The following is a 1,120,749-nucleotide window of genomic DNA, read 5'->3' as shown; positions in this document are numbered from 1 at the left end:
TAATTTTCTTTGGCAAATCCAGAGGGAACATAGAACAATTGAGATGATAAAGATTTGTTTCCTGTATGCCATCAATGCCAAGAATTTTCCCAAAGCGCCTTTCCCCCTATACCTCCTTGGCACCAACCCCTGAAAGATCTCCGTCCAGAAATCCACAGGAACACTTGGTGGTTTACACAAGACATTTGATCTTAACATGTACATATAATTCTATCCAGCTTTACTGGATTCTACTCAGACTTCTTAAACATCCGAATTTCATGTCTATGTTTTGATAAAGGAGTCAAGGAAATACTCAAACATTAAAAAATAATAATAATAATAATACACGCACACAGCACATTTCAAAAGATGCAAACGAACAAAACCCAGAAACATTCCTCATGCCTGTCCTCCGGCCTCCCAGACCCTTGTCCCCTGAGGTGACCAGTTAGCAGTTGCTGGTCCCTTCTTAGAGATTCTTCTGTGCATCTGTAAACGTGTGTGTTTTCCTTTTCTCCTTTTTCAAAGTAACTATTACTCAGCTTTATAATTCAGCTTTCTATGGAAGACAAAGAAAGGATATTTCTGAGGCGCCCATCACCTGGGTGTTTCTAGATAAAAAGAACCCCAGGGCCGGGCTGCTTGCAAACAAGATTAAAATCCCCCCCCCCCGAGAGAGCTTCTCGATGCTTCGCGGGCAGCTGCGGCAGGAGGGTGGGTGGCGTCTGAGCTTCCCAGAGAAAGCAATGCGTTCAAGTCTGTGCAATCACCCTTCTTTCTAAGCCAGAGCACCGCCCATCGGGTAACTGGCCAGTATCCCACGGCTGGTACCAGCCCGCCTCCCACCCCAGCCCCACGAGCCCTCAACGCCAAGGCAGCGGGCGGGAGCAAAGCCGAGGGAGGAGAAGCTACGGCTGCGCAGGCGCTGATGCAAGGGCGGGCGGGCGGAGGGGGGCGGCGGTGCAGCCCGGGGCGCATGCGCGGTCCCGGGCGCCGAAGGGCCGCTCAGGGCGCAGGCGCAGAACGCGAGCAGCCGCCGAGCCTCGCTCTAGGTGGCAGGTGCTGGGTTTTCCTCAGTTGGGGAGGTTTCCCTTCGGTTGCCTCCTCCAGCTTCATTCTCGGACCCGCACCCTGTGGAGAGGTTCTCTTCCTCGTTTGCCCGCTGTCTGGGCCACATGTGGCAGGAGGCTTCCCGGAAGCTGACACATCCCTAGGTATTGTAAACACCTGTTAAATAAGTGAACTGTACGTTTTTCTTTTCCTCACCCTGGGCCGCCCCAGCGAGTCCGATGAGAGGCAGAAACAGGGATTCCCGGTAGCTGTTAGTAGCTGACAGCAAATGTGTGGTCCCTGGAACTTTTTTCCCCCCAAAGAATTGTGTCCTTTATAATCCTGAGTACCTGGCTTGTAGGTTTGGATCTCTACTTGGGCAGGAAAATGAATCCACCGCTAGGCTCCACACACTATCCGTATTACTACCAGAAGGGGCTGTATGTTAAGTACCCTAAAGGTCGACCTGAATTCCCGGTGCCTCTTATTCACGCTCATTTATTTTAAACAATTTGGGTATGTTTACAAGCAAGTTTCATAGGGTTTCCTAGAACCTACAAATCTGCCTGATTTCTGTGGGTCAGATTGTTACACAGCACCTTCCAAAGAAGAATTGAGGTATATGGGATCCCCGGGTGGCTCAGCGGTTTAGCGCCGGCCTTTGGCCCAGGGAGTGATTCTGGAGTCCTGGGATCGAGTCCCACGTCGGGCTCCCTGCGTGGAGCCTGCTTCTCCCTCTGCCTGTGTCTCTGCCTCTCTCCCTCTCTGTCACTCATGAATAAATTAAAAAAAAAAAAGTATATCATGTGGGAGATGATGCTATTTCTGCTAAGGAAACAGTGGGATGAACTAGCAAGTATGTCTTAATTTTTGTCAGTGTTTCAAGCATGGGAAAGAATTCTTGCTCTTTGAGACGTTTACTCATTTGGTAACTGAAATGCAAAGTACTTTTTGGAATTCAAGGGAGGTAGGTTATTCCTTATTTAAAAAATAAATTCACAGGAGTTCTTACTTTGGCCGCACACATACTAAAATTGAAACAATACAGAGATGAGCATGGTATTAGCAGTGCAAATTCGACAGCACCTTAAAAGGATTATACACCGGGGCGCCTGGGTGGCTCAGCAGTTAAGTGTCTGCCTTCAGCCCAGGGCGTGATCCTGGAGTCCCGGGATCGAGTCCCGCATTCGGCTCCCTTCATGGAGCCTGCTTCTCCCTCTGCCTATGTCTCTACCTCTCTCTGTCTCGTGAATAAATAAATCTAAAAAATAGATAAATAAAAGGATTATACACCATTTGGTCATGGGATTAATTCCAGAAATCCAAGAATCTTACAACATAAGAAAATCAATCAACGTAATACACAACCACGACGAAATGAAGGGTAAAACAACACATCATAGATGCAGACAAAGCATTTGACAATATTCTACATTCTATTATGCTAAAAACAGTCAAGCTAGAAATAGAAAAAAATGACATCAACATATTATAGGCCATCCATGAAAATCCATTGCTAACATCATAATAGTGAAAGGCTAAAAGCCTTTCCAAGGATGCCCACTCTCACCAGTTCTACAGTTGTATTCAACACCATATTGGAAGTCCTAGCCAGAGCATATAGGAAAGAAAAAGAAATAAAAGGCATCCAAATTAGAAAAGAAGCAGTAAAATTATCTCTATTGTTAGATGACATGATCTTATAGATAGAAAACCCTAAATAGTCCATGAGAAAACTAGAGCATATCAACTATACATCAATAAAAAAATAAAAATTAAAAGCAAAATTCATTAAAAAAACCCAACCTAGTACAACTAACAATTGAATTCAGCAAAGCTGCAAGATTCAAAATCAACACAAATCAGTTGTGTTTCTGTATATTAACAACAATCTGAAAAGGACATCAAGAGACTCATTTAGCATCAAAAAGAATAAAATACTTGGAAATAAACCTAACCAAGAAGATGAAAAGTGAAAAGATGCTCAATATTACTATTCATCAGAGAAATGCAAAACAAAACCACAATGAGCTATCATCCCATGCCCATTAGGATGATTATAAAGAAAGGAAGGGAGGGAGGGAGGGAGGAAGGAGAAAGGAAGAGAGAAAGAAAGGAAAAGAAAAGTGCTGGAAAGGATATGAAGAAATTGGAACCGTTGTCCACTGTTGGTAAGAATGTAAAATGGTACAGCCACCATGGAAAACATTATGGCAGTTTCTCAAAAAATTAGAAATGGAACTACCATATGATCCAGCAATACTACTTCAGGGTATATATCCAAAATTGAAAGCAGGATGTCAAAGAGATATTTGTAAATCTATGTTCATAACAGCATTATTCACAAGAGTCAAGAGGTGGAAGCAATCCAGATGTTCACTGATGATTGAATGAATAAACAAAAGGTGGTGTATACATGCAACAGAAAACTATCCAGCCTTAAAAAAGGAAGGAAATGCTATAACATGGATAAACCTTGAGAATATTATGTGAAGTGAAATAAGCCAGTCACGAAATGACAAAGAATTTATGATTCCACTTCTACGAGGTTATCTAAAGTAGTCAATTTCACAGAATCAAAGTAAAATGGTGATTACCAGGCATCTTGTTTTGTAGGTATAGAGTTCATATTTGCAAGATGAAAAAGTTGTGGAGATTTCTTTTACAACAATGTGAATATACTAAACATTACTGAACTGTACACTTATGCTTAGTTAAGGTGGTAAATTTTATGCTGTTTCTTTTCTATCTAATAAAAAAAAAGTAGATCCTAAGAGTTCTCATCACACGGAAGGAAACAATTTTTTTTCTTGTTTGCTGTATCTATATGAGATGATGGATGTTAATTTACTGTAGAAATCATTTCACAATATGTATCTTATGCTGTACCCCTTAAACTTACATAGTGCTATACGTCAATTATATCTCAATTAAACTGGGATAAAAATTGAAAGCCACAAAAATGTAAAGTTTTTTTGTCTGTTTTATTTTCTTATATATGTTCAGTGCCCTGAACAGCCTCTGACACATAATAGGTACTCAAACCACATTGGATGAATGAATGAATGAAAAATACAAAGACTAATATATTGCCATTACTTTTTATCTTCTTGTTAAGTAAACTTGTTAAGTGGTTACTTAACACTTGTTAAGTGGTTCAACCACTTGTTAAGTGGTTCAACCACTGAGCCACCCAGGTGATCACTGATCTGACATTTTATAATAGAAGTAGACAAAGTGGGAATCCCTAGGTGGCTCAGCAGTTTGGCACCTGCCTTTGGCCCAGGGCATGATCCTGGTGTCCGGGGATCCAGTTCCACGTCGGGCTCCCTGCATGGAGCCTGCTTCTCCCTCTGCCTGTGTCTCTGCCTCTCTCTCCTCTGTCTTTCATGAATAAATAAATAAAATCTTAAAAAAAAAAAGTCGACTGTCAGTTTGGCTTCCACAAGTGGAAGATAAGAAATTTCCAGTGTAATTTATATGCTACACTAGTCCTCTTTAAGAACTTTGGTTCAGGGATGCCTGGGTGGCTCAGTGGTTGAGTGTCTCTGCCTTTGGCTCAGGTTGTGATCCCAGAGTCCTGGGATCAAGTCCCACATCAGGCTCCCCATAGGGAGCCTGCTTCTCTCTCTTCCTATATCTCTACCTCTCTCATGAATAAATAAAACCTGTAAAAAAAAAAATAAGAATTTTGGTTCATGTGTTCTCTAAATAATTTTGAGTTCTGACTTTGAAATTTTTAAACACATACAAAGTACAATTAACACCCATATACTCGTCATCCATTATCAAGACTGCCGTATTTCTTCTTTCCTGCTTGCTGCCTTTGTTGAAGGATTATAAAGTAAATCCTGGGCATGTGTTGTTTTCCCTCAAACTCCTGGTATGCATCTCCAAAACTGTAATTGCTTAGTCACAGTGACGCATTACACCAATAATTAGATCTCTTCAGTTGTCTTCAAAATGTCTTTTATAGTTGGTTAATTAAAATTAGGATCCAAACAAGGTTCAAACTTACTTTTAGTTCTCTTAAATCTCTTTTAATCTTTTCATGCCATTGACTTGTTGCAGAAATCGTTGTCCTGTGGAATGAATGTCCTACACTCATTTTAAGTGTGTTTGTTTGCTTCCTGCTGCTGTCATTTAACTCATTCTTCTAAACCCCAGATGTCCATTAAATGGAATTTTAACTCTAGAACATGCATTTTCAAAAGGAATGATATTAGAAAATTTACATCATTCCTTTTCTCTCTTGATCTTGTATTTCGAGTCCATGTTTGCCCCCAATTTTGTGTTAATGTAGTCCTTTATTATCGCCGAAAGTGTTGTATTGATCATATTTCTCTTCAACAAAAATATAGACTGAAATGGCAGACTGCTAGGTATCCTAACACCCATTTCTCCTCTTTTTCGGTAGTAAAATACCTGGACAGGAAACCCGTTTCATGTGAATTTCTCAACTTGGGGTCCCAGACTATTCAGATAATTTGAACATCAAGCCCATGTGAAGGAACACTCATGATTAGATTCTTAGGGGGAGAGGTTTTTTTTTTTTTTCCTTCCCAGAAAAAGGAAATTTCTTTTGAATCCATCTTTTCATTCATGTTTAGTATTTGGAGGGTCCTGACTTTGTGCAGAGTCTAAATTTTAACTCCCTGCCTTACATGGGCCTAAGGTCTCCCCTCCTAGTATTAAAATCCAAACCCTTGGGTTGCTGAGCTAGTACCAGCGTAAGTGTACTCTTATTGTTCTGCTTTTCAGTTCCTCTTTACCTTTGTGCCTTGGGAGAGTACCTTATTGTCTTGCAAGTTTAGCTCTAATCTGAAAATATTTGTTAGAGTTGATCCAGCATATCTAGGTGTTTTGAAGGCAAAACATTTTCATATGTTATCTAGTTTCTGATATGGCTCTAGAAACTGCCATACTTGTAGCTCCCTCTAATCTGATGCTTCCTCCTTCCATTCTTTCCCCCTGGAATCCTTATTCCAATGCAGATAAAATTCCCGGTCATTCCCAGATTCTTTAGAATGTTCCTTTACCTCTTTGCCTTAACTGTAACTTGGCTGTTCCCCCAGAGACACTGCCATGCCTAGAGCCAGTTCAAACTATCTCTCTGAGGGAGTCCTGTGATAACCATCCTTCTTTAAAATATAGGCTATATTATTTTATACCCTTTCTGTGCACTTTCCTTTGTTTACTTAGGACCTTGAGACGTGGGACATTTCAACATTCCTGTGACTAATACCCTAACTTCCAGGCCTCCTGCTGGTCTTAAACTGGAGAAGCTATAAATCCTACCCCAGGGATGCCTGGGTGGCTCAGTGGTTGAGCATCTGCCTTTGGCTCAGGTAGTGATCCTGGGGTCCTGGGATTGGGTCCCGCATTAGGATCCCTACAGAGAGCCTGCTTCTCCTTCTGCCTATGTCTCTGCCTCTTTTTCTGTGTCTATCATGAATAAACAAATATAATCTTTTAAAAATCCCTTTGTTTTAAAATATATCATTAATGATACAATTAAAAATCATACACCCCTGGGGGCACCTGGCTGGCTCAGTCAGTAGAGCCTGTGACTCTTGATCTCAAGGTTGTGAGTTTGAACCTCACATTGGGTGCAGAGACTACTTGCAAATAAAATCTTTTTTTTTTTAATTTTTTTTTAAATTTATTTATGATAGTCACACACACACACACACACACACACACACACACACAGAGGCAGAGAGGCAGAGACATAGGCAGAGGGAGAAGCAGGCTCCATGCCGCGGGAGCCCGATGTGGGATTCGATCCCGGGTCTCCAGGATCACGCCCTGGGCCAAAGGCAGGCGCTAAACCGCTGCGCCACCCAGGGATCCCTGCAAATAAAATCTTAAAGAAAAAATCATCAGGACACCTGGGTGGCTCAGTGGTTGAGTGTCTGCCTTTGGGCTCAGGGCATGATCCTGGAGTCCCAGGATGGAGTCCCACATCGGGCCCCCTGTATGGAGCCTGCTTCTCCCTTTGCTGGTGTCTCTGCCTCTCTCTCTCTCAGTGTCTCTCATGAATAAATAAATCTTTAAAAAAAAAAAACCATATACCCTTGAATAGACATTTCTCGAAAAAAATATGCAGTGCCCAACAATTTTATAAAAAGATGACTGACATCATCATTGGTCATTAAGGAAATGCAAGTCAAAACACAGTATAATATCACTTCTCATCCACTGAGATGACTTGTAACAAAAACAAACAATAAAGTAACAAGTGTTGGCAAGGCCATGGAGAAATAGGAACTCTTGTTTGTTGGTGGTGGGAATGCAAAATGGTATAGTTTTTTTTTTTTTTCAAAGAGAATGAACGTATTTATTGTTCCTAAAATAATTTTGCCAGTTTTACATATTACATAGTCACAGTATTAGAATGTAAAACCAAGTAGCAGATGAAATTAAGATACCATGTCCATTTAGCCCATACTCAGCACATTGAGAAACGCCATCTACAACACAGATTTTTCATCTGGCTAATGCTCTCATAAAATGATGCATATTTCAAAGCAACAAATGTTCATTTCTTTGTATTGCCAACAAGCCAGAAAATCCACCCATTTCCAACAGCAGACTGAAATAAGATCTCCACAGAGGAAAAAGAAAAAACAAAACACACACAAAAAAACAAAAAAACCTGTTACTGAAAATACATCACGTGCCACACCTTACGCTACAGACTTTTCTCATATGTCATCTAATTTAAGGCTGACAATTATATAGTAACTGCTTCTATTTTTACAAAATTCGGGGTAAAGAATAGCTCATGTTTCTAGTATAACAGCCTAAATAAGCAAGAAAAAAATTAATAAACTAATTACAAAGATGCTTCAGGACCGCTTTCAAGCAGAAGTGTTGAAACATGTAAAACCAGTTAGCTAATTTCTTATGACATAGAGGCATTTAAGTGATCATATGAAGACATCGTTTTCTTTCCTGGCTTTTAGCTAATTATAGGGGAAAAATACACTTTGTAAAAAATTTATTTTAGGTGAAATAATCCTAAAGCCTCTTAGAGTGAATACTATATAGAACTATGTTTCAAAGAACATTTTAACCTCAACATATCAATATTTTCATAATATGACCAATTCTATAATTTTATACAGGTGTTTGCAACTTTTTTTTTTTTTTTTTTTTTGCAACTTTTTTCCTAGTTTAACCTACTGTTGATAATAGCATACATACAAAAAGTGTATGAATCATGATTCTAACAAGGTAGAAGTTTTCATATGATGCATATAAATCGAAAAAACAGAAATTACTAGCATCCACTAACATCCCTTGTGCTCTAACACCAGAGATGAGTTTTGCCTTCACAGATGTTTTTTAATCTAGCAAAGCTGTGATAAATTTGTTGTGACCTTTACTGAAGTATTCATTTCATTTCTGCTAGCTCTTCCATTTCTTCACTGAAGAGACAAGATTATCCCATGCGATCAAGGAAAGTGAACCACCAGAGCTTTAGATCTGTTGCTTAGAAGTTTCTCGATATCCCTGGCTGCAATTTCCACCAGCTGCCGTGCATTATTTGGTTCCACAGTATACAAATCTTGATACTTTTCATAAATATCAACAAGCTGATTGACTCCACTTGCTGTCTTTGCCAGTGTGACAAGATCTTCTTGCATCTTATCCACCCATGACTTGATAGTGACGGCAGAAGGGCTCCGCGGCGGCGGGCCGGACCAGCGCCGCCTGCTCGAGCGCCAGCGCCAGCGCCAGGGCCAGCAGGCGGCCCGCAGCCCTGCTCGCGGTCGAGGGGCCGGCGGGGCGCGGGGGGCGCGGCGGGGCGCGGCGGGGCGGGCGGATCCGACTCCGGCTCCTGCTCCTGCTCCGCGCCTCCGCCGCCATCAGCGGCCACTCGGGAACAGAGGCGGCGAGTCCCCAAAATGGTATAGTTGCTATGGAAAACAATCTATTGATTCTTGGAAAGATAAACATACAACTATAGCAGTTCTACTTGCAGGTTTATATATATCCATAATCATACAGAAGGATCCAATATACTTTTCACCTAATTTTCCCCTACAATAAAAACATCGTGCAAAGCTGCAATACAACATCACAAACAGGATATTAACATTAATACAGTCAAAATACAGGCAATTTTCATCACATTTCATCACTACTATGTGCCATTTAAAAAATATTGAAGATGCATGAAAAGTATATTGGATCCTTCTGTGTTACTTCTCTTAACTGTTTGTGAATCTACAATCTAATTATCTTTAAAAATTAATTACAAAAATATCATACCAGCCAAAATCAGTTTCATTAGAAAATATAGAACATGAACTCATGAAAATTGGAAATGACATTTTTCCAGGCTTTTTGATTAAATTTTTTGAATAGGTGGTATAGTCATAAAGGTCAGAAAATTTCAAGGATAAAGAGTCATACAGTAAAAGTTGTCCTTTCATCCTTATTCCTCATCTCCAATCCAACCTGCTTTATTCCTTATGGGGTCACTGCTTTTAGTGTCTCATGTATTCTCCATGGTGTATAGGCGTATACAAACACATTCGAATATAGATTTATATATTCTCCCCTTAATATAAAAGATAGCATGAAAAAAATATAAAAGCATGTGTCAGGATCTTGTGCTTTGATTTTTTTCTTTAAATATACATATATGTGGGACACCTGGGTGACTCAGCAGTTAAGCATCTGCCTTCAGCTCAGGGCATGATCCCAGAGTCCTTGGATGAGTCCCACATCGGGTTCCCTGCAGGGAGCCTGCTTCTCCCCCTGCCTATATCTCTTCCTCTATCTCTGTGCCTCTCATGAACAAATAAATAAAATCTTCTAAAAAATTTTTAAAAATACATATTTGTGTATAAGTATATAATGTATAATGTAATGTACAATATATAAAATATATATTATATGAATTGGGGAGCTCTCCATATATGTGCACAGAGAAATTTCTCTCTCTCTTCTGCTACATAGTATTCCATAGTATGATTATACCATAATTATTGCCCATAAATTTTGCACATCACTAAGGGATTAGCTAATAAATAAGTTAATTGCTTATTTGGAGGATACCAGGAGAGAAGCCCAGCGATAGAGCGACTTTCCCCATGAAGCAATGGCAGCAGATGTGGAGGCTACCAGAGGTTTACCTGGAGGGTAAATGGTAGAGCCCACCAGGTGGAGAAGAACATCAACCATCCTCCAACACTAGTGAAAAACATGCCATTGGTGGCAGAAGGCAGCACTTCTAGAAGTAGTGAGAATGACACTAAAGCTTTTCTCCAGCCCACCACTTCTCCCTCAGGCTCCTCACTCAACCTTCTCCCTTCCACAGCTCCCTTCCAGTATTTCTGTCTCAGTTGCCTTCTCTTTAAGAACCATCCAATTCCAGGGAATTGGAATTAACTCCTAACTCCTCCCTTTCTGAGGCCATCTTACCCCTATTTCAGTAACTATAAGTTGATGACTCCCAAATGAACATGTCAGTCTAGACTTCTGAACTTCAGACTTGCACATCCAACTCCCTCTTCCCATCCACTTGGAGACCTAAGAAATACATCAATTCCTCAATTCCACTCATATCTTCCCAAATCTGGCCTTCTTCCACTGTTCCCTCTTTCAGAAAATGGCATCTCCATCCAACTGCACAATCTAGAAACCTAAGAATCTCTTCAACACCTCCTTCACTTGCATTTTCCTATATACTTCCAATTATCCCTTAGATCTGGCTGGCCACTTCCATCTTTGTAGACTGCTCACTCTAATCCAAATTACCACTGGCTACTATAATCTCTTAACTGGTCTAACAACATCTATTTTGCTCCACTATCCTCTCAACATTGCAGCTGAAGTCTGTTGTTGTTGTCTTTTAACCTGAAATCTGATTTTGTCATCTGCTTAAATAATAACTTTCCATCGCTTTTATTACTTTTGATTTTGTTGTCTTTTTAAAAATTTAAATTCAATTAATTCACATATAATGTATTATTGGTTTCAGAGGTAGAGATCAGTGATTCATCAGTCTTATATAACACCTAGTTCTCATTACATCACGTGCCCTCCTTAATGTCCATCACCCAATTGCTGCATCTCCCCACCCCTCTCCCTTGCAGTGACCCTCAGTTTGTTTCCTTTAATTATGAATCTCTTATAGTTTGTCTCCTTCTCTGATTTCATCTTTATTTTTTCCTCTTTTCCCCAATGATCCTCTGTTTTGTTTCTTAAGTTTCACATATGAGTGAGATCATATGGTAATTGTCCTTCTTTGACTGACTTATTTCACTAAGCATAATATCCTCTAGTTCCATCCCTGTTGTTGCTAAGGGCAAGATTTCATTTTTTTTTGATGGTTGTGTAGTAGTCCATTGTGTGTGTGTGTGTTATATAATATATATATATACCACATCTTCTTTATCCATTCATCTGTCAATAGACATCTGGGCTCTCTCCATAGTTTGGCTATTGTGGACATTGCTGCTATAAACATTGGGGTGTGGATGCCCCTTTGGATCACTACATTTGTATCTTTGGGGTAAATACCCATTAGTGTAATTGCTGGGTGGTAGGGTAGCTCTATTTTCTTTTTTTCTTTTTAAGATTATTTATTTATTTATTCATGAGAGACACACAGAGAGAGAGAGAGAGAGGCAGAGACACAGGCAGAGGGAGAAGCAGGCTCCATGCAGGGAGCCTGACGTGTGACTCCATCCCAGGTCTCCAGGATCAGGCCCTGGGCTGAAGGTGGTGCTAAACCGCTGAGCCACTGGGGCTGCCCAGGTAGCTCTATTTTCAACTTTTTTGAAGAACTACATACTGTTTTCCAGAGTGGCTGCACCAATTTGCATTCCCTCCAACAGTGTATGAGGGTTCTGCTTTCTCCACATCCTCACCAACATCTGTCATTTCCTGATTTGTTCATTTTCTCCATTCTGACTGGTGTGAGATGGGATCTCATTGTGGTTTTGATTTGTATTTCCCTGATGCTGAGTGATATTGAGCATTTATTTCATGTGTCTGTTGGCCATTTTTAAAAAGATTTTATTTATTTATTCATGAGAGACACAGAGAAAGAGGCAGAGACACAGGCAGAGGGAGAAGCAGGTTCCATGCAGGGATCCTGATGCGGGACTTGCTCCGGGGACTCCAGGATCATGCCCTGGGCCGAAGGCAGGCACTAAACCGCTGAGCCACCCAGGGATCTCCTCTGTTGGCCTTTTGTATGTCTTCTTTGGAGAAGTGTCTGTCATGTCTTCTGCCCATTTCTTGATTGGATTATTTTTTCTTTGGGTGTTGAGTTTGATAGTTCTTTATAGATTTTGGATAGTAGTCCTTTAGCTGATATGTCATTTGCACACATCTTCCATTCTGTTGGTTGTCTTTTGGTTTTATCAATTTGCATTGCTTTAAAAATCAAACAGAATCCCTGGCAAGGGGATGCCTGGGTGGCTCAGTGGTTGAGCCTCTGCCTTTGGCTCAGAGCATGTTCCTGGGTCCAGGGATTGAGTTCCACATCAGGCTCCCTGTGAGGAGCCTGCTTCTGTCTCTGTCTATGTCTCTGCCTCTATCTGTATCTATCATGAATAAATAAATACAAAAAATCTTAAAAAAAAAAAAAAAGAGGGATGCCTGGGTTGCGCAGCGGTTTAGCGCCTGCCTTTGGCAGAGGGCGCGATCCTGGAGACCCAGGATCGAATCCCACGTCGGGCTCCCAGTGCATGGAGCCTGCTTCTCCCTCTGCCTATGTCTCTGCCTCTCTCTCTCTCACTTTGTGACTATAATAAATAAATAAATAAAAATTAAAAAAAAAAGAATACCTGGCATGGCTTTTGGGGTCCTATGTTGTCTGTTCTGTCTGCTTTCCTCCATTTTCACCTTGCACCAGGCAAGCTTTTGGGGCTTTCCTACTGTAAAGTCCCGTTCCCTCTTGCCATCGGCCTTTTACTCATACTCTTCCCTCTGTCTGTATCATTAATTTCTATTCATTTTTCAAAGTACAACTCATAGAAGTCTTCCATAGACCCCCAGCTTTGATCAGCTTTCTTTTCTTCATTGTTTTTACCTTTTGTTATTATATATTCCTTTGGGTGGTTCCAATATTTGATTAACATTTGTCTCCTTCGTTAGGCTGGAAGTATCTTGAGTGTAGGGACTGGCTTGTGTTTTTTCTTATCATTGTCACACACCAATTAAATTCTGAATAAATTAATTACTGCTGGTGACAAGAGTGAGGGGTGCCTCTTTACCACCTTTCGCTACTACCATACCCTGGGAGATAATGTAGGTCACAGTCTTATCTCTTACTTACTGGGGATGCTTCAGAGGAAGAAGCATCCACTAGCCAAGAGCTTATGGTTTGGAGGCAGGGATATCTGGTTTGTTTGGGTGCTGACATTTGCCAGCTCTGGATTCTTGGGCAAGGTTTCTCTGAACCTTAGTCTGGAAAAGAGGGTTACCACTTACTTCATAAGGTTATTTTTTTTTTCATCACAGTCACTACATTTAATATTTTTCAAAAATATTATATATTGTCCATTTTTAAAATTTCTGATTGTCCCCATAAGTGTCTTTTTTCTGCCTTTTTGTATCTAGGATCCAATTGAAGTTCACCCATTGCATTTTGATGTCCTATGTCTTTAGTCTTCTTTAAGCAATATACTTGTCTTTAAGAAATGTTTGTATTTGGTGATATTGACAGTTTTGAAGAGTCCAGGCCTATTGTCTGGTTGAATATCCATGTTTAGCACTTGACTGCTGCCTCATGATTAGATTGAAGTTAAACATTTTTTGGCAAGAGGACCACTTCAATGATGATTTGTACTTCCCCATATACTCCACCAGGAGGCATGTAATACCAGTTTGTCACAGGATGAGCCAAGCTAAATTCCATCACACAGTTAAGGGGGTGTTAACTGTAACAGAGTTGTGTTGGGGGGGATTCAATGGAGGAATGTACCCAAAGGGTCTGGCCCATAAACCTTACTTCTTGTTCCTTCCCCTTCATCTTTCACTTTGGGACAAATACACAACATTTCTAACTATACTTTCCCACCATAAGTGCCAAGTGCCTTTTGGCGGGGGGGGGGGGGGGGGGGGGGGGGGGGGGGTCTGGTAGTTATCACGGACTTGAGACTATTTTTAAAAGAATATTTTATTATAAAAATTTCACACATACAGAAAAGTAGAGAGGGTAGTATAATGAATCTCAGTGTATACATCATCAAATGATCACCATTTTGTCAGTTTGTCCCCTCCCCCCTTTTTTTTCTGGTGCATTTTAAAGCAAATCCAAAATATATAAACTCATCCATAAGTACTTCAGTGTGGTACATCAATAACAAAGACTATGTATATATGTAAAAATATATATATGTATAAATGTATATATACATACAACACAACCATGATGTCATAATGTCTAACAAAATTAAATACAATCTCTTTGGGGATCCCTGGGTGGCTCAGCGGTATGGCGCCTGCCTTTGGCCCAGGGTGCGATCCTGGGGTCCCGGGATCGAGTCCTGCGTCGGGCTCCCGGCGTGGAGCCTGCTTCTCCCTCCTCCTGTGTCTCTGCCTCTCTCTCTCTCTCAGTCTATCATAAATAAATAAATAAATAAATAAATAAATAAATAAATAAATAAATAAACAAACAAACAAACAAATAAATAAATCTTTAAAAAAATAAATACGATCTCTTCATATTATCTGAAAGTAAAACCATACTCAAAGCTTTGGAATTACTTTTGAGTTTTATTTTTTGAGTCTTCCTTGTTTTTCTTAACACACAGGTCCCCAAGTGGAAGCACTGCACAGACTATTACACAGACTTTGATCTTAACTTTTTAATATATATTTGTTTTTCCGGGCAAGGCAGAAGTGTAGTTAAAAGCACAGATGAGGGATCCCTGGGTGGCGCAGCGGTTTGGCGCCTGCCTTTGGCCCAGGGCGCGATCCTGGAGACCCCGGATCGAATCCCACGTCAGGCTCCCGGTGCATGGAGCCTGCTTCTCCCTCTGCCTATGTCTCTGCCTCTCTCTCTCTCTCTATGTGACTATCATAAATAAATAAAATTTTAAAAAAATAATAAAAAAAAATAAAAGCACAGATGAACCTATTTGTGGAGGTGCAGCCCAAGAATTTATAGCTTTAACAAGCACCCAGATGATAGAGACTCAGCCCATAGCTTCCTTAGAAGTTAGTTATATTCAGGAGAAATGAGAGGTGTGGTTAGAAAAAGTCAAATAGTTTGCTTATGTTTCATCCTGGATTTATCATGTCGATGTGGAATTTGTCCCTTCAACCATCAAATATTTAATAAGCACCTGCTATGTGGACAAACAAGGTGGAAACATCCTGTCAGAGGATGAAAGATGGAAGATAAACATGCAAATAACTAAGACAACTTTTATGTACTGAGAAGCATTTTAAAGAATTATGAAAGAATTAAAACAGACCCTGGTTTTCCTTGTTTTAATCTTCATCTCCTTTCCTTTTTCTTTCTTTTTCTCTCTCTTCTCCTTCCCTCTGTTTCCCCCTTTCTACCTCCCCTTCCCTTGAACCTTAACTAGCATTAGATGACTCAAAGGACTTACAAAGATAGCTCTCAAAAGAACTGTTTCAACAGCTACCAAAGTAAGATTGCAACAACAATCATGAAAAACCCCAACATAACCCATCATTCCAGCTGCAAAGCTTTGCAGCAGTTACAGATAAAGAAAATTGCAACTGGGACAATATCCTAACCATAGGCCCCTCTCTCTGTGCCCTCTATGTAAAAACTCCAATCCTGCTTCAGCTCAGGGAGTTTTGTCATCCTGAGGGACTGCCTGATACAATCAGCTAAATACCTGAGTCACTTTAACCTGAGTCACTTCAACTAATTTTTGTTCCTTGACAGAATATAGAAGACATCGTTTGAAGAGAGAGAGACTTGTGGGAAAATGTCTCTGAGGAGGATTCATTTGAATTGAAGCTAAATGAGAAAGAGATCAGTTTGTGATAATTTGGGGTAGAATGTTCTAAGTAGAAACCACAGGTGCAAAGGTTGGAAAATTGGTACAAAGAAGAGAGCATGGATAGAAGTGAATGAATGAAGGGAGAAGTACTGTGTGGACTGGGAAACCCCTGGAGGTTTCTCTTCTGTTTGTTCTAATGGCTTTCTTGAGATATAATTCCTATACAATGCATCCATTTAAAGTCTACAGTTTGGGGGCGCCAAGGTGGCTCAGTTTGTTAATCGGTTAATCCTCTGCCTTGGCTCAGGTCATGATCTCAGGATCCTGCTGAGCAGAGAGTCTGTTTCTCCCTCCCCCTCTGCCTGTCCACCCTCACCTCCCCCACAACTTGAGCACATTCTCTTTCTCAAAAATTTTTTTTAAAAGCTTTTATTTATTTATTCATGAGAGACACAGAGAGAGGCAGAGACACAGGCAGAGAGAGAAGCAGGCTCCATGCAGGGAGCCCAATGTGGGACTCGATCCCAGGACTCCAGGATCACGCCCTGGGTTGAAGGTGAACATTTAACCTGTGAGCCACCTAGGTGTTCCAATAAATAAAATCTTAAAACAGAATAGTGTAGGCGTACTTGGGTGACTCAGTCGGTTAAGTGTCTGACTTAGGCTAAGGTTATGATTTAAAAGTCCTGCGATTGGCACTTGGGGCTCCCTGCTCAGCCAGGAATCTGCTTCTCCTTCTCCCTCTGCCTGCCACTCTGCCTGCTTGTGCTCACACACTCTCTCGGTCAAATATTGAATGAATGAATGAATATTTTAAAAAACTGATGAATTATACAATTCTGTGGCTTTTAGTATATTCACAGGATTGTGTAACTGTTACCACTATCAATTTTAGAATACTTTTTTTTTCGATCTCATGACCCTGAAATCATGACCTGAGCCGAAATTGAGAGTTGGATGCTTAGCTGACTGTGCCACCCATGCACCCCTAAGATTTTATTTTTAAGTAATCTCTACACCCAACATGGGGCTCAAAGTGACAAACCTGAGATCAAGAGTCACATACTCTACTGGCTGAGCCATCCATATTGGATGGATTGGAGTCCCATGTGGGACTCGATCCCAGGTCTCCAGGATCAAGCCCTGGGCTGAAGGCGGCGCTAAACCGCTGAGCCACCCGGGCTGCCTGACTATTATTTGTTGAAGCTTTTGCATCTATATTTATAAGAGATATTGGTAAGTAGGGGTTTTTGTAACAAGTTTTTCTGGTTTTTGTCTCAGAGTAACACTGGCCTTATACAACAAGTTGGGAGGTATTCCCTCTTCTTCTTTACTTTGGAAGAGTTCAAGAGAATTTATATTAATTCTTTAAATGTTTGGTGGAATCTATCAGTAAAGCCACGTGGGCTTGGGATTTTCTTTGTGGGAAGTTGTAAATCACCAATTCAGTCTCTTTACTTATCAGTCTTTCCAGACTTTCTATTTCTTTTTGAGTTATTTTTGACAATTTGTGTCTTTCTAGGACTTTGTTCATTTTGTCTGTTATCTAATTTGTTGGCATATGGTTGTTGATAGCATTCCCGTATCATCTTTTTTATTTTTATAAAGTCAGTAGTAATATCCCCACTTTCATTCTCAATTTTAGTAATTATAGTCTTTTTTTATTTTTCCATCTGGCTTAAGATTGGTAACTTTTTCTGCTTGGAGATTTGGCTAAAAATCAGTCAGAAGGCAACCACTAAGCAAGTATTTGCCAAATGCTTCCAGGTGGCACTTGATTCGTTCATATACTACACCCTGTGAACACATGCAACTCTTTAGAAACCAGCATAATTTGCAGCTCTTCTTGCCATAGTAATAGCACTATTAGAAATACATGTCAGCTTAATTTCTGAATCTCTGCTTTATCCTCTACCTCCCATCTGCCACCCCACTTGACCCAGCACTTCTGAGCTGTTGGCTTTGAGATTCAACTTCCTTTATTTTTCTTAAACAGGAAACTTTTAAATGTTGGTTCTTTCTTATCTGAATCTTTAAACATATAACTCTGTTTCTCAGAATAGAAGGTTCTGTGATTAGCCTTTTTTTCCTAAGTCTTACATAAAGAATGAGCTCTTTACATATAATGCAGATAAGATTAACATTTCATTTATTAAACATTTAATGAATGCCAGAGACTGTACCAGGGACTGTGCTAGGCATCAGTTATAATAAGTGAAAAAGATAGTTTCTGCCTTCAAAGAGCTCAAAGACACATACATTGGGTGGTTTTATTATATTGCAATATGTGCTGTGATGATAGGAAAGCCTGTACAAGTGGCACTGAAGGTTAAGCTGGGAAAAACTCCCAGAGGAGATATTTTAGTTGAGAAGGAATTTAAAAAATGAGTCAGAGAAGTTGGGGATGGGGCAGAATAGCATATTCTAGGTGGGAGAAATAGCATGATCTAGGATCTAGACATATATGTGGCACATTGGTAAAACTACAAATTTGAGGTGTTAGGAAAGTACAGTCTAAGAGGGAGTGACAAGAGAAAGATGCAAGAGCCAGATCATGAAAGGCTATCTCAACTATAATAAGAAATTTGAACTTTCTGAATTTTCAATACAGTGTAGATTGTACTGAAGTGGGAAGCTTGGAGGCAGGAAGACCAGTTAGTGCTTCAGGAAAGAGATGGTGATGGCATGAATAAAACAGGGGTGAGGATTTGGAGGGACCAGGAAAAGAGAAGTAAATGAACTTAAAAAAAATGTCGATGGGATAGATCAACAGTTGTTGATTGATTAGTGGAAGAAGTCAAGGGCAAAGTCCAGTTTTTTGATTTGGCAACAGGTTGAAAAGGTGGGAAGAGACCCAGAAGGGATGAAGATGTTTGGCATGGTCTAGGGTGGAGGAGGGGAAAATTGTGAATGTGATATTTGGACATACCGAGTCTAAAACATCTTTTGAGATGTTCTAGGGATGTCAGTTGGTGATTGGATTTACAGATCTGGAGATCAGAGAAGATAAACATCAAAGATATAAAATTGTGGATCATCTACATGTGGGTGTTTTTTTAAAACTACATGGGTATGAATGAGATAGTCTAGAGAGAAAGTATAAAGTGGGAAAAGAAGAGGATCTATGTTGTGTTTTAAGTAACTCCAACATTTAATAGCTAGAAAGAAGAGAATAGGAGGAAAACTAGGATACAGTGTCTCAAGAAGGGAGAAATTCTCAAGTTTATTGCTGAGTCAGGTGAAATGAGAATTGGAAAATGTCCATTGAGTGAATGAATAACTTGGAATTTTGTTACCAGCTAGAACAGTTAGAAAAGGGGACAAAATCCAGATTGAAGTATATGAAGTAGAAGGTGAAAAAATAAAAAGCCAATGACTATAGACATCTCGTAAGAGCAATTTGGCTGTGAGATGAGGAGAAGCTAGTACAGATTGTCTCCAGCTTCCAATGGCTCAACCTAATTATCTTTTGACTTTATAATGTGTGAAAACAACATACATTCAGTAGAAACCATACATGAAATTTTGAATTTTTATCTTTTCCCAGGCTAGGGATATGTGCTTCAGTTCTGTTGTGAGCTTGGACAGGGCAACAAGCCACAGCTCCCAATCAGTCACACCATCACAAGGGTAAAGAGCTGATATACTGACAACCATTCTGTATCCATACAACCATTCTATTTTTCACTCTCAATACAGTATTCAGTGAATTTCAGGAGATATTTAACACTTTATTATAAAATAGATTTTGTGGGAGATGATTTTATTCAATGGTAGGCTAATGTAAGTGTTCTGAGAATGTTTAACGTAGGCCAGGCTAAGTTATGATGTTCATTTAGTTAAGGGTATTAAATTCATTTTTGGCTTATGATACTTTTGACCTAGGATGGGTTTAACTCCATCATAAGTGGAAGAAGATCTGTAGTTGGAGAGGAAGAGTTTTTTCAAAATGGGAGTATACTAAGTTAAAAGGCCAAAGAGAAGGATTCAGTTAAAGAGAAGTTGAGTTGAAAGAGAATGAATACTAAAAATATACAATTCTTGAAAAGGTGAGTGGATAGAATCCAAAGCTCCAATAGAGGGGAGGCTAGCCTTCAATAGAAGACAGAACAATCTCTATCTTGTACTACAGTATAAGGAGGAAGAATGGATACTGGCATGGAGTGGTTCAGATGTTTGCATTGAGGAGTAGAGAAGTCTAATATTAGATGACTTTTCTTTTCTTTGGGAAAGTATGCAGCCAGAAGATGAGTAGGGAAAGTTCTTATGCTAAGAGGGAAAGAGTTGTGAGTGTTGAAGTGATCATAAATTGATATGGACTATCATAAAGCCCCTGTGAATTACATGCCTGCCTGCAATGCCCTCAATTCAGCATTCACCTGCCTGTGCTCAGGAGGAGGCAAAAAGAAACCAAAGTGTTGGGGTCATCCAGAGTTAGGATTGCTGAAGACAACTCCGCATTTCCCAGATTGGCCTTTCTCCAAATATTATCCTGACAGATGTTAATAGGTATATTGAAGAAAAAAAACCTCTTGGTCAAAGAAATATGGGAGAATCACTTTTTGCTCTTTCCCATTCTTAATATGCACAAACATATTTGAAAGTTCTGAGGGTCTTGCATTTAAAAACCTGGTTAGGGATCCCTGGGGGGCGCAGCGGTTTGGCGCCTGCCTTTGGCCTGGGGCGTGATCCTGGAGACCCGGGATCGAATCCCACGTCGGGCTCCCGGTGCATGGAGCCTGCTTCTCCCTCTGCCTATGTCTCTGCTTCTCTCTCTCTCTCTCTGTGTGACTATCATAAATAAATAAAAAATATTTAAAAATAAAAAAATAAAAAATAAAAAAATAAAAACCTGGTTAAATTTAGTATTGTCAACTTTTTCAAGCTTATTTGTTTCCAGAATGCTGTGTGTGTACGTGCATGTATGTGTGTACTACATCTATTAAAGTCTCATCGTTTAGTTTATTCATTGTTTGATCAGGTAATCAGGCTTTTACCTCACCCCTACCTAAAAGGACAGGAGTCTTTATCCCTTTCATCCAACATGTTTACATTATCTGTCGTTAGCCATTTAAATCCATATTGATTTAGGGTGGAACAATAGGTTACTTTTCCTGAAACACACCTCATTCTTTATGGACAGTAGCCCTATGTGCCTGTTCTACTTGTTCACTTCTTATCATACACTTAAGACACAAACAAAATGTTCTTCCAGGATCATAAGAAGTCATCTCAAAACATGGCAAGGCAAACAAGGCCAGTGGCCATCCCAAATAGTTAAGATTAGTGCTAGTGGGAGTGGGGGCTAAGAGGGTGGCAATGAGAGTTACTTGTATTATTATTATTATTCTAATAATAATAAGCAACATTTTCATAGGTCTTTATAATTTACAAGTTGCTCTCATATGTGTTATTTTGCATGATCACATTTAATTACAGTTGAGCAAGGTACAAGTCTTATTGGTGAGAGCAAGGAACATAGTTTGGGGGCATGACAAAAGGCATGATGAGGAAAATAGGAGCAGGAAGGGAGCTAAGATCATACATTCTCAGTGGAGCTGCTGTTACCACCGACAGTAAAAAGTGGTTTGTTGGGGCGGGGGGCGGGGAATGAAAGCATTACTGTGATTTGTAGCTTTTGGGGGAGCTACATATATTTTTATGCAGTTTTTATTGTGGTATTAACATTTCATGATAGAGGACGATTAGAACAAAAATGTCTACCATAGGCTTGCTAAGGGAAGGAGGTGATAACAGAAAAAAATATTGGGGAGTCATGGTTTAAATCTTGTAGTGTCTGTGGAATATTTTGACATTCATGAGTGATTCTTTCGTTTCCAGAAATGTTAGCTCATTTGTCTAGTGTAGTGTCTGCTTCTGGCTTCATTTGTCCTGTCCATCTTCCCCAAGACCCTCAATGACTATGTTTTGCCCACATTATTTGTTTTTTTTAAAGATTTATTTATTTATTTATGATAGACAGAGGAGCGGGGGAGAGGGAGGCAGAGACACAGAGGAGGGAGAAGCAGGCTCTATGCTGGGAGCCCGACGTGGGACTCGATCCCAGGACTCCAGGATCACGCCCTGGACCAAAGGCAGGCGCCAAACCACTGAGCCACCCAGGGATCCCATGTTTTGCCCACTTTAAACTCCTCTTCTGGCCACAGTGGACTGAATTAGGGTGGACATAAGCCGAGACCAGTTAAGGCACAGATTGGCCAGTGCATGACTGGTCCCAGGAAGCCTGGCTTTGCTTGCTTCCTCTGCTCTGAATTTTGATAATGCCTGCTTCACTACTTACTCCCTTTGACAGGACTTGAGTGGGTGCCAGATCACTGGTTGGTTGCAACATCTCCCCCATCAGGACGCTTGGCCTGGGGGTATACTGTCTGAGTAAGACTGCATAAGACTGAGAAAAAGGAGAAGAGAAATAAAAAAGGAGAAGAGAAATTTGTTTTAATCATTGACTCTTCATCTTGCATATATGCATCATCTGATGAATGTAGAGTAGGATTCTTTCTTCCTCTTTCTTTCTTTTTAAGATTTTATTTGACAAAGAGAGAGAGCACAAGCAAGGGGAGCAGCAGAAAGAGAAGCAGACTCCCTGCGGAGCAGGGAACCCAGTGTGAGGCTTGATCCCAGGACCCTGAGATCATGAAATGAGCCAAAGGCAGATAGATGCTTAACCGACTGAGCCACCCAGGCACCCCTAGAATAGGGTTTTGTTTTTGTTTTTTAAGATTTTGTTTATTTACTCATGAGAGACATAGGGAGAGGCAGAGATACAGGCAGAGGGAGAAGCAGGCTCCCTGTAAAGAGCCTGATGTAGAACTCAATCCTGAACCCTGGAATTACACCTTGAGCCAAAGGCAGACCCTCAACTGCTGAGCCATCCAGGCGTCCCTAGAGTAGGTCTTCTTAACAGATGTGCTGTTGACATACTGGATCAGAGAATTTTTGTTGGGGATAGGGGTTTTCCTGTACACTATAGGAGGTTTAACACTCTACTGGTTGTAATAACCAAAATGTCTCTAGACATTGCCCAATGTTCCCTAGGAAACAAAATCACCTTGGGTGGAGAACAACGGATGTGGATAAACTGGAATATTAGACAGCTGTAAATCTAATTGTTTCAGTATGATCAGACATGCCACAAACGGCTTGTAATCTGCTGTTGAGTATCACCTTAATGAGGATATTACCAGAATGATAGAAGATGGTCCTTGAGAGAGCTAAAACTAGTGTTGTTACCAATATATTCACTGCTACCACTTAGTGAGTGCTTGCTTATGAGCCAGATGCTTGCTAAGCATGTTCCATTTATTAATTCATCAGCTCTCCCAGCAACTCCAAGAGGTCAGTGCCACCATTATTCAACCGACCCTACAGATGAGGGAACAGAGACATGGAGATGTTTAGGGACTTGCTGGAGATTGCCCAGCTGGTAATAGTAGAGTCACCCAGGCAGCAGGATTCCAGAGCCCATGTGCTCATGAGCACATAACGATTCCTTTGGAGAATGAAAAGCAAACAGCTTTGTACTCCAGCATCTCATAGAAATGGTTCCTAAGGAAGTTGCTAGCATTAAGACAATTCAGGTGGAGGCTGGAATTTCAGAGGGGAAATCAGAGGTGGTTGAGTCTCTCACTGTCTTTCCCCCCTCACTTGCCTTCTTCACTGTTTGCACCATACCTGCTGCCCTGGCCTTATTTTCAGTGTTGGGGAAACTTTTCACAGTTTTGGAAGGTTTGTAGAAGCAAGAAACATTTGCTTGGGAGATCCTGGCTAGGTTCTTGAGGTGTGTCTAGAGTGGCTTAGGTTTATGTGTTAGAATAAATCCACTCCTTTAGATTCACATATAAATTAACTTTGCTAGACCCAGCTGGGAAAGGTAGCTGCTCACATATCTTAAGTGATGCCACAGCCCAAGAGCTCCTTGGCAGAATCAAGTATGAGAATTCCCATCTGACACTGAGAGCACTTTATGAGGTAAGGACCATGTCCAGAGTGGGAACAAAAGGAAAGATGAAATGATGGTATCTTTTAGATTTGGACAGGAAATATTAAGCAAGTCGGGACTCAGAGGTCCCTGGAGTTCCAGACCGATAGAGACCCTCTTCCTATTCCTTGTTTTTTTTTTTTTTTTACCAAAGATTTTATTTATTTATTCATGATAGAGAGAGGGGGGGGGGGCAGAGAGAGAAGCAGGCTCCATGCCGGGAGCCTGATGTGGGGCTCGATCCCAGGACTCCAGGATCGTGCCCTGGACCAAAGGCAGGCGCCAAACTGCTGAGCCACCCTTCTTCCTATTCCTTCTAACCTGAGGACAGGACCAATGTCAGGAGCAAGCAGCATGGATACTTGGCATGTGCTGAAAAGGCATCTGTTCTGGAGTGGGAAGGCACACAGTGCTGCTGCCCAATGGAGGGTGTGGCGTTATTAGGCTGGTCTTGAAAGAATTACCAGGGTTGCTTGATCAACGTATAGAATCCCAGCCCCTACCCTGGTGGATTCCAATTCCAGTAGATCTGAGGTTGGGCATGGCAAAATGAATTTCTGACAGTGGATTCTGATGTATAAGTAGACCTGGGGAGTACTGCAAAGACTGGGAGAAACAGCGTCTATCAGGTGGAGAGGTGACCCAGGAAGAGCTGAACATCACTAGCCATACTAACCCTGAGGTCCTCTGGCTGAGGATCACATTAGAAGAACCCTTTGCCCAGACCCTAGAGTGTTACTGCAACTCACACCTCACACAAGAAAGAAAGGGCTTGTTGCTAGTTGCCTACTTTCTACAGATTCTTAAGAGCACAATGTGGTCAGTATTGATCAGTTTAGACTCAGCTCATCATCTGACACCAAATATTGTCTCAGAAATTTTTGTGTGTGGGTAATAGATAATAGTAAAAGTACACACAAAAAAAAAAGTCTCTAAAGATGCTTATGTTATCAGGTTAGGATCCCATAAGAATTAGCATTTACTACTAAGTAATTAGAAAGCATAAAAGGGAAAACTCCAAACAGAATCCTATTTGGAATTTTAGTGTTAATGGATAGCAGCTTCACAAATCAAAATCTTCTATGCGATAGGAAAACACTGAGGGGAAACAATGTCCATATCAGGCCTAGCCACTCCATGAATTTAAGAGCTTGCTCTATTATGCGGAGATCTCATTTTGTATTTGTGATAACTGATAACTGTAATGGCCAAGCCCACCATAAGCATCCAACTCTTTTCTCTGTTCCCTTTGTGAATCCACCAGGAGCTCCATGGGCTCAAAGTTCATATCCCTGTGGAATGTGCTGGTGGGCTCTTTGGCAGAAGACCCATTTCCTGTCTCTCTCCTTTCCTACTGGGCAAGATGTGGATAGAGAAGTTTATGGATTTATCCCACTGATACTGTGTGGTGCCAATTAGGACCCCAGGCCACAAAGTCTTTGAGGTACATGCAGATGGGAAGACCAAGAAGAGAAGAAAGGCAATACTCCTTTTTAGGTGGTGGAACATGCTGCTCGTATACGTTTCTGAATCTCTTCTAGGCCTGAGTGGAGACATGAAGATTTCTCAGCTTGAGCACGTATAGGCACAACTCATGCTCACATGTACACCAAAAGAGATGTAATTAAGACTAAGAAGCCTTTGTTAATGTGGCCAAGGCTGGTGCCAAGTGGGGACACACAGCCTCTTCAACCCTCTTGGTAGACTTACTTGGAGGTAGTCTATGTAGACAGAAGATCCAGTGACAGGTTTCTCTGCTCTTGCTCTGATCTAACAAGCTGGTAGCCCAGCAAAGTCATGGTATCACTGCAGACTTTCTGAAGTCGAGAAACCTTTTCGTAAGGCAAAGTCCAGCGCCAGGCCTGGGAGACGTTGAGAGCATTCCTGGCATTAGTGTGGAAGGCATGATTACCCATGCCCTCACCTCGAGTGATGTTGTACACCCAGGTCTGGAGATGAGGCAAGAATTTCAATCTCACATATTCATATATTTGTGCAGTCCGGGCAATGGGGTTCCGGACCAGGTCCTCATAGCGTATGAGCATGTAGCGTTCCCTCAGCGCTTTGGGCAAGGACTGCACAGCCTTATAGATCTCCAGCTGGCTTTGGCAGATGACCTGCATCATATAGTAGGGCTGATCCTCCTTCTTGAGTTTCTCCCAATGCTGCCCCAACACAATGCGGCTGTCGATCATGAGTTCCTCTGTGGTGTGTTCTCGAGAACGGAACACTGCCCGAGGGTCACGTACCAAGTGCACGATACGCAGATTGAGGGAAGGGTCTCTCAGCAGCGGGTAGAGCATCTGCAGGTTGAAAAAGCGTACCTCCTTGAGCACCACATGGCTGTAGGAACGACAGGCCTTCTCTACCACCTCAAAGGGCTGTTGACTGCACAGAAGCTTACAGTGAGCCCGGGGTATGATCATATCCCGGGAGAAGATGTTGCAGGCAGGTGGGGAACACAGGGCCCGGCTGTTCTCCCACTGGAAGAGGCTGGACTGTCTTCGAGGACCAGGTTTCATGTAGGCGTCAAAGACACTCATGTCACACAGGAAAATGGCACGTATCAGATCCCTCACTGCCATCTGCAGCCTCCAGGCAGTGCTGTGTGTGAAGGTCATCCAGATGTGCCAGGCAGGCTCCATCAGGTAGAAGACATCTGGATGCTGCCCAAAAAGCTGTCCCACAAAAGAAGAGCCAGAGCGCCAGGAAGACAGGACCAGCACATGCATGGGCTTGGGCTCCTCTGTGGTGGATGGGGAGTTGGAGTTGTGGCCATACAGGTGGAGGAATAGAGCAAAGATGGCCATCTGGGAAATCAGAAACAGCAGTGGCTTCATCTTTTTTGGCAGTATCATCACGCTGAAGTGGAAGATCCTTAAGGAACAAGCAGAAGGGCTGTGTTATGTTTCTATTTTGGTGTCTGCCTTCCATCCCCTTTCCTGCCAATGCCATTTTTTTCCTCTGACCCCCAGTGAAGAGCAACATAGAGTGCTGGAAACTTCTGGCAACCAGCTATACAAATCCTTCTCTGAATCAATTCCTGTCCCTTGCAGTTAGTGTGTCAATAAGTTCTGTTTATTTTAGGCTCCTTACTTCCTCCCTTGTGGTCTTTCTTGTCCAGTAAACTACCAAAAATCCCTGAACCCAGCCATATTTCATTGACATAGAAGAATAGCTCTGCCTTGGTGACATGCATGTCTCCACACAGGCCACTTAGGCAAAGATTAACCATAGTCTGACACAAGTTTTGGTTGACTGCTCTGTGATTCCTTCTGAAACTAAGAGAGATTAGCTGACTTGGGAGGAACTACCTCAAGGCCATTGCTCACCCACCTCCCCTATCTTGAGGAAGATTGCCATAGATCATTTCTCATTACCTTCCTTCATCTCGAGCAAGCACAAGCCTTTCAATCTCCTGAAGGATATGGTCACAGGCTATAAAATTGTTTGGCTTGAGTTTGGGGTTGTCTCCTCAGTGACAGAGCCAAGTGCCCATGGCATTTGTCAGTTAGTCTCCTCTGATCGGGTCTCATCCTGTGGGACTAGGGACATGAGGAACTGACCCAATGCTGACCTTACATCAGTGTAGCTAAGAAACTATCTAAATCTATTTGACTTGAATTGTTGTCTCCTTAACAGCTGACGCTATGGAAGTGTGGCAAGCCAACCTAAGAGCTGCAATAGTGCTACTTATGGCCTGTTAACTGCTTGACACAACCCAATCAGGGCTGCTCAATACAGATGGCCAGGCTGTATACTATAATCCTAGGGAATGCCATCTCATGAAAACTTTAAGATATTTATTATTAAAAAATGTTCTCACAGGTGACAGTAAAGTATTTTAGTCCAAGAGAATAATAACATTAAAATGATTTTCCAATTTTTAGATGTTAAATACCTAGAGAGGGGTGCCTGGGTGGCTCAATTGGCTAAGCAGATGATTCTTGATTTTGGCTCAGGTTATCTCAGGGTTCTGAGATTGAGCCTTGGGTTGGGCTTCATGCTCAGTGGGGAGGCTGCTTGGGTTTCTCTCTCTCTGCCCCTACCTCACTTGTGTGTGTACATGTGCATGTGTTCTCTAAAATAAATAAATAAAATCTTTAAAAATATATTTAGAGAAATGAATTCTTCCTAGTAATTCACACGAAGGCTCATACAGCCTGATGGCAACCCTCAATTTACTCCCTTAGTAATCAAGGCTTACTTGGTATGAAAAGACCATGGTTCCTGGTGCCATGCTAGAATATTATTCTGAGGAGTTTTTTGTTTTTTGTTTTTAAAGTTTAAGGTTAAGGGTTCTTTAAGGGTTAAGATAATTCTGGATTGTTTTGGGTGACTTCCTAGCATAAACAACTATTGAGAGAAAGCTATTTCACAGTGTAAAATATTAATAGAAGCAACGTGCTAATTTTTTTTTCAAATATTTTATTTTTAAGTAATCTGTACATGCAATGTGGGGTATAAACTCACAATCCTGAGATTAAGAATCGTATACATCACTGGCTGAGCCAGCCAGGCACCCACAATGTGCTAATTTGCACATCACTATATACTAGTAATTTTCTTCTTTCCAGCTTTGACAAAGAATACATTTCTAGAAAGTAATTGGAGCTGGATTTAGGGTTATTTTCCTGGTGACAGATCTTATCAGTAATTTTTAAAAAGTTTTTAATGAGTAATAGTTACACAGCTCAAATTGTTTTAAAAAGTATCATTATCATAAACATTGAATCCAGATTTAGAATTTAAAAGAAGGCTTCCTGTAATTCTGCATGCAGGAAGAGCATAACGGGAGTGCTTGCTTACCAGCCAGAGCCTAGTGTGTCACACTGCAAATCTTTAATAGATGGGGGAAATACTATGACAAGCAGTTATGTCTGTGGGTAAAGCCTCTACTCATAAACCAGAAAACTTGTAGAGCTCTTTGTAAACAGGGGTAATGATTTACCTTAATGATGGGTCACAGTATTTTCCTGAGGGAAAGAACACCCAAGAATTTTACCGGCAGCTGACTCAGTAACCTCATCTCTACTCACAGCTAGGATTAATCTACTAGCTAGTGTTTTGTCATTACTGTACAGCAAAAGTCTATTTCCAGTATGTGTCCCTTATCTGCCCATTCCCACCTTGCTCCCAGGTAGCAACTGGGTTCATTTTTCATGTGTCTTTTCAGTTGCTTTTTGCATACCCAAGAACATTCAAATGTACATGTAGTCTTAATTTTCCCCCTCTTTATAACAGAAGTAGCAAGTTATTCGCACCATACTTTTTTAACTTTACTGTATGTCTTGGTGAGCTTTCCATGGTAGCACATAAAGCATTTCCTCATTCCATTTTACCACTACATAGAGTTTATTATATGGATGTACCACAATTTATTTAAATAGTTTCTTCATTGATGGGCTTTTGACTTATTTCCAGCTCTTTTGCCATTTCACAAACTTCAGCACTGACCATGATCATTACATATGCATGTAAGCTAAATCCCCAGAAGTGAAAGCATAAAGTCCAAAAATACACATGTGAGTAACTTTGCTATTTATCACTCAGATAGCATTCATACTGGTCATGAACCGTTCACTATATCAAGAGCTGCAGAGATTCTAGGGAGTAGGTTTTTTTTTTTTAAGATTTTATTTATTTATTCATGAGAATACACAGAGAGGAGAGAGAGAGAGAGAGAGAGAGAGAGAGAGAGAGAGAGAGAGAGAGAGAGGCAGAGACACAGGCAGAGGGAGAAGCAGGCTCCATGCAGGGAGCCTGACGTGGGACTGGATCCCGGGTCTCCAGGATCACACCCCGGGCTGTGGGCGGCGCTAAACCGCTGAGCCACCGGGGCCACCAGGGAGTAGGTTTTTGAGGAGGAATTGGGCAGCCATAGATGTGACTCTTGGATTTTATAGCGTGCTTCCTGAAGAGGTACAGCATGCTTTGCCAGCTCATGGGCTTCCCTTGGAAGTCCCCTGAACCTTCTGGGAACTGTGTACCGACCCAAGCCAGACCTTATGTGGCAGTGGCACAGAAACTCCTCACTTCCATTCATTACAACAATGCATTTCCTCCTTCTGTGTCAAACGGATCCAATGAGGATCATCTCTCTTTCACTGCCAAGGTTATTTTGCTATAGCCAGGGAAATGCCAATGAGTGGTAATTCTTTTCTTGGCCCTGAAGTTTAGAATAAGACCAGCTAAGATATGCTCTTAGGTCTTTCAAACGCAAGCCTAAGAGGAAATTATTAGAAACTAGGCCATGGGATCCCTGGGTGGCGCAGCGGTTTAGCACCTGCCTTTGGCCCAGAGCGCGATCCTGGAGACCTGGGATCGAATCCCACGTTGGGCTCCTGGTGCATGGAGCCTGCTTCTCCCTCTGCCTGTGTCTCTGCCTCTCTCTCTCTCTGTGACTATCATAAATAAATAAAAATTAAAAAAAAAAGAAACTAGGCCATTATTAATAATAGCCAAAGATTGTCCTCCTCTACCTCCACCTCCCAAAGACTGAGGAAATGACTTTAGCAAGAGATCCTCTCCCAAAGGTAATGTAAGTATGAAGAAAAATTTGGAACAAAGATAGGAAACAATAGAGCAAAAGAGAGAAAAGTAAAGAAGAGAAGAACTTGACCTGTATACAATTAATTATAAGGAAACCATGATAGAACTTTATGCAGGGACTGTAATCAGCTCAAAAAGAAGCTAACATTTCTTAAGGATTAGGAATATAGACCTTTCAAAGTTACACCCTTTCTTCCCAACACGGCTTTGGGCCATTTCAGTGTCCTCAGCAGGATCAATGGCTTTAAGTCCTCCTTGCCTACCAGTATAGCTCCTGGCCTCATGCCCATTCTCAGAGCTGGAGCCAGGCCTTCGAACTCCATCCCCAGTTGTCCTCAGGCTTTAGTTGTCCGTGGTTTCAGGAATTCCCATGGAAATCCTTCGATTCCTTCCTTTGCTTTTTCTTACCATGAGCACTCACCCTGGCCAGAAAGAAAGTGTGCTTTTGTAAAGTGAGTCCCATCTCTTGTCACTGGGCTCTAGGTACTTCCTGGAAGTACCATGATGGGGTGAGCCAGAACAGCCAGGGAAGACTATAGATAAAGTTCATTTCTGCAGAGATTGTAATCAGTGATAGAGATGGATACTCTTGAAGGCCTGGGAGAAGTGAGCAGGTGTGGCTCCATGAAGAATGGGCAAGTCGGGTTTTTTTACAGCTATTTCCTCAATCCTCTCCTGTCTCCCACCTCTCTCCCACTAACATCCTCTGTAGTCTTTGGATTTGGTCAGCATTTGTGAGAAGTATGTGACATGACTCCATTTCAGAGTCCGTGGTCCACCTTGCCAAGTGTACTTTCCTGGCTGCTCATTGGCAAGCTTGAATCCTGCCTCCCTGTTGTCAGAATCTCTGGTCTGTTGTCTGCTGTCTCTAGCCTGGCATTTGATAATAAGTAGCCTCTCTCTTCTGTCTCATCATCCACTGCTGCCAAAAACTGTCTTTTCTAAAGTACAAGTCTATCAGTTCCCTCCTTGAAATCCTTCAGTAACTTTCCAACACATACAGGATTAAATCAAAATCCCCAAATCTTGTAGCCAAGGACCTTCAGGTTTGATCTTGATACCCTGCCAGTCCCTTGCTTTTCAGCATCGTAGGCTCCAGATTTTTGGTTCTTTCCTGTTACTTAGAAGTCATTCCTCCTGAGATTTAATTGTTCTTTGAACTTTCAGTTAGCATCCATCTCTCCCCTCTATTGTAAATAGCTGTAGAAGAATGTTTCTGCGACAGGGCTGCTATAACTTAAGGGTAAGTGGATAAGTGCTGTCTTATCTTATTTACAGGCACATGAAACTTATAAGTGATTAAGGCTCTTTAAACACTGGTTGAATAAATTAATAATTGAATATGGGAAAAGAAATAATCATGCTGGAAAGCAGACAACTGAATGAGACCTGTCAAGAAATGAAAACTTGGCCTTTCCTAAATGCACATGGGTGTCTCTTTAGTATCAATTACTAAAATTTAGGTGATTCCGTTGAGCATTGAGCACAGAACCAAAACTATCTCAATTGCATGGAGCAAAATATTAATAAAGTCAGACGCATAGGTTTGATGGCATGGCACAATCAACCTTACTCCAAAAAAAAGTTTCTACACTGAATATATATTCATGAAAACTAGGGGAAAAAAAGCCATGAACATTATTATTTTTTTTTAATTAATAAGAAATAAAAGCAGGGCATCTGAGTGGCTCAGTCAGTTGAGCATCTGACTCTTGAATTTTGGCTCAGGTTGTGATCTCAGGGTTGAGATGGAGCCCCACTCAGCAAAGAGTCTGCTTCTCTCCCTCTCCCTAAATAAATAAATCTTTAAAAAATTACTAAATCTTAAAAAATAAAATAAAATAAAAACTGTATTGCAGGACACAAGACCACTCAGACTGCTTCTCTTGTCTAACTAGTTCAGTTAGAAAAAGAAAAAACAGAGAAAACCCTCAGCACATCTGTCACCACCACCCCCCAATAATTAAAAAACATATTGCATCAAGGAGGGATGAGTGGTATTGTTCTTAAAAAAAATCACCATCATAAACATGACCTTACCTGATGACAGAGGGCTGAATTATGGATGACTCCCAAATGGATGCTGTGTAGCCTTTTAGAAACAAAATGAAGACTTCTGAGGGAAAAAATAACAGACAGCAATTTAAGAGCCCTGGATTCCAGCCACTGGCACATTCCTAACTTGGATTCCTCAGGAAGATTATGCTCCCATAACCCGAAATCAGAGATTGTAGGAGATATTTTCACAAACCAAGAGATCAGAGCTGGGTTGGGGAAGCCGATATCTACACATATACCTATAGAGCCCGGAAAACCATGGGGATAAGGACCCAGGCAAAGGCAACAAACAGTAACTAGACTGAAAGTTAGGGTTGGACCTGGGTCCTCATCACTGCTGTGTCTCTGGTGTGTCAACAACAGTGCCTGGCACATAGTAGGTGCTCGAGAAAGTTACTGAATGATGACTGAATGACGTCATTTGTAAGGCAGTTTTTATTGTTTGAGGTGCCCTCATTGATGTGGATAAGGAAGGTAGGACAAGATATTCTTATTTTGCGTGTATAAAGTTATTTCAATTCCAACTAGAAGTTCTAGATTTATCTGAGGCCATACAAGACAGAAGTCTCTTCTACTTTGGTTGATGCGCTGGCCTCATAACTTAATCTTCTTTTACATCTGAATAGCACTCCACAACTTTGAAACCCCATTTAGTCACAATCATGACAGCTATCCGGTTAGATATACAGGACAGTGATAATTCACACACCCGTTTTTCAGGATAAGTAAACTGAATTTTAACTGATTGATCCAATGGCGGAAATAGCCCACCTTAATCAGACCCCAGGTCTGTTGAGTCTCAGGGCTGAGAGCATTCAATTATCACATCCCAAACCTACAGCTACCTCCACCTCCCACCTGCCACCTCCAGCACCTGAGCAGAAAAGCTACACGAAGTATAGAAACTTGCACTCAGAAGCCAGGATCTGAGCAAGTTAGATGCATCAGGGGACCATCTACAAAATATCTATCAAGACAGCCCTACTGGCATTCTAGGCTTTTTCGGATCCTTTCAGAGATGGAGCCAGTGGGGATGAGGGAGCTGCTGGTAGGCAGCTTGCGCTTTTTCAGGGAGATTCTCCAGGTGATTCTGATTTAGCCGCCCTCCACAACCCCTCCCTCTGACACCACAGTTAAAATCCTTAGCTTAGCTTCGGGTAACTTTCTGATACTCCACTCCAGGAGCCTTGGATCAGTGGCCCTGCTATGGAGGCGTATACAGAGAAAATTCTCCTCTTACCTTGATAATAACTTAGGCTTCTCCACTGCTTTAGAAAGGCTCACTGCAAGCCAAGTTGTGCTTTTCTCCTCTGACTCACCCACCAACTCCCCTATCGGCTTCCACTTCCTCCTTACATTCTGCATAATAAACTGTGCTCAGAAATAATTCCACTGACCTCTCCCTTCTGCCGGAATAGTGACCCACCTTCCAGAACAGTGTTGAGAAAGCGCTCACTCCCGAGTAGCCTTGATATTAGCAGCTTTAACACTGAGACACTCAAGCACTGGGAGAGGCTGCTCGCAGTAGACGCAAAGGAGGAAGTTCTGTATCCCACAGCTGGAAGCTGGTGCTGGAAAGTAGGCTTCTTGAACGCAGCTGAAAAGGTTAAATCCCTTAGGACAGAGTAGAAAAAGAAAAAGAAGACCTGGGAGATGAGGTCGATAAGGAAATCAGTGACAATTACAACCAAATACTCACAAGATTTTAAGCCTTGCCCTTAATCTTATCTCTGATGCCAAAAAGAAGAGAAAAACTGCATGCTGTTTCTGGAATGTACCTGCCCGCTTACTCCACTGGATTTAGGGAGATAACATTTTTCTGGCCTCTGTGTCATGTTCAACATCTTCAACCTTTCTTACAGGAGATTATAACTAGATAATTACCTACATGCAATAACTAAATGTATGGGAGGACGTGGATGTATTGGCATTTGGTTGGAGTACAGGAAAAATATTACCTCCTCAAGAAAAAAAGAAACAAGTTATTAAAAAATTAGCTTCTTACTAGCTGTGTGTCTTTGGGCAAATCACACAACTACTCTGGGCCACTTTACATGATTTTTGTGAATATAAACTGTAGATGAGAAAACTCAAGTAAACATAAATTGTGGCCAAGTATAGAAGTCACTGACTTTGCAGTCAGACATCTCAGTAAGTCCTTTTCCACTTCTCTGAGCCCCAGAATATTAGTGTAAAATATATATCTACTTTATAGAATTCTTGTGAATGTTAGAGCAAGATTAATGCATATAGCACCCTTAATACAACATTATGACAATAATGAGTTAAAAAGTGGTAGTTAAGGGGCGCCTGGTTGGTGCAGTCGGTTAGACATCTCATTCTTGGTTTTGGTTCAGGTCTGATCTCAGGGTACTGAGATCAAGTCCCTTGTCCTGCTCCCTGCTCAGCAGGGAGTCTGCCTGAGTTTTTATCCCCCTTTCCCTCTGCCCCTCCCCCTGCACTCTCTCTCTCCCACTGAAATAAAAGAGTAAAAAAAAAAAAAATTTAAGTGATAGTCATAATACCTCCTTGCTCAGTGGCTGGAGAGTTATGTATGAGTTCTAAGCTAATCTAGGAAGTGTCTTTGCTGGTTTCTCAGCTGAGCCTCCTAAGGTCTTATCATTGGCTCGAATGACCAGACCTATGGTAATGGGATTTCAATTGTGTGGCCCTCCCTCTCTCCCAATTTCTCCCTGGCAGGGAGAAGAAAAATTTCTCTTCCTCAAAGTCATTCCATGCCAGGGTATAAATTGAAGGGCCAGAACTGAGCAGCTGGTAGTTCTGCTTTTATTCTTATTATAAAAGTTAGTACCTGTTCATTATAAAAAATGTGAAAATTACAAAATGTATAAGAAAGACAATATACTATAAATCCCTTTACATTTGCCATGCAGAGGGAACTGCTTTTTTCCCATGCTTGCAGAACTCTGTATAATTGAGATCACACTGGAAAATACACATTTCTACTTGTTTTCCCCTTGTCTTTATTTTAAAATATTTTAAATTACAAAAGTAGAATAAGGGCATGTAGGTACAATTTAACAAGTAATATGAAGGAGCTACCACTTAAAAAAGAAACCAGGACACTATCAAGATTGTTTCAGCATCCCTTCCCTCCCACAACCTCCTCCTGCCATTGTTATGCAGAGGTGATCACTATCATGATGTGAGGTTCCTTGCTTTTCCTTACACTTTGTCTTTTTTTTTTTTAAGATTTGATTTTTAAGTAATCTGTACACCCACCGTGGAGCTCAAACTCACAACCCTGAGATCAAGAGTTGCACACTCCACCAACTGAGCCAGCCAGGTGGCCCCTACAGTTTATTATCTTAAGACAATTAAATTTTCCCCAATTTGATCTTTCTGTAAATAGAATCATACCACATGTATTCTTTTGAGCTTTGCTTTTTTCCTTTCATATTATCCTTGTAAAATTCAACATATTGTTGCATATAATTATAGGGGTTTTAAAATTTGTTTTTGGTTATCCTTTTAACATTCCATGTGTGAATATACCACAATTTGTCCATGATCTTGTTAATCAACATCTGAAGTGTTTGTAGTTTGGAGTAATGACTTAAATATTCTTGACATGTCTCCAGGCACACATTTACCCAAGTGTCTCTAGGGGATGCTAGGACATGTGGTGTGTTTGGCTCTGATTTTTTCACCTCATACCATATACTTAGCATTTACCCATGTAAACAAGTATTTATGGAAGACATCACTTCAAAAGGATTTGTCACATGCCAACATTCCAGTGCTCTATTGTCAGATATTTAGATTGTTCCCAGTTTCCCTGTTACATATAACACTGTGATAAATATGGTGATCTTAATGATTAATGAAACACCTAGCATAATTCTCAGTGTGAGTAGCTGCCCCACCCCTTTTCTTACATGTAATACCACAGATCTTAGCCTCTTTAGTTTGTGACTCTACATCAGTTAGGAAGAATTTTCGGAAAGGTTAGGCTGGAAACAGCCATTTAAAATAGGTATTCACAGTAATCAGAAACCCAGGGTATCCCAAACAGAGGGCATTCCCAGGAAGGAATTAGGAGGCATGAAGACTGTGAAAGAAGAGAGTGATATGATAGCTCCTGCTTGTTCGGAGCTGGCTACAAGCCAAGCACTGCACTGCATGCTTATTTGGGTCATTGCATTGTTGCCTTTGCCGTTGCCTGATGAAGTAAATTCCATATTTTCCAGATGATAGAATAGAGGCTTGGAGAAGTTAAACAATATTTCCACAGTTACATGACTCATAGTGGGAAAATATGGACCCAATATTCCATCTGAGATCAAAGTCCAGTCTTACTCATCGACATTGCTACCTCTGTCTCATCATGGATAGGACTATTAAGTCTATTACCTTTTACTGTCCTCCTAAGAGTAGTTGATAGTTCATTCAGGGCAGAACTCTTTCTACAGTTGTAGGAATAGAAATTTAACATTCATAAAGAGGAAGGAGTTGTTCCAGTTCCCTGCATCACCTGTAATCCCTGGTCTTTTTGGGGGATTCTACTAGCCTTATGTAAAAAGAAGAGAGAAATTAGGTCTTTGTCAGTCATTGATGAATACCGATAATTTTATTTATTAATTTTTAATACCGATAATTTTAATCCAGCCCTTTCTACTATTTTTTTATGCTTTTCTGAAGCTTTCCCAAATATAACGAGGTCACTCATATACACCAAAACCCTAAATAATTCATATCACTTACCATCTTTTTCTTGATAGGAATTTGTGCTGATAGAATGCCAGGCAGCTAAAGAAAAGCCTCCTTTGATCATTAGTCTCTGGTAGTAGTCAGCATGTTCAGATATGTGGCTTTTACGAGTCTATAGTATTGGGCAGCCCTGGTGGCCCAGTGGTTTACTACCGCCTTCAGCCTGGGGTGTGATCCTGGAGACTCAGGATCAAGTCCCACGTCAGGCTCCCTGCATGGAGCCTGCTTCTCCCTCTGCCTGTGTCTCTGCCTCTCTCTCTATGTCTGTCATGAATAAATGAATAAAATCTTTAATAAAAAAAAAAAAGAGTCTACAGTATTCCACAGCACCAGGAAGAAATTTGAATGCCAGTGTTTGATATCCAAGCCTTCTTGTAGAACATTTAAGCCTTGAGTAGAACATTCACAGGGAAAACCATTTCTTTAAGTCAGCACCATCCATAGAACTTTTCTGTGATGGCGAAATGTTATGTATCTGCATTGCCTAATACAGCAGCCACTACTATGTGAGGCCACTGGACAGTTGAAATGTGGCTAATGTACCAGGTCTCAGAAAATCTTATGAAAAATAAAGACTGTCTCTCTAGAAAAATGTACATTTTATCATTATACAAACACAATATCATATCCAATTGCAAAGAGTCCCTACTTAAGAATCCTGACAAAAGACTGTATGTACCTTACGTGCTTCTCAAAGCATGATTTCAAGAGTTATCTTCCAGGGACCACTGTTCATCAGTTATGTGCCCCAACTCTCCCTCTTGGACTTTTACCATCTTTATAGTCTGGGGACCCCCTCACATGGTAAAGAGTCAGCCACTGATCCAGAGTCTGATTTTCTTAGGGGTCAAGAAGAATCTTTCTATTAGTTATACTCCTACCTTTACCCAGACCATTGCTCCCTATGTACTAGGATTGGAGTTTCTTGAATGCTATACTTGCTACATGTCTTTCCTATTCACTGACCTTAAAAGAACAGATAGGGGGATCCCTGGATGGCTTAGTGGTTTAGTGCCTACCTTCAGCCCAGGGTGTGATCCTGGAGACCTGGGATCGAGTCCCACATTGGGCTCCCTGCATGGAGCCTGCTTCTCTCCCTCCCTGTCTGCTTCTCTCTCTCTGTCTCTCATGTATAAATAAAAAATCTTTAAAAACAAACAAACAAACAAACAAACAGGAGTGCCTGGGTGGCTCAGTCAGTTAAGCACCCCACTCTTGATTTCAGCTCAGGTCATGATCTCAGGCTGCAATGAGGGTAGCATAGTCTGGTTAAGATTCTCTTTATCCCTTTCCCTCTGCCCCTCCCTGCCTCTTAAAACAGTTAGGCTTTCCTTAAGTTCCTTTTCCCATGGGGGCTCCAGAATTCTATACATTACTCAATATGGATCAGCCTGCAGCATGAATGTCAATACCTGAAACCTGAGTGACATTGTACTCCCTATATCGATCACCAGCCCTATGTTACTTACCAAAGCCTGGTGCCAGGCCTGATGAGGGTACAGGCTGGGTTTAAAGAATGGATTCTGGAGGACTAGAGCTTTCTACTTTGGTTAGGAGGACTAGAGCTTTTTACTTTGGTTAGGCATCTGCAGGCTGCAGAGATTGGACCTCAGCATCCTAGAGAGCCAGCACCTTCTGAAGAAGTGTGCCAGAAGGGGAATTTTCGTTGCTATAAATCCTATTATCAAATGGACAATTGCCTTGAGTAGAACCTTCTTTCCTGAGCTGGGCCCTGGGGGTAGACACCTGGTTGGGAATCCCTTGGCCCTTATCTCTGTGTTAAAAGTATTTGTTTCAATAGTGGGAGAACAGGTTGGATTAGAGTAGGTTAGGATGAAGGAAAAGGTAAACATGGTATTATGTTTCTTGTTGGTTCTTACTTTCTTGAGGTTCCTGAATAGGACAGAGGGGGTGAGAAAATGGGGAATAGAGTCAGGAGTTCCTCCTAAAGCTAAGTCTTGTATGTTGTTGGTGGTTCAGGAGCTTGACATTATTGGACAATGAGTGCCTTATCTGGAATTGGGCCAGGGTATTATCTGAGATGAGAATTCTACCTCCAGGCTTTTAGAAGATCTCCAGAGATTGATATAGGCGATCCATGATGGTTTAGTCAAGGAGTTTCTGGGGATGAAATCTGGGGAGCGTAAAGAGGTGTCTTCTGCTGGGCTCTAACCCCATGTATCACATTGGTCACCTCTATATAACTCAAATTTGCTACCTTTTTCTTTTTGTTCACAGACGCTGTCTTTGCTCAGGCTCTCAATTTTTCCTGTCTGAGTTTCTGCCAAAAACCCCTCAACTCTTCTCTCAACCTCCAATCCTACCCCCTCCAGTCTTTGCTTCACCCCGCAGTTAGAGTGATCTTTCATTGTATAGATCCAGTCCCAATCACTTCTCCGATAAAATGCTGTGATGGACCTCATTATAGACAAGGTGAAAGATTTTTTGGCCTGCTATTAAGCACCTTTTAAGAGCAGGTGTTTCTCTACCCTCTGTTATAATCTTCTTCATGCAATAAATTCCAAAAATATTTGTTGGTTGCCTATTACATACCAGGCTTTGCTCAAGGCCCTGAAAACCACATTGGACAAAAGACAAAATTCACTGCCTTTGTGGAACTTGCATTCTACTGAATAAAGGACAAACATATACATCAAATGTGTGATAAATATCAGATTGTGGTTAAGTGCTGTAAAGAAAAATAAGGAAAGAAGAAGGAACAGAAGAAGAATTATGATTGGGGTGGACATCAGGAGTTTGATTTGAGCTGTGTTAATTTCAAAATGCCTATGGATATACAAGTGGGAATGTTGGAGTAGTCAGGTAAATAGTCTGGAGATCAAAGGAGACACACTTTTGAGAACCATTAAGATGGAGATAGTATATTGAGCCATGAGGCTGGATGAGAACATTCTGGAAGAGTGAGAAGATAGAGAAGATGACAAAGGAAACCAGTAGAAGGAGTCACTAGCAAGTTAGGAGGAAAACAAGGGGTTGTGGTGTCCTGAAAGCCAAGAGAAAAAAGTATATCAAGAGAAAGGAGGGATCCCTGGGTGGCGCAGTGGTTTGGCACCTGCCTTTGGCCCAGGGCGCGATCCTGGAGTCGGGATCGAATCCCACGTCGGGTTCCTGGTGCATGGAGCCTGCTTCTCCCTCTGCCTGTGTCTCTGCCTCTCTCTCTCTCTCTGTGACTATCATAAGTAAATAAAAATTAAAAAGAAAAAAGAAAAAAAGAGAAAGGAGTAATTAGTTGTGTTAAAAGCTTCAGAAAGATTAAGAAAGATAGAGACTGGATATTGATTGGATACAGAAAGATAGATGTTATTAATGACCTTGACAGTAGGGCATTCTATAGAGTTATAAGCATGAAAATCTGTTGGGAGGAAAGGAATTGGAAGTAGGGAAGATAGCTAACTGTCAACGTCTAAATAGGATGAGAAATGGGACAGTAAGTAGTTGGAAGTAAGGTCAAGAGACAGGTTTTTTTGTTTATTTGTTTTGTTTTAAGATGGGAGAAATAACAACTTGTTTATTTATTGGTGGAAATGGTACAGGACAGAGAGAAGAATGATTAGAGTGATGGAATAAAGTGTACACAAATGGAGAGTTGGCCTAAGTTAGGAACACATATAGTTTGTCCTTATTAATAGAAGGGAAGGTGGACTATGTAACCCAGCTGCAGGTAGGTGGGGGGATGATGATGAGTTTGTGAACATTATCTTCTTACTGTTTTTTATTTTCTCAGTGAACTAGTTGACAGGGTTTTTAGCTGAGTCTGAGGATAGGAAAGAAGTTGTGGAAAGTTTGAAGATAGAGGAGAAAGGATGGAATAGCCATTAATGAGGATGGGTTAGTAACTATGCTAGGGTAATGTAAGTAGTAGTATTGATGAGTGACATTGAAGGCCTTTGCAAAGTATGTGGTCATAAACTTAAAGTGAGAACAGTTGGCATAAGTGTGTGAATTTTCCAGCCATGTTTAGCTGTTGCAATTGTGTAGACAGGTGGAGAGTTAGATTTAATTAAGCCTGTTAATTAAGGTGTTCTGTCCAAGAGTCTAATGAAATGACAGAGGAGAAAGGAAACCAATGGTGTATTCAAAAGAGTGATAATAAAGAGCCACAGAATCTAAGAGCATAAGAGATGAAACAAGGACATGAGAGGAATAACTGAGCTAAGGAGGAAGACAGGCTTTTTGAGGGAAGGAAGTCAAGGATTTTAGAAATAAGCCTTTTGGAAGGATCATTCCTAAGGATGTTGAGATTGTGTAGGAGCTGGGTTACAAAGGGAGTATGGCCATAAGGCTGCAAGGAGGGTAGCATAGTCTGGTTATCATCAGAATCAAAGCTGAGCTATGTTAAGAAGGAGGGAAGTAGAATGGTCTGGAAGCAGCAATGGGGAACGTTAGAGAATAACAGAGGACAATGATGATTCCACTGTGGGATGTGGGAGAAAAAGAGCCACAACTTGAGAGGGCTACAGAGGAAGCAGTGTCCCCAAAAGAAACCCCAGTTTCCTTAGAGCAAAAACGTGAAAAAAAAAATTCAGAAACTTCGAAAAAAGAGGGATTTTGTCAATTCTGATGATTAACTGCTAAGGATTTCAGGAGGTGGGGGAGCTGGGAAATGGGGTTAGAGAACAGCATGTACAGAGCCATTTGGGATGAAATCCAAGGGATGAGGAACAACCAAGGATCCTGGGCTCCTTGTGTGACTGACATAAACCTGGATAAAGGGAATCATGATTAGGAAAGGTTGCACAGACAAGGCATTTCTGAACAGGGTTTAGAAAGCTGAATGGCGGGACAGCTGGGTGGCTCAGCGGTTGAGCATCTGCCTTCGACTCAGGCTGTGATCCTGGGATCTGGGATCGAGTCCCACATTGGGCTCCCTGTGAGGAGCTTGCTTCTCCCTCTGCCTGTGTCTCTGCCTCTCTCTTTCTCTGTGTCTCTCATAAATAAATAAATAAAATCTTTAAAAAATAATAAATAAATATTTTTAAAAAGAAAGCTGAATGGGGGCGCCTGGGTGGCTCAGTTGGCTGGGCATTTACCTTTGGCTCAGATCATGATCCCGGGATCCTTGGATTGAGTCCCACATGGGGCTCCCTGCTCCACAGGAAGCCTGCTTCTCCTTCTCCCTCTGCCTGCAGCTCACCCTGCTTGTGTGCTCTCTCTCTGTCAAACAAATAAATAAAATCTTTAAAAAAAAAAAAAAAGAAAGAAAGAAAGCTGAATGGGAGTTTGTAAAGTGAAATTAGGAGTAAGGTAGAGAGGAGAGCATTCGTTGTTTTTTTTTTTTTTTAAGGCATAAAGGAATGGAGTATAAAAAGACATGCTTCTATCACTAACATGACAAGATTTGGGGTTAGATATTTACCTTCCTGACTCTAAGTTCTACTTGAATAAAAAGAAATAGTGACACTCATGTAGCAAATACAATTAGTGAATTATGAAACCTTTCCCAAGAACATAGTGACACCTTCACACCCAGTAGTATTTACCAAAACTCAGGTGAGATGTGTCCTTGGAAAAGGCACTTAGAAAAGTACATTTAGAGGATGAATGTATGTACCCTTTACCTCTTTTCCCCATTTTTGGTCTGGAATTCAGATGTGAGTCCTAGATATGCAGTGGCCTACTTATGACCATGACACAATAATCATCAGATTGAAGGTCTACATAAAGATAGCACCTAACTGCACCACTGAGCCACAGCAATGGCCTTGTCCTATGGCTCAGCACCCAGGAACTGCTGTGCCAGTCAGTGCTGCAAGCACAACCATTACCTTCCTTTCTTCCTTCAAATGGAACTCCAGTTCTTCCAGTTGAGCTAACTCCAGATGCTGGGCATCATTTGCAGAAGAGGTGACACTAATTCTCTCCAGGATGAAGTTTCTAAATTTCTGGAGTTTCAGGTGCTCTGGATAAGACAATGCCCCTGCCCTGGCTCCACATCATCACTGCCAAGCATGAACAAGTGCACCTTGGACACCCAACAGTATTCACTTTGGCTACTTTAAGGCATAGGCCAAGTCAATAGACCAATGACGGTCCTCCTTGAGAGCATCATTATCTGTTATCACGATTCCCTTTATCCAGGTTTATGCCAGTCACACAAGGAGCCCAGGATCCTTGGTTGTTCCTCCCTTTGGAGGAAAGGTTGCACAGGCTGGGGTACACAGTAGGAGCTCCGTTAATGTTGCAAATCCAAAGGGAGAAAACAGAAAAGTGAAAAGGAAAATTCTAAACTCTTCTAACAATCTAAGCAGAGAATTAAGGGACAACGCCCCAAACCATCTCCACTTAGATTCATGTTTTTCATTATATGGTTTCACTCATACGGGGAATATAAAAAATAGTGAAAGAGATTATAGGGGAAAGGAGAGAAAATGAGTGAGAAATATCAGAGAGGGTGACCCAACATGAGAGACTCCCAACTCTGGGAAACGAACAAGGGGTAGTGGAAGGGGAGGTGGGCGGGGGGATGGGGTGACTGGGTGATGGGCACTGAGGGGGGCACTTGACGGGATGAGCACTGGGTGTCATACTATATGTTGGCAAATTGAACTCCAATAAAAAAATACCAAAAAATCATGTTTTTCTTCTTCTTGTTGTTCTTCTTGTTCTTGTTCTTCTTGTTCTTGTTCTTCTTGTTCTTCTTGTTCTTCTTCCTTCTTCTTCTTCCTTCTTCTTCTTTCTTCTTATGTTTTTCTTCTTTAAAATGTTTGGGAATGGAGATTTCCCAGGCTTCCTGCAGCCATGGAGGAAATGAAAGCGCTGCTCCTTTGTGGTGTGTGTGGGGTTGGCGGGATCAAGGGGGATCCGCAGGCGCCAACAAAATGGCGGCCGACCCTCCATCTTGTTACTCTCCCCTCGGGACTTTCCCACTAGCAGACGTCATCATGGGAAAAACAGGGCCTATGCAGGAAACAGGAACCGCTCCTTACCTGGACCCCCATAAAAGGGCATAAGCAGTCATCACTCATACCGATTCCACCAGTAATATGCCCTAAAACCTATGACCCCATACAGACACAACCCCTTACCCTCCCCTTAAGCTGGCGTGTACTCCCTTTGGGCGCTCTTCCCCGGCCCGCGCCTTCCCATCTCACTCCCTTGCGGGCCACGGAACCTCGCCTGAGAGCGCGTCCGTTCAAAGCTTGTCTCCACTGACCTCTGCCTGGCCTATTTCATTTCACTACCAACCGGATCAAACCTGACACTGTTCACTTCCGGGGTTCCACCTGTGGACTCCGGCACTCGTGTGCTGAGCTCTTCCCTATTACCTTGACCCCTCCCAGGGGCCCCACCAGGTGTGGCTACTTTTTCTGCCTCAATGAGTCTTCCACGTGGATGCTTACTCTACTCACTTTGCCCTGGTTTTCTCACATTTCCTCCATCCAGGAACTTCCTCTTGAGGAGATCTGTCTTCCCCACCACATCCTTCTCCACCCAATGACTCGTAGGAGAGCAGGCAGAGGAAGAGTCATCGCCTGGGCCCTCTGGTATATTTTCCTTAATGTACATTCTTTCCAGTTTTTCAAATCTGTAATCAGATAGGCATGAGATTTAATCAGTAGGTAATTAGGGCTAAATGAACATGAGCAGGATTTATTTAAGAGGAGAGAAATAAGTCTACACTGGCAGGCGGGCTCTTCCGGCTTCTTCTAACTTCCTATGGTTATAACCACTGGTACCACCCCGGCTTAGGGTTGAATCTGGTACATGGTTCTTGGGAAGCCAAGTCACGAAGCTTCACACACAGCCCAGTTCTCAGGGTGCCAAAAGAAACAGGGAAGGAGCGGGCAAGTTTCAAGGGCTGAGTGGAGCACCAGTTAGGAAAGGTGGAGAATGGACTTGCGGCAAAGGCATGCTGTTAACCCCCTTGAGCTCCTTAAATGTGTAACAAAGCACAGCCCCAATGACTCCAGTGCTCTTAGCTTTAGGCTCTTTTCCCAAGTACTTTCCCTGGTGATACAGTCAGATGGTTGTTCAGCCATTCCCCCCACCCTGCATTTCATTAAGGGAACAATTCAAGGTAGAGTCTCCAGGCCCCAGGCTAGAAATTGTTGGAAATAGTTTGGCCTAGGAGAAGAGAATGAAGCAGAGTTGACCAGTCAGTCCCCTGTGGGGAAAAGGTAGCACGAATGGTGGATTTTTGCTTGTATTTTTCTGTAGCAAATCTCCACAAGTAGGATATTTTAAGCCAGCATGGTGACAGTTTTCCTTAACACATAATATAACCACATAAAGCAATTATAATATCATCGTTTTGGAGTCTTGAAATTAACAAACTTTTCTTTCTTTTAAAAATGCAAATACCTTAATTGTTGACCTGAAATGTTGACAGTAGTTGTAACAAGCAAGGTTCCCATAAGAAGCAGAAGGCACCCTAAATTGCAATTTAGTAGGGAATTTCTTCTAAAGGGTCAACTTACAGAAATGTAAGCAGCATTAAAGGAATCAACAGGGATCCCTGGGTGGCGCAGCGGTTTAGGGCCTGCCTTTGGCCCAGGGCGCGATCCTGGAGACCTGGGATCGAATCCCACGTCGGGCTCCCGGTGCATGGAGCCTGCTTCTCCCTCTGCCTATGTCTCTGCGCCTCTCTCTCTCTCTCTCTCTCTCTGTGTGTGACTATCATAAGTAAATTTAAAAATTAAAAAAAATAAAGGAATCAACAAAAGAACATGAAGTACCCAAAATCTGGCAAAAGCAGAAAGCACCCATAGGCCTGAAGAAGGGGAGGGAGCTCTGCAAAAGCTGAAAGTGTAGGAGAGGGGCTTCTGGACAGGAGCTGTTTCTGTGGAAGAAGCAGCCACTGCCTGAACTTTGGTGATGGGAAGGGAGGGAGTGGGGAAGAAACACCTAGCTTCTGGTTTCCTACAGGTGCTTCCCATTGGCTGAACACAACTGGGGCGGAAGGGACAGGCAGGGACAGCAGCACCAGGATGAGGGGAAGGAGAGGGAGGCTGAGCAAGGCAAGTGCAGGGTGGGATCCTGCCTTTATTAAAATTTAGGTATTGTGTCATCCTGGATTTTTTGCAATAATTTTGCTTCTTAAAAACTATTACATTAAAATATTATTTATCTTGATTACTGAATTTTTTTAGCATTGGCTCTGCCCCACTCCCTTAAATGTTGTATTACTCACCTCCCTCTAATCCTGGCCCTACAGGGATTCTCTCTGGATTGGGGGATTTGTGGGTGGTTTTTATTTTCTCATTTTTGCTCATCTGTATGTTCTAATTTTTCAAGTGACCAGGTAGGTATTCCTTATATAATAAAAACAAATACAAAATTTACTTTTTTGAAAGTAGGAACCCTGGGGCACCTGGGTGGCTCAGTTGGTTAAGCATCTGCCTTCAGCCCAGGTCATGATCCCAGGGTCCTGGAATTGAGCCTCTTCCTCTGCCCACCCCCACTTGTGCGCGCGCACACACACACACACACACACACACACACACTCTCTCTCTCTCTCTCTTTCAAATAAATAAAATCTTAAAAAAGAAAAAAATTTTTTTAAAAAAGTAGGAATCTTTTGTTCATGCAACATGGAGCAGACTCAGCAAGAAAATCAAATGTTTGTTGAATGAGTGATCTAAAGCATGTGTATGTCAACTCTATTTCCAAATCTTACCTCTTTTCAAGTTCTAACTCAAATGCCACTTTCACATGAAACATTTCCTTATATCCCCAATCACACTGGCCTACAAAGGCCTATACAACGCGTGCATGGGCCACCCCTATCTCTTTGTGGCCCTCCCTTACCTCCTGCCACTCTCCTGTTCCTTGCTTGGCTCCACTACATTGGCCCCTTCCTGGCTATTGCTCCCCAATATTTGTTGAATGAATGAATGAATTGCCTCTCCCTTTTTTGTATCATTCTTGACATAATATGTTTTGTTCTCTATAGGTGTGTATTTTTCTTACTTCCCGTACTCTTAAGCAACTCAGGTCATCATCCTACTCATTTTGATGTGACCCTTGGTGCCTGGCATATTGCTTGGAATGTAGTTAATAACAACTTACTAACAACAATAGTAGGAAAAGCCAGTTTTTGAATAAATACTATGAGTTAAGCCCTGTATTAAACATTTACAGGTATCCATCATCTCACTTATGTATCTAAATGCCTGTGAGGTTACAACATCCATAAAAATGTACATGGTCATAATAGGGACCTTCTGGGGGCACCTGGGTGGCTCAGTGGTTGAGCCTCTCTGCCTTTGGCTCAGGTTGTGATCCCAGGGTCTTGGGATCAAGTCCTGCATCAGGCTCCCCACAATAGCCTGGTTGTCCCTCTGCCTATGTTTCTGCCTCTCTCTCTCTGTGTCTCTCATGAATAAATGAATAAAATCCTGGAAAAAAAAGACTTGTTTTTAGTTTCACTTTACAGCTAAGGAAGGTAAGGAGTAGAGAGGTTAAGTCACATGCCAAAGTGCTAATAAGTGACATGACAAGAGAGTGCATTCCCAAATTACACCAGATCAGTAGTTCTCAAAGGGTAATCCGGAAGCCTTCAAGGGGTCTGTATTCTGAAAACCACTCTTGTGTGCCTACAGTGATTTTCTCAAAGCTACACGCCATGTGCTATCAAACACCCTAAATGCAGAGGTAGGGATAAGAACTCTGCTGTTGTCTGTTGAGCCAGACACTAAAGAGATTTTCAGAAATGTAAAAGAATGCCAATTTTTTTACTTCGTTTTTTTTACGTTTTGTAATACAGTTGTTTTTCATAATACATGTTATTTGTTAACATATGTTTATTGTTATTATATTAAAATGAATAAAAAAAATAAAATGAATAAACACTTGAACATTTTTATCATTGTCAGTTTCTAATATAGTAAATATCAATAGCTATAGCCCACACATAAACAAAAACTCCTTGGGGTCCTTAATGTCTTTAAGAGTATTATGGGGCCCAGGGATCAAATTGCTTGAGAATTAGATGTATTAGGTAATATTTTTCTTCTCTGCTCTGAAATGTAAAGGATCTCTGCTTGTGAAGCAGTTTAGGTATACGTAAGTTTTGGAAGTCAGAGGCAAGGGTTTCAGATCATGAGGCAGTCTCTGGGACAGCTCAGAGAAGAGGGGCCATCTTTGGACTGGATTCTGTGCCTAGGTTTCACTTTGACTTGTCTTGGACACCTGGATTTATTCTGCTCTTAACTGCTCTATGGACTTCTGGAAACCCATGTTCCCTTGGACTCACCCATAACTCCCAGTTGCAATTCATTTCTCCTGAACTCAGTAGTTCACTCTTTATCCCTCATCATCCTTATGCTTATATGATGTGTGTCAACTTTTACCTTGACCCTTAACTAGACCCTGTTTCCAACTTTCTTTTTTTAATCCTCTAACAAGATTTATTGAATATGCCAAAATTCTGTGTACAAAATACCCTGGACCTGTTCCTTCAAAACATGATCCTTTCTTCCTAATATTTTGATAAGACAGTCTATGAGTGTCAAAAAGCAGCTTACTCTAAAATTAATGGAAAAGTGCCTAATGCTCACTAAATAAATGGCCTACCAGAATATTAATAGTTCTACAAGATAATTAACACTGAGTCCCTATGACAGGCTGCTGGAGAACTGATATGAGATGTCAAGAGGCCATTTTGTGCACTGCCCCTGTGATGCTGTCATGTTTCTGGATCATCATGTTCCCATTATCTGATTCGAGACACTCCACAGGAATATCAGTGAGGTCTGAGGTTAGCTTAGCTACTTGCTGGGCTAGAATACACATCGCCCCAGGATGCTCATCTGACAGCCTCCCACAGCAGCCCAGATTAAGTCCTTGTGAATCTGCGCAGAGGACTCCCAACAATGGATGGATTCTTTATTATGTCTTCCAAGTGCTGCTCAAAGGTCATCTCCTTCCCGCCTATGGTCCACCCAGCCCCGGCCCTGCCACCAACTTTCTATATTTAGTCTTCCATAAATGAAGATCTTATAATATCCCAACACTTCCCAAACTACAGATTAGCTCCAAATGTCTTATTTCATGTTGCCTTGGCATGTACAGGGTTATAACAGATTTCATGATTTAAATTCTTTCTCATTGATTACCTCTGAGGAAAGGAAGAAGGTGGCAGGAGGAGTTGGAAGGGAAACCTACTCTTTTGTAAAATCTTTTGAATTACTAGTCAAAAATAAAGAAACATATTGTTTCAAATGAAGCCAAAAAAAAAAAAAAAAAAGTCTAGCCTGAAATAACTTCCTTGTTTGGCTGACATCATTCCCCCCCAGGAAGGATCATCTTGCAGGGTGGTTACAGAAGTTCAAAGTAGGGACGCCTGGGTGGCTCAGTGGTTGAGTGTCTGCCTTTGGCCCAGGGCATGATCCTGGAGTCCTGGGATCAAGTCCCACATGGACTCCATGCAGCCCACTCCCTGCATGGAGTCTGCTTCTCCCTCTGCCTCTTTCTGTGTCTCTCATGAATAAATAAATAAATAAATAAATAAATAAATAAATAAATAAATAAGATCTTTATTAAAAAAAAAGAAGAAGTACAAAGTACATCACAGATACTGGACAGTGAAGAACGAATGTGCATTTGGGGAGCTTTATGTTTTTTGCTTTTTCTGCTCTTCAGTTAACTGAGTCACAGTGTGAGGGAGCAAACTAAGAATACTCATTGACTTGGGATCCCTGGTTGGCTCAGCGGTTTAGCACCTGCATTCAGCCCAGGGCGTGATCCTGGAGACCCAGGATCGAGCCTGCTTCTCCCTCTGCCTGTGTCTCTGCCTCTCTGTGTGTGTGTGTCTCTCATGAATAAATAGATAAAATCTTAAAAAAAAAAATATTCATTGACCTCTGTTAGATCATGAAAATGATATTTTAAAAAAATCCAGATGGACCATAAACTTAGATATGCCATATATTGTATGTAGCATACATACTGGATATGCTTCATGCTTTATGTTAATCTGCTGGTATTTGATGTAATTGGTGATTTCTTCATTCTCTGCTGTTGGAGAAAGAAGGTGCTGTTCCCAACCAGGTCACTTATTTTCTGTGAGATCTTTGGCAAGTTTTGCCTGGATCTCCATAACTCACATCTATCACACAAGAGGAAGACTTGCCTTTGAAGGACAGTTGGGAGGAAAACACAAGATCCAGACAACAAAGTCTTGGAAATTTAAAAGTACTGTTTGAAACCTAAGTAGTCCTGGTAACTCTTTCTCATGCTTAATTCTCAAAATACTGTGGAAGGGGATCCCTGGGTGGCGCAGTGGTTTAGCGCCTGCCTTTGGCCCAGGGCGCGATCCTGGAGACTCGGGATCGAATCCCACGTCGGGCTCCTGGTGCATGGAGCCTGCTTCTCCCTCTGCCTGTGTCTCTGCCTCTCTCTCTCTCTCTCTCTCTCTGTGACTATCATAAATAAATAAACATTAAAAAAAAAGATTTAAAAAAAATACTGTGGAAGGAAACCAGAAACTAGACATTGGTTCCACTTGCGAGATTGAAACAAGAAAGCTGAAGAACGTTCCCTGAATTCCAAAGCAAGTCAGTGGGGGGAGCCTGTTATTATCTACCTTTTCCCAGTCCAAGGAAATACCCTCAAAGCTGGAGGTCAGTGGTCAGTGTGGTCTTCAAATTGAGACTAGCAGCATCTATATCCAGATCCTCAGTTTCGTGTGGAAGCAGGGCTGCTTGCCCTTGCAGGTTCTCCTTCCAAAGCCGCTTTCATAATCTGCCCTTCTGCTTTATAAAAAGAACACATACTCTTAAGCTGCCCTGACCTGCCCTACAGAGTCAAAACCTCTGGGGCACCGAAGAGATAGGTTAAAATATAGATTTCTGAAAAGACTCCCTAAATAATTAATTGAAGGGAAAAACAAACCCCACCTACTTTTTGTCTTCCATTGTCTTATACATTTTTTATTAGGAAGAATTGGCCTGCATTTTGACAGTCTGAATGCAGATATTGTGTAGTGGCATGGGCATGGGGGTGGAAATCATTTCACCTCTTCCATCTCTAGTTTATTGTTGAAAAAACCTTTGCTCCTAGCAACAACCCCGTGAAATCAAAGCAAATATCAAATCCCCAAAATGACTTCCCCCACCTCATATTTAAGATAAACCAGTCCATTCAGTACATTTCATTCAGTACTCACCACAGGACATCTTTTGTGGAAAGAAAAGGTACCTCTAAAGGGGTTCAAGTTAAAGCTTTTTTTTTTTTTTTTTAAGATTTTATTTATTTATTCATGAGAGATACAGAGAGAGAAAGACAGAGACACTGGCAGAGGGAGAAGCAGGCTTCCCAGTGGGAGCTGATGTGGGACTCATCTCGATCTCGGATCCCCGGGATCACACCCCAAAGCCAAAGGCAGTGAGTCACCCGGGTGCCCCTTGGGGTACAAGTTAATAGTGCTGATTCCTTTAAGGAAACTTCACCTGGGACTATCAAATTATTCAAGATATACTGGATAAATTTGCCGACAAAATCCCATGTGATTTCTTTCAGATTTTGTGTGCATTAATCAATGTGGTAGTTTATCAAAACATATCATGAAATATTTATTACAATAGCAGTTAATTCTCATCTTATTTCTCTTCTAAAATGTTTAATGAATCAAGTGCTGGGCTAATTAATTTAATAGGCCTTTCTCTTTCTTTGAAAAGTTCAATCTGGATATCAAACTAAAGTAGTAAAGTTAATTCTGATTTTTATACATAATTTTATTTTCAAAAGTTGAACACCTGATATTTATATATGCATATGTACACATCAAAGAAATAACATATCTTCTTCATATTTCTTGCTTTGTAAATAATTTACAATGTTAGTTGAACATTGAAAGACTATAACTAAGTGATGGCAAATAGCATAAATATCTTGTTTTTATAAATTATTCTAAATGTGAATAAATTAATTATGTGAGCTGCATTATTTTTTTTTTAAAGATTTTATTTATTTATTCATGAGACAGAGAGAGAGAGAGAGAGAGAGAGAGAGACAGAGGCAGAGACACAGGCAGAGGGAGAAGCAGGCTCCATGCAGGGAGCCCGATGTGGGACTCGATCCTGGGTTTCCAGGATCACGCCCTGGACTGAAGGCAGCACTAAACCGCTGAGCCACTGGGGCTGCCCCATTATTTGAATCTTACCTGCTTTTACTAATGTATCTTACTGATGTGTTCCATAACTTATTTCTCAGTAATTGTTATAATATTCCTTAAGAATGTCTATTAACATATTTACCTGAATTTTTAAATTCAGGCAGAAATTAATGCTGATTTAGTTTATTGGTTTGAAAATGAGGATCAGAGTTGACAATTGGGTAATATGGTGAGTGTTTTTCATAAGTGAAATGAGACATACTTCCAAGACTTTTAACAAAAGTATATTTATTTATTTTTTAAGATTTTATTTATTTATTCATGGGCGACACAGAAAGAGAGGCAGAGACATAAACAGAGGGAAAAGTGGGCTCCTTGAAGGGAACCTGATGTAGGGCTTGATCCAAGTACTCCAGGATCATGCCCAGAGCCAAAGGCAGATGCTCAACCACTGAGCCACCCAGGTGCCCAACAAAAGTATATTTAAAATGTGGGATGAGAAAATTAATTTTATTGAAAAATATTGAATTAGCTATGATGCATTAGAATTAATATTTGGTTTTTCCAATATTTCTGAGTATATCATATTAAACAAGATGTCTCTTACAGGAAAGAGTAATAGGCAGGGGTGCCTGTTTGGCTTAGTGATTGAGCATCTCACTCTTGTTTTTGGCTCAAGTCGTGATCTCATGGGTTATGGGGTCAAGCCCACCTCAGGCTCCACACTCAGCGAGGAGTCGGCTTGAAGATTCTCTCCCTCTACCCCTCCCCCAACCCACATGAGTACCCTCTCTCTCTGATAAATAAATAAATCTTTAAAAAAAGAGGTAACAGGCATAACTATAGTTATATAATTCTCAATATTAATAAGCGTATAATCTGATAATTAATAATTCTTGAAGTTATTTGAGTATACTACTTTTCAAAAATTAAGAAAGTGTGGGACGCCTGGGTGGCTCAGTGGTTAAGCATCTATCTGCTTTTGGCTCAGGGCATGATTCTGGGGTCCTCGGATTGAGTCCCACATCAGACTCCCCATGGGGAGCCTGCTTCCCCCTCTGTCTGTATCTCTGCCTCTCTGTGTCTCTCATGAATAAATAAATAAAATCTTTAAAAAAATAAATTAATAAAGTGAATGACTAATGATTAGGGAACAGATTATTGTCTGGGGTCTCAATTATTTATTTTCATTGAATTGAAGGAAAAATATGTAATGAAATGATGGATCTAAGTAGTGATCATTAATGGCTGCTAAACTATCAGATGAAAAGCTGATGGGGACCCTGGTAATGAGTGGATACAGCCTATAACACTGAACCCACTGATACAGTCTATCACAAAAAAAAAAGACACCTAGACTTCAGGTACCTCCAATGAAATAAAGACTACATACACACCAGCTATAAAGGAGTCTTGCTAAAGAATCATATCTGAATCTATTCAAGACTCAAGATCTAAATATCAATTTTCAGGAAATACAGAGGTCAAGGAGATATAATCAGCAAAATCCAGAACATGGAAAATATATCTACAGGACAAATGACCCAGTTTTTCAATAAATCAGTTGTAAGAGGAAAGAAAAACAAGGAAAAAAATCTCTTGATTTTAAAAAAAGATTTAAGAGGTGCCTCTATAGCTCAATCAGTTAAGTGTCTGCCTTCAGCTAGGGTCCTGATCTTGGGATCCTGGGATCAAGCCTGTGTTGGGCTCCCTGCTTGGCAGAGTCTGCTTCTCCCTCCCCTTCTCCCTCTGCCTTTCCCCCCTGCTCATGCTCTCTCTGTCTCTCTCAAATAAATAAATACAATCTTTTTAAAAATTTACAATAAAAGACTTAAGAAGAATGCCTGGGTGGTTCAGTCAGCTAAATATCTGACTTTTTTTTTTTAAGATTTTATTTATTCATTCATGAGAGACGGAGAAAGAGAGAGAGAAAGGCAGAGACACAGGAGGCAGAGGGAGAAGCAGGCTCCATGGAGGGAGCCTGATATGGGACTCCATCCTGGAACTCTGGCCGGGATCACACCCTGAGCCAAAGGCAGACACTCAACTGCTGAGCCACCAGGTGTCCCATATTATTATTTCTTTTTAGAGAGAGGAGAGGGAGAGGGAGAGACAGAACCTCAAGCAGGCTTCATGCTCAATGCAGAACCTGACCTGGGGCTCAATCTCACAACCCAGAGATCACAAACTGAGCCAAAATCAGGAGTTGAATGCTTAACCAACTGAGCCACCCAGGTGTGCCAATTGTTCATCAAAGTTTGTTATATTTATGTTGTTTTGATCAATTGTATATTAATACCAACTATAACAACTCAATCCAGAATAAATTTTTAATATTTGGAGACTTTGGAATCAGGGAAATAAAAACTTTAAAAATTACACAAAGAGGCGTGCCTGCGTGGCTCAGTTGGTTAAGCACCAACTCTTGGTCTCAGTTTGGGTCATGACCTCAGGGTTGTGAGATTGAGCCACATGTTGGAATCCACACTCAGTTGGGAGCCTGCTTGGGATTCCCTCTTTCTCCCTCTGCCCCTCCCCTACAAAATAAATAAATAGATCTTAAAAAAATAAAAATTACACAAAGATAAAAATCTGAGAGGAAATGTAATGGAAATATAATTTCAAGGAGAAAAAGGAATAAGATAACTGATAATTATAGAAGATGTTGTTCATGTACTTTTAAAAATAGGTGATGGGGTTGGGGAGCCTGGCTGGCTCAGTCAGGAGACCCTTGATCTTGGGTCATTAATTCAAGGCCCATGCAGGTGGTAGAGGTTACTTAAAAAAAAAAAAAAAAAAAAAAAAAAAAAAAGGCAACGGGGTATCAAATTAGAGCATTTAGATGGATATATTTAAAAGAACAATGTAACAGTTTTATTTTGAGGGATGCCTGGGTGGCTCAGTGGTTGAGCCTTCCAGGTCAGGGTGTGACCCCGGGGTCCTGGTATTGAGCCCCACTTTGGGCTCCCTGCTCAGTGGAGAGCCTGCTTCTTCCTCTCCTCCCCACTCGTGCTCTCACTATCTCTGTCTCTCTTTCAGATAAATAAATAAAATCTTTTTTAAAAAAGTTAAATATTAACTGAAAACTTATAGGGAGACTACTTAGGTTTTTTTCTTTTATGGATTTTTTTGAGTAAAATTCACATAACATAAAATTAACCATTAACCACATTGAAGCATACAATTCGGTGGCATTTAGTATGTTTACAATATTGTGCAAACACTTCCTCTATTTCAAGACATATGCATCATCTCAAAAGGAAACCCTGTACTCATTAAACAATAACTGCCATCACGCCCTGCCTGTTTCCTGGCACCCACTAATCTGTTTTCTGTCTCTACGGATTTACCTATTCTGGATGTTTCCTATAAATGAAATCATGCAATATTTGACCTTTTGTGTCTGATTTCTTTTATTTAGCATGCTGTTTTTGAGGTGTATTCAAGTGGTAGTGTGTACCAGTACTTCATTCCCTTTTATGGTTGAAAAGCATTCCATCATCTGTGTATACCACATTGTACTTAATTGTTCATCAGCTAATGGACATTTGTCTTGTTTCTACCTTTTGGCTATTATGCATAGTGTTGCTGTGAGGATGAGTGTACAAGTATTTGTTTGAATACTCCTTTCCAATTCTTTTGGAATTCTTTCCAATTCTCTACCTAGGAGCAAAATTGCTGATAATTCTGTTTAACTTCTTGAGGAACTGCCAAACTTTTCCACAGCCACTGTACCATTGTACATTTGCAGCTACCATGGGTTCCAATTTCTCTGCTTCTTTGATAACTCTTGTTATTCCATTAAAAAGATAATTAACCTAGTAGGTATAGAGTGGTATCTCCTTTTTTTTTTTTACAAGATTTATTTATTTATTTATTTATTTAAGAAAGAGTAGGAGAAAGAAAGATATCATGAGCAGGGGGAGGGAGTAGAGAGAGAAGCAGTCCCTGCACTGAGCAGGGAACCTGAAGCAGGACTCAATCCCAGGACCCTGGGATCATGACCTGAGCCAAAGGCAGATGCTTAACCGACTGAGCCACTCAGGCACCTCTCACTGTGGTTTTAATTTACATTTCCTTAATGATGTGAACATCTCTCTATTCATGTGCTTGTTGGCCATGACTATCTCACTTTTGCAAAATTATTTTAGAACGTGTGCAAGCAAAAATGTTATGGTCTACACCTGTAGATGTAAGCCACTGTGTTTCTGTAGATCTTGTCTAGTACCCTTCTGTTCTTCAGCAGCATCATGCTATTGCCTCAAAGCTTTCTGACAATTTGTCTGAGTGACCCTTCTCCCATCTAGAGGTGTAGTACTAAAAATAAAAAAAAAAATCCCTTCTCAGTGGGGTGGCTTGAAGGTCTGTGCAGATTGAAACTACAATTTATAGTACCAAATTTTCTTTCTCTGCTACCTGCTAAATTAGCTCTCCTGTGTTTTGTTTTGTTTTTTGTTTTTGTTTTTGTTTTTGTTTTTGTGTGTGTGTGTGTGTTTTTCTCCTGTGTTTTGAAGACTTTAACTTTGAATGCCAAGGTTAGCTAGCCCCTTGCACGTAATGAGCTTTTTACATCCTTATTTGTTGATTTGACATGAAGTCAGAAGGGACCTTTGGCTGTGCAAACTGAGAAGGAGTGCTCTGGGGAAGACATTTCTGTGTCAGGCTGGAGGAGAGTGAGGAAGTGAGGGCATGTCTGCACAAAGTTGTGCTTAGGCAGGGGCCTATGAAAGTAACAGAAGATTCTTGGGACCCACATGTCTGCCCCAGGACAGCAGGGACCTCCCTCAGGATGGGAGGGAACTTGAAGACTGGCAGTCTCCCCTGGATAGGTTGCTAGTTCATTGAAGACAAGAACAGCATCTTAGTCCTGTATCCATCTATGTTCCCTAACCCAGAACCTGGAGTATAGTAGGTACTCAGGATGTTTCCTGGATTGGATGCTACATTGGTGGTACTCTGTCCCCTGATAACTATGGAGCCCTCTTGCCTCCTCGATGGGAATTAGAAAGAAGACATCCTGGTTGCTGCTCCTGATTCTCACTCATTCTGGTCCATCTCAGACTGACATCCTCCAACAGCTCCCCGTTACCCCCAACACTGTGTTCTAGGATTCCCAGTTGTAACATAAAAAATCCCCCATATCCTCGAACATTATTTCTAAAGGATTCCCTCCACTTCCTTTATATTTCAATTATATTCAAGGTACCCTTAGGCATGCTCTAGGGGCCATGTTTGGGACCTTGGAATCACATCCAATCCTCTATGGTAAAAGAAAAATTCTAGAGACTTTCAAATTTTTTGAATATGAAACTCATTTCATTAAAATTTTTTATATTAAATATGTAATATAAATATACATATTATTATATACCTCTTTGGTTAAGTTTATTCCTAGGTATCTTATGCTTTTGGCTGCAATTATAAATGGGATTGGTTCCTTAATTTCTCTTTCCTCAGTTTCACTGTTAGTGTATAGAAATGCCACTGATTTCTGGGCATTAATTTTGTATCCTGCCACATTGCTGAATTGCTGTATGAGTTCTAGAGATTTTGGGGTGGAGTCTTTTGGCTTCTTTATATACAGTATCACGTCATCTGCAAAGAGGGAGAGTTTGGTTTCTTCTTTGCCAATTTGAATGCCTTTTATTTCTTTTTGTTGTCTGATTGCTAAGGCTAGAACTCCTAGTACTAAACTGAACAACAGCAGTGAGAGTGGGCATCCCTGTCGTGTTCCTGATCTTAGGGGAAAACTCTCAGTTTTTCCCCATTGAGAATGATATTTGCCGTGGGCTTTTCATAGATGGCTTTTATGATATTGAGATGTGTTTCCTCGATCCCTACACTTTGAAGAGTTCTAATCAGGAATGGATGCTGTATTTTGTCAAATGATTTCTCTGCATCTATTGAGAGGATCATATGATTCTTGTCTTTTCTTTTCTTGATGTAATCTATCACATTGATTGTTTTATAAATGTTGAACCACCCTTGCATTCCCAGGGATAAATCCCACTTGACCATGGTGAGTAAACCTCTTAATGTACTGTTTGATCCTATTGCCTAGTATCTTGGTGAAAATTTTTGTGTCCATGTTCATCAGGAATGTAATTGGTCTGTAATTCTCCTTTTTGGTGAAGTCTTTGTTTGGTTTTGGGATCAAGGTAATGCTAGCCTCATAGAATGAGTTTGGAAGTATTCCTTCCATTTCTATCCTTTGAAACACCTTTAGTAGAACATTTAATTTCTTCTTTAAATGTTTGGTAGAGAGCAGCCTGGGTGGCTCAGCGGTTTAGCACTGCCTTCAGCTCAGGGCATGGTCCTGGGGACCCGGGATCAAGTCCCACATTGGGCTCCCTGCATGGAGCCTGCTTCTCCCTCTGCCTGTGTCTCTACCTCTCTGTCTCTCTGTTTCTCATGAGTAAATAAATAAAATATTTTTAAAAATATATTTGGTAGAATTCTCCTGGACTTTCATTTCTGGGAAGGTTTTTAATTGCTGCTTCAATTTCCTTGCTGGTTATGGGTCTGTTCAGGTATTCTATTTCTTCCTGTTTCAGTTTTGGTAATTTGTAGGTTTTGAGGAATGCATCCATTTCTTCCAGGCTGCCTAATTTGTTGGCATATAGTTGCTCATAATACATTTTTAAAAATTGTTTGTATTTCTTTGGTATCGGTTGTGATCACTCCTCTTTCATTCATTATTTTATTAATTTGAATATTTTCTCTTTTCTTTTTAATAAGTCTGGCTAGGGTTTTATCCATCTTATTAATCCTTTCAAAGAACCAGCTCCTGGTTTCGTTGATCTGTTCTTCTGGTCTCTATTTCACTGAGTTCTGCTCTAATCTTTATTATTTCTTTTCTTCTGCTTGGTTTAGGCTTTATTTGCTGTTCTCTCTCCAGTTCCTTACATATAAGGTTAGCTTATATATTTGAGATTTTTCCAATTTTTTGAAGGAGTCTTGTATTGAGATATATTTCCTTCTTAGGACTGTCTTTGCTGTAAAGATTTTGAACAGTTGTGCTTTCATTTTTGTTAGTTTCCATGAATCTTTTGAATTCTTCTCTAATTTCCTGGTTGACATCTTTTAGTAGGATGCTCTTTAACCTCTGATTGTTTGAGTACCTTCCAAATTTCTTCTTGTGATTGAGTTCTAGTTTCAAAGCATTGTGGTCTGAAAATATGCAGGAGATAATCACATTTTTTGGTATTGGTTGAGACCTGATTTGTGACAGTATGTGGTCTATTCTAGAGAAAGTTCCATGTGTGTTTGAGAAGAATGTGCATTCTGTTACATTAGGATGAAATGTTCTGTATATACCTGTGAAATCCATTTGGTCCAGTGTGTCATTCAAAGCCCTTGTTTCTTTGATGATCTTCTGCTTAGAATATCTATCCTTTGCTGAGAGCACTGTGTTGAAGTCTACTATTAATGTATTATTACCTATGAGTCTCTTTACTTTGGTTATTAATTGGTTGATATAATTGGTTGCTCCCAATTAGGGGCATAAATATTCATAATTCTTAGGTCTTATAGTTGGATAGACCCTTTAAATATGATATAGTGTCCCTCTTCATCTCTTATTACAGTCTTTGGTTTAAAATCTAATTTATCTGATATAAGGATTGCTACCCCAGCCTTCTTTTGAGGACCATTTGTATGGTAAATTCTTCCCCACTCCCTCATTTTCAGTCTGAAGGTGTCCTTAGGTCTAAAATGAGTCTCTTGTAGACAGCATATAGATGGGTCTTGCTTTTACCTTGTGTCTTTTGACTGCATCATTTAGCCCATTCATGTTCAGAGTAACTATTAAAAGATATGAATTTAGTGTCATAGTATTACCTATACAGTCCCTGAATGCCTGTTTCCTTCCCCAGAGTAGGGGAGTTCTCAGCTGTGATTTGTTCAAACATAGTTTCTGGTCCTCTCTCTCTCTCTCTCCATACCCTCTGGAATCCCAATAAGATGAATATTATTCTTTCTCAAACTATCAAGTAATTCCTTTCCATCAACTTGTCTTCTTTGTCACTCTCTCTTCTGCCTCATTAACCCTAGCTGTTAGAGGATCCAGTTTAGATTTCATCTCAGTTAAAGTATTTTTAATTTAAGCCTGATTAGATCTCAATTATGCAGTAAGAGAATCTCTAAAGTATTTTATGCTTTTTTTTTAAGAGCCACCAGTAATTTTATAATTGTTCCTGAATTGTATCTCTGACATCTTACTTAAATCCATATCTATTAGATCTGTGGCAGAGAGTATTACTTCTGGTTCTTTCTTTTGTGGCGAATTCTTCTAGTCATTTTGTCCAGTGCAGAATGGCTCTATGAGTGAGCAGAGTCAAAAATATCAACCACGACCTAAGTAAAATACACCCCAGACAATTCTGAAGAGGTCAAGGACCTGAAAATAAAAGAAAAAGAAAAAAAAGACCATGGAACTGAAAAATGAATTAAAAAATAGTAAAAATTTTAAAAAGTTAGGGGAGAAGAAGTGGTAAGGGACAGAGAATATAGTCTCACAGAGTAGAACAAGATGGTGATCCTCTTGGTTCTGAGTATATTTGGCCTGTATATCAGAAGGTGATAAATTCCAAATTTATATAAACAAGCAAAACTTATATGGAGAAACAACAGCAACAACAAAAACAAAAACAAGACGACAAAAGTGGGGTGCAGAATGGGAAAGAAGAGAGAATATAATCTCAATGTGGACCAACATGGTGCTCCACTTGGTTCTGAGTGTATTTTAGTCTTTATGTTAGAAGGTACTAAATTCCAAAATTATAAAGCAAAACAAAACTTACATATCTACAAAAATTAAGTTGAATATGGTGAAAGGAAGCCAAAAATGAAAAATATATCTATGACATGTAATCGTAAAAATATGAAAGTCAAAAAGGAAAAAACTTAAAAATGAAGAGTTGATAAAATATGGTAGTTAAGATAAGAAAAGAGAAAGAATATTGGAAATTTTTAACCTGAAAGATAAATGACTCATAAGGAAAAAACCCTCAAGTTCTATATATTGTTTCCCCTTAGTCCTGGAGTTTTCCATTGCTGCTTGTTCAGTAAACTTGCTGTTCCCTTGTTCTTCCAGCTGTTCTTCTGGGGGAGGGGCCTGCTGTGATGATTCTCAGGTGTCTGTGCCTGGGTGAGGATGTTCCACCCCTTGCCAGGTGGCTGGGCTCCATGGAAGCTGTTTGCCCTGTGAGGCCTTTGTTCCCTGGAGGCAACACCTCTCCCAGGTGAAAGGAGAAAAAAAAAATGGTAGTGGCCAGATCTCCAGCTTTGGAGCCAGGAGCTCCCAGCATGTACCAAACTACAGTCTCTCAGTGCACACTGGCTCACATCCTCCTGGGGCAGGTGCGGGGGGCACTGACTGGTACAGTTTGAAAGGTGCTTGGCAGTGGGAGAGCTTTCACCCTCTTGTGGCTCACTGGCTCCACCTCTCCCAGAGAGAATGGAGGATAGCCTGCCTCTGTCCGCTGCCTGGCCCTGAGGTACAGAGCATTCACCCGCTCCAGTGTGCACCTGTTCCACCTCTCCCAGATGCCTGCAGAGGGTTGCTGCATTCTAGTCCTTTGCCAGGACCTAGGATGGCATTGGTCCCCTGACCTAACCTCGGTTTGCAGTTTACGGCACAAGTTGAACTTTCTCCCAGGTACCTCTGTTCTTTCTGTGTCTCCGGAAATATTGAGACTTCACTGCCCCTCCTCTAATTCTTCCCCAATAAGCACTTTTCAGTCAGGGAAGACTCTCTCAGGAGCAAATTTCTAAAGGTCTCTATTATAAGCTGAGTTGCTATCCTGCAGCCAGTTTACAAAGGCTCGCTGGGTTTGAGTTTATCTTCCCATTTATCCCTTCCATTTCTCTTCTCCACACTCCTCCCTTGTAAGAAGTGATCACTTTTCTCTCTGTTGTGTTCCAGCTGTTCTTTCTTTACATCTCAGGTTGAATTCATAGGTATTCAGGACGTTTGAAAGTTATCTAGCTAAATTTGGGGGACCAGATGAAATGAGGACCTCTACTCTTCTGCCATCTTGCCTCCTCCTCCCCAACAGCGATTTCTTTTAAGATTTTATTTATTTATTCATGAGAGACACACAGAGAGAGAGAGAGGCAGAGACATAGGCAGAGGGAGAAGCAGGCTCCACGCAGGGAGCCCGATGTGGGACTGGATCCTGGGACTCCAGGATCATGCCCTGCGCCAAAGGCAGACGCTAAACCACTGAGCCACCCAGGGATCCCCCCAAGAGCAATTATTAAGAAAATTAAAAGGCAAGTTACAAACTAGAAAAAAAACAACAACAAAAACAAATTTCTTGTCCCTGTAGGAAACCTAAGAGAAAGGGAAGCACCAAGAAATCTGTTTCTTTAAATTTTAAGTAAATTGCAGAGCTAGCTAGTGTTCCAACCAACACTAGATGTCACCATCGTGCTGTGACATGTAGCTGGGACTCAGGAGTGCTATTTAATATTTAGGACAGGGTGAGGCTTTTCAAGTGTTTGAAGATTGTTCATTTTTTTTTTTTTGATTGTTCATTTTTTTGACTCCCATTTGATGCCAGAATATGATTGCTATGGCTTTACCAAAACTCCTCGAACCTTGATTTTCTCTTGTTTATTTATGATTCATTCTACATGTCTTATACTTGGTACTTCTTGGGGCCAAGCTCTAAGGAACACCAAAGGAGGGTACCTGCCTCAGTGCTTTCTGTGAAGGGTGGCCATGTGCAGGGTTCCTGTGTGTCTCTGCCTTGGACCCAGGCTGGCTGCTCCCTGAGGCCTCACAAGTGCAAGCCCCATTACTGGAGTTGGAAAGAGAGCAACCCCGGGTTCAGGAGCACAAAGGAAGTGTGTGCAGGTGGCACTGCTCAGGCATGAGAAAGGGTGAGACAGGAGACCATGTCCTAAAGAGCTAGATGCACATGTTAACTGAGGAGACTTTCTGGCCCTGGGAAACTCAACAGCCTTCTGGGTTCTATCAACCAAAGGCTGAAGCTTTAACCAAGGCTGTTGTAGTGTCCAGTTATTTTGTAGCATCCAAATCTACCAATTTGGTACAAAAATTACATGTAACACACAGAAGTTATTGTTCCCAGTCTTAATGATTCTTGGACTTTGGCAAGAAATGTCAAGAAAGAATGTATTGTATGTGAACTATAACAGGATAACTAGTAAGAAGAGAGCTCACTTATATTTAATTTGTTGCATTAGGAATTAGGAATTTAGGAATTTCTGTTTAAGAGAGTATACTTCATGTGTACATGGGGTCTTGTCCTGAGTGAAAAGAACAAAGGTTCTCCAATTAGAAACACAAGATTTGGGCAGCCTGGGTGACTCAGTGGTTTAGTGCCGCCTTTGGCCCAGGGTGTGATCCTGGAGTCCCAGGATCGAGTCCCGTGTTGGGCTTCCTGCATGGAGCCTGCTTCTCCCTCTGCCTGTGTCTCTGCCTCTCTCTCTCTCTCTCTCTCTCTGTCTCTCATAAATAAATAAAATCTTAAAAAATATATAGAGAAAGTGTGCAAAAATCTTTGGATTTAACTCCCAACTTAGCACCAGAAAAGTCCACAGAAGAGTTTTGAATTGAATCTATATCAATGTAAGGAATGTGGGAGAACATTAAATATGAGGGCAAAACTAAATTGGCATTAAGCCACACCGTGGAGAAACCCTTCAAATATATAGCATGTGGAAAAGATTTCAAGTATAGTTCTTTCTATATTAGACATCAAAGAATCGAACTGGAGAGAAGCCTTATGCATGTAATGAATGTGGAGAAAGCTTTCAATGTCAATGCAAATCCAATCAAAGAAACCATAATAATGATAAACCTTATTTGTATATGGAATATTGGGATGGTCTCAGCTGTAATTCTATCTTCAACATCAATAGAATCCACACTGGGAAGAGTCTATGAATATAATGAGGGTGGGAGAGCCTTCGGATGTGGCTCCCAGTGTGGAAAGCATCAGCTTATTTATACTGAGAGAAGCCCTTTCAAGGTAAGGTGTGTGGAGAAGGCTTCAGCATCAGTGGAAAACTAATTCGGCATCAAAAAATCTATAGCCGAGGGCAGCCCCAGTGGCTTAGCGGTTTAGCTCCGCCTTCCGCCCAGGGCGTGATCCTGGAGACCCGGGATCGAGTCTCGCGTCGGGCTCCCTGCATGGAGCCTGCTTCTCCCTCTGCCTGTGTCTCTGCCTCTCTCTCTCTCTCTCTCTCATTAATAAATAAATAAATAAAATCTTAAAAAAAAATCTACAGCCAAGAGAAGCCATGACTTTATTAGGTCTGAGAAAGCTCTTAAACCTGTAACTTCAGACTTTGTTGGCATCAGAAAATCCACACTGGGGAGACATCTTATGAGTGAAGTGATTGCAAGAAAGCCTTTAGGTATGCCTCCCAAGTGAGTTAATAGGAGAGTACCTACATTAGAGAAGAGATTCCCCCCACATTGTTAATGCAAAATTAATCAGGGATTCAGGTTTGCCATGGGAATAAACAACAAATGCATGTTATGTGAGAGGGGATTTAATTGTAGTTCTGAAAGTACCTCCCAATTTGATAAGCATCAGAGTATCTGGAGAAAAACTCTACCAGTGTGAGTGCTACGGGAAAGTCTTCGATATTGTTAAAGCAAAATTAAATGGGCATCATGATAGGAAGAAACTCTGTATGTATAAAGTGTGAGAGAGGTTTCAGCTATGGTTCTATTGATACTATGCATTAGAGGTGAGAAATTCAGTGACTGTACAGGAAGAGTTATTCCCAATTTAGAGGCCCCTGGGTGGCTTGGTGTTTGAGCATCTGCCTTCAGCTCAGGTCATGATCCTCAGGTCATGATCCCGGAGTCTGGGGATTGAGTCCCACATCGGGCTCCCCTCAAGTAGCCTACTTCTTCCTCTGCCTGTGTCTCTGCCTCTCTCTGTGTCTCTTATGAAGAAATCAATGAAATCTTAAAAAAAAAAAAAAAAAAAAAAAGAGTTACTCCGAATTTAGACAGCCTAGGATTTACCCTGTGGAAACAAGTTCTAATAATACATCTGGAAGGCTTCAGTGTTAAAACAGAACTAATATATCACCTGACAGTCCATTCCAAGGTAAAAGTCTAATAATAACGAATGTGATAAAAGCATTATTTCTACTTTTAAATCTTTGTTTTTCATGTGAAATAACTGACATAGAAAAGTAGTAAAAGTAATCAATTCTCTTGCACCGCCCCCCCCCCCCCCCCCAGGTTAAGCAAATACTGGGATTTTTTTCCAACATTTCAAAAATATTTTCATAGCTAAAGCCCCGCTTCCCCTGTGTCTCCTCCTTCTTTCTCCTTCCCTTCTGCCTTCTCTTAGTGTAAGCACCTATTCTGGGGTTATTGTGTATCATGAACTATGCATGTTTTTCTTTTGAGCTTTTACTATATATGTAAGTTCTAAAAATTATCCATAAATATTATATATATTTATAATTTAAGTATTTTTTAAATGTAAAAACATTTTGCACTGTGTCCTTTTGTCACATGATTTAAACTCAGCATGATTTTTATGAGATTTTATTTTGAAGCTTGTAGCTCCAGTTCATTTTAACTAATGAATAGGATTCTCTACAGCCTGCTTATCTACTCGCACTATTTCCTGGAGTGCCATAGTGAATATCCTTGTAAAGACGCAAACTCAAAGAGGTCTGTAGGGAGAAAGCCAAAGCAAAGAGGTCTCCATATTTAATAGCTGTTAAGTTCATGCTACTTATATAATAGGGGAGTTATAGAATGAAGGTAATGAATCACAGTAGAGGTAATATGCTCATTACACATTAAGTGAATAAACTCAATTTCCTACAACAAGCATACACTTAGCAAGTGTCTTTGTTAATGGATGCAATTAAACAGAAATTCAAATTCATTATAATAAGACACAGTATGTATTTGTCAGAGTTTAGTTTAAGTAAACCGGATTTATTACAAGATTTTTAAAAAAGATTTTTAAAAAATTTATTTATGAGAGACAGAAAGGCAGAGACATAGGCAGAAGGAGAAGCAGGCTCCCTACAGGGAGCCCAATGGGGGACTTGATCCCAGAACCCTGGGATCACGCCCTGAGCCAAAGACAGATGCTCAACTGCTGAGCCACCCAAGTGTCCGTATTACAAGATTTTAGAAACTTATAAAATCACTGGGAAGTTTGAAGAAATAGATTCTGGCTAAATCTCTGGGAATGACTCCCACAGCAACACTACATGACTGTACAATCAAAGGGACTCTAATTCCTGCAATAGATTTGAAACTTTCTTCTATATTACAGTTGGTGGCTTCTGAACAATGCTGCCTCTGTGGTGAATCACACAAGTTAGCCCTGCATGGATACATCAGTGGAGCCTACTCAGAAGCCCACTCGCAGGGAATATGGGACATTTGGTGTTTAGCTTTCCATCTTGTGTACAGAAAGGCGCACCAGAGGCTCCTGGATGGCTCGGTGGTTGAATGTCTGACTTCAGCTCAGGGTGTGATCCTGGGGTCCTGGATCGAGTCCTCCATCCGGCTCCCCTCAGTGAGCCTGTTTCTCCCTCTGCCTATGTCTCTGTCTCTCTCTCTGTGTCTCTCATGAATAAACAAAATCTTAAAAAAAAAAAAAAAAGGTACACCAGAAGAAGGCTGGAAAACATGTTGAGTGAACCACTCCACAGCATCTACCACATAAAGTATGCATTGGTTGGACTCAAACTACACTGGTGTCCCATCTGGCTTATGCTCTTTTTAATGAATTTAGGCAACTGGTATGTATTTCAAAATACTTCTTTAGAGAAACATAGGCATTGATTTTTCAAAAGCATGTAGAAGAATATTATCACTTTCAAGGTTTCTTCTTTTTTTGTATATTTTTTATTGGAGTTCGATTTGCCAACATATAGTATAACACCTAGTGCTCATCCCATCAAGTGTCCCCCTCAGTGCCCGTCACCCAGTCACCCCATCCCCCCGCCCACCTCCCCTTCCACTACCCCTTGTTCGTTTCCCAGAGTTAGGAGTCTCTCACGCTCTGTCACCCTCTCTCATATTTCCCACTCATTTTCTCTCCTTTCCCCTTTAATCCCTTTCACCATTTTTATATTCCGAAATGATTGAAACCATATAATGTTTGTCCTTCTCCAATTGACTTACTTCACTGAGCATAATACCCTTCAGTTCTATCCATGTTGAAGCAAAGGGTGAGTATTCATCATTTCTAATGGCTGAGTGATATTCCATTGTATATAGTGTCTGCCTATCTTGGAAGCTCTTTATCTCTCCTTCTATTCTGAATGAGAGCCTTGCCGGATATGGTATTTTTGGCTGGATGTTCTTCTCATTTAGGACCCTGAATATATCCTGCCAGTCCTTTCTGGCCTGCCAGGTCTTTGGAGAGGTCTGCTGTTAATCTGCTGTTAATCTAATATTTCTCCCCATATAAATTAGGGATTTCTTGTTTCTTGCTGCTTTAAGGATTTTCTCTTTATCTTTGGAATTTGCAAGTTTCACTATTAAATGTCAAACTGTTGAACAGTTTTTATTGATTTTTTTTTGCGGTGGGGGGGGACCTCTCTATCTCCTGGATCTGAATACCTGTTTCCCTCTCCAAGTTAGGGAAGTTCTCAGCTATGATTTGTTCAAATATGCTTTCCGGCCCTCTGTCCCTCTTGGCGCTCTCTGGAACCCCAATTATACGTAGATTTTTCCTTCTGAGGCTATCATTTATTTCCCTTAACCTTTCCTCATGGTCTTTTGTTCTTCTCTTTTTTCCTCAGCTTCCTTCCTTACCATCAACTTGTCTTCTGTCACTCACTCTTTCTTCTACCTCATTAACCCTCATCGTTAGGACCTCCAGTTTGGATTGCATCTCATTTAATTAATTTTGAATTTTGGCTTGATTAGATGTAAATTCTGCAGTCATGAAGTCTCTTGATTCCTTTATGCTTTTTTCCAGAGCCACCAGTAGGTTTATAATTGTGCTTCTGAATTGGCTTTCTGACATCGAATTGTAATCTAATTCTGTAACTCTGTGGCAGAGAGTACTGTTTCTGATTCTTTCTTTTGTGGTGAGTTCTTCTTTCTAGTCATTTTGCTCAGTGCAGAGTGGCTGTATGAGTGGGCTGAGTCAAGAATATCAACCACGACCTAAGTAAATTTCACCCTAGATGATTCTGCTAAGGTCAGAGACCAGAAATTGAAAACAAAGATCAGAATGAAATAAGCAAAAGGACCACTAAAGTGAAAAACAAATTTTAAAACAAAGTAGTGGGGATCCTTGAGTGGCTCAGCGGCTCAGTGCCTGCCTTTGGCCCAGGGCATGATCCTGGAGACCCAGGAACGAGACCCACTCCCTGCATGGAGCCTGCTTCTCTGTCTTCCTGTGTCTCTGCCTCTCTCTCTCCCTGTGTCTCTCATGAATAAATAAATAAAATTTTTTAAAAATTAATTTTACCATTTTCTTTTTACTTTTTTAATGTGGCTCCCAGGAAAACAAAATTAAATATATAGATTGTATTTATGACTCACATTATATTTCTTTTGAACAGCCCTGCTTTACTACAGAGCATGCCCTTGAGCCCTTTTACTTAGCCAACCATGCATAAACATCATTGGTGTGTACAGAAAACCTAGAGCACAGAGGTTATGTCAGACCAGAAGACTTGTCCCCTATGTCCTAAGGAACATAACTGCATAGGAATAGGAAATGAGAGAGCTGGCAAAACAATGTGGAGCAGGAGAGGTGACTCCTGCCACAGTGACCTTGCCACTAGTGGCATATGACATAAGTTCATGATTGCTATGTTTTAAAAATATTAATTGGAGGCGCCTGGGTGGCTCAGTTAGTTGGTCGTCTGGCTTCAGCTCGAGTTATGATCTCAGGATCCTGGGATCGAGCCCCATATTGGTGGGGCCCAGCAGACTCAGCAGAGAGTCTGCTTCTCCCTCTGCCCCTCACCTCGCTCATGTTCTCTCTCTCTCAAATAAATAAAATCTTCAAAAAAATAAAAATAAATAAAAATATTAACTTAATGTAGTATGTAATTTGGACTGTGGGGGAAATTAAGGCATAAAACCTTGTTACATTGTTATTATATTGCAGTTAATAACTTTGGAGACCTGCAAGGGTAGGGACAGGGTGATGCAGGGATAGAAAGGACTGTAGAGGTGTCAGGGTAGCACTGATAAAAATTAGCAGTAAACATAAATAAGTCATGATATAATAATAGCTTTTATGGTGATGATGACAGTGTATTTATCTCATGAAGTTTGAGTTTCTCTGCAACACACAGTTCTCTGGATATAGCAAACTCTTGAGAATGCAACTCTGTCATGTTGGGACAAGGTCAAGGCTGAATTACACAGGGTGTCAAAGTCTAGAAACCTAGGAAGACATACACAATGATGATGTGAAAGACATCTTCAATCTATTAAAAAATACATCTGCTTCCAGACTTTATGATCATCCTGTTTTGGGAATCCTCCAGATCAATGGTTCTCACTAGGAACCAGTCACTTTGTCCCCTAGGGGACATTTGGCAATGTCTGGAGACAGTTTTGTTTGTTCAGACTGGGGAAGGGGGTGCTACTTTATCAGGAAGGGTGCTAAACATCCTCCACTGCACAGGACAACCCCACACAACAGAATTATCTGGCTGCAAATGTCAGTAGTGCTGAGATTGAGACACCTTGTTCTGTATAAAGGACTCCATGTAGCTGAAATGTCCCCTCAATAGAGAAGGGGGTGGGGAGGAGAATCTTAAAGATTTTCTAGGGTTGAAGAGAGAGGGAGGAGGAAGTAGAGATAAAGACTAGAAACATCACAAAGAGAGAAGGGTGAGATTGAAACTAAAGGAGGGAAGATTTCCAAGGAAGATGGTGGGCAATGGAGCAGAAGCCCATGGAGAAGTAACTGGGATGTGAACATGTTGAGGAAACACTTTTTGTGTGGTTTAGGAATGAAAGAAAGACTGTAAATAGTGGCTTTAAGGCAATGTTTTGCAAACATTTTTTACTGTCACCTACAGTAAGAAATACAACTTAAGTCATAACCCAGTATATAAATGCTTCTATAAGTAACTGAAACCAAAGTTTCAGATTCAGAGCTTACCTTTCTGTTTGCTCTGATGCCTGGTATCCTCTATTGTCTATTCAAATCTAGTCTGATGTCTTTCACTTTTAAAATTTTCTGTTTACAATCTGCTACATTTATTTCATGACCCACTGGTGGGTCATCAAACAGTTAAAAAGGAAAAAAACAAAAACTAGTCTAGGAAAGGTAATTACCCTCAAGTGGACCTGAATAGCTGAAGTCAGAAAAGGTGCGCAGCCTGGGTGGCTCAGCAGGTTAGTACGTCTTCAGCCCAGGGTGTGATCCTGCATCGGGCTCCCTGCATGGAGCCTGCTTCTCCTTCTGCCTATGTCTGTGTCTCTCATGAATAAATAAATAAAATCTTTAAAAAATAATAAAAGTCAGAAAAGGTGAAAGGGGAGAAGGGAGAGGATGTATCCAATGAGCTTCGTTAGAGGAGTGGACAGAGTTGGCATCATGGTCAGGAGACAGCCAGCCCTAAAGGGAAGATGGGAGATGGGCGCCACCCTGTGGGGGTGGACAGTGTGGAGCTTGAGGTGCACCTTTGAGGCCGTCTTGGTTTTCCAAGCGAGGAAGAGATGATACTGTTGGGAGAGTTGAGTGAGAGGGCAGTTGGAGGTCCAGGGAAAGTGGTGATTGCTTGGAAGGACCGCTGTGGGGAAACTGATCAGTCCAAATGACAGGGTTCTAGGGTGTCAGGGAAAGAGGGGATTTCCATGTCATCTATTACTCTAATTTGGATCGTGTGACACAACACACCTTTCTGCCAAACAGTGAGGGAAAAGATATATAAGAATTGACCTCCAGGGTCCACATTATTCTGGTCACTGTATTTCAGATTGTTATTTCCCTGTGTGTTCACAGTTTCGGCTGTCTCCTTGCTCCTGTTTCCCAGCACTTCCCTTTGGAAGAAGCCCCCTCTCCAAATTCACACACATGTAGGTGTGTGCAGAGAACTGGGTAGATAACCCCCAGTTATCTACCCAACATAAAACTTATGTTATAATATGGATCCAGTGATTTTTGAGCCATAATAGTTTTATATTATAGTACATAAATTGTATGCCTATATTTTTGTTGTTGTTGTTGAGAGAGGGCGAGCCAAGTTGGGGTTGTGGTGTAGAGAGAGGCGCAGGGAGAGAGGGAGAGAGAGAATCTTAAGCAGGCTCCATGCCCAGTGTGCAGTCTGACCCTGAAATCATGACCTGAGCCAGAATGATAAATTGGACGCTTAATTGACTGAGCCACCCCGGTGTGTCTCTATGCCTATTCATAGATAACAAATAATTATTCAATCATTTTATCACATTTATTAGTATCTGTGTACCAAGAATTGCTCAAGACACCTAGGATACAGCAGGAAGGAAAACAAAGCCCTTGCTCTTATGGAGCTTATGTTCTAGTGGTTTAAGGGCATAGGGCAGCTAGTTTGTAAAAAAAAAAAAAAAAAGGAAAAAAGGAAAGATAAACACATTCTGCACATCATTTTATTTGCAAAAGGCATAAAAATACTGTTATCCACTTTTAGTTACAAATGTTTAACAAGTGTACAAATTCATAAAGATCAACACTTGAATATGAAATTTAACTCAAAATTTTAGAAAAAATGGGTGCTCGCTTCGGCAGCACATATACTAGAATTGGAAGGATACAGAGAAGATTAGCATGGCCCCTGCGCAAGGATGACACACAAATTCATGAAGCGTTCCATATTTTAAAAAAAAAATGGGTTGGATTTCAACAAACTTAATGAAAATGTCCTTCAATCTTTGGAAATACAAATGCCACTAGAGAGCCTGTTCCTGTTGTGTTTCTCATCTACGGCTTTCCTGTTCTTTAGTATGCAAATGGAGCCTGGGCCTCACAGCTAACTGCTCTCTCCTTTCTAAGCAGTTGAGCAGACCTGTTTTGAGTCCACAACAGCTGACTCAGCCATTTCTAATAGTTTGATAGCATAGGCACAAACTTGTAGCCCATCAGGTGTTGCCTCTTGCTCTTAGATTCGATGCTTCTTCCTCCATGAGCATTTTCAAGCATTTAAGTACTACGAAAACACAAGTTACTGGGGACATACAGGTCTGGAGAAGCTTAATAAGCAGCCTTCTGTGTTGGAAAGTGCAGTGAACTGGGTTCACAATCTCATTTCCTATTCCCCAGCTACTACTTTCTGCCTCTTTCATATTTGGCTCTTCCAGTTTAATAGGTTTATATTTCTGGTAGGCTACATGGGGGTTGCCATAGTAATCTCCAGAGGCTCTATAATTTCAATGCTCTATTCTTTCCAGTATAAGTCTCAGGTGTCATGTGTCTTCCATTTCTCATGTCAGATGCTGAGACCAACATTGACAGTGAGTCCACATCTACTCAAGGAATTTCTGAAGAAAGGGATATGATGCTATCATACGGGCTGCTGCAGAGTGTCTCTCAGGAAAGTGACTTTCCAGAAACATGTGAACTGGAGAAATACCAGGAAATCCCCACAGTGAAAAATACTAAAAGAAAGGATGAGAGAATCCTCTGTGCAAGGAAACCCTTCAGATGTGAGGAGTGTGGGAGATGCTTCAGCTTTGTTAGATACCAGAAAATCCACACTGGGGAAAAACCTTGAGTGTAATGAGTGTGGAAAAGTTTTTGCTGTCAATCAACTTTAAGTCAGCTTCAGAGAATACACAGTGGAGAGAAACCATATGAAACCATATGACTTCCTCCCAGCCACATCATCATGCATATGCTCACCCTGGAGAGAGGCCTGTCCTGGACCTTGGTTCCTTTTGCCTCCCAGCCTTTTTTACCCCCTTTTCATGGTAATTACTGCCTTGCTTTTTTTGGAAAGCCACCCTGCCCTCACTCAACAATTGTTGTGGTATATAGGTGGGGCTCTCTTCCCCACAGCAGGTGTGGAACTTGTGGCCTAGTCTAGCCCATCTATACTGTTCCTTCCCCCTGCCACAACGATGGATTCAAGTGACCAGGTTCATCCAATCAGGTGCAAAACCTGCCTAGAAGCAACATTTTATTCTGCTGGACTCAGATGTTAGCCTTGATCCATCATGAAGGATGAAAAGAAGGCCAGCCCTGCAGATAAGAGAGAAATGGAGAGAACCAAATCTATCTCTGGGTTTTTCAGTGACATAAATCAATAAACTTCAGTTTTTTGCTTAAATTGTTTTGAGTTGAGTTTTCTTTCCTTGTTGATACTAAGCCATTTCAATGTCTCCTATGTTTCAAAGAACTTCAGATAATATAAACTTGATTTGGCATCACTGAGTCCATAGTATGAGGAAACCTTTCATATTTGTGATGTTTTAGAAACACAGTAGCTTTGATTCTGGTGGTTTGCACAGAGGTAAACATTCAATATGAATGTGGGAAGGCCATTAACCCTCACTTAAGCCAGGTTAACATTCAGGGATCCCATTTGGAAGGAAGTTCTAGCAATTTAAGCACTATAATGAAAATTTCAAGTTTGTATAGGTGCTTTTCTTGTTTTGTTTTGTTTTTAATTAGGCTCTGTGCCCATCATAGGGCTCAAACTCATGACTCGAGATCAGGAGTCACATGTTCTACTGACTGAGCCAGCGAGGCATCCCTTCAAGTTACTATAAAACTAAATCTCTGTCAATGAATATTCTGTAAGGAAGATGCATGTATTAAATGGAAAGCCTTGTTTATTTCCTACTCAGTTTCTGACAGAAGTAGATGCTGAATTTTCAGTCTTATTTTAGATCTTACTGGATGTTTCTTTTTTGACCCACCTATATTTAATTATATTAATGTTTTCCTATTACTTAGTAATATTTATGCTCTTATAATAGTAGTTGGATACACTAGTACACATTTCTTTATATCTTGCTGGGTAGTATTTGTTAATATTTAGGATATTGTCATCTATATTCATATGTGTGATTGTCCTATAATTTTTTTCCATCTTTGTTGGGATTTGGGAGCTGAATTATATGAGATTGCTAGAAATAATTAGGAGGCTGTTCTTTTCCTGTACTTTGGAACAGTTTCAAAAGCCTAGCAGTTATCTGTTCCTTGGAAATTTGAAAAAAAAAAGTCCATCTAATAAAGCTGATTGGGCCAGTTACTTTTGTTGGGGACAGTATAGAGGAGAAGAGGTCTTTGATTACTTTTTCAGTTCCCTTCTCTGGCATTGATCCAATGACACTGTCTACTTCTTGAACCAATGTTGGTAATTTATAATTTCTTACTGACGTTTATAAATCATTAGCCCTGCCTTTTATGCAGATTGTGTACCCTTTAAAAAATATTTTATTTATTTATTCATAAGAGACTCAGGCAGAAGGAGAAGCAGGTTCCCTGTAGGGGGTCTGATTTTGGACTCTATCCTAGGACCCTGGGATCATGACCTGAGCCAAAGGCAGAAGCTCAACCGCCAAGCCACCCAGGTGCCCTTATGTATTGTATTTAAAAAAAATTTTTTTTTGATATATGCTCCTTGGCATTCCTAAATTTTTTGGTTGACAAAATCTGTATGAAGAGTTTTTATTACTCAGATATTTGCATGCAAAATTTGACATTCGTCCTTATAATGCCTAGAATAGCATGGCTGCCATGACCTTAGATTTGGTAAGGGGATATGATAACCAAGGCCATTTCCTTGGCCTAAATCTAAAGCAGAGTTTCTCAAACCTGACGCTGCTAACATTTGGGACCTGATAATTGTTTGTTGGTGCTGTCCTGTAGGGTGTTTAGCTTACCCACTGACTTTTACCCACTAGATACTCTTTGTAACACTCTGCCTGACCCCACTCATGAAAATCAAAATTGTCTCCACTGATCTAGAGAATATAGAGATTCTCTTCTTTGCAGGCTTGTCAGTCTGTGCCTTGTTATGTCGTATGCCTCCTTGTACTATCATCTACTTCATGACAGTTCTCAATCCCAGACTTAACCTGATGTTTGAAATATTGCCCTGAGAGACAGCTTTACCATCTTCTTATTTGTTCAAATAGGAGAAGACACTGGGAGGTCATCTCTTAGTAATGGACTTAAAATTGTGCAGACACACCAAAAGTGATTCAGGCAAAGAAATGATAGAAATCACCTAAGTCAAGGTTTGTTTATTCCAGTTGTTGTCTCCCTTTTATTTGTTATAGCTGTTCTTTAATAAACACTAATAACCAGTAACATTGTGTGTGCTTTCCTATGCTAGGTAATCCCCATTAACTGGATCTTCATAGCAGCCTTTGAAGTAGATACCGTTATCTTGTTTCAGTTAGGATATTGAAGAACAGAGAGATTAAGCAGGTTGCCCAAAGATACAGCTAATAAGTGGAAGGGCAGAGACTCAAACCTGGGCAATCTGACTTCAGAGCCCATGTGCTAACCATTACACAGCATTGCCCTCCTGTCTCCACTGCTTTTTTTTTTTTTTTTTTAGCTTTATCGTATGATTGACATACAATTGAGTCATTTGCTTGATTTTTACAAAGGGTCTTGCTGAGATTTAGACTGGATTAATTTGAATATATAGATCAATTGGGGATAATTGACATCTTAATATTGTTTTTCAGCCAATGAACACCATATTTCTCTGTTTATTAGGTATTCTTTCATTTTTCATTATTTTGTAATTTTCAGCATGCATATATTGGACAAATTTTCTTAGATTTATACCTAAATATTTTGTGATTTTTTTGTTCTATTGTAAATGGTACTATTTTTGAAATTTTATTAAAATTGTATTGTATTGGGGTGCCTGGATGGCTAAGCAGCTAAGCATCTGCCTTCGGCTCAGGTCATAACCCCAGAGTCTTGGGATCGAGCCTGCTTCTCCCTCTGCCTCTGCTACTGCCTCTCTCTTTCTCTTTCTCTCTCTGTCTCTCATGTATAAGTAAATAAAATCTTTTTTTAAAAATTGTATTGTCTCACAGGAAATTTTATTATCAGAAATTTCAGTTTCTAACAATTGATTTTTTTCTTTTTTGTAACCACTAATTCTGTGACCTTGTGAAATTCACTTGTTAATTCTAGGAGATTTTATAGACTCCTTGGGATTTTCTATGTAGACAGTTATGTCCTCTTGCAAATAGTAGCAGTTTTATGTCTTCCTTTCCAGTATGTATGCCCTTGATTTCTTTTTCTGGCTTTCTTGCACTTGTTAGGACTCCCAGGACAGTGTTGAATAGTAGTGGCAAGAGCAGACATACCTGTCTTGTGCCCAATCTTGGATGGAAGGCTCTCTGTCACCATTCAGTATATTTTCAGCTGCAAGGAAATAATTCACATAAAATCCTATGTCATTGTAGCCACTGCAACAAAACATTGAGTTTGTACATTTTTGGACAGTCAAGTTTTGTGCATGAAATTTAAGTTCCACTATAACTTCAGTCTATTTTGTGGCTATGGTTTTCAGAGAGCTGGGAGAGAAATTGATATTTTCCCCACCACTTTAAAGTCAAGAATAACAAACAGCAAATGTGCCATGATCATACGCTATATTCTGGCTTTCCTGACTTACAGTGCTCTTAGTCTAAATTAAAGATAGATAACATAGGGGACGCCTGGGTGGCTCAGTGGTTAAGCGTCTGCCTTTGGCTCGGGGTGTGATCCTGGAGTTCTGGAATGGAGTCCCACATCAGGCTCCCTGCATGGAACCTGCTTTTCCCTCTGCCTGTCTCTGCCTCTCTCCGTATCTCTCATGAGTAAATAAATAAGATCTTAAAAAAAAAAAAAAAAAAAAGATAACATAGGAGTTAGAGAGAGAGCCAGGTATTCAGGCCATAAGGTGACCACAGGAGAAGGTGGCTCCCAGTGGAATCTGAGGAGCGGCTGAGGCGTTAAGATAATTATGTTTGATGGTAGATACCACAATAGATCTGGATATGAGTGTACATTTTCTTGTAGGTGGTCCAGTAGGACAGCACCAATTAGCTGTTTATTAATTCTAAAGATGCACTGGGATACCATGTAGATAATTGGGAGTGGAAGTTACTCACCATTTAAGCAAAAAGGATTTCAGATGGGCTAGCATTTCCCCATTCTAAAGGTCCAAAGAACATTGGATTAGAGTCTTGGTCAGGGAAACCCAAATTGCAAAATCCTACTGAATTTCTCTCTAAATATCAAGAATAGTATACACTCTGATTCATAAAATATGACTATGCAAGAAATAAGCAACACTGTTTAACTTCTAACCCTTCCCCATGAGTCGCTTGTGACAGTATTGTTGACCTGCCATTCACCTGCAACAATAATCTTGCTCTATTTACTAAATGATTTGAAGGAAAAAAAAAACCCTTACATAAAAATAAATAAAATATCATGGAGAAACAGGGCACTTAAGTTCAAGCCTTGCTAGGAGGCATCTGCTAATGCTCATTATGGCCAGGGCTGAAAGGTGCCGCAGTATGTAGTTTGTCCAAAGGACTTCAAAACACATCTCAAGGGTGCCTAGAGGGAAGGCGAGAGGGAGACAGATGGTGAGAGAACGAGAAGGAAGGAGAGAAGATGGCATCCACAGATTATAGTACCTACAGCCAAGCTGCAGCCTACCAGGGCTATAGTGCATACACTGCCCAACCAACTCAAGGATATGCACAGGCCACCCAGGCATATGGGCAGCAAAGTTATGGAACCTGTAGACAGCCCACTGATATCAGCTATACCCAGGCTCAGACCACTGTGACCTATGGGCAGACCACCTAGGCAACTTCTTATGGACAGCCTCCTGCTGGTTATACGACTCCAATTGCCCCCCAAGCATACAGTCAGCCTGTCCAGGGGTACGGCACTGGTTCTTATGATACCATCACTGCGACGCTCATTAATATTCAGGCCTCCTATGCCGCTCAGTCTGCATATGGCACTCAGCCTGCTTACCCAGCCTTTGGGCAGCAGCCAGCAGCCACCACACCTGCAAGACCACAGCGGTAACAAACCCGCTGAGACTAGTCAACTTCAATCTAGAACAGGGGGTTACAACCAGCCCAGCCTAGGATATGGACAGAGTAACTACAGTTATCCAGTTATCCTCGGGTACCTGGGAGCTACCCCATGCAGCCAGTCACAGCACCACCATCTTATCCTCCTACCAGCTACTCCTCTACACAGCCGACTAGTTATGATCAGAGCAGTTACTCTCAGCAGTTACTCTCGGCTACCTATGGGCAGCCGGGCAGCTATGGACAGCAGAGTAGCTATGGTCAACAAAGCAGCTATGGGCAGCAGCCGCCCACTAGTTGTCCCCTCCAAACTGGATCCTACAGCTACGCTCCAAGTCAATATAGTCAACAGAGCAGCAGCTACGGGCAGTAGAGTTCATTCCAACAGGACCACCCCAGTAGCATGGGTGTTTATGGGTGGCAGTCTGGAGGATTTTCTGGACCAGAAGAGAACCAGAGCATAAGTGGCCCTGATAACCGGGGCAGGGGAAGAGGGGGATTTGATCGGCGAGGCATGAGCAGAGGTGGGAGGGGAGGAGGACTCAGTGGAATGGGCGCTGGAGAGTGAGGTGGCTTCAATAAGCCTGGTGGACCCATGGATGAAGGACCAGATCTTGATCTAGGCCCACCTGTAGATCCAGATGAAGATTCTGACAACAGTGCAATTTATGTGCAAGGCTTAAATGACACTGTGACTCTAGACAATCCGGCAGTCTTCTTTAAGCAGTGTGGAGTTGTTAAGATGAGCAAGAGAACCGGACAACCCATGATCCATATCTACTTGGACAAGGAAACAGGAAAACCCAAAAGTGGTGCTACAGTGTCCTATGAAGATCCACCAACTGCCAAGGCTGCTGTGGAGTTGTTTGATGGGAAAGATTTTCAAGGAAGCAAACTTAAGGTTTCTCTTGCTCGGAAGAGGTCTCCAACGAACAGCATGCGGGGTGGTATGCCTTCCCGTGAGGGCAGAGGGATGCCACCGCCACTCCATGGAGGTCCAGGGGGCCCAGGAGGTCCTGGGGGCCCCATGGGTCACATGGGAGGCCATGGAGGAGACAGAGGTGGCTCTCCCCTAGGAGGACCCTAGGGTTCCCAAGGGAACCCATCCGGAGGAGAAAACGTCCAGCACCAAGCTAAGGACTGGCAGTGCCCCAATCCGGGGTGTGGAAACCAGAACTTTGCCTGGAGAACAGAATGCAACCAGTGTAAGGCTCTGAAGCCTGAAGGCTTCCTTCCACCACCCTTCCCGCCCCTGGGTGGTGACCAGGACAGAGGCGGCCGTGGTGGCATGCGGGGAGGAAGAGGTGGCCTCATGGACCGAAGGGGTCCGGGTGGGGGTTTCAGAGGTGACCTGAGACAGAGGAGGCTTCCGTGGTGGCCGGGGCATGGACCCAGGTGGCTGTGGCGGAGGAAGACAAGGTGGTCCTGGTGGGCTCCCTGGACCTGAGATGGAACAGATGGGAGGAAGAAGAGGCAGGCATGGAGGACCTGGAAAATGGATAAAGGTGAGCACCGTCAGGAGCGCAGAGACCGGCCCTACTAGATGCGGAGACCCCACAGAGCTGCCTTGACTACCAGATTTATTTTTTAAACCAGAAAATGTTTTAAATTTATAATTCCATATTTATAATGTTGGCCACAACATTATGATTATTCCTTGTCTGTACTTTAGTATTTTTCACCATTTGTGAAGACACATTAAAACAAGTTAAATGGTAGTGTGCTGAGTTTCTTTTCCTTCTTTTAAAGATGGTTGTTTAAAGACTAAACAATGGGAACTCCGTGTGAGCGTGCTCAGTATCATTGTGGAGAACCAAGAGGGCCTCTAACTGTAACAATGTTCATGGTTGTGATTTTTGTTTAAATAAAATTCCAAATGTTTATATATATACAAACAAAAAAGAACACCACATCTCAAATTTCACTGCTTCTCTGCTCGGAGTGATCACTTACCGGAGATAACTGAGACATTTCTCCTCACTGGGATAGTCTTTTGTTGTTGTTGTTGTTGTTGTTGTTGTTGTTGTTGTTGTTGTTGAGGGTTTGTGCATATTAAAAGTATAGCAACCCCTCCCAAGCAAAAAAAATCAAGCTCTTCCCAAGTCTTGCCAGGGATCACATAGGTTTCCATTATTCCAAAGACTAATAAAATGGCCAACAATAAAGATCTTTGTTTTATGTCCAGATTTAATGGATATTATATGATGTAAGTGCCCAGAATATGCAAGTCTGTAGAGTCAGAAAGTAGATCAGTAGTTGTCTAGGAATGGAGGAAGGGATTGTATTAATCCCTCACACAGGGATTGTATTAATTTTCTGTTGCTGCTGTAACAAATTACCACGAACAGTGACTTACAAGACAACACACATTTATTCAATTTACTTATTAATTTATGTTATAGTTCTAGAAGTCAGAAGTCCAAAATGGGTTTCACCAGGCTAAATTCAAAGTGTTGGCTAAGGAGAGACTTTATTTTCTTGCCTTTTCCAGTTTCTAGAAGCCACTTGTGATTTGTGGAGCTTTTCCTCCACCTTCAAAGCCAGCAATGATGGGACAAGTTTCTCTCAATTTGTCACCTCTGTGGCTCTTCTCATGACCTCCATTACTTATAAGGACTCTTATGATTACATTGGGCCCATCTAGATAATCCAGGATAATCTTATTTTCAAATCAGCTGATAAGCAACTTAATTCCGTCTGCAACCTTCATGTTCCTTTGTCATGAAATCCAACATATGAATTCCAGACATCTTTGAGGGGAACAGTATCTAGCCTATCACTGGGAAGATGGAAAGTGAGCGCTGGTGCTGATAGTTACAGGGTTTCTTTTTGGGAATGATGAAAATATTCTAAATTGACTGTGGTGATGGTTGTGCGATTCTGTGAATATACCAAAAACTAAACTAAGTTGTTTACTTTAAATGGATGAATCGTATGGGATGTGAATTACATTTTAATAAAGCTAGTGTGTGTGTGTGTGTGTGTGTGTGTGTGTGTAATTTCTAAAACCAAATTCTGTGATCTTCCTGCCTGAAACCAGCGACTTTTCCTAAATTCCTGAATTAACTGAATCTCCGTTAGTGACACCTTCATCTATCAGGTCACTCAAACTTCATGGCTATAGTAGATTGCTCCCTGTCTCTCATATCTGTTATTCAGTCTTTTAAAAAAATCTCCGCTGTTTTCATTTCCTAAATAGTTCTGGAATAGTATCCCTTCACAGTCCTGGTCTTTCTTAATGTGATTGGATCTTTATCCCTCAGGAAAACAGGTTTTTTTCTTTTTTTTTAACTCATTCATTCATTCATTCATTCATTCATTTATAAAGAGACAGGGTTTTTTGTTTGTTTTTTGCCTGACTGCCTCTTTGGCATTGTGAGGACATCTGTGGACCATTCTGAAACTAATTCTATTAAAAAACAATTAAGAGGTTTAAAAAATAAAATTGTGAGTGGCACGTGGGTGGCTCCGTGGTTGAGGGTCAGCCTTTGGCTCAGGCCGTGATCCCGGGGTCCTGGGATAGAGCTCCCCACAGGGAGCCTGCTCCTCCCTCTGCCTATGTCTCTGCCTCTCTCCCTGTGTCTCTCATGAATAAAGAAAACCTTAAAAAACAATTTAAAAACTGTGATATGTTAATATACGTGTGTTTTTGCCACTTTGGTGAAATGAAATGACAAGATCCAAAGGTGAGCCCTAATAACAACGATGATAATACTTTCAAATGAGGGATGTGAATAGCGTGTATTTTGAGAAACCTGCGTCATCTGTGGAGCGATAAATGAAAATATCTGGGGACACCCGGGTGGCGCAGCGGTTTAGCACCACCTTCGGCCCAGGGTGTGATCCCGGGATCCGGGATCGAGTCCCGCGTCGGGCTCCCGGTGCATGGAGCCTGCTCCTCCCTCTGCCTGTGTCTCTGCCTCTCTCTCGCTCTCTCTCTGTGTCTATCATCAATCAATCCATCAATCTTTTAAAATAATGATAAAAAAAAAAAAAAAAGAAAATATCTGTGCTTTCCACTGGGGACAATCCACAGGTGCTCCTGATAGTACCGTGGCTTGTTGCCAACACTCAGTTGAAGAGAAGGCTACCGGTTAGAGAGCAGCGACAACCCCCGCCAACTTCCCCGCCGTTGCAGGTCTCCCGGGCGGGGGTGCAGGAGCCCCGCCGGCCTCCCCGGGGCGCGCAGCCAGGAGAGCAGCGAGGCGCGCTCGGCGTCCTAGAGAGGACGTACGTGAGGCTCGGGCGGCGCTCCCGCGCGGTGACGCACTTCCGATCCCGCCGCGCGCGGCGCCTTTCCTGAGGTGAGCCGGGGGCTCCGGCGGCGGGTGTTGTGTGCGGGGGGCGCGCGCTGCGCCCTTCCAGGAGCTGCCCCGCGTCCCTGAAGCAGCGGTGGGGGGAGGCCGCTTTGGGGCAGGGAGGCTGCGGATGGAAAGGAGATGGCGCCGCGGGCCCGGGCCCTGCCGGTCGCTGCTTAGCCAACAGCTGAGGGGCGGCCGCTGCCCTGGGCCCCCGGATGCGGCCCTAAAGGAGACGAGCGTCGGCCCCCCTCGGGGGGCTTTCAGTCCAACGGGAACGTCACCTCGTAATCAAATCTGATCGCTTCACTCCACCTGTTTGTAACCCGGTAGCTGCGGCTGTGGTTTTTCGGCGGGAGACCAACCTGTACGTGCGCGCAGATCCCCGCATGGCTTCATCCTCTGCGGCGACCCCGCCGTGGCTTGGCGGCACGCGGTCTCGGCTGTGCTGCAGCCTTGGCTTTTCACCTCCACGGCATGCGTGGTTAACCTAGTCAGTTCCTACCCCTAAGTCGTCCGGTCTACGATAATCACAGTTGTGATCTTGAAGTTACTTACGAGAATCTCCGATTAATGTGCGCCTTTCCTTTAGTCTAGACAAAGCTCCAGGCCAGAAGGTCACACCCGTGTTTCCTCTCTCCACCGTATCTCACGCTTGGCCTGGAATGAATGAAGTATCTGATAAATGTTTGTTGGGTGAAGAAAGCACAGACTAATGCAAATACATCCTCTCAAACTTGGAGACGTGGTCTACAGGACAGCGAACACCGTGTGAGTGGAGGGTTTAACGGGAAACCTCTACCTGGTTTGTAGAGGATGATCTGAAGGATGATCTAGCATCACCGAGGGGAGGAAGGGGCAGGCTGCGGGAGAGTGTTGTAGGCAGACCGTATCAGTTACAGAGGTCCTGAGGTTGGAGAAGAGTAGTTCGTACAGAGGCAACAGTAAGCACAAAGGCCCTGAGTTTCGTAGTACAGGGAACTGAAGGGAGGCCAGAGTGGCTAAACAGGAGGGTGGCAGATGAGGCTAGCAGGAGGTTACAGAGTGCAGTGAGGTTAGGGAAGATGCTGGCCTTGGGGCAGAATGTGACTGTTGAGCAAGAAAACAGAGTGTCGTAGGGGACGATGTAATTAAAGTAACAACCCAGCGTTTGGGCGTGCTGAGGTGGCCTTTCCGGGCCCTTTGCTAATCAGTTTCGGTCATCGCTGGGTCCTAGAACAGAGTGGTGAACAAGATGCCTGCCTTGAGATCCAAGAAAAGGAAGACTTACTCTGTGATTCTTTATCTGAACTTTCTTGGTGACAGCTCTCCCCATGTGAACCTCAGAATTACTTTATCGGGTTCTAAGAGATCCTTTTGGGATTATGATTGGAAGTGATCTAGTGTAGTTAACTAAAAACGTGGCCTTTGGAATCTGGCACATCTGGTTGGAATCCAGGTTCATCCACCACCTTATGAAGAAAATTATTCTCATAGCCTTGTTTTCTCATTTGGGAGAAAGAAAATTCAGAGGATGAAAGTGGACACTGAATGAAGGGATATGTATTTTACATCCAATAACCTATATCTCTATATATATTTATGTATTTTTTTTTTACTTTTTATGTTTCTCAGTAAAAGTTTTGTTTAATTTCATTTGTTTATTTGACAGAGCACAAGAGTACGAGCAGGGGGAGGAGCAGGGGGAAAGGGACAAGTGGACTCCACCAAGCAGGGAACCCAATGTGAAACTGGATACCACGACACCTAGATCATGACCTGAGCTGAAATCAAGAGTCAGATGCTTAGCCAGCTGAGCCCCCCAGGTGTTCCAAACGTTTATTTTTAAGAAAAAAGATCTAGATATCCTCTTGTTAGGTTTTGCTTTAGTTTTGTTTAGTTTTGGTTTTAGTATTGTTTTACTCTTTGTGTACTTCCATTCCCCCTGTTCTTACGTCTTACCCAGGACAGGCAGCGTTGCTTGATGGTGGTAGGCTCTGGTGCCCGAGGGCAAGTTACTTACCCTTTGAAAATCTGTTTCTTCCAAATTCAAACTTGTATGGTGTGGGTTGAAAGAAGAAACACATGCCACTTATCCAGTGGGCATTGAGTAAATGATGGCTGCTATTGTTATTGCCACAGGTTTCTGGGTTTAAAGGAGAGCCTTTGGCTGGGCCAGGCTCACTCATGGTTCTCTTTGCTTCTTCCCTCAGCCCCTGCCCTTCACTGAGAGGGAGACCAGGTGATGTCAGCCATGCCCCTGAACGCCTGGCACCAGGTGAGCTGTGACTCAGGTTAGCCTTCAGAGATCTTATTTGAAGGAAATGGGGCACGAGAGGGATAATTCTGGCAAGGCTCTTAGAACTAAAGCAGCAGGAAGGCACCTCTTGATTGTCTCCAGTATGACTAGATGTTGGGGAGAAAGCTGATGGTGAGGAGCTGAGCAGCTAGAAGCCCTGAAAACATTGGCTGGAGAGAGTGTCTGAGAAATCAGAAGTACAGCCTCCTGTTCTCCATGGATCTCTGCTGAACTGGAGAGCTCCCAGGTTCAGGAGGGACTCTCATGAAGGGATCTGTGAGAATGAGGGACTCAGGCTGGTGGTAGAAGTATCCAGTGTTCAATGGGAGTGATTGAGATCACTGAGGTTGCAAGGTTCTTGGGAGGTGGGAGCAGGGAGCTAACAGGAGGAAGACAAGAAAAGGGGGCCTCTAGCCTTTGTCCTCCTAAAGAAAGAAATTTAGGCTTCATGATCAGGACAGATGTATCGTCCTTGAGGTCAGTGCTGCTGGCTAAGGTGAGGCACCAGTAGGCTATGTTGAGGATAATCTGCACCAGGACAAATATGCTCTATGACAGGACATCTGAATTTAGGGATCCCATTAGGCCTCTGTGGTCTTGAGCCAATCACTTGAACTCTGTATTTTGATGGACTTCATCTGTAAAGTGAACGTTAAGTACTTTGCATTTGTGGGACTGGCCAATTCCTTTCTTGGGTTGTAGTTCACTTTTTGACTAGGGAGTTTCTAGGTGCTGATTACCATTTCCTCGTGCTGAGACTTATTTATCCAGTAACTTAGCACCCATGAACCATATCCCAAGTCCCAATCTTGGATTTCTGACATTTGGTAGGTCCTTCTCCCTGAATTTAATTGATGCAGTATCTTCCCTGTAGCTTCCACCCTCTTCTGATCTTCTATAAGTACGGGTGAGTTGTTGACTCAATCTCCCTTGATACCACTTCTAGAGAGGCACCAAGTCCAACTTCTGCTTGCTGTCTCTTCCGCTTGTCCCATATATGTTGTCATCATTCAGGTTTCGTCATTTTTTCCCTGGGATTTTGTTAGCAGAGCATTCCAGCTAGTTTATGTATACTCTCATGCCTCCCCCTCTCACTACTTATCACCTGATGCAGCTCAGTTTCCTGAGCTTTGATTTTATCCTGTAGTCCAGGCTTTTCAAACTTTAGTGTGTCCAGGATCACCTGGAGGGCTCATTAAGGCAGAAATTGCTCTCAGGTGGGGCCTACCAGTTTGCTTTCCAAAAAGTTCTCAGGTGTTGCTGTTGCTGCTCCTTCTCCTCCTCCTGCTTCTGCTGGGAGGGGGATACACTTTGATAACCACTATTGTAGTTAGTGCTGACTCATTAAGTCATTGAGTTTATTGGGTTATGTTGTCATTTTAAATAGATCATTGTATGTGTTGGCAGAGGATGGATTCAGTGCAAGACAGCCTGGAATTGGAGCTGTTTAAGTGTTCCCAGCTGTTGAGCTAGTGTACTGATTGTATGAGGGTGAAGAAGAGTCAGATGCCAGAAATATTTAGGCAATGAAACTGGCAGGATCTGATTACCAACTGCATATGAGAAATGACCAGGGCCTGGGGTGAGTTAGTCTAGGTGAATCTCAAGTTCTAGTGTAGGAGTCTGGGCTGAAATTGGTACTGTTAATTGAGATAGGGAAACAAAATTGTCAGTGCCAATGAGTTTATATGATTTAGAAAAGTTAGTTTTGGTTGGAAGATAAGTTTGGTGTAGTTGGTGGGTCAGCCATGTTAGGTCACCAGGCAGTCTGAGGCAGTGCTGGAACTAGTGGAAGATGGGGATCTGCAGCATCAATGGAGGTGTTAGAAGGTAGGAGGATATTCATTGCATGTTCAGGTAACCAGTTTGATACCAAAGTCTGAAGAGTAGATAGAGGATCTAAACAAGATGCTGGTGCTTTCTAGGAAGGTAGAGCTGGAACTGTCAGAGAAGAGAAAGGGGCTGGTGAAAAATCTTGAAATTTGGTTGATAGGAACTATTATAGATTGTCTTGGAGATATACAGAAGAGCAGCTAAAAGAGCTGCCCAGTAGCAATTTGATTCCAAGAGCAAATTCTCCTAGGAAGACCCATCAGGAAGTCTCTCAGAAATGACTGCTCTGGGCGGCTCTAAGCTCTCTGCTGATCATTCTTAAGAACAAGCAGAGGTGGGGGTTGGATGAGACTGGCTCATCACTCCAGACCACGATGCTGTTCTTGTTAAGTGGGCTTGAGGTTTGGGGCAGAATGAGCATGTGTGGATACAGATGGATTACCTGGGTGCTGAGGCAGTGAAGGGGGAATGGGTGGGTCCTGACATGCCACCTGTGAGTGGGTGTCTAAACTGATTGAAGCTCATGTCCATTTGTAGGTGTAACAATGAAAGATTAAAAGTATTTATAGGGATCCCTGGGTGGCGCAGCGGTTTAGCCCCTGCCTTTGGCCCAGGGCGTGATCCTGGAGACCCGGGATCGAATCCCACGTCAGGCTCCCGGTGCATGGAGCCTGCTTCTTCCTCTGCCTGTGTCTCTGCCTGTCTCTCTCACTGTGTGCCTATCATAAATAAATTAAAAAAAAAAAAAATAAAAGTATTTATAAAACCAAAGAATTTGCTTTAGGAAGTTTAACTAATGCAAGATTTTCCAGGGTTTTTGAAATGCTACCATGTTTTATATTAGTACATTTCGTGTCCTAATGGAAGCTCTTCCATCAGAGAAGTGTCAGACTTTTGGCTGTAAAAAGTCATTTAATGGTCTAACATCCATTTCCTTCATTTTTTCTCATTAGCCATCCCTAAAAGGACCTCTCCCTCATACTGTCCCCTGTGCTCTGCACTCTGTCCCTGAGTCAGAGAATTGGCTCTGGGACAGCAGGAACCTCTTGTTTTAGGAGTTGGTGACCTTTAAGGACGTGGCTGTCTACTTCACCCAGACAGAATGGGCTGGACTTTCTCCTGCACAGAAGGCCCTGTACAGAAGTGTGATGCTGGAGAATTATGGGAACTTGACATCCCTGGGTAAGGTTGCTGGAACTCAGCTCTGTTCTCTGCTGTTTCCTTCCTTGTTCTCTTCTAATAGACTGTGCAGTATGGGAGGGAATGGTTGTCTCTGGTATCCTCCACTCTGGCTCCAAGGCTGAGACCAAATGACCCACTTCAAAGATTGCTGGGTATGAAGAGATCTTGGGTCAGTTTGGTCACCATGTATGGAATTGCTATCCCCTGGTAAGAGTATGTCCCATCCTCCAGGGGCTCTGCCAAGTAAGGAATACATAGTTTGTGTTACTAGAGCTAAGATCTTAGCTTGTGTAGGGAAGGGTGTGACCCCTTCTCTGTGTTTGCATTTGTCTTATAGGATCTCACTAACTTACATTACTCTAAAGTAGAAAGGGATCGCAAATGCTCGATTCCTTCTTGATCAGATCTTGGCTTTTCCCAATCCTGAGCTGCCTTCTGTGGATCTTACTCTTAGGGAGGCTCTTGGGGTTTTCCTTCTTTTGATACAGCAGACACACAGCTGAAAGGTGCCATTTTCTCTCCTTTTCAGGATACCCAGTTCCCAGACCTGCTCTGGTCTCCCTTCTGGAGGGAGGGAATTTGCCTTGGGGCTTGGAGGCACAGAATAACCCATCTGCAGAGAGGTCCAAAGGCATCTGTAAAGGTAAGCAAGGAAGCTTTAGAACTGGCAACTATGGGGATCCCTGGGTGGCGCAGCGGTTTGGCGCCTGCCTTTGGCCCGGGGCGTGATCCTGGAGACCCGGGATCAAATCCCACGTCAGGCTCCCTGCATGGAGCCTGCTTCTCCCTCTACCTGTGTCTCTGCCTCTCTGTCTCTCTCTGTGTGACTATCATGAATAAATAAATAAAATCTTTAAAAAAAAAAAAAAAAAGAAAAAAAAAAAGAACTGGCAACTATGGAGCTGTATAGAGCAGTATGTTTTAAAATGAACCATGCTGGGAAGGATTTAAATAAAATGGATGATTTCTCTTAACAAGTAAAATATGAAACCTTTCCCATTAATTTTAACTGTCACCATGATAACAAGTTCCCTTTAGTAAGTTTCATGTGATTTTTTTAATCCATTACTCCTTCCTGAGTTTCAGCATTTCCTATCTCAGTGGTTCTTGTTCTTTGGACAGGATGGATTTGTTCAAAAGCGGTTTTCAGCACTTGACACATGCCAAGCTTTATTTAAGAAGCTCTGGAGGATACATGCTATGGAGACAGATGTAAAGAGCTTTAAAAAAAAAAAAAAAAAGTGCGTTAGGTGCTGTTGTTGATATATAGGTAGTGGGCTGTGGGAGCACAGCAGGAGGAGAAATTCTCATTTAGAAGCTTAAGTAAGCTCCTTCATTGGCAGGCTATTTGTTCCAAATTTGACTTATGACAATGGATCCCATGTGGAAAAAAAGAAGGTAGATATCTGGCCTAAGAAAAGGAGTAGAGGATCCAATAAATTGTTGGGAAGAATGTTAACAGTTTAATGTTCAGGGATAGTTGCCTGGGGAGCATTTTTTAAAATGGATATTTCTGGAGCACCTACAAGTATTTGTCTTTTCTAGTAAGCAGTTGAAGAGCATGAAGCTTAGGACTCAAAGCCCAAGTAAGACTTCCTGGAATCTGGGGCTGGCAGAGTCTATAATACACCCTGACCCCATTTACTCAGGTGGTTTAGAAGAATATAGTTGGTGTATCTTACCCACCCAGCCTTGTGTGGAAAGTCTAGAATGCAGAGTTTGTGGTGGACCTGAAGGCTCTATCCTAAAGAACTTAGGGCGTGGAAACAGGAAATGATAGAGCTGGTAAAAGCAAACAAGGAGCAGGAACAGTGACCCCTGCCACAGTGACCTTGCCTCTAGTGACATAGGCCCGTATTTAATTGTATTTGCAAAATATTATCATGGTGTGTGCTTTGGATTGAGCTGAAGGAAATTGAAAGCATAGAATCTCGTTAAACCATTACTATATGTCAGGTGTTAACTTTTGAGTGAGGGAATTGGATAGGGGACAGTGACAGTGCAAAAATGGAAGAGGAAAGACCCGATCTTACCAAAACTTATCCATCAAAGAGGAGAGTTGAATCAGATAATACTGGGAAGTCATGACATAAAAGAAGCTATTTAAATACATGTGAATTCAGATCTGAGCACAGAATCTGAGGTTCGTTTAGAATATGTATAAATGGATGGCCAGAACAAGCCATGAGAAAACAGGTGTAGAGTCTGAGATTAATGTCAGATCTACAGGGGTAGATGTGAGTGTACTCTACCAGAGTTTTAATTGAAATGACCCCCAGAGGGGCACCTGGGTGGCTCAGTGGTTGAGCATCTGCCTTTGGCTCAGGCAGTGATCCTGGGGTCCTGGGATCCAGTCCTGCTTGGGCTCCCTGCATGGAGCCTGCTTCTCCCTTTGCCTATGTCTCTGCCTGTCTCTATGTCTCTCATGATTAAATAAATAAAATCTTAAAAAAAAGAAAAAAAAAGACACCTAGAGAGAAAAAGGGGCTGAAACTTAAATATTAAGAATATTAAGGGATATTTAATTCTAAGAGGGAAGTGAATATAGGCAGAGGAGGGTTCCCAAGAGGGAACAAGGAACTAAAGGCAAGGGTAGGAGTTTCAGGGTGGATACTTCATAGAGAAGGAGTAAATGAGATAATGAAATTGAGGCAGCATTTTAGATAAGTTTATTTTGGTAAGTTTAGAAATGAAATATAAGGGACGCCTGGGTGGCTCAGTGGTTGAGTGTCTGCCTTTGGCATGGGATGTGATCCTGGGATCAGGATTTGAGTCCCGCATCAGGCTCTCCGTAGCCTGCTTCTCCCTCTGCCTATGTCTTTGCCTCTCTCTCTCTGTCTCTCATGAATAAATAAATAACATCTTAAAAAATTAAATATAAGTGTACCAATTCTTTTTTTATTATGAAATGAAATATAAGTGTACCAACTCTTTTTTTATTATGAGCTTCAGCAGGTTTTAGATTTTGTATCACAACCCTGTATACTACTCATTATGTACTTTGAGACTTGATTATCAAGAGATAAAACTTACCTTGGCATTGCAATGTATGTGAATTCTGTTCTAGGTTAGGCTAGTGTATTTCATTTGAAAAAGTGTTTGATAGTTAATACTGTGTCACTTTCACAACTAATGGGTAGGCAGTTTGAAAGACACTACTATAAAAAAAGTTGGATGTGAAGGGATGACTGTTAAGCCCAAGATTTGAGGATCTGCAGAAAGAGGTTGGTGATGAAGAGGAGGGATGATACATCTGGTAGGGAGCAGTGTAGCAGGGGAAGGGAGGAGATGGCATCAGGGATGATTGAGAAACGTGAGACTTGAGAGGGTAGTGGATGGCTTGAGATGAGTGGGTGTGACGTTGAGGGCACTGCATCTGGGCAGCTTTTTTCTTTCAGCAGGAAGGTGGGGGTAATGGCTAGAGACCTAGGAAGGTGATTGCTTGGAAGACTTGCTGTGAGGATCCTGATCTAGATGATGGTAGAGTAGGGGCAGCAGGAAAATAAAGAAGTCATCGATTGTTCAGTCCTGGTTTTATAACTGAGCACCCTAGTAGCAAGAAGGTGGTGTGAGAGCCCATCACTGGGTCCAGTTGTCTCGATCACTGTCTTCCAGACTAGACCTTACCCTGTTGACTTAAGTCTCCAATGTCTCTTCTCCCATTGCCTTTCTCTAAGGGCTCTTATTCCCTTGACTCACACTTGAAGGATGAACTTGATTAATGAGCCAATTAACCCAGATAACCCAGATTAATGTTAAAACAAAATTAGCCCAACATTTTATATAAAATAGATTGACTTTAAGTGAAGCAAAAGGGCATCCAGTCTTGGAACACAAATGCCATTTTATGGTGGTTTGTTTTCTTTTTGCTAAAATGAGAAGAACTACTCTACAGTTTTGGTGTATCTAAGTAAACTCTGTTCTTCCCTTTCCAAATAAAGTCTGTGCATGTTTGAGATTCAGACTTTTCTGAGAGTCTGATAACAAGACAGGAATTGCCAGCAGTTTTAGCGAGTTCATTGTCTTCTGTGGACCTAAAGTTAACAACCTCTGGGGGATGTCCTACAGTTAGGAACCTCTGAGTGTAATCTTCTCTCTGTGTCTTGTCACAGCCTAGTGCCTGTAATGCTCAGTGTTTCCAGGCTTTTGGGCCATTTGCAGGGTATGAATTTTTTTAAAGAACCATCTTTGTATTCTGACTCTGTTCTATTGTACTTTCTGACTCTGAGTCTTGCCAGCCCAGTGTCACCACTTGATCTTAGGGCCTGTGCCTTTGGTGTTTTGTTGGCCTATGAATATATTAAGGTCAAAAGGTACTAGAATGTACCAGAGAGAAGTCATTCAAAAAGTATGGAGTCTGGAAAAGCTTAGGAAGCAATCTGATTATGTGCTGTGTATATCGATACCCTGTTTCTCCTTGACTATTCTGTGTGATATTTGGCACTTTCATTTTAGTATCCTGGTGTTGCTAGCAGTCTGATGTGGAGGTTGTAATAGTAATCTCTAAAGGCCCTCTCATTTTTTATGCTCTTTTGTTTGTAGCATAATTCTCAGGTGGCATTTGTGTTTTCTGTTGTATTAGGTACTGAGACCAACGTTGACAATGAACCCACATCAACACAGGGAATTTCTGAAGAAAGAGATGTGATGTTGTCACATGGTTTGCAGAAGAATGTTGTTCAGGGAACCAACTTTCTAGAAACCTGTGAACCACAAAAGCACCAGGAAATTCCCACAGTGAAAAATATTAAAGAAAAGGTTCCAAGAATCCACTGTGCAAGGAAAACGTTCAGATGTGAGGAGTGTGGGAAATGCTTCAGTTATTTTTCTTACTACGTTAGACACCAGAGAATCCATACTGGGGAGAAACCCTTTGAGTGTAATGAGTGTGGAAAAGCCTTTAATGGCAATTCTTCATTAATTCGGCACCAGAGAATCCACACTGGAGAGAAACCCTATCAATGTGAAGAGTGTGGGAGAGCCTTTAATGATAATGCAAATCTGATCAGGCATCAGAGAATCCACAGTGGGGACAGGCCCTATCTCTGTGGAGAGTGTGGAAACAGTTTTACCAGTAGTTCTGAGTTTGTTATACATCAGAGAATCCACACTGGGGAGAAACCTTATGAGTGTAATAAGTGTGGAAAAGCTTTTGTTGGTAATTCACCACTACTTCGACATCAGAAAATTCATATTGGAGAGAAACCCTATGAGTGTAATGAGTGTGGCAAAAGCTTTGGAAGGACTTCTCATCTAAGCCAACATCTACGTATTCACACAGGGGAAAAGCCTTATTCTTGTAAAATATGTGGGCAGGCCTTTAATTTTCATACAAAACTAACTCGGCACCAGAGAGTCCACAGTGAAGAGAAACCCTTTGACTGTATAGATTGTGGAAAAGCCTTTAGTGCTCAGGAACAATTAAAAAGGCATCTAAGGATCCATATTCAGGAATCTTCATATTTATGTGATGAGTGTGGAAAAGTCTTCACTAGCAGAAGAAATCTTCTTTATCATCAAAGAAGCCATACTACAGAGAAACCCTATGAGTGTGTCAAGTATGAAAAAACCTTTAGGACTTCCAAGCTAGGTCATCATGAGCATGTCTGCCCTGGAGAGAAACCTGTCCTGGACATTTGTCATTTTGGCCTCCCAGAATTTTTCACCCCCTTTTACTGGTAATAATACACTAAATTTCCTTTCGGATATCATCTTCCACTCAGGAGCAGGATGTGTGACACAGGCCCGGGTCAGCTGCACATTTTTTTCCCTAAGCCATAGCTATAGGTTCAAATGTCAGTAGTTTACCTAAGATGATCCAGTTATAGCTCTAGGACTTGGCAAGAGTTAATAGGAAGAAATACTCTTCTCTTTTTCCCTTAGTCTTAAAGCTGAGAGGAACTCTTAGATTCTTGTGGAGGCTGAGGAGGAAGTCAGCACAACAAAAGACAAATCAGAGTTGAGGAGTAATCACCCTCAAAGTTTCTGTTTGAACAACTACTTTAAACCATATCTGAAGCCAGAAATACATCTGGGTTTTTGAGTTCCAGTAACCAACACATTTAACTTTGTTTTTGTTGTCTTTTTGTTCACGCAAGCTTAGGATAGGTTTTCTTCCCTTGCAGGAGAGCTTTATCGGTGTAACAAAAATCTTCAGGGATAACAAACCTGATGGAGAAATGTTTTATGTATATGATGTGTGGGAAAGCCGTTAGCTATAGTTCCAGCAGTCCTCGTGATTGTAACAAGAATGGAAAACCCCTTGTAATGCAAGAGCCTGGGCTGCATCAGGGTACCAGTATATAGAAGTTCTAGCTACTTAAGCTCTGCGATGGAAGTTTCATTGTTACTGCAAAACTATGTCTGCATCAATGAGTCCATTCTCAAGGTAAGTCTTAACTATGAAACCAAAAGCTACTGCTCATAAAGCTTTCATTCTTTTTACTCCTTTTTTTTTTTTTTTTTTTTTTTTAAAGATTTTATTTATTTATTCATGATAGTCACAGAGAGAGAGAGAGAGAGAGGCAGAGACACAGGCAGAGGGAGAAGCGGGCTCCATGCACCGGGAGCCCGACGTGGGATTCGATCCCGGGTCTCCAGGATCGCGCCCTGGGCCAAAGGCAGGCGCCAAACCGCTGCGCCACCCAGGGATCCCTTTTTACTCCTTTTTATTTGGGATGGATGCTATTCTAGGGATTACACTAGTAAATGCCAGGCTATTTTGGCATTTACAGCATGCCATTGACCAGTTTCTCTAAAATAGCATGCCCACCTTGCCCTGTGATTTGTTAGTGGGCCAAGGAAACCCTTTCGGTCTCTCATAAGAGAGAGTGCTGAGGGATCTCAGTAGGAAACCAAAGAGCTGGCTGGCCCTTTTCCTTAGATGATTATTGTAATCTGCTTCCTGTGTTGTTTTGCTTCCAACCATTGTAGCAATTAGCCTGCAGCATTCCAGACTCCTGGGACTCCAGGATCACGCCCTGAGCCAAAGATAGATGCTTAACCACTGAGCCACCCAGGCGTCCCAGTGGACTTCTTTATTGAGTAATCAACATCCATGGTCCCTGACCCCCATAGCCACTGTCAGGAAGCCCCCCTCCAACTGAGTAGCCATCTTTGATTTAGTCTGTGGTTAGTGTATTAGTTTCCTGTGGCTCTGTGACAAATCACCACAAATGTAGTGGCAGAAAACAAAAGAAGTTTATTCTCAGTTCTGGAGGCCAGAAGTCTGAAACTATTTTGTTGGGCTGTAATCATGGTGTTGGGAGAGTTTCGCTCCCTGAGGTGGCTCTAGGGCAGAATCTCTGCCTTGTCTCTTCTAGCTTCTAGTGGGGGCCAACATTCCTTAGCTTGTAGCCACATCACTCCTCAATCTCTGCTTTTGTTTTCACATCACACCCTCACTGTATCTAATCTCCATTTGCTTCTCTCATAAGACACTTGTGGCATTTAGGACTCACCCAGATGATCCACAATACACCAGCAAAACCTGCCATTTAAAGTCACATTTACCAGGTTCCAGAAATCAGGACCTGGTGTCTTTGGTTGGCTGTTATTCAGATACACAAATGAGATAGAAGAGGAAAGAAATTAACATTGAGCAATGCCTGAATCCCAGGCCATACTGTATGCACTTTAAGTGAAACAACATATAGTATTTACAATAACTATGTGCTTTTACTCCATTTTTCAGATCAATGAATGGAGTTTCAGGAAAATGCAGTGATTGCCCAGTGTCTCCTAGCTAGTCCTTGAAGGAGCCAGGACTCCTCAGTAGGCTTCCTACTAGGTCACACTGAGTTGAAAGCTGGCTGCTAAGTGTTTTACACTTACCACGTGTTAAGTTAGTGCACTTGGTAACACGAAATGAACTTACCTGTTTGTTTCTTTTTCATTTCCTGCCCACCATCTATATTGCATTTTTACATGACCTGAAGATACAAAACACGTTGTGCTATTAGCAGCTTGCTGATTTAATGTGGTTTGTAAAGTGGCCAAATGAGGTCATTCAGGGAATACTACCTCCAGGAACCAGAAGTACTTGGTTTGGCTGTTGATGTAGTTTCTGCTTTTTTACCATTATCATCAATGTGATCTCTTGTTTTTTAATTGGAATATTTAACCATTTGTATTTGATATACTTCTTAGGTTTAAGTCTGTCATCTTGTTATTTGTTTTCTGTTTGCCCCATAGTTCTCCCTACTACCCCATTTCCTGCCCTTTTTTTTGGATCAGTTAATTTTTTGTGATTTCATTTTATCTCCTTTTCTGGCTGTTTAGCTATAACAGTTTTTGTTTTAGGGTTTCTGTAGGATTTAGACTATATTTCTTAAACTTAGCATACTTTACCTTTAAGTAATATTATACCACTTCACGTATAGCATAAAAACCTGTGTATATAGGTTTTTATATATATACATATATAATACATAAAAACCTGTATACATATACATACAAGTTTTTATGCTAAATACATATAAAAATGTAGTTGCATTTCTCTTCTCCTGACCTTTTAAGTCTGCTTGAAGTTGTCCCACCATTTATGATCTCATTTATTATTTAGTTAGACTTCTAATTTTGAGATGACCATAGATCGACATGCAGTTATAAGAAATAATATGGAGAGTTTCCATGTATTTTTTACCCAGTTTTCTCCAAAGGTAACATCTTGCAAAACTAAAGTACAAGACAACAGTCAGGATACTGACAGGGATACAGTCAACATACTGCGTACTTCCCTATTCACAGGGATCGCTTGTGTTACCCTTCTATAGCCACCCATAACCCTCTCCTTCACTCCTGGAAGCCACTAACCTATTCTCTATTTCCTTTTTAAAAGTCATTTTAAGACTGTTATATGAATGGTACCAGACAGTGTACAACATTTTGGGATGGGCCTTTTCACTCAGTGTAATTCTCTGGAGATTGAGATTGTATAAATAATCTATTCTTTTTAAATCTGATTGTATTCCCTAGTGTAGATATCCCACAGTTTGTTTACCCACTCACCTGTTGAAGGACATCTTAGTCATTTCTAGTTTTTGGCTATTGTGAATGGAGCTGCTATAGACATTTGTATATAGGTTGTTGTGTGAAAGTAAGTTTTCGTTTGTCCTTAATTAAATGCCCAGAAGTGCTGGGTCATGTGATAATTGCATGTTTGGTTTCCTAAGAAACTGACAGACCTTTTTCCAGTGTGACTGCACCATTTTATTTTACATTTCCACCAGTAACGTGAATGATGCAGGTGCTCTGCATCCTTGCCAGCAGTTGATGTTGTCACTATTGTTTTGTTTCAGTCATTCTGATAATTATGTTAATGATTTTGTGGTTTAATTTTATTTCCCTAATGGCTAGTAATATTGAACTTTTTTTTTTTTTTTTTTTGTCATCTGTGTATCTTCTTCAGTGAAGTGTTTTTTCACTTGGATTGCTTGTTTTTTTACTGTTGAGTTTTGAGAGTTCTTTATATATTCCAGAAATAAAGCAAGAAGTATGTGCTAGTACTTGTTGGATATGTGGTTTGCACATATTTTATCCTACTCTATAGCTGGTCTTTTCATCCTTTTAATAGGATCTTTTGTAGAGATTTTTTTGAAATTTGATGAAATCTAATGTATCCATTTTTTCTCTTAATGACTAATGCATTTTATGTTAGGTCTAAGAACTCTTTGCCTAACCCTAAGTCCTAAAAATTTTCTCTCTCACTTGTTTCTAAACTTTATTTTATGCTTACATTTTGACATTTTTACATAATTTCACTTTTATGTCTGTGATCAATTTTGGGTTTATAAATTGTGATACCTAGGTTGAATTTCATTTTTCCCTTATGGATGTCCAGTTGCTCTACCACTGTTTCTTGAAAAAGCCATCTTTCCTCTATTGAATTGCTTGTGCACTTTTTTAAAAGAAATAAGTTGAACATATTCGTATAGGTCTATTTCTGGGTTCTTCATTCTGTTTCATTGATCTATGTGTATATTCCTCTTCCAATAACACACGGTCTTGATTGTTGTAACTACGTAATAAGACATGAAATTGGGTAGACCTAGTCCTTCCATGCTATTCTCCTTTTTCAAACTGGTTTTCTTATTATAGATCCTTTACCTTTTCATATAAATTTTTAAATAATTTTGTCTATATCTTAAAAAAATCTGCTGGAACTTGAGTATGAACTGCTTTAAACCTGTATATCAACTTGGGGAGAGCTGACCTCTTTCCTCTGCTGAATCTTCTAATCCGTGAACTTGGTATTTGTCCTCATTTGTTTAGATCCGCTTTGATTTCTTTCATCAGCATTTTGTGGGTTTCAACATGGAAGTCCTATGCATGTTTTATTAATGCTTATTTATTTTTAATTTTCTCTATGTGTTTCTTTCTGGATAGTTTTTACTGCTATGACTTCAAGTTCACTACATTTTTAAAAAAGGTATTTTTAAAAAATATCTACTCCTAATTCTGTCCAATGACTTTTTATTGTACATTACAGTTCTCATCTCTGGAAGTTTGATTTAGATCATTTCTATATTTTCCATGTCTCTACTTAATTTTATAATCTGTGATGTGGTTATAATAACTTTTATTTTTTTTTATTTTTTTATTTTATTTATTTTTTATTTATTTTTGTTATAATAACTTAAATGCCATTGTCTCCAAATTCTGTAGGGACAATTTCAGCAGTTTGCTAGGATTCATTTTTAATTTCTTAGATTATGAGTTACTAGTCCAGTAGGTAGTATTAATTTTAAACTCTGTGCTCAGGGGCATCTGGGTGGCTCAGTGTTGAATGCCTGCCTTTGGCTCAGGTCATGATCCTGGGATCCTAGGATCGAGTCCCACATCAGGCTCCCTTTGGGGAGCCTGCTTCTCTCTCTGCCTCTCTCTCTCTGTGTCTCTCATGAATAAATAAATTTAAAAAATATTTTTTAAAAAACAATAAAAAATAAGGGATTCCTGGATGGCTCAGCGGTTTAGTGCGTGCCTTTGGCCCAGGGCGTTATCCTAGAGTCCCGGGATCGAGTTCCGCATCAGCTTCCCTGCATGGAGCCTGCTTCTCCCTCTGCTTGTGTCTCTGCCTCTTTCTCTGTGTCTCTCATGAATAAATAAATGAAATCTAAAAATATATATATAAATAATTTAAAAATAAACTGTGCTCAGTAATACAGACTATGATTATAAATTCTTAGGGGACATCCCCACTATCACTCCAAAACCTAGGCAAGGACTATAACCTTTGTTATCTCTCTTTGCTAGTGGGAAGATTTTTTTTTTTTTTTCTAATTTTTACTTTCATGAGTCCAGGCATTTGGTTGGTTGTGGTGTGTGTGTGTGTGTGTGTGTGTGTGTGTAGCCCCAGTTCCTCCTTGCGTCATGTGGCTTCCTGAATATTATAATTCAACCTCTGCAGATATCAAGATCTTCAAATTTCTACTATTTCTGGTCGTGTTGGCCAAAGCAGTGAGGGCAGCTAAACTCTGGTTTTAGTTTCTTGTTCAGTTTTGGTACCTGGGTATATTTTCCTGTGAGCTAAAATGATGTTTTAAATTATATCTTATCCTAAATTTCTAGATAACTAGTTTATATCATTCACTATATTGCCTTAAATGAAACACTGCCTAGAGATATTTTTGGTCTCAAAATCATTGCTATAGTAATATAGTTAATGCTATTATTCCTTTAACACTTGTCTGGTATATCCATTCTTTAACTTTCAGTCCTTTTGCATTTTTATGTTTTGGTAGTACCTAATAAATATATAACATTTTTTCCCTAGATGAACGTTAGGATCATTTCACGAGTTCCAAAACAAATCCTGTTATTGGGATGCCTGGGTGGCTCAGTGGTTGAGTGTCTGCCTTCAGCTCAGGGCATGATCCCCCGGGGGTCCTGGGATCGAGTTCCGTATCGGGCTCCTTGCATGGAGCCTGCTTCTATCTCTGCCTCTCTCTCTGCCTCTCTCTCTGCCTCTCATGAATAAATAAAATCTTTAAAACAAAACAAATCTGTTGTGGTTTTATTTGGGTATGGCAGTTCCTCCCACTTTATTCTTTTTTTTCCCCAAAATTGTTTGAAATTGGACTTAAAGATTAAATCAAGATGAATGTCCTTTCTTTGAAAAATTACCTGTGCCTTTCTATATACAACTTCTTACTGATGGTGGCAAAGGTGATGGTGTAGTCTCCGAGTATTTAAGTTTTTCTTCATATATGTCTTATACATTTATTAATAAATGTATTAACTTTTTTGGTTGCTTTGTTGTTTTTGTAAGACCTCTCCCTGCCCTATTTCTACACATAATAGAGTGATATAGTAATTCCATTCATAATGTCCATAAGTAAAGGAAACTTTTATAATATTGAAACCTATTTGAATTCTTGGAATGAACCCCAAACAGACTTTTGTTGTTTTCTCATAATTTTCAAGAGGAGAAGCAGGCAGAACGACCTTAACTATGTCATCTTAAAACTGGAAACACCAAAAACATATTATTTAACATGAGAAGATTTGTCATTTTCTCCTGGTGGGCAGGGAGAAAGGGTTTTAGGGAGGCTCTGGGACTGCAGGGCCAGAGGGCACTTAGAGCTGAGCAGGACACTTGGCTGCAGGCCCAGCATAGAGATGAACTTCCAGAGCAGTGAAATATGAGAACCATCCTAAATTTTTAAGTATGTGCATGTGATTTTTCCATCGTCCCTCATTCCTAGAAGTATTCCATAAGGCTATGATCTTGGGTATGGGTTTGAAGAACCCACAACAGTGTGGTTAAAAGTGATTAATGCATATTTCTTATTTGTATATCATCTGAAGGTAGCAGTCCAGGGCTGGTACAGCAGCTCTATGGTATCTCCTAGCTGCTCTGTCATTCCCCAGGGACCACATCCTCATTGACATGGTTTAAGATACTCACCCCCTTGTCAGCACTCCACCTAGCTGATGGGGATACTGGGCCTGGAAGGGCATGTTCCTTCTCGTAAAGGTATGGCATCACTTTTTCTTACAGCCTGTTTGCCAGAAGCTGGTCACGTAATCACACTTGGCTGTAAAGAGGGCCAGATGTATTAGACATGAAAACCATACTAGGGCTGCCTGGGTGGCTCAGTTGGTTAAGCAGCTGCCTTTGGCTCAGGTCATGATCTCGGAGTCCTGGGTTGGAGCCCTGTGTTGGGCTCCCTGCTCAGTGGGGAGTCTGCTTCTCCCCTGCTGCTCACTCTCTCAAATCTTTTTTAAAAAATTTGGGATCCCTGGGTGGCTCAGCGGTTTAGCGCCTGCCTTTGGCCCAGGGCGCGATCCTGGAGTCCCGGGATCGAATCCCACGTCAGGCTCCCGGTGCATGGAGCCTGCTTCTCCCTCTGCCTGTGTCTCTGCCTCTCTCTCTCTCTCTGTCTATCATGAATAAAATAAAAAAAAAAAATTTAAAGAGGAGCAGGAAATGTGTTATTTTTTCTGGACTGTCTTTGGCTTGCTAGAGATTCTGTTAATATATAAGGGAAGAACAGAGATGGTCTCGGCTTCTGCAGGCCTTTTGTAACTTGGCCTGTGCATGTCCTAAGAGTTTCATGTTATTTAGGAGGCCTTATTTTCTTACCTGTAAAATTAGTGACTGGTTTATGATCCAACATTTGGGTCCAGCATTTCTGTGACACTCTGGTCTCCTAATTCCTTCCTATTTCTTTAGACAAGCCCTCAGCCCTATCTAAAGTTCTACTAAAGGAAAAAAAAAAAAAACCTTGCCAAGTGCAACATTATCCCTAGCTATCACTGCCAAATCCTGGGACTAGTTTCCTATCTGAACAAGAGAAGCTGTGTAAAGTGGTCAATTTAGGAAATAGTGATGATCAGGGTCAAGGCGAAACAGAGAAGTGCTCCTGACAGTGGTCAGTGTTGTGATTCCAGGCAGAAGATATATCCTATTTCCAGTGGCACAGACATAAAGAAGGGTTCTACTCGAGTTGGGATTGGAGTCTTAGGATCATGTCAACACGAGATATTTGTTGCATGCCTCCTTTGTGCTGGGCCTTGTGCTTTAGCTGAGGATGATGGTGTTGAACAAGATAGATACAGTCCTTGCTTCCTAGAGGGAGCAGAGAAGACAGACACTTAAACTGTCATCATTAAATAAGCACAGATGTGCCAAGTACTGAGAAATAGAGTGCTGTGATGGTATGTACCTGGGGGGCCTGCCTTATTCTAGGTGGTCAGAAAAAGCTTGTTTTCCAAGGAAAATGGGATTTGAGCCTAGACTTCAAGAAATAGATGGAGGGTGGGGATGGGAAGGGAAAGGCATCCTAGGTTTAGAGAACAGTATGTTCAGCAAGCGGGCTGAAGTTGAGAGAGGAAGAGGAATGAGGGTGGTCCGAGGCTGGAGAGCCAGGTAAGGCGGCCCACCAACCACTTTCCAGTGCTGTAGCTTTGGAGGCATCGTAGCTAGAAGATAGGCACTATCTTGGGAGGGAACAAGGATAATCTAATCCAGGGGCTTCTAGTGGTGTTTCCCTTCTGCCTTGGCTCAATTTGAAATTTTATTGGAGTGTTTTTGTTAGTGTTTGGTGGTGGTAGATGGGAGCCAGGAGTGCCACAAATCCTAAAAGGCATTGAAGGGTTCTGCCTATTTGGAAACAGACTTTCAGGTCTTTCTGGACATTCATGTAGGTAAAAACTTTCTTTTTTATTTATTCATAGACATAGAGGCAGAGACACAGGCAGAGGGAGAAGCAGGCTCCATGCCGGGAGCCTGACGTGGGACTCGATCCCCAGACTCCAGGGTTGCGCCCTGGGCCAAAGGCAGGTGCTAAACCGCGGAGCCACCCAGGGATCCCCGTAAAAACTTTCTAAATGACCTGAATCTAGAACCTGTCTTTCAGCTAAATGAATTTTTACAGTTTTAACATAGCTGATTCTTCAGGAATGTAACTACTGTAAAACCAAAAGAAGGTTTTACTGTTTCACTTTTACTTTATCAAGAAGCGTTCACCATTTTGATTACAGTTTGTGATTTTTGAAACATCAATAAAAGACAGCATTGTGGCTGTGGCATTCAGGCACATTCCATGTGAGAAGGCAAATATCTGACGACTTCATTAGGTCCATAGCAGTCATGACCGGACGTATACATGCTGAAATGTGTATTTTTGCAAATTATTTTCCTTTGATATCTCCTCTATTAAAGCAGACTGTTAAGGTGTTTTTTTTTTTTTAACTTTCAAGTTTTTATTTAAATTCTAGTTAACATACAGTGTAACATTAGTTTCAGGAGTAGAATTTAGCAATTCATCACTTAAATACAACACCCAGTGCTCATCACAGCAAGTGCCCTCCTTAATGCCCATCCCCCATCTAGCCCATCCCCCAACCTCCCTCCATCAACCCTGTTTGTTCTCTACCCTTAACAGTTTGTTTTATGGGAAGGCCTCGGTGGCTCAGCGGTTGAGCGTCTGCCTTTGGCTCAGGGCGTGATCTTGGGGTCCCAGGATCCGGTGCCACATCAGGCTCTTCACAGGGGGCCTGCTTCTCCCTCTGCCTGTGTCTCTCCCTCTCTCTGTGTCTCTCATGAATAAATAAAATCTTTTTTTTAAAAAAGTTTGTTTTATGGTTTGCCTCTCCCCCTCTCTTTTTATCCCCAATGTTCATCCGTTTTGTTTCTAAAATTCCACATGTGAGATCACATGGTTGTCTTTCTCTGACTTATTTCATTTAGCATAATACCCTCTAGTACCATCCAGGTCATGGCAAATGGCAAGATTTCATTCTTTTTGATGGGACTTCATTCTTTTTGATGGCTGAGTAATACTCCATTCATACATCTACCTGTCTCACAACTTCTTTACCCATTCATCAGTTTTTAAAGTGTGGGTTGTTTATATTACCTATCATCTTCTAAGTCCGTATCTATGAGTTTCATGGCAAGAGAGTAAAGCGTTCACTGGGGAATTAACTTGTCACAAAAGGCTGCCTTAGGTCTGAGATCCACAAGCCCAGGCCTGAAACTCTAATTCCTGAAGTACGGACTCCCCGATCCACCCGCGGGGGTGAATCCAGCGCTCCCGCCTGACGCTTCCCCAGCCCACCTCCAGGAACAACGGGCCTGCAGCCGTGACCCCCAGGAGAGGGCCGCGGGGCACTGGGGTGCGGTCACGGATACTGGGCCTCAGGGGCGCAGCCAGAGCACCACCGAGCAGGAGCACCGCGGCTGCTAGAGAGGCTCCGCCGGGGCCGGTGACGCACTTCCGGCTGCGCCGCGGCGCGGCGGGCGGCGGGCGGCGGGGGTGAGTGCGGGGCTGCCCGAGGCGGGGGCGGTGCCCTGGCGGGCGGCGGTGGCTGCGGTGGCTGCGGTGGGGATGCCGCTCGGGCTTCGGGGGCCGGGGAGGGCGGGGGTCCGTGTCTGTCCCGTGTGCCCGCCTCGGGCTTGATGACCGAATACGTTCCCTCGCGTGGGAGGCGAGGCGTGGATTGCTGTCCCAGCCGCCGAGCCCCGCGCCGCGTCTGTTCGGGGATGTGCGGAGCAGCCAGGGGTGGAACATCAGGGGTGAAGCGCATTGTGGCGCCCTGAGGCGTTTGACGTGTCGACGTCGTGCGGGGCTCCCACTACAGGCATTTCTCGTCCGGACTGTGTGTTTCCGACTCCTGACAGGCTCAGTGGGAGCACAGAACAAGCAGAGCCCAGCCCAGTCACCCCGGAGCAGAAGCGGCCCGGCTTCTGGAGGGCACTGTGTCTGGAGCGGGCAGTTCAAAGGTAACTTGGCCCTAGGCTCGGGCCGGTGGGGTGACGATGACCCGGGGATGATTTCAACATTGTAATCGGTGGTTTGCTCGATCCTGGAATACACGTAAAATAGTTCCGGAATCGCTCGTTCAATACCATCACGAAAATTATACTACACTAAAATCATAAAATAGTAATGAAAACATGAAATATATATAAATATATTATTTATTAAACATTCATATTTATATTTGCCTCTCTCTGTGTCTCTCATGAATAAATAATCTTTTAAAAAATGATAGGCCTATTTATTTATTTATGTATTTTCAATGTATTTGTAGGTTGTTTCTAGTTTTTTGCTCTTCAGAGACTGTTAATAATTTTGTACATATTTTCTACATATGAGGGTTTCTCTAGAGCATAAATTTTCAAATGTAAGCATGAATATTGAATTTTATCAACTGCCTTTGGCATCTGTTGGGATGGAGAGTGTGTTTATCTTTCTTTGATTTATTCATGTGGAAAATTATACTAACCTGTATCCTAATATGAAGCTTTCTTGCATTCACAGGATGATCCTTTTTAGTCATGGTATGTCACTTTAATGAACTACTGGGGTCTATTCCTTTATATTAGTAATTTTTCTGTCAGTATTAATAAATGAGACTGGTCTGTGGTTTTTGTATCAGTGTTGTGCTGGCATCATGAAAAGGACCGGGAAAATTATTTTGCTGTTTTCTCCTACGGTTTCAGTAGTGTTAGAATTACTCATGTCTTAAACACTCGAAAAGATTTGTCCATGATAACCTGTGGGCTCACCGTTTTGTGTGAGTCTGCTCTTTGCTGGCTCAGTTTAATTAGGTAAAAGTAGTCATGGATTACAGAGAAATATCTATGTAATAAAATTAGTAGAGTTGATTTATTAGATTCAAATAGAATTATATGTTCTTCTATTATAGAGTAAGTTTTTTTTGTAAGCATTCACACTTTAGCTAAAACAAAAAAAAGCCCTCAAAAATCCGTAAAGCAGAGGTAAATAGATCAGGCTATTTAAACACATGCAATAAAGCCAGAAATTATGAGCAGGGAAGAAATTAGCAACAAACTATCCTAAACAATTCTGTGATCAGAGATAAAACACAGGTGCTGATAGTCTACAAAATGTAATTAATATCATTAAAACATGAAATATTTTTTAAAAACTCTGGCATGTGGCTAATAGTGTATTCAGAGGGAAAATTTATGGCCTTATAAATTTTTTTTAAGATTTAGTTATTTATTTAGTTATTTATGAGAGAGAGAGAGAGAGAGGTGCAGAGACACAGGAGGAGGGAGAAGCAGGCTCCATGCAGGGAGCCTGACGCAGGACTCGATCCCAGGACTCCAGGAACACACCCCGGGCCAAAGGCAGGCGCTAAACCGCTGAGTCACCCAGGGATCCCGGCCTTATAAATTTTAATTGCTAGGTAGGAAAGAATGAAAATAAATGAATAAATCATGCAACCTCATGAAGGTAGAAAAAAGCCTTTTGTATAGTCTAGCTTCCTCCAAAAGCAGAACATAGGACAGAGGTTTATGTGCTGGCGGTGCACTTGGGAATGTATTCCAAGGGCAGAGTGAAAGACAAGGAGAGTGAAACAGGAGGGAGAGCCAATACGAGGTTGTACTGTCAGGCTGGCCTGTCTACAGGCAAGACTAGTGCTCAGTCTTGTAGGATCTTTGAGGAGCCTTGGAATTTCATGTAGGAGACTGAAGGGGAAAATTTTTATCCCTTGACCTCTGTCTCCTGTTGGTCATAGGTGGCCTCACAGACATTAACTCTTCTCTGCTTTTTAGACCTAGCAGGTGTCCCACACAGGACACCAGAGAAGCCCCAGGGGAGGAGCCAGCCCCATGTGGTAGATCCTTGAGGACACTTTGGTAGATTGTACCGGTGCAAAGCTGGTCAAAGCCTCTGGCACTGGACTAAGACCAGAGGATTTGGAGCGGAACAGAAGGTGTACTTCTCACAGAGGTATAGCTCTCACAGAGCTAAAGAAACAAAGCAGAACTTAATGAACCACAAGGAAATAGAAAAGAGTAGTGTTGTAAATAAATAGAAAAATTTGCACTTTAAAAATAAAAGAAAACAACATTCAAATAGACAAACCATCGTTCAACTTAACTTTGAGTCTGCTCAGACCACCAGATCAGAATACCATAGACTGCATGCCTCAACCAACAAAATTTATTTCTCACAGTTCTGGAGGAGCCCAAGTTTAAAGGTGCCAGACAATTTGGTTCTTGGTTCCCTGGGTTGCAGATGACTGCCTTTTCACTTTGTCTTCATGTGGTAAAAAAGAACTCTAGTGTCTCTTCCTCTCTTTTATAAGGGGGCACCAGCCTTATCAGAGTAGGGCCCCACCCTTATGGCTTTGTTTACCTCATTACCTCCTCACAGGTCCTAGATCCCAAACGTAGTCATATTGGAGGATAGGATTTCAACATATGAATTGGGGGGGATGGGGGGCGCATTCCATCCATAATATTAACAAAGGGGAAAGAGTCTAGAAAACACATATATTCAAAAGAAGTGGGAAAAGCAAAGTAGCTCCAGATTCAGAGGAATTGGAAAGAATCATGAACCAGTGTTTTTCACAACTCTGCACTCAAGTTGAAATCCTAGAAGACATAGATATTTTAGGAAAACATTTTCTTTTTTTTTTTTTTTAAGATTTTATTTATTCATGAGAGACACACAGAGAGAGGCAGAGACATAGGCAGAGGAAGATGCAGGCTCCCTGCGAGGAGCCTGATGTGAGACTTGATCCCGGGACTCCGGGGTCACCACCTGAGCTGAAGGCAGACACTCAACTGCTTTGCCTCCCAGGCATCCCAGAAAAACACATGTTTTCAAGACTAACTTTGGGAGCAGTATAAACCCAAAAATAACAAGTCCATGTGTTTTGAATACAGCGAACACGGGGTGCTGGGTCATGGGACCCTAGATGATCTAGTGATCCCTTCTCTCAGGGAGCTGAGGCCCTGGCTTCTGCACTATCAGAGGGCTGGAGAACATGAGGAGACAGCCTGGGACCTCAAAGGTAAGCCTGGGCTGTGTGGGAGGCTGGCTTCCCAAGGTCTCTACAGACAGGGCAGTAGAGGACACTCTGCTGTGTGAGGGAGCAGGCAGGAGGTAGGGGAACGGCTCCTCCAGCTCCATGGGGCCTGACTCGGGCCTCTGTGCTGGCCTGGCTTCTGCCAGCCTGGCTTCTCTTGCAGAGTAATTAAGGATGATACTTGTTTAGAGAAAAACAAGCAAGTCCAAGATCTTGGTAATGATCTATTTCTTGAGCTGAATTGTTGCTATGTAGGTCTTTGGTTTATTATGCTTTAGGCTCTGGAAACATTTTATGTGTGTCAGAATTGTGAAATCCTAGGGTTCCGGGCAGTGAGCATCACTGTCATGGCTGGGAGGGGTCCTGGGCACCAAGCCAGTGAACAGATCACCCCCTTCTTCCTGTGGCAGCTCCCACTGGACTCCTATCTGGACACTGGCTGCCTGTGTCTCAAATCTTCTGTGAGGGAGTGTGTTGTTCCTCCTGGGATGGGGCTTGCCTCACACTTGCCTCTCTCTTTTTCCTCAGCTCCAGCCCTTCTCTGAGAGGGAGAGCAGGTGATAGCAGCCATGCTTCTGACAGTCTGGCCCCAGGTGAGCTGTGGGTCCTTCAGCTCTTCCTCTGAACAGTTTCAAATTGAAGAAAATTGGGAAGGGAAGCTGGTGAGCTTCGTGGTGGAAGCTGGAGGGGCCCTCCTCACTTCCGCCTGGAACTTGTGGGAAGAGCAGTGAAGTGAAGGGATGGAAGCAGCAGGAGAGCATCCCTGAAGGCAGGAGTGAAATGTTCTGTACAACAAGGTTCTTTGCTTCTCTGGTGAACAGGGAACATTAAAGCTGCCCATGGAGGATACTCCATGCATGGATGTGAATCTCCATTCACATGGAGGACAGCAGAAGATTAGGGTGCTCAGGGACCGGGGTGTAGGTGAAGAGGAGTAGTAGTAGGACTAGCTCATCACAAAGGGTGGCTGTGCCTCTAATTTGGTGGGGGTTGGGGAATTGAGAGTAGGATCTGGAGAGGGAAAAAGACAGGAAGTCCAATGGAACAGGATGTCTCATTTTGTCCTGGAGAGGCTTTCAGGGCTTGGGATCGGGGCTCAAATTTTAGATCTCTCATAAGAGATCTGGACCCTCTCCCCACCCCAAGAAAAATAAACATGCAAACCAAATTTTCCATACAATTTCAGGGACTTCATGGACACCCTGAAGCACATCCATGGACCTCCATGGATTACAGGTTGGGAATAATCAGTCCCAGTAGCATCGTTTGAGGCTTGCTGTGCTGCAGGCACCATACAAAGCACTTGCATGGATTGTTCAGTCCAGACACCTGGCCTCTGAAATAGGTGCTGTGTTGTGCCCATTCTGCTACAAAAGACGTGAAGGTATAGGGGAGTAGAGTGCCTTGCCCAAGGTCACACAACCAGTGTTTCATTCTTAATTGCTCATCCCTGTGATGTGTGCAACCAGTGACGTTAATGTGGTCAGAATTGCGATGGCTTTGTAGGGAATAATTTTTAGAGATGATTCTAAAGGAAGATGACCACTCCAGAAAGAATTCCATTGGTCCAAGTGATGTGGGCTTCATCAAGGAAAGTAGTTGTTAAAAAAAAAAAAATCCAATTCAACTAATGCTTAACATAAAAATCTTTAGGATGTAGAGTCAAAGGATTGGGGGTTAGCGTATGGGAAAAGGAGGGATCAGGAACAATCCTTAGGGTTCTGGCTGAGGTTTCCTGCACAGATGGTAGGGGGGTGTTTGAATTCAGGAGGAGGCACCAGCTTACCAGGGTAATGGTAGTGGCAGTAGCAGTGAAGGCATTTAATATTGTTCAGAGAAGTTCCTTGGTCACAGTTGGGTGACTTGCAGACTCATCCAGAGGTTGGACTGGAATTGTTGATGGGTGGAGGTCAGGAGAAGGAAGCAAGACAGAACCTGGCAGAGAGGAATGAGAGCATATCCCTGCCAGTGGGTCCCTAAGGTTGTTACAGAAGACTGAGGTGGGCAGAGAGAGTGACCAGAGGCTGCAGCCGCCCAAAAGGGAGGCATCAATCCTGATGCAGAGCCTGTGTTGAGCACATGGTGTTGTGATGCAAAGAGGAACAGCTGGAAGGGTGGCCGAGTAGCTGGCCAATGGGAAGGCTAATCTGCCCTCTTTCCCAAACCTTCTTGGAGAAACAGTGAGTTCTTGGGTAAAGTTGGAAAGGATGAGAGACATAAATGGGAGAGGATGACAGAAAATGTTGGATTTTCAGTGAGATGCATCTGGAAGCAGAATGGGCTGCTGCCCCCTGCCCCAGCCAGTCTGGGCAGTGCTGAGCTGCTGGAGGTGCTAAAGTAACCACACAGCCCTTTGAAGCAGGGGCAGTGACAGGAGTCAGGTGACAGATGGGGGCTGGACAAGATGGAGGCCATAGCTGTTCTCTGGGGTGGCTAGAGGTTTATAGGTGAGGGGGCAGGATGGAGGAGCCGTCTCAAGGGGGAATGCTGGTGGCTTGGTCCTGAGCTGCATCTGCCACTGAGGATGTGGTTTTACTGAAAGAATGGAGTTACTTTGGGGGAACTTGATTATGGGAATTATTTTTTTAGGATGTCTTTTATAAATGTAAAATACGGCATGAGGTTTCCCTGCCGTGAGAGAAGTCAGATACTCTCCATTGTTTACTTTCCAGGTGCTATTTCTCTAACCTTTCCCCTTGTTATTAATTTTGTACTATTGACGAGCTCCCTCCCCAAGCCCTTATACTACCCTCTGCCCCTCACTTAGGGCCTGAGCCATGGAATTGGCCCTAGGGCAGCAGGAACCTGTTGTTTCAGAAGTCGGTGACCTTCGAGGACGTGGCTGTGTACTTCACCCAGACGGAATGGGATGGCCTGTCCCCTGCACAGAGGGCCCTGTACAGGGACGTGATGCTGGAGAATTATGGGAATGTGGCCTCCTTGGGTAAGGCCTCTCTCCCCCTGGGACCCGGACTCTGCCAGTTGGGGTTTCCTGGCTTATAGCCCCCTAACAGGTTGGAGGTAGGGTCTCTGGTAATCCTTTACTGAGTGGGAACCCCAGAGGCTGAGATTCCTAATACCCCTTGTGTCAAGGGTTGCTGGGAAGGGTGAACTTCAAGACCTTTTGGGGCCAGTATAGGACTTTGCTGGGGACTGGTATGCACTCTTTATCCATCCTCTAGAAGTTGTGGTTTGGACACCGAGGAAAAAAGAAACTTACTGCTGCACACACAGTATTATCTTCAGGTTCACCTTTACCCAACCTGCATATCTTGAGGTCTTCTGGGCCCAAGTCTGGGCCATTCCCAACTCTCACACTTCAGGCACCTTCCAAACACATATACCTTCCAAACCCCCGTCTTTCCACTTAACCCCCCACCCCCTCAGTTTCCCATAGTCTTTAGGCATGGGATCCCCTAGTGCTCTTATTTTGCCTTCCCGTTGCCAAGGACAGCCTGAGGAGATGCTTAAAACTCCTCTGTGGGAGATTATTCACCTGTCTCTCCTATTTCTTTTCCCCTTAACAGGATTTTCGCTTCTCAAACCTGCTGTGATCTCACAACTGGAGGGAGCAGGTGAGCTGGAAGGCCCATCTCCGCTGGCAGCTGGAACAGAAATAGGCCCCCAGGGCCTCTGGACTGGTAAGGGACACACAGGCTGTTTTTTACAGGGGAGAGTTTAACTCTTTAAGAAGTCAACTTTAGCATATAAGCATGCCGTATTTATGAGCCAGCTGTACACAGTAAAATTTAAATAAATGATGATTTATAGAGATAGGTATAGTTGAGATTTGACTATTTTTGTAGTTTGCTGTTTCTAATTCTAAGAACAGATCTTTTTTCAAATGCTTCATTCTAATTCATCCCAGTCCTAATTTTGGGATTCTACCTTTTTCAGATGAAATGAATGAATGTGGTGTTTTGGGGTCCTTGCTACTTCCTAAGCATTGTATAGTTAATGTAATAGATGGAGAATTAACAGGTTTTTTTATACAGAAAGGGAGAATAGCCTGGCAGTTAAAAGTATAGTCTTTGGAGTAGACTTCCCTGAGCTCCAGTCCCAACTACTATTCCTAATTATATGACTTCCTAGTTGTGACTTTGAGCAGGTCAGTTATTTGAGTTCTCCAAGGTTCAGTGTTTTTATCTCTGAAAATGGAATAATAAAGTGATAGAATAGTGCTGGTCTTGTGGGTTGAGGATTATATGAGATAATACATATTAAATGTCTAACTTACTGTGTATGCTCAGTGAAGTATTAGTTTTTATTTTTATTTATTTTTTATTTTTTTTGAGGAGACAACTGTATATAGTAAGATGTAGGAAATAAGGCAGAAAGGAGAAAGTGCTCTCAATTCAGTGCTTCTCAAATGATGTGCAAATGAATCACTGGGGTGTCATGCAGATATATATATTGTCATTTAGTAAGTCTGGCATAGAGCCAAGATTCTGCAATTCTATTAATTCTCAGGTTCTGCCAATGTTTCTGGTTCCCAGACCATACTTGAAGTAGCAAGCTTCTTGTTGGCTTAAGCAGAGTAGTTGCCAGATGATTTTCCATTTACTTCCTGCATTTGTGGTCCATAGATTGTCGTGTATCCTTTCAGTGAATCCTCCTTCTTAAAAAGATAGTTTCAGTGGATTTTTGTTCCTTGTGGTCATTCAACCAGATGATCCCTGACTAAGGAGGACATGTTTGCAAATTGAAAAGTTTAAGGGAAAAGAGATGATGTTGTGGACCTCAAAGGAGTCTGGATTTAAGGGATCCCTGGGTGGCTCAGCGGTTTAGTGCCTGCCTTTGGCCCAGGGCATGAGCCTGGAGTCCCAGGATTGAGTCCCACATTAGGCCCCCTGCATGGAGCCTGCTTCTTCCTCTGCCTGTGTCTCTGCTTCTCTCTCTCTCTCTCTCTCTCTCGAATAAATAAATAAATAAAATCTTTAAAAAAAAAAAAAGGAGTCTGGATTTTATTCCATAAGCAGCAGATAATCCTGAAGTCTTTAAAGTTTTCAAATAACCCATCATGATCTTAGCTAAGAATGAAAACATTAATTGGTGTTTGTAGGTTAACTGAAGTGAGGAATCAAATGGCTTTTAGGCAGACAGAAGGGGAAAGTAGGTAAAGGGCACAAGGCCCACATCAGCAGAGTTGACTCTCTTAAAAAACTGGGACGCTTGGGTGGCTCAGCAGTTAAGCATCTGTCTTCTGGCTCGGGGCATGATCCTAGAGTCCTGGGATCAAGTCCCACATCGGGCTCCCTGCATGGAGCCTGCTGCCTGCTTCTCCCTCTGCCTGTATCTCTGCCATTCTCTCTCTCTGTCTCTCATGAATAAGTAAATAAAATCTTAAAAAAAAAAAAAAAAAAAAAAACTTTTAGAAGGCCCACACAGTGACTTCTATTTAAATCTCATTTGCTGAAACTGTCTTATGCCCCCCCACCACTGCAAGAGAGGGTGGAAAAATATAGTTTTTATCTGTAGTTTTTATTGCTACCTCAAAAAAATTGGAGGATATACTAGTAAGGATGAAAGGGAGATTGGATATTGGTTAAGTAACTGGTAGCATCTGCCACATTGTAGGATTTGGTAAATTGAAGGTCACTAGTACAGAAAAATTGTCAAAGCATATTTTAAGTGACCCACATAAGAAGTACATATTTTATTTTATTTTATTTTAAAGATTTTATCCATTTATTCATGAGAGACACACACACACACAGAGGCAGAGACACAGGCAGAGAGAGAAGCAGGCTCCATGCAGGGAGCCCAATATGGGACCTGATCCCGGGCCCCCAGGACTATGCCCTGGGCCAAAGGCAGGCACCAAACCGCCGAGCCATCGAGGGATCCCCAGAAGTACATATTTTAATCAATATGAAAAATCTTCACCCTCAGTAAAACCAATGAAATATAAATTAAAACAGAGATGTTTCACCTAACATATTGACATAGGCTGGGTCCAAGGACCCAAGGGGGGTCCTGCAGGACCCACCATGAGGGTCCTTGGCTTTGAACAGGATAGAAATCAAATATGAGCCAGGAGGAAGTGAGAGAGGAGTTTATTGAATAGCATAAATGATAGAGTATAGCAGGTGGAGTGTCTGGGAGCCTCAGAAAGGAAAAGAAAGTGAATATCTCATTTGTTCAGGGTCTTCGGTTTTTATTGAGGATTAGAGTCCGGTGTACATGTCCTCTTCAGGCACCTAGGAACTGGTCAGAATAAAGACAAGTGTTCAGGTGTCCTCCATAAAGCATTTATTCCCTGGAGTCAGGAGGTTTGGATATTAAGATGTCTAGAGTCAATGGTCTAGAAAATGTATATGACGGCCTTGCTTGGTCATTCCTTAGATGTTATCACCTGTGCTGGAAGACGCCGAAAACTCCTTAACCTCTTGACCCTTATAAGAAAAACAGATATCATTTATACTATAAGACATACACAAGGCAGCAGTACAGGTCCTAGCAAGAACAGAAGCAGGAAAATAAGCAAAAAGCAGTTTTTCATGGAGTTCCTTCAGTTTCCCTAGTTCATACTAGAACAATAAATCAAACTGGAATAGACTTTTGGAGATGAATGTGGATCAGTAGTCTTTCTAGAAAATACTTCTCAAGGGCCTTTTAAAAGTTTGTCCTTGATAGTCTGGATATTCCTTCTTAGAGTATCCTAATAAAGTAATCAGATACAGACAAAGATGTACATGCACAAGAGTTGATCATAATTTTATATAATAAAATGTGGGAATTCAGTATACAGAGAATTGGTTAAAATAAAATACCTCTGCAGGATGGAGTGCTATTTAGCAATTTACAAAATATTTTTACAGAATATCTAAAGATACTGGAAAATTGTCATTATTAATGTTAAGAAAGAAAAATATTTTCAATTTTGAAAACATTTTTAGGGGCACCTGGGTGGATCAGTCAGTTAAGTGTCTGCCTTCGGCTCCAGTCATGATCCCAAGGGTCCTGGGGCCAAGTCCCACATTGGGTTCCCTGTTCCTTGGGGAGCCTGCTTCTCCCTCTCTCTCTCTCTCAGATAAATAAGTAAAATCTTTCAAAATTTTTTTAGAAAACTGGGAGGAAAATGATTGGGGGAGGAGATACATCAGAAGATTAGATGTGGTTGTTAGATGGTTGTATTTCACGTAACTTGAATTTTCTTTGCACGTTTCTGATATTGGGTAAAGACCAACCAGTGTTTTGAAAATGCTTGCTAGGGAAATTCAGGTCATTTGGGTCTCTTCAGGCGACTTACTACATGTGGTTGAGGAGAGATGGGAGAAGAAAAATAGAGGCAGCATTTTGAGGGCAATTTTGAGAAATTTGGGACCAGATACCTAACTCCCTACTGGGACTATAAGGATTCCAGAAAGAATGTTAGAGATGGGGCACCTGGGTGGCTCAGTTGGTTAAGTGTCTTCTTTGGCTCAGGTCATGATCTCAGGATCCTGGGATTGGGCTCCCTGCTCAGTGGGAAGCCTCCTTCTGCCTCTCCCTCTGCCTCTCCCCCTGCTTGTGTGCTTTCTCTCTCTGTCAAATGAATTGATTAAATCTTAAAAACAACAACAACAACAACAACAACAACAAAACATTAGGGACTGATGACTTTCAGGATTGAGGGAAGAGGAAGAAGGAAAGGCAAGGAGAATGCAGCAGTGTTCTGGAGGGTTGGGAAGAGATGGATTGAAGAGATCAAGAGAGCCTAAAGTCTCCTTCTCTAAGCAGAGAAAAAAGAAGGTGAAGGAGAAATTTTGGAAAGCCAAGAGTTTAAGTTCCAAGAAAAGCAAGTTCTCTCCCTTTCACCTCCTGGTGCTGCAAACTCTTGCCATCTTCAGTGTTGCTACATATTGTTGGATCCTGTACTTTTTCCTTCTTGAGCAGTTTCCATTTATATCAACAAGGGACTTAGGGACACAAGGATAGCTGAGACGAAACTGCTGAGTATATTAAGGTGTGGTGTGATAGGAAGAATGCTCATCTGGTGGATAAAACCTAGGATTTTCTTCCATTGCTGTCACATTTAACCATTTTGTTTTGGTTATTTGCATAGAGGTTGGTAACCTTTATAAATCATTCATGCTCAGAACTATACAGAAAGTGTATAAAGCATATTGTAGAAAAAAGTCTCCCAAATTTCCTGTACCAATTTGCTCAGTTTCTTGTGTATTCTTCCAGTTTTCTAGCCATACACATACAAATATATAAGTATATAATGGCCTATTTTATTTTTCCTTTATACAGCTGAATCTACCTTACATCCATTTCTCTGCTTGCTTTTCCATTTAACAGTGTATCATGGACATCTTTTCGTGTCAGCATATATGGATTTCTTTTCTTTTCTTTTCTCTCTCTCTCTCTTTTTTTTTTTTTTTTACCAGCTACATATTATTCCACCTTATGGATGAACCTTAGATTCTTTGGCCGAGTTTGGCAATTTTCAAGAGACCTTTGGTTAAATACGATTCTTTATTCTTTTGACCACAGTTCTTTTCTTTTTTCTAACATGGTTCTTACATGACCTTTTTCTGTTTTCTTTTTTTTTTATAGTAGATATTGATATCCAGACTGACAATAATTTGACAAAGGAAATGTATGAAGAAAAACATAGTACATCATTTGAACTTCAGAGGGACCTTTCCCAGGAAACAGACTTTTCAGAACCTTGTATTCTAGAGAAACAGCAGGAAGTCCATTTAGTTGGAAGCATGAAGAAAGAAAACAGCAGTGTCATTGACAGAACAGTGAAAGATGACACCAGCTCCATAGAGGAGTGTTTCTTTAGTCAGAGTTCAAAGTTGGATCAATGTCACACCGTCACCCCTAAAGAACAGCCCCCTGAACATATAGCATTGGAGAGAGCCTTCAGCTTTGACACAAAACTTCTTCAGCATGAAATAATTAATTCTGGGGAAAGACCTTTTAAATGTGAAGAATTAGTGGAAACCTTCAGGTGTAACTCTCAGCATCAAGATGGCTACACTGGGGAGAAGTCCTATCAGTGTAAGGAGTGTGGCAAAGTCTTTAGCATTAACGCAAAATTAATTTGGCATCAAAGACTTCATAGTGGGGAGAAACCTTTCAAATGTGTGGAATGTGGGAAAAGCTTCAGTTACAGTTCCCATTATATCACACATCAGACAATCCACAGTGGGGAGAAGCCCTATCAGTGTAAGGTGTGTGGGAAAGCTTTCAGTGTTAACGGGAGTCTAAGTCGGCATCAGAGAATCCATACAGGAGAGAAGCCCTATCAGTGCAAGGAATGTGGAAACGGCTTCAGCTGCAGTTCTGCATACATCACACATCAGAGAGTCCACACTGGAGAGAAGCCTTATGAATGCAATGACTGTGGGAAAGCTTTCAATGTTAATGCAAAATTAATTCAACATCAAAGAATCCACACTGGAGAGAAACCTTATGAGTGTAATGAATGTGGGAAAGGCTTCAGGTGCAGCTCCCAGCTGCGGCAGCATCAGAGCATCCACACCGGGGAGAAGCCCTATCAGTGTAAAGAGTGCGGGAAAGCCTTTAGTAATAATGCAAAACTCATTCAGCATCAAAGAATCCACACAGGTGAGAAACCCTATGAGTGTACCGAATGTGGGAAAGCCTTTAGTGTCAAAGGGAAGTTAATCCAGCACCAGAGAATCCACACGGGTGAGAAACCTTATGAATGTAACGAATGTGGGAAAGCTTTCAGGTGTAATTCCCAGCTACGGCAGCATCTGAGAATCCACACTGGGGAGAAGCCCTATGAGTGTAATGAGTGTGGAAAGGCCTTCAATGTTAATGCAAAATTAATGCAGCATCAGAGGATTCACACTGGGGAGAAACCTTTTGAATGTAAGGAGTGTGGGAAATGCTTTACTTCTAAAAGAAACCTACTTGATCATCACCGAATCCATACTGGAGAAAAGCCTTATCAATGTAAGGAATGTGGGAAAGCCTTCAGTATCAATGCCAAACTAACTAGGCATCAGAGAATACATACTGGGGAGAAACCTTTCAAATGTATGGAATGTGAAAAAGCATTTAGCTGTAGTTCTGACTACATTGTACATCAGAGGATCCATACTGGAGAGAAACCCTTTCAATGTAAGGAGTGTGGAAAAGCCTTCCATGTTAATGCCCATTTAATTCGGCATCAGAGAAGCCACTCTGGGGAGAAACCCTTTAGATGTGTGGAGTGTGGCAAAGGGTTTAGCTATAGTTCTGACTGCATTATACATCAGACTGTCCATACTTGGAAGAAACCCTACTTGTGTAATGTGTGTGGGAAAGCCTTCAGGTTTACCTTCCAACTTAGTCAGCATCAGAGTGTCCATAGTGAAGGCAAATCCTAATGAGAAGGATATTTCTTAGAAAACTCTCAAGGTTAATGAAATGGATCAAGTTTCATCAGATTCACCCTGCTGGGAAACTCTGAGGGAAATGAATATGGCATTTTCCATCTTTAAGAATCAAGAATGATGACTGGTTAAAAAGTAACATCTAAAAATAAATAGCTTGTCTTATACCAACAACAAGTTAGAAAATATGATGAAAGATCCCATTCCCAATAGCATCAAGAAAAAATGGATCTCCTAGGTATAAACTTAATTTTTACACAGGATCTATACGGAGAAAGAAATCTCCACACTGGGAGCCACTAAAGGAAAAGTATATGGGGAAAAGAAAGAAACCTTGTTCTTGGATAGGATAATTCATGAAGATAGTCAATTTACCTAAATTTACTTCCCTTTCACTTTTGACGCCAAGCATGCATCACTTTTGTAAAGAGGATAAATAATAAAGATTTCCTTAGAAAGAAAAGATGAGTAAACTTTTTATTTTCATGGAAGGGAGATAACCTTTCTTAAGCATCATATGAAAGCTAGAAACCAACCATAAGGGAAAATACCAATACAGTGACTTTTCAAAATTACATATTTATGTTCTTAACAATCCCAAATGAAGTTTGGGACACAAAAAGTGGAAATACCTTTGTAAGATTTATGATATAGATATTTAACATGTAAAGATAGGTCTTACAATCAAGAGAAAGATATGTAATCTAATAGACCCCTCCCCAAATGACATTAACAGGCAGTTTTTAAAAAAATATCAAGATGACTAATAAAGTAAGAGATGTTCAGTCTCAGTCCTCTAAGGAGTGAAAAGGAAACCTGCACACAGTCATACACAGGGAGCCTTCAGACCTCTCTTCCACAGACCATCCCATAAACACACACATAATCATACACAGACACATACAATGTACCCTATGTACACAGAGGCTGTACGCCCCACCCCCATAGGCCACTGACACTTGGTCCTGCATGTTCTGTAGCTTGAGCAGACATTGTTGGCTAAGGATGCTGTCTTGTGTATTTCAAAAGAACCATTCCTGTTAGAAAGCCAATGATGTGCTGTAGGACCTCAGCAGAGCGTCATCCTGGGGATGCCACTGTGTGGAAGTCCCACTGCTCTCTGCCCCCAGGCTTCTGGGAGCTGAGCATGAGTAGAGTCCAGACCCTGGAGCTCCCAGAACACAGGAAGGAGCACGGGCTTTCTTCCCCCTATCTGACCCTACTCCTCTGGGCAGTTCCAGAGGATACCCTAAGACCAAAGTGCCCCAGGTCATGGTGTCCAAGTCCTTAATTTACTTAAGAAACAGGCCCAAAGAGGGATGGCACTACCTCTGGTCCCACAGCAAATCAAGTGCTAATGTGATCTTTTACCCAGGTGGGAAGGGTACAGCACTACCCAAGTCATCCTGGTTCATGAGCAGCCACTAGCTGGGTCTCCACAGTCCTGGCTCCTGGCAGGGTCTGGCAGTTTCTGTGCCATGGCAAGACCAAGGCAGGGATTCTAGGAGGGTCAAGAGCCACCTACTGTCTGGGATCTGCTACCGGTGTCCTGTGTGACCACAATCTCTCTGGGTCTCAGGCTCTTGTCAGTGCAGGGTGGGGGCTGGTCCCAGAACTCCAGGCCCTTCCCACCAGATGGTTCCTGAGGATTTTCTCTCTCTAGGTTTATTACTGTCCAGGACAGGTCCTCTGTTCGGATCCCGAGGACAAGAGGAAGAAGAAAGATACCTGCAGAGCCTCATGAAGTCACATGGCTCCATCATCCCAGTAGTCCTACCATCTTGTATCCTCAGTGCTCATTACTCCAGCGCAGAGCTGCTTGGGTCCAGTGGAAGCCTTACCAGGAACAAAGGAGCCACGGCACCAGAGACTTCTGTTCCCTCACAAAAGCTCTTCTATTTTTCTGAACTGGAGCTGTGGGTCTGGAAGGGCCAGGATTAAATAGTCTTTCTCCCTTAGCCCAGTTAGCACACCCTTCCGGCCCAGCCTGTCACACTGGAAGGGCCCTCAGAGAACATCTGGTCCTGTCCCATCCAGGTAAGGAGGCAATTGGCCTGTCCAGGTCAGCGGTAAATGTGGCTGCCCACAGGCACCCAGCAGGTCAGGGGACAGCCTGGGGAGAAAGGCCGAAGCAGGACGAGGCTCCAGTGTCATCTGGGGGGCCAAGAGGCCCAGCACAGCTACCCCTGGGCTGGCATCCCCCTCCTCCTGACACTAGGGCTAGGGGTTGTGAGAAGAGGCCTCTGGACCCAGTCTGCCTCTGCGGACCCCAGAGTCGGCAGACCACAGCCCCACTGTGTGCTACCCTGTCTCTTCATAGGGACCTGAGGACACCCCCTCCCACAGGCCCAGGTCGACCGTGCTGGGGAAGCCGAGATGAGGCGAACCGTGGCCTCCCCGCGTCCCTAGTCCTCGGGCTGAGAGCTCCCTACAGTCCCTTCCCCCAGCTCAGGCGGGGACGCCGCACAGACCACGTGGTCCCCAGCAAATCCAGCACGTCCCAGGGCTCCCGGGGCTCCAGCCCTGGGGCCGAGCCCGCTCTGCTGGGCCCGGGCTCCTGCGCCGGGCCTCGGGCTGCCGGCGACCCGAGCCTCCCTGCTGCTCCAGCGCTGCCTGCTCCTTGCGGCGCGGGCCCGGTGGCTCCGGTGATCAGCCGCGCCGGCTCCCGGAACCCCCGCGCTGCCCGGCCCGTTCCCTGCAGCCCGCCACGGTAAGGGGCAGTTGGGCCACCCGCCCTTGGCCCGCATGCTCCCGGGGTGGGGACCCGAGGCTCCGGATCCCGGGCGCCCGGGCCGCGGCGCCGCGTGGGGGGCAGCTGGCAGCCGTCTGCGGCCGCCTCAGTCCCGGCGGCTGGGCGCGCGCTCCCGCCCCCGCGCCCCGTCAGCCTCGGTGCGAGGAGGGCAGGGGCGTCGGGCCTGTGCGCGCCGGGGCCGCGACCTGCTCCTGGGCGCGAGAAGCCATTAGCAGCCGCCGGCCGCCCGCCTCGGCGCCCTGCTGCCCCCGGCGGCCGCGTCCCTCCCTGCAGGGCGCGGGAAGCCCAGGCCCGCCGCCGTGGGGGCCGCCGCGGGGGGCTCCCGCCCCCCCCCGGCCTTGAGCCCGGGCTGCCCCTTGAGCACACGGCAGCCGCGGTGGGGGTGGGGTGCACGCGGGCCGGGGACCCCTAGAACGCTGCGCCAGCGCCCTGCAGACCTTCCAGGTGGCCCTCGGCCGACGTCCCCCCGCCCCCGCAAGTCTGAGGCGCCGCCTGGAAGCCCGAGGGGGCGCCCGGTGAAGCCGGCGAGGAGGGGCCGGTTGCCCGCGGGCCCGGGGCCGGAGGGCGGGGTGTGGCCCAAAGATGCCTCGGCAGGTAAGGGGCGTCGAGGGCGGAAGCGGGACCGCGTTCCAGAGAACCGGAGCGTTCTGCAGCGGGGCCGCGGCTGAGGCGGCTGAGGGGAGGCACCCCGGGGAGGGAGCCGCCTCCGCAGCCGCGCTCGCCCGGGAGGGGCTCGCAGGAGCGGCCGGTCAGCCCCGCGGGCAGCGGGCGGCGAGCAGCGGCGCGGGCACCGGGTGGGCGGGGGCCTAGCCCGGGCCGTGCCCCTGCCCCTGCCCCCGCCCCCCGCCGGCTCTCCCGCCTCCGCCCAGCCCCCTCGCCGCCCCGCGGTCGCCTCAGCCCCAGGCCCCGGCCGCGACCTCCACCAGCTGCCAGCGCTCCCCGCGGGTTGTTTTCCCACAGCGTCGGGGGCGGGGGCTCCCTGGGCGAGGCGGCCCTGGCTCCCTAGCTCCAGGCCAGCGGGCCCTGTTACTGAATCAAGAAGTGTTTGGTGCTGCGGCTTAGACGGCTTACCCACTCACAGCGACGTCGGACGTCAGGTGAATTCCCGGGGAGGCCCTAGTGCCGAGAGAGCAGGAACTCCCGGGCTCGGGGAGCCACCGAGGAGCACAACCTCCGCGCACCGCGCCGGGCCTCGGAGCGCAAACGTCTCAGCGCTTGATTGCGCTCCCAGCGCCCACCGGAGGGCGCTCCGCCCCCCAGAGAAAGCTCTGGACGCCGACGACTGAGGTCCAGGTCTGAGAGTTCGGCTCCGGCCTCGGGGTTTGCCCACCGGGTACCGCTGCGTCCGCCCGCTCCTGCCCGCCCCGAGCTGCCACTGGGGGGGCCAAGGTGTCCCGGGGCAGGTAGGGCCGCCCGGCGGCTGGCGGGCTCTTCTCCTGGGGAGCAAAGGTTACGAAAACCACCAGCTAAACTGCCCGGTGTTTGCTGGATGAAGAAGGAAAAATGCTGTGGGAACTCGCGAGGCCTCTCACTCGCGACAGGATGACAGTTTTTCTTTCTTTATTGTGGTAAAATACCCATAAAATTGACCACTTTAACTATTTCAAAGTGTATGATTCGGTTACATTAAGTACATTCACAGTGTTGTGTGCCCATCACCACTCTCTAGTTGCAGATCACTCCAAAAGGAGACCCCATTAAGGAATCACTCCCCCCCCCCCCCCCCCCCCCCCCGCCCCCTCAGCCCCTGGCAACCACCAGTCTGCTCTCTGTCTCTAGGGCTTTGCCGGTTCTGGATATTTCCCGTAAGTGGAACTTTGCGTCTGGCTTCTTTCACTCAGTGTAATGTTCTCAAGGCTCATCCATGTTGTTGCATGAATCAGTACTTCATCCCTTTTTATTGGCGACTAATGGTCATGGTGTGCATAGACCACATTTCGTTTGTCCATCCGTTGATGACGCTTGGGTTGTTTGTACCTTTTGGCTGTTGTGAATAATGCTTACTATGAACATTGGTGTGCAAAAATCTGTCGGAGGCTCTCTTTTCAGTTCTCTCAGGTGTATACCTAGGAGTGGAATTGCGAGGTTAGGTGGTAATTCTGTGTTTAACTTTTGAAGGAACTGCCAAGCTGTTTTCCACAGGGGCCGCACTATTTTGCATTCCCACCAACAGTGCCCAGGCATCCCAGCGTCTCCACATCCTCACCAACATTTATTATTTGCTGTAAATTTTTGTTGTTATATCCATCCTGTGAAGTGGAATATCATTGTGGATTTGACTTCTATTTCCCTGATAACTACTGATGTTGAGCATCTTTTAACTGGTCTTTAGACTCCGGTCTTGCCCCCATCTATCCACTCAAGAGTAGGCTGAGTCCTTTCAAAACACAAGTCTGATCCTGTCTCCCCCAGCTCAGAACCCCTCGGGGGCTCCCCCACCTACTCTCCCTAGACTAGAACACACCTTCCTACCTTTCTGGCCCCCACAACACACTCTCTGTGCTCCAGGCCCTAGAAGCTTCTCCCAGTTGTTAAAATACACTAATCCAAACCTTTGTACCTGCTATTCTCTCTACCCAGAACATTCTCCTGTGCTCTTCTCCACCCCACTTCCCCCCAGAATACCTTTCATCCTTCATGTTGCAGACCTCACTGACCCCTCATGACCTTTCACATCTGGTGTGTCCCCCTTCCCTGTGCTCCCCTGTCACACCCTCCCTAACTCCATCCTGTCACTTTCCATTCTGATTTGTAATTCACAGCTCAACTATCAGTGTCACCCCAAAGACTGAAATCCAAAAGGGTCAAGGCCAGATTTGTAGGCTCAGCCCTGTGTCCTCAGAGCCCAAGGCAGCAGGGGTGCAATAAACCTGTGCTCACTGGCCACTTGGAGGGAAAGATAATGGGTGAGTGGGTGGGTACACAGTATTTGATTGAGGTCCTGGATCCAGTCTGCTAACTCCACCTGGAAGTTCTAACACCCTGGTTCACACATCTTTGGTCTTACCTGATGGCCACCAGCCCGGGTACAGTCTAGGCTCAAGATGGGTGCCACCATCCACAGGCACAGTTGAGAGACAATAGAGCGAAACTGTCTTTTCTCCATCTAGGTTATAAATTCCTTTTGTGGTCATTTCCCTTTTCTATCTTAAACTAAATTCCGGGATCCCTGGGTGGCGCAGTGGTTTAGCGCCTGCCTTTGGCCCAGGGTGCGATCCTGGAGACCCGGGATCGAATCCCACGTCGGTCTCCTGGTGCATGGAGCCTGCTTCTCCCTCTGCCTATGTCTCTGCCTCTCTCTCTCTCTCTCTCTCTCTCTGTGTGTGTGTGTGTGACTATCATAAATAAATAAATTAATTAAAAAAAATAAAATAAAATAAATTCCTTCTGTGCCCTTGACCTTCCTTTGTCACTCTGGTCCCTCCATCCTCAGCCTCTTGAATGTTCCCACCTGCTTCCCTCTACCCTCTCACAAACACAATGGTCCTGTTTCCCTCTCTGCAGAACCCTCTACTTGAGTGGTTTCCAACCTTAGCTCACATTGGAACCACAGTGGGAACTCTGAAAAATCCTGACACCCAGGCCACAGTCCTACTAATAGTAATGGAGAGGGCACAGGTCCTTGAGCACCGATAAACACCCAGGTTACTTTAACTTGCCTCTAAGTTTGAGAACCACTGTTCTTGACACTGCACCCCTCAGAGCTGCCCCGTTTCTTCTTTTGTTCATGTCTCAGTTGAGTACCCTGTTATAACCCCCCACATAACCCTCACTTATGTTCTTCCCAGTGTCTGACAACTCAAATCTTAGCATTTCCAGTGTCTGGCCAAAGAATGCGCAGGAAGCATCCTCTCCAGGCTGTTGAAGCCAAATGGCCACCTGTTCCTGGCATCCTCCATCTCTCTGCAGCCTGGAAGAGGGCCATGTGGGATTGTGTGGACCTGGCGTCAAATCCTAACTCCAGCCCTTTGTTGCTGTATGAGGTTACTTGAGCAAGTTACTTAAGCTCTCTGAATCTCATTTTCTGTAAACGTAACTTCCCTGCTGGAGCAGCTGAAAATGGACACCGATAACCCAGAAATGCACATCTAGTGAATGCCCTGCAATGAATGTAGCTGATTGTGATCCAGACCCTATGCGCCTTCCGGCAAATCTCTTCTCCATGGGCTGCCTCCCTGCACAAGGGTCTTCCCATTGGCCTCTCTCACCTCTTTTTCTTTCCTTTTCCTCAGACCCCTTAGAGTTGCTCACCCTTACTTGAAAGCATTTACTTGAAACCTGGTCTTGTCAAAGCCCTATTAACCTTTGGGTCTGACTTCAGCTTTAGGAAGGAATTCATAAAAAATAAAAAAATAAAAAAAAAAAGGAATTTATCTTGCCCTCTCCATTTTACCAGACATTTTACCAGACATAATACCAGACATTATCTGGAAGGCCACAGGCAGAGAAAACTGAGGCACCGGCTGGCAACTTGTGAGAGCTCATGGTGCCTGGAAGTGGCAGGCCTGGGCTTCAAATCAGGACAGTTTGACAGAAGGGTTGGGCTCCTCACTGCAGGGCTGGTGGCCTCCCATTGAGAAACCTAGGCTTGTGGCCTGGATCCTCTGTGTTCCCTGCAACTCTTTCTAGATATTGCCAAACTCCTAAACTTTATACATTTAGATGTGGAAGGTAAAATAGAGAACCTTCTAGAATAAAACAAAGGGGCATATCATCATGATACTGAGGGCAGCAAATATTTCCTAAATATGACTCCAAAAAAAAAAAAAAGTTAACCTTAGAAGGTTAGATAAGCTGTACTGAATTAAAATTAAGAACTATGGGACGCTTGGGTGGCTCAGTAGTTGAGCATCTGCCTTTGGCTCAGGGGGTGATCCTGGAGTTCCAGCATCAAGTCCCACATTGGGCTCCTGCATGGAGCCTACTTCTCCCTCTGCCTATGTCTCTGCCTCTCTCTCTGTGTGTCTTTCATGAATAAATAAAAAAATCTTAAAAAAAAAATTAAGAACTTCTTTTCATCTAGACACCATTAAGAGAGCTAAAAGGCCAGCCACAAACTGGCAGTGCACACGTTCTGCCAAAGGATTCATAGGCAGAATACAGAAAGGACCCCTATTATTCACTACAGCTCCCTCACAAACATATTTTTAAAAATTATGTAGGCCTAGCTTTGGACCCAGCTCTTCCACCTGTTCAGTGAGATCTCCATGAAGTTCTGACTCCCTAAATTAATTCTTGTATTTCCAAAGTGGGGATAAAATCCATGTTTCACTGTTGTTTCCTGTGAGAATCAGAAAAGGGATAATTCACCAAAAATGGATCATGGGTCAGCTGGGGAATTCTATCAATACTCCTCTGTCCCTCCCTCTCAGGTTGGAGCTCCCCAAGGACTTGGGCCAGGTCTTAACCTGATGGCTAGCAATGTGCCCGGAGTACATGGGAGTATAAATGTGATACATGGGTGGACGAGGAACAGCATTCCTGGATGAGGGAACAGCATGAGGGGAGCGAGGGTGGAAAGGTGCAGTCAAGCTCTTTGGGGGGTCAGGTTAAGGTATTATCAGGGGAAAAGTGAGACCAGGCTGGGCCCAGAAGGGGATGATGGATCTTAAATACCGAGCCAAAGATAATACCAGACATTATCTGGAAGGCCACAGGCAACCATAAAAGTTTTACGGATGAGGGGTGCATAAATGATGGGAAAAGAGAGAAAGGGAGAGACAGAGAGCTTTGGAGATTAGAGGTCAGAGATAGTAAAAGATTTCTCTGGATGTAGTGGCCATTTGAGGACTGATGCTTCCAAAGAAGGGAGCAAGGAACCAGAGTAGAAGTGAGAGTGTGTTCAGTGGGAGGGGTGGGCCAGAGGCCCGGGGTGCGTGGAGGGGAAGAGCAAGAGGGGATGCGGTTCACTGCCCCTTCACTCCTGCAGAAGGACCACCAGACACAGGGGTTCGCAGTGGTTCTCAAATGTGGCACCCTGGAAGTTGTTAGAAATACCATCTGGGTCCCCACCCCATTCCTACAGATTCAGTCTCTGGGGTGGGCCTTGCTCTCCAGATTCTGATGAATACTCAAATTTAAGAGCTGCCGGATGAGACAGGCCTCCGTGGCGATCCGTTTCAGAGACTCTGATGAAAGATGAACGATCACAGAGCCAGGCTCAGTCGGGGCCCCAGAGGAGGACTAGTGCCCCACCTCCCGTCATAACCCTAAGGGGATGCACCTGGAGATAAGCACCCGCACGGGCTCTTGGGGACAGCCTAACCAGCTCTCCGTCTCTGCGCCAACACTGGCTCTTGCGGGCGGCCTGAACCCGATCCAGAGACTTACCCCCTAAAACTTTGTTGCTCCATCTAGCCTCCTGCCAGGACTTCCCTCGGCAGACCCCTGTCCCATCCCTCTTCCAAGGATTGGGGGGCTAATTGGAAATGGCAGGTTGAGGCCATGCCTGGGAAGATACTTAATGCAGGTTCTGACCCAGAGCTTGATTATCAATTAGGCTAAGGTTTAAAAATAGCAGACCTGCAGGGGAGTGGGGCAGTGCCTGGGCGCTGGGTGTGGGAGGGAGGGTCCCGGCACCGGCACCGGCACCGGCACCGGCACCGGCACCGATTAGGTCTCAGTTCTGCTTCCCCTTCTCTGGGGGTTTGACCTTCTGCCTTCAGGGTGAGTTTCCTGCTGTGGGGGGGATCGGTGACCGGATGGACGCCCAGCACTAGCATTTTGTATTGAAACTTGCATAAGAATTCCCTGGGAGGGGAGGGGAGTGGTCTCTGCATTCCCAGCTCTGGGGATAGGGCAGAGTGGGATTCAGTCATATGGACCCTTCCTTCTGCTCTTTCTAGAAAGTCTTGTCTTACTCTTAGGGTGAAATCCTCTTCATCTGTGAAATTCTGACTAAATGGCCTCACTGCCTTTAAGCTTTACCCAAGGGCAGCTTGCTGGTCCCTCCCTGCCCATCCTTGTCACACTGGTGGGTGTGTGCTGTGAGCTTCCACCCACTTAAAGGAACCTGATGCAAGTCAGGGTGAATTTGTTAAATTATTTAAACAAGTAACTAAGCATCACAAGGACCCCAAATTATCATTTGGCGGAAGATAAGAAAGTGGATTTGGTGGAGAAAAACATTCAAGGTCTGACAACTTTAAATTTAGGTTCAAAGAGCTACACAGGTACAAAAATTCTCCTGAGTTGGGCAGAGGCAAATCTTCCTCTAGTTCTTGTCGCTATGTCAATTTGCACTCCCAAAGGCCACTACTCTTCCTAATTTCTTATGTGCATACAAATTTATGCAAAGATAGGTTCAGATTGCCATCCTTCTTTTACACCGAAGCTGCATATTATGCACTTTGTCTGAACCTTGGATCCACCACTCCCCTCATTAACACACCTAGAAAATTTCCTGGTCCTTGCAGATGTGTCCTTATTATCGTTAACAGTTGTGTAGTATTCCACATTATGCACGTACTGTACTATAACATGTCACTAGTCCCTTCCTGTGGCTATGGGACTTGTCTATATTATCTGCTGTCACAGCACTTCAGCTGGGACATCATTTTGCCTATATTTAAGTGTTAAGTCAGAGGGCAACTGCATCTGTGGCTACAGTGAGTGTGTCTTCCCTCTTCTCACAGGGAGGTAGGGAAGGTGACTGTTCAGAGCCAGACTCGGGTTAGGGGGTGGGGGAATAACAGGGATTTGAACCTTTCTCCTGTGTTTTTTAGTTATCTGTTCTCCTGAGCTTCAGTTTTTAAAATCTGTAAAATGCAGCTCACGCAGTAATCCGGGTGAAATGGGATCAACTACGTATAAAGTGTTTGGTTCTCGGCCATATGCAGAGTGAGACCTCAGAGTGTCCAGAGTAGCAGAGTCTGGCCATACAACAGTTCCCCAGGCCTGCTCGAGCTACCTGTCAGGCAGCCTGGAGGACAGCCTTAAATCCTCAAAGCTCTGGTCCCCAGTGCAGCCCACAGATAACTGCCCTTGCAGCCATTTGGTGAGGGTCTGTCCCTAGCCTTATGTAATTCTGAGTATCCTACACACATAATTCCATTCAGTTCTCAGGATATCCCATAGAGTAGGAGAGAAGAATATCCCCACCAGCCAACTTCTCTGTCATTGTGCGACCTTGCCCCTCCAAATGGAATGTCACATTTGCATGACACCTTGGGGTGCTTCCACTGTTGTTGTCTCAAGGCAGAAAAAAGAGCCTATGACCTGAGTAGAGTTTCCTGTTGCCCCATGTTCACACTGGGGAGGAGTCCTCATTTGAGAGGTATATTGCCAGATGAAAGGGTGACTTTGATTTTGTAGGACTGGAAACACCATCTGTGTGTCTAGAAGGAAAAACATAACACCTGCTGCTAACATCTCAAAACGGGTGCGTGAAACTTTCACCTTTAACACCATCACTGCCAGCATTTAGGATAAAACATGATTCAGCAGTCAACCTTTTGAATGCTCTCATCACTCTTGATCTGAGAACTGTTCTTGACCTGAGAGTGTTCTCAGACCCTTGTAAATAGATCCTAAACAGTGTGCATGTATACTGTATCTGTTCTCTCTTGCTACAGGGGCTCAGGACAAATTGGTCACCCAGGTGCTGTTTGATGGGCTCCTTTCTCAAGCCCTAGAACCCGGTGGCTCAGACACTTCACCGATCTGAGAACATGAGTAGAGAGAAGGAAGAGGCATTATTTAGTATACTTAGTATATATGATGAGCCAGAGGAGGGGAGCAACATGCCGGAAAGTTCTGGCATTTCCCAGGATGAAGACCAAGCACAGACCCAACCTGAGGGGGTGTATGGGACACCCCAGCAGCCTCTTGGGTCCCCGATGCAGCATGACCCAGTTTATCAGCAGCAGTGGGTCCTCCAGACTCCAGACAGATCTGAGCTCCAGGCCAGTTGGCTCTCTGAGACGGAGCCAGAAGCAGCAGCAGAGCTGAACCCCAGGTGGGTCTTGCTTGAACCCAACTGGTGGTGGGAGGGGGGATCCTAGCACAGAGCTCTCCCGATCACACTGTGTCCCCCCTCCTCTCCATGTGTCATAGCTTCCCGCCAGGACCCGAATTTGGTAAGTCTCAGCTGGGTCACCTGGGCAGGGAAGGTGGCAAGGCTGGGCCTCAGATGGGGGAGGGGGGCAAGGCACGAGGCCTGGTGTCAGGAAAGCAACCTTCCCCTTGAATCTGCGGTTCTGTTGCTTTTCGCCGCCCTCTCTGTGAGCAGGTGGGTGTTGGTTTTTCCCTGCAGGCCAGGCTTGCCCTTCGCCTCCGCCCAGTGAAGAAGTCTGGTCATTCCTCAGGGCAATTGTAAGTGTATTATTTTTCTAAACTTGGGATCTTTGCCTTCCCTACTACCTCCCAAAACAAGAAGCTAGTAAGAGAAGGTGAGGACATGCAATGTGTCCTCGTTCTCTTTCCCATAGGTGGTGGGTTTCCTGTAGCTCTCTGCCTTTTTTCTTTTTTTTAAGATTTTATTTGTTTATTCATGAGAGAGAGAGAGAGAGAGAGAGGCAGAGACACAGGCAGAGGGAGAAGCAGGCTCCCTATAGGGAGCCTGATGTGGGACTTGATCCCTGACCCCAGGATCAGGACCTGAGCCAAAGGCAGCTGCTCAACCACCACTAAGCCACCAGACATCCCATCCCTGCTTCTTTTGAACTAGGCTGCCCAGCTCTCACCACCAGTGTTTAGAGCCTTTGGCTCATAGTGTCACCTCTTCTAGAGCTGTGTCTGAGGGGCAGTGGGGTGGGGGGGAGGGGGTTCCTAACCGGTCCTGCTCTTACTGCTGGCACACAGAATTGTCTCAGAACATGGCCTGAGTATCCAGGAGGGAAGCCTGGCACCATGCTGCTAGTGCAAAAGGTTGTTGATGGTTGGGTTCCCAGATGAGGACATTTTTTCGCTCTGGGTCAGGAAGAGCTGTCAGGTGAACAGTCAGATGGGGCAGGCTGTCGCGCATGGATGACAGGAGGCCAGGACTGTGCCCTTTGCTGGCCACCCACTTTCTCCTCTCCTCAGCCACCCATTCCAGATGAAGTGGTCGTCAGGCAGAGGGTCCCACGGAGGTCCTGGAAGGTTGGCAGGCTCCGCCATGGAAAGAAAGTCTATGCCGTTGCCATTAGCTCAACTCACCATGTATACACGTGTGGCCACGGCTACATTAAGGTGTGGGACAAGAGCGCTCTGTACAGCTACAACATGCCCCCGCAGGCCCAGCTGGACCTGCAGGTGAGTGGTGTTCAGGACGGGCCGTGGGAACCCAGATGTGACCTCTGTCGTGAGACTCAGAGGTCACACCTCCAGGAGGTGATGTGAAGGTGGGAACTATTCCTACAGGACCGCCAGAACTGTGTCCTCACCTGCAAGCTCTTCCCTGACGAGCGGAGCCTCATCACTGGGGGTCTGTCCCGGAGCCTGACTCTCTGGGACCTGGCACCCACACCCCGCATCAGGGCACAGCTGGCCTCCACGGGCCCCATGTGCTATTCCCTGGCACTCTCCTCCAATGCCCAGATCTGCTTGGCTTGTTTCAAAGGATTTGTCGAGATTTGGGATTTGCGGAACCAGATCTTGATCAGGTACGATCTAGGGGAGGGCTTGATGGTAAGGTCTTTGGGAAAGCTGGTATCCCTTTCTGGGCCTCCCTCCCCCCTCTGTGCAGGAGGACTAGGTGAGTGTGTGTGGAGAATATATGCAGGGTGCTGCTGGCGGCTTCCTGGGCCCACGACTTCCGGGTATTTAGCCAGTGCATGCACCTCTGAACTGTTTTCCCATCAGGAAGCATGAAGTCCCAGAATATGGGTCCCGATGTGTGGACATCGTGGGCAATAAGTTCTGGACGGGAGGTGAAGACACCAGACTATATTCCTGGGACCTGAGGAGCTACCAGAGGTTACAGCAGCACGATTTGCAGCATGAGGTGTCTGGGCATCTGGGCAGCCACCACCGGGCTGAGGGCAGTCCCTGTGGCTGGGAGCCGGGGGCGCTCGCAGGGGTGGGGACAGAGTTTCAAGAGAGGGCACGGATGATGGGGGTGTGGGCAGTTCAGAGTGGTGACTCCATCCTTCTTCCACACAGATCCTCAGCATTACCCATGACCCCAGTGAGGAATGGGTGCTGGTAGGCTTGAGAACAAGTGATATCATAATCCTCCACACACATCGGAGAGAGAAGTTCAAGGCAGTCCTTCATAAATACGTCAACCACCACAACCTCAAGTTTGCCTCCTGTGGTGAGTAGAAGCCAGACGACCTCCTCTAGGGGTCCCATCGTATCACAAGATGTCCGCTCATCTACAGAGTCTGGGCCCAGCCTGGTTTCAGGCTCTGTTCCTCCCTCTCCAGCCTCAGGCCCTGGCCAAGTGGAGTCCCAGGTGTCCGTTTCCCTACCGCTCTTACTTCCGCATCCACGTCTCCCTTCCCCACCGCTGCCTCTCCTTCTGTGGCCTGGTGCCCTACCTGTCTCCTGTCCCTGTCCCTCTCCTTTCTGGCTTTCTGAGTGCCTTCATACACTGAACAGCAGCCCAGAGACTCAGGCGGGCAGAAGACTCCCCATCTGATTGTTCTTTGCTCAGTGATACTGACTACGATCCCATATGTGGCAGGAGGGCCAGATGAGGGAATGGTTTGGCTCTTGGGTCTGATTTTTATAGACCCGCACACTGAGCCAGAGAAAGAGCGGCCCTTTCCCTAGTCATCTTGGGGATGGAGCTGGGACTGGAATGCAAGCTTGGTCTCTGGCCTCTCCACCTGCCTTTCCTTCACCAGGGAGCTATTTTGTGACCACACTGGACGAGTCGATCCACTGCATAGCTGCACCTTCTCTACAAAGGTTGTTTCAGGTATTGGGAGGAGGGATGCGCAACCCCAGGCAAGCAGAACTAGTAGACCTAGATCCTAGTGGGTCAGGTCCCAAGGACAGTCCCAGAAAGTACCTCTGGGCTGGCATCTGGGGCCATTTAATAGAGGAAGGGGAATGAGGACTCAAGGTTCTGTGACCTCACAGGCTCCACCTTGAGCCCTGAGAGCTGCCCCATGCTCTCCAGACTGAACCTCAGGTCCAACCTTTGCCTTAAAACAGCCCCGTGTGAGGCCTTCATCTCTAGCCCATGCCTGGCCGCTGCCTGTGGTCATACTTTTGGCCTCTCTTTCCCTATAGGCAGAGGAGCCTACGGATATTCTGTGTTGTGATGTGTCTTCAGACAACCAGTATCTGGTCACGGGCTCCAAGAATAGTGCCACGGTTTACCAGCTCTTGTACTGAAGTTTGCATGTTGTGCTCCTGATGGTGAAGACCCAGAGGAGGCCGGCAGGCTGAGGGGATGACCATCTTCATGCCCTGATACCTCCACCTTACCCTCGATGGCCGGTCATCTGGCCATTCCCTCCTCCCAGTACACACCTAGTCTGTGCTCTCAGGTTTTTATGATATGGCTTAGGAGTTTTTCTTTGTTATTATTCTACCACTGATTTCTGCATTTCAGTGGGGGAAACTTGCCTTTATAATTAACAAAATAGAAAAGCAAAAACCAAAATGGCCTGATACGTGGTCAGTTTTTTCAAATAACAAACTCACTGGATGGATTGCATACAACCCCCTCAGCAACTTCCAGGGTGGGAAAGGAATATTAGACTAGAGTTAGTTTTGTTTGTAACTTTTTTTCGGTGGTCAGAATTCTTGGAACCTTCAGAAAGCTCAAGAAGAAAGGTACGTACCTGTACAAACTTTCAGGCTGTATCAGGGAGTCAGCAGACCAACAACACTCCATTCTTGACCCAGGTTACGACTCCACGAGCTGGTTTAACCATATCCCGAGGAAGGGTGCTCTCTCCTTGTAGCTCACCTGGCTTTGCCTGAGTCTTTCGAAGGCCTGATTTTCATTCTGGCATTCTGTAGTATTTTGTCTGGCCCTTTGCAGGCATAAAAAGCCCAGTTCCTGACACCAAGCCGTAGAGGCCTGCTGTCCTATCCTTGACCACTCTGCCTTGCTTGTTGGTATTGGCGAGGCTGAGACAGCTACAGTTGGTAGCTTAGGGTTGCCACTGGGAGGAGGTGACCGAGTGTGCCACTCTTTGCACCGGGATACTGTCAGGTACCTCGTTCTTGCCGATGGATCATAAGTGAGGAAGGAGGCTTGTTCCTGGACCAGAGGCTAAAGGAGTAGTAGCCTCTACAAGCTCAAGGCAATGATGTGGAGGCCCCTGTGGATTGCAGAGCCGCGGGATGGAAGCATCCCTTGTCCACAAATCGAACATGGAGAAAACTGCCTGCTTTGGGGTATGGTAAAAGTAAACTGGTGTTTGAGCTGTTACACATTTTGGAATCTATTTGTTACTATTGCCCTGGAAACCACAAACTTTTACTTAAAGGGTTAAAGTATAAATAGTTTAGGCTCTGCCCTATGGTTTTTGCCCCAGTCACCCAACTCTGCTGTTGGTGAGAATCTGCTGTTGTAGCATGCAAGCAGCCATAGACAATTAATGTACAAATGCACGTGGCTGTGTTCCAGCAGAATTTTATTTATAAAAACAGGCAGTGGGCCATATTTGGTCTGCTGGATGAGGTTTGCCGACCCCTGCTATAGCTAGTGTGTCTCTAAATAATAGGAGTAATTAAAATCCACTAAAAAATATGATACAGAGGGTAGAGGTCAACAGTAGATCTAGCCCACTGGGCTAGACACAAATTTATAACAAGTGTCCACTGAAAGATGAATTGACAAACAAAATGTGATGTGTATGTAATATGCAGACACACAAGGAAATGTTATCATTCAGCCTTTTAAAAGGAAGGAAATTCTGACACCCGCTATAATGTGATGAACCTTGAAGATTGCGTGGGAAGCGAACTAAGCCAATCCCAAAAGGACATATACTGTGATTCTAGTCCTATGAGGTACTTAGATGATTCCTAGAGCCAGAGCGCAGAATGTGGTTACAAGGGCCTGAGAGAGAGCAAGAAATGGGAGCTTGGTGTTTGACAGGGACAGAGTTTCAGTGTTGCAAGATGAGAGGGACTCTGGGGATGGATGGTGGTGATGGTGGCACAGCCATGTGGATGTGCTCGATGCCACTGACCTGTATACCTCAAGATGGTTAAGATGGTATAAGTTCTGTTATGTGTATTTTACAGGATTAAAAAAACAACTAGGAAATTAGAGATCAAATCTAGAATAGAAGTAATCTCTGGGGAGGTAGGGAGAGAAATTGTGTCATTAAGTGACAAAAAAGGAGCTTTAACTCCAATTGCAATGTTTATTTCTTCAAAAATAAAGTTCATCAGAATAAAAAATGAGCACCTAGGGGAGACCATCAAGAACAGAGGCAGACAACCCACAGAAGGGGAAAGGACATTTGCAAATCCTGCTTCTGGTAAGGAGCTTCTATCCAAAACATATAAAGAATTCTTAGAACTCAAAAATAAGAAGACAAGGAAACCAATTTTTAAAAGGGCAAAAGGATTTGAATAGACATTTCTCCAAAGAAGGTATACTGATGGCTGACCAGCAAGGAGGGGAAAGGATGCTCACCATAATTAGGAAAATACAAATCAAATCCACAAGGAAATACCACTTCACATCTGCTAGGAGGGCTAGAATAAAACCAACAACAGCAAGTGTTGGTAAGGATGTGGAGAAACTGGAATCCCAAATAGTGCAGCTGCTTTGAACAATAATTGGTAGCTCAAAATGCTAAACATAGCATCACCATGTGACCCAGCAACCCCACTCTTAGGCATGTGTCCAAGAGAACTGAAACAAGAAAAAAGCATGTAACTTGGGAGAGTAATAACTGGAGTGATAAAGTAAAAGAATTATAAAATTTTTTCTGGAAGGTATAAGTCCTGGGGTGCTTGCCGGCTCAGTCCATAGAGCATGCGACTCTTGATCTCTCAGGGTTGTGAGTTTGAGCCCCACGTTGGGCACAGAGATAACTTAAAAAAAAGGTAAAAACCCCTGTTAGCAGTAGTTTCCATAAGTCAAGTAGTAGCATTGAAATTTCTAGGTTAATTACTAAAAGAATATTAAACAAGGGTATAGTTTTCAAAAAAAAGAGGGAAAATGCTGGCATAAACAAGTATAACATTAATATTAGTATTTATATTTATAATCAATATAATCTATTAACCCATTAATTTGATATTAATCTACTATTAATATAAGAATAAAGCAATCCAAAAGAAAAGATACATGTTAACTAATTAGAATTTTTTTAAAAGATTTTTTATTTATTCATGAGACACACACAGAGAGAGGCAGAGACATAGGCAGAGGGAGAAGCAGGCTTGCAAGGAGCTGAATCTGGGACTCCATCCCTGGATCCGGGACTTTATCCCGGGACCCCAGGGATCATGCCTTGAGCTGAAGGCAGATGCTCAACCGCTGAGCCACCCAGACGTCTCAACTAATTAGAATTTAAATAAAAACTTGAAACAAAAATAAAAGAGCAACAGACAACAGGCAGAACAAAAAGGGAAACCTTATTAAAATGGTAGATTTGAATTCAAACATGTCAGTAATTATGTTAAATTTGAATAGAGTATATATTCCTATTAACCTGTAGGGGTTATTAGACTGGATTAAAAATACAACAAATGTAGGTGTTTATTTTTTATTATTCTTTTTTTAAGATTTTATTTATTTATTCATGAGAGAGAGGCAGAGACAGGCAGAGGGCGAAGCAAGGTCCCTACAGGGGATGCAGGACTCAATCCCAGACCCCAGGATCACGACCTGAGCCAAAGGTAGCTGCTCCAGTGTATGTGTTTAAAGGAGACATTAAAACAAGGATACCGACCGAAAGTATGAAACTCATGGAAAAAGATGCTTTCTTGTACACACTAAATAAAAGTAAACTGATATATTACTATTAGACCACATGTAGCTTATTTTATTTTTTTAAGATTTTATTTATTTATTCATAGACACAGAGAGAGAGAGGCGGAGACACAGGCAGAGGGAGAAGCAGGCTCCATGCAGGGAGCCCGACGGATCCGGGGTCTCCAGGATCACGCCCTGGGCTGCAGGTGGCGCCAAACCGCTGCGTCACCGGGGCTGCCCACCACATGTAGTTTAAAATAAAAAGCAGGGCAGCCCAGGTGGCTCAGTGGCTTAGGACTGCCTTCAGCCCAGGGTGTGATCCTGGAGACCCAGGATCGAGTCCCAGGTCAGGCACCCTGCATGGAGCCTGCTTTTCTCTCCCTCTGTGTCTCTCATGAGTAAATAAAATCTAAAAAAAAAAAAGAGCAATATTTGCAGCAAAGGTGAACATTTTATAAGTGTTCAGGTTCAATTCACAACAGAGATACAAGAATTCTATGCTTTATGCACTTATTAATGCATAAATATATATTAAATTTTACATACATATAAAATATGTAATCATGAAAAATATATACAAATTGACAAAATAGAAAAAATCTATCAATAACCAATAGTTCAAACAGAAGTCTTAAAAATAACAGAAGGTGGGGATCCCTGGTGGCTCAGCGGTTTGGCACCTGCCTTTGGTCCAGGGTGTAATCCTGGAGTCCTGGGCTTAGAGACCCGCGTCGGGCTCCGGGCATGGAGCCTGCTCCTCCCTCTGCCTGTGTCTCTGCCTCTCTCTCTCTCTCTCTCTCTATGTCTATCATGAATAAATAAATAAAATCTTAAAAAAAAAACAACCTACAGATTTTAAAAGAGAATATAGAAGATTAACGTGAGTAGGAAACATGAGTAAACGTGAGTACAATGCATACAACCAGTACAGAATACATATTTTTTCCCACATTCAGAAAAAAAGCATTTACAAAATGCAACCAAACACTGAGCTATCAATTTCAGAGGATTTAATTCTTACAGAATATATTCTATGACCAGGGAACCTGGCTGGCTCAGCTGGTCGAGCACGTGACTCAACCTCAGGGCAGTGAGTTTAAGCCCCTCTGGGGGTTGTGGGGCTTACTTAAGAATAAAAATTAAAAAAAAAAAAAAAGAATAAAAAAAGAAAAATAATACAAAATAAAAATAATTTTAAAAGATATAAAAATATAAAATATATAACATAAAAAATTTAAAATATACTAAAAATATTTTGTTGCTGTGAAGAACAAAGGCAAAAGAAATGTAGATAAAATTAGATTTCCTTACAACTTGCAGCCCAGTGAAGCACTTGAGGCGGGCGGAGTAGGACATTCGTGCGAACTCCCAGGTGTCTTACAGCGAATGCTTTGCTAGAGGGAAAAACACCCTCGGCTGGACCACAACCAGGTCTCCAGGATCCCGTAAATCTTCTTTAACATATGAAAATACTTTTGGAAACTCCCTCATCTTTCCCTCCCCCGACTGCAAAGTATGTAAGGAAGGCTTCTCAAAAATCCCAGTGCAGCTCGTTCCGCCCACGGGCCCCGCCCAGGCCCTATAATAAAACCACCCTTTTGCACCAAAAACCCCTCAACAATTCTTAACCGCTGGCTCGGGAGCCCCGCCTCAAACCATATCCCTGTGACCACCACGCGACCCTTTAAGACAGAAGTGAATCAAGAAAAGAAAAGTAGGAAATCAAGAAAACTAGAAATTTCTCTATCTCGGAAAAGAAGAAGAAATATACTCGTAAAGCATGAACGGGGACGAAACCCCAGTCGAGGCCCCGGTGGACGAATCCCGAGGCCCGCGGGGCTCCGCCGGGGCACTGGGGCGCGGCCTGGGTCACCTGCGGGCGCCCCACCTGGCCGTCCTGGGACCCGGGGGCGGGGCCGGCTGCCCAGGTGCCCCCCCCCCCCCCGGCCCCCGCCAGGCGGGTCTGCGGCGGAGCGACGGTGCAGCCTCGGGAGAAGCCGGGACGGCGCGGGGGCCGCGGACTCCGGGCAGCAGACAAGGCGGGGCGACCGGACGCGGGGCGACGGGACGCGGTCCGCAGGGCACTTCCTCGGATGCCGCAAAAGCAGCCGCGCCGCGGCCACGCTCCGTCCGCCTCCCCGCGCCGCCTCACTTACGGCTCTGGCCTGCGGGCCCGGGCGGCCCGTCCTTCCTTCCTCCCGCCTGCGCTGCGTCCCCGCTCCTCGGCCGGGCGGCGTCCTGCTCCCCGGGGCTTCCAGCAGCCTCGCGCCGCGGCACAGCAAAACGCCGTGCCCTCTCTGAGGCTCGAACTCAGGACCTTCAGATTATGAGACTGACGCGCTGCCCACTGCGCCAAGAGGGCCGCTGCGCCGGAGGGCCCCTTTCCCGGCGAAGGGAAGCGCCGGCGGCCCCGTCCGCCGCCCGAGCCGCCCCCGCGCGTCGGCTTCTCCCGGCAACCCCGGGGGCGGGGGGCGGGGGGCGGCTCCGAGGGGGCCGGGGTGTGGGCCTGAGGGCGGCTGCTGGCCGCGGGGGCACCTCAGGCTGGCGGAGCTCACCCGCGGGGCGGGGCGGGGGCGGGGCGGGGGCCTCCAAGCCCTGGTGCTGGACGGGGAGCGGGAGAGAGGACTCCAGAAGGCTCTTGGGGTGTGGGTTCAGTAGGAAAACAGGGAAGAGTCTGCGGTTACCTCGGTCTTGCCAGTTTACTAGACTCTGTAGTTTTGGATTCTCTTCTCCGAGGTCTGCTCCCTTATTACATGCGGGGGCATCTCGTCTTGAAGGGCAGACGAGCGACGCCATTCCCGAGCGGGCGGGCAGAGGGCTGGGTGGGCCCGAGCACAACCGTCCCCAGGACGCCTCCCCCCCCCCCCCCCCCCCCCAGTCCTGCGGGGAAGCTTCTGCTGCGGATGCCCAGCGGGGCGGCTCCCAGGGAATCGCCGCCTGTCCCCCTCCTGCCCCATTGTTATGGGGTAAGAGGACTGTGCGGCCTTGTCAGCGTGTTCGCGCCCCAGCCCTCGGGGAATTCTTGCTTTGGGCAGAGTAACCATATGTTTTTGTATCTGGTAGGACTCGCGGCTCCCGGGTGCTTGCGCCTTCAAGGGGTTTGGTGCTCCATTGGAAACAGGTTTCAGGCGATCTCTTGTACCACAGTTCACACGGATTCCCTCTTCCTTTCCTGATTTCTCAGAGCAGTAAGTGCCGGTAGGGTATCCTGTGCTTCCAGATTGCTCTCAGTTGCCTCTTCTATTGACTGGATGATCTGTGATCCACGGACGGGATCTGAGGCACCCCTAAGAACACCACATTCAGTGGTGGGTGGCGGGGGCTCTGGGCTCCACCCCAAGCCACCCTCGGCTACCATCTCCTGCCCAGACCCGCAGCTGGCAGCTGGTGGGAGAGGCTGCACTGAGCCAACAGCCCTGCACGGGAGTCAGGGGCTTGGGTTTGTTTTTCTCTCAGCTGCTACCCGACCTTGCCTTTGTGGCTTCTCCCTTTCATCCAGGGGTGGCACAAGTTCTGCTCCCAGAATAGGAGGTGGAAACCAACAGCAGGAGGGGTTCCCAGGCACCCCTAGAGCTGTGAAGCCAGAGCTCCCTCCACCTCTCCCACCGTGAGTCTGCAGGGCCTTCCTGCCTTTCTCCCCGCCCGCTGCCCACTCATCCTAATCTGTTTCCTGGGCTCCCCTTGCACAGCAGCCTGGAGCTAGCAGAGATATTTCTTTCTTTCTTTCTTTTTTAAAAGATTTTATTTATGTATTCATGAGAGACAGAGAGAGAGAGACAGAGGCAGAGACACAGGCAGAGGAAGAAGCAGGCCCCATGCAGGGAGCCTGATGTGGGACTCGATCCCGGGACCATGGGATCACGCCCGGAGCCGAAGGCAGATGCTCACTCGCTGAGCCAGCCAAGCTTCCCAAGCAGAGATATTTCTTGCTCTTGGTCACTTCTTCGAAAGCTTTGCTCTTCCCCTGAGATGACTTCTCTTTCTCTGGGGCAGAGGTTGGTTTGGATTTTTCTGGGCCCTTTGGATTTTTCTGGGCCCTCTGCCACAGGCACAGAAGAACTAGTTTTAGCTTACTGAGAGTGGAGGGTCTGAGAGGAGAGGCAGGTGCAGCAGAGGGTACGGGCTTATTGTAAGGAGTCAATGTTGGAGATCCCTCCCGCCCCAAAACTTGGGTGGGCAGGGAACTGAGGGGAAATGCAGGCACCAGGGGATGTGAGCCGGGGGGTGGGGGTGGGGGGGTGGCCCTGTCTTCTCTGTTTCCCTGGGACTTTCTTACCGGCTTCTTCATTTCTGAAATCAGCTCCTCCTCACACTTAGCTCAGCTACAATGCCTGCCACGAGCCCCTCCCTTGATTCTTTAGTCCTCCCCTCTGTTTCCATTCCAGCCCTCGGGTCACCGGAGATTGTATTTGAGACACCCAGCAAGTTATCACCTTTGGGGAGACGGACAGGTTTACTGTCTCAGATTCTGCACCCATCCCAGTGCCTCTTAGAGAAATGAAGAGCCATTCTCTCTAGGTGTTCCTTGGGGCCCTGATTTCAGAGACGCAGTGAGTGGGAAAACTGCTTTGTGTGTATTGGGCCCCAGATAGGGGGTCCTGAGGATTCCACAGGGGGGCACCAGTAGAGAAAGGAGAACTACCCCCGCCTGGCCCCCAGGGAGGGCCAAGGTCATGAAGTCCACCAGCAAGCAAAGTGAAGCTGCCCAGGGTCTCAGAAGGAATGCCTGCAGTTTTGCTACCCTTCCTTCAGGGGGCAGCCTTGCATCACCTCTAACACCTACATGCTTTGCGGGAATGTCAGGAGCCTTGCCTTTGAGACCTGGACTCTGGTCTTTGCTTGGACTTTGACTGGCTTTGTGATCTGAAGAAAGTCTCTTCACTTTCTGGGTTTGTTTCTCCTCTGTGAAGCAACTAGGTGAATCCCTTGCAGCTTATTTTAGGATACCAGCGTCCCATAAGTTCCCTGGGCTGTGGCCATGCAACCTAGGGGCCTGGGGACGAGTCCTCTGCCTTGCACTTCTCATAATGCCCTTAGAAGACCAGGTTTTGGAGACAACTGTGTGCGGCTGCTGGAGTGAGGTGCCTCTTCATCTCCGGGTCTGCCGTGGTTGGTTGTTTTAACCCCTCTATTCTCATAAAATGACGATCATACCTGAATCTGCCTCCCTGGGCTGCTGAAGATTGAAGGGAGATACTATTCTAGAGTGTGCAGCATTCGCCTAGCATGGAGAGGCAGCTGCGGTGACTGTTGCTTGTCACTGATCCTTTGAAGCCGTGTGAGCTGGAGAGCCTTCTCTGGCTTTGCTGAGCTCCCCTACTCACTACCTGGTATGGAGAGTCCAGCTGTTCTCAAGGGCACCCCGTAGGGAGTAGGAGCAGCCCCCAGAGCTGCCGCAGCCCAGCCCGGTCAGTTACATTTCCTTGGCTTCCAAACCGACTACACATCAAAGTAACTGGGGAATGGTTGCTCTTCACCCACAAAAAAAGTACTGATTTACAGCGTTAAATTCATCATATATTTCTGAGTTACTTATAGAGCTGGTAGGAGCTGAACTAAGATCATTCTATAGAAGGCAGTGGTCTTTGTAGCAGTCAGACAGTGTTTGAAAACCCCAAACCTGCGCAGCCTGGGTGGCTTAGCGGTTTGGCGCCTGCTTTCAGCCCAGGGCGTGATCCTGGAGACCCGGGATCAAGTCCCACATCAGGCTCCCTGTGTGGAGCCTGCTTCTCCCTCTGCCAGTGTCTCTGTGCCCCCCCCCCCCACCGTCTCTCATGAAGAAATAAATCTTAAAAAAAAAAAAAAAGAAAAGAAAACCCCAAACCTCAGATTGTTGTCTGCATGCACCCTCTTGGGCAAAAGGAAGTTGGGGAAAGCACAGATGGTGTCTTCACAGTAGGTCTCAGGGAACTGGATGTGGAATCATGGGCTGGGGTGTGGGGTAGCACGGGAGGTGCTCCTGGGTGAGGCTGTGGTGGAGCGTCCTGATGGAGCCGGCATCTTTGTTTTGGTGTGACCATGGACATCAGAGAGATGACAGGTGGTCTGTGACATCCAGTTCTTTAGAGGAAAAGGATTTCTTTATCTGTGGATGGGACCCCCAGCTGGGCCCGCTAGGAGGCATACCATGCACTTGAGACCCCAGATGACTCCTAGGAACTGGTTTTTGGGCTTCCAGTCCAAATGAAACATCTTCAGCAGGAAGAGTAAGACCCCACAGGGTCTTATTATTATTAGCTTATTATTGGTGCTGGGAGCCAGATTTTGCCTGTGTTGATAGTTGGGCCAGAGGAACTCTCTGGGCATTGAAGGTGTCTTTTAGGAAGTTTCTGGTGACTTCTTACTTCTTGGAGTTGTTTAGAGAGAGGGACGTGGTTTATTGATAGAAAGGTTCATATGAAAAGTAAGCCTGGCAGTGTATCTAGGGAAACATTGAAAAGGGAGGAAGGTCTTTTAGTGTTTGTTCACCAGACATTAAAACAAACCATAAAGTCTCTGTAATTACAACAGTGTGGCCGTGGCACATGAATAGACAGACCAGTGGGATAGAAAGTGCAGAAATGAACCTAAATACAGATGGAAAGTTAGTGTATGATAAAGATGGCATCTTGAATCTCAGAGCAGTGATAGACTTCTTAATAAATGATGCTGGGAAGCTGGGCAGTCATTTCAAAAGATAAACTTAAATTCGTAGCTCACATATAGAAGAATATACTCAAACAGATCATGAATTTACATGTAAAAAATGAAACCCTGTAAGTACTAGTGGGGGGGAAAGAAGCATGGGTAAGTTCCCCTTGAGCTCAGTGTAAGGAACGGATTTCAAACTGACTCTGAATCCAGAGGCGAGTGAAGGAATCATTGGTAAGCTGGACATGGCAAAAAACACCATAAAGTCAAAATAACTAAAAAATTGAGAGAAAATATTCGCAGCCCCCAGTACTTGGGCTTTGCTACAAAGATGGAATGCTTAAAATCCTGACACATAGAGCACTCTTGAGAATTGAGGGACAGAGGATAAAATCTCCAAAAGAAAAATGAGAAAAGATGTAAGCAGACAATTTGCACACACACCCAGTGACCCAATGACGATGGTCCTCAAACATGGAAATGTGTTCAGGCACACTCATCACATGGGGATATGGAAACTCAAACAGCTGAGTGCCGGATGGTACCCTGGATTGGCTCCTACAACATGTAAGGGACATTAATGAGCAACTGGTAAAACCTGGGTGCAGTCTGTGGCTGAGTTAACATCTCCATGTTCATTTCCTGGTTTTGATCCTTGTGGTAACTGTTACGTAAGTGTTAACATCTGGAGAAGCTGGGTGGAGGGTCTGTGGGAGCTTTAATGATTACTTGGAAAGTTTTGAACATTAAAAACGAGGTTCTGCTTCAGCGAATCTTAGAAATGGGGCTCAGATTGTATTAACACACTCCCTGGGTGTTTCTGGTATTGAGGTGCAAATTCCCCTGGATCAGGTGAACTTTGTCCTTGAAATGTTGAAGGACTCATCAACACTCAAACAGAATAAACAAATGGATCAATAAAACGTGGCAGGTGTGATGGCTGCGTGATGAGGAGCGTAGACCTGGGCTGTGGGTGTGGGCAATTTCTCTGTCAGGAAATACATATGATATTTTTTAAATGTTAACTAAATAAAATGCTCCCTTATGAATGAGACACTTTCTGCTTTAACTAAATACCCAAATTCACTTACTCAAAAATACATTAAAGGTTTTGTGTGCCAGGCTGATCAGTCTTATAGGGATGAAAAATGGAAGAAAAGCCAGTTCCTTGTCCCCAAGGAGTTTCTGGTTCACTGGGTGAGATGGACGCTGGAAGTTCATGCTAACAGGGGCCAGGGTGTGGTCAAGACTCAAGGGGGCTTGGATTTGACCTGAGTGAACCTTCTGGGGCCTGTGGTGTACCGTTGGTCAGTTAGAATGTGGGGAAAGGGAACAATCCGAGAAGCAGTTGAGGGGTAGGTGGTTCCAAGCAGAGAGGACAGTTGGAGGAACGGGAAGGCTGCTGGAGAGGGATGGGTCGAGGGGACAGCTTCCAGTCTCGGAGGACCAGATGAAAGGTGGTTGCTGTGAACCAGAGTAGGGGAGCCGGGAGGGTCACCGGTTTGATGTAGGTCCTGCATTTACTGTGCGTGGGTCTGTGAGCCGGCCTGCCCCTTGAGGACAGGTTGCTGCCCTCCAGGCCCCCACTTCAGAGGCAGGAAGATGGGCCTGGTCACGCTGAACGAGACTTCGGGGTAGAATGGACCCTGTGCCCTGGTGGAGGAGCCCTGAGGCTGAGGCTGGACGAAAGGGTCGGGGTGCTGGAGCTGGTCAGGTTTCAGGGGAAGACAGACCTCCATGTGCGTATATTCCACTGGCCTTTGGAAATGTGGGTCCGTTGATCAAAGGAAAAGATGGGAGGCTCAAAACGAAGTGAGATTGGCCCCCACAGCTGCCAGGGAGAGGTTATGGAGGGAGAAGGTGTGGCTCGAGGGTCCTGGATGGGGCCGTGGGCACGCGTGATTAGGAGCGGGGTGTCTGATCCAGTAATCCCGTTCAGTCCCCTACTGTGCACGTGGGAGCTCTGTCCTTAAGTTTTCTTGCCTTTAAATTGGGAAGGAACAGTATCTTCAAAGCACCGTGGTGGGATTAAATGACCCGCGTATGTAAAGAGCTTTCAGATATGTGCAGTACTCAGGAATGCCACTATTAGAGGGCAAGAAGAGATTGAGGGAGCAAGACCAGGGGCTGGTGCAAAGCCATGAAGCCCGGGGGAGAGCGGCTTTTAAGAAATAGAACAGTCTCATGATAGCAAGTGGTCACTGGATGCCAGGTATGGAATATGGAAGTGTCCTTAATGTCGCCTTTGGAGGTATTTATTTATTTATTTATTTATTTATTTATTTATTTATTTATTTATTTATTTTAATGATAGTTGCACAGAGAGAGAGAGAGAGAGAGGCAGAGACACAGGCAGAGGGAGAAGCAGGCTCCATGCACCAGGAGCCCGACGTGGGACTCGATCCCAGGTCTCCAGGACCGCGCCCTGGGCCAAAGGCAGGCGCCAAACCGCTGCGCCACCCAGGGATCCCGGTTTTTATTTATTTTTTTTATTATCATCCCTACTTTATGCTGAAACAAGCTTAAGGTACAAGAGTATAACTTCTTCTGATCTGGACCTTGAGTATTAAATGGCCCTTGGGTTAAAGGCAGGCCTCCCATGGAGATGGTCATTTGCAGGATGCCTTCAAGGGCCAAGGCTCTGCTAAATGCAGGTGACCTTAAGCTGTTCCCACCCTCCTGGGCTGCAGTGCAGGTTGATCGTAGCCTCTGCAGAGACTGGCCACCCTTTGTCTTGGGAATCTCTATAAGCACACTTTTTATTATGTTTCTTTCTTGCTTCCAGTTGCCTCCTGGGAAATATTCCCTGTGGTCGTCCAGGCGATTCATCCTGAGGCTTCCTGCTCCAAGTCATTGCTCCTAACTCCATTGCCTCTCCACATGCAAATCCCACCACTACCACCACCGTTACCCATAGGGATCATATCTCTTCCTCCCCACTTCCTCTTGCCTTAAAATGGCCCAGAGTGAGCTTGATCCTTCCTCTGAACTTGCAGAGAAACTTCTTCCCTCAGCATGACTCTTTTATACGTTTCTTGCTTCCCTGGGATGATTTCTCTTTCTTAAAGGCAAAGGATGGTTTAGACTTTGCTGAATCCCCTGTGTAAGAAGTATCTCTCACGTAATGAATTCTCAAGTGTCCAGATTGTGGACAGGCTTGTACAGGATTCAGGAAACCAAGTGTTCATCAGCAGGGCTGAGGTAAGAGGGCTGGGAGAGTCACAGGGATCCCCCCAGACATGGACCTAGCTAGACAGGCCAGTCAGGAGAGGTGGGTAGATTCTTGAGGTGACAACCACTGTGATCCATGGTGAATTAGGAGGGAGGGCAGGAAGGAGGAAGAGGAAGCAGTTGGGACAAGGGACAAGTGAGAAGGGGCGTTGGCTGTGTCTGTTCCTGCCTCCAGAAATGGCCTTTCCATGTTCTGTCTACCTTTCTTTCCTCTTCAGAGCTCTAGATGTCTTGCCACTAGAGTCCCTCTGGGTGCTTGGTCCCCCATTCCACTGCACTCAACCCATCAAATCTTTGCTTCACTGTTTTCTTTGGTTATCTGCCTCACTTAAGAAACTCCACAAGGACTGGAACCGGGGCTCATCATGTCTGATCCTTAAAGTACCAAACCTGATTGGCTGGGCTGTAGAAAAAACACCACACTATGTGGTGCAGCAAGGGAGAGAAAGGAAATGATGGTGGCATGAGTTTCCCATTAACAGGGATCCCAGCAGTATTCCCGTAGGATTGTCTAGAGCGAAAGGAGGAACTCTCCAGGAGGGGTATGCCCTGAACCCTACCTTCAGCTTTCTCAGGCAGGGACTCCAAGAAATCTGAGAGGTAGACCTGAAGTTTGGGTTGCTTAGCAGTTAGACAGCAAGAGGTGCTCTGGCCCCACCTGGATCCCTACCTCTGGTGCCGTGGTCCTCTCCCTCTTGACCAGAAATGCTGACCTCAGGGGCAGGATGCCCACAAGTGAAATTGCAGCAGCTCTGAACCTAGGGCAGTTGGCTGGCTCCTCTTCTCAGGGCTGAGTCAGGGAGAGGAGACCCTGGTCTTCACAGCCTATTCTCTGGGATGAAAAGAGGGTTCTGATGATGCCACCAGCTCACAAATACTCTAAAGCCTGGAGCCCTTGCAGCTCTAGTCCCTACCCTGACACTGTGATCTTGACACATTCACTTCCCTTATGGGCTTCTTTGTTCTCCATCAAATGGCAGAGTTCATACTCTCCAGCCTGTTCTAGAATGCAGAGCACCCCCCCAAATCATCCTGAGCTGTGGTGCTGCTGTGTGGACCATCATGCTTTGTGGCCTCAAACATTGCCCTGAGGGAATCAGAGTCCAGAACATTTCACCTCCTCCTGCTGTGGGGACTGGGCCTACACTTGGCATTCCACACTCCCCCACCCCCAATCCTCCCCAAAGGCACCCAGGCACAATTAGGAGGAAGAGAGAGGCCAGTTAAGGAATAGAGTAGAGGCCCCTTAAAAGAGGAGCTCCAAGGGCACCTGGGTGGCTAAACGGTTTAGCGCCTGCTTTTGGCTCAGGTCATGATCCCGAGGTCCTAGGATTGAGTCCCACATTGGGCTTCCCACAGGGAGCCTGCTTCTCCCTCTGCCTGTCTCTGCTTCTCTCTTTGTCTCTCATGAATAAATATTTAAAATCTTTAAAAAAGAAAAAAAAAGGAGCTCCAGTCGGGTCCAGATGGGGCAGTACTGCACATATGGCAAATGGGTAACGCCTGCCAAACTGGGTTGGCTATTGTTTTCTGAAACAAAACATTTTCTATTTGAATACACATATTTGCAAACTGTAAGAAAAATGTGCCTGTGAAGACCGTTTGCTCCAATGCAATCTCCTGCTTGTCACAGGGGCCACGCTGGGTGGCTTTCAACAGGAAGCCGGTGGTGAGACTGAAGAGTCAATGGCAGGAAAAGAGGACAGAGGATGAGCCCTGGGGCACAGATGTCTGACCTGGGCATCGGTCTGAGCTGGAGGAGGAGTCAGCCCGGTCCCTGCACCGCAGCCCGCCAGCGCCCAGAGCCACCTCTTGCTATGGAACAAAAGCAAAGAGACTTGGGGAACCAAGGAGAGGTTTCCTGGAGGAAGACTGAGGACTCCTCAGGGATTCGCCAGTACTGATTATTTTCCAGATGCTGGCTGCAGGCCTCTGGGGAGCACAGAGAGGGGCCTGGCAGGATCTGGGCGGGCAGCTTGGGTGACCGCAGATGCAGGGGGGATGTGCCTTGGAGCTGACTTGCCAGCTTCGTGAATCGGCTGCCCTGGGCAGTGGGTCGCGTTCACAGGTGAGCGTGGTGGGAGATGGGAAGGAGCTGACCCAGACCGCGGCCTCCTGGCCTGCCCGGTGCCAGCGCGCCACCTGCCCGGTCCCGCAGCTCAGGAGAGGCGGGAGAGGCGTTGCAGGGTCCCTCTCCCTGCAAGCATGGTGGCCCCAGGAGGGCGCGGCCTCCGCTCTACTCCAGTGGTCCGCGTCTACGCCAGAGCCTCGGGCGCCGCTGGCCCTGCCGAGGGTGGTGTGGCAGGGTTGGCCAGGTGTCTTTGATGACTTGTCTCCAGGCGAGCTGAAAGCGGCCCAGGAGCGCAAACCCCAGGGGAAGCCAGACTGGAGTCGGAGTGCCCTGCCTTGCCAGGATCCTGAACGTGGAGCGCTCTGGCCATGCCTGCGGCTCTGTCACTTGCTGGCTGTGTCACCTTGGAAAAGTTATCTAACCTTCTCTGTCCCCCAGTATCTTTCTCTGTCACCTGGTGATTGCAACAGTCCTGACCTGATTACAGGCCTATGAGGTCTAAATGGGGTAATATGGGCCACAGGTTCTTTTGATCAGGCTTTCTCTCTTTTACTTAGAAGGATGGAAAAAAAATGGAAGAGTTCTTGACCTCAGTATCTTTGGGTGCTTGATATTGCAGGGGAGGGTGTCAGGGCTTGACTGGCATCAGGGACTGGTGAACTACCCCCTCCAAGACCGCAGAGCCTTGTGTCTGTGTCTTTGTGCATAAGTCACTTTTCTCCCCAAGCACAGAGTTTACGTCTAAGATGGGGGGGTTGCGGGGTGGTGGTGGGGGTCCGGACTCCAGATTGGATATCTTGGGGGATTCAAGTGTCTTTATTCCAGACTACCATTTCCCAGCTTCGGCACTATTGACATTTGGGGCCGGATAACTCTTTGTCTTGGGGTTGTCCTGTGCATTGTAGGATGATTAGCATCTGTAGCTCTTGCCCATGAGATGCTAGTTATGATAATCAAAAATGTCTCCAAGTGTTGCTAAATGTCCTCAGGGAGGGGGGACAGATTGCCTCTGGCAGAGAGCTCCTGCTTTGTACAGTTCTCTATGCAGCGAGCCCTCCGCGAGTGGCCATTATGCGCTGTACTGAAATTTATAGCAAAAGTTAATTTTCTGAGCCTCGGCGTGTCTGCCAACTTCTGTGCACAGTCGGAGGGTCCAGTGAAATCCTGGCAAAGGATTTTTCAAAGTTGACGGGCCACAGTCTTTCCGAACCCCAGCCCCGTTTGATATAAACGACTGGTTCCTTAACCTGGCTGGGCAGCTGGATCAATTGAAACTTGGTTTTTATTGTATTTCTTTTTTTCACTCAGACCTACAGGGATTTTAGAGCAGTAAATGCAACTTAATCACTCAGTCCTTTACTAGTAAGACCTGAGCTACAATTAAAATTAAATAGTTAATTCTGTGGAGAACAAGATCTTGAAGTAATCTTTTGTGGTAAATACATTTTGTTTGTTTGTTTGTTCGTTTGTTTTTAAACCACAGACCGCAAGTTGGTAGTTCCTCATTCAGGGGAAAAGCCAGAGAAGGGTTTTAAGGAGAAGGACCCAGTGTGGAAGAAGAATCTGAAGCATTTGAAGTCCCCACTATTTAGGAAGTGGTCTAAGAGGACCCGACACTGGGTGCCCTTGTGCTGGGGCGTCCTGGATATGATGAGGGTCTTTGACTCCTGCCTTTTAAATGATTAATCCTCCTCCATAGATGTATAACATTCTGCTCTCCTCTGGCTTGACTCCTTGTATATCTGCTCAAACATGTCCCCAGGAATTCCTGTGTCACTGCCCAGGAGTGAAGAATGTTCCTCCAGACTTTGGAAGATTTTTCTCTGCATGCTCATGGAGCTTGCTTTTGGGCAGTCCTTCCGTTGTGGGTTTGCCAACATTTTGGCTCCCCCATCTTTGGGACTGTGATGTCTAATGGCAGGCAGCAGAAGCAAGCTTTGGAAATGCTGTGGGTGCAGCAACAAGCACCCCTGGGTGATGGATTGCCTTTAAACCAGGGGGCTGGGGTTTGCCTGGAGCTTCACCTCCGCCTGGTGGGATCTGGGGGTCTTGTCAGTAGCTCCAGGTATAAGAATCAATGTGGTGTCCAGTGCTTGGAGGTGTGTGTCAGAAGCATTTAGTGTGATCTTTTGAGTCCCTTTGTATTCGTTGACCTGGACTGTCGTCTGCACAGCTGGTCCTGTGGACACGATGATAAGGATTCCAACGAGCTTCTTGTGACACGACGGCTGTGCTATGACAGATGTGACCCACACCAAGACATCTAGGGTTGAGTAAGGTGTGTGCACCCCAGCAATGATGCTGGCTGCTTTAAAGGCACTGAGCCAGCTCTCTGCAGGGGGAGTGTGGTTATTATTCCTGGGTTTTTCAAGAACACTCTCAGATGCTGTACCGTATGGACCAAGTTGATGTTGCAAGTTATCATAGACTTGTGCCATTGGAGGTTCTGTTTCCCAGATGGGCATGGCAGCCATGGGGCGGGGTATCAGGTTTGCAGTTCCTTGGAAATGGGCAAGTCTCTTCAAGTGAGGCAGACTGCATCAGGGGTAGTGGTACAAATTGCCCTAACAGCACGGAATCCTCTCATTTGCTATGTAGACGGTGAGCTGATGCTAGAGTGTGTCCAGGCTCCACTGGTGGGCCCTGCAATCTCATCAGTCTCATTTAGAAGAGCCAGGGAGGATTGTGGTGGTGGTGGTGACTGGGTTGGCCCTGGATTGGCCATCTTTGTGGGCACCGCGTGAGGTCCCCTTTGATACTGTGACACAGTGGTTCTCCTGCCCTTAACCTGCAGAAGTGAGGGGTTTCAGCAGAGCATAGATACGAACGAGATCAGGAGCTGAGACCTCAGACAAGCCTGGGACAAGGTGTGGCGGCTTCTTCAGCAGACATGGACCCTAGTGGAGGCTAAGCTCCTCCAGTGAATGATGAGGATCTTGTAGTTGGGCTTGTTGATGCTGAGAAGAAACAGTTTGAGCAAAACAAACAGTTTGACCACTTTATAATAGTGGTTAGACAGTTTTTTTAAATCCCCCAAACCTCAGATTGTTGTCTGCATGTACCGTCTTGGGCAAAGGGAAGTTCTTATTTGGGGAAGGTAGAGATTGTGTTTTCTCGGTAGGTCTAAGGAGAACCAACCATGGGTGGAAGGACAGGAAGTCCTGGGTGAGGCGGTGATCTCCCCAGGGGGCTGGGCACCTTCCTCTTAGAAATCAGGAAAATTCTGGAAAGGACATCTAACTTTTCAGGAGAGAAGGAGTTCTTGCATCTGGGACCCTAGCTGGACCCACTGGGAGGCATGCCAGGCACTTGAGGCCTCAGAGGACCGCTAGGAATTGGTGTTGGGACTTGCAGGCCAGACTGGACGTGCTCCTTTGGCAAGAAGAGAAAGGCCCCGTGGGTGGGCTTATTATTGGTGCCGGGAGCCGGATCCCACCTGTGTTGGTGGCCGAGCCAGAGGAGCCCTCTGATCGCCAAGGGCGCTCTCCTGGAAGTTTCTGGTGGCTGCTTGCTTCTTGGAGCTGTTTTGAAAGGACACGCTATTGAAGCTCTCTCTCTTTCTATGTGTGCTTGTCCTAAAACCAATCTCAAATTGGCATGTACCCCCGGGGGAGGGGGCAAGAGCTCTTCTAACATCCTGTACCTGAGTGAGAGTTCATGGCTTTCCTATTTAAAGTACAACTGTAAATTTTATAGTATCTTTCTTGTATTTTGTGGGTTTTTTTTTTTTTAACTTTTTCTCCAGGGCTTGGATTTTCTGCTAATTCATTTTCACGTCCTCAGGCAGCTTCTGCTCTTTTTCCTTCCTGATCGGCTGTCTGTGCATGGACGTGACTTGTTGCCTGTGGTCCTCATTCAGTCCTGTGTGGCGTTGCCTTCGTGTTCCAGGGGAGCGCTGACCCAGCGCCCAGGGGGCACCTGCCGCCTCCATTGCTTGGCGTCCTCTTCCAGTTCCCCCCCATGCTGGACACCTCATCGCACAGTGGGCCTCGGAAGGCCACATCTTTTTTCAAACCACTCTTTCTTCCCGGCTCTATTGCCGAGCCATGGCCCGCTGCCAGTGGCCTTCCAAAGCCTTGTGTGATGTTCTTCTCGAGTTTTGGGTAGCGGGTGGCCGACACCTTCCTTGTCCTTCCTGCTACGGTGCAGCGATAGCTCCCCCTCTCCTCGTGGAGGAGACAGAGGCCGACACTTTGAAGCCGTCGTGGCGACAGTATTTTGTCCTGGGATCACTGTGATCAAACTCGATCACACGATCGTGGATCATCGCGCTTCACGTTTTCTTGTGCTGGGATTGAACTGCTTTCTGACTCGCGGTGCATCAGTGCTGGGGGTTGGGGTGTGAGCTGTGGGCCCCGGCCCGCCGCCGCCTCCTCGGTGGAGGGCTCCTGTGCCCCTGTTAACTCTCCAGAACTTTTGAACCCTTTTGGGGTTCGATTTTCTTCTGCCTCTGGCTCTTCAGCTCCTTACCGTTTAATCCAGCTGTGGCTTCAGCCGCTTACTCTTTGATGAAATACCCTGTCTTCTGAGGAGTGTCTCCTGACTTCAGTGGTTCTCATGACACGGGGGAGGGGGGGGCGCTGAGAACAGTGACCCTGGAAAGTGAGTCGTGAGCAGCAGCCCTCTCCGCAGGACCTACAGAGGCCGCCTGTGGAGGGGGACAGAGGCTCTGCTCTAAGCTGGGACTCTAGGGACAGCTGGCACCCCTTCAGCCTCTCCTTCCTGTGTGCCGACAGTCACCCCCTGGGGATGCGACGCCCTGTCCCCACACCGCCCCATAGCCGGGGTGTGCTGCTTTGGCTTTTGTGATTTAGAGCATGGTTTTGTCGTGGGGAAGAAGAACTCTTTTTAAGACTTTACTGCGGTTTTTAAAATGACCATTCAGGACACTAGCTTTTGCTTTAAGCCTCTAAGTTCTGTTAGCAATTTCTGCTCTCGAAGATTTTAGCCATCCCTTTGAAGGGGGAGTTGGTGAGACTCTGGGTCCTGTTTGGAGCTGTTAGTAGTGAGAACCCATCCCCTGCTTGTGGAAAGACAAGCTGGCCGGGCCTGGGTGTTGCACGCCGGCCTGTCCCGTTCTGCCCTGGGCTGGTGGTTTAGCAGCTCATTTGTCTCTCCAGGTCCCAGAGGGGGCAGGTAGTGGTCAAACAATGACAGACTTCATAGCTGAGTGACAGTGGAATGTGCTGCTTTGGCAAGTGGCAAGTTCTCTTCTAGTCGGGGTCCTGGTAAGCAGAAACCAGCCCCTCATCTGATACTGATCATTGATGTTTTTCTTGTTGGTTTAACACGATGGAGCATGTACCCTAACCCCCTCCCCCCGCACCAAATGGGCACTATGGTGCTCTAATTCATGCATCTTAAAAATATCCACTTAACAGGATGACAGATGCTTCCTGCATGTGCTTCCCACCCGGTCAGCACTCCCACCCTCATCCCTGCAACTGAACAAAACCCTTTGGTCACCAATGTAGGCAGTCTGAACATAATAAAGATGCTTGCGTTGCCTCTGAGCTTCCCTATCCTGGTTGCTGCTGCTCCTCACACTATGGATGCTCCCCTGCTCCTTACCGTGCCTGGCTTTGCTGGAGAAGATCCTCCAGGTCTGGCATTCCCGGAAGGAGATGGTGCTGGGAGCCTATGAGAGGGTCTGTGTGTGGCGTCCGCTCTGTCCCAGGCAGCTGCAGCTGGGTGGGGAAGCCCCTGGGTACTTTATTCTCTTGAGTGGGGGGCGTGGGGACCCCCGTGCACAGGATGAGTGTTAAGTTCACTCTTCAGTTCCTGGCATCATTATCAACGGTGTATGTGAGGTCCCTCTCTTGGTGGTGTAATCCCTTTCGATAAGATTTCCCATGGCCATTCCTCCTCCTCCCACAGACACAATCATTCTGGAATGCTCGATGGGTGTCTTTTTTTTTTTTTTTAATGCTCTAACAAAACATCATTGCTTTCTTGTTATAGGCACTTTTAATTCACTTACATGGTATTATACTATTTCTTAATTCTGTTTTCTTTCTCAGCACTGTGTTTTAAGATGCAGTTTCCCCCTCTACATTCCTAAGGCCTATTGAGATTACCCAAAGAGCTTTTGTTTATGTGGGTTAAAACTATCGATACTTGGCACATTACAAATCGAAACATTTACCAATACTTATTGATTCATTTGCAAATAGCAGTGGTGAACATATTGCAAGTCAAGGTGAATAATATTTTAGCATTATTATGAAAATAGTTTTGACCCTGCGGACCCTCTTTGCCCTGTAGTAAAGTGTCCATTTGTTCCAGAATGCAAAAGGTCAGTAGGAACGGTATAAAGTTTGGAAAGTGAATTTTATGTATATTGCTTTATAAAACCTGCATCTGAAGAGAAGCTATGATATATATTGTATTTTAGCAGAGTTTCCTCAGGTTTAATGGGCTTGCCTCCTTGTGGAAGGCTCTTCTAGATAGCAGAAGTCTTCTTACCAGAAGACTTTCTGGTGTTTTTTGTTGAATTTGTCATGTCCTAGAATAGGTGATTTTAAAACCTAGTAAAAACTCATCACTTATGAATGTGCCACATGTATATATGTATATAAATGGGCATTTCCTGTTTGCTTTACTTATTTTTGTAAAAGATTTTATTTATTCATGAGAGACATAGAGAGAGAGGCAGTGACACAGGCAGAGGGAGAAGCAGGCTCCACGCAGGGAGCCTGATGTGGGACTAGATCCCGGGATCACACCCTGAGCTAAAGGCAGACACTCAACCGCTGAGCCACCCAGGTGTCCCTATTTTACTTATTTTATAATCCATGCCTGCATAGGCTTTTTTTTTTTTTAAAGAATATGAAGATGATATTCACCTATGGGTCAATGGTTTTTAGTATATTACTAGGTTGTGCAACCATCCCTACCTCTATCCAATTCTGCCTAATTCCAGATAGAATTAATTCCTAATTTATGAATTCCTAATTGTTGAGGCCCTAATTAATCCCCAGTTCCTAATTTCAAAATGACACCCTGTGCCCATGAGTGGTCACTCCCCCTTATGTAACCCCTGCCCCCATCCCCTGGCAACCATTACCTTCAGTCTCGAAGAATTTGCCTCTCATGGCCATTCAATACATGGAGTCACACAAAATGTGGCCTTTTTTGGTCTGGCCTCTTTTACTTAGCATCACGTTTCTGAGGTTCACCCATTTGTAGCACGTGTCAGTACTTCATTGCATTTTATGGGTGACTAATAATCCCATTGTGTGGATATACTGTGTTTTGCTTACCCATCGTTGATGGACATTAGAATTGCTTCCACTCTTCGGCTATTATGAATAATGCTGCTGTGAACACTGCGTGCAAGTGTTTATGTGGATGGATGGCTCCTGAGATTCTCGGGTCTGTTTACTTTTAAACGTTGGCACTTCATTACCTGAGTCACCAAGGGTGGTTTCTCAGGCACATCAATGTTAAACAAGTGTCCATGTCTCATCTGACAACCCTTGAGATTTCTGCCTTCCCAAATAATTTAATAGATAGAGGGGGAAAAAAAACAAAAGGGAACTTTTTAGGATGTCTTTTATACCTACGGTGATCTTTGAGATGTCCCAGGGGAGCCCTGGAACATCACAAAGATTTGTTTTTTGCTTCTTATTACAAGAGAGCTGCTAGAAATAATTAGGTTTGATGTGTTATTGTTGTAAGATGTGCACAAGAGGAGTTGTCAGATCAGAGGACACATTCTGTCTTCCTGAAGTTAAGCTTATATGCTTGAAAGGTTAATGTAAGTATTTTAGAAAGAGTGTGTGTGTGTTGATTGGGAAGTCCCTGGAGATTTGTCAGTGCCCTCACTGCACCTATGTTTTTACAAACCTCAGGAGAAACACTCATCTAAAGTCTTAGGAAATAGTTCTGTACTGTCCCCAGATGGAGACCTTTCCTCTCCCCCATTCTGGCAATATTGGTGAGAGTCCTGGATGAACCACAGCTACTATGCAGGTTTTGTCATCTTACAGATGTTTTTGTTTAATGCTTCCCCAAGGCTCTGCTCTAAAGTTGCAGGCTGCAGTTTGTGTTTCAGTGACAAAGGACAGTCTTACAGCCTCATGAAAAACGACTGTACCAGGCACTTTGAACTATCCAGTCTTTAAAGAATATACTCTTGCGTGCAAGGCTTCTGAGCAGACATCACTTGAGCAACTCTCAGACTGTCCCTGTGGGCCATGTCAGGATTTCCAGGACTCTTCATTCCAGAAGCAAGACAGCCTCATGAAAACAGACTGCTAATCCAAGATCCAGTGGAACAAGAACCAGTTACACACGACTGCATGAAATGATGTGGGGATTTTATTGTGGTGAATAGTGTATTAGTTTATTTGTGGTAGTTTATTTGCTTAAACTACTGGTAGTGTTTTGTGGCTCTATTTTTGGTTTTATGGGGAAGCCTTTTTCTCTTCCTCGGCTCCCTGTAATCCACACAATTTAGTAGACTCTGCTTTTGGAAACGAATAAAGCATTTAAAAATGATGCTCAGTTTCTACTGGTGTATAATGGTATCTCATTGTGGTTTTAATTTGCACTTTCCTAATGGCTAATGATGTAATCTTTTGTGTGTTTTTGTTTTTAAGTGGGCTTCATACCCAGCATGGAGCTTGAACTCATGACCCTGAGATCAAGACCTGAGCTGGGATCAAGAGTTGGACTCTTAACCGACTGAGCCACCTGGGTGCCCCAATGATGTTAGTCTTTTATGTGTGTGTTAGCCATTCATATACACTTTTCAGTGTCTTCCCTGCCTCTGCCAGGGGGTTAGTGTGTGCAGGTCATCCCCTGGGCCTGGGCAAAGTTGTCCCCTTGAGGTATCTGCCAGGTTCGGAGGACTCACAGCCTGGAAGGAGGAGGCAGTGTGCCAGGTGGGCACCTTCTCTGAAAGGTGAGTAGGACTTCCCAGATTGGGAACCCTCTGAGTCCCTGTGAGTCCTGAGGCAGCCACAGAACTCCCAGCTAGAAGTAGAGGAAGCCTTTGCCATTCTGACCCTAGCAACCACAGTAGATCAGATCCCACAGCTGTCATTTAGTGACACTCTGGTGGCAGGCAGTATGCTGAGTGTGTGTGCAACTAGGGTTAACCCACACGAAAACAGGGAGATACAATCTTACCAACATTTCATAATGGGATGGGAACACAGATACTAATGTGTAGGTGGCCTGTGTCTTTGCCTGGATATCGTTTCTTATTGCTGCTGTCACCAGTTATCACACACTTGTTTCCTTAGAGCAACACAGATGTATTATCTTACAGCGCTGGGGGTCCGAAGTCCAAAATGGGCTAAAGTCAAGCCTTCGTGGGCTTCTGCAGGCTCTAAGGGAGAATCTGTTCTCACTCTCTTCCTAGTTTCTGGATGCCTCCTGCTTCCATCCTGAAAGCCAGCAGTGCCTCTTACAGTGCCTCACTTTGACATCTGCCTCCCTCTTTTCCATCTAAGGACCCTTGTGAATATTTCCAGCACTGGGGTGATCTTCCTAAAGTCAGCTGATTAGTGACCTTAATTCCCCTCTGCCAGTTAAGATAACATATTGGCTATGTCCTGACATCTTTGGGGGCTCATAATACTGGGGAGTTTTGGGTCCCTGGGTGGAGAAGCAGGAAGGAACGGTGCCCCCAGGTTTGTGGGTTGTGCAGGTGTGGGCAGGACCTGTAAAGGGCAAGTTTGGCACCCTTGGGGACATCCACTCTGGCTGGGGGAGCAGCTGGAACACATACTGGGTCACATGCTCATGGTGCCACTCGTGGTGGTGGTGGTGGAATTACTGCTGGGGAGGAGCTATGGGGTGATAGGGTGCAGGGGGCTACAGTTTAGTTTACGGGCTATAGTGAGGATGCACCTCCTAGAGGAGGTTCTTCATCTGAAAATGGAATCTATTACATAGAATGGCTGTGGCATTAAAATGATGTGATGTCAAAATGCATCCTGTAGACAGTGAATGATTTAAAAAAAAATTATTCTAGGATCTCAGCTCTATGGACCCATGGGCCAGGCTGGCCCTCTGCCATGGGGCATCTGGTGAGTGGTGAGGTAAATTACATTTTGAAGAGAAGAGGTCAAACTTGTGGTGGTCCAGAACTGGTGGAGGTGCCCTATTCTTGGAGGACATCACCTGGTACCGCTGTTGTCACACCCAGTGGTGTCCCTACTGGAGAGAGTGTGGACCCAATCTGTAGATCCCATCTGTGGGATCCGTACCTTAGTTGTGCCTCACACTGGCCACGAGATGTGGGGCTCCTTAACCTCTTCAATCTGGAGTTTCCTTGTCTGTACAGTGGAGGTGGTCACACCACCTCCCCGCAGGGAGTGAGCGAGACCTCTGGTCAACCGTTTAGCACAATACCTGGCGCTTAGCTTTCCGTGAACTGATGGCTGCTGTCATAACCTCAGAGATGTAGAAAGGAACATGGAGCAAAGGGACAGGTTGATGAAGAGACGCGTGGATGGCGAGCGGAAGCCCTAGTCCCCGCTTTTTGTGGTTACCCCCCAGCTGGGTGGACCCAGTGCCTCCCCCCACCCAGTAGAACAGGCCCTCTCCTTGTCAAGAAGGGCTGCTGACTGCAGAGGGAAGCACCCCACCCGACCGGAACTGGGTGAGCTTCCACGCGGGACGTTTCCACTTTATTGTCTGTAAACTCTTTGGTAAACAAGGAGACGAGGAACCCACAGAGGAAGGGAGCACGCGGAGCGAGGACGGGAACGGGGACTCAGACGACAGCTGCGCCGTTACCAGGTGGTGGGGACCTGGGGGCGCGGGCGGGTGCTGGCGGGGGCGGGAGCAAGGGTCCGCTCCCGTGGGCGGAGAAGCCGAACTTACAGCGGACGAGCTCATGCATCAGCCAAGGGGGAAGCCCGCCCCGCCCCGCCCCGCCCCGCCCCGCCCCGCCCGGCGGGGGTCCCTCGGCGCAGGGGGCGCCCGCAGGCCTGGGCCGCCGCCCTCCGTCTCTCCTCTCCTGCTCGGCAGGCCGGGGTGCGGGGTGCGCAGGCTGCAGGGGCGGGGAGGGGCGCTCAGGGGCTCCGGGGCCGGGGCAGGGCAGCAGGGGCGGGGTGGGGGGGAGGTGCGGGAGCCGCCCCCCGGCCCCCTTTACATGGGGGGCTCGCTGCAGAGGACGATCTCCAGGTCCTTGCGGTAGAGCTTCCCGGCCTCAGCCAAGGACATGACGCTCTTTCTGTAGCTGGTGAGCTGCTGGATATTCATTTCCTGGGAGACACAGGGAGGGCGTCAGAGCCCCTCTCGGGATGGCTCCCCCGGGGCGGCCCATCCACTCATTCACAAGCCCACCCGCCAGGACCTTCCTCCAATCCCATCCCTGCAAACGTGGGCTTTGGAGTCCGAGAGCCCTGCCTTAAGCCTCCCTTTCTGTCATCCTGGCTGCATTGCTTTGGGGCAAGTATCCAACGTTTCTGAGTCTCAGCTGCCTCATCTGTGCGATGGGCACAGGCACAGCGGGGCCTCACCGAGGTGTTAGGATGGTTAGTGAGGGATGACGGGGAATCCCGCCTAGCGAGGCCCCTGACAACTACCATGCCCTCCAAAATCGGCTGCTCTCCTGACGGCGGTCACTCTCTCTGCGGGACTGGGGACTTGATACGAGTCCCCGCCTCCCTGGGCCTCTGGTACTCAGCGCGGGTCCCTGCAGCCCGGGAGCTCCCTGGTGGTGTCAGCAGGCCCCACAGACCATACTTCCCTAAACCCCACCCATGTCAGCAAGAATTCTAACTCCTGCCTCCTCCAGCAGCAGAGCTCAACCTGCCTACTTCAGGGGCCACGAAGACAGGTGACCCACAGACATACGTGGCCGTTGTCTCATGTACAACGGAGGCCAACATTAAACAGTGTCAATACCTAATATGCCTTGTGTTGAATGCATGCTTTACAAGAATTGATCTGGATAAAATAAGCAACAGGTGTGAAATATAGTAAAGGTATCAACCATTTACACTTTTTCTCTCCCTTTCTTCCTCTCTCCCTCGCTCACACACTCTCCCTCTTCCACCCCTTCCCTCCTCTCTACCTGTCTTGAAAATGTTGGCAATTTTTTTTTAGTACCTCCCCTTTCAGGCTGATGGTCTTTTTCCCCCATTCAGCTAATGAGAAAAGTGACGTAAAAAGACTGTGGTATTTGCTAAAGGACTAGACCAAGTCTACAGCCACAAATATCCTTAGTCTCCTGAGTCCCGAAGTCTATTTATCTGGTTCACCTGTCCTCAGGCACCTCCTTTTTTGTGCTCAAGGGTCAGCCTTTTATTGTGTTGTTTGACTGACTGCTGGTTTTGTGCCACCACCCACCTCAAAGGCACTCTACAAGCATCTCTAGCTTTGGGAAACATCTTCCCTAAAGTGAAGTCCCTGGACATAACACCTAGTCCATAATACTACCTACCATTCAAATTAGGAGCTAAGGGAGGGACCCCATATATTAACCTGGAGCTTGAAACTGCCCCTCGCCAGTGATTCAATGTGGCATCAAGAATCTTAGCAGCAAGAAGGGAGAGGGCAGCTCACTTTCTACGTCTAGAAGTTCTGCTCGAAGCTGGGGAAGGAGTTGGTGGGCTGCAGTTGCCTCAGGAGTGGTGAGAAATACTGAGGTTGGATCTCACCAGACTGTCCCTCAAACATGAATCTGCTCAGAATCTGGATCACAGACTTGGCACCATTCAAATGGAATGTGCATCTGCCGTGTGGATTCACAAAAAAGTGGCCTCTCTCTTCCCAGCACAGGAGCTGCTGCTATGGTCCTGTGGCTCCTGATCATGTTCTCCATCCCCAGGTGCCACATGTTGAGCTTTGTACAGGTGGAAGACTCCCAGGTAAACAGCTGTAGTTCCTTCTCTAACCTTCAGAGTTGGAGTTCGTAACCCCAACACCTGTTTTTGTTTTCACATCTGGAGTGAAACTGGCCACAGGACTTGTGTTTTGTGGTAATTAAGAAAGAGCCCAGGGGCACCTGGGTGGCTCAGTCCATTAAGCATCTGCCTTCTGCTCTGGTCATGATCTCAGGGTCCTGGGACCCAGTCCCATGTCATTGGGCTCCCCGCTCAGCAGAGAGTGTGCTTGTCCCTCTTCTTGTCCCTCTGTCCTGCTTGTGCTCTATCTCTCAATTTTTCTTTTAAAATATTTTATTCATGAGAGACAGAGAGAGAGAGGCAGAGACACCGGCAGAGGGAGAAGCAGGCTCCATGCAGGGAGTCCGATGCAGGACTCAGTCCCGGGACTCCAGGATCAGGCCCCGGGCCGAAGGCAGGCACTAAACTTTTGAGCCACCCAGGGATCCCCTCTCTCAAAGAAATAAAATCTTAAAAAAAAAAAAAAAAAAAAAAAAAGCCCAGCGAGGCAATGAGCAGAAAATTCAGGTCACTCTAGATTTAATGCTTGCCTTCAGAGTTGATCAGCCTCAGGTGTAGAACAGGGCCATATGGAGAATAATTATGCCTCATTAATATAATTAGAGTTAAAGATAATTTCCATTAGGATGCCCAATATCTCTTGGACTCATAAGGGTGCATAAATAATTTTCTCCTAGAATTTGGGGCCAGGAAAGAATCTGCCGAGTTCAAATTCCTTGTGAAGATGTCCTTCTTCCTAAGAAGTACGTGCTCCCTTATAATTTATTCTCTGCCTCTTTCAAAAGCCACTTGTAGGTAGGTAACAAAATTAATGTAGGATTATAGAAATGAAGAATGATATTCAGGACAAAGAAGAAACAGTCAGAAAGCAGCTAGAAGGGGAGACAGACTCAGAGGCTGCAGTGAATTTTTCCCCCTGAAACGGAGCAGTAAATTTAGCTCTTGCCTGGCAGCCAAGGCGGTTAGGCAACACAAGGACTCATGGAGTGTTCATCATCTAATTAAAACAGCAAACCCGTTTGCTCAGAAAAAGGCATTTTCCAGGAGGTGAGGGAAGGTGGCTGCAAAGACAGCTGCCGGCTCGCGGTCCCCCCTGCCACCGTCTGACCCTGGGACCCAGGATGAGCCCACTGCCACCTGCTGTCTGTCCTGGAAGCGACGCCACCAAGCAAAGTAATAGTTTAGCCCTCCGCCTTTGCTTTGAGGGGAACAAATGTTTCCGTGGCTCCTCTCAGCCTCTTGCTCACCTCTGGACTCTGCATTTAATCAATCTGGAATCCCTTCACCTCCACCCGGCCCCCTCTTTCCCATATCTCTCCTGGTGGAAAAAGTTGTCTTTGATGGCAGCGTGGCCGACCCTGCCTGAACCTCGCCAGACAGGCTGCCGGTGCCTCATCAGAGATTCACTCAAAAGAGCCAACAGGTGGAAACACCCCAAGTAGCTGTTGATGGATGAACAGATAAAAAAGTGGTGAATGCAAACACTGGAATATTAGCCTTAAAAAGGAAGGAAATGCCGACACGTCTACAACATGGATGAACCCAGAGGACATTATGCTCCGGGAGGTAAGCCAGTCACAGAAGGACAAGTCTTGGATGATCCCATTTCTGTGAGGTACCCGGAGCAGTCAAATCAGAGACAAAGTCGAATGGTGGGGGCAAGGGGCTGGGGAAGGGGGGAAATGGAGAGGGGTTGTTTAATGGGTGCAGAGTTCTAGTTTTGCACGGGGCAGAAAGTTCTGGACGTGGTGCTGGTGATGGCTGCACAACAATGTGGATGTATTAATACTGCTGAAGGATACACTTAAAAATGGTTAAGATGGTAAACTTTGGGTTACGTGTATTTTACTACAGTGAAAAGAAACATAAACCAATCACCCAAGCATCCAACCAGCAACAAAAAGTGACAGCCCCCAAGCTGCCATTGCCTAGTAACGGGTGATGAGAGGAGAGCAAAATGCAGCCCACATTCCCCGCCCCCCCCCGCCCCTCAGGAGCCTGTCTCCTGCCCAAGGACCACCTGCCCAGGCTTCTCAGCTGCTTACCTTCTTGTTTTTCTCATACAGATCCTTCAGAAGGGCATCCAGCTCATTCTCATCAATATAGCCACTCCCGTCCTGGTGGGGGAGCAGAGGCAGCGCAGAGCTCTAGTACTCACGGCCCCCACCCTCTCCCCAGCTTGCCTCCTAGTTCCCCCAGCTCATCCCAGGGAGCTTGCAGCCTGACCTCCCTTCCTGCTGCGCAAAGGCGTTCACACCGCACTGTGTCAAAATAACACCTAACTGCTGACTTTACCAGCCAAGGCAGGAACAGGACACTTGAGGGCAAATTTACGTCTGAGGTTTTTCATTTGCACTGAAAATATAAGTGGGGTTCAGGAAGCGTTTAGCTAACTCCCTAAGATGTCAGGACAGGCACAGGGGCTTATTTATAGTTTACCCCCACCCTTTAGTTATGAGGAAGGCTACTGGAGCCACACAGCTGGGGGCAAGCGAAGGAGGGGTGATGGGCGGTAAGGAGGGCCTCTCCCTCCCAACGTCCTAGCAAAGCACTTGGCTCCAGTGCAACATTATGACCTGGCTCGGAGGGCGCAGTACTGAGCACCTCCTGACTCTGAACGAAGTGGAGCCACCTGGGCCTGGGGGCTCCCCTGCTGACGTGACCCCTGCTTTTCCATCCCATGCTGTCCTCCCTCTTACCTTGTCGTAAAATGTGAAAATCGCGTTGAACTCCTCTGAGGTCAGCTTCATGCCCTGTAAGGCCCGAGGTATTAAAGAGAGAAGCAGAAGCCCAGCAGAGTGTGTGTGTGTGTGTGTGTGCACGTGCAAGTGTGTACACGAATGAGTACGAGTTTGTGCATGTGTGTGCACACGTGGCATGTGTGAGCGAGCACGTGTCTGCATGTGCATGTGTGCACAAGTGAGCGAGCGTATGTGTCTGCACGTCTGTATGTATATACAAATGAACCAGCATTATGTGTCTGCATGTGTGCATGTGTGTGAGCGAGTGTGTCTGGGTGTGTGCACGTGTGCATGTATGTGAATGTGCATGTGTGTGCTGGAGGGCGGACAGGAGGGTGGCAGGGTGCTGTGCATGGGGATGAGGGAAGGGAAGGAAAGCAGAGTGGCTCTTTTACCTGAAATTTAAGCAGGAAGTTTTCCTGTACAGGCAAGAGTCTGGAAAGAAAGTGTTAGAGCAGAGCTTAGGAGACAGGGCAGAGGCAAGAACAACGGTACGCAGGGGTGGGAGGGGGGTTGGGGGTGGAAGCGGCGCCCATAGTTCTAGAAGCAGTCTCTGGGCATTAGGAATTAGTGGCAAGTTCTACAAGGAGGGACACGGACACACTGAGGTGCCTTCACTCTAGCTTGGTCTTGAGCTTCATGATACCCTGTCACTTTCCCCACTGACTGGTCTTAGAGCCAGGGAGGGTGGCACGGAGTGGTCTGCAGAGGTCCCGGGAAGAGTGACCCCAGGGGTGAGGTCGGGCACTTACCGGGACATCTCCGAGAGGCCCAGTTTGCCATCCCCGTTCAAGTCGAACATCCGCAGCTGTTGGGGACAGACAGAGGTGCTGGGTGATTGGCTCTGACCCCTCATGTGGCCCTGACCTGCCATCCCCTCGTTGGAGAGAAGGGGAGATGGTGGGTGTGTTCCTGCCTCCTCCGAGGTCACCCGGGGGCCAGAGGCCAGCATGGTCTAAACTGGTCCCCGCTCCTCTCTCCCCTTCTCGGGGCCCCAGAAGCACAGCAGGCCAGCACCCAAGGCCCACCCTCTCCAAGCCCATCCTCTCCCAGAGCTCTGGAGGTTGTCATGGAAACAGATGCTCCCAGTCTCACACTAGCTCAGCGAGGACCTCAGACAGGGTGTGTGGGGCCAGGGACCGGCATCTCTGCTGCCAGTTGCCACTGGGAGTCACTTCACCGGGGTCTGAAGACTCAGCCAACAAAAGACGCTGCAAACCCAGAATCCCACTGGCTTGGCGCCCCCTGTCCTGTGCGTCTGCAGCGGGGAGGGGCCCTTCAGCCCACTCACTATGGTTTGGGTGTATTCCTGGAGTTTGGGTTCATCGTATGGCCGGTTTGCCTTCTTCAGCAGGTCAGACAGAAATCCCTAGAATACAAAAGGTCTCCTCAGAGCTCCTGACTCAGCCGGCGCCCCCATTCCTTCTCCATCAGTCACTAGTCAGCTTGTTTTCTGAGGTCTCCCACCTGGATGGTCGACATCCCTCATAATGTGCTAATCCCTAATGCTTGCAGAATGGCCACGAAGGCCTGGAGCTACCTCCTGGATGCAACTTCACCCCCTCAGAGAGCCCAGGACACAGGGCCTGGGGGTCACTAGTTGCAGAGGAATGGAGGGGTAGGGGGGCAAGCCGGGAGGCCAGCCTGCTGGAACTGCCACGAAGGTGCCTGTCCTGGACACTCATTTGCAAACGAGTATAGTTTGGCCCAGCTCCATGGTGGCCCTACAGTTCCACGTTACCAATTCACCCGGCCGTCCTGAACACGTCCCCGTTTCCGAGCCAGGCTTAAGTATTCCCAAGCAGCCTACCAACCCTGGTTCCTCATCCAACGCCTCCCCGCTCCCCGGGTTCCTTAAACCTACCAGCCCCCGGGCCTCAGTCCCATTCTCTGTGCCTTCCGTGCCGTCCCCAAGGCCCATCCTACCTTGAGCTCGTTGGCTTCAATGTAGCCACTTCTGTCGGTGTCGTACTTTCGCCAAGCCTGCAAGGGGAATGCCAACCTGTTTGCAAAGACCTGCCAACATGTCTGAGCTTCCTTCCTATTTCCTTTAGTGGACCAGACTGGGTCTTGATGTTCAAGAATATTACAGAGGGATTGGGACATGGAGATGGTCTAGCTCCATCGCTTCTGTGTCACATGAAGAAACGAAGGGAAGTGTCTTGGCCAAGGTCACATAGAGAAGGAAAAAACCTGCTGGGACAATGTCTCTCCACCCCAACTGGCTACAAGCCGGGGTCTCTTTTTGGGTTGTTTTGTAACTAGGGTTATGGTTTTCTTTTCTCTTCTTTTTCTGGATAGGGTTATGGTTTTCTGAGGTGCTAACCAAGCAACTTCTAGATCTAGGGTCCAGTGGACCCGATTTTGCTGTGGGCATATAGCGTGTTCTTTTACTGCTCTGGAAGCTTCTCATTCTTGGGGTGAGGGAGCAAGGGTCAGAACCTTCTGGAAGGGGCAGAAACAGGCTTTGGTTACTCTTCACTGTATTCCTTCCTCCATCCCTCCAGTCATGGTGCACACAGCACCCACGTCTGAGGGGGAGCAGAGCTGGGAGTGTAGTCAGCTTGCTCAGACTATCTCAAGGCCAAAAGCATTCCTTTCTCCATTTTGTTTTGTTTTAAGGTACCCACCCCATCTGTGCTCAGTCTAGAGAACTCCACTTCCCCAAATCTTTGATCTCTGTAGGTTCCTGGTCATATTTCTTAGATTTTCTTTCAAGTATTCGCCCCTTGACTTTTTGTCTCTTCTTCCCCAGCTCAAACTGCGCAGTGGACACCAGTGACACCTGGTTTACTGAGAATCAGCAGGCATTAATTATTTTACCAAATTTGGATCCCCTGCCTCCCCTCCCCTCGCCATTTCATGTCTCCCTTTTGTTGTCAGGAGTGTGAGTTTTTAGAGATCCCAGAATCTTTTTTCCACATCAGCAGACAAGACTGTGTAGTTCTCCTGGTATAGTGGTGGCTCAGGAAATTTAATAGTATTTTTTTTAATCCTGATTCTTAAAAAAGTTTTAAGATGTGAGCAAATCCCAACGAAAGGGTAGACTTATACCACAGACAATTTGGATAGGTGGTATTTGATTAGGGGACCATCTTTTCTCTGGGGGGGAAAAAATGCTTTGGTTCCATCAAAATATTTCTTCCCAGGCCCAGAAAGCCTGCCCTTGAGAAAGTACTAATATGCGCAGGTTTACAGATACGACTTCACCAGCCACCTGCATATACTTAGTGCATTAGAATTTAGTTCATCTGGGACACCAGGGTGGCTCAGTGGTTGAGTGTCTGCCTTTGGCTCAGGCTATGATCTCGGGGTCCTGGGATTGAGTCCCACACTGAGCTCCCCCTGCAGGAGCCTGCTTCTCCCTCTGCCTATGTCTTTGCTTCTCTGTGTCTTTCATAAATAAATAAATAAAATCTTAAAAAAAATTAGTTCATCTGAGTCCTGACAGGGAAAAAAGGCAGATACTCACTAAGTTGCCTAAAAGGAGGGCAACCCAAAGGGGCCCGAGTCCCCACTCAGGGCAAAGCATCACTTTGGTTTTTGCTTTTTTTCTGGAGAGATCCTCCCAGCTGGCTGACCTCCTCCCTCTCCGCCCCACCCCCGCCCCCACACTCTCCCGCTCACTTCTCTGCCCACCAGCACTTTGTGCTCGGCCTTCAGTGGGCCATTCTCTTCCCATTCAAGGAAAAGAGTTCAAGGGACCTGGGTTTTGTGAAATCTCAAAGAAATCCTGAGGCGTCACTAAAATTAGAAATTACAATGTTGTGCTCAGCAGTGGGATGGAGCTTTCTGACCGCACTAGCTTTTCAGGGCAGCAGAGGGACCAATTCATGTTTCCAGCTGATAAAAATGGAACAAATGGACAATCGGGGTGTGTGTGTGTGTGTGTGTGTGTGTGTGTGTGTGTGCTGTGGGATAGTGGGTCCCGAGAAACTTGGTGGGGGTGTTGGTTCAGCAGTTATACTGTGGATTAAAGGATAAAGACAGATAAAAATATAGAATCATGTCAATGACACAGAGAAACCTCTAATGACTTTGAGAGAAGGGGACAGAGACAGAGAAAGGTTGTATTTTTTTTTTTTTTTTTTTTGCTTCTCTTTAAGCAATTCTGCTCCCCTGCAAACTACTGTTATCCCCGTTTTCCAGATCAGAGGTGGAATAGTGGCCAAGCTTTCGCTGCCTCCCAGTCAGGGAGGGAGCCATCAGGCATAATGCTCCCTTTTGCACTCTGACAAGTAGTTGCAGACTTTCCCCCAGACACACTAGAGGAGGGCTAAGAATGTCAGAATGTCATTTACCAGCTTATGGAATCTTCCCATCTTGAAAAAACTGGAGAAAATCCTTTAAAGTGCCATAAAATTCAATCCATATCTGATGCTTAGGCAAGCTGCCACCTAAAAACTGACTTCTCTGCCCAGAGACTCGGTTATTTCTAACCAACTTGCTACCCACGTGGGGAACTCCATGCCAGTGGGTTTCTGGGCTAACTCGCCATTAGTTTTAGGCAGTAAATCACGGAGAGGGGATTACCGGTGTCTGGGAGTGGATTTAACACGGGGAATGGCAACTCAAGTCAAGTTGAAAGCCAGTCAGCATTATAGCAGGCAAAGTGCGGGGGGTATGGGTTGAGTTTCACTCCGAGGGACACGTATATTGAATGACTAGGGTGCTGCATCCGGAAAAATACCAAGAAATAATTGGTAGTTTGCTGGGTATCAGGATTAGTCGTGTACTTGGTGGAACCATTTGGGATAACCAATCTTTGCAAATCAAAAATGGTCAAAGATCAGCAATTTCACATGGTTCAATCTAGTGGTTGAATATTACTTAAAAAAAAACCCCACATGAGTTCGGATGTTTTATTTCACATGGGGATTTCAAAGCATTTCTGTTGCAAAGATCTCTTTTAAAGGGGGGCACTGCAGTCCAGACCACAGTGAAGAATCAGAACCGGAAGATACTGCAAATAGAATTCCCCCTGGGTCTTCTTCCAGCTTTGGAACGATACATAAATGCATGCTCCTTGGAAGCTTGACTTCAAGGGACACTAATGTTATTGAGAACAAAGTATGTGACATCTTGAAGCCAAATGATGTGAAGCAGGTCTCTTCACTGCAGGATTTCTCAGAGACCCCAGGATACAAATGTCTATGACCAATTTTCAAAGGGGAGATAAGTGTGTACATGGAATTTCCCAAGTGTACTTGCCCAGACTTACTTCTCACCATATTCTGCACACTTTGACGCGCTCATGTCATTTGGGGGATCTTTTTGGAATCTAGATTCTGATTCAGTGGGTCAGGGACTCTGCATTTCTCACAAGCACTCAGTAGATGGCGATGCTGATGCTGCTGGTTCATGGACCACACTCTGAGTAGTGGAGCTCTAAGGGGGAGGCGTTCGGGTGTGGGGGGGTGGTTAGCATCTCCCAGGGGACCATTCCCGGGCATTTGGGTGGGCCTGGCTCTGAACACGGGAGAAAGGCAGCGCCTTGGCCTCACCTCCATAAACTCGGTGCTGGAGCCCACGTGCTGCCTGAAGCACAGAAGGAAGTTCTCCTCGGTTGGCAGGATCTGCGCCAGCTGTGGGGGCCAGAGAGCGACAGACATTACAGAGGGCCTTCCCAGGGAGCAGAGGAGACTTTCCTGGAGGGAGGATGGTAAATGGCCAGCGGCAAGGCAGTGGGGGATTCGCAATTTGCTTTTTCCCCCAGAATAGCCCTTCACAAGGGAGGAAGGATGTTCGGAGAAGTGCATCTGGGTCACCCCACATCTTAGGGGATGAGCAGCTGGAGGGACAGAAGGTGGTGCCACTTTAAAATACAAGTATCCAGGGGCACCGGGTGGCTCTGTTGGTTAAACATGTTACACATCTGCCTTCGGCTCAGGTCATGATCCCAGGGTCCTGGGATGAGCCCCACGTCCAGCTCCGTGCTCAGCGGGGAGCCTACTTCTCCTTCTATCTCCCCCTGCTGTTTTTCCTCCCTCATGTGTTCTCTCTCTCAAATAAATAAAATCTTAAAATAAAACGCATGTATCCAGTCTCAAAAGAATACTTAATAGATTATTCCGTCTATATAAAATTCTTAAAAAATGCAAACTAATCTGAGATTAGTGGCTGCCTGGGATTTTTAATGGTGATAGGAGTGCTGCATCTTGATTGCAGTGATAATTACATGGCTGTACACAACTGTCTAAACTCACAGAACTTTGCACTTCCAATCGATGCAATTTATTGCATGTGAATTATACCTCAGCAAATCTGGTTTTTAGAAAATGCAAAAAGACTCTTGTTTAGCAAATGCTGCTGGCTGTCCCCTACTTGTTTTGCTCTCAGCTTCCTTGGGTCACAGGCAAATCCTCCTGGGTCTGAGTCAACTAAATGGGGGAACCCTGCTTCCCTTGCCAATGATTGGTTTATGAGGAGCCATGTGACCAAGACCTGGCCAATGAGATGTGAGGGGAGGTCTGCGAAAAGTCCTCCTGGGAAAGGTTCCATGCTCCTAGGAGTGGGGAAAAGAGATGGATCTGGACATGGTTGTATCTGGATGTGATGCCATCCAGCCATCTTGCTACCAGCCCGAGGGTGAAGCTGTTTTGGGAGCAGAGGACTGCAGAGAAGCAGGGCCGAGGACCTGGCTTCTTTCATCTGGAGCCAACCCATCCCATGGCTTTTCTCATTGGGAGCCTCTTCTAGTTTAAGGCAGGAGTAGGTAAAAAATGGCACAGGAGCCAAATCTGGCCCAATGCCTGTTTCTGTAAATGAACTTGTCTTGGAACATGGCCATGCCCATTCATTTGCATATTGTCTATGGCTGCTTTGGTGCCACAGTGGCAGAGTTGAAAGAATTGGGACAAGGACTGTATGGCCCACAGGCCCTAAAACATTTACCATAATCTGGATCTTTACAGAAAAAAGTCTGGTAACCCCTGGGCTAAGCCCATTTGAGTCAGGATTTTCTGAGACTTGCAGCGTAGGCATCTATGCTCTTGGGGCCCTTCCTAGATCCCCTTTAGCTAGGCTGGTGGGCCATCCCTCATGCAGTGAAGGATGACCACTAAAGGCCACTAGCTGCCCCCTGCAGCACAGCTGCCTTCCACCAAACCACTGTTGCTCCAGCCCTCCTCCCCAACTCCCCCACCTAGAGGGGGCAGCCTGTATGCAATGACTGAAATGGGAGTGCAAAGGACCACCCCACCCCTTGCCCGAGGTCAGACCAAGTGTGGCACAATCCACACTCCGGAGCTCCCGGTGAGATCAGGCCAAGACCAGGCTCCAGCTGAGACCACATCCTTCCTTGGCTCCTTCCTCTGCCTTTTCCTGCTGCGCTCTTTCCTGGTATTGAGAGTTCTTTCTCAATGCATCCCATCTACTTGAATCTCTGCCTCAGTCTCTGCTTCTGGGGGACTGACTGAAGGCAGCATCCCACCCAGTCACCTGGGAGGAGCTATGCCCTCATTGGTGTGCTGCTTCCATTATTCTTGACCCCTAGACTACACGACAAGCTGGTGGCCAGAGGTGTGTGGTTAGGCTGGCGCACACATGCATATGTATTGTGCATGTATGAACGTGTGTACGTGTGTATGCATAAATTGTTTAGTCAAACAAGGAAGCCATTAAACTGAGGTGGCCTTAATGCCTTAGGAGCCTATGTGAGCAAACCCGAACTGAAACAGTCAAAACAGCCAATGAGGCTTTCCCAAATAATGCAACCACTTAAGCTATCAAATAATGTCAAATAGCCAATCAAATAATTTCCTTGCTCTGCTCCCACCTCTTCTCTATAAGAGTCTTTCCCCAGCTACAGTTGGTGGAGTGTTCCTAACCATTTTTGGTTTGGTGCTGCCCCATTTGAATCAATTTTTGCTCAAATAAATTCTTAAAATTTTTAATATGCTTCAATTTATGTTTTAACGATATGCATTTATTCAAATATAAATGTGTGTATATATATTACATATAAATGATACATGCTCTATATATAAATTGTGTACCTAAAAATCAATTAATTAAGAATGTTGCCTTTGGATGCCTTTAGGTGGGGCATGAACTCTCTTGTTCTCTCGTTGCTCTGCTCCTTTCTGTCTTTAGCTGGGCTCATCACACATATGCAATAGTTGTTGGCACCCTGAGAGCATTTAAGGTCTCCAGCCCTGTCTTAGGCCAATGTTTGTTGCTTCCTTCCTTGTGAGACACAGAAAAAGTCCCACCTGTTCTTGTTGGTCAGCCTAAGTGCTAGAGGTGGGGTGGGGGTTTCCAGACCACCCCCTCATTTAGAAGACTAGAAGAATACTTGTGTGTGGCAGAGGTGATGGATGGCCCCTCCCGTGTAGCTCTTAGCTAGGATAGTAGGACTCACCTCGGCCATCTCGATTTTGCCATCTGAGTTCTTGTCATACTTCTGCATGAACTCCTTCATCTTCTCCCCAAAATTGTCACTCTTTGACATCTGGGGAAAGACAAAGGAGGCTGACTGTGCTGCTGGGCCCCACGTGAACCATGGATCTCCCACCCGCTTGGTGTGGCAGTAGTGCGATTCATTTTGCACCCCAAATCTGTTCAGGCTGGGTCAATGCTCTGAGTGGTCAGGGCTGCACTCTTCTCTTCCAGGGTCCCTCAAATCCAAGTGATCTCTCCTTTGAGGCTCAGTCACATGAGGATGGTTCACCTGTACCATGTAATTTGTGTAATTAAATTTGCCCCACTGCCTTTGAGATGGGATTAAACCACAGCTCAATCAGAAGGGCGAGGACTTACTCCCATCACTCAGATGTGAGAACTGAGGCCCCAGCAGTCTACCAAGGCAGCTTCTAATACAACCCACTTATTCCAGGACACCCCAGTAGGTACTAGCACTGCACCAAACCAACATAAATTGCGTATTTTCTTCTCTCAGGTCTAAAGGCAATCCGTATTTTTCACTCTGATTTTATGCCAGGAGGAATGTGAGGAGACAGTCTTCCAATAGCTGAGAGGTAATTTAAATTATCCACTAGATTATTGTGACTACTACCAAGGCAGAGAACTTGACACGCTCCTTTAGCGCATCATTGCCTACCTTAAATCTAAGGCTCTCTGAGATTGTTAAATCTTAGCCTGTTTTGGGTGCTGCTGAATCACTATATGCATGAATGAGCTCCTCCTCCTCCCTCACCAATGGCGAGTCTACTGGAGCAGCTGGTGCCTCTTCTTGGCTTCTCTGATGACTTCTGGGTGGGTTGTGCACGTCCTTGGTTGGGCCCGGGAAACTACCAATTCTTCAGAAGACAGTCTTTTCTGTATCCCTTCTATTGCTTTCTACCTGGGAACTGGTTTCAATTTGCCACTATTTATTCATCAGTATTTATTGCCTTACATTTACAACTATGCACAGAATGTCCCTAGGCTCTTATCACAAGCGAGGTCATCCAGTTTAGCTTTAACAACAGCCTCCGTGACGTGAGTAGCCTGTCCATTTTACACACAAATGCAGGCTGAGGTGAAGCGTCTTCTGAGGTCACCGGCCGGCGTACCTAGAATTGCAACTTGTGGCGCCTGCTTCTAAGGCCATATTCCTTCTACCATATGACAGCTGCACTGAACACCAGTCCTGGATGGTGTCAGTTGAGATTTTTGTTGACAGCCTTGAGAAACACCCATGGTGCCATCTGAGGAAGGGATGACTAAGATTTCAGACTAGAAGCACTTCATAAAAACACATTCCTCCGCCTACCTCATGATCCCAGAATCAGTCTTGAAGCCTGTGTTTTCAGTGATCCAGGCTTCATTATCCTAGTAATGAGGAGTGATGAGGGAACAGTTGATAAACAAACTCATGAATCACCCCCATCGCCTAAGCCCGTGGCTGGACCTCCTCCTTGCTGGGGCAGTCCGTGGAGCTCCGGGCCGGGAGTTCACTGGTGGATTTGTGACTCATCTCCCAAACTGCCCCATGAAGATTTCTTAAGAAGCAGCAGATTGACCAACAGACACGCAGCAGGGGAGAGAGGGGAGACCCCCAAAGGACCAGCGGGAGCTGGGGGGAGGTAATGAGTCTGTGTGTATCTGAGAACCAGACGTAGGAATCACAATAAACTAGCTCCGATTACCTTAGCTTTTCGGTATTTCAGACAGTCCTCTAAAGAGGACTTTAGTGAATTAAGAGCGCCAGGTTGTGACTACAGGCCCCACAGTGACCCTGCCATTAAGGGGCTGGGACGTGATTTGGAGTCGCTGCAGGCAGGCTAAGAAAGGCAGTTGGACACCTCCACGAGCGAGGCCAGTCAGTACTATCTGGTTCAGATGCTGGTTTGGAGCAATCCTCTTCTCTAGCTCCTTGCTGAGGATTCCAGACTGTTGGTCTAGAACAGTGGTTCTCTGGTGGGGATCATTCTGTGTCCCACACCAGAGACATTTGGTAATTTCTTGAGACATTTTTCATTGTCACAACTTGGAGGGGATGCTACTGGCATCTCATGGGGAGAACCAGTGATGCTGCTAAGCATCTTACATGCCCCCCACAATGAAGAATTATCCAGCCCTGTCAATAGTCCAAGGCTAAGAAACTCTGGTCCAGAATAAAGACACTTGAAACCCCTGAGGTATCTAATCGAGTCATGATCCCCCTGAGAATCTTAGCTAGGCTCTGGACTATTCCTTAGGGGAAAAAAATCTTTCATATGCACATATACAAAGATTCGCAGTTGGTGGGGTGGGGGAGCCCAGGAACCCCTGGTATCCTTTCATGAATACCCCTCAATCCTAGACACCCAAGTTTTCTTTTTAAGGGATTATTCCAATTAAAAAAAATCCTTACAAATAAAATAAAAACTTGGAAGGTCAAAGGACCAGAGGTGTCAGGCTGGCTTATGCAATGCATAACTTGGGACAGACAACGCTGACCAAAGCCATGACCAGGATGATAGAAAAATCAAACAATGGGAAAGAGTACTGGGCTTACCATGCCAGAGCCTTTTCTTGCCTTCTCCAGCTCTTGGAAAAAGTTTTCTAGCTCTTTACCTTCAATATATCCATTTCCTGTGAAGAAAGCAAAGAAAAAAAGCAATTGACCTTGGAGCTAAATAGTAAGACTGATGGGGGGTAGGGGGATGGGGAAGGCGCAGCTTCAGGGAGGACTTCTCATTGGCTAACCAGCAGGTGTCTGGGTTAGCCTCGGACTGTGTGGTGTTAGGGATGGGGGTCCTGCTCTCAGAGTCTTCTCAACTGTGCAGTTGCAAGAACAACCATGTGTCTTTGGGGTATACATTCAGTAGCCAGAGAACACTGGGACCAGCATCTGGGCCAAGCTGGTAGAAGTGGAACAAGCCGGGAACTGTCTGTAACTGGCTGGGCAAGCCCCAGGACCTAGGATCCAACGGGGACAACAGGTTATCAGCATCCGGGTTTGTTGGCAAGTGGCAGGCCTGGTTACAGGGGTGAATAAGGTCCCAGACAGAATTTGGGTCTCTGGAGTGGGAGGGTCTATGGAATTGAAAAGGGTCCCCTCTGCTCCCTGCCAAACCCATGTCCACCCAGAACCTCAGAATGGGACCTTGCTTGGAAACAGGGGAATGAGTTAAGACAAGCCATACTAGATTAGGGTAGGCCCTAGGCCAATGACTTGTGTATTTTATTTTATTTTTTTTAGTTTTATTTATTCATGAGAAACAGAGAGAGAGAGAGAGAGAGAGGCAGAGACATAGGCAGAGGGAGAAGCAGGCTCCCTGTGGGGAGCCCGAACCGGGACTTGATCCCAGGACCCCAGGATCATGACCTGAGCCAAAGGCAGCAGCTCAACCACTGAGCCACCGAGGGGCCCCGACTTGTGTCCTTTTAAGAAAGCCATGTGAAGACACAGGGAGACACACAGGGAAGGAAGACTATGGAAAGACAAAGACTGGAGTGATGTAGCTCCAAGCTGAGGAACACCACGGATTGGTGGCAGCCACCAGGAACTAGGAGAGAGCCACAGAAGGATTGTCCCTGAGAGCCTCCACAAGGAAGCCAGGCCGCTGACACTTTAATTTTGGAATTCCAGTTTCCAGAACTGTAAGAGAAAAAAAATTCCGTTGTTTTAAGCCACCCAGTCTGTGGCATTTGTTACAACAGCTCTGGGACACTAACCCAGAAGGGAAGAGAAAGGGCATCTATCCTTCGGGATGGGGGCACCCGAGAGAGTCAGCCCCGGGGATTCTATGTAGGGGAGGCGATGGCTGCTGGTAATGGGGAGGGAGGCTGTGGGGTCTGTGAATGGAGTCAAAGCCTGTTCCCCGTGTGACTTTGGGAACGTCATTTAACCCATGTCAGCTGCAAAATGAGTTACTACAATTAAGTGGGATTTTGTGTGTAAAGCCTATGAAGCCACCCATTATGCGTGGACTGCAAATGTTGCTATTCTAGTTCAATGACCAGAACCTGTCATTGGAAATGGGTCAAATCCGAGTGAACACTGCAGTTACCAGGACCAGGCCTCAAGGTCAGTGCCTGACTTTTAAGATCACATAAGTGGTGAGAGACCTTTAAGGTTGTCAAGTCTTGAACCCAGATGGCCTAGAGCCTGGGTGAGTTGAGTCCCTGGCTAAGGTCACTCGTCTCTGCTGTGATTGCGAGGAGGCATCTGTGGGCGGCAAGTCAGGCCAAAGGCAGTGCTCTCCACACTCCCCCAAATTGGAATCTCCTAGGATCTTAAAAAAAACATATATGGATGTCTGGCTCCCACCCCCCTAGACATGCTGATGTAATTGGGTTGGGGTGTGAAGGAAACATCATGGTCTTTTTTTAAAAGCTCCCCAGGTGATTTCAATGTGCAGGAAGTTTGGAAGCCACTGGCCTCAAGTCAAGTTTCAAATCTGATGTACAACAATGGAGCAAAGTTCCTAGAGAGAATAGTCAATCGGTAGCTTTCCTCAAGGGCCAATGGGATTACCAACAAAACAAACAAAATGAAAAAAAGGAGGGATGCCGGGTGGCTCAGCGGTTAAGCATCTGCCTTCAGCTCAGGGCGTGATCCTGGGATCTTGAGTCCCACATCGGGTTCCTTGCACAGAGCCTGCTTCTCCCTCTGTTTCTGCCTCTCTCTCTGTGTCTCTCATGAGTAAATAAATAAAATCTTAAAGAAAATGAAAAAGGAGTATTTAACTTGGCCTTTGGGAGTGGGATGGGGTGACTGGGGGCTCTTCTCACCCTCCCCCCACCTCATCCCCTGAGAATTTCGATTCCCAATAACTAACCCTAGAGGCGCCCCCTAGTGGAGAAGCTGCCGCACTAAACATTGCGTGGAGAGAATCCCGTTGAGATAAATGATGTATTTTTGTCTGCAGAGAAAAGATGTGATTGTATCTCGGGAGTGGGGAAAGGAGACTTGAGCTCCCTTTTTCCCCAGGCCTAGAGTGGTCATCGTTCTTGGTGAAATTGCACGAGCGTGTGTCTCCTGGCCTGTGAGGCCCGCTGGAGAGGGGGTGTCCGGAAGAGCCAAGGGCTTTCTAGGCAAAAGGCAGTCTAGTGGATGATGCCTCTGGGCTGAAAGAACAACTAATTTTTCTCTTCTCGTCACTCCCTGCAATGATCTGGGAGGATGGGTTTGAGGGAGTGCCCACTGAGCTCTGTCGGGCACCCCCCGCCACCAGCGTGGGTCCTGCTTGCCACTAGTCTGCTGGCTGGGCACCTGCTCTAGGGGAGGCGGGGCGGGTTGCTGACACTTCTGCAGAGGCGCCCGCACCCAGTTCTTCTCCTGCCTCTATCACTCGCTGGTTCGCTTGGGATCTGTTTCCTCACCTATAAAACAGGGATAATGACGGTGATCTGTTTCCTCACCTATAAAACAGGGATAATGACGGTGCCTTCCTCATGCGGTCAGCAGCGAAGACTCCGTGGAACAATAACGCGTGGCGTGTGCTGGCCCCTACTGCGCCTCCAGGATGCCAGCGGTCATTCCCACCGCGGCTCGTGTTTCTGCCAACTGCCCAGCCTGGGGGACACCTTGGCCTTGGGCTGCTGGCTGCAGGCTGGGAGGCTCTGGGGTGCAGAGGGAGGCCGAAGCAGGTGAGGCCGGCACCGAGCCACGTCCCTTGGAGCAGTGTGAACGGGAAGAAGACAAGCACAGAAGTATGGGACCCACCTTCTCCTCGGGGTTTCTCTGAAGCTTACGAAGAATAAATGTATTTGTTTATTCTTGTTCTAGAAAGGTTTAAGGTGGTCTAATGACCTCCAGAACCAGACAATCAGCCAGCGTCTTGCCCAGCAGGAGCGCACGGATGCTTGTGAACGGCAGTAACGCCTCACAGATTAATTTTCCAGAGCACATTCGCTCCTTTCTTTGCTTCAGCAGATAATGTGAGGCCTCACTACGTGGAGGGCCCTGTGTAGGTTGCACAGTGGGGATAGGAAAATGCAGGAGATTGAGCTCCTGTCTTCCAAGCTGCTGCAATCCTGCCACACACAGGATCACAGTATGGCAGTGCTGCAGCCTCTTCTTGTGACAAAGAAATCTGAGGCACAGAGAACGTAAGCAATCTGTTCCAGAACACACAGCAAGGCAGGACCAGAACTGGAGTATCCTAATTCCTGATCTAGGTTTCATTCATTCGTTCATTCATTCATTCATTCATTCAACATTTATTGAGCATCCACTTTGTGCCTGCTGTACGCTAGGCACCAGGGGTGTAAAAGTGAGCGAGACAAGGTCTGCCAGGATGGGGCTTATGATCTTATTGGGTGGGGATGGGGCAGGGGCAGACAGACAGCAAGGGAGAGGAAAAATGATGTAACAGAACAGAGAGGGACGGCCAGGGTTACTTGATGGGGTAGGTGGTGGGCAGGGAAGGCCTGAGAAGCCCCAGCTATCAGGTGGAGAAGGAGAAAGAGAGGTATATAACCAGAGCCTAGGAGGGTGCCACAATAGAAAGAAATCCCCTCCCCAAATGCACTTGGCACAGCCTGGCAGCAGGAGGGTCCCAGAGGCTGGCCAGCCCCTTGCACCCTGCTAGGAATCCCCCTACCGCTTCCCCTCTGTATCCCCAACAAAGGGACAAACGGTGGCTCAAATCAACAAGCCTAGATTGTTGGAAGTAAACAACAGTTCCACTTTGTGCCCGGTGCTCAGGGAGCTCTAGACATGTTCTAGATGTGGGCTTATTCCCAGGAGCATTCAATGGTCTAGTGGGGCGAGGCTGTCAAACAAGAATTGCCAGGATCTACCAGCGGACGGCAGAGGGAGAGGAGCAGGGGTCGGTTAGGGAAGCAGGGGCTGTGCGGCCCGGGAGGGGTGTCCTCCATCACTGGGGGGTAAAGGTCTTTGCTACTTGGTCCCCCTCAGAGCAGCCCCCATCCATCACCCAGGCGGCAGCTGCTCTCCCCGGTCCGGGGTGGAGGATGGGTTGACCTACATCCTCCCAAGGCCGACTTCAGCACTAGACAAACGGATTGCTTTCTCTATGACCCTCTTATCAGGGCGTGGGGTGACTGGCCACCAAGCAAACCTCATGTGGATGGGCATTGATAACAATGTGGTTGCCATAGCAACTGCCACTCCTTACCTTCCTAACAAGCCACATCTCGTGAACATTAGGAAGAGGGGGCGGGGTGGGAGTCAGGGACCCTGCATCTTTTCTTACTGGCCTCTTGCTACCATGCCTCACCACCACCATGCCTCAGTTTCTCCCACTTTAAACTGAGACAAGACTTCTTGGGGGGCACCTTGGTGGCTCAGTCAGTTAAGCGTCTGCCTTCGGCTCACAGCATGATTCCGGGGTCCTGAGATCGAGCCCCTTATCCAGGCTCCATGCCCGCAGGGAGTCTGCTTCTCTCTCCGTCTGCTCCTCCCCACCTCCACTCGTCCTACGCTCCCGCTCAGATAAACAAATAAAATCTTAAAAAGAGACACTTCTTTACAATTAAGCTGATTACAGACACCTGGAAAGCCTTGACCAAAGAAAGGCTGCTGTGCTCCACGTTGGAAAGAGGGCTACTTGTTTCTCACTGAGGTTTGTGTGTACAGATTTTCTAAGAGCTGGACAGGTAGGAGTAAGAGGTGTAATTCCGCCACCAGCTCTGTGACTGTCCATGTGACGTCGAGCAAGTCAGCATCTGTGAGCCTCAATTCCTTGATCTCTAAAACGAGTATACCTATGCATGCCCTTTCTACTTTATAGAGCTGTTGTGAGAGCCACACGAGGTAATGTTGAGAAGAGCATTCTGGAAAGTGTAAAATCTCACATGAATGGAAAGCATCGCTTTTATACTCTGCCCTCTAAACCAGTCCATGGCTGTAAACTCTTCACCTCAAAGAGTATACTCCTGGTTCGCAGCCCAGGCCGTACCCAGAGTCACCTGGGAAGCTTTTAAAACAATATTGCCGGGATCCCTGGGTGGCGCAGTGGTTTGGCGCCTGCCTTTGGCCCAGGGCGCGATCCTGGAGACCCGGGATCGAATCCCACGTCGGGCTCCCGGTGCATGGAGCCTGCTTCTCCCTCTGCCTGTGTCTCTGCCTCATTCTCTCTCTCTCTCTGTGACTATCACAAATAAAAAAAAAAAAAAACATTGCCTGGGCCCCGCCTCTCGAGCTTCTTATTTAATTGACGGCCGAGGTGGGGACTTCTCCTGGGCATGCTTTCAAAGCTCTCTGGGTGATTCTAATGTGTAGCCAGGGTTAAGGACTGCTTTACGGTGAGTCTCAAATGTTAAGGTGAGCAGGAATTACCTGGGGATCTTATTAAAGTGGAGAGTCTAATTTAGCAGGCCTGGAGTAGAAGTGCTGGCTGTTCCAAGTGGGTCTGTGGAGCAGCAGCGCTGGAATTATCCAGGAGCTTGTTAGAAACGCAGACTCCCAGACCCTACCTAAGATCTCCCGAGGCAGGAGAGGCAGGAGCGCAGGGAGTGAGACCCAGGAATCTGTTTTTCACAGGCCCTCCCACATGCCCAAGTTCGAGAACTACTGGCCTAGCCGCAGTAGCACTCACCAGTCTGTTTCTCTGAGACGCACAGGTTAGAGGACTCAAGGACAGGAGTTGCTAAGTTTCAGATTTCCTCCTTAAGAAAGTGTTCATGAGACCAAGCCACTTGGTTGTCTGTCTGGAGTTCAAATTTATGGAAAGGCAAATAGCCCTCAGGCCCCACAGGCCTGAGCACCCTCTGGGACAGCCAGACACCACCCTCTGGGGCAAGAACTTGGCTTCCTCAGATTCCGCCCTGGTATTAATACTACATTCCAGGGTATGCACTGTTTACGAGGAGCGTCCCACTCCCCGGCCCACCTGGTCTTCAGGGCTCGGCCAGGTAAGCACACAGGTGAGGAGAGGGGGAGTTCGAGGGGGAAAGAGATTAGTTACAGTCAACAGCCTGGTTCCCTGTTCATCCCAGGGACGACCCCTGCCCACACCTACATTTGTGTGGCCTGTCAGTCATATGAGCACACACACGTGCACACACGCTCCTGCACACAACTCTCCCAGTGGCTTCCAGGGGTGAAAAAACACAGTGCAAACAGCTACCGGATGAATGTTCAGACACAACTCTTAATCTGAGTTCCGGGGCTGTGCAGCTTCTGGAACAGTGGTTCTGGAGCTGGGCTGGGTCCTCCGAACCTGAGGACCTCTGGTAGCCCAATGCCGGCCGATTCCCAGGCATGCGGAGGCCAGAGGCGGGTCAGGGTGGACAGCAGAGGGCCAAGGCGGAGCCGGGGGGCCCAGCGAGGTCAGAGGCCCCGATGGGCCCCGCTGGGCAAACAGGGGCCTGGGACGCCATGGGCCAGACCAGCTACCAGCACAGCTGCCAGGAGAGGTGGTGTTTTCGAGAAGCCTCAACCCTGCTCCCCAGGTGTGGTTCCCCATCACATAATTCTGGCTCCCCAGGTGTGGGAAGAGCTTTCCCCTTCGGCCAGGACAGCCACCGAGGCCCAGGGGGGAAGAGGCCAGCCGAGCTGGGAGCTGGGCTGCTGGCTGCCCTGGGAGGCGGCTCGAGCCTCTTGTTTGTGAGAACTCGTCCTGGGGCTGCCTCCCGGGGGAGCCCAGCTCCTCGCAGACACCGTGGCTCCCGGGCTGGTGCAATCAGCCCCCAGGGGCAGGCTGCAGGGCCACCGGCGCAGGGCCACCGCCACCACTGGCTGCAGATGCATAGAGCAAGGGCACTGTGAGCAAAGGGTGCGGGGGTTTAGGGGTCAAACAGGGTGGGGGACTGAATCCTAGGGCTTACCCCAGGTGGGACAGGGGGAGCTCCCAAAGAAGCCCACATCCTGCCATCAGGAACCCCAAATCCATGCCCTGCTGTCCCAGATGAGACACACAGACCCCACGGGGACTCGGCGACAGCGTGTAAAGACAGCTCGATCTCCGCTCCCTGCGCCAGACCCCTCTGACTTTCTTGGGCCTGGAAGTGATCGTTTTAACGAGTCCTCTAATCATCGTAGGAACAGCACCGTCCCACTGCGCTGGAAATGTTCTAGTGTTTGTGTAACTACTTCATCTATCCCGGAGAGTGTCACCCTGTCTGGCAAGTCCTCTTTACTCTTCCAAGAGCCTTCCCTCGGGATCCCAGGGCAAGCTGCTCAGGCCCCTCGCCACCTTGGACGGGCCCTGTGGCTTAGCTTCCTCCCAGTCCCTGGTCCCGGAGCCTCTGTGCTCACCATGGGGTGTAGGAGGACAGAGGAGGGTCTAACTTGCAAAGGTCTTGAGGTCCCCACAGGTAGGGCCTGGGCTCCCTCCCTGCGTCACCAGGGCCACCCGGAGGCAGGCAAACGCCCCGAAGAGTCTGGGCAGATTCGCACACCTGGAGATGTATCTCTTTTTACCTCGTTACTGTTTTGCAGATTCACACAAGAAACAGAAGCTCTTATAAAATTTTCAAACACTACAGAAATCAACTTCATAAAAGCAAATGCCTTTTAATTTTACCTCCTCCACTCTGTAGAGAGAGTAGAGAATTCTCCATTCCCTGCTAACATGTTTCAAGTATCTTCTAGCGTATGCGTTTCGTGAATAATGAAAATGGGTTCATGCGGTAACCATGTCCTGCTACCATTAAAAAAAAAAAATCCTAATAGTACAGCTCGGGCATTTGGGCACATCGGTGGAAATGCTCCACCTCACTCTGCTTGGCTGCATAATATTCCCCCGTAGAGAATGGCACAATTCATTTTTCTGCTCCCTGGTGAAGCACCTTTCCCTTCAAATCTCCGGTATTCCAAAGAACTCGGTAGTAGACGCCCCGGTTCATATAACCTTTTTGTACACATGAGAGTGTTTCTATGTCAGGTAGATTCTGGGGATGAGTGACATCCCCTGCTTAGACCCAGGATGTCCCTGGCCTCTGGGAGTGAACCCCTCTTATCTCTGTGATTGCAGTGGCTCCTAAAGGCTGTTCCCTCTTGAGCCACACCTTGGCTCTCCATGGAAATTCCTACTGGTCATTGGCAGAACAGGAGCCTGGGAGCCCGTCTGGTCAGATCCACCTAGACAGGACAGTGTGAGCTCTGCGCTGGGCATCCCTCACTGCTTGGATCCTGCAGAGGGAGGACATTCCTGGCAAAGCGGTGACCGGGCAACACCTGGACAGCGGACTCAGACACATAGGGTCATGTAAGGGTCACTCAGAGCATGGAGGTGGTATGTAGGTCATAGCGTGGGCTTGGCTACGGTCTTCCCTACCTCTGCCTTTGAGAGATGACACCCAAACCCTCCCAAATGCATGACCTCAGTGACTGCCAAGGAAGAGTCCAGGGATGGTGCAGGGTACTAGGAGATAGGATTTCTTGCCCCCCCCCCCCTTGCCATGTGATCTTGTGGAAAGAACTTTGCCTTTTTGAGTCCCAGTTTTTCTCTGTCCAAACACCCACTCCTTCCTTTCTGCACAAGAGTGATGATGATTGTGAAAAGAATCTAACTCTTAAGGCAAAGTCACCCGGATGACTCTTTCTCTGGGTGAGGAATGGGCTGAGTTAGGGTCAGGGCCCCCCTACCCCATCTCCACTGTCTGGCATCCAGCTTCTCCTAAGGTCGCCTTGTCTTTGTTTCCTAGAGGGTCCAGGAGGATTGGGTCAGTGGTTCTGTCCCCTGGGGGCTACGCCTAACTGGGCTCCAGGGACTTGGTGGGCTGCAAGGGAAAGTCGTCCCAGAGCTCATTAAGTTTGTAAGTGGCACAGGGACTTCATACTAGGAAAAAACCCCAAGATGAAAACAGAAGCCAGAGTTGGTGAGGGGAAGGCCCAGATAGGGCAGGGAGCGCCTCAGGGGATTGGGATGGGCACCCCAGCCGCCTCTAGGAATGCAGGAGGGGTTGGGCAGGGTAGGTACACAGCAAGGCAGTCCACAGCCTAGTTCTCGGTCCTTCAGTGGAATTCCAATTTGGCCGTATCCTCATTTTCCTGAATCGCTTCTGTGCCATCTCTGGCATTGTAAGCCCCTTTGTCTTCTTTCTCTCTGAGGTCTGTGGCTCCTCCTGGGGGCCTCCCTGAGGCAGTGACCAGAGAGGGTGACGGGGTGTGTGGAAGAGGAATCAGGGAGCAGGCATTCGGCTCCCATTTCACATCAAAGCAGGAGGGAGCCAGAGGCACAATGGCTTTGGGGGTCTTTGGGGGGCTCTTGCATCTAGTGCTAACTTAGCTTTCCTTGCTCCAGCCAAGACAAGAACCCCTTTCTGAGGTTAGGGGAAAGGCTCATCCCCTCCGAGGCTGGGAGTGGTGGAGGCTCTTCTGTGGGCAAGTGGGGGGGAACTGGTACCTATCATCATGGGAAAACCCTTCCCCCAACCTAAAAGTCTGACCCCAAACCTGGGGACGAACACTGGCCCAGAACCAGCCTCTGAGAACTCACCCCTCGTGCCTGTTTCCTCATCTGCACAAAAGACACCACGGCCTGCCCAGCAGCCTCACCAGGACTCCAGAAGGTGTGATGGTGTTTTGAACAGTATGAGGTCTCAGATAAATGTAAGGATTTGCAGGATTATTGGGAGTGCTATTGGTTGTCCCCACGAGGCCAGGGGTAAAGCTACGGAGTCCTCCGTTTATTAGAGCTGACTCATCTGGCAGGAGGCCGGTAGTATAACCTTGGCCACTTGGTAACTTTCCTTGAATCATGCCAGTCTCTGGTGCAGATAAACTGGCAGATGCATCCTTAGGGAATGTGCACGTCCTCCGGGTACCAAGAGGCTGCACCTTACAGCCCTTTTCACCGAGGCAGTTTTATGGCACCAGCTGGGGATTGAAAGTACACCCCTCCTTGGCCCCATTTTACAGATTTAACAATCTATCCACCTCCTTCGGTAATTCGCAGGCAGATCACGGCCCCAGCTGGGCCTAGTCCTCCGCCTGGCTCTCAAGCTCAGTTGGCTCCAAGGGAGCAAAACTTTACTCATTAACTTTACTGGACATTAACCCTTGCCTCTCCAAGCCCTCTGGGCAGAGGGCCTCTGCTTAGCCCTGCAGGTGCAGGAAGGCAGAGGGAAGGATTTAAGTGAGCCGCCACTGATCCTTCCTCTGGTTCCCATCCCCCCCACCCCTGTCAGTCCCAGGATAAACACCCGACACCACCGCCCTGCCAGTGATCTGAGATGTCATAACATTTTGGGTGCCCATCCCAGCCAGGACCTCAGAGAAGGGAATTAGATCACTTAATTTTTTTGGAGGGGTGGAGAAAACATCTTTAGTGATATCAGAAGCTCCTAAAGAGGCGGGGGGGGGGGGGGGGCTCTTTATCCCTCAGTCAGACCATCATAGGCTCTTGGAATACCAGCACTGAGAGATGCGTCCTAAGGTCATTCAGTCCAGCCCTTGATTTTTGGGTGAGTCAGTGTCTCAGTAGGCATTTAAGATTGCGTCCCGCCCCCCATCCAGAGATGGTGTCACCAAAAGCACCCAGGACTATCACCAGGAGGGAATAGGTCAGATTCGGATGGTCCCCCAACCCTGCCCCACCACACCCACTGCTGCTCTATAGGGGACCCATTTGTCCAGGGAGGATGGGAAATGGACAAAGGAAGCCCAAGGAGTGTTCAGGGCCCCGACGTCCCTCTCCACTCCCACCCCCGGCCAGTACGTCTGGCGACGCCAAGGCTTTCCCTTCAGTATCCCCCAGCTGGCCCCAACCTCCAGGACAGTGAAGGGGGGCTGAGCCGGTATTAGAAGGGTAACCCCAAGAAAGAAGCAAGTGGGCTTTTGAGACCTGTGGCTGCAGCAGCTGAAGGCAGGCCATTACCTTAAGAGAAAGGCGGAGAGATGGGAAGGCAGGGGCAGGGTGGGGAGCCTGGCCGGCCCGGCCCGCCCGGGGGGTGGGGGTGGGGCTCCCCTCGCCCGGAATGAGGCTGCCAGAGCCGGTGGGCTCTCCGCCGTCTGTCTGTGTCGGAGGAGTAAAGTTGCTGGCAGTTGTCAGCCGAGCAGCCGGGCGCCTCCCCCGCTCCCGGCCGCGACCTCGGCAGGCTGGGGGCGCAACAGCGCCCGGGGCAGAGGGACCCCCGCGCCGCGCCCTCCCCGCCCCCTCCCCGCCGCGGCCCCGGGCCGACGGGCTCAGAAGTTGACAGGTACTGACCGTCTGCGTCAAAGTGCTTCCAGATTTCCAGGAACTGGGACGCCGTCAGCTCGGCCAGGTGCAGGTAGGGCGGCTGTGGCTGCGGGCTGGCCATGGCGAGCGGCTCGGCGACCTCGGGAGCGCGGCGTCGTCCCCGCGGCTCGGCTCCGCACTCGGCCGTCCTGCGCGCCCCGCCGCCCTTATATACGCTCCGGGGCTGCGGCCGCGCCCGGCTGCCGGCAGGGGGCGCGCGCGCTCAGGGGATCCGCCGGGGCGCGGGGGGCGGGGGGGGGCGCGGGGGGCGGGGGGAGGCGGGGGATGGGGGGCGCGGGGGGCGGGGGGCGGGGGGCGCGCCCGTGGGCGCAGACACCCCTCGGGCGCCCCTCTGCCTCCGGAGCGCAGCCGCCGCCCACGATCCCACGAGAAGCTTGCGGGTCCTCGGCACCCGCGCCTCGCCGTGTTCGAGGCCTCGTGCGACCCTCCGCAGCAGAAGAACGGGGACCACTGGATGAGGAGCCTGGAGCCTTCCAACGGCCACGTGACTCGCCCCGCCGAGGGGGCCCAGCTAGGACTTGAGCCCAGCTCCCGCCCGGGCCCCGGGATGAGCCAAGCGTTCTCAAGGCTTCGATGGGGCGGCTGGGGATGGGGATGCCCGGGGGGGTCAGAGGCCGCCGTCCTCCCCTCCGCCCCCCGGGACCGGTTGCCCGCCTGCCCGCCTGCCCCTGGACGGGCTCCCGGAGGTGGGGAGGTGAGGGCCGCCCCCCCCCGGGCAGGTCTGGGCTGCACCCACTAGGACGTCGGGGGAGTCCGCCTGGGGGCGCGCGGGGAACGGCCCCTGCTGACCCGGGAAGGTTCCGTGCGTGCGGGTCTCAGAGCAAGCAGGGGTAGCTGCTGCGGCCGCCGCCCGACCCCAGGACCCGGCGCTCTCCCCGCTCGGCCCAGCAGCCGGCGCCCCGCAGCCCGGCCGCGCCCGGTACCCCTGGAGCAGCCCCCGCTTCTTCCCTCGCCTGCTGAGCGCCGGGAAGTGAGTTGAGGCTCATTAACACGTGCTAATGAGCGTTAGCCCAACTGCCTGCCGAAAGGAGAGCTGGAGGGAAGGAGGTAAGCCAGAGGCAAAAGAAGGTTGCAGGGGCCGAGGGGGGAAGGTGGCCCCTCAGAGGCGGGGACAAGCCAGAGCCGGCCTCGCGGGGCAGAACAGAGGGCAGGTTCCCAAAGCACTTGATTTTGCTCCAAGCAAATGTGTGTAGAGTTTCTTGCAGGAACACGCGAGGGAGAGGAGTCCTCAAGGGCCAGCTTTTGAGGACCGAAGGCTTCCCCCTCCCCCTTGTGCCAGAGTCCCCGGCTGGGAAATTCACCAACACTGCTGCCTGGCGGCCTGTCCGCTCTCTGGGGCGGCAGGATGGCTCCGTGGTTTAGCGGGGACACTCTGGAATCTGGGTGCTCGGGTCTGAATCCCAGAATAAGCCGGGTGACCTTGGGCAAGTTACATAACCCAGCTGCGTCTCAAATTTTCTCTTCTGCAAAATGGGAATGCGAGTATTCACCTTTAGAATTGTTGTGAGGTGTAAATGAATTGATGTTCCCGCTGCCCTTCATGGAGCCAGAGATCAGCAGTGATTAGCTTGGCGAGATCTTCCTTGGCCAGCATCCCTCTCCTGGGGTAGCGAATGGCTCCCGAAGGGGCCAGCCCCAGAGGGAGGCGGAGGGGAAGCTCTTCACCACAGTGCTGCAGAGCCCGCGGGGGCCACCTCAGCCCCTTCCAGCTCTGACACTGTCATTTGGGCTCCTCCATCTCCCCTCCTGCTCCTCCCCTGGCCCAGATCTGTGGGGCCAGAGAGCTCATCCCTGGTTCTCTAAGGACCAAAGCCAGTACCACCTGGCTGCTTTGGTTTTCCCGGTGATGAGGAGCGAGTAGAGCTCCTTGCTTCCTACTTTCCAGACAAGCTGAGATAGGGCTTGGGTGTCGGGGTTGGGGCAGGTGTTGCCTTGATCGGGGGAGGTCTTGGGTATGACTGCAGTGTGACCACAGTGACCTCCACCTCTGCGTTGGAACAACCTTGCATCATTCATTTTAGAGGCATGATTGGAATCTTTCTGGGAGGCCCATCCCTGGGCCCATCTCAGACACAGAGGGCTGTGAAGCCCAAGCAAGTCCTTTTGTCCCTTGTCCCCAAGCCAGGTACTGCAGAAGCAGTCGTGTTGAGGAGTTACCAGCTTTGTTCAGGGGTCAGAAAGCTGCCGGTTCAAAACCCACTTAGTAGTTGTGAGGCCATGAGCAGGCTCTTTAACCTCTTTAACCCTTAGGAAAAAATAGAGGTGATAAAAGTAATATTGGTCACACAAAATCAGTGTAAGGACCAAAAATAATGTAGTCAAAAAGTTAGCTAGCAAGCATCCTGGCAGTGGTATGTATGTGTTTGTTTAAAAGGTAGTTATTATATTAACATAGGATGTTAGGATGAATTTTTGTTGTTCTGAAAAGGGCCAAGTACCCCACTTGTAAAGCTGCTCCACAGAAGCCAGACACCTCCTGTCTGAGGGACTCACTAAGCCTGTCCCCCTCACTTCCAACCAAGGCCATGGGCTCTACAAAGCGAAGGCTGTGGAGTGGAGCGTGGAGGGAGTCTTAGCCTTTGCGGAGCGCAGCATTTGTGGCTGTTCTGAAACATGTTTTGTTGTGGGGGGGGCTCCAAAAGGCCCTTTCAGGTCACGGACGAGTGCCTGCAGTCAGGGGACTCTGACAAGCCCAGCCAGTCCTGGAGCAGAATTCTGGAGTCTTGACCCCATGTGAAGACAGAAGCGGTGCTGTTTCTGACTTAGAGTGGTCTGAAGGCCCACACTGTCCTGTCCTGTGCCTAGAAGGGTTGTACCCCATTCCTCTTCTCTGCAGTCTTTGGAGGTGGCTGTGCCTCCTCAGAAAGGTGCACCGAGTTTAAGGGCAGAGCAGAAGCCGGATACCTGCTGGTCAGCCTTTGGTGTTGAAGGAAGTCAGGGTAGAGCTGAAAACTGCTCTGGGAAAACCTTCATTCCGCTGTGCTGGACCCCCTGACTCCCCAGAGAGCAGCAGCAGCAGCTCCTCCAGCCCACGGGGACCAGAAAGGTGACAGGAGTTCCTCCTCTCCTCCCGCCCCGCCAGCGCCAGCGTGTGCAGAGTGCTTCTGAGATCCTGGCCATAGGGAGCCTCTCTGTGGCCAAGAGTGATGCCATGGCCACTGTTTCCAGGATGCCCATGAGTTCAAGCTGATGGCTGGCCCCCCCTCCCCAGAAGGGGAATATTGCGTACCGTCCTCCTTTTTGCTCCCCTAGCCCGCCAGCTGCACCTCGAGGGCTGCAACCCAATGCCAAGGATTGGCAAGAAGGCTTGCCCGACTTGCCCTCTGCTTCAGACCCCAGAGTCGCTTTCCGGAGGGAGGGAGGTCTGCTGACGGTGAGGTGGTGAGAGGCTGGAGAACAGATGACAACCTTGCAGCCAGCACCCACTGGGCCCAGATAATTGGCAGGGCTCCTCAGAGCACCTGGTGTTAGTTTGGAGCCCATCAAAGAGAAAACCAGAAGCCCGATCTGGTTCTTCTCTCTGCCTGGAAATATTTCTTCCAGGTATGGCTTCTTTGGTCTTTATGATGGTCAGGCCTGGCTATCCGGGTACCAGAAAGCTGGCCTTGCTTCCCAGGAAGAAGGATAAAAGGGATGCAGGAGCCCAGCAGTTTCCATGGAAACAGATCAGGTGGAGGAGAATAGTCTAGAGGAACCCAGAGGTGGGAGCAGCACTTTTGAGTAAACTCGGTCTGAAGCCTGAGATTCTATGGCCAAAATAGTTCCTCCGAGGAAGGGATTTGGGTCACCAGAAAACAACTGGATGTGGAATAACAACAGATGGGGGCTGTTGGGTGACGCCCTCCCCCAGTAGGCCGGCACGGGGGTGAGAGCTCAGGTTCCAGAATCCAGTAGGTCCCTTTCAGCTTTTGCTTCTGCTGCTAATCAGCAGCTGTGCCGAGTGATGGCTGTGTGACCCTGGGCAAGGTGTCTACCCTCTCTGAGCTTTCATGTTTTCATTGGCAAAATGAGGATAATTCTAGTAGCTTACTTGAATGGCTTTTGTAAGGGTTAAACATGGCAGCCCATGGAAAGGGTGATGTAAGGCCTGGAACGTAATAAGCCCTCAGATGTTATAGATGGGAAAACGGATGGCGGTTGATAAGTCTAATCCAATCAGTGTAGCCCATCCCTCCGGCCAACGTGATTGGTTCAGGATAGGCAATGAGAGAGTGTATCTCAGAATGTGGAGGAGCCACAGAAAGGGCTCCCTCTCCACCTGCAGATGTTCTGGTATGAAGCTGTGAGGTCTGGAATTGCTGCAGCCATCTTGACACCCTGAGTGAAGAATCTTGGGTGACCTAAGATGGGGAAGGGCACAGAGTGGAGACTGAGGATGAGGCCCATGTTGCACAAGGTGGGGCAGAGAGACTGGAGGAATTTGAGTTGATATGATATTGGGGTCCCGGAGCAAATGGTCAAGAAAGAATTCTTGAGACATTTTTGGTGCAAAAACGGTGGTTTTAGGGCAGCCCGGGTGGCTCAGCCATTTAGCGCTGCCTTGGGCCCGAGGAGTGATCCTGGAGTCCCGGGATCGAGTCCCACGTCGGGCTCCCTGCACGGAGCCTGCTTCTCCCTCTGCCTGTGCCTCTGCCTCTCTGTCTCTCATGAGTAAATAAATAAATCTTTAAAAAAAAAGGTGGTTTTATTATAGCATGGGACAGGACCTTGTGGGCAGAAGAGCTGTACGGGGATTGTGAGGAGTGATTGATGATATACTTTTTAGTTAGGGGATTAGGGAGAGCGTAAGTCTCTAAGGAATTTGGAAGCAAGGCTTCCAGGACCTTGAGGGGGCTAGCTGCTGTTAAGAGAAGGTTCAGGAGACCCTTCTGATGTATATCCTTGGCCATATGTTTGGAGGATGATTGCTAGCTTATATCTTGGAGTGGGGGTAGAGATAGGGGAAGTTTCCAAGTGGATTTTTATTTATTTATTTTTACTTTTAAATGTTTTTTAGAGAGGGGGAGAGAGAATCTCAAGCAGACTCCCTGATGAGTGCGGAGCCCAACACGGGGCTCGATTCCAGGACCCTGCGATCATGACCTGAGCTGAAATCAAGAGTTGGATGGTTAACCAACTAAGCCACCCAGGTGCCCCTTGAAAGGGATTTTTGAAGAAGACTTACAGGATCCTGGAGGTCAAGCAAATGTGAAGGTAAGATTGCCTTTTGCATCTAGCAAAGTATTAACATTAAGCAGTTGAATTCCTGGTATGGAAGAAGGTCGCTCTGCCTGTCTCAAGTACTTGTCAGTGGGCTGCGGGTTGGAAGGAGATTTTATTTTATTTTATTTTTTTACATTTCTTTGGCCTTTGACATCATTTGAGCTGTTGGATAAAATGAGCCTGAAGTACCTTTAGACTTTCCTGTTACATGCATCAATAGACACCTATTAGTGTTTATGTTGGATTTTGTTTCATTTGCAACCAAAAAGTTCTAACTCCTAACTCAAGATGAGTGCAGTTGTTCTAATGGAAGCTGGACTTGGGTAACCTTTTGGAAACAAGCCTTCTCTCTTTTGTGTTTTCTTGGGATAGCTGGGTCGCCCTTTCATAGATTCTGTTTCCATCTCGATCCTTCCTCCATTTTCTTCTCTCACACAGCAAGCATCCTTAAGCCTTGCCTTTTCTTTCCCACCATAGCCACTCAACGTCAATTTGTCCTGAAGTCATAGCTTCCATTTCTCCTGACAGGCTCAGCCTGTTTCCCTATTCCAAATTCCCAAGAGAAGAATGTGATTGGTCTAGTTCATCTTTTTGTTTTGGGCCATCCAAATCCTAGGGGCTGTCTCAGTGTGTGTGGCACCCACCCCTTGATCCAGTCAGCTGTGGCTGGGGTCAGGGAGGGGGATGTTCCTCTTAGAGTTGGGGGCATGGTGGCATTGGTTAACACCTCTAACACTGGGCGCTCAAGGTGGAAAACTCAAACAGGCAGTGGGACATATTTGCTGTAAACGGAGTAAAAATCTCTGACCAGTGAATCCAAATGTAAAACAGAGAGCAGGATGGGAGAGAGGGATGTCATCTAGAACAGGGATTGGCAAACTTCTTTTTCTTTTTTTTGGGCAAAAATGTTTTTTTTTTGTAAAGGGCCGTGTAGTAAATTTATTTGACTTTGCAGGTCACAGGGTCTCTGTCTCAGCTACTCAATTCTGCCATTTCCTGTAGCAGGAAAGCAGCCACAGACAATATGCAAACAAATGAACATCATTTGTTTCAATAAAACTTTATTTACAAAAACATGTCGCGAGCTGGGTTTGGCCTAGGGGACATAATTTACCGAACCCTGATCTGGTAGAAAGGTTTCTAGACTCTCTCTAACCTCTCTACACTGCAGTTTCTTCTTTGAAATAGGGATTGTAATAGAACCCACGGAGAAGGACTGTTGTGATGGGTCAATAAAATACATATGTAAATTGTTCAACACAGTGTTTGGCACAGAGTGATAGACATTGGCTGCTTTTATTCTCTTTATCATTGGGAGGGATCGCGGAATAACTGGACTCTAGATCCACCCATTAGCTTTGTGAGTCTAGAAATGACCCTTTGTAGGGTTGTCATCCCTCTTTTCAGAGGGTGGGATGAGATTGCTGAGGAAAGAGTTGGAGGAAGTGGAGAAAGGTAAGACTCAGGCAAGGAGGGCAAAGGGAAATGTAGCTGCAATAAATCCAAATCTGTATGGCCTCCATGTGAGGCTGGCTTGGCCTCTGCTCAGGGACCTGGCAGGGATCCCTGGGCTCCATTTGCAAACAAACCTGCTTCGCTTCCTGCCAGCATGGGACTTCCTGGTGGCCAGGAATTTGGAACTTTTCACCAAGGCTAGGAAAAGGGTCCCTGAAGGAGCAGTGTCCCACTTCCAGGATTTCCCAGGATGCAGCAGGGATGTTGGAATGAAGTGCTGCATTCCATTCATTAGTGAATTTATTTAAAATTTAATTCATCTGTGCTGAGGTGGAACCCCTGGCCAGGGAAGCTAGTGTGCCCAACAGTATTTACCGCACCCCAGATAGGATCAGATACAACTGAGTGGTCCAGGCAGGGAGACACAAGGCCAGCCATTCTGGACCAGTGGCCAACAGGGAGGACCCAGTGTTTCTCCATGTGACCTCCAACCCCCACCACTAGTTATCTGGTAATCCCTGGCCTCTCTCACACTCAGACACTGTCCTGGAGACAGAGGCAAGAAGAAGATTAAAAGATAGCTTTTATCCAAAAGAAATGAACTCCTCCAAATGTCCTCTTCTAAGTGAACCAGCATGGAGGTGCCATAAATTGGCAATTTTAAGGTGTGTTCCCCTAATCCTGTCCCTGCTTCCCAGCAGGATGGGAGCCCTGGAGGATGATTGCATCAATTATGGGAAACAAAGAAACTGTATTTCTTGTACATCTGTCTGAGTGACCTGCGACCCTGCTACATTCAGTTCTTTGTCACCCTCACTGGGATAGAAGTAGGGACCTGTCTGTTTGGTTCATATTTTTTCCAGCTCTCATATGGATAATTGTTGAATGAATGAATAAATGGATGAATGAATGAATGGCAGCAGAATGGAAGAGGATGTTTCTGTGTATAAAATCAAGACCCTCTGGAAGCTCTAGAAGTGACCCCAGGCACTGATCTGGCCTGCTCAACTCCTGGCAATCCAGGGCCAGGCAATGGGCCCATTTGGGTTGCCCTCAGGAGGGCAGCTGCTCGCCCTGCTGGGGGTGCAGCACCGGCTGGTGGGGAGGAGGGGCCTGGCTCTCAGCCTCTCCCCTCATTCACTAATCCCCAGGCCTGGCTCCGGGCTGTTGCCCTGCCCTGCCTTCCTGATCACGTCACTGGGAATCCCCTCAGAGGCAGGCCGCAGGATGGGGCTTGTGGGGACCAGGTCTAGGCTGGAAGAGACCACAGTGGGACACTTCCTAGAATCTTGAGCTCTGGCTGTGATTGCTGATGGTCTGATACAGGAGCCAGAAGCTCAGGCCAAGCCCCGTGCAGCCAGTGCTGGAGGGTGACAAAGGAGGAGATCCAGAAGGAAGAGAGGAAGAGAGGGAGAAGGGAAAGGGAAGGGAATGTGTTTTTCCAGGAGCTGCAGAATCAGTTAGTGAGGTCACCAGGGTCACCTGCTTATAGTAGATGCCAATGGCGCCCTGCCAAGGTTCTTCTAGCAATGGAACAACATTCTCCGGAGGCTGTGAGTATTGAGTGCTAAGGCATCATTCTCTGGAGAATTGCCACCTTGTCCAGAGATGTTCCCCACAACCCCATGGGGGACAAACCATAGCCAGTGACTGATGGATACAGGGCATCATGGGCTGACTCTTGCCTCAAGGTGAGAGGACCCTGTGGTAGCCTTCCTGTTCCAGAACTCCCTGTGGGATCAAGCCAAGGCCATGCTTCAGTTGAACCCGTACCTTTGCTTGGAGTTTCCCTCGTCCCTGCTCCCTCCAGTTTCTCCTGGGCCCCGTCCCTCGATAACTCACCTGCACAAGAATCCCTGTCTCAGACTCTGCCTTCAGATTAGACCTAAGACATAGCCTCAGACTAAAACCTCTCTTTCACTTGCTGGGAAGCCCAGCTCTACAGCCTAGGACCCCAGTTTCTGATGGTATCTAGAGACATGTCTTCACCTGAGGGCAGGGTGGCTTCCAGCATCTCATGTCAGCAGTTCTAACACAGAGTTCTAGCATCACCGCTCATCAGCCATTTGAACTTGGACCAATACTTTAGCTTCTTAGAGTTTCTATTTCTGCATCTGAGGAATTGGGATCATAATACAATCTTGCAAGACAGCTGTAAGATAGGGAGAGCCAGGGGAGATGGTGACAAAGAATTTGGCTTATAGTCAGACAGACCTGCCCAGCTGTGTGACCTTGAGTGTGCTGCTAATTTTTCTAGTCTCTATTTTCTGATCCATAAGATGAGGCTAATACTAGTACTGAAGTCATAGGTTCCTGAGAGCACTGAGTACACGTACAGCACTTAATACAAAGCCTGGCCCATTAGTAAACACTAACCATAGAGATTTGTATGGTGCCTGCACAGACTACGTACTTAGTACGAAGTGAGTGTTGTTCTTGTTAATGGGTATATGTGCAAAGTTAGTTGGTAATAATAATATCTTTGGTAATTTGGGAGAGGTGCCTAAAAGGTAGCCCAGAGTGTGGCACATTGGACCCTTGGGACCTGGTGCATGGGATGTGGGCTGGGGAGGGGTAGGCAGATGGAACCCATCCTAGCTCACTTCTCAGCCAACCAGTACGAACCCTAAGGCCACTGTTCTGCAGCCTGCTGCCGGCAGCGTGCCGGCAAGCCAGCCCATTTGTCACCCTGTCATCTCTCCACACTTGAAAGCAAATCCCCAGGGATCATGGGCACTGCACGCAGAACAAGGAGCCACTTTTCTCTCTAGGTCTGGAGAAGGGGAAGCAAGGATGGTGAATAGCCAAGAGTGACTAAGGGCTTGTCCTTGCAGAGAGGATGGTTTGATGGGAAAGGTGCAAGTACTGCCTTTCACGAGGGGAAGGGTCAGCAAAGTGTGCTTCTTGAGCATGTCCAGCCATCTCCTGTGTCTGCATGGCCTGCAAGCTAAGGGTGGTTTTTCCATTTGTAAGTGCTTGGAAGCAGTGAAAAAAAAAGTAATATTTTTATGAAAATGATATGAAATTCACATTTCATTATCCATACTAGCTTTAGAGACCTAGCCATGCTCTGTGTGGCTGGTTTCATGCTACAGCAGCAGAAGGGAGTGATCCCCACAGAAACCCTATGGCCTGCAAAGCTGAAAACACTGGCTCTCTGGCCCTTTCCAAAACAAGTGGGCCGGGCCCTGACTGAGAGCATCAGGCTGACCAAGCGAGGTCAGAAAGTAAGAAAAGCAGAAAGCAAGATGTTTCTCCTTTGCTCACGTTTGTTTTTCCTCTGCCTCCTGTTCATCCTCTTCCGATGCTTGGTACTTTCTTAATACCTGGCTGATGCAGAGGGAAGAGTCTGATGAATAAACTCATACTAAGGTGTTGGTTACTTAATGCACTGCACTCTTCTTCTCCCAGGAGATTGGACTAAAGGAATACATCTTTGCGTGGTGGAATTTTAGGAAGTGTGGAGCATGTCAGTGTGTGCTCACCTGTGTGTGTGCGTGCACGTGCATGAGAGGGAGAGAGAGAAATTTGTAATCACAGAGAGTGGCAGCTGCTGAGTTCTGGCCCAAAGGAACTGGCCAAATAGATTCTCTGTGATTGAACCACCTGGGAGTGAGCAGTATGAGCTCACCTTAGCGGCTCCTGGAACCTCGGGGGATAGGTTAGAGCAGTCCCGGCCCTTCTGATGTGAGCTCTAAACCTGTGCAAGGCTCCTTCGATGGCTGGATGAAGTGGGAGGACATGGAATTGGAGAACAAGTCGCAACAACGGGGGTATCACTTCTCCCCCAAGGCTCTGCCCAGGAATTCAAACCCTCCGTGGCTTGGCCAGAGGACAGGTGATCGCTGGCTTTATGGCTTCATTGGCCTTGACACTCGCTCTGCAGGCCTCTGCAGGCCGTCGCTGCCTTTGTACAGTAGCGTGCCTTTGTCTCCTCTTCCCCCTGCAGCCTGGATCTGAAGGGCAGTCCCAGCTGGTGAGCGGCCTGCCAGTCCCTCTGCCTGTGGCTCCTGCTGCCCCACCATCCCCCAGACTGTGGGCTGAGCCCTGGCTCCAGTGGGGCTCTACTGCCCCCGCCCCTGTGTGAATTCTCCAAGTTGCCCTCCCTACCAGAACCAGGGCGTGCTTTCTGAAATGCCAGATGTTATGAGATGTTATGTGCTGGATTGTGCTCCCCACCCCCCCACCCCAGTTCTTGTGTTGAAGCCCTCCTGCCCTCCTAGTACCTCAGGTATGACTGGGTTTGGGGATACACCCTTTAAAGAGATCATTAAGTTAAAGTGAGGCTGTTGAGGGGAGCCCTAGTCCATCCTGATGTCCTGACAAGAGGAAATATGGACACACAGAGAGATCCTGGGGGTGCACACACAGAGTGAGGGGAGGGGCCACCTGCAAGCCTAAAAGGGGCATCAGCATGAAACCAACCCCGCTGATACCTTGACCTTGGCCTTCCAGCCCCTGGACTGTGTGAAAAGAAAAATCTGTTGTTGAAGCGATGCAGCTTATGGCAGCCCTAGAGGACAGACACCAGCTTACTTCTCAGTCTAAAATCCTCAACTCTCTGTCACCTAAGTCTGCACTCTGCGTGGCTCTCTTCCCCCCCACCTCCCACCCCCCAGCCTCAGCTCCCGCCACCCCTCGCTCTCGGCCTTCATCCACCCACACCAGACAATTTCTTGGATTCTCCAGAGTGTGACCTGTTCCCCAAAGCCAAGCTTTTGCATATGTTGTGCCCTGTGCCCTGTGGGCTCTTTCCTCTACCTGCCAATCCCTCCCTCCCTCAGGATTCCTTTCCAGTACCCCTCCTCTTCCGACCTTCCTGATGGGAATGCCAAGTAGGGCTCTGGTGGGTGTTACACATGGGATTCGCCAACGGCCAGCCTAGCTCTCCTGGAGAACAAGACCTGTACCTTATTGATCTCTGTGGCCCCAGAACTCAGCACACGGTGAGACCTGTGATATATGCGGCAACTCTTGGTGAGTGCTTGTTGGAGGTCAGCTCTGGGCTGAGACTTCACCTGCACGACCTCATTTACCTTATCCTACACTTTCCAGCTCCCAATTCTGCAGCGAGGAGCAAATATTAGAATGTACCTAGTACTTGGCACGATGACACGGGCATGTGACAGCTTCTATGGGCTTTGCATCTAGCAGCTCGCACCTGCTCCCTTCTTCAGGGACCATCTGAGCCACTTCACCTCCAAGAGACCTGGACGTGCTCATAGGGGGTCAGGCAGAGACCAAGAAGTGACTTGATGTCACACCCTGGTTTGGCCTCCTTCCGCTCTGTCCTGTTCCCTCCACTCCCTTTAACTGGTTCCTCCTGGCTGCACTTCCTTCCTGATAAACCCCTCGCCCCCAAATCCTTGTCTCACATTCTGCTGCTTGGAGACTCCGATGTAAGATGGGGTTGGCAACTTTTCCAGCAAAGGGCCAGATAATAAAATTTCAGGCTTTGTGAGCCATCTAGTCTCTGTCATAACTACTCAGCTCTGCCATTGTAGCAGGAAAACAGCCATAGACAATACGTGAATGAATATGCATGGCTGTGTTCCAATAAAACTTTATTTACAGAAAGAGGAGGGGTCCGGATTTAGTCTGGGAGCCATGGTTTGCCGACCTTTGGCTGAACACAACAGCCCTAGAAGGTTGGTGCTCTGTCCCATCTTCATCTTTTTTTTTTTTTTTTGAAGATTTTATTTACTTATTTCATACACACACACACACACACAGAAAGAGAGAGAACACAAGCAGTGGGAATGGCAGGCAGAGGGAGAAGGAAAAGCAGGCTCCCCACTGAGCAAGCAGGAAGCCTGATGCTGCTCAATCCCAGGACCCTGGGATCATGACCTGAGCCAAAGGCAGACACTTAATTGACTGAGCCACCCCGGCGCCCTCCATCCTCATTCTTATAGATGAGAAAATTGAGGTACAGAGAAGTAGCTGGTCCTAGGTCACCGCGGATCACATATAGGCAGGGCCTGCGGACTGAGTCTGAAGCCTCTAGGCTGGACTCGTCCCTGCAACAGAGGTTTAGTTAAGTTCATGGTTCCAGGTGCCTAACAGGAGGCAAGAAAACGGTGGCAAGTGAGAATGTTCTGGTTGGCTTAACTCTCTTCTACCTCCAGAAGGAGGACTGGCAGTGGTGTGCTTGCAGTGGGGTTGCAGGGATGCATCTCCTCTCAAGTTCTGGGCGATTGCCACTAAAATATCAATCAGCTCATTTGCCTTCCTCAAGGCGCGTGGACTGAGAAGGGCTCCTGGAATCCTTTGCGAAACCGACGTGTTGGAAAGATTTTAAAAATAGCACCAGGCCCTTTGACAAGATGAGCGCTAATTACCCCGAGGCTCTGGCACCCCAGCCGCTGTGCCGCCACAGCGTGGGCTTGGAGCCCTCCCTCCACCCCCTGCCCTGAATCGTGAAGGCTTTGTGGAGAAGTGAGGTGAGGCTGTCAGTATGCCCCGAATTTTCTGGCTCAGGCCAGGGAGCTGCTTCATTATAAGGGTCTCCAACCAGGACCATTCTAGCAGGGATGCCGCAGAACCTGCTTCCTGCATGTGTCAGGGAGTGGGGTGCAGCAGGGGGAGCCCAGCCCCCCGCCCAGGGGCTCAGCAACCCAGGAAGCTTTCTGGCCAGCTGTGTGTGTGTGTGTGTGTGTGTGTGTGTGTGTGTGTGAACTTTTTCTTAGTAAAATAATTTATATTCATTGTAGAAAATGCTGCTAAACAAAAAGAAGAAAACTCACCCACAGTCCCACTCCCTGGGTTAGCGATTTATTAACATTTTGGTTTAATTCTTTCCAGTCTTTGCCTCTGCCTATATTTATGTATTATTTATTTATTATAAAAATGAGGTCCTTCGCTGAGTGTCAGTGGCATATTTTGACCATGCCATTGTATGCTTTTCTACAATGTCTTTTGAAATGACCATGCATGATACACGCTTTGCATGCATGTGTCATAACTTCTTTACTTACCAATTCCCTATTATTAGGGAAAAGGCATCGCTTCCAGTCATTTTACTGTTATTTTTTTAAAAAGATTTTATTCATCCATGAGAGAGGGAGAGAGAGCACATGCATGAGTGTGTGTGGGGGGAGGGCAGACGGAGAGGGAGAAGCAGACTCCCTGTTGAGCAGGGGTGCTCTGTGCGGGACTCCATCCCAGGACCCCGGGATCATGACCTGAGCTGAAGGCACATGCTTAGCCAGCTGAGCCACCCAGGTGCCCCTAGTCATTTTATTGTTATAAACAAAGTAGCTAAGTCTTTGTTTGAGTCCTTGATGATCCTTACTTTTTTCAGGTATGGAATGGCTGGGGCTTGGGGTAACCTTTGGGGAGGCTGAAATCTTATCGATCTGCTATAAATTATCTACAGCTTCTTGACAAGACATTCTGAGGGAGCAATTAAGGGCACATGTTCTAAAGCTTGAGCAGTTGGGTTTGAATCCCAGCTCTGCCTAAAAAAAAGAGTTTGGGACTCTGGGCATATTACTTCACTTCAGTTTCTTTATGTAATGTTGGAACAACAATACTATCCAACTTTGTGCTCCTGGGATAACGATCTGACTCTCTGCCACTGCTCTGGCGGCGTCCTCCCCTGCTTCTGCCCTTGATTCTGCTCCCCTAGCCTCACTGAGGGAACACATGAGTGGCAGGTCCACCACAGGACCTTTGCACTTGCTGTCCTTTCAGTGTGATACATTCTTCCTCCAGATTTCCACATGGTTCACTTCCTTACTTCCCTCAGGTCTTGACTCATTTGACCCTCTTTCTGACCATTCTCTCTTTATCATTCTCTGTCACTTCACTGGGTTGTTTTTCTTCTTTCTTTCTTTCTTTCTTTCTTTCTTTCTTTCTTTCTTTTTTTTTTTTTCTGGTTTGTTTTTCTTAGACCATCATGACCTCCTGATGTATAACATGTCTATTTTTTAAAGATATTTTTAAAAAAAATTTATAACATTTAAAAAATATTTTATTTATTTATTCATGAGAGACAGAGACACAGGCAGAGGGAGAAGCAGGCTCCACGCAGGGAGCCCAATGTGGGACTCGATCCTGGGTCTCTAGGATCACGCCCTGGGCTGAAGGCGGCGCTAAACTGCTGAGCCACCCGGGCTACCCTGTCTGTTTTTGTCCCTTTCCCCCACCCTGAGGATAAAAATTCCTTGAGGGCAGGGAGTTTGTTATCTTGTTCATGACAATGTCTCTAGCATCTGAACTTACATTGCCTGTCACATGGAAGGTGCTCAAACAGAATTTTTGGCGTGGATGAATTTTGCGTATGAAGCCAAGCCCGGGACAGTGCACAATAAATTATTATTCACCAACTAGAAGAGCTGAATGGGATAGTTGGGAGGTTGGGATGGTGTTTTCCAGCGGGTCTGAGCAGCGGTGTCATTGAAGGGACAAGAGGTGGGAGGTGGGAGGGATGTCCTATTTGACCCCTCCTGCAGCTCTTGGTTGAACAGGGATTGGCACTTGGGGTGATGGGCCCTGGGGGTGTGTGGCCACAGCGCCCCCTGTCTCCCCTCTCTGCTCCCTTCTCAGGGGACAACCCCCTTCTTCAAACACGGCACCTTCTCTCAAAGAATCTGTCCTTGGGCTGTTTGATTTGAAGGGGAGCCAGGCAGCTGGAAGCCCGGGGAAGAACTGAGGGCCCTTCCTTGCCCTGAGCTGGCTCTCTTCTGAGGCTGCATCTCCCTTCTCATTTACTCTCCTCCTCTGCTGCAGTGGCCTGGAATTGCTTGCTGCCCTGAATGCTCTCCCCACTCCAGGGCTTTTACGGATGCCGTTCTCTCTGCAGGGAGGACCTTTCCGTCTACTTCCCAACTGCATCCCACTACCTCTCAGGGCTCAGCTCAGGGCTTGCCTGAGAAGTACCCTGACCGCCCCGCACCCCCTCACTCCAGGCTGGTGCCTCTGCAGCCTCCACACTTGTATTCACAGGGTTTTTCTAACTCTGTGTTTTCTTACTGGCCTCACCAACTAAACTGTCCAGTGAACACAGGGACCTTGCATCCCTCACTGCTTATCCTCAGTGCCTTGCCTGACACGGAGAAGGTGCTTGATATTGTTGAGTGAATGAATGAATGGTGATGAAAAGGCACCGAAAGTGTTGGGGGTCGGGGGACATCTGACTGGACACTTGCTCACGGTTGCGTGGTGGATGGCCGCCAGGGCCTGGAGTCTCGGGGTCTGTCTCAGGCCAGGCACTCCTATGGTTTTTTGGATAAAGCATCCTTATGTGTCTAGGGGAGTGACATTCTCTGCCTGGTGGCCCAGCCCTGGCAGATTCAAATGCTCCAGCCAGTTTCTATAAATGTGAACATTTCAATTGGGCAGCAGCTGCCATGGTAACTGGCTGAATCTTAGAACTTGGGAACTGGGAACAGACCAGAGACCAGGTAACTTTCAATAGGCTTTTTTGAATTGCGCTGGTGTGGAAGCTCACTAAGGAGACCTGACTTTGCCCAAGTGCTCCAGATTGCTGACAGCCAGGGCTTCCCTCTCTCTAGGAAGGGATCTTCAGGGGCTTTGCTGGCCATATTTGTAATATCTTCAGCTTATCCTCTTGGATCCCGGGTTGTTTGGGGCTCAGAGGAGGCAGGCTGAGATTTTTCTTGGTACACTGAAGTGATAGGACTGGGGAGGGGCATAGCAAAGCAGGCAGAGGAAGATCACTGTCACCTTTAATGTTCTGTTCCAGTCAAACTTGCAAGTAACAATCCATGCTTGTGAGTGAGTACCTTCTCCTCCTGGAGCTTTCTCAAATGGTAGGACAATGTTTTTGAAACGTTAACTAATATTATTTTCCCCGTGGCATTTTTTCTTCCCAGTCTGTATGCTGTGTGCTCAGTGTTTGACCCCAGCTGGAGGAGGGGTCAAATAGGACAACACATACAGCTGTGCATGTGCATACAGATGTTCAGGTTGTGCACTGTGTAAGTCCATCCAGGCTGTGTGCATGACACTCCCTGAAGTGTGCTGTATGCCAGCACTGAGAACGGAGGTAACAAAAGAAAAAGGAGATGCTTTAGGGATTTTCTATTCAAAAGCCATGTCCTTGGGGGAATGAAATGAACTCTAAGTATAGATAAAAGAATGAGAGAATGGTGGATAACCAAGAATAAGGGTTCTTCAGCCGCAGTCTAAATAAAGATTCCTTGAGGTATCAGAGGGAGAAGAGAGGTGGTAGCCCATTGAGAAGAGGACCCTGAACTCTGCAACCTGGGCTAAGTCCAGGTCAGGGTAAGGGGGTGTGGCAAAAACCCCATCAGTTTGCTGAATCCAGGGGTCTCAGAAGGCTCATACCCTATTTCCCAGGTGCAACTCCAGCAAAGAAAGGGCTGCATGCTGGATCTAAGCCTCAAAGGGTGAAGAGCGGCAGGATGATTTCAGTGCTGTGGGCGCAGCATCGGAGCCAGCCAGGGAACTGCTGAAAATGAACGATCCCATGGGCGGGGTGGGCCATGACTGAGCAGCCTTCTGTGTGGAACAGCAATCAGGAAGGATGGGGTGGTGGCTGAATCAGGAGGCCCAAGTGGACATGGATTGTGAGAATCAGATCTTCCTCCACCCCGGGCCCTCAGTGGTCCTGGAAACCTAAGTGCGAGTGTGTGGGGAAATGAAATTGGGGGTCCTCAATTTGGCCCAGACTTAGTGTCTGTTCTCTGGTGGGATGAGAGGTGAGAACAGAGATTAAGTTGCATTAAAGACAAATAAGGTAATGTTTCTTGCAGTCAGTCCTGAGTCTTGGATGCAAGATTTATTCCCCCAACACATTGCTCTGAGGTTCTCAAAAAGGAGCCTGACTGGCTGTGTTTATCCACCAGGGCTGCCAGTTAGCCCTGGGGAGCTTGTGGAAACACACACACCATGTGCTCTTAGACTTAAGAATCAGGATATCTCGGGCGGGGCTGGCCTGTGTACTCCGTTGGCTAGATCAGTACCTGAACAGTAGCCAGTGAGACTTTCTCAACTGAATTTGCTGTGGGCTTTAGAGAAGCTTCTTCCTCCCTCCCCCCATTTCTTTATTTATGAAAACAAGTAAATCCCCTTTCTGCAAGTGACTCCCAACACTTAGAAATTCTCAGATGACAGATCTTAAAAGAAACACATAGCCCTGATGGTCATCAAAAACCATCACATGGGACTCCTGGGTGGCTCAGAGGTTGAGCGTCTGCCTTTGGCTCAGGGTGTGATCATGATCCCGGGATCAAGTCCCACATCGGGCTCCCTGCAGGGAGCCTGCTTCTTCCTCTGCCTGTGTCTCTCATGAATAAACAAATAAAATCTTAAAAAAACAAAAACCAAACCAACAATAAAAAACAAGAAACATTCCATGATTATTGTTTCAAAAAGGAGTCTTTGGGGCACCTGGGTGTCTCAGGCTAACTCTTGATCTCACCTCATGTCTTGGTCTCCGGGTCATGAGTTAAAGCCCCACATTGGGCTCCATGCTGGGTGTGGAGTCTACTTAAAAAAGAAATAAATAGAGTAAATAAAATAAAAAGGCAATCTTTGTCATTTAGAAATTCATTCTTTAATATTAACAGATGAAATAATAGTAGTAACAAGCTACTTAGGAAACAGGTAGACATGACAAGGATCCAAGCTGAACTTTGCAGCCTGTAACCTTTTCTGTAGACTTGATTTTGAAACAGTGTAAATGTTTTCTGTGATTAAAAAAAATTAACTCAAAAGCAGAAATGACAGTCTTTGAACAAAGAAAAACACAAATCGTGTGAACCTAATCGTGTGTCAGGTTGGAGACACACAAAAAGGAAAGATTTTTTTTTTTAGATTTTATTTATTTATTCATGAGAGACATACAGAGAGAGGCAGAGACACGGGCAGAGGGAGAAGCAGGCCCCATGCAGGGAGCCCGATGCGGGACTTGATCCCGGGTCTCCAGGATCATGCCCTGGGCCGAAGGTGGTGCTAAACTGCTGAGCCACCCGAGCTGCCCAAAACGGAAAGATTTTGTCTGACTTTTAAAACGCAGTATTTAAAAAAAATAAAAAATAAAAAAAAAATAAAATAAAATAAAACGCAGTATTTTAACTATATACACTTAGTGGAATATATCCTTAGGGCAAAGTAACTGAAAAATAGATCTTAACGTGCTTTCAGCAAAAATATCATTGGAAATAATATTGATATTATTATTCAAAACCATTTCACACACATGGTAAAATAAAGCAAATAAATAACGATGTTATTGGGAAGTAAGGTTTCAACATGAGAGAAGAGATGCAAATTTAAAATTAAGAGCCTCAGGAAAAATTCTGTAATTTAAAATTTGCATTGGAAATATCAGTTTAAATGTATGATGCACTTTCTTTTTTTTTATTTTTTAATTTATTCATGATAGAGAGAGAGAGAGAGAGAGAGAGGCAGAGACACAGGCAGAGGGAGAAGCAGACTCCAAGCAGGGAGCCTGATGAGGGACTCGATCCCGGGACCCCAGGACCGCACCCCGGGCCAAAGGCAGGCGCTGAACCGCTGAGCCACCCAGGGATCCCCTCTTTTTTGAAATATACACACACATTTGTATTTCCTACGTCTGTGAACTCTAGAAGCCTAGACCAATAACCACCCAACTCCATAGCAGTGAGAAGCCCAGGGCCCAGGTCATGGTCTCCCAAACCGTTCCCCACTGGAAGGGGGGATATTTCAACCAAAGGCAGTGTATAGGACCTGTTTACCTCCTGATTTGAACAGAATAACTGTAAAGAAGCATTTATGAAATGATGGGGAAGACGATTGGAAAATACCTAATGGAATGAAGGAATTATAGTCATTGTATTTTGGCTCTGTTTTTAAAAAGAGATCTTACCTTTTTAAGATATATGCTGAAGTGGGGCACCTGCGTGGCTCAGTCGGTCAAGCATCTACCATTGGCTCAGGTCAGGATCCCAGGATCCTGGGATCGAGCCCTGCACTGGTCTCCTTGCTCAGTGGGGAGTCAGCTTCTCCCTCTCCCTCTGCTGTTCCCCCTGCTTGTGCTCTCTCTCTCTGTCAAATAAATAAACACAATCTTAAAAAAAAGTGATATATACTGAAGTAGTCACAGATGACAACTCTTGGTTTTGCTTCAGAATGATCCAGCGGGAATGGGAGGAGAAGTAGGTGGAGATTAGAAGAAAAAAAGTTGGGGCACATACTGATCATTGGTGACGTGAGGGTTTGTTGTACATGTAGTTCTGTGTATGTTTGAAAATTTACATAGATTTTTTTTTTTTTAAGTAAGGAAAAGAAGCAGCAGGAGGAAGAGGAGAAGGAAGAGTAGGGGGTATTCCATAGATATTCCCAAGTTAAAGGAATCTTAGGTTGTCCTCTTAGAGAAGTCCAGGCCTCCAGGGAGCTCAGCCACTTGTCTCTGCCCCTAAGGTCACAGTGTCTCTTGGGCAAAGAGACACGTGACTGGTGACCTAGACAGAGACTCGGAAATCACAGCAGTGGATTGGATAATTCATTTAGAGGCAGCTGGCTGAGCTGGCCTGGCGGCAGGGCAGCTGGGAACAGGGCATTGGTGGAGAAAACCTGGGAACAGGGAGCTAAGTGCCCTGGGCTTGTAAAGGGAACTAATCCTACTTTTTAGGGTGCTGTAGTCCTACTTAGAAGGGATCACTAAGAAGGTACCGACTGAGTCAGTCCCGGGAGGCACTTGTATGATTCCAGATTTCAAGTATATTTAGTAATGCTAATGCTTTTTTTCAGATTATGAAAATAATATAGTCATAATAACATGCTTTTAAATAACATGACAAAAATCATCATGTGTGAAAGAAGCCAGATATAACAGAATACAGACTATAGTATTTCATTTATATCACACTCAGAAAGAACAGAATTCAACTACATTGTTTAGAGATACATGGTTTAGGTGGTGGTTTTAGGGGAAAAAGAAGGATGTGAGTAAGACAATGAAAATGGTTATCTTTAGGGGGGAAGGCAGGAGCTAGGGTCAGAAGAGACACAAGTGGGGCTTCTGGGGTCTGATACGGGTGGTGGTTACGTGGGTGTTTTTTTATGAAGCTGAAAATTTATGTTTTATGCACTGCCCCCTAAATGTGTCATGCTTCACAGTATAAATATAGAAATGATATACTTTACCTGTGGAAAATTAGGAAGATAGGAAAAAGTACAAAATAGAAAGAGAAAAGTCACATGCAATCACTCTACTTAGAAGTTGACATTTTGGTATGTATCATTTGGGAAGGAGCCGAGCTTGGTAGTTGAGGAGTACACTTTGGAGATGGACTGACCCAGCAGGGTTCAAAGCTTGGCTTTGCCACGTACTAAATGTGAGTCCTTGGACAAGTGATGGAAGTTCTCAACAGAAAAACACCTGTCTGGGAGTGTTGTCATGGGGATTGATTTAAATAATGCTCAGAGAACACCCAGACTGTGATATATCTTCAATCAGTGTTAGCTATTTTTAGTTCATTCCAATCTTTTAAAAAGCATAGGTATATGCATATCTAATTTGTATATTAGATGTGTGTATGTATAACCTGTAGGTTTTTTGAAACTATTACAGTTCTTAATAGTTCTTACTTGAGACAATTAAAAAAAAAAAGCAGCCATCCCTTATGGGAGTCCCTCTAAGGGACAATTCAATACAATAAAGCCTGAATAATCTTTTTTTAAATAAAGATTTTATTTATTCATGAGAGACACAGAGAGAGAGAGAGAGAGAGACAGAGACATAGGCAGAAGGAGAAGCAGGCTCCGTGTGGGACTCGATCCTGGGACCCCAGGATCATGGCCTGAGCCAAAGGTAGATGCTCAGCCACTGAGCCACCCAGGCGTTCCAAGCCTGAACAATCTGATTTAACATCCAAAGCTGTCTGTAGCCTACACTACTCCATCACTCTCCAGAGATTATCTGCTCATGCCTTTCCTTGCACCATTACCCTTGTCTGACATCTCTTCTCCTTTTTGCTGGTTGAAATTTGACTCGTTCTTTGGGACATAGCACAAGCACTCTCCATGACACCCTCCTTGGTCCTACCAATCGGGGCAGAAGAGAGTAGTCCTCTACATAGGACATGCCTATGTATGGAAGCCCAGGGAGAAGCCCACACTCTCTCCTACCTCTAAGGCACAGGTGGAGTCTTAGTTGGTGTTTACCTACAAGGGGGATGAACAGGTCCCCAAATTGCTTCTTGTTGATTTGAAAGCCATTGGAAATAAGTCATGTCAGGGCTTAGGGTGGGAATAACCTATCCAGAAACTAGCACCTTGAATAGAATTTTAAATGGCTCAAGCTAGTATGCTCCTTCTCATGATCTAAAAGCTGAAAAAGATCACAGACTCAAACATAGAAGAGACCTTTTCTTGTGTAGAAGAAATCCAGAACTGGGTGGCTGGGCCTCATAGTGGAGGCTTCATAGTGCCATGAGGCCAGCTCTCATCTCTCTGCTTTGCCATCTCCAGGGCACAGCCACCCTTATGTCCCCACAGGGTCTAAAATGATTGTTAGTGCACGAGTCATTGGATATCCAGGCCAGGCCATAGGGCCAGGTTGTAAAGGGACATAAATGGGGACATGTTTTCCTTTTAAGAGTCTTTCTAAAAGTCCTATCTGACACTTCCATTTACATCTCATTGGCCAGGACTAAACTCAAAGGGAGTCTGGGAAGTATCACCACCCAAATGCAACTGGCATCCTGTTATAGAGAAGGAAGGTGAAAATGGTTTGTTGGGAGCAGCACCCAGCAGCCTCTGCCTCTGCCAGAGGCTCTCTCAACTGGCAGTATTACCAGCATCGCTCTCCCCTGTAAGGGGAGCTGGCACAGAACAGGCAACTCTGGGGGGCTGAGGTAAGGCACATTAATGTTACAATCATATAGAAATGCCCAGGGGTCCTAGGAAGTCACCCGTCCTGCATGGCAGTGGTTCCCTCAGGCCTCCTATCTCTTCTTGCTCTGGTGTGTCCTTCCTTTGACTTCTACTTGAAGGACATCCTTCCAAACCTCAGCTCTGAGGTGTGTCATGATTTCCAGAAACTTTCAGAGTTTGCGGTTTCTTTTTTGGTACTCGCCTTTCAAAGTCTTTTGCACACACAGTTCTACTTTATTTTCACTAAAGCCTCATTTGGTAGTTAGCAGGTGGTGTCGATGGCTCTTGCTGTATGCCATAGAAATGCGGAGCACTTTTACACGCTACATTCTTACAATGACCGAGGGGCCAGAGCTGCTGGAAGCCCATTTTTCAGATGAAGAAATGGAGGCTCTGAATGATGAACTGGCTTGTCTGAGGTCACAGAGGATGTAGTTGGGGTTTGAACCCAGTTCTCTCTGATTCTGAACCCCCTGCTCCTTAACCATAAGGCTAGGTTAGCTCTTACTCTTATTTGATAGTTGAGAAAAAGAAACCCAAAGGAGGTTATTTTTTATTTTTGAGATTTTATTTATTTATTCATGAGAGACACAGAGACATAGGCAGAGAGAGAAGCAGGATCCCTGTGGGGAGCCTGATGCGGGACTCGATCTCAGGATCCCGGGATCATGACCTGAGCCAAGGGCAGACACTCAACCACTGAGCCACCCAGGTGCCCCTCCCAAAGGAGGTTAAAGTGGCTTGTAAAAGCTTATAAACCAAGTGGGTGGTGATGCCAACCTCAGGACCCAGGCTCCTAGCCTTCTCACCGCTGAGCTGCATGGTCCCATCGCCCAGGACCTTGGAGCATTGCCCAGGACCTTGGAGCATCGCCCAGGCCAAGCCGACTCACAGGGCTCAGAATTACACCTAGGATCCCTGCCCCCTCCTCACCATTTCCAACCCAGACAAATCAAGGCCAAAGGTAGATTTGTGGACTGTCCGGGAGAAGCTGCAGCCCTAGCAGGAGGGGAGCGATGAGCATCTTTTGAATTGTGAGCTGGACCTCTTTGATCTGAAAATCAATAGGAATAAATTGGTTAGACCCACCAAAGCCTTTCCCTGCCATGCCCTGCATGCGGTAGCTCTTGAACTTGCTGCCATCCCCAGCCCTCCAGCACTGTGTGACTCCCTCAGGATGGCACCTGCCGCTGCCCCTGTAGAAAAGCAGGCATCAGATGGAGCTATCCTTCTGCCAGCACCAAACAGGAGGTTTGTTTTTGTTTTGTTTTGTTTTGTTTTTTTCTGATTGCAGCCCATTCTGTGACTTCAACATCTCTTCCCCACTGTTTGGCAGGTACTGTCCCAGATTTTAGCTGTAAGAAGAAGACCCGGATTTAAGAGACCTGTATGGAAAATGCCAACTGGACCCTAGCAAAGCTTCCTGGAGATCCCACAGGGAACACTGTGTGGCTATTTCAGAACTTCTCAGCTTCACTCAAGGGCTGAGCAGTGTGGCCAGCCAGGTGTTTGGGATGCGTGCGCTGCTGGTTTGTCCTGTTCATCACTCTGTGGTTTTCTGAACAGTGTCAGGAGTACCCAGGATCGGCATGCCCAAAGCTGGAAGGGCATGTTACAGTCATCTTGTCTAGTCCTGGATCTCCAGGGTGAACCAGACCTCCTGGGAATATTTTCCAGTTGAAAATAATTCAGCAGATGATCTTGTACTCTGTTTCAGTGCTTGACACATTCTAGGTACTCAGTGAATAAATATTGAATGAATGAATACAGGAATAAATTGCCTCTGTAACTAATGGCTTCTGAGCCAGGAAGTTCTGCAGGGAATGCTGAGAACTCATGTTTACTCATTAGTTGTCCAGGAGTTAAGAAAGTGTAAGGTCAAGAAACTAGCATCTCATTAAAAAGAAAGGATAATAACTATAATTATGCATTAGGATCTTACTATTTGCTGAATGCTTTATATGAATCATCTTTTTAAATACTCACAAACATTATCCTCCTTTTAGAATTTAGAGAACTGAGGGCCAGGGAGGTCAAACAACTTAGCCAAGGTCATCCACCTAGTGAGTGGCAGATCCAAGATTCAAATCTGGGTTCTGCTGATGCTAAAGTCTGTAGTCTTAGCCAATGTACTTAAAAAACAAAATCTTTGGGGAGGGGCGCCAGGGTTGATTAGTCAATTGATCATCTGACTCTTGATTTCAGCTCAGGTCATGATCTTAGGGTTGGGAGATCGAGCCTGCGTTGGACTCTGAGCTCAATGTGGAGTCTGCTTGAGATTCTTCTCTCCCTCTCTCCCTCTGCCCCTTCCCTTGCTTGCTCAATCGCACTCTCTCTCCCAAAATAAATTTAAAAATGAAATATTAAAAATATCTTTGGAGAAATCTCTCTTCTCTTTCCTTCATTTGCTTCTTTTCCTCTTCTGAGAAAAAGTCTTTCAAGCAATGGGTAGAGTGTGGGCTGATAACCCTTTCCTTGATTGGACAATGGAGCCACTAAATTTCTCCTGAAGAACATTAACAAGACAATAGTCTCTGATGACTTTGAGGTGCTCCACATATTTCTCTTCTCTTTTTTTTTTTTTTTTTTTTTTTTATATTTCTCTTCTCAAATGAGGCTGATGATCTTTTCATCCATCCATCCATCCATCCAGAAATATACTGATGGTCCGAATATGTTACATGGTAGAGATACAACAGAAAATAAAGGCACACAGTGAATGCCTTCTCTCATGAAACTTGCCATCTCCTCTCTGAGTGCCTTTGAACAGAGAAGGCCAATTCTATGATGGGCAGTGAGAGTGACCTTATACTATCCTCTGGTCTCAGTAGGTAATATAAGGAGGGCAAAGTAGTTGGGTATAGTGCAATAGAATAAGTGGGGCACTAACTAGAAAGTTCATGGCTCATCTAAGGGGGACAGCCAGTCCTGAATTCCAGCTGAATGTGGTCCTGACTCCCAATGTGATTAGCTATTTGTGTTTTTATCAAAAGAGGGTGGATATTTACATTTTTATGTGAGAGCTCCTGATTTTAAGATATGGGCAATTTATTCTAGTAAATCTTCCCATGTGTCCCCTCTGTCCGTCTCTATATGCATTCACGCCTCCCCCCATGAATCTGATCCAATTTATAAGCTGTTGGTTTGCAATTTTTGCTTTATAGTCTTATAAAGTCTTATAAAGTCTTATGTAATCTAGATTACATAAGAGTGGCAGTGTGCATTTAATAGATACTATTTCATCTTTGCTACTCTTTTTTAAAAATTCAAGATTGGTACTTTAGCTCTACAACTATTACCCCTTAAGAATAATTTGTCTAAAATATGCCTTCTGGCTAGTAAGATGATGGAGGCGTATCTAGGGGATGCAGGGTTATGTAGGCATAAACATGCATTTAGCTATGTGGATATTATGATTTTGAAAGCTACCTTAGTTAAGATGGTTTAAGGAAGACTCTTTGGTGTTTTAGAGCCCACTTCGATGTGAATAGTAAGCAGGGGGAGAGGATGATTCAACTGAGAACCTAGAACTAGGACACAGACAGTCTTTCACGTCTAGGTCACTGAACTCCATCCAGCCCAAGGCACAACTGTCTAAAACGTGTAAGCATCAACAGCTGCCTAGTGGACCATGCGTGAGACACTCGAGATCCCAATTTGCTATGATATTTGCATTTTCTATACCACTTTGCTGCTGTGCTTAGGTGTCACCTTTCATAACAAATATGTGAACGTTGCCAGCACTGTCATTCCCTGTTTAGTGACTATAGAGACTGAGGTGGTGGAGGATGTCCTGCTAGTTTAGCGAGCCCAAGAAGCCAAGCTTCTGAATTTAGGCTATTTGCCTGCCATATATAATAATAGAGTATTTCCTAAATATCAGGTGTTCTTATGTTGCCATGATGATTCTTACCTCATCTTTGTACCACTTACCTCTGCTCTCATTAACACAGTTTAAAGCAGTTAAACCATATTTTTGCTTAAATAATTCATTCCCTAAGGGAAATTTCTGTCACCACCGTTAATCCAGAACCATTATTTCTTGCCATAAATAGAAGGGAACAGTAAGGCATGCTAAGTTACCTGGCCATTAAGGTTTTATAAAGGTTTATCCACATGTTAGTTACACGTCTTGCATGCCATTTGTGGAATGCGTTAGGTCTATATCCCGTGCAGAAAGAAGTGTATGCCGAGCTGTGGCTTATATATAGGTGGCAAGCTAGGTATGCCATCCTCCTAGATCTCTTTCTGAGAAGCTGTTAGTTTATTAATCCACTCACTGACTTGACATTCATTAGAGCCCTACTCTGTTCCCATCCCTGTGATCCCTCTTAAGGAAGATTATTTTGTAGGTCATGAATGCCAGTTCAGAGTGGTGTGGTGCAGGACACACTGCACAGTCAGGATCTGATGCTGGTGAGGATGGACCCCACAAGGGTCAGTCTCTCTGATCATGACTAAAATCCAGAGGGAGGGTCTCACTGTTGTAGACTTTGGTCAGCCAGACACAACTTGAGTGGCAGAGGGCAAAGCCCAGATTATTGTATCCCAAAGAGGTGAATTCTCAAAAGGAAACAGAGGTGCTAGGTGGTCAAGGCAGTATGTATGAGGCTCTTCATATAAGCTCTGGTGTTGATCTCAGGGTTATGAGTTTAGGCCCCATATGATAATAAATACATAAATATAAAATCAATATAAATAATAAATAAATAACAATAATAGGCAACATGTATCCAATATATTGCCTTCTTAGATCTGGGGGAGAAAAATTTAGGTCCGTTGCTCGTTAGTGGATTAATTGTGGGATGGAAAGAAGATGAGTTTTGCTATAAACAATAAGGTTGGAAAGCAATGGCAAAGTTTATCCTCTGATCATTTATGGGAAAGAAGTGCCTTTTTCTTTCTCAGAGATTTTATATTTCAACACTACATGATTATACTAACCAAACTTGTGTATTTAATGAGAAAATCATTGTGCCTGGAGCAAAAGGTTCTTACTTTGCTTAATATAGGTAAAGCTCTGAGCTTAATATGTGTAAAACGACAATGACAAAATCCCATAGATGTGGGATTTAATGAATACATGAATAGAGTATTTGTCTTTGAGCCCTGATTCCTTTCACTAATTTGTGAGAAGAGATCTTTGGCAAAATGCTCTCTAGGAAACTTTTCTGTGGCTTGAGGCCAAGACAAACCTCCCAGTATCTCTCCTCTGTTGATATTACCCAGATTGGTATTCTAAGGCAGATGAGTCTGTGGAGGCCTCCCTGGTTCATAAGCACTTTAAGTGCCTCAAAATGAACCAACTTGTAGGTAGAACTTCCAAATTGATCAGCCTTGTGGGGAAAAGTAGTTGCTAATTATTTGGCATCAAGCAGATCAAACCCTAAATGTCTGACTGAATTTTTGAATCAATATTTTCTTTTAAAGATTTTATGTGTTAATTCACACAAGACACATAGAAGAGGCAGAGATACAGGTAGAGGGAGAAGCAGGCTCCACAGGGAGCCTGATGCGGGACTCAACCCCAGGATCCCGGGATCATGACCTGAGCCAAAGTCAGATGCTCAACCCCTGAGTCACCCAGGTGCCCCAAGAGTCAATATTTTTTATATTTAGGGTGCTACCTTAAGTTCCCCATGGGGGAGTGCTCTTCTGGGTCATCTGGGCTGCTTTATTCATTGTGGCTGTACCAGAAGAAATGGCATGTGTAACTTTAATTAAAGGGAAACATCAATAGTCAAGCCAGAAATAGTTTGAGGTAGATTTTTTTTTTTTTTTTAGAGATCTAATGATCAGTGGTTTTCCAACTTCTGACATGTAAATATATATTTTTTGAAAATTTCAGTATATATATACACACAGAAGCACACAGTGTATGACAAAATACTTAGCCTGACTATATGCAAGCATACTGTGCATTTTTTATTCCATTCTTTCCTTTTCAAAATGCTGGTCAAAACCCTCTAGTATTGATTTTACACAGTCTTAGAGTTTTGAAAAAACCACTATAGATGGTCCAAGTTCAGAGCCAACAACTTCTGCCCTATTTGCTGTTGGTAGAGCTGTCCACATTGTTGATTTTACCTACTAGATTGACTTGTTGTATAGGAAAAAGCATCCTAAAACCTTTTGTGTTAGCCAACAGAAGATGCACTTTTACGCTCAGTTTCTCCTCTTTCCCACCCTGAAAAAATATTCTCTGGCCACAGGGCTGGATGTGTCAATGCAGAACTGTGTAATGAAAATAGCCCTTGCTAGCAGTTAGCCACTGTTCTGAGCACTTTGCACATATTCTCTTTCTTAATCCTTGTCATAACCCCGTTCATAAGAAGTAGACGTAATTCTTATCTCAATATTCAAATAAGTGGATTCTCAAGGAGATTTTATAACCTGCTCAAGGTCACACAGTTATATAGAAGTGGAGTTGAGATTTAAATCCAGACCTCTCTGACTTCAAAGGTTTTCAGTCAGATTTCTCCTTAAGATGTGTAGGAACAGGAGCTGAATAATTTAGACCAATTCCACAGCATAGTATTTACTTTTTCACAGAAGGTCTAAGTAACAGCGCTCACCCTGGGGCCCAGGCTGTGGTGGATTGTCATAGCGCACAACTGCGCGTGATGTTCAGTGCGGGTGACTGGCCAACACTGATGACTAAGCCTTGCTGATGGCCAGAACTGCATTCCTCCAAGCCCCAAGCACCCTGCCATCTGGAGAAATGCTTCTTTTATGAGGAACTGCTAAACCCAGGAGGCCCTCCTGCAGCAAAACATGCCTTCCACATGCCTGTATGTTGGCTTACTGCGAGTCCAGCCAAGGGAACACGGCCAACTCAAGAGAGCAGGAAGGGAGCACACATATTCAGAGTCCATCTATTTGCAAGCTACATAAATACACTCTGTAGCTCGAACCAGAGTGTTGAATATAGCTATGTAAATGGCCAATATTATACCAGTGCAAGCTCCCCCAAGGTCACCTGGGCATTGCAATATTTTGCAGTCCAGACATCTGACATGAACCAGATGGCTCCCTTCTTTTTTCATAATAACGTGTTTACTTCTTCTCATCCTCTGTCTGACATTTATGGAGTACCTGGTCAGATGAGCAAAGAAAAATAAGACAAGGCTCATCTGCTATTGAAGTGATGCTGTCTCTCCCCTTCCACAACTGCCTGTTACAGGGCTTTGTGCATTGCCCGAGGCATCATCTGTCTCTCTCGGTTCTTCTGTTCTGTTTTTTTGCAAACTCCTCCCTCTTTTCCCCAGAGATGAACACAAGTTAATGTGTGCACTGGAGACCAGCACATGGTAACATCAGGATTTTAAGAAAACCAGTTATCCCTGTGCAGACATGATAGGCTCTGTTCCCCATGGTTCCTCAAATATCAAATAATCAAATATGCTAATTCGAACCCCTCAAACAAGCAAAGACTCAGAAGAGGGTGGCTTCAAAGAGGGTAAGTGTGGAAAGCTATTCCGAACTCTGCTGATGTTGTGGGTTAATATTTCCTGTCCTTTGTTCTTCACCAATAAGTATTGTTCTGCTCTCAACCTGCATTCTCTTACCTACAGTACAAGATTCCTGAGAATATTTTGCCATCATTTTTTATCATAGTTAACAAGTAGCACATAGATGATTTTGGTGTTTGATCAACTGATACTTCATAAGAGTAGGTATTGGTATCTTTTTTGATTTCCTTTTGACTGCAAATGGTAGGTCTGGATACCTGTTTGTTGAATTAATCAGAACCTGATATGAGCCCGTATCCATGTGATGATGGTCTTCATGCCAAGACGTTGAATAAAGCCCAGGTCCATCTAGAAATCATTTTCATTGCTCCTAGTGGTATAATATGGAGCATTCTCAAGAGAAAATACTTATAAAATGAAAACTCTGAGAGTCAACAAACATCTCTGGATTAGATGCAAAGGCCATAGCAGCCAATGTCAACCACCATATTTTCTGAGAATGCCCTTTTTATTGTCATGGGATGTGATGATGGGCATATAGAAGAGATAAGAAAGTTAAACCTAGAGTGGGCCATTAGGTATTGCAGTGAGAGAAGTTTTGGGGAAATTTGCACAAAATGTCTCTTTGAATTACAGGAAAGATAATTAAAGCTTATTTCCATCGCTGGGCAAATATCAATTATTTATAACATGTCCTGGACTTCCACAATCCAGACAGACCCCTCTCTCTCCTCTGTATTGGCTCAGGACCCCTAAATGCTCCAAGCTTCTTGGAATTTTAGAGCTGGAAAGAACTTTTGATATCACAGAATCCAAATGACCTTGTCTCATAACTGTTTCAGGCTGATTGAATCCCTTCATTTATTCATTGATTCAACCTCTGTGCCTTAAAGATCTATCAGATGCCAGGCACTGAGCTTGTGTTACTACAGGGGCACAGTAGTAAATGAATCGGGAAAGTCCTAACTACACTCTTCACTCTTGTACAGTTTATGTTCCAATGACAGAGAAAAGCAGTTGAGGAAGTAAATGATGAGCAAGATTGTTTCAGATAGTTGTGGATCCTGGGAGGGAGATAAAACAAGGTGACGAGACCATGATTGGGAGAGGGGCTGGATATGAGAATTAGGGAACATGCCTCTACAATAAATATTTGAATTGAGATCTAAATGACAAGGAGTCAGTCTTGCAGAGTTCCACTTAAGAATTGCTAGCCACTTCTCTGGCAAATAGCACAAAATGAGAATAAGTCATTAGATTCAAGAACAGAAAGAAGGCCCGTGTAACAGGATCACAGTGGAGGAGGGGGAGGCGAGAGATGGGCAGTGGTCATCTCATGCACGGCTTTGCAAGTCATGGCAAGTGGTTTGGATTTCACTCTTTGTGCAGTAGGAAACCATAGAGAAGCTTTAAGCAGGGAAGCAAAGTGATATATTTTTTTTTTTTAAAGGACTACTCTGGCTGTTTAAGGAAAATAGTCTATTGATGCTGGCACCAGAGAAGCATCATCCAAATAAGTGATACTTCCTTAATCACACAGTGACTTAATGGCAGAGCCAGGGGTAAAAAATACTAGGTTTCTTCCAACAACAAATGGATTCAGTTCAGTTGAAAAATAAAAAAATAAAAGTGTTAGTTACCATTTGCTAAATGCTTAGTGTTGCCACACCCTGTGTGACATGCTTTATATACAGCATTTTATGTAATTGTTGTTTTAATTGTCTAAGGTAGGTCCCATTCTTCTATTTTATGAATGAGAAAAGTGAAGCTTCAAGAATTTAAGTTCACCTAGATAGCAAAGGACAGAGAGGCAGAGTGAGGATTAAGACCCAAACTAACTCCCAGAGCCTATATGCCACAAAGATCAGTCCCATTACTTGTAATGAGGGGCAGTATTGCCTAGTGCCTAGGCAGGTGGGTGTTGAAGAGCCAGCCAGTCCGTGTTCAAGTTCCAGCTCTCTTGCTTACTAACTCTGTGACCCAAGGCAGGTCACTCCACTGTTTGTAATGTGGTTGGAATTTTTGCTATATTGCATCCCTCTCCCTGCAGCGTCCCATGGTGGTTAGTTATAAAACTCTGGAAAGAAATATGACCTTTGTGCTTTGTAAAGAATGGAGAAGCTGGGAAGATTGGGTCCCATGTTATAGCCATGGCTTACAGAGTAGATGTAAGGTGTTTCAGGGAAGGGAACAGATGCCCATTCTCTGGATTCCCAAGAAAAAGGAAAAGTGGATTCATATGAGAGGATTCTGAATGAGACCTAATAAGCAGCCTTGGGGCTAGGAGGGCAGAAAGTCCTCATATATTTCTTGGTACATGCATGGTCTGGTGGTCTCTGAAACCTAAGTTCACAGTTTTCACAAACTGTTCAGTGTCTGTGCTCTTCCACATAATGGGCAGCAGGGGGCAGTGTAGCCAATGTATTACTTGTGAGTGAGGGGTTGTCTACTGTTAGCACGGGGGCGGGGGGCTGGGGAAGAGCTTAGGCAGCCTGAAACTGCACCTGTCTGGGCAGGTTCTGGGCAGAGAACAACACCTTCTCCTTCTTTCTCTTCCAGGATCCCATTCTTCCCTCTTTCCTCTTGTCTCCTGTTCTGTTCTACATCCTCTGCTCTGCCTTACATCCCCATGTCTCATCACCTTTTATCTTTGTAGCATGTTCATCATACCCATTGCCTTCTGGGATCTTCCCAAATATTGAGCGAGGCAGGGCCAGGTTAGATATTTATCATTTACAGATGAAGAAACAGAGGTTCAGGGAGGTGCCTGGTCCCTAGCCCCTGTTCTTCCCTCTAATATACTTATAGGACATAAAAGCCAATGGTCAAGGTTTATCTTGTTTATCGTTCTAGAGAAGGCAATTGTACCACCAGTGCCCCACATTGACTTTGGAATTAGAGCAAAAGTTGGCAAAGCACCAAACTGAGAAGGGGCTCATTCAGAGTTGAGGGCCACGGAGAGCTGTCTGTTTCACGAGGGTCTCCACTGAAAGGATTGCAAGCCAAAGGGTGAAACCCTTTGAATACACACTCGGGACCAGGTGGGTTGGATAATCTTTGTGCTTTTTAGGAAAAGAAGCCCTCAGAGCCCCTGTCTCAGGGTCCATTTTGTTGGACTGAGCCAGTGAAAGCTAAGACCACGTCCTTTGTTCAGAAACATTGGACTGTAAGCAAATTTCATCTCTTTGAACCTTGTTTCTTCTCATATAAGGGGTGATTGTAATAGAGCAGTCATGACAGAGTCTACACACACTCTGCGTTCAACCCATATTGCTGTTGGTGTCAAACAGGGGATTCACTATTTTCAGAGCTACTCTTGTGGAAGATTGGTTACATCGATGGCTCCAATTAATGACCCCCTGTATTCATATCCTTTGCCATGATAATTTCTAGACCCTACCCTCTCTGGCTCTAAGTGGGTCTGTGTCTTGCTCTGGCCAGTAGCATGTGGTGTCTGCTAGTTTCAAGCCTGGGCCTCCAGGGGCTTATGCTCTTTTGTAGTCTCTTGCTTGCTGTTGAAACCCTGCCTCTATGGTATGAAAAAGCCCACCTAGACTGCTGGAGGATGAGAATGATACACATAGCTCAGTTGTCCGAGCAGGAGACATCAGATCAAGACCCCCATATCATGTGAGAGAGCCCATAGACCCCCAATCATGTGAGAGAGCCCATCTGAGATCAGCAGGACTGCCCACTGTACCTACAGTTGACCTCAGGTACATGAGGAAGCCCAGCTGGGACTGGAAAAACTGCTCAGCTGACCCATATATCATGTAACAAGTACTTAACATTGCTTAATTTGGAGAGAGTTTATTATGCAGCCATAGCTAACTGCTACACTAAAAGTTTTAGGTCAGCTAACTGGTGGAGGGTAATGTGGGGTGAGACTATTTGGAAGGTTACGAACTGTGCTGCTGAATACTTAAAGTGGTATGATATTTTTAGAGTCTCAAGTTCAAAGATAGTACATGGTGGCTCAGGGTAAACACTGGAATAAAACAGACCTGGTTCCAAATCCCTGCTCTACCACTTTCTAAATATGCACCTTTGGTCAAATTTCTCTATGACTCAGTTTCCTCTTCTATACGATGGGGATGATAATAGTTACTGGGAAGGTCGTGAGGATGAACTGGGATAACTTATGTATTTAGTATGGTATGTGGCATGCAGCAAGTGCTGAATAAATGCTAACCTCTAGATGACATTGCTGCATACTGTCCCATAATTGCTGCAGGTGCAACTGGTAATCCAGGACAGGATTTTGCAGTGTGAATTCTTCTAAAGCTTTGATAAAAGAAGAATTGCAATTGCATATATATTTTTCCTCCTTTCTTTAATTATAGAAGTAACCTATATTGTCTACCTTAATCAAAAGCTCTTCTAGGGCAAAATTCCTGATTCAAAGAAAATCTGTATTTTGAGTTACGACTTATAATTATGAATATTGAACCCTACTTCAGTGCATCGTGGTAGACCTTATTTTCTTAGAAAGGAAATGTGCACACCGTGCTCAGTTGTGAGACAGGGGCATAAATCTCTGTTTGTTGCAAGTTGCAACAACTTACCTTCTATTTTGTTGAACAAGGAAACAGAGCAATTATTCACAGTGTCTAAGGTGGAAAAAAATCATCTGACTATATAGCTCTCATGTAAAAGTTTAATCTGACAGGAGATCTGAAAACGTTTAATGTTCAGGGAAAACTTCCTTTGGTGATCAACTCCTCACCAGCTTTCAGATATAGTAGCTGATGTTTATTCCTAGTGGAGAAGGACAATTGTGAGGGAGATGGGGAGTCGGGGTGGAAATTCTTCCTAGACTAGAGAGGAATGCCATGTCAACTTCTTGGTTCTAAGCAGAGTTAGGCTGGGTGAGCATTCACTGATTTTGTTGACTCTCAGTTGATCAAATTTAAAAATAATAAAAAATAAACCTGACCCTTTCCCTAAACACTGGCTCTTAGCCTTTTTTGTTTTGTTTTGTCTTGGTCATGGTTTTGGGGTTTCTGATGTTGGCTCTATACTTATGAATACCCAGAACACTCTGTGTATACAGTCAAGGGACAGTCCGTCAAGTGCATCAAGGAGCTCCAAGATTCTGTTTTAAAGGGAGTGGCAAGTTTACCAAGTCCCATTACCCAATAATGGATCTTTCCAGCCCCTTCTCACACAGATCAGATGGAGGCATTTCATCCCTGTATGTTCTTCCAGGGATCACTTGACATTATCACCAAAACTCATCTGTGAGTTGTCTGGCAGAGGTACTTACTCCCCAGTGGGCTATAGAGCAAATCTGTGATCACACTGAGGTTTCTGTGCTAGTCTGTCACAAGACTCCCACTCAGGTGATCCTGAGGTTCTTGAGTCTGACCTCCTGCAAGCTTAACTCCCTGAGGATAGCAGGGTGTTTGAGGTGAGCAGGTGCTATGTTTCGGCATGGCAAACCGCTGGTGGGCACCCAGCATCCAGGAATGGGCTTTACCACTGTTTATGGTGAGTTCCCTCTGGAGTGTTTGATGTTTGGGCCTCATTGGTTAGTAAGTATTATGACTATCACCTCTGGATGCAAGTGACAGAAACCTGTAGTTTTTATTGTACCTCTCCAAATCCAGGGGAGGAAGCATAGTACCCCCCTCCCCCCGTCACTTCATATCTGGCTCTCTGTCCTTATCTTTGAGCACAACAGATCATTTCATTTCAAGCGTCTAGCAGAAACTAATCAGAGTCTCTGGGCTGCAATTCAGAATTCTTAGGGGGAAAGAATCTAATTGGTCAGGTTTGGGTCAGGTGACCATCTTCAGCCCCCTGTGGCTAGGGGGTCCCAGTTATGTGATACGATTCAGCCTGCCCATGTGAGTGGTGAGGAGGGAGTCAGTTACCTGAGGAGGACCCTATGGTAGGCAGCTTCTGAAATGGCTCCCAACGATCACTGTTTCCTGGCGTTCACACCTCTGTGTAATCCCCTCTCCTGGAGTGTGGGCTGGAGATAGCGATTCCTGATTCTACTGAGTAGACTATGCCAAAATCAGGTTATGAAAGACTGGGACTTGTGCAAACTCTTTCTCTCTGGTTCTTCTTGCGTACTTTTTCTGATAAAGCAAGCTGCCATATTGTGCCCTCCGGAGAGGTCCATGTGGTGGGGAACAGAGGGCGGTGTCTGGCCAAGCACCAGAAAGGAACTAAATCCTGCCGACAATCACGGGAGTGGGTTTGGAAGTGGATCCTTCTCCAATTGAGCCTTGAGATGACTGTGACCCTGGCTGACATTCTGAATGTAGCCTTGTGAGACACCAGAGCCAAAGGACCCTACTCAGCTATGCCAGGATTCCTGACCCACAGAAACTCTGAGAGAACACATGTGGTTTGAAGCCACTAAGATTTGCTCTACCCTTCCAGAATTTCCACCCCTAAGCTACTAAGTTTTGGGGTACTTCCTTATGTAACAATAGATAACGAATATAGGCACCTGGTGAGTAAAGAGGCTCTGAGGTCACATGACCTGGGTCTTGTCCTAACTGCACCATGTACCAGCTGTGTGGTTTTGTGCAAGTTATCCTACCGATTCCAGTCACACTCTCTTCTGTAAAATAAGGATAATAGTACTAACGTGATTGTTATGGGGACTAAATGAGTAAACCTAGTGCCTGCATGTAGTTTAGTTATGCTAATATTAATTATTAATTAAATCAATTAATATTAGTAATATCAATGAAGTTTTGCTACCATTACTGAGCTTTCACAGCTCTGCTAAACCTATCCACCGGGTTACTAGTGCCTCAGTTTCTTCTTAGGGTCTAAAGAATTCTGTGCCCCTTATAGAATGCAGAGAGGAACATAAAATATCCAAAAATCTCTTTGAAGCAAATGGCTATTTAACTACTAAATATAAAGAACTATTTCCATTCCACTCACTTTGGTTTTTATAGTGAAGAATAATTTCATATCACAGAGAAGTCAAATAACAGAATTCATGGTCTCAGATTCAAAATATCAAAAAATATTTGAGCTGATGGAATGGAATTTGTTTTCACAGTTTCCTTTACACAAAGGCATCCAACAACTGCCTGCAGCCAATTATTTTGTGTGGCAATGCCAGGGCACTATGCAGGTGGCAATTTATCACAGAGACGAAACCTGAAGATGAAGAGCACAGGGGTAATCATTGGTGCTTAAAAGGTTTCTGCCTTCTGAGGCCAAAGCCCTCGATGTCAAAGGTTTGATGGGATTTGCTCATTAATTCCAAGCTTGAATGCTTAGTTATCAGATTTTCATTTCTCCTCAGGGATGCTGTTTTTCTCTCACTGGGAGCTGATAGGGCTTGGGAGGGGGTGGGTGGGTGGTGGGAGGTATTGAATTTGCAGATTTCCCACCTGCTTCGCCTCCCTGTTTATACCTGCATCCCAAGGCTACTGCCCAGGCCCTGATTTCCTGCCCGTCTCCGGCCGTACTGTGTGCTTGTTGCAGCAGCAGGGGCTCCTCCACCTGCCAGCCCCGCTTCTCCACTCATTCTCAGGGCCGAGCTGCTGAGTGGGGCCTAGCTTCCTGAGCTTTCCTCACTTCTCCATCCTGAAGTTAAGCGCAAGGAAAGCCCTTTGTGTTGGAGAAAACAAGGGACGGCAGAAAGAGTAGATGGGAAGTGTGGCAGCCAGACAGACCATGAAAAATCCCAGGCTCCGCGAGTAGGGCCTGCTGCCACTGCGAAACTGGGGTGTGCTGGGGTGTGCTGGGGTGACTGCATTTCATCTTTCTTCCCCACTCCAACCCTGTCCCTGAGGATGGTGGGGCAAAACGGCCGGTCTCCTCGCAATTATGAAACAACAATGCTTTTTGGCTTCTAGAATCACCATCCCCTATCATTCAGTGAAATAAGCTAGTTAAAAATAATTACTACCAACAACCAAACAATGAAGAAGTCATCCTCATGCTGTAAACTGAAAAGTGCCCAACAAGAAAATAAACCAGAAGATTTTTTTTAAAGATTTTATTTATTTATTCATGACACACACACACACACACACACACACACACATACACACACACACACAGAGGCAGAGGGAGAAGCAGGCTCCATGCAGGGAGCCCGACACAAGATTCGATTCCAGGACCCCAGGATCACGCCTTGAGCCAAAGGCAGATGCTTTAACCGCCGAGCCCCCCGGGGGCCCCCAAATCAGAAGATTTTGGTGTGACTTTATGCAGCTCCTGAATCATCCTTTCCCCAAGACACGATACAAGGGAAGGAAGTGACTTGCAAAACTTTGAGAATTCTACCCAATGCCCTCTGATTTGGATAGAAGATGATGAAGGTTGGGGTAGGGAGCCTAGAGAAAGTCCAAAAATCCCTTCCAAGAGCAGAGGTTCTGGTCTATGATCTCAGTATCACAGCGGAGCTGGGAAGAGCGCCCGGGGGTCATCATCTGCCAGGATTCCATGCTGAAGCAGAGGACTGAGGTGAAGCCTAAGGACACTACCCTGGCAGGAGCAGCCCCAATGGCCCAGTGGTTTAGCGCCGCCTCTGTCCTGGGTGTGATACTGGAGACCCAGGATCGAGTCCCACGTCGGGCTCCCTGTATGGGGCCTGCTTCTCCCTCTGCCTATGTCTCTGCCTCTCTCTCTCTCTCTCTCTCTCTATCATGAATAAATAAAATCTTAAAAAAAAAAAAGGATACTACCCTTGTGGGAATAAGGGGGGGGGGACCTCCATTTGGATTTTTATTTTTTAAGAGAGAAAGAGAGGCAGAGATACAGGCAGAGGGAGAAGCAGGCTCCATGCAGGGAGCCCGATGTGGGACTTGATCCAGGACTCCAGGATCACCCCCTGGGCTGAAGGCAGGTGCTAAACTGCTGAGCCACCCCCCGGATCCCCCCCTCCATTTGGATTTTGACAGAATCTCAGAAGAGAGGGTAAGTCCAGTCCTATACCAAAGTTGCAGGAAATTTGCCATGTTCTTTCCACATTCCTGCCCTCAGGCTATAAGAAAGTGCATGGATTGCAATCCCCAGGCCTGAGAATGTTGCTGGCAGGGAAAAAGGTCCCAGATAAGGTTCAGAAGTTGTCAATGAGAGTCCATTTTCTATCAAAGCAAAAGGAAGAACTGGGGAAAGCTGTCCATTTGAAGCCGAAGCAACATGGTAACTAAGGAAGCATTTTGCAGGTGAATAAAATGAAAGGAAGAGTTAAATGAGCATAGCAAGCATCAAACAGATGGGGGACTACCAGAAACAAACAAACCCAGGACGCCTGGGTGGCTCAGCGGTTGAGTGTCTGCCTTTGGCCCAGGGTGTGATCGTCGGGTCCCAGGATCAAGTCCTACATTGGGCTTCCTGCATGGAGCCTGCTTGTCTCTCTGCCTGTGTCTCTGCCTCTCTGTGTGTCTCTCATGGATAAATAAATAAAATCTTTAAAAAAACAAAACAAAAAAACCCCCAAAGAAACAAAAACACCAAAGAACATAAGAGAAGTCCCCTTCAATTGCTTTGAGCACAGAGAAAAATAATAAGAACATGAATTCAATAAGGCAAGAGTAAAAAACAAAAACCTCAGTTCACTGATGGAATTTAATAAAACAGGAGATGAATGGAGAGGTCAAGAAAAGAAAGACTAATGCATTGCTCATCTGTAGTAGATCATAGAGTAAATTCTACAGACTTTATCAGGGAAAGAAAGTATAAATGTCCTTTGAGGATAAAGGCCATGAGAGACATTTTTAAACTTGTTCAAACTTGGCACTTATAAGCCCTCTTGAAAAAAAGTTCTTAAAACCATGGTAAAAAAATGCCATACATGAAGAAACAATGGTAAAAGGACTCCAGATGAAGCAACTTAGGTATGATGACATCAAGGAATGAGTTGCCATCTATTGACATGAGGGAAGTTGTGTGCAAAAGAGGTCTTTGGGACTGAAACTCAATTTCAGTTCAATATGAGATGTCTGTGAGGCATTCCCAGTGGAGATGTTGAGTAGGTAGTTGTATATAAGAGACTAGAGGTTGAAGGAGAGGTCTGGGAGGAAGATATACATTTGGGAATCATAGATGTAGAGATGACGCTTGAGGCTGGGGGTTGGGTGAGATCACTCGAGGAATGAATGTAGAGAAAGGGGCCAAGGAATGAGACTTGGCTTACTCCAATGTTAAGAATTAGGGAGAAAGGAAAAGCAAGCAGAGATGGAGAAGGAAGGCCAGTAAGGTAGGAGGTAAACCAGAAGAGGGTGGTATCTGGAAAGCCAAGGGAAAGATGGGTATCAATGAGAAGTATGTGACCAGCTGTGTCAAATGCAGAGTAAAATGGGACTTAAGAATTGTTGTTGCCTTTATCGTGGGTGACTTGACAAGAGCTGTTTTATTGGAGTCGTATAGTTGAGAGCCTGATTGGGGGAGGTTTTATTTATTTATTTTAAAAAATATGTACATGTTTTATTTATTTTTTAATTTATTTTTTTATTGGTGTTCAATTTGCCAACATATAGAATAACACCCAGTAGTCATCCCATCAAGTGCCCCCCTCAGTGCCTGTCACCCAGTCACCCTCCCCCCCACCTCCCTTTCTACCACCCCTTGTTCGTTTCCCAGAGTTAGGAGTCTTTCATGTTCTGTCTCCCTTTCTGATAATTCCCACTCATTTTTTCTCCTTTCCCCTTTATTCCCTTTCACTATTTTTTATATTTGGGGGAGGTTTTAAAGACATTTGAAGAACTTTGCTGCAAATGGGGCAAATAAAGGGGATGGTAGCTGGCTAGGATGATGGGTAAAGATAATATTTTTTTAAAAAATGGGACTGGATGTGGTGAATAAAGGAGAAGAGGGATGATTTCTAATTCTATTAGGCAACTGACTGGTTAGCTCTAGCCTCAGTAGTGAGCTCTGGGTTGGAGATGTAAATTTGGGAATCATCAACATATTTAAGATTGTCTGAAGATTAGATGAGATATCCTAGGGAAGCATGTAGCCTGAGACAAGTAGAGGACCTAGTAGAGAATTCTGAGGACACCAATATTTAACAATTAGACAGAGGTATTGGATTCTACAAAGAAGCCTGAGGAAGAATAACCATGGGAGGAAAACCAGGAGATCATGTAGTCACAAAAGTCATAAGAAGAGACTGTTTTAAGATGGAAAATCACAAGAGTAAATAGTGCCAGGCATTCAGTAGAGATAAGGGCAAAAAATTCTAAGTGGAGTGTAGCAACAAAGGAGGTTATTTGTTTTTGTTTTTTTTTTTAAAGATTTTATTTATTTATTCATGACAGAGAGAGAGGGAGAGAGAGAGCGAGAAGCAGAGGGAAAAGCAGGCTCTGTGCAGGGAGCCGGACACAGGACTTGATCCCGGGGGTCCAGGATCATACCCCCGGGAGAAGGCGGCGCTAAACCACTGGGCCACTGGGGTTGTCCTACTTGGGGTCTTTTAATGAAAGACTTTCAGGGGGTATAATGAAGGAGAAACAAATTTTTCATGAGTTGAAAACTTACTGGGAGATGAAGTGGAAACCATGAGGACACAACTCTCTTGAGAACTCTGGCTGCAAAAGAGGTAGGAGAGAGATAGGGCAATACTTGGAGGAAGACAGGTTTCAGAAATGTCCTTTCAAGAGACATGCATGTCTAGATTGTTGGAAAAGTTCTCAGGGTGAGAAGAAGCTTCTCTGTGCCTTTGGGATGAAGCTGGTAGAGATACAGAAGGGAGGGTGATAAATACAGGAGAACGAGAGGGAGAGGGGGAAAGAGAGAGAGAGAGAGAAAGAGAGAGAGAATTGGTGGAATCAGATTCCCTGAGAAGGCAGAAGGACCTGGGACACAGAGAACAGAAAGGAGTAGTCTTTGACACCTATTCCATTATGACAGGAAGGATAAGAGAATGGGTAGAGATGCAGATAAATTAGTGGTGAGTGGCACAATTCTGAAGGAATTCTCTTTTGATTACTTCTATTTCCTTTGTGATGGAGGAGGTGAGGTCATCTCCTGACAGTGAGTGAGAGAATGATAGGGTAGGAAGTATGAGGAAAGTAGAAGAGTTTTAAAATAGTCTCTGGGAAAGAAAAAAAGACTAGTCACTTGGAAACACAGAAAAGGGAGTGGGAAGAATGTACGAGAGTTGTTTGTCCCTCTTTCTCCTTTGTCCCCTGCACCCAAGAAATGGACCTCTTTTCTTGTTAAATGTTGAGTGTTCAAAATGGATGCTCAGGGAGGATGTGGATAAGTTGGGCTTGAATTCCTCTAGGTGTCTTTCTAAAATTGTATTATATTGTGTGGTGGGGGAAGGGCAGAGAGAGACAGGGAGAGAGAGAATCTGAAGCAGGGTCCATGGTCAGTGCAGAGCTCAACATGGGGCTCAATCTCGGGACCCTGAGATCATGACCTGACCCAAAGTCAAGAGTCAGACACCTAACCGACTGAGCCACATCTCTCCTCTAGGTCCCTTAAAGGTCATTGTCAACAAATTCCTCTTGTCCATTCTGGTCTCAGCTTTGCAGACAGTTCTTTAGTGAGCCTACCTCAGTTCCTTGGCTTGGAGACATGAGGGGATGTTGATCTAATTACAGCAGGCCCTGTGGAAACACTGAAATTGGGACCCTAGAATTTGAGCTGTGGCAAAGAGGATGTTCAGTGAAGGAATTAGACATGTGGGAATGTCTATTACCATCTTCTACAGCAAGGTCACAAGCTTTGGCCCATGGACCATATCCAGTTCACTGCCTTTTTCTGTAATAAAGTTTTATTGCAACACAGCCATGTCTCTGTTTGCTTTTCAGCTACCACTTCATAACGGAGTGGTTGTGACAGAGATCTTCTGGACCACCAACTGAAGATATTGACTATCTGGTCCTCTTGCAGAAGATGTTCGTCAGTCTCTGTTCTAGAGGAAAGATGGGAAGGTTTCAGAGGAAGCATAACCTTGAGTAAGATCCCAACTCTGAGTCTCTTTCCTTCCTTTCCTTTTCTGCAAAATAAGGACACCGTTCATTGAATCATTCTTCCATTTAACAAACATTTATTGATTGCTTACTATGTGCCAGAAGCTGGGAGTGCAGAGATCAATAAGATCCAGGCTTGTCCTTTCAAAGCCCATAGCAGAGTTAAATGGGTAAACAAATAGTTGGAATACCTAGAGAGAAATGCTGTGTGAGTGCCATGGGGATGAAGGGGAGTTATCTCACCTGGCTCAGATGGCACTGGGAAGGCTTCAGAGAGAAACAGAAGAGGAGGGACCCATCAGCTTGTAGGGTTGCTAAGGATGAAAATGAAACCAGCCAGGGATTATTGTAGTGTAAGTAAAGATACACTGAGTCTGGGTGGCTCAATGGCTTGAGCACTGGCTCTTGATTTGGGCTTAGGTCATGATCTCAGGGTCCTGGGATCGAGCCCCATGTGCAGCACTGTCCTCAGCGGGGAGTCTGCTGGAGGATTTCTCTCCCTTTTCCTCTGCTTCTCCTCCCTGCTCCTGCTCTCTCGCTCACTCTCACTCTCTCCCTCTAAAATAAATAAATAAATCTTAAAAAACGATAAAGGGGAGTTTGGGAGGGGAATTCTAGGAGCACCAAGTTAGAAGAGATAAGTGATGGGAATTGGAGATGGAGCAGTGAGAGGTGGAAGGAGAGCCAGAAAAGTGTCAGGAATATTATTGGGACACAGGGAATTAGCCCTTCACTGTGCTCCTGACGTAGCTCCCTCTCTGATCATAGCCCTTTCTGTGGAGCCAAGGTACATTTTTTCAACTGTCCCAGCTGAGCACTCTAGCCAGCCACCATCAATCAATTGGAGTTTGTCCCTGATATGAAATCAGTTGGAGATCTTAAAGTACACACAAGCAATTTGTTAATCACAAAACACCCCCAAAATGTAATGAGGTGTGAAAGAAATGAAAATTTAGAAATATGATAATATGTGTAGTTCAACCCAGATATCAGAATGTGAAATATATTTTGGCAGTGAAAACCAGCACAAGGCATAACCCATTTCTAATGGATTCATTATTACTTTTCTCTAATTGAATCTGAGAAGCATACTCATTCCTGAAAATCATGCATACGTGTGATTTAGCTGAACAGATGGATTTCTAAAGTGCATGGGAGTTTGAATGGATTTAGAAATGAGGCCGATGGTCTTCTTTTTCTGTTTAAAATTTTCAGGAAATATTTCAAGCATTCAGAAAAGAGAATAATAGAACACCCATGTAATCCACTACCTAGATCTTAAAAGTGCCAATATTTTACTATACCTTCAGAGCTTAATAAAAAGAATAAAAACATTACAGGTAAGGTTGATGCCTCTTTTGTGCCTCTTCCCCATCTCCTCTGCCTTCTCAAAGGTTACTACTCTCTGGAAGTGTGTTTTTTTCATCTGTGTTTATATATTTTTGCTATGTTTATATTGATAAACATTAAACCTAATTGTTTTATGTGTTTTCAAACATTACATAAACGGCAGGCAACACAAGACTGTTCTGCAACTTGCCTTTATCATTCTACATTATGTTTTTGAAATGTATCCATGTTGACTCATGTGTTCATTCATTTTACAGCCAGTCTTCTGCTCTTTGAAACTTGCCCAAATTGTTGAAAACAGAAGCAGATACATCTGAAAGATTCTCAGTGGAAGATATGAAATAATTTGGTCTCAATTGTCTTCTCTTTCTGTCCTTTTTTTCCCTTCATCTCCCTTCCCTCTTTTTCTCTCTTGCTCTGTTAAGGATTTTGAATATAAGAAGAAACAGCAAAAGGAGAAGCTTGTCAGGAGGGTGTGACTTTAGCACCCATCTTCCAGAAAAGAGCAGACATTTTTCAGGAGCAGCTAACAGCTATCACATGCTGGCTAAGTGCAAGAACCCGTGCTAAGCATTTTACGTTCGTTTGGTGATCCTCAGTGTGACCCTTGGAGGTTTTCCTTGCCCAAGGCCCTGAGCTAGTAGGTGGAGAGTCTAACCAAGGATCCAGAGCTGTTGTGCTTAACCATTCAGAAAGAGAAGCCATGTTGATCCCAAGAAGGGACAGTGCTAGGTGAGCTATTAACAGTGAGGAGTCCCCCAGAGCTAGTGCTTTAACAACTTTTGGTATGATTCTATTTCCAAATTAAGTATCATAATTATTGTTCGTAACAAATAATAATAAAGCAGTAAACAAAGAATGTTTAGACAAATTTTTGGTTTTCAAAAAAAGAGCTTGTTTATTCTCATTACAAGAAAAAACCTTTTGTTAACTACCTATGGTGACAGATGTTAACTCAACTTATTAGTGATGATCTTTTTGCAATATACACAAATATCAAATTATTTTTGTGCACACAAAACTAATATAATGTTATATGTGGATTATATCTCAATAAAAACAATAATAATAACACAACATTTACATTTCTTAAAAAATCATGTTTACTTTTAGGGGTAACAATTGGAGTGGAGTAAGAGGAAGGTGTCTTGAGGGCAGGCAAGTTCTATTTCTTGAGATGCTTGCTACTTACAAGGGTGTATTCACCTTATGAAAATTCACCAAGCTGTCCATTTATGAGATGTGAACCTTACTTTGTGTATTTTATACTTCAGTAAAAATATTTTTTTGCAAACAAAACAAAACAAAACAAAACAAATTCACAGGTTTGAATGTTACTGTAGTTTGCTTGCCTGAACTTCAGCCACCCATTGATTTCCAACTCCCTCCTGGATATTTCTGCTTGGCTGTTCCACCATCATCCTTAACTCTCTATGAACCAGACAATCATTTCTTTCCCTCTTGACCATTTCCTAGTGCAGCAGATTCTGGTATCTCACATGGCTTCCCTGATCCTCTATACTCTGGCTTTTCACTACCTGTTGTAGACAGGATAGTGCCTCACAAAATTCATACATGTTGAAGTCCTAGCCCTCCGTGTCGTGGTACTTGGAGATGCAACCTTTGGGAGGCCATTAGGTTCAGATGAGCTTACACGGGGGATGTCCCCAGGATAGGATTAGTGTCCTTACAAGAGGAGACCAGAGAGCTTGCTCTCTCTCTCGGCCACATGAGAACACGGTAGAAAGTGGTCATCTGCAAGCCAGGAGGAGAGTCCTTGTCAGGAACCAAGTCTGCTAGCAACCTTAACCTTGGACTTCCCAGGCTTCAGAGCTGTGAGACATGTTTCTATTCTTTAAGTCACTCAGCCTCTGGTATTTTCTTATAGCAGCCTGCACTGAGACACTACCTCTGTAGCATTTCAGTCTTACTAAACTTCCATTCCTTTTCTGCATTTACCCTTCTTTTGGTATACTTTTTTATCGATGTTCTTGGTATATTTTTTTATCCATGTTCTTTTCCTGAGCTAGGCTGGTATCCTCTCTCCCAAAATAACAGAACCTTTTCTTTTAAAAAAATTAAGGCTTTTTATTTATTTATTTTTAAAGATTCTATTTATTTATTCATGAGAGACAGAGAGCAAAGCAGAGACAAGGCAGGGGGAGAAGCAGGCTCCATGCAGGGAGCCCGCTGTGGGACTCCATCCTGGGACCCTGGGATCACGCCCTGATCCAAAGGCAGATGCTCAACCGCTGAGCCACTCCAGGTGTCCCAATAGCACCTTTTTAAGACGAAAATTAAAGTCTCTTTTCCCCATATTTTTCCTACTATCTCCCCTTCCTTAGACTTCTACAACACTTAACCTGTGCCATACAATAGAGCATTTAGTTGTATCATGGTATTTATTTTTAAGCATCGTGGGTCTACAGTAAAATGATTAATGCTTCAAAGGTGGGTCATGTCTTGTGTTCTATTTCATATGCCAGTGTTTCTCAACATTTTATTTTTTTTATTTTTATATATTTTTTTGTTTCTCAACATTTAAAAAAAAGACTTTATTTATTTATTCATGAGAGACACAGAGATAGAGAGAGGCAGAGACACAGGCAGAGGGAGAAGCAGGCTCCATGCAGGGAGCCCGATGTGGGACTCGATCCTGGGACTCCTGGATCACGCCCTGGGCCGAAGGCAGGTGCTAAACCACTGAGCCACCCAGGCATCCCACTTCTTTTTTTTTTTTTTTTAAACCTGTACCCATCTCACAATAATATATGTTGTTTCTTAAACCCTTAAGAATTTTTGAAAAAGTCATTTTGGTCATTTTTTTGTGTGGAATTTTAAGTAAATAAGTATCTTAGGCCAGTGTAGTATTAATAATTGTATTATGAACCTTACTTTAAAACTCTTCTAAAATATAATCTTTAATGATAGTCACAAGGTAAGAGCTCATTTTTTGACTTTTCCCCATTTAGTGATTCAATCTGTTAACTTTAGTTATGTAAGGAAATAAAAGAATTGTTAAAAAATAAGTTTTGGGAAAGACATTTCATACAGCATCTTAGTTCTGAATGTTAATTAAAATGCAGAATGAGGTTTAATTATGTGTTATAGCACCCAAAATAGACAAAAACTGCTTTCATAACCCAATGTTTACGCTTTTTTTGTATTTATGTCTAAAAAGTTATTGATTTGTTTATAATAATTTTTGCTCAGTAGGAACTGTAAGAAAGAAGAGATTTCAGGCTACTGCTTTCAAGCACTTTCCCACAAATACTACCATTCAGATACTCTACCGAATAGTTGAATAGACAAGTTGGTTATAATTTTTAATATATTTTTCCTTTTTAACATTGTATTTTAATAGTGTAGGGTGCTATGTAAGAATTTTGATCAGAATGCCATTTAAAGATCTAGTGAAGATCATCATGAGAGAAATTAGAAAAATTATTATTAGTTTTATAACCTTTGCTGACATCTGGAACTCCATGTCAGTGTTCCCTTCCTTGGTTTGCTGCCTTTAAGCAATGGTGCATTCCATGTGGCAAGAAGAGACAATGGACCGTTATGTGACAAAGAATGGGAATAATTTAAGATTGTATAATGGTCAAAACCAAGCCTGAATGGTGTTCACCAAATCAAATAAATGGGTTGAGTGGCTAGGACATAAGAACACTGCCCTGGTTGCCACCAAATCCAATGCCGTTCACTTAACACGTGTTCAGTGGCTTTATTTCCTGTGTTAATGGAAAATGCTAGATACTCATTGTATATACATATATATATATTTTCTTAATAGGGAGATGCCATTCCTGCCTTTATGATGCAAATCCCTGTTTATTTCTCCTACTATTTTTTTATGAAAAAATTTCAACAGAAATGCTGAATTAGTGCACAGCTATGTGTCCACCGTCTAAATTCTATAATTGTGAACATCATACTATACTTACTTCACCATTAATTCACTCCTCTATCCATTTATCAATCCATCTTATGTGTGGTGCTTTTCAAAGTAAGGTGTATATCAGTATACTTCTCTCTAAACACTTGAGCATGCATATGGGTAACTAGAGTTCAATATTTGTTTATGGCTCTTTATTTTTTTAAAAGATAACATTTATGTTTAGTGCAATATTCAAATCTTAATTATACCATTTGATGACTTTTGACAGATACACGTATCTCTGAACCTAAACCCCCATCAAGCTTTAGAACATTTCCATCATCTCAGACAACTCACTCTGAGATTTCAGAATCGTGATTTATACATTGTCACCTCACAAAATCTGTCTGAAGATGTAATTAGAGGCTCAGCAAGTTGATTGGTGATAAATGACTACAGAAGCAGTTTTGTTTGTTTGCTTTGACAGAGAAATATAATCAGAGCAGAGGCTGGAGAGCTGGTTGTTTTAATTCTTGTGTATGCTACTTATAGTCTCATTGGCATGCCAGTTGAGTATAAAGAACATTCCGGAATGGGAAAGAATAATTGTAGCTAGCTTCCACTCAGATACTAACGTGTATTTGTTAAAGTACATATTTAGATGTTGATACCAGGTGCATTCACATAACTACATTTTTATCCAAATTTGCAAATACATTGGTGCAGGGCTTTGTTATTTTCTTTGAACTTAAGTTTCAGATACCAATTTCATTCATTCATAACATTTCATCTTTTCCAAAAATTTTGCAAACTCTTCTGGTCTTAGAACAAAATAAATGAAACATCATTTTCATAAAATGAATTGGCTTTATATAAACATTTCTGGACTTGAATGTGGACTATAAAGTTGCTTTTAAATTACTAGAGGCAATTTCTAGGAATTCTCTGCAGAACAGATTGGCCTGGAATGAGGCAGAAATAGGTCCAAACCCTGACTCTGCTACTTACTGACTCCATAACCTTTAGCAAATCACTTAATCACTTTGACCCTGATTTCTCTGTTTATAAAGGGGGACAATATATGTATCTACTTTATGGAATTGTTGAGAGGATTAAATAAATTTTAAAAAGGGACCAGTTTTCAGTGCTTAGCACATATTATGTACTCAAAAAATGCTAGTTAATACTGTGATTACTTTAGTAAAGACTGGCTCAGTATATGCTTTGTCATTTGGAATATTCCTAATAATATCTATAAACCTCAGGGAACATTTAAGGGATCATATAGCCTTCATCTAGCATCCAGTCCCATATAAGAACAATATCCACAGCCTTTTCACTCTTAATATTTATTAAGAATCAGAGGTATAAAGCAACCAATGCCCACCAATAGCTAAGATGAAAGATTCATGACACCAAAAGTTGGTGAGGATATGAAGGAACTAGAATACTTTACTGTTGTTGTTTAGCTTTTACTTCATATTGATAAACTTAACTCTGCAATCTAACTTGACTTGGAGAGGGATAAGGAAAATACAGAACCCATCAAGCTGCCCCAGAGAACACAAAGATTCTAGGGTATTTCCAGCAGATGGGGGTGAAGGGGCCCTCTCCTAGCTACAGAAGGAAAGACCTGGTGCTTAAGCTATGACACAAGTCAAATTTATCAGATTAGTCCATATCAGCAATGGTGATCTTCTTGCTGGTTTTGCCATTCCTGGATCCAAGGTGTTCCATGGATATTCCTCCCCTCTCTCACCTTGCCAGAGAATGCATGCTTGTCATCCAATCACTCAGTTTTGGCAGTACAGACGAAAAACTGGGAACTGTTTGTGTTGGGTCCAGCGATTTTCCAAGGACAAGATGCCAGGACCCGTATGCTCCAGGATGAAATTCTCATCAAATTTCTCCCCATAGATGGACTTGCTGCTAAGGCCATTATGGTGTATAAAGTCACCACCCTGGCCCATAAATCCTAGAATCATACTATCAAAGCAGGAAACAATATAACCAAATCCCTTCTTCCCAATGCTCAGAGCATGAAAGTTTTCTGCTGTCTTTGGAATTTTGTCGCAAATAGCTCAAAGGAGACCTGGCCCAAGGCCTCACCATCCATGGCAATGTCCAAGAACAAGGTTGGGCTGACCTCGACTGGGCGCGGTATTTGCAAGTCCCATAATTCTTAGGTATTGTGGGTAAGGATGTAAAATTGTTCAAGCACTCTGGGAAAACCGTTTGGAGGTTTCTTCAAAGTTACACATAAAAAAACAACAACAACAAAGTTACACATAGATTTACCTCAGTGATTCTCAAAATGACCATAATGCTGAGACTGAGAAACGTTGATCTACTCCATGACCCAGCCATTCATTCCATGCCTAGGTATTTGCCCAAGAGTAAAGAAAACTTATGCCTCCAAAAATGTCTTGTAGTAGAATGTTCTTAGCAGATTTATTCACAATAGCTTCAAACTGGAAAAACTCAGATATCCATCAACAAAAGAATAGAGAACTAAATAATGGTCTATCCATACAATGGCATACTAATTAGCATGCTAATTAGCAATAAAAGGAAGGAACTACAGATACATAAAACAACATGGGTGAATACTGAGGGTTCAGAACATGCAGCCCCAAAATATGGTGGTTGGCATATTTTAAACTAAGGGAATTTGAGAAATGGCAGGTTGCAGGAAGGATCCTCTGACCTTGCCCTGAAGCAGGTCACAAGATCCTCATGTGAGATATGCCCTCCCTATAACCAGAGGAAAGGAACATCTTTATTTCTGAAGATGAAAGGAGATTCAAGAGGAATCTGGGTGAACATGCCTTGCTAAATTTCCCCCAGCGTACTCCTTTTAGCTCATATCATTTGTCTCATTTTCCCACAATTTTCCACTCCTCATTAAACTTAGTATAAAAACACTCAGGTTTACCAGTGTCTTTAGATCTTCATTTCCTTATGGAGGCTCCCATGTAACATAGAGCATGTTAGTAAATTCACATGCTTTTCTCTTGTTAATCTACCTTTTGTTACGGAGCCCCAGCTGAGAACTTAGAAGGAAAATATTTTTTTCTCCCTTACAATATAAAAAAATGATTACTGAGTGGAAATAGGCTGCAAACAAACCGTAATGACTGAATTTATATAAAATTCTAAAATAGGCAAAACTAAACTATGACGATATAAAACATCAGTGGTTGCTTCTTGGGAGTGGGAGATTGGGAAGGGGCTTATAGGAACTTTCTGGAATATTTAATAGGCATTTGGCAAAAGTAGTTGAACAGTACACATAGGATCTTAGTATTTGTATATAAATAAAAAAAACTTTTTTTTAAAGGACAATCAACCTGTGAATTTGGAAGACCTTGGGAGATCTTTTCCTTCCAAAGAGCTTTCCATTGATTGCACCTCATACTCTCCAACACTTATATTTGATCTTTTCCATTTTAGCCTATTTAATGTATAATTTTAACTCATTATGGGATTAGTTTACATTTCCCCAAAGACTAATGAAGTTGAGCATCTTTTCACATGTTTATTGGACTTTTGGATATCATCTTTTTGAAGTGTTTGTTGTGTCCCCCCGCCCCATTTATTCCACTAGAGCATTTTTTTTAAATTTTTATTTATTTATGATAGTCACACAGAGAGAGAGAGAGAGAGAGAGAGAGAGGCAGAGATGCAGGCAGAGGGAGAAGCAGGCTCCATGCACCGGGAGCCCGATGTGGGATTTGATCCCGGGTCCCCAGGATTGTGCCCTGGGCCAAAGGCAGGCGCCAAACCACTGAGCCACCCAGGGATCCCTAGAGCATTTTTTCTTACTTATTTGTAGGAGTTATATATTTTGGATACAAATTCTTTGTCATACATATGTGTTATAAATATCTTCTCCCACTCTGTAGGTTGTCTTTTCATTCTCAATGGTGTCTTATGGTGAATAGACATTCTTAATTTTAATATGGTTCAATTTATATACTTACTCTTTATGATTAGTGCTTTTTCTGCTTTGTTGTAAACTTTTTACCTATTTCAAGGTCACAAAGATGTTTTCTGCTAAAAGAGTTGTTTGCCTTTTTAAAATATAGATTGGCAACCCAAATGAAATGTTATTTTTTTTATGTGAGGTAAGAGTCCACATAAAATTTTTTTCTATACGAATATCCAAATGACCCAGCACCATTTTTTGGAAAGACAATTTTTTCCCTTTGATCGATGCATATCCTGAAGGACTTGTAAAATAATGTATTTTTATTTTTATTTATTTTTAAAGATTTTGTTTATTTATTCATGAGAGACACAGAGAGGCAGAGACACAGGCAGAGGGAGAAGCAGGCTCCACGCAGGGAGCCTGATGAGGGACTGAATCCCAGGACCCCGGGATCACGACCTGAGCCAAAGGCAGACGCTCAACCTGACCCACTCAGGTGCCCCTAAAAAAAATATATATATATAATATATAATAATATGTAACATATAATCGATATATAAAATATATCAATATACTATTATTTATAGTAATATGTAATATATGATCGATATATAAAATATATCAATATACTATTATTTATAGTAATATGTAATATATAATCGATATATAAAATATATCAATATACTATTATTTATAGTAATATGTAATATATAATCGATATATAAAATATATCAATATACTATTATTTATAGTAATATGTAATATATAATCGATATATAAAATATATCAATATGCTATTATTTATAGCATATCAATATTATAAATATTATATATCATATTTGATATGATTTTATGTGATATTATATATCATATTTAACCTCATATTGTTTTTAGAGCACGAGTTTTAACTCAGCCTGAGTTAGGAACCAACTTTTGCCGGACGAGGTTAGAAAGCTTCCCCTCCCAGGGCCGGTGGGCGGAGGCAGCGTGTCCGGGACAGGTTGGCCCCGCCCATCCCCCCGCCCCCCCCTCCGCCGGGGCGGGGCCAAAGGACGCCCCACCTCCGCGAGCGGCTTCCGTTGCCATGGGAGCCGTGGGCAAGGCGGCTGGCGTCCCCGGGACCCCGCGGAGAAGGAGAAGCGAAACCCAGCGAGCGAGGGCTTGGGCGCTACGAGAGTCCCGGCGTGCGTGACGTTGACGCGTAACGCCAGCCCGGCCTCGAGGCGCGTGCGCAATGTGTGTGTCGGGGCCCTCGGGCCGCGGGCGGCCGGCGTCGGGCGGCGGCGCTGCCTGGAGGTGGGTTCCCGCTGCCGGGGTCGCGAGGGCGCGTCCGGGCCAGTTTCCCGGCCTTTCGGGGCGCCGCCTACCTCCGCTGCGGCCGGGGGCGCCGGCGCCGCACGCCCCGAGCAGCGGCCGTTCCGGGAAGCGGCCCCGGGAGCGGAAGCGGAGGAGGGTTCCCTCGAGTGAGGAGAGGAGGGAGGCGCTACCTCTCCCCCGGGGCGGGGCGGGGCGGGGGGCGAGGTGAGGTGGGCGTGAGCGGAGGTCCTCAGGCCCGGGTTCCGAGGCCGGTCCGGAGCGGGGGCGGGGCGTGGGCCGGGGGTTCGTCCCGGGGTCGGGCCGCTCGCCCGAATGGAGCTTGGGACTCCCTTCCGTCCGGTGAAACGGGGTCTTGGGCGCCCCGGCCCGAAGTAGCGAAGGCGCTAGGTGACACTCGGGCTGTGATTGCCGGAGTCGCTGGGAGCCGAGCTGCGGGAGGTAACTTCTAAAACTCCTTAGTCGACGTTAATTGGAGAGAGCACAGCTGATGAGGTCTCGTGCGTTTCGTGTCAGGCCGACGATTTTGCAGGTATTTCCTTCGAGGCTTCGGGCTGCATGACTTCCTACTTGACTGCAAAATAGGAGTGTTACTGCTGACCCTCCTAGCGGAGCTGTGATGCCTCAGAGCTCGATGGCGTGCTCAGTGAAAGGCGCAGAGGAACCCACGGGAAACTTTTTTCTCTATAAACCACGTGTTTTTTTTTTTTTTTTTTTTTTTTTTTAATTTTTGGGTATTGCATTGGTCATGCCGGAGTGAGGTTGAAGTGCATTATCATGACTCATTCAGAACCTAATCTGACGAGTGCCATTTGTGCTAACATTTATTCGTTAAATATTCACTGTTTATTGTGTCCTAAGCACTGTTATAACCTCGGTGTGATAAATGAATCAACAAAACCAAGATCTTTGCCCTGTGGAGCTTAGATTCTATTTTTTGGGAGAAGACAGTAATAAACATAATAAGCAAACGAACTATATGTTATAAGGAAAAAAAAGAGTGTCATGGGGGAAAAAAGAAGTACAGCAAGGTCCTTCCCTTTACCATTGGTATTGCAAAATGCAATTAGGATGTTGGGGTAGGTTTCATAGAGAAATTGCATGTGAGTAAATACTTGAAGGAGGTGAGGGAGTGAGCTGTGCAGGTCATCTGAAGGAAGAGTGTTCCAGGCAGAGGGGTTGCCCAGTGCACAGGCTTACAGGTTGCAGTGTACCTGGTGCTTCAGTGAACAGCAAGAAAGCTTGTGTGGCTGGAACAGAAAGAATATGAGGAACAATAGACAATTAGTTTAGAGATGGGTTGGGGCTGGAGGGCAGAAATCTTCAAGGTCCTTGGAGGTTATTGTAAGGACTGTGGCCTTTACTTTGAGTGAAATGGGGAGCCAGGGGAGACAAAGATAGAAGAGACCAGTTAGAAGGCTCTGGCAATAGCCCCGCAGAAAATTGACAGTGTCTGTAGGAGGCTGGTAGGTGGAGGTGGGTGAGCGAGTGGCTTGAGCCTGGGAATTTGATAGGAGGAAAGAAAGGTGGGATTGTAGACCTGAACATTATTCAATATATACATGTTCAATATTTATAGTTTATATATAAATACATAAGATATATAAACACATAAGATATATGTAATACATAATTTATATATAAATACATAAAATACATTTGTGGTACACAAATCAAGATTCAAATGATTCAAATGATTCAAATCAATGATTTAAATCATTGAATCATTTTAGTTTTTCTCATGTAAAGATAATTATCTATTAGCTTAGGCAAGATTTCAGAGCTTACCTACAGCCATTAATTAGTATGTGAAGTTAGACTAAAATCAGACTTTTTCCAAAATAGAATATAGTTGCGATCTAAACATGGTCATAGTTTCCAGTAAGCACAGTGTGAATTAAGACAGAATAACTTGTAATAAACTTTCATTTGATTTTATTTAGGGTTTTAGTGAATGTGACAATGCCTCATTTTTGTCTTTCAGAAATCTGTCTGAATATAGCTTCTAACAGTAAAATATATATATATATATATATATATATATATATATATATGGACAAGGTATTGATGGGCAAGTGTGACTACTAACTGATGATTTGTGTGTATTGTAAATACGTTGTGGCAAACAAAAATGACTAAGAAGATACTTGTTACCTCAAGAAGCTTATAGGCTAGTGGAGTACACAGGGTTGTAAATACTTTAAACAAAATAGAAGAGGATGAGAAAAGTGTGCTAAAATATAGTACAAAACAAATGGTAATAGAATACAGCCTTCTATATATTATTGTATTTTTTGTGGCATTAGCTCACTTTATTTCTCATCTTAATCACACATTGGCTTTTTGTGGGTTGGTGGTTTTTTTGTCGTTTTTTTGTGTTTGACAATTTAGATACTTTTTGAAAAACTGGTGTAGCATTGAATATGCTGAGTAAACGTGGAACTTTTGAACTAAAGCACCTATTAATTAACATTGAGCCAACAAGTCCTAGGTAATACTTAGAGCTCTAACTGCTAGAATTTATAACTCAGGCCAACACTGTGCCATTAAGCCATGCTTTTTTCCATTATATCTCTTTCCCTCTCTAGTGGACAGATGTTTTTGGTTTCTTAGACGGTGTTAAAACACAGAATGTAGGGTGACTGTTTATAATTTGTATATTCGGTGAGGATATTTCTTCAATTTGAAGATCCTTTATCAAAGTGTGACATGTTTTAGTGGCAAGAAGATGTAATATTTTATAGTGGAGGCATGGAGCTATCGGAGCAGATGAGAGGGATTTTGTTCAGAGACATGCCAGGTTGAATATTATAGTTCAGTTTCAGCATTGAGCTGAGCAGAGGCTGACCAGTCAAGTACACAACAGGTAACAAGCAGTATGGTGATGAGAGTGTTAGTTTGTGGCCTGTAAAGGTGATTGGGTACCACCAAGGTACGTGTCTTAGCAAGAGTGAGAGATCTGGACAGAGGGCGTATTTGGCAGTACTTGTTAGTGAATAAGTATGTGGTGGCTGAGAGGCCTGGTAGCAATACCAGTACTGGGTTCAGGTGTAGAGTCTTCTGGAAGGAGGTGAGATTTGGAGGGACCTAAAAAAAGCTAAAATCATTTGTTAAAGCTTGATCAAAGGTCAAGGGATGAATCTTAGCCTGGGAGTGCTTTTGGGGCCATGTGGGTGGTGGTGTCTCAGCCATGGGTGGAGGAAAATTTTGGGGAGGAGCTAGATGGATTACTATGGTAACATGAGCTGCCATCACTGATGAATATTCATTGGTGTATGCTTTTTATATGCTAGCATGTTTATTCCTCATCCAAAAATATGATATCCTAACTTTTAAATAAGAAACAGGCTTAAAGATGTAATTTGCCCAAGGCCACGTTTTAACTGGATTTGAGCTCAAGTCTGTTGGATGTAAAAGCCTTTACTCTTTCTTTATTCCAAATTGCCTCATTATGTAACAGAATGTGCTGACATTAGCCTTTCCATTTTATGTGGTTTGTCATGAGTGTGATGGGATTTGCTGTGGATGAGATTTCATTCACTAATAAATTTGATTCATTTAATTATGTGTTTTCTTTTTCTAGATTTTAATTTAATTTGAAAATGAGTAAGTGCAGAAAGCCACCACTGGGTTCAAGTCCTGAGACATTCAGCCCAGATGTTCTTGCTGACATTTTTGAACTCTTTGCCAAGAACTTTTCTTATGGCAAGCCACTTAATAATGAGTGGCAGTTACCAGATCCCAGTGAGATTTTTACTTGTGACCACACGGAATTTAATACATTGCTTGATTTGAAGAACTCCCTAAATGAAGTAAAAAACCTACTGAGTGATAAGAAATTGGATGAGTGGCATGAACACACTGCTTTCACTAATAAAGCTGGAAAAATAATTTCTCATGTGAAAAAATCTGTGAACGCTGAACTTTGTACTCAAGCATGGTGTAAATTTCATGAAATTTTGTGCAGTTTTCCACTTATTCCACAGGAAGCTTTTCAGGATGGAAAACTGAATTCTCTACACCTTTGTGAAGCTCCTGGAGCTTTTATAGCGAGTCTCAATCACTATTTAAAATCCCATCGATTCCCCTGTGATTGGAGTTGGGTAGCTAATACTTTGAATCCATACCACGAAGCAAATGACAATCTTATGATGATTATGGATGACCGACTTATTGCAAATACCTTGCATTGGTGGTACTTTGGTCCAGATAACACTGGTGATATCATGACCTTGAAATATCTGACTGGACTTCAGAATTTCGTAAGCAACATGGCTACCATTCACTTGATCACCGCAGATGGGAGTTTTGATTGCCAAGGAAACCCAGGTGAACAAGAAGCTTTAGTCTCTTCTTTGCATTACTGTGAAGTTGTCACTGCTCTGATGACTCTTGGAAGTGGTGGCTCTTTTGTTCTGAAGATGTTTACTTTGTTTGAACATTGTTCCATAAACCTGATGTACCTGCTAAACTGTTCCTTTGACCAAGTCCATGTTTTTAAACCTGCTACTAGCAAGGCAGGGAACTCAGAAGTCTATGTGGTTTGTCTTCGCTATAAGGGAAAAGAGGCAATCTATCCTCTGTTATCTAAGATGGTGCTAAATTTTGGAACAGAAATGACCCAGAAAGCCCTCTTTCCCCATCATGTGATCCCTGAATCTTTTCTTAAAAGGCATGAAGAATGTTGTATGTTCTTTCATAAATACCAGCTCGAGACTATTTCTGAGAACATTCGTCTGTTTCAGTGCATGGGAAAAGGAGAACAAACAAAGCTGAATAATTTAAGGGACTGTGCTGTTCAATATTTCATGCAAAAGTTTCAGTTGAAGCCCCTTTCCAGAAATAATTGGCTAGTGAAAAAATCTAATATTGGTTGTAGTACAAATACAAAATGGTTTGGACAGAGGAACAGATATTTTAAAACCTATAATGAAAGGAAAATGCTGGAATCCCTTTCATGGAAAGATAAGGTGGCCAAAGGATACTTTAATAGTTGGGCGGAAGAACATGCTGTGTATCATTCTGGACAAAGTTCTGTCTTAGAAGGGACAGCTTCCAATCTTGAGTGTCACTTATGGCATATTTTAGAGGGAAAGAAACTCCCAAATGTAAAGTGTTCTCCTTTCTGTGATGGTGAAATTTTAAAGGCTCTTAATGAAGCGATTGAAAAGTCTTTAGGAGGAGCCTTGAATTTGGATTCCAAGTTCTGGCCCAAACAGCAGTATTATTGTCCTTGTCACATTTTTACGGAAGACCTGATATTTTCTGAGTTGTTTAGCCTTACCACGTGCCTTCAGGATGATCAGGTCGTAGAACCCAGCAACCAGATAAAGTGCCTGCTTGTGGGCTTTCCAACTCTCCGTGATATCAAAACGCATATACCACTGGAAGTTCAACTCCTGGAATCGGCTGAACTCATGACTTTCAGCTGTTCATTGCTTCATGATGGAGACCCGATTTACCAGCAACTGTTTTTGGACTGTCTTCTACATTCACTGCAGCAGCTTCATACAGGAGATGTTATGATTTTGCCTGTACTTTCTTGTTTTACAAGATTTATGGCTGGTTTGATCTTTGTACTCCACAGCTGTTTTAGATTCATCACATTTTCTTGTCCTACTTCTTCTGAGCCCCTGAAGACCTGTGCAGTCCTGCTGTGTGTCGGTTATCAGGACCTTCCAAATCCAGTTTTCCAGTATCTGCAGAATGTGAATGAATTATTGAGCTCTTTGCTTAAATCTGATGCACCCCAGCAGGTTTTACAGTTTGTACCAATGGAGGTGCTCCTTAAGGGGGCCCTACTTGACTTTTTGTGGGATTTGAATGCTGCCATTGCTAAAAGGCATTTGCATGTAATTATTCAAGGAGAGAGAGAAGAAATCATTGGCAGCCTTCAGCTATGACATAGAACTTGTCTTTTCTGAGATTTGACTTTGTGGCTTACAGTTTCCATTGTTATTTCAGTCCTTTGCTATTTAAAACCTTTCATGTGGGGGAAAGGCCAACTTCTGCATCATGGAAAGTCTTATTATTTCTGGAAAACCGCCAGCTAGTTCTGATCTCATATATACGCCCATAGTTTTCCATGTGGTGCAATCTATGCAGTGGTGATATTCAACCTCAAATATGACATGTGCATATATGTTGGGATGGACACACCCATACTTAAGCAGTTTACTTGGTCTTTTTTATCTGTTTTAAGATTCGCACCCATGTGCCTTCATTCAGATTAGATTTTTTTCCCAACTAATTTCCTCAGTGGCTCATGCTGTTAATAAATTGAGAGAGGCTTTGATGAAAGGTGAGCCACGGATTTTAATACTGACCATGTCAGTTACGAATTTGGGGAACTCCTTTTGCCAGATGCTCAATATGTGCCATTCCTTGCCCTTAGGCCACTGACCCAATTTACTTGTGTAGTTGTTTTATGTGTATATTAATGACCACAACCATCCAGCCAGAAAGGATATCAGGATAGCTTCAAACCAAAGAATCATGTTTAAAATAATGAAAAAAATCACTGTGTCTAATACACACCTGTATCATGAAAAACTTTCTTTTACAACAGTGTAGTAATTTTTAACTTCCAGGAGATGATCTCTGAGCTAATGTTTTTAGATTGTAAAATATTGTGTATGGACTCATATTGGGGACATATGAATGTAATGAACATAGTGAATCCTGAAAAAAATTTTAACACTTCTGGAATGATGGTTCAGCACCTAAAATTTTTAAATCTTATTTCTTTGAAAGTGGCACTTTACCAAAAGATTGACCATGAGATAGCTATTTTATCAGTTGTGTTTGGTTTCTTGAGAGTTCGAGTATTTGACGGTGTAAATGAGCTTTTCTGGCAAACTGTATTAAGCAGATCGTCATTACTCTGCAATTCCACAAAGTGGAGAATGTTTATATTCTCACATATGTATTTTAGACATACTTGTTAGTTATATAAAAAATAGATGTATTCTCTGATGTATTTGGTTGATAAATATTAATCTGAATTTCTTTCATGTTCTTTGCTATTTTGAGTTCCATTATAGATTCATGAATAAAGTCATTAGCAGAGAGATTTTGTGTTCGTCTTTTTAAAAGAGAATCATGGGGGAAGTTAAAAATATAACTTGGAAACATTTTTTTAAAGGAAGGTTTGAATGGGAGTTAATGTTCCTTCATTTCCTCTGATTTGTATTCATTAAAATTTAGTCCTTAATATTGTAATATTTATGGAATTTCTACTTCGGGAAAGAAACTGAATACTTAAGGGAGGGGAGGAGTAGGGGTAGATTGAGTTCTTGCCAGGGTGGGTGTGAGGGCCTGGAGGTAGATTTCCAAAGAAATGTAATTTCTTACTGGTGACTTTGTGAAAGCAGTTCTAATTGTATAGTGATAGAAGTCTGACAGAAAATTTATACAAGATTACCAGGAGAGAATTAAAAACTATTCTTGGAAAAACATTTTGCACTTAATATGCCTTGATTGGTTTGGTCTAATACAATGACACAGTTTATTGTTGCTTATTTTAACTAGTTCATTTGAATGTGAAGTTTGAAAGCCTAGTTCCAGACACTGGTATTAAAACTTTACTTTAAGCACCTGAAATAAGTATTGAATGCTTAGTTGTTTTGTTTTGTTTGTTAGTTTGTTTGTTTTTTAACACTAATCAATCTCTTGTTGGAATATATAGCATCCTGGTGTATATTAGAATATATTTTGATATTTAACTTGACTTTTGGAATCAGTTGCTGTATCTGATTTTTTGGATTCAAATTTGCTCTATAGGTGAGATAGGACTTGAAGGTTTGAAATGAACTGGATGTGGATGACAGGTACCAATGACTTATAGGAACTTCTCTTTGAGAAAAAGGGGAGGAAAAATGCTGTCCAAAAATGGATGGCAAGAAGACCGTAAGGTGAGAGGTGGTTTGTGTATCAGAGTTACTTTTCTTTAAAAAAAATATTTTTTGTAGATCTTGAGATTTTTAACTTAATTGTGGTGTTTTTTAAAATGGATTTTTTAGGGCAGCCCAGGTGGCTCAGCAGTTTAGCGCCACCTTTGGCCCAGGGCGTGATCTTGGAGACCTGGGATCGAGTCCCGGGTCAGGCTCCCTGTGTGGAGCCTGCTTCTCCTTCTGCCTGTGTCTCTGCCTCTCTCTCTCTCTGTGTGTCTCTTGTGAATAAATAAATGGAATCTTTAAAGGAAAAAATAAAAAATAAAATGGATTTTTTAATAGCCAGAAAATTTCAACTTTACAAATGTGTTTTCTAAAAAACTTTGATAAGAAGTAGGTCTTACAAGTTTACTTTCGTCAGTGTTAATTTTTGTCCTCCCTAAGAAAAGTTTTATATTTTAGTGAGGCTTCTATATATTAGCTTAATGTTACTTAAATATTTAAATGCATCAAAGATTCTTTTCTGGAATAAATTAAAGATTGAATTGTGGTCTTCATCTTTAGAATATTTTGTTTAAAGAAATTCGTATGAAATTAAAAAAAAATATTTTATTCATTTATTCATGAGAGAAAGAGAGACCTAGGCAGAGGGAAAAGCAGGCTCCCTGGAAGGAGTCAGGTGTGGGACTCAGTCCTGGTACCCCGGGATCACGACCAGAGCCAAAGGCAGACACTTAGCCACTGAGCCACAGGAGTGGAATGAAAGAAGCAAATTCAGCATATTAGGGAGAGTTGGGGAAAAAAGTTAATTGATGCTTTTGTTATTTATTTTTGATGAGAATATAACTGGTCTTTTTTTTTTTTTTCTATAACCGGTCTTTAAAAGTATGCAAATGCAAACCTGGGCACCTGGGTGGTTTATTTGATTAAGTGTCTGTCTTGGCTCCAGTAATGATCCCAGGGTGCTGGGATTGAGCCCTGTATCAGGCTCCCTGCTCAGTGAGGAGTCTCCTTCTCCCTCTTGCTACCCTTGCTTGTGATTTCTCTTCCTCTCTGTCAAATAAATAAATAAAATCTTTAAAAAAAATAAAAATATGTAAACTTCATTTTTTATTTCCAGTTGAACTCATTATAATTGTACTGCTATAGCTTGGGTATAGGAAACCAGTTAATTCCTTACATTCTCACATTTTTAGAAATGAAAATATTGATTATAAGCTCAACCAAAATCTTATTTTCCATGTTTAAATACTTTTCCATATTTAAATTGATTTGAAAAGGAAAGAACAACATTGATATTTAGTGTATTTTTGCTTTCTAAGATAAAAGAAATAGGACATTTTTAGTTTCAATATTTTAAATTTTAAATATTGATTATCATTTTTTGGAAAAGTATATACTTACAAAGTTTTTAAAGCATGAAGTTTTTTTTTTTTTTGCTAATTTTTATCTTCTAAAAAATAACATTTATTAATTAAACTGGTAACATTAGGCCTTATTTAAATGTCCTTTGTTACCTGTTTAACCTGAAAACTTATTATACATAGATGGTACAGATATGCAAGGCCTGAATAAAAATTTTGTTTACCATAATTACTATTGAAAACAGAGACACTCAATTATTTGATAATTGGCCTCCCCACCTTTTTTTTTTTTTTTTTTTTTTTTTAAGACAAAAGTCATTTTAGGCTGATCTTAAGAGCAGAACTAACCATTGAACAAAAATTTCAGTATTCCCTAATGAATTTGTATGTGGATAGTAAACATTTTTTAGAGCTGGCCTAATGGCCAAGTATCAAGTGAACTAAAAGCATGCAACCTATAGTAACTAAAGTATGTAGGTATGTTTTAGAGCATGTAATTAAAGCAATAATCCTCAAAATTTATAATGAGTTCTTGCTTATTATTTTGTTTTTTATGAATGACAATATTTAGAAGTTACCTGTCAGTCATGAGCATAGGTTAGCATTTAATTTTACTCAAGTGAAAATTTTATTTAAAAGTCTAATCTGTTTGTGGTCACATATAGGTTGCATACTCATTTACAGGTTGTACCCAGAGTAGTGTTTTCTCTTCTTGAGATCTTAACTCCTTCCCTTTCCAGAGTATCTTTATAGACCGACTAGGTGGAATTCTGTGTTTATGTGTGCCAAGTGCAGCAGCATCAGTGTAGCCTGTTAATTGGATATTTAATATTATTTAAAATCACAGCCACATTGTTGACTCGTGGGTTAAATTTGTCATGATATAATTAAGGAAAACATTTGTAGATACATTCTGCTGAAAAGTTACTTTTATTAAAATGATTCTATAGACCTTTGTGGATAAACATTTTATTTGCATGTGTATCTGCATCTTTTTGCTATTTAAGCTTGTCCTTCAACACCAAATTATTTTGCTTGGGCAAGACAGATGTGCTTTTACTGTCTCAACTTTTGAGAATTTCTGTTGTTTTCAGTGAATTTCAGGATTGAAAAATTAGTCTGCATACTAGACTGGTTGAGAAAATTCAAAAGAAGCACAAACATATTCTAGTATTTATTTTTATTGGAGTAAACATTCCTGTAATTGATAACCCCAGTAATATTAATCTCTTCCTGGAGCTGTTGGATTTACTGCTTGAATCATTTAATCTGAGCATTACCTTAAATTAAGCAATATTACATTGTTCTTTCTTTTTTTCTCCATCCTTTCATTTTCTTTACAGAATTATAAATTCAGAGTGCTATGGTATATACTTATTTTATATTGCATATTGTTAATATAGGTGTCTTCAGAATACTATTTGATTTTTTTTTTTATGGAAAACTTAGTAGCACACATTAAAATCATGTTAACAACCCCTCATGTATCCTTGGCCAGGTTCTATAATTATCAACATTTTGCTTAACTTGCTTTATCTTCCTACACCTTTTTTTTTTTTTTTTTTTTTTTTTTTTTGAGGATTTTAAAACAAATTCGTGAAATCTGTCTTAACAGAAAAGGACTTTATCACAGCTGGCAAAATTACTATCCCTCAATACTTAGTCCATGTTCAAATTTTCCTGGTTGTCTCAAAGTGCCTTTTTATAGTTGGATCAAGTAAGGATCCAAATAAGGTAGACACATTGTATTTGCTTAGTATGCCTCTGAAGTCTATTAAAAGTTCCCCACCCCATTCTACAGCCCTAACATTTTTTTTCTGTGCCATGCTAACTGTCCTGTACTTCTCCACATGCTGGATTTGGCTGATTATTTTATCTTTTGCTTTGTATCTTCATGCCACATTTTTCCTATAAATTGGTAGTTAGATCTAGAGGATTGATTACCTTTGGCAAGAAAACTTTTTAAGTGATATTATGTACTTTCTTTTTTGTCAGATCATGAAGCACAAAATGACTAGTTGCCCCCTCTCATTGACATTAAGGTTAATCAGATTCAAATGTCAACCTTATTTATTTAAATATTTATTCATTTTAGAGAGAGCATGAGAGAGCACAAGCAGGGATGGGGGAGAGAGGGAGAAGCAGACACCCCACTGAGCAGGGACTCTAAGGTGGAGCTCCAGCCCAGGACCCTGGGATCATGACCTGAGCAGACCCTTCACTGACTAAGCCACCCAGGCACCCCAACCTTATTTATAGGCTACTAATTTTTCTATTGATCTTCATTTAATAGTTTTAGCATTTAATGGATATTGATACTTAGCTTTATTAGAGTTTGCAAATTAGTGATTAACCACATTGCTTCAGTATTTTTTTTTATTTTTTATTTATTTATTTTTACATTGCTTCAGTATTAATTGGACTTTATAATATGTACTTGAAGTCATCCACTATTTTTTAAAAATAGTTTGTTCAGTAAAAACATGGGAAAAGTGCTTCATTTATTAAAACACTTTATCAGCTTTCAGAAAAATAAGCTGATGTTTTAGCAACCCTCAAGGATGATTAATGAAATTTTTGTGTATGTGTGTTTTAAACTATCTTTAGGAGCTCATGGATGATTATGTATTTTAATCACAAATGCTGTTCTCTGTTGATGCTCATATTATTTTATTTTGACTTGGGTGGGTGAACGAAGGGCTCCTTCAAGTTGATACCTATGTCATTTTTTATATAATTCAATCTTTGATACCTTCTATGCTTTCTGACACAACATATGCCCGTTTCATCTTGTATATATCTGCCCAGACCCGACATCCTTGGTATGTCCTTAATCCTGACCTTAATGGGAATGTCTATGATGTAGTCGTTCTCAAGCTCTTTGGTCTCAAAGCTCCTTTACTCTCTTAAAAATTATTGAAGAATCCAAAGAGCTTTTGTTCATTGGAATTATATCTATTGAGATGTTCCATGTCAGAAGCTGAAACTCATAACAATTTGAAATTTTATTATTGAGAAATGACACTGATAAAAAACTATTGTGTTAACAAATATATCTTACAAATATAACTTTGAAAACAAAAGTTAGAAGCATGGCAGTGTTTATATTTTTGCAGATTTTTTTTTGTCTTTATAATAGAAGACAGATTCTCCTGTTTTATATTCAGTCTGTTAGCAATACTTTTTTTGGTTGAAGTTCTTAAGAAAATCTGGACTCAAATAGTAGTTGGAAAAGAAAGGAGTGTTTTAATAACTTTTTTAGGTAATTGTGGATGTTCTCTGATGCTACTCCAAAACTTGACAGGTGATAGTTTCTTAAAAGTTGATTGCAAAGAAGAATCTTAAACTATATTAATGAACTTTTTGTACTCTTAAAATCCATTGGTCTGTCTTGCACTTTGAAGGGATTGCTTACTCACATGTAGTTTTGTAACCCCACAAATTTGTCATTTGAAAAATGAGTTCATTGAATTATGCAGATCTTGCAAATGTTTGATGCATTTGATATATATATGGTTCAAAAAATCATATTTTTATACATCTCTGCTGATCTCATCAGAAAATCTAAGTATGGAGAAGCTGTCAAATTCAAAGTGGTTGACAAAAATTTTCTAGTATTTTAATTTTTGTTTGAATGCTTGAATTTTCTCTTAGTGACAAATATTGTCAATTGCTTCCCTTGAAATGAGAGCTCCTCTTATTGAGGAAATACCTGTCGAATACCCAAGTCTATAACTATAAACTGTAACTATCAATTATATAATAACCATAGTTTGTCTCTCAGTTGTTCTTCCAAGTAAATGTAATGCTCCATGAAAAATATACTACTTCAGGGATCCCTGGGTGGCGCAGTGGTTTAGCGCCTGCCTTTGGCCCAGGGCGCGATCCTGGAGACCTGGGATCGAATCCCACGTCAGGCTCCCGGTGCATGGAGCCTGCTTCTCTCTCTGCCTATGTCTCTGCCTCTCTCTCTCTGTGACTATCATAAATAAATAAATAAATAAAATTTATTAAAAAAAATATATACTACTTCAGTTTGTAACTGAATTGCACAGATGCTTTTCCTGGTGACAACAACCTTCCCACTGCAACAGAAGTGCTTTATACTTCCCATTTCTTCACCTAGAATATTAAAGGCATGTACTCACTTAATACATTTAATTATTTTTACTATTTCATAGGGTTGTGCAAAGGAGAAATAAATAACGTTTTGGTTTGGAACCACAGATGATCGTTTAAGAACTGGTGTCCTAGTATATTCCCATTATATCAGCTGCTGATTTTTAAAAGTTTATTATTTTTACTTATATCAATGAGATATTCCTATTTTTGAGGCTTTTAAAAAACATTAATAAATGTTCAGTTTTTCTACTGCTTAAAATCTGCGAAGATGAGTATATCTTTAGTTCTACTAAAGTGATTCATTAATGGATTCCCAAATACTGAACCCCTCTTACATTTCTGCAATAAACAATGATAGATTTTGGGATTCTGTTTGCTACTATTTTATTTACAATTTTTGCATTGATATTAATAAATGAGATTAGTTTATAGTTGTATTTTATTGAGCAATGTTTGGTTTTGGAATCGATGTTAAATTTGCATTATAAAAATAATTTGGACATTTTTTCTTTCAATGCTCTGAGTTTAAGTAGCATTTACATCATCTGATCTTTACAGGTTTGGTAGACTTATTTGTGAAACTGGCTGAGCCTAGTGTCTTTTTGGCAGAGGAGCTCTTTTATGACTTTCTGTGTTTCTTTGTACGTAATTCACTTGTTTAGAATGTTGTTTATTTCATCTAGATTTTCTTTAAAACCTTTTTTATTTCATGAAGTTGTACAAAGTAGTCTCAGGATTAAAAAAAAAAAATCCTGTTTTGACCTTATTTCTTTTGTGTGCTTGTGTTTTCTCCTCTTTTAAAAATCAGGTTAATAGTTTCTGTTTTGTTGATTCGTTTTTAAAGAATCAGCTATTTTGGTTTACTTACTGTGTTTTTCCAATTCATCGATTTCTGCAGTATTTTTAAAAATTGAGGAATGATTGATATATAACATGATACTAGTTTCAGGTGGATAACCTAATGATTCAATATACATATATATTGTGAAATGATCACCATAATAAATTTAATTAACATTCATCACTGTACATAGTTATAATACTTATGATGAGAAAGATCTACTTTCTTAGCAACTTTTATACATACTTTTGAATATAACACAGTATTATTAACTATATATATAAAATCACTGCCACTGGCAAACACCAATCTGTTCTCTGTATTCATGAACTCATTTAAAAAGTTTTTAAAACATATTTTGTGTATAAATGAGATCATATGGTATTTATCTTTTTCCGTCTGACTTACCTCACTTAGCATAAAGCCTTTAAGGTCCATCATGTTGTTGCAAATGTCAGATGTCCCTTTTTTTAAGTGACTGAATAATATTTCATCTTCTTTATTCATCCATCAGTGGACACTTAAGGCTATTTCCATGTTTTGGCTATTGTGAATAATGCGGCAGTGAACGTGGGAGTGCAGATATCTTTTTGAGTTAATATTTTCATTTCTTTCAGATAAAAACTCAAGTGGCTGGATCATACGGTATTTTATTTTTAATGTTTTGAGGAACTTCCATACTGTTTCATTGGAGTAAAACATAGAGGCTGCACCAATTTACATTCCCACAAACCCTATGAGGGTTCCTTTCCACATCTTTGCCAACACTTATTTCTTGTCTTTTTGATAATAGCCATTCTAACAGGTTTGAGGTCATGCCTCATTGTGGTTTTGACTTGCATTTCCCCAATGATAAAAGATGTTGAGCATCTTTTCATTTATCTGTTTGATATCTGTACATCTTCTTTGGAAAATGTCTGTTCAGATTCTCTGCCTATTTTTTAATTGGGTTGTTGTTTTGCTATTGAGTTGTAGGAGTTCTAATATATTTTGGATATTACCTCTTTATCAAATATATCATTTGTGAATATTTTTCTCCCAATCCATGAACATGGGATATCTTTCCATTTATTTGTGTCTTCTTTAATTCTTTCATCAGTGTCTTATAGTTTTCATTGTATAGGTCTTTTACCTCTTTGGTTAAATTTATTCCTAGGTTGATTTTTTAATTTTTTTGGAGATAGTTGAAAATGGGGTTGTTTTCTTAATTTTTCTTGTGATAGTTTATTAATGTATAGAAATAATAGATTTTTGTATATTGATTTGGTATCCTGCAATTGAAATACATTTTTTATTAGTTATAACAGTTTTTTTTGGCAGAGTCTTAATGTTTTCTGTATATAACATCATCTGCATATAGTGACAATTTTACTCCTTTCTTTCCAATTTGGATGACTTAAAAAAAAAAACATTTTATTTGAGAGAGAGAGCATGAACAGGGGAGAGGAAGAAGTGGACTCCCCACTGAGCAGGGTGCCTGACTGATCCAGGACCCTATTATCATGACCAGAACTGAAGGCAGGGGCTTAACTGACTGAGCCACCCAGGCACCCCATGGATGACTTTTTTAAATTAAAAAAAATTTTTTTATGGAGGACTTTTATTTCTTTTTCTTGAGGTACTCTGGGTAGGACTTCTAATACTATGTTGCATAAAAGTGGTGAGAGTGGGCATCCTTGTTTTATTCCTGATCTTAGAGAAAAGATTTCAGTTTTTCATCATTGAGTATGATGTTAGCTGTGGGAGTGTTATTTATGGCCATTATTATGTTGAGGTATGTTTTCTCTCTACTCAATCTATTGAGAGTTTTCATCATAAATTGGTGTTGAATTTTGTCAAATACTTTTTCTATATCTGTTGAGATGATCATATGATTTTTTACCCTTCATCTTGTTTATGTAGTGTAAAACATTAATTGATTTGCAGATGTAGAACCATCCTTGCAGCTCTGGAATAAATCCCATTCGATCATAGTATGTGATTTTTTTTCACATATTGTTGAATTTGGTATGCTAATATTTTATTGGGGATTTTGCATCTATGTTCATGACAGATATTGGCCTGTAGTTTTCTTTCTTTCTATTTTTTTTTAAGATTTTATTTATTTATTCATGAGAGACACACACACACACACAGAGGCAGAGACACAGGCAGAGGGAGAAGCAGGCTCCATGCAGGGAACCCGATGTGGGACCTGATCCCGGGACTCCAGGATCATATCCTATGCCAAAGGCAGGTGCTAAACTGCTGAGCCACCCAGGGATTCCCCTGGCCTGTAGTTTTCCTGTGTCATCCTTGTCTGGTTTTGGTATCAGGATAATGCTGGCCTTGTAAAATGAGTTTGGAAATGTTCCTTCCTCTTCTGTTTTTTGGAAGAGTTTGACAAGGCTTGGTATCAGTTCTTCTTTAAATATTTGTAGAATTTACCAGTGAAGATGTCTGGCCCTGGACTTTTGTTTGTTTGGTGGTTTTTATTACTGATTCAGTCTTCTTATGAGTAATCTGTCCAGATTTCCTTTTCTCTGATTACCTCTTGGTAGGTTGTATGTTTCTGGGATTTATTCATTTCTTCTAGGTTGTCCCATTTGTTGGTATGTTCATCATAGTCTCTTATGATCCTGTATATTTCTGTGGTATCAGCTGTAATGTCTCCTCTTCCATTTCTGATTTTATTTTCACCCTCTCTCTTTTTTTTTTGGTGAGTATTACTCAAGTTTTGTCAATTTATTTTTTAAGAACAACAACGCTTAGTTTCATTGATCTTTTTTTTGTCGTCCTTTTAGTCTACTTCATTTATTTCCACTCTGATCTTTGTTTTTTCTTTCTTTTACTAACTTTGGGCTTCGTTTTTTTTGTTTTGTTTTGTTTTGTTTTGTTTTGTTCCTTGAGGCTTAAGATTAGGTTGTTTATTTGAGATTTTTCTTGTTTCTTGAGGTAGGCATTTACTGTATGAATTTCCCTCTTAGAATTGCTTTTGCTGTATTCTACAAGTTTTTGGTACATTGTATTTCCATTTTCCTTTGTTTCAGGGTATCTTTTGATTTCTTCTTTGACCCATTGGTTGCCAGTAGCATGTTGTTTAATTGATTTCTAGTTTCATACTACTGTGGTTGGCAAGAGATACTTGATCTGACTTCAGTCTTCTTAAATTTATTAAGACTTATTTTGTGGCTTTACATATGATCTGTCCTGGAGAAAGTTCCATGTTTGCTGGAGAAGAATGTGTATTTTGTTACTCATGCTTGGAATGATCTGTATATATCTCTTAAGTCCATGTGATTTAATGGGTTGTTTAAGGCCAATGTTTCCTTATTGATTTTCTGTGTGGTTTATCTATCCATTAATGAAAATAAAGTATTAAAGTCCCCTGCTGCTATTATATTGCTGTCTCTCTCTCCCTTTATGTCTGTTAATATTTGCTTTATATAATTAGGCACTCCTATGTTGGGGCCCCCCTGTGGCAGTGTAGATTAGTGACTGTAGTCAGGTCCATCTCTGAGACTACAGGCAATTCTGTGGGCCTTAACTGTCTACACGCACCTGGGTAACTGCAGTAGTTGGCCCTGGGTACATGCAAATCCATGGGGAGCAGCTCTGGGGCTTAGGCTGGCATCTTGCAACAGCACATAGCTGTTGAGGCTGAGGCTGGCAGTGTAGACTCTGGGCTTTGGTGGGGAGGGAGTATGGAGTGACTCAGGTAGCTGGTATCTGTGAACATGAAAGCCTGGAGGGTGAAAATCTCATTGGCAGAATCTGCAGGAGGTCTGCAGAGGCTGTGCTAGCTGTTGGATTCCTCAGCAGCAAACAATCTGCTGGGGTCTGTAATGAGATTCTCAGTGATGAAAGCCAGGGATGAGGTCTGTAGCATCTGTAAGGGCTGTTGAGGTACTTAGCCCTGAAGATATTTGTGGTCTTCTTCAGAACAGGCCACTAGGAAGCAGTTGCTCACACTGTGCAGCTGATACTGGTAGCCCCTGCCCTTGTTCCCTGTTCCTAGCCATTTCAAGATGTCTCAGGTTTCTGGCTTCTGGGTAGGGTGAAACTGAAGTGGGTTCTTCGTGCAGTGCTCCGAAAGGCTGGGGGAGCTTATTGCTCACCCCACTATCCTTTTACAAGTAAGGGGACCTTTCTTGGGCTGGGGAGTCCCCTCTGGGGACAGAATAGTGCCAGCCTAGGGAATGGGATGATGCAGGCAAAATATAACTTCTTCCTACTCTTTTTGTGTGGTTGTTCTCAGGTCTTTTGCTCTGTTATGATGCTGAAGAAGTTCCTCCTCCTCCTCCTCCTCCTCCTCCTCCTCCTCCTCTTCCTCCTTCTTCCTTCTTCCTTCTTCTTCTTCTTCCTTCTTCTTCTTCTTCTTCTTCCTTCTTCTTCTTCTTTCTTCTTTTTCCTCCTCCTCCTCCTCCTTTCTTCCTCTTCTTCTTCTTCTTCTTCTTCTTCTTCTTCTTCTTCTTCTTCTTCTTCTTCTTCTTCTTCTTCTTCTTTCTTCTTCTTCTTCTTCTTCTTTCTTCTTCTTTCTTCTTTTTTCTTTCTTCTTCTTCTTCTTCAAGATTTATTTGTTTATATGAGGGGAGAGGGGCAGAGGGAGATGAGAGAGAAAGAATCACCAGCAGATTCCCTGGCAAGCAGGGAGCCTGACACAGGGCTCGATCCCATAGCCCTGTTGATCATGACCTGAGCCAAAATCAAGAGTTGAATGCTTAACCAACTGTGGCACACAGACACTCCTCTTGCTGAAGCTTAAGTGGACTTCTGAACTCTCCCAGAGCTATTTTTTGTTCATGGATTAGTATCTACTTGTTTTTTTGTGGGGGAATGGAGGCTGGAGGCTCCTACTCCTCCTCCTTGATGATGTCACTCTCTCATTCAGTCCTTTAAAAATGTCATTCTACTGTCTTCTAGCTTGCATGTTTCTAACAAAATGGCTATTAACATTCTTGTTTATTTCTCTTTAATAATTTCTCCTCCTTTGGCTGCCTTCAAGATTTTCTCTTTGTTATGTGTTTTCAGAAGTTGAATATATTTGTCTCTGGCTTGAATATTTATCTTGGTTGGTGGTTTGATCTGTAGTGTGATAAATGCCATTACTTTTGAAAATTCTTAGCCATTATCCCTTCAAATATTTATTCTACTCAATTCCCTGTCTTTTTTTCTTTCTGGAATTCTAATTGCATATCTGTTAGATCATTTGATATTGTCCTGTATCTCCTGGATGCTATATTTTCTTTTTATTTTTTACTCTTTTCTCTCTTTCAGTTTGGGTGTTTTCGAGTTCACTAATTCTTCCCTTAGTCCTGTTAAGTCTACTGATGAACCTGTCAGTGATGATCTGCATCTCTAACATTGTGTTTTTTATTTCCAGCATCTTCATTTGATTTTTTCTTAGTTATCATCTCTCTGCTGAAATTGCTCATATGACAATGAGTGTTGTTTAGTTTTTCCATTTGACATATTTTCATAGTTATTAAAAACTTTTTTAAAAGATTTTATTTTTTAAGTAATCTCTACACCCAATGTGGAGCTTGAACTTACAACCTGAGATCAAAAGGAGCACGCTCCACTGACTAAGCCAGCCAGGCGCCCCTGTAGTTATTGTAAATTAAACGTTAATAGCTCCAGCATCTGTGTTATATATGGGTTTGGTTCTGTTGATTGTTTTGTCTCTTGGCATTACAAAGTTATTTCCTCTGATTTTTTTTTTTTTTTATACCACATCACCAGTGATTTTTTTTTGTTTTTGTTTTTATAGGGGAGTTAGAGAAGAAGAATCTGGGCTGGGCTCCATGGCCTTCCTGCAGCAGCTGCACTTCCTCACCCTTAAGCCTGTACCCTGAGAGATGCTTTCTCAAGGGCTCTTGCCATCATTTTTTTGTGAGTATCTATTGGCATCTGTAGAGGAAGAAGCCTGCAAGTGGTATTAACTCCCCTTATATCTGTAGCTTTTATTGCTCCATGTTGTGCTTCCAGCCAATACTTAGCTTCCACTATTTTGTTAACAATTCCAGTGAATATTTCTTCCCAGTGTTCACCTGCTCCAAGTAAACAAGTGCTTGCATTCAGTGTCTCCCTGTAGGCATTTGTCTCAACCCAGATTTAGGACTACTTGGCATTTTCTCAACTTCAACTCTGATGGTTCCAGAAAAGTTATTCACTTGTGGTATGTTCAACTTTTTTTTTTTTCTTTTAATTGTCAGGGTGGGAGGGACATTCTTTCTAGCTCTTTTCCTGCTCTCTATACCCGAGTAGAAACCAGAAACTGGATCTTCCCTTTTATTCCTGATATCACTACTGGTAGGGTGACTATTTGTCCTGGCTTATACCAGTATAATTATTAATAGCATCCCCCTTTCACTCAAGAGTTTTTCTGTTTGAATGATAAATGATCATCCTGTCCTCAAAAATATTACATAAATAAGGTTTCACCAGGAGCATTTGTTTTTTTTTAATAAATTAATTTTTTATTGGTGTTCAATTTACCAACATACAGAATAACACCCAGTGCTCATCCCATCAAGTGCCCCCCTCAGTGCCCATCACCCATTCACCCCCACCCCCCGCCCTCCTCCCCTTCCACCACCCTAGTTCGTTTCTCAGAGTTAGGAGTCTTTATGTTCTGTCACCAGGAGCATTTGTTAAGTCTGGATGGATTTGTTTATCCTGGATAAAACTAAAATATTGATTATTTTGGTGATATTCACAAGGACTCAAGCAGAAATTAATTAATGAAAGACACATCAACCAAATCCAATGTGTAAACTTTGCGTCTTGTTTCACTCCAAAAGGAGTTTCGTTAGGCAATCAGGGATATTAGAACATGGGCTAGATATTAGAAGTGTTAAAGACTTATTGTGACTTTGTTAAGTATTATAATGATATTATAGGTATGTTTTCAAAAAATCTCATTTTTCAGAGAAAAATTCTGATGGCATTTCAAGGTGAAATGGCATGACTGTGGGAATTTCTTTTAAAACTCAAAAACAGAGATGACTGGGTGGCTCAGCGGTTAAGCATCCACCTTCAGCCCAGGATGTGATCCTGGGGTCCCAGGATTGAGTCCCGCATCAGGCTCCCTATATGGAGCCCGCTTCTATCTCTATGTCTCTGCCTCTCTCTCTCATGAATAAATAAATGAAATCTTAAAAAAATACTCAAAAACAAAAACAAAAAAGGTGAAGAGATATGTAATAGATAAAAACAAGAATTACAAAATGGTAATTACTGAAGTTAGGTGATATGTATATGGGGGTGCATTTTTTTATTATCTCATCTTTTTCTTATTTTTACCAATTTCCATAATAAAAACTTTAAAAAGAGACAAGGATATTATCAGGAACCTAGTTTTTTGTTTTGTTTTGTTTTTTAAAATTATCCTACAGTTTAAACTGGTAAAGGTGAATTTCTTCTTGTGGCCAGTCAGAAGCCAGGTAGGCATGCCTCAAAGTTCTTTTGAAAACGTTCTGTGCTTCTGTAACTATTTAGCAAAACAGATAATAGGTGCTATGCTACATATAGGGAGAACAAAAAAGAGGTGAAATACCATGGTTTCCATGCAGTTCAGTCTTGCAGTTTCCTGGACCAGGAGGAGGGTGGGAACTTTGCAGATGTCTTTTTAATGCTGACTCCATTTAGTTTCTACTTTGTGAAGACTTACATTAGAAGGGATTCAGTCTTTTTTTTGTTTTTGTTTTTTTTTTGGTGTAAATGTCTGTTAGATGTGCAAACTTACATTAGAAGGGGAGAGGTAACACGGCTATAAGCTCCATGAGGGCAAGTTCACTGCTTTTAGAAGTGAGTGGCAAACTGAATACCATTACTGGCACATAAAAGACATTAAATAAATATTGGATGAAGAAATGAATGAATAAAAATCACATCCGCTTCTCACCACATAAAAGGAACCCAATAAATATTGTATTTTTGAATTGAATTGTGAGTGACATGATTAAAAAGAGAATTTTAGAGTTTATATCCATTAAGTGCTGGACCTCTTCAGAGTCTTTGAAAGATGCTTAGATGAGCAGAATCAGCCAATGCGGTATCTGTGCACAGGCAAGGGAAGCCAGTGAAGTGTAATTTCATTTAAAACTAAAAGAACAATATACAGTTACATACATGTCACCTTGCTGTCAAATATATTCACGGAAATGATTAGGAGAGGACGGTGATTCTCCCCTCTAAAAGTCCTTATGCTATATAGCTCTGTGAGGAAATTGAGAGACTTTGTAATATCCTGTCCACAAAAAATTGAAATGACAGGTATCCTTAAAGATAGAGGTGTAATTAATCATGGTCTTCTTGTTTTGATGAGCATGCAAGAGTGACAAGTTAATAATAAATCTCCAGCTCATCCAAGGAAGGTGGCTAAGGAGGTGCTATGGTTTAATTTACATCTTTGGAAGCACCGAAGATTTAATAATCTCCCTGCCTCATACATCAAATTAACACCCCCAAGGCAGAAAAGCAAAACATTTTTAACTGTTAATCTGAGGAGCAATAAAATCCTGTCTAAGGTCACAAATAAATTGAGTTTCTGGTGGTTTCAATGGACCCCTAGTGTGTGTGATTTATTCAGATTCTGAAGCTACTCATGACTCCAGGGAACCTTGGCTGCAAAAGCAGCAAGCTGGGAGCACCATGGGGATTGCCAGTGTAATCAGAAGGTCTTGACTGAGGGCAGTGACTGATTTTACCTTAGGTCTACCCAATTTATTTTACTTTCTATGTCAACTACACATAGATTATGGAATACTGAATTTGAGATTCAGTTGTAAATGGTTGCTTTTAGTCGGGATTGTAACCATTTTTATACTTATGTAGTACTTGTTCTTAAAAGATCAAAAGGTGTTTTGAAGTTTTTACTTTCAAAGTATAGGATTTTAACTTGGCTAGAGATGTAGAGGGGAGTAACCCTTCATGGCATGGTGAGCCATTCGCAAAATCTAAGCAATGTTTAGATATCCAGCTCTTCATTTCTTAAGCAGCTGAGCTATGAGGTGTATTGAATTTATTAATTTGGGATTGATATTTTCTTCCTTGTTTTAAGAATGGGCTGTGAGGGTCTCAGAAAGAGGAAGATAGAGCTTGTGGATTTGCAGTATGCATGTGTGTATTCATTGCTCCTGTTTGTCAAATAATTTAAGGAATTAGATTATAAAATATGATCTCAGCTCATCTTTTTACTGATGCTGCTTATAATTTCAACTGAATCATTTTTGATATTTAAGGCACAATTATAGGAAATAGAAAAAGGAGCCTAAGTTGATGATCTAAAAATAGCTTCCTCCTATGTCCCTCCAGCGCTTCCCCCCCCCCCCCCCGCCCGCCCCTATGGCTCTAAATCACAGCTGTAAATTACAGTTGCATTTTGTCATGTCTTCCAAGGGTACGCTTAGTGACATAGAATGAGCTTCAGATTATTACTAGTACATTCATCCATTCAGCTTAGTAATGAGGAAAACATACTACCGCAGATACACCTGGGCTGCTTCTGTCTCCTCTCTGAAGAAGGCTTGATTCTCCCTGTTAGGAGTTCAGGTGGGCCACATGGGAGATACCCTGGAGGAAAATTTCTTCCTCCTTCAGTAATTAGCAAATATCTCTTGACTGCCTTAGGTCTTGGGGATATAAAGACCATACGAGGACAGAGGCAAAGAGCACTCTGTCAGTTTCTTATTGCTGTCATTAACAAGTGTTCATAAATTTCGTGACTTAAAACAAGAGACTTACTGTCTTCCTGTTCTGAAGTTCAGAAGTCTAAAATCAAGTCTAAAATTGGCGGTTTGAGTTTCTTCTTGAGGCTCTGGGGAGAATCTATTTCCTTAACTTTTCCAGCTTCTAGAGGTTGCCTGCATTCCTTGGCTCATGGCCCCTTCCTTAAATCACTTCAGCTACTACTTCTGTTGTTACATCTGCTGCTCCTCAATACGATCTCCTACTTCCCTCTTACCAGGATTCTTGTGATTACATTGAGCCCATCTGGGTAATCCAAGATAATCGCCTCACTTCAAAACCCTTAATTCAATCACGTCTATAAAGTTTCATTTTCCATATACAGAAATATCCACAAATTCCAGGAATTAGGATGTGGACATCTTTGCAGAGGCCATTATTTAGCACAGAATTTGGCATTGGCCAGCTCTGCCACTCAACATGACCATTAAGTAAGTTTCTTAATCTTTCTGAATCTCAATCTTTTTATCTGGGCAGTGGAATAAACAATACCGATCTCATAGGGTCATGTTAAGGATGAAATGCCTGAAAACAGCACCATGTCTGACACATATTACTAGTTTAGTGAAAGAGAAGTTAATGAATTATTATTCTTACAATTAACTCATGCAAGGGCATAGTCTCACCTTTTTGAGGAGTTCTGAGTCTAGTGGAAAAGATAAACAGGTAAATAATTATAACAGTGTGATGCAATGTTTTCCTTAAGCTATGTTTGTCTCATGCTCCAAGAATCAATCCTTTGGGCATGACTTCAATCAGTCTTTTATAGACGGTCACCTAATCTTGAGTTTTGATGTGAAGGAAGGCAAAATATAGAAGGTTGTCTGAAGCTGTTACTGACATGAAATGTTAGGTCCGGGAAGGTTGTGTGGTTCTTTGTTTTAGTCTTTTTGATGAGGTCATGTTTTTTCTAAGAAAAAGTTAGTTCTTAGTATTAAGATATTATGTTAACTCTCTTGGCCTTAGGGTTTATGCCTTTTAACAAGTTAGGACCTTGAGGGGCTTAAGGCTGTGTCATATGGTAAAAGGAAAGACGATTGTGCAGGTCTGTAAGAGAAAGTTGAAAGTCCTTCTGTTCATTTCTCTTCTGCCCTCCTCCTCTTGTTACTGACCTTCACTCCCCCATCCCCCAGGCAAAAGAGTGCTGATCTGATTGGAAACATTCCAGGGTTCTAGTTGGCCAAGTTGGCTAGAGACTCTAGAATCCCTGTGTATGAAAATATGGGTGCTCCGGGTGGGGTATCACTCATGTGTCTCTCTCATCTATGCTGCTTGAGTGGTGAGGACCAACGTCTACTCTTTTCCTTCTGTGTATGTCCTTTCTCTGTGGATCAGCTGGGCTGAACATACCTGCTCTCCCTGTCTGTTTTGTTTCTTAATTCTGTTCTCTTACTTGACCTTTCAGCATCATGGGATGCAAACTCTTCATTTGGCTTCTGGAACACTGCTTTCTTCTGTTTTCTTCCTACTCATGTCTACTCCTTCTCAGTTATCTCTGCTGGTCTTCCTCATTATCCTGACTTCATATTCTAATTTGCCAATCTCAGTCCCAACACTTCTTCTCTTTTCTACCATGGATATCCCACCCTTTATGGATTTAAATATTGTCAATATGTTGATACTTGCATATATTGTAGTAGTTTTCCATTACTACTATAATAAATGACCACAAATTTAGTGGCTTCAAACAACACTGATTTATTGTCTTATAGTTCCTTAGGTTAGAAGTTTTGACAGTCTTACTGGGCTAAAATAACCTGTCATCAGGGCCACATTGCTTTCTGGAGGCTGTAGTGGACGATCCATTTCTTCGCCTTTTGCAGCTTCTAGAGGCTTTCTACGTGCCTTAGTTTGTGGTTTTCTTCCTGTGTCTTCAAAGTCATCAATGTCTTATCTTTTGAACCCTCTTCTTTTGTCAGCTCTCCTTTTCACCATAGCCAAGAGAAGTTCTCTGCTTTTAAGGACCTATCTGATTCGACTGGGCTCAGTCATATAATCCAGGATAATCACTCCATCTCAAAGTGCATACCTTTAGTCACATCTGTGAAGTCTTTTCTTTTTTCTCCATGGGAGGTAATATATTCACAAGTTCTGAGCATTAGGTCATGGACATCTTTGGGAGACATTGTTCTGCATACCACAATACCCATAAATATGTCTCTGGCCTAGACCATTCTCCCAAACTCCAGAACCAAGTATTCAACTACCTAGTTGACTTCTCCATTTGGCTGTTCATTAGACACCTAGTTTGTCCAAAACTGAGCTCCTGAGCAACTTCCTGCAAACCTGCTTCTTTTGTAGTCGTTGTCTTATCAGTTGATGGAATTACCCCTTTAGTTGCTGAGGTCAAAAGCTAAGGATGATTTTTGACTTTGCTCTCTTTCTCTCTCATATCTTATCTATGGTACTTCAGGAAAATCCTGGTGGCTCTACTTTTAAAGCTATCCATAATGTGGCCACTTTCCCCCTCCCTTCCTGCTATCACCTTTGTCATAGCCACTAGCTTCTTCCCTGTAGGTCATTGCAGTAGCTTTCTCACTGGTCTCTCTGTGTCTGTACTTACTCCCCCTTGTTCTGTACTTAACACAGCAGCCAGAGCCATCCTGTTATTAAAATGCAAGTTGGATAAAGTCATTCCTCTTCACAAAAAAAATCACCAATGGTGTCCCACATAATTTAGAATAAAAAGCCCAAGTCCTTTGAATGGCCTGCAGTGGTGCTCTGTCCCCTCTGCCCTTCACATTACTCCTTTGACCTCTTCTCCTCTTTTCACTTTGCCAGTTCCACTCCAGCCACAGCAGCTTCCTTACTATTTTCACAAATACTCAAAGCATATTTGTACCTCAGGATTTTCACACAAGTTGTTTCCTCTGCCTGAAATCTCTTGCTTCAGAAAAGCATGTGGCTTGTTCTCTCGCCTCCAGGTGTTTGCTCAGATGCCATCTTCTCAGTGGGGTTCACCCTGAAACCATTTATATAACATTGTATCTCAATCAAGGTTTCCCGCTTTGTGTGTGTGTGTGTGTGTGTGTGTGTGTGTGTGTGTGTTCTGTAGTGCACTTATTTACCTTGTTGTAGTCTGTTTCCTCCCCCTTGGAAGTAGGCTCCGCCAAGGCAGGAGTATATCCCTGTAGTGTTCACTGTTGTACTGTCATTGCCAAGAATGGCGTTTAGCCTATGATAGGTACTCAGTGAAATTGGTTGCATGGATGCATGAGTTCCCTCTGGCATTGGTGAGCGGTTTTTGGGTTAGCCTTCCTCACATCAGAAAAAAGATAGAATTTGAATGTTAGGAGACTAGAGTGAATAATATAACATTGGGAGCTCTAACTTTAGGATGAGATGCTTACCACTTGTAAATGTTTTTATCAGAGAAATAAACAATTTTAAATAAAACATGTTAACTTCTAGATCTCTTAGTGCCCAGGATGAGAAAAGGTATCGTAAATTTAATCATCTCCTCCAACAACACTCAATTTGTTCTCTGTCATTAAAAGTTTCTTATGGTTTGCCTCCCCCTCTTTTTTTTTTCCTTCCTTCCCCTACGTTCACCTGTTTTGTGAACATGTTCATGTTCATGTGTTCCCATATATGAGTGAGATCATATGGTATTTGTCTTCTCTAACTGACTTATTTCACTTAGCATAATACTCTTTAGTTCCATTCATGTCATTGCAAATGACCAAGATTTCATTCTTTTTTATGGCTGAATGATATTCCATTTGTGTGTGTGTGTGTGTGTGTGTGTGTGTGTAGAGAGAGAGAGTAAAAAGTGAATATATATATATCCATTCAGCAGTTGATGGACACGAAGGTGGTTCAGTATTCACAAATCAATCAATGTGACATACCACATTAGTAAAAGAAAGGATAAGGACCATATGATCTGGTCAATAGTTGCAGAAAAAGTATTTTTAAAAATTGTGTAATTTTAAAATTTTGAAGTAATCTCAAATTTACCAGAATTTCAAGGATAGCTACCTTTCTCCCAAGCCATTTGAAAGGAAGTTACCAACCTGATGCCCCATCAACCCTGGATACTAATACCTGAAATATTTTGCATTTCCTATGAATAAGGACACTGTCTTAGATAACCATGACACAGTCATCAAATTTAAGAAATTAACATTGATGTCCAGTTTTACTAATAACATCCTTTGTAGCAGGAGTCCTTCCTTTTGTACCTTTGTGTCAAGTGGTATCTGATTTTGATTTGTCCCATTACTGATGATGTTCATTTCGATTAGTTGATTAAGGTAGAGTCTATCAGACTTCGTCACTGTGAAGTTACTCTTTTCCCTTTATAATTAAAAAGTATTTTATGAGGAGGCACTTTGGAAATATTTAAATATCCTGTTCTTTGTCAAACATTTATTTTATTCATTTATTTATGTCAGCAAATTAATGGATTTTTGTTTTATTTAATGGGTTATAGTCTGTTACAGTAATTATTTTGATACTCAGATTAGAAATGAAGGAGCCCCACTGATCTGTCCCATCATTCTTTGAGTACTTCTTTTGTTCCTGGCACAAGATGTCTCAAGTGCATCTTGTACTTTCCTTACTCTAACTCTTGGGTCAGCCATTTCTCCCTGGTTCCTTTTAGTGGGGAATAGTTCTTAAGAGACCAAGATCAGATTTTGGGTGTCATGCCCCCAGCCCCTCTCACCCTAGCCCCTCATTCCCTAGCTAGGGAATATGTGTGTGTGTATGTATGTGTATGTCATGCAATGTGTGGATCTTGTTTGTATTTAGATTCAGATGAACTAATTGTAGAAAGACATTTTAAGATAATTGAGGAAACTTTATAGAAACTGGGAGTTAGATGATATAAGGGACTTGTTAATTTTGTTATATGGGATAAAGACCTTGTGATTATGTTAAAAAAAAAAGATCTTTAGGGGTGCCCAAGTGGCACAGTTAGTTAAATCTGACTCTTGGTTTTGGCTCAGATCATGATCTCAGGGTCGTGAAATCAAGCCCTATGTTGGGCTCTGTGCTCAGCAGGGTGTCTGCTTGGGATGCATGCTCTCTCACTCTCTCTCTCCTTCTGCCCCTCCCCCATGCTCTTTATCTCTCAAATAAATAATCTTTTTAATAAAAGATTTTGATCTGAGAGAGGCAACTGACATACTTAAAAGTGAACTCTCTCTTCAAAGTGGTTAAATGAGATAATATAGATAGAAAGGACTATGTAAATAATTTATTGTTCCATATATATGTATATACTCATGTATATATACACTGTATGCATATACATATATGTACAGAGACATATATACAATAACTTGGTGTATAAAGTGTCTGGAATCTTAGCCCCCCTATATCCAAAGTCTAGAGCTCATGTAATCCAAAAGCTTCCTGTTAAACTAATGTTGTATCACAAGCCCTGTTTGTTTTATAAGACCCAGAAAGGTTTTGACTGTGTCTAGAGAAGAAGACTTGTTTCCTGACCCCTAGTTTGGTGCATTGTATACATCTTATTCCAAAGATAGAACTGATCATTTGAGACATCATAAGGTACTCATGGCTTTGGTTCAGCATTTGTGACATTAAACAGTTATTTAGGTCTAAATGCAAAACCTGTCTTTCGTCATCTTGTCTGTGAACTGTCACAGGTATGACAGGAAGGATTGACACCAGACATAAGTGCTTCTATCCTTCACTGGGTAGGGGAGCTGACCTCTAACCCCCACAGCTGGTCCCTGCTGGAAATGGTCCTAGTTCCTGTATGCTCTTTGACATCCTCAGCAGCTGTAACAGCAAGCAATTTAGTGTAAAATCATCCATCCATGAATCTCTTTGTTAGTGGACATTTCAGACACTTGTGTCTGACTATAAATGAGATGGGAAGTAGCATGACTCTTGATCGTCACAGGCATTTCCCACCGAGGTTGTCCTGCCTACTCAAGCAGTGACCACGGGAGGCTCTAGAGCCCAGAGAAGAGGAGTGACAGCGGTAGGAACACAGTCTATAGGTTATACACAACTTCTTCACTATTGGAAGCAATGCTACCCTTTATCTCTCACTCTAGGAAACATATCAAAATGAATGAGAGGGCTAACCTCCAGTCAGTCCTCTTTAACCAGGAAATTAAGTAGATTACTCAAAAATGTAAATACTTGGAACATTGCTAACAAATAGCATTAGGATATCATGGTTCTGAGCTACTGCTCTAGTGGAATAATTTTAGTAAAAAAAAATTAGAAATGTAAAACAATGTCTACACACTTAAGCAGAATTGTCCAGAGGCCTGCCTCTTGCAAAGCTGAAAAATCCCTTGGAAATCTTCAGCTTCACACTTAATTACCACCTCCTTTGGCTGTTTCTCTTTTACTGCTTTTTTCTCCTCTTCCTGTGATTTTCCTTCTCACTGCCAAACACACTTTCTCTTCCAGACATCATCTGTTTTCAGAATACATTTGCATTTCCTCTTTCCTTCCCAAAGTGGCCCTATGTTAGGCCTGTATTTCCCTCTCAGTGAACTGCTTCTATGTCACCACATGGACTGGTGGGAAGGAAAGTCATGGCTTGTAGAATTGAAATATAACCAGGAACCCAACAGGGACATTTTTGTATGTTCCATGTCCTGGTGTACCAACCCTCTCAAGAACCTTGTGGTCCAGGTATTAGTTTAGGGTATGTCTTTAAAATATCTTTTGTTTGTTATAAAACTTCAAAGAATTTCAAAGTGTAAAAAGGAGACAGTGAAAGCCATTCTCTCTAACACCAGTCACATTCCTCAAAGGGACATGAGCTCCTCAGCCACACACAGTGACCACTATCAATAGTTCTAGCCTTTATGCTCTGAGTGTATTGAAATGGGAACTATGAATATATGAGATTTAAAACAAATTTGATCGTGCTCTATATATTATTTGCAGTTTATTATTTTACATAAATGTCATGGGCATCTTTTCATATCAATACACATAAAATTTGTCATTACATATCACAACTGGCATTCCAAAGTAAAATGTGCCATAGTTTATTTACTCGGCCCATCACTAATCTATATTTTTTTCAAATTTCTCATTATTACCAGTGTCTAACATGTTTATCTTTGTGCTCATGCAGCGGTGTTTGTAGGATAGTTGGAATTGCTTCATCAGAGAGTATGTACATTTTAAACATTGGTAGATACCGTCCTAAACTTTATATGTAAGCACCAATAGAAACATTTTCTCCCCTCAATTCTCAGATAATGATTTGTAAAGGATAAAGTATGTTACCAAGTAATATATATTGTAAACAGTACTCTACTTATTTAACAGTCACAGACATGCTAGAAGGAGGTGGTGATCTCCAATTTACAGATGAAGAAATGAGAGTTCATTGAGATTAAGTGATTTGCCTTAAGTAATACCCTTGGAATTGGCTGAGCTGAAGCTAAGTACCTCTTATCTCCAAGCCTGAAATGCCTACACTTTGTCCTCTACCCCTTTGGCTTCTTGCAGAGGAGCTCTGAAACTTCCAGTGATGGACTGACTGAGCATAGGTCAGGGAGAGGGAGTGTGGTGGGATTACAGGCCAGCCAGCTTCATGCTGGTGTGTAATACCTGTGCACATACAGACATTTACTCCCTTAGGAATCTCATCTGGTCACAGCTTTATCTGTGGTCAGTGACTCCCAAACTTCTATTTCAATGTAGCATGCTCTCCTTAACGTACCCAGCTCTGGTTCTTGCTTCCTCAGCCTGGCGCAACTGCAGCCCGTACCAACTCAGCTGTAACTTCTGCACCATTTCAGTTTTTCAGGCCCAGGTCCTTGATTCCTCTTTCACACCCTCATTCACAGGGACTGTGGCCAAAGGCCTTAGTGAGACTCCTGACCAGGTTTGGAATTAAAATCCAGGCATGTCTTGTTCTAAAACACACCTCGATTATACTGCTCTATTCTAATCCTATTAGCCTGAAAGGTAATTCTGATCTGATTCTTGGAATTTGCACTCTAATTTAGGAGACCGTGGACTGAGTGAATGTTTGGAGATGAGATCATATTCTTTTTTTTTTTAATTTTATTTATTTATTTATTCATGAAAGACACAGAGAGAGAGGCAGAGACACAGGCAGAGGAAGAAGCAGGCTCCATGCAGGGAGCCCAATGTGAGACTCAATCCTGGGACTCCAGGACCATGCCCTGGGCAGGCGCTAAACCGCTGAGCCACCCAGGGATCCCCAAGATCACATTTTTTTTTCTATTTCTTCAGGTCTTCTTTATTTTTTTATTTTTATTTTTTTACAAATTAATTTTTTATTGGTGTTCAATTTGCCAACATATAGAATAACAGCCAGTGCTCATCCATCAAGTGCCCCCCTCATGCCCGTCATCCAGTCACCCCCACCCCCCACCCACCTCCCTTTCCACCACCCCTTGTTCGTTTCCCAGAGTTAGGAGTCTCTCCTGTTTGGTCTCCCTTTCTGATATTTCCCACTCATTTTTCTCCTTTCCTCTTTATTCCCTTTTACTATTTTTTATATTCCCCAAATGAATGAGAACATATAATGTTTGTCCTTCTCCGATTGACTTACTTCACTCAGCATAATACCCTCCAGTTCCATCCACGTTGAAGCAAATGGTGGGTATTTGTCGTTTCTAATGGCTGAGGAATATTCCATTGTATACATAAACCACAGCTTCTTTATTCATCTTTCGATGGACACCGAGGCTCCTTCCACAGTTTGGCTATTGTGGACATTGCTGCTAGAAACATCGGGGTGCAGGTGTCCCGGCGTTTCATTGCATCTGAATCTTTGGGGTAAATCCCCAGCAGTGCAATTGCTGGGTCATAGGGCAGATCTCTTTTTAACTCTTTGAGGAACCTCCACAAAGTTTTCCAGAGTGGCTGCACCAGTTCACATTCCCACCAACAGTGCAAGGATTCTTCACATCCTCTCCAACATTTGTGGTTTCCTGCCTTGTTAATTTTCCCCATTCTCACTGGTGTGAGGTGGTATCTCATTGTGGTTTTGATTTGTATTTCCCTGATGGCAAGTGATGCAGAGCATTTTCTCATGTGCGTGTTGGCCATGTTTATGTCTTCCTCTGTGAGATTTCTTTTTTTTAAAAATTTTTATTTATTTATGATAGTCACAGAGAGAGAGAGAGAGAGAGAGAGAGAGGCAGAGACATAGGCAGAGGGAGAAGCAGGCTCCATGCACCGGGAGCCTGACGTGGGATTCGATCCCGGGTCTCCAGGATCGCACCCTGGGCCAAAGGCAGGCGCTAAACCGCTGCGCCACCCAGGGATCCCTGTGAGATTTCTGTTCATGTCTTTTGCCCATTTCATGATTGGATTGTTTGTTTCTTTGCTGTTGAGTTTAATAAGTTCTTTATAGAACTTGGATACTAGCCGTTTATCTGATACGTCATTTGCAAATATCTTCTCCCATTCTGTAGGTTGTCTTTTAGTTTTGTTGACTGTATCCTTTGCTGTGCAGAAGCTTCTTATCTTGATGAAGTCCCAATAGTTCATTTTTGCTTTTGTTTCTCTTGCCTTCATGGATGTATCTTGCAAGAAGTTACTGTGGCTAAGTTCAAAAAGGGTGTTGCCTGTGTTCTCCTCTAGGATTTTGATGGAGTCTTGTCTCACGTTTAGATCTTTCATCCATTTTGAGTTTATCTTTGTGTATGGTGAAAGAGAGTGGTCTAGTTTCATTCTTCTGCATGTGGATGTCCAATTTTCCCAGCACCATTTATTGAAGAAACTGTCTTTTTTCTAGTGGATAGTCTTCCCTCCTTTGTCGAATATTAGTTGACCATAAAGTTGAGGGTCCACTTCTGGATTCTCTATTCTGTTCCATTGATCTATGTGTCTGTTTTTGTGCCGGTACCACACTGTCTTGATGACCACAGCTTTGTAGTACAACCTGAAATCCGGCATTGTGATGCCCCCAGCTCTTGTTTTTTTTTTTTTTTTTTTTTTTTTTTTAATATTCCCCTGGCTATTCAGGGTCTTTTCTGATTCCACACAAATGTTAAAATAAGTTGTTCCAACTCTCTGAAGAAAGTCCATGGTACTTTGATGGGGATTGCATTAAACATGTAAAATTGCCCTGGTTAACATTGACATTTTCACAATATTAATTCTTCCAATCCATGGGCATGGAATATCTTTCCATCTCTTTGTGTCTTCCTTAATTTCTTTCAGAAGCATTCCGTAGTTTTTAGGGTATAGATCCTTTACCTCTTTGGTTAGGTTTATCCCTAGGTATCTTATGCTTTTGGGTGCAATTGTAAATGGGATTGACTCCTTAATTTCTCTTTCTTTAGTCTCATTGTTAGTATATAGAAATGCCACTGACTTCTGGGCATTGATTTTGTATCCTGCCACACTGCCAAATTGCTGTATGAGTTCTAGCAATCTTGGGATGGAGTCTTTTGGGTTTTCTATGTAGAGTATCATGTCATCTACAAAGAGGGAGAGTCTGACTTCTTCTTTGCCCATTTGAATGCTTTTTATTTCTTTTTGTTGTCTGATTGCTGAGGTTAAGACTTCTAGTACTATGTTGAATAGCAGGGGTGAGAGTGGACATCCCTGTATTGTTCCTGACCAAGATCACATTCTTAATACATTTATTTCTACTGGTTTTTAAGACTACAAAAATAGAAAGTTAGAGTTAAATGTATTGAAATATAATTTAATTTTAGCTGAGGAGCTCAGGGGCCCAGACTTTGCAAGTACACACGTTCTCCCTCAATCAGTTCTTCCATATTGTGTGCATGTCAGTGGGGGAGGGGGAAATGGAGGTGAGTGGAGTCCCAGAAGCAAGCCTCTTGCTTTTCTGCTTTTTCTCTCCCTCGAAAAAGTACAGGATCAGAATGAATATCTTCAAGTGGAAAGGCAGCTGATTTCGAGGGCTTAAACATGAGCTGGGGAGAAGCTGTGGATCTTCCTCAATGCACAAAGGAAAGCAAGCTCTTAAGTAAACCATCGTGAAGAACTTAAATTATTGATTAGGAGGGGGATTTAACTTGTCAGGAAGCATTTTTATTAATTTTAGCACATCCTCTTGATATTTGTGTGTCTGTGTCTATGTTTGCGTATTGGAAGTTGTTACACTCAGAAACTAAAGGTTGAGTAGTGTATATACTCTTTTAATTATAATTCAGTTATCAGCTGGGACCTCCCTAGTCTTAGGAAGTTTAGGGAAACTTGATTCAAATACTCCCTTTTACAGCCTGGCTAGAGTTGGCCTGGACCAGAGGGCATCCTTGGAATGCTAGGAATGCTAACGCCAAACCACTGCACACTGGTTGCCCCAAGCTCCACTGAGTCAGGAGCCCTCCAGCACTTCATGGATTTCCAAGAAAGATTCACCTCGCACTATGCATTTAATGAAGTATGCAGCTCTCCCAAAGACTTAAGGGGTCACATAGACCCCCGAACAGCTGTCAACCATGTCTTTGGCTGCTTAGTGTCCCTCTTTCTCTTCCCTGCAACCTTGATTGCAGTCAGCAGCTTTGATTTCTTTGTCTCATCCAGACTCTTTCTGCCTCTCAAGGTCAATGGTGGCAGGGGTCCCACATTTTATCCCGTGAGGATATACCACGAAATTTCTTTTTTTTTTAATTTTATTTATTTATTCATAAGACAGAGAGAGAGAGAGAGAGAGAGAGAGAGAGAGAGAGAGAAAGAAGGCACAGGCAGAGGGAGAAGGGAGAAGCAGGCTCCATGCAGGGAGCCTGACGTGGGACTCGATCCCGGGTCTCCAGGATCAGGCCCTGGACCCAAGGCGGCGCTAAACCGCTGAGCCACCCGGGCTGCCTACCACAAAATTTCTTAACAAAGGTGGGTCTCATCCACGAGAAAATCTTAAGCCAGCTATGTAGAGAATAAAATTGTGCCTATTACATTACATAATAAATATCTTATACAAACATGGATGAAAATTTCTGACCTGATTTGGGAAGAATTAAGCCATCTTCTTTTTTTTTTAAGATTTTATTTATTTATTCATGATAGACACACAGAGAGAGAGGCAGAGACACAGGCAGAGGGAGAAGCAGGCACCATACAAAGAGCCTGATGTGGGACTCGATCCAGGGTCTCCAGGATCACGCCCTGGGCTGCAGGCAGCACTAAACCACTGCGCCACCGGGGCTGCCCAAGCCATCTTCTTTCTGTCTCTTTGCCCAGATCTTATAAGATAAAAGTCCACCCCCGATTACACATTTTTTGCTCTTTTCTCCTGGAGTTTATTAGGAAGGGCTAAACTAAGAAAAGAGCTTAACTCTCTTCTTGTTTTAGGGACATCATGGAATTTTACTCAGAAGTATGTGGCTTGATGCATTAGCGAACCCCTCAGGATACTGGCTTTGCAAGGGGAATTGTGTCTGCATCTTAAAAATCAAGTGATGCATTTTTCCTAATGGGAAGCATTAAAGATTCAAGTCTGATTTGTACCAGACACCATAATAATGAGAAAGTTGTCAAAGCCATTTATCAAGAAAGAGCTAGAGGGAGATCAGGTCAGATGGATGAGACTCTGGGTGACCTGGAGCCTCTGAGTAGGGATCCTGTTTCTCTTGGAATGGGCACATCTGAGCAAGGTTGGGAAACTGTTTGGGGTGGAGGTCAGAAGTCTCACCTGGCTTTCATTTCTTCTTACTCAACATGTCTGGACTCAGAGTCCACTTAAAAAGTTGTGCTTTGGTCACTGGAGAATAATAATAATGATAATGACTAACATTTATTGCATGCTTACTATATAGCAGACACAGTGTTTAATGTATACATGAAAAGATGCTCAGCTTTATTGAGTCACCAGAAAAATACAAACTGAAACTATAGGGTGATAATACTACATACCATTAGAATAGAATGGCCAGGGACATCTGGGTGGCTGAGCAGTTGAGCGTCTGCCTTCAGCTCAGGGCATGTGATCCTGGAGTCTGGGATAGAGTTCTACATCAGGCTCCTTGTGGGGAGTCTGCTTCTCCCTCTGCCTATGTCTCTGCCTCTCTCTCTCTCTCTCTCTCTCTCTCTGTGTGTGTGTGTGTGTCATGCATGAATAAATAAATAAAAATAGAATGGCCAAAATGAAGACATCACTAAATACCAAGTGTTGGTGAGAATGTACAGCCACTAAAGTCTCATATACTACTACTAATAGGAATTTAAATCGGAACAACCACTTTGGAAAATTGGTTTGTGTCTGCTAAAGCTGATACCCTCTGACCAAGAGATTCTACTTAACCCAGAAATTGTATACATATTTTACATATATTTATGTATACATATTTTATGTATATTTATGTATAAGAAATTTCAAAGTGGTACTATTTGTAAAAGCCCCAAAATGGAAACAACTGAAACCTCCATCAAGAGTAGAATGGATAAATAAATTATAGAATATTCACAAAACATTCTACTATATAGCAATCGGGATGAATAAACTCCAACTACATGCAACACTGGATGAATCTCACTTACCTAACAGTAGCTTGATGAGGTAGTTCTTATTCTTCCTCTCATTTTACAGATGAGGAAAGTGAGTGCTGAGAGGGTACATTACTGCTGGAGCCCACAAAACTTGGCAGTGAAGTAGTTGGGATTCAAACCCTGGCATCTGAGTTCTATCCTTTAAGCAATATGTACCACTGCTCCACGCCTCTAGTCATACAAACAGCAGGCGTTTAATGTGTGTGCTGCTTTGGTGTTAACACACCCAAAGGCACAGAGTGGAGCTGGTACAGGCTGGTCCTGCAAAAGGCGTCTGTCTACCAGCTAAGTCTGATTACCACGTGCCAGGCTTCATACAAGTGCTTCACCTAGAATATAATGTTTGATCTTCACAACAGTTCCTTTGCAGTGGGTACTGTTGCACCCATTTCCATTTTTACAAAAGCGGAAACAGATATGGAGAGGTAAAGTAATTGTCACCTATCCAAGTGACGAGCAATATCACTAGTATGTGATGCGGCCAGAATTCAAAGCCAAGTCTGCGTACTACAGAGTCTTTACCCTTTATTATCTCACCACATGCCTCTCCTCCATACCAACCAGGGCAGCAAAGCCACAGAGCCAGAGTCCAGCAGGAACTACTGCTTCTGGTCATAGAACTTGAGTTCTTTGAACTTTATCAGTTGACAAAAGCAATGAGAATTTGAGACCAGCCTCCTGAGGGTTCACGAGGTCAACTGGCTTCTGAGCAAAATATCTACCATAGATTGTCTTTGCCCACTTCCAAGGGAAGAAGAAGCTTGCATCTCCACAGGAGGAAGATCACAGTTAAGTTGTCATTTTCATCATGTCATATCAAGAGTGTAAGCAAACTTTTCAAAATGTCAGCATATAATAACTCTTTCCTCTTCTCAAATTTGTGTTCCTATCTGTATTTTGTATCTCAGTTAATGGCATCACCACACACATAGTCATGAAGACTACAAATTGCATCTGCTCTTTCTTCTCCATCTTCCATCCAACTAGCCATACTTATCAATTACTAAGATACTAGTGTCTTGTCGCTTTCTATTTTTCCCTGTCTCTCATTCACTCTGTCTCTGGTTAACTCTGTGTTATTTTTTCCATAAACCGTTACCATAGCACCCTACCTAGTCTCTCTGATTCCATTTCCTTACCTCTCCATGTCATTCCTCCTCATTGGTCTAATATCAACTCTGCCTTCAGAAATCTCAGAATGGTTCCCCATCACATACAGAATAATGTTTATATTATTGGTGTGGAATTCAAGGATCTTCTAGTGCTAGCTCTGAGTAACCTTGTTTGCCATTGTAAATATTCGTTGCCTTACTCTTACAGTTAATGTTATTTTGGAATTTATTTATCTCAAAATTAAATGTTTTCTCAAATCTCCCCCCATTAGAGTAAAGGAAACGGTGTGTTGTATGTATGTGTATGGTATGTGTACCTCACTGGCCATATGTTCCTCTCCACACCATGACTTTCTCTGGACAAAAGAGCTACCCATGACTTCAAGTCTGATATGACTAGGACAGGTCCACTTGCTGCATAGTTTGTATCAAATTAGGAAAGATGAGAAGGAAAAAGAAGGTAAGGAGGAAATACAATTTCTCAGAAGTATATGTATGCTCAACAAAACCTCTACTTGCTTTCCTTCCTCTGGAATTAGAATTATAACCTCTATTCTCTTACACTCTCTGTGGGTCAGAAGTCCTGGCACAACTTAACTTAGCTGCTCCTCTGGCTCTGGATTTCCCACAGGGCCACAATTTCTAAAATTTACTGGCTAAACCTTAACTACTTCAAACTTCTATAGCTCTGAGAGCTTTTGTCACACTCCGGGAATGGTGTTTAAATGAACATTAAATTCCTTCATTGTGCTTGAATGTATAATATGGTTGTCTGAAATTTTAATAAGCAAAAGAAATTGGCTTTCAAATTCTATCTGCCAATTATTCATGCAAGTCCACGATCTTCATTATTAAAGTTTAGAAGTGCACGAAGAATTGGTCAAAGTCTCCTAGGTGCTTGCTGAGGAATGCATAAGCAGTCTAGACCAGAGACCATTTTTTATGCCCAGCCCTAGATGAAGAGAAAGGCCAACAGAGGGAGGGAAACAAGAGCAGAGAGAGTGGGAACTATGGGCCCAGGAGTGCTCACAGGCAAGATTTTGGATAAGTCATTGAATTAATTAATCAGGAAGATTAATGCTCTCTTGGCATACTTATAAATATTGAGCTCTTAGCAGCTCAGTGAATCTGTGTTATGGGAAAAGGCAGAGACTGTGCAGAAATAGTCACACTGATTCAGAAACTATTTTCATTTTCAGAGCTTCTAAATGATGAAATTATTTTCTGAGAGTGGAATAAGAGCTGTTACTCTGGGATGGGAAACATCCACGGATCCTCTAATAAAAGCAGCTACTGTGACCAAACCATTGATGTTTTCACAGCCTCTGGGAATCCCATTTATCCATGGTGTAGAATGCTTTCATCTTACGTGACTTCAGATAATTCTGTGTTGCCCATGGCAGAAGGAAAGGCCATTTTTTAAGGGGTTAGGTAGTAAGGTGCAGACACTGACAGACCAAGACAGTTGGTCAGAAATAGGAAGAACACATGGGCAGAACAAATCACGTAATTCCACTATATCCGTGTAACTTAGAAACACACACACTCACCATCCACCCATGTGTATGTCAGCTGTGTTCCTCCACTAGGCTCCCAATTTTCCCTTGTTAATACTAAGAATTCTTTGAAATACTCACTTTTGGTGTATTATCCATGTTGTGACTACCTTTATTAGTGCAGATAGGCAATACTTGATTTAATAAATGGTCTGTGATGTTGCTGCTACCTGATTTTAATTTTTATTTCTCTTCCCCCCAACACCTCCATTCCGATAAGGGGGATTTTTTTTCTTAAATCCTAACATAATTTTAGATTTTACCTTGCATTTCACTGCTTAAGCAGCATGAAGTAAAAGTCATTGCCCTCAGATTTCAAAGTCATAACTGTCTCTATAGGGTCAGCAACTAGGACCAAATCATATTAGGGTCATCCTGGCTGTGGTTAATCCCTCTGATATGTCCATCTGCTTTTCTAATGAGGCCAGGGGCCTGAGGACGCTCCAGAGCCTCAGGGTTGGTCTAATGGGAAGAGGAGGGCAAATGAGGCGCATTTAAATTTGTTTTCTTATTTACTTTTAACATTCAGCCTGGTCAGCTTACGAAAGACCGCTAGCTTAGTGCCTGCCTCCTTCTGGCTTTTTCCCATGGCGTGATGATAGAGGCTCTATCTTTTATATTTAGTCTGGCTGGAGAATAAACAACTGAAAAATCTCCTCTCTTTATCCCTGGTATCTGACACAGCTGATACAGTCTTGAATTCTAGGTATCTGAGAAATACGTGTTTAAATGAATGAATATGTGAGTTCTTATATATGCCTCTCCATTTCTGTAACAGGATATTATGATTATCAGAGCAAATTTTTATATGGACTCAAATATTTCTTTCTATTTTGCAGGGGCTAGGGGTGGGCAGGCACAGAGAGAATCTCAGGTGGAGCCCGACCCGGGGCTGGGTCCCACAACCCTGGGGTCATGACCTGAGCTGAAATCAAGAGTTGGACAGTTAACTAACTGAGCCACCTAGGCGCTCCCAAACATTTCTTTCTTCTCTTCTGGGTCATCTAGACATTTTGCACATCCTTCCTCATTTTGCCAGAAAGAGAATCTGACCGTTGTCTCACCTTTCCTCTTAAGTCCAGGTAGCAGCTCACCCCCATTTTCTCCTCTTTATAGTTCTTGGCTTTGTCATTCTCCCATCTTTCATTCCCAAGCACCTAAGATTACATTTTATCTTCAAAATTGCCTTCTTCACCATGGCTAAGCCCGGATGAGCCATTTATAGGAATGTGGTATGTAGCCCCACATCTGGAAGCTTCACCCCTCTTTTCCCTCTGCTCCCTGGGGTTCTGTTTGTTTCCAGTGGCATCCCCAGGGCCTGGCATGGAGGCAGCTCTCATGAATAGCTGTTGGATATATTAAATAAGGTTTTGGTGACCCCCCTCCCTGCCAGTGGCTGGCATGATCTGCTTTAGAGCAAGGACTCAGTATACTATATGAAGAATCCATCAAAGCACATGAATAAGTGAGTCAAAATTTTACTGGTCCTTCAATGGCTACTTCAAGTTCAACTTCATTTGAAGCTTTCTTGAAGAATCCAGCCAACCAGTCTTTCTCTTCTTAACCAGTCTTGTATTAGTGAATCTTTTAATAGATTATTACAGTGATGTTTATTTTGTGATGTATTATTATTGCACATTAATTTTTGTGTGTCTCAGTGTCCCATCTCCCCTTGATTGCAAAGCTTCATTGGGAGCTAATTTTTATGGGATTTGAAGTTTATACAATTTTGGAAGCCCTTTAGTATAAATACAAACTAGAAACAAAACTGAATTTTTTAAAAAGGATGAGTTGTAACAAACTTAAAACTTAAAAAAACCCTGATAAGTACCACACACGTCGCAAAATAAAAAATAAGATTTTATTCATTAGCCCCCTGCTGCATTTTTGTGATTTTCTTCTGTACTCATCTGCCTAATCTTTTTTTTTTTTTTTTTAAGATTTTATTTGTTTCTTCATGAGAGACACATAGAGAGAAAGGCAGAGACATAGGCAGAGGGAGGAGCGGGCTCCCAGCGAAGGTCTCCATCCCAGGACCGTGGGATCATGCCCTGAGCCGAAGGCAGACGGACAACCACTGAGCCACGCAGGTGCCCCTTGTCTGCCCAATCTTTGACTGCCTTTTCATATAATAGTGGTTTTGTAGTATCATTTTCTAGAGAAAATAGACAGTTCAGTCTTTTCTCTAGGATGGTTGATAATAACTGGTGTTTTTAATTATTGCTTAGTTTCCTATATATTTTTGTGTGCTATCTCACACATAGACATATTTACTCTTTGCAGTTCTGCGATACCTGTGGGCTCTACAAACACAGGGACTCTATTTTGTTAGAGCTTATTCAAAACGAAAAGAAAGCATAGTGCTTCTGTAATCATATACAGTGCATTATCAAGTACTTTCCTAGCAAGAGAAAATTTGGATTTTTGCCTGAGTATTGATAAGAATGAAAACCTCTGCTTAAAATGATACATACCTCATGATTGGTAGATTTTTTTCACAGATGAGCTCTCAGCCCAGCCCTTTGAAACTATATGTTTTCTTGACCACATGTGTTTGATTCCATATGATTTTTCATATCAGTCCCTGATCCTGGGTGTTCACACCTACTACTTTTTAAATTATGACTCATGGCTTCCAGACACAACAAGTGTCTGGTGTCTCCTCATGACAGGCATTTCTCCCTGGGTCTTCTCTTGACAGTTAATCAACAGTCCTGTTGGCATGTCTTGGATTTACATTTTTAGGAAGTCTAAAACAATGAAGTCTGTTTTAAATTCCCTTTCAAACCAGACATAGTCTATATTGACTAATCCTCAGGACATGAAGCAAGATATATTTCCTCCCTACAAACAAGACAGTGGGTAATTAAACATGATGCTGACAGTTTTTATTCCTAGGCCCTGTAAGAACATTATAATTCATCTTTTAATTGTTGAGCTGAGTCTGATGTCCTAGCAGAAGTCCAGTTCCCCAAATTGAATAAATAGAAACTGCTCATAGCAGAGGGGCAGACACAGAAGATGGAGTGCCTACAGAACTAGATGAGGAAACAGGGTCACATCATCCTGACCTTAGATTCAGGCCAGGCCGACCTAAGTCTTGCCACTTTACTGCCTGTGTAATTTGGGCAAGTCACTCGTGCTTTCGATCCCTCAGCATCTCATTTATGAAATGAAAAGACTAACCTACTGTGGGCTTGTGAGGATTCATGTTTGCAGAGCACTTTTACAGAAGCATGGGATAAGAACTTCAGAATGTTAGGTATCATTTCTTTTAACATTTCTTTCTCTTCTAGGTCTATCTAGCTATCTAACATCTTTGGTTATTTAAGCCTTTTCCCAGAGTCCAGCCTCTCCAACTGGTTTTCAAAATCAACTTTTTTTTTTTTTTTTTTGATAACAGGGTTCAGGACTAAGTCATTTTCTGCAGCATTTTGCAAATAATAATCTCTCCCATTCATTTAACAATCTACTATTTATAAAGTGTTTTTCTTTGCTACTCAGGCTTCAGAATGATCCTCTCTCTAATGGTGGTGTCAACGAGCTCACCATGCTCTGCCCTTCCCCTGCCCCTGCCAGGCTGGTGCCCAGCAAGCCTGCCACACTAGTAGCTCCTCCCTTGTAAATGTCTGGCTGCCCCTGCTGGTCATCCAGATCTCACCTCTGGGGTCACCTTTTCACAGGGGTCCCTGGCTCACCTCCTTAGCTATTCTCCCTCATAGTGTCCTAGTTTACTATTTCATAGCACTTTTCACATCTGATACTTTACTTGTTTATTTTTTTATCTAAATTCTTATGCTATAACATGAACCTTGTGAAAACAGAAATGTTTTCCTCTGTTTCCTTAGGGCATGCATTCTCAATAGGTATGATATCATCCCCAAGGGACAAAAACTGGTTCTTGAGGAGGCAAAAAAATCACTTAAAAAAAAAGATTTTATTTATTCATGAGAGACACAGAGAGGCAGAGACAGAGAGAGAAGCAGATTCTCTGTAGGAAGCCTGATGCAGGACTCGATCCCAGGACCCCGGGATCATGACCTGAGCCAAAGGCAGATGTTCAACCAGTGAGTCACACAGATGCCCCCAAATCTCACTTTTCAATGTGTAGAACACAGGTGTATATATAGTACATAGACTGATATACAGTATATACATGTTATGAAAATTTGGGAAGCATAATTATAACAAAAGTGTCTAAAAAGTTTCCTTAGGGAAACCATAGTGAATAAAAAAGGTTGAGAACACTGCTTTATAGGATAGAACACAGCATAGCTCATAAATAATATTTTTTGAATGTCTGAATTGTGCCATTTGATAGTAGCTGCAGAAACTGAGATTCGGAGAGGTGAAGTAGCTAGCCTCAGGACCAAAAGGTGATGGATAGTAGAACTGAGTCCCCGACCTACGTTTCCTGGCTCTTGTGCTTCTTATTCTAAGCCAACTAATAAATATCCAACATATGCTTTTTGAACATATTAGACATTTTTACAAGAGGAAGCAAAACAAGCTTATATTTTCTAAGTGATACAATCAATGATCTCAGACATTACATTTAGAAAAGTCCCTCTAGTCTTCTTTTATGAGTTATATGATGCGTTCTACATGACTCATCTTTGAAATGGAACTCAATGCCATCTCCTGCTCTTGGTAAGATAAGAATAAAAAGGTGGAAAATATTTGTAGTGTGTTAGCAATTGTTTCACAGCATCTGTGGGCCAAAAGAAATAGCCAACAATTCCATTTATTAAGTAATCAGGTCCAGATAACTTTTTTTTGAATATCATCTATTATTTATTGATTTCAGTCACAAATACACCAATGTACTGTTTCCTTTTTTTTTTTTTTTTTAAAGTACTGTTTCCTAACAAAGTGAGATGCTTAGTAGTACGGGAGAATACCAAGTTATGACAGAGATGCTGCCTTTAAGGACCTTATCAAAATAACTAATATTCACAATGCAAATATTTTATGCCAAGGTGAGGTGCCGACAAAACTACACACTAAGGGATTCAAAAAAATATCAAAAGAAGTAAGCACCGAGAGATTCAAATGAATCTGAAAAAAAACTTCACAAAATTAAATGAGGTAATACATGCAAAGCCCTTAGAACCCTTAGTGCTTGGATATGTGACAGGGACTCCAGTATGTTCACAACCCCACTCCCCAGCCAGAAACCCCATGCCTCAGACTTCACTGCAGTCCCTATGTCCCCAAACTTTAATCTTTCTATCCTGAATGTGTCTGAAAGCTTGTAAACAGGCGGAGACGGGACATTGGTCATAAGCTTTATATACATACACTGAATCATTCTATTTAATGAGCGCACAGTCCAAGTTCTACAACTGCTGTGAGTGACCGCACACACAGGTTATCTACTTTCTTTCATCAGTGACTTTAGGTGGGATACTCCAAGGTACTGGATTTGGGACCTTGTTCCATGGTCGGGTGGCTCAATAGTTAAAACGTGGTTAGGCAGTCCAGAGGTCACAAGCTGCAAAATGTAGGATATAGTTCAGAGATTGTGTTTAATAGGCTGAGTGGGAAAAGGAAGAACGTAGATACCAAAGAAATTGGAAAGGAGCCTCCCACGGTACACACCTTCCTCCTCCGAGTTGGGAGTTACATGTGTTTCTGGTCACTGACAATAACGGAGCCTGAGAAGCCCCAGGTGAAGGGCACAGGGCCGCCGGCGCCCAGGCTGCTCATGCCTGGTTCTCCTCCGCGGAAGCAAGCCGCGGGCCTTTCTTTCCTTCCACAGACACCTGAGGAGTAGGGGTGGGGGCCGGGGCGGCGGGCAGCGACCCGGGGCCTCGGCGGGGGCGGGCAGGTCCAGATAACTTAATAAGCCCATATGTCCTAACGGCGTAGTGCTTGTTGATCACTGCACACTTTCTCAAGCCTTGGAATCATCATCACACACCGCCATTCTCATTTCCTGTGCCACATTAATTTTCAAGTGGTTCTTGTTTTCATCACAGCAGTTATTGGAAACCCCACTTTGACATGATTTGGTCATTGAAAACAGTATAATAATCTAGTGTTGAAACTGTGGACTATTAAGCTAGTAGTTTTCCAACAGATACATCTGTGATTCCTGTGAAAATTTAAAATATCCAGAGACACTCCTGTGAATTCAATGTAGTGCCCTGAGATGCCTCAGCACACACTTTGAGAAATGTGACACTAGACCAGGCATGAAGCTGGCTTGAGGTAGATTAGTGGCAAGAGAATTGGAAAGAAGTGGGAAAATCTGATGGTGTACGGAAGTGAAAAATTGAAGGCAGGGAAAACTTCTCTAAAAATGGCAAAGGAATAGGATGTGGGGATGGAGGAAAGAGGTTTGGAAAATGAAATTTGGGGCCTGGCTGAGAGAACTCCTATGTAGTAGAGGGCTTTGAGGACTCTTATTTTCTTAAGAATGACTACTGTCCTCCATATAGGAGTGGCCCTGGCCTCTGTACCATTCAGTGTGACTTGCCTCTGGCAGAGGATTGAACTGGAGGAGTATGTTGCACTCAAGTCAGCCTAAGCCAGTTGGATTTTCCCTTCCAAGAATTTGTGATTAAAACTTACTGTGTTCATTTCCTATGATGGTGGCAAAAAATTACCACTAACTAGGTGGCTTCAAACAGCAGAAATTTATTCTTTCACAGTTCTGGAGGCTAGAAGTCTGAAATCAAGGCATAGGCAGGCCCACACTTGCTTTGGAGGTTCTGGGGAGAATCCTTTCTTGCCTCTTCCAGTTACTGGTGGCTGTTGGGGGCCCTTGGCTTCCTTGACCATACCACTCCAATCTCTGCTCTGTGCTCACGTTGCTACCTCTTCTTTATGTGTCTGTGACTTCTCTCATTCTACCTTTTACAGGGTTGATAGATTTAGGATGTAGCTGGATAATTTGGGATAATCTCATATTTCAAGACCCTTAATTACATCTGCAAAGACCTTTTTTTTCCAAATAAGCTAACATTCATACAGTATGGGTAGTGGGATCTGAACATACCTTTTTCAAAGCCACCATTTAACCCACTACCCTTGGAGACTTAGAGATACTTGGGCGCAGAGAGGATGGGTATCTATGGCATTGGGATGACTGTTTTGTAAGATTTGGGTAGGGGATGGAGACAGGTCTAAGGTGAAAAGAAAAAAATAACACAGGTATCTATAGAGAAGGAGAGGCATCTGGGCACAGGGAGAGGTAGGCAGACAGAGGAACCAGCCCTGCTTTGGTTCTGTTTAATTTTCCATTTCTTGGTTCCTATACCCTAAGGATCCAGCTGCCCTCAGGTCCTATGATTTAGGTGAATTCTTCAGTTAATTCTCCTATTGGCTTAAGATAGTTGGAGTGAGTTTCTCTAATTTTCAACCAAGAGCCTTGATGAAGGCAAAATAGCAGGAGGGTGGGAGATTGGTCTCAATTTTGGCAAACCTTCGGTCTCCTTAAGCCTGTGATTTATGCTACCCAAGCATCAACAGAAAATTTTGGCAGTGGCTACTCACAAAATGAGGCTGATTAGAATGTGTGTGTGTGTGTGTGTGTGTTTTAACACGAAACAGGAAAAAGTGGTTCATTTACTTCACTGTCTCAGAATGTGAGGAATTAAAATTTTTTCTACAATAATCCCATCCTACACACTCCTCAGAGCACTTGAGAGAAATGTGTTTCACCTTGAGCTCCAGTGAAGGAAAACACAGGGATTTGCCCAGCATGGTCAGGATACAAAGGGACCAACTAGAACTCATGCCCTGTGAAAAACTGTTGGGAGACTTAGGTAAAATGGAGGACTTAGCCACAATGGATGTTTTTTAAACTGGAAAAATTGTCTCATAAAGGAGATCTAGGAGTCCTATTCTGTGTAATTTCAGGAAGAAGTTTTCAAAAATTTTCACTGTTCGAATATGGAGTGTCAGTGTGTGATCTTAGGTTTGAGAAAGTGTGAGAAGTAAGCAGCTTAAAGAAACAAAAGACTGAGCCCCTTGAGGGCAGGGACAGTATCGTATTTGCTGAGTACACTCAGTACCTAACATAAGCTCAGTGCTTAGTGGGTTCTCAGTCAAAGCTTGGTAAAGAGCAAGAGCTTAAGCAGAAGTCAGATGTCTTAAGCTGGTTTGGGTTGCTATGACAAAAATACAATACACTGAGTGAGTTGAACAGTTCTGGAAGCTGGGAAGTCTAAGATCAAGGTGTCAGCAGATTCAGTGTCTGCTGAGAGCCCACTTCCTGGTTTGTAGACTCTTTTTGCTGTAACCTTACATGGTGGATGGGTTCTAGGGAGCTCTCTGCAGTCTATTTTATAAAGGCACTAACCCTGTTCATGAGGGCTTCACCCTCCTGATCGAATCACCCAGTGGCCCCACTTCTTAATACCATCACACTGGGGGTTAGTGAATTTCAAATTTTGGATAATGACACAAATACTTAGTCTTTAGCACTGGTCAACTATTTGGAGGTGATGGCAAAGAGACAGAAAACTAGACTGAAGGGTGGTGATAATACTAATAGAATGATATTTTTCCTTTATTAAACACTTAGTTTATGTTATTGTCTCATGCTTCACCAATTGTATGCAGTAGTTGATCCTATTTTACAGGTGTGGTAACTTAACTACAGAGAGGTTACGTAGCAAACTCCACACAGGGAGTAAGTTCAGAACTGAAGTCATGTCATAATAATAAGAAAAATTATTGCTCATGTATTATTCTAAAAATTATATACACATTTATTTCTATGGCTCTTTACAGTGAATTCATGCTTTCTGGGTATGTGCCCCCTACGTTCTTGACCATGGCCCTTCTCTGCATGGGTCCCCTGGACCAGGATTGCTGAGGTGGGCTGGGTAGGCTTGAGGCCCCAGGGTAACAGGCCAACTTAACCACTCTGAAGTCTAAGGAGGGCTCAGTCTTCACTGCTCATTGACCCAGTGATCTGCTCACACCTTGGAAAGAAGAGGGCCTGGCCTCATCTCTTATCCCATACGAGTGTGAGGTTCTGTAGGGGTCTGGCAGATGCAGAATTGAGACAGTCTTCATCTTTCCTGTTGAAGGCACATAAATGGAAGTTAGCAAAGATCCCTAAATTTGATCCACTTATTAATGCCGAAATTAGTTTTCAGCGGGATATCCATTTCTAGATGCATGGCTTTTTAAACATTTTTGCATTTGTTTTTCCCTTTGTTGCCTGCCCACCTGTCTATCTAGCACTGAGAACAAGCCAGGCTTTCATCACCATGCAGCAGCTGCAGATAGACCCTGAGGGAATAGCAGCTCTCAGAAGCCCCAGAAAGGCCTCTAGGGGTTGGGGATTAAATGCCAGTCTTAGGTCTGGCTACGAGGTGCTATGCGACTTTAGATAATCTGTTTTTCTCCCTGTAATAATATGCACTTTAATCCTTAACTTTATACATCTTCTACTGCTCTGTACACTTCAAGAATAACACATGTTCCTGCTTGTATTTATAGCCTGTCTCATATTTCTTCTGTAACCCTTAAGTCAGACAAGCATGACTTGTGGGCTGCAGTCATAAAGCAACTTGATTTTTGTCTTGTAGTTTCTTTTTTAAAATGTCTCTGTGGGACAAATTGTTTCCCTGTCTGTGGCTGAATTCAGGTGCCAAGACCTTTACAGACCCTCCTGGGTGTCAAGATCCAGTCTCAGTACAGTTGTTAAAATGTTATGTCCAAGGTGATGGTCAAAACTTTTAAGTATGGCTTCTCTCCTGTTTTAGTTCGGGCTGCTGCAAGTAGGAACGCTACAGCTGGGGAATGAGAGTGGGGTCACCTTCTTCTTTCCTGTTGTCTTCTACTTGGGCTCATTGCCAGCCTCTGCACCTGTGCCCCAAGTTGGGCAACTGTTTTCTGGCCCCGTTGGGATTGGAGCATGAAGAGGGAGGAAAGAAATAGACAATAAGAAAATTGTTATTTGTCTGATACTGCCATGATTAAGATGATACTTCTACTTGTGGGGCACTTTCAGGAATCTTTCAGAAAGCTTACCCTCATCACCAGGCATCTGTACCCTGTAGTTCTCATAATGGGGTCAAAGGCATCTCTTGTTTGCCTGGTCCTTGGCCCCTAGGAACCTAACAATCTTTGATGAAGTCTCTTGTTGCACCAGATTTTCCTCTCAGAATGGATCCAAAATGACCCTACCCGTCTTTCTTGTGTGGCCCATACCTGCTCTATAGAAAACCCCCATGCATTTTTTTTTTACCTTGATATATCCTGGGGGTTGGGGGCAGGTTGTCCCCAACCAACCAATTCTTCCTTTGCTGTCTGCTGACTAGTTCACCCATCTCTTGCCCTTTAGAACTTCCAGGTAGGATTCAGACACAAGCCCTCTGTGCCCTCTGATATGGCAAACTCACTGGTGGTCCCTGTAAAAACCTTTCTTTAGACTAGAGATTAGGAGATGGGGTTCACAGCTGAGCTCTCTTCCCCAGTCACCTTTTCCCGAACCTATTTTCTTTGGAAATTCTTGTTCTAGTTCTTCTATTTGAGGTTGCTGTCTATCCTGCTTTCAGTTGAAATGTCTCTTTCATTTTTTAAGATTATGTACTTATTTATTTATTTATTTATTTATTTATTTATTTATTTATTTATTTAAAGTATCTCTACACCCAACATGGGGCTCAAACTCATGATCAAGAGTTATGTGCTCCTTTGATTGAGCCAGCTAGGTGCTCCCTGAAATGTCTGTCTTAATATCTGTAATAAGATGTCACTTGTTTATTCAACTAGCATTAAGCTCCCACTAGACCAGTGCTAGCTAGTAGAAATATAATGCAAGCCACATACATAATTTAACACTTTCTAGCATTTCAACCTAATGATTAAAAACAAGAAACAAGTGAAAATAACTTTAATAATAATAATCTTGTTTAACCCAATATATCCAAAATGTTGTTTCAGTATGAAATCAATATTAAAAATTATTAATGAGATATTTTACAGTATTGTTTTGCACTATGTTTTTGAAATCTGCAGTTTATAGTTGCTTCACGTTCCAGTGTGGACCAGACACACACCAAATGCTCAATGGTCACATGTGTCTGGTGGCTACTGTAATAGACTGTATGGCGGTAGACTGAGCTCTATAGGCAAGACGGGTGATCTTGGTCATCACTATATATCACAGTGCTTGGCATATGGTAAACACTGGATATTTGTGAAATAGAACTGGAATATAATAGAATGAAGAAATTATCCAGAGACTTGTTCAATGACTTTCCACACCATGTATAGTCTAAATCATTCAATTCTGCCTACATTAAGTTAGTCCATGTGGTTTGTAATTCATTTACCCCCTAAGCATTTATGCTTCATAAAGGCAGAGATGTTTTGCTCTTATCCTCACGATCCACTGTAGTTCCTAGTTTTGTGATATGGAGGTTCATGTAGTCAACGGATATTTATTTCGTGTCTGTGCCAAGCCAGTTATTTGGGGTGCTGGGGATCCTGTGTTGAGTCATATCCTCAGGGAGCTCACAGACAATACGGAGTCACAAGGGCTATGAAGGAAAGAAAGGGTGATATGATAGGGTGTGACTGGGGATGGGCGGGTAAAGGAGGAGGGAGAAGTTGCTAGTCCTTTGAAAAGCTAGATTAAGGTCAATCTGATAGTCTTTTCTCACACTCTTGCAAACTGTCTTCTTTTCAGCTGTATTGGCCTTTCATTTTTCTCCAACATTCAAGTTCATTTCTTTTAACTGCTTTTCTTTTGCCTGTGTTGCTGTCTTCCTTGCTGGTGTCTTCTCTAGCTGGTGTCTTCTCACATCTTGGTTCAAATGCCATCTCCTCAGCGTGAACCTCTCTGACCACCCTGTTTATAGGGCATGTTACCTTAGACACTTTCTACCATATCACCACATTTTATATATTATCAGAAACTGAAATGATCTTGTTTATTCATCTGTTGTTTCCTACACCACAAGGAAAACTAAGAAATTAGGGCTTTTGTCTTTACAATTGCTATACTCCAGTGGCTAGAAAGGTGCTTCTTTGACAAATGTATGGCTCATAATTAATGATCAATAGTTATTGAATGAATGAATGAATGAATGAATGAACGAATGAAAGTCAAGAGATAGTTCGAGTCTTTGAGAGATGTCTCAAGGCAGGATTTGAATGAAGCCACAGTCTAAATGAAGTCTGGGAAGAAACACACTATTTGTGTCTGTGATCTCTGAGAAGGAAGAAGGGGTTAATGCATATAGAAACTATTCGTTCCGACTGTCTTGGGTTCTGGCCCAGGCTCCTTTGAGAATCTGTACTTAGAGACCACCCTACCGGTTAAATGGATATAAGCTTTTACAGATAACTTAAGAAGGTTCATGCACATTTTACCTGAAGAGGTAAAATTGACTCCAAGTTAAACATTCCTGAGGAAATGCGAACCCTCACAGTACCACGGGGAGACACATGTTGAGTGAGATAACGCAGGAGCATCCTTCAAGAGGTAGGACGGGTGCCTGCTGACGGGGCCTCTAAAGACGGAGGGTGCCTGAAGAATTCCCGAGAACGAGTTCAAGTCCGCCCACCAGCGCAGCCAGGCAGTTGCTATGGACGCTGGCCTGCTCCAATCGCGCCGCGGCTTGCTCAGCTGCGCCGTCCGTGGTTGCTGTGGCAACGGATGGCAACAGCTCCGGCCCGACGAGAGGAGCAGGAGCTCGGAGCCGGGTGCGGGCCCCTGGGCGGCGGCGCCTGTGAGTTGGCAGCAGGGTCTTGGGGGGGAACAGGGCGCAGAGCTGACAGGCAGTCGGGGCTGCACGAGGGTCCGAGGTCCTGGCAGCGATCAAGGGGTCACCGCGCGAGGGGCTTAGGGACTGGCCGGGGCATCCTCTCCTCGTGCTCCCACCCTTCGTCTCAGGGCCCCTCAAGTTTTCCAGACCCCGCTCCTCCTCAGCCTTCCCCGGCCCCTTCTTCTCATTCCCATGACAATAGCAGAGCCTCCGACCCGGGGTGTTCACTTTGCTTCTAACTTCTATTTAGCCCTGAGGCCTCGAAGCAATCATTTTTCAAAGATTTTGTGTTTTGTGGCCCAGGTGGGGTGCCACGCTCCCACCCCCTGGTCCTCTGCACTCTCCTTCCCAGGAAGACCGTGACGATCAATGTCTCATCTCACCAATACACCCTCAGATGTACTTCATCTAAATGGTCGCATTTCATAGCCATGGTCCTGCTCTAAAATGGTTCGTTTTAAGGATTAGCTCGCCTTTACAGTGGAGCATTCTAGGCCCAGCAAGCGCCCCATGATGAGGGCGAGTGAGTGCCTGTTGCTATGACTCACCACCTATGCTGGATGCCAGGTGTATTGTCCTCTGTGTGTGCTCAACTGTTTACCTTGGATTTGCTTCTTGCTCCCTTCCTCTAGTAAGTCTTGGCCTTTTCATTTCATAATATTTCAAATACTATGTATTTTATCAAGATGATTCTTCCCTACTCTTCTTTACTCCTTAAAGTAATCAACGTCCTACTTCATATCCAGTACTAAGGTATTTTGCAGGAGAAAAAAAAAAAATAGTGTTACCCACAGGATCTGTGACATACTCTTGATTAGGCTATTTGGTGGAGTCACATTTTACTCTGTTAGTTTCAGAAGTCATTGCTAAGAACAAAATTGGCCTCAGTCAGAAATATCCCTGGACAGTCCCTTAAATCACTTCGAACAAACCAGTTCAGAAATTGAACCATTGAAAAGCCTTCATTCTGAGAATATTTAAGATTCCAATTTATACACTTTTCCTATATGTCACCATAAATTAGTAGAAGGATAAATTTATCAGTTCCGTTATGTCTTTATTCTTCTAAATTTTGCTGCGGCCCTCATTTCATACTTGCTTTCTTTTTTGACAATGTCAAGGAAGCTGGTACCATTTGAAGGGCTACCTGGACATTACTCTTTGCATGTTGGGCTAGTAAATCCTTAGAATCATTCATGTGTACTTTCCATGGTGTTCCCAGTCTGCACTGGACTGACAGGATTTTCCAGCAGTGACAAAACCAACACTAGCATTTTCAGGACTATCTCACCTCATTCTACAACCCACTGACGAGAACAGGAAAGACAACCACCCAACATTTAATTTAATTTAATTTAATTTGATTTAATTTAATTTAATTTAATTGTACCACCCAACTATTTTAAAGGTTATTTTTATGTCTTTTGATTTGGCTAAGTATGAATGTAGTTGAAATTCCATCATCCTCATTGATGTAATTTTCTTGGGGTCTTATTTTAGGGGTTGTATTTGCTCTGCGTAAGCATCACCATTTGGTATTTTCAGTGTTTGAAGAGTTTGTTTTTCTGATGAGAAAATAATGGTTATCACTTTGTTATAATTTACATTTGCCAGATTACTAGTGAGATTGAGCAGTAGATGTCTATTGACTTGTTGATAACTGATCTTCTGTGGATTGCCTGTCTTTATCTGTGCCCAATTTAAATTTGACCTTTTTGTATTGATTTTTAGGATTACTGTTCATACCCTGGATATTGATACTTTGTATGCCATGTTGAAATATAAATTAAATTAATATTTACTACTGGTATGTTCTTAGCTATTTTTTAAAGTCAGGTTTATGATGTATAATTTATATACTATAAAATTCACCTCTTTTAGATGTACAGTTCCATGATTTTTGAAAAATATATGGTCATGTAACCACTTTAATATATAGAATTATTCCATTGGCTCAAAAATTTCCCTTGTATCCAGTTGTCGTCAATCCCCTTTCCCTACCTCCAGCCCCTGGCAACCAATGATCTGATTTCCATTTCTGTATTTTCCAGAATATCATGTAAATGTATTCATAAAATACACAGCACTTTTTTGGTCTTGTTTTATTTAACACATTGATTCTAAGGTTTATACACACTGTTGCATGTAACAGTGGTTCATTCCTTATTGCTGAGTACTATTCAATTGAATGGATGTACCACCAGTCAATGGACTTCAGGTCGTCTCTCATATTTGGTGATTATGAATATATAAAGCTGCTATAAACATTCACATACAGGTCTTTGTATCAATATATTTTATTCTGGAGTGGGATTGCTAGGTTCTATGGTAAGTATATGTTTAATTTTATAAGAAACTGCCAAACTGTGTTCCAAGTGACTGTACCTTTTTGCCCTTCTGCCAGCATAGTTTTGCTTACTCTATAACCTTGCCAGCAGGTGACAATTTTGTTAATTATAGTTATTCTTGTAGATGTGTAGTGGTATCTCATTCTATTTTTGATTTGAGTTTCTTTCATGGCTAACGGTGTTGAACAACATGTGCTTGTTACTTTATTTTGTCTTTGGTGAAGTTTCTGTTCATATCATTTGCCCCTGTCTTATTTGGTTGTCTTCTTATTGAGTTGTCTTTTAAAGTAAAAAAAAATTTAAATTTAGAGGTAGTCCAGTTTATCACCATTGTCTTCCATAGATTATGCTATCTAAAACTTTTTGCTTAACCCAAGTAATCATTCAATCACTTTGTTGTTTTGATATTTTGTTTTATTTTATTTGCATATGAGCAAACTTAGATTTATTTGGGGGGAATAAAATGCCTCTGACATGTGTGTGAGAATGATTTCTATAACCACAAAGTAGAGGGGAAGTTATTATTTGCTATTAGTTCGCAGCATAGTTTCACAGACTTCAAAAGAGTTTTGAGAATGTTTCTCCACGTTAGCAAAAAAATATAGAACATGAAAATTTTCATCAAGTTTGAAAGAAACCCATATAGCTTGTGAAATCATGTTTTAGCTAACATATTTTGGGATCTGTGTAGAGATTCTTGACATATGTGTTTACGTTTATCTTTTGGGGGACAGTGTTCATAGCTTTTATCCAATTCCTAGTGGGACTCAGACCTCAAAGATCAAGGATCGCTGGTTTAGAATGAACACATGTCAGAGCACAGGGGATAGTAATACACTTGATAAAGGTTGGTATCACTGAAGGTGAAGAAACAACCTGTGGGCAGTCTCTTTGTCTCAAATGATTCCTTCTAAGATCTATTCCCTTATGAACACTGCAGAGGCACTTAGTATTTGGCTAGTCTTCATATAAAAATGCCTTGCAGGGGGAATGAGGGCTTGAAAAAAGGCAAAAATGACTGTTGGATCATGGCTGGGAGGATTTCAGGTTGGGCAGAGAAGGATAAGTGAAGAATTGACAAATCACCAGATGGCCTCCACAGAGATTTCATTTGAAAAACCATAAAGTTAGTCTTTTCATTTTTTTGAGGATTTCAAGTGCTTTAAGTTCTGATTTAAGAGTTATATTTACCCCTTGTGGTGGTAGGGAAGAAGATTCGGCTTTTAAAAAATGTTCTTTACTTAAAAGAAAAAAAAAAAAGGTTCCTGGGTAAGGTAGGTAGGGGGATAGAGTACCTGGCTGATGGGCATTAAGGAAGGGAAGTGATGGGGACGCCTGAGTGGCTCAGAAAAATAAGAATGAAATGACTAAGAAATTTCTTGTAATTTCTTGGCAGTTCATAAATCTCCTGCATTTTATTTGGCATCTTCTTGCTTTAATAGGCTATCTAAAATGTCCTGAATGTAGGATTGCTCTAATAACATTATGACCTGATTGCATCTGTGTCTGTTGTTATTTAAGTCACTGTTGTAAGCCCAAGTTAAATAATGTTGCCTAATTCTATGTTCTGTACAACTATGTTGTTGATGCTTGGTTTTATTATAAATAATCCACCCAAGTTTGCAGCCGTGGCTTTGAAAAATCCCTAATTAAAATAAATTTCAAGGTTAAGCTATTTTTATTCATGCCTGAAAATAATTACCGATACTTGTGGCTTTTAAAATAATAACAGTGTTGTAAGCATATTTCAAAACCAGGAAGGCAGAAATTTGTGTTTATGAAAGCCAAAAAATTAGTCTTGCAATACTTTGGAATGTCCCTGGTAATTAATTATAGTTGATGTATATTATATGGAACCTCAAAGATTTTAGCAGGAGGTGGAAAAAGAGGGCCCTGATGTATTTCATTTTTTTTCTTTTATTTATTTATTGATTTATTCATGACAGAGAGAGAGAGAGAGTGAGGGAGAGAGGGAGGGAGAGAGAGGCAGAAACACAGGCAGAGGGAGAAGCAGGCCCCATGCAGGGAGCCTGATGTGGGACTCGATCCCAGGACCCCAGGATCATACCCTGAGCTGAAGGCAGGCGCTAAACTGCTGAGCCACCTAGGGATCCCCTGTATTTCATTTCTGATATAATTCCTGTCACTCTCAGAGGGAATTAGAGTTTAATAAAAAAGAAAAACAAAGGGATATAACCTATGAAGAGTAATTAATAACTTTAGCTTTATCAGAATGAAATTCCATAATAAACGGTAAGCTGTCTTTTGCTAAATCATGAAATATTGCAGAGGGAAAAAGCAATATACTCTTTCACGATATGGCTCGTTATGTTAAAACTGTTACTGGTAGGGGAGTTTTGTACTTGTTAAGCATTTGTGTTTTTACATCGCTGTGTGTAATTATAATTAAACAGATGGTTCCTGAAAAGATAGTGTGTTCTTAGCAATTAAAACTATGGCAAGCTGCTTTTCCTTTTCCCCAACATACAATTAAACTGAATGGAATCACACACCCTGTGGGTTCTTCAAAGGAAAGGTTCTGTGTCGATTCAAGTAGATTAGTATTCTGTTCCGCAGCCCTGTCATCTTGCCCCTGCAAACTGAGAGCTTTGCAGCTGCAGAGGACTTCCAAACATGGGTTTTAGGAAGTAGTTACCGCTTCTCTGCTTTCTCCCTGAATCCTATTTTTGCTGTAGGGAGATTGATAGATTATTTTTTTATTATTTTTAGAAAATATTTATTTATTTGAGAAAGAGACACACACGTACACAGTGCTAGTGGAAAAGGCAGAGGGAGAGGGAGAGAGAATCTCAAGCAGACTCCATGCTGAGTGCAGAGCCTGATTCAGAGCTTGATCCCAGGACCTCAAGATGGTACCTGAGCCAAAACCAAGAGTCTGATGCCCAAACGACTGTGCCACTCGGGTCCCCCTGATAGATTACATTTTTAACTGGGATTGGTGGAACAGTCTCTAAAAACCATTGGATGTGTTGTATCTTACATAGCTTTCTAAATTCTGAAGAATTTCTAAATTCTTTCTAAATTCTTACAATTTCTAAATTGCTCAGCTAGCCCATGAAATTCCTTAAGGGCACAGGAAAATTAGATTTTTTTTTTTCCTTCTTAAGATAGCAAATATTGGTGCACCTGGGTGGCTCAGTTGGTTAAGCATCTGCATTCGGCTCAGGTTATGATTCCAGGGTCCTGGGATTGAGCCCCACATTGGGCTCCCTGCTCAGTGGGAAGCCTGCTTCTCCCTGTTCTACTCTTCCCCCTGCTTGTGCTCTCTCTCTCTCTCTCTCAAAAAAAAAAAAAATTAAAAAAAAAAAGACAACGAATATTGACATGTTTGCTTGTGAAAAAATTCTTTCATTTTGGAGTTTTTAATCAAAAGAATATAGAATTTACTTTGGAGTCCAGGAAAACCAAATTCTGTTTCATTTACAATTCCTTTTACAACAAGGAAACTTTAGGAGATTTTTCAACAAGGATTCAGTGCCCTGTGAAATATTTCGCCTTTCAAAATATAGCTTTGTGGCCAGTGGCCCCTCCCTGGAACCAGACCCCAGCAGTGTTAATGGGTCTCCCCCAGAGCAGTGCAGTTTGAGCCTGTGGTGCTCTGTTCACAGATGAAACCTTGGAAGAAGTGTTTTGTTTGCACGAGCACAAATAGGCCCGAATATACTTTCAATGATTTTAGGTACAGGCTTTTGTGCCCACAAGTAAGCAGTTATTTGCTGGGGTAATTAACCATCTGCACTTTATTATGGGAGTGCAGCTGGCTAATTATGCCCGGTGCCCTAGGGCAGGTTCAACTTCTCATCTGCATAAGAAGTGGGTTTGCAGCAAAGGACACTGACCTTTACAAATGAGCCCCTAAATTTAACCAGTTCAGTTGGAGGTCACCACTCATGGATCTTTGTTTTATTTTGTTTTGTTCAGAAGTGAAATTTATATATGGGTAATGATATTTCTATTTGTAAAGCAATTAATAACAGAACCATAGGACAGCCATATTATGATGAGCCAGGGACAATGAGATCCCTGCTGAGTTCAAATTGTTTTGGTTACTTATTTTGAAAAAAGTGGCACATCAATATGGATGTATGTATATTTGTGAACTTGTACAGAAACTTTACATGAGGTAAATTGGTGTATTAACCATTGCAGAGTCATTTTCAGCAACAGTCGTACATTTTTCTAGTACTCATCCAGTAGTTGTATGTTATTGTATACATATAATATGAAGAAGAAACAACAGAATGCTGGAGAGCAGAGTCTTACATTTTTGAAGAAACAACAGAATGCTGGAGAGCAGTTTTACATTTCAAGGCAGTTTAAGTTCAGGAACAATGTTAAGTGTGAAGGGGAGGTGCTGGGGTGAACTTCCCATATTTATCTGTCTGAAATTGTCCTGAATTCACCCTTATTCTTGAAAGATAATTTTGCTGGTTATAGAATTTAAAAATGGCAGTTTTTTTTTCTTCTGACACATTTGAATTCATCATTCTACCATCTTCCGGCTTTCACTATATTGATAGATTAGCTTTTAATGTAACCACAGCTCTGTTGAAAATAATTTTTATTGGCTTTTTAAACCATTTTTCTCTTTATTTTTGGTTTTCTTCACCCTAAGATTGAGTCCAGGTATGGATTTTTCCACCCCCCTTCATCTACGTAGCTTGGGATTCGATGGGTTTTTGGAACCTATAAATTGGTCTCTCCCAGCATTTCAGTAGACTGCCCAGCTAGTTAGTTTTCAGTTACTGCCTCTGACTCTTCTCTGGTCACTCAAGGCTCTCATGACCTCAGTCTCTGTCCTTCATGTCTCTGGACCTCCCTTGTGTGTTTTCTGTTCCTTTGTCACTCCATGTACTAACCTGCCTAATTCTTCTGATCCATTTTCTTGTTCAGTCATGTTCTCTTCAGCTATTTAAAATATGCTTTTTACTTTTCCAAATCTGTAAATTTAGTCTCTGTATCTTTTGTTGCCAGATGTTCTATTTGAATCTTTTTTGAATCTTCTATACAACTCCCCCCTACAGCATTTTGTTTTTAAAACATCTAAAGAAAACTTGAAGTAATCATCGTACCTAAATACCTTTACTTGGGGCCATCAGTTGTTGTTTCCATTCTGCCACATTGGCTTTTGCACACACTCTCTCTCTTTCTCTTCTGAACCATTTGAAAGCAATGTAAATTAAATTTTATAAATTTTATAGTTAGGAGTTATTTGCTAAGATTAAGAACATTCTTTTATGTAACCAAAGTGTTGTTATCACAGTCTACAAACTTAAAAAAGATATACTATTGTCTGATAGGCACTCCATGTTCATATTCCCCAGTTTTTAAAAAAAATTTATTTATTTATTTGAGAGAGTGCCTAAGGTGAAAAGATTTCTTATTATACTTCTCATCTTGAGCAGATTCTAATCATTGACTTCTGCCTCAGCAAGTTCACCAAACAAAGCCCCAGTTGTTCAGGATTAGCAAATGCCCTGGGACAGAAGTGGCTATAGAGTTTTAGTTCTTTGCTTACTTCTCTGGTGTTTGATTGCATTTAGATATTGGCCTGGTAATTGCTCACTGTATTGATAGCTTTTTAATACTTTTAGGGGGAATTAACATTTATTTTTCCCCTAAAGTTTTTAAGTAGTGTTCACATGAATGGTTGGTTCAACCAATTGTTATCTGCCATTACTGGAAGTGAAAGTCATCTTTAATTTTAGGAGAAAAATTTATTTCTGTCCTTATTAGAAATGTAGGCTGGTATAAGTATTTTTCATACTATCATAATGAAAATCGATCTGACCAAGTTCTGCTCTCTAATATCAGTGTACGAAGAATTTCCCAGTCAGTATTTACCAATGTGATAATGAAAGAAGAAAAATGACCCTGTTATATGCCAGACAGCTCAGGTACAGTTTTATAGTATGCAACCAGTCCCTGTCATTGGTTTTCATTACTGAATTCTGTTATGACAGCCATCCAGTATGAATTAAAAAAATTATATTTGACATTTTAATAAAAGGTAGACATATAGCATTTAACAAGTAGCTGCTGGTAAGGGTGTATGAGACAGTGATCAGTGTTGAAAGCACTCCGTTTGAGCAGGGACAAGCTAACTTGTTCTTCATTTGTTCTTGGGAAATACCATATCCCTAATGGCTGGCGGAGATTGATGAAAACCCCAGTCTCTTTCTTCATTGATGGTAGTTGGAGCCTTGGAAGGGTCAATGAGTAAATCCACATTTGCTCTACTATGTATAGCTGGCTTTCTTAAAGGGATTCTAAATATTTTCTGTGAAAGGAAATATGATTCCCAGGCTTTATTTTCGTCAGAGGGATTTGGTTAACAAATAAGATCACTTTTAAATAATGTTTGCAAAAAACTCTTGAATTTATTAGTACCTGGAGAAAATTTACTGATTTTCTGTAAAGAATTTTCTCTGTAACCCTCAATAAAGTTATATATGTCTTTAAAGTATGAAAATGAAGTATTTCTAGTTATCTCTTCTGGATTCAGATGACCCAGAATTTTTTAATCCATGTGAATTTCTGCAGAGATCTTGCTATGTGCTAGTTTTAGTCACATGTGGATTCGGGAAGAGCAGAATTATTTGTGTATGAAATTACCTGTGCTGTGTTAATTAATGCAGATATCTAATGACTTTTCATGATTTCCAGATTTTTAGGCACCCTGGATGGTACCCTGATGGTTCAAATGAATTAGTCTATGCATTATATATAAGTGCAAAATGTTTAAACTTATTCTCTCCTATTCTAATAGAAGTAAGGCATTTTTAGCTTGCTTTGGAAATAGCAACTCACACCATTACATATTAGTTATTTGCAAGTCTTCCTAATAAACCCCAGGAGTAAATTTTAAGTAAACGTATGATTTCTAAAAATATAACAATTATCATTAGAGAGTGCTAGGTTTTAAGTAATAGAAACTTAGTTCAAACTTCAGTACAGTTTAATTAGAATAAGGAATTTATTAGTCCATTTAGCTAGGACACCAGGATGGCTGATAAGACCAAAGATGAACCATTTGTATCAGGGCCTCAAAGTTTAGAACTGCTTGCTTTCTTGCTTGCTTGAAAAAAAGATTTTATTTATTTTATTTATTTATTTATTTATTTATTTATTTTTTTAAAAAAGATTTTATTTATTTATTCATTTATGAGATACAGAGAGAGAGAGAGAGGCAGAGACATAGGCAGAGGGAGAAGCAGGTTTCCCACCTGATCCCTGGACCACGGGATCACGGTCTGAGGCTCAACTGCTGAGCCACCCCGGCGTCCCTAGAACTGCTAGACAATCAGAAGAAATACTTTATAAAGATAGATTGTCAAATCAAAAGCTGTTGAAGCGTATTCCTTATTGAGTATGCATTCTTGAATCCAAATAAGATAAATAGATTTGAGAAAATGATCTGCTAAACCCATTGTAGGCATATGAGAAGATGTTTTCTCATGTTAGAAAATTTCCTAAGTAGAATAATTGGTATGGCACACTGGAGGGAAGGACAGTTGAATTAGGGATTGTTGTGTTAGGAAAATAAATTAACATACCCAATATTTTCCTTTGCTTATATTTCTTCCACAGAAGAGTCACAAAGAAATGATAGACTGCAGCTTTAAAAAAAAATTATTTTAGAATTTTGCTAAATTAGCAGGAGGGGGCCATTACATTTGTTGTTGATATTAAAATATGAGTAAGCCCTCATTGATTTGATAGTTAATTCCAAAATAAGGAATTTTAGTTATCAGTGAATGGTAATTTCAGTATTTCTTCTTTATTGCAGCAATTCATAAACAAATACATATGTATTTCTTTCATACAATGAAAATAATATGAATTGCCTAGGATTCATAAGAAGCTTCTAAAATACTTCACCTTGAGTGATATATATGTATGGTGTAAATTGAAGCAAATTCTCCAAATCAACATTCATCATGTGTAATAGCTGTAGAAGTCAGAGGCATTCCGTTTGTGTTGTTGCAAGCCAATTGGCCTTTATAATCTGGTAGTAACAGAATCAGTGGTATATAAAATAGAAGTTGTTATATTTTAATAAAGCAAACATGGATTTAAAATAGTTTGTTATGTTTATAATAGCATATTTGACAAAATGAACAAGACTTATCAAAAACTGCTTTTATAAATTTTGGTCTAAATGGTTCTCAAGTTATTCATGCTATGGTAACACATTACAAATAATAAATAAACTGCAATTATTTATAATGAATTCACTTTGTCAAGAGATTGTGACCACAGAATACAGCTCAGATGACACTTGTGTCAAAGAACATAAATTGGCTCAAATAGCTCAAAAGATCCTGCCTGGATCTAAGGATTTAAATAATGTCATCAGAATTCAGGCTTATGACACTGCTTTCATATGTGGCTTCATTCTTAAGAGCCTCTCTCCTGTCATAGGGGCAAGAAAGCTGCCTGTTGCTTCAAGCCCATATCCCACTTTTCAGCAACCTCAGTGGAAAGAAAGTGTGCCTCTTTTTCAGCAGTTCCAATAAAGTCAGAATTATGCCTCATTGGCTCTGACTGGTTTAACTTTAGTCATTTGCCATATCTAGAACTAATCACTGTGGCCAGAGAGATGTGATATTAGGATAAGCTACTCCTGGATTGGGGTAAGGAGTGGGGTGTTGCTCTGAAGAAAAATGATATTGATCCCTGAAAAAGGATAAATAGATCCAGGGTAGTAAAAACTTATAAATACCTGACAAATGATTCCTTTTATTTTTTAATTTTTTTAAAAGATTTTATTTATTTATTCATAAGAGACAGAGGGAGAGGCAGAGACATGGGCAGAAGCAGACTTCCTGTGGGGAGCGTGATATGGGACTTGATCTCAGGACTCTGGAATCATGACCTGAGCCAAAGGCAGATGCTCAACCACTGAACCACCCAGGTGCCCCAAATGATTCCTATTTATTGATTGATTGATTGATTTTAAAGATTTTATTTATTTATTCATGAGAGACACATAGAGAGGCAGAGACATAGGCAGAGGGAGGAGAAGCAGGCTCCATGCAAGGAGCCCAATCCGGGATCAGGCCCTGAGCCAAAGGCAGATGCCCAACTGGTGAGCCACTCAGGTGTCCCATGATTCCTTTGTAAAATGAATATATTTTTGAGAGGCACCTGGGTGTCTCAGTTGGTGAAGTGTTCAACTCTTGATTTTGGATCTCAGGGTTGTGAGATCAAGCCCCACTTTGGGCTCAGCATGTTGAGTATGGAGCCTGCTTAAGATTCTCTCTCTCTCTCTCTCTCTCTCTCTTTCCCATCCCTCTCTTCTTCCCCATCGCCCTCACATGCTCTCTCTCTCAAAAAATTTTTTTTCTAGAAAAAAAAATGAAGATCTCTTTGAGAAAGAAAGCATAGATGGCTTAGTGATTCAGCTACCCATCCAATCACTCCTGAAATATTTATTGACTCCATGCTAGGCATTATGTTAGGCTTATATACCAATGATAAGGATGATGGTCAAGGTCTCTGACCCATGAAGCTTGTTCTCTAGTGACGAAGACAGACAGAGAAATCTAGTTACACAAGTTATTTACTCAATATGTGAAAAGTGAAATTGCTATGAGACCTTAGGAAAAGGCTTTCTAGAAGCAGTGATGTTTCAAATGACACCTGTGAGATGAATCTAAGTTAGCATGGGGAAAAGGAATGAGAGGGAGAGAGTTCCAGAGATTTTACCTCAAAATAACCTTTTAGTGTGATCAAGAGAAACAGGGCAGCCTGACAACCTAGACAGAAAGGAACCAGAGTATCCTGGTAGGGTTAATGGACTTGGAAGGAGAGACTGGGCATTCCAGAGACAATTATGCACTTTACCATGTCATCTGAGGGTGCCTGTAATAGTGTCTCATAGTTTGGATCCATACACAGATTAAGACTCTTTTTTAAAAATTTTTATTTATTTATGATAGTCACACAGAGAGAGAGAGAGAGAGAGAGAGACAGAGACATAGGCAGAAGGAGAAGCAGGCTCCATGCACCGGGAGCCCGACGTGGGATTCGATCCCGGGTCTCCAGGATCGTACCCTGGGCCAAAGGCAGGCGCCAAACCGCTGCGCCACCCAGGGATCCCAGATTAAGACTCTTTCTGAAAGATCTAGCTAAAGCTCAGAGGGTCTGAAGTTTAATATACATTTTCAAAAAATGTTATTGCTTTTATTGGTTCTTCAAGTGAGAAGGGGCTGAAGAATAAATATGTCCTTGGTTGCTTGGCAGAGAAATTTTAAATGTTTACTTCTGGCCATTAAAGTTCTGTAAATAGGTATTCATTGTTAATAAAACAAGGTAGCACTAACTATATCTCAGTCTGATACCTAAAATGAATCACAATGTTAAGACATCAGCTCTATAAATCTTGGATTAGGTGGCATGAATGGATAATCCAGGTTATTATCCAGACATCTGAGCAGTGCTATAACTTCTACCAGTCCTGGGAACTATGTGTATTGTGCTTCATTTTTGGGTTTTATCTTCAAATAAAAAAAAAAAGTTTCATTTTTGCATTGGAAAATTCTTCAGTCATGGAATAGGTTTTCTCCCCTTATACTATCTACACTTTGGCAAATGAGGATTTCTGCTTCTGAGAAGGGTAGACGAGGTAGTACAGGTCTGTCCTCCTGCCAAGGACAACTGGAAAACTTGGGTAGGTTATCAACAGGAGCCTGCTTCAAGGCAGTAGAGAGCTAACAAGATGGTGAAGAATTATCAGGCCAGCTCTAAGTGGAACAGGGACCCAGGGAAGTGAGTTCAAAACTTAGAACCCCTGAGAGCATATGCAAATAAATTCCAAGGAAGAAGCCAAGAGAGTAAAAGACAGAGCAGTCTTTGTGGGCTAAGGCAGCAGGGATTGGTGGATAGAGGGCACCTGCTGAATTCCTCTTTGGGTTTGGACCTCAAAGGGCTGCTTCAAAGGAATAGAGATGAACTGGAAGTTGGTGCATAAAGCTGCTTGAATAAAAAAAAAACAAGCCATAGAGTGGGCAAAGACATCTGCAAAAACAAGTAACTGTGCATTCAGAATATTTGAAGGACTTATACAAATCAATAAGAAAAAGACAACCCAAGGGAAAAAGTCAAGGGACTTGACACCTCAAGACATTTCATAAAAGGGGACATCCAAATGGACAAGCAACATATACAAAGATACTCAACCTTATTAGTAATCAGGGAAATGCAAATTAATACCACAGTGAGCTGTGATAATACACCCACAGGATAGCTAAAATTTAGGTTTCTAATAGCAAGTGTTAGCAAGTTTGGGTGGTATCCAGATCTCTCATACACTGCTGAGAGTATAAAATAGGTACAATGACTTTGGAAAACTGTTTAGCATTATCTACCATAGTTTAAGATATGCTTACCCTATGATCCAGCAATTCCATTCCTAGATAGATACTGTTTGGCCTTGTGTGCAGACAGACATTTATAAGACTGTTCATAGCTATCTTATTCATGGTAGCCTCAAACTGGAAACAACCCAGATGTTAACCGATAGTAGAATAGATTAATAAATAGTAGTATATTTCAAACAGTGAACTATTAAACTTAAACGAAGAGTAACAGATTGCAGGTATATGCAATGAAATAGTTATATAAAGTAGAATAAAAGAAGCCAGACATAGAAGATTGCACACTGTGTGAGTCTGTTGTTTCAAATATTAAAACCTGAGCAAAGCTATAGTGTTTAGGGATGCATACTTAGGTAGTAAAAGAAAATCAAGGAAGTGATTTCTATAAAAGTGAAGATAGTAATTGCCTTTCGTGGGGAGAGATGGCTTAGTGATTGAGAAGGGATGTGTGGGTCCTTCGGTAGACGTAGTAGTTGCTGACAGTGTTTTGTTTCTTTACTGGCATGATCATTACACAGATGTTCACTTTATAAGAAATTTGTTATCTGTACATTTTGGAGATACCTTTCTCTGTATATATAAAATTTCACAATAAAATCTTTTAAAAGGCAGTATCATTTTAACTTTTACCCACCTCATTGTAACTAAAAGTAGAATTTATCAAGTGCTCGAATTGTAACAATGCTTTTCACATAAGAGATGTGACCAAGTCTGAATGTGGATGGATATGCAAAGTCAAAATCCAGTTAGATTTCTGGGTGCTTGTTACTGTATGCTAGAGGCCATATCACTAAGTTTCATCTTCACTCCTCAAAAACAATATGATTTTATTTATAATTAGTATAGTACTTTGCAAATAGTAGATAACTCTATGAAATTAAAAGATAATTGAATTCCCATGTGAGAAAAGTAATCTGTTTTGGAGCTGTATTACTTGTAGATTCTTGGTTTAAATCATGAAAATGATGTGAATTGGGGCTCACAAATAACAAATAAGCTCTTTCTGCAGCTGTGGCTCTCTCTTTTCTTGTTGTTACTGTTAAAAAAAGAAACAACAGACCCCAAGTGGTGTCATTTGTGCTAAACTCATGTCAGCAAACCCAGACTTCGTACCTAATCTGATTACAGTCTCAACCTCTCCTAGGAATGTTATCATTTTTTTAAGATGTTATTTATTTATTCATGAGAGACAGTGAGAGAGAGAGAGAGAGAGAGAGGCAGAGACACAGACAGAGGGAGAAGCAGACTCCGTGCAGGGAGCCCAATGTAGGACTCGATCCTGGGTCTCCAGGATCACGCCTTGGGCTGAAGGTGGCGCTAAACTGCTGGGCCACCCAAGGGATCCTTCGGAATGTTATCTTTAACCAGTCAATTTGGAATTACCTGGGCAGCACTAGTGAGGTAATCTGCTGGATATATCCCATCCATACTCCACAGAAAGGTGAGGTTGCTTGAAATAATCCATTATTTTAACTTTCTTTTCATACCTCTGTCTGCCAATAAAATCCTTCCATTTTGTAGCGCTTTTTGGAGTTCCTTTCTTTTTCCTTGTTGGGATGCTGCCTAATTCATCAATAATTGAATAAAGTCAAATGATCTTCAGATTTACTCAGTTGAATTTTGTTTTTGTTTTTTTCTTTTAGAGAGAGAGAGCATGAATGAGAGAGCAAGAGGGGGAGGGGGAGAGGGAAAGGGAGAGAGAATCTCAAACAGGCTCCATCTCACTATCTCTAGGCTACAACCTGAGCCGAAACCAAGAGTCCGATGCTTAACCAACTGAGCCACCCAGGCACCTCTGAATTTCGTTTTTTAACATTGCCTTATTCCTATGTGGCCCATAGTTGGCTGTTCCTGGCCTGGTTCTACAGTTTGAACAAGTTTCAAACTTTGACACTTTTCTATGAGAAGCAGTTCTTTTTGTAATTTGAGGCCTAGGAAAATTAGTTTTCACTCTGCATCTTGTGGTATTTTGACTTACAGGAAACGCGTATTTGGTCTTCACTCTTTCTGGTACAGAGGTCCTAAAACTCTTGGAATTTCCTGAGTGAGGAAAACAATAAAGGGGTCTTTTGTTATGGTAATGAGCTGACTTTTGGACTCCACCTAAGGGTGAGGAGCTGATTGCCTGAAGAACCAACCATGTGATTCCAGGATTACAACTTGCAGTCCCACCCCCAGCCTCTGGGGAGGGGAGGCTGAAGAGGAAAGGGACAGGAGGTTGAATCAGTTTTTTTGTTTTTGTTTTTTGAATCAGTTTATAAATGGCCAAATTTAATCAATCATGCCTATGTAGTAAATCATCCATAAAAGTCCAAAAGGACAGGATTTGGAGAGCTTCCAGGTTGGCAAACGCATAGAGATTTGGGGACAGTGGTACCCTTGGAGAGGGTGTAGAGATTCTGTACTCTTTCCCACATATTTTGTCCTCAGCATCTCTTCTATCTGCTGTTCCTGAATTACATCCTTTTATAATAAACCAGTGATCTAGTAAGTAATATGTTTCTCTGAGTTCTGAGAGTCACTCTAGCAAATTAGTCCAACTTAAGAAGAGGATCTTGGGAACCTCTGATTTATTGCTAATTGGTCTAAATTACAGGTAACACTCTGGGCTTGTGACTAGCATCTGGTGGTAATGGGAGAGATAGTCTTGTAGGACTGAACCCTTAATCTACAGAATCTGATGCTACCGCTGGGTAGATAGTTTCAGAATTGAGTTGAATTGTAGGACAGCCAACTGTAGGGAATATTCCCCTCTCCTCCCCACCCACATTGGAATTGGTGACCAGAGCAAAATACATCTTCATTTTCCTTTTCTTCGACAAGAAAAGGGTCAAACAAGAAGATTCTTTTCTGAAACTTGTCTCTTTTATCTGCATCAGATATAATAGGTCACACATTCTGCAGAGACAGATTATTTTCAGGAAGTATTTCAAGGAGAAGAGAACAGAGGCCATTGTGAAACCTATGAAATCTAAAGTATTCAATTTAAAAGAGATAAAACAGAAAACCAAGGAGCATAACAGCTTTAGAAACAGTAGAAAAACAGAAGATGAAGTAAGATTAAAAAAACTAAAATCAGTTCTTTTATTCTGAGTTCCTGGAGAACCCTTCACTGATAACATAAGTCTTATTGCATTTGAGCATTTTCCCTAATTTTTTCTTTGATATTTTCCTGCTAAAATGGTGTTTGGGGGTAAAGAAACATTTATTAACATTCCAGAGTATAATTGCCCTGCTCTCACTCCAACAGTAGCAGAAATTGAAGACACGAACAGATTCATTGCTTTTTTTTTTTTTAAACCAAACTTTCTGCTAATACTAAGAACAGATATGCCAGATACTGTGCAAAGCACTTTACACACATTCTCTCATTTAATCCTCACACTAAACACCTGGGGTATACGTGGTAGCTGGCTTTCAAGATGGCTCCCAGCAATCCTCCCTTCCTGTATCCATATCCTTGTGTAGCTTCTCTCACACTGAATAGGGCTGATTAGTGGGACCAATTGCATAAGTGACAATGTGTGACTTCTGGGTCACAGAGGACATTGCAGCCTCTCCCATGGTCTGCTGACTGCTTGTTGTGAAGGTAGTCAGGCATCATGACACAGAGACTCCAGCAGCCCGGTTGAGAGACCCATGAGGAGAGGAACTGAGGTCTTCCACCGAGAGCCAGGACCACCTTGCTTAGCCATGTGAGCCATCCACCTTGGAAGTATATTTTTCCAGACTTAGTCAAGCCTTCAGATAGCTGCCACCCTCACTGCCATCTTTGATCACAATGTAAGAGATCCTAAGCCAGAATCACCTAGACCTGTGTCTTTCAAATTTTTGAGTCACAGAAACTGTGAGAAGTGAGAAATGTTTTGTGTTGTTTCTAACTACTAAGTTTGGGGGCAATTTGTTATGTTGTAATAGGTAACTACCATTATCTCAATTTTACAGTATTTTAGTTTTGTGTTTCAGCAAAGGAGGGACTTGAGGATGGAATAAGAAGGCAGGAATAAAAATGTAAGGAAATAAGTCTTTGAGACATTTAAGATGAAGGGAAAACAAGAAGAGATGAATTGAGATGCGGGATGAAGTAGAGTTCAGGTCATCATGATAGATATTTATGTGACATATACATGTCTCCATAGTGTCTGGGGGCTTTCACTAATTTAATAATATATGTCAGTAAATTCTGCTTTACTAGGCAGCAGCCCATTCTACATTTGATCACTTTTAGACTCAGCTCCCTTATGAATTCCTAGAGGTAAGCAAAACTCATTTTTGTGCAGAAAATGAATTTTGTGCTTAAGAATATCTATCCTAAAATGTTTTTTCCTTTTTTCTTTTTAGAATTTAGTACTGCAAAATCAGTAAGGCAGAGCTTTAACACAAACCATCCTACAAGGTTCTTCATCCTAAGAGTTAACTGAGAATACATTTTCTTGTCTTTTCTGAAAGAACCTAGACTCTGTTCCATAGAAACACAGAAGGAGCCCAAGGTTGACATTTAAATTAAGGAACATAAAACAAAAGAGAGAAATTGTTCTGGGAAATATTTTAGTCTTGTGAAAATTCTCTTTTAATAAATGCAATTAATATGAAGTTAAATTCAAATATTAACTGAGCCTTTTTCTTTGTATTCACACATGATCCCTACAGTCAAGCTTATGTTCTAGAGGTAGAGACAGGCTTGTTAGCAAATAATTGCAATACAATGTATTACCTTCAATAATAGAGGCATATGCAAAGTACAGAGTGATTGACACTCTGTTTGCATTAGGGAAAGCCTTACTTCTGGGGACCCTTGAGATGGGTTTTGTGGGATGAATAGAAGTTTGCCGGCAGATGGGGATAGGGAAGTGAGAGGAAAGGATGAACTTATACAAGCATATTAGAAGTATGAAATAGACACATTTGGGGATTGTGGAAAGTCATTTGTGTGGATTAATTAACACATTTATGAAATAAGCATATGTACTGGGCAGTGAGAATACAGTGGTGGAAAAGACAAAGTTTCTGTCTTCAAGGAGCTTACAATCTATTGGTAGAGGGAGATGATCATGATGGGGTGAGCATTGATACAGAGAAGGGGCAGCCTTGGAAGGTCAGAGAAGGCTTTCTGAAAGAGGTGACATCTGAGCCTAGAAAGACAAATAGGAGTTAGTGGTGGGACTGGGGGTGCAGAAGGAAAGGTGTTCCAGGTGGTATGTATAAATCTGGAGGCGTGTGAGCACTTGAGAGATTGTGAACTGCAAATTGCACATAAAACGAAGAAGAGCAAGTTCCTGGTATGTATGTCATGCTAAGGAGCTTACAGAATATTCTGGTCTAAAGGATTTTAGGCAGAGAAATGACATGACCTTATTTTCCCTTGAAAAAGGTCACTGTGGCTTCAGTGCAGGGTGGCTAGAGAATGGAGTACTGTGAGGATGAGATGCTGGAGTCATGGAGTTCACCTAGGAGGTTGTTCTGGTTAAGACATGAGGAGTACAGTAACAAAGGAGGGCCACAGGGATGAAAAGGAGGAGATGGATGTGTGAGATATCCAGGAGGTCGAGGCAGAATAGCGTCATGAGTGTGGACTCTGGAGCCAGAGTGACTGACTGGCTGTCTTTCCAGCTCTAGCCTTTACTAGTATGAGAACTGGGGCAGGTTATCTTCTCTGTGCCTCTGGGTTTTTAAAGCTGTGATTTGGGGAGAATAATAGTATCTACATCTAGTACATAATGTTTGGAACACTATTGTTTGTAGGAAGTGTTCAATAAACATTTAGTTATTATATGAATGACTGGAGGAGAGACAAGTCATAGATGAGAGGTGAATTTGGGGTGTGGACAATTGTGTGGATGGTGATTCCATTCACAGAGGGTTACAGGAGAGAGCAGGTCTGGGGGCGCATGCTGGGCTGGAGGCAGCTGTGGGACATAGGTGGGTGGAGGCATCTTGTTTGCAGTGTGGTCAATGGAGTGGAGCTCAGAAAGGATCTGGGTAGGCTTAAATCCTCTAGAATTGCAGGAAGGCACAGAATACAGGGAAGCTTTGGAATAGGCTGTGGGAAGAAAGCTGACAAGGACAACAGGGTGGTAGGTGTACAGGGCCCAGTGGGAGCCAGAGACTCTGGATTTATAGTGACAAAGTTGCACTGTTGTGCGGTTTTCTCCAGCAATCCTCACAGCCTGGGGATAGGAGAGAAGAGCAGCTGGACTGCCCCAGTATTGGGGTTTTACTGGCTGAGATGGTAAGACCTGGAATTGGGATGTTGACAGGACTGCTCAGAGACTGGGCAGGGGTTAACTGTGAGATGTAGGCTGCAGAGACAAGAGTGAAGATGTGAGAAGGGGCAAGGGAGCAGAAGGAGTTTAGGGTGATTCTTGGACTACCTGGCTTGAGAACGTGATCATGGAAATCAAGATGATGAGAAATAAAGGAGTGTGTATGTGGGTGCATATGTGCCTACGTGAGTGTGCGTGCAGGCTGTACAGGGGAATGGAGGGTGGAAAGAGATATAATGGCTATTTAATTAAAATAGAATTCTAGGAGTTTGTGAAGTTAATTTTAAAAAATAAAAATTTATTCTTGGTGGAAACTGAAGATTTGGTGATATGTCTAGCTGGTACTATACATGCCCTAATAAAAGTATTGTTATCTCTTTAGTTAAAAAGTTATTTGGTAAAAAAAAAAAAAATAAATAAATAAATAAATAAATAAATAAATAAATAAAAAAGGTCTTGGGTCATGGCCCCTTTTACCATATTTTTTGACCTGAGGGTGGTCTTTAAAAGCAGGGTGTTAAGATGACTGATGGATTACAGGAGTCAAAGCATTCCAGGGATGTTAATGCATTTGGCCTATTTGCATGGATTCAGTTTTGTGTTAGATATTGAGCAATGGGCTAGGTGATTGTCATTTTTAATAACACTCTTGATTATTGATTCTGTCTAATTTACTGGTCGATGGTTCATTAGAAATTCACAGGCATCCATTTAAATACAAGGCACTATGCATTACAGTCTCTACTCAAGGAGTCTATGGTCTATTAAGATCAGAATAAGCACCCACATAACTGTAAAGTAGAAATTTTTAGGTGTCATAAAAGAGAGAAATAAGATATTGGAAGGTCAGAGTTGTTGAACAGTCACTTCCAGCTGGTAAGATCAGAAAGAAATTGCTTCGATAAGGAAATGACATTTGAATCAGGAAGGGATCTGTGCAGAGGTAAAAAGAAAGGACATTGCAGTCAGAAGGAGCATTGTGAGCAGATTTTTTGGGAAAAATATATTAACTCTTGTAGTTGAGCTACAAAGGCATGATCCAAGTACTGCAGGCTGGAATTGTAATAAGGTGTTAGTGATCAAAACTGGAAAACAACAAAACAGGAAAATGGTCAAGAATCTTAAAGTGCTTAAGAAATCAGTTATAGAAAAAAATTAGTTTTATTTATTTTAAGAAATTAGTTTTAATAAAAAATGCCAGAATCATCAAATTTTAACAACATAACTGCTTTGTGTTTTGGTTTGATAAAGAGAAAGTCATTGTTTTTCTCATCTGTTGAAGTTGTTGTTAAGTTACAGTATAGCTTATCTTTTCATAATTGGGGTACATCCACTAGCAAAAGATATTTATTTATACATCAAAGGATATGTACAGTTTTAAAGGATTGCCAAAAGGAAGTTACAGATTTACACGCTACCTGTAGCATGTGAATAGTACAGTGCCATTATTCTACAAAAAACCCAATAATTATTTAATATCTATTATTCATTTATTTGCGTCATGATCTAAACAAGGTGCATCCTTGCACTTGGTTTGTTTAGAACTCTTTTAATTTATAACTATCCCTTGCCCACAACCCTCTGATGCTATTTATTAGTTGAATAAAGGAGGTCATTTTCCTATAATATTTCCTACCTTTTTGATTTGGCTTAATTGTATTTTTCCAGAATATGCTTGTTCCTCCATTCGCCATGTTTCCTGCAGCCTGGCTCATAGATCTTTGTTAGTAGTTCTACATAGCTGGTGCTGTGTAGTGCATCATGTGTGGAGACACATGATATGTCTGGTTTTCAAGCATTTAATGTTGAGATTGGTTTAGAGGGCTCAGGTGTTGTTAGCCCAACTGAGCCATTATAGAGTTCTTCAGCAACAGCCTTCCTAATTATGTTAGCATTGATGATCTTTTGTTTTATTAGGGGTTACATAATGGTCGTGATTTTTCTGTTGTTTGTTCTGAGTTTATTAGCTGGAGTTCTTCTGTGAAGAATCATTTTCCTTCCTTACCTGTTTGATTAGCTTGCAGTGCAATTTGTACCAAAAAAGTGGTTGATTCTTTCCTTTTATTATTTTCAAAATAATTAGTTTGGTGCTGTAGAACTTCCGTAGGTGACCAATGATTCTTTTTCTGGTATCTTTTAAACTTGAATTTTCAGAGACTTATCCATTGCAGACTTAAAAAATGTTTCAAATCGTCCTATCTTTGGTGAATGGGAACTCCTATTGGATCCTTTAGACACAATCCCAGTGGCCTTTGATAATGTCCTTGTTTTATTTATTTTATTATTTTATTTTTTTTAAGATTGATTTATTTATTTATGATAGACATAGAGAGAGAGAGAGAGAGAGAGAAAGAGGCAGAGACACAGGAGGAGGAAGAAATTGGCTCCATGCCGAGAGCCCGACGCAGGACTCTATCCCGGGACTCCAGGATTGCACCCTGGGCCAAAGGCAGGCGCTAAACCGCTGAGCCACCCAGGGATCCCCAATGTCCTTGTTTTATAGTAAAATAGAATGTTCCAAGTTCATCTTATACATTTTATGCATCAGACCTCAAATTACCCATTTCTCCAAGGAGATGTGGTTCCTTTTAGTGGGAAATGGTATTTAGAGTCTGCAGTATGTCCTTGGACTGTTATTGCTTACTGGGCCTTCATTGTTTCTGAACTTTTTCAGTAGGCAGGTTATTTAAAAGAAGAAAATAATCCTGAGCTCACACTTGTTTCCAATTTAAATGTAAGATTATAAGATTTCTTAATATGAGAACTTCTTTGGCTTTATTTTTTCTTAAGATGAATTGCTCGGTTCCTTTTTTTTTTTTTTTTTTTTAAAGATTTATTTACTCATAAGAGAGAGAGAGAGACATAGGCAGAGGGAAAAGCAAGCTCTCGTCAGGAGCCTGATGTGGGACCCGATCCCAAATCCCAGGATTATAACCTGAGCCAAAGGCAACTGCCCAACTGCTGAGCCACCCAGGCATCCTGAATTGCTCAGTTCTTAACAATATTGCTTTAACTACTTGTTTTAAAAATATTATTACTGGGTCTCCTAGCTAGCTCAGTCAGTAGAAGATGCAAACTCGTGGTCTTCGGGTTGTGAGTTCAAGCCTCATGTTGGGCCTAGAGCAAAAAATATATATATTATTACTCATATTATGACTAACAATAAGACTACATTTAATGAAGACAGTCAAAATACTATGTTTTTAGGTCAGTTGGAGTAATTGTTTTCTCTTTGTGGTTATGAAAGCAGCTTGATATACAGCAAAGTTCATTTCTTTCAGTTGTTTTTCAGCTTTTAAGAATTGATTTTTTAAGGGCTCCTGGGTGGCTCAGTCAGTTGAGCAACTGACTCTTGGTTTCAGCTCAGGCTATGATCTCAGGGTCATGAGATCGAGCTCTGTGTTGGGCTGCATGCTCAGCGTGGAGTCTACTTGTGATTCTCTCTCACTCTGCCCCTTCCACTTGTGCATGCTCTCTCTCTCAAATAAATAAATAAATCTTAAAAAATTGTTTTAAGTGTTTTAGAATGTATTTTTAACCACTTTATTGAGATAAAACTCACATAGCATACAATTCACCCTTAAGGTGTATATACAACTCAGCAGTTTTTAGCATATTTACAAATACATATTTGTGGTGCAATCATCACCACAGTCAATTTTAGAACATTGTCATCTTAGTAAGATATCCCATATCTTTTAGCCATACCCTACCCCCTGCCCATCCCTTCATTACTTCCAGCCCTATACAACCACTAATTTATTCCTTCTCTCTAGAGATTTCCCCATTCTGGACACTTCATGTGTATAGATTCATATAATATGTGGTCTTTTATAACTGGCTCACTTTACTGAGCATGATGTTTTTGAGGCTATTCCATGTCTCTGTGATCTAAGGGGGTACTTCAGCCTCACCCCTGGTTCTGGTATTTTCACAAAGGTATCTTGTCTCTGGATAGTTTCTAGTTGGTCTTTTTGTGAGAGAGACTGAAGTTGGCAATCACCTGTTCCACCATGTTGGTGACATCACATCCCATATTACCTTGTATTATAACAATTCTTTGCATTACATTTGATTTATTGTTTGCCTTTCTCTGTTTAGTATGTCTTCTTTGCTTTTTCTAAAATTTCTTCTGGTATTTAGAAAGATTTACCTTTATGTTTAGTAGTTTTTTGGTGTATAAACCCTTTAAAATACCTACATTAGTAATTTACTATTGTATGATAAAGTACCCCAAAATTAGTAGCTTAAGACAGTGAATATTAGTTTTCTCACAGTTTCTATGGGTCAAGAATCTAGATGTGGCTTATTAGTTGGGTGCCTCCTCCTCAGTCTCTATTATGCATCTCCAGTCAAGCTGTAGGCTGGGCCTGTAGTCATCTAAAGACTCAAATGAGGCTCGGAAATCTACCTGCAAGCTCATTCACATGGTTGTTGGCCGGCCTCAGAAGACCCATTTCTAAGATCACTCATGTCACTGCTAGCAGAGTTGGTCCCTCACCACATGGGCTTCTCTCTAAGCTTTCTGAGTGTCCTCTCAAAATGGCAGCTAATGATCTGAAAGAGAGCCAGACAGTACCCAAGATGGAACTGAGTCTCTTTATAACTAATCTCAGAAGTGGCATCTATCACTTGTGCTGTATCATATTTGTTAGAATACCTAAGGACAGCCCACACTCAAGGGCAGGGTATTATGCAATACATGAGTGCTTGGAAACAGGTATCACTGCCATCGTAGGGGCTTTCTACCACAATTCCCATAAGCTCCTTTATTCTATCTGGTTTAATAGTTTGACTCCTACCTGTTACTTATTCAATTATTAATGATCTTATTCTACTTTTGACTTTATTTCTATTTTTTACTTTTCTTTTAAAATTGCATTCTTTCAACTTTGTCAGAAACTGTTTAAATTCTATTTTCTCCTCATGTCTTCAACTTCATTCTTAAAATTAGCCCTACAATTAAATACATGAAGTGTTCATTGTGGGTCATTTTGCTGAAGTTCCCCAGTCACCTTTTGGTTGGCTGAAGCCCATCCTCTAGTAGAGTCCTCAGGAAGGGAATTTGTTTACTATTTTCCTTGAGCTTTTTACATGTTCAAAACTCCTTTTCTGTAGCTTCGGTAATTGAAGGAGAGCTTGACTGTATGTAAAATCCTTGGCTCACACTTTTTAGTTTTTGGAAAATATTATCTTCTATTTTCCCATTTCATAGGTTGTTTTTTCAAGGTCCAGTGACATCTAATTCTCTTGCCCCTGTGAGTTATTTTACCTTTCTGCCTGGAGGCTGTGAGGAGTTTAAAATTTTCTCTAAATGTCTAATAGTTCTGCTAAAATATGGCTCAGAATTGACCATCTGGGTCTGTTTTCATGGGCACTTACCAATCCCTTTTCATTATGTTTTCTTTTATTTCTGGAAATTTTTATTGGATGGTAGCTTGAAATATTAGTTCCACTCCAGTACTTAATTTTTCTTCTTCATGGGCTCCAGTTATAGTGTCTTGGATCTTTTTTTTGACTGTCTGCGATTTCAGCCATTTGTTCTTTATTTTTTTTCTTTTTAAAAATTTCATATTCATTTCCTTGAGTATTTTACTGCTTTGCTTCAGTGTACCTTATTACATTTTCATTCAGATCTATTTTTCTTTATGCACCTCTTTCCTCATTGTTTTGGTCTGGTAATGACTTACTGTCTTGTGATCTTTTTAATGACTTTTATGGTTTTTTATTTGACATTGTATCAAGCATTTTTAGTTTTTGTTTTTTGTGTGTTTTGCAGGGCACAGTGTTGGGTAAACCAGCTGGCTATTACTGAAAACAAATCTCCACTTTGTTTTTTGTTGTTGTTGTTGTGTTTTGTTTTGTTTTTAAATCTCCATTTTGTCATAAATAGGCCTCCATAGTTGCAAGTGTCCTACTGACAGGCATAAGGAAGGATATGTAGAGGGTAGATGTCTTATCTCGTTGATTTGGAGATATGGAGTGGCTGTTTAATAACTTATTTATGACTATAAACTTCAAAAATTCTCCAGAAACTTCCTCTTCCTTATCTTATCTCATGCTACTTTTTTAGTCTCTGCCCAGCTGTGGAAGCCTGAAGCCTTATATTTTTTTATATTTGGATGGTGTCATGAGAGAGAATTGTCAAATAAATATAAAGTAGCAAATGATGAGCAGTGTTTGTTTATCTGAGGGGATAAAAGTTTTTATCTTTATTGAGCAGTGTTTATTTGTTTTTCTGGGGGGATAAAAATACCAAATGTAAGAACTGCTTGATTTCCGATTCTTCCCTAAGCTCATTGCAGAATCACTTGGTTTATTTAAAAGGAATCCTAGACTTTGGAATAAGGTTAATTCTGGACTAATTACATGGCATAGACTCCTGTAGTTAAGGCATTTGTTATAAGCATTTGATGTATTTTTGAAGATTAGTCTTTTCTAAACCTTTGTACTTGAAAAAGCTTAAAAAAATTTGTGATCTGTATTAAGGAATTAACTGTATTTATTCTAAACCCCTTTTTTCCCCACTCCTAGGTGAATGAAGGAAATAACTAAAAATGACCAGTAGAAGACTTGAGGAGTCCATGGGGGCTTTTCAGATGGGGTTAGTCGAAATGCTGAAAGGATTCAAAAGCAAGGTTCTGCCCCCCTTGAGTCCAAGGGTGGTTACAAAAGAAGAAGTAAATCGAATGGTAATGTACCCAAGACTTTCAAGTGTAAAATACTTAATGCAGTCTCCTCAGGCGGATGACAGCTGCTACTTGGCATTCTCAGAAATCAAACAGAGAATTACTGACCAATAATATCAATTTAGATAACATGGTAGCTTGCCACAGAGCTGAGGCACCTCTTAAAGCCCGAGAAGTTTTCGAAATTACATACCTCAAGGTAGAGGCTTGAGTTGCTTAAGTTAATCAGCTGAAGTAAGACCGTGCAATGAAATTATCATGGTTTTCTAAATGTTAGGTTGAACCTTATGAGACTGTCTTTTGTGTAATTCAAAAACAATGAGGTATCAGAATTCCATAGGGTTTGACCTTAACAATTTATTACCTGTTGATTGGCAACAGTTATTTCTGTTGGCACATTTGTAGAACAGAGAGTATCAAAATGGTGACTATATGGTATCAAGAAAAATACATTTTTTTCTCTGTCCTTTAAAACAAAACATATTTCTGTTTTTTAAAAGATTTTATTTATTTATTCATGAGAGATGCACAGAGAGAGGCAGAGACATAGGCAGAGGGAGAAGCAGGCTCCCTTCGGGGAGCCTGATGTGGAATGCAATCCCAAGACCCCAGGATCACACCCTGAGCCAAAGACAGACACTGAACCACTGAGCCACCCAGGCGCCCCCATATTTCTATTTTTAATGAGTTATCATAATTTGGTGAGAACCAAATTATAAACTATATGCCATAGAAAATATCAATAACAATCTATAGGATTCAAGATAGTACACACTGAATTTTAAAAACCAGTCTTAAGTTATGTTCTGAGGAGAAAAAAAGACCTGCCATCACTCTCTTTTATGGTGGTTATCATTTCATATTTAAAGTAACTCCCGACTTTTTGCTTTTAAGGCTTCATTATTTTATTTATTTATTTATTTATTTATTTATTTATTTATTTATTTATTTATTCATTTATTCATTCATTCATTCATTCATTCATTCATTCATTCATTCATTATTTTTATTTAAACTGTGAGACAGCTGATACCTCTTAACATTTTAGTATTGTAATCTGGGTTCCAATCAAAAAGAACCTGAAAACCGAGTCGGAAGCAGCATTGAAATATGCCTTCATTTAAATGGGTTCAATCACAGAAATTAATTTTGTAGGGATTTTGAAGAACATTGATTTTAACCCAAAGGTAAAATGAATCAGCTAAATTATATGCCTCCGAATGTTTTAAGAAGTCTTGGTACATAGTTAAGCATTATGTTGCTGTGAGTGATCATCATCTCCCTGCATATAAAGTAAGCCCTGGAATATTCCAGAACAACAATATACTATTGTTTGGTAATAATAATAATGTTTGGTCCTGGGTAATTAAGCCTTGTTGAGTTATTAAGATGATTTTATTTAAATGATAGATTACATTTTTTTTCTCATAACATCAGAAAGTGTTAAAGCATTTTGTGTTCCTATTTGGATATGTGAATGTGAGTGGCTGCTGGATCTGACGATGGCTTTAGGGCCCTATTAATACAAGTTCTAAATGCACTTTTGTGATTTCTAAAAAGTTCAAACTCATTCGTAAGCTTTCCGGTCACTCTCTCTAGAGGATCCTCCCCATTTCACAAGATTCCTCTTGAAACTACTATAGCAGAATAGCTAAACACCCAAATGCTTTGCTTATTTGTTGTAACTTCAGTTGAGAAGTAGAAGCATTTCAAATTCCTTAGCTCTGAAGACTATAAGTGATTTTGGAAGCAGATTTGTATGCTCAAATGCTTCTTCTGAGCATCAATGTTAAACTCTTTGGGCATATTCCTGCAAGTTCCTGATTCTGCACTCCCCTACCCCTACCCAGTTTCTTTTGTGTGATTTCTTCAAAATCACAAGGAAATGGCAACCCGTGTCATTTCAAATTAGTGTGCAAAGAGCTCAAAAGCGCACATGTACTTCTCTTGTATTATTTAGTTAATTTAAATATTTTATAAGGGAACTTAGCAGCATTCCAGAATTGTCCAGAAAGCTGCAAACACAAATTATTCATTACCGGCACTTATGGAAACACTTTTTCAGTATAATCATCTATGAATCTTCAGCTGTTTTGTTTTAAATTCTAGCTGACACCCTCGGAGTTCCTGAAGGAAATGTCCCTCACCACAGAGCAGAGACTGGCTAATACACGTTTGATGTGCCGACCACAGATCATTGAACTTTTAGATATGGGGGAAACAACGCATCAAAAGGTAGCTGCTTTCTGTGATACCTGCTTATGAGGCAGTGTGAATAATGTGAACATTCTAAAACAACAGTCCCTAAGTAGTTATTGTTTCTGGGCTAATTTCCTTATTGGGTTTTTGTGTTATATATTCTTTTTCTACCTCTGTCGATTTTGATATCTGTGATTTAATATGGAGAGAAATACAATTAATAAATACAAATAATTTTTGACTAGTCACAGTTCCTGGCTACTTCTGGACACTGTTGTTTAAAGATTAGGAGTAGTTCCAAGGATTATAGGGGCCAAATCCAATTAAGTCATTTTACCACAACAAGAAATCCCTTCTTCCCTGAAGTGTCATCACTAGAAAGGAAGAAGGTGGAATTGTTTTCTAAAGGAGGCATTTGTTGTCTGTTTTGGCTCACTCCCAAGAGCCAATGTATCCTGTCGTCTCTAAAGGATAGTTATTTGAACTTGTTTCTATATTCTAATGTGAAGCATACATTCTAGGCTTTTAGGAGCTTATGATCATAAATAAGGTTTCAGTTCCTACTTTTAAATTTATTTCTTGAATTATGTGCTTTACTTGTTACATACAGATTATGATGGTGCGAAGCTCCATCAGTCAAAGTGATGGAGATCTGTCTCCTCTCAAAGGCTTCCCGGCCTATTTCTGAGAGATTTTCAGAGATCTTTCCCATGTGATAAATGAGTCCCTCAGACTTATTTGCTCTCACTACAACACCATTGCCACTCGTGTTTAAGTTCTGCACAAAATTTGCTCTTCCTCTGAGCACTGCTAGCTTTAGCTATTTTTTCTTCTCTGTTAGCATCCTCTACTTTTGAGGGCAGGAGACATGGCTTCTCCCAATGCTAATTCATCATGATCAAGGGCTGTTTGCTTCTTTCCATAGCATAACTGAGACCAGGCCATGCATATTTTCCTCTGTGTACTGCTTGTGTGTGTTTTAGTATTTTGACCCCTGCTATGAAGGATGATGAAATTAGTATAGTATATCTCATCATTGCTCCTCTTTCTTTCTCAACTCATTGGGTTGTTTTTACTTTATTTTCTGGAGTTTCATTTGTTAGTTGGGTGAAAGTCATCCTCCACCAATATCTTCAAGAAGAGCTTATGGAAACGATACTTCCTTGGCATAAAGGCAATGTTTGCCTGTTGCCTTTATGCCAAACTTCAGATTTGTTAGGCCTAAAATTCTTGGGTAACACATTTTACCCATAAGAGCTGGCATGCACTTTCCTCACTACCTTATGGCTTTAATGGTAAGCAGAAGTATGATGCATAATGGTATGCAGAAGTGTGATGAAGCCAGCTTGATTTATACCCCACTACAGTTATGTGAATCTTTTTGCTCTTTTGTCCAAAGACTGTTTATTTTAATTTAATGTCCAGTAATTTTATTAGGACATGACTAAACTTTCCTGAGATATTATGTATCTTTAGTTACTTCTAGAAAGTTTTTCTTGACTTATCCAGTGTTTTATTCTCGCCATTTTTGGTTCTTTTCTTTAGGAATATCAATTATGAGCATGCTAGACCTTCTTTGTCCTTTTACATCTTGTATTTCCTCTCCATCCATTTTTCATTTTCTGTTCACTTCCATTTCATTGTCATTATATCTATCAGGCTATCCTCTGTGTCCCTTCCTTTGAGTTTTGTGTTTATGTGTGTTTCTTGTATAATTCATCCTTATGCTTGACCAGTTCGGCATTCTGGTTGTCTCACAGCATTTGATTCAGTGTCTCTTTTTTGTACCTTTTTATTTACTCATGGCTCAGATATCATATTCCTTTGATTTTCTTCCTATTTCACTGGTTGTTTTTTTCTTAATTTGTTTTTTGGATCTCTCCTGTTCCTGATCACTAAATGTTGGGGCTCCCCAGTACTTGGTCCTTGAACTTGTTTCTCTTCTGAATTTATCCTTTATATAACTCCTTTAGAAGCAGGCTTTAAATTCTACTTTGTAGATGATTATTTTCACAACTATTTCTCTTGCTATGGCTAATGCTCTGAACTCTGGATCACATATTCAGCCCAATGAATGATTGGCAGCTCAGACTTAAAATATTTAAGATTTAATGTTTTTGTTACCTTCCTTCCCTAAGGATATGATCTTTTCTCTTTTGTCTCTTCCATCTAGTATATAGTACCCCCGTTTATCCATTTCTTCAGGCCAGAAAACTACCTTGGAATTATCTCTGATGCCTCTTTTTTTTTTTTTTTTTTTTTTTTTTTGGCGTCTTATTTGAGATCCAATGACAAGTACTATAAATTTCTACTTTCACAACGGTATCTCTAATCAAACTGCTTCTCGCCACCTGCACCACTACCCTCTCACCACTACCCTCTCAGTTTAAGTCATCACCCTTTAGACTACTGAAATAATCTCTCTGTTTCCATCTCATTGCTCCATAATCAATTCTGCACAAAGAGGAAAGAATGTATTTTTAATGTAAATTAGAACATGTTATTCCATATATAAAGCCATCCAACAGTTGTTTCCTATTGCCCCCAGAGTTATAGGGTCCTGCATCATCTAATCCTATTTCCCTCTTAGACCTCTTTTTCTTCCAATCTTCCCTAGCTCATTGTCTTCACATTGTGCCCCCCTCTTGTTCTTTATTGCACTTGCTATTCCTGCTAACTGGAATGCTTTTCTATCATGTCTTTGCAGGACTTGCTTAGATCTCTACTTGGATGTCTTTTCCTCAGAGAGGCCATCTCTTCACATCTATTGAAAAGAGCATACATCCTGCATTCACTCTGTCTCATCTTCCTTTAGTTTTTTTATGTAGCCATATCACTGCCTGAACTTGTATTATGCATTTCTTTATTTTTTTATCCATTTCCCTAAGAAAGTCTGCTTCCCGAGGGCAAGGGCTTTGTTTGGCTTTGTTCATGACTGTGTGCTTAACACGGGGAAAATATAGGTAACTCAATTAGTATTTATTGAGTGATCACATGAATTTTTCATCATTTTGATTGATTAAGTACTCCCTACACTCTTAATTATTTGCTTTGTGCTCTCAGATTTTTTCCATTATGTCTTTTGCATTTATAGTGAAACAGCATAGCCAATATTTTCATTGTTTCTTATTAACTTTTCTGTTAACTGTTCTTCATTTACCATTTTCTTTATTCCTTTGTCTTCCTTGAATATTTTTGTATAAATCTTGATTTATCATTACCATTATTGTTACTACTCATTTTTGGAGGAAAGAAGGACATTTTTCCTGGACTTGCAATCTGCAGGCAGTTATTGTTGAGGCAGGTTCTGGCAGTGTCCCAGACCATCAGGAATCCTTCATGATTCTCAGCACAGCATTTTATGAAAGAGGAGTGTGTGTGTGTGTGTGTGTGTGTGTGTGTGTGTGTGTGTTTTGGAAGGAGGCTGAGAGGAAGGAAGGAAAAATGACTGAGTTGTATTAACCTTTCTTTCTCCCCATAGCTGTGACTTGTGTGGACCTTAGGATCCAGAGTCCTGCTCTTATAGCCTGTCTCAATGACTCACTGCTTCCTATGAACATGCGAATTGATGTGTTGCCATTTGGCCCTGCCTTCTCTATTATTTCCTGGAGCCAGATGGCAACAGGGAATTTCTTGTTGCCATCCCTGGTATTCTACACAAGGAGTTGGTGGTTATGCCTATGAGAGTGTGTCACCTGCTTTGGAGATCTGTATAGTGCAAGCCTTACTCGAGATCTGAAGTCGTGGACATTCTCACTGGACATATTCTCTTAACCTTGGTTATTTGTGGCAGGAGAGGTAGAGGAGAGAGCTCAAGCTATCAGTTAAGACCTACACAGAGTCCATCTTGGCATCAGTCATTTTTGCTGAAATCCATTGTTTGCTCCTGCACTCGAGGGCTTCTGTGGTATAGCAAGTGATCCATATGCAAGGATTTGTTTCTGGACTTTTCCACACCATTGGTCAGTTTATTCAAATCCAAAACACAGTGTTTTATATATATATATATTCATATTTCTCTATTCAAATCTGTAGATATGGATTATATATTTATAATAAAAACAGAGACAGAAGAGGGGCAGAGAGAATCTTAAGCAGGCTCCATACCGAGTACAGAGCCCTTTGGGGGGCTTGATTCACAACTGTGAGATCATGGCATGAGCCAAAACCAAGAGTCGGTTGCTTAACTGACTGAGCTACCCAGGTGCCCCCCCATACATTTTTAAGTAAAATTTTTACTGAATTTGTATATGTATTATGAACATATAGCTTGATGAATTTTAGCAAAGTAAAGATATTCGTATAACCACCACTCAGATGAAGGAATGTAAGCTACAACATTACTGGCATCCTAGAAGCTTTCTTATGCCCTTCCCAGTCATTACCTGTCCCTCTTCTCCAGAAGAACTGCTAACCATAGGTTTATTTTTTCTATATCTAACCTTTATATAAGTGGAATACCACAGCATATACTCTTTAATTTCTGGCTAATTTAATTCAATATATTGTTTTGAAGATTTATGTTGTGTTTAGTAGTAGTCCGTTTTTATTGCTGTATAGTATTTCATTGTATGACTATACCACCAATTGTTTATCCATTTTACTGTTGATGAGCATTTGTTTTTTCCACATTTTGACTCCGAATAAATGATGTGTTATAAACACTCCTGTACATTTCTTTTAGTGCACATATATGCAGTATTAGGCATACACCTAAAAGTGGAATTTCTAGGTTATAGGCATGTGTGTCTCTTTAGTAGTAATTGATAGTTTCCTGAAGTGTTTATACTATTATACTTCCATTAACTGTTTGAAAATTGCAGTTGGAATTGCTAATACTTGCTAATACTTAATATTATCAATCTCTTCAACTGAAATTGTTCTATTGGGTGTGTAGTGTTGTCACACTGTGGTTTAACTTGCAGTTTCTTGATTCTAATAAGGTTTAGCAACTTTTTATGCTTATTAGCCATTTGTATATCATCTTTTAGAAATTATATGTTTATGTGTTTTGTCCATTTCTTGGCGATTTGTAAAAGTTCTTCATATATCCTGGAGGCTAGTCCTTTATCAATTATGTGTATTACAAATAATTTCTAATTCTTTGGATTTATTTTTCATTTCTTAAAGGGTATCTTTTGATGAGCATGTCTTAAGTTTCAATATAACAAAATTGCCAATCTTTTCATTTATGTTTTGTATTTTCTATGCCCCATTAAAGAAAATTTTGCATTCCTCAACATCATGAAGATATTCCTCTTGGTTTTCTTCTGAAAATTTTCTTGTTTTACCTTTCATATTGAGAGATTTAATTCACTTGGGTGGTGTGTGATAGGAGTTAAATTGATATTTTTCATATGGAATATCCATTTAACCCAACACTGTTCATTAAAGAGAACATATCTCTTTCCCAATGCTTGTTAGTATTACCTTTGTCATAAATCAAGTGTCCATATATTTAAAGATTTGTTTCTGGGCTTTTAAATCTGGTACATTTGTTTTTAGGATAAATCATATACTATATTTCACTATCTTAATTATTCTGATAAATAACAATATATGATATGTTATAATATAATGAGTCTTGCTACTTCATAAAGCAAGTCCTCTTATCTTGTTCTTTAAATGTCTCTTGCTTATTCTTGATCCTTTGCTTTTACATATAAATTTTATAATCAGCTTTTTAATTTCCAAAACAAAAATTTTACCACATTTTTAAAATTAGATTTCATTGAATTTTTAGATCAGTTAGGGGAGTACTTGACATCCTTGAAATATTGCCTTTTCATTTATGAACATGGTGTATTCCTGTATTTATTTAAGTCATTTTTAATTCCTCTCAATAATATCTTATAGTTTTTCTGGATAAAGGTCTTACACAGCTTTCATTGAATTTATCCCTATGTATATTATGTTTTGGGATGCTATTTTAAATAGTATTATTTATAAATTTCATTTCCTAAGTGTTCTTTGCTAGTACATAGAAATATAATTGATTTTTGTTTGTTGACCTTGTACTTAGTAATAACTTTTTAATTCTATTAGTTTATCTATAGGTTATTTTGAATTTTCTAAATAAGCAGTTTTTTTTCTTCTGGGGCAAATGACAATTTTGTTTCTTTTTAACCAATTTCTTATATTAAAACAACTTTGAATTTCTGAGATAAACCCAATTTGGTCATGATATGTTAATCTTTTATTATTTTTATATATTGTGGGTTTCAGTTTGCTAATGTTTTGTTACTTTAAAAAAATCTATTATATAAGTAAGATTAGCCTATATTCTGCCCCCCCACCCCACCCATCATCATTGTTATGCTAACATCATCGAGTTGGGAGACGTTAATTTTTTTTCTTTCCTTTGAGAGAGTTCCTGTAATATTTGTGTTGTGTCTTTAAATGTTTGCTAGAATCTGCTTGTAAAGTTATTTGGGCTGGGGTTTTCTTTGAAAAGTTTTTACTTGCAGATTCAATTTAATAGCTACAGAACTATTCATATTTTCTATGTCTTCTTGTGTTAGTTTTGATAAATTGTACTTTCTAATATAAATTTTCACATTTATTGAATAATATCCATTTATTATCTTTTCAGTTAGTTCAGTTTCTGTTGTAATGTCCCTATTTTTGTTTTTTATATTGACTCTTTGTGCCTTTTGTCTTATTTTCTTGATCATACTCACTAGGTATTTTATCAATTCTGTAGTCTTTAAAGACTTGACTTTTGGCTTGTTGATTCTGTAGTATATTTACTTTCTATTTTATTATTTTTGTTGTTTTTGTTATCTCATTTTTTCATTTGTTTGAATTTTATTATTATTTTTTTATGTTTACTATTACTTTTCTAAATTATTGAGATGGATACTTAAAAATTCATTTTGCAAACTATACTAAGGTGCCCCAGGGTGCAACTGTGTACTCACAGGGCATCATAGGATATTCTAAAATTTTAAGGAAACATGGTAGTACTCAAAACTTGTTGGATTCTACCCAAGCTAATAACTTGAGATAATTCATAGTTTTGACATTAGATCATACTGTTTTTGTTAGCTCTTCAGTGCCTCTTAGCATATATTTGTTGATATAGTTTTTCTTATTATTTTCATAGGGAAATTGGTTCAAATGACCTTATTCACCATTGCTGTAATGGAAGTTTGGGGTTAGTGTTCTAATTAACCTGTATTTTTAAAACTGAGGGCCAAATCTTCTACTTTATTTTGTATTAGACAAGTTGATCACAGTAACCTTAATACTTATAACAATTATTGCTTATAGTAGTTACCCCTTTCTGAGTGTTTCCTATGTTTTTTAGTATTAATAGCCATAAACCTATGTAGTATTTTCATATCTTCCCCTGTAATTTCTGCCACTGTGTGACTATATAATGAATTTACCCTTTCAATGCAGTTTTCAGGAATTGACCTGGATCAGGCATTATTCCAGCCCTTTCCATCAGAAATTGTGTTTCAGAACTATACTCCTTGTGAAGTCTACGAAGTTCCACTGGTTTTGAGGAATAATGACAAAGTGAGTATGTTTACTGGATGTACCTTTCATGGATATATAAGAAGGTATCAAATAAAATGGGATCCTGTAGGATCTTCGATAAATTCTTTAATTTGAGAGACCATTTAATGAAGACAAGACTATGTTGGTTTATTCATATGTATTCAGGCCCAGGTCAGTGCCTACCAAATGGTCAACTCTCAACATGTGCAGTAACATTTTGTTGAGTAAAATATTAGCTAGGTAATGTTATGAAAAATTTTAAGAATATTTATTTATTTATTTTAGATAGAGAGCGAGTGGGGACAGGCAGAGAGTGAGAGAGCCTTAAGCAGATTTTACTCTGAGCATGGAGCCTAAAGTCAAGCTTGATCTCATGACCCCAAGATCATGATCTGAGCTGAAACCAAGTTTGTCGCTTAACCGACTGAGCCACCCAGGCACTCCAAATGTCATGAACTTCTTATGTGTGACTGGTTCAGTGAGGCTTTCATTCAAGATAAGGTGAAGCATAGATTCATATTCACTTACTCTGCATTAGAGCCACTGTTTCCCCAAATGTAGGTATAAACTCTACTCTAATTATTTATACTTTACAAATTGTATATTTAAAAAAGAACTTAAAAAAAATGGAGCCTTCTTTCCCCTTTTTCTATCTCCTCCCTTCTACCTTAAATAGCCTTCAGATTTTGTCTACAGATAGTTTTGGACAGCTTCTCCCACTGTATATTCCTTGTCCTTTTGTGGTTGCAACTGAGAGTTTCTTCTCCATCCATATGCCTTTTTTTCCCTAGAGATAAATTATGGTTTACTTCAAGAAAAGGTATTAAGTGCCTGAAGATTTCCTTGACATCTAACAATAATGGAAGAAAAAATAATGTGGGAAGTCAGCATGAAGCACAGTTAAGTGTGAAAAGTAGTCAGATGGGGAGGAAGGCATCTGAGAGATGCTGAACTTCAGATGTGAAGGCAGGTAGGAATACCTCAGGAGTTTAAGAACGTGGAGAGAAAAATTCTCTCTATAAGAAAAAAGGGAAGATAAATGAAGACTATGCAAGAATACTTGAAGTTATATTTGGTACAGTAGCTCATTAAAGGAATCAGTGATGCCTTTCAGAGATCAATGGGGTGATTTAGTGACAGCAGAGTCAGACTCTGGAGAAAACGGTATATTTAGTTTTTGGCTTCCGGACTGTTAGCAAGACAAGCTCAAGGGATAGAAGTTAAAAGGATAGGCAGAGAGAAGAAAAAGAATCTGAGATGCTTAGGATCATGCCCCTAGACCTCAAGAAGAGATACATTACATAGACATCAGGACTCTTCTCTTTTCATATAGGGCTGCCAAACAATTCCCTTTGTCATTTCCAGTTCTCTTTTTCCCTTTCTCCATGACTTTTTGACTCTTGCTCAGATATTTTAAGGCTGTTAAAGAGAGAGGAGCTAGCCCAAGGGATACTTTGACCACCCCTCCTTGGCCCTAAACAAGAGATGATTGACATTAGGCATATATGGGCAAGTAAAGGGCATTTTGTCTGCTAAAGGGGCACTAAGTTCTCATGGGTAACCCAACACTTCTTGGTTAGATGCTGCTACAGTGTTGGACCTCACGAAAGGAGGGTCCCTATCCAGGGAAAGTCCACCTACCAAAAAAGCAGATAGATTTCTCTAGCCTAGGCAAGCTTGTTCTTGGGTAAATTACTCTCAGGGCTCTTAACTGGGTGACTGATATAAGCCTGCCTCTCTACTTCCTTAGTTCATGGACTCATAAGGAACTGCTGGGATAGATGTAGGGCACCAAGAAATGCTTTCTGTGCTATTCACCAGTGTTTCCTCACTGAATGCAGAAGACAGAGGCTGTTTGGTCATTATTTCTCTATCTCTCACACAACATAAGGTGAGAGTAAGCTATGAGCACTCTATAAGCCACAATTCAATTCTACTTGGGATATAATTATTAGCACCCCGACTCTAGAGTCAGACTAATCTGGTAGATTTTCCCAGCTGTAGACTTTGGGTAAGTCACTTCGCTTCTCCGGGCCTTGATGATACTAATAGTACCCATTTCAATAGGTTGTTTGGAATATTAACTGAGATAATGAATGTGAAGTATACAGCTCAGTGCCTATCATATAGGAAACGCTAAACCATTATTATTGTTATTATAATCAGTAGTACTAGTATTGCTGTTGTTTTTCTTTCTAGTTTTTAACCCATAATTATGCTCTTACCAAAAGTATTCCCAGCAAGCTTACATAAGCTCTGCATGTCATAAATGACACCATACATTCCCCTTACCAGCAAAGCCAGTTGGACTCCTATCAGATTTGCACACATCTCTTCCTTACTTCCCCAATCTCTAGTCTTAAGATCTCTCTGAATTCTCTCTCTATTTCTTCTTACTGTGCTCATCTGGGTTTCATTTTTGAGAGGTTGTACAGGTTCTTTTGTACTCATTTTTTTACCTAAGACTTCTCAGGCACCCTTAACTATAGTTCACTTTAAAATAAATTATTTATTCATTAGAAAGAGAAAGAGAACACAAGCATGGGAAGCAGCAGGCAAAGTGAGAGGGAGAAGCAGACTCCCCACTGAGCAGGGAGCCCATCATAGGGCTCGATCCCAGGACCCCGAGATCATGACCTGAGCTGAAGGCAGACACATAACCACCTGAGCCACCCAGGTGCCCCTGTATTTGTTTCTTCTGCCCCCCTTTGAGTCTCTTAAAAATTTTTCCCCCTTTTCTTGTGTCCCTGGAATCTCCACCCCATTTTCCTCACAATCCTATTTGTTTTATTGCTTTGACTATCTTCAATAAACAGAGATACTCTGGGCGAGGCAAGCATAGCAGAGGAAGCCTTGAAGCAAAGGAAACTGTTTGAAGCCACTCTGACACTGGCCTGGGGACTCTGTACTGCTTCCTCTGTTTATTCTTGCTCATAGTGTTGTCTACGGAGGACAGTCCCCTAAGAGGGAAGGTGTGGATAATAGGCTGGGACTTGGGAAAGATGTAACCATAAGGACAAACATCTTGTTCCCATCTGTAGGATGGAGGTCATAATGAAACTCACTGGTTACTGAGAGGATTGATTGGCGTCTCATGTGGATGGTCCGTAGTAGGAGTGCAGGAAGTATGACTTCTCCCAGAGCACTTCTCAAATGTTGGGGAATCCAGCATTCCTCCCCTGTGTGGGTGGGGGTTTAGCTGGTCAAGCAGCTCCTCTTTGAAGATAGTCTCATTTAAATGATAAAACAAAGGCTTGACAATCACAATAAAAATGAACAATAATTTTACTAAAAATTAAAGCTCAAATGCACCGAGTGAGTCATCTCCTCTCACAGTTGGGGAACTGGAAGTTAAGCCCTGACCAAGCTCATGTGTGGCTAGTAAGTAGTAGATGGAGATCTCCTGGTGGACGACAAAGCCTGTGCTTTTGCTTCTGCTTTTTGTCATGGGCAGGATGTCTACCATGGTGTGTTTTTCTTGCAGATTCCAAGAATGGTGAAAGTTGTTGAGGAAAGTTCACCTTACTTTAGAGTAGTCAGCCCCAAAGATATTGGCCACAAAGTAGCCCCGGGAGTCCCATCCATATTCCGAATCCTCTTCACTCCAGAGGAGAACAAGGTAAGAAATTGGTGGAATACTGGTCGCTAGCAGTTTGCAATTCTGAAGATTCCTGGAGGTGGTGCTGGTGTTGGTAGTATTGTTAGTGGTGTTGGTTGTGGTGGGGGCAGGTGATTGTGTTGCTGAGGGTGATGGTGTCGATGGTGTTAGTGGGTAATGGTGGTGAGAGAAGCAGACAGGTTGGCTGAGAGGAAGGGATAGTGCACCTCTGGAATAAGGGGAGAACTGTCAACCAGAGCCAAGGGCTTCCATGAGCTGTGAGTAGCCAGGGTATAAAGAAGGGTACATCCTTCTGGATGCACTGCACCTCCCTTCACCTGCCTCAGCATATTTATATTTGACCATGAGCTCTAAGGTCACAAAAAATGGTGTGCTCCAGATGCAGTGAGTGGAGGCAAAGGATAAGGATGAAACAGGTCATTTCCCCTCAGCACCACTCCAGCTATGGGAAAGCCAGTCCATTCTCAAGCCCTTCTCCGTTGTAGAAATCCCAGTTCCTCCTGGAAAGAAGGACCAGCTAAGGGGGACTGAGGCAGGAGGCTTCCTATCCGGCCCATTTCTAGAAGTGCAAAATTGTGGGTTGAGTTTTCTTCACTATGGGCCAGAGTGGGGACTTGTGAGGAGGAGGAGCCAAGGAGTTTTAGCAGCATAACTGAAGGCGTGAGGACAAAAAACAAGACTCAAATAATCATAAGAAAATGTCAGGTTATATATAATGTCAGTTCTGTGTGTGCTTATCTGTATTGTGCTGTTAGGGTTGGAATCAAGCATGTTAGAGACGGAAAGAACTAGCTTTGAATCCCTGCCTCTTTATTGCTAATACGTATTAGGTGTTGTTAATGCCATTACTAGAATTCCTGCTATGATTGCTACTTTTCTAGAGCTGGGATAGAGAATACAATGTGGTCTGCCAAGCCTGTATCACTCTAGTGAGTGCTTAGAAATTCTATTGTAATAATGCTGCTGTTATTATTTTGCCACTTTGTAGTGTGGCTGTTTAAGGACCTGTAATTTTGCCTGGGGTCCTATTGAAATAAAGGAAAAGATAAATAGCTCCAGAAGTGTTGCAGGTTTTTTTTTAATGTTGCCATTATTGTTCAGTGTTATCAAGGTCCTTGTTTTTTTGTTTTGTTTTTTTTTTTTTCTTGAGGCTCTGTATCTGAATACTAACTGTGAAGAGAATGATTATCTGGATTTAGTTTGGGTGTCAAATTCCTAACCTGTCATTTTGGTAGGAAACTGATTACTAAAACTTTGTGCAGCTTGAAATACAAAGCTTGCTGGGTTTGAGGAGTTGAATTTCCTTACTTTTTTCCGGTGCTGCAAAAAATATGTCTTCTGTTGGATAAGTATTGTTCTCCCTGTAGATCTGGCTGAGAAATGAACACATGGAACTTTCTGAGGAGGTGGAATGTTCTATATTTGTGACAAGTGTATGGGTTATATGGATGAATTCATTTGTCAGAATTGTACATTTAATATGTATGCTTTCTAATATATCTAAATTTTACCTTAAAAACTAGAAAATATAATACAACAATGGAAGCAGGTAGTGGATGTAGATATAGATGTTGCCAGAATGGCAGAGTGTTAATACTTGTTGAAGCTGGGTGGTGGGTGCATAGGGTTTGTTAAACTCTTTTGTTTTCATTGTGTATATTTTAAACTTTTCCTACTCAGAAGCTAAGAGAAAAATGTTATTGCTGTTTATCTATACAGCAAATAAAGAATTGAAACGTATGTTAGCATATTTGTATTTACCATATAAATATGAAATGCTAACATTCCTATTAAGGGTTATTACTTGGCTATATTACTTGGCTATATGGGTATATTTTCTTACTCTTCACATTTTTATTCCCTCTTACCTTTCCATTTCTCCAGCACTGCCTGTCTATTGGTAAACCCCTAATTTAAAAAAAATCAAGTTGAGGATCATTTCACTATTTCTGCTAAGTATTTAAAAGTTATCAAAGGCTACATACCCATATGAGGAGACACAAGTGAGAATAATGGCTACTTGTGAGAAATTTAAGTAGCCAATTTTGGATACATTAACGTTTTGTATTGGATTTGGACTCTCAGCTATAACATGATTTATAGAATTTGTTTTTTTAAACCATAGAGATTTTTCCTTTGGCTGGCTTGTCTAAGATGGATTGTGGGAATTTGAGGAAACTCCTACTACTTGTTTTGATCTCCCTTTTCTACAAAGATCCTGCTACACTTGCACCACCAGCGGGGCCCGGCCACTCTCATGAGTTTTTTCCAGTCGTCCTGGCATCTGCATTTACTCACTGTTGGAAAGCCAGCAGGGCCACGTACAGAATACCCAGCTAGTCTTTCGTGCTGCTCCAGAATGTGACAGCGGAGCCAGGTTTATTTTAGAGGAGATAGAAGCCAGTCTTTTCACTGTGTCACTTTTTCTTCAGTTGGCCAAATTGATAGCCAGCGTACATATGTATTTTTCTTCCTTATCCCCTGCTGATCTGAGCACACTCCATTCTCATTTACCCTCCTCACATCTGGAGGGCGAGATATGTAAATTGTAGCATGCCACAGCTTAATAAGCCAGTCCCCTTTCAATTGGATTTTCAGCACCCATGTATATTAGCATGTCGAAGATGATAATGTAATTTACATTTTTCCCTGTCATCTTTTAATCTGGCTTCCTGGGGATTTAACTTGTTAAGAATGCCAAGTCCCCAGATAACAGGTGCAGCAAATTCACTCTGGCTGTCCTTATCTCTTCTTGTCACACAGACTTTAAAAAAGAAATGACTGGATATGTTATTAATCTAATAATCCTAGTGTATGTCAATGCGGTGGAAGTACGATAGTCAGTGTTATCATAACACTGTATAATTCTGGAGCCTGGCACTTTTCTTGACCTTTTAAATTTGTATCTTTACTACTAAAAGGAGAATGAAAAATATTAGACTTCTGTAGGAAAGCAAAACTGGATGCTTCCTTAGAATTAAGAAAGCAGGGATCCCTGGGTGGCGCAGCGGTTTGGCGCCTGCCTTTGGCCCAGGGTGCGATCCTGGAGACCCGGGATTGAATCCCACGTCGGGCTCCCGGTGCATGGAGCCTGCTTCTCCCTCTGCCTGTGTCTCTGCCTCTCTCTCTCTCTCTCTCTCTCTGTGTGTGACTGTCATAAATAAATAAAAAATTAAAAAAAAAAGAATTAAGAAAGCATCTATTTACTATAGAATTGTCATATGCATATGACCGTGGTGGTTTAAAGATCAACTTTATTGCTTATTTATGTTTTAGGAAAATATATAACGTTGTCAAAATAGTTTTCCTGGTTTGCTACTATGAAATTTAAAAATTCTGGTCTGAAAAGACTAGAAAAATGTTAATGTATTTTATGTTATCTAAATGTATGATGATAATGAACTATACTGCCAGAATTTTTAATTCAAGTGTAGATAACACAAAATCTTACACAATCAACCATATTTTTTTCACAATCAACCATTTTTGTTGGCAAAAAATTCTGATAGGGATTTTGTCTCCTTCCTGCCTGAATTAGCCCTCCGTAAGTCTGTTTGGGTCACCCCTGGCACTCCAAGGCCTAGCACAGTGCCTGGCAAATAAGAAGCATGCAGTAGATATTTATTGAGTAACATAAGTAAGGAAAAGTTAATCTCAAGAAAATCTAAGGAAGTTTCTTCAACTCGAGGATGGCCTCCAGGTGATAAAAGCAAAAGCATATATAAAGGGCTCAGATGTCTTCTTGTGCCACGAATATATTAGACATTAACTTTTTCTTGTTTCTCTCCATTTTATTTCATATCTTCAGTGAGTTTCTGTCGCTACTTTTTAGCATTCTGGACTTGATAAATATAATTTTATAATAAGCCTAGCGAGAATGTTGGGAATTCTCTTTGTGAGGAACTCTTGAGAGTTTAATACCCAAATAAAGATATTAAAAATGAGTAATATTCTTTCCTTCACTCTGAGAACCCAGCTGAGTCTCTAGCTGAGCCACTTGGAGAGCCAGAGTGTCAGAAGATAAGACCCACAACGCCTGACCAGTCGCGTTTTCAAAATGATTAGGACTTCAGAACTGATTCTTCCCTTTTGAGGGATGAATTTTGAATTGAAAAGATACTATATAATACTTTAACTGGTTAGGGAATCTCTAACATTTTCCCAGGACACCGGATATTAAATTCACTGAGTCCTAATCAAATCTAGTTCTAATTTTACTCTGTGTGAGCCATGCTTCCATCAGGTTTAGAAGTGAAGGAAAGGCGGAAGGAGGATTGTGAGGGTCTAACCCCACTGACCACACTTGCCTTTGACGGATGCCTGGAGAGCCACTGGCTGCAGGAGAGAACACCATTTTCCTTTGCCTGAGACTGTGAAGGACAGAATTATTGCGTGTATACTCTCTATCATGGAGCTAATATAAAATCAAGATTCATTCTTTTCCCTTCTCGGAAAGTCAAATCTGCCATTTTCATATTCTGCTGCTCTGGTTTTTAAAGTTTGGGGGCTAGATGTTTTGGAAGGAAAGCTAATGGACAAAAAGTAGACTGGATGTTTCGTCCGGTGAGCATTGTTATAAAGGATAACATTTTAGGATAGATAGTAATTCGTGGCTAAGTCTCTCATAGTAGAGGGGAAAGAGCCTGGAATAAATATTTTGGCTCTAAATGGTGACCTGATTGCTTTGAATCTAAATACAGTGGAAGGGATTATATAAACTAAAGTAATTGCTTAGCTTGAAGGCTGGCAGGCCTCCGCAGGCATTACATCTGAATTAATTGTAAGCCAGTAGAGCAATATATAATTGTGTATTACATAATCTAATATAGTCGTATTGAATGTAGAACTTCAGAGATTAGAATACATTTTAATGCAGTCGTCTAAATAATTTCTTCATATTCTTTTATGAGTATGTGAATTGATTATGAAAAAAATAATGTAATTCAGATCAAAATTCACATCTTCCTCATATGGAAATTTGGAACGGTTTTTTTTTTTAAAGATTTTATTTATTTATTCATGGAGACACAAAGAGACAGAGAGAGGCAGAGACACAGGCAGAGGGAGAAGCAGGCTCCACGCAGGAGCCCGATGCCAGACTCCATCCCAGGACTCCAGGACCACGCCCTGGGCCAAAGGCAGCGCTAAATCCCTGAGCCACCCAGGCTGCCCTAACTTTGGAACGGTTTGAAAACATCTCTGTGAATATTTCCATTAGTCCCCTAAACTATTTTAAACTATCTTCAATTCTTATAGAACAAAACAGAGAATATGTAAATATAGAATAGAATAAGATAAATTACTTTGGGATCACCTCTCATTCTGGATTCAGCAGCATCTTTTGTTCTTTCTCTCAAAGCCTTTGGTAATATTAAGTTTCCACATGTGCCAGAAGCTTTCCAGTTCCAAATTCCCAACCAAATCTTTGCTTGCTGGGTTTGATCTACTAAGAAAAAATGAAAACAGTACTTATCTCTTTAGGATTCTGTTGTAATCAGACTAGACTGTTTCTTCGGTGAATGCTGTGGGGTTTTCTAGGATCAAGTATGCTTTGTGTAACTTGTACTTGCTCATGTGTGATTAGCATATTTTTTGAGCCTGGCATTACCATCTAGAAACCAGAATCAGTTGAAGAGCTAAGAGTCCAACAACTCAATTTTAACAAATTTCATGAATACTGTCCATTAATTTGTATTACTTGTTCCTACCTTAAGACCTTTACATTTACAACTCTCCTTGCCAGGAAATACTCCATTCCTAGATGTCGCCTGACTGGCTCCTTTTGCTGGTCAGGTTTCCATCTCAAGGTCACCTCCTCAGGAAGGTCTCTTGGGTTGTTCTAACCAAAAGCAGCCCCTTCCAACATTATAACCTTACCATCTTTTATTTTCTTCAAAGCCCTGATTGCTTTCTGAAATTATCTTATATTATTATCATCACCAGGATTATCATTATTATTATCCTAACAATCAGGTAAGCACAAGTTGAGTTTTTCCCATGTACATTACACAACATTTTAATGATGATGGCTTGCATTTATGGAGTACTCACAAGTCAGCAAATGCTAGATGAAGCATTTACCACACTAGGCCAGGTCACTGGCCTCTCTGCCTGGATGCTGCAGGGGCTTCTTGACTGGCCTACCTTTTCCCATTTTAGCTGCTTGCAGTTTGCTGCCTACAGAGCAGCTAGTGATCTTCATAAAACATAAATCAGCTGTCATGAGCAGCTTTCAGCATCAGCAGGCTTTTGACCATCTTCAGGGCCTAACTGGCTTACAAGGCCCTGTGTGACCTGGCCCCTATTACCTCCTTGCCCTGTCTCTAACCTCTCCTGACTTATGGCCACTGGGTCCAAGTCACACGTGGCTCAGAAGACTGTCCAGCCACATGTGGTTCAGGTGTCACTTTGCTCAGATCTCTGCTGAAATGTTACTGCTCATGGAGGCCTTTCCCAAGCATGCCGTGTGAAAAAGCAAGCCATCACTCTCCATCCACTTCTCATGCCTCATTTTTCACCACTTGCTCCTGTCCAACCTTGCGTTACTTATTTTCCTGTCCTCAGCCAATCTTTTTTGAATGTTTACTATGTGCTGGGCCCTGTTCTAGGCACTGGATATATGAAGTCAGTATGATGGGCAGAGTCCCTGTTGATCTTGGAAATATTAGAGGCAGGCAGATAGTGGACTCAATAAATAGGTAAAACATAGATTATGTTGAATGCCTCAGGAAAGGTAAAGCAGGAGGAAAGACTGGGGTGTGATGGCATAGGAGTAGGGGTTAAGTTTAAAATAGGGCGTCAGAAGAGGCTTCAGTGAGCAGCATGCCTTCCCAAGTCCTGAGGAGGTGAGGATGCAAACTAAGTGAGTGACTAAAGGAAATGTATTCTGCACAGAAAGTGTTGGAAGGCTCTGCAGGTGGAGCAGTTCCTGTTTGAGGAGCAGCAGGGACACCTCTAGTGGAGCAGAGTGAGCAGTGGGAAGAGGAGCTGTGGCCAGAGTGGTAACAGGGCACCAGGCTGTAGCACTCACAGTCTCCAGGTCTCAGCCTGGGAGACCGAACTGAGAAGCATCCAGAGCTGACTTACATTTTAACTGGATCCCTTGGGCCCTTGTGTGGAACATAGACTATAAGGGAGCAAGGGTCGAAATTGCGTCCACTAAGCCCAGGAAGATTGGAGCAGCTAAGGTCAGGTTGGCAGGGTAGGGATGGTGAGAAATGATGCTGGTCTGAATATATTTTGAAGGTCGGTCCTATAGAATATAGTAAGAAATTGAGAAATAGAGTAATCAAGAATGCCTCTTTCCAGGGTTGTAAATACAGGCCACTGGAATGGTGGTACCAAGACGGGAAGGAAGTGAGGGGGAACTGATGGAGGGTCGGGGGAGGGCCATGAGCAGGACCCCCAGTGGCACTGTAGAGTCTTTGTAGGCAAGAGGAAAGGACTTCCCCGCTGGGCTGATGCAGTTGGAGACAGCAGAGTGGGCTGGATTTCAGTCCCCATTCCTCCTTGACAGGGCATCTGTGCACAACTGCAGGCATTGATCAGTTTACTTTTGGGATGTGCACCCAGTGAGGTGCTGACTGGGTAGCTGGGTATGAGTCTGGAGTTCAGGGAGACAGACTTTGGGTATACAAGGCACTGTCATGTGAGCATCCCTGGTGATTTTATCTTTATGTTTATTTATATATTACATTGTATATTAGATGTGCTTTATTTACCTTTTCATTCTGTACATCATTATGTAAGCTTGAAGTGATCCATGCCTGTGTTTTCTGCTTCAGTGTATTCACACACCTAGCTCAGTACTTAGTATCTGAACACCTAGTAAACGTGGTTGAATGAATAAACTAATCGAGGAGACCATTGCTTTATACTTGTCCTGTGGGTTGCATGAGATTGAGTGCATGGCCAGATTTTATGTCAATCTGTATGTCAGACATCCCCATTCCTACTGTATGCCTAAAGCTCAAAGAAGGTTTTTCTAAAAATCTCCATAATTTAATACCATTTACTACATGATAATTGAAAGGAAATTTAAGTTCCAAGTGGACTTTACATTTACCAATACTGCCTTGAAGCTAAATGATGGGAAAACTTAAAATAAAAGCCTGTTTTAGATAACAAGTTCCTTTCATAGTAACTTGTGAGCTTCTGGTCTATTCTTGAGAGGACTATTAATACTTTACTTTTATGTCTAGTTTTGTTTGTTGGTGAGAGTTTTTTTTTTTTAACTTTGGTATATCAAGGACAAGAGTTCTATTTTTCTATCTTATGAAATGACACAAACGGTGGCTTGCATTTATGTTGCATTTAAACCCCAGACTGGGGAAGATACATGTCTTAGACCTCAGCATTTTTATATAGAATGGTCAGTGATGGCTTTGCTCAAGAGATGAAGTTTAAACTGAGCTATGTATCAGTTAGTTATTGTATATAACAGACTACCCCCAAGCCCACTGACTTCAAATAATGAACATTATTGCTTACCAGACCCTGGTTCAGCCTGTCTTGACTGGGTCCACTCATGCATTGGGTAGGCAGTTGTGCTCATGCTGGTTGGGCTCTCTCACATATCTGGGGCTGTAGGCTAGTCTGGCATGGTCCTGGCTGGGACATTTGGGCTCCCATCCTTCAGTAAGCTGGATAGTATTTATTTACATGGCAGTGGCAGGGTTCCTTGAGGTCTCAGCTTGGAACTGGCATAGCATAGTTTCTACCACATTCCGTTGGTCAAAGCATGGGATGGAGAAATAGACTCTACTCATGATGGAGACACTGCAAAGTCATATTGCAAAGAGAATAGGCTTAGAGATACCGTAAATTGGAGACCATAAATTTCCATTAATCTAATGGCTTGAAAGATGAATACGGTTTAGGAGGAGGAGGATATAAAGGAACTAGTGTGAACTTCCTCTGATCTGAAGAAGAATGTGCCTTGATTGGCCCCCATCCCAGCTCTCTAGTATCTGGAAAATGAAGCGTAAGCTTCTCCATTGACCTGTATGTTTTAACACTTTAACTGTTCTCTTTCTCTCAGAAAAGAGTATCTCATTGAAAGTATATCTATAATTGTCTTGAGGAGTTTTCATAGAATACATTAAGTTGTTTTGCAAGATAGCTGGCATATGGCCATACTTCTTGCACAGTTATCTTGATCATGTTGGCATCTCCACAAATAATGATTGTACCCTTCTCTTGTAGGATTATGCTCATGTGTTGACCTGTATAACTGAAAGAGAAAAGTTTATTGTGCCTATCAAAGCTAGAGGTGCACGAGCCATCCTAGATTTTCCCGATGAGCTGAATTTTTCCACTTGCCCTGTCAAATACAGCACTCAGAAGATTCTGCTGGTACGAAACATTGGCAACAAAGATGCTGTGTTTCACATCAAAACCCATAGGTATGCATTCCTTCAGTTCTTGTTTTTGATTGATTATAGCTAAATCTAGTCAGCACAAAGTAATTTGCTAGAATAGCAGTCAGAGCGGAACTGCTTTTTACAATCTTCAGTTGCAAGGCTGAGAAACCTCACTGATGTAGGGCAAACTTCCTCTTCAATCCAAGAGGAAGCTAAAATTCAAGGTTACCTTTGAGTAACCTTGGGTTTGGGTATGGGTGGTTTTCTGAAATGCTGACACAAACTTTTCTATTTAGCACAGATTGGCCCATGGAAATCTATTAATAAATATGAGTTTTGACTGAGAATTTTATAACTGGCTATATCAGTTTTCTATTGCTAATGTAACAAATGATCATAAACTTACTGGATTAGAGCAACAGAAATTTATCATCTGATATTTCAGTAGACCAGAAACTTCACTGGGCCAAAATTATTTATTTTATTTTTTTAAAGACTTTTTTTAAAAAAAATTTATGTATTCATAGAGACAGAGAGAGAGAGAGAGAGAGGCAGAGACACAGGCAGAGGGAGAAGCAGGCTCCATGCAGGGAGCCTGGCATGGGACTCGATCCCCGGTCTCCAGGATCATGCCCTGGACTGAAGGTGGTGCTAAACCGCTGAGCCATTGGGCCAAAATTAAAGTGTTGGTGGCTGCCCCATTGGGCCAAAATTAAAGTGCCCCATTGGGCCAAAATTAAAGTATTGGTGGGACTGTATTATTTTCTTGAGGCTTCAGGGGGGAATCCATTTCTTTGCCATTTCCAGCTTCTAGGGCCATCCACATTCCTTGGCTCACATGTCACATTCCTTGGCTGAAAAAATGGGAAAAAGTGTAGTAGTCACTTCATAAGGTTGTGAGGAAAAAATGAATGAATGAATATAATCTGCTGGCACATAGGGGGTACTTGGCTGGCTTAATCGGTAGAGCACATGACCTTTGATTTCGGGGTCCTGTGTTCAAGCCCTATGCTGGTGTAGATTTTACTTTAAAAATAAATAAATAAACAAACTGCTGGTACATAAAAAATGCTATATAACAAGTAGCTTTTGTTGTTGTTGTTATTTGTTTCTTCAGAAGAGCTGCCAGTGTGGTAGGCAGAATGGCTCCCCAAGTATGTCTATGTCCTAGTCCCCAGAACCTGTGAATGTGAAATGCTACATGGCAAAGGGGGATTTGGGCTGCAGATGTAATTAAGGTTACTAATAACCTTAAAATGGGAAAGATTATCCTGGATTATCTGGGTGGGCCCAGTGTAATCACAAAGGTCCTTTAAGCTATGTCTAGGCATGGGTTTTGTCTTTGTTTTTTAAGGATTTTGTTTTGCTTTTGTTTAGTTTTGGTTTTCATTCTACATGAAGTTCCAAGCTTCCTAGACCTTTCATTATTTTTGGAAAATCTCAGCAATTATCTCTTCAAATATTTCTTTTTTTTTTTTTTCTTCAAATATTTCTTTTGTTTCATTGTCTCTTGCTGTTTCTTCTGCATATAGGTAAGTTCTGTCTGTCACAATTAAGACAGTCTGCACCTTTCTCTCTTCCTGGAAGGCAGAGGGATTGTCCATCTTTAGATTTCAGGCTGCTTGTTTGCTCTGCAATATCTGTTTTCTGAATGGTCCAAGAAAGGTTGTGATTTTGTGTTTGCCTGGCTTTTTTTCATTGTTAGGGTGGGCAATCTCTTTCTAGCTTTCTGCATCCCAGGCAGAAGCAAGACCCCTGAACTAATTTAGCTAAATCAACCAGCAAAGGCAAAGTTCTTTTGAAGATCAATGTCTTTTGACCTTGTCCCTAAGTGCTTATATATAGCCTTTGTCATTCTCATGGTGCAATTCACATAGTTTGATTAAAGGAGAAGGAAGCAAGTTAACTGGCTCACCATGACTTAAGAAAAAACAAATCTTTTTTGATTTTAAAAAAGGCCTCCCACAGTCACTTTCCATAATACACATTAAAAACTTCCTGTTATACTCATGTTTTTCTTATGAAAAAGAAAATCTACCTAAGGTGGAAAAACAGGTACAGGCAGGATATCTTCCTGGACTGTGGCTGACTCTTAAAAGCTACATAGAAACGACAATTTATTATATATTACATTCATACAAAAGTGAAACAAAATCATGTCATAGGTTTAATGGTGTGAAGCTGCAGGAAAAGATCTGAAACGTTTCTATCCATGTAACTATGAGTGTGACTCCCTCCTAATATACAAATACTTCCAAGGTAAAACAATGAGCCAACTCAGGACTAGCCAGGAATCATAAAGACATTAGAAACTCTAGTCCAACATTCTCATTTTGCAGATGAAGGAAATAAGGCCTGAGAAGGGAAATGACTTATCCAAGTTCCCTCAGTAAGTAAACAGCAAAACCTGGGTTAGAAGGAACATGGGCCGGTTCTGGGCTTACTTACCCTGGGATCCACTCCTTGCCCTTCCCAGGCTCTATTCAGTACCTTTGGGCAGTCAGCTTTCCTAGGAGTCTCAGTAGGCTGGATTCCAGCTGGTTTTGACCACTGGGGGGCACTAAAAGGAGATTTCAGGGTAGCAAGGAGCCAGGGCGTTTCTCCTCCTCCCTCTCTAACTTCAGCAGAGTCCTCGGCGGTGGCTGCATCTCTTCTAGGGTTCAAATTCCTCTTGGCCTAGCTTGTCATGGTTCCAACTTTTGCCAGGTCCCCAGGGTCTGATAACACTTCCTCCTCGTCTTGTCTCAGCCCAGGGGTGGAGATGGATAACTGCTGTTACTAATCCCTGAGCAACTTCATCATCTTAAGTCATGCTTCTCATCTCTCTCATCTTCTGTGTTATCAATCTCTCAACTGAATTCCCTGTTTGCAAATATTTCTGCTTTCCTGTTTAGATATCTATTCATGATATAGAGTAGTTTTATGTTCTTTCCATAAAATGCATGTTTTTCAACCATGCCATCAATTCTGTGAGCTACCCCCAAATCCTTCCAATAAATCTCTTTTCTGTTTAAGTTAGCCAGAGTTGGTTTCTGTTGTCTGCAACTGAGAAACCTGCTGGCTACAATGAGAAAGGACATGATTGAACTTGTGTCCAAATTGTATTGAATCAGAACCTTGGGGGAGATGCCCTGAAAAATGTCCTTTTCTTAAAAAAAAAAAAAAAATGCACAGTTGATCGTGTTGCCCTCACAGAGGTGAGGACCACTCTTTCAGGTAATATGATTGCCAATAGATACAGTAGAGCAATGGACACACTGTGAGATTTTGGAGTTAAAAAACCCAGGGTCTGCTCTTACTCTCATCACTTTTAGAGTTAACACACAGCATCTCACACGAAATTATTTAAAAAACAGATTGTATTCTTTTCACTGAAATAACGATTGAATTAATAGTTAAGTTTATAAAAGATTAGGTCCATATAAATCATAAAAATTAAAATGTTCCTTATATATGTCTGTTGCCTCCATTAGAATGTGAGTTTCTAAAATGCAAGAGTTGCATCTCTTTTCGTTTCTATTTTCCCAGCATCAAATATAGTGCGTAGAAGAAACAAGTACTCAATAAATGTTTATAGGATGCCTAACCAACAGTATATCACAAAGCAAAGCTACAACTATAAACCTGTACAGTAATTTAAAATAAAAAAATGCTCCAAGTACTATAAAATAGGCATAATGTTTTTTACGCTAATAAAAGGAGTTACAGTGTGCTATAAAATATACAGAGAACATAAACCATTACTCTTCAAGTTTATTACAGATTTGACCTAAAACTCTAGTAGGTACCAGAATAATTTTGACTATTAAAGTAGGATTAATTTTAGAAGGAAGATTAAGAAGCAATCTCAAAAATCCAAAACCCCATGTCAAGAATCAGTTAATAAGAAAGATTGTCTGAAGAAAACATACTAATATTAAATTCCATATTTAATATAACAGAGCCAATATTTGGCCTTCTGCTGAAATACCAATTCATATGGATAGGAGAGTTTCAGTTCTCAAGAGCAGTTTATAGTGGATTGAACAAAAACTCAAAATCTTTCTTGTGACTCATGATTTTTCATGAGCCCAAGTCCCCTTCCTAATCAAGCATTCAATATTAATGAGGAAATTATATAAAAATAAAATATTTTGGTAGACAGAGCCAGTCTTAGACCCTTGAGAAACAATGCCTCTTGGTTAAGAACATTTTCTGATACTTGATATTTTCTGGCCAGTTCAGCCTGTCTGCTTGTAAAATCAAATTATAGACAATGTTTAAGCAGCAGAACTTAACACACTCTATCCAATTAACTTCTGATTTATTGAGAAAGCCTAGGCAGCTCTAAGTAGCAATAGTTGTCTCAGGTGATTTTTCAACTACTGAAGAAATTTAGTGTAACATAAATCCCAATAGGGAGCACAATAGAAAAGTATCTGTTACCTCTGTATAGAATTTGGATTTCTGGAGGTCCTAGAGAAGGGTCTCTTTGTCCATAGCAAATTAGCTTATGTTCTGCTGTGTAACATTATCCAGTTCGTTTCAAAACCATTCTTTCACAACCAAGAAATGCTTGAAAAGAAAATGAAAGCACCATGTAGGAAGAAAAATATCAGGAACTAGGGAGGCAAAAATAGAAGAAAATATTAAAACTTTGTTCCCAAAGTCAGGAAACTTGGGCCCAGATCTCACTTCTTTACATTCTTACTGATGCCATGACAGAGGAAGGAATTATAAGACTGCTTATTTTGGATCACTTACCTTCATCTCAGGAAGCAGAGATTCTTGAGATACTAAAAGTCTGCTCTTTTTCTGTTCCACCAAGATGTTATAAAGATGACTTCATGATTACAGATGTTTTTTATTTCCCTCTGAAAGCTGGTTGTGATTCAATAAAAAACTCCTCTGAGAGGCTTCTGTGAGTAAAGAACTATGCATGGGGTGAGAGACACAAAGATGCATCTCACTAGGTGGCTTCCATGTTCAGGGCTGGTTTGGGCAGGCAGAAAGAACACAGGCTTCCATTCCAGCTCCACCACTACCTAGTTGGGTAACTTTGGGCAAATCACCTGCCCTTTCAGAGCATCTGTTTTCTCATATCTTAAGTGCAAATAACAATACCTCTTTTATGCAGGTTTCTCCCAGGATTAAAAGGATTGGCATAAGTAAGGTGCCCAGTGTAGTGCCCAGTATGGAATCCATGCTTGTGGCAGTTTATTTGCTTTCTCTTTCCTGTCATCTCAAGAGTCTGTAGCTATTGACAGGGGCAGGCATGAAAGCTAACTATAGTCCAAGGTGAACTGAAGTGAGAAGTAAAAAGAAAGCTGTAGCCTCTGAGAGGAAGGAGACTTTATTAACAAGATAGAATCCAGGAAGATTCTAGTTGAGAGGTGGCTTTGAGTCTGGACAGTGATAAGTGACTTTGGAAGAAATACAACTTGTGGAAAATGGTAAGTATTGTGTGGCACTAGTGTTTGGGGAATGTCTGTGTAGGGGGCACAGTGTTTTGGAAGGGAGAGTGGTGTAGTGCTAGACGAGGTTATAGTGAAGCGAGCAGAGTCCTCCACCCTTTCTCTTCCCCAGCCTTACTTGGAATGTAACAGGTATGTGGAACACTTGTACAGATGTATGTGTTTGATGAGAAATGAGAACACAAAATCTAATTGGTAGCAGATGGTGTGGAACCTCAAATGCCTGCAACTTTGAACTTTATTACATAGGATATGAGGACCACTGAAGGTGTCTGAACTAGAGATGGATGTGTTATGACCTGTGTATGTTTTTTTACAGTATCCTTAGAGCAGTGTGAAGGATTGAGAGGAGAATGATAAAAACTGAAACTCATCTTAACACCCAAAATCATCCTCAGGCTTGTCATCCATCTAGAGGCTGCCAGTGATGAGAAACAGAAATGATAATAAACATTAGTTTAGTACTCCCTACGTGCCAGGCATTATTCTAAGCTCTTTACCTGCATCGACTCCTGTAGTTCTCCTTACAACCTTATGGAGTAGGTGCTGTCTTTACCCTCATCTTGCAGACCAGGAGACTGAAGGTTCAATGACTTGTCCCAAAGTCATGGCAGAACTGAGTTTTGAACTTTTTTGGTTGGCTTCAGGCTAGTGATCACTACCCCATAGGCCTCTACAGCAATGCCTGGGGTTCCCTGGAGGATGGGTGCTATAGGTGTGGGAAAAGGACAAAGGAATGGGAAGTGAAAGTGAAGGGAGATCCAAAGAGAGAGCCCCAGAGAAAACAAAGTTTCCCTTGGTAGGAAGCATTGGACATCCTGCAGTGATGATCTCAGGTACCACTAAGTGCTACCCTTGCCATAGCTCTGTACCCTCACGGAAGAAAACTTAGGCTTTCTGACATTCGTTCATTAACTAAGGGACGATTTAAGAGATGAAACTAAAAAATAGTTGTGATAGAAGTAAATAATCAGAAACAGCTTAGCCTGCCAGATACATTGTACAACGCATTACTTTGAAAAACTAGCAATTAAGAAAAGTGAAATGGACCATGAAAATAATTAAATGGGCTGGGTTTTCTATTTAGAAGGAAGAACTCCATAAGTTATTTAAGATACCTCATGATCAGATCCAGCTTCTCACTTACCACTTCCTTCCAGGGAAACTAAATGAAATGATTTCCTGTTTCCAAACTACCCTATCACTCCATCATGTCTACATGTCCAAATTCTATTTTCAAGGCACAAAACTTGTTTCCAGCTTGCCTTCCTAAATGCTCTCCACTCTTCTGCAGCTTGCTATCACTCAGGAGGCTGACCTATATGGCATAGGTCAATAGGTTCCCATGCCTTTGGCTTCTGGGTGGGTTCAGCCTGTGGGAGTCCCAGCAGGTGATCAGATATGGAGAATATGATGTCAGGGTGCTTTTCCCCTTAGTGTCTTCCCTGTGAGGCCATTGGAGCTGACTCTCTCTCCTGACTAAAGCTCCTTGCTCCTCGTAAAGCAGCATTCTCATAGGACTCTTGTGAAGTTCAAAGCAACTCCTCCTTGTCTCTTTGGGCCTAGAGGTTGTAATGGCTTTGCTGTCTATAACCCTGGGGGACTGTATCATTTGTAGTTCCCCTTCCCCTTTTTTAAAGTAAAGCCTTACTCATTTTTTCTCCTTTCCCCTTTATTCCCTTTCACTATTTTTTATATTCACCCAAAATGAGTGGGAAATATCAGAAAGGGAGACAGAACATGAGAGACTCCTAACTCTGGGAAACGAACAAGGGGTGGTGGAAAGGGAGGTGGGCGGGGGGTGGGGGTGACTGGGTGACGGGCACTGAGGGGGGCACTTGATGGGATTAGCACTGGGTGTTATGCTATATGTTGGTAAATTGAACTCCAATTTAAAAAATATGTAAAAAAATTTAAATATTTAAGACATTATTAAAATTATTATATTTGAGCAAAAAAATAAAAAATAAAAATAAAGTAGAGCCTTAGTTAAACTGCTCTCAAATTGTCCTATGTGATTGTGTGATATTTTGGGACTCTGATAGATATTTCCATTATGAAAACTTTTCTTCTCTGAACTGTCACAAAACTTGATTTTTATCCCTTCCAAGGTACTTTTCTTCTGCTAATTACAGTATTTGCATACATGTTCTAAGTCTGACTACTGGAATCACTCAACAAATGTTAAAAGAATGGCTGAATGGCAAGGACACAAACAAGACTACTACCATACCATTTAAGTTTCTCTTACACTTGCTGCTCTAGAACTTCTATTTTAGCATTAAAAGCAAAGTTCTTTCACTTTGGGGGGAAATGTACACTTTACTTCTGCGTCACTGAATTGTGGTGTGGGATCTGAGCTGTCTGCAGAACTAGAACTCCTGTACCCTCTCTTTCTTCCCTGGCCACCAATGTGCTCTGATAGTGTGTCTCCCTGTGTACTGCAGGCCTTTCTCTGTAGAGCCATCTGTTGGAACTCTTAATGTGGGAGAGTCCATGCAACTAGAAGTGGAGTTTGAGCCACGGACTGTGGGCAGTCACAGCAAAAGACTTTTTGTGCATTACGACACAGGTATGCGTTATTCTTTGTTAAGAGTCCTACATGTCAAGAAAGGTCAGATGGGGAATAGGGTGAAGCAAAAGAGGAAATGGTTGTTTTGGCTGCATTTGAGTAAGCTAAGATCCACAAGGCAAAGAACCAAAGAATGGATGTCTCCAACAAAAGTAATGTTCAGCCAGATATAAATCCCACCTGACTGGTTTCTCCACTACTTGAAAGCAGGAGCAATAACAACTGTCAGGAAGGAAACATCCCCCTGAATTCACACCAGTAGCTTAACATTATTTATATGTAAATGGAACTTGAAGGTAACTTAATACACCATGGGTTTTCCATTTGATTTATTACTGAATTTGTCTAACATTTAAAAAATGAAAAAAAAAAATGTAAACCCCAGTTCGGAACATTCTCATATGTGCCAACCAGTCTATGTAAGATCCAGTTGCCTTAATCCTTAGAATATGCAAATGTCTTACTTAATATCTGACTTAAATGTAGTTCTGTGTCTATTGCCACCAGCATTTTCTTGAAGGCCACAGTCTGCATAATCATGAAAATTATACATTGTTTTTGCTAATACTTAATTTATAGTTGTGTAGGCTGCATGTACATTATGCAAGTCTCCAAAGCTGGTTTTTAAATGAATATTTTAATACTGCCATTTATTATTTCATGATTTTTCTCATTTCTCTCTCATTTCTTTTTTACTCATTCGTGTTTACTGACCCAGATTGTCTGCATCAGAAGGGCACTGTAGGCAGAAAACACAAGTACACAGCCAAGGAAAAAGCAACAAATGCCATCTCCGTCACAGTTCAGAGTTGCTGGCATTGTGGATACCAATCTGAGCAGGACAGTTCAAGTCCTTGCCTAAGGACCTGTGGTTAAGTCCCAGTTCCACATTGCCTGGCGGAATGATATCCAGTTGTACTATCTATGTACCTAATCTTTTACTGTAGGTCAGAATTTATTGGCTGCCAGCAAGACAAACTGAACCTGAACTAGCTTAAGCAAAAAGGGTTAAGTTTTGACCCATGTAACCCAAAAGAGGAAAGTAAAAAGCATAGCTTATAACACATCAGGAAGGTGAATTTTTCCAAAGTAGTTGTGCCATTTTACACTCCCACCAACAAAGCGTGAGACTTCCAGTTGCTTCACATCCTTGCCAATAAATGCAATGTTGTCTTTCTTTTCCTGCTACCACATAGTATTGTCTTTTCATTTTAGACATACTAGTAGTGTAAAGCTGTATCTTCTGGTGGTTTTAACTTTCATCTAATGATTAATGTTGTTGAGCACCTTTTCCTGTGCTTACAGCCATTCATATATCTTTTTTAATGAAGTGTCTGTTCAAGTCTTTTGCTCATTTTTTATTGAGTTGTTTTTTTTCTTTTATTAATTTGTAAGAGTACTTTATAACTTGATATTGTGAATACTAATCACTTGTCAGATAAATGTATTGTTAATATGTTCTTCTAGTCTGTAGTTTGCCTTCTCATATTTCTTGATCAGCAGAACTTCTAAATTTTGATAAAGCTGACATTATCAGTGTTTTCCTTTAAGATTAATGCTTTTTGCTTTCTTGCTAGGAAATCATTACCTTCTTGAGGATCACAAACATGGTCTATGTTTACTCTAAGAAGGGTAATAGTTGTAGTTCCTTTGTTTATATTGATGATTGATCTTTGATTTCATATTTGTATATGTGTGAGGTAGGGACTGTATTTATTTATTTATTTATTTATTTATTTATTTATTTATTTATTTAAGATTTTATTTATTTATTCATGAGAGACACAGAGAGAGGCAGAGACACAGGCAGAGGGAGAAGCAGGCTCCATGCAGGGAGCCTGATATGGGACTCGATCCCGGGACTCCAGGATCATGCCCTGGGCCAAAGGCAGGCACTAAACGGCTGAGCCACCAGGGATCCCGGGACTGTGTTTAATTTTTTCTCCCCATATGGATTATTGGCTCTTCTTCCTTCTATTATCTTGTTTTGGAATTCCAATCAGTTACTCTGTTACTCTGTTTCATAGTCTATTATTACTCTATTATTTATTCCTTTTTAAATAATAGATTAACATTAAAAATTATTTATTTGAAAGAGAGAGATAATGAGAATGCAAGTGGGGGGTAGGGAGGAGCAAAGGAGGGAATCTCAAGCAGACTCCACACTAAGTGTGGAGCCCAATGTGGACCTTGATTCCAGGACCCTGAGATCATGACCTGAGCTGAACCCAAGAGTCAGACACTTAACTGAGTATACCACCCAGGTGCCCCAATTATTTTCCTTTTAACCTCTATTTTATTTTTCCATTTCTTTGTCTTTGTCAAACTTCTCTGAATACTTTTCTCCTCTATTCAATAATTCCCTCTTCCATGAAGTCTCATCTCTTGAGTTTTATTTTTCTATTATAGGTATTTTCATTTCTGTAATTTTATTTGGTTCTTAATTCAATCTGTTCTTAAATCTGATTGCTCTCTGCTCTTTTATTTTTCAAGTTTCCCTTTTATTTCTTAAATATATTAAACATTGTTATTTTCATTCTATTTCTGAGCATTTAGATATATATTAAATCTGCTTTTTTATTTACTTTGCTGTTTATTATTTCTGATGGTTTTCAACCACAATATCTGTAGAGGAGGAATAATATATTTTTCCTCCACTCTTCTAGGCTTTTGGTGGGGGCCACTGTAGTAAAAGACAGATTAAGAAGAGAAAAACATACAAAAATGATTTATTGTAAGTTCTCCTTTGATGCAGGCAAGCCAAATCTGAAGACTCAAAGGGGTCCCGCAGGAGTAGCCAAGGGAGTCCTTGGCTTCACATAGGTTGGAAATCAAATATGAGCCTGCAGGAAGTGAGAGCAGAGTTTATTGAAGATACGGAGAGAACAGATACAGGTGGAGCTTCTGGGAGACTCAGAAAGGAAAAGAGGGAGTCTTGTCTTTGTTTGGGGCCTGGTATACATGTCCCTTCAGACACCCAGGAATTCATCTGAACAATGGCCAAGGCCCAAGTATTATTCCTTGGAGCCAGGGGCCTTGGCATTGACATGTCTAGAGCCTTGGTCTGGAATGAGCATATGATGGCTTCCTCAGGTCACTGTTACCTGGTTCTTCCTTAGATGTTATGTATTCTAGAGAAATCATTAACTCCTTGTCCCTTACAAGGTGGACATTCTGAGGCATGTGTGAAGTAGGGTGCAGGTCCTGGCAAGAATAGAAAGTGGGATAAGGAGCAAAAGCAGATTTTTATGAAGTCCTGTCCTTTCCCTTCTGTAAGCATGGGAGCTTTCAAAAGGAAATGAAGACCTGGAGGAGTGATTAAATCTGAATTGTTTTTGCTCAGTTTGATGAAGAGTAGAGAGTTGTGGGAAAATGTGTTAGGACCAAAAAGGGTGTGAGCTAAGTGTAGTAAACTTGGGAAAACAGAAAGTCCTGTTCATTCAGATTCTTCTCAGTGTCCCTCTGTCTTTGAAGACAAGGGTGCTCCTTCCATCTAATTATAGCTGGAACTTTTTAAATGAAGGTTTTATAGTGCTTTGGTAGAAGGTAAGAAAATCCTTTCTTACTGTTTCTCAGATTCCTTCAACTTGAAATATTCAATATGCCAAGGTGTGCCATATTTTGGGAGAGTGTGTCCTGAACCTCATCATATTTTATGCTCTTTCATGTTTTGTAACTTTTGGACTTAGCATCACTTTTACTGTAGGCCCTAGACTTCATCTCCTGTCATTTGTATACAATTCAGTAATTAAAGCAGAAGTTCAAGTGTTAACAAAAGCCATTAGGACAAAGGACAGTCTTGGTACTATAATAATTTCTGCAATTCTTAACTTCACTTTGATATTCTTATTTTTTGATAGAGTTGGGCAGGCCCTAGACTTCATCTCCTGTCAATTGTATACAATTCAGTAATTAAAGCAGAAGTTCAAGTGTTAACAAAAGCCATTAGGACAAAGGACAGTCTTGGTACTATAATAATTTCTGCAATTCTTAACTTCACTTTGATATTCTTATTTTTTGATAGAGTTAGTGATGAATTTTAAAGTAGTTTAAAAATATTTTATCAGCTATTTTAGTTATTTTAATCTTCAGTTTAATTTGCTGCTTAAAACTGACTCAAATTTATATCTTTTTTCATGTCATTCAGCATTATTTAGAGTAATTCATCCTTTCCTACTATTTTAGAATCCTGTGTAGCAGAGTATAAACACAGTTTATCCCTCCATGTACTTAGGTTTTCTCTAGTTTCTCTCAGCAGTAATTGTCTGGGTAGACGTCTTAAACACTGTAGTTAGATTTATTCCTTTATATTCATTATTTTTTATGTTTATTAGCTATATATTTATTCTGTAACTTTTAATTACTTTTTTATTGAGTTATAGATACAATGAAATGCACAGATCTTCAATTACAGTTTGATGAGTTTTGTCAAGATCTGTGGAACGACCACTCCATGTAGGATAGAGAACATCCACAGCTTTAGAGTGTCCCCTCATGACCTTTCCAGTTATCCTTCCATCCCCATCCTAGACATTCTAAATTCTATCATTCTATATTAGTGCTGCTTGTTCTTGGACTTCAAATAAATGTGCTCATACAGTACACACTATTTTGTGTCTGGTTTCTTTCACTCAACATCATGTTTTGGAGATGTATTCATGTTCTGTGTATCAAATTCCCTTTTTTACTCCTGAGCAGTATTCCAGTGTATGATTATACATGGTTCATTCATTCTCCTGTTAATGTAACTTTATTTATTTTTTAAATAAATTTATTTTTTATTGGTGTTCAATTTACCAACATACAGAATAACACCCAGTGCTCATCCCATCAAGTACCCCCCTTAGTGCCCATCACCCACTCACCCCCACCCCCCGCCCTCCTCCCCTTCCACCACCCCTAGTTCGTTTTCCAGAGTTAGGAGTCTTTATGTTCTGTCTCCCTTTCTGATATTTCCCACACATTTCTTCTCCTTTCCCTTATATTCCCTTTCACTATTATTTATATTCCCCAAATGAATGAGAACATATAATGTTTGTCCTTCTCCGACTGACTTACTTCACTCAGCATAATACCCTCCAGTTCCATCCACGTTGAAGCAAATGATGGGTATTTGTCGTTTCTAATGGCTGAGTAATATTCCATTGCATACATAGACCACATCTTCTTTATCCACTCATCTTTCGATGGACACCGAGGCTCCTTCCACAGTTTGGCTATTGTGGACATTGCTGCTAGAAACATCGGGGTGCAGGTGTCCTGGCGTTTCATTGTTTGAAGTTTGGGACTATTATGAATAAAGCTTGAATAACCATCTTGTACAAGTTGTGTGTATGTGTGAATATGTTTTTATTTCTCTCAGATAAGTGTTTAGGAGTAAGATTCTGGGTCATCGAGAAGGTATATGCTTAACTTTCTGAGAAATTTTGAAATAGTTTTCTGAAATAGTTAAAGCATTTTACATACCGCCACCTCCTCCTACAGCGGTGGATGATCCACATCCTCATCAACTCAGGGTCATTGTCAGTTTTCTAATTTTAGTCATCATACTGGTTATAAAGTTATTAGCCAAATATCAACAAAAGCCTATATATTTTGTTTTTAATTGGCATTTCTCTAATGACTAATAATGTTGAGTATCTTTTCATGTGCTCTAGACCATTTTTATGTCTTCTACTCTTGTGTGTATTCAGATTTTTTTTGCCTATTCTTTAGGGGATTGTTTGTTCTTTTGTTATTGACTCATAGTTTTTTATATATTCTCAATACAAGTCTTTCAGAAATAATCATTAAAAATATCTTCTTACACTGGATTGTCTTTCTAATTTTTTTACTAGTACCTTTTTATTAGCAAAATAATTTAATTTTGATGAAGTACAGTTTATCATTTCCTTTATAACCAGTGTGGTATTTTTCTTTTAACTTTATTTTCTAAATTTTGGGGTGTATATTAAAAAGAAGTTGAATTTTGTACATTGCTTTTATATCTTCAACTTTGACAACTTAACTTTTTGACTCCTAGTTTATCTGTAAATGATTTTGGATTTTATATATATACAGTCAGGTCATCTGTAAATAATGGAAGTTTTATTCCTTTTCAAACCTTAAGCGTTTTATTTCTTATTGTTTCTTGCACAGCTAGGCCTTTAGGACATCATTCAATGGAAATGATGATGGCAAGCATCCTTCTCTGTTTTTAGTCTCAGAGGGGAAGTTCTCAGTGTTTCACGATTTAGTATAATTTTTTATTTTATTTATTTATTTATTTATTATTTTTAAAGATTTTATTTTTATTTATTCATGAGAGACACACAGAGAGAGGCAGAGACATAGGCAGAGGGAGAAGCAGGCTCCCTTCAGGGAGCCTGATGTAGGACTCAGTCCCTGGACCCCAGAATCACACACTTAGCATAATGTTTTTAATGGACACTATCTATTGAATTAAGAAAATTCCCTTCTATCTCTAGGTTTCTAAGACCTTTAATTATGAATGAGTGTTGGCTTCTATCCATTACTTCTGCATTTGTTGAGATGATCATACATTATTTCACCTATTCATGTAATGGCTTTGTCTTTCATCTGAGAAAACAAATTGGTCTCATAAAACAAGTTGGGAATTATTCTACTTTTTAATTCTCTGGAAGGGTTGTCATTTCTAATATGCATGTTATTTCTTCTTTAAGTGCTTGAAAAGTTCACTTTTTAAGCTATCTGGGCCTGAGCCTTTTTGGAGGTTTTTAGTTATTCAGTTTATTTAGTATATTTAGTTCTACTGAGGTGTTTCTATTTTTTTCTTATGTAATTTTTGGTAAACTTTCAAGGAATTTTTCAATTTAATCTAAAATTTTAAATTTATTGGCATAAAATTGTCATAATAACCCCAAACTTTGTAATGTCTGTAGCATCTATAGTGAATTTTTTCTTTCATTATTGATAACTTGTGTCTTCCTTCCTTCCTTGAATTTCAACAAAAGCCTTTGTGTTGTTAGTGTTGATAGTGGATGAAAGTGAAAAATATGAGTGTTAATAAATTTGGTCAATGATTTCTTTCATCTGGATCTCTATATCTTTGTGAAGTATCATTTTCATTTATGTCAGCCCCTAAAATTAAGTCTTGGAAAAAAATGTGGCCTTAGAATTATATTTGGATTACTTTATCAAAAGGTGTTTTAAATCAGGAGTTAAAAAAAAATGAAACATAGTTGATCCTTTTTTTGGTAAACATTAATTATTGATAAACATTCCAAAATATCTTTAAAATATTCATTTTTAGTTCATTCTTTTAAATATTTTGGGTCATATTTTTAATATATTTGACATAAGAGTAGTATATAGTATGATTTATAAATGAACAAGCACACAGGGTGATGGTATAATATTAAAAATATTATTTGTTTGGGTTTTAAGGCCAACATCTTAGAGTGCTCATAGATCAGTAGAATCAAAGCTTGACAGAAGACTTAACTAATAACCAAATCTAGTCCTTAGATTTTACAGATGAAAAACTGAAGCTGTAAGAAATTAAGTGTCTTGCCCAAGGTTGCTCAAGTAGCACAAGCATAATTATAACCCAGGCTCAGACTCTAATCTCCCGTGCAGTGCTTTTTCCATCAGAGTGGATCATCTCCCTAGTCTCTCATATTATTACCTAAACATTTTTACGTTGATTAACGAAGTAAATGCAGCTGCTTTCTCCCAATGGCCTTCAATCTAGATTTTAACTTTTCGCTAAGTATTTGAATTGATACCCGTACTTACATTTATAGTCCTGTGCTAAAGGAAACAAATAATTGTGTATTAAAATTTAATCCCCATGGCAAAGTCGATTTCCACACTTTGAGATTCTAGTGTCAACTTTGGTTCACAAAGTCATTTTCTAAAGATGCAGATAGAGGTAAACTATCTTGTAGCATTCTTCTTTACATGAAATGAACTGCTGATAAGAATATGCTTTCATCTGTATTGTGGGTTATCAATGACCGGAACCTATAACCTTTCATTAGTGAAAAACAGTAATGACTGTTTAAACACAATTAATCATGGAGCTTTTCCAAACAGCCATGATCATTGCTTTCTCATTTCACTAAATAAGGATCTGATTGAACTTTCTGCAGCTGTTTGAAGTATGAATTGATTTGAGGAGGGAAAGTTAGCATGTTTTTTTTTCACATGTCCTCAAACAATGTTCCAGAAGGAGGAGCATTGATAATCCTCAGTGGGAAGTACTCAATCACAATTCTAACAGTTGTATTTATGCCCTTCAGTAGCTGGTTCTCCATTGGTTATAAATCCTTAATAAATGCAGCAAAGAGATTTTTCTTTTTCATCAACCAGGGTTTGAACCAGTGTTCTAGTAATTAAGGAACTTGAGTGTAAATTTCACCAATATCTAATATTTTACTCATCAACGTTTACTTGAACCAAAACTCTTCCCTCCTTTCTCCTAAGGATGCCTTTCTGAGGTGAAACTAAGTTTGTTTAGGGAATTGATTCTACCCCAGAAATAATTTAGTTACCTTTTTATTATAGTCCAAAACAGAAGGACTAAAGTAACTTGATTCCTTTTACAAACTAATTCCTCCAAAAAAGATTAGGAACACAATTACTCAAGACTACTTTCTTAACAACAAAATAAAACAAAAATAGAAACAAAACAAATGAGTTAAATAATTCTATCATTTCAATAAAACTGAGGTGTGAAAATATTATTTGACTGTTAAAAGACAAATAAATGGTTAATTGCTTATGTTTTACACTTTTCAACTGAGTATTGAGAAACTATATAATCTAAGGGTTCAAGGAGATATTAGTATTTAGAATAGACTTTAAGAAAAAAGACATTCTTATTAAACCTTTGGTTACTTAAATGAACCCTAGAAGTAGGAACATAGAAGTGTTCTTTATTCAATGGCTGGTGAGGTTGCTGTCACCTTAGAGGTGACATTAACCACTGGCATAATCAGGAAATAGAGCTGATGCACTTACTCAGCATTTTTTAAGTATTATGTCTCTTACTGAAAAGGAGATATTTCAATTCAGGAGTCAGAAGTTGGCAAATAGGTTCTTTTCCCACAAAGGCACGATGATGAATTATTATTAAAGATACAAGTAATCATAATATTAGTATTTCACAGGACAGCTTTATAGTCATTTATATATTGTACTCTAATAAACCATAGAGAAGTTCTTTTTTTTCTACTAAAGGCCAATAAAGGAATACCAAAATAGAACATAGTAAGTAATTGAGTTCAATATGTTACTTTATAGTTGAAACTACTAAATAATATGTATCTGGATATACCTGTGCAGACTCATCTGCATAAGCTTTGTTTCAATTGTGTGATTGTTATAATTAATTATAAGTGTGTGCTGTTTTAATTGGAAAACCTAGCAAAACATAGTTATGGTAAAAGAGTAAATGTTTTCACGAGGTTTCAGAGGCAATGGAAACATTCCTTGACCAAATTTTCTTTTCTTCATTTCTTATTCCATAGCTTAGAGTAGGGAATAGCAGAAGCTTGGACAAACGGACGGTCAGGGATTGTTTAGGAGAGTGGAATGAGCTTTCTTTAAATTACATAGCAAGTGAAGACTCAAGTCATTAGGTGTTTGTATTTAAAGGAACATTAGAGGACATCTCCTAACTCCATTTATTTTATTTTATTTTTAGAAACTTTTGATGTATAGTTGACACACCATGTTGTATCAGTTTCAGGTATACAACATAGTGATTGGGCATTTATATACATCACAAAATGTGCACCACTGATAAGTATAGTTGCCATCTGTCACCATACAAAATCATTACAGTATCATTGACTATATTCCCTATGCTGTACTTTTCATTCCTGTGACTTATTTTAAAACTGAGTTTGTACCTCTTAATACCCTTCACTTACTTCACTCCCCCTCCCTTGCAACTACCAGATTGTTCTCTGTGTTTATGTAACTCCTTTAATTTTAGAGATAAGTAAGCTGTAGCCCAGAGGAATTGAATGACTGTACCCCTAAGTAAAGCTGGAACTTGAACCCAGGTCTTGGATGTCCTCTGAGGCCAGCATACATTCTGTAATCCTACACTGTTTTTCATGTAGAGGAAGAATACTGACTGTGACATTGCCACTCATGTGCTGGGTAAGCTCAGTTAAGTCTTGTAGGTTACTTCTTGAACCCTTCAAAGAAAGAGCACTTCTGAAGAAGTTTGATTCAGCAATTCACTTGCATGGTGAATTTGAGCCTATAGTGAATAAGAGATGAGAAATACTCTTTCCATCAATTTGCTAGTTCGTAGAGAATCTGTGGCTCCACTCATATATTTTATTTATTGCCCTCTCTTGTCTGAAAGTGCTGAAACCACAGTATGAAGTGTATTGTGTATATGGGTAGCTTCATATTTTTTTTGTAAACTCAGTTTTGTCCATATACATTTTTGCTTGACTGATAGTAGCAAAACTAGCAAGAGGTAATGATACTTCCACAAAACATATTTTTACTAGGACATAATAAATGACGATGGCTAACCTCATCTACAATGATTGCAACATTCAACCCCAGAAACCAAATAGGAAGCCGAGTGAGAACAGGCACTCCAATGAGACACAAAAATACCAATGCTGGGGAACAGTAACTTTGTTCATTCTGACAGGTATAACATCCCTTCATCCTACCAGTTTTCTAAGTAGCTAGGGTTTGGGAACACTTTTTAGGGCTATCTTCAGGAAAGTGGGTGTACAAAGCAAGTCAAGTCCCTAAAGCTATGGAGACAAGAGTTATTGCTTCCTGTACTGCGTAGATCTGATGATTTTTGGAAGATGGATTGAAAAAAATCAATATTAGATGGTTTTTAAAAAGAGTATAATGGCTTTTGCTATATTTCTGGAAGGAACAGTTTTGCAGTGAGCAACTAAAATTGATGACATTAGTCCCTCTGACCCTGAGATTTGTATGAAATAATTAAGCCCTTGGATATCTTTTTCCTTGATTAGACTTTTAAGTGATGAAATACTTCAAATAACCACTACACAAATAATATAATCAACAACCATCATATTTAACACATCTCAACATTTTACTATACACATTTTTTTCAGATGTTTTATTTTATGGATATCTAAACTGGTTACAGATTTGAAGTCATCTCATTACTTTATCCTGTTCTAATTCCCTTGGCTTGGTCCTCAGAGGAGCTGTATAGGGTACATTTTTATGCTATTTTTATATATTTATCCATAAATAACATGTTATTGCTTCAAGTAGTTTTTTTAAAGATTTTATTTATTTGAGAGAGAGAGAGAGCGTGTGATGAGAGTAGCAGAGAGGGAGGGAGTGGGACAAGTCGACTCTACACTGAGCACAGAGCCTTACATGGGATTTAATCTCATGACACTGAAATTGTGACCTGAGCCAAAACCAAGAGTTAGCTGCTTAACTGACTGAGCCACTTAGGCACTCTTCTCAAGTAGTTTTAAACTTCACATAAATGATATTACAGTATTTACTGTTTCTCTTTTTTTTTTTAATTTATTTTTGTTTATTTATGATAGTCATACAGAGAGAGAGAGAGGCAGAGACACAGGCAGAGGGAGAAGCAGGCTCCATGCACCGGGAGCCCGACGTGGGATTCGATCCCGGGTCTCCAGGATCGCGCCCTGGGCCAAAGGCAGGCGCCAAACCGCTGCGCCACCCAGGGATCCCTATTTACTGTTTCTCAACTTGATATTTTCATTTAACATTATGTTTTAAAGATCTAAACACATAGATCCATACAGCTCTGATTCATTTTAACTAATGTAGTGCACTCCAGCATGTGAACATGCTACAATCTATCTATTCTCCTATCCAATATTAGGATGTTTTCCCTAGTTCTCTGCTATTACAAACAATGCCACAATGAGTATCTCTGTATATGTCTTGTGCAGCTGTATGAGATTTTCTTTAAGAAGTGCAACAGCAGAGTTATAGGACAAGTGTATCTTGAGCTTTATTGGAAACTAAATTGGTTAGTCAAGTGGTTGCACCAATTTGTAGCCTCATCAGCAGTATATGGAAATTCTTGTTTTTCTACATCCTTAATATAGTGCCAAAACAGTATTGCCAAACTATTTGATTTTTCTTAATCTGATGGTTATGAAATGGTATTTTATTTTATATTTCTCTCATTACTAGTGCTATCTGGCAGCTTTACATATTTCCTGAAGACCCTATCATCCTTCTTTATATTAAAGTTTTGGATAAGTGAGGTGCCTGGGTGGCTTAGTTGGTTGTCTGCCTTCCTTCTGCTCAGGTCATGAGCCCAGGGTGCTGGGATTGAGCTCCACATCAGGCTCCCTACTTAGCTGGGATTCTGCTTCTCCCATTCCCACTCTTGCTGCTTGTGCTCTCTCACTCTCTGTCAAATAAATAAATAAAATCTATAAAAAATGAATAGAAAATTAAATGCACTGGTTGGAAACCCACTTAAAAAATTTTTTGGATGAGTAACATATTCATGTGTTCAAAAATTAAAGCAATATATTAAAAGTGTACATTGAGAGGTGTCATTTCTACTTTACCTCATTTACCACCCTCCCCCGGCTCTTATTTTATTCCAGTGTTTTTATGTACATAGATGCAAACATGAATGCATATTTTTATTTTCCTTCCCTATATAAAAATAGCATACTATATGAATAGTTCTAAACCTTACTTTTTCCACTTAATCATATATCCTGGAGATCTTTCCATATCACTCTGTACTTTTATACCTGCATGGCATTCCACTTTTAGGTGTAGCACAAATTATTTAGGTATTTGGTGGCTGTTTCTACTCTGTAGTTATTAAGGACAATGCTGTAATGAATACTCTTGATCTTGTTCTAACTCATCTATAGGATATTTTCCTGGAAGTAGGCCAGAGGGTAAGTTGTTTTGTAAGCTTGATAGATATTTATTTTGTTTTATTTTTATTTTTTGATGTATATTTTAATCTGTGTCACCAAATTCACTCCATTGAGTGAGGAAGAATGGTACCATTTTGTATTCCCATGGCAATGTATAAGAGTGCCTTCTCCCTACAGTCTTGACAACAGATTATATTCTCAAACTTTTGTTCTACCCAATGTGTTGGGGGAAAGTGGTATCACTTACTAGGAGTTCTCAAAAGTTCTCAAACTTTTGTTCTACCCAATATGTTTGGGGAAAGTGGTATCACTTACTAGGAGTGAAGTTGAGCATCTTTTGATACATATGGGGGACCTGTATATTTCTTTTTTTGCAACTCTATCCCAATCTTGTACTGGATTGTCTTATTGATTTCTAAGACTTATTTACATGTTTGGGGATTGAGTTGCAAATATTTTAACCACTTGTTCTTTTGTTTTTATTTAAATTTTTGTACCTCCAATATTTCTTTTTCCTTTTATTTACAGTAGGTTCCCCCAGTGTGGAGCCCAATGTGGGGTCTGAACTCACAACCCTGAGATCAAGACCTGAGCTGAGATCAAGAGTTTGGACATTAGCCAACTGAGCCACTCAGGCACCCCAAAATTTCTTTTTTCATTTTTATGTAATCAAAATTCTTAATACTTTTTAGAGGAATCTGGATATTGGGACATAGTTAGAAAACTTTCCCCTCAAAAGTTACAAGGAAATTTTCTTATGTGTTGTTCTACTTTTGTGGTTTAATATTGAACACTTAAATATTTTATTCATTTGCTACTTATTTTATTGTTACTATCACCATGGTTCTCAAGTGACTTTAAGATGTTTGTCCAGATTTTAAGGTTATTTTAGCAGGAAAGTCTATTAACATAACCTACCTTATCACTGCTAGAAAAAGAAAATCACCTATGTCTCATTTTAACAGACCTATTAAGAGCCAAGGGGCTCATGTGTTTATTGAACCAGACCTATTTATGGTCTCCTTAGTTTCTTTAAGAAAAGAACTACTTTTAAAGAGAAGGTGCAAGATGAGGTTAAAAATGTAATTTTAAAAAATATAAACTTATTTTTAAAGGCCATAAGGAAAAGAATTAAAATAGACTGCATAAAGACTAAGAAAAAAAAAGACTTATTCAGAAAAAAGTCATAAAGAAATCCAAATATCTAACAAGGGAAAAATATGCAACATATATGACAAAGAGCTAATTTTTTAATATCAAAAAAATGTCACAAATCAATAAGCAAAAGGTAAACTTCTCAAAAGGAAAATGACCAATGCTATAATAACCATCTCAGAGAAAAAAAGTCTTTAATCAATGAAAAGATGTTCAACATCATCCCAAATTAAGACTATGCAAATTAAAACAATGATTTTTTTCACTTATCATATTATTAAATTTAGCTCATTAGAAAGTTTAAAAGTTGGCAAGAGTGCATACCCTTATTTGGGAAGGGATACATGAAAATATTAACAACTCATACCTTTGAAAAGCTGTTGTAGGATTGAATGAAGAGAAGAAGACATTTTATTTTCACAGTATATGCTTTTATAATTTGAAAATTTTACTTTATTCATTTTTAAAGTTTAAATTTTAGAGTCAAATGCCTAGATACTGTTTCTTTACACTTTGGAGAAAGTTTTGCTGTGTTCAAAGTGTTAGAGTATAAAGGATGTTTGCTCTGTGTAAGGTGTTATTTACTAAGTGTCTGCTTGGTTAATATAATGGTGAATGAAGCAGAAATATGTGCTAAAAAATAAGGCATAGCGCTTATGCTTTCTGGGTTCTCATTAAAATTATAGCAGCACAGATCAACAGGACATTCATGGTATTTAAGTATTTCCTTTTTCTACTCTGATATCAGAGTGAGGCACCAGCTGTGACATTGCAGAGATCAGATAGAACATAGTTTATAAGTTTGTATCTTCTTGGGAGCTAAGGAGCTCATGTGTTATGCTACTTAGAATCAAGGGAATTGGTGGATCTTGAATGAAGTCAGGAACTTAAAGTAGTATGCTGAATAAAGGTGTTCTTAACATTAAACATTTAAAAATTTAAACATAACTTTGGTCTTTCTATTTTGTTTTCTATGTAACTACTACCTAGATATAGTGTGTGTGTTTCATTGTTTTAATTGTTGTTGCTTAAGGAAGTGATTCTTTTTAAATAGTTGTTTGTTGAGGTTTTTTGTTTGTTTGTTTGTTTGTTTTACTAATGAAGTTATTAATTCTTTCTTTCTGATCCCCTTTGGTTGGACTTAGATCCCTGCATCCTGAACAGCTCTTCTTAGATATACTTGTACAGCTACTTTAAGAATCAAAATTCCAGCTCATGCTTGGGATAAAGATGAGACATGTGGTTATAATTCTAGAACTCATGGTGCCCTCATAGTCCGGCTGTAGGATTTTAAAATACTACCATGAAGGGGCACCTGGGTGGCTCAGTCGGTTAGGTATCTGACTCTTGGTTTCAGCTCAGTTCATGATCCCAGGGTCCTGAGATTGAGCCCCTTGTTGGGCTCTACACTCATGCAGAGTCTGGTTGTCTCTCTCCTTCTACTCTTCCCCATGCTTGCTCTCTCTCTTTTTCTCATAAATAAATAAAAATTTTAAAAAATTTTCAAAGAAGAAAAGGTCTTGTAACATCCACTGTAACAGTTCATATTTTATGTGTTTTTTTTACAGTGACCAAATAAGATAGTTTGATTCTCTATAACTGCACCAAACATAATATTTAAGTTTTCTGATCATGTCTGATCTCCGGATTGATGAGGGGGGAAGAAAAAGAATAAAATGTCTAATGCTTGTGCTATAACTTCACCTTGGGGGAAAAAAGAGCTAGTAGCTCATTTTAGAATAAATCTCAAGGGGTATTTGCACTTTGTTGATTTCTAGGTGAAAAAGTCTTTTTATCTCTATATGGAGCTGCCATAGACATGAATATAAGGCTGGACCGGAATTCATTGTTCATTGAGAAAACCTACATATCTCTGGCCAGTCAGCGTACTGTAACAATTCACAACCGCAGCAACATCATTGCCCATTTCCAGTGGAAGATATTTGCTACTCAGGAAGAGGAAGACAGAGAAAAATGCAGGTTTGTAAGAAAAACTACCAATATGCTGTAATTTGGAGGAACATAAAGCTTAGTTATTATGAAAAAATCTATGACATTGGTGGTAAGTTTTTAACCAATTCAAGATCAGATTTTTATAAACTTGGTTCTGGTGTATGATGTTCCTTTTTTTCATTTAAAGAACTTGAATTGAGGAACACAATGTTGTCCATCCCCGGTTAATCTTAACCTGATTATAATTTATTAGTAGCTAAACTCCTGGATTTTAAAGACCAAATAAATCCTTTTTCACTAGTCTCTCAAAATTAACCTACAGGTCTGTATTTTGTTTCATAACTCTAATCAGATTGGTCAGATTTCATAGTTTCTAAAAATAATCTCTTGGATTGAGATCAGTGTGGATTTTTTTTTTCAGTGAGGAAATATTTCCAGAAAATATGAAGAATGAGGAAAAAGAAGAGCTTAGATATAATGGCTTTTATATTCTCAGTTTTAGTAGCATTGCTAAATCCCTGCTAACCATATAATTTAATAATGATTTCTTGTTGGTATCTTTAATCTTCTACTTTTTAAAGTACTTAAGGCAGTGGAGAAAATTAATAAAGTGGCAAACCAAACCTTTTAAACTAATCTCATCATGGTTAAATTTTGAATATTTCTTTTTACTGAATCTATCCCTGCCTCTTTTAAAGTCCATTTTCATTTTTATCTCCTTCTACCCTCCCTGAATTAGCACTTTTGCTGCTTTCATTGGAATTTATTTCAGCCTTTTTTATTTGCCTCTCCATTTTCATTAAAGATTAGCCCTGGGAAGCTTCAAAGCTTTGTTTAAAACCAAGTTAGTATGTGATAAAAATAAAAATCTTAGGTCCATGGAAACCAGGCAGAAATCCCCCAGTGTGCTGTCCCTAATTGAATCAGAAGGAGCTGTGACAATGGCAGGACACAGTGGACCAGAAGCTTTATCATTCAGACAATGAGCTTTAATCACTGGATTACCACTGTGCCATCTTTAAAAAGTGGGAAAAGAAAAGTCTTTCCTGCCTAAAAACTTCAGTTTGCCTCATAGTATAGAAATACCAGTGGTTCAAAAAGGCAAGAGGAAACTGCTCATCTACTCCTTCATTTATCCTGATTCCCTCTTTCGTGAGTGTACCAACAATCAAAATGGTCCAGGCATGCTTAAAGATAAAATGGGAAAGCAGGTACAAATGAAGAAACTCTAGTAAATAGTGTTTCAATATCCTGCTTGGCCTGTGGGCATAATCTTTTAGGGAGAATGGGTATACACTATCAGTAGGAAAGCCAGCTTTACCTTCAGCTATGTGCGTTTGACTACATGTATAAGACATGACTGATGCCACGCCAATGTCCAAAAAGTGTTTAAGGAAGTCAATTTCAACAGTGAAACTCAAGAAAAACTTAAACCAATTATTATCAGAGTTCCAGGAATAGAGAATATATTTTTAACTATGCATGAATGGACATTCTTTCTTTTTTTCCTTTACTTTACTACCCTCAGTATTCATACCCCTTATCTCTTTCATATCATCCTGAGGCTTATTCTTCCTTTTCTCTTGTGTTGTCCTTCTTTTGCTATCTTTCTTGCTCTATTAGTTCCTCTAGCAAATTTTTTGTAGCAAAGGAATAATGTGGAATAGCGTTTTCATAATGGTGATTGGAAGCCTACTTTGATCATTGATGCTCCTCCATTAAACAATGAACTTGAAAAGTGGCTTCAGATGACCAAATAAGAATACGTCCATTTTCACTTTTGGTGACACATGGCAACACAACTCCTGTTTCTCCAAACTGTATTGGTTGATTTAAGTGAAGAGGTTATTGAATATGCTGTTCTTTACCTTCTCCTTGCCCCTTTCCTAGGGTCAGATGGTCAGGGCAAGAGGGGAAATAGAGTTAGAGGGTAAATAGGCCATTTATGCCCAGTTTCTTGTTTGGTGAGGATATCTTTTCCGTCTTATGCCTTTCTTGTTCCTTGATATATCCCCAAGCATGCCATAACTTTCCCTTTTTTAATGTATTTTTAAAATTGAAGTTCATGTTATTAGTCATGAATTTTTGTCCTGGACATAACTAACCATGGAATGCCCATTCTCTTGAAAAGCAAGACAAATACAGACAGGTTTGCTCTTTCCTGAACATTTAGTTTGGTCTTCAACTTGGAGCAGAGAGGATCTGTTCTAAATGGGCTCATGTACACTTTGAGAGGAAAAGTTTCCATTTTCAGCTCCCCAAGGACCTAAAATTTAAAACTTCAGTGTAGGGACACCTGGGTGGCTCAGCAGTTGAGCATCTGCCTTTGGATCAGGGCATGATCCTGGGATCCGGGATTGGGTCCCACACTGGGCTCCCTGAATGGAGCCTGCTTCTCCCTCTGCCTATGTCTCTGCCTCTCTCTCTGTGTCTCATGAACAAATAAATCTTTAAAAATTAAAAATAAAAATAAAAGACTTCAGTGAAGATTTTTAGGTGATACTCAAGAGTCTGCCCACTGCTGTCCAGTTATAATATGGCTTAAAGGTAGTCCTAAGGCATTCATCTTACAGGATCTAAAAGTTGCTCAATGAGCATGTTGAAAATGCTAATCACTTTAATGGATACCCTCAAGACCCTATTCTAGTCATTGTGGTTTCTGGCCATCAGAATCTTATTTTTTTCTTAAAGATAGATTTATTTATTTATTTATTTATTTATTTATTTATTTATTTATTTATTTATTTATTTAAAGAAAGAGAGAGAATGAGTAGGGAGGCAGAGGGAGAGGGAGAAAAGAGTCTCAGGCAGACTCCACACTGAGAGCAGAGTCCGACTTGAAGTTCAATCTCAGGACCCCAAGATCATGACCTGAGCTGAAACTAAGAGTCAGACACTGAACTGACTGTGCCACGCAGTCACCTCATTCCTCTAGCCTCTTTATGATGTGACTTGGGTCAAGGCTTGGGTATCTATTCTCCCTGTGGAGGAATTCTAGCCCTAATCAAAAATAGGAAATCCTATTCCTTTCTGGCAATTATTATTTCCATTCCAAGAAGGATGACTTCCTCTTTACCTACCAAACCAAAACATGTTGGTACCAACATTAGGACATATGTTCATATTTGAGAACCTTAGGCTAATCCCAGGCTCTAGACTCTGACAATGAAGATGTTACTCCCCCTGAGAAGAAGTTTTGGGCTTTGAAAAATTTTGTTTTTATTTTTTCATTTTTTAAAAGCCTTCAGAATGAGATATAGGGAGCTTTAAAAAAATTATCTTTTGGGTCTTTTTCTTTGTTGACTTTTTTTCTGGGACTTGCAGAGAAATTAATCTCTTCAGAAATAGAAGCTGCATTCATCTCTCTCTACTTCCTCTCTCTTGTCCTAAGGGATTATAAAACATCCTACAAGATTCTTTCATACTCATTCTTATCACAATTTATTAGATTCAGAGACTTGGCATGGGCTCTTGAGGATTTTTGCTCCCCATTTCTCCATGAAAGTCATGGCCATTGTTTCAGTAGCATTTGGCTCTAATTCTAGATTTGTTTTATACAAGAACTCTCAGAATCCTCAATGGAACCTCCACAAGGTTGTCAGCATGGATTTATTTCACAACATTCAGGTGCAGGAAAGGACATGTTTCTCTGGATAGATCAATTTCATTTGGGCTTTGAGCTTACCACCTGGCTAATAATAAATTTAATCTTACTTGTGTTTGGGGGCCTCATCTCTTCCCTAAGGTCACTGAGGAATCTGAAGACTTGAGTGGTACTTGGTAAACAGGAAGGAGGACCTAGTCTTCAGTTTATAATAGTCATTACAAAGTTGCTCGATGTCCAGGTTCACACGGTCCATTTGAAGATGGATGACTTCATCTTTTCCATGCCAAGTGTGTACATGAGAGTATTTCTTTCTGGAAAGCCAAAGCTTTTAGTTTTTAATCTCCTCAGCATCCAGTTACACTTCTTGGGGGTGCTGCAAGGAACAGGGTCTCTAGCACCTCATTATGAGGGAGCATTACTGTTTCATTACTGAGACACAAGGCTTTCCCATTCATTGTAGTCCATAGGCTGGACTGTATTTGTTGCCTGACCATTTATAAAATGACTTAAATCCATGGTTTTACTGAGAGAAAAGGCTAGTGTGTTGTTATGTTCTCTGATGAGAGGTTTCCTCCTCTGTAAAACAGAAGCACCTCTGAACATAGGAGACAATAGGTATCAGGAGGACTAGATGGCCAAACAATCGACTGAGGTTTATAGAAGTCTTGCTGGACTCAGTTCAGTTCACAGTTCAGTTCAAAGTGTTTCACTTTCCCTTCTTAGACTCAGCCACAGCCCAGTTCTCTAATCAGAGGGCAAAGAGGATGATACATTATGACCCGCTTCACATCATGTGGCTGTGAGTGACTCGTAAGTCATAGCAATGTAGGAGAAGACCTTTTGGGAATTTTTGTTTTATTCTCTTTTGTTTTTTCTTGTAAGATTTGAGTAAAATCATGCTCATCAGTTCATGCAGCATTATCATCCTTGGTCCATATAAGATGTATTATTTCCACACTATAACCCCCTAGAGAAATGTAATGTTTGTGATTCCTATTATGTGTTTAACCAATCCTTTGATCTCTCCTATCAAATTTACCCACATCTGTTAGTATTATTGCTAGCACTTTGATAAACATCTTTCTGGCTATGTTACTGTTCACATCCATGACTGTTTCTTCAGGATATTTTCCCAAAAGTAGGTATAAAATCCACTCACAGGAGTAAGTGACTTCCTTTCTTTCTGTGGACTGATTTCTCTTTAATTTGTCCAGCTCTGCCCAGCAGTGTAGAAGGACTGCTGTTCTGGTTACCTTGGGCACTGCTTTCCAGCTAGCCATGGAAAGGAAGCACAGGGTGCTTTCTTCATGGGACCAGAACACATTGAACCCATTTCTTTGACTTCTTTGTGCTCTGTGACCAAGGGACCCTGCATACTAAAGTTATTAAAAAGAGCTGTTTGGCATTGCTGAACATACAGTCTGCTTGAAGTCGTTTAGAAAGTAGTTGGGGCTGAGACAGGAATTCAGTGACTCATGTTCTTACTGAGCACTCCATTGGCAATACCAGCAAGATGCTGGGAAAATGGTTCTATGTCCTGGAAAGAGATAAAATCTAGTCTTCGAAGTGCAGATGAAGTAACTAACACGTACTAGGAGTAGTGTGAACACAGTTTTGTGAGGACAATGAGGAGAGGGTTGGGGGAAGGCTGCTTTTTTGACTTATCATGATATTAAAAGCTAGAAGGAGAGAAAAAAGGAGGTGTCTTTAAGTGTGATTTGAGCATTTTATAAGCTTTACAGCTTGGTAGTTGCCTATGGTTGACCCTGGGGAGAAAATGGTATTTATTGAGTACCTGTTCTGTCCCAGGAACTGTACCAGGTCCTTGATGATGTTTTATCCTCAACACATCTTTATGATGGAGGAGCTCCTATTACCTCTATTGTGTAGATGAAGGCATTGAGGCTGGGAGGAATTCAGTAACCTCCAAAGTCATAGAGCTAGTAAATGGTAGCAGAAATCAATATCCAAGTCTAGTCCTTGCTGCTTTCAGAGCCTGTTCTCTAGGTAACTAACAGCTAAGCAAGTTTAAAAAGAAATAAAATAATTTTTCACATGTGAAAGGCAGGGTAGATATTAAATATATAAAAAGCAGTCTGGGAAACATAATTATCTGAAAGAAAATATTTGACTAAATATACATAACGGCTCAGGAGTAAACAAATGGTCATTGAGTAGAACAGGAAGCCCAGGAGGGCTTGTTAGAGCAAGTGAATAATGATGAGCAAACTGTCCTGAGAGGTTAAAGTCCAAGGTCACTTAGCTCAGTATGTTACCGACATAGGGCACAAAGGGACCACCCCAGGGTGAAGGGTGAGACCATTTCCAGGCAGATGGACTGGAGGGGAGCCCTTTACAATATTCATGGGAGTACCAAAATGAGTCTCACATTTGCTGTATTTTCTTCAGGGTCTGTGATGATCTGAGCAAAGAGGAAAAGAATGAGACTGATGAGTTTCTTGAAGAGTGCATTATTGATCCTTCACTCCGAGAACGTCTTTCCATTCTCTCCCGCACCTTTGAGAATCAGAGGAGGCTGGTTCAGGCAGACAGCATGCTCTTCTTGAGTAACATTTTCACCATTGAGCCCCTGGTGAGCATGGAAATAAAATCTGATTATACAGTAAACATAAGTGGGGGTGCAGGGCTTATTTTGATTAAAGTACTCACTCTGGGATTGATAGTGAATTCTGAGAACATAAAGATTTAAGCTGAAAGCCTCATATCATTATGAGACAGTGAATGAAGGCTAATGGTAAGAATGCTCAAAGATCTTACTTTCTCTACCCAGCAATTGCTGTGTTAAACATCTCATGTGCATTACTCAACTTATCTCATTTGTGTTTATGTTATCTTACAACAACCTCATAAGATAAAAAAAAAAAAAACCTTATAAGATATTATCAGTTCTGCATGCTATAGATGAGGAAATTATGACTTAGAAAAATTCAGTAACTTGCTCCGAGCCAAGCAGGGTCCATATTTAGAAATGTATCCCTGACCAATCTGACTCTGGGGCAGGTTTTCTCAGCCTCTGCACTGTTGACCTTTGGAGCTAGATAATTCCTTGTCCTGTACATTGTAGGATGTTTAATAGCCTCTCTGACCTTTACCCAACAGATGCTAATTGTGACAGCCCAAACTGTCTCCAGCCATCACAAATGTCCCCCTGGTGGGCAAAATAACTCGAGTTGAGAATTCCTTTGTCCTTAATTAACTCAATAAATACTTATTAACTCTATGTCCTGTAGTAGGCACTATGTGTTGTACAAGACATGAGTGAACAAAAGAGACATAGTCCTCAACCTCACTGGTAAGGGCGGAGCCAGACTTAGAACAGGGTGGGTCTAATTTCACAGACCTAGCTCTTGACCACATTCCCTACTGCTTCAGAATGAAAGTGGCTAGAATCTTCTATATTTACTATGTGCTAGGCACTGTGCATGACCTTATACCTATCAAGCATACAGGGATATAAGAGTAAAAATAGCAGTAGAAGTTGAAAAAGCCTTGAGGTACTTGGGTGGCTCAGTCAGTTAGGTGTCTGACTCTTGATTTTGTCTCAGATCATGATCTCACAATTGTGAGATCCAGCCCTGCATCAAGCCTTGTGTTGGGCTCTGCATTGGGCTCCACACTGGGCATAAAGCCTGTTTAAGATTCTCTTTCTCCCTCTCCTTTTGCCCCTCCCTCTCTGCTCATGCACGCTTTCTTTCTTTCTTGCTAAAAATAAAAGTTGAGAAAGCCCAAAGCTAATCAGAGCTGTTGGATTGTTACTATTAAAACCATTTGGAGAGAAGATATGGCACATGGACACATTAGAATGCAGGATCACTAGTGGGAAATGTCACTGGCTTGTGGGTGCATTTTTTTCTTAATGTCTGCACTTCCAAATTGTTGTTTTTTAAAGATTTTATTCACTTATTCAATCTACAGATTGAGAGAGATAGAGTACAAGCAGTGGGGAGGGAGAAGGGGATCAAACAGACTCTGCACTGAGCATGGAGCCTCATGTGGGACTTGATCCCATGACCCTGAGATCATGACCTGAGCTGAAATCAAGAGTCGGGTGCCCAACTGACTGAGCCACCCATGCACCCCTTCCAAATTGTTTTTGGAGGTTGGAAGATAGAAAAGGGATTCCATAGCTAAATGAGTTTCAGAAATAGGGTATTCAGGAGCACCTGGGTAGCTCAGTGGTTGAGTGTCTGCCTTTGGCTCAGGTTATGGTCCCAGGGTCCTGGAGCCTGCTCTCCCTCTGCCTATGTCTCTGCCTCTCTTTCTATGTCTCTCATGAATAAATCTTAAAAAAGAAAAAGAAAAAAAAAAAAAGAAAAAAAAATAAAAAAAAAGAGAAAAAAAAAAGAAAGAAAAAGAAACAGGGGGTTCAATATTGTTTGAAAAGTTTCTTTGCTGTAAGATGTCTAAGTTTTCAATATGATAATGTACATCATAATTTCCAAGAGAGAGCCTAAGTTTTCAATATGATAATGTACATCATAATTTCCAAGAGAGAGCCTTCTCCTTGGAGACATGCTTTGGGACTATTGTTTTGCAGACCTGCTGTATGAATCTCTGGTGAAGACAGTCTGTATGCTAGCTCAGAGGTTGAGGTGATTACCATAAGCCAAATTAGGGAAGGTTTCTTGGGAGCAGAGCCTTGAACTAGGTCTTACAGGACAAGGCTTTGGAAAAACAAAATGGGGAATGTGTATGGCAGGGATAATTCAAGGCTCCATGAATGGACCAGTTTGTTTGAAGTAAAGATCTCATCTGGGATGTATGGCTTGAGGCTAAATCTCCTCTCACCTCAGAAGACTGTCCAGGGCACAGCTGAGCAAAGGAATCTTCAGGTATGATGGGCTAGACCAGCAAGAGGTTAAAACAAGATGAACATATAGTCTTGGAAATACAGGACAGGTCCCTGTGATAATAGGTCAAACCAGAAGATGTTAAAAAACATTAGGAAGGCATTATAAGTCTAAGCAAGCAAAGGCTGAGCTGGACAGAGACAAGAAGGAGCAATCAGTCATGGTAATGTTAGACACACTGGTAAGGTCCAGAGTATCGGCAGTCCAAGATTCATCCCGGCTAGTATTGTAGATCCAGGCCGATAACTACTGTCCTGTTTGTTATAGCCTTTTGGGAATGAATGGCTCTAGAATGGTAAACATTGGTGGCCAGGAGGAGGTGGGAGGCCCACAGGTGATTTTTGGTATATTTTCAATTGAGGAAGTAGACTAGGGTTACCTCAGCTCTCCTTCTCTTCATGAGTTCTTCCATAACTTGAAGCTTCTTATGGAGATTGTAGTGATACATATGTATTAAAATGGACATTTAATATGTTTGCTTTTGAATTTTAGATAGGAGCTAAACTGTGTGTTATTATCACAAGGCATATTCTCACCATTAGAAAGAAAAGATTTTTAAAATAAGGATATATAGAATGGTATCTTTTAAATAATGAGACTAATTTTGTTTGTATCCTGTGAAAAGTCACTGGAAACAGGAAGGGGATAATATTCAGAGTATAAGTGGTATTTATGGCATCTGTAATGATTTTGTTTTTTTCTGTGCACTGTTCACTTTTTTCTCATGATAGTATTCATTAGCTGGTTCTTGACAATTTTGCAAAATGAAAATGAAGGCATTGAACTTAGCTAGTATGTTCCTAAAGTTATTCTGGTCAGAACAGCCAAACTCAGTGTCAGTAATAGTGAATTATTTATTGATGTTAAATCTCCTTTTATTCCCCCTCCTTCAAGATCCTGATAGTTTTATAGAAATGTGTTTCTTGTGAATGGAATATAATCTTACCTTATAAATTAATTTGAAGTTATTTGATAGGCAAAATTTTGCCATTTCATTAGCTTCTTGATAGAAATGTGAGCTATGCATATTTTCTACTGTTGAGATTTTGGTTTTCTAGTACAAGTAAATAAATGCTACAGTAGTTTTGGATGAGAGAATTGGGAAGGGATTTATAAAGAGGTGAGACCTGAACTGAATTTTGGAGGAAGGGTAAGTGGAAAGGAAGAAGAATACCTCCAGTTCGAGAAATTGTGAATATACAGTATTCAATAGCAATGAATGAACCAGTTTTGCTGGAGCAAGCAGTCATGGAAGGATGGGAAGGAGAAGAGAGGAAGTCTGGCCTGCATGGCCAATCTGTTGAACTCTAGCCTGTAGGCTACTGCTTCCCACATGTGTTTCTGCAAATACTGGATCTGAGGGGTGATAATGTGTGTTCTTTGGAATAAGGAAGTTCTGTGGTCAAATAAGTTTGGGAAATACTAGTTCAAGAGGAAATGATTCTTCAGGGGATAGAGTGCAAGCAGTATTTCCCCATAACCACAACCCCTTCTCCCACACAGCATGTCCAGTATATTGGAGCCTCACTGTAGGGATTGAAGCAGAAGCATGACATGTATAGGTGTTTTAGAAATATCTTGGTAGCCATGTGTGGGTCAATTTGGAGGAGGGTGGACTGGAGGTGGGAGGGTAGTGCAGGTCAGGTAGGGGACATGTGCTAGTGCCGCGAGTACCGGGGAGACTGAACATCTCTGCAGGCAAGTTCAGGGTAATGTGTGAAGGTCATGCTAACCTAGATGGTCAGCCTGCTGGTAGTTGGAAAGCAAAGGAAATGGGGGAATGTGAGAAATGTTCAAAAGAAAGATATAAAAGTGCCTTTTGAATCATTGTTGAGGGTAAGACATGGTAAGGAATCCCGTGTCTCCTCAGATCTGAACTAGAGTGGCTAGGAGAATTATGACATTTTTGATGGAAATTATCAAATCAGGAATCTTGGGTTTAACTCCAGGCTTTGCCAATAGCACATGTTACCTTAAACAAGACATTTGATCTCTCTTGGCTTTGGTTACCTTGTACACAAAGTTAGGATGTTGAGGTAGGACACTTAGATCCTTTTTGACTCATAAATTTTGATTCTCCAATTTGGGAACAAACTCTGAGCTCCTTAAAGTCAAGGAGTGCCTTAGCCTTATCTATGCCCCAGGTCTACTGCAGTGCCAATAAATGGAGGATGGAAGGAGAGAGGAGGGAGGGAGGGAGAAAGGAAGGAAAGAAGGAAGGAAAGGGAAGGAGGGAGGGAAGTCAGTTGATGATGATGAATCTGGTTCTGAATCTGTTGAATTTGAGATGATAATAGATGTCCAGGAAGTTTTGGAATTTTACTAATAAATAATGTAGGAGAAGAATCAGAAGTGGAAGCAAGATTTGTATTATATAGAAATCTTGGGATGCCTGCATGGCTCAGTGGTTGTGTGTCTGCCTTCAGGTCAGGGCGTAATCCCAGAGTCCCAGGATTGAGTCTCGCATCGGGCTCCCTGTGGGGAGCCTGCTTCTCCCTCTGCCTCTTGTCTAAATTTGAGACTGCTGAATACTTGAGCATCGTTTTTATCATAAAGGGATTCATTATAGTAGTAATTGGCATTTACAAACTGTATACCATGGCAGGCACTGCTCTGGATACATCACTTAAATATTAACTTATTTCATCCTCTTAAAAAGAGGAAGTGACTATTATCACCCCTATTTTACAGATGGAGAAACTGAAGGCTAGGAAGGCTAAAGCAGCTTTGCTCAAATTCACAGACCTAGTAACTGGCAGAGGTCAGATTTGGACCCAAGCAGTCTGGCTCCACAGTCTATGATTTTAGGATTAATATCTCTTGTGTAAGAATATTCTTTTTAAGGGCACCTGGGTGGCTTAGTGTTTGAGTGTCTGCCTTTAGCTCAGGTTGTGATCCTGCATCCTGGGATCAAGTCCTGCCTGCTTCTCCCTCTGCCTGTGTCTCTGCCTCTCTCTGTGTGTCTCTCGTGAATAAATAAATAAAATCTTTAAAAAAAAATCTTCATTGAAGGCATGCAAAGAAGATGGAGATTGTAAGAGCAGAGCAAACTAGAAAAATTGTGGACAGTCCTAGACAGCCCCCAGATGCTCACCTTTGGGGTCCCTGCAGAGAGAGGAGAGGCTATAGATTCACAGAGAAGGATGGCTAAGAGAACCACAGCTGAGAGCACATCAGCGTATCTTACATGTCTTTCTATCCTATTCTGGCAGCTTTATCACCATTTTCTCCTGAAGTACTCTTCTGAATCTTACTCCTGTATTAGATCAGCTATGCCACATCATCACTATTTACTTTCTATGCATCGTCAATTATTTTTTTTTTATTAGGATGTGATCCCTTTTAATTAGCTTCTTGATATAAGTGGAGTTCACAGTAGAATCAGGGAAGATTAAAACCAAGCAGTTGTCACCTTCTGATCTAACAATCAATTGCTAATGGTTACCCTGTCCAAAAAAATAAATATAAAAGGTGGATGCAGGGGCTTAGAGACCACCTTGCTTTCTGATGGACTCTTCAGCCTCTGTATCCACTAAGGAAGGACACTGTCTTCAAATGAGGTAAACTTGAAAAATACCTGTTACTTTAGAGTCTGAAAAGAAATAAGAAAGGACCGCAGCCTGGGTGGCTCAGTGGTTTAGCACTGCCTTCGGCTCCCCCACATGATCCTGGAGACATGTGATCCTGGAGACCCGGGATTGAGTCCCACCACATGGGGCTCCCTGCATGGAGTCTGCTTCTCCCTCTGCCTGTGTCTCTACCTCTCTCTCTATTTATTCTCTCATGAATAAATAAATAAAATCTTAAAAAGAATAAGAAATTATATGCTTATTTTCTCTGACACACATCTAAATATCTTGGTTCTTCAATGCATCACCTAAAACCAAGGATAGTTTAGCCCTTACTGTGTTCCGCACATAATGAATGTTTTATGGGAATGTTGTTCCCATAATTTGAAACAAGTAGCTTTAAGATCCCAATCAGTCGCTGTCTCTTAAATGCCTAGAGGTAGTGATGAGTTTGAATTTAGTAAAATTTTATTAATTTGATCATGTGAGAAGTAGTTTAACTCAATGCTGACCCAAACTCTAGAACTGCAAGTTCCTAGTCTCCTCTACCACCTGTTCACCACTTGACCACTGGGTAGTTCCATTGTCTTGCCTCACTTTGTTCTCAATATGCCTGTTGTATAACATTGCCATAGAGTTTGTTATCCAAACCTTGAGTTATGCTGGAGTATGTCTTGGGTACTGATATGGCCTCAGAATGCAGAGGTGGTAATTTGTCTTTTGAGAGACCTGAAGGGTGTTCACTGGTAAAAAAAAAAAAGGGGGGGGGGGGTAGATGAGGACCCGGAGTGACCATCAGGGCAGATACAGGATAGAAGGCTGGAAGGATTTTTTTTAAATCTTTACTTGGTAATTTATTGATATTCTAGTGATAGCCATGATTGTCATTCTAGTCATTAGTGCATGTGGTGTATACTACTATTTATATCAAGTTCCTCATGTCAATTCTTTTGATAATGTCTTAGAATATTAGCCTGAAATTTTCCACTTATGCCTTCCGTAGGGAAGTTACTGGGTTCTATAGAATACTGATTATTTCCCAGGCTATCTGCGTCTGTATAGTTTTTTCCACCACTTTGGGGGAAAAAATGACAAAACTAAGTCTATTATGCATGTTTTGTGCCTTCCAGAAAAGCAAGTGGAATTGAGTATTTTCAGAAATATAATATTCTATTTTACTAGATGGACTCTGGCTATACAGAATTTTGACAGACTCATTATGTTATATCCTCTGCTTAGGTCTCTTGGGTACCATGAGTGAGAGAGATTCAAAGACAAAACCACAAATCTGAGAATCGCGAGGCAGAAGAACATCACAGGGCAAAAAGAGAATTAAGCTTTCAATTTCCATGGGTGTCCAGGAGTCCTCTGAGAAATCACAGCACAGATGTGCTAGCCTTGCTTCTGGACTCTGGTACTACTGGCTCAGGTTGCACTTTTAAGATGCAGCAATTTTCTGAATGTTGAGCACTTGATATTTTCTCAAAAAGAAAGGCCTGGGAATGAAAAGGTATTTGCCCAAACTGATCCTAACTGACTGCTGATATCAGGGAACAGGGAAAACATTTCTACTTCTGTTGGCAAATGTCTTTTCCATCAAAGAAAACTTCATCCATATCCCTAGGGAAGCTTTAGCTTAATTTAACTAAGCCTCAAAAAGGGAGGGAAACTTGATCATTTCTTTATTACCATGTAAGTAATCGTAAACCATGCTTTGTCGTCATCTAAGCCCATAGAAAACATGCGGTTCAGCAATTCAGGCTGAAAGCACAGCTCAAATTTAGTTTGCTTTATTTTCCCCAAATCGGCATAGCATGTAGGCTCAGCAGAACCAGGTTGGGTGGAAGCCCAGATAGCTACCAAAGAGGAAAGATCTAACTTTTTACTGCAAACCCCTCCACTTCTTGTACCATTAGTCGTGAGTCACATTGCAAACATATGGGAGCTGACTCCTCGGAAATGGACACCAGAAGGGAGAAAAGAGGACAGGAATCTGCTGAGAGCAAACTGTCCTTGACAAGTCACAGCTCTTCTGGCAGCACAGTTTTCCATCCTTCAGCCCCCCCCCCCCTTTATTATTCTTCATCCTCTCCCATCCTTGCACTCAGGCAAACCTCTTCCAGTTGTGCTGGTACATCCACTATTGGACTGGAGGACCGTTGTAGGTGGAGGGAGGTCTGGAGGAAGTCTTAGAAACAGCAGAGCTCCTCATGGCTCATTAAATAAATTAATAAATTAATAAATTAATAAATAAAGCCTTCAGTGTTGAAAGAGACACTAATCTCTTCTCTGCAGAGAAGGATGTGAATGAACATCACCCACAACTGCCTCAGCTCCTAGAAAACCCCAGTGGAATTTGCCGTGCATGTGGGTTGGGGTATCTCTCTGAAAACAGGACATACCTTTAGTGAAACTTGCTCTGACAGATGACCAGATCTTAGACCCCTCTCTTAGAAACTTTACTGGCCATTATTTTGAGAATAAAAACTTTGCTAAAACTATTACTAAAATCAGTGTCTTGTCCCAGGAATTACATTGGAGTAGAAAGTCTCCTGATATGTCATGTGCCAACTCAATCTCTTCTCTCAAGGATGATTAGGGAAGTTTACCTTTAATATATCAACTTCCATTTCTCCCCCACTTATTTCTCTTTAAGACAACTTCAGCTTGGCCTGAGTGATTATGAGGGGAGCCGTAATTTCTCTCACTGCTCTGACAGATTCTGGAAGAGCAATCTCAGGGGGTGACTCAGATGTGGTTTTTCATCAGTGCTTCTTTTTTTTAATTGATTGATAGAAATTTTATTAAGAAGATATTTTGGGGGGCATTCTGGGTGGCCTCTGCCTTCAGCTCAGGCCACAATCTCCAGGTCCTGGGATCGAGCCCCGTATTAGACTTCCTGTTGAGAAGACAGGAAGAGAGGGTGTTGAGAAGGGAGTCTGCTTCTCTATTTCTCTCTCTCTCCCCCTTTGCCTTTCCCCACTGCTCATTCTCCCTCTCTCTCTCTCTCTCAAAAAACAAAACAAAACAAACCACAACAGCAACCCTAAAAAAAAAAAAAAAGATTTTTTTATTTCCTCAAGAGAAATTTTAAAATTTTTCCTTATATATGATAACACAACTGAAAATATCTGTTTACGTAGTCAGGATTTTTTCCATTTTGGTGGAACATGATAGAATTCATCACACATTATACAGCTGCTTTGAAATAGTTTTTCACTGACCTTGTTCTGAGCTGACTGCACCCCGACCCAACCAGGATAGCTTTATAAAGATCTTCCAGTGCATTTCTCAAGAGCTGCAACATACTAATATTGACTGTATCATCCAAAAGAACCCCCTGTGAGTCAGTCACCTTCCAAGGTACCTGAACATATGAGCATACAGTGCCTCCTGCTTTGTTCACCAGATGGGAACACCAAGTCATGCTGGCCTCATCTAAGCCTGATTACCAGTTGTAGTGTTTTTAGAGATCTTCTGCCATTTTGTTTACAATGTGAGAAAGGTGAGGCCTGGCCTTTTATAATTGCAGGCGGGTTCAGGAAATTAAAAATATATTCCAAAATCCTAGCTCTGCCACTTAACAGTTGGTGTGGTCTTGGGTGAGATACTTAACTTCTGTTTGCCTTGGTTGTCTCATCTTTAAAGTGGGGATAATACTTCACAAGGTTGTAAAGTTTAAGATAGATAATGTGTATCAGCACTTAACACAGTGCTGGGAACATGAGCTCTGGGTTAATGGTTGCCAATATTATGATGTAGTGTTAGATGTGATTCAGTCTCATCAGATTAGGGAGTATGATTAGAAAGTATAATATTTGAGTAGCAAATGTTTAAGTCACTCTTCTAAATTTAAGCTGGAGATTAAAATGCAACTATTTTATGTGACCAGTGTAAGCATTGAGTCATACTGTAAACTACTTTCCAGATAAACGAAGTGATTAAACCTATATGTAACTCCGTTCTTGCATTGGGTTCTGATTTTGCAAAATTCACAAATAATCCTTCATTGGAAGGGAGGGAGGGTGCTCGCTTTGGCAGCACATATACTAAAATTGGAAGGGAGGGAGGGAGGCAACTATGGAGGGAGGTAGGAAAGAAAGGAGGGAGAGAAGGAGATGGGTGATAGATGGGAAGGAAGATGATTTTTAAAATATTTTTCATTTAAGGATTTTCAAGGGAGATTTTTAAAAGAGTCCCTTTAGTCATCATCAATGTAAGTTTTTTTTGGAAGATAATTTTAAAAGGATACTTTTCTCATGATGGTGTCAATCACCTGTTATGAACTAGTGGCAGTGTGTTCATAGACATCTTACTGAAAGTCTCGGAACTATATCCATTAGGTCACTTGGTTGGTTGTTCTTGTTCTAGAACGAGACATGAAGTTCCATTTCCAGAGACATTTAACATTTGAGTAAAAGCTGCAACGTGAGAGTTAGCTTTAGACCTGAAAAGTTGATCCAAATTCAAAGTACAATTTGAACTCAATTCAATTCAAAGCTGATTCCTTCTAGAAGGCCACTTGATTGATAAGTGAAATGCAGCTATGGATCTGAGGATAAAGACAAAATAATAAGACCACAAAGGAACATAATTATAGCATTACTGAAGGCCAGCTTGACAATTATTTTCAGCAAACAAAACATGGTCACTTACAGATCATATCCTATAGACTCAATCTCTCATTTGGAACAGAATAGACAGTAATGGGAGAGGGGTCATATGTGGAAGACAAGCAGAACAGCAGGGTTTCTGTGTGATGAGGCTGCTTTTAGAGGACTTAGAAGAAAGGATATTGATGGTAGAGTGGGCCAGGGAAAATTCTGAATGTTTTGGTTTCCAGAAAGAGACTTTAAAACCAAGCAATAATGAAGGGAACATTTTTTTCGGAGACTCAAGTGACATGGAAGCTAATCTCAGGAGGGTTGGAGAAGTAATATGAAATGTTTCAGAGCAATGTAAGTGAAAGTGGGGTCAGCTTAGGCTGATCACCTGTTTCTGAGGTTTATTTTCTTCGACTTGCTAGGAAGTGCTATGTTGAGTTTTTGCTCCAAAGAAATAGAAAAGTGGAGTTTTTGCTCCACTTTTATTTTAATACCAACTGAAAAATAACTGTCCTTCTACATGTTCCTAACTCCTTCAAATGACCTAATATTGAAACATCCCTCTGTGAGAGGAAACCGAATGACCACACTTCTGTTTTTATAGATAGACATAGTCCTCTAAATGCACATTACCTGCGACAAGCCCAGGAGAGGGTTTTAGGATAGGATTTGTCCTTGAATTTTCTTCCAGGGCTCAGTAAAAGCTACAATTTACTAACAGATGTTGCAAGCACAGTAAAACCATCACAGCCCAGGATAAGAAAGCACTGAGCCCATGGTCCCATTCACTCAGGCTGAACCCTATGGACTCAGATTCCGTCTGAAGCAGAAGGGCTTCTCAGTCTCTGGGAGCCTCTGTATCAGATGATCCTCTTCTGTATCACATCCAATCATCAGTACTCCCTTCTCTGGGGAGATTCTGGTCACCTCTGGAATGTTGTCTTCCTACCATTTTCCAACCTACCAGTTCTGATCATCAGATGATCATCAGATGGGGTGTCCCGGAATGCTTCTGGGATAGAACTTAAGTGTGTTGCCTTCTTGTATGCATATGGACCTTGGACTCTTTTGCTGGGATAATGCTTTTGAAAGTGGTCTGGCTCACCCCAAACTATAAGATGCTTGAATTTTCCCCCAAGTACTGAGCTTGTCTGATTTCCAGTATATCCTTAGGGCCACTTCCTCCTGTCCTGGTGAGACTTTCTAGCATAGGTTTTCTTGGGATCCAAGGTAGCTCCTTTAGTCAGTTGGTTTAGATAAAATGGTTATCTGTGTCCATTCTACACCCCCAAACAAAGCGTATCTAAACCCACCAGGGGAATGTAGATCTTTGGATGTGATTATCACTTATGCCCTACTTGGTCTACTTATAAAAATCATTGAAAAATACATGCTTTTTTCTTCCCCAGTTTTTTCAATAATTTCATCTTATTTTTTCTAGGTGGCATAAAAATAGCATCAATTATACTAAACAGTTATTTAATGAGCTCTTACTCTGTACCAAGCATGGGGCAAAGCATGTGACCTGCATGACTTTGTCAGACCTCAGGTGGGAAACCCTTTGAGGCAGGTGCTACTAATCTTTTATAGCCCTGAAAAATTAATGAAGAGGTTCCAGGTTACATGGTTAATACAAAAATATTTTTCAAATAATACCTCAAGGGGATTTTCATATGTGGCATGTTGTATTATAATTTCAAAGCTCAGTTTCTTTACTATGACTTTTGAGTGGCTTGCATTAAAACAAGAAATATCACAAGAGATTAGAATCAATATTTGATCTGGACATTGTTTTGCCTTGGGCCATTGCTATGTCTTCACAGAATAGAGTATTTCATGCTATCACCTCAAGAGTAAGCCCATCTGGACCCTGTATGTATATGAGGTGCCGCATCTCTCACACATATTATAAAATATTTAAATACATATTTATCATCCTGTTATGATGTGCATTCCATGCAATCTCAGACCACACCTTTCTTCATCTCTGCAGCCCAGTGCTGGCCATCTGTTGGCATACAATGAATGTCCACTGAATACTCAAATATTAAAAATGTTCTAAACATCCTTTAGTAATTCTATATTCATGAACTCACTTAAAATATCTTTGAAGCTCATTTCCAAATTGTACCATCTCTTAGCAAATAGCATAAATTTACTATCTGTTGAGTAAAATAGTGCTTTTATTTGTTGTAAATATATTTCCTTTAAATTTCCTGAAGTTGTAAAATAATAGCAACATTTAAAAGCAGTGCCTTCTTTTCATCACATTGGGATTTTTTTGTTTTTAAAGATTTTATTTATTTATTTGTTTGTTTGTTTGTTTGTTTGTTTATAGAGTGTGTGTCCAAGCAGGGGAAGAAGCAGAGAGGGAGGGAGAGAGAGAGAATCTCAAGCGAACTCTGCGCTAGTGTGGAGCCCGACTTGGGGCTCAATCTTACAACCCTGAAATCATGGCCTGAGCCAAAATCAAGAGTCAGATACTTAACTGACTGAGACACTCAGGCACCTTTTTATCACATTATTTTTCAATGATTCTTTCCTGGTTTTCAGGAAGGTGACATCTGGCCTAATTCATCAGCTGAAATTACGGTGTATTTTAATCCTTTGGAAGCCAAGCTCTACCAGCAGACAGTTTACTGTGACATTTCAGGTAAAGACTTTCCCTGTATGGTAAACTCAAGTTACCAAGTGCCCAGAGCATCAAGTGGGGAGCCTGTGTGTGTGTGTGTGTGTGTGTGTGTGTGTGTTTAGACTATAGGAAGTATGTGATATTACTAGAGGAATAATAGAGTTAAGTTGTGCACTTCTCATTTTTTTCTAGAACAGATCGAACTTTGAAGTACATTACAATTGTGGTGTGGTTGAGGGGAATGGGAAACCATGGATCTGGGTTTACTCTTGATTTTTGGAGCAGTAAGAATATTACTTGACACAAATTCTCAAAATTTTACTTTTTTGTTCTTTTTATAGTATTTGGCTATTTAATTTTTCCTTTTCAAACTTTTAGTCAAAATAATGCAGGCCAAGGAGGATTCTGGCAGTGGCAGAATAGCAGGTAGAGTAGCAGTCTAATAGCTTCAGAAGACTGGATACAGATAGAGGAATTAAACAAAAAAGTAAATATATTGAGGATAACAAAAGCCAGTATTTTTCACTCTTAGAGGAGGCAGATATGTGTGTATATATATATATATATATATATATATATAGAGAGAGAGAGAGAGAGAGAGAGAGAGAAAGGCTAAGGTGAGTTTTGGTATTGGAATGGAATTGGAGTTATCACTATGAACTCATGGTTGTTGATATACTCAGATATAGGATATATGTGTAAATGTTATATGTTTATGTATATACATGTACATATTTCCTAGCTGTGACCATTGAGAGGTCCTGTCAGCTTCAAGACTCTAGTAGCAAAGAGCACACCGCATACCCAAAGCTTGGTTTCTGAATCCCAACCTCTTCTAAGAGGGACTTTTTCCAGGTCTGAGGCAGGGGGAGAACAAGATGAGCCTGGAACATTCTATTATGTTGGAAACTAAGGAAATGCTCAAAGAATGACAGGGGCATGTCAGAATGATACAGAAGCCAGAAAAGGGACTCCCACTGACCACACTTAGTAACAAGTTAAGAATAAAAAACAATAATGATGCTAATAGATTATAATCCACTGAATAAATAGGAATCTATGAATCCACTAAAGAAAAATTTACTATTTGGCAACCATAGTAATGACCAATTCAGATAAAAAGCATTCTGAAGATTTAGTGGGTCTCAAAATATCCTACCTCAAAATGCTTATTAATTATAAAAGGGAGAAATCCAACTTTACAGTACGAAATCTGGGAGATGTTATTTTAGTTAATACCAGCAGTAATATGGCAGTCAACCACATGTACTACTCACTAGGACACAATCAGAACAGAGCATCTCTTCAATGATATTTGGGCCAAAATACTTAACATGGGTCTAAATGTGGGGGAACATTAGGCAAACCCAAATTGAAGAACAAAACAAAATTACCAGCCTGTAATCCTCAAAGACATCAAGCTCATGAAAAGAAAAGACTTGTCTTGAGTGTGATTGAGTGAGACTCAAGAGACATAACATCTGGGTGTAACGTGAGCCTGGACTGGATCCTTTGCTATAAAGGAGGTTATTGGGTAAAGGGTGTATGGAAGTTCTTTGTGCTACTCTGGAAGCTTTTTTATTTTTAAAAAATGTCTCATATTTTTTTTAAATGCTGGTGCCAATAAATAAGTAAAACAGGTAAATAGTAAGATTATAAAGCTGACTAGTAGTCTCTTTCTCCAATGTTGCTTTCGTGCAGCACTTTTAGCTGTTTTTTGTGGTAGTAATTTTCCTTGCTAATTCTATGCCTATATCAATTGCTTTTTGTTGATTTATCAGCTTCACATATTACCTGTTAAGTTCCCCCACTAAGATGGATGAGGATTTAGTTCATATATGATCTCATTGTCCCCTTGCTGGCCTTACTGAGTTATAATTTACATGCAGTGAAGTTCACCATTTTTTGGTGTATCGTTCTGTGAACTATGACAAACCTAAACAGTCATATAACTGGCACCAAAAAAAAAAAAAAAAAAAAGATACAGAATATTTGTATCACACCATAAAGTTCCCTCATGCTGCTTTGCAGGCATTCCCTACCTCAACCCCTGGCAACCCAATTATTTTTATTATATTTTATTTTATGAGTTTTATTTATAGCCTTAAATAATATACTGAAAACTATATTTTTGTTCCATTAATTGTATAGTATCTCTTGACATGTAAGGGTATTGGGACCCCTGACCTGCCTACCACGGTTCCACCCTGTTTCTCCTACCTTCTGTGAGTTGTCCTACTTTTGTATTAAAATGATTGGTAACCGGGATCCCTCGGTGGCGCAGCGGTTTGGCGCCTGCCTTTGGCCCAGGGCGCGATCCTGGAGACCCGGGATCGAATCCCACGTCAGGCTCCCGGTGCATGGAGCCTGCTTCTCCCTCTGCCTGTGTCTCTGCCTCTCTCTCTCTCTCTCTCTCTCTGTGACTATCCTAAATAAATAAATAAAATATTTTAAAAAATAAAATAAAAATAAAATAAAATAAAATGATTGGTAACCATATTTAAGTCCTCTATTTTGTCCACATGGATTTTATACACTGAAGGGCCAAATTTACTCTGGGATTACATTTGATCCTCTGTTGGTTGAATGTACTGACCTCCTCTGGTGAATGCTAACTACTAAAAAAATGGCCCCAAGGTCTGTGGCAAGTAGTTTCCCTTTCTTCGCTGTTCATCGCTTCTATTATACCTCATTTTAGCTCACTTCATCACTGAGTTGAGTCTTTTGTGCAGGTTTTGGGATGTTTCTAATTCTTCATTTCTTCATCCCTGTCTAATTGTAGAATGTATGCTCTTCTTTTCCTTGAAGTCCTTTTTCTTAGAGCCTCACAGCTTCTCATTCTAAGTCAGATCAGCCACCTTCTTCTGCACAGCTGTTACTAAGAAATTTTTTAAGTTTCCATGTGTGTTCCATTATATCTTTTTACTCTTACTTTGCTCAAGTAGCTTCCTCAGGAAGGGCCTATGGAAGGGGAACTTTGATCCTTGAATGCCTGATAATGTCTTATTCTGCTCTCATACTCACCTGATGGTTTAGCTGACATTACTAGGTTCAAAGTCATCTCTCAGAAATGTTGAAGACATTGTGCCAACTGTATGGTAAAAGCCCAGCAGTCTGAAGTCAACTATTTTGCATTTCTTGATGGGTGGCCTGTTGTTTTGTTTCTCTCTCAATATTTTCTAGAGTTTTCTTTTTGTACTTGAGGTCTGAAATATCATGAAGCAATGTCCAGGAGTGAGTTTTCTAGTTCATCCTCCTCAGCTTTCTGTGGACCATTTGAGTCTGATTACTCATGTATTACTTTAGTTCTTGGAAAATATATAATTTTTAAATGTACTATCCTCCATTACTCTTCATTTTCTTATTCTGAAAATCTTAACAGTCTGATGTTAGACCTACAGGGCTGATCATCTGTTCTCAAAGAACCAGATTTTAATCAAACATGAGTAATAAATGACATTAAATGCCATTCAATGATATTAAATAAGGATGCCAGGAGAAATATTTATTTGTTAGAAAATTCCAAGGTAGCAAGTATGCAGTCATAGGGATCCTTCCAATGCCTTCTGATCCATGGTTGTTCTTTGTATATAAGGATAAGAAAATGGCTTTAATTTTCAGAGTAGTTAGTGCTGCTTATCTCTGCTCTGTAATGTGTAGGTCTCCCTGGATTTACAGGTGTGATGGTTATTTTAATAATAAAATATTAAGTGGTGAGAGAGAGAATAGTAAGAGTGCTAGTAGCTTCAAGTGCAGAAATCCCACTATTCTGCTCTACCTAGCATGTTTTTAGTCCATATCTACATAGTCACTTTTCTCTGTGTATCAAGGGGTCAAGCAGTCTAAGAACAGTGCAGAAGAATGGGCTGCTTTTTTTTTTTTAAGAATAAAGTGGTCAATTTATTAGGGAGGACATGACATAACCTAGTAACAGGCCTTCAAAACATGAAGCAAAATTGATACAATTAAAAAACAGATAATTGCACAATCATAATAGATTTTAACAACACTTAAAACCTGAAAGACACAAAAGATCCATGAAGACACAGATGTGAACAACAGTTGTATTAATCACATAACCTGTTATTACAGAACAAATTCACCCAATGTTTCAGAATACATATTCTTTTCAGGTGAATGTGGAACACTCACCAAAGCAAATCATATGCATACAGGTTATATTAGGAGTCTCAATAAAACTAAAAAGAAAAAAAAACCTAAAAAGACTGAAATCATAAACATATTCTCTAACATTGATAGAATTAAACTATCAATAACAAGATATTGGGATCCCTGGGTGGCTCAGCGGTTTGGCGCCTGCCTTTGGCCCAGGGCGCGATCCTGGAGACCCGGGATCGAATCCCACATCGGGCTCCCGGTGCATGGAGCCTGCTTCTCCCTCTGCTTGTGTCTCTGCCGCTCTCTCTCTCTCTGTGACTATCATAAATAAATAAAAATTAAAAAAAAAAAAAACAAGATATTTAGGGAAAAAAAAAAAACCAGACATCTTCCTCCCCTAGATATGTGTGTCCCTTCCTGATGATGTTTCCTTCATCTTCCGTGGAAGTAACAATCACTTTGACTTTTGTGATAGTTATTTTTATTTGTTTATTTCATGTATAAGTCTACTGCCTATGTAGTCATGTCTAAGCAAAATAGTATAGTTTGGCTGGTTTAAAAAAATCTATATATTGAAATTACACTCTATGTCTTATGCTGTGATCACACTGGGAAGATAAAGCCACTCGTAAACATTGATTAAATGGATGAGCAACTAAATGAAAACAATGAATGGATGAGTGAATGAATCCTAGTTTGATCTGGTCTCCCCTTTGCCTGTGAATGTAGGATTCTCAAAATGGCTCCAGAACAAGTGTAGAATGGACTAGGAGTTTCAGGATTGACATAAATCTCGTTCCACACTTCCCACCAGCATCATTTGCCTGAGACTTCTTAACGGGTCTGGAGGAAATGCTGGTACGGCAGTGTTCAGACACAGGCTGGAAATGCTCCAGTGGCAGGGGTGCCACAGGTGGTGGGACCTCCCTCCCATCTATAACTCCCCTGGGATGTCGTGCTTGGCCATGTTCCAGGGGGTTGGCTGCTCTCCAGGAGGTTCCCAAACATTACATAACTAGTTGTATTCATCTATTGTTTTGTTTGCAGTTCTGAATTCTGCCACAGAATTCACATCCTGGATAAACTGAATAGTATAATTTTCCATCTGGATGACATTCTTCTTTATTTTGTTAGTGGTTTATTAAAAGACATGATTGCCAGAGAAGGGTTTTGTTTACATTGTAATTCCATATTATCTTCCTTGTAAATTCCATGTAATTCTGTGTCTTTTCAAGAGCTCTTGATGATTCCTTGGTATTATTTTCAAAGAGTTGGTAAAACCTCCTGGCTTTAGGTCACTAAGAAATACTTCTTAGGCAGTTAGAAAAAGCCCCTTCCCTTGTTTTGTTTTGCTTTGTTTGGCTATGCTTCCTCCTCATGCCTCTTTACATAAATGATAGCATACTTTACACAGTGGTTCTGACACTGCCTTTTATTTTTATTTTTTTTGAAGATTTTGTTTATTTATTTGAGTGAGAGAGAGAAAGAGAAAGGGAGAGAAGGAGCAAGGGGGAAGGGCAGAGGGAGAGGGAGAAGCAAACTTCCCACTGAGTAGGAAGCCCAACCTGGGATCATGACCTGAGCCGAAGGCAGACCCTCAATCAACTGAGCCACCTATGCACCCCTTAACACTGCTTTTTAAATATCTCTTGCAGATTATTCCATTAATACTAAATAAAAAGTATTACTCTTTTTCATGGTCTTATAGGAATCCTTTGTATTTACATACTGTAGTTTTAATTTTTAACCTTTTGTCACTAAGAAATAGGACATAGATCCACAAATGTGCATAAAATATACTGTGGTGGGCAGAGTAACAGCCTCCCAAGGATGTCCATGCCCTAATCCCCAGAACCTATGAATATGTTACTGTGAATGTGTTACATGACCTGACACAGGTCATGAGAAAGCCCCCTGTGTGTCCCTTCACAGTCACACTCCATTCACCCCAACCTCCCCATGAGAAAATCACCATTTTGTCCTTAGTGGTCATCTTTCATTGCTTCTATCTTTAGTTTTTACCCCAGTGTGTGTGCAACATGAACAAAGGAATTTGGTACTGCCTATTTTTGAAACATACATAATTGGAATCAATCTGCATGTCTCATCCATGTTTTGCTTGCAGCCTTGGTTGCATTTCACTTTCATTGTTGTATAGTGTTCCACCCTGTGAATATAAGCTCAGAGACAGGGAGTAGTAGGGAAGGCCAGCATCACTGGTCTTGAAGGAGGCCTCTTGACACACGTGAAATTTAAACATCTTCAACAATTAACTGCAGTGCTACACAGTGAATGAGTGTGAGACAGAAGAGCATACAGGGCGCACATCTCAGTCTGGGGTTTTGAGGGAAGGCTCCCCAGTGAAAGTGACCCTTTTGAAGTATTTGTTAGTCAAGTAAAAAAAAAAGATGTGGGGCTGGGAACACTTTGTGCAAGTACATGGCAAGAGGATGAAATGAAAAAGAATTGCCAGAGAGACAGAGACAGAGAGACTGGGAGGGGAAAGGAGCAGGCAGGAGATGGAGCTGGATCCAGGGGAGTAGGTAGTGCGGGGAGAGCTGCCCTTGACTGCCAGACTGAGAACCCTGGCCTTCCTCCTGACTGCCATGGGGAATCACGGAAGGGCCATATGCAAGCAAGTGACCTGCTTTAATCTGAACATAGGAACTATAACATCACTCCAATCTTTTCAGTTCATCTGAAACTGAAGTTTTTTCTTCATTGAAATTTTCAGATTTTCTTAGAAGTAGTTAAATTGTATGTTAGATATTTATAAAGACTTGCTGATGGTCTGCTCTGTAGCTTGAAACTGACTTTTTATCTCTCTTGACTTTCCAATTCCTAATCTAATCATGAAGATTACCTTTTTTAAAAAAAACTCAACGGGAAACTGCACACATTTGGTTTGGATCACCATATGGGAACTTCAAAGGAAGCAACACTTTCTGATTTAAACTGTGAAATATATTGCTAGATAACATCGTTAGTGGGTGCTTCAGAGTCAAATGTGAAAAAGCAGCATGGTGGAAAGGATGCCAGATGTATCTGCTTCCTTTAAGGACCCAATTAAAATGAAACTGCAGTGTCCATTTTCATTCTGTCCGTCAGAAGAAGTATCTGAATTTTTAGCACAATTTAGAGCTTTTGATCTTTATCCCAATTGAAGTAAAGAATGGATACTTAGGGGAGAGAAAGCTAAAACTCCTCAATCATTGAAAGCATTGTTGGGTTTTTGGAGTAATAAGTGAGTAGTGCTTTACATATTTGTAGGCTTTCTTTCTCAAAACTCATCAGACTGCCACCTCATAATAATATAAGGCTTCTTAGTCCTATGAATAAGAAATTATTTTCTTGATCAACTACACTATTTACTTTAAGTTATATGTTCAATTATCAAATATTCCAAGCATAAGGAATACAGGGAATAATATATAAGTATCTATGAATGCATACTCAGATTTAGGAAAACTTGAACAAATGGAAAGGTATGTCGATGTTTTTGGTCAGGAAGATCCACATCATAGATAGATGAGTTCTCTTTGTAAATAAAATGTGATCCCAGTGGTAATATCAAAGTTTTTTGTTTTTAGTTAGGTTGATTCTAAAGTTCTTATGGAGGAAATAAATGAGCTAGAATTGCTTAGAAAATCCAGAAAAAAAAGAATAATGTGGGAGGACTAGCCCTACCATATGTTAAAACTTATTTAAAAGCTACAATAAGTACAATTGGATGGTTCTAGAACATGAAAAGAAAGCTATTCAATCAATATTCATTCTTTTCATCCTTACTGATCAGCAGCAGCAGCAGCAGCAGCAGCATGTCCTAAGCCCCTAAACCCTCCCCTCCCTGAAATCCTCATTTCCTAATGTCCGTGGTAGGTGAGCAAAATAAAAGCCTTAATTTATTTAAGCCATTTTGTTCCTTTTATCTTTTGCTGTATAACAAACCACCCTAAATTTAGTGGCAGCCGTTTATTTTGCTCACAGATCTGTAGTTTGGTCAGGATTCCGCAAGGACAACTCCTCTTTTGTCTACCTGGAGACTGTTGAACAGGCCCAGTGCCCGTCACGGCTGCCACCTTGATCTTGGGCTCCTCCACCTGTGAAATATGTTTGTTGTTTAAGCCACCCAGTCTGTGGTATTTTTGTTACAAAAGCCCAAATAGACTAAGACAGCATGGGTGCTGGATCATGGAAGTATTCCCGCAGAGCAGTTTTTCAGGATCCTACAACTTTTGTTTTCTCAGCTTCTGATTCTTTCACCTATCATATAGGGTAAATTTAGATCCATATCTGTATCTGGGATTTCGATATCTCATAGGAACCTCTTTCCCCTATTGAGAGAACTAGGGAGACGACAATTTTCATTACTGCTTCTCTAGACCAATAGATAGAATTTTTCTTCTTGTTTCCTTTCCAAGGTCCTGGATTTATGCAAGGATCTAAGTTCAGTTCCTTATTCCCAGAGAGGAACAAAGCCAAATGTCCTGTTTTTGTGAAGGTGTTAAAACTGAAGCCACTAGACCATAAGACCTGTGTGAACTTTACAAATCTCCAAATTCCTTTTTCATTTCTGTTGCCTGGTATTTTCCTTTCTTCCTTTTGAGCGCAGATAAGTATTAAAAATACATATTTGTTATATTTTTAATAAGAATTTTTTTTTGGTATTTGAAATGGAGGATGGATTGAGTCAGCTTACTCTGCTATGTTGTTGGAAGTTAACATAGTTAACAGTGTTCATTCATGAGGTAATGTCCCTAGAGAATCTGCATAGGCTCACTCTGGCTGATCATTAAAAATGTAGATTTCTTGGGTTTCATCTATGTTTTATTGAAGCAAAACCTGTGGAGATTGTACTAGGGAATATCTGTTTTAAATGAAGGCTAAAAAGTGTGTGGCAAGGTTATAGGATATGGAATCTATATAGAGAGAATTGATTGTATTTTTATACAGTGAATAATGGGAAATTGAAATTTAAAAGAGCAATATCACTTACAATAGCATTAAGAAATCCTAAATACTTAGAGGTGTATTTGACAAGAGATGTGTGAGACCTGCATTCAGAAAACTACAAAATGTTGCTGAGAGAAACTAAAGGCCTAAATAAATGGAGAATTGTACCTTGTTAAAAAGTGGGTAAATTCAGTATCATTAAGATGTTACTTCTTCCTCAAGTTTATCTACAGATTCAATACAATCTGAATAAAAATTCTAGCTGCTTTTTGTGTAGAAATTGACAGGCTGATTCTAAAATTCATATGGAAATGCAAAGAGCCTAGAACAGCCAAAACAACTTTGGAAAAGAACAAAATTGGAAGGCCACTACTACCTGATTTCAAGACAGTTTTTAAGCTATAGTAATAAAGATAATCTAGAATGATCTCCCCACCTCAAAATTCCTAACTCAACCACATATTTTTCCATGTAAGATATTTATATATATATTTATATTTACAAGAATTAGGACACAGGCCATCCTTGGGGGGCCATTATTCAGTCTACTACAGATCCCATGTGGATGCCCAGTTGTTCTGGCTCTGTATAGCCTTGCCCATCTTCCCTTACTAACATTCAGTACCTGCTCTGTCATAAATTAAATTCATATATATGTGTACATTTATTCTCAGTTCTATAGTTTCCTTAGTCATTTTGCACCTTCTTCCCCAGTACCACATTATCTTAATTATAATAGCTTTATAATAGATCTTAATATATCAAAGGCAAATCAGTCTAATTTATTCTTTTTGAAGAATGTCTTGCTTATTATTAGCCGTTTGATTTTACATTTAAATTTTATAAATCAACCTGTCAAATTCCACCAAATTCTGCCTGCTGGCATTGTGTTTTAGCAGAGCATTGAGATTATAGATATAGATCAGTTGGAGGAAAATTGACAATATTATGATATTGAGTCTTCCTTTCAAGAACATTTGCTAGTTCTCCATTATTTAGATCTTTGTTAATATCTTTCAGTAAAGTTTTATGATTTTCCCCTTGAAGATCTTAAGCATATAGTGTTTGATTTATTTCTAGGTACTTTATATTGTTGCCATTATAAATAGTTTCTTGAAAATTAATTTTTCTGATTGTTGCTGTATGTAGAAATGCAGTTGACTTTTGTATCTTGATTTGGTAACCATCACTATTACTCTATCTTATTAATTTAAAAAAATTATAGATTCTTTAGGATTTTCCAGGTGGACAGTCCCAAAACATTTAAATAGTGGCAGTTTGTTCTCACTATTTGTATTTTTCCCCTTCTTTTTTCTTGTCTTACTGCATGGGAATGGAGCTCAAGTATAATACTGGACATCTAAGATAGATGGCAAGGTTTTGAAAGCCCCTAGTTATATTTCTTGGAATTTAATGCAATGAGATCTCTTGCATTCAGAGACTTAAGAGCTGTGAAAGGGGGTTTATAGTGCATCTCTCTGCCTCTTGTGTGAAACTAATAAGACACTGTAATCAGAGATGGGAAACTTCCCTATTTTAAAAAACATTTAAATATTTTACTCTTCTAACAAGGGATCTGTCCTTAGAGCTTACTAGTTCCTTTAGGTTTGTCCCTCTTGCTGTCTTTTTCCAAGACAAGAAAAATCCCTGCTTTGTAAGTCTTGCAGAAAAGTAGCATTTGTAATGCAACCTTAAAATTTAGATTAACTCTTAAAAAGCAAGGCTGGTTATCACTTGTACTCCCATTCTATCCTGGCTAGCTACAAATAAGACAGTCTCGCTTGAAGTAGTTAATAATTCCCAAAGAAACATTGGCTCATTGCTTTATTACAATGCATCTTTTATTATTATTGTTGTTATTAAGGAATGCAGTCAGGGTAACAGATGGGGAAAGCTTTAAGCCTGACAGTTATAAATAGTCTTGCTGTTTATTCCACAATATATCTGCAGTTCTCTTTCTTTGCCATTCCGAAAGTTGGATCCCTGTCAAAATACGTTTTTCTTGACCAAGGAATGCAAATCATTGCTAATAGATTAGAACTCTAAAATATATAATGGAGTAAGTTGATAAGGTTCTCTGAAAATTTTACTTATATTTTAGAAGATTGTTAACACAATTTCCTCTAATACTAAATGCTAACAGAGCATCAAAGTTTTTTAATCTTCAAAATGATACACATGGAGTAAATATATTATTTTTGCTTAAAGAACTTTAAATGGTGTAAATTTAAGGATAATCTATCCAATTGTCAAAGATTCTCAAAAATGGTAATATCCCCACTGTTACAGAGTGTGTGGAGAGATAGAAACCTTTAAATCTGCTTGGTGTTTGTGTGCAAATTTCTACAACCATTCTGGAGGGCAATATGGCCATAGCTATCAAAATGTCAAATGTGTATCTCTGTTCTGGCAATTTTATTTACAGTAATGGTGGGCTAGACAATTTAGATAGATATTCTCTCCCCTCACTTCCATCTCCCTCTAAAAATAATTAGAAGATCAAGGAAAAATATTTTCAAAGCCTTTTTGAAGGCAAAAGAGAACTACTAGAACAGTGAAGAGTTACAGGGCCAACACCCAAGAGACGGAGACCAAGACAATCAGACTTTGGGGGCCACTTTATCCTTAGCAATACCACCTTTTTGGTAGACACTACAGAGAAGCCTAAACATTAAATGGAATTAGGGAAGATACATAGGAGTTCATGGGATGCCCAAGGAGAAAGGGCCCTAGTAGCCTTCCAGACTTTAGGATGGGACCCAGTGAAATGAGGACTGGAAATGCACCAATCCTCACAATGACTGAAGCTCAGCTTTGGCTTCTTTTTCAGTTATCAATTTAATTTAAACAGTTCTTCAAAAAATAAAAATTAAAAAAATAAACAGTTCTTCACTGGGATTCCAGAACATCTCTAATATTTTAAAGCATGATTGTGTATGAGGAATTGACTTCTCCTTTTTATCTAGGATATTACTAGCTATATATTCTTCTTAGGAGAATTGAGAAGATAGTCACTCAAATGACTTTAGTACAAGGCTTAATTCTCTCACAGAATCTTAGCTGAGAGTGGAAAGGTTAGGGCATCCTAATGCCCTCTAGTCACCAGCCAGAAGCTAGAGGAAGATAATGTCTTCTCAGGGCCTCAAATGACCACTCTTGGCTTTATACACGCTGACTAGCACTCAGTCAGAAATAACCACACATTTGAGGAGACAACACAGTCTGATAGAACACCAAGGAAAACAATAGAACCTCCATAGAGAGCCAGAAAATAGAATTATTTGGCAGATTTTTTTAAATGTTAAACAAATTTTCAGTTTTTTTTTTTTTTTTTTTTTTTTTAAAGAAAGATTGATCAGAGGCCTGGAAACTATAAAAAATCCTAATGGGAAGTCTGGAACTGAAAAGTTATAATGACAAATTAAGAACTCAGTAGAATTAAATAGTTAGGTACAGCTAGAGATAAATTTCATAAACTGAAAATTAAATAAATCTAAAGAAAATGCCCATAATGAAGCATACAGAGACAAAGTAGAGAAAAGAGCATCAGAGTCAAATAAGATGTAGCAAAAGTTTATCTATCTGGATGGAAATAAGTGAGAAAATGGAGCATAGGCAATATTTAAGACATAATGACTGGAAACTTTCCAAAACCTGAAGAATGGCATTCATCTACAGATTCAAGAACCATTATGAACCCCAGGAAGGATACATGCAAACCACCCCTGGGAACATCATAGTAAAACTACTGAAAACCAAAACCAAAAAGAAAATCTTAATGTAGTCAGAGGAAAAGACATTACCTCAAATGAGCAATAAGACAAGAAGCTGACTTCTCAATAGAAGCAGTGGAAGACAAGAAACAATAGAAAATCTTCAAAGTGCTTAAAGAAAATATAAGAAAATTGTTCATAAATCATTCAAGGATATTAATTACATTATAATTTATTGAGTGAGAAGTTGGAAGCCCTTCTCCCTCTGCCCCTCCTCTCTGCTCACTTTCTTGCTCTCAAACAAATGAATAAAATATTTTAAAATAAAAGAAAAATTGGAAGCCGTTTAAATATCCAACAAGAGTCACTGGTTAAAAAGGCTTACTTACCTCAAGGTGCCTGGGTGGCTCAGTGGATTAAGCATCTATCTGCCTTTGGATCAGGTCATGATCTCAGGGTCCTGGGATTGAGCCACACATTGGTCTCCCTGCTCAGCGGGAAACCTGCTTCTCCCTCTCATTCTGCCTCCGCCCCCTATGCTCATGCTCATGCTCTGTCTCTCTTAAATAAATAAAATCTGTAAAAAATTAAAAATAAATACCTAATCTTCAAGTGATGGTTTGTAAAAATGTTGCAAGTATATTGTTAAGTGAAAAAAAGCAGTTTACTAAATAGTATATAGCATATGCTCTCATGTTAAACTTAATATAGTATTTACTATTTTAATATGATTTCATGTAATATTTTATTATTTAAATATTAAGTATGGAAGGATAAACACTAAAAAACTAATAGTGATTTTTGGGTAGTGGAATTATGTGAGAGTTTCCACTTTATAATATTTTTATAATGGTCATGTATTATCAAATGAAGATATACCCATTTTTAAAAAGGAAAAAAATCAGTTAATACTATAGAGATTGTGTTCTCTCTTCACCCTGGGCCCACTGTGGATGTGCAACTACAGATATTGTTTAATGGATCCCATTACCTCTACTGAAAGAAAGTCTACAAAGTAGGGGTAAGACTCCTAGACCCATATCCCTTAATACCCTGATCTTCCTAAATCTACTGAAAATCCGTGAGAACAATGTCCTTTGGAGCCCCATGGTGATTCTCATAAGAAGCATCAATTAGTGGTCACATGTCTCTAATTTAGAGAAATTAGTTTTTTTTTTTTAATAAGAAACTGAAGAATACCACTAAGACTAGGTTAATTTTTTTGTCTTTTTTTCCTGATAAAATATCTGCCTAATTGGAAGATAACCTGCTCTCTAAAGATAAGAAACTACCAGTATTCCTGTTTCCCAAAGATAAGCTAAATCTTTTTTTTTTTTTTTTTTTTAGATAAGCTAAATCTTCAGCGTTGTTTAAATTGCAGTTCCCTGGGTCTATTGCAGGGAGATGGTGCAGTACTGTTGATTGCTTACATTGGCAACACATTGTGCATAATTTGGGGTAATGAAGCATCTTTCAAGGTAATAAAGTCTAAATTGTTTTTATAGGCCGAGAGATCCGTCTGCCTCTCCGAATCAGAGGGGAAGGAATGGGACCAAAGATCCACTTCAACTTTGAACTGCTGGACATTGGAAAAGTCTTTGTTGGATCTATACATTGTTATGAGGTAAGCACTAGAATTGTTCACTGAGACTCAAATAATACTTACCTTTCTTGGTTTATTTTATTTTGTGTATGTGTTTATTGATAGAAAATGTGTGCAGTCACATCCATTTGCCATTACTCAGACTCTGGAATGATCTGGCTCTTCCTTGTCTTCCTAGCCTTGTTGAAGGTTTCTCCTCTAAATTTCCTGGAGGCAACGAAGCCATACTGTAATTGGTTTTATCTTCATCCTCTTGTATCTTGCAAAGAGGAAAATCATAATTTTCTCTCCATCTGTTTAATGCTTGTTTTCTGATAACAAATCCTATAGACCAGAGGACAGAGAAACTTTCACATTTTCTGGAATGTCCCAATGGGGATAGCTCTATTCACACTTCAGAGTTTTCTCTGAATGCACTAGTCTCCAACCCATGACTTAAAACCAGTCATTGTACTTTCTGGAACTTTCTGATTGAAACTTCCCTGCTTTGTCTTTCCAATTAGATAGAAAATGATCCTTTCACAAGATGTACTCATGGGTTCTTCAGTATCAAAGTTACTTCATTGTCACCTTGCCACTAACTTTGTATCTACTTTTTTTTTATGTTATGTCAAATTGTAACCATCAAAACTTTATTTTACAAAGATTCATAAACTTTAAATGTTTGTGTTTGTCTAAAGATAATAATAAAATAAGTTATTTAATGAGTGACAAATAGGGGTCAGGTTCCAGGCTTTCTTGTGTTTACATGTTTATGTATGTGTGTTTAGTTTCCAATCCTTGCAAAACTGTGAAAGGTAGGTTTTATTGTACCTATTCTACAAATGAAAAATAAGTGGCAGAGAGTGGTAAATACCATGAACAACATTGCCCTTCATGTATGTTGAGCACAGTACCAGTACTTTTACATTCATTTGTTTGGGCCTCTCTAAACCCTAGAAAGTAGGTGTAATGACTATTCTCGTATTATAGCCAAGGAAGCAGGGGCTTAGAGAAGTTTTACTAGTTAAAGTAATGCTAGATACTGTAACAAATACAAAGATCTATACTCTCTCAGACATGACCAGTCTATTTTGTTGCTTACATGAGGTCTATCAGCACATGGCTCTCTGCCAGCAGAGCATCAGGACCCCGGCTCCTTCCAGCTCATAGCTCTGCCACCCTTAACATATGCCTGCAAGATTGCAGCCTCACATGTGTCACACGGGAGGAAGGGGAAAGAGCAGGGAGAGATGCCCTTGGAAGATCTCCTGTAGGAGTTGGGCCTATAGGTGGCACTCGTCACTTTCATTCACCTCCCATCAGCTGTCCGTAGCTACAATAGTAGCTGGGAAACACATGGGAGGAAGAGGGAGTGGGTTCAGTGAAGAGCAAACCTGACTCTGCCTCGTGTGTTAAGTAACTTGGCTAGGTCATTCAGTTAGTAAATATTAGTAAGTGGTGGGTTACTAGGGCCTTGTATCCTGGGAAGAGAAGGGCTTTTGCTGCCCTTTCAATCCCGGCGCTTTCATCATGAGCAAATCCAGCCTACAGCCAACTCAACCCTCAGTCCACCTAACCTTGGCATGGGAGGCAAATGCCTGGTTGCTACCCAGAGCTTTCTATTGTGTTTTTTATCCCCACATTCACTAAAGTAACTGTGGCCTAAGCAGGATGATGTGAAAAGTAAATAGAAATGTTACTGTCATAGTGAGACGGAATATACATAAGAGCATTTCTTAAATGAAGAAATCAGTCACATGACTATGATGAAGTGAACAATGGCATGCCTACGATGCTGTATTGGCTTTTGCATTTTGAAAAAAGGGTCACCCTGGGAGGAAAAAAATGTGCAATGCTTCTAATGAAATTGACATTCTGTCCATAATTTATCCAATGTGCATTTCCCTTACATCTTACATACTGTTCCTAGTGGATGCCACACCAAAAAAAAAAAAAAAAAAAAAAAAACCCTTTAGTTCTGATGCAAAATGGATAGGTTTTCCCGGAGTGTAGTAATAATTTCTTACAAATTTAACCGAAGTATATTTGAGGCCACTACTTCCCACCCTCCTAGATTTGAACAATAAAGCAAACCATAGCCAGCTAAATAAGTGTTATATGAGGTGCTGCATCAGATTGGGCAGTTCTGAGGGCTGTGCATTGGCAGAGAAGGACATGGACATGGTAAGGTGCTTCTTATGGGAATATTTTGCACTCTCTGCGTATTTAGTGCTGATGCCTCATTGCATCTCTCTTTCAATTTATTATGTTACCTACTTGAGACAAATTTGAATAACTAGTTATTGCCCGTAGTCATTGCTGAGCTTAGCAAATACATAAAAGTAAACCACAGCCCCAAGAGTGTACACGGTTCCCCAATATAATTAGAAGGAAAACAAGGTGACAGCTCTAGTATAAATTTTCTCCTCCCCAAGGAATTGGACTGCAAGGGTAAGGTAATAAAAAGGTCTCAGAATTTCATCCCAAATGACTTTCTGGATTGTGCCTTCACATGAAGATGCCCCTTTGCCAGGGGGAGAGGAATGACATGCATGTTCTTGAACATGGAGGAGCCAGTGCCTTATACAAAATCTGGGTAAAATATTGCTCTTAACCAGAAAGTAAAAAGACAACCCATGCATCTCCCTAAGGAGTAACTGGGGCATAGAGAAACAATGCAGGTTTCCCAAGGTCACACAACCAAGAAATCCATGGTAAAGCTGGGATTTGAGCCCAGGCAATTTGGCTTCTGAGTCCCTGGCCATAATCACTTTCTGCATGGTCTCTTTAAAAGGATCAAAAAGTGAAGCATGAATTCTATGACCAGGGAATTTAAAACAGAGTGAGGGATATGTGAAATGGATGTAAAAAGATGAATAATATATCAAGCAGCAGTTAGTTATGTATCTCTTTTGGCGCATCATCCATCTTCCCTTGGAAGAAGTGGTGGTTTTCTCTGCAAAGGTCTCTGACTCTATTCTATACATACTCTTGATTCCTTCTTCTTTGCTTCTCGGGAGGCAACCAGAGCCGATGGCCACCCCACATCCACCCAGACCCCATTCTCTTGGTTACCTAGCCCTCTTATCTTACTACAACAATCATGTGGACCAGGCACTGGGTATGTATTATCTCATTTAATATCACTATCCTGGGGCTCCTCTGCCACACCTCCCATGGCTTTGCTGCCCCCACTCTCGCTCCACACCCCTTAATCTTCTCAAAACAGGAATCTCGAATAGTCAACCACTGTATCCTCCATACTCACTCACTCCCTAAACATTTGGACTCTGGATTCTGCAGTCACACTCCATTAGAGTTACTTTCTTCTTAAGGGCAGGAAGACCTTAGTCAAAAATCAAAAATCTGGGGGAGGTGGGTGGGGGGTTGGGGTGACTGGGTGATGGGCACGGGGGGGGGGCACTTGGTGGGATGAACACTGGGTGTTATGCTATATGTTCGCAAATTGAACTCCAAAAAGAAAAACAACAACAAACCCTAAGAATAAATATGGTATGAGAAAAAGTATTCACATGGCAAATAAAAGGTCCCACAAAATTAAAAAAAATATATCAATCAATCAATCAATCAATCTGTAACATTTTGGGCAGCCCAGGTGGCTCAGCGGTTTAGCACCACCTTCAGCCCAGGGCGTGATCCTGGAGACCTGGGAACGAGTCCCACGTCGGGCTTCCTGCATGGAGCCTGCTTCTCCCTCTGCCTGTGTCTGTGCCTCTCTCTGTGTGTCTCTCGTGAATAAATAAATAAAATCTTTTTTAAAAAATCTGTAACATTTTCCCAAAGTTTATTCCCCTTTGGTTCTGACTACATTCAATCCCTTCTGGAAATTTCTCCTCCCTTGGCTTCTGATATGTAAGAAGTAACCTCCCTAGGTGTTGACATGTCCCCACATACCTTTCTGTACATTCCTTCATGATCTCCTAGGCTCTTTTTCCTCCAGTGCTTTGAGAGTAGGTTGAAGAGCGTCTGTAAATAGAAAAACATGCTGTTCACCTGTTCAGGTGTAAGCATTGGCAAGGAACTGTCTTAGAAGCCGCGGAACAGTGTTGCATGGTTATAGCAGAGGCAGAAGCACCTTAGGCACTGCAGGCGGTGGGAGGGATGGACTGAGCCAGGAGTGGAGAACTCTGAATGCCAGGCCTGAATTTTTTACATACACATACCTAATGTGCAAGCAAATATGGACCTATAGCATACAGAAATAAAACTTTCCTGTGGTAAAACAGTTGCTTACATAAGCAGCCCCAAATAATTATATCCACGCAATAGAGTTTGAGATGAAAGTATCCCAATAGAATGAAATCTTGTAGCACAACAAAGAGAATCCTTGTCATCTGGAATCCACAGCGGTATCTCGTTCACATTCTCCAGGCTAAACTAAAAACATTGGCTTAGGTAGCATCGCTCCTCTGTTCTGATTTCTTATTTTACAGTATGCCACTTGTTCTCGACCTTCTTGTACATATAAGATAAATACCTCCCTTCCCTCAGTTACCCTAAAGAGTATTAGAAAAAGGCATTTTAAGGCTCTTTTTTCAGTGGATGTAATTACAATCAGTATTTATAACATGACTATAATACACGTGACAACTTTGTTCCAAAGAGGATACTAAAAACACAGAATTATTTCTGCATTGGGATTCTTATCTTCAGACCTTCAAGGCAGAAGACTGTTCATTTCTCCCCTGGAGTTTCTCTCTGGCTTTGATTCCTGCAGCTGTCTATGTGCTGGTATTAAACAGTATAGCCACATGCTTATATGAAAACAAATCAGGGACACCCGAGTGGCTCAGTGGTTGAGCATCTGCCTTTGGCTCAGGGCGTGACCCTGGGGTCTTGGGATCAAGTCCCACATCGGGCTCCCTGCATGGATCCTGCTTCTCCCTCTGCCTGTGTCTCTGCCTCTCTATGTCTCTCATGAATAAATAAATAAAATCTTAAAAAAAAAAAAAACAAACAAATCAGATGTCCATGCTCTATCTTTGCATTCTTGGCTTTTTATTGATATAGGCAATGCTATCCAACAAAGGCAGCATTGATGCCCTCTTCAACGTGATCCCTCCAACTTCGGCTTTGGGGGCCTGCTTTGTTTTCAGCCCCAAGGAAGGCATCATCGAACCAAATGGAGTCCAGGCGGTCCAGATCTCTTTCAGTTCTGCCATTTTGGGACATTTTGAAGAAGAGTTCCTGGTCAATGTCAATGGGTCCCCTGAGCCTGTGAAATTGATCATTAGGTAAGATATTATCTATAAGTAATGTGGAAGCTAACTGAAGCTTTGATCTACTGCCTTCTTAAACTTTAAGGCCAGATCATGTCTTGGATGTCCTCAACTGTCTTTGTTGGTAGGAACATGTCAAAAATAATGGAGTATTTTAATTTCTACCATTGTTTACCTACTGAGCACATGTAGCTTATTATTGTAACATGGATACAAATGCTATTTAGGGATCTAGTTTTTCTACAAGCTATAGCTTCATAAAATAAGGACTTAAAAATTAAGCTAGTTCCTAGTTATACTCTCTGTTTTAGGATATTTAGGGAAAATAAATCATTACAGTAACACCTGGATAAAATCACTTTCTGGTCTAGGCTTTAGCTATTATCCCAATTTCTCAAAACTTTAATCTTTCATTTTTATTTTAAGGAAATTTAAAATGCTCTCACCTATAATACTTCCAGGTATTGTAAGAAAAAAGCCTACTTATAGCATCAGTCATCCAAGGCTAGACATTTGCAGCTTTTGTGCTAGAAGTCTTTTGATAGCCTCTCCAGCTGTTTGTGGTAATTGAAAATCATTAATAGCAGAGTTTGTCCTCAGGTTTTAAAAAGTTCTCTATGACCAACCCATTGGGCAGATCTACAACTTTGGCACCTGGTGCTTAGAAAGATCATGTCTTCAGAACACATTGCAGATCCTATTTGGATTTTCACAGCAACAGGTTGTTAATTACCATGGCAGTCTCTCTTATTATGATTACTGCTAGCAGGACCTCCTTCCATCTACAGCTAAGGTCTCCCTTGGGGTCTGGAGGTAACATAGAAAAGAGACAGACATATGTGTCTTGAAGAATCCTAGGAAAATGTGTTGGTCTCATCAGATTCAGAATCTCAAGATAAGCTTAAAGGTTATTACCACTTCTTTCAATTCTACCTAAGTGTCCCTATTACGGAGTGAATTGCGTCCTCCCAAATTTATATATTGAAATTCTAATATCCAGTGCTTAAGAATTGGACTGCACTCAGAGATACGACTTTTAAAGAATTAAGGTAACATGAGGTCATATGAGTGGGCCTTAATCCAATGTGACTGGTGTCCTTATAAGAACAGGCACACACACACACACACACACAAAGAACAGGCACACAGATAGGAAAACACCATGTCAAGGCACAAAGAGACGATGGCCATCTACAAGCTGAGGAAGCAGTCCCTCAAAAGAAACCAACCCTGCTGACACATCACTAGCAATATGTGAACAGGTTAGATTGTACTGGGGTTTTCCGCTGTGAGTAATAGGATTTAGGAATCTCTCAGGGACCTACTCACATGCAAACTTGGATTCGTGATACTTTGGCTCCTCGTGGAGGTTAAGTCTCTCATTTTATCCTCTGGACATTATGTTCGCCCAAACTCCCAGGTCAGTCTCTTATTTTGGATGTTATTTCTGGTTTCTTTAAAAGGGAAGGAAAACTTGTTTGGGGAAAGAATGTTTGTGTGCATCTTAAAACAAATCACAAATTTCTAAGAGAAATATTCTTTTTTTTTAATTTTTAAATTTTTTGTTTGCATATGATTGACACACAATGTTATATTAGTTTTAGGTGCACAACATAGTTTGACAAGTTTGTACATTATGCTGTGCTCACCACAAGTGTAGCTACCACCTGTTCACCATAAAACATTATTATAATACCGTTGACTATATTCCCCATGCTGTTCCTTTTATTCCTGTGACATATTCATTCCACAAATGGAAGCCTATTATCTCCTACTCCCATTCATCTATTTTGCGCATTTCCTACCTCCCCTCTCCTCTGGCAACCATCATTTTGTTCTAAAAGAAATATTCTTATCTAAATTGCATGTGTCCGGAAGGGTTCCAGCACTTTCAACCATGAACTATAATTTTGAAATCCTGGTAAATATCTGTCTAATGATAATAGGTGAAATACATGCATAATTTATTATATATTCCCAGCTCTACACATTAATACTGACCTCACTTATGACTTTTCCAGAAATACTACCTTGAGCCTTGTGGCCTAAGAAATCTCTATAAAGTTAATATTGGGGATTCTGAACTTTTGTTTCTTATCATTTTATTGTCAGGTATGCTTCTTTTCTCAATACCACATAATTTTGGCCAGTCTGCCTGAAAGATCAGAACAATTATCATGCTTTTGCTGTTTCTTTTTACTCCTCTAACTATGTGACACAGGATTTTAAGTGGTTGATAAACAACACTGTAAAATTAATGTGATTTTTAAAATTACCCATGAGTAGTTTTGCTGCCTCTGGTTTTTACAAATGCAATTTCATAAAATTTTAACCATAACAAGGTGTATTTTATATTCAACTTGTTTCACATAATTCAATCTTCCTATTTCTCTTAGTCCTTAAAATTACAATTGGCCCTTGAACAACATGGATTTGAACTACACCGTCCACTTATATGTGGATATTTTTTGATAAATGCAGCATAATAAATGTATTTTCTCTTCCTTATGATTTTTTTGTTGTTGTTGTTGTTTTAAGAGGGGAGGGAAGATGCAGAGGGAGAGAGAGAATCTTAAGCAGACTCCATGCCTAGCGCCTGACTCAGGGCTTGATCTCACAACCATGACATCATAACCTGAGCCAAAAATCAGGAGTTGGATGCTTAACTGACAGAGCCACCCAGGCACCCCCTTTATGATTTTCTGAATAACATTTTCTTTTGTCTAGTTTACTTTATTGTAGAAATACACCATATCATGCACATAACATACAAAGTATGTGTTAATTGTCTATTTCTGTTATCATTAAGGCTTCTGATCAACAGTAGGCTATTTACTAATAAGTTTTGGGGAGTCAAAATATATACAGGATTTTCAACTGCACAGAAGCTTGGCACCTCTAACCTCTGTGTTGTTCAATGGTCAACTGTATACTTTTAACAGACCACTGTATTGATGGAAGGTACAAACTTGGCAGAGACTGTCCAAATACTCAGAATTCCTGCTAAAATGAAAGTAGCCATGTCTAAGTTCCCTTAGTTATATATGCCTTTGAACAAATTTGATTTAATTTTGGTTCCTTCTACTTCTGTACCAATTAAACAACTGCTTTGTACAATTTTGTGAGCTTCTTTCTTACTTTCTTTAGTCTTTATGCATTTCAGATGCTTCTGATCTATTTGTCACTCGGCCTCACAGAACTTCTTTTACAAGTCAAGTATGTAACCAATAGGCTTGTTTGACTTCATTCTCAACTAGATCCCAATTCCTTGCCTATTACTAGCCACTGCTTTTGAAACCACTTTGGGTCATTAGCATGAAATAGAATAGATGGTCCCAAGAAAGGCTTTTAGAACCAAGATTTGCTTTTAGAATTGAGTCTTTGCTCTGATGGCTCCTCCCAGACTTATAACAGCCTCTTAGCCCATTTTGTCAGACACACAGCAGCCAGAAGTACTGCTAGGCACCAGCGTGTTCAGTGTGGTCTGACACATACTTCCCCAACATGTAGCTGGGTAAATTAGGAGGGTCATGATTAGCATGTCTTCTGGGATCTTTTAAAAGCTTGGCACATAGATGGGGAATATTTCAGTTCTTACCTTTGGTCTATGGAATTTAGGGATATGGATCATGGTGAAAATCAAGAATAAACAAATACCTTCTATTGCTGCTGTAACAAATTACCACAAACTCAGTAACTTAAGACAATACAAACTTACTGTTTTACAGTTCTATACATCTAAAGTCCAACGTAGGTCTTAACGGGGCTAAAATCAAGGTGCTGGAAGGGCTGTGTTGCTTTCTGGAGGCTCCAGGAGAGAATGCATTTCCTAACCTTTTTCAGTTCCTTGAAGCTGCCTACAGTCCTTTGCTCAGGGGCCCCCTTCTCTTTCTTCAAAGCCAGCAACAACTGGTTAAGTCCTTTCCACAGTACATCACTCTGACCTCCTCTTCAGCATCCTCTTGTATTTTTAAAGACCCTTGTGATTGCATTGGGCAAACCAGAATAATCTAGGATAATCACTCTATTTTAAGACTTGTTAATTAAGAAACTTAATTTCTTCTGCTACCTTATTTCCCCTTTACCATGTAATCTAACATATTCTATGGAGTAGCACACAAATATCACTGGGGAACATTATGCTTTCTACTGCACCTGAAGCCAACTGGAAGCTGTAGAATCTATTATTTATTGTAAGCTAGAGCATCATTCTAAGATCATGAGGCCCTGCACTGAGAGAAATGGACCAACATTTACAGCAAAGGGTCCTTATAGGCCATCTATTTGAGTCTTATCTTTTATACATCAGGCAAAGAAACCTATCAAGGCAAAATGACCCACCAAGATCATAGCTAGTTGGCAGTAGGAACTAGATTAAAATGATTTTATAAAAATATGGGGCAAGGAATATTAGTATCATTGATAGTCCTTAATGTTTGTTATATGACCAGCCCTATAATTTTTATTTCTTGTCTGAGAATAACTTTTCATAATGTGTATCTTATCCACATTAATATTCTCTGTCATTGATTTGGTGCTGTGTCTGCTCTGCCTCATTCATTGGTAGGAATTTGGTGATAAGTTAAGCACATCATCATTTGCTAAAACCCAGTGGTTCGAGTCTCGAAAAAGAACTCTAAGAACCACAGTGATAGACCATCATCTCGTAGTTTCTTTAAGTGCTAGATTCTATACTTGACTTAATGCTAGTTTATGGTTCTCAGGATTTAGTGTCTCCCTAGTTCCTGTTACTCTGAATTCACTGGATTCTCTATCCACTCCCCCAACCTGTATTCCTACTTCCAGGGGCTGCGTCATTGGACCTACCTTCCATTTCAATGTTCCTGCCCTGCACTTTGGTGATGTTTCCTTTGGTGAGTATTTTTCCATTTGAAGTAGGAAATGGAGTGGAATTCATTTCTCTCTAAATGGAAGGAGGAAGGTTTCCAAAGAACCTCTCTTACCATCTTTTTATGGATAATAGCTAAATAGATATAGAAATGTTCTCTCCTTCCTCTGCAGCAGTATATTTTAGTGCTGTTTCCTAGTTTATATGTGGAAGTTATAGCCATATCCTGGACACTGCGGGCTGTCAGGCTGTGGTCGTCCTGGCTCTTCCAGTAATGGAACAATGGAAAGCCCTAGACTTCACACTCCTATCTAAATGTTCTGAACGTTCTATCTGCCTATCTATCTATCTATCTATCTATCTATCTATCTATCATCTATCTACCTAATTATTTATTCAAGAGAGAGAGAGCACAAGTGGGAGTGGCAGAGGGAGAAGAGAATCTCAAGCAGACTCCGCGCTTAGTAGGGAAGCCAATGCCAGGCTTGATCTCACGACTCCGAGATCATGACCTGAACTGAAAGCAAGAGTTGGACACTAAACCAATGTGCCAACCATGCACCGCTCCCCCTCCCCCGAACACTCTATTTATATGCAGATTCTGATTTGCCAGTCTGGCTACACAGCAACCTGTTCACAGAGATACTTTCAAGTTTCAAGTGAATTATTGGTGGTTGGATTCAGGTGGATTCCATCATTTCAAATGGGAGGCATCTGGGATCCCTGGGTGGCGCAGAGGTTTAGCGCCTGCCTTTGGCCCAGGGCGTGATCCTGGAGACCTGGGATCTAATCCCATGTCGGGCTCCTGGTGCATGGAGCCTGCTTCTCCCTCTGCCTATGTCTCTGCCTCTCTCTCTCCCTCTGTGTGTGTGACTATCATAAATAAATAAAAATTTAAAAAAATGTTAAAAAAAAAAACAAATGGGAGGCATCTATATTTTTGTGTTGTCTTCTTGCTCAGTTACTTCCCTAAGTCATTTCCTCCTGTCTCAGCATTTCCAATAATAAAAACGATGGCATTAGCAGTAAAAGTTTCCATTTATTGGTTCTTTCTTATATTCCAATCACTGCTAAGTGAATTACATGCAGTACTACATTTAAACATTTTAGCAATCCTTTGGGGAGATGCTATTTAGGATTCCCATTTTGGAGCTGGAAGAACTGAGCATTTGAACAGTTAAGTAACTTCCAATGGTCACACAGCAGTAGCAGAATGAGTATTTCAATTGAGATCTGTCTAAACTGTGCACTATGAACAAGAGTGATATTGCCCCAAAAGGGTTAAAAATTGTTTGTTTGGGGTTGGAAAAAAAATGCTTGGACCTAATCAACGTTTGTGGTCCTCCAAAGTTCAGCTCCGCCCAACAGAATTTTATTCTTTAGAGTTTTTTTTTTTCTCATTAGGGAGAAATTAATACAATTTAAATTATGTTTAGCTAGTTAATTTCATTGAAAATGAATTCATCACAGTGGTTCTTTTAGGGGGTTATAATAATTTAGAAGAGGCTGAGAAACCCTAGTCTGAATCTATAGTCCACCATCCTTTCCATTTTTCTTTGTTTCCTCTATTTTGACATTCAATTATTTTACTTCAAGCAGGCCCATCTATTTGGGGAAATTTTTTTCTACAAAAATATCTTTTCTTTACAAGAAGCTTATTCATAATGCCTTTATCAGCTGCTTTAACTTTTGACATCTCCCAAAATATAGGAAAATCTATGTAAGTGGAGTTGAATGTCTGTTTATTACCGTAGAATATGAAAATGGCTGGAGACATGTTCACAAATTTTAGGGCATGTTTGAGTAATAGAGTTTTTGCAAGGAAGTAAAAGTGACCTACAACTTGAAAATTGTCTGATGGCCAACAAAGAAAGATGTACTCTCTCAAAGGGTAACTGTGACTAATATACAATAAGAGGTGAATTACTTACCCAAAGGCCTATGCAGTTATCCTCCAGACAGCTCAACTGAGTCTACAGAGAGGTCTGGGCAACTGATGCATGATAGCAGCATACCATTTAAATATGAACTCCAAAACAGAATATTTGGAAAATGTGCCCTATATCATATTGCTCTGGAGAGAGAAAATAGAATCTAAATAAGCACCTTGGATCAGTCACTCCAAGAAATCTCATACTGGTTCATTGTCTAGAATCTGCCCTATTATTGTTCACTGCTGAAAGTTTAATGTCAATACTATACCAATAAGCCAATTTTTGAGCCCCAAGAATATCTGAATCCAAACATTAAAAAGCACCAATGTGGGATCCCTGGGTGGCGCAGCGGTTTGGCGCCTGCCTTTGGCCCAGGGCGTGATCCTGGAGACCCGGGATCGAGTCCCACATCGGGCTCCCAGTGCATGGAGCCTGCTTCTCCCTCTGCCTGTGTCTCTGCCTCTCTCTCTCTCTCTCTCTCTCTGTGACTATCATAAATAAATAAAAATTTAAAAAAAATTTTAAAAAAAGCACCAATGTCCCTGATAGTACATTTCAACAAAATATGGCAAACAGGAAGTGTATATATATCCCCAAGATGCTATTGATGTATTCAAAATGCTATATTTGATGTTGGCAAGCTCTGGGTAACACAGTGGGTGAATCCATTTGTGATGCTCCAAACTAGGTAGGTTTTTCCAATTAATGTCTTCCATTTGGTCTGTTCCTATTATCCCTAAGTATAGGAAAGGCCATTATTGAGTAATTAATTCATTATTTCTTTGAGCTGTAGAGATAATAATCAACAGCTATTTCTCATGGTTGGTCAGCTAGAAGTTTTGGTAACTAAGCTTAGGTGAAAATAGAAACAGCTTATTTTTCTTTTGTTGTATAACATCTTATTGAACCATTTGGTGATAAGGCAGCTAGACAAGAGGCAGGAAAACACTGCAGACCCATGACCCAAGATTCCTCAGGTCTGAGATATGAAAACACCCCTCCTAAGCCCACCTTCAAAATTCAAGTTGCCTTTCTTTTAGTTTGGATATGAATTCATTAATCTCCTCTGTAGTGTGGCAGGAAATGTTAACAAAAAACATATCTTTTTGCTTGCCAGCAAGAAATCTAGGGTTATTTCATTTTCAAAACCAATTGGGTCAGTTAATTCAAGCTACGTTGCTGTGCTTCTGGATTCTGTACTGTAAAAGCCAAAGTCCGAGACAATTTTGTGACACAATTTCAAAGTTATTTTATGATAATATTTTTAAATCCCAAAGTTGGAACTAGAGTTCTCTCATGAATCCTACCCAAAGTATCATTATTTATTTCTCCAGGAAGATTGGCCTCCTGTCACAAAGAAACACCATCCATGGAAGAGTTATTTATTGGCATGGAAGAGTTATTTATTGGAAACTTCCTAATTATTACCTCACATGTGCAATTAGGGCTTTGATGAGACAGACAAAACTAAACATGTTATTGGTTCAGGGATGAAAGACCAATAAGGGTGCATATAGTTCCAGATGCAAGAGAAAGTAACTGTTAAAGGAACAAGCCAAGAATTGGAGGAATTTTCTTAGTTATTTCAGGATGACTGGCATATTGTATGGAGTTTAAAAAAGGTTACAGAAGCTTGTAGCACTGGGGAGTACATTGAGCTAAGTAAAGTTGGTAATGTTGTTCCCATATTGGCACTAAGGTCCATTCTTGAAGAGGTGTCTGATATGGGTTAGTTATTTGGCTCAGAGATAAAGATTCTAGATTTGGCATCAGGGCCTGTTGGGATTGATGGTGTTAGATTATTATAAATACACTAAAGTAGATGAGAGGTAATAGTACTATTCATTGCCTCTGAAATGTCTAAAGTATGGCTATAAATATTTTGATGGTAGGATTGGATGTTGGATGACATATCTAACAATTAATTAGGTTGACTGAAGCTACAGTAGTGTCAGAGACTCAGATTATAGAATGTGGGTGGTGACTGTCCCTGAAGGAACATTGAAGCTTTGATAAATCCTCAGATTCCTTAAAGAGTACAATGGACCAAGTAACAACTGATATGCCAGGTGATAGACCAAAAGGGACCAAAAGGGACAGTATGTGTACACTCACTATTTTTCAGGAGCTACAAGAATATGTTGAATGAAAATAAGGAGTTTAGAAGGCTCCAGGTACTCAGTGGACCTGACCATTGGGTAATTTGGTCAGAGAAGTTAGGGTTTGAGGGCAAAGTTGTTAGGATAAATATAGAGATCAAAAAAAGTAAGGGCACATGGGTGGCTCAGTGATTGAGGGTATGCCTTTGGCTTGGACTGTGATCCCAGGGTCCTGGGATCAAGTCCTGCATTAAGCTCCCCACTTCTCCCTCTGCCTGTGTCTCTGCCTCTCTCTGTGTGTCTCTCATGAATAAATAAATAAAATCTTAAAAAAAAAAAAAAGCAGCATGATAGTTGTCTTCCATGGCCCAGGTATGAACTGGTAGTATTTCACTCAAGAAGAAATATTTAAATTGACTTTAGGAGGGTGTGAAGTAGAGAGCCAGGAACAATTCGTTGTAATTGTCCCTTATAATCTTAACTGCAATGATTATAGGAAGATCTTAGGTTAACAAAGGAAACCATAGAAAGCATCAGGAAAGCCTAAACCCAGTAGTATTAGGATTTGGTGCAAGCAGAAGTCTAGGAGTAACATATTATTAATGACCCTGCAGTCTTTAATAAAATGATATCCTTTTCTTTAAGCTTCTAAACTAGAAATATGGGGTTTACAGGTAGTTGTACAAGGAATTGTCCTAGCTAGGAAGTTATAACTGGCTTTATTCTCAGAAAAATTTCTAGGTACAAAGAAATAGAGCGATAATTTGGAAGGACCCATCTGAATCCTTATACTAACCACTTCCGGAGCAACGTTCATTACATTGTAGGAGTGCTTATCCCATAAAAGGTGGGGTGAAATAAGTGTAAGGGATCTATAGTTTCAAGAGTCTTTGCTGGGAAAGTTAAGAAAAGTTGAATGCAGTAATACATGATTGTGAAACTGACTTTCAAGCAGTTCCTCTGGGGTTTCCAAGAAAATCCTTCAGGTACACTTAATTGGGCAATTCTTTTTCCATAACGGATCTCTTCCAAGTAGATTGGCAGGTGATATCACAAAGGAGACATAAATGTGTTTCCTCCAGCAGTCCTAATGTGTACACAAAGACTCAATCATGGGAATCTTCAAGAATTAGATCAGGTCAAAATACGCCTTGCAATGATGTAGTAACTACTCCAGAAACCAATTGTGTTTTATTGCAGTAGGGTTCAAGGTAGAAAAAGTACTGTTTGCATCTAGTAGAAATATACATATTTGTTTTCCTCTTGTTCTGAAAGTGGTGGCAGATACAGTGGCTACCTAGAGAATCCAAAATCAGGGTTCAGTTTATTGCTTGCCAGGCAAGGAGGATCCATATCTCCTAGAAAGGGATGAGGAGTCTCCCCAAACTGAACTGAATATAGGAAGGCTAAATTTAACATAACAAAGTAGCTTTGTCTAAGGGAGGTAAAAGCCAACTGTTGTGTTAGTCTCTAGCTGGCTCAAAAGCAGATTATAAAGTCTCTCTCAGGAGAGGTCATTCAATCTTGTGTCATCTACCCTGAAAGCAGGAGCCTCAGACAGGTCCAGGATGAGTTACATAATGTCTTGGCAGGCCTAGATCATACAATGGGGAAAACCACACAGACTCCTCTCCTTTCACACACTGGCAAATAAAAAGAGCAAATATGATTCAATTTTTTAGAAAAATCTGTATTCTATGCAAAAATTAAATGCAAAATCTACTTTTGGAAGACTATTCACCAAACAGATTACAGAGGCTGCTTCTTGAGGGGGTCCTGGATGAACATCAAGGGATTGGTTTTATGTCTATTGTTGCTACATAGTAAGTGTATAAAAGTATTCATTGGATGAAAGAAAAAGAAAGAAATGCATTCACTGTACAATTGAAGACTGTAATCTGGGAGAGGTAGAGTTAATCAGGTAGCACTGAGTTGCATAGACAGTTCATTTGAGAAGTTTGACAATGCTAGTAGGAGTTGAAGTTCAAGGGAGGGGAGAATGCGGCTCTTACTTCTTACTTCCTATTTTGTTTTCCAGGATTCCCTCATACCTTGATATGTTCCCTCAATAACACCTCCTTGGTCCCCATGACTTTCAAACTACGTGTCCCTGGGGATGGCAATGGCCGTAAAAGCATTTCAACTTGTGAGCAGTATTCAGACAACAAAATACCATCTTGGAACAAGGACAAAATACCCATAATGAAACCAAAAGAATTCACCATCACTCCCAGCAGTGGCACCATTCGCCCCCAAGGATTTGCTGCTATCAGGGTAAAGTACACAGCTTTCCAGCAAACATGGCCAAGGAGCCAAACTCTCAAATAGTTAATAGGACCACAGACAGGGTATGCTTTATATGTCCAACTGTCAGTAGGAGGGAGTGCTTCTAATTCACGTGAAAAAGTGGGCCTATAAGGCAGTGAATTATTGGAGCAAAAGAAACCAGATACAAATATATTGGGCAAAAGAACTGACACTGCTCTAGTGGATTTCTATCAATCTAGATGCATTGCCTTCACCAGAACAATGGATTCTAGAAATACGTAGTACAACCAACCATTGCTCTATATAGATAGTACCCTTAGTGGTACAAATACAGAAAGATTTAAGAACTCATTGATAATTAGGTTCTATTTTCCTTCAGAATCAAATCATTTATACCAATAAAGGTTCAGATTTGTGCCACAGATGATACTCAGTTTATTCAGATTTTTAATACAAATCTGGGCTTCATGGTGAATGTAGATGTGATATTCCTAACAGTGCTTTATATTTAGACACTCAGTGTGATACTCTGATTATGGCCACTAGCAGAATTATTTCACAGCTAACAGAGAAAGGTTTTACTGTCCTCCCTCACTGACTTTTGCTTCTCCAAATAGTCAGGTTTAGCATTATTGAAGGCTGCTAAATTGAAGTGATTTTATCTTTTCTGGGAAAGACAAAATAAGATTCCCATAGCTAAGGTTGGTAATTTTCTCTTTAGTCATTATCTTTGAATATTTAATTCAGCTGTGGTTTTATCCCCCACATTTGTTTTAAGTGTTTTATAATAGCTCACCTGAATCCACTCATCCTCAATCTTTTCTGGGAGTTTTTGGCTCTTCCAAGGGCTTCTCCATGGACTTAATGAGGTTTATGTCATATTATTGTTATAACTTCTCAGAGTTGTGGTCTTAGTCCATTTGGGCTGCTATTTTTAATTGTTATAAATACTTGAAATTGGGTGACTTATAAACAACAGAAATTTATCTCTCACAGTTTGGGGACTGGAAGTCTGAGATCAGGGTGCCAGAATGGTAGGGTTCTGGTGAGGGGCATCTTCCCGATTGCAGATTGCAGACTGCCGACCTGTGTCCTTGCATGGTGGGAGGAGCTGGGGAGCTCTGCGGGGTCTTTTTTATAAGGGCACTAATCCTGCTCATGAGGGCCCCACCCTCGTGACTTAATCACCCCCCCCCAGTGTCCCCACCTCCTAATTACCACCATACTGAGGGTTAGAATTTTGACTTATGAATTTGGTGGGAGGGAATGGGGGGCGAGGACACAACCATTCAGATCATAGCAGTTGCTAACTGTGACTTTCCCAGGAAGAAGTGCTGTTGCAAATAATTTTATTTTTTACTTAGTGTTCAACCTACACATTGCCTACCTTTCCTTTTTGCTCTTGCACGTGGCACAGGAAGATTTTAGAAGACATAGCATTCATCTAGCAGCCTTCTGCCAGAGCCACTCGTTCTCCCTTCTAACCATAGCTCAGAGATATAAACAGGGCTTCCTAACTCGGAGCATCTCTGCATGTTGGGGCAGCTACTTCTCTCCAAATTTGACAAGTTTTCTTTCCAAATCAATGGCTCCATCTTCATTCCCTCTTTATATTTGGAAAAGCTTCCTGCAAGCTTCAGTTTTTGCTCCTGAACTAAACTTCAGCCATGTCTGTATAGACTCGAATTTGCATCCAATGTTTCCCTCTGCAACCAAGAAAAAAAGTTTAATTAGTCCTTCATACATAATTTATGGATAGAAAAGCTTTCACCTATGCCAGAAGCTGTTCTCTCTCCTTGTAGGTATCTCTGCCACTACAAATCATCTTCAAGCAATTAAAAATTGTGACGAGACTTCAACAGCTTGAATATAAAATTTCACAATAATGAATAAAAAACACAGAGTAAAATATATACACTGGGCACATATTGTCCTTGAATAGACCTTTACTCGGAGCTTCCTGCTTTCTGCTCCACTAATGAGTATAGAGGGCAAGGGGAGGTGGGGGAGACAGACTTTGATTTTTTTTTTTTTTTTTAGATAAGACTAGTTGATTCCTTATGCCACTTTTTAGAACTGACATGGTTATGTTCATTTATTTTGCTGTAAGAGAAACTTACCTATTGTGTTTTTTCAGTTTATTGAATTTTCATAATTGATATAGCCTACAGGCATAGAGAACAATGTAAATTGAGTAATTATAGTTGTTTGATACAGCTCATCCTTCAGAGTCATTTTTTCCCCTTATGCAGGTATATGACTTCTTCTCAGAAATGAGCAAACCTACTGTAACTAAAGCCATTTGGTTTCTAACCTGGCCTTTGAAAAACCTCAGCACGCCCTGACCCCAAAATGTAACTTGTCCCAATAAAAATGTAAAATGCCGTACATCTCCTACTAGAGTACTTAGAAGTTGTCCTCATCAGTGTGGTCCTCCCCTGCTCCTTTCTCCCCTGTGCAGGGGGAGGGCTGGCCTTGTAGAAGAGCGGCTTTTCACCTTTTTCTTCCCAGGTGACCTTATGCTCCAACACTGTGCAGAAATATGAGCTGGCCCTGGTGGTGGACGTGGAGGGCATTGGGGAAGAAGTGCTGGCACTCCTAATTACAGCCAGGTATCATGCTCACCTACTTTCTATCTTCCTGAGTCTCCCCTGAGCTGCCAATATGGGCTGTCTCTCCAAGAGGCAGCATACCTGCATTCGGTTCCCACTGCATTTGTTCTGCTTTCCTGGGAAGCGAAGTTGGATCTGATATTCAAATGACAAAGCTTTAAAACAGCAAACTGCACCTTTGGTGGAGATAAGAGAAGGGATGTGTGTGTTTTGCAGCATTAAGAATAATGGTGCTTTTGGGGGATCCCTGGATGGCTCAGTGATTGAGCGCCTGCCTTGGGCCCAGGGCGTGATCCTGGAGTCCCGGAATCGAGTCCCACATCGGGCTCCCTGCATGGAGCCTGCTTCACCCTCTGCCTGTGTCTCTGCCTCTCTCTCTCTCTCTCTCTCTCTCACGAATAAATAAATAAATAAATCTTAAAAAAAAAAAGGAATAATGGTGCTTTTGAATGGTCTGACTTTCCAACTATATAACCTAAAAAGGCTTTACCAGGAAGATGTGAACAGTTGCTGCTTTTTATTTTTATCTTTAAATATAATACTCCAGGGTTATGCCCAGAAAGAGCAGTGCTCACAGTCCTGCAGTGGGAGATCCATCTAGCAAGAAATTTCTTCTTCGGGAGATTGTTACTATGACTTAATGCTGGCTACAGGTAGACCACCCAAATGGGGGCCTCTAACCACACTCCTCAGAACCATCCCCACCTTCCCTGTGTTTTAATAGAGGCAGCAGTTGTCTCTGGGGCCAGGTGAAGATCCTGGCTCTGCCATTTGTTGACTGTGTCTCCTTGACTAAGTTACTGTCTTTCCAAGGGTGGAGCATGACACCACTGATGATAGTGATCCTAAGTAAATAATAAAATCATGGGCCATACTTTGGCCAAAGCAAACAGGTGTCCAGGTCTGAGACTTTAAGGGGAATGTATGAAAATGCCATTTTTGTGAAATTACTTAGTAAAAACCTGATAACATGTCCATCCCTGGAGTTTAGGTCTCATGAATTTCAGAAGCTGTATTGTAAAGGATTTGAAGGTCGAGGCTTGTGCTATGCTTGTGCTATGCTTGTGCTATGGTCTACTTAGTGTTCCTTCCAAAGACCTAATTGATTATTTTGTTTGCTTAAAAACAGCAAAAACTAGGCAGCCTGGATGGCTCAGCAGTTTAGCGCCACCTTCAGCCCAGGGCGTGATCCTGGAGACCCGGGATCGAGTCCCACGTCAGGCTCCCTGCATGGAGCCTGCTTCTCCCTCTGCCTGTGTCTCTGCCTCTCTCTCTCTCATGAATGAATAATAAAATCTTAAAAAAAAAACAGCAAAAACTTTCATCTAGTCCTTTCTATTCCCAGATTTACCTTTTTGTCTAGTCTTGCATTTCATTTCTTTTCTGGTTGGATTTATTCTGACACTTTCCCCCTCGGAGCCCCCTTTCCCTGCAGGTATCAGTAGGAAACTCTGAATTTTTTTTTAAAAAAGGGTCTTAAGCAGCTATGAGTTTCCTACCATGTTTTTTTCTGTGACCCAAGTCAAATACTGTAAGTCCTATCAGCCACAGTATTTCAGGTAGTAAATGATTAGCTTTATGAAAGTCATCAGGTCAACTGGCAACTCCATTCTAGCTGAAAATGAACACCCATCCCATGCTAAACCTCAAACTTTGGGTTAACAAGACTCTCTTTCATGTCATCATTTTTGGTGTAATCTGTAGAAACTGCTTGAAGACCCTCAACAAAAGAATTGGCTTTTAGAACTTTCAGAGAGCCAGCAGTGACAGCTTGCTGTGCCCTCTACCACAGGTTAATCATCTCTCACTGACTGAGCTCTTGCTCAGTGCTATGGGCACTGTGCTGTGCTATTCATTCTCATCACCCACCCACCCCCATATTTCCCACAATACTCTTAGAGTTCATTATGCTAATGTCAGTCCCTAGAATTACCTTCATTTTACCTCTGAGCAAAATGGGACTCAGGAAGGGAAAGCAACTTGCTCAGGCTTGTCCTTGTTAAGGTCAGCATTTGAGCCTGGCCCTGATTCAGACGCCAGTACTCCTCACCGTGGCATTGTATTGTCACAGTGCAGCAAGGCAGGGCAGACTTTGAGATTCAGGCACAAAATAAAACCCAACCTCACACACAGGGCTTCAGCAACCTTCCTTCCCCTACCATAGCCACCGTTGCACTGAGCACCACTGTCAGTGCCAGTCCTGGGCCGAGCAGCCTACTGATCCAAGACAGCTGTTCTGCACAGGAGTTAGAATTATTACCATAATTTAGGTGGTACAAACTGGTAGCTAGTCCTTGCGGGACTGTGACTGGTTCAAAGTGTCACAGCTCATTAGGATGCCATGCGGGTGGTGTTGGTCCTATTTAACTTGGAAACAAATCCACTAACCTAAGGAACTTGCACTGTGGGGGCCCCTTGGCAAAATAAGGCCAAATATGAAAAACAATGGAAATGTTATTCATTACCCATGGAAGTCTGCTGTATAAGGAGTCCTGGTTCTAGCCCTTTTTTTGATTAAAAAGTGGTGACTGGGGGCGAAGGAATGGGGATGACAGGAGAGAAGATTTGAAAATGATTAATGTAGTTGTTAGAGAAAAACTTTGTGACAGTGACAAATGAGTTTAACTTGGGACTCTGTGTTCTCCGTATGTAAACAAGCTCTCTGTCCTTTTGAATTCTTTAATGGGCTCCTTCCTTTGAGCAGATGTATTGTACCTAACATCCACATGGTTAACACAGAGGTGGACTTCGGGCACTGCTTCCTCAAGTACCCTTATAAGAAAACGGTCCAGCTTGTCAATCATGATGACCTCCCAGGATGCTATGAGGTCCTGCCTCAGGTGAGTATATTATCCTTTTCCAGTGTTGCTTTTTCTTCGGTTGGATTTTCTCGATGAGAAAGAGAAATCCTTCCAAGGAACCATATTTCTGAACACATGATCTCTGTAATTCTGATTTTTTTAACCCTGGGATAATCTGGGCATGGAGTCGTAAAGCCACAGCTGGATTTCCACCTCCATGATTATGCAACTACAGGTTTAAACAGTTACTAATTTTCCAGGGAAATTGCCTTTGATAAAGAAAGGAAAGGGTCAATTAAGCCAACATGCAGAAGTTGAACCTGCAAATAATTGCCTATGAGATAATCATTCCTGGGAAATGAGGCAGAGCTAGGAGTTTCCATTTATGGCCATGGCTGTGACTTGAACAGCGTCACTAAGTTATGGTAATGCAATATTTATAAATGGACTTGTTCAACTAGAAGTCTAGAAATACTACAAAAAGAAGAAAAAGAGAACTTGTCTTCTAATGTTTTATGAAATAGATCTGTCCATATACTGCTACACCTAGCTAAGTGGGACACTAAGCAATTAAAGACATGTGGATTAAAGGTTCAAAAAAATCTGTACAGACCAAAGTAATGGAAGGTTACTAATGGGATGCAATTTACAAGAATGGATTTGTATTTAAAACCCTATTACTATGTAAGGACAGTACTCTACTAAAAATTCATGAAAAAAAATCAAATGGGGCTTTTATTTTTATTTATTTATTTTTTATGGAGTTTTTATTTGACTACAGGTTCAAAATGAGTTCAAAGACAAGTATGGAGGCTATGGAAACAAGGCAGGTTAGGCTGCATCAGAGAAACACAGTGGTCAGCTAAAGACAGTGCCAAATTTTGTCTTCAGATCTTGACATCATGTTTTTTTAGTGGAAACATGAAAAAAAAAAATCGTGTGTGAAGTAACCGGAATGGCAATTGACATTATCTGGAAATCCAAGTTATAGGAGAAGCACAGTGTTTAATCAGGGACAGAAAAGACTTAGCTAGGATGAAATTGCCACCTTTCACTAGTTGAAGGTCTACTACATAAAAGAGGAAATTAGAATTATTCTATGGGCTTCCCTGAGACAAAATCAGAAGCCAAGGGCTGGGTTGACAGGAGACAACTTTTCCAACTTTTAGATGATTGGCAGCATCATTGGAACAGGCTAGCCTTGAGTAGCACATGATCATCTCAAGAACCCAGCAGAGCCTGCCTCTGTGGTGATGAAGGAACTTTTTCTACACAGCTGGGTACCTGTGGGAGAATGGTGAGACACTTGCTTTGAGCACATAATTTAGTGGGGGAGCCAAAAAACTCAGTTATCAAGATGAATTGTGATTTCTGTCACATTTTAAGAAATTAAAATGAATGCTAAATTAAATCAAAATACAAAAATAGTAGATACAGAATCATTATTGCCAATTTTCCCTTTTGGTCTGTGCTCCAGTAAGGCCAGACAGAGCACTGCCATATTGACACACTGAGATTAGGCTAGGCCAGCCCAGGTGTACAAAGACCAAGGGGGGGGGGGGGGGGGGTGTCTCTGAACAGGCGAAATTTGTATGCTCCATATACTCTGTCTTTCCAGGAGCTGAGGTTTCCCAGAATCACCCAAACTTATTTGGCCATAGGATTTTTAAAGTTTTACTTATTGCTGTTTTTCAGAAAAGCTAGTGGAGTGACTGGGTGGCTCAGTCAGTTAAGTGCCCAACTCTTGATTTCAGCTCAGGTCATGACCTCAGGGTGCTGGGATCAAGCCCTGTGTCAGGCTTCATGCTCAGCAAGGAGTCTGCTTGGGATTCTCTGCCTTTCCTCTGCTTGTATTCTCTCTCTCTCTCTCTCAAATAAAATAAATAAATCTTGGGGCCACTGGGTGGCTCAGTGATTGAGTGTCTGCCTTCAGCTAAGGTCATGATCCCGGGTTCCTGGGATCGAGTCCTGCATCAGGCTCTCCATAGGGAGCCTGCCTCTCCCTCTGCCTATGTCTCTGCCTCTCTCTCTGTGTCTTTCATAAATAAATAAATAAAATCTCTTTAAAAATAAATAAAATACAATAAATCTTTAAAAGAAAACTAGTAATTGCTGCAGAGCAGCATTTTGAAGAACCTACAGTGGTAAACGCTGGTTAATATTCATTCATTCATCTCCCTATTTTGCCATTTAAAAAATATGTACTGAGCATATATTTTTGGGCCAAGAAATGGGTATGTATTGAGGAGAGGCTCAGGTCATGCCCTAGGGAGTTGACAGTCCATAGAACAGATGGACACATAGATAGTACGCACTGTGGAAGAGGACTGCAGGATGCCCCCCTGGGGACAGAGGAAAAGCCCTGGCTCTAGACCCCTAGGGGTACCTGTGGGTATTCAGGATGGATGTGCAGGTCAATTGAAGGGAGAGGCCATTCCGGAAAGAGTAACATAGTGCATAGTGTTGGAAGTAAAAAGCAGTATCCTGAGCTCAGGAAATACCCAGAGCCTCTGTTGATAGAAACACAAAGGGACGAGGTGGTAGGGGATAAAGCTTGAAGGTGTGGAAGGACAGGCCAAGGAATTTGGCCCATGGACTAATTCACATTATCCACTAATTGTGGATAATTTCTGCATCTTGCTGGGTTTGTGCACTTTGGTTTGAGGCCTTATGCACACCCACTTCCCCTTAGCAGAGATGAGGTGCTGATCCCCCTTTACTTGCCTGAATGGTGATACACTCTTAAAGAATCTCCATGGACTCGGGATGACACTTGCTTCCAAATAATCGAATATGATGTTTAATCCATACCCTGCCAGGGGTTTGCTTATCCATCCGGCTTGTCTCTCCCACCAGGTGCATGAAGACTCGCCTGCTGTGTTACTCACCTGTCCTATGCCCTGTGGAGTCATCCCTCCCCGCAGCACCGCTCACATACCTCTGGCCCTGGAGACCCAGGTCACTGGGGAATATAGATCCATAGTTTACATCTCGATCTTTGGGAGTCCAGACCCCCCTATGGTGAGAGCCAATTTTCTGAATTATAGTTAAAATTGCTGTACTCCTTGCATACTCCATATTTGCATATTTTCTGGTTTTACATTTTCACTCTGCGATAGTAGAATACTAGTGCTGTGTTACCAAAGGAATCTATCTTCAGATCCATCTAAAAGTAGTGGTGTTTTATAACATCTGTCCTTTTTAATTTAAAACATTTTTAATTTGTAAATTTTTTACATTTAAATCTTATTTTTAAATTTTAGAAAAACTTAATTCCAGCATAGCTAACAGTGTTATGTTAATTTCCAGTGTACAATATAGTTATTCAACAAGTCTATATATTACTCAGTACTTAGCAAGGTAAGTGTACTCTGGATCCCCATCACCTATTTCCCCCATCCTCCCAACCACCTCCCCTTTGGTAACCATCCATTTTTTCTATATAGTAGAGTCTCTTCCATATATGCATGAGATCATATGGTATTTGTCTTTCTCTGACTTATTTCACTTAGTATTATACTCTCTAGATCCATCCACATTGTCGCAAATGGCAACATTTCATTCTTTTTGATGGCTGAGTAATATCCCATTGCATATATGCACCACATCTACTTTATCAATAGCATCTGTTCTTAAACTCCTATTAGGAGTTTCTCATACATGCACAGACAGAGGGGGCCAGTCCCCCTTCTAGAACCTCTGAGGGAGAGCATATCTGTGTGTGTAACATCCTCTTCAGTTGTTTGGTGCAAATCTGAGTATCACTCACTTGCTGCATATGGGCTCTGAGAGTGATTTCAGTGACTTCTCACTGGATCTTTCCCAATACTTTGACTGGAATCATAACCCAAATTAACCTACTAAAGCTGTGAGGGGAAGTAGCCTCTCTCCAAGTGTGGGAAGAGGGAGACGTGGAAAGCTATCCACTGCCTGAGCTGAATCAAAGGATGAATCTTGAATCTTGAAGGAAGTTGCCCAACAGGCTATGAGTCCCTAGACATTTGGTTTACTTGGGAGCTGAGTGATGTGGGCATGTATTTGTTTGAAGTGGTTCTGAATACTTAGAGAGTAGAATAAACCAGGGTTTTGCTTTTATCTCTTCCATGTATGGTGCCATAGATAAGCCACCTGACTTAGAAAGCAGCATCACAAAGGCAAGCCAACTCAAAAGGTGCCACCAGTCCAGGTATCTGCCCTGCACAGATGCTACCCATGAGAAGGTCACTTGCTGAAGGGCCCCCTGCCTCAGGCAGATGCAATGCCTACATGGAGGCACAGGGCTGGGAAGCAGAACAAGGTGGATTTCAGTCCCCAACCTGCATAGTGGACAGCACCATTGTGTTCCTAGTAAAGAAACAGGGTGGGGACTCAATCCAGCCACTTCTGACTTGGAAGTGCCTGTCCTTACCCCCACACTGAGGGTTTTTGAGGCTGGAGTGCTCGGTGGCATGCAGAGGACCAGTATTCTGGTTTCCTCACAATGTACGGGTCGGGTTGAACAGGGAAGCCAATCATCCCTTTTGAGGAGGAATTCCAGGCTGGATTCACGGGCCGTCTCTGTATCCCTCTGACCAGAGGACAGAGAGAAGGAATGACAGTTCTCATAAGCATGCTTTAATGCCCCTTCTCTTTGTAAAAGGGATGGCCAGAAGCTTGTTTCAAGCCCTGCCATTTTCAGCTATTCTTCTCTTCTTTCTCTTGCATGGAACACAGGTATGTCACCTAAGGAGCATTGGAGAAGGCCCAGTTATCTATGTACATCCCACTCAAGTTGATTTTGGCAATATCTATGTCCTAAAGGACTCCTCAAGGATTCTCAACCTATCTAACCAGTCCTTCATCCCTGCATTGTTTCAGGCACGCATGGTGAGTAGATGGCAGGACCGTCATGTGATGAAAATACTGCTTTGCCTATACCTTATAGGCAGTGGTCCTGTTTTCACAAAATGCCTTTGAGAATGATCCCCAAAAGTAGAGATTTATATGATTTGACTACATTAAACTATGCCATTCTCATCCCTAGTTCCCCTTTATTATAATCCTTCTGTTGACTAAGCAACACAATAAGCATATAGTTTGGTAAACAAGCAAATATAATTTTGAGAAGATGCTTCAAAGATCTTCTTACTGAAGTATACCTAAGCCCAGCCCCCCACCTCCAGAAAATACCTTTTAAATGTCTCTGTAACTGAAAATGCCTTTTTATATTTAATTTGAACCCTTTTGGCCACAAATATGTTGGTATGCTTATTCTAGTTTTATTCTATCATCCTTTTAGCAATATTTTAATGTAGTTTTTTAGGAGATGTATGAAATACAGCAAGATAGTATTTGCCAAAAGTAGAAATTAAACAGCAAAACAAAGATTGATACAAAAATAGATATATAATAATTCTAGAAATGAGTCTGTCTTATATCTATGTATTTTATAATGATATTTAGATCTGCTAGTCTTCTTTTTTTATTATAAATTTATTTTTTATTGGTGTTCAATTTGCCAACATATAGAATAACACCCAGTGCTCATCCCGTCAAGTGCCCACCTCAGTGCCCGTCACCCAGTCACCCCCACCCCCCACCCACCTCCCCTTCCACCACCCCTAGTTCATTTCCCAGAGTTAGGAGTCTTTCATGTTCTGTCTCCCTTTCTGATATTTCCCACTCATTTTTTCTCCTTTCCCCTTTATTCCCTTTCACTATTTTTTATATTCCCCAAATGAATGAGACCATATAATGTTTGTCCTTCTCCAATTGACTTATTTCACTCTCTGCTAGTCTTCTATAAGCTAATTTTTTAGCAGAGATAATACCAATTTTTACAGAAATTAGAAATTTTACATCCCACAATTGAAAATATTTTTGATTTTAGAAAAAGGTTTCTAAGTTTAAATATAAAATTTTCAATAGTATAGTCCTCCTCCTATCCCCAATTATTGATATTTGAACACTAACATTTGGTTTCAGCATTTGTCAGATATTTCTGAAAAATCAATTATTAATTCTCTAAAAGTCACTAATTAGAAGGAACAGGATCATGGTTTTCCACTGACCTGTGGCAGCTCCTTGGAGTCATTGGTCCCAGTTAGCTTTCATTTATCACTACTATTATTCCTTTTTATTATCATTTATTATTAGTTTTTATAAAGGCGGCCATTTCCAGTACAGTCATGGCTCTGTTTAGCATGAGGCTCAGACACTACCCCACCCTTAACCCAGCACCTTGTGGATCTCATGTGGAGAATAATGTTTGATAATATTTAAAGAAAAATCCTACAGAAGGATCTCTGGGTGGCGCAGCGGTTTGGCGCCTGCCTTTGGCCCAGGGCGCGATCCTGGAGACCCGGGATTGAATCCCACGTCAGGCTCCCGGTGCATGGAGCCTGCTTCTCCCTCTGCCTGTGTCTCTGCCTCTCTCTCTCTCTCTCTCTGTGACTATCATAAATAAATTAAAAAATTTTTTAAAATCCTACAGAAAAGACCCCTTGGCTAGTCTTTATTCAATGAGTTAGTTGATGTGTTTGGTGGAAAGCAAGGGGGATTGCCTAGGAAGTATTGCTTCTGGTCCAGTTTTGTGTGTGCAGAGTTCACAGTGGAGGAGGCAGAGAGGCAGCCAAGTTGTTGAGGATGATGAGAGGTGGCCCTGGAGAGTCCTAGTGAATTACAGAGGAGGAGATTGGCAGAAACCACAGGAACACTTAAGTACCAAGATAGTAACTGCCAGCTGGTTCATTCTCAGATAGCTCTAGATTTCACTTTTTATGACACCTTTTTGATACATGTTAAAAACCAGAAAGCAACACCAAGGATCTATTGATTTTGACTAATATAGTTTATATATTGAGTGACCTAGCTGGTTATTAAAATGGGACTTTTTCTTTTCCACAAAGGTTTCATGATGCCATCTTTTGATTCTTTAGTATCATCTTAAATCTGCAAGCTCCAGTTCCAAACAGCCAAATGGGTGATATAAGCAATCCATTGTATATAGTTTTTTTCCCCGCAAATCCTCTCTTGAAAAACTGATGTTTGTTGAGTTGATTGTCCTTCCAGCATAAAAGTGGTTTCAACTGTAATTCTCATGGATGAAAAGTAAACTCCTTTCATATTTCAGCTGGATTTTTGATCCATATCCTGGTAAATAAATGCTATATATGTTAATATTATAGGAATTGAATGACACTAACTTGGAAATTAACTACAGTGGGATGAAATAGAAATACCATTTACTAAATTTCAAGTTGATGTACAGTGCTGAACCTGCCAACTCATTCTCACAGAAATTACCAGACATTAGGAAAAAGTTTCAAATAATAGTTGCTTTTTTTTCCCCTAACTGAGCCTAGAGCTCAATACCCAGGTTAGCGATGGTCACATATTTGTGGCATTTAATTTCTCACTCAGAAATAAGCAGGGCAACGGCATGTTCTTTGCTTCTTCTATGATTACTAAGAATTCATATATGGAAGTTCTCTTTTCCTGCTGGGTGCCTTGACAGGAGGGTTCATCCTCTCTCCTCTTTTGGCTGTCCATAAATGTCAACTTTCCCAGATGCAGCGCCCATTGTCAGCCGTGTGTCACACTCAACCTTGTGCGTGGCCTGCACATCACAGCAACCACTGTGATTAGATTCTCCCTTACTTGGCTAGAGATGTGTGTTTGTTATCAGCTGGAGGGCCAGGAGATGGGAAGCTGGAAGCCCACCTTCACCGTGCTGTTGGGAAGATACATGACACTTAGAGTGATTTTGAATTTCTCAGAAATAAATGCTGTACAAAAAAAAAATAGTTAAAAACCCTGAATCTTCTTAGTATAATACAGAGTGAAGAAACAGTGAAGATAATTTTTGTTTGTTTGTTTCAGCAAAGCTTAACATGTCCCGAGTATAAAAAAAAAAAAAATTTTTTTTTTTTTTATTAGTAAAAGCAAGGTGTTCTGTGACCTAGAGTAGTAAGTTCTTTGCTTTGGAATGCCTGAAATACCTGCCTCCCCTAAAGGTTCCCTGTGCCTGATTTATTTGGATTTAAACTGAAGGACTCAAAACACTAGAGTAAGTCACCTTCAGTTTGGAGGGTTAAAAATATCAAAATGTAAGAGCAGAGCTGAGAAAAGCCATTTTGGCAAGAGTGTGTGGGCTCTGCTTGTACACACAGCACTCCTGCCTTCTCTCTGGGTGACAGCAGAAATAAGGCAAGAATACAGTAGTCCTCTGGACCCTAGGACCTCAGCACCAGGCTGGAAGATAGATGTCTTCCCTCACTAGGCAGAGAAAGTGCTTTGCCCAGCACGTGTTTGGAAACATCTAGAATCCATTCGACCTAGGGAAACCATTAGCTTGAGAAGTTGCTTCCAGAGGTCAGTGACATCTTGGGACTCAGCTGGCACTAAAGCATTTTTAAAATATTTTATTTAAATTCAATTTGCCAACATATAGTATAACACCCAGTGCTCATCCTATCAAGTGCCCTCCTTAATGCCTGTCACCTAGTCACCCAAACCCCCACCCTCCTCCCCTTCTGCAAACACTTTGTTTGTTTCCCAGAATTAGGAGTCTCTCATGGTTTGTCTTCCTCTCAAATTTTTCCCCACTCAGTTTCCCTCCTTTTCTTTATGGTCCCTTTCACTATTTCTTACATTCCACATATGATTGAAACCATATGATGATTGTCTTTCTCCAATTGACTTATTTCACTCAGCATAATATCCTCCGGTTCCATCCACGTTGAAGTAAATAGTAAATAATCATCCTATCTGATGGCTGAGTAATAGTCCATTGAATATGTATACCACATCTTTTTTATCCATTCAACTGTCAAAGGACATCATGGCTCCTTCTACAGTTTGGCTATTGTAGACATTGCTGCTATGAACATTGAGGTGCAGGTGTCCTGTCATTTCACTACGTTTGTATCTTTGGGGTATATACCGAGTAGTGCCATTGCTGGGTCATAGGGTAGCTCTATTTTCAACTTCTTGAGGAACCTCCACATTGTTTTCCAGAGTGGCTGAACCAGCTTGCATTCCCACCAACAGTGCAAGAGGGTTCCTCTTTCTTTCTTTCTTTCTTTCTTTCTTTCTTTCTTTCTTTCTTTCTTTCTTCTTTCTTTCTTTCTTTCTTTCTTTCTTTCTTTCTTTCTTTTCTTTCTTTCTTTCTTTCTTTCTTTCTTTCTTTCTTTCTCTTCTTTCTTTCTTTCTTTCTTTCTTTCTTTCTTTCTTTCTTTCTTTCTTCTTTTTTTTAAGATTTTCTTTATTTATTCATGAGAGACAGAGACAGAGACATAGACAGAGGGAGAAGCAGGCTCCTCACTGGGAGCCTGATGCGGGACTCGATCCTAGTACCCCGGGATCATGCCCTGAGCCAAAGACAGACACTCAACTGCTGACCCACCCAGGAGTCCCAGGGTTCCCCTTTCTCCACATCTTCACCAACATTTGTTGTTTCCTGTCTTGTTAATTTTAGCCATTCTCTCTGGTGCAAAGTGGTATCTCATTGTGGTTTTGATTTGTATTTCCCTGATGGCAAGTGATGTGGAGCATTATTATCATGTACTTGTTGACTATGTGTAGGTCTTCTTTGGAGAAATGTCTGTTCATGTCTTCTGCCCATTTCATGACTGGATTGTTTGTTTCTTGGGTGTTGAGTTTGATAAGTTCTTTATAGATCTTGGATATTATCCCTTTATCTGACATGTCATTTGCAAATATCTTCTCCCATTCTGTAAGGTGTCTTTTAGTTTTGTTGACTGTTTCCTTTGCTGTGCAGAAGCTTTTTATCTTGATGAAGTCCCAATAGTTTGTTTTTGCTTTTGTTTCCCTTGCCTTTATAGATGTGTCTTGCAAGAAGTTGCTGTGGACAAGTTCAAAAAGGTTGTTGCCTGTGTTCTCCTCTAGGATTGTGATGGATTCTTGTCTCACATTTAGATCTTTCAACCATTTTGAGTTTACTATTGTGTATGGTATAAGAGAATGCTCCAGTTTCATTCTTCTGCAAGTGGCTGTCCAATTTTCCCAGCACCATTTATTGAAGAGACTGTTTTTTTGGCAGTGGATATTATTTTCTGCTTTGTTGAAGATGAGTTGACCACAAAGTTGTGGGGCTTGATCCCAAGACCCTGGAATTATGACCTTAGCCAAAGACAGGCACTTAACTGACTGAGCCACTCAGACACCCCTAACGATTCATTTTTTTTTCGATTCATTTTCTATAAAGATTATTTAGATTTAATTTTTTCTAGAAATTTTTCATTTTATCCAAGTGCAAATGTATTGGCACAAAATCAATCCAAATATTTTCATATGATTTTAAAATATTCATATACTAATTTCTACTCTTAGTTTTATCATTTTTTCCTACATTCTTTACAATTATTTTGTTCTTTTTCAAGAAACCTTAATTGGAATGTTTAGCAATATTTTTAAGCAATATTTTTTAATTTTTTTAAGCAATATTTTACATCTTAGTTTAATCATGCATTTAAAGCTTACAAATATTCTTGTTATGCAACATTTTAGCTCCATAACAGTCATTTTTTTAAAGATTTATTTATTTATTTATTTATTTATTTATTTATTTAGACAGAGAGAGAGAGAGAGGCAGAGACACAGGAGGAAGGAGAAGCAGGCTACACGCTGGGAGCCCCATGCGGGACTCGATCCCAGGACTCCAGGATTGCTCCCTGGGCCAAAGGCAGGCGCTAAACCGCTGAGCCACCCAGGGATCCCCCCCATAACAGTCATTTTTATTTGTAATACTTTTTAAAAATAAATATTTGGTAAACTTTACTGTGATTTCCTTTTTAATATGTGAGTTATATATGGGTATATATTTTTAATTCTTTACATTTCCCTTTTTTATGGAGTTTTAATAGATAACTTTTAACTATAATGAAGTTGAAACACATGGTTTGCATGACATGTAGTTTTTGAATTTGTGTTTTGGGAGACATAATTGCAGTTGTTTTTTTTTTTTAAGATTTTATTTGTTTATTTATTTATGAGAGACACACACACACACAGAGGCAGAGACACAGGCAGAGGGAGAAGCAGGCTCCATGCAGGGAGCCTGACGTGGGACTCAATCTCGGATCTCCAGGATCACACCCTGGGCTGAAGGCAGCACTAAATCGCTGAGCCACCCGGGCTGCCCTACAGTTGGTTTTTATAAATATTTCACACAATCTTAAAAAAGAATATAGACTCTCTAGTGATTGAGTGTGACAGATTATCTGTCTATGTGTTTGTGCTAGATCAAGCTTATTGATTATATATTGTTTAAATCTTTTACAGCCTTACTAATTATTTGTATAACACTTTCTGATAGAATTTTATCAAAATAATCCATTTTTGTATTTCTCCCTGTAATTATGTCCATTTTTTATTCATGTATTTCAAAGCTATATTAATAGGTGCATATAAATTCATAACTTACATTTATCCTTGGTATATTATTCCTTTTTTTAATAATATACTGTGTTTTTTAATCCCTGTATATGCTTTCTAATTTAAATTCTGTTTTGATAGTAATATTGCTACATCAGCTTCCTTTTAGTTATCATTTGCTTGGTATGTCTTTTCATTCCTTTATTTTCAGATTTATGTGTGTGTTAATTTGTTTTGTGTGTCAACTTAAAATCTCTTTTAAGTCGCAGGTGACTGGATTTTTAAAAATCTAATGATAGACTCTGTCTTTTAATTTTCAAGTATATTAGTTTCCTATTGCTGTTGTAACAAATTTATTATCTTATAGTTCTGGAGGACATTAGTCTAAAATGTGTCTGTAAGGCTATATAATTTTTGCAACTCTGAAGAAGAATATAATTCCTTGCTTTTTATAGCTTTTGAAGGCCACCTACATTCCTTGGCTTGTGGGCCCTTCCTCTGTCTTCAAAGCCAACAGTATACCATCTTCCCTACTCCCTGACTTCTGCTTCCATCCTTATATCTCTGACTGTGACCCTCTTGCCTCTTTAATGTAAGGACTTCTGTTACTATATTAGCACTATCCCAGTACCTCAGGATAATCTGTTCATTTCAAAATCTTTAGTCAAATCTGAAAGTCCCCTTTGACATGTCAAGCAACATGTTCACAGATGCCAGGGATTAGACTATGGACATCTTTAAAAAAAAGATTTTATTATTTATTTATTCAGAGAGAGAGAGAGAGAGAGAAAGAGGCAGAGTCACAGGCAGAGGGAGAAGCAGGCTCCATGCAGGGAGTCTGACATGGGACTCAATCCGGGTCTCCAGGATCACACCCCAGGCTGCACGCGGCGCTAAACCACTGTGCCACCGGGGCTGCCCGACCATGGACATCTTTGAAGGCTCATTATTCAACTACCATATCAAGACCTCTTAAAACGTTTTATGATTATTGATGTAGATGAGCTCACTTCTGTCCTATCATTTCCCATATACTGTGCTGGTTTTTTTTTTTTTTTTCATTCTCTATTTCTTTTTCTGCTTTGTATTGATTGATCAATTTTCTCCAAGTCCTACTCCAGCCGCTATTACCTCTCAGGCATTTTTTTCTATACTCATTTGAAAGCTATTGATTTTATTTTATTAAGTAGCTCTATTTACATTGTTAAGAAATAAATAATTTTTCTCTAACAATAATGAAAGAATCTTGGTCCTCCTCAAGAGTAAGACAAGGACTCCATCACACATTTTTTATCCCTTGGCCTTTCCCCACTTCATAATTTTTTGATTAGTGTGTAGAATGTTGGATCTTCTCTTCTTTGCCACAAAGTTGTTGATTTTTGTCAGTCAGTAATTAACTACTCATTAGTTACCAAAATCATTTGCTGATATTTCTTTATTCTTCTTTATTTTTTTATCTCTCTGCTTCCTTCTTGGTTTCTATTTCTTCTTGCTAAATTATATACTTCAGAATTCTGTTCTAGATAGAGATCTCATAGTTTATGTATATTTGTCTATATCTTGATTTCACCTTCACTCTTGCATGATAGTTTAGCTAAGTATGAAATTCTGTTTGACAGGTTTTTTTTTCCTTTGAAGCTTGATCTCTGGCATCAATCATTGCTGATAAAATTCCATTGTTAGTCAGATTATTGCTCCTTTATAATTTCTTTTTCTCACAAGGTGCTTTTAAGACTGTATTTTTATTCTTGATTTTTGTAGATTTCTCTTTAAATGCATCAGAAGATTTGACCCTTTTAAATACTGGAAAGTTTTTGCCATTATATCCTCAAATGTTTCTTCTTTGCCAGTACTTGTATTTCTTACTTTGAGAAAAATATACACACACATGCACACACACACGTTCCAGAGTTCTACATATCTATTTTTATTTCTCATCCATATTTTTCATCTCTTCATCTCTCTGTGCTGCCTCCTCAGTGGTATGCTCCAGTTTATAAATTCTGGCATTGATTTTGGCAAATTTAAAGTTTATCTCGTGTATTTAATTTTTTAGTTTAATTTCAGTGACTATATTTTTCAATTCCAAGATTTGTAATTGATTACTTATAGCCACTATTCTTGATTCATATCTGGTTTTGTTTCATAATTTTTGTTTTACATATATTATCCTACCCTGCCTCTTTGAGGATCTAAGAAACATTTTCTAATCAATTTCTCTTAGGTCTATAGATTGCTTGGGAATAAATTCATTAGCTGATTGTTTGTAGCTGCCCTTCTTAGCATTTGAAATTTTAAAAGATAGATTAATCTGGCATGAGGTATATTTTTTTCTCATTCTCAATAGTCTTGCTTCCCTGTCTAATATTTTCTTCATTTGCTGTTGCCCTGAACAACTATCACAAGCCCAGAATCAAGTATTGAGCTTTTTATTTTCCCATGAAGATATTGAAAAAAATCACAGACTAAGTCATTATACTTGACAGTGGTTTGATATGGGCATTTCTACATGACAGTCTGTACTTCACCACCACACTGGCACAAGTGTGTGTAGATTATTACCTTGGGAACATCACAGTATTTTTGACTTCTTTCAATCCCGGGAAGCTCTCTTGGCTGGGAACCCTGGCCCTTATCCCTTACTTCCTGCAGAACCTTTTTGGTTTTCATTTTTTCCCCCTCAAGTTCTCTTTACTGATTTTAAGGCCTAGAGCCCAGGAGATCTGTGGCTTCAGGACCCTCTTATTGCTTCTGTTCCTCTTCTGGTCCATACAGTGTTAATCTTGTTTTTTAGTATAACTATGACTGGTTCTTCCTTGTTTCAAAATTGTGTCTCTTTTTTCCTGTGTGTTAGAGTGAAGGACATGTTTTAAAGCTTGAACTCATTGATTTATAGTCAGTCTTCTTAACTAATTTTTATATTGCTTCATATGCTATCAGTGAGTCTTTACAAAAGGTGATGAATTGTGTCTTCATTTGGCATAAGGGAGCAAAGTTTTTATATCTTTGCCTTAGTATGAAAAATCTAGAAGACAAATTCACAAGAATAGGTAAATGAGAGAATAACATTCTAGTTTATCATGGTGGGCATCTTTCTTTAATACATAAATGTGTCATGTGTTAGCCATTCGTGCTTTTCCTGAGAGACATTCCAAGGAACATATTTAATGACTAGAGGTTATCAATGACAATAATATCAAGAGACTTACAGAAGAAAGGATTGTGCTTGACAGAGAGCTGTGGGCGTCTTACCCTGACTCTCACTCTTTTACTTTGGCAAAGCTAAGTGTGAAAACTCAGAAGGTAGGTTCCAGCAGTTTGTACTGATTATAAACCACACTGAAAAAAAGGAAAGCTATCAATTCAATGTTATATCAATTCAATATAATGATGGGTCAGCACCATCCCTGAATTTAGAACAACAGCTCTACTGATTTAATATGATTAGTTTGAATGTAAGCTAAAGCCAAAATGAAAGGAGGAGGTTTTGTTCCCTTGTTCTCCCTTAATAGCCATTAAAGGGCTATCTAGAAAATAAAAGAAAAATATATGAGTTTCTTACATGCTTTGTAAGACTTTCCATCTTCATTCTGCCAGTCCCAGCTTTTAATTAGCTTTAGCAAATTGTTTTTTCTAATTAATTATTATTCAGGCATACGGTTAATACTTGTCACCACAGAGGGAGATTAAGGTAAACTTTCTTTATATGGATCAGATGTAAGTTTTTTTCCCCAAATTCCACCTTCCCTCCTCCATAAAAATGTTTTTAAAGATTTAATTTATTTATTCATGAGAGACAGAGAGAGAGAGAGAGAGAGAGAGAGAGGCAGAGACACAAGTAGAGGGAGAAGCAGGCTCTGTGCAGGGAGCCTGACATGGGACTCAATCCTGGGTCTCCAGGATCATTCTCTGGGCTGATGGTGGCGCTAAACCACTGGGCCACTGGGACTGCCCCCTCCTCCATAAAAATATATCACCATCATCATCATCTACTCAACTGTTATGGACTAAACATTTATGTCCCTCCAGAATTCATATGTTGAAACCATAACCCCAAATATGATGATACAAGTAGGTGAAAGGTTTGGGAAGTAATTAGGTCATGAAGATAGCATCCTCATGAATGAGATTGGCACCCTCATAAAAGAGACCCCAGCGAGCTGTCACTTTTTTCCATCATGTGAGGACACAATGAGTAAAAGAGCTGTCTGCAACCTGGAGGAGGGCTTTCACCAGAATTTGACCATATTGACACTCTGATCTCAGACTTCCACTCTTCAGAACCAAGAGAAATACATTTCCGTTGTTTATAAACCACCCAGTCTATGGTATTCTGTTACAACAGCCTTAACTGACTAAGATACCAATTCACATCACTTTTAAGGGTTGACTATCATTGTCATTATCAACTAAAGGATTTATTCTGATTGTGTACTGAGAGAATACAATCATATTCAATAATAAGCTAGTATGAAATGAAATAAACACTTTTATATAATGAACAAAGACAGGAAGAGATGCAATCAGTAGTATGGCGTAAAGGTTTATTAATGGTATGAAATCCCCAACACACATATGTCAAGATTATATGATGTTTTTCAGGAAGAAAATCATACTCTTCCTTTTCTAAAAAATATTTATTTATTTATTTTTTAATTTATTTATGAGAGACAGAGAGAGAGAGAGAGAGAGGCAGAGACACAGGCAGAGGGAGAAGCAGGCTTCCCACAGGGAGCCTGATGTGGGACTCGATCCCAGGACTCCAGAATCACGCCCTGAGCCATAGGCAGATGCTCAACTGCTGAGCCACCCAGGTGTCCTAAACATACTCTTTCTTAGTCCCATTTCCTCTTCCCTGTCACAAGCAAAAAGACAGAGACTAGAGGGGCATATATGACATGGTAGAGCTCTCTGTAGGATGGCACTTGTGATTTGTCTCTTTTAGTGTCATTTATCATTAAATTATTTATGCAGCATTCAGATTCATAATTTTGAGAAAAAAAATCCCTCTCTGGGATGTTAGGACATTAAGTTGGGATGTGTCTCAGAGGAAAGGGCAACATTATCTGAGGGAAGGCATAGTCATGTGTCATACACAGTTGCCTAACATGGTAGTCACTCAACGTAGAGTTGTTTAGTATATGAGTGTTGCAGTAGCATTTCACACTATCAAGAGTAAGGGTGTTGTAGTCAGGCAGGTCTGGAATGAAGTCCTAACTCTACATGCACTAACTCGGGGAAAGTTATTTAGCCTTTCTAAGACTGATTCCTTCCCTTTAAATGGAAGTAATAATGGCATCTAGGAGATTAACCATGAGAATATATCTAGGAAGTGCCTTGTGAAAAATAAGCATTTGGCATTCAATAAATGCTAGCTTTGATGATTAATGTTATCAGACAAAAATATCTAGGTGAAATGACTTATGGAAAGAGTTAAATCTTTATGATATATATCTTAAGACCTTTTATAATTTTTTCTTAGATAAGAAAGAAAAATAAATAAGGTACGGAGAGGCCTTAAAGTTTCAAACTAACTGATCCATATAGTACAGAGCTCTTTGAAATGGGAGCTCTAATGCTGCCTTTTCCCCCCACTCTTCACTTGTTTCTCTAAATTTTTGACAGTGAAGCCATCCTGTAAAATAGAAAATATTTGTTTGAATGAAGGTATATATGTTCTTCCACATAAAAGAAAAGAAGTTTATTGGAAAATAGGTTACTATTTAGAAATTTCAAGTTCAATAGTTTTCTGATTCTCTATCTCCTTGGAGCTTATTTATTCATTTATTTGTGTAGATGCTCCCTGGAATCTGTGCCAATAATGTCTACGTGCTCAGGAGCTGTCCTCTTTCCTTTTACTAATTATCTTCAAGCTTTGTATTTGATCTGACATCTTTCACTGAGTTTTGAGAAGCCAATAATTTTCAGAAAGAACATTACAGTCTTTGTTCAAAGATACATTCTAGTAACCTGAAAAGATTGTTGGTACATATTACTTAAGAGCAATGTAAAATTACCTGTACCTTCCCCCTCTCATGCACCCAAACTCACCTGGCCTTAAAATTCTTATACAGACTTTTCCCCCCAACAAATGGGGACATTACGAGGTAGGGAAATTACTTGACCTCTAACAACTCTCAGCAGATCAGTGACCAAGCCCTTACTATTCAGTGTATTATGCCAAATTACTTTCCTATAAGAACAAGGAGAAAATCTGGACAAAATATGAAAAATTGTGAGTTTAAGGGCAACAAAGCCAATGACAAACAAAAAGAAATATATGCTCAGCATTTGTGACTTGTTTTCCCTATGTAGTCGCAACAGAGGTTAAAAAACTGAAAAGAGCATTCAGAAAACCCACTGGCCTATGAAGATAAAAATTGAAATCAAAGGGCACCTGGCTAGCTGAGTTGGTTAAACATCTGCCTTCGGCTCAGGTCATGATCCCACAGTCCTGGGATCAAGTTCTGCATTGGGCTCCCTGCCCAGTGGGGAGTCTGCTTCTCTCTCTGCCCTTCCCCCCTGTTCATGATCTCTCTCTCACACACACACACACTCTCTCTCTCTCTCTCTCAAATAAATAAAACCTTTTAAAAATTTGAAACAGGACTGGCTAGAGAGATAAAAATTGGAGAAGATTGGACTTGGTAAAACTCTTAGACTTTTGCTTAGGACTCTGATAAAGCTATACCCTGGAAACAAAAGTAAACTAGTACAGACCCTCATTTCAAATCATTTTAATCTCTACATGGATAAAGGACATCTAGAATTGCTAGTTCTCCCCACATCTTTCCAGAAGCAAATGTATATTACTCTCACCAAAGGAAGAAACCATTATTCTAAGCTTTAAAGTATTTTGTGTATCTGCTGTTTTTATATACAAAGTCCAACAGTTAATTTAAAAACAACCAGGCATACAAGGAGATAAGATACTGAATAGAAAACTGTGATATGCTTAATATGTTCAAGGAACTAAAAGGCAAGATTTAAAATTTTGGTAGAACTATGGAAAATATAGAAAAGAACAAATGGAACTCAAGGCCTGAAAAATACATTGAAATTAGGGACTCACTAGATGGGTTTAAGTGCTTATTGTTTTTTTTCCATTCACCCATTTATTTTATTTTTATTTATTTTTTAATAAATTTATTTTTTATTGGTGTTCAATTTAACCAACATACAGAATAACACCCAGTGCTCATCCTGTCAAGTGCCCCCGCCAGTGCCCATCACCCATTCACCCCCACCCCCCGCCCTCCTCCCCTTCTACCACCTCTAGTTCATTTCCCAGAGTCAGGAGTCTTTATGTTCTGTCTCCCTTTCTGATATTTCCCACCCATTTCTTCTCCCTTCCCTTATATTCCCTTTCACTTTTATTTATATTCCCCAAATGAATGAGAACATATAATGTTTGTCCTTCTCCGATTGACTTACTTCACTCAGCATAATACCCTCCAGTTCCATCCACATTGAAGCAAATGGTGGGTATTTGTCATTTCTAATGGCTGAGTAATATTCCATTGTATACATAAACCACATCTTCTTTATCCATTCATCTTTTGATGGGCACCGAGGCTCCTTCCACAGTTTGGCTATTATGGCCATTGCTGCTATAAATATCAGGGTGCAGGTGTCCCGGCATTTCATTGCATCTGTATCTTTGGGGTAAATCCCCAACAGTGCAATTGCTGGGTCGTAGGGCAGGTCTATTTTTAACTGTTTGAGGAACCTCCACACAGTTTTCCAGAGTGGCTGCACCAGTTCACATTCCCACCAACAGTGTAAGAGGGTTCCCTTTTCTCCGCATCCTCTCCAACATTTGTGGTTTCCTGCCTCGTTAATTTGCCCCATTCTCACTGGTGTGAGGTGGTATCTCATTGTGGTTTTGATTTGTAGTTCCCTGATGGCAAGTGATGCAGAACATTTTCTCATGTGCATGTTGGCCATGTCTATGTCTTCCTCTGTGAGATTTCTCTTCATGTCTTTTGCCCATTTCATGATTGGATTGTTTGTTTCTTTGGTGTTGAGTTTAATAAGTTCTTTATAGATCTTGGAAACTAGCCCTTTATCTGATACATCATTTGCAAATATCTTCTCCCATTCTGTAGGTTGTCTTTTAGTTTTGTTGACTGTATCCTTTGAATACAGATGAAGTGAGAATTGTGGAAGTGGGAGATAGGTCAGAAGAAACTACCCAAAATGAATAGGAAGAGTGATGAAAGGATGAAAAATGTAGAAGAGTTGGTCAAACAGACAAATACACACAGGGAGTATAGTTATTGGAGTACCAAGGGAGAGAAGAGAATGGAGCAGAAGATCATGGCTGTGATGTCAAGCCAGATTCAAAAGCATTATGAACGTAAAGTGAGAGAAATATAAAGAAAATCACATCTAGGCACATTAGAGTAAAACTTATTTAAGACCAGAGACTAGATATTAAAGTCAGCCAAAGACACAAAGACAGTTTACCTTAAAAAAGAATAATAGTAAACTGACTGCTGACTTCTCAGGCACTGCTGAGAGCAGGATACCATTATGAAATTAGGAGGAGTACCAGAGAGTCTTCATCCTGAAAGGCCCCTTCTCCCTCAGTACTCATCACATGGGTAGCAGATTGGAATATTCTCTGGGAAGTTTCACCAGCCACGAGGAAAGCAGAAATAAATTGATAGCTTGGCATCTAAAGTATCTGGTAGCCCTTGGCTGACTGCTACCTGAGCACATAATAGTTTTAGTGCTTCTTAAGTACTTAACTAAGGCATCAAGAAAACCTGTAATGTAGAAGCAATAAACCAGAAAACATAAAATTGAGAGCTTGGAGGAAACAAAGGCAATACAGTGAGAAGAAAGCTTAAAATAAAACAAAATGATCATTAGTAATCTCAAGAAAATAAAAGAAGAATTTGCATCCATGAACAAGAATAGTGATATTTTTTTAAAAGGAGCAATAAAAAATTTGGTCATAGAAGTTAAAAATATAATCACAGAAGATAAAATTTTGATAAAAGAATTGGAAAATAAAATTGAGAAGCTCTCAGAGAGTAGAACACCAGGAGAAAAGGCTAGAAACAAGGAGAGAAAGATTAGAAAATTAAGTGATCCAAATAAGTGTTTCCAGAAAGAACAGATTTTAAAATGGAGGTGAGGAGATTATACAAGAAATAATTCAAGGAATGTATTCAGAACCAACAAAGAGGAGTTTATGGAAAAGACTCATCAAATATGCTTCATAGTTGGTGAAAATAGGCCCCTATGAAAACACATCATTAAATTCCAGATGGAAAAATATTAGCGCTCAAAAACAAATCAGGAACCGGAGTGACATGAAATTTTTAGACAGCAACACTGGGGTGGAAAAAAAGACTTTTTGAAAGAAAATAAATCTTAGTCTTGAATTCATCATCCAGCCACAAGATTAATCAAGTGTGGAGGTAAAATAAAGACATTTCAGACAGGCAAGAGCTCAAAACATTTACCCTCCATGAATCCTTTCTTGGGAAGGTACTGAAAAATATTCTCTACCAAAGTGAGGAAAACCTGAGATCCAGGATACAGGAGCTCAGACACAGGAGAGAAGCTCAAGGAATACACAGGATGTGCTGTGAGGCATTCTTAGGATGCCAGCTGTATTGCAGGCCCGGAGAGCAGCCAGTCCAGACAGGAGTTGCAGAACAGATGACTCTGGGAGAGATTTGTCTCTAAGAAATTGGAGCTGATAGAAAATCTGATGTTTCTGAAAATACTGAGAGGAGATTTATCCCTTTGAGAATTTGGGGATGAGTCCATGATAGATACATTAAACAACAAAGACAAGACAATAATTTCTGGGAAAATAAAAGCTGTACACAAAATGAAATGTAATCATAGTATGCTTTTCATAGCTCAGCTGTGAATAGTATTTGCATGTGCATAATGGCATAGATTGTCACCAGAAAATAAGTTTTAACTATATTGGGAGGATGGGGGGAAGAAAGTGATGGAGAGAGAAAGTGGGAGAGAAGAGAGCTGTCATTTTCTTCTACAGAAAGTAAATTGATAATGCTCAAACTGAAAAATGAAGAAGTAGCAATAGATTCCTTCGGGAGAGGAAGGCAAAAACCAAAAGAAAATGCAAAAAGAATTGACAGTGGTTACCTCCATTGATGAATGAGGATGAAGAAGGGTGGGAGAGTGGGTTTAAGGGAGTACTGGTTTTCATGGGTTTTTTTTCCTAGAACCATTGACTTTGCAAATTATTTGTATGCATACATTTCATAAAAATAAAAATTTTAAACTTAAATCTTGCTGCAGAAAAGTATTATAGTGCTATTGCCATTTATGTAAGAAAAAGTAGTATGTATGCAAATGTGCTTTTTTTTTTAAGTCATAAAGAATCTCTGGAAAGATATGCAGAAAATTGCTTGGAGTGGCTGCCTCTCAGGAGGGCAGCTAGTGGCCATCAACAGACAGGGGTGGGGGGGACTCTTTTCCCTTATAGTCATTTGAATTTTACACTGTCTACCTGTATTATTTATTTACAAAGAAAAACTTCTAAGAAAGAAAGAAACTGAGAATGAAATGGAAGCAAGAGAGCAAACAAAGCTAAAATTACATGGGCTCAAAAGAGAATGCTCATATCCTTTTAGGATGAGTTCTTTCTTCAGTAAATATAAATGCATGTCTTCTTATTATGCAATTGACATTATCCTTGTAGAACAAATGGAGGAAGAAAAAAATCACTCACAATGCCACCACACATATAACCACTGTTAAATTTTCAGGTATATCTTCTGAAACGTCACTGTGTGTGTGTGTGTGTGTGTGTGTGTGTGTGTGTGTGTGTATTCCTACCCCCTCCAATGGGATAATACTACTTCATTACCAGCTATTTTCACTCAATAATGAAGTGTAGTCACTTTCAATATGAATTATTAAGGAATAGTCCTGTTCAGATCATTTCAGTGACTGATTTTATTGCATCACTTGGCTCCACTACAGTTGATTTAATTAGTCCCCTACTGATACATTGTCTCCAGGTTTACACGGCTGTAAACAGTGTTCCTGTCCTAATTGCTGATCACATTCCTCACTGTTTCCTTAGACTAGACTTCTAGAAATGCATTTGAGGGGTCATATGGCACAAACAAAACTAAAAGTCTTAATATATCTTAGGAAATTATCTCCCAGAAAATTTATATCAATTTATGTCCTGCCCCCCGTAGTGTTGAAGAATGTCACCCTCTCCCAGACCCTTGCCAGCATTTTGTTTGTTTTTGCCAAATCTGGCAGATAAAAAAGAGATGTTGTTAGTGTTTCTTTGGCTTACTGGTAAGATAATGATATGTAACCACAGGGGAGGAAGTGATTAATTCTTCTATAAAACTTAAAACATTCTTACGTAAAACATTTGAGTGGAGACTTGAAGGATAAGGAGGAGGAAACTAGGGAAATGGGTTATATGATTCCAGAGCGTAGCTAAGTACAGTGATAGTACAGTCCAGTACAGTGATGATGTATAGTAAACTTGGGAAGGGTTAAGTAAGCTGATATGGCTGAAGCCAAGGGTGCATGTTGGAAATTGACAGTGCCTAGGAAGTAAACCTGGAAAAATGCATCAGGGCCCTCTTCCAAAGAATTTGGAATAGATTCTCCAGACCAAAGGCTTCTGTCTGGTATACCAGTCTTGATTACAGGCTGCCATGTTTCAAACAGAAAAAGTGACAAATATCCACCATACATCCTGGAAAGTATATGTAAAGTTTGGTGTGTGTGTGTGTGTGTGTTTGTGTGTGTGCATTTTCTGTGGTAGGGTTCCATAGCATTCTCAAAGGTGATAAAGCATTCAATACCACTGGTCTAGACCTTGGAGGGCCCTCCAGTATCTTCAGCAGGAGACAAACAGGATCAGGCTTGTGAAGAAGAACCTGTCACTAAAGTAGATTGGGGAGGGCAGAAGCAGGAAGAACTGGATGTGAAGTTTTGATAGATAACATTAATAATACCCCCCATTTATTGAGCACTTACTCTATGGTAGACAAAGTGCTAGATGCTTGGCACCTAATTTATTTCATCTTCAACCAGCACATTTAACAGCCGAGGAAACTGAAATAGATTTTAAAATTAATCCTGGATCACCTGGCTACAAATGGCAGAATCCACAGTTGACCACCCAGTCATGTGACTTCAAAGCCCACTCTTTTATTAAACATTGCCCTCCACCAATGGAGGGCATCATTTCTTTCCTACTTCATTTCCTAATTCTCAGTTAATTACTTTAAGTAGCAAAGTGACTCACTTCAGGGAAAAGAATCAAATGAGTGGAGATACCATTTAGTAGAGGAAAGGGAGAAAGGCCTCAGGGACTGTTCATTGTTCTTGTTCCACAAAGAATTGATCGTCTGCTGAGATGATAGTATTAATCCAAAGAAATCCCTGGCTCTGCACATTGGTTCCTGTTGTTATTTGTGTCTTCTAATTCCATGGAAGGAAATTCTTGCAGATTCCAACTGGCAAACAAGTCATTTTGAAGAAAATGCACAGCATTTCTCCATGGTCATTAGCACTATGGAAGAGGAGGTCTTGCCCGCATATATTCACTCTCATTTATTGTTGAACTGACATGTGCAAACACTAGCAATCACTTCTGTCTTTCATGGCAAATATCAAATATACCATAAAGAAAGTTATAAAAGCTCTGACTGTATTACCTTGGGAGCTGAGTGCTGCCTAAGAAGGGCGCTGATGTGCTATTATCAAATAAAAAGCAAATGTTACCTTCAGACATTGAAGCCTCAGGGTGTCACGCTTATCACCAGTGGGCATGGAATTCAGAATTGCAGCAGATCACTATCTTTCCATCTTTCACAGTCCTGCGTACACGCATGAACTAACCTTCTGTACATGTTGTTCATGGGCAGCTCTAATGACTTGAGCTTTTTACCCCCAATTTACAGGAAAAAAAAAAAAAAAACACAGAGGCAGCTGTTGCTGACATGTTGATGGAAGGATTAGGAAAGCTCATTTTTATCATTCTTGGAACAAATATGTGATACCCTAAGGGTTCATCTGATCCACCAAGGATAGTCTCCCCACCTTTGTTTGTTTTGTTTTTTGTTTTGTTTCAGAGGTAATTTAGTGATTCATCAGTTGCATTTAACACCCAGTGCTCAGTACATCATGTGCCCTTCCTAATGCCCATCACTCAGTTACCCTCCCCCAGCTCCTCTTCTCCAGCAACCCTCAATTTGTTTTCTAAAGAGTCTCTTATGGTTTGTCTCCCTCTCTGTTTTCATCTTATTCTTTTTTCCCTTCCCCTATGTTCATTTGTTTTGTTTCTTAAATTCCACATAAGAGTGAAATCACATGATATTTGTCTTTCTCTGACTGACTTATTTCACTTAGCATTATACCCCCTAATTTCATTCACATCGTTGCGAATGACAATATTTCATTCTTTTTGATGGCTGGGTAATATTCCATTATATATATATGTACCACATCTTCTTTATCCATTAATCTGTTGATGGACATCTGGGCTCTTTCCATACTTTGGCTATTGTGGACATTTTTACTATAACGTTGGGGTGCATTTCCTCAAATCACTGTTTGTATACCTAATAGTGCAATTACTGGGTCATAGGATAGTTGTATTTTTAACTTTTTGAGGCACCTCCATACTGTCTTATAGAGTAAGCCCAGTCCCTTCTAAGGGCTCATCTGATCCAGCAAGGATAATCTCCCCAGCTTAAAATCAATAGACTAGGACCTTAATTCCATCTGCAAAATTCCTTCACAGTAGCACCTAAATTCATGTTTAATTAAATAACTGGGAGAAGATACCAGTACACCAGGAGATAGACATCTTGGGAGCCACCTTATAATTCTACCTATCAAAAACTCTAATAGGCTGCTTCTCTTCTGGCAAGAGTAGTGTCTCTTATATGCTTTCTTAGCATCCATCTTTATTTTCTCAGTTTTGTAATCTACTATTTTTTGCAAATATTGAGCCTATAATTATGTGTCATGTGGGGCATTTCATATTTTGGTGAAATGATGACAGTGGCCATAATTTATGAGGACTTACTATTTGTCAGACACTGCTCTGAGTTTCACATGCATCACCTCACTGAAGCATCACCATAATCCTTGCAGAAGGTACAGCAGTGTCACAAGCTCCAGATGAGAACAGGGAGCCTGGACATGGTTAAGTAACACACCCAAGATCCAAGAGTTGGAAAGCCCTGTGACTGGGACTCAAGCTCACATCCCTTTTTCTTCAGAGCCCTCCTTCCTAACCTATTTCCCTCCATTGTTGTCTTACTCTATTGTAGTTTTGAAAGGTTGTAGAGTGCCCTCCATAGCTATGATGATCATCATTCATCCATTCCTTCTTCCATCAGATCTGCCATATAATAACAGAAAATGTCAGATGTGCCAAGTCCTTCCTAGTAGCAAAGGACATCCCTTAAAGTCAAATAGCAAAAAAGACACAAGGGTGTAAGAGCACTTTAAAACTTGACTTTAAAACTTAACGAACAATGTGCCTTGTTCGTGGTTTCTGTGATATACTTTGTTGCCTGTTTTTATGCCAAACATTGATTAATAAGCTTCATCAAAAAGAAAACTCACCAATTCAGCCCTGGAGAGCAACTTTGTATCTTCTTTCCAGGGCAGCCAACCTGTGTCAGCAGGAATCAGAATAGAAATAGTACCCATCCATTGAAAACTAATGTCCCCTGACTTGAAATAGCACTTATGCTGGTGACATCCTATCTTCATTGTGAACAGAGGATTGACCTGTGTGCTATTGGCTAGCAGAGGAAAAATAAATGGTTATAACAAAGAGATGACATTGACAGAACCTCTTCTGAAAGGCTTTTGCTTTCTGATAAAAGGACAAAAATGGCATTGATTTATGTTTTAATTGTAAGCTGAGTCTCATAGATGAGTAAAACTATGTAGAGTGCTCCAAGGCCACTAATTTGGGGCCAACAGCTGAGATGATCTGGCTTAGAACTTTATTTTCTCTTTTAGCTGCCCCCATTTGTCCTAACAGCAGATAGATATGAACTCCAGGCCTGCAATTCCCAAAGAAATTGAAATGCCAAGTTAGGTGCTCACTTCTGTGTTTGAATGGAGTAGATTCTTTACCTTCCAACTGAGATCCAGGGCAGTTGGGGGAAGACCCTAAGGATCTGCCAGTAGACTTAACCATCAGCATGACTTTAGCAGCAGACAGCTAGTGATTTACCACACCCATTCATTCCCTTTTACTCTTGGACTCAGAGCCAGATGACATTTCTCAGCCTTATTTGCAGTTAAGCATGGCCATGTGACTGAGTTCTGGACAGTGGAAGTGGCAGAAATTATGTGTAACACTGCCAGGGTTGGTACATAAAGTTTCAGCATGTAGCCCTCCACCCTCTTTCTTCTCTTCTTGGCCATCTGGATGTCAGGGTCTAGAACGCTCTGATGCTGCAAGCTAATCACGTCACAACCAAAAGATTTCAGTATCTTCTGCTTTGGAGAAGCATCTCATTCTTTAGGTTTCCTGAAGCACCTTTACCCCAGCCTCCTCTGACTCACATTTTCATTGTTTACATGTAAAGGCAAGAACATAATAGATGTGTTTAAAAGTGACTTGCACACAGTGAAGAAAGAATTAGTGAATGGGAAGATAGCTCAAAACATCCAAAATGGGGCACCTGGGTGGCTCAGTGGTTGAGCATCTGCCCTTGGCTCAGGTCATGATCCTGGGATCCTGGGATTGAGTCCTGCCTCAGGCTCCCTGCAGAGCCTCTGCCTTTGTCTCTGCCGATGTCTCTGCCTCTCTCTGTGTGTCTCTAATAAATAAATAAATAAATAAATAAATAAATAAATAAATAAATAAAATCTTTAAAAAAAAAAGAAAATTGAGTTTTCCTGCATCAAAGGCAAATACATTAATTCATTTATAAAATATTTATTAAGTACCTACTATGCACCAGACATAGTTATAGGTACTGGGAGTTATATCAGTGAGCAACAACAAGAACAGAAAACATAAACATCCCTTCTATGGAGAACTTATATCCTAGCACAAGGAGACAAACAGACATGATAAAGACGGTAAGTGCTAAGGGAAAGAAAAATAGAACAGGGTAAAAGGGATCGGGACTACTGAAGGTTTACAATTTACTGCAGGTTTACAATTTAAAATGTGATAGGCAGAGTAGGCTTCATTGAGAAGTATCATTTGACCAAAGACCTAAGGGAAGGAAGAATGAGCTATATCATTTCTAACTCTATAATTTAGTCCTGTCATATATTTCAAAATAAATTTGGCATTTTAGCAAACAAAGTTCCATTGATTATTATGAAATAACAAATCAAGACTTCTTGTATTGTGTTTATTAATGAGAGCTGTTCATCCTCACTATAACACCATAGAAACTGTGCCCTTGAAAAACATTTGTTTTAAAAATTACAAATTCCAGGAAGGATGTTGTATCTCCTGTTGGTATCCCAGAATTTGTAGATTAGAGTAGATCATTAGTATATTCTTGTTGGAGAACTGGACTGTCATCCTGAGAAAGAGATGTAAAGAATCTTCGCAGAGCATTCAAAAGTAGAATTGTAGGTTTGCTTTTCAGAATCAGATTGCTTTTTGGAAAAAAGAAAAGCCAAAAAACACCCAGCTGCTTTGATTCAAAAAAACAATGTTTGTCTCTGATGTGGAGTTCTGCAGTGCCAGCCATTTGAAGTGTAGAGGACTTTGACATGTGCAGAATGAAAAGCCAAGAATATCTTTGCTCTTAACTTGTGGTCTTGTGTTGCAGGCACACAAAAAGTCTCTGTGGATGATTGAACCCAAAGAAGGCATGGTTCCCCCGGAGACCAATGTTCAGCTGACCCTGACAGCAAAACTGAACGACATACTGACATTTAAAGACACGGTCATTTTGGATATAGAGAATAGCAACACTTACCGAATCCCTGTCCAGGCTTCAGGAATTGGCTCCACCATTGTCTCAGATAAGCCCTTTGCTCCAGAACTCAACTTGGGAGCACGTTTTAGGTAGGGAGACATCCTGGGCTGATTCTTCTAGACACTACAGATGTTGCATTCACTGAGCATCACCTCTACTTTGAGAAATTATTTTTAGTAAATAGAACTTGCGTCTTCAGCATCATCTCCCTTTTATTGTCTTCATTTTCCCTTCAAATGGGTACATCAGCCCCAAGAAGACATTTACTAGGCACAGGGTAGTGGAGTCCTCCAAACTGTGTCCCTCCACACTAGAGAAGAAACTTATAGAAGTGCATTTTTTCCCCAAACAGGCAGTGGCTTCTTTGTAACAAATTTAGAATCTCAACCATGATTTCTCCTCTTTAATTCCAGTGTACTGCTAATTCCTCTCCATGAATGTAGAAAGTACAGATGCACCTTGGTGGTGACCTAAGTAGAGTATAACTTAGCAGGTTAAAAATGTATTGTTTATTATCAGGTATTGCAAGGTCAGTACATTTTTTGGTATTATGTCCTCTGCTTGTCTGTCTCCCTACCAAAGCTTCAACATTTGAGATGGTTGCAATTGACTCCACATGAAAAGCTAAAGAATCTCAATATTTAAAGAAAAGGTGGTACAGTATAGATATCTTTGAGCAGAACAGTCTAAATGAGGCTCTGAAAATGTATGAAATCTGAATGCTAAAAGTGGAGGATATATATGGGGGTTTACTCCTGGTTCCTCAGAAGAGTCACATGGCTGCCACTAGTCAACTCTCAGGGGCCAGTTGAATTTGGCTTATCTGTTGCAACACTGTGAATAGATCTCAGAGGGATGCTCCTGCCTTCTGGTGTAACAAGCCTTGACACCAAGATGGACACACTATACTTAGGAAGATGTTCCTGATAAAAATCAGTGAGAAGCCCTCCCCAAAAGCCCATCCACACCTCCTTCCCTCTGCTCCATTTACAACACATGATGTTTTCTTGAAAATACATTAACCAATAGGCTTTAAGTAACAGGTGTGTCAGATAGTTGGAATTGCATGTGTTTTCAGAGAAGCATCCAATTACAGTTTTTGTAAGTCAACTAGATATGAAAATGCTCTTCTCCACCCATCTATTGGTCATAAGCTAGGGCATTTGTCATGGCATACCATGCTTCTATTTCCAAATCCCTTGTTAAGTGCACTCAAATATAATTATAGAAAACAATATACGGCAAGCCAGACTTAATTACATGTTCTCCATAGTCTACAAATAGTGTCAAATAGCCCCAAAGGATTTTCTGACACTTGCCTAGAAATGGAGGATACGCTAATAGTTTTCTATGAATGTAGAAGCAAACCACAGCTTTTAGCTGCCAATTTCTCCTCTGGACAAACCCTGCAGTTATTCTTTTTGCCATAAAATCATGATGCCAGCAATCTCCAGGAGAATCATCAAAAGCAGGGCTGGGCAAACTGCAGCCCACTGCCTCTTTCTATAAATAAAGCTTTATTGGAACACAGCCATGCCCATTCTTATACAGACATTTTCTGTGGCTTCTTTCACACTACCATGGAGAGCTGAGTAGTTGTGACAGACTGCATGGCCCAAGAAATATGAAGTATTTATTATTCATCCTTCTACAGAAAAAGTTTGCCAACTTTTTTAACGTAAGGGCCTAAAGAAATACAGATATGCCACCTTTTCTGATTGCATGTTTTTGGGCAACTCCCTTAAATTTTCAGAGTTTCTATTTATTTATCTATAAAATGAGAGACAATAGACTTCTTGTGACTGGGTTGCTGTGATGATTGAAAGATACACTATGTATAAGTGACAGTGACATTGCCTTCTTTATAAACAGTTTATATTATTATTTCCCTAAAGCCTGGACTTAGCCATGAAGTCAAACTACTCCAGTGAGCACGCCCTGTGAATGCATATTTAGATAGAAATGGTTACATCTGCTGGTTGGTAAATACTCATTATTTATCTGAAGCTTCAACTTACTTATTAGATATGATGCTATTTCTCATGAGGAACAGCGGGGATGAAATCTCAAAGCCTGATAACATTTTAAAAATAAAAAATAGTCCTGAGATGAATTTTCTCCCTAGGAAAAAAAAAAAATCTTAAGCTTAAAAATCAGTTAAAAAAAAATCCCAGACAAAATCACATTTGAGCCACCGCCAAGATCTTAGAAATACCAGTGTCTCACAAAGAGCCAGACAATCAAGAGGTTCTTAGTAAATATTTATGGACTAGATGAACAAATAAACAAATGAATTAATGAATGAAATAGCATTTTTAAAGCCCTACTCTGAGAAAAATGACCAATCCAGCTGATGTTCTGGCCCATGGTACAGTCCCCATGAGCTTTGGTTGGGCTTGGTGGGTATGTGTGGTTTCTCTTCGAAGTACCCTTAAAGTTGAGCTCATCATATTTTCCTCAATCAGTAGAAATTTGCTCAAAACATGTTGAAATATGTTTCTCCTCCAGTAGGTATTTTGCTTTCCTTTCAGGCTTCAGAATCATTTCTTATAAATTAGAGTGGTTTTCACATGTACTCTGTCTGTGTTCTGAGCCCCTTCCCTAGTGATGGCAACTCAGAGATCAAACCCAGGTGCCAGACTTGAGTCTGTGGACCCCATGAGGAGATATGACCTTGTCCCATTACTGTGGTGGTTCCTTGTAGCGTTTGGCCTTCCTAAATTTTTAAAAATAATGTCTATTTCATTGCTCACTTTTTAAATACTTTCAGAGGAGTAAATCCCACATGTATAGAGCTGAACAGAACACCCCAAAGTTGAGTTCTCTCAATCCCTGCCTCCTCTTTTCCAGCCTGGACACCTATTATTACCGCTTCAAGTTGACCAACAAGGGACGTCGGGTCCAACAGCTGTTCTGGATGAATGAAGATTTCCATCCCCAGGACAAGCTGAGCAAGAAGGGCTTGGCTAAGAAGGGACTTGTTAAGAACCAGCCCCAACCCCAGGACTCCCAGGAGCCCAGGGCTCCCCAGAGTCCAGTGTTTCAGCTCCACCCTGTCAGGATGGAGCTGTACCCAAACCAGACCATCGATGTGATACTCGAAGGCTATTCTGCTACTCCCAGGGTAAGAGGACAGCACATTCAGAAGCTGTTTTTCTCCTAAATAAATCTTTGCTCTATCTATTTCTTAGGAGAGTCCTTTGACATTTATCTGAAGAAAGGACATGGTTTCTCATGGTTTTCACACAGCACGGAGTTACCATGGCAGCACCCATTGCTTTCAGGGTTCAGCTCTGCTCAGTTTTCTGTTTGTTCCTACAGCTACCATGAACCCAACCTTAAAATACCATTTCAAGTAGGTTCTCATCCCCAGGGTCAGAAGGGACCAGCCAGCAAGTCTCTGGCAGAGGGACATCCAACATTCAGCCAAAGCTAAGCCTCCTCTTAACAATTAGTGATATTAATTTCATATTTGTTCAAAAAAGGATGTTTTTATAGACACTTTCAGATGCATCTGCTATCCAGAGATTGGAACATCCTTGGACCCTTCCCTCTCAACCTGACACAACATCTTCCTATTTATAACCATCATCTTTTTATGTGTCAATTAAAAAAACTGAGTTATCGTTCAGCAACTCTGATATCCTGCTCATATTTATATCATCACTATTTTTCTTTAAACATTTAAGCAGTTCCAAATTATTGTCTATTTATTTCTATTCCCTCATGGAAATGGGAAACCATCAAAAAAATAAATAAATAAAAGAAACTTCCTAAATCATTCCTGAGCCTCTTCTGCCTCACAAATGCAGACTTTATGAATGAGAAATAATCATGCTTGAGCTCCTGCTGCTGTCACTGAAGTAGGAGGTGGTACTGAACTTTTTCCGCATGAAATAGGAAATGATAGAAATTTGTCTCCCTGTTTTCCCAGGGAAAGCCTGTCCCCTTGCCTTAGCTCCTCTAGGGTCACTGATTGTACTTGATTTCCTTTACTTTCTTCACAGAGCATTTTTAGGCAAAACACATCCTCAGTGCAAAAGCAAAACCAAAAAGGTCATTTCTCATACAGAGTAAATAATGTGCCCTTTCTTTCTGTGATTCAGGGATTCAGCCAACTTTTACTGAGTATGTGCCATATAACAAACACTGTGCTAGGCACTGAGGATGCAGAGACAAATAGAATGCAGCCCCTCATCTCAAGACACTGGCAGCCTGTTGCAGGAGCGCATTTACAATGTTGTTATCAATAGCCGATCATATCTTTAAAGGCATTAAATCTGAGCAGCTGGGTTTCTAAATTCAGTTTGAGATTTCTAAAAGCTTCCCTGAATGTTCTTCCCTGTTGTAGTACATAATTGAGAAGGGACTTGAATTCATTAACATCCAAAGCCTGAGTACTCCTCAATATAAGCTATTCATGATATCACTTCACTCTAGGCCCTTTGTACTTATGAAAATCTGGGCCTCTTGGGTCCAAAGAAATATGTTTCTATAGCATGATTTTTAAATATTCAAGATTGAAAGGCAAAATTTTTCTAGCCATAGCTCCTGGCCAGCTTGATAAGAAATCATGTATCTACCATTGAACTAGAAGCCCAGGAAGGATTTTACTTGCTCTGTCTGCCACTGTTTTGTATCTCCAGTCCCTAATAGTCCTGGTGCATCATACAGGTTGAACTGAATGTAAATCAATTGTGTCCTCAGGAGTGGTCAGAAACAAACACAGGATCCATCCAGGACATAGTCAACCAATAAGACCCAATAATAGTCTGACAGAGAGCAATCTCTGAAATGCACTATTCAGAAAAATGTACCTTTTTTCCCTCATGTCTCCAGGTGGGTAGTGGAGAATTGACTTGCAGATGGTTGAGAATTAAGCTTTCTGAGCTCTGGTTGTTCCAAAAGTGCCAGTGTATCTCATTTACAGGTAGTCAAAGAAAAGCTGGTGTGCCATGCCATTATCGGGGCACAAAAGGGGAAGAGCTTAGTGATGACTGTGAATATCATCTGTGAGTTTATAGCGCCACTTATCCAGCTGTCTACCAAGCAGCTCATATACCGACTGGAAAAGGTAAGTGGGACTTGGGGCCTTGGGGTAGGTGCTCCGAGTAGGGGTCAGCATGTTCATATTTTCAGTTTGGAAGCTAAATTAATGGGAAGCCTGTTACACCCACACCCAGCCAATGTTTTTTAAGTTTCAGAGGTTAATACACATTCAACTAAAACTTCTGAATCTAAACCTACATTCCTCTGAAATGTAAATTGTTATGGAAATTCTACTTCGATCATTCCTGATTTTAAGAACAAAGTAAGTGTAAGGGAATTCCAGTGCACTGAAAATGCATTTTATTTATTTTTATTTTTTTTAAAGATTTGTTATACTATATATATATTATATTACATTATTTATTTATTTGAGACAGAGAGTAAGAGAGAGCGCTAGAGCAGGGGTAGGGGCAGAGGGAGAGGGAGAAGCAGACTCCCCACTGAGCAGAGAGTCCAATGCAGGGTTCAATCCCAGGACGCTGGGATCATGACCTAAGCAGAAGGTAGATGCTTAATCAACTGAGCCACCCAAGTGCCCCTGAAAATGCAATTTAGTTGATCCTTTTATTCTACCTAGATTAAATAAACATCATAATATAGAAGGAGTTGGAGTAGAATTATTGATAAGTGTAATAATCAGTAAGAATAGCAACCTCTTTGACCTCTGCTGTAGCAACTTCTTACTATACACATCATAGGAGGCAAGGAGGAAAAAAGAAAAAATTAATATTGGGACTTGATCAAGATAAAAAGCTTCTGCACAACAAAGGAAACAATCAACAAAGCTAAAAGGCAGCCTACAGAATGGGAGAGGATTTTTGCAAATGGCATATCTGATATAGGGTTAGTATCCAAAATCTATAAAGAACTTATCAACTCAATATTCCAAAAAATAATAATAATAATCCAGTTAAGAAATAGGCAAAAGACATGAGTAGACACTTTTCCAAAGAAGACATCCAGATGGCTAACAGACACATGAAAAGATGCTCAACATCACTCATCATCAGGGAAATTCAAATCAAAACCACAATGAGATACCACCTTACACCTGTCAGAATGCCTAAAATAACAACACAAGCAACAGCAGGTGTTGGTAAGCATGTGGAGAAAGGGGAACCCTCTTGAACTGTTGGTAGGAATGTAAACTGGTACAGCCACTCTAGAGAACAGTATGGAGGTTCCTCAAAAAGTTAACAGTAGAACTACCCTATGATCCAGAAATTGCACTTGTGGGTATTTATCTAAAGGATACAAAAATACAGATCCAAAGGGGTACATGTACTCAAAGGGGTGAATTTGTATACACACACACACACACACACACACACAATGGAATATTACTCGGCCATCAAAAAGAATGAAATCTTGCCATTTGCAATGACATGGCTGGAGCTAGAGTATAAAATGCTAAGTGAAATTAGTCAGAGAAAGACAAATACCATACAATTTCACTCATATGTGAAATTTAAAAAACAAAACAGATGAACATATGGGAGGGAGGGGGGAAGAAAAGGAAAGAAGGAAACAAACCATAAGAGACTCTTAATGATGGAGAACAAACTGAGGGTTGATGGAGGGGCATGGGTGGGAGATGGGCTAGGTAGGGGATGGGCATTAAGGAGGGCACTTGTGATGAGCACTGGGTGTTGCATGTAGGTGATGAACCAATGACTTCTACTCCAGAAACCAATACTGTGCTCTATTTAAACTAACTAGAATTTAAATAAAAATTTGAAGAAAGAAAAAAAAAAGAGTAGCCACCACTTACTGATTGGTATATGCTGACAAGTCGTGCTCCTCACATATACTTTCCCAGTTGTTTCCTCACAATATATGCTGTAGCTTCTGTTGTCATTCCCATCACACATGTGAGGAAATGGAGATTCAAGTTAAGTTGTCATGCAAATCACCTAATACTGCCTGAGAATAATCAACTTAATACTGTTTGATTCATATTCTTTAATTTATGTGGCTTTAATTTTATAACACCCATGAATTTAATTTGTAAGGCCATTAGGGACAAGCAATGAATGGAGGAGGCAGAGGACAGGGGAAAGCTAGGAAGGGCTGCTGCTCAGGGCAGGGGGTCAGGATGGTGAGGAGGTGGGGGACACATCACAGCAGAATGTGACCTACACCTAGGTAGACTTCCATCCTAGAATTATGTACCATTCAAAACAGATATGTAGGGGGGTGCCTGGGTGGCTCAATCGGTTAAGCAGCCAACTCTTGGTTTTGGCTCAGGTTGTGATCTCAGGGTCCTGGGAATGAGTTCTGCATCAGGTTCTGCGTTAAGTGGGGAGTCTACTTGAGATTCTCTCTCCTCCCCCTCATGCTTGCTCACTCTCAGATAAATAAATATGTCTTAAAAAAAAAAGACATGTAGGGAATGTCTCTTCCAAGTTGAGGACTGTATTGGTGCTGGAAATCTGGGGAACCAACCCAACATAGTCAAAGCTAAGAGACTGGTCAAGGTTACAGACTGCAAACAAATTATTAAAATTGTGTTGTTTAATATTAAATTCTAAACAGTACTATGAAGAAGTGGTAAAAGGTGCTGTGAGTACATGTCTCAGAGACATGGCTGTATTTGTACATGTGGTCATAAATGGCTTCCTTCACCAAGTGCCTCAAGTTGAGACTTGAAGGAGAGATAGAAGTTAGTTGGTGACAAGGGAGGGGAAGAAAAATGATAGGCAGAGGGAACAGCACATGCAAAGGGCCTGAGTTAGGAAAGAGCTTGGTGAGTATACAGAACTGAAGGGCCATCTTAGAGAATGTTCCCAGAGTGACACGAAGTCCATCTAGAGAAGTGGGCATATGCCAGATGAGTTTGGCATGACTGAAAGGCATGTTGTTGACTTTGGGTTTTGTTCCAGGTGGCCTTGGAGGGCCTTTAGGGAGGGAGCAGAGTGACATGGTCAGATATACTCACTGAAACAGTCATGCCGGCTGCTGAGTGGACTGTTTATCAGGGCCTACCATGTACCAGGCACTATGTTGGGAGCTAGGGATATAACAGTGAGAATAGTCCCTCCCAGATGAACCTCACAGCCAACTGGAAAAACTAAGTGTTAAGTAAGCCATTGTTCTGTGCTGTGGGACATACATAATCAAAGCTAAGTCCTGACATGGTGTCATACAGATGAACCAAGTTTGGCAGTGCCTAACTGATTATGGGGCAATCATAATCAGGAGTCCTTTCATTACCTGGAGGCTTGCAGGAAAATGTTTAAGACCATTTATTCTGGTCATGGATTCCATTACATTTTGTTCATATTAAATATTTATTGAGCATCCACCATGGATAAGCTTATCATCAAGTAGGGGAGGTGAGATATACAAGTTCACTTAAAGCCAACAGATCGTCTTTGAGCACTTACATTGTATGGCAGTCAAGACAAAGCAAAAACCTGGCTTAATGGACTCATGGGGAATTAGACATTGAAGAATTAGATTATAAATTTCAGCCACAGGATGGGCAACTAACTATGACAAGCTCCATAAGACATATAAAAGATAATGCTACACGAGTTCCTGCTACAGCTACCACATTTTCATTGGTTGGTTTTTAAATCTTCGTCTTAAAGTAATCAGGAAAGATATTTATTGGCAACAGCTGCACCAAATTCAGTGGCATTATATTTCCTCTCAATTTGGTTACTCAGAGAAAATTCAGTGAATATATGTTGAATGTTCTATGCAAGACATTACGGTGTATGTTAAATATGCAGCCTGGTTTCTTATTAGACTTTTTTTTCTAAGCCTATAAACACTCATAAAAATGTGTGCATAGTGTTCCTGTTTATACATATATATATCTTTAAGCGTTGGCTTTTTAACATCTTATTTCTTGTTTAAATCTCTGAGTTTATCACTAGAATAAAAGAGCAAATATTTTGAATATGGCAGCAACTTACTGAATTAAAAATCAAATTGTCACAACTCTGTGTTCGTTTGTTTTTGCCCTTCTCTCCTTCTCCCCAAATATCATAATTGCAAAATCTGTCCAACTACTGTAGTTTTCATCGTTTATTTCCTGCTCACATGTAAGCCATATCAGAGACAACAAAGAAATGCAACTTTGTTACCCACCATGCACAAGAGGCCTGCCGGTGTTGACGTTCAGATTTAATGACATAACACCCAATTATCTGTCCTGTCTCGTTTGGGGCTCGAGGCAGCGTGTCTGATTTAGTACATTAGACTATAATGATGCCAGCCCTGCCTACGGGACGATTTTTTCTCAGATTTGATCTACTTTATAACTATGGTACCATTCATAAGCCACACAGACGAAGCCACATCTCTGTGGAATTGAAAAGGTCAATTGAAAGTAGCAGCCAGTTTACTTCATGAAGTCCAGCAGCAAATCCTGTCTCATGATATTTGGGGAGACAAACAACCCAGAGAGAAGGGGTCATTTTAAAATAGAATGACTTGTGTGCATCGACTCCTTCTCATCGCTAACCTCTAAATGGCCTCTTGCCAAAACCAACCAAGTCTGGCTTCTTCGCTTCAAAGCTTCCTGCAGTGACACAATGGCCTGGAGGAAGGTCACTGGGTAGACAGCCTTTGCATGACACAAAAGTCTGCTTCCCCCAAAACCGTAGTATATCATCTGCAGGTACAAGGTGAGTTCAGTAGGTGTGTTACCATGTTCAAAGGAGGAAAACAATGCCTGGCATCTCACAGTAAGTGCCAGAATGAACCCCTGAAAGAACTCGAGGAGCGTACAGGGGACCAGCACAGTACAACTATTGCAAGGCTTAGGTGCTTAGGTCTGTGCCTCCTCTCCCCAAATTCATAAGTGAACTCCTAATCTCTAATGTGATGGTTGGAGTGGGGCCTTTGGGCAGTGATGAAGTCATGAAGACAGAGCCTTCAGCAATGGGATTAGTGCCCTGAGAAGTAGAGACAAGAGATATGATTTCCCTCTCAGTCATGCCAGGACACAGTGAGAAGACAGCCATCAGAAGCCGGACACTGGATCTGCTGGTACCTTGATTTTGGCCTTCCCAGCCTCCAGAGCTATGAGGCCTAAATGTCTGCCATTTAAACCAGCCAGTTTGTGACATTTGTTTTAGCAGCCCAAACTGACATGGACATGACAGGCACCAGTTCTGCAAGCTCCTCAGAGCCAGAGGCAGGGCCAGGAACCACAGCAGAAGGAAGACTGTTTTGAACAAAGAAGCAGAGACAGACTCTGACCAATATATAGAACTGGAAGGATTTAACTGAAATTGGAACAAGGAGAAAAAGCAAATCAAAATGATGAGGTCTGGTGAAAACCGGCTAGAGTTGTGGGAATGATTGGAGGGAGGCTCTCTTTGGAAATAGTAGATTGAGGCTGATTGCCTCCTGCTGGTATTAAAGGACCCCCTTTCCAAGGCACACAAGAAATAATGTGGACTCCAAAATTAGAATGAGAAAAATTTTCAGCTAAAGATCCATTTCTGATGCATTCTCCATTTGAAAAATTAAATTTGATGCATCTAAGAAAGTGAAAAGATGCTTCTAAATCCCAGTGTTATCAGGAAAATATTTACAGGAAGTAGTTATGAGCATTTGTCAATATAACAATATATTATAAATGTATAAATTTTTGCAAGTGTGATTTTTTTAAGCATAGAAAAAATATTGTATAAGGAAAATAATCTTTATTATAATCAGGCACAGGTTCTTTTACAAGATATTTCTAGTTTACTAGACTTTGTTTTATGAGACTGGAAATTTCTATAGTAATAGCACTACCGAGAGGCCTGGCTTGTATAGGTGTTTTTAGCCTGGCAACAGAAGATGAAGAAATCTAATCTGTGTTTTCTGGCCTTTTCAGTAGTCCACCATAAATTCCAAATGATTATCTAAATCTATACAAGGGTTAGGGGAAGACAGAGAAAGAGAGACAGATGACAAGGAAGAGCAGGAAAAGCTAATTCTGTTAACAATGAATATGAGGCTGTGGTTGCTAAAAGCTTACTATGTTTACCATAACTTGGTTTCCTTTTTCCTCTTTTGCAGAAGCCTAACACCATCCTAGAACCTGATTACCAGCCCTTGGTCATGAAGAACATTTCCACCCTGCCTGTGAATGTGTTACTCTCAACCAGCGGACCCTTCTTTATTTGTGAAACTGATAAATCTCCCCTGCCATTAACTCCTGAGGTGAGTTGACAAGGACTGTCCTAACAAGCTCCTACGAGAGTTGAGTGTGTGACCAAGGAAGAGAATAATGCCAGTATACTACCTAATTTTGGCCCAGGCAAGTAGAAAGAATTCAAGAAACAAAAAAGGAAACACTACAGAAAGATGTCATAAATTCCAATGTCAATCAACTATTATTACTGGTGTAAGAACTTATGATAACCCTTCATTCCTGTCCATTGCAATCTTTAGAAAATAGTGACTTCCTACTAATGGTAATAGAGATCTTTTCATTCTCTTTTCTCAAATCCCACCAAAGCTCCATACTCTATGCAATAAGGAAATAGCTAAAACCTAATCCCTAAACCAAAGATCCCATCTCCAGATACTAAGAAATCTGAACCGGGCTGAGGGAGGAGACTATGAGCTTATCAAGGCACCAGTCTGATTCAGGGTCCAGACTGATCCCTACAACATCACCCCTGTGATCCTTTGCTGGGCATGAGGATGCCAGTGGGAATGGCCAGGCCATGGGGCAAGTGGTCAAGGTTAAGTGGTACTGAAGAGCTGAAGGGAAGGAGTGAAGGAGAAACCATATCCACACACCATTGTGTACATCCTCCCAGTCTAGGGAGGCAGCTAATGAAGAAGTGATATAAAGGAGAAAGGGAGGGTAGGCAGCAACAGTGAGATCTCAGAAGGAGCCCATGACTGAAGGAGATTTGCTGTGAGCCTTACTCAGGGAGCTGGATCGTGGGGGGAGAAGGAGGACAGAGCTGCTCAGTGAGAGGGTTTCAGACAGTACCCAACTGGTGGCTGTACACTGCACTACCACACTCCCCTCCCCCTCCCCACCCACAGTCCCTTAATGGGTTTTGTTCAAGCCTGAGCTGGGGGGAAAAACAGCTAAGATCTTTTAACAGAGGCATAAAGGAAGGAGAGATAAAAGAAAAACCTACTGCCAGGGAACCTACGCAAAGAAGACCAGAAGTATAAATGTTGTTCTCTACAGTCTCAAAGAAATGATAGATGATATGACTTGTCTTAAAAAGAGCTTAAAGATGAGATACAAGTGAACAAAGTGGAGATGAAGACTAAACTCACAGAGCAGAGGAGAACAAAATGGGTGATAATCCATTTCCAAAATACAAATTTAGGCAAGAACAGCTTTCTTAGTCTGGGTGGTAGATTAGACCTACTCTCTTGTCCCTCCTGAAACCTTAAAAGTAGAAATGTTCAGAAGGAAAGAAGCCTAGAACAATAAAATAAAGGGAGAAAAGAATGGGTATAACTAGATAATGAGAGATTTAAACAAGTTCTAGAAGATAGAATGAAGATGGAATGGACTGACAAAAAAGCACAAAAGCGTGCATTCTAGAAAATTCTCCAGAGAAACTGCAACGATATGGGAGTCTTTCAACCTAAGTAGCCTGAGCTCAGAGACAACAGGTGCGAGGAGAGCACTGAAAATAAAGGGATTCCATGCCCTAGATAGTTGTCCCACCTGACGCCACACAAAAAATATGAGCAGCTGGCTTTTATCCCAAGACCTACAGATAAGTACTTTTCCCTAGATAAATTAATCAAAATGTCAGGGGAAATGTAATGTTTCTAGTGTGAGTTTCAGCCTTCCAGGATAATCCCTGGTGTCTGGGGTATGTCCACCAACTGATCATCCCCTCTTCACCCAACAAAGCTGTTCTGTAGACCAGCCCTACTATACACATTGAGAAATGGCAGCCTCTGGATCTTTAGGATCTCAGGTTGGGTCAGGAACTATAGCTTCTTATAACTTTTATAGCACAATTTGACCTTCCGTATTATTTGTGCATGTAACTTTAATAAAAGCATACATATAGTTAAAAAAAATACAGAGTCTCTACAAATCAACAGGAAAAATACCAACAGCCCAATAGAAAAACAGGTAGAGGAAATGAACAGAGTTCACGGAAAGAAAAATAAAGCAGTTCTTGAATTTATGAAAATCGTTCTCAACTTTAATCACATTAGAAGAAATGCAAATTAAAATGACTATGAAACTTTTTTTTCCTATCAGTTTGACAAAGAGCAAAAATTGGATAGTGCTCTGTGTTGGGAGGGCATGTGGAAACAGGTGCTCCCACATTGTTGGGGAAATATACATCAGAAGGCTGTATACACCAGATATGGCTATAGCCATCAAAATTTTTTAAATGCCCATAATCTTTGACCTAGTTATTCTACTGCTAGAAATTTACCCTTTGGCAATATAAGATAACATATAGACAAGGATATTCATTACAACATTGGTTACAACAACAAAAGATTGGGAGCCAATATCCATCAAATTGGTTAAATCAATGTTGGCAGAATTTTATGATGGAATATATTTCAGCTATGAGGCAACTGCATATGCACTGAAGAGTGCTCTCCCAGTGAAAAAAGCGAATTTCAGAACAAAAGTGCACAGTATGCTATTGTATATATAAAAATATTTAAAAATACATATGTGAACGTGATTTTATTTCCCTATAATATCTCCACAAGGACAAGCAAGACACTTGTAACCTTGGTTACTTCAGGAGAGGGGTACTAGTTGTCTCAGATAAGATGTTTAGATCTTTTAAAGTAAGGCATTTTCTCCTGGGACAAAATGTTATGGAATGTTCAACAGGGAGACATATCTTAGTGAAATTATTGGTCTTACTGATAACCAAAGAATTCTATGGCCTCTCAGCAGTAAAGAAGGGACCCATCAAGGGAAGAGCTTAGACTAACCCCAAACTTCTCCAAGATAATACTTAATGCTGGATGACAATGGACCAATGGCTACAGAGTTTTGAGAGAAAGAGCAACCCAGCTGCTGTCCTTTGAGTATAAAGACAACAGACAGACACTCTCAGAATGCCAGGAATCAGTGAACCCAGCTTGCCTACAACTTTGTTGAAAAACCAATTTGCCAATGAAATACAACCATTGAGGAGAAGAACCGAATAAGGCATTCAGGAATGAAAAAAAAACAATAAGGGAAAGATTGGTAAGAAGCACTGAGCCAATTCAGCTATCGAACTGAGACTACACAACTTTGGTGGTGATGACTTTGGAATAGGATTTTGAAACCTGTACTTTTAAAAAGTAACACGATAGCCAACAAAAACTGGGAGATACGTAGAACAGAAATGTGTTGATATTTTGTCCCTTTTTATAGGTGGGCATCAATAAACTCTTGTCTAAATTTGAAACTGCTGAATACTTGACCATCGTTTTTCTTTATCATAAAGGGATTGATTATAGTAGTAATTGGCATTTACATACTGTACACCATGTGGCAGACACTGCTCTGAACACATCACCTAAATATTAACTTATTTCATCCTCTTAAAAAGAGGAAGTGACTATTATCACCCCTATTTTATGGATGGAGAAACTGAAGGCTAGAAAGGCTAAGCAGCTTTGCTCAAATTCACAGACCTGGTAACTGGCAGAGGTCAGATTTGGACCCAAGCAGTCTGGCTCCAGAGTCTATGATTTTAGGATTAATATCTCTTGTGTAAGAATATTTTTTTAAGGGCACCTGGGTGGCTCAGTGGTTGAGTGTCTGCCTTCAGCTCAGGTTGTGATCCCGTGTCTTGGGATCAAGTCCTGCCTGCTTCTCCCTCTGCCTATGTCTCTGCCTCTCTCTGTGTGTAATTAATTTAATTAATTAATTAATTAATTTAAAAAAGAATATTTTAAGGTGTTTCTTTTTGAGAAAAACTCAAATATTTAAAAAAGTAAATTAGCCTAATTTCATTTTTGTAAAAATTGTATTTAGCCATCCATTACGTATGCACTAATGTTTAAAAAATGCTAACTCTGAGAAATAACATATGGTGACATTTTAGTTGAGTTTCCTCTTTGTGTTTTATATATAATGCAAACTATTGTGGATGTGTATCATTTCTATAAAACAATAAAAGGGGGGAAACATTTAAGTCAGTCTTCAAATATATTTAAACACCAGGCATTGCAATAGTGAGCTCTGCCGCACATGGTGTGTTCTGCAAGGATGGGTTCTAAATTGTACCCTGCCACCTGTACCAGTGGCCAGCCCTGCTCTCAGATGGGATTAGCTGCCCTCTCTCTGACGCCTGAGTCAGGTGATTGGCTTTATCCCCTGAAGCCATCTAATCATGTCACAGAGTCACGCAGTTAAATACCGGAACCTGAAAACTCTGTGGAGAGGGAAGAGCTCTGTAAAACACTCATCCCTGTGTGCACACCTCCCAACTGCCTTGGGGCACTTTCTGTAAAACCAGGAGGTTCCTTTCCTGTGGATTAACTGTGAATAAAGCAATTCCTGAAAAAGCCAACTCATAGCCAGTCTTTGTATGGTAAGATGTTCCAGAGGCCTTGGCATCAAGGAACCCATGAGGACTTAAATCGAAGAGAGAAAAGGATAAACACAATCTACTGAACAAACTCTGTCAAGCTTCCGAGTGTCATTTTAAGTTGAATAGAAAACAGCAGAAAGTAGATAACACTGCACTTAAGAGTTAGAATTGCAGGCGTGAGAAAAGAAATTAAATTGCCTAATCCCTCCTTTTCTGGGTCACCCGCTCCAGAGCCTCTCCCCCAGGGCTTTAGAAAGCCTTTGAAAAATTTCTTAAGCAAAGGATTTTTCCCACTTGTGTAGGAAGGACATTTTACAATCGAATTTATTTTCAGTTAAGAATATTTTATAATAGTTATTCATTGCAGACTTTCCCTTTTGCAACTCCTCAATCCTTATAACTTCACAACTATTACCAAAATCCCTTCCTTCAAATGATTCCTGTCCAGATTTTCCTTGCTTTCATTTTCAACTAAGAAAATATATGTGCATGTGCATATATGTATATAAAATACTTATAGCTGTCCAGATAGTATAGATATCTATATAGATTTATATATACTGGCTATTTAATTATGTATAAGTATAAATATATAATTATGGACCAAAGATGTGTGGATATATATATATTTCATACTAATCTCTTTGTCTGTAGGTGTGTATCTGCATGTGTTTATGTACATAAATATGCATAAATCCCTGGTTGTTCTGTTTCATAAAGCAGGTTGGAAATGCATAGGACAAAGATTGGTAACCCCCATTATCTTATTTGTAGCCTATTAAGCTGGAGGTTGATGGAGAAAAAAACTTGCTGGTCAAATTTGACCCTTCCTACAGAAGTGATTTGAACAACTGGGTAGCAGAAGAAATTCTAGAGATCAAGTACATGGAACACCCTCAAATCGACAGCCTAAACCTGCGTGGAGAAGTGCACTACCCTAACCTCAGCTTTGAGACCATGGAGCTGGATTTTGGCTGTATCCTGAATGATACTGAGGTGATCCGATACATAACAATCACCAACTGCAGCCCCCTGATGGTGAAGTTCCGCTGGTTTTTCCTGGTTGACAATGAGGAAAATCGGATAAGGTACACACCTGCCCCGCAGTCCACCAGAGCTCTTCCCTGCTGTTCATTGTCCTCTCCTTTGGGCCGTGCACTGGGTTTCCTGTATTCTGTGTACTGGGGCTTTCACACTTCAGTTCCGAAAACCAATTATTGACAGAAAGAGCAAAGGCTTCAAATCATGGTTCATCCTAGATTTTTTCTTTTTTTTTAATAATAGATTTATTTTTTATTGGTGTTCAATTTGCCAACATACAGAATAACACCCAGTCCTAGATTTTCAAGCAGGAAAAGCATATAAAAGATCTTTGAAAGCCCCAATTACCACCAAATTAGCAGAATAATATCCATAAGCCTACTTTAACTTTGAATTGAGTGGTTGGATCATTAGACATTTGTCACTAAAAAAATGAAGTCGTTATAGAGTTTTCTTAAGCATTTCAAACCCAAAGCACAAATCGAGTATTAAGTTATGTTGAGTACGTGCTGCACTGAGCTCCATGCTCTGCAGCTTTCAGAGGGTTTTGGTCTACCCCATGTTTAGACACATATGATGCATGCAGATGTATATATGCCCAAAGCAGTGGGAGGTGGCTAGTGCTGAACGAGGAAAGCTGTCTTCACAATATTTGGATTTAGAAGTGTCTCTCTGTTCAATTAAAAGCTAAAGCCAGACTTGATTTGGAAAACACTGCTTAAAAAAATATAAACAGCCTGTTTCACTCAAGTCTTAGGAACATTTTCTTCTGAGCCCAAAGCCTCTTTGGCGACCAGGACAAATGTACTTGTCTTTGACTTATGTATTATCTCCTTCTTGGATGTTTGGACAGCTCTGTGTTCAGCATCCAAATGTCCGGTAGCCACTCTGAATAGGGAAGGCTCACGTTGTTTCCTCAGCTCATCAGTACCTCCCGTATGCACCCCTCATCTTGTATATGACAGCCAGCTTTTCCCTTCCCTTGCTTGTTACCATGGTAACCACTGCTCGCTCTGGATGTCTTCCCAAGACATCTAATGATGACCCAGCGTAGCCGGCCTGGGGTCTGAACGACAGAGCCTGCTCATTAGGTGCCAAGGACTGTTTAGGTTTGGAATGAAAGCAGCCAACCTACCCTAATGAGCTTTGAATATCAGATTCTGTGAAGTTATTCTGTTGAAGTAACATAGCTACATGAGTTTATTCTATGCAGGAGGAAGGGACATGCTTTGTTTATTTTTCATTTTTGAGAGGCCATTTCCATAATTAAAATAATGGCATTTTAAAAATGTACTTGGCCACTACTAGAGATGATGCACTTAATTTTTCATTGATTTAAGCATTTTCCCCTGTCTTCAGGATCTTTCTATATCTCGATATCGAACTTCTGCTTATAATTCATTTGTTCACTTAAGTCATTCATTCATTCAGAGAGTCATTCAGAAAATATTAGATAAGTGACTTTTATACACCAGACAGTGTGTGAGGCATCAGGGATACAAAAGTAAGACATGATTTCTGGCCTGAGGCTCCTGGGGAAGCAGAGGGAACATGTGATAACGCCAGGCTCTGAGGAAGGACAGAGCAGGGATGACAGCTCCAAAGAATCCAAGAAGGCTGCCCCGAGAAGCACAGTTCAATGTCTCCGGCAGAGCAGTGAGGAAACACCACCGAACAGGAATAGCATGTTTATATTAGTTAGGATTCATGGATTCCATTCTGTCGCAAGTGACAGGAAACCTGACCCTAAACAAAAATGAAAAGGGAAGGACATTCACTGACTCCTACGACTCAAAAGTCCAGATTCACTCTGGCTTCCGGCCCAGCTTAACTCAAAGCCTCAAACAGAGTCACCCGAGCCAGGGGCCCCATCTCTCAGCCCTGCTCTCTCTCTCTCTCTCTCTCGCTCTCGCTCTTTCTAGTGTTAGCCAAGGTTTCAGGTTAACTTTTCTCCTGTGGTCCCCACGTGGCTGCCAGTGCTCCTGGGGCCACATCCTTGCAGATCTGAGCTCCCAGAAAGGCACATTATTAGCCTTTGTACCAGGACTGTCTGGAGACGCTCTGATCAGACCAACTCACTCACATTGCCTGTCCCTTCTACAAGTGGAGGGCAAAGCACTGATCAGTGTTGGCTGGGCTACGTGCCCCAGACCAAGGGCTGCCGTGATGACCTCAGCACCCCGTGGACTGAATGGGGTGGGGGTGGGGCAGATCTCCAGACAAAAACTGACATACGGGAGAATGAATGCTGGAAGGGCAAGTGACACGCATCTACCAGTGTCCACAGAGGGCCCGTCAGCGCGGCTACAATACAGACTTCACTGGCGGGGGAGAAGTCTGGGATGTAGATTGGCAGTAGTGTGTGAGAGGCCTGGTGCCTGGGACAAGGAGTTTAGACTCTTGGAAAGACTGGAGAGATTTGTAATCAAGAGGCGACAAAGTCTGCTTTTTTTTTTTTCCAGAAAGATAACAGCCTCATTCAACATGGCTACCCAACTCCTCCTTCCAAAACACCTGCCTCTCTTACTTTGAATAACACTGCTCTCTCCTGCTTTCCTGCTTATCCCCTCAACCTTTCACTCCTTCTCAGCCCTGGGCTGGCAACAGGTACGTTGTGCATGGGACCCAGGACTCCCTCCTAGGCCCCTGCTCTTCTTGCAATGGCACTTAGCGCCTGCTGCCAAGGCTTCCGACCGTCTCTACCTAGACCCTCTGTTGAGTCCAAGGGCATCTCCTTCTTGACAGCTTCTCTTAGATGTTTCTTAGATGACTCATGTCCAACCTGCCCCACACTAAACTTAGGCTCTGCCGCTGCCCGCCTCCCTGCCTCTCCTCCAGGGCCCCCTGCCCCCATGAATGACAACGTTGTCCTGAGAGTCCTTCAGATTCCTTCCTCTCCCTGACCTCACTCATCAGACCCATCACCCAATCTGCCTTCTGAAACCCCCTCGTTCCCATGTCTGTGGTGATTATCCTAGTTCAAGTCACCATCCTCTCTTGCCTGGACCACTCTGATGCCCCCTGTTGGGCTCCATCATCCACCCAGGTAGCCAAGTGATGAACATGTCACTTCCTGGTTCTTAACCTTCAAAGAGCACCCATGCTTCTTAGAATGAAGTACACATGCTTCCTGAGTTCAGCAAGGCTTAGCTGGGCTGCCCCTGTGTTCCTCTCCAGTTTCTTCTCACTTCACTCTGCCCTCACCATGCTGGTAGCCCCTTTCCTGTCCAGGGCCATTCCTGTCTAAGCCTGTGTTCTCTGCCCGAAGCAATTCCCACACCTCAACTCACCAGCCCCTGCTCCCTTGTCCCCAGTACGCTTTCCTGGGAAGCCGTCTTGAGACCATTCCCTACATAACCTCCCCTGTCATAGGCCCTGGTAGCCCATCTCCTTCGTGACACATCACGCTCATAATTATGGCTCAGTATCCAACTTTCTAGCTGGCTCTTCACCCCCTTAAGGCCAGGGAGCACTTCTGTCCTATCACCTCTGGACCCCGGAGCCCAACACAGAGGAGGCAGTGCTAAGAGTAGGTCCTCAAAGAGTATCTTCAAATTTGTAACTGCTCCCTCCCGGGTATTTGTGGTGAGGGAGAATCATTTCATAACTGATTAAAGATTCTTTTCTGTCAGCTTCTTGGCACCTGTCAAATGGAAAAGTTCGAGGTATAAATGTCACCTTGAGTAGAAAAAAAAATGCCACTTGCCTTTCAGACGGGCTTTCTCCACAGACCGTCGGAAAAAAACATAAACCACTCATTGGCTAAAGGTCACTTTTATCAAGTATACCAACACTAACCTTTCTTTTCCAATTAGAATTCTCGTAAGACTTACAGCTAATAAAAGAAACAGAAGGATGAAAGAGGTTTTTTCTCTTGTTAGGGCAAGATATAAGGATGCCAAGACAGATGCAGCATGTCTACCTATCACAGCACACATATCTGCCATGGGTGCACATGTGTATACGTGCATGTGTGCATGTGTGTGACTTTGTAGGCAATTCTGACCAGGCCATTTAAAGCATCTCTCTTGATTGAGCATTTTTTTTTCCCAAGCTGGCCCTCATGTCACATATGAGAACAAAGAAGGAAGGAAAATGGACACACATGCCAAGAATGCACTCCCTAAGAGGAAAGCAGGTCATTGTCTTAGACACCTGCTCATCCACATGAGTTCATGTGCATGACTGGGTTTTAGACTGACTTTGGTAGCTGATGGTCCAAGCTCTGCATATATACACATGTAATGAGGAAGCCAGGATGAGAAATAAGGTGTGAGTGTGGCTGCCGACAGAGCCAGCACTGCAGGAATGTGCCCCTTCTTGGGTCTGTCTCTTTAGCATGACTGCTCAACTCGTCAAGAACATGATGCTTCACAGCATCTGCATGAAAGAGGCACACGGGGCAGCCCACCCTCGAAGCAGCCTTTACCTCTAGGAGGCCAGAGAGAGCCAAGTGGACACTAGCTCGCTGGTATCTCTGCCTAGGCTCAGGACCACAAAGCTGAGATGCTGCTGGAACTTAGTACATAGCCAACTGGTCCCCAAAGACAGCATGGCCTTTTAAAAAAATTTGTTATCTTTTTTTTGTTTACATCCAATTGATTAACATATAGTGTATTATTAATTTCAAGGGTAGAGTTCAGTGATTCATCATTCTTCTATAACACCCAGTGCTAATTAATCACATGCCCGCCTTAATGCCCATCACCCAGTTACCCCATTCTCCTCCCCTCCAGCAACTCTCAGTTTGTTTCCTATGATTAAGAGTTTCTTACAGTTTGTCTCCCTCTCTGATTTTGCCTTGTTTTATTTTTCCCTCCCTTCCCCTATGATCCTCAGTTTTGTTTCTTACATTCCGCACATGAGTGAGATCATATGGCATTTGTCTTTCTCTGATTGATTTATTTTGCTTAGCATAGTACCCTCTAGCTCCATCCACGTTGTTGCAAATGGCAAGATTTAATTCTTTTTGATGGCTGAGTAATATTCCATTGTTACATATACACGTATATATGCACATCTTCTTTATCCATTCATCGGTTGATGGACATCTGGACTCTTTCCATAGTTTGGCTATTGATGCTGCTGCTATAAACATTGGGGTGCAGGTGTCCCTTCAGATCACTACCTTTGTATGTCTGATATAAATACCTAGTAGTGCAATTGCTGGGTAGTAGGTTAGCTCTATTTTCAACTTTTTGAGGAACCCCCACACTGTTCTCCAGAGTGACTACACCAGCTTGCCTTCTCACCAGCAGTGCAAGAGGGCTCCCCTTTCTCCAGCACAGCGTTTTTGTTTCCAAATCAGATTATAGATAAATAGAACACAGGGGCCTAAGGGCACCCAGTCCTGCAGCAAAGGAACATGTATTGTTCTCACATTGATTTTTCTGTGATGAGTGTCAGTTGTCCAACATTGTGATTGGAAGAGGAGAGTGGAAGGACTGGAGAAGCTTCATTTCTAGATACTTCCATCTGTCTCTGCATCACTCCTCAATTTGCCTCAAAAGTGGAACTTTTGTAAGACATGATCTACCTCAACAGGTAGTTGAGGTCCTGGACTGTGGAGTTGGACATGGCTGGTTAGAATCTGGGCTCTGTTTTCCTGGCCCTATGACCCCTTGCTCAGGTTTACTTCCCTGTAAAATGTGGATAATGTAGACACCTAAAGGAGCTGTCATGAGGATTGAAGGAGATGTGTCTATGAAGTCCACGAGTCTCTGAGAAGAAAGAAAATCTGAAGCTGGCAGCTGTTTCCAGGTTCTCAAAGGGTCCCTTCCTCTCTTTCATTCCTTGATATCAAATGCTGCTAAGTAAAGCACTCCCCAGCACCCTAAAGTTCTGGAGCTCTAGGATCCTTAGACACCAAGACAGTGGGCTGACTCTTTCTGACAAAGGGTAGAAAATCTGTTTCCTGTGCCAGGCCGCATTCACCAAGGCTGAAGCCAGGTGGCCCAGTGCACTTCCCTCTCCTCCCCACCACACCTCCTCACAGCCAGGTTCTTTAGGGTTTTTTTTGGAAAGAAAAACAGCTTTATTGATGGCATGGGGGCAGGTCCGGGGTATCCTTGCATCCAACAGTCCCAGGCTGCTCAGTGTGCTGGCCAAGAGCCTGGACTCTGAGGATCCTCCTGCTCGGCTGCCTGCTAGCTGTGACCTTGGACTCCCCTACCTGCAGAGCTCTTGGAACTATGCCTGGCATGTAATAAATGCTCAGTAAATGCCAGCCCCTACAAACATTCCTTCATGGAGGAAACTGAAGAGGCTACTGTTCATTAATGTTCATTAATTAAATGTTAATATCAGACTATGTTTGAGAAGCAACATCCCAGGTGTGACTTTGAGACATTTTCTTCTGAAATCAGTCTGAAGCCTGATGTCTGAGGGCTGAGGTGCCTCTCACTGGTCTAAGCTTCATTCCTTCCATAAATATCCCTCTGTGTCCCCCACTGGCCCTGCATGCCTCAGAATGCTTTAAGCTTCTGCACTCACATTTTTTTTTCTTTTCCACCTCCCCGAGTTAAGTTTGTTTAAGAGATAGAAGCGAGGTTGAACGTCTGCCTTCAGCTCAGGGCATGATCTTGGGCTCCTGAGATCAAGTCCCTGCGGGGAGCCTGCTTCTCCCTCTGCCTGTGTCTCTCATGAATAAGTAAATAAAATCTTAAAAAAAAAAAAAAAAAAAAAAAGGAAGAGAGATGGAAGCGAGCATGGAGCCCTGGCACAAGAAGAAATAAGGCTCTGATGAGGGAGCAAATAGAGCCAAAGTGGGAACAGAAGCAGTGGCCACAGCTGGCCTTGGGCACAATGCAGAATCAAGCTCTAAGCCCCTCCAGGCCCCTTTCTTCCTTAACTGTCCCCTACATGTGTCTGAGCCACGATGACAATTTCACCATCCAAAGAATGAAGCCAATGGGAATGGAGGCTATCCTCCTTCCCCCTAGTAGTTTCTTATTACTCATCAAATCACCATAAACTAAGTGGCTTAAAACAATGTAAAGTTGTCTCTTCCAGTTCTAGAGGTCAAGAGTCTGAATCCATGTCACTAGGCCTAAGCCAAGTGTGGCCTCAGCCATGTTCTCTCTACTCCTTCCAGAGGTTCTAGAGAAAATCTAGGAAAATCCCTTATCTTACCTTTCCCAGTTTCTAAAACTGCATTCCTGGCATTCCTTGGCTCCTGGCCCCTTCCTCCTTCCTCAAAGCCCACAGCATAGTGTCTTCCCATCTCTCTCCCTCTCTGCTAAGATCACCACATCCCCTTCTCTATTCTCTGCGGTAGTATCACTCTCTGCCTCCCTCTTGTAAGGACACCTGTGATTATATCATTGGCCTCACCCAGATCCATCTTCCCCATGTCAAGACCTTAACTTAATCACATGTGCCAAGTCCCTTTTGCCATGTAAGGAAACATTCTTGGGTTACGGGAATTCAAACAGAGACATGTGGAGGATGCCCATTCTTCCACCTACCAGATACCCCAACTTTGCCAGCAACAAGGTCTCATACTCTCTTCATTCTCTGCCAGTCCAAATTGGCTTCTAAAAAAATGGATTTTGATTACTGATGACTTTATAATGCCATAAGGAACTTTTTGGTTCTAATTTATAGCAAGCCAGACTCAAACTAACTTAAAAAAAAAATGCACTGGCTCATGTAACAGAAAATGTCCAGGTGTAGGCTTCAGGCACAGCTTGATCCAAGGTCAGGCAATATGAGATACCTCATATCTCCCACCCCATCTCTTTGCTCTGCCCTCTGCTGTGTCAGCTCCATTCTCAGGCAGGTCCTGTATGCATAGTTGCAAGATGACTCAGAAGCTCCAGCAGCTCCAGCTCTCATGCCTGGTTCAAGTCCAGGGAAAAGAGGTAGAGGCTCTTTGTCTGAAATGAGCCCTGGCAAATGTTTTTGTTGCAACTTACTGGCTGTGGTTGGTTCTTGTGTCCATCCTCAACTAAGGCTAGGGAGCTCAGTCATGCCTCTGAGCAAGGCTGCAAGTCTAGAGACAGGCTAATCGCCAGAGCAGAACATAAGGCACCTGAGCAGAGAAAGGGAGGCTGGATCCCAGGTAGCAAAGAGCAAAGATGCCCACCCCGATGACTGATGAGACCCCATTGTGTTTCCTTTGTGAGCTCCAAGCCAAAGAAATGGGCATCCAATTATGAAATTAAATAGCAGCTTCTTGGAAAGCTATGTGAGGGAACTTACCAGGGCCCCAGGGACATGGTAAGCTGCCAGGCCCCTCAGACATGGGAAAAGCAACTCACAATGAGGCCTTTGCACCTACTCCCAGCTCTGCCTGTCACTGTAGAGTGCAGAGCACCAGCTTTGTAAGCACCTTCACATTTTCAGCTTCTACAGCATCGATCTTTCATATGAACAATAACAGCTCTATCTTTGAGACCTATAATGAGACCACCAATACGGTCTCAAATCTACATCTCTTCTATGAGAAAAACCTCCTTGAACAGCCTTCCAGAGCAAAATTCTTCTCCCATAGCATTTATTTCCTGTAGACAACTGTGTCAGCCAAATCTTAATTTTTTTTAAAGATTTTATTTATTTATTCATGAGAGACACAGAGAAAGAGAGAGGCAGAGACACAGACAGAGGGAAAGCAGACTCCATGCAGGGAACCCGATATGGAACTTGATCCCAGGACTCCAGGACCATGCCCTGGGCCAAAGGCAGGCACTAAACCACTGAGCCACCCAGGGGTCCCCCTTGAAATCTTAATATTAAGAGCATGAGAGAAAGATTCTGTAATTTTGACCATAAAAGTAACTATAACTGTGTGCTTATCTTGTGCCAGGCACACTTCTAACCCCATTAAGTATCTTAGCTCATATCATACAACAATCCTGGTATTAATATTCTCTACTTGAAATTGAGCCCACACAATGCATCTAAGACTCTAGGTGTGCACTGGCTGCAAAGCCCCTGCCTTAACCACTATCTTCTACTGACATATCAAAGAGCATTTTTCTATATATTAGTAATATCCATCTTTCATTTAAATGAGTTTTTGTGAATACTTTATCCAAACATTGTGCTAGGTGCTGTGGGGATTACAAAGATAAATGACACCCCTCCCTCTCCATATGAATTGATAAACCATTGGTGGCGGTAGTGGTGGTTTTAGTATTCTCTGATTCATTCTTGCATGTTTTCATCCCCACTCACCATCAAAGACTCTGGAAGGACATGTGTGTGAAAACGCATGTGCTGAGAAGTGGAGAGGCAGAGTGTGGGGCCCAGCCACCTCCCTGTACTTCAAAAGCCAGGACCCCAAACTCAGCTGGCTCCTTATTCTTATACTTCACAGTGTGTAACCAGAGAACCACTGCAGAGCCTCCCTTTAAAACCTTTGGTTTTGATTTTTTTTTTTTTTTTTTTTTTTTTTATGTTTGAAGGACACCACGTTGGCCTCTAAGAATCAGGTTGACCTGAGCAGGAAGTAACAGCAGGGCTTGACAGCAGTCATTTTGGAGGAGCTATTGGGTTGGCTTTAGGAGAGAGAATGGGAAAGAGACATTGACAAGTGAGGTCCCAAAAATGAGCTCAACGTATAAGTTGTTGTACTAAGGACCTCAGTAATATGAGAACTGTCATGGTCTGTAGCCAGGTGGAGGTATTTTAGAGGAGAACCAAATAGGACTTGCTAAGGGGCTGGATATGAGGGAGAAGAAAAGTGTATATATCAAGGTCCATGCCTGGATTTTTGGTTCAAGGAACTAGATAGGTGATAATGCTGATGGGTGAAGAGAGGAACAGTCCAGATTTGGTGGCAGAAGGATAAAGAGGGTCTGGGACTGGAAAGGATGGCAATGAAGTTCCATGAATATGTACCCCCACACCCTGCCCCACCATAGAGCAAGAATCAATGTAGAAATTGGGCTCCTTCAGGACAACCTGGTGAGTAGCCAGATGCTGCATGACAGCAGGTGAACAATAGAAATAGTTTCCATTAAACAGGACTTCCAGGATTCTTTTTAAGTAACGGATTTGTAAGTCTCTGTCATAGACACTTAGCTCCTCACAATGCATTTACAGATGCTCCTTGACCCCATCTGTTCATTTAAGAACTTCTGGCAGGAATGGGGTGGCAAAAATGAGGATGGAAATCTGAGTTCTTCTGAAGCCAGTGACAACATACAAGGAGTTTGCAAGATGTGCAGTTTTGTCTTCCTCCATCTTCCTATGCTCACTCTGTAGATGAGGTGCTGGGGATATCAAGATGATATGCTTTCTCGTGTTAGCCTTCTGTGATTCGAGGAGGCACAAGAAGGGGACTTTGATTGGAAGAATAGGCAAAATTAGAGGACTTGGCAAAGAAGGCTGAGAAAGAAGGTGTCCACATCAACTTAGAAAAATACATAAAAAGTAAAAATAACTACTCAAAACTTTAAAAAAAAGGAATTTGTTTCTAAATGACAGCAAAAACAGCTCCATTTCCAGTGATATGGTGGGCTATAATGCCAATTTGAATATATATATATTTTTAAATTTCAGGTATAGATGAGCTAACAGGAATTCCCACAGATAAAGTCCCAAGAAACATTGAGCATTTATATTAGTGTGCTGTTTTATGTTAGTTTGCTAGTTTACCTCAGACTGGAAGGCTTAAACAACATAAATGTATTTTCTCACAGTTCTGGAAACTAGAAATCTGAGATCAAAGTGGTGGCAGAGTTGGTTCCTTCTGTGGGCTGTGAGGGAAGGATCTATTCTAGGTCATCTTCTTGGCTTGGAGATGACTGTCTTCCCCTTATGCCTTCCCTCTATAACCAAATTTCCAAATTTTATAATAATAAAGTAAATCTTGTATCACCCTCATTATAAATATGACATTCTTAGTAAATTTGAAGCCCCTCATAAAAGAAAACAGTGTGATGTCAGCTTTCAGCTGACCTGCTATACTGCATGGTGATGTCTCTAGAAGCTTCCCAGGTCTCCCTCATCAGGCCTCCCTGATGGCCCATCCGTCTAGAATTCCCTCTCTGGCTATGATGGGCCAGCTAATTTATCTGACTAGGGAGTCACATTAGCATCTGGGACTGATGGGAAGACTCTAGCCATCTCTCAAGTCTTAGCTTCCAGAAACAAGTTCCTGCCTTTGTAGTGGGCCCACAAGAAATCAAGGCCAACCCTTTGAAGGAGACCTTTGAAGAGGGTGGACTTTTTTGCTCATTTCATATTTAACTTAAAGGTGATCACCGTTAGGGGTATCATCTACTTCTGTTTGCAGTTGGTTCATCCAATTTCCTGAGATACCATGTTTGTTACCCCATAAAGAAATGAACTGAGGTGTTTTCATTTCACTTTTGAGTATTATGAAACTTTTCATCCTGCTTTTATGTTGTTACAGAAGAACTCTAGTTACCTTATTACAGATTCATTCTTTTAAGGCATCTTTCCAGTCAGTGCCTCCAACACTGGTGGAGGGTATTGGCCTCGTAGATATCCAGTGTGAGTTAAGCTGGCTTCTAAAGAAATCAGTGGAAAGCATCAGTGCATATTTGAACCTGAGTTAGGGTTATGTCTGCTTGGTTCATTTAGTGATCTGATTCTTAAAAAGAGTCTATTTGATTTATCTACGTGTTCATGTTAATTAAAATCCCCCAAAGCTAGCTCCATCTACTGAAGACCAGACATAAAAAGAAATCAACTTGAAAAAACCATCCTGTTTTGAAAGTATTTCTAAAGGGCTTTGAAACTGATAGCAAGGGAGATTTCACAGCCTACCTACCTGTTAGGCTGTCTTTCGAAAAGTATGTAGCAGTGGGGACACCTTCTGGAGCTTTTACAGAAGTGGCCATTTCTCACAGAAATCCCTCTGGAGAGCTTCAAGGAGATTCTGGGTACATTCCTCCACTACTCACCTTGCAGCAAAACTCTTTGTAGGAAATCACTTCAAGGCAAGGTCAACTGTGGCTTTCTTTTTCTTACCTAGATTACAATTAGGACAGAACCTTCATTGTCCAAATAAAGGTTCTAGACAATATGCTGTATGTTCTTTATGTTGTGGTTTCCACTTACTTTTAATATATTTTTTTTAATTTTTTTATTTATTTATGATAGTCACAGAGAGAGAGAGAGAGAGGCAGAGACACAGGCAGAGGGAGAAGCAGGCTCCATGCACCGGGAGCCCGATGTGGGACTCGATCCCGGGTCTCCAGGATCGCGCCCTGGGCCAAAGGCAGGCGCCAAACCGCTGCGCCACCCAGGGATCCCGGTTTCCACTTACTTTTAAAATGAAAAAGCCTGCAAGTCACTGCCATGCAACCAAGGAGAAGCCCTTAACCATTAATGAGGTAGACCATCCAACAAAGTTAAGAGTGTGAGCTTTGGAGCTAGGCTAACTTAGCCACTTACTTGCTCTCTGAGCTTCAGTGTTATCATCTGAAGACTGAGGACCATCCTAGTACCTACCTCATGGAGCTGTTGTGAAGATTTAATTAGACAGTCCTTATTAAGTGCTTAATATAGTACCTGGTAGAGAGTAAGTGACTGCAGTTATATAATTAGGGTCTGTTTTAATCTGTTTGGACTGCTATAACAAAATAGCAGAGACTGGTGGCTTATAAGCAACACACATTCACCTCTCACAGTTCTGGAGGCTGCAAAGCCCAGATGATGGCACATAAGCCTTGCTGTCTGGTGACAACTGCTTTCTGGTTCACAGATGGTGCCTGAAGGGCTGAGCTAGCTCTCTCCAGCAATTTGTGTGACCTTCTTGCCACCATCTTCTTAGCCCATGGTTCTCTTAGCCTTGAGTGCACATTAGAATCATGTTGGAAGCTTTTAAATATCCTGACTCCAAGTAAATCAGAATCTCTACAGTTGGGACTTGGGCATCATTTGGTCTTAGAGTTCCAAAGGTGATTCCAGTGGACAGCTGCAGGGAGAACCACTGTTCTAGAAGCTCCAATTGCAACTCCTTTTGAGAACCTTTAAAAAAAATATGAGTTCAACCCCTAAGGTCTGGGTAACTTGAGTTCCAGCTACTCAATTATGTTCCACCACCTTCTCCCTTTGCACAGGTGACCAGTTGGAAGCATTCTGGGACACAGTAAAGTCAAAGGGCTAAGGCAGGCTGCTTTCATAATGGGTATGTGTCTGCAGTTTGCTTTCCTTTCTCCTGTGGCAGAGCTAGAACGAGCTGGTAGGGGAGGCACTGAGCCAGCCCCATCTGTCATTTGCTTCCCAATGTGGGAGGTTCAGCAACTGTAAGACCACAAAGCCAGGCAATAAATAAGGAAACATGGCTGGGACTTTGTGCCTAGAGGAGCTCAGGAATTTGCCTACTTTTAACATGACTTAAAGCAACGGATTATAATCTCTATTTAGAAAACGGGCTAATCTAATCTGGAGCAGGTTTGTGATCAGTGGAGCTAGAGGAAGGGAGGGAGGCAGGGAGGGAATTCATCTGAATTCCAACAATGAAGGTGTTCCCCAGCAGTCCTAGCACAAGAGCAACTCACAGCATTGGACTTTCACCCTGACTCAGGCACCCTGCAGAGCTTCCCCACTTATTAAGCCTCAAACTATCAGATGAGGAGAAGTCTATCACTAACGCAGTACCCACATCACAGAGTTACATAGTGTGTGAATGGGGAAGCCAGAGTTCAAACCCAGGCTGTCTGACCCTCCTGGTCTTGAACTGACCCCCTGTGCACTCTGCACACCTTACTGTTGGAGCAATTGTGTCCTGAATGGTACCCATTCATATGTCTCAGACTCACTGGCCTCTGAGTCCTTTGAAGCAAGATTTGGCTTTCTTATCTTTGGAATCCTACAATGCTGCGGTGGTCTCCTTAGAAACAGAGGCTGAGATGGCGATTCTTGGGCAGGTGATTTATCAAGTAAGGCTCTTGGGGGAAACTGTAAGAGAATTAAAAAATGAGATAGGACAAGGGGTAACTAGGGGACCTGCCTGACGTCATGCAGAGCTCTGGAATGTAAATTGTCTCTGAGTTTGTCCCACTCAGAACCCTCAAGCTCATCCAGCCATCCTGGCCTGCAGTTCACACCCTACTGGGAAGGAGGGCATAATCTTCCAGGCAGCTCACAGTCAGGGAAAGCAATTCCAGACAAAGGGGCAGCCAACACCCAGAGCACCCAGTGCATGGTGAAAGAGAGCTAAACACTGTGCCAACAGTAACTGCTATAGTCATTAATTTAAATAAAAATGAACATATATATATATATATATATATATATATATATTCAGCATATGAGCCAAACAAAACACACCTTTTTTCCAGCCAGTGGTGGTTTTCACCCTTTCATAGAATCCAGGTGCAATGAATCAATAACTCCTTGAATTAGAAGTCATTGTGTCTACTTCAAGGCTGCTCCCCACTCCCCCACCCTCCCGAGACCTGGGCTGCCCGCTCAGATGTCAGCACATGGCCAGCACACACCCAGCCGTCTCCAGATTTCACCTGAACCACAGCACAAAATCTTAACTGAAACGCAGGCACATTCAGGGCTGTTAATTATGATGCAGCCCTACCACCAGTGAAGAGAAAATAACAAATAAGACTGGTGGACTTTTAAAGTAGCACGAAAGAGCATATTGATCCTAACTTACCTAAGAGTTGAAAATCAAATATGAGGAGGGAATCTGCTGGGCCCAAACCAGTGTGGTTGATGGACAGTGTGTCTGGTGTTCCCGTGATCTGTCACGGCTAAAGGGAGGGTTTCTTCCCTGGCTCCTCCCGTGACTCTCATATGGGTGGCTCTGGAATTGGAGCAATATTGATTTTCCTTGTTTGCTATGTACTCTCTTTTAAAAATAACTGAATGTAATCCTGTTGGGGTCAGCATAACAGGAAAATAATCATCTGTTCCTGAGGGTAAAATGAAATCTGATCCCAAAAACCACCAACATTCTATTTCAATTTTTTGGAGCAGGTTTTTTATTTTAATGATAAATTAAAGCCTTCATTATGACAAAGGTTTCACTGTCTCCTGTGGCTCAGTCTGTTAGCAGTAAGGCTGCCTGCCCAGTCTCCTTTGTTTCCAGAGACCTCTCACTTCCAATTGTTCAGGTATCATTATCAATGGAAGTGTTGTTTTTCCTCAGGTCTGCAGACATGATACAGCTTTGAATTTTTCCTTTGCAGATATTCCCATATGCTTTTTCTTTTTCTTTTTTTTTCCATTCAGCACAACATCGCAGGGATGTGCAAATGCTGGATGAGAGAGTGCTATTATGTGGGGCAGCTCGGCAGACTCTCCCCAGGCATCTCTGCTGACCTGGGGTGATTTAATGAGTGCTCCAAATGGTCCTCTGCTTATATGCACTGTCCCTAGCTGGGAAGGCTGAGTGATAGCCTCATATTAATTATCAGCTCCAGTCCATAGCCTTCTTGTTGCCATTCCTACCTACCGTGGGTCCTAAATCTGGCTGTAAATTAGAATCACCTGGGAAGGCTGTTAAAAATCTAATTCCTGGGCCATGTCTGAGACCTGCCAAATCTGAATTTACCTGAGAATGGGATTCAGGAGACTTTATTTTAATGAGCTTCCCAGCACCCAGCCCAACATGGTTCCTCAGCCTAAGGAACCATTCTGGTCTGGTTTCAGCCTAAGGTAATGTCAGCTCAAGACTTCTGGCCTGGAATAAGCCAAAATGGAAGCTCATGGAAGCAGATGAAAAGAGCTTTTGCACTCTTTTCCAAGGTCTTACAGAATGGAATGGGTGGGGATGGGATGGAGGTGCAGTGGAATGTAAACCCATGGATGGTGGTGGTTTGTTCTTTTTTTGTAATGCAAGTGTCTGATTTAAGCTTTGATTGCCAAGGCATCCATTTCAAAGAGGCACCACTTCGGAGGCAGCAATCTCGAATAAACACATTGCCAGCCATATAAGGAGATAAGGAGCCAGGCTGCCTCCTCAGGCTGAGGCTCCTTCGATTTAGAGATTTGGTTGTTTTTGATAACCGATCATTTGGGCTACCTGTCTTTCTCTTCCCCAAACTGTAAATTCTCATTCTCATGTTTTAAATTCACCAGTAGGGAGTGAGCCTGAGAAACCCTAGCTCAGGCTCTCTTTTTTTCTCTTTCTCCCTCTCTCTTTCTCTAAAATAAATAGTAAATCCTAAAAAACAAAAAATAAGAACCACAGGGCTGGTCAAACCATATCAGTTATTGATGGTCTGAGACTGGATACAAAACACATCAAATAGCTGAATTATCCTATATGCTGTTTACCTGTTCCCATTCAACCATCCATCCATCCATCCATCCATCCATCCATCAACTATTTGTTTAATCAGACATATATTGAACTCATGCTCTACTTAGAAGACCCTTGGCAATGAGGGTTCTTGGATCCACCCTCTAAGTCCTCACAGTTCCATAGTGAGGTGTTAGCCCATTGTTTTTTCTCAAGGGAAAGCTGAACTGATCTCTCTCTCTTTCTTTTTTTTTTTTTTTTATAAAAAAGGATTTATTATTTATTTGAGAGAGAGTGCAACAGGGGAGGGGCAAAGAGAGTGAATCTGAAGCAGATTCCCCACTGACCACAGAGCCCGTGGGGTTCAATCCCAGGACCCTGAGATCACAATCTGAGCTGAAATCAAGAGTCGGACACTTAACTGACTGAGCTACCCAAGTGGCCCTGAGATGATCTCTCTTCTTTTTTTAAAAAAAATTTTAATTTTAATTTTTATTTTTTTAAATAAATTTATTTTTTATTGGTGTTCAATTTGTCAACATACAGAATAACACCCAGTGCTCATCCTGTCAAGTGCCCACCTCAATGCCCGCCACCCAGTTACCCCCACCCCCACCCCCGCCCACCTCATCTTCCACCACCCCTAGTTCGTTTCCCAGAGTTAGGAGTCTTTCATGTTCTGTCTCTTCTTAAAAAGAGCAAACGAGGCTCAGCTCAGAGCCCTCACCAAGCGAGAAAAGAACACTGATTTTCTTTCTGTCATATTGATTTTTCTAAATATGGCAGATAAAACTGGGTTTTAATTTATGGCAATGACATACAACTTTCCCTTAAAATCACCTATTAATGAACAGCATCCTTGAATGATTAAAATTTAAAATTTCAAACACTGAACACCAAGTATGCATGGGGATGTGGGCCACCAGAGCCCCCCTTCCCTTCTTCTTAGCAACTGTATTCATAGGATTAAAGGCTGGAAACAGCCAAGTTGTCCATCAACACGAAGATGGATAAACACGTTCATCATCCACACTATGGAATACTGCTTGGTGATTAAAAAAAGAAAGAAAAGAAAAGAAAAGAAAACAAAAGAAAAGAAAAGAAAAGAAAAGAAAAGAAAAGAAAAGAAAAGAAAAAAAGAAAAGAAAAGAACAAAGTACTTACTGCTCCTCGAAATGACATAGATGAATCTAAAAAACATTATGCTGAATGAAAGAAATTAGACACAAAAGAGTACATATTTATGATTCTACTTATTATAAAACTGTAGCCATATCTAATCCACAGTGATATAAAGCAGGTTTTTTCTGGTGCCCTAGTCCTGGTTACGTGGGTGCAGGGTCCTTGGTCATTCACCCCTTCGTAACCAATGCCCGAGTGCTGACCCCAGGCCAGGCACTGCACTAGCTGCCATATTACATAGAGGTCCTCAGGGAGCTCACAGTCTACCAGGGATGGAAAAAAGAAGTATGAAGAGGAAGTCCAGGGGCTGTGGCACTCAGAAAAGAGTCACTGGACCCAGACTGGCAGAGAGTGGTCAGGAAACATTTTAGGAGAAAGTGAAACCTAAGATTTAGAAAAGGTAAGTCTAAGGGATGGTACAGGGCAGGTCCTTCTAGACCTGTCTGGTATGAGATTTATTTGGAGTGTAGCCTCAGAAATCAAGAGCCCACTGCACACTGATTTGCAAAAGCTGATGTGTGCCTGTGTCTCTCCTGCCTTTGTAGGTTTGGGTCATGGCCACGGAAAGCCTACAGTACCCCCCTGTCCCAGGTGGAGTCCATCCCCATAACCTCAGTTTCTGTCAATTCACCAGCAGTGCCAGCAACAGAGTCCCCCGAGGTGGATCTAAATGATTTTAAGTAAGTGCAAATGCAAAGCCAGAATGTACTTTTTTTTTTTAATAGCATTTTTTTTTTTCTCTACACTGACTTACAATCTCAAACTCATCCCTTATTTATTCATCCAGCCACTCAGTAGTCAGGAGTTTAGCGAGTGCCTTCTGTGCATGACACCCTGGACTATGCATCTGGGATAGGGTGGAAAATCATTTCTGCCCTCAGGAAGTCATCAGCTCCTGAGTCCTGGAGGACTAAGCCCTTCCCATCACATTGCCCTCTCCATCTGTCCAGGGTCTGCAGCCAGGGTCAGGTCAAGGGTAACAAGCAGAAAAGGATATGACAATTGGCCAAACAGCATATCCTCACAATAAAATGCTGCAGTAAATAATGAAGCTTAACGTTGAGAACCAGGGACACAGCAAACTGTCTGAAGAATTGCTAGAGCTTTTCATAATGTGGCCCCGGGCATAGTAGGCCAGGAAAGAGGGGTTGGATCTGTGTACAGTTGACGAGCCTGATGACCCAGACTCCGTGTTTGAGGCCAGGGAGGAACACAGCACTGCCCAGCTGACCTCTGGAGAAAAGCATCATTTGAGTGAAAACCCCATTTACCCTTTGGGGTGCAGTAGAGGGAGAGAGGAAGGTAGGGCTCTGACATAGCTGAAGACTGTGTGGTGTTGGTTACCAAATAAGTGATTCAACACATTGCGTTCAACTCTCCAGGACTATCCTCATGGATGAAGATGTTGGCTCTGAAGAAAGAGAAAACAAAAAACCTGAAGTGCCCACCATGATCATCTCAGATGTACGGTTTCCTCTCCATGCGGTGGGTTGGCAAGTCGAGGGTCCTTCCTGTAAAACAAAAACAGAGGCAGGAGCAGTGGCAAGTGTAATCCTGGGGTTTGGGTGGGATGCGGCTGTGGAACCTTATCCAGGTCGCTCCCCAACCAAACACTCACAGAACCGGCACCCCATTGAGAGCCGGATACCTCAGCAGCTAGATTTTCTCTGTAATGAAAAAGCTGGTTACCTCTAATCCGTGGCACTCTTCCCAGCCCCCAGATAATCTACAAAAGGAGAAAGGTTTTCCTCAGTAATTCCATAGTAAAAACAAGGGAGAGATCAAGGGATTTTAAAAATTCATACCCTTAAACTCTCCTTCTAGAAGAATGGCCTAAGGAAATCATTGGAGATATAAAGATTTAGGTACAAAGAAGTTTGTCACAACACTTTAGAAATAGCAAAAAATCAGAAAAATAAATTACTGTAGGTCCATGAAAATATACAATCTTTTAAAATAGGGTTTGTCTCAGTAATGGCAGAGTGGGGATAAGCAAGCATTTTTACACTTTGTGGGTAGGGTTACGAATTGGTATGGCCTCCCTGACATACAATTTGGCAAGTGTACCAAAATTTAAAATGCACAGCTCCTCTGCTAGGATACTTTACTTGAGATACACCTTTACGTTCTCATAGAGGTATAATTTTCCTTGTATACTACAGCTTTGTTGGTAAAGCAAGGAAAATTGGAAACAACTTTACTCCACCAATAGGAGACTGGCGGAATAAACCAAATTGTATCTGCACAAGGCAATACTATACATTGTTTTTTTTAATGAGGAAATTCTCTAATACTGATTTAGAGCAATCTCTGATCATTAAAACCTGCATGTTCTACATTTTTTATTTTCTTGTATTTTAATTCTAGTATAGTTAACATACAATGTTATATTAGTTTCAGGTGTACAATATAGTGATTCAACAAGTCTGTATATTACACAGTGCTCCTCATGATAAGTGTACTCTTACTCCCCAACACCTATCTTCACCCGGCCTGTCACCCACCTCCCCTCTAGTAACCACCTGTTTGTTCTCTGTGGTTAAGAATCTGTTTCTTGGTTTGTCTCTTCTTTTTCTTTGTTCATTTGCTTGCTTTCTTAAATCCCACATATGAGTGAAATCATATGGTATTTGTCTTTCTCAGACTGACTTATCTCACTTAGCATTATACTCTCTAGGTCCATCCATATTGTTGCAAATGACAAAATGTGATTCTTCTTTTTTTAAGATTTTATTTATTTATTTATTCATGAGAGACACAGAGAGAGAGGCAGAGACGTAGGCAGAGGGAGAAGCAGGCTCCCAGTGGGGAGCTAGATGTGGGACTCGATCCCAGGACTCCGGGATCACAACCTGATCCAAAGTCAGACACTTAACCACTAAGCCACCCACGTGCCCCTGTGATTCTTTTTTATGGCCACCTCTTCTTTATCTCTTCATCTATCAGTGACTACTTGGGCTGCTTTTGCAATTTGGCCCTTGTAAGTAATACTGCAATAACACAGGGGTTAATATATCCTTTTGAATTACTGTTTTCATATTCTTTGGGTAAGTATCCAGTAGTGGAATTACTGGGTGGCTCAGCAGTTGGGCATTTGCCTTTGGCTAATGATCCCAGAGTCCTGGGATCGAGTCCCACATCGGGCCTCCAGCATAGAGCCTGCTTCTCCCTGTCTGTGTCTCTGCCTCTCTCTCTCTCTGTGTTTCTCATGAATAAATAAATAAAATGTTTAGAAAAAAATAAAGTGATCCCATATTGATATGCATTTAGTTTGTTTTCAGAGTTTTGCTATTATAAATAGTGCTGCAGTAAACATCCTTGGACATATGTTTTGGGCACTTGTCCAATTATCTCCATAGGGGAAAAACTGTACTATTTTTAAGGTATAAACAATATACTTCAGTTTTCTCTCACTAGGTGGGGAGGAGCATATCAATGACCTGTTGTGAATGCTTGCTAGTTTTTCCTCACACCTCTAATTTGTAGGGATTAAAACTTAGCTCTGCTGAAACAGAAAAAACAGACCCAAACCAGAGCCAGATGGAGTTTCAGGAACCCCCATGGCTCTTTGAACGGGAAGAAATGCTGTCCATCGGGATAGAAGAGGTAAGTAACACCTCAAGGGCCCTAAAGTCAGGGGGTACTAACTCTTCTTAACAGAGCTCCTGTCTCAAGTTAGAGGTTTAAGTCTTGCCAGGCCACTCTCCCCCCTGTTGCCATCATTTATGTCCAGGGTGCTGGGCTAGGTACCTTCTGTGGAATCAAGTCAAAGTCAGGAATTCCTCTGTAAACTGAAGCTTAACCCACTCTTTGTAGGCTCATCCCCCCAATTGATGCTCTCCGACAGAACTTTTATGGATGTTTCATATTACAGGTGTTTGATATTCTGCCCCTGTATGGAGTGCTGCGGCCACATAGTAGCCACCAGATATCCGTCACCTTCTATGGACACTGTGACATCATTGCACAGGCTAAAGCCCTGTGCGAAGTGGAAGGAGGGCCCACCTATGAGATACTGCTGAGGGGAGAGGCCTCCCTGGTCAACTATTCCTTTGACACCAAGGACATTAACTATGGATTACAGGTATTGCCAGTGACAGGGAGGAGATCTCATGGCTTCGCCTTAAACATCGCACACAGTCCTGTGCTCTTACCCACCCTGGAACCCCAGATCATCGCAGTCTCACCAGCACCCCTAATCTTGATCCCCGATCCACCTCCCTAACCCTGATCATCCCACCTCCAGCTGCTGGCCAGGCATTTTCACTTGCCTCTCTCTCTCTCCTGGAATTCAGCATGTTAGATGCCTTCCCTGTCCATGCAGAAGCCCATATACCGACCTCTCTGTTTCTTTCAATAGCACTACCACCTTCTCAGTCCCTTAAGTTTACAATCTCCAAGGCATTTTCCACTGCACTCTCTCCATCACCTCCCCACATCCTTACTGGCATCCAGGCTTGCTAATTCATCAGGTAGGATCTCTCTGCCTCGGTTTGTTGTTCCTGTGGTTACTGAGGTTCTCACAGCACAGGAGCTTATCAAGCCATGCTTGAGATATAACAGCACTTCTTCTCAAACCATAACATGCATATGAGTCACCTGAGAATCTGATTCTAGTGCAGATTCAGATCCAATAGGTCTAGGATGGAGCCTCAGAATCTGCATTTCTATAAGCTCCCAGGTGACGCTGAGGACCCCATGGAAGCAAGGAATTACACCACGTTCATAGTTTCTACCACCAACCCATGTAGACAGCATTGCCCCATGGACTTTCCCAAAACTGCATTCTCATCCCATCAGTCTCAGAATAATTAGCCCCAGCAGCATTTGGGAAAGCAACATAGTATTGAGAAGAGAGTACGGTGTTGTAGTCAGAAGAACTGGGATGTTACTCACCCCAGTTCGACCTCCTAGTATGTAACCTTGAGCATATCACCTTACCTCTCCAAGCCACAGTACCCCTCAGTACCCCTATAAAATAGGGATGGGTTCACATTCCTAGATAGGAGAATGCCTCTCTCCCTAGGTGGTTGTGGTCACTTCAGTAAAATATCTGGTCAGTACTGCGCATGGGCCAGGGAAGGCCTCCAAGCCTGAGTCCCTTTCTCTGTCACCCACTGGGTCGGAGCCAAGCTCTTCCACCTGGCAGAGGGTATCCTCTATTAACTGATGCTCCTTACACACTAGATTTCATTTCTTGTCATTTCATATCATAGCCCATTCATCCATTTGTGGTCCAGCTGGTTTACCTACCAATGCTACTACTTCCCAGGCCTTTCTGCCTCAATACTTCCTTTTATATTATCCCTCTTCTCCACTCTGCCAACCCCAAGTCTACACACACTGTAAGACTCAGCTCAGTCTCCATACTTGAGTTTTCTTTCTCTTACTTTGCATTCTCTTGGCATGTAAGTATATTCTTTGCTGTAATGTACATTCTAATTTTCGTTTTGGAAAAATTGTTAATTCTATGTCTGTACATCTCCTTTTCCCAATTAGATTTTATGTAATGTACTCAGAGACCCTATTTCATGCCAAATTTAATGGGAATTAACCCCCCTGCATTATATAGCTATTGCATATATAATTACTGAATTGCGTGTGTGTATGTGTGTTTATAGGTTAAAGATTGTGCCTAAAAACAAATTCACCCAACACCTATTGGGACTTTGTCCATTGAGTTGACCAAATAGAATTCTCTTTCATTCCTTATCTCCAGGGTCTTCTGGGCAATTGATTCTGGCTCAGCTCAGAGTATATTCTTTGAAGCAGCCCATCCTTGCCCTAGCTTATCCTGAGAACCCCTGAAGTGGCCTCAGTTTGTAGTTATCAGACCTGCTGATTAGCTGCTGAGTTATGTTAGTAAAATCTCCGCAAAAAGGGCATGCCTTGCCTATTACTTCCATGTCTTTCTATATAAATAGAAAAAAAATGAATTCTGAACATAAATTGTATCCAAAGAGTAAATAAATATTAGTCTAGGAAAGCTTACTTTTAAGATCTTCTGTTATCAGTTCTTTGTGAGTGAAGTGGGTGAGGTGCTCAGGGTCAGACCTCCCCACATACGGCCCCACTCACCTGAATTAGTTGTTAGAAGAGCTAACCTGGAGCCAGGTTTGCAGGATCTGCTGCTCCTCCGGCTCCAGTGGCCACCTTATAGCGATAGTGAAATGTGGATTGCCCAGTGTCTATATCATGAAAACTGAAATCCGTGTCCATGAGACTTATTTGTCCGTTCACCTTGGTGGGGATGATAGCAGCATCCCAAAGGGTGTCCACCAGCAGTTCCTCTTCTCCTCTCAAGCTGTTCAATCGCGTCACGGAGAATGAAATCACACTGAAGAATACTGGCAAAGTTGGCTTTGAGTTCAAGGTTCTGACTGACCACCTATCTTCACCAGACAACCTTCTGCCCGGAGTGCCCCTAATCCTGCCCCTCTCGGTGAGTAGCCTTCTTGCCCACAATGGCCATGTGGCAGTGATAGGAAGGACCCCCAAGTTCGAACCCACAAGCTGCACCCCCGTGGCACATGGGGTTATGCTAAACATTCACTGCTAGGATTATGGGTGTGATTTTTTTTTAAAGATTTTATTTAGTTATTCATGAGAGACACAGAGTGAGAGAGGCAGAGACACAAGCAGAGGGAGAAGCAGGCTCCATGCAGGGAGCCTGATGTGGGGCTCGTGGGACTCGATCCCAGACTCATGCCCTGGGCCAAAGGCGGCGCTAAACCGCTGAGCCACCCGAGCTGCCTGCGATTTTTTTTTTTTTAACAAAAAAATAGAGTCCTCAGAAGCAATTAAAAATAAATAAATAAATCCAAGCACTTTACTCATTTATTAAACAAGTATTTATTGAGTCTTGCATTAGCCAGACACTCTTCAGGCACCAGGGGTTCCCCTTATGAACAAGACAATATATAACCCCACGGGTTTGTTTGTTTGTTTGTTTGTTTGTTTCATGATTATAAGAATGATTTGTTTCCACTCACGTCCTCACACTTCTCTTGTTAATTCCTTGAAGCCAAGGGCCTCTTCCCCTCTTGGACTTATCATTTCCTTTTCAAAATACAGTTTTATTCCGCATGTATGTATCCTTAAACTACTTTCAATTTATTAATCTTTCAAAACTTTTAAGCACCTGCTATGACCAGGCATAGCACTGGGAATAGTATAGTATAGTGAACAAAACAGACAAATATACTTAATCCCCAAACTTGGAAGTTTTGTCTTAACAGATTTTGCTCTATCTTGAGTTTTATGAAAATGGCATCAGTAATGTAATCTCGTGCCTTTTGCTTTCTTTCATACAATATTGTGTGTCTAAGACTAGTGCACATTGTTGCATGTAGTTGTAGTTCATTTGTTTTCACTATTAGATAATATCCCTTCTATAACTATATTGAAAGCATTTTTTTCCTGTCAAAGCATATTTGGGATTTTTTCCCCTAAAATTTTGCTATTAGAAACAGTCCTGCCACAAATATTCTCATACCTGTCTCCTGTCTACAGATAGAAGCATTTTCTTAGGGACTTTTCCTAGGAGTGAAATTTCTGGGTCATGGGCTGCACATATGTTCAATTTGATAGAACGACACTAAAACATTTTTCATAGTGTTTTTTTTTCCTCATTGGCATTCCCACCAGACACAAATAAGTTTCTTTTGATACATATTCTCACCAAAATTTGGTACATTTTGGCAATATGTAGTTTAAAAAATTCATCACAATCCTAGTTTCATTTTCCTGATTGCTTACAAGGATGAGCATCTTTTACTGCATTTATTCGCCATTCGTATTTCCTCTTTTATGAAATACCTGTCCACATATGCTACCTAGTGTTCTGTGACTCACCTGTCACTTTCTCATAGCTTCATATGAATGAATGGAGAATAACCAGCACAATAGACCTGTGGGACTGTCTTGCCCATTAAATCTCCAGAAGCAGGGTCCATTGTAAATATTAACATTCTCTCTGGTCTTTCTGCTATGTAGGGTTTTATTAGTTCAAATGAGGAGCAGGTGTTGAAGGTGTATTACTTACCTGGAGTACCTGAGATCTTTCAAAGGAGTTTCCAGATACAGATTGCCCACCTGGACCCAGAAAATATCACTCTGCATGGAGAGGGGATCTTTCCCCGAATCTGCCTTGATCTCCCCAGGAAACTCCAAGGTATTACTACCCACTCTAGTATTTTCCCACTGGGGGACAAAAGATGCATTTTGCTTGTTTATTTGAAGGTTAATTGGCACTCACTTTATTTGCTTGGCAGTCCTCACTGGTTTTATTCTGTGTGATTCCACAATTGCAGATAAAACAACAGTAACAACAACAACAACAAAACAAATCAAGTTGAAATTGACCTGATAACTTGAGCTTAATATAACAGGATATGGTCTATGGCAGTCCTAAAATTAAGACCCCTGGCCAATTTTGCCATCAGTGAATTGTATAAGAGGGATCAAGGAGTTGTAGTTGAAAGGCCTTTTCCTACAGCACACAAACCTTCCAGCCACAATCTCTCCCTGAATTGTCCTTATGTGGCACACTCACAGAGGCCATTGAGAGGCTAAGGCTGATTTTACTCCAAGGAGTAGAATTTGCAAAACATAACCTGTACAGAAAGGTAACCAAGGTTCTGACCCCTTCCTTATTTTGGCATTACACACTTTAGAGACTGACTTAGACTTTTATTAGTTGTCTGCCCACAGGCTTAGAGATTTCTCACAGAGGAAGACATAGACATGGCCAAAAAAAACTTTCCCTCTTGACAGCAGGTGAGCCAGTGACTTTAGGGCTCAGGGGAAAAGGAATGGCTGATTACGAGGGCTTAGTCTGAAGCTGTCTGTGAAAAAACTTCAAGGAGCTTCAAGGAAACACGAAGAAGAGACAGGCTTGTCTTAACCCTTTATCCTGTACCCCATGCCAGGGAGAAAAAGCCACAGAGTCCATAGCTAAGAACAGCTCAGCTAAGTTTTGAGATTTGCCAAGATGGGAGTCTTCTAGTCCAGAGGAATGGCTCCACAGGCTAGATGTTACCAGAGAAACCTTGGCTAAGCCTGTGGGCAGACAACTAATAAAAGTCTAAGTTAGTCTCTAAAGTGTGTAATGCCAAAATAAGGAAGGGGTCAGAAACAAGCACATGAGAAAATGCTCCGCATCACTTGCCATCAGGGAAATACAAATCAAAACCACAATGAGATACCACCTCACACCAGTGAGAATGGGGAGAATAACAAGGCAGGAAACCACAAATGTTGGAGAGGATGAGGAGAAAAGGGAACCCTCTTGCACTGTGGGTGGAAATGTGAACTGGTGCAGCCACTCTGGAAAACTGTGTGGAGGGTCCTCAAAGAGTTAAAAATAGACCTGCCCTATGACCCAGCAATTGCACTGCTGGGGATTTACCCCAAAGATACAGATGCAGTGAAACGCCGGGACACCTGCACCCCGATGTTTCTAGCAGCAATGTCCACAATAGCCAAACTGTGGAAGGAGCCTCGGTGTCCATCGAAAGATGAATGGATAAAGAATATGTGGTTTATGTATACAATGGAATATTCCTCAGCCATTAGAAATGACAAATACCCACCATTTGCTTCGACGTGGATGGAACTGGAGGGTATTATGCTGAGTGAAGTAAGTCAATCGGAGAAGGACTAACGTTATATGGTCTCATTCATTTGGGGAATATAAATAATAGTGAAAGGGAATAGAGGGTAAGGGAGAAGAAATGGGTGGGAAATATCAGACAGGGAGACAGAACATGGAAGACTCCTAACTCTGGGAAACGAACTAGGGGTGGTGGAAGGGGAGGAGGGCGGGGGGTGGGGGTGACTGGGTAGCGGGCACTGAGGGAGGCACTTGACGGGATGAACACTGGGTGTTATTCTGTATGTTGGCAAATTGAACACCAATAAAAAATAAATTTATTATTTTTTTTAAAAAGTGAAAGTTTTTGCCACTTAAAACCCAGTGCCCAGCTGGCCTCATTAAGCAGTAAACATGTTTGGCCAGCAGAGGGCTTTCAAAGAATTTGAATCTGAATATGATTTGTTCTGAATACTACTGCTTGGGTCTCCTGTGCTCCAGTTCATTACAAGTTCAGTGCTTCCTATTGTTCCATCATAGGCACTTTAATTTCTCTGTCTACCTTGTTCCTCAAGCATTTGAATTTGCACTGACTTACTGGTGAATTTGGGTGTCTGAAAGTCTCTCCACTGATTGCCAATATCCCTGACTCGGGCTTGTAGCTTGTTTAGTTGCAGTTATAGTTGCAAATATAGTCCTTTTGTTTACTGAGATTTAATAAACATGCAAAGTGACTTAAAGGATGACTGGCAATCTGAGTGTGTCCAGCATGGAGGGGACTTCCCAAGTCATAGGGCATTCAGCGCTAGACCCCAAAAAGCACCAGGCCAGCTGGGGTCTGATTGATCACCCTATGAGGGACTTAGGATGTTACTGCCAGCAAGTTGTTGAGAACCAGCTAGGAACTCGCTATAACATGATCTCATGAACTTCAGTGGGGTCTCTAATACAAACTAAACTCACTCACAAACTACATCCACTCTCTGCAGCAGAGAAAACATGGTAGACAAAGCACCAGAAAGTTAACTTCCTTTCTCACTTTATGGATCCTGAGCTGACAGTCTGCATTTTAGGCATAATTCATGTGTTTCTAATCATCCTGATTTCCTTCTCCTTCCAATCTCACAGGAAATGAAAAGTATGAAGCCTTCTTGAATCAGGCCAGAAAAAACCTAGAGAAAGAGAACAAATATGAAATACTCAATCACTTAGAGACAACTGAGGAAATGCCTGAGGATGAATCTTTTGAGGTAAGATTAGCTTCAGCCTGCACAGAATAAATGTGGCAGAAGAACAGTAGGTGCAAAGGCCCAGGGACAAGAAGGACATGGTATCTTTGGTATCTCATGGAGAAAAAAATAGAGCTAGAGCAAAGAAGGGGAGAGGTAAGGAGCCCCCTAGGGAACCTATTAAAGGTTTTGAGCTTTATTCTGAGGGTAACAGCAAGTCACTGAAGTGTTTCAAGTGGAGCCTTGGGTAATCGGATTTGGATCTTTAAAAAATCTCTCTGGCTGCCTTGTGGGGCTCTGAGAAGCTTTCAGGGGCTTGGGGGGTGGTGAGAGTAGATGTGCTGAGATGTGCTCATTTTTTTTTTAAAGCAGATGGAGTAACTCTAGATGAGAGGTGGTAGATGTGTAAACAAGGGTGATGACACAAGGTGGTTAGTGATCAAGGATTGGTTGGATGTGGGGGTGAGGCAGAAATGATACCCCCTTCCCATCAGAGTCTTGCTTGGATGACAAAATAAGGAGGGGGCACTGAGATGGGAGACTAAGGAAGGGAAGCAAGTCTGGGAGGAGGGGAGGAAGGGAAATGAGCTCTGAGGGTTCGTTGTTACACACAAGATTTCTGAGCATTATCCAAGTGAGGCTCGAACAGGGAGGTGGACCCACTGCTATGGACCTGAGGAGAGTGATGGACTGGAGAACGTGCTCTGAGTTACCAGATGGTCATTATAATCACAGGAAATGTGAGATTCCCTGGAAAGTGTACTGAGTGAACAGGAGAGTGGAGTCAGAGTAGAGCCCTCTAGTCCCCACCAGCTAAGTGGCAACTAGAAGGGGCAGCCGAAGAAGAAGTTCAGTGTGGTGCCTCCAAGGTGGGAGCCAAGCCAAGAGTTGGTCGAGAAAGAGAGAAAGCGAGAGAGAGAAGGCGCGAGTGCCCCAGCTTGTAAATAAAGGCTGCCCCTTGTGGTGGGAAGTGAAAGCCAAATCCCAAAATGTCCTTCATCACCATTCCCTGAAATTCTCTTAACAGTCCATTCCTGATCATGAGGGTTGCTTTCTCCCTGTGCTCATCTTTAAAATGTAAATGTGCATGAGAATATGGTCCTGAGGAAGAATTATTTATGTAGCTAGAGAGCCCTTAGGCTGGTTAAGAGCGGTGTCACTGGGGACACTGGGAGCCCCAAAGGCCGCTAACAGTGACTTGTTTTGCAGAATTTGAAAGTGTACCTTAGCTCCAAGGATGATCATAATTAATAACATGTGCTTCCATTTATTGAACTGTTGCCCAGGCCTGTGTCACACTACAGACCTGTATTATTATTTCATCAACCCCTCCCACAATGGGGAAAGTGGTGCCATTATTGTCCTAATTTTACAGTTTTACAGGATCTGTGGAAGTGAAATGCATGTCCCCAGGTAGGCAACAGAGCTAAGATTTGAATCCAGGGCTGTCCAACTCCTAAGACTGTGTTTTTAGCCCCTGTTCTCTCCCATTGGGCCCATCTGTCCATACAGGCAGCAGTGAGTCTCTACTGTGGTCAGCACGTTTCTAGGTGGCTCCTCAGCGGAGCCTTAGCACAAGTGTCTCTGGCAGCCCTCCAGACCTGGGGTGGGCCTTCTGAGAATGTGGTGAAGGCCCAGGCAGAGCGAGCTCCTCCTCCTGCACAAGACGGCAGTTGACCTCTCCTGGCTCAGGAGCAAACACAGGGTTGGCTGTGCTAGCACCGGGATGACTGGGTACACCTGTCAGTGAGGCATGCTATTCTCCCGCTTTGTCACCCCTGCCTGTGGTCTCATTACTGGCCACTCTACACATTAACCTTCCCTGCCTGGCCCCTGATTTATGATTTGAGCCTTTAGGAACAGTATTTCTCAACCTTTTTTTCACTATCACCTCCCAAGACATTTTTTCCTAATACCCCATGAAATATTTTTATTATATATAAAAAAGCATAATGTCTTTGAATAGCTTGATGTTAAATATTTTTAACTTTTTATTTTGAAGTAATTAAAGATTCACAGAAGTGGCAAAAAATTTGTTTTTCCCCATGATAACATCTTAAATAACTTATAAGATGTAGTATAATATCAAAACCAGGAAATTGTCGTTGGTACAAGCCACAGAGCTTATTCAGATTTCAATTTTTTATGCACTAATTTGTGTGTGTGGTGTGGTTCTATGTAATTTTTTTGCACGTGCAAGTTTATTTATTTATTTTTTTTTTCGTGCAAGTTTATATAACCCCCAACACAATTAAGGTACAGAATTGTTCCATCACCACAAAGATCCCACGTGCTTGAGGAAATACAATTAAAAACAAAATCTCCTGCCAACCCAGAAAATCTCTCCACAGAGGTAGAAGAGAAAGAAAACAATTTCATTGTTGAATAAGCATTAAACCAGAATGTGATCCACATTTCAGGCAATTCACTACAAGATTGTAAAGAGAGAAAGAAGTCTCAGCCTTTTATGTAACCAAACATACGACCCAATACATACATATTCTTGAGGTAAACACTAACTAGTCCTCAAGTAAGAACTATAGCTAACTAAAACTAGTCCTCAAGTAAGAGAACTTGGCAGCACCATCCGTCACACATAGTTCATCCTAAATTCACATGGTAATCGGGGTGACCATCTGCACTGGATAATTGGCTTTATCCAGAGGGAAACCTCTCATGTGTGAATGACAGGACCCTCTGAAGTCAGGCTCCACCTCTCATAGAAACTGGGGATGGGACCTCTATCTTACCTGGTGATCGCATTTCAAAAAGAAGGTTCCTGGGGCCTTGATGAAGACACTCGGGTTATAAAGCTATGGCTTTATGTAGGCTTATGTAGGCTTTAAAAAGTTTTATATGCATTTCAGAAAAACAGAGAAATAACTCATACGTTTTCTTTTTTTTTTTTTTAAGATTTTATTTATTTATTCATGAGAGACGCAGAGAGAGAGGCAGAGACACAGGCCAAGGGAGAAGCAGGATCCATGCAGGGAGCCTGGTGTGGGACTTGATCCCGGGACTCCAAGATCACACCCTGGGCCAAAGGCAGGCACTAAACTGCTGAGCCACCCAGGGATCCCCACTCACAAGTTTTCTAAAGTAACTGTTCTAAGGGAGACAGAACATGAGAGACTCCAAACTCTGGGAAACAAACTAGGGGTGGTAGAAAGGGAGGTGGGCGGGGGGTGGGTGACTGGGTGACAGGCGCTGAGTGGGACACTTGATGGGATGAGCACTGGATGTTATTCTATAAGTTGGCAAATTGAACACCAATAAAAAATAAATTTTTTTTTGAACTGGTGAAAAAATAAATTTATATTTAAAAAAAAGTAAGTGTTCTAAGAAAAGGGAGGAGGGAGAAGTCTCTCCCCTTATTTTCAACAAGGAGAACTAAACCTTTGATTTTTCATTTGTATTTGGCCTTATAAGCTGCTTCTTCATAGCGACCCCCAATCTACCATCCCTAACCCCTGGCAACTACTATAGCTCTCCATCTCTATACTTTAGTTATTTCAAGAATATTTTGTAAGCAGAATCATACAGCATATAACTTTTTGAGACTGGCTTGTTTCATTGAGAGTAATGCCCTTGAGATCCATTCATATCAATAGTTCTTTTTCATTGTTGAGTAGTATTCCAGGATGTTGATATACCAGTTTCTTTACTCTACCCACCCATCCACCCACCCCCATGAAAATTTTAATATCACAAATATACTGTATATCTCTTTATGTACTGTGGCCCTCTCTGGAAGGCCACAAATCACTGTAATATCTATAACTTTTTCATTCCCCCTTCCATGAAGCAATTCTTTCCCTCTTCGTGGTGACTTGCCCCCATTGAGAATGCATGTTCTAGAAGAATTTGCTCACTTGCTCTTCTCTCTTACTCCAGGTAAGTCCTCAGCTCCAGATGGAAGTAGAGCGACTTATAGTCCAAGGATATGCCATGGAACATCAGAAAACAATTATCCCCGATTCTCCAGATGACTTCAGCTATCGGAGTTGTTGCAAACTAGCCAAGTGAGTGTCCTTCTATGTTGGGTTTGTTTCAGAAGGCAGCAGAACAAACAGTGTCACCTGCCAAAATGCTGCTTCAGTTAATTAATGGTTGATCATCTAGAAATGAAATCCATTTGCCTCCTGTATCTGCCATCCTCTAGCATCCAGCCACCCAGGAAGATCTCTGCCTCTGAAAATCAGAAACTTCTGGCTTTACCTAAAGGAGAGGCCTGGTTTCAGGTTCATGAGGGCACATGCTGAATGTGTTTTGAGATAATGACTGAAACAGCAGTGTGGACTCCTGGGAGAGGGAGTATCTTGTGCCTAGGCTCCTCTCTGGAAGGTGGTTCTTCTCCACTCCCAAAGACAGAATTGTGACAGGATATGGAAGAGAACAGCACAGTTGCTCTTTTGGAAGAGTGACTGGTAAAGAGAACTTGTTAACTGTTTCAGAGTCCAGCTGCCAGAGTATATCCTGGACTTTGGCTACATCATCTTTGGTGACGTCCGAACACACATCATCAAGATCACCAACACCAGTTACTTCCCAGTGTCCTTCCACGCAGAAAAGCGTGTCCTTCATGACACAGGTAATCAGGCTAGGAAGATGGTTTCCTCTTGTGCTTTGTCATTTCCAACAAGGTGCCCATCTGTACTGTTCTTCTAGAGTAGTGTTCATGCTTCTTCTGGGATCAGCTGAAAGAATTCTTGGGCCATTAATCGATACTTTGAATGGTCATCCTGCCCCAGGAGGGCTCTGTCTTCAGCAGCTTTTCTTTGCCATTTCTCTTTCCCACAAAGAAATTTTGTTTATCTTGGTCCAGGCTTCAGTACTGAGTTAGATCGTGTAAAGAATCTGCCCTACTGTGAAACGGAAACATTTGAAGTGAAATTTGACCCACAAGGGGCCAGTCTTCCTGTTGGAAACAAAGAGGTCATTCTGCCCATCAAGGTAAGATGCACTACTGGGCCCAGCCAATTATCCCCAACTACCAGCTAGGCTTGCCAGTTACCTTAGGATGATCCAGTTGCCATTTCAGGGCCACGATTCTTCCCTCAACCCCCTGCCGTGTGGTAACAGCAACTCTATGCCTGTTCTAGGTGATTGGAGGGCCAACAGTTCATATCTGTCTCCAAGCCAAGGTGACCATTCCCACTATGACACTGTCTTGTGAAAAAGTGGAGTTTGCCACAATTCAGTGTGGACAATGCCTCGTGGAAACAATTCAGTTTTCTAATCCTCTCCAAGTCCCTTGTGAATGGTTCGTCCACAGCCATGAGCCAGTTAACAAGGTAAATGAGATGTGGCCCATCGGTCCCCCTTTTCCATCTCTATTTCTATTTTGGCCAGATTTATAATTCTAGGCCTTCAGTTTTTCATTATTTCAGTCTTTTGCTCAAGACTTGCAGTGACAGCTATTGCTTCCTAAATATAGTCTAGGTCATTAGCCCCACATTCAAAGACTTACCAGGCTACGCTGGTGGATGTCCTGCTCATTTCTGTAGCCCTGACATCTACACATTCCTTGACACCTGGAAGGGACTCAGTAAATGTAGGCTGAGTGAGTGGAAGATGGAATAAATCCAATTTCCATAAAAGATTATCCAATTGTCTAATATCTATCAACCAGCTGGAGAAACATATGCCAAAGTACTTACGACGGAAACTGCATGCTGAATTAAAGCCAAAGACACGCATCTTTGAGATCCAGCCCACTTCTGGGATCTTGGATCCTGGTGAGAGATCCAACGTCCAAGTGAAATTCATGCCTAAAGAAGAGGTGAGCTTTAAAGAAATATGATTTCATTCAGACTCTCTGGGTTTCTTTGAGCTTTACTTGATGAGGCAGGTGTCCAGGGAAATTTTGAGTGACCTTTGTCTTGCTATTGTGACAAGGATACCCAGTGCTTGTTTCATGTAGGAGCTGTGTGGCCTGCAAGTTAAGAGCACCAGCTCCAGAATCAGATCTATCTAGCACATTGACTTTTATCAGCAGACCTGGGTGAGTGGCCTTCTGCCTCTGTACTTAGAGACTGCATGGCTTTCAATAAATTACTTAGCCTCTAAACCTCAGTCTGCTCATAGGTACAATGAAAAATAGTAATATCACACATTAGAAATCCCTTATTGCAATTCTAAAATCCAATAAACTCCAGAAACTGGGGGGGGGGGGAGGGTGGATTTCATAAGTTTCAGACTCAGATTCATTTGGTAGAAAAATCTCATCCAAACTGACATGAGACTACTTAACCTTTATTTATTTCACTTAGTTTGCACAAACATCACAACTGCAGAAATATCAGTATTTGATTTTCAGGGACATGTCTTAGCCCCTGCTGAGGATATATGTAGCAGAGAGTCTGTGCACTGCATTTACTTTTTTAGAAATCTCAATTTGCAAGCATCTGGCTCCTAGGGTTTCAGCTAAGACAGTATCAACCTGCCATACCTACTTCCTAGGGTCATTTTGAATATTAAATGAATTGATGTAAATAAAACGCATAGCATACTGCTCAAAATGCAGTATCTCAATAACTATTTACTGCTATCATCAGTAGTTGGGATAATAACAAGTATTTCCTGGTAGATGTACTCCATGGACCTCACAGACATTTCTTTTTTGAATGCCATTAGCACAAAACTACTCCTAGCAAAGATGACACAGTAAAAATAAAATCCTAGAGCCAGAGAGGATCTCAAGAGGTTACACTGTAAAGACTTGTGCTCAGAGCCTAAGGCATTAGAGAGATGCTTTCTCTTCTTTATTCTTTTAAAAGAAAAAAATCGATGTGGGTTTTATAGAATACCTACAGTTAACTCCTATTTTCCTGGTAATGGAAATGCTTTGAAGAAATGCTGAAGAGTCTGTAGTGAGAAAGAAAAGTGAATGACTTCATATCTGATTCTAAAATAAAGCCCCTGTTTCATTCTCAAAATCTCCCCAACCCTTTGAAAAGAAAAGATAATTAATATGTTTGTCATTCATAGGGTCTTAACACTGTTAGGGAGTTTACCGTGAGGTTGCCAAGATTTTGGATATTTTACTAAATGAGAGACATATCAGAAAATAGTTTTTTAAAAAAATAGATTTGTTCAGGTGGTTCCATAAATGTTGAGTTGGAGCTAGTCAAAGTTAATAAAATGTTTCTACCAACTGGGAGAGGAATTTATTGGCTATATACAAGGAACCCATACATTCTACATCTGTATCTCCTTCAGCATCAGAAGCACAAAAGAAATCACTGATGTTATAATATATGTTCAGAATACTCTGTTAGAAAACAAAAAAATAAATAAAATGTCTTAGAAACATTTTCATAAAACAATTAAAATATAGAAGCTTACTTAGATCAGAAGGTGCTAAGACCATCACCATATAGAAAATTCTTGTAGGCAATAATTCATTCTCTTAATGTCTCCAGTGATATTTTCTGGGTGTGTATGTATGTCCATCCATATTCTATCCATCTGATTTTCCTTCTTGAGCTAAGATACTAAGGAGCTTTTCAAATCATGAAGCCAATCACGGCCTCCAGACCCAAGCCATGAACCTAATTATATCAGAATGATTTGGGCATGTGGTTAAAAATGTAGATTTCCCAGCCTTACCCAGTCACTATCAAGTCAGGATCTCTAGGGATGGGGCCTATGAATCCACACTTTTGGTAGGTTCCCCAGTAAAACCAGATTAGGGTGGTTGGTATCACTATCAATTGGTATTCAGACTGTAAATATATCTGATAAACTGATGCTCTCGCTGACCATCTCTGCCCTGCTGCTTAACTGTATCTTCAAACAATAAAAATATGTTAATTCAGATTCTACAAGAAATGGACTTGGAGACAAGGATTCAAGGGCAAGCAGATTAATTGGGAAGTGTAGGGAACATTGATGGAGAAGGTGGTCAGGGAAAGGAAGGCAGCTAATAGGGTATGCAAGTGAGCTAGCTGCCTTGGAGACTAAAACATAATCCTACTGGGAAACTCTAAGGAAATAGACAAAATGCACATTTCAGAATTATTCCTTCCGAAGAGCAAGGGACCTGCGGTATTTATGTGGTATTTCCCAAGTCATTGATTGAAGATTGCTCCCAGAAGATGTTAGTCCCCAGCATTTCTCCCCTGCCCTGGCCTGCCCAGAGGCAGTAGGGCCCATGAAATGAGAGCCCAGATGTGCAGACAGTGACCCATCTGACCCCACTGGAGGGTCTGAAGGATATGAGTGTTGACATCCAGAGGTCCTCTACGAGTGATGAAGCACTTGGTACAGTGCCTGGCATGCTGGAGACCTGGTATTAATACAGTAATACAAATTGGTCTCATGCAATTTTACATGAAAAGTTTTCTCTCTTAATCTCAGTAGCTTCAGTTTTGTCTCCACAGTGGTTTTCAGATTTACATGGCATGTAATAACAACAACAAAAGTTAAGATTTTGTTTTGTTTTTACATTTTCCAGAAATTCTATAGCCAAACCCTGGTGTTCCAGATTGCCCAGAGTGCTCAGAAGCTTACGCTGCTGGCACAGGGGCAAGGTCTAGAGCCACACTTGGAATTTAGTCCTTCAATTCTGGAGCTGGGACCACTGCTGCCTTATGCACCTGGAGATGAAGCTGAGGTGGTGGTGAAGAATCCCTGTGGCTTTCCCATTGAGTTTTACTCCTTAGAATTTGACCAGCAATATCTCATAGAAGAGAAGGTGAGCAGAGGCCAAAACCAAATTCCATTTTCCTACCGCTCCTGGGCCCTGCCATGTACCTGTGCTCTTCCCTCAGCATGGACAACTTCCTCCTGACCTTTGCCCCTTCTTCCCCTTAAACTTTTCCTTGTCAATTTAAAGATCACTTTGTAGCCTTTCTTAACCCACTTCCCTTGCTCTGAGCAGAGTTCATTGCTTCTTTGTGATCTCATTACACATTTTAATCAACTAAGTGAAAAACTAATACATGCTCCTGGTTAAAATTCAAACACTAAAGAACATATACAGCAGTCATTATATTTGAAGTGAGTTTCTTGTAGAGAGCATGTAATTGGATCTCTTTTAAAAAAACATCTGGTAGTCTTTGTCTTTAATTGGTGTATTTAGACCATTTACATTTAATAAAATTATGTTAGGGCTTAAATCTGCCACTTTTTTTTCCTGTTTGTTCTGGGCTACATATTTTCCAATTGTTCCTCCATGTACTTTTTTTGACTTTTTTTTTTAGAGCAGTCTTAGGTTCACAGCAAAATGGAGGGGAAGTTACAGAGATTTCCCAAATACCCCCTGTCCCCCGCCCCACATATGTCCCCTACTAGTGTGGTACATTTGTTACAATTGATAAATCTACACACACATAATAATCATCAAAAATCCACAGGTTACATTAGAGTTCAGTCTTGGTGGTGTACATTCTGTGGGTTTGAACAAATGTATAATGACATGTATCCATCATTATAGTATCATACAGAGTATTTTCACTTTGCTAAAAATATCTGTGTTCCACATATTCATCCCTTCCTCTTCCCAATCCCTGGCAACCATTGATCTTTTTACTATCTCTGTAGTTTGGCCTTTTCTAGAATTTCATATAATTGCAATCATATAGTATATCTTTTCAGACTGGCTTCTTTCATTTAGTAATATACACTTAAGTTTCCTTCATGGCTTGTAGCTCATTTCTTTTTAGTACTAAATAACATTCCATTGTCTGGGTATAGCAGTTATTTAGCCACTAACCTACTGAAGGACATCTCGTTTGTTTCTAAGTTTTGGCAGTTATAAATAAAGCCTCCATAAACATCCATATGCAGATTTTTGTGTGGACATAAATTTTTATCTCCTTTGGACAAGTACCAAGTACTACAATTGCTGGATCATATGGTAAGAGTATGTTTAGTTTTATAAAAAAAAAAAAAAAAAACTGCCAGACTGTCTTCCAAAGTGGCTGACCATTTTTGCATTCTCATCAGCAATGAGTGAAAGTTCCTATTGATCCTTATTCTTATCAGCATTAGATGTTGTCCATGTTTTGGATTTGGCCTTTCTAATAGGTATGTAGTTGTATCTTGTTTTGATTTGCACTTGCCTGATGACATATGATGTGGAGCATCTATTCATATGCTTATTTGCCATCTGTATATATTCTTTGGTGCAGTGTCTGTTAAGGTCTTTGGCCCATTTTTTAATTGGGTGGTTTTCTCATTGTCAAGTTTTAAGCGTTCTTTACATATTTTGAATCACAGAAGTTTATCAGATATATCTTTTGCATATATTTTCTCCCATTCTGTAACTTTTCATTCTCTTGACATTGTCTTTTGCTGAACAGAGGTTTTTAGTTTTAATGAAGTCCAGTTCATCAATTATTATTTTCATGGACTGTGCCTCTAGTGTGTATCTAAAAAGTTGTCACTACACCCTAGGTCATCAGGATTTTCTCTTATGGCACCTTCTAGGAGTTTTATAGCTGTATGTTTTTCATTCAGGCTTATGATCCATTTTAAGCTTTGTGAAAGGTGTCAGCTCCATCTAGATTTGGGTCTCCTACATGTGAATATCCAGGTCTGGCATTGATTTTTGGAAAAACTATCTTTGCTCTTGTATTACATTTGCTCCTTTGTCAGAGTTCAGTTGACTATACTCATTTAGGTCTATTTGTGGGATCTCTGTTCATTCCACTGATCTATCTGGGTCCATTTTTATTCCCTCAACCCTGTTCTGCTACCTTGAGGCTGAGTTGTATGAACTACTCATTTATCTAAAGCCCTTAATACCTTACTTTTTAGAAACTGGCTTAGTTCTCTACTATGAGCACTTATGAAGTTAGCTACTAATCTCTTTTTCTCTCTCCTCACCACCCTCTAATTTAAAATGATAATCTTTTCAATTAATGATTACTTGGTAATAATCTCAGGGGCACACCCTCCATATTTTGCTTCTTGTATCTGTCATGTCAGAGCTTACAATATTAGGATGTCAGAACCTAATTTCTATCACTTAGTTTTAGTTCTATATTTACATGTATTCAATGTTCAACACCAGTCCTTGTGGTGAAGCTTCTCCAGTCACCACTGTGTGGTCTGTAGTGGATTTCTCAGGAAGGGGCCATAGGAACACTATTCCCTGAGTATATATGCATGTTCATAACTCTTCATCTGTGGCTTTTATGCCTAAAGATGAGTTTGGTTGGATACAGTACCTTTTGCTTATGTTTACACTTGAATATCTTAAATGCATTGCTCCATTATTTTCTCCTGTACTATTCTTGAAGTCTGATACTTAGTTTTCTATTGCATATGAATTAGTTATCTATTGTTGCAAAACAAATTGCCCCCAAGCTTAGCAACCTAAAACAATAAACATTTGTGATCTCATGTTGTCTGTGGGTCAGGAATTTTAGGAATGGCTTAGTTAAGATGGTTCTGCTTCCTCTGGACTCTCCCCCAACTCAGCCTTTGAGTGTTCTATCTTCTTTACATCTAGTGCTTATGCTCTGCCCAATTTAGATTCTGCACCTAGAAGTTATTTTCAGAAGGGGAATTTTTCCCACTGGAAAGGAGCCTTTTCATTAGGTATCTATGAAATGCTCAATGGCTTATGTTGGCATTGCATCCCCTGCTGTGGGCCAGGTTCAATGGAAAGCAGAATCTAATAAGACTCCGAGATATGCATGCAGGTTTCATAAGGAACCAGGAAAAAATAAGGCAAGTAGACCTGGGTGGAGAAATGCATTGTGATGGAAGTACAGCCGAGACCTCAGCGAACCCCAAAAGAAGCTCCGGAGCTGGGCTAGCTCTTCAGAATTGCCCCAGTTGAAGCAAATCAGCCAGGCCTTTGTATGTCGGCATCACCCAATCTTTGGAATATTCCTTCCTTTCCCACTGACCTGCCATGCCAGCTCTGTCTGGTATCAAAGCTCAGTATATGAATGGGTCTATTCTAAGCTTTCTTTTCTATATCATATCACTGGTCAGTTAATCTATCCCAGTATCAATCCCACACTGTCTGTTACTCCAGTTTCAAAAGTCCTAATATCTAGTAGGGCAATCTTTATTCTTCTTCATTAATGTTTTAACACTCTTTTTTGTAAACATTTTATTTATTTATTTATTTATTTATTTATTTATTTATTTATTTATTTATGGGAGCTGAGAGAGAAGAAGAGGCAGGCTCCTTGCTGAGCAGGGAGCCCAACTTGGGGCTCAATTCCAGGACCCTCGGATCATGACCTGAGCCAAAGGCAGATGCTTAACCAACTGAGCCTCCCAGGGACCCCAGCATTTTTTTTTTACCATATTTTACATTCAAGTATAATTAATATACATGATTATATCAATTTTATGTGTTTTAACTATTCTTAGCCCTTTGTTATTCCATATAAACTTTATTTTTTTTTATTTTATTTTATTTTTTTTATTGGTGTTCAATTTACTAACATACAGAATAACACCCAGTGCCCGTCACCCATTCACTCCCACCCCCCGCCCTCCTCCCCTTCTACCACCCCTAGTTCGTTTCCCAGAGTTAGCAGTCTTTACGTTCTGTCTCCCTTTCTGATATTTCCCACACATTTCTTCTCCCTTCCCTTATTTTCCCTTTCACTATTATTTACCATATAAACTTTAGATTGAGCATCTTAACAGTGGTTTTCACACAACTGAAAATAGTGATCCTGGAGAAAGGTTATGTAACAAAACAGATTTTTCACATATATTAGGCTGTATAGGAAGCGGCTGCTTTCTACAACTCTATTGCACCATGTTTTATAAATATATAGAAACACTAGGGTTATCAAATTTAATAGGAAGAAAAACAAGTTACATAGTTAAATTTGAATTTCACATAAAAAACAGGAAATACTTTATATGGACAGTTATACACTAAAAAATTATTCATCTGAAATTCAGATTAAACTGGGCATCCATATTTTATCTGACAAGCCTGAAACACATCCCCTCCCTACCCCTCCACATCCCCCTGCCCCCACACACGTAATACCATTTTACCAGTTTTTCCCTGGATCCTCTATTTACGAGACAGCCACTTTCCTTGTATAACACTGCTAACCACAGTATTTTTCAAGAATATGTCACTCAAAGTGGATAATGGAGTTCTATACTTTTGTCAATAGAAAAAAGAAAAATAGTATATGTTATTTGTAAAACAAGAAGGAATCTCTTCCACATGTGACATGTCCAGGCTCAAATGGGGCAAAATCAAGATCCTATATCCCCAAATTCAGGGCCCAGCCTTACTTTTTAAAAGATATCTCCAAAGGCCCATTGTACACTCCTCAGGCTCAGGCAGGAGCAAAGCTCTTACAAGTGGGTAGCCCCTCTGAGGGCTGTCAGGAGGAAGCTTCCAGGACAGCCAACAGAAGTTCCCCCTTACCCTCTTGCAGATCTTGCGAACGCTGAAGGGCTATGATTCCTACAACACCCTGCTGCTGCCTCCCCGCCTTCCCGGGGAAAAGCTGCCCCCAGAGCTGTATGACTACTTTAAGGAGATGAAACGGTCAAAAGAGGAACAGATGAAGGCAAAGTACCTGGAGAGTCTGGTCCAGGAAAATGGTGAGAGTTCAGTGCCGGTAGCCCACCTTCCACCCCTGCCCTGGCACCCTGGAAGTATCCCTGCTGAGAAGCCAGCCAGTTACTGAGCACCTGCTATGTGCCAGGCACGTGCTAGGCACCTCACATATTTTATTTATATATCCCCACTGTATGGATGCAGAGTCAGGGATACATTCTCCCACTAGAGTCTAGTGGGGAGTTAAGACTTAAAAACAGTTGGGTGATGGACATTAAGGAGGGCACTTGAAGTAATGAACACTGGGTGTTATATGCAACTGATGCATCACTAAATTCTACCTCTGAAACTAATAATACAGTATATGTTAAGTTAAATTGAATTTAATTAGTAATTTTTTTAAAAAAACAGCAGACATAGGTATAGATAAACCTTTGCTAGTTACCAAGCCTTGTGCTGCCGGCTTTACATATATATATGAGAAACTAAAGCATTGAGAGTCCAGGTCCACATTTTTTTTAAGATTTACTTATTCATAAGAGACGGGGGGGGGGGGGGGGGGGGGCAGGGACACAGGCAGAGGGAGAAGCAGGCTCTATGCTGGGAGCCCGATGTGGCACTCGATCCTGGGTCTTCAGGGTCAGACCCTGGGCTGAAGGTGGCGCTAAACCACTGAGCCACCCGGGCTGCCCCAGGTCCACATTTTGAAGGGTTCAAGCCCACATCACTCTGACTCCAGAGTCCATGGTGGTAACCACAATGCTCCATAGCTTCGGTGTGCCCAGGTGATGGGAGGTAACACATCGCACAGGGTACAACTTGGTGCCCTAAGAGAGGGTAGGGAGTAGAGGTTCACACAAGGGAGAGGTTGGCCCTCCATGGTCCTCGAGGCCAAACTTCAATCATAAAACTGGACTATGCACTTGTAACCTGCCTCTTCCAGGCCCATCATCCACCAATGGGCTCCCTGTGTGCACTTGAGCATCAGAGCTCCTGAATGACCTGTAGCACTGTGTGGCTTGTAATGATTCATGCTTCTGCTTCCTGTTTACCATGGATTCATCCTGAAAATGCTACATTTCAGTGCCCTCCCTGTTGCTACATGCTCTCTTTTTCTATGTAACAGCCATTGCATGTGTAATTGTTTTCTTCATACCTGCCTGCTCCCCAAATGAGAAGCCCCCATAAAGGCAGTGATCAAGCATTCCCCACTTATAAACCCAAAGCATGGAATAGCACCTGATACATCATGGTGCCCAATAAATACATGCCAGGAGAGTGAATGAATAAATTGAATGGAGTCCATTTGCTCCTACCCTTGGGTTTGTCTTGCCTCTCAAGGAAGCTAGTCAGAGAATGCTAGCTTCTGAAAATGAGAGAAGACTACCTCTCTCCTAAATCTCTTGGTCAATGTCATTGAGCAGTGTTAGTGAGCTAGAGCTGCAATCACAAAGACCACAGATGGGGTGGCTTAATCAACAGAAATTTATCTTCTCACAGTTTAGGAAGCTCAATGTCTAAGATCAGGGTGTCAGCAGGTTGTTTTCTTCTGAGCCTCCTTCCTTGGCTTGTAGATGGCCATCTTCCCCCAGTGTTCACATGGTCTTCCCTGTGGGTGTTTGTCCAAATCTCTTCTTAAAGAACACCAGTCATACTGGAATGTGGGTGGAGAAGGACACTCATATGACATCATTTTAACTTTATTACTTCTTTAAAGGCATTATCTTCAAATATAGTTATATTCTGAGGCACTGGGGAATTAGGATTTCAACCTAAGAATTTTAGGGGAACCAGTTAAGCCTACAACAAACACCAACTATGTTCCAAGAATGGAGCTGAAGTACTATAAAGAGATCAATTAAACAAGGCCCTGTCTTTGAGAGCCAGAGTCAGGAAGGGAATGCAGAGTAGAGATTCTGAAACTCAAAACCACTGCCCAGTGGCCTGGAGCAGAAAACTGCAGGGGCTGCCAGGTACAACGGGCACTATGAAGTCAGAGGAGGGCCCTATCACTCTCGTCCCCAATGGACAGTCAGGGGTCCATTTTTTCATTTGGCCCATTGAAAAGTGGCCAAGAATGGGGACCCAAGGGTCCAGAGGGAGCAGGCAGGTGCATGCTGTACTTTTCCTCAGAGCCTCTACTCCCTCCACTCTCATGTGCAGATTGTCCTCCTTGCTTCCTGCACCATGGCCAGGGAGGAGAGTTAAGGAAGAGCACTGACCTCTTTGCTTCAAATTTAACTTCTTAACAAAGACAATGTCTTGCCCTCCCCTTCCCCAGGGTAGAGGGGGTCATTTCGTGCAATCACAGCCCACTTGTAGGGTGAGTGACTAACAGTGGGGAGAGTGCTGGGCAGACAAAACGGTACATGTGCTTAGCAATGACATGCACAAATGTTCATGAGGGAACACGGGCTACAAATTGGAATATACAATATGATCCCAAGTTCAGCTTTGAAAAATGAGAAATGAAATGAACAATCAGAGAGCTTGAGGCTCTTCTATACTGGTATCATAAAATACAGCTGCAATTTCTCTGTCACTATTTCCTTTCTATGTCTCTTTCACAGATGAATTTTATAATTCTTGCTCTCCTGAATTTTCTAAATTTTCTGAAGCAACTGTATAATTTTAGTACTTTTTTAATGTTAAGATGTAGAAACACTCTGGGCAAAGAAAATTCTTAACAGCCAACTGATTGCAGTTGCAGTTCTTATTTCTTGGGGTTGGCTAGTCAGGGGTGATGGTAACCAGGTGATTCTCCACTTTGTCTCTCTCACTTTCTGTCCCCATCTCCCTTGTCCCCCTCCCAACTGTTCCTCGTGTGTTTTTGTCCTTGGCTTTCTGGCAGAGGATGAAGACATGCCTTCATCAGAGTTGGGAACCTCTGCCAGTACGAAGAGGACCTCACTTAGCCAAGGGATCTCGGTCACATCCAACCTGGAAGAGCGGCATATCCCTACAGTCGAGTCCAAGACCTATCCTGATGAAGAGGAAGATGAGGAGAGCCTGGAAAAAATAATGTTTCAAAGTAAATAAGCATTTTGTCATTTTGGTACCAGTTCTCTCTACACAGAGATGGGAAGACTGTCCAGTGCCTTTCTACTTTTCTCCCTAAAATGCACCCTTGAGCCTTCTTGCAACACTGCATATTAATTCTGCAGTATGAATATGCCATCGATTATTCAGCCACTTCCTGTCATGCTGCAAATTCAGCTAGTTTCTAGTATTATTTTTTCAGCAGGGCAGATTCCCCCCAAACAGAGTTAACAGTCAGAAAGTATCTGTATTTTCAGTTCTAGTAGCTGTGGACAAATTATTAACAAAAAAGGGCACTCTCATATGCTGCACGGGGGAGTGAGAACATTTGTAGCAGATTGTCATTGTACAATAGTGTTGGAAAAAGAAAATGTTGTTCACCTTTCCATCAGACCAAGTGAATTCCAGACCTGTCCACATGCACTCACTTGCACACATATACTCTTAATTTGCAGGTGACAAGTTACAGAGCATTGACAGCCACTCCACAGAAGTTGGAGAAGTAGAGAACAACCCAGTGAGCAGGGCAATCGCTCGCCACCTGGGCATTGATATTTCTGCAGAAGGCCGCATGACCAAGAACAGGAAAGGCATCGCCATTATCATCCATGGGACGCCATTGTCAGGTATGCCATAACTTTGAAGGGTTGCCCCATTGGGTTTTTTTTTTTAAGATTTTATTTTTATTTATTCATGAGAGACACAGAGCAAGAGAGAGAGAGAGAGGCAGAGACACCGGCAGAGGGAGAAGCAGGCTCCATGCAGGGAGCCTGATGTGGGACTTGATCCTGGGTCCCCAGGATCACCCCCTGGGCTGAAGACGGTGCTAAACCGCTGAGCCACCCAGGCTGCCCCCCATTGGGTTTATGGTGAAGGTTGCACATGTAATTTTTGAGATAATAAAAGACTCTTTTGTTTGAAACTTATATAGCACAGGACTATCCCCAAACTACTACATTGCCAACCGCAGAGATGCAGAGCTAGAGAAAAGAGCAGGGACCCTTTATTTTTAATTAATACATCTCTGAATTGTTTGAGCTTATATTCTTTCAATAATTTAAAATATTAAAATATTAGAGAAAAATCCAAGACATTAAATTATTTAAAAGGGGGGGGGAATGTGTGTAGACCCTTTGAACTGGCAATATTCCTTCTATGAATTTACCTTAGGAAAATATTTAATGATGTGGACAAAGATTAACTGCACAAATGTTCACTGCAGCATTCCTTACCATTCCATACTGAAGCTTTCAGTATGGGAGACTGGCTAATTAAGCCTTAGTACACTCACATAGTAAGTTGTTTTGCCACTAAAAACAGTGTTTCATACATCTATGTTTATAGCAGCACTACTCACAATAGCCAAAAGATGGAAACAACCCAACCGTCCATTGACAGATGAATGGAAAAACAAAATATGGTGTAATAGGCCCAGAAAAGAGGGGCCTGCTACAACATGGATGAACACTGTAGACGTTATACTCAGTGAAATCATTACCAAAGGGCAATTGCTGTATGATTCCACTTATATGAAGTACTTAGAGTTGTCAAATTCATAGAAACAGAAAGTAGAGTGGTGGTTTCCAGACTGGGCAAAGAGAAGGATGGGTGGGGGGTGCTTTTTGTGTACAGAGTTTCCGTTTGGGAAGATGAAAAAGTGCTGGAGCTCTATGGTGGAGATGGTCACACAACAATACGAATGTGCTTTTGCAACTTAACTGTACACTTAAATATGGTTAAAATGATAAATTTTGTATGTATATCACTACAGTTTTTAAAAGTTGCCATAGAAGTGTGTTGAATTAATGGAAAGATGTACATGATACATTATTTTAAGTGAGAAAAAAATGTCAGACTTAGGATTTACAATCTGTATTAAATTTATATTGCTTCTGTAACAGCCACACACTTAATAAGTTGAAACAATGCAAATTTACTTTCTACAGATCAGAAATCTAAAATGTGTCCATAAGGCTGCATTCCTTCTGGGAGTATATAGGAGAGGATCCATTTCCTTGTCTTTTGTAGCTTCTAGAAATGTCATCAGCATTCCTTGGCTCGGGGCCCCTTCCTCCATCTTCAAAACCAGCATCATGGGGGCATCTGGGTGGCTCCGCTGGTGAAGCATCTGACTCCCAATTGGCTCAGGTCAGGATGTCAGGGTTGTGACTTTGAGCCCTTCAGTGGGCTCCCCGCTCAGCAGGGAGTCTGCTTGATATTCTCTCCTGCTCCCTCTGTCCTTCCCCCTGCTCATGACTCTCTCTCAAGTAGATAAATAAATAAGCCTCTAAAAAAAAAAACAAAAACGAAACCCAGCATCATAACATCTTCCACTCTCTCTTCCTTTTTCATCATCACATCATCTATTGACTCTGACCCTCCTGCTTGTCTCCGGTAAGGCCCTTGAGATTACATTGGATAATTAAGGATAATTTCCCATATCAGGATCGTTAACTCAATTGCAACTGCAAAGCCTCTCTACCACATAAGATAACATATTCACGAGTCGCAGGCATTTGGACGTGGATGTTTTTGGTGGTGGTGCCAGGGGTGGGTCCATGTTCAGCCTACCACAGAACCCATTTCTTTTTCCTGAGAAATATAAATAAGTTAGTTATATATGCATACTTAGCAGCCATATACTAACTGTAATACCTCTGGATGAGCAGATTATGGATTTTTTTCTTTTCTCCTGTTTGTTATTTGAATTTTCTGTTTTCTTTTTAATGAGCAGATATTTTGAAATGAGGAGGGGGCAAAAAAGATCAACACAAGTTATCCTTTAAACCAAAAAATCTTCCCATTAGAATCAGAGTAGAGCTACAAAATTTTTTTTAAAATAAAAAAATTTTTAAAGGTAGAATCACCTTTTAACTGAGGAGAAGACACAGAGAGATTGTGCGTTGCCATCACACAGGGCACAGCAGAGTGAGAACCAGAACCCATGCGGTTCAGGTCTTCCTTCTCTTTTCTCCTTCCACCTCTGGCCACACAAGAGACTTAACAGCAAAGCACTTGGAGATATCACTTCACCAGGATCTCTGTTCTAGAAGCTTCTTCCATTTAGGACATGGGGCACCTGAGAGCCAGGAAATTCAACCTCCTGGCCTTTTTTGCAGGAAAGACAGCCACTGCAATCAGCATGGCTAGATACTACAATGCAGCCTGCTTGAACATTGACTCCATCGTGCTTGAAGCGATCACTGACGGCAACAACATCCCGGGGATCCGGGCCCGTGAGCTCTGCATCAGGGCTGCCATAGAGCAGTCCATGAAGGAGGAAGAGTCTGGTAAGAGCCATTTCTCCTGGTTTTCTGTGGTCAAGTGGCTGGTACCCCTGCTGCTAATACCCAGGTTCTCTGTGTCCCCCACTGAGCTTTTCTCCCCAAGCCCGGTTGAAGGCTGACTTACAACATGCTCCCAGCTTATAGCCCAAGGAAGAATTCTCTTCACCAAGCATCTACAGCTCTCCCTGCTGCCCAGGACAGGCATGCACTTGGCTCTCCAGGGAACAGGACAGTGAATAAGATGCAGCCTACGCCTTTGAGGGTGACCTGTGAAAGGGGAACAGACGTGGGTTTGTTCAGAGCACAGGGAAATAATGTAATAGGGATGGGAAGGACAGGATGGGAAGGGCCAAAGGGCAACTTTGGGATGGCTGGGTTCCAACAAGCATGATCTGGGGAAGTTTTCGTGAAAATGAGCTTTGAAGGAGCAGGAGAACATTGACAGGCAAAGGTGAAGACAAGGACCTTCCAGCCTGAGAAGGCAAGGGAACCAACAGTAAATGAGAGGTAAGAATGCAGGCTGAGGTCCATCGTAGTTGACCTTGATGCCAGGAGTAAGAATTTGGATTTTATTTTGAAGGAACAGAGGAGTCAGGTGGTTTTCACCCTCGGGAGAAATGGTCAGAGTCACAGTGGGAAGGCAGGAGCTCTTGTAATGTCTTGTAAAGGAAGCAGTGGAGATACTGAGGCTGAACAGGCTCGGGCCAGCTGCCCCAAGGGGGAAGAGGCATTCCAGATGGTCACATTGAGATTTCTAGTCATAGAAACCAGGAGACTGATGTCATTTAATTTACCAAGATAGGAAACATGGGAGGAGGAGAAAGTTTGCTGGAGAAGAATATTAATTAAGTTTTTGAACCCCATTGTAGTGAGGCCTAATGTGGCCTGTCTACCAGAGGTTGGGAATCCTGGCTCCATTTGATTGTCTAAGGACCTAGAAGGCAGAGGAATGGCTGCTCAATGGGAAAATATACTGAAGTAGAGTGACTGCTCTGAGCGAACTATTTCTATATAAATATTCATAACAGCATAACATCATTTCTTTTTTCTGAGAGGGAGAGAAAGAGAGCAGGGGGAAGGGCAAAGGAAGAGGGAGAGAGAGAATCTCAATTAGGCTCCATGCTCAGCATGGAGCCCAATGCAGGGCTCGATCCCACAACTGCAAGATCATAACCTGAGCCAAAATCAAGAATTGGTTGCTTAACCAACTGAGCCACCCAGATGCCCGCATAACATCATCTCTAGCAGTGCACTGCTAGTTGATTGATGAAAGTGCCTGCAGCTTTCAGGTATGTCCTCTCCCCTCAGTACTCTGCATGGGATGCTTAGGGAAATCGAGGATTCTTTGCTGGGAAGATAAGAGAAATAGCTTTTTTAGTAGAGTAAGGGAGGAAAAATAATTTTCTCTGTCCTTCTGAATTCTTGGCTTAAACTGTTGTGATGAAAGATTAACAAGAAGAAAACAAGTTTATTAACATGTATCTTTCACATGTCCATGGGAGATACTCAGGAGGAAATGAGGTACCTTACAATTCTGAATTAAATACCATCTTCACCAGGAAAGAAGAGGAAGGAGATAGTCCTCTTAGGGGGAGAGCAAATGAGTTTTAAGAAAGACGAGTGGTCCCATAGAAGAATGGATGAAAGTAGAAAGTTTGTGACAAGTGTGTCTGGGTGTAGTCTCCTCTCCTGTGATGAGTCAGTGGATCCTTCCTGGTAGATGGAACTCCCAGGGCAAGGATTTGTGAGCAATGAGTTCCCTTTGGATGCCTCTCCTTAGGCTGATAAGGGAAGGTCAGAGAAGACTTCTCCCTGCATTTGCTGTTGTTCAGGTGCCCACAGCTCAAAAGAGAGCAGCATATTTTGAGGGGGCATACCCTGAACTCCTAAAGTCATATTTTGGGGTAACCTATTCTGCTACCTTTAGTGGGAACTCCAAGCTGCATCATAATTCTAGTTCTCTTAGATTTTTGCTTCCTCTTCTCTCAATTAAACTACATTTCAGAGGTCTTTGGAGCTGTGTTGGTGTCCCATAACCAATTCTGGATTTGCGTTTCTTATCTGAGAAGGTAATGTCAGGCTAAAGACATAACTGGGGGAGGCTTCCTCAACAAAGCAAGAGGTGTAACTGCTGGAAGAGAGCAAAGTTCCAGAAGTTCCAGAAAGTTGCAGAAAGAGGAGAGGGATGGGAAGGACAGGATGGGCCATTGGAGAACACTCACATTTTAGGAGTAGGAGATGGAAGAGAAGCCAAAGAGTCCAAAGAAAGCAAAGTGAGGAGGGTCAGAGGGGTGGTGGGCAGTCAGGAGAGCAGGACACAAGGAAGTCAAGGAGACTGAGCTGCGGGAGGGAATAGGGTGAGAAGGGCTTTCACACCTCTCCAGAGACTTCATGGGGCCTGGGGGGACCCTTCCTGCCTTGTTTGTCTCATAGGCCTTGTCTCTGGTTCATACAACACTTACTTGACTTCCTTATTCCACTATCTGTCGACTCCACTAGAATGTCAGCTGGAAGCAGGGATGCATGTTAGTTCTTCACTGATATATTCCCCACACCTAGAATGGTGCCTGGCACAGAGTAGACACAGAGGAAAGACTTCCCAAAATGTACTGAATCAAAAAGTGAAAGTAGTCAGAGTTAGCTGAAAGTACAGATAGAAGGAGCCCTTAGAGAGGGCCACTGTGGTTCACAGTTCAGAGGGCACTTTGGAGAAAACCCTTTCAATGGAGGGGTTAACCCCAAAGCTGCTATTCCCTATGGAGTCCACAGGCTGTCCTGGAGTGGAAGTGACAAATCTAATCCTGCCTGTCCCACACAGCACCCACTAGCCACCTGAAATGTGGCCAATCCAAATTGAAATGTGCAGCTAGGGGTTTTCTTTGAAGATGTAGTCTGAGTAAAAGGCTATAAAATAACAGAGTAACAATTTTTACGTATTGTTTACATGTTGAAATGATCACATTTTGCATATATTGGGTTAAAGAAAATATACCATTAAAATCCATTTGGACTTTCTTAATGCAGCTATTAGAAAATTGTAAATTACATACATATTACATATCTACTGGACAGACGTGGTCCACACTACTGTTTTAGAATTTGGGCAATGAGGGAAAGGGAGGAGATGAAATGATGATTTCTTAAAAGAAATGCAAAGTGGAATGAAAACTCTTGTTAGTATTATACCAGGAAGAGCTGGCTTTTTAAGATACAGTGGAATGATAGCGTGGGTAGGGAAAGCTGAAAGGCCTAAGGACAGCACAGAAGAGACTGCACAGCCATCAGTGAAGGCCATGCCCAGGGAGGCACAGGACTCAAGGCAAAGTGAGTAGGTAGGGGAGGCTGGAGTGGTGGTTATGGAGGCAGAGCCTGGAGGGGCTGGAGGTGACAGGGCCTGGATGAACACAGGACCAGCCAGAAGAACGAGGCACAACTGTTCCACTGGTGGCTTCAGGCTCTTGACCCCCCATCCCACCCCCAGCCACCTCCAGGTGCAACATGGAGTCCTTGTATCCATAATCATCTCCTGGGGGAAGGACTGAGGGAGATGCACAACAAGATAAAGCGAAGTAAAGCATAGTGACAACTCTCAAGGGAGTCCTGAGGGTCTGTTTGCCAAAACAGTCAACAAGGAATAATGAGTCTTCCCAAGTCTGCTTGTGCGCTGGAGAAACATGAAGCTGCCCAGCGCACAGCCGCATCACCTCATCTTAGTGTTAGGGTCCCAGGGCGGGGCTGTAGTGTACCAGCAGTTTCAGAAGAGTTGCCCTCTGGGCTGGAAGAGAACGTGGGGCAGACTAACATAGGACCCATTGGGAAGATGTGCAGCAGAGAAACCTGGGCTCCAGGCCCATCGTCATCCAGCCTTGGGGACTGGAGCCTTTTCTCCCAGCTCCTCCCAGCCAGCTGCAGGTAGAGATGGTTTTGTGTTCCTCGGGAGAATTGCACCAGGTGGGGATAGGTTTTGTGCCATCCCCACCATTAGTTTCTTATTATCCTAAGGCAACTTTTAATATAAATCCACTCTCTCTGTGTAGCCCAGGAGGTTGCTTCGGGTCAAACTGCTGTGGGACAAACACGACTGAGCAGCGATACCCTGGGCAAGTTGACATCAGAATCCACCCTGGTAACCCCTGAAATGAAACCTGCGAAGACGCTGCGTGGAAGCATGTTGATCTCCAAAAGCAAGGCAGAGAGCCATGGCTCTGGGTCTCAGAAACAGCATCACCAGCACGCGTCTGAAACACCGCAGGTACCAATCAGGGCCCCCCACAATAAGGGTGGGGGTCCTTCCCCCCAGTCCTTCCTCCTTGGCATCCTGCAGCCTCCATTGGTGTGGGTGCCTCTGCAGATTCATGATGCAGGTCCAAAGAGGTGGTCAGCAGTAGCTTTAATTTTAGGCACTGGGTTGAGTGCTACCAAGTGAAGATGAATAAAGCAAAACCAAGAGTCTGCACTCCAGCGGTGCCAAGAGTCTGATGAAGGAGATAACCACATGTTCAAATACTTGCAATAGAATGAGACTGGTGACAAAAACCCAAAAGAATTGGGTTGAGCCATATGAAATAGCCAACATTCCGCTGTTGGAACAGCAACTTCATATGGCTCTGCCTAATACTAAAGGAATGCCAGTATGAAACCATTTGTGTAAATTGGGCAGGGCAGGGGCAAGGGTTTTGGGGAGCTGCACGGGAGTCTTAGAAAGTGAAGAAGTCAGAAAGTTTGAGCCTCAGCCAAAGGACTTTGAGAAACAATTTTGGTGGGATAGCAGGTGCTGCAGCAAGAGATAGTGCATGGCACCATGAAAGATAGGTGGGTGAGGAGTTGCCAGTGGGAAAGCAGAGTCAGGTGGGTGTAGGCTTCCACCATGTTTAAAAGAAAAGGAAAAAAGACTAGTTGTTAGAGGAGCAGACCTAGGGTCAAGAGAGTTCTCTCCCTGGAAGGAGGTGGAGGCACAAGCAGGTCTATAAGGAAGGGAGCTGCTAGGGGGGTATAAGGTGATGATATGCCCAAGAGGGAATGAGATTCCTCGAGAAGACAGGGAGCACAGGACAAAGCATAGTCAATGCAGTCAGAGGCCCGTTTCTTCCAGAGTCAGTAAAGGTGAAAACAGATGCAGCTGTGCATTGGGGAGGCAAGGTGGAGAGCAGAGGCTGGGGAAGGTCTTGTTGAGTGGCTCTGGGAACGCATGCGGGACACAAAGTCTTTGTAGGAGGCGTTGAGGAAGTTGGCGAAGCATTGAAGTGTCCACTGGGGGCAGGGGGGAGAAAACCAGAAATTGGTGGTGGACAAAAGAAAGTTGCAAATGCTGATGTCCCAGCCGAAACAGGAAGCCATAACTTCACAGTTGTTAAGATTTTCCTACGCAGCAAGTGGCAACCTCCATTCAGAGGTAGAGAGGGAAATTCTTATTGTAGGGGCGGGAGTGTGCTTAGAACCAGGGGTAAGGGAGGTGAGAGTGGCATCAGTATACAGGAAGCCCAGTCTCCAAAGAGAAGGAATCAAGGGTAGGGCAGCAGAATGGGAGAAACAAGAAGAGAGGAAGAGTCCATGGGTCTCGTTACCTTCTGAGAGCGCAGTGGGGGAGGGGGGAGGGGGAGGCATGTTGGAGGAGGTGGCTGAGGTAGACCGAGTAGAGGTGAAAGCCCCTGAAGGAGAGGAGGCCCACATGTTAGATGGGCTAGGCAGGTGGAAGTTTGGATGGGGCAAGTAGACAGAGTGGAAGCCACGGTCTGCACAAGAGAGGAGGTGTGCAGGTTGGATGGGATGTCCCAGGGGCTGAATTTGTGCCAGATGATGTCTCTGATCTTCAGTTCAGTCACACCTTCTTCTCCATGAAAATTAAAACCATTGACTCACTTCCTTTTGCAGCATTATTTAACCTTCTTTCTCAAGATCTAATATGTTCTTTACAAAGAAGTCTATGGCTTATCTAGAACTCATATTTGTATTAAACAGGGTGTTGTAAGGAATCATTTTCTTCTATTGGGTTCCATCCATCTGGACAGTGAAGTAAGGCCTTGCGAGTATATCAGAGCAGCAGAAAAGCCCATTTCTGACCCCAAATCCCTTTCAATAAACAGGTTAACTTAAAACCTGCTCAAGATTGTCCCCTCCCCCATGTGGCTGCCACAGTATGACAGGACTCACGCTTTGGACAACTGTCACCCTGTCAGCATGCTTCACCCAGAGATGGCTGTTTGGTTTTCGAAAGCTCTCCTAAAGCATGAACTCCCCAATGACTAAAAGTTTAGTCATGTTGCTAAAGTGGGAAGAAATGTGTAGGGGATCCCTGGGTGGCTCAGCGGTTTAGCGCCTGCCTTTGGCCCAGGGTGTGATCCTGGAGGCCCGGGATCGAGTCCCACATTGTGCTCCCGTCATGGAGCCTGCTTCTCCCTCTGCCTGTGTCTCTGCCTCTCTCTCTCTCTCTCTCTGTCTCTCATGAATAAATAAATAAAATCTTTTTTAAAAAAGGAAGAAATGTGTAATATGTCATATAATGAAGATATGATCCCTAATATAAGGTCATTTATTTATATATCACCATGTTCTAAGAGAGCACCCGCTGGCAATCCTAATTTTTGGAATGACATTTAATCTAATACTATTACTTCTCAATTCCATGGCCTCCTCAGCTTTTCCCTCCTGTGGTCATGTTCTAGAACATATTTATCATTACCTATAAACTCCAAGACCTCTGCATTTACCCATCCTACTTCCTGACAGCCATCTTCTAACTTTCCTGATGACTTACTGGTCCCGTGCAAGCCTCCAGTCCACATCTTCACTGCCTGCCTCCCCCTTCACTTCCTTTCTTACCCAGTTTGGAATCCATGTCTGTCACTATAGGCACTCCCTTGCCCCTTCCCCTTCATTATACTCTGCAAGCAAAACTTCATCCCTGGTAAGCCAGATTCTCCACCTCCTCTGTGCAGGGTGGCTGCACACAGCTAGGAACAATCCTCTTCTCTCCTGAATGGTCTTCGTTTAAACTTAAGACCACAAATCTCACATAGACTCTTTAGTCTGCCCTGGGCAATTTGCCCTCCTCCTCTTCAAGATGACTATTTTATTGAGGTCATCACTCTCCAAACCTCTAAGGCCCTTTCCTGTTCCCCATTCCCAGCTAATGATCTCTCTCCTGACTACATGGAGGGAGCAGCAACACCAGAAGTCAACCACCTTATTCTCTCACCACCAGATCGACGAGCCGAGCTGCTACCTAGCCCAGCACCATGCCTTCCCTGCCACAGAGCCACTGTCCCAGCTTTCACCTAAGCCCTGCACGTGTGCACTGGACCTCCCCCACTCCTCACTCGAGATCTGAATTCCTCCAGTCATCCCCTCTCTCCTATGTGCTTTTTGTCCTATGGGATCCTTCCCATCAGCATCTATGCATATTGTATTACCGCTCATCTGCCCCAAGACCCCAGATTCCCCTCTCACTTTGACTTATTCCAGGGAGGCCTCCTTTGTCCTTCCATGGTCAATCTTCTCAAGGTCGCAGGCATTCATCTTGCCAGATCCAGTCGCCTGTATTCTATCCTCATCTCATGTGACGTCATAGCAGCTGATAACTCCGCCTCCTGGAAGTACTTCCTGGCCATCAGAATACCACACACTTCCAACTTTCCCTCTGCCTCATCAAGGACTCCCTCCTCTCCTCCAGCCTCTCTACCTCCTCTAGATCCTTAGGATTTGGGAATAGGCTAGAACTGAGTCCTCTACTCTTTTCTTTTTGTTATCTACCTTTTCTCTATAGGTGATCTCATGGCTTAAGTACTTAAATATTTCAAGTATGCATGTGACCCTCAAATTTCTATCTTCACCCCTAATTTCTTCCCCAGCTCAGGTTCATACATCCAAGCTCACATTCACTATCTCTGTAGAATGGCTTAGAGACATCTCAAAATGTCTGTGTCCAAAAAGTGATCCTTGCCTACCCCCAAAACAGAACAAGACAAAAAAAAATTGCTCTTCCCTCAGTATTTCCTTTCTTAATAAATGACTTTATTGTTTTCCAACTTGATCAGGCCAAACTCAAGGAGTTCATTGTTGGGAGTGGAGGTGAAAGAAAGAGGGGCACCAAGTCCTTGTGGGATGGGATGTGGGAAAAAAAGTATCAGCCACTTCTCCCCGCCTCTACCATGACCATCCTCATCCCTGCCACCACCATCCTGCCTGAAGCACAGAAATATCTAACTAACTAGGCTTCCTGCTTCTACTCTTGTCACCTCAAGCAGCAAGCACAGTAGGCTTTCAAAAATAAAACCCAGATTACGTATCTGCCTGAAACATGCCAACACCTTCCCATAACACTTGGAATAAAATCCAGATTCCTTGCTATGGTCTACAAGCCCTGCATACTCACACCTGACTATGTCTCAGACTTTCACGAAGCCCAACCATCTTGTCCATTGCTCACTCAGTCCGGTTACACTGGGCTCCCATGTGCTCCCCAGACCCCAGCAAGTACACTCATGTGGAAGGAGCTTACTGTTCCCTCACGCAAAGACTTTTCTCAGACTCTTGTCTCGTTCTTTCATGTTACTGTCCAACCCTGTCACCGCTCTCTGGCCCCTTACCTCACACTTTTTCTCCCTGGAACTTGTCACTACCTGAGACTGTGCTGCTGATTTGTAGATCATGTGCTCCTTTTCTGGCTGCCCCATTTCAACACCGCCATCCGTGTTTGTTGTTGCATCCCTAGGGCTAGAGGGGTCCCTTATGCATAATAGGTGCTCAATTAATATTTGTCGAATGAATGAATAAATTCATGCTGTTCAGTACATGTACAAAGCACCTCCCACCGTGTTCCCACTTGAAGCTTACAACAGTTCTTTAAGGAAGATAGGAATTTGCCATTTTACAACACAATCCCCATTTTACAGATGAGGAAATGAGACCCAGAGAGATTTCACGATGTTCATGAGGTCATACGGCTTGTAAATGTGAGAGCTGCTGGGACACCACGTTGGATTCTAACTCCTGATCCTTCTCCTGCCAACAGGTTTCCTCCAGCCCGCTGCCTTCAGGGCCCACACAGCGCCGGCTCAGTATCAGCGCCAGTATCGGAGGTGAGACCGGGCTCATGAGCTGTGTGCTCCCTGAGGACCTGTTCACCCAGATCCTGGCCGAGCGCATCCAGGTGAGTCCATGCCCACCCCCACAGAGCTACAGGGCTCACACTCCATCTCCAGAGGCCTTGGAGAGGAAAGATGGGTTCCTTCAGCCCCAACACTCATTTGCTTGTCCTCTTGACAGCCTCATCAGGCCCTGGCCCTGGTGCAGTCTGCATCCCGAAGCCACTCACCTTAAAGGACCAGTGAGCAGGTTACATATTTTAAAAAAGAGAGAGAGAAAGAGTTATTATATAGCCCTACAGTAATGTATTAAAAATCATAACATGGAGCCATGGAAAGTTAGAACTTAGAACTATATTAATTGGTATAAAAATTTGTCTTCAATATATTATTGAGGGGCACCTGGGTGGTTCAAAGGTTGAGCATCTGCCTTCGGCTCACAGAGTCCTATGTCAGGCTCCCCACAGGGAGCCTATTTCTCTCTCTGCCTATGTCTCTGCCTCTCTCTCTGTGTATCTCTCATGAATAAATAAATAAAATCTTTAAAAATATATATTATTGAGAAAAGCAGGTTATGAGATAGTATGTAAAACACAAACACATTTCTATAAAAATATTTCTAAGTGTATATCATACAAACAGTCAAAACTCTAGAGGCACATGTAACTGTTGTTATCTTTGGTTAGCAGGATAGTGGATTTTTAGTTATCTCCATATGTTTCTGACTTATTTCACAGTGATAATTACTTTTAAAGTCAAGAAACACAATAAATGTTTCCAGTTTCTAAGTTAAAGAAGACAAGATTGCAGGATTTGGGAGGGGTACCACTTGAGGCTGTTTGCTGCTTATGGTTGACAGAGAGCTACATTGCTCACCAGGTCCTGGAGCTGTCCACTTGCCTTGTTTTTTTTTTTGTTTTTTTTTTTAATTAAGGCCACAATATTAGTTGCACAATTAAATATAACAAAACAGGGCCTGAACTTCCCAGGAGGGGAAGAATGTCATCACCAGAAATGACTCATAGTAATGTTTAACTGCTACTGTGTTGGTGCTGTCACTGTTAGCTTATCTGAGCCAGGAGGGCCAATAGGTGTGCAGGTATGCCACGTACCTGGGTTAAATCATTGGGACAGCCCAAAGTGAACCTGTCGAGCCGTCCTACTCAACATACCAATCTTTGATGAAACATGAAGCTTGCACTGCTTCCTTCCTTGGCAGTCGTGCTACAAAGAAAACAAACAAACAAACAAAAACTAGCAGTTGATGTAAATCATGTATTTAGTGATGTTGTTGATTTACATTCTGACACAAGATTCTTGTCTCATCAAAAACTGGTAGTTATGGGGTGCCTGGATGGCTCCATGGATTAAGTGACTGCCTTTAGGTCAGGTCATGATCCTGAGGTCCTGGGATCGAGCCACACATTGGGCTTCCTGCTCAGCAGGGAGTCTGTTTCTCCCTCTGCCTTTCCTCTTTTCTCTCTCTCTCTCTCTCATAAATAAATAAAATGTTAAAAAAAAAAAAAAAAAAAACGCAAAACTGGTAGTGATCAGCTCCCAGCCAGGGGTGGCCAGCCTATGTACTGCCCTTTGAGTAACACTGCATTCCAGCAGAGGGTGCCGTTCAATGATTAGTGTTATCAAGATCACTACACAGCAAGGCATTAATAACACGGAGGAAGGTACGAAGTGCCCACCTGCTACTGCTGCTGTCTGGTACGCGGTGATGGGAACATCGCGCCTTCCCGTCTGCGGTCCCTGAACCTCACAGGCCTTGCCTGACCCTCACTTTCACACCCAGTTTGCTCTCCTTATTTTCCATAGAGGCAGAATAAATCTTTCACTCTACAAATACAGATAATAAAGATCCTTCATGACTGATAAAATATGTGTCTGTTTCTCTTGTATTTCATAGCAGCACATTGAAAGTAGCAAGTGGAAGGGTGGCTTCATGGTATTTTCACTGGGGCCCCGCAGGTGTGCAGAGCCCACCGCAGCCCCCATGAAAGCCCCAATGGAAAGAATGAGCAGCGCTCTCCGTAGAGAACTTAGGGACTGTGGCCCCTGTAACTGTCTTTTTTTTTCAATTTATTTTTTTTAATAAATTTATATGTTATCGGTGTTCAATTTGCCAACATATAGAATAACACCCAGTGTTCATCCCATCAAGTGCCCCCCTCAGTGCCCGCCACCCAGTCACCCCCACCCCCCACCCATCTCCCCTTCCACCACCCCTAGTTCATTTCCCAGAGTTAGGAGTCTCTCGTGTTCTGTCTCCCTTTCTGATATTTCCCACTCATTTTTTCTCCTTTCCCCTTTTTTCCCTTTCACTATTTTTTATATTCCCCAAATGAATGAGACCATATAATGTTAGTCCTTCTCCGATTGACTTACTTCACTCAGCATAATACCCTCCAGTTCCATCCACATCGAAGCAAATGGTGGGTATTTGTCATTTCTAATGGCTGAGAAATATTCCATTGTATACATAGACCACAGCTTCTCTATCCATTCATCTTTCGATGGACACCGAGGCTCCTTCCACAGTTTGGCTATAGTGGACATTGCTGCTAGAAACATCGGGGTGCAGGTGTCCCGGTGTTTCATTGCATCTGCATCTTTGGGCTAAATCCCCAGCAGTGCAATTGCTGGGTCGTAGGGCAGATCCCTGTAACTGTCTTGGCTCTTACTGCGGTTTCAGCTGAGCGACTGCTTCCGAGGAGTGGTGTTCGACAGCGTCGAGACCCTCTTCGCTCGGAATGCAGCGACGGCTCTCCTCTGCCTGCTGAAGGCCATCGGCAACCGGGAGCACATCTACGTTATCAACATGGCCCAGGACTACACAGCCATGAAGGCCCAGGAGAAAGCCAAAAAGGAGCAGGAAGGTGAGGCCCCGTACCCTTCTGGGCCGTCCCTTCAGCAGAGCCTTAAGCCTTTTGCAATGCTCCCCCTCCACGGCGACCCGTTAGGAGAAGACACTATTCTATCTGCCATCGCACCAGTGCCCACCTCCACCCTGGGAGGTGCCTGGCAGATGCAGGTGACCTGCTGAGAGACTACAGGACAAGGAATGAACCCATAACAGACACATTCCCCTTTCCCCCAACAGCACACTGTGTCCCTTTGTCTTCTCTGTGATCACCACCAACCCCAGGGGAACACATCACCAGTCCCATCCTGACTCAGGTGACCAGTTGGCTGATTGGTTTTGTTTACGGCACCCAGGCATTTCCTGACAGTCTAGAGGTGCTGATAACCTTTACAAACCAACTTCTACATTTTAGCCTGCCACATCCCAGGCACTGCCACCAACGTTCTCTACTCTTGAAATGTTTCTAAATGGCAGTTGGGGTGATTTAATCCTCTCAATAAATCTCTGAAGATCATTGTCCCCCTATTACAAATGAGGAGAATGAGTCTCAGAGATACCAAAAGTCTAGTGTAAGATCACACAGCAAAGGGGCATCTGAGTGGCTCAGTTGGTTAAGTATCCGACTCTTGGTTTCAGCTCAGATCAGGATCTCAGGGTCGTGAGGTTGAGCCCCATGTCAGGCTTCGTGCCGGGCATGGAGTCTGCTTGAGATTATTTCTCCCTCTTCCTCTGCTTTTCCTCCCCGTTCATACTCTCCCCTCTTCCTCTCTTACTCTCAAATAAATAAATAAATCTATCTTAAAAAAAAAGAAAAGATCATACAGCAAATTAGTATGGTCTGTGTAACTGTGAAACCTTTGCTTTTTCTGTCATTATCAGTGGCCTGAAAAATATTTCAATGACTGAAAATAGGCACACACACACACACACACACACACACAGAGTAATGTTAGCTTGAGTTCCCGCTTTGGTCAGACACAGACCTAGCAAATCTTGGTCCTCAGGGGAGGAGGCCATCCTGTCCTTGGGATGCAGAGTCCTGCTCTGGCCCACAGCTCTGGTCACATCACTCACTGCCCTTCCTTATTTGGCCTGACCTCTCCCTTCTGGAAAAATCTACACAAATCATAATGCTTTTCCATTTAAGAAAATAATTAGAAACATGAGCTCTCTTAGTTCTTAAACAGAGCTCAGACTGCTTCCTTATATTCTCATCTAGAGAAAAATTAGGAAGAATGACCAGGCTTCCCCAGCAGTGGTCCAACTTCCAGCTTCCTGGCTTCCCAGAAAGTTAATTTCCCCATTATCATCAACTTAGAAGAAAACGTCCCATTTCATTTTCTCAATTACCTGCAGATTGAAGTTTTTCACAGTTGCATTATAGGCTCCTCTTCACAAAATCATCTGCTTTTGAAAAAGTCCTAAGGCAGCATCCAGTAACATTATTATATTAAAATCTAATTTTTTACTGAACATTTATGAATTTGCCAGGCACCAGCCAAGATGCTTTACAGGATTGTTTATTTGATCCCCATCACAGCCTGTAAAAGAAGAATCCTTATTCTTACCTGTTTCTATCCTTTGGTAAGTGTCAGAGAAAGATCTCTAGATACATTTCTCTGAGCCCAAAGCTCAAACCTACAAGAATGTAAGGTGGGAAATTGTGTCAGTGGAGTGTGAAGAGAAAGCCTTTGTGCTGGGTGCAAATCACACTTCTGGATCTGGAATCTGTAGGGTGTGGAAGATGGTTCCCCTTGGTCTGCAAATTGGCTGTGTCACCCCGAGGACTGTGGTGGCATATGTTCCTAATGGATTAAGTCAATGGGTGGCATATGACTTCCCTATCGCTGCAGTAGCAAATTACCACAAACTTGATGACTTCAAACAACACAGATTTGCTATCTTACAGTTCTGGAAGTCAGAAGTCCTAAAAGCGGGGTATCAGCAGGGCTACGTTCCTTGGAAGACTCACTCCATGGAGAGAATCCTTTCCCTTGCATTCTTGAGCTTCTAGAAGCCACCTGCATTCGTCAGCTCATGGTGCCTACTTCACCGCCTTCTGACCTCTGCTTCCATGGTCTCATCTCCTTCTCTGACTCTGCCCCTCCTGCCTTCCTCTCACAAGGACCCTTGTGGTTATACTGGGCCCACCCAGACTATCCAGGACAGTCTCCCCAATTCAAGGTCCTTCGTGTAATCACATCTACAAAATCCCTCCTGCCATGCCAGGCCACATATTCACTGTTCTGGGGGTTAGGATGTGGACATCTCTGGAACTACTGTCCCAGATGGAGACGGGGCTTGGAACCGTGAGAGTGAAGGAAGGCCCCCCAAGATCAGGAACGCAGCTGTGGCACGAGCTCCCCCTCCCTGGCCTAGACCCTCTGCAGCCTGTGTGGGCTGGGAGCTAAGCCTCTGAGGGTCCGTGCAGCCAAGGCTGGGAACTTACCGCCCCCCCCCCCGCCCCGCCCCCCTGTTTCTGCTCCCTCCCCAGAGCACAGACACAGGGAGGCACTGGAGAAAGAGAAGGAACGTCTCCAGAACATGGACGAGGAAGAATACGATGCCATGACAGAGGAGGAGAAGGTCACGTTCAATCGAGAGGTTCAGCAGGCCCTCCGCGAGAGGAAAAAGAGGTCAGAGGCAAGCACTAGCCAGCGCGGAGGTGGTCACCCCACGAGTAACACACAGCCCATCCTGGAGACTGGGATCACCTTCCGGGGAGCAGAGGGAGACCCAGGAGGATGACCTGCTGAGAGCAGGAAAGCACCCCACCCGTTGAGGGTGCTCCTTGCTGCGGCCTTTCTGGGTTTCTCCCATTCTCCACTGCTTCCTTCTCTCTGGAGGGCATCTGAGACTAGGGGGGAGGTTAGATGATGTAATGGGGGACACTTCTGGCCCCTGTGCTGTCCTGGAACTCCCACCAGCTTCCCCTGACCACTGCCCTCCCACACATCTGTACTTAGGTGTCTGCAGCTGCTGACCAAGGGGCCACTCTCTTAACGTGAGCTTAATGGCCATTCCCCAGAACTTGGCCATTTCTCCTTCCCCGGCCACCATCTTGACCTTTGGTGGTGGTATCTGTCCCCTGCATTCTGGCTGCCTCTCCCACTTGATGCTCAGCCTGGGAAGTTCACCAGGGACCCTAGGCAGGCTCTTGGCCATTATTGTGCCCATCATTGGGGACCACACAGGAATGATTAGATCCCCTCCATGCCACCTGGGGCCCAGGAGACATAGGCTATCTCAGGTACAGGAAGCAGGATATATGTCCTTTCTGCCCTCAGATCTTAAACATGCCAGCGGAGGAGGGTATATTGCTTACCCTCCATAGAATGCCAAACATTGGAAGGGATAGAGCCAAGATATTTGCCCTACTATTTAACCTCATTCTCTCCTCTCCCTCTACCTCTGATTACTCCCACTGACCCCAAAAAAGCTTTTATGTCCTCTCTGCCTCTATAGTATGCCCTCATTTCTTTATCTGCATGATCCATTGTAAAAATGCCTAATCCTCTGGAGTATAAAAAGCCTAGTTTAAAAAAAAAAAAGGCATAGCTTTGGGATTCCTAAGGAGTCTCTTTTCTTTCTCATCCAGGTCATTGCTTTCAGGAATTCATGGTAGACTTAGAAAATATGAATCTGATCCTCAAAGCTCAGCAATGATTTATTTGTGTCACACACACACACACACACACACACACACACACACACACAGTAATGAAGAATTGGCTTCAGTGGGTAGAGAGTCACAGAAACCAGGATCAACCAGGGATTCCTAGAGATGAAAACAGATAGGTTTTGTATTTTCAGAAATGCTGTCCTCTCCAGGCTTGTTTGTACTTAATACCCACCCTGCCATTGGCAGCAGGGCAGGTATAGCTGAATCCATAGCTGGGAGGGAGGGAAGAAGGGTGGAGGGGGAGAGACAGAGAGAGAAAGAGGAATGTGGCTTTCAGATCCAGTGCCATGGCTCCAAGCTAGCCTTTAGGGACTGCTATTTAAAACACAATTTCTTGTTGTCTGAACATTAGACATGACAGTGTAGGAAGCTGGGCTTCATTTGAACTGATATTTATTTATTCATTTGAGAGAGAGAGAGAGCAATCGGGAGCAGGAAAAAGGGCAGAGGGAGAGGGAGAGAGAGAATCTCCAGCAGACTCCCCACTGAGCTCAGAGCCCAACGCAGGGCTGTAGGTAGGGCTCCATGCAGGGCTTGATTCCTTGATCCTGAGATCTAAAATTGAGTCAGACACTTAACCCACTGCATCACCCAGGCACTTCTGGAAGTTACTTCTTAAAAACCGCTCACATCAAGCTTATTTTCAGCCCTTGCCTTGTTCTCCTATGAAAGAGGATTGGAATAGAAATAGATTGTGAATTCCTCTTAGTTGAGTTTGAGTTAATCAGTTTTGCTGAATGACCATTCAGAGACCCTCCTTTCTTTTCTTCTTCCTTTCCCTTGCCCCTCCCTCCCCTCCCTTCCTTCCTTCCCAGATTTCTTCTGTTTGTTCTTTCTTTTTATGCCCAAGAAAATTCTTCCCATGTCCCTCCATTAGACACTCCATGCAGAGGAGGGGCTCTGAACTCTGTTTTCTCTGCCTGATTTGATGAAGGGAGCTGGAAAGACTGGCAAGGGAGATGCAGGAAAAGAAGCTACAGCAGGAGCTTGAGAGACAAAGGGAAGAAGATGAGCAAAAACGGAGAATCAAAAGGCCAAAGCAAGGACCAGTGAAGGAGGAACCTATCCCAAAGAAATCTCAGACAAGCCGGCAGGTAGCAACCCTCACTTGCTCCTTAACCTGAGACAGAACAGAGGAACCAGCCCATCAATCTGGTACCCTTCCCTTCTACAAAATTGACCCAATACTATTTAGATTTTATGGCGGAGCAGAAGGTAGGAGAGAAGGGGCCAGCATTTGTTGAAAGCTGATTGTGTGCCAAGAGCTCTGCTTGTACTTTATTATGGCACCCCTTCTGCCCTGCGGGGGTTCAGAGGCCTGAGCCCCATCTGGGGTTGAGAGAGACAGTTCCAGGACCTCACCCAGTTTATATCTGACCACAAACCTTGCTCTCTCCACTGTCCCTCCCAAGTCTGCTGGATGATGCCCAATAGGCTGGTATTACCAGCTTGCCTCCAGTTAGCCACAAAGTCAGTGGAGGCCCTGTGTTCTACTGAGAGCTCATCTCGACAACAGTCAGGGACAACTAACATAAGCTTGACCTGGCAGACAAGTAGCGATAGTTTATCAGCCTGCCAAAGTTTAGAAGTCACCTGTCTGCTGCCATGACCTGGGAAAGGCGGAAGAGCCAAGGCAGCGCCCAGGGTGGCGCTCACAGCCCAGAAGGGTAGCTAGCAGGTGTTCACAGTGGCTATCTCAACACCAGAGGCTCTGTGGGTGAAGCTAATGCCAGACTCCCAGACAAGGTGCAGACTGGTCCCAGTAAGTGAGCAAGAGACAGTGACCACATCGGGGTAGACAAAGGAGCAGAGGAATTAGTGTCCAGGGTTCACAAGCAGATAGAGCTCAAGAAGCAAAAACAAGCACAAGAAGCAAGCAGGCCTGAAGTTATATAGGCTGTTACTGGCCGCTGGCTGCTCTGTGCTGGGCTCCCAAAATCTTCCAAGTGTAAGCCCTCCCTGTCCCTCTGTGGCCCCTCCTTCCACACAAAGTCCTCTGCCTGAAATCTTGATATCTGAACAGAACTCTCCATGTCTTGGCATGAGAGACAAGGAGAAAGATACAGTGGTAGCCAAGCCCTTCCCGTCCCGGCTCACCGAGACAGCCCTGCCAGCACCGACCTGTCCACACTGTCCAGTCTGTGTAGAGGTGCAGACATATGTGGAGGAGGAGTGGTACAGTGAGGCAAGGGGAAAGCCAACCCTGGCTAGGCCTGCCTCCAGGCCCGACCTTATGCAGTATTGTCACTGGGGAAGGGGCTTTGGGCTGTACTGAGGGCAATCATCATCAGAATCAACTGGACTATAGGTCACCAAAGAATGACCAAAAACCTATGGAGCCTCCCCAAGGATTTCACCCAAGGGAGAAGAAAATCAGAGCCCACAGCAAGTTTAAAAAATCAAGTTGGTTTCTCCATGAGATTAATTAAATAAATACATATTTATTTTTTAAAAGCCTGAGGGCATAGCCAAATTCTAAACTCCTATCTGTTCCCAACAAAGGACTATGGAAAGGATATTTTAAACAAAGACCCCCGCGGTGATTCTCAGACACAGCCCCAGCCCTGGTGTGCATGGAAGAAGTGCCTGGAATCCTGGGAGGCCTTCTTTCAAAACACAATGTCACCTTGCTCTTCCTATGCAGTTTGTTCTCCCTTAAAGAACTGTTTCAAGCATGCTTTCTGTGTTTTACCTTCTAGATTCTGACTTTTTCCAAACTAGAGGTCAAGATGGATGCACTAGAAAGGAAAGCATCTGTCAGGGAACATATCAGTGAGAAGGAGGATCCAAACAGGAGAAGAAAGAACCAGCTGGCAGATATCCATATGCTTGGGTTTCCCCTGGCCCAGGAGCAAGAGGACAGCGAAGGGGACCTCCTGAAGGATGCCGACAGGCACTTGGCCCAGAAGTTTAAGGCCTATGAGTTGACTCTAAAGGATATTCAGAACATCCTCATGAACTGGGACCGGAAGCAGGGCATCCTGCTGCACCACACCGCCGAGGACATGCCCCACGAGCCCGATGACCAGCGCCAGGTTCCTTCAGGGGGGCGCCGAGGCCGCAAGGACCGCGAGAGGGAGCGTGCAGAGAAGGAGAGAGCCGAGAAGGAGCGCCAGGAGCGGGAGAAGGCCGAGAGGGAGCGCCTGGAGAAGCTCAGGGCGCTGGAAGAGCGGAGTGACGCAGGAGAGGGAGAGGGGGAGGAGGAGCACCACGAGGGGAAGAAGGATCTGGGGGTGCCGTTCATGAACATCCAGACGCCTGACTTCGAAGGCTTGAGCTGGAAGCAGGCCTTGGAGAATGACAGGCTCCCCAAAGGGGATCAGGTACAGACTCTTCTCCAGGATGGAGATGTGATGACTCAGGTAGCAGGTTCTGTGCTCGTTGCCATTAAAGTGTTCCTTTCCGTATCCCCTTAATTCCACTCATCTCTGAGGCTCCTTTGGATGTGAGACAACAGCGGCTAACAGGACTTTTTTCTAGTTGGCGAAAATCCATAGAAAGTTCCACAGGTCTAAATTATTCCAACTAACCTCATAAAAAAAATTGCCTATAGAGTTGATTTTTTTTTTTTTTTTTTTAGTTTTAAATTTTAGTTAGTTAACACACAGTGTACTATTGGTTTCAGGAGTATAATTTACTGATTCATCATTTACATATGACACCCAGTGCTCATGATAAGTGGGCTCCTTAATAACCATCACCCATCTAGCCCATCCCTGACCCACCTCCCCTCTGGCGGCCCTCAGTTTGTCCTCTCTCATTAAGAGTCTCACGGCTGGCTTCCCTCTCTCTTTTTTTCCTTCCCCTATGTTCATCAGTTTTGTTTCTTAAATTCTACATATGAGTGGAATCATATGGTATTTGTCTTTCTCTGACTGACTTACTTTTTAAGTAAGCTTAACGTCTAACACGGGGCTCAAACTCCTAACCCTGAGATGAAGAGTCGCACACTCTACCAACCATGCCAGCCAGATGCCCCTCTCTGACCCACTTATTTCACTTAGCATAATACCTTCTCTCCATATCACTGCAAATGGCAAGATTTCGTTCCTTTTGGTGGCTATATACACCACCTCTTCTTTCTCCATCCCTATCAGTTGATGGACATCCGGGTTCTCTCCGTAGTTTGGCTACTGTTGATGCTGCTGTAAACATTGGGCTGCATGTACCCCTTTGAATCTGTATTTTTGTATCCTTTGGGTAAATACCTAGCAGTGCAATTGCTGGATCAAAATTCTATTGTTAACTTTTTGAAGAATCTCCATACTGTTGCCCAGAGTAGCTATACCAATTTACATTCCCACCAAGAGTGCAAGAGGGCTCCCCTTTCTCCCACATAAGCCTCTACATCCTCACCAACACCTGCTGTTTCTTGTGTTGTTAATTTTAGCCATTCTGATAGGTGTGAGGTGGTATGTTATCATGGTTTTGATTTGTATTTCCCTGATGAGGAGTGATGTTGAGCATCTTCTCATGTGTTTGTTAGCCATCTAAATGTCTTCTTTGGAAAAATGTCTATTCGTGCCTTCTGCTCATTTTTTAACTGTATTATTTGGCTTTTGGGAGTGTTGAGTTTATTAAGTTCATCACAGATTTTTAGAGAAGATTTTTAATATTGACAGTACTGGTGTTACAGGTTGGCAAGATAGATATATTGTGGAGTGAAGCAAGAGTCTCAATTACTTGTAAATCTTGTTCCTACAAGCTTCCTAGAGTAACAGAAATCACAGCTTTTTGATCCTAGAAAATATGGCATACCCAAAGCCCCTTAGGTGGTGGTTTGAAGGAGATAGTCACTCTAGCCTTTTGTCCATGGATGAACTTTTTCTGTAACACACCAGAAAGCAAATATTTCAGGCTGCAGACCCGACAACCTCTGTCACAACCAGCAACAATATATAAACCAGTGTACATGATTCTATCCCTATACAACTTTATTTACAAAAGCAACTAACAGGCCAGAGTTGGCCAGGGGGCCAGAGTTTGCTGATCTCTGGTTTAGTTTAGCAGAAACTAGACAGCCTTAACAAGGAGGGAACAGAGCCTGGGAGCAACATGATGGGAAGACACAGGCAGTTCCTCAAGGGGGCAGATTGGGGTGTGGTGTGGCCTCACAATGAGAGTCTCACAGCAGTGGTCCCGGTGGGCCAGAGGCCCGAAGACAGTTGGGGAACACGTGACACCAATACCACTCCGTTTACTGTTCTGCCTCCACTCAGCCTGCAGTGAGGAATCATGGCCACTTTTCTCTCCAGAAATAGGGTTTTTTTAAAAAGAACCTCTTCTTACCTTATTTTATGCGCCAGTACTATAGCCAAGGTTATCTTCTGGCCTTTTCTCATTCTCTCCACACTCCAAGTCACAGGTTAGGCTATTGGTTACAGTTCTTTACCCCTGCCTCCATTTAATAATTGGCACAAATATTCATTCCTTTCCCTCACAGACATTCAAGCCCTAGGAGTTCATGCTGGCTATGCATTAGTCAAGAAATGTCTTTAGCTGCCTGACCTGGGTTAGAAACCCAGAATTCCATGAAGACAGGTGTCTGTTCAGCCTAATTGCCCATTTGGTCCACAGAATGGATGCTTTGATGGGCTGTCACATGTACCCTCATGACGACAACTTACGTAGAGATAGCATGCTTATTCTGAGGGGTTTCTGTGCTGAGAAGGGAGTTGCTGCTAAATTTTCAAGCAGCCTGCTCTGGAGGATGTTCACTCAGTATATATCAGAGAAGAAGAGGGGAATGAATTTTCTCTCTTCTTTTTGGCTTCTCTCCTTATTCCCATCCTTTACCCAATTCCCAAAACTTTGGCTTATTTTCTTTGCTGTACCGGACCTGCTCCAACCCTAACTTACTTTCAGCAACAGAAAGAGAGAACATTTAAAGGTAAATGAAAAAAAAAAAAAAAAGGTAAATGAAAGGTTAACATGGACTCTGAAAGCAGAAGGAACAACTCTGTACTATAGACAACAGAATCTTAAGAGCTGGCCTCTAAACCATATCCTTTGAGTGCCTACTGTGTGCTAGGCCCTGTGCTATATCACCCTGGCTCCTGTCCCAGTAGAGTTTATCATCCAATTGCTGAGACAGACACGATAAGGTGACTAAGACCATGATAAGAGAAGTATAGTGAGCGCCCACGGCAAGAGCCCCAGCCTGGTCTGGGAGCACAGGGGTCTAGAAAGACCTGCAGAGCGCTATGTCACAGGCACTTCACACCCCTTCCCCAACACATGCCCATGGTAGTGGCATTTCCCACTACCATGAAAGTTGAAGAAAAGGCAGGAGGGTCTAAACCACTCTGTGCTCACTCAGGGAGGCAGCTGGGTGCAGCCTGCTCTCTGCATAGGAAACTAACCATGAGCTTTTCCTTTAGATCCTGGACATCTTGGGTCTGGGTTCCTCTGGACCACCCATCCCATCTCCCACCTTGTTCTCCATCATCTCCTACCCCATGAAGCGGCTGCCATTAGCCACAACAGAAATCCTGAAGCACTTCCTGTTTGTGATTCCACCATCTGATGAGCTCTCCCTGCTGGAGGAGAAAAGGGAAGCAGAAGCAGAAGCAGAGCTTTCAACCACCATGGGCTCCGGGAAGGTAAAGGGCGAGCCAGTCATGTTTTCTTCTGACTTTGCAGGACTTCAGATGGGCAGACAGGAAAGGTCACCCTCTACAAGGCCAAAAACGAAGTATGGTATTGGTTGTCATGCTTGCTGATGCCTTTGCCCTTGACTCGTTCCAGATACTGGCTGAGGACCCCACATAAGCCTCTCTCGAAATGGCTGATTCCCATCTTCCACCCTTTCCGGTCCCTGTGGGATGGTCTAGGGAACTTGTTGAATTGAATTGCTCTGATGCTTATAAACAATAATAATAATAAAATAATAAGTAAAGGCAGCTCTTTTTAAAAAGATAATAGAATGTTTTGGGAAGCTAAGGTAGTTCACACAGTGTAAAAAAATACAAGAATCACCAGACACAGTGCTAGAAAAAGGACAGATTATCATAGAATTTATGAGGGGAAGATTGGGCATTTTGGTAAACTCACTTTTTATCTCTTTGCCTGACACAATATAGTAAAGTTAGTTGCAGCTGAGTTAAAAATATAAAATATTTTAATTCAAATATTAAATAAATTTGGATAAAAATATTTTAATCCAAATAAAATCCTACATGACTAGAAGAAAGCTGATATGCAATTAATCAAATAAATCACAAAAGAAAAATAGATTTGACCAATAATATGCAGAAGGTATATATATTAAAAACTAAAGAGGAGTTATTTATTCCCAGAAGAATATGGTAGCCCCAAATTTGAATCTCTCCACACAGCCTCCCACAAACCAAGCACATCCCATCAGCAAAGAATAACAAAATCAGTAGGAAATAAAATCACCTGCAGGCCTCACCTAATGCTGAATTAGGTGAAGAGAATGCCTCACACTTCTACTTACAAATAAGTAAAGAATTATCTGAGATGAGCGGCATGCGTGGGCAGACCTTTACTAGAACAAAGTCCAGATTAAAAAAAAAAAAAAAAGATTAAAAAATTGCCATCATCAGAAGTGATTATAACACCAAGCTCTTTCCTTAAAATTAACCATTAACAGGAAAGGGTTAAGCATTCTTTAACTTACCATTTTAGGAGGAACTCTAGTTCATCCCCAGTTGACAAAGGAAAGCTCTTCATTCTAGAAGAATGGCAGCTAAGACTAGTAGAAATAGAAAAACACTATTCTGTTATCCCCAGGGAAGTAATTAATTAATTAAGAAGCACCAACTAATATAAAAAGCAGTACTTTGTTGGGGAACAAGACACTCCCTGCAAGCCAGAGCATTGTCCCACAGGTGACTAGCCAGCTGAAAAGGGGAAAGCCTGTGTTATGGAGGCCAAGTCTGGCAGGTGCCACACCAGCCACGTGAACACAGTGCATCTGTCATCATGGGTTGAGGTGGCTTTTTTCTTGTTGTTGCCCCTTATTGTGATGTATACAGCACCTTCTATGAATCTAATCAAACTTTTAAGCCTAATTTCCAGTCTACAGAAAAAAAAATGGAGAATGAAGGAATGAATGAAAGGATACTCTAAGAATAGTCAGAAAATTTCAGTGTAGAATATTCTATAAGGGGGATCCCTGGGTGGTTCAGCGGTCTGGCGCCTGCCTTTGGCCCAGGGCGCGATCCAGGAGTCCCAGGATCGAGTCTCACGTTGGGCTCCCGGCATGGAGCCTGCTTCTCCCTCTGCCTGTGTCTCTGCCTCTCTCTCTCTCTCTCTCTTTCTCTCTCTCTCTCTCTCTGTGTCTATCATGAATAAATAAATAAATAAATCTTAAAAAAAAAGAATATTCTATAAGAATACCCATCTGGGGCAGCCCGAGTGGCTCCTAGAGACCCAGGATCAAGTCCCACGTCAGGCTCCCTGCATGGAGCCTGCTTCTCCCTCTGCTTGTGTCTCTGCCTCTCTCTGTGTGTGTGTGTGTGTCTCTCATGAATAAATAAAATCTTAAAAAAAAAGAAAAAATAATATTGATCTGGTCTGCCTAGGAGTCAATGTGATTGGGAAGGAGCAAGGGGTCTAAGAGTAAAAGGTACAAAAAACCACACCACAACAAAATGCAGTATAAGAACACACTCCCTGCAGCTTGAAGCTTTCTCTAGGCTTTGGCCTCCTTCTCAAGGAATAGGGTGCCAAGGAAAGCACTAGACTTCTCTGTACTCCTCTTCTGCTCTAGTGCTGTAGGCTGGGCCCTTCTCTGCCCCCAGCAGCCACCGGCTTCCTAGACCCTAACACATGTGCTAGGTATCTGTGTCTCCTGTTCATGTACATGTAAGTGAATATTTAAGACTTGTGCTTGTGTTTAAGACCCAGGAGGAGCAGGCCACCTCCTCTAAGGGGAGCAGACAGAAACCAAAAGAAAAAGCAGATCAGGCCCGAGACACTCAGAAGGACAAACGTCGCATGGCCATCAACAAGAAGGCGCTTTCTGGGGGAACGACAGGAGCCGTTGCCCCCCTGTCAGATATGGACCAGAACAGCTTCTCTGGGCAGTTCTCCCAGGAGAAATTCATCAGGTGGGCCTCGGAAGCACCCAGGGAAGGGAATGCTGAAGCCTCAAGTAGAGGGTGTGGCCACCACAGCACGAGAGAGCAGGGCTGTCCTGCCAGCAGGCCCCTCTGGATTGCTCTGCTTGACCCCAGCAGGCCAGGACTTCTCCCAGGCACCAGTCCTCTCGGCTCTTGGCCTGAAGGAAGCCTTCTCTCTTTAAAAGCCCTGTGGTCATTGCAGGCTGAATCACTTCCGGTGGATCGTGCCAGCCAATGGTGAGGTGACGTTGCGGATTCATTTCTCTTCTAATGACCTCGGGAACTTTGACCAGACGTTTAACTTTGAGGTCCTTGGAACTCACCGCCAGTACCAGCTTTATTGCCGAGGGGTCTGCAGTTACCCTTACATTTGCCAAGACCCAAAGTAAGTGTATCTTACTTTATAACAGAGAGTTGATAAAATTGGAAGGATACAGAGAAGCGTGGCCCTTGCACAGGATGACACGCAAATTCATGAAGGGTCCCATGTTTTTGTACACCAGCGGGCTGCTGTGGCTGTACTGTGGGTAGATCCAAGAAGAAATAAATTCGTAGGCCTTGTCTGTTAATAAACAATTTATACATCTTTTTTAAAAGGGAGAGAAGGTTGAGAAAATAATAAATTAAATAAATAGATGATAGATGATAAATAGATAAATGATAGATAGATAGATAGATAGATAGATAGATAGATAATAAATGAGTTGACAAACATTTTTGTTTGGCCCCATGCCACTTTGAGCAAGGTAGCTCTTACTACTAATGTGGAACTGGGACAGCACCCCGGCCCTCTGGTCGTATTGGCCTTCAGTGTCTTAGGCACTGACTAAGCCACAGGAACAGCATGAGCCATCAAAGTGAGCTACAGAGAATGTTCCCGGGTGTGATGGCAGGGGAAACATCATCCTCACATTTCAGCAGGTTTTATATGTGCTGCCAGACTTTTTATCCTATAATATGATTAAGTGTGTGAATCTCCTTGGGCAGACCTTTTTCTGAGCTACCGAACACCACTCTGCCCTTTATGCACAACAGAAAGTCACCGGGCTGAGCAAGCTAGTGGGACAAGCCCTCTAGGGGACATGCCTTTTATAGCTTCTCCACCAAGAAGAGCTTTTTTGTGGTTCTTACCAGGGGGCCATTCTGGACAAGAAACTCAGAAACTAGTTACTATCCACCAGAACTAGTTTTCCAGAGAGATTGTCAGGAGTTTTTCTGGCTGGCGCACTAGAACAGGAAATCTAACTCAGCTCTATCACCAGCCCCTCATTGTGAAAGATACCCCTGGGAATCTTTTTTCTCAAGTTCAAGCCGAACTACCATCCCTGGGGGTGGCGGGTGGGAGGGAACAGGAATAAAGCCTTAATTGAGGTCCTCAAATTAAGAATCATTCTGTCTCCAGATACCTGGACCCTTGGCATAACAGGGAGCATTGGGTTCAGGTCAACAGCATGTGGAGGCATGGAACTTCCACTCAGACAGCCTCTCCTCTTCTCTCCCTCCCCTGTGTTCAGAGTGGTATTTCCTCAGCGGAAGTTGGACATGAAGCTAAATGAGGTCATCTTTAAGAAGTATATTATCAATACCAGGACATTTTACTTCGGGCCACTCCTTTGTGGGAAATCAAGAGATAAGTAAGTGCTCCATTATTTCAGTGCCAATTTCAGACTCTCACTTGGACTCAGGAATAGTACAGACAGGGTTGCTACGTGGACATAACTTTACCAGTGCTGCCTCAGTCAGCCTGGAACCACAGGAGAGCTGGGTTCTGGTGCTCCAAGTTTCCGCTAAGCACCCAGATGAATGCAGCTGCCATCTTCCCAGCTGGAAAAGCCTTTTGTGGGGAAAGGGTAGGATCAAGAGTTCACTTTGGGATATGTTGTTTGGATGCTTATAAGGAGGTGTAGCTGGTAGTCACACAAAGGAAGAAGCTCTGTGGTTTTGGTTCATAGAGGACATCTATGGGGTTCAACAACATGGAGGTCAGGTCCTAGGGGCCCTAGGGGCCTTTTGGGGATCTCTAAGGATGAAGCCCAAGCAGAGTGAGTTGAGGAGTCAGTGGGAGGTGAGAGAATAGAGACAAGGTATAGAGGTAGTTCTTTGGAAAACTTGGTTATGAAGAGAGACAGAGGTAGTCAAGGATGGGAAGAGACATGGAGTCCAGGGAGCACTGCTCACACACTGTTGTTCTTAGGCTGTTCGGAGGCTAAGGGGACACAGGGAGGCAGAGGTTGGAGTTTCAAGAGGATGTAAGTGCCATTGGTGGTACAGCTGCCCTGAGACAACACAATGGGATATAAAGATGCTGTTTTTGCCATGAAGAGGAGCCACTGCCTCCCACTAGGAGAGAGGAAGGTGGATGGCCTCAGGTGCTGATTCGGTTGGACCTGTGAGAAAGTTCCAATGGTACCATCTCTTTTCTCCATGACGCATGTTGCAAGGTCATTCCCAAGAGAGAAGGAAGTAGAGGGAAGATAAAAATGTTGAGAAAATGTGCCACAGTTTTCGTGGCAAGTTGAAGGAGGGAGAATATTAGAGAAACAGATTAAGGTTGTCAGACAGAACTGGGAGCCCTGAGTGAGGTCGATGGTCATTCGGTTTTAGGGATAACCAGTTCTTTCAGATGTGTACACACTTCTTACTGTGCTGGCAGGGAGGCAAGACCAAAGCTGGACCCCGCTCTCAGCACATCTCAGTTCAGTCTAGCATTTATTGTGAGAAGTAGAGTATTTGTGCTCATGCTGACTTGCTGGAACTAGGAATGCTCTCTGTCCTCCAGTGCCTTCATCCCTGGAGTTTATTTCCTGAGAGGCTGGGCCAGAAAACCAAGATGAAGAGGGTTGGCTGATGATGCAGTGAATCTTCAAGGCCCAGTTGAAGGGCTTTAGAGAGAAGGAGGGGGGTCCAGTTGATGGACATGATAGATACAGCAGCCCAGGGTCAGGAGCCAGGGAAATTCAGAAAGGCATGTGTTCTGAGAGCACTGGAACCCCCAGAATCTGGGGCCAGACAGCCCTGGTCCAGGAGGAGAGGGACTACAGCAGCCCCAAAACAAGGCCCGGTACAACCAGGTATTATTTATTTATTTTCTTCAACCTTGCTGAGCCTCAGTGTTCTCATCTACAAAATGGGAAAATAATGACACCCACCCACAGATTTGGGAAGCTGCACTAGATAATGACTTCTTAGCACATGAGACTTAGCACAGTACTGGCTGGTGGTGAAGACCAGCACTCTGTCTCCTTGACCCCGATTTGTTCTCTGCCATTTGCCCTCCTTCCTTCCTCCAACACCACCTATCCAAAAAGCTTTCAGACTGTTCCCAGGCACCCATGAGTGCTGTGGTGTCTTTGCTCTGGTCTCTGATGATGTGCATCTTCACTGGCATTCCTGTGCCTTCTGTGGTTCCTCTTCTGTTCATTACTACTCACTGAGCAGCTTCTCATGCCAACAATGCTCAATGCTATGGATCTTTTCCTAAGTCACAAAGGAACAGAAACAGCCTCGTAAAAGTGAACCACGCCACATGGATCCATGTCAGAACAGTAACGGTCTTGTACGGGTCTAAGAGAAGGAGGGAAATGTGATAATCTCTAAGGCAGATGTGACATAACAAGTGACTCTCATAGGATCATGTCTTGTGGGAATATAAGCCCTGGGAATGATAGAGCCACACATTTCTCAGAATTCTCTGCAATAATGAGGCACCTCGTTGGCTCAGTCAATAGAGCATGCAACTCTTGATTTCAGGGTCGTGAGTTCGAGCCCCACATTGGGTGTAGAGATTACTTAAATAAATGAATAAACAAACTTTAAAAAAGAATTCTTTGCAATAATAGCTCACATTTATTGGGCATTTGATATCTGTAGCTTTCCTGAAGAGCCTTAGGTGCACCATTACATTTAATACTCGTAGAAATCCTAAGAAGTGTTGTCATCCCATCCTAGAGATGAGGAGATCAAGGTTGGCAGGGAGGGAGGTCAAGCCCAGCTGCAAGTCTTCGCAGCTGCAAAGCTTGTGTTCTTAGCTGCCACACCAGTGCCTCCGTGTACCACACTACCCTCTGGCATTGCCATATTCTTCACAGTCTCCTTTGCCACCTGAACTCCCAGTCAATCCTTACATCAGCATCCCTAATTTTTGTTCACTTCCAGGTACAAGTCCTCCTTGTTCCCAGGTAACATGGAGGCACTGACAATCCTGAACAATTCCCCAATGGTTGCGGAGGTGTTCTTCTGTTTTCAGAATGATGTCAAAGCAAGCACCTACTTCCTGGAGCCCATCAACATGATTCTGAAACCCAATGAGAAGCAGGTATAGTCTCATAGTAACAAGTCCACCAGGGCAAGTCTTTCTTTGGAAATTTGAGGTCTTGGCATTCTCTGCATAAATGTACTGCTTTAATGCTTCCCTTAGACACTGAACGTGTGGGCCTACCCTACTGCAGCTGGTGTCTTTGAAGACTGCATTATCTGCTGCATCAAGGAGAACCCAGAGCCAGCTGTCTTCAAATTAGTCTGCCAAGGGGTCCGTCCAGAACTAGAGCTGGAACCCAGACAATTGCATTTTGACCGGCTCTTGTTGCACAGGTTAGAGCTCTGGATGATCCGAGGATTGCGATGGGATTTAAAGAACATTTAGTTCTAGGGTGGCCAACTCATCCTGATTTTTCTCAGGACTCTCCTCATTCTAGCACTGAAAGTCCTACATCTGGGAATACTTCTGGTCCTATACAAACCAAGATGATTAGTAACATGTCCAGGACCAAACCCACTCACCCCCTGCCAAATCAACTGCCAAAGTGTGTGCATATCTGCATTTTTCTCAGGACTCTTTTTTTTTTTTTTCAGATTCTCTAAGAAGTCCATTACCTTCAAAGGCTAAGAATCTTTGGTTTAGAAATTAGAGCACAGAGAACACTAGACTCAAACTGGAACTTAACATTTCATTCACTGGCATTATATTATTCTAAATAGAAAATGTTTATTTGGGGGGCTACTGGCTGAGAATATTATGAGATGTATCCTACATTCCTTGACATTACCACCAGGCCCCAATCCCTGATAAACACTGGTTATTGAGCTAAGCAATGATTGAAATAACCAGAGGTGGTTTTTCTGACCTGCCATAATAAATCAGAATCATTCAAAACTGATGGGATGCCTGGGTAGCTCAGTGGTTGAGCCTCTGCCTTTAGCTCAGAGCATGATCCTGGAGTCCTGGGATCGAGTCCCACATCAGGCGTCCCATAGAGAGCCTGCTTCTCCCGCTGCCTATGTCTCTGCCCCCCTCTCTCTGTGTGTCTCTAATGAATAAATAAATAAATAAAATCTTAAAAAAAAAAAAGGATCATTCAAAACTCATGAAATTTCCTTTGGTCTTTGCAGAAAAGAATCCAAGGTAATTCTTCTGCGCAACATCACACCCCTGCCTGTGGCATGGAGGATCACCAGCCTGGAGCACCTGGGTGATGACTTCACCGTGTCCACCATGCAGGGAATCATCCTCCCGAAAGCTGAGTACAGCCTGCAAGTGCACTTCCAGCCCTCCAAACCTGTCTACATCAAGAAGATGATCCGGCTAGAGGTAAGGCTTCACACATTTCCAGACCTGATCATCAAAATGTGTACATATTGGTCTCTGACACACTACCAACACACACACGCACACACACACACACAGAGCCAGGTCTCCCTGTTACACTCTCCTAATTGATCCCTGTTTAACAACCATAGACCCACAGTATCTTGCTCTGCACATCACTGTAAGCTCCATAAATGCAGTCTCGTTAGTGGCTGATTTCCTGAAGCCACAAACAAAACATTCACTGAGTGCAGAGTGATGAGTGAGGCAGTGAATGATGTTACCATCTCAAAGCAGCCTGATCTTCCTTTGAACAGGTCTGACTATTAATAATTCTTCCTTGGGTTGAGTTCAGATTTCCAACTGTTATTTATATAAATTAATCCTGTTTCTACTTTTTGGCCCATTCAATGGACCCAATCTCTCTTATCACCCACCTATGACAGTTCTTAAGATAGCTGAACACAGATACTGATAGATTCATTTAATCAACAATTGTGTGTGAATATCAGAGGGTGATAGTCAACATTTAAACATCAGTCTCCATCCAGACACCAGTCTCTGCACAATGAACCCAGGCCACATGGCTGGTGTCAGCTTCATCCTTCTGGTGCTGGATCATGGAGACTCTAGAGGTTCCCATGGTGAGAGTGGTGGGGGAGGCAGATAAGAGGAGATACTTGGAGGTCAAGTGACAGCTATTTACCAACTGATATGGAAACTTTTTAAATTTTAGGTATGATACGGCATCCCTATGTGTTCCAGTCAGAGCAGACACAGTGGGTTTCCCCTCAAGCCCCTTCAAAGTGGTCTAAGGCTTCTCTTCCCCAGATTATATTCCTTCAACATCTACATGAGGAAATGCCTTGCTTTCTGGTCCATTTGAAAAGTGTTCTAGTGAACTCATTTTATTTTATTTGTGCACTTCTTAAATTGTTCATCCTATTTTCCCCAATTATAAATTTAATCTCCACCATCACCACCCCCTCCACACACACACACACACACACTCCAATAAGAAAGCAAAGGAAATAGAACGCTCTGGGTGCATGGCATCTATCAGGAGAAAGATACGGTGTAAATTCTGGAGCTGATAATACAAATTCTTTGTCCCATTTTTCCCTCCTGCTGCCAGTCCTTCTTGTCATCTCTGTCAAAGAGTAAACAGCAAAAGAAGGTAAAACTGAAGTCAGTTCAATTTGCTCTGAGAAACATTGACAAAATGTGTGATGAAAAAAAAGATGGAAACTGAATTAAAACTTGAGTTTGGTGACAGCTATAAATTTCCCCCTCAACACCAAAGCACAAGTAATGGGTTGCTGGTGACTTCATTTCTCAACTTGAGACTTCAGTAGAGAGGCAGGGAGTCTTCAGGAGAGCTACCCTCACTGCCAACAGCTCTTCCCCTTGGTGAATGGACCCTTTATCACCCCCTGCCCCTTGTTTGTCTCAAGAGTTAAAAGTTGAGTCCAGATGACAGCCAACACTAGTTCAGGTGTTCCTCAGGACAGAAGGGAAGGAGGGGACAGTGAGCAGCTGGGAGGGGGCAGGCTTGGTTTTTGTCTGTTTTTTGTTTTTTACATTTCCAACTGGAATAGTACAAGTGTTCATTTAAATAAAACATCTGAAATTTCCTGAAGAGAAACAGTAAAACACTTATTTTATATGAAACTCTAGCACTTTTTCCATTGATTGAAGCAGAAACAAAGAACAGAAGAATTCAGATTTATAAAATTAGTAAAGCAAGGATGATTTACAAGGTGTAGGTTTTCCATTTCAACTATCAGAAAAATGCCCTCAGGTTTATTTTATAAGTTCCAAGGAACACTTTTCTGCAGTGCATACTCACAGCCCCAACTTCAATAACGTAGTGGCAATCATGCAAAAAATTTAAACCCCATAAATGGACAAGATGAAAAATGCAGTCCCTTTTCCCCATTCTCATATTAATTGTCTACATTGCATTTCCCAAAGGATGTTATGAGGGTACACTAATGGTACCAAATGCTCAGTGAAGACAAGAACTAAATACGTTTTTAAAATATTCTCCATCACGTCTCTTTCCTCATCATTCCCACTGCATGGTACATAGTTCAAGCTCCAAGTCCCTGTGGATCTTGCTTTTACTGAAGAATCCCTTTTATCCTAACAGGTTTTAGATGCAGACAATCTTGTTGGTGTTGTTCAGATTGAAAACATCTTGGTCTTTGCAGAGTCTTATGACGTCGCCTTAGACATCACCTTCCCCAAAGGTCTGTTGGCCCCTTCAAGGATAGGGTATTTAGAAGTCACATCTTTTAATGCAATAGATTTCTTATGTAGAAGAAGACTAGTAGTTGTTGGGGAGGGTGTGGAATTTCAGCAAATAGTAATGCAAGTCCCAGAGTAATGTTGGCAACATGACTACGAATCTCAATTTCTCCAACGGGAGATGACAAAGGATGGCCATAATAAAGTTGGCAGAACTCTTTTCTGAACAGCCATCCGAGAGTAAGTACTTATCTTCCTACCTGCATTAGCCTTTTATCACTGCTGTAATAGGTTATCACAAACTGTGTGGCTCCAAACAATACAAATTTATCATCTTACCGTTCTGTAGGTCAAAAGTCCAAAATTGAGCTAACTGGGCTAACATCAAGGTGTCAATGGAGCCACATTCCTTTCTGAAAGCTCTGGGAGAGAATCCATTTCCTTGCCTTTTCTATCTTCTAGCATCCTTGGCTCACGGTTCCTTTTCCTCCATCTTCTAAGCCAACAATCCTGGGTCAGGTCCTTCTCATGCCACCATTTCTCCCACTTAGGTCTCCCTCTTCTATTTTATTGTGATTATGTTGTGTCCACCCAGAGAATCCAAGATCTTTCTATTCTAAACTCAGATGAGAAGGAAGGAAGGAAGGAAAGGAAGGAAAGGAAGGAAAGGAAGGAAGGAAGGAAGGAAGGAAGGAAGGAAGGAAGGAAGGAAGGAAAGAAGGAAAGAAGGAAGGAAGGAAAGAAGGAAGGAAAGAAGGAAGGAAAGAAAGAAAGAAGACAGATGATTAGCAACCTTCATTCCATCCATCATTCCTCATGTAACCAAACATATTCACAGGTCCCAGAGATTAGGACGTGAACACCTTTTGGGAGCACGGGGCATTATTCTGCCCACCACACTGCCTTCATGCCAGATTAGGCCCCTCCATTTTAGCATGCAGTTCTCTTTTATTCTCCCTTCTTCTTCCTTTCTTCCTTCTTCCTTCTTCTCTTTTATTATTCTTGCCCTCCTTCTCAGCAAGATTCATAGGACATGAGAGCTACATGTTTGCCTAGATGTCATTGGTCTTACGCACAAGGATATTTATTGCACCATTATTTGTAATAATAGAACATTCGAAATAACCTATCTATTGAAGATGGAACATTATTACTATAGAAATAATATTGTAAACTGTGAAATAGCATATCATAGTATATGATATGACCATTAAGATTACATTTATAAGAAACTTTTAATTATATGGGGAAATGCTTATGATGCAGTGCTAAGTTAAAACAATACAAATTTAAATGTAATATTCTAACTATATTTCTTAGACACTTGATGCAAAAAAAAATTTAAATACCAAAAACTTTAGCTATTAGAAAGCATGACAGGAAATACAGTGGTCCTAAGATGGAAGCTAGAGCTACTGAAGTTGAATTCAATGTAAGAGCAGCGTCTATTGTTTGTTTGCTGAAACTCAATTATAGGAGGGCTTTTTAGCCACAGTGTTTTCAGAAAACAAATTCTCTGAACTTGTCACCATGGATTTTCCATGTGACTTCAAAAAGAAGTTCCCCCACTTCTCACTCCCTCGCCATCCTCTCACCCTCCCCACCCCCCATCCTGGCCCCTGGACTCTGCAGGAGCTGAAGGAGGCCTCGACTTCGGGATTGTGAGGGTCATGGAAGAGGTGAAACAGCCCCTGCAGCTGAAGAACCGTGGGAAATATGAGATCATGTTCAGGTAACCTGAAAACCATCAGGCACATAGTCATCCACATCCACTTATGGGGAGAAAAATGTTATCTGAGAGATAAAAAAACAGAAACTTGATTGAGGAAATCATAAGAACCATCTCTGCTTTTAGCCTCTCTCAGGCTTCAAGTGAATGGAACTCCAACTATTAAGAGCAGAGACTTTCACACTTCTCTCAACTCTGTGGCTTTACAGGGACCTTAAGGTCCCTCTTGAAGCGCCCAGAGCCACAGAGATCTGGGGGTGGGAGAGAGACTCACAGGGAGAGGTTGGGAGGAAGATGTACTAGGTGAGGGAAGGTCCTGAGGGTGGAGGGAGAGACTAGAGATGAGGACCTGGCTGGCCTTCAGCTGTCCTTCCCTCCTTTCGGCTCATATCTGTTTCATACGTTGGCATTACACGTAAGATTCCATGTGGGGAAGAAAAGGGATTTTTGCAATTTTCTTTTTTTTAATTTTAAGAACTACTGTGTTGTAGAACCCAAATGATGGCCTGGTGGAAAGGAGTGCCAGCTTGTGCTCATCTCCTGAGATAAAATATGAAACACTAAATAAGGGAGATTTCTCAGAGAGGAAAGGGTGCCAGTGGGTGGGGGAGGGAGGAGGTCACTCAGGCAGGGCCACACAACCCTTGCAGGCAGTGCCAACACCCATGGCCAGTCTCTTCTGGGGAAGATTGTCCTTCCCCTGGAAGAATAGATGGTTGATAAAGGGACTTGCCCTCATAGACTTAGAAGAAATTCCATGCATTCATGATAGTTTCATTTCAGCTAAAAAAAAAAAAAAGGCTGAAATGAGAGAGGTCCTACCTCAGGGCTACCATAACTAGACCCATACATTGAAATATATAAATATAAATATAAACTTAACAAACCTAGAAGAAAGCCATTGTCACCTTAGAATTAGCACTGAATGGAGTCTTGGCCACTTGTGAGCTTTGTTGTAGGTTATCATGGAGCATTAGTTCTGTTCTTCTAGGTTACATGGACTAACCACCCTCAGGTTGGAGCAGATGATCAAAATTCATTGAAAGGACTTGCAGTGGGTGCCTAGGTGGCTCAGTCCATTAAGCATCTGCCTTCAGCTGAGGTCACCATCCCAGAGTCCTGGGATTGAGCCCCATATTGGGGTCCCTGCCCAGTGGAGAGTCTACTTCTTCCTCTTCTGCCTCTGCCCTTCACCCTACTCATTCTCTCTCTTTCTCTCTCTCTCTCTCTCCCTCCCTCCCTCCCTCTTGCTCTCTCTCAAATAAATAAATAAATTTTTTTTAAAAAAGGAAGGAAGGAAGGACTTGCAGAGAATGGAGGAAGCTCAGGTAGCAAGCATGTAGCAGTGGAGTGGCCAGGTCTCCTAGAGTGTGGGAACACCATTTAGGTCCCCACAGCAACTCCAGATGTCCCACCTCAGCTTGTATTCCTTGCTCCTGCTCCAGTCCCTCTGTCATTCTCATGAGTCTGCTGCTCTCTGTGGCTTTTCACCTCGTCCACATTGGGCCATGGCCTCCCTGTACAAGTACCTCTGTTAAATGGCCTCTCCCTCCACTTTCTCTCCCTCTTTAGATCCTCTGACTTCTGCATCACTGTTCCCTGTGTGTGGGCTGTGTTCAGTCTCAGAGAGGGGAGGAGGAAAGGAAGGGATACAGAGACAGACAGACAAATGGATGAATTAATTTAGTTGGTCCTTATCCAGCCTCAAGTGGCCCTGTTAGAGATCTCCCACAAGATCTCTCTAGTGGTACTTCTAGACGCAGTGCTTAAGCAGGACCAGAGGCAAAGCGACACTCAACAGTCTGGAGTCTCCTCTCTAGTATCTTGGGTTCCCCATAATGACTGCAGCTGACCTTTCATTCCTCTCTTTCAGCTTTTCTGTGGATTCCTTAGGGATTTTGTCAACCAATGTAAATTCTATGATCTCAGTCCAACCCAAGAAAGGCTCATTAATTCCAACGGAAAAGCCCACAAATGTCCAGGTGTCATTTCGTGCCAAAAAGGAAGTGAAGTCTGAGCACCAGCCAGTTCTGCGCTGTCAGGTACAACAGCTCACAGGGAGGATTCACTCAGTGGCAGGATTGTTGGACTCATTTCAAAAGGAAGAGTACATGGTCTAGCCCATGTTCCAGGGTTTGTGTTTTTGGTCCCAAGCTAGCAGGCAGAAGTAGGTCAAGTGGGGGTGGGAGTGCAAAGTCATCAGGAATCGAGAGTGCCAGACAGGCAATATAGCCTGTTCAGTCAAGTACAAGAGCAGAGTGGGGAAGTGAAAGAGGAGGTCAAGTCAGTCTACGTTGATCCATGGCTGGTACATAGTAAGTTTAATATCAGTGTTTGCTAATATTGTTGATGCAATAACATAAAGAAAATGAAATTGACTTCATTTTAGTGATGAAAACAGAGAATGAAATAGACAGTCCTGGGAACCCTGGGGCACTGTGGCTGACATCTTCCTACTTCTTCCTCCCTTTCTAGATTATCGAGCCCAATATCACAGAAGGAGGTGAAATCATTGCCAGCATCCCAATTAAGTTTTCTGTGAATGCAGTGTACTCCAAATACAACATCAGCCCCTCCTCCATCATCAACTTTGGCGCTTTGATCTGCGGCAGTCGGAAAAGCATCACCTTCACCATAGAAAATCAAGGTGTTACGGACTTCAAGTACGCCCTCTACAGGCTGACAGGGGAGAGCCCCATTCATCAAAAGAAAGCGTAAGACAAGTATTTACTTAACTCAGGCCATTCCCTGGTTAATTAGCGCATTCTCTTTTACAAAGAGTTTTCATTTATTTTATCTAAATTCACCCAATCCCCTTCTGTGGGATGAGGTCAATAGGGTTTTAAAATGGCTCATCCAAGATTGGGCAAGAAATCAACAGTAGATCTCAGTTCTGAACCCATATCTCTGACCACAGATTTCATATGCTTTCTTACTGCTGTCAGATATATGATAAATTTAATTGAACAGATGTAAAGGCTTCCTCATGGGGTTGTGTCTATTGCCCTGGTGCTTCTAGAATGCTACAAGACTCACAGGAAGTCATTGTCCTGGTTATTGTTCTGTAGGATGCTGGGGGGCTATTATAACCACAAGCTAAGTCAAAAGAAATCATAACTGTGCTTCATGTGGGGGCGTGCAGAAGGTACCCGGGAAACGTAGACTAGAGAAGCATGCTACACCTTCTATCCACCAGGACTGCTTTGCTTTTACCTTCTCTGCATGAAGATGCTGTATCACAACAGCTTAGTTGTTCTAACAGCAAAACTCCGCATCCTTCAAAAAGCAGCTCTTAATCAATGTACTGAAACAATTTACCTTTTTGAGTGCTTTTAGTTGTCATGTTCTTTTTATGGCAAATTTAGGATAGTTTTACCCATTCCCAAGGCGCTTTGTCCTGACTAATTAATTGGCTCTCTAATTAATTAATTTGAAATGGACTTTCCAATTAATTGTTTTAAATCCGACACACCTTGTTTGTAATCGTTTTGCATTTTTGTAGATATCCTCTTCCATTGTTTGCTAAGTTTGGACCTATTAAGAAATTTTGAGTTAAGCTGTATAAAGACTCTTTCAAAAGAGAAAAAAAAAAAATCCTACCCTTTTTCTCAGTGGCTTTTATAATAAAACTTGGTGAACGATTCTTGCTTATTAATACTGATATTTGCTTCACACACACAAAAAATAATGTCTCTTTCTTCCAAATTTAATTTCAACTTAATTTTTTAGCATTTATTTTATAATAATTTAATACTGTTTATAGATGTATTTGTATTTTGCTTTAAATTGTTTTTAATTTTAGTTTGGTTTTCATTTTAGTATGTACAAATTCATGCAAAATGTGCAAAGGGGGTTGAACTTAGTTGTTATGGTCATTAAGCAAGTGAATGCTCAACTGTATAAAACTCTCAAAAGTTTAAGATTGCACCTCAAATGCATTTGACATTGTAGGTTAAGTGGCCTCTAGACAAACTAATTATTGGGTAAAACAGCTACCAGAACCTATGTTTAAGCTATTGCTTAAACTCAGTTTTAAAACACCATGACTATAAATGTGAAGAAAAAAGGACAGAATTTAAGTTTATTTGACATTTCACTTTTTTAAGATCAGGTTAATCTACAAATGATTTTCTAGAAATAATTTTCACACACTGCTTTTCAGAGAACTCACGTAAACATTTAAACATTATTGTGTTCTTGCAGTAATTTTCAATGTCCTTATGAATCATATTTAATAACTCTAATGACTACAAAGTTTTCTTACAATTGTTAAATGAGGTTGGCTAATGATATATAAATAAGCTGACTTATTTATAAGTCACGGGGTACCCCCGTGGCCATCTACCCCTTTCCTAGGAAAAGAGACAATAGAACTAGTAGATAGGTAGTATTTAATGTCACCACCTCAACCTGAGAGTGTACCCTTGCTTCCTTAATCAGAGTCAGCCATATTAGACATGCAAGATCCCGGGAAAGCGATAGCTTCTACAAGACTAGCCCTTCCAAAGCAGCCAAGTTCTCTGATGCTGTTCAAAAAGAAGTAAACATCCCAAACCAGGTGAGCACCCTTTCCTTGTCACAAGAACTCTGGAAGGCCACCTCCCCACTAGTTCCCTCCTGAGTAAGCCTTGCAACAGCTACCTCCCTAGCTAGTAGGATCTGAACCAACTGTGGCAGCAATACTAGTTCTATTGAAACACCACTTCATTTTCAGACAAGCCATTGATATTTATTTTTTTAAGCCATTGGCTTTTAATTTAGATATCCTCTTTTGTTTTAAAACCTTCATTGGCTCCTCATCACCTTAAAATTAAGTTTCAGCCTTCATATATATTATAACCAAGAATCATTTGTTTATAAGAAAGAAAGCCCATTTGGACTAGCTTAAATAAAAGCAGATTTTAAGACTTCTGTTCTTGTACAATGAAGTAGATATACCTTTCTTTATTCTGTCCAACTAAATACAACTAAAAACTCTGCACATTGTGTGCAAAACAAACATTAGAAGACTAAAAGGTAGAGAGAAAAAAATCAGACCCAGACCATTGGGACCCAATGAACATCACAATGGTGAGTTCCCTGAGTTTTATTTTTGCTTCATGTATCTAAAACTGGGTACTAAAGGAGCCAGCAACTCAGAAACATCAATAGACACAGACCAAAAAAAAAACCTCAACCAAAGCCTGCTCCCACTAGCCAAAGGACCAGGAAAAAGAGCAGCCTAGCAGGATAGAAACTTTCAGGTAAGGACTATTCTATTTCAGTCAAACACAACAGGAAAATCTGTGGCCCTACCTAATCTCTGCTAGCAAAGGACATTGGGGAGTCTAGATTTATACCCTATCCAGCTTCTCATGAGGTACCCCAAAACCCTGACAAAGTTGTGTTTGAGAATGCCCAGCAGGGAGCTAGGGTTTTCACTATCCCCTACCATTGTCAGTGAAGCCACCCCATGGGAAGCCTTGATTTCCACCCCAACCCAATGGTAATGAAATGTTCCTTCCTCCCCTACAATGGACTTCCCTACCCTAAGGCATCAGCAGAAGAGCAACAAGGCACTCTACCCTTCCCCACCAGGTATGTATCTGTCTAAGACTAGTGGGGAACAGGAACTATCATCCCTGCCTAGCAGTTGTAAGAGTGAGGAATCTGGACTACCACCCCACCTAGTGGTAATGAGGCAGTGCCCCCATGTCCTTTGCCAGAGTGGTGTCAGAGAAGGTCAGCCCAAATAGATTTAAATAAGATCCAGAGTCTCATAATTGCCAAGATTCCCAGGTTTCAACTCAAAAAATCACACACCATACCAAAAAGTAGAAAGATCTCAAACTGAAAATAGACAGGTAATAAGTTCCAGCATTGATATAACTGTTAGAATTATCTGACAAAGATTGTAAAGCAGTGACATAAAAATGTTAAAGAGCAATTACAAATATGCTTGGGATAAATGAAAACATAGTCAGTTCTCAGCAAAGAAAAAGAAGATATAATGAACCAAATGGAAATTTTGAAAGTGAAAACATAATCAGTGAACTTGAAGACAGAACAATAGAAATTCCTATATCTCTTTCCTATTGCTCCCATAACAAATTACCTCAAGTGTAGTGGTTTAAGACAATACAAACTTTTTAGCTTATACTTCTGTAGGTCAGAAGCTTGACATAGGTCTTACTGGGCTGATGTCAAGGTATTGGCAAAGCTGTATTCTTTTCTGGAGACTTTGGGAGAGAATCCATTTCCTTGCCTTTTCCAGCTTCTAGAAGACATTTGTCTTTCTTGATTCATGATTTCCTCCCTCCATCCTCAAAACAAGCCATGGTGGATCAAGTTCTTTTCACATCACATGACTCCAGCCTCCTCCATAATGATGTACCTTAGGCCTGCTTTTTCCACATATAAGGACCCTTGTGATTACACTGGTCCCAGGATAATACCCCATCTCAAGGTTCTTAATCATATCAACAAAGTTTTTTTTCCATATAAGGTAACATATTCACAGGTTCCAGGGATTAGGATGTAGACATCTTTGGGGAGCCATTATTCTGCCCAATCCAAACCAGAGAGAAAATAGACTCTGTTTTGAGTTCTGTTGAAAATCTATTTGAGGGATACCCAGATGGCTCAGTGGTTAAGCATCTGCCTTCGGCTCAGGGCGTGATCCTGGAGTCCCAGGATCGAGTCCCCCATTGGGCTCCCTCCATGGAGACTGCTTCTCCCTCTGCCTGTGTCTCTGCCTCTCTCTCAGTGTCTCTCATGAATAAATAAATAAAATCTTAAAGAAAAGAAAAGAAAATCTATTTGAGTCTAATGAATAAAAAAATTAACAGACCATGAGGGACCTGTGGAAAAACTCTAACATCCCTGTCATCGAAGTTCTAGAAAGAGTTAAGAAATAGAGTTGGGCTGGGGCTACCCTGGATGGCTCAGTTGGTAGAACATGTTACTCTTTATCTCATGGTCATGAATTTGAGCTCCACTTTGGGAAAGAGATTATAAATAAATAAACCTTAAAAAAAAAGAAATAGGGTTGGGCTGAAAATGTACTCAATGAAATGATGATTGAAAGCTTTCCAAATTTAGCAGAAGATATAAACCTATAGATTCAAGAATCAGGGCAAATCCCAAATAGGACAAACCTAAATAAATCCACACCCACATACATCATAGTCACACTTCTAAACACTAAAGACAAGAAATCAGGGCACCTGGGTGGCTCAGTGGTTGAGCATCTGCCTTTGGCTCAAGTCATGATCCTGGGATTCTAGGATTGAGTCCTGCATCAGGCTTCCCACAGGGAGCCTGCTTCTCCATCTACCTATGTCTCTGTCTCTCTCACTGTCTCTCATGAGTAAATAAATAAAATCTTTTAAAAAATAAATAAAGACAAAAAAATCTTAAAAGCAGTGAAAGAAGACACCTTCCGCATAGGGGGACAACTATTTGAATGATAGCAGATTTCTTATAAAAAGCCATAGGGGCCAAAGGAAAGTCGATCAACATTTTGCAAGTGCAGGAAACAGGTAACTGAAGCCTGAATCTTATATCCAGCAAAAATATACCCCAGAAACAAATGGAAAATTAAAACGTTCTCAAATGAAGGAAAACTAATTTGTTACCAGCAGGTCTCTCAGAAGACTGGCTTAAGGAAGTTCCCTGAACATAAAGTAAATAATAAAAGAAGGAATTATGGGGACAGCTAGCTGGCTCAGTCAATAGAGCATGTATGAGTCCTGACCTCAGAGTCATGAGTTTAAGTCCATGCTGGGGGTAGAGATTTCTTGAAAAAAATTGGGGGGCACTTGTGGGGGCTTAGTTGGTTAAACGTCCAACTCTTTTTTTTTTTTTTTTATTCTTTTTTTTTATTGGTGTTCAGTTTACTAACGTACAGAATAATACCCAGTGCCCGTCACCCATTCACTCCCACCCCCCGCCCTCCTCCCCTTCTACCACCCCTAGTTCGTTTCCCAGAGTTAGCAGTCTTTACGTTCTGTCTCCCTTTCTGATATTTCCCACACATTTCTTCTCCCTTCCCTTATTTTCCCTTTCACTATTATTTATATTCCCCAAATGAATGAGAACATATAATGTTTGTCCTTCTCCGACTGACTTACTTCACTCAGCATAATACCCTCCAGTTCCATCCACGTTGAAGCAAATGGTGGGTATTTGTCATTTCTAATAGCTGAGTAATATTCCATTGTATACATAAACCACATCTTCTTTATCCATTCATCTTTCGTTGGACACCGAGGCTCCTTCCACAGTTTGGCTATAGTGGCCATTGCTGCTAGAAACATCGGGGTGTAGGTGTCCCGGCGTTTCATTGCATTTGTATCTTTGGGGTAAATCCCCAACAGTGCAATTGCTGGGTCGTAGGGCAGGTCTATTTTTAACTCCTTTAGGAACCTCCACACCGTTTTCCAGAGTGGCTGCACCAGTTCACATTCCCACCAACAGTGTAAGAGGGTTCCCTTTTCTCCGCATCCTCTCCAACATTTGTTGTTTCCTGCCTTGTTAATTTTCCCCATTCTCACTGGTGTGAGGTGGTATCTCATTGTAGTTTTGATTTGTATTTCCCTGATGGCAAGTGATGCAGAGCATTTTCTCATATGCATGTTGGCCATGTCTATGTCTTCCTCTGTGAGATTTCTGTTCATGTCTTTTGCCCATTTCATGATTGGATTGTTTGTTTCTTTGGTGTTGAGTTTAATAAGTTCTTTATAGATCTTGGAAACTAGCCCTTTATCTGATATGTCATTTGCAAATATCTTCTCCCATTCTGTAGGTTGTCTTTGAGTTTTGTTGACTGTATCCTTTGCTGTGCAAAAGCTTCTTATCTTGATGAAGTCCCAATAGTTCATTTTTGCTTTTGTTTCTTTTGCCTTTGTGGATGTATCTTGCAAGAAGTTACTATGGCCAAGTTCAAAAAGGGTGTTGCCTGTGTTCTTCTCTAGGATTTTGATGGAATCTTGTCTCACATTTAGATCTTTCATCCATTTTGAGTTTATCTTTGTGTGTGGTGAAAGAGAGTGGTCTAGTTTCATTCTTCTGCATGTGGATGTCCAATTTTCCCAGCACCATTTATTGAAGAGACTGTCTTTCTTCCAATGGATAGTCTTTCCTCCTTTATCGAATATTAGTTGCCCATAAAGTTCAGGGTCCACTTCTGGATTCTCTATTCTGTTCCACTGATCTATGTGTCTGTTTTTGTGCCAGTACCACACTGTCTTGATGACCACAGCTTTGTAGTACAACCTGAAATCTGGCATTGTGATGCCCCCAGATATGGTTTTCTTTTTTAAAATTCCCCTGGCTATTCGGGGTCTTTTCTGATTCCACACAAATCTTAAAATAATTTGTTCTAACTCTCTGAAGAAAGTCCATGGTATTTTGATAGGGATTGCATTAAACGTGTATATTGCCCTGGGTAACATTGACATTTTCACAATATTAATTCTGCCAATCCATGAGCATGGAATATTTTTCCATCTCTTTGTGTCTTCCTCAATTTCTTTCAGAAGTGTTCCATAGTTTTGAGGGTATAGATCCTTTACATCTTTGGTGAGGTTTATTCCTAGGTATCTTATGCTTTTGGGTGCAATTGTGAATGGGATTGACTCCTTAATTTCTCTTTCTTCAGTCTCATTGTTAGTGTATAGAAATGCCACTGACTTCTGGGCATTGATTTTGTATCCTGCCAAGCTACCGAATTGCTGTATGAGTTCTAGCAATCTTGCGGTGGAGACTTTTGGGTTTTCTATGTAGAGTATCATGTCATCGGCGAAGAGAGAGAGTTTGACTTCTTCTTTGCCAATTTGAATGCCTTTAATGTCTTTTTGTTGTCTGATTGCTGAGGCTAGGACTTCCAGTACTATGTTGAATAGCAGTGGTGAGAGTGGACATCCCTGTCTTGTTCCTGATCTTAGGGGAAAGGCTCCCAGTGCTTCCCCATTGAGAATGATATTTGCTGTGGGCTTTTCATAGATGGCTTTTAAGATGTCGAGGAATGTTCCCTCTATCCCTACACTCTGAAGAGTTTTAATCAGGAATGGATGCTGTATTTTGTCAAATGCTTTCTCTGCATCCAATGAGAGGATCATATGGTTCTTGGTTTTTCTCTTGCTGATATGATGAATCACATTGATTGTTTTACGGGTGTTGAACCAGCCTTGTGTCCCAGGGATAAATCCTACTTGGTCATGGTGAATAATTTTCTTAATGTACTGTTGGATCCTATTGGCCAGTATCTTGTTGAGAATTTTTGCATCCATGTTCATCAGGGATATTGGTCTGTAATTCTCCTTTTTGGCGGGGTCTTTGTCTGGCTTTGGAATTAAGGTGATGCTGGCTTCATAGAACGAATTTGGAAGTACTCCATCTCTTTCTATCTTTCCAAACAGCTTTAGGAGAATAGGTATGATTTCTTCTTTAAACGTTTGATAAAATTCTCCTGGGAAGCCATCTGGCCCTGGACTCTTGTGTCTTGGGAGGTTTTTGATGACTGCTTCAATTTCCTCCCTGGTTATTGGCCTGTTCAGGTTTTCTATTTCTTCCTGTTCCAGTTTTGGTAGTTTGTGGCTTTCCAGGAATGCGTCCATTTCTTCTAGATTGCCTAATTTATTGGCGTATAGCTGTTCATAATATGTTTTTAAAATCGTTTGTATTTCCTTGGTGTTGGTAGTGATCTCTCCTTTCTCATTCATGATTTTATTAATTTGAGTCTTCTCTCTCTTCTTTTTAATAAGGCTGGCTAATGGTTTATCTATCTTATTAATTCTTTCAAAGAACCACCTCCTGGTTCTGTTGATCTGTTCCACAGTTCTTCTGGTCTCGATTTCGTTGAGTTCTGCTCGAATCTTTATTAACTCCCTTCTTCTCTTGGGTGTAGGATCTATTTGCTGTTTTTTCTCTAGCTCCTTTATGTGTAAGGTTAGCTTTTGTATTTGAGTTCTTTCCAGTTTTTGAATGGATGCTTGTATTGCGATGTATTTCCCCCTTAGGACTGCTTTTGCTGCATCCCAAAGATTTTGAACGGTTGTATCTTCATTCTCATTAGTTTCCATGAATCTTTTTAATTCTTCCTTAATTTCCTGGTTGACCCTTTCATCTTTTAGCAGGATGGTCCTTAACCTCCATGTGTTTGAGGTCCTTCCAAACTTCTTGTTGTGATTTAGTTCTAATTTCAAGGCATTATGGTCCGAGAATATGCAGGGGACAATCCCAATCTTTTGGTATCGGTTCAGACCCGATTTGTGACCCAATATGTGGTCTATTCTGGAGAAAGTTCCATGTGCGCTTGAGAAGAATGTGTATTCAGTTGAGTTTGGATGTAAAGTTCTGTAGATATCTGTGAAATCCATCTGGTCCAGTGTATCATTTAAAGCTCTCGTTTCTTTGGAGATGTTTTGCTTAGAAGACCTATCGAGTATAGAAAGAGCTAGATTGAAGTCACCAAGTATAAGTGTATTATTATCTAAGTATTTCTTCACTTTGGTTAATAATTGATTTATATATTTGGCAGCTCCCACATTCGGAGCATATATATTGAGGATTGTTAAGTCCTCTTGTTGAATAGATCCTTTAAGTATGATATAGTGTCCCTCTTCATCTCTCACTACAGTCTTTGGGGTAAATTTTAGTTTATCTGATATAAGGATGGCTACCCCTGCTTTCTTTTGAGGACCATTCGAATGGTAAATGGTTCTCCAACCTTTTATTTTCAGGCTGTAGGTGTCCTTCTGTCTAAAATGAGTCTCTTGTAGACAGCAAATAGATGGGTCCTGCTTTTTTATCCAGTCTGAAACCCTGCGCCTTTTGATGGGGTCATTAAGCCCGTTCACATTCAGAGTTACTATTGAGAGATATGAGTTTAGTGTCATCATGATATCTATTCAGTCTTTGTTTTTGTGGACTGTTCCACTGAACTTCTTCTTAAAGGGGAATTTTAAGAGGCCCCCTTAAAATTTCTTGCAGAGCTGGTTTGGAGGTCACATATTCTTTTAGTTGCTGCCTGTCTTGGAAGCTCTTTATCTCTCCTTCCATTTTGAATGAGAGCCTTGCTGGATAAAGTATTCTTGGTTGCATGTTCTTCTCATTTAGGACCCTGAATATATCCTGCCAGCCCTTTCTGGCCTGCCAGGTCTCTGTGGAGAGGTCTGCTGTTACCCTAATACTCCTCCCCATAAAAGTCAGGGATTTCTTGTCTCTTGCTGCTTTAAGGATCTTCTCCTTATCTTTGGAATTTGCAAGCTTCACAATTAAATGTCGAGGTGTTGAACGGTTTTTATTGATTTTAGGGGGGGATCTCTCTATTTCCTGGATCTGAATGCCTGTTTCCCTTCCCAGATTAGGAAAGTTTTCAGCTAGAATTTGTTCAAATACATATTCTGGCCCTCTGGCCCTTTCGGCGCCCTCGGGAACCCCAATTAAACGTAGGTTTTTCTTCCTCAGGCTGTCGTTTATTTCCCTTAATCTATCTTCATGGTCTTTTAATTGTTTGTCTCTTTTTTCCTCAGTTTCCCTCTTTGCTATCAACTTGTCTTCTATGTCACTCACTCGTTCTTCCACCTCGTTAACCCTCGTCGTTAGGACTTCTAGTTTGGATTGCATCTCATTCAATTGATTTTTAATTTCTGCCTGATTAGCTCTAAATTCTGCAGTCATGAAGTCTCTTGAGTCCTTTATACTTTTTTCTAGAGCCACCAGTAGCTGTATAATAGTGCTTCTGAATTGGCTTTCTGACATTGAATTGTAATCCAGATTTTGTAACTCTGTGGGAGAGAGGACTGTTTCTGATTCTTTCTTTTGAGGTGAGGTTTTCCTTCTAGTCATTTTGCTCAGTGCAGAGTGGCCAAAAGCAAGTTGTATTGGGAAAAAGAGAAAAAGAGAGGAGAGAGAGAAGGAAAGAAAAGAGAAAGAGAAAAAAAAAGGGAAGAAAAAGAAAAAAAAAACGAAAAAGAAAAAAAAAAAAAGAAGAAAAAGAGAAAGAAAAAGAAAGGAGGAAAAAAAAGGGGGTGGGGGAAGGAAACAAATCAAAAAGCAAAACAAAACAAAAACAAAAACAAACAAACAAAAAAAGAACCACAGGGGAGTATCTTCTGATTCTGTGTTCTTTAAGTCCCTTGGCTTCTCCTGGAAGTTGTCCGTCTAGCTGGTGTTCTGGGGGAGGGGCCTGTTGTGCTGATTTTCAGGTGTTAGCAGTTGGGGGAGCTGCTGTGCCCCAGCCTGGTGCGGGGCTCGGTGGGGGTTGTTTACCCCGTGAGGCCGCAGGAGGAACAGCCCCAGTGGCGGGGCAGCTCTGGAAACCTGGATTCAGCTCCGGCAGGAACTCCGTCTGCAGGGCCTGGAGGCTCCGGGGCGGGGCCGCTGATGTGCTCAGCTGGGGCAGGAGCGTCCTTGGGGTCCTGGTCCCTCCCGACCTCTGCCTTTCCCGGGGGAGGCGGGATCCTGGGCTGTGTCCCGGCGCCCTGTGCTCCGGGGCCTGCGCTGGTGGATTCGCGCTCCCGGGCCGCGCAGCCCCCTCCGCGGAGCCGCCGCCCGAGCCCCTCCGAGCTGCTCCTGGAACCGCGCAGCCCCCTCCGCACGGAGCCTCTTCCTCCGCCCGAGCCCCTCCGAGCTGCTCCCGGGGCCGCGCAGCCCCCTCCGCGGAGCCGCCGCCCGAGCCCCCCGAGCTGCTCCGGGTCCCGCCGGGTCCCGCCGTGCGCGCTGCAGCCCTTAGGGAGCTCGGCGCACTCTCCGGGGCGCGCAGTTGCTGTTAGTGTCCCCGGGATCCCGAGGGCACCCCCGCCCTCCCGGGTCCTGCTCCAACTCCCTGCGAGCCCCTTTCCCCCGGGGAGGTCGGTGCAGCTCCTGCTCCTCCGGGACGGGGCTCTACTGTCCTGGGGACACTCGCCCCGGCCTCAGCCCGGCTCCTCGCGGGCCCCTCCCCCTTGGAGGCCTTTGTTTCTTTACTTCTTTTTCCCCGTCTTCCTACCTTGATAGATTCGCGAACTCTTCTCACTGTAGCATTCCAGCTGGTCTCTCTTTAAATCTCAGGCCGAATTCATAGATTTTCAGGATAATTTGAAGGTTTTCTAGGTAGTTTGGTGGAGACAGGTGATTTGGAGACCCTACTCTTCCGCCATCTTGCTCCTCCCCCCCAACTCTTGATTTCATTTCAGGTCATGATCCCAGGGTTGTGAGATTGAGCCCAACTTTGAACTCTATACTCAGTGGGGAATCTGCTTGAGATTCTGGCTCTCCTCTCTCTGCCTCACTCTCTCCCCCGCCCCCATCAAAGAAATAAATCTTTTTTAAAAATCCTTTTTAAAAAAGAAGGAATTAGGAAACATCAAGAAGGAAGTAAAAACATGACAGGCAATTATGTGTGTAAATTCAATAGACTTCCCTTCTCCTCTTGAATTTTCTAAATAATGTTTATCAATTAAAGCAAAAAATTATAACACTGTCTGATATGGTTCTAAGTGGATGTAGAGGAAATATTTTAGACACTTATAAAAGGCAGAGAGTGAATAAGCAATTGATCGACAACATGGCAAATACTATACCTGAGATGTGTGTGGAGGAAAAAGCTCCAGAAAGGTGAAGGAATGAAGTCTTACTGTTCCTGGTAGCTGTTAAAAGTCATTGAAGGCTTCACAGAGGAGGAAAATTTACTTGTATATTAGGATTGTGGTCAGCTACAAGTAAGAGAAAATCCAACATTAGTGATCTAAATAGATAGGATATGGGAGGTCCTTCCTTTCTTTTTTTTATTAGCTTAAGGGTAGAATTTAGTGATTCATCAGTCACATATAACACCTAGTGCTCATCACATCAAGTGCCCTCCTTAATCCCCATCACCCAGTTACCCCATCCTCCCACCCATCTCCCCTCCAGCAACCCTCAGTCTGTTTTCTAGAGTTAAGAGTCTCTTATGGTTTGCCTCGGTTATGTTTAAATAAGGTAGGCAGTTGCTTGTGTTGGCTTAGAGACTCATTGGCGTTTGTGATTCTCCTAACTTTTCTTCATGGCCCCAACATGACTGTAGCAGCTCCAGCCACCAAATATGCACTGAAGGCAAAAATAAAGAGAAAGTAGGTACTCTGCACTCTCTGGACACCAGTAATTATTGATTGCATTTGGATTGAATTTTCTACATGTTGGTTTCTATGTCTTCTCAAATATTTTCTTCTTTAACAGAATAAAATTTATTTAACATACATAATTTTCTACATATGTTTCTATAACTCTCATCCCTTCTAATATATGTTATGTTTGGGGTTGGGGTTTTTTTGTTGTTCATTTTTGCTTGTTTGTTTTACCTTCTTCACTTACTGTATCTTCTTTGCCCTCAGTGAAGCAGCCTCTCTATAATACCCTAACTTTCAGTTCCAATGGCCTTGTCTGCTTTCTCACCTTGGCAGTTCACTTACAAGGTCACACCCTGGATCTCACATCAAAGGAAACTTAGGTACCTCTGGACTCTTGATTTCTAAGATTCCTTTCTCTGACCATCATTCCTTTATCCCCACTTACTGCTTCAAGTCCACGCATCTCAGCTGTTCTTTGTCCTCAGTGTGACCTAGCTCCTTTGAGACAACACTCAACTGTGTTCTTATTTCCCAAACCTTCTCCTTCTTACAAATTTATATTCCCCCAACAGTGCACAATATATTTTTGATACTATCCATTCAAACAGGTGTGAGGTGATATCTCATAATTTTGATTTGCATTTCCCAGATGATAGGTGATCAACTTTTCTGGTATGATTATATTAAGAACCTCGAGATTGGGGAGATTATCTTGGATTATCCTCAGCCCGATGTGATCATAAGGATCTGGGAGTGGTAGGAGGAATGGGGAGATGTTGGTCAAAGGGTATAAACTTCCAGTTATAAGATGAATAAGTTCTGGGGATCTAATATTTGCATGGTGAATCTAGTTAACAGTACTGTATTATATTTTTGAAAGTTGCTAAAAGTAGATCTTAAATGTTCTCATCACAAAAAAAATGGTAATTATGTAAGCTGATGGACGTGTTGACTAACTTTATTGTGGTAATGATTTTGTGGTATATACCAGTATCAAATTAGCACATTGTAGCTCTAAACTAATACAATGTCATATGTCAATTATATATCAGTGAAGCTAGTTGTGGGGGGAAGAAGAGGAAGGAAGCTCCTAGGAACCAGAAGAGTGTATGATAATATCCCATTTTTTGAGTACTAATTCTTGCCAGATGCTATGTTAATGCCTTACACACATTTTTTCTTTTTCACTGAAGCCTCCAGGAACTCAAGGTAGGGGCATTAGCCCCATTTCATGGATAAACTGAGACTCAGGAAAGTCACTTATCAAAGATCAAATAGTTAAACTATATCAGGGGTAGGATTCAAACTCATGAGTATCTGACTCAGAAATCTACAACCTTAACAGTGTTCTGTGCCCCTTTGCCAGCAGATTCCTATCTGGGTAAGAGTTGTACAGACATGGAATATGTCTGTTTCCTTAAGCTCCCATCCAGTCACAGTTGGTCAGAAGGAATGTGCATAGAAAGAAACACAGAGGGAGCCTGTCCCTAAAGATTCCCCATTCCCTCCCTTCCTCCAGGAGAAACCTGGGGTTCAGAGAGAGCCTGGAGGAGAGGCCCCACCAGTCCCCTCTTAACACCATCTCAAAACTCTGGTGTAAGGGCTTAGACTCTCACTCACTCTACCTCCACCCCTCCCAACCCCTCCACCTTTCCTGCAGGCTCGCTTTACCCATGGCATGTTCACTGTGTACCCCGGGTTCGGCTCCATCCCTTCCGGAGGAATTCAAGTGATCACTGTCGACTGCGTGGCTGACCCGGTGGGAAGGTGTGAGGAATTCATAGCCATCGATATATCTGACCGAGACCCAAGAGACCAGCCAGCTGGCATTCCTTACAGCTTGCTGGCCGAAGCCTGTCTGCCAGGTACTGAGCACTCAGAATGGACAGCACCCTCTTTTTTTTTTTTTTTTTTTTTTTTTTTTGGACAGCACCCTCTTAAAAGACCCTCCCCTTCTCACCATGCAAATGTTTAGCCGAAATGGCTGCACTGCTTCCTATGGGTCCTTAGAACTCCCTCTAGTGTCTTTAGCCATATTTTTCCTTAAAAGACTTACAAGGCATATACACCTAAAAGATTTGCAGCTTTAGACTTCTAGTCTTCTAGAGTTTGGTCCAGGAATTCTCAGACAAATAGTGCTATCTGGGAGTCATGGTGTAATGGGATATGGCGCAAGACCCAGGACCACTGAATCCTGCTCACGGCCCACCAATTCCCTATAGGCAACATATGTACAGAGAGCAGTGATCAATGACTGTGCATACTCTAGCTTTAACTAGGCAAGATTCAGGTAAAGTGCAGAGAGAACTCCTCTTGCTTTGACCATCAGAACCCTGTTGCTTTGCATCAACATGGGCCAAATGCCCACTTCCTTCCTGAGCCCACCCCAGATCCCAGATCTAACCTCTCCTTACCACTGGGAGAAACATATTGGTTGGGGTCTGACAACAAATAAGAGCAGTACAAAAAAGGAAGAGAAGATGGAATTTGTGCCATCACTCCCACCCCCTTGTGTGAATTCCTCTACAGCTCCTCTATATATGACTGTCCTCCATCAGAATCCACATCTTGACATTAGCAATTACAGAAAAACAGAAACTGGGCTATCAGGCCTTGTCTCTCATTCTCTCCAGCCTTTGTGACTGACAACAATGCCTTGATATTTGAGGAGCACCAGATTTGTAGCAGTGCCAACCTGCTCAACATCCTACAGACAATAGAGAGTGGAGGGCTGTTCGTGGAGGATGAGAACAAGTTCATCTTCTGCAATGTCCTGGTGGGTCATCAGGCCAAGGCTCGGTTCAAGATTAGCAATGTGGGAAAGATTGCTTGCGATGTGAACATCGTAGTTAAGCCTGTATCCAACAAGGTAAGCAGCCCCAAATGGCCCTGGCCCACTGTAGTTGGCATGAAGCCTTGGAATGAGCTCTTAGAAACCCTGATCTAGAGCCACTAGACCTGAGTGGGGATTATCTGGCTCTCAACCCCTGCTGGAAGTCATGTGAGGTAACTGGGCGGTCTCCCCCTAGGCCAAGAGTATACATTTGTCCCAGTGGGTGCCTCCTCTGGGTTTGAGAGTGGTACACACTGATGAGCAACTCACTCATCCAGCAAACACCCAGCTCTGTCTGTAATAGATGAAGCATTGTGGGGAGAGCCAAAGATGAGTGCCAGCTCAGGCAGGCTGTCTCATGTTGTGCATTTGTCCGGTAAGAATTTGGGGGATGTCAGGTTATAAGGGCAAGGAGAAAGGATGAGCATCTATTGACCCCTGCTGCATACTAGGCACTGTGTTAAGTTATTTACATTTATTGCCTCAGTTCACCCTCACAGAAAGTTTGTATTATTAGACTTTATATTACTCTCCTCATTTTAATTAGGAAAATGAAGCCTAGGGATATAGGCTAGGTTTAAAGCCAAGCTTTACCCATACAGGAGGTAAATAATAAATGTCCCTCTCAGGGCCTGTAGATTCAGAGTTCCCTTCCTCTCCAAGTGAGACCATACTGAGATCCTTTGTCCTCACAGTGGAACAGAAAATTTAGGATGCCAAGAAAGAGAGAGCTCAGTCAATAACAATCAATCAGATGTGCTACAAATACTGCCTAATCTCACCTTGGCCACTTTGTTCTCTGCCCAAAAGTGGACTCTTAGCCCAGGTGGTCCTCGTGCCCCCAGAGCTGGCATCGTTCACATGGCTGATAGTGGTGGGGAGATCACTGCAGGGTCGGCATAGTCTAGGGCTGCAGAGAGGGTGTGCATTCCCAAGGGACTGTCACTACAGAGGGGTAGGGTTTGAAAGACTATCTCATCCCTTGTATGACTTGTCTCAGGCCCTGGTGACATCCAGTCATTACCCTCTGACCTTTTTTTGACAGGGGAAGGTTTCTTCCTATTCTACACTAAAAACAAAGAGTGAGAGAGCCTGATTTCTAAAAGATTTTTAATAGGGGATTTGTAGACATATAGTCTCCTCCTCCCTAATCTGCAGACTATCCCTTGAAAAGAGCAAAGAAATCTTAGTGCCTTCAGCTTAAAAACAAGAGCGAATAGTCAGTCTTGAATCCCATTTGTCACTCTTAAGAATAAAAAAAATCATTTTGAGGCCTTACCAGGGTCCCTATAGTCCCTACGGTCTTCCCAAAAATCTGCCACAAGATGGGAACAGATAAAATGCTATGGGAGGTTGTTGCAGCTAAAGCTCTTGGAGTTGCAGATACCAATTCAGGATAGTCCAAACAAGAAAGGTTTGCTTCAATAAATCAGAGACCTCAGACAAAGGTCAGAACATACCCTGTAGCCAGAGCTGTATGGGACTGGAACTGTCACCTGTAATGCAACTTTCAGAAAACCAGCAGAAGCTCAAAGGCCACATGCCACTCACTCACGGTATCTCCGTTGTTCTATTCTCTAGTCTGGCTTCAGTTCAGCTCTCCATCAGCAACTGCCAATGATCTCTGGTCATCTTAATTTGTTTGAGAGAGAGTGGAGAGGGAGGGAGAGAGAGAGAGAGCGAGGTGGTATCTGAGATTTGGGTTAATTCATCTCTTTGAGTCAAATGGGTGTAGCCAAGTCCCGCTAGTTATTGCTCAGGGGTGGGTCCCAGAGTGTGTAGGCTGCTCCTTCTAGGGGTATGACTATGTAGGAAATGGACCTTGTCAACCACAGAGTTGAGGTGAGGAAGATTTCACAGCAAGGGCAGTCGAGACAAGAAGGAAGCCCTATGTAGATGCAAAGTGGCTAACACGCTGATCCCTGCTCCTCCTCCTCAGCTCGTTGCTCGAATCGTTGACATTTTTGAAGTGGAGCCTAACAAGATGTGTGTTGCCAGCCGCTCACATGCCTTTGCCACGGTGACCTTCACCCCGCAGACCATGCAGACCTACCAGTGTATCTTCGAGGCTACCTTGGATGGCTTGCCTAGGTACCAGCACCCCCAGCTCCCTCTCCTGGGGCAGGGCTACGGGCCACACCCTCTATGGAACATCATTCCTGGCATGCCAGGCTGACAGGCCTCTGTCTTCCTGTTCCCTGCAGCAGCCTGACCAAGAACCGAAGCCTTGTGTTTGATATCGTCGGGGAAGGGAACCTCCCTCGGGTGACCGTAGTGCGGCCAGTCCTCTGCAACCAATATGGAAACCCCTTGCTCCTCTTTAAGAGGCTTCTGCTTGGTCACTCAGAGAAGCTGCCTCTCATCCTCAAGAATAATGGCACCATCCCTGCCCAGGTACTGCTGGAGGCAAAGTGTGGGATGGAAAGGGAGAAGAATGATTCAGAAGTAAGACTTCTAACATAGAGGTCTCCACCATACCTGATCCTCGAAAGGACTTCTTTGATTTTCCTCCTACATTAACCTGTGTGAGACATGGGGCATGCAGAGCCGCGTCAGCCATAGCATCCACACTCCAGGAGCGTAAGGAAGCAGATTACATAGCGCACTGATAGTTACTATGTGAAGCCAGTGCGCAGTGATATACCCTGAGCAGAGTGAGGAGGACTATGGGTGTCCTTGGTGTCTTCTTTGTCCTTCACTTCTTTCTGTAATGAGCACTGCATTTTTAATAAGGAAGAAACAAAAGAAACCTCCATAGGGGTGAGAGATGCCACATCTGAAGGGATTTTAGTTCAGTGATTAAATTGTGCTTTCATTTAACCACACACAAAAAAAGGTCATACATTGTGTAAGGGTTCTACAGAAAATTGTAGGACATTTGAAAGTGATCTATTCCCATCTAGGGGAATCAAGGAAAATTTCACTATAAAGTGACATGGAAGCTGGGCATGGCAGGATAGGTGGGTTTCAGGAAGGGAGCATGACAGTAAGTGCATCCCAGCTGGAGGAAGAAAACTATTCAAAGGCAAAAAAGCAAAAAATGTGTCCAGTACAAACAGGAATGAGTAAGCACCCAGCTTCGTGAGAGCACAGGGACTAGAAGAGCAGTGGGAGATAAACATAGAAGGGTGGAATAAGGACAACTCGTGGGAGGCTTTGGATTCTCTCTATATTTTAAACCCTACAAGATGTTCTTACTATCATTGTTGGGTTTTGCTGTTTATACAGTCAAGGCTCATTTCAGCTTACCCACATAGTCACCATTTATATTGCTCTTCACTCCTGCATAGCCATCCTCCCATCTGAGATCCTTTGCCTACCTCCTGAAGAATAATAGCCGGTACTATTCCCTTCATGCAGGTCTGCTGGTAGTGAATTCTCTCAGCTTGTATTTGAAAATCTCCATTTCTTCTTCATTTTTAGTGTAATTTTTACTGACTATAGAACTTTCACTCGGCAGTTGTTTTCTTTCAGCAAATGAGAGCTATCATTCCAGCTGTGTCTAAAATGTTCTGTTAAGGCGATCTTTTTCTTCTGGCTTTGTTTAGCATTTTCACTTTATGTTAGTCATCTGCAGTTTCACTATGATGTGTCTAGGTATGGATTTCTTTTCATTTCTCCTTCTTGGAATTCACCAGGCTTCTTGATTCTGCAGTTTATGTCTTAAGTCAGTTTTGGAAAATTCTAAACATGTCTTGAAATATTATTCCTATTCCATACTGTCTCATCTCTCCTTCTGGGGAGGGGGCAATTCACTGTGTGGAAGACCTTCCCTTTGTGTCCTATATGTCTCACCACCTCACTACATTGTCCATCCATTTTTCTCCATAATTTCTTGGGACTTATCTTCAGCTCATTAACTTTCCCTTTAGCTGTATCTAATTTTCTATTAAACCTTCCATTGAGCTCTTAAGTTATTATATTTTTCAGTTCTAGAATTTCTATTAGGCTGCTTTTCAAATACACATAATCCGTTTTTAGGATTTCCTGTTTTATGCTGAAATTTTCAGACTTGGCTTTATTTCTTGAACATAGTAATCACAACCATTGTGCCATCTATACCTGGTAATTCCAAAATCTGGAATCCCTGTGGAACTGTTTCTGATATCTGCTATTTCTGCTCATTTTTGCCCATGTTGTCCTTTCTCCTCATGTGCCTGGTTATCTTCAATCATGTGTTGAGTATTATACTTGAAACATTACTTAGAAATAACAAGACTAAAAAAAAAAAGAAATAACAAGACTAAGGGTGATGTTATTTTTCTTCAGAGACCATTTTCATTTGCCTCTGCCAAGTACTTGGGGACATTAGAAACTCAGGATCACAAAAACTAGTTTTGGGCTTGAGATTTTCTGGATTATATATATGACTCAAAGCAGCATTGCTACCCTTGGGGCAGCTGGTTTATATCCAGACTATCTTTGGTCCTGTTGGCAGGTCCTTTGGGGTCCTAGTCTATAGGAAAGAAGATATCCACCTTTCACAAGATTTTTGCCCTCTTAGCACCAAGAAGCCATCAAAAGCACAACTGAGCTTCCCACCTGCCTCTTCTAGACTGGCAAACACTCAAAGTCAAAAACACCCTCAGAAATTTAGGCTGGCCTCTCTGGATTACCATGCTCTCCTAGACCTTGGTCTGGCTACTCTTCATTATGTTCTTAGCTCTGTGATGCTTTAAAAATGTGTTTCTCTTGTTGTTCTCATCTTACTTTGTTTGTTTTGAATCCATATTACCTAGTGTACCATTACCCTGAATTATTTCCATTGAAGTGGAACCTAATAAGCTGTATGTCGTCAGCTGCTCACATGCCTTTGCCATGGTGACCTTCACCCCATAGACCATGATTGTAGTTTTATAAAATGTTCTAGCATCTAGTTCAGTAAACTACTGCTTACCCATTCCCCATTTTTCTAATTTTTAAGCAATTTCTGCATATCTAGTTTCTCAGATGAACTTTAGACATCATTTTATAATGTTTCTCAGAAAATCCAACTGGAAATCCTAGAAATTATTTGGGAAGAATTTCTACCTTTAGAGTATTTAGGCTCTCAAGAGCAAGATTTAGAGTTCCCATCCATTTACCAAGATCTTTTTATGTCAATTTTTTTCATATAAATCCTCCATGTAGTTTCTTACTAAGATTGTTTATAAACATATATTTTTTCTCAGAAGCTTCCTTTGAAGTGTCACTATTTCTTTCTTCTTTTTGCCTCACTTCTTATACTGTTCAATCATATTTGTGATGGTACCAGCATTACTATCTTCTAAAACTGTCTGCTGAGTTGCCATACCTAAAATCAGATAAATGACTTTAGTTTTTTAATCAGCTATGGTGGTCCAGAAAGCATCCCTTTTCTCCACCTAGGCCAGAAGCCCACTTTGGTTTTCTTCTTAACTTGTCAGGCTGCTCAATATGACACTATCAGGCAACTAATGCGTTAGCACCTGGAGATACTGATTTTTAGGAACTCATATTCATGTAAGCCTTTATAGAATGATGAGTATTAATTTCCATTTTATTAGTCTAGTGTATATGTTACAGCCAGCTCTGTCAACAACAGAGTTCTTGGCAAGCCCGTTTTGATACTATTTAGCTGAGTGATCTGGAAAGTCACTTATACTCTCTGGACCCCCAGTTCCTTACTTGGATAGTAAGGGCTAAACTAAACTTTCATTTTCCTCCCCTTGTCTGATATTTATTTTATCTACCTTTTAATCAAAAATTCAAAAAAGTGAACACTGGGCACAATGACTTTTTGGGTACTTCCCAAACAGTGCTGTGTCTCAATCCAGACTCAAAACCCATGAGCAGCCTGTAAGCTTAACACTCAACCTTGCTTTCCTTCTGCCAGCTACATGTTGATCTGAAGGACCAACAAGGTGTCTTCTCCCTGAAACGGAGCCCCACCACCTCCTACATCTACATCACAGAGGAAAACAAACCACATGCAAAAGGTAAGTAGGGGAAGTATAGCTTCTAGAGGGCAACGGGTCCCAGGAGCTGTTTTGTTAGGGAACTAATGAGGACCCAGCCAGAGTAAGATGCTCCATCTCATCACCAGTGGCCTCTGTAGGTAAGTCTCATTCCCACACATTCCCTCCCTTGAGTCAGGATCTTTTTTGTTACATCTTCCTTTAAACTGCTTCTCACTCTCTATGGTCTCTCTCTTCTTTTTGCAGCAAAGAAAGCTCACACAGCCTCTCTGGTTGTTCCTCCTGGAAACACAGCTGGATTTGAGGTTGTTTTCCAATCCCAGAAGGTTGGGAGAATGACAGGTATCATCCACTTGTCAGTGATCAACAACCAGTATGAGGAGACTATCATCCACATGGTAGGAGAGGGTTACGAGGATGACATCACCTTGGACAACATCCATGGGCTGGTGGTTTCCAGTAGCCCCGAGACCCCAGAGATCTCTGAGATCATCGAGGAAAATACTATGGAAGACTTGGTAACAGGTGAGAGAAAGAGCAGTAAGGTATTGACAACTGTTGGCTCAGGTCATTTTAAATAAGAGTACAATTTAAATAACAGATCATCCAGCTTCCTGGGAATTTAGGAAAGCATCTCCTCTTCATTACTGTATGTTCCATCATTCCTGGCTCAGACAATGACTTCAATCACATGTTCCCTTAAGGACTATTTATTGAGCATCAGCATGTATGTACCAGGCACCATGCTGAGCCCTGGAGCTCCAAAGAGCAAGAAGAGAGTCTCTGCCTTGGGGAGCTTATAGTTTTAGCTAATTTCAGTTTAGCTAAAACATGAAATTCAAAATTCATATTCTAGATTAGCTAAGGGAGCACAGATATGTATCTGTCTAGTTTTCCCTGTTTCTTTCAGCTGGCTTGCATTTACATTGTCTGTTCCATAGGAACCGTGTATCCTAGACATTCCAAGAGAAACCGTGGGCTTCCCTGATTAAAGAAGGTGTAGGTTTGTGCTGTCTCTAGAACATCTTTCTCTATAGCCTCACCACTCACTGCACTGTCTGAGGACCTACAGCCGCAGCAGCACCCAGGAGTTGTTAGAAATGAGAATGGCAGAGCCACACCTGCACCTCAGGCCTACTGAAGCAGAGTCTACATTTTATTTAGCAAGATCCTGGGGTGACTTGTGCATATATTAAAGCTTAAGACTTGCTCCTCTGTGGTCTTATCAAGTACTGCAGCTTCATTTGGTTGACTATATTCTTTGGGGTAGGAGAAAATTTATTTCATCATTATTATCAAAAAGCACCCTAATTGTGTAGCTAATTAGTATGAAATGAGTTATAAACACATTCTCATAGTTTTTTTCTAGGAGCTTTATTATAGTGCTAGAATGTAGCATTAGACAGTCTATATGATATGGCTTAAAATCAACACTCCTCATATGTATGGCGTTTCACCCATTTGCAGCTACAAGGTGACATCTCTCTTGTCAGGGGTCAAGCAGGAGCCAGCAGTGACCCTAGTTCAGAAAGCAGATTTGATACTTAAAATAGGGTTACCAGGTTTAGAAAATCAGAATACAGGAGTCCCTGTTATATTTGAATTTCAGATTTTAAAAAAGAAGAGCTTTTTATTATTTGTGTGTCCCAAAGTATTATATGGGACATACTGATACTAAAAATTACTCATCATTTATCTATGATTCAAGTATAACAAAGACTTTTGTATTTTATCTTCTTTTATCTTTTTAATAATAAATTTATTTTTTATTGGTGTTCAATTTGCCAACATATAGAATAACACCCAGTGCTCATCCCATCAAGTGCCCCCCTCAGTGCCTGCCACCCAGTCACCCCCACCCCTCGCCCTCCTCCCCTTCCACCACCCCTAGTTCATTTCCCAGAGTTAGGAGTCTTCCATGTTCTGTCTCCCTTTCTGATATTTCCCACTTATTTTTTCTCCTTTCCCCTTTATTCCCTTTCACTATTATTTATATTCCCCAGATGAATGAGACCATATAATGTTTGCCCTTCTCCGATTGACTTATTTCACTCAGCATAATACCCTCCAGTTCCAACCACGTCCAAGCAAATGGCAGGTGTTTGTCGTTTCTAATGGCTGAGTAATATTCCATTGTATACATAGACCACATCTTCTTTATCCTATTTTATCTTCTTTTAGCTGTTAGTAGTATTGTTTCAGCAAACAAATAGAGTTGGGGACCTATATTTTTCTCTTAGAGGTTAGGGCCAAGGTGGATGGATGGACGGATGGATGGATAGACAAACAGATTTCCCAAGGAGCGAAAGCTTAAGCTAAGGGACTCTAAATTTTTCCAAAATAATCATCAAAGGAGGGAGGGATGCAGGAGGGTGAGGCCCCATGTCTTTCAGGTGCTGCCTCCTAGGGAAGTGAGCCCTAGGAGGAGAGGTGAGGGAGGACTCACCTTCTGCTTCCATCCATAGCTGCTCTGGTGGACCACATCCAGTTTGGGGACTGCCACATTGGAAACAGCTATAACGTGAGCTTCACAATCACTAATCACAGCCAAGTGAACGTCATACGGTTTGAATGGCCCCTTTTAGCTACAGTTTCCTTTTCCCCACAGGTAAGTGAAAGCCACTCACTGTTTTCTGGACTTCTTTATGCATAAGCCAACTCTTATTTGATTGTCAGTCTGTTCCCATGAATACATGGGATGGGATGGATGGTTCTCAAGCTGAGAAACAGCCCAGTAACCATCCCTTTAATCAGACCAGGTACCAGAGGACACCGTTTGTGTCTCCTCTAGTCTCAGAACAGAGAATGAGCTCCGCCACAATGGCTGCTAGGCCGATGTTGAGGAATTCCATAGAAGCCTGTGTGGATGAAAACAGGTCCCAGCCTTCCTATCCCAGAGTGTAGACCTATATCCCCCAAGGTGTATGTTCTTTAGAGCATTAGTCCTGCCAAAGTGGTTCACTCCAAGCTAAAATGGGGGTACTGGGTTCTGTGGACAGCTGAGATTTAGCAAATCTGCAAATTACATCTTTGTCTTAAAGGTGCCCAGGGCCAGTCAGCATACTCAAACCTGGTTAACTTGTTTTACCTGGAATTTCCTGACCCCTTCTTTTAGCATCTCACAGCACACACGTTTTATAAATTGCTGACCAAAGTTTGACATCATACAAGGCTTGAGACAACACAGTAGCTGATCTAGCCTCTGGCTACTTGTTGTTTTTCATAGACAGTTCACTGCTGAGTTCCCAGGACAATGGATATACCCAGATGTATCTGCTGCCTCCTGCTCTGTTTCAGTCACCAAGTCTGTTCAATAAACCTATAGAATTCTAGGGTGGATAGAGCAAGGAGAGTTGGGACCCTATTTTGTCACTTTTTTTAGTGTTTTAAGTAGGCTCTATGCCCAGCATGGAGCCCAACACAGGGCTTGAGCTCATGACACTGAGATCAAGACCTGAGCTGAGATCAAGAGTTGGACACTTAACTGACTGAGCCACCAGGAGCCCCCTTTGTCGCTTTTAAATCTTTGAGGGCTATCAGGAAGCTTTGTTTCCTGGAGGGATGTAAGGTGTCACTCAAAACAGGTAGAGATAAGCTTCAGATAGTCCATTTATTTAGTGTACTCATGTGCACACACTCATGCATATACCCCACACACACATACACGCATTCGTGGCCTTGGAAAATACTAAGCTTTCTTCTTCCTTCATCTTCCAGCAGAGGGAGAGTTTCTATATCTGTCAGAAATATGATAGGACTATTGTGTGTGTGTATACACACACACACACACACGTGTGTGTTTATACATGCTAATTTTTTTTTTTTATGATAGTCACACACAGAGAGAGAGAGAGAGAGGCAGAGACACAGGCAGAGGGAGAAGCAGGCTCCATGCACCGGGAGCCTGACATGGGATTCGATCCAGGGTCTCCCGGATCGCGCCCTGGGTCAAAGGCAGGCGCCAAACCGCTGCGCCACCCAGGGATCCCCTATACATGCTAAACCTAAATGATTTTATGCTATAGACCAAATTAGATTTCCCATTTATCTGGTATACTTCAGTGAATTGCAGCCTTTCGGCCTAAGGACTCTTTTGCCCTTTTAAACATTATTGAAGAACCCCAAATAGCTTTTGCTTATGTGGGTTATGTCTATTGATATTTACCATATTATAAATTAAAACTGAGAATATCTGAAAACATGTATTTATTCATTTTTAAATAATAAACCCATTAATGTTAATATAAATACCATTTTTTTAATGAACATGGCTGTTTTCCAAAATAAAAATTTAGCGAAAAGAGTGGCATTATTTCACAGTTTTACAAATCTCTTTAATATCTGGCTTAATAGAAGTAGCTAGATTCTCCTATTTGCTTCTCTGTTGGATCTGTGGCAATATTGTATGTCATGTAACCTGTAGAAAGCTCCATTGTATACTCATGAGAAAATGAAAGTGAAAAAGTCAACTAACATCGTAGTATTATGATGAAAGTAGTTTTGAGCCTCATGAGCTCCTGAAAAGGTCTTAGGGGTCCCAAGGGTCACCTGATCACACTCTGAGAACTGCTAATGTACTGTGTGCATCTGTCCATAATTCATACAGGTGACACTGACGAAGAAGCACAGGTTAACAGTGTGGTTCCTGGAGCCATACTGTCTGGGGCATAATCCAGACCTTCCAGTATTCATGGGAGGACCATGAGCAAGTTACAAGTTTCCTTGCCTATAGAATAGAGGTAATAGCTATACATCTCATAGGGTTGTTGTGGGGATCAGCAAAATTGTATAAAGGTTTAGAATAGTGCCCATGGCAAGTAATGGTTTGTTTTTAGGATTGTATTTCTATATAAGAACCTCTTTAAAAAAAAAAAAAAAGAACCTCTTGTACATATTTAAGACAATTCACAGATGCAGGTTTGAATGATGTATTTTTGTGAAGACTTTTGGCTCTACCCCTTCTCTAGAATGTCACTATCAGGTATCAAAAGTCCTCAAGCTCGGATTTCCAAAAATACTAATACCAGGCTTTTCCCCAGATTGGCCACCTCCACCCCAGATGTGCCAAGGATATAGCAGTGACCATGAAGTCAGATGTGCCCATCAATCTGAAGAAGATGGGGGTCAAGTGCAAGCTCTCCAGGATCACATTTCAGTTCCCTGCAGACCAGGTCCCTGATTGGGATGACCGCATGCGCACGGTTAAATGGGTGGATGTTCACAGAAACACACCTGGGACTTTTGCTACAAAACGAAAGGTAAGTGAGGACATCAGGCACAAATCTGACGAGGCCTGCCATATAGCTGAGTGCCTGCTGCTCCCCACTGCAGTGTCTCATCATTTCCTTCCTTCACAGACAAAACACACACACACACACACAAACACACACAACAGATAAAGCAAAACAAAACAAAACAAAAAAAGTTTTCCATTTCACTTGACCTTGATTTCAGAAGTGACAAACTGAACTTGCAAGCATGTCACCTGCCAGCCTCACGACGTGCACATCCTGATCCATACAGCTTTAGTTTCAGTCTGGATGCCTCATGAAGCAAGTCCTCCCATCTTCTTCAACATCATGGTTAGCCTTCTAGTTATCTCTTCTTTCTCTCGGGTGTCCAGAATTAGATCAGTTATAATCTTTGGTTCATGATGGAATCTCATCTGTGGTCCAAGCATGCCCCTCTTTTAATTAGTCCTTGGTTGGTTTCTTTTTAATGGTAGAATAAATAGAGATGAACTCACACTCAACATAAGAAGTAAAACATGGATTAGGTGTGTGCTTCTCAGCCATTTCATCCCCATGCCTCCCTCTTAGAGGTAATCACGATCCTGAATCTTGTTTACTTACTCCCTTGATTTTTATTTTTTCTTTCTTTTTTAACCTATGCACTCTTTCTTTTTTTTTTTTTAATTTGGGAAAGAGGGAGCATGAGCAAGCAAATGAGAGAGAGAGAGAGAGAGAGAACACGAGCACCAGCAGAGGGAGATGAAGAAACAGACTCCCTGCTTCAAAGGATCATGGCCTGAGCTAAAGGCAGACATTTAACCAATTGAGCCACCCAGGCGCCCCTACCTATGCATTGTAAAAGGCATACTGTTTAGTTGTAGTCTTTAACTTTAGTTTTTAAAAAAAGGTTGTAATGCATGTGATCCATATCATTGCATGTGGCTATAGTATACCCATTTCACTGCTATATAAAATTCCACTGTTATTTGTCATTCTCTCTTCTTTTGAAAACTATTTGCGGTTTTGCTATCATGCACAGTATTTCTGTGAACATTATTGATCATGTCAAATGGTGTTCATTTGCAAACGTTTATATTCCTCGAAGTGGAATTGCCAAGCCATAGGATATATGAAATTCAGCTTTCCAAAGTAATGCCCAAATGTTGTCCAAAATGGCTATACCAATGTACACTCCTATCGGCAAAGGGATCTTACTGATCCACATTCTCTCCACAACTTGGCATTGCCAGACCTCTTGGTTTTTATCATTTAAATGAATGGGAAATGGTCTCTTTGGGGGCTATTTTGCATTTCCCTAACCACTGATAAAGTTGAATATGTCTTCATATGATTATTGGTCATTTCAATTATGATGCTTATCCTTTGTATGAGTTATTTTACTTTTGATAAACTCTACTATTCTTTCCTATTATTTGTCTGCAAATGTCTTCACCAAATTTATAGCTTATCTTTTTACTGTCTTTGATGTATCTTTTGATGGATAAAGATACATTTATTAATCTCATCTTCTATATATATTATTATTTGTGTCTTGTTTTTAAAACCCCTCCCTATCAGGGAAGAAAAAATATGCATTTTTTTAAGGTTTAAGAACTTTGCTGTTTCTATTTAAGCCCTTGGCCCACCTGGATTTTATGTATGATGGTATGAGGCAAGGATCCAATTTCATAGTTTTCCATCTAGATAACTAACCTAGCCAACTCCCTTTTTTGTTTATCCCTTCTGTTTCCTAGTGACCTGCCATGACTCCCTTGTCATCTAAATTTCATATATACCTAGGGTGTTTTTTGTCTCAATATTCTATTTCATTGTCAATTTTTCTATCCCTATGCCAATTTTACCCTACCTTAATTTCTATAGCTTCATTATCAGGGACGCCTGGGTGCCTCAGTTGGTTAAGCATCTGCCTTTGGCTCGGGTCATGATCCCAGAGTCCTGGGATTGAGCCCCACATCAGGCTCCCTGCTTAGCAGGGAGCCTGCTTCTCCCTCTTCCTCTGCCTGCCTCTCCCCCTGCCTGTGCGCTCTCTCTCTCTCTCTCTCTCAAATAAATAAAGAAAAAATCTAGAGATCCCTGGGTGGTTGAGGGGATCCCTGGGTGACTCAGCGGTTTGGCATCTGCCTTCAGCCCAGGGCGTGATCCTGGAGTCCAGGGATCGAGTCCCACGTTGGGCGAGTCCCACGTTGGGCGGGACTGCTTTTCCTGCATGGAGCCTGCTTTTCCCTCTGCCTGTGTCTGTGTCTCTGCCTCTCTCTCTCTCTCTCTCTCTCTCTCTCTCGGTCTGTGTCTCTCATGAATAAATAAATAAAATCTTTTTTAAAAATCTTTTTTAAAAAAAGCTTCATAATCAGCCACAGTATCTGAAGCAAGTCTCTTTTCCATACTGTTTTATTCTGAAGTGCTTTAGTTATTCTTAGTCCTTTATTTTTCTAATTTTGGAACCCACTAACCAAGTACTATGGAAACCCTAATGGAAGCTTGATTGGAATTGGATTGCATCTATAAGTGAGTTTAAGAAGAATTAACAATTTTATAATATTAATTTATCTATTAACAAATTTTAGTTCTTTAGGTCTTCTTTGATTTTTTTACTACTATTCAGTTTCTTTAATAGTATTATAACTCTTCAGGCTTTTTATTTGTTCTTGAGTTAATTTTATTAAATTATTTTCCTAGAAATTTGCCCTTTGACTAAGTTTTCATATGTATTTTCATAAAATTATTTATAATATTTTCTTATCCTCTGTTTGAATCTGTAGGATTGGTGGTAATGTCCTCCTTTTTATTTTTGATATTGGTTATTTGTATTTACTCATTTTTTTCTTTTTTTTCTTTTCTTTTTTTTTTTTTTTACTCATTTTTTTTCTTGACCAATCTCATCGAAGACTTTTTAAGTCATTCCAAATAAATAGCTTTTAGCTTTGTTGGTCCTCTTTTTTTATTTATTTTCTGTTTCATTAATGCCTATCCCTATCTTTATGATTTCCTTTCTTCTACCTTCTTCTGAGTCCATCTAACCAAAAAACTCTTATCTCTGCAATCCTACTGCTCTCAGTAATTTGTTGTTAGGCTTGCTTTAATCATTTTCTCTAGAACTTGAATTTATGCATTAGTGCTCATTTGCACAGGTAAAATATTGTACTGTGTCTCCCCCAAACCCCCATCCCAGCCCTTTATTCCTGTCAGTCAGCTGACTCCACCTTTGTTACAGGTGATAGAGACAGACCCTGAGCCTGCCCACTCCATAGTAGAAGAGAACTATCGAGAACTGCATCTTCAGATTAGTGCCAATGTGAATTTCGCTTCCTATCGATGCCATACAAGCAACGTGCACTTTAAAGAAACGCTGGTTTACCAGACCCGAGTGTTTGAGTGAGTCTTCAAAAGCCCCCCACCATCACAGAGAAGCTCTTCCATTTCATCATTTGTCCATTCCTTCACCACACATTTATTCAGTGTCTATGATAGCACATGCCAGGCATCAGAGCCATGTGGCATGCACCAGAGTAACTCCGTGGATGCAGGGAAACACTCAGGCCCACAAAGCTGTTGAAGTTCACACCCAAAAATCAAAATATAGGTCAGGAAACACAGTCCACCAGGAGGGCAGCAGCTGGCCATCAGCCTCAGTGGGGACTGTCCCTACAGCAGTCCACACTACTCCCCAGGAACTGTTCTTTTCTCCCTGATCCCAGGTGACAGCTTGGACAATATCCACACGAAAGGCAATGGGTCCATCTTAGCTTAGAAGCCCCACAACCTACAGAAGGCAATAATCCTCATAACCATTCTACAGCTTCCAAGATGCTTATAGGGGACATGCCCAGTTATGAGTCGCTATTCTCAGAGAACCCCAAGCTATGGCTTCCCTCCAGGGAATCATAATTCCTCCAGACTAGATGCAATTTACCAATCAGGGGTCATTTTCACTATAAACAACATTCCCTGATAATACAGTGGTGCCCCAACTGAATGTTAGAGGATAAGAGGTACCCAGGTGAAGAAGTGAAAAAAAGTCCTTCTAGGCAGAGAGAGCAATATATACAAAGACAGTGAAAGACTATTCTTTGAGAATTACAAGCACAAAAATGTAAACCACTGACATTTCAACTTTATGAGAATTCGTAATTAACTTGTTCAACTCATTTTGCCTTTGTTACACTTTAAATGTTCTCTCAAATTATTATAGAACCAAAAGAGATGAGGCAGGAAGTGAGACCTTCCTTCTGTTGATACCTATTTCACCTAAAGCAGGGGTTGTCAAACTGTGGCCCACAGACCAAATCCAGCCAGCTGCCTATGTTGTACATGAAGTTTCTTTTAGCCCACAGCCATGTCTATCTGCTTATGTGTGGTCTGTGGCTGCTTTTACACTATAACAGCAGAGTGAGTAGTTGCTACAAAGACCCATGGTACACAGAGCCAAAAAAAAAAAAAAAAATGCTCTCTTGCCCTTTGCAAAAAAAGTTTGTCAACCCCAATCTAAACCCAGAACTTCTTTATCAAAAGTATTCTGTACCACTAAGATTGCTCCAATTTATAAAAATTTTCTCTAGATAATGGCCAGTACTCATAGTTTTACACAATAAATGCAAGCCCTTGAAGTCAAAGCACTTGACTTTGGGCATACCTACATGGTCTACCTGGATTAGATCATGGAAGCCTAATCCTTACACCCTACCTTAGACCTACAGCCCCCTAACCCTCAATTCCTGCTCTTCCCTAAAACTAGGAAGAGCACTTGTGTTTCTTTCTTTCACACAATCATTTTTCTGGTGCCAAGGCTTCATCCTTCTCCTGTGATTGTGATCAAGTTCAAAAGTGATTCTAGAAAAAGCTTCTATTTTCTATTCTTATCTTAGATGCAGAGAAACTTGAAGTGAGAAAGGCTCCACTAATTCAGAATTTGAGACAAATCTCAGCCAGTGAATTAATCTCAGGCAGAGGTCAAACAGCCTCTGACCACAGGGACATGGTTTCCAGTGAGACATGATTCAGGAAGGGAGGGACTGTGGCATTTGCACCTAAGGAAGGTACCATTGTCAGAAACATTTTGATTCCTCTCTCATGGAATTTTTTCAGGATTACAGCGATGCATGCTGAGAGCTCACTGCATAGGGTTCTGGTTGTGTGCCAGATGATTTTAAGTGCTAAACATTTGGATTTTTTACTTTTAATAGCCATGTATATATCTTACATGCTTTAGAAGAAAATATAGCATAGCAAATGCATGGCGTCAGATAAAATGCTTAAAAGCTGCCTTTTAAAAAAAATGTTTAAGAAACACAGTGATGACTTAAAAAGTTAAATAACAGTTTACATGATGTGCAGACAGAAAAAAAAAATCATCGACAGCACATTTCTCAAATCCATTCTCTGATCTATCTGCAGGCTTGAGCTGATTAACTCAGGAAATGTGCAGCTGGAATTCAACTGGGTCTCAGAAGATACTGCAAAAGCTGTCAGTTTTGCAAAGCCAGATAACCAAGGTAAATATGATGGCAGGCAAAACCCAGGGCTTGAACTAAGTTCCCAGTTAGTAGAAGAGCCTTGTTCATGGAGCAATGAACACTGCTCCAATGGCCCCCTCAGTAGCCAACAAGAAGCAGAGCAAATGTCTCATGGTGTCTACAGAGCCAAACATGCCTAAGAAACTCAATACCTGACCTCAGTCCTCCTGGAGTGGAGAACTTGGACCCTGGCCATCCACTGGGCCAGCATGGTCACAGACCCCTGGGAATCTTGTCTTTTTAGGCCTTATTCTTGTGGGAGATTACAGGCCCTTGCAGAAACTGATGAAAGCTATGAGGGGTCTCCCTCAAAATATATACACTCAGACCCAAGTTGATACATATAAAGCACTTGAAAAAGGCCTCAGTACTTAGTAGACAAATAACCCATTACTCTTGTTGCAGTTTTGGAGATTGCCAGACCTTTTATTTTATTTTTTTTTTATTTATGATAGTCACAGAGAGAGAGAGAGAGAGAGAGAGAGGCAGAGACACAGGCAGAGGGAGAAGCAGGCTCCATGCACTGGGAGCCCGACGTGGGATTCGATCCCGGGTCTCCAGGATCGCGCCCTGGGCCAAAGGCAGGCGCCAAACCGCTGCGCCACCCAGGGATCCCCTAAATGGGCCCTTATCCATAGGCTGCTAGTTTGTGAATCCCTATTTTAAAACAAGGATTCTCCAAAAATTATGTTCACAGTCCATTTTTCTTGAGACATCTCCTCAACCCACCTCCTCAAGCCAAAAGGAAACAACTTTGAAAACTTGATAGAATTAATAGAAGTATTTTCATGAGTCTCCTACAGGAGATATGAGCCAATCCTTACCCCTTGTGCCCAAAGTTAAATGTATCTGCTAGAAGAGGTGAGCCCTTAGACCCCACAGAGGGTCCCTAAGGACTTGCGCTCCCACTGCAAATGCAGAATATCACTGGCTGTCTGTTTGCCCCTAGGTTCCTCTCAAAAAGACGAACTTAGCCAGGGCACGCTGCACACGGTCAGCACTCTGGACAGTGCCACAGACCACTGGAATGATGTTTCCCTGCCACCCTTCTCTGTGGACCCTTCCTCAGGCATTGTGCCAGCAGGGAAGACTCAGAAGCTCAAAGTGAAATTCTCCCCACTGGAGACTGGAGACTTCGAGAGCAATCTTTTCTGCCAGTAAGGAGACTTGGTCCCCAGAACAAAGTTCCACATCTCCTATCCTCTCTTCCACCCCACCACTACCACCACCATTCTTTTGAGCCTTGGGGCCCCTGTACAGTCCCCAAATTGCCACAGTTCCCTTTGGGAAAATTCTGTTTTAAGATTTTATTTATTTATTCATGAGAAACACAGAGAGAGGGGCAGAGACATAGGCAGAGGCTCCCCTGCAGGGAGCCTCATGTGGGACAACCCCGGGATCATGACCTGAGACAAAGGCAGATGTTCAACCACTGAGCCACCCAGGTGCCCCCCTTTGGGGAGATTCAAAGGGGCCCAGAATTTGGAAGATACAGAGAATTGGGTCTTTTGTGTTACTCACCAACTCTCTAGACTCTTCCCCCTCCTCCTTCCCCCTTCCCAGCCACAAACAGGATTCCACTGAACAACAGAATGGCTGACAGACAGATGAGTTCCAGGCCTTGGGCATGTATGAACTTAGGAAAACTTTCTAGTACCCCTTCTGAGACTTGATTTCCTCATGTAGAAAGCAAATAACAATACCTACCTTGTATGGGCATCATGAACATTAAATGAGTTAATTCAAGTGAAGACTTAGAACAGTACCTGGCACACAATAAGCACAGTAAACACACATGGCAGGAGTGGAGGTAGTGGGGCTGATTTATAGATGAGGAATAGAGGGGGCTCAGACCCAATTCAGGAAAAGTCAATCCAATAACTCCTAGCAATGAAAGCCCCTGATGTGCTAACCACTCCCAGGAAAGCTCTGTGCAGAACACCCACCTGACAAAGGAATTGAGTGAACCATGGCATGGGGGTAGTGAGATGTATATGAGACATAAGAGCCTCATGGAGCCCCTACGATCTGGGCCACCTAAACTTGGTGCTGGACCTAAGTCTGCTCACATCCACCTTACCTTCTCCAAGGATCTCATGATACTCTTTTAGGATTTCGCTGTCAATTTTCATACTTCACTAGATGCCTATAAGAGCGCCCAGGGGGTAAGCTTATTTTATAGCACGGAGATTTTGTCACCACAGCTGGAGGAAATAACTTGGGGCCACTCTTATTTACAGAAAAGGAGCCAGAATTCAGCCTTCTCCTACTCAGCCCATTCATGTATTCATCCACTCAACAGTTAATGAATAGGGATCCCTGGGTGGCGCAGCGGTTTGGCGCCTGCCTTTGGCCCAGGGCGCGATCCTGGAGACCCGGGATCGAATCCCACATCGGGCTCCCTGCATGGAGCCTGCTTCTCCCTCTGCCTATGTCTCTGCCTCTCTCTCTCTGTGTGACTGTCATGAATAAATAAATAAAATCTTAAAAAAAAAAAAAAAAACAGTTAATGAATGAACACCAACCATGTATCACACACTATTCAGGGACTGAGATTATGTTGTTGACCAGGACAGACCCAGTCTCTACTTTCATGGAGCTCACACTCTGGTGATATAACTCATTTACAGCCAACTAAGAAAGCAACAATTGATTTAAAAATAAGTAATAATAACCTTATCTTCTCAGGATTCCCAACCTGCCACCTGGAGAGCAAGGCCCAGTCCTATTAGTAAAAGGGCGGAGCTTCTTGCCCCTCTGCCATTTTGACCTGAAACACTCTGACTACATCAGTGGTCATCGGCGCAACCCAGATCTCCGAGGGCCTAGTGGTGCAGCTCTGGACTCAAACACCCGGGTCATTGAGTTCACCAGTGTGGGCATAGGAGGGAAGAGTCTCCGGTGAGTTGTCTAGGTTTACAACAGTTGATTTCATACCAGTCAATCCTTCTAAAGAACATAGAGGAAGAATTCAGGGAAGTGAGTGAGGCTAATTCCTAGAAGCAAGCTTGAACTACTGGGTTTGGACTTCAGAGAACTGCTCCATAAGGAAGCTGGATTTATCTCCTTGGTTTCAATACTGGGGAGATTTTAGAATACATAAAAATAGAATCCCTGACCACCACCTTAGCCACAGAGGATCACTGGGACAAAAGTGCCCTAGGCATCATTATTACTCCAGAGTCCAGAACTCTAGTCATAGTCTGGACCCCCAAATGAGATGCAGTTTTCATTTCCAAGGTAATGAAGTGCCCAGACAAGTTCTGATTCCCAGATAGGGAAACTGTGCTAGGGAAGGTCCTAAGAAAGTTTCTCTTATTTCTCAGCCCACATTTCACTCTCTGCAATAAATTATTTCCCCCTCGGCCAGGACTTTCACAATCCTGAATCCCACTAATAGCACCTACTCCTTCTGCTGGACCTCTGAAGAAACTGAAAGTCTCCAGAACCCTCCAGCCTTCACATGCCTTACAGAGAAGGGCCTCATCCACCCTGAAAAGAAAGCTGAGGTGTGTGTATGAATGAAGACCACCCAACAGAGTACTTTAATCATTCTCTCTCTTTCTCTCTCTCTCTCTTTCTCTACATAGCAAGTGTGCTGTAGACCACAGGTAGAGTGAGGGGGACAGCCCAAGGGCACATCAATTAATACGTATTTCTTGAGTGGCATAGACATTAGGCAGTCCTTATGAACATGACACAGCTGTGCTCTCTTGGTTGGTCATGGAGAGATGGAGAGCTCTAGTATTTGCTGTTTTAAAAACTGAAATTATTAAAGCAGGGAAGGAGAGCTGGACATTAATGCCTGGGGACTCAAGGACTCATGGAGTAACATGAAGACTTATTTTTTTCCCAAGGATTGACAGCAGTAAAAGGATACAGATGTGTTTTTACTCAGTCAGGCCAAAGGGCAAAAGAGAGAAGTGAGTCATGTCCCACAGTTTAGTCCTCATGTTTACGTAGGGGTCTGGGGTGTGGGTCAGACTTAAAGAAACATGAATTCATTGGCCAAAATAGATCTATGGTCTTTGTATCCTGTAAGTTATGCAGAGAATGTCAGAGGCAGAAACAAATCCATGAAACAGAAATTATGATTTCACATGCCTTGAGGGAGATCACACAAATAAATGCATGGAGCAGGCCAAGGGTACAATGATAGGGAATGCTGAGCACAACACTGGCTGGCTGCAGTGCTTCTCTGCCAGATGATCACCACACAGACAAGTAGGCCTGGTGTTGCTAATTTTCCCAAACTTTTTGGGAAAAGCCAAAATTCCATATTTTTATCAGACTCTCTCTATTTTTCACATGCCAAACAAAGACATGGTGTGAAAATACGGCAGCCCAGCCATCAGAGGCTATGGGTAGGGTAGAGGCCCTCAGAAGGACCTGTGAGCAGGGCAAACAGATATTGATATTGCTGGAACAGCCACACTTATAGCCTTCACAGAGATGGTAGAAAAGTAGGAGTAGGGGTGATCTGGTGATATCAGCCACTGTAACTCCAGCACTAGTCAGCTTCCAGGGGCATGTGGAGCAAACTTAAATGCTTTTTACCACTCTGTTCCAAATTGTCTCCTTAGATTGTCTTCCAGTTCACACCTTTCCATCTGGACATCACAGAAGCATTCTGGGCTTTCTTAATCCCCGAACACAACATCACCATCCCTTTTCTACTGGTAGGCAAAGCCACCGATCCTCTCATCAATCTAGACAAGTCACACATCAATTTCAGTTGTCTCCTTATTGGTAAGGCTGCCCCATTGGTTTATGTTTGAGTTGGTGTGACCTGTGAGGGAGGGGAGTGGGACTGACCCAGCAATGAACTCCAGGAACAGACTTGGGTGGGAAACTTTTCTGGTGCCTTCCAGAAGCATGTCAGAGGTGCTCTATCACTGTTCACAAAGCCACAAAGTATTTATCTCTCAATCTAATTTCCATCAGGTATCTTCTAAACCCACACACTATAACCTAAGAAAATTTAGGAGCCTTGCTACAGATCCTACTCTTAAGATTCCTTGAAGTTCTGGACTATGTTCATTTCTAGAGCCTCACGTTATCCCCATCTTACTTGTATGTGCCTCCAGAATATGGGCTGTATTTGCCTCTCAGTCTGTGCCACAGGGGGTCAGATTTTCCTGCCATCCTTTTAGGCACTTATTCAGCTCAACAAATATTACCGAGCCCTTGTATGACCCAGGCACTCTTCTGTGACCTAGAAATGCTGTGAATAAAGCCAAAGTCCCCACCCTCATGGTGCTTACATTCTAGTAATAGAAAGCAGACTACGAAAAAAGAAAATATATAGCATGTCAGATGTTAATAAGTATTCTAGAGAAGAATAAAGCAGGGTAGGGGGAATAAAGGATGCTAGTATGCAGTGGGAAAGTGACATTTGATCAGAGACCTGAAGGAAATAAAGGAGGTGATTGCCAAATCCCTTATCACATGGATGTGGGGAGTGTGTGTGTGTGTGTGTGTAAAATACAACTAAAGCCAGAAGATGTTTTAGTAACTCATTAGATTTTTATATTTAGAAAAGTAATATTCTTTATAATCAGACAATCAATCTGTATAAAATTTTAATCTCTTTCCACCCATCCTTTCCATCAAGGAAACAAAATGTTGACAGTTTGTTATGTAATATTTCCATACATTTCTTATACTGATATATATAAGTAGGTAGGAAGAGATTATAGTGTTTCAGAAGTTTCTGAACAAATAAATGGGCAGTATAGTATAAGAATAATAACAGCGCTCTTGTATAGAAAACAAACAGATGGTTACCAGAGGAAGAGGGGGGTTGGAGAGATGGTGATAAAACAGGTGATGGGGATTAAGGAATGCACTTGTAATGATGTGCACCAGGTGATGTATCGAAGTGTTGAATCACTATACTGTACACCTGAAACTAATATAACACTGTATGTTATGTTAAATATTAATTAAATAACTAAAAACAGCAAAAGCGAGACAAACAGAATTTAATCTGGGAATGCAAGGGTGGTGCATTTCAATATAATGATTATATCAACAGATTAAAGAACAACCATGTGATCATATACTAAAAATCATTGCTAAAATTAAGCAGAAATTCTCAACAAAAAATTCTAATAGTAAGATAGGAATAGAGGGAAAAACTTAAAGAAGACGAACCAGGAGTACCTGGGTGGTTCCATCAGTTAAGCATCTCCAACTCTTGATTTCCACTGATGTCATGATCTCAGGGTCATGAGATCAAGCCCAAGTCAGGCTTTGTGCTGAGTGTGGAGCTCGCTTGGGATTCTTCTCTCCCTCTGCCCCACTCCTGCTCACACATATGCTCAAGAGCTAGCTCTCTCTCTCTCTCTCTCTCTCTCTTAAAAAAAAAAAAAGACTAACCAAAATCAAGAGGCAAATATTATCCTGTAAATAAGCCACTAAACTCTTTTCACTTCAGTTAAAATCAAGAATTAGGCAAGGATGCTCATCATCACCATTATTATTGAATACTTTCTTAATAATTTTAGCAGATACAATAAAACAAGAAAATTCAATAACTGGCATAAACATTAGGGAACAAGAAACAAAACTGTCTTATTTGCTGTTGCTGGTGACTTCATACATAGAAAACCTCAAGAGGCTCTAGAGAAAAGCAAAACAAACCACTAGAATCAATAGGATAATTTAGTAAGTGGCTGGATGCAAGACAATTATGTAAAAATAAATAGTTTCTCTTTCTTTTAGTGATAAGCACCTAGAAACAGAAACAAAAAAATCCATTCAATATTGATAAAACCTATATAATATCGAACGATAAATGTAACAAGAAAAGCGTAGGACCTATATGAAGAAAACTATGGAATCTTATAAAATGCCCCCAAACAAGATGTGAACATTTACTAGTTCTCTCAAAATTAAATGCAAATTTAATCAAGTTTCAGGGATCCCTGGCTGGCGCAGCGGTTTGGCGCCTGCCTTTGGCCCACGGCGCGATCCTGGAGACCCGGGATCGAATCCCACGTCGGGCTCCCGGTGCATGGAGCCTGCTTCTCCCTCTGCCTATGTCTCTGCCTCTCTCTCTGTGACTATCATAAATAAATTAAAAAAAATAAATTTAAAAAAAAATCAAGTTTCAATTAGAATCCCAACTGGTATTGCCAGATAAAATACAGGATACATAGTCAAATCTGAATTTCAGATAACAATGAGTAATTTTTTAGTATAAGTATGTCAGTATAAGTATGTCCCATGCAATGGTTGGGACATACTTATACTAATATAATATCCTCTAAATCTGGCAACCTTAATCCCAAAAGGATTAGGGGTGGGGGGAGAATTGGATAAAATGATTCTAAAGTATATGCAAAAAAAAAATAGATGCTCTACAGTAATCAAGGAAAGTAAGAAAAAGCAAAATCATGACAGAAGCTGTATTAGGGCCCTGTCAGGACACTCATGACATACCCGAGCTCTGATTCAAAAGAGTTTAATGCAGACTATTTACAAAGATATGGGCAGAGTTAAGGGGCCTACTGGGGAAAGCGAAGCCCTCACTAACAAAAGCAGGGAAAGGCATTGGGTCCAAGGAAACAGGGAGAGAAAATAAAGTCATCAGAGTCACCTAGGATGCCATGAGCAAGACAGAGGACCCACCTAGCAGGAGCGGGCAACCGATGGAATAAAGTTCTAGAAGTAAGAGGTAGAATCTCCCCCAAGGGAAGAGGGTCACTTGTAGACCAGAATCAAAGAAGAGAGGTAGTCAAGAACTGAAGAGCTTGGGAGGAGAGGGAAAAGAAGTTGAAGAATTTGTTCTAAGAGGAGTAGTGTCTCCTGAGATACTTCAGGAGCAGGCATGAGGCTTTCTTCCACTGAGGGCTGGTGTTTCCGCCTTAGGCAGAGAAGCCAGGGAGACCGTTCAGATCATCAACAAGGAGGAGCAGGGGTTCCACTTTGCATTCCAGGACAACTCCCGATATTCTGAAGGTTTCAGCAATAGCCTGGTGATATGTCCCATGGAAGGCTGGATCCCACCACTGTCCAGGTACAGCAAAAGTCTCCCATGACTGTACCCTCCCAATATAGCAGGGGTTCTAAGCCTGCTAGTCAGGAGAATCTTTTTCCCTCAGAGTGCTCTATATCATGTCTCTTCCAACTCTAAAATTTATATGAACAGTCCCATCCCTGTCTACTTATTTCCCATTGTTCATTTTCCTGATAAATTGTAGAGCACTGAGAACTCTCAGCTTCTCTTCTCAATATTTTCTCTCATTTCTATATTTTTTTCCTTGCCATCTACCGTATTTGTGAATTCATAAAGCAATGTCCCGCCATGTCTGGCAAATCTTCAAAACTCATCGTAAGTTGGAATGATGATGCCTTTTCCTCATAGTGGGTATGCTAATCCATCGGGCTCATATTCTTCAGCAGGTTATAGCAGGTTGGCCTTGTCAGCTAATCTGCTGTCTTCTTCCCTGACCAGATTCCCAATTGATATTTTCTTCACACCAAAGCAAGAAGGAGATGTGAACTTTAATTTGATCTGCAATGTGAAAAAGAAAGCCCAGCCTCTGACCTTAAATGTCAAGGCTGAGGGATACACAATGAATGCAGAGGTCAAGTGCAAGGACAGAACTGGCTTAATCACTCTCCTGAGTCCCAAAGAGACTAACATTATCAACTTCTATGAGGTAAGAGTGTTGAGAGAGCCTTGATTCATTCTCTCACCCCCTTCTCTCTCTCTCTCTCTCTCTTGATTCATTCTCTCACCCCCTTCTCTCTCTTACACTCTCCTCTGTCTCTCTCTCTCTCTGTCTCATTCTCTTCACACTGGCTGGAAAAAGCTGTACAAGTGAGTGTTAGCTGAATCTGTTTCAAATTCCAGGGAGGCTAGGAGAACAGAAACATGCCAGAAGCTTCTCCATCCTCAGAATGCATATAGTTTAGTGTATATAGTGCATATAGTTTACTTATTTTTCAGGGGGTGGATAGATGGTAGGGAAGGTAAGAACACTTGTGTTAAACATAGAGGAAGGATGTTTGGCTACCAAGGGAGGTCTAAGAATTAAATTGCCATCTCACTCTTCAGGTATGAGGGTCCCCCAGCTCTTAGTAGCTCTTGCTGGTACATCTGACTACATTAAGTCCATGATACTCACCTCACTAATATCATCTGTCATCCCTATTTCCCAAAGGGTATTTTCCCCAACATATTACATATCCTAACCCCAGAGAAGGGAACCATGACTTGCATTCCATCAACATACTTCTCTGTTCCCTGTCCCTCAGGTAGAGTTGAACGAATGTGTTCAGTGCGAGCTCAGCTTTATCAACACTGGAAAGTTCAACTTCAGCTTCCAGGCAGAGCTCTCCGGCCCCAAAGCCCTGCTGCAGTACTTGGAATTTTCACCCATTGATGGCAGTGTGGATGTGGGTCAGAGTGCCCATGCCTCCCTGTCTTTCCAGCCATTTAAGAAGTGTGTCTTGAAAGGCCTGGAACTCAGAATCAAGGTGAGACCATTTAACATCGTCTGACACTGAAAGCACTCACAGCACTCTGTCTTGAGAGATTAATTCTCCTGGATGTCCCTTGTCTTCTCTACCCTGCCAGAAGCTCCTAGACAGTGGTTGTGTTGGAGACAGTCTCACAATCTCTAGTATAAAGGCCTCACCTACAGTTGAGGCAGCTGGTGAATAAGTGTCCATTGAAAAGCAGTTGAGCATCCATGCCCTGGAATCCTGTGCAGCTATTAAAATTAATAAGGGAGTGATCCCTGGGCGGCTCAATGCTTGAGCATCTGCCCTCGGCTCAGGTCATGATCCCAGGATCCTGGGATCAAGTCCTGCATCAGGCTCCCCACAGGGAGCCTGCTTCTCTCTGTGTGTCTCTCATGAATAAATAAACAAAATATTTAACATAAATAAGTTAAAAAGAGAGATGAACGGGAAGTAAAGAGGAAGCAAGAGAGACAAAATATATGTAACATTTTCTAAAATAAGTTATTGAATGAAAACCCAAGGAATTACGATGTCCTCAGGAATGGCAGAAAAGGACCCTTGAAGAGCTGCTCTTCCACAGTGATGAGAACACTGGCAAAAACCAGCAAAATCAACTTTTTCAGAACTCTTAAAAGGTTTGCAACATTCCTAGGATCATTTATTCAAGAAAAATGACTGTATTGTGTGTAGATGCCTCAATTTCTTTATCTCTTAATCTGTCAATTAACATTTAGGTTGTTTCCACATCTTGACTACTATGAATAGTGTTACACTGAACATGAGAGTGTTAATACCTCTTCAAGATCCTCATTTCAATTCTTTTGGATTCCAAAGCCAAACAAAGACACCACAAGAAAACTATAGGCCAGTATCACTGATGAATATAGGTACAAAAATCCTCAACAGAATATCAATAAACCAAATCCAACAATACATTGAAAAGATCATGCACTACAACCAAGTAGGACTTATCACTCAGATGCCAGGATGGTTCAACATACAAAAATCAATTAATGTGATATCTGACATTAACAAAATAAAGGACAAAAATCATATGATTATCTCAGTAGAAGTGGCAAAAAAGCATTTGACAAAATTCATCAAAGACTCTGAACAAACTAGGATTAGAAGGAAAGTACTCCAACATAATAAAGATCATATATGAAAAGCTCAGAGCTAACATCATACTCATCAGTGAAAAGCTAAAAGCTTTTCCTTTAAAATCAGGAACAAAGCAAGAATGCCCACTCTTCTGGAAGTCCTCAGCAGAGCAATTAGACAAGAAAAAGAGAAAAGGTATCCAAATCAGAAAAGAAGTAAAATTGTCCCTGTGTGCCAACAACATGATCTTATTTACAGAAAACCCAAAAGATTCCATTTAAAAAAATCTGTTAGAATTGGGGCGTCTGGGTGGCTCAGTCAGTGAAGTATCTGCCTTTGGCTCAGATCATGATCTCAGGGTCCTGGGACTGAGTCCCACATCAAGCTCACCTCTCAAAGGGGAGCCTGCTTGTCCTTCTCCCTCTGCCCCTCCCTCTGTTCATGTACTCTATCAAACAAATAAAATCTTTAAATAAAAAAATCTGTTATAATTAATAAAATAATTCAGTAGAGTTGCAGGACATAAAGTCAACAAACAAAAATCAGTTGCTTTTCTATACACTAACAAGAAACTATCTGGAAAAAAATTAGGAAAACAATCTCATTTACAATATCACAGAAAAGGATTAAATTGTCAGAAATAAACTATAGTGGTAAAAGACTTATAAGTTGAAAACTACAAAACATCAATGAAAGAAATTAAAGACAAACAAATGGAAAGACATCTTTTGTTTGGGGATGGGAAGCCCCAATATTGTAAAAATGTCCATACTACCCAAAGCCATCTATAGTTTGAGTGCAATCCCTATCAAAATACCAATGGCATTTGTTTTACAAATACAGAAAAATAATTCTATAATTCATATGAAGCCACAAAAGACCACAAATAGCTGAATCAATCCTGAGGGAAAAGAACAAGGCTAGAGACATTCCACTTGCTGATTTCAAAATACATTACAAAGCTACCATAATCAAAATAGTAAAATACCAACTTTGAGACAGACTCATTGACTCTCAATGGAACAGAACAGAGACCCCAGAAATAAATGCGCACATATACAGCCAACTGACCTTGGACAAGGGTGCCAAGTCTGCACAATGGGAAAGGATAGTCTCTTCCACAAATGGTGCTGGCAAAACTGGATATCCATATGCAAAAGAATGAAATTGAGCCTTTTACACTATGGCCAAAAGTCAGCTGCAAATATATTAAAGACTTAAACATAAGGGACTCCTGGCTGGCTCGGTGGTGGAGCATCTGCCTTTGGCTCAGGGCGTGATCCCTGAGGTCCTGAGATCAAGTCTCACATCAGGTCCCCCACAGGAAGCCTGCTTCTCCCTCTGCCTAGGTCTCTGCCTCTGTGTGTGTGTCTCTCATGAATAAATAAAAATTTTACAAGAAAAGAAAGACTTAAACATAAGGCCTAAAACTATAAAGCTACTAGAAGACAACATCAGGGGACAGTTTCATGACATTGGTTTGGATATGATACTAAATGCACAGGCAACAAAAATAAAGAAGCAGGACTACCTCAAACTCAAAAGCTTTTGCACAGCAAAAGCAACAATCAACAGAGCAAGGAGACATTGTCTTTATTCATATCCTCAAGGAGAAGGCAACTGATAGGGAACCAGGGTTACAACAATTGGAACCCAAGGTCAGTTGCTGGCCAGTCCATAACTTAGACATGAAGTCATAACACGGTCCAAAAAAAAATTTTTTTTTCAATTAGAAAAAATAAAACTGTAAAACTCCTGGCCTGGAACTCAAGGGCAATGTTACAGCCATCTTCTCTGCCAAGTGCCAGGCACGCCACCTCAGAAAGGGCCCATCCCTGTTGAGAACCATCTTTTTCAGAACTTTTGTGCCTTACAGCAAAAAGAAATATCACACATGTCACAGGACCTTCCTGCTCTAATTGGCAGAAAAGCCGAAGGTGGTCCATTTTAATCATTTTCAGGGAATCAGCCACAAAATGTAAAGAGTTTAAAAGCCTTAAGTAAAGATGGAACTGGAGGTATCCTGCTGAGTGAAATAAGTCAATCAGAGAATGACAGTTATCATATGGCTTCCCTTGTATGTGGAATATAAGAAACAGCAAAGGGGATCCAAGGAGAAGGGAGGGAAAACTGAACGGGAAGTCATCAGAGAGGGAGACAAACCATGAGAGACTCTTAACTCTGGGAAACACACTGAAGGTCACTGGAGGGGTGGGGGCAGGGAGATGGGGTAACTGCTTGGGGCATTAAGGAGGGCACGTATGTGATTAGCACTGGGTGTTACATGCAACTGATACAGTATTGAACACTGCATCTGAAACTGATGATGCACTATATGTTGGCTAATTGAATTCAATTTTCTTTTTAATTTGTAAAGCCTTAAGTAAGAAACTGTTTTCAACTGTAAAGTCATTAATGAAAACTTGTAGCAGTGACCGTTATGTTTATTCTAATGACGTTTAGGATGAATAGTGGGTATATTGTTTTAAATCAATTATCAACTTACAAAATTTCATTTTATAAAAATTTCTGAAGAGCAAATTAAGTTCAAATCCCAACAGGCACATGTGTCATCTTGCTGAGAATCCGGGTATGACCCATTGCTCTTTATATCTTGTACTTTTTCACCCTTCACACTGGAGCCTTGGACCTCATTCTTGTCCTTTCCTGGTCACAAGATGGCCATTCCCTGGATGCCCTGTGTCTGCATTCAAAGTGGAAATAAGAGGGAAGAGCCTGAAGGCAAAACAAACCAAAAAAACAACAACAACCAACCAACTGAACTTTCCCAGCAAGACTGCCTCTGTATTCAAAATAGGATACCGGTCTTGTCCTCTTGTGTTTATATCCTGATGACCAGAACTATGTCTGATGACATAGTGTCAAGGAAGGATAGGAACTCAAGTATTTTCACCCAATCACATTGGCAACTAACCCAAGCCCTATGAGTAAGGAACCCTTGGGAAGCAGATGTGGGGCAGGAACTAGCAGTGTCTTTCACCCCTCTGCCTGCCACCTGAGTCATCACTGCGGGAACCAGTGCAGTATCTGATCTCAGAGCACCCAATTTGCTTTCCTCACATAAACAAACTTCTTTTTTTTTTTTTTTTGAGTGTTTTTTTTTATTGGAGTTCACTTTGCCAACATATAGCATAACACCCAGTGCTCATCCCTCCAAGTGCTGCCCTCAGTGCCTGTCACCCAGTCACCCCAAACCCCTGCCCACCTCCCCTTCCACTACCCCTTGTTCATTTCCCAGAGTTAGGTGTCTCTCATGTTTTGTCACCCTCACTGATATTTTCACTCATTTTCTCTACTTTCCCTTTATTCCCTTTCACTATTATTTATATTCCCCAAATGAATGAGACCATATAATGTCTGTCCTTCTCCAATTGACTTATTTCACTCAGCATAATACCCTCCAGTTCCATTCACGTTGAAGCAAATGGTGGGTATTTGTTGTTTCTAATGGCTGAGGAATATTCCATTGTATACATAGACCACAGCTTCTTTATCCATTCATCTTTCGATGGACACTGAGGCTCCTTCCACAGTTTAGCTATTGTGGACATTGCTGCTAGAAACATCCTTCTAACCTGTGAGTCAGAATCTCTGCCGATGAAGTCCACGGACCTGTTTGGGGTTTTTTTGTTTTGTTTTGTTTTTGGCAGGGGGATGGGGGGAAGCACCAACTGCTTTCCTCTTTCACCTGAGGACTTGAGGAGCCTTTGTTCACATTTCTAATCACTCTCTGCCTGCCATTCTCTCCCCACAGATAAGCCATGGCCCGATGTTTATGTGCAGCATCTCAGGCTGCGCTGTGAGCCCAGCAGTTCATTTCTCCTTCACCAGTTACAACTTTGGGACCTGCTTCATCTACCAAGCTGGGATGCCCCCATACAAACAAATCCTGGTTGTCACCAACAAGGAAGAAACGTCTATGAGGTAAGCAGACTTCCCAGAGCTTCCAGATGATTCTGTAGCTCCTTGTGGGTCCTAAAGGTGAAGTCTTGCCAAAACAGAAAAAGAAAGATTATGGTACAGAGTCAAAGACAGTTGGGCCAGAATCTGAAGTTTCTTTTCTCCATAACTAATGCTTGGGTAGCCATGATTCAGATTTCTGCTAAAAATCTTCTTTAAGTGAGGAGGGCAATGCCAGATGACTCGACGAGAGGCTCAGTGGCTTGCATTTATTTTCTTCACATAACAGATGTGGAAGCCAAGGTCTGAAGAGTTAAAAAGTGAATTTCTCAGCCCATTATTTTCCAGTTAATAACAGATCTATACCAAGCCTAAGTCTTCTGATTAAAATCCAGCGTCTCTGTACCATCCCTGTGTAGAATATTCCAGTCCAGGTTTCTGGGCCTTATTCTAGACCTTTTGAAACAGGATTTCCAGAGGCTGACCCAGAGACCTGTTTCCTCAAAGCTCTCTAGGTTAGTACTATGCAATAGAACTTTCCTGGACACTGGAAGTGTTACATATCTGTGCTGTCTGATATGGCAACCTGTGACTACACGTGGCTGCAGAGCACATAAAATGTGCCTGATGCAACTGAGGGACTGGATTTTTAATTTTTTAAATTTTAATTCATTTTAATTTGGATTTAAATTTGAATAGCCACATGTGTCTAGTAGCTACTGTACCAGATAGCATAGGCCTAAGTTCTAAGCCTAAGTTCTTTTTTTTTTTAAGATTTTTTATTTATTTATTCATGAAAGACACAGAGAGAGAGAGAGAGAGGCAGAGACACAGGCAGAGGGAGAAGCAGGCTCCATGCAGGAAGCCCAACACAGGACTCGATCCCAGATCCCCAGGATCATGTCCTGGGCCGAAGGCAGGTGCTAAACCACTGAGCCACCCAGGGATCCCCTAAGCCTAAGTTCTAAGGTTAAACTCTCCTCCTCTGAGATGGCGGATAATAATAGCATCTCACCCATGGGCCTATTAGGAGGATTAAATTAGTTCCTCTAGAGAGAGTACTGAGAACAGTGCCTGGAACATAGGAAATGCTCAGTTATCCGCTGCTGCTGCTGTAATAATGATGGTTAGCATCCTGAAGGGTAAGTTACAAGAGTGTCATGTGATTTGAAATGCTAATTAAAAACCTTATCTACCTGCACTCTCCTGCATGATTTAATTCAATAGGAGTCCTACACAAAGGCATTAAGTGCGGTTTATTGATCTAGCTGGACTCCTCTAACTACCTGGAAGACAGACAAGGAAGTGTTGTAATGGAGAGGTCCAGGGGCCAGAGGTCATGGCCATGGTCTTCAGAGCGGATGTGGTCTTCGAAGATGCTGTGTAGTTGAGCACTTAGTGATAATGAGAACATTTGTGGAACATTTCCTCTGTGCCCGGCTTAGCAACTGACTTGGTCACTGTATTCCCTTTAATGCTCACGACAACTATGAGGTAGCTGTCACTGTCTCAGCTTTACTGATAAGGGAACAGAGACCCAAATAGGCCAAGTAACTTTTCTCAGATCTCATAGCTCGTTAGTGATACAGTCCGGATCCAAACTCCTGTCTGTGTGACTTCAGAACACATACTCCTCTGCGCTTTGCCACCCAGTTACTTAGGAAGTGCTTTCTTCTTCTCCTCCCCTCCTCCTCCTCCTCCCTCTTTTATTCTTCTTTTCTTCTTCTTCTCTTCTTCTTTTTCAGAGAGAGAAAGAGCAAGCGGGGGCGGGGGGTGGACAGGGGGAGCGGCAGGGCGAGGAGAAAGAATCTTAAGCAGGCTCCACACCCAGCATGGAGCCTGATACAGGGCTCGATCTCACAACCCTGAGATCATGAACTGAAATCAAGAGTCAGACATTTAACCTACTGAGCCACGCAGGCACCCCAGGAAACGTCCTTCTTATGAGAGGATACAAAGCCATGAGCTGCATTTTCCAGAAAAAGAGGACAAATTCAGTGCAAAGAGCATTGAGCAAAGGGCTGTGGCACTTTTGAGTTTGAGGGTTGGTTCTACCAGGATTTCAGGGTGTGATTTGGGGTAAGTAACTTTATGCCCAGGGCAGTGTGGGCTGGATCACTGCTGAGTCACAGCCCTTAAATGCTGTGACTCTAGGGCAGCAGGTCAGGAAACTATCAGTACCCAGCTCAGAGAACCAAGGGGACAAAATCAGTCTTTCTGGTCTTTGACCTCCAAGAGCACAGGCTGGTGCTGCCAATGCTCTTCCTTTGTAGAGAAAACAAGAAGTATGTGGACCCTCTAATTTACACACCTTCCTTCTGATTTTCTGTAGCTTAGACTGTCTTTACACCAATACCGCACACCTTGAGGTGAACTTCCGTGTTGATGTGATCAAGCCGGGAAAGACACTGGAGATTCCAATCACCTTTTATCCTCGAGAAAGTATCAGTTATCGAGAACTCATCCCCTTTGAAATCAATGGGCTCTCACAACAAGTAATTGAAATCAAAGGGAAAGGCACCGAGATGAAGGTAAGAGACAGTTGGGGAGATCCTCAGGCTTGGCATCCTCCTTTTTGCCCTCCCGGCCACCTATCCCCCTGCCACTGAGGCCACTCTTCTTCCCCTCTCCCCATATCCAGCCCCCAAGCTCCTCTGTCAGAGGCCAGCCAGTCCCTTCCAAAAGATGAACTGTCAAATCTGACTCAAGTGAATCATAGACCTTATTCAATACCAAACTTTCGTGTCTCATAGGTTACAACTAATCACAGGCACCGGAGAAACATTTTCTTGGAGAAGTTTGTTTTGGGACTGTCAGATGTATAATCCTGACCACACCCTTCTTTTCTTACATCAGGCCATGTTTTGTTTTCAGGTTTAATAGGCAAGATTTGAAAAAAAAAATAGGCAAAATTTGTTTTGGATAGCAGTTTGTTTGGGATATGTATGCAGACATACGTTTCAATTGTGAAACATCTCTCCTTAAAGCCACACTGATTAATATTCCTGAGCCAGGTACAAATTCCAGGATTATATTTGTTTGAGGGCATCTCTTCCAAGTAGGAGCTCCTAATGAAAATCCTGCTGCTAATCCCTTTCTCCCCAGTGTCTCGTAAACATTTAAGGAGTCTGTTTGGTGGGTATATCTGCATTTTTAATAGAAGGTTTTGGAAGACTTTGGCCTTCCAAGATGCTCAGGTAGTGCATAGAACATTGCAGCCACTTAGAGAGAGAGATGTGGGAGGGATGGAGGGGATGTGTCCCCTGGATGCCTTCCCACCAAGCTAGAGGAACTACAGGACATTGCCACCTGGTGTGTCTGCACCCAAGCCAGAGGAGTGGAGGTCTCTTCCAATATCACTTATTCGTTCTATCACTCACTCATTCTGCACCCACCGTGTGCTAGGTACTTTGGGGGAAATCCGGAGATGACTTAAACATGTTCTCTGCCCTCCAGTAGCACAGGCTGTTGCTAGAGACTCTCAGCTTTTTAGAGAGAATGGAAACATGTGGGCTGGATATAAATGAAGCTGAGGAGCAGGGGCGTGTGCAGTTTAGTGAGTGATCAAATGACAGTGACCAGTGGGTGCTGCTGAGTGTGAGTCAGTGCTGTCCTGTGGGCGAGGCCCAGCCTGATTTTGATCCATCCAGGCCAGCATTGCAATCAATGCCTTATAAGGACTTGGAAGCGTGTCTGCTGGTCCATCTGTGCTGCCACCATTCTAGTCTGAATGGTCAGCTACTGTCACTCCTCAAAGTTTTCTCTCCTGCCATCTTCCAGCCCGTCTTCACAGAGTGACAAGCCAGAGCATTCACAAAATACACGTTTGATCGGGTCATTCCATGCTTCCCTGGCTTCCCACTTCTCCCAGCATAAACCCTGGCTACCTCCAAGCCTGTCTTCTCAGTGTGCCCCTCCTTCCTGGCCACAGGCCTTGACTGAGCCACTCCTCCAACTCAGGGCCTTGCCACGGGGTGTCCCCTGGCTCCGGGTGTCCTCCAATCTCACAGACACCCTGACTCAAACTGACTAGATCCTACCCTGCCTTTAGCTCTCCATGCAGTGTAGACATGCCTTCCTCAGGGAGGCCTCCCCAGGACCCCCAGCCAGTTCAGCATCTGTATGCACTCTCAAGGTACCCTGAGCTTTTCCTTCATGACTCTTGACCCCGTTATAATTATGTATTTGTTGGGGCACTGGGTGGCTCAGTATCTGCCTTTGGCTCAAGTCATGAGCCCAGGGTCCTGGGACATAGCCCTGAGTCAGGCTCCCTGCTCAGCAGGGTGTCTGCTTCTCCCTCTGCCCCTCCCCGCAGCTTGTGCATGCTTGCTCGCTCTCTCTGTCTCTCTCTAATAAATAAATAAAATATTTTTTAAAGTATGTAGTTGTTTAATGAGCTGCTTGGGGAGTAGTTTTTGCACATGAATGTTTACTGGGTGCATGAATGCCCACCTGTATGAAGAAGGCAGGACACTGAAAGAGAGGAACCACACTTGCCTCACCAGAGTAGATGATCATGATCATTATTTTTCTGGGTAATTGATAGAACCCTCCTCTCCAATCTCTTTCTGCAGATTTCGATCCTAGATCCAGCCAATAGGATTGTGAAGTTAGGAGCTGTCCTGCCAGGACAGGTTGTGAAAAAAACGGTTTCCATCATGAACAACAGCCACACCCAGCTCACCTTTAGCCAGTCGGTCCTGTTCTCAATTCCAGAACTCCAAGAACCCAAGGTTGGTGCTCAGGGCTCCCGGTGGGCTCTTTGTGCTTCACAATGATACAGATGACTGTGCTAGCAACACTAACAGCTCACACTTCTTGTGCACCTACTGTGTGCCAGACCATTCTAAGAGCTTCCCATGTGCTACCTCTGAATGTCTTCAGAAAAACAGTAGAGAGCTAGTACTTTTATTATTCTCATTTTACATATAAGGATATCAAGACTTAGAGAAACTGCATACGTCAAAAGGCAGCAGAGTGAAAGAAAAAGGGATGGATTCAATAGATATGAATTCTTATGAGTATATATATCCTGTAGAAAATTTGAAAAATATGGAAGCTCATAAAGAAAAACATTTTGGGGGTGCCTGGGTGGCTCAGTGGTGTAGTGTCTGCCTTTAGCTCAGGTCATGATCCCCGGGATCCTGGGATGGAGTCCCACATCACACTCCCCATAGGAAGCCTGCTTCTCCCTCTGCCTATGTCTCTGCCTCCCCCTCTGTGTCTCTCATGAATAAATAAATAAAATCTTTTTAAAAAAAGAAAAACATTTTCCCCATAATCCCACACCCTAAACAATCACTTGCAGACTACCACCGTCTTGCCATATGCCCACACAGCAAAGAGACAGTGAAATCAAGCTCTCTGGCATCTCTTCTTGTAAGGGCTCTAGTCCCATTACGAGGATCCCACTTTCATGACCTCATATAAACCTAATTACACCCTAAAGGCTGAGCACTACTCACATATGAATTTGGGGGACACAATTTAGTCCATAGAAAAATGAATACGACAGAGTGGTCTGATGGAGTTTGCAGTCTCCAGGGATCACTGACACAGAAATAACACCAGAACAGCCTAGAAACTGCAGAGGCAGGGTGTGACTTGGGAGAGGGCCATTTAGAGCATGGCCACGGGCTGTTGGAAGGCCTCCTGGTGGAGGGAGGCCTGTACCAAGCTTAGAGTGAAGAGATGTCTTGCAGACAGACAGGTTGGGGAGAAGTATGCTCCCAGGTACATATGCTCCAAAGGGTCTGTGGTTGTGGAAATCTAGGTGTGATTCAGCATAGCACGAGTGCTGCAAACCATCTGGGGCTTGCCAGATATGGGAAAATGGGCTGAGAGAGCTAGCCAGAGCAAGAGAGCTGGTGGGCATCCCTCATGTCAGGGCCCAGGCTGCCATCCAGAGGGAGGGCAGACTCGTTGCTTCCATTTCCTCATTTGTCCAAGGCAGAGTCCTCAGTGCAGCTGGGCCAGGCCCCTGACCATCGGCCGAGCCACTTTTGCCTCTTCAGGTGATAAGTGACCTGTTACTCACACCGTCACCGGTCCACTGCTGGCAACTGCACAGCACCCTGTACCCCAGGCAGCGCAAGCACGGAAGGGGCTTCAGCTTCCTTAAAGCTGATTTCGATTGATTCCTACCAGGACAAAGGGGGATGGGAAAGCCAGATGAATTTAAACAGCAGTTCTCAAACTCTAGAACACACGGGTAAGGGCACTTTTGAAGATGCGAGTTCCAGATTCTCCCAAAATTCAGTGGGCCCAGGGTAGAACCTGGGAATGTGCATTTTAAACAGCACACCAGGGAGCATGCTGCAGGGAGTCCAGGGAGCGCTCTGGAAAGACACCAGAAAGCTGAGTGTTTTCTATTTCCTCTTACCTTACTATTTCCTCCACCAGAGAGCAGGGGTCACTGGCTACAAGGGGCTGGAGAGAATTAACATTTATTGAAGGTCTATTGTGTGCCACACATTTATTCAGATGATCCAAATCTTCACTGTAGAGAAAGTCACAGAAAGCTTAAGTTACTTACCAAAGGTGACCCCGCCAGTAGGAGGGAGCAGAAAGGGATATGACCCCTGGGCTGTTGCCATCCTGACAGCAAGACCCAGGAATGGAAGCTTCAGACACCCCTGCCCTCAGTGGCTGAGTCTCGTTGTTTTGTCCAGGTCATCACCTTGATACCATTCTCCAACATCTCCCTGAAGCCCAAAGAGGTCTGTAAGCTGGAAGTCATCTTTGCCCCAAAGAAGCGCATCCCTCCCTTCTCTGAGGAGGTGTTCATGGAATGTATGGGGCTCCTGCGTCCCCTCTTCCTCCTCAGCGGCTGCTGCCAGGCCCTGGAGATCTCCCTGGACCAGGAGCATCTCCCCTTCGGGCCAGTCGTGTATCAGACACAAGCCACGCGTCGCATCCTTATGTTGAACACGGGTGACGTGGGTGCGAGGTAGGAGAGTGGGGTGCCCACCCCAAGGCTGAGCACAGCCCTCTGACATTGAATTTGCCCTGGACTTGAACTGGATGTTTGTTTTGCAAGTGTGGCCAAATTTTTATTCCCTTCCCCTCCCCTCACTCAAGATGTGACAACAGTGGCCCTGCTAGGGTGATTGCTGCTGCCAGGATTACTAAAATTAATGTAATAAGTAACATTTGCTTGGTGCCTGTTACAGGCCCTTTACATGGTTCCTCTCTGTTAATCCCAGACAGTTCTATGGCTGATCTCATTTTACAGATGAGACAACTGAGATTACTTTACCAAAGTCATACATTTAGCAATTACTTACGCTGTGCAGGTGCAGTGCTGAGCATTCTTGCATATCAGCTCCCATTTAATTATCCCAGGCAGGCCCCTGTAAGATATGATATTGTCCTCATTTCACAGATTAAGGTGAGGCTCAAGGAGATCAGGTGATTTACCTGAGGTCCCGTAGCTCAGAAGTGAGAAAGACAGGACTGGAACCCAAATATATCTGTGACTGCTCTCCTTTCCAGACTCTTCCCTCGGGCCAGCAGGTGCCCACCCCAGTCATTACTCAGGCATGCCACCATGGCTATGTGGGTGGGCACTGCACACCTGCAGTGGGCACCCTCATTCAGGCCTCAGGGTGAACAGCACCCTGAGCATGCAGTGTGGCAGCCCTACTGCTGGAAGCACAGGTCTGCACCACCACCCTCTGTCTCCTGTCTGGCCCACAGAGGGATGACTACATGGGGCTCTCACAAAAAGCAAGTACAACTCTCACATGAGGGCATCCCCTCTGCCCTCCTGGATCTGACCTGAGAGGAAGTGCAGGGGGTGCTTATAGCCACGGTCTCAGGAGAGTTCCAGTCCTAGCACAATCACTTCCTAGCTGTGTGATCTTGAACACGCATGTGTTAGCATGTTCATGCACCTGTTCCCCAATGAGTCACTTGTGGACAATAAGATAAGATGCAGCCACTTCCCACCCTGTTCAGGTCTGAGACGCAGCCAAGCCATCTTACCCAGCGGTGACCTAGCTCTTGTCCCTACCAGCCTCTGCTGCACCCAGTGAAGATCTTTTCCCCAGGTCCCAGGGAGTGTTCAAGGGAGTATACCTCTCAGCTAAAAGCCTAGGCAAAGTCTGTTGATACCAGCAGCATTGAGGAGACCCCCCAGGATACTAGTAAACTGTCTTTCTTGTCTCCTTTGTCTTGGAAAGGTTTAAGTGGGATGTCAGAAAATTTGAGCCTCATTTCTCCATCCGCCCAGAAGAAGGCTACATCACCGCAGGCATGGAGGTTTCCTTCGAAGTGACCTACCATCCCACTGAGGTGGGCAAGGAAAGTCTCTATAAAAACTTGCTCTGCTTCATCCAGGGAGGCAGTCCTCTGAGCCTAACCCTATCTGGAGTCTGCGTGGGACCACCTGCAGTAAAAGAGGTCAGTAGATGCTGCCCACAGATGGGCCAGTGGTCAGAGTGGGCCCAGCAAGCTCCACGAGTGAATTCAGCTAGGCCTTCTAGAAACAAGTGACTCTGTTCAAACAGTGCTCGGTGCCAACATCAAACATTCAGACCTGCTCCCCCACCCCTGCCATAGGACTTTTGCATATTCTATTCCCACTACTGCAATATTCATTTTCCTTCTTTATTTAGTTAATTCCTATTCATTCTTCAGCTCTCAACTCAAGCATCACATTCTCAAGGAAGCTTGCACTGACTTCTCTGGCTAGATCAAATTCTGTTACAAGCTCTGTAAGTAAAGGGTAAACACCCTTCTCTCCTCTCATTAAAAAAAAAGAGGGGGCCTTGGATTAACCCTCTGCTGACCATGTCCATAGAAACCTAAGAGTGGACTCTGTTCCACTTTTGGTAAAAAACTGCTTATGGTAAAAATGACACCTAATCTCCATCTCTATATTTCCATTATTTCAAGAGTGTTATGTAAATGGAATCAGTCAGTATGCTATGAAAATGTATGTACAAGTCTTGGCAAGTACATATACTTTCATTGTTTTGGGTAAATATCTAGGAGTGGGATGGCTGGGTCATAAAGCAAGTATATATTTACTTTTTTTAAAGAACCTACTAAACTGTTTTCCAAAGTAGTTGTGTCATATTACATTTCTACCAGCAATGTCTGACATTTCCACTTATATCACTTCTAGCCAATACTTGGTACAGTCAGTTGTTTTAATTTTAGCCATTCTAATAGATATGCAGTGGTGTCTCCTTGTGTTTTTTTAATTTGTAGTTCACTAATGACTAACGATGTTGAGCATCTTTTCAGGTATTTATTTGCCATCCATATATGATCTACGTTGAAGTATCTGTTCAAATTTTCTGTCTATCTTTAACTGAGTTGTTTGTTTTCTTACTATTGAGTTTTGAGAGTTCTTCATATATTCAGGACACAAATTTTATATTTAGATCTCCAATCTGTTTAGAGTTCATTTTTGTACATAGTACAAGATAAGGGTCAAAATTCTTTTCATTTTATTTTTTTGTATATGGATATCCAATTGTTCCAGTACCATTTGTTGAAAAGATTATCCTTCCTCCATTGAAATACCTTTGCACCTTGGTCAGAATCCACTTGACCACAGCTGCAGGTCTATTGGTCTTATCTTCTAACATATTTGACTCTCTTTACCGCCAATGCCACACTGTCCACATTACTAAATTTGGTCAGTTCTCAACTGTTGACCTGTTGATAGCATGTGAAACCTTGAACAAGTCCCTTGAAGGAGGATCCTTCCAACACTTTCTCCACATGGCTCCTAGGATACCACCCCTTCCTGGGTTTCCACCTACCTTATTAGATGCTCCCTCTCATCTCCCCTTCTGATTTTTCTTAACATTGGAGTGTGCCAATAAAGAATTAAATTTCTTCTTTTTCCTAAAAACACTTAACTTCTTGACAATCTCATCCAGTTTCTTGGCCTTAAAAAAAAAATCACCATGCCCTGAAATTCCCAAATATGTAACTCCAGCCTGCACCTTCCCTCGAACTCCTCACTTGTAAATTCTACTGCCTACTTTAAATGCCTGCTCTCTTCCAGGTAGTGAATTTCACCTGCCAGGTTCGCTCCAAGCACACGCAGACCATCATGCTTTCAAACCGCACCAACCAGACCTGGAATCTGCACCCCATCTTTGAGGGCGAGCACTGGGAGGGGCCTGAGTTCATCACCCTGGAGCCCCATCAGCAAAACAAGCCCTATGAGATTACCTACAGACCTCGTACCATGAACTTGGAAAACCGCAAACATCAGGTAGACTGAGGCCCCCCTGACCCATGGTGGTTCCTCTGTGTGGTTGGAGGGGAGAGTCGTGCAAAAGAGGTGAGGAGACAGAGTCTGGGAGCTCGGAGCATATTAAAAGGAGAGGGGTCCCCAAGAATCATGTTGGAACAGTAGGGAATCATGAAGATTATTGAGTCCAAAGCTTCCCTTGGCACGCACATGTTTTCATGTATAGGGGATTCTGTTGGAACAAGGGTCACAGTTTTGAACAGAGTCCTGGACTAAGATCAAGCAATTAATATTTAGATTAATTGCACAAATACCATCATTGTGGCTGTAATACAAATAGAAAAGGAAAGAAGCCACAATCTTCCACCCTAAAAAAGGGAACTATTTTCTTCTATCTTCACTACCGACCCTCATTCAGATATAACCATAGCTGCCATCATAGCATACCCAATTTTGCATTCTGTTTATTTTCACTTTACATTATATCATGAGCATTTTTCTGTTTAACTAAATAGTCTTTGTGATAATCATGTTTAATGATTACCTAATATTTCTTTAAATGAGAGTTCCATAATTTACTTAACATCCCCCAGTTGTTGAATATAAATATTAAAGTTATTACCAAATTTTCATCAATATTATAAATGGTTTTAATATATCTGTGTGCTTGTGTGTGTGTGTGTGTGTGTGTGCACCTTTTTCCTCTGAAGGAATTTTTAAATTCCCTAGAGTAAGACCACTGGCTGGCTCAATTGGTAGAGGATGAGACTCTTAAATTCCTTGGGGCCGGGTTCCTGGTTCAAATACATATGAACATTTTTATGACTCTTAAAATCTACTACCAAGCTGCTTTCTAAGAATTATGCTTATGTGAGGGGCTCTGTTAACCCTATGTCATTACTATGCCTAAGAGGTAGATAATAAGGGACCTTCTGTGCCATTCTGACCATGTTTCTTCTCCTTAGGGCACCCTCTTCTTCCCCCTCCCAGATGGGACTGGCTGGCTATACATGCTGCATGGGGTTTCTGAGCTCCCCAAAGCTGTGGCAAATATCTACCGTGAAGTACCCTGTAAGACACCCTACATGGAACTCCTGCCAATCAACAACTGGCTTAACAAGCCCCAGAGGTGAGGGACTGGGGCAAAGTGTCAGAGTGGAGAAGATGGAGAGAGGACTTCCACTGTCTAGCCTGGCCCTTCCCCTGGTCAGCACCTCTAGAGGACACTGAGGGGCTGAAAGTATCAGAGACAAAGTTCCCTGATGTGGCCAGGCATTGCCTGAACTCTAAGCTTCCAGGCAGTCAGTGCTATCTGTGAATAGTTGATTACCTGAGTCTCCTGGGCCAGTGCCTGGCACAAAATAAGTGCTCAGTAAATGTTAGCTGTTATTATTATTACCAAAATGAGAATCATGGTGGTTATTATTGAGTGCTCTACTTTATTGCCTAAGCCACTGGCCAGAGAAGGACATCCCTTGGATCTTTACTGGCAGTGGAAGTAGAATAGAAGAGGAGGATTAGAAAAGCTTGAGGACAAGCAGGTTTGTCCCCTTCTTTTACAGAGAAGGAGCTAAAGACTAGAAGAAGAGACTTACTGAAAGCTGCCAGGTAGCATAGTAGATGAAGGCCCAGACCTAAGTTTGAATCCTGGTTCTACCCATAACCAGTCATGTTTATCTAAGTGTGTTTCCTCTTCTTGGCCTCTATTTCCTCATTAGGAGGTGATAATTATATGTACCTCCTACAGACACTGTGAGGATTAAATGCCTGTGATGCATGAAAAGCACTGAACCAGCTCTAACTTCACATAACAGGGCACATAACAGGTGTCAATAAATGGTAGTTGTTGATACTGTTAGAGACAGAGTGAAGACCAGAACCCTGGACCCCCATGCTTTTCATAAAATCAAGAGTAAAGATATAGCACCTTTCCTTCTTTCCCTTGGGCAGATGATCTCACTTTCTCTGTCCTCTCTTCATGTGCTACTGTGCTCCCCCAGATTCCGAGTCATTGTGGAAATGGTGAAACCAGAGAGGCCAGACCTAAGCGTCACCCTAAAAGGCCTTGATTACATTGATGTACTGTCTGGCTCCAAGAAAGACTACAAGCTGAACTTCTTTTCCCACAAGGAGGGACTATACAGTGCAAAGGTATCCACACGTTAAAGGCATTTCCCTGGGACCCTGGAGGTTTGCCCCTGAGGATGATGATCCTGGTATTAGGGAGTGAAGATGTCCTCTCACTGTCAGCCTATCCTTCTCCTGTTGGGCTCACCATTTAGTAACCTGGCAAAAAGGCTTTCAGAATTCCCAGCCTCTTTAAGATGGAGCCAAATGCAGGGCCCTCCATCCATAATGTAGACACACGCCAAACATTCAAGGCAGCAGAATCATGAAAATCCTTAAGCAGAATATAACACTAGGCCAGCAAACACCAGACCACAATAATGAGAAAAGATCCCTTTTTCTGAATGCTTATAGTGGCCAACATTGTACTGAACACCCAGTATATATAGCTAGTAATGTCAGAGCCAGGACTCAACTCAGAGCTATCAGCTCCAACATACCATGGGGTCTTTCATGCATGAACTGTTTCTCCTAATTCATTCATTAGTTCAACAAACATCTGTAAGCACATATGCCACATACTATACTAAATGCGGGCAACACAGCAATGATAAAAAATTGGCACAGTCTCTGTTTTCATGGAATGCACAGTCCAATAAAGGAAGAAGGGTCTTAACCAAACAATGGTACTGTGAATGTATAATTACAAAATGAAATACATGCTTTGAAGAAAAGGAGCATATATAGGTCAGTAGCTCACAGGAGAGGTTAAGGCTTAAGATAATATGTGGAAACTACTCATTTATAGATAATACATAGAAATTACTCATTTATAGATAGTTTTAGAAGCTATCATGAAGATGAAAAAAGCTGAGGAAAGATTTTAAAGTGAAAAAACAAAGAACCTAGGATCTTTCCTCCAGAAGAGATACTAGCAAAACCTATGCATTAGGAGGTCATCTCCTCTCCTACAATCACTGAGATAGGTTGCTCCACTCAGTTCACATTCACAGGCTAACAGAGAACCTTAAAATCAACATATCATGAAACATCTGAAGAAAAAAAAAGCCACCATAAATAGAAAATACCAGCTCAGCAAAGAGGAAACCCCTAAGATAAAGGAGTTATTAAAGCAAACAGAAGATTTTTTTAAAAGATTTATTTATTTATGATAGACATAGAGAGAAAGAGAGAGAGGCAGAGACACAGGCAGAGGGAGAAGCAGGCTCCATGCCGGGAGCCCGACGTGGGACTCGATCCCAGGACTCCAGGATCACGCCCTGGGCTAAAGGCAGGCGCTAAACCACTGAGCCACCCAGGGATCCCAGCAAACAAAAGATTTTTAATGAATATTATTAATATCCTCAAAGGAATAAACGCAGATAATCCTATCCATTATAGAACAGGCTACTGTGGAAAACAATCAATTAAAGACCCGGGAAATTTAAAAACAAATTGAATGTTTATAATAGAAAACCATAGAGGAAGGCTGAGTAGTATAATGAACTCTGAAGAGATTACTAGGAAGTTAGAAGATAGAGCTGGGTAATAGCACAGACTTTAACACATGATCACAGAAAAATGGCAAGAATGGAAGGAAATAATAAGTGCTGGAGAAGGTGTAGAGACATTGGGTCCCTCCTGCATTGCTGGCAGGAGTGTAAATGGTGCAGCTGCTGTAGAAAGCAGTCTGGCATTCCTTAAATGATTAAACACAGAGTTGCCATGTGACTCAGTAGTTTCACTCCGAGGTATATACCCAGGAAAAATGAAAACATATGTCCACACAAGAACCTGTACATAACTGTTCATAGCAGCATTATTCATAAGAATCAAAAAATGGAAATGAACCAAATGTGCATCAATCCAAATGGATAAATACAGTGAATATCATTTGGCACTAAAAAGAAATGGAAATGAAGTGCTAATACATGCAACACATGGGTAACCTTGAAAACATGCTAGCTCGGAATAAACCTAACCAAAGAGGTAAAGGATCTATACCCTAAAAACTACAGAACACTTCTGAAAGAAATTAAGGAAGAGATGGAAAAACATTCCATGCTCATGGATTGGAAGAATAAATATTGTGAAAATGTCTATGCTACCCAGGGCAATTTACACGTTCAATGCAATCCCTATCAAAATACCATGGACTTTCTTCACAGAGTTGGAACAAATAATCTTAAGATTTGTATGGAATCAGAAAAGATCCTGAATAGCCAGAAGAATATTGAAAAAGAAAACCAATGCCGGGGCATCACAATGCCTGACTTCAAGCTTTATTACAAAGCTGTGATCAGTACAGTACTGGCACAAAAACAGACACATAGATCCATGGAACAGAATAAAGAACCCAGAAATGGGCACTCAACTCTGTGGACAAATAATATTCGGCAAAGCAGGAAAGAATATCCACTGGAAAAAGGACAGTCTCTTCAATAAATGGTGTTGAGAAAATTGGACAGCCACATGCACAAGAATGAAAATGGACCATTCTCTTATACCAAACACAAAAATAAACTCAAAATGGTTGAAAGATCTAAATGTGAGACAAGAATCCATCAAAATCCTAGAGGAGAACACAGGCAACAATCTTTCTGAACTTGGCCACAGTAACTTCTTGCAAGATACATCTATGAAGGCAAAGGAAACAAAAGCAAAAATGAACTATTGATATTTAATCAAGATAAAAAGCTTCTGCACAGCAAAAGAAACTGTGAACAAAATTAAAAGACAACCTACAGAATGGGAGAAGATATTTGCAAATGACATATCAGATAAAGGGATAGTATTCAAGATCTATAAAGAACGTATCAAAAAAAAAAAGAACTTATCAAACTCAACAACCAAGAAACAATCCAGTCATGAAATGGGCAGAAGACATGAACAGAAATTTCTCCAAAGAAGACATACACGTGGCCAACAAGCACATGAAAAAATGCTCCACATCACTTGCCATCAGGAAAATACAAATCAAAAGCACAATGAGATACCACCTCACACCAGTGAGAATGGGGAAAATTAACAAGACAAATGTTGGAGAGGATGTGGGAAAAAGGAGAATTCTCTTGCACTGTTGGTAGGAATGCAAACTGGTACAGCCACTCCAGAAAACAGTGTGAAGTTTCCTCAAGAAGTTAAAATTAGAGCTACCCTATGACTCAGAAATTGTGCTACTAGGTATTTACCCCAAAGATACTGATGTAGTGAAATGCCAGGACACCTGCACCCCAATGTTCACAGCAGGAATGTCCACAATGTGGAAGGAACCACAATGTCCTTGACAGATGAATGGATAAAGAAGATGCAATATGTGTGTGTGTATATACACACACACACACACACACACACCAAAATGGAATATTACTCAGCCATCAGAAAAGATGAATACCCACCATTTGCTTCAACATGGATGGAACTGGAGGGTGTAATGCTGAATGAAATAAGTCAACTGCAGAAGGACAGTCATCATGTGGTTTCACCCATATAAGGAATATAAGAAATAGTGAAAGGGATTATAAGGGAAGGAGGGGAACTAAGTGGGAAAAATTAGAGAGGAAGACAAACCACAAGAGACTCCTAACTCTGGAAAACAAAGGGTTGCGGAAGGAGAGATGGGTGGGTGGATGAGGTAACAGAGTGACGGGCACTAAGGAGGGCACTTGATAGGATGAGCACTGGGTGTTATACTATATGTTGGCAAATTGAATTTAAATTTAAAAATGTAAAAAATAGAAATAAAAAAATCTTTAAAAAAACATGGTAGCTGAACAGAGCCAGTCACAAATGCCCATGTTGTATGATTTCTCTTATATGAAATGTCCAAATTCATTAGGCAGCTCTATAGAAAGAAAAAGTACATTAGTGGTGCCTAGGGCTAGAGTGAATGGGTTAGGATGAAATGGGGAGTGATTGGTAATGGACAGAGTTTCTTTTCAGAGTGATGAAAATGGCCTAAAATTGATTGTGGTGATATTTGTACCACTTTGTGACTATACTAAAAACCACTAAATTGTACACTTTTAAATGAGTGGATTATATGGTATGTGAATTGCATCTCAATAAAGATGTTTCAAAAGAAGAATGAAAGGAAATGTGAGACATAAAATATAAATCAAAAAGTTCTAATATCCACCTACTAAGAAACTCAACACCTAAAAAACAAATAATCCAGTTTAAAAATGGGAAGAAGAAGAGACTTCTTTTCCAAAGAAGACATCCAGATGGCTTACAGACACATGAAAAGATGTTCAACATCACTCATCATCAGGGAAATACAAGTCAAACAATGATGAGATACTACCTCACAACTGTCAGAATGGCTAAAATTAACAGCACAAGAAACAGGTATTGGTGAGGATGTGGAGAAAGGGAAACCCTCTTGCACTGTTGCTGGGAATGCAAGCTGGTGCAGTCACTCTGAAGAACAGTATAGAGGTTCCTCGAAAAGTTAACAATAGAACTACCCTATGATCCAGCTATTGGATTACTAGGTATGTTCCCAAAGGATACAGAAATACAGATCCAAAGGGGTACATGCACCCCAATGTTGATGGCAGATCATCAATAATAGCCAAAGTATGGAGAGAACCCAAATATCCATTAACTGATGAATGTATAAAGAGGAGATGGATAAAGAAGAGGTAATATAAACAATGGAATATTACCCGGCCATCAAAAAGAATAAAATCTTGCCATTTGCAATGAAGTGGATGGAGCTAGAGTACTATACTAAGTGAAATAAGTCAGTCAGAGAAATACAAATACCATATAATCTCACTTATATGTGGAATTTAAGAAAGAAAACAGGTGAACATATGGGGAGAGGGAAAAGCAAAAAAGAAGAGAGGGAAACAAGCCATAAGAGACTCTTTTTTTAATAAATTTATTTTTTATTGGTGTTCAATTTACCAAGATACAGAATAACACCCAGTGCTCATCCTGTCAAGTGCCCCCCTCAGTGCCCGTCACCCATAAGAGACTCTTTTTTTTTTCCATAAGAGACTCTTAATGATAGAGAACAAACTAAGAATCTAAATACATAAGAACAAAATTGTAGAAAACTGGGATAAAAAAGAAATTCCTAAATGTTTCTAGATAAAGTAAAAGGAAATAATAATGGTAACATCAGATTTCTCATGGCAATGCTGAATGCAAGAAAGAGTGGAGGGGCTCCTGGGTGGCTCAGCAGGATAAGGGTCTGACTCTTAATTTTGGCTCAAGTCATGATCTCAGGATAATGAGCTTGGGCCCTGCATTGGGCTCCGCACTGAGCGTGGAGCCTCAAGACTGCTTAAGATTCTCTCTCTCCTTCTCCCTCTGCCCCCCCTCACATGTGCACACATACATGCTCACTCAGTCTATAAAAAAAGAAGGAAGTGGACTAAGCTATTCACATAATTCAGAGTAATTTTCAATATAGAACTTTTTCCAAACAAAACAATTACAAGGGCAAATAAAGACATTTTAAAACATGCAAGGACTCAAAGTAACCTACCCATACATAGAATCCCTTTTTTAAAAAGTACTGTAAAATTAAAAGTTTTTTAATTAGAAAAAATTTTTAAATAAGTAAGTGAATTCAAAAGGAAAACATAAGGATACACTAAACAAAGAATCAAAATTCATTTGACAGGTAATTCCAAATAACTTTTGAAAAGCAATCTGAAATGAATATTTCAAATGACCTCAATATAGGAAATAGCAAGGGAAGGAATAAAATAAGGCAATGAAAATTTTTTTCTCTTTCAGTGGGAAGCAAATGGGGCAATGAAAGGTGTTTTTTCATTCATCAGAAGGGTAAGGAAAGAACAGAGATAGTCATAAACTGTACATGTGAACAGAAAAATATAAGTAAATATATGTTTTAAAGTGTTAAGTAAAAATGACGGTGAACCCAGATCAGAGTCTCTTTAAAATAATATGCATTAAAATAAACAACAAAAAGGTTTTTTTAATCAAAAGCACTTCTGGGGGATCCCTGGGTGGCGCAGCGGTTTGGCGCCTGCCTTTGGCCCAGGGCGCGATCCTGGAGACCCGGGATCAAATCCCACGTCGGGCTCCCAGTGCATGGAGCCTGCTTCTCCCTCTGCCTGTGTCTCTGTCTCTCTCTCTCTCTCTCTCTGTGACTATTATAAATAAAAAAAAAAATTGAAAAAAAAGCAAAAGCACTTCTGATTATGATGGGGTAACTACTCTTCCCACCATAAATGTCTATAAAACTGGACAAAATATCTGAGGCAAGTCTTCTCAGGCATTAACAACATGCAGCACAAGACTGCAATCCATCAAAGAGAAGAAAAACTAATGAGATGAATCTCCATAATTGTCCTGGATCTCTGCCAAGGGACAGTTTCCTGACTACAGCGCAGTGAGTTAGCACAGCTGCCCCAGTGAACTGACAGCGCAGAAATCAGAGTTTGGTGCGACTGAAATAGCTGGTGTCTACAGAGTGTGAGAGTAGCAGAGGGAGCAGTGCATGGAGTGGCAGGGTGCTGGGGGGAAAAGAGACAAAAGTCTGTATGGGAGTTTCCTTAAAAGTCTTTGGCTGAAAGTTGTCCTGCACATGCACAAGATGACTACATGAGATTTATCAGAGAGCAGCTTCCAAAAGAGATTGATAAAGGGACAAAGCTACATTAATCAATGCTGGGGAACATTGGAAATTTGGCCCAGCCAGAGTGAAGAGATTGCATTAACATCTCATTAACATCCTAGGAACCTAGATGAAATACCAGCAAGACCAGAAGAATGGACCATGCCCTTAGGATAAGTCCTTTTGGGACTTAAAAAGCCTAAAACTAAGTATCTGCAAGATATGCAGGAAGGACAAAATTTAGAGATTGAATCCCACCAAGTTGGAAAGTCTTGAGAAACACCTTGAGCTATCTACAGATCTGCTCTAATAAAGCATTTAACCAAACCCACACAAGTTTAAGGTGATAAGTTAATAAATCAAGGATTGAACTGCCTCCTACAATAAAAATCAACACTCTTACAAGGAAGATAACAGAATCCAGAATCTTTACAATGATCATCAGCAATGTCCAGTGCACCAGCAGAAATTACTAGACTTATGATGAAACAGGGAAATGTGACCCATAGTCAAGAAAAATACATTCAGTGAAAATGGACTCCAAGATGAGCTAGATATTGGATCTAGCAGACAAAGACCTCAAAGCACTATTATAAACATATTCAGAACTGAAAGACGGTATTTCAAATAAATATGGACAGATAAGGAATCTGAGCAGAGAAATGGAAACTATAAAAAAAAGAACCAAATGGATATTCTAGAATTGAAAACTACAATAGGCTGAAATTAAAATGTCACTGGATGTGCTAACAGCAGATTGAATAAAAAGAACCAGAGCATCAAGAACCTGTGAAAAAATATAAAATTTTCTAATACATAAGTAATATGAGTCCCAGCAGAGAAGAAAGTGAGAATGGGACAGAAAACTATTCAGAAAAAAAAAATCTGAAACTTCCCTGATTTGATTTGTAGAATATATATATTTAAGATACAAGAAACATGGCAAACCTCAAGCAGGAGAAACATAAGGAAAACCATGATATACAAAAAAAAAAAAAATCATTTCTGTGCCCATCGGAGTAAAACTGCTAAGAACCAAAGATAAAGAGAAAAGCTTGAAACAATCAGATATAAATAAATCTGTTATACAGGGGACAGTAATTAAAATGACCCCTGACTTCTCTTATATAGGGGAAGCCATCTGCAAAATGCTGAATTCTATCAGCCCAGAATTCTTCACTTATTGAAAATATCCTTTAAAACAGAAATAATTTCAGATAAAAGAACATGAGAGAAGTCACTGCAACAGACTTGCATCACTGGACAACATACTAATACATATTCTTCAGATAGTGGGAAAATAATACCAGACAGAAATTTAGGTCTATTGGAAGGAAAGGGAGCACTCAAAATGATTAATAAGCAAGTATATACTATATAAATAATATATATATATAACATATATGCTGCTGCTTCTTAGAACTTTCTTAAAATGACAACATTTGATCACAAACATAGTAACATTGTAAGGTGAGTGTTCTTATGTATGTAGAAGTAAAAGATATGACAACAAAAGTACAAAAGATAGAGTTGTTAGGTCAATGAGATTATACTATAGTAAGGTCAATACATTTGCCAGGTTGGAAGTGTGAATAGAAAGCGTAAGGATCAGTTATAAAGTGGGAAGTGATAAAATACTGACTTTAAATAAATTTGACAAGTTAAAACTTCATATTGTCAGCTCTAGAACAACCACTAAAAAAATCTATTATTAAAAAATATAGGGGTGCCTGGCTGGCTTGGTCAGTGGAGCATGCAACTCTTGATCTCAGGGTTGAGCGTTCAGGCTCCACATCGGGTATAAAAATTACTTAAAAAATAAAATCTTAAAAAAATAATAAGTAAAATAAAATAAAATCTTTAGAGGCACCTGGGTGGCTCAGTTAGTTAAGCATCTAACTCTTGATTTCGGCTCAGGTCATGATCTCAGGGTCATGAGATCGAGCCCTGCCTTGGGCTCCCTGCTGGACATGAAGCCCACTTAAGATTCTCTCTCTCTCTCTACCTACACCCCACCCCCCATGCTCACACATATGCTTGTGCTCACACTCTCTCTCTAGCTCTCGCTCTCTCTCTCTCTTAAAAGAAAAATCTCTAAAAAAAGTATATAGCTAAGAAGCCAGTACAAGAAATACAATATATTCCAAAAGACTGTATATAATTCCAAAAGAAGATAGGAAAGGAACAACAGAAACAAATAAGTAAATAAACAAGCAAACAAATAAATAAGACAAATGGAAACAACTAGCAAGTAGGCAGACTTCACCCCAAAGAAAGAAAGAATTATTTTAAATGTAAAAGAATAAACACTCCAAGTAAAAGACACAGGTGCCAGAAGCACTCTAAAGCTAAATACAGGAAGAGGTTGAAAGGCAAAAGTGACATATGGAAGGAACTATTCCCATGTAATAATAGATACACAACTCAAAGTATTAAAAGGGGCATAGGAGTTTAAGATAGATGCTTCTTCACAGAAGTAACGTGTGAATGACCAATAAGCACATGAGAAGACACCCCACATCATCAATCACCCAGGGAAAAGGACAGAAAAAAGTGAGCGGCTTAGTGTGTCAGTCACAGGGGTGAGGGGACGATGTACTGCAGACACAAGCATGGGCTCTGGAGTAATTCAACCTTGTTCACATCCTGGCTCTGACACTTCTCTCTGCACATGACCTTGGCAAGATATTTAACTCTGTTCAATTTCAGTTTCCTTGACTTGAAACAAAAACAAAAATAAAAATAAACCAAAACAAAACAACAACAAAAATAAGACCACGAAAGAAAGGAAATAGCAAGGGGAAAAATAATGTTGCCTACCAACTGTATACATTAAGCAAGTACTCCTAGTGCCTGGCACTCAGTAATCATTCATTAAATGTTAGATGCTGTCATTATCATCACTGGTATCACCGTCTATTCCAGCAGCAGCTGGCACAGGAGTGAAGCCCACTACAGCATGGACCTCTGGAGGTCCCTTCTTCTCCAGGGTCAGCTAGCTGTGTTTCCCTCCCCACCCCCCCGCCAGGTCACCTTCACCTTCGCTACTAGACAGCGCTGCCCTAGCCTCTTCTGAGCAAACCCTGGGCTGTCTCCTCATCTCTGGCCTGGGAGGAACCAGAGCAGAACACCCAAAGAGAAAGGCTGGTGGATGGGGATGCAGACCGGGCAGGAGAGCCGGTGTCAGCCAGGCACCCATGCGTCACGAACCTGGGCGATGCTAAGAGAGAGAAAGCACCTATGAGACAGCAGAGCCCCTCCACTAACCTCTCTCCTCTGCCCCTTTTGCTCCCCCTCTACCTGTGAACCCAGGTGATCTTCCGAAACGAAGTGACCAGTGAGTTCTTATACTACATGGTGAGTTTCAGGGTCATCCCTTCTGGTGTCATCAGAACCATCGAGATGGTGAGCCCTGTGCGGCAGAGCACGTCAGCCTCCATCAAGGTGGAGAACCCTCTGCCCTATTCGGTGACCTTCTCCACGGATTGCCGGGTGCCTGACATCAGCCTGCCTTCCCAGTTCGTGGTGCCCGCCAACTCTGAGGTAAGCCCTGGCTCCCCCAGAGGTCCCCTGCTATCTGTGACAGAGGCTCTGCCCACAGGGCCTCTGGATCTGTGGCCTTCTGCATCCTTGAGGTTGACAGTGGTTGGGGAAGTGGGGGACAATCCCTCAGTGACACTCCTGATCTTCCTCTTCCCCTCATGCCTGAGTCATCACACGCCCACGGGCACACGAGAGCTCTGGCTCAGATGTGTCAAAGGGACTTTTTAATTAGGAACCCTTGCCTCTGTCATATGCTTGCTTGCTTTGTTCAAATTGAAAATATTTTTGTTTTTTGCTAATTATAAAGGCAACATGGAATATGCAGGGCAAAAAGGAAAGCAAAGAACGTAGTAGCAGCATGTCGAGTGAACAACACGTGTGCAGTCTCATACATATGCTTGCCTATGCCCAGACCCCTTCAGGAACATGGCACAAAAATCCTATGACTGGTGGGGGAAACACGGCCTGGAATTCTGAGCTGATGTGGAGATGAACTTTCTATTGACTCTTTTTGATGTATGGCTGCAAACTCTCGCTGTCCAGATTCCATCAAAATCCCTTCTGTTTCTCCAACTTGAGCCTACCTGCTTCTTCCCAGGGCTCACTAGAGCTCTTCCTTCCCCTTCAGAACCCAAAGTCCATTTTGTTCTTCAGAGAGTCTCCATGTCCTTTATTTTGTCTTTATATTCTTCATCATGAATTATACAATCTACACATAAAAGTACATATTTCACATATATAATGAATTGTACATATATGTATACAAAATACTAAAACATGTTTACTTAAACAACTACGAAAGTAATTGTTTAATTACTGTATATCTGTAATATACAGTAATATCTGTATAACCAACCCCAGGCCAGGACATTAAAAACTGCCACCACCACCCCAGAAATCTCTATCTTCATTCATAGTATGATCCCTCACCCCTAAAAATTTCTAGTGTCGTCATTTTGTCATAATTTCTTGCTTTTAAGCCAAATGGTTTAGATTGGCCTGTTTTTGTACTTGATACAAAAGAAATCGTACTATATGCATTCTTTAATTTTTCTCAACATCATGTGTTATGATGGTCATCCTGTTGATACACGCAGTGGAGGTTCATTCATCCCCCATCGCTGCAGAATATTCCATCATACGACTATACTACCATTTGGATATCCACTCTACTGCAGCCGGACCTCTGTGTGGTTTCAGCGTTTGGCTGCCATTAAAAATGCTGCTGTGAACTTCACTGCACAAGTGCCTTCCTGATGTCCATGGTTTTCACCTAGGAGGAGAATTACTGGGTCATGCGTGTGTGTGCCTTTAACTGCCAATCATAACCTCCAGTCAGTAATGAGAGGTCACCAACTTTTGCCATTGTCAGATTTTTAAAGGTTTCCCAGTCTGAGAAAACTCAGGATAAACTAAAAGTTCCTTGTGATCTTCATTTACCTTTTTTTTTTTATTATTATTATGATAGGCACACAGTGAGAGAGAGAGAGGCAGAGACGCAGGCAGAGGGAGAAGCAGGCTCCATGCACCGGGAGCCTGACGTGGGATTCGATCCCAGATCTCCAGGATCGCGCCCTGGGCCAAAGGCAGGCGCTAAACCACTGCGCCACCCAGGGATCCCTTCATTTACCTTTTTACAAACAGAATTGACTTCAGTTGGGTAGTAGGCTGTGTAGCAGAGCTGCCTCTGTGCTCATGAGTGGAAATGGACCAGTTTTCCTTACTTGTATGTAGTCTTTGTCCAATTGGAGTGTCAGTTCTGCTAGCGAAAAAGAAAAAGATTTCTCTGCTTTCTCTATTCCGTGAAAGAGTTTTTATAAAAGATTGAAATTTTGTCTTCCTTGAACTCACAGATGAAGCCACTGAGCCCTGGTGTTTTCTTTCGGGGAAGATTGTCTGCTACTGATTTGATTCTTTTTGTGAGTTATTCAACTATTTAGATTTTCTGTTTCTTCCTGAATCAGTAACAAGAGCATGCCTGTTACCTCCATATATTCAAAATATTGGCATAACATTGCTAATGTCCTCTTACTACCTCTTCTATGTGACATCCTTTTTTCATTTCTAATATTGGTTATTGTGCCTTCTATGTCTTGATCAGTCTTGTTAGAGGTTTCTCAGTGTTATATTCAAAAAGGCATCTTATGGTTTTGTTGGTACTCTTTATTGTACGTTTGTTTTCTAGTTGCTTGATTTCTGCTTTTAATTATTTTCTTCTTTCTGCTTACTCTGGGTTACTAGTGTTTTATCTAATTTCTAAGATGAATGTTAAGTGCATTTACTTCTAGTCATCTTTATTTTCCCATACACACATTAGGATTACAAGTGCTGCTTTAGCCACAGTATGCAAATTTTTATATTATATGTAGCATTTTTTTAGCAATAAGTTCAAAAATGTTCTGACCTTCATTTTTATTTGACTTGTGGGTTATTATAAGTGTTTCTTAATTTCCAAACATGGATTTTTCTACGTGTTGCTTTTTAAATTATTTTGTGGTCAGGGAAGATATTCCATATTATTTCAGTCCTCTAGAATTTGTTTAGACTTGCTTGATGGCCCAATATATGATCTTTTTTTTAACTCTCCATTTATTTTTTATTTTTTTTTAATTTTTATTTATTTATGATAGTCACAGAGAGAGAGAGAGAGAGAGAGAGAGAGAGAGAGGCAGAGACATAGGCAGAGGGAGAAGCAGGCTCCATGCACCAGGAGCCTGATGTGGGATTCGATCCCGGGTCTCCAGGATCGCGCCCTGGGCCAAAGGCAGGCGCCAAACCGCTGTGCCACCCAGGGATCCCTCCATTTATTTTTTAAAAGCACGTGTTTGTCATTTCAGTGTTAATTCTCCGATATTTTGGTCTACTTGTGTGGTCAGATTTAAGAGAGTATTTAAAGTCACCATTGTAATAGGAGATTTGTCTGTTTATCCTTGTGGTTCTGTCATATTTTTGCTCTAAATACTTTGAAGCTATATTACTAGTTAAACTAAAATTATAATTCCTTCTGGTGACATTATATTAAGACTTGATAATCTCTTACATTCTTGTTCTTCAAGAGTATTTTAGCTATTCTTGGCTCTTTGCGTTTCCATATAACTCAGCTTATCATGTTCCTCCAAAAAAATAAATAAATAAACTGTTAGGATTTTGATTGTATTATTTTAAGAATGCATTAGTTATCTGTTGATTCAAAATTATTTGAAAAATTAGCAACTTAAAACCACAAGCATTTATTATCTACACAGTTTCTGAGAATCAAGAATCCAAGCGTTAAATAAATACATACATACATACATACATACATACATACATACATACATAAATAAAAGGATCCAAGAGCAGCAGCTTAGCTGGGTAGTTTGGGCACAGGCTCTTTCATGAGGATGCAGTTAGTTGTCTGCAGGACTCCCAGTCAAAGGCTTGATTGGGGCTGGATAACCTGCTTCCAAACTCTTTCGTGTGGTTTTTGGAAAGGTCTTTGTTCTTTGCTGGCTGTTGGCTGAAAGCTTCAGGTCCTCATTATATATACTTCTCCCTAAAGCAGCTTTCTACACGATAGCTTGCTTCCCCTAGAACAAGTGATCTGAGAGAAAATGAGACAGCAAACGAGGAAGAATGTGCACAAGACAGAAACCACAGTCTTTTCCTCTTAATCTCAGAAGTGATATGCCATCTCTTTGCCATATACTAGCGGTCACACAGACCAGCCCTGGCACAACATGGGAGAGGAAGAAACAAGACCATGAATGGCAAGATGTGGGAACCACTGGGGGCATATCTGTCACAGACAGAATTCCAATCTTTACACTATTGAGATCTTCAATCCATGAGCAGATCTGCATTTATCGAAGTCTTATTTAATTTTTCTCAATAATATTTTTTAAATTTTCTATGTAGAGGCCTTATTATTTGTCAGATTTATTTCTAGGTTTTATATATGTTGATACTATTGTAAATGGTATCTTTTCAAAATTTTGTTTTCTATTTGTTGCAAGATTGTAATAATATTAGAGACTTTTGTATATTGACTTGGCCTTTAGTTTTTGGCTTTTTAAGTTTTTGTTTTAATTCCAGTTAGTTAGCATACAGTGTTATATTAGTTTCAGGTGTACAATATAGTGATTTAGAAATCCCATGCATCACTTGGTGCTTATCACAAGTGTACTCCTTAATCCCCATCACCTGTTTCACCCATCACCCTACCCACCTCCCCTCTGGTAACTTTCAGTTTGTTCTCTATAATTGTCTGTTTCTTGATCTGTCTCTCTTTCTTTTCCTTTGCTCATTTGTTTCTTAAATTCCACATATGCATGAAATCATATGGTATTTGTCTTTCTCTAATTGGCTTATGTTGCTTAGCATTATACTCTCTAGATCCATCCCATGTCATTGGAAATAGCAAGGCTTCATTCTTTTTGATGGCTGAGCAATATTCCATTGACTATATATACCACGTCTTTATCCATTCATCAATTGGGCTGTTTCCATATCTTGGCTATTGTAAATAATATTGCAATAAACATTAGGGTGCATGTATTGTATTCTTTGGGTAAATCCCTGTAGTGTGATTGCAGGATCATAGGGTCATTCAATTTTTAACTTTTTAAATATTGACTTTGTACCCAACCACCTTAAATAATTCATTTATCAATAATTTCAATTATAGATTTTTTTTAATTCTCTACATGTACAATCATATCACCTGTACATACATACAATTTTGTTTCTTCCATTATAAACTTCTTCCTTTAATTTCCTTTTCATGCCTTGTAGGGCTATCTAGGATGTGAAAAACAATGTTGACTAGAAAGGTAATAGAAAGCATCCTTCTCTTGCTCCTAATCTTGAAGGGAAAGCTTTCCAAGTTTCACCATTTATTATGTTTATTTTAGGTTTCTAATAGATACCCTTTATCAAATAAAGGATGTCCCTTTATTCTTAGTTTGCTAAGAGCTTTAAAAAAAAAAAAAAACTCCTTGAGTGGATGTAGAGTTTTATCAAATGCCTTTACTGCATCTATTGAGATGTTCAAATCATTGTTCTACTTTTAATTTGTCAATGTGGCAACTGATTGGTTATTCTAATATTAAACTTTTCATTCATGGAATAAACCCAACTTCATCATAGAACATTTTCTTCTTTATATATTGCTATATTCAGTTGGATTAACATTTGCATTTTTTTAAGATTTTATTTATTTATTCATGAGAGACACAAGGAGAGAGAGAGGCAGAGACACAGGCAGAAGGAGAAGCCAGTTCCACGCAGGGAGCCGGACATCGATCCCATTGATGGGTCTCCTGGATCACACCCTGGGCGTGAAGGCGGCGCTAAACGGCTGAGCCACCCAGGCTGCCGGGATTAACATTTGTATTGGGCACTTTGTGTGTATGCTCAGAAAAACTGGCATCCAATTTTCTTTTCTCCTATTAGCCTTGTTGGATTTTGGTATCAAAATCATGTTCTTTTTCTCTTCTTTGGGAGAATGTGTGGAATTCTTAGATTGTCTAATAGAACTTACAAGTAAATCTTTAGGATCCTGGAATTTTGTTAAAGGAAAACTTTTTTACTATTGGTTAAATGTCTTTAATGGTTACAAAACTACCTAGGTTTTCTTTATCTACTGAGTCTGGTTTTGTAAGTTTTATCTTTTATACATTTGTCCATCTTCATCTAATTCTTTTAATTGTAAAATCATCTAAATTTGTATACTATATTCTTCTCTGTTAAACATCTACAACTTTAATGATATCCTCTTTTTATGCTATTTTTCAATGAGAAAAACTAATTCTTTTTTTAAAAGAAATGATACCTACTCATGGTAAAAACAAGATTTTAACTATATAAAAGTATATGGAATAGAAAATGAAAGTCCTCAAATCCCATTTCCCTCAGCCTAAGATAACTACTGTTAACAATTTGATATACATCCTTACTCTTTTCTATACTTGCATAGACATATTCTTCTCCATAGATATGGGCACATGCCTCATATACATGTATGGAACATCCTTCCTTTCACTTACAATATCATCAACACCTTTCATGGCAATGGTTATAGCTCTGCCTCTTCCTTTTTAATGGCTATATATACTATTCCACCAAAGTAGATATTATTTATTTAGCCAAGTTCCTTTTTTTAAGATTTTATTTATTTATTCATGAGAGACACAGAGAGAGACAGAGACATAGGTAGAGGGAGAAGCAGGCTCCCTGCTCCCTGCCTGCAGGGAGCCTGATGCAGGACTCAATCCCAGGACCCCAGGGATCACACCCTGAGCTGAAGGCAGACGCTCAATCACTGAGCCACCCAGGTGCCCCTATTTAGCCAAGTTCATAAGCCACACTCTTTGGTTCTTGTTTTGTTTTGCCATGGGCAATAATAGAGGAAGGAGAAAAATCTTTCCAAATGAAAGTAGAACCCAGGAAGCTGTTTTGAGATCGGCTATGAGCACAGAAGTTGCTGCTGACTTCAGCCCTCCTGCTGGCAACACTCACCCCCATCTCCATAAGCAAGCTTCTCAAGAGAAGATCTAATACCTCATAGATTCAAAGAGATTCCAGGGATCCCTGGGTGGCGCAGCGGTTTGGCGCCTGCCTTTGGCCCAGGGCGCGATCCTGGAGACCTGGGATCGAATCCCATGTCGGGCTCCCGGTGCATGGAGCCTGCTTCTCCCTCTGCCTATGTCTCTGCCTCTCTCTCTCTCTGTATGACTATTATAAATAAATTAAAATAAATAAATAAAATAAAAGATTTAAAAAAAAAAAAAAAAAACAAAGAGATTCCAGAAACATAAATAACTCTAGGGTATTTCTAGGGAAAACTAGAAAGGGTACAGGGAAGCAAAAGTTTTTTGCTTCCAAAAGTTGGACAGAGATTCCCTGGGCTCAAGATCAGTGTGAGCATTTGCTATAAATATAAAGCACCATTTCTGCCACCAACCTACTCTGAGGTCACTGGGTAGTAATGGGTTGGACTCTCGGCATCACAGGAGCCTCTGTCTTCTCTTGCAGGGAATATTCTCATTTGAATTCCAGCCCCTGAGAGCTGGAGAAACCTTTGGGAGACTAACACTGCACAACAGTGATTTGGGTTACTACCTGTATGAGCTCAATTTGAAGGCCACGCCAGCACTGCCTGAAAAGCCCATCCACTTCCAGACCACTCTTGGCAGTGGTCAGAGCATCTTTGCCAAGTTCACCAATTACACCCGGCAGAAGACCGAATACTACTGCAGGGTGAGCAGCCGCTGTCCCCTGCTCTGCCCTTCCCTTGCCAGAAGTCGGAGCTTAAAAATAATAGGAGGATACAGGGGGTGCCGAAATGTGAAACTCGGAGGGAGTCAGGTGCTTCATCCAGCCGAGAAACTCCCAGCTAGAAATAAACAGAATCAGGCCTGGGTTCTTCCTTACAGACTCTATCTTAACAAGCTGGGGTGGGGACAGTTTTGCTTCCCACAGCACGCGCAGTGGTCACCAAAGGAGACAGTGGTGCTTAGTGGTCATGTATAGGCCATGAAATCCAGCAAACTTGGATTTGAACCCTGGCTTCTCCACTTAATCTTTGTATGAATGATTTGCTAAACCTCTCTAACCTTTTCCAGAAATGGCAATAATACCCCAACCTCACAAGATTGCTCTGAGGCTTTTAAGAGATGCATATGAAACTGTTTCCATAGAAGCTGGCTCATAGTAAATACTTCATATATGTTCCAATTATATAAACTGGAATCCAGGTTTAACTACTGAAACAGAAACCCAAAATAACAACAAAGTAAAATAACAGTGTGAACATAAGAAGCAGTTTGGACTGGAATGGTAGCTCCATGACATCAGGCATGCAGACTCCTTCTGCTCCGATGCTCTTTCCTCTGTAAAGAGCTGCTTTGGTCCACAGTGACCGAGATGACTTACCATGATGTCTGCATTCCAGCCAGCTACAGGGGAGTGGCAGGGAGCTATATATATCCCTTCCACTCACATTCCCTTGAACAACACTACGTAAGACCACACCTAGCAACAAGTGGAGCCAGGAGGTTCGGCCTTCACACAGGGTGGCCCTCAGCAGTTCCATGGCTACAGTCAAGAGGCATAGGCTCTTGATCAGTCATACCAGCCAGGAGAAGCTAAGTTATGCTGTAGTAACAAATAGTCAAAATCTCAGTGGCTTAAAAAACAAAGGTTTGTCCCTCATTTGGGCTCTCTATCCAGTGAAACTCTGCAGGGGATTCTGCTCATCACAGCCATTCAGAGATCCAAGCTGAAGGGCACCCACCAGCTCAGATGTTTCAGGTCACAGTGCAGAGGGGTGAAAAGATCCCATGGGGACCTGCACTGACAACTGGACGCCCTGGTGTGGAAGTGACACCTTTCACTTCTGCTTGCAACTAACTGTCAAGAACTAGTCCCCCTGCCTCCATCCATGAGGAACCAGACTGTGCAGTCTTTTGTGCATGTGAGAGAAAAGGAGAGCCAGAGAGGGGGGAGTAGTGCCAGTGAATGCTGCACTGACTTAATCCAGCTTTGTATATCTGGGCAATTTATTTAACATCTCTTAGCCTTGATTTCTTTGTAGTAGAATGGGTATAATAATTAGTATTACCTACTCTTCAAGGGAGTTGTAAGGGCATGACTTTTTATGACCTGCTCAGCCTCACACAAATGTAGGCTGTTTCCAGTCTGAGAGTGGATGGGCCAGGGATGGGCCCGAGCTGCCAGTGTGCCCTTTAGGATCCTGTGTGAATGTGAACCAAGTGCATTTGTTTCTCTTTCAGACTGACTGTCAAGACTTCCACATGGAAAAAGTCATTACCGCAGCCCCAGGAGCTCAAGGAGGCACCGAAGTCAGCGTGGAAGTCTACTTTGAGCCCAGCCACCTAGGTGAGACCAAGGGCATCCTGATGCTGTCATCGATTACTGGCGGGGAGTATACCATCCCCCTCTTTGGAGTGGCTCTGCCCCCGAAACCCCAAGGTCCCTTCCTGATCCGGGCAGGGTACAGCATAGTCATACCCTTCAAGAACATTTTCTATCAGACAGTCAACTTCTCCTTCATGGTGGAGAACCCAGCCTTCTCTGTTCGTGCTGTAGACTCTGTGCGGCCCAAGAAGATCAACAATATCACAGTCTACTTCGAAGGAAACCCATCAGGCAGCAAAACACCCATCACCAGCAAGCTGATTGTGTCTTGTCCTCCCAGTGAAGGCAACGAAACAGGCATTAAGTGGGTTTATTATCTGAAGGGGATCACCCCTTAGTGGTACCTAAGACCAGCTGTGTTAATGTAAAGGCATCTCCTCAACCTTAAAATCTATGTATTATTCTACCCTGGTGAAGAACAGAGAAAACAGAATTCTACTGCTACTGTTTTATCTCCTCATTCAATTATAGGGCCACTTATTTCCATATTATATGCATTTCAAATATATATATATATGAAATATATAGTCATATTACACATGATAACTACAAAAAAATGGAGCTATATTGTACTTTGCCAGGGCGAGTCTCTGAATTTAGCTTCTAACCATATCCTGAGAGCTCAAGTAATAATCCTTATCTTTAATAAGATGACACAGATACCACACTCATGACGCCCTATCAGCTAGCACTTAGTAGTGCATAACACTGGGGCACCACAGTGCCTTTTAAAAATTCATAATGGCTTAAAGAGCCCTTAGACATGCCTCTATTTTGATACGATATTATATCCTGCTTTCACATAAAAGCCAAATAAGACACTATTTTCAAAATGATAACACACATAACACCTGTGCCATTATTGCAGGGCCAGGGGCTGGGGATGCTCCCTCTACCTCTGAACCCCATATCTGTTCCCCACAGAAAGCTCTCACTGAGGGTCACGTCCCCCACTCCCACTCCCAGCCCTGTGCATAGCTGGCAGCCTGCAGCACAATGATTCTCTACCCATCTGCACGTCAGAATCAGCCTGGTGCAGACCCTTCCACCCCAAATTCTGATTTAATTGGTCTGGTGAGGGATATGGGCATCATTTTCTCTTCCAAACCTGTACATTGAGAACCAGTGCTACAGATCATACACCCACCTGGCCATGAATGCTGCAACTGGGTCCTGCAATGTGTGTTAATAGGACCGCTTAATAATAATAATAATAATAATAATAATAATAATAATAATAGGACCACTTATCTTATGGCACCACCTGATGAAATAAAGATGATTGCAGACTGGCCCTGGAGTGGATTTGCTTCTACAGGCATGCCTGAGGGTCCTCTGCCCTTCGCATCTGCTATAGCCCACCTGCGAGAGAGGGAGAAAGCATGAAAGGAGATAACGAATGCTCCAAACAAGTGGTTCTGAAAAATGATCCTTAGAACAGCAGCAGCACCTAGAATTTATTAAAAATGCAAATGCTCACAGCACACCCAGACCTGCGGAGTCAGAAACCCCAAGGGTGTGGCCCAACAACCTGTGTTTTAATAAGCCCTTAGTGCTTTTAGAGATGTGTTTTTGTAATGCAAGGAGACTCTTCTAATCCTCAGCCCAGTATATCCTACACTCAGCTAAAGTATTTGCAGACCTACATGTAATAGTTCATTTGCACAGCCACTAAAGATGCTGCTAACGGGCATAAAGACAAAAACTAGATGACAGATTTTCCAGATGGTTAAATGAGCAAAGAATGCACTACACAGCCATCTGAGAGGATACCAAGATCAATGAGCACGTGCTACGACTAGCAAACACCCAGAATCTGATGAAACCAGTGCTTTTCAAATTTTATTATCTCTCAAAATCACCCAGAGGGCTCGCTAACCCACAGGCTGTCAGGTCCCATCCTCAGAGGGTCTGATTTAGTAGATTTCGTGGGCTCGAGAATTTGCGTTTCCGCCGGGTTCCCAGTGAGGCCGTTGCTACGGTCCAAGGAGCACACTGCCCAGCACAGCTGTGAAGCCTCAGCGGCCTTTCACCAACACCACCTGGGAACGAGCTAGGCAGAGCTGGACATGCAGGATCTTGAGCTGCCCCACACCTACTGGATCAGAATTCGCATTATAAGCCCTCTCTAGGGGATGATGGGCGCTCTGCAGCTGAGAGTGGCTGCCTTAAAGGCAACTACGGAAGTTGGGCCTTTGTGGAATCCACAGCTCTGGTGCTCTCCATTAGGACCCTGGAAACAACTCTCACCAACTCTGCTTTTGACCTTGCCCGAGAAACCGGCCTTTCCCAATATATCCCTCCTCCCTCCTCCCACCAGAGGCATAGCTGGGGGTGGGGGAACAATTTGCCTACCACCGCCTTCTTCAAAAGGGGCATCCTCTCAACAGTTTGAAACCTGGTATGGCAGATGGTTTGAGATGGAAGAGAAGATACAAAAAGCTGTGTGAAAGTCAGCCACAACAGGGCAGAGCACTATGACACTCGCCTTGGGAACCACCACCACCACCCACCCACCCAATGAGGGTCAGTGCTTTAAGTGTGTTCTGTTGAGCCAGAAGGTTCCCAGCCACCGCCCCAGACACTGGCTGCTATGGAAACTGGCCACTTCCCAAGTCACTACCAGCAAAATGCTGCCTGGTGGCCAGGGACAATTGCTCCTACCTCAGCCCTGCCTCAGCTCTCCCCAAGCCACTGAGTCTAGAGCCCATAGTCTCATAGGCCTCAAGTGAGGAGGCTGGCCTTCTCCCTAGGACCGGAGTCTGCTCAGACCCACCCCAGTCACCCCTTTTCCAGGTGACTTGAGATGTGGTGCATCTCTTCCCTTGAGGTTGTTCTCCTACTTCCTCTGCCTCAAAAAGACAGTTACAAAAATTGTTTCATTTTGGGAAATTTGAAATGACAAAGTAGCTCAACAGTGGGCTGGGGAAGAAGCGCAGTGAAAATGAACATTCTGACACAAGCTAGGGGAAATTACCTCTGAAAGGATACATTCTCAGCAAAGCAGACCAGGAGGCATCTCACTGGGGGTGTTCAGAGACATCAGGGCTGCAGTTTGACACAGCTCCAGGGAACAGATGCACAGAACATCATGTGAATGGGGGCTCCTGACATCATTCAGCTCAGAGGCCCTGGTGAGTGTGGCCTGCTATCTAACCTTGTCTTTAGGGAAGACTGGCCCCAGGTCCGGAGTGACAATATTGTGATGTTATGAGACACTGCCAGATACCAAGTGTGGGATTCCCCTTCAACATGTTACCCTGAGGGGGATCCCTGGGTGGCGCAGCGGTTTGGCGCCTGCCTTTGGCCCAGGGCGCGATCCTGGAGACCCGGGATCGAATCCCACATCGGGCTCCCGGTGCATGGAGCCTGCTTCTCCCTCTGCCTCTCTCTCTCTCTCTCTCTCTCTGTGTGTGTGTGTGTGTGTGTGTGTGTGTGTGTGTGTGACTATCATAAATAAATAAAAAAAAATCTTTAACATGTTACCCTGAAACTCCAGCAAAATTACATTGCTATTGGAGAAACTGCTTGGCATGGTTCCAAGATTTGGGCACAATTTCTCACAGTGGTCACCAGCATCCACTTGCTACCATGTCCATAGCGTATGTACTAACAATCAGGTGTCACATGGCTGCAGATGAGTTACAGCTGCGAATTATGATGGCTAGTGTGCAACCAGGCATATCAATTACCTGCTAGTCTAGAAGTGTCTGAGTCAGGGTGGCCACGAGGGTTAGAGGCGTGAGCACATGGAGAAGGCAATGGTGGCCTTGGGCTTTCTTCTCAATGCCACAGCTCAATGCCACAGCCAATTCCAGGATGCATAAATAACCTTAATTAGTTGGTACTTTCCAAGATATCAGAGAAAAGAAACCACTTTTTTTCCCCAGGAATTTCTGAACAAAAGGCAGGACAAAGCATGGGTTTAGGCCTTGAATAAACTGGTTTCTTAGCAACCATGTCCAGGATGTGATTTTAGGAGAAAAGAGTTCCTTCTGGTCAAAACATTGCTGTTTCAATTATTAAAAACTGTATCTCATTATGACCCTTGGGAAATTTGGTTCACCTTTAAGAAAAAGCCAAACCAAACAGCAAAAGAAACAGATGAAACACTATATTAGATATGGGTCCAGTGGAAATGAATACATACTAGAGAAATAGATCCAAATCATTCCTGTTGATTTAATCGTTTTTCATTGTTTTGCATCAACCATCATCAAAATTCTAAAGACAAAAACTTTGCAAAGATATTTGGAAATGTACTTATCAGTGCCACTTGGTACCAAGGTAAGAGGAGGAAACTATTAAGCAAAACATTTTCACTGGAGACAAATCTAAATTTGGGGCAGTTTCAGATTGGTGGTGTACCCACCTTCATTCATTGCATTGTGTTGTCAAAGGTTTTAAAAGCTGTGAAAACCCTACCAGTAAAGGAAGGGTTTTCACAGATTTTTCCAGACACAATTCCTCCATGACTTACTGAATTTTGGGTTAGCATTTGTCATTGTTTTCTATGGCTGCATAACAAATTCCCACAAATCTAGCAGCTTAACACGAGTTTCTTATCTCACAGTGTCCATGGGTCAGAAGTCCGGAATGAACTAAGCTAGGTTCTTGGCTCAAGGTCTCACAGGCTGAAATCAAAATGCCAGCCAGCTGCATCTTTATTTGGAGGCTCAACTGGGAAAAGAGCCACTTCCAAGTTCCCCTGATGTGTTGACAAAATTCATTTCCTTGCAGCCTATGATTGAAGTCCCCATTTTCTTGGCAACTGACAACCCTCAGGAGATCCCTCTAGGCAACTAGAGGCTATTCTAATGTCTTTCCCATGTGGTACAACATAGACCATTCACTTTTGCTACTGTTTACTCTTCAAGGTCAGCAGAAGAATCTCTCTCCTGCTTCAAATGCCTTCTGTCTACTTTTAAGGCCTCATCTGATTAGGTTGGACCCACCCAGGATAATCTCCCTTTTTATTAGCTCAAAGTCAACTGATTAGGGACTTTAATTACATCTACAAATTTCCTTCTGCTATATAACATAATTTTTAGAGTGACAGGCCACTGTATTTACAAGTCTTGTTCACACACAAGGGGAGGGGATTAAACAGGGTACCACCTACCCAAAGGGGTGGGAATCGGGGGCCATATCAAAATTCTGCTTAGCGTACCCTCCTCACCTGGGTCCCAAAGACTCTGATCTACGGATTGAGGATAAGACTCTTCTCGGGATCCCTGGGTGGCGCAGCAGTTTGGCGCCTGCCTTTGGCCCAGGGCGCGATCCTGGAGACCCGGGATCGAATCCCACGTCAGGCTCCCGGTGCATGGAGCCTGCTTCTCCCTCTGCCTATGTCTCTGCCTCTCTCTCTCTCTCTCCTCTATGTGACTATCATAAAAAAAAAAAAGACTCTTCTCAACTTTGCTATCAGAATCACATGCACACTATTGAGTGAGTACTTTTCACTCAGTAGAAAAAAAGTGCTATCATGTATCATGCTGGTATTTAATGCTTTTTGTGCTCCACTGAGGTCTAGCCCTTGTCCTAAAATCCCTGTCCACTATGGAAGCTTACAATAAAGAACTCTGATGCATCTCCCTGTTAGCCACAATATGTCATAAAGTGCTTTTTAAAATTTTGCCACAGAGCTTCAATTTCTATTCCACCATTTAGCGTGACACTCAAAGCTTTTGGAAAGGCTGCTTTACAGTGGATCCATCTGGAGACCTGCACCCAGAAGATCTGGGGCTTCTGCTGCCTGTAATCCAGCCCTCTAAGATACCCAAGCACGGCAAACAGACTCCCCTGAGTCCCAAGTGGTGGGGTGACAGCCACTGTTGACACCTGAGATTTTAGATGGCAGACAGGTAGCACTGTTTTTAATTGAGAATTTAATGTTTTAGAAACATGTAACTATTCACAGCCATGATTTCAGCACATAAGCAAGTCTAAAGAAAGAATATAAGATTTCCGAAAATAAGTTGATTTGAGAAAAATATTTTTTTTTTATATAACAGTACAAGTGGCTAGATTATAGCAAAAATCACGACGGTATTACTCTAATTTGGGAAACACTCCCACATGCGAAACTGTTGACTAAGTAGTAAATGAACTAGTGGGTTCAGTATTTAGAAAGTTATGCTTAGTTCAGGCTCCATGAACCCCTTCGTGCTCCCAAAGGTGCACAGAAGCGCACCACGTGCGGGCACCTGCGTGCATGGGACACGAGCCTCAGAAACCCCATCTTGGAGGGTATTATGCTGGGTGAAGTAAGTCAATCGGAGGACAAACATTATATGGTTTCACTCATACGGGGAATATAAAAAATACTGAAAGGGATTATAGGGGAAAGGAGAGAAAATGGGAAATATCAGAGAGGGAGACAAACTATGAGACAGACTCCTAACTCTGGGAAACAAGGGGCAGTGGAAGGGGACGGGGGATGGGTGACTGGGTGACGGGCACTGAGGGGGGCACTTGACGGGATGAGCACTGGGTGTTATGCTCTATGTTGGCAAATCAAATTCCAGTAAAAAAAAAAATATATATATATATATATATATATAAGGGCAGCCCGGGTGGCTCAGCGGTTTAGCGAAACCTTCAGCCCAGGGTGTGATAAGGGAGACCCGGGATCGAGTCCCGCGTCGGGCTCCCTGCATGGAGCCTGCTTCCCCCTCTGCCCGTGTCTCTGCCTCTCTCCCTCTCTGTCTCTCATGAATAAATAAATAAATCTTTTTTAAAAACGCACACACACAAAAAAGATTTCGGACCACCACCAGCAGGCGGGAGGAGAAGGGGCGCCTGTGGGGGCGGGGAAACCCACCTGCAGCCTGCGTGCGGGGGCGTGGCGGGCAGGGGGCGGGGCCTGGGGCGGAAGGCGGAAGCGGCCGCAGAGTCACATGATCTGAGTAACATGGCCGCTGCCCCTTGAGCACTGCCGGTGCCTGGCGGGAGCGGGTCGCGTGAGCCGTTGGCTGCGGGGAGCAGGTGTCCGGGGGCGGGGTCCAGGCCGGGTTCCGAGGCGGCGCGCGGCGGCGGAGCAAGGCCGGCAGGTCCAAGGCTGCGTGGTCCATGAGCCGGCGCCCGAGGCAGCGCGGAGCCGCTGACTCCCCCGGCCCCGGCGCCGCCCGGGCAGCCGCGGGCTGAGGAGTCGCGGGGCTCCGGGGAGCGCCTGGAGCTGCCACCATGAACCCGGAGAAGGACTTCGCGCCGCTCACGCCCAACATCGTGCGCGCCCTCAATGACAAGCTCTACGAAAAGCGGAAGGTGGCAGCGCTGGAGATTGAGAAGTAAGAGCCGCGGGCCCCCAGGTTTGGGCGTGGGGAGCGGAGCCAGGACCCCGCCCTGGTGATGCGGGGCCCCTGCAGCGCCGTGCAGGGGATCAGGAGTCCCAGCTTTGCTTCTGATGGGCTGTATGACTTGGGCCGAGTTCTCTAACCGCCTGGTGCCCCCAAAGGACTGCCGTGCAATTAAAGCGACAAAGCGAATGTGCAGTGTAGTGCTCAGCACGGTGCCTGGCACACGGCGCGTCTTGTGGACTCCACCAAAACCAGCAAATCAGAGAGGGGCCTCTGTGATGAGAGGGAAGTGGGAAGCATGAGAATCTGCTAATGATGTTGACCTGCCTCATTTCTTACCCAAGCTTCTGACAAGTGAGACTATTGGGTGACCAAGGGGAGAAATCAGGTCCCAAATCTCAAGACTTAGAGGGCTGTTTATTTTATCTCTGCCGTATCACCCTTCCCTGCAGGTGGAAGTAGGAATAACTTGACCTTTATTACTTCTACAGTCTTATAACACGTATGTGTAACCATGACCTGACATTTTGCTCTATTTCCCAAGATGTTCAGCTAGGAATGTTTCATTAAGATTTTCTAATATTTTATATTTGTATTTTTTTTTCCAGTCAGATCTTTGTGATAAAGTCAGGTGGCTGGATGACTTGAGAAGAGCAGAAAGAATCAGGCTGTGAAACTTGGAAGAATGCCAGGCTGGGAGTCAGGACACATGGACTGTAGTCCTGCCCTCTCCAGTAGGGTAGCCACTGGCCATGCATAGCTATTTATACATACATTATTAAAGATAAAATAAAAGAAATCTAGTTACTTAGTCAGACTACCCATATTTCGGATGTCCAGTTGCCACATGTGGCTGTTGACTACCATAATGGGCAGTACAGGTCTTAGAACATTTCCATCACTGCAGAACATTGGACAGCTCCAGTCTAATCCATGCAGTGAAGCCCATTCTTTGACCTTGGGAAGATTGCTTCGCTGGGGACCTCTTAACCTCAGCATGATAGACATTTTGGGACAGAGAAGTCTTGGTTGTGGTGTGCTGTCCTATGCATTGTAGGATTTTTAGCAGCATCCCTGATCTCTATCCAGTAGCCACCAGAAGTATTCCAAATGTCTCCAGACAGTGTCTCCAAATGTCTCCTGGGAGTCCAAAATCACCCCAGGTGAGAAGCACCGTCTTAACTGCTTTGGATTTTCCCTTGTTCCTCATGTAAAGGGTTTAGGCTGTGTTAAGAGGACCTTCCCATTCAGCGCTAACATTCAGTATGTCCAAAACCACCTAGCTTCTTCTCTCATCAGGCACCACTTTCTTGACTGCTTTGTTTCCATACTGCTACTTATTTATGCCCTGGCTTTTACTAATGCTAGCAAGTCTTAAAGTCGGGTATCAATGCACTAAGGAGGAGACTCAGAGCTGATGTATAGACGTGGCTCCATGTCCATGGGTTTTATTGGCTTTGAAGCTACATTGCTACCCGAGTTTGGCCATCACCCAGTCTGCTTCTTGGGAATGTCTGATTTTCATCATAGCTTGAATCATCTGTTGAGTCCGTGAATAGAGGTATTTATTTCAGCATTACTGTTGCCTCCAGCGCATATAAATGCTCTCACTCTGCAGACTGTAAGGGTTCTGTCTTTAATGGGGTTCTGTTTGCATTCAAGGGGGTTGAATTTGTGGAATTCAGAGAAACCTCCTAGGGCCTTAACTAGAGTATGGATTCCTTTAGAGTGGAGACCCTATTTTATTTATCTTCAGCACTTGGCACAGCATCTGACAGTTGGTGTCTTAATGAGTGAATGACCGTACATTTTTTTTTTAATTTTTATTTATTTATGATAGTCACAGAGAGAGAGAGAGAGAGAGGCAGAGACACAGGCAGAGGGAGAAGCAGGCTCCATGCACCAGGAGCCCGACGTGGGATTCGATCCAGGGTCTCCAGGATCGCGCCCTGGGCCAAAGGCAGGCGCCAAACCGCTGCGCCACCCAGGGATCCCTGACCGTACATTTTTGGTGGGGAAGTAACATTACAGTCTAAGGATTTTGCTACCCCAAAGTGTATCCCATAGACCAGCAGCATCAGGATCACCTGGGAGCTTGTCAGAAAGAGATTCTCCAGCATCACCCCAGACCTCTGGATCAGAATCTGCATTTTGATAAGATCCCTAGGTGAGGTCCTTAATCTGTTTCTAGCCTTCTTCAGCTGTGTTTGAAATAAGGCGTGCCCAATTTGATATTTTCCTAAATATACGTATCACAAATTGCTTAGGAATAAGGATTTACTTATCTGTGCTTCACCAAAGAGCTTTCTGGAGTCTCTGCTTATGAGGACACTAATCCTATTGGATGAGGACCATACCATCATGTCCTCATTTAACCTTAATTGCTTCTTTATAGACCATATCTCCAAATACAGTCATAGTGGGGTTTAGGGCTTCAACATATGAATTTGATGGGGACATAATTCAGTCTGTAATAGTAATCTTTTTTTTTTTTTTTAAGTGATTACATGTAGGGACACCTGGGTGACTCAGTGGTTGAGTATCTATCTGCCTTTGGCTCAGTTGGTGATCCCAGAGTCCTGGGATCAAGTCCCACTTCAGGCTCCCCAGATGGAACCTACTTCTCCCTCTGCCTATGTCTGCCTCTGTCTTTCTGTCTCTCGTGAATAAATAAATAAAATATGTTTTTAAGTGATTACATGTAAAGCACTGTCTGCCCAATTTGGGGAGAGGAGGATAGAGAGAAGCCTTTGTTTGGTCACCGCACACCCCTCATCTCTTTACTTTGCATGGCTGCAAACATGAGCTAGGTAGTTGCATTTCACAGATGAGGAAACAGAAGCTCCTTGAGGTTAGGTACTTTTCCCAGAGTTTCACAGCTAGAACCTGGATAGGAAACCCCGGGTTCATCTGTCTCGAAAAGCTTCTCTACTACAATGAATGGTTTTCTCTGCCAAGAAGAGCACATATATTTGATAAAGCATGTTTCATACTCGAGCATTTCCATAGTGGTTTTAACTGACACTTTTGATTTTCCAGAATCATCTGCTCAGTTGGACAGAGCCCATGCTGCATATGGTTTTCCAATAAGTGATTAAAATTCATAATAAGAGGAGGGTGTTTCTTCTTGATGACAGGCCTCACAGACATTAAAATGCAGAGACATGAATGCTTGGCTCAGTTGAAGAACCTTGAACTCTAGAATCTCAAGAGCAGGCCGGGTCAAGTGACCCAAGATCTGATCACTACATGTGTCAGCCTGCTGTGTGCAGTCCTGGAGAGTTTTTTCCTGCATAGCCTCCCCACGATGTGCCCGGTTTGCTAAAGGATAAGGCACTTAGGTTAAGATTTTAGGATGGCTGTTTCAGGTTTAGTGGGCTCTCGATTTCAGGGGATATCGTCATTGCTCAGTCCTGATGCAAAGGTTGGTAAGACCCCAGGCTCAGCTCTCCAGGAGAGTGTAGTGTTAGGGAGAAATGCCAGGAGGCACTAGGATAACTGCAATGGATGCTCACTCTGCCAGGGGTGCCATGCCCCATGCTCTGGTGGCAGGGCCCCCTGACTGCAGGCTGAGAGAGGCAGCGCCCTTCATGGTAAGCAAAGATGGGCCCAGTGCCCAGTCTCTAGTGTTCCTGAACTTTGAGTTCCAAAAGCCAGCAAATGTAAGTAGGTGCCCAGGCCATGCCCCTGAGAATACCAAAGACCAAGAGGGGGTGGGGGCTGGGGGATAATGCATCCTTTGCCTACCAGGGAGGAACTGAGGATCCCTGGCACTATGAGCAGATAAAGGGTAACTGTTGAATTTGACCTGGCTCTGGAGCCTACCACTGCTGCGAGGAGACACTGTATCACCAGTGCCTTAAGGCAGGTATGGGTCAGAACTCCACCCAGCCCTGCCTTCCACAAATTGCCCCATCTAGAGGTTACAGACCAGTAGCTAGGGACTCTGTCCTGCTGGTAGACCTGTTTGGGTTGACCTGAATTGCAAGGTATTTTAAATTGAGGAATTTCACAGTGAAGCTCAGGTTTTTGGCTTCTCTTGAGGAATGGAAAGTGTGTCTCTGTGGGGCACACAGTTCCCCATAGCAGGTACGGGCAACCTAGGAGCTTCCCTGTGGGCCAGGACATGGGCTCCCTAGTTTGCTTCCTGTATTGGCGCGTCCACAACAGCCTGTCCTCCCTTGTGTCTCCTGCCTGGCCTCTGCGAGCATGTGAGTTTGTGAACTCTGGTTTCATTCCTCTGTGCCTCAGTTTCCTCATCTTAAACACAAATGCACCTTGAAAACATTAGGCTAAGTGAAAAGAGCCAGTCACGAAGGGCCATGTGTTTCATTTATATGAAAATTTCACTTCTATGCATTATCTAGAATAGGCAAATTCAGAGAGAGAGAAAGTAGAGTAGTGGTTGGCTAGGGCTAAGGGGACAGGGTTTGCGGAATACAGGGAGTGACTGCTAATAAGTACACGAAAAACCACTGAACTGCACACAGTAAGAGTGAGTTTACGATATGTGAATTACAGCGCTTTAAAAAAATAAGAGTAGTGTTTTATTATAATGTGAAGGAATCACTTGTTAAGTGGTCACAGTTATTGTCATCTGAGTTTCAAACAGCTGCTCTTTCAGACTCATTTCCCCTTTTTATGATCTTCCCACCGATTCCATCCAGTGGAAGCTCAGGGTATTTTGTCAGTTACCTCGGAGGCCTTTTCAGATGGTCTTTGGTCCTTACCCAGAGGCAAACGTTCCACTTCCCTGTTCATTTAGTGGAGACTAGTGAGCAAGTGGAAACCAAATTACTTAAATATACAGCAGAGCAGATGGAGATATTTCCCCAGATTATCCCTGGGCAGTTGCTACCTGGATATGCCTCCTGAACACGGCACATGATGTAAAAAATAGAAAACCTTGAGGGATAAGTGGACTCAACCAGGACAAGAAAAGGCAGCAGCCCCAAGGCTATACTGAAAGCTTTACAACACAAGAATAAACACAACTTTGGATTTCTCTTCCTCTCCTCTGTTGGAGCCAGGGGTATGACAGGTTCTTGGTCAACTTTTACTGAATGAATGTGATCTTGAGTGGTGTGTGAGATCACAGTTTGTCTCTCTGATTCTGAGTTTGCACTGGTACCGCTATGTGAGCATGTGCAACACAGAGCAGATTATATGCCTTATTTTATTCTCTAAAAACAGTGTAAGGTCACTGAAATTAATAGCCCCACCTTATAACCAAGGACATCTCCTCTGAAGACATAGGAACATGAGTGCAGTGGCTAAAACCCCTGCCACCTGCTGACTAGGACATTTGGATATCACCAGATGAAAAGGCGTTCAGATTCAATAAAATTAGAAATATAAAGTGCTTGGTGCCCAGTAGGCATCCAACAGGTGGTAGCTGTGATATTTGAGGAGGGGGATAGTGCAACATAGTGGAAATGACTTTAAACCATGGAGTCAGAAAAACCTAGGTTTCATTTCCATACCTGTCTCAAAGTTGTGTGACCGTGTGAGTTTCTTAATGGCTCTGAGCCTCAGTTTCTCCCATCTATAGAATGGGTGATATAGTACTTGACCCAGTGGTTTAATTTGAAGTTTAAATTAGGTAATGTATGTAAAGCATCTAGCATTTATCACCTAGCAGCTAGTAAGAGCTCAGCAAGTGGTTACTTATTACCTGCCTTCACAGTAGAAGCCTGGCTATAGAGCATTTCAAAACATCTCAAGTTTGCACGTCATCCATACTCCGTGTGTGTGGTGGGGGAATGCTTCGAGGATGTCTGAACACTGAAGAGGATGGGAAAATGTGTGGAGAAAGCTGCATTTCACTTAGGGCCTCAGTTCTCCACAAGGGAAGTTTGCTGTATAACTGAGTGTGTTCACTTTGCAGCTGATGCGGTTTAAGAAGTTGGGCAAGAAGAACTGGTGTACAGTTGAAAGGGCTCAGGCTTTGAGGTGTGTCATGGGTTCAGATCCGCCGTGACCCTGGGAAGGGGATTCGGTTTCCCTGAGACTGTTTCACCTCGAGGATGAGAGGGTAATCAGTGCAGAAGGAGGTTGTTATTCAAGGGGGTAACAGAAGTAGAGTGTAGAGTGTGTGCCTGGGAAGGGGTCCATCACCAGTCCTTGTGTGACCTGTGATTGTCATTGCCTTGTTGCAGAGACCAAAGGGGTCCACTGAGGGGCTGTGTTTGCGTTGCTGAGACGGTGGCCTCGGGTTTCTTCTGATGACAGTTCCAAATACGTCCTCCCCTGTCTGGGGTTCCTTCTGTCAGGGGGGAGTCGGTGTGGCGCTTCGCACTGTTGACGGCCGCGTCACAAGCTTGGAGCTGCCAAGTTGAGTTTGTGCCTTGTGGGAAGTAGGTGTTCCTGCCTCCGACCATGAGAATGGAGGTTCCGGGCAGCCTCTGAGGACACCTCATCAGCCTCGGTTTTCCACACCTTTTTAGAAGGAAGCAGGCAGAAGCAGACCCCCTTCTCTGGCACATAGAACAGTAATACTTGTGACCTTTACGTCAGGGAGGGTCCCAGGGATTTGTGATCGTGAGAGTTTCCGGGCCAGATATTCACTTCAAAACTAGTGCAGCCTCAGATCCCTGCCTGTGGCTTGCAGCCTGTGGATGAAAGAGGAAACAATGTGGTCTTTTGAAGAGAGACTAGGCTTGCAACCAGGAGTGCTGGAGTTTAAACTCCACTCACTCTGCCTCCCTTTGTAGTGCATCTTTGTGTGCACACTCCTGTGAAGCAGAGAGGCGAGTCTGGTTGGTGGGCCTATTTTGGAGTACTAGAGAGGGGTACAGCACCCCTTGGCCCCTTGGCAGGTGGTTTCCAGAACATACCATAGCTTCTGCATCTTTCCCCAGCCACAGCTCTGGTGACCTGGGCCCTTGACCATGCGCCTTCGGGGATCCCAGTGGAGTGCCCTTTGCTCCTCCTAACACTCAGAGCTTAGGACCCCCCAGATACGGTAGTGGTTAGGCCACCAGGTTAGGTTTAGAATACTAGGCTACCCTGTGTCACCCATATGGCAGTGTGGGGCTCTGGCCGTGTTCACCCGGCAACCTGTGCCATCCTTTGGTGCCGCCAGCCTCCCAGCCCAGTCCCCAGCCTGTGCTGGCTGTCCCCCACACTGAGCATGACACCAGACTCCCAGAGGGCAGGCATGAGAGACGCAGGCAGTCATGGCCCCAGGCTGTCCTCAAGGACTTCATTCAAGGAACTGCGGAGATAGAAATGTACACATGAAAATGAGCCCTGACATTTGCCAGTGCGTTGCTGGGAAGAGAATGAGAGGGTCACTGAGTCCTTCAGAATTTAGACGAGGAGTGACCCCTTCCTGGGATGGTCCAAAAGAATAGCAGCTTGGATCTGAGCCAGGCTTTGAAGGCTGGGTAGGATGTGAAGCAGAGCTTTCCCAGAGAGTAGGGCACTAGGGACAGAGTGAGTAGGGTCCGGGTTTCCAGGATGTAGGTGGGTCTGGCTGGAGTACACTGTTGCCCTGAGTGCCAGGTAAAGAGTATAGCCTTGGCTTGTGAGACCGCTGTTCCTGCGGGGGCCCCAGGGCTTGACCCGCAGAGCCAGCCCCATGTTCTCCAAGCTGATAGCATTGGTGAGAGCATGTTCTTGTGGCTTCCCTTCCAGGGGAACCATTGTCTTGGTTTCCTGGACATACCCCCAAATGTGCAGGGTTCTGGGGCCTCCAGACTCAAATGGGTTACTGTTTTTTTTTAAAGATTTTACTTATTTGAGAAAGAATGAGCAAGAGAGAGAGAGTGCGAGTGCACAAGCAGGGGACGGAGGGAGTGGGAGAAGCTGACTCCCCTCTGAGCAGGAAGGCCAGTGCAAGGCTCAGTCCCAAGACCCTGGGATCATGACCTGAGCCAAAGGCAGACACTTAACCGACTGAGCCACCCAGGTGCCCCAAACGGGCCACTATTTTTGCAGTGGCCTGGGATGCCCTGTGTTGAGCCCTGAAAGGATTCAGGGTGGGGAGGCCATCCAGCTGGTACTGAGCAAATGAGAAAGGTAGTCTTGGGCCTGCAGAGTCAGGTAGTGCTAAATCTGAACCTCCTGCTTGCCCATCCCCTGCCTTCGGGAGATCCTTATGCTCATGCAGGCTGTTACCCCAACACGAGAGCCCTGTTCCTCACACTCTCTTACTATGCAGTCCCTGTAAGCCTTTGGGTTTTTCCAAGCTCCATAACACCATTCAGACCCATAACAACCCATCACTGAGGATTACTCTTAGCTTCCGTGGCTCCTTACTACCACCAGAAGTAAATGCCAATTCCTTTACCACGCACAAGACTGGAAGCAGCTTCCCCGGCCCTGTCACCCGCCTCTCTTCTACCTGTGTTCTTTGCCAAGCCAAATGCCTCTCTCCTTCCTCTGAGCCATTGTTCACGCTCTTCCCTCTGTCTGGGCTGCTTGATCCTAAACAGTTCCAGAACGAACGCTCATCCTTCAGAGTGCGTCTCAAATGCTGACCATCTCGAAACCATGCCGAATCCCTCCCCACCAGGTGGCAGGCCTGCTCCCTCTTGCCTGCGCTTCTCGCCTCACAAGCTTCTCAGCAGATCGTTTTGTCTCCACTTTGCATGCGAGTCCTGTGTGCTGTCTAGCTTCCTCCCTGATGTTCACCGCAGCAGAGAGCCCCTCATGGCGGGGAATGCATCCCTATGCTGGCTCCAAAAGAGGAGAGGGTGCCCTTTCCAGGTGCTCAGGGACCATTTGCGACCTGAAATAAGCAGACAGGTGAGGCCGTGGTTCCAGGATGGACTGTGCTGCTGGCACAGCTGGATATGCCACAGATGCCCTGTGGGTGCTTATTCCCACCCTGGGTGCTGCTCTAACTTGTCCTGAGCAGAAACACAGCCTGGCTTCCTCAGGAATACTCTCAGCAGCCAGCTCCCTGGGCGGGCTGTCCGGGCAGGAGCCGGGCAAGGAGTGGGGACAGGAGCGGGAGGCACGGCCGCTCCAGTGGCTTTGGTGATCCCCGTATCCTGGACTCCTCAAGAACAGAGACACGGGTTCTAGATGTTTGTGGAATTCAAGGCACTGAGTACTTTTTGTCCAAGATATTTAAACCTGAAGCTAGAAACAAGTCATTCTCACTTCTCAGATTGTACCCACGTACCCTTTAGGCAGTGTGAAATCCCAAATCCAGTCTGCTGGGCTTAAAAAAATATTTGCTGTTTGCATTGGCCGGGAATCGAACCCGGGCCTCCCGCGTGGCAGGCGAGAATTCTACCACTGAACCACCAATGCTCCAGCTGTGAGCGGCTGCGTGAGCGCCTCCCTTTAACCCCTGTCCGGAGCCTCCTTGTGGGTGCGCGATTCTCAGGATGCCAGGCCAGCCTCTGATGCTGCCACGTCAGCACAGCTGCAAGAGCAGAAAGCTGGGGGGGGGGGGGGGGGGAGTGTGTCTGTGTGTGTGGGGGGGGGGATCGCTTTGCCTCAGACCTCAGGATAGAAACAAGAGTTGCTCGAGCCCCTTAGGGTGTGCGTGTGGGTGCGTGTTTGTGTGTGTGTGTGTGTGTGTGTGTGTGAGAGAGAGAGAGAGAGAGATTGCTTTGCCTCAGACCTCAGGATAGAAATGAGAGTTGCTCGAGCCCCTTAGAGTGTGCGTGTGGGTACGTGTGGGTGTGTGTGTGTGTGTGAGAGAGAGAGAGAGAGAGAGAGAGAGAGAGATTGCTTTGCCTCGGACCTCAGGATAGAAATAGAAACGAGAGTTGCTCAAGCCCCTCCTCGGTAACAGCGCTCGGAGCCTCGGAGCGTGGGGAGCGTGGGTCCCGTTCCTGCGGTTCTCAGGTTTCACCCCAGCTCCCTGCCAGACCCCGGCCTGGGCCGAGCCCCTCGCTGGCAGAGAGCACGAAGGCCCCCACAGCCCGGGTTCCTCCAGAGCAGGGAGGCGAGGCCAGACTCCCCGGCCCAGCTGCCGGAGGCGGCACGGTGAGGAGATTGGCTCCTCCAGCAGGATCTCTGACGGGAAGCCTGCCAGGAAAAGGCAAAAGAGCAGCCGTGCATTGGCCGGGAATCGAACCCGGGCCTCCCGCGTGGCAGGCGAGAATTCTACCACTGAACCACCAATGCTGTGCTGCTCCCTGCCGCAGCGGCAGGGCTTTTCTCAAGGGGCCGTGTCTCTGGACAGTCGCACAGGAGCTCTGGCGGTCCCTGCCTCGCCTGGCTAGTCGGTCCCGTTTGGGAAGCCAGGCAGGTGTCCAGAGAACCGTCCTTGCTGGGCCTGCTCCGGGAGGAGGAGGGGGAGGGATTTGGCCTATGGAACTGGCATTGAACGTGCACCTCGGTTGGTCCGCTCATAGCTCCTAGCCCCCTGGGGCCGGTTTGGTGGAATTTCACCTTGTAAAGATCAGAGAGAGACCTCGCAGGCCATTCGTGCAGCACCTTTCTGAAACAGCCATCCCTGCTCCCACATCCGCCAGCAGGGGAACCAGGCCTGTTTTGGTCCCACCTGCGCTCATGGTGTTTGGCACAGAATAGGTGCCGAATGACTTGCTGCCTTAAATCCCCCTCTAATGGTGTCAACCCCTCACTGAGCAGCTGTTTTGTAGGAGGGCTTCTTGCCTCATAGGGCAGCACGTGTGTTTTTGAACAGCTCTAATTACTGGCAGGTTCCTGACATGGAGCTGGAACCACGTAGACTAATTGATACCCATTGGACTTAACTGTCCTTAAAATTTTTCGAAACAACTTGAGACCCATGCGGGCAGTGGTCCTGCCACGATGGACACAAACCAATTAGACAGTGAGTCCAGGCAGCTGCTTTGAGGAGTCTGTATTCTGTAGACAGCCCCTTGGCTGCTACGCTGGTAGCAGTCCCTCACCCTCGGATGATGGGACGGGTTCCATCCGTCTCACAGCTTCCCAAGATGCTCTTCCACCATGTTCTTCAAAAACCATAAGACGCTTCCCTGTCACCCATGCTGCGAGATCCATTCTCCCTAATCTGACATGGCTAGAATGGCCAGAGCCAGTGATGTTCCATGGGGATTTTTCCATCTCCTGTCAAGCCAGCCCATGCAGTGCAGCCTCTCCGGGCTGCTACCAGAGATACCTAATAAAAACATAGATCTAAGCATGTCATCCTGTTGCTGGAAAACTGTTACTAGGTTGTCTTCCTTGAACTGTCTAGCTGCTCCTTCCACAGGCCGAACTCCTTGTCCTTCTCTGATTACACCACATCTCTTTCCTGTGCCTGAGATGCCTTGCCCTCTACCTGGAAAGTGCCTGTGGGTGTTTTCCAGACCTGACCCAAATGGCATCTCCCATTCAGCCCAAGGAGATCAGCGCATGACATTTTTCTGGCCTCTCTGGTATCACTTGCACCATATGATGACAGTTACTTGTGTGTATGTGAATATTGCCCACTGATTCAGTGCCATCCCTGGAAATGACGACACAGACTCAGAGAACCTCTCAGGTGTGGGAATGGGGGGGTTAGCCAGTGTCAACTAAAGGTGGTTGACCAGCTGGTCACATTGCAGTTTTTGGTTCCCAACAAGACATTCCCTTGCATTCTCTCTGATTCCCAGAAGTGAGGCAGCCCTGCTGTTCCACATTATGTCATGCACAAGGGAAACCGTGACCCAGAATAGGGAAACGAACCGAGACCCAGCCCGCACCTTCCAGTTGACGGCAGACCTGGGAGAGGCCCACCCTGAGATGCAGGACTCCTGATTCCTCTTTCTGAATAGGTCATCTCCCTGCCACACCCCTGACCCTGGAGCCAGCAGCCAGCATGGGGGGGGGGGGGGGTAAGCTTGACTCCACTGGCCTGCAGCCCCTCTCTCCTCTCTCTCCAGGCTGGTCCGGGAGTTCGTGGCCCAGAACAACACCGTGCAAATCAAGCATGTGATCCAGACCCTGTCTCAGGAGTTCGCCCTGTCCCAGCACCCCCACAGCCGGAAGGGGGGCCTCATCGGCCTGGCCGCCTGCTCTATTGCACTGGGCAAGGTGGGCCTTTCTCCCGAAGGGACAGACACTGCAGCAGTGGCCTTCTCTCACCGCCCAGACCCAGCAGGCAGCCGTAGACTGCTGCTTTCCTCCCACTCTCACCACGCCTAAGACCAGCAAGGCTGGCTTTGCGGCACTGCAAGTCTCATCCCGTGGCATGGCACCTGGCCCTGGCCCAGGAGCCTACCTGGCTCAGGGCCAGCCCCACGCAGGGGAGCCGGGATGTCTCCAGGGGCCGGGGACCTGGCCCACAGTGAGCTGTGTCTCCTCCTGCCCCCTTGCAGGACTCAGGGCTGTACCTAAAGGAGCTCATTGAGCCGGTGCTGACCTGCTTCAATGATGCAGACAGCAGGCTGCGCTACTACGCATGCGAGGCACTCTACAACATCGTCAAGGTGGCCCGTGGCGCCGTGCTGCCTCATTTCAACGTGCTCTTCGACGGGCTCAGCAAGGTGACCACCCCTTCTGCGGCAGGGCCCCCGGGTCCCCACACCCTGTCTCCTAGATGTAGGCATCACAGATACATACACTGGTCTGTTCAGTCTCATTGCCATTTTCTTTCATGGCCTTGTATTGACTTTTGACGGGGTTTTTCTATTTCTCTATTGATTTTTATCGCATTTGATGAAAGCATCAGTTCACCACAGAGTGGAGGGGAAAAACAGCTTGAAAAGCCTTAACTCCTCTTATAGAAGGTGAGGATGGTGAATCCATAGTACAGACTGTATTTCCCCTGTGAGGGGAGCACCAGCCTGTAAGCTCTAGAAAAAGCTGCACTTACAAAGGCTGCAGAGCCCCTACCACACCCTCCTTAGCACCTCGATCAGCCCCACAAAGTACACGCCGAGGCACAGAATAGCCTGGAAGCTCTGCTGCCCACCACAGTCATTTCCAGGGCACCAGCCTCATAGCTGCCTCGGCCCCACCTCCAGGTGTGGAGAGAGGACCTAGCATTTTAGGATTGGAAACCCTTGAGGAAGGCTTGTGAGAACAAGCACCTGACCTGGAGGCAGCAGGTCCCAGAACAGAATGAGAAGTCTACTGCATTTCGGTTCCTTAGCCAGGTTCCATTTTGCCTGTCCCTACCTCCCCTCCCTTGCTTCAGTTTATTTCCTAAAAGAGATGTCTATTTATATTCCCGACTGTGCCAGGGACCTGGGCTATGGATTTTTTGTAGATTCCTTGTCCTATATATTGACTGTAACCGTCTGTTTCTGTATCTCTCATAGCTGGCGGCGGACCCAGACCCTAATGTAAAAAGTGGATCTGAGCTCCTAGACCGCCTTTTAAAGGTAGTATTTGGTCTTTGCTTTTGTTTTGGAATGTGTTTCTTCCATCTGTCTGTATAGCTTATAAACTGTATCCCTGGGGCTGCTCTTCCTAATTGTTAAAAATGTTTTCATTTACATATAGTAAAATTCACTTTGGTGTACAGTTCTTTTTTTTTGAGAGTGAACGAGAGAGCACAAGCAGAGGGAGGTTCAGTGGGAGAAGCAGATTCCTCACTGAGCAGGGGACTGAATGTAGGGCCCAATCCCAGGACCTCAGGATCATGACCTGAGCAAAGGCAGTCGCTTACCCAACTTAGCCACCCAGGCATCCCTGGTATACGGTTCTATGACAAGTGTACAGAGCTATGTCACCAACACAATCAAAATACAGAGACATTCTGTCACCCTAAACATCTCTTTGTGCTAGCCCCACTCAGGGCAAAGGAGACTGCCCACCACCTACCATCATCCCCTCCACCCCATGACTGGGGGTGCTTATGCTGAGCTCCCTGGGGCATTTGATCCAGATGATCAGTCCTCTTGACTTTGATTCCTGTTTTCACTCCAGCATTTTTGCTTGTCCTTTGGTCTGTGAGAGGGTGGTTCCTCCAGGACCTCTGCTACCTAGCATGGGCTCTGCCATTTTGTTCTGTGACCACCTGACCCCCTAGAGCTTTAGCCCTGGGGTCAGTCAGGTCAGCCTGCCCTTGGCTTCTGACTCTCAGCCGCTCAAATGCCTTTGATCCACAGGACATTGTGACAGAGAGCAACAAGTTTGATCTGGTGGGCTTCATCCCTTTGTTGCGGGAGAGGATTTATTCCAACAACCAGTACGCCCGGCAGTTCATCATCTCCTGGGTAAGGGCCAGCCCCACGACAGTTTCTCCAGCCGTAATGAGCCTCTAGTTTAGTAAAATCCGCCCTCTGGCACACCCTGGGCAGTTCTTGCGGCTGAGAGAAGCCTCGTTATTATCCCTCTGATAGCCAACAACCTCAAGTAGTCCGAAACATGTTTATTCCAGCCTGCCCCAGAGCCTGTCATGTTTGCTTCAAGGAGGATACAGTTCTTTCCTTGCCCCAGGAAACACCTCCATTTCTCTTTGAAGCCAGTGGTGCTGTCCTTTCCCGGGCCTTCCCTTTTCCCTGTGGCATCAGAATTTTCTTGGAGCTAAGTCACCATTCTCCTGCACACTTAGCAAGAGCCCTCTCCGCCAGGGGGCACCTGTGGTGCCGTGCACCACTACCTCAGCGGGGCTGCCTTCGCCCTGCCCAGTCCCAGAGCACCGGAGGAGGAGACGAAGGTTCACAGGCTGGTCTAATTTTCCCTCCTTGTTTCCTACCCTGGCTCAGATCCTGGTTCTGGAGTCCGTGCCAGACATTAACCTGCTGGATTATTTGCCGGAGATCCTGGATGGACTCTTCCAGATCCTGGGCGACAACGGCAAAGAGATTCGGAAAATGTGAGTGGAGGGAGGGGGCGGGCAGCCACTCTGTGTGCACATATACCCCCACACCCGACAGACGGGGGTACCTCCAGACCCGCAGGAGAATAAGTTCCCTCTCTGCCTCCTGGCTCATGTGCTTCCTGCCTCGAGGAGCAAAAGAGTTCATCAGCCCCCAGCCTCCGGGAAGATAGTCATCTGGCAACTATGAGGTGTAGTCCCCCTCTCGGTAGCCTACGCAGAGCGGAAGCGGGCACCAGCAGAGGCTCCTCCAGCCCTGGCTGGCGTGTGCTATTTTCCTTCTCTCCTTGGTAGGTGTGAGGTAGTCCTTGGGGAATTCTTGAAAGAAATCAAGAAGAACCCCTCCAGTGTTAAGTTTGCTGAAATGGCCAACATCCTGGTGATCCACTGCCAGACCACAGGTGAGTGTGAAGGCTGCAGGGCCACTGCCACCTCCTCAGAAGCAGAGAGAGCTCTGGTAGGAGTATAAACCAGCACAACACTGGACCCGGGGTGGTGGGGTGCTGGGTCCTTGTGAGAAAGAGATTAGGGTCCTCCATCAATGTGGAGGCCCTTTGCTTGTTCTGACCCTGGAATAAGATCCAGAGACCCTCTTGCTGGGAAGCTTGGCATTTCACTATAAATTGAAATGCTTGGAGGTTGGGACTCTGAAGCTGTGACCTTCCATTGAGCATCAAACCACCAAAAAATGTGATTACCTAATATAGCAGCCACTTATTGTTAGTCATGAGTCCATAGGTCAGCTGAGTGGTTCTGTTCACTTGAGCTAGGCTTGACTGCTCTTGATTATGCACCTATAGTCATCTGAAGGGTCGTCTGAGGCTGCGTGGTCTGGGGTGGCCTCACTGATGTCTGGCAGTTAACTGGCTGTCACCTGGGGAGCCGGGACAGTTGGTCCATATGTCTCATCATCTAGCCTGCTAACCCAGATACATATATATGTCTCAAGACATATGGTAGAGGTGAGCAAGGCCTCTGGAGGCCTAGGTTTAAACCAGCCACACCTTCGCTTCCAACATCTTCTGGTGGCAATAGTAGGAAGGCCAGTCCAGATTCAAGCAGTGGGGAAGTGAACTCACCCTTTGACGAAAGGAGCTGTGGAGCCCTTTTCTGAGTGTGGAAGGTAGAGAATCAAGGCTACTCTTACATTGGCTACGAGATTGTTGTTCCCTCCCATCCTGGTACCTGTGTGTACCTTTGGAAGGCAAGAGAGTATCAGTGAGGCTAGAAGCAAGGCAAGCTCTCAGGTCCCCTCCCGTCCCATCCTCCAGGCATGGTCACTGGGAGGGAGCACTCGGGCTGCTCATGGGAACCCTCCTGGAACCCAATTCCTCTTCCAGATGACCTGATCCAGCTGACAGCCATGTGCTGGATGCGAGAGTTCATCCAGCTGGCTGGCCGAGTGATGTTGCCCTACTCATCTGGAATCCTGACCGCTGTCTTGCCCTGCCTGGCCTACGATGACCGCAAGAAAAGTATCCTTCACCCTGAGAGAGGAAACCAGAGTAGCCCCAAAGGAGACTATGAAGCTGAGGATCCTGGCGTGGGGGATGGGGGTTCCTTTAGGATCCATCGCCTCCAGATAGCCCCTGGCACCTAGGGAGCAAGCAGCACAGCAGGGCACGGACTGGGAGCACCAGGGCAGTGCCGGGGCCACGGCACTCCTGCCACTGGCCCTAAACCTCACCCTGGTTACGTATGGGAACTGGAGCAGCTCTCCCAGTTCCCACAGTTCAAGCCCCTGAGCTCATACTGCCCTGTCTTGGGTGGGGGATATCCTGTTGGTAGGAAGCCCACCAGGAAGGGTCCTACAAGAAGACAGGAGCATTTCACGGGGACTCGGTACAGACTGCCCACTGATCCACCTCGAGGGAGGACCAGGTCCCTGGCCAATGCCAGTGACCTCAGGTTGAGGGAACACCCCCTGGGTGGGGCTACTCCTTACATCAGCGGACTCAGGCATCAAGGAGGTGGCCAACGTGTGTAACCAAAGCCTGATGAAGCTGGTTACCCCTGAGGATGATGAGCCTGACGAGCTGAAGCCAGTGGTACAGAGGCAGGCAGAGCCCAATCCCGATGACTCCGTGGCCAAGCAGGAAGGGACAGCCACTGGTGAGTAGGCTCCGCCTCCTGCCCCTAGCCTCCCTGGGTGACTTGACTTGGGGCCTCGCCTAACCAACCAGAGCTGATTCCCATATGCGACTTGATTTAATTCTGGAAACAATCCAGTAAGGTAGAAGTTGCTGTTCTTCCTTATTGCCCAGATGGACACAGGGAAGACAGGTAACAGGACCAGGGTCTGGCCGCCACAGGGTAACAGAACCAGGATGTGAGCCCTGGCAGTCTGCCTCCAAAACCCATGCTCTCAACTCTTACTGCCTCAAAAAGCATTAAGCCTTTTTAAAATCTTTTCTGTGTCCAGCTGTGTTGTTTTCAATGTGGGAAGGTTCAGAGTCTGGCAGGAGTGCAGGTTGCCGGGCTCATGTGAGTCTTGGCCATTGCCATCCAGCCACCCAGAAGCCACCTGCCTCTGCTCTGCTGGCTGCTCCCAGGCAGAAGGCTAAGAAAGCCACAAATGCAGCTTATTCAGCCCTGGGGTTCTACCAACGTTGGTGTCTTTGCAAAATGAAATGGCTCTGCGTCCTCTCCCAACGTTACTGTCTTATTTGTCCATCACATGAAGGAAGCCACTCCTATGTCCATTAAAGTCTGAAATTTGACTCTATCAACATTATCTAGAACTCTGACTTTGCGGGGCAGGGGGCCTATCCTCACTAAGAGGGCTCTGATCAGCTTGCGGGTAATGTTCTCCTTGTGGAGTCAGCCAGAGAGTAAACTGATGCAGAGCTTACTCAGTATTTTTAAGGCTAATGGACTCAGTCTGGAACCTGTAAGTCCAGGAGCCAAAAGAGTTTCTCAAGCATTTTTCTCCCATTGCCCTTCCCAGACGTCTCTTGCACATGTGAGCAGTGTGCGGGCATGTGAGCCCCCTGGGCCTCCTGTGCTCTCAGCTGGCTGAACCGGCAGCATTCCACACTGCAGCGTTCCAGGTGTCGGGTTACAGCTGTGCATGGCCTTTGTGAGCTGTAAGAGCAAAACAGCTGGAAGCAGGGCTTTACTCCAGCGCAGCATTGGTGGTTCAGTGGTAGAATTCTCGCCTGCCACGCGGGAGGCCCGGGTTCGATTCCCGGCCAATGCAGATGCGGGGAACTTTTTGGCAAATCCTTGGAAAAGATAGTGTGGCTCTCCAAGGCAGAGCTTTCTTACTGGGAGAACCTAGAAGAATCACAGGGATAGACATGTTTTGTAAATTTTCACTGATGTATGAGTATTTTATTATCTTTTCATTTTTTGATTCTCATTTTAGAAAATTTAGACAGTAGAGAAAAATATAAAAAAGCAAGACTGTCCCCACCAAGAGGCAATTAGTGTGATCTCAGAATATTTTTTCCATTATGTACACGTAACATGTAACAACATGTTTTCCATATTCATATATTCTTTTCCACTATATATGGAAACCATATGAAATCATATGGTTTACATAATTCCACATCCTGCTTTGTTTGTGTGAAGGCTTCTTTTGGTTTTTGTTTTGTTTTTGGCTTGACAAGTTGCAACTTACAGAAGTTTTGAATATTTTATACTGACTCTAAAAGTCAGTGCCTCTTAATGGATTGAGTCAGAAAGTAGAATAATGGTTGCCAAGCTGGAGGGAAAGAGGGAACTGGATAACTGGTTTCTTTAGGGAGTGGTGGAAGTGTTCTAGAATGAAATAGTGGTGACACTTAAATAACTTTGTGGATTTACCAAAAATCACCCAGTTGTATGCTTTAAAATGGTGAACTTTATGTTATGAAACTTCATGTATGTGAAATGTGTCTCAATTTTTTAAATAATGTTGTTGCCTCTTCCCCCAAAGTGGAACCCAGCAGCCCTTAACCCACCTTTTCTGCTTACGTGACAACAAGTCAGGCCCTCTGGGGAGGAACCCCTGTATTCCGCAGGTTGTGGCAGCTGCTAAAAACCTGCCACCTGGGGCATTGGTGGGTCAGCAGTAGTATCCTCACCTGCCAGGGTGCCATTGTCAGCCAAGGCAGCTTATTTTATTCTCTTAGATAGTTTTCCTAAGCACTCTTGAAACAGCTCTCTGCTTAGGATACTCTCAGTAAGACCAGGATACATTCAGGCAGCTTGGCCCTGGATTTTACTGCCTCATAAACAGCATTTCAGCAGATGCAAAGCTTAGTTTATGGTAGTTCCTGGAGATGATCACAGCTAATCTGGGGGCTCCATATCCACTCCAGACCTGCTTGGCTCATAACTGCCATTTTATCAAAGTGCCAGGAAAAGGTCCCAGCAAGCCAGGAGACAGCAATGATTCAGCTGGTCTAGCTGATAGGTTCATCCCAGCCTTTGCCTCTTTTTCCTATTACTATTTTGTTCCAGCCCCGGTCACCTGGCTAAGGGCAGAAACCTCCTGCCTCGTTCCGTCTGTGGAAGGTGTGGAAGGGCAAGACCTATGATGAGGCTGTCAGCCAAGCCTTCTGTGCATGAGCCTCACATCTGAGCACGGGGCCTGCGTTGAGTCACACTGTTTCCCAGTCCCTCTCTGCTTGCTCTGGCTGAACCTGGGCCCTGTGACTTCAGGGGTACATAATGCATTGTCCTTTCTCTGAGTTTCCACAGCTCTCCCTTTCCTCTCCATGATGCTGCGGGATTGTCTCAGGTGTCCTAGCCCAGATTCTGGGATCAGAAGGGCCTGCTGGTGAGTCCTGGCTCTGTGACAGGACTTCCTTTTTGTTGCCTTTGGACAAGCCACTTCGCCTTTTTAAGCCTCAGGTTCTTTATTTGCTAAACAAGTATAACAGTAATATCAGACTTATAGTGTGATGGTGAGCTTTAAATAAGATTTTTGCTTATAAAGCTCTTAGTATGTGGCAAAGGCCAGACACTCTCAGCAACAGGTGCTTTCATGTCAAACTGTTTTAATACATGTGTATCACATATCCATTCACTTAGCAAAGTTCTCAGGGCAGGGCTTTTGTATCCTTGTTTTTTACCACCAGTATTTCTTTTTTTTTTTCTTTTTTTTATTTTTATTTATTTATGATAGTCACAGAGAGAGAGAGAGGCGCAGAGACACAGGCAGAGGGAGAAGCAGGCTCCATGCACCGGGAGCCCGATGTGGGATTCGATCCCGGGTCTCCAGGATCACTCCCTGGGCCAAAGGCAGGCGCCAAACCGCTGCGCCACCCAGGGATCCCACCACCAGTATTTCCCAGAGGGTAATGAGCCCCTGGTAGGTCCTAAATTAGGGACTATAGAGGGTTAGGGATAGAAGTTCATGTGGCAGGTGAGGGGCAGAGCTGTAAATAGAGTTTCTAGCAGAGGGTTTGCAACCATTGTTGGTGGACATGTAAGGGAATCCATCCGTTTGTAAGACTTTGATGGGACTGGATATATCAGCAGCTCCTACAGACCCTGCAGATGCAGGTGAATCAGACCCAGGTCCTGCCTGTAGGGAGCTCAGGGGCAGACCCACAGTTGATTAATGATGTGGCCCTGTACGTGGTCACAGAGGACTGTGGCCATGGAGGTCATTTGAACTGAATCTTTTCCTTCTCATTAGCTTCCACTCTGCCCCCACCCCACCCCCATATTATACATGTCTCTTGTAGAGATATAGGGAGAAGAAGCTTTCCTAGCAGGGGAAGCACAGAGTAAACGAGTAAAATATGTTGTCTGGTAGATGCACTTGGCAGCACGTGTCAGAAGCCATAAACTTTTAAGAATTTGTCCTTAAGAAATAAATAGAGATACAGGTAAGGTTTTTCATTTTAAATGCCTAACAAAGGTTAGCTCACCTATCATCATAACAAGCCTATGCGGTAAGCACTGGTGACCCCATTATACAGGTGAGGGAGGGGCTGGAGGTGAAGTCAGGTCAGCTGCCCATGGTCACACAGTAAAGAGGTCCTCTAGTAAAGAGGAGAGTCCAGGCTTAGACTTAGGCCCAAGGGCTCTGAGTCTATGCTGTTGGTGCTGTTGATAATGCAGTTCTCTGAGGAGGGAGTTAATACCAACAGGGAAGCCACAGATTTACAGCTGACTGGGAATGGGAACGTTGCAGAGTAAAACAATATACCATTTTTACTCATCAACTTGGCAAAAATGTGAAAGATCATAATATCCCTGTGTGAGGCTTGGTGGGGATTGACTGCTCCTCCGTTCCTGAAGTGCATTTATTATTGGTAGAACTTTCCTAAGGAGCAGCTTATCAATATGGAATAAAATATAAAATGCCTGACCCTTTCCCCAACAGTACTGCCCACACGGGATCCTGGAGAAATGTGCTCACCCAGGAAGAAACATGGGGGAGACATAAGAGTAAAAGTAGGAAACAGTTGAAATTAATTTGAAGCCGATGTCTGACATTACATCATTTCATCTGCAAACGTGCATGGCTCTAGAAGTCAAGAGGGAGGAGGCTGCCAAGGGCATGGAGTCCAGGCCACCAGGCCAGGCCAGCCCACCCAGGCCTCCCTGCAAGTCCTCCTCCCCTTTGGGCCCAGATCTGTCCCATCACGTGCAGCCCATGCCTGTCCCCACTAAGCTAGGCCCCAGCCCCTCAAGGGCCTTTGGGGCTAGAGGAGACAGGCAGCTTGGAGCCTTTCTGTTCAACATGGAAGTCAAGGCCCCCTTTACCATGATCCACAAGAATAACACTGCTTTAGGACATAGTACAAAGTGTTAAAAAAAAAAAAAATCGCAGAAAATGTACTCTGATTCCATTTACGTTACAGAACAAAAAGAAAGCAAAAGATGAGGAGAGATACTTGCTAACCAGTAAAGTAGTTGCCTGCACATAGAGTGAAGTAAGATTGAAGGTTAGGGAGAGATGGGGCATGCTTTGTTTTGCTTGAAATTTTCAGAATGAGAACATTTCACTTGTATAGTTTAAAACTTTTAAGAGGCCAAGGGTGGTACCATCTGTATATATTTATATACAATATATAAAACTTCTAATTTTTTAATTCACAGAGTAAAAAAATATATATATATATGCCCATAATGAGATGGATGGATGGATGCATGGTTGGATGGGGAGGGACAGCTTTTCCTGATAGAAAGATTCCAATTAATAAGTATAGCAGGACAGAGAAAAACAGAAAATCAGCATTAGAGGAACTCAACAGCAATCATCATTATAGATCTACCAATGGATGCCAAAATCAGCAGGGGAATGTTTGAGGAAAAAAAACGAATATTTGCCTAGTCTCAATTACCTTCCCCAAGTTATTTATTGATTACAAAAAAGGAGACTGACAACTTACAGGAGAGAAACCAGCAGACACTGCCACAGTCAGTGATCAGTTTAGCATCAACCGTAACAAGACATACATCACATACCCCCAAAATGATCCATGGAGAAAGCATAGCACTTTGGTGGCATTCTTCCAAAAACATGTAACCTCAACCTCATCAGGAGAAAACACAAGACCAACCCAAATGACAACATATTCTACAAAGTAACTGACGGCTTCAGTGATCCTGAGGTCATGAAAGATAAGGAAAGCTTGCGGAATGGTCACAGATTTGAGAGGACTAAGGAGACAGGACAACTTAATGCAGTATGTGCTCCCAGATTCTATGCTAGAACAAAAGATGTGAGTGGAAAAACCGGTAACATTTTAATTAGGTCTGTAGTTTTGTTATTAATAGTCTTGTATCATTGCTACTTTACTGGTTTGATAATGTATCTTGTTAACATGAGGAGCAACAGTGTGAGGAGCACTTGGGTGGCTCAGTGGTTGAGCATCTGCCTTTGGGTCAGGTCACAATCCTGGGATCCTGGGATTGATTCCCGCATTGGGCTCCCTTCAAGGAGCTTGCTTCTCCCTCTGCCTATGTCTCTGCCTCTTTCTCTGTGTTTCTCATTAAAAAAAAAAAAAAAAAAAAAAGCAGTGGGGTAAAGGGTAAACAGAATTCTGTACTATTCTTGCAACTTTTCATAAATCTAAAATTATTAAGAATATAACGTTTTTTGTTTTTTTAACTTAAGAGAATGGAGATCACAGCCTAATACCCCCTAGCTCTCAGCAATTTCTATGTTCTGTCTCCATAGATCTGCCAGTTCTGGACATTTCATACAAATAGAATCATATGATATGTGGGCTTTTGCGAACTAGGTTCTTTTACTTGGCATGTTTCCAGTGTTCATCCATGTTGTAGTACATGCCAGTATATCATGCCTTTCTGTTGCTCTACAGTAGTCCATTGTGTGACTCTAATACATTTTATTTATCCATTCATCTGTTGATAGACATTCAGATTGCTGTGAACATGGTGCTTGGTTCCGGCATGGACAGAAGTGTCCTTTTTCTGGGGTATATATCTGGGAGTGGAACTGCTGAGTCGTAGGGCAACTGCATTGAGCCCTTAAGGAATTGCCAGGCTGTTTGCCAGAGCAACCACACAATTTTACATTCCCACCAGCAGGATCCGAGGGTTTTCATTTCTCCACATTCTCACACCACTTATTATGTTTGTTTCAGCCATCCTAGTGGGTGTGAAATGGTACCTCCTTGCAGCTTTGACTTACATTTCCCTGATGGCTAATGATGTAGACTATCCCAGGAGTCGTTTTTAATATCCACTGCCCTCGGGCCAGCAGTCCTTTCTGAGATTTCCCAGACGTGTTAGCACTGGTATCCTCCTTTTGAGATCACCGTGCCTAAAAACATACAAGCATGAATACTATGCAGAAAGCTCTGGGGAATGATTGGCATTGTGTCCTCAGGGCTCCTGAGCTACAGTCTTTTTTCAAGAGCCAGAGTCAAGGTGCGGGGAACCTAGAGAGTCTGTGCCCTTATATCTGGGATCGTGTTCATTCAGAAGACCCCAGCAGCCCTTTAGCATGACACCTCGTTCCTCTCACTGTCTCTAGGAGGCCCCGATGGTTCTTGTGACTCAAGCTTCAGTAGCAGCATCAGCGTCTTCACGCCAGCCAGGTAAGTGGTTTGTGCCAGCCAAAGGTGTTTGTAGAAAACAAATGGTCTAGATCTTTCCTGAGTGCAGGAAATGGCAGTGAAGACTCAGGGAAACTGAGCAAACCCAGTCTACCCAGTTCTGTTGGGGAGGGATTAGAAGGTGTTGGAGGTCAGTAAGTACAAGTTGTAAAAGTATAAGCAATGGATGGTGGCTGCAAGGAGACCCTTGCAGACGCCCCTGCCTGGAATTTTTGCTTGTCAGGGTAATGAGACTGACAAGGGGAAGGCCATTCTGGGGTCTGAGACTGCATAGACTGGGCAGCAAGAGCTTCCTCCCCCAAGCGCCAGGTCGGCTGTAATAGCACAGCCTTCCACGTGGGGGCGGTGCAGGCCAAACAGCAAGATCACTCCCTTCCTCGAAGTTCCCTGTACCGCATGCAGGGTGATTGATGACCTTCCCCTGGAGGGAGATCTCACCATTCTGCCTCTATCTGAGTCTGCTGGACTTGCCCTTTGTCAGTTTTTCTTTGGGCAGAATTAGCACCTGTGGGGCCGCAATGGATGGTATTCTCCTGCAGGGGGTTTCTTCCCCCTAAATTCAACACTGAACCTAAGCCCTGGGGAACCGTTTAGTCTCTCAAGAAGAGAGAATCTGCACTCCGCAGACCTTTAGGATCTTTCCTCCTCTTGTATCATTTTTTTCATTTATCCTTCTCTCTAAGGACCCAGTGGAGATTTTCAAAGTGTGTGGGTACGGACTATAAATGTGGCTTGCTCCTAATCGTTTGAGCAAGTCAATAACCATTAATTCATTGACTTGTCCTGTTATGTTGTCACATACCCCAGCATACCTGCATGTGTTCAGCCCTGCGGGTTCCTAGGTAGAAATGTGATCCCTGAATGTGGCCCCCAATCTTAAGGTTCTCTGATGGGGAGGCAGACACCAGGCAGTGATTTCTGTGGTGGGGGACTCAGGGTATTGGGGGTGAGCCATGGTGCCTGAGCTGAGGCTCGCTGGAATAGTGGCTGACAAGGATGATCACTTGGTGAGTGCCTCGTAGGCCCACTGTGCCAAGTACTTTGTGTCACGTCATTGGATTTTGCTGATGTTTAAATCCCAGGGGGTCATTAGTAGTATTTCCATTTTTGGGCTGAGGAGGGACAGAAGATCTGGACTGCTGTGTAGAGAAGGGATTTAGGAGGGGCCAAGTGAATGCAAACCAGTTAGGGGCCACTGCTGCCACCCTGTAAGAGGGGAAAGAGGCTCAGCCCAAAGAGGTGGCCTTACATGGAGAAAGTTGGATTTTTTTTTTTATCTGTTTTGAAGGATGAAGTGACAGGGTTTGCAGATGCATGTGTTGGAGTAAGAGGAGAGACATGAGGGAAAGAATAACTTCTAGATTCGGAGCTTGAGCCAACTCAGGATATCCTGGCATTTCCCAAGCTGAGGTGGAAGGAGGAACAGGTGTGTGAGTGGGCCACTCAAGGGCTCTGTGCCATGTGGCTTTGAGTACCCCCGGGGGTGGTTAAGGAGGCAGGTTTGGATCTCGGATTCCGGAGCTGGGGGAGGGATCTGGATGGAGGTGCGGGGAGATGGTGCCCTGCAGAGGGGTCAGCTGTTGTTCTGAAGGCCATGGAAGCCTGATGATAAGTGGCACTGCCAGGTGCAGACCTGTGACTTGGCACGTCCTCTGGCAGCCCAAAGGAGGGTAAATGAGGGAGAGGCAAAAGTAAGAGCACAGGAGCCTGTTGCTGACTCGTCACTGTTGTCTAGGCTACAGGAAATTGTCCGGCTCCACCAAAGTGGCATTGGGAGGTGAAGGGAGGTCTAGGAAGAGGCAGAGATCAGACATCACTGCCCGACCATGCAGGCGAGCACGACCCACCCCTGCCTTGCTGGGGAGGCAGGGGTGCCATTTGCTGGGGCAAGTCTAAAGGCTGAGGTTAGGAACTACCTAATTGGAACCAGGCTTTGGTTTATACCTGTCATTCAGGAGCCAAATCCTCCCCCTTCTAAAATTAAAAAACCAAGAACGAATCATCTCATGTTTTCTGTCTCCCACAAATGGCGATACCCTCATGGCAACTGCCAATCTGAATCAGTAGCTGTGCCAGATGGAGGGTGCCCTTCAGAGTCATGAAACTTAAGCCACGGTGTCTGGGCCCCCCTCTCCTTGGAGTTGGCAGCTAAGGACAGTAGGGTTGGTGCATGCTTCCTCCAGTAGGTGCTGCCAGAGGAGGACTGAGCTTGGGCAAGAAGGCACCTTCCAGGATCACCAAGAAACAAAACCTACCCTGTGACTATCCAGACCTGCTGCCTGCCCTCAGCTCCCATGAATCCTCTGCAAAGTGGAGTCCAACCACCTGGGCACACATCTTGACTCTGTGACCCTGGGCAAGCCGTTTAACTGCTTCCTGCCTCAGCTTCCTCATCTGTAAACTGGGTGCAATGATAGTACCTACCTCCCAGGCGTTTGGAGCTCATGTGAGTTGAATAGGTAAAGAAAATAGAATGGTGCCCAGCCCTCAGAAAGCACTTTACATGTTTTAGCTACAGATACTATTACAAGAACCTCATTATTATCCCCATTTTACAAAAGAGGAAACAAGCCCAGAGAGGTTAACTTCTTGCCCGAAGTCACTCAGCTACTTAGTGGCCAAGTTGGAATTCAAGCTCAGCTGGTCTGACCCCCACTTCCACCAGTGTGACCTTTATTGGTTGCACTGGGAGAGTTACAGAAGCTTTGCATGTCAGCCTCCCCCACTCACCTGACATGGAAGCACAGAACAGGTGTTGCCATGCACACAGGCTTCCACTCCAATGCCCTAGGCCTCGCCAAGGGCCATGGTGTCATCAGCGACATTCAGGATAGGTCTCCTGGTATAGATGGCTGCATAAAGGCAAGCAGAAAGATCTAGAATTCAGTGCTTCCCAAGCTTTAGCATCAACTAATGAAAGGAAGTTGTAAAGATACTTTATAAAAAAAAAAATTGAATTCAGAAGCCATTCTTTATTAACCTTTGTCCTAATTTGATTAGAGATGAAACATGAGTACCAAAAGAAGTTAGATGAAGTACTGCCTCTCCGAGAGAACCACTGGAATTTATCATTATTTGTTGGTAGTTTCAGAAGTCTTATTTTAAAAATCAGTATTTTAATAGCCACAGTAGTGCCATGCATTTGGAAAATGTAGTACATATATGTATATGTAAGACATTAGTTATGAGATGCTTTATGAGAAAAATGCTCACTGGAAATGGAGTTCTGCAGACACCTTGAAATAACTCAGAAGCCCCCAGGAGTGACTAGTCTAGACTTTTTGGAACTGACGCAGAAATGTATTTTAAGCTATGAGTGAGCTCCCTTCTGCTCTCTGGGTAAGGGAAGCCCAGGTGGAGGCTGCCCCATCCCAGACTCCAGGCCTGCAGCAGGTCAAGAGCCCGTACACCATGCAGCCTGCCCTCCGGAGGAAGAAGGGCTCAGGTTCTCGCAGAGTTCCGGGAGTGCCGGCAGAGCAGGTGGGGAGTCGCACTCACAGCAGCCAGCCCCACCCAGTGGAGCCACTGAGAGCTGCCTCCTCTACAGTGAGTGAGATCTTTGGGCCACGAAGATCAGTCTGGGGCGTGCCTGCTTCCCATGAGACTCCCCTCCAGCCAGCCAGGGGCAGCGAGCCCCAGGGAGAGTGTTGAGCTCTAAGGGAATGGGATTTCATTGCCTGGCCACATGGCCTTGGACAGATCCTGTGCTGTCACATCTGTGCACTGAAGGATCAGGTTACTTGAACTGTGAGGTCCCTTCTAGCTCCCGTGTTCTTGGCTGGTTGAAGCTGACACCTGCCTCACTAGCAATCTGAAGGTGCCCACGTCCGGGGAATTCTGCTATAGGAAGGACAGAGGATGGTAGTGCACAAAATGCTGCCAGTTCTCACACACTGGGCCCATGAAATCCTTCATTGTTTGGCCTTGACGCTTTACTAACTGAGGGAGATGCCACCATGGGCTGGCACTTGCTTTGTCCCTCAGTCGAGATGCTGAGCTGGCCTGAAGCATGTTGGGACCACAGTGAAGCAAGGAGCCCAGCTGGCCCAGGGACCATCTAGGGTCTTGGACCTCTTTTTGGGCTGCTTGGATCTGGAGTGCCCCCACCCCCCGCCCCACAGATCAGCCCCAGGCCTTTCCAGTATCCTCTCTCACCCCACATAGAGACTTTGTCTACCGTACTGACAAAAAAAATATATTGAAAGGTGTATGTGACAGCCCCTTTCTCCCTCCAGTACACAGGGCGCTGCCGGGTCTGACTTGGTCAGGGAGTGGCCAGCCCACTGACTGTTCTGCTGCCCCTGCCAGGGGACAGTTGGAAATAGACTCTCCTGAGCCTGGCCCGTTAGCAGGCAGGGCTGCGTGGTGGGTAAGACTGCTTTAGACTCAGACTGCTCACACTCAAAATTGCTGGCTTCACCACTTCCTGGGCCCGATTGGCAGGGTGGAGTTGGGGGAGCTGCTGGGCTTGGCACTGCCTTCCTCCCCACCAGAGCTTAGGACACAGCCGTTGCTTGCCAGTGCAGTTCTGACTCCCCCAGGGCAGTGAAAACAAGGCCTTGCCCCCAAGGGGGCCGTTTCAGCTAAGAAAGTAGTGGTGGCCTGCCAAGCACAGGGTCCTTCTGGCACCCTGGTGCCCACGTCCAGGGAATTCTGCTGTAGGATAGGGCAGAGGACGGTAGTGCACAAAATGCAGCTCCCCATATGGCAGCTGAGTGTCCTGCAGCTCCTGCTAGGGAAAGGGACTCACTATGGGCTGGGCACTCACCAGGGTAGGAGATAGGAGGCAGGGATGGGATGGCTTCCACTCGTTCCTCACAGCCTCCTGAGCTCCTACTTTGTTAAGACCGTGGGCTGTGCTTAGGTTTCTAGAGCTTCTCCAGCTTCTCAAGGAGAGAGCTATAATAGCATGCTGGAAGGAGCCAGGTAGGCCAGCAGGACGGGAAAATGAGGCACTTAGAGATAAGACAGTAAGTCCTGGTCACTGGCAGGAAGACACTGGGAATGTCTAGGAAGTTGTCAGAGAAGGAGGGAAGATGCTCTGGAAGCCGTAGGGTAGATCGCTAGCCTGACACTGCCGCACTGTGTTGTCTATGGCGGTAGCCGCTGTCATGGGGCTGCTGGGCATGTACAGTGTGGTTGGTCTGAACAGAGATGTGCTGTCAGGGTGAGGGGGTGAGGTGCATGCTGGATTTCAAAGACTTGGGACACAGAAAACACGAAGTATCCCATGAGTGATGTGTATATTGATTTTTATATTGTTTATGTGTTGAAATGATACCCTTTGAGTATGTGTTAAACTCATTAAAAGATATATCATTAAAATTTTACTTGTTACTCGTTAGTACAAAACTTGAAAGTGTAAAATTTCACATGTGGCTCACATTATAGATCTATTAGACAGTGAGCATAAGAGAGGAATCGATGAAGAGACTGGCTAGGAGCTTGTGTTTGCCACCCTGGACTTGTCTGTGCCTTAGTTTCCCTATCTGTCTTAGACTCCCAAAGAATCTAGATGTTTGGGTATTCTCAGAAGATCCCAGAACTCCCAGCCGCATGACTCCTGGGGAAATCTCAGTGACAGCCCCAGCCAGAGGCTCAGGGCCACGGGTCCCGTCACTTGCACACTCAGTCCCCCCACCCCACCCCTGCCCACTACTAGAGGACAGAAGTGACATTCTCACCCCTGAAACGAGCACCATGGGAAATCATCAAACCATAGTAAATAGCGGTTCCATTGAGCAGTTACAGAGCTGAGAATGGGGCCCTTTAGGAATTCACATCAGATGAGCTTCAGAGAGGCTGCAGGCGAATTAGGGAAGCACAGGCATCGAGTTCCTGCTGCAAATGAATAATTGAGCAGCCTAGAAATACCACACAAGACCGTTTTGTACAGGCAGGCAGCTGAACTACCTGGCCTGGGTCCTCAGGAAAGGCAGCCCCTGAGCTGCACCTGTCAGGACACCTTTAGGCAAAATACGGTATGACTCGTCGCAGGAAGGGAGCCACTCCTTGACATCCTTAGGTTCTCTGCCCGTGCTGTCCCCATCCCTGAAAACTCCAGCCTTTTCACGGGAACCATGCTTTGGGCAGAAGGCTGTGTCACTGTCCCAGCAGCCCCTGACCCTCTGAGGGCTCCTCGGCAGGACTTCTCTCTGCCCAGGGATCACCGAGGCTTTGGGCCAGGGAACCTGAGCCCCACTGGAGCAAAGCACAGTCTCAACAAGCTCTGTTTCCCAGAGGCAGAGGCTGTGTTGCCTCTTCCCGGCTCAGACAAAACTGTTACAACTTCACAAGCAACTCTCAAGGCTTCTCAACCAAGCCAAACCCTGGTCCAAGTGGCCTGGAGTATGGCAAGATCTAAAGCCATGACCTCTGTTCTTACGCGAGAAAAGTTCTTCATCTGCCTGGTAAAAAACCTGTTGACTCTCAAGGGCTGTTTTTAGGACTTTCCCCTGGACTCGTTGGATGTGGTGGTTTTGTTTTATCAATGAAGGGTCTGGACTCAATGCTCTGAGAATGCTAAACAGCCTTTGAGGCTTGAGGTCTGCTGGGACCCAGCTTGGTGACATCAGAGAGGTTTTTTCCTGTCCAAGCCGGGCTAGTGCTGGGGAAGTGGGGTGGGCACACAGCAGACTGGCTCTCTCACCTCACCTGTGGTTGTCACAGCTCCAAGCCTTGGAAAGGGAGGAGGGAAATCAAGGAGTAAAACCAGCCCTCCGTGAGCCATACCAAGGGTGTATGCCACCTGCCCTTCCCAACCACTGCACCCACGACAGTGAAGCAGAGTGTGGTTCTGAGCACAGAGCCGGGGTGGTGCTGCAGCCTAGGGAGAGGGGTTCCAGTGCCTTCAACTCCTGTCTCCTCCCTGATCTTGCCCACAGCACTGAAAGGGCCCCAGTGACCCTCCACCTCGATGGGATTGTGCAGGTCCTGAACTGCCACCTCAGTGACATGGCCATCGGGATGATGACCAGGATTGCTGTCCTGAAGTGGCTCTACCATCTGTATATCAAGACTCCCCGGAAGGTGAGTCCCTGGGCCCATCTCACTCATACCCGCTTCCAAGCGAGGGGCTGCCTTGGGGTTCACTTCGGCTTTCAGGGGCTCCTTGGGGTTGGTAGGATTCTGGTCAGTGCAATTCTGGAAAGCCCTGGGGAAGCAGAGTGACAGATGCTGGAGGAGCCCCGGGAAGGCGTGGGGTGGTCCCTGCAGTGCTGTTATGACCCCGTCCGCGCTAAATCTAGTGGCGGAGCATGGGGAGCTCATGGGTGCCCCGGCTTCTCTGCCCTGCAGATGTTCCGGCACACGGACAGCCTCTTCCCCATCCTACTGCAGACGTTATCGGACGAATCTGATGAGGTAGGTCACATGTGCCCCCGTCCTTCCATGCATGGCTGCCCAGCCTCCCTTTCTGAGTGGCTGAGGGGTCTGGTAGATGAGAGGAGCTCGTTTTACTGTTCTCCTAAATCAGCACCCAGAAAATTGCTCTCATTCTACCTGGTAAGGTACGTCACTGACAGGGACAGCTGTGTTGTCATGCTCTGAGCTTTGGGAACAAGGACTTACTCTCCCAGCCCTTCTGAAGAACGGTGGGTCATCACGTGAGCAAGGACACCAGGCTCAGGGGGCATCAGGCTTATCTGTAGAAGGCAGGGAGCGTAGTGGTGGGCTGCTCAGCTGTGAGTGGGCACCCAAAAGCAAGGTCTGTCCCCACTTAACTGCCTGACCGTGAGTAAGTTGCTTCACAACCTTGCATGCTGGTTCCTTCTCTGCTCAGTAGCAGGAGCAGTAGCAGCACATGCACTGTGGGGATGAACAGACCCTCAGAAAATGCTGAGTGCCAGGCCACATGGTGCTGGCCTCTCTGGAGCTCTCATTCTGTTCATTTCCCCCAGACTCCATTCTGACCTCTGGTTTGAAATTGTCCCTTTAAGCTTGCTTTGTTGGGGTCACCAAGGGCAAAAGAGAGAGGCTAACCCAGAGAAAGGGAAGGAGAGCTGGGCCCTGCATTCTTCAGCCCTCTGGGGGAGGCCCCACCGGTCCCCACCCATTCTCTGCAGCGTTCCGTTCCATGCAATTAGGCTAAGGTAGTTCTTTTCAGGACTCCCTAGCCTCCCAGCCAAGGGACAAGATTTGTGGCTGGGTGTTGCCGTCGGCCACTGTAGCATCCCTTCTCTCCACCCATACCAGCTCCAGGCTGCCTTTTGGATGCTGGTGGGCTGTGCCTCTACTGACCCCTCTCCTTCCCTCCTCTGGGCTCTGGGCAGCTGTGGGCTCCAGGCAGAGTGGTGTGTGCCCTGTGAGGCAATGGGCACATGAATGCATAGATTCCCCCACATGGCCCATTGGGAACATGGGAGTGGACAGGAGCTGGCCTGGGGTGGGGGGGAACGGGACAAGAGAGGGATACTGGTTCCCAACTTCCTGTGCATGAGGCATATGAGGCACCTGAGGCTGGTACCAAACTATGTGAGGCCCAGGGTAGTCTTCCTGCAGCCTGAGTTTACATTCTGGAACCTGAGCTGAAAAGAGATTGCAGATGGGTAGGTGTCTACCTCTCCATCCTCTGAAGTACCCTGCATTTCCAGAAAAATCTAAAACAGATGGTCTGGGCATCTGCCCTTGACCTCTCCTGCCTGCCCTACTCGCATGCACGCGCACTCGCGTGTACATACAGCCTCCCTTCCCTTCCCCTCAGCACCTCACTGCAGTATGGGGCCCAGGAGGACACGGCCCGGTTCTGCCGGAGTTAGGGGTGACTCACTGCGTAGTCACAGCCCTCATTTCAGTACAGAAAGGAAAAGCAGAACTTCGCTGATTGGTTCCTTCCCTAGGACTTCACTGGAAGCAGCTGAGTTTTCAATCCTTTAAATTGAGTTGTTTAATCCCATCCAGCTCTCTTTGCTCGTGATGGGTTTCTGTGTGCGTGTGCATTTACAGGGAGCAGAAGGAGATGCAGTCCATTAAACAGCTCTGTTCAGGTTGGGGCTGTGGAAACTCGATTTGCTGAAGTGCCAAATGTTGTCGGAGCTTTGGGCACATCTTGCAGGTCCCTGCTGGGAAGGGATTGCAGCTGCTGTTGGAGACAGTCTCAGGGCAGGGCTGGAGGGGGGTTGTTACCCAACAGGAGCAGAGTCCCTGCTTTCCCTTCTCCAGGGGAGGGAGTTGGGGACCATGATAATCGTGGTGAGTCCTGATTCTGCTGCATTCTGGTCCTTCACCAGATCACATTCCTAAGTGTCCCCTGCCCAGTCTCTTTGGCAACCTTGAGGGCATAACTGTGTACTTGGCAGTGGAAATACAGCCATGAACAACACAAAGTCCCCCTTCTCCTGGAGCTTCCTTTCTAGACTATCTAGAAACCACTCTTTGGTGGGTTTTTCCAGTATTTCCAAACACAGCCCTGATCTCAATCAGAGCTCCTCAAGGTTAAGATCCTGAAAGCCCATTCAGTCAAATCAGACCACAGCCAGACTGGTGGGGAGAGGCCCCTTCCTCTTAACAGCTTATGGAACCTCCTTCACTAACAGAATTTAGCACAATGTTACATCCAGCCGAGGGGCCTTGAGGCTTAGGTTATCCCATTGTCTTGAATGATTCTTAGTAATGACTTGTGTGAAGTCATTCCTATGCCACGAACTATGCTAGACCTTTGATTGGTGGTATCTGGGGAACCCTTGACTGTTCTTGGGGAAGTACTGTTACTATTTCCATTTTACAGTTCCGAAGACTCAGACTGAGGGAGGTAAAGTACCACACAACAGCTAGGAAGTGGTAAGGCTTAACTCAAAACCAGATCTGTTTGACTGCAAAGCCCATCCTCTAACTTGCTTAACAATCGTGCCTGTGTTCCACCCAATGTTGGTCCCATCAGAACCAGATGGGAGGTAGGGAGCTTGTGTTTAGTTGTATCATCATCCCCATTTCTGGCTGCCTTCTCCTAATCCACAGGTTCTTAACAGTTGTCAATGTGATGTGAAGAGCAGTGTATATTCTGGTAAAATTTCAGATTTCAGCCCCTAGACCCTTTGTCCATCTTCTTATTGATTTGTTGAAGCTCTTTGTATATTGGGGACATTTCAGTTTGTCATCTATGTTGCAGTTTTTTTCCCCCAGGATAATTGTGATAAACTCATATGCTCCTTACCCTTGGTGAGGGCTCTTGGCCTCAGGAAACGGAGTGTACCCAGGTGTTAATGATGCAAGAGCTGGGCACAGGGAAGGGCAGAGCCTCAGAGACACTACCATGTTCCGTAGTCCCACTGGCACTTGGCCTTGCTGGGGCGTCTTGCCTGCCATTGTTGCTCAGTTCTATTCTAGTGGTGTGTGGTAGTCCACACCCTCTGGCATCCTCAGTTGTTTCTGCTTTTCCATCATTCAGGATAAGTGGCTGTTTCCTCAGTTTTGCCTCCTCCTCGCACACTTTATATGAAAATCCCTTTTGTCAGAAAGAATCTGCAGGTGTCAAATTAAAATTCTTGGCACCAGAGAAGAAATCCTCCCATTAGCCAGAGATCCAATTACATGTTTTTAAGTGAAAATGCAATCCTGATTTCAATAGTGTGGAATGTAGGGTGCTTGCTCAGAGCTTCCTGTTGGACCCTGGTAGGGTGGTAGGCCTGCTTCTTCCCCTGCCCAGAAGATGCCAGTTGTCGGCTGCCTCTTAAGCCCGCAGCTGCCTGAGTGAGCTCCGCCCATGAGCACCAGGGGATGGCTCCTCTCAGTGTCCCTGAAAGTGTGGTTCCTGATTCCCCGATTCCCTACCTGATTACCCACCCCAAGCACCACTGCCTCCCAGCCTGCATTCAGAATCCACGGGGTATAAAAGTGTCCAAACCCATAGAACGTACAGCACCGGGAGTGAGCCCTCAAGTAAACTGTGGACTTTGGGGGACAATGATGTATCAGTGAAGGTTCACTGATTATAACACCACTGTGGTGGGGAATGTTATGGAGAAAACCATGCGGGGGTGAGGGCAGGGGTATGTGGGAAATCTCTGTACCTTCTGCTCAATCCTACTGTGGACCTAAAATTTCTCTAAAAAATAAAGTCCACTTAAAACGGGGACACCTGGGTGGCTCAGTGGTTGGGCGGCTGCCTTCTGGTCAGGTCGTGATCCCGGAATGTGGGATCAAGTCCTGCATCGGGCTCCTGTGAAGAGCCTGCCTCGCCTTTTGCCTATGTCTCAGCCTCCCTCCCTCTCTCTCTCTCTCTCTCTCTCTCTGATGAATAAATAAATATTTAAAAACAAAACAAAAATGCAAAACTTTAAAAAAGAAATCTGTCTTAGAAGAGAGCTAGAAGGATGTCTGGTGGCCCTGAGAGAACGTAGCACCCCAGACAATTGGCCGCTAGAAACCGCTCTTGACTTCCAGCTCTCACCCTCTTCACCAGAGACCTTGGGCAAGGAGTCTAACCTCATTGGCCTGTGAAATGGGGCTGGTGATGCCCACACTTGCCTCATAGGCCCTTGTTAGAGGAGACCAAGCTCCTGACCAGATCCTCGCCCATCATAACGCCCTCATTATGAGTGCTTCAGTGGGAAACTGGCATCTTGCTGCCTTGAACTCTTCCCCCCAGACACAGAGCTTGTCCCTGTTTCTGTAAGTCATTTTGTAAAGCTTTCAGGTCTTTTTTGTAGGTCTTACTCATTATAAAGTTTATTTGCGGTATTTTAAATTTTGTTGTGATACCGAGTGGCATCCCTTTGCGGCAATAGTTTCTCCCCAGATGGCAGTGCAGCTTGATGGTTTAAGAGCATGGGCTTTGGAATCAGGCAGTCCAAGACTCTGGTCCTGGCTGCCCACGTAATAGTTACCAAACCTTGAGCTTGAGCCGGTGAGTTGGTCTCTCGAGCCCCAGTTTGCTTATTCGAAAATCAAGAATAGTGGTAGAAGCACCCTCTCAGGTCTGGGTTCCCAGGTGAGGATTAAAAAAGGTCAGGGATGTAGAATATACGATGCATGTGAACATGCAGTAATTTCTAGCTTCTCTGATGCTGGTACTCCTTTCTGTCAAAATGGCAAGGATGCACATGGAAACCAGGAAGACAGGCTCTGTTTTTTTCCCCACATCCTTCCTGCCCCAGCTGTTGCAGCAGAAGCTGGTCTCTGCCCTCTGTGTCCCTGCCTGTCGTAGGACCTGCAGGCCCCGTGCAGGTGGCTAGGTGGACAGACTTCTTTTGAGGGGCTCGTTGTCCATCTCCAGGCCATAGAAAAACCAAGGAGAAGGCAATGGGCCGCAGGCCCAGCACCGGTCACTGAACCTCCTCCGCGCCCATGCCCCAAGTCAGTGGGCTGTGTTCCCAGCATCACAGGGGGAAGGGAGGAGCTGGTGGCCCTGGCTCCAGGGAAGAGGAGGAACAGCAGAGGGCCTGCTCAGGCAAAAGCAGACCTCGGGGTCCGCGGAGATCCAGAAGGGCACACCCACTGGGGCCTCTGGAGGCACCTGCCCCGGGGTCTTCTCACCTCTTGGAGCCGAGGTGTCCTTGACACTTGAGAGCAGACGTTCTCACCGCGGGAGAGAGGCCCGCTTCCCCTCCGCTAGCCTCACGGTAGCCGCGAAGAGACATTGCTGAGCGGACTTCATGGCTCAAGTGGCTGACGTCCAAGCAGGAAAAGAGAACGAGAACCGCCGTCTGTCCGAAGCGCGGTGGGCGGGACTGAGGGGCGTCGCTGGCAGCAGGGGCAGTTTCCAGTGCGGGGGGCCATGCGGGGCTAGCAGACTGGCTGCGAGGGGGGGCCCTCGGAGGGACTCCCAGGACCCCGCGAGGTCCCCGTCCTCGGCCCCACCACGCGGCTCGGGAGTGGCCAGACCCCGCGACTGGCTTTGGGGAGGCGGGAGAGGATTTCATGTTTCCATGATCCGAGTCCCGAGGGAAATGGGGCGGTTCTCCAGGCTGCACAGGGAGAGCTCACCGGGGCCGAGCCGCACGCCCGACAGGAGACCGGTCACTGCTGGCGGAAGAGTTGAACCGTTGAAACGCCAGGCTGTTGGCGCTGCCGCCCCTGACTGGCAAGCAGAGGCTGCCCTTGGCTTCCTCGATCCCGGGAGTGGCAGCCCCGTTGTCGCATCCTGTCCCTTCTTCCCACGCCGTACCTGTGAGTGTTCCCTCTGCCTTGCTTTTCCCAAGGACTCTTGTCACTTTGGTCTGGTGGGTCGGCCACCTGGGCCCAGGAGCTCATCTCCACTCTAAAAAGGTTTAGTTAGTGATGATAGGGCCTCCAGCGTGGGGGTCTCAACCAGAGGTGAGCATCCCCATGGGTTCTTCTTCTTATGGTCCCGGGTGACCGGGACTGCATGGGACCATGCAGGGACAGGGTTGGGGGGGTAGCAGCTGGTGAAATCTGTCATCGCTCCGTGTCTGCCCCAGAAATGGTGGCTTCCACTTCAGTAGAGCCCCTTCGTTTGAGGGCAGCTCAAGGAGCCGACTGCCCGTCCAGCACCCCTGCTGCTGGCTACCTTTGGAATTCACAGCAGATGCTGGGCTCAGACCCCTGCATCTGTGGGAGGAGGCTGGGAGCAGGAAAGGGCAGAAGGCAAAGTTTATGGGGGCAGACCCCCTATTCAGAGTGTATTGTTTCTATTCTGACCACGCCGCCTGGCACTTTTGGACTAGTTTTCATTATCCCCGGTTTGACGTAAAAGGACATCCAAGTGTGAGGAGGATAACTTGCCCAAACTCATTCCACCAGGAGCCAGAAGATGGATCTCTCTGATTCTAGAACATCTAAAAGCACACAAGAGCTGATCTTACTGCAGAGCAGGAGTCCAGGCAGGGTGGAGGCACAGCTTCCTTCAGGCCAGCCCCAACTCCCCTCTTCAGTTCTGAGCATTGAACCTTGACCTGCCCCGTTGGGCTCCTCACCCTCCCAGGGTGCATGCGGAAGGAATGGTGCTGGCAGCTGGGTGGGTGAGGAGCGGTGTGGGAAGTGGCCTGGAGAGGATCAGCAAGGGCAGGCCTCTGCCCTGCGCTGCCCCCGCTCTCCATGGGACTCGGCAAGTCCCCGGCATCTCCACGCCTCCATCAAGTGCAGTTGGCCTGGTCTGTGTTCGTCCCATCCAGCTCTGACTTTGTGTGGTCCTGACCCCACTCCCTGGAATACTAATGTGGCCTGCTCAGAGTGGACCGTCTCCCATAAGAATGGGTTTTGCTCCTCCTGAGATCCCTGCTTCAGTTTTTCTTTCACTCCAGTTTTCATTCCATCCACTCTCCAAAACAAACAAAAACAACTCCTCCACCCCCGCCTCGGTCCCCGAGATTGCTTTACAATCAGGTCACGCCATCGGGTCAGATACCAGCCAGAAAAACCAAGGGGCAGGATACTGAGAGCCGAGAACTTGGGTCCTCTTGCCAAGATTCCCCCCGGCCTTGGGGCATGAGTGGGGTTCCAGCATGGACAGCCCAAACAGGAAAGGTGTGGGCCCTTCCTTGCCTACCGTAGCTGTCCCCCCTCGCCACAGCCATGCAAAAGACACAGGGCACTCTTCCACATGGCTTTCCCTGTAGCTGACACTGCGACTTCCTTTGAGGGCTTCTGAAAGAGTGAGAGGAGGGAGGAACTGGCAGGGAGAAGGCCAGCGGGGGTTCGGCTCACAGTCCCCAGGGATAGCCAACCAGGACCCACAGCCCAGCGGAGGCACCAGCAGTCACTACTAGGGGTCTCAGAAAGACTTGGTCTTTGGAAAGGAGTCCTGGTAGCAGATCATTACTAGGGAGGAGAGAGGACTGCCTTGGTGACGGCTCCAGAATTGCACCTGGTGAGAAGGCTGCAGGTAAAAGGGGACCCAAGTAACCACAGCTGGCCCGGCAGCATTCGGCTCTGGGGAAGGCAGGTCTATGTGCCCAGAGGGTCTTTAGCTTTTCTTTCTGTGTGGACTTCTTCCCCTGATGTGCAAGTGAGAACCCAAAGCTGGCACAGTAACTGGTGGACATGGAGGAGGGCAGGCAGGGGGGCCTACTGCGTGGTGCCCACGGGCTCCCAAGGAAGACAGAGATGGGCTGGGAAGGGAAGAATAAGGGGGCAAGCTGGCTTCCCCGATGGAGGGCCCAGCATCGCAGGAAGGATTCCACAAAGAGAAGCCAAGTTGGGGACTGCCTTCCCCCGGGGACAGGGCAGGATGCTCTTACAAAGCCAAGCTGCAGGGCTGAGTGGCCTGCAGGGCTGAGCACGCTACCTGGCCCTGGGCCTGACTGCCTGCCACCAGCCCATCTCCCCTTGAGCTTAGGAAGTGATAGATAACCTTACCTAGAAAGGCCCAAGTCCAGTAACCCAGACATCAGCCCCACAGTGGAGCCATCCAAACAAGAGCTGCTATCAGAATCCTCTGGAGCTTTTTAAAACCCAGCTGCTTAGGCCTCAGCCCAGACCTCCTGAATTGTTCTCTGAGGTCGGGCGTCGTTGCCTGGGTTCTGGTATTTTCCATTCGCTTGCTGCCTGCCAGACCCTGTGCTGGACATCATCGAGTGTGCATGACCTTAGCACATCTCCACAGCAACCCTTCCAGAGTAGCTTCTGTTGTGTCCCCTACTTCACCGAAGCAGAAACCAAGACTCAGAGAAGTGAAGTAATTTGGTCAAGGCCTCCGTTTAGATGCCCCATGAAACCTTGTCTGTCACACACCGCCCCCTCCTCCTGCATATCAGAGAGGTCCCCATCTGTGTATCACAGCATCCTGTGCACTCGGACCCTCCATAGCCCTTGTCACAGTTTGGGAAGACAGAGGTTGTGTACAGCATGTAGTATGTGCTCAGAAACATTTTCGGAGAAAGTGAATAGGAGGGGCAGTGGATGGTGAGCCAAACCCCCCTGGCCTCCCCTACCCTGCTGGGCCCTGGCCCTGCCAGAGAAGACCTGCCTCCTCAGGGCAGGGTGTGTGTAGCTGGCAAGTTCTCTGGCATGAAGCAGAGGCCTGGAGGAGGGCAGGAGACAAGGAGCCCTGCGCTGCTCCCCTGGTTGCCATGGACCGGTGCCCGGAGACAGCTGGCCCCTCGGCTCATCACCTGGTAACCGAGCACTAACGGTGTGTGTGTGCTGCTCCCGTGCTGCCTGGAGCACAGTGGGCCCTTCCCCAGCCTCTGGCTCGCTCTCGGAGAATGTGTAACACTGAGAGATGCACATACTACCCCCACCACCACCCACACCAGACGGGCCTGGCAGGAAGCAAGTGAGCAATGGCTGGCCTCACCAGGAGGGAGACCCAGGGGTGAGGGGGTACACTGGGGGGACTTGAGAACTGGCTTCCAACTTGTCTTACCCAGGCTGGCCTTTCTCCTCTCTTCTCCCTTTCGAGGAATGGAGTTAGAGGGGTGTAGGCAGCCAGTACTTACACTGCGCAGTCACTGTTAGTGGGACTTAACAGTAGGCACCAAGTGCTGGCGTTTTGCATATAGGCACTGAGAGAAGAATTTCAGAGTATATAAAATGAAAGGAAGGAAAGAAAAAAAGAAAGTAGTCTTGATTCCTATGAGCATGTGTTCAAAGTTAGGCAAAAAAAAAAAAAAAAAAAAGCGATAATCCTCCTTTTTTTTAAGTTGCTTTACTAAGACCTAAAAGGTGTTTCATCAGAGTGGTTTTCTCAATGGGAAATCAAATAGATCCAAGCCTAAGCACTCCTCTCCTGCCCCCAAATCTAAATTTTTGGCAGTGATTTCCTGGATTTCCCTGAAGGCAGGGCTGAGGGAACCGCCCCCAGGAGGTACTGGGCGTGGCCTGCTCTGACCCCGTTGTAGCCCAAAGCTTTTCTGGAAGACCACCCATTTCTTGGGCCTGGCCAGGGCCCGATTGCTGCCTTCTGTGGCTCAGGTTTACTCTGTGTCGAGGACGGGAGCTTCCAGCCCTGGCGCTGGCTGCTGCTGGTGGGTGCCTTCTTCCAGAGTTCCATCGGTTGACTGCTCTGGGGCCGTGGGAGGTCTTGTGACCTTCCTTGGCACCCCCAAGGGGATTCTCCCTGGGGATGGCAACCAGGCTTCCTAGGATCAGTTCCTTGGCTGACTCCACAAGCCACAGGAGCCATTCTGTATGTGGTCAGGTCTTAAGAGGCCTGACCTACTGGGCCTGTACCCCTTGTGAAGGAAATGGACAGGCTTCTGTGTGGCAGCCGGAAGCAAAGGGCCCCAAGACTTGTGGATGCCCATCCTCCATGCCTCCACACTTAATTTCAGCTCCACTTCCCAAGAACAAGGAGCAGCCCGACCTGACCCAGATCTCACGCGCAGCCCTGTGGCCCCATTGCTCTGGGCAGAGGCCTCAGATAGCCTTGGCAGTGGTCAGGCCAGACCTTAGCCCCCAGGGCCTTTAGCCTGAGTTCACCTCTCCTGCCAACACCTAGCTGTGTCCCTTGGAAACACTCTTGGGGCTTCCTCCTGGCTGGGACTAGACGGGGCCTGGTTTGGGGATTTCCTCCCCTCCTTGCAGGGCTGGAAGACTGAGCCAGTTGACATCTGGGGCCTAATCAGCTGACCAGGGGCAGAGCCAAATTTGTGACAAAAGTTTCTTAGAGATAAGTGGGTAGAGTGAAGTCAGAGGCCTCTCCATCCATCCCCTTGGCAGAAGCTATTCAGACCCATCCACAGTTTCCATTTCCTGCCTGGCGCTGCTGGTCAGCAAGTATTCATTCAGCATCTGCTCAGTGCTTCGTCCTGGGACTTCAGAGTCAGGAGCCTCAGCAGGAGGCCGGGACAGACCTCCGGCCCAGGGAATGGGCTTCCAGCCGTTCCCAGTGTGGGGAAAGAGCAGCCAGGGAGAGTGAAGGAAGGGAGCTTCCCAGGATGAGCAATTTTCCAGGGCCGCTCTGTGGACAAGGTGTTAGGAGGGCCTGGCCAGCCTAGTAAAATAAGAAACTGGCACCGTCCTAGAGATCCAGTCCTCGGCCTGCTGGAGTACAGTGAGTAGGGTGACAGCCTGCAGGTGGGGACTGCCCTCCCACGCTCAGATAGGCCCTTTGCTGGTGTCAGGTCACCTTCTGGAAGGAAGGGCTTTCTCAGGACTCTTTGGCCTCCTTGACCTTGCTCGGCCTGCCACAGGGGGTGTGCCGGCCTCACCCTCCCCCCAGGCCTTCCTCTCAGAGTTGCTTTGTCAGATGTTTTCTGCACCCAGTTGTCACCGACCCACAATAGCCAGCTCCAGCTCACCCCACCCCAGGACCAGGGACCAGCTGATGTGCCTTCCCCATCATCACTTCTCTCCTGCCGCTTCCCCCCCCACCGCCAGCCTGTTGCCATGGCAACTGCAGGCACTCCTGCCCCTGCAGAATATTGCTTTCTTGTAACCTTCTTCCTCCCCCTCCCCTCTCTTTCTCTCACACAAAAAGAAAGCACAAGTGTTTTATATTCATTTTGCAAAAAGCTGTGTAGCGCATACTAATTGATGCAGCTTCCTCCTGCTTTCTTTGAGCCTTGCCTCGTTCTCAGAGCCAGGATTATAGGCCAGTGTAGGTTTGGGCCAGCCCGCTCCTTGGAAGGGGACTAACTGTGTTTCTAGAGGCCGAGCAGGGGGCCTTTCGTCCAAGCCTGGAGCAGGTGCCCTACAAGCAAGGCTGCTGAGGTTGCTGTGTCCTTGTCCCAAGCTTCTTGTCCACAGACCCCAGGGGTCTCCAGGAAGGGCACAGCACCAGACCCCTGGCCTGGCACAGAGATGCAAAGCCAGGTTCAGCAGGGGGGTGGCGCACAGCTCCCCTGTGTTGCCCTGTCCCAGACCCACTCCCACCTTAACATCGCCTCCTTGGTCCCTGGGCCACACCTCACTCCCTGAGCAGAGGCCAAGTCCTGGCCTGGGCCTGTGTCAGGAGCGTTGCTCCATGGCCTCAAGTCCAGCCTCTGGGCTCAGTGGGATTTGCTGTCAGCGAAGAGAGAACCAGCATCTGGATTGGATGGGCACAGGAGCCCTGGAACGGCTCCCCACAAATTCCTCACTCTTTTCAAGCCACACCTTGCTCTCCATTTTGGCAGCCCCTTCCTCTCCTCATATCTCAGAGGCTGAAGGAGATGGCGCTACTATTCTCAGACTCCCATTTCAAAGAACCAGGAGGGTGCCCGCCCTGTGTGTGTGTGCATGTCTGTGTGTGTGTGCGCGCTCGCACACGCGCGTGCATGCACAGGCCCACAAGTACCCGTAGTGTTGCCCCAAGCAGGGCTGTCAGGTTTTTTTTTTTTTTTTACCAGTCCCCAGGCACCAGAAACAAATCTTTTGATACGTAAGCACAAGAGGAGTGGCTGGAATTATTGAAGGAACCTGTAGACAACATTTCTAGCTTTAATTGTGCAATTGAAGTATAATTTGCATTCATTTGCCGTTTGGTGTTAAACTTTCCAAAATAAGGAAATTCAAAACATAAAATATGCAGTTTTGCTGGCTGCTGCTCTCCAGTGGGGCAGGAGGAGGAGGTGGTACCAAGATGTCCATGCAGATTCTCTATGGTAGGGAAATGAAATCTGAAGCCCTCCGCGTATGCATTGGTGTTGCTGCCCAGTCCCTGAGCCAGGGCCACTGACCAGACTCCGCTGTGGTGCCAACAATCTCGTAACCGAAGGGGAACGTAGGGATATCCTCTGTAATTTTCAGGACAGCCTTCCAAGGGTGAATCTCTGTTGGCAGATGTGAGGAAACAGACTCCCCATCATTTGTAAAGCTTTTTTTTTTTTTTAAAGATTTTATTTATTGATATGAGAGAGAAAGAGAGAGGCAGGCTCCCTGCAGGGAGCCCAATGTGGGACTCGATCCTGGATCCCCGGGATCATGCCCTGGGCCGAAGGTGGCACTCAACCGCTGAGCCACCCAGGCGTCCCCCCATCATCTGTAAAACCAAGTTTAAACCTCTTTGTCTGGGTCCTGCCCCTGCCTCTGACTTCTGCCTGGTTTCTGGCCATGGCCCCCTGGTAAATAACAAAACTTCAACGGAGTAAATTTAAAGATCAAATTGGCTTTATTCCACAATTCTCGAAACAAGCAGCATCCCCATGTAGCCTAGGAGGAAGCTGTAGGAGAAGAAAGGTTTTTAAAGGCAGGAAGCGGGCAGAGAGAGAGAAGTACTAGCAAAGAATGCATTGTTCTGGGCAAAGTCCCCTTCCTAAGAGGACAGAAAGCAGTCTGCCAGGAGGATTATCTCACCAGAGTTGACCAGGTAATTCCATGTTGACTGGCCAAAGGCTATGTTCCTTTAAAAGTTAAAGGTTGAAACTGCAATTAAGTTAGGTATTAAGTCTTGGTTTGTTGTCATGGGATATAGCGCAAGTGACTCCATTTTTAGCCTGCTATCTCCTATTTAACGCCCAACCCAGTCCCGTGCCCCACTCCAGAGCTAGATTGAAGCTTAGGTTCCTGGAATGTGTCACATGATTCTGCCTCTGTGTCCATGAAAGGTTTATGCTAGGTAAGAGAATGCAAGCCTTCCTCTACCCCCGGGCCCCTGGCAAACTGCTGCTCAGGTACTTCTGAAGCCTCCGGATCCCACAGGCCAAGTTGCTGGCTCCAGTTGCAGATGCACTGCATCCTGAGTGTTTGTTTACCGCCTCTCTCCCCAAGGTCACTGTCAGGAGAGGCAGGGCCATCCTGTTTGGCTTCACATCTCCAGTCAACACAGGTGCTGGCCCACAGTGGGTAGGTATCAGTAGATGCTGAGGGAGGGGCTGGAGGGGCAAAGTTAACTGACTGGACGTCAGGATTGTCTGACCACGAAGCCCAGTGTCACTTACAGGGCTCTGGTTTGGGGGCCAGAGCTGAGTTTGAAGTGGACTCCTTGATCCTTTGAGCAGGTCACTCTGCAATGGGGAGAGTGACAGCAGATGAAGGCATTAATTCTAGCCGGGAGTGAGGAGAGCTTCCTTCTCGGCTCTCCCTGTCCCTTGCAGCCTGGCCTCGGGGCTACTCTGAGGGTTGGAGCATCTCACAGGCCAGGCCTCAGGTGCTGGTAGTTCTTTCGGAGCATCTTTTATGTTAGGGAAGGAACTACCCGCCAGAAGCCTGGTATGGGCCACGTTGGCCTTCATGGGGTTGGGATGTGGCAGAGTGCTAAGCTGGCCCCAGCCGTTCTGCATTTTTCTCTTCGGCCACATTTGACCTCCAGGATTTGCTGCCTAGAAGACATGTGCCTCCGCCCACCTGCACAGCCAGCCCTGGGAGAGTAGCCTGCAGCTCAGGGCTGCAGCAGGGTGCAGATGCCAGGAGATGTAGGGACACAAGTGGCCTCCCTGAGTGCTCTCAGCCCTCCTGTGAGTCAGAACCAGGCCCGAGATGGTAGGGAGGCAGCGAGGCCCTGCCACCTTGCCCATGGGCACAGCAAGGGCAGACTGCTCCAGAGGTACCACTGGACTGTTTACGGTGCCAATTGGAGGTTTTGATTTGATTCTCTGCTTTTTTTATTTAAAATTTTTTTTTCCTTTTTTTTTCTCTTCTTTTTTTAGATACAATTCACCAACCATAAAATTCACCCTTTTAAAATACACAGTTTAGGGGCACCTGGCTGGCTCAGTTGGCAGAGCGAGCAACTCTTGATCTTGGGGTTGTGAGCTTAAGCCCCACATTCGGGGTAGAGATTACTTTAAAAAAATAAAATATTTTAAAAAAATAAAGTATACAACTTAGTGGGTTTTAGTATTTTGACAAGGTTGTGCAAACAGCAGTGCTAGCTAATTCTGGAACATTTTTATCACCCTAAAGAGAAACCCCGTACCAATTAGCAGTCGCTCCCCATGACTCCCTCCCACAGCCCCTGGCAGCCTCAAGCTACTCTGTCTCTCTGGATTTGTCTGGTCTGAACATTTCACATAAGTGGAATCATCATACAATATGTGGCCTTTTGCATCTGGCTTCTCTTAGCAAATGTTTTTAAGGTTCATCCATTTTATAGCATATATCAGAATTTCATTCCTTTTATTGCCAAAGAATAGTTCCTGGCACGGATATGCCATGTTCTGTTTATCCATTTATCAGTTGATACACATTTGGGTTTGTGATATTGTGATATAGAGTAAGAAAGACATATTTGGTCTTCATCCCTGGTTCTGGCACACAGAGCTCCTAAAACCCTTGGAATTTCCTAAGTGTTGAAAATAATACAGGTGACTTTTGTTAGGTTAGTGAAGTGACTGAGATGCCCAGAGGATGGGGGCCTGGGTGCCAGGAGAACCAACCATGTGATGAGAGGGTTGAACTTACAACCCAGCCTTCAAGGAGGAAAGAGTAGCTGGAGGTTACATCAACTGCCAACAGCCAGTGATTTCATCAGCTCTACCTATGTAATGAAGCCTCCTTAAAAACCCAAAAGGATGGGTTTTAGAGAGTTTCCAGGTTGGTGACCATATGGAGAGTTGGGGAAAGTGACACCCCGGAGAGCATGGAAGCTCTGTGCCCCTTCGCATATCTTTTATCTGGCTGTTCCTGAGTTACGTTTTTTTATAATAAACCAGTGATCTAGTCAGTACAGTGTTTCTAGTATCACAAACCACTCTAACAAATTAGTCAAACCCAAGGAGGGGGTTTTGGAACCTTTGCTCTTGTAGCTGGTCATCAGAAGCACAGATGACAGCCTGGACTTGGGATTGGCATCAGAAGCAGGGGTGGGCGGCAGCGGAGGGGGGCAGGCTTGTAGGACTGGGCCCTCAGCCTGTGGGACCTGGCGCTACCTCCAGGTCAGTGGTCAGAATTGAGTTGAACTGTAAGATGGTCAGCCCGTATCAGAAGAAAACACGTCAGAATTGGTATCAGAACCTTGGGGGTCGTTTCCCTTTTCTAGCCATGATGATCCCTGAGGCTGTGAACATTTCTATGTAACGTGTCCTGTGTGAACACATTTTTGGCCTTCTTGGGTAAACGCTAGGGGTGGAAGTGTACCTGTGGTGACTGTTTACCTTCTTAGGGCACAGTTGGCTTGCTTCTTGCCTCACTGTTTAGAGTGAGCCATTCCCCCACCGGACTCCCAGGTCTCCCTTCACCTCCCTGCCCTTTAGACAGTGACTTGCTTGGACACTTGAGGATCTTGAGTGTGTGGCCCGTGCTCGGGCCACTCTGTCAAGTAGCACGACACTGTTGCCTGTCTAGCTATCTTTTCCCCCATCCCACCCTGTCCCTGTGTCCTCTTCTTGCCACTGTTGAAGTAGAGAGCTTCCTGGGGAGCAGATGGCCTGGGCCTCTCTGCTTCTGGGCCTAGACCTGTTCCGGCCCTCAGCTCTTGGCCTCGGCATGGCAGTGCTCATTCCTGCCATCTGTCTAGGGCTGCTTAGCAGCCACGATCTTCAGCCAGCATGGATACATCCCCTGCAGGCCTAGCAGTCAGAATGTTCCAAAATTTTACGTATCTGTGCTTGTAAGGGCAGGCGAGTATGGGTCTCCCTGCCAGGCCGTGGGCAGAGGCATGTTAGACTCACCTGCAGCCCAGCACCCACACAGTGGCTGGCACAGTGGAGGCTCAGGCAGTGCTGAGAGCCGAGAAGGAATGAAGGAAAGGACACAGGTGGGAGGTGTGTGTGTGTGTGTGTGTGTGTGTGTGTGTGCGCGCGTGCACGCACGCGCGCTATGTCCAGCCTGGGGGAGGCTGGAGTGTGGCAGGACAGGAAGCAAAACAAAACCACCGGCTTGTGGAACAGTTGAGTGCTGAGCACACTGTGTTGCTGGGAGAGGTCTGGAGAGCCAGGGCTGGCAGAGAGGATACCAGAAGTGACAACTGGGGCTGGGCAGGAGGACGCACTGGTGGCACTGAGACAGGAACCACTTTGAAGCTTTGAGGAGTAGCTTTATCCTTTTTTTTTTTTTTTTTTTTTTTCAGATAAAATTTGCCCTTTTAAAATAAATGGTTCAGTGGTTTTCTAGTATATTTATGAGGTGGTGTGGCCATCACTATTATCTAACTCCAGATCATTTTCACCATCTCATAGAAAGCCCTGGAATAGCCTTATCTTGACTATTGTCACCATATTCCAGCTAGCTGGTCTGTCATGGCGCACACAGCCCACTCCCCGTGGGGATGCTCTGTGTCACTGCCACAAGTCCAGAACCAAAGCCCACAATTGCCATAGTAATTCTCAGCCTGGGTTCAGAGACAGTCACCCATCCATGCCCACAGGTATCTGCTGAGTGCTATGGACAGTCCTGCTGGCACAGCTGTGCTAGGACAGGCACAGAGCAGAGATGAATGTGGGGGAGGGGCAGGCAGCCCTACCTGCAGTGTGGCGGGAGCCTTGCTGATAGAGCTGGGACAGGTGTGCTATGCAGGCACGCACACGCGCGCACACACACACACACACACACACACACACCCTGCCCTGCTGAGGCAGCGCCCTGCTGGCTATGAATGTCAGATGAAGGGCAAGAGGAGATGCCTGTGCATGGCGGACAGGATATGGAGGGTACGGAGGCAGCTCTGGGGAACCTTCTGACACACAGCACTGATTGGGGCTAACAGTCAGCTGTTCCTCATGCTCAATTCCATGTCTTCCTTGGAAGAACTTAGTGGGCAGGGATCAGGCCTACATATGAACATCAAGGAGGCGGTGGAGAATTGAACAGTGTGTCCAGAAGTTAGGAAGTCCCTCATCTTGGAGCGTAGAATCATGTTCTGAATGTAGGAGTAGCCTGGTGTCACCTCTAGAAGAATCTGTTACGGGGATCCCTGGGTGGATCAGCGGTTTGGTGCCTGCCTTTGGCTCAGGCCGTGATCCTGGAGACCGGGGATTGAGTCCTACATCGGGCCTCCGGCATGGAGCCTGCTTCTCCCTCTGCCTGTGTCTCTGCCTCTCTCTCTCTGTCTTTCATGAATAAATAAATAAAATCTTTAAAAAAAAAAAAAAAAAAAGAATCTGTTACATGGCCCGGTGGTGGGCTGAACTGTGGCCAGCAAACCAGCCTAGAGGGCACTATTGGTCCCTCGCACAGGTTAACCTCAGGGCATGGGCAGCCCAGGAATCCTGGGACACACACCTCACAGACCGCACCCTGATGCCTGAGTCTCACATCCTCTGGAGACCTCTCGAGTCCCTGCTTAGGGGCCCAGAGAGGAGTGACCATAAGGCAAAGCTTACTCTCATGCCTCAGACTCCAGCTTCTTTCCTCCACTTGCCCCCATCTTCTGCCTGTCTGTGTTCTTTTCAATCGTGTCTTTTACAGAACTTTCTGAGTACTGTTACAGCCATAGTCTTGGTAGCTCTTACCAGCCTGTCACCCTCTGCGGACCTCTCCCCACCCTCCCCCTGGAGGCAGCTCTCTGTCTCTGACCACAGCTCTCCAGAGGTTCCTGTCCTTCATCCTCTGCTTTTCTCTCCCAGGTTATCCTGAAGGATCTAGAGGTATTGGCAGAAATTGCCTCCTCCCCTGCAGGCCAGACGGATGACCCAGGCCCCCTTGATGGCCCTGACTTCCGGGTCAGCCACTCAGAGCTTCAGGTGCCCACCCCTGGCAGAGCCAACCTACTGAATACTCCTGGTAAGTAGTCCCCTTCTGGTTACAGCCTCAGGGACCCGGGGAATGCTAGTGCTCAGTCTTGTCCTAGACCGAGCACTCCTTTGAGCTGCCCCGCTTGAGCGCCAGAGCTCTGCTAGGATATGAGCAGTCAGAAATTTCTTCTGCTCTCTGAGAGGCAGACAGACCTCGCCCTCCTGTTGCCTCCCCACCCCCTTGTACCTCCCTCACATCCTCTTTTCCTCATCTTCCTGCACCCTTCATACTTTTGAGCCACCGGCTAAATATAAAACCATCTGAGTCAGCTGATTGTCTCTTTCGCTGGGGCAGCATCTCCCCAGTCAGGAATCTGGGGGCTTTGGAGCCTTGGGTCGCACAGGTGGAAGACCAGGCAGCCATTTCCTTCCTCATAGGGGGAGCTAAAAATAGCAAACAACATGGCAGGCAGCCCAGGCAAGAGAGGGGATAATTCAAACAGGATGTTTCCGGGCAGTCCTTGGACATAAAGGTGGCCATGGTGTTCCTGGGGCTCATCCCTCAGAGTCCTTCAAACAGCAGGTGGCTCTTCTCCCTGGGCCAGTGCAACTCCCAGCTCCTCCCTCCCAGGCAAACGCCAGTTCTCTCCAGTGACGTGATCCCAGGAAATGCCAAGGATGCAAGTTTATAGGAAAGTCCCCAGTTAATCTTGGGTGTTTGCCTGGAGGTATCTCTTTGTCCCCTGAGTGGTTCTTGACATCCAGTTACAAGGTCCTAGATGGCTCCTCCTTTGATGCAGAAGCCAAATGTCAAATAGATTGAGGACCTTGCAGCTTCCCTCCTGCCACTCTAGCAGGCTACACCCCCAGAGGCACTCTGGTACCTGGCCCTGAGAACGCCTGCTCGCTGGAGCCACCAGAGCCCTGCAGGCCTGGCTGCACCCCAAGGCTGCCAGGCTAAGTCACAGAAGGCCCTCGTATTGGAGACGTGTCCCTGGTGACATGTGAAGTCAAGGGCTCCCCCAGCTCCTGCAGTGGGGTACCACATAGGACCCCAGGCTTCAGGTCACCACTCCTGCATATTCTCTGCCTGTGACTGGTCCCAAGTGTCCGTCTATTTCTACCTAAAGCAAGGAAAGAGTGAGGGGCTCTGGTGGCAGCTTAGTTTCCTTCTCTTGTTTCCCCAGGATGTAGTGGCTTCCTTGCCCATGAGCCCAGTTTCCTCTGGGCAATCAGAGGCCATGGTTGGGAGGCTCCCATATCCTGACCCTGGACCCTTGGGGAGGTCCCCACCCTCTGTCCCATAGCCCAGGATTCCATTTTCCATCCTGTGTTCCACGTCAGCACTTGGGGGGTCAACCTGAAGCCCCTGGGGCGGATGGCAAGAACGCCAGAGGTTGAGTGTGGGCGCCAGGCCACAGTGTGGGGGTGGGGTCTCACTGAGGCAGGGAGGTGCAGCAACTGGGGGGTGAGGGTGAGAAGTGACTGCAAGAGGGGTAGAGCCAGGGGACGGCATCCTGTGGGTTGGAGCCAGCCTTCAGACTCCCTCCCCAGGAAACACTTGTCTGGAATCTTCTCTCCTCCTCAGAGTAGGAGAAGCCAAACCTGAGGCAGCGCAGCCTCAAGCAGGGAAAGGAGACCTCCGTCTCTAGGACTCTCCAGGATCTGTCCCTCTGTCTCTAACATGTTTTTTTTCTTTCTCTGGGATTCAGGAAGTTGATGACTGAAATGCTTATTCATTAGTGGACAGATGGACCTGGCAAATGGCTTGGGGCCCAGGGCTGCTGGAGAGGGCAGGGTGTGTGCCCTGGGAAGGCCCAGACAGGAAGCTCCATGAGGGGCAGTCTCAGCCCCTGAGGAGCAAGAGCTGAGGGGAGTCTCAGAGGACACAGTGCTCTGAACCCTGGCTCCTTGCCCTGCCAAGGTGAGTGAGCCACTAGCGAGGCTGAGATGGTGAAGATTTGCCCCAACTCACCATGCCTGTCAGAGTGGCTCATACCAGCCAGGGACTCACCCTGAATTCATAGAAAAACAACGAAATATGCCAGATGAGAAAAAATTCCATCCTGGACAGAACACTGAGGAAGTGCCTACAGTTAATAACATTTCTTTCTTCAAGGATACGCAGCACCATGGGCCACGTGCCCTGAGCCTGAGACTCACATGTTTGCTGCAGAGTGTGTGGGAACCACACATGCATGTGTGTCCACAGCTGGCACCAAATTTTTCAGATGGGTCCATGATGTTTAAAAGGTCAAGTTCAAACCAGTAAGAGAAGAGCACAGAAAACCAGAGCTGGGCCCTGTCCCCTCTCTTGCTTCAGCTGCCTTGGGGAGGGCACTGGCCCGGCACCAAGGATGTTGGGGGTGGCTATTTAGGTCAGAAAGCATGCAGGAAGTGTCATTCATCTGTGGGCTGCTTTTTCTCCCAGTGCTTCTCAGGCATGTAAGAGGGTCATTCTGTCTTTTACCATCTGGCCATGCACGTGGACAGAGGCTGCAAGGCCAGACCCTCTTCCTGTTTGGATTTTACTTCCCTCTGGCTTTCCAGGGCACAGCTCTGAGAACTCGCAGGGTGCGGTACTGTCCCTTTAGGATAGAGCACCACCACCCCCACAGGAAAGGGTCTTTCTGGAAAGCCAAGGAAGCAGGGAATCTAGCAAAGACAAAATCAGCACATTTGTCAGGAACCAAATGGTCCTTCCTGCTCGCTAGATCTATAAACTCAAATGGTGCAGATTTAATGCGAGGGTTGGGAAGCTGCCCATGTGGGCCTAAATACACCATAGCCGTAGGCCCAGGGCCCACGGGCAAGTTACCCACGCGGGATGTTCCTCCCACCTGGTCTAGTGCGAACATCTCTCTCCAGCGTGGAGCGTGTGGGCAGAGGCGATGGTCTTGCTTTTTCCACCCCCCCACTTTGTTGTTGATCTTCACAGAGTTGCGGGCCAGGAAGAGGGCCATTTCTGGGGCATTCCAGAGGGGAGCTGCCTGAGTGGGCAGCCCTGAGGGAAGCCAGTGGAGGGATCCAACATTTTGCAGTCTCCCAATTGTGATTTGGAGAAATGAAACGAAAATCACTCAGGTCGCCTTTAACTGAGTGGCTTTCGTGTATTCTCTTCCTATCTCCACTTGGGGATGCTGGCTGAGGCCTCCTAGGATCTGGGAAGAACAGATGATGAGCCCCCTTCGAGCAGACCTGAGGGGCCTGATCCTGAGCCCAACAGAAGGCTCAGCAGAAGCAGGAGGCCTCTGGGATCAGTCCCTCAGTTGAGACGTGCCTGGCCCTCCTGGGGCCTGGATGTTCCTACCGCAGGAGAGGGAACAGCCTTGGCCAGGAACTGCAGCACTGTGGCATCTGGGATCAGAGGTCACTGCAGGACTGATGTTTGCCCCCAAAACCCAGTCTTCCCTTTCTTTCCCTTCTAGCCAAGGGGGTGCATTCTTGGTGGAGGACTACTCATGTCAGAGTGCCCTGCGGGGTTCTCTGGTCCAAAGTGGAGTTTGATCCCAGCTCTAAAAGCAGGGGCAGAAATTAAATGTTCTGATTCCATTCCGTTCCTTATCACCCAGGCTGGTGTGGCCATATTCACAAACAAGTTCTAGAAGAAACCCAGGAAGCCCTCCCTGGGCATTTTTCCCAGTAGTACCAGCAACTATAATACATTGAGCTTGTTAGGACCAGAGGCTGTTCTGAGTACTTCCCATGTGTCGGCCTACTGAACCTCACTGTGGGGTAACCCCTCGACTCCTCACAACAACTGTGAGAGGAAGCGCTATTGTCATTCTTACCTGACACAAGAGTGCAGTAGGTGCTGGTGCTGACCCAGGAGCCCAGCCTGAAAGTCTGCTCTCTTTACCCCATGCTTAGAGGACAAAAGCACTTGCCCAGGACTGGAAGCTTCCACCACCCAAGGAGGGGGAGCCGAGCAGTGGTGGCCAGGCCAGCAGTCCAGGCTTCTCCTTTGGGGTGGCGGGCCACAGCCCCAGCCTGGCATACCCTTGAAGATCTCCCTTCTCTGCATAGTGACATCAGGGACCCTATTTTGGCCTTGTCCACCTCAGCAACTCATGCCTTCTGGTGCCTCCACTTCTTCCAGCCACACCAGACCTACTTCCTAGCCCCAAAAGCCTTCTCCATTGCTCTTGGAATCTTAAAAGGCCTTCTTCCTACATACTCTTTCAGACAACATGGGTGCCAGGGTCAGAAGGGTCTAGGCTGTATTCATCCCTGGATGCCCAGAGTCAGGCGTCCAGTCGGGGTAATTTCACAGTCATTACAACGATGGAGAGAAGGGGCACCAGAGCTGGCCACCCCATCATCAGTGCTGTGTCAGCACCACCACCCAGGTCTTTGCTTGTCCCCAGGTAGAGAGCCAGTAGCCCTCTGCATCCCAGGCCCGGTCTCAGCGATGGCCCTGAGGCTCCTGCCTCCTGTGTCTCTCCAGTGCTGCTCTTGGCCCGGCCCCTCTCAGCAGCAGCCTTCCCTGACGCAGCCCCTCTCTACTGCCCTGTCAGCTGGAAGCTCCTTCTGGGCCCTGCTGTGGCCCATTAGCTTATCTCTTTCTCTGAGGCAGGCAGCTGGAAAGCCTCCTGGATTTGGGTCACTGCCCGGGGTGGAGGGCTCCCCAGCCTCAGCTGGGCCGGCTCGCAGCAAAGAAAATGACTGCCTCTTGGATCAAGTCCCAAGGGTGCCGTTGCTACATCTTCACCACTCTTTTTTCCCTGCAGCTGTGAGGTCTGGGCTCTCCGATTCAGCAGACTCCATGTCTCCCGAGACCCCGCTGCACCAGAGTCCTTGGCCTCCCTCTGGCCCCTTGATCCAGTAGGGGAAGCTGCCCCTTCCCTACCTGTGTCCCTGGGTTCTGTGCTAGCCTCCCAGTCACACAGCCCCTCCTCAGTGCAATCCCTGTACCAGGCACTGTGCTAGGCTCTGTTTCTCTGTGAGCTTCACACACAGGAACCAGCCCCAGAGAAGGTGTCACTTCCTCAACCCTGCCTTGCCAGTCAGCCAGGGGCCTGGATCTGCCCCGGTCCCCCAGCCTTTTCCTCCACATTCTCTGGGTGGCAGAGCCAGATGCCCATCCGAGGGGCTGGCCGAGCACATGGGCCCCAACCCACGGGGGAGACAGGAGCAAGAGGGTGGGGAGCTGAGCAGGGACCACGCCGGGTCTGAGCTGGGCCACAGAGGCCTTCACATCTGGTTTTGTTGAACTGTAGCTTGCTTTGCCTATTGAGGCCAGAGCTATTTTTATCCTGACATGTGAGGCTCCTTCACGTCATAGCCACAAAACTCAATCTAAAACATCCCAGGGAAGGTTGTTTGTGAGACGTTCTGCAGATTCTCATGTCGCCACATCAGGTTTCACTTAGCAACATCTGCACGGCTGGCTCCCTGGCCGCCCACCCCACCAGCCTGCTTTTGTACACAGAGCGCTCCCGACAGCATCTGTCTGCCCCTGGGCTAGCCAGCAGTCACGTGAACTTCCTGCCAGAGCCCACTTCTCCAAACTTCTCCAAATCAGAAATGCAAAGCAGGCGGCATTCAGCCGAGGGGCTGGTCTTAGGCAGGATCAGGGAATGGAAACCCCATTCTCCTGTCCCCTTGAAGAGTATGACTCTATTGAGACCCAAGGCCAGGTGGTTCCCAACTACCCCACTTCCTGGGCCCCAGCCAGAACAGCTCAGACCTCTCTTTGGTGGGCCTGGAAGGCTGTTGGCAGTGCCACCCAAGCAAAAGCCTCCTGGCCCTGGCATCCCAGCACCTCCTCAGGACACAGTGTTGGATGGCCTGCCGGGAACTGGGTGCTGGGCTTCTGGCCAGGCTCTGCCCCCTTCCTAAAGGGCCAGCAGCACCTAGCCCAGGACCCCACAAGCAGAGCTGGCTCTTAGCAGAGCTATTGAGAAAAGAGGCCAATTCCCTGCCCTGCTGTCGAGGGTGAGGTGAGCAAGAGCCAAAGGCAGGCAGCAGTAGCCAATGAGGCACTGTGTACCCTCCACGGGGAAGAGTGGGCTGCGGTTGGGCAGAAATTAGTTCAGCTGAGAGAGGCCTGTCATTCCATGTAGTAACACTTCCTGGCGTGAGTTTACTTGTCTCTCCACCTCATCTCCCTTCTGAGCCTGCAGCTCTGCCCAAGAGCATCTCTCAGGTTCTGTCTCAAGCCAGCTGGGCCTGCGGGGGCTGGTCAGTCAGAAAAGTGGCTGAGGAACCAGTGGGAACAGGAGGCTAGGAGAGACCGAGGAGGCCCTCACCTTGTGCATGGTGAGCACCAAGCGGCCCTGTCCTCGACCAGCCCACCTGGGAAGGGTTGCCTCTCCTGCCCAGACCTGTCATCTCTATACAGTCGGGCTGGCCTTGCAGTGAGCTTTCCAAGCTCCCAGGCCAGTCCTGCAGAGGCTCCTCCTCGAAGAGAGCCCATTCTGGTGGGTGGGAGCCTGAGGGACAAAAGTCTCTGCCCAACAGCTGCAGGCCCCAGTAACTCCCTGACACTCCCATAAGCCGGCTCTGGCTCTCCGGCAGGGGCCCGGCCCCTACTCTGTACCCAGCCTCCTGCTCTTTGTAGTCTTTAAACAGGAGCGCTGGGAGGGCTGAGCTATGAAAGCTTTCCCAGCAACCATTGCACTGTGAGAATGTGAGTCATTTGCCATGGCTTCTCCCAGATGTCATTCTGCCCTCCTCCTCCCTCCCACTAGGGGCCTCAGCTCCAGGGGTTGCCATGGGGGCCGGACATTGAGACTTAATCCTGTGGCCCAGAGGGGGCTATGGCTAAGAAGACCAGGCTGTCTTCAGAACAGCCCCAAGCCTTCTCTTCCACCATCTTGGGCCAGCTGTCAGCCGAGAGGTGGGCACAGCTCCCTCCCCAAATGCTGGGCTGGCACTCAGGGGAGTTACAGGTGATTCAGTCTTCCCCTTGCAGCCTCCCTGCCTCCCAGCAAAGCACTGACTGTAAAGTTGTCCCAGGTCTGAAATCTCTTCACTCAGACTTTCCAGACTGTCCCCCAGCCCTCAGTCATGTATTCCAACACTGAGAGATGGGAACAGTCTGCCCCTTGCAGTGCTCAGAGTTCCGACACGTTTGCTAACAGCAGCGGCCCCAATTCACTGAAATGAACTGTGTGGCAGGCCTCAGGCCCAGGGCATTAAATTTTTTGTCTCATTTAAAGGGACTCTTTTTGGGGCTGCCTAGCTGGCTCAGTCTGTGGAGCACAGGACTCTTGATCTCGTGAGTTTGAGCCCCACCTTGGGCATAAAGATTACTTAATGAAAAAAAATTTTTTTTAATGAAAGAATAGAGGTTCTAATTGGCCCTACCTTACAGGGAAAGAAATTGAGGCTTAGGGCTCTGGAATGGCAAACAGTCTCTGCTCCCTGGCCCAAAGAGAGAGCCAACTTTGAGACTTGCCCAAAGTCGCACAGCCAATAATAGGTAAATATCTGATCTGAACCAGATCTGATGGACTCCCCAGCTTTGCTCTTAAACACTGTGCTCGATGTTTCCACCTGCCTGAGATAACCCAGCCCCCAGAGAATGGAGACTGTGGCCCCACATCGTGGAAGATTTCTTTATGGTCACTCCCTATTTGGGTCTCTTTGTCCTTTGGAATACTTTGGAACCTAAATGGCCCTCAGCCTGGAAATGATGTAGGTTGGCGAGAAGGGGACAGGGACTCAGGAGCCATCACAGATGAGTGTCCCAGAGAAGGTTCCAGTCCACACCACCACCAGTGTTGGTGGTGTACAGCCAGGCCACCACAGGGGCAGTGTGGGGACAGGGAGGAGGGGCTTTAGCAGCTGTATCTGCAGCCACCTCTTCAGAGATCAGCCCCAGCTGGGCCCGGGGTAACTCGATCTGTAAGAATGTGACACTTGATTCTGCAAACAGCCCCTCTGGGCCAGGGAGCAGAGACTGTTTGCCATTCCAGAGCCACTCAGGACCTCCCAGGCCAGGCTGTTCTGGGCAGGGACCCAGAAAAACGCACTGCAAACATCAAGAAGTTCAGTTCACAGGGGCTGTCTAGGAGGTTCTCAGGAGAAAGAACAGTAATTTGAAGGTATGGCTCCTGGTAAGGAATCCTCATAGAATAATGCACAGCTGGGAAAAACAAAGCAGAAAGGCACCTTTTCCCATTCCCAGCCCCCCCCCCCCCCAAGGACCTTGCAAGGACATCAGAGAAGTCTGAGCTAAGCAAAAAAGCTCCTGAAAGGAGGGTTTTACCGCTGCTTTTGGCCACTGACATCTAACGGAGTCAGCTAGTGGGGTTCCTCTATAGGCCTTGCTTCTAGTACCGTGGATGGTTCTGAACATTCGTGTTGTGTGCTTGGACCTGATGCTTCTAGGAACGAATAGCCCCTCCCACAGCCGAGTTTAGTTCTCTGGTTTGGTTTAGTTTGGTTTTTAAGATTTTATTTATTTGAGAGAGAGAAAGAAAGCTAGTATGTGCTCAGAGTGAGAGAAGCAGACTCCCCGCTGAGCAGCAAGCCTGATGCAGGGCTTGATCCCAGGACCGTGGCACTGTGACCTGAGCTGAAGGCAGACAGACGTTCAGCCTCACCCAGGCACCCCTTGGTTCCCTGTTTTTTGCAGGTGTGTGACCACCCTCTCCCTGGTCTGGGGCAGAAGTTGGGGCTTTAGGGCCAGAGAGAGAGGCCAGCCTGGAAAGCAATGTCTGTGTGGGCCGCTGTGCTTTCCCCAGTGTCCGCCCTGTGTTCCCAGAGGGCTGCAGCCAAGTACTTCCCCCACAGTGTCTGACAGTGTCACTATCTGTCCTCAGTCTTGGCAAGACCTTAATTTCAGTCTTCTGCCTCTTGTTTAGGAACATACCACCTGCTAACCTGCTAACCCCAAACCTCCCCAAGCACCAGTGCCCGGGTAATGGGCAGCATGCTGGAGCTGCTGAGAATGTGGGCTCTGAGACCAGCTGCATGGACTCAGACACCACCACTCATCAGCTCTGTGACTTTGGATAATCCACAGCTTCTCCATGCATATGATGAGAATAGTAATAGCACATATTTTCAAGGATTATTTTGAGGATTATATTAGATACTATGCATGAAGGTTTTAAACATGTATAGCACATAGTTCAGCCCCTGGTAAGTTGTAGCTCTTGGTTGCCTATTAAGATACCATGTTGGGGAGATGCTGGTCAGAGGGTACAAACTTCCAGTTAGAGTTTGATAAGTTCTGGGCATCTAACATACAGGACGGTGATTACAGTTAATGATACTATAGATTATACTTGGAAGTTGCTGAGAGAGTACATCATAAATGTTCTCACCATAGAAAAACAAATGATAATTATGTGAGGTGACGGAGGTATTGGCTGACTCCACAGCACTGTGGTAATCATTTTGCAATATGTCCATGTATGAAATCAACACATTGTATACATAATGTTATATATCAATGTTATCTCAGCAAAGCTAGAAAAAAATACAATGTAGAAAATAAAGCATCAAGACACCTGGCTGGCTCTTGACTTCAGGGTCATGAATTTGAGCCCCACGTTGAGGATAGAGATTACTTAAATAAATAAATAATGTTTAAAAAACTTCTTGTAAAAGTAATAAAAAACAAAGCATCTATAAAGTGAAAAGAAAGCAGATATCATGTTATGGTGGGACAATTAGATATCTATCCACATGCAAAAGAATTTAGACTCCTTCCTTATACCATAAACAAAAATTAAAATAGATCAAAAAAAAAACAAAAAATAAAATAGATCAAAGACCTAAATATAAGAGCTAAATTTAAAGAAAAAGAAAAAAAAACACAGCTCTTAGAAGGAAGTGTATCAGGAAGTCTTTATGACCTTGGAATAGGTAATAGTTTCTTAGATAAGGCACCAAAAGCACAAGCAACCAAAAATATATGGATAAATTGGACTTTATGAGAATTTAAAATTCTGTGCTTCAAAGGAAGACACCATCAGGAAAGTAAAAACAACCCAAAGAATGGGGGAAAATATCTGCAAATCATATATTTGATAAGAGACTTGTATCTAGGAAGACTCTTAAAACTCAGCAATAAAAAGGCAAATGACCCAATCTTAAAATGGGCAAAGGACTTGAATAGTCGTTTATCCAAAGATCTACAGATAGCCAGTAAGCACATAAAAAGATGTCATTAGTCATCAGGAAAATGGAAATCAAACCCACAATGAGATACCACTTCCCATTCACAAGAATGGCTCTAATCAAAAGACAAGTAATAACAAGTGTTGGCAAGAACATGCAAAAATTGGAATCTCATACACTGCTGATGGGAATGTAAAATGGCGTAACCATCATGTAAAACAATCTGGCAGTTGCTCAAAAGCTGCACATAGAATAACCATCTGATTCAGAAATTGCACTTCTGGGTATATAGCCAAAAGAAATGAAAACATGTTCACACAAAAACTTACATATGAATGTTCATAGCAGCATTATTCTTTTTTTTTCTTTTAATTAAGTAAGCTCTACACCCAGCATGGAGCTCAGACTCACCACCCCAAGATTAAAAGTCACGTGCTCTACTGACTGAGCCAGCCAGGCACCCTGCAGCATTATTCTTAATAGCCAAAAAAGTGGAAACAACCAAACATCCAGCGACTGATACATGGATAAAATATGGTATATCCATACAGTGGAGTATTATTCAACCACAAAAATGCATACAGAATGGATGCATACTACAACATAGATGAAATAAATGAACCTTGAAAATATGCTAGGTGAAAGAAGCCACGTTAACACAAAACTTCCAGAATACGCAAATCCACAGACAGAAAATAGATTAATGATTGACAGGAGCTGGTGGAGGAAAGAATGGGGAGTGGCAGCTAATGCTTACAAGGTTTCTTACTGGGTCTGTTCTGGAATTAGTGGTGATCAATGAACAATTTTAAAAAGATTTTTATTTATTTTTTCATGAGAGGCTCCCTACAGGGAGCCTGATGCAGGACTCGATCCCAGGACCCTGGGATCATGACCAGAGCCAAAGGTAGGTGCTCAAACACTGAGCCATCCAGGTCCCCCAATGCACAATTTTATGAATATACTAGAAGCCACTGAATTATACAGTTTAAAAAGGTGAACTTTATATGTGAATTATATTTTAAGCTGGTGTGTGTGTGTTAATGCCCTATTAGTGCCTTAGGCAGAGGGAGTAAGGATTCCTCTTTCCAGCAGTGCTATTGAGGTCAGCTTGTGTGACGAGGAAAAGACTAGGAGATCGCACGGGGATCAACCAAGCATTCTGACAGCCTGCTCTTGTCACCTCCGTAGCCGGTATCTTGCGGAGGGGAGCATGTGCTGGGGTGAGCTTAGGAGGGAGACTGTATCTGGCCCTCAGGGTATTTTCAGCTGGGGTGCATATCAGGGGACACCCTGAAAGTGCCTCTGGTTCTAAAGCCAACTCTGGGCTTTCAAAGTCTTTAGAGTACTAGTCTAAAAGAGCACCTTTGGGACACCTGGGTGGCTCAGTGGTCCTGTCCTAGGGCGTGATCCTGGGGTCCTGGATTGAGTCCTTTATCAGGCTCCCTGCAGGGAGCCTACTTCTCCCTCTGCCTCTGTCTCTGCCTCTGTGTGTCTCATGAATAAATAAATAAAAGCTTAAAAAATAATAAAAGAGCACCTTTGCCTAAAGAAGAATGTCTGATTTTAAAACATTGAGTGAAGCTTAAAGCCCTTGGTACCATTTCGTCAGTGTGAGCTGTCTTTAATCTAGCAGGTGTGTGCACAGTTGCCCTGTCCTTGAGCACCGCTGGGAAAAGAGTGTGTGTTGTTGACTGTCAAGGTGGTGTTCACCCCTCACTTCTCTTTGACTTGTCATCTGTTCTTAACCAGCCAAAATGAAGCCCAAGTGTACTTTATTTACTGGGATACTAGGTCCAGGTTTGTTTTATAAAAAATTCATAGCACATAGCAGCGGGTCTCACAGATAGGAGGCATTCACTAAGTAATAGGGGGATGGCTGGAGAGTTGGATGGGTTCGTGGGTATTTGTGCAGTAAGCAGTTGTATTTGCTTGTACGTACTTGTATAGTTTGGCTTTTTTTGCCATTGACCTGAGGCCCAGAATTGAAGATTTTTCCCTCACCTTGTTATACACAGACCCGCCGCCACCACCTTTCTGGCATTTATAATTGTGTATGTTCTTTGGGGTCCCAACACCCTGTGACCATGGACTAAGTCTCAGCTCTGTCCCTTTCTCTGCAGGTACCAAAGGCTTAGAATGTTCTCCTTCCACCCCCACCATGAACTCCTACTTTTATAAGTTCATGATCAACCTTCTCAAGAGGTTCAGCAGTGAACGCAAGCTCCTGGAGGCCAGAGGCGCTTTCATCATCAGGTCAGGCGCGGCGCACCTTCTCTTCCTCACACAGCCACGCTTTTTCACTTTACACAGTGCAAGGGGTCCAAGCAACCATTTTCTCTTCCACTTCTCTCCCCTCTTTTTCCTTTGCATTTATTCTTAAAGAAACCGAACCCCCCTTCACACTAGGTTGCTGGTGCTGCCAACACCAGAGAGGTCAATGTCTCCGTTTCTCAAACGAATGAGTAAATTTTTTGTTTGTCGAGACACTGTTTTCCCTTGAGGTTAAATGTCCTCTCAGCACGCCCTTGTTGGAGTCTTTGGGGAAGAAAGTAGGTGAGCCAGATGGAACACGAAACGGCGCTGTGCTCAGGTGCCCAGCCAGCACAGGGTTTGGCCAGAGTTGGTGGTAACAGTTGCTCTGGCAGAGCTGGAATCTTGAGTCATGTGAGCCTGGCCCGGACAGTCAGTCCCAGAGCCCCATCCCCTATTGGCCTCTAGAACTCCCATCACCAGCAGTATGGCCAGGTCTGGCCCTTTGCCTCCTCCTTAGCTCCATGGAGCCGGGGTCACTGAAGAGTGCCCCTCAGGTCACCAAAATCTAGATGGGGCACAGATTTCTTCAGGCTCCCCAGTAAAGCCAGGCAGAAGAGTTTTGGCAAATAGTCTGAGTGGCCTCTAATGCTCTATGGCAGTAGTTCTCAGCCCTGGCTGCCCGTTAGTCACTGAGGGTGACTATTAGTTAATGACTGTTAGTCACTGCCCGATGTGTGAAATAAGCACTTCTAATGTGTTGGGGTACCAAAGCTGGCCGGGGTGCTTGGGGAGCTGACTAGACCAGTGTGGCCCATGGAGTTGGGAGGATTCCCAAGGCTATCTGCGGGCTCTAGGGGTTGAAGGAGGATTGCTGGCAGAGGGTCCAGCCTGTACAGTTAGCAAAGAACATGGAGAGTTCATCTTGCTGTGATTCAGAGGGTAAAGGGGAGAGAGACCCACCTTTGCTGGCCACACCAAGGGTGGAGGCCTCACCCAGAGGCCGGGGGGAGCCACTGAAAGGGCTTGGATGCGGGGGACAGTGAGACAAGATTTTTAAAGATTACTGTGCTGCTGAGAAGAAGGGGTGGGTGGAAAGAGCAAAGTGGATGTGTGGGAGACCAGTTGGGAGGCTGTTGTCCAAGTGGGAGGTGGTGGCTGCTTGGTAGGGGGATGGGAAGAAGCAGCAGTATTGGATAATTTGTAAGAAGTATCATTGATTAATGATCGATTACCTGAGGGCCTGAGAAGACAAGCTGTTGGAATGACACCCAGGACTCTGGTGTGAGCACGGGGTGGATGGTGGTGGCAGTCCCTGCGATGGGAGCTCTAGAAGAGGAGGGAGGGCGGAGTTTTGAGTTTCAGTTTCAGTTTGCTCTGGTGACATCAAAGGAGAGATGAAGAAGCAGGTTGCTATCCTGGACCCTCAAAAGAGGGACCTATGCCCTAGTTACAAATGTGGAAAAGGATAGCATAGTTCTTCCTTCATTTATGTCTCATTCATTCAGCAGATAGTATTACTGAGTACTGACTCTGCCAAGAACAGCTCTTGATGGCTCTGTCCTTGTGGAGCTTTCATTCTTAGGGAATAAGAACAGTCAGTGGTAATAGGGGCAGAGGCGGAAGAGGAGGGGCCTGAAGCAGAGCCCTAGGGAGCTCCAGTGTGTAAAAGAAGAGGAAAGCAAGAACAGAGGCTGAGAAAAAGGGTCCAAGAGGTGGGAAGAAGCAAAAGGGAGTGGCAGGAGACAGTGAGGGGAGATGAGGCCCACAGGGGTCTGCCAGGAGCCATGCCAGGAACCTGCCCAGCCATAAAGGCGAACCGAAGGAAAGAAATGGAGTGAGCAGCCCCTGGCCCCTTCATCTACCACTGCCTGCCAGGGCTCTAGCTCCAGAGCTGAGGGTGGAGTTGAGGGCATAGACCAAAGGACTGAGTTGTAGGAGGAGACAGATCTGCCTGGCCAGAAGGACAAATAGGACCACCGAGTTTTTGCCCCTTGGGAGGAACGGGCTTCTAATGGTCCAGACCACCACAAGGGGTCCCTGTGATGGTAAGAGGCTGTCACGGCCCTCTTGCATTTCTGGGGTCACATAGAGCGGGAGTTCTCAAGCTCAACACTGTTGGCATTGGGGCTGGGTAGTCCTTGGTGGGTGGGACCATCGCATGTGCCCGTCCCGGGGGAACAGCACCCCTGGCCCCCACCCACTGATGTCAGGAGCACCCCCTGCCCTCCCCGCTGGGACTGTCAGAAATGTTTTCCAGCATTGCCAGATGCCCCCTGGGGAGCAAAATCATCCCAGGTGAGAACTGCAGTTACACAGGGACAGAAATGGATTCTTAACCCTGATTGGCCAGACGAGGAAGATTTCTAATTTTACTTCCCACCAAGTTGGACAGTCATTGGGACTAGAGTGGGGATTAGAAGTGGTATAGGAGACCCCCCACCACCACCAGGAGAGCAGTGGTCTGTCCCCACATGAGTGGCAGTTTATATGGTTTTCCAAATTGCAGACGTGTCACTTCTCTTGATGAGCCCTCCTTGCCTGGAAGCCTTTTGGGATCCAGTGGAGAGAGAGGCCTTTGAAGAAGGCATTTACAACTAGTTCCCCTCTGGAGAACTGGACCATAATGGGTTTTTCCATCCTCCAGCAGCGTCACATGCCCCATCAGGGGCCTGGGGAGAGAGAGCTCAGAGCAGTCAACAGCATCCCCAGTCTGCGTCAAGCAGAAGTGTGGGCATCAGGGGCATGCGTGGGTGTTCTCTGCACCCCCTCAGGGACCCAAGGGCTCCGTGAAGCCAGTGGCCCAGTGGCCACTGCTGTGTTCCCATTACAGCCTCCAAAGTAGTGAGACTTTACTTGCTTTGTCTCATGTCTTCTCGGTGTCTTGGGCTGACCAGAATCCTCATTTTGTAGAAGGGAAATGAGACAAAGCCACATGCCTGCCAGGTGTGCTGGGAGCTGAGCGCAGACCCTTGCCCACTGCTAATTCCTCACCCACTGCTTTATCCTTTCTGTGAGATTGCAGAGGCCAGATGCCTTGAGGGGCCCTGCACAGCATGTGGCCCAGGACCACCTGGAGCCCAGCTCTTCAGAGGGTCCAAGGGTCCTCTGGGCCTGTGGGGTCTTCCCTCATCCTTCTGGGGATTTAGATTCTGGCGATCACTCCCTGTTCTGGGGCTCATATCCCTCAGGGACCACAGTGGGACCTCAGGCAGCAAACCTGACCTCCAGGCTGTGCCTCACTGCTATACCACACACCAGCGGTCTCCTGGCCTTTGGCACTGGCACAGGAACCCAGTGGGCTGGGATGGAATGAACCTTGTGGCTGGGCCCCTCACACTTGTCCCTCCCAGTCATCTGCGTCATTTGTCCAGCCTGCCATCCACCTGGAAGCAGCAGCAGCACCTGCTTCCTCTGGGCAGCACTGGCTCTACGGGCTGGCTGCCTGTTAAGCCAGCGTGCCAGGCCACTGCTGACCAGCCTGGTTGTGGTCCCAGCCCACCAGCCTAGGCTCCTGGGGCACACAACACAGTGACAGACATGGAGGAGGCCTTGAAGATGTGCTCTCCTCCTCCTTCCTGTGATCAGACAGGGGGGGTGAGGCCCCTCAGTGAAGTTTGCTGGGAACCAGCCGTCGGGAGTATCAGCCCGCCTGTCTGCTTCTCGTTTCATTTCCTTATTTTTTGCTGATGGCTTTAAAGAGAAGCATAATAATGGTCCGTGCAGACTGCTGATCAGAAACACAGAGCGATTTAACCCCCCCCTCAGGTGTTCCGCAGAGAGAGAAAGAGATTCCTCTGGCGAAGAGTGAAAAGCCACTGTTTCTTCAGTAGTGCGTTTAGCTCAGGGAGCAGGAGTGGTTGCCGTCCAGAGGACAAAAGCGGCCGGAGTTAAAGACAAACATCTGGTGGGCGTCTTGGCGTTGAGGAAGATGCATGATTTCCCTCAGGACCCTGGAGTGTTTCCTCTCCCCCACGCAGCTTTCCCAGGCTGCACCTCCGTGGGGGGGTGGGAATAGGGCCCCCGAACTCCCACCAGGCCCCTGGGCAGGTCGGACCTCCTCTGTGTCTGTGTGGCCTTGTTATCTAGTGGACATAACAGTTTAGTCGCATGTGTATTTTGGGGAGTGGGTAGCTCCAAAGCCTCATCTCATCTAGCCTTGCTGAGATGTACTCTGGCCCAGGCCCTCTCTTAGCTGCAGTTGAGGCTGTGCCCACATGGGGAGGAAGGGGTCGTGGGGTAGAGGCACCAGAGGGGCTCAGATACCCCCCAGCCCTGCCCACTCTTCTCCCCCTTTCTTGGACTCCATGGAAATGGGGCAGATGGGCCTGCCGCAGGTCTGCAGGATGCAGATTAAGATTGGAACTTCTGGAGTCAAAGAGACTTGGGTTCGAATCCCAATTCCTCCAGTTTTGGCCGTTTGGCTGGCTGTTACTATAGTCGTGCCTGCCTCGTCGTCGTTTTGCAGAGAGGGTTACGTAAGACCATGCGCACCGTTGCGCTCGGCACAGCTTGACAAAGGAGAGTTCTTGTTCCGCCTCATGACATGGCCTCTGCCTCCCATGGTGGTCTGTGAGGACGGGAAACCAGACTCCAGAGAGGATGAAATAATTAAACCTTCCGTGCCGAGAGCTGGCCTGGGCGCGCCCGGCCTACAGCCCCGGCACCACGGGCTCCCACCAGCAGCCCGGCCCCAGCCCCATTAAAACAACTCTGTCCCAAGTAGGTGTTGGTGTACATTTCCCTCCTCCAGCCTCTTCCCACCCTCCATGCCAATGCAGCAGAACAAGCGCAGGGCTTGTTTTCCCATGAACCAGGCCACTTATACTCAGTAGAAAGGGAGAGGAGGGAGAAAACGCAGCCTGTTTGATAAACTGATATGAACTGCAGCGTGATCCAACAGCTGTGATCCTTACAAGGCCTGCTTCTGTGCTGGGAAGTGAGTGAGTCTCAGGACGCTCCACTCTGCCCGCCAAGATGGCCCTCTGGCCAGCCGTCCTTTGGCTTAACCAACTGTGCTTCCCCCCCTCCTCTTCCTCCCTGCTGCCTCGCAGAGAGGACTTGCCAGAGAGAGAATGCTTTCTTTTTAACAAGTGCCTGCTGTGAACTCGAAGGCTCCAACCCCAACCAGCCCAGCTGATGGCGGATGAGGCCCTGAGCACCCATCCCGAGGACATGGGTGCCCCTAAGCTGAGAGTGTTTGAAGAGGATGGGCTGGGAGCCCAAGTGGGAGAGCAGGGGCCAGGCGTGGGTCTTCTTCCATGAGACCCGAGCCCAGAGAAGCCCTGAGATAAGGTTTCTGGTTCATTCTGGTGCCCCCTCACCTCTAATACACAAGGGCATCGCAGCCTTTCCAACTCAGCAGATGCTCACAGTCCCTAAAGTGTACCCCTAATCCTCCTGCCCTTGCCCTACTCACCCCCCACTGCATCCCTCCCCCCGCCCCAGGTTTGCATAAAAGCCCTGTGTTTGGTGGGGGAGGAAGGAGGAGTTCGATTGGCTGCTGAGGTAGGTGGTGGGGCAGGGGAGCTAGGGCCTAGGAAGCCACTAGAAACTGGAGTTGTATTTAATTGCATCAGGGGGAGGGCCTCAAGAGAAGAAACTCTATTTCATGCCATAATGGGGAAATTCCACTTTGCTGTCCTCATGTGGTCCACCTGTGAGACAGGCCGTCGGCTGGGGCCAGCTGTGTCACCACTGTGGCTAGGGCAGCCCACTCTGGCTGACCCTCCCACACTCAGCTCCCCTTCTCACTCTGCATCCTCCCAGACCTTTCCAGCCTCTGGAGCTCATTGGCATCGTGTACCCCTCTTACATTGTTCATATGTGCCACTTGACATGCCAGGGGGGCACTAGCCAGGCCCCCCAAAGTCCACTATGCTGATGCTAATGCAAGATGAATCCAAGTTAAGTGGCAAGACCCAGATCCCTGGTTCGAATGGCATTTTAGAAAACTACCTCTGGCCCCCAACCCTCAGGAGAGAACTTCTAAGAGGCCCTACTCGCTTTCTTTCATGCTCCCCTTTAATGGGATGTGTTCTTTGGCTCCAAATACAAATCAATTTCCTTGACGAACATGTGCCAACCAAAGTCTGTATGTATGCTGGAAGGGACCCTGATGCACCTACCCAGAATACAGGTGGGTTTGGATCTTTTATTAGTTTGAAGCCATATTGATTGGGTCCCCAGCTGAGGGGAAAGAGAAGGGACATTGAACAGGGTTGGAGGAATTCTTCCAAGGAATTTCTTTTTTTTTTTTTTTTTTTTTTAATTTTTATGATAGTCATACAGAGAGAGAGAGAGAGGCAGAGACATAGGCAGAGGGAGAAGCAGGCTCCATGCACCGGGAGCCCGACGTGGGATTCGATCCCGGGTCTCCAGGATCGCGCCCTGGGCCAAAGGCAGGCGCCAAACCGCTGCGCCACCCAGGGATCCCTTCCAAGGAATTTCTAACCTCTCAGAAGCTTCTCTTCTTGCTGACTTTAAGTCTGCCCAGTCCTGTATGAATCTTCTGAAGGTTTCCACAGTCATCCTTTCCCCAGAGACCAGGGGGCTGGGGTGCTTTTGTGGAGATGCAGGACAGCAAAGGGAGTGTGTGGCAGGAGCTGTTTTGCACAACCAGCTCTTGGCTTTGATCTAACTGGAAACAATGCTGAGAAAACGTGATTGGCAGGGATGATCTGACAGGCCAGGCAAGAGTAAGAGAAGAGTCTGCCCTCAAAAGTAAAATACAAAGATGTCCTTGGGAAGGGCAAAATTCCGGCAGCCCAGAGAGCCCAACCTGATCTGTTTCTGTAGTCTCCTAGCCCATGGAGAGGTGCCACATCCCAGCACCTCACAAGACCATCTGTGACCCAAAAGTGCCCGGGAGGACTGAAGACCTGGAGGCGGGCCAGTGGCTTTGCTCTGCATCCTCCGGGCAGTCTCCACGCTGTCCCTGTAGGGCCCACTGTCACACACACTGGCGCTCCCTGTAAGAAGGGCGTATTTCCTTCTGGAAAATGGGAACCACATGTGGTGGGCCTTGTTAGGCAAGGCTGGGATTAATTAGGTCCTACTGGGGGAGGGAGGAGGAGAGGAAGTGCTGGCCAGAGGGAGCCTGGCTCAGTAGGCGCTGAGGTCTGAGAAGCTTCAGAAGAAAGCATCTCCGTGTTTCAGGGCTCCTCATGGATCCCCATGACTGAGGCCTGGAAGAAGGCCAAGGGTCCGCTCGCTTTAGCAGAGCTTGTGGGAGGTTAGAGGTCACAGATGAACTTGTTGGGGGGTGGTGTTAGGGGTGACCCAAGCAGCCCTCCTGCCACGGAGCCAGCCGTCCCCCACGCACCTCGAGGCTCCTGGAGGGGATGAGCACTCGGGTGGACCGGCAGGAAGCTCATCTGTGCCCATCACACGCCATCCCTTGGACTCCCCGTCGTGCAGGTGCTGGCAGCTGCAGAGTTCTTTCCAGCTGCAGATTAAAGGCACTTTCTTGTAGTCTCCACACCTAAGAAGCATCAGCTCCCCAGCCCGTAGCTCAGGCAGCCTGCGGGGCGGGGGTGACTGTCAGGAACTGTTGCCAGTGGCTGAGAACTTGATAATGAATTTCCTTCTGAAGTTTGAGAGGTTTTCCAGATGGACTGGACAGTACTCTCTGAATCTGTTTATACTTTACCTAAGGATGCCAAGAAACTAACAAAGTTTTGACCTTGGTAAGTCAGACAGCTTAGTTAATTAGCAAGTAGCTGATGAGTATCATAATATAATATCTCAACAAAACAGTGACAGGAATTGGCCCCTAGAAACCGCTTCCATCCTCCTGCCTCCTTGGGGTAGGGCTGCATCTGTGCCAGGACAGACAAAAGGTGTCCTTGGTTTTAAAGGTGCTTCTGAACTCCTAGAACAGCAGTTCTAGAGTGTGTCCCGTTCACCCATCGTAGAGTGCTTCTTAGGAAGTTCTTTCTTTTATCATGGTGTCATTTTAGCTCAGGTTTTCTGGGGTGCCCCTGTGTGGGTTTTTCCCTCTCTCCCCACAGCATTTTCCTTTAGCAGGTAGCCATGAAGAACACACACACACACCATGCCCCTGTCTTCCGAAAAATATAGAGGAGGTCTCTATCATGTGCAGTTTCTGAAAGGCCATTCAGACCAGCCTCTCCTTCCACATAGAAGGAGGGTTCCTGTCTCAGCATATATGATGAGGACCCTCACCTGGGAGAACCTTTGTGCAGAATTCAGCCTCAGGAGGCAAGCACAAACCCATGTGAAGTCCCTACGATCCACAGGGAAAGGCACTTTGTAACCCAGGCTGTGATGGCCCACCGAAGAGGCTCTTGGGATCCAAAGTGGATAATGGAACTTCCTTTAAAAGTTTGCAGTTTCACCTTCCAGGAACGCCCTCAGCCCAAGTCCTGGGACATGTTCCATGCTCCCTACTCCAGGGGGCTGCTGTACAGTGGTCCAGAGACCCCAGAGCTGAGTATCTTGGCTATCTTACAGATTGGGTGGTAGAGGCCCTTTGGGAAAACTGCCCAGTTTTCACTCTGGACTCTGCTTTTCCTCAGCCCTCATGAAAATTAAGCTGTGCTCTCTTGTGGCGTCTCCCTTTCACCCAGGGTCGTTAACCCACAGAAAATCCCCACCAAGACCCATCCTGATGTGGCCGCAGCCGCCTCCTCTATGAGGGCGCTCATCCTGCTAGCTACCGCCTCCCATACAGAAGTGAAACGCTGAGTCTAGGTGTCCTTTCCTGTCTTCCTTCTGGGCCTCGGCCTCCTGCCGTCCATTATCGTGGCCTACTTCCGGTCTATATTTAGATGACATAATCTCATTGGAACTGCCTGGCACTTGGACAATGAGTATCTTTCTTGGTCTAAATCTCTGTTTTGACTTGCTCAGGAGGACTTGTCTCACCCCCTCCTTATCCCAGATTATTTGTGCTGCCTCTGCCTCATCACAGTTGCTTGCACCTTCTGTGTCGGCCTCTCTCTGAAGCTGAGCTGAGATGGATTTCAGGTGCCTCCAGAGTCTTCCCTCATTTCTTTCCAGTCCCCTGCCGCCAAGCATCCCATGCTGTTTATTTTGAGCCTTGTCTCTCTTTCCTCTCGGAGGCTGCTTTCCCATGTGCTTGGTGTTCTGTGGGAAAATGCTCTCCATTTCCTCAGAGGGGGCTCCAGCTCTCACATAGGACGAGTTTCCTGAATGTGGGGACATCTCAGCCTCTTTATTGTGCACCCCCAGATTGCTGCTGCCTTAGTCCATAATGACGCTCCCACTTGCACTTCACCCTCAGCCTTGTGGTCAGTAGACACATGCCATGGGGTGGACCCCTGTGCCCTAGACTGCCGTCTGCATTTCCCTCCCCGTGAGGGAAGAATGGCCTTCATGTGGCTTCAAAGAAGACCATGCCCAGGAGCTCTGACTTGTTTACTGCTTGTTCTGGCATCTCTCTGGCACAACCCTCTTCCTTTCTCAAGCATGTACCACTCTGCATCAGTGCCCCAGATCTGTCTTCTTCCCTTCTCCTGACCAGGGCAGTGCAGCAGCCCTCCCTCCCTCCCATGCAGCCTGGGTGCCTGTGATGCCTTTGTCAATGTAGATTTTTCACTGAAGAACAACATACTATCTAAACATGCACAAATCATAAGGGTACTACCGCTCACTTATTTTTCACTAATTGTCTACTCCCACATAACGAGCACTCTATCAAGAAGTAGAGCATTTCCGGCACCCAGAGGTCCCTTTTGTGTCTCCTTCCTTCCAGTTATGACCCCTCTCCTCCTCCCCAGAGAAGCTGCTACCCTGACCTCTATCGCTATAGGGTTTGTTTTGCCTGGTTTTGAACTTTATATAAATAGAATCGTGCAGTTCAGACATTTCTGAGGTGGCTGCATCAGTGTCCACGCCCCCAGCCATGTATGAGAGCTCCAGTGGCTCACATCCTCACCAGCGCCTGGTGTCATTATTCTTTGCTTTTAACCATTCTGGCAGGTGTGTGGTGGTGGTATCACCGTGTGGCTTTAATTTGTGTTTCGCTGAAGCCTAAGGAGAACTCCTCTTTGCTTACTGGCCTTTTGGATACTCTCTTTTGTGATGAGCCTCTTCAGGTTATTTCTGCATTGGGTTTTTGATGCTTATTGATTTGTGAAAGTTTTTTTATATATTCTAGATCCAAGTCTTTCTCGGATGTGTATACTATAGTTATCTTCTCCTACACTGTGGCATGCTTCATCATTCTCTTAATGGTATCTCTTGTTAAATAGAAGTTACTAATTTTTAATGTAGTTCAGGTGATCCATTTTTCTTCAGCATTTTTTATGTTTTGTAGTGCTTTTTCAGAGGATTAGGAGCCCATGAAAACTAACCATAAAGCTGCCTATTTCTGGTTGATGTTTCTTAAGCATTCTCAGTGAGCTGGAAAATAATCCACCTAATACCCAAAGGTATCATTTCTTAGCTCTGGACAGGGTCTTGGAGGCCACCCAGTCCAGCCTGCTTGTACTTTGTCAAAGCAAAAAGTCGTAGTCTCCCTCCATCCCCCCACCCGGCCGAATCCCAGGGGCTTCTGGTGCAGCCAGGCCAGCAGTGGGCTGCAGCCTGGAGTTGAGAACCACTAATCTAGCAGTATTGGTCGGCACTCAGAGCGATAGGGGGCAGAAACCCAGGTCACAGGTACCAAAATGAGCAAGGGAGTTGGAGTTTGACTAGCCAGCATGACCAGACAGAGGCGGAAAGCAGCAAAATCCGGGAACTCGGCGTTTCCCTGAGGTGCCATCTCCCTTCTTGGCCCTTGTTTGAGATCGGCCGTGTTGTCTTGGTTTCTTCAAGTAGCAGAGATGTGGCCACCACGTCCCTACAGGGTAGGCTGAGGGGAAGAAGGTCTCATTGGCTCATGCAGGGTCACATGCCCACCTCGGTGGGGCAGCAGTGGTCGGGTGCTACAAGCGACAGCCCCAACAGAATCCGCATGGAATAGGAAGCAACAGCTCTCCAGAGGAAAGGAGCCACTGTGCCCATGAGAAAGGGAAGGATTTGCTGACCAGCCACAGCCACCGGGGGCCCGCGCATCTGCTTTCCTGAGTAGTTCTCTAATGTGGAAAAGGAAGATGCAGAGCATCGTTATCTCCTACTAATCCTCGGGAGGATTTGATGACGTAACAAAGTGTTTAGAAGTGTGTCTGGCACCTGGCAACCGTGCAGTAAGTACCAGCAGCAACTGTGACAGTAATTGTGATGAGTCGCATCTACCCTTTCTCTGTGCAGGCAGGAGCCCGGAGACCTGGGGCGTGGGTGGTCGCTGGCCGCCAAGCCAGGCCTGACACCCACCCGCCCCCTTTTCAGCTGCTCATTCGCTCCAATGCGGCACACACGTCTCCCTCCGTGTTCTGGGCTTGACTCTACTGTTTATTGTTTTCTAAGGAAGAGTAAGGGAGCAAGCCATTGAACAACCCAACACATGAGCCCGCCATTCTCTCTTCCTCTGCCCTTGCCCTGACCCTGCCCTGTGCAGTGCTGCCCAGTCATGACTCTGGACTGCACGTGACAGAAGACTGGCTCTCTGTTGAAAAACAGAAAGGTGGGGTGCAGCCAGGGACAAGGATTGGTTCATGTGTACCAAGAGCCATCCTCGTGTCCTCAGGACTTGGTCTTGCCTTCTCCCCTCCACAGCTGGCTCCTCTTCCTCTTCTGTCAGCAAATCCTGTGGCAGGATGGCCACCCACAGCTCTTGGCTATCTCCTGCCCCTTGGCGCCCCAGCCTTCAGCAGCGGTGCTGGGCTTGGCTCTCCTGGGCCTGTCACTGTGGCCGGAGAATGCCTGTGCCCTGATTGTCCAGGACAGGACCTTGTGCCCACCTGCAGATGCAGGAGGAAAAGCAGTTCTTCATGGGAACCAGAACCTGAGGCTGCTGGTAGGGGAGGGAGACTCAACCAGTGTCCATGCTGTGGTCTAGGTCCAAATGTGGACTGAAGGAGGATGTGAAGCAGGGCCTACTGGGGGACAGCAGAAAGAGGACATATCCCCTCCACTCTCCCAGCAGCCAAATCCTCCATCTGTCCAGGGGTGGAGCTGTGTAGTGACCAGCAACTTGTGACCTTCCCAGAGACCACCACAAGGGCAGGCAGAGAATGGAATTCAGCCTCCAGCTGATCCTGTCTCTGTGGCTTCCTTCCTTTTGAACCCTGCACCCCACCAGACTATAGATTGTGTGCTGTGTGGCTGGATGTGGCCTTGTTGTTTAGACACAGGCCCACCACCTGCCAGCAGGGCCACGTGGTGCGTGCTCCCAGAATGGTGGCTCCAGGCCCTGATTGAAGAGAGACCAGGAGAGTCTCCGTCAAATTCTAGGCTCAGTTCAGCGTGGCCAGAAGAGACCTTAAGAGTCAACTGAATTCTTTCACACATGAGGAACTGAGACTCTGGTTTTTCCAGTAACTGTTTCCACGTGCTGCCATCGTGCCATAGCCTGGGCTTGGTAGGCCCAAGCGCAGCCCACACACTGAGCGGACAGGGCCTCAGATGGATCTGGTCCACCGTTAGAGGGACGAGCTCAAGCTAGCCCAGCTGGGCGTAAGGGTCAAAGATTCACTCCCCACGAAGTCCTTTCCATGAGTGTTCCTAGAGCGCCTGCACCGTGCCAGGCCCCCCCCTCCAGCCTTGCACACATGCGAGACAGCGTATTCCTCCCTTCACCAAGGGAACAGTGTAGTGGACATAGGCAGACAGGTGACAAGTGACCAAGAAATGTGTGCCCTGGTGTTGTGATTTGAGCTCTGGAGGAAATGGGGTGGGGGTGGGGGGTCCTCAGGTTTGGGCTTGTGTTAGGGAGTTACCCCATAGCTTCACCAGACCCAGGAACCTGTGACCTGGATCTGATATTTTCTCGGAGCATAAAAGTGCCCTAGTTTTTCCTCTCCTCAGGCTCAGCTGAAGCTATGCCAAGAACTGGCTTTTAAAGGCTGCCTGAAATGTGGTTTGGAGCCAAAAATCTATAGAGCCAGTGCATTTGTGACCTTGTTGAAAGTGCTTACTGAGGGAAATCAAGGGGGTAGGATTTGGGACTTTTTTTTCCTTTTTAAAATTCTTTTTTAAAAATCAATTTGGCCCTCCTCACCCCATCCCTTTCCTTCTTGGCTCTTTCCCTCCCCAGAATGCCTGAGTCCTCCAGCCCCACTGAGCTCATCTCTTCCATTTGTCTACACCTCCCCCATTCCCGAATCCCTCTCCATCCCCCCCACCTCCTCCCCCCCCCCCCCCATGCTTCAGGAATGAAAAATACCAAGTGGGTTAAAATAAGGAGCCTGGGTATAGCCCTGGAAATTAGGCCACAGCTGTCAGGCCAGGCAAGAGTCCTCTCTGTGAGAATGGAAATGCCTAGAGCAAGCGCTCAGCCCCTCCCTGGTGAGGAGAGATAAGAGCCTCTTCCCCAGCGCTGCCCCCACCTCCCCAGGGGGCTGCCAGGAAATGCCATTTGTCACTGAGCAGACCTGTCTTAGTGCCCACTGGCAGGACACCACAGTGGACAGAGCTAATACCTGCCCTCCCAGGGACAGAGGGAGTGCCCAGCCCCGATGGAGGGGTCCAGGAAAGCTTCTAGAAAGAGATGCGGTCTAACTGAGCCCTGAAAGATAGAGCCTGGGTGGGGGTGGGGGATGACAAGGGGTTTCTGACATAGCAAGCAGTCTGCCTGGAAGCCACTAGCCTCTGGGAGGGCAGGTATTAGGGTTGCCTACGGCATGGCAGGGAGCTGGGAGTATGGCTGCGACCAGGCTCCTGGCTGCCTCAAGAGCAGCCCTGAGGCACCCAGTGACCTACCAAAGGGACTGAGCAGGTTCAGAAAACTCTCCACCTGCTATGAGTGTCCCTAAGAACTGAGAGGAGAAACCACTGATCTGTGGCCACCCCTAGAGTCTTCAGGATGGCACTGAGTGAGCCCCCATCTCCCCCAGCCAAGGAAGGATTGTGGGTCTGCATGAGGCCACGCTGAGGTGGCTGGCTCCCGAGAGCCCAGTGGCCTGCCCTGCTTCCAGAACATCCTTTGAGTGGAAGGGAAGTGTGGCCCGGGGCGGGGGGGGGGGGGGGGGGGGGGCGGACATACTCAGGGCTATGTTACAATTCTGACCTTAAGGTCTCTCCCTCATTACCCCGCCCCCCAGAACACCAAAGACTAGTTAGGAGTGGCTCGGGAAGCTTGCTTGACCAGGGGTCTGGCTGCTACATCTTTCTAGAAGATTCAGTGTCACTGGGACCAGCACTTTGAGCAGCGAATCTGGACTAAATTTAAAAACGTTCTCAGCACCCCAGACATCCCTGCCCCAACTTGTTTGACTCTCCAGAAGACACTGCCTTCAGCCAGTTAATTCCAGGTGCCTGTGAATTCAGCCAACTTGCCTCGTCTAGTCATTTCTCCAGAGGAGTCAGCTTTTTTCTTCCTCCCACGTGAGCTGAGCCCCTTTCCTGAAGGAGCCTCCCTGCCCACCTATGTCAGTAGCCTCTGGCCCAGACAGTTGGCCGGTTCCTAGAATGACCTCACTTCCTTCCTGCCCTTGAAGCCTGAGCAGCTGCCCCGGTCCCATCCCTTCTGCTTCCCCCCAGCCCCCCAGCAGTGTGGTAATCGGTTTCTTAGAGCTTCAGCCGTGCGCCCTGTCTGTATTTCCCGGTCCCCTGACCCTCCGCAGGAAGACCTGTGATCTTCCTGCCATGAGGACCCCGAGGGGAGGGGGCTGTGGAGAACCGGCTGCTCCCTCTTGTGCCAATAGTGCCCAAGATAGCAGCACCGCCACTTCTGCCCCCAGCCGCCCCCCTGCCCTCCCCCCCCACCCGCAGCCCAAGGTCACACTCTCCCCAGGATGGGGCTCAGGGACTGGTGTGACCAAGCAGCTGCCCGGGCGCTATCTGTCCCTAGCTCGGCTCCCCGGATGAGAATCTGTCATTCTGGTTCTCAGAAGGTCACAGCTTTCATTGAATTTTGTGGTGTTTGAAGAAAAGCCCCTCTCCACATGTGCAGTCTTCCCCAAGCCAACACGATGGCAGGGCAGAAGTAGGGGAGGCCAGAGAAAGGAGGGCAGGATGGACAGCCCCCGACAGGCATGAGTGTCCGAGGGGCATGGGGGGGCACAGCAGGCTCCCCCACAGCTGTGCTGCGTCTCAAGGGCCAGGAGCCCTGGCACAGCCTCCAGGGAGGACAGCTCCCTGTGCTTTCATCCCCTGAGCCCTCCTGCTGTGACTGCCCCCCCCCCCTCTCCATCAGCCTCGGCTTGGCTCTGCCCTACCCCTCAGAAGGGGCATCTCGAAAGGCAGCCCCGAAATCCTCTGTACTTCTTTCTCCTGGAAGAAGGTGGTTGCGTGGGGCCCTAGTGACACTAGCAGCCCAGGGGGTGGCCCTGCCGCGCCCAGCTGCGGTCGCATGTGGATGCACCTCTCACCCTGTGTGCTGCTTGCACCCACGATCCTCGGCCTGCCTGGGCCATCGTGTGGGGTGGCTCTCCTCATTGAAGGCAGGGGCTTCGTCTCCATTGAGACTTTCTCCTCGTGATTCTATTTCAGGAGAAAGCCTCCCCTGTAGTAGGCACTCCTGCCTCCGAGTGGAGCCAGGCCTTTTCTCCTGCTCGCTCGTATTATGCTAATCACTCCTTGCAAACAGGCAGACTTTGTAGGAGGTTTGCCTGGTTTTAGATGAAACCTACGCCTTTGAAGCAAAGAGCCACAGCAGCTAAAAATACCATCTCCCGGCTGTTGATCCTCTCATTTGTAAAATGCATGTTTCCATTGTTAAATCTGCAAATCTGCAGCAGCCCCCACCAGGGAGAGAGAAGCTCCGCCATCTCGGCTGGAGGAGGCACCGCCTTCTCTGCACCCTATCCCTGCTCCTCCCCTGAGAATCTCCAGGACAGTCCAGACGATCCCCGGAAGTATAGCATTCTAACTTCCTTCTCATCTATGGTTCAAAAAAATATAAACCATGTAAGATAAAAATCAAAACAATGCAGCAGATGCACCATAAAACATAGACGACCTTTCACCACCACCTCCTCCCCCAGAGTAGCCTCCGCTTTAGTATCCTGTATTTCCTTCCAAAACTTGGTCTTGCGCTTACAAATGTACAGCTTGGCCGAGCTCGCGTCTAGCTGTGGCTGTGGTTTGCCAGCAGCGGGTCCGGCCCCGGCTCGCCCCGCAGCCCGCCTTGTTCGGAGCGCGCCCCCCGCAGGATGCCGAGCTGTGGGGCACTGCGCTCTGAGCTCCAAGCACACTGGCTCGGGGTCACCCTCCCTTACCAAGGCCACCACCTCGCCGTATTCAACTCCATCGCTTGTCTCTGGATGTGGCGGCCTGGCCTCTGCTCCATGGCAGTGGCGGGTGCCGGGGGAGGGCAGGACGGCCGATCCCCAGCAGGCCACTCGCCTGGCCCACCTCTGCCGCCAGGACCTGGTCTGTAATTGGGACCTGGGACTCCAGAAGCCTGCCGACACTTTCCCCAAAGGGACTTCCACGGACGCTTCCCGCCTGGGGCCCTTGCTCGCTCTATTCATTTAATCCTGTGCGGATTTCCTGGGCTGGAAAGGAACATTCAGATGAAAAGCCCATTTCATGCGTCTTAAAACTCCCTGAAAATGAGTGATCACGAGAGGAATTTTTTCAGCTTCCTGGCAGGAGGTGAAGGAAGGTACAAATAAGAGAACCCTCCCCTTCTCCCCGCTACTTCACTCTGCCACCAAGGACTGAGGGAATCTCGTCCTTGCTGTCTTTGTCCTGTCACCTCTGCTGTGACCCTTTTTTCTGCACAGCCCTTTTTCTCTGATCTTCTTACCATTTTCCAAGAGACTCAGCAGTGAGACTGCTGTGAGACTTGCTCTGTGACCAGCTGTGGGTATTACTGTTGCACTTGCCATTCTGTTTCTGACATTTATCTCCATGCCCTGGAAGCAGGTACTTGTAAAGAGCTACAGACTGCAATCTCAGTTTATAAAATTTCACAAAACCTTCAAGACTAACAATATGAAGGCCAGATAGGCAGGAGTGGCATGTGCCCAGCACAGTGGCTGGTGAACTGAGCTTCCTCCCCGGGGGTTATCCGAGGTTGGGGGACACCCCAGCGCATGACTGCCAGAGAAACCACAGCCTGAGGCTAGGGTGCAGCACCCGTCTGACCTGACTTGCCCTCCTTTCCTTCTGTTCAAACAGAGCAAGTCGGGGTTGTGCACAATGGGCTGGGGACCTCTCGGGTGGACCAGCAGAGAAATAGCAAAATCTCGGGTAGAAACTTAGGAAAACCAGACCTGGGCTCTGGGGAGGTGAGGTTACGTCATGACGTCATGACATCATGACGACAGCATCCATGGCCTTACCCAAAGCTCCAAGGCTGCGCATCCTTTGGGATGCTAATAAAATCTCCCCATTTCTTTTTTTTTTTTTTAAATCTCCCCATTTCTAACCGAGAGTCGTTATCACTGAGCTTGTGGCTGTAGCTCTGGGAAGGCAGTTTGGGGGTAGTGGTTCTCAGTCTTGACTATAAAGCCTGTTCACACAGATCACCACTTCCTGGAGTGGGCCTGAGGGTGGACTTGGTGTCCCATAAGGTCTTCAGGTGACCAGGTTTAGGGGTCTCTTGGTAAGGTGCTGTTCCTGGCTTGGAGGGCCTTCCTGCTTCTGAAAGGTAATTGTGTGACCTTGTGGGTAGGTGAGGGCACTGATGGGCCGTGGGGGTGATGGCTCCCTACTGAGAAGTGGGGGGCCAGTGCCCTAGAGCAGAGGACTGAGGCTGCCACCAGAAAGCAAAATGGCAGCCCCTGATTGGAACCATTCAGGGCAGGTTACATCCCTTAAAGAAAAGTCACCAGGGGAATGTGAGATAGAGGTTTCGTCGCTGTGATGACTGAGGACCCAAAACCATGAGGACAGCCAGCCCATTTGAATGAAGAGTTTGCTGGGGGAGGCATTCTGGCCTCAGTGCAGTGACTACTGCGGGCTGCTGGACACAGGTGGGGCGCGTGGCTTTAAGATTAGAGAGGCAGAGCTGCAAGGAGGCCTCGGGGTCTGGGCTCAGTGCCCAGCACGCGGAAGGGAGATGCTCACCGTCTGTAAAAGTTTGTGGTCATAAAAGCAGCAGTGGGGAGTAATCCCTTGGCCTGGAACAAAGGACTCATTTGGGAATAATGGGATGAAGTAATAGAAAATCTGAACAGAACAACTCGGTAACAGGAAGACATTTGGGGTAAGGGGTGTCCCCAGGCCATCCCCAGGTACAGTGGAGCAGCCTTGGGTGGGCTCCTCTGGCTCCTGGCACTTATTTTATTTGCTTGCCTTATTTCTCAGAAGGTCATCCCCATATCTGAAGTGGAAATGGCAGAGATGGGGCAAGGCGGGGGGTGCTTACCCTTACCCATCCTAAGACACATTGTAAGACATCTCTATTTATCTACTTCTCCCTGGAAATGCGTCACAAGCCATGGGATAAAGGGGTGTCTCTGCACTGGATATTTGAGTTGCAAGGATTGGAGCCCTCAGTCTGGTGGAAAGAAGGGCTGCGCTGGGGTCTGTGTCCTGCAGGTGACACACAGTGTGAGACTGTCTGGCAGAATGGAACGTGAACTCGGGGTCAGGAACTCTGCTCCCCTGCAGGCATGGCAGTGTGGCCTTGGACTAGTGCTTGGCTTCACTTTCGCCCTCCGCCCATGAGCACCTGATCCCTGAGGACCCCCATGCGTGTGGCTGGAAGCTGGCAGGAGTGTGGATGGGCGGGCACATCTGGGGCCTGAAAACAGTTTTCCCAACTGTTTGTGTGTTAACATCAGGGCAGCATGCAGCCACTTCACGAGCTGGAGGCTGAGCACTTCCTCGGGAGGAAATCCTGCTTGGAAGGGTAGGAGCTCAGAGGCCTTAAAGGAAGAGAAAGTCTCCATCTGAGATTCTCTAATGGCTAACCCGGGGACTCCCAGACACGTGGGGCTCAGACGTACTGGTTCCCTGGCTGCGTTCAGGGCCCCGGTCTCCCCTTCCCTTCAGACCTCAGGCAGCAGCCGGCCTGGGACGTGCACTCAGGAGCCAGGGCTCCTAGCAGAGGTGTCTGGGAAGCTGTTGATGGAGTCACCCCTACGAGGTCATTCCCCTGCCTCCACCTCAGCCATATCTGAGTCTGGGTTCTGGCTAGCAGAGCTGTGGGTGCATTTCCCCGATTCTGCCTCCCATGGACCCCTGGAGAAAAGCCATCGGAACTACGTGTAAAGTACAGGGCAGCACTGTCCTGGCCAAGTGTGGCCTGTGCGGTCATTGCCTGCCACCCACAGCGGCAGCCCCAGGTTGAGGGTCAGGCCGCAGTAGCTGATTTGCAGGTAAATTTCCCCAGAGCCACAGGAACGTTCTGGAGAAACTGAGACTTCAGTCCATCAGAGGGCCCAGTGATACCTGCAGCCAAAGTACCCCCAAATCATGACCATGTCTGAGCCCCTGTGCCAGTTGGGCTGTGAGACCCGAGGGCTGGGTGTGTGGCCTGGCAGCAACTAAGAGCATAGGGGGACGGGGCTGGGCCACCAGACAGGGGCTTGGCAGGGCTCTCATTTGTGCTTCGCTTTCATTCGCTGCTAAGAGGGGCAGCTGAAATTACACCTGTCCCACGTTAATGGGATTCAAGGTACGTGACATGCCTAATGTAGAAGCACTGCCGTGTGTGGTCGTTACCGGGCAGGAGCCTCTGTGACAGGAGAAGGTGGGAGCCACCTGTCCTCGAGGGCTTTCCATGTGTCGGTGTTTCTCAGAATCGATTGTCGTGGAAACAACAGGATTTCTGTTAGTGACCCTTCCCTTTGCTTTTATTTGCTGACTATTCAAAAGATGAAATGCTCAGGAGCTGCTTCAACGTGGGTGGAACTGGAGGGTATTATGCTGAGTGAAGTAAGTCAATCGGAGAAGGACAAACATTATATGGTTTCACTCATACGGGGAATATAGAAACTAGTGAAAGGGATTATAGGAGAAAGGAGAGAAAATGAGTGGGAAATATCAGAGAGGGTGACCGAACATGAGGGACTCCTAAGTCTCGGAAACGAACAAAGGGTGGTGGAAGGGGAGGTGGGGGGGATGGGGTGACTGGGTGACGGGCACTGAGGGGGGCACTTGATGGGATGAGCACTGGGTGTTACGCTATATGTTGGCAAATCAAACTTCAATAAAAAATATACAAAAAGAAAGAAAGAAAGAAATGCTCAGGAGCCGTGGGCTTCCCGGGGGTCGGGGGGGGGGGGGGCCTCCAGCTCCTCCCACCTCTCCCACCCCCCAGCAGTGCCTTTTCCTCCAGTGCGGGCACAGCTCAGCCAAGCCCCCAGGGTCTTCCCTCCATGCCCTGTGGGTATCAAGCACCTCCAGCATGGGGATCCTGCCCCTGCCATCGCACCTGCATCCAGCTGCATTCTGGGGTATCTCCACCATGTGGGATGGAAGGTAGAGCATCTTTTCTGGGACACAAACCTGGACCTCGTCTGTAAGTCAGACACCTGCTGAGTCCCCTCAGAGGCCTCTCCTGGCAAATTTTGTAAGTGCTTCAGCCAGAACTAGATGCTGCACAACCCTACCGCCTACCCCAACCCCCCTGCAGGGTTCAAAGCCCCCTGACCCCCTGGCTCCTGAGCATGTAGTTCCTCATGCAAGCCATGTTCCAGAGCTGTCATCCAAGCCTCCTGGCAGTTCATCTCCTGTTCCATAAGTATCCATCCCTGGGCCAGGCCTCATGTGGTTCCAGGCTCATTCTGCCTTGGGAAGCAGAGGTTAAGAAAGGAGACACACAAGCAAATATTGGGAGGTGAAGCTCAGAGGGACTGTGCAGATCTTAAGGAAGGAGATTGTGGGCAACTAGCCAAGGTGAGGCAGGAGAGGGGTCAAAGGCCTGAAGGGGACTGGAGAGGTCTCTAAGGATGGACACTGGGAAGCAGGCTTGGCCAGGCTGACAGAGCACAGGGCAGATAGGGCCTAGGCTGTCAGCTGGGCCATGTGCAGGAGACAGCTTCTCTCCTAAGTGAGTGGAACCCCTCACATGGTAGAAAGGGCCACCTGACCCCCCTGGCAGTGTATGAGCCGGGAGTCACCTCTCCTGGCTCAGAGCCACACTCATCTTGGCCCCTGGAAAGGGGTTGGCTCACCACAAGGCAGCAGAGACCGTTTGGTTTTCTTAGCTGCTCCCATCCGGATGAGGCCTTCCCTGGAGGTCTCCAGATGAGCCCAGCCCGGGTGTCTGTGGCCCCCAGGAGCCTGGCCATGCTGCTCTGTAATAGAGCAACAGAGAACTAAGTAGATAAAAGACCCCTTTCTTCCTCTTCCCCGTCATGCTGTGCCCCTCCCTCCATCCCTTTCCATCAGCTCTCAGCAAGACCCAGAAAAACAAGTCATCGTGCCTCCTCCCACCACCACCACCACCACCCCCCACCCCGCAAAGAAACTTTTAAACGTATCAGACACATCGACTGCATTAAACACGATGAATTTTTAAGGCATGAGTTGGCAGGGTTACCATGGCTGCCTCTGCCCTGAGGGGCACACTGCTGAGGATTGATTGAAATAAATAAAACAGATTTACAATTTTCATACTTGGGAAGCAGGGAACTAGAAGAGAAGAGGAGTGTGGGGCGGGGTGGGATGAGGAGAAGTGGGGGCAGTGTGGCTCTGGCGCTTTCTGAACTTCAGATGGGAGGCTACTCCTACTTCCCGTTCTAATGTTACTCTGACCTGAAGGCCACTTTCTCTTTAAATTCCTAAAGGATCCCAGCTGTTGGGCAGGGGCAGGGCCAAGGCCAAGGCTGGAGGACCTTTGCAGCGGGAATGGTGGCAGTGGCTCTGGGCTCCTGTGTTTTCTATACTTGACATCAGGCTGCACTTTGGAGTTATGGTTGTGAGACTCCAGGCGTCTCCTGGGACAGCCCATGTCCCCTTGGCCTTAGACTACTGAGGGCATATGGACCACAGCCAGAGGAGAGAAGTGAGGGCCCATACCTCCGTGTATCCTGCGGTCAGGACGCAGACGCTAGGGATGGAGACAAAGGAAGGAGGCCCACCTAGAGGGACAGGGAAGGGTTCTGAGCAGAAATGACTTGGCCCATGGAACGCCTGGGTGGCTCAGCAGTTGAGCACCTGCCTTTAGCCCAGGGTGTGATCCCAGAGTCCCGGGATTGAGTTGCACGTCAGGCTCCCTGCATGGAGCCTGCTTCTCCCTCTGCCTATGTCTCTGCCTCTCTCTGTGTGTCTCTCATGAATAAATAAATAAAATCTTAGAAAGAGAGAGAGAGAGGGAAAGAAAGAAAGAAAAGAAAAGAAAGAAAGAAAGAAAGAAAGAAAGAAAGAAAGAAAGAAAGAAAGAAAGAAAGAAAGAAGAAAAGAAAGAAAGGGAAAGGAAAGGAAAGGAAAGGAAAAAGGAAAAAGGAAAGGAAAGAAAAGAAAAGAAAAGAAAAGAAAAGAAAAGAAAAGAAAAGAAAAGAAAAAAGAAATGACTTGGCCCTACTGCCAAGGACACCTGCACAAGAGGTACCTGAAACTTGTTCTTCGCCCTTATGGGCCTGGCACTGAAGCCACCTTGCAGAGGCCCAAGGGGGCCCACCCCATCCTGTGCTTTCCTCAGAGGCAGCAGCCAGTTTTAGCCTCAGCAAGGGACCTAGAACCAGGCCTGCCTGCCCAGTCACCCTGGAGACCCCAGCCAGACAGTGTTCTCCACCCCAGAACTAACCATCCCCTCCCCAGACCACCTGCCAGAGAGCTGAGCCGCAAGCCATGTCCAATGTGGCCCAGTGTGGCTGGAGTCCTGGCCTGCCTGGGCAGGACTCCTGATGCAAGAGCACAGAAGCGGAGGTGGGGCCGGGCAGCATCGGGCAGGTGGTTTAGGGGCCGCAAACAGACCTCCCTGTTTCTATCTGGGAAGCTGTTTACTGGGCTCAGCCCAGCCGGAGGTGCCGGATAGATCAGCCATGTCGCCCACCTCCCATGTGACACTAATGGCTCGGTTTCCTGGGTCTGGGCGGCCCAGAGGGCTCATTCCCTTGATCACACAGGAGACGGGGGTGTTAATGAGCCAGGGCCCACTCTCTGAAGGCTAATTCCGACTTCTGTGTTCATCACGGAGCAGTTGGCACCAAGAGGCAGGAGGGTTGAAGCAAGAAGAGGGCATGAATAGCAACGGGGGGAGGTTGGGGGTGGGAGGTGGTTCTCCAGCTTCTGTCTCAGCATTGGCATCTCTTTCCACCCAAGTGTGCCACTGTCCAGAGTCTCTCCCCATCAGGCCAGCTGTTCATGTCCTGTGCTGGCGGCCTTCTCATTAGCTGAGGACAGTCAAGAATAGGAAAGGCCTCACCTTAAAGTTCACTTGAATCTCTCTGGTGCCCTTCCCATATCCCTGTCCAGTAGCCTTGGGCTGAGTCGCCATGGGGTGGGCTGTGCCCACTGCTGTTGGACCCTCTGGGCTGAAGGTTCACCCCAGGCACTCCCTCCGAGGGTCAGACACACCATCTGCTTATGCTTCCATCTCTATTTAAAAAGCCAGGCTTGTGGAAGGAGAGGGCAGGGGAGTGGAGGGCAACAGCCCGCAGTGAGTGTAGCTTAGCTCACTTCACTTCCCCAGCCAGCCCTCCTCTCTGGACTGTGTCAGAACGGTGAGGTGGGGGTGGTGGGGGCATCAGCCTGCCCTTACTTGGGGATGGGAGTGGAGGAGAGCCACAGGAGGAAACCAGCATGAGTGTCTTACAAATGGCCCAGGGACCTAGGAAGGATCGGCTGACAGCGAAGCAGGGGGAGGACAGTTTCTGACCTTGGTGACTTTGCTGGTCTTGTTTCCAGAGGGCACAGGGAAGTGGGGCCATGGGAAGAAGCACTACATCTTCCCCCAAGCCACATGGCAGGGTTCAGATTCCCCAGAGCACAGCATGGCAAGGAGCTAGAGCACTTCCTCCCCAAGAAAGGTATCCGTGCCGAGGACTCTGCGCTCCAGGGCCCACACCCTCCTATGGAGCCTCTGCCCCTGCAGGTGGGCCTGGCCCTGGGAAGGAGTCCACTTAACGGCTGCCCCCTCCTCTGGGCCCACCATGGCCTTCCCCAGGCCCTGGGGGTCATCTGTCCTGAAAGGAACTGCTCACTCTCCTCTTTTTACCACTCCCACTACCAAAGCAGTCTTCCTCTTTGCTGAACTCTATCCCCTCCTGCCCTGCCCAGGCCCTGAGGTGGTGGGGGACAGGGCTGGCTAATTGGAAAGAGGCATCTGGAGGCAGAAGCAGCCCCCACCTCACACGCTCAGACAGTGGCAATGGCCTCTTCTTTCCTGCTCTGCACACAGCCCTGATGGGGGACAGGGGCACACAACCACTGGGTAGGTTTCTTTCTCCAACCCAAGTCTTGGCCTTGTCTGAGTTGGTGACCTGTCCAGGTCCCTGGAGGAAAAGCAGCATGTGGCCCCTTTCTTACTGCCAGGAGAGGGTAAAGGACAGTGCCAGGCTCCTGGTTGGCCTAGCAGGAGCCAGCCTGTGCCCATGCCTGTCTCCCATGCAGCGGGCAGCAGCTGCTGCCTCATAGGCGGGATCCTCCTGGCCAGCCTGGGCGCATAGCCTCGGGGTGTGACCGGCCAGTCTCAAGCCACCTGTAAGGCTAGTTGGTACCTTCCTCCTCCTACCTGCTCTGGACCACATATCACCTGAAACAGTGGCTTAGGAGAGCATCTTCCACTGTGGGACAACACTGAGGCTGGTGGCCATTCAGAGTCAGAGCCTGGGGCACGAGGATGCTTGGCCAGTGTTAGTGGTTGACGGGACAGTGACACGAAGCTCACACCAGCCTGGCAGGTGTGGTGCAGCCCTTTCCAGGCAGGCCCTGCTCCAGAGTGCCTTCCTCTGGCTCTGCTATAGACCTTGACCTTTTGAAGTGACCCCCAAAGAAGCCATCTCCCTGGGCAAGGCGTGTCCTCTCAATCCACTAGGGAAAGTGGAGTCCCTCTCTTGGGTCAGGCTGGAGGCTGGTTGCTCCCCAGCGAGCTCCTGATATATAACACGGGGACCAAAGAGAACTGTTCCCTCCCCAGCGTGATCCCAGGCCCAGAAGCCAGGGAGCAGCTGTGCAGGAGGCTGGAGGAAGGAGAGGCGGAGTCCTGCCTGAGGTGAGTGGCTGAGTGCCAGAGGCCACACCAGGGCGCGAGTGTGGACCCCTGCCCTCCAGCCCCGAGCCGGGTCTGCGGGTCCTGCCCTCCCAGGGCCCATGTAGGCTTCCTCCTGCCTCATCTCTCTAGGCGTCCCCAGTTCTCCAAGCTGCTGTCTCGTGATGAATAGTACTTTAATACGGGTATTAAAAAATACAGGCAAATGTTTAACGCTTGCAAGCTGTGTTCCATTATTGATGCTGTGCTTGAGAGCCAGGCAGGCAGCCCAGGAGGGCCGGGGCTCAGCAGAAGTGATGACGCAGCAGCCCTGCAAGGCAGCCATCTGCCAGGCCCCCACTGGGCACGGACGGGCACCGGGGAGGCAGAGTAGGAACAGGAACTCAGGTCTGGAAGTGGCCTCTCTGGGTCAGGGCCTCCCTCCTCCCCCGATCAGCTAGGTGCCTGACAGCATGGTCTTCTCCGTGTGGAGTGAGTCGTACCCCCCACCCCGCAGCGTGTGAGGACTCAGCGAGGTGCCACAGGAGGACCCTGGGTCTGGGCCTCTGGAGACTTGGAGGCCACCTGTGCAGGCCATTTCATGGGCTCAGGGTTGAAGTGAAAAGTTGGGTGCCTCCCTCTCCCCCTAGCCACCTCCCTTCTTACTGGGAAAGAGGAATCAGTGTCCCATTCAGGAATTCAGAGGCCCCCCCAGGGTACGACCGAGCTGGCCTACCAAAATTGCCCCCTAAAATGCCCAGGACCCAGTGAGCCCACAAAGACATGAGCTAGGCTCATCGCCCCTTGCCCATCCCCCCAGGGGCATGTAACACCCCCAGCGCAGTGCCTGGCATGTGGTAAGAGCTCCCGGTGCACTAGCTAATACTTCACTGTTCTTGCCTTCTGGAGGCTTCGTGACCCAGCATCTGGGAATTGTTTTCCTTCTCCCCAAACCTCAGGTGACCTTGGGACAGGATGACAAAAGCTGGATAAGAGGAGATGAGGTGCAGCCCCTGCCTCTGAGAACCTCCCTGTCCCCTGGCCCAGCCACAGGGGTGGGGAGCAGGACAGCCCTGCTGAAGCAAACGTCCTGAGCACAGTGGGGCTTGAGGCTAGAGGGTGTGCCCCCCACTCCCCCCTGCTCCTCTGGGGGTGGGAAGGCAGGGCCTTCCTGGCTCCTCTGCCTTCTCCTACAGGGATTTCATGAGTAGAGCTTGGGAGAGGCTCCTTGGTGCAACGTGTTGTGGCTGTGTCCTGACAGCGCCGGTTCAGGGGTCTTCTGAGCTGAGTCGGCCTCCCACATGCCCTGGACAGGCCCCCAGCTGGGCCATGGGTGATAAGGGTGGAAACGTGACATCTGGGAAGCTACTGTCTGCGGACAAGTTGTGCACAGCAGGCAGGGGCCTGCCCAGGATGAGCAAAGGTGGTGCGCCGGAGCAGGGCGCAGGAATATCTCTGGGCCTTTGCACTGCTCCTCCACGCGGTAATGTTCAGCAGTGGTTACTGAGCAGCTCCTCAGTGCCAGGCCCTCCTCATGAGGGTCACAGGCAGGGCCCTGCCTTCTGCAGCTCTCGTTCTAGAGGGAGAGACAGCCAGGACCCAGCGAACAAGTCTGCCTCCCAGATGATGCAGGTAGTGAGAAATGCTCAGAAAGACGTGGGACTTCCCTTAGAAAGGGCTGGTGGTGGCAAGAGAGGTGCACTGGCAGGGCCCTCCCCAGGGCCTGGGGTTGGAGCTGACACCTCCATGGCCAGAGCAGGCTGGCCACGTGCTGTTGCCTCAGCAGAGCTTTCCAGGCCACGGCAGAGGTCAGGAACAGAAGAAAAGCCTAAGGGGCCAGCCTGTTGTGAGTGCGAGAGAAGTGGTAAGACCTGAAGTTGGAGAGAAGTGACCAGAGGATAGGAGATCCTAGAGGCGTGGTGAGGAGCTGGGGTTTGCTTCGATCCAGTGGGAAAGCACCAGGGAGTAGCGTGCTCTGATGAGCACTTCCCAGGGCTTGCCCCGGTGGGCAGTACACTGGGAGGGTGGATTGTAGGGGTGGGAGAAGCAGCAGGGAGACAGTGAGGAGATGGCTTGGAATTGACCAGAAGAGGTGGCCAACACTTGTCGGCCTGGCGGGTGCCCTGGAGAGAGAAGCCAGGGCATCAAGGCCGATTCCTTCCTTGGTTTGGGCAGAGCAACTGGGTGGCCTCAGCAGTGACGCTGCTCCCTGAGATGGGAAGGCGGGGAGCCAGAGAGTTGTGCTGGGGCCCTGATCCAGATCTAGAGATGGCCTTGAAAACATGACCAGGCATGGCCACCGAGAGACACAGGAGAGAGAGAGAGACAGCACGTGCACTCCGGAGCAGAGCCAGGTCGGTGTGCTCTCACTGGTGGTCAGAGAGGAGCATTTCTAGAAAACTCTATCCCTGATCTTCTGTAGCATCATCAGTGTTCCCAGGTTTGAGGGACACCAGGAGGTCTTGGCGCCTGCCTGTGCTCACCACCACCTCCTTTGCTTTCCCCTCCACACCTCCCCAGCTGTCCTCACGTGAGAGCACCACCCCCCACTCCCCGGCTGCCACAGGTCCCTGTGCCCCCTGGTCCCTGGAGAGCGCTGCCCGGCAGAGCCTCAGCTGTCCCCCTCTGTCATGGAGACGGCAGCAGCTGCAGGCGACGGGCAGTTGTGACCATTTGTCAGAATGCTCCCCTTCCTCTCTGGCCTGCCCTTCTGGAACATTTCTATCCCACGGCCCTGGAGACAGGGCTCATCCAGGAGTGGGAGGCCCAGGAGGGAAAGGAGTACTGTCTGTGCTCCACAGAAAGGCCAGGCTTCTTCCTAGGAGCTGGCTGTCCCCCCCGACCCATGGTACCACTAGGGTACTGAACGGGGATCCCATTAGCCACATATTATACACCCCCACATGAGCCGCTCTCCTCTGAGTCGCCCCCTTCGTGCAGGTGGGGATTACCCCCAACTAGGAGGTGAAGAAATTGTGGCACAGACACAAGGGGTCACCCAGCTGGGCGGACATAGCAGGCTCTGGGTACACAGAGGTGAGCAGGGGCGCCCCTCAGGCAATGGCAAAGCCCAACCCACACCGTCCAGTTCCATCCCCCCAACAGCCTTGTTCCTCTTCTCTGCTGCGTTCTTGCCCAAGGCTGCTGGTTCCAGCTGGGCCTGGGCTGGAGACGGCCTGCCCAGTGTTTGCACTTCGTGGTTTGGCCTCTCTGTTACCAAATGCTCTGGGATTTTTCTGGAGCCGGGGTGGGAAGAATCTTCTGTCTGGCCCCAAGGCATGGCTGGTATTCAGAGGGAAGCAGGAAACCAGACCCTGAAATGCAGAGTTTAGTGTGAGTTCAGTGACCCAGGATGGCTATGCGTCCAGCATCTTGGCTCCAAATGTGGTTCATGTTGATCAGCACACTAGACCTTGAGGCCCCAGACCCTTGTCCCCACAAGCCTGAGTCCAAGTCTATGCTTCCCAGGAGAAGGGACTAGAAGTGAGGCCAGCAGATGCGCACCCCAAAGGGGAGACAGGGCAGGGATGCTGAGCTGGTGCCGTCAGGAGCTCTGTGGCCACACACCCTCCTCCAGGCCCACCTGCCAGCTCCTTGGCTGGTCCTTCTCAGTCTGTAGAAGTCGTGGGATCCCTGGACTCCCAACAGGAAGACCCGGTTGTTCCCCCAAGGCTGAGCCTCTGTGGGCATCATAGCAAAGAAGGGAAGTCAGCAGGCTTCCTCAGAACTTGTCCTTGAGACCTGTCTCTCACTTGACATTGTCTTGGCCCAGGGACCCTGAAAAATCTGCTTTTCTCCATTCTCTGGATTTCCTGTTTTCCTTTTCATAGAATGGAGACTCCTTTCCACACAGCCCGAGCCTCATCCCTGCAGGACTTCCTAGAGAGATGGTGGGAAGGAGAAGTGGCCCTAACTCATCCCATGACCTTGGTCAAGTCACTTTGCCTCCTTGCACCAGAGTTTCGTTTTCTGAACAGCAAAGATAAAACTCAGGGTTGTCATAGCAGGCACCATGCACTCCAGGTGGGGGGCTGGCAGCTGTGAACAAAACAAGTTCCTGACCCCAGGATGGCAGGCAGGGGGACAGTACCTAGATGACCGGTGCAGTGTTACTTGTCCCATGAAAATGATCTCTAAAAAAGTAAAGGGGGGAAGGGGTAGGGAGTACCTCGGCCTGTGGGGGGCATTGCTGTGGCCTGTGGAAGATCAGAAAGGTAACCCGGGGCTTCTGTGGCAACAGTGGTAGGAAGAGGGAGGCCCGCCTTTGCTCGCAGAGTTCCGTTTTGGGGCTGGAGGTAGGGAGAGAAGTCAGTCCAGCCGGTGGGCTCCAGGGTTGCTGGGCCCGGGTGAGCAGTGTTGGAAGGCCTGGAGCCAGGCCCAGTGTGAGCAGCACCCCACCGTCCCCCACGGGCCCGAGAGCTGGGGTCCCAGGCCAAACCCAGGAAAGGGCAGGTTCTATCAGGATGCTGCAGGACCGGGGAGAGACCTCCTAGGTTAAGCCCAGAGGCTTCTGACCTCCACTCGGCCTCTCTTCCAGGCAGCTCTGCCTCCTGCTGAATGCAGAGAACATCTTTCACTCGATGGCAGACATCCTGCTCCGAGAGGAGGACCTCAAGTTCGCCTCAACCATGGTCCACACGCTCAACACCATCCTGCTCACCTCCACAGAGCTCTTCCAGCTGAGGAACCAGCTCAAGGACCTGAAGACTCTGGTACTCCACGTCCACGGGCTCGGGCCCCGGGTGCGATCCTGCATACCCATGGCACAGAGCCGCAGTAGCCCGCCCCTTACCCCAGGAGGCTCCCAGGGGGAAGGGGGGAGATGGGATGAAATCTGAGATTGCCTGGGTTGCCTACTGAATGCCAACCATGGCAGTAAGTCAGAGCCAGTTTACTTGGGGCCACCCGCTGCAGGGGTCTCTGCCCAGGGAAGGCTCTGGACTCTAGGGTCCACATGCCCTCCCTGACCCGCCAGAGACCATACATTTTCCACTTGTTGCCACCCCACCCCCCACTCCAGCACTGCCCCCTCACACACTGAGCAGACTGGCTCCTGGGAGCCAAAGGCTCGTGCCCTCGGGGCCACACCACCCTGTCTGAGCCAGGCTTCTGGGCTATAACCGTTGCTGGACATCAGGGATTATTGCTCTCCCCACCCTCCGCCTTGGCTCTGGCCTTTCTCTGAAACAGTTGAACACATCTGTCTCACAAGGCCCCCTATCCTAAGCCAGGTTGTCACAGTGCTACCTGGCCCAGGCTTGGGATAAGGACCCACCGGGGCTGCTCAGAGACACCGGGCAAGGGCAGGAGGCTGAGCTTCCAGGGGCCTCTGGAAATGGCTGCTATTCTGGATGTGCTGGTGGCTCTTCATTTCCCAATGTGGGCTGTGGTCTCTGCCCCCCACCCCCTCCTTCCCAGCTCAGACCCTGCCTCTACTCCCACTCAGAGAGTCTCAAGGACATCCAAGCCTACTTTAGGGCATCTGGGGTCAGGCAGCCCAGAATAATCCAAGCCACACCTCTGCCTTCTTCCTGTGGTTCTTTCCAGACGTTTGCAGAGGATTTAATAATTTTCCTCAGTGCAGGGGTTCCCTGGGTGTGGGCTTCACTCCTGGGCTGGTTCCTGAGGGCCAGGTGGGTCACGGGGGAGGGAGGAAATGGCATCTGAGGATGAGATGGGAGGTTGCTGGAGAGCCTCAGCCCTGAGGAAGCTTCCTCCCTCCCCGCGGCCGAGCCCTCCCAGCCCCATAGGCTCCAGGACCACAGAGATCTGGAGAGGACAATGCTGCTTTTTGCCGAGGGCAGAAATGCCAGCGCAGAGGACAGGCTCACGCCTGACCAGGCCTTCACAGCCACCACCACGTGGCTCTGCGGGACCGGGAGTAATGACAGGGTCTGAGGAGGAGCTGTCAGCGTTTCCTTTGTGACAGCTTGTTCCCAGCTGGGCTGCCAAACACAGCCCTGGGTGCTGAGCTGGCTCCCCGGCACAGCGCAAGGGCCCCTGGATCCCAGGCCCCACGTGGACCCCGGCTGGGCAGGAGTGGGGGCTCTGTGAGCTGCTCACACCTCTTCCCCCTCAGGAGAGCCAGAACCTGTTCTGCTGCCTGTACCGCTCCTGGTGCCACAACCCAGTCACAACAGTGTCCCTGTGCTTCCTCACCCAGAACTACCGGCACGCCTACGACCTCATCCAGAAGTTGTATCCTTCGCTCTCGCCATCCTTCCTATCCAGCCACTGGGGGACAGGCAGGGGCCAAGTGCTACCCTTCTGCCCAGGTGGCAGGCCCCACTGGCACGCTTCTGCCCCATCCCCCTGTCCTTCTGCTCTGCCTCCAGGCCTTGTGACATCAGGACCTTCGAGGGCGCAGACAGGGGCGGATTGGAGAGTGCTGTTGGCAACAGACAGGGTCATCTGGGTCTTGTGGCTGGGGCTGCCCACCTTGTAAGCCAGGGATCCAGCCTGAGGGGTGCCCCAGGGCGGGGGCTGGGAGAGACCACAGGAATGGGGAAGGCAGGTGGACTGCAGTGGGTGCAGCTAGGTGAGGCCTGCGGGCTTGAGCTCTGGTGTATCAGCATTTCTGGGGAGGAGCTCAGGGACCTTCTAGGGCCACAGAACCAGAGAGAACCCAGGTTGGGAGTGACGCAGAGGGGAGAAGCAGGCTGGGTGAGAGGCCTCAGCCAGAGTGAACACCCCCGGCATGCCTCAGGGCCTGTGAAAGGCATCCATGGGCAGATTGGTCACAGTTCTTAAAACACTGAAGCAAAGCAGCCTCTCTCTGAATGCCTGGCGTGTGACCCAGGATCGAGGAGCTACTTAGAATGCACAATGGGCCTCCTTTGCTCGTGGGACCAGGAGTTAGGGGTAAGGAGAAAGGGGCCCTCAGGTTCCTCCACTGAGGGTCGGTGTGGCCTTCCTCGCTCCCTGAGGGCTCCTGCTCTCCTTCCATGCCCTAGCTTTGCTTTTCTCAGCCATTGGCCTGGCCCAGGACTGCAGGCCACACACGTGCCGCAGCCCTGACCTTGGTCCTGCTGACAGGCGTCCACTCAGGGAGGAAAGAGGACCTTTCCTGCTCAGCCGCCCCCCGCCCCCAGGCTACAGGGCTGAGATAAGAGCCTTTCAGAGCTGGGAGGGCACAGAGGAGAGAGCCACGGGGCAGAACCCGAGTGCCCGTGCGGGGGGGCAGAGATCGCCATGGCCTTTTTCATTTAGAGGGACAGGGGTCAAAGCGCCAAATAGACTGGTGTCCTGTGTGTACCTTCATGCTGAGGCAGAGCCAGGGCTCAGGTGGGAAGAACATGGCCCTGGGGCCTAGCTCTCCGGTTGCCCCCACCCCAACAGGGGCCGTCCCCGCCCAGTGGTCAGCCTTTCCTTGACCCACCGGCCAGCGGGGACCTGGAGGTCACGGTGGATTTCCTCACTGAGGTGGACAAGCTGGTGCAGCTGATCGAGTGCCCCATCTTCACATGTGAGAGCCCTGCTTCCTGCGTGCAGCAGGAGTGGGGCCGCCTCTGCGGGGGTGGGGGGGGAGGGGGGCTCACCCCAGGGATGATTCCTAGAATGTCAAGAATGTAAGAAGTCAGGGCCAAGGAGCCCTGTCCGTGTGGCATCAGGCCGAGCATCTTCAGGTGGGTCTTGTGGACCCAGGCGAGTGCACGGCAAAACCCACCCTGAGGCCGAGAATGTCTCCACAGCGGGGCTGGGGGCGCAGCTGTCCCGGAGCTGTTCCCAGGGCTCTCCGAGGCCGGGGACAGGGCCCACCTGCAGGAGCTTCTCCATGCCCAGCAGCCACCCGCTCCTCTCACTGCAAGGCAGCGTCGGCGTTTGCCGGGGGCCCAGGCACGACGGTGTGACCGTAACATCCAGGCTGAATGTGCCGGAGTGGCAGCTGGCTAGGGCGAGCGCAGCTCCTGGCGCCTCGGCACGTGCAGTGCTTGCCCTCCAAAGCCGGCAGCCCGCTGAATCAAACTCCTGTGTTCACGGGACGGTGGGGAGGCTGGGAGGCAGCCCGCCCGGCGGCCTCCTTCCTGCCCAGCTGGTTGCCCTGGCCCCCGGCGCTCTGGCAGCGCCTCTCACCTGCCCAAGCTACTCCACACAACCGCCACCACAGTGGGATGCGTGGGAGACCCTGTTCCCAGCAGTGTGCATCAAAGCCTGTCCCAAGTGGTCCCCTGGTCTGACATCTCACTTCCCCCAGGGCCTCCAGGTCCAGCGTGACCCCGGAGAAGCCGCAAACACCTCCTCACCAGGCCCAGGGCTCCGTCGGGGAGACCACATAGACACACCCTGGGCCTGCTCGGCACCCATCCCGCTCCTGGCTTGCCTGGCCCCGCCTTGGGGACTGGCTTGGCCGCACAGCCCCAGCTTTCCCAGAGATGACTACTCAGGTCTCCACTGGTGGCTCCTGCTCCCTGTGCCAAGAGGAGGGCTGGGGGTGGGGCAGCAAAACCTGGCTGCTCTGGCTCCAGCGTCAACCCAGACCTCCCCCCACACACACAGCTGCTGCTGGGGTGACATGGCCTTTCCAGAAGTTTGTGGCTCATCGTCCACAAAGGCTGTCTGGGACTGGGCCTTAGAGATACAAGAAGGCAGGAGCCAGGGATTCTCCCAGAAAGGCTCAAGAGGAGGGCAGCGTGGGCCTGTTTAATTGGGACAGGTACTGGGCAGGCCCAGGGGCACCTCTCCTATCTGGTGGGGTACGCCCAGGGCTAGTATCTGAGGTGGCTTTCCAGAAGCACCTACCAGACACTTCTGAGCTTGGCGTGTGTTTAGCCACACACACAAGCGTTTTTCCATCCTGCCCTCCCTTAAAGCTGTCCTAATCCGGTCTTTCTCTCCTGCTCACTCTATTTATAGCTCTCTTGTGCTGGCACGTGCAGAGCAGACCGGGGAATCTGTTACACTACAGGCCCCGGGTCCCCTCATTACTAGGCTGCAGTGAGTGTAGGGGCTCAGGGACAAGGCCCAGCAGCAGCCTGGGGGGCACCAGGCTGAGGTGACTCTCAGGACAGATGACCAGGTGGAGGTGGGTGGGCAGGAAGAAAGAATGAGGACATCCTGGGACAGCAGAGGCACTGCTGGAGGAGAGGGTGGGCGGGTCTGGCCAAGGAGGAGCCCCTCCGTCCCTCTAAGCCGCTGCCACCTGCCCAGCCCTCCCCAGGGTAGACCCCTCTCCCAGGCAGGCCGAGGCGCAGCCCAGGGTGGTGCCTGACCCCCAATCTCTACCCTCCGTCCTGCCACAGACCTGCGCCTGCAGCTGCTCGACGTGAAGAACAACCCGTACCTGATCAAGGCCCTCTACGGCCTGCTCATGCTGCTGCCCCAGAGCGGAGCCTTCCAGCTGCTCTCCCACCGGCTGCAGTGTGTGCCCAACCCCGAGCTGCTACAGACCGAGTGAGTGTCGGGCTAGGGACTGCCACCCTCTGCCTCTGTGGCTTTTGTCACCGAGAGAGGTCAGACCTGGAAGGGTCTCCCTTGCCTCAGAATCACATCCGTCTGGCACTGTGGACACTGGCCACCCCACCGCCACTTGCCCTGAGGCCTCAGAGCACCAGGTCGGGGGGTCCTGGGAGTATTTATAAGGTGGCAGAGGGTAAGCAGTCAGGGTTGAGTTAATCTAGAAAATGAGAGCATGCCAGTCACCCAAACAGATGCCCCTGTAGAGAAACTGCAGGAGAAGGTGGAGGAGGAGTTTACGTCCTCGGTCAGAGATGGTGTCTGGTCCCATGGCAGATAGGAGAGCCAGGCTTCAGGTGGCCCTCCCCTCCCCACATCTTTGGCAGAGTCTCCAACCTGGGCCTCAGGGAGACCCCAGTGTCCCTGTGACCTTCCCAACCCCATCCTGGGTGGGGTGGGAGGCAGGATGCCCCCGTGGCTACCCTGCTAGAGTCCTGCCCATGGGAAGAACAGGTCCTGGGCATGCCTCCACCACCAGCCCAGCATGGCAGCCTCCAGGCAGGAGCTGTAGCCCCCTGAGCTGGAGGGGGGGTGGAGGTCCAGCCCGGCTCCCACCCCAAACCCACTGCTGGCCCGGCCTCCAGAGCCTGTTGGGCTGTGTCTATATTTGGTAACCCTTGGAGGCTTTGCCTCATCCACAGGCATTTGGCATCCGAGATGGAAAATTTCACTTGTCAGGTCGCCATGGAAACAAGCAGAGCCACTGAGAAGATTTACGCTGAATGGAGCGCACCCAGCTTGCATCAGATGCCCTATGTGTCTAGAATTCCCTCCCAGGCTGTTAGAGCCACTTGGCAGGCCTGGCACCTCACTCTCCAGAAGGGCCTCGGGTTTGGGCCCTTGGGACTGATGCAGGCGGCCTCGAAATGGGCCTGGCCTGCCTGATGCTTGAGGCCCCGGACCCAAGCCCCTGTCTCTCCAGAGCCCTGGGCTTAGGCTCCCACCACCCTCCCGTCCAGCTCAGCCTCTCTGGAGCCTGGGTGTGGGCCACCTGACAAGTTGTCTACCCTGGGCCGGTGGGAGGGGCTTGAGTCCTCAGCAGGTGTGGCCCCCTCACCACCCCTCTTCCCAGACAGCAGAGCTCTGGGGCGGCAGGGCTAGGCACCCTCGAAGCTGTTCATAGTGACACCCATGTACTCTCCCAGGGGAGCAGGGAGTTGGGTTTGCCCTTAGATTCCCTTGTTCAGAAAACCTCTAACCCCAGGGACTCCAGAGGTCCTGAAGCCACAGTATGCCTCGCTGGCCTGGCCTCTGCAGCAGTGTCTCCAGTGTCAGGGGGGCGTTAGGGTCACCCTGGCAGGCACTCAGGAGGAGAGGTGCGGCTGGAGGGGAGGAGGCGGCGGCGGCGGGAGGGCTGGTTCTGGTCCCCACCCCCACCCAGCCTGCCCACAGACCCTGTGCTGCTCAGGGCCATTCCCCTGTTGGAGCTCTATACACAGCATCTCCGTTTTGGGGTGGGGGTGTAAAGCTTGCGTTAGTAGGACTCTTCCCTGCGTGCTCCAGGCCCTGGTACAACACATCTGCAGGCGGAAGCTGGGGAACGAGGGTTCTCTCCCAGCCTCCTGTGGTCAGAGTCAGAGGAGTCTCGGGCCAAGGGGTTGAGGCCTCTGGGTTCTCTGGTCAGTGGGCTGGTCATAGGCCTGGACTAGGATGGGCAGGGAGACGTCGAGCAGGGAGGGGGCCTTGCGAACAGCTGGGGGAGAGGTCAGATTACAGGGTTGGGCACAGAGGGACAGCCACCCCCTGGAGAGGGGGACTGGGACAGTTTCAGCCTGGGAGGGGCAGGCAGCTGGAAGCCGGCTTTGACTTGCCTGACAGGCTTGCAAGCCTGGAACAGCTGGGGGGTTCTGCACCCGCCACCCATCCCTCATCCCATGTGCTCAAGGCGCCAGGAGGCCTCGGAGACCCCGGCCCCTCTGAGGCTTCCAGGCCACTCCCCAGAGACCATCTCAGTGAGGCAGGGGGGATCCCCTGAAGAAAAAGTTGGGGCTGCTCACCGGCATTAGCCTGGTGACAGGTGGGTGGGTGGGGCGGCAGGTAAGAGGGCCAGGTTTGGGTACCGGAATCCCATCTCCGCTCCTGGCAGAGTGTGTTGCCCGCCCTCCCCCTGCCCTCCGGGACCCACTCCCTACTCATAAGCTTCAGGCCAGGAGGAGCCCAGGGAGGCCGAGTCACTGAGGGCAGCGCTACTTGCCACCGTGAGGGCCCAGAGGGTGCAAGGTATGGCCCACTCCCCTGGCCACATCTGTGCCTGTCACCCAGGTTTGCTGTCCATTGTTGGCATCTCCATGGAAACCCCTCACCTCAGCACTACCTCGGGACCTAACGCCTGAGCTTGTCGTTCGTGTTGAGGGGAGCGGAGCGGTGTACAGACCCGTGGACACCCAGCGTCCGACGACACTCGCCAGTGTCCTGTCTGGGCTCGTGTTTCCCAGCCCACGGATCTCTCCCGCATGTCAGCCTACTGGGTTGAGGAAGCACCTGGCCAGTGCCCGGCTAGAGCTCTAAGCTGCAGGGTGTCACACGTGGCCTCAGAAGCCCAGGTTACTCTCTCAGGGCAGTGACACCTGGACCAGAGAGTTACTGTGACAGGGCGGCCCCTTCCCCATTCCTAGGGTTGCTGAATACAGCAGCCAGAGTTCAGAATGCTGCCCACAGCCTGCCCCCCCTTGGGCCAGCCCCACCTGGCTTCTCTTGATCTTTGTTGGACTAACGTCGCCTGAGGCCCAGGAGAGCAACCGCCAAGCCACCATCCAAGTGTCTTTGGTGGAGCATCTTCAACAGAAAGGGAACACAGTGGGTAGGGGCGTGGGGGCCATCCCCAAGCTCCACATGGCATCCTGACCACGGGAAGGGTTCCCGCTGCCCCTGGTCCTGCCCTCACAGCCAGGTCAGAGATGCCGATCAGGGCCCGAGCTCATTGGTGTGGGTTTCCTTTGGGTGAACCATCGTTTCCCCCAAAGTGGACTAAGCCGCTGATGAACAGCAGGCCTGGGGCTGCTGGGCCCTTTCTGACCTCCCCTCGGGGCAGAGCTAAAGCTCCACTGGCTGCCCCGCAGGCACCTAGGCTGGGGCTGGACGCCAGGCTAAGCTCTGGCATGCTGAATCTGAAGGAATCCTCACCACCACCCCATGGTGGCTCCGGTGGCAGTTCCCCTTTACAGATGAGGAAACAGAGTCCCGGGTCCAAGGTCAAATGGCTGGGAAGTGCTCGTGTTATAGCCGGATCCAGGCTTACTGAGCTCGTGTGCTCAGATGCTGTGTGTGCCCCAGTATTGGGGTCTCTCCATGAACTCCGAGGGTTCTCATGAATAGCCCATGGCCCTCGTGAGACCCTGTTACCTGGGCCACCAGGCCTCAGCAGCTAGAAGCAAATACTTTTCCAGCCCACACAGATCTGTTTCCTAAGCCAGTGAGGCTACATTGCGAGAGGAGCAGACTTTCCTGAGATTCCACTGGAGGGGTGGTTAGGAACAGGGCCCAAGGGATCTAGTCCCTGGGGCAAGCTGAACAGGGTTACTACACTGCACCACCCCGAGAGGGCATCCCGCACATTTGTAGCTGTGTACAACCTGTGCAGCTGTACAGAACAACCAGGGAGGGTGGTAACAACAGGAGTTGTAGAGATTGTCAGCATGCCCGGTGGTGGAAGCAGCTCTCCTTCCCCAGGAACAGGGAATGACCACAGGCCTCTGGACCCCAACACTCAAAAATCAATGTCCTGCCAAGCCAGAGGAAGGCCCAGTAGAGACTCTTGAGCGGTAGACAATCCCTGTTGTCTACAGGCCTAGTCCTGCCCCAGAGAAAGAGCCAGGCTGCCTCCTCCCCCTTCTCCCTGGACCCTGTTCCAGGGCCCAGCTGGCTTCCTGGCTGGCTGCTAGCCCTGGCTTTCACCCCAAAGAGAGCCAGTCGTAAACAGGAAATGCTTCCCGATGAGATGCTGCTCCAGAGACTGAAGACCCTATCCAAGCGGCAGTGTTGACTGGTCCCAGCAAGAGGGGGGAGGGGATGTTGCCGGGCTCCCCTACTTTGGGGCTGCCCCCTGACCCCCAGCTCCCTCCTGTGTGTACTGAGACTGATGCTGAGTCCTTCTCCCCCCAGAGACAGTCCGCAGGCCACCCCCAAGTCACAGAAAGCAGATTCCCCCAGCATCGACTATGCAGAGCTGTTGCGGCACTTTGAGAAGGTCCAGAAGAAGCACCTGGAAGTGAGACACCAGCGGAGTGGGCGCGGGGACCACCTGGACCGAAGGGTTGTCCTCTGACGGGCCTGGCAAGGAGAAGGGCCGGAGGAGCGGCCCCACGGAGCATTCAGGGTCTTCAGGCCCCTTCCCCAGGAGCTCAGAGACCTGCCTGGGGGGCGGGGTGGGGCTTGTCCACCCAAGCTCCCTTCCTAGCCCAGCCCCCGGGGCCCCCAGGGCAGGCAGCTGCACCCTGGCCTTCACACAGAGCGGGCGCCCCACCAGGGTGGGGCCGAAGCCTCAGGTGCCGCCCCATTCTCTGGAACTGGTCTCTTTCTAATATCCTCTTGTAAAGGAGCTCGACCTCTCCAGCCGCTCCAGAGCCCACAGCTCTGGCCCCGTGCTGACGTGTGCACCTGCTGGTATGCGCACCTGTCTGCACCGAGGGACCAGCACGGAAGTCCATGTGATGGCACACCCCCTGCCCTAATAAAGAAATGACAGAAAACCCTCCACCGCACCTGCTTGCTCCTTCCCCTGGCACCTGCTCCCCGCCTGATTGATGCCCGCAGTTGCTCCAGGACCCTGTTGCCTGTCCCGGGGCGCTGATGCCAGGGGTTACCCCAGGGAGCGCTGGCCGCACCTGAGAGGCTGGGCACCGCACAGCCCTGATGGGGTGTTCCAGGTGCCAGTTCTCGCCTTGAGGACCCACCGCGTCCTGGAGACCGCCCAGCACTGGTCTGGCCTGAAACCCTGAACCCTGCCTTCCCAGGCACCTCCTCCGACTTTTCCACCCGGATTCCCCCGTGGGAACGGGCCACATACCCAATGAACAGATGAACCAAAGCTGGAGTTTCTGAATGAAAGGGCACGCCCTGCAGGCTGCGGTCCCTGGAGATGAAGGCCCGGACCCCGCGGCCCAGGGCCGGAGCAGGTGCCCGCCTGGGCGGCTCAGGCTCAGTGAGCCTCGTTACCCGCCGTGGGCCGAGTCCACCTGATCCCAGGCTCGGTCTAATGAGCTCCCAGGCGGCCCCTGGGGTTGGGGAGACCGAGCTCGGGCTCGGGCGAGCCTTTCGCCGGGGCCGGCTCTGCGCAGGGAGGGAGGGAGGGAGGGATCTGCGCCGGAGTCTCCAGGACCGCGCGCGGGCGACCCACACACGTGCGCCCGCCGGAGGCTGCAGCCCCCTGTGCTCGGTCGGGCACCGGCCCCGCTGCTGAGCAAGCCCGACCGGGTCGCCGCCCCCGCCCCCGCCCCCGCCCCCGCCCGACGCGGGTGGCTGCGGCTCCGCGTGGGAAAGCGGCCAAAGAGCTCCCGGAGGGCCGCCCGGACTCGCGGTGCCGGGGATGAAGCGTCCGAGGCGGGCGCCCCCCGCCCCCCGCCCCCCGCCGCCCGCCGCGCCCCGTGCGTGGCGCCCGCCGGACGCCCCCGGAGGAGCCCAGCCTGCCGCCGGCCGCCAAAAGCGCGGGAAGACCGCGGCCTGAGCCCCGGGGGAGAGGGCGCCGGGCAGGCCCCCCGACAGGCCCCCCGCCCGCGGCCCCTGCCCCGCCCGCCCCCGGCCGCCCCCGGCCCGGCCCGCCGCGCCGGGCTCGGGTTTCAGAGCCGCGCTCGGGCGCCGACCGGCCCGCGCCCCGCGCCCCGCCGGCCGTTCCCACAGCGCGCCCCGCCCCCCGCCCCCCGCCGCCGCGCCCACGTGACGCCCGAGCCGCCGCGGCTCCGATTACCGCCGCCGCGCCAGTGCCCGCGCCGAGGCCGCGCCGCCAGCCGCCCGCCGCCCGCCGCCCGCCGCCCGCCGCGCCCCCCGCGCCATGGCCCGCGCCGCCCCGCCGCCGCCCGCCGCCCCCGAGCGCCCCGGGCCCCGCCGCTGAGCGCCGCCGGGAGGCGCAGGCCCCGCCTCGGAGGAGCGCCCCGGCCCCGGCCCCGGCCCCGGCCCCGGCCCCGGCCCCTGCCCGCGCCCCCCGCGCCCCCCGGCCCGGCCCGGCCCGGCCCGAGCATGGAGACGGCGGAGAAGGAGTGCGGCGCCCTGGGCGGGCTCTTCCAGGCCATCGTCAACGACATGAAGGTAACGGGGCGGCCGTGCGTGTCCTCGTCCGGGCCGGGGCCGGGGCCGGGGCCGGGGCCGGGGCCGGGCGGGGCGGGGCGGGGGTCCCGGCGCGGGGTCCCGCCGAGGCTGCTCCCGCGCGGCCGCTGCGCCCCGGCCCGGCCCGGCGCCTCCGCCCCCCGCCCCCCGCGCACCCTCCCCACCCGCCGCCTCCCCGCGGCCCTGGGGCCCGGACAATGCTGTCACCGCCGCCGAAAGCCGGGAAAAATAATAGAGCAGAGAGCCCGTTAACTCCTTCCCCGCCGGCCGACCCCCTGCGGCGGGGCCCGGGTCCCCAGGCCTCTGGCCTCACCTTGCGGGGGGAGGGAGGCGCTGGGGTCCACCCGGCCTTCGCCACCACCCTCCCCGCATCCACCCCCAGCATCTCCGTCCAGGTCCGGGCAGGAGCAGGCCGCCAACTCTTGGCCCACCGCCGGCTCACTAGGAGGGGAAACTGAGGCCTGGGAATGGCTCAAGGTCACCAAGGAGATGGGCCGGCGCTGTCCCTGACCTCAGCCGTCTCCGCGGATCCGGCCGAGGGAGATCCTCTCTGGGGAGAGGCCAGGGTTCGGGGGGCTGGCCCAGGCTGACCAGGCAGGGAGGGGTTCCCGCTCCAGTGATAGGATGCGGCGGGGATCGGCGCTCCTGCCCTTCCTGAGGGTAGGATTCTGGGGGCAGGGGAAAGAAGTGGGCCCTCCGCGTGAACTCCTGAGCGCCCCCCACCCCGACACACACTCCCAAGTACCCAACACAGTCCCACGGGGACATCACAGGCCCAGGAGGAGGCCCCGCGGTGCCCAGGCAGGCCCTTCCCGAGGCCCCCAGCACTGCCAGGGGTCAGCCCTAGGGACAGCAGCCAGACCCCTGCCCCTGGAAGGGGCCCGAGGCCATGCCCACCTAGGACTTCAGGATTAGCGGCACATGGGCGTCCTCCGCCCCCATATAGGGTGCTCCCCTGAGACCTCCGTCCCTAGCCATCCCACGTCTGTGCCCCTCGGGCAGCCGTCAGGAGTCCTGGCCCCTCCACCCTCAGCAGCCCCTCCCGTGCTGTGGACATCACAGCCCTGGCCGCGGGACTCCTTCCCAGGACCAGGCAGCCTCGAGCACCCTCTCCCAGCTACTCCCAGGGCTGGGACCTTCCTCCACCCTCCTCCCGCTGGCAGCCTCTCTGCTCACACTACGGGGAGCAGCAGCTTCTCTGCATAGAGGACGGGGACAGGACTGTTCCCCCTCTCCAGGCAATTTGCAGGGAACTTTGAGAGCAGACAGAAGGAAGAGGGAGACATAGCGGGAGATTCAGGCAGGATTTTCTGACAACGTGGGGGTTTCACCCGGGGTGATGCCAGGGACCTATGACATACGCCTGTGTTCAGGACAGGGACAGAGCAGGGGACTGGGCCTGGAGGGTGATCACCTGGATTTGAGGGGCAGCTTCTGGCTGTAGTGATCTGAGCCGCAGAAGCAGCAGGGCTTCCCCAGACAGAGGGGGCTGAGCTGAGGAGCCTGAGCTTGCCCGTGAGGCCCGTGCACAGCACGTCCACTCGAGCAGGAGGGAGGCCTCCCTCAGCTACACCCGGAGGCCGGAGGCCGGATGGGTCGGGGGAGGGCACCGGCCCAAGGTTGGGGCTCCCTGCCTCTGTGCCTTGTTGAACTCAGCCTAGATGCCCACTGGGGGGCCAGGCCACCTGCTGAAGCCCAGAGAGGGCAAGGGCTTGCCCCAGATGGCGGGACCAGGCCAAGTGCCTTCAACGGAGTGAAGGAGGCCTCCCACTCAGCCCTGGCCCATCCAGAAAAGGGGGCTGTAAACTGTGCCTTCCTCCTGAAAGTGGGGAGGTGGCCCAGACATGGGCCCTGCTGCAGGGCAGGGGCGGGGGGCTTCTAGTGGAGAGGCAGGGATCGTGGGGTTAGCCAGCGTTAACTGAGCACTTACTGTGCCCTGGGCACAGTGCTAAGTGCTTCCCACGCAGTGTCTCCTTCAGTCTCCCCTAGGACCCAGTGACGTGGGGGCAGCCCCCAGCCCGATGTGACAGGTGAGGAAACAGGCCCAGAAGGGGGCCTGGTCCAGGATTCCCCAGAAAGCCCTGTCCCTGGGATCCCATCGTGGGGTTGGTTGCTCACCCCCACAGCCCATGCCGGACGACAACCACCGCCAGGTCAGAGACAGTCTCCGAGGGCCTCCCCCTCGGTCCTGTGCCATCCACCTGAGCAACTCTGGTAACAGGCCCTGGGGACAAGGGTGGGTGTTTCTCCCGTCTCTGTGCTCCTATCCCCTCCCCACCTTGCTGCCCAGATGCTCATCTCTCTGTACCCCCTGGAAGTAGGTGTAGTGACCAGTCAGACATGGGATCAGATCTTGCCCCTGCCACTTGGTGGCCTTGAGCAAGTCAGTTAATCTCCCTGAGCCTCAGTCTCCTGACCTGTAGAATGAGGGTGACGGGCATATTTATTTTATGGGGCTGTGCTAAAGACCCAACGTACTCACACAGTGAAATGGGCTTCGCGCAGTGCCTGGCTACCACAGCCCCTTGGCCGGCAGCAGTCACTGCCCCAGTGGTGGTAAGCCAGTCTGAGAGCCTGCCAGCCAGCGCATGGCCAGGATGAGGGTAGGGGCCCAGGGGAACACAGGGACCTCCCCCCACCCCTGGACCCTGGCTGCTCCATCCCCTCCACCTCTCCATCTCCAGGGTCCTGAAGGAGTGACCTACTGGTGGGGGTGGGCTCCCGGGCTTAGAGACTGGGGAGGAGGAAGACCTGGGCCTGGCCTCCCCCAGCCCTGTCTTGTCCCCTCCCTACCGGGAGCTGAGAGTATGAAGGTCTGGGATGCAGTGAGCCTAGAGGCTGGGGAAATGGACCTCAGCCTGAGGACTTTAATGGAGTAGGAACTTATCTGTCCCCAGCTTCTCCTGGTCCCACAGAGGCTGCTCAGTGGCTGGGAAGGTGCTCTGGGTCAGGACACCTGCCCCCAGATCCCTGCATCCTCAGCATTGTCTTCCCCGGAGGTCTTAGCAAGGCTTCGGGGCTGAGATGTTGCAGTGATGTCAGGGTGCCACCTTTCAGAAGACTCTTTGGGGTGCCGAGATGAGGGTCAGCTCCTTGGGATTGCCAGGGACAACCCACCAGGCCCCTTTACCCTGAACTGCGCGCACATGGAGACAGCCCACCCACCACCTCTCCCATCCCGCTCCAGCCTGTGTGAACTCAAATATTTGCTTTCCCTGAGCGCTGGCTGGGCTGGGCTGGGAGGGGAGGAAGTTTCTAAGGCTATCAGAAGCTGTCCTGTCTCCTTCCACCCCTACAGGCTGTCCTCTGCTGGAGAGGCCATCTCAAACCTGCCCCTGGGTTCCAGTCTGGCAGAGCCTGCTTCTGGAGCCTTGAGGGCTGGGGTCTCTGCATTCCCTGTTTCCCCAGCAGCCCACTCCACAGCCTGCATAGAAGGGAGTGTTAGAAGCCCTTTGGGGCTGGGACTTTACTGCCCTTTGGCTCCCCTTCAAGCTTCAAGGCCTCCACAGGGCGCTCAGGCGAGGGCTGAGGTTTCTCCAGGACCCAGCCACCATGGAAGGACGCATTAGCCAGAAAAGCCCCTTGATCACACTGGACAACTTAGTCGCCAAGAGCCCAGTCTCCCTACTAGGAAACCCCCTCCCAACTCAGAGCTTTGGGCCAGGCTGGGATAAAGGCCACACTGTGTCCCCAGGAGGGGAGGGGAGCCGGGGGTGGAGAAAGGTGGCTCTGTTGGCCGCACAAGGCCCCATTCAGCCTGGGGCCTGGCTCTCCCAGGCGGGCTGGCTGGGCCCTGCAGCAGTCACAGCCTCCCCAGGCCTGGGAGCCACTGCGGCTGGCCTGGGATGGATGGGTGGCCAGGCTGGCCACAGCTTCCGGACCACAGGGTGGGGGCCCGCAGAGGCCCCGCTTGAGACCTGGCATGCCTGAGCCCTGCTGGTGGCACACCATGTCTCTGCCCTCGTGCCATGTGGACTACACCTATGTCAGGAGGGACACGGTTCCCCTCATGCGGCTCAGCCCAGAATCCCTGCTGGAACCCAAGGGAGCCCCCAGGAGACAGGACCTGCCATATACTGCTTCCACCTCCCCCAAGAGAGGGTGTGAACCAAAACAGTGGCCACTATAGACAATAGGCCAGACTTCCTGACTGTCAGGGAGGGAGGGATGAGCAAAGGCACCTGTTCCCAGGGCCCATGGCTCTGTCCTTGGGCCTCTGCAGCCCCAGAAGGCCCAGGAGCCTCTCTCCTGGGGGCAGGGCTGAGACCTCAGAAACTGCCCAGAATCTGGACACAGGCATGTGGGGAGCCCAGCCCAGGTGAAGCCTTACAGTCTCCATAATCTCATTACCTCTCCCATCTCCTCGGCAGAGCTCCTACCCCATCTGGGAGGACTTCAACTCCAAGGCCACAAAGCTGCATTCCCAGCTGAGGTGAGGCTGCTGAGGGTGCCCCCGTTGGGGAGGGGACGGGCAGAGGAGAGGACACGACACCTCACCCACAGACCATCCACTGTCCATCTCCCCAGGACCACTGTGCTGGCTGCTGTGGCCTTCTTGGATGCCTTCCAGAAAGTGGCAGACATGGCCACCAACACCCGAGGTGGGGAGGGGGCGTGGCTGGAGGTTGGGTATGCCCCAGGTTGGGCTTGGAGGCTGCAAAGGCTGAGCAGAGTAGGAGCCACAGACAGGACACTGGGCCCAGAGTTGGGACCTTGAATTCTGTTCCCTAGTGGAATCGGCTGGTCGTGGAGAGAGTGAGCCTCCAACACGAGTGGCATGCAAGCAGGAGTGTGAAGGTGACAGGGATGTTAGTGGGGGATTCGCCCTCGCCCTGCGGCCGGCTGGATGCTCAGCCACAGTTCAGCCTTCAGGGCAGGGGTCCGCCGCGGCTTCTCCGCACCACCCACCTCTGCCGCGTCTGAGGGCACGCGGGGCAGGCGAGCCCCTGTTGGCCTTGCCATCTCCTCTGCCTTCTAGTTCAAGTAGCAGGGACAGGGGCCCCAGCTCCTTCGGGAGGTGAGAACCGGGGTAGCGGGCGCTTGGCGCCCTCACGCCTGCCTCTGGGCCCCCGCGGGGTTCCCAGCCGGAGGCGCTGGGCTGGCCCCCGGAACACCCGCCCTGCAGGCGGCCCGGCCCGCATAGGCAGGGCCTTGCCCCAGCGCAGAGGAGCCTCGCAAGTACTGAGGACCCATCCGATCCCCGATCCCCGATCCCCGATCCCCGATCCCCGCACGGACCGCGGAGGGTCCTCGGAGGAGCGCGGCCGCCGGAGCGCCCAGAGCTGGGGGCGGGGCGCGGGCTGCGGCTGCGAGGGCGGCCTTCGCGGGCCGGCGCGCCCCCTCGTGGCCGAGGCCGGGACTGCAGATGCCCCGGCGGGCCCCTTCCCACGCTGCGCTTGCCTCGCCAGGGGCCACGCGGGACATTGGCTCGGCGCTCACGCGCATGTGCATGCGCCACCGCAGCATCGAGACCAAGCTGCGGCAGTTCACCAAGTGAGTGGGCGCGGCGGGCGGCAGGGGGTGGGCGCGGGGCCGGGGACACCCGGTTGGTGGCCCTGACCCTCCCGTCCCACCGCAGCGCGCTGCTGGAGAGCCTCATCAACCCGCTGCAAGAGCGCATCGAGGACTGGAAGAAGTCGGCCAACCAGCTGGACAAGGACCACGCGAAAGGTGGGCCCTGGGCTCGGGCGGCCTTACTGTCCCCGTGGTGCAGAGCCCCCATCATAGCACTCCTCTCTCACCCCGTGCACAGAGTACAAACGAGCCCGGCATGAGATCAAGAAAAAGTCTTCAGACACGCTGAAGCTGCAGAAGAAAGCGCGCAAAGGTAGAGCCCACAGTGGCCCACGGAAGCGTAGCCCCACGGGGCCCTGCTCCACATACCCCACACCCTATGGGGCACCCCAGGGCGTCATCCTGGCTGGAGGGGCCCTCTCCTGGACCCAGGACCCTCCAACCCGCTGGGTGGGACAGAGGGAGCCTCCCTGCACCCCAGACCTGGCCCAGGCCCTCCCCTCTCAGGGAGGCAGCAGGAGGCCCAATAGGCCCAGGCACCCACACCCCTGCCCCAGGAGTGGCTCTTTCCATCCGGCTGTCTTTCACACATTCTTTCTTTCTCTGTCTCTCCTCCTCTCCTCCTCCCACATCCTTCCTGTAGAGCTACTTGGTAAGTCAAATGTCCGTCCCTCCAGCTGCTCCTCCCGTCCTTGTCCCATTTGTCTGTCTCCCCCAGCTCAGGGCCATTGGAAGGAGCCTCTCCAAGCCAAGGAGGAGCGAGGAAGGCGGTCGGTCCAGCGAGGGAGGGGCCTGGGGCACAGACCCCCTGGGGCCCTGGGGGCCCCTGGCCAGGGAAGAGTCCCAGGCCACTGCTGGGTCAGTCTGCCAGGCCAAGAGGGCTTGGACGGGGCGGGGGCGGGGTTGGGGGGGGCATAGGCCCCGGCTGCCCCGCTCCCACCAGGCCTGCCCAATCACCTGTCGCCTTCTCACTTCCTGTCTCACCATCTCTACATCATCCTCTTGCTTCTCTCTGCCTCTCTCGCTGCTTCTCTGTGTCGCCGTTGCTGTCCTTATGCATCACTCTCTGAGCTGAGTGGGAGCCCCCACCGAGACAGCCCCTTCCCCGCCCCCGGGGCCCAGCCCCTAGCTCTCCTGACCCCCACGCCCCTCAGTGGCCTGGCCCACAGCTGAGCCCCAGGTTCTACTTTGTCCAGCCCTCACCCTCTCCCTGTGCCCTGTCAGGTGAGGGGTTGCTGGTCCATGGGCAGTGAGGGTATCCTGAGGGTGGAAGGCTCAGCTGGGGAGGCCCCTGCTGGACTCGCCTGAGCACACCTGCTCCCAGGTCCCAGGTGGCTTTGCAGCTTTGGTGTCTTTCCTGTGTGTGTGTGTGTCTGTCTGTCCTCTCTGCCTGCTCTGGGAGCAGCCCCTGCACAAGCCCCAGAGTCCTGGCCGCCCTCCCCGGTCCCCAGCCCCACGGCCAGGGACAGCACCATAGGCCCAGAGCCAGGCTGGCATCCCCAGCGCGGCCTCTCCTCCCAACCCTTCCAGGGAAAGGAGACCTGCAGCCGCAGCTGGACAGCGCCCTGCAGGACGTCAACGACATGTACCTGCTGCTGGAGGAGACAGAGAAGCAGGCGGTGCGCCGGGCCCTGATCGAGGAGCGCGGGCGCTTCTGCACCTTCATCACTTTCCTGCAGCCCGTGGTGGTGGGTCCCTCAAAGTCAGGTGTTCTGAGCATCCCCACGGTTGTGCTAGTTGGAGGGTCTCCAAGAATCTCAGGAAATCCCAAGAATCAGAATTTGGGGACCACTGGTGGGGGTTCTAGGTGACTCAGAGGCCCCAGCCACTTGGCCGGACCCAGGGCTGACCACTTGAGCTCCGAGAAAGGCCACTTCTCAGTGATAGGTAGCTGGGCCCACGTGCTCATAGCCCACAGACAGGTCCCGTAGTGGACAGATGGTCACACTAGCCCCAGAGTGTCTCGTTCCAACCTCTGCCAGACCCAAGCAGTGGTGGGTGAGAGAGGAGAGGCTAGGGGAGGCCCATTCCTCCAGGGGCAGGGGGGCAGGGGGACAGGGGCCGGGCCGGTGGGCCTCACCTGCTGCTTCCTCAGAACGGCGAGCTGACCATGCTGGGAGAGATCACCCACCTGCAGGGCATCATCGATGACCTAGTGGTGCTGACCGCGGAACCACACAAGCTGCCCCCCGCCAGCGAGCAGGTATCGTCCTGGAGCTAGGGCCGTGGAGGGGGCAGCTTGCCATTGGCTGGGGACAGTGGAGGAAAAAAGAGGACAGAGGACCAGACATGTCCCCAGACATGCTGTGGGACACCCAGGAGCACCTGCCCAGGTGAGGGTGGGGGCCTCAATCTGAGAGCACATGGGCAGAGGTCCCGTGGGGCTTTACCCCGCCTCTGCCCCCAGGCTCCACCCCAGTGAGCCCCAGACCTGGTGATGCCTGCCAGTCATCCACACCCAGAACCTGTCCCCTCCCCTAGACTCAGGCACACAGGCCTGCTGACACAGGCCACCCTGCTCGGCTCAGCACTGTGCGCCCACTGCACTAGGGTCAGTTCCACCCGACAGGCCCGGGACGTCGCCCTCGCTAGGCCCTTCCCGTGTGCCCAGCCCTCTGCTGAGCACTTTCCGCAGCCATCCCAGTGAACCACCCCGTGGCCTACAAGACAGGACGACTCGCTGTACATCACGGGAGAAAGCAGGTTCAGTGCGGTTCCAGGAACTTGCCCAAGGGGCTCAACAGAGCCAGGATTTGACTCTCATGATCACTGTCTTGGCTCCCCTGCCAGTGAGTCCCCAGGGACACTGGTTCTCCCATATCCCCTGCCTGGCCCAGGAGGGGGACAGCATCCTTGAGAAGCCGAGAGGGAGGAGTCTCCCCTGATGCTCCACCCTCACCCCTACCTTCAGACTCCCCTGCAAAGTATCCTGGGGCTTGGCTCTCATTAGGGAAGAGAGTGGGGGGCCTCTGGGGGGGTCCCCCAGAAAACGATAAGGCACTCTGCAGAGCAGGGCCGCCTCTCATGACCCCCACCCTTGTTCCTCTCCAGGTGATCAAAGACCTGAAGGGCTCAGACTATAGCTGGTCCTACCAGACCCCCCCGTCGTCGCCCAGCGGCTCTGGCTCACGGAAGTCCAGCATGTGCAGGTCAGTGCGGGGTTGATGGAGGCGGAGGAGGCAGGGGGATCCTAGGGGGGATGGGGAAGCTCCCAGCCAAGCTGCATTGAGAATTGCTTCAGGGCCCCAGGATTCACACAACTACGTCACGGAGGAATTTGCCAGTGTAGAGGACACGTACCCCGTCTCCAGGCTGCTGCCAGCACAGGCATGTGGTAGCAGGAAGCGGGCAGGAGCAGCTTCATTTAGGGAGCAGTCACTGTGTGCCAGTTGCCACACTAAATGCTTAATGCCTTTTCTTCATTGAATCCTCACCCCACCATGGTCTCCGTTTCACTGAAGGGGAAATTGAAGCGCGGGGTCCCAGCATTTCACTCTCCGGCTCTGCCCAATCCAGCAAAGTCAGTACAGGTGGAGGACAGTAAGGACTTAAGACACAGGAGGGAGGGGCACAGACACTTCTGGGAACATGTGCTGAGGCCACAAGGAAAGGGACACTCCAGCCTGGCTGGTTTCCAGCCAATGCCTCAGGCCAAACCCTGGCCCCGGAGTCTCATTCAGTCACCGCGCAGCCCCAGGATCAGGGAGGCCTCCAGGGCTGGCATCAGGGCGGGATTTGGAGGAGACATTTAAGATTCAAGGTTCCTTGGGCAAGAAGGCAGTGAGCACAGGGCGAGTTCCCCCCCCGCTATTGGGGGAGGCTCCTCTGTCCCAGGCTCCCTTTCCCCAGAACCACCTCTGGCTGGGCATCTGGGCACGAGAGGTAAGCCAGGCACGGCCATCAGCAGCTCCTGTAGAGGGAGGAGAGCTAGGATTTGTTGGACGACCGGGTAGGTGTCCATCACAGCAGGGAGGGTTGCAGAGGACACCTGTGACCAAGGGTGGGGGCTGAGTAGCTTCAGGATCATGTTCAAAAAGAAGGCAGCCTTCGTTGCCCGAGAGTGAAGTGGTTGCACAGAGGACGTGAGCTACGGAGGACTTGACACACTGAAGGGGGGTGGAGGGGGTGAGGACAGTAGTGGGTCCAGGACCCACACAAACCATCACCACATCCTAGGTATCCAGTTAGGGTTTGACGGCAAAGATCAGACTTTGAGGAGGCAGTCCAGAAACGGTCAGACTCAGTTTCCCCATCACCAACATAAAGCCTACTGTTCTTAATGGCAAAGTAGGAAGCAAAGTGACTGCTCGGCCCTAAGAATGCCCTGGAATGCTGGGGTGCTCCGAGGGCAGGTACTGGGCCAGCTCTTGGGGGCTGTTCCCTGCCTGGGCCCCACCCCCATCCCACAACCCAACTCTTCTGTGGCACCTAAATCTCAGGACTTGTAGTCTGACTTTATCTTTTCCTTCCTTTGCCCCTCACCTCTTTCTTCCACCCTTGTCTGTCACCCTCCCCTCCATACACACCCTCGTGTCTCCCTGTACCCCTGTATCTGGCTGCTGTACCTCCTCCCTCGCTCCCCCCAGTGCCCCCAGCAGTGGTAGCAGCGCCAAGGGTGGCGGAGCCCCGTGGCCCGGGGGTGCCCAAACATACTCACCCAGTTCCACCTGTCGCTACCGCAGCCTGGCACAGCCAGCCACCGCCGCTGCCCGCCTCTCCAGCGTCTCCTCCCACGACTCTGGCTTCGTCTCCCAGGATGCCACCTACTCCAAGCCCCCCTCACCAATGCCTTCAGACATCACCAGCCAGGTGAGGAGGCATCTGCAGGGCCTGGAGGTCCCCAGGACCACCTCACTGGGGACCACCCTGGCTGAGGAGAGGTGAAGGTTTTAGAGTGGCCAGCATCTGCCTCAGCAGTGTCAGCAGGGGGCTTCTGTGGCTCCCCTTCCTCACCATTCCCTGGCTCCTTACCTACCACCTTCGCCTAGCCTGGGGAGCCCCGAGGGGACAGCTTAGCAGTTCTGATCCTTTGTGACCCTCCTCCCACATAGGCTTACTGTGATGGGGTGGCTGGCCGTGGGAGGCATCCCTGGGAGCCCCAGGACATCCTCCTGCTTCTGTACACTTGGGCCAGCTCATGCTGAGCCCAGAGACTGGCCCGTGAACCTCCTCAGATGCAGGCGCAGATCCTGCAGCCTCAGTGAAATGGGCAAACAGAGGGAGCCCAGTAGAAGGCAAAGGGAAGTCGAGCCACCTGCCCAGGGGGCTATCCTGAGGGTGTCAGGAGCGACTGCATTAGGATCCAGCCTGCTATTCCTCCCCACCAGGGCTAGTACCCCATTTGGGCTGGGTATTTTATCTTCTCCTGGTTTTTTTGCTCAAGGATGTCCCCATTACACTTCCAGTCTCTCTCCCTGTGCTGGCTCATTCCCATCAGTATACACACAAGCTCTAGTATCATGGATCTTACTTTTAAGATTTTATTTATTCATGAGAGGCACAGAGAGAGAGGCAAAAGCACAGACAACGGGAGAAGCAGGCTCCCTGCATGGAGACGGATGTGGGACTGATCCCCAGCCCCAAGATCACACCCTGAGCCAAAGGCAGACGCTCAACCGCTGAGCCACCCAGGCGTCCTGTATCACGCATCTTAAAAGCCGTCCCTTCTGACTATAAGAGAAAGGAGGGAAACTGAGTGGGGAAAAATTAGAGAGGAAGACAAACCACGAGAGACTCCTAACAAACAAAGGGTTGCCGAAGGGGAGGGTGGGTGGAGGGGGTGACTGGGTGCGGGCACTAAGGAGGGCACTTGATGGGATGAGCACTGGGATGATACTTTATGTTGGCAAGTTGAATTTAAATTTTTAAAAAGGGAAAAAAAAAGCCCTCCCTTCCCCCAGGTTATCCTCCAGCCACCTAGTATCCTTCACAACAGAACTTCTTAAAAGATTTTTCCACGCTAAACATCTCTACCTCATTTCCCATTGACTCCTATCTGCTTCCCCTATCTTATGACTGAAAATTTTTAGATTTGTTCATTTCTCCCATGTAGTTCTATCCATGCTTGCTGTATATATTTTGAGACTGTTTTATTAAATGCATACAAGTTTAAAATGTCAGCTTTTCATAGTGGATTGAATCTTCTAACATGATGTAGTTGATCCTCTGTTCCTTATAATGCTTTCTATCTTAAAGTCTGTTTTATGTTACTACAGCTATTTCAGCTGTGTTCTGTTCAAGATTTATATTACCATTTCCCACTTCTTTGCTCTTAAACTCACTATATTTGTATGTTTTAGATGAGTCTCTTATAAACAACAGATGTCCAGATTTTCTCTTATCCAGTCTGACAATCTCTATCTTTTAATCCGTATTCTTAGTCCACTTATATTTATTACGATTACTGACTTATTTGGACTTATTCTGTCTTTTTATTCATTCTGCTTTTTCTGTGCCTCTTTTGTCTCTTCCCTTGCCATTTGATTGTTTTCTTTTTCCCGTTCGTTCCTCCCTACTAGATTATAAATTGTATTCTATTTCTTTTCTTTTACAGGGTACTTTGAAATTTTATCATGCATCCTTACACAGGCTCACCTTCTGAATAATTCAATAACATTAATAAATATTTTAATTTAGTCACTCACTTCCTCCCCAACTTGTAAGGTATTATATGTTATCTCTACTTTTTTGGTAACACAAATGACACTTTTCTTCTTAATTTCATTATCATTTTCTACACATAGCATTTGTCTAGATTTATCCATATGTTTACACATTTTTTTTGTTCATCATTTTTTCTTGCACCTCAAATCTTTCTTCTTTCTGAAATATATCCTTTAGAAGTTCTTTTTCTAACTTTATTTTTTTTAAGATTTTATTTATTTATTTGTTCGTAGAGACACAGAGAAAGAGAGAGAGGCAGAGACACAGGCAGAGGGAGAAGCAGGCTCCACGCAGGGAGCCCGACGTGGTTCTCGATCCCAGGCCTCCAGGATCACACCCCAGGCTGCAGGCGGCGCTAAACCACTGCGCCACAGGGGCTGCCCTGGAAGTTCTATTAGAATAGATCTGTTGGGCAGCCCTGGGTGGCTCAGTGGTTTAGCGCCGCCTTCAGTCCAGGGCCTGATCCTGGAGACCTGGGATCGAGTCCCACATCCAGCCCCCTGCATGGAGCCTGCTTCTCCCTCTGCCTGTGTCTCTGCCTCTCTCTCTCTCTCTCTCTCTCATGAATAAATAAATCTTAAAAAAAAAAAGAAAGAACAGATCTGTAGTAGTAAATTCTTGGTTTTTGTTTATCTGTAAACATGTTTCATTTTGTTATCTTTCTTGAAAGTTTGGCCAAGGACACAATTCTGAGATGACAGTCATTCCCTCTCCAGACTTTGAAGGTATTTTTCCACTGTGTTCTCACTTCCGTTGTTGGTTGAGAGGTCTGCCGTCCGCCAGATTTTGTTGCCCTTCATGAGTGAGCTTACTTTGCTCCCTGATCACTTTTAAGATCTTGGCTCTTCAGTTTGTGTCTAGTTGCAGATTTGTTTTTAGCCTCATTTGATATGTTTATATTCCTATATCTGTGTATTCATGTCTTTCACATGTTCTGGAAATTTTCAGGCATTATTTCTGTATTCCTGCATTCGTCCTTTCTATTCTTTCCCTCTGAGATTCCAATTCCGCGTGTTATCAGACCTCCTCATTTATCCTTCTGTGTCTTCTCTTAATTCTCACAGTTTCCATCCCCTCACTTCTCTGTACAATGTTCTGGATCATTTATGCAGGTCTGTCTTCCAGTTTCCTTTTCTGTCTGTTAACAGCAATTTAACCTCTCCATTGAGGCTCGTTTCTAACTTGTTATTTTAAAATAATTTCGGACTTGTAGACAAGTTGCAAAAAGTACAGAATTCCCACTGGCTGCTCCCAAACCTCCCCTAATGTTAACCCCTTATGTAGCTACCAAACCAGGAACAAACACCGGCATGTGTGGATACAGTCTTTTTTCAAATTTTGCCAGTTTTCTCACTAATTCCCTCTTCTGATCCAGGAGTGCAGGATCCAGGGCTGGACCCCAGGTCGCGTTTAGTTGTTATATCTCTTTCAGCTTCTCCGATCTGTAGTGATTCTTCAGTCCTTTCATGACTTTGATGCTCTTGAAGACTACCAATCAGGTATCTTTTAGAACATTTCGCAGTTTGGGTATGTCTAGTGTCTTCCCAAAATTAGATTGAGGTCATGGATTTCTGACAAGAATACCACAACGACATCATATTGTTCCTCATCCTCACCAACCCCGGGTATTTTGCATCTTTTTCATTTTAGCCATTCTAGAGGGTGGATAGTGGTAGTGCCCAGTATTTTTTTAATTTGCACTTCCCTAACGAGGAATGAGGTTGAACATCTGTTCATACTTCTGAAGGCCACTGGGCTGTCCTCTTTTATGAAGGACCTATTCAAATTTCTGCCCATTTTCTTTTTTTTTTTTTTTTTTTTTTTTTTTTTAATTTTTTATTTATTTATGATAGTCACAGAGAGAGAGAGAGAGGCAGAGACACAGGCAGAGGGAGAAGCAGGCTCCATGCGCCGGGAGCCCGATGTGGGATTTGATCCCGGGTCTCCAGGATCACGCCCTGGGCCAAAGGCAGGCGCTAAACCACTGCACCACCCAGGGATCCCTCTGCCCATTTTCTACTGGGTTGTTTGCTTCCTGATTCTGAGAACTTCTTATATATTATGGATACAACTACTTCATCTGAGATCTTCTCTGTTTCTGTGGGTTCCCTTTTTACTCTCTTAATGGATTTCTTAATGATCTAAAATTCTTAATTTTAGGGATCCCTGGGTGGCACAGCGGTTTGGCGCCTGCCTTTGGCCCAGGGCGCAATCCTGGAGATCCGGGATCGAATCCCACGTCAGGCTCCCGGTGCATGGAGCCTGCTTCTCCCTCTGCCTGTGTCTCTGCCTCTCTCTCTCTCACTGTGTGCCTATCATGAATAAATTAAAAAATAAATAAATAAATAAATAAATAAATAAATAAATAAATAAATAAAATTCTTAATTTTAGTGGACGTCGTTTGTCCAGTTTATTCATTTTTTTCAAATTGTGCTCTTTTTGGCCTGAGATATATTTGTCTACTCCAAGGTCACAAAGATATTTTCCTCAAAAAGCCTTTTTACCTTTTTCATTTAGATGTGCAGCTCATCAGGAACTGATTGTGTGCACACGCATGTGTACACGTGCACATGTGTCATTTGAAGTAGGGGTTGTTTTTCCACACAGATATCTAATTGGTGATTTATTGAAAAGACCATCTTTCCCCTCTTGCACTACAGTGTTGCCTCAGTTATAAATCAGGTGTTATCTACATGCCTGTAGCTATTTTTGGAGTTTGTATTCTGTTCTGCTGGTTAACTTGTGTTCTCATACCAATACTATACCGCCTTAATATGTAACTATACAAAACTTTGTGGTTTTTTTTGTTTTTTTTTTTTTTAAATATTTTTTTAAATTTATTTATTCATGATAGTCACAGAGAGAGAGAGAGAGAGGCAGAGACACAGGCAGAGGGAGAAGCAGGCTCCATGCACCGGGAGCCCGACGTGGGATTCGATCCCGGGTCTCCAGGATCGCGCCCTGGGCCAAAGGCAGGCGCCAAACCGCTGCGCCACCCAGGGATCCCTATACAAAACTTTGATATGTGGTAACAAAAGTTTTCCATCTTTGTTATTCTTCAGTATCACCTTATCTACTTTTGGCCTTTAGAAATTCCTTGATTTTTAATGTCTGCTTGTCAGTTTCCATAAAAAAAAAAAAACAGTAACAGCAACTCCTGGGGTTTTGACTAGGGATTGTTCTCCATTTATTTCGGCTTTTCCTTCTCTTGGTAGTGTTTTGTAGTTTGCATGTAAAGATCTTGCACATCTATCATTGGTATTTTTTTCCTGGGTATTTGATGTTTATTGGTGGTTTTATTTATTTATTTATTTATTTGAGAAAGAGGGAGTGAGCAGGGGGAGGCACAGAGAGAGACGGAAAAGTAGACTCCATGCTGAGCTTGGAGCCCAACGTGGGGCTTGACCCACAACTCTGAGATCTTAACCTGAGCTGAAATCGAGTCAGATGTTCAACCAACTGAGCCAACAAGGCACCCCTATTGATGCTATTTTAAATTCTATTGGCTTTTGAGGAGGTTTTTTGTTTCTTGGCTGCTGGAAATTTGATTTTTTTTCTTTGGTATATTGACCTTACACTCACATTTATTAAAACCACTTATTTCTAATACTTGTAGATTCTTTTGAGTATTCTATATATGTGACAGTCCTATCTTTTATAAGTAATGACCACTTTTTTCTTCCTTTCCAATCCTTTTGCTTTCTGTTACTTTTTCTCACCTTACCGCCCTGCTAGGATTTCCAGTACTGAGCAGAAATGGTGATCATGGGCATCCTTATCTTTTTCCCCACTCTCAGAGGGAAATACATTGATATTTTTGTAGATATTCCTTATTATCAGACTAAGGAAGCTCTTTTCTATCCCTAGTTTGTTTGTTCATGAACTAACTTTGAATTTTTCCACTGAGTGTTCCAAATGCTTTTCCATTGTTTTTTGTTGGCTTTAACAATTATATTGGTGAAAATCCAAATTTTCATATTTCATCTGAATCCTCGCCTATGGTACTTTGTTTCCTTTTATTTTGGTGATCTTGGTTCATCATAAACTGTAAGAAAAATCTGGGGGTCTAAATTAAGGAGAATATGGAGAATTTGGCAGGGCAGACGTGCTACTAATAATGGATCCTTTCCAGGTACCCTGGCTTAGTCCGGGCCATCACAGGGCAAGCCCCCCACGTTGCCCCTTGCCCAGTCTCCCAGCCACTGTACCGCACTCATTATGTGCCCCAGGAAGCCTTCATGGCCCTGTGCCTACCCTGGCTGCTTTTGTCTTCATTCCTCTGTCTTCTTTTGAGTTGGGGGCTTCCCAGGCTACCTACCACCCGGAGCAGGAGTCTCCCCTGCACTCTTGGTAGACTCAAAAATGATCTTCTCCCCCCACCATTCTGTGAAACGGTTCTCGAGGTCTCCAGGGATGCCTCTTTGCCCTCATCTGAAGGATCCCCCATAACATCAGCACCACTAACTGTCCCTCCTCCACATGGTAGGTCCTTCCAAGTTCTGTGACATCATCTGCTTATGGTTTTCTTCTCACTTCTCTGGCAGCTACTTGTTCCTCTCCTTTGCTGGACCTTCCTTTTCTTCTCAGCGCTGAGCATGGGCATGCCTGAGGTCCTTGAACCTTCTCTCTAACTGCCCTTGTTGCTGAAGTGACCTTACTCTGTCGCATGGCTGTTAATCGGTGGCTCCAACCTTGTCTTCTCCCTAAACTCCAGACATGTAAATGCGGTTACCTAATCACAATCTGTGCGTAGATACCTAACAGGGAGCTCAGGATGGAACCCTGGGCTCTTTCCTTCCCGCAGGCCAGCCCTTCTGACATGACAGGGACACTGTCAACCCCGCTGCCCTCCCTAGTGTCTTTCCCTTGCCCACCACTTCCAGGCCGTCAGCCGCGAGTCCTGCCATTCAGCCTCACAACCTGTGGCTCCTGGGCCAGGCCACGGGGTTGGTCAGCGCCCGCGGCGTGCACTCGGGGTGCTGAGGTCTGCTGCAGATGCTCGCAGGGTGGCGGGTGGGGCGCCAAAGCGGAAGGCCGTGCTGCATGCCGGTGCTGTGACCAGCTCTGTTCTCTCCTCTCCTCGTGGCCTCCCCGCCTGCCCCCGCATGGCAGAAGTCCTCCAGCTCCGCGTCCTCAGAGGCCTCGGAAACCTGCCAGTCCGTTAGCGAGTGCAGCTCCCCCACTTCGGTCAGTGCTCCCGCCTGTGTGGGATGCAGGGAGGGCCCAGGGTCTACCCCGGGGGGTGCACACAGTGCCTGCTCCCCCAGGAGGAGCTGCCTGGGCACACCTGCAGCCACTCCCAACACCATCTTTCCCTCCCAGACGTGCCTTCCTACCCCGGGCCTGGAGGGACTGAGAGGTCATGGCGTCCTCCATTCTCTGCCCTTGGCCACGATCACGAGCCTGAGGCCCCTTGTGGGTCTGAAAACCCTGAACCTCAACTGTAACAAGGGGATCCTTCACCGAGGACGCAGGGCCAAGGGCCCCCTGACCTGTCTGCCACACCTTGCAGGACTGGGCCAAGGCAGGCCCCCACGAACAGCCCTCAGGCACCAGCCTGCAGCGGAGGAAGGACCGGGCTGAGCACCCCCGAGACACAGAGGCAGGCCTGGCCAGCGGGGGCACCCTGGGCCCCAGTGGGGAGGAGGCCCCACGACCCCGCATGTCCCCTGCCACGATCGCAGCCAAGGTAGGTGCCCGCTCCCCTGGTGGCCCAGCCCGGGGCCCCACCTTCACTCCCAGGCCAGTGCCAGGAGGGCCCGGGAAGTGGTCTCGGGCCGGCCCCTGTCCACCCGGCAGGAGCCCCCTGGAATCTGGGCTGAGGGGGGGCAGCAGGGAGCCGGCTTCAGCCTGCAGTCTTCCCACCCCCAGCACGGTGAGGAGGTGTCCCCGGCAGCCAGCGACCTGGCCATGGTGCTGACCCGCGGCCTGAGCCTGGAGCACCAGAAGAGCAGCCGGGACTCGCTGCAGTATTCCAGCGGCTACAGCACGCAGACCACCACGCCGTCGTGCTCTGAGGACACCATCCCGTCCCAAGGTAGGCCCTGGGGCCGGGGCCGGGCCGGGTCACCGGGCCTTCGAGGCCCCGGCCCCGGCCCCGGCCCACCGCCTCCCGTGCCCTCAGGCTCCGACTACGACTGCTACTCCGTGAACGGAGACGCGGACGGCGAGGGCCCCGCCGAGTTCGACAAGTCCTCCACCATCCCCCGCAACAGCAACATCGCCCAGAACTACCGCCGCCTGATCCAGACCAAGCGCCCGGCCTCCACGGCGGGGCTGCCCAGCGCCTCGGGCGCACCCCCCGGCGTGGCCACCATCCGCCGCACGCCGTCCACCAAGCCCGCCGTGCGCCGCGCGCTCTCCAGCGCCGGCCCCATCCCCATCCGGCCGCCCATCGTCCCCGTGAAGACGCCCACGGTGCCCGACTCCCCCGGTTACTCGGGGCCCACGCGGGCCGGCAGCGAGGAGTGCGTCTTCTACAGCGACGAGGCCGCCTCGCCCCTGGCGCCGGACCTGGCCAAGGCGTCGCCCAAGAGGCTGAGCCTGCCCAACACGGCCTGGGCCAGCCCGGCCCCCGAGGCGGCCAGCTACGCCGGGCTGGCGGCGGACGACGACGAGCAGCAGCAGCAGCTGGCCGCCAACCGGCACAGCCTGGTGGAGAAGCTCGGGGAGCTGGTGGCGGGCGCCCACGCCCTGGGCGAGGGCCAGTTCCCCTTCCCCACCGCCCTGGCCGCCCCCGCCGAGGAGACGCCCAGCCCGCCCCCCGCCGCCGCCGGGGACCCCCCCGCCGAAGACATGCTGGTGGCCATCCGCCGCGGGGTGCGGCTCCGCAGGACCGTCACCAACGACAGGTCGGCGCCCCGCATCTTGTGATGGCGCCGCCCTCCCGCCCTCTGGCCCCCTGAGAGGCCGTGGCCTGGCTGGTGAACAGCAGACGCTCAGAGCGAAGGCACAGCGTGGAGAGCAGAACCAGGCAAGCTTTCGGTTTTTTGTTTTTTAAGTCACATGAGGCAAAGCCACTGGATGGAAAGACACGTGTCTTGGATTTCAGTACTTAAGCGGGAAGTGACTTCTTTAACACAGCTCGCCAGCTCTGAGCCTACAGGCCTTGAACTGGATTCGGAGCCTGTTTTTTACGTCTCTTGCCTGCTCTGCCCTCCTCTTCCTCTTCCAAGGCCCTGCCTTTCCCTGTCTCAGCGCGCCCTGGTCTGGGCCCTAGGGCCGCAGCTTAGGCGACCAGGCCCAGCTTCTCCTGAATGCCAGCCCCCCCCCCACCCCGCCCCTGGCCGGGCTCCTCTCTCCTCCCTTCTCTCCTCTCCCCGGCTCCCCTCAGTCAGGGAGGCAGGCTGTCTGTGGAGGGGCCAGGCACCCAGTCGGGCCAAGGTGTCAGATTTGACTGAAGCTACACAAAATGGCATTTGGGTGGGGAGCACAGACTGAGGTGGGAAGGTCCACCCTGCTGTGGGGGGAATGCGGCCCACAGGCCCAGGGCCCCAAGTTAAATCCTGGGGAACTGTGTGGAGGAGGCCATGGACGCTGAAGTGTGTGGCTGAGGTTGAGGGCAGGGCAGTGGGGAAGGATCCAGAGGCCTGACAGTCATCTGGCCAGCCCTCTGGGAGCTGCTTTCAGATGAGACTTTAACTCTGGTGGCACTTTGGTCACGGTTTCAGCCACCTTTGGGGGTAGGGGCTGGAGCTGTAGAGGGTATGGGGGGTTATTTTATGAATATAATAATAAAATAAAGCTGACTGGACAAGGACTATGTGTGGGGACAGGGTGGACAGTACAGGGTGTCCGAGAGTGCCTGAGGGACAAGGGGTCCTCACAGTGGCCCGGTGGGCCCATGGCCGGAGGAGGAGGGCCAAATTGGCTTCCCCAAAGCCAAGGGGTAGTTGTTTTTTCCTCCAGTTTCTGGAGCAAAGCCAAAATAAGGTTGGGGAGGGCCAAGGTGGGGCCTCCAGCATGACCACTTGGATGGGGGTGAGGTGTGATCCGGGGAGATTGGCTTTGACTCTCTGTTGCCAGAGGAGATGCCATCCCGGCACAGTCCCCCCGGCCCCCAGTCCTGTGCTGGCGGTGGGTGCAGGGTGGGGGTGCCCTCCCCTCCATTTACCGAGTCCCGCCAACTCTAAGCAGCAGGTAGAAGCAGGTGAGTCTAGGGCGAGTGGAGGGCTTCCTGTTGTCCTGCAGGCCAGCAGAGAGGGTGGCCGGGCTCGGAGGGCAGCAGGACCACAGGGCAGGGGCCTCCCGGGGTCAGGAGAGCGGGCTTTTCCTGGTCTGGATGGGGTGGGGTTGGGTCTGAGTCAGCGCCAGGCTGGAGCTCCTGGTAGTTCTGCAGGGAACTGGGATCCAAGTAAGGCGGCCAGGCAGGTCTGGGGAACCAAGGATGCTCCTGAGTGGATGGAGCCCCCCGGGCTCCCCAAGCACAGATGGAGAAAGGTTTCTGTAAGTTGCTGGGTCTGAGAACAGCCTTGCTGAATGCTCAGACCAACCCGAGAGCCCGGGTTAGGGCACCTGGAGAGGGCCCAGGTGCGGGAAGGCCTGGAGCGCCGGGAGAGCAGGTGGCCGGTGTAAGGAGCCGCGGGGGTGTGGGGGGTTTGCACTGCCCCTCCCCGAAGGGCTGTGCTGGTCTTTACCCCGGTGGGCTGAGGGAGGAAGATGCAGGATGTGTGATGTGAGCAGGGTAAGGAGCGCGGTGGGGGGTAGGGTGGGGGGGGTGGCTTGGGAGGCCCGAGGAGGGGCCCCCAGGCTCATGCCTCCTCCCCTCCAAGCCACCCCAGGGTGTACATAACTCCTCCATCCCCCTGACCACCTATCTCCCAGTTAGTGACCACCTCTTAGGCCCACCCCCTTGGGATCCGAGCCAACCATCCCACATCACAAACTTTGGTTTGGGGGACTTCTTTACGTTCTTTTTTTTTTTTTTTTTTCTTTTTTGTACAGAGAAATATTCTTTTCAAAAGCGTCTTTTGACTGAAGTAACTTTTCTGGTGCTGTTGTTAACTTGTTCCTTTTTTTAATTTATTTCCCCACCCTGAGTCTCCCCTCTTGGCTCCTACTCACCCTTTCTTCCCTCCACCCCTCCCCACCCAGCCCCATCCCATTTGACCCATTTTGTTTCTTTTCTTTCTGTCCGTTTTTTGGATAAATGATCCTCTCCTCCCTGCCCCCTCCACCCCGCCCTCCCCTCGATTTAAATAGTCACTGCTACAAGTAACAAATGCACTGTGAAGATTCCAGTATTAATAAAGTTGTACTGTAATTAACACCCTTGCCTCCGTCTGGCTTCCTCCAGGGCCGCTCCCCAGCCCCCTGCAGCAGCCCCGGCGCCTTTCCCGCCGCAGGTCCGGCCTGGGGCAGGGGCACCCTGGGAGCCCGGGCTCCGTGGGCCAGGGGCAGGGGCAGCCAGGTCTTGCGCCGGGACCTATGCCTTTGAATTCCTCTGTCCCTGCCCAGGAGGCACTGAGGAGGGCAGGTCTGGGAGCAAGTCCCTCAAACACCATTTCTAGGCCCCCAGGCTAAGGCTTCACCCATTCCAAATCCAACTCTTCAGACCCGGGCCCCAGGTCTCCTGGGTCCTACCATTGGGCCAGCTGGAGCTGACTGGGCTCTCAGCCCGCTGCGGTTCACCTTCGCGGATGCAAACCAAACCAAACCAAACCAAACCAAGCAAGTGTTTAATAGAAAATAGAAACTGGAAGAGCATCCACTGTGGCAAGATGTGGTGTGTGGCGCTGCCCTCTCCCGTCTCGCCCCCGCCCACCCGGCACAGTCTTGCCTCTGCGGCCACCCGAGACACGCAGCTCAGCACCACCTCCGGGCGGCGCAGGAAGGCGTAGAGAGCTCTGCGCACCTTCAGGTGCCCCCAGACCCCTGCCGCTCCAGGTGAGACCACGTGAGCTACCGAATGGGAGACTGGGCCCTTCTTAGGCACCGAACCCCCCTCAAAGGAAAAACACTCTCCTGAGGGTTCCTCCCCCAAGAGAGGGCTCCCCACCACCGCCCAGACAAGTCTCCGGCTCAACTGAACCGCGGGAGCACCTCGAGCTGCCCCACACAGATCGCCCCACTGGCCACCAGGGGCAACAGGCCTCTGCCTGCACCCTCAGCACTTCACGGAGCTGGGGCTCCAGGCTTGGACCGTGGGGAGCGGGGCAGGGAGATAGGCGGCGACTGGGACAGGGGGTACAGCTGGGCAGCCACGCACTGCGATGAGGGCTCTGGGCTGTGGTGCTGAGGGCTCGGCACCTCACAGTCCTGCCAGTTTAGGACAGAACTCTGTTTACCTGCAGGGGACAGGAGAGAAAAAAAAAAAAAAAAAAAGGCTGCAGGAGTGGTCAGCAGCCCCCCTCGTCCCCAGACCAAGCCACGTTGTTCGTGCTCCTATACCCAGGGCCCATCTTGGCTTTCAGAAATGCCCTAGAGCCCTGGGGAGCTGCGTGCCCAGGAGGGTCCTGGCTCTGCTCAGTGATCCAGGCTCAGAAGGCCGGTGTCCTGCCCCAGCCCCATCCGCTCGCTCCTTACAGCAAGAACAGTACAGCAGTTCCATGACCCGGAAGCAGTTGTCCAGGAGGGCTTTGGGTCGCACCAGCTTCAGGCTCAGCCTCGGGGCACTCAGGAGTGACACTACCGCTTCCACCTTGGGGCCGACCTCCACATCCTGGAAGGGAGGAGACCATCAGGACCTGGGGCATCACCAGCACCCCCGCCCCTCAACACCAGTGAAGAGACAGGGCCACATCCCAGGAGAACCCTGGAGGCTGCCCTGCTTGGAGCTGCACAAACCAGGGAGGAAGGGGACTTCCTGTGACCAGGAGGGTAATTTGTCTCCTGCCTGCAGGCGCCAACCTTCCTGAGAGGGTTCCCCCCACCTTTTTTTTTTTTTTAATTTTTATTTATTTATGATAGTCACACAGAGAGGCAGAGACATAGGCAGAGGGAGAAGCAGGCTCCATTCACCGGGAGCCCAACGTGGGACTCGATCCCGGGTCTCCAGGATCGCGCCCTGGGCCAAAGGCAGGTGCTAAACCACTGCGCCACACATGGTTCCCAGAGGGTCCCCCCTTGATGCCCCTCACCCAAGCCCAACACAGAGGCTCCTCTATTTCCATCTTAGGAAAAATGATTGCAGGGAGCAGGCGAGGACATAGGGAAGTAGGGGGCATCTTTGCTGTTCTAGCCCAGGCCCTGCCACCAGCACCACACAGGGAGTCCTGGCCCGGGGAGACTGTCCTTCAAGATTCAAAGGTCTCCACTGCCTGCAAGGAGCAAGATCCAAGGACCCTCCTGAGGGTCGTATCGTGAGGACACGTAGGTACAAGGCACACAGGCCGGGCCAGTCTCAGGCGCCAAGCTCAAGGTGCGTCTCTCCGTGGTACTTACAGGGAGCACCACAGGGGAGCAGGCAGGCACAGTGGGGGACCGAGCAGGGGGCCAGAGCTGTTGCAAGAGATATGGCATAGGAAGGAAATGTGGGGCCTGAGCCAGGGCAAGACCTTCCCTAAGGTAATGTACTGGGTTGAATTGTGTGACCCTGATCCCCCTTCAAAAAAGCTGTGTCCAACCCTAGTACCTGTGAATAGGACCCCATTAGGAAACATATTTGCAGATGTCCTTACGCATCTCCAGATGAGATCAATTTGAATTTAGGGTTGGGCCCTACTCCAATGACTGGTGTCCTTGTAAGAGGACACAAGAGGGAAAGGCCGTGTGAGGGTGGAAGCAGAGGCTGGAGTGACGTGGCCACAAGCCAACAACAGTAGAGCCAACAGAAGCTGGAAGAGGCAGGATGGGCCTTTCCTCCCTAGAGCCTTCCAAGAGAGCATGGCCTTGCTGATATCCTGAGTGCGGGTGTCTGTCCTCCAGGCCTGGGGCAGAAGAATTTCAATTGTTTCATGCCACCAGTTACTGGCAATTTGTCACAGCAATCCTGAAAAGCCAGTCTACAAAGGCTTGGAAAGAGAAGCGAGTGTGGTGGGAGGAAGGAGGGGTCTGTCCCCATGGCCCACTCCCCACCAGACACTGGGCGTATTTGGAGCGAGTCACAGGCCATTAACTCCATGAGAAAGAAGACAGACTTAACGCTGGTTAAATCTGAACAGTCTGGGGGGGCATGGTGGGGGGCAGGCCTCAGCCCACTCACAACCTCGTGGACAGCTCTCAAGAACTCAGGGTCAGGCTCTCTCGAGGAAAACCAAGGATACAAACCTGTCGGTCGAGGTCAGATCCAGCTCACATGGCCCACGGGCACAAGAGCCATGAAGGAGACCAGTGGGCCTCTAAGCCTCTGCCCAAACCAAAGCGTCCCCAGAACTCCCAGCAGCGGTGAGCTCCTAAACCCTGGTCCCCTCCACAGCTCACAGCTCCCCGGGGCAGGCTCCTGAGGATGGCTAGCATCGGGGAGTAGGGCAAAACCGGGGTGGGGGTGGGGTGTCCTGCAGAATGCACGTGGCCTGCACGGGCTCACACTGATCTTGTGACCTGACTCTGCAGGCTTTTCAGAGGACACATCCCTGAGGCCTCAGATCAACCCTGCTGGGCAGGCAAACTTCAGGAACCTTATTATCATTATTGTTATTATTTGAAGTCCATAGTTTACATTAGGGCTCACTCTTGGTGGTGTACGTGCTATGGACTTCGACAAAGGCATGATGTCATGTATCCTCCATTTACGGTGTCTACAGAAAAGCTTCATTACCCTAAAAACCTCCTGTTTTCATCACTCCACCTATTCCTGCCTCCTCCCCTCTCCCCCGAAAGGAACTTTTAGAGTTCCTTTGGCTGGCTTCAGTGACTTGCCCAGGATCACAGAGCAAGAGACAGAGCCTGGAACATCCTGAGGCTCCTGAAGGGCAGGAGTCCTCCAGCCCAGGCCGCCCACTGGGCACTGGCCATCTCTTCCTCTCATTTCTCTCTCCCTTCGGGACATGCTGAAACTTTCTATGTGTTTTCCTCTTCCCTCAACAATCCTCAGCCACCACACAAACACGCAAACACAACCTGCCCACCTGCACCTCTGCACAGCTCACCGTGAGGCTCTGCTGCACATCCAGCAGCAGCGTATGTACGTCCTCCAGGTACTTCCAGGATGGGTGGCCCTCAAGCAGTACTTCCTGCACCGACTCAGTAGCACTGAGGCTCACCCAGACCCACAGATAGCGCAGCTCCTGCTGGCTGACTCGGGCCCTCTGCTGTGGGGACAGGAGAAATCATTAAAGCCCACAGACACGGGGCTCTGGGCCCTTCCTGCCACCACCCTGACCACCCCCACCCAACTTGTCCCCACAACAAGAGCAGACCACAGGCATCCACTGTGGGCATGGAGCACCCCTGGGCCGACACCAAGGGCAGGCTTGCTTGCAGAGCTGGGAAAGGCCCCTGGCAACAGGACTGGCGAGGCCAGTGTGCCTTGGGCTGGGTCCGTGGGGTGTCCCAGGAGGCAGAGGTCCCTAGCCCAGGACAGGATTCTCACCAGCCTGGTGATGTTGGCCATTCTGAGCACCCCCTCATAAGGCACGCTGACTCTGTAGTTGATGGGGAAGTAGTGTTTCTGGGGAAGTACAAGAACAAACCATGAGGTCAGAGTCAGCAATGGCTCAGACAGGTCCCCCCAACTCCCAGACAACTTGATGTAGGAGGAGAAGACCAAGGACCAGCCCTTTGATGGTAGAGGTGGCCTTCCATAGAGAATATGCACTCGGCTCCCTGCCAGGACAATGACAACTCTCTTTCCCCTGGGACCCAGGCTGAGGCCAAACATGGAGTTCCTATGATGGCGGAAACTTCAGGCCAAGAAGTATTTGAGGGACCTACTACCCTAAAAGAAGTATATTCGTTGGAGGTGAGGAAGACTATTTTAAGTAAGATTACTCTGAACTTATTACGGTGCTGGTTGCAGAGATCTGCCAATATACTAAAAACCACTGAGCTATACACATAAACAGGTGAATAGTATGGTATATGAATTACATCTCAGTAAAGCTGAGAAGAAGGAAGGAAAGAGGAAGGAAGGAAGGAAGGGAAAGGAAAGGAAAAAGAAAGAAAGAAGAAAGAAAAGAAAAGAAAGGAAAGAAAAAGAAAAGAAAAGAAAAGAAAAAAGAAGACAGGCAGGCTGCCAGAGCCTCAGGGCCCCGGGCTCCTCTACCCTGCACAGAGGTGCGCGTTCCAATTTCTAGGTCCTTATCTGCTCTGCTAATAAGCTCCTGGAGTTCCCCCAAGGCTTCCCGGAACCCATTCATGCAATGTGGGGTGAGTGCCCTGTGGAGGTAGGGTCAAAGGTCAGACCAAGCAGCCGGGGTGGAGGCCTCCGGGTTGGCTGGCAGGGGAGGGGACAGTGTGTTGGGGGCCAGGTACACGGGCGTGTACGGTGGGAAAGGAGGAGAAAGGGGCCAGGGGGCTCAGGGCCGAGGCGACGGAGGAGGGGCGCCCAAGGCCTGCGCCCTGAGAGCCCAGGGCCCGGGAAGGGGAACAGGGCGCCGCCTGCACCGTTACCATGTACTGAAGGCGGTTCCTGTACTGCAGCTTGTCGCGCAGGAAGCCGGTGACGGCACACTCCTCGTTCTGGGTCAAGGGCCACATCTCCAAACCCTGGTTCCCCAAGGCCATGCCAAGGAGGAGCCCGAGATCTGCGGACCGTGCGCAAGAGGAACACATGAGCACCCCGCCACTTCACGTGCCCCCGCGTGTGCAAAGCTGTGCGTGTGCGCTCCCTTTCCCGCGCCCCATGGGAGGCCGAGGCGCAGAGCCCCACGGAGGCCTTCCCGCCACCCTCCCGCCACCCTCCCGCCACCCTCCCGCCACCTTCCCGCCACCACCGGTGCTTGCCCTGGCTCCAGGCTCAGAGCCTGCAAGGCCAGGTGAGCAGGAGCCGTCCTGCCCGCCCCTGGCCCCAGCCGGCCCAGCACCCCAGCAGTCCCACCCCGAGGTTAGCGTCCCGTCTCCCCCTCCCCACACTCGCACCCGAGGGGGAGGCACAGCCCCCTGCCCGGGGCAGCCTCAGCCCCCACCGCATCTGGGGCGGGAGCGTCCTCAAAGCCTGGCTCTGCGTTTTCATCTGGGAGTTCAGAAGATAGGGATGCTCGTTCCAGCTCTACAGGTGACTGTTGGGAACCATTATCCTCCCTGCTGTAACGGATCTTGGCATCCCTCTCAGACGCACAAATCACCACAGCCCTGACGAAGTGCTCATCCTCATCCTGGGGATCCGGGCCCTGCCTGCCTGCCTGCCTGCCTGCCTGCCTGCCTGCCTGCCTGCCTGCCAACGGGCTCCGCCTCCCAGGCATTACCAGCCTTCACCGCTGGGGGGCACCGGGGCTTTAAAAACAGCTTTTGTGATTGCCCGGAACCCAACACACTTAGAAAAATTCTGAACAACGGTCCAACTGATCAGAGCAGAAAGAAAACATAGATGGGCAGGAAACGTATCCAAAAAATCAAACTCACCAATAGAGGTAAAGAAATAATATTAAAACAATCAGATAAAAAAAATTAAACATAAATAAATAAAACAATCAGATGCCATGTTTCACGTATCAAAATGGAAAGTTGTTGCGGGGGTGGGGTTCTTTTTCTTTTTCCTAACACTTGGTTCTGGCAAAGGAGTGAGGCAGGTGCTCTTATCCTGGAAAGCAATCTGGAAATTTTTATTATTAGTGAACTTAATGTCCAAACCTTTTGACCCATTAAGCCTTAAAAATTCTCATCCTTTGACCCATCTGGTTAGTGCAGGGGGTTAAGCATCTGACTCTTGGCTTCAGTTCAGTTCCTGACCTCAGGGTTGGGAGAGTGAGCCCAGCATTGGGCTCCATTCTCATCAGGGAGTCTGGTTGGGACTTTCCCTCTGTCCCTCTCTGCCTCACTCTCTCAGACTTTTTTTTTTTTTTTTTTTTTTTTTTATTTATTTAGGATAGTCACAGAGAGAGAGAGAGAGAGAGAGAGAGGCAGAGACACAGGCAGAGGGAGAAGCAGGCTCCATGCACCGGGAGCCCGACGTGGGATTCGATCCCGGGTCTCCAGGATCGCGCCCTGGGCCAAAGGCAGGCGCCAAACCGCTGCGCCACCCAGGGATCCCTCAGACTTTTTTTAAAAAATTAAAAAACTTCTTCGCATCTTTTGACCCATTAAATTCATTTCAAGGGCAAACCTGAAGGAAAACAAGAGAGTCATCACCAAAAGATTTGTGTGGACAAAGAGTGCCGTGGCAGTATTATTCTCTTTAATAATAGTGAGAATCTGTAAATGGCCCCGATGTTCATTGATGACTGAAGCCAATACAAACCACATTGTCAAAGAATGTTTATGATATGATTATGTGACAGGAAAAGTACTCACGACATGCCTAGTAAAGTCTTTTTTTTTTTTTTAAGATTTTACTTATTTATTCATGAGAGACACACAGAGAGGGAAGCAGAGACACAAGCAGAGGGAGAAGCAGGCTCCATGCAGGGAGCCCGATGTGGGACTCGATCCCTAAACCGCTGAGCCACCCGGCCTGCCCATGCCTAGTAAAGTCTTAAAAAGCATGACTTGGGTGGCCCCGGTGGCACAGCGGTTTAGCGCCACCTGCAGCCCAGGGTGTGATCCTGGAGACCTGGGATCGAGTCCCACATCGGGTTCCCTACATGGAGCCTGCTTCTCCCTCTGCCTGTGTCTCTGCCTCTGTGTCTCTGAATGAATAAATAAATAATTTTTTTTAAAAAAAAAGCATGACTCAACATCCCTCCTCTGGGTGTACAGCACGACGTGGATTACGTACATCTGTGTGTGCGTGAGAAATGCAGTGCAAGTGTGCTAGAGGGAAATGTACCAAATCTCTATGGGAGACATTTATATTCTTTATATTTTGTAGGACTTTTTTTTTTAAGATTTTATTTGAGAGAGAGAGCACGAGTGAGGGGAGGGGCAGAGAGAGGAACCTGCTCCCCACCGAGCAGGGAGCCTGGCATGGGGCTCCATCCGAGGACCTCAGGATCATGACCTGAGTTGAAGGCAGACGCCCAACCCACTGAGCCACCCAGGTGCCCCTTTAGGACATACTTTATATTCTACAATCAATATAATCAATATCTATATTATTGCTATAGTCAAAAGCAATCATTTGTTTTCTTTTTTCCTTTTCTTTCCTCCCCGAAATAGCCAGGCAAGCTGTCATCCTTGTCCCCTACCTGGTCATGAGTAGGAATGACTGTACTTTCTCCATTTACCTCCCTGGAATTTAGGGAGACTTTTGTTCTTAATCCCTCACTGCGCCAGGCCTGCTCCTTGCCGCCTCTCCACCTGCAGCCCTGCTGCCAGGCCTGTGCTCTGGCTGGGTCCTCACCAGGAGCTCCCTAGGTGGACACAAGCCCTGTGCCCAAGACGGCTGCAGCCTACCAGCCCTTCTCACAGAAGTCCGCCAGCCATATATTTTCAAGGTTGCAAATTTGCAACTCATCTTGCGCTTCCTCTGTCTCCTCCCAAGTGCTTGTCCTGGTATTTGGACAAAAGAACAGATAAACACAAACCGTCCCAGTGTTTTCTGCCGGCTTTCTATCTTGTCTGTAAATCACTGAGGCCCTCAGCTTGGCACCCCTGCAGGTCAAGATCACTCCCCGTTCGAGGTTTTTGCTCACATTTTGCCCCCCTCCCCGGGTTTCCTCTCAAATGGCAGACCTCTTTCAAGGTCTCACCAAGACTCCTTACCACCCCCCAGCAGGCGCTCCCCTGCCTGAACCAGCCCCCACAATCTCTGTCTCTAGCACCATCTGTTCAACTTGCTCCTTGACCAGACAACTTGGCCCCTGTTACGTGAATCCGTAATGCAGTTAACCACAACATGGTCTTGTGTACTGAGCACTTTGGGGGTTCATCTTGAACAAGGAATCAGAAACATGCATCTGAATCTTCTGGAAAGCTGGTTAAGGCCCAGACTGATTCAATAAGTCTGGGGTGGGCCCAGAGAATTTGTATTTTTACCAAGTTCCCAGGTGCTGCTGCCGCCTGTCTGGAGACCTTCCTTTGATACTCACAGAGCCCTTGATCTCCAGAGACAGTTGCAAACTGTGGGCCACAGCTGGTTCAGAGATTTCACATAAAAATCTAGCTTGCATCTTGTCTTTAAAAATCAGTAACTCTGGGATGCCTGGGTGACTCAGTGTTTAAGCGTCTGCCTTCAGCTCAGGGTGTGGTCCCAGGGTCCTGGGATCAAGTTGCATATCAGGCTCCCCACAGGGAGCCTGCTTCTCCCTCTGCCTATGTCTCTGCCTCTCTCTGTGTCTCTCATGAATAAATAAAATCTTTTGTAAAAACTAAATAAAATAAAAAATAAAAATCAGTATCTCTGTCTGCACTTGGCCCTCCTTCCTATGGGGCAGTCACCATGGCTGCCTAGTCAACCCCTGAAATCTAACCCTCACTGCCATTACCCAGATCCTGGTCTGGGTCTTTGGGGCCCAACAACTGTGGGCCCCTAGCAGGGAACAAGTCATAGAAAGCCACCACGTGCCAGCCTGGCATGCATGGGCTGTGCCAGAAACTTTGTCCGTGGACGCTTTGCCTTCCCCCAGACCCAGACTTCCTTTAGATCTGCAGAATGACCACCATCTCCAAATTTAAGCCCCTCTTCTGCTGCCTCCACCCCGAGAAACAGGTCAGCAAACCGGTAACTACCCAGGGCCAGCATGGCCATAGCCTCACAGTGCTCTGCACCCCAGAGGGTCCCATAGCCAGTGCAACCCCCAACTCTGGAAGGGGGCCAGTCTTGCCCCCTCGTCCTCCAGAAGGAAGACACCCCCAAGACAGAAGAGGAGGCTGAAGAAAGAGCAAGTGAGAAAGGAGATCCCTTCTGGAGTCTCTGGCTGGAAGGGGAGGGGCTGTGCTCTCCCGAGGGACAGCCCCTTGTGCAGGGACAAATGGGACTTGTCTACCAACCCCACCTGCAGCGACAAAATCTGAACCTGAGGAGAGGGTTGAACAGCATCCCCCCCCCCCCCAGAACTCCTTGCTCACCCAGATCTCCAGATGTGACCTTATTTAGAAATGGGGTCTTTGCAGGTAAAATTAAGGCCCACTCTGAATCCAGTGACCAGTGTCCTCATAAGAAGAGGGGAGGACACAGAGAGGGAAGGGCCAGGAGGAGATGGACACAGACTGGAGTGACGCCACCACAAACCATGGAATGCCAGGTGCCACCAGAAGCAGAAAGAGGCAGAAAGGAGCCTCCCCTAGAGCTTCAGAGGAGACTGGCCCTGCCCACACCTTAGTTTTAGACCTCTGGCCTCCAGACCTGGGACAGAATAAATTGCCACTGTTTTAAGTAACCGAGCTGTGGCAAGTTGTTACGGCAGCCCATCCCTTTCCGCACCCAGCCCATCCACACGCCCCTCATCTACACCCCTCCCTGCCTCCCACCCCACAGCCGATCCTTGCCAAGGCCTGCAATCAGCCTCCACCATGCCTTCCATTCCCACGTCCATCTCCGGAACAGACCTTCATCTCTTCCTGCCCAGAAGGTTGCGACAGCAGGGCCAGCAAATACCACGGACTGATTTCCTAAAGCAGAGTAACTCCCAGGCAAAAGCCCATCCCCGGATCTTGAACCTTCCAGGGCTCCCTGCTGTCTCATGAACTGACATTCAAGGCCTCCACCATCGGAGCCCAAACCGACTATAGTGTGGCCTCTCATGGTCTCACTGCTGAACCTTTGCTCATGCTGTTCCCTCTACCTGGGACACATCCTCACCTTCCCACATCTACCTGTGTGAACACTGCCCACCTCTGAAACTATTTCAAGTGGCACCTCATCCATGCTGCTCCTCTGGCTTCTGGTGACTGGAAGCTTCCAGAACACTGGGTCTTGGTCCTTCTGTGTGTTCTGAATGCCCTGACCCTTTGCAGTATCCCTCTTCAAGGGCCAGGCTGGATCCCTTGCAGGATCCAACCGCGGACCTTGTCCATTAGGCACACAGGTCCTAGCGCCTAACTCCATGCCAGGCATCACAGAGAGGGGCGTGAGCTAGCCCAGGTCCTTGTTGCCATGGCAGTAACTCTCCAGTGGGCATGTGGGAGGCACCAGAAAAATGTGTTGAATTTGAGTCAATTCAATTGAATCTTGGAGTCTGAAGGGATCTTGGTCTGGCCTCCCACCAGCAGGCTTGAGAGGCTTCTAGATGCTTTCTGTCCTCATTTCAACTTATTTTTCTTTTTACCAACAACACTGTTCTCTTTCTTTTAATTTTGTTCTATTATGGAGGGAGGGGCAGCGGGAACAGGCTGCCTTCTCCAGCACCTGGCGGCACTTGCCCCACGTGTCACGAGGCCCACTTTCACAAGCTCCCGCCCCCAGCTGACCACACCCAGGGAGGCCAGAAATCCTCTCTGCACCTCCGCCCCCCACCCAGTACACCCCAGCAGCAAGGGGTCTGAGAGGGTGGTGCTACCACTTGCCCCCAGTGCCTGCCCCATCCCCCTGACCTCCCATGACCATGCCCACCCAGCCTAGACCTCGTATCCAGCACGCCGGTCTGAGCTGGGGTCGCCCAGAGGCAGGGCAGAGGGCGGCCATGGGAGTCCCCAGGCTATTAGGCTGGGAAGCATCTCAACTTGTCACCAGCAGGAATGGCCTGGTTGCCATGGTTACGGCAGAGCCCAGCTCTGGGCCAAGGCCTCCCCCTGGCCGTCTCCACAGACACCCCCAGTACTCACAGTGCAGCCAGGCGATTCCCCGGGGCATGGTGGTGCGCTGTGTCCCCAGAGAGCAGAGGCAGTGTCCCCAGCCGTGTGTGTCTATCCACAAAGACCCAGGCAGGGCCTACATGGCCTCAGGTCAGCAAAGGTGGCCCAAAGCTGGGGAAAGGCTGGCTACAGAAGAGCAGCCCGGCAGGGGGCAGCAGGTGCTCCTGGGGCAGTGCCCGCCCTTATCTGCCTGGCAGTGTGGAGGGCAGCAGGGGGGCAGCAGCTGCGAGTCCCATGGCAGCCAGGACCTGGCCTGAGACTCTGGCCTCGGGATCTTCCCTCTTGAGCAAGAGAAGAGAGTCCCCAGCAGTCCCCTCGGAATCTGGGGCTGGGTTGTGCTTTCTCTGATTTCTCCGTCTGCAGCTGCTCAATGTGAAATCTGGCTCTGGAAAGAGAAAGGAGGAGAGAAACTGGTTATGTAAGAGCCGTGCTGCCACTCAGCCATCAGCCACAGGCACCGGGAGTCTGTGTGCGCTGCGCCCACTGCTGCCAGGGACCCCCGGGAAGGCCGGAGGCGCGCAGCCCTGCCCCGGAGGCTGGCTACTGGGGGAAACAGGCCTGTACACAAGAAATGACTTCAGAACATCCCAAGGGCAGTACTGGCCCAGGCGTGAGTTACGATGACACCAGTTGGCAGCCGTGAGTCTGAACAAAAAGCAGGACTAAGGAATGAATGGCTGAACGGGTTAAATCAAGGACGCTTCCTGAAGGAGGTGAGGTTGCATGCAGGTCAAGTACCTACATGGCTCAGGCTGCCAGGAGGTTAAAACAGCGCAGCATTCATCTCTCTACTCACCTTCGGGCTTAGTCCCAATCTCCTATTCCCCAAATCCCTGTCCCTCTTAACAGGGGGACAGACGAAACACCAGGTACCCAGTTAAATTTGAACTTCAGACCAACAATACATATTTTTTTGTATAATTATGTCAATAATTGTGTATAGTACTTTTTAGTATAAGTATATTCCAAATATTGCACGGGACATACTTACACGAAAAAAATTGTGATTTAATGATTCCATGTTATTTAAATAATTATTTAATTCTAAATTAAGCAGAAGTCCTGTATTTTTATTTGCTAAATTTAGCAAGCCTATGATAATAATGAGATTGCCTTTCCTGAGTACTCACTATGGGTGAGGCCCAGGGCTCAGGCCTTCATATTCATTGAATCCTCACCATTGAATCTTGCTGGGCCATAAAAATCTCATTTTTTCGGGACACTGAGTGGCTCAATGGTTGAGCATCTGCCTTCAGCTCGGGTCATGATCCTGGAGTCCTGGGATCAAGTCCTACATCATCAGGCTCCCTGCATGGAGCCTGCATCTCCCTCTGCCTGTGTCCCTGCCTGTGTCTCTGTGTCTCTCATTAATAAATACAATCTTTTAAAAAAAAATAAAGGCTTATTGAAGTATAATTTACATACAGTAAAATTCACTTTTTTAGTGTACAATTTTAGGACTTTTGAAAAACTCAAGAGTTGTATAACTGTTACGATAATCAAGATATAAAACATTTCCATCCGTGTGCAACATTCTCTCCGCCACTTTGTGGTCGGCCCCTCCTCCTACCCCCACCCCCATGCAATAACTCATCTGTGTCCTGTCCCACCATTTTGCCTTTTCCAGAAAGCCAGACAGACACAACGTGAGTGCCCTTGTGTGCGGGCCCCTTTCACTTGACAAACTGCATCTGGGATTCAGCGAGGCAGTTGTGGTAGTGGGTCGCTCACTTCGCTTCCCGAGTACTGTTCCATCCTACAGCCACCAGCTGAGGGGTATCTGAGTTGTTTCCAGTTTTTGATGATTAAAAATAATCACTACTGGCTTCTGCATCCCGGTTTTGATGTGGACAGAAGCTTCCATCTCCTGGGCCAGCCCGCAGGCATTTTGCTGCCCAGAGGGCTTCTGCTGCTGGCCTGCTCCCACCCCTGGGGCTCACCTCCACCGAGAACTCCGGCTCCCATTCGCAGGGCAGAATCAGGTTCTGCCCCCCACCTGTGCCCCCCTAATGTCTCTGGGCAGCCTCCTCACTCAGAAATCTCCCAGAAGGGCCTTCAGTACTGAACTCCACCACACATCCTGGACCCCCTAGACCCCCATGGAGAAGCCACGAAAGTAAGACACCAGTCACAGTCACCTTTCCACACACCACACAGTCCTGAACCTGGGTTTCTTTTGTGGTTCTAGCCCTTGAACTCCTCCAAAGGGGAGGAAATGTGTGAAAGCTAAGGAGGTCACCAGTGGGAGTCACCTGATGACACAGGAGCTAGAGCCTTTGGGGTAGCACAACCCAGCTGCTCACAGGGCCCCAGAATCAGGGCCTCTCCCCAGCCAATGAGGCCAGACCAGTGGCCTGAGAGCAGTCTGCCTGAGACAGTGGCCTTCCCCACACCTGCGACAGCCCAAGGCACCCTTCTCTCTCTCTCTCTCTCTCTCTCTCTCTCTCTCTCTCTCTCTCCCCCTTTCCTCCTTTCATGGGGGAAGGTGATGAGTTTGAGAATGTGCCTCTCCCACACCACCCCAGTCTACCTCATGGCTTACAGCAGGCATTAGGAAGCTCACACAGGAACGGGTGTGCAAGAAAGTAGATGCTGGAATATTCTGCACAGTTCAGTTGTGAGGACTGCATTTTAAAAAATACAATCACATTACTATTATTGCACATTCCCAAATTAATCATTCCTTATATCATCTAATAGAGAACCCATGTTCAATTTTCCCTGGTTGTTTTTAAAATGTCTTTAAATTGCTTTGCTTGAATTTAGAGCCTAACAAGGCCCATTGACTGATGTGTCTCTGCGGTTTTTTCCTTTCTTTTTTAAAAAATATTAAGATGTAATTCACGTCATAAAATTTGCCATTTTATAGTGTATAACTCAGTGGGATTCTTTTTTTAGTAGATTCACAAAGTTGTGCAACAATAACCCACAATCTAACTCCACAACATTTTCATCATCCCCAAAATAAACTGTATTCATTTGCAGTCTCTGTTTATTTCCTCCCCCTACTCAGCCCCTGTCAAGTAACTACTAATTTGCTTTCTATCTCTATGGATTTGCTTTTTCTGGACATCTCTTATCAATGGAGTAATATGGCATATGGTCTGTTCACTTAGCAGAATGCTTTCAATGTTCATTCATCTCCTACCATGTGCCCCCCTAAAATCATATACTGAAGCCCTAGCCCCTAATGTGATGGTATTTTGGAGGTAGTTGAGGTCACAAGGGTGGAGCTCCCATGATGGGATTTGTGCCTTTCTAAGGAGCCACCAGAGAGCTTGCTCGCTCTCTCTGCATGCTCCCACAGAGAGGAGGTTGTGTGAGCACACGAGAAGGCAACCATCTGCAACCCAGGGGGACAGTCCACACCAGAAACCAACCATGCTGGCACCCTGATCTCAGACTTCCAGCCTCCAGAACTGTGAGCAAGTAAATTTCTGTTCTTTAAGCTACCCAATCTACGGCATTTTATTATGGCAGCCCAAACAGGCTAAGACAGGGCATCTATCAATACTTAATTCCTGGGATGCCTGGGTGGCCTTTGGCTCAGGGCATGATCCTGGGGCCCCGGGATCCAGTCCCTGATCGGGCTCCCTGCATGGAGCCTGCTTCTCCCTCTGCCTATGTCTCTGCATCTCTCTGTGTGTCTCTCATGAATAAATAAAATCTTTTTTTATTTTTATTTTTTTTTTTATTTTTTATTTATGATAGGCACACAGTGAGAGAGAGAGAGGCAGAGACACAGGCAGAGGGAGAAGCAGGCTCCATGCACCTGGAGCCCGACGTGGGATTCGATCCCGAATCTCCAGGATCGCGCCCTGGGCCAAAGGCAGGCGCTAAACCGCTGCGCCACCCAGGGATCCCGAATAAATAAAATCTTAAAAAAAAAAAAACCTTCATTCCCTTTTAAAATTGTTTTTAATTTTTTTAAAAGATTTGATTTTTAAATAATCTCCATACCCAATGTGGGGCTTAAACTCACAACCCTGAAATCAGAAGTCACATATTCCTCCAACTGAACTGGGCAGGCGCCCCTCTCTTTTATTTTTTTAAGGGTTGAACATTTTATTTTCAATTTTTTTTTTGTCTTTTTAAAAGAGGATTTTAGGGACACCCTGGTGGCTCGGCGGTTGAGCGCTTGCCTTCCGCCCAGGGTGTGATCCTGGAGACCTGGGATCGAGTCCCACATTGGGCTTTCTGCATGGAGCCTGCTTTTCCCTCTGCCTGTGTGTGTGTATGTGTGTGTGTGTGTGTGTGTGTGTGTGTGTGTGTCTCATGAATAAATAAAATCTTCAAAAAAACAAAAATAGATAAAAAAATAAGAGAGGATTTTATTGGGGTGCTTGGGTGGCTCAGCTGGTTAAGCATTTCACTCTTGATTTCAGCTCAGGTCATGATCTCAGAGCAGTGAGATCAAGCCCAGAAGTGGGCTCCACACTGAGCACAGAGTAGAGTCTACTTGTCCCTCTCTCTCTGCTCCTCCCCCTCTCTGCTCTCTTAAATAAATAAATAAATAAATAAATAAATAAATAAATAAATAAATCTATCTATCTATCTATCTATCTATCTATCTATCTATCTATCTATCTTTAAAAGAAAAAAGAGGATTTATTATTTTAAGTAGGCTCCGCAACCACCGTGGGGCTTGAACTTAAGATCTGAGGTCAAGAGCCAGCCAGGTGCCCCACCCCTTTTCCAGCCTTTTTAAGTAAAATAAAACAGTAAAGCAAAAATGCACAAAGCCCTTCCCTTGCAGCCAGGCCCCTTTCCTTCAGGCGCTCACACGGCCCAGGGTTTCCAACTGAGGGAGCGAAACTGCCCCAAGAACGCGAAAGTGCGAGAAGAGAGGAGGGGAGCGGCGTCCACCTTCCAGGTCACGCTGAGCCAGGCCACACCGCCTGGTGCCGGATGGTTTTCTCTCTTTACCCAAACGGAAAAAGGAAAGTCCCCCCGACGAGCCGCTTCAAAGCTGAAGCCCCGCGCCGCCAAGGAATGCCAGGAAACGCGGTTTGGGTCCGAGTCAGCCCACCCGCGCCCTGCTCCCCGGGCCTGCTCCGCCGCGAGTCCTCCTCTGGCTCAGTGAGGAGAGGAGCCACTCCTCTGACCTCCGGGGACCGTTTCTCCTCCTCCTAGAGGTCAGCATCGGCTCCCCTGTGCCTGTCTCCATGGAGCCTCACGGCTCTTTTTTTTTTTTAAGATTTTATTTATTCATGAGAGACACAGAGAGAGAGAGAGGCCGAGACACAGGCAGAGGGAGAAGCAGGCTCCATGCAGGGAGCCCCACGCGGGACTCGATCCCGGGACCCCAGGATCACGCCCTGGGCCGAAGGCCAGCGCTCAGCCGCTGAGCCACCCAGGCATCCCTCAAGGCTCACTTCTGCTAAGTTTTCTCGACCTCGTCCTCAGAGGCATCCATGTACACTCCCAGAATCTCGCACTCCTCTTTACTTACCTTTCTTCAGCTCCAGCTGTGAATTTTTTTTTAGATGCTGTGTATGTTCTGTTTTCTCCACCTGATATGCTTTTCCACAGTCCTGTGCTGCTGCTTCAAATTGTTCTGTGTCCATGTAACACTGACCTCTTCTCAAGGAGCCTTTTAATTAAGTGGCATCAAGCCTCACTGCATTTGTGCAATCTTCTATTGCACCACTAGTCTCCTAAGCTTGGAATGATCTATCCCCCAATTACAGTAGACTTCGGCACTTGTTTTTATATTATTGGGGTCTGTCCCCAGGGCTTCTGTGTGTAGTTCATAGGCCAGCTTCGAATTTCCTTCTTTAAATGCTTTATTCCCATCTTCTTTCTCTGCTTTAAGTGCTTCGGCATTTCTGCAAGCAAGGCAGGCATTTTTGTGGTCAGGAGCCATCCTGAGAGCCTGTGCAAAAAACTGAACTGCCTTTTCCATACGGTCTTCTTAACAAAGGCAGAGGCCTTGTACATACAGAACGTGGATTTGGTGGAATGTCGCTGGCTGCAGACCGCTCCTGGATACTGATCCAGCATTGCTAAATATTCTGCTTTGGTGATTTTGAAGCAATGGCAGGCAGGGCAAATTCTAGGGCATAGTCTATGCAGAAAACCATTTTCCAAAAATCCTGCTTCTCAAAATCTGTTTCTGTCTTTTCTCATGTTCATATATATTCTGTTGTGCCTGAACATTTCTGTGATCCAGTTCTAGGGCACTCTAGAAATTATGACATGCTGTCATGGCATTCCCTAAGATGGGGGCATTTGCCTTTCCATAGATGTCACCAGACAAAACTGTCATTCAGCCTCACTGCCAATGCATCTCCCAGAGCTTCCTGGAAACTTCTGAGCATCATCAAGTCTGCTCGAGCATCTACTCGAGTCTCACTTTAGCTAACAATTTTAAGACACATATCTATGTCTTTTGTATAATAGTTATAAGCTTCATTGTAATCTTTCTTGGCATAGTTTGCATTTTCTTTTTCCTTGATAGACTTTGCTTCCCTCTTCACTTCATCCTGGAGCAGCTCTGGCTCTGTTGCCATCATTACCACATGGTGCTCTGCAGCAACCACCATCTGACCACTGAGACTACCACTTCATTTTTTATTCTCAAATAATATTCCATTGTATGGATATACCACATTTTCTCTATTCATCAGGTGATGGACATCTGGGTTGTTTTCACTGGGAGGCTGAATAACAATGAATAATATTGAATGAATAATATTGCTATGAATACCCATGTACAAGTTGTTGTGTGGATATATGTCTTCTCTTGGGTATATTCCCAGGAATAGAGTTGCCGGGTCATATTGGTTACTCTATGTTCAACTTTCTGAGGAAGAGCCAGTTGTTTTCCAAAAGCAGCTACACCGGGCAGCCCGGGTGGCTCAGTGGTTTAGTGCCACCTTCAGCCCAGGGCGTGATCCTGGGGTCCCGGGATTGAGTCCCACGTCAGGCTCCCTGCATGGAGTCTGCTTCTTCCTCTGCCTGTGTCTTTGCCTCTCTCTCTCTCTCTCTCTCTGTTTCTCATGAATAAATAAATTAAAATCTTAAAAAAAAAAAAAACAAAAGCAGCTACACCATTTTATATTCATATATCCCATCAGCAGAGAATGGGGGTTCTGATTTCTCCACATTCTTGTCAACATTTGTTATTATCTTTTTATTATTATTATTATTATTATTATACCCGTCAGTCAGTGTGAAATGATATCTTATGCGGTTTCTACTTGCATTTTCTTTATGACTAAAGATGTTGAGCATCTTTTCATGTGCTTAGTGGCCATTTGTATATCTTCTTTGGAGAAATGTCGATTCAAGTTCTTTACCCATCTTTAAATTAGTTTATCTTTTTATTCTTTTTGAGATTTTTTTTAATTCTTTTAAATTTTTAAATTTATTTTTATTTATTTATATATATATATATTTTTTTTTTTTTTTTAAGATTTGAGAGAGAGAGAGAGATTGACAGAGAGCATGAGCTGGGGGAGGGACAGAAGGAGAAGCAGAGGGAGAAGCAGACTCCCCACTGAGCAGGGAGCCTGATGCAGGGCTCAATCCCAGAACCCCAAGATCATGACTTGAGCTGAAGGCAGGCACTTAACCAACTGAGCCATTCAGGCACCCCTAAAAACTTTTTATTTTAAAATAAAACACAGGGATCCCTGGGTGGTGCAGCGGTTTGGCGCCTGCCTTTGGCCCAGGGCGCGATCCTGGAGACCCGGGATCGAATCCCACGTCGGGCTTCCAGTGCATGGAGCCTGCTTCTCCCTCTGCCTATGTCTCTGCCTCTCTCTCTCTCTCTCTGTGTGACTATCATAAATAAATAAAAATTAAAAAAATAAAATAAAACACAGATAGGGGCACCTAGCAGGCTCAGTCAGTAGAGCATATGATTCCTGATCTCGGGGTTGTGAGTTTGAGCCCCATATTGGGTGTAGAGAATACTTAATAATAATAATATAAAATATTTAAAATAAAACATAGTTATAGATAATATAAAACAAATGTACAATTTAACCAATTATTATAAGACAATCATGCCTTGGAACTACCACCAAATCAAGAATATAAATGTTGGCCAGGTACCCCAGAAGCCCCTCCATGAGACCTATCCCAATCACAGCTCCCTCCTAAGAGTAACCACCATCCTATGACAGCACTCACCTTGTTGGTTTCTTTATGGCTTCACCCAGGACACTTTATCAAGTGTGCATCCCTCAACACTATAGTTTTTAAACTTTGTCTTTTTTAAAATTTCATGTATCGTTTAAGTCTCTTTAAATCTATGGGATTTCCCTTCCATCCCATTCTTCCCCTTACAATTCATCTGTTGAACAACGCAGGATATTTGCTCTGTAGAATGTCTCCAGTCCAGATTTTGCTGATTGCACACTCATCATATAATTCAGTATGGTCCTTGTCCTTTGTTTCTGCACATTGGCAGTTGGATCAGGCTCAAACTCAAACTCCTCCCTACCAGCATAAGTGGAATTGGGTTATTTCAACAGGAGGTATGTAATATCTGATAATCATTCTTTTCTGATGTTGACGGCCGCTGATGCTCAATGCCTAGACCCATTAATTCATTAAGGGTTGCTAACTGTAATATTCCCACTTACTTTACTATCCTTCCGATCAAGACTTTCCCACAAGGCAAGCAGATCAGCAGTTTTGCCAAGATGTCTGATATGAATGAAATATTGTGCTTTCCTCCCACATCTGACCTCTCTATGAAATCAGAACGGCTCCAGGCCTGTGTGATCTGTTTTCAAATGCCTGTTTCCCAGACAAAACTGGATGGGATCCACACATGCACTGCCTTCACACTTATCCAAAGTTACCTGGAAGATTTTATCAAGACTCACTCCTGGGTTCGCAGACCAAATGCTTGCAGCAAGCAGTGTACTTCTGGCAGGTGTCACAGGTATATAATGATTAATAGCAGCAACTGGGAGGCTTGGCACCCATGCCAGATCTCTAGGGGAACTTCCAAGCTTCCAGGTATATTGTCTTAGATGAAACAGAACATGAACACCTGCCCAGTACTACAGCTGATCGAAGTGCTGAGACAGGAAGATGTGTTACCTAGCCTCTCCCCTAGAGTTGGGTACCTAGCACAACACTATTTGGACCATATTTACATATAGTGAGACATATTTCTCTATATTCACTCAAATTAACTTGTCAAGAAAACTTTATAACACTTTCATTAGGAGAAAAACAGTTGTCAGTTGCAAAAATGAAAAGGTGATATTGGGATGCCTGGGTGGCTCAGCGGCTGAGCACCTGCCTTTGGCTCATGGCGTGATCCTGAAGACCCGGGATCAAGTCCCACATCGGACTCCCTGCATGGAGCCTGCTTCTCCCTCTGCCTGTGTCTCTGCTTCTCTCTGTCTCTCTCAGGAATAAATAAAATCTTACAGAAAAGAAAAGAAAAGGCAATATCAAGGAAAGCAAAAATAAATGTAATTAAACTCTAGTGAGAAAACTGCCTGCTAAAGGCTCTGAGCTATGGATCTGCTCTTTTTGGAAAAGGGAGATTAGCAAGGGTTAGAGAACTATAAGAAACAAGCTGAGGGTTGCTGGAAGGGAATGGGAAGGGATGTAACTGGGGGATGGGCATTAAGGAGGGCATGTGATGTAATGAGCACTGGGTGTTACATACAACTGATGAATCATGAAATTCTACCCCTGAAATTTCTAATACACCATATGTTAACTAACCGGGTATTTAGAAGATTTAAATAAAATCTTGTAAAAAAGAAAAAAATAATAAAATATATTAGCACAGACTGAGTTTTTTTCCCTGAAGCAGTAGTTCTCAACCAGGAGCTGGATTCTGTCTCCCAGGTTATGTTTGGCAATGTCAGGAGATATTTTTGGTTGTCACAACTGGGGGTGGAGGTGCTACTGGCACCTAATGCATACAGGCCAGAGATGCTATAAACATCCTACAATGCACAAGGCAGCTCCCCACAACAAAGAATTGTCTGGCCCCAAATGTCAATAGCACTGAGGCTGAGAAACCCTTCCTAGATAAGTAAGAAGGGCTTGGGGGGAAAAAAAACAAACAGAAAAGTAATTTCCTCCCTCTGGGATTCAACGTTACTTAATGCATCAGCCAGGTACCCTGTAACACCATCTAACATTAACCAGGGCTGCAATACCCTCACCTAGAAGAAGCTGGAAATGCTGAGGTGCCATGGAAGCAGCGGTAACACCAGCCACTGGTGCTCCAAGCACACTGTTGTCAGAAGGCTCACTTCAGAGGGGTCCACACGGCCAGCAGCAGTACTAGGGCACCGTTCGTTCAGTCACTGCTGTACTAAGCCTCCCGTGCTGGGATCTAGTAAGTTGTGGTTCTGGTAAGAGGCACACAGGGTGGTGGCGGAGGCAAGAGGGAAATAAATGAGGACAAACAGCATCATTGGAAAGTGTGTATGGCCGAAGAGGAGAAACCACCAACCAGGGGATCACCAGGGGTGAATGGAGGTCCAGAGGCAGAAAAGTTTTCTCAGGAAAGACAATGATTGCGATCCTTAACCCTCCCAAGAAGCTCCCTTTGGTTGGAAGCAGAACTAATGGCAAGGAAATGCACAGCTTCCATCAGAGGGCAAGGATCCAAACACTTCTAACACTAGCTAGCTTGTAGTACTGATAAAGATCCATAAGGGGCGAGCTGTGTGCCTGGAATATCCACTGCATTGCTATTTACATTTGAAGAAAGAACACTGGAAATAGCTTACTTCCAAACCACAGGAAAGTAGTTAGCATAATCTGAGAACTAATTGCTATTGAGCGCTGACCATGTGCCAATGGGTGTACAAAATGATTATACCTTTTTCTCCTTGTGGCAACTCTGAATTAACCCTCCTGTTTACTGAGAAAAACCAGATTGAGAAAATAGGAGAAGGAAGTCTTTTCAACCAATACTGCAGAAACTCCTGGACATCCTTAGACAAAAAAAGAAAATTAAGCATAACCCTTGCCTCATGCCATGCATAAAAATAACCTGAAACCTAGGAGAAAATCTTTGTGGCTTTGAGATGGACAAAATTTTCTTAAATATGAAACCCAAAGCACAAACCATGGGAAAAAATGGGGGGTGATGGAGGACCAAGAGGAACTTAGAATTATGTTATCGGAGCATTCATTTTTGTGGTTATCTATTTAGAGCAGGTAAATGGATCTCCCATTTAAATAAATGTGGCTAGATTTCTGAAATGTAAATGACTCTAAGGAAGAAAAGGACTCTAAGGAAAAGTCTGTAGGATACAGACTCTAAAGCTAGAGACACTTTAGTTCAAATTCTGGCTCTGCCTTGTGGTGGGAGAGGTGAGGATTCTCTTCCTGCCTCAGGCTCCTCATCTGTAAAATGGGCTTGATAGGAACTTTCACCCTCAAAGGGTTATATGAGGATTTACAAAGTTTCTTATTATGGAAAGCTCAGACCATGAGCTGGTGTAGAGTGCAGATTTGCTCAGTATTTATCATTGTTAGTATTCACTATTATAAGTAGCAGTAAAAATGAGTTTTGGAAAACTTATGCCTCCTCTTTTATTTTTGAATGATTCCCTTTATTGCTGTTGCTTTTGCACCATCAATAGAGATCTGTGAGGAAAACACTTACTTGATTGTGAAAGAAGAAAGAAACCCAGTGTGGAACTAGTCATGTGGGACCCCTGAATGCTCTAAATAGCCCCTACTTTAAGAAAGCTGCTGCTGACCCTCTGACAGACTCTGACCTCCAATGTTAACCTCCAGCTTTTGACCTCCAACAAGCAAGGAGACTCCAGAGTGGAAGAAGAGAGTATGGAGGCTCCACACAGTGCTGTTCTCGGAAGAAAGGGATAGTAGAAAAAGGGACCCCAGCAGATCTCAACACCTGTAAACTTCCTTGGAGTAACAAGGATAAAAGAAAATAAAGCAAAGCAAAAAGGAGTGAGGTAGAAGTCAGTAGCTGGAGGGTCTTGATCCTGACAGCACCGGGGATGGTAACCTCTGCAGAGGGTTATCCTCTCTGTGCATCAAAGAAAATAATTAGCACCAAGGAAATAGCTGAGATCATGAGGACACAGAACAGCTGGAATTCTCACACGTCACTCTTGGGAGTGTAAACCAGTACAATCATTTTGGAAGCCTGGCAATTCGAATGAGGTTAAACATATACCTGCCCTGTGATGTAGCAATTCCACTCCTCATACTTAACCCATAGAAATCAAAACATAGGGCAGCCCCAGTGGCGCAGCGGTTTAGCGCTGCCTGTAGCCCGGGGTGTGATCCTGGAGACCCGGGATCGAGTCCCGCGCTGGGCTCCATGCATGGCGCCCGCTTCTCCCTCTGCCTGTGTCTCTGCCTCTCTCTCTCTCTCTCTCTCTGTCTCTCTGAATAAATAAATAAATATTTTTAAAAAAGAAAGAAATCAAAACATATGTCCACAAGAAAATGAACAAGAATATGCATTGCCACTACATTCATATTTGGAATCATATAGAGTTCCAAAAACTAAAAATCGATATGTCTATCAACAAAAGAAAGGATATAAAAACACAACAGAACATCACCCAGCAAGAAAAAAGACCTACTGATCCATGAGAAAAACAAAAGGCCATATCTTAAACACATTATGAGCAAAAGAACAGACACAAAAGAGCACAAGCTACATAATTCCATTTATGTGAATGCAAGAACAGGCAAAAAAAAAAATAACCTATGGTGACAGAAATCAGAATGGTGGTTGTCTGGGGTGGATGGTGGTGGTAAGAATTCACTGGAAAGGGGCATGATGGAAATGTTCCAGTTCTTGATTGGGGTGGTGATCATGGGTATACACAACTGTTAAAAACATCTGTACAGGATTTAATAGTGTCAATTCCAAAATTCACATCCACTCGGAAACTCAGAATGTGACCTTATCTGAAATTAGGATCTTTGCAGATGCAATTAGTTAAGTCAGAGTAAGGTCATACCAGGTTAGGGGTAGGTCTTAATCCAATGACTTAGTGTTCTTATATGAAGAGTGAGAGAATACTATGTGATGATGAAGACAGAGATTGAAATGGTATGTCTACAAGCCAAGAAATGCCAGGAACAGCCTGCAGCCCCCAGAAGCCAGGAAGAGGCAATGGAAGATCCTCCTCCTTCCTTCACAGATATCATGGCCCTGCTGACACCTTGATTTTGGCTCCAGACCTGTGAGAGAGCACATTTCTGTTCTTTTAAACCACTAGGTTTGTGGTACTTTGCTTGTAGCCCTAGGAAAACAATATACCATCAAATGGAACATTTAAAGCCTGAGCATTTTAAGTAAATTATACTTCAATTTAAAAGTTTTTAAATAGGGCAGCCCCGGTGGCACAGTGGTTTGGCGCCGCCTGCAGCCTGGGGTGTGATCCTGGGGACCTGGGATCGAGTCCCATGTCGGGCTCCCGGCATGGAGCCTGCTTCTCCCTCTGCCTGTGTCTCTGCCTCTCAGTCTCTCTCTGAATAAAATAAATAAATCTTTAAAAAAAATTTTTTTAAAAAAATAAAAATTTTTAAATAGCTCATTGGAAACAGCAGGCTAGGGATGCCTGGGTGGCTCAGTGGTTGAGCATCATCTGCCTTTGGCTCAGGGTATGATCCCACGGTCCCAGGGTCGAGTCCCACATCAAGCCCCCTGCATGGAGCCTGCTTCTCCCTCTGCCTCTGCCTCTGCCTCTGTCTCTCTGTTTTGAATGAATGAATGAATGAATGAATGAATGAATAAATAAATAAATAAATAAATAAATAAATAAATAAATAAATAAAACATTTTTTAAAAAAGGAAACAGTAGGCTAGTGTTGAAGGCTCCAACCTGGCTCCTGCTTCACACCTGATGGAGAGCCAGCCCAATGCTGCTCAGTGGGAGAGCCCAGACATTACCCAGCTGGACCCTCCTCACTTCCTTCATACTCATCCACCATGAGAAGCTGTCCCCTTTGCCCACAGCAAAAATGTCCCCTACACCCTCTCAAAAACAGATACTATAGTTGTGTATGGGCAGTGCTACCCAAGAGAGCCACCTTGCAGACTCTGCATTCAAAAGCGAACTAGCCCACACTTGAGGGAGCTCTAAGTCTTGGAAGTAAAGGCTGCAGAAAAACCTGATCAGGAGCCAAGAGTGTTAGGCCAGCTCTTCTTCCTTAGCCCACGTATGTATTAGCTGAAATGTCAACTTTAAGGAATCTTTCGTTCCTCTGCCTTCTGTAGCCCAGACACTGACAAAAAGATTATTTTTCTTCATATTTTGTTTCATCTTAAAAGCCCCTGACCTTGAGAACTTGCTGGTCACTTGTCTAAGCACACCCTGCAGGTATCTGCATGAGGACTAAGGTCAGTGAGGGTCAGAAAGGTCACTGAATGCAGGGACCACCTGGCTCGATCCCCACTGGATGTTTTAATCCCTACTCAGTCTCCTCCATATTTACTGCAAAGAGCTTGCCATGTATTAAACTCACTGACTTCTTATAATGAGGCTAGAAGTAGGAACTGTTCTCATCCTCACTTTCCAATGAGGAAACCAGGGACCAGAGGGATGAAGTAACTTGTCTGAGATCACACAGGTAGTAAACCAAAGAGTAGGGACTAGAAGCTCAGTCTTAACCACTAGGCTGCATTGCCAAGTGGATACCTCTTCTATGGCTTGGGGACTCCATCCCTCCAGTGACCAAGAACCCAAAGATTTTTCTTTGTTACAGACCCAGACTCTTTTAACTTTTTCACCCCTTTCTGAGAAAACTTAGGGCAGTGAGTCCCAAGTTTATAATAGCCCAGAGTTTCTGAAAGCATATTGCAACATCCTCTAAAGTATTACATAAACAAAACTGACTATAATAGAATAAAGATTGCTTAGCTACATTTTTTGTGGGGTTTTGATATGTTTTGTTTTGTTTTGAAATTAATCAAAACAACAATGGAGCTAAACATAAAAAGTCTGAGATAAGAATCATGCAGTTTTTCCTAAATTTGTGGAAAACCCCAGTTTCTTTCTTTTTCTTTTCTTTTTTTTTTTTTTAAAGTAAGCTCTACACCCAATTTGGGGCTTGAACTAATAACCCCAAGATCAAGAGCTACATGTTCTATTAACTGAGACAGCCAGGTGCTCCAACTCCAGTTTCTGTTGCCCATTACACCAAGAAAGAGATTGGAGCTGGGTTTCCTGGAAGAGAAACTAATAATTCCTTACTTGAGTAAAGGCCACTTCAGCCCAAATGTACTGATTCTATAAGGAGTTCACAGTGGCAGTTGGCTTAGTCAACAAAGCTTCTCCAGCAAAGTGGCATAGCACCATTAAAAGACCATGGGGAATTTTAAATAAATAAATAAAAGACCATGGGGCATTTATTCCAGGAGTGCAAGAATGGTTCAATACTAGGAAACCTCTTAATACAACTTAATAATAGGTCCTAGGAGAGCCATAAATGTAATAAATATTTGACAAAACTCAATACCATTTTCTGATTTTAAAAATCCTCATTGGACGGATAAATAAATAAATAAATAAATAAATAAATAAATAAATAAAAAATCCTCATTGGGCAGCCTGGGTGGCTCAGTGGTTTAGCGCCGCCTTCAGCCCAGGGCCTGATCCTAGAGACCCGGGATTGAGTCCCACATCGGGCTCCCTGCATAGAGCCTCCTTTGTGTCTCTGCCTCTCTCTCTTTCCCTCTCTCTCTCTATGTGTGTGTCTTTCATGAATAAATAAATAAAATCTTTTAAAAATATATATATAAAATAAAAATCCTCATTAAAGTAGGATGTGATGAATAATTCTGTAACATGATAAGGCATATAAAATTCAGATAAAAGCCAGCACTGTGCTTAACTGGAAGACCCCAAAAGCATTCCCATTAAAGTCAGGGCACATCCACATGTGCCCACTATCATTATACAGAAGGTACTAATCAGTGCAATTAAATAACCTAAAAAAATTAGAGATATAGGAATTGGATAGAGGTAAATCGCTTCCATTTATATACGGTATGAATTCCATACAAGAGAATTGACTGAGAAACTACTACAAGCAATAGAGAAGACTCCACAAAAAAGATAAAATGTCTAGAAATAAACTTATCAAAAATATACAAGCTATTTACTAAAAAATTATAAACAATACTGAAGGACATAGAAGATTTTTTTATGGAAAGATATACCATATTCTGGGATAGGAAGATTCAATGTCCCTTCTATGAAGTTAATGTGCAAATTTAAAGCAATTTCAATACACTTCACAAAAGAGGATATTTAAATGGCCAACACGTATATTTTTAAAGTGCTCAAATTCATTGGCCATTAGAGAAGTGAAAATTAAAACCACAATTAATTACCACAACATACACCAGAATGAATACTATTTAAGAGACCAACAAAACCAAGTTTCACAAGGATGTAGAATAATGGGAATTTGCAGACACCACTGGAAGGAGGGCAAATAGTTACATATCTATTTGAAAACAGTTTGGCAATGTTTTCTCAGGTTGAACACATGCATATCCCATGGCCCAGACATTCCTAAGTAAATATCCAACAGAAATGTGTATATATGGGCACCAAAAGCCCTCTGTTACATCAAAAGCTGTTTGTGGCAGCATTATTCGTGGCAGCATTATTCATGACAGCCAAAAGCTGCAAACAGGGGTGCCTGGGTGGCTCAGTTGGTTAAGTGGCTGACTCTTGATTTCAGCTCAGGGTCCTGGGATAGTAGCCCCGAATCAGGCTCCATGCTCCTTTGCCCCTCCCCCCACTCACATATGCACACTCTCTCTCTCAAATAAATAAATCTTTTTTTAAAACCCTGGAGGTGGGGATCCCTGGGTGGCGCAGCAGTTTAGCGCCTGCCTTTGCCCAGGGTGTGATCCTGGAGACCCGGGATGGAGTCCCACGTCGGGCTCCCTGCATGGAGCCTGCTTCTCCCCCTGCCTATGTCTCTGCCTTTCTACATATATATCTATCATGAATAAATAAATAAAATCTTAAAAAAAAAAAAAAAAAAAAAAACCTGGAGGGACGCCTGCGTGGCTCGGCGGTTAAGCGTCTGCCTTTGGCCCAGGGAATTATCCTGGGGTTCTGGGATCGAGTCCCATATTGGGTTCCCTGCATGGAGCCTGCTTCTCCCCTCTGCCTATGTCTCTGCCTTTCTCTCTGTGTGTCTCTCATGGATAAATAAATAAAATCTTAAAAAAAAAAAACTGGAAACAATGTAAACGTCCACCTGGAGAACAGATAAATAAATCTCACAAGTATAATGTTATAATGTTGAGCAAAATAGTACATGTATATAAAGCCTTTTTAAAAACCAATCTATAGCATAAGAAATGAGGATTATGGGGTGCCTGGGTGGCTCAGTCGGTTAAGAATCTGCCTTTGGCTCAGGTCAAGATCCCAAGATCCTGGAATTGAGTCCTGCATCAGGCTCCCTACTCAGCAGGGAGCCCACTTCTCCCTCTCCTGTTCACCCTGCTTGTACTCTCTCTGTCAAATAAATAAAATTTAAAAAAAGAAATAAAGATGATGATTACTTTTCATAAGAGGTTAGGGGGCTTCTGCACACTGGTTATGCTCCAGATCTGGGTAACAGTTTACTATGTTTGCTTTGTGATAATTTATCATGATGTATACTTAAATTCATTCACTTTCTTGTATGTGTGTTATACTTCAATTTTTACTAAAGCAATTTCAATAAAAACACCAACTATGTGCGTGTAATTTGATATTAGATTTTAAAGTTCAGGGATGCCTGGGTGGCTTAGCGGGTGGATGCCTGCCTTCGGCTCAGGTTGTGATCCTGGGATCCGGGATGGAGTCCCACATCAGGCTCCCTGCGAGGAACCTGCTTCTCCCTCTGCCTGTGTCTCTGCCTCTCTCTGAGTCTGTGTCTCTCACAAATAAATAAGTAAATCTTAATAAAAAGATTTTAAAGTTCAAATAGAAAAACAAATCAGCAAGAATAGCCCAAAATGTACTAAAAATATGGGGAACAAAAAAAAATATGGGGAACAGCAATTCCATATACTAAATATTTTTTAAAATATTATAAACCTTACCAAGCAAAACTGTGGAAAAATTAATGAATATAAATCGACAGAAACCAATGGAAAAGACTAGCTAATTCTGAAAGAGACCCATAGACCATGAGAAAAAAGCTTAGCTTCTCATTTTAGCAGGGAAGAGATAGGCAATGGGATGGGGGATTTTGGATTTATACCTCATAGCATGCATCAGAATAAATTCCAAATGCATCAATATTTGAGTGTTAAAATAATAGAGGAAAATAAAGGACGTGTCCTGTTATCTTGAAGTGGGAAAGACTTTTGTACCCATAAGTCAACATTCAGAAGCTGTAAAAGACTGACAGATTTGACTACATGAAAATAAAAATTCAGGCATGCAAAACAAATAAACAATCCACAAAATAAAAGAAATGCTGGGATCCCTGGGTGGCGCAGCGGTTTGGCGCCTGCCTTTGGCCCAGGGCGTGATCCTGGAGACCCAGGATCGAATCCCACGTCGGGCTCCCGGTGCATGGAGCCTGCTTCTCTCTCTGCCTGTGTCTCTGCCTCTCTCTCTCTCTATCATAAATTTAAAAAAATTTATATAAAAAAAAGAAATGCTAAACTGGACACAATTTGTATCAAAGGCAAAAGACTAAGCTCCCTAATAGATAATCACTTCCTAAAAAGAAAAAAGAAAAAGCCAACCATCCAATTTTAAAAATAAGTAAAGGGGATCCCTGGGTGGCGCAGCGGTTTAGCGCCTGCCTTTGGCGCAGGGCGCGATCCTGGAGACCCGGGATCAAATCCCACATCGGGCTCCCGGTGCATGGAGCCTGCTTCTCTCTCTGCCTCTCTCTCTCTCTCTATCTCTCTCTCTCTGATGACTATCATAAATAAATAAATTTTTAAAAAAATAAGTAAAGACTGAACAAAGAAAAAAAAGAGACCAAAACAAAACAAAACAAAAAGGCTCTTAACTATAAAGAACTGGTGGTTATCACAGTTGGGGAATGGGGGAAATAGGTGAAGGGGATTAAGAATATACTTATTGTGGATGAGCATTGAGTAATATATAGAACTATTGAATTAATATATTAATATATATTAATATATTGTATACCTGAGACTAATATAACACTACATGTTAACTATACTGGAATTTAAATTTTTATTTATTTTTTTAAAGATTTTATTTATTTATGGGATCCCTGGGTGGCGCAGCGGTTTAGCGCCTGCCTTTGGCCCAGGGCGTGATCCTGGAGACCTGGGATCGAATCCCACGTCGGGCTCCCGGTGCATGGAGCCTGCTTCTCCCTCTGCCTGTGTCTCTGCCTCTCTCTCTCTCTCTCACTGCGTGCCTATCATAAATAAAAAATAAAAAAAATTAAAAAAATAAAGATTTTATTTATTTATTCATGAGAGACAGAGAGAGAGAGAGAAAGAGAGAGAGAGAGAAGCAGAGACACAGGCAAAGGGAAAAGCAGGTTTCATGCAGGAGCCTGACATGGAACTCGATCCTGGGTCTCCAGGATCAGGCCCTGGGCTGAAGGCGGCAGCGGTAAACCGCTGAGCCACCCAGGCTGCCCCAGAATTTAAATTTTTAAAACAAATGAAAAATAAATAAATTTATTATGGTAATTGTTTCATAGCATATGTAAGTCAAACCATTATGCTATATACCTTAAATTTTATAACAATGTATGTTAATTATATTTCAATAAAACAAAAAAAGTAATTTAATTAAATTTTTTTAAGATTTTATTTATTTATGAGGGACACAGAGAGAGAGGCAGAGACATAAGCAGAGGGAGAAGCAGGCCCCATGCAGGGAGCCTGACGTGGAACTTGAACCTGGGTCTCCAGGATCAGGCCCTGGGCTGAAGGCAGTGCTAAACCACTGAGCCACCCGGGCTGCCCTAATTTTAAAAACAAAGAAAAGAATATGAGTAAGTCAACTATAGAAAAATAAATGGTCCTTAAACATATCATGAGTTTAAAACTTTTCTTAACAGGGGCACCTGGGAGGCTCAGTCAGTTAAGCATCTGACTTTAGCTCAGGTCATGATCTCAGGGTCCTGGGATTGAGTCCCTGCATCAGGCTCTGCACTCAGCAGAGAGGTTGCTTCTCTCTGCCCCTACCCCTGCTCATTCTCATATTCTCTCTCTCTCTCTCTCTCTCTCTCTCTCTCTTTCTCAAATAAATAAATAAATATAATCTTTTTTTAAAAAAAAACTTTTCATAACAAATTTAAATTAAGCCTCCGTTGAGTCACTTTCTCACCTATCAGATTGGTAAAAATCCAGTGATGTGACAATTTAATGCATTGGCAAAGATGTGGGAAAACTGTAACTTTTCATCCAAAGCTGGTGGAGATGCACGTGAGCACTAATCTTATGAAGGGCAAGTTGGCAATAGCTCCCTAAATTACAAATGCAGATACCTAGAATCCCATTTCTCGGCATCTATCCTGCATATAAAATATGCACCTGCAAAGTGCCACATGTACAAGCAATATCTATGATAGCAGACTGGATACAGCCTGAGAGAGTTCACCACACAAAGGAATAGCATGATATTCAGGGAAACAAGCAACACACAGAAGTACGTATTTTATTCTGTAAATTGTGTTCAGCAGAGGTAGCAAAGCATTGTGTGTGTGTGTAAATATATATATATATACACATATAAACATATATATACATATATACACATACATATATGTATAAAACAGTTTATTCATGCAAATACAATCATATACAAGTATATATAAATATACTATATAAAATATGTACACTTGTGCATACCTGTATCTGCATAAACTCTATATTAGAAAAATTCACACTGAAGTATGAATGATTGGCAGTTCAGAACCTCCCAGAAATAGTGCATCCTTTAAAGAGGGTGCTTAAGAAGCAAATACATTCATCTGTCATTTGGAGGACTTTTTGTCAGAGTGATAAAATGAATTGGAAAAATGTGCATAGGGCAAATCCAGAGATTTTGGGAGTCATGAGGGCAGCCATATATAAGGAGATTCCTTAGCTATCCCAAGGATCAGCCTTAATTAGATTAGGCTCAATAAACTAAAAACAGTTGCCTAGGAGAGAAGGGTACTGGGTGGTTATGGAAAAGAAAAACTTTCAGTATAGTCCTTTTTAACAAGATGTTAAAACTATATGAATGTATTATCTAATGAAAACAGTGAACAGTAAAAGAGAAGAGGTTCTTGATCAAAACCCCCAAGAGCTACCCCAGCACCTGTTCCAAAAGCCTCTGTCATTTATAATCAGGTAATGTTAAATATTTACGAAGAGTTTTATTACCCTGTAGCAGTTCACTGAGTTTGCCAGAAACATCAATATTCCAAGGCACGGTGTGAAAGGAAGCTCTTGAGCAACCCACTTCACTTCTCTTAAACTTCCCTTTAAGTTTCTTTTCAACTCAGCAAAGATAAGGAGAAAATAAAATCACAAAATTGCTGTGAAGTGCTGGTGTGTGAGTGCAGGAAAGCAGCGCAGAATAAGCTCTTGCATGTAACAGCTGCTCCACCGCCGAGCCTCAGCTAGAACCATCTTAGACATGAGCGTCAGCCCTTCTCAAAGGTCAGTGTGAGAATCACCGGGAGAGGTTATGAAAGCACAGGCTCCCAGTCCCCACCCTCAGAGATACAATTCACTAGGTCTGGGGCCCATGAACTCCTATCTCTAATGAACTTCTATTTCAGGGCGATGTTTATGTGGCTGGTTTACGGACACATTTGAGTAATCTGGTCCAGAGCTAGGCACTTCAACCTGTGACGTATGGATAAATCACCTGGGAATTCTGTTACAATACAGATTCTGATTCGAGAGGTCTGGAATGGGGACTGGGACTCTGCATTTCTAAATAAGCTCCCAGGTGTTGCAGGTAATCCTCTTCACACACTGAATACCAAGGTTCATGGAATAGCCAATTCCATTCATTTGACAGAAAACTGTGTCTGGGGAAAGGTAAATGATTTGCCCAAGGTTCCCTGGATGGTCAGGGTAGAGACCAGATGAGGGCCAGTCCAGGGTGGCCACCACTCCTACCCTACAAAGCTGCATGAACCAACAGTGATGCCGACGCTTTAGTAGATGGCGTGGAAATTTACTGAAGCAGGGGCACCGGGGTAGCTCAGTCGGTTGGGTGTCTGACTCTTGACTTCAGCTTGGGTCATGATCTCAGGGTCATGAATTCGAGCCCTGCACTGAATCCCACTTCAGACTCCACACTCAGGGGGTATCTGCTTAAGATTCTCTCCTTCTGGGGATCCCTGGGTGGCACAGCGGTTTGGCGCCTGCCTTTGGCCCAGGGCGCGATCCTGGAGACCCGGGATCGAATCCCACATTGGGCTCCCGGTGCATGGGCCTGCTTCTCCCTCTGCCTATGTCTCTGCGCCTCTCTCTCTCTCTCTGTGTGACTATCATAAATAAATAAAAATTAAAAAAAAAAAGATTCTCTCCTTCTGCCCCTCCCCCCTCTAAAATAAATAAATCTTTTAAAAATTTTATTAAAGCATAGAAAGTCCTCCAATCCTCTGAGAAATAAGCCACATACCAGAGAGCTTACTTTGCTCAAATCATCAGTCCATTCTTTTTTAAAATGCACTTTTGGCAAAATTATTTCTTCAGCTTTTAGCACCTTCTCCTCCAGTGACTCACACCTTTGACAGGCCCTCCTGCAGGAACCTGAGAAGACACTAGGCATTTCTTTCTTTTTTTTTTTTTTTTCTTTTTTTTCTTTTCTTTTCTTTTTTTTTTTTTTTTTTTTTTACACTCAGCATTTCTTAACATGTGTGGCCGGATTCTGGGGAAAGAGGGGTGGGGAGAAGTAGATCCCTGGGAAAGCTAAACAATCTCCTGATATATGGCTCCCTCATGACCTCAAAACCTATACACCTGTGCTGTATGCATTTTTCCAGCTCACTTTATTACCTTGAAGAGTCCATCAAACTACAGATTTACTTGGATTAACAAGCATCTTCTTTTCAGGATGCATGGTCTCTGAGCTGCCAATCTCTCTTGTTTTAGAGCAAATTATGCTAAAACAGAGGGAGAGGGCTAGAATTCAGGACACTAAGGTCTCTGGACTAATGAAGGCAGAGGGAGACTTACCTGAGATGGAGCTTGATCTGGGAGTACAGCTGCTGGTAAACCACAGCAGCTGCCTTGGCCTCTGCACCACATTTACCAGCAGGCTCCACCCTACCCTGGTGCCTCATGGCTCTGAATAGCTTGTGGGAGGGCTTTGCCACTAACCTGCTGTATGACTGAGTAAATCACAGTTTTAGAGACTTTCAGAGCTGCAAGGAACAACCCTTAGGGGTCCTCTGGTCCTCTGATCCTAGAACCCCAATTTCTTTTTTTTTAAGATTTATTTATTCATGAGAGACAGAGAGAGAGCGAGAGAGAGAGAGGCAGAGACACAGGCAGAGGGAGAAGCAGGCTCCATGCAGGGAGCCTGATGTGGGACTTGATCCCAGGACTCCAGGATCACGCCCTGGGCCTAAGGCAGGCGCTAAACCGCTGAACCAGCCAGGTATCCCATCTGAAGTATTTTTAAATAACACCCGAGAGTCCTCCCAACTGAAGTAGGGAGGCTGGGCCCTGACTCATTCAGTGGCCCCCTGGGTTGGGGAGGAGTATAATCTCCCCAAGTATCTCTGGCAAGGTGACTTGGAGGAGGACATAGGTCTGCTGTGGTTGCAATTCTTTCCACCCCTCAGCTGCTGGGAAATCTGTACAACAGTGGGTGAAGGGGATCTGGTGGATGCCAACCCTTGCCTCCTGTTCTGAGAGTGCCTCAGATGTGTTTCTAAACAAGAAGCCCCAAAAATCACAAAAGAGAGAAAGAAGATAAGGAAAGAATACAAGCTTTTTTTTTTTTTTTTTTTTTTTCATTTCCAAAAATCTTGGAATCTGCACTTAGAATATCCTAACTGCTGCCCTGACTTCCCGGCAGCCTTCAAGGTGGCTCCTCCCCCAGCTCCACCCACTGTCCCCAGCACTGATGGCCCAGCCACACATCAGACTGACTCCTCCCTAAGGACTTTGCCTGTTTCCTCTGTCTAAATGTTCCAGCCCAGACTTTTTGCCCAACTGGCTCCTTCTTGTCAACTCAAATATCACTGACATAGAAGGGCCTGCTCTGATCATCCCAGGTCATTCCCTGTCCCACCTCCTGTGGCACGTCAGCACAGCACTGACCACTCTGACATTATCTCAACTATGTTCACTTGTATGTTATCTGGTCTTTCCTTTACAAGGAGCCTTGTCCCCAGAGCCTGATACCGGCTTTGCACACTGGAGTCCACAACACCTGGTGAATAACATCCAAATGAATGAATTGCACATTTAAGCCAGAGGCTGAAATGCCAACAGAGTACATTAGCTAAACACTCTGCACCCCCAAGAAGTAGGAGGAAAACCAGGCAGGATGGAGAAGGAGAGAATCTACCAAGAGTTTCCTTGCATACTTGATTCTTTTCTCCTCCCCCGGCTCCCTCTCTCAGCATCTACCCCTCAATTTGGAGCCAGAGTTAACATCGACCCTGGGGAGATCCTTCCCCTTTCAGACCTCTTGAAATGACTAGGGGCATCTGGGTTCCACTACTAGCTCTAGCTCTGAACCGCTTTCCCCACAGGTACCCAAGTGGGCCACAGTGATCGTGCCAGTCTGGAGGGGTTGCTGAGAGTGTCAGCCTTGGAGGCACACAGCACCAACTTAAGCTAGCAGAGGGCAAATTCCTGTCCCTTTGCAAGGCCCCATTCCCTCCCTTAGCCCTCTCTGTAGCTCCTCAAGCTCCAGGACAGTCTCCACTGCACCTGCAAGGGCCCTGGTCACCTATGAGATTATGCAGCATTTTCCACATGCCAGGCACCACACCAGCTGCTTGTTGCACACTTGCTCACTCACCTGCATGATGCTGAATTATGGTGGGTACTCCACATTTCACAGTATCATCATATCTGTTTTACAAGTGAGGAAACTAAAACTGAGAGATTCAGCCACTGGCCGAAGGACATACAGCTAGTGAGTGGGGGCATCTGGATTCAAATCCCAGCTGTGGATGCTTTAGTTTCATTAAGTGGTTTGTCACTATACAGCTGCCCAAAAAAGTAAGATCATTACCTTCATTTCATGTAGAAGGGAACTAGTCACAAGGCCCGGGCCTGGTGGGCCACTGTCCACTACACCAGGCACCCCTTCATGAGGTGCACAGACTGGCCAAAACCCATGGCCAGCTACCACCATCTTGGTTTGGCAAGAGGTATAGTGTATAGAACCGGGGGCTCCAGGGAGCTCAAGAGCAGCACACTATGCCTAGGGCGAGACCCTGGTGTCTCCCCTAGGTCTCCCCTACACATACTGTGGGGAGCAGCCTCCTGCACCTTCAATTAGCTGGAGGCTCCCTGGGGCTGTTCACCTGGGGCCACTCACCTGGGCAAGCCAAGACTGCAGTGTCTTGCAGCGCTCTCTCCCCCACTGTGGGGATGACTGTGCCCAAAGCTGAGACTCACTGGGGGACAAGAGATAGGATCCCCATGTTCTAACCTCCTAGTCTCATGCAGTACCAGGAATGAAGAGTTGATTGAACATTCGAAAACCGGTCATTGTAAATTCCTCCCATTAGCAAGCTAAAAGAGAAAAACCAGATGATCATCTTCAGTAGATGGCAGTAGATTTTGGCCCCTTTGATAAAGTCCAATATCCACTCCCAATAGAAATTCTCAGCAAATTATGAATGAATAGAAGGCAATTTTCTCAACCTGAAAAAGGGCATGTATGAGAAACTTCCAGCTAAATGGTGAAAGCGCAATGTTTTTCCCCTAAAATTGGGAACAAGATGACCAAGAAACAAATTCAGCAAACCCTCAGGACAAAAGATCAACATACAAAAACCAATTGTATTTCTATTTAATAACAGTAGAAGTTGAAAACAACCTAAATATATACCAGTGAGTGAATAAAAAATATGAGAGACCAATACAATGGAAGAATGAACGACCAATGCACACAACATGAGTGAAGCTCAAAATAGTTACACTGAGTGAAAGGAACCAGACATCCCCCAAAGAAAGATTACTACTTTGTAATTCCATTTATTTAAAACTCTGGAAAAATCCAAACTAATCGATAGGGACAGAAAGCCACTAGTTAGTGGCTGTGTGGGGAGGGTGGGCGGGGAGGGAGGAATTTCAAAGTATGAAAAAAATATCCTGGCAGTGCTTGATATAGTCATTATCTGGGTTCTGGTATAAATATTCAAAATCAGCAAATTGTGCACTTTTGTGTAATTTATTGTACATCAATTTCCCCTCAATATGCTATTTTTAAAAGATTTTTATTTATCTGTTCATGAGAGATACAGAGAGAAAGGCAGAGACACAGGCAGAGGGAGAAGCAGACTCCCTGTGGGGAGCCTGACGTGGGACTCGATGGATGCCAGGACTCTGGGATTACGACCTGAGCCAAAGGCAGATACTCAACCACTTAGCCACCCAGGAGCCCCAGTATGCTATTCTTTAAGCGTTGCATATAAATTGAGGTCCCCACAACAGGCAAATTCAAAGAGACAAGTAGAATGGTGGTTGCCAGGGGCTGGGGAATGTGGAGAAGAGAGTTACTGTTTAATGAGCGTAGTTTCTGTTTGGGATGATGATAAAGTTCTGGAAATAGATTTACTGGTGATGGTTAGACAACACGGTGAATGTACTTAATGTTACTGAGTTGTATACTCTTTAAAAATGCTTACACTGGTAATTTTTATATTATGTGTATTTTACCACAATTTTTAAGAAGTAAAAATAAAAAAGGAGTCCCTGGGTGGCTCACCGGTTTAGCACCTGCCCTCCGCCCAGGGCGTGACCCTGGAGACCCGGGATCGAGTCCCATGTCGGGCTTCCTGCATGGGGCCTGCTTCTCCCTCTGCCTGTCTCTGCCTGTCTCTGTGTGTCTTTCATGAATAAATAAATAAAATCTTTTAAAAAAAAAAGGTAAAAAAAAAAACCCTCAAAAATGTTGCATATAAGTAGACACTTGCATTTGAGGGGAAAGACGAGGGCTCTCTGCTATTCTCAAACTATCAAGGGGTGTCTATCCTCAGAGGTTTCAAACAGTCCTCCTCCCATAGGACAGACTCCCTTCTGACAGAACAAGGCCCTCATGATACTTGGCTCCATGGACCCAGGATTGCCAGGGGACAGTCAGGCCCCCACCTCTGCAGCAGGCACCCCTCCATGATGCCTGACTGGCCTTATTCCCTTTGGATTTGCTGTTCCTGAGCAGAATACCCTTCCCTCTTCACATGCCAACCCTCCCACCTTCTCCCTCTTCCATGCCCACACCTCCAACCCAGGTTCTCACATGCCACCCTTGACCTACAAAAGGCTGCCAGCCTTCTGCTTGTTCCAGATGTCCCTCTTTCCAAGGGGAAGGGGGCTGTCCCTCTGTGCCCCCAGACCCCTGGTGCCCTTGTCCTTTGGCCTGATCACAGTGTCCTGTGCATCTGGTCTGTCTCATCTTTGAGCTGGGAGCCCCTTAAAGTCTAAGACTTTGTCTAACTCCCTTTATCTCCAACTTTCAGATTCCAGTTTAGACCCTGCACAGCCTATCAACTGCCAAGATGTGGGCTGAACCAGTCCCTTTTTTACCAATTCAGGAATGTCCCTAGTGGAGAAAAATGTGGGAAAATGGAATTCTTGGTGAACAGAGCAGCTTTGTTTCTAAGTTTTTGGCTCATGGAGGGCGGACTCTGGAGACTTGGGCAGACCCATGCAGAATGCCAGGAAACCTAGCCATGGCTTCTCCTTACTGACTCCCCCTTCCTGACTTGGACCCAGAGAGCAAATCATTTCTTTTCTCTAGACTTCACTTTCCTCATCTGAAAATGGAGCTTGGGGAACTCCTCTTCGAGGTGAGTGTGGAAGGAGGAGTGGTAGGGGAGGGCACATGGGGATGTTTGCACAGGTCCCCACTGTGGGGAGCACCTTGATCACTCAAGGTCCATTTTCCTGCAGAGCTTTGCCTCAGACTTATTGAGTTTGGGTTCAAGCCTCACTCTTCCAAGGATGCTGGTGGGGGTGCCCCTGCCCTTGGTGCACAGATGGCCTGTTCTGGCTCATGGTCAAATTTGTTTTGTTTTAAGATTTTTTATTTATTCATGAGAGACACAGAGACACAGGCAGAGGGAGAAGCAAGCTCCATGCAGGGAGGCTGACGTGGGCCTCGATCCCGGGTCTCCAGGATCAGGCCCAGGGCTGAAGGCAGCACTAAACCGCTGAGCCACCTGGGCTTCCTCCAAATTTGTTTTGTTACACCTTCCACGAGCAATGCGGGCCTGTGCTTGTAACAACTAGTGCACCTGTGATTAAATGATCACTCACTGAAGCTTCATATCTCTCTGCCCTGCAGGAACACCATCCCCCCTGAATTCCTAGCTATGCCTATCATGAGACACATGGAGGCGTGTAGCAAAGGGCTGGGTATCTTTTCTGCTAACATGCATCAATGTCATAGCTAAGGAAGAATGAAACATAGAGCCTCTGTCCCTGCATCACTTGGAATAGGAAGGTCTGGGGCCAGGGGAGAGCTGCCAGCCTCCTCACCAGACCACAACCCCCCCTCCCCACTCACACATGCCCAGTCTGACTCAAGACTGGCCTGGCTCCCCCATAAGCCCCACTCATGTCCATACTTCTTTGTATAAGAACATGAAACTTTGGGGGACACCTGAGTGGCTCAGCAGTTGAGCATCTATCTGCCTTCGGCTCAGGTCATGATCCCGGGGTCCTGGATGGAGTTCCGTATTGGGCTCCCCACAGGAAGCCTGCCTCTCCCTCTGCCTATGTGTCTGCCTCTCTCTGTGTGTGTCTCTCACGAATAAATAAATTAAAATCTTTTAAAAAATAACACAAAACTTTTTAAACAGGTCATGAAGTCTCCACTTCAGGGTTAAATTCTGTTCTATACACAGCATTTGTAATGGGAGCCTCTCAAGTGCCCAGGGTTTCGCACACAAAGATGAAAAGCTGCAAGCCCCAGCCTCAAATGGCTGACACTGAGAGGGAGGGCTGACCATAGAGCAGGCTGGTAAAAGTTGGGGAGATAGGTGCCTCAGCAAGAGTACAGAAAGGACAGGAGACAAGGGAGGGGCTGGCAGGCTTCTTGGAGTAGGAACCGCAAGGGGCCTTTACCACCTTCCAACAAATGAGGAGAAACAGCTCCATGTACCTCATGAAGGGACCCAGCCTAGGCAAGGAGGGTTGTTCCAGAACTTTCAGAAATATCTGTTACCAGAGTCAGGGGCCCAGAGGCTGGCAGTCAGGCCCATCTATCCTCAACAAAGAGATACAGGGAATGAGCAACTTTGGGTTGTACCAACCACCCAGCTTCCTCCTCCTCACCCAATCCCCCAGACTTTCCCACAGTGGGCCTCAAAGCCAAAGGAACTCCAACTGAAATCCTCTTCCCTCCCTTCCCTGTCACGGTCCTACTTCTGGACCTCACTTGCTTTTTCTTCCAGAGACATCCCTTAGGTGCACTTTCCACAGCCTCTGCTTCCTCCTCCCATTCCAGAGCATCTGACATAAACAAGCATCTCTATCTCTCCCTCTTACTTTTTAATCCAAACGTAGACTGCCACGGTGCTTAAACAGTGTGTTGAATAGCAGCCCCGAGTTCCCATCCACCTGGAACCTCAGAATGTGACCTGTCACACAAGAAGGCCAGAGGAAGACAGAGGCATAATCACAGGGATGCAGCTGCAAGCCAAAAAATACCAAAGACTTCAGGAACCAGAAGAATCTAGGAAGAGGCCAGGAAGGACACCCCCGCCCCCACTTCCCAAGCATTCAGATGGAGCATGGCCCTTGATCTCACTTCCAGTCCCCAACTGTGAGATGAAACACATCTGTTGTTTTAAGCCACCCACTGCAGCCCTAGGAAATGAACACAAACCTGTTCTGCTCTTGTGACTCAACCTGTCTGGAAGACAGTGACATTATCTCACTTCGTTTTTTCCTATTAGCTGTTAAGTATTCCACAAGTGATTTCATCTGTCTCCTGTTGATGAACATCTAGGCCTTTTCCAGGCTTTCACTTCCACAGCTAATGCTGCGATGGTTGTCCTGGTACAGACAGGAGAGTGCCCCTGGAGACATGCACGGGTAGAGGCAGAAGTGCTGGGTTGAGGAACAGGTACAAAATTTACACTTTTGAAAGCTATTGCAAAAGGACCCTCCAAGGAGAGCAGACATCTGACATTCTTAAAAGCAGTGGAGGTAAGTTTTTCATCAGTTCACTCATTTGTTTTTAGTTGTCCTTATTTGGTGTTTTTTGTGTTCCAAATCAATGTAAGTTTGTTGTCACCAATAACACAATACAGTACAGAGACATCTGTACTTGTGTCTCTCTTCTTAGGAGGACCCAAGATCTGATGTCTCCCTCTTGCCCTTTGTTCCTCTCTCTCTCTCTCCTTTGCAGTATTACTGGTGCCAACACCTGTACTTCCCCATCTTTCTCCTCGCTCACACTAATACATGTGGACATATGTACACATATAGAGGAAGTTTGCTTGTTTGTATTAATAAAACCAAATAACCAGATCCACAGAACTTGTCCCCTCTCCCCTGCCCCACTTCACAGTAGGCAAATCAGCAAGTCAGTATTATAATTTTGTTAATCCTTTAGAACACACACGTTCAGATATCACCCTCCATAAATGGGATTATAGCAGATATTTTGAGGGCCAAGTGTTGTAGATATTTTCAGTGCAATCTTATAACCTTTTTTTTCCCTCCTCCTCTTCCATCTCTTTCAGCCCCACACAAACAATCCTAATGGGCAGTCTTTGCTCCCTTTTCATACAGATCTGTTTAGAAATATACAAATATATGCTTGTGTGGGATGTGGGGTCAAGATTTGCTTTCTGTGGGGTTGCTTTGCAAAAATGGGATATTAGCATTCATCTCAGAGCACCTGGGTGGCTCAGTGGTTAAGCATCTGCCTTTGGCTCAGGGCATGATCCTGGGGTCCTGGGATTGAGTCCCACATTGGTTGGGCTCCCTGCAGGAAGCCTGCTTCTCCCTCTGCTTATGGCTCTGCCTCTCTATGTCTCTTATGAATAAGTAAATAAAATCTTTTTAAAAAATATATTAGCACCCATCTTCATTCCTTATTTTTCTCACTCAGTAATAAAATCCCTCAGGGAAATCCTTCTGAATCTTCTAATAGCTATATAATGTTTCCTGGCTGCCAGACTTTTGCTTTATTTCCAGCTGTTTGTGGTGATGGGGGGTTTTGTTTTGGGGTTTTTTTGTTTTTGACATTCTGATTAATTCCACAGTAAACCTCTGGTGACATTTATCCTCTAGCTTTCTTTTTCATTCTGCTACTGCCTCCCTCGTGGTTGCTGGTTTCCTAATGTATTTTGTAATTTGGGCTTTTTGCTCAAATTTGACAAGCATCCTACAGGCAGCCTGAGCAGGCGGGGTTGAAAGTGTATCCCTCCGAAGAGGTTCTGCTTCTGCTTCTATGAGGTGTCCCAGAAAGACACTAGTCAGAAATAGCTTTCTTTTTTTTTTTTAACTATAGCAAAATACACACAATATGAAACATAACATCTTAACCATTTTTAAGCATACAGTTCTGTAGCATTAAGTACTTTCATACTGTTGTGTAACCCATCTCCAGAACTCTTCATCTTGTGAAACAGAAACTCTATGCCCTTTAAACAACTCCCGATCTCCCCTTTCCCTTGTCCCCTGGCAACCAACATCCTACTTTCTGTCTCTATGAATTTTCCAGCCAGGAATAGCTTTTACATTCATTTCCTGGCTCAAGATGCTCTGGGTTCACAGGAATTGTATAAATCGGATCCCAAATTCAAAAGAGGGCAGGAGTGCTGTTATACATTTCTCAGAAGAGGCCTTCCCCAAACCAAGCCAGATTAGAAGAATTTCCTTCTCTTCTGCCTTTGAAGCTGAGTATTTTTCCTGGCCTTTTTTTTTTTTTTTTTTTAAGATTTTATTTATTTATTCATGAGAGACACAGAGAGAGAGAAGAGGCAGAGACACAGGCAGAGGGGGAAGCAGGCTCCACGCAGGGAGCCCAACACGGGACGTGGGACTCGATCCCAGGGCCTCAGGATCACGACCTGAGCAGAAGGCAGACGCTCAACCACTGAGCCACCCTAGCGCCCCTGGCCTAACTTCCACTGGAAGTTTAAACCCTGGAGGATCCCCACTGTATGTGAGCATCACAGCTCTACCTCTGCCTCACACACGATCAAAACATTGTCCCCGCCCCTGGGTCTATTTAAACCCAAGTCCCTGCATTTCCAGACCAGCAAAGGGACCTCCAGGCAGGCAGAGCAGCCTCACTTCTCTTTTGTCTCTTCCCCAAGGGCTATCCTATTTCCATGCAGCTCAGCTATGCATAAAATGTGTGCTTTCTGTCCTACATTTCTAGATGTTTTACAGTTTTCCCCCACAGATGATCAAATCTTCCATCTTGCTGGATAGGAATCTCCTGTTTATTTTAGCCTTAACTTTTCATGGCTCCTGTCTCATTTCTTCAATAGAACCAGAGGTCTGGACATTCACCAGGCATAGTTCCCAGTGTACATCCAGGAAATGCTCAGTGAAAACCAGTAGAATGAGGGGAAAACAGCCAGAACGTTCTGTCAGGGTCAGGGGATGGACGCGGAGACCGTGCTACCTCTGCTTCAGGGATGTTTGGGCCCATAAAACCTGTGTTGATAATGTTGGTGAGGTCCTAGGATGGAGCTAGGACCACCTTTGACGAGACAGTGATGATAATAATAATAGTGGCTAATGTTGGGATGCCTGGGTGGCTCAGTGGTTGAGCATCTGCCTTCCGCTCAGGGTGTGATCCCAGGTTAGGGATCGAGTCCCACATCAGGATCCCTGTGAGGAGCCTGCTTCTCCCTCTGCCTGTGTCTCTGCCTCTCTATGCCTCTCATGAATAAATAAAATATTTTTTAAAAAATAGGGGCTAATGTTAGTCACTTTGTCACTTAATCACACACACACACACACACACACACATACCAACTAGAGAATCACCCTCACATTAAAGACGAGGAAACCAAACTGGTGGCTGGGAGAGGGTGGGGGGACAGGGCAAACAGGCCACGGTGGCTAAGAGAACACTTTGGTGATGAGCATGGAGTAATATATGGAATTACTGAATCACTATGTTTTACACCTGAGACTGATAGAACATTTTATGTTAACTCTACTGGATGAAAAACAAAAAGGAGGGGATTCCTGGGTGGCTTAGCGGTTTAGCGCCTGCCTTCGCCCCAGGGCGTGATCCTGGGGCCCCAGAATCGAGTCTGAGTCCCTCATCCGGCTCCCTGCATGGGGCCTGCTTGTGTCTCTGCCTCTCTCTCTCTCTCTGTGTGTCTCTCATGAATAAATAAATAAAATCTTTAAAAAAAATTCACATGCGGGGGAAAAAAAAGACAAGCTTTTGTATGTTAATTCCCTTTGCTATTATTAAAATCACCACCTACTAACAAGAAGAAGAAGAAAGTTCAGCAAGTTACCCGAGGTCACACAGGAGCAGGTTGGAGAGCAAGCATCAAATCTAAGTATGTTTGACCCCAGAGACCTTGCTGGTAACTGCATTAGAGGATGGCCTGCAGGTAAAGGGAAAAGGATGGCCACATACCCCACTCAGCAGTTCATGCAGTTACAGGAACCTGCCTATGCCCAAGAGAGGCCTGGCTCAGGGGATAGAGCCCATAAACACCTGGAGCTGGAGGTAAGATGAGAGCTGGTGGAGGCAGAACATTTGTCCAGAGCTCCAGCCATTGGGCCCAGAGAGGAGCTGTTCCCACCTTGGATGGGAGGTATTCTGTGCTTCCTCAGAGGCTAGGCTGTCTGTGGCCTCCGAGCCCCAGAGGCTCCCCTAGTCCCTTGCTGTCTGGGCTGGGAGCTGGGAGGTCAGCTTTTTTGTCTTCCTAGCTGGGCAGCTGGCTGGTCAGAGGCATCCATGGATCTCAGGCCATGGGAAGGCTCCTCACAGGCAAAGGAAGACAGCCTCTCCACCCACTCACACCCCACCCGGGCCGGTGATGTTGAAATTCCAATTAACAAGGAATCAGCCTCTAAAGCAGCATAGACACAGGGGAGACAGGAGAATGGAAGAGAGGAAGAGCTGAATCAATTCAGAGTGATTCAGGAAGCTTCTGGACCCCTCCCCTTCCTTCTCAGCACACCCCCACTTCTCCCAGCATCCCTCATCTCTCCCAGCATACCCTCATCTCCCAGTGTCTCTTCATCTTTCCCAACATCATCTCACTTCTCCCAAATACATTCTCCAAGATACAATCCAGAAACCACTATTGACAGATTCTCACATCAACCAGTAACAGCATCTCCATCAAGTAATGTGCTTTTTCATCAAGTCTACTGATGAGATAGTATATAACTAACTATAAAAGGCACCAATATTTTATATTCCACTAAGAAATAGAGAGAGGGAGAAACTGTCAATTAAATCATGATACACCATTGATCCTGATTTCAGAGGAGAGGTCAAAATGCGAGGAGTGGGAGAAAGGTGTATTTTATAATCTGTGGAATATGGTAACACTAAGAGCCCTGCTGTGCATTTGTCTTGCCTAAGGGTTGCAGAATATTTCCATGTGCATTGTTTCACTGTTAATGGTGAGTGTGCAGGCACTATATGCCCAGAACCACCCTACACCCTGTGGGATTCAGTTCTCTACCCTTATTGAAATCACAGTCAGGTTGGTGATCTTGGAGGCAGGCCCAAAGAACATCTATAGGATGTTTAAGGACTAGTCTCTATGGTGTGAACAATAAATATCATAGGTGTTTGGAGAAGGGATGGACTGGAGTTGGCCAGCTGGTCAAAGGAGACTTCATGCAAGGAAAAGGGGTAGACAGGCTACAGGATGAAGGATAGAGAATGAGGATGAGAAAAGACACTGAGAAGGGAGAAGAGGGGCTCAAGTGAACAAGGCATGGGGATGAAGCCCATGTGGCAGATACTCTAGACAGCAAAGAGAAGGCTGTTTATCTGGAACAAAGAAGCTCTGTTGGGGTGTCATGGGAATTTATATTGAATAGGCAAGACAAGGCCAGACTATAGATGGTTCTGAAAGCCAGGCAGTTCTTGCTGTGACAGGCAGCAGGGAATCAATACAAATTATTGAGCTGGGGAGTGAACTGATGAGCACATTAATTTAGGGATCACTGATGTGTAAGATGAGTTGGAGGCAAAAGCTGGAGGTGAGAATACCAACCAGCCCTCCAGGCCCCATGATGAAGGAAGACAGCCTAAGAGGTGTCTAATGGAGGCTCATGTGCCTGGAGGGGCTGAGGGGAAGTTTTCCCAGGCACTTTGGGCCATGCATGCCCGGATGGAGTCCCAGGCCCTTTTAAGAACTGTCCCTTCAAAGTGTTGGCCACCCAGACATTTGTCTGGTCTATTCCAGGCCATATAAAGAACCATCTCTGGGGCACTTGGGTGGCTCAGTCGGTAAAGTGTCTGTCTTCAGCTCAGGCCATGATTTCAGGGTCCTGGGATTGAGCCCCATGTCAGGCTCCCTGCTCAGCAGGGAGTCTGCTTCTCTCTCTGCCTTTCCCCACCACTCATGCTCTCTCTCTCTCTCTCTCTAATACATAAATAAAATCTTTAAAAAAAAATAAAAGAACCATCTTCTACTCACTAAAATTGGTACCACTCATGGGCAGCCCTGGTGGCTCAGTGGTTTAGCACCACCTTCAGCCCAGGGTATGATCCTGGAGACCCAGGATCAAGTCCCACATCAGGCTCCTTGCAGGGAGCCTGCTTCTCCCTCTGCCTGTGTCTCTGCCTCTCTCTCTCTCTCTCTCTCTGTGTTTTCCATGAATAAATAAAATCTCTAAAAAAAATAAAATAAAATTGCTACCATTCAGTAGAAGCACAGGATGCAGGATACAGTGCTCACATTTGCACAGAATGTAACTATCATGCTAAGTGAGTCCTTTCTGCCTCCAGGAATTAAAGACATGTATTTGGTAAGAGGTACATATGTCTGATACATGTTCATTGATACAATAATGCAATCTTTCTGAGTTGGCTCTACTTGACAATTTGTATTAAGAACCATAAAATTGATTGAACCCTGTGAAGGAGTAACTCCTTTTTACAAGGTGGGCCCTGAGAATATAATCAAGTCATAAATGGCCCAAAGCAGGACCACTTGGAAAGGGGAGAGCCAGGGGCAGCCCTGGTGGCGCAATGGTTTAGCACCGCCTGCAGCCCGGGACGTGATCCTGGAGACCCTGGATCAAGTCCCTCCCACGTCAGGCTCTCTGCATGGAGCCTGCTTCTCCCTCTGCCTGTGTCTCTGCCTCTCTCTCTGTCTCTCTCTCTGTCTCTATAAATAAATAAAATATAAAAAGAGGAAGGAAGGAAGGAAGGAAGGAAGGAAGGAAGGAAGGGAGGGAGGGAGGGAGGGAGGGAGGGAGGGAGGGAGGAAGGAAGGTGAGAGCCAGAGAACTACCCCAGACCCAAACTAGGGGGAAGGGTCTCAGCTCACCCAGATAGTCAGCATCTGAGCTGTTTAAGTGAGGCACTTACAAATGTATCAAGTTGGGGAGAAGGACTCCTATTGTGTGTGCCACTATTCTGGGTGCTAGCACGCTGTAGAGGCAATACAGTGTTACAGCACAAGCACAAGTTTTGCTTCAGAGCCCATTTCCTCACCTGTAAAATGGGTACAACCACCTTGGAAGACAATTTCTTACGAGCTAAACATAGTCTTACATTACAATTCAGCAACCATGCTCTTTGATATTTACCTAACTGAACTGAAAATTTATGTCCACATAAAAACCTGCACCACACGTTTATAGCAGCTTTATTCACAATAATGGAAAGCTGGAAGCAACCAAGATATTCCTCAATAAGTAAATGGATAAACAAACTATAGTACATCCATACAATGGGACATTTTCCAGTGCTTAAAAGAAATGAGCTATCAAGCCATGAAAGGATATGAAGGAACTGTTGGTCTTTTTTTTTTTTTTTAATGCTGCCTCTATGCCCAATGTGGAGCTGAACTTACAACCCTGAGATCGAGAGTTGTATGCTCTACCAACCCAGCCAGCCAGGTACCCCCATAAGAGCATATTTTTAAGTGAAAGAAACCAATCTAGAAAGGCTACATACTATATGATTCCAACTATACAACATTTGGGAAAAGGCAAAACTACAAATATGGCAAAAAAAAATCAATGGTTGTCTGGGGTTGTGGGGAGAAGGAGACGAATAGGTGGAACAGAGAGGATTTAAAAGACAGTGAAACTGGTATCCCTGGGTGGCGCAGTGGTTTAGCACCTGCCTTTGGCCCAGAGCCCGATCCTGGAGACCCGGGATCGAATCCCACATCGGGCTCCCGGTGCATGGAGCCTGCTTCTCCCTCTGCCTATGTCTCTGCCTCTCTCTCTCTCTCTATCATAAATAAATAAAAATTAAAAAAAAAAAAAAAAAAAGACAGTGAAACTGGGCAGCCCGGGTGGCTCAGCAGTTTAGTGCCGCCTCCAGCCCAGGGTGTGATCCTGGAGACCCGGGATCAAGTCCCACGTCGGGTTCCCTGCATGGAACCTACTTCTCCCTCTGCCTGTGTCTCTGCCTCTCCTTCTCTGTATGTCTCTCATGAATAAATAAATAAAATCTTTAAAAAAAAAAAAAAAAGGACAGTGAAACTATTCTGTAAGATACTGTAATTGTGAATATCACAACTGTCACAGTGTTATTATACATTTGTCAAAACCCATAAAATAGGGAACCTGGGTGGCTCAGGCAGTTGGGCATCTGCCTTCAGCTCAGGTCATGATCTCAGAGTTCTGGAATCAAGTCCTGCATCAGGCTCCTTGCTCAGCGGGAAGTCAGCTTCTCCCTCTGCCCTTCCCCCTGCTTCTGATCTCTTTCTCAAATAAATAAAATCTTAAAAAAAAAAACAACCATAGAATGTACAACATCAAAAGTGACCCCTAATATAAACTATGAACCTTAATAATAATGTATCAGTATCAATTTATCAATTGTAACAAATTGTACCACACTAATAATACATATTAATAACAAGAGATACTGTGTGTCTAGGGTACGATGCCTATATGGAACTCTATGCCCTGCTTAATTTTTTTTTTTGCCCTGCTTAATTTTTCTATAAATCTAAAACTATCCTTAAAAGCCTCAATAGTTTTTTATTTATTTATTTTTTAATTTTTTTAAAGATTTTATTTATTTATTCATGAGAGACAGAGAGAGAGCGAGAGAGAGGTACAGACACAGGCAGAGGGAGAAGCAGGCTCCATGCAGGGAGCCTGACGTGAGACTTGATCCCAGGTCTCCGGGATCATGACCTGGGCCAAAGGTGGCACGAAACCACTGAGCCACCCGGGCTGCCCCTCAATAGTTTTTTAAAAGAAAGCTTAAAAAGCATAAAATAAAAATTATTCAGCCAGTGTTATGTCCTTTGCTGGCCCAGGGTTTAAGTCCCAGATCCTGAACCAGCCTCAGTTTCCTCCCCTGGGTTTAAGAGTCGTGCTTTATAGGGTTGGGTTAAGGGTTCCAGAACTCTTGTCGTTGCAGTATGACAGCCAAAAATTATGTTGCCTATGTAATTTCCAGGGAAAAGGAGAGGAGTGGCCTCATGGCCAGGAGATGAACAGGGCAGAGAGGACCAAGAGGCACCCTCTGCAGAGATGTCACTCAACGGTTTCCCAACTGTGAATAGACACTGGAAAGTACCTGGCCCCAGTCCAGCCTTCACCAGGCCAGCTAGTCTGCCAGCCTCTATGAATCACAGCTTCACGGGGCCTGGGGCAGCTCCTCCAAGGAGGCAAGAAGGAGGGCTAGCTATATAAACCACAATCCAGGGCGGTGGAGGTGGGAAGGTACCTACAGAGCAAGGAGGGCCAAAAGGACCACCACCTTACCCTGGTGTGTCCCTTCTCCTGTAGGAAGGGGAAAGCCCCTAATCACCGTCTTCATCCATAAAGTAGCTCTACCAAGGCCAACTCCCAGGGTGGCAGTAGGAGAGAAAGCTTAAATGTCATTATTCTACCAAGCAGTGAGTGGAATTACTGCTGCTATACCAGCAACTGATACAGAGTCTCACGGCAGCTGCAAAAAGAGGGAAAAATCTGGGTTCCTGAACACATGGTTTAACTTCCCCAATCCCCAGTCTCCTCATCGCTAATATGGGAATAACACAGTCCTTAATCTCCCAGTTTCTGTATCAATTCAGTAAGGGAGTACCTGCACAGGGCTTAGCAACCTGCCTGGCACAGAGGTATCCTTAAGGGAGAGCTCCCTGTGCCTTTTTATAAGGTATGAATGCCACCCCAGCCAAATGGGTCATTCTAGATAAATCACCATCCCTGCCAGGGTTCCTTGCTCAGCTCTGAGGACAGAGGAAGCCACTGCATTGCCACCATTAGGAAAGGAATTTATTGCCTTGTGGGTACTGGACTGGGAACTTGGACAAACTGAATCATGTGGACAAGGTCTTGGCACCCAGAGAGCTAGGTTAGGAAAAAAACACTGTTGCAAAAAAGCAAAATGTACTCAACAGCTGTGGGAAAGACTTCTAAGCCCTGGAAGAGAGTTGTTAAAGAGGGTCCCATTTAATGGAAGAAGGGGGTCATTGAGCAACAGAGAGCCTGGCTCCCCATCAAAGCCAGTGTTGTCTGCAGTTTTATCCTTGGGCTCTGGGACCCAAGTAGACTGGGTCTGACTCCACAGAGAAAGCGGCCAGAGGGAGAGGGACAGTCCTGACTCACCTGGCAAGGGGAGGTGGCAGCAGCTGAATCCATACCTGTGAGAGTGTCAGGGCCTGAGAACTGTTGGCCAGGCACAGCGGGGTAGAAAGCAGCCAACTTGTAGCAGGTGGATTTTGGAGATTTCCACCCAGCACAGAGGGCTGGAGACAGAGTATAGGTTCAAATTGCAGCTCCATCACCTACTGGCAAACTTGAGCAAGTGACATAAACCCTGGGCCTCAGCTGCCATCTATAAAATGGAGATATAGAAGCACCCACTGCACAGCATAGTAGTGAGGATTTGATATCAAGCCTGTTCAGCATTTAAACATGGTGCTTACCCAGAGCAAATGGCAGCAGCTGTTATTACTGTCCTTTAGGGGAGGGCTGGAACCAAGCCCTCCTACCAGCCTGCCCCCTCCCTCCCTCTGACTTGGGTCCCACCTTCACATCGGCCTGTTAATGTGTAACTATCTGGACTGAATCACATTAGAGAGGTGCAGAGCCTGGAAGAGCCTCTGCCTCCACCGCTGCCTCATGCATGAGTCTCCTCCACAGCTGGCCAAGTCTCTCCTTCCATGCTTCCACTAATGGGGGGTGTTCCACATTTGGAAGGTTTTGACCACAAGTCCTCTAGGTGGAGCTGCAAACTGCCCCTCGGTGGAAGTGATTTTTCTGCCAGGGACTTTCCAGTGTCTGGAATCCACCCATCCCACAAATGCTAGGATCACCCTGAGGAGGGCCCCACGCAGTCCTCCAGGAAGTCTTCCTGAGCCCCACACAGAGCACCTCATGCAGAATGGCAGTCCCTTTAAGGACACCTCCGTCCCCCAACACCTGGGTCCATGAGGCAGAAAGTCTTGGGTGTTCCCAGACCTGACACTAATAATAGTTCATATGCACTGCCTCACAAAACCCGTGAGAGATGTATTATTTTTACCCCAATTTTTAAAATTGTGGTAAAATACACAGTACATAAAACCTTAACCATTTCTAAGTGTACGGTGCAGTGGTATTCAGTACATTCACATTCTTGTGCAGCCATTACTAACCATCTCCAGAACTCTCTTCATCTTGCAAAACTCAAATCCTACAAGCATGAAATAACAACTCCTCCAGTTCCTGGCAACCACCACTCTACTTTCTGTTTCCATAATTTAGACAACACTAAGTACCTCATGTAAGTGGAATCATACAGTATTTGCCTTTCTTTGCCTGGTGCATTTCACTGAGAACATCCTCCAGGTTCATCCATGTCAGAACGTCCTTCCATTTTAAGGCTGAGTAATATTCCACTGCATGTGTATACTACATTTAGTTTATCCATTTATTTGACGGACACTTGAATTGCTTCTGCAAACAATACTGCTATAAATATGGGTATCCTATTATTTCAAAATCCCGCTTTCAATTCTTTGGGGAATATATCCAGGAGTGGGACTGCTGCATCATATGATAGTATGATGGGGAACTGCCAAACTGTTTTTCAGAGCATCTGTACCATCTTGCAATCCCATCAACAGCACACAAGCATTCCAATTTTTCTGCATCCCTGCCCACACTTGTTATTTTTTGTTTTGTTTTTTAATAGTAGCCATCCTAAAGCATATGCAACCTATAGGGAGAGTCTATTTTTATCCCTCCTTCACAGCAAAGTGGGACTGGAGAAGCACTGACTTGCCCAAGGTCCCACAGGCAGCACAGTTCAGAGCTAGGATAGAGGCTGTCTGCGACTGTCTAGTGCTCTCAATAACCCCCATCTCAGCAAATGCTTGTTGTCCACCTGGTCAGTGGCCCTCCACCCTGGAAGTCCTCAGAGCTCCATTCAGGGCCTGGCTAGGGAGGAGGAAGTGATATAGAAGAGGACTTCCCCACCCCCACAACAACCCCAGGCCCTGGATCTCCCAGACCCAGTGGACCCTGAAATTAGCATCCAACAAAGGACTTACCCTGCACAGCCGCAGAGCCTTTCATCTGGAGGCCTCTTTAGGGGGCCTCCCTCTTGGGCTGGTCTGGCTGAAACAGAGTGGGGTTCAAGGCTGGCTCCACAGCATCTAGAAGGGAGTACAGGAGGGGAGGCAGGGAGGGTCTGAGGGTACCCATGCAGTTTATAAATTCCGGTTTTTTCCCAGCGCAGTGGAGCCAGGACCAGAGTGGCTGGAAGGAGGGGTAGGGCTACAGGGAAGGACCTGTGAGGTTACTCAAGCAACTAGCATTCAGATGCAGAGTTGGCACATCCCTGGCACTACCACGTCCCACCTACATGACCGTGAGCAAGCTAGTATGCCCTACACCTCAGTTTCTTCTGAAAAACCAGGAAACTAACTTACAGCTTGCAGGGAGCTGTGGGTACTAGAGATCCACAATGCCAGGCTGCAGACTGGACGCCTGTTGTGCTGGCCTGCTGCCTCCTCCCATACCCCTGCCTGCCCCACCTCTATCCCACGCTGCTCTGCTCTCAACAAATGGGGGACAGGCAGAGCCTGGAGATAAAGGGTCGGGTCTCCCAAGTGACTTTCAGGAGTAACACATCTGAATGTATTAGCTCTGGTCTGTTTCTTAGAAAAACAAATAAATAGGCAACACCTGGTTGGCTCAATCCAAGGAGCATGTAACTCTTGATTTCACAGGGTTGTGAGTTCAGGCCCCAAGTTGGGTGTAGAGATTACTTAAACTCATAAAACTTTTTTAAAAAACAGTAAGTCGGGATCCCTGGGTGGCGCAGCGGTTTGGCGCCTGCCTTTGGCCCAGGGCGCGATCCTGGAGACCCGAGATCGAATCCCACGTCGGGCTCCTGGTGCATGGAACCTGCTTCTCCCTCTGCCTGTGTCTCTGTCTCTCTCTCTCTCTGTGTGACTATCATAAATAAGTAAAAATTTAAAAACAAAAAAACCAGTAAGTCCTCCAGATAAACAAAGACAGTCACAAAGATGTTTGCTACTGTATTATTTATAACGGTGATAATTTGGTAGCACACTGAATTTCATCCAAAGGGATTGATTGAATTAGCATCCTACCGTGGAATGGGATAGTATATGGCATTTCCATGGCAATAAATGAGTGTGTGTGTGTGTGTGTAAAACACAGATTACAAGTCATGTATAGATGATCCCATATGACACAGAAAAAAAGAAGAAATATAGAATATACTGGGCCTACCGCAGGCCTCTGGAATCAGAATTTAACAAAATCCTCAGGTGATTCACATGTAGATTACAGTTTGAGAAGTGATAAAGTAAGGCACTGTCTGGAGAGTTGCTCAGTAAAATATTATTAGGGGATGGTTACCTCTAGGGGAGTGGGATTAGGATTTTCTTTCCTTCCTCTGCTTTTCTGAATTGTTACTATTTTTTTCTAATAAACATGTTATAAAACCAATAAGGCCATTAAAACGCTTTCAAACATATAAGATCCAGGTGCCTGGGTGACTCAGTTGGTTAAAGCAGACAATAGTAAGTGTTGGTGAAGATGTGGAAAAATTGTAAGTTCTCCAGTTGTGGCCACTGGTTCTTCCTGCTGGGATGCACAGACAGAACTTTCCTGGTAGCCCCTGGGAAGTTCAGGAGACTGGTTCCCAGGCTAAATGCAGCTCAGTTCCCAGGGGACACAAACCCCTACTGGTGGGCATGGCTGTCATGCATAAGTGTGTAAGATAGCCATAGCCACCTTTAACCGTGGAAGCTACGGGCCTGGAGGCCAAGTTCTCAGACCTTCCAGGGAGTCTCTGGGGTTAAAAGGCCACATTGTCCACTTCGACAAAATGTCTCTACCTAGACTGAGTCAGGGACTGCCACCGGACAGTGTTGCCTGGGAGGTCGGGGTAGGGAGAGCTTCAATTTCCAAAGACATTCTGCACACCCCCAGAGGGAAAGAGCTATAGGAAGCCTAATTGCCCTGAACCATTAACTGAGGCAGAAGAGAGAGACCCACCCATTCTGGTGGTAGGGCTGGGATCAGAACCCCAGAACCTAACACCTCAACTTCTAGGCCAGGCTCCTGAACCTATTCACTCCACTGAACCTATCCTTAGAATCCCACTCTGTGCACCTATTTATTTGGGGTGCCTTTAAAGCCCCTGGGATGGGATAGAAGGATGGGTACTTTTCAGGCCTCCAATACCATCCCTCAGAGCTGCCAGAACAAGCAACCCCAAATTGGCTTAAATCACCACATCCTTAAGATGAAGTCCAAATTCTCACTTGACTTTTGAGGGTCCTTCAAATTTGACCCCCCCGGACTCCTCTCACTTCATACCCTACTCTTCCAGCCCTACAGCCCCCTGAACTTCCCACCCTTCCCCCAAAGTCTGCTTTCTCCCACTTCTACTGAACAGCTTATTCTTCCTTCTTAAGCAGGGGGCTGTTCCAGAGCACCCAGGCTGCTCAGTCACCATCTCCTCTGTTCCATGAAGGACTGTGTCTATATCAAGAACATGGAGTTTCCAGCACCTGGCTAGCCAGCCCAGTAAACCAAGAAAATGAACATGTCAGTTTTCTGCTTGTCTTTTATGGCTAATTCTGGTATTTTCCTAAAGGCTCTGGAGCATGACCTTGACCTTCCACAGTAATGGGCCCCTATGTGCCAAATGTTTTACCTATGTTATCGCATGTAATTCCCTGGCACAGACCTTAACATTTTCATTTCACAGATGAAGAAACTGATGCTCAGAGAAATCTAATGACCACCTATAGGACTGGAACCCAGTCTGACCAGCCTGTGCTTATTCCACTGTGCCTCATAGATGGCCTCCCAGTAACCTACTAGAGTGGGAAACAGGGATTACCACTAGACCACTGGTGAATTCTCCACTCTGTCCAGGGCTCCTTTAAACCTGTGCTTTGACACAAGTGACTGAGAGATGGAAGGGTGACCTCTAGATCAGATGGCCAAAGGCCGAGAAACCTTCAGAAAGAAAGATGTAGACATTAACTGCTGTCCTCCAACACCCAGCTCTCCAGCCATTACCCAAATAGGGTTCTAAGGCAAAAAAAAATCCTCTATCGGGGTGAAGCCTTTCACTCATTATAATGGGGCAGGGTTAAAAAGTCAGGGAGTCAAGAAGATGCTCTTGAGATGACCTCCCCTATTCTGTCCAACTAGTAAAATGGAAGAGAAGCCACAGGCTTGAAGAACCTTCCAGGGGTGCTTAATGAGTGCCAGACATTGTGCCAAGTGCTTTTACAAATCCTGTATCACTAATAAATTTTATAATCTCTATTCTACATGTGAACTAATTGAGGCACAATTATTCGGTGAGAGTTCAAAGTCAGGCCGTTATGTATACAAACCCAGGCTTGCCTGCCTTCAAAGGTCAAGTCTTAAGCACTATGGAGACTACCTCCTTTCTATTTTAGTAGAAGTGCTGCCAAAGTGAGCACCAGACTACCTCCTTCCTGAAAATCCTCAGAGAAAGCAAGTTCCTTACCCACCCCCTTATACCATCATGGTCCTGGAAATTAGGAATTAGTCACATAATTAAGTGAGCTCACCCCATGTGCAACAGGAGCTGAGCTACAAAAATGTTCTTGCCCTTTGGCCCAAGTTTTCATTCATTCTGGATGGAGAATAAACTCCAAGGAGAGGGGGAAAATCTAAAATAACAGGAAAAGTTATTTTCATAGTGTTGCCTGTAAAGGCCGAATTACTAATTGCAAAACACCTGGAAGCAACCCAGCCTCACAACCGAGGGACGAAGAATGCATGTGCCAAGATGGGTTAATGAAGTGGATACCGCACAAACCATTAAGTATTACCTACAGTAGTTGGTTTGATACATTTAAAATAAATGCAAAAAAAAATAAATGTAAAAGTAGAACTCATTTTAATTTCAGAATATCATCTGAATAAGGAAGACTCACCTATGTCTTTTTCTCCTCCCCCGCCCTTTTTTTTTTAAAGAACTTTAAATCAATTAATTTTGGACCAGGGAATTCATGCATGTGGTAACTCACACCATAGTACCTAATGACCTAAGGCAGTATGTAGTGGAGCAGCCCCCAGTAACCCACAACAATCATTTTAAAATGTAGGTTTGTTGGTATACAAAACTCAGAAGAGGACATGGAAAAAGTAACTTGCTTTATGGTCATTTGGATCTGCTTTTTTTCCTGCAAGGCTGAAGAAACACGCAGAGAATTCACACCATTTCTGAGACAGTTCAGAGCTTCTTGGCGGGGGCTGTATTTTCAAGGCTTGCTCTAATCCCTCTTGTTGTGATCTGTGAAAGCAGCAGCTAAATTGAGGTGAAATCAGGAAAAGGAAACCACGTGAGAAAAAAAAATGAATGCCTTCTTACCTGTTCACCCATGAGGATGAGGTCTTCTAGGGCCTTGCTGAAGATTTTGAGGGGCTCCACAGCTGGAGCAGGTGCCCAAGAACTGGGGGCAGTGGATGCCAGGTGGGAAAGGCTGCGGCTTCCCCTAACCCACAATCCCGGCTTCCCGACTGATGAGAAGGGCGGGGAAAGCAGGCCACAGCAGCTGCCGATTCAGAAACTGAAGCCAGCAAGGGCGGGGCAAGGCCACGTGTCCCCAGCCTGCCTTGGGAGTGCGGGTAGGAGGGGGTCACAAACCCAGAGGATCAGCCAGGAACTCTTTCCTGACTGAGGGCGTCTGGCAAGTTAATGGCAGGATCACATTTTGGCTCCCAGGCAGGTTGGGCCATTTTAAGGGGCTACCCCAGCTCTTCTCTAGAACACATTTACCCTGGCAAAAAATACTCTCCCTGCAAAGCTTAATAAAACTGGATGACATGATAATAACTGGAGTGCATGTGTACATAGAGGGACAGATGGAGAAAAGGCCTTTGATAAATAATCACCACTGTTGAGGACCAAATTTCCCAGCATACAGATGTAGCCACGAGCCCAGAAATGAAGTATCTAACCTAAGATCACACGGTCAGGGCTTCCTGACATGACTGTTTTGGTGTAATTTGTGGTAGGACACACAGCACAGGGAGTTTCTGAGGGCATAGAAGGGAGGCCCTTTGCTCAGCCCCATCTCCAATTAGGGCACTTTCACTTTGCCTGGGTCAGATCAAATGCAGAGAATAGCTCTGCCCCCCAGAGTTCTGTGGGCACCATGGGGCAGCTCCATCACCTTGTTTTCACAGCAAGATCCCTGTATTTGGAGTTAGGGGTGGGCCAACCCTTCAAAGGATCCTTTAGCTCCTCCACCAGTGGACATTACAAACAGAGATCAGGGAACAGGGGAAGGGTTCTGTTTAAAGCAGTAAACTATCTAAGACAATAATTTGTACTGTTTCTTTGGGAGCACAGAATTTTTATTAAGAGGCCTCTTATTAACATCTAGGATTCCATAGCACCTAGCTTGAAAGATGCTAGCATACATGTTAGCATGTCTTATTCAGAATGTCAATGCCTGGCAAAATAGTTCAAGAAATGATTTCTGAATTGGGTCGACAAAACTGGATTCCCGGTTTGGCCCTGAACTTCCAGCAGGACAAGGCCCACACTAGAAATGTACTTGGCTAATTCCCCACACTCATCCCCAAGGCTGTGGCTATCCTGGCCACACCCTCCACGAGGCCTTGGCAAAGCTCTGCCAAATTGATTCATACTGTCGTGGCCTGCTGGGACGGCAGGAGACAGTGGAGATGATGAGGGCACAGTCACAGGATCTCACTAGAGCCTCACAGAAGTCTGAATAAACTCCACCGTGCTCTCTAAGGCCTCTTGGCTTGAAATGTCCCTTCTTTTCAAAGTATCCTACATCTTGCAGTTCAAGATGGGGGATGGCTCTAGACATCCCAGGGTTCCAGACCCAACTTTAGTGGCCATGCCTCCTCAAATGCTCTGGAAGCTCAGCAAAACCACTTTGCTCTTAACATGACCCCCTGAAGGTTGGCTTTATTCTCCTTTACAGACAGGAAACTGAGACCATGCTCAGAGAGACCAGTGAACCCAGGTCATTGGACTCTGTGTCCAAGGTTCTTTCTATGGCCTTCACTCCACTTGGCATTTGGCAGATAGGATTTTAATTCTGACAGCTTTCTGTGGTTAAGTGGCCTTTATCCAGCTGCAGCAACAGCTCCATAAAGGGAAAAGGTTGCCCAGACTGCCTTAACACTAAATTCTAATAATTCACAGTAAATGTTGATGCTTCTTTTGACCATCATGTCACTAGCCTATACACATCTATTCATGGCCCCAAATTATTAAATGTGTGAAAACTCTTTCCAAATGAACTAATTCAAAGTGAACCATTCCGAGACTTTTGTTTGTTGTCAGACAAGGCAACAAGTTCTGCTGGGTAGTCCTGTGAATTGAAAATGTGAAGGCTCTAGAAGGCACAGGTAGGGAACTGAGATGGGTTTGCCTCTGGGATTTCAACAAAACCTACTGTGTATTGGTTTCTGGATTTGAGGGGTAAAGGTGGGCTTGGATGGTATGGACAGGCTTTGAGCTATCTGAATCTCCCAACCTTTTGTCCCCAAACTGGAATTTACAACCGTGGTCTATTTATTTATTTGGCTACATTTTGAGTAAGAAACACTGCTCCCGGGATCCCTGGGTGGCGCAGCGGTTTGGCGCCTGCCTTTGGCCCAGGGCGTGATTCTGGAGACCCGGGATGGAATCCCACATCAGGCTCCCGGTGCATGGAGCCTGCTTCTCCCTCTGCCTATGTCTCTGCCTCTCTTCCCTTCTCTGTGACTATCATAAATAAATAAAAATTAAAAAAGAAAAAGAAACATTGCTCCCTCATTCCCCACCCAACTTAACGATTTCCAAGTCTGATGACCACTAGACTGTGAAATATACAGATACTCAGATACCAGCAGAAATTTAAGAGTAATCTAGGGACAAAATCCAGCAATCTGACAAATGATCCTAATATCTAGCTGGAGCTAAAAACCACTGCACAGGTTTCCTTGCATTTCTGTACTGAAAACCTTTGGCTGCCCACCCTCCACCTCCCCATTTTTTCGACTTGGGATCTTCTGACTTTCCCCAGAAGTTGCAAGGCTGTGGCTGTTTTATCTGAGACTGCCAGAGACATGAGACAGGCTCTTCAGAAACTTGCCAGGCTCTCTTAGCAGACTTACCAAAACTATTAGGTTATAAAATAATAACTCTCCTTCAACTTCTGGGTACAGAGCAGACCTGCAAGGATGTGGTACGTAGTAGGTGCTGGTAAATACTGGAGGAATAAACAAATTTAGCAGCATCTTCTAGTGGATTGGTCATGTCTTCTGACATTGGCTTTCAAGCTTCTATACAAGCAATTGGCTATGCTGGTGCAGACTGGTGAAGGGGACTCTTCAGATTCCTGTGTAGTTTGTCTCTGCTGATTTCAGTTAGCTCATCTTCACAAAGCCCCACACACTGGGCTATCAGATCCTCAGATATACATCAGTCCCTGACCACAGGTGTTCACTGAAGCCCTACCACGTACCCAAGAGTAAGCTATCTGGCCCCCACACTATTATTTTTTTTTTTGGACAATTTGATTGATTTCAGTAGCAGAGATGGTTCTTCTGAGGTCTTGATATAGCCCTTGAATGTATTTTAAAGGTATGATAAACAAAATATTCAAATACAATATTCCATATGCAAGTGAGCAAGTAGATGAGTTAGACAAACACATGTCATTTCTATTTTGAATAGAAATAGAATTTACAATTTTTTTAAAAAATTGGAAGTCAGAAAATAAAAAACTGGAAGCCAGGTTGATCTTATCTGAAGAATGTTCCCAACATTCCTGGCTTCCCACTAATGAGAAACTCAAAAGAGGCTACATCACAGGGGCAGCACACATTCTGAAGACCAATACTCTCCCCGTGAGAGAAGTGAACTCCAAGAGCCTTTCCCAGCCACAGCAGTCTTGCTAGCAACACGTTAAAAAAAACCTAACATTCCATCCATAGTCCAACTTGAGCCCCCTCCCCCCAAGGAATGCTATTCTTGGCAAGAGATCTTCCAAAGGAAATGACATCCGCAGAACCTCTAACCATGAGGTCAGGGAAAGATGAGGCAGCTGAAAACTTTTCAGTCCTTTCTTAGACCCAAATTACAGAAACTTAACAGAGCAATAGGATGGGAGCAATCTTAGTAATAACTAAGGGCAAATGACTCAGGCATTATCCCTCCTGAGTTCCATGTAGGCTCTGATGTGTTTTATAAGGCTACACAGAGTTCCCATTCACCTGGCTGCTCAGTTAAACCAAAGGAATTGATTAGTCCCCCTTAACACCTATATAGATGGGTTTTATAACTTATCCTCATCCTATCATCAAGTTTTTTGTTTTTTGTTTTTTTTGGGGGGGCTGGGTACAGTATAATTTATTGATGGTACATGACAAGGTAAGGCTCCCCAAGCCCCTCATCAAGTTTTATTAAAGACATTTTGTATGTTCTGGGGCAACAGCTATGAACTAGACAAAATTCCTGAGCTCTACATATTCAAGCCTAATTCCTTGTGCCTGTGCTCCAGAAATTCTACTTGCAGACAAGAAGCAAATTTATGGACAGAAAAGTGAAGGAAGCGGGTCCCTGGGTGGCTCAGCGGTTTGGCGCCTGCCTTGGGCCCAGGGTGTGATCCTGGAGACCCGGGATCGAGTCCCACATCGGGCTCCCTGCATGGAGCCTGCTTCTCTCCCTCTCTCTGTGTGTGTGTCTCTCATGAGTAAATAAATAAAAAAAAAAAAAAAAAAAAAAAAAAAGTGAAGGAAGCTCAATGGTGACAATCCCTGTATACGACATCTAAAGCACAAACAACAAAATGAAAAACAAGTGAGACTGTATCAAGCTAAAAAGCTGCACAAAAAAGAAAAATCAACAGTGAGAAGACAACCAACAGGATGGGAAAAATTATTTGCAAACCAAGTACCTAGATAAGGAGTTAACATCCAAAATATATAAAGCATCCAAAATAAAGACCTCCTACTACTCAATAGTAAAAAAAAAAAAAATGGGCAAAAGGGAACACTAACGAAAAAAGATACATGCACTCCTAGGTTTACTGCAGTTATTATTTATAGTAACCAAGATATAGAAGCAGCCCATGTATCCATCAATAGACGAATGGATAAAGATGTGGTATATATGTACTATGAGGGATCCCTGGGTGGCGCAGCGGTTTGGCGCCTGCCTTTGGCCCAGGGCGCGATCCTGGAGATCCGGGATCGAATCCCACATCGGGCTCCCGGTGCATGGAGCCTGCTTCTCCCTCTGCCTGTGTCTCTGCCTCTTTCTCTCTCTCTGTAACTATCATAAATAAATAAAAATTAAAAAAAATATTTATATGTACTATGAAATATTATTCTATCAATCATACACAAGAATGAAATCTTGCCATTTGCAACCACATGGATGGACCTGGAGAGTATAATACTAGTAAAATAAGTCAGAGAAAGACAAATACCATATGATTTCACTCATATGTAGAATTTAAGAAACAAACGAACAAAGGAAAAAAGAGACAAAAAGACTCTTAAATACAGAGAACAAACTGGTGGTTCCCAGAAAGGAGGGGGTGGAGGGAAGGGTGAAATAAAGAGGATCAAGGGGATCCCTGGGTGGCTCAGTGGTTTCGCGCCTGCCTTTGGCCCAGGGCGCGATCCTGGAGTCCCTGGATCGAGTCCCGCGTCGGGCTCCCGGCATGGAGCCTGTTTCTCCCTCTGCCTGTGTCTCTGCCTCCCTCTCTCTCTCTATCATAAATAAATAAAAATAAATCTTTAAAAAAATAAATAAATAAAGAGGATCAAGAAAATTTTTTTTTTTTAAAAAAGATTTTATTTATTTGAGACAAAAAGAACATGTGCATGGGCAGAGGGGGAGAGTGAGAGAATCTCAAGCCCATGGCACTTGATCTCACAACCCCTGAGATCATGACCTGAGCCAAAACCAAGAGTTGGCTACTTATTCAACTGAGCCACCCAGGCACCTCTAGATTATACTTATCTTGATGAGCACTGAGTAATGTATAGAATTTCTGAGTCATTATGTTGCACACCTGACACTAGTAACACTGTATGTTAATTATACTTCAATAAAAAAATGGGCAAAGGAAGTTAATAGACATTTTTCCAATATAGATATATTGTAAATAGATGGCCAAGAGACACATGAAAAGATGCTCAGCATCATCAGTCATTAGGAAATGCACATCAAAACCACCATGAGATGTCATCCCAAGCCTGTTAGAATGGCCATTAAAAACACAAGATAAGAAATGCTGGAGAGGATGCAGGGAAAAGGGAACCCTTGTGTACTGTTGGTGGGAATGTAAATAGGTACAACCACTACAGAAAACAGTATGCAGAATCCTCAAAAAATTAAAAACAGATCTATCCTATGACCTAACCAATACCACTTCTGGGAATATATCCAAAAGAAATGAAAAAGGTATGTGCATCCCCATGTTCACAGCGACATTATTAATAATAGCCAAGACATGGAAACAACAACCACAGACAAATGAATAAAGAACTTGTGGTATCTCAACAGTGCTGGGAAAACCGGAAAGCTACATGCAAAAGAATGAAACTAAGACCATTTTTTTTGCACCATATAAAAAAATAAACTCAAAATTAAAGACCTAAATGTGAGACCTGAAACTATAACAATCCTGAGAGCAAGCACAGGCAGTTATGTCTGACATTGGCCATGCCAACGTTTTTCTAAATATGTCTCCTGAGGCAAGGGAAATTAAAGCAAAAATAAACTATTGGGACTACATCAAAATAAAATGCTTTTGCACAAAAAAGGAAACAATCAACATAAATAAAAGGCAGCCTACTGAATGGGAGAAGATATTTGCAAATACCATATTAGATAAAAGATCAGCATCCAAGATAACCCATACAACTCAACACCCAAAACAACAAATAATCCAACTTAAAAATGAGAAGGCAAAAACAGACATTTCTCCAAAGATGGCCAACAGACACATGAAAAGATGATTAACATCACTCATTAACAGAGAAATGCAAATCAAACCACAATGAGGTATCACCTCACACCTGTCAGAACGGCTAAAATCAAAAGCAAGAAACAAGTGCTGGTGAGGACATGGAGAAAAAGGAACCCTCCTACAGCTAGTGAGAATGCAAACTGGTACAGCCACTGTGGAAACAATATGAAGTTTCCTCAAAAAGTTAAAAATATAACTACCCTACTATCCAGTAATCACTACCAGGTTTTCGCCCCAAAAATACAAAAACACTAATTCAAAGGGATACATGCACTTCTGTTTATAGCAACATTATTTGCAATAGCCAAATTATGAAGCAACCAAAGTGCCCATCAATAGATGAGTAAAGATATGTGTGTGTGTGTGTGTGTGTGTGTATCCTCACAAAGAAATATTCAGCCATAAAAAAGAATGCAATTTTGCCATTTCCAATGACAGGGATGCCACTACAGAGTATAATGCTAAGTGAAATTCAGTGAGATAAAGACAAATACCATATGATCTCACTTATATATGGAATTTAAGAAACAAAATGAGGAAAGAGAAAAAAGAGAGACAAACCAAGAAACAGACCCTTAACTACAGAAACAGACAGTTACCAGAGGGGAGGTGGGTGAGGGGAATAGGGGAAAAAGGTGATAGGAATTATAAGTACACTTAGCATGATGAGCACTGAGTAATGTACAGAACTGTGGAATCACTATATAATTGTACACCTCAAACACTGAAACACGATATAATACTGATGTTAACTAAACTGGAAAAAAAATTGGGGACACCTGGGTGGCTCGGTGGTTGAGCGTATGCCTTTAGCTCAGGGCATGATTCTGGTATCATGTTGGATGATACCATTCAGATACTTTCAGGATCCAGTCCCACATCAGGTTCCCTGCATGCAGCCTGTTTCTCCCTCTGCCTGTGTCTCTGCCTCTCTTTGTGTCTCTCATGAATAAATGAAATCTTTAAAAAAAAATTAATAAAAAGAAATTTTGGTATATGCATACATATATGCATACATGCAATGGAGTATTATTTGGTCATTTAAAAAAATCACCAGGAAATCTTGCCATTTGTGACACTGATGGACCCTAAGAGCATTATGCTAAGTGAAATAAGTCAAACAGAAGAACACTGTATGACCTCACTTATATGTACAATCTAAAAAAACATCAAACTCCTAAAAAGAGATGAAATAGACAGTTGGGAATGGAGGGTGCAGCGATGCTAGAGTAATGTGGTCGGTCAGAAGGTATAAATTCCCAGTCATTAAAAAAAATTTTTTTTCAGTCATAAATATTCGAGGTGTAACATATGATTATAGTTATTTAGCACGGCTATGTGATATATATGAAAGTTAAGAGAGTAGATCTTAAGTGCTCAAAAGAAGAAAAAAACTAATATCCTTTTATCGGAGATAGTGAATATAATCACTTGAAAATATATGTAAGTCAAACCATTATGCTGTGTACACTTTAAACTTATACAGTGATCCTGGAGTCTCAGGATCGAGCCCCATATCGGGCTTCCTGCATGGAGCCTGCTTCTCCCTCTGCCTGTGTCTCTACCTCTCTCTCTTTCTCTCTCATGAATAAATAAATAAAATCTTAAAAAAAAAGAAAATCTGTGCAATAACTTTTGACTCCCCAGAAATTTAACCACTAGTAGTGTGTTGTTGACCAGAAAGAAGCCTTACTAATAACATAAACAGTTGTCTGACACATATTTTAAATGTTACATGTATTATGTACTACATTCTATATTGAGTGGCTTAAGGGATGATTTTCATGATTAGGGAAACTTAAGAAAAAAATAAAACATACAAACAGAAGATACAGGGTCACTCTTTTTTGATAAATATTGGGACTCTTTAGGAACCAAGCAACACATTAAGGGACTTGCTTGCAGCTTATATGACATCTCTCCCTTTACTAAACTTACAAATCTGGGAACCAAGGCCCATAAATTTTAAATGGTTTGTCCAAATTAACTCAGCTATTATCTGGCCAAACCAGATGTTGCCTGATCCTAGCTTCCTACTATAAATACATTTTGACTATTTCACATGTGAAAGCCTTTTCTCCTTACTAGGCTATCAAGTTCAACTGAGCAGGCCCTGTGAATTTCTTAGTTGCTTTTTATTAGTATAATACTCAAAATATTATTAGCTCATGATCTGCTGTCACCTACCAGTTAACCTTTTACAATACCCAACCCACATTTCAGTGACAATTCCACTGAGTTTGTCATCATTTTTCCTGGGCTTTGGGTAATAGAGGAATGGGAAAGAGAATCTCATAATATTGAAGCCTTTGCCCTGGCCTACCTGTAGCTCTCCAGTGGGGCAATAATCAGGTAACAACACATTTCCCAACAGTGGTAAAATATCTAAAATTAAGATTTAATATTAAGTGCTGTAAAACCAAAAAGGCTTCAAATGGCCTAATTGCAAGCTTCCCTCCCAACTCTGCTCTTATGAATAAGGTTCTCGGGGGGGATCCCTGGGTGGCTTAGTGGTTTGACGCCTGCCTTTGGCCCAGGGTGTGATCCTGGAGTCCCAGAATTGAGTCCCACATCGGGCTCCCTGCACAGAGCCTTCTTCTCTCTCTGCCCGTGTCTCTGCCTCTCTAGGTCTCTCATAAATAAGTAAATAAAATATTAAAAAAACAAAACAAAAAACAAATAAGATTCCCTAAGCTAAACAACCCTCATTATCAAAGGACTAGACAGTTCCTGCTCCCCTCTAGGCAGCAGGTTTCAGCGCATGCTGGTCTATGGATTTATTTAAACAAGACAATCACAATCATATCTTCCCCCCGGAAGGAGGCACCCCACCTTCTTGGTATTATAAAACCTGTCTCCCTCTCAAAGCCCCCAGCTATTTACTGAGTTAAGTACAATCCCCACATCACCTTGCATGGTATGCAGTGTCCTCTTTCCCTTGGCTGTGATTTTGTTAATAAACTTGTTTATACCATCCAAAAAAAGACAACTCCTAATTCTATACAGAATCAAGTTTTCCTTTCTTACATAAACCCCCAATGACAATAGGAAGAAGTAATTCAGGAAAAAACTGGGACTAAGGGACTGCTACTCAAACATCAACACCAAGTCTCCCAGACTACTACATGTTAACATCATACAATCTAACAGACTAAACGAAATGGGTTTAGGTAGGGGCCACAGAAAAAAATGAGACCCCTGGAATTAGGCCATGAAAACAATTCAAAAGCGTCATCTGCTAAATGAACCAGTGAGATAACTGAGAAAGAATGTTACCTAGGGATTCAACTCCTGGCAAAATCTGGATTTCTACTGCCGGCTCTAAAACCTAATCAAGATTAAAGAGATCCACAGCTTCAGGGGCAGCATCAGTGACCCTCTCAACCCTGGAGTATAGGCTGCCCAGGGCCAAACGCTGTTGTCTAATCATCTCCATTCCTGATTCCAAACCAGTACTAGCCACAGAGAATCTGTTTGTGGAAGTGGCTGAGCCTACGCACAGGAATATTTTACTTTGTGAAAGACTGAGCTCACAGCAGTGAGCTAAGGTCTCTCCAGGTTCAAAGAAGCTGGGGGACTGCCTGGAAGATTAAGGCTGCCTTTTCAGGTGTGGGCCAGAACATTTGACATCAGGACACTTGCAGCTGACAGGTTAATAGTGCTACCTCCTCAGACTTCAAGGCCCTCCAGAGCTTGTCTAAGATGTCCACTGAAGATAGGACTCCCCTTCTCCCGCCCCCAATGGTTGGTTACCCATGAGCCTTTAAACAGGGACCACATACATATACTGACTGTTCCCAAGGGCAGGTTAGTATCTGGGTTCTTCTGTACTTACTGATCTTTCCTAGGAGTCATATGGCAAACAATCATTTCAGGAGCTGTAGAAGTAAAGGAAGCATCTGTTAAGAGACCACCTAGCTGGAATGCATACCAAGACCTCAAAGTAGAAGGAAGCTAAAACAGGGAAGAAATCAGCCACCACCCTCAATATCCAATGCGAAGAGGCATGGCTCACCACATGGTTATTACAGAGCCCATGTTGCATCTGCATAGCAAAAAGAACTAGAGGAAGCCAAACCAGCACCACAGAGCTGGGAGTGGGAGGCCACAGGGTGCCAGAAGTACAAGCAGGTAGCTGGAAAAAAGAATACTCCATTCTTTCTGCTCCAACTCAGGCTCAAATCTCCCATCTAAATTCTCGCCCCCAGAAAAGACACATGGACACAAGCCACCTTAAAAACTAGATTTGTATTTCGGGTTAGAGTGCAGAGTGGCAGAACTCAGGAGTTACACTATATTCCACCTGGTCCCCACCTCAGCTTAACTCCCTCCCACCCTCCCTCCCACAAAGATAACATTGTACAAAACTATATTTACAGGAAAGCCAGTTAAAAACTAAGGGTGTATACAAAAGTAGACAAGAGAGCCAGAAATATCAATGCAGGGAAGGCTTTGGGGCTGAGGGAACATCTTATTACACACCAAAACCTAGGAGCAAAGTACTATGCACTAGGCAGAAAGAAGCAGCGCAAATTTCAGTGCCAGTTTTAGGGGGAACCAGTCACTCCAGGGAAAGAGTGGATAGGAAAGACTAACTAGCATTAATATTACAAAGTCTTAATTATCCAGCCACCCTTCCTCTGCCATTGGTTCAGAGCCAGATGGTGAGGGAAACAAAACAAAGTCTCTGACACAAGCCCCACAGGAAAAGGAAGGGCTCAGAAGGCATAGCGGGTCCGGATGTCCTCAAGCTTCTTGGACACTTCAGGTGGAGTTCGGTCCAGTTCTTCAGAGACGTTCTTCTGTTTGTTGGGCTCCATGGAGTTGAACTGCTCACAAAGGTCTCCATCTATCACATTCTAAGACATAGAAAAGTGAGGAAGAAAGAGGTCAGATTCTCAAAGAAAGTGGCACATGCTAAAGCACCTGTAAAGAAAGCTTTTATTCTCTCAGATATGTGAACCACTGTCTTAAAACCAGGAACACTAAGTTCATCCTTAGTATCCTGTGTTCGGAATAGCAAAACTGGGTGAAGGCTTTTCTCTGGCTTGTGGTCTGCCCTGGGGGAAGAGGTCCCTAAATAGCATTAGCCATTCCACTCCCGCATTACTGCCTCCATCAATCCACTCCTTTGATGCTCCTTTGTTCAGGACTGTTTCTGATTTTTTATTTATTTATTCACAAGAGACGCAGGGAGAGGGAGAAGCAGGCTCCACGCAGGGAGCCTGATGTGGGACTCAATCCCGGGTCTCCAGGATCACACCTTGGGCTGAAGGCGGCACTAAACCGCTGAGCCACGGGGGCTGCCCCAACTGTTTCTGATTTTTAAGGGAGGGAGGTACACAGAAAAGACTAATTATATGGACCAAGGGTCTCCCTTTTCAGCCCAGATTTCCAACAAAGACCTACCTTAACAGGGAAGTAATAGGAACGAAAGCTGAGGTGGTCTCGCCCACAGAGAGGGGGATGCTCAGACCGTAGGTGCATTTCCACATGCTGGAAGAAGTCATGGTCCTGGTAGAAAAAATAATGAATCTGTCACTAAAAGAAGAAAGTGATTTCAACTACTAGTCTATGGTTTTCAGAAGCACAACAAACAGACAAGCCATTCTTTTTTAAATAACCATCCAAACAGATGTTAACTATCAAATTGCTCCTCTGACAACTACAGGTTTTCCTCCTACAAGATACCTAAAGCCTGAAAGAAACCCCACCTATATTTGAAGAACACAAGAGAACACTATACATATAGACTGATTTGTGAAGTCAGATTCCTGATCCCAGCTTCCTAAGCTGAAATGACAGAAACCTAATTTAGTCAGTCCTAGAGTCAATTCAAGGAGGCAGTAAATACAGTCTACATCACCCATCATTCCTAATCTGTACAAAACCTGTACCATAATAGAACTAAACCAAACCCAGGGTGCCTCGGTGGCTCAGTCTGTCAAGCACCCAACTCTTGACCTTCGGCTCAGATCATGATCTCAGGGTCCTAGGATTGAGCCCCACATAGGCGGGCTCCATGCTCAGTGGAGACTCTGCTTGAGGATTCTCTCTCCCTCTCTTGCTCTGCACCTCCCCTTCCTCCCACTCGCTCCCTCTCTAAAAATAAATAAATCTTTAAAAAAGAACTGAACCAAACCCGGGTACAGTATAAAAACAAATGGCTTTCCAGCAGGGGGAATCAGGATTCTTATCTTGTAGGCACTTCTGTCACCTTATAAAATTTCCAGAACATGACTAGTTGCAGGTAGGGACAAAAGATTTGCCCTCTTAGGCTGATTTAGCACCAAGAATCAACCTTGTAAAAAGGCAAAGATCAAAGAGTATGGGAGATTTCACCTCATGGGATGTGAACGGGACAAGGATGCCAATTCCTCCTGACAAGGTGGTATAGACAAGTGATTCAGAGCCTCCGGGGATCAGTGTGGTCTTCTGTAATGACAGCACTGTCTCACCCACATGGTAGTTCATGATCACCTCTGCCTGTAAGTAAAAAACAGACTAGTAACAATGTGTGCCCTCCACCCATTCCAGATTTCCAAGAGCAAGCAGTGCCTCAAAAGGATTTCACCTCCTTTCAAATCCAAACATTACTAACATTTAAAAATACTTTACAGCGGGGACACCTGGGGGCTCAGCAGTTGAGTGTCTGCCTTTGGCCCAGGGCATGATCCTGGGGTCCCAGGATTGAGTCCCACATCAGGCTTCCTGCATGGAGCCTGCTTCTCTCTCTGCCTCTCTCTCTCTCTCTCTCATGAATAAATAAGTAAAAATCTTTAAAAACAAAATTACCTTTATAAAAAAATAAAAGTACTTTAGAATGTTCTTAACATTTGAGATTAATGTCCTCACATAGCTAAAGTTAGATCAGTTGTTCATTTCTGATGAACAATTACAATGGAAAAATATTTTGTTAAATTACAAAACAAAAATATTTTGTTTGCAAAAAAAAAAAAATCCACAGATAATTATTAAAAAGCAGCAATCATTATTAGATTTGCTCTCTAAAATGGATCAGCTTTTAAAAATTCAGAGATGCTCTAGAAGCACATGCCTACCGGAGAAAAGAGCCCAGAACAACCCCTGAGAGAAGAACTGGCTAATATCAGAATGACCCTGTGCAAATTTTTTTCCAAGGAACTCACTATGCTCTAGTCACTACTAAGATGTCTGGAAAAATTCTATTTCTGCAGTCACAAAAATCAAATGGTGACTTGGTCATTTTACATCAGGCCCAGCAAATATGCATCACAGGATTGATGACTGAAAGGATTTCCACACACAGGAGAGTACCCAGTGCACGGCAGGCAGCTAAAAAATGTTCCCTCAATGTGGGTCATGGGAAATGTACCCTGCAGGCTGGTACCTCTCCTTCAGGATCCTTTGCAATCTTACCTTCTGAGAGGCCCCATTGAGCAAGCCCCGGTCCCACAGGGCTTTGTTTCCTGTGGGATCCTCATCCACTTCGTCATTGGTGTTAGGCGGGAGCCTCACCTACAAGGAAATGACACAAGTCACAGGGCTGGGTCCTGCACCTACACACCTAAATCACCAAGTAACATGTTTGCCCCATATCCTTGAAAGCAAGCCTGGAACATCATCACCTTTGGCAGAGGCCTGAGCCTATCTCCTGCAACCTGGTGTCCGAGTGACAAATCAACCCATGAGCAAGAACAAAACAAAGACTATAGAACATATTAATAAGGTTAAGTCAAACTGGGCTCAGAAAGAGAAGCCAAAATGTTGGCCAAGTAAAAATAAATATTACTCATTAGATCAAACGAAATATCCTACTATTAAATTATATTCCATAAGGCAGAGGAAGATGGACCAATAGGTGGTGGAGGGATGGGGGACAGAGAGTTCTAAAAGATTGGTAAGAATGGGGCGCCAGGCTGGCTCAGTCAGTAGAGAATGCGACTCTTAATCTCAGGACTGTGAGTTCGAGCCCCACGCTGGGTGTAGATTAATGTAAAAAATATATAAATAAATAAAACCTTTAAAAAATAAAAATAAATAAAATATTGATAAGGCTTCAAGAACACAAAGTTTTCTTTTTAGAGCTAGTCTTCATAGAATTAAATATTATACCTATTTTTTACTTTCCATATTAGAGATCATAGCCCTGGGTCCTTGGCTTTACCACTGAAAAGAGACCTTTCTTAGACATCAATGTAACCCATGTAAACATCAACTCACCACACAAATGTTGCCAAACTTGTCTGCCCCAGCCACAGTGTCATAGTCCAGGAGACTAGCTGTAGTGACCCATCGTGGGTAAGTATCATCGGCAAAAATGATGAGCTGGTTCTCATTACGTTTATATCGAACCCAGATGAAACTTTCTTGGACATCAGACACAATTACCCTGTGCCCAATAGTCTGGATCCCAGAGATGTAATTGGCAATATGCTGGGAAAAACAAGGACAGCAATGGGTGTCACCTTGAGATTCACAGAACCCACAGAAAGTCCAGCTTCCCCCGACTGCAATATATACATAGGGCCTACAGAATGGCAGTCAGCAATAAACTCTTAAAAGATAGAAAAAGAACTGGTTTTACTATAGTGGAAGGATATGTTCAATTCTCAAATACCCTATGGAAGCAAGCAGGACAGAAATCCGGTTCTTAGTATGAAGAAATCAAGAAACCCACCTAACTTCTGTCCTTCTCAAGTCTAAAAGGCCTAATAAGGCTGGAATTGGGAAAATACAAGGTCCTACTAAGGACACATGATTTTAAGTTACTGTCCACAGTTCTGTCAATGTTTCCTCCTGTCTCCCTAGCTAGATCTGAAGTTCTGTAACCAGCATATTTACCTTGTTCTCACATTTTCGGAGTAATTTCTTCTTCCCCAGGTCATAAACTCGCAGAAGCTTCCCCACACCAATCAATACTCTCCCTTGGAATGGGGCAATGGCAGCAGGGACCTCTTCCACTGGAGTCTGTGAGGAAAAAAAAGCAGGTAATGTAGCTATTAGGACACCAGCCATAGGCTAGCCCCACCCTCTCAACCAAAAATGTTTTTACAAGAAACAGTGAGTGATCACCTTTGGCTCATCAGAGAAATAAACCACACATACAACAGTCTCTAGGAAATGGGGTGGTTGCGTAAACAGGTCCCACACACTGCAAATCACTTAGCAAATGGATCAATGTCACAAGTCAAAGGAGCCTAATGAATGTGGTCTTAGAGCCTGTGTTAATTCAACTGGTGCCACTAACAGTGAAGCCTCAATATCAAAAAAGTGACTGCTGGTTGTGGAGGGATGGGAAAGGAGTGACAAGTGACTTCTTAGTTTTAAGGGAGATACAATGAGTTTAACACAAAAAAAAGTCCACAAGTAGTTATTTTGTAGGGGACACTTCCCTGTGCTTCAAAGGGCTAGAGGAACTACATGCATTTGTTGTCCATGTGGAAGAACAGGAAAATTTTTCCCTTATTTTTAAAACTGCGATAAAATACACATAAAATTTTCCATTTTTAAGTATACAATTCAATAACATCAAACATTTTCACTGTTGTGCAACCACCACCACCATCCCCAGAACTTTATTTTTCCAAAGGGAAACTATCCATTAAAGGCATTTCTCCAGAGATTATTAATTATTTAGATCTACTAGATTTTGGTCACAAATTGCTGTCTGCTTAGTAAAAGCAATAAACAAGGGGCCAATTCGGTGTGTATCTAAGTCATCATTGTGGATGGTTAGAACACAGGCTTCCTGTGGACCCCCGGGCAGTGGAGCTTCACTGGAGCATGAAAGCCAGAGCGTTTCTGTGTCCCACCAAGAGACGGAACATAATCAATGAGCTGGCTCCCAAAATGGTCACCAAAAGACCTGACCCACAACTTAAGCAAAAGTGGGAGACTTCAGTTGGACCAGAGACACAGGAGTACCACTGGCTGGTTCCTACCTTGTGCAAAAACTCCAGTTTTTCCCCATTGTTCACGAGCTTGTAGGTATAGACAAAGCCCCCTGCCACAGACCTGGGGTTGAGGATCAGGTCTTTGGCCACACCCACCAAGACATACCAATCATCACCAGTGTTAGAAAACCTACACACAGCCACACTGCAAAAAAGAGAAAGAAGCAGGAGTCAGGCATTAGTTATAATATAAAGTATTCTCATTCCAGCTCCCAAAACCTTGGACATCCTGTGCTCCTTACCTAAAAGCAGCCTCATTCTGTTCTAGCTGGACAAGGTCCAGCGTGTTCCCTTGAATAGGATTCATCACTCGGATCACAGAAGCCCACTGTCCATTGCCAGCCTTAGGAGCTCCAAAAATGGACTCAGGGAGGTTTTCATTGAGGAATGCTGCTGCCATTTCAGCAGCAAGCTCCCGCTCATCTTCTCCTGCTGCTTCTACCATTTCCTAAAATCAATCAATCAATCACAAAAACACAAAACAAACACACAAAACAGGGAAGATGGGACACCTGGGTGGCTCAGCGGCTGAGGGTCTGCCATGGGCTCAGGATGTGATCCCGGGGTCCAAGGATCAAGTCCTGCATCAGGCTCCCTGAGAGGAGCCTGCATCTCCCTCTGCCTAGATCTCTGCCTCTCTCTATCTCTCACGAATAAATAAATAAAACCTTAAAAAAAAAAAAAAAAAAAAAGGAAGAGTCGGTATATTCAGAGGTAGGTAGTGGGTGAGAAGTGGACAAATATACAACACCTCCAGGGGGAATTCATATCATGTAAGTAGCCAAGTCTGTAGGCCAAAAACAAATCTCCTATAAAGTAAAGATTAAAGGGAGAGGTATACAGATAAGGGGAAGAGGGAAAACCACTAAAGGGGAAACCAGGTACTTCATTTTTTAATGCCTAAAAAAACCCTAACATCAACTACGGCAAATACCTGAGTGGTCTGAGATACATAAAATGAAAACACCACTTTTCTACCTATCGCATCTGATTTCCCTTGCTACAAATCCTTGTCTCATCTCTTCCAAGCCAGACACAGCTTTACATGGTTGGAGCTATTTGTTTTTTTGCTAGGAGATGATTTCTGGAAAGAACTAGTGTTACGGAGAAAATGAAATCTGTCTCCTTTGGGCCTGAATCCAGGAAACACATACATAAACTGTTTGGGAAGCTCAAGGACTGAAGAACTCTGTTTCAAAAGGAAAGCTGAATACTGAATAAACCCAGGTCAGTGTATTAGTCCTGAGTCACAAGATAATCTCTAAAAACAAGGATTCAGGCAAAGGGGTCTGCTTAAAGGACCGGACAAAAGCCTGGGTCTTTTTTTTTTTAACATTTTATTTATTCATGAGAGAGAGAGAGAGAGAGAGAGAGAGAGAGAGAGAGGAGGCAGAGACAGAAACAGGTTCCTCACAGGGAGCCTGATGTGGGACTCGATCACCAGACCCCGAGATCACACTCTGAGCAAAGGCAAAACACTCAACCTCTGAGTCACCCAGGCATCCCAGCCTGGGTCTTTTTTAATCTAACAGAATATAATCAACAATTACACGAGTTTAAACTTTTCAACAAAATTTCACATGAATGCTTTTTAGCTGAACCTTGAAGGCCAGTCTCATTACATTACCTCTGCCATCTGCTGCTTCCTCTGAGCCTTTGTCGCTTCAGTATAGGCATTGTGGTCTGTCTCAATTATGATAAGGTTGTTGCTCTCAGGGTGAATGACAAATTTCCTGGGTGTGTACTGCAGTGGAAAGGCTACTTGATTGAAGACAGCACCTAGCTTCTCCAACGCTAAAATCCTATTGTGCAAAAGGCAGGGAATTAATAGATCACTCAGGGTCTAGAAACTCAGGTAAAAGTATAAAACCAGTCACACAAATGCATCAATCTCTAAAGCTCTCATGTTAGCATAAATTAACATCAAATACCAGCCTTCTAACCTAGAAGATTCTGCACAGAAAACAAGGAAATCCTAGAAGGGCCTTCTACTTCAGCAACAGCAATTCTGGTTTTCTTTTCCTTTTTTTTTTTTTGCAATTCTGGTTTTCACTAGTGAAATTTTTTTTTTTGTCACTCCAGTGATAACGCGACAGTAAAGAGTTAAAACTTCCTCTTATTATTGACAAACTCTGAAAAAAAGAACATCAATTCCAAATTCATTCTAAATTACTGAAACTGCCTCAACATGTAGTATTTGTGCTGTGTTTCCTAAAATAAAGTGGGTGCTCTCCTGAACAAAAATCACCTAAAACAGGAAACCTGCAACCATACAAAAAGAGATGGTGAGTAGGGGACCTACAACCTTTGTCAAATGAGACCAAGAGATGTGCCTAAGCCAAACTATGTCCAAAATAAGCAGAACCTAAGTACTCTTAAAAATATAGTCACTTGGGGCACACCTGGGTGGCTCAGTCTATCGAGCATCCAACTCTTAATTCTGGCTCTGGTCATGATCTTGGGGTCCTGGGATGAAGCCCTGCAATGGGCTCTGTACACTCCATGCTCAGCAGGACGTCTGCTTGGGGATTTCTCTCCCTCTCCCTCTGCTAGCGCATGAATGTGCGTTCTCTCTCCCTCTCTAGAAAGAATCTTTCTTTTTTTTCCAAAAAAAGATTTTATTTATTTATTCATGAGAGACACAGAGAGAGAGAAGCAGACTCCACACAAGGAGCCAGATGTGAGACTTGATCCCCGGACTGGGATCATGCCCTGAGCCAAAGGCAGATGCTCAACTGCTGAGCCACCCAGGAGTCCCAGAATGAATAAATCTTTACACACACACACACACACACACACACACACACACACAGTCACTTGATCTCTAACAAGGGATTTTTATTTCTAGTTTAAATATTCTCTCCATATTGCATACAATCTGACAGTGACTTTAAAAAAAACAATGGAAGGCAGAAGAAAACCATTTCAAAGTGCTCAAAGAAAAAACAGCCAATTTAGAATCATAACAAAGAGTATAATATTAAAAACACTATTTCCTGATACACTATGGTTAATAGTATTCTGACTTCCAGGGATATCCAAAATATTCTCCAAGTAATTAGCATATTCCTCTATTTGGAGAAAAACAATAAATCAAGTATTTTACAAACATCTGAATAATGAAACTAAGTGTTTAGGCATCAAAAGTTGTCGTTCTGCAAAAAAAAAAAGTATCACATAAAACCAAAATCAAAACCACTGATGCTTCAGTTTTGATTCTTCTTGGTCTAACCCACACACTAATAATCTGTTTTATAAAGGCACCCTACCACCACAACAGGCAAATTCTAAGCATAGAGAACACCTGCTCTCAGGGAGACACACAAGAGGGAGCACAGATATTCCCATGTTGCATTACTCCTGAGAAAATATGAGACTAGCCAGTGTTTGTCCAAGCAGAACTTATGCCGCAGGTGATACCCAACAGGACTTCAGGCAGTTTTCAGATGGACTTTTAAAAATATAAATCTTGGGGATCCCTGGGTGGCTCAGCGGTTTAGCGCCTGCCTTTGGCCCAGGGCGCGATCCTGGAGTCCCAGGATCGAGTCCCACGTCGGGCTCCCGGCATGGAGCCTGCTTCTCCCTCCTCCTGTGTCTCTGCCTCTCTCTCTCTCTCTCTTTCTCTCTCTGTATATCATAAATAAATAAATAAATAAATAAATAAATAAATAAATAAATAAATAAATAAATAAATCTTTAAAAAATAATAATAAAAAATAAAAATATAATTCTTAGGGGAACCTGCATAGCTCACTTGGTTATGCATCTGCCTTCAGCTCAGGTCACAATCTTAAGGTCCTGAGATCAATCAAGTCTGCATTAAGACTTCCTGCTCAGTGAGGAGTCTGCTTCTCTCCTCTCTCCTCCTGCTCATTCTCTCTCTCTCAAATAAATAAAAATCTTTAAAAAAAATTTTCAGGGGATCCCTGGGTGGCTCAGCGGTTTGGCGCCTGCCTTTGGTCTAGGGCGCTATCCTGGAGTCCCAGGATCGAGTCCTGCATCGGGCTCCTGGCATGCAGCCTGCTTCTCCCTCTGCCTGTGTCTCTGCCTCTCTTTCACTCTCTCTCTCTCTCTATCATGAATAAATAAATAAATCTTTAAAAAAAAATTTTTTTTCAATATAATTCTTTAAAAAATACTTCGCCTAGGGGATCCCTGGGTGGCGCAGCGGTTTGGCGCCTGCCTTTGGCCCAGGGCGCGATCCTGGAGACCCGGGATCGAATGCCACGTCGGGCTCCCGGTGCATGGAGCCTGCTTCTCCCTCTGCCTGTGTCTCTGCCTCTCTCTCTCTGACTATCATAAATAAATAAAAATTAAAAAAAAAAATACTTCGCCTTTATGTGTCAAAGGACATCATCAAGAGAGTGAAAAGATGGGATGCCTGGGTGGCTCAGCGGTTTAGCACCTGGCTTTGGCACAGGGCGTAATCCTGGAGTCCCGGGATTGAGCCCCACATCGGTCTCCCTGCATGGAGCCTGCTTCTCCCTCTGCCTGTGTCTCTGCATCTCTCTCTTTGTGTCTCTCAGGAATAAAATCTTAAAAAAAAAAAAAAAGTGAAAAGACAATCTACAGAATGGGAGAAAATATCTGCAAATCTTTTCTGATAAGGGAGTTACAGCTAGAACAAAGAACTCTTACAATTCAGTAACAAAACAAAAAATAATCCAGTTAAAAAAAGGGGCAAAGGACCTCAACAGACATTACTCCAAAGAAAAATACCAAGTAAATACATGAAAAAGAAGTTCATCATTAAGCATCAAAGAAATGCTAATCTAAACTACAAGGAGATACCACTTCACACTTACTGGGATGGTTGGAATAAAAATTAAAAAAAAAAAAAAATCAAATAAATTCATGTAGATGAGGATGTGAAAAAACTAAAACTCTCATACCTTGCTGGTGGGAAAGCAAAACAGTGCAGCCCTTTTGGAAAGCAGTCTGGCAATTCCTCAAAAGGTTAAATACAGAGTTTCCACATGACCCATTCTACTCTTTCAGGTACATAACCAAATAAAAATAAAAATATATGCCCCCACAAAAATTTATGCATGAATATCCACAGCAGCACTATTCATAAATAGTCATAAATAGAAGTGACTAGTTCTGACAACAAGTACTCTAAATGCTGGTGTTCCTAAGAGTTCTGCTGTTAGACCTTCCCTGAAGATTCTTGTTCTAGGGAGGAAATGGTCTACTGCTACAAAAGTCTGAAAAATCTGTTGGAGGGCAGCCCTGGTGGCCCAGCAGTTTAGCGCCGCCTTTGACCCAGGGCACGGTCCTGGAGAACCGGGATCGAGTCCCATGTCAGGCTCCTTGGATGAAGCCTGCTTCTCCCTCTGCCTGTGTCTCTGCCTCTCTCTCTCCCTCTCTCTCTGTGACTCTCATAAATAAATAAATAAAATATTTTTTAAAAATCTGTGGGAGTGTCCACATTTATAGGAATTGAGAAGAGAAGGAGTACCCAGTTAAGACCATGAAAATGTTGATGAATGAGGCTAGGCCTTGACCTGCAGAGATGTGTGTGGGAAGCATGCTAGGGACAGGTACAGAGATATAAAAAACAAGAGGGGAGAGTGATTCTGCTGGAGTAGAAGGTACAAAAAAAAAAAAAAAAGTAGAAGGTACATAAAGGTGTGAAGGTGAGAGGGTGAAAGGGTGAGAGAGAGAGAGAAAACAATGACTGAAAAGATCCTGAAAGTTGCTGCAAAGAAAACTGGGAGTTCACTTAGTAATTTATCCATATATCAAGAGGTTCTAGTTCCTTTTGATAGAGTTCTTCTTATGAAAAGCCAACAGTTACAACCAAGACATGAACATAAGTGGCATTAAAATGTTAAAAAAGGGATGCCTGAGTGGCTAAGCCGTTGAGCATATGCCTCCAGTTCAGGGCATGATCCCGGAGTTCCGGGATCGAGTTCTGTATCAGGCTCCCTGCGAGGAGGCTTGCTTCTCCCTCTATCTGCCTCTGCCTCTCTGTGTCTCTCGTGAATAAATAAAATCTTAAAAAAAAAAAAAAAAGATTAAAAAACAAAACTCAAAACTTGACAGTCACACTGCACAGCTTATTTTTCAAAATGAATAGACATCTCACAATATAATAATGCTCACTCCAACATAATCAGCATAAATAACAGTCTGTCAAGTTGTAAAAGGCCTAAATTATTCATACTGAGGTTAAAATTCGAAGACTTATCAATGCAAATGACAAGACTGAAAGAGAAAAAGTTATCAGTGATCTAATGCCTGCCTACTCTAAAACTAATCCAATGGCAATGCCCTGGAAAACAAGATGCTTAAATCTCAAGCAAACTCAACTGCACTACTGAGCATATTAAAACTTGGCCCTGAAAATTTAAACAGAAGCTAAAACCCCAAACACCGAAACTTGGCTAGCAGGTACTTAATATCCGGAGCCAAAAGAAGGTTTCAGTTGCAACATCTTAGTCCCATGGTAAAGAGTTGGCTCTCTGCCATCACTTCATAACTTCTTCCAATACTTCGGCAGAACCACAATCCTAACCACTAGGTTAGGCAGAAAGGCTTCCCACTAGGCTTGAACCGTGGGACTCTCACCTCAGGGTATTGGTGGAGATAGCCACAATCCCCTCAGGACACTGTTCAGAAGCGAAGCCAGATGCAAACTCGAGAGTCTCATAAGACAAGGGGGTGAGATGGAAACGAGACTGGTAGGAATAGCTCAACCATGAGCGGCTTGACATGGCTAACACCTGAGGAAAGAAAAATACTCCAATAAGCTTGGGAAAGCACAAACATGGAAATTAAGCAAACAGCCTATCTGCAAATTTCCATCTGCAGAATAACCCAATGTATTTTAGAAACCTAAAAGGCTATCTTAAGAAAAAAGCAGAAAAGAAAGAGAGAGAAGAAAAAAAAAGAGGACTGGAGAAAAGGCAGCATGGCTTAGTATTTGCTAAGCATGGGCTAGTAGCTGTATGACCTAATCACTCAAACTCTCTAAACCTCAATTTCCATGTGTAAAATGGGTAAAACTATCACAAGGCTGGATAGTTGCAAGAATTACATGCAGTAACAAGTAAGGATCCAGCAAAGCCCCAAGCAACAATAACATTTTTAGTTACAAAGGACACAATGCTTCCCAATTTCTTTCACATTACATAGTGAACCCTGGTATAAGGTATTGATATAAGTAAGGTTGCTCATGGGTAATGGGCTTCTCAGTCAGCTCCATCTGCCCAGCCTGAAAAGTGAACAGATTGCTAACCTATCCCACCCATAACCAAAGCATAGCTCAGTGCCATGGAAAGCTCTGGATTAAGGGTCCCAAGACTTCCCATAGGAAAGCTAAAAGAGAGCTAATATCAAACTAACTATATATGGGTGCACTAATGAAAGCAAAGCTTATGCCAAAAGAACTTTTCTCAGTTGATGCCACTAATGTCAAAACATGCTGCCCAGCCTCTTTCATTACTTACTGCCTCTTGACCTTGCATCCGGACCCGAAAGAGTTTCACAGGACGAGACCCCAGGTACCTAGTGCGGGTGTCAGACAGGTCCCCAGTGACAGGGTCCAGGACAGTTCTCAGCAGCACACCATTCTAATAAAAAGGAAAGGAGTAGGTGAAGCCTATCCCTAATGGAAGCTCCTTTGGCTACTTCACAGAATACATAAGTTCAGAACGGGTGGAAGAAAATGACTTGGTAGTTTAAAGAATATCCTAATAATCAGCGAGCCACTCATTCACTCTCTCACTAAACCACTCAGTCACTCAAGTAGTTAGTGAACGTTTACTAAGTGAAAAGGACTTACTTTTCACTATATGTCCTTTATTTTTTTATTTTTTATTTTTTTATTTTTATTATTTTTAAAGATTTTATTTATTCACAAGACACGCGGGGGGGGGGGGGGGGGGGGGCAGAGACACAGGCAGAGGGAGAAGCAGGATCCATGAAGAAGCCTGACATGGGACTCAATCCCGGGTCTCCAGGATCATACCCTGGGCTATAGGGGACGCTAAACCGCTGTGCCACTGGGGCTGCCCTATTTTTTATTTTTAAAAGATTTATTTATTTATTTATTTATTTATTTATTTATTTATTTGAGAGAGAGAGAGAGAGAGAGATGAGAAAAAGGCAGAGACAAAGACAGAGAAGAAGCAGGCTCCATGCAGGGAACCTGTTGTGGGACCTAATACCAGGATCATTCCAGGATCATGTCCTGAGCCAAAGGCAGACACTCAACCGCTGAGCCATCCAGGCATTCCCACTATACATTCTTTAAAATTCTTTCTACCATGTATGTTACTCCTCTTTATAATTTTATTTTATTTTTAAAATATTTTATTTATTCATGAAAAACACACAGAGAGAGGCAGAGGGATAAGCAAGTTCCACGCAGGGAGCCCGAGTGGGACTCAATCCCAGAACCCGGGGATCATGTCCTGAGGCAGAGGCAGGCACTCAACCAATGAGCCACCCAGGCGTCCCTCTTCTTTATATAATTTGAAATTTTAAGATACATGCATAGTAAAGGGGTGCCTGGGTGGTTCAGCAGTTAAACATCCAACTCTTAGTTCTGGTTCAGGTCATGATCTCATGGGTCGTGGGATTAAGCCCCACCATCAGGCTCTGTGCTCAGTGGGGAGCCTCATTAAGATTCTTTCCCTCTGCCCTTCCCCTCACTTGTGTGTACGCACTAAAATAAATAAATAAGTCTTTAAAAAAAAAAAGGATACATGCATACTTAAAATAACGAGGCCTATTGTGATCTCTACATGCCATTTCTCAGAAGGCTTTTTTTTTTTTTTTTAAGATTTTATTTATTTATGAAAGACAGAGAAAGAGAGAGGCAGAGACACAGGCACAGGGAGAAGCAGGCTCCATGTAGGAAGCCTAATGTGGAACTCGATCTCGGGACTCCGGGATCACGCCCTGAGCCAAAGACAGACAGACCCTCAACCACTGAGCCACCCAGGTGTCCCTCTCTTAAGAGAAACAGCTAATTCAGTTCTAGGGCAAGAATATTCCAGATATATACAGGGGCACTCTACCGTACCATAAGGAGGGAAGCACCCAAAGATAATGGCATCATGTTAAAAGGACAAAAAAGCTAACTTCAAAAGGGAACTCCAACTCCCACCCATCTAAAATGATGGCAATTTAGCATCCAAAAATGAGAAAAGACCATAATAGTTTAAAGCATAAATATATAAAAATCTGCAATTTTATGTTATCAAAGAGAGAGAGAGAAAGAGAGAGAGAGAGAGAGAGAGAAATAGATTTCTTGAGCCCCCATTGGAGATTGCTACGGCACCAACTCTTTACTGTGAAAATAAGATGAACAAGGGGAAAAACAAAGTATTTATCCTTTCCCTATACGAACTATACTTTGGGGTAAGCAAATTTTGTCTTCAGAGACAAGTTCCAGCTAAAGAAATGAAGATGAAACAGAAAATCGGGGCAGCCCGGGTGGCTCAGTGGTTTAGCGCTGCTTTCAGCCCAAGGCCTGATCCTGAAGACCGGGGATCAAGTCCCGCGTCAGGCTCCCTGGATGGAGCCTGCGTCTCCCTCTGCCTGTGTCTCTGCCTCTCTCTCTCTCTCTCTCTCTCTCTCTCTCTCTCTCTCGCGCTCATAAATAAAAGCTTTAAAAAAAAAAAAAAAAAGAAAGAAAGAAACAGAAAATCGTCATTTCCCAATCCCTAATGACATAATGAATCTAGGCAATGGGCATCGACAGCTGCTGCTAGGTAAAAGGTTGACAGGGAGCAAATAATTTAAAATACATACAAACATCTTAACACCATTACAAGTAGGATAGCCAGACATTACATGCCTCCTGATATAATAGAAAGTAAAGAGTGCCACTTATTGGGCCCCCCCAAAAATAATAAATCTGGGGCAGCCTGGATGGCTCAGAGGTTTAACGCCACCTTCAGCCCAGGGTGTGATCCTGGGGGCCCGGGATCGAGTCCCACATCGGGCTCCCTGCGTGGAGCCTGCTTCTCCCTCTGCCTGTCTCTGTCTCTGCCTCTCTCTCTCATGAATAAATAAAAAATATTTTAAAAATAAGACTTTGTTCAAAAAGAGAGAACATGAGTTATGTTAATTTTTATAGTGATTACAAATTGAAATGACATTTAAAATATACTGGGTTAAAGAAAACATTAAGATTAACCTCATCTGTTCCCTTTTTGTGGCTACTTGAGTATTTAAATTACACATGTGACTTGCATTATATTTTTAATGAATAGCATGGTCTAGACTCACCCAATAGTTTACAAGAAATAGAGGATAGATAAACATCAAACACACAAGGAAGGACTCTGCCAAAGCCAGCAGGTAGAAATTCAAGAAAATGATCTAGTTTCTGGGGATCCCTGGGTGGTGCAGCGGTTTAGCGCCTGCCTTTGGCCCAGGGTGTGATCCTGGAGACCCGGGATCGAAACCCACGTCGGGCTCCTGGTGCATGGAGCCTGCTTCTTCCTCTGCCTGTGTCTCTGCCTCTCTCTCTCTCTCTCTCTCTCTGTGACTATCATAAAATAAATAAAAATTAAAAAAAAAAATGATCTAGTTTCTTTAAAAAAAAAAAAACTTAATGGAGTAGAATTTATTAAAAGAAACATAAAGGGATAGATCACACAGATGCAAACTACAGATAGCTTTATGCAGATCCTAGGTAGAACTAAAGTCAAAAACATTTCTGGAAAAACAAAAACGAAACAAGAAAAACCAGAACACAAACAGGTATCAGATATTAAAGAACTGTTAAGTTGTATTAGGCATGATAATAAAATTGAAGCCTAAAAAGAAAACCCATAAATCTGGTAGAGCTACATTCTCAAGATTTATCGATGAAATGATAAATCACCTTGGATTTGCTTTAACATATCCCAGAAGAAAGAAAAAACAAAGAATAGATAAAACAAGAACAGTAGAATGTTGGTTAACTATTAAAACGAGTGATGGAGGGCAGCCTGCGTGGCTCGGCGGTTTGGCGCCGCCTTCAGCCCGGTGCCTGATTCTGGAGACCCAGGATCGAGTCCCAAATCGGGCTCCCTGCAGGGAGCCTGCTTCTCCCTCTGCCTGTGTCTCTGCTTTCTCTGTGGGTCTCTCATAAATAAAGAAATAAAATCCTTAAAAAAATAAAAATACAATAAAAAAATAAAACAAGTGATGGGTACATGTTACATTAGTCTAACTCCTGTGCATGTTTGAGAAATTTCTCAATTAGGAAGTAATTGAGAAATAGCAAGACATAGCAGGGCTAGATTATTTACCCAGGGAGCTGAACAAATAATCATTAAGGAAAACGAAAAGTGTATCGTCAAAAACACTGACACTCTGCTATCCTTAGGTTGCTGCTTTTCATGCTCTGAAAAGCCCCAATGCTTTGACAACAGTAAACATCTAGGGGTCCTTTATTACTAAAGGAGTCCGTTATAAAACAAAAGGTATTAGTTTCCAAAAGCTGCATATTGTGAAAACTGCAGATGACACTTCAGACTCCCTCTAGTTCTGACCCAAAGCAGTGATCACATTTATATCAAAGACTCTTTCTTTATGAAAGTATCTTTTCCTAGGCCTGACCTTTCTGATTAGTACTAAGAGAAAAGGAACACACAGCAGCACCATTCAGTTTTCATAAGGTGGTAAACTGAACAGGCTCAGCAAATGCCCATATTGAACAAGGACTGCATAAAAGCTAAAGACGACCTGACATCAACAATGCTCATCTGCCTTCAGTTCAGGGTGTGATCCCAGCGTCCTGAGATCGAGTCTCCCATTGGGCTCCCAGGAAGGAGCCTGCTTCTCCCTCAGCCTATGTCTCTGCCTCTCTCTGTGTATCTCTCATGAATGAAGAAGTAAAAAAAAAAATTTTAAATAAAAATAAAAAACAAAACAACAAAAAAACAACAATGTGAGCCTTGGATCTCTTACCTGCAACCCAATATTCAGGTATAGGAAGCCAATAGAGCCCCTCTCACCCAGTTCATCTTGCTTCTCAGTTCCACCCATTTCCACAATACACAAGGACTCAGGCTGGGCTGGGAGAGCCTGCATGCTCAGGGGCTGCAAACAGTCCTAAGGAGGAAAGAGAAAAGAATAAAACATGGGAAATAACCAATTTTGGAAAAATCTAATTTGAGGAGTGAAGAAACAACTTTCTTGTGGATAGGGGAATCTTACAGAGTGAGTTCTAAATGGGTTACTACTAGTTAAACCAAATGTTAGAATAAGCTCTAGAAAGAACCATGCTTTCCTTTCCATAAAAGTGGATAACGGTAAATGTAAATAAGCAAAGGGCACTTATTCTTATCTAAGGTCCAAAGCCAGTCTGATTCCTTTTCTGCAAAGTCTTTGGGTTTTGTTTAACTATAAAAGGGAGTCAAGGCTTAAGGTAAGGAAGCACTTAGTAGTCTGGGATTAGGATCTTTAAAGTACTGCAGAAGACTCCTGAGGTGTGCTGCTATGATAATCACAAGTGGCAGATGCTGATTTCAGGGGCTAACCTAGCTGATCCCAGAAATGCCCATCAGGAATGGGCCAGCAGCTCAGATTCCAGTGAGAAGATCCTTGAAGTCCAGGGTAACACTCACTGAGGGGTCCAGAGAGATGATTCTGACAGTATTGTCCACCAGCCCCACAGCCAGGAAGCGAGACCGTTGTTCTCCAGGAGGCACATTGGCCAGACTCATGCACACCACGTCTGCTGACATCTCCTTCCGCTCTGTGTACTCATTCAGCTGTCCTGACTACATAAATGAAACAGAGAGAGGTGACAAACCACTCCAACTCGCCCCTAAACCCTGGGCCTAGGAAAGGAAGAGGTACTGTTAAATTCCTTTGTGCTTCCTCTCACTCCTCTTATTATAATCAATGACCAAGCATTTCTCTACTTAAGATCCCAAGACTGAACTCTACAGGCTAACAGCAAGCAAAATTACTGACAAGACACTCAAGGGACAACACAGTATCTTTGTCTTTGACAAATACAATATGCTTGCTACAAATTTCCTAAAGCAAATAGAAATACAGAAAACTGCTTATCTGTTCATGAGAATACTTTTTGGTGAAAGAGAATTCAAATATGGAACTTAAAAGACAAAGAAATCTCAATCAGAGGTACAGTTAGACTATCAGGTTAGCCACAGCCAGAAACTTCCCGAGACTGATAATTAAATATATCCAGCATCCTTCCATACAGAAAAGCAAAAGCAAATTTCTGAAATGGCTTCAGATTACAAAAACTGAATAAAACCCATGGCCAATATTTGGTGGAAAAGTAGAGTGTGAAGGGCAAAAAAAACAAGTACTTCACTACTAAGATGGGATTTCGTAACTCCAGTTAGAATTACAACATGAACTTACCCTTCCCATCCCATACCCACCCCCAAATAGCTGGACTGCCTTACGTATACTTTCCCTCCTCAATTCTTTTTGTGAATATCATCTAAATACCAAACTACAACTCTCATGTTTACCTCTAAACCCGAACACTAAGTCCCACAATGAATGATAAAATAACATACAGGATCCATCTCAAAATAGACCAGCTCTCCTCCTGTCAGGGCGATCACCACTTGTCGCTGATTCACTGCACATTTTACAATCGTTTTCTTTCCAGGAGTCTTCCACTCATTGACTCGCTTGTCTGCTCGTATATGTCGAATGCCATCAGGATATACCTAGTCAGTGACCAGAAGGAAACTGGACTTTACCAATGTGACTCATTGCTCAGCATGTCCCCCTCACCTCTCAGACTGGTCACTCTTGTCAGAGTGGAGCCACTGCATTTGAGTTGCCCCTTGTGAGTCAATGACAAAAAAGAGTTACCAGGGCCCAGACAGGTCAACTTAGAACAAGTTCACATTTGCAATGTCCACTTCAAGAGTTTGAAGCTCATTAATGTGAGCACAGGAGCCAACACCAAAATGAAAGGACAAAGAAAGGTGATTAAGTAACTTTATGGGAATCCTCACCTGCACCAAGGCATCATCTCCTAGCAATGAGCAGGACAAGGTTGGAGTGGTGCCCAAGAACCCAGAGTCAGTCACTTCTTCCACAGTCTCTCCGATTGACAACACAAGTGTGGCATTCACGAAAGACACAATGATGTAGGCATCAAACTCATCTGCAAAAAGAAAAAGAAGAGGAGTTGGTCAGCTAAAAACTCATTAGTTACAAAGCCAAGTGAGACACACTACGTTTTCTCTTCAGAAACCTTCCAAGGTACTTCTTCTATGTGTAGCCATTACACACTCATGTGGCAAACGGCACAGAATGATCCAAAAGATAACTGATAATTGTAACAGTCTACAGATATACTTTGCTTCCTTAAATACCTAAAAATAGTGAGTAGATATACTCACCCACCCCAGTAACTCTGAAAACTATTTTTTTTTTACACATTTGCTGGAAAAATGCAAGAGGACAAAGCAGGGTAACTAGGCAGGAAGAAATTCTGAATACTACCATATTTATATATATATGAAAGCTAGAGCTTGTTTATTTGTACCAGATGCAAATCACAATCCATTCTTAAAGATAATCCTTACACCCAGAAAAGGATCCCAGCCTTTTCCAAAAGAAGCTTATGTGGGAACACAAAATCTAATGAATAAAACAGAGATTACTTAAGCCTCAATGAGACTATCATTCTCAGGTTCATAACTGAGAATCCCAGAATTTCCCAACAGGAATGAGATAAGAGCATTAACAAGAAGTGGGGAGGCAGGGGACTGTTTAAGACTGTTAGTCATTGACCCCTCTACTCTCATTATTTAAAAATGCAATTATTTGGTGATCATGAGCAACCCTACTAGGATTTGCTTTTTATTTAACAAAACATAGTTATGGATAAACAAACACTAATGAGTTTCTCAAAGTCAGTGAATCTGAATACAGGCAATCCCAGAAGTTTCTTATACAGATTCCAGAGTTAAAGGCTACCTATTTCCATTTTTCCATCCCACACATAAAACAGTTTCTTTTTTTCTCCCACATCCAACACAATGTTTGGCATAACAGGTTGATAAATGCTGAATAAAGAAAGGCATATTTTTTCATGAAGAATTAAAATTTCCCTATTTTCCATTTGAATTTTCAGTATCGATTCCCCTTTCCATCTCTGCTCCCTTATAAGAAATCAGGTGAACAAGGGACAGAACGACAAGTAGACAAAGTACTAACTTAAGTTCTTTTTTTTAATTTTTGACAAGGTACTGTATTAAAGTGGCTATCTCACTTGCAGAAGTAGCTATAGGACCCTGCAATGCCTAAGCCCTTGTCAGAGCTCAGTACCATAGGGCTAATCCATCCCACCCATATCAAGGACAGTTTGGACTGACTGCTCTAAAGGTGGTTCAGCTGAACCAAGATTACTCAATTAGTTCAGCACAGTGTTCTTTATAGAAAAGGCCAAGTGAAGACGTATCACTGGTGTAGCCCAGAGTAGTATCCTGCATATGAGCAGGACATACTCAACCTGATGGGCTGTAATACCATTTTAAACAGAAATATATAGAATAAATAAAATTTATGAAATTGCTTTACTCATGAAATCACTCACACAGTAAGGGTGAGTACTGTTTTCCAAACTTTTACTTAATAATACATGTGTGTATTGACTAGGTGGCTGAAAGGCAAGGATCAAAGATCTTTCCCAATGGGTATAATCCAATGGCTACACCAGGAATGGAGAATAAGAATTCAAGTCCCAAATCATAAGGAGTAACACTGGAGAACCGGATGGCTGGTTTCAGAGTATTTGTTACAACTGTCAAGAGGTATCACATGCTTTAAAGACACCTTATAAAATGGCTTTGTAAGACAACATTGGTCACCATCATGTGAGTAAGGACATGGTTGGCCCTGAAATGGATGTCTTAATAGTTTACAACAAAACCAAAATGAACCTCCACACAACACCAAACATGGAAGCTTTACTCCAGCTGTTTTTGAACTGAAAATTTGTAGTGTGTAAAAATAACAGGAATTGCTTAATTTTAACACTGTATGAATATTATGTCCTTTCCCACTATCTCATTACTGAAACCTAATATCCTTAAAGCAGTGCCAGAGCAAATTAAAGCCAAACAAAAGGACTTTTAACTGGTCCAGATTTCTGGTCTCTTCCTTTAGTCAAGGGGAAAAGGAGGAACTTCCAACAAAGAGACCATGCAAATTTTAACAAACATGCAAGAGAAGGAAGAGAGGGAGGAAGCTGGGCTGCCCAGGTGTTTGTCTTCCCTTTGACCCAAGGCCCCAGACTGCTCAGATATAAAGAGATGCTCAGTGAACTTAAATAGGGTCTTACATTCACTGAGCAATTCAACAAGTAGTAGAGCTACTTCTACATCACACATTTCCTCACAACATCCATTACCCTGTAAACACTAAGCATACTGTAACTTCTCCCCTTTTCCATTCTCCAGCCAGGAGGACCTATAGTAGGCTAGTTGCTCATGTCCTAGGGTAGTCATAGGTTTAAAGTTGGAGTTCAGAATGAAATCAAGGTAAATGACCATTAATATCCACCTTGCCTTTTTCCATAAGTTAAAAGTTTCATATAAAAGAATATTAGTTCATACCTCAGTGAAGAATCTATTATGGTATGAGAATGCATCTTTGTTTCATTTAAATAGGACTCCTATCTGAGCACTGCTGAAGCAGCCCAGGGGAGGGAATGCTTTATTCTTCTTTCCTGTGCCTTAGTATCTGTAGCTCAACAGCTCATGCCAAAAGGTAAAGTGAGTGACGATATGGATGACTTAGCTTCCAGTATCTCATTCTCACTTTATACTCAGGCTACTTGGTGCCTGTCTTGCTTCAGCAGTCCTGATTATACCCCCAAAAAAGGTGGCTTTCTCCAGGGCTTGAGTCAGAACAACTGGAACATACAAAACTCCATAGGAGAATATGGAGTTAAGGTTTTCCTAGCTACAGGTTCTTTCAGCTTAGTGAAAGACAAATTAGTCATATTTTCCACTAAGGGAAAAAAATAAGGGAAGCTGATTCCTGCTTCAGACCACATAATATACAAGCAGATGGGTGTGCATCACTATAATGCAGGACAGCCAACTGCAAAATTACCCTCTGAGAGATGCCATCAGGGCAGTCTTAATACTTTGTGCAGATCCCTCTCCCTGGGTAAACTATAAGACCCCATGGTAGACCCTAGCAGTACGTACACACCTGTGGTGATCAGCACCTTCACCAGCCACCTGTGGAAGAGAAAAAAAGGCTTGGTATTGGTAGTGTGCATCACCACGTACCAGCCAAGGTTAGTAGTTGCCTGCAAGACTACAGCATGTGTGGACATGTGGGCTATTCACTCAACAGAAACTTAGGAGTATCTGGAAAGAATGAACAGAGAGGATCTAATCTGTTTCTGTGGGTGATCACCCAAATTATAGTTTCTAAAGAACTAAAATTTATTAGGATGTAGTCTTTTCCTAGATTTTGGTATTTAGAGAAGAAAACTTTTCAGCTTCAAGTTCCATCATGCAACATACTGCTTATCACTAACTTATCAAGCACTGTCCAAAAAAACTTTTCTGATTCTCCAACATATGCCCATTCCCTGTCCTCTAATCTGCCCCAGCAACATGCCTGTGTGCCTTCATTAAATCAGAACACATAGTAGTTTTGTATACTTGTCTTCTTTTTTAGATGGCAAGTGCCCTAAGAGTAAAGATCCTATCTTAATTACTCAAGTACAAGGTAGACACTTGAAAGACTACAGGATAAGAGTATAGAACCATCAAGACCCACTGCAGGATTAGTCAAAAGAACACTGGATTGGAAGTTCAGAGACTGGGCTTTCAGCCTCTATTATCTCGATTTGCTATCTTGGAAAAGACAACGTGTGTGATTTTTCTGCCTTTATCATAAAAATGAGGGGTAACTTTCCTGTAAATCTAAACTTATGTTGTAGTAAATTTTAAAAAGTAGAAAATGAAACAAAAACACAAGAAGGAGGAATACTAGGTTTTATTACAAAGGCTCAAAAAACTCAAAGTCTAGGCAATGTTTTCATCAAGAACTGTAATATCAACCAGCCACAAAGCTAAAGGTGAACATCAATACTGAGCAGTTTCTATATGAAGACATTACACAAAATGGGGAAATCTTTCAAAAATCAATCATCTAACACTTATCTTCTCAGCAAAACTGATTCTACTAATTTCCTATTTGCTTTTTTTTTCTTTCTACTCAACTCAGGTTCAAATGCCCACATGAAAACAAAATCTACCACAATGTGCATTCTACTAAAAGGAAGAGATTTCCCCTCCTACACATTTCCCAGCTCCCAGAATATCAAACATCAGAACATCAAAATATCAGGACATCAAAATATTAGGAAGATTTCCAGCTGTCTTCTTGAAAAAGTTTTGTATGCTGGCCAGAGTGATCTTACTCACCAGGCCCACATTCCTGAGGGAACAAGAGGAAGATGAAGTCTAGGAATAGAAATGACCTACACCCCCAAAGAATCCAAGGGAAAATGAGAATTAAGTTTCATTTCTCATTCAATTGACTCAAGACTTTCCTGCACTATCATGGATTTTCTCATACATTTCAAAATTTTAGGATGAAGTTAACCATTTTTATCCAGGAGCTCAGACTATTTACTCCATCCCTTCTTTTCTACCCGCTCTAAAATTCTGATTTCATTCAATCTTAATCTAAACATTCTTAAAGCACACTATATCCACTGAGCAGGACTAATTAATAAATTAAGTCAAATCTCTTAATACCTAAAATAACACCTTTAACTTCACTGTGGTTTCAACACAAAAGGAGAAAAACACTGAAGAAATATGAAGCAAGAACTTTCCCTCATACCACATCTCTTCCACAGATGGAACCAGAATCCTAAAGATTATAGTCCCCTTACTCATGCATACAAAGGTGAAGGCACCCTGATTCAGAAAGACTGATAAACATGGTGTCAGGCCAGAAAATGTTTCTAGTATATTGCTAGATGAAGCAATATAGAAATATTATGAATGCATCCTTCTAAGCCTTCTACTGTCAGTGTCACCCAGACCCGCACTTGGACCATTGGGAAAGGGATGCTTACCTTCGATGTGCCGACGCACTGTCCAGACAGCATTGGGGTTACCGGGTAACTCAGACACAGCCATTTCTGATACCTGACAGGAGAGTAGACAACCACAGATCCAACTTAGCTCCTTGCTTACAACCCACTAGATAATAAGATTCCAATACGGCAATGCTCACTCTGCATGCTGGATTAAAAGAATGGGCACTGGGCTGGCTGAGTCAATAGAACATGTGACTTGATCTCGAGGCTTAAGTTTGAGCCTCATGTTGGGCTGTAGAGATTACATAAAATTTTTATTTTTTTAAGTATTTTATTTATGTATTCATGAGAGAGAGAGAGGCAGGGACACAGGCAGAGGGAGAAGCAGGCTCCATGCAGGGAGCCTGATGTGGGACTCGATCCCAGGACCCCAGGATCACGCCCTGGGCTGAAGGCAGGCATTTAACCGCTGAGCCACCCAGGGATCCCCTAAAAATTTTTTAATCTTTAAAAGAACAGAATCATTTTCTCAAAAAAACACAAAAAATTAAAATTTAAAAACTTAAAAGAAGAACGTAAGAACCGAAAAGGCTTGGATATATTGGCAATCCCCATAACAAACTTTTGCAAAAGGTGATAGAATATTTAAGAGGATAGTTGTTGCAGTAAAAACCATATGCTTTCTTTTGGTGTGGCATGACTGCATTCTCCTCAAAAAGAGAGCACATGGAAGGAATTAGGCCATTTATATTAGCATCCCATTTCTTCCCTAGCTCCCTTAAGGCCAAATCCCATCTCTCTTCAAGGATCAATTAAAATGTCATACCCTTTAGGAAAAATCTTCTCTTAACCTCTTGTAAGACAGTCCACTCCCCCTCCTATAAGCTCTCACAGAAATACCAATTACCCCCTCTTAAGACATTCATCTAAAAAGTGATTCCAGGAATTATTCTGTCCTTCTTACTAGATTTTATGATCCTTAAAGTTAGAGTCAAGAATCCTCTGAATATCTTATGGGTTCTCAAACAGAAGAGAAAATGAAATATTTAAGATGAACTAAAAATGATCTAGAGGGGAAAACTAGATGTAGGTTACACATTTACTCTGTACTATCCCATATTTTTCTGTAAACATAAAGCCATTCAAATATATAAAAATGTTACTATTTTTAAACAACCAAAAACAATTTGCTTGATATACTATATACCATTAACCACATTTTATAGACAGAAATCATGTATATCCATTAAAGATATTACTTTTTTTTTTTTTTTTTTACTTTACTGATAAAATAATAGGAATACTTGATTATGGTACAGGAAAATTGTGGAAAATTTCATCACCAATAATAATATAAGTGTTTAAGAATGCTATACTCTACACCAAATGTACTATGTGACAGTAACCCTGCTCAAATGAGACCATAATCTAGCTAAACAACAAGGTTCAACAACTAGATATACAGGAACAAAGTAATGTTTAACAGTTTAAAAATATTTTTCTGTATAACAGATCTTTTGTAGAGCTGGAAAAAGTGGGAGGGGGTCTCAAAAACAATCATTCTTAATTGGGTCTTTTATCTCTTACACAGTACACAAAATTTTCTGTTAATGCATCTATGCACTTTTGGTAGTGAATATGAGCTTTTGTCAAATGCTGAATGGGATCCACTGAGCAGTAACTAATTGGGAACTATTTATCTAAATTGGGTTCAAGTCATTAAAAATTCAGTGGCTTAAAAAAAAAAATTCAGTGGCTTGATGAGTGTTTTGGCAGAACCAAATAACTTTCAAATTTCCTAAAACGGCAGTATTAATAGCTAGCATAAACTGAACAGATACTGTATGTCAGACCTTGATCTAAATGATTCATTTGCATTATCTCATTTAATTCACAACATGTCAGGCTCCCCATGGGGAGCTTGTTTCTCCCTCTACCTATGTCTCTCTGCCTCTTGTCTCTCATGAATAAATTAAAATCTTAAAAAAAATTTCACAACAATCTTTTTCTTTTTTTTAAAGATTTTATTTATTTATTCATGAGACACAGAGAAGCAGAGACACAGGCAGAAGGAGAAGCAGGCTCCCCATGAGGAGCCTGATGCAGGACCAGATTCTGGAACTCTGGGATCACGACCCAAACGCAGACACTCAACCACTGAACCACCCAGGTGTCCCCACACAACAATCTTTAAAGCAGGTACCATTATTAAGCTCACTTTATAAAACAGGAGAAACAAAAGCTTACTAATAGCTATTTAGCAGTAGAGCCAGAATTCAAAACTAAGGTCAATCATGTTGGCTGTGTTCCAATAAAGATTTACAAAGACAGTGGGCCACTGAGAGCTTATACAGTCTGCTAACCTCCAACTCTAGAGCAAACTGCCATAGGAAACTTTAATTTGTTCTTAAAATCAACTCCAGGGAACTTGCTAAAAAGCATCAACCCTCTCAGAACCAAGTGAGAAGAGAATATGGCACTGAGTGTCCATATCACCTAAAAGATCCAACAATAAAGGATTTATTAATTATGATCCATCCACTATAATGGAATATTGCAGAAACATTAAAAATAATGTAACTTTGGCCGCCTTGGTGGCTCAGTCAGTTAAGCGTCTGCCTCCAGCTCAAGTCACGGTCCTAGGGTCCTGGGATCAACCCCAAGTCCAGCTCCCTGCTCCAGTGGGAGGGAAGTCTACTTCTCTTTCTCCCTCTGTCCCTCCCCTTGCTGAAACTCACTTGCTCTCTCAAATGAATAAGAAGCTCTTAAAAAAAAATACAACTTAAGAGAACATATAAGGAATAAACTTAATAAGATACAAATATACATAGTATTAATACAGTCAACACATAAATACTTTGAATACAGACCCAAGACTAGAAGAAAATGGAATAAAATGCTCCATGCAGATTTCCTCCAAGTTGGCTGGTGAGCCCGGAGCCAGCCAGTAGGGATTATTTTCCCTTTTAACCACATTTGTCTATTTTTAAAAATGTGCCTAATATATTAAAGGACAAGAAATTTAAACTCTGTTATGGAAATAGAGGGAAAAAAACACTTTTTTCCTTTCATAGAAACATTAAATACATCATTGATGTCATTGGAAGAGTCATAAGCTGCTTTTTCAATGCTTCTCTCCAAACCCTGCAGATGATCTAAAAATGCCCAGCTTTACCTCAAGTCCATGCCTTAGGACTCTCAGAGATGATCGTGGTCCTCTACCACAGGCCACATAGAGCTGTGGTGTGTCTTCATTGGCCAGATCAGCTATCTGCACAGACAAAAATGCAAAAAAAATGTCTACTTGTACCAAGTTTTCCCACCCAACCCTGATTATTCTCAGGAGACAAAGTACTTTTTAGTTTATTAAGCTTATATAGTGGCTACCAACCCTGGTAGCAAGGGAAAAAACCCTCATGTTCCAAAAGGCAAACCAGTTTGAAGCAACAAGTTCTACTAACAAAAATGGTTTATACCAGTTCTTCAGGGAGCAGAGTACTTTTTTTTACAGTTAGTAAAATGAGTATTATATAACCTCAAACTAAAATTTAGTATTTCCTTTCAACTAAAAACAAATACTCTAATATTACCAGTATCAGGAACTGTCACAAATAAAAATCACATTTATTCATATTACATACTTCTAATTATTCCTCTCATCACTGCTTCAAAATTACCTTCATTAGATCTGTTAGACTACACATTATCAAAGTTGCCCTATCTACATATTCCTATGATGTAGCTGACCAACTACTGGGTAACTGCACCTGATTGTTCAGCCACCAGATGGGGAAGCCATGCACTTTCGTGTTGGTATTCCAGACATCTAGCTGCTTTCCATTTCCAGTACATTTGTTGGTCAATATATAATGAGACCAATCATCCATACTGCAGTTTTGTCAAACAGGTCAGTTCAAGTGAAAATTCTTGACGATCTATTAAGGCTATACAGTTCACTGTAATATGGACAAATGTGTTGAGTGCATACTGCCTTCACGCTGATCTCTTCTTTAAAAAAATTAACTCATCTATTTCAAATGCATCATCTTGTTATTTAAAGCCTTGATAAACACATACATTACTTTTTCACAACTTACAAATATTTTGCTATCTTGGCTAGCTTACGTTTATTACTACATTCACTTAAAAATATTCAGAAGCACCAACCAGGGAGGCTCAGTTGGTTAAGCATCTGACTCCTGATTTCAGTTCAGGTCATGATCTCAGGTTATGAGACTGAGCCCCCTGTCTGGCTCTGCACTATTCAGAGTCTGCTTAAGATTCTCCCTCCCTCTCCAGGCCCTCTCTCTGTTCACATGCGCATTCACACATGCTTTATAAATAAATAAATAAATTTAATAAATAAGTAAAAATATTATTCAGAAAAGAAATACAGTTGCCCCACCAAGCTGGTAACAGCATACGTGGCACAAAAAAAAATGCTTAGCCCTGCTATAGATACGTAAACTTTATAATAATTTTATTCTCTATCTACAAACAATTATTTCTTCAAATTTCAATGAAGGGGGGGAATCACTAAAAATCTACTTAGGAATTACTTAGTATTTTTTATTACCATGGGGTTAATCTTTTCTCAAAGAGAAAGCAAGCAAAAAGGCAAAAAAAAAAAAAAAAAAAAAAAAAGAAAAAGCAAGCAGATAATTTCAGAATAGTTAATTTTACCACGAATAGTGCCTGAATGCTGACTTGTTCCTCAGAACACAGTAAACAACAAACCTCTCTCAATTAGAAGTGTGGTCAACTAGACAGGGTATGGGGGCACCTAATGGTCATTTAAACCCAGCAATCCAGGATACAAAGGCATGGCAAAATTTCTGCTACAATTAAGCACCAGCAATAGGGACACAGTCCCCCTTCCTGGCCACCTTTAGTTCCTCCCTGAGGATGTATTTTTAAAAGTTCTATTAGTGACTGATCCCAATGTCTCTGGAATATTTTAAGAAACTCAGTATTAAAATAAGATAGACATAGGTATTGATTATTAATATTCTTAAACTATTAGGTGCTAAAAGGTCAATTTCAAAACACTGAGAAGTATATGAGCCTATTTACATTAAAAAGAAAGGGGCAGGGGATCCCTGGGTGGCTCAGTGGTTTAGCACCCTGCATTGCCCTGCATCTGCAGCCTGCATCTGCCTTCGGCCCAGAGCGTGATCCTGGAGTCCCAAGATAGAATCCCACATCAGATTCCCTGCACGGAGCCTGCTTCTCCCTCTGCCTGTGTTTCTGCCTCTCTCTGTCTCTCATGAATAAAAAAAATCTTAAAAAGAAAAAAGAAAAGAAAAAGAAAAAAGAAAGAAAGAAAAGAAAGAAAAGAAAGAAAGAAAAGAGGCAGAGCACCTGGCTGGTAGCTTAATCAGTAGATTAAGTTCAGACTCTACTTCAGCTCAGGCTTAGGTTATGATCTCAGGATCCTGAGATCAACCACTGCACTGGGCCTGGAGTCGGCTTGAGATTCTCTCTCTTCCCACCCCCTCCTCCTTTTATTATTATTAAAAAATAATAAAAAGAAATATATAACACAAACACACACACGTGTGCACTGATGGATGCAGGGAAAATACCTAGAAGCAATCATAAATTGTTAATAACAGCATCCTCAGTGGATAGGAAGTTGAAAATAAGATTGGGCAGGAATTTTACCAGTCACCTTTTACACAGTTTAGAACTTTTATATTGAACATGAGTTATAGAATTAACAACAACAAAAAAAACCCCTAAGAATTGATGTAATGGTTTTTAGTTACCCAACTTCCACCTTTAATTGCTTCACCTTTACATTCTGTTGATTCTACAGATATGCTAACGAACCTCTCAGTTAAAGCTAACTGGAATTACAGCTTTAAACTCATTCAGATTCAAAAACATTTGGCAGACACTGTTCATTGTGGAAGTAACTGGAAAGACCCACACCTGGCAAAATAAAATGGGAGAGAGGCTGTCCAATTCATCAACTAGCACAAGGTTTTTGAGTGGTCTTGGCTGGAAGAAAAATGTGTCTCCTTCTTCCAGAGGCATGGCAGACGAAAATTCAGGTTCTTCGTCGTCATCTCCAAGATGTGCTATTTGATACAAGTAACTGGGAAAAAGCAGAGAAGAATTTAATTACACACCTTCTGTCTATAGATAATGCATGCTACAGACATAGTGCTCATAGAGCACTTTACAAATATCTAATCAAAATTCTAACATGTAGGATGCCTGGGTGGCTCAGCGGTTGAGCTCACAGCATGATCCTGGAGTCCCAGGATAGAGTCCCACATCGAACTCCCTGCATGGAGCCTGCTTCTGCCTCTGCCTAGGTCTCTGCCTCTTTCTTTGTCATGAATAAATAAATAAAATCATAAAAAACAAACAAACAAAAAAAAGATTTTTAACTCTAGAGAAGAATGGGATGAAGAAATTAAGACTATTGAATCGGGGAGCACCTGACTCGGTCAGTCAGTAGAGAATGTGACTCTTGATGTGGGATTTTGAGTTCAAGCCCCACATTGGGTACAGACCTTACTCAAAAAAGACTACTAAAAAAACAAAAGACTACTAGATTCAGATTGGTACAAAGGAAGAACCTTAGCATCACAGTGGTTAAAAGCACCTGGCTTCCACTAGAGTGCCCAGGTTTGAATCCCAGCTCTGTCCCCTTAACTAGCTGCATATTATTAATCCCTTTGCCTCACTGTGCCTCAATTTATAAAAATGAATAGCACTTTCCCATAGAATTCAATGGATACTTAGAACAGGGCATGGAACAGTATCAAATAAAATGAAATATACATAAACGAAATCCAAAGAAAATCTACTACCATTTCCTATTCTAGCCAATAACAAGGCCAAATCTAACAGAAAACAACTGGTGGTCACTTTATAATAGCATGCAGAGATTACAGTATCATTCCCCAAAAGAAAACAAACATATTAGAAGTAATAAGCAACAAACTCATCTTATGAAGCAACTTTAAGAGTAGATAATCTAGGGACACCTGGGTGGCTCAGCAGTTAAGCATCTGTCTTTGGCTCAGGGCATGATCCTGGGGATCTGGGATTGAGTCCCTCATCAGGCTCCCCGCAGGGGGAATGCTCCCTCTGCCTGTGTCTCTTCCTCTCTGTCTCTCATGAATAAATAAATAAAATCTTTTAAAAAAAAAAAGAAGAGTAGGTAACCTGTAACAATATACCATCACAAGCTAAGTAGGCACGGAGCTTTTGGGAAGAAGCTCAATTTAAAAAAAACACCAAATCACTGGTCATGTTTACCCTATAAGTAATATTCCAAGACCTTTAATACATAGCACTTTTAACAACATTAAGTGTAGCTTTCTAGAAACAGGTTAATATGACTAAGTCAGCGTCTGAAATACATAAGCTATTCAAGAAAGGTTTCCCAAATAAACCTTAGCATTTAACACTTTTAGTAAACAAATAAGACTTTATGCTAAATTACAAAAAAGTAAACATTATCCTTGAACAATGTACAAAAGCATGGAGAATAGAAGATACACGTATAAAAAGTTAATTAGTATAAATCCCTTACTCAGGCAAGAGGTGTATACACATATGATGAAGATCACCTGTCAAAGATACTTCCAGCATCTACCTACTGCCAGATAACCAAAAGGATGCTGGACTCATCACAACCTCTATCACAGGAAAGGTTGCTTTGGCCAATCTGGATTAAACAGTTTCTAGAAATATGGTATAGTGCTTCAGAACAGGAACTTTAGAACCAAAGGGTCTGGGACTTAGGTGTGTGATCAAATTTTTGATAAATTCACAATTTCTCTGTGACCCAGTTTTCTTTTCTTTTCTTTTTTTTTTTTTTTTTTTGTGACCCAGTTTTCTAAACTGTAAATGGGGATAAGGGCATTGTTTCACTGGGAATATTATATATGCATTCGTGTTATTTGCAGTGCTTAAAACAATGCTTGGGACTGTAAATGCTAACTGATAAACAGGTTGCTTTATAATTGAGTTAATACCCTTAGCACAGGTTTGGAACAGTGCTTGGAACAGTAAATGCTAAGTGACAAACAGGTTGCTTTATAATTGAGTTAATACCCTTAGCACAGGTTTCTGATGCCCCAAATCAGCACCTTTTAAAAGTGTTCCAGGAGCGCCAGGGTGGCTCTGAGCACCTGCCTTCAGCCTAGGGACTGATCCTGGAAACCCTGGATTGAGTCCCGTGTCGAGCTCCCTGCATGGAGCCTGCTTCTCCCTCTGCCTATGTCTCTCTCTCTCTCTCTGTGTCTCATGAATAAATAAATAAAATCTTTAAAAATAAATAAATAAATAAAAAATAAAAGTGTTCCAGACTTCAACTCTAGCAGCAATGGATAATTTCTCACAAGTTCAAACCCACCCCACGCTGACAATTATCCACCTATATACTGCAATCTTTCTATTCTCTGCTCCAAGAGGTGATTCTCAAACCAAGAGAGAAGAGATATTGTTAACCTTCAGGTGGGCAATTCTCAGAGGCATTCTGCTAGTCTGCTGTTGGGAGCAGGTCTTGATGGAAGTAAGTTCCTATTGCCGACAGCAGGAATCTCCATGTCACAGCCTTATGTTGGCTTTTCCTCTTTCCCTATTCCTTTCTACTGCTCCCTAACTCCTGCTTCTTGCAATTCCTCCCCAATAATCTACCTGCATCCAAGTCCTTGTCTCAAGCTGTGCTTGCAGGAGAACTCAAGCCAAGACAATATAAGAAAAACATTTAGAAAAGTGCCTGATACATACAGACAAGTGCTGGATAAATTTTCACTATCATTCTCCAAAACAGAAGGAATGAATGTATTATTCCTAAATCATTTTTTTAAAAGATTTTATTTATTTGTTCATGAGAGACAGAGAGAGAGAGAGAGAGAGAGAGGCAGAGACACAGGCAGAGGGAGAAGCAGGCTCCCTGCAGGAGCCTGCTGTGGGACTCAATCCTGGACCCCAGGATCAGGCCCCAAGTCAAAGGCAGATGCTCAACTGCTGAGCCACCAGGTGTCCCTATTCCTAAATCATTTTATAAGACTTAATATAAAATTAATGTATAATCTTATCAAACATACTATTTGCATAAGGTAATGAGCAAGAAAGATACCTTTTGTATGCAATTACTGCTTCCACCCATAGTCTTACCAGGACAATTATCTAAGTTTTAATATCTGCCAATCTGCTAGGCGAAAAAAGACACATAGTGTGACTGGCATTCCTTTGATTATAAGTTTGAAATACTTCTACATATTATACTTTTAGACCACTCATTTCTTTCACTGTAAAGGCATATTCAAATTCTGTCCCTGTTTTTCTTGAACTACTAGTCTTTTTCTCGGTGGTTTTTAAGAGCTTATTAACTGTCATGTACCAAGAAGAAAAAGGTCTCTCATATACTATTGGTAGGAATGTAAACTGATGTCACGTTTTCAGAGGACAATATAGCATTCCTTATCAAAATTTCATCCTGCACTTATGAATTTAAATGATGGTTGCGTTCAGCTAATACAAAAGATACACCTACAATATTCACTACAGCACTATTTGTGACAGCAAAAGTACAACCTAAATATCCATCAACATGAGGCATGGACATAAAATATGCAGCTACTAAAAATGTTTTCTATGTACCAAATGCAATGTAGGAGTCTTGCTAAATCCTGATCTAAACAAATCAACTTTAAAAATATTGAGATAGGGCACCTAGGTGGCACAGTCAATTAAGCATCTGACTCAGGTCATGATCTCAGGGTGGTGAGATTGAGCCCTGTACCAGACTCCCCACTCAGCAGAGTCTGCTTAAGACTCTCTCCCAAAAAAAAAAAAAAAAAAGACTCTCTCCCACTGGGCAGCCCTGGTGGCTCAGCGGTTTAGCGCCGCCTTCAGCCCGGGGTATGAACCTGGAGAGCCAGGATCGAGTCCCACGTCGGGCTCCCTGCATGAAGTCTGCTTCTCTCTCTGCCTGTGTCTCTGCCTCTATCTCTGTGTCTCTCGTGAATAAATAAATAAAACCTTAAAAAAAAAAAAAAAAACTCTCCCACTTCCTATACCCCTTCCCTTGCATGCATGCAGACTCTCTCAAATAAATAAATCCTTAAAATAATAAAAAGTTGAGACAAAGAAATTTGAATACTATTTAATTATATCAAGAAATCAGTATTAGAAATCAGTATTTTTTTTTGTTAATTTTATTTATTTATTCATGAGAGAGACAGGGAGAGAGAGGCAGAGACACAGGCAGAGGGAGAAGCAAGCTCCAAGCCAGGAGCCTGATGTAGGACTCTTCCCAATCTCTGGGATCACAACCTGAGCTGAAGGCAGGTAACTTAACTGCTGAGCCACCCAGGCACCCAGAAATTAGTATTCTCAATTATATTTTGGAGCAGTGGGGCATAAATAAAGCAAGACTGACCATGGTTAGTCTTTGTTGAAGCTGAATGATGTGCACATATGGATTCATTAATTATACTATTCTCTCTCCTGTACCTATTAAAAACTTTCCGTAATAAAAATTTTAAGTGAAAAATATTTATGATAGAAAAAAAATTTTAAGATACACTGCTTATTTGAAAAAATAGTAGTAATTTTTTACAGAATGATGCACTTCTTACATAGAAAAACTAAAAAGTAAAACTACTGGAAGTAGATACAACAAGTGTTAGTATGACTATTCTGAAATACTCCTAGGATTACAGGTGATTTTTTATTATTTACTCTTTTACTCATTTTCCAAGACCTTCTACATTGCCAGAGTAAAACAGCAAGAATGGTGGCAACCAATATTCACTAAATGCTTACACCACAAAGTAATAGTGCCACCCATCTGTATTCTTATTAAATACCCACAAAATCCAGTGAAGTATATACATCATTATTATCTCCCTTGGAAAATGAGAAAACTGGGACATAATGCTAGAGAACATAAAGCCAAGATAATAACCCAACCAGGCAGGGTGACTCCAGAGTTTACACTAAGTTAAAGCACCTCCCCCAAAATACCCCTGATCATTACTAAAGAATACCATAGAAAATAAGCAGATGTGAGTAAGCAATTAACAGAGAATATACTCGTAGGCAAGTAAGTGCAAAGTCCAAACTCTTTAGTTAATAAATTTTTAACCCCCTAAATTAGCAAACCTTAAAACATGCACATACCTAGAGCTGACACGTAACAAATCATAGGATACATACTGCTGCAAGAGTATAAATCCTCACAAACTTCAGCAGGAAAATTCAAAGTTTTGAAAATGTATATATTCTTTAATCCAGTAACTATATCATCATGGATGTCTAACACACAGCATAATCAATGATGTTGTAATAGCATCGTATGGTGACAGAGCGTAACTACACTTGAAGCAAAAATAACATAATGTACGAACTTGTGAAATAGCTATGCTGTACACTTGAAATTAACAAAATACTGTGCGTCAATTATACTTCAATTTTTTAAAAAAAGCAAAGTCGGGATCCCTGGGTGGCACAGAGGTTTGGCGCCTGCCTTTGGCCCAGGGCGCGATCCTGGAGACCCGGGATCGAATCCCACGTCGGGCTTCCGATGCATGGAGCCTGCTTCTCTCTCTGCCTGTGTCTCTGCCCCCCCCCCCTCTCTGTGACTATCATGAATAAATAAATAAAATCTTTAAAAAAAAAAAAAAAGCAAAGTCTATCCAAAAACAAATAAAAGCTTATTTAAACAAATTAACTCAGGTCCATATAACAGAATATTGTATGGTCGCTAAAAATGGTACTACGTTCCACAAATGCTGTTTGAGACAACTGGATTTTCACAAGAATGAAAAATGAACATGAACTCCTACCTCACACCATATAAAAAATTAACTCAAAAAAATAGAACAACTTAAACATGAACTAAAATCATAAAACACTTAGAAGAAAACACAGACGTAAATTTTCATCACCTTGGATTTGGCAGTGGATACTTAGCTATAAATACCAAAAGTACAAGTAACAAAACAAAAATGGATAAACTGAACTTCATCAAAATTAAAGACTTTAAAACTTTAAAACATCAAGGACAATATCAAAAAAATGAAAAAAAAAAAAAAAAGAAAACACAAGCTATACAATGGGAGAAGTTATTTGTAAACAACGTATCTGTAAGGGATTAATATCCAGAATATATAAAAAACAAGTCTTACAAATAAAAAAATAAAGAGATACCATTTCACACCTACTGTCTATAATCAAGAGAAAAGTAACAACTGGTACATATTGGAACCTTCATGCATTGCTGCTAGTAATGTAAAATGATGTAGCTACTACTAAATTTGGTGGTTCCTCAAAAAATTAAACAGAATTATGTGACCCAGCAATTCCACTCTTAGGTATATACCCAAAACAATTAAAACAGAGACTCAGAAAGATACTTCTATACCAGTGCTCAATGCAATATTATTCACAATAACCAAAAGGTGTTAAACAACCCAAGTGTCTATCAACAGGTAAACAAAATGTGGTATATACATACAAAAGATATTATTCAGGGACAGAAAGAAGTGCTGACACCCAGTATAGAGGAACCCTGAAAATACTATGCTAAGTAAAATAAGCAAAACAGAAAAAGGCAAATACTGTATGACTTCACTTAGGTTACCAAGAGCTAGAAGAGAGGGAAATGGGAGTCCTTGCTTAATGGGTATAAAGTTTCTGTTTGGGATGATGAAAAAATCTGTAAAGATAGCAACACATCACTATAAAGGTAATTAATGCCACTGAACTGAATATTAAAAAATGGTTTAAAATGGCAAATTTTATGTATCTTAACCACAAAAAAGTGGAGGAAAAAAGATTAGCTACTAAAGAAGTTTGAGTTATAGGTCTATATTTATTAACATAGAGATTTATGATGTATTGCTGTGTGAATAAAGCAAGCTACAATAAATTTATCACACATCATGGCATTTCTGTAAAAACATTTAAATAGGGCAGCCTGGGTGGCTCAGTGGTTTAGCGCCACCTTCAGCCCAGGGTGAGTCTCCTGGCATGGAGCCTGCTTCTCCCTCTGCCTGTGTCTCTGCCTCTCTGTGTCTGTGTGTCTCGTGAATAAATAAGTTTATCTTAAAAAACAAAAAAACGTTTAAATATATACACACACAGGAAGGCTACACAAAAATATTATATCCAGGTAGAAGGACTGCAGGTGACATTTTTGCTTGCATTGCACTTTCTAACTTTTCTACAATGAAAATTCCTTGTTAAGAAAAAACTGGAAAATTGGAAATGGACTAAAAAACAGACTAAGCATGAAAAGCATGACAAAAGAGGTATAAATATGGAAAATGAATAATAAACAGCTAGAATAAAGTCAGTGAGGATGAGTACCAGGCATGTCTAAGAAATGACGAATAGTTTGAGAAAAGGCAGAAATGGCAAAGATTCCTAGAATACTTCATTTTAATTATGAGGAAACAGCAATAGTTAAGTGGTCTGTGCAGACTTTAGCAGATACCGGCAAATCCTGAACTAAAAAAAGCAAGACCTAAACTAAAAAGGCAAGACCCAGTCTCCGGTAATTTGGCAACTTAGATACTGGTCTTAAATCCAAGGCTAGAGTTTAGACTACGCACACAGGGTTAAGGGAAAGGAATTCATCGAGGTTAGGTCTTGGCTGCTGAATGAGATGACTATAATAGGTTAAGTTGTTTTTTGTTTTGTTTTAGGATTTTATTTATTTATTCACAGAGAGAGAGGAAGAGACGTAGGCAGAGGGAAAAGCAGGCTCCATGTAGGGAGTCTGATGTAGGACTCAATCCCGGGACTCCAGGAACATGCCCTGGGCTGAAGGCAGGTGCTAAACCGCTGAGCCACTCAGGCGTCCCTAAAAAAGGTTAAATTTTACAGGAAAAGCAATTAAACTTAGTAAGAAAATTAGTGAACTAATCTAGATTAGCACCACAGAAAAAGGGATACAGAAGTAAAAAGACTTTAGCACTCAAATGAAACTGTTTTTTTATCCATAAAAATTGAGATGTTACACTCAAGTTGTTAGAACTGGCCCCTTAGTCATTAACAGAAATACTGAGGTTGCAGCTACCTGAAGGTACTGATCAAAGCTACTGACGTAGGGTAAATAACCAATAAAATGTAAAGGGTCAAGGACGGCAAAACTTTTGAAAAAACTGTAACATTCTTGTGGAAAGTTCTATGGCCTTACAACCACATCTCCACCTGTCAACTTTTATAGGAATCAGGGTGAACTAGGGTAATAAAAGGATTACTCACTGGTTTCCAAATTCTGATGCTACAAAAAGGAAGCCTGTTTTAAGCACACACATGGCAGCAGCAACAGGCACAGTATCAAAGTACTTGAGCCGGATCTCAGTAACCTGGAAGGGGGGGAAAAATATTCTAGCATGTAGGCCAAGTGAAGCTAGGTCACAGAAGGTAGCCAGTATTTTAAGATAGACAGCATAAACAGAATAGCAAATAAAATATCATCCTTAGTATCTAAACCCAGGGTTAGCAAACTAAGACCCAAGATCAGCCATGCCTAATGTTTACATACTTCCTACAGCTACTTCAGTGCCACAACAGCAAAGCTGTATAGTTGAGTCAGAGATTATATGGCCCATAAAAGCTGAAAATGTTTACTATTAGGCCTTCACAAAAAAAAATTCTGCCAACTCCTGAGCTAAATAGATATCTAAAAAATTACTCAGTTGTTCAGAGTTCCTCCATAGGACAAAAACAGTAACAGTGTCATTACCAGTTTTCATTAGACAAGCAGAGTCTTCTCTTGTTACTCACTAGAAGAGGCACTACTCGGTCTCATTCATGAGACTACTAGACCAGAAATCTGTTAACCAAATGAGAAAATCTACATTCGATATACCAGTTCCAAATTTTATTTTATTTTTTAGTTCCAAATTTTAAAAGCTTTAAACACCTTAGACAACCACTCTTTAAGGCACTGTTTCCATTTTATTAACTTGTGAAGTATTAATTGTCCTATCTCAGAGTAGTTTCAATGAACAAATGGTTTATAAAACCACTTTGTGAACCTTAAATGTACACTTAAGTTTTTGAAATAAGGCTACTTAAATATATCAAAATCAGAATACCATAGGACATTTTATCAAACCAGACTAAACCTAATAAAAGTGTTTTTTCATGTTTTCCTTCTCTATCCATGGTCTGCTTACCATATCTTCATCTGTCTCCAAAGTGATCTTGAAAATATCGCCCTGCTCAGTTTGGGCCAAAAAGAAGAACATCGATTTGGTCTTATGGGTGGCAGAGCAAACAAAAATCATTCCTCTTTCAGGGTCATCCAGGTCATTCTAGAAGTCAAACACAGAACCAACAATTTAGAAAGGAGTTCTTCTTATTTAGGGAATGTAGCACCTTACCAATATGGATATACATGTTGCCCAAGGCCTAGAAGTACCTGCCACCTCTCTCTCTTTTTTTTTTTTTTTTTACCTGCCACCTCTCTATACAAGCTTTGACCCAGAGCAGCTAGTCAGCCAAAAATAAAACACAATGGCCAAAAATGCTTGTCTACTGTAAATGTGACAAAGCCTATGTACAAAAAAACAGCCACAATTTCACTGTACATTCTCATCAAATGAGTAAGACAAAAAACTTTCTCTAGAGAAAAATGTCAAAGACATGAAATTGAAAGTTATCGTTTCAGACTATGAAAAAAACTCTTACACGTCCATCCAAATTATCCTTCATTAGCCCTTTTCCATATCAACTTCCTTGATTCCTCCAAGGGAGTTTCTTGACTATGATGTTGGGTTTTTGTTTTATGTTTCCAACATTTTGTATTTCTCTCACTGACTCAGCTCTTCAAGGGCAAAACATGTTTTATACATTTCTGTAGTCCCAAAGCCACCTACAGTGCCTGGCAGTTAGGCGCTCAATAAATGTCTGATCAACCAAATCGAATTACTTCCCACACACTTTACCAAGAATTTATTTAATAGATTCCTTCTCAAATTTTCTAAAATTTATGGAATCTTACCCAGGTTATCATATTAGTTCAACTAAGTAAGACCTAAAAGATTTAACCCCAGGACCTATAAATTAATATTAAAAAGATAGAAAACTAGGGGTGAAAGGAGAGACTGAAGGAGCAGAGATGAAATGAGATTAGCTGAAGCTGGATACTCAGCTCATTACATTCTACTTTTGCATATGCTTAATAATCTCCACAGTAAACTGTTAAGATTAATATCAATAAAATTTAAAAAATCAATAAAATACCATTTTCAACCACCAATGTAGTAACTGAACTGAGGAAAAGCACTATGTGAAAAGATGCTGGATAAAGATTATTTACCATCTCAAAATTCACCATCTCCTTCCACACCAATTATAAAAAGGAAAAGGTACCTTCATGATTAAGCAGCACCGGCAGGCACTACCTTTTAACATAAGTGATTAATTTAACATCACCAACAAGTCAACCCAACATTATGTGCTCCTAATGTGATAAAATAGGAAATATGTCACCACTTATGTAATGATTCTATCAAAAATATTAACATGAAAAAAAAATTAACATGGATATAATCATAAGGAAAAACATGATGGGACAAATTTCATGACAATTAGCCTAGACTCTTCAAAAAAAAGTCAATAAAAGACCAAAAGCAGGGCAGCCCCGGTGGCTCAGTGGTTTAGCGCCACCTGCAGCCCAGGGCGTGATCCTGGAGACCCAGGATCGAGTCCCACGTCGGGCTCCCTGCACGGAGCCTGATTCTCCCTCTGCCTGTGTCTCTGCCTCTCTCTCTCTGTGTGTCTCTCATGAATAAATAAATTTTTAAAAATCTTTAAAAAAAAAAAGACCAAAAGCAAAGGTGAGACAAAATATTCTAAAGAACAAAAAAGAACAGTAAAACAGTGAAAGAACAGTTAAACTGTCGTGATGACTGTAACTTATATTCAAACGGTTTGTCTAAAAAAGCATATAGCTATGTCATAAGAAAAAAAAGCCAAATGCAGTAAAACATTAAATTGGTCAATCTTTGTTTTTTTTTTTAAATTCATGATAGAGAGAGAGAGAGAGAGAGGCAGAGACACAGGAGGAGGGAGAAGCAGGCTCCATTGCAGGAGCCTGACACGGGACGCGATCCGGGACTCCAGGATCGCACCCTGGGCCAAAGGCAGGCGCTAAACCGGTGAGCCACCCATCAATCTTTTTTCTGAATGTAAAACGCCAACAGGAATTCACTGTTCTGTTCTTTAAAATTTCCTGTATGTTGGAATGGGGTGAAAAAGACAAACAATGGAAAATACCTCCAATAAATATGTCTGGTTTTTCAAACTAGCAACTTGCAGGAATTTCAAACTGATCATCCAGAGATTCTTCTAAAATGGAAACTGTTTTTAATTTCCTTTCTCAAAGAATTTATTTTGCTTTTACTAAAATACCAGCTTTATTAAAAAGATTTACAAAGAAACTAAAACCTCACAACAGGGAAGGGAGAAGAAATGTGTGGGAAATATCAGAAAGGGAGACAGAACATAAAGACTGCTAACTCTGGGAAACGAACTAGGGGTGGTAGAAGGGGAGGAGGGCGGGGGGTGGGAGTGAATGGGTGACGGGCACTGGGTGTTATTCTGTATGTTAGTAAATTGAACACCAATAAAAAAAAAAAAATAAAAAAAAATAAAAAAAATAAAACCTCACAACAAATAAACTAAGACACTATATCGTAATTACAAAAAAAAAAAGAAACTTCACAAACACCATATCTTTCCTTATGGCAAAGATTTTTACCCGTCTCCTGGGAATTGGACAGCGGATATCCGGTTGGTCACCAAAGTTCTTGTAGGTGATATAGTTTTCAGAGCAGATTAGCACTCCACTTGGACCATCTGACCCTCCAGGAACTATCAGAAAAAAACTTAGCAATGATTTAACATAACCATGATTTACAATTAATCTTTCAATTCCTTCTCCTTTTTAGCACAATTTGAATGAAGGTTTAAGTGCCTGAGACTGAGAAACATTCAAAGTATTTCTTTTCCCTGATACTAGCATAACACAAGGATGAGCACAGTTCAGGTGCTCTTAGCCTGTCCAGATGTCTGAGAATCCATCTAAAATAAAATGTTTAGCTCCGAGCCCAAAACTCAGTTCTCATCTTTAGCCCTATAACCCAACTGCATATTGGAAACTCTTACAATGATATTCCACAGCAGCTTAAAAATACATTGTACTCATAAACAAATTCAAGTTCCTTCCCAAATCTGTTCTACCTCCTGGGTCCTCCATCTCAAAGAACACGACTATCAACCAACAGACCAAACCAAAAACCTGGGTGTCACTCCTCAAGTCTCTCCCGCTTCACAGCTCTATTGATTTTAACTCCTTTGCAGTGCTCATGCTGCCAACCTTTTGGGTTAGTGAAACAGCTTCCTAATCTGGCTTATAGTCTTATCCTCTATTCAATTAAACAAAATGTAAGCAAGTAATGTTTCTAAAATGTTCATCTTTAGCAAGTTATTATTCCGCTGCTTAAAATCCTTCAGAAACAAAAAGAGTAACAACAAAATCTTTCAGTAGTTACCTCCCCACCACAACCTCTACCCAGCCTGTTAGGTCTATCAATCCAATCACAATCAGCTTCCAGTTCTTTGAATGAACCATATTCTTTCTTTGCACACAACAAAATGTTGAACAAATGAAGCCCTTGTCAATGAAATATAGGTAATATTACAGCAAGTAATGTAATGTGTAATGTTTAATATATGGCTGCTTTCTAAGGTTTAATACTCAAAGACAAGTGCTATCTTATTCTCCAAAATCCTCCCTCCTAAAGACAGATTTCACTTTAGACATCAATCGAAGTACAAATGACTCCACATAAAAAGGATCACTGTCTTCCCCATGCCTGCTGAAACCTAGAGTACAAGTAGTCATTTCCTTTAGTCTTTTTATATAATGAATAAAATTGATACGGATTTTTTTTTTAAGATTCCATTTTTAAGGGCAGCCCAGGTAGGCTCAGCGGTTTAGTGCTGCCTTCAGCCCAGGGCCTGATCCTAGAGACCCGGGATCAAGTCCCACGTCAGTCTCCCTGCATGGAGCCTGTTTCTCCCTTCTGCCTGTGTCTCTGCCTCTCTCTCTGTCTCTCATGAATAAATAAAATCTTAAAAAAATAATTAAAAAAAATTTTACTTCCATTTTTAAGTAATCTCTACACTCAATGTGGAACTGGAACTTACAACCTGAGATCCAGGGCAGCCTGGGTGGCTCCGCGGTTTAGCGCCTGCCTTCACGCCCAGGTCGTGATCCCGGGGTCATTGGATGAGTCTCACATCGGGCTCCCTGCATGGAGCCTGTTCTTCCCTCTGCCTGTGTCTCTGCCTCCCCCCCCCCCCCCCCCCCCCCCGTGTCTCTCATGGATAAATAAATAAAATCTTTAAAAAAAAAAAACGAGATCCAAGAGTCACATACTCCAATGACTGAGCCAAGCAGAAGCCCCGGATACTGATTTTCTAACTGTGAACATCTCTGAACTCCTACAAAAATCTTACTTAGCTATGATCATTTAAAGTTGATTTCAATTTCCTAAGATTTCAGGTTTTGTTATTTATAACCATAAACTAGCATACAGAATTCCTTTTGTTACTAATCTTTCTCAGTTTTGATACTTAAGTTATATTAGGCTCATAAAGTGGTATGATAGCTTTAATTTTTTCCTAATCTCTAAAGAAATTTAAGGTCCCTGAAAATTCTGGACCTTAAATGTTTTGGGAAAGATTTTTGACTACTGCTCCAATTTCTTTAATGGATGCTGGTCTATTCAGGTTCTTCATTTCTTAGAGTCAATTTGGGAACAATTTTCAAAAATATTCCTATTTCACCTAAGTTTTCAAATTCAGACATAATACAGTTTTATCTTGTTGATTTGTCCATTTCATTTGTCTTTTTAAAGATTTGTTTTAATTTTCTTAATGACAGTGACTATCTATAATAAAAATATCAGAGCACTCAGTAGTAGTCAATATTCCAAGCTGAGTACTTTCCCCATCCTTTCTTCCTTTGCCTCTATCATAAGATAAAAGTCAACCATTCCATGAACTTCTAACTTCACCAAACAGACAAGATACTTATTAGACTTACTAGAAATAGATTATAGTTTCCAAATCCCATTAAGTAAACTCTCCTAGGTTTGCATATAAAATGAGCCAAATAAAAAGATACAAAACAGCTCTGAGAAAAAAAAGTACCTGTAATAAGAAAGTTGCCATGTTCCTCCAAAGGTTCACTGTACTTTCGGACCACATGATTTAAACCAAGGTCTAATTCATAGAAGGTAAGCGTCTGCTGGGTATTAGCTGCTGCTTCCCCTGTTGGATCATTGTCTGCTTCCTATAGAGAAGTACATTAGCAAAAAAAGGCATCAGGATTCCTCCATTTTACAAATGGGGAAGCAAAGGTCCTCAACAGTTTACCAAAGCTCACACTACTAGACAATGGCAGAACTCGAACAAGAAACTGGGTCCCCTATTTTGGGGACTAGGGTTCCCTCTACTCAAGGCTACTGCATTCCAGTAAAGGCAAAAATGGTATGCCTCACCTTTCACTATCTCCCTGCAAAAAAATACCCCACATACAGTTTCACTTCCTTTTTCAAACCGCTGTTTCCCATAAATACCGTTTTTAGGATGACTGTTCAAATCAAGGTAAAGTGCTATTATATCGTTAGGTAAGCTGTGAAACATCCCAAAAAATCTTATTAGTAAGACATTTGGAAAACAAAAGCTGTAAGACATCAACAATGAAGAAAACAATCATTAAAGCACTGAGATGAATGGAAGAAACCTAAAGGGGATGTAGGGGGAGAGGGAGGGAGAGAGTGAGAGAAAGAGAGGATGGAGTCAATGAGTCCCCATTACCTCATAATCCATTTCCAGACAAGCAAACATTGGATTTTCAAATCCCACATCTACTCCGACCACATGATATACTAAAGTGTTCGCTTTGTGGGCCTCTAGAGGGGATGAAATGGTAAGCCGGGCTGCAGCATCTCTGTTCAAGATATATACCAATTTCTGTTTTTCAATGGCACCTATACATAAAAGAGACAAAACAAATAAAATTTCCAGAAGATAAAAGGACTTACAGAACAGCCAGAGTCACACCACAATTATTTCTTTAAAATCATTAACATCCAAAAAAAAAAAAAAAAAAAAAAAAATCATTAACATCCAGCACTAACTCTACAAGTGTATTAACTTAGAGGATCTTGGAATTAGTAAAATAAACAACAGAATTTCCTAATAGGGATCTCAATATCCCACTAACTCTTCATAATTTTTCAGCATCCCCTAGATTTAATGATACTGGAAACAATAATTCGTAAAATTGACAGCTTTATTCTCTGAACTTCGATCTAATGATTTTGTCACTTGCCAGAGTTGCCTTCCAGAGGCCTGATCAGATACACAGAATTTCCTTCAAAAGATTTATCAGAGAAGAGACATGAATGTGAATCATCACTTCAGGCTAATGAAAGCAACCATATTCACTGCCTAATTATATAAAATCATTTCATTGTAGGCTTTCTGCTATACATATAGAAATGAAAAAAAAAACACCTTATCCAACCAGACAATAGAAAAGGTGTGTTAAGACGACTTTCCCCATTGTTTTAAAAGGAAAAGTAACTTTAAACCATGGCATTAATCCAAATATTGTGCAAACTTTACCCAGGTAAGGAATTTATTGGCACAATGCCAAGACCACAGCACTGTTACCCTAAACTGAGCATCTGTAAGAGTCAGAAGTACACTCAATAGAGCAAGTTACTCACTAATCATAACAGCTCGCCCTTTGGGATCCACAGCTAAGAACTGTCCAGGAACAATGCGGCGGCATCCACTCTTGCCAAAGGTTTCTTGGTGAATTTTCTCAAACATATTCTTAGATGGCTGGTATTCCAGGATAACTATCCGACCTGAGTCACTGCCAACCACAATGTAGTCTTTGGTGCCACCCGTTAGCCTAAAGGCCATGAGTGATCTGATAACACCAAATACTTCCACAGTTAGCAGAGTATGTACTTTGCCAGTGTTGGGGTCAGGGCGAAGCAGCTCCAGTATCTTCCCACGGGAAACAACAATTTCCTGTTGTTTGGTTCCTAGATTACCAAAACAATAAAGATCACGAACAATCAGAACTAGTCAAAAATAACCTGGATGGATCAAAATGCCCCTCAAAATAAATGTAAGTAAGTCGGGGGCTCAGTATTTTAAATTTTCTTATTCTATTTCATTCCCACGATTGATAGGATTTAACAAAAGTGGTATCAAAGAAAAAACTTTTAAAAATGGTCAACATAGTTCTTTAAAAAACATTTAGTTTTTCTAAAATGTCATTAATCCGCATAATTAGGAGATGTATACAAATGGTATTAACATATAATGTTTAGCTTCGTAAAATTAAGTATTTCCAAAGGCTCTTTCTAGCTCATCTTTAAGGCTATTGTTCTAGAAAATCATTTTAACTTTTTGTGCAATTTGATGGATTATTTCAAACAACTTTTAAAGCTGTTATGTAAAATATATAATTTACTTCTAAAGTCAGTCCTAAGAAAGTTCACTTGCCTTCATAACCATTATTGATACTTCTAAATGCTTAATAGCCAATTTTCCCCCATCTCTCCCTGTTTGCTACATAATTCCACTTGGATATGTTGTCATCATCGACTTTTAACTGGTTTAAAATAACTAAATTCCTTCTTCCCAAACTCCCTCTCTAGTCCCAACTAACCTGCTATCAATGTTACTATCATTTTCTCTGCTGCCCAGGCTGGAAATTCATATTCTTCTCGATCTGTCCCCACTTTCCTAGTACAGGTCTTTACTACCTAATGTCTAAATGCCTTCCAAGCCTATCAGATATCCCACTCTTATCCATCCCAATCCATTCTCACTTGCTCAAGGCCACTACTTATCAGGTCACCTTCCCAATGGTCCCCTCAGAATCAAATAAGATCAAGTACTTCAAATGGCTTTGGAGACTGTAAAGCATTATATAAATGATGTTGTCTGATGAATTAAGATACTTTCTCTATAATTTATTTCAGGAAAAAAGTTTGAATTTGGAAATGGAATCTGAAGCATGAAACTATTTAATCTTGAACATGTTTAATTCAGAAAGACAGTAACTAGAAATCTTACCAGAAAAGTTGCCATGAATGGCAAAGCTGATGCCTGTGGCTCGCTGCAAGGTCAAGTTGTATAGAAACATGATGGGAGCAGCACCGAGGTACTCACAACTCCACAATCAGGCCTCAGTTATATTGAGTCAAAATAAGCTAAGAGGACCTAAAAGCAGAAAAATATCAGCCGAGAAACTTACTTTAACAATTATTTTTTTAAGATTTATTTATTTATTCATTCATTCATTCACAAGAGACACAGAGAGAGGCAGACACAGGCAAAGGGAGAAGCAGGCTCCCCACAAGGAGCCCGTTGAGGGACCGGATCCCAGAACTCCAGGATCACAACCCAAGCCAAAGGCAGACACTCAACCACTGAGCAACCCAGGCGTCCAACAGATGTTTCTATATAGGAACTTCAGGGTGAAGGCAGAACCCAGAGTAAGGCTTACTGACTAACAACAGATTTATAACTAGGAAGTATTCTATATACCAGGGACTATGCTGTATACTTTGCCTCTATTCCCTCAAGGAACCTATAAATAACTCATTATTATACTAATTATATAGATGAAAAAATTAAGAAATTAAATCACCTGTCAAATTAATAACAAGCGGTAAAATCTTAGGATTTGTACCAGTATTCATTCTTTATGATTTACTTGACATAGGGCAGCCCCGGTGGCCCGGAGGTTTAGCCCCGCCTTCGGTCTGGGGCGAGATCCTGGAGACCTGGGATCGAGTCCCACATCGGGCTCCTGGCATGGAGCCTGCTTCTCCCTCTGCCTGTGTCTCTGCCTCTCTCTCTCTGTCATGAATAAATAAATAAAATCTTTAAAAAAAAAAAAAAAGATTTACTTGACAGAGAGCGTACACATGCATGCACGCACACACATGCCCATGAACACAGGCAGAGGAAAGAGGGAAAAGCAGGTTCCCCACTGAGCTGATCTTGGGATTGAGCCCAGCACCCTGGATCTCGACCTGAGCAGTAGGCAAACTTAACCAATTGAACGCCCCCAGGCGCTGTACCATTAATAGAACTCTATTTACCTTTACTGTCACAGAAACTAAGGAGCTCTACATGTACCTATGATTGCATAGGCTATACACACATGGTTGAGAATTCTTTAAAAACACAGCAAAAAGCTCCTTCTATCCATTCCCTAGCCATTCAGTTCTCCTCCCCAAGAAAATCAATTTTATTTAGTTATATGTCCTTCCAGATATTTTCACAAAAATATGTTAACACTAATACTTTTTAACTAGTGCTTGAATACTACATATTATAGGCTCCCTCATATTATCCTGCAACTTACTTTTTATTACTTTACTTTGAAGATAGCAACAAAGAGCTTTCTCATTTTCGTTTTCCAGCCATGGAGTACTTCACTGAATTTAGCCAATACCCTACTGATAATCATTTAGGTTCCCAATCTCACTATTATGAATACTGCTGCAAAGAAAATCTCTCAATTGGGGCACCTGGCTGGCTCAGTTGGAGGAGTGTGCAACTCTTGATCTCAGGGTGGTGAGTTTGATCACAGACGAGGTGTAGAGATTAAGAAAGAAAAAAAACTGTCATTTTTTTGGTAAGATTTTATTTATTCATGAGAGACACAGAGAAGCAGAGACATAGGTAGAGGGAAAAGAAGCAGGCTTCTCGCAGGAAGCCCAATGCAAGACTCGATCCCCCAACCCAGGATGACATCCCGAGCCGAAGGCAGATGCCCAACCGCTGAGCCACCCGGGTGTCCCTTTAATTTTAAGTAGGTTCCATGCCCAGCATGGAGCCCAACACAGGGCTTGAACTCATGACCCTGAGATCAAGATCTAAGCTGAGATCAAGAATTGGACACTTAATGACTGAGCCACCCAAGTGCCCCAATAAACTTAAAAAGAAGAGAGAGAAATAAAACCCCTCCTATATAGATCATTTATACATGTATGACTATATATTTATATATATATTTTTTTTTTTTTAGGACCTTATTTACTTATACATGAGAGTCACAGAGAGGTACAGACACAGGCAGAGGGAGAAGCGGGCTCCCTGTGGGGAGCCTGATGCAGGACTTGATCCCAGGACCCCGGGAACACGACCTGAACCAAAGGCAGACCACTGAGCCACCTAGGGTGTCCCTGTATGACTATATCTTTAAGATTAATCCCTAGAAGTGAAATTGCTGGATTGATGGACTCATACATTCGAAATACTGACAAATATTACCAAATTACCTTACAAGGAAATTCTAACAGTCTGTATCCCCAGAAATGCATGAGCCTCTATTGCTGCACAACTAGGCTTTTGCTAATCTAACAGATAAAACTGTTAAGTGTAGTTTCCTTTTGCATCTCTTATCTAGCACAGTATTTGACAATTAGAATTTAAAATTTGCATCTACTCACCATAAAAAAAAAAAAAAAAACTGAAACAAAACTCAATTCCTGCTATTTCAGGAGGCCTCTCCATACAATCACATAAAAGGATTCTTTTCACTAAACAAGACTGTTAAGACTGCAAACTAATGTACCTTTACCATAAAATTACCCAGAACTACAACTATACAATTACTGCCATGAAAGTTATTTTTCAATTAAAGGTCTTGAAAAATCCAAAGTAATCACTGTGTAACTAACACAAAAAAAATGTTCTAAGTGAGAAAAGAGAATTATGAGTGAACAGCTTCATAAATGATAGTCACCTGGGCGCCTGGATGGCTAAGAGGCTGAGTGTCTGCCTTTGGCTCAGGTCATGATTCCAGGGTCCTGGGATCAAGTCCAATATTGGAGCAGGGAGCCTGCTTCTTCCTTGGCCTCTACCTCTCTCTCTCTCTCTCATAAATAAATAAAATCTTTAAAAAATAATAACAGTAATAGTCATCCAGCTTTTGCCCAGCCCAGAAATGGTTAGAAGAGGAAAAGACTGGAGCACCTGGGTGGCTCGCTCAGTAGGTGAAGAGTCTGCCTTTGTCTCAGGTCAAGATCCCAAGGTCCTGGGATCAGGTCTCGCATTGGGCTCCCTGCTCAGAGGGAAGTCTACTTGAGGTTCTCTCTCCCTCTACCCCTCCCCCTCTGCTTGTGCTCTCTCAAATAATAAATAAAATCTTTAAAAATAAAATAAAATAGGGACACTTGGTGGCTCAGCAGTTGAGCATCTGCTCAGGGCGTGATCCTGGAGTCCTGGGATTGAGTCCCATATCGGGCTCCCTGCATGGATCCTGCTTCTCCCTCTGCCTGTGTCTCTCGTGAATAAATAAAGGTAAATAAATAAAATAAAATAGGAAAAGATCAAACCCTCCACTTTGGAAACGGGTCTTGAGAGGTATAAATTTTCCTTCTTGAAATTAAGAAACATCTTTAACTTTATTCTAGAATGGTAGAGATAAAAGAAAAGTTGAGATGAAAAAAGGAGGGCATTTGGAGAAATGACCTACAAAAAGAAAAATTAAGAAAACGCACTGACAGAGACACAGACATACTCGCATCCCTAGCAGTTATACACTCTATAGAAGTTCCAGGGAAAGTTGTTCTCAGGTTAAAATTGAAGAAAAAGAGGCAAAGAATATGTTGTAAGGGCTCTGATTTGCAAAAATAGTTATGTGATCAACTATACTTCAATTAAAAAAAAAAAAAAGGAGGGAATGTGATTCTCAAAGCTAAATTTGTTCTATCACAACCTGCTGCGGTTATAAAATTTCAAACATAATTTCAAAACTGCAGTTATCAACAAGAAAACATAATAAAGCCCTATCATGTCAACATGAACCATGTGGCACGACTGACTAAACTAAAAGAAAGAAATTGCTATTTAGAAAAAGAAAAAGGGGGATCCCTGGGTGGCGCAGCGGTTTGGTGCCTGCCTTTGGCCCAGGGCGCGATCCTGGAGACCCGGGATCGAATCCCACGTCGGGCTCCCGGTGCATGGAGCCTGCTTCTCCCTCTGCCTGTGTCTCTGCCTCTCTCTCTCTCTCTCTCACTGTGTGCCTATCATAAATAAATAAAAATTAAAAAATAAAAATAAAAAATAAATAAAAAAGAAAAAAAGAAAAAGGGTGGCTCAGCGGTTTGGCGCCTTAGGCCCAGGGTGTAATCCTGGAGTCCCAGGATGGAGTCCCACGTCGGGCTCCCTGCATGGAGCCTGCTTCTCCCTCCGCCTGTGTCTCTGCCTCTCTCTCTCTCTCTCTCTCTCTGTGTCTATCATGAATAAATAAATAAAATCTTTAAAAAGAAAAATAAAGAGGAAACCACAGGCCACTTCTGAAGCCCGTAAAAGTTTCCAGCCTACTACTCTTCATTCTCTGTAACTCCTGAAGAACTGCATCTACTTTCCAGTTCCTTTTATAACTGCCGGCATCCATTACAGCCAGAATTCAAACCTACTTGGATTCAGGTTCCTCAGCTATTCTTTTTTTTATCAGGTAATGGGAGAAGTTGCCTTTTGGAGGGAGATCAGCACAAAATCACAAGAACTATATACCAGGAACCCCTAACGGCCAAAACTTGGTAAATATGATTTCCCGGCAATCCTACCTCCTGTCTGTGATCGCCACGAATTGCGCCTCTAATTGCTGCCTCCATCCCCTTTTCCTTGTGCCAAAGGAACGTCATCGCATTCAAACCTCGCGAAGTCTTCCAAACAGATACTACTGTCCCCCACTTTACAAATGAGAAAGCTGAAAATCACTGAAACAGCTGCCCGAGTACCAAAGGACGAATTCAAAAGAGGGTCGGTCTTGGCACCAAAAACGGTTTCCGTTATTTACGCTTTCAACACACTAGATCATTCCACCCTACAGTTGGTGTCGTGTACGTCCATCCCGCCCCTTCCCTCACCTCCCGCAGAGCCTAGGAGCTGGGCAATTTCCAGAAGTCTTATTTTGATCCAAGCTTCGCTCCCACCTTTGAAACGGAAGTGGGAGAGGACTCCTGGAAACCGTTTTCGACCCAAGCGTTCCCCTCTACCTCACCGCTTTGCCGGCACCTTACGGGCCTACCCTGCTTCAAAGACCCGACCAAAGGCTCCGCCAACCCTCCTGCTTGACCGCTCTCTGCCTCCCCGGGTCCGGGGAAGTTTGGAAGCTGCTTCTTTACCCTGCAGCAGGAAGGATGGCGTCGATATCCGACAGATGCTGAGCTCCTTCAAGGCCTAAGCCACCGCCACCTCCAACCAGCCGGCGTCCGCCATTAGCTCTTAAGGCAGGGACCTTCCGGCTGGCGCGCGACGTATAAAAAGTCCCCAACCAGCGCCTGAAGAATATATATATATATATATAATTTTTTTTAATGTTTCTTTCTTCGACTCTACATTGAAAATTAAACATACCTTTTGGCTGTCACTTTTCCCAGGAGAACAGAAAACAAATACGCCCTTTAAAGTGGACTTAAAGAAAAAAAACTACACATAAATCCATCGGGCATTTTCTTGGGCAGCCGCAAAGACCTGGCGCTCAAACGAGGCTGGGGGCCTCGCGGGGCCGGAAGCGCGAAATGGGAACCAAGATGGCGGATCTCGATTCCCCTCAGAAGCTGTCAGGGGTTTCTCTGCCTGAGGGGATGGGAGGAGGCCGCTGCTCGGAAATCTCCACCGAGCTCATTCGCTCCCTAACCGAGCTGCAGGAGCTGGAGGCTGTATACGAACGGCTCTGCGGCGAGGAGGTGTGGGGCTGAGCCCGGGGCAGTGGGTAGGAGCCGTCAGTCGTGGGAAATCCGGGCTGTGGGAAGTTCTTTCTCTGCCTTTGCTGAGGGAAACAAAAAAAGCATAAATTGAAAAAGGAGTGTAGTTGAGCGTATTAGGGGGGACGTGACGTCTCTGTTCCCTTGGTCTGATGTCCCTAAGTTTGTTTTCCCTGTTATCTGGCGATCTCCTTCGCTCCCCTTGATTGCCCAGGCCCTTGGTGGAAATTTCTTGGCCAAAGCAGTTAGACTGACAGCGTATGTCAACTCGCTTGTTTCTCGAAATAAGAATAAGTAAATAAGTCTTTCATTGACTTAGCAATATAAAAATTATGAAACGCAAAAAAAAAATTATGAAACGCTTTCACCGTGTTACCTCAGTTAAGCAGGAAGTCATCGCAAATAAACTCGAAGCGTTTTGCGACTTTTGGGGATGCAATTTAGGTAGTTAGCGTTTAGGTAAATGCACAGGTTTGTAGAAGTTTGAGGTCTTAAGACAGGCACAACTGTCTAATCTTGGACTAGTCCCTTTCACCTCTTGCACCTCTGCATTGTGTCAGATAAGGAACATGGCTTGCAACCTCCATTTTCCGTGGCAACCTGATGCTATCAATATATTTTTTAAAATCATTTGGGTTCTTTGCCACTCAGAAGAGAGAGATCCAAGCTCTGATCTAAAAGATCAGAGCTGGTAGCTGTTCCTGAAACCAGACTTTTAATTCAGATTTAATTGAGTACAAAAGGCAGCAGGAGGGAGAGGGGATATCTAAGAATATTCTCAAATATTAACGTGCACCAACTCGAGCAGTTTGATAACATTTTTTTCAGCAAGTTGTGCTTTATAAAGTTCAGTACTCCCAACAGTACTACGCGTGCATTCATTGAGTCCATGTTTAAGGTGAAATTAAGACCATCTTATGGAATAATATTAGTTCTGTATTTGTATTTGATGAATGTCAAAGGGGAAGTTTCCCTCTGAATCCTACTGAGTTATTTTAATAGAAATGTATAACTGATATTGATGGCTATTAATGAACAATATTTCACATACTATGTTAAGCACTTTATGTTTGTTGCCTTGTTTGGCTCATACAGCAGTCCTATAGGATATGTATTACATTCTACAGATGAAGAAAGTCAAGCATTTAAGGTTAATGTCAGTTGCAGTAATGCAGCATATAACTTGGCTGAGAGGATTATGTATTTATCCCTTCTGGGTACTAACTGTACACTATGAAGAGACTTTTTTAACTACCACTTTGAAAGTTTCATTTGTTTAGGCATTATATATATTTTTTAAAGATTTTATTTATTTATTCATAGAGTCAGAGAGAGAGAGAGAGGCAGAGACACAGGCAGAGGGAGAAGCAGGCATCATTCAGAGAGCCCAATGTGGGACTCGATCCAGGGTCCCCAGGATCACCCCCTGGGCTGAAGGCAGTGCTAAACCGCTGACCCACCCGGCTGCCCTAGGCGTTATATTTTAGATGCCTTCCTGTGTTAGATACTATGCTAACTATATTGAATAAGAGTTTATTTCCTTCCTTTGTGGTATTCATCTGCTAGATGAGAATAAAATATACAGAAGGTATCAATCATTATGCAATGTGATAAATACAAAAATGAAGTATTGTTTGTTTAAGTTGTAAGAGAATTAAGTGAAAGACATTTGAAATGGGATTCACCCTTCAGCTAAGTGGTTGAGTTACATAACTCTTAAGGTTCCTTCTGATTAAGACGCCTGAGTGGCTCAGTGGTTGAGCGTCTGGCTTGGGCTCAGGTCATGATCCCAAGGTCCAGAGATTGAGCCCCACATCAGGCTCCCCAAAAGGAGCCTGCTGCTTTTCCCTCTGCCTATCTCTCTCTCTCTCTCTCTCTCTCTCTCTCTCTCTGACTCTCATGAATAAATAGAATCTTAAAAAAAAAAAAAAAAGGTTTCTTCTGACCATTCTGATGACAAAATGATTGTGTTTCAGAAAGTGGTGGAGAGAGAACTGGATGCTCTTTTGGAACAGCAAAATACCATTGAAAGTAAAATGGTTACTCTCCACCGAATGGGGTGAGTCTCCATCTCAGCAAGACCTATTGTAATTCCAACAAGTTCTGCTGGATAAATTCCTGTTTTTCCTAACTTTCTATTATAAAATGCCATCTAATTTTGAAATTTGAGGATTATTTCAAGGTTAAGTAAATACTTAAGGTACGCCTAGTCACATGGTTCTAAAAGTGTCTTCGGACCAGTAAGTACCAGAATCTTTGAGAAACTTGTTGGAAATGCAAATTATGAGGCCCCACTCAAAACCTACTGAACCAGAAAGAAACTCTGGGGGTAGAACCTGGGAATCTGACAAGCTTTTCACAAGCACACCAAGTGATCCTGATGTGTGGTTCAAGTTTTGAGAACCACTGTTTTTACAAACTTTGTGTATTTGCTAGTCATAAAAATTGCTCTTTTAACCTCATCACCCTCTTTGATTGTTGGTTAGTGCATTTTATACTCCACAGTGGGGAGTATTTGTTCTCTAGTTCTTTAGCAGTACCTATTTAGGGGAGTCTTTAGTATATAAAAGTAATTTTTTTACTTAGTATAGGCCTGAGTTTCAGTAAAATACTCTTCAGAAAAAGCTGTGAGTAGAGTGAACTGAGCTAAAAGTTGTGAGAAGGTATAAAGACAGTAGAAATCATAGTCACCATCTGTAAAAAATTTTCTATCTCTTACTCTGACCTTCTACCCCTATGGATATGTGTGTGCTGATATGTGTCTCCAGTCCCAACCTGCAGTTGATTGAAGGAGATGCAAAGCAGCTAGCTGGGATGATCACCTTTACCTGCAACCTAGCCGAGAATGTGTCCAGCAAAGTCCGTCAGCTTGACTTGGCCAAGGTAATCTCATTGAACTTCTGATGTTTGAAGTTAGCAGAGCACAGTACAAAAGCCGCCACATTAGAAATTAGAGCAGCACCATTCAATATAAATCTAATGCAAAATACCAAAACCCGACAAAGATACCACAAGAAAGCGTCAGACCAATACCTCTTATGAATAAAGACATAAAAACCCTCAACAATACCAGCAAAGCAAATCTAGCAACATATAAAAAGGATTGTACTATGATCAAGTAGAATCTATCCCAGGATCGCAGGCTTGTGTTAACATCTGAAACCCAAATAATATAATCCACTGTATCAAAAGAATAAAGGATAACAACCACATAATCCTCTCATAAGCTCAGAAAAAGCATAAACTCAAAAGACTGGTAGTAAAAGGGAACTTCCTCAACCTGATAAAGGCCATCTATGGGGACACCTGGGTGGCTCAGCGGTTGAGCATCTGCCTTCAGCTCAGGGCGTAATCCCAGGGATCAAGTCCCATGTCGGGCTCCCGGCAGGGAACCTGCTTCTCCCTCTGCCTGTGTCTCTGCCTCTCTCTCTGTGTCTCTCATGAATAAATAAAATCTTTTATAAATAAATACATAACATACGTACATACATAACTATAAACCGGTATTGACATATTTTGCCACCTTTATTTCTATACTAAGTCTTTGAAATCCAGTGTGTGATTTACACATCCTAATTTGGACTGGCCACATCTCAATTACTCAATGGCCACAGATCATTAATGACTACTGTAGCGAATAGCACAAGATCTGGGCTCTTGAATAAGTCAGTCCCAGCCTCCTTTTACCCCCTGTGAAATAGCATAACTTGCTGATCTATTTGTTGAGATTCTGCAAAAGTAACTTAACAATACATTATAGCCACACAGCCACCAAGTCACATGTTAAGGTTTCTTTAAAATATTCTTGCTTATTCTAGAGGCATCTGGCCGGCTCAGTGGGAAGAGTGTGTAACTCTTGATCTCAGGGTTGTGAGTTCTAGGCCCACATTGGGTATAGAAATTATTTAAATAAATAAAACTTTATTTTTTATTTTTTTTAAAGATTTTATTTATTTATTCATGAGAAACACAGGGCGGGGGAGGCAGAGACACAGGCAGAGGGAGAAGAGAAGCAGGCTCCATGTAGGGAGCCTGACATGGGACTCGATCACAGGACTCTAGGATCACACCCTGGGCCAAAGGCAGACGTTCAACCGCTGAGCCACCCAGGTGTCCCTAAATAAAACTTTTAAAAAAAAATCTTGCTTATTCTAAAGGAAGAATACTTTCTACATGTTTCACCTATTTTATTATTTGGTTTATAATGTCCTCTTCTCAAATATTAAGTACACTCTGATTCCATTATTAATTTAACAACATAAGTCAAATATAAATATGCCTTGTCCCTGTTCCTGCTTCCATTAAAATGAATGATTTGGTCACATAAATAAAGTTGTATGATACTTATTAGTGTTATTGATCATCACCGATAACAGTTTTGTGAGTGGTAGTGGTTTTGGTTCAGGGCCTCTGGTTAACCGGATTCTGCCCCAGAATCTCTGTACCTTCTGAACAGATGTTTTGCAAGAATAGGACATTTTTTCTAAGCATCAAGTCTTTTTGCAGAATCGCCTCTATCAAGCCATTCAGAGAGCTGACGATATCTTGGACCTGAAATTCTGCATGGATGGAGTTCAGACTGCTTTGAGGAATGAAGATTATGAGCAGGCTGCAGCCCACATTCATCGCTATTTGTGCCTGGACAAGTCAGTCATTGAGCTCAGCCGACAGGGCAAAGAAGGTGAGCATCCATCCCAAACTGTTGATTTCTACGGTCATTACAAGCATTTGTAATGTGTATTGGTAAGCACCTATAATTTCTGGTCTAGTTACAAGCAGCTATAATCAGAACAAGACAAACTCAACCAAGAAAAGGGCAACTTAGGCAATTTCCTTGTCCAATACTCAACCTATATAGGTCATAGACCACCCTAGGGCAGGTGCTGTTATTCCCATTTTATAGAAAAGGAAACTGAATCCAGATCTGCTGTTCCTCTGGCCAGTGGGTTCTTTCCACTTGACCATATCACTTACTTATAAAATTAAATTCTTAGCCCTGCTTCTTAGGCCTTCTGTGATTTCAACCCACCCTGTCTTTCTCATCTTGTTTCATGCTATTCATTCATACATCCTTTCACTGTGCATATATAGAGCCCTTTTTATGCCAGAGTATTACTTGTAATACTTTAAAAAATACTTTTTTCATCTTTTTGTTTCTGTTCCTTTGTTTCATTATGTTCCTTCTATTCAGGTATCAAAACTCTACCCATCTTTAAAAGATGGGATATCATTTCTAGGAAGACCTTTATAATTACTTCAACCAAAAACTTGACTCGTGGACACTATTCTTATACACTTACCGTACACTTAGTTTGTTACATCTATTTATGCATGGATCTTATTTCTTTTGCTTGATTGTAATTTCTATGTATATTTCGAATGAATAGTGGTACACAAAGTGGCATAGAACTGACATAGTACCATTCTTTACATTCATTCCCATTTCTCCCCATTGTGCAGGCAGCATGATTGATGCTAACCTGAAATTGCTACAGGAAGCTGAGCAGCGTCTCAAAGCCATCGTAACAGAGAAGTTTGCAATCGCTACTAAAGAAGGGGATCTGCCCCAGGTGGAACGCTTCTTCAAGATCTTCCCACTGCTGGGTCTGCATGAGGAGGGATTAAGCAAGTTCTCAGAATACCTTTGCAAGCAGGTATGGCCCCTGACTGCTTGGTAGGATAGTGGTATGGTTCACTGACTATAGATTGGGGCACTGTATAGATCTAGTTTCTGTGGATATGTTCTCTCTTCTGGATTTAACTCCCCCTTTCTTGCTCTCACTGTAGCCTAGCAGGACTGAATGCACACATTCATTCAGCACTTATCTAGGCATGACCTAGACATCTACTGATATACATTCATTTCCAACAGACCAAGTGAAACCATAGGAAAATTAAAATGTAAATTCTGTGATAAGTTGAATCACCCTTTTTAAGCTATCAGCCAGGGCCTGGCTTCTTTTAAGAACATTCAGAGTTTTTTGTTAGTCATTTTAAGACTTCATAACCAGGCTTGAGTATCAAAATCAGCCACATTGAAATGAAGGAGGTGAGGTCACTTAAGGTTAAATCTTGAAAAAGAAACAAGTTTCAGTTAAAGCCTCAGCATCTTCCCTTTGATCTTAGATGGAAAGAAGCAAAGCTCAGCAGGCATGAGTGCAAAGGTTATTGTTTGTAACTATATATCAGAATGCATCCTGCCACTTCCCCCCAAAATTCTCTATAATGGAACACTGCTCTTCATTAAGAAAAATGAGTTCCATATGTGCTGACATATTTCAGTCTCTGACATATAGTTAAGTTAACAACTATATGCAGCATTTCTGCTTAAAATGATAGGTGTCAATAAAAATGTTTGCATAAGTATAGGGCATTTTTCAAAGGGTTAACAACAGTTATCTCTTGAGAGGAGACTTAGGAGACTGAGAAACCAAGGGAAGAACTGCTTTTCACTGAACATTCCTTTATTCCTTTGGAATGTTTAAGTGTGTGTCTTACCCATTCTAAAAAAAAATTAATTAAAGGTGCACCTGGGTGGCTCAGTCAGTTAAGTGTCTGCCTTTGGCTTAAGTCATGATCTCAGGGTCCTAGGATTGAGCCCCGCCTTGAGCTCCCTGCTCAGCGGGGAGTCTGTGTCTCCCTCTGGCCCTCCCCCTGCTCATGCTCCCTCTCTTTCTCTCTCTCTCAAAATGAATAAATAAAATCTTTTAAAATAATTAATTAGAATTAAATATTATAAATAAATAAATAAATAAATAAATAAATAAATAAATAAATAAATAAAATATAATATAAGCGGGGGGGTGGAGGACTGGCACTTTTTTTTTATCAGTACTTTGCCACCTGGGACCTAGAAATGGCTTCTGCTTTTAATCCTTTAAAAATCCCTCTGCAGGGATCCCTGGGTGGCGCAGCGGTTTGGCGCCTGCCTTTGGCCCAGGGCGTGATCCTGAAGACCCAGGATCGAATCCTACATCAGGCTCCCGGTGCATGGGGCCTGCTTCTCCCTCTGCCTATGTCTCTGCCTCTCTCTCTCTCTGTGACTATCATAAAAAAAAAAAAAAAAATCCCTCTGCAGTACCCAGATTTGTTGTCCTGCTCAATTGAAGCACCATTAATGATAACTTTGAGTTAAACTTTGAGGTGATTACTGGAAGTGGGGATTCTTTTCTTTGGCTAATGGCAATATATATCTTCAAAGTAAAGGAAAGCATTATTTATATCTCTGAGTTGAAGAAGAGTTACTGCTGTGCTCAAGTTCTTTGTCTTGCCTGAGGCCCAGACAACTCCGAGCTTAAGAGAGGTTCCTCTGTGCTGCCTAGGCTTTCAAGGATCAAAGCAAACATGGGAAAAAGAAAGTCAGTGGGAGGTCTTTTTGGAAAACTGAGGCTAGCCTTTGATTTGAGAACTGTCTGTGGATTTTCCACTTTTTTCAGGTGGCCAGTAAAGCTGAGGAGAATCTGCTGTTGGTGCTGGGGACGGACATGAGTGATCGGAGAGCTGCAGTCATCTTTGCAGATACACTCACTCTTCTTTTTGAAGGCAAGCCTCTTTCTCCATTTGAAGAAGACTAAAGATGTTTCTGCCTAACACCCACATCCTAGCTTTTCTTCTCTCCCCACTAGCCTGATGCCTTTAGTTTAATCCTGTAGCTTGCTGTGTATTGATACATCGGAGAATTAACTTTCTTTTTTCTTTTAAAGATTTTATTTATTTGAGAGAGAGAATGTGCACAAGCAGGGAGAAGGAGAAAGAGAGAGAGAAGCAGACTCCCTACTGAGCAAGGAGTCCAATGTGGAGATTGATCCCAAGACCTTAAGATCATGACCTGAGCCAAAGGCAGATACCTAACAAGCTGAAGGCATAGCCACCCAGGAGCCTCTGTAGAATTATCCTTCTTTCTTTCTTTCCTTTTTTCTTTCTTTCTTAGAGATAAAGAGAGGCAAAGACATAAGCAGAGGGAGAAGCAGGCTCCCTGCGAGGAGCCCGATGCAGGACTCCATCCCAGGACTCCAGGGTCATGACCTGAGCCAAAGCCAGATGCTCAACCATGAGCCACCCAGGTGCCCTTAGAATTAATTAACTTTCTAATTAAGTATCTAAATAGGAAAAATTAGAGTCTCTCAAGTGTTTTGATCCTCCCCAGCCCTCAAAACCCAAATGCTAAGAGTAAATTTAACCCTAAAGTAAATTATTGGGAGGACAGTGATGCTGATTTCCAAAAATACTCCTATTAAACTATCAGTATAGAGGCGCCTGGGTGGCTCAGTCAGTTGAACATCTGCCTTTGGCTCAGGTCCTGATCTTTGGGACCTGGGATCAAGCCTGGCCTCCCTGCTCAGCAGGGAGCCTGCTTCTTCCTCTTCCTCTGCCTGCAGCTCCCCCTGCTTGTGCTCTTGCTCTCTCTCACTCTCTCAAATAAATAAATAAAATCTTAAAAAAAAACAAAACTATCAGTGTAATGTAAATGCCTTCTGGTTTACCAAGCACTGCAGTGTTTAAATGGCAACTCCCAGCACTGGCAAGAACCACTTGTAATTTATTTTAGGAGTTAAAATTGCCTTAAAGCATTGAACTAGACCCCAGATCAGTCCCGGATAGAGGAAAGGAGTTTATTTTATGGGAAGAATATTTGGAATCCAGTCTTCTCATTTTCTCCATTGTAGGTATTGCCCGCATTGTAGAGACCCACCAACCAATAGTGGAGACCTATTATGGACCAGGGAGACTTTACACCCTGATAAAATATCTGCAGGTGGAATGTGACAGACAGGTGGAAAAGGTGGTGGACAAGTTCATCAAACAAAGGGACTACCACCAGCAGGTAAGCAGGGGAAGCTGCAGGTGGGTTTGGAAACAGTGTGAGCCATTGATACTGAATACAATAAATTGGAGGTGGGGTAGGGAAGGGATGAAAAAAGAGGTAGATAGAAAAATAAGTGCTGAATGCAAACTGCATCTTGCCTGTCACCAGCTTACTTTGGATTTAAGGTATTCTCAAGATGATACAGTGCAAAATTGAGAAAGAAGTAGAAAGGGCTTCCTGGAAGAAACAAATAGAAACATTAGAGCACCTCTCTATCTCAGAATGTGCAACAGTGCCTTCTGCTGATATAAGGAAAATTTTACTTAAGTTCCTGTTAAGTGTTAAGTAATTTGTCTGAGATTTCTCCTTAGTTCCTTTTTTTTTTTCTTCTTAGTCCTTAAGTGCTCACAATAACACTTGCTTTTCCATGAACTTTTTTTCTCCTTTGAGCAGAGGAAGTAAGAGTAGGATTTAGAAATACAAGTAACCCATACAGTTTTACTTGTAGAACTCTAGGCGACTAGGCAGTAGTTCATTAGAACATCATTAACATCACTTTTAAGTGCAATAATAGAGATGAGCATTAGCATCTAAAGCAAAAGTAAATCTTTGGCCTATCTTCCTAATAGCTTACTGTTAAGCAAACTGAACTCAAACATTCTTGTATGCCCAAACTTTGGAGGGACCAGCAAGAGGAAGATAGAAGGAGGGTGGGGAAGAGCATTTTCATTTCTTTGGTGTATTGCAGTTCCGGCATGTCCAGAACAGCTTGATGAGAAATTCTACAACAGAAAAAATAGAACCAAGGTAATAATCCTCTTTTCTTCAGCCCATGGGAATTTGGATTGGTAATTGTGCACCATTCTGAGACTACTTTATTACAATGTGGTCTGTGTTTTAAAAATATTTTATCTATGACTCAAGCTTTTACTTTTGTCTAATAAAAGTAATATGCTTGTTAAAAGAAAATTCAAACATAAAATTGTATTCATTCGATCACTAAATTTTTACTGAGTACACATTATGGGTCAAACACTAGTCTTTGGTACTGGGATGTGACAGCAAGCAAAGTAAGCAAACCAAACAGTCATTCTTTCCTTGTGGCATTTGTAGTCTATAAAGTAGATAATAATAGCTAACATATATATAGTGTTTACTATATGGCATACATTGTTCTAAGCACTTAAATAATCCAGTCATTTATTCCAGCCTCTGTACTGTTGTCATTTTGGCTGGATAACTCTTTGTTATGGAGGACTGTGCTGTGCATTGTAAGATGTTTGGTAGCATTCTTGGCCTCCACCCTCTCACGAGATGCTGGTAGCCTGATGTTTCCAGACACTGCCAAATGTCTTGGGGGCAAAATTACCTTCATTTGAGGATCACTTATTTAATCCAGAAGCATTTTTTACAGAGGAGACTAAAGCCTGAAGAGGTTAAGTAATTGGCCCAAGGTCATACAGCTAGAAGACTACAGACCAGAAATAGAATCCAAGTAGTCAGACTCTAGAATTCATGTTGTTAATCATTATGATATACTAAGTGTAGGGTACAGAAGAGCATATAATAAAGGGATATAACTTAAGCTGATAAAGTTCAAGGAAAAATCTCTGAGGAAATGACCTTAGATCTGAGGCCTTAAGAGTAACTAGACATAAGAGATAAAGAGTTGGGGCGCCTGGGTAGCTCGGCAGTTGAGCGTCTGCCTTTGGCTCAGGGTGTGATCCCGGGGCCCTGGGATCAAGTTCCGCATTGGACTCCCCATTGGGAGCCTGCTTCTCCCTCTGCCTGTGTCTCTACCTCTCTCTCTCTCTCATTAATAAATAAAATATTTAAAAAAAAAAAAAAAGGTAGAGTTTTCCAGGTAGAGCAGGAAAAGCATGGGCAAAGTCTCTGTGTATTTGAAAAACTAAAAGGACAGTGTAGCTGAAGTACAGAATTGGACAGAGCCTCATATGAGGTGAATCCAAAGAGGTCATTAAAGTCAGGCCAATCAGGGTCCTATATTATAAGCCCTATAGAAATCATGTGATTACAGTATGACCAGATCTATGTTTTAAAAAGATCTCCTGAATAAATAAATAAATAAATAAATAAATATAAAATAAAATAAAATAAAAAGATCTCCTGGAGTTCAATGTGGAAAATGAGCTGATTTGTGTATATAATGTAAGGGAGGGGTTCAACTTCATTCTTTTTATTATGGATATCCGTCATTATCCCAGCACAATTTGTTGAAAAGATTATTCTTAGTCAATTGTCTGACCACTCTTATTGGAAATCAATTAATTGTAAATGTGAAGATTTCTAGACTCTCAGCTAATCTATATGCATATCCTTTTGCCAGTACCACCCTGTCTTCACTGTTGTAGCCTTATAGTAAGTTTTTAAATTGGGAAGTATGAATCCTACAACTTTGTTGTTTTTTTCAAGTTTGTTTTGGCTCTTCCTCTGGGTAGATGAATGGGTGTGGGACACAGTTTAATAGTGTATTCTAAAATCTCACCACTAAATAAGAGGTTGGGGAGATGTGTTTCCTTTCATGTGATGCATAAATAATTTTTACTCCAATCACTAACAAAAATACACATCCCAGTGTCTTATTCAGCCCCTGACAGTATTTTAACAGGTGATGGTTCAGGTAAAACAGATAAGTGGAATATGTGGTTGACAGCTGTCTGAGTTCAGTCGGGCCAGCAGAGCCAAGATGATCATCTGGCAGAGCTGACTCTTCTGGGCCCAGTGGGAGAGGGAGTTTGAGACTATGTTTGCCCTCCTGCTTATTCCTTCTGTTCCATGTATCTCAGGGAACTGGACCCTATCCTGACTGAGGTCACCCTTATGAATGCCCGTAGTGAGCTATACTTACGCTTCCTCAGGAAGAGGATCAGCTCTGACTTTGAGGTGGGGGACTCCATGGTCTCAGAAGAAGTAAAGCAAGGTAAACGGCATTTCCTGGGAGGAAATATTTTCTGGGAGGGCTAGGACAGAGTTGGCACTGTTTTCTAATGGTTAAACCACAGATCTCTTAACAAAATAACTAGAGCTTCTAGCCTCTGTGGTCTGTGGGCAAACTGACTCCCAAAAGGAAAGCTAGAATTACTAAATATTAGAATTGGACTGTATCTTTGAGCCTATTTAGTCATCTTACAGGTGAGGAAACCTAATACTCAGAATGGTTAATTTTCCTCTGATTTTTTTCTCCATACCATGTTTCCTTGCCAGCTCTGAGTTAGGTTTAGCATTTAAATAGGTGAAACGGCACCTGGCTGGCTCAGTCAATGGAGCATATGCCTCTTGATGTTAGGATTATAGATTTGAGCCCCACATTGGGTGTAGAGATTACTTAAAAGTAAAATCTTTAAAAAATAATAATAATGAATAAACTTAGTAAGTGATTTGTATACATGACATATAGGTAGAGCAAAAAGATATACTTAATTCCATAAGGGAACTTTTGGAAGTTATAGGAATATTCTAAAACTGGATTGTAACTACTGTTACAAAACTTTTTAAAGTTACTGCTAAGAAAACATTGAAATGTACACATACAAGGTATGAATTTTATGGTATATAAATAATACTTCAGGGGCACCTGGGTGGCTCAGTTGGTTAAGTGACCTTTGGCTCAGGTCATGATCCCAGCTCCTAGGATCAAGCCCCGTTTTAGGCTCCCTGCTCAGTGGGGAGTCTTCTTGTTCCGCTCCCTTTAGCCCTCACCCCACTCATGCTCATGCATGTACACACTCTCTCAAATAAATAAAATTTTTTTAAAAACTTCAATATTTAGTCATAATACTGAAGAAAGAATATATAGTATAAAGAGTATATGAAAAGAGTATATAGTGTAAAGAAAGCCTTTCACTCCCTCCCTCAGTCTTCCAGTTCCTCCAGTCAAAAGTTTTGAACGGGGCAGCCTGGATGGCTCAGCAGTTTAGTGCTGCCTTCAGCCCAGGGCGTGATCCTAGAGATCCAGGATCAAGTCCCACATCAGGCTCCCCGCATGGAGCCTGCTTCTCCCTCTGCCTGTGTCTCTGCCTCTCTCTCTCTGTATCTCTTATGAATAATAAATAATTTTTTTTAAATCTTTAAAAATAAATAAAAAGTCAAAAAAAATCTTTTTTAAGTTTTGAACGGGGGATCCCTGGGTGGCGCAGCGGTTTGGCGCCTGCCTTTGGCCCAGGGCGCGATCCTGGAGACCCGGGATCGAATCCCGCATCTGGCTCCCGGTGCATGGAGCCTGCTTCTCCCTCTGCCTATGTCTCTGCCTCTCTCTCTCTCTCTCTCTCTCTCTGTGACTATCATAAATAAATAAAAATTAAAAATAAAAATAAAAAAATAAAGTTTTGAACGGATAAAATACATTGAAAAAATATGCGCCACAGTCTTGTTTTATTTACAAATTGATTCTCCAGGTATTTAAGAAGACTATTTAATTCCTGCTAGTGAAGTACATGCAGGATTCTCTGAACTAGAGACTTGAAACTAACACAGGATCTGTGGCATTCTATATAACTTGTTTCAATAATACATGGCAAGGGAATTTTTATATGACCCAGAATGGTATTGCTTTGATTTGGTGTTTAAGGGAGGTTATATGCTCATTTGGAGTTTGGTGCTCATTGCTATTCATAATGACTGTCCAATACAGTAGCCACCAGCCCCATGTGACTGTTTAAATTTACATTTAACTAAAATTAGGAATTCAGTTTCTCAGTCACATTAGCCACATTTCAGGTGCTTAATAGCGGCTACCATATTAGACAACACAAAACACTGTAATCATCACAGAAAATTCTGTTGGACCAACACTGGTTTAGAGAATGTGAGTGTGTGACTCTTGATCTCAGGGTTGTGAGTTCAAGCCCTATGTTGAGTACAGGGATTACTTAAAAATAAAATATTTTTTAAAAATCACCATAATCTCCAATAACTGTGGTTTCCAATTATCTCGAATAAGGACAAAACATTTAGAAATAACCCAGGTGTCTAAAAATAGAGTTTTGTTTTTTTTTTAAATAGAGTTTTAAAAAATTTGGACGATCTGCTTGATAAAGTATCACACAGGCATTAAAAATAAGTAAGCTTTAAAAAAAAGAAGGTGGGCACCCCAGGTGGCTCAGCGGTTTAGCACCGCCTTCAGCCCAGGGCATGATCCTGGAGACCCGGGATTGAGTCCCACATCCATCCCTGCATGGAGCCTGCTTCTCCCTCTACCTGTCTCTCTCTCTCTCTCTATGTCTCTCTGTTTCTCCCTCTGCCTGTCTCTCTCCCTATGTCTCTCATGAATAAATAAATAAAATATTTTTTTTTTTAAGATTTATTTATTTATTCATTCAGAGAGAGCGAGAGAGAGGCAGAGACACAAGCAGAGGAAAAAGCAGGCCCCATGCAGGAAGCCCGATGCTGGACTCGATCCCGGGTCTCCAGGATCACACCCCAGGCTGCAGGCGGCACTAAACCGCTGTGCCACCGGGGCTGCCCAATAAATAAAATCTTAAAAAAAAAAGCAGCTACGAACATTGAAAATATATCTTTTTTAAAAATTTTTGTGTTTGAGTATAGTTGACACACAATGTTACAGTAGTTTCAGATATATATGATATAATTTTTTTAAATATTTATTTATGTTAGGGAGAGAAAGAAGGAGTGTGTATGTTCAAGTGCAGGAGTAGGAGGAGGGGCAGAGGGAGAGGGAAGGAGACAATCCTCAAGCAGACTCCTTGCTGAGCATGGAGTCCTATGTTCACCTTGATTGGAGCCCTATGCCAACCTTGATCTCAGCCCTAAGATCATAATCTGAGCCAAAACCAAGAGTCACATGCTCAACTGACTGAGCTATCCAGGCTCCCCAAAGAGTATAGGATACAATTTTTTAAAGCAGAGTACAAAATTGTATCTGTACTGTGATTATAACCATGTAAATTATGCATAGATTGGGAACAAAGACTAGAAGGAACCTGGGAAAATGAAAACCGTTGAACCTTCTCTCTTGGGGAAGAAAGGTGAGTGTCCCTTTCTTGACTGTTCCCTAGAGCACCAGAAGTCTCTGGACAAACTCCTTAATAACTGCCTATTGAGCTGCACCATGCAGGAGCTAATTGGCTTCTATATTACCATGGAGGAGTACTTCATGAGGGAGACTGTCAATAAGGTAGGACAGAGGACACATCCCTTGGAAATGGGGCTTCCTGTCTAAGAAGGAAATGGCTAAAGCATGTCACATTTCTTGGTCCTGCTTTGAGAATATCCTTGCATGCAGACGGAGCAGTACCCCTTTGTATGGTTAGAGGGCATTTTTGGAGTTGGCATGTCCTCCAAAGACCCAGCTAGGTTGTCTTTCCCAAGGATCACAAAAGAACACCTCAGCTCCTCAAGGAACCTATCTGTGCCCTGCCTCCCTGAAGGTATGTGGGTGAGGAACCTTGGGGAAGAAGGGCCTCTCCTGATGTCTTACATTCTATGTAACAAATGTCCCCAGGGCAAAGGGCCTGAAAATTTAATGTCCTGTTTTGACAAGAAGGATCCACACCAAGTTGTGACCAGAGTAAGCCATGTTGGGAGAAACAAGGACAAGCTCAAAAGGGAGCAGAACCATCTAGAACAGTGGCAGAACTGGAGCCCTTATGGCTGCTTTGCCTTTCGGTTAGGCTGTGGCTCTGGACACCTATGAGAAAGGCCAGTTGACATCCAGCATGGTGGATGATGTCTTCTACATTGTTAAAAAGTGCATTGGACGGGCTCTGTCTAGCTCCAGCATCGACTGTCTCTGTGCCATGATCAACCTTGCTACTACAGAGCTGGAGTCTGACTTCAGGTAGGTTTGACTCCCTTTCTACTTTCTAGGAAGCAAAAAGGTCCTAGTTGTGATTGATTCCTGAGGCCCATGTTGCTTCCTTTTCTTCCATATGATTCTAGTTCAGTGCTATCTAGAATATAAGCTCCTATTCATGGTACAGCATCCTTGGCTCCAGGCAGCTTTACAGCAGCCACATATCTTACAAGCCAAATCTGTGATCCCTGCACTGGATTAGAAGGGTTATTAGCCCTCAGACCTAGGAAAGAGAACAGGCAGCTTCAGTTGAAGGCAGTAGTTGTAATATAGCAGTTATAGTTACCATTGTTACAGGCCAGGCACTATGCCAATTTCCTGCTCTTATTCAGTCCTGATAACAACCCTGTGAGGCAGGAACCATTATAGATGAGGAAACTAGGGCTCAGGGAGATCATACACCTCATAAATGGTGGAATATGTAATAGATCCCAGAACTAACTCCCAAAACCTATTCTATTCTCTCACCACTTACATGGTATTGCCTTTCACTAAGCTGTTTACTAAGCCTTCTCTTGAGCTTGTTGGAGCTCAGTGGTGATAACTGAAATCCTCATAGAGAGAAAAGAATTGGCCAGTGTCCTCTATATGTTCTCATCATATAGGTGCCTTTGAAAAGGTATTGGTCTCTTTCATACCCTGGATGCTCAAGTTCTCCTACAGTGATCTCAAGGATTGGTTATTCCCCCCAAAGAGCAGTTCATGCTACTCGGTTAGGGTCTTGGGCTCCTGGTCCTGCTGTCCTGGAAGCCAATTGAATGCTGTCAATCTCCATGTGCCATTCTTCCCCCCCCCCCCCCCCCCCCCCCCCCCCCCCGCCCCGCCAGGGATGTTCTGTGTAACAAGCTGAGGATGGGCTTCCCAGCCACCACCTTACAGGACATCCAGCGCGGGGTGACGAGTGCCGTGAACATCATGCACAGCAGCCTCCAGCAAGGCAAATTTGACACAAAAGGCATTGAGAGCACTGACGAGGCCAAGCTATCCTTCCTGGTAGGTAGTCCCATAGGTTGAGAGCTGGTCCATTTATTTCAAGAAGTTAAATTATGACCTCTAAGCCACAGTATAATTAGCTTTCAACTAGAGACTTTTCATCTAGTGTCTCTATAGAAGGAAAACTCCTTTAAGGAAAGCTCCTCCGAGAAGGTTCTGAAATCACTTCTTATCTAGGGACCTATTTCTGAGCTGCCCAATCCAGGATATCACTGTTCCCTGCCTGGAAGGCTGGGCACCTCAGCCCTCCTGAGTGCTCATTCCCAAGAGCACTATGAAGCTGTTCAGGGTATCAAGCTTGTTTTGTATCTGCCACAGAATCAACTGTAATATCTGTGCCAAGCCTCCAGACCACTTTTCTGAGGGCGGTCCCCAACATGGGTGGATACTGATCATTTAGGCCTACCAGGGCTGTTTACCTAGTTCACTTCTTAGGCTTTCAATTTCCTCAGAAATATTACCTTCTTTTTTTTTTTTTAAGATTTTATTTACTTATTCATGAGAGACAGAGAAAGAGGGCAGAGACATAGAGGAAGAAGCAGGCTCCACACAGGAAGCCCAATGTAGGACTCGATCCCAGGACCCAGGATCATGCCCTGAGCCAAAGGCAGATGCTCAACCACTGAGCCACCCAGGCATCCCAAAACATGACCTTTTTAAAGCCTTCAGCCAGAGTGACAGATAAGATGAAGCAGTGAATCTTACCAGTTGTATGACAGCTGGGAAGGGAGAAGCATAGAAGGATGAAAGGATTTATACAAGGTTAACAGCCAGTTTGTGATGAACCAAAAGAATACAGAAGAGTCCTGAGCCTGTAATCAGCTCTTTCTGGCAGGTGTTGTCTTCGCATGAGTGGTAACAGTGCTGTCAGAGGTCATTCTGCTCTACCCCCACATTGGCCAGAGTCTGAGTCTACTTGGCACCTGGGGTTCAGAGTCTGAAGGAAACATCCAAAAGCAGAGCTCTCAGTAGTCTATAGATGGGGGTCTCTGAACACCCTGGGGTTGGATGCCAAACATGTCCCTTTTTTTTCCTTATCTGAAAGCAGCATCCTTAGCTTTTATCAGCTTCTTAAAGTGTCTATGACCCCAAAAGAATTAAGAGCTGTTATTTTCAGAGACAGAAGCATAAACACACTGTGTTCTACCCACCTGTGCAAGGGAACCCACAGTAACTCATCCTCAGACAAATTCATTCTGGAGTCTATTTAGGCCGCCCCACTCTCTTCCTTTTTTTTTTTTTTTTTAAGATTTTATTTATTTATTCATGAGAGACACACACAGAGAGAGAGAGAGGCAGAGACACAGGCAGAGGGAGAAGCAGGCTCCACACAGGGAGCCCGATGCAGGACTCGATCCCGGGACTCCAGGATCACACCCTGGGCCAAAGGCAGGCGATAAACCGCTAAGCCACCCAGGGATCCCCTCCACTCTCTTCCTGTCACTGAAAATATTTTCCCTGAGCATGGGTGATTGGAGATGTCCTGGTTGTTCCAAGAAAGAGGATCATCTCCAAGAAGCTTCTGAAATCCGACACCATTGGACAACTTTGCCAAAATGTCTGGCAGCCAGCTTCATATGATCATGAACCAACTTAAATTTTTCATTTTGTTTGCATTCGTTATTTCATTTTCTATAGAACTTACTTTTATTTTTTCGTTTCTCTGCTCAAAAATGGTTCCTACTAACGACCACCTGAAAGCTTTTTTGGTGGTTTGTTAACAGCCCCCTGAGTCCTTCCCATCCTGTCACTCTAGTGCCATTGTCCTCTACTTGTCCCACAAGTCCCCATTACACTGGCTGCCACTCAGACAGCTTCATTGTTTGAGGGCCCAGAAGATAAGGCCAACAAGAAAGGTGATGCTAAATGCTTGGTGACAGGTTTCTAGTTTTCCCGATGCCAAGTACTTAAAATGTCATCACTCCCACTGCAGCGCCTATTTCTTATGTCACCTTGATTCATTTGGCTGTCAAGATGAATTCCCCAATGGTGCTGACATATCAGTCGTCATGAGCCAGGGATAAGCCTAGTGAATCCATGCTTACAAGGACTGTCAGTAAAAGGAAACTCTGAAATCAATACCTTTTGAACTCAAATCCATTTTCCCCTTATGGTAGATTTTTCTTATACCCTTAAATGCCTTGGAAACATTTAAGTTGTGGCCTTCATCCTTGAGCTGTCATGACAGTCATGACAGTGCACTTATTTCTCTGGAAGCTTGTGATTTTAGCAGCCTTGTGTGTGGCATGCTAACAAAAGGCATGCAGTCTTATCCATCCCCCATGGAAGCGACCTTAGCAGCACTGTCAACAACACGATCTTTCAGTATTGGCTGCAGGACAGTGATAAGGGAAGCACTCTTGGGAACCCAAGAAGGCCATCCTAATCTCAATCCCTGGGGTTCTGGGATTCTTCTTTTACCCCCAGATCCTGACACTTCTGACTCCTCTCTTGAAAACTGGCTCCTGGGAAGATACCTGGGTGGCTCAGCAGTTTAGCACCTGCCTTTGGCCCAGGGCGTGATCCGGGAGTCCCGGGATCGAGTCACACATCGGGCTCTCTGCATGAAGCCTACTTTTCCCTCTGCCTGTGTCTCTGCGTCTCTCTCTCTCTCTGTCTTTCATGAATAAATAAATAAAATCTTAAAAAAAAAAAAATTGGCTCCCTGCTACCTCACCCCTGCCTTCACGGTCATGCCACCACTTCAGAGACAATATGATTCTCTCAGATCCTAGTTCCATCCCCACAGCCTCTAGATTAATATTCCCAAGCCACAGCTGTGCTCATGCAGCATTCACCTGGGAGGTAGTAATCCTCAGTGCCACCCCATTGGCCACAGGAGAGCATAGCTACCAAGTCCCAGTCTGACTTAGCTCATATCTACAGCTTTACTCTTGCCATTTCCTGCAGATATCTGTGCAATGACTCTGCTGATCCCCAAATATGTTTTAGGGTTTCCTGCCACTCTGCAACTGTGTTTATGCTATCCTTTCTGCAGAACACGTTCATTTATTCATTCATTTAACAAATACTGAGATGCTTCTATGTATCAGGCACCATTCTAAGATCTAGAACTGGACTGCCCAGTGTAATTAATAGCCAGGAGGCAGAGGTGGCTATTTAAATTTAAATTTAAACCAAAAATCCACTTCCTGAGTTAACTAGCCATATTTCAAATGCTCACTAGCCTAATGTACAGATGGCTAAGGACTACTGTACCAGACAGTTTTAGAATATTTCCATCATCAAGAAAGTTCTGTTGGGCAATGTTCTACTGGAGATAGAGCTCTAAAGAAAACAATAGATCCCTGCCTTCATGAAGCTTTCATTCTAGTGGGAAAGGCAAACAAGAAACAAACAAAATAATTCTGGATAATTCTAAATACCGTTAAGAAAATATCAAAGGGGATAGACAGTGCCTTAGAAAAACATTGTTATGAGCGGAAAGATCTACTCCCCCTCATTTGTCAGAATTACTCCAGCCTTTTCAAGCTGAATTAAGTTCATCTCAGTTACCAGCTCTGCCATGGAGCTTTCCTTGAATGCCTTGGACCAAAATGTTTCTTCTAAATGGCATAGCAGTTTGTGTCTTAATCATCACTTTCGTTACATGCTGTTTTTTATGACTGGTATTTCTGCTATCACTTCTTTCTTTTGTTTTCTTTTTAAGATTTTATTTATTTATTCATAGAGACAGAGAGAGAGAGAGAGGCAGAGACACAGGCAGAGGGAGAAGCAGGCTCCATGCAGAGAGCCTGACGTGGGACTCAATCCAGGGTCTCCAGGATCATGCCCTGGGCTGCAGGCGGCGCTAAACTGCTGCACCACCGGGGCTGCCCTCTGCTATCATTTCTTATGATAGAGTTATGAAAGAAGGAGCTCTTGGCTGTGAGTAGACAGACCTGATTTCTATTCCTGGCTCTAGCCCTGTGGCCTATTACAAGGCCTTTATTTTTCTGCATGGTGTTTATCATTACCTGATATTTCTTATCCATGCTCGCTTTGACAGCACATATACTGATATTTCTTATCTGATTTGCCTTCTGGAATGTGAACTCTATGCCAGGGTGGATTTCAGGAAACATTTCTTAAATGAATGTCAGCCTTTGCCTCACAGACCTGGGCTTGGAGCCCAGGACTTCTCCTAGTCCTGTGTGCCTAAACATGGAACAAAAAGACTTGAAACCTTGGGTCACTACCCTTGAGGTCAGATGGCTTTGCTACCTTAGTGTCAGGCACAGAAGGAAGGGCAAACCTAGTTCACCATTCTGCCCAGTCTGAGAACCGAGCACCCTTCCGGATGACATTGCTATGGGTGTTCCTTAGACCTCCTCTGAGCATCAGGAGTACAGCTGTAGCCAGTCTGGCACTGAAGTGGGTACAGACACTGGTAAACAGGAAGTCACATTCTTCTGTCCTCAACTCCCAGGTGACCCTGAACAACGTGGAAGTGTGCAGTGAAAACATCTCCACGCTGAAGAAGACACTGGAGGTATGGAGAAAATTGCCTATCAGTTTGCAGCAGCTGCAGCCTCTCTGGGCCTGCTTATGGAGGGGGGTACTGTGCATTCCCTGGCATCAAGCCAGTCTTCCTTCAGCCGACTTGAGGGGCTTCACTTACAATCAACCCACAAGTTAGAAGATCAAAATTCAAATTAGCACTTCCAGCACTAGTTGACCTGTGATGTCAGGCAAGTCCCTTAACTCCCTGAGCCTCAGCACACTCATCTACAAAACAGATCTCCTTCTTGCCCTGATTTGGGTTTATTGAGGGGCATAATTTAAAAGGGATTGAAAGCACTTTAAAAAATGATAAAGTAAAAAAAAAAAAGATAAAGTCCTCTAAAACTGTTAGGAAATTAAGATGAAATAGAGTTCTCCAAACCCTATACAAAGCTGTTGCTGTTACCAGTTTTTAAAGGAAGGCTACATAATGTGGTGGAAATTACTTGGGCTTGGAAGTCAGATATCCCGGAGTTCATATCTTCACTTGACTGCTGACCAGTTGTGTGGCATAAGGCAAGTTCTCTAACCTCCCAGAGCCTTAGCATCCTCATGTATAAATAGGGAGAATGATCTCTGCCTGGCAGAGTTGTGAGAATTGAATATGATAATATAGAATACCTGGTATGTAAGAGGCCGCAGGGGTAGTTAATCATCATACTAATAATTACAAGTAATAGCACAGAGCACTCATTTTGTTAACTGTTATAAAATGAGGGGCCCAACTCTCCCCCACTCCAAAACTCTGGGAGAGGAAAGAAGCCAGGCTCCTGCTACCACATTGGACACTACTCCAAGGAGGATATGTTGCTGCAGAGGCACAGGGCTCAGTGCACAGGCTGATGACAAGAGTTGGCTTCAGGATTGGGCAGACAGGCAGCCAGGAGCCAGCAAAGGCGGGAGGGCCTTGTAACTGATGGGATTCCTGAAGGAGGCTCAGAGAGAGTGGCCAGGTGGGAGTTTCAGATTAGGAATTTACCCCCAAAAGGTCTTAAAATGGAATAAAATTAAGAATGATACTTACAAAGTACCAAAAGCATAGTGGGTCTCTCACACGGTATGTGTTCAACAAGGCAGCTGTCATCATTGTTGAGTCACAGCACCTTAGATTGTATTCCTGACTTTGTCCTTAACATTGGAATATTGGATTTGGAAGGAATATTTTGGGAAATGCTAGACATTCAGAACTGAGCCAGTAGAATTAGCCAAGTGAAAGAACAGAAGTTTAGCAGAGCTGAAAAAAACCATTCCCATAAATCCCACCCACCTTAGATTGGCATTTCATGTGTATTCTTTCTGAAGCCCACCAGCAACCCTTTGACATAGGTCGGATGGTGTGATGAGGTTAAAAGACTAGGTAAAGGGATCCCTGGGTGGCGCAGCGGTTTAGCGCCTGCCTTTGGCCCAGGGCACGATCCTGGAGACCCGGGATCGAATCCCACATCGGGCTCCCGGTGCATGGAGCCCGCTTCTCCCTCTGCCTGTGTCTCTGCCTCTCTCTCTCTCTCTCTGTGACTATCATAAATACATTAAAAAAAAAAATTAAAAAAAAAAAAAAAAAAAAAAAAAAAAAAAAAAAAAAAAGACTAGGTAAAGATAGTGCATATTGGAACTGCTGTGGAACTGCTGTGGAATTAAAGCTTGTGCCTGCTGGATTCGTCCCTTTGCAGCTCTTCCACACTGCGGCTCCTGTGGTAGCCAAAACAGCACAGACTTCTAAGGAGCTCCTGGCAAACCAAAACATAATGAGTTTCAAGCAGTTCCCCTTGTGGTATTCTCTATGCCTAGGTGTAATGTGGGGGTTAGCAACAGGTACTCTGGAGCCAGAATCCCAGCTTGAATCCCAGCTCCACAACTTAACTGTTGGGAGGTGTGAGACAAATTAACTTCTCTCTGCTTCAGTTTCCTCATCTATACAAAGGGATAGTAATAGTACCTACTTCATAAAATAGGTACTTTAGTTAGTAGAAGTTATATGGCATACAGTAAGCACTTAAATTTTAACTGTGATCATGATGATCTCCTTGGGCAGCCAGACCAAATTATTTTTTAATTTTTTTTATAAAGAATTATTTATTGGAAAAAAAAAAAAAGAATTATTTATTGGGGTGCCTTGGTGTTAAGAGTCAGATGCTTAACCGATTGAGCCACCCAGGTGCTCCCGGGACCAAAATTATTTAAAAAGTAGAAACTATAACAACGAAAGCTAGTGTCTCCTTAGTGTCTACTACTTGCCAGGAACTGCACTAGGCACTTTGTGCATCATCTCCTCCACCTCTCCAAACCACCATGGGGACAGAAATTTGTGTTCCCATTTTATAAACAGGGAAATTAAAGCTCAGAAGCTTTAAATCACTTGACCAAGGTCACTCAACCAATATGTAGCTAAGCCAGGATTTGAAGCAAGAATGTCTGGCTCTAAAGATATGAAAAAACTTCTGGCTTTTATGTTTCTTATTCACACTCCCTGATACAATACTCTCATCTTATAAGGAGTTAAAAGGAAACCAAATGGCTAGCCACTGGGATAGAATCTGTGTTTTCTGAAACCTAGCAAGAACTCTTGCCTAGGGGACGCCTGGGTGGCTCAGTGGTTGAGCATCTCTGCCTTCGGCTCAGGGCCTGATCCCAGGGTCCTAGGATCAGGTCCTGCACTAGGCTCCCTGCCTATGTCTCTGCCTCTGTGTCTCTCTCATGGATAAATAAATAAAATCTTAAAAAAAAAAAAAGAACTCTTGCCTAGGATCAACTATAGCTGCTGCCAGAGAAAGCTGGAGTTGGAGAAATGGCTGGTTATACGTGGGCATCCTCTCCACCTTCCCCACACCCTGCACGGCCCAGCCATGCTTGGAAGCCTTATAACTGGGTGCTCTCCCCTAGAGTGACTGCACCAAGCTGTTCAGCCAGGGCATTGGAGGGGAGCAGGCCCAGGCCAAGTTTGACAGCTGCCTTTCTGACCTGGCTGCCGTGTCCAACAAATTCCGAGACCTCTTGCAGGTAAGCCACAGGATCAGATGCTGACTGAATCCTGTGCCTGTATGTTGCTCTGAGAATATTGTTAATGTTTTATTACTGGCTCCATATACACAAGGAAACAAGGAAGACTGAGGGAATAGCAGTAAGACACTGAACTCATGTGAGTCCCTTGAAGATTAAAGGTTTTTCAGCAGTTGTCATGCTGACAAGCCAGGATTCAGCTCTCCTTGAGTCTCCACTTGGCCCCCACAGTGCCAAGAGCCCAGAAAGGTGCTCAGAAGAATTGGAACCACGTGGTTACTCAGACCTGCTGCTTGCCCTTAGCCAAAGGTCCCGCCTAGTACCAGGCATTCAGAAATCTCTTGCGTTTGCCAAACCAGCCCCCGTGGCCTGGACCTGATTTGGCACAGATCTGCAAAGGAACAGGTTGTTTCTCTTTGATTAGCATGATCTCTGGTAGACTTTGGACAGGCCCACAGGAAAGCCTGAGAACTGGAAGAAAGCCCTGGCAGCCATGGGGTGGATGGAGCAGAAGGGAAGGGAGAGGTTTATGTGTCTTTTATGTCTGATGCGTCTCTGCCTTGTCCTTCCGCAGGAAGGGCTGACAGAGCTGAACAGCACAGCCATCAAGCCGCAAGTGCAGCCTTGGATCAACACCTTCTTATCTGTTTCCCACAACATTGAGGAGGTCAGCCTGACCATAGGCAGCCATCAGGCCCAGGATGACTCCTCATTCTCCCAACCCCCTGGCTGGAAGGCAGTGGAGCTGTCTGAACACACCAGCCCTTGCCTACTTCTCTGGCCCACTTCCCTCACCCTGGAAACTAGGTTGTTCCCAAGAAACAGGTTGTCCCTGCAGACAGAGGCTCTAAAAAACATGTGTAGGGGGTTTGCCGTGACCTGACACATCCTCTTTTATTGAGGCTTTTTGCCCTACCTATCAGACTTGGGAGTTTTTTTTTGTTTCTGTTTTTGTTTTTTTTCCGAGCCTAATGATGTCATTCCTGTAGAACATAAGATGCAAAAGGAAATAAAATGCCAGGAGCTTTACCATATTGTGTGGGCCACGGCTGCAGCCCAGGGCCATTTCCTGATTGGAAGTATGATATAAAAGCAGCAGCAGCATATGCCAGCATGAATGTCCAAGCTGCTTTTAAGCTGGATGAGTGAGGAAAGCCCTGTTTTCTTGGGTGAAAGTAGGGGTAGGGTTAATGGTACCATCTAGAGAGGCCCCCAGTAGTGACCCAGCTTGTTTCCTGAATAGGAAGAATTCAACGACTATGAGGCCAATGACCCTTGGGTACAACAGTTCATCCTTAACCTAGAGCAACAAATGGCAGAGTTCAAGGTGAGCAGGGGCTCTAGAGACCAGGGTATGGAATTACCTACCTCTGCCCAAATCAGCAGCCTTTGGCTTCTCATCTCATTCTGTTGGGAACCCCGAAAACTCTTCCAGGTCCCAGCCTGTAGACATACCCGATGGCCTCTTGTAACTGTGCTCACCCCCAGAAGACTCCTGTTGGAGGCACAGGGACTTAGGTAGGACTCCTGCTAATGTCTATCCTCTGTGTGCAGGCCAGCCTGTCCCCAGTCATCTATGACAGCCTGACCGGCCTCATGACCAGCCTTGTTGCAGTCGAGTTGGAGAGAGTGGTGCTGAAATCCACCTTTAACCGGGTAAGGTTCAGGGAGTACAGGTCCCTAGCTCTTTTGCTTTTCCTCTGAGGAAGACAAGTTCTGCAATCCGAGGACTCGCAGGCCCTCTGTCTGCTACCTGCAGCCTCTGCATATGTAACCCCAGTCCTGCCCTGGCATCTGAGGCCTTGAAGCTGACTGAGATACCACATGAGGGCAAGGCCTTGAACAGTGACTGAGCTTGTACTCCCTTGCAGCTGGGCGGTCTGCAGTTTGATAAGGAGCTGAGGTCACTAATTGCCTATCTTACCACGGTGACCACCTGGACCATCCGAGACAAGTTTGCCCGGCTCTCTCAGATGGCCACAATCCTCAATCTGGAACGGGTATGTGTGGCTCCCTTGACCTGGCGAGGGAAAGGTGATTGGGAAGACAGGCAGAGACAAAATTTGGATCCTTGCTTTTCCCTCAATGCCAAGTGTCCATGAGCAGCCCAGCCCTACAGAGCACCTTCATTCTGGGCACCACCCCTGCTCTGCCTCTGATGGAGCTCAAGGCCTCCTCTCAGGACGGCCTCTCGTTGCTGACTTGCCGCTCTTCCCCACAGGTCACGGAGATCCTAGATTACTGGGGCGCCAACTCTGGCCCATTGACGTGGCGCCTCACCCCTGCCGAAGTACGCCAGGTGCTGGCTCTGCGCATAGACTTCCGCAGCGAGGACATCAAGAGGCTGCGCCTATAGCCGCCAGGGGGAGCCCATCTGGCCCGTCATACTTCAGGTCCCATTCCCTAAGTGGCCACAGCCAAGTAGCTGAGCAAGGCTGTCTGGCTTGGGGAGCTTTGCCAGTGCAGACTGTTCCATCCATTGAGACAGCAGGAAATAAGGCTCAGCTCACTCTGCTGTCTGCACTCAGACCTGTCTGAGTGGTGCTTTGCAGGCAGCCTCTCCTCACCAAGAGTGGTGAGTCCCCCTGGGCTCCTCTAATTATGTGGGAAAGCCAAAGCAGGCCAGCTTTCTGCATGGGTGGTCGTTCTCTTCTCCTTAGATACTACAGCAAACCAGCTGCCTCCCTGCCAGTCCTAAAGGACTTGGGTATATCTGGGGACCGGGGGAATTAGGTTTACTCTGAGGAGAGTCTGTGATGTTTATGATCACCCTGAATAAAGACACTCCTTGGATGGATGCCAGCATGCTGTTTCCAGGGAGGGCTGGATGCTGTAGGACAAGACAAGTCCACCAGTTGTGCTGAGATGTGAAGGCAAAAGCCTAAAGTCTCAGCCTCCTCCCGCACCCAGAGCAGTGTACAGCCACCGTCAGGACCCACATGAAAGGTACCTCAACCTCATCTAATCCTGGATCCTCATCCCCCTCTTGGGCCCTTAGCATGAGAAGCTGGATCATCAGGAGGAGTTTCCCACAGTGCCAAGGCAAGTGGGAATGACTCCTGGTAGGAACAAAAAAAAAGCTTTATGAAAACAACCTGGAAGGGCAGAGCAAATTTATTCCAAGAAGGTTGCAATCCTGAGAACCAACTACCCATAGGCACTGGGTCATGTGGCATAGTCTGTAGTTCTAATGGTTAAGGCCTCTATTAGCAGTGACTCGCTGTAAGACCGCATTGGCTCATGGCCACAAACAAGGAGTATGAGCCCCTACCCCTGTTCCCACTCCCCCATCAAGTCATCCTAGGACTGAGTGTTGAACAGGATAACTCTTCTCAAACAGAAGCCTGACCTCTAAGGAAGGCCACAGGAAATGCCTCAATGAGCTTCTTCAGGGTTGGCCTTATCAAGGGACCCCAGCCATCTGCTAAAGCAGGTTGCCACTCCTTCTTTGGGCCCTTATGGAGAATGAGGAGGCCAAAGCCCAAGGTGGGCCATGGATTTGTAAAGGCTACATGGGACACTGAGCTTAGGACTTTCCTATGTCCAGATGGAGCAGAGGCCTCACCTAGGCCATGGTCAACCAGGAGATCACAGTCCTATTCCCAGGCACCATCTGTTTCACCAAGCTCCAGAAAAGGTTGTGACCAAACTCACGTTGGCTGGCTTCCTTTGGGAGCAGATTCACAAAAGGGTAGGTAAAGAGTAGAAGGCTGACAGACACTCCCTTGGGGGAAGAAAAGGTGGGGCCACTGTAGCTCCAGGTTTTCTCCTCTTACAGAGGGATAAGATTTCTGGGAAGGAACATCAGGTTGAGGTCTCATCCCCCAGCAGCTGCAGGCTCAGGCCCTGAGTGTCCACTTCCACAAGGTGTACACTGTAGTTCCCAAGGCCCTGGGACCAAAAGAGAAGGTGTTTAGAGGACAGGAGGCTCCAGGCAAGAATCAGGCCACAAACCACATGCTGCAATGTGGTGAGGGGGACTTGCCCTGTAGTCCCTGGTTAGTGGTGGGCTACAGTGAGGGCTCCTGTCCTCTACCACACCCCCAACACCATCAGGTACCTCAGTCTTGGCCAGGACAGCCTCCAGAGTCTCCTTTTGCCGTGGCTCCTTGGTCAACAGATAGAGAAAACCCCCGCCACCTGCCCCTGCCAGGCTCTGGCCATGCACATGGGGAGCCAGGACATCCATCATACGCCGTACAGCCAGGGGCTCACAACCTGGAGCCATGAGCTTCTTTTGCTCCCAGTATGTGGTCAGGCACTGGCCCAGCAGAGGCAGGCTCCCTGAGAAGGGGGCAGAGAGGGGAGCGGCATGCATGAACCAGGATATTCATTCAACACCCATTTGTAGACTGAATGAGGTGCCAATAGGCACTATGTAACCAGTTTCATGATTAAAAACCTAGACCCAGTACTGGTTGAAAACAGGGTTGTTCGAGGACTAAAGTGCATATAGCAGCCGGCATGGTGCCCTGTACAGTATTGAGTCAACTGTAGCCACACACATGGAACCCTGATCAGCTGACTGGAGCTCAGCAATGGGGATGAGCCTCCTCCCCAGGCTGCTGCCTGGTAGGTGGGGCTGGAGGCCTTCCTCCTGATGCATGTGTTATCCTAAGATATGGCCCCTACATAAGTGTAAGACCCTGCAGAGGACAAGAGAGTAGGCTTCTGCCCCCAGGGGCCTCATACATGAAGCCTATGCAAAGCCTGCAAAAGTTCCTGGCCTCAGGCCCACACACCACAAGGTACTCCTAGTGCCCTGAGACCCAGGCAAAAAGCACCTCACCTTGGCGGAAGGCTTCAGCACATTCCTCCGTGTGCCGTACCAGGCTGTGGGCATTCTGCACGACGGCAGGCAGCCGGGCATACCAGCTCCTCAGCACATCCTGCAGATGGGGCAGGAGGGATGCAGTAGGGATCTGGGCCCACCTGAGCCAGCTGCCTGCCTCCTTACCCCTAGGGCCAGGGCTCACCTGCAGCAGATTCCGTGCCAGCCGGGTCTTGCCAGTGTACACCAGGAGCATGTGGTCATTGAGCTTCTGGACAAAGCCCTCAGGCACAGTGATCTCTTCCACCTCCACCTTCAGTGGCAGCTGAGCCCGAGAGCGCCCCACCTTGATGCCAGGCATTAGACCACCCACTTGGTCCTGCCAGCCACCTCCTGCAAGCCCAAGGTCCCATCACTTTTGGAGCCTATCTGGCTCATCTTCTGGCTCCCAGCCTTGCACCCCTGGCAGGGACCAGCATAGGAAGACAGCTAACCCCACTCAGGCTGGGCCAGGTGAGCTATGCAGCTTCTGCCCCCAGACCAGGGAACGGGACCAGCCCAGCACAGGGAAAGGGTTTCACTCTCAAGCCAAGTGGAATTCACAAGACCTGAGTTTTGTTGCAGACCCAGTGTGTAAATGGAATTGGGGTAAACCACATCAAAGGATGAGACCTAACAGTAAACTTCTCCCCTCAAGGAGAGATGACATAGGACTTTCCCTGCAGCCTAACAGGCCTCTGCACCCTGTCTTTTCTAATAAAGGGTACTGATGTTAGAAATCAGCCTTTCAGCACCTCTTGTTAAACTTGAAAGAGCTTGTTCACATCTTGCTTTAGCAATGAAAGGTTTGGATCTCTTTTCCTCTTGCAGCTACATAAAAGTGACACTACCTGAGATAATTCTGGGATAGGCCTTTCGTACCTGGGGAAGGGCCTGCAGGTACAAAATGCCAATGGCAGGAGGCATCTGGAACTTTACAGCCAAAACCTGGTGGTTGGTGTCGGGCCCCAAATGTCAAGAACTTACCAGCACCCTTCTCCTTCAGAGCACTTAGCACAGCTTGTAATTATACATTCATTTGAGTGGTTATTGATTAAGATCTGTCTCCAATAGACTATAGACTTCTGAGGGCAAGGACCCTGTTGTTGCTCATTTTATCCTCAGGGCCCAACACTGAGTGGATACTTAATAACTTGTTGTCAATTGACCAAATTGAAGGCTTTGAATAGTATGCCTCAGAAGGAAAGTGAAAAGGCTGCCCCTTTTGCTAATGACTACGCATTCTGGGGTGTGAATCATGGCAACGAAAGGAGGAGGCTGGGCTACAGAGTGCCTGGAGGAGATACCAAAGTCAGGTGTCTATTGGTCTTTTGCAGCAGCTTCCCTCTTGGCATCATGCAGGTGAGGCCCTGCATCCTGAAGTGCCCAGAGTGCCATATGATCTGGAGTCAGACAAACCTCTAGCTGCTCTCCCTCGTGCATGGATTCCAAGGGACCATGATGGCGTGGAGGAGGAAGGTGTTAGTAACGTTCCATCATGATCCCAGCCATGTACTGGCTCTCTGTGCCCTGCTCCATATGGTAGTGGAGGGCACAAATGACCACAGCCCATGGGACGGGCAAGTTGCCAGAAGGCAAGCTAAAAGTTCTGTCCCCTATCCCAAACCCACCTTTGCCCAGCCCCATACTGAGGGACAGTCCTAGGTGGGGAAAGAATGAGGAACAGCACCTGGCATAATGGGTACCTAACAAGACACATGAAAGGTGCAGCACAGAGTCTAGCACTTAATAGGGGCTCCTAAAGCATCAAGCCCTTATAGGTAGAAACATTTCAAGTTGAAAACCACCAGAAGGGATCAGATTGGTAAGGAAGACGTTCTAACCAATTTAAGGAGTAGTACACTTATGTGGCTGTCTGCAAGTCCAGGGAGCCCCTGGAGGGCCCTAGGAAAATACCCATGACCTCCCTCCTGCCCCAGGGCAATCTTGTACCTGTGGTGAGCACCTGTTCCAGGTGGAGCACTGCATGGATCAGGGCCTCTGTGCCCACGAGCCGGCCCGCGGCCCTCTGCAAGGCAGCCAGGGCTGTGCCTGCCAGGATGCTGCTTGTGCCTGCAGGGTGCAGAGGAAGGTGCCAGCCATGAACCAGCTCTGCCTAGCCCAGTCCTGCCCTACCCACTCCCTCTGCTGGGCAGAGGCCAGGGAGGGGATGCGCTTTGGACAGCGGGGAGACAGGGCCTGCTCACCAAGACCAGAGCCATGGGGCAGCTCAGACCAGGTGTGCAGCTCGAAGCCACCCCCGAAGGTATGCAGCAGCTGCTCTCTCAGCGAAAGCTTGGAGCCGACATGCACAATCCCCGCACAGATGAAGGCTGCCTTCAGCAGAGCCCCTGCAGAAGGACCAGCAAGGAATTTGGTCTCCAACGGCAGAAGCAAATACCATAAGCTACTTCCACGATTGCCCGCCCAACATGAGGCTCACTAGGGGACAAAAGCCCAGCAGTATTGTAGGCCCCATCTCTAGGCCATAAAAGGGCCTCTGGTCTCCCAGCAGAGGCAGATGTGCCCAGACCTACCTCCCGGGCCAGTATGCACCTAGGCAGGATGACTTCAGGGCTCCTCCACCAGACTGGCTCACCCTCAGGCCAAGCCTCTGTGGCCTGCAGGGCCTTCAAGGTTCTGCCCCCATCCCTCAGCTGGCTATGAGTGCCATCCCCACCTGTAGATGTCACAAGTGCCCTGACCTGGGGCATGAGGCTGGCAGTAATCCTGCAGGTCATCTAGGCTCCAGCACACGATCTTCATGGCCATCTTGTCCTGCCGAGGCCCCACTGCCAGCCACAGCTCAGGCTCTGGGATGCGGCGTGCCCTGGCCCCGATGGGCCTACGGCCATCCACTCGTACAGCCAAACCCAGTACTGCCCCACCAAGCTCATAGGCGAGGGGTGGCGTGTCACTCCAGCCACCTTCGGCAATTCGACAAGACCAAGTTGGTCACAAGAGCTGCCAGCCCAGCTCTGGGGTGGCTGTCCTCACCCCCAGCCCTGACAAGGGGCTCACCAGAGAAATCCACACGAGCCGGGCACTCAGCCACCACCCATTGCCCAGGTGCTGGCAGCTCTACTGGCTCCGTGGAGACAAAGTTCTGGGCTGACATCACAGCCTGGCGGATCAGAATCTGCCCAGCTCCCTCGTAGTGGCGGGCAGCTCGCACAAGCAGGGCTGGCCTGCCAAGAGGGAAGGGAGAGACGGTGACTGGAGCCCCAAGCTGGGGGTGGACTGCCTGGGTCTGGGGACCTGACTGCCCTGGGTAACCCTGGGTAGAACACCCTACCTCTGTGGGTTTCTACCTCCAGAGATGGCCAGGGACTTCTCCAAAGGTTTCAAGATCATTAGCACCCACCTGCTCAGCCACTTGTCCCGCTCCTGGGCAAGCGCCTGCACACCCCCAGCCAGGTTCCCACACTCCAGGTATGAGAAGGGCCGCATCCACTCAGGGTTGGCAGCTGGCCCACTCCGTAAGCCCCCTTGGCCCTCTGCCATGCAGCCCAGGACATCCGCCACACAGGCCAGAGCCCGGGCTGCCACACCAGGGTCTCCTGCAGCAGCTGCAACTGAGACACCAGGTGTCACCTGGTGGGGGAAGGAGCTTGCCCCCAGAGTCCTCCGCCCCCAGAAGACTACTCGGCAATCCCTAAACACTCCAGGTCCCTCACATCTCTTCACCTTTGCCCAAGATGTATCCTTTGCCTATGAATGTTCCTCACTTCTCTGTGTGGAAACTGTCTTCTCATCAGCCCCATCCCAGATGTGCCTCTTCACCCCTCACCCAGATGTCCATAGTTGTTACGAGCTCAGGCTCCAGGATCAAACCACCTGGGTTTAGTCTCAGCCCCACCACCCACCAACTTAAGTGGCTTAGCCATGAGGCTAAGGCTGAGCCCCCCGCCAGTGTGCCTGGACCCCCAGATCCAGCCAGCCACATTCCAGCCCACTGCAAAACACGCAGGGTTTGCTGATGCTCATAGGACCCCAGGGCTCAGCCCTAGGCCTCAGCCTCTCATCAAACCCCCCACTGACAGGGATGAAACTTCCCAGAAAGTTATGAGTACGCTCCACTGTACCTCTCCCCTGCGTTAAAGTCTCATGGCTCCCTAGTACCCTCAGATTAATGACCCAGAGGGCAAGTAGGGCAGGTGACACTGGGACTGGCTTTCCAGCACACTCACCCTGGTCCAGCGTGGCCAGCAGGGGCCTGGGACAGCCCTCTCGGACAGCAGCCCGGATCAGCGGGCGCAGGCTGAGATCCTGCCGGGCCTCCAGCACATGCCTCGCCTTAAGCAGGGCCTGGCGGAAGAACAGGTCCCGGCGGAAGGCCAGTGTGGCAGCCCGGTCCAGGCATGGCTGCAGCTGCTCCCACGACAGACGCCAACAGGCTCGCCAGGCCCGCAGGGCCTTGCCCCCATCCTCCTGGGGATCCAGCATCCACAGCATGTCCTGGGGTCCCAGGGTCCTCGAGGGGTGGAGCACGGGAAAGAGGCGGGCACCAAGAAGGGAACGCTCTGCAGGGGGCGTGTCTGGATCCCACAGATCCCAGGATCTGATGTGGGGAAAAGGCACATTAGGGCAGAAGCAAGGGCAAGCTCTGGTCACCAAGCTCTGACCGCCTATCAGCTGGGAGTTGACTCATTCATGGGGGCAGGACAGATTCCTCTAAGGCAGCCCAAGTGGACAATTCAGAGATGGAGGCCCAGCTGCCTTGCCTCCTTTCCCAGACCAGTGAACAAAATCCCCAATCCTGGGTGGGAATTTGGAGTTGCCCAGGAAGGTGCTGGGGCAAATGAGGCTGCCCAAAACAACCCCAGGCCCAGGGATGGTTGGGGGGCCAGGTGCTGCTCTGGGGCAGGAACAAGGGCAGGGATGAGCCTCAGGGAAGCAGCCACCCTGGCTGCCTCAGCCCACGGAGGCCCAGCGGGACCATCCGCCTTACCGAACACCTGTCTTCTGGAAGAATTCACTCCAGGACATGTTGAGATACGTTCCTATGCCCCGTCTCTGGGGGAAGAGGAGGAGGCAGTCAGGGTTCCCGGGGCCACAGAAGGGGGTTATGGACATGAAGGCCAGAGGGGACAGGAAGGGAGATGGGCACATACACGAGCAAGTTCTGAAACACCGCATCAAGCCCTGGAGGCTCACTGCGCCTGCCCAGTTCAGGAACCCGGAGCGGTATCCTACCTCTAGGCCCAATCCCCCATACCTGGCTCTGCAGTCCAAGGCAGTCAACACCCTCTCTGAACCTGTGTCTGGCCTGCAACATGGGCATAAAAATCCCCACCCAGCCCGCCACACAGAGCAAACAAGGAGGGAGGTCAGGTGGACACCTACCTCCCAGCTGTCCAGACGGCCAAAGACCGTGAAGACTCGGCTGGGAGCGCCATGCAGCCGCACATGATGTCCCTGCAAGACGAGGTCGTGCAGCTCCAAGCCATGCAGTGCCTCACACTGGGCCGCATCGAGGCCACTCACCAAGCAGCCGGTGCCAATGTGAACAGGGCCCTGGGAGAAGAAAAGGCAGGCATCCTAGCATGGCTCTTAGTACCCCCGCCAACACACACAGGCCCCGGCCCCTGTAGCCTGCCCTCCCTCTGGCCCTGCTCTCGGGCCTCACCTGAAGGTGGCAGTGCTGCAGGACACTCCCAGGACCCAGCTGGACAGGGCCCTCCAGCAGGCAGCTGACCACGGAGCTCTCGGCCCCCAGGAGCTGCGGCTCCTGTGAAGCCAGGGAGGAGGTCGTGAGGGGCCAGGGCCCAGGGCTGCCCAACCCTCCGCATCCAAGGAAGGCCCCAGCCCGAATTTCTGCAGCTCCCCGAGCCTGATGACCAGCCAGATCCCTCTGCCCTGGCCCGACCTCACGCCAACTCCCATCCCACCTTGTTCATGCTGCTCCCCCACCGGCACGCTCTGCCCACGTTCTCCTCCAGAGCGAGTCTGCGCTCAGTAACGGAGGTCCCAGCAGCTGACGGCTCTCCCAGAAATCCTCTCCAACCCATCCAACCACCCCCATCCCTGCCACCCCGAGGGCCACCTACGAACTCGCCCTACCCCCTCCTCAGCCCATCACCCCACATGTGCTGTCTCCCCAGGCAGACCCTGCAGAAAGTGTGGAGGGCGTCTTCTCCAGTTTCTCAGTCAGGCAGACCTGGAGGTAGAGTTCTGACTTGGCCACCTATCGGCTGTGACTTCAGGCAAGCCACCTCACCTCTCGCTGAGGCTCCTGAGCCTCCCTCATGTGAACAAAAATAACGATGCCTACACTCCTAGGTGGTCTGTTCCAAGCATGGGCTTTTCTTTCCCTTTCCTGAAGCCCTGCCCCACCTGTCTGCAGGCACCCGGCAGGTGCACCTCCCTCCAGGCAGGTCTTACCTCCACCTGGGAGTGCACTACCTGCGCACTGGGAGCCCCTGGGAACGTGAGGCTATACAGGAACTCACTGGCTGAGCTGGTCATGTAGCTGTAGCTGCCATCAGGGACGTAAGCTGTAAAGATACAAGAACTGACCCCAACCCCATGCTTGTTGCAGCTCTGCCACCAGGCCACCTCCCACCAGAACACATTCTTTTTTTTTAGGAATGCCAATGAGCCCATTGTGCCAGTGGGGAAGTTGAGATCCAGAGGCTCAGCCACTGTCCAAGTCATATGGCATGAAAGTAGAAAGATTGGAACTGGAGCCCAGGAATGAGGCAAAGGAAGAAGAGAAGAGTTATCGGTTCTGGTTTGGGAGAGGGGAATTGTCTGGCGTGCACTAGGCCTGCCTGTTCCTAGGGTCCTCACTCCTGTTGCCCCACCCCAGAGAGCCAAGGGGCAGTACCCACCCATGGTGAGGGGCTGATCGCGAAGCTCCCTCCACAGCTCAGCCCGGGCAGCCTGCAGATAACCTGCGATGTCTGAGTCACCTTGCCCCATCTCCGGGGGATGTCCTGACAGGAAGTCCTCCCTGTTCACATTCTGAGCCATGCAGAGCAGGATGTCGAAAAAGAGAGACAGCTGGGGCAAGGGTAGGAAGCACAGCTATTGGAAAGGTTCCTAGGTGGAGCTGGGGCAGTCCCAGAAACGCTGATCCAGAGAGGGAAAGGGACTGGCCGAAGGCCACACGACCAGGCTGTCAGCATCAGGGCCTCTGTCCAAGGCCAGGGGACCCCTGCCCACACCCCCAGTCACCTGGACAGGCCGGGCTCCAGAGTCGAAGCCCATGTAGGTACAGGCATCCAAGGGTGGGCTCACATGGGTGGCCAGGAGGTGCTCAGCAGTCTCCACAGAGAAGAAGGCAACCCCGGAGACCTGGAGAGGTCAGGGTCAGCTGGGGGGACACTGGGGCCAGGCTTGGGCCTGAGCTGGGAAGGGCACATGCAGACGAGCTAGGCAAGGTTGGCTGCCATACCAGGCAGAGCGCTCTGTCTCTGGGCCACTCCAGCACCCAGGCTCCAGGTGTACTGGGAGTGGCTCCCATTCAGGGATCACTCGACAGGCACGTTCTGGGACCCCCCTCAATTTTCAGGCCTTCCTGAACTAGAGATAGAGAACGAGAAATAGTTCCCTATCTTCCCCAAGTCCAGTCCCAAACCCTGACCCAATAGTCTTATCCTTGTCTTTCGGTCTAGAAGGATCCCCCAAGTCAGATTCCAGAAATTACTCACATTCCAGTTCTAGCCTTTCTGGTTCAAGACAAGACCCTGAATTCCAAGGCCACACCTTCCTCAGATTCTAGCTCTACTTGCTCCCCCGAATGCCAGTTCTAGACCTTACTCAGATTCTGGTTCTAGCCTGCCCCCAGAATCTTCTGGAAGGAGCAGATCTCTGCCCTGAGCAGGAAGGCAAATATTCCCTTCCTCTTCCCATAAGGTCTCCAAAGCCCCCGGCGTGGGTCTGGTAGCTGTACCAGTGGCACTCGCCCATCCGGCCTGGCACACAGTTGTATCTCTGCCTCCGTGCCCTGGTAGTAAATATCCAAAACAAAGCCCTATGTGGGAGGGAGAAAACAGAGTTAGGGAAAGGAGCAAAAGAGGATCAGCAAGGAGGGCATGGTAAGGTGTGCTCCAAATGAAAACGTAGGACAGAAATCTGACAAGTATTAGCGTGCTCCCAGGGACACGAGCGCCAGAGACTCCCACCCCCAACGGTAGAGGGCAGGTTTTGAATGTCTTCACGGACCCAAGAACAGAACCGTTCACATGGCCAGTGGACAATTCTTGTTTAGCAAAATACTGAGAGAGCCCAAGGGCTGTTTGGAGGGGAACTCCTCCAAACCAAGACCATGCCAGGAAGTCCAGGAGGACAGGCTCCCCCAAGCATAGGACTAGGAGGCCAACCCTGATGGTCCTGCTGCCCACAGCGCTGCCCCAGGGACACTACCTGGGAGTCGGTGAGGTAAACACCATGGTTCTGGGCATAGGCCATGCTCCCTGGAAGGGCAATCACTCTGGCTCCCCGGAAGTTGTCCCAGCTGATCCCTGTGATTGAGGCAGTGAGGCGGTTCCCTGAGGGCTCCAACCCAAGGCAAGGGGGTTGAGCTCAGGGCAAGTGGCATCCAGACACCTCTAAAGGGAATATGGTTTTCAAAGCCAAATGGAGATTCATTTGGGAGAAGGACAATACCTCCCCTCCCAAAATTCTTCCACAGAGCCCGGCAGGGCCGAAGGGGCAGGGCTAGGGGTCTCCATTCGATAGCCAGGCAGACAGAAGCCCAGTTGCGGAAGGGAAGCCCTGCCTCTGGGTCTGGGCTTCAGGCTCCACACCCTACAGCTTCCCTTCTGAGCAGGGCAGCAGGCCAGGCCCGGAGATCAAGGAAGACAGGTGTCTGCCTGGGGCTGGGGTAGGCAGTCCCAAGCCTTCTCAGGCTCACCTGGGTCCAGAGGAACAGACAGCAGCATGTCGGTGCTGCAAACCCATACACCTGGCGGGGAGCCCGGGCCCAGCTGTGGAGGAGAGAGAGAATGCCGCTGGTGGCCTGGCCCAGCCCTCCCTCTGCTCCCACACAACCCCGTCTTGACTTGTTGTGTGCGCTCCAGTGGCCATCCTGTCCAGAACTCTGGCTGCTGAGATAATGGGGCCTCGCCTGCCCTGTGGTGCCAAGGCTGGTCCTTCTCTCTACTCTGAGGGCCACACCTTCCCACCAACATGGCCAAGATCAACTTCCTGAAGCTCTAACTCCAGGTACCTCCAAAGCTGTTCTTCCTGGTGCCTCCTGTCTGCACCAACACAGACTACATAGCTGGTGGTGCAGTGGGAAAGGTGTGGTTCTCTCTGCCATGAGGCCCCATGGTCACCGCCAGCCTTACCCGATGACTCATGATGTCCAGCAAGCAGTCCAGGTTGCAGACGACAGCCTCCACTGGTGCCTGGGGGTTCTCTACAGGGAGGCAGGTGAAGGCCCTGCCACAGTCATCCAAAGGGAAATCCCGGCCCTAGGGAGGGAGCAGGGACAGGAGAAAGAACCCTTGGGTTAGAGAGCCTGGGGACAGCTGTGCAAAGGCAGGAAGCCATCAAGCTAGACTTTTTATTTTTTTTTTAAGATTTTATTTATTTATTCATGATAGACACACAGAGAGAGAGAGAGGCAGAGACACAGGCAGAGGGAGAAGCAGGCTCCATGCTAGGAGTCCGATGTGGGACTCGATCCCGGTTCTCCAGGATCCCGCCCTGGGCCAAAGGCAGGCGCCAAACCGCTGAGCCACCCAGGAATCCCAAGCTAGACTTTTTAAATGTGTTTTCTTGGAGTGCCTGGCTGGCTCAGTCAGTGGAGCATTCGACTGGATCCTGGGATTTTGTGTGTGTGTGGAGTTCAAGCCCCACTTTGGGTATAGAGATTACTTAAAATCTTAAAATAAAATAAAGTGTGGGATCCCTGGGTGGCGCAGCGGTTTGGCACCTGCCTTTGGCCCAGGGCACGATCCTGGAGACCCGGGATCGAATCCCACGTTGGGCTCCCGGTGCATGGAGCCTGCTTCTCCCTCTGCCTGTGTCTCTGCCTCTCTCTCTCTCTCTGTGTGTGTGACTATCATAAAAAAATAATAATAAAATAATAATAAAATGTGTTTTCTCTTATAATGTTTTCGACTATGTGATTATGGTGAAAAATTAGAAAATGCAGATCTGCAAGAAGAAAATTCCTCAGAGATAAAAGCCATTGCCTTCATTTTGAGCTATATCCTTGCAGGTTTTCCTTTAACTTTTTAATGAGATTATGAGAAGATGGAGACAAAATAACTTAATACACACACACACACACACTCACACAAGTAAAACTAAGGGAAAAGATTGGGAATTAAATCAATTTCAATATCCTAGCTGTGGTTATACTATAGTTCTCAAAAATATCATCACTGGGGGAATCTGGGCAAAGTTTGCAAAGGCTTCTTTCCATATTATTTCTTGCATGTCATGGATCTATCCTCATCTTAACCAAAATTCCAATGAAAAGGGCATCTGGTTGGCTCAGTTGGTAGAGCATGGGACTCTTGATCTCGAGGTTGTAAGTTACAGCCCCCTGTTGGGTATACAGATTACTTTTTTTTTTTTTTTTTTTTAATCTAAACAAGGGGTACCTGAGTAGCTCAGTTGGTTAAGTGGTTCAGTGACTGACTCTTGATTTTGGCTCAGGTCATGATCTCAGGATCATGAAATCGAGCCCCCATCAGGCTCCACGCTTAGCAGAGAATCTGCTTAAGATTCTCTCCCTCTGCCCTTTCCCTAGATCATGTGTGTGTGTATGTGCATTCTCTTTCTCTCTAAAATAAATAAATAAATCTTAGAGACACCTGGGTGGCTCAGTGCACAATATCCCACTGCTCCCTTGGGGTATATTCAGTAAACTTCTATCTCCTTTGTTCTACCTCAAGTGAATTCTTTCACCGTCTGCACCTCCAGCTTCCACTCGATCAGGTCACCCCACATTTGGGGGCCCCAGTCAGATCAGGAGACACCATAATATGTAGTCCTAGTTAAGGACTTCCTGTTCTGAATCACTGATCTTAAAGGGACAGACAGTATTTTGGGCTAGGGGGCCATATATAGTCTCTGTTATACTCAACTTGGTAATTGCAGGTCAAAACCAGCCTTAGGGAATATGTAAAATAACAGGTTTTGCCTTGTTCCAATATAAGTTTCTTTACAAAACATACAGCCGGGGCACCTGAGTGGCTCAGTGGTTGAGCATCTGCCTGTGGCTCAGATTGTGACTCCAGGATCCTGGGATTGAGTCCCGCATCAGACTTCCCATAGAGAGCCTGCTTCTCCCTCTGCCTATGTCTCTGCCTCTTTGTGTGTCTCTCAGGAACAAATAAATAAAATCTTTAAATAAATAAGAAATAAATAAATAAGAAATAGATAGATAGATAGACAGACAAACAGACAGACGCCTGGGTGGCTCAGTGATTGAGCATCTGCCTTTGGCCCAGGGCATGATCCTGGGGTCCTGGAATCGAGTCCTGCATCTGGTTCCCTGCATGGAGCCTGCTTCTCCCTCTGCCTGTGTCTCTGCCTCTCTCTGTGTCTCTCATGAATAAATAAATGGAATCTTTAAAAAAATAAAATAAAAATCTAAACAAACAAAAAGAATGGCTGAAGAAAGTTTAGCAAAAAGTTTCCAATTAAAAAGCTGAGATCAATGTATATAACTTGTGTGGCTGGCTTTTCCCACTAAACAGTGAAAACAGGGATCCCTGGGTGGCGCAGCGGTTTGGCGCCTGCCTTTGGCCCAGGGCGCGATCCTGGAGACCCGGGATCAAATCCCACATGGGGCTCCCGGTGCATGGAGCCTGCTTCTCCCTCTGCCTGTGTCTCTGCCTCTCTCTCTTTCTCTCCGTGTGACTATCATGAATAAATAAATTTAAAAAGAAAAAAAAAAAAAAAATAAATAAATTTAAAAAGAAAAAAATTTTTAAAAAAATAGATAAATAAATAAATAAACAAACAGTGAAAACATTCCCTGAATGTTCAGAGTGAGCCAGGCCAGGCCCCGTTTAAGCATTTACCGTGGATCGTCTCCGCACTTCCCCATGAAGTAGAAACTGTTGCCAACCTCATTTTACAGATGATGAAACTAATACCTAGAAAGAAAGGATCAAGTGACTTGTCCAATGTCACAGAGCTGTTAAGTCTCTTTCCAGGTCAATGCATAGAGTTAGTTGGACTTTTTTTTTTTTTTAGGATTTTATTTATTTATTCATGATAGACATAGAGAAAGAGAGGCAGAGACACAGGCAGAGGGAGAAGCAGGCTCCATGGAGGGAACCCAACACAGGACTCAATCCCGGGGCTCCAGGATTGCGCCCTGGGCCAAAGGCAGGCACCAAACCGCTAAGCCACCCAGGGATCCGAGTTAGCTGGACTTTTAAATCACTGTCTACACTCCGCCAGGGGGATGCGCTGCATATATACAGCCTGCTCCCTATTTCTAGACCCTTGGATCGATTCTGATTCTGATTCTTCTGGAGTTGCACAATGAGCATCTTGCACAAACACGAAGATAGAAGACCTATCTAACCCCAAGGATCAATGGTTTCAGCCTTCTGCATGGCCCCTGAAGACATACATGGCCCTCTACTAACCATGTGCAGGATAAGGATCCGGGCGGAGTGCAGGACATCAGATGTCACCACCTGTCAAAAGTGGAAGAGCCCTGTTGACAGAATCCTGGGCAGATGGCACCCAAGGACATTGTCCTCTTGTCCAGGGAGAGACCCCAACACAAATCCACTCAGGTACCAAAGGAAGAAAAGACAAGGTCAGGACCAATGGCCACAGGCAGGCAAGGGGCAGCCCTGCCCCCTCCTCAATAAAAGAGCCTACTGGCCCTCCACCTGGGACACTCCTCTGTCCCTGTTTTTTAGGGGAAGCTATAGGCAAGAATGTGAGGCTAGCTGGGTGACTCACGGTAAGTCAGCTCCATGGCAACCACACAGTGCTGTCCTTCCCTGCCAGTGCCACATCCATCACCAGAGCGTGTCCATTCCTGTGACCACCCAGGGTGCCATGAGGACAAGGTGACTGAGCGAAGGGGCTGTGTGTTGGGGGGACCTGGCCCACTGGGAACACTGACCCCTGTGCCCCACACAAAGGGCACATATTCTAGTTCCAGCAAACAGTTGCCATGGGGGAAGGAGAGGCCAGGATAGTAAGACGGAAATTTTCAAGAGAAGCCAGAAAGCCTAATTCTGAGGTACTGGCTCTGATGTTCTAAAAGCACTAGAAAGTCCAGCCCTGACTTCTACCCCACCTGATGAGTCTGTCCAATCTATGGGTACAGAAATTGGTACCAAAAGCTGAACTGGCCAGGTGATGGAGCCCAAAGAGCTGGTGACCCTGGAAACAATCTGTCTTGAGCCCCCATCCCTGTTTGGACCAGGACCTGTGGCAGAGGATAACACGTCATGAGCACTCACGGTGAAGCCTGCCCGGGCACTCAGGTGTTCGGCAGCCACCAGCAGGGCATTGAGGGTGGCTCCTCCGCTGCCCACACGCGTCTCAGGGTCCTCCACAGCCAGTAACAGTGTCCTGGCCGGGATCTGCTCCCGCTTCTGTCGCACTTCCAGCTCTGTGGTCAGAACACAAGCTGGGACTGGCCCCCAACCTCCCCACCCTGTTCCAAAGCATCTAGAGCAAATCTACTGATAGTCATTACTTTCTCTTCTTTGACTTAGGAGCTTCTTTTTAATTGAGTTATAATTGGCATGTAACGTTATATTACTTTCCACTGCACAACATAATGATTCAGTATTTGTGAAAAAATATAGAATGCTTCACAAATGTGCATGTCATCCTTGCAGAGAAGCCATGCTAACTTCTCTGTGTGGTTCCAATTTCAGCATATGTGCTGCCAAAGTAAACACTTAGTTAGCTTTTCTTGGAGTAGCTCATTAGATCTTCACCCAACTCTATGAGGTAAGTACAACCAGTCCCATTTAACAGATGAAAAAACTGAGTCTTAATGAAATGACATGATGTGTATTGAGGTCACATGGCTAGAAAGAAGCAGAATCTGGGCTTGAACCTAGGTCTTCCTGGCTCATGGGCTGTAAGGGTACAGATCAGTATCTGATGGGGATTCTACATCAGAGGCAAAGTGGGAAGGGAGGGTCCCCTACCTCTCTGGAAGACGTGGACACTATCCTTGTACTGGCATGTCAGGATGATGACCGTCCAATCGACCCCCTTCGGCTGCTCCATTCTGTTCAAAGTAGAGGGGCTCCCTGAAGCAGAGATATAAGTGTGTGTGAACTTTTAAAAACAATTACCTTACCCTAAAATTGATTCTTTCTGGTACACAGTTCTGTGAATTTAACACAAGTATAGGGGCACCTGGGTGGCTCAGTTAAGCATCCAACTCTTGATTTCAGCTCAGGTCATGATCTTTCTCTCTCTCTCTTTCCCTCTGCCTCTCTCCCTCCCCCTCTAAAAAAAAAAAAAAACCAACCCCCTCACATGTATAGATTCTTGTGGGCACCACTACTTTCTTTTTTTTTTTTTTTTTAAGATTTTATGTATTTATTCATGAGAGACAGAGAGAGAAAGGCAGAGACATAGGCAGAGAGAGAATCAGGCTCCCTGTGGGGAGCCTGATGCGGGACTTGATCCCAGAACCTTGGGATCATGACCTGAATCAAAGGCAGACACTCAACCACTGAGCCACCCAGGTTTCCTGGATACCACTACTTTCCATACCAAAACAAAACAAAACAAAAACTTCCTGCATGCTATCCCTTTGGCACACCCCCCTCCATCCCTCACCCCTGACAACCACCCTGCTCTCCATAGCTCCAGTTGGACGATAATGTTTTAAGACTGGCTTTTTCACTCAACATAATGCCTTTGAGATTCACCCAAGTTGACTGCACACATTAGTAGTACTTTCTCTTTATTGGCCAAGCAGCATCCCACTGCGTGGACTGGTATCCATGGCCTGTGTGTCCATCCAGCCATCAAAGGACATCTGGGCTATTTCCAGGTTTGGGGAATCATGAATAGAGCTGCTTCGAACAACTGTGTGCAGGTTTAGTGCGAACATAAGCCTTCACATCTGCCGGTGTATATCCAGGGTGTCCCTCATCCTTCAGTTATTGCCTGTGAGCTAGGGGGAGGAGAGGGACGGAGGTTCTAACCTCCCAGGCTCCTGAGGCCAAGGGCAATTCCTTGGAGAAGGGAGCAGCTGGTGGAGGGGTGTCAACAGCGCCCACTACAGGGACCTCAGAAGGGATCTCCCCTCCCAGAAGCTCCAAGCCAGAAGGGGGCTGCAACCCACGGGACAGACATCTTCTTCCAGGGCACTCTGAGCAAGTGAGGGGAAAGTGGGCCTAAGCTATGGCTTTCCCCTCTCCCATCCCCTTCAACATTTCTCTCCTACCAGATGAGAAATCAAATGTGACTCCAGAGACCCCCTAAGACCATCTGCGGACAAGTCCTCAAAGGTACGCTGGCATCTACCTCTGGCAGGGGTCCAGCTGCTGTCCTCCAAAGCAGCCCAACCCCACCTCTTCTCTCTGATTTCCAAAGCTCAGCATGGGGAGTGAGGATGGGGTGCCCAGAGTGTGTGTCCAGTAGTCAACCCACGCTCCCACTAGGAGCCAACAGAAGCAACGTCCTTTTATACCACACTCTGCTGCCATTAAGCCTATGGTTAGAGCTGACAGATACAACCATTTAGCAACACCCACACTCCCACCAGCTTTCGGGGAGAGCCTCTACCACTAACAAAAATTGCTCTGCTTCCTGCTAAGCCCAGGAGGGAAATCCAGAGGGAAAATTCTGAGCTGGAGACCTTGGCCAGCCACCTGAGGAAAATGGCATTCTCTAGGATGTCCATCTGGCCTTTCCAGTAAAGGGGCTTCAAGGAATTCCAGCTTGGCCACAAACTCACTGTGTGATCTCCAGCACCCCTAACCTTCTCAGGCCTCCCATGGCAGAGTATAACTGACAAATGCCCCCAGCCTGTTCACGTGGAGGCCACACTTCCCACCAACTGTTCCCAACCAATCAATGACTCCATGCATTAGGGACATGAACACAGACCCATTCTTGCAAGATGAGGATCCTCTGACAGGCAACCTTGAATCCTGGGGTCCCCACCAACCCAAAAGAAATGTCTCAGAACTGCAAGGCAGTCAGAGATCTTCCTACCCTACCTCCTTCCTTCACTCCTTCCCTCCCTCCCTCTCTTCCTCCCTTCCTTTCTTCTGGTGCTTCTTCAGAGGCAGCAGCCTGACAGCTCTCCCTGTCTCCTCTAGCTCCCTCCCCTTTTTCCCCTTTCCCCAATAAATCTCTTGCAAGTCTAGTCCTATCTTGGTCTCTGCCTCTCCAAGGACCTGAACCAAAGCGCGGAGTATAATATCAGATTGTCTCTTGCCACCTTCAAAGGAAAAAAATCATTGTAAGAACCTCTAACTTCATGTCAGCAAAGTACTACCTTTATCCTCAAAGGTTAAGAAACCGAGGCACAGAGAGATTAAGTAACTTGCCCAAGGTCTCACAGCCAGCAGGTAGCACAGCCAAATTTGAACCAGACATTTTTTTCTCCAGAGTCCATTCTCTTAACCACTATCTACTTTGTGGGCACAAGGAAACAGTAAAAGGAGTAAATACATGTACAGTGCTCAGTGTGTATTAGCTATTATGATAAAAGCCTAAACAAATACAAGGTGATAATGAAATGAAGACAATGTTAATGATAAAAGCCACTGGGACTGAGCTCACCACTCTGTCCATAGTTAAAACACTATGATTTTTCATCCTCACAACACCCCCGCAGGATAAGTATTATTGTCTCCACTTTACAGAGGCTAATGGATGCTGCAGCCAGGAGACTGGGACCTGGGTCACTCCGATTTTCATACAGGTAACGGTGGTAATATTTGGTCCCAAGCAAAGATGCTGAAAGAGAGTAAGGAAGAAATGCTGCAAGGAGGGTCCAATGACCCTGAAAATCTAAGCCTCATCTTAGTCTCAGCATAGTGACTGGGAGACATGGACAGGTGACAGATCTTGGCCAGAGGGCAGGCCAATCTGGACTTGCACCCTCCCAGAGACTTAGGGCAGAAGAGCAGTGGGCTGAGATCAGCCCTTGGGGCTCTGTTCCCATAACTGACTCTCCCTGTGTAATTCTGAGCAGGTTACCTCACCCTTGCAAGCCAAAGATACCAACCTCCTAGACTGCTGCTGGTATTAAATAAAACGTAAAAGATGTGGATCACAGTGGGGGCTCAATGAGTGGTAGCTCTCTCCAGCAGGGAAAGGGAACAGGAGAGTTCAACTTGACCCTGAAGTCCATTGGAGTGAAGGCTCTGAACATTCTTCAGGCCAAAAGTGCCCCTGAAGATGAAAAAGTCAGGGAAGGTCTAGGGAAATCAAGCCAGGACCAAGGAGCATGCCTTGCTAGATCAACCAAAAGGGTATTTTATGACAACACAGAAAGTGGAAGGACACTGGTGGCTGAAGCTCAGGAAGGGCTTTTTACAGGGACCAACGCCAAAGACACCACAGAATCGCTCACAGGACTCCTTCAATAGCCCTAGGAATTGGATCTTATCACACTCATGAATGACACAGATAAGGTAACAAACTGAAGGAGATTAGTCTGCTCAAAGTCATATACAGCTGGTACAGGCGGGCCAAATGTGTTCAACACCAAGGTTCACGTTCTTCACCGTCCTCTTGGAACAAGACACCTCTCCTGCAGTCTATGCCCTCTGTCACGCCTGACGTTCACAGAAAACTTTGAAAAGAATACAGACCTCGGGATCTCCGGGTGGCTCAGCAGTTTAGCACCTGCCTTCAGCCCAGGGCGTGATCCTGGAGTCCCGGGATCCAGTCCCACATCAGGCTCCCTGCGTGGAGCCTGCTTCTCCCTCTGCCTGGGTCTCTGCCTCTCTCTCTGCATCTGTCTGTGTCTCTCATGGATAAATAAATAAAATTTAAAAAGAGAGAGAGAGAGAGAGAATACAGACCTCTATTCCAATATTCTGTCCACTTTCAAGAACGCTTCATCTACGGAGGCCAAGTTTAACATGCTGGGCCAATGTTCCGCACTCGAAGACTGGATAGGGAAGGGGAGCCAGGGACAGAATAAAATAATAAAACCTCTTCATAAATACTTTTTGAAGAGAGGTAGGGCGGGGATTTTGCATTTTAGAGCTTTAAAGGTAAAAACAAACAAACAAGAAAGAACGGGCTCATGAAGGGATCTGATTTGCCTTCTGGAAAATAGACGTTGACTCGGAGTAAAATCACTTAGTAACTTATACAGAAGTCCTATAATCGAGATTCGTGCGTAACTGATGAGCCCAGAATGGGGTAAACTGAGGCAAGAGACGTGGCCTCAAAGCAAAGTCAGCAGCGCCTGGGGTGAGGGGCCCCCGGGGCTCGTACCCTCCGCCCAGGCGCCCCCGGGTGCCCCGGCGCTGGCCGGTCCCAGACCTGCACCCACCGAGGCAGGCCCTCCCGACGCCCCTACAGCCAGGAGACCCCGGGGGCGCCGGCGAGTTCACGAACACTCGTCCCGAAGCGGGAACCCGGAGGCCACTGGACCAGCTCGGTCCTGCGGGTCTGAGAGCCAGGGCCGAAGAACAGTGGGGGGCGCTGGGGCGTGCGGAGCGGGGGCCGCCGGGCACACTTACCAGCCTCCGCCGGGCGTTGGGCGCTGCGGGCTCTTTAACGCGGGGCTGCTCGTCCCTTCGCGGCGCACCCTGGGAAATGTAGTTTCACCCCTCCGCCCGTCCCGGCTCGTTCTCCCCCAAAACACTGACTCCGAGCTCTTTATTGCCCTTTATTGCCGGGGTACCCAGATCTGGTGAGGGCCGCGCTTTCCTAAAGGGCGTGCGCGTTCAGATCGAGAAGGGAGGTGAGGCGAGAAGGCGGCTCCGCTGCTCAGCAAAACTACAATTCCCAGAGGAACGAATGCGTCTTAAAGACACAGCCTCGGTTTCAGGCGCTTGAGGTTCCAAGTTTAAGGGTCTGTTTGGTCCCCCAGCCCGGACCAGGGGCAGCTGCTTTTCTCGGAGGAAACTAAAATCCTTTGAGGGGTAAAATAAATAATAACAGCTGTTGCCGGATCATAAGCGGCTCCTACCGGATTGGCGTTTGGCTGGTGCTTTTCGCGGGTTTTATCAGTCGGGCGCTTCCGGAAGAAACTTTCCAGCTCTGCAGTCGGAAGGGCATCTGCGGAGCTTTTGGAAAAGTTGTGCCTTGTCTGTACCGAAAAGTTGGAAACACCTTTTCTCTAGGGTACATCCATGCCATGGAATACTATGCAGCAATTAGAAAGAAGGAAGTAAAACTGTGTTACAGTAGGGAGCAGCGTTAGGGGGGGAGGCAAGTTGTAGAGGAAGCAGGTCCTGTCAAAAATAATGTGTATGGACACAGTTTCCGTAACAGGAGGGAGATTGCTAGGGATGGGCCAGGAGAACTTGAGTTTCATCGCTATTGTTTGGATTTTTCTTGCAACAGTATGCCTTCCAAATCTACCGTCTCGTCTGGGTAGGGAGCCTGAGGCCTTGGCATCAATCTCAAAGGAGATGAGGGACCCTGCTCCAACTCTACGTAACCTTAGCCAGTCACTTGGCTACTCTGTCTCCTTGTCACCATCTGTAACACAGGTTAATAATAGTATCAAATGCCTGAGATGGTTGTGAGGATAAGCTCCATTCTTGACTGGTAGTAAATGCTCAAAAGATATTAACCATTAATAGGATTATTTTTATTCTTCTTCTCGCTTTGCTTCATTAAAGCAGGGTCTTTGGTTTGCCCATGATTGTATCCTCAGTCCCCAAAACAGTGCCTAGAACATTGTAAGTGGTTAAAACGATTTGTCAAATGAATGCATAACCAACGATTCCCTACTCAGTCCCCACTACCCTGCCTCCTCCCCTAAATCTCTCTCCTTCCCTTGGTCTTCTCCCCCTGACGTTGTTCCCCCCTCTTCACTTGGCCCCACTTCAGTGCCTGTCCTTTTTCTGTGAACCTAGGAAGCCTCCAGGGAAGTGATAAGCTGTCTCCCACTGCTGCTGTTCTCAGCAATGCAGATCCCCGCTCTGCAGTGGAGTGGAAGGCAGGGATGCCTACAACGACGGCTTTGGCAGGGGCTCAAGGACAACGGTGTGCACCAAGGAGCTCAGAGAGAGACAAAGGAGTCACCCCACTTCCCAGGGCAGGCATGCTGAGGGGGGAGCTCCAAAGTCACTCTAGAATTCCCTGGTCTGAGTACCAAAGATACTCAAGGAATATGTTTAATAAGATGAAGCCCTCGGTGCAATCTGTCAGCAATAGACAGAACAACATGTAGCTCCCACTGTCTGGGGTAGACAGACTCATAAAAATAAAAGTTCCAGGGGTGGCCCAGGTGGCTCAGCAGTTTAGCGCCACCTTCAGCCCAGGGCCTGATCCTGGAGACCTGGGATGGAGTTCCACGTTGGGCTCCCTGCATGGAGCCTGTCTCTGCCTCTCTCTCTCTCTCTCTTTCTCTTTCTCTCTCTCTCATTAATAAATAAATAAAATTTTAAAAAATAAATAAAAAATAAAAAGTTCTGAAGCTATAATCTAAGAGTATAGTGGGTAAACACAAGGGTGTGAAATCAGAAAATCAGACAAATGCTACCTAGTTTCTTTTTCTTTTTTTTTGCTACCTAGTTTCTATTACTTTACTGTGTGAGCAAGACACTCAACCTCTCTGAGCCTCAGTTTCTTCGTATGAGAAGATAATAGTATTTGCCTAATCAGTTTGTTGGGAGGATTATGTGCTAATGCACACAAAAGGGTTAGCACAGTGTCTAGCCAGAGGAGGCATCCAATTGCCTCATTAAATGCTGCCAGAGTGTGAGGGCCTAGGTCCAGGAGGGCTTCTTTGAGGAGGTGCAATCTGCAGGGCCCTAGATGAGATGTATCCCAGATGCTGGTAGCAGAAATACCTCTGGGAACCAGGACTACCCACAGGGATAGCTGAGGTTAGGTTCCCTAGATACAGAGTCCGAGACAGCAATTCTTTTGCAAGTGATTTATTAGCAGTGAGGGAAGCAGGATAGGGCAGGGGAAGAAGCCAAGCAAAGATGTCTAGCCTCAATCTGATCCTACAGTGAGCTCTAAAGCATAAAAATGCAACACAAGATTTATTCCTCTCAGAAGCAAGGGAGCTGGACTTCATACCCCACTTCAGTCATTCACAGGCTGTGGGTGCCTGGGAGGCTGGGACAACAGGAGCATAATCTCCCAGGTGCATCTGGATGAAGCAGCTTAGGTGGACTGAGGACAATTCTCTGGAGAAGGGTGAAACTCTGAGTCATTAGCTGCCAACACAATAACTAAGAAAAGTAGAGAATGGGTGCACAATTGCTGTAAAGGGGTGTAACCCACAACATTTACTACAGGAAGAGTAACAAAGAGATGGGAACTAGTTGAAGAAAATAGAGTTTATTAAACTCTTCTACTGGGTCTTCCAAGGGAAAAAATAAAGCCATTGGTATGGTTTTTAAAAATTATTTTTTTAGGGGCTCCTGGGTGGCTTAGTCAGTTTATGGTTTGCCTTGGGCTCAGGTCATGATTTCTAGATCCTGAAATCAAGCCCCACATTGGGCTCCCTGTTCAGTGGGGAGTTTGCTTCTCCCTCTCCCTCTGCCCCTCCTCTTTGGTGATCCACTCTCTCTCAAACAAACAAACAAATAAAAGTGTTTTTTAAAGGTTTATTTATTTGTTTGAGAGAGCACGCCTGTGTGTACATGAGCAGGGGAAGTGGCAGAGGCAAAGGGGGAGAATCTCAAGCAGACTCCCCACTGAGCCAGGCAGAGAGTCTCAATCTCACAACCCTGAGATCATAACCTGAGCCAAAATCAAGAGTCCGACATTTAACCAACTGTGCCACCCAGATATCCCATGTGTTTTAATTTTTTAAAGTTTTTTTTAAAGGAAAAAATAAGTAAAAATTAAAACACAGACTTGATATAATAAACAATGAACCCTTCCTGGAGAGCTTTTAAGTGTACTTCATCATTAAGTGGACCCTCTTCCCCAAAGCCTGACCACTGCCATTCATAAATATCTTGTGCAGTCCTTTCCAAAGAATGCTTCTGTAAGATATTAGCCAGCATTGCAGCAGAGGGGGTGTAGATCCATTAAAAAAAAGTCGACACACAAAAAAAGTGGACAGGCTTATTTTCTTCTCACAATTTTAAGAAACCAATATATCGGATAAACAAAAGATAGTATTTCAGGGTGCCTGGGTGGCTCAGTTGGTTAAGCGTCTGCCTTCAGCTGAGGTCATGATCCTGGGTACCTAGATGGAGGCTTGTGTTGGGCATCCTGCTTAGTGGGGAGTCTGCTTCTCCCTCTACCCTCTGTTCCTCCTGCCTCCAGCTTGCACTCTCACTCTCTATTTCTTTTTTTTTTTTTTAAGATTTATTTATTTATTTATTTATTTATTTATTTATTTATTTATTTATTTATGATAGACAGAGAGAGAGAGAGAGAGGCAGAGGCACAGGAGGAGGGAGAAGCAGGCTCCATGCAGCGAGCCTGACGTGGGACTCGATCCCAGGACTCCAGGATTGCGCCCTGGGCCAAAGGCAGGCGCTAAACCGCTGAGCCACCCAGGGATCCCCTCACTCTCTCTTTCAAATAAATAAATCTTTTCTTTTTTTTAATGTAGCATATCTATGCAATGAAGTAGTATTCAGTCATAAGAAGAATGAAATATGGACACGTTATAACGTGAATGAGCCTTGAAAATATTATGCTAAGTGAAAGAAGCCAGACATGAATGGCCCCATTTTGTAGGATTCTATTTATATGAAATTTATATGAAATAAATATCTTGTGCAGAAATAATACTGCACAAGATATTTATGAATGGCAGTGGTCAGGCTTTGGGGAAGAGGGTCCACTTAATGATGAAGTACACTTAAAAGCTCTCCAGAAAGGGTTCATTGTTTATTATATAGGATAGTGAATCCATAGAGACAGAAAATAATGGTTGCCAGGGGCTAGGAGGAGGGAGCATGAGGCATAGTTGCTTAATGGGTACAGGATTTTCTTTTGGGATAATGAAAATGTTTTGAAACTAGATAGAGTATTGGTTATAAAGCATTATGAATGTACTAAATACACTGAATTGTGTGCTATAAAATGGTTAATTTCTGGGTGCCCCCTCCAAGAAAATTAAATTAAAATTAAGATACCAAAATAGTTAATTCTATGTTATGTGATTCTCACCTCAATTTAAAAAAACAATAACAGGGACGCCCAGGTGACTCAGCGGTTAAGTGGCTGCCTTTGGCTCAGGGCGTGATCCTGGAGACCTGGGATCGAGTCCCACATCGGGCTCCCTGCATGGAGCCTGCTTCTCCCTCTGCCTGTGTCTCTGCCTCTCTCTGTGTCTCTTATAAATCAATAAATAAAATCTTTAAAAATAATAAAAATAAATTAAAAAACAATAACAACAAGCTCTGCGCACTTGTTGCTAATGAGGCGTCACTGCTGCCAGGCCTTCTCACTGAACAAAGGTAGAGGAAAAAAATCGTATATGGATGGGGAACCTTGAACCTTATCTAATGCATAAAGCATTTCATATGCAGGTTGGGGAATCCTCCTCCTATAGGGGAGCATCTCACAGGACCTGAACACCTTTGAGAAGCCTGTTCCAGTGTATGGAATATTGATGGCGAATGGTTCCCTTGAAATCCCTAGGGCACCATGGATAGGGTATTAATGGAAGGATGACTTCTATTTTAGTAATTTTCTTCTCCTTTTTCTTTAAAAATTATTTATTCATTTATTTATGATAGTTACACAGAGAGAGAGAGAGGCAGAGACACAGGCAGATGGAGAAGCAGGCAAGGAGCCTGATGCAGGACTCAGTCCCTGGACTCTGGGATCATGACCTGAGCCAAAAGCAGACACTCAACCACTGAGCTACCCAGGTGCCCCCAAAAACCTTGATATTTTTTATGGTGTGGGCCAGAGTGCTTTACTAGATCTCAAGCTCCTAGAAGGGAGGGTCCAATTTTTCAAATTCAGAGTGCCTCCCACTGTGTTTTATACATAAGGACTAGGTAGTGCATATTATATATGAATGACCTTGGACGAGTCACTTAACCTCCTCGAGCTGCCTGCCAATTCAGTTCTGCCAGAGACCAAGAAATAATTTCATTAATTTAATCAATATTTCTTGAAGGTCTGTTTAGACCTACAAAAGCCAGTCCCCTGCTCTCTAATAGTTTGTTATCCATTGAGATAATGATAAACAAAAGACACCATCAGTTGGAATGTCTTCAATATATTTATTTAATCTTTAATTTGGATCATTAACATATTTATTTATGTATTTATTTGAGGGAGAGTGTGAGCAGGGGGAGAGGTCACAGCGGGAGAGGGGGAGAGAGAATCCCAGACTCCCCACTGAGTAGAGCCCAATAAGCTCTATCTTAGGACCCTAAGATTATGACCTGAGCCAAAACCAAGAGTCAGATGCTTCACAGACTGAGCCACCCAAGCACCACAAGTATAGATCACTTTCTTTTTTTTTTTTTTTATATAGATCACTTTCAATCTTTGCTCTTTCAATGTAACAAATAGCCATCTCTGTAAGTAACTAAGAAAATGTGTAAATAAGATACTTTCTTACAAATTGCTGTGTCAGGGTCTGCCAGAGTGGCTCAGTGGTTGAGTCAGCCTTTGGCTCAAGGGGTGATTCTGGAGACCTGGGATGGAGTCCCACGTCGGGCTCCCTGCATGGGGCTGCTTCTCCTTCTGCCTGTGAATCTGCCTCTCTCTCTCTCTCTCTCTCTCTCTCTGTTTCATGAATAAATAAATAAAATCTTTTTTAAAAAAATTACTGTGTCAAATGGTGTGTATGTGTAATCTGAAGATATTACCAAGTTACTCTTCTTAGAGGTTGTACCAATTTCCAGTCACACTGGCAGCAGCTATGAATCCTGTGCCGCACACTCTTGCCAAGATAGTTATCAAGCTTTTTGGTCTTTGCCAATCTGATAGGTGAAAAATGATATTTCAGTGTGGTTTTAATTTGCATTTATTCTATGAAGAGTGAAGCTCAGAAGATAATGGTTGATGAGGATGTGGAAAATGGAAAACCTTGTCACTGTTGTGGGAATATAAAATGGTACAGCCATTATGGAAAATATTATGATGGTTCCTAAAAAAATTAAAAACATAATTGTCATATGATACAGCAGTTCCACTTCTGGGCATATATATAGAAGAATTGAAAGCAAAGACTTAAAGAGAGTTGTATACTCATGTTCACAGTGGCTTTATTACAATAGCCAACAGAAGGAAGTGACCCAAGTGTCAATTGACAAATAAATGGATAAAATGGGGAATATACAGACAATAGAATATTATTCTGCCTAAAAAAGGAAGGAAGTCCTGACACATGCTACAATGTGGATGAACATTGAGGACATTATGCTAAGTGAAAAGAGCCAGACACAAAAAGACAAACACTGTCCTCATGCTGATATGACTTCATAGTCAAATTTATAGAGATGGAAAGTAAAATGGTGGTTGTCAGGAGCCGGGGGGAGGGGGAAATGTGAGGAGTCATTGTTTAATGGGTACAGAACTTTTCAGTTTTGCAAGATGAAAAGAGCTCTGTGGATAGATGGCAGTGATGGTTGCACAATGTGAATGTTACTTAATACCACTGAACTGTAAAAAAAAAAAAACCACTGAACTGTATACTTAAAAATGGTTAAGGTGGTAAAGTTCATGTTACATATATTTTACCACAATTTTTTTAAAAACTGAAGATCTGCATCTTTTCATATCAGAGTCATTGTGGGGTTTTTTTTGGTGAACTGTTTATATAATTTTTACATTTCCTATGGGTTTCTTGGTATTTTTACTGATTTACAAAAGCACTTTATATTAGTTCTTCACTTTTTAATATAAATTGCAAAAATGTCTCCCTTTTTAAAAAATTTTATTTATTTTTTCATGAGAGATTGAGAGTCAGAGACATAGGCAGAGGGAGAGGCATGCTTCCAGCAGGAAGCCCAATGCGGGAGTTGATCCAGGACCCTGGGATCAGGCCCTGAGCTGAAAGCTGATGCTCAACCACTGAGCCACCCAGGCATCCCCCCCTTTTTTTTCTTTTTTATTATTTGTAAAAGATTTTATTTATTTATTCATGAGAGACACAGAGAGAGAGAGAGAGAGAGAGGAAGAGACACAGGCAGAGAGAGAAGCAGGCCCCATGCAGGGAGCCCAATGCGGGACTCAATCCCGGGCCTCCAGGATCACCACCACCACCACCCCACCCCCCACCAAGGCGCCAGGCCACCTTTTTTGTTGTTGTTGTTTAAAAGGAGCTGCCCGGGGATGCCTGGGTGGCGCAGCAGTTTGGCGCCTGCCTTTGGCCCAGGGCGTGATCCTGGAGACCCGGGATTGAATCCCACGTCGGGCTCCCAGTGCATGGAGCCTGCTTCTCCCTCTGCCTGTGTCTCTGCCTCTCTCTCTCTCTCTGTGACTATCATAAAAAAAAAAAAATTAAAAAAATTAAAAAAATAAAAGGGGCTGCCCTTTTTTCCTTTTCTTTTTTTTTTTTTTTTAAAGATTTTATTTATTTATTCATGAGAGACACACACAGAGAGAGAGAGGAAGAGACACAGGCAGAGAGGGAAGCAGGCCCCATGCAGGGAGCCCAATGTGGGACTCAATCCCAGGTCTCCAGGATGCCCTCCCCCCCACCAAGGCGCCAGGCCATCTTTTTTTTGTTGTTGTTTAAAAGGGGCTGCCCTTTTTTTCCTTTCCTTTTTTTTTTTTTTTTTAAGATTTTATTTATATATTTGACAGAGAGAGAGAAAGAGAGAGACAGCACGAGCAGGGGGAGTGGCAGGCAGAGGGAAGAGGGAGAAACAGGCTCTGCAGAGACTAGGACCTTTGGATCATGACCTGAGCCATAGGCAACCTGAATCACCCAGGTACACTCCCTCTCATTTTCTATTAACTCGGTTTTTGTTGTTGGTGGTTGGTTTTAGCTAAGTATGGGGTAGAGATCTTACTAAAAGATGTTTAAAAAAAAAAAAAAAAAAAAAAGATGTTTAAACCATTTTATTACGGAAAACTTCAAACACATACAAAAGTAGAAAAAAAAATGTTATAATGAACCCCAAATAACCATCATCCCCTTGCTCCAACAATGATCAATTCCGTCAACCTTGTGTCTATACCTCCACCCAGCCCTGGATTTTTTGAAGCAAACCCCAGACATCTTATTATCCCATAAATATGATTTCCGTGTATATTATTAAATGAGGTCTCTTAAACAAACAAAAACTAACCACAGCGTCATTAGTACACCTAAAATTAATAACAATTGCTTAATATCCAATGGTCAGTGTTCAAATTTTCCCTATTCTAAAACAACTTTTTTTTTTCAGTTTGTTTGAATAAAGTCCATACATTGTAATTGGTTAATAGGGCTTTTAAAATTTATAGATTCTCTTTTCTCTCTCTCTCTCTCTCTCTCTCTCTCTCTCCCTCTCCCTCTCCCTCCCTCCCTCCCTCCCTCTTTTTAATTTTCAAGGTATTCAGAGAACAAGCTGAGTCATTTGTTCTGCATGGTTTTTCACTGCATTTTGTTGATTACATCTTCCATGGTTTCAAGTAACTTGTTCCTCTAATACCAGCATATCTGTACATTGGTGTTGTCAGCTTTGAGATAATTTCTCTCTTCAGCACTGCTTTAAGAGTATTATACTTCCATACTTCTTCAAATGAAGCTCCTCGTTTTTGTTTTTCATGACACTGAAAGCTATTGGTGATTTTTACCTTGATCCATTCAGTGTTGACATAATATTTTAGCAAAAGGTTCCCCAATTGTCCCTGCACCCTTATATAGTAATTCACCTTTTCTCCCACTTATTTGAGGATATCTCTCTCCTATATGCCAGTTTTCCTTAAGTATTTAAGCTTTTTTTTTCCTATGGTATTTGAGTAATTTCTAGACCAGTAGGTCTGTGTCACTAACCTATCATACTATTTTAAGAGTAGGCTTTATAATATGTTTAATATCTGAGAGGGCCAACACTCTTTACTACTGTTAGTTTCTTTTTTAAGATTTTATTTATTTATTCATGAGAGACACACTGAGAGAGAGGCAGAGACACAGGCAGAGGGAGAAGCAGGCTGCATGCAAAGAGCCTGATGTGCGACTCAATCCAGGAATCCGGGATCACGCCCTGAGCCAAAGACAGGCGCTCAACCGCTGAGCCACCCAGATGTCCCTATTGCTAATTTTTTAAAAATTTTATCTTGCTTGTTATTTTTCCAAATAATTTTTAAAAGATTATTTATTTATTTATTTATTTATTTATTTATTTATTTATTTATGATAGACACAGAGAGAGAGGGAGAGAGAGGGAAAGACACAGGCTGAGCCACCCAGGGATCCCCCTCCAAATAATTTTTTAAAGATTGTATTTGTTTATTCATGAAAGACACAGAGAGAGGGGCAGAGATATAGGCAGAGGGAGAAGCAGGCTCCCTGCGGGGAGCCCAATGTGGGACTTGATCCCAGGACCCCAGGATCATGATCTGAGCCAAAGACAGATGCTCAACCACTGAGCCACCCTGGTGCCCCTCCGAATAATTTTTAAAAATCAATTTATCTAGGGATCCCTGGGTGGCGCAGCGGTTTGGCGCCTGCCTTTGGCCCAGGGCGCAATCCTGGAGACCTGGGATCGAATCCCACATCGGGCTCCCGGTGCATGGAGCCTGCTTCTCCCTCTGCCTGTGTCTCTGCCTCTCTCTCTCTCTCTGTGACTATCATAAATAAATGAAAATTAAAAAAAAAATCAATTTATCTACTTCGTGATCCCATCTCCCAAAAAATGAACAAAACAAACAAACAAACAAAAAACCTGCTGGTACTTGTACTGGAATCACATTAAACTTATGTATTAACTTGATTTATTTTGGATAGACTTCCTACCTAAGATCGTATTTTTTCCAATCTTTACAACAATTCTAAACAATGAAGTCTTCTTTTATTATTATTATTATTATTATTATTATTATTATTATTATTAATTATTCTCATTTTATAGTTGAAGGAATTGTGTAACTTGCTCTGGGTCACACACAGCATAAAAGGGGTGGGAATTGCCAGATTGGTCTGACTTTAAGCTTCTGTTCCCCAAACTCAGGGAGGGAGGGAGCCAGCTCCTCTTTGTGCCTTGCTACTTAGTAGCTGTCTGCCTCCAAAGCCCTGTGCTGTCATCTGCCATGTTCCAACTCCCAAATTCCTGTTCCACTGTCTCTCTTGCACTGGACAGTTCACTGGCAAAACTAGGCTTTTCAATGAATGATTCAAATCCAAATGCTCCACTGAGGCAGTTGGGGAGAACCTTCTCGAAGAAGGAAAACTCAAAGTTTTCAGACAGACAGAATTTGGACTGGGGGAGGGGATGGGAAAGCAGAACCACAAGAGGAAAATGGGTGAAACCAATTTGACATCTAATTGGGAGGTGGTAAGGGTGATGGTGAGGGTTTCTGTTGGAGTTGAGGTAGAGAGAGGGTCCCTCTGTCCTGCCCATGAAAAGGCATCTTAGGGGATCCCTGGGTGGCTTGGCGGTTTGGCGCCTGCCTTCGGCCCAGGGCGTGATCCTGGAGTCCCGGGATCGAGTCCCACATCAGGCTCCTGCATGGAGCCTGCTTCTCCCTCTGCCTGTGTCTCTGCACCTCTCTCTCTGTGTGTCTCTCATGAATAAATAAATAAAATGTTTAAAAAAAAAAGAAAGAAAAGGTATCTTAGTTCTCCTTGAATCATCTGCCAAAAGAGATTTGGGAGATAGATATAAACTCAAAAAAATTTCATATACCTTCTGCAGGTGAGGGAATGTTGTCATTGCACATGACTCAGGCACTGAGACCAATCTGCTTTAGGAAGGGCCTGGCAGCTGGTTGTATAGGCAGAGCATGAGGTTGCATGAGGATTACTTAGGCTCCACTGGCCTGCGATAGAGACACAAATCTTTAAAGAAACAGAGAGGCATTCCAGAGAGGCATTCCAGAGAGGCATTCATTTTAGTCAAGGTCCAAAGCCTCTGGTGGCCACTTTTCGACTTGCCCAGGGACCTAGGAATAACTTGCTTTTTGGCTCTCAGTAGATGGGTGGAAGTCTAGATAACCTGGGCCCTGGGAACTCAGTGTACCTACCCCCTTTGTCAAAAATAAACAAAGCCTGACACTAAGGTGGTAAGGACAGATTTGAACCAGGAATATACTACTGCAATAAGGAAGAGGGTCCAATGTGAACTGAACTCATTTTCTATTTGTACAGGTGACTGCGCATTTTATTTTTATTTTTTAGATTTTATTTATTTATTCATGAGAGACAGACAGAGAGAGGCACAGATACAGGCAGAGGGAGAAGCAGGCTCCATGAGGGAAGCCCAATGCGGGACTCGATTCCGGGACTCTGGCATCATGCCCTGAGCCAAAGCCAGATGCTCAACCACTGAGGCACCCAGGTGCTCTGGTGCCTGGGCATTTTAAAGAGAGAATGAGGGAGATTGGAGGAATGAGGAGATTGAACCAGGGACTCCATAGAGTCAGGGAAGTGAAAAATGACAAAGGATTAGTCAGTGTAAATGCTTAGGCCAGCTGTGTCTGTTAGCTGGCAATTATGGAAGTTAGGATTCTATCTTCCCATGGATACTGGGAGACAGAGGCCCTATTCTTCCTGACGATTACATTTCAAAGGGATGGGTTTCAGGTCCTTAGGAAAAGCAGACCAGAGCTGTAGGAGATACATATACATCTCAAAGGGACAGAAGGAGTCACAGTTGCAAAACCTTTGTAGTAAATGCTTAAGTTGGAGTAGTCTCTTATCTTTAGGTGTTGGCTAAAGCAAACAGTAAATTCTTTCCCAGCAGGCCTGAGCTTTATCTGGCCTGCACTTTAGTAGAGCTAGGGTCATCCTAGGTAAATGGCTTTGAGTTGTTAGAAACTATATTACGGTGTTTAAGTCTTTAATGTGCGGGAAGGAGGATGGATGAAATCATTTGTGGTGAGGAGTGTAGTTTTTATAGGCCAAGGTTGAGGCCTATTGGAGAACAGAACTCAGAGGAACCTGGCTTGGGTTTGGTCAAGCAGTGAATCTTTATCACCTGACAACTGGGAGATTCTAGGATTGTGTCTGTGGTGTGATGGTCACCAAACTTTGTCTTCAGGGGTTTATAGTTCCCCAGAACATCAGGACAGCAGGTGGGAAGGAGAAGCTCACCTAAGAGGTCAGGAAGCCACCTCCCCACCTCTCACTACCCTAGCCTGTTTTTATTATTTATTTTTAAAAGATCTTATTTATTTATTTGGATGAGAGAGAAAACAGGATTGGGAGGAGAGGGACAAGCAGACTCCCACTGAGCAGGGGGCCCAGTGTGGGGCTTGATCCCAGGACCCTGAGATCCCAACCCGAGCTGAAGTCAGATGCTTAACGGACTGAGCCACCCAGGCGCCTCCCCAGCCTGTTTTAGGTCCTAGCGGCCCAGAGGTAATGGATTCTACTAAACCCACAATACTCCCAGTTGAGATCACACCCCTTGGCTTACATCTACGAGGGAGGGGAGAGCGTGGAGGGTGGAGTCAGCGCGAGGTGTACCTCAGCTGCCGCCCTTGGCGACAGAAAACCTTCCCAGCTTTAAAACAAACAAACAAACAAACAAACAAACAACAACAAAAAACATCAAGGGGGGATCCCTGGGTGGCTCAGCGGTTTAGCGCCTGCCTTTGGCCCAGGGCACGATCCTGGAGTCCCAGGATCGAGTCCAGCGTCGGGCTCCTGGTGCATGGAGCCAGCTTCTCCCTCCTCCTGTGTCTCTGCCTCTCTCTCTCTCTCTCTATGTCTATCATAAATAAATAAATAAATCTTAAAAAAAAAACATCAAGGGCTAAAGTCTGAAACACCTTTCCGTCAGATGGTCCACGTCGTATTTTTCTTTACAGGATGAACTGATTTGTTTATTGATCACAATTACAAAGAGCACTTCTGTGCTAAACTACGCTAGGACCCTGCCTTTCATGGCCTGGCTCTTCAGAGGCTAATATTCCGCAGCAGGCCTAACCGTGAAGGACAAAGCCAGAAGTCCAGCAAACAAAGAGCAACAGCAGTAGCAGTTCTCAAAGTGGTTCCCCAGGCCATCAATCTCACCTGGCATAGTGTCAGAAATGCAAATTCCCAGGGACACCCTAGAGTCAATGAAACAGAAACTGCGAGTGGGGGCCAGCTATACTTGAGCAAGCTCTCCAGGAGACTCTGATACACGCCAAAGTTTGAGAACCACTGACCTACAGTACAGGCTCCCGCTCTGCCAGAGACGAAGCTTGGAGGGAGAAAGTGCGGTCGACCCGGGGCTTCATCAAGGGTTTGAGTTCGGCTTGGAAGTTGGAGAAAGGACTTGATAACAGAAGACATGGAAACAATATTTAAAACGTGTGCGCCTTACCCTAAACAGTAGGGGAGCTAAGAGCATCTGACCAAAAAGAAAAAAAAAGAGAGAGAGAGAGAGAGAGAGAGAGAGAGAGAGCGAGAGTGCGACTGGAATGAGGTGCTCCGGGAAACCCACAGTCCCTCGGCTCCTTTCCCCGGGTGGGGAAGACCCCACGCCCACGCCCACGCCCACGCCGCTCCGGGAGCTCCTTCTCCTCCCGCCCGAGCGCAGAGGCCCCACCGCGGCTCCTCCGGCTTGCGGAGCCCGGCACAAAGCCAAGCGGGTCTCAGGTCGTGGCTCTCCGGGAGCGCGAGTGGGAACTGTACCCGGGGCGCCGTTCGGGGGCCCGGAGGCTTCCCCTTCAGCCGGGCTCGGCCGCAGCTGGCCACAGCCACGTCTCAGAGGCATCCAGGGCTCATCCGCACCTCCCTGGGGACTCCAGGTATTCAACCCGAACCGGGGGCACCGCAGACCCCACGTCCTCAGTTTCAGACGCCGGGAACCCAGCCTTCGGGGAACCGAGATTTCCCATCCCCCCTCTGCCGACCCCACCTCCTGCACGGTAGACGCCCCCCCGGCCCCGGCCGAACTACAAAGCCCACAATCCCTAGGGCGCGCGCGCTGTCTTCCGGGAGCTGTAGTCCTAGATGTGAGACACCCCTAGCGGCCCAGGGCCGCCTGCACTCCATATCCCAGCAGGCCCGCGCGCGTGCGGGTGGAGGAGGGAGGGGAGAGACGGAGAGGATGTGAATGGGGAGGGGGCAGCCGCCCCCTTCCCCCACCCTTCCCTTCGAGCCGGGCTGGGGTGGGGGGAGGGGCCGGGCTGAGGCGGCGGCGGCGGCTCGCTCCGGGAGGGCAGAGCCGGCAAGGGCGGGACTGGCCTGCTGCGGGCGGACGGGGGAGCCGCGGAGCTAACGGGTCCGGACGTCGCCAGCGGCGGAGCTTTCTGCACGGGCGGAGGCGGCGGCAGGAGCGGCAAGCATGGCCCGCGCGGCGCCCGGCGCTGACTGAGGTGCGCGGGCGGGATGAGGGCGGGCGGGATGCGGGGCGCCCCGGGCCGCTGGCTGCCCGAACCCCTTGCGCGCGGGCAGCTGGCTCGGCCCAGCGGCCCAGACCGGCCCGGTCCACCCCGGCAACTTCCCCGGGGTCGGAGCTCTGGGTGCCCCCAGGGAAGCGGGGTCCGCCTGTCTTGGCCTCAGTCCCCATCCCCGCCTTCTGCTTCTGCACCTCAAGCCGTTCCACTCCTTGATGGCAGCCCCCAGCCCCAGCTCTGGGAAGCGTCCCCTGCCCCAGTCCCGACTTCCTGCCCCCTGGCTGGTTCGTCCCCCCAAGCCCCGCGCGCTCCTGGCCTCTGAGCCCCTGGAGACCCCTGCCTCGCTCCTCTTGGCCACAGGCTGTCTGCACCATCAGCACCTCTCTCCTCTTTCCCCTACTTGGCACTGCCCCCTGGCCACCCCCAATGGCCCAGTTCTCTCTGATAAATCTAACAGCTTGACCTCCTTTCCACTTTGGAGAAACTGAGGCATGACAGTAAACCAGGAACTTGGTCAAGGCCATGCCCCAGTCCTTTGGGGGCTGGCCTGAGACCGTGCTTTGGAATGGAAGTCATTTTTCTTTCCTCCAGCCATTCCACTGTAACTGGACCAAACTTCCCAAGCCCCCGGCTACATCTCTGGGCTGAGCTCACTTTAGGTTCTCCTTTGGCTTTCCACCACTTCTGCTAACCCGCTCCTCCTTCCCATAGCCCACCTCTGACCCTCTCTGCCTGTAGAGAGTCCCCCACCCATTGCTTTTTTGCTCAAGATAGCCTTTCAATTTCTATTTCTTGTCAACTGCATCCATCTCCCATCTTGTCTCTTGCTTTACAGCTGCGTACAACACCAAATAAGACTCTAAGGTATTGGGAGAATGGGGGAAGAGAAGTGCTGGTGGCAGGAGGGGAGTGGCAGCCTCTTGTAGCCAAAGCTGCTGAGGGGCTTCAGGGCACTCTGAGACCCCTGGGAAATAGTCATTCCTAGCCAGTAACTCACACTGTCATCTTGTCTTTGGGACAATTGTCTAGACGCCAGTTGGTCATTCTTTCCTCTTACTATGCCTGGTGGGCCCTGAAGTCCTTCTGAGATGGAGAGAACTTCCTGCCTTAGTGGAGATGGTGACATAAAAGGAGTCTGGGAGACCACACCCCTAAAACTTATCTGGATTCTGCTGCTAACTTTGGAGGGGGTTGCCAATTCAAGGAAGGATGCCTGCTAGGTGCCCTGAGCACTTTGTGGAGGAAGGTACAGTGTCTGTAGGCGGTGATCTCGAGTTGAGTCGTGGTGTTCAGGATCTGAAGGGAAGAGAACCAGAGCTCTGAATGGTGACACAGAGTTGCCTAATTCAGTTTTTTGTTTTCTAGTCTTCCTTTGGCTAATTTGCCTTTGGCTCGCCCCTTTCCAGCCCAGTCCTCAGTTTCCCTGTGGGAATTTGGGGGAGGGAGGGAGGGAAATCTCTGAGCCACCAGGAAGGCTCGAGGAGGCTCTGAGAGTTTGCTGGGGTCCTGAATGCGCAATCTTGATCTGAACCAGATGGCTCACTGCTTCAGCACCCCCTTTTTTGATCCCTCCCCCTTAGCTGTGAATAGCACGCCTTTAACCTTGTAACTTGAGATTAGAGGAAGGGAAGCCAGGGGGCCAACTGTCTGTGTGTTTATGTCTCCATCTGCACACTCGTGTGCAAGCTTGCCAGGGGCCTCTGGGAGTGACCCTGCCCAGGAATGCATTGTTGTGATGTGCTGTGGCATGTTCATGGCCCTCTAGGAACTTTGTGAGCCCAAACCTATGATAGGGCTGATTTCGAAGTCCCTCAGAAGCACTGTGTGTGGCCTCCTTGGGAGCATTTCCCCACATGTCAAGCTCTTGGACCTGAGACATGCCTCAGGGCGAGGATCTCCTTGAGAAAGCTACCTGCGGTTGAGAAGTCCGAAATAGCAGCACTGGGGGTGGATTTCCACAGCTGGTGTTTTTTTTCCCTAGTTATGACAAGAGCAGATCTGAGGAGTAGGGGTCTGGGGAGAGGAGTGGAAAGTGATTCTTTTGACTTCTTTTATGCCACATCCTGCCTTGTGTATTTGTGTACTTGATTTGGGCCCCCTTTGGACTGTGGAAGTTCTTCAGATGTGTCCTTACTTCTGGAATACCATCACCCAGCTTGGTCCTTGGCACATAGTGTTTGGCAAATGCTTGAGTTAAAGCAGCGGGTCATGCCATTAAAGGTTTAGGGCAAGGTTCCTCATACTTGAGCAGGCATCAGAGTCCCCTCAAGAGCTGTTTAAGGCACAGATTGCTGGGCCCCACTCCCAGAGTTTTCTGATTCAGTCAGTCTGGGTGGGGCCTCGAATTTGCATTTCTGCCCAGCTCCACAGAGAGAACACTTTGAGAACTAGTGTCTGTGCTCTAACAGTTGCTTGGGAGATTAATTCAGGCAGATGTAAGTCTTAAACAGGGACTTCCTTCTACCTTGCTTCCCAACCTAGGCTTGTGGCAGCTGCTCTGTATTGGCCTTTGCCTTTCATTCTCATGCTGCCCAGTGTTGACTAGGTTAATGGTAGGGGTGATTGTGGTGCGTGAGCTCGCAGTCCCCTGTAGTAGACACTACCCCATGGTTATTTGAAGGAAGGCCCCACAAAAGCAGAACATTTAGGAACTAAGACTTTGGAAAAGGGAAGGCTGTGTGAATATGGGGAAGCAGACACTGAACCACACCATCATTTGCCCTGACTCTGTCTCTCAGACTGAGCAGGTTGGAGTATTTGCAAGGTGAAGGCCTGCCATGGCTGCGCACTGGACAGGACGCCTGGGAGTTTCTGAAATTTAGAAAAATGGGAGGAATCACTTCCATTGTGCTTTTACTTTGTGAAGCATTTTTTACCTGTTGTTTTTCAGAAGGCTTATAAAGGCAGATACAGATACAGGTGGGGTTACACAGCAAGCCCTAGGACCCCTGATTCCAGCCCTCCAATAGAGCATCTGCTAAACCAGATGCTGGAATAATGGCTGGTGTTATCTGTGTGCTTACTATTAGCCAGGCACCATGCTAGATACCCTCACATGTCAGTTCATCAAATCCTCACAGGAACATTGCAAGTTTGGCATTGTTGTCACTACCTCATAGATGAAGAACTGAGATTTACAGTACTTATGAGACTTGCCCAAACTCAGACAGCTAGTAAATGGAGGATCTGCAATTCCAACTCCAGTCCTTCTCATGGAACACCCCACATTCTTCATCACTTGCTCTCTGTTTAGCCCAGTAATTCTGTAATTGTCCTTTGGGTTGTCTGTCCCCAGAGTCTGGTGAATTTTACTGAACCTGAAACTATGCTGGGTTGCTGGTGTTGTGGAGAGGAGAATGACCAGTCACTGTCCTCTAGGAGGAGGCTAAGACCCCAGTGTCTACAGTGGAAGGAGGCAGGGGCAGCTAGTGGCTTATTGGTTTAAAGGAAGCAGAAGCCATCCCCATAAAGGGTTCAAAAAAGGTCTTTGGCAGGAAGAGCTTCAGCAGTGCCTATAGGCTGGAGAGGTGTACAGGCCAATGGGTGCTGAAAAAGGCCATCATGGCACTTATTGGGACTTTTCCCTTTTGGCTGGAACATAGGAAATGTATGTCAAAAAGTACTAAGAAAATCTTTTTTTTTTTTTAAGATTTTATTTATTTATTCATGAGAGACACACAGAGAGAGGCAGAGACACAGGCAGAGGGAGAAGCAGGCTCCCCTGTGAGAAGCCTGATGCAGGACCCCAGGATCACTCCCTGAGCTGAAGGCAGATGCTCAACCACTGAGCCACCCAGGCATCCCAGAAAATCCTCTTTTTTTTTTTTTTAAGAATTATTTATTTATTTATTCGTGATAGACACACACTCAGAGAGAGAGAGAGGCAGAGACACAGGCAGAGGGAGAAGCAGGCTCCATGCCGGGAGCCTGACGCGGGACTCGATCCCGGGACCCAAGATCGCACCCTGGCCAAAGGCAGGCGCCAAACCACTGAGCCACCCAGGGATCCCAGAAAATCCTCTTTGTTTACAAGCAACAGCTTTGCTGACTTTGGCAGGAAAGGACTTCCTTAGAAGATTCTGGGGACTCCCAGAATCAGAGAATGACTCAATACCCAATCCCCTGTAGGGTCTCAGAGTAGGTACAGCAGGAACCAAAGGCCAGCTGACTTCAAGGTACCACTGTCGCCAGGATAAATCTCCTCTAGCCATGCTCAGTAATTTTATCCCCACAGCTTGGGATGGGCATCCCAGGGAGGAAATGTCCTGTTGGCTCAGCCTAGCAGGGAGGCCTGGTGGCATGGTAGGCAGTCCCTCCCGGACTTTATCTAAAAGTTAAAGTCCCCAGAAGAAGAAGAAATGGTCGCTACAAGAGATCAGTCCAGAAAGCCACTAGAAGAAGACTTGAATTGGCAGGTGGCAAATGGAGCACTTCTAACAAGTTACTGAGCAGGCAAGGAACAGACTGGCAGCAGGATATGGCTGTCATAAGGGGATAAGAAAAGAAGGGAGAGAAGAAATGGAAAACTAGGTAGTTACGGTCCAGATGAGATGTAGTGAAACGGAATTTGGCAGTAGAAATGGAAAAGAAGAGACTGATTCTAGAGAGATTGCAAAAGTAGCTATCATCTTGTGGAACAGACACTTGATTGGCTGGGGTGTAACATTTCAGTGCCTGGGTGATGAGGTTGGTTTCTTGAGCTGACATGGTGGAGTCAGGAGGAGGAAGTGTTTGCAAGAGAAGGTGATGCGCCCTTGCCTCGGAGGGGCTGTACACAGGATGCTGACAGCACATCCGGAACCCTGATGAGGTCATTTCTTCTGACTCCACTCTGCCTGAGGTTTGGGGCCTTACTCCTGAGGAGGTGTGTCCCAAAGCCACAGGAGCCCTGCACATCCGGAAAGCATCTGGGGCTTTGTGGCCCAGGTTGAGCAGGCCTGCATGTCTTCTCTCTCTACCCATGAGCCTGAGGTGGGCTTCTCTTTCCTTCCCCTTCCCTACTCTCAGTTCCCATGCCTCAGCTTCCCTACCACATGTTCTCCAAACCTGAGCCCTTATCAAACCAAAGGGCCTGGCCCACCTCTCTGGGGACTAGTTTTTAGATTGTCTTCCCTTTCTGCTCAGAATGCTTGTTAACAATAAGTCCTTGCTAACTATTAGGGCAGATATCTCCAAGTGACATTTTGGAAGGAGAAGGTCTCAACTTGCTATCTGGGGAAAGCAGGCTTTTCTTCTAGTTATGCTGTGCTCACCAGGGATGCCTGCATGGGTCCCTAACCAGTCATTCTAGAGTACTTCTTGGTGCTGATTTATAAATCATTATTGTAATTACAGCATATTGTCAGTGGAGACTTCATGTTGCCATTACAGATCTTCTGTAAGACTCCAGGGCATAGGCTGGGCTTTGGGCCACCCCAATTTGCTAGCTGAGAACTGGGGAAATTTTTTCTTACAGGAATGGAAGGCAGGGATCAGGGTCTTCTCTGGGGCAGGGCAGAAGGTGCTGTGCCAGAGGGTACTTTATCCCCACAGGTTCTCAGAGAGAAGGTCATCTTCCTGGAGTAAAGAGGACTCCTTCCTTCAGTTCCAGCTATTGGCATTCAAATATATGTGATCTTTTACCATCTATAAGTGAAGTGCATAGTACCATATGTAATAAGGTGAACCAAGGGAGGACAAGGGAAATTTAGAGAAAAATGTCATTTTAATTTTGATATCAATGCTAAATTTTTTGTGTGTGCATAGTAAAACAAAACAAATAGTTTTGATATTGGACATTAAAAACATACTCAAAAAAATAAAAATAAAAATAAAAACATACTCAATCCAGCTTCTTCCTTCAGGGGGACAAGACTCTACAAGTGAGGAAGCCCAGGGAGGGTAAGCCATTTACTGGCTGCTGAGGTGGGAAGGGAGCCAGAGCCAGTGAGTCTGCTGCCCTGAGGGGCTTTGCTTTGTTCTCTGTCCTGTTGTCCTGTTTTTAATCTCTTCCTGGGTTATCATGTTCGCCCATTAGGGTGTCTTTTCTCCTCTTCTCTTCCTCTATCGGATCAGAGTAAGCAACATACCAGAGGGACACTGAAAGTAGTTCCACTTCTGTGTGGTTAAGGGGCAAGGCCCTTCCTGCTCCCAAAAGAGCAGCATTGCAGGGCTTGAGAGAGAGCAGGGGACCCTGAACTGTTGTGACATGACCTAGGGACCCTGGAGAGCAGTCCTAATCCTGCTCTGCCCTTTCTGGAATCCTATAGCCACAAAGTCCTAGCACCGCCAGCAGGCAACATCCTTCCAGCTTGAGCAGATCAGCAGCCTTCTGAGGAAGAAAATCAGCAACAAATGCAAATAGCTAATTGGTCTAGGGGGAGCTGCTCTGGTGAAGAAAAATCAACAAGTTATTTGTATGGCTAAAGGGATTTGGAGGGGTAGTGAAGAGGGGAAGATGAGAGGTGGATTGTAGGAAGAGGCACAGATAGGGGGGCAAGGGGTTGGAGATGCCCCCCTTCTTACCCCTATTACCCCCACAGCTCCACTCCCACACCCTTCTTCCTTCTTTGTAGGCTTTCTTTGGATTGAAAAGGACATTAGTAGAACTTTGAATCCCTCCTGACCAGTGAGTGGAGTTCCCTCCAACACATATTCCCACCCAAGTTCAGTTAAAGACAAAACACCAATCCTTTGATGCTGATGGTGATCTAGAACTGAATCAGGAGGAAATGAAAGTCTGTGAGCCTGTGCTGAGTCCTTTGGCTGTGCAGGTAAAATAGCAGCTAAAGGGAATGAAGCTGTATGGGCAAGGCAAGGGAAGGGAGAGAGCCCCTGAACTCCTACTGGTTCCTCTCTTTCTTGAGTTTTCTATGGAGCCATGCAAGTCTGAGGTTGCCAGGCTGTGAGGGATTTTCCAGGGGTTGACCTTCTTCTGTCCCATCCCAGAGGGCTTGGTGTTTGCCTGGACCCACAGCTGCCTTTTCAGCCTCTGACTTCCTGGGGTCTATGGCATTGCTTAGGAGGAGACCTTAGGTACCACAGGAGAGAACAAAGGTGAGGAGAGGGATGGGAACCCTCTTCCAGGCTCTTTCGGTGGAGTGGAGTCCACATGTTCCTTGGACAGGAAGATGCTGTGAAATGAGAAGTAAACAATTTACATCAAGAAGGTTCAGCCAAAGGCCAAAGTGGCAGCTCTTTGATGAAAGAGTTTCTTCAGTGCGAAGAGTAACTGACCCTAAAGCAGCAGTGGGTAAACTTGTAGGATCAATGGGAGTTTTAATCTCTCTCTCTCTCTCTCTTTTTTAAAGATTTTATTTTATTTTATTTTATTTTATTTTTTTTAATTTTTATTTATTTATGATAGTCACAGAGAGAGAGAGAGAGAGGCAGAGACACAGACAGAGGGAGAAGCAGGCTCCATGCACCGGGAGCCCGATGTGGGACTCGATCCCGGGTCTCCAGGATCGCGCCCTGGGCCAAAGGCAGGCGCCAAACCACTGCGCCACCCAGGGATCCCTAAAGATTTTATTTATTTATTCATGAGAGACACAGAGAGAGGCAGAGACACAGGCGGAGGGAGAAGAAGGCTCCATGCAGGGAGCCGGATGTGGAACTTGATTCTGGGACTCCAGGATCACGCGCTGAGCCAAAGGTAGATGCTTAACCACTGAGCCACCCAGGCATCCTGAGTTTTAATCTCTCAATTGACATTTCTTGTGTATAACAAGAAGCTACCTCACCTCCCTTCATATGGGTGAGGTATTTTGAAGGATGTCTTCTTCCACCCAAGCCACCTATCCTAGTAATTCTTACCCATCTGGGATCTGTAGGCCTACCCTGCTCTTTATGCTGTGCAAAACAGGGAACAGCCAGCAGGCTATGATACCTATGAGGCCAAGGCTGAGGACCTCAGAGCCTCAGTTCAAGGGTATTTGGCTTTTCTAGAGGGGAAGCAGCTTATTTGGTGAGGGGGCCTCGTCCATGATTTTCACAGCCCAGAGCCCATTCTATCTGTGTGCATACAGGACCCTTGCTGCCTTTGCTACCACAGTGGCTTGATGCTATGTGACCCAGGGCAAGTCCCTGCCTCTCGCTAGGCCTTGGAGTCTTCATTCAGGAGTACAGAGTTTGAAGGCCTGCTCAGGGACTTGCTCTCAAGCCATCTGGTAGACCCAACAGAAGAACACCATGTCCCGAATGAGGCGGCAGTGCTGGGGGCCTAGGATGCCACTATGTGGTCTGGACACTTAATGGGAATCAGTTTGACCTTTCTTCTAACCTGCTTGAATGCATTAAACAGCAGCCAGCCTGCTCTGGTGTCTCTGGAGAATTTGGGCTCTTGTGGCTGGGAAATCTGTCCCCAGGCCTCCCATTGTCCTCCTCCTTATATTCTAATCTTTGCTCTGATTCTTTCCTGAGTTTAGGCAGAAAAACCATCTTGATCTTTCATCACATTCCTCCCTTACTTCATTGGCCACCGGTTAGGCCTCAGGCCTCGGGGTGGCTGTTTACAGGGTTCCTGTTTCTTTCTTCTCCCAGTTCCCCCTCACCCGCTTATGCCCCGGGCTCTGCTCTAGCCAGGATTTTTTACCCCAAAGCCAGGGTGGGAGGTGAGATCACAGGGTGATGGATCACAGGAGGGGACACATCAGTGGCATGGATCTAGGGCAAATCTGCCAGGAGTTGAGAAGACATTTGGAAGGGGATAGGAGAGGACTTCATAGTAGAGGAGAGAAGGAGGGTAGTGAGGAAAAGGGCACTAAAGGCCTGAGATGAAAGGGCAGGACATGACTCAGGACGTTGAGGAGACTAGTTTGGATCAAGCATAACGCATATTGGATAATTGCCCGAGAAGGGGGGCCAGGATGGAGGGGTCTGGCCGAGAACTAGGCCCCAAGACCCACTGTAGTGAAGGAAGGCACAGGCTTTCTTGCAGGACTGCGCTGGTCACAGAAGGATTGTGCTAGATGGAAGTGTGGGAGGGGTTGTTAATGACTGTTTGCTGTCGATAGGCAGTGAGGCTGCCAAGGGTCAGTCTGATAAGAGGGAAGAGATAGACTCCTTGAGTTTTATACTCCCAACCGCTGCCTTCTCTCAGCTGGCCCCATAGATACTGACAGCCTAGTGTGGCACTGTTCTTGGTCTGTCTCCTCTCCTTCCTGAAATACACAGTTCCTGGCTTCAGCCCAGCTGGGTTTCCCCTGCCTAGCTGGCAGTTCCCGTTCCCAGCTGTGGTAGATGAGGCCTGCACTTGAGGGGGGAGGGGTCAGAACTGGCAAGACCAAGCCAATGCTGAGCCTGACCCTAGGGTGGGAAGCCACCTCAGGTTGGGGTCAGGGCTCTGGTGACTCCCAGACCTGCTTGGTCTATTTTGGTCTCAGGATTACCTTGCCAACCACCCAGTCAGGTCTGGGGCCAAGAGGCATTTGGAGAATCCTTCCTTGGCCCCAAAGTAAAATGGGAGTTCTGGCTGTTTTGCTGGGAGGATTCAGAGATCAGGTCTGATGGGATCTGATGGAATTTGCATTTGTGAAGATCACTTCGGCCTCCCTGTGGAGAATGCATTGGAAAGGTCTCTAGTAGGTCTGATGCTTTAGCAGTCAATGGGCTCTCTCTGTAGATAAAGGATGGTGAGGTGGATAGACAGAGAAAAGTAGAAAGATGAGAGATCTAGGTGGTAAAAATCAGGTGGACTTGGTACTAGGTTGGCTAAGGGAGGTTGGAGGAAGGAGGGGGTCATAGATGGCCTTCAGGTGTCAGGGTTGGATGGATGATGTCCCTTTCCCAGAAAATAGGAACACAGAAAAAGGATCAAGTTTGGAGGCTTGGAGCATGCATGAGTTTGGTTTGAGGCAGGTTGAGTTTTGAGGTATTTTGGGGTACTTCTAAGGTATGTCATCAAGGGGAAGTAGCATCTAGAAATGAATGGAATAGATGGGTCTGGAATTCAGGGGAATGTCTGACATCATTTGAGACACTAGATATGACTCTTAACAAGTTGAGAAACAGGTTTGGAAGGGGATCCCCCAAAATCTATTGCCAGGTAAGGAAGGGAATCTAGAGTCCTCACTTCCTATTGTATTCCATGGTCAGGGTCATATTCTATTTCCCTGACTGATTGAGTTGATTCAGTCAGGGCCTGGCCAGGCAGTAAAAGGCACAATACCCTTCCCTGCTAAGTCTTCCCTGGGGTTGAGGAACTCTGGCAGTGGACAGTGCTGACCCCAGACCACCCAGGAAAGCTATGCATGTCAGAGCTTCTCTCACCATCTGCATATCTGGGCAATGTCCCTGACTGGAGAAGGACTTGGGTCCTAGCCAGAACTGAGCCACTTCTGGGAATCCCAGGATGACTTCTATTTGTGTGGCCTCTGAGCTGAGTTGACCTATCAAGGATAGGATTTTTTTTTTAATTTTTATTTATTTATTTATTTACGATAGTCACAGAGAGAGAGAGAGAGAGAGAGGCAGAGACACAGGCAGAGGGAGAAGCAGGCTCCATGCACCGGGAGCCCGATGTGGGATTTGATCCCGGGTCTCCAGGATCGCGCCCCGGGCCAAAGGCAGGTGCTAAACTGCTGCGCCACCCAGGGATCCCCAAGGATAGGATTTTTTTTTTTTTTTTTAAAGATTCCAACTTCTTTTTTTTTTTTAATTTTTTATTTATTTATGACAGTCACAGAGAGAGAGAGAGAGAGAGAGAGAGAGGCAGAGACATAGGCAGAGAGAGAAGCAGGCTCCATGCACCGGGAGCCTGACGTGGGATTCGATCCCAGATCTCCAGGATCGTGCCCTGGGCCAAAGGCAGGCGCTAAACCGCTGCGCCGCCACCCAGGGATCCCAAGGATAGGATTTTAAAGGGACAAGTTCAGAGCAGTTCGACATCAGATGGCAAGTTATACAGTAAGTGACTTACCAAAAAAAATTTTTTTTGCTTAAATTCAATTTAGTTAACATACTGTATTATTAGTTTCAGGGGTAGAATTTAGCAATTCATCAGTTGCATATAACACCCAGTGCTCATTGCATTAAGTACCCTCCTTAATGTCCATCACTCAATTCCCCAATTCCCCCCACTCCCACCCTCTCCAGCAACCCTCAGTTTGTTGTGGCTTTTAAAAAATTTCTTTCTTTTTTTTTTTTTTTAAAGATTTTATTTATTTATTAATGAGAGACACAGAGAGATAGAGGCAGAGACACAGGCAGAGGGAGAAGCAGGCTCTATGCAGGGAGCCCGATGTGGGACTCGATCCCAAGTCTCCAGGATCAGGCCCTGGGCTGAAGATGGCGCTAAACCTCTGAACCACCCGGGCTGCCCAAAAATTTCTTTTAAATGAAATGGAAGCTGGCCATATATGTGCACAAGATAGTATCCATTGGACTTACTAAATTACAAAGACTAAAAATGCATCTTGAAATGCCCATTGATAAATGGGAATCTGTTGACTTATATGTCTGGCTGCATGCAGGGGAAATGCGGGGCTCAAACAACATCCATCTTCCTCTGCCCTTCTCTCTGGTGATGCCATTCTTGGTAGTCCCCACTGACTTCCTGGCAGGACCCAGCCCTGAACCCAGTACTGTGACTGAGGGCATTTGATGCTCTGGTTGGCCAGGCCTGGGTGACATGGCACAGAAATGGAAATTTGAAGAGAGGTGGCTCCTCAAAGGAAAATAGCAGCAAGCAGTGCAAGGTGTCTTCTTGGACTCAGGAAGATCTTGCAGGAGTTCTGTGGCCTGACTCACATATCAGAAACACCATCGTAGACAAACTAAGGATTCATTGCCATTTATTAATTTACCTTGTTATAAGCTAAATACTGAAGCATAGAATGGAACTTAGAGTCATTTAGTCATTCCATTTACAGATCTGAAGTTGAGACATTTGTCCACTGTCCTCAGATCAGAAGGTAGAAGCACTGAGACCAAAACCCAGCACTGAGACCAAAACTCACTCTTTCCAGTGTGAAGTGGGGTTTTTTTGGTGTTTTCTAGCACCTTTAGCTGCCCATCCACAAGGAGTGATTTATCCCTTGGACTGCAGGTCAAAGAACTGACGCAGGAGGATTATGGCATAGGGTTCATTCTTTGTGGTGGGCCAGGGCCATCTGCATGATGCATAGTGTTATGCAGGGGTCTGTCTGAGATGGGGGAGACACTCACTCTGGTTTTATACTGGTCCCAGTAAACAGAAGAAGCATCAGCCCATCTATGGAGGGCTTCTACCCTAGTGCTGCCTTCATTTGTCCTCTTGGCTTTCCCAACTTTCACCCTCCTCCGTATTGTTTTCTGGTGTAGCCTATATAGGGATGTAGCTCTGGATGGATGGATTAGTTTCAGGAGTAGAATTTAGTGATTCATCAGTTGCATATAACACCCAGAGCTCATTGCATCAAGCACTTTCCAGATTATGTTGGGAAATTCCCCGTTGGGGAGAGTTGTGCCCCTCTGTTTTCTCCCTTGGAAAAGGATACCCAGGACAGCAGTGCTAGTTTTGGGTACAGATAGACAAATAGCACAATTTTTACTTCATTTCCCATCACCTCCAGTTTGTGAAGGAACAGGTATTAGAATAAGCTTGGCAGAGCCAGGAATAAGGTATTATAGAAAGAGCTCAGGGCTTCGAGCTTCCAACTTAGAAAGAGGAGGCTTCAATCAAGTTCAGTTGGACACAGCCTTCTTGCCTTGGGTGGCCTCTGATCCAGAAAGGGAAGGCTGTCCCCATGAGGAGCTTTAGGGTATTTGAAAGCATGAATGATAATTTAACAAAATGCTTGAAGTTCTAGGAGCTTGAGGGCAATTCTCACCAAGTCCTCAGTGCTAAGAGAGTGCAGTGGAGCTTTTCTGAGTTTGGGACAGAATTCGTCTTTTATTTTGACCATTTTCTCACACCACTTCCCTCCTGCCCTTCGATATTTGCTGACAGCCAGTTAGTTCTTCTCTCCCAAACTGTCTGCCGGCCCATACTGACTAGTGTGCTCTGTCTGCCCCTCATGCTCACCTTCCAGAGGCCCCCTAGTCTGCCTGTTTCTGTCCGGGGCTATGTTCCAAGTGTTCACCCAGCCTGGCTCAGACCTCCGTGTTCCTCTGGCTGAGCCCCAGTGTCCACTCTTGTTCCTGCCTCTCTGTTCTCTGTGAGGGTGAAACTCCCTGCTGCCTCGGGTCCATAGTGCAGCTTACCGTCATTGCTTATTTCATCTTGGCAGGGACTGTGTGAGGCAAGTGGGGCAGGCATTATCATGCTCATTTTACAGTTGGAGGACCTGGGGTCTAGAGAGCTATGATCTACCCAAAGATGCAACTCTTGAATAGTGGAGCCACTTCTGGAATTGAGATACTCTGGGTTTAGTCCAGAGTTCATTGTTTAATGTTAACTCATAGGCACACATTGGGGTAGGGATGCCCCAATCTCACCAGGGAAACCAAAAGGCTTGAAAGCAGGCCCTGGGCTCCCCAGATCGCCTCTGCATAGCCTCAGTCCCAAACAAGCACATCACTATGTGACCACAAAATACATAATAAACCAGACAACAGAGATTGTTCCCTGGGGACCATTGTAATGGACACTGGTCTATGGTTTTTTTTTTTTTTTTTTTTTGGACACTGGTCTATGTATTCCTCCCTTCCACATCCCCCCAAAGTTGACAACAGTAATGCGTGTCATGATGGATATCATCTCCGCCAAATCCAGGGGGATGAGTCACTTCTTGAGAATAGGACTGTGGAGGGCTCCTTGCTTCCATACCCCTGACTCCCCTCCCATGGGAGGGAGGGGCAGAGGCAGTGCAAGGGGAAAGCTCCCTTTGCCCCTTCTCATAGCAGTTGATATTGCCACTTTGCAGAGGTGGTGAAGAGCATTACCTAGCAACCTGGAGGATAGTCCTTATCTCAGGGGCCTTGTCTGACATATTATCAACTTGTCAATAAAAAGGAAGATTGCTCAGCCAGAGCAAGGGAGAAATGAAAACAAGTGTTGGGTATGGCGCAGCCCAGAGCTGGGCTCTCCAATTTACTGGCCACTTGCTCTCTGCCTTCTGAAGTAACACATAGAAAACCAGGGGGACAGGATAGGGGTGCTTCCCAAAGCCACCTTCAGGGTTGGTACTGGAAATTACTGAAGGGACCAGGCTGAGCACAGACTCAGGGCCTCTAACTGGAACTTCCAAGGTCTCCGTTGGAAAGGCAACATCCAGAGGACACAGTGACCAAACAAGGGGCCCAATTCTGGCTCCTCCATTCTTTTACTCTGCTTTTCTCTATCTCCACTCCCAGGGAGAGAGGGGACATCATTTCCCTTTAATCTCTCATCCAAGTGTGGCGGCAAACACTCTCTTTGGGTTTCCATTAGCATAGCTGGACCGGCTGACCTTTCTAAACGACATTACTAAGTATAAAGGAAGAACAAAACAAAGCTAAAGATGGGGAATAAAAGCAGCCTGGCTCATAAAGTGTAGTCGGCAGGTTTGTTTTCAGAGTACTCCACTGCTAGAGATACCGACCTCCAGGCTGGCATACCTCTGCATGCCCTTCGGCCACAGTCTCTGGCCTGCTAGTGCTGACCTGTCTCCCTGTCTAAGGCAACCCCTAACCCATACTACCATGAATCCTCCCCAAGCTGGACTGCTTCCTGATCAAGTGCTTGGGCCTACTCTCCTCTCTACCCAGGGCTCACTGGCTTTGTCCCTAGGTCCCAGGGGGCTGGGGGATTGGCACCTACATAACATACCTTATAGGAGTTCTGTCTTATTCTAAGTAAGCCTTGTAATAGGACCCATCTCTTGACACAGTACTTATGCCCCAGCTCAGCCCACGGCTGCCATTGAAAGGCTGGTGGTTCTCCAACATCACATCTTGTCAGGAACTGCATAAGTCTCCCCACCTGGTTCCTTCCTCCCCCTGGCCTACAAGAATAGAAGCTGATAAGAAGTGGGCCTGGTCGATGGGAGTTTTTTGGGTGGATTGAGGAAAAGACTGTCTGTGTTTAAAAACAAAAAACAACCCAAGTCATCTAGTCTTGAGGAAGTAGGTAAGAGCCTGGCCACAAAGCTGTTTTCAGCCTGCAGCACTGCCTCTGTGTCCTGCCTGGCACATGAATGGTGCCCAGGAGCCAGGTCTCCACACTCCAAACTGCTGCCTGCCAGCATGCACGATGCTCCCATTTCATACCAAATGTTCAGATAAAGACAAAAAATCAAAAGAACCACCACCTCACAAGGAAATGTGGGGGCAGGATGGATAGAAAAAGAGAGGTTGTCATCAGTACAGCCTCCTGTCCCCACTCTGCTACAGTTGTAGCCCTTTAGAGAAATTTGCCCTGTGCAGAGTAGGCCTCCATGCCTACAGCCCAGGCTGTTACCTTCATGATATTATCTGGTCCCAGAGGTTTTGGCAGACATTCCACCTGGGTGGCTCAGCTAGGCCACAAGAACTGAAAAGCTAAACCAAAGGTCATACTAGCCCAGTGGGGGAGGTATGACATGTTACTGGAGCTGATGACAGAGAGCCTTGCTCTCACCTGTACCTTCATGCATAGTACTAGCCCTCTTTTAGTGAGTGTGCTACTCCTGACTTCCAGCCCCTGGACTGGGAGAGAGAATCCCAGAACTAGAGCTGATGCACTCAGAGAGCATCACTTCTGGACCTGTATATCCCAGAAGCCCTGTCATCATTCTTGAGGTCATAGCTTGTCCTAATCATTAGAGCTTTAGGCTAAGCCTAACCTATTATGCCATCCAGGAAGAACTGGTATCTTCCCTCTGGTTTGCCAAGGACCTGGAATCCTTTTGGGTCGTGTCTTCTGCAATGACTGCATAGACCTATCCTACAGACTTTCTTACCAGTGAAGCAGTAGGGCACCCTGCTTCCTGGACCTCTTTCTTACAGGTTCATAGCCCTGGCAGTTGGCTTATGACCTCTTCCCTGGCATTCTCTCCCCTATCCTCTCACAGAAGATGAGGGAATAGATGCTAGAGTTTTTTGTTTTTTATTTTTTTATTTTTTTAAATTTTTTATTTATTTATTATAGTCACAGAGAGAGAGAGAGGCAGAGACACAGGCAGAGGGAGAAGCAGGCTCCATGCACCCAGAGCCCGACGTGGGATTCGATCCCAGGTCTCCAGGATCTTACCCTGGGCCAAAGGCAGGCGCCAAACCGCTGCGCCACCCAGGGATCCCTGTTTTTTGTTTTTTAAAGATTATATTTATTTATTCATGATAGACGTAGAGAGAAAGAGAGAGGCAGAGACACAGGCAGAGGGAGAAGCAGGCTCCATGCCGGGAGCCCGACGCGACTCGATCCCGGGACTCCAGGATTGCGCCCTGGGCCAAAGGCAGGCGCCAAACCACTGAGACACCCAGGGATCCCCGATGCTAGAGTTTTGAGTGAAGTTCTTTAACTTGGCCTGGGCGAAAGCCTAGCTGGAGTTTTGAACCACAGTGACTGTGGCCTGGAAGCTTTTAGAATAGCTTCTCCCTTCCCTAGTGTACATTGGCAAGACTAGTATGTGCCCTAGCTCATCCCTTCTCCATCATTCCCTGCTGGGGTCTTGAAGGCCTAAGCCTTCTTGTAGGTGACCAACCTTCCTGTGCTTACAGGTAGAGGGAAGGGAGAACCCTATCAGAGTCCCTTGAGATGGTCCAGGCTTCGAAAGGGGCAAGAAAGAACAATGACAGAAAGCAGAAATACCAGTCTTGTTCTTTTCCCCAAAGTGAGGGCAAAAGTGACTAGAAAGTGGTCAAGAATTCTGGTTTTGCTCTCCAAGGGCTGGGAGAAAGAGTGCTGATTGGGAGTTAGGGAGGGAATGCCCTGTCCCTCTCCACCATTTTGTATGACTTACACTCTTTTAGGATAGCATTTGCCCTTTGCCCCCAGCCACTGGAACTTCCTTCTCAGTCGGCTGTCTCCCACCTAGAAATGTTCCAGGAAGCCATCTAGGTTATGGTGGGCCATGTTTTCACTGGCTGATTCCCTGTCATGTGGGTGTGGGTGTAGGGCTCAAGGAGAAGAGGGTTGAAAGTTACCTAGAGAAACCATTTACTTCTCTTCCCTTTTACTCCCCTTGGTAAGGGGAATGGAGTACAAGAAGACACTTTTCTAAACCTTCTCTTAGACCCACTACTCCCCCCACCCCCCTGCCTCTGCAGGGTAGCGGGAGTATGTGTTTGCAGGGAGTCAGTGTTGAGGATAATTGGATTAATCCATATTTCTGAGAAGAGCAAGGAGGGCTCCCTTTGGTTAGAGTGAGTTTGATGAAGAGCATGGTCCTTTTCCATAAGGAAGGCCATAAGTTGAAGATTGTCTCATCTCTTCCTTCTTGGAGCCCTCAGCTCTGCCCTCAACCAGTGCTCTGGCTGGTGGGTATTGCTCTGATATGCCTCTCTAAAGGCTTCTGGAATAGGCTGTGGAAACACAGCACTAGGTCCCACCTCTTTAGAGGGCAAGACCTACAGTTGGGACTTAGAATGCCAGTCTCTGAGGTTATCTGCCCCATGGCATACCCTTGGTAGGGCAGCCCTCCTAGGGGAAGCCTGGGTGGCAGAACAAAGGATCCCTGGGTGGTAGGCAGGCTGGAGGGGCTGAGAAAGTCCTCAAAACAGATGAACTCCATTCTCTGCTCTTTGACAGAGCAAGAGCCACAAAGCTGTAGAGAGAGAGGTTTTGCTAAGGGGCAGTGGAGAGAGGGAGAGGACTGAAGTCCTTTCCATGTCCTTTCCATGCTGTCTGCCACTTCTTGGTGGTGATAAATATTTGTTGAATGAACACATCTTCTGCTTTTCTCTTGAGATTCAAAGCATACCCCAGACATCCAGACAAGTGTAGAAGGAAAAGGAAGCCCCAGCAGCTTTTCTTCGGCTCTTTGGTTATATATCTGTGGCATGACTGAGATCTAAACCATAAACAGTGATGAATAGCCAAGCCACCTGGTATTTGAACATTATCTGTAAAGAGTCAGAGTGGACTATAGGCATCCTAGTCCCCTGTCCCTGGGAGGTGGTACGTCAAGTTTAATTGTCCCAGGGAGGCAGAGTTTGGCAGTAAGATCTAAGCTCCCAGCTTTCCAGACTCCTCTCTGGCTTGCCCTGGGCCACCATTCATTCATCCCACTCCTGCTTCCTCCAAAAGTCCCCAGAGAAACTTAGATTTATTTTTGAATCTCCTACCTTCAGGGCCTTCCACCTGTCTCCTGCCTCTCAGTGTCTGAGGTTTTCAGCCCTACAGAGAAACTCCTTATTAACTTTATCTTTTCCTGAATCTTGCTTCAGACTGTGGCTAGAGAGCTCATAGACAACTATGGTTGGGACTTGAGGAACTGTTTAGAACCATCTCAGGGTAGGCCTGTGTTCTGTATGGTCTAATGAAGTAGCAGTCAGGAAAGATGTAACAGGCTCTGTGACTCACAAGCTCTACCACAGGATAGACATAGCATTCCTTTCTACGCAGCCTAGGGTAAGGATCAGCCAGGGTGGAGCTGACTATGAGACCTCAAGTCTACACATCACCCCATCTCCCTGGAAGCTGCTGCCTGCCAAAGTAGGGAGAAGGGGGCAGTACCTATGGTTAGCCAGGAGAGGAAGCTCTAAAGCTTCATGGTGCTGGCCCAGGAGAGGCTGGAGTAGGAGTGGGGATGCTGAGAAATCTGAGCCAGGGCTGTGCAGTGGGGGCTATCCTCATGATGTCTACCCAGGGTCATGGGGCTCTAGCCCAGAAGAGTTGCCCAAACTGGGGCTGACTGGTGGCCCTAAACCTACCAACCCAGGTGCACAGGCATTGAGCTAGAAGCTTTATGCCTTTCATCCTTATAGGAACACTTACAGAGACAATATTCTCATTTTACAGAGAAGGACACAGATCAGAGAGGTTAAATGGTTAATAGCTGACAAGTGGTGATGCCATATGTGAGCCTAAGATTTTCCCAGTGCTTTCTTCTTCTGGGAGGCTTGACTGGAAAGGGGCTTTGAGCTGGGGTGAACAGATGAGAGATCTTCCAAGACCTGGCTAGCAAGGACTACGACCAGTAGCCTGCAGTGCCTAGGGGAGTGACTGGAGAGAGTTTCATTTCAGCAGCCCTGGTGTGTCTCTGCTGACAGAAATTTAGGAGTGGGGCACTTAGACCATTTACATACACACCTTTCCCTTTGCCTCTGACTTGTTAAATCTGGTTTGTACTTGAGGCCACATGTTTCTTGGTAGTCCACAAGAAAATGGAGAAAGTTTTCATTTCTAGAATGTCAGGACTGGAAGAGTGGAGGCAGAATAAAATTATCACTTCCATCTGTGTCCTTATATAATGATTTGTAAAATGATTTGATTTGATTATTTTTTAAAGTTTTATTTATTTATTCATAAGAGACACACAGAGAGAGAGGGCAGAGACACAGGCAGAGGGAGAAGCTGGCTCCATGCAGGGAGCCCAATGTGGGACTCGATCCCGGTTCCCCAGGATCATGCCCTGAGCCACCCAGGCGTCCCTGTAAAATGAATTTATTTATTTATTTATTTATTTATTTAACCAGAATGTTTATTTTGACTAATCGTTGAAATAAAAAGTATGGAACGCTTCACGAATTTGCATGTCATCCTTGTGCAGGGGCTATGCTAATCTTCTCTGTATCGTTCCAATTTTAGTTTATGTGCTGCCAAAGCGAGCACTGTAAAATGATTTTAAAGCATATCTTCATTGCTATGACTTCTTCTGATTCTTATAATGCTGAGATATTATATATGGAGATGATACTCAGCTGGACAATTTTTTTTAAAGATTTTATTTATTCATGAGAGACACAGAGAGAGAGGCAGAGACACAGGCAGAGGGAGAAGCAAGCTCTGTGCAGGGAGCCTGACATGGGACTCGATCCTGGGACTCCAGGATCACACCCTGAGTCAAAGACAGATGCTCAACCACTGAGCCACCCAGCTGTCCCAGGGACAAGTATTTTTTTTTAATTTTTTTTTTTTTATTTATGATAGTCACACACAGAGAGAGAGAGAGAGAGGCAGAGACACAGGCAGAGGGAGAAGCAGGTTCCATGCACCGGGAGCCCGATGTGGGATTCGATCCCGGGTCTCCAGAATCACACCCTGGGCCAAAGGCAGGTGCCAAACCGCTGCGCCACCCAGGGATCCCCGGACAAGTATTTTTTAATGCCTGTTACATGTAGGCCAGTGCTAGGTCCCAGAGTGATAAAGAAATGATTAATTAAATAATATGGTCTATGCACAGTTTATATTTTGAGTAAAGGAGATGGATATGTATGTATGCGTCTTTTTAGGCTCTGTATAAGATCTTAATAAATATGGGCTAGATTTGGTCTGTGCTCCAAACTAGTTCATAACCCCTAAGAGGATAGGATACAGAGGATAGATGAAGCTTAGGAGGGTGGCCTGGTTTGAGGGTCTCTGAATGCTATGCTAAAGAACTTGACCTTGGCCCTTGTGAGCACCCCATCTCATAGGCTTTTAGATGTAGGAGCCTGATGAGTTTGTTAAATCTGAAGTGCCATATAGACATGCTGAAGAGGCTGTTGAGAATGTAGGTCTAAAACCCAGAGTAGGGACTCCTGGGTAACACAGTGGTTGAACGTCTGCCTTCAGCTCAGGCCATGATCCCTGGTCCAGGGATCGAGTCCCACATTGGGCTTCCTGCAAGTAGCCTCCTCCCTCTGGCAGTGTCTCTGCCTCTCTCTCTGTCTCTCATGAATAAATAAATAAAATCTAAAAAAATAATAATAATAAAACCCAGAGTATACGGGCTAGCAACAGATTTGGAAGAGGATGGGGCAAAGAAGTCAAAAGGGCTGAGGGCAGAACCTTTGGGATGCATTACAAGCTGGAAGAAACAAGGAAGTGTCTAAGTCAAGAAAGTAGATTGCAGTGACTTAGAAGTGAAAGTGGTGGTCAGCAGGAACAAACAGGAGATAGTGAAAAAGAGGGTGGGGGTAGGATTGCTTTCTTCTGATTGTTTAGGAATCTTGGCCTGAAAAGAAAAAGTGGCTTGCTGCCTGCTGACAGCCTAGACTAGAATTTGACTCCTGAATCCACCGCTCTCCTCTTCCTCCATTTGTTTGTTTGTTTATTCAAGTAATCTCTACACCCAAATTGGGGCTCAAACTCATGACCCTGAGATCAAGAGTTGCATGCTCTTCCGACTGAGCCGGCCAGGCACCCCAATCCACTGCTCCTCTGATGTAATTGAAATTGAAGGCTGAGCCTGCCGTAGGCAGGCTAGGGACTCCCAGAGTCAGATGGGCCTTTCATCAAGGGTGTCCTTATAGCCAATATGCATTTCCCCCTGGCCAGATAAAAGACTGCAAAGTGGTCAAGTGGTATGGAAGAGAAGCTGACAACTTGGGTGGCCTTCCCCTGTGAAGCCCTGGTCAGACCACATCTGAAAGATCTTGTTTGCATGTGTGCCTACCCCTGTCTCTACCCCCCAAGGTGGACTGGAATGAAAATGGGGTGGGGATGGGAGAACAGTTTTATTTTGTTTTTAAAGATTTTATTTTATTTTTTATTCATGAGAGACACAGAGAGAGGCAGAGACAGAGGCAGAGGGAGAAGCAGGCTTCCTGCAGGGAGCCCAATGTAGGACTCAATCCCAGGACCTCGCCCTGAGCCAAAGGCAGATGCTCTACCACAGACCCACCCAGGTGCCCTGGGAGAACAGTTTTAATTGGGGCTCTTGATCAGCTTACGCCCGGCTATCTCATTCTGCTTCCTTCAGAGTGCTGGCTGGAGTTCTGTGAATCTCGTTAGAGATGGTTTGATATGCCTTCCCAGGAGACTGGTATTGGCAGGGATCCCCAGTTCCTTGGTACAGATGGTTTAATCCAACTCATCCAGTCAAGATGGCACTATAAATTTATATCTAAACACATAGCAGTAATACACAAAAAGATAAAATTCTAAAAACATAGTCATACACTCCCCCTCCTTCCCCTCACATGAAAAGACAAACATCCCTGTAATGAGAAATGGAGCAGGAACACAAAGAGGAGAGCAGGGCTGAAGCTGAAGGCGTGCTGGTCTCTGAGTCTAGAAGCAGGAACAATCAGTTGGAAATCTGGGGTAACAGAGCTGTAAAGTTCTCCACATAAACCATGGAATTAGAGGTTGTACACTGCTTGAACCCAGGGGCTGGGAAAGTAGGCTGAAAAAAGTTGCTTGCAACCCTGCCCTGGGGCTATGAGTTTTATAAAGATGCTTACCTAGGGAGAAGAACCTCACATCCTGGACCTAAGCTGAGTAGCTGCTATAAGATTTGATTCTAGCCTAGGAGAGGCAGAGGACATAAGGTGTTGGGAGAGAAAGGTGAAAACCCCTAGACGGGAAGGCAAAAGTAAAATATGAGAGGAGATGAATTTATGCACTAAAGTTTAGAAACATGTGAGGAGGGATCTCTGGGTGGCTCAGCGGTTGGGCGTCTGCCTTTGGCCCAGGGTGTGGCCCTGGAGTCCCAGGATCCAGTCCCGCATCGGGCTCCCTGCATGGAGCCTGCTTCTCTCTCTGCCTGTGTCTCTGCCTCTCTCTCTGTCTCATGAATAAATAAATAAAATCTTAAAAAAAAAAAAAAAAGTGAGGAAAATTAGTGAGAAAAAAGAACCAATAAAAATCAAAGAAAAATTTACCTCAGAAAAAATTAAAATAACAGTTATTAGAAAATGTCTTTTTAATATAATAGATTGAGGATCCTCAAAGAGATAAAGAAACATGAAATCCATTAAAGAAAAGAAAACGAAGTTATGAGACACACCTGGCTGACTCAGTCAGTGGAGTATGTGACTCTTGATCTTGGGGTTGTGAGTTCAACCTCATGTTGGGTGTGGAGCCTACTTAAAAAAAAAAAAAGAAAAGTAAAGTTATGAAAAGAAAAAGAAATAGAAAAATGTCAGTATGAAAAGTACTAAAAATTCTAGCAGTGAAAAATAGTGTCATTCGAATTTGAAACAATAGATTAGAACTCTAGCCTAGACACACAGAATCCCACGAATTGGAAGCTGACATTGAGGATTCCATCCAGAAGGCCGCACAGACATGGAGAACAGATTGACAGGCTTTAGCATGCATCTAATAGGAATTCCAGATATGAGTCAAGAAAATGGCAAAGAATTAATATTTGAAGAGAGAATGGTTGAGAATTCCAGAATTGAAGAAACAGCGTGAATACTGAACAATAAATAGATATCTAGGCACTATGAAGTGAAGTGGCAGGCAAGAATAAAGAGAAAATATTAAAAACTACCAGAGAAAACCAAGAATTCAAAGGAATGACCATTAGACTGACATACATCTCATCAATGCAAATGCCAGAAGATGATAGGGGTATCTTAGGGAAGCTAGAACTCTCCACCCACTATCATTCAAGAATGAGGTGAAATAAAGACATACTAAGGCAATTTTATCACCTTTAGACCTTTGCTAAAAGATATACTAAAGGTATGCTTTATTAAGAAGAAAAGTAAACCCAGGGAAAGGAGCTTATTGCTAGCACCATCCTGAGCACAGAAATTGACACATTATGTTGATAAATTTAATTAACTGTAGGACAATATATCAGGATACTTTCTGCTATAAGTAACAGAATAACCCACAGTGACTTAAAATGTGTGTGTATATATATGTATATTTCTTTTATAATGAAAAATATGGAGGTAGGGAATTCCAGGGTTGAGACAGTGGTCCAGCACTGACAGGAAGGACCCTGGATCATTCATTCCATCTTCCTCCTCTGCCATCCTCAGAGTGTAAGATCTCTCTCCTCATGGTGTTGAGATGACTGCTGCAGCTCCAGGTGTCATATCATTTCCCATAACATCCCACGCAGGAAGACAAAGAGATGCTAGCTGAAAGGAAGCTTTTGAATGTGCCTCTCATTCAGGAAGGATAATCTTTCCAAGAAAGCCCCTGCAGACCTCTCCTTATGTCTCATTGGCCTGAGCTGGTCCATCCTCAGACTAATTCCAGATGAAAGAGAGTAGGCTTACTATGGTTGGCTTTGACCAGCCTCACCTCCTCTCCTGGGACTGGCTCCATTGTTTCCTGAGCAAAATCAGGATTCTGTTGACAAGAAAATAAAAGGGGGAGTAGCTGCTGATAGGCAATCAACAGTGTATGCCACAGATGGCAAAACACACACAGATCCAGTGTCTGATTTGCTTTTCAATTAAAGAAAAAAAGAAAAACAAATTGTTGACCACACTGCCAGGGAAGAATAATAAGGTAGAATGAAGTAGGGAAATTCATTGTTAAATCACATCAAGTTGCTGCCTTGTTCAAGGGAATAGTGCTGCTGAAAACTTGGAGATTTCATTAAAAAAAAAAATGAAAAAAAAAAACATGTATAGGGACACCTGGGTGGCTCAGCAGTTGAGTGTCTGCCTTTGACTCAGGGCGTGATCCTGGGGTTCTGGGATCGAGTCCCACATCAGGCTCCCTACGGGAAGCTTGCTTTTCCCTCTGCCTTGTCTCTGCCTCTCTCTGTCTCTCATGAATAAATAAATAAAATCTTTTTTTAAAAAAATGTATATGCTAGTAATTTAAGATAACCACTAAAAAAAAGAGAAAATTTCCAAGCCAGGAAGAAAAAGAATGGTGGGATCAGGGATAGCATAGCGTGTCAGTCCAACAGAAGGACTAAAGGGAAAGAAAAAAACGACTAAAGGAATAGTAAAGAGAAAACAAAATAAGGTAATAGGAGAAGTCCAAATGCATAAGTGTAATGGATTAAATGCATGTTAAAAAAAAAAAAAACAAAAAAAAACTATCTCATTGGCTAAAAAAGCCAGTAAGTAATCTGGAGCGTGGAGAGACCTGTCAGACTTGGGGACTTATCAGGCCTTTGTCACCAAGCGGTTCTGTTCTTTAAATAACTTTCTGTTCTTTGCCTCATATTTCCTCTTATCTTCCCAAATGTTTTTCTCTGACTATATCTGCCTCCCTCTTTGGATAACATTGTTTTTCTAGATTTTGCTTCCTACCTTAGTATGAATGTGTATAGCATATTCCTGGACTTTTCCCCTATGAGAATGAACTACACTTGGACCCCTTGAGTGTGGAGTAGAGCTTGGCCAGAGTGAAGCAGGGAGTTGACTAAGGAATACCACATCCCAGTGCACCCCCTCCTCCCCCACACCATCCCCCAGAGCCCGGCATTCTTGCCCTGAGAGCCTACCTTGTAAGGTGCAACACTGATCCTGTCATAGCGAAGACTGACAGGTTATTTTTCTAGGACTTAATTGGAAGTTAGCCAGAGTGATGACCATGGGCTTTGTTTGCTCTTTCCCAACTGCTAATCCTGAGCAGCAGCAGCTACAGCAGAAGTACCAGAGCTGAGGGCTCAGAGTGGATGTGAAGTCAAGGAAGGGAGGCACTCGAGAGGCAGCGGCTGCCTGAGGGTGTATTACTAGGGCGCCAGGAGGGCCTGAGTCACTAGGAGAACTGTGATGGGTCTGTGCCAGGAGCTGGTGCCAGGATGTTGCAATGAGATGACTTCACTTAGCCTATCGTGCCGAGGTAAAGCAACCAGTTCTCAGGCACATCAAGAGGATGCCTCACTTGGTTTGAGATGTGTGTGAGGGAGGGACTATCTCTTCCTCAGGTCTCTTCCTCATGGTGGTGACTGGACCTCCAGGACACCTTCTGCCAGGATAAGCTGTTGCTACACCCAGGACACAGGGAGTTTGCTGGGTCACTAGGTTGGCAGGGATCTGGGAGCATAAAGAACCCTTCAGTTGTTGTACCCCAGTGAATAGGAAGAGCCACTCTAGTAGCCAGGGGGTGCTTGTGACAAGAGCACTGGCCATCAGGCCTGGAGTGACATTAAAGCTCTGTCACTTACCGCCTGGCTGACCTTGTTCAGTTAGTCTTGGGATTTTTGTGAATACTAAATGAGAGGCTATGCCCCCAAATGCTCAGAAATGCATACAACATCATGCAATGTGAGTAATCTGTGGTTTGATGCCTTTACGTTGAGGCTCTGGGACGTATCCTCAGGCTGTGTGTCAGTGGGTGGAAAGAGGGCACTTTGTCAGCATCTTGCTTTTTTTTTTTTTTCCTTTCTCCCCACCCCTTCCAGATTCAAGCTTCCCCTTCCCCCCATCCTCCGAGCCTTATTTTGACATTTCTTTTCTCTGCCTGCCAAGAAGATTGTGTTCAGCTGTGCTGCTCTGAGGCTGTGCTATCCTGTGCTTCATTAGGTTAATTCGGTGGCTTGTCTCCTGGGAACTGACCAAAGAAAGGCTCTAAAACCACCCTACCCTCCAAAAGCCAGTCCCTCCGTTCTCCTTTTGGGCCAGCCTTTGCTGCTTGATCCCATAGGACTGTTTTTCCTCTTCTCTATCCGTGAGCTAAAGGCCCCCTTTAGTTTCCATTGGTTGCTCAAGCATGCATCCTTTGATTGGTAGAAAGCACTAGGGGAGAGAAACCCATCCATTGTTCAAGGCCCTTGCTGCCCCTGACCTTCTGAATTCTGATCACCAGTTCCCCTGCTCAGCTCAGCATCTCAAGCTTAGCCAGCCCTACAGGGGACATGTATTGTTGAATGGTCTCACCAAATTTGCTAAATTTGTGACCACAATCCAGTCAGAGGACCACAGCATTGCTCTGCTACCTACCAAATTTCCCATGTGACTTCCCTGGTCTCTTAGAGGACTGTTTCACATCTGGTCTCTGTCAATATCCAACCCCAGCAATAAAGAGACCCTCTTCATTTCCTATTACCATATCACTCCCTGTCTCTGTGCCTCATGCTCTGCTTTGCCTCCAGTTTCTCAGGTAGACCTTTTCCATGTAGGCACCAGCTTCCATCCCTTCTTACTACTCATGGATTTTGCTGTGGTTTTTTTAAAAGATTTTATTTATTTATTCATGAGAGATAGAAAGGCAGAGACATAGGCAGAGGGAGAAGCAGGCTCCTCACAGGGAGCCTGATGTGGGACTCCATCCCAGGACCAGGATCACACCCTGAGCCAAAGGCAGACGCTCAACCGCTGAGCCACCCAGGCATCCCAAGGATTTTGCTTTTTGACTGTCCTGTCTTTTTCCTGCAGCATTAACTTTTCCTTCTACCAGCACACAAACATTCTGCAATATCTCCCAACTTAACATTCTACTTTATCCCATTCCTTTTTTGGGTAACATTTATTGAGTTATAATTCACATACCATACAGTTCACCCATTTCAAGTGTACAATTCAGTGGGTTTTAGTCTATTCACATGATTATGCAACCATACCACAAACAATTTTAGAACATTTCATCACCTAGAAGGCAACACCAAACCCAATAGCAGCACTCCCCATCCATCTCCCCACAACTCCCTGCCCTAGGCAACCATTATCTGCCTTATGGATTTGCCTAGTAGGAAATTTTATATCATATACATATTCTTCAAAGAATGAAAATAAAGGGGATTCCTGGGATCCCTGGGTGGCACAGCGGTTTGGCACCTGCCTTTGGCCCAGGGCGCGATCCTGGAGATCCGGGATCGAATCCCACGTTGGCTCCCGGTGCATGGAGCCTGCTTCTCCCTCTGCCTATGTCTCTGCCTCTCTCTCTCTCTCACTGTGTGCCTATCATAAATAAATAAATAATAAAATAAAAAAATTAAAAAAAAAGAATGAAAATAAAAAGTACTGTTTCCACCACCTAGATTAAGGAGTAATGCATTACCTAGCACTTCTGAAGCCTCTATAGGCCCCTCCTTGATCTATCTTATCTACCATCCTGTTCCTCCAGAGGAATTTCTTGAATTTTACATCACTTCTTTGATCTTATGTACTGTTTTATTTTCTATATGTGGAGGCATACATTTAGCTTTGCAAGCTTTCTAACTTTTGAGTGAACTCCTACTATTGACGTTTATCCTTGACTTACTTTTTTTGCTCAATATAATAGTTTTTTTGGTTACATTCATCCCTATTGATGTCTGAAACTAGAGTTCATTCATTTTTTTCTGTCTGCAGTTTTCAGCTCTTATCCATTGAACATCCTCGTATGTCTCTTGGTGTACATATCCATATGTACCTGGTAGTAGAAATACTAGAGTTGATTATATACCTATTAGGAAGGCCTAAGCTTTTAAAAAATAGAAAAATTCACAGACATGGAACAAATGGAACAACATGTTGTACATTACTGGTGGAAATGTAAGATGCTAAAATCACTTTGGAAAACTATTTGGTAATTTCTAGTAAAGTTTAGCATATACCTACCCAGTATTTCCACTCCCAGGTATTTACCCAAGAGAAATAAGAGTAGTGTCCACAAAAAGACTTATACAAGAAGTTTAGGGCAATTTTATTCATAACAACTCCAAGTTGGAAGCAACTCAAATGTCCAAACGTGGAAAAGAACAGACTATAGACAGATACAATATAGACGAGTCTCCAAAACACTGCACTGAACAAAAGAAGCCAGACACACAAGAATGTACATAATAAGTGTTTATATGAATTTCAAGAGCAAGTGAATGTAATGTATGGTGACAAAACTCAGAAAAGTGGTGGATTGCTGGATATTGACTAGCAAGGAGTACAAGGGAACTGACTCTGCAGTGATCGGGATGCTCTGTGTTTTCTGATGGGTGGTTCTACGGATGTACACATAGGTAAAAATTCATCAAGTTTACATTGAAAGATCTCTACATTATATTACATGTGAATTAAATTCCAGTGGAAAAAAAACTGTCCCAAGTGGGGGTGAGATTTCAGGGGAAAAAATGAAACCCTATACTTAACCTGTTGTCAGAGTTCACCTTAAGCTTTAAATCTGCTTAAAATTACAAGCAGACTGAACTCACTGGATTTGTTAATGATTCTAAGTATTCAGCCTTTCAGTGAGAAAGCCATTCATTCCCACACCCAAATCTGAGGAGGATTAATCTCTGAGGATGTCCACGCAAAGGAAGTCATAAAATAAATTAGCCCAGACAGCAAGGGGAACTTTCTACTCTCACATTCTATTCCCAACTATGCCTTTTGTGAGAAAGATGGTTTTTAATTTCTCTTTTAAAAAGCATAAAACACCACTGGGATATACTTATGTCTGTCTTTAAGTAATGCCAAATTATTTTCCAAAGCATTGTACCAATTTATTGTCCCAACAGTGGTGTGTGAGTGTTAATACTCCATATCTTCTCCCAACTCTGGGTACTGTTATTTTTTGTTATTTTCCCATAAAAGTCCTAGAAGAGAGCACAGGCAGTAAGTAATATCTGTGACATTGGCCATAGCAGCATTTTTCTATATATGTCTCCTGAGGGAAGGGAAATAAAAGCAAAAATAAACTACTGGGACACAGGCAGCCTGGGTGGCTCAGGGGTTTAGCGCCGCCTTCAGCCCAAGGTGTGATCCTGGAGACCCCGGATTGAGTCCCATGTTGGGTTTCCGGCATGGGGCCTGCTTGTGTCTCTGCCTCTGCCTCTCTCTCTCTCTATTTCTCTCATGAATACATAAATAAAATCTTTAAAAGAAAACTATTGAGACAATATCAAAATAAAAAGCTTCTGCACAATGAAGGAAACAATCAGCAAAACTAAAAGACAGCCTGTGGAATAGAAAAAGGTATTTGTAAATAACATATCCAATAAAGGGGTTAGTACCAAAATATATAAAGAATTTATACAAATCAAAACCCAAAAAACAAATAATTCAATTAAAAAATGGGCAGAAGACATGAACAGACATTCCTCTAAAGAAGGCATCCAGATAGCCAATAGATACATGAAAAGATGATCAGCATCACTCATCATCAGGGAAATGCTAATCAAAATCACAATGAGCTATCCCCTCACACCTGTCAGAATGGCTACAACCAAAAACACAAGAAACAACAAGTGTTGGCGAAGATGTGGAGAAAAAGGAACCCTCGTGCACTTGGTAGAAATGCAAACTGGTGCAGCCACTGTGGAAAACAGTATGAAGGTTCCTCAAAAAATTAAAAATAGAACTACCCTATGATCCAGCAATCACACTACTAGGTATTTACCCAAAGAATATAAAATAGTGTTTTTATTCAAAGGGATACAAGCATTCCTATGTTTATCACAGCATTATTTAAAATAGGCAAATTGTGGAAGCAGCCCAAGCATCCATTGATGAATGTATACAAAAGATGTGATATATGTATATATAAAAAAGCGGAATATTATTCACCCAAAAAGGAATATTATTCACCCATAAAAAAGCATGCAGCCTTGCCATTTGCAACAATGTGGATACAGCTAGAGAGTATAATGCTAAGTGAAATAAGTCAGATAAAGACAAATACCACATGATCTCACTCATATGTGGAATTTAAAAAGCAAAATAAATGAGCAAAGAAAAAAGACAAACTAAGAAACAGACTCTTAGCTGTGGAGAACAAACAGATGGTTACCAGAGGGGAGGTGGGTGGAGGGATGTGTGAAACAGGTGATGGGGATTAAGGAAGGCACTTGCCCTGATGACCATGGGGTGATGTATAGAAGTGTTGACTCACTATTTTGTACACCCAAAACTAGTGTAACACTGTATATTAACTATACTGGAATTAAAACAAAAATTCCTCCATTTTAAGATGTAAATCAGGTCATGACACAGCCCTCTTCAAAACCCTGCCATCAAACAAAACAAAACAAAACAAAAACCCTGCCATCAGCTTCATAATAAATCCTAATCCCTTCAAAGCTCTCTGTGGCTGGCTCTGCTTTCCTCTCCGCCACCCTCGCCACCATCTCCTGCTTCACGGGTCTTCTTGTTCTCTGTTTTAACAGGTCAGGCTTGCTTCCTTCTTATTCTTTTTGCACTCTTTGTTTTCTCTCAGGGGTCTTTATAATTTCCCTTTGTATTTGCACCTAGACAGAAGCTCTGTGAGGACAGGATGGGTGTGTCCTGTCCCACACTGTCCCTGTGGCCCACCGCTGGTCTATTAAATATCTGTGGAATGAACAAACAACTCCCCAGCAGCCAGGTAGCACCAGAAGCCTGATCTGATTCCCTTTGTGGTACCAGAGTGCGTGTCCTCCCTTCAATTTTTATATATTGATGTGTGTATGCATGGACTTAATGTGAATGATCAGGGCAGCTGTGAGGGGAGAAATCAGAATTAGGCAGTGGGCAATTGGAGGGCACAGGAATTCCACTGGAGGAAACAAGGTGCATGAAAGCACTTCACAGGGTCAGCACTGGGTGACTTCTGGGGTTTGAGGTGCATGTCTAAGGGTCTCTGATGTTTCTTGGTCTCGGCAACAGTTCTTCCTTGTGTCTTTGCCCCCAACTCATGTTGAGCCACTCAGGCTCCTGGCCATGGAGTTCACAAAGCAGGGGCTTTCCTGGTTACTCTACTTCTCTGCTCTTCCCAAACACCTTGTTGAAGCTAGAGCTTTTCCTCTCCCCCACAAAGCAGCCTGTTACCTCAGGTGCTTCCTTTATTGAGTTAGAATCCCAAAGAGTTACTGACTTCCCCATCGGGGGAGACCTCTCCGTACTGGCTTCTGCCCAGCCCCTGCTTTCAGTGGCCACAGTGGGCTGTCCATCAGAAACCAGGTCTTTGTGGAGAGGCCCCTTGGAAAGTCATGCCTCCCTGGGCCACTCCCCTCAAGGTTGGTGCTCCCAGGCCCCAGGATGTTGGGAGCAACACCTGTAAAACCTCAAATTCTTTCACTTAAATGTTGGGTGTGGAAAGGGGCAAAGGGAGAATGGGAAGGGACAATGACCTGGCTTCCTATTTACAGACAATCAGCAAAAGGCCATGCCTTGGAGTCTGGCCTTCCAAATGGGTGCAATAAAACATCAGAAGTAAAGTACATTGGAGCCAGTGTTCCTGGAGCCCCTGGGAATTAGAGCCAGATGTCCTGGGTGAGAGGGAAGCTTTACTCGTGACCTTGGGAACCAGCTTCCATGTCTCCTTGTCACTTGTCCCAGAGCCCTTTGGTAGTTGAAAGAATTCACAGGCCTTTTTCTGTGCCCTGGCCAGTCACAGCCTTTGGAACCAGATAGACCTGGACACAGATCTCACCTCTACTCACAAGATTGTGACCTTAGGCAAGTTCCTTTACTTCTGCGAACATTATTTCCCCACCCAGTTAATGTTTTCCTTATTGGAACATGCTAGTTCCATTCCCTGATGGCTTTGTGGTTTGGCTTGGCTCCAGAAATTTGAGCTGCCATGTGTGGAGGGGGCAGCTGAGGTTCTTGAACACAGTCTCAGAGGAGCAGCAGCCAGAGGACTCTGGAAAGGCTGGCTGGAGCTTGAGCTGTCAGCAAGGGGCCTTGAGGCCCCAGGACTGGTCAGAACCAGGGCTAGCAGGATTTGAAGAAGAGCTGGTGGGGACAGGCAGGTGGCCAGGTTTAAGTGATCCCCGTGGCATGGAGCCAAGGCCCAGGGCCTCTGCTCTCAGCCTTGTGCCTGACTCTTACCCAGGCTCCCTTGCACAGGGCATGGATTCAGACTCCTTTTCTCAGGGCCCATCCCCAAACTGCTAGCTTTTCTCCCTATTCTTGCCCACCAGGGCAGCACAAGGCCTCAGATTGTCCGTGCCCCAGGGGCTCTGGCATTCATTTCATCTGTAACATATAGACGAAGGCAGCTGTCCAGATGGCTGTGTGGTGGGGGCACTGAGCCCAGCACTTCTGTATCCTGACAGGATCTCTCCCTGATACTAGAGTTGGAAGGATTGTTAATGGTTAACTGAACTAACCCAGAAATGCCTCATCTAGAGCCCATAGAGGGTCAAGAGAGGAGAAGGCAAATCCCAGGTCAGAGGCCCAGTCCTCCCCCAATGACCTCTTGCTCAGAAGAGCTTGTCACAGGTACTCAGAGGGTAGAGAACACCAGGGTAGGGAGCCATATCTTCAGTCTCCTGTGATTTTTCTTCTGTACCATTTTCTCTTCAGTTTCACCTGAAATTAACCTTACATAGTTACACTAGGAACTTTCTAAACCTGGTTCTGCCAGTGACTTGCCATGGACTCCAAGGAAGTCATTTTATGTCCTTGTTTACTTTCTGGCTAATAAGTGAGAGAGCAGGCTAATCTTTTCCTCTGCAGCCCCTGAGAGCTATCTATGGGTGGGTAAAGGGGAGAGCCCTTTCTTTCGTCCACCCTTTGGTTAAATAGGCGTCTCCTCTGCTGCTGGCTTTGTCCTCTCTGGGACGTGGGGGCAGGGCTGGGAGAGAGCATGTGTGTGTGTGTGTGTGCAATTTATCTGCACATTACTTTTTCTTTCTGCAATTTTAGGGTCATGCTGCGGCAGCCTGGCGCCTGACGAGTGAGGGGGAACCTGCCAGGGGATTACTGCTAGCACGAGCTAACAGCAGGACAGCAGGCCTCAGGGGAGTGGGGATGGGCATAGCAGCCTGCCTGCAACGCTGGGCCAGTGGCACCAAGGAGGCCCAGGCCCTGGCAGGGAGCTCGGCACACGCTCAGCTGACCCAGACAGCATTCAAAGCAGGTCCCTGCTGAGCAGCAGCTGTTCCCAGGCCCTGGAGGACCGCAAACGCCTCAGCAACCACATTTGGGGCTGTGACCATCAGGAGAAGGGACCAACACCTCGAATGGGAAGCAGAAGGGCAGAACCTGCTGCCAGGAGGATCTTGGTCTCTGCAGCAAAGTCTTCCGACACCCGTGGAGCTTCTTGGGTTTCTCCTCTCAGGACTGGGGCCTTGTTTCCTCCTCTGGTGGAGGGGGTAGGCCAGGAGGGCCAGCTGAGGTGGGGACGACTCTCGGATGGAATCCAGGCCACTTGAAGCCCATGGGCTCTCTGCTGTGATTGGGGTTCGAGGGCTTCCCCACTGCAGGGGACGAGGGGCCGCCTCCGTGTCTGCTCATGAACCACAAGGACCCCGAATGCTCCAGACTGGACCATTTCGAGCCACCAAAGAGTGGGGCCCCCAGAGCTGGCAGCCAGCAGCTCCAAGGGACTAGAGAGCTGGGATGGACTGACCTCCCCCTCACCAGGGCATTAGGAGAGTCAGAGCCTCTGTGGCCCAGCTAGTGACAGAGAGACCCGATGAGGCCATAAGCTGGCACCCGAGTGACTCAGGGACAGGAGAGCCACTCCTGCCTACTGTGCTTTCTCCTTACATTGAGGGAGGGTGTGGTAAGGGACCCCTGCCTCTGTTCCCTCCTCAGCACGTGCCCCTATGCCCTTTGCACGTGGTGCCAGGAGACGCAGGCTACACTGTGGCGGGCCCATCAGTGGGCTGGGAAGGGAGTGGCCACGGTGACACCCACCCGCCCACCAGGCTGGTGGTCTAGCCCCCCGGGGCGCCAAACCATGAAGTGCTCCCTGCGGGTGTGGTTCCTCTCTGTGGCCTTCCTGCTGGTGTTCATCATGTCACTGCTCTTTACCTACTCCCACCACAGCATGGCCACCTTGCCCTACCTGGACTCAGGGGCCCTGGGCGGTACCCACCGGGTGAAGCTGGTGCCTGGCTATGCTGGTCTGCAGCGCCTCAGCAAGGAGGGGCTCACCGGTAAGAGCTGTGCCTGCCGCCGCTGCATGGGTGACACTGGCGCCTCTGACTGGTTTGACAGCCACTTCAACAGCAACATTTCCCCTGTGTGGACCCGAGAGAATATGGATCTGCCTCCAGATGTCCAGAGGTGGTGGATGGTGAGAGCTGCAGCCCCTCCTGCCTCCCCTTTGCTGGCCCCTGTTTGGGAGTCACTCTTCAAGCCCCTGCTGGGATTTGAACCTCCAGAGCCTTGACAAAATATTACGTTCATTTGACCAGAGCCACCTACTAGGGTCACAGATTCTGAAAGGCAGGATGAGCTTTGGCCTGGAAGGAGAGAACTGTTTTCTAGTGTCTGTAGGGTCAAGGAGACCAGAAATACCTAGTAGCCAGGGAGGTAACTAGGAGAAATAGGCCCCAAGGAGGAAGATGGTGAAAGGTAAGGATTATGGCAGGGAAAAGGTCGGTCTGCCCTTTATAAAGAAGGGAGCCACTCAGCTGCAGCAACTGGTGCTCTTTCAGGGATGTGACCTATCATTGCTGGGTCTTCTGACCCTTTAAGAGAACCTAGAAGTCCACTGTTTTGTGTGTACTATCCTAATTTGTAAACGTTGGCTCACAATAATTTTAAACACCATGAGGGCCACTTATTTGACTTTTTACAATTGCTGGGAAAGACTTTCTTCCGGGTCAGGGTAAGAAAACTTTGTCAATTCCTGTGGGTGATAAGGGAAATGAAGGGGAGGGGATGACAGGACAGGCGTGTTCAAGGCTCCCTGCCCTTTTGGATCCTGTCCCCTTTCAGCTGCTTTTAATTGGCCTTCCATCCCTGTCATCTCTGGAGTATCACACCCCAGGCTCTGCCAAGGCCATCTGGTTGCCAGTCGTGTCAGGTAGAACAACATTGGTACTTAGCCTAGGGGCCCAGAGGCTACCTACATTCCCCACTGGCGGCCTTGGGAAGCAGCTCATGGCTCCTGGTTTCCCCAGCTGGCATATGGGGAGGATGATGACTCCCCTGTTTCTCACATTCAGAGAAGCAATAAGGATGAGCTCCTGTGATCAGGCTTATCAGAATAATTTACAGATCCCACTTCCTGACCCACTGTCTGAGTCCCTAAGAATGGGGAGATCTACAGAGCAAGGATCATCAGGAGCCCCACAGGCCAATCCTGTAACAGCCTGGAGCTTTTGAAGGGTTCTGCTTGTTAATCATAGTCACAGCCTTCATTTTGTGAGGAAAATCATGGTTCAGATTGTGCACAGGGCTTGCCCAAGGTTATGGGTCTCTGTAGTGGTCATCAAGAGCAGAACAGGACTCTAGGCAGATGTAGACCTATGGATAGGCCAAGCCTCCTTCTTCCCATAGAAATGGAACTCAGGGCAGTTTAAGCACCAAGCATGTTCCTTGACCAAGACACAGCAGAAACCACTGCTCTCACTCCTCACAGCCACCCTCTTTTGCTATGAACTTAGAAATTCCTGTGTCAGAGCTAAGCTTCCCTTCCACACTCAGTTTGTGTTCTTGTTCTTAGGGGATTTCCTGTGTGCAGAGGAGAGGCAGAGAAGCAGGCCTATGTGGTCTCCTTCATTTATGGTATCCCCTGATCAGCTCCTGCTTAGTTATAATCCTTGTGTTATGGCTCAGAATACAGAGCTTTTTATGCCTTTTTTTTTTTTTTTTTTTTAAGAGAAGAAGCGGGGAGGGGCAGAGGGGAAAAGAGAACCCTCAAGCTGACTCCATGCCCATTGCAGGGCCAACATAGGGCTCAGCCTCACAACTCTGAGATCACAACCTAAGCAGAAACCAAGAGTCAGATGCTTAACTGACTGAGCCTCCCAGACACCCCCCACAGAGCATTTTAACACCCTAGTTTCTACCTTACTGATCTGTGGCTTGTGGATCAAGTCCAGTCTGTTCAATTTTTTTAAATTAAAAAAAATTTTTTTAAGATTTTATTTATTTATTCATGGGGGGTGGGGGCGGAGGCAGAGACACAGGCAGAGGGAGAAACAGGCTTCATGCAGGGAGCCCGACGTGGAACTAGATCCCAGGTCCCCAAGATCAGGCACCAGGCTGAAGGCAGCGCTAAACCGCTGAGCCACCAGGCTGCCCCCCAAAAAAATTTTTTTAAAGATTTTATTTATTTAGAGAGAAAGAACACTCAAACAGGGGTGGGGTAGAGGGAGAGAAAAGAGAGAATCTGGAGTAGATTCTGTGCTAAGCACAGAGCCCAAAGTGGGGCTTGATCCCAGGACCCTGAGATTACAACCTTAGCTGAAATCAAGAGTTGGCTGCTCAACCACCTGAGCCACCCAGGCGCCCTTGTAAATATTTAAAAAATATTTGCAATAGTTACCAACACTTAGAAATCAGGATATTTCACATGAAATCTATATTTTCAGCTTCTCAAAAAACTGGAAAATTTGGTCCTTTTGGGCTCACAATACCACATGGCAACATTGGCTGATGTCACTTGTTTTTGAGGAGGCCTCCTGTTTGCCATAAGCCCCATCTGCCTCTTCACTCCTGAGCTTTGCTTGCCTGGCACGTAGGCATTTGAGGGCTGCCCCAGCTTCCTGTCACAGTCTTTTGCGGTCACTGGTGGTGGGAAGAGCAGGGAACCAGTTTGATTCCAGCCATTCTGACTTTGAAAGAATTCCTATATTTCACTGCCTTCCCGCCTCCTGTCCTCCAGGGCTCAGGGGGTGTCTCCAGTTATCCCTGGATATTGCCTCAGATGAGGCTTTTGTAACTCTGGGCCCTCAGGCTGAGTCCCAGCGGCGCCCTCTGTAGGCTGGTTTGGAATGAGCCCCTGAACTTCACAGGGTTTTCTCTGCTAACTGCACCTCAAAATGACTGACTCATAGCTCCCCTGAGAGTACAGCAGAGCAGGGGCCTCTGGAGGCTTGACAAGCCCAGAAGTTTCTTTGCTTTGCAGAAACACTTGACCCCTGAGCCCCTCTAGTGCATTAGAGTACTCCTGATGAGCAGGGCACCAGTCTTGAAGGGGATGTTGTACCATTGTTGAAAAGGGGAACATCCTCAACTGTTCAGAGAGAATTGCTCTCTCTGAGACTGGACGGTGAGGGCAGCAGGCAGGAATTCCTCCCTGTTTGCATAATCCCCCCTCCTTCCTTCTCCCCTCACGTCCACAGATGCTGCAGCCCCAGTTCAAGTCACACAACACCAACGAGGTACTGGAGAAGCTGTTCCAGATAGTACCAGGCGAGAACCCCTACCGTTTCCGGGACCCCCACCAGTGCCGGCGCTGTGCGGTAGTGGGGAACTCAGGCAACCTGCGGGGCTCTGGCTACGGCCCAGATGTGGATGGGCATAACTTCATCATGAGGTGAGCCCTGGGGAGCCGCAGGGACGGGCCCAGGACAGGCCTCCAGAGGGAGGGACTGGCCTCCTTAGTCTTGTCTGGCAGTGGAGGAGTTGCCGCTGCTGTCTCGGATACCAGAACCTTCGATAAAGGCCCGAGTTTCAGGCTTATTTGTTGGGTAGATGGGGAGCCAGAATTTGTACACCATTCTTGCTTGAGGCCAGCACTCAGTTTCTAGCTCTGAACTGGAGTCTACTCCTAAAAGGGCTGGGAGTAGACTCCTGGTGTTTTCTGGTGAAAAGTCCCAGCAGCGGTCCTTTCACCTGCTGGGTCCCCTCAGTGCTGGGCCGGGAGTGAGAGCCCCACACTAGTGTCTTGCTTAATAACCACAGATGTTTCCTTCTGGCAGACTCAGAGAAGGCAGAGGTCCTGGGCAGAGCTTGCTCTGGGCTGCTGTCTCCTACCTTTATTTCATAAGGCTTAGATTGTGTGGGGGCATATTCATTTAATGGACATCTGTACCCAGCCTGAGGGAAGCAGAGGAGTTAGGAGGGCGTTCATTTCAGACAAAAACAGAGCTATGAGCCTGGAGGTGAGCGGGGACTAGATTTCTTTTTTTAAGATTTTATTTATTAATTTAATTTATTCATTTATTTATTTATTTATGAGAGACACAGAGAGACAAACAGAGACAGAGGCAGAGGGAGAAGCAGGCTCCACGCAGGGAGCCTGACATGGGACTCGATCCCGGGATTCCAGGATCACGTCCTGGGCCGAAGGCAGGAGCTAAACCGCTGAGCCACCCAGGGATCCCTGGAGACTAGATGTTTGACTTGGTTTTTGTTTTGTTTTCTTAAGTAGGCACCACACCTAGCATGGAGTCCAACACAGGGCTTGAATTCACCACTCTGAGATTAAGACCTGAGCGGAGATCAAGAGTGGGATGCTTAACTAACTGAGCTATCCAGGTGTCCCTAGGTGGTAGACTTGTAACTTGAACATGAGCTGCATATTCTGCTCCTGAACCTGTGTTTTCTGACTTCCTCCCTAGACTTGGGGACAGGAAATGCCAAAGTAGGGATCCTTCCATCCCACTCCTTGGTGGAAGAAGAGCCTTGAGAGTAAAGATGCTGAAAACGCCCAGTTTTCACTAACCATCTCTTAGGATGAGCATTGCAGAAAGACCAGGTTCCCCAGGAGGCAGAAGGAAGGGCTTTGTCTTAGAAACTGTTGCTGTTTCCATGGCAACACCAAGGCAGCCGTATGTCTCTGAGGCTTTTCACCCGTTCCTTGCAAAAACCTTTTTCATGTTGAGAATGGTAAGGGGTGGGGGAGAGGAGGGATGCTAGGCCCCATCCAGGAACCCAGAGCCACCTGAGAGTCGCCCCCTCCCCCCCCTCCCCCCTGCCCAGTTGCTGGCTTTCAGAATGTGAGGGAGGCAAGCTGGTTGCTGGAGAAGGAGCTCTCTCCATCCAGACACAGTGGCCAAGAAAGTGGGAAATGAGACGTTCATCACTTCTGTGCAGCCCTGGGACATTCCAGAAGCCCAGAGAAATGCTCTTGAGTGCCTGAAGCTCCTGCCATCCATGCCCTGCCACCTGTACCAAGTAGATGCTTTCATTATGCATGTGGGTGATGGTTGAGAAGCTCCAGGGTGGAAGCAGACAAAAAAAGCTTGGCTACTATGACATCTGGATAGTACCTGATTTATGTTTTGTGGAAGGGCTGACCCAGATTGAATTGTTTTTTTGTTTTGTTTTGTTTTGTTTTTTTGCTGATCTGTACAAAGAGCTAGATGGTACTGGAGGTGATTCTTTACTTATAGGCATGTCTTGGTTTGGAACCAGTGAGGAGACCTCCCTGCTCCCTGGAAACAGGACCAACATAAAACCCCACTGAGCTGAGTTACAGTGAGATGACAGCTGTTATCCATATTTGCCTACGCCACTCCCCAACTGCCTCCTCCTCTATGTCTTCTGAGCCCTGCTAGCAACTCCAAATGAAGTCGAGCTGGTCCTGCCTCAGCCAGCCAGCAGATAGATCCACAACTCCTCAAACAAGTGCCTGGCAGATTGTAGGCTCACCATAAATATGTGAATGAATCAAAGAGACTAGGTGACCAGATATCAAACCCTAAGCATGAATCCACATCCACCCTTCCTGTGCCTTTGCTCTCAGGTGCTTTGGTGGGTGGAGGCAACCAGGAACAGATAGAATCCTAGAATGTTTTTCTCCTGAGTTATGGAGATGTAGTTCATCCTCCATCCTGCTCTGGCCCCTTTCCAGGGCTTGGCTTCTCCAGAATGAATCAGAGCCTTAATGCAATATCCTGTCCTCAAAAGCATGCCCTGTTCCTACCCTCTACCTTGGAGGCTCTGAAACATCTTTTTGGACTTCTTTCTCCATTCATCCCTAGACTTTTGAAATCTGGTGCCTGCCCAACAAGTGGGAGGGACCCAAGGAAGGTGGAAGGTCTAAGAAGGGACTTTGTCACAACTGTGGCTGCAGATGCAGTGGAAAAGGCAGATGAGGGAGGTGGATTGTCTTCAGAGGCCAACCTGGGGTACTTGTAGCCCTTTGATCTGTGGGACCAGTTTGGCCTCTCCATGTCAGGTGAAATGAGGTTTGTTTCTTAGGTACTCACCAGTGTGAACCTTGACCCCAGCTCCCGCCCAGTCCAGACCCCAGCCTACTTGAGTATCACCAACACCAACTCAGGTGTTCCAACTCCTGCTATCCCCTTACATATACCAGGTAGCTGAGAAACACCATCCCTTTTAAGGCTTTCTCTCCAAACTGCTCTGCTTCTCACAGACCCCAGGGCTGATGTGGCAGAAAGCAGATCCAGACTCTGGCTGTGGTGACGTAGGACACTAGTGCTGTATGTAGAGCCATCGTAGCCCCAGCAAACTGTCATTAATGCATGGGGAAAGCTACTTCTAGGCTATTTTAAGAGACAAAATCTCTGAACTCTAAAGACCAGGAGAACAGAGGGGCACCCAGACAGGAGGCAGAGGGCAGTTCAGTTAACCTAATGAAATAGAGTATAGTTGGTCCTACAGAGAAGATTTGAGGCATCTGCTTGAACCAGACTAGAATTGAAATGGCCAAGAACAAAGACTCACTATATGGTTCCAAATCAGGCCACCTCTCAGTTATGGCTTCCCAGCCCCACCACTCTCCAGTTCCTGAAGGGAAGGGAACCAGAGAGGTAGGAGGTACAGCAATATGACCAGCAGTGGTGGAGTACCCTGGACATGCTTTTACTATGTCATGCTACCAATGGGAGAGGAGCAGGAGGAAGGCATTGTGGGAGCCCCAGTGACTGGTCTTCATTCAGCCCAGCTAAGTGATGCCAGCCATTTTAAGGACAGGTAATGTTCATACTGGTTTTACATAATAGGCATAAAAAGCAGGGAAAGCACATGGAGACTTTGTTTCCTCTCTCCCGGGTCCCTTTTTCCCCACTGGAAGGCAAGGTTATGGTCACCTCCCTGGGTAGTCATGATTCTGCAAAGTGGTTCACACAAGACAGGAATGTTCTCATAAACAGTCACAGCAGAAAAGACCAACATGTTTATGTTCAAAGCTGAATCACCTGTTTTGAAGATGCTCGCCAAAAGAGGGAGCTTGATTTTATTGATCCTGTGTTTTGCACTGGTTGAAAGGCAGTAAAAGCCTTCTTGGCTTATTATACCCAGGAGGGTGGCAAGCCTGCTCTGGGTTTCTGAGTTCCTCCATGGCAGTGTGGGAGAAACAGATCCACACTGCACATCACCAGGGGACAGCCAAAGTGGGTACTGCCAGAATTCGGAGCATCCCTCTTGGCCTTGGACAGAAAGGCAGCTAGAAGCTGAAATACAGGGGTGGAGGGGCTGGTGCTGGCGGCATAGAGGCTGTCATCTGGCCCAGGAACACTTCAGCTTCTTATGCACTTCTACTGTCTTCTAGGAAAGAAAACAGAACAGCCAGGTAAGGTTGAAGCTGTAGAAAACTGTTCTTTTCTTTAAAAAAAAAAAAAAAAGTTAAATATGTGCCTGTTCTTGGGGGGGAAAAGTCCAGAAATGTATACACTAAAAGATGAATTACTCCTCCCCATCCCATCTCCCAAGAGTAGTAACCTTTTTTTTTTTTTTAACCAATTTTAGTACTCTTCCAGGTTTTGTTATATTCATATATAAAAGTATGTTTTTCTTTCCTCCTCCTTTCTCTCTTTCTGCCTCTTTTTCTATTTTTACACAAAATGGTTTCACACTATCTAGTTTTAAGTTTTCCTTTTGTGAGTTGTTAACTCCCTCTGCAGCACATAGTAGTATTCAAAAGATATGTATGAAAAGGAAAGAAGGGGATGGATACCTCACACTACTTGTTTTTTTCACTGGACTTATTTATTAGCACATATAAATCTGGTTCATTCATTCTCATGGCTACATGGTATTCCATATGTGAGTGTGCCAAAATGCACTGACCAGTTCTTTATTGTTAAATTGATTCTCTTTTTCACTACTGTAAAAAATAATGCACTGAATATCTTTATATATGTCTTTGCAGATTTATGCAACCATTTTTGTAGGATATCTATAAATAGAATTACTGGGTCAAAGTGTACACCCATTCACATTTTTTTAAAAAGATTTTATTTATTTATTCATGAGAGACACAGAGAGAGAGAGAGGCACAGACACAGGCAGAGGAAGAAAGAGGCTCCATGTAGGGAGTCCAATGCAGGACTCAATCCTGGGACTCCAGGATTACACCCTGGGCCGAAGGCAGGTGCTAAACCGCTGAGCCACCCAGGAATCCCCCACCCATTCATTCACATTTTTGATGGCTAGCACCAATTGTCCTCTAAAAATCTTGTACCAGTTTTCATGGCTAGACTTTTTCTCATGTCACCTCCTTGTCCCTGCAGGATGAATCAGGCGCCAACCGTGGGCTTTGAGCAGGATGTTGGCAGCCGAACTACCCACCATTTCATGTACCCCGAGAGTGCCAAGAACCTTCCTGCCAACGTCAGCTTTGTGTTGGTGCCCTTCAAAGCTCTGGACCTACTATGGATTGCCAGCGCTTTGTCCACAGGGCAAATCAGATTGTAAGTCACTCTGCCCCCTGGGAATGGAATATGGGTAGACAGGAGCATTTTGAGAAAAGTCTTCCTAGGGATTGGCTCTTAGACTTCCTTTAACTGAATATTTTGACCAAGAGGGGCTGGTGAGGAGGGAGGCATTCAGAGGGAGGACCCAAAATTGTGGGTTAGATGAGGCCACCCCTTGTTCACTGTCACTTCCTACATAGTGACAGCCAGCTGGTGGTAAAAAGGGGAGGGAAAATTTTGGTCTCCTTTCCAGGAGGTGGCTTCTGACTGTGGGAGCTCTGCCTTCTAAGAGTTTTCTTTAGAGGCAGTTGCCCAATCACAGGTAAAAGCCTCAGGAAATTCAATTCACCAAGTTTTTTTTTTTTTTTTAACTGAAGTCTAGTTGGTGCATGTTTCATTAGTTTCATCACCAAGTATTTTTAACAGCTTTATTGAGATCTAATTCAAATGCCATTCAAGCCACACATTTAAAGTATACAAGTCAATGGCTTTTATTAAATATAGTGTTATATAACCATCACAAATTATTTTAGAATTATTTCATCTTCTTAAAGATGAAGATGAAAGATCTAAAGATACCTCTGCACCCCTTAGCATCACCCTCACTCCCTCCATCCCCTGCCCCACAGCCCTAGGCAACAACCACTAACCTACTGTCTCATCCTGTGTGTGTGTGTGTGTGTGTGTGTGTGTGTGTGTGAGAGTAAATGTATATAACATATGGGGCACTTGGCTGGCTTTGTCAGTGGAGCATGTGATTCGCGGGGTCGTGAGTTCAAGCCCCATCTTGGGTGTAGAGATTATTTAAAAACTAAAAATAAGTAAAAATTACCTTTTTCAGGTCACTGCCCACATTCTCCATCAAAAATAAAAATAAGGGCAACCCCGGTGGCGCAGCGGTTTAGTGCCGCCTTCTGCCCAGGGTGTGATCCTGGAGACCCGGGATCGAGTCCCACATTGGGCTCCTTGCATGGAGCCTGCTTCTCCCTCTGCCTGTGTCTCTGCCTCTCTCTCTCTCTCTCTGTCTCTCATGAATAAATAAAATTTAAAAAATACATTAAAATATATATATAAATAAGCCAAAAAACTGTATGTAACATTATATATATATATATATATATATATATATATATATATATATATATATATAAAACATTTTATTTATTTATTCATGATAGAGAGAGAGAGAGAGAGAGAGAGGCAGAGACACGGGCAGAGGGAGAAGCAGGCTCCATGCAGGGAGCCTGATGCAGGACTCCAGGATCACGCCCTGGGCCAAAGGCAGGCACTAAACCACTGAGCCACCCAGGGATCCCCCATAAAATATATTTTAACCATATGGTTCAGTAGCATTAAATAATTTATTTTATTGTGCAAACATCACTCTATCCATCTCCAGAACTTTTTCATAATTTCAGATGGAAATTGTACCCATTAAACAGGAACTCTCCATATCCCCCACTACCTAGCCCCTGCTAACCACTAGTCTTTTTTCTTCATAATTTGACTGTTGTAGATACTTCATGTAAGTGGAATTATAGTGTTTGTTCTTTTGTGTCTGGCTTATTTCACTTAGCATAATGTTTTCAGGGTTTATCCATGTTTTAGCATATACAAGATTTCATTCCTTTTAGAATCTGGATAGTATTCCATTATGTGGATATACCATATTTTATTTATCTATTCATCCATCAGTGAACAATTAGGCTGTTTCCATTTTTTGCCTGCTGTCACCATATTTTTTTAATAAATCTTTTTAAAATTTTTTTTTTTGGGATCCCTGGGTGGCGCAGTGGTTTAGCGCCTGCCTTTGGCCCAGGGCGCGATCCTGGAGACCCGGGATCGAATCCCACGTCAGGCTCCCGGTGCATGGAGCCTGCTTCTCCCTCTGCCTGTGTCTCTGCCTCTCTCTCTCTCTCTCTCTGTGACTATCATAAATAAATAAAAATTTAAAAAAAAAAATAAAAAATAAAATAAAATTTTTTTTTTAAGCAAGAGAGCACAAGTAGGAGGGGCAGAGGGAGAAGGAGAAAAGCCAAAACCAAGAGTCGGACACTTAACCAGCTGTATCACCCAGGCGCCCTTGTCACCACATTTTTTTAAATTTATGTTTTTTTAAAGATTTTATTTATTTATTCGAGAGAGGCAGAAACACAAGCAGAGGGAGAAGCAGGCTCCATGCAGGAAGCCCGATGTGGGACTCGATCCCGGGACTCCAGGATCACACCCTGGGCCAAAGGCAGGCACTAAACCACTGAGCCACCCAGGGATCCCTAAATTTCTATTTTTTGAAAGATTTTATTTATTTATTCATGAGAGATAGAGAGGCAGAGACATAGGCAGAAGAAGCAGGCTCCCTGTGGTAAACCTGATGTAGAACTCGATCTCAGGGCTCCAGGATCACAACCTGAGCCAAAGGCAGATGCTCAACTACTAAGCCACCCAGGTATCTCTCACATTTTTTTTTTTTAAGATTTTACTTATTTGAGGGGCGCCTGGGTGGCTCAGTCAGTTAAGTATCCGCCTTCAGCTCAGGTCATGATTCTGGAGTCCTAGGATCAAGCCCTGCATTGGGCTCCCTGCACAACGGGAAGTCTGCTTCCCCTTCTGCTCCTCCCCCTACTTATGCTTACTCTCTCTCTTTCTCCCTAGAATAAATAACTAAAAATTCTTTAAAAAAATAATTGAGACAGACAGAGAAAACATGATGGGGAAGGGGAGAGGGAGAAGGAGAGACAAGCAGACTCCCCATTGAGCACAGAACTTGATGTGGGGCTGGATTCCAGGACCCTGGGATCATGACTGGAGCCCAGTCCGGTTGATCAACCAGCTGAGCCACCCAGGCGTCCTGCCATGTATTTTTTTAAACACAAAGTTACGGTTTTCTGACTTTATCTTATATTTGGGAGACATAAGGGCTAATTAATAGGAAGGAGGGATTTGTGCCAAATGTGAGGATAGTAGTGAGAGGGTCGTTGTGGGCAGAACTAAGACATAGACATGGTAGGTATGAGATGATTGGCTAAATCAAGAGGAGAGTTCACAGCTGAGTATTGTGGAAACCAAAGTTGAGGTTGGATAATAGAAGGCCCCAGTGTTTGTCTAAAACATTCTATTTTATCCTGAAGGACATGGGTAGCCTCTGAAGGTTTCTGAGCAAGGTACTGCAGTGATGTGTTATGGGGAAGCAGTCTGGAAGCAAGGCACCTGTATTAAGGCTGTCATCACTCAGACCTGAGAGGGAAGAAAGGCATCTCTGGGCCTTTCTAGATCCCAAGAGCCACCTAAATGTTATTTATCTTTCTGCTTACAGCACCTATGCGCCAGTGAAGTCCTTCCTTCGAGTGGACAAAGAAAAGGTAAGCTCCCTCCTCCTTTCCCTTCTTCATCCCCATTTCATTGGAGGAAACTGTGCAGATTTGACTTACGGTGTGTCTGGTCCAGTGGCTCAGGTGTCCCCCAGTGCCCTTCCAGACCCCTGAGTCCCCCACATCTGCTGGCATGCCTGACCCCCTCAGAGGCCAGAGGAACCAGGGAACATGGAAGAACAGGTCTGCTGGCAAGCATGGAGGAACAAGCAGAAGCTGCTGACACCTTGACCTGAGTCTCCAGGCTCCCAGAGCTCCTCATGGGTCTGTTACCTTTTCTCCTGCCAGGTTCAGATCTACAACCCGGCATTCTTCAAGTACATCCACGACCGGTGGACAGAGCATCACGGGCGGTACCCTTCCACAGGGATGCTGGTGCTCTTCTTTGCCCTGCATGTTTGTGATGAGGTGGGTCGCCCAGTGTTAGGGGTACAATAGGGACACCCACAGATCAGAGGGAGTCAGTCCTTCTTAGGGCTTAGCAGAGCAAGAGGAATGTGGCTTTGTAGGCAGAAATCAAGTGGCTCTGATTTCCCCCATTTCTAGGTTGTCAAGTATACATCTTCATTTCCCAAACTCACGACGTTGGTGATTTTACCAAATCTTAAATCACTTCAGTGAAAAGTTAAATTTACTTAAAAAGGAAATAGACGACTACCACCATAATGGGTTATTACATGCCATAAAGAAAAAAAAAATAATCAAAAGTATAAATAGAAAGGAAGCAATGTAGTTCAGTTCCAGGGCATGGCCCTCTCCCACAGCTGTGGGCCCTGGGCCGGCTGTGGGTGTAACGCTGGAGGCCAGTGGTTCAGGAGCCGCATGTCACTAGCCAGCGGGGCTGCTGTGCACGCTCGGCAGTGCTCACGCCCAGCACACCCACTTCAGTGTGGTCCTGGGTACTTGACCAGCTTTCCTGTCAAAGTACTGCATTGCAAACGACAGCAACAAGACAAAAACCGAAAGGGATGTTAGCAAGGGTTGGGGAGCTGTCCTAGCCGGACTGAGGCGTCTGGGCTGCGGGGAGGCGGGCGGACGAAACCACAGGCAGCAGCGGCCTTCCCCGGGCAGCGGGCAGCGTGCGCAGCTCCAGGCCTGGGTGTCCCGCCTCCCCGGTGCCTCTGCCAACTGGCTGCCGTCGGGTCGCCGCGGCCGCCGTGTCCCAGCCTGCCAACGACCCGAGGCTCTTCCGCGCCCCGGCCCCCCGGCCCCCGACGCGGGGTGACCTGCGCCGCCCTCCCCTGCAGGTGAACGTGTACGGGTTCGGGGCCGACAGCCGGGGCAACTGGCACCACTACTGGGAGAATAACCGGTATGCGGGCGAGTTCCGGAAGACGGGAGTGCACGACGCCGACTTCGAGGCCCACATCATCGACATGCTGGCCAAGGCCAGCAAGATCGAGGTCTACCGAGGCAACTGAGCCCGGCCTCGCCGCGACCCTTCCGGCCCAGCCGCGAGGCTGCGACGCTCGCTCCGCAGCCGGGACTCCCGGCCAGCCCGAGGGCGGCGGCCTTGGCGAGGGCGCGGCGCCCGGTTGGGCGTCTCCAGCCCTGGGAGCGACGCCAAGTCGCGGTCTGGACCAATCATGCTGCAAGTCCAGCGAGCGCCGGCTGTCCCCCGCCAATCAGGAGACTTTGGGGGCTGGCCCAGGCCTGGCACCCAATCAGCGCTGCAGTGGGAGCGGAGGCTCTTTCTCCCAGCCAATCATGCGACTCAAGGAGAACTTCCGGCGCTGGGCCCGGTCTCCTCCAATCAATGGCCTTCGGAGGCGGGCCGGCCGCCGCTGAATCCCCACTCCCCTATGCTTTGGGTAGGATTTTATTTTATGCTTTTTAAGGAGTAGTGGTTGGTTCCGGCCTCAGTGGAGTACTTTCCTCAGGCTCTGCGGGAGGAGTGTTGGTGGCCTGTCGGCGGTACTCGGCCAGGGGCACCGAGGAGGAAGCGGGGGGGAAGGTGCGGGGCAGCAGCGGCTGGGCCTCCCTTGGCCGGGGGCCCCTCGCGACCTCGGGGCGGGCGGGGGGGCGGGGGCGTTGGCCTCCCGCTTCTGGAGGTCCGGGGGGAATCAGGTGGTTTCCGGGGAGCGCGCTTTCATCCCCGGGAAGAGCTAGATCCCTCTCAAACCTTTTCAGGCCTCAGAGCACTCTAGACCGCGTATTTCCTTTATCTGTCGGGCCCAGATGGGTGAGTGTAAACCCACCAAAGAAAGGCAGTGGAGCGTGGGTCCCCTCGTCCTCCCTTGTCCCCATCCCCACCTTTGGCCACCCTATGGGATGGCCTTCCTGACCAGGGCATTGAGCATCCCACCTGGAAACTAGAACTGTATTCACCCGTTGCTAGGGCTCGGAGTTCGCCGATGGCCTAACTCGAGCGCAGGGGTAAGGAACAGGGCAGGGGACCCGGAAGCCCCGTCACTTCAGATGTAAGGTGCTTCTCACTCTCGTGTACTCTCGCGGCCCCTTACTGTTCGCCCACAACTTTTTTAGTGTCCCTTCTTAAGCCCTGGGCCTCCTCACCAGCCTGCTCGTCCTGGGATTGGGGGTGGGGGGTGGGGCACTGCTGGCTTCTCCAACCCCCTACCCCTCCTCGCTCGTCTTTAGCCGGCTCTAGGGAGAGGAAGGCAGGCTGGAGATGGGGAGCCCAGCTGCCTGGTGCATGCACCGTTTTCCTCCGCCCATCACCCCAAAGAGGAGTAGGAAACCTCTTGCTTGGGGGTGGAATTTGCTTTGGTCTCCTAATTTAGTTAACTTGAGGTTACCAGGGATGGCTGACCAACAAAGATTCTTTTAAAATTCCAGGCTGGCCATGCAAATTGCTGGGATCCTAGCTGGGGAGGAGTCGACTGACTTGCCCGCCTTGCATGTCTCCTCTCCTGCCCCTGCGTCCCCTCCCTCTGCCACGCTCACTTCCTGCCTCATCTCTCCAACCCATTTTCCATTTTCAGCTCTAGAAGGGCAGGGACGCTTACAAACAGGAGTTACATCTGGAAGTTACTTCCAAGACTGAACCCAGCTTAAGTCCCTAGAGGAAGCTGCTGATGATATTCTCACCCTTCAAGGTTGGGGAAGTTTCGGAGGGGGAAAGTGCTTCTGTGAAGCTTCCAAACCACTAATAGGATCCCCCTTCCCAACAATGAGGAACACAAACACCACCCTTTATCTTAGTTGATACCACCAAGCAGCCTCCTGGCCATTGGGGTAATTCCTGCAGCTGGCTGGGGTAACCAGCAGGGGAGTATATTAGAGGAGGATTGGGGCAGGGCAGTGGGCACCCCTAAAGTTAATATATTGAGAACTTAGCTTAAGCCTAAGTCTTAGTTCCTTCCCAATTCCAAAAGTAGGAGGAGCAACGAGTGGGGGTGGATTTGGGGGGGCCTATCCTGGAATGCCTCTCTCAGGGCTTCCCCCACCATTTTAGAGAGTCAAGGCACCAGCCATTCATGCCAGTCTCCTCTCAGTGCTTCCTGAAGAGGCTGTTTGGAGTGTTCGGAAAATGAAAAAAACAATGCAATTATGCCAAACAGTATTGAGCAGAATAATTTATTTCTTTTTTGTTCCTTTTTCTTCTTTTTGTTTTGTTTAAAACATTAATAAATCCCCTTTCTGGAAGAGGTAGGTCCCAGCATCCAGCCCAGATCTCCTTTTCTGCAATAGTTATTTAAACAAATGTTTGTTTGTTTTTTTATTTTCTTCCCTTTCTCTCTCTTTCTGAATTAAAAAAAAAGAAAACTCCTATATAGTCATTTGTCTATTCTGAAATGGGTACGATCATGGAAAGAAGACATATATGTCACTGAAGAGCTGTGACTAAAGAACTAAGGACATCAGGTGGAATGTGTGAAGGAGGAAGAGTATGACTTCCAGACACCTGCCGCTTATACGTGAGGCCTCCCAACCTGAGATGCCCTCTGAAATGGTGGTTCTTCACCATTTGGGGGACACCAGAGTGGATCAGCAGGAGGCTCCATAGCATCCAGCAGACACTAGGTTGGAGCTTTTCCCCTTACACTTCCAGGTTCTGTGGATGCTGTAGGTGTGGGTTGGCAGGAAGCCAACAGAATGATAGGAGAGGTGCCACAGACATCAGGGGCACCTCATACCATTTCCTTTAAATACCTGGACCCCTTTAGTCTACTGCCATTATGCGGTGGAATGCCACTGAACATCCAATTTTATAGTTCATTGGGTTCAAACAATATGGATCTCACAACAGATAGAGTCTAAAGTCACTTGGTGTCCTGCAACTTAGTTTGTGCCAATGCCCAGGAGCAAGCTAGGAGTTGCTTTTCAGATGGAGAATACTTTGGTCTTTTTCTAAAACCCTAGAACTTGGGGCTATAATTCTTGTACTTGGAGTTCTCGGAGACTCCATTTCTGTGTACCACAGACACTAATAGCATTTTGTTGGCTAAATCCTAAGGCCTGGTGACAGGACAGTGCACACATAGCCTAGGCTGCTGAGAAACATTTCTTGTCTGGGTTTCACTCAAAGCAAACTGCCTTATAGGTCACCTACATGGAGCAGCACTTCCAAATACTGTACCTATTGCCTTCAAGATGAAGCGTCCCACCAAATTGTGTATCTTTTTTTTTTTTTTTACGTGTTGGTCAAGGACTGTGTTGCTTTGATACCACATCTGAAACCACAGGTTGGAATTACCATTTGATTGCATTTGCAATAAACAACTTAATTTCTAAGATTCAAGATGGTGAGTAAATGGAATGAGGAAGAAATCGCTCACCCCTGGTATAACTCAAGTTTGATGGCAGAACCAATCTATAGATCCTGCTGGAGTATGGTATTGATTTTTTTTTTTTTTTCTTTTTCTTTTGAGCTTCTATCTTGGAGATAGTTCCAAGGACTTTTGTTTGGCCCATCCTTCATAATCACCCTCATTCCATGGGTCAGGTTGCCAATATGGGAATTTTGCCAGGTAGTAAATGTTTTCTCTTTCCTTTTGGGACTGAAGAAATTACAAGCATGACCAATGTTAATTGCACTTTGCAAATTGTGAGGTCTTTGTCTTTGCTTTTTTGTGGAGTTTTTTGTTTTTTGTTTTTAATATTTATCCATTCATAAGAGACCCACAGAGAGAGGCAGAGACACAGGTAGAGGGAGGAGCAGGCTCACTGCAGGAAGCCCAATGGGGACTCAGTTCCTAGACCCCTGATCATGAGCTGAAAGCAGATGCTCAAGGAGGCATCCCCCACCCTTTTATATATATATATATATACACACACACACACACACACACACACACACAAATTGAAGGCTTGTGGCCAGCCTGTGGCAAGTAAGTCTGTCAGCGCCATTTTTCCAACAGTGTTTGCTCACTTTGTGTCTCTGTCACATTTTGGCAATTCTCACAATATTTCGAACTTTGTCATTATTATATTTGGTACAGTAATCAGTGATCAATGATTACAACTTGCTGAAAACTCAGAAGATGGTTAGCATTTTTTAACAAAATATTTTCAATTAAGGTATATATATTTTTAAAATTAATACTATTACACACCTAATAGACTATACTATAGTGTAAACATAACATATGTACAAGGAAACCAAAAAATTCTTTAAATTTGCTTTATTATGCTATTCGTTTTATTGCTGTGTTCTGGAACTCAACCTGCAATATCTCAGAGGTATTCTTGTACCCATTTTTTTTTTAAGGTAGGCTCTACACCCAGTGTGGAACCCAGTGTGGCTTGAACTCATGACCAAGAGATCAAGACCTGAGCTGAGATGAAGGGTCAGATGCTTACCAACTGAGCCCCAAGCACCCTAAGTATGCTTATACCTTAAAATGGATCTGTGGTCTCATTGGACCCACCATTAAATGGACTTAGATCCGAGCTCCATCTGTCATTTGCCATAATAAGCCCTGACTCTTAACTGGTGGACAACTTTGGTATTCAGATGTCAGAGCTAATATCTGATAACTCTTGAAGCTCTGTGGGTATTTCCCTTTCACTAGTACACTGTTTCTTTGGAAAATGGGTCTCACAGGAAAGGCTTGCGGAAGATTTATGCTACATACCTGAGTTTTGTCAGAGTCACTCCTCAGAGGACCCTGGGATCCCCTTGAATAAGAGATTTCCATGTGTGACTTGAATTAGGTCTGGGAACTGGGTGAGAAGCTGTGAATCTTCATCCACTGTGACTCCATTTCCTCAGTCCTCGAATTTGTCCTCAAATGCACATTAATAAACAGAACCTTAGTAGGCTGCTTAGTATCTATGTCATTTCTAGAGATTCTAATAGTCCATTAACTTGTTCCAAATTCTTGTAGGTCAAAACTTCAATTACCATACTGTGGTTTGTTGTGGTAAATATGCCTACAGTCTCAAGCAGTTACACACTAGTTGGCCATATCTTTTTGGCCTTTATGATAGTGAGGTCACATTATTCTCTGTTCTTACACAGGACAGCCACCACAGAGTTCCTCAAAGATATTGGTGTACCAATCACTAATGCATTTTTTTAAAGATTTTCTTTATTTATTCATAACAGACAGAGAGAGAGGCAGAGACAGGCAGAGGGAGAAGCAGGCTCCATGCAGGGAGCCCGACGTGGGACTCGATCCCAGGCCTCCAGGATCAGGCCCTGGGCTGAAGGCGGTGCTAAACCGCTGAGCCACCGGGGCTGCCCCTAATGCATTTTTTAAATTAAGTTTTTAAACTATTTTTGTCATGGGATATACTACATATGCAGAAAAGAACATACAGATAAATGTACAAAAATAGATAATTTCACAATTTGCAAATTGTGAGGTCTTTGTTTTTGTTATTTTTTTAAAATAACAATTTTTTAAAAATTGTTATTTTTTAAAAGCTCCATAATGTAAGTTTATTTGGCAAAGCAAAGATAGGATAATATTATATATAATAAATACACTGGAGGGTATTATGCTGAGTGAAGTAAGTCAATCGGAGAAGGACAAACATTATATGTTCTCATTCATTTGGGGAATATAAATAATAGTGAAAGGGAATATAAGGGAAGGGAGAAGAAATGTGTGGGAAATATCAGAAAGGGAGACATAACGTAAAGACTGCTAACTCTGGGAAACGAACTAGGGGTGGTAGAAGGGGAGGAGGGCGGGGGGTGGGAGTGAATGGGTGACGGGCACTGGGGGTTATTCTGTATGTTAGTAAATTGAACACCAATAAAAAATAAATATAAATAAATAAATAAATAAATAAATAAATAAATAAATAAATAAATACAGATAGATTTCTTTGGTAAAGGAAAAGCAATTTCCATTGCATTTGGTTATTGAAATGGACTAAAGAAAAGGAGAAACGAGGTAGTCAAACATGTTATATAGAAGAAGTAGAAAAAGTAGAATGTTGTTTATTTTCCCAGCTTCTCTGAGATATAACCGACATGTAACATTGTATAAGTATGTAAGGTATACAACATAGTGCTTTTATTTTTTTTTAATTATGATAGTCGCACACAGAGAGAGAGAGAGGCAGAGACACAGGCAGAGAGAGAAGCAGGCTCCATGCACTGGGAGCCCAACGTGGGATTCGATTCCGGGTCTCCAGGATCGCGCCCTGGGCTGAAGGTGGCGCTAAACCACTGCGCCACCCAGGGATCCCACATAGTGCTTTTATATGTGTATATATTGCAAAGTGACTACCACAGTAAGGTGAGTTAACCATCATCTTAATATAGTTAAAAATTTTTATGTGTGTGATGAGAACTTTTAAAACCTACTCTCATAGCAACTTTCAAACATACAAATTGTACACTATAGTCACCATGCTATACATTACATCCCCACAACTTATTTATCTTATAACTCGAAGTTTGAAGCTTTTGGCCACCATCACCCCACCCCCACTTCCAGCAACCACTAATCTGCTGTTTCTATGAGTTTGTTTTTTTTTTTTATGACTCTACCTATTAAATCCCACCCAAAGTGAGAGCATACAGTATTTGTCTTATTACACTTAGCAAAATGTCCTCAGGGTCCATCCATATTACAAGTGGCAAGATTTCTTTTTTTTTTTTTTATGACTAAATGATACTCTTGTATATATCCACACCCATATCCACACACCACATTACATTTTCATCTATTGTCCATCATTGATGGACACTTAGGTTGTTTCTTTGTCTTGGCTATTACTGTAGTACCCCATTAAACATGAAGGTGAGATTTCTCTTTGAGACAGAGATTTCGTTTCCTTCAGATACATACCCAGAAGTGGAATTGTTGGCTTAATTTTTTATTCATATGCAAAAGAATGAAACTCAATCTCTGTCTTCTATCACTCACAAAAATTGACTCCAAATAGATTAAGGTTTGTTTGTTTGTTTATTTATTTATTTATTTATTTTTATTAGATTAAGGTTTAAATGTAACACTTGAGCGGCTCCTGGGTGGCTCAGTGGTTGAGCATCTGCCTTCGGCTCAGGTCATGATCCCAGAGTCCTGGGATTGAGTCCTGCATCGGGCTCCCTGCATGGAGCCTGCTTCTCCCTCTGCCTATGTCTCTGCCTCTCTCTGTGTGTGTCTCATTAATAAATAAATAAATAAAATATTTTAAAAAATGTAAGACTTGAAACCATAAAACTAGAAGAAAACATAGGGAAAAAGCTCCCTGACATTGATCTTGGCAATGATTTTATGGGTATGATACTGAAAGCACAAGCAACAAAAACAAAGTAAACAAGTGCGACCAACCTACAAAGCTTCTACACAGCAAAGAAAACAAAACAACATTCAACAAGATGAAAAGGCAACCTCCAGAATGGGAGAAAATATTTGCAAACCACATATCTGATAAGGGGCAATATCCAAAATATATAAGGAATGCCTACAATTGGAGAGCAGATAGATGATAGACTGTTTAAAAAGTTGGCAGAGGATCTGAGTAGACATTTTTCCAAAGAAGATACTCTGACGACTATAACAGGTACATAAAAAGGTGTTCAACACCACTAATCGTCAGGGAAGTACAAATCAAAACTGCAATGAGTTATCATATCACACCTGTTAGAATGGCTGTTATCAAAAAGATGAGAGAGGGGTGCCTGGGTGGCTCAGTTGGTTAAGCACCCAACTCTTGGTTTCAGCTCAGGTCGTGATCTCATGAATAATGAGACTGAGCTCAGTGGCAGGCTCCCCTGCTCAGCAAGGAGTCTGAAGATTCTTTCCCTCTGCCCCTCCCTCCTAAAATAAATCTTAAAAAAAAAAAAGAGAGAGAGAGAAGTGCTGATGAGGATGAGGAGAAAAGGGAGGGGGATCCCTGGATGGCTCAGTGGTTGAGCGTCTGCCTTTGGCCCAGGGCGTGGTCCTGGAGTCCTGGGATCGAGTCCCGGGATCAAGTCCCTGGACTGAGTCCCACGTCAGGCTCCCTGCATGGAGCCTGCTTCTCCCTGTGTCTGTGTCTCTGCCTCTCTCTGTGTGTCTCTTATGAATAAATAAATAAAAAAAAAAACCCTAAAAGTGGTAGCTGCTTGGTAAGTTCAGATTGTATACATATTTCAGCTTTGTAATTGGTATTTGGAATGGGATTTTATTCATGCTCTATATAGCCCTCTGTATTGCTAAAAATGGGAGCTTTTTCATCGTGTTTGTGTGTGTGTGTGTATGTGTGTTCCAAACATTTTGTTAATTTTTTTTCTACTGATGTAATTGCCATTTGATTTGTCCATGGGAGTTTATTCCTTTTTCAATTCTTGTAGGTTACAAGGGTTGTGGGAAGGAAAGTTTGGTATGTGTGATGTTTATTCATGTACTTAGTAGACACTTTTTCTTTCCTTGGTTTCCCTCTGTCTCCACAGAGTAGATTTTTTGTAATTGCTTATTGAACGCCTCTCTGTCATAATGGAAGCTTTTTAAGTAATTGGGAATTGAAGATTGTTTTCTCCTCTGAAATAGTGGATCAAGAAACTGCTTGGGAACTCCGGGTTGGCATTAGGTGGCTGGACAGGGAACCAGCCATTCCATGGGGGTGGAGGGGTAAGGATGAGCTAGATCACGTTGCAGTAACAAACACCTCTGAAACTCCCAGTGGCTCAACACAGCAAGGTTTATTTCTCACTTAAGCCACATTTCCATCCCGGGGTTCTCTGCTTATCATGGTCACTCAAGACCCAGACAGGTAGTGGTACCATCTGTGATGGATCTTGGGTCTCAGGAGCAGGAAAAAGAGAATCTGGTGAGCCACATACTAGCTCTTAAGGCTTCTGTCAAGTTCATATCTCCTTGATGCCAAAGAAGTTCCATGGCCTGCCTGAGTTTTGGCCCCTTAGCAGAGATGTGTAACTCTCCTCTGGGTGAAGCACCATATTTGGATGAGCAGTAACTCGGTCTATGACACAGAGGGCTCTGTGAAGAGAAGTGCTTGGATTTATGGTCTGGGCAGGGATGGATGGATGTTGGGGAAGGGAAGGAAGGGGTTAAGGATTTTACCCGTCGCAGGAACAGCTGCAGACTGCCATTCAGCAGGCTGGGCGCTACTTCCTATGACAAGTTTGGCAAGGTTAGGAAACCTCTTTCCTTGCTAAGTTAGGGAAAAGATGAGATCCTAAACTTGTATTTTTAAAAATTAAAATAGGGATCCCTGGGTGGCGCAGCGGTTTGGCACCTGCCTTTGGCCCAGGGCACGATCCTGGAGACCCGGGATCGAATCCCACGTCGGGCTCCCAGTGCATGGAGCCTGCTTCTCCCTCTGCCTATGTCTCTCTCTCTCTCTCTCTCTCTCTCAATCTCTCTCTCTGTGACTATCATAAATAAATTTTAAAAAATTAAAATATTATTTTCTGAGTTTAAGAATCGGTGCCCCTTCTCACTACCCTTCCAGAAAAATCAGTTTCTGCAGCAAGTCTACGCCTGGATGACAACTAACCCACATAATTGCAAGAAGATGCCCCCTCCCCCCACTCTTGCTGAACCATGGGTATCAGGACCAGCTTGTTCCTCTGAGAATATAGAATTAACACCTTTCATCTAACAACTGTTTCTGTTCTGGAAAATAATACAGGCTCTTTCTGGCAGCATGGCTTCTCTCCAAGAAGGCTTGGGAGGTAGAGCAAACATATGGTGTCTGCATTCAGAGGGTTCTGAGTTTAATCCTCTCTTTGCTCTACTCTGCTACCTTTGTCTTTTATTTTACATTAAAAAATAATAATCATTACAAAAATAATTGAAACAACTCATAAATATATGAAGTAAAACATAGAAGGCTTGTGCAATATTTCATTTGTATTTATGACTTGTCATAAAATGGGTAAAGGGTTCTATAGAAGGAAAGAGAACCCTACCCACTCTGGACCACTTTTCCAGTCTCCCAGGCTTTGTCTGCACAGCTCTTCCTGTGAAACTGTTTCCGTGAACCACCACACTAAAGACCATTCAAGGGAAGGGTCTGGAATCTCAGCTTTCTTTGCTATGAAGGATAACTAAACTTTAAGATGCGAGTATACTTAAAAATTTTTTTAAATATTTTATTTATGCATGAGAGACACAGAGAGAGACAGAGACATAGGCAGAGGGAGAAGCAGGGAGCCCGATGTGGGACTTGATCCCACGATCCCTGATCATGACCTGAGCCAAAGGCAGATGTTCAACCACTGAGCCACCCAGGTACCTCCATTTTTTAAATTTATTTTTTATTTTTATTTTTATTTTTTTCATTTTTTTTAAATATCAAACTCACCGTAGCCAAATAATCAAGAATTAACATCACCAGTCCATACTTCTATAAAAACACGACTGAATAAATTAATAAATGGGGAAGAGACAAATCTCCCACATAGAATAATTCCAAATAATTTACATAACTACTCTGCCCTCAAAGAGGGGGAGCATGGCTCCCCATTCCATAGATGTATGTAGCGACTTCCTTTCAAAGAGAAAGGTATGGAAAGGGAGAAGAACATAATTTTGCACTGGAAAAACCTGACAAACATTACCTCTGCCAGGTCACAACTGATGTCATGTTGATTATATGTGCCTTTGGTATGATGTGATGAAAATGAAAATTTACTTCTGTGATCTTCCTTCCTTCCTATTTAGATTTATTTATTTGAAAGGGGGAGGGGCACCGGAAGAGGGAGGAAAATCCTCAAGCCCTCTCCCTGCAGAGCCTGGAGTCTGATGGGATGTGGGGCTAGACGAAGAGCTCCATCCCAAGACCCTAAGATCATGACCCGAGTCAAAATCAGGAGTTGGACATCCTACTGACTGAGCCACCCAGGTTCCCCTATTTATTTTTGAAAGATTTTATTTTTAAGTAATCTCTACACCCAACATAGGGCTCAAACTCAGAATCCTGATATCAAAAGTAACCATGCTTCACCAAGCCAGCCAGGTGCCCCTATGGTTCCTTTGGACTTCCCATGTTAGACTTTATTTTTTAATTATATTTTTTATTATAATTTTAAAAAGATTTTATTTATTTGTTTGTTTATTTATTTATTTATTCATGAGAGACACACAGAGAGAGACATAGGCAGAGAGAGAAGCAGGCTCCATGCAGGGAGCCTGATGCAGGACTCGATCCTGGGTCTCCAGGATCATGCCCTGGGCCAAAGCAGACACCAAACCACTGAGACACCCAGGCATCCCTCATGTTAGATTTTAAAACAAGAAATAGTTCTTTGTTGTTTTTTTTTTTTTTTTTTTTTTTCTTTGTTGTTTTTTTAAGTAAGCTCCATGCTCAGTGTGGAGCCCAACACGGGGCTTGAACTCACAACTGTGAGATCAAGACCTGAACGGAGATAAAAAGTTGGATGCTTAACTGAGCCACCCAGGCCCCCTAAGAAATAATTTTATTATGTGAATCTACTGAAATTTGGATTTTTATTGTCTTTAAAATGAGAAAATAATTAGGTTTTGATTTTAAGATTTTATATTTAAGTAATCTCTACACCCAATGTGGGGCCAAATTCATGATCCCGAGACCAAGAGTTGTATGCTCCACTGACTGAGCCAGCCAGGTGCCTCCAAGGGTATAATTAGGACTTTTATTATTTTATTTTTTAAGATTTTTATTTCACAGAGAGAGATAGAGAGAGAGAGAGAGAGAGTGAGAGAGAGATAAGCACGAGCAGGGGGAGGGGTGGAGTGAAAGGGAGAAGCAGACTCCAAACTGAGCAGGGAGCCTGATGTGGGGCTTGATCCCAGGACCCCAGGATCATGACCAGAGCTGAAGGCAGACACTTAACCCACTGAGCCACTCAGGCACCCCTAATTAGGATTTTAAATCTAGGATTCCCATTTATTGACTTTATCTCAATGCCTACCTTCCTCTTTTCTAAAATTTCTAATATTGTTTTCTTTTCAGTGGTATGCTGGTGAATTGTTTAAAACCAAATAAAACCCTGATTTGTAGTGTTTCCTGACTTTGGTGGTAAATACTCCCAGTGGAGCCAGTAATCAATGACTTAACAGCCAGCTTGAGTTTTGGTACACCACTGCTTTTATCTAAATTTACTTAATAATTGCATGCTCTTTTTTTAGTGAAATGTATTCTTTCTCTTTAAGCATTCAAATATAAAGTCTTTTATCAGACCATTCCTAACAGTTTTATCAGGGGTGGATTTGATCTTGTTTGCAGCCTGCATAGATTTCTTCCCCATGACAATCCACACAGGTGCTTAGCAGTTGGCTCCATCCAGCTCCTGCCCTTTTGGCTTTTATTCTAGAACCAGGTCTGCTGACATTCAGTCACCTGGGGATATCACACAGTAGGCGGTCAACAGGATTGTGTCCCTTGCCTGTTCTAAGAGGGGGTGGGTGGTCCAAGTCCTCCCACGCCTTCATGGGCCTGGGCCTTAATGGTCTCACATCCAGCCAGCGTGCAGGCCAAGTTCCAGGCCAGCTCCCTCTCAGCAGTGAGCCTGGCTTTGGTTCCAGTCTTATATGCAATGCTTCCGGTGCCCTCTACTCCACAGGACCTAATAGACGTAGCTACTGTTTCTGGATTGGAGCCGAGCAAGCTTTTGGCTTCAGCCCTGCCTCACCGCTTTGCATTTTTACCCCATTGCTGGTCCACAGAAATATTCATCTTGTTTTTGGGTCAGGCAGAGTGTTTTCTGGTTTTACCTTTTTTTTTTTTTTTTAAGATTTTCTTTATTTACTAGAGACACACAAGAGACATAGGCAGAAGTGAACTCTCTGCAAGGAGCTGGATGCAGGACTCGATCCCAGGACCCCAAGGACCATAGCCTGAGCCAAAGGCAGATGCTCAACCATTGAGCCTCCCAGGCTCCCCTCTGGTTTTTTTCTGTATCACTCTTTTGGGGTCAAAGTAGGTATCACCTAACTGGAACGCTGGTGCCCCACCGGGCCTCCTCCATCTCCCCTCCCCTCCCTCCTTCCCTTGCCATCTCTCTTGAGTACCTCTTTCCCCCTCCTCTTGTCCCATCTCTCTGGAATCTGGCTCCCCTTCTTGCCCACCTTTCTTCTCCAAACCCCTTTGCCACCTCCCGCTTGCATCCACCCCTCACACACTTGCAGGCACTCTTTCCCCTGGTGACACCTGCATGGACACCCGGCCTTTCATTCACTCACATCTGTTCCCAATGGACCCTTTGTATGCTCACCCCCTTAGTGGCAGGGAATCCAGCCCACACCCACAGTTCTGCCACCCACTTGTTCTTGAGACAGCCATAATAATCACTTGCAGCAAATAAGTCCGGAAAAACATTTAAAGACCTACAAGAACTTAGAAAATCTACTCTTCAAGAATTGCCACTATAGGAAACATGAGTAAATAATTTATAATACTGGGATGAATACAGGATAAATTGGGGTTTATAATACTGGGATGAGAAACTTTCCTAGCCATGACATAAATCCAGAAATGAAAACTGAGTAACATTAAACTTTTAAATAATATTATGAAAAATGAGTTTGTAGAGACAAACTAGGAGAACATCCACCATTCAAGAGAAAGTCTAATTTCTTTAAAATTGCAGAGGATTAAAATCATTAAGGACTGACAACCCAATAGTAAAACGAGGAGGCAAGAATGGGCAGCACCCAAGACAAAAATGCAAATATCCAATAAACTGAAAAATTGCCAAACCTCACTAAATATAATGCAACAATTTCATTTTTCAACTTGCAAATTTGTAAAAATTAGTAATAGAGAAGATTGGCAAGGGATCCCTGGGTGGCGCAGCGGTTTAGCGCCTGCCTTTGGCCCAGGGCGTGATCCTGGAGACCCGGGATCGAGTCCCACGTCGGGCTCCTGGTGCATGGAGCCTGCTTCTCCCTCTGCCTATGTCTCTGCCTCTCTCTCTGTGTGACTATCATAAATAAATAAAAATTAAAAAAAAAAAAAAAAAAAAAAAGATTGGCAAGCAAGTAAGAAAATGGGCATTTTGGGGGGGGGTGCCTGGGTGGCTCAGTTGGTTAAATATCTGCCTTTGGCTCAGGTCTTGGGGTTCTGGGATGGAGCCCCAAGTAAGGCTCCCTGCTCAGCAAGGAGTCTGCTTCTTCCTCTTCTGCCCTTCCTCCTACTCATGTTCTCGCTCTCTCAAAACTAATAAGTAAAAAATCTTTAAAAAAGAGAAAGAAGGTATTTTTCTATCACTACAATAATGTAAATTGATAAAAAAATTTTTGGCAAGGTAAGTTGGGAATGGATTAAAAACATAAATGTTAAAAACAACAACAAAAAAAACCCATAAATGTTTCCACTCTCTACCCCAGCACCTGTACTTCCAGGAATAGATCCTACAGCTACTTTCCTAGGGCAGAGGTGAGTGAGGCTGCATGCTGCGGCACTGTGGCCATCTCCCATGCTTGTACTAGAGAGGCCACGAACTAAATACTGGGGCAGCTAACGCTAGAATGATGCCATTGTCATGAGTGATGTGTGTCTGTGTGCTGGACACATTACACATCCAAGATATGCTACGTGAAAAGGCAGGTCGCACAAGAGTATGAACAGAATGTTCACATTTTTGTAAAAAAGTGGATATGTAAACAAATCTATTGTATGTTCACCAAAATGCTAGCAATGGTGATCTCAGAGAGGCGGGGATTGAGAGCACTTGCACCTTATGTATGTGTATACAAACACAAACACACAGTTTTTCAATGAGCATATATTAGTCTAATAAGCAGAAAAATACAAATAAAAATGAATCATGATTAGTAAAGCCTTTCATAATCACTTTAAAATTTCTGAACATAATGAATGATGGGTATAGCTCGAATTTATCTGTCCTTATTTGTATAGATGAATGAAATAACCAATAGGTCCACTATCACAGATAAAGAGCATTATCAGTGTTTTCACTTGGTCATAACTTCCCTTCCAAACTCTGCTGCTTGCCTCTAGGCACAGTGTGACACCCCATGGATAAGATCAGAAACTCACCTGGTGTCACCTGGCTGCCATGACCACCAATGCCTGAGCAGACACAGCAACTATAGGAAAAGGAAGGCCCAGATTCTCAAAGGACTCATCTACCCTTGTCAGACCAATCCCTCTGAAGATTCACTGACCAGGTTTCTCTCCAAACTGAAGGTTTATAGAAGTAGCTAAGATGCTCACCCAGAGAGAAACAGGGACATCCTCTGGCACAGAGAATGGAGGTAAAGGGGGATCAGAACATCTCTGGATTTAGGAGGAGGATGGCCCCAAGGACAGGAGACATTGGTGGCAGCTCTCTGGTCAGGGACAGAGAAGGGGAAGAGCTCATGCGTCTCTGTTGCCCACACTCCAACCGTGCAGTGGGGCTCACAAGCCTGCACTGTTGAGCCTCTCCTGTTCTCTACATCTACCATTTCTTCAGGAACTGGAGAACGGTCCTATCACCCCAGCAACAAAACAAGCAGGGAATCCTGGGCTCAGCAATTACCCATAGCAACGAGATTATTATAAAGATAGGGAAAACTATGGCTTAAAAGGGTGGGGGCGGGGGTGGGACCACTAAATTTTCCAAAATGCAAAATTTTTTTCTACCTTCCCCCATCATTTGCACAATTTTTGTCTAGTCCAAACGTAATTTAAAATGAGGTAGGTAGTTTCTCTCTCCTCTGCCTCCTCTTTGTGATAACGTCGAGGCCTGTGCCGTGAAAGCACTAGTCTTCCGTGCAGGTGGAGTGAGTGCCAGGCGTGGGCACTGGTGACTGGTGGAGCTTCTCAGTTGGCTATCTTCTCAATCTCGTCCAAATCATCCGTGTCCAATCTTTCTATTTTCTTATCTGGGGAGGAAGATGAGAATTCAACATGGGGCTACCACAGAGATCCACCCCTAGGGAAGGGACAGCATGGCACAGGGAGAGGAAACACAGGGTTCTGCCCTGCCTAGGGATGGGCCATGCCTCTGGCCACAGCGACCTTTCACTTAAGCCCAAAGACTCCCAGTGCCTGAGCAAGGGACAGAGCCCCGGGCCCCTGAGGCTGGCCAAGGGGGAACTGTGATTTGCGTCTCTGACCCTGAAAACTCGCCAGGTGTGGTCTTGGAGGACTTCCCTATTGTAGGGAAGGAGAAGACTGTGTTGGGGACAAAGGCCTTTCTTGGGGCCACAGGAGAATCTACCCTTCACCCCCTCCCTTGGACTCGCCCCTAAGGAGAGGGCACACCAGTAGGGACACTCCCAGGCACTCACTAAAATGCTCCTGGATTCTGTTGAGGATGTTCATGCTGTGCTTGCTGTCAACCATGTTCACTGCCAGGCCCCTCTTGCCAAAGCGGCCCGTGCGCCCGATCCTGTGCAGGTAGGTCTCGTTGTCCGGGTTCCCGTCCTTGTCCACGGGAAGGTCAAAGTTGATGACGACAGAAACCTGCTCGACATCAATACCTGCATGAAAGAGGTGGAGAGGTCAGGAAGGGAGACAAAAATCACCACCAGCCAAGCAAGGCCAACATATACCAGCTTCATGTGGAAGAAGAGTCTGGGGCAGGTTGGCTCTGGGATTTGGGGCCAAGGGGCACCTAGCAGAATCCAGAGGGAAAGACAACTTTGGCAGGGTGCCAACAGAATTAGGACATCAGTAATGCAGCCAGAACCTCACTGGGGGCCCCAAAGAGAAGGTGCCATTCTGGACCAGTGAGGTGCCTGTCCCTGTCCTTCCACCACATCAGGGCCCCTGGCTTCTGTGACAATTCTCATCTGCTGGGGGAATCCAGTCTCTCCCAGGAAAGAATGCCAGCACCAAGCCCATGTGGACTCGCCCCGAACCAGCAGAGCGCCCCATACAGGAGGACTTCCCTTGCTACTCAGGGCCTGGCAGACAGATTCTCTGCTCACCGCGGGCACACACGTTGGTGGTCACCAGCACCTTCTCCTTGCCCTCTCGGAAGCGCTCAATCACCGCAGCCCTCTGCTCCACCATCATTTCGCCACTCAGCAGGGCCACCTGGTGGCCTTCTTTTGAGAGCTCTGCTGCCAGCCAGCTAGCTGTTTTACGGGTCTGCAAAGAAGGAAACATTTGAGAAATCAAGGTATCTGAAAGAATATTTTTGATCTAGAAGACTCTACCTGAAACTTACCAGCTGATGGTTAAACTTCCTAAAATGATGGGGCGCCTGGGTGGTTCACTCAGTGGAGTGTCTGCCTTTGGTTCGTGATCTCAGGGTCCTGGGATTGAGCCCCATGTCGGGCTTCCTGCATACTCCCCCTTCTGTCTCCCCCCACTCCACTCATGCTCCTTCTCTCTCTCAAATAAACAAACAAAAAAAAACAAAACTTCCTAAAACTGTTAACATGACATGCTGTGACAGGAAGTAACAATGTTACTTGGATATTTATCTCACAGAAATATTTAACCTGAATATAATCACGAGGGGGAGAAATGAAAGAAATTCTTAACACTACTTACTAGCTTGGACACTTCAATATGTTGGAGTCACAGAAGGTGGGGAAATTGTTCCAGGTTAAAGGAGTCTTGAGAGACAGGACAACTAAGTGCAATGATTTCTGACTGGCTCTTACATTTAACACCACCAACCAAAAACAATAAAGAAGGTTTTTGGTACAAGTGAGGAAAATGGGATATGGATGGACTAGACAGGGGATAATATTATTATGTCATTGTTAAAGGTAGACAATGGTATTGGGCTTATGTAGCAGCATGTCTCATTCTTGGGAAGTACTTAGGTGTAAACTCTCATGATCTCTACAACTAACTTTAAAATACTTCACTAAGGGGCACCTGGGTGGCTCAGTTGGTTAAGCGTCTGCCTTCAGCTCAGGTCATGATCCCAGAATCCTAGGATGAAGCCCTGTATCGGGTTCTATGCTCAGCAGGGAGTCTGCTTCTCCCTTTTCCTCTATGCTCACGCACATGTGCACTCTCTCTCAGATAAATAAAATCTTTCCAAAAAATTAAAAATAATAACTTCACCAAAACCAAAAAGCACGGATGTGTCACACATGTGAGCACATGGATAAAAAGCAAAGTGGCTAAATGTTAACAATAGGTGAAAGGCATAAAAGTGCTCAGTTTCTTTTTTTTTTTTTTTTTCATCTTTTCTGGAGATTTGCAATTTTCAATCCGAAGGTAACAGTCTAAAAAAGCTTTTTCAGGGGCAGCCTGGGTGGCTCAGCAGTTTAGCGCCACCTTCGGCCCAGGGTCTGATCCTGGATACCCGGGATCAAGTCCCACATCGGGCTCCCTGCATGGAGCCTGCTTCTCCCTCCGCCTAGGTCTCTGCCTCTCTTTCTCTGTATGTCCCCCATGAATAAATAAATAAAATCTTAAAAACAAACAAACAAACAAACTTTTTCAATGACAAGTCCTCTAGTAACAGAGTAAGATTTGTCTCATTCTAATATCCCTTAGCATCATTTTTGTTTTCTTTTTCCTTAACAACATTTTTGAAGTGTTCTTCAAGTATCCTGAATATTTATTCTTGATTTTTTTCCTATTAATAGGATCTAGCCTTCCTTTTTTTTTTTTTTGACACAAGGACAATGTTTTATTTTTAAGTTACTATGTTACTGTATGCAGAGCAAAAAGTATAGTGACTTATCTATTTGTGCATTCCTGTTTTACACATCCTTGAATTATAAATGATTGAACAAATAATCAATTATTAGCCTTCTATTTTTTAAGTATTTGCTGTTTGAGGGCAGCCCAGGTGGTTCAGCAGTTTAGCGCCACTTTCAGCCCAGGGCGTGATCCTGGAGATCCGGGATCCAGTCCCACATCAGGCTCCCTGCAGGGAGCCTGCTTCTCCCTCTGCCTGTGTCTCTGCATCTGCCTGTCTCTCTCTCTCTCTCTCTCTGTCTCTCATGAATAAATAAATAAATAAATAAATAAATAAATAAATAAATGAAATCTTAAAAAAAATTTGCTGTTTGAGACTAGAAAACAACTTATATTAATTTTGTAACCAGCTACTATATTTAGTCTCTTATTTTTCCTACAATTATCAGTTGATTCTCTTGTGTTGTCTAGTAACATATCACCTACAAATAGAGACTCTATTTTTTTTTTTTAAAGTAAGCTCTAGGTCAAACAAGGGGCCTAAACTTATTATCCCCAAGATCAAGAGGTGCATGCTCCATGGCCTGAGCCAGCCAGTCCCTTAGGAACTCTATTTTTAAGCCATGTATACCTTAGGATACTAAGACAGCACTATCCTACATCTTTATAAACCATTCCTTTCTGGCCACACAGGGCCTCTGGTCCTCCTCAGCACCTAGTTGGAGCTGGCTGTGAGGAGGGGCAAGCACCTCCTCCAGGGCAACTCCTCCCCCAGCAGGCCTGCTGCTGCCACTGCTACTCACATGGCAGAAGATCATGGCCTGAGCAATGGTGATGGCCCCGTAGAGGTTACACAGGGCCTGGAACTTCTCATCTCTGTTATTGCACAGGACGTAATACTGTTTGATGGTGTCCAGTGTCTCCTCTTCACGCTTGAGTTTGATGATGTTTGGATCTGGGACCACTTTCTGGGCAAATTTCCATACAGAGTCTTCGAAGGTGGCAGAGAAAAGCAGCATCTGGCAGTTCTTGGGCAGCATCCTGCAAGGGAAGACCCAGGTATGTGGCATGATCCCGAGTCTTTCCCTGGAAGGAACAGAAGACAGCTGCCCGGGGTTGGGTGATCCACATGCCCAGGAGAGTGGCAGAAGGGGGAGGAGAACAGCAGGGAGGAGGCGAGAGCAGCCATGGGGCAGGGACGGGGCTGGTGTTAGATTCCCTAAATCTCCTTCCTCAACCCGTGGTCAGTGCTGACGAGGATATTGCCCATCAAACAAATGCTTCTGAAGGTTCTAAAAGCAAATAACCCAGCTGGAGAAAGAAGAGGGGTTAGATATAGCAGGAGGAGATACAGTGAACAAGATTTTTACTTGCAGATCAAGAGGCGAGAAGTTCCTCTTGGCTCAAGAGTTCCTACCTCTGGATGCGGATGCTCTGATCTTGGTGGCCCTGAGTAGCTATCATCACGTCAGCCTCATCCAGAACAAACACCTTGATCTTCTTGGGGTCAATGAACTTGAGCTTGGAGCACCAGTCCAGAACAGTCCCAGGGGTGCCAATGACAATGTGCTCACTGATTTTCTGACCTCTTTCCACTGTGGAGACAAGACATTTTCCGTGGGTATTTCCATGGCAAACCAGTTTTGGAAATCAAAGCCTTGCCCATCCTTCCAGAGTGAGTAAAACAAGTTAATTCCAGATGTCAAAACACAAGAGCATTATCCATAAGTCTTGGATTCTTCTATTTTAAAGTCGTACAATGGCACCTATGTCCCAGCATAGTGGTCAGGATTCAATCCTATGCAGTGAATTCTCAGTAAGTGCCATGTCTCTCTTCTGTTTCCTCCTGTAATTCAGCATTATCCTACTCATTCTCCTTGGCGTTACTCTTACTCACTTTGCATCATACATTCACTCACAGTTCACAGATTTTCTCTTCAACTGGTAGTTTTGAGTCCCAGGATCCTGGCCTAGTGAGCTTTAGTTAACATTCTAATATAGACAGTCTTCCTAAGTACATGTGCTAAAAAACACATTACTCTCAAATTATAGCTGCTGGAGTTGAAACTGGTACAACCACCTATTAAAATTACTAATGTGCATAGTCTGTGACCAATACTCCATGATTAGGAATGAACCCCGTATGTATGTTAACATGTGTACAGTAACAAATACGCAAGGCTATGCCGGCATTCAACAGTAACTAATTAAGCAAAGTAGGGTACACACAATGGATGATGCCAAGAAAAGTAAAAAACTACTTAGGAACTGATAAGGAAAAATCTCGAAAATACATTATGAAACGTGAAAAAAAGTTGCAAAGCAGTTTGTATACCAAGAGGCAAAGAACGAATACATGTAATACATATACATGTATGAAGTGTACACATTTACATACTTACGCACACATGCACGCACACACACACACGATGTGCCTGCAGCCACACAATATCTCTGGTGCACCACATGAGAAACTGGTTAGTACTGAGTGCCTAGAGAATGGAGAGCTAGGTGGTTGGGGATATGGGAGAAAAAAGTTTCTACCACATAATACCTTCACAAGTTGAAAGGATAACTATTTTAAAAACAAAATTTAATTTAAGGAGAAGGGCCTTTCATTAGAAATTCATCAGTTATCCATTGGAAAATTTTTGAATTAACTCAAATGTAGTTCTCAATGTCCACTGCCTCTAAGTCAAAATTGAACCTTTAAAAATAATACATTAAATATAGTTAATCTATTAATCCTTCATACACAGTGAAGTCCCATCTTATTACAAAATCTTAAGAAGTTATATGTTGTTACAAGATTCTGGTATCTACACTTAGATGTACCCACCACTGTGAGACATCAAATAAACACACAAATTACATAATCAACCTAAAAACTTTTGGATAAAGTAGTTTTGCTGCATGCTGAAGCATGATGGTTTTCTCCAGGAAAAGCTCTTCTGTGACTGTGTGGTGAGCTGAACTTAGTTATTTCTCTCAGTTGACCGATAAACTATAGAAAATGAAGTTGGGAATCTGATATCCACTTTCTTGAAAACGAACAGGCTGTTTCTTCAATGAAAACAATCTACTGTATTTGCTGCCACAGTAACATTTAAACTTTCAAGAGAAAAGTAGAATTAGAGTTTTAGTAGACTTGTATGTGCCATTAAGTTTGAGTTTCTTGATTTTATAAACTCTGATGAGTTTGGTGGTAATATTTGTGCAGACAATTTAAAAAGTTTGTATAATGAGATGTGTCAACATCTGGAAGATCAGTGTAACTCAGTAAGACAGAATTTTCCACAGACCAAGGTATTTTAATTTAACAGTATGAAAAGTTCAGTAACAGGATTTCAGATTCCATACTGGAACTAATTCTTAAGTAATTACCACTTGTTATGTTTTGGTGTAGCACCTAAAAAAGGTACCTAAGATTATCAGAAAGGCCAAATTTTCTTCATATTCTTTAGAAGTATAATTTCTCAATTTTAGCTTCCAAAATGGCAAATATCAACAGATAAAACCTGTATAAACAAAAATGCTGTGGGGTCCTCATAATGTTTAAGAGTGTAAGAAACCAAAAAGTTCAAGAACCATTGCTCCAGGCAACTACAAACTGCTGGGTGAAAGGGAGGTCTCTTTTTAGTTTTTCTAAGCAATGACAAACTGCTTCCAGAAAGTACTAGTGTATACGCCCCACCAGCAGTACACGGGCATTCCAGTTCTTGTAGGTCTCCATCAACACTTAGTATTGTCAGACTTCTTCATTTTTGCCCACCTGAGAGGCATATAGTGGTTTTAATTTACATTTCCCTGATGACAAATGAGGTGTATTGATCACCTTTTCATATTTACTGGCCCTCTGAATCCCTTGTTTTGTGATGTGTCTGTTCAATTGGGCTTCTTTCCTATTTAGACTGCTTGCTTTTTTCTTAATGACTTGAGGTTTTATATATCCTGATAGCTTTCTAATGATCAGTTTTCTACCTGCCCCTCATCTCCATCTTAGTCCTTGTTTTTTACATTACATTCTGTAGAACACATGGGAGAAAAAATTGGTAGAAGAATTTCTATTTTCAATAGGACCAAGTTATCTGTATATACTCCTAGTTTACTCTTACTAAAGCTGTGCTTATTTTTAAACAAAGAGATATGATCCCAACCTACCATCCCTCAGACCTACTAATTCCTCGTTAGTAAGTAGTTTCCAGAATTCTGGATGCTGAATTCAAAATCCTATTTTCTCAGTGAAGAACACCAGACTTTAACAACTCTGTGACGCATACAAAGATTTTCCTAACAACTCAAAATCCTCTTTTAAGAGCAGAAAGGACTATTAAATAGCAAGTTTAAAACAGATTTGCTGAAAGCAATGCAGTGGGTCCTAAGGTCAAGTGAACCAGAAAGTTTAACATCATCATCACATCTTCAATATTCAAATACCCAACTACCCTATCCTGCTCACTGCTTAGGTCTCACCCCTTTATACTCACATTTATTGCCTCGAACAGCATAAGCAAGCTTTAGTTCTGGATGAAATTTGCCCATCTGCTCAATCACTTTTCCCGTTTGAAGCGCCAGCTCATATGTTGGGGAGAGGCACAGACACTGACAGGGAGATCATAAAGGTTGAGTTTAGGAGAGCCTTTTAGTAATAGACAACAGGCCCAAAAGGAACAATATGCTGGTCTTATTACCACTCAAAAGTAGCGAACCACATCCTCTCCAACCAGGCCCACTCTTCAGCTGTAGACCCAAGCCTTCAGCAGAGAGCCCTGGCTGGGTTAATGCCTTCAGAGCCACTGTTTGAGGCTGCTGCTTCTGAATAAATTCTCCCCAGGTTGTGGCCTAGTGCATGAATTGGCTCTGCCTAAGCCACAGTCTGAGGCACAGGAAACGTTCAGAGACGCCTTTAGGGGCACCCTCATTAACTACCCACCAGATGGCACTGCCTTTCCTAGGGCAGGTAAGCCAGGGCCCTGGGGATCCTCCAGCCCTTACCTGAGGGTATCTCTCTGCTGGTTCCACTCGGCTGAGCATGGCCAGGACAAAGGCAGCTGTTTTACCAGTACCTGACTGAGATTGGGCAATCAGGTTCTGTGGGCTGGATCAAGGAAGGACAGAAATGAAAACTCATTAAACACAGTACAGTGTCAAAATGCTCTTTCTGGATGGTAGGAATATGGAATCTTTTCTCTTTAATTCACGTTTTCTGTGTTAAGGACAATGATAAATTTTTTTTTGTTAAAAAACTGTTTAAATATTAAGGGACATAATGATTTAGATGGGTTCATACCAGGAAATCTTCACTCTAGACTCCAGCACAGCTAAAGTGCCCTAGTTTTATACCCTAAGGGCCCCATGGAAATTAACATGGCAGAGAAAAATCTGTGCCAAGGCAAATCCCCGAAGACATTTTCTGCTGAGCTATAATGTATCTCCAGGGCTTGGCTCCCTGTGTGTTCCCTTTCCCTTCTTTATGAAAATGCAAGACACCAAGTTGAACATCCTTTAGAGAGAACGTTCACATTTTACTTCATGTAAACCAGTCATGGAAATACATAGAATTTTTATTATTAAACAAAAAAATAGATTTGAATAGAAAGGTTATTACATATAATATGATGCCAATTATCTACAGTCTAAAAATATGTAAACAACTCTTTAAATTCTAAGGAACATGATAGATATGTAGTAGAAGTGTAAAGAAATGTGAGAGAATGATGACCCGCTTCAGGATGATGCTTATTTGGGTTGGGGAAGGGAATGTGAACAGAGGGGTATATAGGGGTTTCAACTGCCAATGAGGTTGATCATGTTTTATTTCTTGGCAGGTAGGGTTAAGATGTTCTTAATATTGCTCTTGACATTTTTTTGTAAGTTTAAAAATGTTCAAAGTTTTAAAATCTGATTTTTAAGAGGTGCCTGAGTGGCTCAGTTGGTTAAATGTCTGGCCTCAGCTTGGGTCATGAGATCAAGCCCCACATCAGGTTCCAAGCTCAGCGAGTATTCTGCTAAAGTTTCTCTCTCCTTCTGCCCCTCCCTGTGCTTGCTGACACGTGTGCCCTCGCTAATAAAGAAATGAATCTTTTATTTTTTAAAATATTTTATTTATTTATGTATTCATGAGAGAGAGAGACAGAGAGAGAGGCAGAGCCATAGGCAGAGGGAGAAGCAGGCTCCACGCAGGGAGCCCAATGTGGGACTTGATCCCGGGACTCCAGGACCACATCCTGAGCCGATGGCAGATGCTTATTTTTATTTTATTTTATTTTATTTTTTTATGATAGGCACACAGTGAGAGAGAGAGAGAGGCAGAGACACAGGCAGAGGGAGAAGCAGGCTCCATGCACCGGGAGCCTGACGTGGGATTCGATCCTGGGTCTCCAGGATCGCGCCCTGGGCCAAAGGCAGGCGCCAAACCGCTGCGCCACCCAGGGATCCCCGAAGGCAGATGCTTAATAACTAAGCCACCCAGGCGTCCCAAGAAATGAATCTTCAAAAAAAAAAAAAATTCTGATTTTTAAATTGCATAGAATACCATTTGCTTTCTCTTTCAGTTTTGTTTTAAAGATTTTTATTTTTATTTTTTAAAGTAATCTCTACACCCAATATGGAACTCAAATCCACAATCCTGAGATCAAGAGTTGCATGTTCTACCAACTGAGCCAGCTAGGTGCTTCCTTCTCTATCAGGAGCCCTACATGGAGCTTAATCTTACAATCCGGAGACCATGACTGAACTGAAACCAAGAGTCAGAAGCTCACCGACTGAGCCACCCAGGAACCCCTATCAGTTTTTTTTTTTTTTTTTTTTTTTAAGATTTTATTTATTCATCATAGACACAGAGAGAGAAAGAGGCAGAGGGAGAAGCAGGCTCCATGCCGGGAGCCCGACGTGGGACTCGATCCCAGGTCTCCAGGATTGCGCCCTGGGCCAAAGGCATGCGCTAAACCACTGAGCCACCCAGGGATTCCCCCCCACCATCAGTTTTTACTGTTAAGTGGGAAAGGCAGAAAGAAACTGTACCAAATTCCAACTGACTCTCTGTACTTGCTCAAGTTTCCCTGAAGAAACATGCTGTCCCAAACATGCCATCTTGTTCTCAAGAATAATTACAGTTTATTAGCGTAGGACATTAAATCAAATCCTGAAGAAGTACACTTGAGGTCTGCATACTCACGGCTCAGCAAGCATCATGGGTAATGCGTTCTCTTGTATCTTGGATGGTCGATTGAAGCCCATGGCATAGACTCCCTGGAGAAGCTGTGGTTTCCTAGGAAGCCAGGGAGAGAAAGGATAGATTCCTAGTTGTTCAAATTGTTTAAAGGCTTAGAATTTTATCTTTCCCTAAATCTAACAAAGAGTAACACTTCCTATCTTTGTCAGACATATTTTTCCAATGCCTTAAAAAATACCTAAAATGAAACCAAGCCATCATCTTTCTCTACTAAATTTTAATCTGCAACTCTTACTCAATTCAGAGAATACAAACTTTTGTTCTTGGAGATATTCATGCTTTCAGCAGATCCACAAATATGACTGGCCTTGGATGACAAATGTTCCCTGGATATTGCAAGAGTGGTATGTATTAATTCATATAAATTTTATAATTTGCATAAAATGAATAATAAAAAACACATCTAAAAATATACTGCTTACTATACCACTAAAATATAGATGTCCTTTTTATTTATTTATTTATTTATTTATTTTTTCCTTTTTATTTTTTTTAAAGATTTTATTTATTTATTCATGAGAGAGACAAAGAGGCAGAGACACAGGCAGGGGGAGAAGCAGTCTCCCTGCAGGGAGCCCAATGTGGGACTCAATCCTGGGACTCCAGGATCATGCCCTGGGCCAAAGGCAGGCGCTCAACTGCTGAGTCACCCAGGTGTCCCTAGATGTCCCTTTAAGGAACGAGAGTCAGTTTTAATTTCTTGGAGCAGATGTTAATTGATCCACAGTCATTTTGTAATCTATGGTCCTTCCAAAGCCAGCTATGTAAATACCCAGGACAATCAAGAAGTAAGAAAATTGATTCAGCTAGTTTCTAGTAAGCTGATCTAAAGTAAAAAGGTAGAAGTGTTCAATTACCATACTGAACTTTACAAACGCTCATATTTAATTATTATGTCTAGTCAAAAATCAAGAATAGGAAAGCACCAGCTCATGTAAGTAGCTGTACAACAAATATCAATTAAAGTTGCTCTTTCATCACATTTACGATAAGCTCTCTGCTACCTCCACATTGACAAGGTATTCAACAAAAAATCCCACCAGATTGTAAAGAAGAGTCAAACCAAGTTAAGACTTCTGTTCTCTGAGCCTTCCTTGGAGTTAACAGGCTCTCTAAAGGGCAAATTCTTCCAGCATATGTTGGTTCTCAGATACAAAGACCTCTGAAAGCATAACTTTTGGTGTCTTCTGAAGAAAAGGCTATGAAGCTCAGCAGATTTTGATTTGGTTGCTAAGGAAACAAAGTCACAACTGAATGAAGATCTGAATGATCCAAGAGCTTCCAGGGGTTCATTATTTTTCTCTTATTTTGCAGATTAATTAAAAAATTTTAAGTACAAAACAAATCAAGGCAACTTAGGTTTCATTCTTTGTTTCCTCTAGCCTAGCCAACAATGACTAAATCAGAGAGAACTAGACTTTTCAGAGAGGACAGTTCCTCACTGGTTGGATTGAAGTCCTTTAAATGAAAGGGGGTTTAAAAAGCATCAATACTTGGAAAAGCAAACTGTCCTTTCAGGAAACAAAAAAGCATATCACACTGCCCTGATATAGTTTATAAACAGAAGCAGAGATGACAGACTTGCTGAATGAAGCCCCTGATGGAGGAAATACATGAAGAAAAATACAATTTCCTGAAAACATTAAAAAAAAAAGTTACACTTTAAAAAACTTAGCTATCAGTTCACTGATGACTTGATTTGGTTTTAGTTAGCTCTAATGTTTTAAATGTCTCAGTCTAAAGCAGTGGTAATAAGCTGACAAAATGTGGACTCTATTTGCCCACAATGGGCATATGATAGATTTTGCTGATAAAGGCAAAGAATCTATTAATTCTACAACATTCTCATTCACCAGCTATTTTCCGTCCATGATTCTGGTCCTGGCAGGAAGCAAGAACAGTAGTTATGTCTTGTGTTACTCATGACACCCAGCATAATAGTCTGTACACAAACCAAGGATTCACAAACACTTCTTTACTAATATGCTGAGAGAAACAAAAAACTTTGTATGACTTTCCAGAATTTTGCCTTCAAAATAAAAAGAAGTTAGAAGTGATTCTTAGTACAGTGCTGTAAACATGCTATCCCTTGTGGCTTAATTCCGGGTTCTGAATATTTTTTTTTTTTAATTCTGGAATATTCAAGGCTGCTTTCCACTGTAGGTACTGGGAATCCTGCACAGGCTCTTTTGATTATGTAAAAGCAGATAAAATGTTCTTAAGACCGTAAACCCTGTAGTCTAACAAAAGGGCTTACCTAATAAGAAATGTTCCTGACATCCAGAAATCACCTGTCAGCCAATATTTTATTGAAAGTTCTAAGAGCATAAAAGAAAAAAGACTTTCAGCTATGATGAATAAATCGCTGTTATTTAAAAATCCCTCCCAAGAGGAGGAGAACTGGGTAGCCAAGAGACAAGGGTGGGAGGGAAACCATCACCGTAAACTTTTTCATACTTTCTCACTTTCAAATCACGTGAATTATTAACTAGTCAAAGAAGCAAATACATTAAGATTCTTAAAAATAAAAAGTAAAATTCCCAAAAGATCTCTGAGATGCTAAGTTTTAGAAAGGAGGGACCGACAAGGAACAGCTGTTCCAGGGAACAGACACTCACAGCCGAAGCTCCTCAAAAGACTTCACTGAGTAGAGTGGGGAGTTTGGATCTCGCTGCAGGACTTCCACCTGGTTTGTGTTATCCACAAGGTTGCTTCTGATCAGCTTGTTGAGTAAGGACTGGGCAGCTCTGTCCTCTGTCAGGAAGAAACCAGTAGGTTGTCTTCATACTCATTTGGCAAACCCAACCTCATGAAATCTTTCTCCTTGTCTCTGCACCAGCACCTGGGCAACTGAGCTTGGCTGGATAAAAACAACCACACTGACAGATCTCACTAGATTCTTGACCACTACGGAATCCCTGGGTGGCTCAGCGGTTTAGTGCCTGCCTTCAGCCCAGGGCGTGATCCTGGAATCCCAGGATTGAGTCCCATGTCAGGCTCCTGCTTCTCCCTCTGCCTGTGTCTCTACCTCTGTCTCTCTGTGTGTCTCTTATAAATAAATAAAATCTTAAAAAAAAAAAAAAAAAATTCTTGACCACTAGACTCAAATGGGCTGACCTGCCCTCTAAGTCTTCATGTTTCTATTCTCCACTCACTCTTCTTAGATCTCCACTTTTACCTTCCTCTCTTCTCATTCCTCTACATTCTCATTTATCTGATGAGCCTGTGTCTTCCTTCACAAAGAAGTACAAGTGATCAGAAGTGCCTCCACACACTGCAGTAACACACCCACCCGCATCTGGGTGCATATCTCTATGTTCCCTCTGGAAACCTGAGATGAACAGCCTGTGCTCAAGGCTAACCCCTGCACTGATACAACAGGTCCCACCCCTCTTGCCTACAAGGATATTTCTCCCAACATTGACTCCATCTTGCATTATCAGTTTCCCCCTTCACTGGAACATTCTCCCTCGCATGTGCACACATTTTAACATCTCATTATAAACCTGCTTCCTCTTTTATCCTCCCATCCCTATTTCTTTGCTGCCCCATTTCTTTGCTCCCCTTTATGGGACATTCCCTGAAAAGGCTGTCTATACTCACTGTCCCCACTCGCTGTCCTCCCCTTCTGCTCAATGTACACTGAATAGGCTTTTGTATTTAACCTCTGCACTTGACCTCGAAGGCCCTTCTTGAGTACACCAATGGCTTCTATACTGCTAAATCAGGTGAACAGCCCATTTTGATAACTTTTTTTTTTTCCATTTTGATAACTTCTTAATCAACTTATTACCTATATTTGACTACCTACTTTTGAAACACTTCCTTCTTCTGGTTTCTGGATATTCCTCTCTTTTGGTTCTCCTTCTATCTCACTGACTGCTTTTTCTCAATCTCCTTTGTGATTCCTCCTCATCTCCTCAATCTAGTGCCTCTAACTCCAGAAAGGCAAACCTTGGGTCATATGCTGCTTCTTGCTACAGAGTTTTAAAAAGTAATTACCTTTTTCCTCTTCTTCTGCTTTCTCTGCAGTAGCACTGGTTTTAATAACACCTACACAAGAAAACAGGTGTCATCATAAGAAAGGCAAATATCAAACCTACCCAAAAGGTGTGACAACATAAATACTATATCTTACATACGTGATCAAAATCTAAGTATTTGGCATTTCTTTATATTTAATGGGTTTTTGTTCAGGAAGAAATTTTTATTTAGGAAGAAAATTTCTTTTTCTTAGTAAGAAATTTTAAAAATTTCAACTTTCTAGATATGTTGGCTAACTTCAGAGTGATTAGAATATATTGCTTCTGACTTGCTTATCCTATTTTAAAATATACTATTATTTTAGGAAACACAGACATGAGAAAGAAAATAAAGATATTAAAAATTAAGAGGTAAAACAATCACTTTTTGTGGATTAAGGATTGTAAGCCTATGAAACTAATTATCAATTTAAAAATGACTACAAAATAACATATCTTAGTAAAATATAAAAAAGCTAGGTACAAAGTAAATAAATAGAAATCAGTAGCTTTGATAAATGCAGAAATATAACTGAAAAGATCTTATTTATTATAGTAACTAAAAAGATGAAATCCTGCACCTAAAAACAAAAAATATGAAAGACTTATAAGAAATCTATAAAACACTCATAATATAATGCAAAGAGTATAGCCAAAATATCAACAGATAAATTAAAATTGAATTCTAAGATAGTCAATTAACTCAAAAGCCAAGAAAAGAGGTAGAAAAACTATGAGACAAATCAAATATAAAACTGATTAACTAAACCCTCCATATCAATAATTATATAAAATGTACATGGATACAAGAAATAAAAGGCATCCAACTTGAAAAGGAAAAAGTAAAACTGTCAATATTTGCAGATGACACGATAGTATATTTAAAAAATCTAAAATGGCATCAAAATACCGTTAGAATTAATAAATGAATTTAGTAAAGTTGCAGGACACAAAAATTGATAAACAAAAATCTGGTGTTCCTGTATACTAATAACGACTATCAAAAAGAGAAAAAATATCCCATTTATAATTGCATTAAAAATAATTAAATACATAGGATAAATTTAAGGAGGTGAAAGACCTATACACTAAACACTGTAAGACATTAATGAATGAAAGAACTGAAGACACAAATAGGAAGATTTTCCTTCTTCACGGATTGGAAGAATAAATGTCCATATACCAAAAGTAATACACAGAACCAATGCAATCCCAATCGAAATTCCAATGGCATTCTTGACAGAAATAGAAGAATTTTATTTTTTTTATTTTTAAAGATTTTATTTATTCATGAGAAAGAGAGGCAGAGACATAGGCAGAGGGAAAAGCAGGCTCCCTGTGGGGAGCCTGATGGGGGACTCAATCCCAGGACCCCAGGACCACGACCCGAGCCAAAGGCAGATGCTCAACCACTGAGCCACCCAGGTGCCCCAAAATATAAGAATTTTAAAATTTGTATGGAACCACAAAAAATCCTAAAGAACTAAAGCAATTTTTCCCCCAAAGCAATCTTGAGAAAGAAAAGCAAAGCTGGAGGCATCATATTCCCTGATTTCAAACTATATTACAAAGCTATATAATTAAAACACAACCCCCCCCCCAAAAAAAAACCCCACTATGGTACTCAAATAACAGACACATTAATCAGTGGAACAGAACAGAGAGCCAAGAAATAAACCCCCACACATATGGTCAATTGATTTATGAAAAAGGAGTCAAGAATCCACAAGAGGGATGCCTGGGTGACTCATGGGTTGAGTGTCTTGCCTTCAGCTCAGGTTGTGATCCTGGGATCCACACAGGGCTCCCTGTGGCAAGCCTGCTTCTCCCTCTGCCTGTGTCTCTGCCTCTCTATCTCTGTATCTCTCATGAATAAATAAATAAATAAATCTTTAAAAAAAAAATCCACAAGAGGGAAAGAACAGTCTCTTCAATAAATGGTGGGAAAAATGGACAACTGCATGTAAAAGAATAGAACTGGATCACTATCTTACTCACACACAAAAAATAACTCAAAATGGATTGAAGACCTGAATGTAAGTTCTGAAACCTTCAGAAGGAACCAACCCCACTGACACCTTGATCTCACTTATGGCCTCAAGAACTATGAGATAATACATTGATTGTTTAAACAACTCAGTTTGTGACACTTGGCATGGGCAGCCCTTGCAAACTATTAGAGAGAAAGAATTGGGTAAATGACAGTCTGGAAGAAAAAGGAAGCCTTTCACCTGTTTAGACTTTTATTTTTTTATTTTATTTTATTTTTTATTTTATTTTATTTATGATAGTCATACAGAGAGAGAGAGAGAGAGAGGCAGAGACATAGGCAGAGGGAGAAGCAGGCTCCATGCACTGGGAGCCTGACGTGGGATTCGATCCTGGGTCTCCAGGATCACGCCCTGGGCCAAAGGCAGGCGCCAAACCGCTGCGCCACCCAGGGATCCCCTGTTTAGACTTTTAAGTTTTGAGCCCAGATTAACTTTTAAAAAAAATTAAATAAAAAGCTTAAAGAAATACTATCAAACGAACACTTGTAGGAGTCTGAGACTAGATAAAATCTGGAGGGGATCCCTGGGTGGCTCAGTGGTTTAGTGCTTGCCTTTGGCCCGGGATATGGTCCTGGAGTCTTGGGATCGAGTCCCACATCAGGCTTCCTGCATGGAGCCTGCTTCTCCCTCTGCCTGTGTCTCTGCCTCTCTCTGTGTGTCTCTCTCATGAATAAATGAATAAAATCTTTAAAAAAAAAAAAAAAAGATAAAATCTGGAAAACTGGGATCCCTGGGTGGCGCAGTGGTTTAGCGCCTGCCTTTGGCCTAGGGCGCGATCCTGGAGATCCAAGATCGAATCCCACGTCGGGCTCCCGGTGCATGGAGCCTGCTTCTCCCTCTGCCTGTGTCTCTGCCTCTCTCTCTCTCTCTCTCACTGTGTGCCTATCATAAGTAAATTAAAAAAAGATTTGGAAAACTAATGTGTTCTCTTTGGTAATGCAACTTAATTTACTGGATCTCAAATACAGTGCTGTCATTTGCCAAATATTACGCTAAATGAAAGTGCCTTTTCACACTGCAGCTACTACAGCAAAGCAGAAGAGTATGTGTAGCTTGTATCCAGGTAGTTACAAGTGACTCACCATTGGTATCTGGTTTGACTTTTTCTTCCTTGATTTGCAAATTACTCATCTGAATGGGAATAAAAGGAAACACAGTTAGGCAGATGACCCAATCAAAGGAAGTCTCTTGAGCAAAGAGAAGTTCCCTAGTGAAAGTGTAGCAGGACTAGTTCAGCACCTATATTCAGGGAGTTGTCCTGCTCAAGCAGAATTTCTACAAGTTTGGGCGAAGACCTCATTTCACATCTTCAAGAACCTTAAAAAGGAGGGGGCAAGGGTGGACTAAACAGAGCAAATGGGAAGAAAGTTTGACAACAGTCTCAAACCTCTAGTTTTCCAACTTACGCTTTCTAGAACATCCACCTTCATCACATACCTATGATAGTCTTTCAATGGCACATGTATTCACAGTTCCCTTCTACATATGGTAAAGAACAATGCTATGTAAGTATCTCAGCTTTCTTTTTAGTCCTGAAACCCATGCTGTATTAATGCAACACTTAGCAAATAAATTTTTTACCATTATTTTCTTAACATATTTATTTTTGTATTTAGCAAATAAATTATAGCCTGCTTTCTTGCTTTATCAACCACCTCCACTAGGAGTTAGGTAAAACGAGTTATTATGATGAAAGAATGAACAAATTCATGTTCCTGATTTAGAATATTTCAGAAACTGGAACCAAAGGATTTTTTTTTTTAAATTTATTTTGGTCACCAGTCCTGGTCAATGCAAACCTGCTTATTAAGCTGCAAATGAAATGCAAGCCGAGCAATAATTTATACATTCATAATGAAGTCTCCAATCTCATGAAAACTATTTTTCCATGTTCAAGGTATTCTTAAGAGCAAGGGTATTGATATAGAAAGAGTATTGTAAAGGTATGTTGTCAGGTTCAGAGAAGTAACCCAAACCAAGCCCTGGACCCCAAGCCCTGCCCCCAACATGATCCCTTAACTGATGTAATCCTTCATTATCCTTATGATGACCACCAATGATTCCTGAGGGCGTTGACAAATATTTCCTCCTCCATTCCCCCTCCCCTCAACTGACTGTTCTTGGTCTTTGGGAAAAGGAAGTCTACCCTCACACAGTGGGGATATTCATCTGATCTCTTCAGAAACCAGGTCTTCCAGAGAAAAATCAGATCAACACACTACTGGAGATGGACACCCTTTCCCTGAAGGCCAATAGGAAGGTTGGCCTGTAACAGAGAAGGTATTTTATACCAGAACTTATCCACTGATTAACCCACATTTTTAGGCTAATACACAGAAATCTGCAGAAGCCAACTAATCTTGGGATGGGCTGACAACGCAAACATGACAGTCTGGAATCCCCAATCCACAGTCGGATTCCTACAGTGCCAGAGCCTTATCCTTTGTGATACTCTTTGATTTCTTTATGGAGGGCAGCCCCGGTGGCGCAGCAGTTTAGCACCGCCTGCAGCCCCGGGTGTGATCCTGGAGACCCGGGATCGAGTCCCACGTCAGGCTTCCTGCATGGAGCCTGCTTCTCCCTCTGCCTGTGTCTCTGCCTCTCTCTCTCTCTGAATTAAAAAAAAAAAAAAAAAAAAAAGAACAATTTCTTTATGGAAAACAGCCAGTTTCATTAGTGGTCCTGATTCCTCTCTTGAACTCTAATGCCACATTTTCAAATGCTGCATAGTTGCTATGCAGAAAACCAGCACAGCTAACAGTTTCCTGTCCTTAGAAGAGTCAGCTTGCAAGGTTGGCCCCTGTCTGGCATCTGGGGACATGAACTTCAGAAGGGTTCCCACTATTCCTAGAACTGACGAGCAGTTCGTTATGCCTAAACTGTTTGTAAAAACATGTAATTTATGTTAAACACTTGCTTTCCTTCTGGAAGTCTGGAATTTTGGTACACGCTAGGGAGAAGGTGGCTTTGTGACAGCCCCCCCCCAATAAGAACCCTGAGAACTGAGTCTCTAATGAGCTTCCCTGACAATACTTCACATGTGTTGTTACAATAAGCTGCTGCAGGACTTAAACTCTAATTAAGCTGAATGTGTAAATCCACTAGGAGAGGGCTCTTGGAAGATGGTGCCTGGTTTTCTCTGGACTTTGCTAGATGTGCCTTTTCTTTTTGCTAATTTTTTTGTATCTTCATTGTAATAAATCATAGCTGTGAATACAATTATATGCTGAGTCCTGTGAATTCTCCCAGGAAATCACTGAACCTGGACTATTCTTGGAGGCTCCCAACACAGTTACTTACCAAGATGTCCTCAACTTCAGAATAGCCAAACCTGAACTCACCATCCTCCATAGCATATCTGCCCATCCTCGCATTTCCCTAGTTCTGATATTAGCATTTTACTAATACTGCTTGGTGGGCTCCTGACTATAAACAGTAACTTCATCTTCCTAGATCCTACTTTTTATACCGCCACAATTCTCTCTTGAATCCGTCCCTTCATTGTCACTTCCACCACTCAACAACATATGCCCTTCTCTAGGCTAGAGTAACTTCCATACTGATTGCCTTTCCTTAGGAATCACTCCTAATATTCTCCGAGTTCAATAAATCTTGCCAGTTCTCAGATCTAATCATGTCAATATCCTCCCGAAAAATCACCAAATCAAACAAGTCAAGTCTCTCTTCTTTAAGTTCTCAGTTAAGGTTGCAAAGTACACTCTACAGTATTTTCTGTACAGCTTCTACCACTTACTGGTAAACTTAGGCTGCGGCAAAAAAATGAGTTCCAATTCTTGCTCTCTAGACAAGTCCAGCACCTTTGTGCATTTTCTCCTAAAATGTCATTCACTTCTATCTTAAATGATTCATTTTCTAATATCCATTTGAAATGTAAGCTTCTTCACAAGGAATTTCCCCATTTTCTACTTATAAAGTCCTCTCCCCACTCAGAGATCATTTATCACGATATTCTTACTATTTTCACAGCACTTCCCACATGCTCACCTTCTGAACTAGACCATAAAGATTCTTCCTATACCCTGCTGGATTTAACCCATAATATTTGTTCACAAACTGAGAATCCTTCCAATGCAATTAAGGATGACTGCCTAAGAAATGCAACTTATCCATTAAAAAGTTACATAAGACTTCAGACTACCAAACACAAACTATTAAAATCATTAGTGCATCATCACTAAACAAACTGAAATAAAAAAACAGAAAGCCAGTTTACACTCTAATTACCTTCCAGCTGAATGGATCTTCATTAATGAAAGAGCCAATATATGAAATTAAATGTCACTTCAAACATCAATGAAACAATTTGTAGGGCCTCCCACCGACTTGTGCAGTAGATTGAAACACTAAACCTGAACCTGTTATTCTGCCAAGAGCTACAAACTGTCAACCATGTTAAGCACAAAGCTTAGAAAAAAAAAAGTTTAGCACAGAATCACTCAGAAAACAGATAAACAAGAGAATCAGCGTCTAAATTTCCCTACAATCTCCCCCAGAACGAGGTGCAACAGAAGAAAGAAAACATATAAAGTGGGAACAATTTTGCTACAGGGCAAAAAAGTCTTTAACTGGCCTAGATGAACAAAACAAGCCTGACTTTGGTCTCTTCCGCCCCAGGCGCAAAACCAGGATAGGGATTCCTGGCGGCAAACTCTAGGGAAGTGTGGGCCACAAGCCTGCCCAGCCCAGGGAGCTCCCGGGGATCGCCTCAGGGGCCGCTCGGGCCCCTGCTACGTTCGCCCCGCGGGAGCTGAAGACACTGACCGACTTGACAGCCGCTTCCTGCTCGTCCACTGCCAGGGCCCACGAGTCGGTGGCCATGATCCGGCGGGAAGGGAGGCCGACTCGCTGAAAAACCCACCGCAAGCGCGCCAACACCTGCCCTGAATCCGCTGGCTGCGCGAGAACCTCCCCCACGCGGACCGGAAGCGGCCGTGCCGAAAGTGACGTCAGTTCCCCCCCGCCGGCGCCATGCGTCACTATTCCGCGCCGCTCCGGGCCTGCGCTGCGGCGTCGCCTCTTCCGGTCGTGCGCCACCGCGCGTCTTCCTCAGACTTTCCCGGGAGCAACGTAGTCGTGCCTTGAAGTCCCTGGGCTTTGCGAGGTCAAATTCTTAGTCCTTATTTTATTTATTGCCGTACTTCACACTGAAGTAACCCATGTTTTAGCCTAAGCCTGTCACGTGTCTCTGAATTCTAAAGCCTTAGACGAAGGTAAGTCCTATGAGAATGTCGTAGACGCCGGTTTCTGCCGTTAAGAACGCGCGGTAGCCTGTAAGACAACAACAATCAAAACGAAACCCAGAGCCCTCAGGGCCCCGTCAGTCCACCACTCCTGAAATACACACAGCAGGGTTTTATTTTTCTCCTGGGTCTTCCCAGTTTTCGCCCATATGCATCAAAGTATGGGTATTTTACGTAGACCTAATCAAAGTGCACGTACAGTTTTAAATCTCACCGTTTTATTCTATGACTAAGTATATTTTCATGTTGTGATTATTGGTTCCATGGCATTATAATAGTCCATCAAACTCATATCACATAAGTTACCTACCTCCCCTCCTCCTATCACCTTGGGGATGGATAGAAGTTGTTTCCAACATTTTATTGATACTCAGCATCTCCATACCATCAAAAATCCTGCTGTTTGCTTTTTGTCTTTTTGCCTCCCACTCCAGATTATGAACTCTCTGAACAAGAGCAAAAATCTTATATGTCTTGATCACCGCTAATTTGTGAATCTAGAAAAATTCATGACTCATAGTAGCCTCTTGATAAATATTTTTTTAATGTGTGGTTGAGTAAATTAATAGAGATTTTTTAGTTCAAAATGTATTACTTTAGGACACTTTTTATTGTAACCTTTATGTCAGAATGGTTTTTTTTTTAATTAATTAATTATTTTTTATGCCAGAATGTTTGAATGACTTGAAACCTTTGCAAAAGAGGACACCGTTGTGGTCAGGAAGCATATAAAAAAGAGCTGGAAATCACTGGTTATTAAGAAAATGCAAATCAAAGTCACAGTGAGATACCACTGCGCAAAGCTAGAATGGCTAAAATTAAATATTGACCTGCCATGTGTTGATAAGAACGTGGACTGTTAAAAAAAATACTCAGTGACATGCTAGAGATGGTGAGGCACTCGGGATAGATATGGGGACCACTGCAATGGTATTTTCCAGTGAGGGTGAGATAGAACATGAGTGAGAGGGGATTTATAGCTGAGCAGTGTGGTGGTGGTGGAGAGTGGTCAGTGGAAGGAAGATTACTAAGAGGAAACATCAAGGTGTAGGGGAATTCTAGTTAAGCTAACCTAACAGAATTCTTCTGATGAAAGGTAAGACATCAGACGTCACCTGAGGGATGGTGCCACAATGAAGACCCTGTCAGATACTGAGGGTGACCAGATACCAAGTGTGGGGGGTTCTTGCTAAAATTGGATTTTACAAAGAATTGCACAGACAGGTTTAGGAGAAGGTTCAAGAACCTAACTGGAGTTTGGTCAATCAAAGAAATTTTGTCAGCCTCTGGAACTCTCATCAGCTTCTGCAGAGAATGTAAAATGGCATAGTGGTTTTGTATGTTTGGCAGTTTCTCAAAAAGTTAAACCTACATCTATTCTGTGACCCAGCAAACCTACTCCTAGTTACTATCCAAGAGAAATGAAACATACGTCCACAGAAAGACTTGTACAAATGTTTATAGGAAACTTCGTCAAAATAGCCCCAAACGGGAATCCCAAATGTCCATCAACAGGAGAATGGGTAAACAAATTATGGTATATTTATTCAGTGAATTACTACTTGGCAATAAAAACGAATAAACTACACATGATGAAGTAAAGTCAGTCTTAGAGACATTGTGTTGAAGGAAAGATGTCAGACATAAGAGATGCAATACTGCATGTATATGCAAGTAAAAAATAGGAAAAGGGAAATCTGTAGTGAGAACAATCATCTGTGGGTGATGCATCTGGAGGAGGGAAAGTCAGGACACAAGGGACCTTCCTGGGTAATAGAAAAATTCTATATATATATTTATTTTATTGTATTTTATTTTATTTTATTTTATTTTATTTTATTTATTTTATTTTATTTATTTTATTTTATTTTATTTTATTTTATTATTTTATTTTATTTTATTTTTTTAAAGAGAGAGTGTGCAAGAGAGAGCACAGGTGGAGAGGGAGAAACAGGCTGCCCATCCTCAGGGAGCCCGATGTGGGGCTTGATCTCAGGACCCTGGGATCATGGCCTGAGCCGAAGGCAGCCGCCCAGCAGACCAAGCCACCCAGGCGCCCCAAGATTTTATTTATTTTAAAAATATTTTATTTACTTATTTGAGAGAGAGAATGCATGAGTAGGGGCAGACACAGGGAGAAGCAGACTCCCCTGCTGAGCAGGGAGCCCAATGCAGGGCTCGATCCCAGGACTCCTGGATCATGACCTGAGCTGAAGGCAGATCCTTAACTGAGCCACCCAGGAGCCCCGAATATTTTATTTTTAAGTAATCTCTACACCCAATGTGGGGTGTTTACTGAAAATTCTTTCTAGTTCCCCACCTGTACTTACGGGAAGGCTGGTGGGCATTTGCTTTGTCCAGGTGAGTGCTCTCAGGGAGGTCTAGGCTGAAGGTCCACCTGGGATAATGAAACCAGCCAGCTGTTTTAGGGCAGCTCTGCGTGATAGGAATTTCTGTCGAGGCTGTCACTTCCCTCTCAGCATTTATATTCCAAAAAGAAGGCATCCAGCCAGAAGCCACTGAGAATCCCACTCTTCTCCAGACCAGAGACTGAGAAGGACACATTCTCCTGAAACTGCAGACTAGACAGTTTCCTCCCCTAAGTTAGATTCACCTAGACTGGGCAATGAGAACCTAATGCATTAACATTTTTTAATGCATTCTGCACAATTTACTTGTATCACCTAAGTGGATTCTCAAAACATTACTACCGTTATTTCTTTTTTTTTTTTTTTTAATTTTTATTTATTTATGATAGTCACACAGAGAGAGAGAGAGAGAGAGAGGCAGAGACATAGGCAGAGGGAGAAGCAGGCTCCATGCACTGGGAGCCTGACGTGGGATTCGATCCCGGGTCTCCAGGATCGCGCCCTGGGCCAAAGGCAGGCGCTAAACTGCTGCGCCACCCAGGGATCCCTCTACCGTTATTTCCATTTTACAAATAAGGAAATTAAGGTTCAGAGAAGTAAACTTTTCCAAGGTATCATATGACCTAATGAGTGGCAAATCTAGGATCTGAATTCAGGGCAACCTAGTTTCAAAAAGCACTGGGCAAGAAAACCAAAAACTAAGGGCAGAGTGAAGGGCCAGTGTTCCTGGGACCCCTTCCTGGGGCACTTTCTAATTAGCCCTTTGGGCCTAGGTGAGCTTAAACTGCATCTTCCATGGAATTACCTGATCACATGATTATTTCAGCTTCATCATTCAACGGCGAATCCTGTGGGGATCCTACCTGTTCTGTTCACATTTGGTTCCCCAGCATCTCACCCAGAGCAGGGACACCTTAAACAGTTGTTGAATTAGCTAGTGAATGAAATCAATGAATGAACTAGTGATCAACAAATTGACCATCTCTCACGGACACACCTGTCTCTTGGCGTCATTTCTTCTGGTGAATGGGTACAGGGATTTATACTGCTTGTGCCAGTGGTAGGAGTAGGCCTGATAGGATGGTGGCTCTGCTGTAGGAACTCCTTTTCCTTCATGTTGCCTCTATGTGCAGGAAGCAACGGGAGGGGAATGGGAAGAGGGATGGTGTAAGGATTCAGAAAATAAGAATAATGGCAGGAGCCAGACTAAGTTTGTATTTGGCCCACAAAGGTCTAAAGAGTAGTTTATAATGAGTACAAAAAAATTGTATGAAAAAGTGATTGGGGATAATATGTGTAAAACATATTCCATGTTTTCATTCGTTAACACATTAGCAAATTTCTCTGTAAAACACATCCTGAAAGTGCCACTTTTATAGGTCAACAGCTGTCCAACAGTCCCATTTCATTTGGTTCAACCTGATAGAAGGTGGTGCCACAGATATTTCAAGCGACTCCCATCAGAAGCTATTTATTTCCCCACTATCTCTGCGCTGGCCTAGTGATTTGCTTTGACTAAAAGAATGTGACAGAAGTGCACTGGGGAGTTCTAAGCCAAGGCTTCAAGAGAACTTAGAACTTCTGCTTTCCTTTTTTAGAACCCAGAGACCATCTACCATATTATGAAGATGGAAGACCATGTGGAGGAACCCAGCTGTTTCAGCTGAGCCCAGACAACAGCCAGGGGAATACAGCTGCGGAAGTGAGCCTAGGAGAGACCAGGAGAGCCACCAGACTAAGTTGTTTTGACCTATTGTTTTGGGGTGATGTGTTACATAGCATTGGATGATACAAAAGGACTTGGTGATTATTGGTTGGGGAGCAGGAAGTTCCTGATGAATCCAGATTTCTGCCTCAGGCCAGACAATTATAATGCCATTTCATGAGATAAAGGAAAAGCCAAGAGCAGAACATGAGTTTTTTGGAGTGGTGATGTTTGGTGGTAGTACAAGATGATAGGTTCAATTTTGGATATATTGAGTACATGGTTCCTTGAAGACATCCCAAGTGCAAGTGCCATGTGGGCAGTTGTTTCTACAACCCTGGAGCTCAAAAACTGGGTCTTGGTATAGATTTTGGAATTGTCAGCAGAAAGAAAGCCAGAGGAATGAACAAGATTCCCCACAGTAGAGAAAGAAGAAGAAATGACCCAAAACAGAGCTATGAGGAACACTCACAATGGCCAGAGTAAAGGAAGACCAATGAGTGTGGTGTGTCACTTCAGTTATCAGAAGAATGGTTAGAGGAAGGGACTGTTTATATTGTTAAATGCTGTTGAGGGGTCAAATATAATGTGTTTTTTTGGGGCCCCTGAGTGGTGCAGTTGATTGAGCATCTGACTCTTGGTTTCGGCTCAGGTCATGAGATCAAGCCCTACGTTGGGCTCTAAGCCAAGTGGGGAGTCCACCTCTCCACCACCCCATCCTTACCCCTCTCCTTGGGTATATTTCAGTTTTGCAAGATCCAAGAGATGGATAGTGGTGGGTGGTGGTTGTACATTATGAATGTATTTAATATACTGTACACCTAAAAATGGTTAAGATGGTAAACTTGTTGTATTTTATTTTTCGTTATGTGTATTATACTGCTACACACATACGAGGGAAAATTGATGGGGAACCCGCTAGTGGGGTGGGAGAGGTTGAAAATATGAGATGGAGTAGATGGAGCAAGTCCTTAAACAGCCACAGGAGAGGGTGCATTTATAGAGAAATTTAGATAGTAGGGACTTCTCCTGTTGTAACAGGAGGGCAAAGGAAGGGTAGGTGTGCTTGGGGGAGTGTCCTTGTGTTGATTGTTGACTCCAAGTATGGAGATAATGGGGTTGGAAGTTTGAGGTGAGTGAAAGTCTTAAAATGGTCACTGGTCAGAGTGGAAGAGTTAACCAGAAAAGAATAATGAGGGGCACCTGCATGGCTTAGTTTAGTTAAGTGTCTGACTTTTGGTGTCAGATTTTGATCTCAGGGTTGTTAGTTCAAGCCCTACATTGGGCTCCATGCTGTGGGTTAGGATAGGACTAATGAACTATGAGGCTCAAGGTACTGCAGCTGTTTCTGAAGTTGTCCCCTCCATGTGCATTAAGTATGAAATCAGATGAATAGAACATTATTTGTCCCTCTAGCATAACCTTATTTGTTTTAGAAATTAAAGCAGTGCCAAAACACTGGGACCTATTCTGTTGTTAAACTTGTACTCAATTGGCATTGGTTTATCAGGACATTTCTTGTGCAAATTAGAAGCTTTGGTGTCTGAGGAACACAGACCAGAGGACAACCCTCCTAGGACACCTGACCAGGGCTGACTCATGGTCTTTCAAATCTAAGCATATGGTCGTGTGTTCTCAGGGATAAGCTACCTAAGGGTACTTGGCTTTTCTCCTATTAGGAGAATTCCAAGGATGGTGGAAACATGGGTAAAGATAGAACAGTATAGTTGTAAAGATTCACAAAATATGTACTGGTACTTCCATCATCCCCGCCCCATCCCCTAGCTGCTTAGATTTAAGGCTATGCAGTTGTCAGGAAGAAGGGAATGTAGTCAGCCTGTAGCCTGTAAGGAGTCTATACTCCTTTAATTCCTGCCTTTGTTTTAGTTATTTCAGGGTTGGTCCACAGCCCAGCAGGGGGTGGGAGACAGAATTTCTTCTCTTTTTATAAGACTCCCAAGGTGGGTCAGAGTTGGCCAGAATCAGAAAAGACTATGAATGGCCACTGGGGAAATGTGGCAGGAGTGGCAGTTTTTGGTCTCTCTGTATTTAATGTCAGATTAAGGAAACCACTTGGAGGCTGGCATGGATCCCTTCCCTGCCTAGGAAACCAGTCTGGCCCTAAAACATGGAAATGCTTATAAGGATAGTCTGGGATTAGAATGACATAAAATCCCTCTTCCAGGCCTGGGCCTAGACAAAGTACCCGTTCTGTATCAAGGTCAAAGAGATAGAGAAGACTTCATGTTGCTGGGGTTTCATCTCATCTTTGCTCTGTAACTCTGTGGATACCATCAGCCTTAGCCAGGTAAGAGGAAGCGTTCATTACTAACATTTGTTCTGACTATTCTGCACAAAGATGCCCAGTAAGGAGGGAGCCAAGTCCTTGGCATTGACTCCCGCTTTGTGCAGGTGAATGGCCATAGTCTTAGTTCCTTATTGCGCTATGTGTATTCCAAGAAATGTGAACACATATTCAAAATCACTTTACAACCAAGACATCAAATACCTGAAATGATACCCCAGCTCTGACAAATGTTGCCTTCTGGGATCTGGAGACAAAGCAAGTATTTGTGACTACTGCTGATTCACTTCTGGAGTTGCCTTCAGGCTGTCTGTGAATGACTTGAAGCCACAGTTTTCACTGAGGATCCAAACCTTAGATCACCTTTTATTTGATTGAGGCTAAGGGGCAAGGGTGACATTAGGGATTATAAAGAAGATGCTGCAAGTGCCTGTGAGCCCAGGTTGTATGGTAAGTGAGGGCCACCACTTAACTCTCCATGAAGACTTCTCCACAGGCTTTAAGCACAGGCAAGGGATCCACTGATAATCAGATGTGCACTATACATACATTGCCCTGCTGATGAAAACCAGGTCATGGTCCTGCAACACAAACCTGCAAGCACCAAAAGTCCCAGGGTGGCAATTTGGCTCATGGTTAGCAAATCCCTTCTACTGTGGAGCTGACAACACTCAGATGCGCTGCCCCACCCTAAATCCAAAACACCAGCTCACAGGCCTCATCCCATACTCCAAACGTGATGGCTGGCTTACACACCTATCCCAGTTAGGGCTTCTGTCTGTCTTCACCTCTCTTCTGTCTAGAGGCTATTCTGAACACTTGTGGCCCTCTGGCTGGGCGGTGGCAAGGGCTGCCACAAGCATCTTGAGCAAGTGATTAATTAGCTACAGCTTAAAGGTGGGGGAAATGGCCAAAAAGAAGATGGAATTTCCAAAAGGTAAATTTCTGTGTATTCACGCCTAATCTTCAAAAGTTGTATAAACAATTTTTTTCTACCTCCCCCCATCATTTGCACAATTTTTGTCTAGTCCAAACGTAATTTAAAATGAGGTAGGTAGTTTCTCTCTCCTCTGCCTCCTCTTTGTGGTAACTGTCGAGGCCTGTGCCGTGAAAGCACTAGTCTTCCGTGCAGGTGGAGTGAGTGCCAGGCGTGGGCACTGGTGACTGGTGGAGCTTCTCAGTTGGCTATCTTCTCAATCTCGTCCAAATCATCTGTGTCCAATCTTTCTATTTTCTTATCTGGGGAGGAAGATGAGAATTCAAAGAGAAATCAACATGGGGCTACCACAGAGACCCACCCCTAGGGAAGGGACAGCATGGCACAGGGAGAGGAAACAGGGTTCTGCCCTGCCTAGGGATGGGCCATGCCTCTGGCCACAGCGACCTTTCACTTAAGCCCAAAGACTCCCAGTGCCCGAGCAAGGGACAGAGCCCCAGGCCCCTGAGGCTGGCCAAGGGGGAACTGTCATTTGCATCCCTGACCCTGAAAACTCACCAGGTGTGCTCTTGGAGGACTTCCCTATTGTAGGGAAGGAGGGGACTGTGTTGGGGACAAAGGCCTTTCTTGGGGCCACAGGAGAATCTACCCTTCACCCCCTCCCTTGGACTCGCCCCTGTAAGGAGAGGGCACCAGCAGAGACACTCCCAGGCACTCACTAAAATGCTCCTGGATTCTGTTGAGGATGTTCATGCTGTGCTTGCTGTCAACCATGTTCACTGCCAGGCCCCTCTTGCCAAAGCGGCCTGTGCGCCCGATCCTGTGCAGGTAGGTCTCGTTGTCCGGGTTCCCGTCCTTGTCCACGGGAAGGTCAAAGTTGATGACGACAGAAACCTGCTCGACATCAATACCTGCATGAAAGAGGTGGAGAGGTCAGGAAGGGAGACAAAATCACCACCAGCCAAGCAAGGCCAACATACACCAGCTTCATGTGGAAGAAGAGTCTGGGGCAGGTTGGCTCTGGGATTTGGGGCCAAGGGGCACCTAGCAGAATCCAGAGGGAAAGACAACTTTGGCAGGGTGCCAACAGAATTAGGACATCAGTAATGCAGCCAGAACCTCACTGGGGGCCCCAAAGAGAAGGTGCCATTCTGGACCAGTGAGGTGCCTGTCCCTGTCCTTCCACCACATCAGGGCCCCTGGCTTCTGTGACAATTCTCATCTGCTGGGGGAATCCAGTCTCTCCCAGGAAAGAATGCCAGCACCAAGCCCATGTGGACTCGCCCCGAACCAGCAGAGCGCCCCATACAGGAGGACTTCCCTTGCTACCCAGGGCCTGGCGGACAGATTCTCTGCTCACCGCGGGCACACACGTTGGTGGTCACCAGCACCTTCTCCTTGCCCTCTCGGAAGCGCTCAATCACCGCAGCCCTCTGCTCCACCATCATTTCGCCACTCAGCAGGGCCACCTGGTGGCCTTCTTTTGAGAGCTCTGCTGCCAGCCAGCTAGCTGTTTTGCGGGTCTGGAGTGAACAGAATGGTTTTAAATGAAGATACCTGTTAAAAAAAAAAAAAAAGGTACCTGCAAAAAAGTGGCTTGTTGCCATTAAAATACATGAAGACCTGCTGAGTTCAGTCAACAGGATAGGCTTACCAATTTCACAAATAATTTTAGCCAAGTGAAAATTTTTTTTGGATGAATTACTTAAATCATCTTAGCATTCAGCAAGGAAGAGTGGTGTGATCCAAAGATCTTCATTCCCAAATAGTCTATATTCTTAATGTTTTATAATTATTTCATTGGATGTTATTTAGAGTTTTTCCCAAGTAATCTCTAAGAAGTGGGACCAACCAAAGAAAGTATAGTTCTTCACAATCTTTCCCTAACTTATTACAGTCTGAGGAGAATATTCCCTGGGGCAGGTGGAGGTGATTCATTTCCTTTCCGGCCACACCAGGCCACACCGAGCCCCTGGTCCTCCCTCAGCACCTAGTTGGAGCTGGCTGTGAGGAGGGGCAGGCACCTCCTCCAGGGCAGCTCCTCCCCCACCAGGCCTGCTGCTGCCACTGCTACTCACATGGCAGAAGATCATGGCCTGAGCAATGGTGATGGCCCCGTAGAGGTTACACAGGGCCTGGAACTTCTCATCTCTGTTATTGCACAGGACGTAATACTGCTTGATGGTGTCCAGTGTCTCCTCCTCACGCTTGAGTTTGATAATGTTTGGATCTGGGACCACTTTCTGGGCAAATTTCCATACAGAGTCTTCGAAGGTGGCAGAGAAAAGCAGCATCTGGCAGTCCTTGGGCAGCATCCTGCAAGGGAAGACCCAGGTATGTGGCATGATCCCGAGTCTTTCCCTGGAAGGAACAGAAGACAGCTGCCCCGGGCTTGGGTGATCCACATGCCCAGGAGAGTGGCAGAAGGGGGAGGAGAACAGCAGGGAGGAGGCGAGAGCAGCCATGGGGCAGGGACAGGGCTGGTGTTAAGATTCCCTAAATCTCCTTCCTCAACCCGTGGTCAATGCTGACGAGGATATGGCCCATCAAACAAACGCTTCTGGAAGTACAAAAGTAAAGAAGCTAACAGGAGCAAGAAGAGTGTTTGAAGTAAAAGGAGAAGATGCTGCAGATCAGGAAGCTGAGAAGTTCCTCTTGGCTCAAGAGTTCCTACCTCTGGATGCGGATGCTCTGATCTTGGTGGCCCTGAGTAGCTATCATCACGTCAGCCTCATCCAGAACAAACACCTTGATCTTCTTGGGGTCAATGAACTTGAGCTTGGAGCACCAGTCCAGAACAGTCCCAGGGGTGCCAATGACAATGTGCTCACTGATCTTCTGACCTCTTTCCACTGTGGAGACAAGACGTTTTCTGTGGGTATTTCCATGGTAAGTTCAGCTTTCCTCTCTGAGAAAACCTAAAGGCATGATGTATTTTAATGCAATTGTTTGATGTTTGCATTAATATCTTAAGGAAAGGTTATATCACTATAGTATTTAATAATGCTGTAAAGACAAAATAAGGATAAAAACAGTGACAAGATGAAAGTCTCTTCAGTAGCGTTCTTGTCCATTCTCTGTAGTCCTCCAGTTCTCCTTCATTCAGATCTGTCGTTACCTTTATTTCTTCTCTGGCAACAGCATTCCCCCAGCCCAGGATTGCACTTCCTCACAAACAGACTTCCACTGCTCTTTCCAGTGCACTCTGCCCCTCAGCTACCTTAGTATCTACATCAAACTAGTCGGTTGCCTTTATGTACTCCCTGCCCAGGTCAGAAAATAGGATTCATCATGAATGGCTTTGCTTTCTCCAAGAAACACCTACTACCTCTCCTAGATGAAGTGCTTCCCTAGACAAGGCCTGGCAAGCTATGGCACATTCTTGACCATGTACAGTCTGAAGCTGAGATTTGGCTTTTCATTTTTAATTACATGGCACTTATACATTGAATTTAAGTCCTTTCATTACAACCTTGACCTGACATATACAAGCTCCCTGTAATCACTGCCAAAAGTTTGCCCAAATATAAATGTTGAGTCAGTTCAAAGCCAATAAATGCTGCTGCTTCTGTTAATCCAATTACTGCCTTCCACAAAAGTTGCATTCTAACTTCAACCGAAACTGCAAAATTTTAAATGTCTTATGATCATCTTCCACTAAGTTTTATAATCTTACTTTTTAGAAGCAACTTCAAGTTGGTATTAGGACATTATATGCTGAGTGGATTTCTGAGAGTCATAGTTACAGGTTTGTGTTAAAACATTCATAGCCAAACTCTCAACAACACTTTTTAAATATTGTTAATTTGTTGCAAAACAGAAGTAGGAAAGGTGAATAAAGAGAAAAGAATAATACAAATAAGCTTCAAAAAAAAAACAGGCAAAATCTTTTTTTTTAATTTTTATTTATTTATGATAGTCACACAGAGAGAGAGAGAGAGGCAGAGACATAGGCAGAGGGAGAAGCAGGCTCCATGCACCGGGAGGCCGACGTGGGATTCGATCCCGGGTCTCCAGGATCGCGCCCTGGGCCAAAGGCAGGCGCTAAACCGCTGCACCACCCAGGGATCCCTAGGCAAAATCTTAAATACAGAGAACAAACATGTCTGCCAGAGGGGAGGTAGGTTGGGTGGGGTGAAATAAAGATGATTATTCTTTACATTTATTACACTTATTTTGATGAGAATTGAGAAAAATATAGAACTGCTGAATCACTGTATAGCTAACATTAATAAAACACTGTATGTTAATTATAATTTTAAAAAATTAGATGCCAGAATTATCATGAATATTCTAGAACATTTTTGTTCTAATTAACATTAAAAAGAAATTAGGCAATTAAATTCAGAATGTGTAGCATTTAATAAGCAACTGATTTGGCCTGTTTAAATCTTTTTTTTTTTTTAAGATTTTTAATTTATTCATGAGACACACACACAGAGAGGCAGAGACACAGGCAGAGGGAGAAGCAGGCTCCATCCAGCGTGCCCAATGTGGACTCGATCCCAGGTCTCCAGGATCACGCCCAGGGCTGAAGGCGGCGCTAAACCACTGAGCCACCCGGGCTGCCCTGATTTGGCCTGTTTAATTAAAGTCAAATGTACTAGGGAGAAGAGAAGGTGAAGGAACTATTCTAATTTTTTTTTTAAAGATTTTATTTATTTATTCATGAGAAACAGAGAGAGAGAGGCAGAGACACAGGCAGAGGGAGAAGCAGGCTCCACACAGGGAGCCTGACATGGGACTCGATCCTGGATTCCTGGATTACACCCTGGGTCGAAGGCAGGCGCTAAACTGCTGAACCACACAGGGATCCCCGGAACTATTCTAAATTTAAAGACAATACCAAATGCATTGCATACACACCAATTTGTTGTTGGTTCAAAAACAGCCATAAATAGTATGGGACTTTTGGGACTATGGGGGAAAAATAAAAATGGATACTAGTTATTAGAGAATCTGTTAATTTTCTTGGCTGTGATAAGGATTTTGTGGGTTATGTTGAAGGATGTCCTTACAAGATGCATGCTAAAGTATTTATTAAAAAAAGTTTGGGGCGGGGGGCAGCCCAGGTGGCTCAGCAGTTTGGTGATGCCTTTGGTCCAGGGCCTGATCCTGGAGTCCTGGGATTGAGTCCTACATCGGGCTCCCTGCATGGGGCCTGCTTCTCCCTCTGCCTGTGTTTCTGCCTCTTTCTCTCTCTGTGTATCTGTGTATCTTTCTCTGTGTATCTTTTTTAATTAAAAAAAAAATTAATTTTTAAAATTGTTTAAGTAGGCTCCATGCCCATTGTGGAGACGACCAATGCAGGGCTTGAACTCAAGGCCCTGAGATGAAGACCTGAGCTTAGGGCAGCCCTGGTGGCCCAGCGGTTTGGTGCTGCCTTCGGCTTGGGGTGTGATCCTGGAGACCTGGGATTGAGTCCCGCGTCAGGCTCCCTGCATGGAGCCTGCTTCTCTCCCTCTCTCTCTACCTGTGTCTCTGCCTCTCTCTCTCTCTCTGTCATGAATAAATAAAATCTTAAAAAAAAAAAAAAAAAAAAAGACCTGAGCTGAAATCAAGGGTCGTCAGATGCTTAACTGACTGAGCCATGGTAAAGTATTTAGGAGTAAAGATCCACAGTGTCTGCAATTTACTTCCAAATGGTTCCCTAAGACACATACACAGTTCTACAGATAGAGCAAATCTGGCAAAATGTTAAATTTTCAAATCTAGGTGAAGGGCACATGTTTGTTTGTTTTTTTTTTTTTTTTTTTTAATTTCAACTACTGTGGAGGTTTTGAAATTTTTAAAATACAAGTTGTTAGCTTAATGAATTCAGATCACATATTCATACTCACGTTTATTGCCTCGGACAGCATAAGCTAGCTTCAGTTCAGGGTAAAATTTGCCCATCTGCTCAATCACTTTTCCCGTTTGAAGTGCAAGCTCATAAGTTGGGGAGAGGCACAGACACTGGCAGGGAAAGAGTGCAGAGTGAGATCTCAAGGTGGGTGGGAATTACCATCAGGACTTGTATGTAAATTAAAGTGTGTGCCATTTGATTCTTTTTTTTTTTTTTTTTTTTCCATTTGATTCTTTATGCTGCAAATTGTAAGTTAGAATTCTTAAGGGTTAAAACTCTGGCTGGGTAAAGACACTTGTAAATAGCTGTTGGCCACAAGAGTACAAAAACCCACATGTGAGGAAGGATCTGAAATTCTAGGTAGAGGTTAGCTTCCTTTTCACTTAGAAAGTTCTCAGCATTATCTCAGAACTGGCAAACCATGGAAAGGGAACAGGATGTATGTTGCTACTAGACCATCAACCATATTGTTTGGGCTCAACAAGGGGTCTAGCTTATGTAAAGAGTAATATGCATCTTGGCTTTTAATCCAGAAAATGTAATTTCTAGCTACACATTAGCAGAAAATCCAAATTTACCAAGCCCTTACCTGGGGATATCTGTTTGCAGGTTCTACTTGGCTGAGCATGGCCAACACAAAGGCAGCTGTTTTACCAGTGCCAGACTGAGACTGGGCAATTAAGTTCTGTGGACTGCACAAGAAAAAAAATGGTTTAGGAGCTTAAATCTCAAGTATCCTTTTAGTTAATAATAGTGAAGAATAAAGCTTAGTTTATGTAAGGAAGCTTTGATTTCTACAGTAAAGTCAAAGGGTAGCCCCACAAACACAGAGCACCAGAAAGAGGACTGTGGTGGGATTTATTTATTTATTTATTTATTCATTCATTCATTCATTCAGAGAGAGCGAAGAGAGAGGCAGAGACACAAGCAGAGGGAGAAGCAGGCTCCATGCAGGGAGCCTGATGTGGGACTCGATCCTGGGTCTCCAGGATCACATCCCGGGCCGGGCTGCAGGCGGCGCTAAACCACTGCGCCACCGGGGCTGCCCTGTGGTGGGATTTAAAGCACTCCCTTTTATTCTTGACTCAGCAGCCAGTGATTCTTTTTAAAATGTAAGTCAGCTCATGTCACTCCTCTGCTCAAAAGCCTTCCAGTCACTCTCCATTTCATTCAGATTAAAAGTGAAAATCCTCCTGCTGTACAAAGTCCTACCTGACCTGGCTCCCTCGTAGTACTCTGTTCTTACCTCCTACTAGCCACTCGCTTAACCACCCCACCACAAAGGCCTTGGTGCTGCCCCAAAGGCATGCCAGCCATGCCCTTGTCCTAGGGTTTCTGCACTGGCTTGTACTCTGCTGGGATAACTGTTCCCAAATGATATGTCAACTAACTCCTCTCCTCCAAGGCTTTGCTCACACATCACCTTTGAAATGCCTTAAGAAATGATGTATTGGTGGATTGATATGTGATAAAGTATAGAATAGTGTTATTGATACCATCTAGATGGTGGGCATATGGATGTTCCTATAAGATCCTTTCAACTTTGGGGTGCCTGGGTGGGTTAGTTAGTGAAGCAGAATCTGACTCTTGATTTCAGCTCAGGTTATGATCTCAGGGTTGTGACATTGAGTCCTTTGTAGGGCTCTGTGCTGGGCATGGAGCCTGCTTAAGATTCTCTCTCTCTCCCTCTCTCCCCCTCCCCAAAGCTCTATCTCCAAAAAAAAAAAAAAAAAAAAATTCCTGGGATGCCTGGGTGGTTCAGTGGTTAAGCCTCTGCCTTCGGCTCAGTGTGTGATCTTGGAGTCCCAGGATCAAGTCCCGCATTGGGCTCCCTGCATGGAGCCTGCTTTTCCCTCTGCCTGTGTCTCCGCCTCTTTCTCTGTGTGTCTCTCATGAATAAATAAAATTCTCAAAAAAAAAAAAATCCTTTCAACTTCGTTGTTTGACAAATTTCATTATATAATGTTGGGGGAAAATTGCAGTCAGTTCCCTTGGTATTCCTGATCTCCCGTATTCTGCTGTTTTCTCATTAGCATCTATCACCTTTTTAATTAAAAAAAATTTTTTATCACCTTTTTTAAAAACAGCTTTTTTAAGTGTACATTTCAGTGGCATTAATTACATTTACAACTTAATATCTTTTAACACTATATACTATTGCTGATGTATCCAAGTGCCTAGAATAGGATCTGTTATATACCTGCACTCAATATATATTTGTTAATGGAGAAAGGTTAGATAATTCAGATCTCTTCTAATATTGATGATTTAAAAACTGAGCACCTATGAAAGCATTAAGATCTATAAATACAAATGACCAACATGAAACAAATTTTCCATTATGCATCCCTAAGTATGTTTAAAGTGTCAAGCTAGGGATCCCTGGGTGGCGCAGTGGTTTGGCGCCTGCCTTTGACCCAGGGCACGATCCTGGAGACCCAGGATCAAATCCCACGTCGGGCTTCCGGTGCATGGAGCCAGCTTCTCCCTCTGCCTGTGTCTCTGCCTCTCTCTCTCTCTCTCTCTCTCTCTCTCTCTGTGTGTGACTATCATAAATAAAAAATAAAGTGTCAAGCTAAAAAGAGACATTATTTATCATGAAAATAGTCATTATTATGACACAGAACAAAGAAAATATCCATTTTTAGGCTATATGAAAAGAGTTTCAGGATTTAGAATTATATGCAGTACAGTTCTACATAATCCTATATAACAGAGGGGCCAATTTTTTTTTTTTTTTTTAAGATTTTATTTATTCATGAGAGACGCAGAGAGAGAGAGAGAGAGAGAGGGGCAGGGACACAGGCAGAGGAAGAAGCAGCCTCCATGCAGGAAGCCTGATATGGGACTTGATCCCAGGACTCCAGGATCACACCCTGAGCTGAAGGCAGATGCAGCTAAACCACTGAGCCACCCCAGGCATTCCCAGAGGGACCAGTTTTTATAAAAAGTTCCATATGCTCTTGGATCTTGTTGCTCAAAATGTGGTCTGAAACTAGCAGCATGAGCATCACTTAGAAGCTTCTCAGAGGGCAGCCTGGGTGGCTCAGCGGTTTAGTGCTGCCTTCAACCCAGGGCGTGATCCTGGAGACCCAGGATCGAGTTCCACCCACAGCAGGTTCCCTGCATGGAGCCTGCTTCTCCCTCTGCCTGTGTCTTTGCCTCTCTCTCTCTGTCTCTCATGAATAAACAAAATCTTTTTTTTTTTTTTTTAAAGATTTTATATGGTTCTATTTTTTAGAAAAGGTATAAATATGTGAGTTTATGTAAAAAAAAAAAAGTCTAGAAGTCTCTAAATGTTAATATAGTGCATGGGGGAAGATTACAATTTTTCTTATTTTTATTTTCTAACTTTTTATTTATTTATTTTTTAAGATTTATTTATTTATTCATTCAGAGAGAGCGAGAGAGAGGCAGAGACACAGGCAGAGGGAGAAGCAGGCCCCATGCAGGAAGCCCGATGCGGGACTCGATCCCAGGTCTCCAGGATCACACGCCAGGCTGCACGTGGCACTAAACTGCTGTGCCACCGGGGCTGCCCTATTTTCTAACTTTTTAAAAATAAGTATGTATTACTAGTAGTTTTTTTTTTTTTTTTTAAATAATAGAAGTTTTAAAAAGTGGAAAATTAAAAAGGACAGAGTTGTATCAGGACACATACGGCTCAGCAAGCATCAAAGGCAGTGCATTCTCTTGTATCTTGGATGGACGGTTGAAGCCCATGGCATAGACTCCCTGGAGAAGCTGTGGTTTCCTAGGAAAACAGTTAAAGATGAAAGTTACTGTCTCTTTGGTTGAGGAAGGATGCCAAAGTCTAAAGGATTTTTTCTTTGTTACTGTTGTTACAGTTTATTTACAGCTAATGCTTGAATTGCACGTTTAGCACAATTCATATTATCTGGAAATTTTATGTTATAGCCCCCAGCACCTAAATTCTTTGATTAAAATTGTGTTAGCTAAAAAAGTTCTGCTGTAATGAAAAAAATAGGCCTAGGGGTCTCTAACACAAAGGGAAGAATCAAAAAGTAAACACTCACAGCCGAAGCTCCTCAAAGGACTTCACGGAGTAGAGTGGGGAGTTTGGATCCCGCTGCAGGACTTCCACCTGGTTTGTGTTATCCACAAGGTTGCTTCTGATCAGCTTGTTAAGTAAGGACTGGGCAGCTCTGTCCTCTGTCATGAAGAAGAAAGCAAAGAATTTTAAAAGGCCATGAAATCCACCATGAACTCATCTGAATTTGCTTGTTCATTGGCACTTTAAGCATTAACATATATTTATATTAGGACTTCTAATTCAAGATGTATCATAGTTTTGATTCACAAATTATTTTTAAGATTTTATTTAGTTATTCATGAGAGACACACACATAGGCAGAGGGAGAAGAGGCTCCATACAGGGAGCCTGATGTGGGACTCGATCCCAGGACTGCAGGATCATGCCCTGAGCCAAAGGCAGACGCTCAACCGCTGAGCCACCCAGGTGTCCCTTGATTTATAAATAGAATTAAAATTGCTTTATTAAAGAGGAAGCTTTTGATACTGATACCATGCATTTGGGCCTTATATTCCTCTATAGGACTGTTCCAATCAACCATCCTTCCAGAGATTATCTACTCTTCCTATGTAAGCCCAAGTATTTACTCCCCAATTTGTGCTCAATAGAAAATTGAAAATTATTAGCTTGTCTAACACATAATAATGATGAAAAAAACCCAGAAATGAACAAAGTTCATATCTTAATATCATATAAGCAGTCTAAATGTTATGTGTTTAATGTGTACAAATAGCATTAACTTTATTAGACAATGGAGATGCAACTTACAATTTCTTTTATAGTGCCCTGTACAAGATCATTCAGGGCATATTTAATGCTGCTACCGAAGTCCGTAAGTTGTTCAAAATAAAATTTCTCTAAAATGTAAACAATGCGAATTCCACCACCAACTATGTTGAGCATTTATTAGCACTATGACTCCCTTTAAAGCCAAGCCAGGTTAGGTATAAAAACGATGCCTTGTAATAATCTATTAAGACTGTAGAACCTCGTGGGTATAGCTCTAGGCTATTACCTTTCTCTTCTTCATCTGCCTTCTCTGTATTAGCATTGGTCTTGACAACAGCACCTTTATCAGACAAAAAGCGGCCGCTGTTATTCAATATCACATCCCATACCCAACAGCTGAGACAATTCAAATTCTATGAGACACTAGAAATGTAAAGGCTGGGGAACAGAAAAATAAATGAGGAAACCAAGCCACAGATAAAGCATTTTATTGTTCTTAAACAAAAGTGTGAAACAATGTTGCTTATATTTTAGTTCTTTCCTATTCTGAGTCTCTCATACATTCCCTCATAGCATCAATATTTCTGAAATGTTACAGAAAGCTGATTACAGCAGGCAATGCTCACAAACCACCTTGATGCTCAACAGAGGAATATCTATGCAAACCACATATCATCAGTATATATTACACTATAAAGTCATTAAGATTCTAGGAGTATAAATTGTTAAAAGAAATGTACAACTTGTAGGTAAGAAAAAATTATAGAAAAAGACTGTAAATGAATTTGGAATGAGGTAAATTTTACTATTCTCCCCACCACCAATAATATTAAGTGTATCAAGAAAAATTTAATGGAAATCTTGGATTTGGGGTAGATACGACTTCAGAATAATAGGTTAACTCTCAGGTTGCTCATACTTTGTCTATTGTATATTTTCATGGTCAGCAATAAATTTGGTAACTTATAAGTCAGATAGGCATCCTCATGCTTATTTTTAAGCACAACACAAAGCAAAACAATCCAGTTTAGTTCCCAAATCAAATGACTGCCAGTATCTGCCAGCCCCTTGCATGGTACATGTATAATTTTTTTCCCGACAGTTACTATGTCAAAGCAGAAATACTAAAATCACATTTGTTTTCAAACTAGCTTTTACTCACCATTGGCATCTGGTTTGATTTTCTCTTCCTTAAGATGCAAGTTGCTCAACTAAATGGAGAATATGGGGGGAGGAGGGGAAAGTGTCAGGAAATCACTTAAAATATTTTGAATCAACAGAGCCTCCCCAGTGAAGCTGGGGAGAAATGAGCCACTCTCAAGACCTACTCATTAAATTGTTCTGCTGGGCTCTTTTTGTTGACTAAATGTTTTCAGTGAGAATAAACAAAAATTTCCCATAAACATAGCAGTAGAAAAAAATGGTTACACAATGGCTCAAAATTCACACTTCCTAATTACAGTCCCTAGAGAAAATTACAATTTATGTGTTTGCTTAATGCCCTGATTACAAAGACTCTCTCAGTTGAATACCATTTGTCATTCTCTCATATTCCAACAACAGGAAATTTTACAAGATATTGGAAAACGCCAGACAGAGAACATCGAGGTGGGAGGGCTGCAACAAAAAGCATCTGCGGGTAGGAATCAGTTATGCTGCACAATATATTTGAGCCACAGGACCACAACATGACATGCACACTCACACACTGCCTTGTTTTGATAGAAGTCTAATATTTTTAACTGAGAACAGCCTGGAGCATGTGGCACACTGTAATCAAAATACCCAGCAATCTGAAGTAGGAATACAAAGGAAGGGACAGAGCAAAGAGACTTTTCAAAGAAAGAATTATTAGGACTTTGATCAAACACTGTTAGACATATCCTGGTGGGACTTATCTCCTGTATTAGAATAAAAATACCCTTTTATTTGTCAATTATACCTCATTAAAGCTGGGGGGGATTATATGTACCTTAAAGATAGGAATTTTTAAATTTTTGGGTCTAGCACAAAGGTACTCTAATCACAATTTTTTTTTTTCTAATCACAAAATATTAAGTGGAGCTTAGGACATCATCTGGTGAAGGGTAAGAATGAAAATGGCTATTTCTTAAAGCACACCCACACTGGTTCTTTATGTTTTGAGGTTCATTCTCTCTTTCCTCTTAAGTCCAAGAAAGGAAAAAAAAAAAAGGGCCAAGAAAGGGAAAAGGCAAGAGAGGAATGAAACAAATGTTTTAATGGGTGGTTAGTTGGGATGGAGGAACTGCATTTCTATCGCTGGAAACAAAAGGGAGTTTCTGGTATCTCTGCTTTGATGTTAGGAGGGAGAAGTAGGGGTTAACATACTGGAGAGACTGGCAAGAAAGGAAATTGGCAAAAAAGGAAATCCTCTTAATGCAGCAAAAATCCTTCATTAATTCACAGGATAGCAAACACACTAACAGACAATGAATATGAAGTGACGAGTGCAGTGCATAACATACAGCAGGTGTTCAGTGTATTTTAGTCTTCTCTAAAGCACTTGTCCACATCCTACCAACAAACCTTGTTTAAATGTAGTATCCAGGTCTATTGAGAGGGAGGGGGGAGAGAGGGAGATAGACAAACATATAGAAAGACTGCCTGACTTACTTGCAATATTTACAACAGTAAGGTTAATAGTATTCATAACTAGGGTGGTAACTGCTAGCTAAAACAAATGATAGGGCTGAGGCATAAATGAGTTACAAACACCTATTAATTTAAAGCATTGTAATAATCAATGATTAAAAGGGCAAACCATTCTTTTGTCGATACATTGTTCAAATTGAAGTTACCAGAGTAAAGTAATAACTAAAATAACTAAAATGCAATATGTAGTAAAGCTGGTAGCAACAATGTAAGTGAAACCAATAGATGTTTTGATTACAATGTATCAGGATTCTGGAGAGGTTCCAGCAGAATCTAAAAATAAACTCAGCCCCCTCTTGGCTATAAGGATCTCAAAGCCTATAAAGCAAAGACAGTGAAGTTTGTATTACCGAGTACAATGTCAGTGAACTGAACGCTGAAACTTCGACTGAAAGTACAGTTAGGTTAGATAACCTTTATTTGCTTGGATGAAAAAGGAGAAACCAATTTTTCTTGCAGCTTCATTGGAAACCATTTGAAATTAACCAAAGGGCAAAAAAGCAAAAACATCCACTTTGTAATATCCACATTCTTTCAATGCCTTTTAATATTTTAGCTTTTAAGATATATTAAAGATAAAATAATTGAAAGCTCTACAGTTACACACTGCATTTTGCTCAAATCTACTTGAGAAAGGATTCTTGAGACATAAAAGATTTAATGGTAAGTGAACTATATGGAATAGGGGTTGTCTTAGGCAAAATGGTGAAGTAGACTTTGGAAAAGTCTAAATTAAAAAATCACCAACAGTGCTTCTCCCTCTGCCTGTGTCTCTGCCTCTCTCTCTCTCTTTCTCCCTCTCTCTCTCTCTGTCTTAAATAAATAAATAAATAAATAAATAAATAAATAAATAAATAAATAAATAAATAAAATCTTAAAAAAAAAAGGGGGGGGGGGCAGCCCGGGTGGCTCGGCAGTTTAGCACCGCCTTCAGCCCAGGGCGTGATCCTGGAGACCCTAGATCGAGTCCCAAGTCCGGCTCCCTGCATGGAGCGTGCCTCTCCCCCTGCCTGTGTCTCTGCCTCTCTCTCTGTCTGTCTCTGTCTTTCATGAATAAATAAATAAAATCTTAAAATCACCAACGGAACAGAGGGAAACAGAGAGGAGCACTGGAGAACGAGTAAATAAATATAAATAAAATCTAGTATTTTCTTAAATGAATAAGGAATGAAGCTTAATAAATATTTAAAATATAGTAAACTTGCACCACACATTACTGTTACCTATGTCACACAATCTCTGTGGGTATCCTCAGTGAGAGTTACATAAAGCAGAGGCTAATAGAGGCATCTTTACTCAATTTGCTCAGTTTGGGAATATTGTGATCTAATTTACATGTGCATGTGTTAAGTATATGCACCAATCTTATCCAGGTTCAACTATCTAATCCGTAAAACATGGACAAGTAATTTAAAAGATTTCTGCAAAGAAACTGTGGATTACAGATAACTATTACTTATGTAGCACTTATAACAAGTATGTCCATAACTCAATGAGGTAAGTATTATGATTATCTCCATTTTACAGATATGGAAACCAAGGCATAGAAAGGTCAAGCAGTGTGCCCAAAGTTATATAACTAGTAAGTGATGGACCTAGAATACAAATCCTAGACCATCTGGCTATAAAGGTTAAGGTTTTAACCTCTACATGATGGTGCTTGTCATAAATAATACTAATCTCATAGAACATAATAATTTTAAGGATGATATAATGGTGCAACCACTTTGAGGAAAAGTCTGACAATTCCTCAAAGTTAAACATAGAGTTATTATATAATCCTGCAATGCCACTTCTAGGTGTATACCAAAGAGAACTGAAAATTTATGGGTAGCCCGGGTGGCTCAGCAGTTTAGCGCCACCTTCGGCCCAGGGCGTGATCCTGTAGACCCCGGATCGAGTCCCGCGTCAGGCTCCCCACATGGAACCTGCTTCTCCCTCGGCCTGTGTCTCTGCCTCTCTCTCTCTCTCTCTCTCTGTCATGAATAAATAGAAATATTTTAAAAATTAAAAAAAAGAAAATATATGTCCACACAAAAACCTGTACATGAATAATCACAGCAATATTATTCATAATAATGAAAAAGTAGAAAACAATCCAAATGCTCATCAGTGGACACTGATGGATAAATAAAATGTGACAAAGGAATATTACTTGGCAATATCAAGGAATCAAGTACTGATACCTACTGCAACATAGATGAACATTGAAAACATTATGCTAAGTGAAAGCAACCAGACACAACAGACCACATACTGTATGATTCTACTTATATAAAATGTTCAGAATAGGCAAATCTAAAGAGAAAACAAGCCAGCGGTTGCCAGAAAAGGAAGGGAGAAGGGAGTGACTGAAAGTTTGAGGGAACTTTTTTTTTTTTTAAGATTTTATTTATTTATTCATATGAAAGACACAGAGAGAGAGGCAGAGGGAGAAGCAGGCTCCATGCAGGGAGCCCAATCGATCCCCAGTCTCCAGGATCATGGCCTGAGCCAAAGGCAGGCACCATCCCTGCAGCCACCCAGGGATCCCTGAGGGAACTTTTTGAAGGTGGTGGAAAAGTTCTGTATCTTTTTTTTTTTTTTTTTAATTTTTGTTGTTGTTGTTGTTGTTCTGTATCTTGATTGTGGTGGTGGTTACACAACTGGATGCCTTAGTCAAAATTCACAGAACAAGGATGAGTTTTACACTGTGTAAATTATACCTCAATAAACTTGACTTAAAAATTTTAGAGGGCCAGGCCAAGAGGTCCAACAGTCAAGTAGTAAGAATTCTTGAAAGAATGCAAAGAGAAAACAGAGGAGGAGAAATCAATAATGAAATTTTTCAAGAAAATTTCTCATAACTTAAGGACAAGAATTTTCCAGATTGAAAGGACCCACCCAGGAATGCCTGGCTGGCTCAGTCAGAAGAGTATGCAACTCTTGATCTCAGGGTTGTGGATTTGAGCTCCACATTGGTTGTAGAGATTACTTAAAAATAAAATTGAAAGAAAAGAAAGGACCTACCCAGTGCCCAGCAAAGTGGATGAAAACAGACCTATACCAGGACTCATTATCATGAGTTTTCTGTGTACTGGAAACAAATAGAAGATTCTTATGGATTATGGGATCCCTGGGTGGCGCAGCGGTTTAGCGCCTGCCTTTGGCCCAGGGCGCGATCCTGGAGATCTGGGATCGAATCCCACGTCAGGCTCCCGGTGCATGGAGCCTGCTTCTCCCTCTGCCTGTGTCTCTGCCTCTCTCTCTCTCTCTCACTGTGTGCCTATCATAAATTAAAAAAAAAAAAAAAAAAAAAAGATTCTTATGGATTACAAATGAGAAAACAGGTCACATCAGGAATCAGAATGGTCTCAGACATCTCAATAACCAATAAAGAAGTCTAAAAGGCAATGAGACAATGCCTTTAAAATTTGGTAGGCAATTAATTCCCAACCTGCAGCTCTAGACCGAGCCATACCACTATCCAAATGATAGAGCAAAATAATTATTTCCAGAAATGCAATATTATCTTTAAAAAACTTCTTATATACTCCAGAAAGCTGGATGGATGGTTGCACAAAATCAAGAAAGATGAAGAGAGGATACAGAAAGGAGGGGATCCAGTACAAGAGAAGAGGAGTGAATCTTCAGAATGAAGGTGAAGGGAAATCTGTCTTGTTCCTCTCCAGTCCTTGAAATGAGTTCTGCTCTAAACCTAGGGAGAACTAGTCCAGTATGAAGTAGGCTAAAAGACCTGGGGGAAATAGAATTAATAGACTTTTTTTTTTAAATTAAAGATTCTAAAAATAAATAAATAAATAAATAAATTCTTAGGCAGCCGAGGTGGCCCAGTGGTTTAGCACTGCCTTCAGCCCAGGGCATGATCCTGGAGACCCAGGATCGAGTCCCATGTCAGGCTCTCTGCATGGAGCCTGCTTCTCCCTCTGCTTGTGTCTCTGCACCGACCCTCCCTCCCCCGTCTCTCATGAATAAACAAACAAAATCTTTAAAAAATAATAATAAAAATTAAAGATTCTAGGGACGCCTGGGTGGCTCAGTAGTTGAGCATGATCCCAGGGTGCTGGGATCGGGTCCTGCATTGGGCTCCCGTGGGGAGACTGCTTCTCCCTCTCCCTATGTCTCTGCCTCTCTCCCTGTATCTCTCATGAATAAGAAATAAAATCTTTAAAAATAATAAGTTTTTTTGTTTATTTATGAAACAGTGGGAGGGGCCAGAGAGAGAATCTTAAGCAAACTACACACTGAGCACGGACCCCCACATGGGGCTGGATCTTACCACCTCAAGATTGTGACCTGAACTGAAATCAAGAGTCAGTTGGTTAACTGACTAAGCCACCCAGGCCCCCCGAATTAATAGAATACTTAATTTGTCTGAACATCCTGAGATAAACTAAACAATTAGCAAAGTGCCTGAGGTTGAACTGGTGATAAGTACAAAAAAAACCATGAAGCGTGTTTTTTATAAATTCCAAGGAAAAACAAAACTTTATAGGAAAGTAAAAGTATCATAAGCTACTAATAAGATAAACATGAAATACTGATCTAACTAAAATTACAATATAATGAAAAGGTAAGGAATGGGAAGGTGTGCGTGTGTGGTGGAGAAAGGATGGAGGAAAGAATTAAAATCAGTAAATACCTAAAATTGAAAATTCAAGAACTAGCAAAACCCTGTGATTTAGAGAACAAGGAGGTCAATGATGTATATCCGTTTCAAGAGAACTATTAGTTTTTCTCTGGGAAGGAAAAATTGGTGGTGGTGGAACCAGTTTTCAAAACTACTTGACTCTTTGAATTATGTGCATATAATTTATTATCAGTTGTATAAAAAATAAGAAAGAGTCCTTATTCTCAAGAAATTCACAGAAGTACTAACAGAAGTAGGTTCAAAGTGTTTAGGTGGAAGGAGTTAATTCCACATAGTCATGTTTAAGTCATATCTTGCTTACTGTGTACTAAGCCCAGAACAAAATTAAGGTGATCAGAGAAGAGGATTTACTGACTACCGGGCCAATGGAGTCGTTCATTCATCATCAGTAAGCAAGTAAGGAAGCACACAAAGATGAGTAAGCCACAATCCCAGAGCTCAGGAAGCTCACAATCCAGAGGTAGGGAATGACACAGGGAGATTATAATCCAAGTGGGGAGAGCGCAATCTCGATCAGTCTGGATTCCAGAAGACAGGCGGCTGGGCGCTAGATCCATGGGAGCACTCACCTGCTCTTATGTAACCCAGGAGGCGGATGGATAAACAAAGCCAGCTCAAGGTTCAGGCTCCAGCCTCACACGCATCCTATACCGTCCTGGCCAAAGCAGCGAGTGTCCTACACAAGGGTGATCCCCGGCCAAAACTGACCCCCTGACCCATTTACGCCTGAAGCCAACTCACCGACTCAGCCGCCGCCTCCTGTTCGTCCACCGCCAGGGCCCACGAGTCGGTGGCCATGGTCCCAGGCGCCGGCGGGACGCTGGTGCTGGCAGACTCGCTGGCTGGGGCGGCGCGATCGTGGGCTCCCTGGCGTCGCAGCAAGCCCAGCTCCCGCCCCACCGAGGGAGCAGTCATTCGCTCGGGAGCTGGGGACCGGAAGCGGCGCGCCGCAGTGACGTCGGATCTGCGCCCGCCCAGCCGCCCCTCGCCCCCCGGGAGCTGCAGCTTCCGTCGCTTTCGGACCCCCGGCGCTGACCCTTGCTTAGCTCTGTCTACCTGGTGAACAGAGACGCAGACTGCCAACTGGACCTCCAGGCCACGAGCGCGCTGGCACAGAAGCTCATAGAGAGCCAATCTATCAAAACACAGGACCTTTACTAATACAGGCGTCACCAAAATGCGTATTGAGACGATCTTTTTCTCTTCAGGACAGTCATTTCAATGCCCAGGGGTTGGCAATCAGCCATGTCAAGCACCATTTGGTTAAAAGTTTGTCCTGCAGACTATGTCGGCAACACGACTTGCAGGAATTTCACTTTCAAAAATACTCAAGGAAGGTGCTAGGGAAATGTGTTCCAGGGAGAGGAGAGAAAAGGCCAGGAGGCCTGTGTCTGAAGGACACAGTTCCTGCGGGGATTGACAAGAACCAGAGATGAAGAGATTGGAGGTAGAGGCAATGGGCCATGCAAAGCAGCTTAATGAGCAAATGAATTCATTCCAGGGAACATCGCGAATCTGACAGGACTTTTGGAGTTAGCTGTGCCTGGAATGGAATCCCTAGTGCTTCCATGTAAGAGTTGTGTGATTGGGGGAATTTTTTTAAAAGGAAAAAAATACCTTGGATTTTTAGAAGAGGTAAAATAATAATGTCTGACACCCGCTATCCCCTAACTGAAAACAAACAAGGTTCTCTCCCCTTGTTACTTCACTGATAAGAAGCTGGGCATTTTCCTGCAAGGTGAGAAGATGAATCCTCACTTCTCTTTGCCACTTTTCTTCAGCAAATTAATTTTAAGCAGTAGTGGGCTCTATGTGGGATTTTACTTCAGAATATGAGTAAGAAAGTTCAGGAAAGGTAAAGCAGTTCCAGGCAATACTTTATTTGCCATGGCTCTTTTTCTCCTGTACTCTTGAGGGAATTAATTTGGTGAAGATTTTTTTATTTTTTGGAACCTACAGGAAGGACGTGCAAAAAGAAAAAGGCAAACACACAGTGAGGGAAGCCGTGACCTACATCTCATATCGGAAGCAGCCCTGGGAATATCTTGCCAGCAAAGTTATATTGATCACAGGGCTAATGAAGGCTAAAGACTTTTTTTTTTTTTTAAGTTTAATGCGGTTAAAAAGGAAATCATCCAAAGTGCAATACTGTATATAGTAGGATCCACTTGTGAGGAGATAAAAAAAAAAAAAAAAAAAACCTCTCATGTGTTTGTAGGTACTATAGAAAATGTATGAGATACACACAAAACTGCTAACAGCTGCTCCTAGTGAGGGGCTCTAGAAATCTGGGGTGGGAGAGACTTCCTTTTTGATGTGTACACTTCATCCTCTGAAATTTTCAATGTGCATGTTTTCCTTTTAAAATTGTATTTCAGACAAACAAGAAAGGGAATGCATACAATAGACATCCATAGGTTCCCACCTTAGGGTTTAAGAATGAAAACAAGATTTGATGGAAGCTTCCTGTATGACCATCCCAAGAGACAGCAGCTCTCCTGAATTTGGTGTTTATCTTTCCCACAAACGCTTTTAGCACATGTTACTTTCTCTATTAAAAACCCCAAAACTTAATAAGCATCAGGATTCTAGGGTCTTCTATCCCCACCCAGGCACCCAGCACAATATGAGCCACCTGCTAAGAAGCGCTCTAGTTTACAAAGTGGAGCGTGGAGGGGATTCAAGGTCATAAGAGCCCCCGGATTTGAAGGTAGCCTTCTGGATTTCCTCCCACACGACCTCGGCAGCCTCTATCTTCTCTGAAGTCATTCTTAAGTGGGTTAAGTACCCACTGCACCGCTCAGTGATTCAACAGTCACACGGTTATGTGATATAACCGTTGCCTGGTCAATGGCAACGGTTTGATAAATATTAGCTGTTACCACTATTCCTGCCTCTCCCCTCCAGGGATGGGGGTGAGGAAGACGCTAAAATGTGGAAAAAGGGTCTCGTTTCTAACCTCAGAGATACTCACGTCGCCCACGGGCAGGGAAAGCGGAAAGCGCCCCAGGGCACGGCCTCGGAGGCGGCCGGCAGCCCCGGCCATCGCCCCTCAGCAGGGCGGTTGCCTCCACCAACCGCCACTCACTGCCCCCGCCTCATTGGCTGGGGCCTGAAGCGGTCCGGCCAATCAGCGGAGGGGACGACCCAGCCTCCGGCAAGTGGGCCTAGAAGCTAAAGGCTGAGTCTAGGTCAGCAAGGGGCCCTTTGCATATTGAATTTTGTCATATTTTGCTGAATATCCAGCTCTTTGCTAGACTGGAAGCTTCATGAGGGCAGGGCATTGTCTGCTTTCCTTAATATTGATCTTCAGAGACGAATGCATAATGGATACCCATTTGGTGAGTGACTAGATGAGGAATGGACATCCCCCAAATATGTCAAACTTTTAAATCTTTATCCTTGAACATAGGTGAAGAATTTCATTCCTAGTTTATGCCCTTTGCTACTCCAGGTGTGATCTTCCAGCAGCTGCAGCAGCAGCATCATAGATATCAGTACCTATGGGAGCCTATCAGAATGCAGTCTCAGGCCTCATTCCTATACCTACTAAATCAGGATCTGTATTTTAGGATACCAGGTATTTCCTTAAAAACTTATGGTCTGAAAACTATTCAATCACTCTCATTTGACCTGATAGCAAATAAATGAAAGATCTAAGTCCATTTTATAGATGATAAAAATATTTTAGGTGCCATGGGAGAATTAGGATCTGGGACTACATATTTCCAAAACTAAGTATTTAAGTTGTACTATCTTGAGCTGTTATCTTCCTCATGTCCCAAGAGGTTCAACCAGTGTTCTACTTCAGAGTAAGCCATGTGTATAGCACTTACTCTTACCAGCAGGCTTATAGGCTTAGCCCAGAATAAATAACTTTCCTGAAATATAGTTTGCATGTTGTATTAAAATAGCTTTCCTTTTATTATATAGTCAACCTTATCTACAAGAGAAACATAGAGAACTGGGTAATTATCAATTATTCAAATAGAATGTTTAGAAGGATGTGACATTTGGGCCTCAACAATTTCTCTTCATGTGTATTGACCCAGTCATTGGGTGAATGATTCCTTTTTTTTTTTTTTTTTTTAAGATTTTATTTATTCATGAGAGACACACACACAGAGAAGAGAGAGGCAGAGGGAGAAGCAGGCTCCATGCAGGGAACCTGATGTGGGACTTGATCCCAGATCTGCAGGATCACGCCCTGGACTGAAGGCGGCGCTCAAACCGCTGAGCCACCGGGGCTGCCCCATTGGGTGAATGAAAAAAAAAAATGTAAATATGTCTCTAATTCTTTCATTAGTGAAGGTGCTATGCTAAAGGTGACAACTCTGGCAACATAATAAAGTTACTGAGACTACAACCAGCATTACTTTATTTTGAAAATACAATTTGTACAATTTTGGCTTTTTATTTTAGTTGTGGCACAGGAGTCTGACCCGTTTCTTGGATTGTTTAGGCTAAATGTGCTAGTTGGGGCCAATTTGGATCAGAACAAACACTGGTCTTTCTTTGCTTCGTCCTTTGATGACTTAACCTGAGTGCCTCAATTTTTTTAGATGTTAAAAGCAGGTAATATTAGGAACTCATTATGGGATTGTTGTGAAGATCAGATCAAAAGCTTAGATCAGTGCAGTCTGCATACTAAGTATTCAACAAATGTTAGGTGGGATGATGATTAATGAGTTGGGGTGAACTGAGAAGTTAGTTCAAGTGATCTTTCTTTCTTTCTTTCTTTTACCAGCTTTTGAGCTTAACCTTTATATGTAGGATGCTCTTGTACATATAAAAGTAAAATATTTCTGCAGTATCTTTAACTCAGTTAAGACTAGCAGCACAATTTTATAGCCATATGTTTGGATATATGAATTCATGGAGATAATAGCGTAGAGGTTTGAGTATGGGTTTTAGAGGCACCTGGCTGGCTCAGCGGATAGAGCATGTGACTCTTGATCTCAAGGGAGCTGAGTTCTACATTGGGATAGAGTTTATTAAAAAAAAAAAAAAAAGTATGGCTTTGGAGTTAAAAAGGCATGAGGTTGGATCACAGCTCTGCAACGTACTCTTCCACGTGAGCTTGGGCAAGGCAGTTACCTCATCGGTAAAAAGAGATGCCAAGGCGCCTGGGTGGCTCAGTGGTTGAGCACCTTTGGCTCAGGTTGTTGGTTTTTTTTTTTAATAATAAATTTATTTTTTATTGGTGTTCAATTTGCCAACATACAGAATAACACCCAGTGCTCATCCGATCAAGTGCCCCCCTCAGTGCCCGTCACCCCTTTGGCTCAGGTTGTGATCCCAGGGTCCTGGGACTGAGTCCCACATAGGCTCCTCGCAGGGAGCCTGCTTCTCCCTCTGCCTCTCATGAATAAATAAATAAAATCTTAAAAAAAAAAAAGATGCCAGTTGACCTGCCTCATATGCAGTTTAAAAATTAAATGAAAAAAAATTAAATGAAATAAGTCATGTGAAATGCAATGCCTCGCATATAAATACTTACTACTATTTCTCAAAGGCAAATCGAGGACCAGATAGATGCCAACCCAATTGTCCCTCTTCGAGTAAGTCATTTCTTCCACTTGACCAAATCCAATAAGGTCTGACAAAGACAAGGGTAACCACGGGCACAACAAATCAATCTCTGAAGTCCGCGAACCATCCTGCAACTAAAACGAACAGAACCGCATATACCAAGAGCTGTGACCTCTACCAAACACACGCCGCCGGTTACACTTATTAGCCAGGTCAACTATTAGCCACTTTGCAAACCAAAATGTCTACCTCCAGAAGTCCGCAACCTCGCCGGTCACGTGACGTATCCCGACCCTCGTTTTCCCGGCCATTGCGTCAGCCGGCTTAGGGCCGCCTTCCTGGAAACCGAGTCGTAAGCTGATTCGTTCCCGGGATTGATTGGCAGGTGGGTTGATCAATAAAGTTCCCGGGACTGTAAGGCTGGGCGGGGCTCTTTCCATCCGCGCGCGTCATTGGGCGGGGCTGTGCGGGTTGCTGTCTGTCGTGGCTCCGGGCCGGTGCCGCGGAGCGTCTGTGGGAGCAGGTAAGCGCGGGCTCCGGGCGGTGGGCTGTGAGGGAGGAGTCAGGGACGGCGACCCTCGGGAGAAGCAGAAGGGCCTCCGAGAGTTTTGCGACGCCGCTGGAGCGGCCGGGTCGGGCCTGAAAGCGGGGCCGCCGCAGCGGGCTCCGGGGGCCCGGCCCCACGAGGCCTCTAGAGCCGGGAGCGCCGGGGACGGAGTGGCCTCGGGTGGCCTTGCCGAGGACCTAGACTTCGCGAGGATCACGATTGCCATTGACTACGCGCCCAAAGCTGTGGTTTTCTCTCCCCCGGTTTTAATCTCCTAGGGACCGACGAGGAGGTGGGGTGGGTGGTGCAAGGGTGGTCTAGATGCGTGGAATTCCCTCTGAGCCATTTCCTAAATTTTTAAAACTAGTGAAGTAGCTGACGCTGGTTCAGGTTCATCTGGAAGCACTTTCTGTGCCCCATCATGTTCAGCTGTTACTTCCAAAAGAGCCTGCATTTTCCCGTGTGCTTTAAGTTCACTTAACTATTCGCTGTTAAAGGATCATACCTAATCCTGAAATACTTATTTAGCAGTGGTTGTACTAGATGTTGAGGATGTACCCCTGATGGGAAGATGGACATTGAACAAGCAGTCCGATGCGTGTGGAAGGTATGAAGGAAGACGCCTGGAGCTACGAGAATAAAAATAGGATCTCGTCAAGAAGGAGAGAGAAAGCTTCCTTAAATAGGTCTCTTTGGAATTGATCTATCACAATTGAGGAATTCTAGGGAATGGGAAAAAGTGGAGTAGGGTAGACAGCTTACTTGGCAAATGAAGAGCACGTTGAAAGATCTGTGGCTAGAGCCTTAAACCCAAAGGCCAATGTGATTAAAGGTACTCAAGACCTTTATAGCGTCTGCTGGGAAGTGGACTCTGAGGACCATCCTTTATCCCAACCTTCCAGTGCATATACAATACAGACAGCCTTCCAGTATATATTGAACAAATGAATTTGTGATGGTGACATGGCTTTTAAGAGTCCTTGCCTCTGTAGGGCTTATTGTCAATATATTGGATCCTTATGTCATACGTTTCGCAGTTCTTTCTGTATGACTGTCACTCTGTTGAGGGCATAGCCTCCTTCATATTGGTTCCCAGCACAATGTGCATTTATAGATGTTGAATGAAAAAGCAAAATGGGACATTTATGTGTCTTTTGGAATACAGCTGATTTACCTCAGCCCGTTTAGAGGAGGAGCAATGAAAATTTTGAAACTGCTGTGATGTTGCTCAGTCAGAATTGGCACTGTATATTTATTTTTGCCACCGTTAAGACTCATTGAGTTCCACGATGAGAAGGGACGAGGAGGAATGTGGTGTGGCAAAGTTTCTAAAAATCCTAGCCTTGGCTCCTTATGGATATAAAAGTCCTTATCTGTGGGAGTTTTAGTTCTCTCTTTGTCTCTTTCAGCCAGTTTTACCATCTTTTTGCCCGAAGGGCTTTATTGGAGTAATGAGTTGATTGAATTGTGAATAAATTGTTTGAAATTGTGGTTAAGGATAAATCTGAATCAGAGTCCCTTGTTCACTATGTACGTCTTTATCTTCCTTAGAAGAAGGGGGGAAAAACATGGCACTAAGTGACTTAAAGTAATAGCATCCATCCATGTTCCTTTAGGGCTTTCCACTTTACGGATTGCTTCCAAATATTGGATAGATTTTGAGTCTCACAACACCTGGGCAGAGTAGATACTACTTTTTTACCAAAAGAAACATATTGGGGACAAAGTCACTTATTTAAGGTTAGAGTTGGGTCTAGAATTCTAGAGACTAATGTCAGCCAGATGGTTCCCATTTTTCCAGATGCCGAGTGCTGCATGCCATGACAGCTCCATGCCAGTGATTGGGATCTTCCACCAAGGGCTGTTACTTTTCCACAACCTGCCTCTCAGGAAAATCATAATAGATGAGAAAGGGCTTTGAAATTGTCAAGTTGTTTTCTAATTTTTCTCTCTTCCGATTCCCTTTCTCTTTTACTGATTCTGAGCTCTACCTCCTTTTTTTTTTTTTTTTTTTTTAATGATAGTCACACAGAGAGAGAGAGAGAGAGAGAGAGAGAGGCAGAGGCAGAGACATAGGCAGAGGGAGAAGCAGGCTCCATGCCAGGAGCCTGATGTGGGATTCGATCCCGGGTCTCCAGGATCGCACCCTGGCCCAAAGGCAGGCGCTAAACCGCTGAGCCACCTAGGGATCCCCTGAGCTCTACCTCCTTAGTGTGGCTGCAACATCCTCGCCCCCTAGGAATATAACTGGCAGTCTGCCAGTTGTTCTGGGGGTGCTTAGGCTAGGTGGAGGCAGGTATAATCTTACTTGCAGGCAGTTCCTTGTATAGCAAGGCCCCAGGTTCTCTGCTGTTGACAGCAGCCTCCCAAAGACAGGCCAAACCTAGAGACCCTGGCTTTAGGGATAATGGGACTTTGCATGATCCAGGCATGTAGATGAGCACAGAGCTGAAAGGGGCTTTAGAGTTCATCTTATAAGGACCTTTCCATTTGTTGGTGAAGTGAAGTAACTCCATTAAGCTTTTATAGCTAGGACTGGAACCCAGGTCTCCTGAACATCCCCCCCATCCCTAGTAGGCTTCTCTGCCGGACTGTAAACCATGAGGTTTTTATTCCCATTTCTTAATTCCTGGCCTAGGCCATGGCACAGAGGATGCATTACACATCTTCATATTTGGAATAAGTGAATACAGGAAGAAAATGCTCCTGCTCTACTTGATGTCTTGGTGTATTGAACCTATTGAGGTTGGCATGGGAAAGAAGAACATGTGGGGCTGTTGGCTGCTGTGTGCAGCAAATTTTGCTTTGATGTTGATTTTAGCCTCAGATGTTACAACATAGAGGTTTTAGGATCAAACAGATAACCAGTGCCCTGCTTTGACTTGGCCTGTGGAGCCAGGAGTCTTGTGTAATACCTACTTATCTCTTAGTCGCAGTTCCTCTAATTTTCCTTCATTTTTCTCTGATTAGTTCCATAGGGCTACTTTCAAGATGGACTCGACCCTAACAGCAAGTGAAATCCGGCAGCGATTTATAGATTTCTTCAAGAGAAATGAGCACACTTATGTTCACTCATCTGCCACCATCCCATTGGATGATCCCACTTTGCTTTTTGCCAATGCGGGCATGAACCAGGTAAGGGTTTTTACTTTTTTCTTAATATCATATTTATTTTTTTAAGTAAGCTCTCTGCCCAAGGTGGAGTTTGAACTCAAGACCCCAAGATCAAGAGTCACATTCCCTACCTAGTGAGCCAGCCAGGTGCCCCTGGTTTGCGTTTTCTTCTAAGTAAAGAACTGTGTTTTATTAGTCATTGGCTAGGTTAATTTTGCTGAGCCATGAAGAGACCTATTAATTCCGCTTTCGTGATTCTCTTTCAACTCTTCATTATCCTTGTTTTTTTTTTTCTTTTTTCTCTTTCTTCCTTATTTTTTTTTTAAAGATTTTATTTATTTATTTATTTGAGAGAGAATGCACAGCAGAGGAGGCAAGGAGAAGGAGAAGCAGGGGTCCCAGGACCCTGGGATCATGACCTTAGCCAAAGGCAGGTGCTTAATGGACTGAACCAGCAAGGCATACCTCCCTCCCCTTGTTTTTTCCTTTATAAAATTAGTGAGTTCTTCAAGATTCTTTCAAAGCTCTTTCTTTCTTTCTTTCTTTCTTTCTTTCTTTCTTTCTTTCTTTCTTTCTTTCTTTCTTTCTTTCTTTCAATATTTATTTATTCATAGACACAGAGAGAGAGGGGCAGGGACACAGACAGAGGGAGAAGCAGGCTCCACGCAGGGAGCCCTATGTGGGACTCGATCCCGGGTCTCCAGGATCACACCCCAGGCTGCAGGTGGTGCCAAACCGCTGCGCCACCGGGGCTGCCCAAACCTCTGCTTTCATTTCCATTCTGAGCCATGCAGCTTTATTGACTTTAAAAATTTTGTTTTTAATTTTTTTTTTAAGATTTTATTTATTTATTCATAGAGACATAGCTAGAGAGAGAGGCAAAGACACAAGCAGAGGGAGAAGCAGGCTCCATGCAAGGAGCCCGACGTGGGACTGGATCCCGGGTCTCCAAGATCACGCCCTGGGCTGCAGGTGGTGCTAAACCGCTGCGCCACCGGGGCTGCCCTGTTTTTAATTTTTTTAAGATTTATTTATTTAGAAAGAGCATGCACATGTAAGGTTGTGGGGGTAGGAGGGGCAGAGGGAAAGGAGGGAAGAATTCAGGCTGACTCTTCCATTCAGCTCAAAGCCCCATGTGGGGCTCAATCCCATGACCCTGAGACCATGACTTGAGCCAAAATCAAGAGTCAGACGCCTAACAGACTCAGCCACCCAGGTGCCTCTATTGATTTTTTTTTTTTTTTAAACTCTTAAAGCTACTGTCCCCAATACCAATTTGGATCTACTGCCGTAGAAACTTTATTAGTAGGATTTATGTTTGGGGCAGTTGAACTATAACAGATAACTTGAAAGTTTTGTTGTGATATTGAAAACTGTTTTGTCAGGCTGACTATGGACTGGAAGTGGATTCAGGTTACATAGTCCCTTCAGGGTTTTCCTTTGGTGGTTCTCTTGGAGCCCCGCTTAGCCTAGTGAACCCACTGGCTCTTAGAATGTGGCTCACTTTGCACTAAGTGATAAGTTGACATTTTCTTTTCTTTCCTGGCATAGAAAATTAGAGGCAGTGGGGGGAACATTTTCCATCTTTTGTAATAACTGTGAAATCATACATATGTTTTCCGTGATATGTATAAGTCCTTTGTATAAACCTGGAATAGGGGGCACTAATTTTATGTGGACTTGGAAGGTGATGGGTTTTCTGGAACACTGGAAAAGTTCTATTCTAGTGAGGCATTCCTAGGCATGGGTTTTGTCTTCTCCCACATGGGCCGACTAGGTAGGAGAACCGTGGGAGTCCAATGTTCTAATGTACTCTGAATAATAGTAATTATTAGACTGTTGTATGTAGCGCTTCCTATGATGGCTAGGCACTCTTCTATGTCCTGTACGTATGCTGACTCATTTCATCCTCACTCTGTACTGAAGCACTGACAGCTCAAGTAAACTGCCCAACCTGATATAGCTGGTGAATGCTGGAGTGTGGTTTTGAACCCCAGGTAGTCGTTTGCTTAACTTTTGTGCTATACTGCCTCTTAATCAGAAATACCTTGATGGGGTTTTGCTTCCCCCCCCCCCCTTTTTTAAAAACATTTTTAAATAGTATTTATTAGGCATCTGCGCTTTTTTAGGTACTATGCCAGGTGCTAGCTACACAAAGATAAGCAGTAGAGTTTTTGCTTTTAAAGAGTTCATGGTCTAGTTCATAACTGTCCAATAGAGGGCACCCTGGGTGGCTCAGCAGCTTAGCGCCGCCTGCAGCCCAGGCCTGATCCTGGAGACCTGGGATCGAGTCCCAAGTCTGGCTCCCTGCATGGAGCCTGCTTCTCCCTCTGCCTGTGTCTCTGCCTCTTTCTTGCGCGCGCGCGCTCTCTCTCTCTCTCTTTCTTTCTTTCTGTTTCTCATGAATAAATAAATAAAATCTTTAAAGGAAAAAGAAAGAATTGTCCAATGGAACTTTCTACGGTGATAGTAATGTTCTATAGCTGGGTTGCCCAATATGGCAGCTACCAGCCATGTATGGTTTTTTTTTTCCTTTTTTAGATTTTAAAAATTAATTAATTTTTTAAAGTAATCTCTACACTTGGTGTGGGACTCGAACTTACAACCCCCAGATCAGAGTTGCATGCTTCACCAATTGAGCCAGCTAGGCGCACCCCAACCCCATGCATGATTATTGAGCTGGTGTGACTGAGGAACTGAATTTTTTGTTTTTAAATATTTTTAATTAATTACTAACAATTTCATTTTAATTAATTTTACAAATCACGAGTGACTAGTGGTTACCAAATTGGACAGGTCTAGTGGGAAAATAAAGCAAAGTTACATAACAATGATACATTAAAGTGTAAGTTGATAAATCCTGAGAGCAAAATAATACCTTCTTTCTACAAGTCATTTGCAAAGTTGTGCTGATTTTACTCCCTTAATAGGTCTCAGTTTCTTTTCTTCCTTATCACCTTTACCATGAAGCCACTACATCAGTTTTTAAAAAAATTTTTTTTTAAGATTTTATTTATTTATGAGAGACACAGAGAGAGGGAGAGAGAGAGGCAGAGACACAGGCAGAGGGAGAAACAGGCTCCATGCAAGGTGCCCGACGCAGGACTCGATCCCGGGACTCCAGGATCATGCCCTGGGCCGAAGGCAGGCGCCGAACCACTGAGCTACCCGGGGATCCCCCTAAAAATTATTTTATTTTCTTTTTAAGTCAACTCTAAGCTCAACTGGGGCTTGAACCTCATGACCACAAGATCAAGAGTCACTTGTTCTACCGACTGAGCCAGCCAGGCACCCCCAACATATCACTTTTATTTTTTTTTTTTCAATTTTTTTTCTATCTATCTATCTATCTATCTATCTATCTATTTACTTATTTATTTATTTATTTATTTATTTATTTATGATAGTCACAGAGAGAGAGAGAGAGGGGCAGAGACACAGGCAGAGGGAGAAGCAGGCTCCATGCACCGGGAGCCCGATGTGGGATTCGATCCTGGGTCTCCAGGATCGCGCCCTGGGTCAAAGGCAGGCGCCAAACCGCTGCACCACCCAGGGATCCCATCACTTTTATTAATTAATTAATTTATTATTATTATTTTTTTAAGATTTTTATTTGTTCATTCATGAGAGACAGAGAGGGCGGGGAGGGGGGGGCAGAGACAGAAGGAGAAGCGGGTTCCATGCAGGGAGCCTGATGCAGGACTTGATCCTGGGACTCCAGGATCACGCCCTGGGCCGTAGGCAGGCACTAAATCGCTGAGCCACCCAGGGATCCCCCACATATCACTTTGAGAATAAGTTCTTCCAGAAAGGTGTTCTAAGCCCCGACCACCAGAGACTTATGAGGAAGCGTGAGTTTCACTACATCAACCTCTGGCTGTTAGCACAGATCCAGCAGGCCTTCCCCTTGTATAGGTGGTGTTACTGGCAGTGGTGGGGACTGTGAGAGAACTAGGACCAGGGAGAAGCTGCTCCAAGATAGGCTGCCTCTGCTGTGGCTCCATCAGGCCGCCTACCTCCCAAGTTTCTGTATTCCAGGCTAATTAAATCACAAACCGAACAGTTTATGTGTGGTCTCTTCCTGCCAGCATGTGACCACCTGATAGATCTGCATCTCCTTAAAAGTTGAAATGTTCCCTTTCTTTTTTAGTTCAAACCCATCTTTCTGAACACTATTGACCCATCTCACCCTATGGCAAAGCTGAGCAGAGCTGCCAATACCCAGAAATGCATCCGGGCTGGGGGCAAACACAATGATCTAGATGACGTTGGCAAGGATGTCTATCATCACACCTTCTTTGAGATGTTGGGCTCCTGGTCTTTTGGAGATTACTTCAAGGTAAGCTCAAAGAGAAGATTCCTTTGGGGTTTTGAGCAAAATGATCCTCTCCATTGAAGGATATGGATTCCAGTTTTGCTTGTTATAAAATAGGAAGTATCATCATCTAGGAGATTCAGGAAAGAAGGATATTTATTAATACTAAGACTTCCTGAAAGTAGTACCTTTCATTTGATGTTTTCAGGTTATGTTTTGGAGGTCTTGTATAAATTGATCCTGAATTTATTTGGCTGTGTTGATAGTGAAAATGTTGCAGTTTTATATTTGTGTTCCTAGGATCTGGGCGTTTCCTACTCATACTAAATAGATTTTGGCTTGGCCACATTCCATGTTCTTTCTTTTTTTGTCTTATTATAGGAATTGGCATGTAAGATGGCTCTGGAGCTTCTCACCCAAGAGTTTGGTATTCCAGTTGAGAGACTTTATGTTACTTACTTTGGTGGGGATGAAGCAGCTGGTTTAGAACCAGACCTGGAGTGCAAACAGATCTGGCAAAACTTAGGGTAAGAATGTATCTCACATGTTGAGTGTGGAGGAATAAAGGGATTTCTAACTTGGTGCCATAGTGGGGTATTAGAGTTTGGAGTGCATTGCCATTTCTTGTTTTGGGCTATACATTTTGAGATGGAGGTGGAAGTGACTGGGTGCAATATCCTTTAGTGCATTATTTGCCTTTATTTTATTTTTTTAAGATCCATTTATTTGAGAAAGAGACAGAGTGTGAGTAAGGGGAGAGGCAGAGGGAGAGGGGGAAAGAGAATCCCAAGCAGACTCCATGATGAGCAAGGAGCAGGAAGGGGGCATGACCCTGAGATCATGACCTGAGCCAAAGGCAGATGCTTAACTGACTGAGCCGCCTAGGTGCCCTACTCATTTTCTTATTCTTTTCACTCTTAGAAAAGCATAGCTTTTTACCACACTTAGCACAGTTTCTCAGTTTCATTCATTCATGTATTAATTAATTACTTTTACTCCAGGAATATTATTCCAGTCCAGCTTCCCCTGGTACCTGGTCTGAAACCCCTACTTGGTTAGATTCTGTGGTCTACATGTACTTGGACATTTTGGGCAGTAATGCATGTGAACCTTAAATAGTACTCTTGGCATAGGAATCCTGTTTTGCTTGGCTTGTGTATATCTGGACTCTGTTTATCCAGTATGCTCAATCTCTTTTGAGTGTTGTATTACCTAACAGTTCTCAGCAGAGTCCAATATTTTTAAAAATAATTTTGATCTTACTAAATTCCTTTTGGTATCATTTTAAGGTGAAACACTGGACTAAATTGGGGCATAGAGAAGTGACTTGAAATACTCAGTAGGTGTTTTAATGCTTATACTGTTTCCATTTTTAAATGTTTTATTTTTTTTTTAAGATTTTATTTATTTTTCATGAGAGACACAGAGAGAGAAAGGCAAAGACACAGGCAGAGGGAGAAGCAGGCTCCACTCAGAGAGCCTGACGTGGGACTCAATCCCGGGTCCCCAGGATCACACCCTGGGCTATAGGCAGCACTAAACCCCTGTGCCACCAGGGCTTCCCTGTTTCCATTTTTAAAATTAAAGAACATTTGCAAAGAAAGTGCTTAAATTGTGGTCCTATTGAGCATAGGTGTTTTCATTTTTATGTGTTTTCTAGGCTCAATCCCTATCTTTGCCCATTTTTATTTAGTTTAAGAATGTAGCCCCTTATGTATATTTTGTATTCTATTATAGTCATAGCTTAGTCATTTTTTAACTTTTAATCTATCTTTTTAAAAGCTGGAAATGCATAAGAATCTCCTTTTGTGGTAGATGCAAGTCTGGGCAAGAATCTTGTCAATAGCTGTAACTGGGCTTGTCTTTCCTACCCTGTACAGGCTGGATGACACCAAAATCCTCCCTGGCAACATGAAGGATAACTTCTGGGAGATGGGTGACACGGGCCCGTGTGGTCCCTGCAGTGAGATCCACTATGACCGGATTGGTGGCCGGGATGCTGCACACCTCGTCAACCAGGATGACCCCAATGTGCTGGAGATTTGGAACCTTGTGTTTATCCAGTATAACAGGTGGCCGTGGGGTCCTGAACTGTTCGTGCTAATAGCAGCACCTTAAGCCAAGTAGAGAAAGAGGAACTCAACGCAAGGCTGTCTTCTCATCCTCATCTTTGGGGACAGTGGAGTGGAGCTATAGAAGGCACTAAAGGCATCAGGGGATCTTGTGGACAATATTTAGATTTTATTTCTCAGGTTTTCCCTCTGATCTCTGAGACATGGTTGGATTTAATCTTTTGTTTTTATTACTTTTATTTTTAATTTTTTTATTTAATCTTTTGTAAATTACTTTTATTCCACATAGTACTCACTTCAAGACTATTCCTATGATGTCATTTTTGTGGTAATTTGGACTGTGATTTGATTCTATTTTTTTTTTTTTTAAGATTTTATTTATTTGACAGAGACAGTAGGTAGGAGAGAGAGGGAGAGAGAATCTGAAGCAGACTCTGGACTGAGCACAGAGCATGATGTGGGGCTCGATCCCACAACTGTGAGATAGTGACCTGAGTCCAAACCAAGTGTTGGACGCTTAACCAGTGGATCCCCCCAGGCATCCCTATGGACTGCAATTTTAAAGCTCATTAGCTTGAGGCTTGCCTCACTTTTTATTTAGTTGAGGAAGAGAGAAAGAAAGTGAGAGGGAGACCACACAAGTCGTGGGGAGGGGCAGAGGGAGAGGGAGAAGCAGACTCCCAACTGATCAGGGAACCTGATGCAGGACTCTGCCCCAGGACCCTGAGACCATGACCTGGGCTGAAGGCAGATACTTAACCAGTGGAGCCACCCAGGCACCCCTTGCCTCACTCTGTAATAGGCCCCAGAGTATTACTTCCTTTTTCCCCTCCACTCCCCTCCCTCCCACCAAACCAGACAGGCAAATGGCAAATAGAGCCTGCAATCTGTGCTATATAAGTGAGTTTTAACCAGTGGGGAATGGTTAGCACCCAGAGTAATTTCAATTTCCTCCTTCTCTGGATCTTGCAGGGAAAGTGATGGCATTTTGAAGCCTCTTCCTAAGAAAAGCATTGACACAGGGATGGGCCTGGAGCGACTGGTGTCTGTACTGCAGAATAAGATGTCCAACTATGACACGGACCTTTTTGTTCCTTACTTTGAAGCCATTCAGAAGGTACTGGTCCTATTGTAAACATTGCAGACTTCTGTGGAGGTTTCTAGGTGGGACTCTTAGCAGTACAGTCAGAGATAACATAATATCTTTGCCAGCTAAGAGTACCTGTGACCATCTGTCACTTTAATTGTTAATAACCTCAGAGGTTCTAAGCACAAGTTGCTGTAGTTTGTTGAGTGCAGGGGCATGTCTAGAGGCTCTTTACCCCTGCTGTCTTTCTTGGTGTTAAAAGATCTGGCAAGAGGGTCATCCTTTCCCCTATGTTCACTCAGTCCTCTTGGAACCTCTAGAGCAAGGCCATGCCAGAAGGGCTACTTCCTAAAGAGCTTCCTCCTGGTTTTTATCTGTAGGGCACAGGTGCCCGGCCATACACTGGGAAAGTTGGTGCCGATGATGCTGATGGGATCGATATGGCCTATCGGGTACTGGCTGACCATGCCCGGACCATCACCGTGGCACTGGCCGATGGTGGCCGACCTGACAACACAGGACGGGGGTAAGTATATTTGTTACGCATGGCATGGTGTTAGGATTGCCACTGAGTTTATTGAGTCTCCATGGAATTTAAGGCCATTCTTTTTTTTTTTTTTTTTTTTAAGGCCATTCTTTATTCTTTTATTTGTCTTAGGTAGTTGGAGGAATCCCTTTATTTATTTTTTTTTTAGGGATTAAGAGAGTTTTAGGTCGTGTTACAGAGTTGCCACTATATTAAATCTTTGCTGCTAAGTACAAGATAGGATACAGATTGTATTTTAGGTTGTCCAGTAGGATATTGGCAAGGAGGGAAGGGGTAGATACTGATTAGCCCCGGGCAGTTTTATTACTGACGGGCAGTACCTGGGATTTGGGGCACCAGCCATCTGGGTTATACCTGCTTCCATCTCTGGATCAGCAGAATGTGGTAGAAAAACAAAGCAGAGTTATCTTTGATGCATATTTGTGGGTATATCTCTGAGTTTTCTGCTGGAATTAATGACCTCAGGGACACACGAAAAACAGTCTTAGGGTCAAAGAAAGTCTCTGAAAGAAAAAACTAGTCAGGGCAGCCCTGGTGGTGCAGCGGTTTAGTGCCGCCTGCAGCCCGGGGCATGATCCTGGAAACCCTGGATCGAGTCCCACGTCAGGCTCTCTTCATGGAGCCTGCTTCTCCCTCTGCCTGTGTCCCTGCCTCTCTCTCTCTCTCACTCTCTGTGTATGTGTCTCTATGAATAAATAAATAAAATCTTAAAAAAGAAAAAAAAAAAAAAAAAAACTAGTCATGTTGCTTTGGGTAGAATTCTAAAAGCCCCGAATTAGAATTACCAAATGCTTACCTTGGAAAGTTGCCTAGAGCAGATGGTTTTCTGCATGTTTCAGGTATGTGTTGAGACGGATTCTCCGCCGAGCTGTTCGATATTCCCATGAGAAACTCAATGCCAGCAGAGGGTTCTTTGCCACATTAGTAGATGTTGTCGTCCAGTCCTTGGTAGGTGTACCTCCCTGCTTAACTGTGTTCTGCTAATGCACAGAGCTTAGAGGGATGAAGTGGGAGTTAGCATACTGTTAATGAGTTTTGAGGGGGGTCACGGAATGGTCCCTGTCCTTATTGAGCCCACATCTCTGTTTCCCCTTTGCCAGGGAGATGCATTTCCTGAGCTGAAGAAAGACCCAGATATGGTAAAGGACATCATTAATGAAGAAGAAGTGCAGTTTCTCAAGACTCTCAGCAGAGGGCGCCGCATCTTGGATAGGAAAATTCAGAGCCTGGGAGACTGTAATACCATTCCTGGTAAGGACCCATTTTATTCCAGGCTGGTTCTTCTGTCCAGAAGAGGCAAACCCTTTTTCAAAAATGACTGGAGTCCTGTGTCTCCAAGGGCTAAGGCTTTTACTATAAAATTGGGTTTATCATAAAATTATAAAAGTAATACGTTATTGTGGCAAAGTGTTTAACACAGAAGTAAAAAATGAAAATTCTCTTTCCTAAACTCATTTTTCAGAGTTAACAGTTTTTACCTATTGTATAACTATTCAGGGCTTTTCTCTATTTGCATACACATGTATGTAGGGGCATATGTGTGTGTTTTCCAGCAAAAGGGGAACATATATACTATTCTGCAACTTGTCTTTCTTTTTTTTTTTTTTTTTTTTTATTAGACTGGAAAACTCCAAAAAAAATTTTTTTTTTTGACTTTTTATTGCAGCATAAGGTACAAGGGGAAAGCATGATGAATTTCCACAAACTGAGTACACTCATGTTCAGATTAAGAAACAGAACTTTACCAGGAGACCACCTGTACTTCCTCCAGGTCAATTCTGAAGGATTTGATAGATTTTCTGACAAGTGAACAGAATCAATACTAACTTGCTTTGTCTCCAGTTCCTTCTGTCACTGCCAGCTTCCTTTGGAAAGGGCAGGGACTGTCGTGTCAATCTTACACAGTTCCCTTTGTGCTCCAGGGGACACTGCGTGGCTCCTCTATGACACCTATGGGTTTCCAGTGGATCTCACTGGACTGATTGCTGAAGAGAAAGGCATGGTGGTAGATATGGATGGATTTGAAGAGGAGAGGAAACTGGCCCAGGTAAAGAATTTGGGGAGTGAGCAAGAAACCCAGCACCAAACAAGGCAGGACTTGGCTACAAAGAACAAGAGTTTCCTTCCATTAAAGTCTTTGAAATTCTATTTTTCCCCAAGACCAGGGAGTGTCAAACGGGAGCACTTTCGCCTCAGGGGATATTTGTCAATAATGTGTGAGGATACTTTTTGGTTTCTACAGCTGAGGGTAGGATGCTACTAGCATCAAGTGGTTAGAAGTCCAGGAGGCTGCTCAATAACCTACATTGGACAGCCACCCAGAACAAAGAATTACCTGGCCCTAAATGTCAGTAGTGCTAAGATTGAAAAACTGTTCTAGAGCTTTATATTGGGCATAGTTTAGCAATTTGAATTAGAATTTCAGAATTATTTTTCCCACATTAGGGTAACTTCTGTTTATTTCTCTTACTGGCAGCTGAAATCACAGGGCAAAGGAGCTGGCGGGGAAGACCTCATTATGCTGGACATCTATGCTATTGAAGAGCTCCGGGAGAAGGGTCTGGAAGCAACAGAGGATTCCCCAAAGTATAATTACCATTCGGACTCCAGTGGGAGTTATAGTACGTCCCTATGTTACTGTGTGTACCTCTGTTGAGTCTCAAGATTAGGAACTTAGGGTATTTATCAGAGCCTCTCCTGCCTCTCCTGTAGTACTAGAGTCATGCTCTGCAATTTCATATACCCAGAGACCCATGGCAATTAATTTTTTAACTCTTTATTTGGGAATAATTATAGATTCATAGGACAGTCCCCATACTCTTTACCTAGTTTCCCCTAACTATAAAACCTTTCAGGAAACCGGGAAATGGGCAATGATACAATCATCAGTGGCTATTGAATTTTGCATCAAGGATAGCTGCATTCTAGGGGTCCCTGGCTGGTTCAGTTGGTAGATCATGTGACTTTTAATCTTGGGGTCTTGAGTTAAAGCCCTGCAGAAATTAATTAAATGAATAAATGAACGAATGGAATAGAATAGTGGCATTCTAAAGTTAAGCATCAAAAGAAAGAAACAGGCAATACATGTTTTTACTTTTGTTCTGTCAGAGATCCCTAAATCTATCCAAGCAAGCCCATAAAATGAACAAATTCATTGTGAATTGACCTTGGGAGTAGGGAATTTATTACTGCTTCTAAATACTTAACCAGATTTGCTGGGTTCCTGTTCAGTAGCTCAGAGATAGAGTGACTGGAACTGCCCCAGTGATGTGAAAGTTTCACCTGGAAAACCTCCCCGTCCCAAGCAAGCTATGACAGTTGGGTCACTCTACTGAGTGTTACATTCCCTGGTAATAAGCCCTTTTGTTGAGTCTAATGGTCTTGCTTGTAAAATAAAATTAGACAGTTAGAACCTAAGGACCAAAGAGAATCCAGCAAAAGACAAGAATGTGTGATGAAGTCATTGACTCTGTTTTTCCCCTTCTCTGCAGCATTTGAGAACGTAGTGGCCACAGTGGTGGCTCTGCGCAGGGATAAGATGTTCGTGGAAGAAGTGTCCACGGGCCAGGAGTGTGGAGTGGTGCTGGATAAGACCTGTTTCTATGCTGAGCAAGGAGGGCAGATCTATGATGAAGGCTACCTGGTGAAGGTTGAGGACAACAGTGAAGATGTGAGCCAACTGTTCATCCTTGCTGGCCAGGGATGGGGTATCCAGCTGAGGGCTGGGCCTGGACTGGGGTAGCTTTTCTGGCTCCTCACACTCCTGGCCTTGGGGAGCAGACATAACTGATCTTTTGGTGTGGTTCATTATTAGTGTTTCTGAGGCCAAGTGAGTTGCCTCTTGTACCACTGATTCAGTTGCCATTAAGTCCCTCTTAGCAGGATCTTTGCAGTCAGGTTGCATCAGTTGATCCTGGGTTCATCCAGGCTTTCCTCATGAAGAAGAAAAGGTAGCTCTCTGGAGAGCAGACTTCCTTGCAGAAGCCCCAGCCTCTAGCTCTGCCACTGTTGACTCTGATCTTAGATGAGTTACCTCATCTCATGGGCATCAGGTTCCTCCTGGTGGCTTTAAATTCTCTTAAGATGCTCCTTAGCATCTGTGTATATATACACATATATTTGTGCACATATAAAGTGGTCTATATATTTAATGGTAAATAAGGTATGGTTAAACCTTAAAAATGAACATGTTATTTTACCAGGAAGAGTGAGTTTACTGGGAAATAGAGAATTGCAGTGTGGGACATGTAAGCTATGGCAAAACCATAGGCGAGTCCAACAAAGGAAGTAGAGGAACTGATATTTTATGGAGGAGGAGAAGGAGGAAATTGGGAGGGGTTGTTTTAAAGGAAAGTCCATTGGAGAAAATCACAAGTTTGGGGTGATGATGGTTTCTTGTTGGCAGAGTTGGAGGAGTAATTGATTTCTCCTAGGAGATCCATCTGCATCTTATCTTGTTAGGGCCTGTACTTGATGGTTTGGTTCTATAATTGACAGTTCTTTCTGAAATGAACTACTGTTCCTGTTCCAGCCTCCGCTTCTAGCCACTGGGCTTCACTTTAGTGTGGTTGCTTTTTATTAGTTTTCAGTGGATAATGGTGTCTGTGTGCATTATACAATACATGTAATGGTATTAATAGTATAAAGTATGTATAATGGCATATACACACATTAGTACGGAAGGGCTTAGAAAATATGTAACATATATAAAGATATATATGTATGCGTGTATATATATATATATGTTGGATTTATTTACATATTGTTCTCCTGGACTGCTCTTAGAAAATGGAATTCACAGTGAAGAATGCTCAGGTGCGAGGAGGGTATGTGTTGCACATAGGCACCATCTATGGCAGTCTGAGAGTGGGGGACCAGGTCCGGCTATTTATTGACGAGGTGAGTTGCATTATGCTGGTTGGCATTGGACCTGGTTAGTAATCATCTCCCTTTTTTTAAAAAAATTTAAATTTCAGCTTTATTGAGGTATAGTTGACATAAAATTCCAAAGTATTTCAAGTGTACGTCATGGTGACTTGATATACGTTATGAAAAGAACTCATCTTCTTTGGCTTTAAATTGGTCTGGTCCTTGTTGATCACTCCTCAGAGAAAAGATTATTACAAATCTGATGCAGGAGCACATTTTATGAGGGGTGCAGCTGTGAATTCTTAAATGTGTATGTTCTCAAATCATATGACCGTGATTGTATTTTATTTTTATTTTATTTATTTATTTTAAGTAATCTCTGCACCCAGTGTGGGGCTCAAATCCATAACCCCGAGATCAAGTCGACTGCTCCTCCAGCTCAGCTAGCCAGGCATCCCAAATGACAGTGACTTTAGTTGAGACTTACAGACTTGTTTCATGGATTCCCCTTCTCCAGATTAACCACAAATACTCCTTCAGGAGCCCAGAATCCTGTATTAAAAAATAGATCCTGTTTGTGTGACTGAGCTCCAAAATAACAGGAGCTTATTAAAACAAGGTAGAAATGTGTTTCTCATCTTGGAGTCCAAGCTGATACAGAGGCTCTGCCCCACAAAGGCATAGGGCCCAGTTTTTCCTTGTTTGTTTTTCTATCCTCATTGTTGCCCTTGATTTCATAGTCTAAGAAGGTAGCCACCGAATCCATTGGTAGGCCAGGCATTGGCAAACTTTTTGTAAAGTTTCAGATAGTTGATATTTTTGGTTTTGTGAGCCATAAAATCTCAGTCACAACTGTACACCTCTGATGTTGTGGCATAAAAGTGCCATAGATAATATATAAACACATGGGTGTAGCTGTCTTCAATAAACCTATTAATGAAGAAAGACAAAAAGCTAGATTTTGGCCCACAGGCCATAATCTGCCAACTCTTACTTCTTAGTCTAGGTAGTGGGAAAGAGGAAGGGGAGGGCAGGTTTCTTCCCGGTAATGGTATGCATCACATCTGCTCACCACCCATTGACCAGAATTTAGTCATATGGCCACAGTTAGTTGCAAGGGAAGCTGGGAAACGTAGCCCTTATTTCAGGCAGCCATGTATCCAACTAAAAATTCTAGTAGTGGGAAAGGAGAGAGCAGATATTAGGGGATGACGGCAGACCTTTCCACCAGCTGCCCCTGCTCTTCACAGCCCCGACGGAGGCCCATCATGAGCAACCACACAGCCACGCACATTCTGAACTTCGCCCTTCGCTCTGTGCTCGGAGAAGCTGACCAGAAAGGGTCCCTGGTTGCTCCTGACCGCCTTCGGTTTGACTTCACTGCCAAAGGAGCCATGTCCACCCAGCAGATCAAGAAGGCTGAAGAGATTGCTAATGGGATGATTGAGGCAGCCAAGGTAGGATTGTGCATCAGCTCTTGGGTCATGAGCCTTGCTTCTTCCTGTACCAGCGCTTTTCTTTGTGGAGCCTTCTCTGAAGTCCAGATGTTCTTCCTCTATTGGACCATACCCTGCTAAACACACAGATTTGTTTGAAGCAGTAATTCTCAACTGCACTGAGTGTAGGGGCAGTGGTATCCTGTGGAGGGGCCTTAGGGCCTCTGGGGAAGGGGGCAGAGGGAGGTCTGTGCTCTACCCTCTCCAGAGCTTTTCTGGTTTTATTTCACACAACTATAGTGCACCCATATGAGATTTGGTTCACAGTTTAGCAAAATAATTGGAAATTCCTATTTTGATCCCTTTGACTTTACTCATGGTGCCTTATTTCGGGAGGCTCAGGGCACATGATGGGCAGAGCTGGGATTAGAAACCAGAGTCCTGCCTACAAGACCATGCTTTCCCTGCCACTTCCTACTGCCCCTCCAGAGATCTTTTCCTATCTTTTTTCTGTCTTCTTTCCATGGCAGCCAGTCTACACCCAGGATTGTCCCCTGGCAGCAGCTAAAGCCATCCAGGGCCTACGGGCTGTGTTTGATGAAACCTATCCTGACCCTGTGCGAGTCGTCTCCATTGGGGTCCCAGTGTCCGAGCTGTTGGAAGACCCCTCTGGCCCTGCTGGCTCACTCACTTCTGTTGAGTTCTGTGGGGGAACGTGAGTAGAAGGGGAGCAGTGGATGGGACTGGCTTTTTGTTAATCTGGTGCTATCCTTGGAGGAAGTGAGTAATAGGCTAGACCCACGCTTACTTTTTTAAGGTTGAAATGAAGTTCTCAGAAATACACTTTTCAGATTGCATTCCCAAGAACCTTAGGATCCCGTGCTCCTGTCAGACCCCTTGGCGTCCAGCATTGACATTTGCTGGCTTTGTGATGAAATGTTCTTCCTAGGATGGAAAAAAGTATTGTCTTAACGTTTAGTTCACAGTTGCTTGCTCTTGTGTCCTGGGCTGATTCTGATAAGAAGGCCTGTGAATTCAGGCTTCAGGAAGGCCATGGAGCGCTCACCAAGCTCCTGAGCTGTTCCTAGCTCTTCTCCATTCTGGGGTCTTCACTTAGCTTCTTTTGCCAGCTTGAGCAGCATCTGGGGATTCACTCCATTGCCTCAGGGCCCCTGAGTCAGGCCCCACCGCACACCCAGCTCAGGTTGGGTTGCAAGAACTACTTGTTTCCAGCTGGAGTCCTCTGTAGCCCTTGGGGTCATTTTGGGATGGTGTGGTGGCCTGGAAAGTTCTTGCTTGCAAAGGAATCTCGTTGAGAAGAACATCCTTCAGGCCATGGTAGAGCCCATACAGGGCCTCCTGTGAGCTGCAGGCAGGCAGGGAACAGGTGCATGTGTGAGGATGGCTAGGAACCTGGGACACCTCATTCCTCTGCCCAGCTGAATTTGGCCTTTACCTGAGCCCCACTCGGCCTTAATGCCTCTTCACTCTTTAGAGCACGGGAAGCTGCCTACAAAGCCTTTAATGCCACTGAAAGAATGACTGAAATTTAATGAGCATTTGAAATTCTCTGAGCAACTGGGGAATAAAACCTGTTTCTAGGATTATGAGATTTTAAAGGTAATCCTCGGATAGTGTCAGTAGTGGCAGGAACAGAAGAATATAGTTTCTGTTGCAAAGAGGACCAGAACTAGGAATGAATGTAGAGCCCACCAGCAGGAACATTGTGTTGGGTGTTAGGCACTTTGTTTGATCTCATCTGATTTTCACAGTAGTCCTGTGAGGGAGAATTAACTGCATTTTATACGTAAGAACACTGAAGCTCAGAAAGGTGGTGTCTCAGTGTAAGAGTGTTCTCAGTCCCAGCTAGGCTTTCTCTGACTTTCCTGGCCTGAGCCATACCCTGAAATCAAGTGAAGGGCCTCTTCCCGCTGTGCCCTTGTCGGGGCTTCCCTGGAACCTCAAAGACCTCAGGCTCTCACTATGGTCTCCCAGGTGTGGCAAGGAAGGACCAGGGTGCGTGGGCTTTCTTGTCACCGTGGACTTTGTCCTCTGCCACTCAGGCACCTGCAGAATTCCAGTCATGCGGGAGCTTTTGTGATCGTGAGTGAAGAAGCTATTGCCAAGGGTATCCGGAGGATCGTTGCTGTCACAGGGGCCGAAGCCCAGAAGGTGAGCGCCGCAGGCTGGTCTGTAGCTTATTTGAACAAGGCAGGGGGAGCACAGTCTGTGAAATCTGTAGTGTAGACGATTAAGTAGCTGCTACACACAGAATTGGAAGTAGGATGCTACCCCCAAACTGTCTGCCAGTGACCCCTACCTGGCAGAAAAGAACCACCACCTACATGACTTTTTTTTTTTAAGATTTTATTTACTTATTCATGAAAGAGAGAGAGGCAGAGGCATACCCAGAGGGAGAAGCAGGCTCCCTGTGGGGACCCCGATGTGAGAGTGTCTGAGCCAAAGGCAGACACTCAACTGGTAAGCCACCCAGGCGTCCTCGTATAGGACTACTTAGCTATACTGTGTTTAATCTTAAAAAAAAAAAAAAAAAATTCTGCCATTTATTCCATAATATATCTGCTTCTAGGAGGGTAAGCTATAATTCTGCTGTGGCTTCCAGTGCCCCCAGCACTGACTCACATCTCCCTGGGTGTACATGCCTAGTTTGAGACACCTAGTGTACAGGGCTAGTTGCTCCGGGTTGGGGACTGCAGCTGGGGCCTGATATGTGCTGAAGCTTGAGGACTGGTCATTTTGTTGGGGTGAGAAGGGCTCCTGGCTCGGGAGTTGTTGGTTCTCCCCTGAGCCTGAGGCAGTGCAGCCTTCCTGCTGGTCAGGCTTGTGAGGAGGGCTAGGGCATGAGGCCACCAACGCTGGCTCCTTAAAGAATGAGAAACTTCTAGTATCCTGGGAGTTCCATAGCCTGCCATCAGTGCTTGCCCCAGTTTACAGCAGGAGTGAAGCTGAAAGTTACCTGACTGGGAGCTTACAACTCTGCCCCTCTCTAGGCCCTCAGGAAAGCGGAGAGCTTGAAGAACTCTCTCTCTGTCATGGAGGCCAAAGTGAAGGCCCAGACTGCGCCAAACAAGGACGTGCAGAGGGAGATCGCTGACCTTGGGGAGGTAGGGGTGGCCTCCCCCCTCAAGCCCTGCTCGGGGCCAGATGAGTCAGACACTCCCTGAACTCTCAGGTCCTGGTTCTCAGGGCAGTGGACCTTTGATCTCTTGTCTGGCAGCCTTGCAAAGGGGTCTTCATGGATCCGGGCCTGTGAGCTCCTGTAATCTACTTGCTGCCCCCACTGCCAGTGGCAGGGCCTGTTCAAAGCACCCGTGGGCATCAGTGTTGAGGGACTTGGGGGAATGGGTGCCCACTGTTGCCAGGCCTCCTCATCTCTGTTAATATGTGGAGGCTTCTTGTGAGCCCATCACAGGCTGTGTCCACTGCCTGGTAGGGACCAACTCTTATAGGAGCCCCAGCTCTCTTTGCCCCCTTTCTCTCTTGCCCTACTTGGTACAACTCATATAGTTGCTCATAGGGTGACTGGTCTCTAGGCCAGTGGATACCTTTTTGTTTTATGTTTTCTCTTTCCTTCTGGATACTAGCCAGGGAAGACTTTGGTGTTCAAAGCCAGAAAGGTGGGGTGGACTTATGTCTCATCCTAGCTCCTTGTGGTCCAGATTCCAGTGGTATTCTGGTTCTGGTTCCAGGTCCTGGCCACTGCAGTCATCCCCCAGTGGCAGAAGGATGAATTCCGGGAGAATCTCAAATCTTTGAAGAAGATCATGGATGACTTAGACCGGGCTAGCAAAGCTGATGTCCAGAAGCGAGTGAGTCTTGCTGTACTGGTGGCTGGAAGGGAACACGGAGGATTCACCCAGCAGAGACTGTGTGGACAGCTGTCTGGGCCTTTGACCTGAAGCCTCTCTTGTGGATTTCCTTGCAGGTGTTGGAGAAAACAAAGCAACTCATTGACAGCAACCCCAACCAGCCCCTTGTCATCTTGGAGATGGAAAGCGGTGCCTCGGCCAAGGCAACTTGGGGGCTGGGACTCCCTGTGTTGCTTTATACCTGTCTACTACTTTGTCTCCTTTCTGGGTCTCAGCCCTCTGGTGGCTGAAGTGTGAGCTTTGTGGCTCTGAGTAGAGTGGATGCCTGAGGGCCTACTCTCTGGTTTGAGGTTAGGCTGAGCCATGGAGGAGGCTGGTGGCCTGAGAGCTACAGCTCCTGGAGATGTAAGACACACCTCAGAACCAGAGTGTGGGTGGGTCCTCCTCCACACAGACTCTTGGGACCAGTACCTGCTCTTAGAAGGGGGTGGACCGCAGGGGTGCTCTGAGAACTGAGCTTTGCAGACTCGCACCATGCAGAGCATGGCACCCCTTCCCCAGGCTGTGGCCTGACATCAGTTTTCCCCATAGGCCCTGAATGAAGCCTTGAAGCTCTTCAAGACGCATTCCCCTGAGACATCTGCCATGCTCTTCACAGTGGATAATGAAGCTGGCAGGATCACGTGTTTGTGTCAAGTCCCCCAGGTCAGAACACCTTGCAGCCCTGTACTAGTGGGAAGTGGTATTTATAGCTTTTCTGAGGAAGCTTGGTTCTTCGAGTTGTTTGCCCAAGACCCTTGTTTGCATGTGCAGCCAGTTAGAAACAGCCATTCTTCTGGCCTCCTGTTTGTCACCTCCTCCAGCACCCCTACCCTCAGGCCCTCTCCTTGGGGGGGATGTGTTTAATCATGCTGAAGCCCAGCTTGCCGGTGCCTGCCCTGGGCTGTAGTACCAGCTGGAGGATCTGTCTCAACCCTGGTGGCAGCACCCAGGAGGGCAGGAGTGGGCCTTTAAGCTCCTCCATACTTTTCCTTTTCCACCCCTGTCCATGTCTTCCTCAGTCTCGTCTTCTGTCCTGACTCCCACGTCCCCTTTCTTTCTTCCAGAATGCAGCCAACCGGGGCCTGAAAGCCAGTGAGTGGGTGCAGCAGGTGTCAGGGCTGATGGACGGCAAAGGTGGTGGCAAAGATGTGTCTGCTCAGGCCACAGGCAAGAATGTGGGCTGCCTGCAGGAGGCACTGCAGCTGGCTACCTCCTTTGCCCAGCTCCACCTGGGAGATGTGAAGAACTGAAGGGTAGGGGCAGCTTCTACTGGGAAGCATCCTTCACTTACCCAATGCATCCGTCCAGCCAGCTCTCCACCTGCCATGAGGACATTTGGATCTTGGGACCTTTAAACAGCCCTGTCTGTCCTAACCCAGCAGTAACTGGAACTCACGCACCTGGGAGCTAGCCTGTGACTCATTGCTCACGTTACATTTCTGCCCTGAGCCCTCCCTACATACCAGCACCATGTCTAAAACCACTACCCCAGGATTGCTATTTATCATGACAATGCTCGTGTCTGTAGATAAGAGTTCTTTTAGGCCTCTCTGCTGCAGAGAATAAAAGGACTATGTGCAATACTCAATGATGCTATGTGATCTCTTAACCCCCCACCTCTCATAGGAGCCCCCTGTGTAATAGCCTATGGCCCCAACTGGCTTCTGGTTGTGGTCCTCATCGAGTCCAGCTCAACTCCTGAACTTTGGGAATGGCCTCTGGATTACCTGAAGACATTGGTGAAGGTGGCCCATAGGATGGGGAGTTGAGTGGGTGAGATGGAGAGAGTCATTAGTCATTCAATAGAAGATGGGCCATGGGGTTACTGGAAGCACTTTATAGGAGAAGCTCTCCCATTCTTAGGCCTGTGTCCCTCTTCCTCTCCTTTTTGATGTTGAGCAGTCAGGTGTGAGATCAGAGGTGTTCTTAGGGTGCATTAGGTGACTACCCCTTTCCCTTTGACCCATCATTGCTGGTTCCCTGACCCAAAGATGGATAGGATCGATCGGGACCTGCCCTGGTCCCGAATCCCTTCACTCAAGTCTGAAGACAGCTGGGTTTGGAAACTGTTCGCTGGGGAGGTTAAAGGTTCTGCTTGTTTGTGCTAGCTCTGGCTGATTTCGTGTTCCCTGGGTACAACAGTTGGCAGTGGGGCCCAGGTTAACTAGTCCCGCTGACAAGGAAGGAGGCGAGCAGCAGCAGAGGCTACCTGCTCTGGTCACCAGCCTGGGGGTGAGGGCCCGTCCTCGCCGGGAGTGAGAAGCAGCAGGGGGACATGGTTCAGCAAGACGTGCCAGGTGAGGACTCCTAGGGGTACGGAGTGTACACAATCCAGTGCAGGAGAGAGAATGTTCCATTCAACAAGCGTTACTCCTGCCAGGGCACTGAGGAATGACCATGTCTTGGGCAAGACGGGAACACGTAGGAGATGGTCACACGTGTAAGTGCAAAATAATTTCAACCTTTACAAGTGAAAGGACGCAGATGTGCGCCCTGGGGTTGCGCTGGCCCGAGAGGCTAGCGTTCAGGCAGGCCGGCCCGGTCCCCCCGTCGGCCCACCCCCTCGGCCAGGGACCTCCCGGCGGCCCCGCGGCGGCCCCGCGGCTCGGCTGTGGTTCCTCCGGGACGGCAGGGGGCGGGGCGGCGCCGGCCGCCGCTATCCCGACAGCCCTCGCGCGGGCGCGCGGCTTTAAGCGGGCGGAAGCGCCGGCGCCGGGGCCGAGGGGACGGGCGGAAGCGGCTCGCACGCCAGGCGCCGCCATGCCCGGGGACCACCGCCGAATCCGCGGGCCCGAGGAGTCGCAGCCGCCGCAGCTGTACGCGGCCGACGAGGACGAGGCGCCCGCGGCCCGCGACCCGACGCGGCTGCGGCCCGTGTACGCGCGCGCCGGGCTCCTGAGCCAAGCCAAGGGCTCGGCCTACCTGGAGGCGGGCGGCACCAAGGTGCTGTGCGCCGTGTCCGGCCCGCGCCAGGCTGAGGGCAGCGAGCGCGGCGGCGGCCCGGCCGGAGCGGGCGGCGAGGCCCCGGCCGCGCTGCGCGGCCGCCTGCTCTGCGACTTCCGCCGCGCGCCCTTCGCCGGCCGCCGGCGCCGCGCGCCCCCGGGCGGCGGGGAGGAGCGCGAGCTGGCGCTGGCCCTGCAGGAGGCGCTCGAGCCGGCGGTGCGCCTGGGCCGCTACCCGCGCGCGCAGCTCGAGGTGTCGGCGCTGCTGCTCGAGGACGGCGGCTCGGCGCTGGCCGCCGCGCTCACGGCCGCCGCGCTCGCCCTGGCCGACGCGGGGGTCGAGATGTACGACCTGGTGGTGGGCTGCGGCCTGAGCCGCACGCCGGAACCCGCGCCCACCTGGCTGCTGGACCCCACGCGCCTCGAGGAGGAGCGCGCCGCCGCCGGCCTCACCGTGGCGCTCATGCCGGTGCTCAACCAGGTGGCCGGGCTGCTGGGCAGCGGGGAGGGCGGCCCGCCCGAGAGCTGGGCCGAGGCGGTGCGTCTGGGCCTGGAGGGCTGCCAGCGCCTCTACCCCGTGCTGCAGCAGTGCCTGGTGCGGGCGGCCCGTCGGAGGGGCGCCGCCGCGCCGTCCTGAGCCGGGAGCCCGAGCGACCACGGACGCCGAGGACCGAGCTGCCCCCGTCCCCCGAAGGACCCTTGCCGTCCGCTGCCAGACTGCGCGGCGCGGAGAACTCCGGGCGGGAGAGGATCCGACGGGGCGTGCACAGCGCCGGACGGCTGTGTTGGGACGGCTCTTGAGAGACTTCTGTTAAAGAAACGTTTCTACTTGAGCAGGTGCTTCCCAGCTACGACCCAGGTGAAGAAACTTGCGAATGCAGCTTGCCTCCCAGGTTGGGAAGGACTTCAGCTGGACTCATCTGGAGGACGGGACTTGGAACTGTTGTAAGGGATGGACCCTGTGCAGGCCAGCTAGTGACTCCCTTCTATAGACTTGGGCTGCTTTTGAGAGAATGGACAAGGGGGCTGTGCCTTCTCATTTACATCTGAGCTAAAACAAACTCCTTTATATCTGGAAAAGTCTATCGTGGTTCATCTCGGTAGTGAATTTAAAAGAACAAGGTTCTTTTGTGCCCTGTAGTCGACTCCTGGTGTCAAGGGGTTGGGGACAGCATTGTCTTAAATGTGTCCTGTTCCTTAGACCAACATAAGCAGAAAAGACTGGCTGAAACTAAAGGAGGTGCAGGAGTTGGTGTGGGGAAATGTGCTTTGAAGGAGGTGAAGGTGCCCCTAGAGTAGCAGAGTTGGCCATTGCCAAGGTGACAACAGTAGGGAAGGTTGTGTGGGCCCAGGAGCACTCTGGGTGTACTCTGTGGCCTCTGGTTTGGTGCTGGGCAAGACCACAGCTCAGGTTTGGGTAGGTGGAAGGGGTTTGGCTCTGGGTGGAAGCTAGAGGCCTCCCCCACTGCTGCTAAGAAGTAGGGGTCCAGGCTGCCTTTTTTTTTTTTTTTTTTTTAATTTAGAGGCATGCAAGGGGGTTGACAGTGGGGAAGAAGAGAGAAAATTCCACACAGACTCCATGTTGAGCGCAGAGCCTGATGCTGGGCTTGATCTCATGATCCTGAGATCATGACCTGAGCCAAAATCAGAATCTGATGCCTAACCGACTGAGCCCAGGTGCTGCACCAGGTTGGCTTTATTATTTGGTGCCCCTGGTCCAGTCTTGCCTCCTGGGAAAGGGCAGATGAACTTCCAGGAGTAAGAGCTGCTGGTTGTTGGGAAGTCAGATGTGGCCTGGCCATCATTCCATATGGAGAACTGGCCTGAGTGACCACAAGAGCAGGATCTTCCCTATGTGGCTCATGAGCTCTGTGGGTTTGTGCTCAGGTCTGAATTGGAAGAAGGCAGGGAAGCCTGGTCCCCTCTTCTGTGCCCTGGCTGAGTAGGAACTGCTGAACTTCTGTGATGCAGGGGCCTGCTCAGCTTCTCCAGGAAGGCCTGGCCTGAGGCAGCCCAAAGACCAGAATGAGGCTTGATGACCCTACCAAGAACCCCTGACCCCCAAAAGGGGGGAAAATGTGCATTTTCTCCCTTTTGATACAATACTATTTCCAGAGCAGATCTGAAACACATAGTATCACACTAGCAAGAGACTAGACAGGAGCAGAACATAAAAATGATGTCCCTATTCTGAAGGATGGCTTTACAGGGTGGATGGGGAGTCTGGAACCAAAGGGGATTATGTGGGGCACACTGAGGAGCTGAAAGCCCAGGTGCAGACTGGAAGGGGGACCGTAGGAACATGAGGGTTTCCGGTATGCCACTGTGGCTGGAGGGAACTGTGCTGGCTGCCTACTCAGAACTGGCAGGGCCCTTCGGAGTGGGGAGCAGCCACTACGGTACCTGTGGTCACTGGGGGCTGATGTGTACCCAGGGGGACCTGGGGCCCCTTGCAAGACGGCCTCAGCTTCATGAGGATGGGAGGCTTATGCTAGGCAGCTGCAGGCCACCCTCAGCCCGTATCATCGGAAAACATGACCTCCAAAAGCCACCATTACGGAGAAGCTTCATGGCTAGTTTGGCTGAGCCAGGCCCCCACTTCACTGCACTCCTTCCAGAAGGGTGGCTTCGGGCTGCACAGGCACCTCCAGGAGGCCTTCAAAAACCCACACGAGGCAAGGAAGGGAGCCATCCAGGAAGGAGCCCAGAGGGGTTCCACCATTCTACTGGCTGCCCTCCTGGTCCGATGCAGGATTCTTCACCTGTAGGAAATAGAGAAACAGGACTCTGGCCAGGAGGGCCGAGAGGCATGGCATGGCTAGGAAAGGGAAGCCTGTCTGCCAACATCTCCCCTCAACCCCGTGTCTCTTTCTCGGCAGGTTTGCCCGCTCAGTGCTACTCTAGATTCTTCCTGAGGCCTGGGAACCCAGAACCACCAAAGCAGTCCCTTCATCCAGCCCAATATTTTCCCAGATGTGACTCAGGCCTGGACAGCAGTAAGGACTTTGCGGAGCCCAGCAGTCCAGGGGGCGGAGCCAGACAGGTGGAGGAAGGGAAGCTTGTTCCTGCCAGGCCCTCAGCATCCTGGACCTTGCAGAGGTGGCCCAAACACATGGGGCTTGGCCCACCTCACGGATTATCAAGAAGGGAGGAGAATGTGGTAGGGCAGGGAACACTGGGGCCCTTGAATGCTACCCAAAGGGCTATCATCAGACCATCACATCCTGGTTTGGATGTTTTCCGTCCAGGAAGGTCCATGAGCTCCAGCTTCCCTGGGGAGCATGGTACACCACAATGTGTGGGAGCAGGGCCAGGAAAAAGGCCAGTTTTAACCGATTCTGGGGCCTCTGGCAAGGGGTCTGGGACCATGAGGCACACCTGTGACATTCTGCAGTGCTCAAAGCCCGCCTCCCAGCTTCCAGGACATGATTGTATTTCAGCCCAGAACTAGCCCCTAGTCCAGCTGAGCCGTCAAGCCCGAGATGAGAGGGAATAAAAAGCAGTGCAGGGCCATCTTCTGGGAATTGCATGTGGCAGAAGTCCTGTGTCCCCTCAGCCACCACTGTGGGCTCCTGCACAAACCTGAGTCTCTCCCTTGTTCACAGGGAAGCCACAAGGACCCAAACGCAAGGAGGGTGAGGATGGGGGAGGTGCCAGGCCACTCACTGCCTCCTTTGGGTCTGTGCTGTCCTCAGAGCTGTCTGCTTCTGGATGGGCCTTCTGGCCCTGGGGCTCCTGCTGGAGTTCTGGACCTCTGTTTTCTTCACTGTCCTCTGACCCTGTGTGGGGAGAGTCACAGTTAAAGGCCAGGTTTGGAGGCCCCAGCTGATCTGAGAGAGGCCACTTGGTGCCCAGCACTGATCAACGGTTCCTAGGGCTTAAAAGGACAAGATGGGCATGGGCTGGGACACAGCTCTGCCTCTAGGTAGCTGCTGAGTGGGTGGGCTCATAGAACAACCCAGAAGCCATGAGGTCTTCAAGCCACGGGAACAAGCAGAGGGAGTGGGAGAGAGTACACCCTGGGAGGGCAGGAAGGAGCCCTGCAGACAGCCCAGGGCAGGACCCCAGGTGCCACCCCCTGGCACCCTCTGCAGTGGGAAAAGCTGGAACTTACTGGGAGTGTGTCCCGGGCCCCCAGTTGGAAGCTGGTCCCTCTGCTGGCCCATGTGCTCCAGATTCTCCAATAGACGGTCCACTTGGGCTTTGATCTGACTCAGCTCCCCCCTGATGGAGTGCAGCTCCTCAGTCGGGACTGTTTGGAGAGGGGCCAGAGCTGGTGTCCCACCAGGCGCAGACGGCGCTGCTGCCAGGGCTCCCACCAGCCCTCACCGCTAAGGTCTGCCCAGCTCTTCCCCAGCCCTGCTGAGGGCTGTGCCCCCTCACTCACGCTTTATTTGCTCCCGGGGCAGGTGGCTCTTCCTGGGGCCCGTGTGAAGACGGAAGCTGCTTTTGACCCCCATGCCCACCTGGGTCCTCCGGATCCTGACAGGCACGCGGTTGATGAGTGGAGGGATCCTTTGGCATTCATACACCCTACTGGGACAGGACAGAGAGGGAGTCAGGCTTACCAGCTCCACTTGTTTCCCCAGAGGACCGAGGGGACAAGAACCACCTACCTGTAGGGGACGTCTTCCCTGTACAGCTTATGGTCCAGGTCATAATCACTCGTACTGCAATAGAGCCAAATGGGGGAGGGGTCATTCTCCGCCAGAGGCCCTGCCTAGACCCCAGTTTAACCTGAAGAACTGAGGTATACAACTTTTCCTTAGAACCCCAGGATTCTCCACCGGAAGTGCCCTTAGGGACTTAACCAAGGCCACTTGGGAGACCACAGCTTCCCCATGTCTGGCCTCCGATAGGGGCATCTTCCAGGTGGCTCCAGGTGACAGGAGGGGGACAATTGTCTGCAGCCTTTGGGGCCCTCCAAAGTTTCCTCTGCCCGACCCAGGAACAGCTGGCCTTCTGGATCTTAGTCTGGCAAAGGATGAAAGGGAAGAGTTAAGTCAGGGCCCAAAGCCACAGTGGGGGTGTGAGAGCCTTTAATCCCTGTATTGGGATCTCCAGGATGCCGCCCAGCACTGGCAGGGCTGGCCAGGCAGGGTTAGGGCTGTGGCCAGGCCACCTTCCTCTTTGCTCCAGGCTTTGGGAAAGGAGAGGAGTTTGGAAGGTCCCAGACTCTCCTGCCAGGCCTCTGCCCCTTCTCTCATGTGCCATGAATCTCCAGGGAGGGAACCGGTGCCTAGGAGGGCTGGGGAGATGGGTGCAAAGGGACAGCTGGGTCCTGACCTGGGCAGGACAGAGCTGCAGGAGCTTCATTCAGGTGCCGCCTGCGCCTGGGGCTGGAAGGGTGATCAGGGGTGGCAGAGGGGATGCGGGCCGGACAGTACAGTTTCTGGAACAACTTTCCGGTGCTGCGCTCTCCCGCGCCCGGCTCAGGCCCAGTCCGCGAGGGGGAGGCCTGGAGGGCCACTGGGTCTGAGTGCCGACCTTCGGGCCCCTTCCCCTGTATCCTGCACCCCCCAGGCCCGGCCTGCGGGGGCGGTTCCGGCCGCCCCCGCCCCGCTCTCTGGCTCCAGGAGGTCCGGAGGGGCGGCCTGGAAGCAGCAGGGATGCCGGTTCCGGGGGTGCGAGGGAGGCCTTCCTGGGGGAGAGGAGCGCGGGGCAGGGCGGGGCGCACCAGCCCTCGGGGGTCGCGGCGGGGGTGCAGGACGCAGGCAGCGCTGGCGCCACCGCGCGGAGGAGACGCTCCCGGCCCCGGGGCCGCGGGCGGGGCGGGGGCGGGAGCAGGCGCGGGGCGGGGCGGGGCGGGGGCGGGGCCGGCGCGGGCGCGGGCGGCGGCCGAGCTCCTGAGCCTCCGGAGCGGAGCTGTTGTCGGCGCAGCATTGGTGGTTCAGTGGTAGAATTCTCGCCTGCCACGCGGGAGGCCCGGGTTCGATTCCCGGCCAATGCAGCTGTGAAGTTTTTCCTTTTCCCCCTCTCCCTTCCATTCCACCCGCACCCTGCACCCCACCTCACCCCACAATGATTTTTTAAAGTAGCCAGGAATTAATGGTACAGGAATGGTACTTCCCTGACCGCTTAGCACAGATGGGGAGCTGCGCGGGTTGAGGCAGCAGGATGGCCCTGGGAGTTAGGTGTTGGGTGGCGTGCACCCCCCAGCGGTGCTTGCTGCACGCAGAGGGTCCCTCCGGGCCTGAGGAAGGGGGGCTCTGCTCTGCCTGCCCCCCCACCCCTCAGTCATCAGCCTGTGGTTTTGCCTCTTTCCCCGTAGGGGGGCAGCTGCATCTGGTCCCTGGTCTGCGCTACTTGTTACAGTCTGCGAGCCGCGGCTCCCCACAAAAAGAGAACTAGAAGGCAGCCTTAGAATGTGCTGTGGGCCGAGGTCAAGTTTAGAAGACCACGGGTTCCCCAGGAGCAGACACCTACTCATCAGCCCCAAACAGAAGCAGTGGAGAAGCCACCCACGGGGGTACGGGGGCACACGGCGGTGACACGCCCTCGGGCGGCTGCTGGCACGAGTGACTTGGCCTCATCCGTCTCAAGGTCAAGCAGGAGGCGCAGAGACTTCTCGGAGCAGCCCTAGCCCAGCCCTACCAACTCCCTTCCAGGAAGAGGAAGCAAGGTGGAACCCCAAAGAAGCTGGAAGCCTCGGTACCAGGGCATTTATACGGTGCAGTTCTTAACAGCGAACCCTGCGTCCTGCCTCCTCCGCCGGGAGGGAGAAGTCCCCGCATGCCCGCCGCGGGGCAGGAGCTGAGCGAGGCCGCCACGGATGCCCGGCGCAGGGGGCGCACTGCCCTGACGCCTGTGAAAATGGCACAGTGGCCGGTAGAGTTTGGCGAACTCCTTTCTGAAAATGTTTAAAGATTTCTGAACATTTTCTTTAAGTTTCCCAAGTTAAGGGCCAGGAGTTCATCCAGGAAAGTCCCCATTTGCTTCCCAAACATCTATACCTGGAAACCGCGCCCCCCCCCGCCCCCCACGCATCCCGCAGGTGCAGGTGCAGGTCCTCTGGGAGGGACCCAGGCGCCCTGGCTCTGTCAGCAGGATGGTGCTGGCGGACAGGGTGACCAGGGGCCTTGGAACGAACTGGGTCATCTCCCTCCGTCTGCAGTCAAAACCTGACGCCAGAGAGGGGCCCTCCAGGTGCCCCGGTGGGTGGCCTGAGCTGGCCTCCTGGGGGCCTCGCTCCCTGGCAGGGGAGCCCAGAGCCTCGGACAAGGACAAGCCAGCAGCCAGCCTCCCGCCCCTGCACGCTGCGGCCACCGGCAGACTCACCAGGGGCTGGCAGTGCCCTGAGGCCGCTTGAGGCCCGGGTGCGCAGGGCCCGGCCCGGGCTCTCCAGCCATGTCCAAGTCCGGAGAGTCGAGAGCAGGGCGGAGCTCGAGGGGATAGGGCGGGCGGGGGCTGCGCCTCTCGGCGGGGCAGCCCGGCCGGCTCCTTCCTACCCAAGCCCACTGTGGGAATTGGCCCCGCTGCCCGCCCGGGAGGGGCCGGGACGGCCCGAAGGCGGGAAGATGCCGGTGATCCTGAGTCCTGTGGCAGCGTCCGTCCGTCCGTCCGTCCCGCGTGCCCCGCTCCTGCCCTCTGCCTGCCCCCGCTGCCTCCTGCTGGCCCCCGCCGCCGGCCCGCGGCGAACCCTGGGTGGCCGCGTCCGCGTGGCCAGGGTGGCTCTAAGCGGGAAGCGGAGCCAGCAGCTGGCCTGGGAACGCCTGGGGAACGCACAGCCCACCGGCCTCTGGGGGGGGGGGGGCGGGCAGCCAGAGTCCGCGGGACCCACGCTGGGGAGGGCTGAGGCGGCCAGTTAGGCAGCATCCGAGCACCTGTCACGGCAGATCTAGCTTCTGGGCTCTTCTGCTTTGGTGTTGGCTCCAGAGAGCAGCTCTACGCCCCTGGCAGAGGGAGCCGACCCCACACTCGGTGCTCAGGGCCTGGCACTCAGCAGGTGCCTGTTGTCTGCGGAATATGCAATGGAAGTCCATTAAGTCAATTCCGTTTTTTTGTTGGGGTTTGGATCAGACCCCAGAATTTTGCTTGTGACTTCGAGGCCCCTCCCTGACCCCAACCCCTTTCTTCCTAACTCTGTGATCATCATCCGTGGTCCACTGTGGCTGCCAAGATGGTAACAAACGTGAGCCCCCTCCTTTTCCTCAAGACTTCGTGCCACACAGACGCCAAAAGCACTTACTCAGCACGTGCTCTCTTGCAGGGAGGAACAGGAGACTGGCCACAGTGTCCCCAAGGCCCTGATGATCCAGACCGAGTGTTCAATGGGGAGGAAGTTGGCAATTTATCACCTTGGCCTTTCTCTTCTATTCATGGGCCAGATTCATCTACTCGAGGGCACGTCACCCAAATGCCCGTGCTCCACGGTAAATGCCTGCACTTCCACTTCGTCTTCTTTTCTGTGTCTTTTCTTCTGGCTTATCTTTATACTTGTGGTCACTTTCACATTCATAATATCCAGAGGGGGCAAAAGTCACACCCATGTCTACCATGCAGAGCACAGGCACTTAGAAATGCTAGCTGTGTCCAAGATAGAAGGCACAGCATTAAAACAAGCTTGCCATTCTCTCTGGGCTAACCATCATCACTATCCCTAAAAATAAGAATACTGAGTGAGATGTGATTGCCCAGACAGGAGAGAACGCAGAAACTTAAATCATTCTCCCAGGGCCTTGATCACAGGTCAAATGGGAAAAACGATTCAATGGCCACCCAATTGCCAACCATGGACTAATTATCACAAGCAGACTAGTGGAGTATCTGGGAAGTTCACCATCAATGGCAAACCATGTCCACATGTGTAATGGGCATCTTCCTGGGCACCTGCCACCTGTAGCCCAGAGTAGACAAGCCTGGGGTCATGGCTGAGCCCCAGCCCCATTCAGGGACTGTATTAGTCAGGATTCTCTAGAGAAACGGAACCAAAGGAGTTACATGCAGAAAGAGATTTACTGGGGCACCTGCATGACTCAGTCAGTTGAGCGTCTGCCTTTGGCTCAAGTCATGATCCCAAGGTCCTGGGATCAAGCCCTGTGTGGGGCTCCCTGCTCAGAGGGGAGCTTGCTTCTCCCTCTCCTTTTTTTTTTTTTTTAAAGATTTTATTTATTTATTCATGAGATACGTAGAGAGAGAGAGAGAGGCAGAGGGAGAAGCAGGCTTCATGCAGGAGCCTGACGTGGGACTCGATTCCGGGTCTCCAGGATCACACCCTGGGGTGAAGGCAGTGCTAAACCACTGAGCCACCAGGGCTGCCCCCCTCTCCTCCTTTCTTGTGCTCTCTCTTGCTATTTCTGTCTTTCTCTCTCATTTAAAAAAAAAGTAATAAAATGTTAAGAAAAAAGATTTATTTTTTAAAAATTAAAAAAAAGATTTTATTTATTTATTTGAGAGAAAGAGAGCAAGCATGAGTAGAGGACACAGGGAGAGGGAGAAGCAGGCTCCCCACTGAGCAGGGAGCCCAATGTGGGACTCGATCCCAGGACCCCAGGATCATGACCTGAGCCCAAGGCGGACTCTCAACCAACTCAGCCAGCCAGCAGCCCAAGAAAGAGATTTATTATTTTTTTTAAGATTTTTAAATTTATGATAGACATAGAATGGCAGAGGAAGAAGCAGGCTCCATGCCAGGAGCCCAACGCGGGACTTAATCCTGGGACTCTAGTATCACGCCCTGGGCTAAAGGCAGGCGCTAAACTGCTGAGCCACCCAGGGATCCCAAGAGAGAGATTTATTATCAAGAATTAGCTCACACAATTATGGAGGCTGACAGATCTCAAGATCTGCAGTCGGCAAACTAGAGATGGCATAGTTCCAGTCCAAAGACCAGCAGGCCTGAGACCTAGGAAGAACCAAAGTTTCAGTTCAAGTCTGGAAGCAGGGAAAAAAGGGATGTCCAAGCTCCCTGGCAGTCAGGCAGGAAGAGTTTCCTCTTACTCTTGGGAAGGTGAAACTTTCCGTTCTATTCAAGCCTTCAGCTGATTGGATGAGGCCCACCCACACTGGGGAGCGCAATGTGGTTTACTTAGTCAAACCCTTCAAATGTTGATCTCGTCCAAAAACACTCTCACAGACTCACCCAAAATAATGTTTGGCCAAATCTCTGGCCACCCCATGGCCCAAATTGAAACATACAATTAGCTATCACAGGGGTCAAGCACCTGAAGCAGAGTGGAAGTCTTTGCTCCATATTCATCTCTTGTAGAGGGACATGCCATCTTGCATTCCCAGGCGGTGAGTGCCTGATTGTGAAACACAGGCGGGATAGTGAATGAACAGGAGTCATGATAGTGACAGCAGATGACACAAGGACAGGAGACATCAGCGGTCAGGTGGGAAGAAAACAGAAGATGGAAACAGACCAAGTGGAAGGAAGGACTAGAATAAGGAAAGAGGAGAGAAGCAGAAGGGGGTGGACATATGGGACAGCTGGTCTCCAGCGTTCCCCGAGCCGACTCCCAGATGTGTCCATCCTGAATTCATCAAATGGACGCAGGGTATTCACTTATTTTCATAGAGCTCCCAGGAAGAAAGGAGGAGTCATTGTATCATCCCCAATATTGAAATACTGCAACCAGGAGCCAGAAATGATTGAATCCCAACCATCTGTCAGACGCTGTGCTACAAACTTCACATCCGTCATCTCAGTGCTCACAGAAGCCTTGCAGGGTAGATGCTCTTAGTACCCCATCTGGCAGTAAGGCGACGGTGCCCGGGGACGGGTGGAGAGCAAGCTGAGAGGAGCGGTGGGATCCCAGTCCCCTGCCATGCAACCACTACAGTGTTCCAAGAAGTCAGAGGACAGGGACACCTGGGTTTGAGCATCAGCCTTCAGCTCAGGGTGTGATTCTGGGGTCCCGGGATCAAGTCCTGCATCCGGGCTCCCCACCAGGAGCCTGCTTCTCCTTCTGCCTGTGTCTCTGCCTCTCTCTGTGTGTCTCTCATGAATGAATGAATGGATGGATGGATGGATGGATGGATGGATGAATGAATGAATAAATAAATAAATAAATAAATAAATAAATAAATAAACAAATAAATAAAATCTTTAAAAAAAGAAGTCAGAGGGCATACTTGAAGGGACCCAGTGATATCAGCTGGAAGCAGAGTCTAGTTCCGTCAGTGCCTCCAGGCTGCACCATCAGGTTGCTCTGTTGCCTGCTCTGCCCCGCACAGAATCCAAAGAGGGGGTGAGAACCCGGGTGTCGGCATGAGCGGACAAGGAGAGCACAGTAGGCCCTGGTCCTGGGAGGACCAGGTGGCTCCTTGCAGGAGACACCAGCCATTCTTCTGGCCACTCGGCATCTGAGCCCCCTTCCTGTAGTTACAGGTATCTCCTAGCTTTGAGACAGAAACTGCATCCCAGGAAAGAAGCCGAAAATGCCCCTTTCTGGCTCCCTTTCCAATCTTCCTTGCTCCTGGGGCCTGAACGTGGCCCCTCCCATCAGACCCCATGCCTGACTTTGAATTCGAGCTGTCAGCAATAGATGGTGGCAGCAGCAAGCTGTGTCCCGCATTCAAAGGGGGTGGCACTTCCGTCCCACGTTGGTGACACTGACTGTGGCATCTGTGCCCGGCAGAGGAGGTGGGGTGTCTTCTAAACCTGATCCTCTGACCTTACCGAGAGCTCCTGTATTTTTGGCAAATTCCTTCTCTGCTTGGAGTCGCCAGAATCAGTTTCTGTTGCTTAGAACAAGAACCTTGATTGATGCAAAATAGGACCGGGCATGGAAGGAGCAGGAAGCCCAGAGGGAAATGGGAGTGATCTAAGGCTGGCAAGTGGCCAGGGCACGGTGACAATCCAGCCAGTATTAAGGGACAGGATACAGGCAGCCCAGGGCATGCCATGGTGAGACAGTTAATCCTGCCGTCCCCCAGAACAAAGTGCCCCTCAAAGGCAAGGCTTTGGGGATTGGCAGCTCCTGACATAGAAGAACGTAAAGATTACTCCCAAGTCAAGGGCTGCTGGTCAGAGGGTTGTGCTAATGGCGCCACACAGCTTAAAGGACAGAAAGACAAGCTCAGAACCCAAATGCTCTGCTCAGGGCATGGTTAGAAAACTGGGGAATTTTTATACATCGCAGCTACAAGGATGAGAGAAAAGGAAAACCAATCTTAAAACTTGATCAATGGCTATAAAATGACACCATCAGGGGGGTGCCTGGATGGCTCAGGTGGTTGGGCGGCTGACTTTTTTTTTTTTTTTTTACACCGTTTTACTTTATTTTATTATTATTTTGTTGCTTACACTATTTTATTTTTCCTTTTTAAAAATATTTTATTTAAATTCAACTTGCCAACATATAGCATAACACCCAGTGCTCATCTCAGCATGAGATGAGCATTTGACTCTTGACTTCAGCTTGTGTCCTCTCAGGGTGCTGGGGTCGAGCCCCACATCAGGCTCCCGGCTCATCAGGGAGTCTGCTTGGGATTTGCTCTCTCCCTCTGGCCTCTCCTGCTCCACTCAAATTTGTCTCTCTCAAATAAATAAATAAATCTTAAAAAAAAAAAATGACACCATCAGGTGGCCTCACACCCTTGGTAGGTCTCTAATTGGAAAAGACCAGAGAGGGGAGGGCACAGGCCATCAGAACAGGACTCCTTGGGCAGGGTGGGCACCTGAGTGGTTCCGTTGGTTAAGTGTCTGACTTCTTCTGCCTTCGGCTCATGATCCCAGGACCCTGGGATTGAGTGAGTCCTGCATCGGTCTCCCTGCTCCTCGGGGAGCCTGCTTCTCCCTCTCCCTCTGCCTACTGCTCCCCCTCCTTGTGCTCTCTCTCTCTCAAAGAAATAAAATCTTTTTTTAAAAAAAAGGACAGGGGGGATCCCTGGGTGGCTCAGCGGTTGAGCGCCTGCCTCCAGCCCTGGGCCTGATCCTGGAGTCCAGGAATCGAGTCCCACATCGGGCCCCTGCATGGAGCCTGCTTCTCCCTCTGCCTGTGTCTCTGCCTCTCTCTCTCTCTCTCTCTCTTATTATCTGTGTTCTCATGAATAAATGAATAAAATCTTAAAAAAATAAAGGGACAGGGCTCTTTGGGAAGGTGGGAGACTTAGGTACAGCCCCCCTCCACCACCACACACACCCACTCCGATGGAGCCTCCCTCCCTGGCAGAAACCACCTCTTGGGCGTCCTGAACATCCTAGAGGCAGAAACTTGCCAGCTACTTGCCAAACCCATACCCCTCTCCTGGGTGCATGCCTAGGGCACCCTTCCTCCCCTCCCTCACCGTTAGGGTGCTATGTGGCTGAGGGGTGGCCAGTGCACACATGCAACTGTGGCCGCACCTTGAATTTCCTTAAACAACACCCCCCGCCATGACCTTGCCGTGAAGGAGACCCCTTGTGTCCCCTACCCCGTCACCTCTCCTTTTCCCCAGAGTGAAATAACCAGTGAGACCCCTGTAGGCCCCAGGGGTCAAGGACTTCAAATCCAGAAGGAGGATATTGAATCACCACAAGAACCAAGAGAACTCGCTAATTTATATTGGCTGATTTAACTGGCAGAGTGATCAGAGAATGGATTCTGAGGCTGGAGGAGAGGGAGACAGTGAGGCGAGGCTCACGGACTGACGCTTAGAACTCCGTGGGGCCAGTCGAGTAGCTGGGGTGCTTCGAATGGTTCGCTCTGATGGCTGTGATACGGGAGAGCTGGGTTCTTGTCCCACGGAGTCGAAGAATGTATGTCGGGGACAACAACAGAGAGTGAGCAAAGCGAGAGCAGCTTATTAAGCAGAGACACAGAGAAAGCTCTCAAAAGCGAGAGGGGTCCCAACAGGGTTGCCACTGAGGGCTTTATGGTCTTTTATAGGAACCTGCCCAGGGAAGTTGGTAAATTTCTTGTCAATATCAGGGTGAATATTTAGAACAAACATGGTGGACTTATAACTATCATAATAACAAACAAGATGTTTCTTTAAATATGAGCCCACACAAGGTGTTCCCTTCTCTCTGGTCGGTATCTCCTCCATATTTCTCTACATCTGGGATTTCTGGGAGCCTAGTCAGGTAGCCCAAGGCCTTGAGAGTCTTGGTTTGAGTAGGGACTTTTTTTTTTTTAAGATTTTATTTATTGATTAGAGACACAGAGAGAGAGAGAGGCAGAGGGAGAAGCAGGCCCCACGCGGGGAGCCCGACGTGAGACTCCATCCCTGGTCTCCAGGATCACGCCCTGGGCTGAAGGCAGCGCTAAACTGCTAAGCCAGCGGGGCTGCCCAGCAGGGACTATTGATAACACCTCAATGACATATTTCTGGGATTACCTAGTAGCCCTTAAAGGGGATACTCCCTAACATTTTGGAGCTAGGGAGCCAGGTGTATTTTTTTCTGTTTTTGCTGTCTTATCTCTGTTTACTTGGAATGGGCAGGAGCCTGACTCTGAGGCCTTTCCCGTATCTTTCCCTGCCTGGCCCCGTCTGCCCCTAACTGGTTCCTACATCAGTTGCTCGAAACCTAGACTTCACTGTGGCCAATTAATCTTGGCTAATAGCGAAGAAGAAGGAAAATGAGCCTAAGACCGACTGGCATTGACTAGCCACCAGGCCCAGTTTTAAGCACTTTACTTATTTCACAAATTTACTTAGTTAACAGGTGAGGTTTAGATGGTGTTCTGTTGATGAAGGAATCAAAAAAATTTGGGCATGAGCTGAAGTTCATCGGTGTTTACTGCAGTCTCAGGCTCTGGTCCAGACACTTCTGTGTACCAACTCGGTTTATTATCATCTTACAGGAGAAGCCCAGGGGGCAGAGAGGTTTGCCTGGGACTGGGGGAGCGGGAAGGGGGGTGTCCCAGCATGGGGAGCGTGGAGTGGGAGTGCTAAGACCCACACAGGTCCAGGCCCTGGGCTCTGGTCTCGTGCAAGGGGATGCGGTAAGCGGCAGAGCCTGTGCAGAGGCAGGCGGCCTGCCGTAGGGCTCACGCTCTTGGCCGCTGCCAGGCGTTCCCCACCAGAGCCTGCGTCTGCAGTAGCTGGACAGCTTGTTAAACAAACGGGGGCACCTGGGTGGCTCACTGGTGGTGGAGCGTCTGCCTTTGGCTCAGGTGGTGATCCCGGGGTCCTGGGATCGAGTCCCGCATGAGGGACCGCTTGGAGCCTGCCTCCCCCTCTGCCTGGGTCTCTGCCTCTCTCTGTCTCTGCGTATCTCTCATGAATAAATAAATAAATAAATAAATAAATAAATAAATAAATAAATAAATAAATAAATAAAATTCTGCCTAAAAGCAAAAAAACCCCGAAACAACCCAATTGATGGGGCCTCACCCTCACCAGTCAGTCGGCTGCGGGCAGCCGAGAATTTGCTTTTCTACCTCCTTCCCCGGTGAGGCCAGTGCTTCGGGCCACTCTCGCCTTCCTCCGCTGGGATGGACTTTTCAGGTAAGACCCGTCCCCTCACCTCCGCTCACCTCCGCCCTGCGAGGGCGCCTTTGCCAGCACGGAGAGCGCATGGGCGGGGAATGGCTCACTGCGGGAAGGGGGGGCTGCCCTGGAGGGGAAGCTGGGGTCGGGATCCAGGCGGCAGCAGGTGTCGGGGCACAGGTGGGGCTGCCCCGGGATGCTCCGCAGTGCCCGGCAGCGGCGGCGGTAGTGTCTACCTGGCCTGACTTTGCAGCAGAATCTGGGGCACTATTTCTGACTGCATAGACCCTCAGCCTGGCCCTCTGACTCTCCCTGTGGATCCTGTGACCAGGGCTTGTGCTTTTTTGTTTTTGGGGGCTGTTTTTAGATTGAGGTGAAATTTGCATAAGACGAAGGTAACCCATTGGCTGGCACTGGGTACATTCATAGTGTTGTGGGAGCACCGCCTCTAAGTTCCAAAACGTTACTTATTCCAAAATATAACCCAGACCCATCGAGCAGTTACTCTCCATTCTCCTGCCGCCTCTGGCAATCCCCAATAATATGTGCTCAGTTTCTCTGGATTTCCCTATTTTGAGTATTCCATATGGATGGAATCAGACAATGTGTGACCTTTTGTGACAAGCTTCTTTCACTTAACGTTTTCAAGGTTCATCCAACATGTAGCATGTATCAGTTCTTCAATTTTTTAAAAAGATTTTTATTTATTTATTCATGAGAGACATAGAGAGAGGAGCAGAGACACAAGCAGAGGGAGAAGCAGGCTCCCTGCGGGGAGTCCCATGTGGGACTCGATCCCAGGACCCCAGGAATCATGACCTGAGCCAAAGGCAGATGCTCAACCACTGAGCCACCAGGTACCTCTATTCATTTTTTTTAATAGCTGAGTAATATTCTACAGAGCGTACACACCATGATTTGTTCGTCTTCTCATCCACTGGTGGGTGTTTGGGTGGTTTCCACCTTTTTGCTGTTGGGAATAACTCTGCTGGGATCTTTGTGTATAAGGATTTGAGTACTTGTTTTCAGTTCTCTTGGGTACATACCTAGGAGTGGAACTGCTGGGTCAGATGGTAGCTGTGCTGAACTTTTTGAGGACTCACCCAACTGTTCACTCCAGCAATATATGAGGGTTCCAGCTGGTCCAAGTCTCAACAACATTGTTATGGTTTGGGTTTATTACTGTTTTTTTTAAAGATTTTATTTATTTATTTGGCAGAGAGACAGAGAGAGCACAAGCAGGGGGAGGGGCAGAGGGAGAGAGAGAAGGAGACTCCCTGCTGAGCAGGGAGCCCAATGTGGGGCTCAATCCCAGGACCCTGGGATCATGACTTGAGCCGAAAGCAGACACTTAACTGACTGAACCACCCAGGTGCCTCTATTGTCTGTTTTTTTTTTTTTTATAACAGCTGTCCTCATGGGTGTGAAGTGGTGTCTCATTGTGGATTTGATGTGGATTTCCTAATGACGAGTGATGTCATGCTTTTTGGCCATTTGCATAGCTTCTTTAGAGAATTGTCTACTTATATCTTTTGCTCATTTTTAAATCACTGTCTTTTTGATAGCTTCCTTTTCTGCCATGATGAGTCAGAGCTGTTTCTATGTTTCTATTGGTTGCAACCATAATAAAATTGGTGGCTGCTATGCTTGGCCCTGTCCCATCCATGGTCCCAGGCCACACTCCCACCTCCAGCCAGCAAAGCAACTCCACATTCACACATCACAGTGTACAAATGGGTTGGGGCTGCTTTCTGGGCCCTAATGAGGGCAACTCCCAGTCTTCACCTGCCCACACACAGGTGGGCAATCCCCACTGTAGGGAGAGGTGGGAGACGGAGTCATGACATACCCCTGTTCAGATAACCACAAAGGAAGCAGGAACATGTAGGAGCAGGCATAGTGAATACAGGGAGAGGGTGCAAGTGGAAGCACAAAGCTGACAGAGGCAGTGGTGAGAAGAGCTGGAGCAGGAAGTTAGGGATGCAAATAAAGCTTCTAAATCTGTGTGTCATTCAGGGGCTCAGGCCAGAAAACTTCCAGAGGGTGGCCCAGGTCATGTGGGTGAACAGGGATGGGACTGGGGTGCATAGCGAGCCTCAGGCCCCCTCTGGTCTTCCCAGGATCGTCCTGGATCGGCTGAGTTCCCCTTCAAAACAAGTGGTCACAAATCCAGCTGATTGATAATTTAATCCTTTGTGGGGTGCACCCTGGGCAGTGAGACATCTCCATCCGCCCCAGAGGGTCGGGCACACACAGAAGAGAGTGGTCTCTTCTGACTGCTGGCCCTGGCTCCTGTCTGGGTGCCTGACACCCATCTTCCCAATCAGGAGCTGCCTGAGGGGCCCCAGCTGCCCTCCCCCTATAGCAGACACCCTCTGGGCCTGGCTGGTACCCCCGGCCTCACTTCCTGTGGGGGCTGAGACCTCTGTGCACATTGGGCTTGCAGTCCTGGCCTGGCCCCTGGTCCAGACAGGTGGGCAGATGGGCAAGCAGGACTGCATATCCAGGTGCTGGCAGGGGAGAGGCACGGCCGGGTCTCAGGGCCCCGGGTCCCACCGGGAAAGGTGCTCCTCAGCTGGAAAGGAAGCCAAACAGAGAGAGGGTCAGTGGCGGCTCAGGTGATCCTAGGATAGGGACCTTTCTGCAGTTGGTCCTGATGGTTATGTTCCCACGTGGAGCCCCAGACCTTTCCAGCAGAGGCTGCTGGGGGCCAGTTCTGTTCACCTCTGTTCCCGGCCATAGTTCACTGGGCTCTAGGGAATCAGGGAACACAGTGAACCCAACAGGTCCCTAAGTAGTAGCGTTAGTGACAGGAGGAAAGGGACCTTGGAGAAATCCCCAGCCTGGCTGTATTCCAGCCCTGCCGCCACGTGGACACGCTATGTGAAGCTGGGCTTGGGTCTCCTCCCTGGGCCTCAGGGGCCCCCAGGCACAACAGAGCCCTGAGCAGGACTCCCCCGCGGCCCTGCGTGCTCAGACACATTCCAGGTCTGGGAGCTGGATGCCTAGGACCTGGAGCGGGCCAGCAGGACCTCAGGGGACAGTGGCCAGAAGAGGGGAGCTGTGAGAGGGCCCTCACCGAACTGGCAGATGTAACGGTTTCGGGTTTTACAGCGCTGGTCATTCCAGTTGAAGGCGGCTGACGCCTGTAGCTCCACGCAGTTGCCAAACCTGCCAGGCCGAGATGTTGGGTGCTCAGCGTGGAGGAATGAACTTAGGAGTCTGGGAGAGGCTTCCATCTTCCCCTCCGGCGGGCCCTCTGTGTCTAAGAGCCCCACCCCACATTCGAGGCTGCTGGGCTCCAGACCCATGCCCAGGCTCCCGTGCTTGGTCCTCAGGCCTCTGTAGCTCTTCTCAGGAAAGCCGGGGGCGGGGGGCTCTCAGCACACCCCCCTTCTCAGCACTCCACCTACCCGGTGCCTGGACTCAGCTATGCCAGCGGGGGTGGGGTGGGGCCGTATTTGGAGCAGACAGGCCCATGCCCTTCCTCCAAGCAGAGGAAGGTGCGCCTGGGAGCCGGGGAAGGCCGAGGTCCTCTCACTGCTAGGGCAGGGGCCTGGCTGCCAGCGACCAGCTTGAGGGATCGTGGGCCAGATTTCTGGAGCCCTTGGTGGCCACACAGCCTGACTTCCTCCACCCCTGCCTCTCCTGCCCTGGGCCTTCCTGGTCTTTGAAGACCAGGGTATAGGACCACATAACCAGAAGGCTGGTGGGAGGATTGCTAAAGACCGCCAGGATCGGTGTGCTGAATAGGCAGAGAGCATGGTGAGTGAAGGGGTGGATGGATACCAGAGGGATGGAGGGACAGCTGAGGGGACAATGGATGAAGCCTCTGGAGCTCCCTCCCAGCTGGCACCCGGGCACCAGGGAAGGCCAGGCCCTCAGGGGGCTCAGCCAGGCGACAGGCTGGGGGTAGGTTCTTCAGTGGTGTCTGAAGCCTCCACAAATGGGCCCAGGTGAGAGTGAGCCCAGGCAGGGAGGGCCCCCCAGACTCACCCCTGGTTGTCAGGCTGCCCAAAGGCAAAACTGGTGAAGGACTGGTGCTCCCCGGTGGTCCAGCGGAATGAATCCTTGGTGGTCTTGTAGGTGAGCCCTGGGCCACAACAGCTGAGTTGGCCCCCCAGCCCGGGGGCCCCACACGGAGCCCAGGCTCCTGACAGGAGCACCCTTGCCTTGGAGCCTGCTGCCTAATGCCCTTTCTGCTGCCCGCCCTTAACCCTCTTCCCTGCTCTTCTGGCCCCCAGTGCTTGCCTCTCCCTCCCTTCCGTGTTCTCCCCGGGGAAGGAGGCTGCCAGCCCCATTCTGGGCCCCCAGCCCTCACCATCCCCTGACTGTCTGCTGGTGGGTTTTCAGAACCCAGATTCCTGCCTCCCCCCAACCAACCAGGCACTCACCGATCCAGAAGTTTCTGGTCTCAAAGTCGTTGTCCGTCACCTCGTTGGTGGTCTCCAGGCGGCCGAGGTAGAAGGCAAGGATGTCCTGCACCTTCTGGCTCTCAATCTGGGCTAGCACCCCGCCCTTTTCCTGTAACCCCCACTCCAGGTTGCACTGGCAGCGCCCCAGAGCTCAGGCCAGCCCTTCCTGCCCATCCCGCCACCCCGCCGTGGCCCGGGGCATCTTCCCCCCATCCCACAGCCTCCTGCTTCTTAGATTAGGGGCCCCCTCCCTCTTCCCCGCCTGCATCTCCTCTCTCTGGGCACGGGGGCCCACACCGGCAGGGCCCTGCCCTTGGGAGGCTTTTGCTGCATCTGTTCGGTGTCCTAAATACATTTGAATTGGTTGCCAACATTAACACTCGGGTGATGCCACTGAAAATCTGAATTTCTGATTTTCTTGAAAAATCCCAAGTTCTGGCCTCCCTGAACTGGGACACTTGTATGGTAGCTAGAGCTGAATCAGGACGGCTCCTTAGTTGGGGGTCGAGTAGTGCCTCACCCCTGGGTCCCTTGGCTTATTAAGTGACCTCCTGGCTTCCACAGGCCTCTGATCCTGCTTTATGCTAACCACCAGAGTCAGGTCAGGAGAAATCGAAGGCCCTCCATTAAGACCCTCACTTGAGCCCCTGGGGATCCCTGGGAAGGCAGGGGTCAACCGTCACCTGGCATTTCATCTTGGCTCCATAGTAGGTGTCTGCCTCCGAAGACACCATGAAGCAGTCTCCATCGATCCTCAGGTCACAAGTGTGGAAGGGAAAGTGCACCTTGGCTGGGAACAGGGGAGCCTGACTGTGTGTGGGGGGACCTCAGACTCCTTACGCCTTCATCCTGCCCGTGAGCTGAGCTCTGGAAGCCCCTTCCTCTGACCACCCTCCCCGAGCTCGAGAGTCATGTGCCGGGGAATGTGTAACAACTAACAACCAGCTTGCTCTCTCTTGGGAAAAAGAAAAAGTTCCCAGCATTTCCAGCTTCCGTGATGTAAGTACCCCGCCACCGTCAATTTCAAGCTCCCAGGGTGACGTCACTGACCAGGGAGTGGGGGACAGAAGCCCAGAGTGGGTTCCTGCGAGCTGGTCTGAGCCGGACCCGGCGCCCTGCTGGGAGGGGGGGGGCGGTTCCCAGGGGTGGCCTGGCTCATGGGGGGACCTTGGGGCAGGACTCACTGGCACACCGGGCTCCCCCATAGCCGACAGCGCAGACGCAGGAACACTCCTCCTCCCGGAACCGGCCGTGCACGCACTGCCCGCTGCACCGCACTGCCGGGCGGGTGGGGTCGGAGCTCAGCCCGCAGCCCGGGCCGTGCTGCCCCTCGGGCGCCTCAGGGTGTGGGGAAAGGCCAGCGGGACCAGACACCCCTCAGGGACGGAACCCCTCAGGGCTTCCGGCTGCTGCCGCACGGAGTGTCTGGTTCAGTCTCCATTGTAGAGAGAAGCAGGCTGGCCTTGGGGGTCACCTGCCATGGTCACAGAGCTGGGAGGGGGCAGTGGGACCAGAGCCCACTCCTAGATGCTGCTGACGTCCTCCTCCCGCCAGCTCTGGTTCCGCTTGGCCTCCCCACGGCTCAGGGCCCGCAGGCCGCGGCGCTCTCCCTGCGAGGGCCCGGTCGGTACCCACACGCTCCCTCAGGACTCTCCAAACGCTCCGGGCCTCCGGGCGAGCGCAACACGACCCCTGGCCACGCCGCGCAAGAGCGTGGCCCTCCTCGCCCCCTGAGGCCGCCTGCCTGGGCCCGGGCCCAGACGCCACTCACTGGGTGCCCCCACCCCGCCCCGGGGCAGCGGTGACCTGGAGCTCCAGGTGCCCCTCACCTTGGCAGTATCTGCCTGTGTAGCCGGGGGGACAGTGGCAGTGGCAGGTGCTGATGTTGAGATGTCCGTGGTTCCGGCAGCTCATGCGACATGGGTTCCTGGGGACCTCTGGTCAGACGGGGATGGACGCTGAGAAGGGGCCTCCCTCAGGCGGGCCAGGCCGATGCCCCCCCAAGATGCTGCCGCCCTCCACGAGGATCAGCACTTGGGGTCCCAGCCGGAGGCGGGCGGGGGGCGCTTACCACACAGCCCTCCTACGTGGTCCCAGGCTTTGAAGCAGCCGGAGGCGCGGGCCGTGCAGAGCGAACACCAGGAGCCCTTCCTATAGGGGACGATGGGCTTCCCGTTTGCCTCCCAGTTGCCTCTGTGAGAGCAAGCACCAGAGGGCTGCTAGGGCCCGGCCTTCGGCTCCTTCTGGCCCATGCGGGGAGTTAGGGAGCTGGGGGACACAGCGGGACATCCTAGGAAAGGACAGATCGCCTCCAAATAATACTAAGACTCGGTTCTTCCACTGGGCAAAGCAGAATGGTGCTGCCAAGGAAGGGCGTTGGAGGAGAAGCCACATTCTGCTTGGCCGGAATCTGGGGGGCTCCCCCTTCCTCACTCCCTTTCCTCCTTCCCTCTCCCCATGACGGTATGGACCAAGGGGTAAAGGCCTTTGAGTGGGTGGCTGAGTGTTCCCCTGGGTGGAGGCACCCCCACCCTCCAGCCCAGCGGTGGGTGGCAGAGTAGCTGCCATGGTGGGGGCTTACCCGGGAGAGTAGGCACAGACAAAGGCTTCCATCTCTGCCTGGGCCCCAGAGCACCGATGGCGCCCGCAGCCCAGCTGGCTCGAGGTGGCCCACACAAGCTGCAGGAGATGCAATGGCTCAGAAACCCTGTCACGGGCCACCCCCACTCCCAGTCTGGGAGCCAACAACATTGATGATGCTTGCCTGGAGAGGAGAGACACAGCTTCTGCCCCAAATTAAGCAGACAGACCTCCCTGAGGGCCTCAGGAGCAGCAGCTGTGCTGGGCAGAGCTATGAGGACAGGTGGGACTAGCCTAGGGAGGTTTTCTGGGTGGGGACAGTGGAGAGGTTCGGATCAGCAGATACCCCAAGAAAGGAGAGAATTGTGGGTGGTTGGAGGGTGGCAAAGAAAGTCCTGGACCTCAAAGGCCTTGCGACAGATGGCACACATGGCTACAACCCTTCCCCCTCCCTACAGCCCACTCTTAAATGTGCCTTTGCAGTTCATTGCATCAAGAGGAGGACTGTCTTTTCCAGGCTTGAATCTGGCTGGCCCTGTGGCTCGCATTGGCCAACAGAATGCAGCAGAAGTGATATCGAGCTGGGGGTGCCTGGGTGGTTCAGTTGGTTAATCGTCTGATTCTTGCTTTTGGCTCACATCATGATCTCAGGGTTGTGAGATCGAACCCTGGGTCAGGCTCCAAGCTCAGCGTGGAGTCTGCTTGGGATTCTCAGTCTCTCCCTCTCCCTCTGTCCCCCCACCCACCCCCGCCCGCTCTCTCTCTTTCAAATAAATAAATAAGATAAAGTCTTTTTTTAAAAAAAGGGCTATTGAGCTGGTTTTGAATCTAGGTCTCAGGAGACCCTGCAGGCAGGGATGAATTAGCTGAGGCCACTCCAGACAGCCAGCTCTCAGCCAACACAGCAGCTGACTGCACTTGCTCGTGGGCCTGCAAAGACCAGAAGAACCTCCTCACCGTGCCCAACCCAGTTGCCAACCTACCGAAGCATAGGATGCTAAACTTTGGGGTAGTATGTCATGCAGCAAAAGCTATCAGGTACAGGTCTCTGATAGTACTCAAAACTTAGTTTAAAATCTTAAAATCAGTTACAGCTTGGAAACAGCACCAATAGTCGATACATGGGAGTAGTTAAGCAAACTCCCTGTAGCACTCAAAATGACAACTATGAAGTAGGGAGACACGGACACATGTACCCAATAATTAGAGAACATACATTCTTTTTAAGAATGCATGAAACTTTTGCAAACATTGACCCTTTACTAAACCACAAAGCAAGATTCAACAAAGACCAAAGGAACAATAGCCCATGGGCTGCATTCTCTAAATTCAATGCAATAAAATTTCAAATAACTTAGAAGTAAGGAAAGGTTGGGGCACCTGGGTGGCTCAGTTGGGTAAGTGACTCTTTTTCTTAAAGATTTGATTTATTTCTCTGAGAGAGGCAGAGACACAGGCAGACAGAAAAGCAGGTTCCCTGCAGAGAGCCCAATGCAGGACTTAATCCCCAGACCCCGGGATCACGCCCTGAGCCAAAGACAGACGCTCAACCACTGAGCTACCCAGGCATCCCTGGTGTCTGACTCTTGATTTTGGCTCAGGTTGTGATCTTGGCATTGTGAGATTGAGCCCCATATTGGCACACGCACACACACACTCTCTCTCTCAAATAAATACATTTTTTTAAAAGAAAAGAATAATAGGAGAGGAGAGGAAAAGGATATCGATGAAACAAGATGAGCCATGAGACCATGAGTTGATAGTCAGAGATGGATGATGGGTGATATTATTCTGCCTGCTTTGTATATGTTTGAAATTTTCTATAATAAAATATTTAAAATTTGTGACCAGCAAGATCTAGTCTCTTTGTAGCAGCTTTGTCTGCACATCTAAAAATTATTAATGTATTGCATCACTTTAATAGTTAAGGAAAAACCATATGATTATTTCAATAGATGTAGAAAAAACATTTGATAAACCACAAGACCTGTTCATGCTTTTAAAAATTCTTAACAAAAATAAATAAATAAATAAAAATTCTTAACAAGGGCACCTAGCTGGCTCAGTCATAGAGTGTAAGTCTCTTGCTCTTGGAGTCATGAGTTTGAGCCTCAAGTTGGGTGTAGAGATTACTTAAAAACAAAACCTAAATAAATAACCCCTAACAAACTTAGACTAGAAAGAAATGTCTGTAAGCCGAGAGAGGCAATATTTTTAAAAGTTCCTATGAGAGAATTGGGAGCCAAGCATAGGCTACACAGTTTTGAACAATAATAATAGTATGGAGAATTTTTGTTTCAAGGCTTTTTTTTATAAAGCCATAATAATTAAAACATGATTTAGGCAGGGATAAAAAAGGCAACAGAATAGAATCAAGAACTCAGCAATAGTCCAATGGGCAGATGTAGCTTGGTGTATAACTGAGGTAGCATGATGAGTCAGTTCAGGGAAGGATTTAATAATTAACCAAAGGTACCCATTTGTGCATGTATGTGTATATGTGTGTGTTTAAGATTTCATTCATTTATTTGAGAGAGAGAGAGCACAAGCAGGGGAAGCATCAGAAGGAGAGGGAGAAGCAGGCTCCCTGCTTGGTCTCAGGACCCGATCATGACCTGAGCTAAAGGCAGACACTTAACCAACTGAGCCACCCAGTCAGTGCCCATCTGGAAAGAGATCAAATTAAATAACTATATCACACCTTGCATGAAAAATTCTAGGTGGCTTAATGATGCCAATATGAAAAAGGAAAAATTTAAATTTGGAAGAAAATCTATTTCTGATGTCAGAGTAGAAAAGGATTCTTACTTCCTTCTTTTTAGGTGGGGGAGGGGCAGAGAGAGAGAGAGATAGAAAGAATCCTAAGCAGGTGTGGGGCTGGATCTCACAACCTTGAGATCATGACTTGAGCTGAAATCAAGAGTCAGACACTTAACCAAATATGCTACCCAAGGGCTCCTAGAAAATTCTTTTTTTTTTAAGATTTTATTTGTTTATTCATGAGAGACACAGAGAGAGAGTGGCAGAGACATAGGCTGAGGGAGAATCAGGTTCTCTGAAGGGAGCCTAATGCAGAACTCCATCCTAGGAGGATCGTGATCTGAGCCAAAGGCAGACGGCTCAACCACTGAGCCACCCAGGTGCCCCAGAAATGATTTCTTAAACATAATACTACAAACAAATGGACTATATACATTTAAAAAAATTGAGAAAATGGTTTAATTAACATTAAGATCTTCTAAAAGATTTCTCTTTTAAAAAATATAACATAAACAAGGAAAAATTACAAGCTATATGCTAGGAAAATATTTTTATCAATATGACCAAAAAAAAGTAGAAAGAATATAGAAAGGATGCTTAAAAATTAGTAAGAAAAAGATGTACCATGTTATAAAAATGGGCAGGGGGTATGAACAGATAATTAACAGATTAGGAAATATGCTCAATTTCAAGTTAAGTGCAAATTAAAAATCAAGTAAGGATGCATTCCACAGCCTGGAGTAGGCCAAAATCCAGAAGCCTGGCAATACTGAGGAGGTGAGAACTGACCCATGGGTGGGTATACAGTTGGAACAGTTACTTTGGCAATAGTTCGTGAACTCCTAGAGCTGCCTGCTACGACCCAGCCGTTTGCCTTCCAAGTGCATCCTAGAGAAACACTGGACACATATGCACAAGAGGACCTGAGCTAGTAGAAATAACTCAGCTGCCTCTACATTGCAGTTTATTCATAGTGAATCACCCCTGTGTATCTGAATCCAGGGAAGTAAATCTTAGAGACATGGTCTGGGTGGTACATGAGACACACCAAGAGAGCAATCATATAGGATTTAATAACATATGACCCACTTGCAAAAAGAGTAAAGGTATCAAAACACTTAGACATGTAGTAAAGGTAGTAAAACATGCTTTGGCTTCGGTCTGTGTTTTTCAGCGCTGTGCCCTAGCACCTCAACAATGATAGGTATATAGAATAAACCAGAGGAAATGTCCTTGGGAGGGATCCACCTGGACTTCAGAAAGGTCGTCTCTGGGGAGGGACAGAGGAGAGGGCAGGAGTAGGGCTTTAGTTTTGTCCAGTTGTTTTTCTTAGAGGATGAGAAACAAATATAGTTAAACATTTACTAAATCTAGGGAGTGGGTAAAGAGAGTCCATTATTTGATTTATGTTTGAAATAGTTCATATTTAGGGGCACCTGGGTGCTCAGTTGGTTAAGCATCTGCCTTTGGCTCAGGTCATGATCCTGGGGTTTGGGGATAGAGCCCACATTGGGGTCCCTGCTCAGTAGGGAGCCTGCTTCTCCTTCTGCCCCTCCCCCTGCTTCTGCTCTCTCTCTCTCTCTCTCTCTCTCACTTGCTCTGACAAATAAATAAAATCTTTTTTTTAAGGATTGTATTTATTTATTCACGAAAGACAGAGAGAGAGACAGAGGGAGAAGCAGGCTCCATGCGGGGAACCCGATGTGGGACTTGATCTCAGGTCTCCAGGATCACGCCCTGGGCCAAAGGCAGGCGCCAAACCCCTGAGCCACCAAGGGATCCCCTAAAATCTTTTTTTAAAGATCTTATTTATTCATGAGGGGCAGAGAGAGAGAGAGGCAGAGACACAGGCAGAGGGAGAAGCAGGCTCCATGCAGGGAGCCCCACGTGGGACTCCATCCCGGGTCTCCAGGATCAGGCCCTGGGCTGAAGGTGGCGCTAAACCGCTGAGCCACCCGGGCTGCCTCTAAAATCTTTTTTTTAAAGAAATAGTTCATATTTAAAGCTGAAAAAAGGAAAACTATACAAATCAGAGGGAAAACAACCACCAATTTTTAAGACAAATTGTAGCCCTTCTGAGCTGACCCCAGTGGCCCAGGGTCTTGGAGCCAGTGCCACAGCCTCACCTGAGTGTAGTGGGTGCAGGTGGCATTGTGGGCACACTCGGCTGCTGAGTGGCTGTACCACTGCCCCTCTGCAAACCACAGGCCCACCACGTAGATGAAAGACGCCGAACCCATGGGCAGCAGCTGCACGTTCCAGCCTACTTGCTGGGTGGCTCGAGGTGCTGATGCAGGGCTTTGGGTTGGGGCACCACAGAGGGCTGCCCTGGCCTGAGCCCATCGGGCCAGGCTCTCGCTCCAGTCCTGGGGGCAGGACAAAACAGAGATGTCAGCAGAGACCTTTGGGCCAGGTCTTAGGGATCCAACTCCCCCCTCACCAAGGTGTGGGTTCATGCAGAGAGCACTGGACAGGGAGTCTTGTTTCCTCCACTTCTCCAGGGGCCAGGGAAGGTCAGACTGGACCTGCAAGGGGCTCTCCAAGAGGTGTTGGTAAAAGCACCAGCGATATCTGGACACCTGACCCAGAGCTTGGCTCTACTTGGGACTGAGAGCTTTGTCCTCCTGACCCCCGTGTGGGTGCCCTTTGGCCCTGCTTAGGCTCCAGCCCGAGAGGGGTGGGCGTACCTGAGGGAGCCATCCAGCCTGGGTGAGGGGATGGGCTTCTGTGGTAGTGTTTCCTGTCTGGTAATGTGAGCCCTGGGCAGGGCCCAAGCCCTTCGGACTGCTGTTATGTTTGCCGTTAGGTAGGTACGACTGCCCTAGCCATTGTCAGAAAGGCTTGCTGGCTCCCCTTGGCCTGTCTCTGACGCAGAAGGCCTCAGCAGCCACGCTGCTTTTGTCCTGTTCCCTCCCCCGGCCTTGGAGTGTGTAGGGATGCCAACAGGGAAGCAGGACCAGAGAGGCTCCTGGCCTCAGGGCTTTGGTCCCAGCCAGCACGGTTCCCTGGATCGGCCCTAATCTTCCCTTCCCACCCACATACCAACAGATTTCCCCTTGAACCCCCACTGCCACCCAACGGTCCCCCCTCCTCTTAAATGAGGGGCTCAGCCATCAAGAAGTCTGGGGTCACCCCATCACCACACCCTGGGCCAGCCAAGCCACCTCATTCCAGCTGTGTGTCCCCTAATCTCCATGAGACTCAACATCCTCAGCTGTAAACCGGGGACTGTGAGATAAGGGTAACATTGTCCTGGGGAGTAAAAGGGTGGACAGTGCTGTGCTCAGGGCCGGACCCACAGTGGGCTGGCAGGGGGCTCATGTGATTTTGTCTCTGAGGAGGAGTGGAGCCGGAGCAGTGGGGAACGCCTGGGCGGCCCCTGCACCATCCTTAGAGGCCTAGCCTCCTTGGGGTAAAAACCCTAGAGGCCCGGAGAGGTGAGGGAGGCTGAGTGGTAGGGCTCCATTCTTATCTTTTATGAAACACTGTTTGTTTCTTTTTAAGATTCTATTTATTTATTCATGAGAGACACAGAGAGAGAGGCAGAGACACAGGCAGAGGGAGGAGCAGGCTCCATGCAGGGAGCCCGATGCGGGACTCGATCCCGGATCCCGGGATCACACCCTGGGCCGAAGGCAGACGCCCAACTGCTGAGCCACCCAGGCGGCCCAGAAATACTGTTTTCTAAGACGTTGGCCAAAGGGGCATGACAAGCATAGGAACTGCGGCCCGGATGGTCGGGAGCACCTCCAGGCCAGCCTGGAGCTGGGAGCAGGGGCATGGGCGGTGGCAGCCAGGACCTGGGCCTGACCAGAGGCAGAGAGCGGGAAAGGGGGAGAAGGACCCCTCCCGCCCGCGCGCCCCACCCCCACCTCCTGGGAACCTGACCCGGGAGCTCTCAAGGTCACCAGCCGGAGGAGTGTATGGGAGGCAGCCATGGGGAACCCTGTCCACCCCCACACCGTCCTGCCCTCCCTCCTGGGACCCGGGACAACACTGCCAACCCTGCAGGCCATTCAGGGTGGTGGGAAACCCTGCATGTCCTCCCCCGGCCCCAGGGAGTGAGCGGGGAGCCTGGAGGGCCCCCCCTAGCCGCGCAGACAGAGCACGGGAAGCGCTGGGTCCCGGTCACACGCGCCCTGGGCTTCTCCCTCGGCCTCCTGGCCCCCATCCTGCTGGGACCCCTTTGTGGAGTGCCTCTTTCCTGCAGGCTCCTTCCCTGTCTTCTGGTCTCCAGGGCAACGGGATGGGATGTGAGGAAAGGCCGAAGGACTGCCCTGCTGGGAAGCAGGCTGCGGAGCCCTAGCAACCAGGCCCGGTCCCCCCAGTGGGACGTCGGCGTCGGCGGGAGGGCGCCTGGCCCTGGCAAGGGTTGCCCCGGGCGCACCCACCGCCTTGGGGTACTCACCATTCTCTGCATGTTGGCTGCGGGGGGGTGCACCCGGCTGCGCAGGCGGTTGTGCAGGGAGAGGAGCAGGAACGTCTCCTTGCTGCTCAGGGCTGGGGTGGGAGACAAGGTCAGGCCCCCTGCACGGCAGGACACCCCCTGCCCCACCCCAGACCCGGGTGACCCTGGGTCGGGGATTCGCCACCGCAACTTAGAGGGCAGCCTTGCCCTTAGGAAACAAGAGCTGAAGTGGCCTGGGGGGATGGTGGGCCTCCTGGAGGGCTTGAGCAGAGGGCCCCCAAACAGAGCTGCAGGGCGGCGCGGAAGGCAGGTGTTCAGGGGCCCTTGAGCTGAGGCTGGGGTGACAGGTGCATGGAGGGCCAGCCCTGGGGCCCCCAGCTACAGACTCTGGGCTGGCATTCCTTCTTGACCCCCAAGCCCGGGCCCATTCCCATTCATTCTGCACCCTCCCACCCCCAAGCCCCGCTGCGTCCCAGCCTCCCTCAACCATCTTGGGTCCCTGGACGACCTGAGGGGGGCCCTTTAAACCACACCAGCCTGCCCAGAGCTCAAGCCTGGGAACTGGCTTCTAGCAGCCCCCTAGCACCCTCTGCAGAGCTCACAGCCGCTCCTCACTCAGGGACCCCTTACCTCCAGGTGTCGGAGCCTGTCCCTCCTGTAATGGGAGGAGTTGCACCTCCATCCAGGCCATGCCGAGGAGAGCCAGAAGCAAGGGCAGCCTGGCGGAGGGCTCTGGCCGCAGCATGGGCCTGTCGGGCGCTCCGGGTGTGGCCCGGCTCAGCCGTCCAGCCTGCTTCCCAGGCTAGATAGAGCTATTCACAATCTCAAGGAGTCAGGCTGGACTGGCAGACAAAAGGGGGAGGCTAGTGAGTAATTGGTTTATCCAAAAAGCCTCCTGTCAAACTGGCATGAAGAGACAGCCAGCTCCAATCCCAGGGCTCCCTCCCTCCTCCAACCGAGGGCCTGGCCAGCAGCCCTGCCCACGACAACCAACCGAGCAGTGTGCACTGACCCTGTGGCCCCTGCTAATCATTGCAGGATTATTAGAGCCCTCGGGGAGCCCTGGGAGACCCCGCTGATTGGCCCGCAGACATTCCAGGGCTGTGGATTAGCAAATGATGGCCGTGCCCTGCCTGGGACGGTGTCCTTCAGGCCGTTGGTAGCTCCAGTCCCAGGCCCAGGCCCAGGGCAGGCAGGCAGAAACTGGGCAAGACCCCAAGGGAGTTCTTCCCTTTCTTGGAAAGCTCGTCCCAACCCCCGGCCATGAATTAAACATAGGCGGATGGTAACCACATACCAGGCAGGTACCACTGGTGGGTGGGGGCACTGGGGTGTTGGGTTTGTAGAGGAACGGGCTAGGGCTGCACCTGTGGGAGGAAGAGTGCCTTAGGACTCTGGGCAGTGTCTGTCTGGGCAGTGTGGGGGTGCTGAGCCCCAGCCCCAGAGTACCCCTCAACCCCACATGTCTGCAGGTCAGGAGAGGGCAAGGCAAGCAGAGGAGAACACGTGATGCCCTTGGCTGACTGGAGTCCTGCTGGGAAGAAGTCAGGCTCTAGACTAACAGGCAGTGTAGCAGGAGGGCAGCAAATGTGCCACAATGCCAATGGCCTCCTGGCTGAGGCCTACACAATCCCACAAGAATAAATTGGAACAGATCTGCACCGTGGCCCACATTTCTTAGAAAAGACAAGGCTGTCCTGCAGGCCAGAGCCAAATGCCCCCACACCCCTCCGGGAAGATGAAAGCTTATTCACTCACCGCAAAGGACAGCCTTGGAAGCCAACTACTTCCTCCTTCTGGAGGTTGTGTGAGCCCTGACCTGCAGGCCAACACCCTCTCAGAGCCAGGTGTCAACTTCCAGGAAACTCTGCTGAGATACAAGTGGGCTTGGCTTCTTGGGGAGAAACACTGATGGAAAGTGGGTATCGTTATGGGGGTGGGGAGTGGGGGCGGGGGTTGGGGCAAGCAAGGAACCCCTAAGCTGGCCTGGGGTTGTATGTCCCCCTACATGATACCCAGGGCCTCAGGAGTTTCATCTCCCTCAAACGGACAGCCAGACAACATCAGATTCATCCTGCCTGGGTCCTAGCAATGCTTAGTGATAGTGACATTTCTCTACAGAGCTCACAAAACACAACCATACACGTGACTTCACTGAATTGTTGCAACAACACTGGGCATAGCAGATGCCGTGCCATTTAGTAGCTGAGGAAGCTGGCGCCCTGCGTCTAAGGGACCTGGCCTCAGGTCACCTGGTGAACACAGGGGTGCCCCAGCTGATCTGAGATTTCTGTCTTCACACTCCTAGACTCTGGTACAGATCTGCTTTAATTTACATCATGGCCCTTTGAGCTCAAATCCCATGGCCCTGCTCTATGCGTGGGAACAAACCCAGTTCTTGCTCCTGGGCTTCGAAGAAAAATGTGGCAGTTCTCCTGTGTGGCACGAGGCCAGGTACAAGGGACAGGTAGGAAAATATATTTTGAGGCCCGGAGGGGGGCGGGGATGACTTTCGAGGGGCCCTAGCTTGCTGCAGATGGAGGCCTAGGTGAGCCAGGTTGAGGAGCTGGAAGAGGAGGACCTGAGGGGATAAAACACCAGACCACCGAAGACCTGGTTCTAACTGAGACTCTCTGTGTGACCCTGATTGTCACTTCCACGCCTGGGCCTCCTGGAGTGAAGCAGGACTCCACTAGCCAGGGCACTGTACTTTGCTTCCCGGGCCTAGGCTTTTTACGGGAGCCTGCTGAGTGTTTGGGGTGGGTGTGGAGAAGGGGCACCTCCCTTCCTAGATGGCGGATTTGCCCAGGAAGCAACTTCTCTTCGGTTTCTATCACTGTCAATTGGTTTTATCATTCTGAATTTTGTATAAACCATCTCCTAGGATATGTACACTTTAAGGCCTAGATTCCTTTACCCTCCATCATGTCTGTGAGGTTCATCTATGTTGTGGTCTGTTTCAGTAGGTTGTTTTTGTCGTTTGTTTCTTGGTTTTTTAAATTTGTTTATGAGAGAGAGTGTGCGTGCACATGCACATGCACATGAGGCAGGGACAGGCAGAGGGAGAGGGAGAGGGAGACAGAAACTTCAGCAGACACTGAGATCACAGCGGAGTCCGATGCAGGGGCTGGATCTCCCAATCCTATTATCACTACCTGAGCCGAAACCAAGAGTTGGATGCTTAACTGATTGAGCCACCTAGGTGCCCCTGTTTGTTTTTGGTTGCTGGTAGTAGTTAATTATATTTTCATTCTCCTGTTGAGGAACATTTGAGTTGTTTTAAGCTTTTGTCTATTATGAATAAAGCTGCTTATCGACATGATTGTACAATTAAAAAATTTCTTTTAATAAACAACTACAGGGGATCCTGTAAACCGCTGGACAGCTCAGCGGTTTAGTGCCTGCCTTTGGCCCAGGGTGTGATCCCATGGTACTGGGATCGAGTCCCACACCGGGCTCCCTGCGTGGGGCCTGCTTCTCCCTCTGCCTATGTCTCTGCCTCTCTCTCTCTCTCTGTGTCTCTCATGAATAAATAAATAAATAAAATCTTAAAAAAAAAAGATATCACACCAAAAAAGACAACCCATAAAACAAACAATTGTGAAAGCAGATTTAGTAAAAATTAAAAAGTTTTGGTTCTCAAAGCCATCACATGAAGATGAAAAGAGAGGCCTCACACTGGGAGAAAATATTTTTAAATACTATCTCTGGTAAAGGACTTACATGCAGTACTCAAAGACACTTACAACGAAACAATGAGAAGATAAAGGACCATTTTAAAAAATGGGCTGAAGATTTTAATAGCTATTTCACACAAAAGATGTATGAATGGAGAAAAACACATGAAAAGATGCTAAACATTAGTCACTAAAAAATGAAAAATAAAGCCACAATGAGATACAATTACATATCCAGGAAAATGAGAATAGTCTAAGAGATAGGCACTCCCAAGATTTAGCGAGATGTAGTGAGATCAGAAATTGCATATATTGCCGGTGGCAATGTAAAAAAAAAGGACACTTTGGAATAGTTTGGCAGTCTCTTAAAAGTTAAATATATGCTTATTGTGAATCCCAGAAATTTTGCTTCTAGTTAACTGCCCAAGAGAGATGGACACACACGTCCATACTTGGCCCCAAGTGAGCGCCCAAAGCTGGAAACAACCCACGGGTCCCTTGAATGTTGAACTGATAAACTGTGTGTGGCCATAATATAGAACCAGTCAGCATTAAAAGGGACCTAGTGGGGAGCCTGGGTGGCTCAGCGGTTTAGCGCCGCCTTCAGCCCTGGGCCTGATCCTGGAGACCCAGGATCGAGTCCCATGTCGGGCTCCCTGCATGAAGCCTGCTTCTCCCTCTGCCTGTGTCTCTGCCTCTCTCTCTCTCTATGTCTATCATGAATAAATAAATAAAATATTTAAAAAGATAAAATAAAAATATAGGTGGCAAGTGGGGGGAAGGAGTATGTGTGTGGTGTGAGAGCTACATCATGGTCTAAGTCAGGGGAGGATTTCTGAACTTAAAGTATGAGAAACAGCAGTATAAGGGTGGGTGAGGAGATGGACTTAGCACCAGAAGAAAGAGCTGCGAGAGTTGGCCGAGAATCCCACGGGTGGGCTTGGTCGGGGAACTGCTTTTACCATCATCAGCCTTGTAGTTTTGCTTGACTTAAAAACTAGTATCCGCATTATTTTGATAAAAAATAAACATAAAATTAAAAAATTCAGTCACCAAAAGCGTATGCTTAAGCTCTTAGAAAAAGAGTAAGACCCAAGGCCTTTGCATGGTTGGGGCGGCAGGAGACCAGCGTTGCCCAAGGCCGGCTCCCTTAGGCCAGGGCTGCTTCTCTGGGGAGGGCTCCTGGGTGCCGGAGGGGTCCCTCACCCTCCAGAGACCCCAGATCCTGCCTCTGCCTCGGCTGGTGCGGTGGGGCTTGCAGTGGGCAGGAGCCTGAGGCTGCATCCCCCTCTCTTGTTCCTCTTGGTTCCTGGCAGGCTGAGTAGCCGCAGTCTGACACCTGGCATCCCGCCTGGGGGAGGCAAGCAGGTCCCAGTCAGGCAAAGGGAATTTTACATTTGGGACGAGGTGTGGCACCAGGTCATAAGGAGAGTCTGTGCCTAACGCCTGCTGAGGAGAGTATAGGGACCTCACGTTTACAAAGCATTTTGAGAGAAAAAGGTGGAGCCTAGAACAGGCAGGTGTGTCGTCAGGCCCAGACCTCTGCACTAAGGAGGTTTGGAAAGGAGAATGGGCACTTGCTTTTGTTTGTTTGCTTTTGGTTTTCTTTTTAGGTTATTGGAGAGAGAGAGGAGGGAGGGAGGGAGAGCAAGCATGAGCAGGGGAGTGGGGCACAGGGAGAGGGTGAAGCAGATTCCCTGCTGAGCCGGGATCACAATGGAGGGCTCCATCCCAGGACTCTGGGATCATGGCCTGAGCCAAAGACAGATGCTCAACCACTGAGCCACCCAGGTGCCCCGGGGTCGTGCTTTCCCATGCTCCATGCTTGTTGCCACTGGGATGTCCCTCCCATGATGCTGCCGAACTTCCATTTGAGAAGCTGCAGGAGCAGGAGAGCCTGTCACAAGTGGGGCGTCTCTGTCACAAGTGGGGCATCTCTGCTGTGGTGAGACTCTGGCCAGGAGCCCCCGTGTTGACACTCCCCTCTGTGGCCAGGGGTCCCAGCTGCCTTTGTTCCTCAAGACTGGAGGGAATCGGTCCCTCGCGGTCATGGGCTGGAGAGACTAGACGCATGCAGGGTCCCAGCTTCCCTGGGAGGCTGCTGTGAGGTTCCAAGCCGGAGCCTGTAGGAGCGGAGCTGGGCATCCAAGGACGAAGGTCTCCAGAGGGGAAGGAATGCTGCCCCGAGACTACCCTTGAACTGGAGATCTCAGCATCAACTATTCCTTGGGGTCCCCACCCCGCCTGCCTGCCTGCAGGTTTCAGACCTGCCAGCCCCCACGGTCGGGTGAGCCAAATCTTTGGATAAATCTCTCTATATATACACATCCTATAGAACCCGGTCTCTTTCCCGATAGTCTCTATCGGTGATGGGTGACTACTACACAGGTGGCTCAGGAAAGGTACCGTCCCAGGGTCATACACCAAGGGTGAGGCGGTGCGGGCATTCGGACCGAGGCCAGGTT

General features: G+C 44.7%; 20 protein-coding genes, 13 long non-coding RNA genes, 10 other non-coding genes and 4 pseudogenes across 114 annotated transcripts; 21 read left to right on the top strand and 26 right to left on the bottom strand.

Annotated features, from left to right (window-relative positions):
- Positions 1–25,141: 25,141 nt before the first annotated feature.
- CHST4 (carbohydrate sulfotransferase 4) lies at positions 25,142–33,869 on the bottom strand. The gene is given in 3 exon segments (NM_001287130.1): positions 25,142–26,859; positions 32,575–32,626; positions 33,833–33,869. A coding segment is annotated over 1 exon segment (1,140 nt). The 5' UTR covers positions 26,844–26,859; positions 32,575–32,626; positions 33,833–33,869; the 3' UTR covers positions 25,142–25,703.
- Positions 33,870–48,933: 15,064 nt separating this feature from the next.
- LOC119871765 lies at positions 48,934–51,461 on the bottom strand (annotated as a pseudogene).
- Positions 51,462–72,098: 20,637 nt separating this feature from the next.
- On the top strand, positions 72,099–72,205 carry LOC119872098. Its single transcript, XR_005360281.1, has one exon. It is a non-coding gene; the product is annotated as a U6 spliceosomal RNA (small nuclear RNA).
- Positions 72,206–77,964: 5,759 nt separating this feature from the next.
- Positions 77,965–80,119, top strand: LOC100683282 (annotated as a pseudogene).
- A 2,544-nt stretch (positions 80,120–82,663) lies between these two features.
- Positions 82,664–100,238, top strand: ZNF19 (zinc finger protein 19). Of its 9 annotated transcripts, none has more exons than XM_038538416.1 (7): positions 82,664–82,702; positions 83,289–83,467; positions 87,863–87,989; positions 88,519–88,632; positions 92,572–93,667; positions 94,115–94,377; positions 99,763–100,238. In XM_038538416.1, exons 2-6 carry the CDS (start codon positions 83,366–83,368, stop codon positions 94,131–94,133), a joined length of 1,458 nt encoding a protein of 485 aa, XP_038394344.1. In that variant the 5' UTR covers positions 82,664–82,702; positions 83,289–83,365; the 3' UTR covers positions 94,134–94,377; positions 99,763–100,238. The 9 variants fall into 9 exon arrangements, with proteins under 9 accessions (XP_038394344.1, XP_038394342.1, XP_038394343.1 ...); XM_038538414.1 differs by lacking the exon at positions 82,664–82,702 and adding an exon at positions 82,717–83,063; XM_038538415.1 differs by lacking the exon at positions 82,664–82,702 and adding an exon at positions 83,053–83,189.
- A 3,958-nt stretch (positions 100,239–104,196) lies between these two features.
- On the top strand, positions 104,197–118,592 carry ZNF23 (zinc finger protein 23). 10 transcript variants are annotated; one of them, XM_038538397.1, is made up of 7 exons: positions 104,197–104,251; positions 104,577–104,718; positions 107,701–107,771; positions 108,315–108,448; positions 110,604–110,730; positions 111,314–111,427; positions 116,331–118,592. In XM_038538397.1, the coding sequence occupies exons 4-7, from the start codon at positions 108,356–108,358 to the stop codon at positions 118,121–118,123; spliced, it is 2,127 nt and encodes a 708-aa protein (XP_038394325.1). In that variant the 5' UTR covers positions 104,197–104,251; positions 104,577–104,718; positions 107,701–107,771; positions 108,315–108,355; the 3' UTR covers positions 118,124–118,592. The 10 variants fall into 10 exon arrangements, with proteins under 10 accessions (XP_038394325.1, XP_038394326.1, XP_038394330.1 ...); XM_038538398.1 differs by having other exon boundaries at positions 104,210–104,251; positions 104,617–104,718; XM_038538402.1 differs by having other exon boundaries at positions 104,211–104,251; positions 104,617–104,718; positions 108,315–108,379.
- LOC111096040 lies at positions 113,827–122,103 on the bottom strand. 2 transcript variants are annotated; one of them, XR_005360113.1, is made up of 3 exons: positions 121,953–122,103; positions 119,858–120,051; positions 113,827–114,181 (listed from the first exon to the last, which is right to left on the bottom strand). It is a non-coding gene; the product is annotated as an uncharacterized LOC111096040 (long non-coding RNA). The 2 variants fall into 2 exon arrangements; XR_005360114.1 differs by lacking the exon at positions 113,827–114,181 and adding an exon at positions 114,188–115,313.
- Positions 120,727–133,419, top strand: TLE7 (TLE family member 7). 5 transcript variants are annotated; one of them, XM_038538407.1, is made up of 10 exons: positions 120,727–120,839; positions 129,455–129,837; positions 129,936–129,958; positions 130,135–130,193; positions 130,905–131,114; positions 131,223–131,464; positions 131,664–131,805; positions 131,964–132,117; positions 132,653–132,716; positions 133,044–133,419. In XM_038538407.1, the coding sequence occupies exons 2-10, from the start codon at positions 129,551–129,553 to the stop codon at positions 133,168–133,170; spliced, it is 1,308 nt and encodes a 435-aa protein (XP_038394335.1). In that variant the 5' UTR covers positions 120,727–120,839; positions 129,455–129,550; the 3' UTR covers positions 133,171–133,419. The 5 variants fall into 5 exon arrangements, with proteins under 5 accessions (XP_038394335.1, XP_038394340.1, XP_038394337.1 ...); XM_038538412.1 differs by having other exon boundaries at positions 132,653–132,726; XM_038538409.1 differs by lacking the exon at positions 120,727–120,839 and adding an exon at positions 121,374–121,475.
- Positions 133,420–138,993: 5,574 nt separating this feature from the next.
- TRNAL-CAA lies at positions 138,994–139,066 on the bottom strand. The gene has a single exon. It is a non-coding gene; the product is annotated as a tRNA-Met (tRNA).
- Positions 139,067–139,587: 521 nt separating this feature from the next.
- On the top strand, positions 139,588–155,320 carry LOC119871958. Its single transcript, XR_005360112.1, has 4 exons — positions 139,588–139,892; positions 140,204–140,311; positions 141,090–144,791; positions 148,199–155,320. It is a non-coding gene; the product is annotated as an uncharacterized LOC119871958 (long non-coding RNA).
- A 4,359-nt stretch (positions 155,321–159,679) lies between these two features.
- Positions 159,680–186,905, bottom strand: CALB2 (calbindin 2). The gene is made up of 11 exons (XM_038535553.1): positions 186,740–186,905; positions 175,189–175,265; positions 172,609–172,698; positions 169,751–169,831; positions 166,173–166,229; positions 165,538–165,615; positions 164,999–165,054; positions 164,642–164,681; positions 164,205–164,258; positions 163,551–163,622; positions 159,680–159,859 (listed from the first exon to the last, which is right to left on the bottom strand). Exons 1-11 carry the CDS (start codon positions 186,831–186,833, stop codon positions 159,743–159,745), a joined length of 816 nt encoding a protein of 271 aa, XP_038391481.1. The 5' UTR covers positions 186,834–186,905; the 3' UTR covers positions 159,680–159,742.
- Positions 186,906–227,997: 41,092 nt separating this feature from the next.
- On the top strand, positions 227,998–232,020 carry LOC102156521. Of its 4 annotated transcripts, none has more exons than XR_005358949.1 (4): positions 227,998–228,280; positions 229,500–229,646; positions 230,877–231,001; positions 231,269–232,020. It is a non-coding gene; the product is annotated as an uncharacterized LOC102156521 (long non-coding RNA). The 4 variants fall into 4 exon arrangements; XR_005358947.1 differs by lacking the exon at positions 227,998–228,280 and adding an exon at positions 228,706–228,734; XR_005358946.1 differs by lacking the exon at positions 227,998–228,280 and adding an exon at positions 228,716–228,832.
- Positions 232,021–239,968: 7,948 nt separating this feature from the next.
- On the top strand, positions 239,969–247,208 carry CMTR2 (cap methyltransferase 2). Of its 2 annotated transcripts, none has more exons than XM_038538395.1 (2): positions 239,969–240,118; positions 243,720–247,208. In XM_038538395.1, exon 2 carries the CDS (start codon positions 243,739–243,741, stop codon positions 246,037–246,039), a length of 2,301 nt encoding a protein of 766 aa, XP_038394323.1. In that variant the 5' UTR covers positions 239,969–240,118; positions 243,720–243,738; the 3' UTR covers positions 246,040–247,208. The 2 variants fall into 2 exon arrangements, with proteins under 2 accessions (XP_038394323.1, XP_038394324.1); XM_038538396.1 differs by lacking the exon at positions 239,969–240,118 and adding an exon at positions 240,436–240,668.
- On the top strand, positions 240,060–629,885 carry HYDIN (HYDIN axonemal central pair apparatus protein). Of its 6 annotated transcripts, none has more exons than XM_038538390.1 (87): positions 240,060–240,118; positions 260,105–260,226; positions 319,483–319,640; positions 321,747–321,872; positions 329,241–329,360; positions 332,827–332,961; positions 342,166–342,365; positions 350,224–350,348; positions 366,160–366,361; positions 372,351–372,534; positions 385,539–385,638; positions 399,908–400,026; positions 405,019–405,242; positions 410,034–410,101; positions 416,148–416,383; positions 418,889–418,989; positions 421,694–421,829; positions 424,647–424,811; positions 426,504–426,656; positions 449,963–450,201; positions 452,963–453,236; positions 455,043–455,186; positions 461,186–461,329; positions 466,435–466,748; positions 484,609–484,743; positions 485,446–485,548; positions 487,550–487,669; positions 487,938–488,147; positions 490,368–490,505; positions 492,059–492,236; positions 494,784–494,905; positions 498,779–498,906; positions 499,339–499,475; positions 499,710–499,837; positions 499,987–500,178; positions 500,517–500,666; positions 503,343–503,582; positions 508,264–508,432; positions 511,240–511,419; positions 511,883–512,053; positions 514,547–514,717; positions 518,752–518,966; positions 523,725–523,862; positions 526,499–526,682; positions 529,164–529,305; positions 531,286–531,445; positions 533,051–533,674; positions 536,732–536,953; positions 539,220–539,428; positions 539,643–539,825; positions 540,955–541,074; positions 543,596–543,755; positions 543,858–544,030; positions 544,829–545,027; positions 547,177–547,276; positions 548,907–549,006; positions 550,877–551,045; positions 551,479–551,717; positions 553,444–553,561; positions 565,735–565,939; positions 566,708–566,943; positions 568,847–568,998; positions 569,112–569,301; positions 572,762–572,864; positions 573,090–573,368; positions 575,309–575,451; positions 577,883–578,101; positions 581,307–581,467; positions 583,487–583,584; positions 584,555–584,762; positions 586,294–586,506; positions 586,976–587,114; positions 588,189–588,354; positions 591,481–591,628; positions 592,067–592,274; positions 592,873–593,094; positions 597,959–598,128; positions 600,437–600,635; positions 602,679–602,837; positions 604,776–605,053; positions 606,288–606,507; positions 608,129–608,341; positions 609,286–609,449; positions 610,321–610,471; positions 620,298–620,528; positions 627,543–627,767; positions 629,303–629,885. In XM_038538390.1, exons 3-87 carry the CDS (start codon positions 319,506–319,508, stop codon positions 629,783–629,785), a joined length of 15,354 nt encoding a protein of 5,117 aa, XP_038394318.1. In that variant the 5' UTR covers positions 240,060–240,118; positions 260,105–260,226; positions 319,483–319,505; the 3' UTR covers positions 629,786–629,885. The 6 variants fall into 6 exon arrangements, with proteins under 6 accessions (XP_038394318.1, XP_038394321.1, XP_038394319.1 ...); XM_038538393.1 differs by lacking the exons at positions 240,060–240,118; positions 260,105–260,226 and adding an exon at positions 292,822–292,899 and having other exon boundaries at positions 629,303–629,408; positions 629,619–629,885; XM_038538391.1 differs by lacking the exons at positions 240,060–240,118; positions 260,105–260,226 and adding an exon at positions 292,822–292,899 and having other exon boundaries at positions 485,446–485,527.
- On the bottom strand, positions 288,893–292,534 carry LOC102156275. Its single transcript, XR_005360108.1, has 2 exons — positions 289,977–292,534; positions 288,893–289,233 (listed from the first exon to the last, which is right to left on the bottom strand). It is a non-coding gene; the product is annotated as an uncharacterized LOC102156275 (long non-coding RNA).
- Positions 342,880–347,157, bottom strand: LOC119871957. Its single transcript, XR_005360111.1, has 3 exons — positions 347,067–347,157; positions 344,772–344,883; positions 342,880–343,177 (listed from the first exon to the last, which is right to left on the bottom strand). It is a non-coding gene; the product is annotated as an uncharacterized LOC119871957 (long non-coding RNA).
- LOC119872042 lies at positions 539,840–539,934 on the top strand (annotated as a pseudogene).
- LOC106558856 lies at positions 563,556–625,780 on the bottom strand. Of its 2 annotated transcripts, none has more exons than XR_005360110.1 (7): positions 623,847–625,780; positions 622,159–622,287; positions 621,561–621,801; positions 621,113–621,237; positions 605,391–605,456; positions 604,640–604,808; positions 563,556–563,681 (listed from the first exon to the last, which is right to left on the bottom strand). It is a non-coding gene; the product is annotated as an uncharacterized LOC106558856 (long non-coding RNA). The 2 variants fall into 2 exon arrangements; XR_005360109.1 differs by lacking the exon at positions 563,556–563,681 and adding an exon at positions 596,719–596,887.
- Positions 629,886–636,632: 6,747 nt separating the features above from the next.
- VAC14 (VAC14 component of PIKFYVE complex) lies at positions 636,633–737,384 on the top strand. Its single transcript, XM_038538369.1, has 19 exons — positions 636,633–636,736; positions 648,565–648,715; positions 649,000–649,167; positions 649,945–650,007; positions 650,737–650,844; positions 651,337–651,446; positions 651,744–651,850; positions 652,790–652,924; positions 653,409–653,561; positions 660,400–660,463; positions 667,366–667,510; positions 667,778–667,843; positions 685,741–685,897; positions 698,049–698,181; positions 727,776–727,950; positions 729,318–729,436; positions 730,624–730,703; positions 732,478–732,628; positions 736,793–737,384. Exons 1-19 carry the CDS (start codon positions 636,633–636,635, stop codon positions 736,953–736,955), a joined length of 2,352 nt encoding a protein of 783 aa, XP_038394297.1. The 3' UTR covers positions 736,956–737,384.
- TRNAG-GCC lies at positions 645,939–646,009 on the bottom strand. The gene has a single exon. It is a non-coding gene; the product is annotated as a tRNA-Gly (tRNA).
- Positions 646,764–646,834, bottom strand: TRNAG-GCC. Its single transcript has one exon. It is a non-coding gene; the product is annotated as a tRNA-Gly (tRNA).
- TRNAG-GCC lies at positions 654,578–654,648 on the top strand. Its single transcript has one exon. It is a non-coding gene; the product is annotated as a tRNA-Gly (tRNA).
- LOC119871956 lies at positions 660,640–665,110 on the top strand. The gene is made up of 2 exons (XR_005360107.1): positions 660,640–661,907; positions 662,665–665,110. It is a non-coding gene; the product is annotated as an uncharacterized LOC119871956 (long non-coding RNA).
- On the bottom strand, positions 726,226–737,956 carry LOC119871954. The gene is made up of 2 exons (XR_005360105.1): positions 737,697–737,956; positions 726,226–726,552 (listed from the first exon to the last, which is right to left on the bottom strand). It is a non-coding gene; the product is annotated as an uncharacterized LOC119871954 (long non-coding RNA).
- An 853-nt stretch (positions 737,957–738,809) lies between these two features.
- On the top strand, positions 738,810–760,397 carry MTSS2 (MTSS I-BAR domain containing 2). 8 transcript variants are annotated; one of them, XR_005360100.1, is made up of 17 exons: positions 738,810–738,931; positions 743,320–743,381; positions 743,477–743,550; positions 743,681–743,746; positions 744,358–744,442; positions 744,528–744,619; positions 744,702–744,776; positions 745,107–745,115; positions 745,994–746,151; positions 746,559–746,666; positions 747,515–747,612; positions 749,050–749,272; positions 756,240–756,314; positions 756,640–756,816; positions 756,999–757,164; positions 757,252–758,100; positions 760,071–760,397. XR_005360100.1 is itself a non-coding variant. In XM_038538375.1 (16 exons), the coding sequence occupies exons 1-16, from the start codon at positions 738,863–738,865 to the stop codon at positions 757,998–758,000; spliced, it is 2,190 nt and encodes a 729-aa protein (XP_038394303.1). In that variant the 5' UTR covers positions 738,810–738,862; the 3' UTR covers positions 758,001–758,880. The 8 variants fall into 8 exon arrangements, 7 of the variants coding, with proteins under 7 accessions (XP_038394303.1, XP_038394298.1, XP_038394301.1 ...); XM_038538375.1 differs by lacking the exon at positions 760,071–760,397 and having other exon boundaries at positions 749,146–749,272; positions 757,252–758,880; XM_038538370.1 differs by lacking the exon at positions 760,071–760,397 and having other exon boundaries at positions 757,252–758,880.
- Positions 760,398–760,785: 388 nt separating this feature from the next.
- On the bottom strand, positions 760,786–771,947 carry IL34 (interleukin 34). 9 transcript variants are annotated; one of them, XM_038538386.1, is made up of 6 exons: positions 770,878–771,058; positions 765,618–765,751; positions 764,599–764,676; positions 764,135–764,317; positions 761,652–761,787; positions 760,786–761,413 (listed from the first exon to the last, which is right to left on the bottom strand). In XM_038538386.1, exons 2-6 carry the CDS (start codon positions 765,729–765,731, stop codon positions 761,241–761,243), a joined length of 684 nt encoding a protein of 227 aa, XP_038394314.1. In that variant the 5' UTR covers positions 765,732–765,751; positions 770,878–771,058; the 3' UTR covers positions 760,786–761,240. The 9 variants fall into 9 exon arrangements, with proteins under 9 accessions (XP_038394314.1, XP_038394316.1, XP_038394309.1 ...); XM_038538388.1 differs by having other exon boundaries at positions 770,902–771,058; XM_038538381.1 differs by lacking the exon at positions 770,878–771,058 and adding an exon at positions 766,086–766,365 and having other exon boundaries at positions 764,135–764,314.
- Positions 771,948–771,985: 38 nt separating this feature from the next.
- On the bottom strand, positions 771,986–778,484 carry LOC100688050 (annotated as a pseudogene).
- Positions 778,485–828,823: 50,339 nt separating this feature from the next.
- On the bottom strand, positions 828,824–881,947 carry SF3B3 (splicing factor 3b subunit 3). 2 transcript variants are annotated; one of them, XM_038538355.1, is made up of 26 exons: positions 881,798–881,947; positions 876,723–876,869; positions 875,354–875,680; positions 874,437–874,609; positions 873,768–873,909; positions 871,309–871,421; positions 868,721–868,858; positions 867,801–867,904; positions 859,491–859,656; positions 856,732–856,827; positions 853,593–853,665; positions 848,488–848,639; positions 848,038–848,193; positions 847,105–847,260; positions 846,446–846,589; positions 841,984–842,106; positions 841,103–841,257; positions 836,157–836,331; positions 834,772–834,977; positions 834,518–834,674; positions 833,418–833,543; positions 832,797–833,009; positions 831,993–832,091; positions 830,937–831,080; positions 830,004–830,108; positions 828,824–829,453 (listed from the first exon to the last, which is right to left on the bottom strand). In XM_038538355.1, exons 2-26 carry the CDS (start codon positions 876,790–876,792, stop codon positions 829,313–829,315), a joined length of 3,654 nt encoding a protein of 1,217 aa, XP_038394283.1. In that variant the 5' UTR covers positions 876,793–876,869; positions 881,798–881,947; the 3' UTR covers positions 828,824–829,312. The 2 variants fall into 2 exon arrangements, with proteins under 2 accessions (XP_038394283.1, XP_038394284.1); XM_038538356.1 differs by lacking the exon at positions 881,798–881,947 and adding an exon at positions 881,237–881,256.
- LOC119872073 lies at positions 869,134–869,218 on the bottom strand. The gene has a single exon (XR_005360269.1). It is a non-coding gene; the product is annotated as a small nucleolar RNA SNORD111 (small nucleolar RNA).
- On the bottom strand, positions 874,970–875,049 carry LOC119872072. Its single transcript, XR_005360268.1, has one exon. It is a non-coding gene; the product is annotated as a small nucleolar RNA SNORD111 (small nucleolar RNA).
- A 215-nt stretch (positions 881,948–882,162) lies between the features above and the next one.
- Positions 882,163–909,307, top strand: COG4 (component of oligomeric golgi complex 4). 2 transcript variants are annotated; one of them, XM_038538367.1, is made up of 19 exons: positions 882,163–882,361; positions 884,356–884,438; positions 885,148–885,262; positions 886,886–887,060; positions 887,840–888,033; positions 889,816–889,921; positions 891,046–891,203; positions 891,934–891,992; positions 893,993–894,126; positions 897,221–897,339; positions 897,836–898,002; positions 898,845–899,010; positions 903,440–903,502; positions 906,394–906,510; positions 907,085–907,177; positions 907,754–907,837; positions 908,065–908,166; positions 908,382–908,510; positions 908,732–909,307. In XM_038538367.1, exons 1-19 carry the CDS (start codon positions 882,194–882,196, stop codon positions 908,864–908,866), a joined length of 2,367 nt encoding a protein of 788 aa, XP_038394295.1. In that variant the 5' UTR covers positions 882,163–882,193; the 3' UTR covers positions 908,867–909,307. The 2 variants fall into 2 exon arrangements, with proteins under 2 accessions (XP_038394295.1, XP_038394296.1); XM_038538368.1 differs by having other exon boundaries at positions 882,189–882,387.
- Positions 903,511–905,592, top strand: LOC119876318. The gene is made up of 2 exons (XR_005360104.1): positions 903,511–904,870; positions 905,104–905,592. It is a non-coding gene; the product is annotated as an uncharacterized LOC119876318 (long non-coding RNA).
- Positions 909,308–909,606: 299 nt separating the features above from the next.
- On the bottom strand, positions 909,607–930,170 carry FCSK (fucose kinase). 9 transcript variants are annotated; one of them, XM_038538362.1, is made up of 24 exons: positions 928,473–928,639; positions 928,025–928,201; positions 925,423–925,527; positions 923,887–923,937; positions 920,617–920,742; positions 920,181–920,253; positions 919,691–919,788; positions 919,218–919,298; positions 918,500–918,619; positions 918,154–918,325; positions 917,705–917,817; positions 916,950–917,051; positions 916,667–916,837; positions 916,272–916,336; positions 915,511–915,881; positions 914,685–914,895; positions 914,342–914,508; positions 914,026–914,247; positions 913,528–913,671; positions 913,274–913,393; positions 911,487–911,674; positions 911,300–911,399; positions 910,571–910,794; positions 910,001–910,401 (listed from the first exon to the last, which is right to left on the bottom strand). In XM_038538362.1, exons 4-24 carry the CDS (start codon positions 923,887–923,889, stop codon positions 910,315–910,317), a joined length of 2,958 nt encoding a protein of 985 aa, XP_038394290.1. In that variant the 5' UTR covers positions 923,890–923,937; positions 925,423–925,527; positions 928,025–928,201; positions 928,473–928,639; the 3' UTR covers positions 910,001–910,314. The 9 variants fall into 9 exon arrangements, with proteins under 9 accessions (XP_038394285.1, XP_038394290.1, XP_038394291.1 ...); XM_038538357.1 differs by lacking the exons at positions 928,025–928,201; positions 928,473–928,639 and adding an exon at positions 924,721–924,872 and having other exon boundaries at positions 909,607–910,401; XM_038538363.1 differs by lacking the exons at positions 928,025–928,201; positions 928,473–928,639 and adding an exon at positions 929,944–930,170.
- On the bottom strand, positions 925,062–925,167 carry LOC119872113. The gene has a single exon (XR_005360296.1). It is a non-coding gene; the product is annotated as a U6 spliceosomal RNA (small nuclear RNA).
- Positions 930,171–932,300: 2,130 nt separating the features above from the next.
- On the bottom strand, positions 932,301–943,734 carry LOC111096036. Its single transcript, XR_005360103.1, has 2 exons — positions 943,622–943,734; positions 932,301–932,574 (listed from the first exon to the last, which is right to left on the bottom strand). It is a non-coding gene; the product is annotated as an uncharacterized LOC111096036 (long non-coding RNA).
- Positions 943,735–944,036: 302 nt separating this feature from the next.
- Positions 944,037–994,733, top strand: ST3GAL2 (ST3 beta-galactoside alpha-2,3-sialyltransferase 2). 3 transcript variants are annotated; one of them, XM_038538378.1, is made up of 8 exons: positions 944,037–944,206; positions 977,990–979,367; positions 982,369–982,562; positions 987,451–987,630; positions 990,947–990,992; positions 991,290–991,409; positions 992,249–992,955; positions 993,798–994,733. In XM_038538378.1, exons 2-7 carry the CDS (start codon positions 979,029–979,031, stop codon positions 992,420–992,422), a joined length of 1,053 nt encoding a protein of 350 aa, XP_038394306.1. In that variant the 5' UTR covers positions 944,037–944,206; positions 977,990–979,028; the 3' UTR covers positions 992,423–992,955; positions 993,798–994,733. The 3 variants fall into 3 exon arrangements, with proteins under 3 accessions (XP_038394306.1, XP_038394307.1, XP_038394305.1); XM_038538379.1 differs by lacking the exon at positions 944,037–944,206 and adding an exon at positions 944,609–944,776 and having other exon boundaries at positions 992,249–992,812; XM_038538377.1 differs by lacking the exon at positions 944,037–944,206 and adding an exon at positions 944,609–944,776.
- LOC119872096 lies at positions 964,321–964,427 on the bottom strand. Its single transcript, XR_005360280.1, has one exon. It is a non-coding gene; the product is annotated as a U6 spliceosomal RNA (small nuclear RNA).
- LOC119871955 lies at positions 968,176–970,152 on the bottom strand. The gene is made up of 2 exons (XR_005360106.1): positions 969,946–970,152; positions 968,176–968,831 (listed from the first exon to the last, which is right to left on the bottom strand). It is a non-coding gene; the product is annotated as an uncharacterized LOC119871955 (long non-coding RNA).
- LOC119871953 lies at positions 985,653–992,512 on the bottom strand. 2 transcript variants are annotated; one of them, XR_005360101.1, is made up of 3 exons: positions 992,228–992,512; positions 991,275–991,928; positions 985,653–986,485 (listed from the first exon to the last, which is right to left on the bottom strand). It is a non-coding gene; the product is annotated as an uncharacterized LOC119871953 (long non-coding RNA). The 2 variants fall into 2 exon arrangements; XR_005360102.1 differs by having other exon boundaries at positions 985,897–986,485; positions 992,312–992,512.
- Positions 994,734–1,007,064: 12,331 nt separating the features above from the next.
- Positions 1,007,065–1,029,185, bottom strand: DDX19A (DEAD-box helicase 19A). Of its 2 annotated transcripts, XM_038538353.1 has the most exons (12): positions 1,029,005–1,029,185; positions 1,025,305–1,025,353; positions 1,022,152–1,022,202; positions 1,020,768–1,020,903; positions 1,018,093–1,018,185; positions 1,015,911–1,016,013; positions 1,015,403–1,015,517; positions 1,012,333–1,012,510; positions 1,011,719–1,011,956; positions 1,009,235–1,009,397; positions 1,008,593–1,008,784; positions 1,007,065–1,008,184 (listed from the first exon to the last, which is right to left on the bottom strand). In XM_038538353.1, exons 1-12 carry the CDS (start codon positions 1,029,059–1,029,061, stop codon positions 1,008,123–1,008,125), a joined length of 1,437 nt encoding a protein of 478 aa, XP_038394281.1. In that variant the 5' UTR covers positions 1,029,062–1,029,185; the 3' UTR covers positions 1,007,065–1,008,122. The 2 variants fall into 2 exon arrangements, with proteins under 2 accessions (XP_038394281.1, XP_038394282.1); XM_038538354.1 differs by lacking the exons at positions 1,022,152–1,022,202; positions 1,025,305–1,025,353; positions 1,029,005–1,029,185 and adding an exon at positions 1,020,407–1,020,467 and having other exon boundaries at positions 1,020,768–1,020,905.
- A 44-nt stretch (positions 1,029,186–1,029,229) lies between these two features.
- Positions 1,029,230–1,034,415, top strand: LOC119871952. Its single transcript, XR_005360099.1, has 2 exons — positions 1,029,230–1,029,453; positions 1,033,451–1,034,415. It is a non-coding gene; the product is annotated as an uncharacterized LOC119871952 (long non-coding RNA).
- A 1,780-nt stretch (positions 1,034,416–1,036,195) lies between these two features.
- Positions 1,036,196–1,057,835, bottom strand: DDX19B (DEAD-box helicase 19B). 5 transcript variants are annotated; one of them, XM_038538350.1, is made up of 12 exons: positions 1,057,726–1,057,835; positions 1,048,590–1,048,638; positions 1,047,714–1,047,767; positions 1,046,682–1,046,817; positions 1,046,306–1,046,398; positions 1,043,234–1,043,336; positions 1,042,640–1,042,754; positions 1,039,474–1,039,651; positions 1,038,878–1,039,115; positions 1,038,160–1,038,322; positions 1,037,519–1,037,710; positions 1,036,196–1,037,101 (listed from the first exon to the last, which is right to left on the bottom strand). In XM_038538350.1, exons 1-12 carry the CDS (start codon positions 1,057,795–1,057,797, stop codon positions 1,037,040–1,037,042), a joined length of 1,455 nt encoding a protein of 484 aa, XP_038394278.1. In that variant the 5' UTR covers positions 1,057,798–1,057,835; the 3' UTR covers positions 1,036,196–1,037,039. The 5 variants fall into 5 exon arrangements, with proteins under 5 accessions (XP_038394278.1, XP_038394277.1, XP_038394276.1 ...); XM_038538349.1 differs by having other exon boundaries at positions 1,057,711–1,057,814; XM_038538348.1 differs by lacking the exon at positions 1,057,726–1,057,835 and adding an exon at positions 1,055,493–1,055,689.
- A 111-nt stretch (positions 1,057,836–1,057,946) lies between these two features.
- Positions 1,057,947–1,083,730, top strand: AARS1 (alanyl-tRNA synthetase 1). 4 transcript variants are annotated; one of them, XM_038538346.1, is made up of 23 exons: positions 1,057,947–1,058,092; positions 1,058,206–1,058,331; positions 1,060,267–1,060,668; positions 1,063,801–1,063,965; positions 1,068,095–1,068,283; positions 1,068,641–1,068,786; positions 1,070,140–1,070,331; positions 1,071,304–1,071,448; positions 1,071,799–1,071,944; positions 1,072,805–1,072,913; positions 1,073,066–1,073,216; positions 1,073,888–1,074,012; positions 1,074,442–1,074,586; positions 1,075,457–1,075,635; positions 1,076,751–1,076,864; positions 1,078,085–1,078,291; positions 1,078,801–1,078,985; positions 1,080,334–1,080,442; positions 1,081,282–1,081,395; positions 1,081,981–1,082,100; positions 1,082,217–1,082,303; positions 1,082,692–1,082,805; positions 1,083,207–1,083,730. In XM_038538346.1, the coding sequence occupies exons 4-23, from the start codon at positions 1,063,822–1,063,824 to the stop codon at positions 1,083,390–1,083,392; spliced, it is 2,907 nt and encodes a 968-aa protein (XP_038394274.1). In that variant the 5' UTR covers positions 1,057,947–1,058,092; positions 1,058,206–1,058,331; positions 1,060,267–1,060,668; positions 1,063,801–1,063,821; the 3' UTR covers positions 1,083,393–1,083,730. The 4 variants fall into 4 exon arrangements, with proteins under 4 accessions (XP_038394274.1, XP_038394275.1, XP_038394272.1 ...); XM_038538344.1 differs by lacking the exons at positions 1,058,206–1,058,331; positions 1,060,267–1,060,668 and having other exon boundaries at positions 1,057,952–1,058,092; XM_038538345.1 differs by lacking the exons at positions 1,057,947–1,058,092; positions 1,058,206–1,058,331; positions 1,060,267–1,060,668 and adding an exon at positions 1,060,715–1,060,806.
- Positions 1,083,731–1,084,902: 1,172 nt separating this feature from the next.
- EXOSC6 (exosome component 6) lies at positions 1,084,903–1,086,215 on the top strand. Its single transcript, XM_038538340.1, has one exon. The coding sequence runs from the start codon at positions 1,084,903–1,084,905 to the stop codon at positions 1,085,719–1,085,721; it is 819 nt and encodes a 272-aa protein (XP_038394268.1). The 3' UTR covers positions 1,085,722–1,086,215.
- A 1,423-nt stretch (positions 1,086,216–1,087,638) lies between these two features.
- On the bottom strand, positions 1,087,639–1,092,673 carry LOC610465 (RNA-binding Raly-like protein). 3 transcript variants are annotated; one of them, XM_038538342.1, is made up of 6 exons: positions 1,092,363–1,092,664; positions 1,089,701–1,089,754; positions 1,089,472–1,089,617; positions 1,089,199–1,089,336; positions 1,088,751–1,088,863; positions 1,087,639–1,087,846 (listed from the first exon to the last, which is right to left on the bottom strand). In XM_038538342.1, the coding sequence occupies exons 1-6, from the start codon at positions 1,092,431–1,092,433 to the stop codon at positions 1,087,808–1,087,810; spliced, it is 561 nt and encodes a 186-aa protein (XP_038394270.1). In that variant the 5' UTR covers positions 1,092,434–1,092,664; the 3' UTR covers positions 1,087,639–1,087,807. The 3 variants fall into 3 exon arrangements, with proteins under 3 accessions (XP_038394270.1, XP_038394269.1, XP_038394271.1); XM_038538341.1 differs by having other exon boundaries at positions 1,089,472–1,089,620; positions 1,092,363–1,092,663; XM_038538343.1 differs by lacking the exon at positions 1,089,199–1,089,336 and having other exon boundaries at positions 1,089,472–1,089,620; positions 1,092,363–1,092,673.
- Positions 1,090,964–1,091,034, top strand: TRNAG-GCC. Its single transcript has one exon. It is a non-coding gene; the product is annotated as a tRNA-Gly (tRNA).
- Positions 1,092,674–1,101,795: 9,122 nt separating the features above from the next.
- CLEC18C (C-type lectin domain family 18 member C) lies at positions 1,101,796–1,115,611 on the bottom strand. Of its 2 annotated transcripts, XM_038538338.1 has the most exons (12): positions 1,115,238–1,115,611; positions 1,114,608–1,114,699; positions 1,112,326–1,112,565; positions 1,107,441–1,107,538; positions 1,106,931–1,107,052; positions 1,106,689–1,106,796; positions 1,106,044–1,106,136; positions 1,105,543–1,105,649; positions 1,104,839–1,104,968; positions 1,104,441–1,104,537; positions 1,103,524–1,103,615; positions 1,101,796–1,103,019 (listed from the first exon to the last, which is right to left on the bottom strand). In XM_038538338.1, exons 1-12 carry the CDS (start codon positions 1,115,350–1,115,352, stop codon positions 1,102,982–1,102,984), a joined length of 1,332 nt encoding a protein of 443 aa, XP_038394266.1. In that variant the 5' UTR covers positions 1,115,353–1,115,611; the 3' UTR covers positions 1,101,796–1,102,981. The 2 variants fall into 2 exon arrangements, with proteins under 2 accessions (XP_038394266.1, XP_038394267.1); XM_038538339.1 differs by lacking the exon at positions 1,106,044–1,106,136.
- Between the last annotated feature and the right edge of the window lie 5,138 nt (positions 1,115,612–1,120,749).

The sequence above is a fragment of the Canis lupus genome, chromosome 5, assembly GCF_011100685.1.
Source record: "Canis lupus familiaris isolate Mischka breed German Shepherd chromosome 5, alternate assembly UU_Cfam_GSD_1.0, whole genome shotgun sequence".
NCBI lineage: Eukaryota > Metazoa > Chordata > Mammalia > Carnivora > Canidae > Canis > Canis lupus.
This window is presented reverse-complemented; position numbering and strand designations above follow the sequence as displayed.

Excerpts from the sequence above, each read along its gene's own strand:
- ZNF19 (XM_038538416.1), top strand. The coding sequence starts at position 83,366 with ATGAAGTATCTGATAAATGTTTGTTGGGTGAAGAAAGCACAGACTAAT. Across the intron at positions 87,990-88,518 it reads TGGGAACTTGACATCCCTGG|GATACCCAGTTCCCAGACCT; the intron begins GTAAGGTTGCTG and ends TCTCCTTTTCAG. Across the intron at positions 88,633-92,571 it reads GTCCAAAGGCATCTGTAAAG|GTACTGAGACCAACGTTGAC; the intron begins GTAAGCAAGGAA and ends CTGTTGTATTAG.
- ZNF23 (XM_038538397.1), top strand. The coding sequence starts at position 108,356 with ATGCTTCTGACAGTCTGGCCCCAGGTGAGCTGTGGGTCCTTCAGCTCT. Across the intron at positions 110,731-111,313 it reads TGGGAATGTGGCCTCCTTGG|GATTTTCGCTTCTCAAACCT; the intron begins GTAAGGCCTCTC and ends TCCCCTTAACAG. Across the intron at positions 111,428-116,330 it reads CCCCCAGGGCCTCTGGACTG|TAGATATTGATATCCAGACT; the intron begins GTAAGGGACACA and ends TTTTTTTTATAG.
- TLE7 (XM_038538407.1), top strand. The coding sequence starts at position 129,551 with ATGAGTAGAGAGAAGGAAGAGGCATTATTTAGTATACTTAGTATATAT. Across the intron at positions 129,959-130,134 it reads CCCGCCAGGACCCGAATTTG|GCCAGGCTTGCCCTTCGCCT; the intron begins GTAAGTCTCAGC and ends TTTTCCCTGCAG. Across the intron at positions 131,465-131,663 it reads CGGAACCAGATCTTGATCAG|GAAGCATGAAGTCCCAGAAT; the intron begins GTACGATCTAGG and ends TTTTCCCATCAG.
- CALB2 (XM_038535553.1), bottom strand. The coding sequence starts at position 186,833 with ATGGCCAGCCCGCAGCCACAGCCGCCCTACCTGCACCTGGCCGAGCTG. Across the intron at positions 172,699-175,188 it reads CAAGAAAAGGCTCTGGCATG|ATGTCAAAGAGTGACAATTT; the intron begins GTAAGCCCAGTA and ends GTCTTTCCCCAG. Across the intron at positions 164,682-164,998 it reads GGCCTCTCGGAGATGTCCCG|ACTCTTGCCTGTACAGGAAA; the intron begins GTAAGTGCCCGA and ends CTTTCTTTCCAG.
- CMTR2 (XM_038538395.1), top strand. The coding sequence starts at position 243,739 with ATGAGTAAGTGCAGAAAGCCACCACTGGGTTCAAGTCCTGAGACATTC.
- HYDIN (XM_038538390.1), top strand. The coding sequence starts at position 319,506 with ATGACCAGTAGAAGACTTGAGGAGTCCATGGGGGCTTTTCAGATGGGG. Across the intron at positions 484,744-485,445 it reads GTGGATCTAAATGATTTTAA|GACTATCCTCATGGATGAAG; the intron begins GTAAGTGCAAAT and ends TCAACTCTCCAG. Across the intron at positions 533,675-536,731 it reads GGCTCCCCAAAGGGGATCAG|ATCCTGGACATCTTGGGTCT; the intron begins GTACAGACTCTT and ends CTTTTCCTTTAG.
- VAC14 (XM_038538369.1), top strand. The coding sequence starts at position 636,633 with ATGAACCCGGAGAAGGACTTCGCGCCGCTCACGCCCAACATCGTGCGC. Across the intron at positions 650,008-650,736 it reads TCCTAGACCGCCTTTTAAAG|GACATTGTGACAGAGAGCAA; the intron begins GTAGTATTTGGT and ends TTTGATCCACAG. Across the intron at positions 653,562-660,399 it reads GCAGGAAGGGACAGCCACTG|GAGGCCCCGATGGTTCTTGT; the intron begins GTGAGTAGGCTC and ends CACTGTCTCTAG.
- MTSS2 (XM_038538370.1), top strand. The coding sequence starts at position 738,863 with ATGGAGACGGCGGAGAAGGAGTGCGGCGCCCTGGGCGGGCTCTTCCAG. Across the intron at positions 746,152-746,558 it reads CTTTCCTGCAGCCCGTGGTG|AACGGCGAGCTGACCATGCT; the intron begins GTGGGTCCCTCA and ends CTGCTTCCTCAG. Across the intron at positions 757,165-757,251 it reads GGACACCATCCCGTCCCAAG|GCTCCGACTACGACTGCTAC; the intron begins GTAGGCCCTGGG and ends CCGTGCCCTCAG.
- IL34 (XM_038538380.1), bottom strand. The coding sequence starts at position 766,179 with ATGAAAACGCAGAGCCAGGCTTTGAGGACGCTCCCGCCCCAGATGCGG. Across the intron at positions 765,752-766,085 it reads GGGCTGTGCCTCCCCCTCGG|ATCTCGGGCTCCTCCTTGGC; the intron begins GTGCGAGTGTGG and ends CACGGTCCGCAG. Across the intron at positions 764,677-765,617 it reads GGAACCGCCTTCAGTACATG|AAACACTACTTCCCCATCAA; the intron begins GTAACGGTGCAG and ends GTACTTCCCCAG.
- SF3B3 (XM_038538355.1), bottom strand. The coding sequence starts at position 876,792 with ATGTTTCTATACAACTTGACCTTGCAGCGAGCCACAGGCATCAGCTTT. Across the intron at positions 833,544-834,517 it reads AACTGGAGTTTTTGCACAAG|ACTCCAGTGGAAGAGGTCCC; the intron begins GTAGGAACCAGC and ends TTTTCCTCACAG. Across the intron at positions 829,454-830,003 it reads CCTATTACTTCCCTGTTAAG|AATGTGATAGATGGAGACCT; the intron begins GTAGGTCTTTGT and ends TCTATGTCTTAG.
- COG4 (XM_038538367.1), top strand. The coding sequence starts at position 882,194 with ATGGGAACCAAGATGGCGGATCTCGATTCCCCTCAGAAGCTGTCAGGG. Across the intron at positions 888,034-889,815 it reads CAGAATACCTTTGCAAGCAG|GTGGCCAGTAAAGCTGAGGA; the intron begins GTATGGCCCCTG and ends CACTTTTTTCAG. Across the intron at positions 894,127-897,220 it reads CTCAGAAGAAGTAAAGCAAG|AGCACCAGAAGTCTCTGGAC; the intron begins GTAAACGGCATT and ends ACTGTTCCCTAG.
- FCSK (XM_038538357.1), bottom strand. The coding sequence starts at position 925,504 with ATGGAGCAGCCGAAGGGGGTCGATTGGACGGTCATCATCCTGACATGC. Across the intron at positions 920,743-923,886 it reads GGATCCTTATCCTGCACATG|GGCCGGGATTTCCCTTTGGA; the intron begins GTTAGTAGAGGG and ends CTCCCTCCCTAG. Across the intron at positions 919,789-920,180 it reads GTCTGTTCCTCTGGACCCAG|GGATCAGCTGGGACAACTTC; the intron begins GTGAGCCTGAGA and ends CCTCAATCACAG.
- ST3GAL2 (XM_038538378.1), top strand. The coding sequence starts at position 979,029 with ATGAAGTGCTCCCTGCGGGTGTGGTTCCTCTCTGTGGCCTTCCTGCTG. Across the intron at positions 982,563-987,450 it reads GGGCATAACTTCATCATGAG|GATGAATCAGGCGCCAACCG; the intron begins GTGAGCCCTGGG and ends TTGTCCCTGCAG. Across the intron at positions 991,410-992,248 it reads CCCTGCATGTTTGTGATGAG|GTGAACGTGTACGGGTTCGG; the intron begins GTGGGTCGCCCA and ends CCTCCCCTGCAG.
- DDX19A (XM_038538353.1), bottom strand. The coding sequence starts at position 1,029,061 with ATGGCCACCGACTCGTGGGCCCTGGCAGTGGACGAGCAGGAAGCGGCT. Across the intron at positions 1,011,957-1,012,332 it reads CAGAGCATCCGCATCCAGAG|GATGCTGCCCAAGAACTGCC; the intron begins GTAGGAACTCTT and ends CTTCCCTTGCAG. Across the intron at positions 1,008,185-1,008,592 it reads CAGAATCCAGGAGCATTTTA|ATAAGAAAATAGAAAGATTG; the intron begins GTGAGTGCCTGG and ends CTTCCTCCCCAG.
- DDX19B (XM_038538348.1), bottom strand. The coding sequence starts at position 1,055,666 with ATGACTGCTCCCTCGGTGGGGCGGGAGCTGGGCTTGCTGCGACGCCAG. Across the intron at positions 1,046,818-1,047,713 it reads GGCAGATGAAGAAGAGAAAG|AGGACAGAGCTGCCCAGTCC; the intron begins GTAATAGCCTAG and ends TCTTCATGACAG. Across the intron at positions 1,039,116-1,039,473 it reads CAGAGCATCCGCATCCAGAG|GATGCTGCCCAAGGACTGCC; the intron begins GTAGGAACTCTT and ends CTTCCCTTGCAG.
- AARS1 (XM_038538344.1), top strand. The coding sequence starts at position 1,058,021 with ATGAGGGCAGGGCATTGTCTGCTTTCCTTAATATTGATCTTCAGAGAC. Across the intron at positions 1,072,914-1,073,065 it reads ATGTTGTCGTCCAGTCCTTG|GGAGATGCATTTCCTGAGCT; the intron begins GTAGGTGTACCT and ends CCCCTTTGCCAG. Across the intron at positions 1,082,101-1,082,216 it reads AAGCTGATGTCCAGAAGCGA|GTGTTGGAGAAAACAAAGCA; the intron begins GTGAGTCTTGCT and ends ATTTCCTTGCAG.
- EXOSC6 (XM_038538340.1), top strand. The coding sequence starts at position 1,084,903 with ATGCCCGGGGACCACCGCCGAATCCGCGGGCCCGAGGAGTCGCAGCCG.
- LOC610465 (XM_038538341.1), bottom strand. The coding sequence starts at position 1,092,433 with ATGGCTGGAGAGCCCGGGCCGGGCCCTGCGCACCCGGGCCTCAAGCGG. Across the intron at positions 1,089,755-1,092,362 it reads CAGGGCACTGCCAGCCCCTG|TACGAGTGATTATGACCTGG; the intron begins GTGAGTCTGCCG and ends GCTCTATTGCAG. Across the intron at positions 1,087,847-1,088,750 it reads GCACAGACCCAAAGGAGGCA|GTGAAGAATCCTGCATCGGA; the intron begins GTGAGTGGCCTG and ends TATTTCCTACAG.
- CLEC18C (XM_038538338.1), bottom strand. The coding sequence starts at position 1,115,352 with ATGCTGCGGCCAGAGCCCTCCGCCAGGCTGCCCTTGCTTCTGGCTCTC. Across the intron at positions 1,107,539-1,112,325 it reads CCTGCACCCACTACACTCAG|CTTGTGTGGGCCACCTCGAG; the intron begins GTGAGGCTGTGG and ends CATCTCCTGCAG. Across the intron at positions 1,106,797-1,106,930 it reads CCACGTAGGAGGGCTGTGTG|AGGTCCCCAGGAACCCATGT; the intron begins GTAAGCGCCCCC and ends CCGTCTGACCAG.